Here is a 1,134,749-nt window from a genome sequence, read left to right on the forward strand (position 1 = left end):
AGACATTAAGATTTTATGAACCCCTTTGCAAATTATATCTGCGTGAGAAAGAATTTCTAACTTATGCTTATCTAATAGATAAATACAGAAACAGATTAAATGCAGAACCTGATCTAAAACTGAAACCGTCAAACATTGAGCAAGGCTTTGAATTTCTTTATTCTATCTGACAGCCAAAAATATCCCACTGAGAGATTTTTTTTCAGATTTAACGCATGTTGAACTAATAACCAATTAGTTTAGTCTAATATTAAACATTTTATCTCTACACTCCTCTGTAGTTTCTATAGTGAACTGTTCTATAGTCTGTTACTTACGAATAGGCACTTCAGAGTCCTTTATCCACCGGGTTTGCCTCGTAACCATAGTAACGACAATTACGGAAAATGATAGAATTGTCTAATTATTTTTCCACTTAATTCTCGTCTAGAGAGTTTCGCTTCGTGAAAAGCACATGAATGAAGACTGATTTGAACTACGTGGATAAACGTCTGAAACGACGTGGATTTTTTTCTTTTGCTAAGCTGGAGGATAAATATTTTTGTTTTCAAGAGGACCAAAGTTCGAAGTTTTCCGATTTCAGCATCTCTGATTACGATTATCAAGTTAGAAATTTTAACTATTGTTTCTTTTTTCAAATTTCTTCTTATTCATAGTTAATGAATATCTCAAAGAGATAAGACATCCAGGATCAGTCAGATAAATTCTTAACTAAATGTAGCAATGTATTATTATACATTATAGAGGACAATAATGGTGAATGATATATAAAATTTCACAAGTACGAGTTTTTGTCATGAGTCAATATGATACTGAATATCGAGCAGCAGGTTGCAATGGCAACATCAGGGTTTCCGTTTGCAGCAGCTGATCATTGCTCATAATGTTTTTAACTAGAATTATTTGGCTAATAGCTGATCATTGTGAAGTAGTGATAATGTATAGACGTCATTTGGGTTCAACACTGCTGCTTTGACTGTGTAAAAGTTATGAAAACGACCGCTTACAAAGGGAAATTATCTATAAAGGAAATTATCCTGAAAGAAAACTCAGTGTCGCTGATCCAATATCTATAAAGATTGGAAGCATTTGAAACGGTGAACAAATGCAGTAAAAAATGAGCCCGATTATCATTGTTGTATATTTATCTTTAGTTTTATGGCTCGAGTTTTCACATTACTACCGTATTTGCTCGAGTAAAAAAGCTCAATGTTGCTGGGGCGAAAAGGGAAATTCAAACGGAAGATGTCAGACAGCCTATCGGAATGACTTCATATGTTGACATTCCCGTCAACAATCAGTCAGTGTAGAGTTGTGAGGCGTGTCGTTCATGTTTGTAAGAATTACAGTTCTGAAGTGAGCATGTAAAAGTTGAAGGATGCACGAAATTACTAGGTCATTATTTTTCACTGAAATTTATGACACGAACTTTTTTAAATACCTAATATTTTTTTTCTTATTAATTTTACCGTCCGAAAATCGAGAGGGGAATATTGTGCTAATAATTTAATTTCCGAAGGACGCAGTTACAGTATGAACATAATAAATGGAAAAAAAAGTCATGGATAAACTACACGTAGCCAACTCAATGATACTTTTTTAAAAGAAACCTACATTCCGTTAAAAAGAATATTAATATTGCCATGTTTCGAATTATTATCTATAAATTATGCTGTTTTTAGCTAAGTATTGAAAGATTATTTTAAATAAAACCGGAAATTTTCAATTTGTTACGTGACTCTTTGCGACATTTATTCAAATTGATCAGTTAACTTCAGCTACTGTAATACGTGCTTTCTTGCAACAGACATAAATATGCAGAAAAGCAAACTGGACTATCTTTTTCTGTTATAAGCAAATAAATATCTTGTTTTTATATAGAAACTATACTTGTTATTTCTTCATAAAGCAAACGAAAAAAAAAAAAAAAAAAAAGATAGACAATTTGAGACAAAGAGACATGACAAAGAATGTAATTGTAATTGTAACTTAAGTCATGAAAACTATTGTTTTGAGATTAATAACGTCGTTATTTCACTTTTTTAATAATTTGCCTAATTGATATAATTTGTAATGTATTTATTTGATAATTCTTTTAAACACTTTTTAATTTATTTGATAATTTTTTAAATACTATTTAACTAATTAACACAGTTCAAAAGAGCTACTTCTTGCGCTGTATAGAGCGTTTCACCACTTTTCATGTCAAGTCACGTTTTTTACGTTATGTTGCTACACCACAATATTATTCAGCTGCAGCAGTGATGCTCAGACTTTTTTGCCCCATACACTTCTTTCATCTTGCTACAAGAGCATTCTTCTCTCCTTTCCAAAAACTTTGAAAATTAAGCAAGAAAAATGCAGAAAATATTGATAAATAATAAAATTTGAATAAAAGTTGTTTTCATTTTTATAATCTAAAACTAATACTTGAGCGGTAAATAAAAGTCTGACAGCATTTCCCCCTCTGAAACGATGAAATTCCCCAAGGGGAGAATTCTTCCCTGGTTGAGAACGCCTCACTTTCAGGATACGGGAAGTTATTATTTCCTAGTTGCTTCCAATCTTACGGCAAATCTTGAATTTATCTTTTATAGCAAATTTTCAAATATAAATGTGCCAGTTTTGCGCAAAAGTGTTTTAATTTATTTTTCAAAGCATATAGCATACATTTTGAAAAATTGTGCAGGTTAAAATCAATATGCGTGTGAAGATAATTAGGTTTATCAAAGCTAGGAAACCTGAAAAATCAACGATATTTTTTCCGGGACTCAAACCATCGGATCTTCCAATAACCCGCTCACTTGCAACTCCAGAACATGTAAGAGGGACTGAGATAATTTCTTGGACATGCATTTATCAATCATTTTCACCTTTTTCAATTTTTTAATAATTTGCTTGTTAGCTGTAATTACACTGTATGCAATTGACAATTTTCATAACTCACATCATTATTATAATTCATAAAAATACTCATTTAGATTTATATACTACGCATTCACCTACTTAATTATAATTTTATTGTGCTTAATTATATATTGCTTATTAAGAAAGGGAAATGTAAGTTAAAAATAAATTATCTTTTCTCAAGAGCAAAGATTATTTTGGTAATGAATGTGAAATCATGCTACAGGCAAGGAATGGGAAAAATATCATAGAAAACAACATTTTAGTTTGAAATTCAATTATTTTGAATATCTAATTTTTAACATAAATTATAACTGAATTGATACTATTGAACTACTAGCTTAAATAAGAAATTACGAAAGGTTTTTCCACTTATGAATCCACTTGGGACTGACAGATGTTTTACAAACTTAGAACTTCAATATCTGTGAAAGTATGTTTACATTCCTACTTTCCCTAAAGTGTTATTACTGTGATAAATCAGGAGCAAATTATATCTCTAATCATTTTTCTACTATTTCAAAATAAAACAAGTTTATCTGAAAGACTTTGGAGAAGTTTGCTTTCAACTTCTTCCATAAGAGTTTGTTGCCGATCATGTTAAACATACGTAGCGGCTGATATGAGCACGAACAAAGCACGAAATCTTTCGAAAATTGCTTAGCCCAACGTTATTTTTTCAAAACTCGTCCTGTTGCTGTGTAGACATGCACGAGTTTAGAATAAATAAAATTAAACAAGGTTATTTTCAATTTAATCTTTTTTTCATATTAAATAATTTTAATTCTTTATCCTGGAATTGACTTATTAGAATAATTATCTTGTAATGCTCCAACCTAGAATTTACAGCTGAATGTGTGGAACCTTGAGAACTGGTAAGCTAATAATCGTTTTAGTTCAGAAGGCAGAGACGTAAGGAGGGTTAATTACCCTTTATTGCTCAAAATAAAGTTCACAGTCGGTCCTGTCTCAGAACGTACAGAAAAGCCTCTACTTGGGCTTGAACTCAAGAATGCTAAGAAATAACACTTAACTAAACTAAAAAGCTATAGCCTAAGCTATCAAAATTCTACAGGAGTTGGCCCATTAACTTTATATAAACTGCGAAGCTATCGAGGGCCTGAAATACGGCCGAGCGTAGAAATATCTTAGAGAGAGTATAGCCAAAAGACAAACGCAAGTTGGTCAGAATCTCTGGCTCTCAAACAAAGTCAGTAGAACTTAGATATCACATACTTGCTCTTCCTTCGTTTCAACCGCGATTCTGAAAACACATTCTGGCAGGAAATTTGTAATTTGAAATTAGAAGCGACAGGAAAGTGGCTTTAACTAAAAATCAACTGTTAAAAACTTAGGATAAACCCTACAGTCTGAACGAAGAAATCGAAACCAGCAATGTTAAAAGTTTTACATTTTCCCCATTATTTTACCGGGGTCTTGATTCACATAATATCGTAATAAACAGGCATACAACACTTTTTATAATTATTTATTAATATGAAATAATTGTTAACAGAGAAACTTCGTATTATTATCATTAATTGAATTTTTGTTTCTTTATTCATGTGCATATTTTCGAGAGGCTTTTTGAAACAGCAACAGCAAGAAATTCTTCTTCTTAATAAAATTTTACAAGAAAAAGAAATTCCAATTAACTTCATTAACAATCTACTAAAACGGCTGGAGTTATCTATACCCCATAAAAATTTTTTAATGGATTTTTCACTTGAAAGCTCAAATGAGGGAAAGATAAAGAAGGATGTTTTAGAGGACTTTTATAGTGTAATTTCTATCTATATGTATTACTGTTAATTTGTTCACCATATTTTTATTAAATGAGACCTATTCTATTCTAAGTCGTCATAATTAACCCATCACGTGAAAGTTTTATTCTTTTCTAACACTTGTTTCTTTTTTTCCCATATCTTATTTGCATTACTATAATGCTTTTCAAAATCTAAAAACTGAAATTCCACCTTTTGGACGATTTCAAACTTTCCATCGCCAATGACGCTAAACAAGCAACCATTAGCGTCTACTCTTGCTTTTTGAATTGCTGTCTTTTGTTCCTTTGTTCTAACAGTGATGAGTTCAGAAATCATGGTTCTTTTTTAATTATAATATAGTTTGTAATTATCACACATTAATTTGAATTTTAATATCAATATAGAGTGCCTATTTTTCTTCTACTTTTATGGGTATTAAATTTATTTCATATAAACATTTCTGTTTATATGAAGTAAATATATGCATATTTTTGTTTCATATGAATGGAGAGCTGTTGTATCGAAGAGTCATTCAGAAGTTTCGGATGAACTATTCTAATTAAATAATTTAATATGTTTCATCAGCTGATTTTGAATAGACAGAGACGCAATGGTTATCCTGGGGGGGGGAGAGATTCAATTGAGTCTGATCTACCTCCTCTTGATAACGTTGAATTCCTCTTGCTATTTTTCGTATTTTTATTTATTTAGATTGTTTTCGGAAAATCTTATGGTTTGAAAACAATTAATTGATTTTTTTATTTGGAAATTTTGGAATTTTACTAGTATTTATTTTATATTTTTCATGTCTTTGTGAATAGGTCCTAAATTTCTTACTTTTTTGTCTATAATTATTAATTTTTCACCAGCATATTACGTAAAAATCATATTGGGATATTTTAATGTGTTATATATATATATATATATATAGAGAGAGAGAGAGAGAGAGATAGTAGATGTAAATATAAATATAGGTATAGATATGGATGTAAAATGAAAAATTATAAGTGTTTTAATCCAATACATATCCAGCCTGGAACAAGGGTCTGGAAAATATAATAATAAGTAAAAAAATAAAAGCTGTTTGCAAATGCAATAAACCACCATAACTAAAAAGTGCCTAATACTGAGATCAAAGTAAATAAATGCTTAAAAAGTGCAAAAAATGCGGAAAAAACAGTTAAAAAATTGTGCAGATAAATAGTAGCAAAAGGTAGTGCACAAATACAGAAGTTGCATCCCTTGGCACGTTATTATTATCAGGAAATTGGATCATAAAGAGATTCACTTTATTGCTTCAGGCGCTTACTCCTCTTTTGCATCGAAAATTGAGTAAATATGCACTCTTATACGAAATTATCATGTACTGATATATGTAAGGTATAGAAATACTTGGGTATTAGCCGGTACCTGCCGATACTCCGCAAACAATTTGTTGGCGTCTTTTTACGATGAATTTTATATTTGACTTTAGTAAACGTTATTTTAATGATGATGTTGAAGTTATTTTATTCCCGACGGGCATTGTAAGGCAATCACATTTAAAATCGCGTGAAGCACGTTGCTATCGATATTTTTCACAGCATGCATTTGCCTCCATGTGAATTCTATTAAACAGAAAGGCAGATAATTCAACTTGAACCAACATTCAGTTATTAATCTGAAACAAGGATTTCCAAGGGGATCGACACTGACGCCCTGGAGATCGATGAAATTTTAAAGAAGGTGAATGAGAATTAATAATTTGACTTAAGTCAAGAGCCAAATATGTAGCAGTAATAGGTGGGCGTAATCAAGATCCCAATGATTACAAAAAACGTATGAATACGCTAAAGTTTCGAACTCAAAAATCATCCGAGAGAAATATCCCGAAGTGGTTACTGAAAGAACATTTTTGATGTTTCAGTCTTCATAACTACTGGAAGCAGGCATTAAGTCAAATCATTAATTTACTGTGGAAAACAAGAAAAGGGTTTAATATTTTTGAACGAGGTAATTTAAGAATTTAAGCAATTTTATGCCAAATATTAAAAAAATTACGTTAATACACTCAGAACAGCCATCGCATTTATTAAAATCGAACTTTTGTACTATTAGAGATTTTGCTTCTCAAAATTTGTTTATATTTGAAAAATTAAAAATAATAATAATTCAAAAAATAGCAAAGCAAAAGTCTAATAAACCATTTCTTCAAAATTTTTATTCCCATTCTTAGTCTGGTTGTTACCTTTAGTCTCTCATGTGCTAATATGCGGATTAAGATTATGGTATATGCTGTTTGTTCTATGTTGTATAGAGAAAGATTTAATTGGGGAGAACGATGAAGAAAACAGTTCTTTTAAAAGGGGTTGGCGATAGGAAACTGCTCACAATTCCTGTTCTAAAACTGTGTTGCCAGTTGTTAGCATAACATCGTACATCTCCCGTCCTGCACATTTAGTTTAATTGAAAAAGAACAGAGATAATCGTGAGTCTTGGGCAAAATACCCCATGCCTAGAAATAAATAATAGTTTCTGCTTCATTTCTCGGAAAATTTAGTTAACGAATCATGGAAAATACAATAGAAATTAATACAAGATGAATAATGTTTTTCGTAACTTTTCACACGTAAACGGATGCTACATAGAAGTGTATCTAATTAGTTTAAAACTGAAGTTGAAATATAAAAGAAGCCATTATCATCCTGTATCGACTAAAAAATAAAACAAATGAAAAATCACATTTTAGAAGAATCTGGAACGACTTGTAGAATTGTCCCAACAAAGAAAGAAGATTTATGGAGATAGTGTTGGTACCAACGAACGGTAGCTAATATCTTTATGTTAACAAAAATTATCAATTTATGTGTTATAAGTTATATCATTGAAAAACTCATGATTGGATACGTATATTTACTGCTTTTGTATTGTTCAGTTTGTTTAACAGCTTATAGTTTTTATTTGAAATATAGTTTTATATAATTCAACATAGTTTTTACTTGAAAATGTTAGGATAAATTAGTGTCACCTTTGCATAATGAAACTCGGCATCGTCAGAAACAAACGAGCGCCAAACAAAATATTAGCGAAATAGGATTCTACCTATCTCGCTAATATTTAATATGTTTTGATGCAGAAGTCGTGAAAAGATTTTGTACTTTAGATTCATTCTTTCTCAGCCATGTTACCTTCTTTTTTTTTGGAATATACTCCTGATATAATTGCCTAACAGGTAAGCATGAAGATATTTAAAACTTCAAACTGAGTCTCACGTAAGTTCCTTTTTAAACACTTCAATTTAAATATTTGCGAAAACTATTAATTTGATGTGTTCTATTTGAGCTAAGCAAACTCTCTAACTTGTTAAATAAAGACTTCACAGTTATTCTAACATATTATTTGTTAATAAATCTATGCTAAATAGGGGACAGTGTACTTAAAATTCTTAACGGTGTTAAATGCATATCAGAAAAAATAAGCTAAAAATCATATACAGAATACCTATATCATATAGCAAACTATGGGAACTAATTTATTTGCCAAAACACTTGAGACAGAAATTCACTTTTTTATATCTTGTATAATGGCAATATTTGTAAGTCTCACTGATGATTTGCTGGTAATTTGCTAGAATGATTCTAGATATAATAAGAAAATAAATAAATGCTAAGTAAAAATGAAACTTCATAAATATCTTTAAGGTATTCTTCAACATATTGAATTCAAAGAAATGTTAATGAAAGGCAAGTATAAAAATAGTTCAAGAAATTTCAGTGCATTCGAGTTAAATTCAAGGAAACTATATCTGAATATTCTTATCTTCTTCATTAACATAAACCGAGTCACGAATGTTTTTCACTATAAAGATCGACAAGACGAGGCTTCATACTTCCTTTCCTTCATCTGAAATTTGAGATGAATGATGGTAACACACGCAAAATGGTGATACGTGTGCAGTGTGAAGAGTTTAAATTCCCCCATTTCCTTAGTAATATTTGACTGACTTTTAAGGAGCAGTATCATAAACTGAAAAATTTCTTCAGATACTTTGAAAAATTCTAGTAGCATGCCTTAGAAACAAGAAGCAATTTGGCTTGATTCCTTTTCATAAAAATGGCACTGTGGAACGTCATCTGAAAAATGAGTTTAAAGTTTATCTGATCTGCGTGGTAGAGATATATTTTAGGAAACTTTTCTCAAATGACGTAGACACATTTTTCAAAATAATTTAAGATATGTTTTCTTTATTTACCTAAATATGAGATTGGATAAATTGGCAAAACAAAATTCCATTTCTAGGTACTTTCCTGAATGTCGTAACTAATACGGTGCGGAATATCTTACTTTCTTAAACTAACCTTTATTTCTATATTTTATATACTAAACAATTAGCAGTCTTGGTGAATACTACTTGCTTTTAAAATGTTCCTTATAAATTTTATTTGATTCCCCGGAAATTATTTTTTACACTAAAATTAAGCAAGGAATTAAAAACACTTAACACAAAAAAATAACTTTAATAAAAATGTACCGATCATTTTTTCATTAACATTAAAAAATGCTTAATACAAAGAAGTAACAATAACAGCAATGTGAAAATAATTTTGTTCAATTATTGTCACCTTTCAGATAATTTCTTGGTTCTATAATTTAAAAGAATTTCTGATCTCTTTCTGCTTAGAACTTTTCAAGTAGGATTTGGCGTTCTTTCATGAAATAAAGATTTTATCTGACAAGGAATTTTTCAAAGCTTGAATCAAATAATAGACCAATGTTGCAGTTCCTGCTATATGCAGGGCCATATATCAGGAGGTTCATTTTAGCGCTGCTATGAATTTGAAATTCTGAAAAGGGAATTCTTAATTTAAATTCACTCTTATTGTTAAGTTCTTATAAAACTTTACGTTAAATACACCACTTTGCTCATCGATATTATTTAGAATCAAAGCATCATCCATTTTATTTAGAATTATAAATTTAAAACAAATGAATTCCGCGCTATCCTTTCGAGTTTCTGATTCTGCATGCTGTCGAAATACCAGCAATCATTACTCAATTGAGCAAGAGTAAAAAAATATAGGCACAGTTTAGAGTGTGTATTTCTTATTGCCCTGAATGATTTTATAAATTAATATTAATTAAATAATTAATAATAAATTAATATTAATTATTAATTAATTTATAAATTAATATATTAAAGTTAAATTTGAATGACATATAAAGGAAATAGATATTACTGTGTTTCTTTCAATAAAAAGCAAGTCACAAATTCCAAAAAAAGCCAATTTTCTGCTTCTTCAATCAAAATGTGGCTTCTCCTTGCCATGATGCTAATTAGATAGGTGAACGGGAGTACTTAAACTGCTGAAACGAAAAGGCTAGACAGCATAATTTAATAGACAGCGTGAATGTTTTTGTGAAAGTGTGAATGTTCTAGTAAACGTTTTTGTTGCATCTTTTAGTTTTATAAGTTACTGGCAGTAGATAATGGAAATAATCATTTCGTTCCTTTTGAAGAGCACAAAAGAAACCCTTTTCTTGCGTTTTCACTAAATTCATAATACGATCTACTTTCGGCAAATATCAGATTTCGATGGGATTTGAGCTGTTTCACCTTGCTTGGACTATGGCATTTTGAGCTAAATGTTACATTAAAAATACATTTTTCACTACCAGTTATCTGTCCTTTCGAAAACAGATCATTTCTGTAAATTTCCAAAAGCAAGTCATATAGTTGCTACGTTATGTTAAATAAACTTCTTTAAATGCATGTTGAATCGATATATAGCAAGTTTCCATTAGAAATAAGCTTTTATTACTTCTCATCAATGGTTTTCTAGGACTTTCAGCAAATTCAGTGTTTTCAATGTAGTATAATCCATTTCTGTTACTCTACTAAAATGCTTTGCCTCTTTAAATAAAAAACATCAAAATGAAATTTTTCTTAATAATTATAGTATGTGCTTTGTATTACATTATTTCATATATAACACAAATCATTTTATGTGATTTTGGAGCTACTTACGTCCTTGTGAGAAGTCAAAGAAGTATCGTAATGCCGGAAATTTTTTGATATCGCATTTCAATGAAAATATCCATTTTGACCTTTCCCGAATCCATTCGGCCTATTTTTGTGCCTGACTTGTGTACATACCAAAAGAATAAAGGACTCTTTTATCAAAAATGGATTGTAAAAGGGATTTTTTCGACACATCTGTACGCACGCATATATCTTCCATAACGCAAAAACAATTAGCCATAAAACATTGAAATTTTGTATATGGAACTACTATAGCGACTAGTTATGCTTATCTCTCTTTTATTGGAATCGGTCATACCAAAAAAAAAGCATATAAATGTATTACCCACACCTTTTATCCGGTTTAAAATTCCTTGCGCGGCCTTTTTATTTTAGCAACCATTGGTCGTAGTCGTATATTTCCAATTACAGAAGTGTTTAAAAGAGCGAAAATATTCATGTTCATGTGTGGGCAATGTAAAATACAAAAACTAATTTTGGACAAATAACGAAATCTAACGTCTAATATGGTCACCCGGTTCCTATACTTAGTGAAAATTTTATACTCGTTAAGAAAAAATAAAATTGTAAGAAGCAAATTGAATTGAAAATAATTTTTATAAAGTTTTCGAAAAACATTTTGAATTATAACCTATAAAAGTTTTGCCATAATCTTAAAGTAGATGTATTTCTAAGCATACCTGCAAATAATTATTTATTCAAAATTTCCTAAGATATACGTGGATTTATATTTTGGCGCGTTTTGAAATTTGGTGTATTTATTATAAGCGATAATAACGAAAATGTGCTTTACGCACTTTGTTAAAATTATTTGAAAGTATGAACGGTGACTTTTTTCCCGCTCGTGGACAAGGAATAAAAGGAAAGGAAAATGGGTTGCTAGAAATTAAGAAGTTCGCCAAATAACTTATTCTTGGCTCAAACTGAAACAAAATACGCCAAGATAAATTTTTAAATTTCTCACCAAAAATTACAAAATTTAATATTTAGGCATTATTTGAGTAGTAAAATCGAAATAAAAAAAAAAAAAAACACCACTGGTGTGTTATTTTAGAAAAGGTATTACTGACATAGGTATTTTAAAATACCTATGTCAGAACAATGTTATGTATAAATCTAACATGTATCCTAAGTCGCGCTTTAGAGACATGAAAAATGAAATTTGAATTTCGTCAATCGGCCCAGTAGAACGAGAGATATAGAACTGTTCTTCCTTTTTTCCCCACCCGCAGTGTACGTTCAAGGTGCATAAGTAGTCAAAGAAAATGAAACAATTTTTACTTTAAAATGATGCAGGCCTCTCAGATACTGAATTTAAAATGTATTCAAAAACAGCTACGAATAGTTGTAATTACAGGAATTTAATTTAATGGTTGTATCTAAAAAGAATTCATAGCATCAAATGTGTAAATAAAATATTCCAGACATTTTCCATGATTGTTAATATATAAATTAATTAATTCCATGTTTTTATAAAACTAGTTATGTAAACTTTTAATACTGCATATATTAATAATGAATCTTGAGGTCCCGCGTTATCGATATGGAATAAATTTGTATTGTTTGTACATCTTTGAGACTGGCGTAAGTTCCAATAATCAGCCTTTTGTTATATTTATTAAGAATAAAATTTGATGTTCTTATTTAAACAGCAACGCCTTCCATCTTTCGAACAGTCAAGTTGCTTTTTTTTTACAGAAGACCCAGAGCCAGCACTAATTAATATTGAATAATGTCTAATCAGAGCTGAGAAAAGGAATTGTAGCTTTGATTACCTGACTATTACTTACTCGAAATAATGCGGATTACTTACTTTGATTGCATCGAAATTACTCATTTTTCTATGAAATGCCTTTTGAGGTGGAAGAAGAAATAATTCCTTGTTAAGTTGTACGGTTTATTTTAATTAACGCCCTTTTGTTTCTGCTAAAATCTGTCCTGTACGCTTGCTGTTATATATGCTCTACCAGGATATGTAAAGGAAATGAGTTTAAAATTTGGGTCAGGAATATAAGTTTAAGAGATTGTGTTGGTACATTTAATCTCTCTCAAACATGGCAAAACATTCATTTTTGACAAACGTTTCAAATATGTAACAATATACATATAACGCAACTTTCGCAAGCTTTGTCATTTATAAACGCTTTTATAAAATAAACACATGGGATGAGACCTACAAAAAAACACCATAGAGCACTTCATTAATCTGATGCTTTTTTATTAGTCTTACTTTATATTAGTATAATGAAAGAAAAATTCAGATAACACGAATGAATACTTGGTTGAGCAAAATATTTTGTTTATAGATAATACTAAAGAAATTCATTTGACAGATTCTGGAAAAAAAACTTTATTATTATTAATATTTTTCCGTTGTAATAGGACAATTGTTTTCGGTTGTCATCTAAGATTACTCAAATATATGTTAGACAGATTCAATGAAATTGAGTATTCTATATGCTTTGAACCGTGTTTAAAAACGGTACTGAAAACCCTGTCTCTCGAAACTCATTGCAAAGCAGAAAGTCAGTAGGAATGTTATGTCTTACTCTCAATACTGGTCTAACTTCGCAGACTGCTGAATCAAACTTCGCCTTTCAGTACCAGGATGCAAAGTGTATATAACAAAGCAAATAACTCTGATTATTGAAACTCAGAGGAATGCCAGATGTTTTTCCACTCAGTTCTATATCTGCGGCTTGTAAATTATGTCGCCCAAAGCCTGCCTATATTTTAAAAAAATTGCCATTTCTAAATACTGACGCCCGGTGCTTTTTCACAGGTTGCACCATCTCTAGTGCTGGCAGGTGATTTTCTCTCTCTGCATCCCCACGAGGACAACATACCCGCTGTTATGTTTAAGCGTTTATTACGTGTCCTCTGGAGGAGAAAATTACTATCTATGCTTCACAGCCGAGATTCGGGAGGGGGCAGGACAAACAAGATAATTTACACCAATGCTGCTAAGTTATATGGGCATGCAAGGCCATTGAAAGAAATACAATGGAATACTGTGTTGCTAAAAGTGAACAATATATCATAAGATTAAAAGATGCACTAAATAAATTATAGGATTATTTACATCAGTTTCATAGAATCGCATACTCTGTCAGATATTATAGGAATTTTTTACAGAAAAGTGCAAGTATCAAAGTAGCAATTCACAGAGATATTTACATACTATTTCTAAATAATAGTTTAGGCAACGGGAAGAAAATATACGTGTTACAGGATTAAACGTTGTGTGAGACTGAGCAATGCATTTTGCAATACTCAGTTATGAGTTAGGAGTAATGTGCTATTCGAAAGGCCTAACTATTATCAGCATTAATCTTAATATATGCAGTTACTTTGAGAAATTTCTTCAAACTTTTTTTTATTTTCCAATAGCTGGCATATGACTTACACTTGAAGTTACAAAACTAAAACAATTCTCAGAGTTACAGAATTAGATTTAACTTTCATGGCTGTCCAAAAATACTGTTTAAATCATTTGTAAGATTTATTTAAACTCTGACTTTTACGGCTATTTATTTTATTTTGGTCAAAGTAATCTATCAGTTCGTAGCAACTGCACTAAAGACAGAGAATTACAGAACACTTTCATCCTTGTGGGATGATGTTGCTAATATTCTCTCCTAAATTTAGATTCTCGTTTCTATATAAAACTATCTAAAACTTATTTCATTTACATTTCCTGGTACATTATCTGAAAGTGCAGAAGAACGGAAAAGATGTTAACATAAAAAACAACGTTTTAATTAAAATAAACTTTACAGCGTCTGTGATAAATCATGCAAAACATTCCTAATGGCTGAATTCTGAAATACATGTACGTACTAATTGTGATCATTATTTCTGAATCAGTAAACTAATCTACTATAAACTGAGCAAAATGTTTTGCATCTTGAGTTGTAAGTAAATATTTTTTATTTTAAATTTTGAGTAGATTTTCTTGCTTACGTGGAACGTACATTAAGATCGAAGCAAACCGAAGAAGGGTTTTCTGTAATCTTGCTGATCCATATTGTTACCAATATAAGTTACCAAAGTTATGTTGTGAGATTCAGTAAACTTATTAACAGAGCTGCCAAAATCGTGACTACGAGTGAAAGCTCGGTTAGAGAACGGAAATGGCTTTTCAGGACTTGTATGTCTTTTGACTTGCTTTGTAAATATAACGTATCCTGAATAGGAACAGAGAGCTTACTAAAGCTATGTTGAAGTATGTGTGGAATAGACGACACAAGCAGGAAGGGTATACTAACCCTTTATTCTCTATTACTTTACAGGTGCTCCCGTACTTCAGGATACAGAGACGAACCACTTGTGGTCTGAACGTAAAAAAAAAAAACTACTAACTAAAAGCTAACTTTGAATTAGTGTACAAATGCCTAACACTAAGACTGGCCTTTTTAAAAGGTTACGTAGGTAGTACGCGATTTGCTGAAACTACAATACGTTTTTAAATATCAAAAGAACTAAACCTCTGGTTTTAAAGGCAAGCAGCAACTGATTGAAAACTCGTAAAACTCTAGTGGCAAGGCGGCTCACATCTTCTCTCTCACTCTTGGCAAAAATCCACAACTTAAATACTTAGGCGTTAGCCTAAGTAGAAGTACAATTTGCATAAACAAGTTAAGCAAGTAGAATTTGCATAAACAAGTTAACGCATTTAACTGTGGCCGGAAGTGAAAAATAAGAAAGTATAGTAAAGTTTTAAAATAAAATTAAATGTTAGTAAAACTTAAGATCCTTACAGGCTTATTTGGAGACTCCTCAGATGATAACATTTTGCATATCAGAAGAGGTTGTCGTTCTCATTATTGATGCAAGTAAATAAAGAAGATTATATATTGGAATACGATTATAAGTTGGAGTAAAATACAATGTGATACAGAGAGTAAACAATACTGATATATAGAAAATATTTCCGTTTCAGAAAATGAAGCTCAGATTCCTTTATGAGTCTATGGACCGCTCTGATAATATATATTGATGTCCCCAGTGATGATGAAAATTAACATTTATTAATATATAAAGTTAATATTATCCAGTATTTAATTTTTTTACGCTTTTGTTACGCAATTAAACAGAGAGACGTAAGGTGCGCTTTATCTGAAATATCGTATAATACTTATACATATCTCAAACACGTATTTGTTCTTTGTTTCAAATATTTTAAAATCCTAAGCAAGTATCTACATGGCATTTTCGATCTCCGCGTATATTTTTGTACATAATGCATCAGTAATAATAACAAATAAAATTATATATCAAAGTAGAAAAATTTTGTTGTGCGTGAATCGCAGTAGAGTTTCTCTATTACTTCCACAGCGATATTTCTACCGGTTAATATAAGTTTCCTTTTTAACTAAATAGTATAGTGGGTCACATTTCTTTTTGTTCACTTATATTTTTAGAAGTTATTTGCATAGATCTTGTACTAAATACTGAAGAATAGATATCAAACGTTTTTCAAATATACTTTTTCTTTTCTAGTTTAATCCTTGCTTATTTCAAAATAAATGTCATCCAAATATTCCTTGTAATAAAGTAATTTATACAAAAAGGCTTGATCAGTAATTCGCATAAAATTTAAACATTCGAAACGTTTTTCAAGACATTTTGGTGGTGGATGTTTCTTGTCATATTTTTTTTTTGCTTTAAATGATTTTATCTTATTAAAGCAAGAATGCGAATTTTTTGTTATTATTATTATTTCAGTATGCTTTCATATGAAAGTCTTTCAGAAATTAAAATATTTTAATTGTATGATTAAAACCTGAAAAATGAGGGATGGTTCAGTGGAGTACTTAGTAAGAGAAACTAGCTTATATTCACGTTTAAGGGGTGAAAATCGAAGAGTTATGCTTGCATCTAACCCGTATCAAAAGGATTCGAATTACCAGTGTTCAGCGGTTATGGCCACATGGTTACTGATAGATAAATATTTCAGTTGAGCTGTGCAGTAAAATTGCTTTGCAGGTTTCGTGGAAAATATGCGTTACTATAATTAAATAACTGAAATTTTTTACAGAAGAACATTTTGAAAGATGAATTAAAAATCAGTCCTACACTCTTTCAGAAATCTTTCCTTATAGTTCAGCGCACTTAAAGATTTCTGATGAATTTCAGAAATTCTTTTTTCTTCTTTCTCTTAAGGAAAGATATTCTTCATTGCACACATGCTTGTCCCAATGCAGGGGCGAAAGTCATCCGAAGCTATGAGGTCCAAAACCGAAGTCTTTTTTTTTTAATGCTTTTAAGGAGATCAATTTTATGTCCTTTTATAGTATATTTTTACTTTGCGAAACCAAAGTTGCACTGTGCGAGATCTGAACTATAAAGCCAATGCAGAAGTGTAGAAATTTATTTTGCCAACCATTCTGTTATCTACAGGATTGAATGAACTGGCTTGTTATAGTATATCAGCCTCTCGTCACCAAATCTGGTCAAATATTTCGCACAGCTTGGTGCCGTAAGTACTCTAAAACTTTACCATGTAAGTTCATTCAGTGTTCTATTTCGACGATCCAAAATCTTAATGTACAAGACCACGAATATAAAAAAAATTTTAAATCATCTTTAAAACGATGAGACCATTCATACAAACGGTGCCTGTGACTTAAATACTCACCGTATACACTAAGACGCTTTTTAAAAATTCCAGCTGGTTTTGTTGTCCGATTTAGCGAAAAATGTAAATAATTAAAAAAGTAAAAGAAATATATGGATAATAATTCACACACATTAAGCAGTAAAATACAAAGTTTCGAAAAAGTCTCTAAATAATATTAACAGCTTGTTGTTTGGAAATGGAGCAACTAATACCTTTGTTACTGGTCCCCCTTTTACAAGCAGTGTTCAAAGGTTTCGTGACAATGACGCAAATTGCATAGCATCGACGTATGCATCATTGGTTGCGTGAGAAATATCAAGTCGATGTTCAAGTGTTGTCTGTATGCGGTGCAACATACACTGGTGTGCAAAAATTAAGGACGAAGTCGAAAAATTAGCATATCAGCTGAACGAAGAGGCAGAGCGGACAGAAAGACAAATCAGGAGATTAAGTAAGGTGATGTACGGTAGCACATGCGCAGATATGCAGGTAGACGTAATGGGGGAGTGTCTGAGTAGTATAAAGCATGTTGTCGGTGTAAGATCAGTATTTCTGGCAAAGAGATTGCACGCCGTATAGCAGTTAAAATCACACCGAATTACTGCCTCAGCGAGAAATGGCGAATAATCAATCTGTTAGTCGACATCTGGATGCTTTTACCCGAGGTCGAATCATTGGGAAGTTGGAGGAAGGCCGCAGTGTGACAAGTGTGGCTGCAGAATTCGGAATTGCTCACAGCATCGTTTCACGACTTTGGAGACAATTTCAAACTACAGGAACAGCTATCCGGGGGTTTAGTAGTGGTCGTCCACGAGGAACCACACCCGCAGATGACCGGTATATTGCCTTACAGGCCAGAAGAAACAGGCGGCAGACAGCGGGAGAAATCGCTAGACACACAACACAGGCGACTGGACGACCGATATCGCGTTTTACCGTGGCCAGAAGACTGCACGGTGGTGGTCTGTTAGCACGACGCCCTGTACGGTGTGTACCTCCAACGCCTGCCCTTCGGAGAAGGCGTTCTCTGTGGTGCCGGGAACACCGGAATTGGAGAGACAAAGAATGGGGACGAGTACTCTTTACAGATGAGAGCAGATTCAGTCTGAGTAGCGATTCTCATCGCATACTCATCTGGAGAGAGCGGGGAAGCCGCAATCATCCCTCGAACATCATTGAAAGGGACAGGTATGGAGGTGGCGGTGTTATCGTTTGGGGAGGCATCATGCTTGGTAGTCGTACAGACCTTCACATCTTCGACGCAGGTTAAGTCAACGGGAGCCGTTATTGTAACGAGATTCTTCTTCCATATGTGCGTCTTTTTAGAGGCGCTATGGGTCCGCAGTTCCTTTTCATGGACTACAATGCACCATGTCATCGCACAGTAGCTGCCGAACAGCTCTTAGAGAGTGAGGATATTGAACGTATGGATTGGCCGGCACGATCTCCGGATCTCAATCCCATCGAGCATGTATGGGATTTTCTAGGCAGACGCCTGGCAGCTCGTGCCTTACCACCAGTAACGATTCCGGAGCTTCCATTGGCGCTGCAAGACGAATGGGCAGCAATGCCTGAACAACTCATTGACACCCTCATTCTCAGCATGGGCAGACGCTGTAAAACCTGCCTAGCAGTCAGGGGAGATCATATCCCCTATTAAAGGCCGGATGTTTCTTGCTGGACACCCATCACAGGGATGTTTCGGCCTTCAGTCACATTGCGCTCCATGCTACTTTTTCAATAAAGCTTCTTTTTATCCCTCTGATTTCTCTTTTAGTAAGTGTTGCTTACATTGCTCATGTCCTTACGTATTGGGGATCTTACGGTATTAAATGTGTTGATTTGGAAAGCTTTTGTACAAAGTTATATTGAAAAAACCGTCTCGTCCTTAATTTTTGCACACCAGTGTAGTCTGATCAATGGTTGCAACAACATTGCTGATTCCGGTCTTCAGATCTACAATGCTTAACTCCTTCGAACGCTAAATGTTGTCTGTAATATAGTCCTACAGTAGGAAACACAGAGAAATTATATCAGGTGAAAGCGATGACCATGAAATGGAAATGGGTCCATTCCTCTCGATCCATCTGCTGGGTAATGTTCTGTCAAGCATACAGCGAACACACATTGCGCAGTGTGATGGCGTACCATCCTGCTGGAAAATGACCTATGGTTGACACTCCTCCAACTGTAAGCAAATGTAATTAATCAATGCATTGAACTAAACTTTACTATTGTTTGCTCATGGAAGAAAATTAATTTTAAAATCTTGTCATGCATCATTCCACACCAAATACTCACTTTCGGACTATTCCGCTTCAGTTTCCTTGTGATATGAGGATTTTTGGATCCAAAAATGCTCACATTATATGTACATTAAACCAAAACAAATTATTAGAGGGTAACTTTAATATACATGTAATAACACCACAAAAATTTACAGCACTCCTCTCACAGGGTGCCCCTAATAATAGGGTAAAGTTGTTCAGGGACTTTCTGGACATCCTGTATAATTTGAAACATATATATATGAAGAAAAAATGTAGGAGTAAAGAAATATCACAGTATCACAAACAAAAAAAGTTTCACCTGATGCTCTATTCTGAAATAATTACAGATAGTTCTACGCTCAGAATATCTGATTTTACTTTGTGATATTATTTGTGACATTTGTGGTTATTAATATTTCTGGTCTTCTGGTAGTGTTATCTCAAAAGATATCGTGTACTTTTCAAAAGGCAACCAAACTCTATTAAACTGTTTTATAGTTGTGAGAGAATTTTTCTGAGAGATTTCCTCGCACTCACATTTGGATGTTCCATTCTCACTATTTTTTACGCTGTAGTAATATGCCAACCCTTCTTAGGAAATCGGGAAATAAGAGAGATAAAATATGAAAATAATTTCTTTCCATAGTTATGGGAGGGAGCAGGGAAATAACAATAAGATCTGCAACAGAACGTGAAAGACACGTATACTTCCTTACCTAAGTAAATGAATTAGCTCACATTCGTTTGTCTCCTTGATTGCCAGATGATAACTGATTTTATGGTTTCGAAAGAAATGGTAAAAATATAGATACAGACAGAAAATTTTAAAAAAACTTTAGACGGAAGCGAAAACTATTTTTCATCTGAAGAACGAATAATTTTATTCAAACTTAGATTTTTAATGTAACATGGCAGCCGGAGTCAACTCCTCAAAATTCACATAAAAATCAATATTCACATGAATAATATGAGATAGAAATTGGTCGGGACAAAAAAAAATGAAGTTAAAATAAACTAATCTAATAAGCAGAATGATTTAGTATACAGATGACTTGATAACGAGGTTTGATTGTTGTCGCATAAGTTAGAAATTTATATTTGGGTATCCACATAGCTGTAAATTATTAAGTTTTTCTTTTGAAAGGGGGAATAATTAACTTTAAGAAATCTAGGCTAGTACTTTAAATAATCCTTTAATAAGATCTAAACAGACTTTTAATTCCCCCCCCCACTTTTTTTCAGATCAAATTACTTTGGAGTTTGTAAACATTGTTTTTAAATTCAATCATTAAATTGAAATAATTTTAAAATAATTGAGTTTCGTAATCTGCACTACATTATGCGCTGACTTTGCCTATTTTCTAACTTCTGGTTCGGAATCAGAATTTAAATAATGCGAAACAGTCTCTTTAAATTTTACTTGGTATTATTTCCGTTTACAATTCAGCCACTTGTCAAGTATGGCAAACAGCTTGCTTTCAACAGATTTTTGCATACATACAAATAAGTAAAATCACATGAAATATTCACATTTCCAAGCGAAAGCTGAGTGATTTTTCAAGCCCAGTGCACTCACAGTTCATAAAAGTTGTATGTTTGCTGAATTTGGCGACGTTCATTGGCAGCGATTTTAGTAATACTTTATCTTTGGCGCGCTTTTGAGCATGGCAAACCTATTTTATCACCCACAAGTGATAAGTCGCAGAAGTGTTGGATCAAAGAATTCGCACATGCAGCTGAAGCAAACGGTTTGTCGTTTCAGGCAAAGATTTAATGTAATGTATGCAAACTAACAGGAGGATAAAGGTACTTACGATTTAAAATTCTTTTATGTGCTAAAATAGGGGAAATAATTCGATCATTTCTGCGAATAATTTTTCAGTTTATAATAGATTTAGAATTGAAATACAGCGTTAAAACATGGACCAGATATTTTTGAGTTCGATAAAAGAAATTATATTTTCGATCATAGTTAGACTTTTACGTTTATAAATTGAAAAGATCAAAATTATGTTCTAAATTTATTATGTATTTTCGGATGTTAAGCAATAGATTTATTTTATTTTCTCTAAATGTTGTAGATCTTAGACGATAAAATAGTTAGAAACGTCTTTGTTCTTCAGGAGTCAGTTTAAAATTTATTTCTGAAATTTTACTTCATTTGAATATTTAGTTTGAAAAAAAATGACGTTATTATATTAGATTAATTTATTAGTTTGTAAATAATTAGGTATAAAAATAATTCAAAAAATATCTGATATTGATGATAATTTTGGTGAAAAAATATATTATTCCAAAAAAAATTTATTTATTATCCCTAAAAATTATTATCCTTGCCTATATGGATGACGAAACACGAATTGAGTAATTGAAGAGTTAGGTTTGGGGTCGCTTATTTATTATTCCTAGAAAATGTATTATTATTTATACATTTTTTTAGGAATAATAAATTTAATTTTTTGGAATAATATATTTTTTCATGGTTTTAGGTAAGCGCAATTAATTTAGATATGCTCTTAGAATTTAAATGATATTGTAATTTAGTTCGTAGCAATAATAATTATTTTTATTTTTATTTAATTTTTTGGAATAATATATTTTTTCATGGTTTTAGGTAAGCGCAATTAATTTAGATATGCTCTTAGAATTTAAATGACATTGTAATTTAGTTCGTAGCAATAATAATTATTTTTATTTTTATTTCTTTGCAATTAAAATTAATTAAATTTTAAATTTTAATTTTATATTTGCTTTTTACGAATCGAGAATATTTGTTAAATTCAAATTTCATTCCTTGCAGCAATGGCACAAGACAATTATTTAAATTTAATTTAACATTACTATTTTCTTGTGAAACAATTCATATGAATTTATTTATTTGCAGTTTATTTGAATGTAGAAAGGTTCAGAGTTTCTGTCTGCCTAAAATGACCTTCGTGGCATCTGCCTTCGTGGAGGAAATTCCAAGTAAAATTGATTGGAATTTACGACATGCGGATAATAGAAGAGACTTATTTTATGATTATAAAAATAATAAATAGTGTTCCAAATTGAGAAAGAAAGACATAAGCAATTAGAGTTGATTTTTATCCATTGAGGGAGCAAACACATCAGGCGCACATAAAAACTGAGCGAAGGAACAGAAATGTTTTTATTTACACATTCTATTTTTATACAATTAGTTTAAAGGGCTGAGAACATGCATTTTAGGGAAGGGAATAATATATTTTCCCTTTAATAAAATCTTCCTAATTCCGTCTTGAAACATTTTAGGTAATTTTTAGAAATTTTGTAATATTAGAATTTCAGATAGTGCTTTCCTTAATTATCTTCTTAAGGAAACATAAATACACATTTTCATTCTAAATTTCACTTCGAATTTAATAAGGGAAAATTTCCTTTATTTTCTTAATAACTCTGTTGAATTAAATATTATCTTTGCAGCAACTGCGCAGGAATTTACTTTTTAGTCTTTTTTTGAATAAATTTCGAAATTCACTAATTTTAAAAATTTTACTTTTTCTTCATTGGTAATTGGTAAATCTTTTAAGTGTGTAATAATATACATCATTAATGACATCTTTCATTATTCTAAATAATATTGCAAATTTTTCCAAAAATAGTTCATTTGAGCGTCATAAACCATATAATTTAAATCCATTATAAATTACGCCACTATAAATGCACCATAAATATTATTAAAAATTTACGATAAAGGTATATGTCATTAAGCAATGTATATAGGTTGTGCTTTTAAAGAATTAAATTTTTTTAACAACGCACAATTTTAGTCTGGAAGATAAAATAAAAATTAATACAGCTTGGAAAGAAGCATCTTTTGAACGTAGAAATTTTATGAAGCCGTGTGTACAGCAAATATAGTAACGTAAAGTAGTATAGTAACGTAAAGCAAATTCTCGCGAAAAATAAAGAGACTAATCCTTTAAAGTCAAATTAATAGTTTTATATAATAAAGAAAAACTGAGTTATGAATGTTAAGACAGTAAATACATTAGATTCTTATGAGTCTTAGTTACTGGAATAATTAGTCCAAAGGGGCTTTGTCCCTGAAGGATTATTGTTTGCGTTGAATCACTATAAATGTCCGTTTCACTTTTCAAACTGTTGCCACCAAATGTTAGAGTCCTGCATTATATTTGAAGAAATTAAATTATAAAAAATCTGCATAAATGTATGTATATTTCTCTCATTGGGATAAAACAACGGTACATACAGCCATCGAATTTTGAATGACGTAATCCTACTGCGAATATAAGCGTGTGGAAGCCCAAATTTGAAATTTGTAATTTGCTTTATTATCGATTTCATATTTTGTAAAATTTTAACGAATTTTTGAGTAACAAACTCAACGATTTGAAAGCGAGAAATGGCAAACAATCTACGGGGGGGGGGAACCTTTTTATCTTCAGCGCGTGGAACTGTGTATCGGAAATTCTAAAGGTATGCTCATTTTAAAGTTATTTTGCGACATTGCTATAGAACTGAAATTTAGGGTTTAAGTGTAAAGAACATGATATTTAATAAATAAAGGTAACACACAAAACGTTAAAAAACTTCCCTTTGGACGTAATTTAAAATCTGAAACATTACAGATTCTTTTTTTATTTTTAAAATAATATTTTGACAGCACACAATTTTTGTCTATTTTTTTTCCATAGTGAAAGCAATAACACTTATTGTCAGATGTTAATACATCTGAGTTGTTAATAAGACTACTTTCAAAACTACTATAGTTTCAAAAAAAAAAAAAGTTGTAGTATTTGTCTATGGAAACGAACAACGGATAATGTAATATAGTTTACTCATAACTTTTAGCACTAGAACCTTTGTAAGTATTTTTCTATTCATACGCTTTATTGGCGCATAGAAATGTTCAAGTTTTTTTCCCTACTATTATACACTAAAGTATGATCTGTATTATCAATTTATGTTAGCATCTTCTTTTCCTAAACAAATTTCTGTTGTTTTTACAATATAAAAAGGTATGTATAACATTTATATTACAAATATGAAACGAAACTAAAATTTAAAAAAATTATGTGCAGACTTATTAGAGAAATCATAATTTTTGAATCTCCTGTAAATATTTTCTTTTTAAGAAGATTAGGGAAGAAAGGAAAAAATCGGATGGAGCCAGCACAAGACTTCCTGCTAATTTCGTTTTTAAATAACATCAAACTTTCTGTGAAGTATCAATTGATACTTTACTTAAAACTTGTTGCTATTTTAAACATGGCATTAGTTGATCTCTTTTACTTACTTCTTACGTACTCCGCCCATAGGTACTACACGGAAAGGGAGGGATGCCCCGTGGAGATCTTTCTAAGGGAAACTGGCTCGTATCCACGTTACGCATGGGAAAAACAACGAAAACGCCCATGCAGCCAGCCCGTTCGCCGTGACTCGAACCTCAGACCGAACTTCCAGTGTTAAGCGCTTTTACCGTTCGGCCGCTAGTGGGCCTTAGTTGATCGCTTGTAAATAAAGTTTAGTATGTTTACAAACTTTACGGCTTCATGCTAATGATAACTATACGTACTCATGTGCCAAAAGCATGGCACATGAGTATGTATAGTTATCATTTCCCATTGCATGGGAGAACAGAACCAAAAGCATGAAAACATCCGTTCCCATGCTTTTGGTTGAAAATATCTCATGGATCGTAGTTCGCCATCTGCTGAGACGATGTTTCTGGTTCAAAAGCCGATGACTTCATAATCACTAAATTTCTAAAAGCAGCGTATCTTTATATTTCTCAATAGAGTGCTAAGTGCTGGCGTATACGTTTTTCAGTCTTTTCTCAGTTCTTGATATCAGTGTTCAGTTTTCTTAATAAGATGACGATTTTTTATTTGCCATTTTAGTTTTATTTATTAAATCCCACTTTCTTCGCTCTTACGCTACATAAAATTTAACAAAAATCTCACAAAATCTTTAAAAGCATGGAATCTTTAGAATTCTCAATAAAGTGTTAAGCTTTAGCTGAACATTCTTTTTACATTTGCTATATTATTTATATCTGCTATGTTTGCTTTAAAATGAGGCATAGTAATAATATTTAGTGGTAGCATCCTTTTTTTCTTTTTTAAGTCATTTGACGCAAGAGTGAAACGAATGAAAAACATATTTATTAAACATTGAGAATTGATGTTAGTACATTTAACTGCTTCCGGACGAAAAGTAATCTTCATAATGAGCTTATTGTTCCTGCTTTTGGCATAATTCCAAGAATACATTCAATGCTTTAAAACGTAATGTTTTTTTCAGTCATGTAGTGTATATTTTAAACACCAAATTTGAGAAGTTTTGGTTTATCTCATAATATATTTTTCACCAAACTCTGTTAAGATCTTCAACTAAAGTATCACTTCCGGTTTATCAGACCGAGCCAAAATTTAATATGCTGTTCCCATCGATATAAAAGTCTTAATCTAAAACTGGAAAGTTGTGGATTATAGTATTTTACTATAGTTTTTCATTAAGAATTGTTATGGCTTTCAAATAAATATCAGTTGCATTTGTCCATTAAAACCTGTTGTGGGTTTCCTGTAAAGTATCTCGTCCGATCGTTGAATTTTACCTAAGCATCTAATCAATTCTTTACATGAATGCAAAAAGTTTAATACGAAAAGTAGAAATTTTTGGAAATTTCATATAAGATTTCAGATTGTCAGAAATTTAGTGAACTTAATAACGTAACGAAATTTCCATGCGTACCGTATGGATTTTTTCTTTTAAAAATTGTGCAATTTTTTTAAAGATTTCTTACGCCAAACATTTCTCCATATATAAAATTAATATAGGGATTAAAGTTTTCTCCTTTTAAAATAATAAAGAATTTTTTTTTATTATTTTTATTTTTAAGAAAGCAATGTAAAAAAATTCCTATAAGTTTCTTCAAAAAAAAAAAAAAAAAGCACTGGCTGCAAAAAGGGCAAAATATTGCTTTCACGTTGCTAAGTCTTGATCTTGGGTCTTCATAAAAAAAAGTACTTTTTTCTAGTATAATAAACATTAAATATTGTGACCTATTATTTATCAGCTCTTTTTTATGTTTCTTGAATCCAAGGTTCCAAAGATTTGATAATTCTTCGAGGCTGAATTTTCAACTGCGGAAAAAGAAAAAAACGAGGAGTGAAAAGAGTTCCCTCTCATACTACAACAATTTTAGATATAATACCTAGTAAAGTAAATGATTCATATTTGTTTACAAATACTTATTACGAAGCAGATTGTTTTGGGTATTCGAATGTTTATGATGCAACAGATTATCTCGGCATTCAATATTTTTCATGCTTTTTTTTTTTTTTTTTTGACTTAAGGCTATCTTAAAAATAATCTTGAACTACAATTTAACTAATGTCTTAACTTACTAGTCCTATATATACAATACGTGCATTAAAATCTACCAGTTACATCATAATAAATATACCTTTATTGCCTAAGCTGGAAATTTAGAAAGCTATGAGTATATTTTCTGCGCATTGTTATGGAAATATCTTGCAATAATCTAGCAATACGTTAAGGGAATTTATGAGTTGATGATTTGAGGGATGATTGATTCGCTTTTGCTTGTTAATATTAAATCAAATAGGAAAAAGCATACCAGAATTAGCTTGCTTAAACTCAAGACTGCTTTCGTGAAGGCCTTCTAGATTCTCCTTTACTAAACTGCTATCAAAAAGTATTAGCTATCTATAATTATGATACGAAACTATTCTATTAAAGTCCATTGGCTTCCACATGAATTATTTTAAGAAACAAATGTAAATAGCATTATCATAAAAATAGTTATATCGACCTTATATCATATAATATTATCTAGGACAAAAGAAAGCTTCCGTGATTCTCGAAACTCAAGCAAAGTAACCATATAAATGTCTTCATATTTTCTTGCAGAAGAAAGTAATTTTACACTGAGAATGAAATGTTGAAATAGTTTCCTTTAGACATTCTGAATGAAATATTTTCTCTCTGGTGTATTCTTATTTAAAATACGGAAAGAAAGGTTTGCATGATTTCTTGCTTGTTTATGTTTCAACAAAGATGCTTCATATGTTTTGATATCTATCCAATTCTTGTTTTGTTTGCATATAAAGCGGTAATGTCAGAAACGATACCACCGATGTTTTTCGAATTAAGGATTTTTTTGCATAAAATAAATCAACAAAGCTAGATTGTAAACATGAAGAAACTGCCCGTACCACTCTATGAAAGGCGATGCAAAAAAGTGTTCTTAAAATGCGATGACAGCAGAAAAAGCTTGAGAAAAAAGACAGATTTATTCTCCTTCTCGTAGAGTTTCGAAATAGAGATACTTTCTGTGGCGAAGAAAGGAAAAGAAAAATGTGGCTCATATCCTTTCTGATGTCAGCAATTCATACAGAGAACAGATCTGCTGGCGTAAATATTTCTATCTTTCAGAAAAATTGATCTACTCGTGCTTTCACACTACAAAAGAAAAAATTTACAATCGCTAGCATTTTTTAAAAATTTTCTTACTTTGAGAATTAACAGTCCAAAACTTAGCCTTACCGTCACAGTTCTGCTAACTCTCTCGCAGTTTTACTGGGAGACTCCTGATTTCTCATCTCATTTACAAATATCCTATTTAATCTCGAAATCTCCCGACTTTTAATTTACCTAGATTTAGATTACCTCTTTCGAATACACTAGTTAGAAGTCGGTAGTTTTGTGGGGAACTGTTAATTACTAAGTATAAAAAATAAGGAATTGCTGTAAAGAAAATTTTGATAGTAAATTCCTAAAAAACGGCTATTGTATGATCATATTTTCATCTTTTAATGCAAAGATTACAAAGTTAATTACAAAACATTACATTACATTAATTACAAAAAAGTGTGCAAGTTCAATTTTTTCCGAGTGATTTTTTCAGCATAGTATTTTTGACTAATTTTTATTCGCTTTGATCTGTTTTCAATCCAGAACAGAGATTTATTATGCATTTTCGAAAATCAATTAACTAATTTTTAATTGGTAAATATTAGTATTTGATTTGGCTTTACATTTTAAATGGTACTCTATTAATTTTATCCACATGATTATCTGGCACGGGAAATGAAAAAAAAATATTTAAGTTAAAATACCAGCTTTAATTTACAGTAGTCTGTTAATTCTCTGTTTTAGATTTTATATTTCCCTTTTCCATCTTTTACATAATGCTGGTGATGCAGATAATTTTCAAATTGAAATACGAAAAATCAATATCGAAATTTTTAATAGCCAATGAGAAAACTGCAAACCATAATTTTTTGTTTCTGAACTAAACTTTCGTCTTGGAATACGTCAAATTTCACTTTCCACTTAATATCGGCTAACTTGCAGCTGCCTGCTCTCTTAGTTCTACAACAGGCGCGCTTATTGACCTACTTTTATTTGTGTTGTCTTAGAAATGTGATCCAGTCAAAATAGAAAAAATTATTATTAATTAGGCCATGTCTGCAGTTCTTCATTAAGAATTTACATCTATCTTTATCGTATTAAAAATATTTCATGCATTTTGCTCGCTTTATTTTTATCGTACTTAAAAGCCTTTTGATAAATAAAAGCTATTCTTCCCCCTTGGGTTTCCATCGGTAAAAATGTTAATAAATATCAAATGAAATTAGGCAGAAAACATAAAAATAACATTTAAATTCATCACAATGAATTAAATATTAATATATTTTACTTAAGAATTTATATTATAACTAGCTTAATAATTCGTTTTTTTTACTATATTTTCATATCTTAATCAAACTTAAAACTACGCAAGCTGTACTTTTTTCCAAATGATTTCTTAATGTAATTTTGAGAAATTTTTATTCGATCCGATAAGCTTTCAATCCATTACAGAGATTAACAAAGCATTTTCGGAGGACTTACCTAATATTGAGTCGATAAATATTGGTATATTTAATTTTACTTTAAACATTTAAATGGTACACTATTACGTTTATCCACATAATTATATGCATATTAGTTGCTAATTTTATTTTCATCTCATTTAAAAGTACTTTGATAAATAAAATCTTTTTTTTCCTTACAGATTTTCATAAGTAAAAAATTTTAATAATTTAAAATCAAATAAAAGCATAAAATAAAATTAAAATGCAGAATAATGAAATATATTTAACCTCAGAATTATGCTTTTGTTATCTTAATAACCCGAATGATATATTTTAAACTGAGCTTGAGTCAATTTATCAATTTGAAGTCATTTGAAGTTCCTCTGCCGTGCAGCATGAAAATACAAGTATGTCACTCGCATTTTCATGCTTCCCATATTTTCATATTTGAAATATGAAAATCCTCCTATATTTTAACATTTCAAGGTTTCCAGCTATGCCTTCAACATTGTTTCACATAAAATAAAATTGTGTGTGTGTATGTGATTATGGCAAAGCCTCGAGGGCTATCTGCCTAAGAGGAGGGATGCCTTCGTGGAGGACTTTCTAAGGGAAACTGGCTCGTATACACGTTACACATGGAGAAAACCACGAAAACGTCCATGCAGCCAGCCCGTTCGCGGGATTCGAACCTCGGACCGAACTACCAGTGTTCAGTGTCTTTACCGCTCGGCCGCTGGTGGGCCATAAAATAAAATTAAATAACTGTATTATAAGTGTAAAGTGTTTTCAAATATCTCCAGAACATGTTCTGTAAATGAGTTATAGAACATATTAAAGCAAGAATTTTTCTCATACATCAGAGAAAGATCATGGAGTGAAAGAAACTATCTCAGATATTAATTGCAACAGAAAAAAATTGGGGCATATTTATTGTATGATTAGTTGTTCCTTGGATAATAATAAGCTCAAATAGCAATGGAGATTCTTGAGAAACTTATCAAGCAAAGCAATATCAGCTTCAGAATGAAAGTTCTTCAAACTTCACATATTTAATACCTACCTTTATAAATTCAAGAAAAATATGGCTGCATAATAAAAAAAAAACATAGGCTTTTCCGCCAAGACAGGCAGGCCTTTAAATCGTGTTGTCAAGGATAATACACAAAAATGTGTTGGGCATGTAATATTTAGAGATTAATGTATGACACTAATTCACAATGCAAGCATAAAATTCAAAGAACTTCTACGAAAACCTTTTTCTTCTACGTTAGAGAAAATATTAACAATATTATTTTTAGAATATTCATAATTTTATCATATATGATTCTTACTAGTTTTCAGTTATAGATATAATCGCTTTAGTGCAGACAAAAAATTCCTTCAGTACTTTCCGCAGTTTTGTATAATTGTATCAGATCAATTATACCAAGCTATATGTATAATATAGTATATAATGTAAACTGAGTGAAATATATGTATATAATGTAAACTGAGTGAAATATATGTATATAATGTATACTTGGTGAAGTTTGTCTTAATATCAGATCATTTAGGGTTTACTCCCCAAATCTCGCTTCAAAATAAACTTCTTATGAATTTCTCTATCCTTAAGTTATTCTTTTTATTGTAAGAACGCGTGTAGTAATCCCAAAATTATAGCAACTGATTTTCCCTTCTACTGTCTTTGTGCTTTCTTGGTTTTTCATTGCTTTTTCTTTCAGACTTTAATAGGGTGCATTCGAGGGTGAATACTTCTTTGAGATGCTACTGATTTTTTTTAATATCATTTACCATCATCTGGCCATAACTATATTTGTAGGTTTTCAGTGGAGACGAGTATTTCAAGTTCAGGCTGTTAGTAATTTGGAGGCAAAACTTTGTTCTCAATGTATTACTTTGGTCTTTCTTTCAGACAAATCGAAAACATTAACTAACTAAACTAAACTAATTTAGTCCGATAGTCCCGTGGTCAGATATACGGTAAATCACACCACAGAAGTACATGACCACGTTTTTGCGGCTTCCATTGAAAATCGCCAGGTGCTATGAAAAGCAAGCTGTAACCAAAAGACATCTTACAAAATTGATAGCAAAAACTTGCCTAATTGATAGCAAAAGCTAAATTTCGTAGCCAAAAATGCCCCTTTTCCCTTCCATTCTAAACTGTTGAAAAATGACACCTAATATGTAAAAACAAAAATTTTGCTCTGTACTATTATTATACGTATTATGCACAGATATCTGTGACAGTTATACCAAGATGTTTGTAACACAGTGGCCGAAATATAGGTCAGAGTTGCAGAGTCTCAGAAGGACGGCTCTGACTGATATTTCGGCCAGAGAAATCCCCCCCCCATCCTTTAGGACAGCGTTTCATAAACTGTGTTCCACTGAATCCTGGGGTTCTCTGAAGATCATTCAAGGATTCCGGAAAACTTATGGGTTTTTTTTTCTTTAAATTCAAGAAAGTATACGATTAAAAAAGAATTGATTCTTTTTAAATTATTTTCTTTAATTTAAGGGAAAATATAAATTAATGCCTTTTCTAAATTAAATTTTAAAAAAAGATTATGAACTAATCTTTACTTCCACTTACTAATATGGATAGTCGAAGCAAATGACACAATCGACAATCCGACTTCATGAACTGTGACGGCGGCCTTGGGGACCATTTTTAATATACTACAGAAAATCACGCGGAATCTCGCTATCTGTGATTCCCGTATTTTACTTCATTGATTGCTACACATAGGAAAACCACAAATCTAGAAATGCAGGGAATCTCTCCGTCTTAAAAATACAAAGGAATCTTGTATACTTAAATATAAAAGGGTTCTGCGAGTAGCTGGGATTATAACCACTTATTAATGTGTGTCTTATAAAATATAAATTAACCAAAAGTTTTTTTTTATTTTAATTTTTTGTTTATTGATAAACTTTATTGTTTATTGTAGCATTTCATCACACGTTCTCTTCCATAAGATTAGAAGTAAAAAATATAACATCTCAGGAACCTAAATGTAACTTATAAGGAAATCCAACCCCCTTTTCGGCTCGTGTTTTGAAGTAAATCTATTTTTCATCACAAGTGACGATCCGGTCCAGGGTCCGTCCGTACGTTGATATTTGAGCAGATTAGTGCAGACCCGTGTCCTTATCTGCCTGAGTCAGCTCATGCGACACCCAGCAATTGATCTTATACGTTAAATTTATGCAATGCATAGAGCGATTAATGGACATGGCACTAAAGTCTAACTCATTAGCAAACTCTCGAGTGTTTGCATACTGATCCTCTTCCACAGGTTCTCGCAGGCGAACCTCATCAACATCAGTAGGCAGACCAGAGAGATCTGCTTCTTGAATGTCATAGTCCTTGTTTTTCGCAATCAAACCTTCACAGTGTCATATAATATAACATTAGTACATAATTCTGTCGTTCTGTCATTCTGTCGGTGACTTTTTGCGAAAGAACTGGCAGTAAATGATGGTTCTATTCTGGTAGCATAATAGTTCCATTTCAGACACCTTGCACTTAATGATGACGATATTGTTTTACAAATTTTACAACACAATATTCTAAAGTAAGTCTCTTTCTTTCAAACGCAAAAAATCGTTTGACAAAATATGATAAAACACACCAATGCGAACTGTTTGCAGTGGCGGAAAACTTTCTTTAAAACCCGATAATTATGTCATATATTTGCAAAAATAAGTATGACGCGAGTTTATTAGCATTTAACCTCCAAGTGTAATATTGACTTTAGAATTTACTGTAGTTTAAAGACAATATAGTGTATTCCCCCAAGATAATGACGGAACTAAACAGATTACTGTAGCTTATAGACAATTTAGGGTATTCCCCCAAGATAGTGATGGACCAAAAAAATAAAATTATTACATGTAGGTATAATGAAACCATCATCTAATTCCCACGCTGCCCATGCAGTTTTATCATTCTATATGCGCAGTTAAGAATGATTAATTGTCTACAGCGAATTATCACACAGGAAGGGGACGTAGCCAAATTAGAATTAGTAATTAAAAGTTTCATATTTGTTTTATCTTACACACACACACACTTATCCATATATAAATAAATACTTATCCATATATAAATAAATACTTATCCATATATAAATAAATAACTTATATATAAGGTTAAAAGTGGTGAATCAAAGGTTTCTGTAAAGAAAAATAAATAATTCTTTGTTGATTTTCTTTGTTTTCGAAGGTATGCTCTTACAATATAAACGTTTTAAGCTATTTATATTGTTCTTTCTTCTTGTATACATCTGTTTTTCTGATTATGATTCATAACTTATTTTAATAAGAATAAATTCTTAGGAAAATTATTTTTTTTATTCTAATGATAAGAAACTGAGTAATTTTAGTTTGAAAAATTATACCAGCAATTTTTCTTTAATCTTAACGCATACGTACTACCGTGGAAAAATAAAGCATGTCCGTTAGAAGATTTCGTGCTGACATAATTTGCAATATGAGGCTCGAAAATTATTTTTAAATAAGCTGTCAATTTCTCCAGAGTTTTTGCATAAAAAAGAATAATTTAATTTTTTTCCAAAGCAACTAAAATAAGACATGCATAAATATATATGAATAAAACTTAGCTTTGAATCGTTTAATCAATGTGAACTGGATAATCAGGTAATACTCCCAGTACAAGTTAACAGTCGGACATATTCATAATGTAATTTAGTAAGATTCAATACATATTTGTAAAGTAGCAGTTTTCCAGATTTACTTTTATTTTTACTTTATTTATTAACTCAAACGGCGTTAGTCAAAAAAGACTACTAGTCTCAACACGGAATTTTGCGTTGAATCACTATTAAAAGACTGAATCACTTTTCAGATTGTTGCCACCAAATATTATCGCCCTGCATTATATTTAAAGAATCTGCATGAACGTACATATGTTTCTCGCATTGTGAAAAAACAACAATACCTAGACACATCAAATTTTAAATAACGTAGCCCTCCACCCAAGTATGAGCAATAGAAGGCTGAATTTGGAATTCGTTTTATTGTCTATTACATATTTTGTAAAATTTTAACGAACTTTTGATTAAAAAACTCAACGATTTAAAAACTATCAGTGGCAACACTGTAGAAAACAAAACACCTTTATCTCCTGCTCGCAGGACAGTCTATCGGAAATATTTTTTATTTATTTTATTAGCCCAAAGGGGCGATTTGTCCAGAAGAGCTATTAATTTCCTTTTGGCGTTTTGCGCCGTCCACTATCAAACAGCGTTTCATTTTTCAAATTGTTGCCACCAAATATTAGAGCCCTGCATTATTAATTTAGAAGTCAAACAACAAAAATTATTAACAAAAAAAAAACCCTGCATTATATTTAAAGAAATTAAATAATGAAGAATCTGGATGAATGTATGTATGTTTCTTGCATTGTGAAAAGACAACGGTATCTAGAGACATCGAATTCTGAACAATGCAGTCCTCCACTCGAATATGGGCATCTGGAAGCCCAGATTAGGAATTTGGAATTTGTTTTATTATCTATTTCCTATTTTGTAAACCTTTAACGAATTTTTATTAACAAACGCAACGATTTCAAAGCGACCAATGGTAGTACTGTACGGGGGAAATAAAATCTTTCCAGAGCGCAGGACTGCGTATTGGAAATTCTAAAGATATGCTCTTTTTAAATATTTTTATCATATTGCTGTTGAATTGAATTTTATGGTTTAAGTGCGATGAACATGATATTTTACAAATAAAGGTAATACACAAAACGTTAGAAAAGATTCTTTAGGCGTAATATAAAATCTGAAAGCTTTCAGACTTTTTTATTTACTTTTTTTCTATTCCAACATTTATTACTTATTTTAAAAGTAGTATCTCCTCCGTATCAAGTATAAAAAGCGAAATTATTCGTCTTTTATGCATTACTTAGATGTCTAGCGCATATCGCACAATTTGAAATTGATATTATTATACCCAAAACATACTTTGTTACATACTTAAAAATTTAAACTTTGATTGTTAAAAAGTGTGTAACACGTTTTCAATATTTTAAACTGAACACAATTAGTTGCTTAGAGGTTTGGGTTTAAATTTTTCTTATTTCTGAGAGGTGCCATCTAGTCTTTTCAGGTACATTGTTTTTAAGATCCTCCATAATGACATAGTCCAAGGTCGTGAACTTCCATTTCCAGCTTAAATTTTATACTTTATAGCATTTATACTGGAATGCATAACATTTATCATTAAGTATGTATATTTGTTGAAATAAGTTTGGTGCATTACAAAATTAAGGTTTATATTTTAGTTGAATCACTGTCTTATTTATGTTGCTTTAGTATACACTTCTGTTGCTGATGATACATGTGTTTACAGTATTAGTGTAATATATAGTTTTCCGGTCACTGTCAGTTTAATATTTGCCGGCAGATGTGCGTATTTTTTAATCTTTCAGCATATCCTAGCTTATCCGAAGTACATCACAGTGCTATCCGACTGACTATTATATGTGCAAGAGAGTGCGTAAGCAGCACAATCTACCAGGTATTACATTGTATGCAAAATTCGCGACCGTTGTTTTTGGCGAGACACTCAGTAAAGTACCATGCCGTTCATATAGCCTTATATCAGTTTATTTATACCTTTTAAACTTTATACCTTGAGATATTAATTAGCCCATGCAAATTCTCTGTCATTTTTATTGATTGGAATTTCCTCGTTTTGAAATATATTTACCTATTTCTTTAAAATACTTTAAATCACAAGATATTAGAAGTTAAGATCAATGAAATTAAGTCGGGATGTTTCGTCATGTCATAGAAAGAGAGGGAAAGGAAACACCCATCGTGGAGTTTTCCAATATAGATCAGACAGACTATGAAAACGATTGCGCCAATTTACGAGAAGTATTAATTAACTTCTTATCAAGTTTGTTCTGGCTTACAAGAAGTTTCTATGAATATTTATCACAGCATAAATACCAAAACTATACTGTTCAAATGTTAGGCTTCCGTTTCCATGGTAAGTAATTGAACACCGGATCGTCATTTCATCTCTATTACATTGTTGACCATGTGGTTATTACAGGGAGGTCACACGCACGGTTGCGATTAAATGTTCCGGACAGACATTAGGATTTCGAAAAGTTTCACTCGTGACAACACACAAAATGTTAGTAAAACTATTACCAGAATATCGCTTGCCGAACACATGAGATAATGCGAGGTATGTTTTTTTTGTTAACTTTCATCTTCAGTATTTTAACCATAATATCGCTCTATTTACTTTATAACATAGTATTTTGACGGCATTTATTACATTTTAATGGTTTTTGAGTAGAGCTGGGATGTTTGAATTTATAATTACGAACAAAAAAGTCAAATTTCGAATTCCTAAATTTTTGCACTTTTTTTCATCATTTGACCCTTTCAAATCTTAATCTAAAGGACGGGCAATGTCTTAACTCAAAAACTTTAAAAAAATTAGTTTCATTGACGTTCAGTCAAAGCATTGATTAAAAAAGAACGCAATTCTTGTAATTTCAGTGTACTTGTGTTTCCCAAAGAATTTTCTGAGTTGTATACTTCTAATTTCCTGGATGGAATTTAGTATTGTTTATTTATTATTGATCTGCGCTAACTCCTAAATTAATCCTTTGCTCCCTTTTTTGATATGAAAAGATCCTAACAAAAAATTTAAAGCATTTAATTGTCCCATTGTTTAATTGTTTTTAGTCAAACTGTACCGTTGAAATCAACCTCAAAATTCAAGACATTTAATTATGTTACTTTGTTTATTAAATTTTAAAAAGGACTTAGTTTCCAATATGAAGGAATGACTCAGTTATGGTTTAATTTTATTTCTAATGCTTAATTTAGGTTTCAGTTCCAGATTTTTAGCACGATTATTGGCTGAAGCATTATGTAAGCATCTACGTCATTAGTGTTATATAAAGAATCATGCGACAATGTGTAATTTCGAAATGGAGCTGTTTATTACTTTTAGGATGGAAGGGGGATTAACCAAATTAAACAGTATTCTGATTTGAGAAAATTTATGATTCCTACCATCTCTAGTTTTAAACTTTCATTTTGATCGGACTGGAGATATCAATTTTACTTTCAGTCCTCTTTCTGAATTGAAAACATTCACATCCAGGGAAGTTTTTTTTCCTCTTTTCATATTTAATATTTAACATTTTATATTTGTATCTTCAAGAATAGTCTTTATTCTTTTCCATTTCTAGCTCAGTAGGTAAACATCATCTTTGAACACACATATTTTTTATTTGATATAAAGAAGTAATTAAAATTTGAACATAGTACAGAAGGAAAAACTATTTACTGTAATGCGATTTTGAGAAAACTACCCAAGTAAGCTAAACCATTTTTTGCAAGTAATCGAATAAGAGAAGAAATATCGAAGTTAGCAATAGTCTTTTTCTGCGCTTGGGGTCTATAATCCTAGGAACATCAAAGAATAAACAAGAACTAAAAATTATAAAATGAGCCTACCAGTTACAAAATGGCTGTAGTTGTGAATAAGGGTCAGATTAAAACCATTGGCACAAAGTTATTTCAGAGCCACTAGTGTACACTTTCCTTGTTTTCGTGAGAGAAATCTAAGACCGCGAGGAGTTATAGGAAGGTTTTATGACTTTTAAAAACCTGGGATCTTAGATATGGGTTTTGTGGGCTTAAGTGGCTCTTGATCGCGAAGGAGTGGAAGTTTTGTCCCACATTCAGCGTCAAGTGCAGAATATGTAAGTAGGATTGATATTCGCAGGATTTTCGCCTCTGAAATAAAAGTCTCGTTTCCTTAGAAAAGGATTCTTCAACCAGAAGACAGCGGGCCGCGAGTGGCCCGCTGAAGGCATTTTAGTGCTCAAACCCCATTTCAATTTGAAGAAAAATTGAAGAATTTTAAAAAAAATTTGATTTCAAGAAAAATTGCGTTGTCAGATTTTTGTCGTAAAAAAATTCATTTTCTCTTATTCTTGATATTTAAAACATTTTATTGCCACACCTGATATTATTTGAGATAAAATTTTCTGAAAATAACGAGTTTTTCAAAAATGTTACTTGCAAGTTTCTTGAAAATCCTACATTAATTGATTTTTATTCGAAGTGCGTGACCGAAGACAAGTATAAAAAAATTCGTAAACATGCAGTCTTCATGTTTTCTAACTTTGGCAATACCTACATATGTGAGCAACGTTTAGGTAAAATGAAAATCATAAAATGAAAAACAAGAACACGGCTGACAGACATACATTTGGAGGAAACTTTACGAATTGCAACAACACAGATTAAACTGGACATTGAAGCTTTAATCAAGCAAACACAATGTCAAATTTCACATTAAAACTAAACTATCTCCCTCCAATAATGTAAGTTTTTTTAATCGAGAATGCATTTTGTAACATCGTTCTGTATAATCATCTTTATACTTTTTTTTCATAGTTAAAAATGTTGCAATTTATTTTAATTCAATTTGCATTTGACTTTTTGGAACCAATTATATATATGTGTACAGATGTGTAACACTATCTCCTTGCTTGGAATCAACTGTAGTCTTGCAAAACAAACCTCTTTTTCATGTAAATTTTTTTACTACACTATTTTTTTACAGTGGCCCGCGGATCTATGCGAATTTATTGATGCGGCCCTCGGGCAAGAAAGGTTGAAGACCCTTACCTTAGAACATCCTCTTCAAAAGTATCCCTTCATATGCTGATAGCATTTGAGTCTCTAACTTCCTCAACCAGTTAGAAAATCGTGGTAAGAATTGCAAAATAGCTAGTTACATAGAAGATTTAATAGCCCGGTTATAAAATAATAATACTAATAATGATTAACCATGATTAATTACGATAAGGGAAAAATGTCACTGGTTTTCCAAGAAAGTATTTTTCCTTCAGACAGGTCGGAATATCTGTCTTAGAGCATCTCGAACTTGAAGCCAATGTGCGAATGAAAAATTTCATATATATATATATATATATATGTATATACAGTAGAACTCTTATCCAAATCACTTGGGACAGGACCCCATTCGGATAATTGGATTCTTTCCGAAGAAAGGTTCTACGTGCACTTCAATTGGTTGTACGTATTGTATGTTGAAAATGGGAGAAAAAATCTATTTTTGAAGAAATTAATCAATTAAATTAATTAATATTTAATTAATTAAAATTAAAAGGGAACACTTTTACGTACATGTTATATAGCATACTGTAAAGTACTTACAAGTGCTGAATGTCATTGCTTACTGAAGATCTCGGTCAAAGAAAGCTGTTTGACTGTCTTCAGCCATTCTCGAACAGCCACGTCACATGAGAAACTGCATGTGGCCACACTCTTAATTTTTTTATTCTTAACTTTTTGCCTTAAATTCTGAAAGCGATTCGGATAATCAACGATTCAGATAGTCGGAGTTCGAACAATATATATATAGTAAATATATTATTGTGTGTGTGTATATATATATATATATATATATATATATATATATTTATTTATTTATTTATTTATATATATATATTGATTAATATACATATAATATACATATATATATATATATATATATATATATATATATATATATATATATATATATATATAGTCTTTTTCCATTTTAATGAAACTGTGCTACCCATACCCGCATACGTTTCCAAATTTCAAATAAGCAAAACTCAAACTAATAATTAATAAATTAAGTTTCATTATAAAATAATTAATTAAGTATGATGTAAGTAATATTATGATACTCAATTTATCTTTTTCTATGTGTGGGTAATTTCGTTTAGTAAAAGTATGCAAATTATTTAAATTTGTTTTGTACTTACGGATGCTTCCTTTTTCAAAAACAGAAAAATTGAGTATTTTTTTAATGAAAGAAACAAAACCTAACATGTACATATCATCACTTTCTGATATATTTGTCAAAGATTCTTAATATTTGGTGGCAAACAAATCAGTTTATTCTGGTAAAAATTTCCTTTTTCAGTAGATCTACTTCTTTATGGATAAATATTTTTCAAATTATTTCTTCGTAGAATTATCTGCTCAAATTATAGTATAATTCGATCGTTTCAAAGCAAATACACAAAGAAAGCATGCTTTTAGCTTATTTTCTTATACTGCTCAGTAAATTTTATGTTGGAATTAAAATGCAGATGATCTGCTTTTTTGACCTGCAGTTAAAACATTTTAAGATCCAGTGTTAAAAATAAGTAAATAAACTAAATAAATAAAGAATAAAAAATAAAATAAAATAAAATTCTAAATTGTCGTGATCAAAATTAAAAACCTGAAACCATGCGTATGTTCTTTTTATTTTTTAATCAAGCTTTTGTTTGTAGATAAGAACCCTTTCATTTTTCATGTTCTTCTTCTATGTCACCAGTTTCAGCATATTTACGAAAGGCCTTTTAATTGTATATGTAATACTATGTTTCTTAGAATTTCACAATCCTTCCGGATCAAGTCAAAAATTTACAAATTCTAGGAATAATGTCTTGCCAAATAATCTGGTAACTAACAACAAGTAACTCTCACTATAGCAACTAAGACCGCGTAGATGAACTCCGCTATTATTTGGTTTTTCTCTTAATTGTAGATTTTCATATGAAAAAGTATCTGAGAAATACTTAGTCATAAAAAAACAGCTGTTTCATTATAGTGCCCTAGAATATTTTTCGCAAGGTATGAAATGGAAAATTGCACCGAAAGTTACAAATATTTGTTAGCGATATCAGAAATTGATAAAATATTCGTTTTGGTCCGCCTTCTACTACTATTCGAATTCAATATTTTGTTCCATTTATTTTGGTGCTCTTTTTTTTTTTTAATTTATAGAAAACTGTAAAAGAATAATGCTTTTATAAATTAAAAATAAGTAGACATTTTTTATGAAAAGAGAGATGATACTTATTTTTCTGACCTGAATCACTAGTGGGACCTTATTGCCAATTCATAAATTTCATAAATAGCAGAGGAAATCACTTTGTAGATAAACTTATGAATAAAAAATATGTAAGAAACTTAGGTAAATTAATAAATAAAAAATATGTAAAAAGCATAAATTGCATGCTTTTAGGTGAATGCGCTAAAACTAGTTTTATTTAAAAATCAAACGCTTTATTCTGTAGAAAAAACAGGAAAGTACAGTGTACTTTGTATTATAGAGGTGGTGCGGATTATCCAGTTTGAGTGGCGATGCCCACGCATGTGCGCTCAGCGCTATGAGCAAGAATGTGTATAAAAATAAAAAGTAAAAAAAAAATTAACAAACAAAAAAACACCTTGAAGTCCGAGCATGGAGAAATGCTCTTCTCAAAATAGAAACCGGACATTTATCAAAATGTAAAGAAATTAAGGCAAACTTTTGCGCCAAGAAATTGAAAATGTAAAATTCTTCAAAAGTGTTGATTGGAAAAACATCAAGAAATAGTTCGATGGCGATTCGACCGAGCCGGGAATTCAGTGCTTGAGTGATCGGAATGATTTCGCTTCAAATATTACACCAACGGAAGAGGCAGGAAAGAATTCTGAAAATACAAGCGAAGAAGATACTGGCAAACGCCATAATCCCGAATTAGCAAAATCTCTTAAATCTTTGTTGGACTACTATGGACTCTGGGACTCTGTTGGAAATACACAGTGAAAATCCGCAAACAAACATTTAAACGTTCCAATATTTAACGCTGTTTAAAAAAGTAAACTTACTGATTTGTTTTAAGAAATAAACATTTACAATACGCATGAAAAATGATAGCTTGGATTATCAGTGCTTTTCAATTATCAGTTACCTGCTTTCCCAGCATTAACCAGAATACTCAAGAGTGCGCTGTAATACAGAAAACCACTGCCTCTAGAGATTAGGAAAACTGGTTTCTTCTTGTCAGTATAGCATAAATGTACACTTGCCTTCATCCTTAGTCAATATCTTACGATCTATCTAATGCCATAAATTTACCTTCAGATCATTTTAATACCTATTTGAGTTAGAAAATTGATTTCATCTTGTTTTAAAATTATGGAGCTGCCAAGTAAGAAACATAAATTCTCTTGATTTAAAAATCAATCATAGTCCGCAAGGTTGAATATAAATTCGCAAGGTTGAACTTTCCAAGAATGTGATACTGGTGATCTGAATTACTCAATTTTCGAATCTCGTTTACTCGATTGACTAAGAAAGTGGACCAATTTTCTTTCTGCTTTATCCAGAAGAAGGCATTTGTGGAATCCATCCAATAAAAAAACTGGAACTTCTTTTAGTTTCTTCTCTTACTGTATGCGAAAGTCTGGCCCCAGTAGTGCAAGCGAGTATTTCTAGTCGAGGTATGGTGAGATTTTTTAGAGGAGCAACTCTAGCTCTGGACTCTACCAATTGACAAGTTATGCTACCCTTATCACTGTGTCTAAGGAAAATGCAGGTCGCATAAGCGTCCTTGTTTGCATCCGAAAATACATGCACAGACGTACCTTTATCTATTTGAGAAAGTAGTCTAGGAATTTTTATATTTTTCAAATATTTTAACTTAGATAACCAATTAAAATATATCGTTTGGCAGATTCGTATTCCAGTTAATTTTCTGTTTCAAGCATTCCTGCAAAATCAGTTTAGACGTAAGAGAAACTGGACCTGTAACTCCAATTGGGTCAAAGAATTTTACTCGATTCGGATAGAGCATATCTATTGCTTAAAATACATGATTTTCTTTATCCTTTTATGTGGCAATACAAAGCATTATCAAAAAAGTCCCATTTCAATCCCAATGCTGACACAACTTCTGTATGATTTTCATCTGAAAAGTTTAGAACTGAAGTTTCAATTTAGAAGTCTATTATGTTTCCAAATTCTCAAGTAAAACTTTGCAGGAGTCATTATTTCTCTAAATCCGTCGATAAATCAGATCAGCTTTTCAACTGATCTGATTACTCGCTACACAGTTATTCATAATCATGGCTTTCTTTACCTAAAACTATTTCCTGATGCTATTTTGGTACATTTTTCAAATGGTAGTTAAAACGTGGCAGCTAGTAAAAAGGGGTTGTCGTTTACGCCAAATACAATCCTTCGGTGCCGATATATAGTAAATGTTTCAGCATATTCTTTCTTCTGCCATGGGAACTGGAGAAAATCTCTATCTACTGGTCTCAAACTTATTTGCAAAAGGCTCTTCGTATATCGAAAATTACCCCATGCTTTCCTTCTCGAAATTTCGTCAAAATTTTGGGGTTAATTCAAGATAATTTGGACCCTTTTCCAGACAGTCGTTTCAGGCGTACCGAATTTTTCTCTTTAGCGAATGCGTCGAATACTTATCGAATTTTGATAGTCGAATTCTCACGGAAAACTGCTCTGTGCGACAGATAATAACCCTTTAATCTTTTCTGCCTTTAAAATACCAACAGATTGGATAATTTCCTCTTTTAACTAATCCTTTATAAGTTTCATAGGCTTCTAAGGAATTTTTGTTCTGAAGGGTTCTCACGTAGACTTCAGTTGCTTTTCCGCAAGGATTCTATTATCTGGCAACTCAGGATGAATTTCAAGCCACAGAAGTAACATCTGATACCTTCTCGCGTTGTCGTTTTTCTTAAGTACGGATAAAATAATTTTCTGTAGTTTTTCTGTTTCTTGTTTTGTTTGGGAAATACCTGGCTTCTTTATTCCGAGAGAATCAAAAGACCACAAATCACAAATTTATCCTTCACTAATGTGCAGGGATAAAAGTATTTCATTAAAATTCTTTTCTTTTACTTTCGTTTTTCCTAATAGTTGACCACCCAAGGTGTGTATTCATCGCTACTAAACTCTCCATTGTGTGTTTTATTTTCCCTTTAAAGATTTTTCTGGCATAATCTGCCCCTACAAGCACATGCATTTCTTTAGGACTTTTTTCAAATAAACATAGTTTTAATTAATAGTTACATCACTGGGGAAAATTTTGTAACCTTTTATTTCTTTACAAAGCTTCCATCCTCCAGTTTTGGAATGTGCGAACATACAGTTTTTTGACTCATGACTTCCATTTCACATGTGAATCCAGTTTCTGGATTACTTAAATTAATTACATATTTATTATTTCTTGCAAAATGTCCATGCATCACATTTTCCTGACCTAAAGATTTTAATTTTAATTTTTCCGCAAGAAATACACTGATATATGATCTTCTAATTCAGGTATCGAGAATTATTCGTATAAAATTGATTTCACCATTATCGCTAACATTGAGAATTAAAGTTTGCTAGATTGCACTTTCATGAAAAGGATTATTTATTAAAATCTTGTAGAGTCATTAGGTTTTTCGGAGGCAGAGGATGTGAAAAATGTGCAATGCCCTTGCCGGGACTCGAACCCTAGACCACTCGAATACGCGTCGAGTATGCTTCCAATTACACCACGAAGTCATGCGGAAAGAAAGGAGGAAGAAAATACTTTATTGCCTTATTTTTAATTTGTTGTTCTTTAAATTTCGTTCTTTCCTTTTTTAAAACACATTACGGTGGCATGTCTTTGTTTACATAATTTGCATCTTATTCTATATGTGCAATGAATGCTGAGGTGTCGTGGATGCAAACAGTGATAGCATATTCCTTTCATTTTTCATTTCTCTCTTTTTTGCTCGGTGGTCCATAAAGATGCTTGATTGTACACTGTAGATTCGTTATCAGATCCGCAGAAAATACATAGAGGTCCCCTTCCCCACAAACTCGTAATTCGTTAGTTCTCCAGGTATGCGTTTAGTAATATGTCTGGTTTGACTTAGTTTGCTGTGTGTTTCTGGTGCCGGAGCAATTATTGACTCCGGACGTAGCATCGAGTATCTACGTTCCCGCGCAATTAATTGTTGAGAAAAAAAATTACGCTAGATGATTCAAATCATAATTTGATTTTTGAACTGTTTTAATTTATTTCAAAACTAAATCTGAGGCAATACTTTAATTAATATAGGTGTTAATAAAGCTTCATATGTTTCTGAGGTCATATTTAATTGAATTGAATATGTTTCTGTATATAACTAAATTATTTTCGGAAGTTTTGAATTTCATTCTAATTACATAAAAAAAGGGTATTTTTTTTTTCAATAATTTATCTATATGTTCGTTTATCAGCGTATCTTTTTTTTCAAATCTTTCTGCAAGACGTTTTATAATTTTCTTCGGCTAGATCGAAACCGTCAATAGTATCATAAGCAGCACTGCCCAAATATCTGTCTGGATTCCAGACAGTTAAATTTACAGCGTCAAGCGTTTTATTTTGCTGTATGGCTGATGAAAACGTGTTCCAAAATGTCAGCCATCCACAACTTTTGCCATAAAACTTCGGAATGGTAAGTTTGGGAAACTTTACATTTTGATTTTCAATTTTAACGTTTGCTATAACATTTTTTCTTAACTGTTTTTTTAACACATTTAGTTGTTTTTGTTCTGCAGTAATTTTTTTCAGTTTTCGTTTAGCTTCGTATTTAAATGATATTCCGTATTTAAACGTAGTGGTTTTTTTACGATATTCGTCAACCCGTTTAATTCTCAGTCTAGATTTTTTATGCTTATTAATTTTTCTATATCGGTATCTGTTTGTTTTAATTCTTTTGATATTTCACATAAATTTCTAAGCAAATTTAATTGCTCTGCTTTCACTTCTGGTTTTGATAATTCAGGTTTGATTCGGCCAATTACTTTTGTAACGACAGGTTTCAGTTTTCCCTTTCAATGTATCGATTTTTTCTGTCGTTGTTTTAATATTCAATAATTTAATAATTATTAGTAATTCACTAATTATTTATGCATATGTATTATCTGTATCACTAATATCAAGTTCGACAGTTTCAATAGTTAATTTAAGGAAAAAAGCAGTTATCAGTCTCTGTTCTATCGCCATGTTAAATTTCTCAACTTCTAACGTGTTTAAAATTTATTTCTTTAGTAGGATAAGTAAAATATTCACTTATCTTCTAAAAAACCGCTCTGGAAACTGTCGCTCTCGCTTTCGAAAAACATTCCTTTTTATCTATTGAAATCCATATCCACATTCTATGCTGAGATGTATTTTCTTTCCGCTCTTTGTTAAATTTCAGTTTAAATACGGTCCTTAAAATGAAAACTAAGTTTTCCAAAATAAACAAAACCATTTTTGACAGAATAAGCAGTTTTATTTGAACTTTAAAGGTAAAAGGTATTAGCTACTTCATCATAAAATATGCAATTACTTTACGCAGTTATTTTTAGAATATCATTTTATGTTGTATTCCGTAAAGATAACTCGTTTTCTTTTTTCCACCAGAGAGCGTTCGTGATTTCTTTTTGATTTGTAAGCAAACGTGACACCCCTATATATGGTTTAATATTCTTTTCGCAATGGAATTTTTTTTATGGAAGACTATAAAAATAATAAATCTATTTTATTAAAACGTGAGATAGTAGTACCACTCACAATTTTCATGATTCTTTAGAACATTTTATTTTTAATACAGATTTAATGCTAGCCTAAATCTCAAAAGTATTCATTTTCAAAAGTTCTATTCTGATGGGATTTTTTACTTTCGGTATTTCAATTTCTAGGATTCAGAATTCTGTTTCAAGAAAATAGAAATATTATACTTAAATTTAAAAAAAAAATTCTATATCAGGTATAATCAACAATATAATTAATGTTTCATTTATGCAATGTGTAAAGGCCGAAGAGACATTGTGATATTACTTTATACATACATCATAGTCGTGTGACCTTTTATCACGCTTTCGGATTTTGCAATGACCCTGAATAAAAAGTCTGAAATGAGAATTGATTTTAAACACCTCATCAAGAAAGACTGAAATGGCACTCTTTTTAGAAAGCCTCAACTAGGAAAGTCTAACATGGGACATGACTAAGAAAGCAGAGGGCCACAACTGCGTACAGAAACTATTCTTTGCACCTGTTCACGGAAGCTCTTTTTTATTGCACAATCAACGAAATACAAATCATTAACTTAAAGCTCTTTTATGCTAAACGTTTTACAGTCTGCCGCCACATATGTAAGTTCTAAATACAACTATCCGTAATCAGTATCTTATCCGATGAGGACAGTTAGGACCAGAAACGATTTTGAGGAGTAGTTATTTTTATTCAGCTAGTTATCCCCTATTTGCTAACACCTGACCTTAGTTTCAGAACTTTAAAATATTCCCTCAGAGCGCTATTGTCGATTTTATGCATTTTAGCGATTTTGCCACTTTTGTTGCCTGTCTACCTTGCTTCTAAAGCCGACAGCTCTCCAACAGAAGATTCTTCCAAATGATTCTGCGATGAATTGACTGGATAATTAATCAAGATACAATAACACGTCGAACAAGTATTTATTTAGAAGTCAAACAACAAAAATCAGCGTTATATTTGCAAATTTTCACAGGACTAGTTTCGATGGTTTTACCGAACCATCATCCTCAGCTTTAAAAGCGCAAATGAACAAGATAAGATATAGCGATTAGATAAGATAAGACAAGAATGACTGAATAGGAATTAAGCTATTGGCACCATCTGTTGATGAAACAAGAACTAAAACATAATTTCTTTAAAGGCTGAAAGGCAAAGATGAATTGGAATTAGAGTCGTTAACAAAAACAGAAAGATTTTTTGAATGTGAAATGCCTTTAGAAAATCTAATTCACCAATGGAAGATGTTTTTTGAATAATTTTGGCTGCAGAAAAATTGAAAGTGGATTTTTCGGACCAACAATGCTGGGTTATAGAAGACTTCTGTGTTTCCTTTTCTCTAACATATGCCTCATGTTCCTTAATGCGAATTTTAAGGCTCTCTTAGTTTGACCAATGTAAATTAAACCACACTGGTACAGAAATTCATATACGGAAGGGCGTCCTTGAGTATGGGAATTTTCTTGATGAGAAAATAAACGATCCAAACCAAATAAACGACCAAATAAACGATCAAATTTTAAAATTCTTAAATACGTGCAACTTTATAGCTAATTGATGGAAAGATGGGAATGAAAACAGAATTCTTATAATCTCCTAAAACAAGAGTGTGCCTTTTGGTGTGTTGAGATAAGAATTTTTTAACTGCTTAATTAATAATGTTGGGTGAAAAACCCCTGTCAATAGTTACTGCTTTTAAATAGTTTAGTTCTTCATCAAGATACAGTTTGGAAGAGCACGGAAAACATAGGAATAAAATGAAGCTAACTTTTGTTTAGTCGGATAACATGATTTGAAGTGTGATGGAAGGCAAACCGATGAAGGTTTACGGTAAACCGTAGTAGTGAAGTTGGATGTGTTACGTGTGACCAGAATGTCGAGGAATGGAAGAGAATTGCATGTCTCAAGTTCAAAAGTGAACTGAATAGCAGGATCAATTCAATGAGTAAATTGTTGAAAGAACTTTATTTAAATCATCTTTATTACCTTCAAACAGGGTAAAAGTATCGTCTACGTAGCGGAACTATACCGGAAAGTTTAAAGTTTCAAACAATTTTGATTCATAATAAAGCATGTAGATATCAGCCAGTAGGAGCCTGAGGGGGCTTCCCATGGCTAATCCCTCAGTTTGCTTGTAATATTTATTTTGGAAAACAAAATGTGTTTGTTTAAGCAGAGTGAGGGAAATTAGCTCATCAATTTCGATGCAAGAGAAATGAAATTCGCAAAGTTTGGTTTCTAGACATCTTAATGCACCCTCCACTGGAACATTGGTGAATAATGATTTTACATGAACAGAAAATATGAGTAAATTTCTAGGAGAAATGCTTTTAACTTTTTTTACAAACTCTATTGATTTTTTATGCTGTATAAGTTATTATCTAATAGAGTTGAAAATCTAGAAACTAAATATTTAGCTAATGGATACAAGGCAGTGCCTAAATTTGAAACAATAGGGAGAAAAGGAATACCACTTTTATGAATTTTGGAAAGAGCATATAATGTGGCACAATTCGCAAAAGATGGAATAAGCGAATGTTTTAAGTTGCTTGAAAGGATTTGTGAAGATTTGATCGCAGCTTTTATTTTTGACAGGTCCGAATGTGAAGGATCTTTAGGGATCGGATTATATGGTCCTTCGTTTAAGAGTTTAATGACACCATCGATGTAAGTGATAATTAATGCCATAAATTGAAGAATTTTTCTGGAAAATGCACTTTGCTATGTTGTTTGATGACATTATGCCACTTTTGCATTTCAGAAACAAACCCATCAAATTAGATTAGAAAGTGATGTGATAATGATGGGTTTTTTTCATTCCGTGAAAAGTAATTCAGATGGATAGCTTAACATCATTGTTTTTAATCTATGTCAAATAGTTATTTACGTCAATATTATGTAAGATAATTCCAGTATAAAGAATATAAAAGCTAACACTTGTAGCAATATTCGAAGAAATGTAGATTTTTTTAAAATGACTGACTGTGTTGAACTACTACGTACTTTTATAATGTACACTGCGCAAAAAAAGGGGGGTGGACAATTATATATCTTCCTTTCTACTGGGCCGATTGACGAAATTCAAATTGCACTTTCCCCGTCTCGAAAGCGCGACTTAAAATATATATTAGATTTATATACAGCTTTGTTCTAACATAGGTATGTTGACACAAAATCGGACTTTTTCTGAAATAACATACCAATTTTTTTCATATTTTTATTCTACGACTTAAATTATGCCTACATATTAATTTTTGTAATTTTTGGTGAGAAATTTATGGAGAAATTTTAAAATTTATCTTGGAGTGGGTTTTTTTTTTTTTTTTTTTTTTTTCAGTTTGCCCTAAGGATAGTTCAGTTGTCACTTGGCAAACTCTCTTAATTTATAGAAAACTATTTTCCTTACCTTACATTGGACAAATATAATTGTTTCTCTTTAATAGTCAAATTTTAGAATTTTTCCAATTTGAATAGCTATTCGTCTATTTAAAATAGATTTATCGCTAAAAGTGTAGAAGTTGCTGTTGAAACTCTAGCTAAACAGTTGATAAGACAGGGAGAAAGGTCGAAATTTAGGCTTTTTAAATCACCATAGTAATGTACTGCATTAAATGGTATTTCCCTTATTAACAGAATTATGTTTTTATTGAAAAACGAAGACATGGGAGAAAGAAATTTATTTTACTACCCACACTGTAAATTCTGAGTATGGCTGGTTAGTTTGAAAACCCATTTTTCGGAATAACTTACATAAATAAATTTATTTGAAACACGAATCTTCTCCATTTCTTGAACTGAGTTTTTTACAAACTAAAACATAAATTATTCGAGGTAATAATAATATTTTGATAATTTCTATAGATAACAATACAATCCCTATAATAACATTATTATAAATTACATCAATTAGAAATATTATTAAGAAATAATGTGAGCGATTTCGAAACACTTATTTAATTAAGCATTACACCATTTTAATTTGGAAGATACATTAAAGATAATAAAGGAATGTCAAATGGCAGTACTTCTAAGAATTTTCAAACTCACCAGACGTAGGCAAGATAAATGGAAGATTTTATGCTATAATGAAATGGTAGCATTTGCGAGGTTGGTTAGATAATAAATGCCTTAGTAGCGTAAAATCGTGGCAATAATATAAATATAGATTCATTAGTTTTTTTCGATGCTGGAAACGTGAAAAATGTGCAGTGCCCTCTTTGAGCATTCGAACTTCGGACCTCCCAAATTCACGCCGATCCTGCTTCCAGTAACACCATGAAGGCATGCGGAAAGGTAGGAGAAAGTTCCTTATAAAAGGAAATGAGAAACTTTATATAAAAAAATACTACTTTTTTTAAATGGATCAACACTTTTGTCATTGTCCAAATACATGGTTACTACATTTTTGAAGAGTTAAATGGAAATTTGAAGATCCAGATTAGAGTTTATTTAGTTGTAATCTTCTAAACGAAAGAAATGTATCCGAACAGTTTTTGCCATTAGAAACATCTTTAGCGAATTTTTTTCATATTTTTTTAGCCATTACGTTACGTTACGTTACGCAGCCATATCTTTTATCATCTATACAACATGACAAGTGTTAACATTGCTCGAAATATAATGTATTTCAATTATTTCTCATGCGGATATCATATTATCTTTGAAATTTTAACTCTTTGATAAATTACTAGCTAATAAACAGTGACTTAAAAGAAAAAAAGAAAAAAAAGAAAAAAAAAAACTTCATTTATTAAAAAGTTTTATTTTTAATTTTTTTAAATGTTCTAACCGATTTAATTTAAAATATATTAAATTTATAATATACCAAATGATAATTATGAACATTCGCAACACCATTCTGAGTAATAAAACCGGATTCACATATCGCCAAATGCTGACGATCTGGCGAAAAATAATCGCCAAAGCATTTACAATAACACAGCTAATATGAAGCAAATTCTAAGGGAAAAAAATAAAGTAACAGATATTCGTAAAAATAGAAATTTTCAGTGTAAATTAAACAAATTGCCAAATAAATAAATAAATAAAGAGATAAAAATCTGAAAGGTTTTAGATTTTAAATTACGTCCAAAGGGGCGTTTTTTTAACATTTTGTCTGTTACCTTTATTTATTAAATATCACGTTCTTCGCACTTAAACCATAAAATTCAGTTCAAGAGCAATATCGCAAAGTAGTTTTAAAATAAGCATATCTTTAGAATTTCCCATACAGAGACGCGCGCTAGAGATAAAAATGTTTTTTCTGTACAACGTTGACATCGCTCGCTTTGAAATCCTTGAGTTTGTTAACCAAAAATTCGTTAAAATTTTACAAAATGTGATATCGATAATAAAAAAAATTCCAAATTTTAAATTTGGGCTTCCACATGCCCATATTCGTAGGAGAATTACGTTATTCAAAATTCGATGGCTCTATGAACCGTTGTTTTATCACAATGCGGGAAATATACATATATTTATGCAGATTTTTCATTACTTAATTTCTTCAAATATAATGCAGGACTCTAACATTTGGTGGCAACAGTTTAAAATGTGAAACGGACATTTATAGTGAATCAACGCAAAATCGCAAAACGAAAACAATAGTCCTTCAGAGACAAAGCCTCTTTGGACTAAAAATGTAAAAAAGATTTGAACATTTATACTGTTGAATAATAAAAATATAGCTATTTAAACTTATTGTTTACATTTCTACGTTCCTTTAAAATTCTATAGCTTCAAAAAGCTACATTATAATCGAGGTTAAACCAAATAATACTCATGGGGAATGTGCTTAACGTTCGTCAATTCATTTAAAAAACAATTTATTACTTTTTTATATCGGATTTCTAACTTGGGAAGTTAATTTCTAATTGGAGAATTCAAATTTTATCAACTTAATTTATTGACAGTTAAAACTTCCCAAGTTAGAAATCCGAAATTAAATTTTGGGAATTCAAAGCCAGGCTCAATCATATGACAACCAACAATATTTCCGATGAGAGTGGCTTGCTCATTTCTTTCTTCTTTCGTTACACTGTTTTTATTTAATTTTGTTTCTGTATTTGCTTGGGTCAAACTCTAAAATAATTTTTTGAATTCCTTTTACTAACCCGCTTTCCTCAAATTTTTCATTCGTATTTATTTGTAAAGACAATATAATATTCAGACGGCATTTTTTTCAATTCTGTATAGCTTTTATTTCTAATTTTTCCACATATCTATATTTAAAGATGGCTCTATCACTATATTCAATAATAGTTATCGTAATATTCTTGCTCATATGTGACTAAAATTAATACCATAAGTCTTCTATTTATGAATTGGGATACTTATCAGAATTTCCAAGAAACAATGGAGACGATAGCACAGAAATGACATTAATAAAAATGATTACATTGAATTCGTTAAAATCCAACATTTTTTATAAATCAGAGAGATTTTATTTTTAATCATATATGGTAAAGAATATTATGAGAACTAAAAAGTTATTTTTTATTATTAGTGAAACTGATTCAAATTGTATAGCTCAAAAAGGATGCTCTTTATGTCCCTTTCTATATATTTTATTAAGCATTAAAATACAAAATACCGTTGTTTGCAACCAATTTGTAAACAATCGTTGCCTATATAAAAGGTAAACTGCTATACCTAGGTTTTACTTTTTTAACAAACTGTCAATTTTGCAAACAGAAAATAACTCATGGTAAATTGATAATATCATTCAACCATGAATATTAATTAAAAGGATGGCCGACATTATACTCTTGCAAAAATAATAAATCAATCATTTTAACAGCTGCCTAGTTAAAAATAAGCACATTCTAAAGAATCTAAAGTTTTTCTGGAACCCGTATACGGGTATACTATAGTATACTTTTTGCATAATAGAGTTAATGCATTACATACAAATATTTAGAGAACGTCAAAATGTAACATTTTATTAACGAGTGAGAAAGCAAAATAAAATTTAGACTTCATGAAAATATTTCAACCAATATGCCGTATAAATTTTTCCCTCTTCATTTAAATGAAATCCTTTTCACTGGTATATGAGTTATTCCCTAATTATATAAAACAAAGCAGGTGCTTTAGTATCGGTAAATATAATTTTTGACCATCACTTCCGCTCATGGCTTGAGTCATACGCTTCAGGAAGCACCATTTAACACGGTCTTTGAACAAGGAATCAGTTTGGCTTCGCCCACGTGCGAGTATAATTGATTTTTTGGACCCAGCATGGGAGTTCATTGGGCCGAGTTTAATCGTTGGTCCTCTGAATGCAAATCAAGAGAAAATTCTCTTTAAACGGTGAATTTTTTTTATTCCACTTACATTTTTAACGCCTTTAGCAATAATTACCTAAGAATAAATTTTTCATTAATGCAGCAGAAAAGCATAAAGCGTAACTAATCGATGAAAAGATAACCGGATGTCCAACTCATACATATGCTATGTATATTATGTTATTAAAATCAGAAACATCTCTTTGTCACTGCACGGGTACCTGTAACGATATGGATTACTGAATTTAATTTAATATTATATATTATATTTAATTTTAACTTAATAAAATGAGGTATTAAAACTTGTGTGGAAATATCACAATCGTGTTCATCACATCTGCTAGCCACTAGATCTTTCCACGAATGTTTACTAATTACCTGCAGACGAGATAACGATTGTCGTGACTCTGTTTTTAAGCTACACCTTATATTTAATAAAGCATATGTATTATTTTTATATCAATCATCGTATATATTGCATTGTAATAAAAAAGGACATTCATAAGGAATTTCAGCATTATATTTAATAAAAGTTTGTTACATAAATGAAGTATAAACAAGTGGATGAGGAAGAAATGCAGTTATGTATTTCTCAGTGGCTTGGACAAAAAGGTTCTTTAAGGTATATAAATATTATTTAAGTTAAAAATATTAGAAAGTGCAAGATTTTCTTCAAACATTGCACTATTCATTCAAAATATTACATTTTAAAGGAAAATCACTAGAAAATTTTAAAATAATGTCATTAAATGATACAGAAAGAATATTTCATATAGAATTATAAGATAGAAATTTTTAAAAAACGTCAAGTTTGGAATTTTTTAATCTTAGTGATTTTTTTTTCATCTTTCGAATTCTAATTTAGAAAACAGCATTAACTCAAAACTTTTTTGGTGGGAGGGGCGTACTTACATTGATATCCAATAGAAGGGTTCATTAAAAACGTACAATGTGACTGATATAATTTAATTGGACCTGAATCACCGAAATCACTAAGTGGTGGTACTAGGGACCACATTCTTTAATTTCGTGGACAGAATTCCGTTTTTTGTGTTTAGTGCTTATATATTGTTACGTTACGTAAAAATACAAAATATCAAATTAATAAATCAAATTTACTTTGTACTTAGGTTCATTCTGACTGCCGGGTAGATCTTCACAAATCCAATAATGTGAAGCTTTCAGAACAAACTTTATTACAGTCTATTTACAAAACATATACATCACCAAAAATTTGTTACAGTTTTTCATTTGTTTTCACATAGGACTATTTTTTCCGTTACTCAGTTCTCAACTGTTTATTTGCCCACCAGCGGCCGAGCAGTAAAGTCGCTGAATACTGGTAGTTCGGTCCGAGGTTCGAATCCCGCGAACAGGCTGACTGCATGGACGTTTTCGTGGTTTTCCCCGTGTGTAACGTGTATACAAGCCAGTTTCCCTTAGAAAGTCCTCCACGAAGGCATCCCTCCCCTTAGGCAGATAGCACTAGTGTGCTTTGACATAATTAAATAAACCAAACCAACTGTTTATTTTTATCTCAAAAACATCTGCATTGCTCGAGCGCTGTTAGTCAGCGCCCTCTGTCTATCAGTTTCGTAACACGTATATTAACTCTTCAAACAATTCTTCCTTCTATACCTGCTTATTTTAAAGATTAAGGTAAATGTAAAAATTCTGATCAATTACTAAATATATTTTCGTCAAATTATATTGAGAAAATGAATCTCAAGATTTGAGTGCTTTAATTAAGAGCTTCGTTTACTAAATTTTATTTGTATCTTCACAAAAATTAAGAGTTCATTTTTACAAAATGTGGTCTTGATTTTTTCTCATTAAATCTATTTTTAAATTTTGCTTTAATTAAAATTTTTAATATTAATTAAAAGCTTTTATTTCCTCCTTCTTATTATTATGTAAAGTATTCAAGATTCGGGTTCCAGAAAATTTGTAATTTATCTCATCTCTAAAATAATACTTGAACCATCATTTGATGCCATACATCCTCTGTTTCTGGCCATTCACCTAAATTCTTTCCTTTGCCGTTTACTGAAAAGTATTCCAAATTAAAGTTATTTTAGAATAGTCTTCAGAAATTATTTAAATTTTAAAGAAGTTAACAATTATAATATATATAAACACAAAATAATATTATTCTGTACAGTTTATTTAATTTTTGTATGGTTTAGAAAAGATACATGCTATTACAAGTATACTCTCACAAATGGAACCATTTCTATCAATAGAGGCTCTCAAATATGTGTCCTTTGCAGTCAAAGTCATTTAATAAACATTGAGCAGCAACTTTCATTCTTAAAGCAGTTTTCCACAAATGCTCTTTCTCTTACTGTTGGTTGCGAACGCTTTCAGTTTGCGTTACTTTTGATTCATCAGAATGTTTATAGCACCCAAATTTGAACGCTGGTCTACTTTAAAGTTACTGAGCGTAGCTGATGCAGTTAGATTAAATAAATTTTAAAATGCATGAATAATGTATTTCAAATTCGAAAATTGTTATTAAGTATTCTAAATAAATACATATTTTGAACAATTACGTTTTGAATAAATGAATCGCAATAAGTTGGAAGAGTAAACCTCTTTCTGTGGACATCTCTTGAACTATTCGAATCAAACTGAAATCGTAAAACAGAATGTGGTTGCCTCATTTTTTATTCCCTGTTGATTTTTTTTTTCATGGTACTTGCTGTTTATTACAACGACCATTAAGAACCTAGCTTCGCCCAAATTAAACGTCACATATTCTCTGTATATTCATTCTTCTTATATCGTCTTCATAAATTAAAGACATCCCAAAATTAATTAGTTCTTTATTATAAAATTATGTCTTTAGTGTATTATCGCAAGATAACTCGATAACTTCAGAAGATTTCCTTTTACAGAAGTATATTTGTGGATGGCTCTGAAAAAGTCTTGAATGTAGGGGAATTTGTCGACATTATATATTTGAAATTCATTTTCGGTTTGAATGGATTATTTATAAGCGATAGTGGAAAGTAACGTCGCGTTTTTTTTATCAAATTGATACAAATAATTTTGTAATATGTTTTAATTTTTGGTCAATGACGTAAGCATTTTCATTATAAATGATGTTTTGTCGCCTAGTGAGCAAATTTTCAATTCCGGGTCTCTTGAACAAAGATAGTTTTTGATCAAAAAAATATGATAATCTAAGAGCGCGATGTGAGGCAAATGAAATAGATGAAGTAATATTTCCCATCTTAATTCTTTGATTTTAGACATTCTTTCCTTCAGAGTGTGGTGTTGCATTGTCATGCTGTAGAAGGAGTCCTTTTCCGTTAAGAAGTGCTGGATGCTTTTCCTTAAAACTTAGTTTACTTGACCTAGTTCCTGACAATAAAACAAAAATCGACAGTTAAGGGTCTGACCTGGTTTAGTATCTCAAAATGGATTATATCCCAAGTACTCCACTAAATAGACTAAGTAAATTTCTAGACAATAAACCTGGCTTTGGATCACTGGCTTTGATATTTGGAATTGTCATAAAGGATCCATGTGTCATCCTTAATCACCACATCAATCGATGATGCCGCATCAATTGCCATCTTCAGTCTATGAAATGTCATCTTCAATCGTTAAAATACTTCTGAGTTGTGGCATTGCAACGGATAATTACACGATTAGCTTTGTTTCCTTCTGAGAGTGGGAAACTCAAACACCTTCTCTGTTAACTTTACCAATCTAGTTCAAATGTTTTTGAATGGTCGACTGATTTATATTAATCTTATTACTCTTCAATCATCTGACAAGGATTTTCTTATCCTTTTGCCGCAAAAAATCGTCATCAACAGACGCCGGTCTTCTTAAATGACGCAAGTCACAAAGATCAAAATTACTCGGCCTGAATTTAACAGAACCACCTTCGGCATTTCTAGAATTTATAACATCATATTCGCTTTTGTAACTTTTGCTGCGTTACTACCTTTCTGAAGCTCTAATATGACATACGGTATTGGATTTGTAACTCTTGATTTTTAGCCTGTCATTTCAAACAGGGATGTTACAAAAATTAAACTGACCTGTAAAACAAAAGAAAAGAAGTCACTTGCAAAGATATCTTGCGCAACTTCGATGTATGTAGTCAACTGATTAGTATTAAATAAATGTTCCTATGCTCAAATATAATATTACTAATATAGAAAACGGCAAACAACTTGAAGACAGTCTGCCTAAGCGAAGAGATACCGTCACTGTGGACATTTATAGAGAAACTAGCTCGTATTCACGCTCACAATCATGAAAATTCCTATGCAGCCACCTCGTTTGCCAGAATTTGAATCCGAGTCCAACTACCGGATGTGCAGCTATTCTACCGCTCCTACCCCTGACGGGCATTTTTCCAATCAGTAGATAAGATGATATATCTTTTTCAATAATAATAGGTTGTACAATATATGTTAGATATTCTTACTATCGCAACATAAATGCAGCAATACAATATGGTCCGGTTCTAAACATCACATGGTTTAAGTACTTTAATGAAAGTAATGGAATACCTAGCTACTTCTGTATTGGCCATTAACGTCGCCCGAAGTGTTGTAGGATTTCCTTTAGTTCAATTAAACAATTATTCAAATTTTTGTTATCTTTTCTGAACTCCTCAAATTTTCCTCGCCAGAATTCAAATTTAAAGTTAAAGAACATTTAAACGGGTGAACCCTGGAATTTATTCAGAGAGTGTTTTCGTTAGCCAGCGCACGTTACGAGTATGTCCTTACTGTTACGCCCTTTTGGCTATTTAGATAATAATCACGCCGGGTAGGTTGTTAAGTCAACCTAGTTAGCCTTAACTTAAAGTGCTAGTCCAGCGCTACTATTTAGCTTGAATTTATTGTGCAACGATTCTTGAGTTCCACCGCAAGTAGTCGGTGTATTGTAAGCACGAAGTACGTGCCTTTTCTGTTCAATAATAATAAAGGGTTGTTTTTACCCTTCTTCGGTGCTGGTATCATTTACGCCTGTGCGAGAAGTTGCCACATTCCTTAGTAGGATCTAGTAATGTTACAAAGAGAACACGATCCTACAGCGTCAGTGCGCAAAGTTTGGAAACCACAAAAAGGAGTTAATATACACTGAAGTGGCAAAAGTCATGGGATACCTCCTAATATTTTGTCGGTCCTCCTTTTGCCCGACGAAGTGCAGCAATTCGACGTGGCACGGACTCAACAAGTCGTTGGAAGTTCCCTGCAGAAATATTGAGCCATGCTGCCTCTATAGATGTCCATAATTGTGAAAGTGTTGACGGTGCAGTGTTTTGGGCACGAACTGACCTTTCGATAATGTCCCATAAATGTTCGATGGGATTCATGTCGGGCGATCTAGGTGGCCAGATCAATTCGCTGGAATTTTCCAGAATGTTCTTCTAACCAATCGCAAACAATTGTGGCCCGGTGACATGGCGCATTGTAATCCATAAAACTCCCATCGTTGTTTGAGTACGTGAAGTCCATGAATGGCTGTAAGTGATCTCTAAGTAGCTGAAGGTATCCATTTCCAGTCAATGATCGGTTCAGTTGCACCAGAGGACCGAGTCCATGCCATGTAAAAACAGCCGAGACCATTATGGAACCACCACCAGCTTGAACAGTGCCTTGTTGACAACTTGGATCCATGGCTTCGTGGGGTCTGCGCCACACTCGAACCCTACCATCAGCTCTTACCAACTGAAATCGTGACTCATCTGACCAAGCCATGGTTTTCCAGTCGTTTAGAGACCAACCGATATACTCACGAGCCCACGAGAGTCCCTGCAGGCGATGTCGTGCTGTCAGTAAAGGCAATCGAGTCGGTCTTCTGCTGGCATAGCCCAAGGAAAACAAATTTCGCCGCACTGTCCTATCGTACACGTCCCTCTTACGTCCCACATTGATTTCTGCGGTTATTTGACGCAGTGTTGCTTGTCTGTGAACATTGACAACTCTACGCAGACGTCGCTGGTCTCGGTCGTTAAGTGCAGGTGGTCGGCCACTGCGCTGTCCATGGTGGGATGTTATGCCTGAAATTAGATACTCTCGGCACACTCTTGACACTGTGGATCTCGGAATGTTGAATTCCCTAACGATATCCGAAATGGAATAACCCATGCGTCTAGCTCCAACTACCATTCCGCGTTCAAAGTCTGTTAATTCTCGTCGTGCGGCCATAATCACGTCAAAGCCTCTTCACATGAATAACTTGAACACAAATGAAAGCCCTGCCAAAGCACTTCGCATTTATACATTTTCTACGCGATACTACTGCCATCTGTATATTTGCATATTGCTATCCCATGACTTTTGTCACTTCAGTGTAAGTATACAGGTTAAACTAACAAGGCGTTATAAAAAAAGGCTTTATGTTTGATATCATAATGAAGTTGTACGTTAATTTCTTATTGAAATGAATATTTAGAAACTATAAACAAGGAGCTACAAAATTTTTGTTTGTGATATTTATAGGAGATATTAATTTAATGGTATCGCATGTCAAATTGATGAATCCTAAATTTTCTCAGATCGGAGTTTTAAAAGATTCTTGAATGTCTCAAATATTTTACATAATAAGAAATAAGACGTATGAAAAAGAAACAAATAGGTATAAAAACTAAACAAAGAAGTTAATAGAGATAAACATTAATAATGGAGCACTGAATTCTCTCCAGAAAATTAAAAATGTGGCAATCTAGGCTGTAACAAAGTGACATCAGTGATTCAATTTCCCCTAAATTGAAACAATTACATTGTTTTCAATGAATACTTCTGTTAGACATTAATAAATCTAATCTTTCAAAATTTAGAGTTATGATCTGAATAATAAAAATTATACGAAACTCGAATCTTTCACAAGATTTGTGGAATTCGGTGATTCAATTTGCCATTCCTAAGTTTAATCTCGATATAACGCAGTTCATTGCAACATTGAAATTACTCATAAGGTAATAAAATGGATGCCAATTTCATTAGATAAAATGCGCTTCAATCAATAGACAAAAACCAAGGATGGGTTTTGAATAGAATAGTTTTTGACTTTCCACCTTATTGTGAAAAAGCGATATTCATTTTCGTTTTACTCTGATTGCAAAAAATAATCGTTATATTTCCTTTATCTCTCTTAAGATTGCAAACAGTTATACATGTTGCCAGGCCTACCTTCCCATGTCACCTTCCAATTTGCTGGTATGGGTAATTATCGGACGCAGTCGAAGTATGTTCGAGTATTGTACTTTTTTCCCTTTTTTTGTCATCTAACACATCCGATGCAGCATCGGGTGCACAAGACATCCGATACTGTTGTGTTATCAACTGCAACCAATAACTCAATCAGTATCTTTACACAGAACTCGCAACAGAAAATTATATGATTAGGCAAAGTCTCATATTATATTAGGTGAGGAAGATGATTCAAAATAATGATTAAATCACGAAATAATTATTTAACAATGGTAAGATTGGATTATCCTTTTAAATTACTGCCCAATATCATTTTAACTCTTCAGAATGAAGATCAGTGAAAGCAAGACCTTTTTAAACAAAAAAGTGACCATTCTTTCTTGTGTTAGCCGAAAGTGAAATTTTGAATTAAGAGTCCTTTTATGAAATGAAGTTTATTATTAAGATTGTTTACGACTGTCCCTACTTGATCATCATGACTGTTTCTTATAACTTAAGCAAGACTACATGAATGGCTTTCTACTATTATATAAAAGTGATTTTATTGCAGTTTACACTCTTGGTTCATAAATAGTTAAGGGTAGTAAGTATCGGATTCTGAAACTTTGCTTTTGTTAAGTAATGGCTCAGCTTATTCATTTGTCTAAGAAATAGAAGAGGAAAATTTCCTATGACTTACTTAAAGTTTTAAATATAATGTAACAATTAATTCAAAATGAAACTCCTAAGTCTTTAACATTAAGACTAGCTAAGATTTCCATTCTTAGTTATTGAAAAAATATGTTAAGTTTTTTAAAATTTATATTACATACATATAGCACTTAAGATAAGTTAGTATTATTCTTAGTCTCTTAAGTTCAAGCCGAAGTGTAGGCTTTATTGTACACTCCAAGGGATTGGGATTATTCAATTGTGGCAAAGCACACGAGGGTTATCTGCCTAAAGGGAGGGATGCCTTCGTGGAGATCTTTCTAATGGAAACTGGCTCTTATACACGTTACATATGGAGAAAACCACGAAAACTCCCATGCAGTCAGCCCGTTCTCGGGATTTAACCTCGGACCGAACTACCAGTATTCAGCGTCTTAACCGCTCGGCCGCTGGTGAGCTCCGTACACTCCAAGACCGAGTTTTGTTAAACCTTAGTTGGAATAATAAAGGGCTAGTTTACTTTTCTACCTTGCTGTTTCCTGTCACACGAACTCAAGCGATTATTCGCTTATCAGTTCTTAAGATTCTTCATTTCCAACAGAAACTTCGAATTACACAGTAAGGAACTCTACAAACATCAAGGACAAAATTCAACTGTAATTTTTCCAAAAGCTTAGATCGTAAAGTTTGAACATAAAATACTTTTCAAAAGCTCGAAACAGATCTGGTTATCGAAAGAAATAAATCTTATAAATAAGATAAATTATTTTTTTTAGTATTGGCTTATCGACTAAGGCAAAGCGCAATGTACTTAGGAGGGAAGAATGCTGTCGTAGTGGATTTTCAATGGGAGACTGACTGATACTTATTTGTGATTTTACTGATGAGTAAAATCACGAAAGTATTCATGCAGTCAACCTGTCCGCCGATATTTTAGCCCAGATTGGGATTCAAGTCTTAGCCACTTGACCGTGAATGAACAAAGCAAGTGTATATCTGTCAACTTCAAGAACCCCTAAGTTAGATCATGCATCTAGCCACCCAGCCGGCGGTATAGTCTTTAATGACACTAACTGCTGTAGCGATGGGCCCTGGCTCGAATCCCGGAGAAGGCATGGTTGTAACTGTCCGACACTTCAAGACAACGGTGGCCGCCTATCAGGTGCTTCTATAATAAATGGTTACCACTTCCCGCCCTTATTAAACAATGCGCTCTACCATTTAAAAAAAATCAAACATCTAGACATCTATCGAATAGTCGAATATAATACACTAAGTGTTTATCATGTTCGGGAAGAAGGGGATAATTCTCTTTATTCGATATTTATTGGGATTAGGCATCCAGTCCTAGTTTATGCTTTTGCTTATCTCTGAGGCAGGTAGGAGCCACCTTCAAAGTCACAAGAGATTCAAGATCAAAGAGCAAGATTCTTTGAAATGTTGTTGACACTCTTGTGATGAGGTTTTAATTATACTCTGATTGAGTCAAACCATAAAAACTCTATATACCTGCTGTTAAGTATATCAGCATTTCAGAAATACTATAAACTGCTACAATTTTTTCATGGACCTCACACAAGACCTCTTTAAAATTTCTATAAAAACAACTTGTTATATTATTTAATGCATCTTTATAGCATACACTATTTCATCTGAACATTATCCTTAGAGCTCATCTTCGTGTAGACCGAAACACGAAAATACGAGTAATTGTAATCTATGTTCTCTTTGGGATAGCTAACTAGCCCTTAATTACTTGCGTAATTGAATGTAGAATTTCCCAATTATTATTAACCTAATTCGAAATTTTCCTTTTTGATACACATAAAAATTTTTAAATTGTCTTGAGTTTTTTTTTTTTTTTTTTTTTTTTTTTTTTTTTTTTTTTTTTTTAGTCTAAATGAGCAATTTGCAAAGAAGAACTATTAATTTCATTTTGGCATTTTGCGTTGAAATGCCGGTTCACTTTTAAAATTATGGCCACCAAATATTAGAGCCCTGTATTATATTTAAAAAAATTAAATAATGAAGAATTTGCATAAATTTATGTATGTTTCTCGCATTGTGATAAAACAACGGTACCTAGAGCCGTAATTTTGAATAACGTACGTTTCTACCCGAATATGGGCATCTAGAAGCCCAAATTATCTATTTCATATTTTAAAAATCTTTAACGAATTTTTGATTAACAAAATCAAGGATTTAAAAGCAAGCAATGGCAACACTCTACGGGAGGGGGGGGAAACCTTTTTATCTCCAGCGCGCGGAACTGTGTATTGGAAATTCTAAAGATATGCTCATTTTAAAATTAGTTTGCGATATTGCTGTTAAACTAAATTTTATGGTTTAAGGGCGAAGGACATGATATTTAATAAATAAAGGTAACACACAATACATTAAGAAATTGAGACGTAATTTAAAATCTGAAACCTTTCAAAGAAATTTTTGTTTCCTTTTTTTGTAAAGTTTCATGAACTACTTTCTGATTGGTTTAGTCTGAAAATATTTTCAGTGAAAGTGTAAGGATCTTAAGTTTTACTAACGTTTATTTTATTTTAAATCTTTACTATCACTTCTTATTTTCTACTTCCGGCCAGAATTAAAAGCTTTAACTTATTTATGCAAATTTGTCTTGCGAACGCCAAGTACTTAAGTTGTGGTTTTTTGCCAAGCAAGAGAGAGGAAGGAGTGATTAGGAGCAGGCCGCTTGCCATAGCAGTTTTACTCGGTTGCTGGTTGCCTTCAAGGCCAGAGGTTTAATCCTCTTGATAATTTTAAACGTATCGTAGTGTTAACAGTTCTCTGTACTACATACGGCCTTTCTGTTAATATACGGCCAATCTTCAAGTAGACACTTGTTTATTAATCCAAAGTTAGTTTAGTTAGAATTTAGTTAATATTTTTATATTTTTACGTTCAGACCACAAGTGGTTGGTCTCTGTATTCCGAAGTCCGGAAATCATTGTAAAGAGAGAAAAATAAAGGGTTTCGTATACCCTTCCTGTGTATCTTGTCTACTTCCCACATTTATTGAACATAGCTTTAGTAAGCTCCCTGTTCCGAGTCAGGTCATTTAATGTTTCCCAAGCAAGTAAGGAGGAACACTGAACCTGATAAAAGTAGCATTAGAGGCTTAGAAGAGTTGTTAAGACTCATTCGTTTTTATTTTGTTTTCTTTCTTTTTTTTCCTGCCTCCCTTTGATAATAGCTTGAGTTATGTTTGTGTCCAGATTATAAGTAATTACTTGCTACTACATAAATTGAGAATCTTTATTCTCTCATTAGCTTGTAACAAAGCTTTCAAATAATTTTTACCGCATTGTTGAGAAAATATTTTTATTTATTCGAGTATGAAAACTAGAAAAAGAGTATGAACGCAGAATCATCATTTAAACATTTCAAACTGAAAGTGATTTAAACTGATTTATATAAAGATGCTACTGTTAATAACTAAATGCAATCAATCGAAATTTTAACTTCAGTCGACAACAAAATATTCGCTTTTAAATTACGTACAGAATTGAATGCCACACTCTAGTTTTGTTCATAGCTGTATGAACAGATTAGAGAAGTGTCTGGGGTTTCTTTCTCATCTCCTATTCTTCTTGTTATTAAACTGGTATTCGTCAGTATTCCATAACACCCGGTAGTTAGAGTCACTGAATATTTTGAATGCGTTCTTTATCCAATGAATGCTGAAACCAGATTGCTCCATGAAAATTTTCTAAATTTTCTTCATACGTAATTTACGGGATAAATAAGAAAAATAAATAAATCATTCTGTTACAAACTGCACCAGAAAATAACTAAACTGCTACATATTTCCCAGTGATGTATCGAATTAAACTTTAATTATCCAAGTTTCGTATCGCATGTTACAGAAAACCATTATTTTTGCAAACTTACTTTTATTCTTGAGAGGGTTAGTGCTAGCAGGAGTTACAGAACAAGCTACAAAAGTCCGATGGCCCATGATATTCTAAAGAGTATCCTTGGGATCTCTTCGAGGAAACATCCTCAAGAAACCTCTCTGGTATTTCGTTTACTTATAATTAAATCCGAAAAAGCTTCATGCCAGATTTATCTACTTTATTTTTAAGGACTACTTAATATCTTAAAACAAAGTATTTAACGATTCTGCATTTAAGATGATTGCTCTTGATCTGACAAATTTTTGTTTTCACACTAAGCCTGATTAAGTTCGATTTTTGAAGTAATTTAATTAGAAAACTTAAATAAAATATCTCTTAATGACTTTTTAACATCTAGTAACTATGAAAATAGTGTAAAATTTCTACGCAAAAAAATATTGTATTCAGTGATATGTGTAAACCATATTAGCTTTGGAAATAAAAAACAAGCGTAATAATCCAGAAATGGTTATAGAAGCCCTAGAAATAAATTTTACCTTCTTAATTGCTCCATTTCTGTATATCTGTCTTTTGAAGTTAAAGCCACAGTAATATTTATAAATGAAATTGTAAAATAAGAGATAATTTAAGCTTTCCTTATTATCATTTCTAAGGTTCTCCAACTAAAACCCTAATTCCTAAGACGAAAGTTCTAGCATTTTACGTTATTCTTAACATCCAAGTAATTCTATACCTCATTGAATTCAAATCATAGTTGTTTCGAAGTAAATAACAGAACAGTTTATTGGATGCTTCGGGTTTAAATTCTTTAAATGAAAATGTAGTAATGTATTGCGTGTTTTAATGATTAAAGTTAAATTTCGAAAATAATTCAAGCACAATTTTAACGTTTACAAGCGAATTGAATGAAGTTTGAAATATTGACGACTTAAAAATGTAACCCAAATTTTCTCAAGTAGCAGTAAATTTTTACAGCTTTTGATTAAAATCTTTCAGAAGTGGTTTTTTTTTTTTTTTTTTTTTTTTTTTTTTTTTTTACGAAAATTAAAAAATAAATAAATAATTTTCATTCGGGCAACCAAAAAGCAAGGTATCAATTTACCCATGAAATTATAAATCTGATTTAAGCCTCTGAATTATACCATAAGATTCTAAGTATGCGCGAATCTTTTGCCAAAGAGCAATAGAAGGCAAACACTCTGTTCAAAACAAACTGAAATTTGTGTAATAAAACCATAGCACTTAATAACGGAAATTATATTTCTTATACCTTTTCCACAAACTTATCGTTTGTTTAACTGTAATCAAGAAGCTTAGTACACATCGTAATAAGATAACATTATGTTCATTTCATGTAAAACTATTTTCTCGTCAAGGTTTATTGAATATTTCATTTTATAATCAGAAGAAGAGAGAGAGGGAAAAGGAATAGCGAGAGTATATAAATAATTAAAATGGGAACAACAAACTGCGCATTTATGTGGCAAGGCAAAACAAGCAATTCTGAATAATAAATTCTTGTTTTCTACAATGTTGCAAGCATATGAATATCGAAAATGGTACTTTTTGGTCGGAGAAATAACTGCAAAAGAATTCTGCTGCAATAAAAATGAAAACATCACTTTTCTGGATCACGCAATATTTATATAGCCACGTTCGTGCTCTGGTTGTAGAAGATGTGATACTTCAAAAATGCTCAGAAAGCTTATCTAAAATTATGGAGGTGAAGCACGAAATCTACATAAAGAAGCAATGCGCGGAAACTGGAAAGTTTTGCATCAAAAACGTTTCGTTGTATTATTTAATTTATAAATTTAATTTAAGCTTGAAAATATTTGAATTTGAGAGAAAAACTATGCAGTGACATCTATAAATAAATTCAAACGCACATTGTATTTTTAAATAAAAATATTAACTCTCAAAACATTAGGAATTAAGTTTTTATTTTCAAATGAAGACTCTTTCTGTTATTTTAAGTCTTAGTAGGTAAATTTTGAATAAAAATGCATACTGTTAGTGTGATGCTCCAAAACTTTTATTACTTTAAAAGATAACTTGTTTTCTGTCAGATAAAACCTCACGATTCCATTTTTTTTATCAGGCTGTTAGCCTTTTGTAATCAATTAAATCTGTGTAAAATGTATATACCTAAGAAAATGTTAAAAACTTATTTGAAACATTTCAAATATAATTTTAACTGCATTTCTAATTTGCGACTTAAGTACTTTCAATATTTCGTATATGCTATATGGGATGGAGGAGTACATATTACGCATATACTTTCGTACTTTTCCTTCTTGTGTGCAATAATTCCATCGCATTTCTCGCATATTTCTAAATCTCCTTTTCTTTCAGACAGTTTACGAAAAAGCATAATTTTCAAAATAGTATTTTCCATTATTAAAGCATTCATGGATTGAAATTCCATTTAAAGGCGCAAAGTGTCGTATACTTACATTTATTTGTAACAGTACTTGAAGTATCGCAAGAAAAAAGCGGTAAAAAATTAGCAGGAGAAGACTTTATATGTTGGTAATGTCAAATTTTTATCAATTCTTGATCATTAAATAAACTACCACAGCTAACTAAGGGTGACTGAAATCTTTTCAAATTCAAAAAAAAAATTTAAATTCTTTTATCTAAAAGAAAAATTTTAAAAATAATAAATCAGTATTTAAAAATTCTGAAATAATAAAAAAATATTTGCTGCTACTTCACATATTTCTCTGTATGTGTTCTTAATAATTTGTTTTCAGTAATCCATTAATTTGTATTCTTCCAAATGAAAACTCCTTTAGATATATTCTAGTCCTCGTGAATTAAAATAAGAACCATAATTAGAGATTGTCTAAGATTCTAATGCAGCATTCAGTTCTCGAAAAATGTCAAACCTCAGTATATAGTTTAAAATAACACTACCTTTATTTATGCCAGACTGGTTTATTTTGCCAAATAGAAGTAAGAAATCTCTAATCCTATTTTCGAAGTGGAAAAGTATTCGAGGTCTGTGTATCGGAGGAGGGATGCCATCAAAAATTTTTCTAAAGAAAATTATCCCATTACATATTTCATATCAACTTTGACATCTTAACAAAAATATTCCAAAACATAGTTTCACCTCTATTGAAGGAAGTTCTTTTAATAAAAAATTTATTTTCAAAGCAAAAGTGTCTAACACTCTACGCACATTAATCTGGCCCACTGATTTCGTGAAGGAAATAGTCAGATAATGGAAAATATGTTTTTACTTTAAAAGGCCTTTCAGCTGGAAAAACCCTTCAAACTGGAAAAACTGTTAAGGAAGCGGAAAGGCCCAGAAAGCCGTTCGAGCAGGTAACAAAAAAAAGAGGAAAAAGCGCAGGAAGGAATCTTTCGCTATTTTACTTCTACAAAGTTTTGAAATAAGCTCATCCTGACACTGGTATTTCGAGCAATGCAATGTCCATCATCAGTTCGTTCGTTAACGGCATCTTTGAGAGAGCTGCAGCAGAATCTTCTCGTTTAACTTGTAAAGTTGCGCGCCTCCAACTTGCACGCAACCAAGAGGTGACTGTTGAAACTGGATAAATGACAGAGTCTTGCTAAGGGTTTAAGTCCCTTTTTATTCAACGTAATAAATTACAAGTGCGTGCTCTTGACGCTCACAAACTACGCCAACTCGGCGGTAAAATAAAAATAAGAACCTGAAAAGAAACTAATAACAAGACTCTAACTACGAGGCTCTCTAAAAGTAACTAACCTCACCGTGTTTTACAATACCGCTGCTAATTCAGCAAACTTTGAATATCCTTATGAACGATTAACAATTCTCCAAGGCAAGCACACAGGCCGAAACGCGGGGTTCTTCAATTTCTGGCTAACTACCTCCGCGCTCGTGAAGTACGAACAGCACACTTCGAACTCGTTTCCTTTCTATTTAACTCAGAATACTTCCGCTGATAATTTGAATCCTTGCGCGTTCAACTAAAATTTACATACTCTGGCATTGGCAGTTCCAAGGGAAAGTAAGGCTTGACAGAAAAGATAGTTTAAACTTAAAATAAATGTTAGTTAAAATAAATATAAACCCTACATTTGCCGCTGCCAGAATTTGGAAAACTTGGAAGCAGGTCCTATAAACGACCTGTTGTAAGTTTCTATAATTCTGAACTAACTCTCGAGAGCCTCGTTCACACAAAAAAAATCTTATGTAACAAATTGTATACTAAATTTCTGTTGATACTTATAAATCTCTCTTCTTACAGCAACTTTTCCTGGACTTCATCAATCAATCTTGTTCTTTTTCTTCCAGCATCTGGAAGGAATAAGTATCAGTATCTTTCTAAATACATTATAATTTACACTTTCTTGACACTGAATAAATTTTTGTTTTTAAACGATTCGTTTTCCTTAGTTATTGCTTAATTCACATTCATTCAATTTTTCAAGCATTAATTTAACTTTACCCTGGCTCTCCACCATGTGTGGTGTCAAACGGGAATATTCGTGTTTTAGTCTTACAACACTTCCCCTAACCACCATGATTTGTTAGAATTCAACGACCAAATAGACACACCTTACTCGACATTCTACAACTCGATGAGCTACTTTAACATTCTTAAAAATTCAGGTGTAGGTGGAGAACCCTACAAAACACATTCATTCTAACTTCCCTCTCATTCATCTTTAAACATGCAGGCTTTCGCTCTAAAGCATGACTTTATCTACAGTTTAATACTTAAATTTTGAATTCATTGCTTTTGAGCATTTTACTTTTAGCATCTAAAATTTTATGCTTCTAGACTAAATTCTACTTTTACATAACATTCAAGTACTATTTACGTACATTTACAAAATTTTAATACATATGATTTTTACAATTTACCATAAAATGAATAAGAGAAAATAAATTTTTACTTTACTCATTCTTCGCCAAGCTGGCGGCACTGAAACTAAAATTCTGATTAATACAAGAATATGAAGTTATTTTTATCTTCGGCCAAATTCTGGCTTTAAAATACTAGAATTTGTCTTTCGACCAACAAAAAATGCTTGTTTTTAGCTTTTATACTTAAAGAAAATAATACTTTTGCCTTATCTAAATAAAGTAAAACAAAACTAAGTCTCAACCGAGACATATTGACTTTCGTCAAAACATAGAACTTCGTACTTATGCATAACATTTCGGAACAAAAGAGAAAAAAAAATTTATAGAAGATTTTAACTTATCTTTGAGTTTTCGATGATTGAAACTCTGTTATTCTTTTCTGGCAATATTGTTCCCAAGTTATAGGTTTCATGTACGTCAATTTTCTCCTTACTGACCTCCGAGTGTCGTGTCGTCCACATTAGTTTTCCTTTTGCGTCCTCTGCATGCTGGCCTCTTGGCGGAGTAATCGTCGGGTTGTTGTCGTTTCCGTTTTTCCATTGGACGGCTGGTCTTGACGTCCTCCGGTCTGGAGTCCTTCTTGAATTTCTTCTGTTGTTCCTGGTATTTTCGTTCCTCCTGTTGCCGTTTCAGTTTCCGGAACAGCGGCCTTGCTGGCACCTGACTCTCTGGCCCTGGGAGCGTTCTCCTTGATGTATAATTTCTCCTGCGATACGTTGTAGGTGGTGTTTTCCTCTTTACCACGGTTTCTTTACGCGGTGCATCTGCATTCTTGTTTTTCTTAAATGCTGGAGTTTGAAAGTTTTTATTTTTTCTTTTTGGTACCGTCGTCCGGGTTGTAGAAGGGCTAGGTCTCTCTTCAGTTCTCTGCTTCTTGGGCGGTGGAACAGTTGTTATTTCTGGACCTTCTACTTCGTTTAGACTTGAGTCCTGCAAGAAACTTTTAAGGATTTCAAAATCCTTTGGATTATAGTATTTTTTCACCTGGTCGGGACTTGCTTTACAGATCTCCCCTCTCTCGTTCTTAAGGTATAATACGACTCCTTTGATTTCCTGAATTACATAGGGGCCTTCAAATTTTGGAGCTAGCTTTGCCGTAAAATTGTCTGGGGCACTTGATAAAGAAAATTTCCGCTTCAATACTTTATCCCCAACTTTAAAATCTGCTTCACGGCGTTTTCTATCATAATACGCTTTTTGCTTATTTCTTGCCGTATCCGAGCTTTTAAGCGCCTGATCAATAAGTTTTTGCACATCTTTCTGTTTAAACTCTTGCTCTCTTTGTTGCACAAAGAATAATTTATCTAAAGGAACCTAAAAATAATTCTGCTGGGGTTTTCCCCGTAGTATTGTGATTTGCCGTTCTTAAAGCATAAGCTAATTCATTTATGTAGCCATCCCAGCGCTTGTGATGTGTGCTCACGTAATTGCGAATTATTTTTACTATGTTTTTATTCACTCTTTCTGCTATGTTTGCCTGTGGTCTATACGGAACCATTTTGATATGGCGTATGCCAAGTCCATTGCATATGTTTTCAAATATTTGACTAATGAATTGTTTTCCGTTATCGCTAATGACTTTTATCAGTGCACCGTATTTTAAAATTTATCTGTGTAAGAATGCATCTGCGACTGTTTTGGCTGACGCGCGTTTAAGTGGAACAATTTCTGTCCATTTTGAAAAATGATTTACTATTACTAAAAGAAAACGATTTTTATTTAACTCGCTCTGGGGGAAGGGACCAAGAAGATCTATGCCTAAAATTTCATTCGGAAATGTAGCGCGAATGCTATTTAAGTACCCGGCCGGGCTGTAATTAATATCATTTATTAACTGACATTAATTGCAGGACCTGACATACGCAGTTACTATTTTGTATAATTGCGGGAAATATACCGCCTCGCGTACCCTTTTTAAAGTCTTTCTGACCCCTAAATGACCCGCTGTTTTCGCGTCGTGTAATTCCTTCAAAATGCTTAATCGAAGCGAGGCTGGGATGACTGGTTTGTACTCAAGATTTTCGTTTGTTGTTTTCGTATAAAATAATAAATTATCTATTATTTTATAGTTTTCTGCTCTATTTCTTATCGCATCGATATCTGTGTGCTCAAAGCTTTCGGGGTCTTTCAAATATGCATAGATATTTCCAAATTCAGGATCAGCTTTCAGTTCAGTGATAATCGTATCTCTAGAATCTAAAATTTTTGAAGTCAACACAGCGCATTTAAGTTCATTTCCTTCATCGTCTAGTTTTATACGAGAAAGTGCGTCAGCTACATTGTTTTTCTTACCCGGTTTATATTTTATTCTGAGATTATATTCTTGGAGTTTTAAAGCCCATCTTATTAACCTGGGCGATAGGTTTTTCCCCGAGTAAAGTCTACCAACCGCCGCACGATCCGAAAAGACTGTTACTGGCGCTTTGCCGAAATAAACTCGAAATTTGTGTACAGCCATTAATACGGCTAATGTTTCTCTCTCTGTAGCTGTATAATTCCTTTGTGTCTGATTCAACGTTTTACTAAAAAATGCCAGAGGATGGCTATTTTGCATAAGAACCGCACCCACCGCATAGTCTGACGCATCTGCCGCAATTTCCAGGTTTTCGTTCCCCTCCGGGAATTTTAAAACAGGGGCATTGATGAGCGCTTCTTTTAATCTTTCAAATGCTGTATTTGCTTTCGCTGTCCACGTAAATTTACCTCTCTTTCTTTTGATTACTAAGAGTGGTTCAACAATATTAGCGAAATCTTTTATGAAAGACCGATAGTAAGAACATAACCCAAGGAAAGAAGAAAGTTTCTTGGCGGTGTTGGCCGGTGGGAAATTCTTGATGGCTTTTATTTTTGAATCTTGCGTTTCTATACCCTTTTGCGAAATTTTATAACCGAGATATTTAAGTTCTTTAGTTGCGAACTTGCATTTTGAGGCGTTAATTGTAAGACCGGCCTCTTTTAATAATTTAAAAACTTGTTCTGGATCATTAATGTGTTGTTCCAACGTACTACTCGTTATAATTATATCATCTAGATAAATTAAAGTTGATTTTCCTAGGACAGGCTTTAGAACAATGTCCATAGCTCTCTGGAATGTTGATGGGGCCCCACACAACCCAAAGGGCATGCGTAAAAATGCATAAGTGCCCGATTTTGTTATAAACGCGGTTTTATGAATGTCTTCGGGTCTCATAGCTATTTGATAGTAGCCAGACGTTAAGTCCAAAGTAGACATGTATCTTGTCGATTTGATCTGTCTAATAATTTCCTCTATAACCGGCAAAGGGTAAACTGGGAATTTAGTAATACTATTTAGTTTTCTGTAATCGATAGCAAACCTCCAAGCCCTTTTATCCGAAGGAGGAAACTCGTTCTTTTTCCTACATTGTACGACTGGACTCGCGTACTCACTATTTATGGGCGTTATTATTTTATTCTTTAACATCTCCTGAATATGTTCTTCGATGATTACGTCTTTTTGTTTATCATAACGATACGGTTTAGTCCTACAAGGTTTTTCGGCAGGTAACTGTATCTGATGCGTAACTATTTGACAGCTACCAGGCTTTTCTGAAAACAAGTTAGAAAAATTACTCACCACTTGCTGGATTGCTTGACTTTCATGGTCATTCAAATGGCTAAGGTCAACTTGCGGTTGTTCCACAGGTTCCACCACCCTCTGGTCCATCTCCAGCACAACAGAACTGTCTTGAAAATTCAGTTTGGCCCTCGCGGCCCTTAAAAACTCCATACCTAAAATAAGAGGATTTTGCAGATTCTTCACTACAAAAATTAATACTTTGAGGCTTTCCTCTTTTACCTGTATGTTTAATGATAATTTCCCGATGCAGTTACAGGTTTTTCCTTGCGCCGCTATAATTTTGGTATTTTTGGTTTTAAATAATCGTAACCTATAAAAATTCTTTTTGAAGAATATTTCGCTCATAAAATTACCTTCTGCTCCTGTATCGATGAGGGCTTCTACTGGTACATCGCCAACCAGGACTTGTATAATTGGTAGATGTGAGTTTTTTACGATGACCGTATTTAAGTGTCTTTTTGAGGGTTTTTTTAAAACTTCCGGGGTCTGGACCCTCGCTTTCACAGGCCCCTCTACTCGTTTAAAGCTTTCCTTTCAACTTCTGCCTTCTGGGTACGCGTATGTTTGTTTTCGAATTTCCTTTTTGGGCCTTGACCTTCGAGGTTCGATGAGTTAGCTTGATAGCTCTTTCCCCCATAAGAGCGGTTTGCATTTCTGGTTTGCTCATTTGAAGATTGCCTTCGGGTACTTTGAGAATACGATGCCCCTCTAGCTTTTTCCGCTATTCTGCGATTTTGAAACTTCACCGCCAATTCGAAGAGCTCCTGCAATGTGCTTGGATTTCTAATTTCGAAGTAGTCTTGAACAGCGGGTAACAATCTTGGTAAGATTATTTCAATAATCTCCGCATCGGGTTTCTTCCCATACAGCATATATCCGTCAGCTTAATTTTTCGTAGAATTATCAGGGTCAATTGTTCCTTCTTACCTTCTTCGGGAACATGCAAGGACCTGACTCGGAACAGAGAGCTTACTAAAGCTATGTTCACTAATTGTGGGAAGTAGACAGGATATACAAGAAGGGTATACAAAACACTTACCCTTTATTTTTCTCTATTTACAAAAACTTCCGTACTTCGGAATACACAGACCCGCTACTTGGGGTCTAACGTAAAAATATAAAAATAGAACTAAACTCTAATTTAACTTTAAAATAATAAACGTGGAAGATTGGCCTTATATTAACAGGAGGCGTATGTAGTACAGAGAACTGTGAACACTACAATACGTTTAAATTTATCAAGAGGATTAAAACCTCTGGCCTGGAAGGCAAAAAGCAACTGCGTAACTTCTAAGGTAAGCGGCCTGCTTCGACTCACTGCTTCCTCTCTCTCGCTTGGCAAAAAGCCACAACTTAAATACCTGGCGTTCGCAAGACAAACTTTGCATAAAAACCTTAACGCTTATAATTCTGGCCGGAAGTAGAAAATAAGAAGTGATAGTAAAGATTTAAAATAAAATAAACGTTAGTAAAACTTAAGATCCTTACATACTTCCCGCCAGAGTTAATTAGTTTGAAACTGAGGTCTAAAACGACCTTGTTGAAAACTTTTAGCTCTAGAATCTAACACGAGGCCAATCTTTTACAAATATTTTTCGCTAGAAACTAGAAATTTAAAAGAAAGAAATTTGTTTTTACGATAGCAGTTCCCAGGATACACAATTTTTTTTCATCTGTACTGCATCCAAACAGGAGCTCTTATTCAAATCTGGTTCCTTCCAGAGATCTGGAAGGAAAACTAGTTTAATTAAATGTTACACAATGAAATGGCAAATAACATGTATAATTATACTTCTCTTAACATTCTTATTTCATTCATGACTATTTTAATTATCTCTCCCCGTGCTCTCTGACATGTGTTGTAAAAGAACACCAAACACGAATGTGTTTCTGTCTACGTGTTCCACACTTCCTCCTACAATCAAAACACTAACGTGTTAAAATTCAACATGCCAAGACCTCGTAACACACCCTAATCCCAACTCTAAACCCTGAGGTACTATTCTGAAAGTGTCTAACTCTGAAGTGTAGCGTCAGAGAGCCTAACTACATCATTCAACCTTTAACACATATTCACCATGATTTAGTCTGTTTACAGTCACACGAATAAAAAAAAATTTTAACATTACTTTCACTTTTACCATATCACGGTATTTCTTAACATTTAAAATAACAGTTCACATTGTATATAAGAACATATTAACATGCCGTTAATTTTACACATTTGAAAACATACATTAGTAGTACATTGTTAACTTCTATTCTTTTCAAAGCAAGTGCCAATTCTTTCTACATTGAAATAATGCATTTCAAAAAGTCTTTCAGACTAAAACTTCTTTCTTGCTAGAATGTTTTAAATAAAATTTATACAATAACTTTTTACAATATTTAAGTCTTTATGCAACGCTATTATACATCAACTTTAGTTTTACGCGCGAGTAATTGAAAAACATAATACCAAAATCGGTAACAACTCATTTCTCGCCCTTTTGGAGATAAAGGTAGACCTCGCATGAGGTAAAACTTCTTGAAATCTGCCACTTGCAGTAAGAATGAAGGATTAACTTAAGTTTGCAAAGTAACATAAAATTTTACTTATCTTTGTGATATTCGGACATCCTTTTCTGGGCCCAGTCCTTAAAGGTATTGCAGATAGTTGTTTGATTTATCCTCCTTCTTGTACGGGCTCGCCCTTCAGTGCCTTCCTCTGGAAGCTTCCTTTTTTCACCAGTTCGGTCACCCTTGAATACCTTCTTTTTTCCCTCTGCTTGTGGTCTTGGCCGTTTGATGGCAGCTGGTCTTGGCGGAACCGGGAAACTTCTTTCGTGTTCCTGCTTGGACCTCGTTGCTGGCCGTTCAAATTTTCCTTGTAACTTTTCCTCCGCCGCTGATGGCCCTTCCGCAGTTCGGCGACATTTGCTGCGGAGAGTCCTGTCGGATGAGTAGATCTTCCGTTTTAGAGCCGGGTTACAGTTGCCGTCATTTCTCCTGGTTCTCTTCACATACGTCGTCCTTCTCCCTTCTTCATTCTGGGGGTGTTCGTGAACTCTCTTTTCTGGACGGTGGAACGGCTTCTTTTTCTTGCTCCCTTCAAATTTTCCGCGGGGAAATTTTCTTTTCCCTTGCTCCTACCTCTTAATGGCTTGCCCTTGTACTTGTCGTTTTTCCACCTCTGGAGCTTGTGCCTGCGGTGTCTGCCGTGCCGGATCCTGCAAAAGATCTGAAAATATTTGCATTTTATTACGATCAAAGTAGGGTTTGATTTGATCAATGTTTGCGGAGCAGGTTTCACCATTTCTGGCTTTTAACACTACTACAGCGTGAGTTATTTTTTCTATAACATATGGTCCTTCAAATCGTGGAAAACATTTGGCAGTCTTATCTTCTGGTGCTGAAGAAAGTGAATGCTTAATTTTTAAAACTTCATCCCCTACTTTATAAGTTACTCCCCGTCGTTTCAAATCGTAATAAAGTTTTTGTTTCCTCTGTGCTACTTCAGTATTCTTTTTTGCTTCTTTAATTAATTTTTCTATATCACCCATTTTAAATTCTGGGGCTCTTTGTTGCACATAAAATAATTTATCTAACGGCGTTATAATCTTTCTGCCTAAAAATAACTCAGCAGGAGTTTTGCCCGTTGTATCATGTTTTGCGGTCCTAAGGGCGAAAGCAAATTCATTGACATAGTTATCCCAGCTTTTATGAAAATTTTTAACATAACTCGGATAATTTTCACTATATTTCTATTGACCCGTTCCGCTATATTTGATTGCGGCCGATACGGGACCATTTTTAAATGACGTATGCCCAGTTTTTGGCACATGTCTTCAAATATATTACTTACAAATTGAGGACCATCATCCGATATAACATTTAGGGGCGCCCCGTATTTTAAATTATATTTATTTAAAATAGAATCAGTAACTAATTTCGCGGAGGCTCGTTTTAAGGGAACAATTTCGGTCCACTTACTAAAATGATCAACCATAACAAGGAGATAGCGACTTTTATTTAACTGACTTTTTGGGAAAGGGCCCAATAAATCGATGCCAATTATTTCATTTGGAAATTCGGATTTAATACTATTTAGAAACCCGGCCGGGCGGAATTTAATATAATTAACTGCTTGACATGTTGGGCAGGACTGGACATACGCCCTTGTTAACTTTTGCAGTTCAGGAAAGTAGACTGCTCGCGTACGCGTTGGATAGTTTTTCGAATACCAGCATGAGAAGCTAAAGGGCTGTCATGGAGCTCCTGTAGGATATTTAATCTAAGACTAGCTGGGATAACAGGTCGAAATTCGTTGTTGGAATTTGTAGTTTTTCTATAAAATAATAGACCATCTATTAGTTCGTAATGGGCCGCCCTATTTCTTATCGCCACAATATCTTGGTGGCTAAAATTTTCAGGATCCTTTAAATACTCATAAATGTTTCTAAATTCAGGATCCTTACTCAGTTCGGTTATTACAGTTTCTCGAGAATTTATTGTACATGCTGTGAGCATTGCCACCTTTACAGTATTACCTTCTTCATCTATTTTTATTCTGGATAGGGCATCTGCTACGATATTTTCCTTTCCGAGCGTGTGCTTGATTACCAGATTATACTCTTGTAACTTGAGTGCCCATCTTATTAACCTTGGGGATAAATTTTTCCCTGAGTACAATCTAGTTACCGCCGCATGATCAGAGTACACTGTTATTGGCGCCTTTCCAAAATAGACTCGGAACTTTTGCACTGCTAACAGAACTGCAAGTGCCTCTCTCTCGGTCGCGGAATAGTTTCTTTGTGTTTGATTTAAAGTTCGGCTAAAAAATGCCACGGGCTGCTGATTTTGCGAAAGTACCGCTCCTACCGCATAATCCGAAGAATCCGCTGAAATTCCTAAATTCTCATCCTTTTCAGGAAATTTCAACACAGGGGCTTGCGTTAATGCTTGTTTTAATTTTTCGAAAGCACTATTGTCTTCGGCCGTCCACGAGAATCTTGCCTTTTTCCTTTTTAATTTTAACAATGGCTCAGCGATAGCTGCAAAATCTTTTATAAAGGACTTATAATATGAACAAAGTCCTAGAAAAGAAGAGAGCTTCTTTGCCGTGTTTGGAGTCGGATACTTTTGTACAGCGATTATTTTTGATTCGTATGTCTCTATTCCTTTCTGAGATATCTTGCAACCTAAATATTTTAATTCAGGGGCTGCAAATTTGCACTTTTCGACATTAACTTTTAGACCGGCCTCATTTAATAAAGAAAACACCTGTCTTAAATCCTGTACATGTTGGTCGAGATTATCACTAATAATAATGATATCGTCTAAATAGATAAATGTGGACTTTCCAAGAACAGGTCTTAACACAATGTCCATGCATCGCTGAAATGTTGCCGGGGACCCTGAAAGGCCAAACGGCATACGCAAAAATGCATAAGTGCCAGACTTGGTTATAAAAGCAGTCTTAGGCACGTCCTCAGGCCTAACCCCTATTTGAAAATAACCAGTCGTTAAGTCTAAAGTCGTCATAAATTTGGTTGATTTTATGTTCCTTAGAATTTCTTCAATGATCGGTAACGGATATACCGGATATTTAGTTATGGAGTTTAATTTACGGTAATCAATAGCGAATCTCCACCTTTTTGGATGCGTCAAAGGATAGTCATTATTTTTCTTACATAAAACCACCGGGCTAGCATAACTACTTGAGATGGGCGTTATGATCTTTTTACGTAGCATATCGGTAATATGCCATTCTATAATTTTTTCCTTATTCTTATCATACCGGTATGGTTTTTGGCGAACTGGCATTGCATCTCCGGTGTCAATACTATGGTTAGTAACCTGAGTAAATCCTGGAATATCACTAAATAACGAAGCAAATTCACTTACCTCTTGTCGGATTCTTCCTTGCTCGTCATTAGGGAGGTGGTCAAGTTTTAACATCGGCGGTTCAGCCTTTTCTGCACGAACTGGTTTCATTGTCAGCTTAAGGGACGCTTCATTAAAATCCAGTGTTGCTTGTGCGTCTGAAAGAAAATCTATTCCTAAGATTATATGTGCTTGCAGATTCTTTACTATAAAAAACATCACCTTTACTTGTTCGTCCTTGATACGGATGTATAGTGGTAATTTACCTATGCACTTACATCTTTCTCCTTGCGCAGCTAACACTGTCGTATTATCCGAATTATATATGCGATATTTACGAAAATACTTCCTAAAAAAATCTTCTGCCACACAGGAACACTGCGCGCCTGTATCCAGGAGTGCGGTGGCTGGGATATTATTCACCAACACTTCAATCTTCGGAAGAGTCAGATTTTTTACCATTACTGTATTTAACTTTCGGATTTCCGCACCCTCCCGTCAGCAGAAATCCGTTTTAGTTTAAATTATTTTCATTTCCGTGCTTTCCTTCTTTTTCCCCTGGCCTTGAGACTATTTTCCTGGGTTGCTATTGAACTGTCGACGTTCGCCGGCTGTTTTTGAATGCTCGGGTTTCCTTGCCCACTGATTCGCTTTGCTTCCGTAGCCGTGTGCTTGAGTTTGCTGTAGTCTTGGCGCACCAAATTGGTTTCGCTGTTGATATTGGCGTCTTCTTTCAATGTCCGCCGTTCTTATACTTTCAAACTGGATTGCTAGTTCAAATAACTTTTACAGTGTAGTCGGATTTCTTAATTCAATAAAGTCTTGCACTTGTGGCAGTAACCTCGGCAAAATCACTTGAATTATTTCAGGATCCGGACGGTTTCCATACAAGAGTTTGAAGACGTGAATTTTTCTTAAAATAATGCTTGAGAGATTTTCGAATTTTTGCTGATATATACTGAAAAGTTTCGTTTCTAATTTCGCACGATCCCTTACAACAGGGAAGGCTTTTAGTAGGGCAGTCTTGAAATTCTCGTAAGTATAGGTGGGACTTCCTGCTTGACCCAAGAGACTTCTGCCTATACATTTGAACTAGTTAAGCGCTTGGCCCCTCAAAGCGTTGGTAGCTAAGGTAACTTTTGAAACTCGTGCACGGGGTAGAGCATGAAGTGGTCATCCAATTTTTCCAAAAAACTGGTTACGGTGAGTTTCCATTAAATGTTGCTTCTGGTTTCATCGAAGCGCGCATGGTCTGGACGATGTAACCAAATCCTTCCAGGGCGGCAGCTGGCATTTCTGGATTCTGAGCCGTTTCTGCAGGCAGCACAGGTTCTTCTTGAAACTCGGCCATGGTTATTCTTCTTCGTTGGGCGCCACTATCACGGTCAATTGTTCCTTCTTACCTTCTTCGGGAACATGCAAGGACCTGACTCGGAACAGAGAGCTTACTAAAGCTATGTTCACTAATTGTGGGAAGTAGACAGGATACACAAGAAGGGTATACAAAACCCTTTATTTTTCTCTATTTACAAAAACTTCCGTATTTCGGAATACACAGACCCGCTATTTGGGGTCTAACGTAAAAATATAAAAATAGAACTAAACTCTAATTTAACTTTAAAATAATAAACGTGGAAGATTGGCCTTATATTAACAGGAGGCGTATGTAGTACAGAGAACTGTGAACACTACAATACGTTTAAATTTATCAAGAGGATTAAAACCTCTGGCCTGGAAGGCAAAAAGCAACTGCGTAACTTCTAAGGTAAGCGGCCTGCTTCGACTCACTGCTTCCTCTCTCTCGCTTGGCAAAAAGCCACAACTTAAATACCTGGCGTTCGCAAGACAAACTTTGCATAAAAACCTTAACGCTTATAATTCTGGCCGGAAGTAGAAAATAAGAAGTGATAGTAAAGATTTAAAATAAAATAAACGTTAGTAAAACTTAAGATCCTTACAGAATAAAGTCCATCAACTCTTCTATATCCTGTTGATAGAAACTATATAGTTCGGCTTCCAGCCTTGCTCGATCTTTCACTATGGGGAAGGCCTTTATTAACGATTTTTTGAAATTTTAAAATGTATATGTCTGGCTTCCAAATTCCCCTAATAAAAATTTGCCTATATTCTTCCACCATAGCGCGGCCTGTCCTCTTAGTGCGGATGTGGCGATGGCAACTTTTTGTCTTTCGGGCACAGGGTAGAGCTGAAAGTGATTTTCTAGGCCTTCTAGAAATATCGCCACCGAATTTTTTTCCGTCGAAATTGACGTTTGGCTTGATTGACGCTCTCAAATTCTGGACCAGGTATCCAAATCCTTCCAATTGGCTTGCCATTTCTTGGTGTTGTCCAGCGGCTTCCATCCGATTTTCGGCCATTTCAGTTCGATAAGTGTTCGGGCGCCAATGTAAAGTTGCGCGCCTCCAACTTGCACGCAACCAAGAGGTGACTGTTGAAACTGGATAAATGACAGAGTCTTGCTAAGGGTTTAAGTCCCTTTTTATTCAACGTAATAAATTACAAGTGCGTGCTCTTGACGCTCACAAACTACGCCAACTCGGCGGTAAAATAAAAATAAGAACCTGAAAAGAAACTAATAACAAGACTCTAACTACGAGGCTCTCTAAAAGTAACTAACCTCACCGCGTTTTACAATACCGCTGCTAATTCAGCAAACTTTGAATATCCTTATGAACGATTAACAATTCTCCAAGGCAAGCACACAGGCCGAAACGCGGGGTTCTTCAATTTCTGGCTAACTACCTCCGCGCTCGTGAAGTACGAACAGCACACCTCGAACTCGTTTCCTTTCTATTTAACTCAGAATACTTCCGCTGATAATTTGAATCCTTGCGCGTTCAACTAAAATTTACATACTCTGGCATTGGCAGTTCCAGGGCAAAGTAAGGCTTGACAGGAAAAATAGTTTAAACTTAAAATAAATGTTAGTTAAAATAAATATAAACCCTACAAACTTACTACAATAAGAGCAGCACCATCACCAGCCGAAAAATTCAAACTGTACGACTGTTAATTAAGACAGTTGTACAACTGTTGTTGCGTGGCGAATTGGCAAAACATGTTGTTCCGGAAGGTACAAAAGTTGTCACCAAGTGCACCAGCTCGAAGTAAATTTTAAAAGCTTTCAGCATAAAAAAAGCATAACAACAGTTTCCAGCCCGAAAGTTTCCTATTAAAATTGGGAGGTTACCGTGCAATGTAACTAGATTCTAAGTTGCGAGCGTAGCTCTAGGTTTGGATACATGCTTTTTCCTTATGCGTATTTTTCGAAACAGATATCCGTTTCATAAAATCATTACGAATAGCAGTTTTGAAAAGCATGATATTTTCTCTAATTAATCCATTGTGCAAGAACTTTGATATAGGGAAAGAGAGCCGCTTTACTCTAAGTAATAGACAACGCAAATGTTAACATTTTTTTCCTAGCTTTGTAAAACAGTTTGCAAATACAGTTAGGTCATGACTGGTAGTATTCTTTCAAGCTGGCAATATTTCTGGTTTTCATACAGAGATACACCATCATTTGGATAAATCTTTTCTTACAGAATGCCATGTGTTACCAAAGACTTCAGAAAATATATAACTTTTTCAGATATTTAATCCATCAATACCATGACTAGTTCCATACTTCAAGCTGGGAAAGTGGAGGAAGAATGAACTTCAGATATTAGTTTGCAAAAAAAGAAATGCTTATAAGTAATGGTTGCCATTAAACACCAAGTGTGCTGGCATTAATAATTTTCTGAGTCATTATGACGATAAAATTGATATAAATAGTCATCTTTGATGTACAGTTATGCGAAACAGCAAACGAATGAAGTCTTCATCACTTTCAAAACAGAGCTGTTCAAACACACAGACACAATCTATTACAAACAGCATTGTTTTGATTGCTGTAACTAAATGGTGATTTTAAGGATGAAGGCAATCAGTTATGTTTTAAGCAATCAAAATGTATCCGTGACATACACAAAGCACAAAGAATGCTTGTGACATTGACTTTTATAAATATGAAATTAACACCAGATAGTACCATAAATATTGCCAATGCACTATCGATTGTAAATGTCATGATTTATTCAGAAGAACTTCCACTTTTCTAAATAAGAAATATAAGTCTTCCTTTACTATCTACTATTAATTAGATATACTAAACGAAAAAAGATGGTAAATAATAATTCTTTTGCAAATTTTTTATAAATTTTTGTTTCTTTAAAGAACTGGGCATATTCTTAAAATAAATTTTCATTTCCCAGTAAAATAGATTCATACAGCAATAAATTACACTGTATTGGCATTTAAAAAAAAACTCATAAAAAATAAATAAAAATAAATAATCTGAAAGCTTTCATATTTTACATTACGCCCAAAAAGGCTTTAATGTTTTGTGTGTTATCTTTATTTATTAAATATCATGTTCTTCGTACTTACAAAAATTCAATTCAATAGTAATATCACAAAATATTTAAAGACAGCATATCTTTAAAATTTCTGACTGATAGCCTCGCGCCGCTGGAGATAAAAATGTTTTTTTTTTTTTTTTCCATGGAGTGTTGCCGTTGCTCACTTTGAAATTGTTGCGTTTGTAAATCAAAAATTCGGTAAAGTTTTACAAAATGTAAAATAAATGATAAAACTTCAAAATTGTGGCTTTCAGGTGCCCATGTTCCGGGGGAGTGGAGGATTACGTTATTCAAAATTTGATGGCGATAGGTACCGGATTTTTTCACAATGCAAGAAACATATACATTCATGCAGATTCTTCATTATTTAGTTTTTTATTTTTTTAAATATAAATTTGGTATAATATTTGGGGATAATATTTGGTGGTAGTAATTTAAAAAGTGACATGCAGTTTATAGTTAATCGACTCAAAATGCCATTTCGAGACTAATAATCTGTCTGCGCTAACGCTCTTTTGAGCTCTAATAAATCATGCAGATCTTGGAATTCTAAGCCATAATATTGTTCCTAAGAATTTTTATAATAATACTGATTGAACTCGTACTGAAAAGAATTTCCACTTTTCTAATAAAGGCATTCTAAATAAGAAATATATTTTCTTCTTAACTATCTACTATTAATAACAAAGGTGGAAATTATTAATAATAATTATTTTGCAATATTTTTCGTTCTTTAAATAATTGGGCATATTCTTAAAAGAAAATTTTATTCTGTAGTAATAAAAATTCATACAGTAATAAATTATGTTAAATTGGTCTTTTTTTTTTTTCAAAAAACGAATCTCATAATAAATCTATCAGATATTGGACTCTGCACTATATTATTGCTCCTAAGAATTTTTATAGTAATACTAATTGAAATCGCACTGTAATGCTCAGTTACTATATTCGCATTTGCACTACATCGAGCAATTAATTAAAATTCATCGCGAAATTCAGTCAATGTTCCATGAAATAAAGTGATCACATATTTCAAGCGCATTCTGATTGCCCACGGGCTTCTTAATGGCTCTTTTGCTGCCTCTAGGACAGTATTTCTTGCTCCTCATATCTTAGTACTCACGTTGGGAAACCCCGGTGTGTAATCTAGCACCTTCCTTTGAATAGAAAATGTTTAAAACTTACTTTTTAATTCGTTTCTCAGTATCATTTCACGCTCATTATCCTGTTCGAAGCTTTTACTTTATATTCCGGTAAGATAGGCCTAGAAGCTCATTTGAAATTTATTAACTAATTTCTTATTTATCTACTTCATGCTAACTTAAGCTCAGTAATTTTGACTTAAAAATGATAATTATAATAATGAATTAAAATTCATCTAAATTTCTGTTTTCAGATTAGCCAAGAAATTCTAATCCAGAGTGGACCATGGACTGGTCCGAATTATGACAGTCGTAATGCGTGGAGGACAACGTCTTCCATTCTATGCCATAGTAGCATTCCTTTTCATTGCTTTTGTCTACTATTTATCAGGTGCCTGGAGAAAGATTATCGATTCCCGAATCTTAACTGGGACCAGATTACGCCAACTGAATGCTATTGCGAACAACTTGTCTAGGATCATTATGGCAACAGAAACAGAATCGGCGATGCTAAATCGTGATATCAACAAATTTCTCAAAATAGTAGAGAAGCAAGTTGCTATCATGAAAGCAACGAATATAACTATTGTAAAATAAAATATTTTTTCATAATTCAGTATTTGCTTTCTTTCTCTTTGAAGTAGCTCTTTACCACATGTACATCTTTAAATATCATTCTTATGCTCAAACAATTTCTGAATTATACAAAATTCAGATGAACCAAATTATAAGGATTCTTTACTTCTTTGACTTTAAATATAAATTATTTATTAGCTCAAAAACAGTTACTTTTACAGAAGGATTTATTTTTGCAGGTTATTTATTTTTACAGAAGGATACGTATCTATTGTTACCAACCTCACCTGCCTGACAATAATTAGCACAAGCCCACGACTTTCATTGTGGCAAGCAGTAATTTGCGTCTGTAGTTGGCATGAGCCCTGAACACCATATAGATGACAACCCGACTTTAGCTAGGTTCCGCCATACAATTTTGAAAGAAAGCATCCGAGGGGACGGGTCCAAGGGTCTCCCATCCCTCTTTCCCTACCAACAACTTCTGGAGAGGACTTGCGCCTCGTCACATATTTAGAGTGCGCCCATGCTGCGCAGACGCTATACATTTATAAACATCCATGACATCCATGCCTTCTCGGGGATTCGAACTGGGCCCTTGGGTGCAACAGTCAGAGTCACTAACCACTAGCCCGGTCGGCAGCGGATAAATATCTAACGAAATAATTGACAAAAATGTAATATCACAGTCCATTTAAATTTCAATAATTGTTAAAATGAATCGTTTTGGAATTATCATCAAATTTAAAGAATTAAAATGATTCATGAGAAAATTAAATACATTCCTTCCTTCATGAGAAAATCATTCTAATTTTTTCTAATTAGAAAAAATTAGAAAAGAGAATTTTTTATATTTCAAACTGCATGAAATTAATATAAAACAAAGAAATTTTGTCGAGTTTAAAAAGCAAAAACTTAATAGATTATCAGTCAAGTGAAACAACGCTTTGAAAAGTGAAACAACGCTTGTAGTGAATCAACGCAAAATGCCAAAACGAAATTAATAGTCCTTCTGAGCATATTGCCCCTTGGGGTACTTAAGCAAAAATTTTTCTTATTTGAAAGAGGGGATAAAAGGTACTGAAAACCTATTTCTATAATTGAATTAAATAAAATTAAAATGAAAAATCCATAATTTTTCTTTATACGTAAATGAAATGTGTCTATTTTCAAGTTTTATGAAGAAAAAAAGACGAAGTGACAGTATAAATCGATTTCAAGAAAAATTAAATGCCATTGTGGCAAAAAGAATGCATTCACCTTTTACGAGGAGAGCGTGCACAGATGCATAACGTCTATGTTTTCTTTTACGTTTTAAAAACAACTGCATTTTAAAAATTGGCAAGAAAAAAAGAGAAAAAATTGCGTGAAATAAAGGTTGGTATTTTAAAAGTGTCTTCTCAGTTTTATGGGCCTGGTAATTTTCCTTTAACCTTCCAGCACGCGCGCTATGCACAAAATTTACGACAAATTCGGTTTTTAATGCACACTTTTCGCATATCGCAGCTGAGACGTCTGAATGTCATTGTTATTCCTCCTTTCAACACTTCCCCACATTATGGAATGTGCCAAAAGGAAGTCATATGATATTTTTTGTTTTTTTAGTGAGCTTTTGCGCTACGTGGCAGCTTCTCCGTAAAAGTTACGACACGTGCGTGGTCGTGGGGGAAAATTCGGAAAATACGTTTTCTCAAACATTTTGTCATTTTGTGTTATTAATTGACATGTATTATTTTAATTTGTGTAAATTCGAGTCTACAATTTTTATATCGGTTTTCATGGTAAAAAAATATGGGCAAGCAGCGATTTTTCTCGCATTCTTCAAGAATGATCTGACGAAGAAAAAGAAGACAAGGAAACTTTTGGATGTGAGAATAATAGCATTGTTACCTGAGCGGAAATGATGGCCTAATTTGAATTGTTATATATGCTAGAAATAAAGAAAGGACACCGGGTAAATGCAAAAGAATTTTTCTCAAGTGATGGCACTGGAATTGAAATAACAAGAGCTGTGATGATATACAAGAGATTTTTACTTCTGACAATTTGTCTTCGATTCGATTATAAATCAACAGGACAGGACAGATGAATATTTAAACTAGCTTGGATTTTAAGATACAGTTATTAAATAATAAGTTTTTAAATTTTTATAATGAAATATATCATTGCTTTTCCACCTGACTGATTTGAAAGGTTAAAAAAAATTTACTATCATTTAAATGTGACATCATTTGTATTTTGCAGTAATAAAGTTAATATTTTATATTTTAATAAATTTATTATCAATATTCACTCATTTCTGTCATTTTTTGTGCCAAAAACGGTAAAATAACAGATGTAAAAAATACGACGCGCGCGTGCTGGAAGGTTAAGCAGCATAATTGGCATCCCTGCCAGGACGAAAGTCACAGAGTGACATCAAATTCGACCCTTGACTTACTTGGATTAAAAGTTTCTACACACAAACATGGAAGATCTGGAGATAACAAAACAAAAAAGGAAAGCCGTCAGTAGCTCATTTAACGAAAACAACTAATACGTTGGAAGAGCTCATTCGATCAGATTATCCGGACTTGGATTATTTAGAAATTTATTTATATCAAATATCCGAGAAGAATAAAACTTTACGAAATACTGATGACTCTTTGGAACTTCTACAGAGAAAGGGTTGTACTCAAGAAGAATACGAAAGAGAACTTGCTGCAGCTCAAGAATATGACGACAAAGTATTTACGTTGAAACTGAAAGACAGCATAAAAAAAATGTGTTCACAACCTTCTACGGGTGCAACAAACAACGATACTTTATCAGTAATAGTTACGATCGCACGACAGAAACTTCCGGAAATTTGAGCTGGTGAAATTTGATGGAGAACCCGAAACTGGTTAACGTTTTTTACGAGATTCAGTAAAATATATAAAGATACGCTCATCGACAAGAGAGACGAGTTTCATTATCTACTCAAATCAACAAAACTTCAGATCAAGAGCAGCAGTAGAGAGTTTTCTGGCTGCGGAACAAAGTTACGGAAAAGCTGTGAACACCTCAAGATATGGAAAGGAAAACTTTTTAAGGCTCAATTCTAGAAGACTTTGCATAAATCATAACGTTGTTTACTTGTCTTAGGCTTGAACACGCCTTTTTATGACGTAATGTTGGCTACACCTTTCTCTAGAAAGAAGATATAGTTATGCTATAGCTTCATATTTGAAAAATATTTAAATTATATTTTAATTGAGTTAAAATGTGAGGTTTATAATGTTACTGCATTAGTTCTTCTCATTATAAATCTACTTCATTGTGTGTTGGCTATTGTTCACAATTAATACGAGTTAGCTCTCAAAAGTGTATTGTAAGATTTGCCAAACAACAGAAAACATTGAACAACTGGTTTAAGATTTCTAACCGTAACTGCTCAAAACAAAGAAAAGACTTTCTTGACTTAAAGAATTCATTGATGAATGTGTCTGATGTCGTTGCGTCTGCAATATGTATGAAAAGTTGACTTCTGTTTTTATTTATTAATTGGAGCGAAAAAAAAGCGTCATTGAGTGGAGAAAATGCTATAGTTCGTAAAAATGTCCGATTTACGAAAAGAATATGAAATTGGTACACCGAAAGGACTACACAGATGGTTTTGAATAGATGTATAGAGTTACGCGGGGCGAATGAAAGCATTGAATTACAAGGTCTATTTGAAAGGATTCGTAGCTTGCGAAGAGTAAATTGAGCATGTGTGGTTTTCCGAATTATGTATATGACATATCGTTCGGTAAGTGCAGAAATGATATTAGAAGATCTGAGTTAAGAATAACTAAAAAGAAAGCAGATTAGTTGAAGTCACGGGTGCCGAATCATTTTTAGAAATAATTAAAATAATTGTTTTGCTTGTATTATTTACGATTTTCGTTCTGCTGGAAAACGTTCACTTGTCTCGAGGCAGAAGGATACAAGCATTCGAAGATTCCGGGAAGCATATAAGCATTCTGTACCGCGCCATGCGCATAGGGAAAAAGTCCGTACTTGTGATTGGATTTGAATACTTGAATGTTTCGATGGCATCATTTTCTTTCAGCGAAATGACGTTTAGACGGTATTCTTAAGGTTTCGTTTTCGATGAATGACTCTCATGAGTGACACGGAAGCGTGAAAATTATCGCTTGTTTTCTTTGAAAAGAAAAAATTATCTGCAATTTCTGAAAATGGCTTTCATAGAATTATAAAATCTTTCAAAGATGCTCTTAAAATCTTTCAAAGATGCTCTTAAAATCTTTCAAAAATGCTGTTAATATCAGAAGCAGTCTTAAGCGTTTAGATTATTTAAATAGCTGAGTTTATGACTTTAGTGCGAAAACCAAAGCACGACAGTCTCGATCCGACTATAAAGGCATTGTGTGCTAACAGCTATATTATTATTATTGCAATTTTGTTGCATTCTGTTTCTTTCACAATGCAGAAAATATTTCTTTTGAAGATGTTATGTTATTTCGATGTTATTTCTAATATTCTGTAGCTTAAAAGAATAAAAAAAAAATGCACTCAATATTGTCGCTGAATTTAATACACGTGTACAAGAGAAGAAACTTCCTTCTCTAACAAACTGTTACGTTATTTTCTTCCTTCACGTTCGTACGTTAAGGGGTTCGTACGGTTTTGGAGTGAATAACGACGACAACACTTAATGAAGTATCCAAATACACTTTATTTAGCCAATATTAATCAGGACACCTCCACACGTTTTACAGTCGTCTAAGATCTATATACTATACACTCGCTGGAACAATCAACGACACAGCGTTCAGATTATCACGCTATAACGGTGGAGGCAGCTTCACTGCAAATTTCAAGAGTACAGCTCCCAACTCTGCTTGGTCGTTCTCGAAACTCCACATACTCTCCAGATCTCCACGCTACAACTCGCTATGCACTCGACGACACACAGAGCACAGCTCTTTGGTTCAGTCGTTCCCGGAGCTCAACACACTCCCTCGACGATGCACTGACTCGCGATACACTAAACACTCCTTCGGTGCACTCGACGACCCACTCGGCACTACCCGGCTGTCAACTCGATCGACTTCGCACAGACTGACTAACTAACTCGACGTACCAGCAGGGTTTATACAGCTTTCGGCTTGTGTTCGAGAACATTCTGGGCTAAACCGGTAAGAATTCGTTCCAGAAGGTTCTCCATCCGTCCATGGCGTATCGCCAATTCTTTCGCCAAATGGATGAATTCTCGCCAAATGTGGCAGGCCTGTCTTCCCCCTTGCCATTTTATGGCAACCCTAAACCTGCTTTGCGGGGAAGCTATGCCACCGCGCCTGGACATTTCGTAACAAAACACTATTTTTATGCAAAGGTACTAAAGATGTTACACATTAAAAAATGGGCAATATTCATAAAATAATATTATTCAATTTAAAACACGTATCTCAGTTACTCTGTTCCAAATCTATATTAGTCTAACTTCAAAAATTAATTTCGTCAATTTACTCTGTACTATGTTAGCTCCCAACGTCTTTTTTGCTATTTTCAAAAAGAGATTAAATCTGCAGAGAATGGACATATAATGAACATGAAATAATGAATTAATAATCACAACACTTTTAAGATGACGAGTTTTAAATTAATACATTCATTGAAAATCTCTGAACTTAATACACATTTACGGAGTTAGCACAAGAAGAAATAATACTTTTTCTCTCTAGGGGGGTAAAAACTACATTTTTTACATTAAATTCACACTACAGTGCTGTAAGTGAAATCTCATAGCAACAAAAATACAACGCACGTAATAATCTTTTCGATATTTGCTATCAAAATGTAAACAAACGGTATGGAGTTGTACCCCCCAGCCCAGGAAGTCAGGGCGTTCCTAAGCGCAGAGGAAATGATGTCATCGGAAAACATATCCAATCACGAAAAGGGATTTTTCCCTGCATGCGTGGCACGGTACAGAATGCTTATATGCTTCCGGGCAAAGATATATTGCCCAAGCCGAAGACTGGTATCAAGTTTTGTTTATTATTATTTGGCTAATGTAAAATATCGGATGCAAGCCAAATTTAGTGGTTTCGTTATTAGGTGATGATATTATTATGTACACTGCCCTCCCCCCAAAAACGGGACAATTCTATATCTCCCGTTCTACTAGGCCGATTGTCGAAATTCAAATTGCGTTTTTCATGTCACGAAAGCGCGACTTAGGGTATATATTACATTTATACATAGCATTATTCTAACATAGGTATTTTGGCACAAAATCAGAATTTTTCTGAAATGACATGCCTTTTTTTTTTTTTTTTTTTTTTTTTTTTCCGTATTTCGATTCTACGACTCAAATTATGACCAAATATTAAATTTTGTAAACATTTGGTGCAACATTTACGGAGAAATTAAAAATTAATCTTGTCGCATTTTTTTCAGTTTGAGCCAAGAATAATTTACTTGTCGAACTTCTTAATTAATAGCGATCTATATTTTAGACAAGCGGAAAAATAGTCGTCGTTCATACGTTCGAATAATTTTAACAAAGTGCGTAAACCACATTTGATGTTATTATCACTCAAAATAAAAAATGCCAAATTTTTAAACGTACCAATATGTAAACTCACATATATCTTAGAAAATTGTGACTAAAAACCTTTTTGAAGGCGTGGCCTAAAAATACATCTACTTTAAGATGATATTATAAAATTTATAGGTTATATTACAAAACATTTTTCAAAAAAGTTATAAAAAATATTTAAAAATACAAATTTGAAAACTAGACCATAAAAGAAATGCGAATTATATTTGGATTTAGCCTAAATTTCGAATTCTGGAAAAAGGAATCAAGTATGTTTAACAAAAGAAAAAAATCTGATGTGTACACCATACGACTTCCTTGTGCGGAATATTAAATTATGCGCATTTTTTCTGGCATTTCGTTTAAACTTATTGGATTAAATTAAATCTACTTCGCCGACAGCGCGTAAATTACAATAGAATAAATGCATTCTTTAAAATTCAATCTATTTGTTTACCATACCGACACTCTGGCGCTAGATTCACTTAACAGTATTATATTTCGTTCATATTATGCACAAAATTTATAGCATTTAAAGAATTATCTAATCGGTGCCACGTGTTCTATTCAAATACTATAATAAAGCTAGAATGATGTATAAAAGAAATTAAGCAAACAAAACAAAAAAGAAACAGCTTTTCACAGACGATTGAGTACTTCTTATTCAATTAATTCAGTTCTCACTTCGCGACAAGGCAGAAATACATAAAAACTCAAAATTACAAAAAATTAAAAATTACGAAGTAAATCTTAAACACTTATTTCCTCGAAAAAATTCCAGAAAGGATTAAGCATGATTTAATTCGCAATAATAAATGAAGGCGTTATCTTTGTTGTTGCGAAGCTACCTTTCTCTAGATTGGCAACAAATCCACTACTCTGCTGTTTCAAATGTAAACAAGCAACGGCCGCCATTAAAAAAAATTATTAGACTTAGCGGCACTTAAACAACTTTAAAATTGTTGATAATTCTAAAAATATTGCATGCAGATTTACTAAAGGAATAAAACCCTTAACCGGAAGATAAGAAGAACATAATTTAATAATTTTTAAAGCAAAAAATGTACAATTTATAAACTTATAAGAGTAAAGAATCTGAGATCACTGAGCCGGGTAACAGAGGGGATATATATATAAATATATTTATATACGTTTGGTGCCGCCGATTGCCACCAAAATACGAGGTACACATCTACATGTTATAGCAGTCCTATATACAAAATTTCAACTTTCTGAGGCTACTCGTTCTTGAGTTATGCGAGATACATACGTACGTACGTACCTACGTTCGTACAGAAGCCACGAAAAATTCTCTTCAGAATTCATTTTAAAGCAGTTTTATAATTTTTTTTTTTTTTTTTTTTTTTTTTTTTTGAGGAAAAGAGTCTTTTATTCTGTCCTTGCGTACAGATATCACGCAAAAACATCGTTAAATTGCATACGAAAGCGGTCAAAATGGATATTTTCGTTGAAATATGCTGCCTGAAACTTTTCGACATTATAATACTTCCTTTTTACTTCGTACAAGGAAGTAAGAAAGAGAGAGAGAGATTAATAGATATATATCAAATTGAATTAACATTGAGGAGCTAAAATTTTGAAAGCTTATTTTTTAAAAACTACTAGTGCGATTTTTACAAAACTTGCCAGTTTGGCAGAATTTAAGTCTTAGAATCGAAATATGGAGAAAAATTGGCATGTCATTTCAGAAAAAGTCCGTTTTTGTGTCAAAATACCTATGTTAGAAGAAGAATATATATAAATCTAATACGCATCCTATTAGGCGCGCTTTCGAGACATGAAAAACGCAAGTTGAATTTCGTCAATCGGCCCAGTAGAAGGGGATATATAAAACTGTAACCCCTCCTTTTTTTTCTCCCTTCAGTGTAGCTTAAATTTCGACGTTGGGTCATTCTTCTGAAACCGTTACTTTATTTAAAATTCATATCAATGGAGTTGTATGATATTTCTTTCTCGGTCATTTGTTCTGTGTTTCTGATTGCTATCTGTTATTTTTTAAACGGCTTATTTTAAAAGATTAAAAACAGGAACCTACCTGTATTTTCATTACACTGGAGTGTATGTTGAAGTTGCAAAGGTGCTAGGAGGATCGTGATTACGGCTGATGCTTTGCAGTGATGTTGTGCTCGGTGCCAAATTTGTGCAATTCTCTGACTTTTAAAGCGAAAACAGATCGCTGTGTACATGGGGAGAACAACACTATTATATCGTGTATTATGCGTACTGAATCATTTTTATATTTTAAATTTCCACTGCTACATTAATTGTAAATAGTATTTTTAATCCTCATTTTTGTATTTTAAATTGGATTTTTCATTATTTTCTTTCTGATATGTTGATAATGTTTTTCGACTTACGATAAATATTGATAAATTGACGATCTTTAAGTCAAAAGTCGAGTCGTGAAAATCACAAATTTCTTTTGACTATATTGACCATGATATAGTCAACAATCTTCTCAGGCAAGCAGCCACTGAGGGCTTTAGTCTACAGTTGGAGGGTGCTCTAAGGCAACTGGCGGTTATTTTGTAATAATTGGCGGTTATTTTATAATAATTAGCACTGTTACAGGGGTGAAAAATTTATTCATGTGCGAGCTGGGAAGAAATGATGCGGTAACAGGCAGGGCTGAGACAGCTCTATTCTGCATCGCTCTCGATACGTAAACTTTTGCATTACTATTTTAATACCATAGTGTTTGTTCTTGTAATTGCGCTTGATTTTATATTTTCTTGAAATATTACGTATTATTATAAATTTGTGGTTTTTATTTTCGTAGCTTATGTCGCTTTAAGCGATGCGTCCTTCTGTCCAAGGTGCGAGGGTGAAGGTTGAACCTCCGTGCCTGGTTCTAAGGGGCGATGCAACTGGTAGTGCGGTTCAGTCAAAGATTATGTATTGTTAAGAAGGAAAGCTTCGCAGCAGCAGAAGTGGCTCCCTCCGAACGAAAAGGGACACAACTGCGCATGCGCGAAATATATGTCGCCAAAAAGCGCCAAAGCTCGAAGCTGATGTCGAAGTTCGAACAGGTTCGACAGTCACGTTTATCAAGTGTTTAAAGCTGTGTGACTCCATTTTTTTTCCTACATATTGACAGATATAAAATCAGGCATTAAACTGCGATTTGGATAATACAAGTTCAACTAGTAAAGCAAAAAAGCACGAAAATTCGAGTTTAAATTATCGTGAAAAGAACGATTCATCTTCTTAACCCGTCTTCCTCAATTTCCTGTTCACGTGCAATACCTCCTACATAATGTATGTATGTATACATACATACATTATGTAGGAGGTACTGGCACATGGCGGATGTGGAAAATCTCGGCCAGGTACACTGCTCAAAAAAAAAAAAAAATGGGACAGTGCTATATCTCCCGTTCTACTGGGCCGATTGACAAAATTCAAACTGCGTTTTTCATGTCTCGAAAGCGCGACTTAGGATATATATTAGATTTATATATAGCACTATTCTAACATAGGTATTTTGACACAAAATCGGACTTTTTCTGAAATAACATACCAATTTTTTTCCATATTTCGATTCTACGACTTAAATTATGCCAGAATACCAAGTTTTGTAAAAATCGTACGACTAGTTTTTAAAATATTAGCTCTCAAAATTTTAGCTCCTCAATGTTAATTAAATTTGGCAAATATTTATTAATATCTCTTTTATTTATTAAATTTTTTTGATTTTTTCTTTCACATTTCGAAATTTAGGTTCATTCCAAATAAAATTTACCCATTTTTTGTGTTTTATTTTTTAAATTTCTATTTTTAAATAATTTTTATAAATTTTTCGAAAAAAATTTTGAATTATAACCTATAAAATTTTTACCATCATCATAAAGTAGGTGTATTTTTAAGCATATCTGCAAAAAATTAGACTTTTTTATTCAAAATTTTCTAAGATATACACGAATTTACATATTTTCGTGTTTTGAAATTTGGCACCTTTTTTTTGAGCGATAATAACGCCAAATGTGGTCTATGGATTTTTGTTACACTGAATTGCCACAGCTATTTTTAACCTTAAATTTCAAGTAAAATTTTACGGAGAATTAATTATATGAAATTTTTTCCCTCAATAAGGCGTAATAAATATTTATTAATACTATATGAAAAGCTATTTTTTTAAATTATAGATGATATTATTCAAATTTTAACAATGTTTTTTAATTTCTCTCTTTCTTCCTTTTTTTAAAAAAATAAGAGTACATTTTTCTAAGAGTAAATTTTTACCTTCGACGTTTTATCGTCTGCTACTTTACTTCGTTTAAATCGAATTGTCTAAAACTGAGAATTTTCGTTTAATGCTTATTTGAATTTTATGAAAATATTTTATGACATTAACTGCATAATTTATTTTTAAACAAACTGTTGCTTTTGAAGTGGCTGAAAGAGCGGCAGATACTATCATCCAATATTTTTAAAGCACAGTATATTTTTATAGAAATATAAGGTTTAGAATAATCATTTATATAAGTCAAATTATGATATAAACATACAACCCTCTAGAGACTGAATTAGTGGAAGTTCAATGGTTATGTAGAAATGATCTGCAGCTACTTTATGGCTGGATAAGTCAGTAGCTTCTGTGGACAAGTAAGAATAATTATATAAACGACACACAACATTCTGAATTCAATTAACAACGAGGATACGATGTTTATTAAATGAATTTAAAAAGTTTTAAAACATAAAAAATCAACTCATTTTTTATCCTAAAATGTATTTTTGTGCGTAGCGTATTTTCAATATATCCTTAAAATTCTAATTTAGAATGTAATTGTCAAGAACTGAATCCTAATCATCAGTAATATAATAAGTAATTATTACGGTTATTAATAAATCCTTCTTATAAAGTAATTGCAAATATTTCAAAAAACTTTCTGTGAATGCAAATATTTTTCTATGCAAAATTTTTAATTTTATATTAATCAAGATTGCACACGATATTATTTATTTGCAATTTTTACCGTCAGCTCTAGTAGAAGTTACAAATCAATTATATTTAATTAAGGATTGGATTGGATTATTTAATTATGGCAAAGCACACGAGGGCTATCTGCCTAAAGGGAGGGATGACTTCGTGGATGACTTTCTAAGGTAAACTGGCTCGTATACACGTTACACATGGGGAAAACCACGAAAACGCCCATACAGCCAGCCCGTTCGCGGGATTCGAACTTCAGACCGAACTACCAGTGCTCAGCATCTTTACCGCTCGGCCGCTGGTGGGCTATTTAATTAAGGAATGACCATCTAAATTTAGAAACAGCCAACCTCACCACCAGGAGGGAAATGGCACTGTATGCTATATTTTTAAACGAAATATGGGTCGGAATCTAACTTAACCTTTTGTTACACGGGTTTAATATGTTGTATACCCTTAAGAAATTTTGAAGTAAGCAAATTACCATTTAAATGCGTTAAATTCGATAAACGTGGAGTGCGCCATCCGTGTAAGTGAGAAATTCGTCCGTGAAAACCACGAATTAGCGATTAGAAAATGTGAGATCGCAAATCACTCGCACAAGTGCGTACAATCTTTAAATCGTTTTCTTACAGATCGCTAATTTGTAATTTTTGAAGCCTGAATTTGGCACTAAAACATGAAGATACTGATTCAAAACGCTTTTAATCGATTTGGGCCAAAGAAATCCCTCTTGTTATCTATCTAGTTCCATTGCATTCTCCTACTGCATTCGATTTCATAGCAGTCATTCAACACCGTTTAGTGTTGAATGACAGCTAGTTTTATAACTGAACTATTTTTCTCTGAAGAGCAGTCGATAGCTGGACCACTGTTATTGCAGCTCACTTAGAGTCAATGTTAAAATGTTTCGTGATACATGAACTGCAGTAACGTGGCATTTTAGATACTAGGATTTTTATGCAGGGCTGGGCCCCACCTCAGATGTGTCGCACAGCTACTTAGGCAACATCTCATGAATGAACGTCTTAGAGGCCGACACTTCCCATCTTCCCACCAGGACCTCAACCTCTGTGAATTTTAGCTATGGGGTTATCTCAAAAGCACTGTTTATGGTGATAATCTAAATAATTTGGCAGAAATGAAAAATGTGATACACCGACATGTCCGTAACATTCCTCCTGATATGCTAAGAGCTGCTGTTGAGAATGTGGTAACAGGATTTAACTTGCTTTCGGAAAATGCTAGAGGCTACTTTGAACATGGTTTGTAACACGTTTCGGAAACGATTAAACACATTTTAAACCGATATTTTCATGTCTTATTTCATTTAACAATATCGAATACAGTGCCATTTTTCCCCTGGTGGCGAGTTTTTGAACTCTTCCCCCCCCCAAAGATGTTTCAAAAAGTTAGACGCTTTTGAATATAGTTTCAGGATATTTTAAGAATTTAGGTGTTCAAAGAGAAAACACTTGGATGTGTACCCCAGCAAATACCATCAATTCAGCTCATGTTAACAGAAAAGACAAAAACGATATCATTGCACATTAAAGTGAAGAGCGACTGGTTTTAGACTATATGGTTCGTTTTTAGACTGGTAGTTCGGTCCGAGGTTCGAATCCCGCGAACGGGTTGGCTGCAGAGGTGTTTTCGTGGTTTTTCCCATGTGCAACGTGTACATGAACCAGTTTCCCTTAGAAAGTCCTCCACGAAGGCATCCCTCTCCTCTTAGGCAGATAGCCCTAGTGTGCTTTGCCATAATTAAATAAACCAAAACCTCTTTATGAAACCAGCCTTTCCGTTCATCTAATACTTTCAAAATGCTAACCTCTAAAGATTAATAAAGGCTCTGACTTAAATACTGATGAAATGGATTGAACTGGATTATTAAGTTACGGCAAAGCAGGGCTATCCGCATAAAAGGAAGGATGCCTTTGTGAAGAACTTTCTAAGGGAAACCAGCTGGCATACACGTTATACATGAGAAAATCCACGAAAACGCCCATGCATTCAGCCCGTCTACCGAGATTCGAATCCCGGAGTGAACTACCAGTGTTCAGCGACTTTACCGCTCGGCCGTTTTGGGGCCTTTATGAAATGGAAGTCGATAACTTTATTTAAAATGATTGTCAGAAATATCAAGATATTTCGAAAATTTGGATGCTTTTTAATATACTTGCGGAATGCCTAAAGAAAAAGAGCAAGAATAAAGTAGAATGCCTGAAGAAAAAGAGAAGAAAAAATAAATTTTACTGTAAAATTTAGTATTTATATATTTTTTTTAAATTTAAAACTTTTTAATCTTATGATATTGGATTCTTACGATTTCAAAAATAAAATATTTGACTAAAATATGAATAACATTTAAGAAGCCAAATGTAGGATAAAATTGTGTAAAGCAATGGGCACAATGATAAAACTGTTTAAAGCAGTGTATGCAAGTCATCCTAAGTTAAAATGTCGCAATCCTAAGTTAAAAATCTCTCTTATTTATATATATCTTTTCTGAACGGAACATTGAAAGGCGTGTTAACTGTGCTTTACTGTATTTTCTGTTTTAATATATGCAGTTTTCAAACGCATCGTAGTCTGGGTTACAAAGTATTCCTCCGAAAGAAACGCAATTCAAATAAATAAAATCAAATTCTGGAAAATTTATATTAATAAATATATTTAAAATGCTCAATTCGAAGGAATAAATAAAAAATTTTAAAACAATTATCTGAAGAGACAATGCAACACAAACAATTAAAATAAAAGTATAAGAATTTAAAAATTACCTAAAATAATAACTATGACAAAAAATATATATAAAGAAAACTATTTGAAAAAAAATAAACGCTGCACCTTTATTTACGCAGTTCGAATAGGTAAATAGAAATTTTTAAAACAGTTATTCGAAAAAAACCATGCAACTTAAACAATTAAAATGAAATTCGAAAAAGAAAAAATTACTTAAAATAATAAGTTATAATTAAAAATACAATATAAAGAATATTATTTGGAAAAAAGGAACGATCGTGACTTTTTTTCCTCTCACGGGAAAGGAAAAAAAGGTTGCCATATATTAAGAAGTTCGCCAAGTGAACTATTCTTGGCGCAAACTGACAAAATAGTGCCAACATAAATTTGTGAATTTCTCTGTAAATTTTGCTCCAAATTTTACAAAATTTCATATTTAGGCGTAATTTGAGTCGTAGAATCGAAATATGTAAAAAAATTGGTATGTTATTTCAGAAAAAGTCCGATTTTGTGTCAAAATACCTATGTTAGAATAGTGCTATATATAAATCTAATATATATCCTAAGTCGCGCTTTCGAGACATAAAGAATGCAGTTTGAATTTTGTCAATCGGCCCAGTAGATCGGGAGATATAGGACTGTCCCATTTTTTTTTTTTTTTTTTTTTTTTTTTTTTTTTTTTTAGCAGTGTACAATGATTCTTTTACTACTAGCAAATTCTATAATTATTTACAATTATCCAATTAATATTTTTTTATAATTCTTGTTTGAAAAGAGGCGATGTATTTGTTTTATAATATGCGAAAACTTCGAAATTTTATATCCCATGCATTTTTAGATGTTTGAATTGTAAAAGAATGAGTGAACTAAATAAAAGATTATGTTTAACAAGTAATAAACGAGAATGTAATATTTTGTTTTTAGAAACTGTACATAGATATTATTTAACGTAGAAGTATTACCTCCCTGCTGTTCGCTAAGTTTTTTTGTTTTAAATAAAACTATTACAACTTTTATAATTCAAGTATAAAAAAATTCATTAGAAATCTAATATCTTGTAAATGATGACTGTAATACTTCCTAACATCAGAAACTACAGTGTCAAAAACTAAGCTTAATATTTGAGCGTTTGATGTACATGAATACTTTTAACTAAAAATAAGGCATAAAAATTTTAAGGCAGTAGTTACATGTAACTTAAGCACAAGTAAATGTTTTATAAACTAAAAATTTTTTAAAAACTTAGAAATTATTTTTCTTTAATGGGAAGTTACAGCATAGTGTACAAATATGTATACAAAAGCGAAAGTCATTGTAAAATAAAAACCACAACGTTGTTATCGAGATATTTTGATTGCAGTTATAACTAGGTATTTTAAGTTCGATTACTAATTAGACATTTTTACAGGTGCTCAGGAGATTAAGAACTTGCCAAGAAGTATCAGAGTTCTAAGTGGAGAAGAAAAAGATTTCATCAGATTTTTTACTAATACATTCATATTTTAAATCTTTTTACATCACAAGGAATATTGCCTACTTCATATAGTATATAAGGAATTTTGTGTAGCAATAAAATCATTTGTGAAAACGGTAGAATTAAAGGGACCTACGATGTGAATTTAAATTTAAAAAAAAAATCGTTCTTATTTTTATTAATTCCAACGCTTAAAAATCTTTAAAAACGTTGAAGCTGTCTCAAATATGCGAGACATGTTGTTTACAGTTTTAATAAGTGGTAGTACTGAATTGTTCTATCATGTTAATTTAAAATAAATACTTAATTTATTATACTTATTTTCAGTAAAACAAAAATTTAATTGTTGGAATAAATTTAAAATAAAATATAAAAAGAATTTTTTAATCTAAAAGCTACTATTTCTATCATACGATTTCTTGACCCCAAAACTCAAAAACTGCAGTTGCTGGTATTATCTTTATATTTATTACCTGGTTCAGAATTAACATAAAAATGTTAAAAGCAACTGGAATTTTTGAGTGGTGTGGTCCATACGTCATATAATCATTTTATTTCATACTTTTTAGTGCGAATCAAGCTAATAGAAATAGCCTTTAGATTACTTTTCTATATTTAGTCCAAAGCGGCTTTGTCCTTCATTGACTTGCTTTCGTTTTGCAATTTTGAGTCGAAACACTCTTATGTCCGTTTCACTTCATTTAAAAATTTCTTAAGTGCTACTAAGCCTAACGAAGCCATTTCTTTGTCTTTGAAACTCTTAACAGAACAGTTAAGTCAGTTTTTGCTCCAACTTCTGTGCCTTTTTGCCGAGTGGAACCAAACGTAAACTTTCAGTTTTGTGCACAGAAAAATCTTACTTCCTGCCCGCTGGCCGAATTGTTCGTTTTTACGCACAACCTGTAATTTTGAGTGTTAAAATTATTTTTAGTTTAAAGGGGCTTTGTCTCTGAAGGACTATTGTTTTCGTTTTACGATGAATCACTATAAATGTCCGTTTCACTTTTCAAACAGTTGCCACGGAATGTTAGAGTCCTACATTATATTTGAAGAAATTAAATAAGGAAAAATCTGCATAAAAGTATGTATATTTCTCGCATTGTGATAAAACAACAGTACCTAGAGCCATCAAATTTTGAATGACGTCATCATCCTACGAATATGGGCATATGGAAGACCAAACTTGAAATTTAGAATTTGTTTTGTTATCGATTTCACATTTTGTAAAACTTTAACGAATTTTTGATTAACAAACTCAAGGATTGCAAAGCAATTGCAATGTTGAACAGAAAAACATTTTTATCTCCAGCGGGAGAGACTCTGTATCGGAAATTATAAGATATGCTCAATTTAAAACTATTTTGCGATATTGCTCTTGAACTGAATTCTATGGTTTAAGTGCGAAGAACGTGATACTTAATAAATAAGGGTAACACACAAAATGTTAAAAAAAAAACGCTCCTTTGGACGTAATTTAAAATCTGAAACCTTTCAGATGTTTTCTTACATTAAAGCTTATTTTCGTTTTGAAATTTATTAAGCATCGTTTTCTATATTTATTAAGCATCCGATGTTTATTAAGCAACTATAATTTCACTCAGTTTTAATCAAATTTTGCGTAATCGGTTATTTTTGGGACTTCTTAATGTTTTCTATCTACTTGTCATCTGATCAGCAAGCAGTTTTCAGCGCAGGTTTTATACTTTATTAGCAGCAAAGCTCTATATAGTAAAGCCAAAGAACATCTATTCTTTGTTGACATAAACGTTCTTTGAACATCAAACGTTCTTTGCCACAGCTTTGAATCAGCTTTGGCCAAAAAATGGCGTACCGATACTGCCGCTTTAAAGTTTGTACGAGCAAGAAGATTTTGTCAATATCAGATGGAATACATGTCTGCAGATTTCTTATAGAACAGCAAAGGTTAGCATTTGATTATTTTACACTTTTGTTATTTGTAAACGGATTAGAAATGTGATTATTTTATAGCATTTAAGCGTGAGAATAATTTTATCATGCATGGCATGGTTTATAGTATATCACTGTGCGTCCATTAAATCTGTTGATCTCCCATACACTGCAGAAAAATTCATGATTTACAGTAAGCATTTTATCAGCAACATTTAATCTTACAGAAATGACTTGCATTAAAAATAAGCATTTCAGTAAAATGGTTTTAAATACTGAATCATTTAACACTTTAATTCACATTTTCTCTCTTTATATATCGTGTTTTGAGTCAATATTGTTCGCTCAAATAGTAGAAGGGCCAAGTTACCGTAGAATAGGCGTTCAAGAAAGCATCGCGCATGGCAGTATTATATTTTCAGACTGCTGAAAAGGATATAAGAAAGAGGAATTAAGAAATGCTGGATAGGAATATTTCACTGTGAATCACGTTTATAATTTTGTAGACCCCGCAACTAGATGCCATACCCAAACTGTGGGGCAGTACTAAATGGAGAAATAAACGTCAGCGGGGCACTGCTCACTACCATTCAGATTAATATTTGATAGAATTTGTCGCGTCGGTTATATTAAAAAAAACTGAAATTTTTCTGCAACATTGAATGATATTTGTAATTTTATGCCACCTGTTTAGATTGAATTCCGTTTTGTTTTGCTATTTTTTATTTATGCGTAGAATATTCTAAATTAAAAAAAAATTAAAGAGAAAACTTTACTTTCCTTAAGAATTTTTAAAAAAAATTACTTTTTGCAGAGCAATTTTTTTCAGTCTTTCGAATTTCATTATTATTTTATAATTTTATGCTTGGCGACAATTGATGGCCAAAAAAAGTTGCGAATTTTTTAACTGACACCGCTTTAACGGAATAGTACCTCAATTTTTAATACTAAAATAAAATATTTAATTGGATAGTATATGATTTATTATTAAAAAGTACGTCTTCCATTACAACTTTGATTTTTTTCTGTTTTTGTTAAAATTTGGTTATATACTATAACAATGAGGTATTCTATTTGGATATCATTTGTATAAAGTAACACAAGGCAAACAGTTGTAAAAAGATTTATCTCCATTTACAAGTTTGCAGTCTCCAGAAGGATAATACATACCTGCTGTCTGACAATAAGATTTGACTTCCAAGTCTCATCCGTCAAATGCTGTACTCATACAGACTTCAAACCTTGTTAAAAGCTTTGCATCAACTGACAGCCGCCTGCCGAAAAGGAGGGAAAGAAGACAAAAGGGTATCGTCTGAACACGTCTTAAGCATTTTTGGCCAAATTTGGGCTTCGTGTATACTCGTCTTAAACATTTTTCGAGAGATTTCCGTTCCATGTAAACGGAAAAGGATTTTTAAAGGGAACTTTGAAAACGTTTAAAAACATCTTTGGCAACTAAAGAGTTAAAACAACATCCAAGTCTCTCAGTTCATACAACCAAGAAACTTGACTTATTAGCAGTACACTTTCACATAAGATCTTAGTTTAATCCTAGTACATGGTTCACACGGGATTTGGCGACATTATGATCAGCTATAAACGAGTCATTTTGGTGTAGGCGACAATTTTCAAAATCGTGTCAAAGCCGTACCGTATTCTAGGATTTTACGAATATCTTGATCCAAGACTTTTGACTTTTTGATCCAAGACAAAACTGAAAGTGAAACTCCCATTTAGTTTTGTTAACTTTATTTTGTAAGAGTTAATGCTTATATTTTTCAACACAAATACTACCAAATAAAGAAAGTTTAATTATTTCTTGATGACTTATTATAGGATATTTCATCCCTTCTGCGATATACCTTAAAATATACCACATTTATGAGGCAGGATCACATAGCACACGAATTATTTTCTCTTTATCATGAAAGCTTAGGTTGGCTTTAAAAGTCTGAAGAACTTACATTTGGATTTTAACTCATATTTGATAAGTTAACATCTTTTCCAGGAGAAACTCCTTCTCCCTAGGATTGTTTCTGGTCTGCAGTTGATCACACATTAAAGCAGTGGCGTAGCTAGGGTGGGGCAAAGGGAGACATATGTCCCCGGGCGCAGCATCCAGGGGGGCGCCAAATTGATGATACGAAATTTTAGAATGAAGTGTTTTCCATTCGTGGCACACAGAGAGGGGCGCAAAATCTTCAGTTGTCCCCGGGCGCTGAAAAACGGCGCTACGCCTCTGCATTAAAGGATCTTGTTTTTTGCTATAAATCACACATTTTAAAACCATGCGACACCTCCTAACCGAACGACCAGAACAAAGCACGCAAAATAGCATTTCTTATCCTTTAGTGTCTTTTGCCTTTCCTCTAATGTCAAAACTAGCATACTTGCCTTCACGAAATATGCATCTTGGTTTCATTGTTTCAGGTTATTTAGTATATGTTAGCAGCACGGAATGTTAGCAGCGTAGGAATTTTGCCTCTTTGAGGTTGCAAATTATGTTTCTTTTCCTAGGTATCTTCATATCTTCATTTTTAGTTAAATCAAAACCCGACCTTGCCAAAGATATTCTTTTCTCTCCCTTTACTTCATCCTTGAGGAATGACATCAAGTTGTTGAAACGATCCTTGGCCTCCTTTATAGACCTGGAAGAAGGAATTCGATTTCAAGCTTTTAGAAAGTCCTCATCAAAACCTGATTCTGCCATTGGATAAAGAATTATATGTTGTAACTCCTAGTGTTTCAAGAGCTCTCAAATAAGTTTCAGTTTGTCGTAGAGTGATATCAATGGTAATTTTTGGTTAGATTGTGCAGGGATTAATAATTTCAACATCTCCGTGACATATGCTTCCTCCAAAATTTCTTCTCTACCTAAATGAGTCTTTCAACTACCAGCAGCCTTTGTGTAATTCTCTCCTGTTGGTAGAAAATATTTTACTACCTCTCTTGCTCTGGAATCAATGGTAGTTGCTTGTGCTAGATATCAAGTTTGATTTAATTTATTTGATTATGTTAAAGCGTCAAAAGCAATAGCGCAACGGAAATATGATGGTAAAAGTTTTAGTTTTACTAAAGATACTTGTACTTTTGTTGAAAACTTTGTTAAAACATAAATAGTTAACCCAGAAAATAGCCATGTACGACAATGCTTCAAGACTTTTATAATGATATTTTCGATATTTGTAGATTGTTGAAATATAATTTCAGGGTATACAAAAAAGCAAAATCCGATTAAAATAGCTTGGATCCCTAAAAGCGGCATTCTTTCGCAGTCTTAAGCTTACAAGGAACGATCTTTTCTAGTTTTTCAGGACACATAAAAATAAATCTCACTGTGCCTCAATTAAAATTACGCATAGTTTTTAAACAGTCATTGCACAAAAAAACCTATACCGGTGGTGAACCACAGAATAAAATCCAACTTAAACAAAAGCAAACTTTATTATCACAAGAAAACAATATCGCTACCGAAGCTGTATGTATAGCAGCTTATTAATCAACGGGATAAAAATTAACGGGATCTTGAAGAAGCTTTGATCGCTACTGCATTGTTCTTGATCTTAAATATACTCTCATGCACCAGTTACTAATCTATGATAGCAAAAATTCAGGCCTGAGTACATGCGAGATCATTAAAATATAAATCAAATAAATGTTGTTTAAGAAAGCAGTTCAAGATGGGTTTCTAATATTTGTGCAAAAACCAGCATCCTGCAATGACGTCGTCGCATTTTTTCATGGCTCACAACTTGAAATCCGTTTAAAATTTAGAATATATGCTTGGAAGACAGGTAAAGAACTGTACTATATCTTTAAAATTAAATAACGTGGAATTCTCATTTATGTTCGTCTCAAAAATGAAATCCCATTATATCTTAGTTAAACAAGAGCTAAGAAAAGTTTTGCCAAGTATAGCTCTGAGGGAACCAGAACATAGAGCTGGCTAGATGATCCAGGCTTTTGTCACCTTTTCGATCAAAAATTTTTTCTATTCGATTCATTTTTCGTTTCGTATTGCATAGACATTTTTTTCCTCAGCTTTTAACATTTGCACTGTTTGTTTATGACACAAACAGTGCGGTCGCGGTAATGCTCGTTGTTTATTAGTAGGCTTGCAACATCTCAGCCTGTGGAACTGTTTCTAGACAGACAGACACAGAAGAGAAACGAAATCACGATGTTTGAGCTTCATTGGATGTTTTAAGATCTGCTAGGCATTTTAGCCTTTGATATTTTTTTATGTAGTTGAAGACGCAAAAGAATATTTTCTTGAAGGATGAAAAAACAATTTCTAAGAGTCAAGCAAATTGCTGATCAAACCTTTCTTAGGTAGGAAATAAATTTCCAATACACAGAGACTCTCCTTGAGCTGTCAGTCAAATTTAGTCATTAAGTCACCGCAAACTATGACTAATATAAATTATTTTTTTTCTATTTTCCTTTAGTGGTGGGCTTTGTATTTAATAAATAACTAATGGATAATCATTGAGTGTGGTTTTTATTAATCTTGTATACTTTTATGGTGTACGTTTTTAGTTTTCCGTATTGTTTCATTTTCTGAACTCTCTACATTCCCTTACATAAATGGGTGTGTACTTTAAATTATAAATCATATTTAAATTTACCATATCGAGGAATAGACCTGTCATTAATACAAATTTAATAAATATTACAAGTTTCTTTACCCATCATATAAAATTATTCCACACCTCACATTCAATTTTCTCTTAACATATGGGATAATAACTTTTTATTTTTTATTATAAATATGAGTTAATGGCTCTTATGCTTTAAAATTTCCAGAATAATATAATTTTAAGTTTTCACGTCTAGGAAATATACTGATAAGCAAATGACAACAAATTGTATATTAAGCATGTTTCTGCTTCTAATTAAAAATTAATGGGATTTAAAATTTATTAAATAATTGCATTTCAGTTACTAGCTTAAAATCTTTTTTTTAAACAGCAAATTTGTTTGGATAACTGAAAATATCAATTTTTACTTGACAGGTTATCACAGAATTAACTTTTATGAAATAATTGGCCCATAATATTTGGAAAATATGTTCATTCACTTTGTCTTTCAAATGGTTTAAGGCCTCTGATGCTATAAAATATCATTAAAAGTATCTTCTTTCATATGAATGTATGGTAAGAACTAGGGAGATGGCTACTATATGTACGGATAATATATTATTAGTGTTTTACCATGTTTGAAATTATGCATAAATATATCATTAAATTATACTGTACTGCACTGACTTAATAATGACTGGAGACATATAGCAAAAGGTCCGTGTTTATGCTATTGTTAATATGATATTATTTGACCTTAAGTTCCTTGACCTTTCAGGCAGCAAAAATTAGCTTGATCTATTTTGTTTTGACATTTTTTCTTGCATTCTAAATGGAACTAATATAACCTGCAGTACAGTAAATTGAGAAACAGTAACGTATATTAAAAGCAGATATTAATTGTCAACAGATTAAACTAGTCTTAAAAGATTTTAGCCTTAAAGATTTTTAGTTATCAATTTAAAATCAATGCGTATTAAAATATCTATATAACACCTATATGTATTAATTTATTTTATAAAATACACTCAGCAAAAAATTGAATATGTTTATTGCTACAAGGACTCCCAATAATATAATTTGTAATGTTTTGTATCTAATTTTAAGTATTATTGTTTTTGAATAACAAGACTTATTGTTATTAATAAAATTATTGTTTATATATACTTGTGGGCAAAATGAAGAAAATTTACAAATTATGTCTATTTTTACAAAAGGTATTAATTATATAACTGAAGAATTATGCAAATATTCAGAATCGAATACATAAGCATATGCGTGCATATATGCAGTGCTGGGATATTGGAGGCGATATAAGTGTAAGAGCAGTTTTCGGCAATTTGTGTGACAACTCTAGCAAGAAATAGGCAGCTATTTCTTGCTAGAGTTGGGTAAATTTTATAAGGCACCAGGTAACGTGATTGGCCACAAATGTGTACATGATGGAATAAGATGAAAACTTGTGATTAAATTAAAGACAGGCCAATCACAAGCGCAGGTGGCTACAGAGCTCATTGCAACACCCACCATCGTCTTCAGTTTGTGAAAATATTTTCAGAACACTGAATTCATATTGAAAAAGCTGCACAGGATCTACAACAATGAATGAGGATCATTATTTGATACTTTCAGTGCATTGACATAGGACTGCTACAGCTTCACAGCGCTCTTATGAGCTGTATCCTGCCACCAATATTTAAATTTCAGTCTACAGTTATACGAAGGCTTCATGAAGTAGGTTTGTATGCTAGAAAACTTTGTTTGCATCTTCCTCACTGCAGCACACAAGAGAGCAAGCACATTTAGCATAGTGCACACAACATGCACCTTAGGCCAGACTTCAGTGGAGCATCATTCTTTTTATAGATCAGTCAATATTCAGCCTGGACTTTACTTTCACTGTACCTGTATCTGAAGAGAGCCTGGAACATAATACTTTCCCTCCCTCATCAGGGAAAAGGATCATTGCAATAATTGAAGTGTAATGATTTGGCCAGGCATTATGTTGGATGCCCGCACACCTCTGCATGTGTTGATAAAGGCTGCCGAGCTGCTATGAGATACAGAGAGGATCTCGGAGCCTTATGTTGACTTTTAAAGGAGGCAGCTGGTCCTGGGTACCAGTTAATGGAGATAACACTTGTCTACATTGGGCTCAGCTGGTCAATGTTTACTTGGAAAGTGAGGATATTTGTTGCATAGATTGGCCAGCCAGATCTCCTGACCTTAATCCTGTAGGGCAGCAGTTATCAACCATTTGATTAACACTTACCATCTAAAGAAAAATTGAAAAACTTTAGTTCCACCACTACATTTTGCAATGATCATTCCTTTTGTGAATCGTGTTCTTTGAACAAATGGTGAAGGCAGATGGGATAAACAATGAGCTCAAGAAAAACTACAGTTAGCAATACAATAACTGTGATTTCAGTGAAAGGAGAATTTCTTAGAAAATACTGGGACTCAGAAATGCAATGCCTTATAAACTGACTTATTCATATAAGCAGTACTAATATTTCAGATCTGATATACTTAATGTTGCATTTGGAGACTTTAGGAATGCATTACATTTGCTAGAGCTTTTGGAGTGACCATATAAGCAGTTCTAATACTTCAGATCTGATACTGCTTACGCTGCCTTTGGAAGAGGTTGTAAGAATGTGACACGATAAGTAGGGAGACTATACAGTAAGGTTTGTCTTTATTTCTTATTAAAGGGGGAAAAATGTTCATGTGTTTATTACTAAGAGTTATGTTAGTTATATAATTTCACATTGCATTAATATAAAATTAAGTGATCTAAGGTTAGTATAAGGCAAAGTATGAAACTGTGAGATTTATCTTTAGGAGATGGTATTCAGATGCTTACATTTACTGATAGATTATATGAATTAAAAATTTCCATAGTACAAGACAGACTGTTTGAAAAATAATTAAAATACTAAAATCAGAAGCAATGTTTCCAAAAAAAAAAGTTATTTGATGATAATTTAAGGTTTTATTATTAGTAATTTTTTATGAGGAAATTTGGTAGTGGCCAACCATTTATTTAAAAGAAATTTCAAGATTTCTGACACTAGAAATATATAAATACTTATGGGATGTTATGAGTTTCTTATTATTTGGCTCACGTTTTATGTAAGTTGGTCCTTTTTTGGGCTTCTGTCAGTACATGTATAATTAATCTTTGCAAAGAAAAGTAGAATGATTTGCTACTGATTTCATTCTACATTTCTCTAATTTTATTTATGAGATGTTTAGTGCAGAAAAGATTTAGAAGTAATAAGTGTCATGCGAATAAAATGTTAGCTTTTATTTGGGGGGGGGTGTATGAGTCATTAGCAATTTATATTATTTCTCTGTGATTTAAATGAAAACAGTATAAAAAAGAAACTATGAAACTTGTACAAAATTTACTAAAAAATAACAAATTAATTGTTGTGCTGTTGTTAAGGATCAAAATCCAGCTAAAAATTTGAAAAAATGCTTATTGTTTTAAATATTAATATGTAAATGTATTGTAATATAAATTTACTTTGATACATTTGTAACAAGGTTATTGTTAATTACTTCTAATGGGTTAGAACTTTAACAGGGACATCATTTTTGTATGTACTGCATGAAAGGACCATTTTTCTTTAAATATTTCTTTAGGTATACATCTAAAGGCAGTTTTCATCACTTAAAATTGAATATTCAATTGTTTTCTTTTCATATTTTACCATCGCTATTGTACCACATGGATCTCAATCCATTTGTAATTACCAAAAGCTTCACTTTTACTGTTAGCTTTTCGCAACTAATCATCGTTAGTTACTCTTCTGTTATTGGGACCAAATTCAGAAATGTATGCATGTATGGATGTGTTCATGTATATATATATATGCACACATACAAACTACATACATACATGCCTACATTTCTGCTTCATTTATTAAATGATTTTGCAGTATTCTCGGATTAAATTTATCGAAGTTAAAAAGGCTGAAATTGTAATCAGTACTAAATAGAGGACTGAATTATAGGTTGGATGTAGAATATATGAAGAATTACTAATTATTTAGACAAAATCTAGAGGTTGACATATATGCTGGAAAGTATGGTAATTTTCTCTATTAATGCTCCAACTGCCATATATGCCAAAAATATTTATCATATGTCATTTAGAAAAAAGGTGTTATCTGAAATAGTTTCATGTTAGTTAATTCGGGTAAATGAGATTCTACTGTAGGCCACTGCTTGTTAAATATTTTTAGGGAATTTGTCACCAGTAAAAATAAAATAAAAGGGAGTCCTCATTGACAAGTTATTTCACACAAACGTTATAGATGCCACTTAATGCATATGCTACCAAAAGTGAAGTTAAAAGTTTTTAATTTTATTTAATTAAATGAGCTGAGTATTATAATCATTTATGCAAGGAAAAGTTTAAGCAAAGGGGGAAATTTTTTTTCTTAGACCTAAATTTAACGATAATCTGTAATTTTGCATGAAATGAAGAGCGATTATCTTGAATTTTTAAAAGATTTTACTTTTTTAGACATACAGTAATCTCTTCCATGGCTTGATTTTAATATTTTGTATCCAGACTGAGCATTTTGAAAGACTTATAAATTGCCACAACATTATAAGTATTGAAATTTTATCAATTTCTCTTTTTAGAGCTGAGAAAACTGAGGTTCTTCCTGAAGATTTGGTGATTGCAGAAAAACGAGTGGAAACTATACGAGTATCATGTCAAACAACCCAGAAAAAGATAACTTCTTGTAATATAGATTTTGGAAATGAAACATCTCTTGAAAAACGTTTGGTATGCCTATCTATTACTTTGATACTTGATTAATTACATCAAACAGCAAACTTCAGATGTGCTATGTTATGAGGACTTCCATTTCTAAATGTTATACTATTTGGCCCTGAGCACAGTTTTTGCATTATGCATATTAAATATTGCACAGTTTTTCTTGACAGGATATGGGTTGGCATGACATTGATAACCTGTTTGCCTGGTGCTTTGGCACCTGGTATCCCTTTAATAAAAAGTACCATAAGTTAAATGCATATTAAATTATATCAGATGTATTATGAAAAAGATTTATTTATTAACATTTATTGCTTTTACATCATATAGTTTGTTTAGCGATAAACTTATAATTTGTATATTAACAATTTTATGTCACATGGAATGACAGTACTTCAGAAAATGTCTATTTGCCAGGCTTTGTGGAAGATTTCTGATATTTTATGGTATGCCAACATTTGCGGGGCCCAGCAATGGTAAATGATTTAGTAGCTTAACACTTTTGCTGCCATAGTAGATATTTGAAAATAAACTAAAAGCTGACTAATGGGGAAACAAATATTTAACATATTATGTATAATATATAACCTGTGTTGATGTGTGATTAACTGTTAGGTGAGAGTACCACATCATGCAACTATGCATGACTGGTAGTGAAAGTTTAAACCCAAAAAATGTTTCTAACTACAAGAATTTTTTGTATTATTTGTGTAGCAGAAATTATGATAGGAAATATGAAATATACCAATTAAACTTCATTTATTAGCATTATAACTTGACCTTAACTAGTGAACACATTGGATATTTTTCAACAGTATCATGTGCCATAAATTAAAAAGTAACCAAGTTTGTATTTCAAACTTAATTTTCTATTCTAAAATGAATTGCTATAAATCATTAATTTTAGATTAATTAATGTAGTTCATGAATGTGATGATTAATTTACAACTGTATTAAAAAAGAAGTTTGTATGTATATTTGGAAAAGAATATCAATATGTATAAGAAATATATAATGTATTTGTTGTTCAAACTCAGCTTTATTATATCAGGCTTGTTTTTTGGTTTTAAAAAGTGTAAGTATTGTAAATATATAATCTTTAAACAAGAATAAAAATTTTTGAATATTTATGCAAATTATTAAGAATGGTTAATTATCTTGGCTAAAATTTATGGTTATACTTTAAATTCACATCAAGTAATAGATTTTTTTTAGAAGAACTTTGTTATAAATTATTAGTATTATAGTTAAAATCATTTCCTTCATATGTCTGTATACTAATGAATATGATTACAATACATTGGTTGAGTTATTAATGGATACTTTCATTATTGTTATTTAATTGTAAATTTTTATGTGTTAATATTATATTAGTATTATGGTTAATATCATTTCATTCATATATCTGTACACTAATGAATTTGATTACAATAATTTGTTGGTTGACTTATTAATGAATACTTTTATTGTTGTTATTTAATTGTAAATTTTTATGTGTTAATATTATATTTTAAAATTTTCTAGAAAAAAATTCCTCAGATTACCCTTGGTGCATCCATGTTAGAGAATGGCAATAATTTCTCAAAAAACTCTGTTCTAGGGTAAGTTTCTTTATTAAACATTGATGGTTTTCTTTTTGTGTGTGTGCATGTCGGGAATGGGGGCATTCTAACAAAAGAGACAGTATGTTCAAATTTATTCACATTTAGTTCTAATTATACATCCTTTGTCTAAAAAGTTCCAGGACATTTTTTTTTTTTTTTTCCCTAAGTTTGCAGCACTAAAAAAGAACAAGTGTTGTTTTTATGTTACCTGGTATGGATTCTTAACATGACCTTGGCCATGTTTCCTCGCAAACTTACTAGTATGATAGGGTTGTGCTTAGCAACATACTATTCGGATTGTTGTTGTATTCTTTAAGATGACACAATGGATGCTGATTGTGAGCAGAGTGAACATTAAGTTCTGCATTAAGCTTGGGAAAACTAGTGGAACATAATTAAGCAAGCATATGCAGGCAAGGCACTTTCAAAAAGTCGTGTTTTCGAGTGGCGCAAAAGGTTTCATGAAGGCAGAGATTCAGTGCCAGGCGATCCCAGAGCTGATACCGGTGTGTGGAGTATGTAAGGCAGTTATTGTAAGAAGACCGTCGTATAACTGCACATATGATATCAGAACTGAATTTAAATCATAATGTGCATCATAAGAAGATTTAAGGAAACAGAAACTTAATGCAAGAATCATCCCTCACTCACTAGACTAGCAGATGAACAGAAAGAAGAAAGACAAATTTCTGCCGAACTATTGGATAGAGCCAGGCATGACTCCACATTTGTATAAAAGATTATAGTGATTTTTTCTTGTTTCTCTGAGTGAAAAGGTGACTGAAAAGGAAAGCTTCATTAAGATTATTGCAGACATCCAACAGGCTGTCACAAATGAGCTTGCAAGCATCACAGTTGACGATTTCCTCGCTTGCTTCCAAGACCTCCAGAAACATGGGTAGTTGTGTATAGATAGCCAAGGGGGGACTACTTTGATAGCAGCTAGGATCATTATTTGGTAAATGCAATTTTCTATTTTTACGACCTTTGTCCTGGGTTTTTCTGACAAGGGTTGTATCTAACTTACTTATATCCATATTAAGGTGCGATCCAAGAAACCATAACTGATTTAATGAGTCATTCATAGTTTTCCCCTATTTGCTTGAATTCTACTTTTAAGTTCCAGAGTCAGACTGTTATTAAGATGGCTGACCAGAGTGCAATTCATCATGCCATATTTTTCTAACCTTCCTTGTACACCATCACCCATTTTTGAACTTTACTGTTGCTTATTGCATTATCACACACTTCACATTATATCTGCTGATGAATACCTTCAGCTTTCATTTTTCTTGCTCTTAAGAACTGAATGAATGACTGTATTTCACAATTAAATACCTGCAACTTTTATGTTGTTTATGGTTAAGAACTGGATGACTTGACTATATTTTGCAATTGAATATATGTGATTTTCATGTTTATTGCTATTAAGAAATAGGTGATCAGTTGCATTTTACAGCTTGTAAGGGTGATCAGTTGCATTTTACAGCTTGTAAGGGTGCTCAGTTTTCTGAGACATTTTTTACCTCTCATTATGAACAATACAAATTAATGCTGTGAATTCAGGTGACATCAGATATATGGAATGAATGCCAGGAGCTTGTGTGAATACTTATTTGAACATATACACAAAATTTTAAAACGTATTTACTAAGAGATCTTACCTAAAAAATAACCTACTTAGTTTTAGTGTTAAAACATCAGCTATAAAAATTACTAAGTCACTCTAACTAAACTAAAAAAAACTAATAAATAAACTAATAAAAAACTAAAGTCACAGTTTACAAATTCATTTAGTTTGACAAAGAACATCATGTTTGAGATCTTGAAAAATTTTTTTTGAACCATTTATGAAAAATCACTTCCAATTTTGTTTAGAATTGATTCAATTAAGCTATTTCAAAAAGTTTAAATGAAGAAAATTTAAATATTTATAAAGTTAGATGAATCTATAGTATAAACCACAGTTTTCGATCAGATAAATCTTACATAAATGTATACAAGTTTTGCAACTATATATGTTTATTTTTCACTCTATGTGCATGTGCTTATGTCTGTATTGAAGTGAACGGTATTTTGCAATGATTTTGAATTCTTGAAAGTGGATCATGACTTCTTTTAACCAGAATTTTTAAATGAAGTTAAATTTTGAGAATGACTTTTTATTTTTCAATGAGATTAATTTAGGGCATAATTATGCTTTTGAAGTTGCAAAGTACATTATAATAAATCAATGTATCTCTGCCCTTAGTGATACGTTACGAGAATGTGCAAATGTCCAAACTAAGCTTGGTAATGAGCTGTTGGAATATTATAATGAAGTTGAAAAGGCTGTATTGAAACCCATTTCTGGTGTTTTAGATGTAAGTAAAAATATTTATTTTTACTGTTACATATGTAATTTTTGTTCTTGAAGCAAATGTAAAACAAATTTTATAAAACATCATAAAAAATCCTTTAATAATCCAGATAATTTTAACTCATTAAAAATGTAATTGTTGTATTCATTATCATTTTTAAGAGAATTATAATTATCATTTATAAAAGAGTAATGGATACTTTCTGATTATGCGCACTCCTCAGGGGCTCACTTTTGTGAATATGGATGTGGCAACCCTAAGGTACCCTAGCTCTTCAGAGGACCATCTTCTTGGTAAGACGGGTGTCATGATCCTGGAGCCCCAGTGATCTAGCCTCTCTTTTATCTCCTCTTCTCTGAGTTCATACTTTTTTCTTTGCATTCTCCCTTGTGGTTTTCCTCTTCGGAGGTTGGGGCTCATCACGAGAAACTGGAACAGCCCTTGTTTCTAGTTTTCGAGTGGCGAGAAAACTGCCCACGTGTTTGCCGTGTGTGGAGCCCCTTGTCATTGGAAAGGAGGGTCCTGGTAGTTGAGGGGCAATGTATTGTCCCCAACACACTGCTTTGGCTTCTGCTTCAGCTAAATGGGAGGCACTTTAGTCGTCCTCACGGGTGTCAATTGGCTGGTCACTGGTCCTTGTGTCAGTGGCTTGGGGATAAGCTCTCGGGAGTACTTGCTTTCAGGAAAGCCAACTGTGGGGCTTCAGTTTGCATATAGGTCTGACTAGCCCTAATACAGAATTCTGTGTTCTCTTGTTGGGCTCCGTGGGGGGGGGACGGTGCTGTCAGACCCGAATCTTTTCTATTTTAGCCATGGATTTTATGTTTCTAATTGAACAAAAGGAAAACAACCAAAGTATTGAGGTTATTGATAAAACTCTAAGTAAGAAAATTTGTACAGATGCAAATGCCAAGGAAACTACTGAGAATCTGCGCTTCCTTGTTGTCTTTAGTCCCTCTGGCGAAATGCAAAAGATGTCCCCTTTCACAGTAAGCAAATATATCCATTCATGCATAGGTGAACCAAGGAACATAAAGCGTCTCCGATCAGGAGACCTTATTGATACTATTTCAGCCACCCAGTCTGCTTCCCTTTCATGACAAACCAAACTTGGACAGGTATATATAATTGTGTCAGCACACAAAACACTCAATATCTGTAGAGGTGTGATCTGGGAAATCAACCTTCGGTGTGTCTCAGAAGAAGAATTCATTTCTGAGCTTGCAAATCAAAATGTGTGTGGTGCTAGGTGGATCAATATACAAAAGGAAGGCCAGTTGATTGACACAAAACACGTGATCCTGACTTTCAAGTCGCCTGATCTGCTGAAGAATATAAAAGCTGAGTATCTTAACTGTCCTGTAAGACCATATATTCCTAACCCAATGCGATGCTTCCAATGCCAGCAGTTTGGTGAACATCCAGCATTTTCTCGCTCTCGTCCTAGATGGAAATATGAAAAGGAAGTTCAGGCCATGAAAATAATGAGGAGCATATCTTATGTTGAAGCCAGAAGGATATTTGAAAATTCACAACCCCAATTAAATAAATCTTTCGCTGCTGCAGTAATGTCAACTAGATCTATTGCTACTCAAATATCTCTCAGCATACCTAAAGTTCAACCATCAAACACTCAATAACCTGCCGAAAATAACAAAAGCAACAAAAAGGATCCAACACATATAATACAAAAAAAAAAAAAAAAGGAAATTGCAGTTTAAAACAAACAAAAAACCACCTAAGCAAAATTAACCAACAGTAAAAGCATAAGCAATAGTTCAATTGATGATATTTCAGAATCAATAGACTCAGGCAATATGGAAGTGGAAGACGAATTAGAAATCCCTAGACATCTGCTTCCATACAAAACTAAAACACAGCACCGAAAGAACAAACATCAATCATAATGGCCACCCTTGTTTCATGGAACTGTCGTGGTTTCTACCGAAATTTGCTCGACATCAAAGCTATAATCAATGCTTATCATTCTGTGTGCTTGGCAATACAGGAAACAAATCTGAAACCAGAACAACAAGCAAAACTTTGGAGGTTTCTTTACATCAGGAAGGATAACTTTGCAGGTGAGCGTGCCAGTGGCAGTGTAAGCCTCCTCGCTTCACTGGACTATCCATCAAATGCACTTTCTTTGATGACATCCCTCCAAGTTGTCACTACTCAAGCAAAATTTCATACTGTTGTCTCAGTCATTTCTTTGTATTTGCCTCCAAATGAACACATTGATCAGCAAGATTTAAATGGTCTCATAGAGCAGCTGCCTCACCCCTTTATTATAATAGGATTTTAATGGGCATAGTCCGCTCTGGGGAAGTAAAGACACAAATTCTCGAGGAAGACAAATTGAGCAGATGATTGAAGATCATAGCCTTTGTCTCCTGAATAATGGGCAGCATATGTAGCCTTCAAGGACATTCCATGCTTTTGACCTTGCCATCTGTTCACCATCTCTTTTGCCATTTTGCACTTTTAGTGTGGGAAATGATCTTTACAACAGCGATCACTATCCCATTTTTGTATCTCTTGCATGAAGAGGGGCAAACCCCATGTCGAGATACCGTCAGTTCATACTTGATAGGGCAGACTGGGAACTCTTCTCTTTCACTGCAGAGCTCACAGAGAACATGGTAGAAGATGTGCATATCGATGATGCAGTTGAAGCAGTTACTAAAACTTATTCAGGCAGCTATGCTCTCCATCCCTAGGACATCAGGAAAAATGCTAAAGTATTCAAAACCATGGTGGAATCGTAACTATCATGAAGCACTGAAAAAACAGAAAAAAAGCATAGGGAATTTTTCGCAGATACCCTTTTTGGCGAAACCTTATAGCATTTAAAAGAGCCAAAGCAAGTGCACAAAAAGTAAGAAGGCAGAGTCAAAGGGATTCCTGGTTTACATATGTGTCATTAATAACATCCTCTATGCCTAATAAGCAGGTTTGGCAGAGTTAGAAAGCATGCGGCATTCCATTTTGGAAAAAGATGGCCGAGTGATTAGCTCTACAGAAGAAATTGCGAATACTATTGGTGAGAAATTTTCTGCTGTTTCTTCTAGCAGAAATTACTCACCTATGTTTCTTTCTGTCAAGCAGCGCTCTGAGAGAAATCCCATCGCTTTCAAATCTTCCAACTTTGAATTTTATAATAAGATTTTACTGTGCTAAAGAGAGTTTTTTTATAGACTCATAGGTCTTGTCCAGGTCTGGATGGCATGTATTATGAAATTCTGAAGCATCTGTCCTATAAGTCACTGACTGCCCTTCTCACTCTTTACAATAAGGTGCAGAAGGAGCAGACTTTTCACAGTGCATGGAGGAGAGCTGTTCTAATTCCTATTGCTAAGCCAGGGAAATATCCAAGGAATCCCTCCAACTATCGGCCAATTGCCCTTACGAGTTGCGTATGCAAGGTGTTTGAAAAAATGGTAAACAGCCGCCTAGTCTACTTCTTGGAAAAGAATAATATTATATTGCCTTACCAAGGTGGTTTTGGAAAGGGGAGAACAACCTTAGATAACATGCTTCTCTTAGAGACATCCATTCGAAAAGCTTTTGTAAGAAGAAGTTACCTTGTCTCAGTATTCTTTGACATTGGGAAAGCTTATGATAAGGCATGGAGATATGGTATACTTCGGGATCTTCACGAGAGTGGCTTGCGCAGCAACCTACCAGTTTTCATTCAGAATTTTTTTAACACTAGAACTTTTCAAGTAAAGATTGGCTCTGTTTTGTCAGATGTTTTGGAACAGGAAGAGGTTGTGCCTCAAGGCTGTGTGTTCAGCTTAAAAATAAACTCTGTATTAAAAGAACTTCCCACCATCTTGGGATCTCTATATGTTGATGATCTACAGATTAGCTGTCGAGGGGCAGACATGAGATATGTAGAGAGGCAATTGCAGATGGCTCTGAATAAGATCCAAGAATGGTCAGACGAACAGGAATTTATATTTTCAAAGCAGAAAACTTTGTGCATGTTATTTTGTAGGAAGCGAGTTCTCCATCCTGAGCCTGAGTTATATCTGAATGCATACTTGCCAACCTATGACACTCAAAAATCAGGAGATTTTTCACAATGTTAAAAAGACTTTTTAAATGATAAAAATATAGTTTTTAATAATGAATTAACTTTAAATAGTTACTAAGTCTTAAATGCAAGCAAAACAAAAATACCTTAGACATAAAAAACATTTTTATTACTTTCATCGTTTAAAAAAAAGGCACTTTAATCAGTTTTCATACAAATGTTATGGACAGTGGCAGATTTTGCTCTCGTTAAGAAAGAAACTTCATAATTTTGTTCATAGCAATTGCCACATAGGCCTGCTTTCGCTAATAAAAGTTTTTCTAATGTGTCATCACTAATATTAGATCTAAATTTAGTCCTCGTTTTCGCAACAACACTGAAAATCCTCTCACACTCTGCATTACTATGGGGAACTGTCAAGATGGCCAACATAATTCTAGAGAGTTCACTATATTTTAAAATTCCATCAGCACCTTTCAATTTTCCAATTAACCTCCACTGGGTGTCAGTCCTAGCTGATTTTATAACTTCATCCAAGTTTTCTAATTGTAAACTTCAAAATTGTGACTGCAGTATATCAGTAGCAACATCAATATCATCATCTTTCATGATTAAACGAAGTAACACAGGAAATCTGTTCAAAAAGTACCTTATATCAAAAAAAGATGCATTTGCTAGAGCAGAAACATCAGCAACTTTAGCATGCAAAATCACTTCATCGTTGACTGGAAATTTATGTAGTGTGTAATCACATACTCGACAGAAGTAACTTCTAACATGAAGATAAAACTTATTTTTGTCTTCTTCTGAAAGTTCTTCCACTACTTTTGTAGTTGCAGCTCCTATTACCAAATCTTCATCTTCCTTCTGATTTTCTTTTTCATCATAAATCACATCATATATAGAATTACAAGACAAAACACAGACTGGTTTTACAAACTTTCATAAAATGTCTTTAAACAGATCATAAATCATTGATTGCAAAACATGAATTAATGGAATTCTGCTTTGTATAATTGTGTTCAGAACATCGAATGATGGCAAAATGCATTTTTTAAAAAGCAAAAAGCTTTGTTAAGGTCCGAAGAAAAAACATAAATATTCGTTCTTCACAAGATAAACTTACAGTAATCGGAAAGTGTTTCGTGTGTTGAGCAATTTTTTTTTTTTTATTATTTTGAGAGAAATTTGTATCAGCTTTATGCTTATATTTTGCAGTATTATTTTGAGAACTGCCAGTTGAATTGCTGAATGATGCAGAAATTACAAAAAATCAACAATGTGTTCATCCACATTTAATGGTAAAGAATCTGCCCCTTCTTCAGCTGCTAAATTTAAGAGGTGACAGGTGCACCTCATAATCTGCAAATCTGAATTTGCCTTTCTTAAGATGCCTGCAACACCAGTCTTCAAGCCTACCATTACTGGTGCATTATCGGCACCAAGCGCTAAGCAATTATCCAGAGGGACTGCATTTTCTTTTAAAGTTTTAATAATTAACTGTGCTATATTAAAGCCTGTCAAATGTCCTTCTAAAGTGGGGACAGAAAGTAAACTGCACTCAATTTCTGAAGACTCTGGGTTAAAAAAAGAAACAACAATTGGATACAGTTTTGAATTGGTATTATTGCTTCCATCCGTAGAGAGGCATAACGGAGCTGTTTTAATGCAATCAATAACTGAAGATTTATTTTTCAAACCCATTTCTTTAACAGTTGCACCTGTTTTGGTCCTTGCACTTGAGTATTTCTTAGCGATTTCACTATCGGGAAACATTTTTCTAAATAAAGCTGCAGCGTGATCCGATGCATTCAGTGGCAGGTTGTGCTCCAGTAAAAAGACAGAGAACAGACATTCTGCATTAATCACTTTTTGGTCTTTTGTTTCCGAAGAAAAATTTAATTTTTCGTTTTTTCAAAACAACTCATGTTGTCCTTGTGTTTTTGTGTACACACATGTTTGAGAACATCTGCCCTTCCACCAAGCGAAATCGAAAAATCGCAACGACAGATGGTACACCTCGCAAATTTATTACATTTCCTTGAAGAAATAATGGAAGGAAAGTCAACTGTGTACAATTTTTGAAATGTGCATGAGTATTTCACCTTTCTCGCAGACATATCAAAAGACGATAATTTCTAAAACTATTTCCTAAAGGCACGTGTACTCACACAACTCAGGACAAGATGAACGAAATAGCGAAAGAACATCAAAAGAACGGCCAACGGCCTTGAGCTTGCTTTGAGCTCATTGCCTAATATATGCCAGATGACACGCAGTGGAGCTCGATGCCCATTGGACAACTGGAGAACGACGTTTCTGGATACGCATGCTGTCAATCACAAAGCAGAAATTCTCATCTGATTCGCAAGGTTTCATTTTAGATATAATCTAAAGAAAATTCAGTTGCTTTCAGACGTTCAAAATCACTTTTTTTTTTTTTTTTTTTTTTTGTTGTTGTTGTTGTTGTTGTTCATGTAACGAAGTATTAAGCCAAGTTCCATAAAAATCGTGAGAAATATATTGTAAATCGGGTTGGCGGGAGAGCGGTCGAAAATCGGGAGTCTCCCGCCTAAATCGGGAGAGTTGGCAACTCTGTGAATGGTATAATTATTCCAGTTGCACCTGAAGTAAAAATTTTAGGTGTGACGTTCGACCAAAAATTGACTTTCCTTTCTCATGTTTTAAACCTGAGAAAGAAGTGTTTAAAAACACTAAATATTTTAAGTGTTGGCGAACACCTCCTGGGGTGCAGAGCTTTGCTCTATGCTTCGCATTTACAGAGCACTTGTCCGCTCTAGACTAGACTATGGCTCAGTTGTTTACGGATCCACTCGGTCATCAGTATTGTTAAAACTAGATCCTGTTCACCATCAAGCCCTGCAGATTTGTTCAGGAGCTTTCAGTTTGAGGAATTCTCCTGTCCAGAGCCTGTATGTTGACTCTAACGAACCATCACTTTATCTGAGGCGTGAGCAGTTGTCCCTTTTGCAGTATTTTAATATTCTATCGCAACCTGAACATCCTAATAAGCTGTGCTTACTTTATAATGTGTGTAACACTTTATTTGAAACACATCCATCCTGTGTGCCTACCTTTCTTTTAAGAGTTTGCCCTGTCATTGAGGAACTTTCTCTGTCTGATATGTGTCCCCAAGCAGAGCAGAATTTTGAAAACCCGCCATGGGAAAATGCATGGATTCAGCTTCTTGATGTTTTCAACCATCACGTGAAGGGAAGCACTAATGGGATCATTTACAGACAACTCTTTGATGAGCACAGGCATAAATATAGCAGTTATCTTCCAGTATGTAATGATGGATCCAAGTCAAATGTTCATGTCAGGATGGCATTTATAATTGAAGATTACATAGAGGGCAGACGTTTACACAACGTTTTCTCGGTCTTAACATCTGAATTAACTGCAATCTATTATGGTCTTTTGTACATCTCAAAGCTCTGCCACAAGAAATTCATACTGTATACAGACTCGTATAGTGCGCTAAAAGCGTTAGAAACTTTTACCGACACTCAGAATGCTGTAATAGTGGATGTTCTGAAGATACATATAAACTTAACGAGTCGTGGATATGAAATCCTCTACTGTTGGGTTCCCGGACATGCAGGAATAAAGGGAAATGAGCTGGCGGATGTCACAGCGAAATCTGCTGTTGAACTGTCCCATCGCCTTATCCCTTTCAGAGATATTTGTTATGTCATCAAAGAAAAGATCCGAAAAAAATGGCAGCAACTTTGGGATGATCAAGTTGACAACAAGCTGAGAAGTGTAAAGCCTAAAATTGAGCGTTGGGATTTTAATAGAAATCGAAAGGAGTGAGCCTATTCGTTTAAATTGTAATGGCTGTGCATCTGTCTGTCATATTTTAATAGAGTGTCCAAGTTTTTTTAATCTTTGTCAGAAATATTTTAATAGCTGTGACTTACCTCTCGATCCTTTAATCGGAAGAAAGGTTAATTGTAATTTATTTTATTTTTTAAAAGAGACTGGCTTTTATTATCTAATGTAATCTGTTTTGAAGATTGTGTATTGTATTTTAATGTGTGCTTTTACCATGTTTTTATATGACTTCATCCTCTGGATTTGGTAAGCAATTTTAAAGCACCATTCATTCATGATTTCATCTACCTCATGTTTGGCAGCGCATTATAACCATTTTTGGTTTTGCGCCAAAAAATCTCACTCGCTCTGATTATCCGCACCCCCCAATTTCAGCGTATGATAGCTTTGCATGTTTTCGGCATATTTGAGAATATATATGCAATATTAACCAACACAGGTCTGCAGTGAAAAAAATTGTTTCAAATTTTCTCAGTCATCCCTGCTGTATATTTTCTGCTGATTATGAAAAATATCCATCATCTTTAGTTTACCTATGAATCACACATTAAGTTTGCATTTTTGAAGCTTTTCTGATTTACATATAAACTATGTTTTTTAGTATTTAAAATCTTTATAATATTAAATTTATTAAATCTTTATCCTCACAAATTAGCATGACAAAGCTACCAGTGTAAATTTAAGATGGCAACATGACTTAGCCTTTCTTTATTGAACAGACGGTACATCAAAACTGATAAAATCTGGTTCATACTAGGCAAGGCCATCCATCATTTGGATCCAACAACTGTATTTTATACACTTAACTTGTTTTGGGAAGTAATACCTTTCAGATTTGATTTTTTGTTTTTTGTTTCAAAAGAAATGGTTTCTAGAGTATGTGTTAATTATCTAGATTGTTTCTGCTACATTTGTGGGACTTATGCAGTTAGAAAGCAACAAAAAAAACATTTTTGATTTTGTAAAAAAAAAAAAATAAATAAATAAAAAAATTAAAAAAAAAAAAAAAAAATTATTTGCTTTCGTGTAAAATTAGAAGATCAAGATAAATTTTGGGCTCCTTACAAAGTGTGGTCCATGTGTGTAACAGCGGTTTAAAAGTAAGAAGAAATCATTTCGTTTTGAAATAAGTATGATTTAGAGAGAACCTAAAAACCATAGTGATAATTGTTATTTTTGGTCATGCTATATGCAGGCTTTTAATTTAAAAAATAAAAAGGAGATTTCATATCCCAACATCCCTTCAGCTATTCACCCTGTTCCTCATGAATTTAGTCCCTACCTCACCAGATACATTGGAAAATATTTTAGACAACAGATTCATTGTCACGTGATGGGTGATGATAACAGCAAGGACTGTCGTAATCCAGACAGTAATGAGCCTAATCTTTTGCTTCGGTCTGAATTTAACAATTTAGTAACAGACCCTGGCCTTAGAAAGAATTCAGCAGAGGTTTTAGGGTCAGGGTTAAAAGAAATGTAGCTGTTGGCTCCTGATACATCATTTTTGTGGTACTGGTATAGAGAAAAAAGAACTGGTGCCTTTTTTTCAAGTGAGTGACCTAGTTCTTTGCACAATATTCCTGAAGTGATGGGAAATTTCAGTATCAAATACAAAACAGAACACTGGAGACCGACTCTTGATTAATCTAAAAGCAGTCTTTCATAATGGCAACCAGTATGCTTTTGAATCTTTTGAATAGACTTTCAAACATTCTGATCATTTAAAAGAATGCTGTGAAAGTCTTGATTGGTCCTCAGCAAGCTTGGTTACTGCGATCATAAGTGGATGACTTGTGGTGATTTGAAAGTGCTTTAATGTTTCTAGGCCAGAATGACTACACAAAGTTCCCATGCTTACTTTGTGAATGGCATAGTCGTAATAGAAAACAGTGTTATATTAAAAAAGAATGTCCAATAAGAAAAGCCCTTATTCCTGAAGTTAAGAATGTTTAGAAGAAAAGTTTAGTTGTTCCTAAAACTTCCACAACTTTACATCAAGTTGGTTCTCATGAAACAGTTTGTCAAAGTATTATGTAAAGAAAAAGAGTACTTCTGATATCTTTGTAAACACTTTTTTTTGGCTTAAGAAGTTTAAGAGCTTAAAGAAGGTGTATTTATTGAGCCTGACATAAGAAAACTTTTGAGTCAAAAATGGAAAACATGGGAAAGAAAGCATGGACGTCTTTTTAAACCAGTAGTAATCAGCTTTCTTGGCAACAAAGAAGATCCAAACTACAAGATTTCCTGATTTACTGGAAAACTGCAAACAGTTGGGTTGTAACATGAGGATAAAAGTTCATTTCCTTCACTCACACCTTGACTATTTTCCTGAAAATCTTGGAGCTGTGAGTTGAGAGCAAGGAGAAAGTTTTCATCAAGACATGAAAAAAAAAATGGAACAAAGATATTAAGGACAGTGGGATGTTAACATAGTGGCAGACTGTTATTGGAAATTAAGAAAATTCTCAAGTTCCCAACAGGAAAGAAGGTACCAAAAGAAGTTTTGATGGAAAACGACACCATTTCTACAAAGACTTATAATTATATTGTAGTACATCTTTGTCATTTCCTTGCAAGTTTTAGTAAACCTTTATGTGTTTTTTATGTAATTTTAAAAAGTAAAAAAAAAAGTATAATATTTTTTTTAATTGTTCATTTTCCATAAAAGTCACCTTATTTTGCACACAAACCTTACGTGATAGGGAAAAAAACATTTGAAATCAGCATCGAAAACTACATTAAAAAACACTTAACAAAACTAAAATAAATTTTTAAATTGTTTTCCCCAAGAACTGTGCATTCACGCATGTGGATGCCACATATGTGTTTGAGTATATGTGAACTTACATGCTTTATATTTAACCATCATTTTGATAACAGTATCCATCCTCTGTAAAAATGTAAATATTGGTCATATAGATTTTTATATTTTCTCATAAAGTTCTTTATTTCTTATGAAATACTTCTTTTATTATTATTTGTAAGTAGAATAGTACCTCTCTGAGCGATAAAGATAACCAAGCGAAAGTTTTTTGCTGATTCACAAAGTTGTTAACTTTGGGGCGGGGGCAGAATCAGACAGTACCAAAAATTGTTTTTAATAATTTTTATTGTTTCATTCCTGTATCATTCTGATATTACAAAATTAAAGAACTGAAAAGAATATTCTTGTTATAATGCATTATACGTAAAATTTTTTGTTAATTTAATTTTCATTTAATACACTTTTCAGAATGAAATACATAACATTAATAAATTGCGCAAGCAGTTGGGAAAATTGGTGTTGGATATGGATTCAGCAAGAACAAGGTTAGTTTTTTCACTTTATATTGTAGAAATAAATATATAATTGTATTTCTTTGAATATGTATATTCTGATCTTACACTGCTAAGCATTGTTTTCTGAATAATGGTAATGAATTAAGTTATTCTCTTTGTTGCAAGCTGAAATGAAATAAATCTGGGGTAGTGAAATCAACTTCTAGAACGTATGAGAATCAGATTTGGTCTTTAGTTTGAAACATGAAGGAACATACTGGATTTTATGTTTGCCCTTGTGTGTATTTCATGTGCTTCAATAAAGTGTTTCATGATTTTGGAATGACTTTTCTCTTCAAAGCACTTTTCTTCAGGTAAATGCAAACCCATGAATCAAATTCCGGCTTTTCTTTCTCAACACTCTTTGATACCTTTAAAACTCTTTTAAAGATGTTACTTGCATATCAATGTTTTTTTATGATGTTGGTATGCAGGTATTATCTATTAAAAGAGTGATGAATTCTACGAATTCTAAATATTACAACACAGTAAAATCATAGATAGTAATAATAAACCTAAATATTGATTTAGAATTGCTCAAATTCTCTAATGCATTCTCTTGTGAGTCCAGAAGGGGCTATTACTCTCAAAATAAGATTTTGTGTCAAATCACTATAAATGTGTTATTTCACTTACATTCGAGTCTGTTGCCATTCCGCAAAATTTAAATATCTTTCAAACTAGATATTCTATTGTGGATTAACAAACTAAGTTATATGAAAGCAATAGTTGCAGTTCTTAAAAATATTCATTTCTTACTTTTGAATCAAATTGATTTAAATAATAAAAATGCATTTAATTCATGATCTGTCTCATTAAAAATATTCAGTATTTTCATAGAATGATATTATATGTTTTATTATTTGTGTCATATTTTGTAAAGCTAATAAATTTTTAATGTACAAACTCAATGATTTGAAAGCAAGCTGTGGCTACAGAATAAAACATTTTTATCTCTGGTGGGGGAGACTGTCTATTGGAAGTTCTAAAGATATGCTGTTTTTAAACATTTTGTAATTTTGCTGTTGAACAGAATTTTATATGGCGCAAGTACGAAGAGCATGATATTTAATAAATAAAGTTAATAGTAAAAAGCCCTCCCCCCAAAAAAAAAAGTTTTGTAAGCCATCTTACTAAAAAAAAACTGAACATTGATATAATGAAGAGAAAAGACTAAGAAAAAAATTTTTTAAATGCGTGCCATCACTTAGCATTGCATTGGGAATTCTAAGCGTATGCTGCTTTTAAAATTTTTGTGATTTTGTCATTGAATTTTATATGTGGTAAGTGCAAAGAAAATGATGCTTAATTATAAAGCTAAAAGACCCAAATAAATAAATAAATAAATTTGTTAGTAGGAGTAAGTGCAACAGGAGATTGGTAGACTGTTAGCTCAGTGAAAGTGTAAATGCTTTAACAAATCCTTTTGGGAGACCATTAAAATCCAAAACCTTACAGATTTTTTTTATTATTATTATGCTGTCTTCTTTGTGCTACTTGTATTTAATTATTCATTTATATGTATATATGTATTTTTAGTTTTAATGTGAATATTGTGAACATCTAATTTGTATCCCATTAGATATATATATATATATGTGTAAGATAAAAAATATGAACGCAAACTTCTAAATTTAATTGTGTATAACCTCTTAGTTTTATTTAATTTGGGGACTCCATCTATCTGTCCTAAAAATAGTGCTGTAAGTCTAAACTGTGTTATTAAAAATTAATCATGTGATCTTATATAACCCTTAATGCAGATGCTTCTTGACCAATCACCAAATTGTAAACCAAAACTAAAAACTGAAACTTTTGACTCCCTCCATTCTTTCTATGAACTGATGCGCCACTTTTGCTTGTGCTTTCTTCATGGCCAGAAGCTTTGCTGCGATCATGTATGTGCTGCTATATTTGTTTCTATAGCAATAAAATAAAAATTTGAAATCTTCTGGAAGTAGGCACAATTGGAGTGCCAAGTGAATTGTGGCCACAAAATGTGAATTTAAATAACTACGGAATTTAATTCAGATCGACTGCTTATTCTTTGTAATGGATGGACGCTCTAAGCTTCAAGTGTCTACGCAATCATTCCTGTGCATCTACATCTCAATGTTCTTGCATTCAATGCTTCCAAAATTGTGCTAATATTTCATTTAGTGGCCAGTTCTAATTATGAAAAAATCTACTAGAGTTTGTTAAGCTATGTTCCCATCATGGAAAAAGTCCTGTTTCACTGAAAATTTTAATGGAAGTTTGTACCGCATTCAAGATCAAACCATTCATGTTGTGCCATCGAACCACAGTTTCATTACATATACCATATTTGATGGCATATAAGATGCACTTTTTTTCCTAAATTTGGTCTCAAAAAAGTTACCTGCGTCTTATACGTGAAGGTAATTGCATTCAATAATAGTTTATTTGGCTTTTACGAAACATGAGAACTAAAAGAAACCACGCTATTGAAACTTTTTTTCCTTGTAAGTGGCCGTCTAAATAAGGGTGCGTCTTATATGCTGTTGGCGCATTTTTACGCCAACGAATCTCGCCAAATCATTGCCTCCTACGATTGAGGCAGCAGACTTGAAGAAGAAATCTAACTGGTCTGACGTGAGCAATTACTTGTAACCGAAGCTCACAATTAAATTGTATTTTGCTTCACTGTAAATATTTGTATATGATGTTTTTCTAAATAAAATAATTAAAAACGAAGCAGTGAAGCTGGTCCGTCGATAAAAAATAACCTTTAAGAAAAATAAGTTTAATCATCTGGCTCCGTCGACCCTGGAGCCTACTTCAGCGGTATGAATATATTAATGAAACGCAAAGCATCCCTAAAGGGGAAAATAACTAGATTCGAAACTTTTGTGCAAACTGCAAGTAATGATGTGGACTTAGTTGAACTTAAAGTTAAACTAAAAAACATTCAAGCTCTTCAAATGAAAGTTGATGAACTACGAAGTGCGTGCTACGCACAAAGTGAAATGAAAGATGATGATCTGACCAAAATTGATGACGACTTAAACCAATGTGATGATCGTCTGGAAAAATTGGAGGTAAGAATTGAAATTCTCATTAATTCTTACAATAAGTTAAGTTCTGCAAAAGCAGTAAATGTTACTGAAAGTAATGTAGATGAAAACTTTCAAATCAAAACTAAAATCCCAGCGTTAGTTTTGCCTGAATTTTCAGGAAAATATGAAGAATTTAGTTCATTTAAAACTCAATTTGATGATTTAATTACAAATAATGTTCAGCTGAGTCATTCACAGAAATTGTATTATCTAAGATCTTGTCTTACTAATGATGCTAAGCATTTAGGTAGTAACTTTGATAATTTTGAATCTTTGTACAATGCTTTAGAATCTCGCTATGATAATGAACGTCTGATTGTTGACATTCATGTGCAGAATATTTTAAATTTTGAAAAGATTCAATCCGAAAATGCGAAAGATATCAGAAGTATGATTGATTGTATACAAAAGAATTTACGCACTTTGAAAGTATTAAAATATGAACAGAACAAGTTATGTGATATTTTTCTAATAAATATTCTTCTTCAAAAACTAGATAAAGAATCTAGAAAAAATTTTGAATTATCTCACAAATCGAAAGTAGTTCCAACATTTGACGAGTTTATTAGATTTTTGGAACAGCGTGAATCAAATTTTTATCTATAAATAGAAATATTACACCCGGAAGTAGGGTTAATATAAACAAGAATTCCACTCCTTCCCATAAATCGAAGGTTCTTTTGACAAATGAAAATAAAAATAAAAACTGTGTTGTGTGTAGGAGCTATCATCCTATTTTCCTTTGCGATGCATTCTTAAAGTTAAGTGTTCATGAAAGATTAAAATTAATTCGTTCACATAAACTCTGCGAATTATGTCTAAAGCAAAATCATAAGAAAAGTCAGTGTCTCTCGAAATTTAAATGCGCTTGTGGGGAAAAACACAATAAATTAATATGCATGGATAATGAAGGTCATTCAAAGACTCCTTGTCGCTCGGTGACGCCACCTAGACAAAACAAAAGTGAGCTCGATGCCGCCGCTGGAAAAGGTGACTCAGAATTGAAAGCGTTGAGTGTTTTTAAGTAACAAGAATAAACAAAAAAGAAAAAGTGTACTTTTTTCTACTGCAGAGATTTATGTCCGTGACGCCAATAATCGAAGAATAAAAATCCGTGCGATTTTAGACAGCTCATCTAATATATGTGTTCTTACAGATAAAATAAGTGAATGCTTAGGAATAAAAAGGCAGAAAATTAAAATGCCTGTTACAGGTCTTAATGGATCAATTCAAAATATTAAATGGAAAGTGAATACATTTATTTCAAATGAAGAATGTACCTTTAATGAACCAGTTGAATTCTTGATTGTAAATAAGATAACAGGACTAACTCCGTGTACTACGTTAGATATTTCGAAAGTAGAAATTCCACAATTTTTAAATTTAGCTGACAAATCATTTTATGAAGCTTCAGAGGTACATGCCCTTATAAGTGCTGATTTATTTTTTAAGGTTTTGAAAAATAATACGTATAAAATAAATGATGATTTATTGTTTAAAGAGTCTGAATTCGGATGGATCGCATGCGGGAAGCTTAACGAAATACAACCTTCTTATCAGGGACATTGTTTTCTTGTGCAAAATGACTCTCTTCAAAATACTTTAAAACTTTTCTTTGATTTAGAGGGACTTGGTATTCGTGATGATCCAGTTTTGCATGAAAAGGATCAGGCAATGGAAATTTTTAATGACACCGTTGAATTTAAAAATGGACGTTATGTAGTACAATTACCTTTTAGGAAACATTATGAAGAATTATCTGATAATTATTCCTTGGCGCGGCAGCGTTTTCAGAATTTGTGGAGAAGATTTAGTCATAATCCTGAGTTACATCAACAATACCGTGAAATTATTTGTGATTATTTAAAAGAAGGCATAATCAGCATCGTAAATCCTGATACAAAAGAAAATACTTTAAATAGGCCTATATATTATTTGCCTCATCAGGCTGTGCGGAAAGAAAGTAGTTTAACGTCGAAAACTAGGATCGTCTTTGATGCGGGTAGTCATCAAAATAATGAACTTTCTTTAAATGACTGCTTGTGGCCAGGGGTTAACTTAAATCCAAATCTTTTGGATTTACTAATTAATTTCAGATTGAACAAAATTGCATTTTGTTCAGATGTTAAACAAGCTTTTCTGCAGATATGCCTCTCTGATGAACATAAGGATGCAGTTCGTTTTCTTTGGAGTAGTGATGATCCAAGTGTTGATAAAAGGCCCAATTTACAGATTTACCGTTTCAATCGAGTAAATTTCTGGGTCAGTTCGAGCCCATTCCTGTTAGCAGCTACTATTAGACATCATATTAAAAAATACAAGGAAGATTTTCCCGAAACAGTTGAAATTTTAGACCAGTGTTTTTATGTAGATATCTCATTTCTGGAAGCGAGGATTTTGAAGAAGCACTTGAAGTATCTAAAAACGCCAAGAAAATTATGGAAGAGGCTGGAATGGTCCTCAGGAAGTGGATTAGCAATAATGCTGAATTAATGGAGCAATGGAAGAATGAAGAATTCGATACCTATCCTGCAGACGCTACTCTCAGCTTGGGCGCACACCAAACTAAAATCTTGGGACTTTCTTGGAAGACGCACGAAGATTATTTAACTATGGATACTAAAAATCTTTTGGAATTTCTTTCTATGGACAAAAATACGAAACGCTTCTTACTTCAAGCAATAGGGAAGATATTTGATCCTTTAGGATTAATTTCGCCTTTTCACCATTCGAGTTAAATGCCTCATCCAAGATCTCTGGAATGAAAAAATTCAGTGGGATGAACCTTTACCAAAGGAAATTGAAAAGATGGAAGTCTGATTACTTGAATACCTTACAACCTAGATATAATGGATGGTTGAAAAAAATGATTTGATGATCGGCCAAATGGTTTTGATTAAAGAAGATTTTCTGCCAATTAACAATTGGCTTTTAGGGCGAATAACATCATTGTACCACGGTTCTGATGGAAAAGTCCGTGTTGTAAAAGTTCGTACCAAAACAGGGGACTTTAAAAGGACAATTAATAAAATAGCTGTATTGCCTATTGAAGTTTAGCAAGTTGTGAATTATGTTACTCAGTTGTTAGTAATTATATTGAAAATTATTTTTCTCAATAATTTTGTATTCATGTTTTGTTCACTTATTTTATATTTTTCTATACATATTTTATTGTTTACATGAATAACTGAAACTTTAATATTGGTATTTCATAATTAAAATTATGTTAAGTTCTTGCATGTGAACATAGCAAGGCCGGGCGGGATGTTGGCGCATTTTTACGCCAACGAATCTCGCCAAATCATTGCCTCCTACGATTGAGGCAGCAGACTTGAAGAAGAAATCTAACCGGTCTGACGTGAGCAATTACTTGTAACCGAAGCTCACAATTAAATTGTATTTTGCTTCACTGTAAATATTTGTATATGATGTTTTTCTAAATAAAATAATTAAAAATGAAGCAGTGAAGCTGGTCCGTCGATAAAAAATAACCTTTAAGAAAAATAAGTTTATTCATATGCCATCAAATACAGTATATGTGTGTGTTACCATGAAAGACTAAAATAGAGAATGTCAGCTTTTTCCTGTAATGTCAGCATTCACTTAGTCACTTGGTGTATGTCCGAAGACACTCACCATGCACTATTGGTGAATGTTGAATAAAAATATTTTCTTTATGTTTTTAAATTATACTTTATTATTAAAACATATGATTTACATCAAAATAGAAGAAAGCTGAAGTAACACCACATGCAACTAAACTGTTGAATTAAAACAAGCAGTATATGTTGAGAATGGATAGATTACCAATCTACTTTCTTCTCAGAATTTTATTATATATTTATTCTTTTAAAACAAAATTAATTCTAAACATAAACACTGATGCCAGTCACATCAAGAAAATTATTTTGTTACACTTTTTGCCAGATTTGCTTTGTGGCTACCTAAAGATGGAGTAATTATGTGAAAATTCTCCCACTTTTTGATTAATAATATATACAATTGGTAAATAAAACATGCAATAAAGTTCTCAGCTCAAAATAATAATTCATTTTAAAAGTTCATTCCAGAAATCTACACGAGTTTGTTAAGCTATGTTCCCATCATGGAAAAAGTCTTGTTTCACCGAAAATTTTAATGGAAGTTTGTACCGCATTCACAATCGAACCTAGAAGGTAACTTAATAATCTTTCTGCTTCTTGTCATGACAGTTTTTTGTTTCATTGGCAAGGCAGGAAGAGATTGATCAGGCAAAGAAAGCTTCCCTTCTTTAGGATCCTCTTCGATCGCCAATGAAGATATCTCCTGGGAAAAAATTTTCTGAATGGATCTCTCCATAAGCTGTTCAGCAGTACATTATAAATGAGAAAAGAAAATAACACCAATAATAAACTTACTTAATTATGTGCTTGATGTTATAATACAAACTTATTTATTGCAACCAGAGTAAAGTAAATGGATGTAAAATGACTTCAGTCCAGGCAGAGCAGCAAAGGATTTGGTGTTTTTATAGCCTCTCTCTCTGTCTTTTCAGCTTCTCGTTTCAATCTTCACCAGAACATATCTGTGCTAGTTGACATACACTGTTGATGGTCCAAATGTATAAGAATATTACCAAATATTTGGTCTTTCATTGATATATTTAAATCATCAAAAATTTTATATATTGTATATATATATTAGATATTAAAGAAATATTCATAATAGTAACGTTTACATACTTAACAGCTATTGATTGTAGTGGTGCATTCAAATTCTAGTAAGAATGTATGTAACTTTGCTTGCTTCTAATAGAATTAAAGCTTTCAGTATTGGTTAAAAAAGCATGGCGACATTTTAAAATGTTCTGTAAATGAGTAATTTAATCACCTCTGTAAGCTTTATTGTTGTGATCATGTGCAGTTTTTGTATATCAATTATTACATTATTTTCTACTAAAAATCTTTTGTTTTTCCCCCCTATCCCAGAGTCATTACATTCAGGTGGACTGAAATAATTTTCGGCTCTCTGTATATGAATTCGCAATGCTCAAAATGCTAAAAAAATTGGGAAATACTGGATTATGATGTACATTATTACTCTTGAATTATCAATGTTAATATTTTGATGAAGTTTAATTTAAACTTTTTTAGTTTAATGGCAAATACACACACAAAATATAAGTATAAATATGCTTGCATTTAATGTTTAAAATATGGCATGTGATCATATTTATATCTTATATGTATAATATCTCCATTGAATTAACTGCATGCCAGCACTAGGTGATAATTTCAGAATACATTCAAACATAACATTAGAGGTAGTAATTAACAGTATTAAAATAAAACCTTTAGGTAATTACTTTTTTGTAATTAGATGATTACTTTAAGTAATTGCTTTTATTACTTAGGTAATCACTTTTTAGTGTTTGACTCAAACACTTAATATTGTAATATTGTTATACCTTGAGCAGATAATGACTGAAAGAAGCAATTTTATACATATATTATCCAAAGATACTGTTTCTCTAAACATAAAAACTAAATAAATTTCAGTAAGTGAAATAATGCTTGAAAAAATTAACAAAAATACAAATCATTGTTTTCACTTTAGAATTAAAGAAAAGTTTCATATATTTATTGAAATCACTTTTGTCGATTTGAATACACATGGTATGCTATGTAATGATGCTATATGATTTAGTTTGATGATAATTTACACAATCTTTCCCATCCTCCCAATTTAACGTACATAAATCTATATATTGTACATCTTAGTGGTCGTTATACATATATCACATGTATATTTAGAACTTCATATTTTTATCGTATATTAAGGGATAAAATGTTTGCGGTGTATATTTGATTCGAGTAAAAAAGTTAGTTTGCCGTTAAATTACTGATTTTGTTTTTCACAGCACTTTTTATTTGTTAAATTTCTTCTTTTGTATCTGTTCTCTTTTGCCTTGTTATGATGTTTTTCTATGAAGTACACACTTAACAGTCTTCAGTGTTATCTTTTCAGTCAGTTGTGTCATATTGTTTGAGCATGTTGGATTATTTCAACCCCTAAGTGTGATTAATCGCCTGTTTATTAAATTACATTAATTTTTGCTTATAGCTAATGAAAATTTCTGAAACCAAGTTTCATTTTGTATATATTGTACCTTTTCTGTATGGAAATTTTAAATTCATTAATCTTGACTTAATATATCTTGAAACATTTGGGAAGTAAATGAAGTTATTATATTTATTGTATATTGAGGACTTCTGAGTGTTGATTTCTGTGTTTCTTATTCTGAGTCTGTTAAGTTTTGATATCCAAAAGCCTAAAAAAAAAAAAAAAACTGTATGGAAGTAACTAAAAGAAATTAATTTTCATCTTTGGAATGCATAACACTTTGTTTTTCTTTTCTGTTAATATTCTGAGATCTGTTTCTCTACCAGATTTGATAGTAATAATTTTCATGGTCCTCCCCCCCTAAATAAAAAATGGCAATACAGTCAAAAGTCTTTAATCCGGACTCGTCGGGACTTCGGCGATTCCGGATTATCGATTTTTCCGGATTATAGATCATCAGTTTAAATCTGGTAAGATGGCATGCAGAAATTATAAAACTAAAAATATGAAACCGTAATTTATAAAATAATGAGCAATTATGATCTAAAGGGTATCCAAATTTACCAAAAAAGAAGCCTAATATTTATTTGTTTACTTTATTAAACATTTCTTTTAACGCGCGGATGCGTAAAGCATACCTTACTCATAGCCGAAATTAGAAAATTGCAACCAGAAAACTATGTGATTTGTATTCGTGATATTTATAATGACGAGGAATTTGATTTAAATCATATCAAAGACGGAGTACATCGAAATTAAATACTACATTTAGTAAGGAATTATAAGCCGACTAAAATAAAAACATCTGCCCTGAAGATAACGATAGTGTTGACAGATCAACTTCCAGTTCATTGCGCGCCGCGACGTGCCCCCCCCCCCGCGCAGAGCAGCGTGAAATTGATAAACAGATTTCGGAACGGTTAGATAAACAAAGGATATGCTTTTATTCATTTTTTGTAGCAATTCGTTTTTTGTTTGATGGACATCGAAACATACTTTCGTTTTCTAAATCCTTTCGGAGCTCCAGCATCGGAAATTCTATTTGACATAATCGAAAGTTCAAGCTTACTTTTAGAAAATTGCTCTTACAGTCTGCAAAAAATAATAAGCCGGATCCAATTTGAAGATAAGTTAATACAACGCAATTATCAACATTAACTGAAATAGATAATTAGATAATTTTAGCTTATACCGTCCGTCATACATTAAACGCGCACGCGAAAACGTATTCTGCACTTGCGCAGATGCATATGCGCAGTCGTAAATGTCTTGCGCACACGAGTAAAACGCCTATGCGCATGCGTCAATGCGGCGCATGCGCAGAAAGATTTTAGCTTTGAGGTCCGGATTATAGATCATTCCGGATTACGGGTGTCCGAATTAACGACTTTTGACTGTAGTACAAATCCCTTCTGCCAAGTTGAGAAGCAAATGTATTTATTCCTTTCCCAGAAAAGTTACATTTTATGTTATTTGAAAAATGGCAGTAGTTCAAAACCCTTCTGCCAAGTTGAGAAACAAATGTATTTTTTCCTTTCCCAGAAAAGTTACATTTTATGTTATTTGAAAAAGGTTTTAAAAATTTTTTATTTATAAAACAGAAATCCTTCATGATGTAAATACTAAAATTGTTGCATAGCTTTTTAAAGCATATATCCAAAAGTTGATGAAATTTGTTATTTCATTAAATTTTTTTGCAGAAAGTTTTCTTTAAAATCATATTGATATTTTTATCATTTAAAGAGAATCAGCAAACCTCAGAGTAAACATATTATTTATCCTGCTTTTAATGAATGCATGATGTTTTTATCTCATTTTAGATTCCAGACGGCTGAAAGGCATAGTTTGCAAACTTCTTCGAATTCAAGTGTCAATGCTATGGTTAAAGTTGATACTTTAAAGGATGAATTAGAAGATGCTTCACAAAAAGTTGATCAGTGCAGGGTATGAATGAATTGCAAAACTTCCTCAAGTTCCTTTAAATAAAAATTATCGCATGCATTTATATTTTTTTTTTTTTTATATTCGTAGTTTTTTTGGAGGGGGGAAGGTAATTAAAAGCAATTTTGTGCAATTTTTGATAGCTATTTTTTGATTCCCTGAATCAACATTGATTTGGATCATTATATTAGCTTCTGCAGTATCTGAGTTAACCCTTTCCGGCATGCTACTCTTTAAAGTTGGAATTTTACCAAGAAAAAAAGAAAAAAAAAAAAAATGTAGGCAGTCTATTTAGGCCTAGGAGAGTATGCAGGTATAATTTAACAAAGATTGCACAAACTGTTTCCATTTTGTGGGTGTGTCCGAAGCGAACAAACTCAGCCGCACGAGCTATGATAGGTGAGCATTGCTGTGAAGCATGTATTACAGTAAAATACTTTGTCTATGATTTAAAAACAGTAGAATCTGATCTCTGTACCAGATTTAGCATAACCCAGTGTGCACCACGGGGAGGCCTGCTACTCTACACCCTACCCCAAAAAAGGAAACTCTCATTGCTGAGGCCTCTCCGAGCCATTTACACAATTTTAAAATTTATAAGAAAAATCATTAAAATACTATAATTACGATTAATTATTTCTAGAAAAAAATCATTATTAAATATATATACAAATAAAAATCTACAGAAATCAAAACTAAGCAAACTACGCACAATGAAAGCAAGAGAAAAAAAGCGTCTGCTCTCGCTGAAAATCAAATAGCTAAGTGAAAACAAAGCACCGGGGTCTTCAAAACCAAAAACAGAAAAGAATAAAAACAAATATAAATAAATATGCGCTCTCAGCCGTACCTGTATTTGAAGCATGAGACCAGATTCTGTGACTCACTGCCACGTGACAGGCGCTACCAGTACAGTGTGTTCAGTCCGAACACACCATACACTGAAGGCTTCACTATATGCAATATTTCCAAGATAAAAATTAAAAGTAAAAGTAATCTCAACATTAATGATTTGCTTGTGTGGTGCTGCCATCTATTATTCATAAAAGAGATTAAAAGTAACCATTAGTGTATTTTTCCTGATTTTTATCGATTATTTTCAATGTCTAAAGAGGGAACATTTTGGGTGTGTTCACACCGAACACACTGTCCCGGAAATGGTTAAGGAGTAAGAGTTACTGATATTAAGAAGTCTTATTGTTGTTTTCAGGTATTAACCTGTAACTGGGGAGGTGGGGTCTGGGAGACCGCTACAAATGTTGTTCCTATCACCCCTATTCTATATTTAGTCTGATTGAGTGGATTATCCTGCTAGCTTCTCCTTTTGTGACCTTGATAATTCTCACATATTGAAAATTTTTTGCGCCTTCTTCATTGTGAAATTCTGTTCCATTGTCTGAGAGCAGTATGTCAGACCGCACCTCCCTCTCAGTGTTACAATTTCTTTCCCAGGTGGAACATGGCTCTGAGACTCGGTCTGAGAAATATCATATATCCTTCTAATTCGCGTTATGCAGAAGTGCTGTAAAGAATTCTTAATGAAGTGAAAAGTTAATTTAGCGATGAAGATGAATGAATGCCAAGAAGATTTTACAAATGAAAGTTCGCATTTCACGACATTAGAATTTTCTGAATCTGACAATGAATGCACTGAACCAGAGACTGAAGCCATTTCATCTATAAAATATTATTATGGGAGGAACCGCTTCAAGTGGTCATCTATTGAATCTCAACAAAATGTGAGAACTCCTGCGCATAATATAGTTCATCATCCAGGATTAAGAGCATGTGGAAAATTGGGTGAAAGTATGCATCCTAAAAGTGTTTGGGAAGTCATTTTCACAAACGAAATATTAGAGAAAAAAAAGAACTGAAAACTTCATATTTAATGCGTAAGTTGTAAAACGCCAGTTTGTTATGTACGTACACAAGAATATGCTGAGTAAGTTGATATTTTTTGCAAGAACACAATGGTATTACTGATAGTTAAGGTACTGTTATTTTTTTTATGTTTCATACAATATTTGTATTTTTCATCTGAATGTAGCTATCACATGTTAAATTAATGGAAAATAATAATTATTCATAAAAAATAATAGTTATCCTGCTTTGTTTTGCATAATTTATATTTGCAAGTGGTTTTTCATAAAAAAGTTCATGTTGCAGAAAAGATGTTCCTAGTGTTGATTGATTTCTTTGTAAAATATATATATATATATTTTTTTTTTTTTTTTTTTTTCTGTTCGAAGATAAGTGTTTATAGAATGTATGGGTAAAATAAAATTTTAATATTTTGATTAGAACATTTTATTTAAACCATAACGAGACACTGTCTTTCTGACCGCACGTTCCCAGTTATGTAACAATATTTGACCTTCCCTGTTACGGGTTAAGTTAGTCTTATTTTTTTTTCTTTACAATGAACAATTATTAAAATATTAAATTTTGCATAAAAAAATTAAAATTTTTTGTAATACTTGGGAAGAAGAAATTAAAAATATTTATGTGTATTGAGAGGCAAATTTATCATATTTATGGGAATGTTTTCTATCCTTTTTTTTTTTTTTTTTTTTTTTTTTTTTTTTTTTTTATTCTGTGTGTTTTGAAACATTATAACTTTATGAAATTAAAATACTAAGATTTACAGGATTCTAAAATACCCTTTTAATTTAGTAAATATAAAGGTATGACTTACAAATTATATGAGAAAATCTTGGAATGACCTGGCTGCATAAATAGTTTGTGTTTCCCTCCACGTATGAAATAAACTACCCATCTCCATCTCCAGTTTCTTTTAGCTGTTGACTTCTGTGCAACAATTATTTAAACTAACTTAACTGTAAAAAATGGTCTATACTTCAAAAGAATAGATTTTTTAGTTCTCTTTTTCCTATACCTACAATATTAATTTTAACATAATTTGCACTGGCATCAAAATTTTAGAGACTAGTATGATAATACTTTTAGCTATGAAAATATAAAATTTAATATTTGTTTCAGTTTCCGATGTATAATGAATGTAATTATGTCTGAACTTGGTTTATGAATGGTCATAAACCAAATTCTATAACATAACAAGAATTATGTTAAAGAATTTTCTTTTGTTTTATATATATATTTATTGTAGGATGCATTAGCCACCGAAATGTTTTCATTAATCAGCAAAGAACCTCAGTTAGCCCATCTGTTTGTTCATTTTCATCAGCTGCAAGCAAATTATCATAGAAATGCATTAGCTGTATTAGAAGCTTCTCTTCCTCAACTGGAAAATCATATATGTAAGTATGTTTATTTTATTATATGATAAAAAGGCCTAGAATGTGTATTTTCATAAATAACTAAAACTGAAAACTTAATTCAGAAGTCAAACAACAAAAAACAGCGTTATATTTCCAAATTTTTACAGGACTAATTTCAATGGTTTAACTGAACCATCCAAAATGCAAATGAACGAGATAAGGTATAATGATTAGATAAGGTAAGAAAGCCTGGACAGGATAGAAGCCACTGGCGCCATCTGTTGATGAAACCAGAACTAAAACATAATTTCTTAAAGGCTGAAGGCAAAGATGAATTGGAATTAGGGTCATTTACTAGAACAGAAAGTTTTTTTGAATGTGAAATGCCTCTAGAAAATCCAGTTCACCAATGAAAGATGTTTTTTGAATAATTTTGGCAGCAGAAAAATTGAAAGTGTGATTTTCAGACCAACAGTGTTGGGCAACAGAAGACTTTTGTGTTCCTTTTTTCTAACATATGCCTCATGTTCCTTAACACGAAATTTTAAGGCATGAAAAGTTACATGAGAGGGGGGAAACTTTTGCTTTGGTAATTTAATATACTTTATAATTATTTTCATACTTTTGCAGGATTTTATGTAAAAACTTGGTTTAATTGAAAGTTGAAGTAGATAAGAATATTTCAAAATCCCGAGTTTAAAAAAGCCTTAACATTTGATATATTATCTAAATAAAATTTTCCATTTTTCTTGAATTTAAAGTTTAAATCACCTAATCAGAATGTATTTAATTAATATAATTAATTAAACAGATTTTCAGTACTTAAAAGATAGGGAAATTTTACTTATTTATTCTTAATTTTAATGTGGACATGTTTCTAAGTAATATAAACAGTTGTGTTTTAGTTATTTTCTAAGCTTTAAAGACCTTGTTTTTTTTCCTCTTGGGGAAGGGATGAAACTTTGATCATTTTTCTTATGGGTAAGTTTATGTAAGGAAACTGATTAATTTATTATTTTAATTTTTTTTTCATCAATTTTAATAAAGATAAAATCTCTGAAATAAATGTGAATGCTTAAGAACTGAACAGGAACCTGTCTTCCCTTTTCATTTCAAGAGGAATGTTAGTTTTCCTGTAATGGTTTGTGCAAGCTGGGAATAAAAATTGTGTAAGTTGTTTCCAGCCACCAAAGAATAAAGATAGTCCGTTTTTCTTTATTTTATCAATTCAATATTGCTTTTGAATCAATTTGTTAGTTGTAACACTTGTTTTTATTTTTATTGACTAATGAAATATTTTCCATTTCAGCTGATTTTTCTCAGAAACCTGTTTATGGGTGTTCCTTAGAAGAGCATTTAAGAGTTACAAATAGAGAAATTGCTCAGGTTATAGAAACATGTGTCTTATTTCTTCTTGAGTATGGTGTTTTGGAAGAAGTTAGTATTAGCTATAGCCTTTACAATAAATGTATTGTCTTTTGTGCTTGCAAAATTCTGTGTAATTGAAGTTTACTGAAATGAAATTTATTTGTGCATTGTAATTTTATAGCTTTCTATACATATATTATTTTTATTTTTAGGGATTATTTCGTATAGCAGGAAGTGCATCTAAACTTAAAAAATTAAAGGTAAAATTTTATGTATGTGTATATATAAAAATTCGGTGTTGATCTCTTCAAATTTTGGACTTTTTTCATTCGGGGATTAATTAAAAGATGTTTTATTTTATATGTTGATGTAATTATTTTGTACATTACACGGCTTTTAGCTGTCCTTTTATGTTTTTAGAGTGCCTTTGATGCTGGAGTGGAAATTGATATGACTGAGTTCCTTAGAGATCCTCATGCTGTTTCAGGTTAGTATTTTTCAGATGAAAATTTTAGTTTTTGATAGAAAATAACAGTGTCATGCTATAAACACAGAGTATTTAAATTCATTGTTTTACAATATTGAGTGTTGTATTTTAAAATGAATAAACTGTTGTTTATTTAAACTCCCCAAAACAAATGATTTACAATTTTACTGGTAAAAAACTTGTAAAAAGAAATTGTATATGAAAAACCAGTACATAAAATGTGTTTTTATTTGAATAATGCTTTTTTATCTCAATAATTTAAAATTAAGGTAACTTGAATTTTAAATAAGTTGGTTAATTGATTAATGATAAAACATGCAAGGAATTTCTGTCAAAGAAAAGTATTTTCTGGGAACACTAGTTTGTATTTATGTGATGAATACCTACAAATGATGCATAGCTACAAATTGGGAGATTCTTGTGCAAAAATTGGGTTTCACAAAGGATTTCTTGCTGTGGGACAGGGCCATATCAAAAGAACAAGCTGACTTAAATTTATTTTACGATGCATGATTTAGGTTATTGAACTATTTATAATATGATAACATTCTGATGTAAGATATATCGATATTTAATTAGATATTCTAAATTTTATGTGTTTTGGCTAATTTCATTTTGTAACTTTTTTAGAATTTAATCTGAAAAAATCCTGAATAGGGAGTTTATGCTTTGATTTATCAAATAACTTTTAAACATGATGAAAATAAAATAAATGTATACACTGTTGTGTGAATAATGCTACATATATTGATGCGAAGCAAATTGACAGCTATGAGAATGGATTAAAATCCTATAAAATGTTGCTAGTCATCCAGTCACCAGGATTAGACCCTGGAAGAAACTATTTGTGTTTCACAGCTGCAGCCAGTTAGCTCAACTGAAACCTCAGGCAGCAATCCCATTCAGTTCTCAAGAATAGAACTTGGATAAATAAGTGTTTTGTGGCTTTTAGTCATTCGGATATGTTCATGGAAATGGTGTGTATTAGTAATTTGGTGTTAAAGTGGCGAATATTAAAATGGTGAATGGAACATTGTTCAAAGCTGTTTGGCTGAATTGTGAAACCTCATACTGCCAACACATTCACTTATCTGGAGTACAGTTTCAGCTGCAGCAAATAGCTTTAGCCATTTGGATATTTGTAGGCCTTATTAAATTCAATATAATGGGATCTTTTAATAAAATTGATGTCAAGTAGATGACAGTGACTTTTGTTATCAGTAGCATGGATAATCATTTTTAATTTTTGTGGCTTTGTAGTTAATTTAAAAATTTAATACTGTACAAAGTCCGAATTCCAGGCATCCAATATCTGGAATAATCTGATAGCGAGACCTCCGGACATCAGCAATTTTTTTGCCAAAAAAATTTAGGAATGGAAAATATAATACTTCAGAAAAAAGCAGGTATGTCATAAAAGTTATTTTTTCTTCTGTCTAAAAGTCTTAGAGATCGCCTTCAGGCACTTGCTGGCTAAAGAATTACTATGGCTGCGACCACGCTTTCGGCCCTTGAGCAGTTGCAGAGGGGGTTAATATTTTTCTGTCTTGATTTCAATAAGTGCAGCCCCAAGACATATTTGTTTGAAGTGGGCTGTTAATACTGGTTTCCTTTTGTTAGCATAGCAGAAGGAACAGAAAAAGAATTAGACTTGAAGAGAATTAAGTTTTGTTAAATAGCAAATTGCTCTTTTCATTAATTAATTTGATCCAGCTTATTATTTTTTTCAAGATATTATTACTACTATCTTATCAAACTTAAAGTTAATTTTTGATTAGATCAAAAAGACTTTTTAACACTTGATTGACCGCTAGCGGTTCAACAGTATACGCACGTCCGAACGGCCGCTCAGCTGCAGATTCTCCCTATTCTGAATAACTGTCAGGACAATCTGATAAATTGTCTAAATAAAACTCTCCAGTACCATTTTTTTTCGCTCATCGTGAACAATAAATTTTTTAAAAACAATGTGAAAATGGGGGAGTTTATGAAGCAACGCACTTAATGCAATTGAGCAATGTACCTCAATACTAATAATAAAATGCAGATGATATAGCAAATGGCAATTGTCTAAAGCCATTGCTATCGTTTGGTAGGCATTGGCTAAAAAAAAGCTGGTTAATAGCCTATTGGCTGGTAGGCATTGGCGAAACAACGCCGATTAATAGGTTATTGGTCGGTAGGCATTGGCGGAAAAAAGGCGATTTATACGCGATCGGCCGGTAGGCGTTGGTGATTAAAAGCCGATTAATAGGCTATCAGTCGGTAAGCATTGGCGATAAAAAGCCGATTAATAGACGATCGCTCGTTAAAGTATTAATGCTGAAGCAGTAGCAGAATCTACAAAGCTAATGCATATTTGGTACTTACCTTCTATAGTGGCCTTAGCATGAGAAAATGGAATTGGGACAATTCAGGCTTAGAAAATAAAATTTGAAAATTAGGCAAAAGAGCAACATTACTTTGGAATGCTACAGAAAGTGAAATTTTCCAGGTAGGAAACTTAGGAAGAAATGTAGATGAAGATGATATAACGAAGTTTTTCATTGCAATGCTCCAATTAGCTAGTGGACAGCCAAATCTAGAGTATGGTTTTAAATACAAAAAATATTCTACCAATAGGGATTAAAGTAATAAAGAAATTTTTGAAATTAAAAAGATTTCAGTTAACAGTTCAGTGGAAATTTTTGACACAACAGCTACAGGACATGAACTGGACAACTTTCTAATTGAACAAGAGATTTTGTCTGTCTATAAAATTAAAGAAAACATTGTAAAATTAAAAAGTTTAATAACATAAACAAATAAATGCTGAGCTGCTTGCTTGCTTTTTTTGGGGGGGTGTAAATTTTTTCCGCATAATGTCACAAGTGCTTTGCTATTCCAAATTTTTAATTTCATGTTATCTGTATGCCATATCACTAGATTTAAAGTGCTGATCTAAAATTTGAAATCACCGAAGTCCTGACAGTTCCAGATCTCGGGCTTGGTAGTGTATATTTTATTTTTAGATGGATTAATTTTGCTTTAACAAAATAATATTGATCTCATAATGGCTATCGCAGTAATTAAAAAAATGCTAGATTTCAGGAAAATGTTACTTCTTTCACAGGAGGAGTAAATACTTAGTAATGTATGTTAACTATTTTTAATACTCATTTTTTTCACTCATTAAAATATGTATACAGTACAAATTCTTTAATCCAGACTCGTCGGGACTTCGGCGATTCCGGATTTGGGGTTTTTCTGGATTATAGATCATCAATTTAAATCTGGTAAGATGGCATGCAGAAATTATAAAATTAAAAATATGAAACCATAATTTATGAAATAAAGAGCAATTATGATGTAAAGGGTATCAAAATTTACAAAAAAAAGGGTTAATATTTATTTGTTTACTTTATTAAACATTTCTTTCAAAGTAAGTTGTTTAAGTTGCTTCATTTCATGTGCTAATACTTTCTCTTTAATTCTATAAACAGACATAGTTTCTTGTTCAGTTACAAAGTTCCACTGTTCAAGTCCTGTAATTGCTGTGCCGAGAATACCGACTAACTTGTTAATCGAAATTTTTTCGTTTTCTCTAACCTCTCTGTCACTTTCTTCATGCCTTTATCCATTTTTTGCAGCAATTCCACTTTTTATTTGATGGAAATCAAAACATGCTTTCGCTTTGTAGATCCTTTGGCAGCTCCAGAATCAGAAACTTTTTATGACATAATCGAAAGTTCAAGCTTACTTTTTATACAATTGCTCTAACAGTCTGCAAAAAATAATAAGCCGGATCCGAAGATTAAGGAACAACACAATCTACAACACTAACTGAAATAGATAATTAGATAATTTTAGCCTAGCTTATACCGTCCGTTGTACATTAAACGCGCATGCATAAACGTATTATGACGTAATTCTAACGTAAACGCTACACATGCGCAGAAAGTTTGTAGCTTTGAGGTCCGGATTATGGATGTCCAGATTAAAGACTTTGTACTGTACATTGTAAATAAGTTGATGAGCTCTAGAGAAATAGTGTAATTATCATGCTTATTTTGTATACATATTTAAATAAATTTAATATACAGTAATACCTGAAGGTTAATGAATTATATACTTGTGTATAAAAGTAATTATATTTCTAAATATTGAATAAGTATTCATCTCGGTTAGATTTCTTTTTACATTTTTTATAGGTGCTTTAAAATCATATTTAAGAGAACTTCCTGAACCTCTCATGACATTTTCCTTGTATGATGAATGGATTAATGCTGCAAAGTAAGGAATTTTTATAATGAAAAGTAAAGATCATACTGCACAAATTTCCTATTGTGCAGTTTTTTATTTGTTCAAAAGTAGAAGCTTATTCTGAAAAAAAAAAAATTTTTTTTAAATTGCTTTGATAAGTTGCTGAAGCTTATTTGTATAAATTTTCTGCATGATTTTTTTTAACTTAATATATATTAAACAATTTTAGGCACTTATGGCATGTCTAGAAATAGGGAGTTTCAGTAAGCACTGAAAACAGGGATAAATTTCTGATATATGTCTGCCATTCTGCTGCAATTATGTACGTGTCTGCTTAACTTGTGTCATGTTCTTAAGCATGTGATGATATATTCAAGCCTTTCACATGCTTGCAATCTATTATTTTCATCATAAGTCTGTTGAATTTATCAGATAGTGATACAGAAGCTAAGCTACATTATATATTTACTGTTATTATTCTAGAGACAGCTTTAAGTCTATATTGCAAGCAATAATTTGACAGTATCACCAGAAATTTAAATATATATATATATATACATTGTCAATATCTTTGCATTGGTACATGTGCAGCAACTGAAATAGCCAATGCTCAAATTATCTTGGCACTTACTAAAACTTATGGTTTGGAACAAAACACAAATACCACTTTTTTATAATTTAAAAGTATAAGTAAATGGAATTTTCAGAAAATCAAGAAAAAAGTGAAAGTATTTTTAATTTATTAATTAATCAAAAACAAAAATTAATAATTTAGTAAAAGTAGAATAAACCATCCTAGGAAAATTCTAAAATTCTATTGAAATAAACCTGTTAAATTTTAAAAACATAAAGGAAAAGGTAAGATGACCCCATACTAGTTTGAAAAGAAAATTTTAATTTATTTTAAAGTGAAGTTCTAAATCGTACTAAAATTGTAAGGTATCTTTTAGATTATTCATATTTTCATGCTCCAGACTGTCTTCTCAAGGGGTAAATAATCTGAAGAAATTATATGCAATTATAGAAATTCAAAAATTATATACAGTATTTACACCTCATGCTCAAAAAGTTTCTAGTTACCCCAGTGTGAATCAGTCTCTCAAATTTTTCAATTTTCCGTTTTAATTTTCTTTTTAGTGTTTATTTTATTTTTATCTTTAATTACTCAAAAGATCCTGCAAACCAAAACATGATTCAGTTCTCAAAGATTATTCAGATTGTAATGTTTCATATTATTACTCCTTGGAAGTGAAAATATGAATAATGTAAAATGTATTTCAGAATTGTAATATGATTTATAAGTTCATTTTAATCGCTTAGTGGCCAAATTTATATTAAAAATTATGTCAAAAATTTCTGAATTTTTTATAACATTTTTATTATCTACAGATATAGCTCACTAAATGTAGCTTTGTAAATCTCAAAAAAAAAAAAAAAAAAAAAAATTTCTTTTTCGAGGCAAAGAAACAATATTTATTATGGTTTATGACATTACCCCAAGTTAACTAAGGCTTCAATGAAGCAGCAAAAAAAAAAAAAAAAATCTACCCAAAAGTAATATAAAACTGTAGTATAGGTAATAAGAGCTAAAGTAAAAATCAAATAAATACGTTTTATGATCTGTAGATGTCACTGACAGTATGGTACAGTCTGAAACAGGGTGTACCACATAATAAATAGCACATCACAGGCTGCAACAGCATGATAATTTGTTAATCTGCATCAACTAACAAAAGAAGCTGAATTTACTGTTTATTTATAATGCGGCCACGTTGCTGACTGCAGCTCAGGGTCATGGAGGAACCAATTACAAAAGCCACTTGGACCCCTCCCACAGCTAAGAAAACGTGCATGGCAGAGGGTCGCTGAACCAATCACAAAAGCCGCTTGGACCCCTCTCACAGCTAAGAAAACGTGCATGGCAGAGTGTCAGTTGCCACGTGATATTACTGGTGATGGCATTAAATATCAGTAACATTTTCAGCACTTAACTCGCTCATAGGAAAATCGAAACGGCATCTATTTCCGAGATACCTCCGCCACAGTCATTAAGCGGTTAAATAAATTTAAAAAAATTCCAAAATAATATGGTATCCTCATATTTTTTTCTTTGTTTTTTAAATTTAATATTTTATTGCAATTTTAGGAGATTTCTAAGATAGTTTAATCTGGTTCTACTAAATTATTGATTTAAGTTTTTGATTAATTAAATCTTAAGCAGCTTTAGCACTAGATTTTAAAGGTTTTCTGTCACTTTTAGAGCTGCATTATTTTATTTTAATTGTCTTTAATTTACCTTTTATTTTGAGTTTCTGAAATATCTGAAATGCATTGAATTCATTTATCTACAGTTGTTTCTTGTCCCCCCCCCCATTGCATAGTTTGGTATTCTTGACTAATATTTTGCATTCATATGTCTAAGAATGTACTGTCACACATTACAGATCAAATTCTGTTGCTGTGCTAACTGCGCCATTAAGAATTTTTTACCTCTAGTTCTAAAATTTTATTGTTAACTTCTATGTCAATATTTCACATAGCAAGATAGATCATTATCACTTTTTTAAAAGCATTTTCTAGTTTATAGTAATTTGGTAATCTGAATTTAAAACTAAAGATTTTGTCTGTAATGTGTAATTTTTTCATAATTTGCTTACATTTCTGACTTATTAGTATGATATGTATTTGGTGAGCTTTTAATTTTTAAATGTGTGTTTAAAATAATTGATCATAAAAAACTGCCATAATGAAACATGCTTTTAGACCAGTTTAAAATATATGTATTTGTAAAATTTAATCAAATTTGGTTATTTACATCTTAATCATAGCCAGAAATTTATGCTGTCATTTTGGTAGCGAAGCTGCTTCTGTTGTTTTTCCTTTAGTTAATTGATTCTGTATTTTTGTATTGCTATAGCCAGTCCAGGTAATCCATTATTATAACAATATTTCATTGGCTTTAATATGTCTTTTTCTGTGTGCTCAATGCCTTTATCAAAGCAGTCATGTTTTACACTATCTTGTGCAGTATAATTTTCATTCAAAGAATAAATTTTAATGTTCTTAAAATGTCCTGAACCTTTGCATTTTTGTAGCATGTTTTCAACTATAAATGCATGTTCAGGGTATTTATTATACAAAGAACTTAATTATTGCATTTCTAAAGGAATTCCAAGCACATTTTAGTCACAGGGAAAATGTTATCATCTTACATTTATCTTCTAATGCTATAAAAGTTGCTTTAGGATAATGACCTCATCTTTGCCAATAAAATTATCCTTTGTATTTTTCTTGTAGGATAAGGAACTTATTGTAGAAGTACTTACAGCATTTGAGAAATTCTCTCTCACGCTCTCGTTTCTAAATTTTAAAGATATTTATGACCAAAATATATTGCTCATGTGTTAATAATTCTTTCTCTACTATTTCACTTATAACAGAAACATAAGAAAGTATTGTATCCTTCCATTGCCTTGGATATATGCATACTATAAGTCTTCTTCACTATTTACCTAATCATGATTGTTTATATTTTTGAAGATCAATTTAAAATTCTTATGATTTTAAAATATACGGTGAGACCAACTTATATCTTTGTTCGTATTATGAAAAAAAAAAAAAAAGAAAAGAACTTTTTGACATCATTTAAAAAAGTTTCTATTTTCTAGAAGGCTATTTAAATTTTTTATGTCCAGAGCTGAAGATTTGAGCATATTTTCTAAGGAGATCTTCTTTTGCAATGAGACAAACCGCTTTTAGTTAATTTTTTTTTTATTTTTATGATAAAATGACAGTTGAGGATATGATTATGTTTTAAGTTCATTGTCTAAAAATGTATCAAAAACATTGAACAAAAATCTTTTATTCTATACTTGTAGTATTGAAGAACCCAAATGCTTTGTTAAAATCCTAGATGCCTAAAACATAAAATTTGCAAAGCAGCAACTTTGCGTCTCATATAGATTTAGTCAAGATCTCAATTAATTTTGATGGCAAACAGTTACACTGCGCAAAAAAAGGGGGGGACAGTTCTATATCTCCCATTCTACTAGGCTGCTTGACGAAATTCTACATGCGTTTTTCATGTCTTGAAAGCGCAACTTTGGATATGTATTAGATTTACGTATAGCATTGTTCTAATATATTAGAAAGTAGTCTAAGTTCAGTTTATAAAAAGGACAAAAGTACTAACAAGTTCAAAATTAGCGATTAGTACTGCTTAATTTTTAAATGAATTTAAGAAGTCAAAATCAAAATCTAACGAAGCTGTAAGAATATTTGGACTCTACCTAATTCTGTTTCTGAAACACATGGCAAAAGAAAATTATTTAATCATAAACAAAAAGTGAACAATAAATTTAAGAACTGAAAATGCTAAACACAAACAATGGCATCCTAGGAGTATCAAAAAGATAGGTTAATCTCTTTTATTCAGAGCCCCAAACAGAACTTGTCAAGGGAAAAGTGCTTTGAAGCTTTAAACAAAATAGAGTAAGTAGACAGGCAAAAACAAGTTTCATTCCAACTAATTCACTGAGACTGAGAACACCAAAAACAAATTTAAATTCTTTAAGATAATGAGCCAAATATACTGTCTCATTGAATTTATCTCTTTTCCCAGCCTGTTTCAGCTGCCTATATACAAAAAAATTTGAGATAAGTAACTTAAACAATTTTTTTTAAAAAATTTAAAAAACGATACCAATCTAAGATTAGCATCATTAAAAGTAAAGATTGCAGGAAAAATCTAAAAATGAACATGCCTTTCTATAATAAAATAATTGCACATGAAAAATGTAGTATCTTTTTATTTTTACATATTTGGCATATTTGTTATAAGCGATAATAACATTGAATGTGGTTTATCAAAATTATTTGAAAGTATGAGTGATTACTTTTTTTCCACTCGTGTTCAATGAAAAACAGGAAAGGAAAATAGATTGCTATAAATTAAGAAGTTTGCCAAGTGAGGTATTCTTGGTACAAACTTAAAAAAAAAAAAAAAAAAAAAAAAAAAAATGTGCCAAGATAAATTTTTAAATTTCTTCATAAATTTCTCATGAAAAATTACAAAATTTAATATTTAGGAATAATTTGTGTCATAGAATCAAAAAGTATGCATGGAAAAAATGGCATTTCAGAAAAAGTCCGATTTTTGTGTCAAAATAGCTATATTAGAACAATGCTATGTATAAATGTAATATATATATATATATATATATATATATACTAAGTCGTGCTTTTGAGACATGAAAAATGCAATTTGAATTTTGTCAATAGGGCTAATATAACAGGAGATGTAGAACTCCCCTGCCCCTTTTTTTGGGGGGGAGCAGTGTACCTCTTCATCAGGAGCAAAGAAATCTGCAAGACTTCATGACTGCTAAATTAATGCTAGGTGCCTGATAACTTGATTTTTTTATTTAAATAAATAATATAATAATGTGTAATTTTTGTAATTAAAAAAATATCTGGAATTCATATATTTTCAATCATTTCCATCAAAAAATAATTATATTTTTGCCACTTATTGAATGGCAAAATGGGATGAATATATAATATAAAGATCTTAAAGATGGCAATTCTTTCTTTTTTTTTTTTTTTTTTTTTTTTTTGTGTGTGTGTGTGTGTGTGTGTTGTATAAATTCAGTTATTGATTTTGTTTTTATTCTTAAATTATATTCATCTTATAAATTCGTCAACTATATCTTTTCTAGAATACAAGAATTTGATTCAAGATTGCAAGCATTATGGCAAGTCCTACATAAACTACCAGATGCTAATTTTAAGAATTTACAGTAAGTTAACACGGATATATTTCTTAAATGTCTTGCATTTCTTAGAGATTATTTCAGCATATAATTTGCAAAATTGGGTGCTGTGTAAGCTTTGAATTTGGGTATTAGTTTAGATTTTGATTCCATAGGAAATCTGTACACAGTATGAGGTTTATTGTCTTTAAAGAAAAAAAAATAGTCTTTTTTTTTTCCAGAAATATGCCATTTTAAAAAAAATATGATAAAAAAAAAAAAAAGAAGTGACAATTGTATTATCATCTGATGAATAAATTAGAAAGGAAAGATAAAAAAAAAAAAAAAAAAAAAAGTGTGAAATATAGCTTTTACTGTCTGGGAAGAGCAGACTGCAAATAAAATAAAAAAAATTAATACATTTTGATAAATGGGAAGACTAAAATAAAATATATTGCCCTAAAAATGAGTGGGAAAACTGTCAATTATCTCTGAAGATAAATATTTTCTAGTTAACATTTGTTCATTTCTAAAGCTAATACCTGTCTTTTGCTTGTGAAAATTATTTAATTAAGAATATAATATTGAAAATGGATTCAGCTGCAAACATTTGTAGTTTAGTCAAGAGGTATTTAACACATGCAAGTGTGATATATATAATGTGAATTTGTGATATGTATCAGTTTTATTTTCACAAAATATGGTAGTTTGAAAAATTTATTTTTTAATATTATTTTAGATTTGTAATAAAAAGTCTTAAAACAAACCAGTATTGGAAACACTTTGCAAATATTTTATATTTTGAAAGTCATTACATGCTACTCCTAATCTTTTACCCAAAATATTTTGTTTTCATAGGTATCTTATAAAATTTTTATCCAAGCTGCATGAAAATGTAGATGTGAACAAAATGTCTTCACAGAATATTGCCATTGTTATTGCTCCAAATTTAATATGGCCACCTTCTGAAGAAACATCTGCTACTTTTGGGTATGTTATTTCTATAGATCAAATTCAAGAAATTCATATTTGATAGTTGGAAAGTGTTTTTAAATAGGCACAAAATTTATGACTTAAAATTCATTTCGTGTATACTAAGTTAACTTCTCATTGTTGGGCAAAGCCTGGATTGTGCTGCAAAATGAAACTATAAAGTAATTCATGTAGACTGCACAAAAAAAAGGGGGGGAAGTTTTATATCACCCTTTCTACTGGGCCGATTGATGAAATTCAAATTGTGTTCTTCTAGTCTGGAAAGCATGACTTAGGATATGTATTAGACTTATATATAAAGCGTAGTTCTAATATCAAAAGTGGAATTTTCCTGAAATGACATGCCAATATTTTTTCATATTTCGAGCCTGTGATTCAAATTCTGCCAAACTGCTAAGTTTTGTAAAAATCACACAAGTAGTTTTTAAAAATTTAGCTTTCAAATTTTAGCACCTCCATGTTAATTGAATTTGATATATATTTGTTAATATCCTTTCCCCCCCCCAATTAAACTTACTTGATTCCTTCTTCCAGATTTTGAAATTTAGACTTAATCCAAATATATTTCACACATGTTTTATTATTTATTTTAAATATCTATATTTTTAAATATTTTTTATAAATATTTTGAAAAAAGGTTTGTACAGTCAAAAGTCGTTAATCCGGACTCGTCGGGACTTCGGCAATTCTGGATTATCGATTTTTCCGGATTATAGATCATCAGTTTAAATCGCGTAAGATGACATGCAGAAATTCTAAAATTAAAAATACAAAACCGTAATTTAGGAAATAAGGAACAATTATGATGTAAAGGGTATCAAAATTTACAAAGAAAAAGCTTAATATTTATTTGTTTACTTTATTAAACATTTCTTTCAATGTAAGTTGTTTCGTTTTATGTGATAATACTTTCTTTTTAATTCTATAAACAGACATAATTTTTTGTTCACTTACAAAGTTCCGATGTTCAAGTCCCGTTAATTGCTGTGCCGAGAATACCGACTAACTTGTCAATCAAAATTTTTTCGTTTTCACTAACCTCTCTGTCACATTCTTCATGTCTTTATCCATTTTATGCAGCAATTCCACTTTTTGTTTGATGGACATCGAAACATACTTTCGTTTTGTACGATCCTTTGGGAGCTCCAGAATCAAAAATTCTATTTGACATAATCGAAAGTTCAAGTTTACTTTTTTAGTATTGCTCTTACAGTCTGCAAAAAATAATAAGCCGGATCCAATTCGAAAATTAAGGAACAACGCAATCATCAACATTAACTGAAATAGATAATTTTAGCTTACACCGTCCGTTATACATAAAACGCGCACGTGAAAACGTATTCTGTGCTTGCGCACACGCAAATGCACAGTTGTAAGAGGTCTTACACGCACGCGTAAACGTCTATGCGCATGTGTCAACGCGGAGCATGCGCAGAAAGTTTCTAGCTTTGAGGTCCGGATTATAGATCATTCCGAATTATGGGTGTCCGAATTAACGACTTTTGACTGTATCATAAACTATAAAATTTTTAACATCATCTTAAAGTAGATGTATTTCTAAGCATATCTGCAAAAAGTGAGAGTTTTTTTTAATTCAAAATTTCCTAAGATATACATTTGAATTTACATTTTGACGCGTTTTGAAATTTGGCATATTTAATATAAGCGATAATAATGAAAATGTGGTTTATGCACTTTGTTAAAACTATTTGAAAGAATGAACAATGGACCTTTTTTATTCTCCTGCATCAATGAAAAAAAAAAAGGGTAAGTAGATTACTAAAAATTAAGAATTCTGCAAAGTGAAAAAAAATACAGCTAGATAATTTTTTTAATTTCTCCATAAATTTTACACCAAAAATTGTAAAATTTAATATCTAGGCATAATTTGAGTCATAAAGTTGAAATATGGAAAAAAATTAATATGTTAGTTCAGAAAAAGGTCCGATTTTGTGTCAGAATACCTATGGTAGAATAGTGCTATTTATGAATCTAATACATATTCTAAGTCGTGCTTTTGAGACATGAAAAACGCAATTTGAATTTCATCAATCAGGTGAGTAGAAAGGGAGATACAGAACTCTCCCATTTTTTTCTGTTCATTGTACGTACAGACTACAGTATATTATGTATGTCATCATAGAAAATGCTACAATGTTACGTGATTTACTGTACTTTAACTTGAATAATATATTCACAGATCATTTTCTGATGAAAAATTCCTGTATATCGTGCTGTTGCTGATAGGAACAAAAATGCAAGTGTAAAAGTAGTGGTCAGTTTGGATTGTACAGCAATGTGTGTTGATATTGTTTTCCTCAGTTTTTTCCTAAGAACATTTCTTGCACTTCAAATACAACTACTTGTAGGGCAGATTTCACTTAGTACACATGGCCTCATTGTTATCTACACTAGCATACTCCTCAGAATTAACACCAGGGTTTGCAGTATCTTATATAGAATGTTCCATTTGTCAAGTAAAGTGGTTACATTGTTACCATCTAATTGATCAATGGGAGTAGCATCTTTGTCTCCAGGTTGTGCTAAAAAAGTTTTCCATGTGTTGTGAAACCATGGATTTCCAGAATGCAGTGATAGCTTTTATTTAAGAAGCATGCTTGAAGTTGATGTTTTCACCTACTTTACAGCAGTGCAAATTGTATCACCAGACATTTGTGGTAAAACCTCTTCATAGGAGCAATAATGGCCTGATCCAAAGGCTGAAAACGATTTGTTGCATATGGGGGGGGGGGAATGTGAACCTTTACATTTGTTAGGTTGAAATTTTTTTTTAATTTGTGTTAAATGAAAAAATCTAATGATGCAGTGAATTATTCTTAATTCATGCTAGCCAAAATTTGCATTAAATGATAAAACTTTCTATAAGATCAGGTACACAGCTGTCAGGACCGAAATTTTGCTCCTGATTTGTTGTTCACCTTACGTGAGTCTGTGTTAAATGGGGGGGAGTTACTATAGTTTGTAAATGAGTTCCAGGCAGCAGCAGTAGTCAAAAAAAGGTATTTAAATGTTTCAAAGTCTTAAGAATTCAAACTATTACTATATTTCAAAATCTGAGACTAGAGCATTAGCAGAAAAGAGATGTCACCAGCAGTAAAAGCAAGGAATCGTAGAATGACATAATAGATGAACAATACCACTTAATATCTGGTAATTCTACTATTCCATCTGGATTTTCCAGAAAACTATTGAACAGTATAGTATACTTCCATATAATATAAATTTTGTTTTAACACGTAAAACTTTGTTTCCACAAGTCACGTTAAAGTGTAGATAGATATAAACATTATCGTATCAGAACATGTAAATATCCTGCAAATATTGCACCAAATGTGATGTACAAAAAATAAATAAATATTGATAAATGAGATAATATATCATTTTTATTTTTAAATTAAGTCATTGCCTTGCACTTATGCTGGATTACTCTGGAAGAGATAGAGAGATGAGACAAAATAGATTTATAGATTATACTGTATATTGTTTTTAGTTTTGTTGTTCTGTTTATGGTTGTCTGTATAATCTGCCATTTGGAAAAAAAAAGTATTTTTAAATTTCAGAATGAATATGTCTGCTGCAAGTTTACATACAACTGTTGTTGATATGTTGATTTCATATGCTGATTGGTTTTTTCCAGGTGAGTTCTTTTCAAATAAAAATAATATCTTGTTGCAGAATATTTCTCAGCTAGCTATCAGATTTTACCTATTTAAATGTAAAAGATCAAAAGTACAGGTAGCCCTCCTACAACATAGTTTCGCTATAACACAATTCGTAAATTGAAAGAACCCTCCTACAGCCCAGTTTTCTTATAACAGGGTTTCTCTCTAACACGATAAGAAAATTGTCCAAGCAGTCTGAAGAAACTCTGCACAAAGATTTTCCATATTGAGCAAAGCACCCATATAGTATAAATAAGTAGTGCTGTTGCTGCAGGATCTTTGACCATCCACAAAACATGCAGTTCACCTCAGGCACCAATAATTGAGAAGATGGAAAAGACATTCAGCATTTGGATTGATGATAGCTGCCAAAAAAGAATTCCGTTGGGTGTTAATATCATTAAACAAAAAGCACTCAAATTTTTCAAGCACTTTAAAGAACACGGATAATTCTCTGTTAACCCAGATTTTGTGGCAAATAAAGGTTGGCTCGAAAATTTCAAAAATCTTCTTGCAATTTATAGCATGAGAATTCAAGAATCTGCATTGGCTGATTATGAAGCTGCTAGGACAATGATTATGAAGCTTAAGATTGGCTCTTAAATTGTTTTGTGTCAGACGCTTAACATTATTTAAGGCAGAAAAATTTGAGCTTCAAGGCGCTATTACTATTATATAATGCTCCATGTCACCCACAAGATTTGAATCATTCCAGCATAAAAATACTGTTCCAACCACCTAACACTACTTCGTTACTTCAACCATTGGATCAAGATATCATTTATACTTTTAAAACATATTACATAAGAAGAGCGTTACAGTGGATTTTAGACGTAACCGATTCAAAATTAATGTAATGGAAGCTTGGAAGACATACAGAACAGCACTGTATCGACATCGTACCTTTGTCTCTGAAAGAGCCAAAAGCATCAACATTAAATGCATGTTAGAAGAAGATATGGCCCTCTTCATTTGAAATAGAAAACGTGTGTTAATCATCAGAAAATGAAATTGGTGGCTTATTAGAACTTGCTAAATCAATCGGTGACAAAGGTTTGGTCAACATGGCTATTGAGGATATTCAAAATTTATTAGTGGAAGAAGAAATTGACAAAGCAGATTTGATGGAAATGGCATCCGAAGCTGTAAATCAAATCAATTCATAGGACTCCAGCACTAATGAAGATTGTGCATTTTATAATTTAACATTAAAAAAAAATTAAAAGGATGCCTAAGCTTAGTTGAAAATCTCAAATAATTTTTCTTGACTGCAGATCCTTTTGCTGAAATAAGCTGAAAATTCAAAAGAGAGTTGCAAAACTGTCTAGCTCCGTATCAAGAAATTTACATTGACCCGGTAAGAACTAGTAAGCAAAGTAAAATCACAGATTTTTTAGAAGGGAAGGAAATGCCAAAACTTTAAATGAAGGAAGAAATTCTGAAAGTGAAAGCGATCTCATTCTACCGAAAAAACGTTCTCATTTGATTATACTGAGCAGTAACAATGAAGAAATTTATTAATATCGTAAAGTTGCATTAAATTAAAATATAATATATAATATTAAAATATAATATGTAATATTTTTGTTTCGTTTTGTACATACATATATATGTTTAATAAAAATTAAGTTGTTTATGTAGAATTAAAAAAATATGTATGTTTTTGATAAGTTTTCGGAACATAACCACCCATTTTATACTGGCTCTGTGTCTCATAAAACACGGTTTCACACAACACGGTATTTTCTAGGAACCTATCTACCGTCTTATACGAGGGTTACTTGTAATTAATAATACCTGTATTTCATAGCATAATTTATTAAGCCATTACTTTTTTGTTGAATACTATTTAGTTTTGTTCTATGTTATTCATTTTAACCACTTGCGCTACGACTAAACTTCACGGTTGCGGTGCCGTGTGTTACAATATATCAAGCGTAACAAGTGCCTCATTTATGCTGCACCGCGTCTGCGAGTACAATCCAGAGCTGTAACTCGAGAAATAAACAATCTCGTTGTTAGGCGACGTGTGCACTACGTTATTTTCATTTTTTTGCGCGGTTTGAGACAAAAGCATCTCGACGTGCATGGCACGTCTTTTTAGCACAAGTGGTTAATTGTTACAGATAACTCATTCTTAATTTGGAAAAGGGAAAAAGTAATTAATAAAATTTGTTCAACAAATATTTCTCAAAGGTAATGAAATACCAGTGTCTTCAAAAATGTCTCCAGGAATTTCCAATTTAAATGAAAGTGCTGAAAATTTGGAGGATTCATTTGGAACTGAAGGTGAAATAAATGGAAATACACTGCAAGTAATTAATAAGTAGGTTTCTGTTTTGAACTTAAATTTTATTTTTTGAAGAATACAGAAAATCATACATTCTATACTCGCATATTATGTTCACTACATTTATGTTAATCTGTAAAGTTATTACTTATCCTTTAGGTTATCTTCTTGTAAAATACATATTTATTGATAGATATTTATTAATAGAAACTAAAGCTAATTTGTTAAAAAGAGAAATATAAATCAAGCTTTAGCCCATTGTATTTCTTTAGCATGTGTGTTTTATATTTAATGAAAATATACAAATACAAAAAGAAACATAATAAGGTCTTTTTTTTTTTTTTTTTTTTTATTTATTTATTTTTTTCTAATTTAACCCCGTCCTGTGCTATAGCTGCAGGATTGAAGTAGAATAAACTTAAAGCATCTAAAGTTAATATTAAATTGGAATCATAGCAAGGTAATTCCTCAACTGTTAGTTGCAACTATTTATAAAAGGTTTAACACAATATCTAAACAAATCAAAATTAAAATAAGAATTCATAGAAGAGCAAACTCGAAAAATATAAATGTGAAAGGAAAAATATGCAAAATTATAAAAATAAAAATTAAACTTTAGATGCTTTAAGTTTATTTATATATTGATTGTACGTAAAAACACACATATATATAAAGCAAATAATTGCAACAGTGTTAAAAAGGATAGCTAAGAACCTGTTGCCTTTTTCCTTTCTGTAACTTTTAATATTGCATCTGCAAATGCTTTTGTCGTTGATATACAGATGCTTTCCATGACTAATTTTACATTATCTTCTGCAAAATAAAATACCAATTTAAAAAAAAAAGTTCTTATCATATCCAACAGAATTTATAGTGTTACCAGTGCATAGAATGCAAAAACCCGTTTAAAGCCATATTAACAGCAATTGTGGATATATGGCTAGCAGAAACTGTAAGAAATTATATGCCAAGAAATGTAACTTTATTACATTTTGCTTTTTTGTTTAATAATTTTTGCTTCTGTACATTTTCTACTTGGTAATATTTTCATATCATGCAATTTGTGTTTGGCAGTTTTTGTTGATCTACCTGCTATTTCTAAATTTATTTATCCTTTTCATAAAAGAATTTATATCATTATTGTTTAATTTACTAATGTACAGTACAAAGTCCATAATCCGGACTCGTCGAAACTTCAGCGATTCCGGATTAGGTTTTTTTTTTTTTTTTTTTTTTCAGATTATAGATCATCAATTTAAATCTGGTAAGATGGCATGCAGAAATTGTACAATTAAAAATATGAAACCGTAATTTATGAAATAAAGAGCAATTATGATCTAAAGGGTATCAAAATTTACAAAAAAAAAAAAAAAAAAAAGGCTTAAAATTTATTTGTTTACTTTATTAAACATTTCTTTCAATGTAAGTTGTTTCAGATGCTTCCACAAAAAATTCAAAAATTTCCTTTTTCTTTTTTCTTGTGTCATCCAATGCCATACTCCTTGCATAATTTTGAGACGGATATGCCTTTATCCATTTTTTGCAGCAATTCCACTTTTTGTTTGATGGACATCGAAACATGCTTTCGCTTTGTAGGTCCTTTGGCAGCTCCAGAATTGGAAATTCTTTTTGACATAATCGAAAGTTCAAGCTTACTTTTTATAAAATTGCTCTAACAGTCTGCAAAAAATAATAAGCTGGATCCAATTAGAAGATTAAGGAACAGCACAATCTGCAACATTAACTGAAATTCCTTAGATAATTTTAGCCTAGCTTATACCGTCCGTTGTACATTAAACGTGCATGCGTAAGCGCATTATCATAAAGTTTGTAGCTTTGAGGTCCGGATTACAGACTTTGTACTGTATCATGTTTTGAAATAGTCTCTGTCTAATATCATAAAAGTAATCTGCTGCTAGTTTATATTTTACCTTGCCTGCTAGAATTAAAAAGGCATCGTATAAAATTTTATAATGATATACCAAGCAAAAACATAAAATAAGAGAACAGAGGTTAAGCTTTTTCAGTGAATTTTTATTGAAATTAATGACTGTTTTGATTATATAACAATAATTAATTATAAATAGACCAAAGGGGCAATTTGCGCAGAAGGACTATTAATTTCGTTTTGGCATTTTGTGTTGATTCACTATAGCGTTGTTTCCCTTTTCAAATTGTTGCCACCAAATATTATCGCCTTGTATTATATTTAAAGAAATTAAATAATGAAGAATCTGCATAAATGTATGTATGTTTCTCACATTGTAATAAAACAATGGTAACTAGAGCCATCCAGTTTTGAATAATGTTATCCTCCTGCGAATATGGGCATCCAGAAGGGTCAAATTTGGAATTTGTTTTATTATAGATGTAATATTTTGTAAAACTTTAACAATTTTTTTTATTAACAAACTTGCTGATTTCAAAATGAGCAATGGCAATATTGCATGGAAAAAAAACATTTTTATATGCAGCGTGCGAGACTGTGTATTGGAAATTCTAAAGATATGCTCATGCGATATTGCTGTTGAATTGAATTTGATGGTTTAAGTGTGAAGAGCATGATATTTAATAAATAAAAGTAACACACAAAATGTTACAAAAATGCTCCCTTTGTATGTAATTTAAAATCTGATATTTTTTAATAATTGTCTTTTTACTTCACTGTAATCATGAAAAATTTGGGGTATCATATCTCAATGAAAATACCCATTTTTACTGCTACCGAATGCAAATCAACGATGTTTTTGTATGACATCTGTACATAAGGACAGAATAAAGGCATCCAAACAAATTATAAAAGTGATTTGAAATGGATTCAAAAGAGATTTTTTGTGGCGTCTGTACATATGTATGCTGTATGCATCTCGCATAATTTAAAAACGAGTAGCCTCGGAACGTTGACATTTTGTATATAGGACTGCTATAATATGTAGTTGTGCACCTTTGGTTGCAATCGGCCGCACTAAACATATATATATATATATATATATCTACTATGTTACTCGGCTTCATAAGCTCAATTTTTTTTTATTCTTATATGTTGGTAAATTGTGCATCTTTTGCTTTAAAAAGGGGTGAATTACATTGTTCTTATCTTCCAGTTAAGGTTTTTATGCCTTTAGTTAATCTGCATGCAATAGTTGTTGAATTATCAACAATTTAAACATTGATTAAGTGCGGCTAATCCTAATTTTTGTGTACTATAGCAGCCATATTTGTTCACATTTGATACTTAGCAGAATAGTGAATTCAGTTTCTGCACCTTCAGTGTCTTTGTGCTGAGTGGGACCAAATTTAAGCTTTCATTTTAGTGCACCAAAAAATCTGCCTTGTTTCCTACTGGCCGAATTGCTTATTTTTGCATAGAAACTCTTAACTTTAATTGCAAATTATTATTGTTATTATTATCGTTTTATCAACGTCGTGGCAAGCTATGAACTGGAAGTTGATCTGTCAGCACTATCCTCATCTTCAGGGCAGATGTTTTTATTTTATTCGGCTTATAATTCCTTACTAAATGTAGTATTTCATCTCGATGTACTCCGTCTTTGATGTGATTTAAATCAAATTCCTTGTCATTATAAATATCACGAATACACATCAAATAGTTTTCTGGATGCAATTTTCTAATTTTGACTATGCGTAATGTATGCTTTACGCATGCGCGTGTTGAAAAAAATGTTTAATAAAGAAAACAAATAAATATTAAGTTTTTTTTTTTGTGTTTGTGTGTACATTTTTATACTCTTTAGATCATAATTGCTCTTTATTTCGTAAATTACAGTTTCATATTTTTAATTTTATAATTTTTGCATGCCATCTTACCAGATTTAAATTGATGATCTATAATCTGGAAAAACCCCTAATCCGGAATCGCCGAAGTCCCAACGAGTCCGGATTAAAGACTTTGTACTGTATAGTGAATTTTAAAGTGTGCACTTATTCTGTTGTGGTTGACAAAGTAGATTTAATTCAATTCTATAAGTTTAAATGAAATGCAGAAAAAATGCATATAATTTAATATTTCATGCAAGGAAGTCGTGGTGTACACATCAGAATTTTTTTTTTTTTAATCTGTAAATGCACACAAACTTACTGGTTTCGATTTTGTTCTTTTACTGAGGGATTGCAGTGAAATTTATTATAAATATAAAAAAAAATTATGAAATTCTGCCTTTCTACATGTTAATTATTTTATTGGCCATACTTATTTTTCATACTCTTCAGTGCAGGGAATGAATCAAGTACTTCGTGTAGTCCCCGAACCCTTCACAAAGCAATAAAGAAACCAGCAGCACCTCCACCTCCAGCTCAGAAGTCTGTAAACTGTGATAAAAGTCTAAGTGAAGATATCATTCCCACTGGTGAATTAATAGATTTATCAGGAGAAGATGATGCAAAAATTAGTGACTTGGTTGAGAAACAGTCTATTCCTTCCAAAGAAAAAACAGATAAAAGTGCATTTAGTACTGTTGTGTGTGGGAAATCTAATGAAAACATTACAATTAATGATCAGGTTTCTGTTAAATTTGAGAAACCTGTCATTCCAGACAAACCTTTATATTCTTCATGTTCACTTGATCGCAGAAAGCAGCGACAGCTATCAACTAAAATGAGCAGTGATAAAATGATGGAAGTTATGTCTCGCAGTCATATCGAGAGGCCTACAGTGCCCCCTCCAGAGCGGCCTGCTAAGCCTCCAAAATATTCCTCCAGTTCAGAGAACTTATCAGTGACTGATATAAGAAATAATCCTAGAAAAGGTAGTGGGGATGAAGATAATTCTTCATTGTCCCCTAAATCCGCCCAGTTATCTCCTAGTGCAAGCTGTACTGACAACCAGGATGATAGCAATTTAGTTCCTACTTCAAGTACAGTCAAAACTGACCATAGTCAGACTCCTTTGCAGCATTCAAGATCCTCTTCCAAAGTTAATCGATTTGATTTTTTGATAAATCAAAATATTGATAAACCACCTGAACGGCCTCCTAGATCTGTAGGCCCCAACCCAGAAAATTCTGAAAAACTGCCAGTTACTCATGATGCTAATCTCAAATCTGATGTTTCACAGCCTATACCTACTATCATTTCTATGAAAGTGACATCATCTGAAACTGCTCCTTCTCTTGTTCCACCTGTAAGCCCACGTGCTGTTGATGCTGAAAAAGCAAAACCACCTAGACCTCAACCACCTGCTAAGCCCAAACTGAATGCTGCAAATGAAAATACCAGCTTATAAGGTAAGCTAGTAATTTTAATGCAAAAGAACTTTCTTTTTACAACTATAGTAAACCATAAAAATGAAGTTTTTCTATCTAGAATTATAGTATAGTAAAACTGTATATAAATATAGCTGCTGTATGATTAAGAACTTATTAAAAATTATTATTTAATTCTGTATATTTTATAAAAATTGAACTCAAGAACTCAAAGTTTTAAGCCAGAACTTTGAACAGATTGATTTATAAGAAATTTTGCATTTATTCCCCCCATTTATTGATCCAGTTGATAAGATTTTTATTTTGAAATATAATTGCGCCTCAGTATACATCATTACTCTCTTGCACATCCTTTAACTTATATCAAATTGACTTTTCCAACAAGAAATAAAGGAAATATAATTAATCAGATATTATAACAAAATCCTATTATAATTATTGTAACCCTGTCTAATACTAAAATACAAATGCAATGGGTGAAACAGATACTGTAGATGAATGAAAATTAGCCAATCTTATATAGCTCTTTTCTGTCTGTTTCCTTCTGTCAGATCCCTACCTGGACCTGGTTGGGAATCATCAGACCTGACCTTTACTAAAAATTTGTCCAAAAACTTTTGGTTCTGCCTTCTCCTCCGAATGTCTCAGAAATGTGATATTTCGTAGTCATTCAAGACAATGCTATTACAGCTTATTTGTTAAGATGTTACTTCTCTGCAGTTTTTGACATCCATCCATTTGGTAAAGATATCCTTGATTGATAAAGCAGGGGCTTCCTGCTCCTCATCTGAAAACCTGAAGAAAGTGCAATTGTCTTAGTCATGTGTTCATCTTTCTTGAGTTCCTGCAGATCCTCAGTGGTTAGCTCTTCTTTGTGTCCATTTACTAACTCCTCCACATCATTATCCCTCACAACCAGACCCATAGACTTGATCAGAGAGACCTTATGCTCAACTATAAGCACAGCCTCAAGGTTCATTTCAGACCATTCAGAAACTTGTTCGGAAACAAATTCCTCAGCCTCAGTCTTAAAACTGCCAAATAAAATCATCACAGTGTCATCTTTATTATCACCGCAATGTAAAAGCCAGTGTCTTCCCATGTCTCACCTTCTTCATTTGTTTCTGTCCTGTTTTTCCAAATATCAAAATATATCAGTTTTGCCAGGTTGAAAGCTCTTTCTCAGCATGTTTTAATGTCTCTGATCTTTGTTTTGTAATCGATTTCATCCCTTTCACAAAGAGCCAATTTAACAGCATTTTTGCTTTCACAGTCATGATTTCACAGTCACAGTCATGAATACATGATTCTTGGTATACAATTTGCAGTAACCGAGTTCTGGATATATATGCTATCTTAATACTTTTTAACAACTTCAATTTTCAGTTTCTTGAAAATATGGATTAAAATATTGAAAGTTTCACCAAAGTTGAGAAGCAGCCAAATGTTACAGCAGAACATATGAAGGGAAAATCCAGACATTAATGAATTTCCTGATTAAAGAATAGTTTATATGTTTTCATGTTTTGTTCATGTTAACTAATTTAAGGGAAGGGTATACGTTAATTTTATGAGACACATTTATAATATTGTATGTATGTGTGGAAGGAAGCAGACTTAGATGTAATGATGAAGAAATGTTGATTGCATGGATACTGGTATGCTGATCCATAATGAAGAGCAAATTTGATAGGAGGTAGACTAAATATCTTCCCCCCCCCCCCAATAAACATTTTATGGCCTCAAACAAATTGGCAAACTAATTGTGCCCCTTCAAGAACATTTACATTTTTGATATTGTTATAGGGGGAAAAAAAATATCCCTTCAATGTTAAAAGTGCCAGTGTCTTAGCAGAAACAGAGGTAGAAGCAAAGGTCTTGTGTTCAAGATGAAATCTTAACTCAGAATTAGCTAGTTTGGGTTTCAGTGCATTTGATTGTGCAATTAATAATGCTGTAAATTATTTTTGGATGTTTTGAGTTTCAGTTCCATTTATGTTACTACCATTATGGAAAGTAAAATGGTAAAAATTAGTCTCAAAATGACACATTTCAATTTTTTTTTTTTTTTTTTTACTAGAGAGGTGAAATACCCAAATTGAGTATTAAGGGGTTGTTATAATATAATTTATATATTTTTATATAACATGTATTATATAAAGAAATAAATTGCCTGTAAGTGTTATGCAAGGTTTATACATTTTCTGTTAAATAAATAAATTTTTGAAAGTGTTATCAGAGTTATCAAGAATGAAATAATTCAACTTACATCAGGATTATTGGACAATCTGCTTTGGAACTGATTCAAAGAACCGATTCACTTTACTGAGTGAATTTACCCTGATTTCAGAGGATAAAGTTAGTTCTTTTGCAGTTTATGGGAGCTTTTATTGGAAGCATACCAGGAATAGAGTTTTTTGTTGTTGTTGTTGTTCACAAACTGAGTCACTTTGCTGAGTGCACTTATGCCTGATTGGGGGAAAAATAAGAGAGCTCTTGTTGTTCCAGGAAAGTTCAATTTCCATTTAAGGCAGAAAATAATGTTTATCTCTTTATGCTTTATAAAAGAGAGTTTAATTTTATCACTTTCCAAATTTTTGAATAAATGTTTTTATTGTAGAATTCTATTGTTAGTTCTATGTAGAAAGGAGGGGTACTTTTCCGTTTCCCACTTCCGATATTTTTCCGCTTAAAATAATCGTGCAAATCTTGCCAAGCAGACTTTGTTGGCGACAGCATATGCTAAACACAAAATGTTAGTTCTAAGAATTTTTTATTTTGATATGGTTTGATTTTAATATGGTTTAAAATTTTGTAAAAAGCCAATAAATAAAGACAATAAATTTTTAAAAGGACATTAATTTAAGAATTTACTATGCTTTCATGGTTCAACATCCTGATTCGCCGGTTCTTATCATGTGACCCCAAGTGATATCATCTCACGTAAACTATGCTACAAAAATCTAATTCTCTCAGTAATTATCTACATTTCAAGTTAAATCTTAATTTGGAACAATAGTTTAAATGCAAGAATTAATTCATTTCGTACGAATAGCTTACTCAAATTATGTAAAATCCCAGTGCTTTATATCGCTAATGCATTCTCATTAGAATTAGTGAATTTAACCCTTTAATTTTGCCTTTGTATATTTTCGCCTTCCAGTGAGCGGTGTAATTGCATCTTAATTGACTTAATTACTGCAAATGGTCTTAGGGCATAAAATTTAACTATCTTGTAAAAATTCTATGTAATTGTATGCTAGTATTGGAAGAAACAATCAATCTGATAAGAAATGGCTGCGACTTGTTTTGAAAATGAAGCGTAAAAGGTTACCAGCGAAGATATTCTGTTTTGCATCAGTTGTACCATTATTAGCGACTTTATCGTTTGCGCCGGCAAAACAAAAAAGTACCAAAGGAGGTTTTAGAGAATTTCAAAGGTACAATTGGAAGAAATCAATTCTGGGAGTTAGTGTTTGATTTAGTTCTTCTGATTCTACTCCTGTCCAATTTTTTATGGTCTTCTCTCCAACCTCACTAACTAGACCCAATCTCACTGCTTGCTTGATTCTTTTTGCTGTTTGTTCCATCCTTGCAAGCTACCATTATTCCAGATCTTTTTCGTCAAGGTTATTGTTAGTGGGTGGTGAATCATAAAAAAGAACCGATTCATTTCTGTGAGCGAATGGTTTTAATCTAGCCCATCTATAATCAGAATCAACTTATGATCAGACCAGCACTTATAGTAAGTCAAAGGTTACTTGTGTTATCAAAATAGAACATTTCAAAACTTTTTTTATGAACTCTTTTGATTCCCTACCCCATCTGAAATAATATCTTGGTGCTTTCTGATTATTCGGTTGTCTTCTGAAAAGTGTTCACGAGCAATCCACGGTATCACCAAAATGTATTTATGTGACAGCTCAAGTTTGCACACGTGTGTGTTCAGCAGATGAGAACTCATTTTCAAATTCGATGGTAATTTTTTTTTTATTATTGATTTTTTTTGTTTTTGTTTTTGTTTACATTCAAATAATTATTTTTTCTTATAAGAAATCACAATGTGACTAAGGAATTTGCATGCTGATGAGAAAGAAAGTATTGCATTTGTTCAGAAACATGGCATTTTGCCCTATAGGACTTCAATAGGACAATTTAATAGAATGCAGGGGGGGAAAAACATTAAATTCAAAAATTTGTGTTCAATGAAGTTGTACTTCATAAACGTGTGAATATTATGGATCAAAATTTGTGCAATTCCACCCCCCCAAAGCAGAAACAGGTCATGTTAGACATGGGGAGGATGACAGTATGTGCAGTGTCAAGTTGTGCTCGATACTGAGTTTCTGCTTTAATCTAATGTTTTCTTAAGCTAGAACTGATTGCTTTATACATGGGAAGACCACTAGAAAAAAAAATGAGTAATTGTTTTGTTATGTTATGTTCTTGCATTTTTGATTTTATTACTTAGTTGCTGTTCTTGGTGTGCCACCATTTTTAAAAAATGATTATTGTCTTTTGTGTCTTTGCTGGGTGAAAAAATTAGTTGCCAACATCTAACAAATTTTCAGCGATGTGTGCATAATTGGAAAATATCAGTTCCTTTTTAATGGTTACAGTGCCTTAAATATTCGAACCTAGAGACTTGGTATATGACAGTTTGATAGTAGATTATTAATAAGAAGGAAATTTGCACACATTTCTTTATATTTAATATATAAGTTTTTGTGACGAAGAATGTCAACCAGTGGCCTAATGACTAAAGACATAAAAACTCTGGTAATTTGGCTCAGGCTTCTGTCCTAACAGTTGAGGCTGGCTACATGGGGTTTCACAACTTTTCTCAAGTGTCAGACAAATACAGACCAGTTTTCTTGTCATTAGGCAGATAACCGTAATAGTGCTTTCCCTTAGTCAAGTAATTCTATTCAGCCCATGATAGAAAGCTTAAAATAGGGTTAAGAAGGGTCTGAATGTTTAAAATAATGGTAGGAATGTTCATGAGCTTTTTTTCTGTAATCTGTTACTTTAAAGTAGGCACTTCAAAACCATTGCCAGCATCCTGTTTGTGATTGTAACTCATGTCATCATCACCGCATGGCATTTATTTTTCCATGTCATCTGAGAGCGCAGTTCAAGTCAGCCTTCATTCATGTGCTCTTCGTGAAGTAAAACATGCTAAACGGAAATGAAGCGGAAGGGGGGATTAAGCTAGGCAACATTTTGTTTTTCTGTGGCTATTGTTTCCATGATTACATATCAAGTGACGGAAAGTAACCTTGAAGCTCCTATTTTAAGCATCTGAAATAATGCTGGGAAAATTTTTAGCATTTTTAAAATACTTCAGAAGGAATTTTCAGCTTAACATGTAAAAAGGGGCTAATGCTATTACATCTAACAAATAATAAAAATCCTGTTGATTACAACAGGAAAATTTAATGTCTTTAGAGTCTGTTAACTAGTTGATATCGTTGGTATTTATTGACTTCCAGTATAATCGTACTCAACAGTCTATACCTTATATTATATAGTAACTGATTAACTGTAACTTTTATTGTACATGTTATGTAGTAATTGAGTAAGATCATATATTTTAGAGATTTCATTTTATTTTTATAAGGTTTAAGCTTTATGAAAATGTAATTTTAAATTTACTTGTTACATAATTATATTTATTGATAATACAGTTACACACTTTTTTTCCAGGTGCTGTATACGATTTCTTGATGCAAAATATGTGGACTTTCAAGTTATGCTAGTCACATAACCGTATTTTTATACTTAATTTAAGGCTTATTAAGTTTCTTGTAAAATATTATAAATTTTTTCACATAAAAGAATGATTTTGTTGACTATCCTGATTATTATATCTTACATAATATCATTGAATAATATGTTTTAAAGTAATCTGTTTGCTTGCCTGTGGCTTAAGCAGTTACGTAATTTCTTATTTAAGTGAAAAGCAAAATATAATGCAATTATATTATCCTGTTATTTTAAAGAAACTGGAATCAAACTGTGTGAAAAAAAGGGGGGATGTGTAAAATGTGGCTATCCTTTTATACTTATTGATTTCATTACATTCAGAAATTAAGAGATGAATTTTTTTTTTCTATGTGATTGGGAATTTTATTAAAAACCTATAGATTTCAGCATTTCTCAATAATGAACTTGTAATGTAACTTAAAACATCTTTTAAAAATCAAATATTTCTGTCAAAATTCATAACAACAAGATTTATCTCATTACTAAATACTAAAGATTTCATTCTAGCAGTAGAAAAGCATTCTAAGGTAGTTATTTTAGAAACACAAGAAATGGAATCCAATAATAAATAACATAAGAAATGGAACAATAATGCCTTTGTATCTACAGATAATAAATAATATACACTAAATATAGCCCCTTGTTGTAATATATTAAAAAAGTGCAAATTTTATTCCTAAGTTATATACAATGATGTGTAATAAGCATTTAATAAAGTGTACTGTATGCTGCATAATATATTTTCAGTGTACCTTTATCTTACACAAGTAAGGAGTTCAGACATTTTAATTTAATCTTCAAAAGATAATAAACCATGGAAAAAATATGCTGTACATCTATTGTATAGTATTATGCACAGTTTCAAAAGAATGGCAGAATAATAAATATTGTATTTTTCTGTCAACATGCTGCATATTTAATTAATGATCAGTTCAAATCATTTATGCAGATTTGTGTTCGTATGGTCCAGAATGCCTTGGGAAAGCAATATTAGACATGTTAGTATTGTTGTATTCCCTCTGGCCATATCTTGTCCTAGTGTGATGCATATATTGTAACTAATAAACTATTAATTTATTTTCCATCTAATTTGTTGACTGCACAGGTATTGAATTAATGTATATGGAAGCATGACTATTTCACTTTAATAAAATATCCTGTGTCTTTTTTAAGAATTTTTTTATAAATACAGAGGTAGAAAAAATGGGGATATAAAAACACCTGTAAAAGAAATCAAACTTGTATATCATTTTAAAGTGGATGCTTTTACTGTAAATAATATAGTTTAAATTTTTTTTAATCAGAAAAGTTATATAGTAAACTCCAAAATAATTTAAAGATCTTCATAAAGAAATTCAATTCAAAATATTTAAGAAAGAAAAGTGTGTAATTAGGCCTACAGGATTCCCATATATTTATTTGTCAGCTGTTAATAAATAAAATTTGATAGTATATTTATTTGCAGCCTACTGAAGTTTTGATGAATATTTAGTTATAACACTGAAAATTAAAAGGCAAATAAATGTCAGTTTAACACTTCAACAAATCTATTTAATTGATGACAGTCGAGTTCATTGAAATATTTTAACATTTTTATTTGTTGCTGCAATTATGAAAATGCTGCAAAAATCAATTATACAATTATAATTTATAAAAAGTTTATAAATCAGGAAGTTAAATTTGATAGAAGTTTGAAAGTATATTTGTTAAATTAATGCATTGAGCATACATAATTTGGCACATGTGCTGAATAGTGAGGCATTAAATATTGTTAAGAGGAAATTGAATGTCTATGTTTTGACTTTCCCAAAAATTATAGTATTTTTAAACTAAAATTACTGATCTGTCAGAATAATAGGTTTAACTCCTTGTAAAAATATATTAATCATCAGTAAATATATTAATCATGTTGAATCTGATTAGTTTAAATTTATAGTTTAAATTAAAACTATAAAACAAGGATTCTTTGTAAAGCGAATGACATTAATAACAATATTTTATTGCTCTTCTTAAGCTAGGGAAAGGGGGGGAATATGACTATGATGAATGTTTAGTGAAAAGCAATGTTCTATTGAACAATACAGAATTTCTTATTAGTAAAAAATATGGCTTTCCGTCTAAATTCCTTTATTTTTCAAGCAGCATGTGTACATCTTTCTTTTATAAGGACAAAAGTTCTTTCATGTAGGTATGTCACATTTAGCTTATTTTAAGCCACAAATATTAATGTTTTCTCAGTTTGACCATTTCTGAATTTTTTAAACATCTCATGCATAAACATTTGTGTCAGTTCTGTAATTTGTAACTACCAACTCTTCTTTTTCATTTATTTAGGAGGTAAAAAAAAAGGAGAAAAAGCTAATATCTATATTCAGAATAGAAAATAACTTAATGGGTACAAAATATTCATTTGGAACCATTATTATTAATCCGTGTATTCTTATTTCAAAATTATTTATAAATTGTTACTAGGTAATGCAGTATCTGTTATTAATGCTGTTGCAAAGAAAAGCTAAATGTTTCACTCTAGCTGTGACCATAGATATATATATATATACTTAACTTGATAAAAATTCCGTACTTTAACAAAGAAAGTGTAATCTTTTCATACTAGAATATAAAAAGTGAGAATAGTATTAAAAAAGATATGCCTATTATATTTATGTCAATTATATGAAAAGGTATTAAATAACACTTATTTAATTTTTGTGTTAAATTTATTTAACTTTCAATTCAGATTTTAGATAATCAGTAGTTATTTGACACTTGTTTAATGTATAACTTGTATGAAATAGTGTTTAATAATTTTTCTTTATTATTTTCTAAAGTGCTCTGCATTTATGTGAATTACATTAACTCATATATATATATTGTATATTATCTGGTAAGTCCGGAATTATTTGAAATATATTTATATTAACTTCAGTATTCAGGGAGTATTTAGGATGACTTTGGTGCTATTTTTGAATTCATACATTTTTTAAAGATCAAATGTGTAGCTAAATTCTAACTTTTATGCAATATTTAATTTTAAATTCTGATGCTATATATGTTCAAAAGAATTAACCTTTGTACAAGAAATTAAAGATATATGACTGATAAAAAAAGAAAATTAAGATGTATAATTGAAATTTATGAAGATTTTCTGCATTTAAATTGTGTAAAAAATAGAAACCTGGATGAATTTTTGCTATTAAAATTATATTTTTGAACTTAAATATTGCTGCCAAATAAATCATTCCTATTATAACTTTAAAAATTGATTTTTATTTATTTACTTCATGAGTTTTTATAAATAATTTTATCTTGAAAGAGAGTTACTTAATGAAAAATGCTTTTGATTTCATTTCTGTTATGTGATATAATATACCAGAAACAATAAATGCCAGTTTTTGTACTACTTATTAAACATACTTAGACAGTAGTTATAACATGTGGTCTGTTTAACTGTCTAGTAATTAATGTATATTTGAGGGAGCTGTGTATAAAAATGGCATTTTTTAGTTAGACTATTTTAAATATCTTTCTGAAAAAGTGGATTATTTCAGTATATTTTCTCATGTACTATTTGATCTTTTAAACAAGGATGCAGTCACATTTATTTTCATGAGCAAGAACATGACAAATTTCTTTGATAAATAGTTGTTTACTAATGTACTGGAGCAGATTTTCCTTTCAAAGTTATTTTATTACTTGTAATACTTATAATTTGTGGATACAATTCTTAATTAATTATGTTTAAAATTGTGTGCAGTTTTAAGGAAATTGCTGAGATTTTCATTTAAGTTTCATTTTAATTATGTTGCAGGAATATTCAATGAAAAAAATCTTAATTTTTATATATTAATTTAGCAATAATTGTTAACATGTTAAAAGAATATATGTTATATTGGTACTAAAATACTTTACATGTTCATTTTAACATTTTCTATCAGTTAAAATTTTAATATATCCCCTGTATAAGTTTTTTTTTTTTTTTTTTTAAGTTTGTTTTATGTACATACATGCTTTTTTATTTCATCAATATCTGGAATTAAAAAAATATCATGTTTGTGACCTTTGCTGCTTATGTTTTTGCTGGATGAAATATGTTAGTGTTTGTTATGTGGTGCAATGTTGTTGAGTGCTTAGTGAAGTCTTGTAATTTTGTTTATAGATATATTTATATACTTCAAAGAATTTTTCATATTTTGTGATATGTGTAAAGATGGTGATTAGTTTGTTGAAAACTTATTGTGCAACTATGAAGAGTTTATCAATTGTTACAGTATTATAGAACTGTGTTCTTCTTGAATTAATTTCTTATGTAGTTTTGCAAAAGACTTATTACTTCTTTTATGACAGCTAGTTGTTACTGTTGATATATAATTTAGAAGAAATGCCAAAATTTAATTAGAAACACTTTACATGGTTAGTATATTGAAATGTTATCAATAAATTCAAATGCTAATTAATAAAATCATTCAAAGTGGATGCTGTGGATGAAATGAAAATACTTATCTCAAAAAAAAAAAAAAAAAAAAAAAAGATAGGAGGTACGAATCCAGAATAATTATTAAATGTTAATCTAAAAATTATTTTAAAAATATTTAGGGGACTGCTAATTTGAGTTAAATGTTAAAATCTATTAGCATCTATTTCTTCTCCCCCCCCAATTCCTACTATTAGCTCACACTCTCCCTATATCTTGTTCAAATTTTCAGCTGTTAATCAAACACTTTTTATTCATCCATTCAAGTTCAAATACATTTTATTAAACTTGCAAGGACACTTGATGCTACTACAATTTTTTTTTTCCCTTTGTTGACCTAAATAGGAATTGAATTTGAAAAAAAAAATATTTAATTAATTTTCAATCGTTAATAAAATACTTTTTATTCGTCCACTCAATAAATGCCAGTTACCCAATAAATACAGTCAAGTTCAAATACATTTTTATAAACTTGTAATGGATGACACTTGATGTTAATATAGTTTTTTCACATATTAATTTTTTTAATTTGTAATTTAATTTAATTTTTTCTTTGTTGACCTAAGTAGGAACTGACTTATTATTAAATTATTTATTATTATAAAAAATTAATTTATTATTATAAAAAAATATTTTATATTATTTGTTATATTCCATATGTAAAATAATAATTGGCTTAGTAAGTCTACATCATTATTACAAAAAATGTAATTATTTGAATTAAAAAGCTATATCATTAACTTCAAGTGTTGAGAAATATGAAGTAACCGAATTTCACTATTTATTAAATAAAAAATGTATATGGAATTATGCAAAATACTTTATATATTTTATTGCATGATTGAAATGTATTTTGTATTTCTGTCAATTAATGTCTTCAAAAATTTGCCAGCAAATAATACATGAAAATTTTACATTAAAAAATGTATTTTAATAAAAGGAATAGATTGATTTTGAAAAATAATTATGATTTTATTACTTAATACCATCCATGCCACACTCAGATTCCAAATCATTGCTTCTCTTTCCCTCTCTTTCTTTTTTTTAAAGCACAAACCTTTTTAGAAACACTATATATATACCTCATTCTAAGTTCAGACACAGCCTCAGAATTTCGAGATGTTTGTATTAATTTAGAATTCAAACAACAAAATTCAGCGTTATATTTGCAAAATTTCACAAGACTAGTTTCGATGGTTTTACCGAACCATCATCCTCAGCTGCCAAAGCGCAAAAAAAAAAAAAAAAAAAAAAAAAATTATGTATGTAGTTAATGACCTATATTATTTAGTATTAGTTTGCATCTAAGCAGTTATATGTTAACTGACCAAAGTATTTAATTTATAGCTTTCCTCCTCAAACTTACTCAAATTTTGGTATTTATATGTAAGTTTATAGTTTATGGATTTCCTTCTAACTCACTCAAAAGTTGGCATTTTACTTATTTTCCACTTATACTTTTGATATACTGACAACTGTACCAAGACTTCAAAATTTCTGTATTGTATCATATTTATATTTTTATAGCATTGTATGTATCTAATATGATTATTTTTAAATAAATGCATCATTTTTTAATTTTTTAATGAGATGATTTTTGTATGTTTAAGACAATTCACTGGCTGTTATTGTAAAATTCATATTTTTCCCATTTATGTTAAATATATAATCTAGTTGTGTAACTGAAAGTTTATCTAGATGAAATGTTTATTTTAAAGATATTATTAATTGTAAGAAATGTGATAAATTTCAAAAATTTAATAAATGAGTTTTAAATATATACTGTAAAACTGTTATAATTCTTTTTTGAGCCCCTACCCCATTAGCTTTATCAGTTGCATTTTCTTATAAGTGTGTGTAATAGCTAATATTTTTCTTATTGGAAAGGAAATTATTACTATCACTTGGAGTAGTTATTACTTATTGTTAGGTTATACATTAATTTTAATGGAAGTAGTTATTTTAGATATTGATGGAAATTTATATTGAGATGTATTTACAGTATATAAGTGTAATTTTTATATCTACCATACATGAATAAAAATTGTAAATGCATTCTCAATCAAGACTGACATAATATTTAAAAGAAAGTTTAAGTGACTTGCAGCAATAAAGATTGAAATTTCTGATTTTTAAACTGAAAAGCAATTATTGAACTTGCATTTTTCTAGTAATATGCTCTTTATTATTTACTTAAAAATAAGTAAATATTTTTCTGATGATCTTTTTTTATGCATACTTTAATTTTTGATCTGATAATTTTGTTTTGTACTGTAATATTACAAATTTCATGTATAGAATTGTTCATCTGTAATGTTTCTACTTAGCGTTGTAAAATAAATTCCATTCAGTATCATTTTGCTTTTTCCATCTTTATTGTGTATTGTAATGAAATTTTAAAGAAATTTCGCCATTTTTTAATGAACAACCAACTTTATTCGTCAAAACTTACAGGAACTGAAAAAAAAATTTTAAGCGCGTGCATCGTCTGCACGGATATTCTTTGTGCAAGGTTTCTTTACATTTCTTCCTGGTATTATGTTGGTAGCATAGCAATGCAAATATGTTACAGTATTCAAATATCATTTATTATCTAAGAGTGATGAGATGAGAGATATGTGAAAGAAGCACACTACAAGAAAAGACTTGGCCATTATTGCATCACGTGGTGTCGGACAATCCCAGCATCTCACTTTAGGTAAACTGGGATGTAAGATTTATTTAAGGTAAGATGCTAGCATGCTTATAACAATAGAATCCACATTCATGCTTTTTTAATGTGAGATAGGTTCTTTCTTCAGTGAAATGAACTCCCCTTCCCATTAGGCAAGATCAGGTGTTTTCTCATAGCAGACAAACTGCACACACATTTTAAATGAAAATAATATAAATTGATTTGTTTGAGTACAACAAAGTGCATAAAGGCTATTTATTTAAGAGAGATAACTTTTATGAACAACATAGTTAGGGAAATTGCTTATATTCATGATGCACATGGGGGGGAGAATCATGAAAATGTACTTGCAGACTCAAGTCAAACAACCAGTGTCAGCAGTATTATCCACTCAGTCATACAGGTCGGGCAGTAAAAATATGCATTTTAAAAGTTTCAAGTTTGATGACAAAAATGATGTTACTAATTTTCTGTATATAAACCATCTTATGATGTCTTTATAATATAAATTAGATTTAAAATTCATGTATTAAAAATCCAGTCAGTAAAAAACTGCAGTTCTTTTTTAATTATAAATAAAATATACTTTAAAATTTGGCAAAAAAAAAAAAAAAAAAAAAAAAAAGCAACCTTAATTTGGTACAGACGTAAATTATCGATTTCAATAGCAATCTGGCGTAGATCCCTCTTTCTGGAGCAAAAAAAAAAAAAAAAAAAAAAAAAAATTGAATACAAATTTGTTCCAAATTTTTTTGGTTCATAACTTTATTTCTGAAGATATTTATAAATTTAATTTTTCATACAGTAAACATGAAAATTTTGCATAACAGTAAATTATCATGAAATTATTTTAAAATACAGATACTGCCTTTCATAATAACTATTAGCCATGAAATTTTAAAACTAGGGGGGAAAAAGGCAACTTTGGCATAGATTTTGAGTAAAACCCTACTGATTTAAGTGGTGATGTGGCATGGGTCAGTTCCTGAAGACTAGGGACCTGTGCCAGATCGCCACAAAATCTGTAGAGTTTTTATTTAAAATTTGTTAATCTTCCAATTAGAAGTGAATAAAACTTTCAGTGCTGATACAGGGTTCGTACGGTCCTTAGGTTTTTTGGAATCGATTTTTGGTCCTTAATTTCGCCCAAAATCGCAAAAGGTCCTTAATAATAACCATTTGAAATTCCTGTTTTTAGAACTGCCATTTTGGGTGTGAATAAGCATTTTGGAGGACTGTTTTCGGCGATTGGTTGACAAATATGGTTATCTTTTGAATAGATTCATGAGTTATAATTTGTTCCTATTTCTAATATTAAATGATGTGATATTCGAGTTTCTGGGCAAGAAATAAAAGATAAGCATTTCGAAATTATTTCATTTATGCTATGAAGAGCTCTTAAACAACTTTTCCCTTTTGCGGACGTAAATTCTTTTATTAAACGGTTCTAAATTTGGCGTTTTTAAGATCAATTTCTGTTGAAAAATTTTAAGTCCGACATTTCCGAATTTTTTGACGATTTTTTAGAACATTATTATAATAATTTTCATCAAAATAATGATAATATAGTGAAAAATAAGCTTTTCGAAATTATTTCTTTCTTTTTTTTTTTTTTTTTTTTTTTTTTAATGAAGAGCTCTTGAACAATTTATCGCTTTTGGTGATGTGAATTCTTTTATTAAGCGATTCTAGATTTGGTGATTTTAAGATCAGTTTCTATATAGAAAATGTTTAATTTGGAGATCTGGGAATTTTCGACGATTTTTTAATCGTCGAGATTTATTATAATATTGATAGATTTCATTAAAACAATGGTAGTATGTTTAAATTATATTTAAGAAATAGCATTAAAATAAAACATTTTTATTTTTCGCTGTAATAATATAAAGTGATATTGCTTTCCATTTTAGTGACTTATTATATAATATTTTGAGTCTGAAAAATAAACAAGTTAATAAATGCTATAAAGCATAATTTACGAAAGAAACGAAATTATTCTTAGCAAAAGCAAAATAGCTATGTAATTAATTAAATACGTCTTCTTTTTATTTTTTCATGGTAAGAGTTTTTTCCGTATAATTGTCTTAGAATGTGCATCACTTTTCTCTATAAAATTAATTGTCTTAGAATGTGCAGCACTTTTCTCTATAAAATTAATTTTACACATTTTTCCTCTGATTCTTTTTTTTTTTTTTTTAAAAAGCCCGAAGAGGCACTTTGCCAGCAGGGCTATTAATTTCATTTTGGCATTTTAAGTCATCCACTCTAAAACACTTTTGAATTTTTGCCACCAAATATTAGAGCCCGGCATTATATTTAAAGATATTAAATAATGAAGAATCTACATGAATGTATCACCGACTGTCAAAATACAACAGTACCTGGAGACGTCAAATTTTGAATAACATAGTCCTCCACTCGAATATGGGTATCTGGAAACCAAAATTTGGAATTTGCTTTATTTCCGATTTCATATTTTGTAAAAATTTAACGAATTTTTTTTACTAACAAACTCAAAAATTTCAGTTTAACCGATCAAATTTCAACGATTTCAAAGCGAGCAATGGCAACGCTGTTACGGGAAAAAAATAACAAAAAAAGCGTTTTCATCTCCAGCATACGAGATTGTGTATCGGAAATTCTAAAGACGCGCTCTTTTTAAATATTTTGTGATATTGCTGTTGAATTGAATTTTATGGTTAAGTGCGAAGAACATGATACTTGATAAATGAAGTTAACACATAAAATGTTAAAATAACATCCCTCTGGGCGTAATATAAAATCTGAAAGCCTTCAGATTTATTTATATTATTATTACGACAAAGAGGCAATTTGCTCAGAAGGACTATTAATTTCGTTTTGGCATTTTGCGTTGATTCACTATAAATGTCGGTTCACTTTTCAAATTGTTGCTACCAAATAAATATTAGAGCCGTGTATTACATTTAACCCTTTGCGGCACAGTTCGTCCGGTCTGGACACACCTAAAAATTTCCTTCTGTACGCACAGAAAAATTGAATGAAAAAGGATTTATAGGTTACTCTGAACCTTCTTTATTTATAGTAGATGGCAGCTCAACACAAACCAGTCCATAGATTTTAGCCATGTTTAGTTTTTTAAAACCCTCATTTTTCAAAGAAATCTTCCAGATTTTTTCAGGGTATAAAAGGAATTGTTTGAAAAGAAATTTCTATGTTATTTTTTGGCTGTATACTAATCTCCTTATTCTATATTAGTTTTAAATTTTTACCTTGAATTCTTGCCTAAAATCAAACGGCGAACCCTAGGTGTGCCCAGACCGGGCTCACCCCGATGATCTAGGACAACTGAGAGTATGTAGTGTTTGTTTCTCCGCATCTCATCGGTCAGTTCAATGCTCGTTTCAGCACTCTTTTCGAAGCTCTATTCAATCAGTGTGCCCACTTTGGGCACACCCACAGAATTAATCGATAAGTGCTATCTTCACAAAATTTTACTTGTGTACTCCTCTAGGCCTAATTAGACTGCCTACCTTTTTTTTTTTTTTTTTTTTTTTTTTTTTAAATCAAAACTCCAACTTTAAAAGATAGCGTACCGGAAAGGGTTAAAGAAATGAAACAATGAAGATTCTGCGAAAATGTATGTATATTTCTCGCATTGTGATAAAACAATAATACCTAGAGCATCAAATTTTGAATAATGTACATTTCCACCTGAATATGGGCATCTGAAAGCCAAAAATTGGAATTTGTTTTATTATCTATTTCATATTTTGTATGAATTTATTAATAAACTTGACGATCTCAAAGCGAGCAATGGTAACACTGTACGTGGGGGACAACATTTTTATCTCCATAGCGCAAGATTGTATCGGAAATTCTAACGATATGCTCATTTTAAAATTACTAGGCGATATTGCTGTTGAACTGAATTTTTATGGTTTAAGTGCGAAGAACATGATATTTAATAAATAAAGGTAACACAGAACACGTTAAAAAAACGCCCCTTTGGACGTAATGAAAAATCTGAAAGCTTTCAGATTTTATTTTATTTTCTCGTTTTTTTAATTTAATTTAATTAATTTATTTATTATTAATTTATTTTTCCTCCAAAACATATCTCGCTTTTTGCTGTTTCAGAATTGGTAGTAATTTTGTAAGAATTGGTAGTAGTAGGGGTAATTTTTCTTTAGGAGTTTATGCATTGCATCTTGGAATTTGAAGGCATTTTGCATTTGGAGATGCAAAGAAGGATTTAAAGGCAAGATTTATAGACCTGTGATTCTAGAAGATTCCAGCAAAATATGACAAAATGAAAAATGTCTTCTCGGTATTAATACGTAATGGATGTATTTTACAGAAAATTTACGGAATTTCTTATTTTGGGAAAAATTTTTGGAAGAAATATAAGGCATTTCTCCCGCCTGCTTAGCGTGCCTTCGTGGTGTAGTGGTCAGCACGCTCGACGCGTATTCTACAGCCGGGGCTCGAACCACGGACCTCTCGAACACGCACTGAGTCTGATGACGACTAACCCACGAAGACATGCTTGGAAAGCATGAATGAAGCTTAAATGAAGTTTAGCAAAAAAAATGTGTGTAATGTAACAGGCCGTACAAGGAAGTCGTGGGTTCCACACGAGATTTAAAAGAAAAATTTTCTTTTTACTTTTTTTCAAGATATTAGTCGCTTTGATACCTCATATACTCCCTCTTTTAAAGGACGACTGGGGATTAGGAGACCGAAGTGAAGCAAGTATTGAAATCGCGGAAAATTTCCGGTATCATCTTTCCACGAAAATATTCATTTTGACGGTTTCCAAATCTGTTTGGACTTTTTTTTTTTTTTTTTTTTTTTTTTTTTTTGCATGACGTTTTTATAAACGGACATAATAAGGATTCTTTTTTCAAAAAGCTGATTGTAAAAAGGATTCAAAGGGGATTTTTATCGTGACGTCTGTAAGCACGTACGTATGTAAGTATCTCGCATAACTCAAAAACGATTTATCCGTGGAATGTTGAAATTTTGTAAATGGGACTGCTGTGGCACCTCCTTTTTTTATTACAATCGGCAGTACCAAAGGTGTTTTGGTGGTCGTAGTTATACACTTATAAGTGTTTAAATGACAAAATTTTAGGAAAGTCAAATTTAAGAAAAAATTAATTTTCGACAAATAACGAAATCTAACTATAATCTGCGATCTGCTGGTCCCTTATATCTGAGAAAGTTTTATACTCATTACGAAAAAATGAAATTATATGAAGTGTGCTTCCCATGCGACAAAATTTGCCCGGGATATAGTATAATTTCAAAATTACTATTTTTTTATGTCAATTTCAACTAGCCTTGAGGGATCGTTATTTAAGTTAGAATAGTTTGAGGAAATAAGCTTAAATGAAGTTTAGCAAAAAAATGTGTGTAATGTAACAGGCCGTACAAGGAAGTCGTGGGTTCCACACGAGATTTAAAAGAAAAATTTTCTTTTTACTTTTTTTCAAGATATTAGTCTGTTACCTGAAACTGAAATTTAAATAATAATGGTTTTTTTTTTTTTTTTTTTTTTTTTTTTCCTTTATTAAATTTTGCGCAGAAAAAGGAAGAATAAAGAATTAAATGCTTTGTAACTGATTTTCTGCTATCCAAACCCAGCTGCATCTTGTGTTATTTGGAATTTCGAAAAGCCGTTCGAGATTTCCTCAGCTAAGCAGTTCTCTCCGAGTCATACCCAAATAGGACTGTGAACCCTTGTCGTCTGCTTTGTCCTAATTCTAGCTGAAGTGAAGTGTGCTTAATTAAGAACGCTGGTTCTGCAGAATCAGTTCGGTACAGCAGACGAAAATTTTTCTCCCCGTCCTTTCTTTTCCTGCTTTAATTATAGACACTGCTAATTCCACATATCGAGCAGCTGCCATGTTAGAAAGTGGAAAGAACTATACTCTGACGCCAAACTAACAATTATTTCGCCAAGATGATACAAAAATGCATAATTAAAAAAATGTGGCTTCAATTTCAAAAAGAAAATTTCTATATATATCTGATTTTTAAAACTTCTAGGTAATTAATGGATTTCCTCCCTTCCTATTAGAAATGTAGAAACAAGCAGGCGAGGATTAGAATATTAAAAAAAAAAAAAAATATCCTCAAATGCCTATAATATTGAATTCTTCACATAAGAATAATCTCTATTATTAAGTAATGAAGAGTTTGTATGTATGTAATGTTTGTATGTTCCTCGCATTGGGAGAAAAAGGCAAAACGTAGAGCCGTCAAATTTTAAGCACATTTAGTCCTCTGCCCGAACATATACTCTTCGAAACCCGAATTTTGAATTTCGAATTTACCTTTTATTTATTTCATATTTTGTGCGAATTTAAGGATCTTTTGATTGAAAACTCAGCGATTTAAAAGCTTTATGTTGTCACTCTGGAAAGCGTAAGATATTTACGTTTAGTGTGGACAAAATAAGACAAAAGTCAAGGGGTCGCCATCAGTCGACGAACAAGATGAGTTTCTGGTGTAAGGTCAAAACCAATGAACTGAAGAGTCTAGTATGAGTAAAAAACGTTAAGGATGGAGGATGTCAGATGGTTTTTTGTGTTTTTCTCAGGGAAAAACTTTCGATTAAAAGCCCAGCGTTGTAAAAGCTGTGTGCTGCCACTCAGCAAAGTGTAAGATATTTATGTTTCAAATTTAATCAGAAAACTCAGGTATAAAATAGAAGAGTGCTGCCATTCGGTAAATTGCAAGACATTTGTCTTTCAAATTCAATAAAAACTCAGCGGTTTAAAAGAAATGCATTGGAACTGTTCAATAATTTTGTATATATGTATTTAATATGCTGTTACTAAATACACATTCGCTTAAAATTAGTAAAAGTAAATATCACAGTGGGCATGGAGTTGATTAATCCAGTGGCACCAATCGACTCGTCATGGTCAGTCCAGTGACTAATTTCATACAAATCTTCGCGTCCAGCATCCAGAAGTTCAATGAAAATCATTATAGAATTATTCCTATCCACCCATCTTGTGAGGCATAGTTACTTTAAATGCAGTTTTTTATTCGGGGCAAAATTCTTTGAACTTTGATAAAACTTCTTGTCCCTTTGCGGTGTGAAGGAATGAATATGTCTTTTCAGTTTACCCCAAACAATTTCTGATGTCTTGGCAAGAATCTCAAATTTCACGATTTAAGCAGCGGAGCATACAGTGCACATTATGTACATTTTGCACATAAATAACTTAAGGTAGATGTTCGGTAATACATGCTTGCGTCCATTAAACTTTGGGCTCATAACACGAACGCCATCATAACCTTGTTCTCTATTTGGTATTTGACGTAAATACATAAATCTTTTATTTTAAAAGTTTTCAAAAAGAATATCTACGTTTAAAAAACTACCTGGGAAATACATCGTGCAGTTGTAGAAGTAAGAGGAATGAAACACAAAATATGTTCGCAAATCGTCGTCTCAGGTCGAAATATCTAAGGCAGAAAGACATTTTCTCGATAGTTGTAACATCAATTGTTTCTTCAATCGAGGCTGAAAAACATTTTTATCTTTTTGCTTGTTCTATAATTTTTGTTTGTATCAGAGAACCGCAGCTTTCAAGTATTTCGTTTTCGATCACGAAACGTGCATGTAGTGCATTTTTCTTTCTATTTCGTAGATGATCTTCCAAGGATTTGTCCCCAGATTGAACGGCAAATCTTAAGATAGCAATAAAATTTCCTTCATTTTTCGATGGTAAGTTTTCTAAATCAACTGCCCCCTAATCTCTATGTCTGCGTAATGCCAAACCTTGTTTTCAACACAATATTATACACTCATGTCCATAAATTAAGGATAATTCGGAGTCACGCGGAAATCGAACTCTAAAATAAATATATCACCTGTAAAATCACTACACACATCTTCAAGAATCATATGCAAATTTCAGGAAGTAACCAGATGACACCCATGGTACGTCACAATGACGAGAGTGTAAGAGAAGGATATATAAGGAATACAGGCAAAGAAGTAAAATTGCTCGAGGCGCTTTATAAGCATTTCAGTGCAATAACCGAATAGTTATGACACAAAGGACGCATTTGGATGATTTTTTACGTGGTAGAATTATCGGCCGTCTGGAATGTGGGCGTACCCAACTGGAAGTATCAGACGAACTTGGAATTGTCATCTCCAGGCTTTGGCAACGATTCCAAGATAATGGTAATGTGAGTAGACGTTACAGCACAGGTCGCCCCAGAGTTACAACGCCGAATGAGGACTGGTATTTGGCAGTTACTGCCAAAAGAAACAGGCGGAGCACAGCCTCAAACCTGTCTCGTCAGCTCTCTTCAGCCACTGGTACTACAATTTCAAGGCAGACCGTGTACAGACGCTTAGGGCAGATTGGTCTATATGCTCGTAGACATGTCAGATGCGTTCCACTTACTGCAACTCACTGTCGCCTGCGGTTAGCCTGGAGTAGAGAGCATTCATTATGGACACCGCAACAGTGGGCTTGTGTGATGTTTTCCGACGAGTCCAGGTTTAGCTTGCAGTCTGATTCTCGCCGGACTTTCATATGGATAGCTCCAGGTACCCGTTGCCACCAAGAAAACATCATTGAACGACACCGTTAGGCTGGTGCAGGAGTGCTCGTTTGGGGTGGAATTATTCTGGGTTCCAGAACTGACCTGCATGTTCAAATTGGAACCATGACAAGCCAAATCTATCGGGACATCATTCTGGAACAAAATCTACGTTTGTTTCGGGGCGCCATGGGCGCACAATTTGTGTTTATGGATGACAACGCCCGTCCTTACTGTGCAAACATCATAAGCGAATGCCTTCAATCAGAGGATATCACCCGTATGAACTGGCCAGCATTCTCACCGGACTTGAATCCAGTAGAGCACGTGTGGGATATGCTTGGACGACGAGTTGCAGCCCGTCAACCTCCTCCTACATGTCTACCGGAACTTCGGAGAGCATTGCCTTTTGAGTGGTATAATATCCCCCAAGATTAGATCGATAATTTGATACTCAGCATGTCTAGACGTTGTACGGACTGCATTGCATCGTCTGGGAGACATACAATGTATTAACAATCATACCAACCATGTAATATTGGTTTTTTGTAAATAGGGTTTTTTTTTTTTTTTTTTTTTTTGTAATTTTCTCCAGGGAGAAAAAATCGCTATTTTTTTTAATAATATCAAACATATAGCATCTTTTTTTTTTTTTTTTTTTTTTTGCTCTTTACCTTTTGTTTAATAAATAAGCTTTACAAATAAGTCAGATTTGTTTTGCTTCTAACTCTTCCTTTGCCTGATTTTGCATTATCCTTAATTTATGGACATGAGTGTAGTTTCTATTATGGATTTCAGTCGCTCTGGCCTCTTAGATTTTATTTTGATGCAATAAAAAAATCTACAGAATTTCGTTTCTTGTCGTGTATTTGCCTTAAATTAGCGTAATGCAAAAACGGATTTTTATAACATTTCAAGGCATTATAGTTACTGAAGCACGGTACGACGCGTTTCCATTTCTTAAATCCTTCTTGCACCAAACAGCCTACAAGCTGTGAAGATGTGCGTCGAACATAATGCACAGCAAGAAATACACAATGTTTACAGTATGCTGCGTCTTCTACTTTAGAGTATAGATGCTTTCTACTTTAGAGTAAGGATACCAGGTATACTTTCTGAACCGTGCATACTGAAATTTTCTGGAGAACCCTTCGCCTGGAATGCTATTTGACGGAACTCGTAATTTTCGGACATCTTTCATATAACTTTCAACTACTCCAAGTAATCTGAGTTTGTTGCAAGGCTTTTATTTTTCAATAGCATGATGTTTTTGTCATCTATACTTAAATTATGAGGACACAATAAAGAATTTTCATTATTCTTATTTTTAGTAGTACTATGACTATCGCAAGAACTGGAACTAGATGTGCCATCATTTATTAATTGGCACAAATGGCACCACCTGACATACGCCGTAACTACCCTCTGTAACAGCGGAAAATAAACCGCTTCGCGTACCCTCTGTACGGTTTTCGAATTCCAAGGTGACCAGCCACCGGCGAGTGATGGAGCTCTTCTAAAAGTTTTAGACGTAGACTCTCTGGGATCACTGGCTGGTATTTATGATTATCATTTGTTAATTTCGTGTAGAATAACAGTTTATCAATTATTTCGTTATGCTCCGCCCTATTGCGAATAGCTGTTAAATCTATCTGTTCAAAATTTTCGGGGTCTTCAAGATATGCATAAATGCCTTTAAATTCAGGATCCTTTCTTAATTCTTCCATTATAGACTCTCGGGACTCAATAACTTTTGAAGTGAGCATAGCGCATATAACTGTATTCCCCTCCTCATCAATCTTAATTCTTGAAAGGGCATCGGCAGCTAAATTTTCTTTTCAAGGCATGTGTTTTATAACTAAATTAAATTCTTGTAGGTGTAGTGTCCACCGTATCAGGCGGGGCTATAGATTTTTTCCCGAATACAAGCGACCGACTGCCACATGGTCCGAGTATACTGCTATCGGAAAACTTCCGAAGTAAACACGAAATTTCTGAGCCGTCAATAAAACAGCTAGGGTTTCTCGCTCTGTTGCTGAATAGTTCATTTAAGTAGAGGTCAGACACCACCCACAACGGAATACACGGTTTTTACTGACGGCTCAAAGATCGAACAAAAGGTTGGCAGCGCTGCAACCATCCAATATAACCTTAGCTCACACACAGAATGGCAAGGGCACCTTAGAGATCTAAACAGAGTGCACCAAGCTGAACTGACAGCAATCCTCTAGAGTATGCAAGAGCTCCACCAACTACCAACGGACACAGTCCATATCGTTAGTTACAGCCAATCATCAATCTATGTTATTAAAAAACCCTGCACAAATTCACCAATAGCCCGGAAAATGTAAACAATTGTCAATTCCAGCCAAAAGAACTTCGTTCTTACATGGACGAATGTTCATAGCAATTGCGCCGGGAATGAAAGAGCGGACGTGCTGGCAAAGCAGGCAGCCCTCGAACAGTCAGGCACTACCATCCACATTCCATGGCCACGCTCCACACTGAAGTTTACGCTAAAAGTGATGGCCAAAGAAGAGTGGCAGAGACAATGGGATCAAGGACCGCAAGGCAGAAGGACGCATTCACTTCTCCCATGTGTCGATACTGAGCGCACCATTTATAATTATTATCTCTCTCAATATATCTCTGGTCATGGATCGTACGCAAAGTACTTCTATTATCCTAAAACTTTCAGAGACTGAAATATGCGTTTGTGGCAATCCGGGTGATCCAGACCATCATTTATTCCAATGCCCAATAACAGCAGACTATCATATCCGCCATCCCACAGCACCAGGAACAGACTTCAAACGCTTCCTGATAAAGCACCGGAAAATCCACATTAGTACCAAAAACATAATTGCCACACTCCACCGTCACGTCTTGGAACTGTGTGCTCCATAACTGTTTTAAGTGCTTTTTCTTCTCTTGTACGAACGCCAGTTTTCCAATTGGGGTGCCTTTTTAGGCATTGCAATAGTTTATCTTAGTGTATCAATGTCAGTACAGATTTAGCACCTAGACAATGCGACCACATTTATGCACATCAAAAATGGCATAACTGGAACTGGTGAACTCTACTGTATGTATGAACTCTGATCCAATCCATGAACTGTGAACCATCTATGAACTGCTACACTGTCCCAAAAAGATCACATTAATATAACAATAACTTAGCCAAGATAATAATGTTTAATATTTTTCTATTCAATTCTTTTTGTTTATTTGTGTACATATATTTATATTTATAATTTCACCATCAACTGTAATTATGGTATTGTATTTGTAATTTCATTGCCATCAGCAACTGTATCTCCCGTCCACAAGTTCTCTACGCCCTAATGATTAACGTTCAATTAATACGGATGCGTGGCGTAAGTACGCCCTGTGGAGGTGTTCATCTCAGGACGGTTAGTGTGAATGAGTGACACCCAGTTCTGCCAATGGCGATGTGTTAGTGATTCCCACACTTAGTCCTGTCCTGCCCTTTTTGGGAAAGAACAGCACCAATTGCGTATTCGGATGCATCCGCAGCAATTTCTAGATCTTGTTCGCCTTCTGGGAATTTGAGGACTGGGGCATTAATTAGGGCATTTTTTAGTTGTTCAAAAGTGGCGTTCTCCTCGGCTGTCCAAGAAAATCTAGTTTTCTTTCTTCTCAGCACCAAAAGAGGCTCAACAATCTTCGCAACAATCAAGTCCTTTATAAACATCCTACAATAGGACCACAATAAAAAAAATGAAGATAATTTCTCAGCCGTGTTTGGGAAAGGTTAACTTTTAATCGCTAATATCTTGGAATTATCGGTCTCGATAATTCCAAGATAGTTTATCAATTATTTCATACAGAAATAATTGATTTTGTTACCTTGGAATTATCGGTCTCGATGCCCTTACTCGAAATCTTGCATCCAAGATATCGCAACTCCTTGGCGGCAAACTTGCTTTTTTTTGCCTTTATTTTGAAACCGGCCTCATTAAGCAGAGCAAAAACTTCTAAGTATTTAATATGTCCGTCTATCGTTTCGCTGGTGACTATTATGCCATCCAGATAAATTATTGTACTTTTACCCGAAACTGGTCTTAAAACTATATCCATGGCTTTTTGAAAGGTAGCCGGCGATCCGCTTAAAACAAAAGGCATTCTTAAGAAGGCATAGACGCCTGACTTTGTGATAAACGCCGTCTTTTCAACATCTTCGGCTTTTACCGCGATTTGAAAATAACCAGACGTTAGGTCTGAGGTTGTCATAAATTTATTAGAGTGAATTTTCCGGATGATTTCATCAATTATTGGTAGGGGATACGTTGGAAATTTTGTTACACTATTAAGTTTGCGATAATCAACTGCAAACCTGTACGCGTCCGGGTGCTCGGGCGATAGCCCATTTTTCTTTCTGCAAATAACTACCGGACTTGCGTATGGACTAGTGCTCGGCACAATGATTTTATTTTTTAACATCTTTTCTATGTCATGTTCTAGAATCTGTTCTTTGATCCTATCATACCGATACGGCTTCGACCGGACTGAAGGGGCGTTGACTGAAACAATAGCATGAGTCACGACTCGGAAGAAACCTGGCTTATCGTCAAAGAATTATATTTTTTTACCAAGTTTTCCATTTTGTCCTTCTCTTCGAGTTTTAGGTGGTTCAGGCTTATTTGAGGCATAGACCCTTCCTCTTCTTCCACAGGAACCATGTGTACCTGCAACGTAGAATTCCATAACTTAAGATTCTTGCTAGCTGCGCGTAATAAATCGACCTCTAATATTATGCATGTTAGCAAACCTTTAACCACTAAAAAATTTACTTTTAACACCTCGTTTGTAATTTGTACATGCAGTGCGGTTTTCCCCAAACATACGTACTGCTTGCCTTGGGCGGCAATTACTCGTCGTCCCGTGGTTTTAAACAGCCTATAACGGCGAAAATATTCTTTAAGAAATCTTGTTAAAGAAATGAACACTGAGCTCCGGTGTCCAGGAGAGCACTGGTTGGCACATTATTCAACAATATATGTATCTATCTCCAGCATGGTTAGATTTTGCACCACCAGTGAGTTCAAACGAATTTCTAAGAGACATTTCTTAACACTCCGTTACCATGCCCCCTTCTCGATCACCGCTGTTTGTTTAAATTCTGCTTTTCCGCCCCCTCTTTTTGCTCCTTTTTTGTATCCGAACACCTTAGAGTTACTAGCGCTTTTGCTTTCGGACCTTCCACTTTTTCCCGTGTGCCGATACGCCCTCTGCTGAACTTGAGGTTTTTTTCTGCGGATGGAAACCTTGAATGTGACCGAAATTGGTTCGCAGGCGCGTTCTCCGAGTTTCTTCTGCTTTGGAACTTCACTGCAAGCTGGAAGAGGTTTTCCAATGTTTGCGGGTTACGGACTTCAAGGAAATCTTGAGCTGACGATAGTAGACGCGGTAGAATCATAGATTGATAGATTGAAGATTTGAACTTTCTGTAAAATAAACTCCGTCAAATTACCGAAACTGCTTTGATATTTACTAAAATGTTCCGCTTCTAGCTTCGCACGGTCTTTCACCATTTGAAATGCTTTCAGCAACGCTGTCTTGAAGTTTTCCCAGTTGTACAATTCCGAACCTGGATCCCCCAACAAGAATTTGAAATTCCTTTATACCAACTGATGACTCGACCTTTTAAGGCTCTAGTAGCGACTGTAATTTTCTGCAGCTAGTTTACTAGGTATATGATAAAATGCAGGTCTAGTTGCTCCAGGAAGGTCATCACTGAGCCTTTTCCGTCAAATGTTGCGGCTGCCTTCATAGCGGCATGTATCGTCTCTACGATAAATCCGAATCCTCCATTGGATTCGTGGGCATCTGAGGGACCTGAAAGGTCGGAGGGGTCAACGTAAACTTCCCGCTCTCTAACGACATAGTCCGTTCAAAAGTTTTCTTGCGCCAATGTAAGATTCTGTACTGTGCACTTTTAAGTTACAGTTGAGTTTGAAGAATCTTAAGAACAGGTAAGAGAATAATCGCTTGAGTTCGTGATATAGAAAACAACAAATAGGAAGGGTGAAATAACCCTTTATTATTCCACTAAGATGTAACAGGACTCCGTCTTGGAGTTTTACAAAAAAAGCCGACACTCAGGCTTGAACTAAAGAGACTAAGAACTAAATTAAACTAATCTTAACTAAAAAGATATAGCCGAAGCTATCAAACTTCTAACAGAGTTGGCCCTTTAACGCTAATTAGCTGCGAAGCTATCAAGGGCCTAATGTACGGCCGAGCGTAGTAATAGCTTAAGAGACAGAAGCCTAAAAAGGCAGATGCGTGCTAGCCAGAATCACTGGTTCTCTCTAACTAAGACAGTAGAACTTCGCGGTTAAATACTACTCCTCAAATTTGAATTCAAACGCGATTCTAAAAATACGTTTTAGCTGGAAGTTGTAAATTGAAATTAATAAACGATAGGAAAGGAACTTTAACTGTTAGAAAAATTAACATAATCCTTACACTACAATAAAAGGACGGACGGAGATGCAATTAAAGACATTCGCTGCATATACAAGTGAGTTCTTTCGTGAAATATAGCTAAAAGAAATCACCTGGATGACTTCACACGCGGAAGAATGATCGGAAAGCTGGAGGAGGGACGTAGTGTGATCAGTGTAGCTGAAGGGTAAAATCACCAAAAGGGTAGTTTCGCGCGCTTGGAAAGCCTTCCAAACCATAGGTATAGCTGTTAGAAAGGTTGATGGTGGGCGCCCGAGGAAAACAACTGCAGTGGATGACCGATATATCGTCCTGCAGGCGAAAAGAGCCCAAACCAGTCAGCAAGCGCCATAGCTCAGCAACTGTGTACAGCAACTAGACGACAAGTGTCACGGTTTACTGTGCCCAGAAGCCTTCACAAAAGTAGCCTATTCGCCGGTCGTCCTGAACGCTGCATCTCTTTGAAAGTTGACCATCGGCGGAGTGGTGCAAGGAGAGTTATTTTATTACCACAAGCCATTTTCAACGCCAGTTGATTTGCAGAAAGGTCGGGGCACGACTTTATCCCAATAACATCACAGAAAGAGACCGTTACGGTGGTCCTTGAGTTCTCGTCTGGGAAGGTATTATACTAAACCAGCGGACAGAGCTCTACGTTTACAACAGAGGTTCTGTAAGATCGCTATTGTCAGGAGATCTGTAAGATCGCTATTGCTCGGAGAACGTTATTGTCAGGAGGTGATCCTTCCCCATGTGCGTCTGTTCCGAGGTGAAATTGGAGCAGATTTCTTTTTTATGGATGACAATGCACGGCCACACCGGACTCCTGCTGTTCAGAAGCTACTGGAAAGTGAAGATATCACTCAAATGTATTGGCCAGACTACTTCCCTGATTTAAACCCCATAGAACATGTGTGGGATGCTTTGGGAAGCCGCCTTGAGGCACAATTATATGCTCCGAGGAACTATACACAACATGTGATGGGAAAACACCGACTCCCCCCTCCACTTTGTCAGTTTTAAAATATATTTTTATTTTCCTGAAACTAAAATATTTTTAATGCTCCGAGGAATAGCTAGCAACTGAAACAGATGCTGATTGAGGAAAGGGCATTCTTACCTCATGATCTGTTGGGCAATTTGGAGCTGAGTATGGAGAGACGGTGCGAAGAAACCACTGCAGCAGGAGGAGGGCATATGCCATGCTAAGGAACATCTGCTTGTTGGCCTTTCTTTTATACAGTCAATCATGTGTAACGATACTACGAGTTTAATACCCCCCTTTTTTTGTTGTTTGATTTCATACTGTATGCATTGTATTCATTTTTTCATTTTTGCGCAACTATGCTTTCGTCATTGTTAAAATACAAAATACTGTTTCTTAATTGTGATTTTCATGTCTTTCAGATGATTTCTCGTGTAGTTATGGCAAAAAGAATACCTGTTGCATAAGTTTTGCACATCAGTGTAGTTCGCAAGGGAACCGCACAAGGGGTGCTCTTAAAGCACTTCCGTAGTTGATTTACCTGAAGATTAGTTTTCTTGAAAACAGGAAGTCCTCTAATTTAAAACGGACTTTTTATCAAAGATGAGAATTGTCATAATAGATTTTACTCACCTGACAACAAGAATCCCAAATGACACTACAATACGTTCGATAATCGAATAAAAATACAATAAAATAATTAGCCAATAAATGTTCTCGACTGTGTCAACTCTACGAGTGAAATGAGTACAAAAGTGGGAAAATTTTCGAGCCTGTCAAGCAAGAAAGCAATGTTGCCACTTTTTTTAAAAAAAAGGGAAATTAAGAAAAACTGGTATAGTGATTAAAAACAAATCGAGAATTCTGGTTTAGCTCTGCGGGAGACTGCAGCTCTATAGCACCCTCGCTGGATTTTCTTCTTGGATAGGCAAGTCTATGACTGAACTGGGCCATCACTCGCTCAACAAAATATTGTGCCTAATAGGCTATGACAGTGGCGTAGCTAGGGTGGGGCAAGGGGGGCATCTGTCCCCAGGCGCAGCATCCAGGCGGCGCTAAATTGATGCTACGAAAGTTTTTAATGAAATGTTTTGCATTCTTGGAACACACAAAGGGGCGCAAATTCTTGAGTTGTTCCCGGGCACTGAACCCTAGCTACGCCACTGGGCTATGACTTTGAAGTTTGATAAGACAACACTTCAGAAGAAGTATAAAAGATGAGTGAAAAGTAAAGATTTTTTCCCCAATGCAGGAAAGGCTTTGAGAAATAATAATAGTTATTAGATATGACAAAGTGCATTTATTGCTTTTTAATAATTTAATTTGTTATTGAATAACAGAGATTGCATTTGAAAAAAAATTAAATATTTGATGCTTAGCGGAATAGCAACATACTAGGGTGTGGAAGATAAAAATATACTGGCGCCGGAAAGAATAATTATTAATAATAATGTATTTCTAGTCATAGCAACACATTTCTGTTAAATTGTTGTACTTTTTGATTAAATTTGAAACATAAATACCTTACGCTTTGCAGAGTGACGACACATTGCTTTTAAATCGTCTAGCTTCTTTATTAAATTGTTATTGATTTCGCACAAAATTTGAAATAAATGAAAAATACAGTGGTGGCCAAAATTGTGGACACTTTTGGAAATTTTTATGTTTTTAAACTTTGTATGCTTATAGAAAATGTTACGTTTCGCAAAATGCAAACTTGTATATATCATTTTAAAGAGAATTTATTACTGAACTCAATACAAAACACAAAATTCAATTATTTGCAATACAAAAAAAATTATATGTACTTTATTATAAATAAAAAACACAGTTATGAAGTGGTTTGTAATATCTAGCTTTCCTGGCCAATCACTGTTGTTGTTCTGAACCAATCAAATGTTAGTAACTGCTAGTAGAAGCTGACATCATGTTTACACTTGAAACAATTCATTATTTTGCTTTGTTCTGTAGAAAAAGGACCTGTTTCTTATACACTGCAATTACAAGTAGGAATTTTTTTTTATTTTTTAATATTTAGTCAAGAAGCAATGACATCAAATAAAAGAGTAGATTGGACACCTACAAAGAGATGTAATATTATTGTGTTACGAGAAAGTGGTCTTTCCTATGCTGAAATTGCAAGACAGGTGGGTGGTTCAGTGACTACATCTGGAGTCCGAAAGTTTTGTTTACGATATGAGGAGACAAATTCAATAAAAAACAAAGAAGGAAAAGGCCGAAAAAGGTGCAGCACATCTATTGATGACAGAAGAATAAAAAGACTATGCCTCCAAGATAGAAAAATGTCATCAGCGGCCATCAGAAGTGATCTGAACGATGCTGGTGTTTCTGTCAGTTCAAGAACAACCAGGAGAAGATTAACAGATGTTGGACTGAGAGGTAGAATTCCACGAAAAAAGCCTTATCTTAATTTTCAGCAACGAAAAAAAGACTACAGTGGGCAAAGGAACACATTAATTGGACAGATGATCAGTGGTCACAAGTTATATGGAGCGATGAAACTAAGATATCGTTATTCGGTAGTGATGGGCGAAAATATGTAAGACGTAGAATAGGAGAAGAGCTACATCCTGACTGCATTTAAGCAACTGTGAAGAACCCAGTTAGTGTTATGATTTGGTCATGCATGTCAGCAGATGGTATTGGTCGCCTTCATGTCATCGATGGGACATTGAATGTCAGAAAATACATTGACACTATTCTAGAACCAAAACTTCTACCTTCCATCAGAGATCTCTTTCCCAACAATGCTTCGTTTATTTTTCAGCAGGATTCTGCTCCTTGCCACGCGGCCAAAATATCGAAAGAGTGGTTTCGTACAAAGAGCATTAAATTGTTGTCATGACCAGGAAACAGTCCTGACCTCAATCCTATCGAAAATCTGTGGCACCGTTTGAAAACTCTTGTCTGAATGAAGCGCCCATCAAATAAAAGGGAACTAATTGAGGCTATAATTGTTTCCTGGCATCATGTAATAACGAAAGAAGAGCTTAAAACTCTTGTCAGCTCAATGAAACGTCGATGTGAAGCTGTAATCAAAAATAAAGAGTACCCTACTAAGTACTGATAACTCACTGCAATCATCACTATCTAATGTATATCGATAACTATTATCGTTTAACTTTTTTTGTATTGCAAATAATTGAATTTTGTGTTTTGTATTGAGTTCAGTAATAAATTTTCTTTAAAATGATATATACAAGTTTGCATTTTGTGAAACGTAACGTTTTTTATAGGCATACAAAGTTCAAAAACATAAAAATTTCCAAAAGTGTCCACAATTTTGGGCACCACTGTAAATTCGAAATATAAAATTCGGGCTTCGAGGGGCTCATATTCAGTTAGAGAACTAAGTGTGATGAAAATGTGGTGGCTCTAGATGCCGTAGTTTTCTTGCAGTGCCAAGAACACAGATTACATACACATAGATTCTTCATTATTAAATAACAGAGGTATCGTTTAGATAAAATCAAACTAACTTTTAACAAATCATATACGATTCACATTCGCAAAGGTCATTTACTCAATTTGCCATTCACTCCCACATTATTTGAAGAAGAAATACATAGGAAAGAAGTCACATCATAGGCATCATACTTGAGAACAATCTGACTTTTAGGCTTCATTTTGCCAAACTCAAATAAATTTAATATTTCCATAGTTAACTTAAAACCTCTTCTCCGAAAATATAGCAGTCTTTCTCTTCATAAAAAATGGCGTAATATAAAACAATAATCTTTCAAGCCTTATTTTACACCTATCCCTTTTAGATGCATGCTGCAAAAATAAGTCTCTATTAATTTCAAATTCTGAAAAATAAAGCCCTTAGGGAAACAGCCATCGCTCCTTATTTTATAAGAAATAACACATTACATACCAGTTTAGAAATCGAAACCACCAAAAAACACATTTCGAAAACAGCTCACAATTTTTACTGCGACATTAAACATTACGACAACGTTATAATTTTAATTCAAAATCAGGAACCACGACCCCATGTACTCAGCTGATACTTTTTTTTTTTTTTTTTTTTTTTTTTTTTTTTTGTAAAAATTAGCCTCGTTTTAATGTGTCATTTTGTTATCTTTTACAAAAAGAAGAATTTAAATGTTTTTGATGGAGATCCCGCAGCTTATTATTATAGCTGATTCTTGATTCCTGTAAATGTATGGAAGGGGCTACTTTCCGAAACTTCAAAAATACTTTATGTAAATTCGCATAAAATGCTCGCACACTCTAAGCAGATTATTTTCCTGGAGTTAGACTCTTCATATTTTACCCACATATAGTATTTTATACATCTGGAGGACTGACTACTTGGATTAATTTAAAAGGAAAAAATTTAATTGAACTCTATTCTGAGCGTAAAATAACTAAATTTATTATGGCTTTTGAAAGATCTTGCGCAGCTGAAACTCTTCAAAGACTGATCTGAGTAACGGTTTCGAATACGCTTCTTAAAACCACCAAACGAGATAAATTTTGCATTTTTAGGGAGTGGGAATGAAGTATTGCCTATCATCATACGTTATGTAGGTGAACTTGAGACTAGAATGAGAACTGAAATATTAGACACTTTTAACTAAACAAAACCTTGCTCGATTTTCACTCTTGGTTCACATTGAATTTCTTAAGGTCACATGTCATGATTTTGTTACAAGAAGAAAAAACTAAAAATGGTCAAGAAGAAGGCAAACTGAATCCCCCATGAGTTCAACCCAGATCAAAAGTTATAATCATGATTTCAACATATCACTAGTTTGCCTGTATATGAGCTACAAATGGAGCATAAAAACACCTGGCTAAAGCTTTGCCTCACTACTAGGAAAAATCAATAAAAATAATTTGGGTAAACCAAGAACAGGCCTGTCTCAGAGGCAAAAATGTTGGAATATAAATTTATGGTTGGTTACAGCTAAGTATTGTAACATAATCTGTTGTTACGAAATTTTAAATTCGGAAAAAACTGTAAATCATACAAGATAGTTTCTGAACACACCCATGCATAATATTGTGGCGGTCAAAAACTGACTAGACTGAAGATAGCAATATTGAATATTGGATTCTTTTTCTCCGGATTTAACTTTGCGATCAAGCTTGCTTTGGCGAGTTCAAAAAGGCAACTGATAGTTCAGCATAGAATAGTTCATCTTATTGCATAGTTTCTGATAGTTCATCTTACTGAAATATCCTTTTTACGTTAAGCCTAGGTATAATCAAGATTGCTTTGGCGAGTTCAAGAAAGCAAATGATGGTTCAGCATAGATAGTTCATCTTATTGCATAGTTTCTGATAGTTCATCTTAGTGAAATACCCTTTTTACGTTAAGCCTAGAAATTCAGGATGGAAAGAATAATCTAAACTATAGGTCAAATTATCAGAACAATGGAAATTTTGCATTTAAGCAGAAAGGTATAATCTCGAAATGTATTTTAAGAGCACTGAAATCACTTAAAAAAATATTAAAAAAGCACGTAAAGTGCTTGAATCCCGATGACATGATAAAAATCAAAACTCTGTAAAGTTATTTATTGATTAGTTATTTTTGTTGTTGTTATTGTTACGAATCTCATTTGTCTGACAAAGTTCAGCAGAAGCCCACGACGTTCATCGTGACAAGGAATCATATGCGTCTGTCGTTGGCAAGAGACTTGAGCACCATATAGGTGATAGCCTAACTTTAGGCCAGTTCCGTCCCCCAATTTTGAAAAAGGGGACGGGTCCGAGAGTCTTCCACTACTCTTCACACCAACCTTTCGAGAGAACTTATTCTCAAGTACTCGAGAGTGCGCATATTTAGAGCGCCCCCATGCTGCAGACACAATTGCATTTGCCAACATCCATCCCTTCTCCGGGATTCGAGCCCCGGTCCTCAGGTACGGCAGTCAGAGTCACTAACTACTGTCCTGGTTGGGCGACTTAGTAATTTTTAAGTTAATTGCATGTCAAAATACACAGCTGCAAATAAGTCTGTATTAATTAACCAATTGTTTATAATTTCAGCATTTACTATAATTTCTTCTTTTCGTATTCCCCACCAGCATGCAAATACGTTGCCAGTATTTAAACTGAGGGTATTGGACAGCTGAACGAGAAATCGTTGTTTTTGTTCCTTTCAATACACATCATATGAGTGACAAACTATCAGAAAAATCACCAAATATCTTTTAACTATGATGTGGTAGCTTTATTTCAGCTCTATATTATTGTTTTCCTACAAGAATCTTAGAACAGATTAGACACGTAACATAAAAAAATAATAATAATAATAAATAAAATAACATTATCAAAACCTTTATAGTAAAAATAAGCGTAATTGTAGAACTCTCATCCATTTTAGGATCGCATAGCATTTTATATGCAGTTCCAGAAATGGCCTAAAACCGCTGCTAAGGCATCTCACGTAATAAGTAGATATCCCTTGCGTGCTTTGACGTATTCGAATAACCTAACCTTCTGTTGCTTGTTCTGACACTTGGAACCAGCCGCATACGCTTTTGAAATGCTATGCTTCATCCTATATTACATTTTATTTTGCGTTGCCCGTTGAGTAAAGAATTCTTGTTTTCCTAAGTTTTTATGTTTTTTCTCCAAGGGTTCATTTTAGCTTTGCTCAGTGGGATGAACCTTCTGCAGAAAACTTATTCCATCTTGCAAAAGCACTTTTTCGGGACGCATATTTTAAGTTATATTCAAATATCTAAGGCTTCCTTACTGGTAGTATCTGGTATTCTTTATTACTGGTATTATTCTGGTATCTGGTACTGTATCTGGGCTTTCTATTAGTAGTGTATCTTAGAGAAAAGCTGCTCATTTATCAGAATAAGGTAAAAGACAAACTGTGATGGCAAGACCTTCATAATCAGTACCTCTGAAATCGAGCGGTTTCGGAGACTGTTCATGTATTGGTTTTGAGGTACCAAACACGATAAAAAAGAGAGGGAAACAATGATTTTTAGTCCAGCTGGTGTGTTCGACTGAACCTCATTGATGAGAAAAAAACTGCAGACTCTCCTGGTGATCCTAATCTGAGGAAACCATTCGCATTTATAATAGCCGTGACAAGAATAATGCTTTAAAGTGGAAAAGTCTCCTGCGTATAGAGTTGTGCGCAACAGACTCAATTAATTTTAAGTACTTATTGCACTCGATTGGTGCAAGAGTATGAACTGGATACAAGATCATCAATGCTGGATCATGTATGATTGGGAAAATATCACCAGCTCTGTTTTGAATAAGGGGGCGGGTTGTGTGTGCTTCGAAATTTACGAGAAATGATGCATATGACTACTCCGAAATGTACGGAAAATGATGAATGTGGTATAAGATTCCCTAGAATATCCATCGTCACATCATTATATCAGTACCTTGCAAAGTGGGTTTAGCTGCTTTTATTTGCACTACAGGTTTTCAGCTTATTTTCGTGTCGCAAAGCAATTATGAGAATATAAGAATGGGCACATCTGCTATATCTTCCAATTCTGACTCACGGAATCGTTTCTATGCCATCATAGCTGAGTTATAATTATAAAAAACATACACAACTGCTCTTTCTTTTTTTTTTCCCCTCCTTTTCTTAAATCAAAGTAACTTGCTGAAACGCAACAATTGACTGTAGCATTAGGTCAAGTTCGAAAAATAAGAATTCAGTTTCTTCATTCACAAACGCAAGGAAAAAAAATTTTGAAGGCAAAGTGTACGTTACTGAGTCATCCGTCTGGTATCACCGCCAGAAACTGTTACATCTCCTCCCACAACAAATGAAACCCACTTTGTCACTGTTACCAAAAATTGTTGTCCTTCCACCGACGCGCGGTGAGGTGAATAAACGGAGCGAAACGTTTTTCTTCCACTTTGTATCAACAAAGTGACTCCTAGACACGTGTTTTTGCGTTAAAAATTAACTACTCTTATCTCATTCGCTTGCATAATATACAGGACTTTTAGGATTTCAAATTGTTCTGTCAATCAGATTTAAATTTTAAAAACAAAACATTGGCATATTGTGTCTTGTGACAAACTACAAAATTATAATGAATTTCGCCCTACAAAAACACTAAAAAAGTTTGTAAGTCATTAAATTTCAGTGTTAAGGTAGAAAGTGCACAGTTAGCAAAATGATTTAAATCAGTTAAGTCTTACGTAGAATTATTTTGTAAGCAAAAGTTAAAAACGCTGAACGCTTTTAGTAATAATCAAAATTATACAGGTGAACATCTACCAATAAATTTTGAAGAAATAACAGTCAAATATTATAGTATTCGCTTAACAATAAATTTGATTGCTAGAATACCTTTACTTAATCAACTATGTAAACTATATTTATATAATTAAAATTACATTTTGTTAGCAGACTTATATACTACTAGTAATAAAACACGTTGTGAAAAATCTGATGTGTATACCACATGATTCCTTGTACAGAATATATAATTATACGCATTTTTTCCCGCATTTCATTTAAAAGTATTTTCTCGCATTTCATTCGAGATGTATTTCTCATCCAATTAATTCAGTTCTCACTTCGCCACAAGGCAAAAATTTATAAAACCTCAAAATAGCTTTATTAAAAACTGAAAAATATAAAACACCAATACAGTCAAAACAACCACAAAAAACAATTAAAATTACAGCTTCTACGCAAAAACAAGCCATTCGGATAGCATGCAACAACGTAGATTTTTTCGGTGCACAAAACTGAGAGCTTCCTTTTGGACCCACTCGGCAAAAAGACAGTGAACGTGCAGAAACTGGCTTAATTCACTGTTCTGCTAAGTTACAAATGTAAACATTTATGGCTGCTATGGTAAAAAAAATTAGGCTTAGCCGCACTTAAACAACTTTTAAATTATTGATAATTCTATAACTATTGCATGCAGATGAACTAAAGGCATAAAAACCTTAACCGGAAGATAAGAACAACATAATTCAATCATTTTTAAACCAAATAATTCACAATTTACCAGCATATAAGAATAAAAAACTGAGCTCACGGAGCCGAGTAACACAGTGGGTATATACGGGATACATATACATGTATGCGGCCGATTGCAACCAAAAACGGAGGTGCACAACCTGTTACCCATCTGAAGAATGTTTTCGAATTAGCTCCAGTTAAAAGTTAGTTTCTGATAACACTAGACAAGGTGGTGAAGCAAAGATAATAAAGATCTGACATTGGATTTTATAGGTGCGTTCCTGACACGGCAAATGTAATTCACTTTTGCTGCGCGCAGGATTTTAAGATAATATTCAAGAACCACGGCTTTTTGCCAGTAGCGTGTCCAATAACAGACATGAAATTTGCAGATTTATCGGAGTAAGGTGAAAGACAAATTATGACGACAGACCTTCGAAACCAGTACCTCCGAAATCGCGCGGTTTTGCAGTTTGCCCATGTGTTGTGTTTTGAGGTATCAAAAATGATGCAAAAAAAGGGGGGAGAAGGACGAAAGTCTTTGATTAAATTGACTTTAAACTGGGGTGGGAAGAAATTCCAGCAGCTTTGCTTCGCTTGGTTAATATGGCATGTCCAAATGAGGTTTTTATTGAACAAAATTCCTACGCATTTTGCCAGGTAACTCTCTAATCATTTTTCCCAAATAATGCAAGACTGTACTTGATGTGATTCTCAACCTTAAAATGTCTAATTACCGCAACACATAGATTCATCCGGATTTGAAATAACTTCCATTTCCCTAGTTTTCAGTAGAGGAGAAGGGAGATTTTATCTTGCAGTGTCTCTATGACAAAATTTGGCTGTATAGATTTTACAATAATGGCTCAACCATTCGAATAACAGGTTAGGAGAGAGTTGTGATATTGTTAATTAATGAGTAAAGTCGTGAATGTAAATGAGATAAAATATCACTACCAAAATGGGCTCCTTCAGGACTTCAGCTTCGACTGGATAAAGGTAGATGAAGTGTGATTTTTCTTTAGCTGAAAATGTGCTATTTTCTAAGAAAGAATACAGCAGACCTCCTGCTGTATTCTTAATTTGCTGTAAATTTTGCAAATACCAAATTGTGCTTTCCGATTCCTTTCTAAATTCTAAAAATTTTGCTGCTACTAAATTCTCCTTCCAGGTGCGATCGCACCGCTTTCACAAGCTCTGACGGACTTGTTATCCATCTCAATCATCCGTAATTTGTTAAGCTGAGTGCTTATGCTGTGTAAGATGAATATTTCTGAAAATCATCATGGTGAACAGCATACGTAATAAATTACGGATGATTAATAGGGAAAGCAAGCATTGTACTATTTATTTGGGCTGTGATTTTTCAAGTCAAAATATAACGTCATATCTTTTTTATTAACCAAACAACGAGCCTTTCTAACTTGTTATTTTTTATTAACTCCCGTAACCTTAGAAGAAACAGTGAATTTAATATTTATGGCAGCCGCTGCAGAAAGCTACTAAGAAACTGCTATATTACACTTTCTCAAAGACAGAATCCATAGGAAAAGCTATAGAAAAGATGTTTTTCAAAATCCCTTGCCTTCTACCTATTGGATTATGCGTTCTCACTTCTGATTAGTCTGCTAAACTAATAAGTATTTGGACACCTATGCAAACGACGATATCTGCGGTTCTGAGGTACCCCACGGACTCCGCCGGTATATATCGTGTAGGAAACATCATCGGCTTTAGTCGTATGCAAGATGCCTCGCAGTTCGGAGCTCTCTGATTTCGAGAAAGGTATAATTATCGGGTATCACAATTGTGGCCGATCCTTAAGGGACATATCTAGCGGTCTGAAGTTACCCAAAATCGACAGTGGCCTATTTGATTAAGAAGTGGAAGGTGAGCGGTGATTGTCGGAATGTGCCCCAAGTCGGCAGACCAACGAAACTGGGAGATAGAGACCGACGAGTGCTGTCCAGAGAAATTCGGAAGAACCGATGGCCCTCACCCGCGAGAAGTTTCAACAAGCATCCGGGAGTATTGTTTCAATGAATACCATCCGTAAGGAAGCACATCTGCTTGGTTTTTATGGTTGTGCTGCTGCCCATAAGCCTTTGATCACAAAGTCTAACCGCGCTGCTCGGTTAATGTGGTGCAAAGCACATCGAAATTGGACCGTAGATCAGTAGAAACGGGTTCTTTGGAGTGACGAATCAAGGTTCACCCTTTACCGTTCGGATGGCAGAGTCAGGGTCTGGCGTCTACCTGGAGAACGTCTCCTGCCAGAATGCATTATGCCAACAGTCAAGTTCGGCGGAGGTGGAATTATGGTCTGGGGGTGCTTCTCCTGGTATGGGCTGGGACCCTTGGTCCCCATTCATGGTAAGCTCAACTCCGATGCCTACTGCACTATTTTGGATGACAATGTGCTTCCTACGTTGTGGCAGTTTTACGGGTTGGACCCCTGTTACTTTCAGGTCGACAATGCCAGTTGTCATGTTTCGACGTTAACCAAGGCTTGGTATGGTGCCAATGGAGTTCATCGAATGGACTGGCCTGCCCAGAGTCCAGACCTGAACCCTATCAAGAACCTCTGGGACGAGTTGCATCGCCGAATTCAGGGGGTGCACTACCCGTTCAAAATCGGTGAAGAAACTTCTATGTCTTCTCCAAGCCGAGTGGAAGAAAATACCACTAGCTGTCATACAAAGACTTGTGGAAAGTATGGCCCGGAGGATCCACGCTGTAATTACCTCTCGTGGAGGCTCTACCAACTATTTATTTTGAATAAAGTTAGTTTTTCTTTTCTATCACAGGTGTCCAAATACTTATTGGTAGTCAGTGTATGATTACAGATTTTCCCGCATGCATTTTCAGAAGTGATTATCTCTCAAATCAATTTTTACCATATCATTATTATACTGTTGATTCCTAAGTACGTTTTATGATTTTACTTAGGCTATTGATTTTCGTTTTAATTTTGTGTTTGTCAACTCCTATTACCACTTTTCTTTAGCCTGTTTTTGAACTGGATGTTATTTCTAATACACCGATACCGTGTTTCCGCTTTACCTATCGATAGTAGCTGAGGGCTTCATGGAATTTAGGAGCGAGCACGATAATAACAATGTGAATACTGGTAGTTGATACAAGATTTCTAATATAGAGTACATAAGAAATCAAAACATTATAAAAGATCCGTGAGCTTCCTATCGGCGTCATTTTTTTAATTTAGACGATCCTAGCCGAGCTACGATCCGAGTACAACTAGCATAGAAATTATTAATGACTGAGAGAGCCGCTGGAATATTATTTGTAAAGATAAAAATATTTGACATGTCCAGTTTCAAATTTATAATAATAGCCTTTTAATGTGTTCGTCTAGCATATTCAAATAAATGGGGTTATTGAAATTTACTGATGCAGGACATTACCATTATTAGAACAATTGCAACTCAGTCCAGGTAGTTGGTACTGAGAGATGGCCCTTCTTCCTCATTATACGAGGAGATCAGTAAATCGTTCAGACAGGCACTTGAAATTTCATCAGCTGAAGAGATTGGATCTGAAAATTAATCAGATGACACATTTGAAATGAATTCACAGTGGCTTCGTCAAGCAAAAGATGGAGAGGAGGAAAAAAAAAAAAAAAAAAGAAACGAAGTCTCAATCATGTATCATGAAAAAAAAAAAAAAAAAAAAAAAGAGAGAGATAAAATTCTAATGTAATATAAGAAATGATTTAAAAAATTCGAAATATAGCTTGCGATGTGCTAAAAATAAAATTAAGCAGATGAAAAATTTACAGCATTTGCAGTTTTAAAGAAATGGAGGAATTTCTAGGGCAAACCCCTCGAATATTCACATTACTCATGGGAAAACAATGAAAACTCTTTGCAACCGGTCCATTCATTGTGATTTATACTCGTACTAAATTAGCTGTCGGTAGCGGTTTTACTGATTGGTTGTCTGTGGCTATGCATACTTTAAATTTTTGTATTGAATTTTAAATTTTTTTGAAATTTTTGAAGTCACCAAATCTTGCTATTTTTACAGTTTTTTAACTGTCTTCTATTGGAATGTCAGCAGCTATTTTTTATTATTATATACTCCTAGATGTGTAGATTTATACATATTATTTTTTTAAAAAATCAGAGTTTAAGTTTGAAAGATCTTTCCTGTAAGGTAAATAAAGATAGAGATTTTAAATAAATAATTTATGGTACATAGACAATGATACAAATTTAGCGTTTCAGTCAGACAATCACTTTTCGTCTTCTAAAATTAGTTTGTTTTGTTTTCAGTTATGTATTTCTGGATGGAATGGAAGAAATAAGAAATTTTTAAAAAAAAGTAAAACTGACGAGGCTAAGAAGTTGGCAAAATGTAACAACAATAACCCATAAATTTAAAATTAAAAAGGGGTTTGATATCGAAATTTCGAAAAAAATTTTGCCTTATTTTTTTTTAATGTTTTAAAGCGTAAAATTAATTATATATATATATATATATATATATAAGAATAACATGGATTTTCTATTCTTCTTAAATGAAAATAATACTTTACTATTGCCAGTTAAATTTTTACTGTTAAATTAAATCACACTCAACTAAAAGAATTCAAATTTCAATTTTAAAAGCTACAATTATTTTCTTATACGCCATTTTTTTTATTGTAAAAATGATAAAAACAGGAAAATATCAAAATACTAAAGGATATTATCATTTTAATAAAATTAAAAAAAAGAAATGACTATATAGATAGACGATTGAAATCTTTATGTTAATACAATATTTCATTATAACCCATCGATTTTATTTTTGTTGCAAACAGTAGGGTATATAAGAATTAGAATGAGTCGCACTGCAGACTTGCAACATTTTGCACAGTCGATGTATTATATAGAATTAGAAACATATTTTATTTATTGCAGTAATGGTCTAAAATAATACTTGATGCAAAATACTATTAAGAAATGCAGATGAAATAAGTTTTTGATTCACTTTGTTTCGCAGATAATAAAGGCACTTTTATAATACGGAATATAAATTAAAAAGATTCTTTTTGATACTGTAAATAAAAAAGGTTGAAACGTTTTTTAATATTCTTCTTTTTAATAAAAATAAATATATAATATAATGAACAAATGTATAATATATAACAAACATATAATATAATTGAAGCATATAATCTCATATATCTCAATGTAAGTAGTATATTCCTTAGAAATAATTCATTTAATATTTTCAAAAGATTTCACGGAAAAATGTAAAGGTATTTCATGCTTATTCTGTTCTTTACTCCACTCAGATAAAACAATAAACTATCATATTCCTTTTTCTGTAAAAATCAAAATAAACCATAAAACAAAAAACAAAAAATAAAAAGGCCTAGTTAAGTTAAACTAAAATCTATACCATACAGCACATATTACATGTAGAACATATATAACATGAGAATTTTTAATTACTATTATCCACGTTACGAAAAACGTTACGAAATAAAGCACAGCTCAGAGAATTAACAGCAATGATTTCATAAAGTAGCTGAGTATTCTGTTAAAGAATTGAATGCTTTCACTAAGCAATTTAATCTTCATCAGACATAGAAAAATTTAGACTTAAATATATAAATAAATAAACTAATTCGTCTTACCACATGTAGAATGAGTTTCGTATATGAATCTTTTTAGTTGAAGGCACATTCTTAAAAAAAAGGGGGAAAAATTAAAGTTTTCAGACTCCATATTACGACTATATATATATATATTCCGATTTATGTGTTATCTTTATTTATAAAATATCGTGTTCTTCGCGCTTAAACCATAAAATTCAATTCAGCAGCAATATCACAAAATAATTTAAAAAGAGCATATCTTTAGAATTTCCGATACACAGTCTTGCACGCTGGTGTGTATTTGGTGTTGGTGTATTTAATTATGGCAAAGCACACTAGGGCTATCTGCCTAAGGGGAGGGATGCCTTTCGTGGAGGACTTTCTAAGGGAAACTGGCTCGTATACACGTGACACATGGGGAAAACCACGAAAACACCCATGCAGCCAGCCCGTTCGCGGGATTCGAACCTCGGACCGAACTACCAGTGTTCAGCGACACCGCTCGGCCGCTGGTGGGCCCTCTTGCACGCTGGAGGAAAAATACTTAATTTTTTTCTCCTTTACAGTGTTGCCATTGCTTGCTTTGAAATCGATGAGTTTCTTAATCAAAAACTCATAAATGCTTTACAAAATATGAAATAGATAATAAAACAAATTCAAAATTTGGGCTTCCAGATGCCCATATTCGGGTGGAGGATTAAGTTATTCAAAATTTGATGTCTCTGGGTATCGTTATTTTATCACAATGCGAGAAACTATTATACATTATTGCAAATTCTTCATTATTTAATTTCTTAAAATATAATACAGGGTTATAATATTTGGTGGCAAAAATGTGAACAGCGAAACGCCACAAAATGCCAGAACGAAATTAATAGTCCTTCTGGGTTAACGCCCTTTAAAAAAATGTCTAAAAGCTTTCAGATTTTATATTACGCCCAAAGGTGGTTGTTTCCCCCCCCCCACACACACACACATTTGCATATACATACACGTTTCGAGAGCATTTGAGCGAAAAATATTTGCGCTCTGGTGAAAAAAATATTTTTTTCCGTCTGTGTGTTGCCAGTGCTTGCTTTGAAATCGTTGAGTTTCTTTTTCGTATTCTTTTTTTTTCGAATCCTGTCGAAACAGGTTATATCTTTATGTTTTAAAATTTCCTTAAAAATTTTTGAATGCTTTGAATTTTATATTGATACATTTTTTATTTAATTATTTTAAATTTGAAGAATTTCTTTGATTACTTTTTTTATTTTGCAATTCATTCAGGTTCAATTAAAAAAAGTGTCTCTGCTGATAATTCTTTCCGCTGTTCTTTGACACAGACTAAAGAATTATGAATTATTATTTATCAATCATTATTTCATATTTAATGAATAAGACAGATACTGATATATATAGAGAGAGCTAGATAGATATAAATATACATGTACATATACCCAGACGATTTATGTTATTGAAATTAAATAATTCTTTAAGAACTTTAATTAGTCTAATGATTATCATACGAAATCGTTTGCCTTAGAAATTAACCTACTGCTCTCATTCAAAGAGAATGTACTTGCAAGAAATGTCTGAATATTTTTACCTTTCAATTTACTACATCAGAAGCAGAGACGGTGCTCTGAATAGACAACAAAAATAGACAACATAATAATATTCCTGCAGGGAGAAAAACTGAATTAAACGTTATTTCAAAGCGCTCATGCAGTAAACCTACACCGATGTGGACCTCCGAAGTCAACGTAGGCCTATTTGGCTTCGACGGAGCCAGAAATAGACAGAGGAGGTCCTGATGAGGGGACAACGAGGTACTTTCCACCCTATATGGGTCCGACTGTGAGCAACGCAGACAGCAAGCAACCGTCAGAATAGACCTAAAGAAGAACACAGGAAGACTAAAAAAAAATTCCAAGGGTAAAATTAAACAAGCAAAAATTTACGCTACCTCCTAAGAAATAGTCTTTAAGAATCACGTGATTTGGAAGGTACAAATTGCAAAAAGTTTCACCGATTCTTCCACTGTGAGTTTCACCCATCAGCGAGTTCAGACTTTCTCTTTCACAGTTCCCACGGTAGGTGCTGGAATTTTATACACTTAGATTGTGTTTTAGATTAACTGAATTGTCAAAATCCCTGGATACCCTGGATTAAAAATTCTCATAAATGGATATATTGATAAATGATTGTGTGCCGCCTGACAAGGTTTCGAATAGGATTAAATTCCTGGAATTATTGTGTAGTACGATGGACGTTTAACAGCTTTGCTATTTCAAATATGATTTGGAATTCAATTCCGATTAAGATAAGTATTTGCTTTTGGCAACCACACTGTTTCATTCTTCTTTGTATTTAAACTATATTAAATTTAACAGCACTTTTCAAAATTCTAAATTTTCTAGTGTCGGTAATAATTAAATTTTAATTTAATTAAATTTTAGAAAGGCTTGATGGCTTCGTCTGTACCTTAATATTAAATGTGAGCAATCTTATTATGAAATTTATTATTATTTTTTTTAATTTTAGCTATGAATTTCTAAACCTAGGTATTTTTAAAATAGCAGTAATTCAAGTCAGGAACGTTTAAAGTAACAAAAAAATAAAGTAGTTAATTAATGCATGTAAAACATTTGAAAAATATTTTTTCCGAATTATAAATATTAGTATGCAATATAATAAAAGGGTTAAATATAAAAGAATTCTATGAAACCTTTTAATGAATATTTATAATATTATTGAGATTATACGATAATTGTTTTTAATTCTTCATAAAATATACGTTTCTTACATCAAATGAGAAATATTTTATCTTAAGTTTTTTCATTTGAACTTTCAGATATCCAAAGCTAAATATTGACAAAATGCTAAATAATTGTACCGATTAATAATACATTAATTTTCTGAATGTTTCGTGGAAAGAATCGTTTGTTATCTCAGATAAGCCTAATAACGAATGATCTATTTAATTGTTACTTATATTGTAATTAATTTATGAGTTTGAGACCACGAATTTTAATTAATATATATATTCCTTAATATATCTGTAATTAATATTCATAGATTAAAAATGTATATATGATATTCATCGTAGATTACAAATTGTTCTATATATCATAATTATTAGATCTTAATTAAAATTTTCGAGCTACGAATTCCAAATTATCTTTCGAAATACCGAAAGCTGTTCCTTATTCCAGAGAAATTCCAAATGAAAGGGACTGAATTAATATATGTCGTTTATATACTGTATATCAACACTTTCAATTTTAAAAGTAGTTACTATTTTAACTCCGATATGAGTTTCATACTGTAATTTCATTTCTTTAAGCTCAGAATTTATAAATACTATAACTTAAATCAATACATAATATAAACTAGCTATAATTTAAATTAATGTAACCAAAATAATAATAATAATCTTATTTGTATAAAAATAAATAGTAGTTGTAACTTAAACTAAAGCAAAACAGAGTAAAAGTAAATGGAACGCCAATGTAAAATTTAATATTAGACACCCCACCCCGAAGCCCACCAGCGGCCGAGCGGTAAAGCCGAGCGGTAAAGTCGTTGAACACTGGTAGTTCGGTCCGAGGTTCGAATCCCGCGAACGGGCTGGCTGCATGGGTGTTTTCGTGGTTTTCCCCATGTGTAACGTGTATACGAGCCAGTTTCCCTTAGAAAGTCCTCCACGAAAGGCATCCCTCCCCTTAGGCAGATAGCCCTAGTGTGCTTTGCCATAATTAAATACACCACCACACCACCCCACCCCGAAAAGGTAACTTCAGTTTGGCTTTGATTAAAAAAAAATTCTGTAAATTTTATTAAAGATTTTTCAATTAGACACAGGTCTCTTTTCTTGAGAAGCAAAAACATTTTTGCCTATCTTTTTTGCTCCCGAAGGAAAAGAACATGAATCTGGTCGTCCTCAAAATCTATGCCAATCTAAGTTTTTTTGTACTTGCTCTTACTTGTATTGCAATTAATGAATTATGCTAAAATACATTTCTTCTCAAATTAATTTCTTTGCTGGAAACAAAGCTAACAAGGAAGGAAACAAATTCGAAATAAAAGATACCGAGGAGCACAATGCTACTTACTTACAAGCATCGAAATTACTATTTCCTCTATTTTATCTTGAAATGAATACTTGTTAATTCTTTGTTATTTCCATATAAACGGTTACTACACACAATGAAAAATGAGGTCTTCCTAAACTCCATTTCAGCATTAAAAATAAATTTAAAAAGCAAATTCTTTGCAGATTTCTGTGCAGACTAGAGCGTTGACTAGAATGTTGTGTACGAAATCCATTTAAATAATATAGAAGAAGCAAATAGCCAATTTCTGATAGAAAACTACAAGATTCTTCTTCTGGATTAGTTTCCTTAGAAATTTTGTAATACGAAAGCAAAATCATTTATGCCTGTTGCCAAAAAAAAATTCTAAAGCTTACAGATATAAAAAAGTAAGAATAAAATTGAACAAGTGCGCGCAGCACTTATGTTATTATGTCACTGAAGGTCACCGAGTGAGAATCAATTATTTGTGGCCGTGATGGTTAGAACCTTCTTGTTCATAGCAAAGAAAAAGAACTTCTATAATTTTTTACAAATTCTAAATCTTGGGAATAACTATTTAACTCAAAATGTGCTTTTACAACGTTAAAGAATACTTTTAATATCCTTGTAATGTTCCTAAAACCCGAAACCGCTTAAAATAATTTCTAAATTAAATAAATTGTGTTATTTTTCAAGAGAATAGACATGGTAATCTTGCTTTTCAAAGGAAATGCAAAATTTGCCATTCTAGAACTTATTAAATAAACTATTTATTATACTTACTCTGTGCTTGCAATGTAGATTAAAAGACCATTATCCTCGTCTACTCTTACTTTTTTTACATGAAAACTTTCTTCAGTTTGTACTATTTAATCTAAGTCTTACTTCTTTACGTGTTTCTCCTAACTAGACTTTGTGCCTAACAGTGGGCGAGCGTCTTGTCAATGAACACTTTTAGTTCCATCCCTGGTTCGAATCCCGGTAAACGAACTAGCTGCATGGGTGTTTTTCTGGTTTTCCTCGTGTATATGAGCCAGTTTTGCTTAGAAAGTCTTCCAAGAAGACATCCCTCCGCTTAGGCAGATAGCCCTCGAGTGCTTGGCCATAATGAAATAAACCAATCCAGTCTTAGCTAGATTTTAACTAGCTCTGGCGAGTTTCCGTTTTTCATAAAATTCAAATTAACTTTAAACACAAACATAAAAATAATGTAAACTAAAAATGATCGCTAACCCAGTCTGAGTTCCCATAAACTAAACGTATACAAAATTAAACTGTACTGTAAATGCACATTTGACAAGGCATAGTAACTATTAACAGTTTTAGCAATAATCCAGTCCTCTGGAAAGATATATTTTATTCTATGCTAATCTGAATCATATTGAGAGAAACGTGAATATCTTAAAAGTTAAAGAGGGAATACGATTGAATTAATAAAATAATTTTAGTAAAAATTAAAATAAAACGATTTTACTAACTTTTTAATGTTTAACTATTTTCAGCTCAACATTAACCAAACACTATGTGTGACGACGATGTTGCTGCTCTTGTTGTGGACAATGGCTCCGGCATGTGCAAGGCCGGTTTCGCCGGAGATGACGCCCCGAGGGCTGTATTCCCCTCCATCGTAGGACGACCAAGGCATCAAGTAAGCCCTTCAACAAAACTTCTATGTTTAAAAATTAAATTTATTTGAGAATTTATTTATAATAACAAATAAATGTATGAGAGAAAATACCCAGATTTAAAGCATAAATTGATTTGAAAGAAAAGAAATCAGTGGCTCAAAATGTCCCTGGCATCATTGCTTTAATAAATTTCACTAGCCTTCAGCAAAATTGCCAAGTAAGCCCAACGCACTATTATTTTAAAAATCTTTCATATAAAAGTATTCTAACCATCATTTAAATATCTTTGAAATCATCCTTAATTATATTTCTGAGTTATAATATGTTATTTTCATTAATAACAAAGATATCGTTAAAAAATCCACAAAAATATCCTCATATTTATAGAAAATATATGTTTAAGAGTAATGCTATATATGATGCTTTTCCTTTAACTATCTATTTGGCTATATATTTAATGGCCTTTTTCTCTATTTTTCCTGACGTTAAAAGTTCTATAATGTTCTAACTAACATTTTGCTTTTAAAATGTTACAAGATAACTATGCTTATTAAAACAGAAAAAAAAGGTTCTTATTTCGAGCATTTTTAAGATATTGATGAATACAAGCATAAATTAACAGTTCTGAATTAATAAGTTTTAAAGGATGCAATATAAAAATAGATCTCAAATTTTTGCAGTAAAATATACCGTATTAATAATAATGCAAATATCGATAAAAGTAAATAATTTTTAAATCAAATACTCGCTTTAGAGACGAGAGGAAAAAAGATTCAGTAACTGTTCGCTTTTTTGCGACACATTGAAGCCACACTGATCAAGGTTAACTGGAATTCAATGTTTTAAACAATATGTGTTTAAAACAAAAAGTTTTCATTTTCAATTCCATGATGTAATTGTATTTCGTAATTAATAAATAGAACTCTTTTATAAAATAATTCCCATTTATATCTCAATAATATTATTTTGAGTAATGCCGAAATACCCGGGAAACAAATATTGCCTAATAAATATATTAATTATTTCTAATTTTTATTTAAAATCTGTGTTTCAGTCTATAATAATTGCCATAGCATATCATCCTGTTTTATCTTTGATGTTTGCTACAAACATCAGATATTAAGTTTAATTTGAATAAATTTCTCATATGATTGAAGTACTTAAAACTAAACTCTCGTTACATAAAAAAATGAAAGATAAAATCATGAATAACAACGAGAGAGCTCCAGCAAAGTCCAAAGCTTTTGTTAGCGAGAGCACGATAGTCTGTCAACAAGAAAAGTTACATTTAATGTCATTTTAACCATCTTCCAGTAGTACTGAATCAAAGCTAAAAATTCACACTAACGCAAACTATGGTTGTTTAAATGAAATAATAAGCCATTTTAGCCATTATCCATATTATGTAACAAATTAAACTATTTTCTATTTATTATATTTGTATAAATAGCATGAAAATAAATCTTACGCACTTACAAGTATTTTGTAAAATTTGATCCATTAAAAATATGGCTGAACTTCCTCGCTAAATTCTAAAATACTTTTTTTTTAATGAAAACTATTTTATAAACCCTTATTTATGAACTCTGTATACTTCTTTCTTACCTGAAACTGTTTGCTTGTTCTGAACAGGGTGTAATGGTAGGTATGGGTCAAAAGGATAGCTATGTTGGAGATGAAGCCCAGAGCAAAAGAGGTATTCTTTCCTTGAAATACCCCATTGAACACGGCATTGTCACTAACTGGGATGATATGGAGAAGATTTGGCATCACACCTTCTACAATGAGCTCCGCGTTGCTCCTGAAGAACACCCCGTCCTTCTGACTGAAGCTCCTCTCAACCCCAAGGCTAACAGGTAATTTCTAAAAGATTTCATTCTTATAATGTTAGAAGAATAAATAGATTAAATTTCTTGATATTACGCGGAATTTATGAAGAGATTCACGCAACTAAGAAATAAATTATTTAGGCATAATTCGTTATTTTATCGACTCATTCATTATATATGGTAATGCAACAAACCTCGAACTGTAAAACGCGAGCAATAAATATATTTATTTAACTTTTCAAATTAGACTTTAATGCAAAACTGTATTAATTTTAGTAAAATAATGTATATAAAAGTGTTAAATTTAGCCAGTTTCAAATATTATAAATCTATTTTAAATGTCTAGCCGGGGAAAAATTCAAAAATGGCAAACTGAAAAGGCAGAACATTTTTTCTTAAAATTAAAATTGACAGGCAAAATATCAGTTATGTGACAGGCTAATGATTGCCAGTTAAATGGATTTATAATGCCGAATTCTTTTTTAATTAAATTAAAAGTTTTATTATATAATCGTAATATAAGAATTAAAGCAATATTTAACAAACCATTGTTCACAGATCTTATGCTGGATTTGAAACGAAAATGATAGTGCCTTATATTATAAAATAAAAAATACTTCTTATCATTTAATCTACAATAATAAACCAATTTTAGGTATGCTTTTAATGTAGTAATAAATATGAAATGGCAATTGGATTTAACAAGTTTGAAAAGCTAAAAGCTCAATGCGCAGTTTTAGGAAAAAGATAAGAGTATAAATTGAAGCAACAATATTTCAATAAAAAGTGTATTAAGCATAGAAATAGACTTGAAATTACTGCTTTTCATTATTGCATTTGCCATTCCTCACTCAAGTACGGATGATCAATACCACCAATTTAACTCTGATATGTTCACTTCTTAATAATTTTAACCGACATTATTGTTTTACAAACAACCCATCAGCAGCTGAGCGGTAAAATCACTTGAACCTTCATAGTTTAACTTAGGTTCGACTTCATGGGATCTTTCGTGATTTCCCTCATATGTAATGTAGACAGTAGCCTTTTCCATTTTTCCTCAGGCAGATAGCCTTTGTGAGTATTGTCATAATCAAATAAACCAAGCTTTTATTACAAATAATTATATTCGTCACACTATTCAAACGATCTTTGTTGTATCCTTTTGTGACAACTCAAATTTGTTAGTCATTGAAACACTTTCTACGTTAATTCTGGAAGGTTTTTAAATTTCAAGCTAAGGCCTGAAACATATCGATATCGCTACTATAAAAACTTTTTAATTTCCCCCCCCCCAAATCTGTGTAGTTATTCTAGAATGCAAAACCTCCTCACAACACTTTAAAAGTAACCATCAATAAAAAGTTTCTCGTTTCTTGAGTTCACGGGAAAAAAATAATACATCCAATTAAATGCTTTTAAACTCAAAAGAATAAAAAGACAGGATGGAACTCTAAGCGTAGAAATTTCCACGTATTACCAGCTATTCTTTCGCACAGTGCAGATTATTGCCATTAAACTTAAGAACTACGAATTTTTTAATAAAAAGATGTTTTATTCAAATCTACTGCTAACAAATAAGCCCGTTTTTATTCAGTATGATTTTCTTCTTCCCAGGGAAAAGATGACTCAGATCATGTTTGAGACCTTCAACAGCCCAGCCATGTATGTTGCCATCCAGGCCGTACTGTCTCTCTATGCTTCTGGTAGGACCACTGGTATTGTGCTTGACTCTGGAGATGGTGTTTCTCACACAGTCCCCATCTATGAAGGTTATGCCTTGCCTCACGCTATCCTGCGTTTGGACTTGGCTGGCCGGGATCTTACTGACTACCTCATGAAGATCCTTACCGAAAGAGGCTATTCCTTCGTCACCTCGGGTAAGTGTTTTGGATTATTAATATAAACAAACTTATCTTTGAATTTATTGTGTGTTTAAAAATTACTAGCATTTAACTCTAGTAATAAACAGTGGCAAAAGAAGATAGGGAAAATATATTTTTGCATTTAATTATTTTCAACAAGCTTGTAACATCTAGTATTCTTGGCTAACATAAACTGCTACTAGAGCTACTTGAAAGTTTGTTAGCGATTTATGGCTAAGACTAGAAGATGATTACAACAGGAGAAGGGTGTAAAAGACCCTTTTATTGAATTCAATTATTTTCAGATGGCACAGTCTTTACGCTTGTAAATCCACCATCCACTCGTGGGGATAAAATTAAAGATAATAGTAAACTAAAGTAAATTTAAAGATAAGCTAGCAGTTCAGGACTACATAAATTTATTAAACTTCGGCGGCAAGAATGCGAAGCCAAGATTCAGAATTCAAATAGCTGATAGAAACAACGTGCGCACTCAAATAGCGAAACTCGCTCTGGCTAACCTTTTCGCTACTTTAATAATAAATACACTCTCGTTTACCCACATTTACACCCTGGCGAGAAAAAGCGAGAGAAACAAGAAATGACAGAAAAGGCTAATAAATTAAAATAACTGTTCGCAAAAATAATATAAACTTCAAAATCTTCACAAATCCAAGTGTCACTGAAAGTATCTTAAACGAAGTATTTTGTATGATAACTTGCAATTTTGTTTAATAGAATGCCTGCGAGATTATATAAAGCTTTTAACTGAATACTGCTGTTAATATATACTAAACTACTAATTCGTCGTCAAAATTTCAAATTCATGTTTGTGTGGATACTTTTAATTCGATCACTTTTCTCATTGTTCATTAACTAAAACAGAATGAATAATAACCACTTTAACATTAATATCTAAAGGACATAAAGAAAAGTTTTTAAAATAAGACTGCACACAAGTTACGTATCAGTGTCAGTAATATACTTCGTAGTACTAGTAAAAAATATCATAGCCGTTGTATGTACGGCATAAAGATTTGCGTTTCATGTGCATGTTTAAACGAATTTGATTTAATGCATAAAAGAATAAATCAGATCGATGTATTTAGTATACAAGACAAATAAATTTTAATTTCCATACAAGTTATTATCAATAATCGTATCAGAAATATATTATCAGAATCGCGATTTATTTGATTCATCAGAATAAATTTCGAAAATTTCTCTTAATTTTGAAATGCATACTAAAATCATAAATTTTATCTCCAACAGCTGAACGAGAAATTGTTCGCGACATCAAGGAGAAGCTCTGCTATGTCGCTCTGGACTTCGAGCAGGAAATGGCCACCGCAGCTTCCTCCTCCACTGTTGAGAAGTCTTATGAGTTGCCTGATGGTCAGGTAATCACCATCGGCAGCGAACGTTTCCGTACTCCAGAGGCCCTCTTCCAACCTTCTTTCTTGGGTATGGAATCTAACGGTATCCACGAAACCACCTTCAACTCCATCATGAGGTGCGATATTGATATCCGTAAGGATCTCTATGCCAACAGTGTCTTGTCCGGTGGCACCACTATGTACCCTGGTATTGCTGACAGGATGCAGAAGGAAATCACTTCTCTCGCTCCCAGCACCATGAAAATCAAGATCATTGCTCCCCCTGAGAGGAAATACTCCGTCTGGATCGGAGGTTCCATCTTGGCATCCCTGTCCACCTTCCAACAGATGTGGATCTCCAAGCAAGAGTACGATGAATCCGGCCCCAGCATTGTCCACCGCAAATGCTTCTAAGCTGACCGCTGACAGGCCAGAACAACACACAGTCACAGACATTCAGTGTATTTATGAACTTAAGTGTTCTTTCCATATTGTGAAAATGTTGAACTCACAAGTGCCATTAACTGTGGTGTACGACTGAAACTCTTAATCACAATCAAAAATTGTACAATACATTGATTAAAAACTACCATTTAATCAAATCATTTCGTGGTTTCATGTATGGCAATCAATTTTCCTTTCATAATTTTCAATATCTGAATTTCGATATTTGAAAGAATTTATAATTTCATTGCCAAGCTAAATGTGTATAACTTACAAATGATACATAAATCTGTAACTGTTCAACACATGAACGCTCATAAAAATACTGTTCTGTTCTTCATCTATTCCATTAAAATGGAAGAAATACACTAACACGCAGAGCTGGAACAAGGGTGAGGCAAGTAAGGTACTTGCCTCAGGTGAATCACAAGAAGAGGTGCCAAATTAGCCATACGAATTCGAAAACTACTTTAATTATGTTTTAAAATTTGTCAGCTATTATTAGGGGAAATAAGCTTCTGCAAACTTAAATTAATAAAATAATAGGAAGAATTGCAAGAAAACCTGGAAATTAATGCAATGTGCACTTCGATGTTATTTCTTATTTATCAAGAAAGAATTTTTTTAACATTTTCATTTGAAAACTGTAAATAATTGGCTATATTATTTTTCAGAATTTATAAAGCTTCGATTAAAAAATACTCTAAGAATTATGATATAATTATGCTATAAGAATTATGATATCTTGATTACTTATGTTTAATACAAATATAGCTTTTTTAATATATATATATAGGTGCGCGCATTTACCTTTTTGCCTCAGGTCAAAAAATATCTTGGCACGGCTCTGCTAATACATACTCAATTAATATCAGCAGGACATGATTAGTTTAAGGAAGCAGGAAGTTGGTCCTTTAGTTTGCATATAACACCTCAGTAGCTGTTAAATTTCTCGGAAAGTGAAACACAGATCGAATCATAAGAATATTATACTCCTTTTTTTTTTTCAACTTCCCGTTATGAAAAATAAGTACAAGTAGATAAAAAAGATTCTACTGGAATATTCAAATTAACCAAATCAATACATATATATATTTTTAATATGATAAGATAATCATCTGACTGCGAGTAAAGTAATAAACGAACAATTAAATAAATGAAAATGATGCTAATTATTGCAACAGTAAAAAGAAACAGCACCGTTTCACTGTTGTTTAGTATTACTGTACAGCTGCAGCAATTCACATAAACAGCTTCATATTAAGACTTTCTAAGTTAAATTAAAATCCTCGGAAAATATGTAATTTTCGAACAAAAAGTCATTGGTATTTATAAATATAAATGTAAAATATAAGCAAAATTATAAAATACATTCGTTTTAAAATTCTGCATAAAAATAACGATTGAAAAACCCAAGAAAAAAGTTAATTTGCTATTTTTTGTTCTTTCTAAACGCTATACGCAGGATAGATAGGTGCTTCTAAATGTGTTATAAAATGAATGCGTTGATTTTACTTGTAATCTTATAGAATCATATTGCATAAAATTAAACAATATGCGGGATTTTTTACACACGGTGCATAAACTTAGAATTGTACACAAAAAACATGAAATCAGGAGAAAGTCAGTAAGATTTTTTACAAATAATACAGTTTACGATAGAAAAATATTTTCAGCTATAGAAGATCTCAGAAATAATACCACTATCTTTACTGATAGCAATTAAACGAACTGTATGGAACTTCATCCTATAAGATACAAATTAGTCAAAATATTTACAATTTACTTCAAACAAATAAATCTGAAGTATAATTTCTGAGATGCTCTCAACCAAAATAAAGCCCACGTGTGTTTTGTCTTATTTAATCAATCCAAGCAAGCCCTGGTGTAATGGCTGGCATTATCGTTAACATTTCTGTTCTATTCAAAAAAAAAAAAAAAAAAAAAGGCAGAAAACTGCATTAAAAAAAAAGAACATGAAAAGAAATGAAAGCGATATCCTACAGTTCTTTGGAACATTAACAATCTTATAATTACATTAATAAGAAACATAAAAACTGAAAAGAATTGATGCCAAACCATAATTACTGAGAACAAATATGTAATAAAAACAAACGATTCTGTACTTAAGTACGTAATTATAATATAAGCAGATTTTATTAATTATAATAATATTACAAATGTTCGTAAAAACTGTCAGTTGGATATGTTACGAATTAAATGTATCTTAAATTAATACCCACTGGATATAAAGTTATGTCCGATTTCGAACGTTTCCATATGAGAATTTTTTAAATGCAGTCCTTTTAGCCCTTCTCAGTGCGGTGAATAAGAGAAGTTCTCATTTCAGCCTTTCTATTCAGAGTCAACCAACGACTTGATATAACAGTATATATCTCGTTAGAGTCAACATTAAATCTGAAAATGTGATCGGATATCATGTGATGGTGTAATATGTATAAAGTGATGTCACAATGACGCTCCACCCCTTAAAATTCGTCTTCAGTGTTTAGATACAAGATCGAAGCAAACATATGTTTTTTAATTGATTGCAATTAATTGTTTGTTAGCACTTGCGATAGGCTACGTCGATTTCCACAGAATAATCGCGGCTAAAATATTTTGAAAATTCTACACTTTAAATAAAAGCAAAAGAATGAGTAACTTACGACGACTGGGCAAACATTAAATCTAATTTTTCAATATAAAGCTCCAAAGACTTGTGAAAATCATTAAGTGATGCTCCTATCACATTTTTTAATGCAAGATATTCTTTTATTGGCTAACTTTCTGAAAAAATGTGCATTTCGTCGGAATACTGGGCCTTGAAATGCAATCATCTGCCAGAGTTAATTCCCCGTATTTAAAGCAAACAATATTCAACATTCACGATTTTATAATTGAAATAAGTTTGTCCATCCGTCTTAAAAAGCCTTCTTTTTTTATATTTTCCTTGCTTTATGGACAATTTATTTCGAATTATTTAAATTATGAGAATTATATTTTTAAATATCTGCTCCTGAAGCATATAATGGCAGGATTTATCTTTAATAAAAAACCGACTTCCAAGAAGCAAAACGGATTGTAATGTGGAGAGAGTGAAATCAATTTGGTATGCATGTAATACAGTTTTAAGCTATGATGTGCTTTGATCGCCGTCTACTTCTATGATGCGAAAGAAGGGCTGAAATGCGCCCATTTTGATGTTCTTACGAGTAAACATCAGCAAAGTGAAACGAAAACTCGGAGATGATAAGATTTTCGTTGCCACACCAGAAAGCCTCAAGCGGGAAACACTGAGAAGTGGCATCACAGGATGTAGTGCCATATTTATCTGAAAAAATGCCCAACGATTATAAGACGCACCCTCTATTTCAAACTCACAATAGAGGAAAAACTGTCATTCTATGAAAATAAAATGAATGAAATCAAATATTAAAATATAGCTAGCAAATATTTCGATCTATTTTCATTTCTTAATAACAAGTGTCAAATTAGTAAACTGGAAAAATATTATTATTTCAGAATAATCAGTAACTAGGATTCTGAGATTTCAAGATGCCATCGATCTTACGGAATACCCCGCTTTCAGTGACGCCCGCATGAGAAAAAAAGCGCGTATTAGATTAAAAGAAATGCAGTATTCAAAAAAATTAAATAAATATTTAAACTGTTTAACGTGGATTTAAAACAGCTTTAATCTCTGGCTTTGTTAAGCGATTACAAATTGATTAAATTTGAAAGACAAATTTAAGATCTTTCTCTTTTCCGAATGGCAGTACTTTTATAACAAGGTGTTTGAGAAGCCACATGAAAGATAAACTCAAGATCTTATGTTCTGAGTAGTGACAACATTTCTTAAGACGCGTGGGAAACTAAATATTATATGTCAGTTAAGTAATACTTCACAAATTTTGAAAAAATATTAAAAACGATTCTAATATCAAAACACGTGTCAATTTATTTTCCATAAAATTAAAAATATCTGGAGCAATGTTCTCACTCTCATTTTAGCAAATAACGAATTTTTATTATTTGTAGCAACTTATTAATTGATGGCTGTTTTCGTGCAGTATTATTTAAGTTTTCATTGATTACTATATTGCGAAAACTCATCTACAATGAGCATAAAATTTTAGACAAAGGAAAATTTTCTTAACTTCATACAACTCATTTCAACTGTTTCTACTAGTCTGATACAAAAGAAAATCTTTCCAAGTAGGTTAACTTCCTCGATATCTATGCCTATGATTACGATATAAGTTTCATATCGAAATTGACATAATTACTGAAATCGCGTTTTAATGTCACTGAATTCAAAATACAGTTTTTTTTTTTTCCCCGGAAAATTATAAGAACAAGCATCCAACCCACAGTTACAAATATTTGAAAAGTAAAAATAAAATCAAGACTGAAACCGTTTTAACAGGTTGCATAGAACATAACAATGAACTGGCAAATGCTCTCGCAATGGCACTATCCCAAATAAAACAGTTTCCTGTTGAATACTTGCCAGCGAACGACTAAACTAGGTAATTACTTTTATTTTTGTTCTTCAGAACGCAAGTAATTGTCTTTAGACAACAGCAGCGACCGAGAAGACAATCTAAGCCGAGGCGAGGGGGGGGGAGTCAAGTACAAATTCCTCAATTTTTAATGAATTATTTCTTAACTATTTGCAAGCATTCTTAGCCAATAACTGATTTTAAGCAAAAGTGCCAAAATATTACTTTCGTCGTGTAAAGTGACTAACATTAATTAAATGTTAAACCAGTTAAAGATAAACTTTATTCACGCACAGTATTGTAATAGATGGAAAAGAAGAACACAAATTTTAAATTAAAATGTGTCAAAATTCAGACTTAGATTAACGTCCGCTTTACAGAAACGTTGTATGTATTTGGAGTGCCATAGAAATGAAGTCATTGCCATAGAAATGAATAGAATTTTTCTATAAAACCTAACGTCAGATTAAAGTTGAATTTCGTCTAATACATAACACTGATATAAGTTATACGTTCGCAAAGATCACCTGAATAAAATAGACCAGATGAAGCGAAAAAGACTTGTTTCATGCGACTTGTTTCCTCGAGAATAAATATAAGACAATATATTTTCCTTTCGAAAACTATTCACAAACCTAAATGATATCAAAATTAGCACTCGTGTAATTACGGAAACGATATCAAAGGATACATACGCCGAAGCAAATACGGCAAGAAATTATTAGTCTTTCCGTTGCTGCTGTTACTAAAAGAAATAACGTAAAATACCTGTAGGCAAAATTTGGATAATTTTCCTTTCGTTTCATATACTGCTTATTCCTCTGTATTCTTCACTTTTACAAAACCCATTTGAAATCGGCGCAATTATTTTGAATCATTTTTACATTTTGTGCGTCGTCTAATTCTACCTGGCAATGCAGGGATGAATAGAATGCCTTTCCTTGATCATAAAAATTTATTGCTCGAAAGCTATTACAATTAGACATACATGGCTTTTGGAAATGATAGCTGTACTAATTAATTTTTTTTATGAATATTACTATAGTAATCAATTTCGACGTAAGCCCCTTTTTGTAGCTTGGAGAAGGTCAAATCAGTATTCTTCTTACATATTCTTCAACATTTTCTGTGTAATACTTGACACAGCATGTATTATTCTGGTCTTCAAAGTATCAGTGTCTCGAAATGGTGACAAAAATTCGCCCCTCGATATGTCCTCAGTCCGACAGAGTCAACGATTTCATCTTTCATAGTACACGTGCCACTTCTTGAAATGCCACCATTGCTACCAGCTCTTCAAAATCTTTCTGTAACAATTCCTAATGCTCTTAACATCTGGAAGAGTATGTGCATGAGAGCTTCTGAACCACCGATGATGGGCAATTTAGTTTCATGATATTGCGAATACACTTAGCTTTTCCCTTTAGTCGACGCTATTTCGTTACTTACTTTTCCTTTTTTACGCCTTCAATTACTTGGTGCAAAAACTGTAACAATAGGGATACACAATAATAAAATTTCATGTTTTTATTTTCCGCGGTTATTTCCTGTAGTTTTTTTTTTTTTTTTTTTAAATCAGAGTAGGACTTTTTGCTCATCCTGTACTTATGGCATGAAGCCTCCATTGCTTACTGCCGCAAAATCTAAACAGAAGTTCTCCATCGCAAGAATGGTCGAATATCAATATGAGGTGAGATAAAGAATAATGGACTTACTGCAATACTGGTATTGGAAACACAAGCCATGGCTGACTGCTCAGCCAGTAGGTTATTACGTCTCAAATCTCAAGAGGTTATTACGTAACACGAACTTTGATCGGTTGTTGAAAAGTCATCTGCATAAATGCTTATGCCCATTGTTATCGTTTATGAATTGGCAACGTGCTGAAAAGCAAATGAATAGCCCAAATGAAGCGCTAAATCCTGTAGAGCATAGAATGATCTTAGAAGACCTAATGGAAAATGAATCCTTTAAGCCCAGCCTTGGAAAGGACTTAAGGTGGACGGCAAAATCTCTCTCAGGATCTTTTAGAAAATTTTGTTAAAAAAGATGCCAGTACCAGCATACACTCCAAAGTTAGATATGCATAATTTCAGGGCTTTCTGTGGAATTCACTTTTTTTGCCGGTAACTAAACAAATGTTTCGCTCCTGCGTCTTCTCTCTCCCTTGCCTATTAAAAGGGTAAATATATAATATCTTTACATGAGGATACATTTCCATTATGTTCGTATTTACTCCTTAAAAACACTTTCTCAGCACCATCTTCTCACGTAAAACATTTTTTTCGTGTGCATCCGCAGGAGGAGAGGGCAAATGAGGCATTTACTCCTTTATCCCTGGCATGCAGCAAAAAACATATTCTTGCATTAACGCGGTCTATTTATTCTTGCAATGATGTAATAATGTATTCTATCATCTCTTGTGAACTCTCAAATTAAATAGTTAAATACAGATTTATTGATGTAACTATTTGTCTCCAATCTTTGCTGCCCTCCCTCGGAAAACTTCCGCGAACGTTCATATCTGATTATTAATAGATAAACATCAGTGTAATGACGATATACATGAAAAGGTCAATCGAGTTAATTGGCTTACCTTCAAGTAATTAAAAAAAATCACCTACCCACTTTACTGGTGGTGCTATATTTAATAACGGCAGTTTATACTTCATTGGCCAATTGATATGTGTAAGAATAAATGCAAACTTTGATCAAAAAGAGAGGCATTATGATACGAATAATAGTCCACTTCACCAGAAACTGAAGAGTACTAAAATGCATTCAGAATTTTTGAAAATGCTTCAGCAACTTTATCCCCCCCACGCACATACACGCACATGTATTGGTTAAAGGATCAGTGCAGCTTAAAAACGCAAATTACGAAATTAAAAATATTTCAACATTTATTGAACCTCGATTCAGATATTTACAGGTAGCCTCCAATATGCAATGACCTCATTTAAGAGTTCGGTTTCACAAAGCTGCGGCCAGGAGAAATCATATTTCTAAATTTTAATTTTTATAATTTTCCGCGATTGCAAAGTAATATCATTACACGTTAAGAGTGCAAATAATGAGACTCAAGATATTCCCATTTGCTCAGAGCTTAAATTTCGCCGGAGAAGGGTACTTCTCAGCTTTGGACGTAAGTCGCAATTCTAGGCGAAGCCGTAAATAAAAGAGCTCCGGTGAGTCTTTAATGTAAATGAACTACAATTTCAGCAGATATATTTTAATTTAATAACAAACAAGCTTTAAAAACCGATTCTAACTTTAGAATGCATGCCTATCTTTTCCTGAGAAACAACCGTTTTGACAAAGGTTAAGATTTTTAAGGTTAAAAAAAAAAGGTATTGTGTCCTTCTGGATACCTTCCAGAAGGACACAATACCGTTTTTAGCAATACACAATACCTCCACCTATGTATGTCTAAGGCTTTTTCTGCAGGAAGTGCAATGAATTTATGAGAACGGGTAATGTTTACATCTTCGAAAGAGCTAAACGTGATCATCCTGGTCGTGCATACATAACGCTAGTAACTTCCCAGGGAACGATAGGCCTTTTTGGAATGATGTAAACAAACATGGGAAAAGAAAATTGTCACTTGTATATAGCCTTTTTCTTACGTCGTTATAGGATCGGATTGAATGCAAGTTATTTTCCTCGTCACAATCTGCTTGACATCTAGAATTATATCAGCAGGAGATCGCGGTCAGACAGTGTTTAACACTTCTCTCTTTGTTTTCGACGCTATATTTCTCACTTAAAATTCATACTATCATAGTGTTTCGAGTATTCTCTCTATTTTCATTAGTGATTCTTCAACGATTTTTCATAGTTATGTTGGAAAAAGAAAAGTCTTTTCTATCCCCCCTTGTTTCTAACATCTGTCTATATGCTATATTGTCTGTTTCTATCATCCCTTGATAGTGCATTGTACAGTTTATTCCAGACTGAAATACCACCAGAGTTTTTATAAGCTATTTCTACAGTGAAATTGTAATGCCCACCGTAGCCCCAAATAAGACAAGGTTCGATATTTTATCCTTTAATTCAACTATTTATTATTATTTAAATAATTTTTTTAATTTTCATTTACATTTTATAGAATTTTAACTTTAATTTAAATACTTTAATTATTAGTTATTTATTTATTTTTTCTTCTTTTTGGGGGGGATCTTCTATAGGGCTCCGACACTTCTAATTTTAGAAATTAAACCCTGCGTCCTCTGTAGGGAAATGCATAAAGAGAGAAGAATACTGTAAATTTAAAACTTGATACCTTCCAGAAGAATACAATCAAGTCAGTTAGCATCCTTAAAGTTCAGCAATTAAGTTAAGGTCGGTACTTCAAGCATTCTCCAGACCTAGTGTGCTTCTAGCAACGTATTAAAAGTAAGTATCCATATATTTCTACTTTCAGCTCAATGTTCAACTAATTATACGAGATACTTGTAAGTGTATTATAAAATAATTTATGCAGTTTAATAGTTACGTAATGAGATTTATTCCATTTTGGTGGTCCCCAATCACAGGCAGAGTGGTTAAGATCGTAGAATACTGGAAGTTCAACTTACGTCCAAACCATGAGAACTGGCTGCCTACATGGTTAATTTTTCTTGTTCTCCCATGTGAATATCAGCCAGTTTTTCTAGGAAATCTTCCACCAAGTCAACCCTTCCCTTAGGTAAGAAGCCCTCGTGCGCTTTGTCCCATTCCAATAAATTATACTAACATATGTTAAACAAGAATGAAACGCCATCTAGAAAGCAACCTCAGCAAACCGCAAAGGAAATTTACAATCTAACAATTAAATTTTAGTATAAAATTACTATAACCAATTAAACAATAATACAATGATATTGTTTTTGTTGAGGAAGTTTGTCATGCCGAAGACCAACACACTTTGCATAAGGTATTTTTTCATTACCGCGTGCCTTCGTGGTATTACACTGGTTATCATAAATTAAGGAAAACTCACAAAAATAGCGATAACTCCCTCAAAAATAAGCCAAACCATGTAAAATTTGAATATGTTGCCAAGTAAGAGTAGCTGAGTAAAACTCCAATATGCAAATTAGTGGCGCGGCACTCGGAATACGTCATCTGCGAGGAGCATAAAAGTCCATGTTTGAGAGCAAGCCCACATATTTCACTGCGATAGTGACATCAGAAATCTGAGATAGCCAATTCGTAACAATGATCTCCAGGCATCATTTGCCTGCAGAACTACGATAGAAAGCCATATAGGGAGGACAAAGTCAAACAGAAATGGCCAGATGGCTAAATGTGAGTCCTTCTGTGGTTCATAGACTTTGGAGGCAATTTCAAATCACAGACTCGGCACCTAGGAAGTTCAGCCAAAGATGACCAAGTGCTACGACGAGCGCCGATGACCGATATTTGACATTATGTGCACTCAGGAATAGAACCGCTACACCGACTCTTCTTAGATCCTCCCTTGCTGCAGCCACCGGAAAGTTGTTGTCAACGTCAACTGTGCGTAGAAGGCTTCACGAAGGTGGTCTGTATGCGAGGCGACCAGCCATTAGTATGCCGCTCACGACAAGCCATAGGAGGGACCGTTTTCAGAGGGCACAACTAAATGTCCACTGGACGCCTGATCAATGGAGGGCGGTTCTCTTTACGGATGAGTCCAGGTTTAGTCTAGAAAGCGATAGTAGGCGTTATTTTATATGGAAAGAACCTAGAACCCGTTATCATTCGTCAAATATCCGTAAAAGAGATGCATACGGAAGAGACAGTGTCTGTGTTTGGGGTGGCATCTCTTTGGGTAGAAGCACAGACCTCCATGTCTTTTCAAGAGGAACCGTGAATGCTCAGATTTATAGAGATGACATCCTTGATGTTTATGTGCGCCCATATTCCGGGGCAATAGGTGATGCTTTCTTGTTACAGGACAACAACGCAACACCACACAGGGCTCGGATCGTAGATGATTATCTTCAACAGGAAACAACTATGCGCATGGAGTGGCCAGCTCGATCCCCGGACTTGAATCCTATCGAGCACGTTTGGGATGCTTTAGGGAGACGTCTAACTGCTCTCAATCCGCCCCCACAGACCCTTGTCGCGCTTGCAACTGCTTTGCAAGAGCAATGGCTTTCGCTTCCTATGGAACTGATAGACCGCATAATTGAAAGCATCACACATCGCTGTATGTGCTGTATTGCTTCTAGAGGAGATCATATTCCATATTGAAGCTACTTTTCCTATAGCAAACTGACACCTTCGATTTATTCATTTTATACATGTGCTAATTTCTATACTACCATATTTGTCTGTTAATTTCTTTTTATGTTATTTGATACCTTACTATGTGTTGTATATTGTGGGTACGTTTCATTAAATTCTACATGTAACTTTTTCAGTAATCGTGATTTTTGTGATTTTTCCTTAATTTATGATAACCAGTGTATTAGAATCATATCTGGCTAGCGTCAGAATGTCCGGAGTTCGAATCCCGGGGTGGGCATTGCTGATTCATCAAGTTTCTCGGCTTCAAATATTTTAAAAGACTCTGCAGTTTTATACCATGGAAGTTAAATGAATGATGCTCCATCGAACTGACAGCAACTTCCCATTCTGACGGGATGCAGATTTATTTCCATACTGAACATTTAACATCAGCATCTAGCTGTTGAAAACAAAACAATGCCGCAACAACTCGCAACAAACCAAGGGATTCAAATGGGGGAAAAGTTTACATTGCGGAAAAAGAGCAAGAATGAGGGAATGTGGCTATGCACTTAGGCAATCTTTGGTTTCCAGAATTATCTCTGGTTCTCATTGTGTCAAAAAGCAGAAAGGAACCAAGGTCGCCAGATCATAGCTAAGCACCGAACTTCTGAAACTTGAAACTAAACGTTATTAATAAATTACATGTAAAAGAGTATTATAAGCAGTTTAAAATGACTATAAATTATTGTACAAGTATTGATCCCGAAGTTTTCAATAAATCGAGATTGACTACAAAGTTTTGGCATACTACCAAACCCATGATTGCCTAGAGAGCCTTATAACCGACTAGGTTTCAGAAGGCCATGGCCTAAGGCCCCAGATTTTATGGAGCCGCAAATTTATCCTATAATTCCTCAGAACTCTCCTCCCTACGTAAACAAGGAAAGTCGGTTTTAAAGGTTCAGGGAAAATGGTGACTCACACTACCTCAATCAGGCATGAAAAATTTTCCATTCTTGGGGAAGCTCGCCAAACAATTTCCTTTAAAGTCGTAGGAAGGGAGGACCTTTGAATGTCATACATAGGAATGGGAGAAACACTGGGAGTATACTAGTGTTTTCTAAGAACTCTAACAGATGGCAGCACTTCTTTAATTTCAGAGAGCACCTAAGTCGCGGCTTGAACATTTGTAGCGTAGAAAATAACATTCATTTATAAATTTATATTTTGAGTCTTGCAGTACTTTTCCACACTTATAGTATATATTACCACACTGCAAAATATACGGAATATAATATCAAGTACTAATGAAAACAAATCATACAATGCAAGAGTGGTACTAATTACTTTTTCGCATAATATTTTCCTTCTACTTCGTTTTAATTCACTTAAGCTTTAAAAAGTTGCCAGTTTTATGCAAGCGTAGAAGTTAGCATTCCTAAATAAGTATTACAATTTATATTAACCGAATCATTGAGCTAAAAGTATCTTAAGTGGTAGTTCTAGAAGACAAGCTGAACTCCCTCACCAACGAATTTCTGATGACTAAGAAATAATAGCATAGGACATTTTATTGAAACCCGCGAAGTTCAAAATGCAAGATAATCTTTTACTATTGTCGAAACATTGAAATAATATTTATGACTTAATAAGCCGCTATATAAATTTAAGAACACGAAATTAAACACAAAAATGATTCAGAAATACATTTATATATGCTTAGCCTACTCCTTCCTATTTCTCATGAAACCCCAAATATCTCGAGAAACAATAGTTACAGAAAATCCCTATTTGAGAAACACTGCATGAGAATATAAAATCAATCATATATTAAAGTATCAATGATTTGAATACAGATTTTAAAATGTCAAGTGCACAGTATTTACCATATTGTTCAGAAATACATCGCAATGCTTTAAAAAAACTTTAGAAAAAAGTCGAAAATATTATTAAAGTGCATAATTATGTTAATTTAATCTTGTTTTAAAACATCCTTCACTACAGTTAGAAAGATTCATTCTCCAATAAGATACCATTCATAAGTTCATTACCCAGAAATTTTCATTCATTATGAATTATATGTCTCATAAAACCACAGTATCTGGTATTCATTATGCTGTTGATCCTGTTGATTCAGTTTTGGCAAGCCATGCCAAACTCCACACAAAGGTGTTGATTTTGCTTGATAGTGCTCCAACACTTAAAGGCTATCTCGTAGTCCTTAAGGCTATTGGTTCAACTCATTGCAAACTTTTATTCATAATCATGAACAGCACTAAAAACTTATACAGAAAAAAAATTACAGACGTCCACCTTCAGCACACCCAACACCAACACATGTGGTGAACGAAAAAACACATGGTCAACAACTCTTTAGTCAATGTTACAGTTACATATGAAAATTTAAAAACAATAACACAGCAAAACAAAATAGTTCATAATCAAGAATAGCTTTAACTTTGTTTGGCAGAGGTTGCGAACCAGAAGGCGTAATGAGATACCCCAAAAATTCAATTTCTTTAACCCCAAATACAGACTTTGACACATTTAAGCATAGGCCATATTTATCAAGCCTTTCGAAAATTAAGCTCAGATGTGTTTTATGCTCATCCTCAGATGACGAGGCGATTAAAACATCATCAAGATAAGGAAAACAGAAATCAAGCCCTCGAAACACCTCGTGTACAAATCTTTGAAAGGTTGAGGGAGCATTTCGGAGACCAAAACTCATAACGGTAAACTCGTACAGTCCAAATGGTGTAATAATGGCTGTTTTTGGTTTATCCTCCTCAGCTATGGGTATTTGATAGTATGCTTTGAATAGGTCTAATTTTGAGAAAATTGTTTTCCCACTCAAGATTAAATGAAAATCCTCAATCCTAGGAATCGGGTATCTGTCCGGAATAGTCTGCTCATTCAGACGTCTATAATCACCACAGGGTCTTAAAGTTCCATCTTTCTTTGTAACCAGATGCAGAGGACTAGCCCACTGTGATTTAGATGGCCTGATTATACCATTGTCTAACATGAACTGAAACTCTTGTTTTGCCAAATTCAGTGTCTTAGCATCAAGCTGCCGAGCACGAGAGTAAACTGGCTGTCCTTTTGTAGCAACATAGTGATGGACCTTATGTTTCACTTTGGTGTTCAATAAATTGGGCTTCGTAGTATCAGGGTACTTTCGCAACAGCTCAGAGAATTTTACAGAATTGCTCACTGTGCTAATCGCAGTATTTTCAGTTACTGACATTACATCACTATGTACAAACATATTTGTCACACCATCAATTACTTTTCTCTGGCGAATGTCAAGCAATAAGTGAAACTGATTCAGAAAATCGGCACCTAAAATTCCTCTGTTTACTTTTGCTACAACAAATGGCCATTGGAATGGGCGACGTAGTCCGAGGTCCATGGTCAACACCTTACTTCCAAACGTTGGGATTTCAGTCCCGTTAGCTGCGTATAGCTTGTATGAAGTGCAGGTACTTTTAGATTTCGTATCAGCTGGAATCAAGCTGATATCTGCTCCACTGTCAATAAGAAATTTGATTCCTGTTTTTCTGTCTTTGATAAAAAGGCGAAATTTGCGGCAATTAATGTTTCCAGTAGCAGCAGGGCTTGCCGCTGATTCTACTGCTAGTTGCAGTTTTCCGGCTGCTTCCAACTGCAGGGAGGTTTGCATTTATCAGGGTAGCATTTTTTTCCAAATTTGAAATGGAAAAAACAGTATTTTCCATCTGGGTCAAAACGCTTGCGGGATCTGCTGCGGCTCCTATTTCTTTGATGGCTTTGACTTCGTCGTCTGTCTCTTGTGTGTTGAACACTCAGAGTCGCAATTTGTTGCTCAAGTGAAGAAATTTTTTTTTAGAAACATATCATATGGGCCAGCTTCTTGGACCACACTCGCAAGCTCTATCCGGGGATTCATCTCAAGAATTTTATCGGCCATTGTGGCCAACTTATCAGTACCTTCATCACTAACAATTAAAATGTTTTTTACTTGGTCTGGCAGTTTCTCCATCCATAAGGTTCTCAGAATTTTTCAGACACATCATCAGCATCTCCAAGGACACACATTTTTCGGAGTAGTTGGCTGGGCTTTAGGTCTCCCAATTCTAGTCCAGTTAGCAATCGCTTGATGCGTTTGTTTTCACTTTCTTTAAAAGTGCTCAGAAGTCTTTCTTTAGCGGCTGAATATTTGTTTGGCGTGTCGTCTCGAATGATGTCCCAAATGTTTTCTATAAATTTGGGTTCAAGTTGTGCAACCAGGTAATTAAATCTTGTGTCTTCGGAAGTAATTCCACTGATTTTAAACTGTGCCTCTACGGTGAAAAACCACATTTCAGGTTTCTCTACCCAAAATGGCGGTATCTTAACACTCACTTTACTAGCTTCAAGTTTTGAAGTTGATGCAGATTCACTGTCCAATGGCATGTTTGCAATTTTAAGTCAAACTAAAACATTAGCATTCCTAATAAAACACGGGTCACCAGATATTAGTTCAACTCATTGCAAACTTTTATTCATAATCATGAACAGCACTAAAAACTTATACAGAAAAAAAATTACAGACGTCCACCTTCAGCACACCCAACACCAACACATGTGGTGAACGAAAAAACACATGGTCAACAACTCTTTAGTCAATGTTACAGTTACATATGAAAATTTAAAAACAATAACACAGCAAAACAAAAATGTTCTGAAAATTCACACACTTAATTTTAAAAAATTAAATGCACATTATTACAGTTATTAGCAATGACAAATAATTATTACACTTTTCTTTCATAATTTAAATTGATTTTTTTACCAATGTCTGGGCTATCACCAGGCCACTGAAATGCTAAGTTCAAATCCAATGTATTGGACTGGTGCAGCCATCTACTGACAAGATAGTGAAATGCAAAGTGTTCTAACAAGGCCATTCAGCAGTGCAGATTTCGGCTTTTCTGTCATACATCTTATTCTCCACTCCTGGGTCCAGGAAATCTCTTTTTATTTATTAAACTGAAGCATTTGTTTTAAGTTATAGTGACAATAATGTCAAGATATCATCTTAAAAAAAAGCTTTTACAAACTGGTCAGCGCCGGCTGTTAAGACTAGTAGTAACAGATCTGCACGAAATAAAATTGGCTCAGTCATTTCATAATGTGCTGCTGCGTCCTCAGTCATGTCAAGCCGTTTGCAACCTGCTCAATACCTTCATAACGTTTTTTCCACGGCAGTAGAAGCACAGCTACAAACTTCCGCGGTCAAAGCGCTGTTACTCTTATTCAACATTGTATGTATTGGTATGTATATTTCCTCTTTCATTATTTGTTTAGCACCTGACAATATGTTTAGATCATATGTCCTCCTACATAAGCCTACGCATTAGCTGTAGTTTAACTGTGTTCATATAATGCTATAACAAATTGTCTTTCCCTTTTTACTCGAGGTGATGTGTGTACTTAAGCCTTCTGTAATACTTTCGTGTTTCGTCACCATTAAACTGTTTTTGTGCTACATGCCGTCAATTCAACAGAATTCATACAATCATCATAGCCCTAGTATCTTCAGACGAGTTAGCATTTAAACTCTATATGGCCAAGACCTCAGGACGGAGTCCAAATCGAGCGGCATCTGGTGACAGAAATGGTTTCAGAGGCAGTAACGAAACTTTTTTTTCCCTTTGGAATCCGATGTTTTATGGATCACTATTCTAAATGGACTGTAATTTAGGGAACTACGCAGAAAACTGAGAAAATAATTTTAGACGCTAGTCCTATACAAGTGTATTAAGTGTATTAATTCGTATCCAGTAAACTAAATACGAAGTCATTTCGATGAACAAAAAGAGCGTTTAGATATCGATTTTGAAAACATAGGCTTGTCTTATCTCAGAAAAATTAACTGTATAAAAAACATTTTTGACTACTGAAACTGCAGAGTGAGCAAAAGAGCTAATGACCATAGTTTTATCAATTCTGTGCATGTGGCACCTCGCGAATAGAAATTGTAACCGCTTGCTATATACAAATGGCGACATCTTATGGTAAGCATATAATCGCGTCTTATAAGTTTGCGGCCTTTTGTGAATGACAACTTTTATATTTCCAAAGGATAATGCAATCATTTTATTACTTTTCATTTCATAAGCACTTACTAAGCACCCTTCACATTTTTCCCCCGCAACACAGAGGCTTAATTTACTATTTTTTCTACATTTTTATTTATTGTTTAGGTTGATTTTTACACTATAGACGTTACGCTTTCTCTAAAATGATAGAAAAAGAGCGATTATTCAGAGCAATCAGCAGATAATCAAATGAACTCACTACTGGCACAAGAAAAAATGTAATTCAAATCGCTAAAGAATTTGAAAATATATATTGAATACATCTGAACCCAGAGAAGAAACCTTAACTGAGATTAAAAAGGATATATTGCAAATTACATGGATTTCTGGATCGTTGCAACTAAAAATCAATTTTGTGGGAATGATATATGAATGAAAGAAAGGGTCAGTTTTAGAATACTCCCAATTGTTCGTTTCTCAAAATTTTACAAATTTCATGATTGAAATGAAAAATAATAGTCAGAGACACTTGCAATAATTGTGAAACACTTCTCTTATTGAAATGAATTGTTTTCTTGGTGTTAAACTAATTATTTTGAAAAAATATACAAGTTACAATATTAAGGTTCAGTGAATGACGTCATAGGATGCATATCATGGACCTTATAAGAGATAGACTAGCCTATTTGGCAGTGCGCGCGTCACCGACATGTCCGCCAGAAAGAGTACGGGACGATCTGGTTTACTTTAACACTGAAACCTATGGCGTTTGTATCACGTAACTGTTTTTAATTATTAAATGTGATACGTTGTATAGTGATGAGATTATGAAAGTCAGGTGTTTTTTTTTTTTTTTTTTTTTTTTTTTTTTTTTTTTTTTTTAAATAGTATTTAATATATCTCATTAAAGCAGTTTTTACTGCATTTCGCGCATTTTTTTCACGCGTAATTCTTGTACAAACATGTTTACTTTAGTAAAACGGTAAAAACTCTAAGTACAAAATTTATGAACTTAATTTTGCGTAAAAATAAAGTAAAATGAAATAAGATTCATAGTACGTGATGCTTTGAAATAAATAAGGTAAAATTAAACAAGATCTGATAATTTTTTTAAAAAATTTAATGAACATTTTCAGAACTTTAATAACATTACAAAACGATTATTTATTTTATTATATAATCACTAAATTGTTAACATTAAAGTGGATTATTTATTTTAGTAATTTATAAAATTCGAAGCATAAAATTTTATGAGTGTAATGAAAGAAAAAAAGATAAAATAAAATCTAGAAGCACTCAGATTTTATATTACGGCCAAAAGGAACCTTTTTTTAGCGTTTTGTGTGTTACCTATATTTATTGAATATCATATTCTTCGCCCGTAAACCGCATACATTTGAAAACAGGATATCTTTAGAATTTCCGCACTGGAGACAAAAATGTTATTTTCCGTATATTGTTACGATTGCTCGCTTTGATTGGTTGAGTTTGTTAATCAAAAATTCGTTAAAGTTTTACAAAATATGAAATAGATTAAAACAAATTCGAAATTCGGCCGCCCATATGACCATGTTCGGGTGGAGGATTACATTATTCAAAATTTGATGGCTCTAGATACCGTCGTTTTTGTCCCAGTGTGAGAAACATACATGTATTCATGCAGATTCTTCATGATTTAATTTCTTTAAATATAATACAGGGCGATAATATTTAGTAACAACAATTTGCAAGGAGACACGGACATTTATAGTGAAACAGAGCAAAATGCCGCTTCGAGCTAATGAATTAATTTAACAGTTAATAAAAAAAATCTTATGCAGAACTAAAAATGAATTTAAAAAATAATCACTATAAAATACAAGCAAAATTAATTATTATTGTTAAATACAATTTTGATATTAGAATTAAATGTATAAAAATTAAGATGTCAAAAGTGTTTATCACTATGATGTATTATGAAATATAATTGAAATAAAAATTCCTTTATAGAAATTGTGCTATAATACTCATCTATAATTTTTAAAAGAAGCAGCACAATTTAGAATTTTAAACAAAACTTTCAAAAATTCGTTTTTATATATTTTAGTATTTTTTACTTATTTACACCAATAAAAAGCATAAAAATTGCAAAAGAAAATTGCTTGTTTGAAATTTTCTATTAGTTCAGATTTAAAATATTATTTTCTAAAAGAAGTAGTTACAAATTTCCTTATAACATAGGAAAGGCTCCTGAAAACATGCAATAGCTTTATAATTATTTGGAACGTTAATTATGCTTGATAAATATGCTAAATTTTTAAAAATCTAAAAATCAATCTCAATTTCAAAAATAAAAATATGTAGAAATTCTAATTTGTGAAATGAGGCGCTACAACCAGCTTTTTTTTTTTTTTTTTTTTTTTTTTTTTTTTTTTGACAATTATACACGTTGCAATAGGCAACCACTGTTAAATTTCTGCAATTCGTCCCTACGCCTCCGGATGTGATCAAGGTGACAGCCGGGAACGCCTCAGACGAAGGAGAAAACCCATTTGGGTTAGTCTATTTCTTATAAGGTCCATGATGCATATGCGCGATATAAAATGAATGACAAAGCGCGGAAAAGATACTCCATAATGTGTGTGAACGTCTCAGCGCGGCTAAGAACTAACTACCATTTCTGATAATAAAACCTTTCATGCGAGGGTGCAACAGTGGATATAAAATGGAGTATCGAATGAAAACTAAAGTGTTCTGATTCAAGCTTGGAAAATGTACGTACAAACAAGTCATTATATGGTGAAACAAATTTATAGAGATGAAACTGCATCTTTAAAATATATTCATAAATGTTTTAAACATTTTCAGAATGGATAAGATTTCACTGATAACATTGCTCGACGTCTAGTAGCGACTAAACTATTGAAAAAAATGAAGCAGATATTTGCCAAAAAGAGTAACCATGAATGTTAACATGTACTAGGATGTTCAGGTAAGTTTACAACAAAGCATCCGTCAGGTGCGTAAAGAAAACACCGAAGTGGACTATCGGTTCCTTAGGCCATGATTTTTTAACGCAAAGCCCCAGTTGGTCCTTGTCATGAAGCAGTTTATGGCCTGTAGAAAATTTGCAGCTTTCGGTCGTTCACCGTACCACTCTTGATCTAGTACACTTCTTTTCGTTTCGGCACTTGAAACGAGCTCCAAAAGAGAATGATTTTCGGATATTTCAGCCATTCAAACGCGTTTGACGAGGGTTCTTTACGCGGTACCGAAAGAGGGCTTTAACCACAATTTTCAGGACTTGTACGGTGGTCATCAAATCTGCATTGCAAACGAAGGACATTGAAGGAATACAAACGTTTTTCCTAATTTAGCACCTTTTATTTATAAACATATTCACAGCATTTTATTATCATAGCTTCTATTAAAAAAATGTCATATTCTTAGCACTGGCCTAATATAAAACTAAAAAAGTAAAATTTTGGGAAATGTTCTGATTAAAACCCAAATTTTATATTTGCGAAATATTTTGAATCTCACTGAAATAATATTACAGCAAATGGTGATAATACACAAAATTCCTGACATGTTAAGACAAAAATGTTAAAAATATAATAGGGGGATCGGAAAGTAATGTCGTTTCTGCGCATGTTGACAACAACAAGCTAAGGGCAGAAAAGGAAGCAAATCATGTCAAACACTCTTAACCAACCTTGGTCGACCATCCAAGAACATTTAAAGCAGAATGGAAAAATAAGCAGGTTTTTGAGTCCCCTATAATCTGTCCGAAAAGAACAAAGTCAACCTATCCATCACATGCAACGTATTGCTTCAACGGCACCATACAGAACCGTTTTTTTTTTTTTTTTTTTTTTTTTTTTTTTATCGTTTGATTAGTGGAGACAAAAAAAAAAATAAGTCCTATATGACAAAAACTCAAAAGGCAGTTTTAATAGGGGTTACAAAGGGTTTACATCCCGAAAAGGCGCTTCTGGGTGTTTGATGGAGTATTCGCGGAATTGTTCATTTTGAATTGCTGAAACCTGGAAAAACTAATGTAGATTTTATTGTGAACAATTGGATCTAGTGAACCAATCTTTAATCGAAAAATATCTGGCGATTGTCAACGGAAAAGGCGTCGTTCTGCAACACGACAATGCAAGACCGCACTGTGCAAGACGAACACTGGAAAAATATAATGAATTGGGGTGGGAGGTACTGCCTCACCCACCATATTCGTCCGATATCGCACCTTCGGATTTCCAGTTATTCCGATCCCTACAACATTTTCATAGTGACAAAAAATTTGAAAATTTGGATCATGTCCAAAATGCCTTCTCGACATATTTTACTCAAAAACCAATTGATTTTTATCGGTCTGGAATTGAAATCGGCATATTAGATGGCAAAAGGTTGCTGATAACGAGGGTGATTATACTATTGATTAAAAAAAAAACTTGTTACAAATTTATTCGTTTGAATTTAATGTAAGAAAGCGACATTACTTTCCGATCCCCTTATTATTTCATCCATCCCAAAATCTACACATTGGTGGAAAGTTTATCACTGTGTGGAGGCAAAATGTTGTTAATGCAGTACATTCAAACAAAGACAATCAGATTTGGGATCAAATCATTTGTCTTAGGTATTATTCCATCCGAAGTTTATTACTTATGATGAGTATGTTATGTCAGCTATGAAAATGAAATTATAAGCAAATCATGGATTTATTAAAAAGTTTGGTACTTTACCCGTTTTGCTGGCGCAAACGATAAAGACGACAATAATGGTACAACTGATGCCAAACGGAATACCTTTGCTGGTAACCTTTTACGCCTCATTTTCAAAACAAGTCGCAGCCATTTCTTACCAGGTTGATTGTTTCTTTCAATACTGGCATACAATTACATAGAATACAATACTGTCATACAATTATAAAGATAATTAAATTTCATGCCCTAAGACCATTCGAGGTAATTAAATCAATTAGGATGCAATCACACCGCTCACCCGAAGGCGAAAATATAGAAAAGGCAAAATAAAGGGTTAAATTCATCAATTCTAATGCGAATGCATTAGCGAAGTAAAGCACTGCAATTTTACATAATTTCTGAGTAAGCTATTCGTACGAATTGAAATAATTCTTGCATTTAAACTTGTGTTCCAAATTAAGATTTAACTTGAAATTAATGTAGATAATTATTGAGAGAATTATATTTTTGTAGAGTAATTTACGTGAGATGAGATCACTTGGAGTCACGTGATATGAACCGGCGAATCAAATTTATTTTCTTTATTTATTTGCTTTTTACAAAATTTTAAACCATATTAAAATGTTTATGCCTTCAAAATAAAAAATTCTTAGAACTAACATTTGTTAACAATTTTATGTGTATACTGTATGTTGTCGCCAACAAAGTCTGCTTGGCGAGATTTGCGCCGGCGAAACGGAAAAGTACCAAAAGTTTTGATAAGGGATGTACAGAAGTCTAACTCTTTTTACTATTCTGCATAAAGCTAGACCGACACTGTGTGGACAGTGGCACCCCCCCCGGGGGGCCGACGTAGAGAACTCTGCGAAGCTACTGGCTAGGATCTGTACCTAGGTAGTCTCGGCCACGGGGGTATAAAATTTATGAACTTGATAATTCAGAAGACCCTGGGAAAGGTCACTTATTGGCCGGCCTCGGGGTCTGGCATGTTCTGAGCGGTATGGAACCGTAGCCGGAGGGCTAGGTTGTCTCGGTTTGCTGGGTAACGGCTCACTGCGACGGGCTCGCTCATGCGACTGGCAGGAGCAATTGACGACCAGTGCTGCCTGGTGTCGTATCCAGGTGGTGCGCTGCTTCCCTGGAAGGGTAATAGTGGAGGATGAACCTCCACGAAGTGCCCTAAGGGGGAGTAGACCCGTAATGTGATTTAGTTCACGGGGCGGGGCAGCCTATAACCTTGTTGTGGACAGTGGCAAATATCAGTAATAAATTTTAAAACGTTATTAGTGATACGATAAAAGAAAGGTAAATATATTGTAGACTTTCACGTTAAAGAACTTATTGATAAAAATTTCCCTGTGGCACTAAAAAAATAATCAGATATTTTAAATATAGATTATAATCAAATGGTGAGGAAGAATGGAATAAATGGATACAGTTCTAAGTACCACACTCATTCAGTAAAAAAAAAAAAAAAAAAAAAAAAAAAAAAAAAAAAGCCTCAAATAGCATAAAAAATATATTTCATTTATTGGACATCTATGTCTGGAATGCTTATTCTTTATTCAAGTTAAAAATTGAAAAAATATAATAATTTATAAATATAATGTAAAATCTTACCTCGAAATAATCTGACTAATTCTAAAACTTATCCATACTCCAGACCACAAACCATTGCTACATATTTGGTCATATTAATTCACAATACCTTACTGAAATGCACTTTCTTTCGGTTTATAAAACTGGTACAGGTTATTTTTAAGTTTCTAGCAGTAATTTTAACTTTTAAACATGCTTTACTGTCTATTCTCGTTTCCCACCTACTATTCCCTACCAGAATAAGTTTTTAGTATCGCGTTGCATGTAAATGACGTAGAAAGAGTACTTAAAGGAAGGTTTCGCTTACTTCAGCAGAAGAGCTTAGGAGTCCTTAGCGGCTCGTGTTTGCCGTCAAGCTACTTTGTTTTTGAAAGCGAATTACGCTCGGCCGTATTGTACGCGCCTGCTGATATTCTCCGGTTAATTTAATTAAGGGCCAACTACGGTAGATAATTTTGTACAGCTTCGGCTAAGTTCGGTTTAGTTTAGCATTAGATTAGTTTCTTTTTTCTTATCTTGAGTTAAATCCCAAGTGGAGAGCCCAAGAAAGGGGCCATCTGTGTTCTTAGTTTGAGATAATAAAGGGTGAGTTTAACCCATCTCTGGACTTTACGTCGCTACATAGTTCAAAAAGGTTTCTACTACATTAAGCATAGACAAAGAGATATAACACTGGGACCCGAACTATCATTGAACCATGTCTCTGGAGTTAGGAAAGTTTACTTTGACCGCTTCTAGACTCCAAGTCCCGCCGGCACCAGAAAACCCGATGGAAGAGTTCCCAATCATCAACCACACAACGCGGGCTGCGATGAAATCAACTGCTACTTTGGTTGACAAAGGTTCTGTCATGTCCTTTCTGGAGCAGTTGGAACTCCATATTGCATCCTGTTCCGGAACCACAGAAAGTAACAATCGCTACGACAAACTTCAAAGGGCAAGCTCTCATTTGACTTAAAGGAACTGGAAAGTTCCTGTTGGGCAAACCAGGTTCCGAAACGTATAGCTGGAATATGTTTAAGAGTGCTCTGCTAAAAACGTTTCCAGTAGTCAAAGCTCAAGCGAAAGCAAAGCTCTTCAGTAAATATGAAGTCAAGGTGAAAGAACTGAAGGATTATATTCTACGAAAAATCCAAGTATTCAATTTATTGTATAGAAAGAGGCCAGACAGCAAATTAATCGAAATTATTTTACCATGTCTGCTTCCTCCAATAAGCACAGACAAAGTAGTTAGAAACATTACAAAATGATTCGGCGAAAAGAACGGATTCACTGAGAAAATATGTGGTACGTCCTAATGATGCCAGGAGTGAACTGCAATATCAACGTCAAGGCTGCAACGCTAGACTATGCATTTCTCTATGGAAAAAATCATAATGATTAATGTATTAATAAAGGTTATTGCTCAATGTACTGTAAAATTACTAATGTCTGTCATATTTATTACTTATTGTAAAGTACACCAACAAATGGGTACTTTCTGGTTATCCCTAACCCCACCAAAAAGTTAACAAAGTATTCATGATAACAGTGCAAATAGTTTTGTGGCAAACACCCAATGTCGCTCAAAAATATTTATGCGGCAATCCAAGTATGACCATAGCAGAGATATGTTTACATAGATCTGCACATTTGAAATGTCATTTTTCAGACAACAGATGCTCGTTAATTTGAACTCAAAAGATTCTCAGAAAAGAATTCAAATCATCCAATATTAAGAGAAAATATAACTTTAAAAATGTATCACCGAAGAAGAAAAATCTAGTATATATAACCAGAAAATATACACTGAAGTGCCACAGAATTAGGGACAGACATGGCTATGCAAATCTTGCAGCGGTTTGCCGTATTTATGCTCATGTGAGGGTGTTGTGGTTACTATATACTACGGTTTGTTAATCAGTCGTTTCAACTGCCAGTATGAGTAAAGCTTCTGATTTAGACACCTTCGATCGCGGACGGCATTCGGTTTTCGAAATCGTCAAAGGGCTAGGATTTTCAAAGTCGACAATGTCAACTGTATACAGAGAATACACGAATAGTGGAGGGAAAAAAACCTAGCCATCGAGTAAATTTCATAGGACAGTTAGCCTTGAACGAGAGTTGTGTTAGATGGCTCAGCTGTATTGTACCTAGCCAGCGAAGCCAAACGTTAGCTCATATTCCCACTCAGCTAAATCAGGGCGCCAGTCCATATAGCCAGTAAACGGATCGCGCAACGCTCGGTTCAATATATAGGCAACGCTCGGTTCACCATATAGGTTTCGTAGACTTACGAGTACCATTGCTCAATGCATGTCATCAAGCTGCACGTCTTGCCTGGCAACAAAACACAGAGAATGGTCTCTAGAGGACTAGAAACGAGGAGCATGATGTGATGAGTCTCGATTCCGACTATTTAGCACCGACGAGAGGCTGAGAATATGGTGTCAGGTTCTTGAAGCCATGGATCCTGCATGCCATGTAAGAACTGTATAAAGCCATGGGAGCTCAATCATGATGTGGGGTGTTTTCTCTTGTGTGGGAACCTTTGGTACTTGTACCAACTTTCCTCAATATGATTCGATACGCAAAGTTATTGGCGATAATCTTCCTCCATTTATGTTGTCTTGTCATTCACACGGAAATTGAGTATTCCAGAATGATAATTGCACCTCTCACAGGTCCTGGTTGGATGAGCATTGCTCGATTTCTGTCATGAATTTGCTACATAGAAGCCCTGACCCAAATCCTACTGAGCACCTTTCGGATGATGCGGAGAAAGGTGTGAAACCACATCACACAACACTAGCGACCCTTGCTGATTTATGGGCAGTTATATCCTATGTTTGGTAAGCCTTTCCCGTAGAATGTTTCCGCAAACTTATTGAATCTATACCTCGTTGTATGGCAGCGTTATCTCAATCCGACAAAGCCAGAGAAGGCCCAATTCATTATTCACTTGCTATCCCTAATTCAGTGGCAACTTCAGTTTATTATACTATGCTACCTAAAATTAAACATATTAAAAAGCAATAAAGACTTACCTTAATCATAAAATGAAGCAGAAGATATTCAATAGAAAGTAAACTTTAATTAAAAATATGAATTACACTTTTGAGAAAAACTGTAAAAAGGACTTTTATTTTTGTTTATTATGCCTACATTTTGCAGCCAGCTTCTCGATTTGAAGTAAACATTTCAATTTATTTTCAGAGGAAGATTCAATCTGAATAAAAGCTTTCAGGAGTTCAGTCCATTATGGCTAGATTATTAGGACGCTTGAAAATCTTGCATTCTCTTCTCAATCTGATAAGGTCTCTCCTTTCTCATCATCTCGGATAGTTTTTATGTCATCGTCACTCAGTTTTCCACAGACTTCCAAATCAACATCTACACTTACATTATCAGAAAAAAATAACGTTATCATATTAATTTTTTTTAAATGTGTGCTTCCATTAACAGCATCCCATGCGGTGTATAGATCATTTATAGCTGTGAGTGGAGTAATGTCGTAGTTTTCACAACAATCTAAAGAAAAAATTATTTAAGTTAACTCTTACCATAATTTATTTTAAGATTCTGGATGATTCCTTGATCCATTGGTTGCATCTTCGTAGTTTTATCTGGCGGCAAATACTCAACCTGTATAGCACTCAGTTCTGGATGGCTACTGTGGCAGGTTGTATTATCCACAAATAAGAGAATTTTATGCCTTTCCCTCGCAAACTACTTATCAGTTTCTTTTAGCCAGTTATTGAAGATGTCTCGTGTCATTCATGTTTTCTATTGGATACATAATCAACTGGCAGTGTTCAAATTCCTTTAAAGCACAGTGAATTCTTGGACCTTCCAATCACTAATTTAAGTTCACTCCCATCCATATCACGACAAACTAAAGCTGTATGCTCTGTTTACTGTGCATCTACCTCCTACAAAAGCATCCCCTTTAAAATGCAATGTTTTGTTTGGCAAGAATTTATAAAAAAATGCAGTTTTGTCAGCATTAAAACTATATTTCGGCAGGTAAGTAGAGAAAAGCCCTGGCAGTCTCCTACCAAAATTAGTGCATAAGTCTTCGTTTACATCAGAGCTTTGGCAACATACACTTTGAAAAGAAATATTGTGCCTTGACTTAAATCGAGAAGGCTATCCATCACTGCATTTAAAATCTTCAATAGCCATTTGACTTGCCGATTCATCTGCAATAGGGGTCTATCTATCGGAAAATTTCGAGATCTAGCCTTCTGGAACCACAGCAGTAAAGCTTTTTCTAAAAAGTCTCTTTAAAAAAAAGTTTCTTTTAAAGTCTCTTTCTTCTTGGGATGCATTTCTCATGCGTTTTCTTCCCTTCGTAGATTTAGATTTTCCCCATGAATCTTAAATTTATTCCTTGTTTTTCAAGTAAGCTGACATAGTATTTTTTTTATTCCACAGTCAACTGCTAACTTTGTTTTACATTCGCCATTCTCTACTTTCTTTAAAATTTCTACCCTTGTCTCCAAAGTTAGAGTTCAACGTGTAGACATCCTGAATTTTTTACATGTTCACATCACATGCTGAGGAAGAAAAACAACAGCACATTAACTTGTCTGCACTGCAGGCGTAACTGATGCAGCTCTCTGTAGTAAACATTGTTTTTTTCTCAAATTCTTAGATAATTGATAAAAAATAAACAAATCATTCTCTTCCTACCTCAACCCAATCATAAAGTGTTCTGAATGAATTCAAGGAAACAGGTTAGGTCAGGAAGCTTTGTCCATTAAGCACTCATAAGAGGTGGACAATAGGTCAATAGCTACTAACGTTTAGCGGAAATGCAATAGTCTACGAATGCAAGCATAAGCCTCTTTACAGAGAAAAGAAATAGAGATGATTTTGACACAATAGTAAATACAACATATTCTTCACCCCATTACAGGAAAAAGAAATTTTTTTTTAAAAAAAATTTAGTTCGAATTAACCTTCCCTTCGTTAATCGAGATTTAAAAAAGAAAAAAAAATTTGTCAAATTAACTGAAGTGATAAAAATTTAGTTTGAATTAAAGATATATTTTTAATTCCAATATGTTTTTGGGGGCGTTTGGATTAATGAGTGTCCACCATTATCCCTTTTTACACTGATTATATTTCCTTTTCCTGTAATAAATCATAATGGAAGCATGTAGTTCAGAGGCTGATGAAAAAGAAAGTGTTGCATTTCTACAAAAATATGATATTTTATCCAACAACAGACAATGTAAAAATTCACATTCTAAGTCGTACTGAAACCACCAAATTTTGTGGACATACAATGGAAAAAACAATTAAAATGTTGGAATGCGTGTGAGAAATTAGTTTGACGATAGCTGCATACCATTCACGACAGCTATTCACTTTATCTACTTAACCTTCTATTGCAGCCAGTGTGTATGCCGAGTTGTGCGCAATGGCAAATTTGTGCAATTTTTTTAAAAGCGAAAACAGATTGCAGTGTACATGGGAACAACATTGGCAAAATAATAATAAATACAAAGTTTATCAGGATAGTAGGATGTCTTTATGCATGCTTTTTAGTTTGCTTTGTTTATTATTTAAGTCATTTCTTCAGAAATAGTATACACTGTGTATTTTCTCCCTTTTAATTTTCATGCAATAAAACTGATATTAAAGGGAGAATGCACCAGTAAATACAGTAATTATTTTATATAAAAGTATTTATATTTTTTTCTTATTAAATATGCATTAAAAAACTTACACTCAAAATTCTTATTTAGTCTGAACTTTATACAAGGCAAGACTTGTGATAACCACAAAAAACCCTACTTGTGGCTAAGTTAAATTAAGCAATAACAGACAGATGTAGTTAAGTAATAGATGTACAGTTATAGGATAATTTTAGTGACCCTTAAAATATGAGGTCCTATGCTCCAGTCGTTTGAGCATAGATAGTAAACTCAAGATTTAATTGTACAGTTAGGATAATTTAAATAACCCTTAAAATATAAGGTCCCAGGAACCAGTAGTAGTAAGTTGAGGTGTGATTATAATAACAAATTATAATATGTCCATGATGACGAAATTCCATATTCTTAGGAATATTCTATATTTTTTTCAAGAAAATTAAATGATCTGAATCCTTTAAAAATAATGGATTGTAAAGTATGAATTGCAAGATAATTTTTTGTGAGTCAGGAAATGTTTTGATGTTTTTGCTTTGTTATATAAATATTTATTTATAACTTTTTATGGTATTTATTACACCGTCAATGTCACTAAGCAGTGTGACATGGCAAATAACACACTTATAATATCTGCACTTTTGTTTGATGTAACCCTGATTCACTTTCGTTAAGCCACCTTTTATTTTTATGAATGAGGACATAAACTAACTGCTACTGCTGAATTCTATTGAAATAACAATAATTGTTATTGTTATTTTTCTTGCACTTGGGGGGGGGAGACATATTCTAGGGTTGCAGAATCCTATTTCTGACTGCACTCTTGTTCATTTTCAGCTTGTTAAGAGAATTAACAACTGTTAAATGAGGAAAAGAACAGCTGGATATGGCAATGGTAACAGATTGGAACAATCACCTGTAAAAATTTTGAATATATAAACATTTTAAACAAATTATGAAGTAAAATCAGAAGACCTAACAAAATAGTAGAAATCCAAAGAAGCCTTTTTATGAAGCAGCTCGAAACTTCTGCAGCATAGATTATTTCATAGACAATGCAAAGATACTGATGAATGTTTAACTGTAAGAGTTTCAGATAAAAGTGTGGCTCATAATTCTGCAGGAATGACTGGTGTCACTTTGACTGAATCTCCACCAACTATAATGGTTCGATGGTACACAACTTTCATGGTTGACAAGATAATACACAAGTATCCTTTCAATTTATAAGTGGTAACTAATTATGAAAAATGACATGTATTTAATTATTACATATTTTTCTCTAAGACTTCTCTCTCTCTTTTCCCTCCCCAAGAGCAATTACCCACAGGTGGGTAATGAGGATAAAAGTTTAGGAAGTACTCACTGTCTTAGAGAAGGAATATCCTTAGAAGAGCTGCTAGGAGTGCAAAATTCTCCCACTAAAGACTGCAACTTCTTGAAAAATATATTGATGGGATATAGAAACTCACCATTCTAACATCAAATTAACCATCTTACAGAATGCATGGAATTGCTTTCTGATTTTTGTGTATCAGTTGAAAGAGATCACACTCTTATTCAAGTCAAAATCTGTGTTTGTTAGTGAGGTATTCTTTTCTCCTAAATTTTGTTGCTATGGTAATATCAATGATGTCATAATGCAATTAAATGCTAATAAGAAATTCATTATTCTTTTTATTTAACGTTTCAGGATTATTGCTTTACGTTTATTTTGCTTGATTTTTGTCATTTAGAAATGGAAAAGAATGATCTCTGGTCCTTTGAGGAAAAGGGAAAAAAATCCCCTTTGAGCAGGAACAGTAAATTTTCTGTTTTTTAGATTATTATGGAACAAAAATGTGAGGGCACATTACATTACCCACAGACAGAATCTTGATTATATATTTTGGAAGATGCTGATAGCTTCAAAAGATGCATGCTTCAAAAGTGCATGCAATTTTCTATCAAAGCAAATTGTTCTGGACAAGCAAAGTTCTTTAAATTTGTAAATAGCATCTAGTTTTATCAATTTTAAGTAAATGATTTTCTACGAATTTCTATAGGAATTGAGTTTCAAATATGTAAAAAGAAGGGAAACCATTTCACTTAATAAAAGAATAATTATGTGACAAAGATATTATAGTCTATTAAATTAGTGAGAGAGCAAGGATGTAAAATATATTACCTGATGAAACATGGCTGAAGCTGGAATATACACTTAAAGAAAAGACCAGTACATCACTCATGGCATTTGTATGAACATTTTGCTCTGGCCGGCATTATTAAAAATCTCCCTCTGGTAAAAGTAGAAGCCTCATTATCACTCATCTTTGAAGCAATTCTGAATTTTTACAAGGGCTCCTCATATTTATATCAAACAAAAACTATAATTATCATAAATACAATTTATTTTGAAAATAATCTAATGCAACCACCATAATTCAAGTAGAATACTATTCTTATCAACAATGGGGCATATAATTCCTGACAGAACAGCTTTCATATAGATCATAACAGAAACAGCAAATTATTTACCTGCTGGAAGTCATGGTTGAGAGATGACAAAAGGTGAACTGGTAGCTAGAGTAAAAGAAACAAGAAGAGATATGCAAACATGCTGTGGACAAAACAGCTAAAACTAATAATTGCCTCCTATCAGTGTGAATTCAATTCAACTAACTGATTTGGCCACAAAGAAGAACTTCTCTTGGCAAACAGACCAAATGTTTCATCTTGATACATGAGGAAGATTTGTGTAAAAAAAGGGGGGGAAGGGTGAACACACTGAAATAGGAAACATTATAAATCCTACTGTCATGAGTCTCTGTTACAGCAGCAGTGATTCATCAAGTTCTAATCAGATTTTTACGCTATAAAATAAAGTGCTTACTGATGGCAGAAGTTTTCACACTTAATTCTTTATTTTATGCTGCAATTATTTTTACATACATTTAATACTCTAAATTATATTGCTAAAATTTGAAAATATATGGAATAAAAGAGAAAAATTATTTAATATTTATTGTTTTAAAATAAATTACCTGCAATTTAACTAACATATATGTTTAAAACAAATAACAGACTAATCCTGCACTTTTGATTGGTTAAAGGAGTTTTTTGGTAGTTACACACATATCAAATTCCTTTTCTTTAGTCAAAACAACCATAGGTAAAATTACAAGAGTTTTCTAGAAAATGCCAGTTCAGATAATTATAATAATAAAAGCATCAGATCTGTGTGAGAATATGCCAAGTTTTTGCTTACTTTTGGTCTCTCATCTCTACGAATTATAATGGATACAATGTTGAGTTGAAAGAAAGTAGTCAGACTGAGCTAATGGTTTTCATATTTCGATTATCATATAATTTATTAGACAGAACAAATTTATTAAATTTATTTTACATGGATAGCATGTCCATACAATTTCAATAACATTATCAAAATTTTTCAAATAATTTTAAGCTATTCTAATAAAACTGGTGCATATTCACATATATTTATACTGAAAACTAATTTCAAAGTTAGACTTCCTTAAGAAATTTGTTGAATTTTAAGTGTAATACATTTAAGATTTGTGCCACACAAGCATTTCATTAACTTTTAACAACTCTTTCTTTTAACAGACAAAATTATTGTGAACACATTTTACAGTACAAATTCAACAAAATTATTGAAAAACAATTTCATGTTTTAATTCTTAAGATTAATACAAAGTTCATAAGTGAAATAATATTTTCATCAGACAAGATTCTAAATTTATTTTCAGGATATTAAACTACATTGTTTCCAAGCAATTCACATATGCAGAAGTTCTTTACCAGTGGTGCTTGTAGTGCTTGTGATAACCTAAAATTAAATAAATAATCCTGTGTTAGATGTAGTAAAAATATATAATGATTTTTTTTTTTTTTTTTTTTTTTTTTTTTTACATAAATGATTTGAAACTTATTTTTCTGGGGGAGGGGATTAATGATTATTGTATTCAACTCATATTTACATAACTGATCATGTCTTTTGCTATAATTCCACTACAAAATTCTCTTAATAAGGTTTAAATATGACAGCATAACTTATTAAATTTTAGCTTTTCTCTTTTATTTCCTTTATTTTTTGTAAATAAAAATGTTTCTATTTGTCTGTGCTTTTACCAATAACACTCTTTGATAAATAATTTTATGCAAACATTTTTCTTTTAATTATTATTTATTTTCAATAAAATGCTTCACAATTACTATCAGTCTATTGTTTTGAGGAGGACATGCAGTGCTATGTTTACATTACCTAACTCTAAAAAACGAATCCTCTCATTGTGCTCACATTTCTATCTGAAAGTAAATATTTCTGCAAAACACAAACATTCATATTGAAATTCCGAAACAGCTACCTATTTAGAAGATCAACATCATCTAGAACCATGCATAGACATCTGAGAAAGGTTCATATTATATAATTTCCAGTGGCAGGAAATTAATAAGAAAGTTTTCATAATTTAAAATTTCATTATCATAAATTTATCATCTTTCTATAAACTACAAAATGTTACATTGAAAGTACATATCCTTGTACATATCCACAAAATTATAATAAAAGGCAGACCACTAGCATCATCTCATCATATCATGCAAGCTGAAACTGCTATGCTATATTAAGAACGGACTTAACACAACTGCCTTTGTAGAAATCACCAAAATATTCAGATTATATAAAATTCTGGCAAAATAATAATTTTACATTTTAACAACAAAGGTCACCATTTTTGAATTTCATAAACACATCATGATTTTTGCTCATCTTAATTTTAAAATATGTGCTAATGGATTTTCCCTGAAATGGAAAAAACTGCAGGAACATGGTACAGTCCAAAGTCGTTAATTCGGACACCCATAATCCGGACCTCAAAGCTACAAACTTTCTGCACGTGCGTCGCGTTGACGCATGCGCGTAAGAAATTTACGGCTGCGAATTTGCGTGTGCGCGTGCGCAAAATACGTTTACGAATGCGCGTTTAATGTATAATGGACGGTATAAGCTAAGCTAAGCTAAAATTATCTAATGATCTATTTCAGTTAACGTTGCAGATTGCGTTGTTCCTTAATCTTCGAATTGGATCCGGCTTATTATTTTTTGCAGACTGTTAGAGCAATTTTATAAAAGTAAGCTTGAACTTTCGAATATGTCAAAAAGAATTTCCGATTTATATTTACTAATATGTAACAGATCTGCAAAGCGAAAGTATGTTTCGGAGTCCATTAAACAAAAAGTGGAATTGCTGCAAAAAATGTATAAAGGCATATCCTTTACTAAATCAGAAGTCAAACAACAAAAATCAGCGTTATATTTACAAAATTTTCACAGGACTAGTTTCGATGGTTTTACCGAACCACCATCTTCAGCTGCAAAACCTCAAATGAACAAGATAGGAAATAATGATTAGATAAGATAAGAAAGCCTGGACAAGAATAAGCAAGTGGCGCCATCTGTTGGCGAAACCAGAACTAAAACATAATTTCTCTAAAAGCCGAAGGCAAATTTGGATTGGAATTAGGATCGTTAACTAGAACAGAAAGATTTTTATGAATGTGAAATGCCTCTAGAAAATCCAGTTCTCCAATGGAAGATGTTTTTTGAATAATTTTGGCAGCAGAAAAATTGAAAGTGTGATTTTCGGACCAACAATGTTGAGCAACAGAAGACTTCTGTGTTTCCTTTTTTCTAACATATGCCTCATGTTCTTTGATGCGAAATTTTAAGGCTCTCTTAGTTTGGCCAATGTAAATTAAACCGCACTGGCAAGGAATCCTATAAATACCCCAGGAATTCATATCCGGAATGGGGTCCTTGAGTATAGAAGTCGGAATTTTGTTGATGCGAGAATAAACAACCCGAAAGTTAAATTTCTGCAAAATATGTGCAACTTTATAGCTAATTGATGGAAAGAAGGGAATGACAACAGAATTTTTATAATCTCCTAAAATAAGAATGTTGCTTTTAGTGTGTTGAGATGAGAATTTTTTAACTGCTTGATTAATAATGTTGGGTGAAAAGCCCCTGTCAATAGCTATTGCTTTTAAATAATTTAGTTCTTCATCAAGGGCTAGTTTGGAGGAGCAAACTTGAAGAGCACGGAAAACATAGGAATAAAATGAAGCTAACTTTTGTTTAGTCGGATGACATGATTTAAAGTGTGGTGGAAGGCAAACCGATGAAGGTTTACGGTAAACTGTAGTACTGAAGTTGGATGTGTTACGTGTGACCAGAATGTCGAGAAACAGAAGAGAATTGCAAGTCTCAAGTTCAAAATTGAACTGAATAGCAGGATCAATAGAATTCATTGTTGAAAGAACTTTATTTAAATCATCTTTATTACCTTCAAACAGGGTAAAAGTATCGTCTACGTAGCGGAACCATGCCGGGAAGTTTAAAGTTTCAAACAATTTTGATTCATAATAATGCATGTAGATATCAGCCAGGATGGGACTGAGGGGGCTTCCCATGGCTAATCCCTCAGTTTGCTTGTAATATTTATTTTGGAAAACAAAACGTGTTTGTTTCAAACAGAGTGAGAGAAATTAGCTCATCAGTTTCGATGCAAGAGAAATGAAATTCGCGAAGTCTGGTTTCTAGACATCTTAATGCACCCTCCACTGGGACATTGGTGAATAATGATTTTACATCAAAAGAAACCATGAGTAAATTACTAGGAGAAATGTTTTTAACCTTTTTTACAAACTCTATTGAATTTTTTATGGTGTAAATGTTATTGTCTAATAGAGTGGAAAATCTAGAAACTAAATATTTAGCTAATGGATACGAGGCAGTACCTAAATTTGATACAATAGGGCGGAAAGGAATACCACTTTTATGGATTTTGGGAAGAGCATATAATCTGGCACAATTCGCAACAGATGGGATAAGCGAATGTTTTAAGTTGCTTGAAATGATTTGCGAAGATTTGATCGCAGTTTTTATTTTGGACAAGTCCGAAGGTGAAGGATCTTTAGGGATCGGATTATATGGTCCTTCGTTTAAGAGTTTAGTGACACCATCGATGTAAGTGTTCTTATCCATGACGACTATCTGGCCGCCTTTGTCGGCCTTTGAAATGATAATATCCGGGTTAGAATGAATTTCGCGCATTGTAGCTCTTTCTCTCGCAGTTAGATTTGGTTTCAAAGGTTTATTATTGAATTTCACATTATGAGTGATAAGATGCCTAATAATTTCTTTCTGTGAATCTGAAACTTTACTGAACTTGAAAGCTTTTTCGATAGGAGCCAAAATCTTTGGAATCGAGGGTTTACAGGTTTGTGAGAAGTTAAAATTATATTTTAGAATTCTCTCTTGTTCTTCTGAAAGACTAACATTAGAAATATTAACTATTGGCTTGATGTTTACAATGGGAAGATTTTTTGAACTACTTGAACTGGAAGACTGTAAAAGAAGTTTTTCGAATTTAACTGCAAGGGTGTTTTTATGACGGTTAACTGCATTCTCCGTTCTAGACCAAGACTTTTGTTCAAGGGCAGTGAATTTTGGATATGATTTAGCGAGTTCCAGATGAAGCTTATAGAGTTCATGTTCAATTTTGGACAATTGTTGACGTGTATCCCTTATCACGGACCGAAGTAAGGCAAGCTTGCAATTTAACAGAATTCTTGAAACGCGACTCGAAGGTTTTTGATTAGATTTGATTTGAATAAAATTGGGGATAAATTTTTTACATTTACATTTAAGTAAAAAGTCAAGATGATTCAGGAATTTTTGCCGTTTCAGGTGTAATTTAGTGAAACGATTAACGGACGAAGGCATGATAAACAATGCAGAAAATCAAACTAAATTAACTGAGCAATAATAAAGTACACACAAAACAGCAGAAAAATCCCTCACTGAAATGAATAGAAAACAAAACGTTTGTAAGCAAAATGCATGAAATCAGACAAGCAAAGCACAATATCCAAATGTACAAAACATAAACATAACTTGAAAATTGCAAAAAAGTACTCACCGAAACTCCTACAATCACAAAATGGCGGTCACAACACGTGCAAAAAAGAAGGTTCCGCTACGTAGACGATACTTTTACCCTGTTTGAAGGTAATAAAGATGATTTAAATAAAGTTCTTTCAACAATGAATTCTATTGATCCTGCTATTCAGTTCACTTTTGAACTTGAGACTTGCAATTCTCTTCCGTTTCTCGACATTCTGGTCACACGTAACACATCCAACTTCAGTACTACAGTTTACCGTAAACCTTCATCGGTTTGCCTTCCACCACACTTTAAATCATGTCATCCGACTAAACAAAAGTTAGCTTCATTTTATTCCTATGTTTTCCGTGCTCTTCAAGTTTGCTCCTCCAAACTAGCCCTTGATGAAGAACTAAATTATTTAAAAGCAATAACTATTGACAGGGGCTTTTCACCCAACATTATTAATCAAGCAGTTAAAAAATTCTCATCTCAACACACTAAAAGCAACACTCTTATTTTAGGAGATTATAAAAATTCTGTTGTCATTCCCTTCTTTCCATCAATTAGCTATAAAGTTGCACATATTTTGCAGAAATTTAACTTTCGGGTTGTTTATTCTCGCATCAACAAAATTCCGACTTCTATACTCAAGGACCCCATTCCGGATATGAATTCCTGGGGTATTTATAGGATTCCTTGCCAGTGCGGTTTAATTTACATTGGCCAAACTAAGAGAGCCTTAAAATTTCGCATCAAAGAACATGAGGCATATGTTAGAAAAAAGGAAACACAGAAGTCTTCTGTTGCTCAACATTGTTGGTCCGAAAATCACACTTTCAATTTTTCTGCTGCCAAAATTATTCAAAAAACATCTTCCATTGGAGAACTGGATTTTCTAGAGGCATTTCACATTCATAAAAATCTTTCTGTTCTAGTTAACGATCCTAATTCCAATCCAAATTTGCCTTCGGCTTTTAGAGAAATTATGTTTTAGTTATGGTTTCGCCAACAGATGGCGCCACTTGCTTATTCTTGTCCAGGCTTTCTTATCTTATCTAATCATTATTTCCTATCTTGTTCATTTGCGGTTTTGCAGCTGAAGATGGTGGTTCGGTAAAACCATCGAAACTAGTCCTGTGAAAATTTTGTAAATATAACGCTGATTTTTGTTGTTTGACTTCTGAATTGGCATATCCTTTGTTTATCTAAACTTTAACGTTTGTTTATCTAAACTTTGTTTATCTTTAACGCCGCAGCAGGGCGCACAATGAATTGAAAGTTGATCTGTCAACACTATCCTTATCTTCAGAGCAGATGTTTTTATTTTTTTTTTTTTTTTTGTCTTATAATTGCTCACTAAATGTAGTATTTCATTTCGATGTACTCCGTCTTTGATATGATTTAAATCAAATGCCTCCTCATTATAATTCGTTTCCGATAGCGAAGACAGAGGTTATTGAAAACGAAAAAATTTCAATTGACAAATTAGTCGGTATTCTCGACACAGCAATTAGAGGACTTGAACAGCGGAACTGAACAAGAAATTATGTCTGTTTATAGAATTAAAGAGAATGTATTATCACATAAAAAATGAAGCAACTTAAACAACTTACATTAAAAGAAATGTTTAATATAGTAAACAAATAAATATTAAGCTTTTTTTTTTTTTTTTTTTTTTTTTTGGTAAATTTTGATACACTTTAGATCATAATTGTTCTTTATTTCGTAAATTACGGTTTCATATTTTTAATTTTATAATTTCTGCATGCCATTTTACCAGATTTAAACTGATGATCTATAATCCGGAAAAATCGATAATCCGGAATCGCCGAAGTCCCGACGAGTCCGGATTAACGACGTTTGACTGTATTTCGCCACTAAATAGTGAAAGGGAATAATTTCTTTGAATCTACCTTTTTTTTTTTTTTTTTTTTTTTTTAAGAGAGGGGGGAGCATAAGTAGGCTTACCCACTGATTTTTGATATAAATACCTAATTAAAACGTAAAATACATATGTTTGAACTAAATATTTTTTTTGCAATTATAAGTTACTTTTCATCTGTACAAAATTGTTAAACTGCACCAAGGTAATACAGCTAAGACTAAATACCAATAGAAACATAACAATGAAGTTTAAAGCTGCAAAATTAGCAGATTCCATGATAGCTAAGTTGCAGGCGTGGCAACGGATGATTTCTTTATTTCCACAACTAAAAAAACTGTTTAAGATTTCCATGCCAAACTATCACTTATGTTTACACTGACCGGACAGGATTACTTAATCCATATATACTACTACCAAGGAAAACCTCTTGTCAGATTCAATCAAAAAGATTGCCTAACAAATTATTAGTTATATCTCAAATACTTATCATTTTACTCTTCATTATACCTTTCTTTTAAGATTGAAAGAGAAATTAGACTAATTAAACTTGAGATATATAAAATGGTTCTTCCACACTCTCTGAGATTAATTAAAAGTGACAAAATTAAATGAAAGTGCTTAAGAATAAAATGAAAGAATCATTCTGAATTCCAATATCACCACTAGAAATAATGGATTTTCTATGATAGATGTTTTGGGGCCATATAAGTTTCAATATAGTAATCTCATTTCTAGCATCTTACTGAATCACTGCCAAAACAGCAATAAAAATCTAAAGATGCATTTCTAGGTAAACAGTATGAGTGCATTAGAATCTGCAAGTCATGATCTTTTGATTTTCTCTGGGAGTGTAAGGCATATATTATTTTTAATGTATTATTCTTCAGAAATACAAAGGCCATTAAACTGGGCATATTCAGACATTTGTCATAGTTCTGAAAGAAGTCACCTTACTTTTGGCAATATATTTGTCATGGGAAATCATGAATTATTCTCTCAGAATCCATTCGCAAATCATCTGCTTTAAATATTAAAGTGGTTTCAAATAGGCACTTTACCTATTTAACATTATTATCATAAGCGAGCATGGCAGAATTCATTCATCGTTCTAGAACACTTAACTATAGGTGAGAAACAGTAATTTTGAGAAGCAAAATTTAACTAGATATCTGAAATAAAGTTTTAATTACACTGGGTGAGAGATTTATCTTGTCACTCGAAATTTAAATACAGATTGGTAGAAACAAAGAAACTGTAACTGCACATAGAATAGCACCAATCCTTATTTATGACATCCAGGTGAACCGGTTAGTATCCAGTTACTCAACAAAAGTATGTAGTTAAATTATACAGAAAATATATAAATTAGTACTATAATAATACTATATATAAATAAAATGTAGAGATAATAATATAAATATGAAATAATTTGAAAAACTAGTTTCTTTACTGGAAGATATTCATCCTTTCCTTCTGGGTTGCTTTTTCAATAGTTTTACCACTAGCAGAAAACTTGCTAATCCTGATTAGAAGGTAAATTATAGTTAATATGTTAAAATTAATACAATTTAGATGATTATTTTCTCACGAAATCTCATGTTGAATACAAAACCTGTTTCATAAATTTCCTAGGATTAATTTGCTTCACCAGAAAATAATCAGATAACAGCCAATAAAATAAATGAAATTCAAAGTTAAACAATTGAGAATCCTTTGCTTTAAATTTGTGACTAGAAACATAGAGTTGTATTTTGTATCCATTTATTTGTTAATGTTTAAGATTAAATATGCATCCATACAAGATTTCAGTGATAAATGAATTTCAGCTCATTTTGAAGAATGTCTCCATTGCTCTGAATGGGTACTAAATTTTATCCACTACTCTGGAAGGCTAATACCTGAAAATATTTACTATTCAGAAGAAGACTGCTTCCACTTTTCAATACATATCCAAAAACGACCAGAAATATCCTAGTCATGAAATTGAGTCGTGTTTAGAAAAACAGCATTCACAGAAAATTACAGCCCAGTGTACCAGTTCCAATACAAATGTAAAATAAACAAAGCCCCACCTTTTTACTTCCTTGTACGAAGTAAAAACGTTCTGTAATCACAAAAATTTTCAGGCATCATATTTCAATGAAAATATCCATTTTGACCGCTATTGAATGCAATTTAACCCTTTGATGGTCATGAACGAGTTCAGCTCGCAATCGAATCGTGCTTCATAATGCGCGCAAACGAGTTCCGCTCGGGAGCAAGATTTTGACCGAAATGGTTAGTAACGAGCACTACTCGCATAGTGAAATTTTTCCCCAATGCGCGCTGACAAGCTGACTTCGTTCGCCATTATTATTCTGCACTGATTGTGTTTCAAACGAATTAAGTTAGTTTTACTGTCTACAGATGGCAGTACAAGTTCCATGAATTTCTTTTCATAATGAAGGTGGATTTTTATTTATTTATTTATTTATTTTATTTTATTTTTTGACCTTGTTCATTTTATACGTATTTTGGCGCGGTTTTTAGGGTGTTTGTACAGTAAAATGGCTCAAAAACGAAAGATAGTTATGATGATGATTATAATTGTGATACAGAAAGCTTATCAAGTTTTGAATCTGATGAAGACTTTGTTCACAGTATTTCAAGCTCAGAAGACGATCCAAGCGATGAGAAAGATTTTTCGAGTGTTCGACAATGGCGTATAATTGATTCAAGTTCTCACGCTCTTAGCCGATTTAGTTTTACTGGTGATGTAGGCATGAAAGCTTGCGTGACAAATATTTCTGATCCACTAGAGTATTTTGAGCTGTTTTTTACTGATGAGATTATAAATCATATTGTTACGGAAACCAACATTTTTGCTGCTGAAAATTTAAATAAATTTAAGAGCAAAGAATACTATGATGTAACCCGATATCGACAAAGGAAATATTACAAGAAAATATTTCGTTATTTATTAGACATAACAATTTTTAATGCTTTTCAGCTGTGGAAAAAAAAGGGGAATAAAAAATCAAATTTGGAATTCAGAATTGAACTAGCTGAAAGAATTGTTGAAAAATATCACACTCGTAGACATTTGAAATTAAAACCTGCTGAAACAGTTTCGAATACTTTAAGATTGTCAGCACGCCTGATTATATTCCACCTACAGAAAAAAAAGAAAGAACCTACTAGACGATGTGTGGTATGTTGCAGCAAAAATGATGCTAATGGAAAAAGAATTCGCCATGAAACACGTATTGCAAAGACTGTAATGCCCCATTATGTGCAATTCCATGTTTTAAAGTATATCACACACAAAAAGATTTTTAGGTAATTACTGTATTTATACTGTGCTTCATAAAGTTTTACATTAGTTGTATTTATTTAGTCCTTTCAATTTAATATTTGTCTTATATTTATAATTAACTATTATTATTTATATAATTGGTTATAATCATTTATAATTTACTGTTTAATAATTATTTTAAAGTACCAAAAAACTGTTATTTTTGTACTACAAATACTTTAAGAAATTTTTAAAACGCGCGAGGCGAGCTATCTAAGGCATCGCCAGAGAAAGGTGACATTTTCGGAAGAACGGCGGGGGAAAACAGCTGCCACTTTCGACTACTGTTTACTCCTAATGCTGCGCGAATTAAGTAAACGGAAAATGCTCATTTCCATAACCATCAAAGGGTTAACGATGTTTTTGCATGACATCTGTATATAAGAACAGAATAAAAGTTTCCCACCCAAAAAATTATAAAACTGATTTAAAATGAATTCTAAAGAGAATTTTTTGTGGCCCCTGTACGTACATACTCTGTTAACCGGCTCAGTGATCTCAGTTTCTTTACTCCTATATGTTTGTAAGTTGTGCATTTTTTGCTTTAAAAATGATTGAACTATGTTGTTCTTATCTTCCGGTTAAGGTTTTTTTGCCTTTAATTAACCTGCATGCAATAATTGTGGAATTATCAATTTGTTGCCAATTTAGAGAAACTTAGCTTCGCAACAACAAAGATAACGCCTTCTTTTATTATTGCGAATTAAATCATGTTTATAAGTGTTTCAGATTTACTTCGTAATTTTTAATATAGATATTTTGAGTTTTTATGTATTTTTGCCTTGTCGCGAAGTGAGAACTGAATTAATTGAATGAGAAATACTGAATCATCTGTAAAAAAACTGTTTCTTTTTATTTGTTGTTGTTTTTCTTTCTTAATTTCTTTTATACATCGTTTTGGATTTATTATAGTATTTGAATAGAACACGTGGCAAAGATTAGATAATTCTTCAAATTATATAAATTTATATGCATTCTGAGTTATAATATAAACGAAATGTAACGCTGTTAAGTGAACCTAGCACCAGAGTGTCGCTATGGTAAACAAATATAGTGAATTTTAAAGAGTGCATTTATTTTATTGTAGTTTAAGCGCTATCGACGAAGTAGATTTAATTCAATCCGATAAGTTTAAATGAAATGCAAGAAAAAGTGCATATAATTTAATATTTTGTGCAAGGAAGTCAATGTGGTGTACACATCAGATATTTTTAGTATTGTATTAGAATATTATAATGCAATTCATTTGCATTATTAGACTTCTGAAAATGCTACTGTTGCCTGCAACAAGATGGGACAACACTCAAATCAGTTTCACAATGCAAGTCATTCCTGGAAGTTTTAAAAGATCGTTACATTTCTAACAATCTGTGGCCAGAATGGTCAAAACCATTCAATGTTATCTAATTTGATCATTCTGGACTTTTAGTTATGGAGTGATATAAAATTAGTTCTTACTAATGATGAAACTAGAAGAATGACAACTTTAGAGAAGAAGATCATTAAAGGTATTTAAGAAATTATTGATATGAGTTTTGAAAAATTTGCTTTCAAAATATTATTAGACAAACTAAATTATACACTGAAATGAAAGTTATCAATTTTCAGTAATTCTTTCATATGCTGCTATACAAATTTTACTAAAGAGCAACATTTAATGGAACGTTCATATTTGAGCTTCTCAAACGATAATTCGTATAACAGTATCCATTTAAATTGGGGGGAAAGAAAGGAAAACATTTCACAAACTTAATACAACTATACAATGTTTAAAAGTATGTTGATATTACAAAAGTATTCTACAGGGTGATTATAGTTAAAGTTGCAATTTAAAAATGCTCTAACTTTAAAACTATAGGTCAGAATAACTTGATATTTTACCAGAACAGTCCAGAGGTAATGGAATTTTGTTTGACAAAGGAAAAAAATAGTTCCAAAATTTATCAATAGATGGCACTATTAGTGTCCACATTGCTGTTGTGGACGTATATCCGACAGGAAACAATAGACTCCAAGGTTTTACAACAGTTTTATTACAGAAAAGACAAGAAGACGTATTTACAGAGAAAACAGCGATAATGACAAGAGCAGCTTCACGAAACAAGCCTTCAGGATGTTTAATGCACGAGTTGCTTGATATGCTCTCCTCGTTAGAAGCGCAAAACTGCATGATCCGCAACAGATTGGAGGGTATCTGTGCTAATACTATGAATGTAGTGCGTGATGCTTGCCTTCAAGTCAGCCAGATTTGCAAACAGCCCATTGTAAACATTTTTCAGATACCCCTAAAGCGAAAAGTCACACGGGTTTACTTCGGAAGAGAGTGGCGATCACGCTGTTGGAAAATAGTGGCTTATGATTCTATCATCTCCAAAATGAGTGATCAACAGCAGCTTCACACGAGTAGTAACTTTTGAAGGAGCGCCATCTTGCTTGAATATAGTGCGATCCACATAATGACATTGCTGAAATGCTGGAAGGACATGGTTATGCAAAAGTGCTTCATGCCTCTTACTGTGCAGGTAACAGGACCCACAGGTGTGATTTTCTCAAAGAAGAACAGACCGACGACAAACGCTGCTGTTATTCCGCACCACACAGTGACCTTTTCAGAGTGAAGAGATAATGGCTGTAGAGAGAATGGATTTTTGGTCATCCATATACTGCAATTTTGCATGTTTACAGAACCTTGCAAGCGGAAATGAGCTTCGTCAAATCACAGAATGTTCCAAGACCATTCATTACCCATGTCCCTCTGGGCAAGAAATTGTAGTGCAAACGATTCACGTGATTTCAGGTCAGCAGGATTTAATTTATCTATCATTTTCTGCAGGCCACATGTGGTCACTGGGCCGGATTTTATGCCTCTTATTCCGGAACTTCCTGATAGCTGTTAACGCACAATCACAATCCTGATAGGAAAGCTTCACGAGAAAAGAACGATCCTTCTTCGACAGAGTAATGATGAAGCACTCAGGCAAAATGTTATGTGTGTCATTAAGTGTTCTGTATTTTTATCTTAGCCATGTCTGCAGTACGCATGTTACATCTCAGTGATTTGCATACCAACAGCAATGTGAACCATGACAGTGCCATCTATCAGTATGTTTTGAAACTATTTTTTTCCTTCTCCAAACAAAATTCCATTGCCTCATGACTGTTCTAGTAAAATATAAGTCATTTCGACAAGTAATTTTAAAGGTACAGCATTTTGAAATCACAACCTTAATTATAATAACCTTGTATTTTTCTTTTAGTACTGAAATCTTTACTTGAAAAAATATCTACTTCCATTATTTTTCTGCAGTTTTTGATATCAATAATAAAATATCACACAAAAGAAGATGAACATGACTCTTAAAATAAAACTTCCAAAGCTGAACGATGTGAAACATAATTCAAAAGCAAATAAGCAAAAGGCTCCACCTTTTTTTTTTTTTTCCAAATACATTTTAATTACTCAGGTCTCTGGAAATTGTTATCTAGCTTTTATCTACAATAACAGAATTTCTCTTATTACACATATCATTTTCAAATTTACAGAATGTTATTTTTTAGCCACATCATTTTACAGTTTCAATTTTTAAAAGAAGGTTGAAATTACTTACGTATATGTTCATAGTTGATTATATAGAAAACAACCATAATTCCTACAGTTAGATGCACTATAGGAGTAAGTCCTGCTTTTTTGGGCTGAGCGTATTTAAACTGCCAATGCCACCAAGCTAAAAGAAATTGGAATATTTATACAAATTGTATTAAAATGCAAGATGTGTTACTAAGCAAAGATTTTGATAACTTAATTTTATTGAAGAAATCTGATGGTACTTGTTTATAAAAATAATTTTAAGTCTTAATATTTAGTAACATTAATGTTTTCCCTGCTTGTCATAGATTGGGTTAATCTATCTGGCATCAGTAGAAAATGTTATGATTTTGGAAAACGTGGTAGTGCTTTCTATGCTATCATAGATTTTTATGCATTGATTTTTAACATTTCTTAGAAAATATAACATTTTGAAATCATCAGCAATTGATACCACAAAATGATTGCTTCAAACTGAAGAAAAAGTAAACAGAGATAAAAAGAAATAGAAGCAAGTTCTAAAGGAAAACTGGGCAAAATCGAAATATCAAGAAAGAACATGCTTTAACTGTGGAAAATTAGGATTTTATCAAAAGAATGTTGTAATAATAATATAAAATGTTATAGTTGTGGAAAATTAGATCACAAATCAACAGAATGTAGAAAGAAAAACCAAAGAACACAGAATGCTGGGAAATTTAACATATAAAACTGGTAGAATGTCAAGCACAGAAAGAGAAAACTACATGTGAAGTATCTAAGACAATAGAAGAAACTTCATCTTTTATTCAAAACAGAAATGATGAAGAAAATGGTATAGAAAAACAAGACAATAGAAAAATTAAATTGATAATAGATTCAGGAGTTAATCTCATATAGCAAGAAGTAAGGAAATATCTACCAGTTTTAAGGATGAAGAACAAGAAATAATAGCAGTTGAAAAAGGGGGCTATGATCAAATTACCGTAATTTCGCGCGTATAGTCCGCGGACTATCTGTGTTTAAAATGCGAATTTTTGAAGCTGCGGACTATCCACCAGTGCGGATAATACGCTGGTTGTTCACGGTTAAAATCGTTGAAATTTAAAAAACACGCTGTCGTGAACTGCCGATGATCAAGTATAAAAAAAGCGCGAGATTCCAAGAAAACATTCGTATGTATCGTATCGATAGTAAACCATAGAGCATAGTGCAGAACGAATGAGTAGTAGCAAGTAGAGCTCCTAAAATCCAGGCTCGCGCATCAAGCGATGCCGGGATATGAGCCAAAGAAAGTCTTGTGTGAGCACTCACTTAGCGCAACCAGAGTCTTGTATCCCAGTATCCTTCGCACTGCTTTAGCGCAACTGCCGGGAGGGGGAAAAGTAATGCGTCAGCTCGGTTTTTAGGAGCCATAGTAGCAAGTACCTGGAGTAGGAAGGAAAAAGCGTGATTCGTTTACTTATAGCGTGGTTCGGCAACACCGAGTGAGTGGGGTCGAAGGTCACATTTCATTACCACTTATCACGAGTATAGCACGTTGCACAGTATTTTGTCTTTCATCTTCGATAACGTTGATGAAACATCGCCGAAGTTTTTACTGCTGAGTTAAACTCAAGGTAGTTGAGAAAGCTGAATAAGATGAAATAGAGAAGCGGGCCGTTATTGGTTTAATATTAGTATTCGGTGCACACGGGATTTGGCTACTTTTGGCGACTTTATGATGAGCAGTGAAAACGGGACATATACGATGAGTAGTTAACGGGTCATTCAAAGAAAATATATAGTTAAACATAGTATATACTATGTATATAGTATATATACTATGTGTGTATACTATATATATAGGCGTTCTTTGGATCATTTTTGGTGTTGGCGATAATTTTCAAAGTCGCACCAAGGCTGCACCGTATACTAGGATTTTACCCCGTTATTTTGAAGTGGACGAGAAAGCGGTGAGAAATTGGCGCAAACAAAAGGATGTGTTTAAAAGGCATGGGAATATTGCCGTATTAAAAAAACGTTATTTCGGACGTATAGTCCGCGGACTATCCGGTGGTGCGGACTATCTGACGATTTTTGAAATTTTTTTAATATAAAATCGTGCCTGCGGACTATACGATGGTGCGGACTATACGTGCGAAATTACGGTAGTTGAAATTGGTAACATTAAAATGCAAACTCATAGAAATAAGATTGATAATAGAAAATGTTCTGCAAATACCAAATTTAAGCAAAGATTTACTGCCAGTTCTAAAAATTGTAGATCATGATTTAAAAGTATTTTTTACCAAAACTAAAGCAGAACAGATTAATAAACATGGAAACATTTAGAAATGGAAATATATTTGAAGTTGAAGGAAATGTAATAAAAGAAGCTAAAATTAGCAATGTTAATGATGTACTATGCTATCTGAGACACCTAAACTATCAAAGATGTCACTATGTCACCTAACTATCAAACTAACTACAGCACTAATACATCAACTAAACTATCATCAACTAATTGACAGAAATGAAGAAAAACTCATCAGTTACTGGATTAGAATATGTAAAAATTTCCAAAACAATTGTGAACTTTCTATGTTAGGAAAACCAACATAAACTTCTTATAAAGGTGTGAAATTTTAGTAGTATGAAGGTATTTAAAAATTATGGTATACAGATTTAGTTTGACCAATCGAGAAGTCAATAGATGGCAGTTTTTACTTTCTAACAGTGGTAGATGATTAGAATAACTTCATGTCTGCAATTATAATTAAGGAAAAAAAAAAAAAAGGTAAAACTGCAGAATCTTTAAATAAAGCTTACCACTCAAAAAGAAAGACAAGCAGGAAAGAAACAAAAAAGAATTGGTACTGATTACGGCAATGAATTCTTAGCTAAAAATATAAAGCAATTTTTTGGAAAAATGGGAATTAAACATGAACTTGCATTCTACAGTCTTTACATTCTACAGAATAATGAAAAAGACAGAGCATTTTAAATGTGCTATAGTCATAACTGCTAGAAGCATGATTGATGCAGAACTACTGATAAAATGTTGGAATGAAGAGTTAAAGTAGCTGTACACGTGAATAATTGGAATGACAAAAGTGATAGCACCTTTGTACTTTAATAACTTTATACAGGATGCAAGCCTAACATTATTTAACTTAAAAGATTTGGTTGTGAAGCATACACTCATATAAAACATGGAAAGATGGATCTAAAAGCTCAAAAAGGAATTGTGGTAGACTACAACATGAAAAGAAAAGCCCACAAATTTATATTCTTGAATTAAATAAAATTCAAGATGTGGGAAATGTAAAATTTAATGAGCAGAAACTTGGATTAGCTTTACTGAAAAGAAATGATTTAAAATTTAATAAAAACTAAATACTGGAAGAGTTTATTATTTTCTACAACGAACAAACTAATGACAGTGAAAACAATTCAAGAATAATTGATAGAGATCAGACAGATGATGATATAACAGAACAAGAATCTGAAGAAATTTTACCACCAAACCCAAATGATGAACATGACAAAATGAATTCATTGGAAATGCCAGTATCAGACTCCCCTCAAGTAATTGATGAACCTGGACATGATAGTCTTCAATTCTGTGCAGAAGAGTCCAGAGAAGCAATGAAACCACCAGAAAAAATTACAAATCTTACTATTTGGCAACATTACTGTTTTTCTTGATTGTAAAGACTGAGTTAATGTATCTGACATCAGTACACAATGTTATAATTTTGGAGAATGTAGTAGTGCTTGCTATGATAAAATATTCTTTAATAAAGTTCAGGGCTTAATTTCTAAAATTAGAAGTGCCTGAGACCTATGGATGACCGTTAACAAAGACTAAATAAATAAAATGACTATTAAACTCATTAATAATTTTTAAATTAAATAGTTAATTATTATCAAATTAATTAATAGCTATTTAATTAATGTTTATAAATTGTTATTTAATCAATAATTATTATATAATTTATTTGATAATTATTAAATAGTAAATTAATTAAAATTAAATAAATTGTAAAGAGATAAATTAAAATTTAATAAGCAATTTTTAATATGATGCAATTTTGTTAAAATAAAATTTTCGAGATACAATTTCTACTGAAATTGTTATTCAATTACATAAAAGAAGTGCCGCAGCCTTCTTATTCAGGGCTCTGGTGCGCTCCGGCTAGAATTATAATTTATTAGAAAAACTAAGAAGCACTGGCCCAATTTAAGCTCTGATCGTAGGGATGAGAGTTCTTTTATCATCACAAAAATTAAATATACTTAAAGTATAGCTGATGAAAATTCAGATAATGCTAAAAACAGGGCAAAACAAAATGATAGCATGAGGGTATGAATGGGTGGAAACAAAAAAATGAGGGGAATCTTGGTGAGAGAGAACGTTCTCTTTTACTGTGGCTCTCTGCTCTATAATTATAACCATCAAGCAGATGTGTGTCAGGGATAAAATGAGTGCTGAATCTGACTTCTAAAGGATGGATGTAAAATTGCTCGTTACGCTTTGCGACCCCTGGATTTGGGTGCATTAGTGGATACTGTGGGAAGACAATGTGTAGGACATGCTTGAGCAGTTTATCTCAGTATTTCACTCTAATTGTACTCCCTGTCACTTAATGCATGTTTAAGAATATAAATTTTCTTTCCTGTGAGGATAACTAACTGTAACCGTCGATAACAATACATTAGATACCATGGTATGGTGAGAAATTTACCCATTCCTAAACAAACTCCCCCAAATTTATTACCCTTCTTAAAGGGAAAGGTTTCCACATGTGAGTGAGGGAACTTTACTTGAACATCTCATGTTCTCATGAGTTCATATTTCTAGGGAAATATCAGATTATTGCAAGGTCTGCTTATTGTCAAATTAACTGATGATAACTGATGATCTATAATCCGGAAAAATCGATAATCCGAAATCACCAAAGTCCCGACGAGTCCGGATTAAAGACTTTTGACTGTATATACAAATCTCCAAATGAAAATATGTAAGATAAAAATATAACAACAAACTTCTCATTTTAATTGGAAATAGTCCCCTTTGTACTTTTGCTTCTCTCCTGCTAACACATACCACTCTCTTCTCTGTATATTCCATTGTCTGAAGATGTATTAAACTTTAAAAAAATGTGGGGTGCATAAGTAATACTTCAACTCATTTACTGTTAAACTTACCTCTGCTCATAGCACCAATCATAGCTGAAGGAGACTTGTTTCTTCTAGCCAGCCATGAACCTAATTCACCAATTTTTACTTCACTTAATGGGATGTCTTCTGAATAGAAAAAGACATAAATGTGATTTTAAAATAATCTAGTAATACCTGTTTACTAAAGCTTTACAAAGTTCATTACAATTATTAAATTTTGGATTAATAATTATCTATAATTTAATTACTCTATGATTTAAAAAATCAAAAGCAAAACGTACAAAAACATTTGACTATGTCCAGATAATTGATTAAAAATATATAAAAATAATTCACAATTGATTACTCACTCAAATTCTAAAAAGTAATAGCAGTACAACATAGTTAAAATGGATATAATGAAACAATGAGATCCTGACAAAAAATTAGAACTGATAAAAAAATTTGTTAGCTTATATTTAAGGGTGCTCCTTGCATTATTGCGAAGTTGTTGTTTCATTTATGGTAACCTGAGTAGTTGAATGTTATGGAAACCCTATTATGACATAATTGGTTGTGTGATTGTGGTGAATTTGACTGGAGAGAAATGAGATATTCCATTAATGCAGGGACAGATGGGAAAATATTTGTTGGATGTCAGTTACGAAGTACACTGCATACTGTGGTTCGTAAAATGGCTGCTAGTGGTAAAGTGGGTGTTTGGTGGTACAGAACGAGACCGCGAAAGGTGTATTTTTTGAAGTGGCTGAGGGCAGAAGAAAAGAAACTTTGTTGGATGTAATTCAACAGAATTATAAGTGTCCTGTTTGTACGAAGGAAATGCATATGGTTGAATGTAAAGATCGTTCAGATGGCTTTGAATGGATTTGTCACAAGGAAGGTTCAAATGCTCACAATATAGTGTTCCATTAGAAAGGGAAGATGGTTTGAGGAAAGTTTTTGGATGCTATTAAGGAATTTATTGTGCCATGGGCTGAAAACATAGAAATTTCTAAATAAGGTAAGTGGACATTTCCTTTGTATAGCGTTTAGATGTTATAAGATGAATTTCCTTTTTTATGTTATTTCATTGTTTGACTTAATATGTAGTTTATTGATATTACATATTTTTGTTTGATTCTAGTGTAGAATTGGGTGCTCCTTTGACTTTTTAAGTGAAAATAGATCGATGTGTACATGGACAAAGTCAAGGGACTGCACAATTGTCTGATGTTTTTTTAAGTGAAAATAGTTTGATGTGTGCATGGATACCGAGTTTTGCAATTCTTTGACTTGTTATTTTGCCTTTGTGTAGGCACCATTTGTGTATTTTTGGCACAAAAATCACTGCTACGCAAAGCCAAAATAACCATAACTTCCATGACCTGAACTTTTCACTACAACTTTTGATATTATTTTGTCCCATATATGATTATCAATGAAAAATATATTGAAGAATTTTCTCACATTAATGGAATATCTCATCTCTGTCCAACAATACAGATAAAGAATGTGAAACCTTAAAGATAAAGAATGTGAGGGGTGACAAAGTACATGAATGCTATAAAAGCTCTTTATATTTAAAAAATAATTGTAAAGTACAGAAAGGATGAACTAGTTGAAAATAAATGAAGTTGCTACATGAAAGAAAGGAAAACAAAATAATTACTGTAACAAACAAAAAAAGCAAGTCGGATTCATAAATAAATACAATAAAGCTTATTGCAGAAACCTGTGACTATAAGTTTGTATATACATGCATAGGATTATCACTTTCTTTGACTGGCAAACTGGAACCTGTCTTACTTTTGATACTTATAAAGTCTACCAGATAATTATGTCAGTCTGCAAAGTGAAAGAAAATAATACACTTTTCATACTTTTAATAATATTTATTGTACAATACAAATTCCATTGTAACTTTTAACCTCTTGTCAGCATGATGGTAACTTGTAAATACACTTTCTGGAAAAATATCTTCTCTTAAGGAGAAAAGGACTCAAACTGTGCTTAGCTAACATTTGCTTCAGTTTTGAATTTTTCTCTCTTCAAAATATTTTGCAAGGAGAAGAATAAGTGATAAAGAGGTTGCTAGGTTTGAGGAGTATCGTGGATGCAGTAGAAATTCTCAGCCTAGCTTTTCGATTTTCTGATGAGTCACCAAAACAGCATATGGCCTGGCATTATAATGATGCACTATGATATGCTTCCTATCGAACATCACCTGCCTCTGTTCTCCGAGTGCTTTGTTTAAATTATCCATTTGCTGACAGTATCCCTTCGAGTTGAGTTTCAATAGCTCATAATGTATTGGTCCTGGGCATCACACCATACATAAAGCATTCTCTTATTCAGACTCGAGCTCAGTATAGAGGTGACAGAGGCAGATTGTCCTGCATTTTTGCTTTTTGTTTTGAGCCTAAATTTCTAGAATATGTACAGAATAGCCCTTGAACACTTCTGGAATATTCTTGGAATGTCAAAACAAGCAGATACTGGAATATTTAATTAGCATTCTTGTGTATAAGTGGAATACTATGAAATTTTCTCAGTATATTTTTATATTTCCTGTACAAAACCTCAGGGATACTCTTGTACTATAGGGGACATTATCACATCTTAACTTCAAAGGAGTGTCTGAAATCAATACACGCATGTGCAAAAACTGCCACTAACAAATACAAAAGAATATATCACATGTGCATTCACCATGATATTCGATTCATAAAGAGACCATCCAACACAGAATAACAATCAACAAAATGACCATTAAATGATCACTGCATGAATGCCTTCAGAAGTACCACACAAAACAAGACCACTAACCGTGTCCAAGAAAATCAATATCCTTGCAGTAAAAGTAAAGATAGGCACATAAAGAAAGCAATTTACAATACTGGGAAAATTCAGAATTAAAAGTTTCTATAACTAAAAAGAATTTATTTCGTTTCCTAATACATCTCATAAATTTTCTTTTTCAAAAGGAAATCCAGAACAAATATATAACCTCAGAAACATTATTTTGGGATGGAAAATTGAGACTATCTTGGAAAACTGGAATCTTTAGCAACCATAAGAGTATACGATGTCATCAGAAAATCATGCCTAAGTAATTACAAAGGAACCTTCCAAAAATCGCTTCCAAAATATGGACAAGCACCTGAAATTTGCTAAAAATCATTACTAAAGAGCTCTAACTTCTGAATAGCACATTATTTAGCAATAAAAAATTTTTTTTATTTTGATGGTTGTGACATTGCTTCATAAAAACCAAAGGTTAGAGTTGACTTTAGGGTACCCCATGTATTATCACGAAGTTGTTTCGTTTATCGCCAAGTTGTAGCATTTATGGTAACCTGAGTAAACTGAATGTTTTGAAAACCCTATTATGACACAATCGTTTGCATTATTCTGAGAAATATTGAATCATGGGATGTTCTGCAAGGGCTTTTGTGATGTGTGTTGCTTAGGAAGTACATTGCTTGTTTCATTGTTTAGATGGTACAATGGCTGAATATAGTAAGATTAATTCGAAGTTTCTGTACGACTTGGAATGAAAGGGGACAAGTGAATTAATTTACTTGTGTGCAAATGAAGGTTTACTTAGTAGCCCATTTTCTAGATAGTCCGAAACTACGGAGGATATTTTTGATTTTTGTGAATTTATGTGGTGACACCGACATACAGATTCTAGTTCAGATAATTTTAGGAAGTTTTTGAATGCTGTTAACCCTTTGCGGCATGGTGTGTCAATATATATCCCACCTAATTAATATTTATTTTCTCAGTTAGAAATTTCCGTTAGAAATTTTCTAATCTTTTAAAAATAATCTATTTTAGTTGTTATTTTTCTCAGTAGATGTTATTACTATACCAGGGCTTAAGTTTATAAGCAAAAAATATTCAAAATAGGATCACAAGAGTGATATCCATGTATCTCGCATTTTTCAATATTTTAAAAATTTTGGTATACAATTTATGATATGCAAGATTCTTTTTAATATTCAAAGGTATTTTATTTTCAAAAAATCTTAATTGTATTCAATATTTTATAACATTAATTTTGCAGTTGAAATAAGTGGGTTAAAATTTGTCCCACCACACACTTGAATTTCCGCTCAATAGATGGCAGCACTCACGATTATTTTTTCTTTTCTTTTTTGCATCTACTTTTTTCGTGATTGCGCACGCTTTTGCATCCGTTGTATGCTCTGATATGCTAAAACGTCTAGAAAAAAATTAACAACTCAGGAAGCTTTGGATCGTTTTGCTGAATTGCCATCCAATTGCGACTCAAATGCTTCAGATGTCAGTTCTAATTCAGATGAAATTGAAATCCAGGAGAGAATAACTGAGGTTGAAGTTATTGCTGAAGAAGGAAGGGAAGTAGTTATAATTTGTTTCGCTTTTTAAAGACACAGACCCATCTATGCATGTGGCACTGTAAATATGGATCGGAAGTATCTACCCAAAAATTTAAAAGACAAATTTATGTCAAGAGAATATATAGACTTTTCAGTTAGCGATGATTCAATTTATTGCATAAAATGGAAGGATAAAAGATCCGTTTCGATCCTGTCTTGCTTGGAAAAGGCAACTGAAATGAAAGAAATTAATAGAAAAGAACGAGATGGAAAGACAAAAAAAAAGTACTGTGCCCAAACAGCATTATTTCATACAATAAGAATATGGGATATGTCGACTGATTGATCAACTGAAAGGACTATATGAAATAGACCGCAAAAGCAAGAAATGGTGGCACATGATTTTTTTTTTTTTTTTTTTTTTTTTTTTTTTACTTTTTAGATGCGAGTATAGTAAACACATTTATTCAAGTTTGTTCAGGAACCTGATCATGATGTAAAAACAATGAAAGATTTTCTTCTCTCAGTTACAGAAGGTCTAATGGCACTTGCAGGCAAGAAAGAGCTGAAAAGAAAACTGAAATCCCCAGTTCAAATAAAAACTAAAAACCCGTTCGTACAACCAGAAAAAATAAAACTAAAAAATGTAAGTCAAACGAAAAAGAGAACGAGCAGGAGAATATGTGCATATTGCAGCATATCGAAAGAAGAACGACGAACATTTTGGATGTGTGAAACATGTGAAGTGCCTCTATGCTTACAAAAGAATGAAACAACATGTTTTTCAAAGTTTCATGAAAAATAACTTTTTTCAATTTTAATCATATATAATATAAATGTTTTTGAATCAAGTGCCAATTTCAATATTTTATTTAGTATCATATGTACGAGTACCAAATTTTAATCTTAAAATAATATTCAAGAAAATATTTTCTTTTGTTCCTAAAATTTAAAAATATTAAATATATACTATATGCAAAATGTGCATACGCAAAGTTTTACAAGTCATGCATATATGCAATAAGTACAAAATGCATTTTAGTGTGTTTATTATGAATATTTTAGAATGCACGCTTTATTTTGTTTATTCATTCCACATATAATTTTTTTCCCTGCTATACACCAATATGCTATAAGACATGTGCTAGTTACATGGTGGGACAAACGGTATCCCACCTTCCACCGTAAAAAATAAAAGCGCAGAATTTTTTTCAAGCCTTAAAGGCACTTAAGTAAGTCCATCTGACTTATTCTAAGGCATTTTTTTAAAGATTAAAATATATTTTAAATATGCGTGCTGCAAAGGGTTAAGGAATTTTGTGTGCCACAGACTGAAGATGAACGAATTTTTAAATAAGGTAAGTGGATATTTGCTTTGTGTAGTACTTAAATGCATAACATATTTTTCCATTTTTATGTTATTTTATTGTTTGGTTTAAAATGTAGTTTGTTGAGATTCTGTATTTTTTGTTTGCCTCTACTGTAGAACTGGCTGCTCCTTTGACTTTTTAAGTGAAAATATATCGATATGTGCATGAACAAACTCAAGGGAGTGCACAAGGCATAGTTTGTGCAATTCTCTGATTTTTTTTTAAGTGAAAATAGGTCGATGTGTACATTGATAAAGTCAAGGGAGTGCGCAATGCCATTTTTGTGCAATTCTGGGATTTTTTTTAAAAGTGAAAATGGGTCGATGTGTACATGGATACTGAGTTTATACAATTCTTTGTTTTATTTTATCTTTGTGTAGCGGCTATTTAACCTAGTTTGTGCAATTCTCTGATTTTTTTTAAGCGAAAATAGGTTGATGTTTACATGGATAAAAGGAGTGCACAATGCCATTTTTGTGCAATTCTGGGATTTATTTTAAGTGAAAATAGGTCGATGTGTACATGGATACTGAATTTGTGCAATTCTTTGTCTTGTTAGTTTGGCTCAAAAATTGCCACTACGCAAACCAAAATAACAAGTTACAAAATTGCAGAAACTCGGTATCCATGTACTGCCAAAAATTGCCAAGTGGTACCCTAAAATATATTTTTACTAAACCAAACGCTGAAAAATTTGCTTTAGACAGATTTTTGTTTTACACATAAAGGTCAATTTATGATAGTGCAAAGCTGTATGGCTGCAATTCAAAATTTTGTATTTATTGATGATATTAGAGATGGACGATACCCTCAGAAACTGATTCAAGGAAGCTGTTTACTTTAATGAGCGGGCAACTGGTGATCTGACAAAATGGAGCTGTAACTCCTAAGAGTTCACCCACTAAGAGCACTCATGAGGTGCGTGCAAGAAAAGTTCAATTTCGCATTTTAGAGTACAATGAAATGTTTCTCTCATATAAAAAATACATTTAATTTTTATAATTTTCAACTTTTAAAATTTTTTTATTCCAAAATTTTGTTGTTACTTCTATATAAAAATGAGTTTCCAGGGAATCTCCAAACTACAGCTAAAGTCCAGGAAGTAAGTGGTTTGAAAGATTCAATTCTTCTAATTCCACTCCTTGTTCAATTCTTTCTGCTATTTGCTCCATTTGCACATACTGCTCTTGATCCACTTCCCCATTCCTGATATTATTTATGAAGGTTTGTTAGTGAACAACAAGTCATAAAAAAGTAACTAACTCAATTTAGTGAGTGAACAATTCTGATAAGCTTCCATAAAGAATAGTTATACCCATCTCTATGTGATAACATAGTTTAAGTATACTGAAAGAAAAACTTATATAAAGAGTTAATTAGTTTAGTTTTTAGTTCTGATATAAACTTCATGTTTTATTAAGACTCAAAACCTGTGACACAGTATATAAAACTGCCTGCATTGTCATTATAAGTAACTACATAACCCTGACCACAAATACCATAACATATGCACACTGCCTGGGAACCCCATAAATATGGAGATCTCTATTTCAGCAAATTATTGTTAGTCTTGGCCCTATTGTTGTAGATAAAGGGCTATAATACTGAAAGCGTGAGACGTATATTTCTGAATGATAGCCCCGATATCCACATCTGACACCAATACCACTGAAAATTTGAATTCTCTATTTGAACAGCTAGAGAGACATTTAAAATAACAAGCAGCGAGTCACTTGATAGATATCCTGCACAATGGATGGGATAAAACACAAAATCGCTGCCATGATACTGAAGGCAGAGCTGGATTAACAAGTAAGCAAAACAAGCACATGCTGTGGTGTCAAAAAAAGGGTACAATACAAAATGACTCGAGGAAAAGGCGAATTACAAAAATTTCCTTTTGCCGGTTTTACCATGGAAATCACGAATCACGCTGCCGTTAAACAAAGGGCTAAAGAGAATAATGGGGAAAGACCTAAATGAATTCGGAGGCATCAAAATCTTTTCAGTGTTTGGGGCTTTTAATCATTTCAATCCGCTTGCCTGGAGGCCATTACAAGGCTAAATGTCATGCAAATAACCACATACATCTGAAATAAAAGAATGATCTGCTGAATTTTTAAACAATTCTTATCAAAAATCGAAAATCTGACCTCGTAATTCAGATGCTGTAATTTCAAACTTCCAACACAAGTGTAATATCTATCGATTATATTAATTATCTAATATCTATGAAGTAAATATATTCTACTTTACTGAAATTCATTATTTGGTTTAAAAACTGCACTTATCCAGGTAAGCGTTTAAGTATTCTAAATTTCTGAAACCACAATATATTTAATGTGCACATAACTGCTGGATACAATAAAGGCAAAACCAAGTTAGAAACAATTAAAACATACTTTTGCCGTAATATACAGATGGATCGTATGGACCATGAACTCTTTCATTGTATCCGGCAGGATATCTACCAAATCCTTTCAATAATCCACCTAGTACCATCTTCGCAGAAAAATCGGTTTATTCGTGACCTTCTCCACTCTTTCCACGAACAAACACAGGAATTTCATCAAGGTTGAGAAGTAGTTGTTCTTCTTCTCTCAAAAAATATTCTTACTTGTAGGGAGTTTTCTTCAGAAACATCTTTCAGAAATAGCATGAACAATCTTATAGCTGAATGGACGTAGAATTTTCCGCTATCAAATGAGTAAATAAGGAAATCAAGCCAAAAACATAATTGTAAATAGTGTAAGTCCATGGTCCTTTTTGTTTTTAAATGTGTATTTGATTTGCATTTAGTATTTGATTTCTATTTAGTATTTGTTTTGTATTTAGTATTTGATAGCATTTGATTTGTTTAAGTTAGTTATTGCATTTATTGTTCATGTTGTTTGATATTGTAATGTAATGTTTATGCCACAGTTGTAAGTTTAGCTTCCTGTCCAGGGATTGTACTGCCCGGGACGTGCAGTCCTTGGGAAGGGGGCAGTGTTACGAATTTGGTATTTAAAAAGCTAATGTTAGTTTAATTATAAATTAAATGGTTTTATTTCTCGCGCAGTGCAGCGCGTGACGAATATTAAAAGAAAGCTAAGCCGGAAAATTGAAAATACAAGAGGGCGTGCATTAAATAAATAAATATCTCTTTTTGATTTCGAGAAAGTAATGGAAAATTCTAGCGCGTGATTTTAAAATCTTATAAAAGGAGGAAAACATCTCAGTTTGTTGTAGTTGCTTAGTTTGTTGTTGTTTAGAAAACTGCTGTTGTTGATTATAGCGAATTCGCGGATTAGCGTTCTTTAGCTGTTTTGAATTGCGTTCTATTGTACATTTGAGTAGTTAAAAGATAACTACTGTGAGATATTGTGATACTGCATGATAATTTGAGAAAATTTAAGCATTTCTGTTGTGATAATAATAAATTTTTGTTCATTTTTCATCGGACTTGTGCATTCATTTCATAACGAACCCGTACGCACGCAACAATTTTTGGTGTCAGAAGTTGGATTTGAACGCCATTAACAAGAGCGATGGAAGAGCAATTAAGGCATTTAATATCAGCCTTTGCCTCATTTAAAGAAGAAATGAAATTGGGCCAGGAATCCGTTAAGGACGAAATGAAAGCCGTTCAAGCTGGTCAAGAAGAAATGAAAAGAGAAATTACCTGCATAATAGAAAATAAATTTGAAGCTATGGAAGGCAGAATTGACACAGTTGAAAATAAAGTTGGACAAATTGAAGAAAAAGTTTCTTCTGTAAAAGATCAAATTGAAGAAAGAGTTTCTTCGGTGAAAGAAGAAATAGAAGAAAGAGTTTCTTCTGTAAAAGAACATATAGAAGGAAGAGTTTGTGCCGTCCAACACCAAATCGAACAACAAATTGATGATAGGGTTTCTGCAGTAGCCAAAGAAGTGGATATTTTAAAGAAATTCGTAGCTACGGCAGGGAACAATAGTGATGGTTTTAAATTTTTACCCATGCCTGCTTGTCCCTCTCTGAAGTTATCCACTTATGATGGGAAGACCTCCTGGCAAGTCTATAAAACACAATTTTCTATAGTGGTGGATGCGAATGGATGGGATTCCCAAACTAAGGCCTGTCATCTCGCCGCTTCGCTGAGAGCAGACGCAGCGGATATCCTGCAGACGCTTCCTGAAAACCAAAGACTTGACTTCGAAGCTCTATCCGGCGCATTGGAGCTGCACTTTGGCGAGAAATGTTTAAAAGACTACAGCAGGCTCCAATTAAAATCTCGTCAACAGAAGCCTACCGAAATACTTCAGGAGCTCGCCGCGGATGTTGAAAGGCTGTCCCATCTCGCCTTTTCGGAATTCCCGACAGAAACAAGGGAAATCCTGTCCTTGCAATACTTTATCGACGGCATCCGAGATACTGAAATACAGAAAGCTCTAGGAATGGCAGATGTAAAGGATGTAAAAAGCGCTCTGTTGTACGCCGTGAAATTGGAGGCAGCGCAGCAGGCAACTCTTAGAGATCGTTACCCAGTCAGAGCTGTGCGAGTCCACGACCCAGGGGACCAATTGATGGCTCGTTTAGATGATTTATCCAGACAAGTCGATGCTTTGATACGGAGTAGCAGTGAGAACAAAGTGGCTGTAAGATGTTGGAGATGTGGTTCTGAGGGTCACCTACGACGGCATTGCAGAACACCCCAGGGCACGGATAATAAAACGGATGAGTCGACAAGACCAGTGAATGCTTTAAGACGGAATAGTGGTGAAACGAAACCGACCCTAAAGTGCTGGAATTGCGGTGTTGAAGGCCACCTACGAAGGAACTGCAGAACTCCCCAGAGCACGGAAAATAAGGCATACGATTTAAACAGACAATTAAATGCCACGGGAAGGAAAAGGACTGACAAGAAACCAAAGTGCTGGAACTGTGGAGCTGAAGGCCACGTACGAAAGAATTGCAGAACACCCCAGTGTACGAAAATTGAGACAATTTCTGAGCAACGACGCAGGAAACAAATTAATGACCATATCAAGGAACGGAGGTTGCCAGATAATGAAAAACCCTGTTTTAAAGCGCTTAAGATCTCTATAGTGAGTGGCAACAATAACGGACTGTCCATCAATGGGAATATCGATGGAGTTCCTTGCAATATGATCATTGACACAGGAGCTAATGTTACCATCATTAGGAAAGATTTAGCTGAACAGTTTAAAGATAAACTTATTTGGACGCCATCCTGTGTTACCCTTCAGACTGCGTCTGGTGACAAGATCGACATAACTGGGAAGTTAAACGTAAACATCACGTTTGGAAGTGCCGCCTACCATCACACGGCATATGTGGCGGATATTACAGATCCATGCATACTCGGATTGGACTTTTTAAGGAAATACAATTTTTCCTTAGATTTCAAAAACAATAAGCTGCTTTCGGCATCTGATGGCATGACTATCCATCCTCAAAAGGGATCCTCGCCTGGAAATGCCGACGCCTTGTCCGAAAGATCCAGCTCGGGAAGCTGCCGAAATCATACTAGGGTCGAAAAGAAATGCAAGACTACCAGCTCTTCTCCAGCCCAGATGCTCTTCGGTCGAGACCTTCGTCTGCCTTGTGACCGCCGTACGGATGCGCCTTCATCGCCTGAGGAACACATCCAAGATGTCCAGGCCCGTTTTGAAGTGATGCCCCGTTTTGCACGAAAGCGAGTGAACTTGGCGACGGAGAAAGTGAAGACCAGATACAACACAAGAGCTACTGGACATAGATCCAACAAAGGAGACAAGGTGAGGTTGTGGAACCCGATTCAACGAAAAGGACTCAGTCCTAAACTACAGTCACCTTCGGATGGTCCATGTACAGTGCGGAACAGACTGAATGACGTCTCCGTAAGTCGTCGAAATCTAAACCTAAAGTCGGTCATTACGACAGGTTAGCTCATTACTATGGCCATAGTACATAATGTAAATAATTGTAAATAGTGTAAGTCCATGGTCCTTTTTGTTTTTAAATGTGTATTTGATTTGCATTTAGTATTTGATTTCTATTTAGTATTTGTTTTGTATTTAGTATTTGATAGCATTTGATTTGTTTAAGTTAGTTATTGCATTTATTGTTCATGTTGTTTGATATTGTAATGTAATGTTTATGCCACAGTTGTAAGTTTAGCTTCCTGTCCAGGGATTGTACTGCCCGGGACGTGCAGTCCTTGGGAAGGGAGCAGTGTTACGAATTTGGTATTTAAAAAGCTAATGTTAGTTTAATTATAAATTAAATGGTTTTATTTCTCGCGCAGTGCAGCGCGTGACGAATATTAAAAGAAAGCTAAGCCGGAAAATTGAAAATACAAGAGCGCGTGCATTAAATAAATAAATATCTCTTTTTGATTTCGAGAAAGTACTGGAAAATTCTAGCGCGTGATTTTAAAATCTTATAAAAGGAGGAAAACATCTCAGTTTGTTGTAGTTGCTTAGTTTGTTGTTTAGAAAACTGCTGTTGTTGATTATAGCGAATTCGCGGATTAGCGTTCTTTAGCTGTTTTGAATTACGTTCTATTGTACATTTGAGTAGTTAAAAGATAACTACTGTGAGATATTGTGATACTGCATGATAATTTGAGAAAATTTAAGCATTTCTGTTGTGATAATAATAAATTTTTGTTCATTTTTCATCGGACTTGTGCATTCATTTCATAATGAACCCGTTCTGTATCTGTATCTGTATCAATCTTGCTTTTTAAGCAAGAAGAAAGAAGATGAGGACTTTGGCGAACGCCGTTTCCTCCAATCCGTGAGGGTTAATATTGAAATTAACAACGTTTTTACAACTTTTTATTAAACATTTACAAACATCCATGCCTTCTCCGGGATTCGAACCCGGACCCTTCGGTACGGGAGTCAGCAACGCTAACCACTATACCGGTTGGGAACGAACCCGTTGTAACAGCTTTAAATAGTATTAAAATCTTGTAGTTTAAATAATTTAAATAGATGAACATTAAGTTATTTGTAAATGGCAATATTTGAAACCAGACTCGAGTGCCACGTGCGACTCTCGCACGAAGAATGTAATTTATTTTTAAATGATAGAATATGTTTTCTCTTCTTGTTTTGTATGTCGCCATTTTTTTAGTGTTAAATAAAAGTTATTGCTGTGTTCCATCATTGGAGTTGCTTCATTTCGCCAAAGAAGTATTACAGTCATAATTATTTTGGAGGCACCAACCAAGATCGAATAATCGTGCGTATTTTTATTTTATTAGTTCATCACTGAACATAATATTAGTGATACCAGATTATTACTTCCGGTTCATATAGAATTGCTTTATTTTATTAGTTCATCACTGAACGCAATATTAGCGATACCAGATTATTATTTCCTGTTAATATTAAATTGTCTTATTTTATTACCGTATTTGATATTATATTTAATATTCATTTTAGTTGTGCAGACGGTAGATATATATATTGCTCTATGTTATTATTCTTATTTTAATCACAATTAATGTGGTAGAGAGAATGAACTTCATATAATTTAAATATTTCACTTTTGAGGTATACGTACTTAACAAAGTGCATTTAATTTCGTGATTCCTGACTGCATTAATTAATTAAAGTAACTGAATTGAGCTATTTTGAGGAAATATAAAGAAAACAGTGTTCGTTAATTTTAAACATAGAAACAATGTCTTACTTAGGAAGAGCTCGTAAGGAAGATTTGCAAAATCTCGCGGCTGAACTGGGAGTTCATGTGACTGCAGATTTGAAAATAGTCGATTTAAAACAGAAAATTGTTGAAAGTAGAGATTATGATGAAGTATTCGTCAAAGGAGTCTTAGACACAATAATAGAAGAACGGAAAGTGAGGGAGGAAAGGGAAGAACGGAAAGAGAGGGAGGAAAGGGAAAGAGAAGAACGTAGGAGACAGGAAGAAGCGGAAGAGCGGAGAAGGAAAGAACAGTGTGAATTAGAGAGATTAAGACTTGAAGCAGAGACAAAGTCTCAAAATACCGGACAGATCCGGCCGAAAACGGAGCTGCGTCACCTTATGCAGAAATTCGATGACAAGAAAGGAGATATCAGTCTATATTTGCTATTGTTTGAAAGGCAAGCAGAATGGGCTAAAATTGATAAAGAAGAATTTGTATCTCATTTACTAGGACTACTTCCTTACGAAGTAACCCAGTTAATAGCTAGAGAACCCTCCGATAAAGCTAAAGACTATGAACACGTGAAGAATTTATTGTTAAGACGGTTTAAACTAAGCCCGGAAAAGTTTAGGCAGAAATTTATGAAACATCAAAAGAGTACCGAATCCACATGGGTGGATTTCAATTATGAAATAGGAAATTATTGCAAGGAATGGGTGACTGGTCTAGGAGTTAAGACTTTTGATCAGTTGCTAGATTTGATGGTGATTGACCAACTTAAGCGTCGAGTTCCTCCTGAAATTCGAGATCATTTTTTTGATGAGTGGGTAGAGATGATTTCATCTAAAAAATTAGCTGAAAAACTTGATGCCTATGAAAACGTTTGCGGAAACTTTAAAAAAAAAGCCTGTAGTGGATAGGCAGAAAGAAAGATACAATGCACTAACTCAAGGTAAATTGAGTTCAGATAATAAAAATAAAACTGAAAACAAAATGTCATCAGGATTTAATACGCAAAGCTTGTTTCATAGACCTAGAAGTCCACGTCCAGATGATAAATATGAAAAACGAAAGACGCCACAATGCTATCAGTGTGGGTCCTATCAAGATTTAAGGCCCCAATGTCCAAAACTTAAGAATAGTACTGAATCTCCTGCTAATCTTAACAGAATTAGTGCAAAACCAGAGGATAAATTTCTATTACCTTATACTAGTATGGGTTACGTAAATGGTCATAAAATTCCTATATTAAGGGATTCAGATGCTAGTATTGATATAGTTTGTCGCAAATACATCACGCCGGAAATGCTGACAGGTGAAAATGTGTGTGTGCAACAGCCATTAGACTTGAATCCAACCTGTTTACCATTGGCTGAGATCGAACTAAATTGCGATCTTGGGCGAGTAATAACTAAGGCTGCCATTATTAGAAATGAACTCGACAAAGGAAGGTATTTATTAGGCAATCGAACTTTTGCACTGTTGAATAAACAAGGAAAGGAGCCTGATAGTTGTCCTCACCAGGTTAATGCTGTCTCTACTAGAGCTCAAAGGAAAAGAGAAATAGCTGAAGAGAAGCTCTTGGAACCGATGAAGAAAGAAAATAAAGCATCCAGAGATGTTTTTGAAGAAGAAGATAATTTACCGGAACTAAATACGGAAGATGAAGCTCTCATGAAACTGGTAAAAATTGACTCAGAAGAAATTGCACAACTTCAGCTTGCTGATAAGGAACTGTCTAAAATCATCCAAGAAGTTAAAGAAGGTACATGCAAAAATGAGAACTATAGTCTGACAGGAAAAGAACTTTTAGTTAAAAAAACGACGGATAAAATGGGCTTTGAAAGACAGCTTGTCGTTATACCTGAAAAACTCAAGCCGTCAATTATAAAGATGTGCCACGAAGGAACTTCTGGTCATTTGGGTGTCAAAAAGACCAAAGACAGACTTGCTAGATATTTTTACTGGACGAGGTGTTACAAAGAAACTGAAGATTTTGTAAGAGCCTGTGATGCTTGTCAGCGCGCTGGAAAAGGAAATGACAAAAAGAAGGCTCCAATGACATTAGTACCAGTAATTTCCGAAATATTCACTAAAATAAATGCCGATGCCGTTGGTCCGCTACCTATTTCGAAGACTGGAAAAAAATATATTATTACAGCTCTATGTATGTCGTCCAAATATCCAGATGCTGTAGCGGTGACAGACATTTCTTCGCCATCTGTGATTGATGCTTTCTTACAGATTTTCAGTCGTATGGGTTTCCCAAAAGTGATCCAAACAGATCAGGGGACCTCTTTCGTCAGTGCTTTGACAGAGGAATTTTTGGAGCGTTTCGGCATTAAACATGTAAGAAGCTCTGTGTATCATCCCCAGAGTAATCCCGTTGAGCGATTCCATAGAACGCTAAAAAGGGTGTTAAGAGTCGTATGTATAGGAGCGACTTCGGATTGGGAGAATTATCTACCATCAGTTCTTTTTGCTCTCAGAACAGTCACACACGAAAGCACTGGTTTTACACCAGCAGAATTAGTTCATGGCAAAAACCTACGAACGCCAGTCACTTTACTTTATGAGCAGTGGCTAGAACCGATTGAAGAAAGTAATAATGTTGTCAGTTAAGTTTTCGAACTTATTAATCGAATGAAGAAATGCCAAGAACTTGCCGTGGAAAACATGAAAGAAGCTCAGCAACGGAGGAAAACATGGTACGATCGAAACGCAGTGAAAAGAGAATTTGCTAGAGGAGATTTAGTTCTTGTTTTATCAACGAATCGTCAAAATAAACTAGAAGTACAGTGGAAAGGACCTGGAAAAATAGAGCAGAAAATTTCAGAAACCAATTATACTGTAAGTTTCGAGGAACAAAATGAGCCAAATCAAGTATATCACATTAACATTCTTAAACCGTATTACAAAAGACCAGAAATGATTAATATGATAACTGAAGTGGAAGGAGACTTAGAAATGGACATTCCTCGTTTACCTTCCAATCCAAGTATATTAAATTTCTTGGACATCATAGAGGAGAATGAACTCGAGAAAAGGTTGAAATCCGAGCAAATAGAAGATTTACGAAAGATTTTATGGAAATATTCTGGTTGTTTTTCAAATAATCCTGGACTAACAAACTTAGTTTGTCACGGTATTGAGCTATTAAATAACGAACCAATACAAATAAAGCCATACAGACTGTCACCCCGACAGACTGAAATTCTCAAAAAGGAAATACAGAAAATGCTCGATCTTAAAATTATAGAGCCGGGAGAATCGGACTATACATCTCCCATGATTTTGATAGAATCTTCATCAAAGGATCCTCGGCCTTGTATTGATTATCGTAAACTCAATGCTGTTACTAAAACTGAATACTATCCTTTGCCTAATATTGAAGAACGTATCGAAACTGTAGCAAAAGCAAAATATATTACCCTATTAGATTTATCTAGAGGCTACTGGCAAATTCCGTTAACAGAAAGAGCCCAAAGATATGCAACGTTTGTAACTAGTTTTGGAAGTTTCAGGCCTCTACGTTTACCCTTTGGATTAAAAAATGCCCCATATTTTTTTAGCAAAGTTATGACTAAAGTCCTGGCTGGATGCGAAGGTTTCGCTGTACCATACCTGGATGACATTGCCATTTACTCAGAAAACTGGGAAGAGCACCTTAAAAACTTAACTTCTGTTCTAGAAAGAATACAGAAAGCAAATTTACGACTAAAACCATCAAAATGTAAATTTGCACAAGATCAAGTGAGATACCTAGGCCATGTTGTGGGACAAGGACAACGAACCCCTGATGAAGTAAAGATCCTGGCTGTAAAGGAGTATCCTACACCTAAAACCAAAACAGAAGTACGTGCTTTCTTAGGACTGGTAGGGTATTATCGCCAGTACATACCGAGATTTTCAGAAATTGCTTCACCCCTCACGGACGCTTTGAAGGGGGTAACAAAAAAAGGAAATATACAATGGTCTGAAATATGTGACAGAGCTTTTAAAAATTTAAAAGAGTTGCTATGCAAGAAACCAATTCTGTATGCTCCCGATTTTGATAAAAGGTTTATTATACAAACCGATGCCTCAGACAATGGCATGGGTATAGTACTATGCCAATTAGATGATGAACAACGTGAACATCCTATCTTGTATACTAAGTTTGAAAAGAATTATTGTACTACTGAAAAGGAGTGCGCTGCTATCAAGAAACTGCATTTTTATCTGGATGGTCAGCAAGAATTCTTGATTCAAACTGATCATAATCCTTTGGTCTGGCTACAATCCAACGCCAAATGTAACTCTAGATTGATGCGCTGGGCACTCTCATTACAACCTTATAATTTTAAGGTCATTCATCGCAAAGGATCTTTGCACAAGAACGTAGATGTTCTGAGTAGAATTAAGTAATGTAACTCTTAGTGTATGTAACCACGTTTAGAATTAATTTTATTGTTTAATGTATGCTCAACTAATGTATTTGAACGTTCTCCATTTTTTTCTTTTTAAATGTGGTGTAAAAGTATTGTTTAAAACTTAAAATTTTTTGGCCTGAAATTTATAAGAGAAATAACCTTTGCTCTTTAAGCAAATGAGCAAGCCGAGCTTATTAAACTGTCAAATTTTACAGAACTTTTCTCTTCGGAAAAAGTCTCTCCGTTGGGGGTGAGGTTGTAACAGCTTTAAATAGTATTAAAATCTTGTAGTTTAAATAATTTAAATAGATGAACATTAAGTTATTTGTAAATGGCAATATTTGAAACCAGACTCGAGTGCCACGTGCGACTCTCGCACGAAGAATGTAATTTATTTTTAAATGATAGAATATGTTTTCTCTTCTTGTTTTGTATGTCGCCATTTTTTTGAGTGTTAAATAAAAGTTATTGCTGTGTTCCATCATTGGAGTTGCTTCATTTCGCCAAAGAAGTATTACACCGTACGCACGCAACAATAATAATAAAAGCGTAATTTAAATGCTATGAACAAAAAGAAATACTGGCAGTTGATTAACTTTTATTTGTATTACAAAGAGTGCCGAAGCAAGAGCCATTATCAAAAGTTTACTCTCATTTTTGTCTTGTAGTAACTACTGGCTATGCTCTGTAATAGTGAGAAGAGCTGTATGAGTACTTTTTGAAAAAGGGTTAGGATTTCGAAATTTTTGAATCACATCACCAACATTTTTCTTGCGCAGATTGATCAGCACATCGAAAAACTCTAAATGGTGTTGGAACGGCACATGTGTGACGAAAATTGCCAACATAAAACATTTACAAACTGCTTAGAAGTTTTAATTTAGGGAGTCAGGTTTATTTGGTAGATATAATTCTGTTTTTGTTGTTTTCATGTTAAAATATAATGTGAAAAGGAATTGATTTTATGCATTTTACTGCAGTACTTTCATCGCCTTCAGCTATTTTTCGAAATTATTCACAAAATAATTACTTTCACACTTGGTACTTAGCGTCACATTACAAATTATGGAATACTTCCATAACAACGTTCTGATTACACAGAATACTCTTTTAACTATTATAACTTTACAAATGGCGTATTACTTTACGTTTTACTTTACTTAAAACACTGAACTTTTCTATGTTTCCTATATGTAAATTTCTGAGATTATTTTTTAAATTTATTATATTAGATCGTTTCTTTTCGCAAATTATGTCCCACTTTTACGTATAATATATTTAAATTATGCTGTTAAAGTAACTCAATTTCCTTTTTAAGAGATTTAGTTAGAGAAAGTATTTCCTAGTATAGGTTAGATTATTTGAACACGGCAAAACACGCGAGGGCTGCCTTTTTGGAAGACTGTGTAAGGAAATCTAACTCGTGTTCACATTACATATTAAGAAAAACATGAAAACCAACAAGTATTTGTTACTTGAGAGATTAAGAGAATATATTTATGGTATTAATTTTTAAATAGATACATAAATTAATTAAACGATAACAATATAAAAATAAGAAAATTACATTTCATCATTACTTATATATGAAGGAAGTTAAAATTTCCCTTGTGACAAAAAAGTATAAATTAATATTAATTTGTCTATAAAAGTCCAAGTTACTTCATGTTATAAAGAAACCGAATTTCCAATTGTATTTTAAGAAAATTTAACCTATTACAGACAATTTTATAAATGTAATGAAAATTACTATAAATCGAAATGCATATTTAAGCTTCACCGAGAAACATTATTTGAAATAATAATTTTATTTTAAATTAATATATTTCACGTCTGCAAACAAGATATTTTATTTTGTATTAGAACTTTAAAATTACAGCCAAGCCTCTAATTACGTCTAATTTGATTATCTAACCTTATTACATCTAGTTTTGCTTTAAGGGTAGTCATCACTTTTGCGCAACACAAAAGGTGAGAATTTTGGCTGATTTTCGAGTTTTAATAAGTCAAATTGTTATGGTCATAGATATATATGAAATTTTCAGTGTGTCATCGCTATACACAGATGATTATGTTTCTTGATTTATTTTACTAATAGTGTTTAAGAATTCGTTTTATAAAGAGAAAACAAACTGTATCGAAAATTTAAAATTTTGGCTGAAACACTGCGCACAAACTAACAGTAATACAAATTTAGTTACAGTAATAATTTTTACAATTTTGTGATGAAACATATTAGGTATGATTCTTCACCTATTTAAATTTTAAAATATCAAAGAATAAAAATTTGTAAGTAAAGTTATTGCATTTTTCGGCAATATCATCATGTACTAAACCTGAAATTTTTAAATCAATAGTTATGATAGATTTTTTAAAGAGCGTGCGCAAGAATGAAAATCACCCTTTTGAGAAAAATGGTTTTAAAGTTTCAAAATTTTGAATATATTTTCTCTCAAATAATACTAAAACAGTTTAAAACTGCTTAGCTGCATATACCATACCCTCCTGTTCTTCAATAGCTGTTACTGAAACAAGTTTGGCTCTTTTTCTTGATCTGCGAGTATCTATTGTAGACATCTCTGCCTTTATTTTGACCCACTAAATACGACGTTGACTGCTGCAAACAATTTTTCATCTTTCCTGCTTCCCCCCCCCCAAAAAAACCTTCAACATTCAAAAAGTGGATTATTTTGCTACACTGGGATAGTGGTCTGACCCAGGAGCCCGATTTCATTGAACGACTGCTGCAAACTGGACTTCATTATGACCAATTCGGTATCCAAGTTCACTGATAGTATATAATATTCCAGCTTGACCATCATTGTATATATATTAACTGCCTTATTCACTTCTGTCTTTAAAATATTATAACCACACCCGGAATTTTTAGAACACAACTTCCAAATCAAAGTATTCAACGATTCATTTGGATTCTGTGTACACTTTCCTGAACACTTTTTTTAGTAATAATGGCCTGCTAATATCTCTATCTATCATGCTAATATAGTATCTTTGATAGCATCCATTACAGGTAGTGGAATTGAATTTTTATGTTTGTACAATTTCAGATTTCCACTCGCACTTACTCCTTGATATGTACACCACGAACCCTCGCCTGTTGGGCAAAAATTGTGAGTAGGTTCCACCTCCGTTGAACATTTGTGGTAAAATACTGGACATACTGCCTTTTGCATATCTTTTACAGAACTGCAAGTTTTCTAATAGCATTTCCATAATAAATTGTCTATTGGTTTATAATATTCATCGATAAGGCGACCTTTTCCACTTAGAGTTTTACTGTCACTAAGCTTCTTCCCCTTCATTTCTTGCTTTCTCTTTAGTAATTTAGTGCCCATTCTTTTATGAATGTGTCCGACATATTCAATTTTACCAATATACATGATGTTAACAGTAAAAATTAAAGCAATCTACGAGTGAACATTCGTAAGCAGCTGCGCATACCAATATAAACAAACGTCAGGTGACGATTTAAATGCCTGATCTGGCAATATATACCTCAATCGTTTTTCTTTTATTTCATAATTTTCAAGGTTCTAATTGGAATATCGTAACACTGTTTGTTAACAGACTCAGAAATGTTTGCAGTTTCTAAAAATGCAAATAAATAAATAAATAAAATAAAAAAATAAAATAAAATAAAATAAAATTTGATTTTTTGAATGTGTAAAGGTGATGACTCCCCTTAATGTATCGCTTGAAGAAATAGACAAGGAAAAGATACTAATTTCTGCAATCGTATTTAAAAAGCTTAGAAAAATTAAGAAAGGAATCTTTCTCAAAGGAATTTAAAACTTCATTGTGATAACTTGGAAATTCGCATATTATAAAACACTGATTAATTAAAGGGAAGTTTTTGCCATACAGGGAAAAAAATTTATTTCAAGGTAAAATATAACTTCACGGAATTTTTATTGGAACAGGCTTCAGTTCTTTGCCGCATTTAAATAAACAAATAAAACAGAAAACAAATTCCTGGAAAGTCAATCGAAGGTTCTGAAAACTCCGTATAATTGTGCAGCATTATACTGTAGCACAAACAAATATTTTTTTTAATGTAAAAGGAGGAGTCTTATATTTTTGTTATTTTTTAATTTTAACAAAAGTTGTAAATTTATTCATACAAAATTAAGTAGTGCAATTAATTTTATTTTCATAAATACAGCCAATTTAAATTTGAACTTAAGTAAATAACTAAAATTCAGTTTTAATTGTGTAGATTCTAAAATGAAAGACATAAACGTGTTTTCATAGTTACTGTGCCAAAAGTAAATTAAAAATCTATTTTTTAGGTTAAAAAAATCAAATAACTTGGAAACTGTTTCTTTAAGCCCCGTCTAGCAAAAAAAAAAAAAAAAAAAAAAAAATATATATATATATATAAAATCATTACTAAAACATGTATTGATGCCTTTTTGGCATCTTAACAGTTTGAAATCCTTTCTTGATGGCATTCAAAAGATTCACATCTAGGAGAGGTAACTGTCAAGTAATTTATTCGGACAACGCAAAAACTTTTAAAAACAGAAAAAAGGAACTCGAACATTTCTCTAAACTATTGTTCAATGAGAAATTCCAAGATTTTTTGTCGAATGAAAGAATCAGTTGAAAGTTTATAATAGAAAGAGAGGCTTGGTAGGGAGGCTTCTACGAGAGATTAGTAAAATCAGTGAAAGAGTGCTTAAGAAAAATTCTCGGTAAAGCTTTACTAATGTTTGAAGAATTGTCAACGGTTTTAGCACAAGTGGAAGCTGTTTTGAATTCTTGTCCTTTGACATATGTGTACAACGACCACAAGGAACCATTGCCACTGAAGCCAGTCAATTTTTTGATTTTTGGAAACAAAGATTCTACATTACCTATCATCTTTAATTCCATTGTTAAAGATGGCTTTCCAAGTCCTCTCTGACTAAAAGAAAAATTTACCAAGATTTATTGGTTAGACAATTGTGGACTAAATGGAAAAAACAATATTTCATGGATCTTCGAACAGCTCATCAATTAAAAAATCCTAACGTTTATGATGATCTAAAAGTTCATGTTCTCACATTAATCAAAGGCAACAAGTGTAAACTTTTGTGGAACTGTGGCAGAATAATAAACGTTTTTCGTGGTCGTGACAACAAAGTTTGTTCTTGTTAACTAAAAATTGCTGATGGAGCAATAATAAAATGAAAATTCAATTATTATATCCTTTAGAACTTTAAAAACATTTTTTATGATTTATTAATAAAAGATTATTCAATATGTTTTATGTAATTGTTTATTTTGCTAATTTAGTTTCATATGATTAGATTAAGAATAGTCTAGATTTATTAAAGTAGTGTCAAATTGTATTTGATGTTAACATACCATTTTAGAATTTAGTATAATGATTATAGTTTGAATATATTTTCTATTCATTTAATATACTTATCAGTTGTTTTATAAAGTTGTTTATGTTAAAATACTTATTGGTATAAATTTGATTGTTGTTAGATTAATGCGAACTCTTGACAGAGTTCAGGTGGGGAGTGTGTGGAAATTATTTTGATTAATTGATAGATGGTGCTAGCATTGCATGTGAAACGCGACGTGCCTTCTGAATTTCCATAGACTCTCCACCGGCAGCTCAATAGATGTATGCTTAGATGCTTCGCACACTTTAGGAACACTTCAGTTCCTATTTAAAAGATTTCGATTTTCGATTATGAAAGCATATAGATTTGTTTGTCAACTCAACCACTATGTTTTGATTAATGATCTGTAAATATTGTACATATTAAAGGTTACATTTTAAAGTGATTGATGTCGATTTATAGCAATCTTAGAATATTTTGAAACATATACTGAATGTGCAATCTTAGACTATGTTTCCCATGTTGAACTTAATTGTCTGTTATTGCTTAATTTAAAAAGCCACAGGTGGTGGTTCTTCTGTACCTTAATTTGTGCACTTACATTAAATTTTCAATTAAAAACAAAAAGGTTACTTTAAACCTTCTTCTGATTTGTGAGTTGTTAAGACGTAGCGATAAATTGCTATTCAACTGGTAGGGTCTGTGGGTCTTTTAACCTTTAGCTCCAGTTATCAATAATTACACTATACACTGTTTAAAACTGCTTTCAAAATAAGCATTAGTCATTTAATACATTCCACAGTACGAATTAACTTAATTGCAAGAAAAACCCCTTAAAAAGAAATGGATTAAAATCATTAATGATAAATTTCAGAACCAAAAGATTAAATAATAATAAGAAGAAAATAAGAAAAACAATAAACTGACCTATTACATAAAACAAACAAACACAATAAAATAAATATTCAAATACATTTTGGTAGACTTTTAATTTTGCTAGTCATTTTAAAATAATTTTACATACATTTCATTCCTAAAAAACAAGAATTATATTACATTTTGATTTTTAAATTCCAAATACCTTTCATCACTTTAGTGCAGGGGGGGAATAACTGTTGGTATTAATAATTCATTAAAATAGACTAATTTTCAGTCAGAGATCAAGCTTGATTATATCAGTCTTTTAATACAATGTATAAATAAATACATTAAACTAATATTTATGAGAAATTTTTTTTTTAACTTACACTGAAATGATAGCTAATTTTACAAATGTATGGAACGTAAAGTTATTAACTAAACAAAGATATATGAAATAAAAAGTAAATTTTTAAGATTTTTTTAAAGCAGTAGCTATTAACTTATTAAGAGTGTTAAGGTGTAATAGGTATTTTGAAAAATGAACTATTCTGTGATTCCTTTGATGGTGTAAAATAGTTTCACATTTTGCAAAATTATAATTTTTACTTAAAACAAATTTACCTTTAAAGATTATTTTTTTAATAAAGCCTACATACAATTCTTCCCCCCAGTTTCAATCAGAATAATTCTTAGTATTAAAGAGTATGAATTTAAATCTAAAAGTGATTATAGCCATAATACACTTCAAGTGTACATGCAATTCTATTCTTAAATCAGTAACCACCCCAAGCACACTGATTTAAATTTTTACGAAAAACAACTGGCAAAAAAAGTACATTTAAGAAATCAAACATTTTAGCAAATTACATAATTAAAAAAAATATATTTGTCTACACACTAACATATATACATGCTTTGTTTTACACAAATTATTTACACACATTGCTTCACAAGCCACAATTCTGAAAACACATTTATTTAATTGTAACTAAATTAATATATGAAATTGTGCTGAGCAACAGAATTGTGAAACAAATGAAAAAGTGGGAGAAGAGAAGACAAGCATAAAATGGTTCAATCTACAATACATGAAATGAAAAACATAGCAAAAGTTTACATTCTCTGGCCTTTCATAATATTAAAATACTAATTTTAACCGATTTTATTTTGATCACTTTGCATATACAATTTAACACAGGTGCATTTCAATTCATAAATGTAATGTAATTTAAAAAAATTCAATACAAAATTATTTTGCAGAATCTTTCTGAATAAACCTTTAATTACTTTTACACATCACACATTCTTACAATATATTACATGATTATACATTCGGCGCACCAACTAAAGGCAGACCCTTCTAATAACAGAAAAAAAAGAAAAAAAAAAAAAAAAAAGAAATGCAACTATAAACAAAAAAATCAAACAAATGCATATTCATATTTTAGCCAGTCTTTGTAAACGCTGAATATGAGCTTCATACAGCATTTCATTTACGTGGTAGTAATAAGGATTTTCAGCTACACTTAGCTCTGGCCTGTAACTAGGTTGTAGAACACTATCTTTATATACCTGTGGCCTATGTGCTTCTGATGCACTGATGTTGTAATTTCCACTAACTATTTCTCTGCTAGCTCGGACTCGTGGATGCATTTCTGGCATCTGCAATAGACAAAAAGAGAAGCAATACATTGTACTGAGATAACGGGACAAAAAATTACAAAATTCACTTGTAAATAAAAAGGCAATCTAAAATTTATATTAATAGCCTGCATTAAAATGCATGCAGAAGTCATTAAACATCTTACAAATTGGCAAAGAAATTTGAAAACTTGAAATACTTAAGTAACAGCTGGTTTTATTTTTCTATAAGATATCAACAAACATCGAGATTCTGATCCCATTCATGTATAAGATTCTAATATCTGCTGAAACCTTTCGACTTTTGTCACATATGGGCCTTGAACTTCAGGATTGGGGCATCCAATTGTAACATGATTTGTGAATCATCACTTGCAACAGGACGTCCACTAAGGGTGTCATTTTCTAATTTCATTTGGCTGCAATGAAACTGTCAGTGTCTAATATGATGCAGCACTGATTCCTTAAAAGGCCACCAACTCCGCACAGACTGCTTTGCCATTTTGTTCACAAAAATTGAACTAGCACATTTCTCAATCATCCCTACTATGCAATTTTTCTGACAGTGTACCAATAACACAACAGGATGGGATCCCTTATACCAACACACATTGCAAGATCATGCTAATACCTTAGTAGCTAGAACTCACAATATGCCTTGCCTTTTGAAGAAACTTCTGACTATCAACATTATGCAACATATTATCAATGCATCTGATATATCACAAATTATCAAACTTACAAATTATTCAGATTCGTAAAATTCCTCATTACACAGCAAGTTTCAAATATAAAATGAATTTCTTACTTTTTAGAAAAATTCATACCAAAATAATTCTATATGTTGACACATATTTTAATATAAAAATCTACAGTCAAAAGTCTTTAACCTTCTAAAACCGGGCCGAAATTCTCATAATATAGCCTTCAGACCGGCGCGATCCGAAACAGTTTTGCCCCCTCTTTGACATTTTCCTAATGAGAAAAGTCATTAGTCCCTCTTCATGGATGAAGTAAAATTTACATGTTTGTCGGACGCTTACGTACCATAGTAGAGGGGTTGCTAGATTTGTAATTTTTTCGATGATTATTTCGCTTTCATTTAAATGAAGTTCTAAATAAACAGTGCATAGATAAATATGCAGTACTGGATGCATATCCAGTGTACAATTTATTTAGAACAAAATGTATGCAATGTTTATATTTCACTTACTATTTCTAATTAATCTCGTAAATAATTTGTGAATTTCTTAACTTTGTTTTCACTCTTCATTTATATTCGCGTATTTTCGTACTAGAAATTAGAAAGTGTGAGAACAAAATTTAACAAAATATAGTAAATACGGACTAGATTTGTAAGTCTGCAGGCTGGAATGCGATTTTTAATAACATATTTTCATTAATAAAATAATGACTAATTTAATGAAATAATAATAATATTTATTACCATTAGATGATTAGAATGAGATTCAATACAATTAGATTTTGAGATGAACTTACAGCAATAATAAAGCTTTACATAACAATAACAGATTTAAATCTTCTTTTTTCGATAATTTTGTTATTATAATATAAAAATCAAAATCCGAGATACATTGGTTGTGTTTAATCATTTAACTTTAACAAATATTACATTGGACTATCAGGCAAAGAAGGTATATCTTTAACGAGAATTTTTCTTTGTAAAATTGGCTTTTGTTTATGTTAGCAGAGAAAAAAATCCGTGACCTATACATGCAATCATCAAAAGAATTTTGAGAACAGTTTTAAATGTTCATGAAGAATTAATTATATGTCAACTTCTTTTCATAGGTAGAAATTTCGTCTAAAACCATCGTTATATCCAAAGGTTGAAGTCTATTTCATTTTCAACGAATATTCTATTTGCACATAATATATTTTCTAATTTATTTTAGAAAGAGTAATCTTTCGCGTTTTCAAAAGAATAAGGACATACTGGGTGTTGACACAATGTAGTAAATCTGTTTTTCATATTTCTTCCAGTAATGAAAATGATTACCCTGGAATATTTTCAAAGCAAAATTAAGAAAACCGTTTACGCCAAATTTTGCATAAAGTATCTTCTCGTGTATTTTTTTATTTAAAGTGTGGAATTTTCTCTTTGAAAATATCAAAAATCATGAACGGAGCAAAATTAATTCATGAGAAACAACTTTGAAATGCAATAATTCCATCGTAATATGAAATAGCGGAGAAAAGTGCAATACAGTTTATTTATTCACAAATAATCCCCCTCATATGCGTAATTTATGTACTGTCGATTGAGAAATATAGGTTAGTAAATTAAACCGGTTATTTCAATACTTTACCTTTATCAATATTTTTATGAGGTCTTTAGTAGAGCGGTAAAGGTGGCTGAACACTTGTAGCTTGCTTGGGTTTGAACCCCGGCTAAATAGTTGGATTCACGGTTTTTGTGTAACGTAAATGCAAGCCAGCTTCTCTTAAAACGTCCTCTGCGAAGGCATAACTCCCCTTATACAGGTAATTGTTGTGTGCTTTGATGTAATTCAGTAAGCGAACAAAATTAATCCAATCAAACCCGAAGAACGGGTTGATTACATGTGGAGTTTTCCAACAGGAAGCTAAATGCGAGCAATTTTCTCTTAAAAAGGTTTAAATGAAAGCATACATCCCCTTAAGCAGATAGCGTTCGCGTGCTTTTCCGTAATCCAATCCTAATTTTCATACATTTAATAGTAAGTTGACATACACCTCATTACAACAACCTCATAACAACCTTTTTTAAAGATATTTTTTTAGTAACTTGTCTGAATTCCCTTTATCTCTTGAGGAGTAAAAGAATTTCAGCAAATAAAATTGGCCGAAATTTTATACAATGCAACCGATGTTTTGATTCTATTTAGAAGTAACGTGAGCTTTACTGATATTTAAATACTTTTTGGCAGATCTCATCCTAAAAGAGGGTCTAAAGATAAATTGATTTTATTTAATTTACAATCAATGAAAATCACTGAAAGCAATCACTGAATGAATGAAAATCACAAAAACTATTATGCATACAATTGTCTCTTATTTATCTCCTGATAAATCAGACAAAATTGCCTACATAATAGAAGCACTTTGAAAGAGTTAACAGTTCTTAAGGGTTTTATGCACTCCACAAAAAAATGTCAAAATAAAATCTTATTATTCATAAGTATGAAAAGAACGTAAACGATAAAAGCGGTTTTATCTATTTCTAGAAGGGCATTAAATCTAAAATATTAATCTATTCTTATTTGTTATGATTAAAAAACATTAAATATGGTAAGCTTAAAGAGCGTGCAAAATTGCTGACGTTTTAATCATAGCAAAAGTCAGTACTAAAAAAATTAACATTAAAATTATGAGACAGATTTAAAAAGAGATGGCCTCTATTTGATTTTCAAGTATATTGGCACGAGACGAAACCTGCAGTTTTTGCCAAAATGTAGCCAAACTGAGGGAAATAATTTTTAGCCAGTGGCTACTCTGAGCAGCGACAATGGACCACCCAGAGATCTACAGATAGGCGATTCTCTAAAATGGGGAGGGCATGGATGGTACAACAGTTGTACCAATGCCGGCGTCTGAGAAAGTCATTTCCTGGTACAACTGCTGTACCAGCCGGCTTAAGAAAGTTAATCTGAACTCGTCGGGACTTCGGCAATTCCGCATTATCGGTTTTTCCGGATTATAGATCATCAGTTTAAATCTGATAAGATGGCATGCAGAAATTATAAAATTAAAAATATGAAATGGTAATTTATGAAATAAAGAGCAATTATGATCTAAAGGGTATCAAAATTTACAAAAAAAAAAAAAAAAAAAAAAAAAAAAAGCTTTATTTATTTGTTTACTTTATTAAACATTTCTTACAACGTGCGCATGCGTAAAGCATACATTGTGTATAGTCGAAATTAGAAAATTGCAACCAGAAAACTATTTGATGTGTATTCGTGATATTTATAATGACAAGGAATTTGATTTAAATTATATCAAAGACGGAGTACATCGAGATGAAATACTACACTTAGTAAGGAATTATTAGCCGAATAAAATAAAAACATCTGCCCTGAAGATAAGGATAGTGCTGACAGATCAACTTCCAGTTCATTGCGTGCCGCAACCCCCCCCCCGGCACAGCAGCGTGAAATTGATAAACAGATTTTGGAATGGTTAGAGAAACAAAGTATATGCCTTTATCCATTTTTTGCAGCAATTTCACTTTTTGTTTGATCGACATCGAAACATGCTTTCGTTTTGTAGATCCTTTGGTAGCTCCAGAATTGGAAATTCTTTTTGACATAATCGAAAGTTCAAGCTTACTTTTATAACATTGCTCTAAGAGTCTGCAAAAAATAATAAGCCGGATCCAATTAGAAGATTAAGGAACAGTGCAATATGCAATATTAACTGAAATAGATAATTAGATAATTTTAGTTCAGCTTATACCGTCTGTTATACATTAAACGTGCATGAGTAAACGCATATGCGCATGCATAAAGGTATTATGCGCATGCATCAATGCATTATGTGTTGACGAATGCGCAGAAAGTTTGTAGCTTTGAGATCCAGATTATAGATCATTCCGGATTATGGATGTCCAGATTAAAGACTTTTGACTGTATTAAGTTACATAGTTATATGCAGTTTTTATATGGTTAGTTCATTTTATGAACAGAATATATTTTTAACTGAAGACTTGCCTATTATACTATATTAACATCATTATTTAGTAATTTTTCCTTTCAGACTCGACTGAAAAGCCTTGCATAATCTTTATGCCGTTACTCAGGCCAATCAGTTATCTGCAATTACTCAAACTAACTTCTAGTTTCCATTACTACCCATGAAAAGCTTAAAAATGCTAATTTATACACCTTCAACTAGCAGCGTAAAGCTCGTATTCATCATGCTCAAGCTTATAACTACCATAAATTACAAATGCTAGCAGAATTACAAATTTTAATATTTAAAGTAATACCTGTTCCCATCACAATATTGCCTCCCACATTCAGAATTTCTTACCCTTTGAAAATTCATTATTCATAAAAAGAAATACAAAAATCTTAGAACATTAGTCATTATTGTATCCATACTACAATAATTATTTATTACAACTTTAAACTGTAATATAAACATTTATTGCACTGATTTGAAATATTCCTTTAAAATTTCTTACAAATAGCAGTTATAAACAGTAGATATTTTTAAACTTGCAAGAAAATCAATGTAAGTAGCTACTGAAACATTTAGATTTTAATAGCACACGTAAGCTATTGAAAATGTTGCTTCACACTATTAGTAGTTTTCAGTCAAAAGTCTATATATTGATAAATGCCCATCACACACACACACACACACACAAAAAAAAAAAAAAAAAAAAAAAAAAAAAGATAATGTTTTCAAATAGATAAAATTTAGCCAATATTAACAGAAAATATTTTTTACTCATAAGAACATCAATGCAATTAATCTTAAGTTTTGACACAAATGTTTTCAGCAAGCTGAATGATGGGCAACTGATGAACAGATGTAAAACATTAATATAGATGAAATTACTGACAGAAGTCCAGATGAATATTTTTTAACAAAAGTTTCAGTGAATGAGCATTGGAAGTTGGATATTAGGAGTAATGGATTTTTTCCCCTCCACCAAAAAATTTAACTGTTATTAAATAATTGTGCATTAAATTAACCACTGACTTTTACATCTAAAACATTTACATTTTAAACCAGAAAACAGGCTACACTGTTTCTTTTGTTCTAAGAATATTACATTTCATCCAAACTACACTCCTCAAAAGTGAAATTGCAACACCAAGAAAGAATGCTTGTAGCGTCATACAAATTGCAGGATCGAGAATTGTGAGATGGATATGCAAATTATTAGGAAAACAGACACATACAATTATTATACACCAATTTATTCAGTATCTAATACAATACACACTGCACTCTCGGGCAGCAATACATGCTGCAATCTGGTGAGGCATCCTATCAATGAGTTCATTGATAGTCACCTGGAGCAGGCTTTGTCAAGCCACATCCACTGATGCACGCAGATCATCCAGGGTTTGCAGCCGTAGTCCTTGGTTAATGTCACATCCAATGACATCCCACAGGTGTCCGATGGAATTCAGATCTGGAGAGGCCAGGTTAGGATGTCAAATCTGGTCAGGCTGTTAAAAGTATGCTGTGCGACATGCGGCATGGCATTGTCTTGCTAGAATACTGTGTTGAGTGCGCCTTGCAACTATGGCAGAACAACAGGTTCCGCAATTTGCGTGACATAGCGGTCCGCTGTTAAATTGTCGTTAGTGTGTACCAGGGACGTCTTGTGATCAAACATTACACCACCCCAAACCATAATGCCCAGAACATAACACCAGTGTGATACTCTGCGAAATTGGCTGTTTTGTAGCATTCTCCGGGTGACCACCATATCTGTCAATGGCTGTCACTCCTCCACAGACAGAAACAAGTCTCATCTGTGAACAAACAATGCCATTCGATGGTCCACGCACTATGACGCTGACACCACACCAGGCGTCTAGTCTTTTGTTCAACAGTCAATGGTATTCCTGCGGCTAGTACCCGTGAACGTTAGTGTACTGCATGCAATCTATTGCGTACAGTTTGAGTGGACACAGATCCACTTGCTCCTGGAGGCAACTGGTTTAGATCTCATGTGATGTGGAGAAAGGGTTCCCAATAGTTGACCGCCGAATATGCCGGTCTGTGCGCTCTGACGTGCACCTGTGCACACCACTTCCTCTCCGACGAGCATCTAAACCTTCCTGGAATCCATCGTGTGACACAACATTGGATGATATTCACACTGTGCCCAATACGAGTGGCTATTATGTGCAGCGACAAACCAAATTCATGGAGTTCGATAATAAGGTCATATTCCCCAGTCATTAACTGATGGTATTGAGCTAATTGAGCTCGCCGTCATCTCAGAGGCATTTTCTATGCTTCTTCTCCAGTGCTCCAAAAACCCTCAGATGCTGTCTATGAGAAGGGAAAGTATCTGACAATTTATAGCCCACATATGCATACCACGTGATCCAATGCGTATGCAATTTTTATCATTTGCATATCCACCTCACAATTCTCCTGCAATTTGCATGATGCTACGTGCATTCTTTTTTAGTGTTGCAATTTCACTTTTAAGCAGTGTATAACTTCTATCTCAATTTAATGAAACTCCAAATCAGATATACAAATTTTATCTACAGGGATGTAATTGCAAAATTTCAGCTGTAACTACAACATGTAGTTTTAAATGTAACCAATTACAGCGATTTTAAAACAATTATAATAAGCAGATACATTATAACTTTTCAGGAACCATAAAACTGTATTTCCTTTTCATAATCATAAAATTAAATCCCTCCTTCCTTATTTATCTAACCTTAATTACCTAACATTTCTTCCTTATTTAGATAATAACTTCCTTATTATCTAAATCCTTAATTATCTAACATTTAGTTCCCTTATTAAAATGGTTTCAACAGGACAACAAGCAAGAAACAACAACATATTCTTCATCTTTTTAGTGCATCTAGATTTCAAACTATATATAATCTGCAAAGGCAATTTAGTTTCCGAGCATGCAATATCAAATAAGTCCTAAAACAATAAGTAAATAAGAGGGTTTTTTTTTAATGTGTATATGTATATAAAAACTATAGATTTATCTTACACAATCATCTATAGATGAACTGGATTCAGGAAAGCATGACCTAGCAAATAAAAATAAAAACTTTATTATGATCAACAATACAATGGAAATCACAATAGAAAAATAAATCTACTAAGGGCAAAATAAGTCTCATATCCCAGGCCTTTGAAAGCAAACCTACTAAAAATTACCTCTTAGAGATAACCTACTAAATATATGCCTATTTTTAAGAAATAAATAAATAAATATATATATATATATATATATCTTGCACTACTTTATTTTCTCTGAAACTAATCAATCAGTACAAGATCTCCAAAAATGAATAAACGAAATTTCGTAAGATCGCTGTGAAATATGAAATGGAATTGTTAACGCTTTTATTTAATGACCTCACTCAAAATTGAAGAAAATGTCAATTCTATGACTACTTAGGGCAGATGATTTTTAATTTATATTTTAAGTTATAAAATTATATTCTGTAAAAACGTGAGTAGTTTAAAATCAGGATATAATTTTATAATATGGTACAAAGTCCGAAATCCAGACTCGTCGGGACTTATTGTAGGGCAATTACAGATTTGGGATTTTTCCGGATAATAGATCATCAGTTTAAATCTAATAAGATGGCATTTGGAAATTATAAAATTAAAAATATGAAATCTAAATTTATGAAATAATGAAGTATTTATGATCTAAAGAGTAACAAAGTTTACAAAAAAAAGCTTAATATTTATTTGTTTACCTTATTAAACATTTCTTTCAATGTAAGCTGTTTTAAGTTGCTTCATTTTTTGTGCTAATACCTTCTCTTTAATTCTGTACACAGACATAATCTTCTGTTCAGTTACATTGTTGAAATCCTGAAATTGCTGTTTTGAGAATTCCGACTAACTTGTTAATCGACATTTTCTTGTTTTCAGTAACTTCTCTGTCACTTTCTTCACTATTGGTAGCGATATTTTCTGGATCTAGAACTATACTACAGATTTCGCCATTCATGATATAAAAACTTCTTTTACATCAACTTCATTTATTACCTCTTCTCCACATTTCTTTACAAAATTCGTTAATTGGAAAATTTCAACTTTGTTTTGCAATATCCAAAAAATTTTTAAATTAGCAGCTATCATCATCAAATTTAGCTATCCTTTACTATACATATTTGGCTATGCATCATGAGCTTAGCGACTAATGACAAGTTGTTCTGTTAAATTTTATGTTGCTTCTATCGCGCACTGAGACAATTAAGCCTGAATTGTATTAGTTTAGTTATTTATTATACTGGGTGGCCATATATAAACTGACAGTGCTCACAGTGTTCTGTAGCATGATCTATTTGCAAGAATGACGCCACATTTTGTAGGAAGATTAAACAAGACGGGGAACAAAGGATTCCGCGAAAAAACAAATTAGTTCCAAAAGTCACCGCTAGGGGAATATTTGGCACTGTGTAATAGAAAATAGAGTGTTAACAAATGCAAATTAATACGGAATAAAATTACCTTTTATTATGCACATTTTCTGATTTAGTTCAAGTGCAATACGGCAACACTTTTAAAAAAGCGTAAAATCTACATAAACACTGATAAAGTCTCGTGATCTGCAATATCATGTACACTGAGCAGAAGAAGAAGTTCTTTATTCAAATTTCATGTTACATCCATTCGCACAGTGCCAGCTGCTTGGGTTTTAAAAGGCAATGTGTTACGTTACGAATCAATCAGATTGAAAGTTTATGTGCAATGTCTCCTTCTTTACTTGAGCGTGAGTTACTGGTCAAATTCTTTTACCTCAACCAGTGCAAAGCATCAGCCGCTCTTCATGCTTTTAGAACGTAAAAAAATGAGTAAAGGTAACGGTCCTGTGTCAGTTAATGGGCTAAAAGCAATGGTTGCAACATTTGAGAAAACAGGTTCTCTGAAGGTTCAGTCAGGCAGAGGACGAAAACCTGTACCACAGAATACAATCGAAGCAGTTGCCAGGGCAATTGTCGACAGAGAACCAGACAATATTGCTGCCACCTCTAGCGCTCGTGGAGTAACTCGGAATATGGATATGCCTTACAGTACGGTATAGAAAATCTTACGAAAGATTATCAACTTCTATCCGTACAAGAGTTACTGTACCCCGACCATGATAAGCAATTGACTTTTGCTCTCACTTTTCTTGCTAGAATGGAGGTGGATGATGCTTGACCGTTGAAAATCTTATGGGGAGACGAGGCCCACTTTTACTTGAATGGAACTGTGAATACCCAGAACTGACCACCACATGCAGTCACAGCAATTCCCTTACATTCACCAAAGGTAACTGTTTGGTGTGGGTTCACAGCGGAATTTATTGTAGGTCCATTCTTCTATGAGAACATTACCCCGACAGGACTGGAAACCTGTTCTGGTACCGGAGAGAAATATCGCCACATGTTGAACAGCTTTGTCATTCCGGCACTTCAGCAAAGACAATGCCTGGGGGAAATCATTTTCATGCAAGATGGAGCCCCTCCACACATTGCTATATGGGTGCAACAGGTGCTACGACAGAAATTCACATCAGAAAGAGTCATTAGCCGCTACTTTCCAACTGCATGGCGACCTCGGTCGCCTGATCTTACCCCTTGTGACTTCTGGCTATGGGGTTACCTTAAGTCCAAGGTCTATCAAGGAGTGGTCCAGGACCTGGCTACGTTAAACGATAACACATCACGGACTGTATGGGTTATTCCTGCAGACATGTTACTTTCTGCTGTTGTGCATACTGTGCATATGTGGTCTACAACAATAGCAGCCATACTGAACCTCATTTGAATGCAAAATAAAAAAAAGGTAATTTCTGTATTGATTTGCATTTGTTAACACTCTATTTTCTATTACACAGCACCAAATATTCCCCTAGCGGTGACTTTTGGAACTAATTTGTTTTTTCGCAGAATCCTTCGTCCCCTGTCTTGTTTAATCTTGAAACAAAATGTGGCGTCATTCTTGCAAATAGATCGGGATACAGAACACTGTGAGCACTGTCAGTTTAATTATGGCCACCCGGTACTTATGTCTATTTCTTGCACATGCTTAAGGCTTATCAGAGCTCCAAATAAATAAATTCCCACCATATACTTAAGCCTTATTGAGGGCCAGTGCTAGATATTTTACCGCCTGATGCAGTCTCCGTGGGTCCTAAATTCTTCGACGCGGCCATACAAGCCCTGGCCAAAGAATATATATTGTTAAGAAGGAAAACTTCTCTGCAGCAGGAGTAGCTCTGTCCCAACATAGAGGGAAACGGCTGCACATGCATGAAATATCTGTCGCCAAAGCACCAAAGTACGAAGATCACGTTTATCAAGAGTCCATAAAATGAATATTGTTTTAAATTTCTTTAAATTTTAAAGGAAAAGAAAATATTTTTTCGTGTAAGTAAATTAATCAATAAAGACAGTTATTTTGAGCTAAAAAAAGTATGAAAATCCGAGCCTATATTATCACAAAATGTCAAAGAAGAAACATTAAGAAATGTTTCTTTTTAATAAATGTTCCTCAATTTCCTGTACACATCACAGAGGAGGAAATTCTCGCCGCCAGGTTCTGTCACCAAATCCCTTGGCGAATTCTTCCTCCACTTTCCAGCGGCGTAATAGCAAACTGGTTTACATGACGTCTATGGAACCTTTCCTTCTTTACATAGACATTCTTTGCCCTGGCACTGGTTCTGCATTTATGTGAATAACAAATCAGTTATTCTTAATTCAAATAGCCCTAAATGTAAGCTTTGGGTCTATGAGTATCATCAACAAAATCTATTTTTAGCATATGGAAAGAAATTTTTGGCAAATTTTTCATCAACATTTTTTAACGCATTTAACTTAAATCTGTAATCATCGCCAAGTGTAATGTCAACATAAAAGGTTGCACACTCTTTATTATTCAATTACTAGCATAAAAAAATTGACATGAGTCATTACTCAATTTGTCATGTTTTGATAAACATGCGGTGATGAAAGAAAAGTATAATAAATAATGATTTGCCAGGTGGACGTCGGATCAGCGATGCATCAATGTGGAATATTTCGGTTTGAGATGTATGCCAAGCAGACACGCAGCAACAGTACTGATAGTACAAATTTATGCTAAAATGATTGTTTCTTCAATAGCAAGGTATTTTATTTAGTGTCAAAGTGAAATTAAGAATCAGGACTCTCCAGATGTTTTATTATGCGTGGAGGGGGGATGAAATGTGTATGCGTAAAGCCTAGGAGAAAACATTGTTGGTGGCTTTGAGATCATTCCGGATAATGGACGTCCAGATTTCGGACTTTGTACTGTACTGGGTTGGCCCATAAGATCTGGACGTTTCATTAAGTTATTGTAATATTTATGTTTTTAATACATTAAAATACTTATCATTTGATTAAAACAACCTGATATGCAGATCATTAATTCTTTTTGAAATGGGCATCAGTTCACAGCTATCATCTTCACAAGAACGTGGTCTCTTTCGACTACTAAAAGAAAAAATATATACACTTTTAAGTAAAAAAGCAGGCAAATCATTCTTAAATAAGATATAGAGAGAATCATTCTTCTATAAAAGAGAAGAAATATATTACAATATTGAATAAATATTACAATATTGAACAATGAAATTTACTATTAATTTTTTACAATACCAAGTGTCATATTGTAGACAGCTTATTATCCAACAATATAAGATTAGCAGATGTATAAATATAAGTTTCCAACTATAAACAAATCACTATGATAACAAAAATAGTAAAATATAAATAAATAAATAACTGCTGAAGTCTGAAAAAAAAAACACAGATTACATTATCAGCTATAAAAATTATTACTAGAAATATCTTTCTAAAAAAAAATCCTTCAGAAGAAATTATGGAAAAGTTCCAAAGCAATAAGAAAAGTACTTCAGAAGAAATTAGGCCAAATTAAGAGCAAAATAGAACTGATGATATCAATCAGCTCAGCTCAGATGGGAGTGAATTATTATTCTTTCAAAGCAGGTTATGTTCGAGCAGTTGTTAATTTCCAGTTTGTTCCCTTTAACTCTTTGAAATCCAGACCCTTCGCTAACCTATATCCTCAAAATACCGAACCGCCCAAAATACTTTTCCAGTTTCACAGCAATTTCCTCCCCTCCCCGTCCATCAACGCACAAAATAGGTGTGAAGATTTCGAATGACATCCTTTGTACTTTCTAACAAAGGTTTCATTAGCCTTTAACCCCATTCTTTATAAACCTATTCTGAAGGTCAAACCAACATTCCTTTCTGGCTTTGTTATGATCACTACTGAGATTTTGTTTACTTCCATTATTTTTATAGGAAGGAATAAATTGATTAAAAATAAATATAATCCTTAAATTTTTAAACTGCATTTTTATTGCTGTTTAAAGCTTAAAAGCACATTGTACTAAAAAGAAAATCAACAATGAAATGTCGCGAGCAATCAAACGATAAGAAACCTCTAAGGAAGAGCTGTCTGCAGTAAACCGATACAATGCATTTGGGGAATCTGCACCCACTACTGCATACCTTAGGGGTAGGAAAGAAAATAATATTGCTTGCAATCTCGGCAGTTTGGGGGCGGTTCAGGTTGTCTCAATGTAGGGCTTTGTGGGACGGATTGGTTGTGAAAGAGTTAAGTCTTTCAGATTTAAAACCGAACTAGTCAGCCTAAGCGCATAATAGATCTCTTGAAGGTACTGGTTAACCCCTTAAGGACCAGCGCCGGGAGAACAAAGTGCAGTCACAGGACTGGACCCTCTGAAATGGATTGTCGCCACCGGCCCACACAATTTTAGCAGTTAAGCCTAATTTTTAAAAAAAGAAAAAAATCATATAAATCAGCATTTTGATATTATGAGTTCAAAGTTGCGTAAAGAATATCACGTTAATAGAAATAAATTAAACAAGCAAAATACTAAAATCCTAACTATACAAACAGAAATAAATACTATAAACATGAAAAAAAATTACAAATACGAAATTTAAAAAAAAACACGAGAATTACCTGTAGGTAGTTAAATTCCAGTTTAAATAAAAATTCTGCTGTGTGTAAAATAATTCAAGACAAAAATCGACACATAATCCTACACTGCATATTTCGCACTCAAAATACATTGTTTGCTTTTGCTTTTTCTTGGTTTTAGTGCACAAAACGTATCTTCTCCTACCTTTATTACCTCCCATCAACATAAATTTTCGAAAACTGTCTTCCAGTTAGACGGAAAAGTCCCCTGATTTTGGACAAATTTTTAACATTTTAAGTAAGGTCTCTTAACCATGGCTAACGGAATGAAACTGAATATAACCCCAACACATATCACAAAACTTCAAAAGACACTCAGAAATATTTCATCCTCAAACACCTTGTGACATCAGGTTTATATTAGAAGACTTCGTGTTTTTCTAAATCGAAAACAGCGTCCACGATTACCGGAAAGTGATCAAGGAAAAACCCCCCACACACACTGGCGGGATATTCGTTGCTGATCACGGCAATATATGCATTATATATAAGTACATTATATATCCAGTAAATACATTATATACCAAAATGTAAAAAGGGAAAAAAAAAAAAAAAAAAAAACGCTGGCTCTTTCCTGAGAAATGCGAGCAAGATGCATTACACGTCGAGAAAGCAGATAGTCTTTCCCCCTTCTGTAATAATGTTGTAATGTTACTTTTTAATTAACCAAAAAAAGCTTATGTTAAATTTCAAAATATATAGAAAACAAACAAAAAAAAAATTCCTTACAAAATAAACAAAAGCGCCCTTTAATTCACAGGCGCACTTATAAAGAGCCGCAATTTCCAGTTTGTTTATTTCAATACATCTCTCAAAACCAGAAACCAGAAAATAAGAGTAAATGCCAGTACATGAAGGTCAAATGCCGTATGAATCAATCCATGTGAAAACAATTACCACTTAGCTCCATTTACTGGCTTTTAAAAATTCAAATAAATCGTTCCGCTTTAATGGTGCGTATACGCGGCCCCTGGGCTCATAGGAGTAGAATCGTTGCGTCGCGTATATGGGACGCTGGTCCTGAACGAGTTAACCTTCAATTGGGAATACATCAGCTCAGCTAAAAATATAATATTATTAAATCATTATTCTTTCAAAGCAGTTGTTAATTACCAGTTTGTTTCCTTTAAGTTTTTCAGATTTAAATTTAAAAACTGAACTGGTCAGCCCAAGGTCATATAGGCTGTCTTGAAGAATATTGGTTAATTGGTTAGCCTATGTTTAAGGGTGCCCCTTGGATTATTGGCAAGTTGTTTCATTTATGGTAACATGAGTAGTTGAATCTTATGGAAACCTATTATGACGTAATTGGTTGAGTGATTGCGGTGAATTTGACTGATGGAAAAGATTTGTAAGGGCTTGTTTGTGCATTGGATGTTGGCAGTGGCGTAGCGACGGGGGGGCAAGGGGGTGCATGATGCCCCGGGCGCTGCTCCTAGAGGGGCGCCAAATGGTTTCCAAACAATACTTTCCGGAAAATTTCAGTTTTTATTTTGATCGATTTCTGGAAAATATATTTAAAATTAATAACTATTGTAATATAATTAATTATTTATTTTCTTGATTTGTCTGATAAGATGTGTAATAAAATGTTTGCAGCACATCAACCAAAACGTTCTTTCTGACCATTTTATTTCTCCAAAGTAGAGATATATTTTTATTTTTTTAAACGAAATGCACGTATATCTCCCGCTTTTTATTTTAAAACGATAACACGACCTTGTCCCGAATTTCTCAAACATATCCAGTTTCCAAAATCCGATTCCATAATCTGGAAATAACATTTTTTGAAAATCCTAACGCTTCCGCTACAATGGATTGCGTTTGACTCTGCTGTAAAGGACTGATGGCCTTCCAGTCTACCGATTCAACTAAGTCATCTTGCTAAAACATCGGACTGACTGCTACAAACAGTCAACTCTTTTTCAATTGTTGCCCACCAGCGGCCGAGCGGTAAAGTCGCTGAACACTGGTAGTTCGGTCCGAGGTTCGAATCCCGCGAACGGGCTGGCTACATGGGTGTTTTCGTGGTTTTCCCCATGTGTAACGTGTATACGAGCCAGTTTCTCTTAGAAAGTCCTTCACGAAGGCATCCCTCCTCTTAGGCAGATAGCCCTAGTGTGCTTTGCCATAATTAAATACACCACTTTTTAATTGTTTTTAAATCTCCTACTACAAAAGGAATGCTGCAGGTCGTTTGTCACTCCTTATCTTAAACACATAGTTTTCGACGTCACAGACTAAATTTGCCTATTCCCAACTTTGTAAACAATATAATTTTCCTTTATAATCTATTCTATTTCCTTTTGTTCAAAAAGATTGTCGATTATATGGTTATTTCATACCGAACCCACAACATCCCCTAATTATTTTTGAGCAGTGAATGTGACTGCATGACGTTACTCCGCAGTAGAAAAGAAACGGAACCTAAAACTCCACTACAGATCTATAGAGAAAATGTTTTTCCAAACCTAAGAGTCTCACTTCAAATACTACTTACTATTTCATTATCAAATGCTAGCTATGAACGTTCGTTCAGCTAATTAAAATACATTTTCACATATTTATAATCAACAATGGGACAAGATCCCCTAAGCCATCTAGCATTTTTAAGTGTGGAAGGAAAAAAATTTGAAAGGATCGACTTTGATGAAGTAATGATAAATTTGCTTTTCAAGACTTTGATGAAGTAAATGACAAATTGGTGGAAGATATGCTTTTCAAGAGGGTTTGTAGTTCTGAATCCAGGTGTTGTTCATCTGCAAGGGCAGCAAAGTTTATTCGCGAAGGAACGGCTAGTTGTTCAATACGAGACAAGGTGTCTGCAACAATATTCTGCGAACCCTCAATATAACGGATATCTTTTGAAAATTGCCCTATGAAGTCTAGGTGTCTCATTTGACGAGGAGAAGCTTTATCCTAACGCTGTTGAAAAGCATAGGTTAAGGGTTTGTGATCTGTTACGATCATGAAAACGCGTTCCTCTAGCATATGTCAAAAATATTTGACAGCTTCATAAACTCCTAACAATTCGCGATCGTGAGTGCTGTATCTGGTTTGTGCTGGTGATGGTTCTTTTTAGAAAAATGTGAAAGTGGTCTCCATAATTCTTGATCTTTCTGTTGTAAAACTGCTCCTATAGCTGTTGTTGATCCACGCTGAGCAACGTCAACGTGGAGAGACATTAGGTTATTTTTGGGAAGCAGAGGATATGAAAAATATGCTACGCCTTCGCCGGGAATCGAACCGCGGACCTCTGGAGTACCGGCCCAGCGTGCAGAACCACTACACCACGAAGGCAGGCTAGGAAAGAGGGAAAAATACCTTATAAACGTAGAGTGATAATAGTTTAGATGCGGAAGGATACTGCAAAATTTGTTGCCGAAATTAAATCATTTTTGCATTTTTGGAACACTTCGCGGGATTCTGTGGTCCAGGTTATGTAACACGTTTATCGTTTTTCTTGCTTCAAACCAAAAAAGAATTTAGAGGAGCTTGTATGGTCGCTGTATAAGGTAAGAAACGTTGATAAAAATTGAGCATAGCAAGATTCTTTAGTCCTTCACTGAAGATGTACGGGTATATCGGGGATAGCGGTGACTCTGTCTGGAAGCGGTCGAACACCATCAGCGGAAGTTTCATGACCAAGAAAGGATACTCTCGGTTGGCCAAAAACGCATTTAGAAGGATTAAGACCGACACCGTACCTTTGAAAACGTTCAAAAACTGTTCTCAAATGTGGTAGGTGTTCTTGCTCTGAAGAGGAGGCGATTAAGACATCATCAAAATAAGGTACACAAAAGTCGAGGCCGATTAACATCCGATTCATGAAGCGTTGGAATGTTTGAGCAGCATTGCATAAGCCTAAAGTCATGACCCGAAACTCAAATGGTCCAAAAGTCGTAATAACCGCAGTTTTTGGAATATCAGCTGGGTTAACGGGCAATTGGTGATACGCCCGCCCAAGATCAAGGTTGTAAAAATAGCTCTTCCCTCTGAAACTTGCATACAGTCTTGAATGTGAGAGACTGGGTAACGAGCAGGAATTGTAGCTGCATTTAACCGACGATAATGGCCACACGGGCGTCAGTTACCATTTCGTTTCCGAATTAGATAGAGCCCATGAACTTTTTGAAGGACGGCAAATTCCCTGTTCTATCATGTATTGAAATTCTTCTTTGGCAGCTTTAAGCTTGTCCGGAGGTAAGCGTCTTGGTTTAGCTGCAATTGGAGGTTCAGTAGTTTCAATATAATGTAGTACATCGTGCTTGGGTTCGAAAATACCTATAACTGGGCGCGTGTTTGTAGGGAATTCTCTGAGGTGTTGATGCCATGGGGAGTTACCCGAAATCAGTTTAATGCTCAAATCTTGACTAATGCGAATTACTCTCGGAATATATCAAACGGTGATTCTTAAGATCGACAAGCAGAAAATTTTTGAAAAAAGTCAGCGCCACTAATAGGACTTGAAACAGTAGCAATAATGAATGGCCATTGGATGTTGCGGCGCAATTCTAAATCAACAGATATCAGGCGTTCATCAAAAGTTTGAATAGGAGTTCCATTTGCTACATAAAGTTGTAAGTTGGTAAGGCGCTTTTGTTCGTGAAAATGTGGTGGAATGACAGAAACATCAGCCCCGGTGTCTACAAGAAACCTCAAGTCCGAATTCTTTTCGATAACGAAAAGGCGTGCAAAATTCCGGCCGCTGTCGTTCACAACTTCCCTGGTCGTTATAACGACACGGTGGGCGGCATTTGTTTGCCTTGTTTCCAAATTTGTGGTGGTTAAAAACAAATACTCGGGTTATGAATACCCGGCTTTCATAACGTTTCCTCAGTGGGCTACGACGTGTATTTCGACCACGTGATGTGGAGCGGTTGCGCTGAAATGTTTCAGCTTGATGGCTACTAACTGAGCATCCTGTTTGGACAAATCATCAATTTGAGCCTGTAACGCCACAATAGCAGGAGCCTGCACTGCGTTTATTTGAGCTGGAATTGTCAGCTCGTGAATTTTATCAGCGGTTTCGGGAAGATTTTTAAGTGGCTTCGTACTGGCTGCTAAAATGGTTTGCATGTTAGATGGGAGTCTATTCATCCATATTGTTTTGAGAATGTTATCCGTTAGGTTACCGGCGGCTAGACATTTTACATTTTAGACAGCGATTGAGAAGGCCTCATATCACCCAACCGTAAATCGTGCAATAACTGCTTGATTCTGTCTCGGATTCTTCATAAACAGAAATTAATTTTTTTTTTTTAAAGATTTGTATTTGTCCGTCGCCGGTGAATTCAGAATTATTTCACGAGCTGATTGCAGTACCTCTGATTCTAACGCGGCGATCGCTGTATAAAATTGAGTTTCGTCGGCAGTAATGTGACTCAACTGCGCATAAAATTGAATGAACCATAACGATGGGTCTGGGCGACAAAAAGGCGGTGGCTTGCGACTCGCGAAAATTGTAAAGCAGCATCGTTGTCATCCACTTTAGATCAATCAAATATGCACAGTAATAATATGTATAGAAAAATAATCACTATGTATATAGTGACACAGTTTCTTGGTACTTGAAATCAGAGAAATTGGCGGCTCAAATACAGTAGACGATACATATATCCGCTGAAATTATGACAGAAATATGTTGAATCGCCGGAATGCGGCACAACGCTTGAAATGACAGGTGAAATGTCTTACTTGCATCTCATCACACTGGATAACTTACTGCTGCTCATAATTTTGACATATAAACTCCATATTCGTGCAACATTGAAGGTTGCTATTCGTAATAAATACGTGTCACCAATTATGGTAGTACAATTTTTTGAGACAGATCGTTAAATAATTATAACAATTGAATAGAATAAATATTATTTTGTTTTTGGTTGCTATGGGTTACCAGACTGGCAGAATTGAGTTGTAGTAGGCAAGTTGCCACATATCTATTTATCTATAATGTATATTAAACTTTTAATTGTTTAAAAACTGTACTTTTTAAAAACACTTATATAAATATGTAAAATAAATAACACCTTTTTAACTAATTCTAGATCATCGTACGTCTGATTTTTGTGCCGACACAGATGCATTTCCTAATCCAAGGCTAGTAGTTAGGTAGTGATTATTCTTAATATATTTTTGAGTATTTTATGGCAGATTCAGCATTTTATTATTATTTGCATTATTTTCTTATTGAGAATATATTCTATATATTATATTACTGAAAGTTTTTAAGGGGGGCGCCAAAAAGGTATTTTGCCCCGGGCGCCAGTTATACTTGCTACGCCACTGGATGTTGGTTAGGAAGTATGTTGCTTATTTTGTGGCTTACACAGTAAAATGGCTGAATGTGGAAAGATTAATCTAAGTTTCTGTATGATTCGGAACAAAAGGTAAAAAAAGCATTAATTAATGGGTGTGTAAATGAAGGTTTACTTAGTAGTCATTATAAGTGTCCTGTTTTGGAAAACTTTAGCTATGACTCTGCATCCCAAATGTACACATATTAATCTCTACTGTGACAGTTTCTTTGAACAACTTTCTGAGATAATAGCCTGGGATGATTTCTGATTCTTTTAGGGTGAGTAGAATCCACAAATATTGTAACCTGTTTCCAGACTAGTATGAGGAAATCATGACTGTTGTTAATTATCATCAATCAATTTCATTTGAATGTTAGATTACAGTAAAGAGAAGGGTACTTCTTGTATTATCGCGAAGTTGTTTCATTTATCGCCAAGTTGTTGTTTCATTTATGGTTGCCTGAGTCGTTGAATGGTATGGAAACCCTATTATGACGTAATCGGTTGCATGATTGTGGTAAATTTGTAAGGGCGTGTGGTGTGTGTGTTGGTTAGGAAGTACATTGCTTGTTTTGTGGTTTAGATGGTAAAATGGCTGAATGTGGTAACATTAATTTGAATTTTCTGTATGGTTTGGAAAGAAAGGGAAAAAGAACATTACTTAACTGGTGTGTCAATGAAGGTTTACTTAGTAGCCATTATTAGGTGTCCTGTTTCTAGGATGGAAATGGGTATGATCGAACATCATTACGGTGGATATTTTTTACTCTTATTTTGTGAATTTATGTGGCGACATCAGTATACAGGTTCTTGTTCAGATAATGTTAGGAAGTTTTTGGATGCTGTTATGGAATTTGACTGAAGACACTTTAATTCATAAATAAGATAAGTGGATATTTCCTTTGTGTAGTGCAAAGATAAATTTCCTTACTTATGTTATTTCATTGTTTGAGTTAAAATGTAGTTTAGGCTAATCTTTTGAATATGGTAACAGGTAGTTTGGCAATATTTTGGTAAGGCGATAAAGGTTACTAGCTAGGACTTTAGCAGTGTTCATGGATAAAGTCAAGAGTGTGCGCAATGCCATTTTTGTGCAATTCTGGGATGCTTTTTTAAGTGAAAATGGTTGATCTTTGGATTATGGTAACTTGGCGATTTTTTGGCGAAAATTTGGCAACCAACTCTGCTACAGCAACCCTCTACTTTTTTTTTCCCGCCGCCCTTTTGTCTTCACGAAGTAAAGACATGTTTCTTTTCTTTTTATTTACTGAACACCTTTTCCAACAATCTACTAGCCGAATTACACTTAAGCTAGAAATTTTATGTAACAAAACTGCTTAATCATGACAAATATTAACTGCAAAATTGGGAAAAAGTGCACAATCGCAAACTCATTGCGCGTTTTTCAGAATAGCACATACACATAAACGATTTACACGTCGACTTATTTTTACTTAAAAAAAATCCCAGAATTGCACAAAAATGGCATTGCACACACTCTTAACTTTATCCATCTACACTGCTATTTTCTCATAAATTACAAAAATTTGCATGAAAATGCAGGAATATTTTCTGAATCTTTACACTCGGTAAAAAGCACATATATGAAATTACCTCATTGCGAAAAAGTATATACCCTTACCAAGGATGAACATTTCCACGTATAAAATAAATAAAATATCCAAAAACTTTTACCTCTAAATTATCTATTATACTATAAACGTCACCAACGAATTTATACCACAAATATTAAAAATAGTGTCAAATATTTAAAATATTTTCATACACGTTTACTTCAACTGAAACGTATACCAAATTGCTACAAACATAAAATTCACAAAATAACTATCTTTTAATTAAAATATCACTAAACCATGTACACGTCGACTTATTTTTACTTAAAAAAATCCCCAGAATTGCACAAAAATGGCATTGCGCACACTCTTCACTATATCCATGTACGCTGCTTTTTTGTCATAAATTAGAAAAATTTCACGAAAATGCATGAAAATTTTGAAATCTTTAAATCCGGTAAAAAGAACATATATGAAATTACCTGATCGCGAAAAAGTATATACCCTTTCCAAAGATGAACATTTCCACGTATAAAATAAATAAAATATCCAATAACTTTTACCTCTAAATTATCTATTATATTATAAACGTCACCAACGAATTTCTACCGCAAACATTAAAAATGGTTACAAATACTTAGTGTCAAATATTTAAATTATTTCCATGCACGTTTACTTCAACTGAAACGTATACCAAATTGCTAGAAACATAAAATTCACAAAATAACTATCATTTAATTAAAATACAACTAAACCATGTACACGTTGACTTATTTTTACTTAAAAAAACATCCCAGAATTGCACAAAAATGGCATTGCGCACACTCTTCACTATATCCATGTACACTGCTTTTCTCATAAATTAGAAAAATTTCACAAAAATCCATGAAAATACTCAACGTATACTACTCAAACGTATTCCAAAATACAGTCAAAAGTCGTTAATTCGGACACCCATAATCCGGACCTCAAAGCTAAATTTCGCCTGCGCGTTTAATGTATAACAGACAGTGTAAGCTAAAATTATCTAATTATATATTTCAGTTAATGTTAATGATTGCGTTGTTCTTTAAACTTTGAACTGGATCCTGCTTATTATTTTTTGCACACTGTAAGAGCAATTTTATAAAAGTAAACTTGAACTTTCGATTATGCCAAATAGAATTTCCAATGCTGGAACTTCCAAAGGATCTACAAAACGAAAGTATGTTTCGATGTCCAACAAACAAAAAGTGGAATTGCTGCAAAAAATGGATAAAGACATGAAGAATGTGACAGAGAGGTTAGTGAAAACGAAAAAATTTCAATTGACAAGTTAGTCGGTATTCTCGGCACAGAAATTAACGGGACTTGAACAGCAGAACTTTGTAACTGAACAAGAAATTATGTCTGTTTATAGAATTAAAGAGAAAGTATTATCACATAAAACGAAGCAACTTAAACAACTTACATTGAAAGAAATGTTTAATAAAGTAAACAAATAAATATTAAGCTTTTTTTTTTTTTTTTTTTTTTGTAAATTTTGATACCCTTTAGATCATAATTATTCTTTATTTCATAAATTACGGTTTCATATTTTTAATTTTAGAATTTCTGCATGCCATCTTACGAGATTTAAACTGATGATCTATAATCCGGAAAAATCGATAATCCGGAATCGCCGAAGTCCCGACGAGTCCGGATTAACAACTTTAGACTGTACTACAAATATATAACTCACAAAATCACGATCATTAAATTAAAATATAATTAAATTAAAAAACACTGCTTAAAATATAAATAAGCACATACATTAAATTAATAAAAATTAGATTACAATCCTAATTACATTAAACTAAATCATTGCTAATAACAATTTTCCAATAATATCATATTAATTTATTTACTCCTTACATTTAGAACAATGCATAAAAATAATATCCTCAAATGATTAAAAATACTAACTTACCTAATCTTCAGAATCTTCATTACGTGGCACGCACACTTCCCTACAGAAAGAGTTCCAATCGGCTGCAGTACTACTGCTAATTTCTAAATCCGAAATCCAGTAGTCAACTGGCAGTCTATTCACCCAGTAATAAGAAAGTAATAAAATTTCACCCATACTCAAACTACTTTCAGCAAACCACCTTCCTTACACTCCGTTTTACAAAATGTCCATTTTCACCAGATTTCTTGCACCGCCATTCAAACTTATCTGTAATATCCTTCCTTTCACACAATCTCAACTTATTATTATTATCAGATAAACGCATTAAAAATTTACAATTCACTTTACATAGCGCCATGCAATCCGAAAATTAATCAACACTATTTCACACAACACACAATGAAGCTTAATACAAAATAATATAGTACTACAGATATTTTTCCAAATTTTACTCCCCTTTTCCAATTAAAGAACTGTAATTCGTCCATTAATGTCACATGACATGTCTCATGATCTCTCTTTTTCCTCACACAAAATAACGCGTAATCGGAACTGAGTACTTCTCACATTATTATCAAAGTCCTAAAAGATCAGCCGTGAAAATAGGTCGACGTGTACATGGATACCGTGTATGTGCAATTCTTAAAAACGCGGCAAGCAGTGGGCGATTCTGCACTTTTTCCCAATTTTGCACCTAATCTTCGTCATGATTAAGAACTTTTGTTCCATAAAAGTTCTAGCATAAGCGTAATTCAACTAGCAGATTGTTGGAAAAAAATGTTAAGTTTAAAAAAAAAAAAAAAAACCTTTACTTCGTGAAAACAAAATGGCATCCAAAAAAAAAAAAAAAAAAAAAAAACTACCAGGTTGCTGTAGCAGGGTTGGTCGCCAAATTTTCGCCAAGTTACCATAATCTGAAGATTAACTGTAGTTTATTGAGATTATATATTTTTGTCGCCTGCTCCTTTGACTTTTTAAGTGAATATAGCTCGACATATACATGGATAAAGTCAAGGGAGTGCATAAAGCCTAGTTTGTGCAATTCGCTGATTTTTTTTAAGTGAAAATAGGTCGATGTGTACATGGATAAAGTCAAGGGAGTGTGCAATGCGATTTATTTTGCAATTCTGGAATGATTTTTTTTAAAAGTGAAACTAGATCAATGTGTACATGGATACCAAGTTTGTGCAATTCTTTGTCTTGTTATTTTGGCTTTGTGTAGTGGCAAATCGCCGCTACACAAGCCAAGATAGCAGGTCAAAGAATTGCACAAACTCGGTATCCATGTACTGCCCAAAATCGCCACATTTCGCCAAGGGGTACCCGTAAATATATTTTACCAAATATTATATTTAATAGCACTCTTCCTTCCATTTGATGAGAGCAACATTAATTTTTAGCTATCTTGTACAGATTTCCAAAATTAACTTCTACGCTAGCAAAGGTGAAAAAATATTCCTTTCCTAAAGGAAAAAAACTATCATCGAATCTCAGTAGTTGTCTGTTTTGTCTTTTAGACAGTTACATACATCAATTTCTTTCAATAATTTCAACTTTGGACCTTTCTAAATTAAACTTTTGATATAAAAAATTTATACTTAGTTAACAATTCCACAAGGTATGAACAGAAGGACAATCTGTTTTTTTTTTAATAACTTAATTAGGAGAAATCAGTGTATGGGAGTAAAAAAACTGTATATTTTAATGAAAATTTTCGGTTGATCTTTACATTACGGTAACTGGTAGTTTGGCGACATTTTGGAGGCGATAAAGGTTACTATCTGGAACTTTGGTAATAATGTGAGCAGTACTGAGTTCCGATTACGCATTATTTTGTGTGGGGGAAATGAGAGATCATGGGATATGTCATGTGATATTAATGGACGAATTACGGTTCTTTAATCGGAAAAGGGGGCAAATCGGGAAAAAATCTGGAAATTTTGTATTTGGCTTTATTCTGTGTTGTGTGAAATAGTGTTTGTGAATTTTTGGATCCCATGGCCGTAACTAAAGTGAATTCGAAATGGGTATTTAGTGGTATTGAAAAGGGTAGTAATAAATGTTTCTTTAAGGTTGTGCAAGATAGAAATAAAGATGTTTTATTAAGTTATTTATTTTACCTGGTACCTTGCTGTGAAATATAAGTATGATTTTAAAGATCCTGAAACAGAAAGAAGAAAAGTTTATCGGACACGTAATCAAGATTCTGAAGAAGATTAGGTAATTTAGTATTTTTAATTATTTGAGGATATTATTTTTATGCATTGTTCTAAATGTAAGGTGGAAGTAAAGGAATTTGGTATTATTGGGAAAATTGTTATTAGCAATGATTTAGTTTAAAGTAATTAGGATTGTAAGGTAATTTTTATTAATTGAATGTATGTGCTCATGTATATTTTAAGTGGTGTTTTTGAATTTAATTATATTTTAATGAAATGATAGTTATTTTGTGAATTTTATACTTGTAGGAATTTGGTGTATGTTTAAGTTGAAATAAATGTGCATGGAAATAATTTAAATATTTGATAATAAATATTTGTAATGCTTCATGTATGAATTCGTTGGTGACGTGTATAATGTAATAGATGATTTAGAGGTAAAAGTTTTTGGATATTTTATTTATTTTATATGTGGAAATGTTCATATTTGTAAAGGGTAAATACTTTTTCGCGATCATGTAATTTCATATATGTTCTTTTTACCGAGTTTAAAGATTGAGAAAATTGTCGTGTATTTTCGTGAAATTTTTCGAATTTATGAGATAAAAGCAGTGTACATGGATATAGTGAAGAGTGTGCGCAATGCCATTTTTGTGCAATTCTGGGATGTTTTTTTAAGTAAAAATAAGTCGACGTGTACATGGTTCAGTGATATTTTAATGAAATGATAGTTATTTTGTGAATTTTATGCTTGTAGGAATTTGGTTTACGTTTAAGTTGAAATAAACGTGCATGGAAATAATTTAAATATTTGATACTAAATATTTGTAATGCTTCATGTATGAATTCGTTGGTGACGTGTATAATGTAATAGATGATTTAGAGGTAAAAGTTTTTGGATATTTTATTTATTTTATATGTGGAAATGTTCATATTTGTAAAGGGTAAATACTTTTTCGTGATCAGGTAATTTCATATATGTTCTTTTTACCGGGTTTAAAGATTGAGAAAATTGTCATGTATTTTCGTGAAATTTTTCGAATTTATGAGAAAAAAGCAGTGTACATGGATATAGAGAAGAGTGTGCGCAATGCCATTTTTGTGCAATTCTGGGATGTTTTTTTAAGTAAAAATAAGTTGGCGTGTACATGGTTTATGTGTATGTGTTATTTTGAAAAACGCGTAAGGTGTATGGTATTGTGCTCTTTTTCCGAATTTTGCAGTGAATATTTGTCATGATTAAGCAGTTTTGTTTGATAAAATTTCTAGCATAAGTGTAATTCGGCTAGTAGATTGTTGGAAGAAGTGTTCAGTAGATAAGAAGAAAAGAAACATGTCTTTACTTCGTGAAGACAAAATGGCGGCGGGGGAAAAAAAAATAGAGGGTTGCTGTAGGGGAGTTGGTCGCCAAATTTTCGCCAAAAAATCGCCAAGTTACCGTAATGTAAAGATCAACCAAATTTTCCTCTGCTGTCTTGTTAAAAGTTCATAGAATAAGATCACATAATAAAATATATAGAATAAAAAGTATATTATCTATAACATCAAAATAAATATTTATAATATCCATCATTTCATCCATATCATTACGAATGTTTTTGGAAAGAAAAACTATGCCACTGTTACGAGTAAAGATTAAAGAAACATTTTAATACGAAAATTTCTGCAAAAATTTTCATTTGGAATGTAAAACGTGTGGGTATACATAAAATAGTAAGTTAATAAATTTAACCTAGTTCCGCAAGTGATGTTCATTTTATTAGTTAATTTACTCGTAGAAGGACTGATAAACATTACAGAATCAAATTGGCCAAGCAGAAATAAGAATAAGAATCCTCTTTTGTAAAGTGTGAATACCGATAATAGATTTATAACGCAATTAATACATTCAACGTGGATGAACTAACCTCATCATTTATCCATGCAAAAACAAAATGAATCTCATATGAAAAACAATTTGATATCAATACTTTACAAATACAGAAGTTTGAATAAATATTAGAAATGAACATTTACCTGCAATGAGCCACAGCCATCATAAATGCGCTGAAGTGATTTATTAAACTGCTGGAATTATCAGGCAGTAAGAAAAAAAAAAAAAAAAAAGGAAACAAATATATGCAATATTACAAAATTTATAATACACTTCGTCAATTCTCCGATGTTTATGTAAATTTCCGCTGAATAAAGGAGCTTTTACACCCGCGTGCTAAAAACTCATCATAACAAACTGAATAACAAATAATTAAAATATCCAAACACTGTTTTATTGAATAAAATAAACAAACATCACATATGACTGTATAGTCACTGCGCATGAATTGCCGTTTGCCCAAGTTGGCCCAACCAAGGCTGTTCTCGGAAGAATATTCGAAGTAAATAGTGTGAATTGTTTGATTATTCACTCTTCTCTTTCAACTTCTGTATCTATCTAATTTATGCCATCGAACTTTTTTACATAGTCTGGGTATTTATTTCATTTTATTTTAAATCACGGATTTGGCTTTGTGAATAAAAATTCGTATCATTTGCTACGAATTTCCTTTTGCCTTCATGCCAATTTATCCTTTTATTGTTTGACTTGTTTTACATTGGGAAAAAAGACTTAGGGCGTGCAAAACAAATCATCTATCTACTTTGTTTGCCTCCAAGTATGCTTATAAGTAGTTTTATGTATTTAAATTATGTTTGTTATTCTGAATAATTTTCCCTTCTTCTGAGTAATGTTTTCATATAGAATGAGTTTCATAATCAATACATTTCTTTTTGAAATACTAATCAAATGCTGAGTAATGGTGCGAGAAATACTCAAATTCACGCCACTTTCTCGTGCCAAACTGGAATGTAAGTTTCTAGCTAAATCGAAAATAGGATGAGTGCAAAAAAAAATATATATGGAAAATCACAAGATCCTTATCCGAGCCTCATTAACGAAATATAAATTTATTTAAGCGGGCAATTATGCATTCTAAGTAGATGCTTATACGAAGTTCACAGTATGAGGAAAAAGATGACGACATTTCTGAAGTTTAAAGAAAACAACTTTGAACTGCGGAGTTCAGTATTTCGTATTCCTTTCTAAAATTTCTCTAAATACCTTTTGTATTCCTTTCCCTTTTTTTTTTTTTTTTTTTTTTTTATTACTGCATAGTAGATTGGTATTTTAAAATGCTACAACTTATTTATACTATACCGAAATAAATATTTAGCCTGTTAAATTATTATTTTGTATTTTTTTTTCCCATAATAGCCTTTGGACCTGTCAGATTTATGCAAGAAGTGATCAGAAGCCACACTTTTATGTAATCCGGATTTTTCATAGTTGGGGAAGTTGACAAATGTTAATAAATGAAGAAATACTCTTAAGACTCCCTAAATAAGACATGTATAGTTTTACATATGTATTAACCCAGATGTAGAAAATTTATATATCACACAGAATTTCGTAGTGATTAATGATTTACTTAGGTATTATGTATCACCAATGCAAGACTCTGTTGAGACAATTTATTTTAGTATTATGTAAGCAAATTTTTTTTTTGTATATTTTCAATACTATATTCGAAACATAGTGCTAAAAACTGTGCTTTTATTACACTGCAATGACATTTGAATTGATATGCAGTAAATTTTGAATCAAATTTACAGTTAGAGGTCAAAACATATCTTAGTGTAATCAAGTATTGGCTTCAAAGAAACATTTTTTCACCCCTCTTATACCAGCTGTGAAAATATAACCTTTGGATTATAATAATTTCATGTTACAGTACAAAGTCCGAAATTGGGACTTTGGCAATTCCGGATTTGGGATTTTCCCAGATAATAGATGATCAGTTTAAATCTAGTAAGGTTGCATGTAGAAATTATAAAATTAAAAATATGAAATCGTGATTTATGAAATAATGAAGTATTTATCAAAATTAACAAAAAAATGCTTAATATTTATTTGTTTACCTTATTAAACATATCTTTCAATGTAAGTTGTTTTAAGTAATGACCACTTATCACGCTTGCACAGTCATAGCTCTGCAATATTAATTTCTCATGTTTGACTACTACTGTTTCTAAATTTGCATGGATACATTCAGCTATATATTTTTTATCATGCTCAGGTGAATTCCCAGATTTTTCTACTAGTTGTCCCTTACTTAAATTGTATCGAAAAACGACAACAAATTGTAAATTTGGAAGTGGATGACATATCAGTAGTTTCATCTGTTATTACTGAAACAAAACTTACTTTTGAGATCCCATTTTTTATGTGCTTCTGACAAATAGTAAGCATGTAGTCTAATCATTTTTTAAATTTCTTTTTACATTCCTTTAAAAATATTGGCACCAGTGAAGTGGGATTTAACTGATTCCTTTGAATCAGTTACTGTTGAGAAGTTGATGAGACCTCTGAAAACTCCCAGATTTAACAAACCCTTGCTTTTGTCATGTCCTCAAATGTCCATCAAGCTCAAATGCACCGCAAAACGGAATGCAGTCAATATTTTTTTTTAATAACATGATGATTTTCCTCAACCTTATCATCCGGTGTTTTAACTTTTGAATGAAATACACTGTCAAGTTGTTCGTGAATATTCATCTTTACTAACAAATTAAATCCTAAGATGGAGTTTAAATGTGACTATGAGTATTCAAGCATTTTAATTTTCTGACTTAGGTGTAATAGTTCAGGAACACCGAAACTCAAACAACTTGAATCACCATTCTGTTTTGCTAGCAGTAGACATGGAAAGTGAAACAGTCCGTTAATTCATCCTCATCCACACATCCCAAAATATTTTTTATAGAAATAGGATTTGATTTCCCTTTTAAAATCTTTATCCTTACATTTCATCACCTGGGTAAAGTAAGTTTAGCAAAGGTAACTGAGTAATTTCTTTTGAAATTTTCCTTCCAAAAACAACATTGAAAAGTGTAGTTCCGAAACATTGATTCTACTAAGTGCTTAACTGTTTGCAGTCCATAATCCGGACTTGTCGGGCCTTTGGCGATTCCAGGTTATAGATCATCAATTTAAATCTGGTAAGATGGCATGCAGAAATTATACAATTAAAAATATGAAACCATAATTTATGAAATAAAGAGCAATTATGATCTAAAGGGTATCAAAATTTACAAAAAACAGCTTAATCTTTATTTGTTTACTTTATTAAACATTTCTTTCAATGTAAGTTGTTTAAGTTGCTTCGTTTTTTGTGCTAATACTTTCTCTTTAATTTTATAAACAGACATAATTTCTTGTTCAGTTACAAAGTTCCGCTGTTCAAGTCCTGTAGTTGCTGTGTCGAGAATACCGACTAACTTGTCAATCAAAATTTTTTCGTTTTCAATAACTTCTCTGTCACTTTCTTCACTATCGGAAGCGCGCATTAAACGTGCATACGTAAAGCATACAAAAAAAAAAAAAAAAATGTTTTTGGCTTTGAGGTCCGGATTATAGATCATTCCGGATAGTGGACGTCCGGCTTACGGACTTTGTAGTGTATTGAAAAATAGGAATAATAAAGAAATAAGAAGATTCTTTGTGTGTTTAATATTATGTTATTTAATTTGTTAATAAATTTATTTCTTCATTTGCCTGTGGGGGCTCTGTGCACAAATAGAGGAGCCGCCACTGCCTTAAGGGAATACAAATTTAAAAAAAAAAAAAAATCCCTTAGTATTTATTTGTTTGCTTTATTAAACATTTCTTTCAGTTTTTCAGTCAAGCTGCTTCACTTTCTCTTTAATTTTAGAGATGGATGTAATTTCTTATACAGTTCCATTGTTCAAGTAATGTAATTATTGTGTCATGAATTCCTACTAAATTGCCATCCAAAATTGTATTGTTTTTATCAACCTTTCTGTAACTTTCTTCACTATGAGTAGTGATATTTTCTGGATTTAAAACCCTACTACCGATTTTACAATCCGTTAGCTAATTGATAATTGGGGTATTGTCATCAAAATGGAAACCATCTGTTATATAATCTTTATTTATTTTCGCTTCTCCATATTTTTCACAAATTCCATTAATGGGAAGATTTTGCTTATTTTTCTGTTATCTGAAAACCTTCCAATTCGCAGCTGTCATCATAAAGTTTAGCAACAGTTTTCGTAGCGGTCCTTACAAGTGCTTATAAGTCCTTATATTTTAAAATAAAATATAAAGGCCCTTATAGGTGCTTACTTTTTCTTTAAAGCCCTTATTTTTTTGTTTAGTGCTTATTTTTTGCTTTTAGTGCTTACTTTTTAATCCTTTGTTTTTAATGAACGCGCATTTTTTCCCCGTACCAAAGGAGAAACTAAATAAAAAACTTTTATTCCTTATATGCAATGTCAGATGGTGAATCATACTCCCGAAAATTGCTTCCCCCCTTCCTCTGCATTAACGTAACCTAAAGTGTGCGCGAGAGTACAGACAGGTGCACGTCGTTCTATTGGCCAAACAATTGCGAAAGCGTAGAAAATTCCGGTACATTCGGTATTCTTTTCTTCCTACCCAAATACTACACACGTTTGAATTTCTATCAAAATTTTAATAAATTTGCATTCTCGTTCCGCGTGGTCAGTTCATATTCGTGTTTATTATGATCGTTATGCGTATATTATGAGCATATGTATGAAATTTATAATAATATAATTGCAGTAACTGCTGAAGTATAGATAACTTCCAAAAATTGGTGTGTTTTTACACAGATTAGCTTTCTATGGAATAATATTCTGAATGGCTTAAATAAAAGGAAAGTGATCGAATAGTCAAAATAATTTCATTTTCTTTGCCAATACATTATACAGTATGGAGGTTGGGAGTTTCTCCGCAAAATCTCTAATATTGAAGCAACGTTTTTTTTTTTTTTTTTTTTTTTTTTTGTTACTGTCCAATCTGGATTGAATAGGACCAAAAGTTTTTGCGGTCTACTCAACCCAAGCGAAGATTGATTCTATTACAGAAATTTAATACAGTCTGTTGAAAATTAGAATCAGAAACACCCCAGATTAGTAAGTCTCTTTCTTTTCCTTTATTTAGTTCTTTCTCCGAATACCGGCAGGTGTTGATTCCGATTGCGTAATATCACATATGGAAGAATTATGTCGCACGTATTGCGCAATAACGTTTGCGGTATTTTGCATTGGTAATTAATTTTGATGTTCAGTCTGAGATTTGTTTATGAACACTTAAAAGAGTTTTACTGTGCTTTCTAAGCAGAATATTTCTCAGTTCCGTTGGTTTTTATATGATGCACATATCGAAATGTCAAAATCATTTATTTAGCCTAAATTTATATTAAGGGAAAACTGTTATGCAATGAAAATTTAGAAAATGTTCAGAATTTTGATTTAAGTTAAATTATTTAAATGTTAATATGAGTGGAAAAATAAATTGTATTTATTATTAGGTGCCAAACGAATACAATTAATATAGCTTATTATTATTCATTTTCTATATTTTCAACTGAAATATCATCATTAAATTTTGTAATAAAGTTTAGTTCTGCATAGTTTTTTTTTTCCTCTCATTGTAAACTAATTCTGTAAATTGAACTGTCATTTAAAATTTAAAAAAAAAAAGTTAATTGTTTTCCATTGTTGAGGTAATGCACATTCTCTTAATAAATATTGCATTACTCATATTTTAAATTACAAGTCTAATTTTTCTTTTAAGGTTATGCAGTTGTGTATAATGTAATTAGACAGGTGCTTATTTTTTTCTTAAAATGTGCTTTAAAAGTGCTCATAGGTGCTTATTTTTTCAACTAAAATGTGGCTATGAACCCTGAGCAAGCATCTACTGCACTCTATTTGCAATGTGAAATTTAGCCCGAGTTATATTAGTTATTTATCATACTTACTTTCCCACATATGCTTAATGCTTGATTGAATACTGAATAAATAAATTTCCGTATATACTTGAGATTTATCTGAACTTTAGTGGTCATGTTTTTCTCTCCCTTTTTCTAGCTGAAAGGGGAGAGGAGAAATCAAGTTTGGAGTTCCTGGATTCTTAACCACTTATCAGTTTCAAAGGTCTTTGTGTTAAGGATCTAGTCATCGTTATCATTTGCATTCTTGTATTTTCAGTGTTTGAAGATAATTTCATTCGTAAATCATAAACAAAACCTTGAATTTCTTTGAAATATTCCATATTTTTGGAGATTTCCAGGAGTTATTTTGTTTCATTATATGAAAATATGTCAAAACGGAAAAGAGGGCTGACTGAAAGAGAAATGCAAAAGCTTCTACAAAAGTTTGTGAAATATTGAATAATGCAACATCATAAAACACAGAATCATAACCATAGGTATTGAAGATAACAGCTAACTGTCTTGTGACTTTCTTCCCATTCTTTTGAAAACTATACTTACTGCACAAATTTCTTCTTCTGATTTAAAAATTTTTTGCTATAAAAGTTTTCCAGTGTGAAATAATGAGCATATGTAGTCATATTTGAACTAAATACTGCAGATTTTAAATCTTGTCTGTTTTCACTCTCAAGCATTGTGTTTTCACACAAACATTTAACATTTATTTAAACTTAAATTTTTTCTGCAATTTTAGCATTTCCATACAGTTCAAGTTTTTAATCATTTATATAGCATTAATTTTTGATTTATTCCTTCCATGGAGGCCCACCAGCAGCCGAGCGGTAAAGTAGCTGAACACTGGTAGTTCGGTCCGAGGTTTGAATCCCGCGAATGGGCTGGCTGCATGGTTGTTTTTGTGGTTTTCCCCATGTGTAATGTGTATACAAGCCAGTTTCCCTTAGAAAGTCCTCCACGAAGGCATTCCTTTTCTTAGGCAGATAGCCCTAAAGGCTTTGCTGTAATTAAATAACCTAACCTTCCATGGAAAAATTTTAAAGAATTCAGATAAATTCAGTAAGATATACAGCAAAACAAACAATACGAGAGTAAGTAATATTTCTATTTACTGCTACATTTGCAGGATGTTTCTTCGTTTGTCATTTTCAAGATATTCTTCCATAGCCATGAATATTTTTAAATTTAAGAAAATAAGTTCATGAAATCTATGAAAAAGATTTCAGATGCATTAAAAAGAGAGAGAGATGGAAACTTTATAAAGTGAAAAAAGTTAAATTTCTGTAAGATAACAAATATGGAGGAATTTTATAACATAATTTAAAAATAGAATGGAATCTTTTTACCACTTTATGAAGTTATCATAATTTATCATAACAAAATAAGTTATGATTAATAATAAGGTAATAAATCAAAAAGTTATGATAAAATAAGTTATTATTTTGTTATGATAAATTAAAATCAGTATTTGAAATCTCAAATTTTTCCTTTAAAGGAAGGTATGCATTATAATATGGGGAAATGGAATGATATTTTCTGTAATGAAAATATATGTTCTGAACTGTATAACACTGAGTAATCTAATTTGGAATCAACTGCACCTTTAAATTTTCCCTCCATAAGGACAACCATCTCGTAGTTTAGACAATAATCCCTATATTTTGCTTCCTTTTGTAACGTAAATATGCCTCTTAAGGACAATTGGACTCTTGGTAAGACTTTAGACTATTTTTAAAATTCTCTAACCTAATATGTTCCATGCTTTTCTTTTTATTTGCAACAGGGTCTGAAATCGTAACAGTTTCTAACCTTCATAATTCATTAACTGATAAGTTATTCACTTGCAAAGTTGTAACATCACAAATCAGATCTCAGTTTAAGAAGTGTTATATTTCCTAAGCAAGTATTTAGCAAATACAAACCTCAGTTCAATTTCATAAACTGCTCTGTGAGAATAGTGTCAATTGCATTGGCTCCTAGTTTCGGTGTCCGGCAATGTTGGATCTGATATTAATTCCTTTCACTTTCAATTAATTCAAAACACATGTATCAGTGACCTTGCACACTTGCAAATTTTTTCTTCTGAAAATGATTCTGTTTGAAAGGAGAATGATTCCTCACTTAAAGAGCAAATTGACAAATTATAAGCACTATATTCTGTTTGTTCCATTTCTCTCCCCTCCCCAAACAAGCTATGCATCATCATGACTTTTTGCTGTGGCTTTAATATATGTACCACATTCGTATATTTGCTAATATAAGAATATATAGATCGGGTATCAATGATGCACCTTAACATTGCTTCTCTATTACTTGATTTAGCTTTTCCATGTAAAGTCATTAAACATACAGTTTCATTTCTATACATATTAGTTAATGCATTAGTCAGAACTGATTCACATTTTTCTTCACTTTCAAGCATTTCTGACATGTTTTATCCTTTATTATTTTTACGGTGAGCACACATAAGACTGTTATGAGTTTTGGAGTTACAACAAAAACAAAGGTTGATCCTTTACATTATGGTAACTTGGCGAAAATTTGGCGACCAACTCTCCTACAGCAACCCTCTATTTTTTTTCCCCGCCGCCATTTTGTCTTCACGAAGTAAAGACATGTTTCTTTTCTTTTTATCTACTGAACACTTCTTCCAACAATCTACTAGCCGAATTACACTTATGCTAGAAATTTTATCTAACAAAACTGCTTAATCATGACAAATATTCACTGCAAAATTGGGAAAAAGTGCACAATACCATACTCCTTACGCGTTTTTCAAAATAACACATACACATAAACCATGTACACACCGACTTATTTTTACTTAAAAAAAATCCCAGAATTGCACAAAAATGGCATTGCGCACACTCTTCACTATATCCATGTACACTGCTTTTTTCTCATAAATTGGAAAAATTTCACGAAAATACATGACAATTTTCTCAATCTTTAAACCCGGTAAAAAGAACATATATGAAATTACCTAATCGCGAAAAAGTATTTACCCTTTCCAAATATGAACATTTCCATATATAAAATAAATAAAATATCCAAAAACTTTTACCTCTAAATCATCTATTACATTATACACGTCACCAACGAATTCATACCGCAAGCATTACAAATACTTAGTATCAAATATTTAAATTATTTCCTTGCACGTTTACTTCAACTTAAACGTATACCAAATTCCTACAAACATAAAATTCACAAAATAACTATCATTTAATTAAAATATCACTAAACCATGTACACGTCGACTTATTTTTACTTAAAAAAACATCCCAGAATTGCACAAAATTGGCATTGTGCACACTCTTCACTATATCCATGTACACTGCTTTTTTCTCATAAATTAGAAAAATTTCACGAAAATACATGACAATTTTCTCAATCTTTAAACCCGGTAAAAAGAACATATATGAAATTACCTGATCGCGAAAAAGTATTTACCATTTCCACATATAAAATAAATAAAATATCCAAAAACTTTTACCTCTAAATCATCTATTATATTATAAACGTCACCAACGAATTCATACCGCAACCATTACAAATACTTAGTGTCAGATATTTAAATTATTTCCATGCACGTTTACTTCAACTAAAATGTATACCAAATTCCTACAAACATAAAATTCACAAAATAACTATCATTTCATTAAAATATAATTAAATTCAAAAACACTACTTAAAATATAAATGAGCACATACATTAAATTAATAAAAATTACCTTACAATCCTAATTACTTTAAACTAAATCATTGCTAATAACAATTTTCCCAATAATACCAAATTCCTTTACTTCCACCTTACATTTAGAACAATGCATAAAAATAATATCCTCAAATAATTAAAAATACTAAATTACCTAATCTTCTTCAGAATCTTGATTACGTGTCCGATAAACTTTTCTTCTTTCTGTTTCAGGATCTTTAAAATCATACTTATATTTCACAGCAAGGTACCAGGTAAAATAAATAACTTAATAAAACATCTTTATTTCTATCTTGCACAACCTTAAAGAAACATTTATTACTACCCTTTTCAATACCACTAAATACCCATTTCGAATTCACTTTAGTTACGGCCATGGGATCCAAAAATTCACAAACACTGTTTCACACAACACAGAATAAAGCCAAATACAAAATTTCCCGTTTTTTTCCCGATTTCCCCCCTTTTCCGATTAAAGAACCGTAATTCGTCCATTAATATCACATGACATATCCCATGATCTCTCATTTCCCTCATACAAAATAATGCGTAGCTCACATTATTACCAAAGTCCCAGGTAGTAACTTTTATCGCCTCCAAAATGTCGCCAAACTACCAGTTACCATATTGTAAAGATCAACCAAAACGGATATTTTTTATTTTACAAAATTTTGCCAAATGACCACTATGAAAACATATAAAGCAAGCCATTTTTCTCATCAAAATTTTCCTTTTAGCATCTAAATTCATACTTCTAGCAGCAAAACCATCTTTAGTAGGATGTATTTTCTCACAAAAAAGACAGTTTGAATTTCGCTGAACTGTTACAAGAGGTGCTTACTAAAGCTACTGCAGTAGGGGATTCAACAGGCGGTTTATCAACACACACTCTTTTCGTACTAACTAAATTAATGCTAAAATGTGAACAAGCAAGTTCAATCATTTCTTTATTTTAAACTTCTCTCGTGAAATTCATCAATTTTTTTAAGGAATATTCTTTTAATTTGCTTGTTTCACTTAAATTTCTTCTTCTTTCCCAAGCAATCAGAGTTTCTTTGGGCAAGCGTAATTCCACTAGAGAGGTTAAAAAATCACCATATTTTCCCTCTGTTCTTCCCAGACTTTCTAGCGCTTGTATTTTTCCTTCTAATTCATCATACAACACCAATAGGTCTGCTTTCAAATATCCAGAAGCAGCATTTTTCATGACCATACCCAAATCTCGCATGTAAATTTGAACAAGCAAATCCTCTCATCTGAAACATTCCTGGAGTTGACTGATAACTTTTGGATAATTCACAGAAACTTTCAACCACTCTCGCTGCTTTTGAATTTGGGATTACTGCTTGAAGCAAATACTAAAATTTATCCTCTTCAGGAATACTATCATCTTCATGAATCTTGGAAAAATGAGTTCAAAAATCCAAATATTCTTTTGCATCCCCACTAAATTTCTTCAGTTCAGTCTTCTATAACTTGACTATCTTTTTTCAGAAATAATTTCTTAGATAATTTAGCATTTGATATGGTTTTCTTGCTTTATAATTGTTCAATTCTGAAACACAATTCAGAAGTTTATCAGGATAAATTTCAGCAGATTCAAAATCTTCTTCAGATTCTTTTTCATTATCTTTACTTTTTAAAATATCTGTAGATAGCTCTCTTTGGCATTCTTCTAAACATGTAAATTTAACCATTAGCTAAAACTCCAAAACGGAAGTTCCTTTCACATTGAGGACTTCTTTAAGTAACTCATCTTCTGTTTTGTTTACATGCGCTGTAAACGCTGCTCTCAACAATTTTCGAAAGTGTTACATCCATTATCCTTTATAATTACTGTCACTAGTTATTGAATTCGCCCTACTTATAGGCACTAAAATATCTTATGTTGTCCTCTCACAATGAAGACTTCTCTGAAAAAGTAATACAATAAATAATGTCTACACAATGTTACTTTGGCAACTCCTAAAACGAAGAAATAGTATGACACGTAACAAAACACAATTTAATTACTTGAAAACCTACATTGAACATACAAAAATTTTTTGCCTACATGTGATTACTTAGGAAATTACATCTCACTGTTACATTTTAAAGGTATTAAACACAATAGTTCATCAGGCGATGTCGGTCTTTAAGTCATGCAGCTTGGCAAGTCGAAAGATGCCATTTGCAACATATCATATACTTTTTTCTTGTGCAATAGAGTTACATTTAGTACAAAGTAGAAATTATAGAAATAACTTAGTTATTGTTTATTGCAATTTGTATTGTGTTTCAATAATTTGAATTGTTACTAATTATTGTCCAGTGCAGATCTATTATATGTATATATATATACATTCTTTTTAATAGGTTAATGATGTTGTCTTTACTTGTTATTTCACGATCTGTGGGTTCAAGATTAAATTTTAATCAAGTTGTTCAACATATTCACAATGTACAGTAAGTTCTTTAAAATTTTAATACGTAAATTATAGATTTCTAACCCAGAACAGCGTCAGAATTTAAAAAAAGGGAACTACTCTGATATGCGCCCTCAAGTCGCCAAATATTTTTGGCGAGAAACTTTACTACTTTAGCCATATTACTATCTAAATTTTTTGTCTACATTTCGAACTATTAGCCTAAAATGTCTCCAAAAACGCGGTTTTCGCACATGCAAAAACTACATTTTGAACACACAATTTAGCTAAAAATCCGAAACAAAAACAAAAAATTTAGATAGCAAAAACGTAAAGTTTCTAACCAAAAATATTTGACACGAATCCATGATGTACACAGCGACATGTTTTAACTTTAAAAAAACATCTACGAATGGCACAATGTAGGCAACGAACGAATCTACAAACTACGCACACCTCGCTTTAATAAATTAACACAACAACAATAAATTTCAAAGAATACCATGTACACAGCATCCTGTTTAAACTTAAAAAAAATTCTACGAATTGCACAATTTAAGCAAGGAAGGAATCTACGATCTACGCACTCCTCGCTTTAATAAAATAACGTAACAACAATAAATTTCAAATAATACGATGTACACAGCATTCTGTTTCAACTTTAAAAAACATATACGAATTGCACAGTCTAGACACTAAACAACAAAATAAACTAAAATAAATTTCAAACAATTTAAAAAAACAACAATAATGACAGAAATTCATACTAAGAACCAACGAACATAACATTCTACAAAATAAGAACAAGGATAAAATAAAATGCACTTACTATGAATTAATGCGTTTTCGAATAGCAGAAATATAAATTTCATACCGCCTTTAACATGCCGCCACGTAATCACTATCGTATTTACATGACAGCCAGACATACTCCAGAAAATTCATACTATGGTTCACAAATCCCTACTTGTATCATGCACAGCCATTAAAAATAATCTCCCAGACTCTCTTTCCACACCTCCAAATAGCCACTACCCCTCAACAGGACAGCCACAATGATATTTCCTTTTGCTGAACTTCAATTCAACAACTACCATTTTATCTTTCCCTCCCATCTTCTCAGACACAGAGGCGAATTAACGAGCTCCAGCGAAAGATTTTTCAACGTCAACAGGGTTGCCATAGAACACGCAATCGCGCCAAAAACCAGTGAAGAACACATATCGCCACATTTGGTGAAATTAGGGCGTATATTAGAGTTGTACCAAAAAAAGAATCTATAAAGTGTTAACAGCTGGTAAAATAATCTTTGATCCAAAATTTTCTCATCTGGTTTACTCATGGATGTTTTTTTTAAATTTTGAGTCTTTATTTAATTACATTCTTTTAAAATAACATACATTATTATTTACTCTGAATGCCATCAGCAATAAAGTGCATTAAAACTAGAGCATATTTAATTGTAGTATACCATACAAGAGCTCTGCCAAGCTTCATCCCATTAAGAGCATTTTTCAGTTCAATTTTAACTAAATTATTCTGAGAAATGGAGTCTAAGAGTTTTTTATTCTCTTCCTTTACTACCAGCTTGATGATTAATTTTAGATTAATGGATTGTTGATGGGGAATTAGAGGCAATTCATATGGTCTTGTGACAGCTCTGCTGTCGTAGGATCTTTTTACCCTAAGCCGGACTAGATCTGCCCTTCAGGTTCTTTCCAAGATTAAAACTTGCTACTCAAAATATATCTGTGAGTGCAGACACTTTTTTAACACTCTTAACGACTTAACTGTGCTATAGTGTGTGATAGTGCATTGTAGAGTATAGTGAAATGAAAGTGCAAATTTTCTGGCAAAGAAAGGAATGACTGTCCTTCCCAAACATAGAAATCTTATAAACTTTCATTCCACTAAAGGACAAATAAATACTATATAATATGCAAATTAATTTGCATAAAGCCATTTTTTGATAATTTATTTACATACCTTCATGAATAGGGATAATAAAATGAGTAGGCAATATGCCTCCCTTTAGCAGAAATGATCTCTAGAATGCACTTAGGTATTGACTCTACAAGTCTGATGTATATATTTTTTTATACTTTTCCGTTTCGCCGGCGCAAATCTCGCCAAGCAGACTTTATTGATGACAACGCACGGTATACACGTAAAATATGTTAGTTCTGAGGATTTTTTATTTTGAAGGCATAAACATTTTAATATTTAAAATTTTGTAAAAAAGGCAATAAATAAAGACAATAAATTTGCAAAATGAAAGAAATTTAAGAATTTACTATGCTTTCATGGTACAACATCCTGTTTCGCCAGTTTATATCATGTGATTCCAAGTGATCTCATATCACGCAAACTACACTACAAAAATCTAATTCTCTCAGTAATTATCTACATTAATTTCAATTTGGAATACAAGTTTAAATGCAAGAATTATTTCAATTCAAATTGAAAAGCTTACTCTGAAATTATGTAAAACCGCAGTAATCTAGTAATGCACGAGCGAAGTAATTCATTCTCATTAGAATTCATTAGAATTGATGAATTAGTGCATTCTCATTAGAATTGATGAATTTAACCCTTGACTTTGCCTTTTCTGTATTTTCGCCTTCGGGTGAGCAGTGTGATTGCATCCTAATTGACTTTATTACTGCGAATGGCCGTAGAGCATAAAATTGAACTATCTGATAAAAATTCTATGTACGTTTATGCCAGTATTGAAAGAAACAATTAATCTGATAAGAAATGGCTGCGACTTATTTTGAAAATGAGGCGTAAAAGGTTACCAGAGAGGATATTCCGTTGGCATCGCTTGTACCGTTTTCAGCGACTTTATCACTTGCGCCAGCAATAAAGTACTTATTTTTTAGTTCTTTGTCATTGAACAACACTTTTATAGTGCTCTTAATCATGTTTTCTTTCACTGTACAATCCGTTTGCTAAGGTGTTCCTTGAGAATGTGCCGCAAGTTTTCAGTTGGATTTAAATCTAGTGAATTTCTAGGTCAATCCAGCACAATAATTTTATTTTCTAACATGCATCTTTTGAAAGGTTTTGAATTGTGGAATAGAACCAATACCATAACTACCAAAGCTCTTTCACTACAGATCTGCATTTTCAGACATTCAGCTTTAAGCTCACATCTTGTAATAATGTAAAAACTTCTTAATCCTTGAAATGACAATCGTGTTATTCATTATAATAATATCTTTATTGTAAATTAAAGTGCATATGCATAATACTGGTGTCTTAGCTTGGGGTCTGTGGCCTGCTGAAGTGTACCTGGAGCTCCACAGCGTTCAGATAGCATTTTAAGGAAAGCGCATGCTTCACATTTAGTTATAAAAGCTAATTTGCTGATATCCTCAGACCTATTCATGATTTAAAATAACTGGATGTTAGATCTAAAGTTGTATAATTTATTAATTTAACTTTTCAGATTATTTGTCCAGTTATTGGTAGGGAATATACAAGGTATTTTATAATGCTATTTCTTTAATTTGAACCATCAAGTTTTATGATGTGTGGGAGCTCACTCACTTGGTAGTGATCCACCAGCATTAAAACACACAGGAATTGGTTTTAAAATGATGGGCAATGCTAATCCCTACATCTTTTAATTAAGGCTCGTATTTAATTTAAAACTTCAGTCATTTGCATATTCTGGTGGGAACAGATGAAATAGTAGGAATATAAAACAGGTTTTAACATAGACAAAAATATGTTGGCTAAAATAAATCTATGTCATGAAAACCTTTCTTAAAATAATAAAATATATATGTATAGAGAAAGAGGCTGCAAAACTTCTTGCATTTTTTGTGATATTAAACCTCTTCTTAGCCCAAAGGGCATTAGCCCAGAAGGGCTATTAATTTCGATTTGGCATTTTGCTTTGAAAACTTTAAATGTCGGTTTACTTTTCAAATTGTTGCCACCAAATATTATCGCTCTGTGTTATATTTAAAGATATTAAATAATGAAGAATCTGCATAAATGTATGTATTTTTCTTGCATTGTGATAAAACAAGGGTACCTAGAGCCATCAAATTTTGAATAATGTAATCTTCCACTGAATATGAATATCTGGAAACCCTAATTTGAAATTTGTTTTATTATCAGTTTCATATTTTGTAACACTTCAATGAATTTTTGATTAACAAACTCAATGATTTCAAAGCAAGCAACGGCAAAACTGTACGGGAAAAACAAAACAAAACAAAAAAAAACATTTTTGTCTCCATCATGCGAGACTGTGTATTGGAAATTTTAAAGATATGCTCATTTAGAAATTATTTTGCAATATTGCTGTTGAATTGAATTTTATGGTTTAAGTGCAAAGAACATTTAATAAATAAAGGTAACACAAAGGTTTAAAAAAGTCCCTTTGGGCATAATGTAAAATCTGAAAGCTTTCAGATTTTTTTAAGCTTTTGGGTTGTAACCTTTTTAACCTTTATTTATTTTTCCCCCATTTAGTGTAGTTTTTGTTTCCTTCCTTAGGTTTCTAAAATAATCTTTTTATTATGATTTATTAACTATTGCAATTTTTAGGGCCTTGCTGACTGCTAAGCTTCTGCCCTGGATGGAATTCTGAGGGAGAACACTAAGGGGTTGGAAAAAGGGTCTCTTACCCATCTTCCTTTCTTACCTCTAACCTCTCTAGAACATTTCGGCTTGCCATGTATTTTGAGTGCCAAACAGATGCTATGTGCGTACAAACATCCATGACTTCTCCAGGATTCGAATTTAGGCCCTTTGGTGTGGCAATCCACTGTACCATCCGGGCGGCAGTAATCTTATATAGTGTATTGTTATCAGGGTTGTGGAGTTGGTAGGGAAATTGACCAACTCTGACTCCTGGAATTTTAAAGACTCTGACTCCCTCATATATATGTAAACATACACACATGGGTTACAGCTTATTTTTTTTTAATATAAAAGAAGTAATAGATGCTGCAGAAAAAAAATGATGGATAGCAAATTTTTTATATTAATTAGCATTTATTATGAAATTGAAAAAATGGCATTAGTAATTTCTAAGAAACAGTATAACTTCAGCAAGATCTTCTTTGTTAGAGGACCATAGATCCGATTTGATAAACTTCAGAACTGACTTAAGTAGGAGGAAGAACTGTTACTGTTAGGGCTACTTTCTATAACTTTTCAGGATAGATTTTTATAAGTTCTAAAAGAGGAGTCTTTCAAGAGCAATTGCATTTCTTTATTTCTTCAAAGGTCATGTATAAATCTTGTTTGTATTTTTTCATTTTTATATGTAAAGGCTCTTGGTTCTTTATTTTCATTCTCCTTGCCTTTTCACTATTATCCAAATATTTCTTAAAATCTAATTCGTCATTGGAAGAGGATGATAGAGACTCAGTTGCAATGTCTGCAGTTTGACTGTCCTGATTTGAATACTCCAGTTGTTCTGAGAATAATTTCATTCTTAATGAAAGTTCACAGATGGCTTTCTTTGCCTTTTTTAATTTGTTCATCATCCAACAAAATTTGGCATTTTGGATTTACATATATTGAGCCCAGCAAGATCTTATTGTCTAGCAAACTAGTTTCTCTTTTCTTCAATGAAGAAATGATTCCTTCTGCGAAAACCCTCTATTTCAGAAAGAACAAATATCACATTCTTCCATTCTCATCTCCTGTTAATTCTTCAGATTGTAGCTTTTTTGTGGCTATATACAGCATTGAAAGAATAGTTTCCAATTCTGCAAGATCATTCCGCAGCCTTTCTGTTAGTGAAATATTAGGGTTATCTACATCTTCTGAAAAAGTTCTTAATTCTAACAACCACCGTATCATCAAATATGTACTTTTCTATCGCATTGCCTGATCAATAATAGCTCCTTTTCCTGCTCACTTCCTAAGAATAGCAGCGATTTGGGAATTTTTTGTTGCAATTGCTGCTTACCTAAATTTACCAATGACATTTGTAACTAAATTTGAATCAATTTAATCAATAATGGCAAATATCACGTCCATCCTGCTCTCTTATATTTATTTATTAATATGGCAATAAAATAGAAAATAACTGTTTATTAATATACATAGTCCATAAATAAAAATATTAACTCGGTTTATCCTTAAATTTATTTTCAATTCTCTTTAATTTCATTTCAAATTCAAACTGACCAACAAAACATGGAGTCGGAGCCGACGTGTGTTTAGCGACTCCGATTTCTTTTACCCAACTTCGACTCTATGACTGCGACTCCACAGCCCTGATTGTTATATATATACAGGGTGTTTCATAGATCATGGGAGAAACTTGGAGGGGTGGTGAAGCATACTAAAACATGCATTTTTTTTATAGGAATGTAGGGTGTAAAGAATGTAGGGGTTTCGTTCCTGCCTTAACCCGTCACTTTAGACCCTACATTCCTATTATAAAAAATGCATGTTTTAGTACGCTCCACCACCCCTCCAGGTTTGTCCGAAGATCTATGAAACACCCTGTATATTAATAATAATACTTTTTATCCAAAGAATGAGATATTGGTAAGCATATCCAGCAGAATAATTCTTTTATTTCTTGGCAAAACATACATTTTATTGTACTCTTAACATTCTTGATACATCCTTGAAAAAATTGGTGCTGTAAGCATGTGTGTTTTTAAACTTGTATATTTTTAAGATACTGCAGTAAGAAAAGCAACGACAGTAATCTAGCTAGCTAGAAAAATAGAATGCGAATGCGACATATCTTAAATGAAAACTCCCTTCAGAATCACTTGGTTTCTGTTCAGGCTAATAATAAACACTTGGCCCCATTAGCTAATAATAAATTTTGGTTTGCAAATTTAAAATCGTTATTGGCTAAAGCGGTATGTCATGAACATTATGCAGGATTTTTTGTATCATGGCCATTATGCAGCAATCATATAATATGCTTTAATTTTGAAATGACACTGTTTAGGGCAATTTATTATAAGCAATTACAGTACAAAGTCTGTAATCCGGACATCCATTATACGGAATGATCTATAATATGGACCTCAAAGCCACAAACTTTTTTTTCCTATGCTTTACGCATGTACGTTACAGCATGCACATGTATGTTGGGAGGATGTGTCTCCAGATACGTTAAAAATGCTTGCCATAATTTATAACCAGCTACAATATTTCATGGTGAAGATGATAGCCACGAATTTGAAGATTTTCGGACATCTCAAACTAAAGATGAAATTTTCCAGTTATTGGATTTTGTAAAGAAATGGGGAGAAATGGTAATAAATGAAGATGATATAACAGAAGTTTTTCATTGCGACGACAATGCCCCAATCATCAATCAATTAATGGATGACGAAATCTGTAGTATGGTTGTAGATCCAGAAAATACCGCTTCCGATAGGTGGAACTTTGTAACTGAACAAGAAATTATGTCTGTGTATAAAATTGAAGAGAAAGTATAAGCGCAAAAAACGAAGCAACTTAAACAACTTACATTGAAAGAAATGTTTAAAGTAAACAAATAAATATTAAGCTTTTTTTTTTTTTTTTTTTTTGTAAATTTTGATACCCTTTAGATCATAATTGTTCTTTATTTCATAAAATACGGTTTCATATTTTTAATTGTATAATTTCTGCATGCCATCTTACCAGATTTAAATTGATGATCTATAATCCAGAATCGCCGAAGTCCCGACGAGTCTGGATTACGGACTTTGTACTGTACTATTTTTAAGACAGAAAAAGGAAATTAAAATGTTAAAAAACTATTGCAAATTAAAGTTAGTATTTGTCATTTACATGCTTTTATCTTACACATGTGTGTATATTCACATATATGTATGTAATAATAAAAGCACAAGGATACATAAAAAGCATCTTCTCGGCAGGAGAGCTTATGCGGAAAAAGGGGAAAGTTATAGTACTTTCAGAAGAAGAAGGGTGGGAGTGGGAAAGTTTCAGTTCAGAGTTTTGGTTTACAATTAATTTGATTGGACAAGAGGCATCTGCATTAAAATGTTACATAAGATAGAAAAGTCTATAACCTGTGAGAAGAGATGAATTTAGAGGCGGATTATCAAATTTAGAATGTTAATTTTGAGGTTGCCAATTATTTTTTTGAAACAGCTATCATATTTTGTTATATCTTACAGGTATATGTATATCTTTCTATCTGTCTATATATGTATGCATATATGTATATGTGTGAATAAAAATATGTAAAGCAGCTTTATATTTTAATTTAGCAGTAGCTTCTTAATACCACATTTTTAATTTGGGTATTTCCTCTCTGTGTTCTAAAAATAATGACTTTTCTGAACTATGTCATTTCTAGATCAATCTATATCACATGGCTTTTGTAATGCTGGTGACTCAGCTAATTCAGAACCTGAACTCCAAATTTTGAGAACTGTTACTTTCTCTTAATAAGCAGCATAAGCTGAAACCTTATCTTGATGAGCTTCCATATTGGATAATTGTACATTTTAGCTTCTACTTCTTTCCCTGTTAAGATAGTACTTTGCTCTACTCTCTTCCTATTGCAACAGTATCAAAAATGCAAATGTTCTTGAATAGGCAAGATTAGAGTACGAAGTAAATTGTGGGTGCAAATGTTAATTGAAATAAAGTTTCATATTTAACTTTACTCAGCTGCCAAATTTCCTCTTCAGTATGGATGTATGCTCTATGCCAGGGCTTCTTAAACTTTTTTCAGTCATGACACCCTTTCACTGAGATTTTTTTTTAGGACCCAGGATCCCATAATATTTACGAACATTTTGTGGCGCCCCATAAGCATTGCACAACAGTTTTATGTCATTAACTTTAATTTCTAATTTTAAGACATAGAACAATGTGAAAATTTAAATAAGTAACAGATGAAATAACAGCGTCACGTGCAAAGCAAGTATAATGAACGTTTATATTATTAAAAAAAATTAGTCGTAACATTTTTGTTTTTTCTTTGCCTGTATTGTCTTATCTTTATCTATTTTAATATACACTGTGTAAAAATATTTGATAATTGTAAAATTATGATAAGATAGAAATAATATCAAAACTGATAAAAATTTTGGTGACTCACAGTTTAAGAAAACTCTGCTCTATGCCATCAACTATGTCTTTTTCATCACAATGAGTCCAACTGGGTGTTGTAAGTAAATGTGAAATTTTAAAGTGTGTTAAAGAAATAGATCCTGTTTTCATGCTACAAAACTCAATGGAAAATTTATTCCCTAATTGGATTTTGTTCAAATATCTACAAAAGTCAAATAAATATGCCTGCTTATTTGTAAGTATAAGAGTTCTAAAGTCTAGTGAAAACGAAGTGTAGAATTTATTTTGGCGACTTCTACAATCTTTAGATGAAGAAAAAAGTGTATTTTAAATATGAGGTATTTAACACTTAAAAGATTTAGCATTACAGTGGGTAGAAGGTCACCAATCTGAGTTTAATGTGCTTCAAGTATGCGCGGCAGGAAATTACTATTTGCACTCCTGCTTTTCTGAATAGCATTTCGTCATTCAAAAACTCAACATTGTTATCTTCATATGAACTTACTCAGGTTCATTTTCCAATGAAACGAAATTATTAAATGTTGCGGACTCTACATTTTATATTTAATTTTGCTTTAAATTTTGCAGTTTGACTGTGCTATTATGAAACAATATAAAATTATTGTTCAAGGAATGAAAGCATGACAATTCACTATTTTTAAAATGCTTTTGAATGCATAAATTTTGTGAGTATTTTTAATGTTATTTCATAATGCATTTTTAATGATGTTATAGTTTATTTACACTAGCGGTTGTTTTTCAACCTTTTGACTAACATGAACCGTCTAAACAAAAATTGAAAAACTTTAGTACCACCACTATATTTTACAATGATTATTTTTCAGTTTCTCAATAGAAGTATTAAAAAATATATATTTTGGTATTTGCATAACCTGTTGGCTATTTGTATTATATATGCACACATAAAAAATATTAGATTAAAAATTGGTTACCCCTAAAATTTAGTGTGAAAATTGGGCCTGTTTTTGGACAGATCAATGTATTTTTGTCTGGTCATATTTCACTTAGCTTTAACCGTAAATTAGGATCCACTTTTAATGGTGTTCTGTATATGTGTGTGTATATATATATTTCAAATATAACAAGGAAGAAAATCCTTATTTATACAAATACTCTGTGCAAAAAGGGAATACATATTTAATAGCTTTATTTAAAATGCTTTTAAATTCTAAAATAGCGAGTGTGTTATTTTTGAAATCTTCAGTTAGAGTTTGATCATATTTTCATTCTTCATGAGATTTTTTAATTTAATCATTAAAAATACTATGTTTCTTTTTTGCATACCACTTATTTTTCTCTTGCATATCACCAGTTGAGAATCGCTGGTTTACACTAAATATTTTTTTTGTCCTGAAATAGATAATTTGGTCATTCAATAATGTAATTAAAATGTTTTATGGAATAGTAAATAGCTAATAATAATTATTATTTTGAGATTTGAATGCCTAATGTTATTTTTATCTATTGGATTAACTGTATAGCATTATTGAAAGATTAAAAATTATATGGCATTAGAAATTCAAACTTTTCAAATTTGGCTTAACAAGTTTTAAGATTTTATTTATCAAGTTATTAACTTGATTGATCTATTTTTGTATTATTGTTTAAATATCTCTGTATTCATATTTTGAATTCTGAATTATTTTAATGATGAGATTATTGTATAAAAATTTGAATTCTGAGCATTTTATGATTATTGTCAGATTGAAGTGAATATAAACTTTGAAGACTCAGTTTGTTCTGCTCTCTTCCTATCACAAAAGTATCAAAAATTTAAATGTTATTAAATAGGTGCAATTAGAGTGCTAATTAAATTGCGGCTGCAAATGTAAATTGAAATAAAGCTTAATACTTAATCTTATTTGCCTGCGAAGTTTCCTCTTTATGGATCTACTTTCTATGCCATCAACGCTGCTGCGTCTTCTTCAATGTATATGTATGTATATAAGGAAGCAAGAGAATTTTTATGTGTGTAATTCCAAGAAGAGAATGTGTTTAAAGTAATTTTTATTGTTCTATATTATCATTCACTGTTTATTGCATTAACATTTTATTTTATTAGAAGTAGTTATAAAAAAGTTTTACGGCGTAAATTTCAGACAGAGTAACCATTTATTAATTTTATTCTTATTTGTTTTGTATTTTTCGGTTTCTTGAGCAGGTTTTAAAGTTATTTTAAAGGTGTTTTCGTTATATGTGTGTATAAACATATCTATTTATATTATATTATTATCTGTTTGTAATTCTTTAACATTTCTTTAGATTTTCTAGTGCTGCACCGCATGAAGTCATAGTAAAGGGTGCCATTGCAAAACGAATTCCAAAATTTGTCAATTTAGAAAAAGATAAAACATATTCTTGGTGTGCCTGTGGCTTGAGTAAAAAGCAGGTTTAGTTATCTGTTACTTTTTCTTTTTTTTATCTGTAACATATTCTGTTGTTTATTTCTAGTTTTTCATGAAAACTTTCATTTTTTGAAGTTATTTTAAAATGTATCATTAAATTGCATTTTGTTTTAATAATTATGCTCTTGTATTTGGAAATGAGATATTCAATTAATGTGTAATAGGGTAATTACTAAGTGTGTGTGAGAGCTACTCATGTTTACTCAGATATACTTGTATAATTAATTACCTTACAGAAAAGTGTTTTTAGTAAGTCATTATTATCTAAACACATGTGAAAAACTTCTTAATTCAAACTTATTTGTGTAGTAGTTTTATTTTTTAACTTATGACTTCATGAACTTAGACATTTTCTGTTAGGTGGATTTGATCCCTGGTTGCTTGAAAATCCAAACTCGCTCCAGGTTTTCGACCTGTATGAGCATAGATTTTGTATACTCTTCCCCCCCCAACCTGGTTGAGTGTGGTGGCAAGTCTGTGGTGTCAAATCTCTTCAAATTCTGCTACAGAATTATCACTGGAGATAACATGCCTAAGATTTTGTGTAACATCATCTGGCATATGTAGCTCTCTACCAAATTTAGGAAATGCAGCAGTTTGGCAGATGGTTTCTCATTTATGAGTATTCATTTCGAAATAAATTGATGGAAGCTTTTCTGCCCAAGAGGAATTTTTATCAGCCACAAGTATGACTAATCTAGGTTTCAAATTTCTCTTCTTTTGCTCTACTGGATTTGCTTGAGGATGATACACTGGAGTGAACACTTGGTCAGTGCTGAAAAGAAAACACACTCTCTGCATGACAGTGCTAAGGAACTCAGTTCCATTATCACTTATTAGCTTCGAAGGCAATCCATATCATAAGAAAACCTCTTTAATTAATGTAATGGCACATTACTTTGCAGTTGCAGAGGGTAAAGCGAAAAGCTCCACCCTTTTCATGTTGCAATGTTCAACAATAAAAATCCATTTTTTCCTATTGTTACTTTCAGATACTGGACCAAATAAATCGATAGCAAGCATTTTGAAACTTTGGCCATACATTGGTGTCTGGAGCAACCTGGATGGCTTTTGATTTGAAGGTTTGTAATGGTTACACTCATCACAATTTTTTATGTAATCTGCGGTGTATTTGCACATTCCTCTGAAATAATACCTTTGGGTAACTCTGAGGTATATCTCTTCAGCACTATTATATCCTGTTGTAAGAGCATCATGATACTGCTTAAGAATTTTTTCTCGCTTATGTATTGGTACTACTAGTTGAGCTTCCTCTGATTCAACCTCTGAAGAATAATGCAGCAAAATTCCTTGATTCATTATATAACCTTGTCTGGTCCAATTAGAAATAATTTCCTCTTTTACCTCACATTTGAAAGATTCTATGACCTTGTTAAGATCTGTATCCTTCAGCTGTTCTCCATTGATTTCTACTGCACTTTTGGTTGGCATATGAATGGTTATTGTGCAAACTTCACATGATTCTCTATCTCTTCCAGGGATGTGTTCCATCTTCAAATTTTATGATTGTAATTGCATAGTCCTCCTAGCAAGTCTACCCATAGGTGACTTTAAGCCTAAAATCGATTTCAACAGTTGGTGATCAGATGCCACAGTAATTGCTTGACCATAAAAATAGCCACTGAATTTACTCAAGGCCCATACAACAGCAAGGGCTTCTCATTGTTTGTAGAGTAATTTTTATCTGTGGTGTACAACAAATGGCTTGTATATTCTACTGAGTGTTCCTCTGAACTCTCTAGTAATAGCACAGCACCCAAAACATAATTACTAGCATCCATCCAAATAATGTAGGGCTTTGTTACATCATTTTGCTTTAAGATGGGAGGGGTAACAAGAAGACATTTTTATGTCTGGTAAGAGTTTTCTTCCTCTGGTCCTCATGTCTAGTTTACATTCTTCATAGTTAAGCTTCTTAGATTACTTAAAGGTATAGCTATTTCTGAAAATTTTGGTATGAATTTTGTATACGAGGAATAGGTCTGCAAGAAAGACCGCACTTGTTTCACATTTCTTGGAGCAGGCATCTTCTGTACAGCAGAGGTTTCTTCTGGATTCACTTATACTCCTCCGCTAGTAATCCAATGACCATTTCATGTTACTACTAGTAAAACTACATTTTTTGTGATTTGAATTAAGTTTAAACTACAGTCTCTTGAAAACTGCTTCTAGATCAGCTACATATTTCTAAAATCTCTGATAGTATTATGATGTCATCTAAGTAAGAGAGGGCATGCATATCTTTTAACCGCTTTGGAATTTGTCAAATAATCTCTGAAAAGTGGCCAGAGCAGCCTTGGTATTCAAACAAACCAGAAAGTTTCCAAAGTTCCAAAATGCTGTTTTGTCTCTGTCTGTAGTGCAAACTCTGATTTGATGGTACCCAGACCATAAACAGTGGTTGTTATATATAGTGTATGTTTAGCAGCATGCAGTAAATCATCCATTCTAGGTAATGGATATGAGTTTGACATCGTAATAGCATTCAGTCCTCGGTAATCAACACAAAATTGGACTTTTCCCATTTGATTTTCTGTCTCCATATGCCAGAAGTACCCCTGGTGCAGCGTATGGAGACTCACATTCTTCTGTTATTTTATTTTTCAGCAGATCTTCAAGCTCTGTCTTTAAAATATCCTTTTTGGCTGGAGACATCTTTTATGGGGGTACTGAAACTCACAGATTATTCCCAGTATTTATGTGGTGTTTAATATAGGAAGTATTTTCTCCTCCTGGTTAGAACAGAGTCTCATATTTCCTTAATGGAGCATTTAGTTTTCCCCTATGGTATTTGGTTAAATGCCTTCCTTCATTTTCCCTTAATTGCTAAGTATTGAATTCTACATTATTTTCTGGACTTTCAGAAGGTTTAGAAACATCATCACTAAAGCTAAATTTATGTTTACAGTCATCATGGAAATATCATCTATTATTTGGAAGGTCTAAAACAATTCCTGCACTATGCAAAAATTCAGTTCCTAAAAGCATAAGGCAAATAAAGTTATTCAGAGAGATCATCTTTCAATTTCAATATCTACTTGGGTCATATAAGTTTGTTTCCTTCTCAAGTCCATCGCTGAGGGTAACATTCATTTTGGTTTTCCCAAATTCTATTCCTCTTTCTCTCAAAAGACGAATGTTTCTCCTGCTATAGTGTGGCTGGCGTCAGTATTAGCATGTACAGTTCTAGTTAACCGGTTTATTTTTACTCTCAAAAGAATCGTTTGGGGTTCCTCCACAGAGAATGTCCGAAGATGTATAGCTCTAAAATCAGCTACTTCTTGGGAGGAATGGAGCAGATGGGGCATTTAGCCTTAATAAAAGCCTGACTTCCCACATCCATAGCAACTAACATGTGGCCAATCATCATTTTTTGCATTATCTCTTGATGAGGCATTTTTAGTATGTTGAAGATTACCTCTATAATTTTTGGAACCATCTCATTGTTGAAACTTAGAGGTTTCCTTACTAACATTTTTGTATCATACATGTCTTACTCCTTCATGCAGATATAATTTGTCAGTAAGCTGAAGTGGGTTCTTCCACTAACTCCAGTTATCCATAAAATGTTCTTTATAATCTGGAGGGGCTTTTTTATTAATCAGATTTGCTAATATCAATTTCTTTAATTGCTCAAACATCATTACTTTTGATTCTTTAAGCCACCCATCAAAATAGTTTCATAAGTCAAAATAAAAGTCTCTGCAGGTGCTTTCTGGATTCTTCTAATGTTGGGTAACTAATTATTGAAATTTCTCAGCACTCAGTTTGAAATGCTTTAAGAGAATTTGTTCAGCTTTCTGATAATCCTGAGCTTTATCAGAGGAATTTTTTGAAATTAGTTTTGCAACATCAGTTGGCACAAGACCAACAAGAGAGACTACGACTTTTGAAATTGTTACCTTCAGAACGGTTAATTGCCTCTCAAACAAGTCTAGAAAAAAACTTATATCTCAGCTGTATTAAGATCAGAATTAAGAATTAACTTGTTCAGTTCTAACTTAAACACTTCTGCATCTACTGAAGAAGGTACTGTTGCAGACTCTTGCCTTTAGTAGCAATAATATTAAATTGTAATTTTAATTTCTCCAATTCAAACAACTGTTCATTTTCTTTCTCCCTATTTTCATTTCTTTCGTATCATTTATGATGTGGTTCAAACATTCTTTTGTAAACTCCATGTCATACATTATTTATCTTAGGAATTTAAGATTAATTTTCTTTAGGATTATAGCATTATTTATCTTAGGAATTCTAAAATTTTCCTCTATCACTACACCTAGTGTCTGTGCTGTTTTTTCCCTTTTGCTAAATAAGCCATGCTGAAATGAAAGTTGATAAATGTCCTCAAAATGTACACCTTTTAGTCTGCCAACATATATAGGGTTTAAAATACTTTTATATGAATTTAGTACAGATCAAACATACATAATCAAAAGCAAAACATAAAACAAAATAATAACTCATTTTACATCACTTTTTGTAGATTTCCTAAACATATGAAATACCATTCTGAGACCATAAGTTGTTATCAAATACTTTCAGTAATTTGCATTAGTGCAAAATATAGCGGCTTGAGACTATATATTTCTATACCTTTTCTGTTGTTCTGTGTTCAAAACAAAAAGTAATTTATTATGTATTTATTATATTTGACATTTATTTTCACCGCTTCATACTGAAACTTGTATGGAACAAAAAAAATTTAATTTTATATGAAATATTCATTCAAATATTATTTTCTTTGCTATAGTAGCACAAAATTCCTCATTTAAATTTCAGCAATACTTCAAAATTTATCTTTTGCTATGAAAAGAACTGATATGCAACAGAACTTGTACGATATGTTCAGGGTGGTTACACTTTGCCTTTAACAGATTTGTATGATCAGTGAAACTGAAATTAGGTCAGTGGGATCAGAATTCTTATATTTACTTGATTCTGATGTAAGGTGACCAGATTTTCAGAAGAGCAAAGCAGAACGCAGTGATCCAAATTTGGGTGCTGGGGGAAGGGTGGGAGTCTCTGAAGGTGAAAATATGGAGTGCAAAATTTTTAGTGAAGTCACATTGTCCCGTAAAGAATTACCCATCATTTGCGAATTAGTGTTTGTGTTAAACAGATCTATTATTGAAAGAAAAAATAGAATTTATCCATATCTCAGACTGAATTAATTACTAAATCAACAATCACAGACTTTGGGATCTGGACTTAGACAACTCAGGTGCGCTTTCAGTAAGAGTAAGAGCGAACAAAGAATTAAAAAAAAAAAAAACAGACGGAAAATAAAAGTTTGTAACTTTCTACATATGTTACTGCTTGAATGTGCCCATCCAGCACATGACGTCGGAAATATATTAATTCGACGCAGACGATAGGCCTTCCTGATCAGCCGCTGACCTAGAAGGATCATCCTGTGTAGGTGCTTCGTAGACGTATTTCATTGACGAATGAATGCTTCTAAGAAGTTTTGGCTCTTGTAGAAGTCTTTCATAGACTTCATCACAAGAACAGTCAAACTCAAAATTGCACTTCACCATTAACATTGTTTGTAGTGTTTCCAGTTTTAACTGTGTCTCTTCAGTTGTCCATATGATATTCATAGACAAGAAAACTCTTTCACTGGCGGGGTTTGTCCCTGGAAGACACAACAAAAACTCCACAGTTTTCTGGATTTGCGCACATGGCACGTTTTCATCCTTGAAATGGCGAAAAATTTCAACCCATCAACACTCGAGACTAGTTTTCTGACAATTCCAATCTGCAATATTTTTTTGTGAAATAAATAGGATAATGTAGCTTACTTCGTGAAATATTATCGATGTCAACCTTTGGAGTCTTCTACCAAATTGACATTAAGAGCCTCTTTTGCAGAAAAGAGGGACTAACAGGCGTCCCGCCGGGACAAGCGAGGGACCTGGGGACATGAAGTCTGAAATCCGGACTGTCCCGCCTAAATCGGGACGTCTGGTCACATTATTCTGATGATTAGTCAAAACAAAATTAGGTCAAGGTGACTAGAATTCTTTACTTTTCCTTTAGTTCCAAATTAACTAGAAATCATCAAACATTAAAGTTCTACTTATCTTTAATGTATCCATGGGCTGTCCATTATCATCACTTTTAATTTTGATGATCTATGTAGGGACTTTCAGCGCCATAGTTGGGTTACCAGTGTTTTAACAGGAAGGTTTATTTCCTTATCCTATTTCAAACAAATAAACACCCAGTAGAATGATCTTTGAAATATTTTTCTTTTAATCATAATATAAAAGAATTACAAGTCAAAGGGGGATACATAATATATAGTGTCATATCATGGCACCTCTGTAGATAACTACTCAGTTTCTAATCCAAAGGGGCTTTGTCCCTGAGGGACTATTGTTTTCGTTTTCTGATTTTTCGTCAAATCACTCTGAATGTCCGTTTCACTTTTAAAACTGTTATCAGCAAATATTATCACCCTGTATTAGATTTGAAGAAATGAAATAATGAAGAATTTGCATAAATGTATGTATTGTTGTGTTATTTTCTGACACCGGTTGTTACATTATTTTATTCCTTCACGTTCGTACGGGGTTCGTGTGGATTTGGAGTGAATAACAATGACACTTGATCAAGTATCGAAACACACTTTATTGGCCAGTATTTTCCAAGACAGCTTGAATATCATGTTTACAGTCATCAAAGGACTGTAAACACACACTGTAGCAATCAGCGACACAGCCTCCAAATTATCAGGCTATAACGGTGGAGACAGCTTCACTGCAAAGCACCAGAGTACAGCTCCCGACTCTGCGTGGTCGTTCTTTGAACTCCGCGTACTCTCGAGACACCATGCTACAACTCGCGATGCACTCGATAACACACAGAGCACAGCTCCTGACTCTTCAGTTCAGTCGTTCCTGGAGCTCAACACACTCTCTCAACAATGCACTAACCGCGATACACTAAGAGACTCTTTCAATGCTCTTGACGACCCACTCGGCACTCACTGCCCGGCTGTCAACTCGATCAACTTTGCACAGACTAACTCACTGGAGACTAACTATCTCGCACTCACTCTCTGCATACCAGCAGGGTTTATATAATTTTTGGCTTGTGTTCAAGAACATTCTGGGGTAAACCGGTAAGAATTCATTCCAGAAGATTCTCCATCCATCCATGGTATATCGCCAAATGGGCAGTTTCTCGCCAAATCTCCCAACCTTGCCTTCCCTTGCCATTTTATGTCAACCCTAAACCTACTTTGCGGGTAAGCTATCTTACCACGCCTGGGCATTTCGTAACACTGCCTTCTCCCAAGGACCGCACGTCCCAGGCAGTACAACCCTTGGTCAGAAGCCAAATTCGATACAAGCAAAACATAATAAAACGAACAGGTAACATAACTAAAAAAACAAATATTTACACTATATACACAAATTAAACACATAATAATTTTAAATTATACAAAGTTCAGAATGAATTTCAGTCTCAGTCTTTTCATTAAGTTATACCCAGGCCAAATACTTTTCCACTGCAGTTCTCAGAGGCATTTCTGTTTTGCATATCACAGTCAGAAGATTCAGACCTTTCATCCACTGAAAGATCTAAAAAGTTCATTCACCACTCTGTGGATCATTTGCAACGTGCATATAGTTCACCTTAGTATTTTTAGAGAAATGGTACATGCTGCTTATTTACCTCTATTTCCTGAAAGCCAGTTCCGATGTTTGCACCAGGGTCATGAATAGACTCGATCCTTTACAAGCAGAAGTATCCAGGTTTAGAATCAAGTCCTTGTCTGCAAAACCTGCACTATGAGGTACATACCCAGTTTGTGAAGTGAGTGAATTTTCTTGCAATACTGGAGTGCACTGATTAAGCTGCACATGATCTTCTCCCCTCTCTGCATCACATGCACTTTCAGATGGTTCAACTCTTGCTAATTGCAACTTCATAATTTCACTTTCAGTTTCATTGAACATAACAGTTGCATTTTTACTTTCTTCCACTTCAGGCACTTGAGAATCAGGAACTTTATTTACATGAATTATTTCTTCACCTTTACAAACAGTATTATCACTGTCTTCCAGTTCAACTTCGGACACCTGAGGATGAGAAGCGTCTTCCCCGTCTTTTTCTTCATCTTTTCGTTCTCTTTCTTTAATCTCATAAGATGTTTCATTCTTCATTTCTTGATCTTTCTCAGAAACTTCATCAGCTACTCCAGCTATTTTTGTAATTTTCATATCTTCTTTTATGATTCCAGTTTCTTCTGCAAGCTCCACTTTCAGCTGTTGGAGTTGCTCTTGCACTTTTTCTCGGCCGGCTTTCATCTCTTCTCGTCCAACTTTCATATCAGCTATCATCTCTTCATATCCAGCTTTTATCTCTTCATATCCGGCTTTTATCTCAGCACGTCTGGCTTTTAACTCTTTCATTTCAGCTTTCACCTCTTTCTGTCTGGCTTTCATCTCTTTCAGTTCGGCTTTGATCTCAGCTTTTATCTCGGCTTTCATCGCTTCTCGTCTGGCTCTGATCTCGGCTAAGAAGTCCATCAAAGTCTTCGCTTCCTCCACCATGGCTTTCCTGTACAGGCGGGTTACTGGCATTCACTCGCAAATCCCACTTCTGACACCAGTTAAAGTGTTATTTTCTGACACCACTTGTTACGTTATTTTTCTTCTTTTACGTTCATACAGGGTTTGTTTGGATTTGGAGTGAATAAGGACGACACTTGATAAAGTATCGAAACACACTTTATTGGCCAGTATTACCCAAGACAGCTCGAATATAACATTTACAGTCGTTGAAGAATTACTATACACACGCTGTGACAATCAGCAACACAGCCTCCAGGTTATCAGGCTATAACGGAAGAGACAGTTTCACTGTAAAGCAACAGAGTACAGCTCCCGACTCTGCTTGGTGGTTCTTGGAACTCCACGTACTCTCGACGGCACACAGAGCACAGGTTACAACTCTTCGGTTTAGTCGTTCCCGAAGCTCAACTCACTCTCTTGACTATGCACTCAACGACCCACTCAGACCACAACATTCTGGGGTAAACCTGTAAGAATTTGTTCCAGAAGGTTCTCCATTTGTCCATGGCGTATTGCCAATTTTGTCCCCAAATGAGAGATTTCTCCACAAATGCGGCAACCCTGCCTTCCTTTGCCATTTTATGGCAACCCTAAACCTGCTTTGTGGGAAGCTATCTTACCGTGCCTGGACATTTCGTAACAGTATGTTTCTCGCATTGTGATTAAACAATACCTAGCGCCATCAAATTCTGAATAACGTAATCCTACTGCAAATATGGGCATCTGGAAGGAAATTTGGAATTTGTTTTATTATCGAATTCATAATTTGTAAAATTTTAACGAATTTGTGATTAACAAATTCCAAGGATTTCAAAGCGAGAAATGACACTGTTGTACAGAAAAAAAACATTTTTATCTCCAGCACGGGAGACTGCGTATTGGAAATTCTAAAGATATGCTTAATTTAAAATGATTTTGTGATATTGCTCTTGAACTGAATTTTATTTTTTAAGTGCAAAGAACATGATATTTAATAAATAAAGGTAACACACAAAATGTTAGAAAAAAAGCCTTTGGGCATAATTTAAAATCTGAAACCTTTCAGATTTTTCTGTTTTTATTATTATTATTATTTTTACTTTGGGGGGAGGAGATGAGCTTCCCCCCTAAAGAGGAATTTGAGTGCATGTGAATGAATGAATTGAATTTTATTGTGTGAATGCTCCCCCCCCCACACACAAATTGTATCAGATTTATCAAAAATATGTAAGTTATCTAAGTACCAAAATCATGTACATTATTTTTTAAAAAAAGTGATTTTTAAATGAGATTTGGCTTATTTAGTATAAATTGAATTTTTCGTCGATTTCATTTATTAATACAATTTTAATCAATATTCAAAGAATAAAAATGACTGTCTTTTATTTTTTTAATTTAATGCAAGCAGAATATGAGGTAGTGAAGTATTTCTGTTTTTACCACCAAATTATCATGTGTTTTGTTTATTCAAAGTTTTCACATAAACTGTAATCGTGCAACGTTTTTATTTTTAGCCATTTTGTGATGGTTCACATAAAAATGATCCAAAGGAGCTAAAACCTGTTCGTTTTAATCCTCCAAAAAGTGGTCGATTTCTCTTATGCCGTTGCAAGCAGACAAACAATCGTCCGTATTGTGATTTGACTCATATTAAAACATGTAAGTATGAAATAAAATAACATATTTTTACCTTTATCTCTAAATTTTGGTGCAATTATGAACAGTTTTTAAATACTTATACCTATCTTTTTTCTTTTCTTTTTACACCATATATTGATTATTTTAAGTCGGAGATTCAAAAATTATTTTTGTTAAATGTCAGATATTAGGTATTTTTAGGTATTTGTGGTCTGAGAAGTAAATAAGATTTTATTTCTTTGGGAGTACATGAAAGACAAGCTAGTCTTTTCCCAGTATCAGCAAGTACAGTGCGGTCAGGCAAGGCTGTCTTCTCTCTCTGTCATTTGTATAGGGTTTTATGTTTATAAACTTGTTATTTTATTATTTCCCTTTTACTTCACTTTCATCTTCCACGAGAATACAAATCAGTTAATATATTCAAACCCAGAGTTCCCAAGTTCAAAACAGAGTTTTGGGTAGTTATCACTGACTTTCACTGTAACTATTCAGGAGAGCTTAAAGGCCTGAGTTGAAGCTTTCCAATGCACTTAATCTTGCAAGTAATATTTTAATTTTATTTGAGCTGTTACTCATTATTCTCTCACAAGCTGAGGAGATTTATTTTCAAAGAAGTTTCTAAGAAGTTTAAGAGATGATAAATCAGGTGGCAGTTTTTATGCTTTCAGTAATTAACAGCTGGCATAGGGTTGATCCTGACACCTGTGTAGTAAGCCTCAGGAACTAAATTATTGTGCAGATGTCTGCCATATCACAGTCTCTACATCGAATATCTGTATATGTCCATAGAAATTTGGAGAGTTAAATTTTAATATATCTGTGTGAAATCAGTTCATTACAGAAATCGCATGTATGATTTTTTCCTGGTCCTTCAATTTTGAATACCTTGTATAAGAAAGTTCCAAATTCAACAACCATGATTAAAGATTTCAACTGGTAGACAATAACTGTAGTATGTGCACAATGCAGAGTTTATTTACTATGCCATGAATTGCTGGATGTACAATACTACATTATTTAGTATTAGTAGACAATTAGGTAAACAATTTAGAAAATTTTCAGTGATTGATAAATTGTTTACCTATTTCTAAATTTCTAAATTGTTTACCTAATTGTCTACTAATACTAAATAATACTACATTATTTAGTATTAGTAGACAATTAGGTAAACAATTTAGAAAATTTTCAGTGATTGATTGCTTAAAAATTCTACAAATTTTGCTGGATGCGTTACTGAAACAGAGTAACACTCACAGCCATCATGAATGATATTGATGAATCAGATACTACTAAACTGCAATCTTATTCTTTTTTTAGTGAATTTTTCTATGCATATTGGACATCAATAAAACTAGTTAGTCTAAGGTTTGGTTAAGTGTTTAATAATTTCTTATGTCAAGATTTAAAAGGTTCAAATGATGAAAAAGCTCTTAAGATTCCAAGCCTGGACATTAGAAATAAAAGATACCTGAAACCAGACATATGGAGGGGAAAAAATGTGGCTTTTAATCCAGTTCTCATCTAATGAACTGATTCAAATACCTAAGGTTAGATTTGATCTCAGTGTGTTGATCCTCATGTCTGTTGTGCGGGTACAAAATGTTAATTTTTACACAAAGCCTAAAAAAATTGTTAGCGTATTTTAAAATAGTTTTTCATTCTTGAATAACAGTTTCTCTGCATTGTATGCTGTCCCATTTCTCTGCATTGCATGCTGTACAGAGTGCATATGATTTAAAAATAAAAGAAAATACCTGATCTCTTTTTTTTTTTTTTTTTTTTATTTATTTATTTATACTTCACGCAAATGAAAAAAGAACCACACTTATTCTTTCAATTTCAGTTTATTTCTAATAAAACCAGACAAACTTGGAAATATTTTTTAAAAAATGTAATTCTGCTCTCTGGAAGAACACTCTGTTGCATCGTACGATGGTTTCAAACTTATATTTTCTCGGCCCATATCATTCTGAACATAGAACAGAAGAAATAAGATTTATTTATTTATATTTATATGAAAGCATATTAATTACTTAAAAAGTGAGAATTTCTGTTCCATTCTAAAGTTTCTTTCTGTCCAAACTGTCGTATTATTTTTGAAATGATATAAATATGGATTTACGGCTCCTGGAAAATCCAAATGGATTTTCATAACACTTGAGTATTCATGAAACCTACTGTGCAGCTCCTATCACCATAAAGTTTGATCACCCATGTTATTAACTAGGTAAGTACGAACAAAACAGGAAAGGTCCCTCTAAATCCTTTGCTGACAAAATTCAAAATACAGTTGCAGTGAGCATAATTGGACATAAGATAAGCTAATTAACAAAATTGTGCAATTTGTTTTTTATTAATCGTGTTTTGCTTGATTTAGGTTAAAAATTTATGTTATCTATTATCAGAATTCATTAGAAATCTTTAATTTTGATGACATAGAAATCAATTCAGATATGTCAGTCAATGCTGACTTTTAAGTTTTATGTATTTTATCTTTGAAAATTCTTTTCATAGAGACTGATACTACTAATATTGCCAAAGTCCATCAGCAAGTGATTTTAATTGAGCATATTAGTCACTTAAAAGGTATTTGTAAAATGCAGATGAAAAAAGTTATGGTTAACATTAATGGGATGCTGTTTATGTTTATGATGTGCTACCGCTCAGTCTTCTGTACTTTACTCCACTTGCCATTTTGCAACAAGATAACACCCAATGACACACTACTTAGCTCAGCTTGAATGCATTGCATGATGAGCAATTGCTTTCTCAGGCAGCCTGATCCCTCAATTTTGCTATAGGGATTTTTTTTTTTTTTCCCCCAATACTTGTATATCACATGATATTTAAAGAGTAGAGAGTTAATGAGCCGTATAATTCTTTTTTAATAATGTAAGCTGATTTGGAATGCAAAATTTATTTTTGGAAAGAATCTGTTTTAAATATGCTGTGTATAATAATAAAGTGATTTCAAGTGCCTAATGAGATGTTTTTCATCCATTTCTATTTTCGATGTAAATTAATAAAAATCATCTCTACGATGAAACTACCCTTCTTATTTGCTGAAAGTGCTATGATTTTCTTTTTTATTTATCTGTTTTGGAAAGGCATATTAATTGTTGCTGAGAAAAATTTAAATGCTATGATTTAAATGCTTATCTTTAATAGTTAAGCAGTTATAACCTATGAATTTATTAAAAAATATATCATCTTGTTAACCAGCATTTGCTTAAAATTTTCCATAAAACTGAAATAATTAATTTATTTATTCATTAATTAATGCAACTAAATCATTTTATATAATTATCAAATATAAAATTACTAATGATTTTTATTTTGAATTTTAAATATATAATGCTATTTTCATGATTTCAAATTAAAATTTTATGGTGTTAGAAATTTTTTTGTAACCATGTTGAATAAATTAAGTGATGATTTAAAAAAAATTTTTAAATGTTTCATCTAGGAAAAATGCTTAAATTTAATATCCTAATAATTACAATTTTGAATTATTTTTAGAAATTTTTGAGTTATTTAGAAAATAAGGTAAATGTGAAACATGAATTTAACAGTTTTGAGTATTAGTATAGAAAATGATACAGAAATTACATGTTTCAAGTATTAATATAGAAAATATTAAATATTGTTGAATATTATTATAATAATTATAAAATGTATATCAACGGTTTAAGAAATTTAATAATTGTAATAAGTAGGAATACATGTAATCTAATTTAAAAGTAAAATATATAAAAAAAAGCAATTTGAAATTATGATGAATGAATATTATAATTATGTAATGAGCTGTTGATTATAAAAAAAGAGGGCATTGTAGAAGAGCCAGCAATGGTCATGAACTGGCTGAGTGTGTTTTACAAACCATATTCCTCTTTTAGCACATTGTGCTGCCACAGTAATATTTAAAATTTAAAATTTTATTTTTGTAAGGTAACATGAAGTTGTTTTATCCATTAAATTTGTAAGACCTAACCTGAATATAGAGTTTGAATATTTTATTAAATAGTTAAACTTTTATGTATTTATGTTAATATTTGAATGTATTTGATAAGAAATATTTTAATTATGGCTGTATTTAATGAAATTGTTATAATTATACAATGCTAATTGCTAGTTATTGTATCATAAGTAATTGGTTCTTTTATTTACTGTAGCATTTAAGCAGCCGAGATTTATCAGTGAGCATTATGTTGATCTGTTTGCAGAGGACCTGCATTATCAAAAATTATTTTAATATTTTTATTTTTGTATGCATGTCCCTTGCTAAAAAGTTTTACATTGCTTTATAATAGAAAAATGTGAAATATTTTATAATAATATGCAAAAATAATTATTTTTATAAATTTAATGATTGTGTAAAATAGGGTTTCTAGGTTTTGTACTGAATATAGCAATTTCATTAAAAAAAATAAAAAAAAACTGCAAGAGAAAGCCTGTAAAGAAAGCTGCATAATAATATTTAAGCCTAGAAGTTCAAAAACTTTGAACTTTTTTAATATTCCTTAGAAAAATTTGATGATTAGGAGAATTTTATCATATTGCAAGAGAAAATTTGAAGACATTTAAGTTGGCTTATCATTTTGATCCCTATATGTATATCATTTCTCATCTTCATCATCACTTGTAATTTATATTATTTTTCACTTGCAATTATTTAGAATCACTTCTAATTTATCATTTTTATCTATAATTTTGTTTCATTGGTATATGAGAGAGTAAAGAAGAAAATGAAGTAATAGTTTAACCTAAAGGCTATATTTTTGATAAAAATATTTTTTTTCTTTTATATATTTGTCATGTTTTAAAATTGTTTGCATGGTATATAATATATATTTGCAATTTCTAATGTTTAAATATTTTTTTTCCTCTAATAAAGCTTTTCTGTTAATAATCCTTTTTCCTGTTTGAAAGGGAAGATATGTAATATTAAAAAAATGCCTAAATCAAAAGTCTAATCTTAACTTGCAGTAATCTCTTAAATCTCCATTTTTAACTTGGATATTTTACCTTTAAATTTGGAAAGTAATAACTACTTATTTCAAAATTAAACTTTCGCCCACCAGTGGCCGAGCGGTAAAGTCGCTGAACACTGGTAGTACGGTCTGAGGTTCGAATCCCGTGAACGGGCTGGGTGCACGAGCGTTTTTGTGTTTTTCCCCATGTGTAACATGTATACGAGCCAGTTCCCCCTAGAAACTCTTCCACAAAGGCATCCCTCCACTTAGGCAGGTAGCCCTCAAGGCTTTGCCATAATCACACACACACACAAAATTAAACTTTCTCACATGGGTCTTACATAATACCAATAATAGTTTTTAATTTTGTGAACTGAAGCTCAAACAAGCAATCAAAATAGAGTTTAATCAAAACTAATTTATTCAGAACTGATTTTCATCTTAGACAGATCGCTTTCCTTCTCTGTTGCCAATCTGCTGCCACCTATTGCTCTTTCTCCGTTGAAATTATTTATTATAAAGATGTGGAAAATGCATAAATGGGATCATGCATGAGCATGCAGTTTGCACCTGTTATGCTTTGTAATTCATATGAAGAATATGCTTCTAGAATAAAAATGTGTTAAATAGGCCACTATGACTGCTAACATCTTTTAATGTATCTAGTTTTTCATGAACTGCTTTCATCATTATGTATCTTTGCTATTGATGATATTTTTAAGTATACGCACATACACGCATGCATATATATGTATATGTGTAGGTTATTCAGAAAGTAAGGTCTTATTTCTAATTAAACATAAACCATCACAGATTTTTTCAAAAAACTTTTAAACGTTTTTATTTGATTTCTTATATGTTTTTCTACATAGTTTTCATATTTGTTTAAACTTTTGTCATAACATTCAACAAGCTTTTGTTATGCTTGAGTCATAAACATCTGCAGCTCATGTGGATAACCAATCTTGAACTGCTTCTTTTACCTTGTCATCTGTGGTGAAGCGCTTGCCACTGAGAAACTGCTTTAGGTAGCTGAATGAGTGAAAATCACTTAGTGCCAATTCTGGACTATATGGTCTGTTCCCATTTAAAAGATCTGATCAGATTTTGGCTATGAATGGCAGAATGAAGTCTGGCATTGTTATGCAGCAACAAAACTCCAGATGTCAGAGGGCCCACCAGCGGCCGAGCGGAAAAGTCGCTGAACACTGGTAGTTCGGTCCGAGGTTCGAATTCCGCGAACGGGCTGGCTGCATGGGCGTTTTCGTGGTTTTCCCCATGTGTAACGTGTATACGAGCCAGTTTCCCTTAGAAAGTCCTCCACGAAGGCATCCCTCCTCTTAGGCAGATAGCCCTCGAGGCTTTGCCATAATTATACACACACACACACACCAGATGTCAGAAGGCCACGTCGCTTATTCTCTACAGCACATCTAAATTTAATCAGGGTAGTACAGTAACTGGCTACATTTATTGTGGTCTCTTGCTGCACAACCTCAACTAACAAGACTCTATGTCTATTCCAAAACACGGTTGCCATAACCTTTCATGTTGAGATTGTCTGCTTGGCCTTGATTTTGACTAGTGATGCCATGTGACACCGCTCCATTCACTGGTGTTTAGACTTTGGGGTCATCTGAGTAACATACAACTCATCTCCTGTGAGAATTCTTTTTAAAAATTGATCACCTTCATTATGATATCGGTCCACAAAATCAAGACAAGCCATTTTCATTTGGTGTTCCTCAGTAAGCAGCCTGGGAAGCCAATGTGTACACAGTTTGTAAAATTGTAAATTTTCAGATACAATTTTGTGCAAAGTTGCCCTACCTACATTTGGAAATTCCAGTATTAAAGTTAAATTTGTGAATTGCTGGGTTTCCCGAATATTTTCCTCTATGGTTTTCACCAAATCTTCTGTGATCACTGATGATCTGCCTGATTGTGGTTCATCATTTACATTTTCCATCTATTTTTGAAAGCTCTCACCCAGTTATGCACTTTGCTGTCTGTCATTGCATTGGGACCATACACATCACTTATTTGTCAATGAATTTCAGCTGCTAAAACGTTCTTGCTGTCAAAGACCGAATCACTGACCGTATTTCACAGTTGGTGGGCTGATCAATTGTTTTAAACATTTTAAACTGACACTGTAACACACTGAAACAATATCAATGCAAATGGCATCATTTCATCAGAAAGGTGTGCTGGGAGTTGGTACCCATGCAAGTTTCAATTTTCGCGTGATATTTCATTAGCTATGGCAATTCAGACCTTAGTTTCTGAATAACTCTGGTATATATGCACACACAGTGTCCACAAAATTCCTTATCTGACCTTTTATTTTCTCTATCATTTGCTGTATACATATACTTCCGATGCCAAAATTGTTAAAAGTGATTCAAAGATTCATATTTTGGCATCTTTGAATTTAAACAAACAAATTTTGTAAATAAAATCTAATGTTTTATACATTCCTCCAACATTTAGGAAAATTTTGTACAAGTTATGAAAAATAAAACACAAAAAGTTTGACTCTTGTGTGACAAAAATTGATCGAGGTAGTTGATATTAAAATTGAGAATGATATTCAAGGCCAAATTCAGTACACAAAATGAAGAGCAAAATGTTTCCATTTGTACATAACTAAAAATAAAAGATTGCTTAGAAAAAGGTTTCTGATATTAAGATTATTCGATGAGCATTTCTATGCAGATTATTATAAAAAAATATTGATCAGTATAATTTTTTCTTTAAATGGAAATCTTATTCACAAAATCTTATAAAATTTGTTTTCTTAAAAACTCTAGCAGACTTCGGTATTAGCATGTAGTTCACTTGTAGTATTATTTGCATTAATTAAAAATGAAAAATATTTGTACCATAATAATTTTTTATGATTACAATAAAACTTCATGAGAATATTATTAACATGCTGTTAAACTTCTAAATTCAATTTTAAAAATTGTTTTGGCCTACCAAATGTAACAAAATTATAAACAAGCTCTTAACCTCTTAACCTATGATTTAGATTTGAAGATGTTGGGCCGAAATTGTATACAAGCGCGCACGGCGTTTGGGACATTTGCATGACTTGTGTAACACGCTAATCCGTGCAATCGTAAACATGACGAATTATGTAATTTTCGAAGAAAGTATAGGTGAATAATTATTTATGATACATCCGATGATAATCAACTACCAGAGTACTGGCTTTGGAAAGAAATATGAAATAGTTTAAAAATCTGGAACTAAACGATGACTCCTGGCATAAGATGGAAGCCTTATGTCAATTAGGAGGAAGTAGAGGAGAATTTGATATATTTAATCTAATATTTGATGACATATTTTGGAACAATATTGTAACGAAATGAATCAGTATGCAGATCAAGTACGAGAAAATCCACATAGAACACGAATGTGAAAAGTGTAAAGTTCCGTTACATGTACCAGAATGCTTTTAAATATATCATGTTGTTACAGATTACTGATTTTGTATTTTGGAGTTTTGTATCAATAAACATTTTGTAATACTTGCGTCTACCACAATTATTGCATCAGACTGTAATTGCGTATCAAATATTCCATGTAATATTCACTTCTGGCCCAATCATCGTACGCGGGCTATGCCCGTGAAAGTTAGGTTTGGCCCGACCATCGTATACCCATGAAAATCAGGTTTGGCCCGACCATTGTACACAGGCTATGCCAGTCATTGTAGATTTAGGGGTTAAGGGAGGCAATCAACCTTTTTTAATTTATTTATTAACCAACCCTAAATGCAAATTCATAATGGCATCAAATATTCCAGATTTTCAAATTAAATATCTCAAACAATTTTCGTATTATGGAGTCAAACCTTTTGTGTTTTATTTTTTATAATGAAAATAAAATTTTCGTAAATATAATAATAAGGATCGGAGGACTAGTGCAACAGGAAAGTTGTTATTACAATTTTTAGAATAGAGAGGGGAGAATTAAGGTGTTACTGCTATTTTAAATTATAACTTTATATATTATGTACATTGTTTTTATCTTATATATATATATATGGGCCTCCACTTTGACCAGGACTATCCTGTTTGATGATTTAATGCCTGCATTGCGGCCAGTTGGCCATTTTGTTCGGGTTATTTGTTAAAGTTTTTAAATTCCAAATATACACTATTGATATAAAGATTTTCAGCAATTTATGCCAGATGTCTTTCTTACATTCAACTATACGAAGGCAATTTTGGTAGAGCAAAATCTTTTATTTGGATAAACAACCGTAAATTAACATGGTCTGAAACTGAAGCTTCAGATGAAAAAAATTAATGCAACTGTCACAAATAATACTATGAACATGGATCAATTTTTACTTCCTTGTACAAAGTAAAAAGGAAGTATTGTAATCGCGAAAAGTTTCAGGCAGCATATTTCAACGAAAATATCTGTTTTGACCACTATCGAATGTAATTTAACGATGTTTTTGCGTGATATCTGTACGTAAGGACAGAATAAAAGACTCATTTCCTCAAAAAAAATTATAAAACTACTTTAAAATTAATTCTGAAGAGAATTTTTCGTGGCGTCTGTACGAACGTATGTACGTACATACGTATCTCTCATAACTCAAAAATGAGTAGCCTCAGAACGTTGAAATTTTGTATATAGGACTGCTATAACCTGTAGATGTGCACCTCGTATTTTGGTTGCGATCGGCCGCATCAAACGTATGTAAATATATTTATATATATATCCACTCTGTTACCCGGTTTAGCGATCTCAGTCTCTTTACTCTTATATGTTTGTAAATTGTACGTATTTTGCTTTAAAAGTAAGTGCATTATGTTGTTTTTATCTTCCAGTAAAGATTTTTATGCCTTTCGTAAATCTGTATGCAATATTTTTAGAATTATCAACAATTTTAAAGTTGTTTAAGTGCCGCTAAGCCTTTTTTTTTTATGGCGGCTATTGATTGTTTACATTTGAAACAACAGACTAGTGGATTTGTTGCCAATCTAGAGAAACTTAGCTTCGCAACAACAAAGATAACGCCTTCATTTATTATTGCCAATTAAATCATATTTAATCCTTTCTGGAATTTTTTCCAGGAAATAAGTGTTTAAGATTTACTTCGTAATTTTTAATATAGATATTTTGAGTTTTTATGTAGTTTTGCCTTCTTGCGAAGTGAGAACTGAATTAATTGAATGAGAAATACTCAATCGTCTATGAAAAACTGTTTCTTTTTTTGTTTTGTTTGCTTAATTTCTTTTATACATCATTCTAGCTTTATTATAGTATTTGAATAGAACATGTGGCAACAATTAGCTAATTCTATTCTTTAAATGATATAAATTTTCCTCACGGACTGGAGGAAACAGCGTTCGCCAAAGTCCTCACTTCCTTTCTTCTTGCTCAAAGCAAGATTGCTACAGAATATAAATTTTGTGCATTATGAAATTGCAATAATTATAATATGAACTTTAAAATTGCAATAATTATAATATGAACGAAATATAATACTGTTAAGTGAATCTAGCACCAGAGTGTTGCTATGGTAAACAAATACTAGAATGAATTTTAAAGAATGCATTTATTCTATTGTGGATTATGCGCTTTCGGCGAAGTAGATTTAATTCAATCCAATAAATTTAAATGAAATGCAAGAAAAAATGCATATAATTTAATATTCCGTACAAGGAAGTCATGTGGTGTACACATCAGATGTTTTGATGTAGTAGTGACTACCAAAGCTTTTTGCTCAGCTAATTATGAAACTTTGGAAAATAAAAGTTATCTAGGAAAATGAATGCAACTTTTCAGTCATTTAAATATATATATATATTTAATTGGCTACTCTTGTTTAAATAGCAGACTACATTGTCAGAATATGACGCACACTGGCACCAGTTGAAAGAGCTTCATAAATGATAAATATCATGGCCTGCGGAACGAAGTAAAGTGGCTGAATTAACCATAAAAGCTTTGTGCTGCTAGATTTACATTGAACTTGTAGAGATTTTCTTTATGCCATTATTTTTTTTTTTTTAATTAAAGAAAGTTAGTAGTAGTGATAAATACAAATAACTTCATAATAATATAAGGTATGTTAAGTTGAGTTATCAAAAACTTCTTTTAACTCATAGTTTTTGGTCAACAACTTTATTTAGCTTTTTCAATCATAAGTACTTACCCTAGTAAGTTGTGAGTATTTTCTCAAAATTGGCCCACTGTATTATCCAGTATTTGAGCAAAAATATGGTGATAAGTCTCTATCTATCTATATATATATTTCTTGACAAAAGACATAATATTAAATAATTCTTAGCAAAAGACCATATTTATGGATTCTAAATTTTATAAACTTCTAAAGAGCATCAAGCATGTTGCTTGTATTGTGTATAATATGCTTTGCCATTTATGCAAAATATTGTATTATTTTATGTGAGAAATACGTCTGATATATAAAATACTATTAAGGAAAAATATAGTGGTTTTCTTTTTTACTATTAGTTTTTCTTTTATTTATTTTCTGTTATTCAATATTATAATTTTTCACAATTTTATTCTTAACAGTTATTCCTGAAGGTGTAAGGAAGGCACTGAATATTAAGCTGTGAAAATGCTGCTACATATGTTGTAAAATGTTTGAAATGATAATTAAAATTTATTTCTTCTTGTTATTTCCTTCCTTCTTGTTATTATAATTAGTTAATTGTTATGTAGAACTTGATCATTTAATCATGGTATTTTCTTAAATAAATCTCACTGAAAACTGTTATTTTCTGTCTGTTTACATTGAAAAGATGGTACTCTTCTGTTATCAGGACCAGATTCAGAAATGTATGCATGTATGCATATGTATATTCATATGGATGCATGTATGTGTTTACATTTACACATATTCACACTAATACACTAACACACTTTAAGATGTATACATACAAGTTTAATACTTAATTTTAAGAGAAATATTAAGGTTGCAATTTAAATGAATTTTTAACAATTTTTGCCTTAAATATTGGTGTAATTATATTTGAGGCTTTATTATATTTGAGAAGCATTACGGTTTTAAATTTGTGAGTTATTTAGTATGTTTAATACTAATAATAATATTTTGTATTTTCTAATATCAATTACAATCCTATTGTTTAATTTTTTTCTTTGTGACAAGGCATCCATCATATATTTCCTTTTGGCCCAATAAAGATTAGTCGCATAATAAAAGTTGCCGTGATAGCAATGATAAACACTAAGCAGTAGCTACCAGAAAATTTTTGATTTTATTATTTATGTGTAAATAATCTGACAACATTTTCTATTGATATCATTAATAAAACAGTAAAGCATTACTTGAACATTGTTAATCACTAACATCTTTTATTAATTTTAGTTTTGAAAAATATTTTTCTTAAAAAATGCAGATTAAGCAATGTAACTAAATTCATAATATTTGAAAGCATTTGAGAACATATTAGTTAATTTGTTTTTATATAAATGTTTTAAATGTTACTGCAAAGAGACATATACAGGATGTCCCTAAACTTTAGAACTGAATTCATAAAATACCGAGATCCAAAGAAAGTAACTTCATCACTGTATAATTTTCTACATTCATTTGCTTTTGATGCTCTGTAATATTTGATATACTCATAGAATATCAAATTGGATCCGGCTTATTATTTGCAGACTGTTAGAGCAATTTTATAAAAGTAAGCTTGAACTTTCGATTATGTCAAAAAGAATTTCTAATTCTGGAGCTACCAAAGGATCTACAAAGCAAAAGCATGTTTAAATGTCCATTGAACAAAAAGTGGAAGTAGAAAAGACATCCAACACAAATGCAACCGTCCTCTTTCTTCCTCATGCCAAATCTACGCCAACCTTATTTCCCATACTTAAAATGAAATTAACCAGCCTGCCACAATACAAACTTTTGTGTAGAGCTCATCTTGTGGGAGCCAGACAGTTATATGGTTTGTGGTGTGAGGTAAACATTCATTTGATGTATCTACTTCATTATTCATCCATTATTATACACTCATACTTTTTGTACACTGTTTCCTCTGTTGTAATTTTTAAATACCTCCTTATTTTTACCCCATAATGAGTGATCAAGTAAAAGACAATTTTAATACTGAATAGGAGGATTTGTATTGATTTGTCACTGTAAAAGACAAATATATTTGTTTGTTGCTTGGAAGTAATGTCCAGTGCCAAAAAATTGTAATGTTGAACATCATTTTATGACAATTATGCTACTTTTCGTGTGAACCGTCCACTTAAATCTGAAATAAGACAGAAAAGAGTAGATCAGATCTGTCGACTCAACAGTCAGTTTTAGATCTCTGTTAAGTTCTAAAATTGTTTCTTTAAAAATTTCTCACGTCCTTCCAAAAAAGGAAAAGCTTTTCCAGGATGAATGGTTGTTAACCCGTTACATCCCAAATTACTTAGTTTTTGAAAAAGAGTGTGTAACTTTTTATTATACAGTACCAATTGCGTAATCCGGACGTCCATTATCCGATATGATCTATAATTCGGACCTCAAAGCCGCAAACTTTTTTTTGTATGATTACGCATGTGTGTTTAATGTATAACAGATGGTATAAGCCAGGCTAAAATTACCTTTTCTGATTCTAAGGCATTTCAGTTAATGCTGCAGATTGCGCTGTTCCTTAATCCGGCTTATTATTTTTTGCAGACTGTTAGAGCAATTTTATAAAAATTTGTTGAAAATGTCACCTATTGTAACCCTTTTTGAACATGAAGAGGTAGTAAAGCTTCTAAAGCACATGTAAGAAAGCGATGTAATCTAAGTACTGAAATTTTTATACCAATAAATGAATAAGTAGAAGAAAAAGTCTGTCCACATTTGTACACATTTCTAATTTCAAGGAGCAAAAAATTCTCCCTTTTCCTTTCTTGCAACAAATAGATCAAGTCTAAGGGCTGTTCACTATGGGCTTTATCTGAACTAACAGAAACATCTGACACAACCAACCTTGCTTCAAAACCAGTTGTTTTTTTCCCCCATAGTGAAGAGAGTTCTAAAGTTCTTTCTTCATAGTGGAGCGAGTTGAAAAATCTGAAATTCAGGTATAGCGGAGCTACTCGACACAGAGAACCAACTTCACTAGCTCAGATAAATCCCAATGTGAATGGCCTTTAAGACGAAGGGGCTAATCTAACAATCTCTGGACGTTATGCAAAAAGGACTATGTGCATGTATGTGTATATGCGTGTATGTGTACTTTTGGTTTGCTTGCGTTTCATTTAGTATTTAAAAAACAAAACATTAAATAAACCGCCTCATTTTAGAAAAACTGACAACCCCGATATTTAATTTGATTTAGAAAGAATTCTTATGATAACAGTTAATATACACTGGTGTGCAAAAATTAAGGACGAAGTCGAAAAATTAGCATATCAGCTGAACGAAGAGGCAGAGCGGACAGAAAGACCAATCAGGAGATTAAGTAAGGTGATGTACAGTAGCACATGCGCAGATATGCAGGTAGACGTAATGGAGGAGTGTCTGAGTAGTATAAAGCATGTTGTCGGTGTAAGATCAGTATTTCTGGCAAAGAGATTGCACGCTGTATAGCAGTTAAAATCACACCGACTTTCTGCTCAGCGAGAAATGGCGAATAATCAATCTGTTAGACGACATCTGGATGCTTTTACCCAAGGTCGAATCATTGGGAAGTTGGAGGAAGGCCGCAGTGTGACAAGTGTGGCTGCAGAGTTCGGAATTGCTCACAGCATCGTTTCACGACTTTGGAGACAATTTAAAACTACAGGAACAGCTATCCGGGGGTTTAGTAGTGGTCGTCCACAAGGAACCACACCCGCAGATGACCGGTATATTGCCTTACACGCCAGAAGGAACAGGCGGCAGACAGCGGGAGAAATCGCTAGACACACGACACAGGCGACTGGACGACCGATATCCCGTTTTGCCGTGGCCAGAAGAGGTGGTCTGTTTGCACGACGCCCTGTACGGTGTGCACCTCTAACGCCTGCCCATCGGAGAAGGCGTTCTCTGTGGTGCCGGGAACACGGGAATTGGAGAGACAATGAATGGGGACGATTACTCTTAACAGATGAGAGCAGATTCAGTCTGAGTAGCGAGTCTCATCGCATATTCATCTGGAGAGAGCGGGGAAGCCGCAATCATCCCTCGAACATCATTGAAAGGGACAGGTATGTAGGTGTTCTCGTTTGGGGAGGCATCATGCTTGGTAGTCGTACAGACCTTCACATCTTTGACGCAGGTTCAGTCAAAGGGACCCGTTATTGTAACGAGATTCTTCTTCCATATGTGCGTCTTTTTAGAGGCGCTATGGGTCCGCAGTTCCTTTTCATGGACTACAATGCACCATGTCATCGCACAGTAGCTGCCGAACAGCTCTTAGAGAGTGAAGATACTGAATGTATGGATTGGCCGGCACGATCTCCGGATCTCAATCCCATCGAGCATGTATGGGATTTTCTAGGCAGACGCTTGGCAGCTCGTACCTTACCACCAGTAACGATTCCGGAGCTTCGATTGGCGCTGCAAGACGAATGGGCAGCAATGCCTCAACAACTCATTGACACCCTCATTCTCAGCATGGGCAGACGCTGTGAAACCTGCCTAGCAGTCAGGGGAGATCATATACCGTATTAAAGACCGGATGTTTCTTGCTGAACACCCATCACAGGGATGTTTCAGCCTTCAGTCGCATTGCGCTCCATGCTACGTTTTCAATAAAACTTCTTTTTATCCTTCTGATTTCTCTTTATTAAGTGTTGCTTACATTACTCATGTCCTTATGTATTGGGGATCTTACGGTATTAAATGTGTTGATTTGGAAAGCTTCTGTACAAAGTTATATTGAAAAAACCGTCTCGTCCTTAATTTTTGCACACCAGTGTAGGATGAACTATCAAACAAAAATACATTAGGAAATAAATCTAAAATACGGTTAAGTTAATTGACTATTGCGCTTTACAGAAACCTACAGAATTATTTTAAAGCAATTCAAAAACATCATCACGCGGAAACAGAAAAGAATAGATCTATTTTCTCATACGCTTTGCAAGTCCCCAGTAAACAAATTCTCGCATTTTTGGGCACAAAGTAAACAAAGCTCATATATACCTCAGTACTTGACCGAGATTTCGATATAGAAACTTTTCTGAATGCAGTTGTCAGTGATTAGAAATGGACTTTATTAAAAAATATTTCATTCATTGCTTTATCATCCTTGAACGAGACCTTCGCCGCCACGGGCGCCTTTACTGGAGTGTCCTATCCCCATCGATGCTTAAGTCGCATTTCGATCGTTGTTTTCTTATGATGCGTGAAGGCATATCTTATGTTTCTTGAAGAGCAATTATTATGATCTTTTCTATGTGATAGTCCTTGATAAGCATTTAAGTTGTTTATTGTGCAATAATTCGCTGTAGGGATGACACTAGCAATTGGAAGGCCATGGCTGGAAGGTCAGATCGGGAGTACTTACGGGCACTGTTCGGCGACAAGAGAACTAGCGTCCTTCATTGCTGATATCCGCAGGAAACTGGGCGAAGGGAAAGCTGTACTGACCTAGCAGGGAACTGGGCGAAGGGAAAGCTATACTGACTAAAGCTTCAAGCAGCTTTGATACTGACTGGCTGGAGTCGAAGATGGTCAGGTGACACTGGAACGTCCACTGGTTGGCTGAGGTGGAGCTGCATTATGATAGGTTGAGAGGTGTCACATGCAAGCAGTGATTTTTGTGTATTCAAAGTGTATTAAATAATTAAACTGTAAGTTTTCATATGAATATTATTATTATTATTAAATTATTTATTTATTTATTTATTTTTTAAAAATTGTTAGGTAAATAAATCAAGAGCTACGAAACTTCTGATTACTTGATTCTAAAAAAAACACTTGAAATTATCTATGACAACCCTATCCATTACCAAAGAAATGTATTGTACATAAATGTTCTTTGCTAGTACGACACTCATCGTATTTCAATTCAATATGAAAACTCGATCGTTTTACGAATTGATCGTTGTCGCTGTATCTAGTAATTATTTTGCGATTTCCCGTGTTTCGATTGAATGAGACCTTTAGGTCCCAATCACATTATGTTTCGGCTACGCGGGAGTTGACATCGGAAGCGACAATTCTCAGAACCCGCACAATTCCGGGAAACACACGTAGCTGGATTATCATTTTCACTTATTACAAAGACGTGAACGCCAAACAGTAATCAATTATCTCTCAAATCGGGATCACGTGATCCTTCAGAAGCAGAACTTTCGTCTGATTGGTTGTCTCTACCACGGACCCGAGACAGTTTCGATGAGTTTTGAAAAAATCCCGTGTAGCCGCAACATTGATTCCATAGCTAGGCGGGGCTTCGCTTCAGGTGGGGCTCTTTTTTCTAGGAATCCTCCCGTTTAAACCAGTGCTAGAGGAATCTCGTTTCTCAGAAAAGTCCCGTCTAGCAGGGACTGTAGCCATGTGTGATAACCTCTTTAGTAATTCATAATTATGTTAGTCAAGATATTTTTCATCAGAAACCGTTACCTGTCATCTTTCTTTTTCATGATAAATTCTGATTCCATTTCTGCCATCTGTATACCCTTTTTATCGCACCGAAATATGATCAGACAATTTAGAAAAATTAGAATTTTTTTTTCTTCTACCATTAATTTTGTGTATACTGTATGTCTATAAGAATGCCATGATAAGTGACCGAGGGCCCTATTCACGACAACAGCGTAAATAACAATCCTTTCTTAACGGACGAACGGTAAATTTCACGATTCCAGTAACCGTAAGAACTGTTGATTAAATTCAAGGAGGTCCTTGGTTAAATTGGCATTCGTCACAGCGACCGTCGGAGGGATCTATACTTTAAGTAATCTTTGTACGAGAGTTCGGGAAGTTCGTTAAAATTAGCCAAACAAATGATAGCCATTGTAAGGCGCTAAATGGGTATTATTTCAGATATTTTTGTAGTTTTCTGTTTCGCTCGTGTTTCTTGTAGCACGTTATTGGAAGCAAAATTTATGGAACGTGGGGCTCGCTTGATGATTAGGCAAAAGCAGTTAATTCTTCAGTTTATTGAATAAAATCCGAACATTCAAGCATAGAAATTGGCAGCAATTTTACACTGCAAGAGAAAAATAACCTGTGGTTACGACTGGCAAATATATTGAATTTTTATGGTCTGGGTGCTGTGGAAACCCCAGAAGAATAACGCATGAGTATAATATTATTTGTCGTATAATGCAATTTTTATACGAACATGTTATAGAGTAATTCCTAACGTTCATTAATATTAAAAATAGGAAACCAAAGTTTGATTATTAATAATAAGCTCATATGTATAAAGTAATCAACTTGAATAGTAAGCAAAATAATGTATATACACTCTTCTGCAAAAAAATCGAAGCACAATGAAGGAAGTGTTTTTTTTTTTTTTTTTTTTTTTTTTTTTTTCTTTTTTTTTTTGATGAAATTGAATATGTGTTGTGATAAGATCACATAAAAGAAGAAGAGACTGAAAGATTAATATGGACAAGTATGACTCGTGAGAATAAGCTGAAAATTATTATTTTTTTTAACTTACAAACACGTTTTCAATAGTTGTTAAAATAGTCTTTATTAAAATAATTAAATCGTTGGCAATGTTTAAAACGCAAGCTCGAGAGCCACGAATTGCTCTCGCACATAAAATGTATAGAATTTGATTTTTGATATAGATAGTTTCTCTCTTGTCGAATTGTATGTAGCCATTTTTTTTGCGTTCAATAAAATTTTTATGCTGTGTTTTGTTTTGAACCTGATGTCACAACCCAGGGTTTGCATAGCGGTTTCGGCCACTACACCACAGCAGTAAATATTAAAAGTTGGTGGCAGCTTTTAGGGATTGTTCCTGAGAGTAAATTTAGGAACGGACTTTTTCGCCTGTGAACTTGAGTTTTATGTGAACAGTAAAGACTTTCTTCTCTTCAAGAACGATCTAATTTTGCGTGCAAGGACAGTTCGCGTGGTGAAGCCTCTTCAGTGACAGGTGACAGTGTGTCAGAAGGGAACGCCGGAGGAAGTGTGATATAGTGCCGCTAAATAGTGAAATTTCCCGGAAGAATATCCAAGTAGTGCCAGGAGAGTCAATCGAAGGCATCTTCAAAATTGGTAAGTACCATTTTTGTGATTTTGGAGAAGTTATGCCAGTTATTCGAGACTAAGCTTATTTTGGATATAGTGCAGGTAAAGGTTGCCTCTTAATTAGCATTTTTATATACGCTTTGTTTGTAGGCCTAGGTATTATCATTAAGTGTTGTAAGGCAATTTGTGTTCAGAATTGTTAGGGAATTATTCAGTTTTGGAGAGATAGTTGTTGTTTTTGTGTTATTGTATTTCTGGGTAGGTTATTTTTCTTTAATTTTCCATAATATTGGAGTTAGCGGAGGAGTTTGAAACAAATGTGTCTCAGGCAAATAAAGTAAGAGAAATTAGGCAGGCTATTCTAAATGCCGAGGACTATGAAGAAGAAGCTTAGTAACAAGAGAGAGCAGAACGTGAACAAGAGAGAGCAGAGCGGGAACGTGAACAAGAGAGAGCAGAACGTGAACGTGAACAAGAGAGAGCAGAACGGGAACGGGAGCGGGAGCGAGTTTTGAATTGGAAAGGTTAAAACTGATGAATGTGGTTCAGACTAATAGCCTAGCTTCCACGGTTTCGAAAGTTGAACAATCTAGAGGAAAAAAGGTTAATTTGAAAGATCTAGTACCACGTTTTGAACCGAGTAATATAGATATTTCATTATTCTTTATGCTATTTGAGAAACAAGCTCAAAAAGAGAACGTTAATGAGATTGATTGGATCTCGCAATTAATTCCTTTATTACCTTATGATGTAGCCCAGTTAATAGTGAAAGAACCAGCGGATAAAGGGGATGATTATCAGCATGTTAAGAAATTACTCATGCAGAGATTCAAGCTTAGTTCTTGGGCACTAAAAACAAAATTTGAAGAACATTCTAGAAAAAACGGAATGTTATGGGTGGATTTAGTGTATGAATTGAGAGTGTATTTAGAGAATTGGTTGGATTCAGTAGAAGTTCAAGATTTTGAAAGTCTTAAAGAACATATGCTCACTGAGCAAATTAAGCGGCGAGTCCCTCTAGAAATAAGAGAACACTACTTAGACAATTGGGAAGAATTTAAAACAGCTTCCATTTTAGCAGAGAAATGCGACAAGTATGAGGCTTTGCGAAGAGATACGAGGAAGTTAGAACAGAGAGAAGGGTTAAAGAAACCATTTGAAGAAGATAGAGAGCGGTATGTAAATTCTAACTGTAGTTATAATCAGAAAAGTAGTGGTCATCAAAGAATTAAATCAGAGGAGCATAGAAAAGTGGAGGCTCCTAAAAAAGGCAAGTTTTCAATGAAACAGGTTTCGAGAAACAGCGGAAAATAAGGTGTTACCAATGTGGAAAGGACGGACATATCCGACTGTCCATCGCTGGAACTAACTGTCCATCGCTGGAAAAGAATAAGGCTAATCCGGTCAATAATCTAGGAACGGAGAGTTTAGGAAAATGTTTTGAGCCGTATTTCAAGAAAGCAGTAATTAATGGGATAGAGAGAGAATATCTGAGAGATACTGGAGCTGGTATAGATCTGTGTAATAGTACTTGGATTAATACTAGTGACTTACTAGGGGAAACTGTATGGGTGAAACAGCCTTTGGACACAGAGTGTAAATGTTTACCTTTGGCGAAAGTCACCATTGAAGGTGATTTTGGTGTGGTCACCACAAAGGCAGCGGTTACTCCGGTAGAGTTAGATAAAGAGTACTATTTGTTAGGGAATAAAACTTGCACAGTTGATTGAGGAAATTAGAGAACGACCGGTTCTCTTGAATGCTGTGGAGACTCGTAGTCAGGCGCATGCGCGCAGGAGTTTAGAGAGAGCGAGTGCAGAAGACTTAGATTCCAGATCGGAAGAAGAGAAAGAGATAGAAAGTGAAAGGGCCGTCAAAAATGAGCATTCGGAAGAAAGGAAGTTAACCAGTAAAACGGAGGAGAACATTAAAATTCCAGACATGAGTTTAGAGGAAAGGGCTATCCTTGCGGATATTTCGCTAGCAGAATTCTCGGAAGCACAAGCAACAGAAACTCATGATAATGTTCAACACCAAACAAAATTTATTATATCGCATACTGAAAGAACACAAGATCTGCAGAATTCGATATTCGAGAAACCCACTTCTATCAAGATGTTTTCTTCTGAGAAATTGCTTCCAAATAACCTTGCTGTAAAAATGATGTTCAATTATAATGCTGAATCAAATGCATATGCTATATGGAGTGCAATGTATAAGGAGACATTACCAGCCATTGGCGAGTTTTCTTTGGATGAACTGACAAATCATAAAGTCAGGAAAAAGAAATTGGGACCTCATCCAAATATAGTTGTAAATTTTGAAGAGTGTCCTGTCTCAGTGATTGATTATTCGAGATCAGATCTACGGACAGCAGGAACTTTAGCATATGAAGTATATGGAGGAGCCAATCATTTTTGTTCTGTAAACTGTTGTTTGAAAAATGATTTTTGTAGCATTTTGGAATTATATTTTTGTAGATTTAAATTTGTTTGCATAGTGTGTTTCATTTTCAAAGTGGTTAGAATCAAATGTTTAAGTATTAGCATTTTGTAAACTGAAAAGGTACTTTGTGTAGATTCCAAATTTAAATCTTTTTGTTGTATATTTGCATTTTTGTTATCTATAAAATAAGTGCAGGGTAATGTACCTGGCTTCTCTATTATCACTTGAATGGTTACCACTTGTGTTTTGAAAGCAGTGAAATGTATTTAGAATTTTTCCTTCCATAGTCAAGAAAAATTTCTTTATGAGGGGAGGAGTTGTGATAAGGTCACATAAAAGAAGAAGAGACTTAAGATTAATATGGACAAGTATGTCTCGGGAGAATAAGCTGAAAATTATTATTTTTTTTTAACTTACAAACACGTTTTCAATAGTTGTTAAAAGTCTTTATTAAAATAATTAAACCGTTGGCAATGTTAAAAACGCAAGCTCGAGAGCCACGAATTGCTCTCGCACGTAAAATGTATAGAATTTGATTTTTGATATAGATAGTTTCTCTCTTGTCGAATTGTATGTAGCCATTTTTTTTCGTTCAATAAAATTTTTATGCTGTGTTTTGTTCTGAACCTGATGTCACAACCCAGGGTTTGCATAGCGGTTTCGGCTATGCACGAGAAATTGCTTCTGTGTACGAGCTATACACCACAGTATAGCTCGTACACAGATAATAAAATGATTAAAAATTCAAGGTTATAATACCTGTTTACGGCTCACAATCACCCATTGAGTGTTCATATTAGTAATCGGTCAAACCTCTCCTGGTGGCAATGCATGATTGAATTCGTCGAGGCAAGGAGTGGTACATATTCCTAATATCATCCTGAAACACATTCTGCCGGGGATTCATCAATAATCGCTCCAGATCTGCTATATTTTGTGGTGTCAGAATCTGACGGATTACCATGTCCCAGACATGCTCGATTGATGAAAGGCAGTGTGACCTTGCTGGCCAAGGAAGAGTATTAACCGCACGGAGACAATCCAGAGATATGCGAGCGGTATGTGGCCCGGCATTATCTTTTTGGAAAATGGCCCCAGGATGACGTGCCATGAAGGGTAATGCAACCGGCCGCAGGATGGTACCAACATATCGTTGAGCTGTTAAAGATGTACGGAGGATGACTAAAGATGACTTGCTGTCATAAGAAATAGCGCCCCACACCATCACAGCAGGGGTTATAGCTGTATGTCTCTGTAAATCAGAAGCTGATTGGGACCGCTGGCCCCGTCCTCTCCAGACACGAACACTGTGGCATCTGCTTCAAGAGTGAAGCAGGATTCATCGCTGAACACTATACTATGATAGTCTAATGGCAGCCATGATGATCGGCTGCGACACCACTCCAGATGTCTCTGCCGATGTTGTGAAGTCAAAGGCAAGTATCTTAAAAGGCTCTGTGTGCGTAACCCCGCCTCGGACAAGCGCCATGAGATGGTGGACGGTACCACGGGAGGTATAGACGTGGCTGTAGTGCGTTGAATAGTCAACAATGATACCGTTGGGGCGGTTCGGCCTGGAGAACAATCATCTTATCTTGCCTCGCATTTGTGCTCCTTGGTCTTCCAGAGCCCTCATTTCGTCGGCAATTTCCTTGTAGCAACCATTGCTGCCAACATCTTTGCACAGCAGTGTCTGTACGCTGCAGGTGGCGGCCTGACCACCCAACTTCACGCAACCCTAGAATACGACCACGTTCAAAGTCGTTTAGTTGTCTGTAAGGTCTTCGATATCTTCGTAATGGTTTCTTTAGTGCTTCCTTACTGAATTACAATGGCAGCAACTAAAAAAGATAAATTTTCCGCCCCTGTTACTAGTTTTATACTTTGCGAATTACGCACTAGAAAGAAGCGCTGTGGCTGTGATCGCAATTCCTATTCATTTGCCTTGAAACTTTGATCATTTGCATGTTCGAGCAAGATGTTTTTGCATACCAAATTTCGTCACGAGCGCAAAATTCCTTATCGGTGTTTCGATTTTTTTGCAAAAGAGTGTATAAGTTTGTATTTAATATTTATTTGTAGTTAAAAATACTTTAACACTTCGTTAATAATAAAAAGCTTATGTAGATGAAATAATAACATTTGAAAATCTAAAAATATTACACAAAAATACTTTAAAATCTAATATATAGATTCGTAGTAGCCCAGTTATTGCATGAAAATAATTATTTTTTATTTCATATATTTGTTCATTTGTTTAATTATTTTTTTAATTAACTTTAATATTTTGTTAATTATTCATAATTATATTTCTTTTATGCTGAATGGCAGCAAGTAGTTCATATTTATATTTAAATTTCTTTATGCTGAATGGCAACTAGTTCTGATTCATGATTGCTTGGTTTTGGTTTCAAAACGTTGCTATTCTAGTAGCGTCGCATTTCGATAGCTGGAAAATAAAAAGCAATAAACTTAGCTATTTGTTTATAATTCATGCTGTTCCTAATCATAATTTAGTTTTGAACATTGGTAGCCAAGGCCACATCGTGGTGACCCTGATTAATTTTCGAAATGTCAACAAATGACTCTTCTGAAACTGCTATGAAAGTCGATGCAGTCACTGGAGCTTCATAAGGTGAGTGTAAAAATACCTCCTATTTTGACTGATAAACCTGAAATATGGTTTTTTTTTCAAGTTGAAGCTCAGTTCAGAATTATTAATATCGTTTCAGAAGAAACGAAATTTAATTATTTAGTTTCACAGCTTGAACCTAAGTTCGTCAAAAATATTTGGGACATTGTAACGAACGATAGTGCCACAAAATATTCGGATGCTAAAATTAGGTTATTACATTTATTCAAAGAAAGCCAAAATGTACGGATTAAACGTTTGATTACTGGTATCGAGCTTGGAGACATGAAACCAAGCCAACTTTTGCAGAAGTTGAGATCAGTTGCTATTACAGATGTGTCTGAAAATCTAATCAAAACTTTATGGCTGGAGAAGCTACCTGACTCAATAAAAAATAAATTATTAGTTAGTGATGAAGATGTAACCAAGTTAGCGTCTATGGCAGATAAAATTAGTGATATGAATCGGAAACCAGAAGTATTTAGTGCTAATGCTCCTTCCGTTCCTGCAAATGATTTGTTGCAAAGAATTACCTCTCTTGAACAAAAAATTGATCAAATAACCATTCGCTCAAGACGCAGGGGCTCGGATTTACGTAATTCACGTTCACGATCTCGAAGCCGATCTCGTAAACGATATGACCCTACTGGCAAATTTTGTTTCTATCACTTTCGATTTGGAGCAAAATGTATTCCAGAGAAATTCCAGCCTCTGTGTACTTGGGTAAACAACGATTCCAAAAACCAGGAAAACTCGAATCTGTAGTAGGTTCAGCGCCAAATCTTCTGCAGACAATATGAAGGATTGTCACAAATTTCGTTTACTTTCTTATTGATAGCGGAGCTGACGTAAGCATAATTTCTGCTACTTCACAGATTAAATGTAAAATTGAATACAAATTGTATGCAGCTAATGGCACAGATATTTTTACTTATGGAATAAAAACGCTAACTCTTGATTTGGGATTACGTCGCGATTTTCAGTTTCCATTCATAATTGCTGATGTCACAAAAGGTATTTTAGGAGCTGATTTTCTTCACAAATATAAATTGCTTATCGATATAAATAAGAAAAAGTTAATTGATTGCGTAACACAGCTTTGTGTCCTGTGTAATGTCGCTGCTATTTCCAGTGATTACTCAGTAACCACATTAAATAAATCCATAAAAAATTTCGATTTACTGTCGAAATATCCCGAAATTTCTAAACCTAACCTTTTTCCTACTGTAACAGATTTAAATAATATTAAAATCTTGTAGTTTAAATAATTTAAATAGATGAACATTAAGGTATTTGTGAATGGCAATATTTGAAACCAGACTCGAGTGCCTCGTGCGACTCTCGCAGGAAGAATGTAATTTATTTTAAAATGTTAGAATATGTTTTCTCTTCTTGTTTGTATGTCGCCATTTTTGAGTTTTAAATAAAAGTTATTGCTGTGTTCCATCATTGGAATTGCTTCATATCGCCAAAAAAGCATCACACTACACAAATTAAACATGGTGTTACGCATTTTATTACGACTGATGGTCAACCCGTTTATTCAAAGGCACGACAGCTCGATCCAAAACGCTTAGCTATAGAATTTAAATTTATGCTTGACAATGGAATAATTCGTCCATCAAACCTCAGTGGTCAAGCCCCTTGCACCTTGTTACAAAAAAAGATGGTTCATATCGTTCTTGCGGGGACTACCGACGATTTAATGCGCAGACAATACCTGATCGATACCCAATTCCTCGCATTGAAGATTTTCATCATATTTTAAGAGGTACAAATATTTTTTTCTAAAATTGATTTATTCAAAGCTTACTTTCAAATTCCCATTGCAGAAGAAGACAAATGTAAAACGGCTATCATCACTCCTTTCGGTTTATACGAATTTAATGTAATTAGTTTCGGTTTAAAAAATGCTCCTGTAGCGTTCCAACGATTTATTCACGAAGTCTTTAGAGGATTAGAATTCGTTTTTCCCTATTTAGACGATATACTCATTGCATCCAGTACCCATGAAGAACACGAAAATCACCTTAAATTAGTTTTCGAAAGATTAAATACATTTGGGTTAAGAATTAATGTTTCAAAATCTGTATTTGATGTTTGACAAATCGAGTTTCTAGGATGCCTAATTACACCTAAGGGCTCCCGTCCTTTGCCAGAAAGAGTTCAAGCTATTACTAACTACAAACGACCAGAAACAATTCATGAACTTAGAACTTTTCTTGGAATACTTAACTTTTATCGTCGTTACATAAAAGATACAGCGAATAATCAAGCAAGCATTGTTACATGCGTATCTTAAGGGAGCTAAAAAGAGGAACAAACGTAAAATTGAATGGACTCAAGAAGCTGAAAAACAGTTTGAAAAGTGCAAGAATGACCTGGTGAACACGGCACTGTTGTCTTTTCCCAATTCTGAGCTACCTCTGAGCTTATTTATAGATACTTCAGATACGGCGATTGGCTCAGTGTTGCAACAATACGAAAACGCCTCGTGGAAGCCAATAGTATTTTTTTCTGAAAAATTAAAAGATACCCAGCAAAAATATAGCACCTATGATAGAGAACTATTAAGCATACATCTTTCAGTTAGACACTTTAAGCATTATCTAGAAGGAAGAGTATTTACAATTTATATAGATCACAAGCCCTTAATATTCGCCTTTCGTCAAAAACTTGACAAAGCAGCACCTAGACAGGCTCGTCATCTTCAATACATCTCCAAGTTTTCGACTGATATCAAATATACATTATCTAGAGCTAATGAAATTTCATCGATAGATTATGATAAAATAGCTGATGAACAAACTCAAGAGGAAGAACTGAAGAGTTTGCAAACCACTACTTCCTTGAATTTAAAGCAATGTTCTCTACCTTCGGGTAAATATTTGTGGTGTGATACACCAACTAAACATATTCGGCCGTATATTCCTCAAGCTTTCAGAAAACATGTCTTTCAGCGAATTCATGGTTTATCACATTCAGGAATAAAATCGACAATGAAATTAATGACATCAAAATAAATTTGGCCTAACATAAAAAAAGATGTACAGTTGTGAACAAGAACCTACATTCCTTGCTAAAAAGCTAAAATCAGTCGGCACACCAAAACAAAATTAGGTGAGTTTGAAGTACCACCAGGAAGATTTTCTGTCATCCATATCGATCTCATAGGACCACTTCCACCATCTAAAGGGAATATTTATTGTCTTACTTGCATAGATAGATTTTCGAATTGGATGGAAGCAATTCCTTTAGAAAATATTTCCGCTGAGAACGTCGCAAGAGCCTTTTATAGCAACTGGATTGCGCGTTTCGGAACGCCAAATAAACTCATCAGTGATCGTGGATCCCAATTTAAAAGTGATACATTACAAGCTTTGTCCAAAATCTGTGGCATCAATTTACAACACACTACTTCCTACCACCCCTCGTGTAATGGCAAAGTTGAGCGCCTTCATCGAACATTAAAAGCAGCATTAAAAGCCCACAACAACATATCTTGGACGGACACCAGGGCCGTCTTAAGGAATTCGGCGCCCATGGGCTACTAAAAATAATGCGCCCTTCCTAAGAAAATACACAGAATGGCAAATGGGAGTCGGAAATTTATACAAAACAAAATTGTCAGAACTAGAAAAAAACTATTTATTACTTTTATAATAAACTGTTATCTTTATTGTAACTTTTCTTTAAAGTCACTTATTTAAAAGATGGGTATAAATGTTTACCCAGATTTGAGGGGATTATCTCAATAATGACAGTTCCGATCAGTTTTTAATCTAATCCTTAGAACTTGATCGGAACTATTATATGATTCTCCATCAGTGCATAACATAAACAAAATAAAATTTAATTTATTATACTTTTCCTGAAGTATTTGAGTATAAAAGCCAGTTTCTTTTTTGTTGTTTTCCGTTTTGTAAACGTCTATAAAATATCATTTTTGTAGCATACCTGCTCTGTGATTTGTAGACCACTTTAGATGCAGAAAAGTCTAGTTCTTGAATATCTACCTCTACGTTAGATATGTTCTTCATTATATCTATAATTTTATCTTCTTAATCTTCCCCATAATGCTGGATCAGTATAATTAACACTCAACATATTAAGAGAATATTTAGATGAAGTTCATCTTCATCTAAATATTCTCTTTCTTGATCTTCTGGCTGTGGCTGTTCCATGTTTTGTTGTTTCTGGTCCTCTTCTTTTTCTTTCACATTTGATTGCTGGGCATTATTGTCATACTGTTGTTGATTTTTTTCTTTTCCCTCTTTGTGTTGCTCATCCTCTGTAATATCCATAGAAAGTGTTTCGCCTTTTTTTAAAGAAATTTGTTAATGTAGGCATTTTTTCCAAGAGAGCTTCTTGCCTCGCCTCTTTCTCTTCTTTTAATTTACGGTTGGCGGAACCAGATAATTTTTTTCGTTTATGTTCCATGGTTAGTCTTCCTACATAATGGAATAAAAAATTGTTATAAAATTGTTAAATATGTATATATCATTATAAATTAATTTTTAGATAACATATACACTAGTGGACAAAAAAAAAAAAAAAACGCATAATAAAAAAAATGGCATTTAGAAAGATAATATTTATTAATTTTAAAATGTTAAAAAATAAATTTTTTTTCTCATTTTATATTTAAAAATATCTTTACTTTAAGGTATAAAGAAATTAGGTAGTATATTGAACGGTTTATAAAAATCAAAGTGGACAAAAAAAATGCATATTGTTTAATTAATACCTTGTATGCCCGCCCTTTGCTTTATAAAGTGCTTCAGCTCGATCTGGCATACTTTCGACCAACTTTTTGCAGAAATCCGGATCAATCCTGTCCCATTCTTCATGCGTTATCCTTTTTAACTCATCAATGTTTTTTGGCTGTCTTTCCCTTATTCTTGTTTTCAGGTGAGTCCAGAGATGTTCTATTGGATTCATATCTAGTGATTGGGATGGCCAGCTTAGCACAATAATCTTCTTATCTCTGAAATATTCTCTTAAATGCTTTGGAACGATGCTTTGGATCGTTATCTTGTTGGAATTCATATCCATTAAGACCCATTTTTGAACCTGACAATGCAAGACAAGAGTCGATTATCCTAGTATATTTAAGGGAATCCATATTTCCCTCAATGATCGTTAACATTCCAGTGCCATTAGAGCTAAAACAACCCCAAACCATAATATGCCCTCCGCCATTTTTAACAGTAGGCTTTAAATTTTTCAAATTATATCTTTCCCCTACCTTACGACGCACATATCTTCGTCCATCTGATCCAAACAAGTTTATCTTGGTCTCATCTGACCAGATTATGCTATTCCAATGCTCTTGAGTTTAATAAACCTATTTCTTAGCATGCTCATATCTGCTTAAAACATTTTCAGGACTTAAATATGGTTTAGAACAGGCAACTTTGCCAGGCAAACCTATAGAACACAATCCACGACGAATTGTTCTAAATGAAACACATTTTCTTTTTCTGTCATTTAATATATTTTTCAATTTATTTGATCCTAATTTAGGATCTTTTGAGATATTTTGCTTCAAAAAAGTTAAGTCACCTGATGAGAGTGACAACTTTCGGCCAGATCCCGGTTTTCGAGATGAAGACCCTCTTATAATATATTTTTTAACAATTCTGGAAATTGTTGATTGATTTACGTATTTTTTTGTATATTTAGTATACAAATATACAAAAATACGAGTATATAATATAAATACGAGTATATAATACTTATAAAAAATATATAAAAATACAAAAAATGCGAGTATTTTTTTGCTAACTCCATTTGGCTCATTCCAGACTCGTGGAAAGCTACAATTTGAGCCTTGTCTTCAATTGATAATTGCTTTGACATGGATGCACTGAATCATAGAATTTTTTTATGTTTTTTGGCGGGAAAAGGCAATTTTTTTCAATATGCATTTTTTTTTTTTTTTTTTTTTTTTTTGTCCACTTTGATTTTTATAAACCGTTCAATATACTACCTAATTTCTTTATACCTTAAAGTAAATATATTTATAAATATAAAATGAGAAAAAAACCAATTTATTTTTTAACCTTTTAAAATTAATAAATATTATCTTGCTAAATGCCATTTTTTTTATTATGCGTTTTTTTTTTTTTTTTTTTTTTTTTTTTTGTCCACTAGTGTATGTAAAAGGAAAAGCACTTACCTTAGGAAGATAATAATATAATTTAATAATTTCCACTTAATTTTCAATTTTTAATTCACCTTATTCAGTCGACAAATACTAAAATTATATCAATTTTACTTTTGTCGTGCAATCTATATTAAGGTACGCATCAGTGACCCCTTTATGTTCCTATCTTTTATCAGGATTGTTAAAATAATACAATTTACGTTTAGATAAATGAATATGCCCTGGCGACGCGGTGAGTATACGTAGGTGGTCTTATATTAACTCCAGTACAGCTCCGACAGTTCAAATGCGACTGAAACAAAAGTACGATCGGTAGGGTGTTACTCCTATTTCGCGTTGCCCTTCTCTATCTATCGTTTTTCAGCACATTTGGAAGAAATAAAAATCAGTTTAATATTTTAAGAAGTGTTTTAATTTAAAAATAAGAAAAAACTAATAAAATGAAAAATAGATTTTTACTATATCGCAAATAAAAAATTGCCGCCTCAAAAGGCTTGCGCCCTGGGGCTATAGCCCATTTAGCCCTGTGGTTAGGGCGGCACTGACGGACACATTACCAACAGTACTTTTGGGTTTGCGTACTGCTATTCAAGAAGATACAAATCATTCTATTGCGCAAGTAGTTTATGGCCAAAGTTTCAGACTTCCTGGAGAGTTTTTCAGCGAACCAAGTATCCAGGCAGCATCGGAGACTTTTGCTAATAAACTCCAGAAACAGTTGGAAGTTGTTGGAACTAGTCTAATTCATAAAAATTCATCTGACCGGATATTTGTACAAAAAGACTTAAAAAATTGTTCTCATGTGTTTCAGCGAATAGATCGGGTAAAAAAAACCTTTGGAACCTCCTTATGAAGGACCATTACCTGTTATTGATCGCAAGGACAAATATTTTACTATTAGCATAAAAGGAAAACATGTTAATGTATCCCTGGATCGCTTGAAACCAGCATATATTTTAGCTGAGGAAAATTCCCAGTTGAGGAAAATTTCCAGTTGAAAATTCCCAGCTGACTACAGTAACTTGCAGAGACCGCACTCAAATTTAGATGTGGATCAAAAACATTCTCGCACAGGCAGAACTATACATTTACCTGTTCCATTCAAGGACTGACTCTAAATTATTCTGATAGTGGTTAACACTGCAATGCTAGTTACTACCTATTTCTCCATCTTCGTAAAGTAACTTAGTTACTGGTGGGGAAGTAGTGTAGTGGCCCAAGTATTGCATGAGAAATAATTATTTCTTATTTCATATATTTGTTCATGTGTTTAATTATTTTATAAAATTAACTTTAATATTTTGTTAATATTCATATTTATATTTCTTTTATGCTGAATGGCAACAAGTAGTTCATATTTATATTTAAATTTCTTTATTCTGAATGGCAACTAGTTCTGATGTATGATTGCTTGGTTTTGGTTTCAAAACGTTGCTATTCTAGTAGCGTCGCGTTTCGATAGCTGGAAAATAAAAAGCAATAAACTTAGCTATTTGTTTATAATTCATGCTGTTCCTAATCATAATTTAGTTTTGAACATTAGTAGCCAAGGCCACAGATTCTTGTATTATAATATTTCAAAAATAACTTTATAACAATTCCTTATTTTTTCGCTTAATTAGTGATATGAACAAAATAAATGGCTCCCAAAATGTTGGATACATTTCCATTGTATCTTTTTAATACTTATCACATAAACAACCATCTGCAATATATATTATTTTTACAAATTACTTATAACAGTCCTTTTTGAAACAGATATTCATCTTTATTAAATAAAAATACATAATTCAATGTGATGTAAATAATGATATGTTGGAAGGGCGATGTAATAATTCAGTTCATATAATAAATCATAAATATGAGATTTCGATGTTATTTGATTACCATACTTTAAATCTTAAATTTCTATATTGTCACAAAAGAATTTATAATTTGTTCCTGTTCATTCCCAATATATAAAAATTAAACAGTGTGCCAGAGGAGAAGGAAGTGGAGGTTCCATAATTAATCGCCTCAGCATTGAGGATGAAAAATTGATGACCATGATTGGGGCAACGCATAGAAGAGAATCTTGAAATTAAGAAAATTGGATATCCGGTAATAAGTCTTATCCCTATATTAATACAGCTTTCCCTATTTCACATTATAGTTTTTAAATTCTTTGCCAATTTAAATATTTTATTAGTTTGCTTAATTTTAAAGTTAGCTTTACTTAAAAGTTAGAAAACACAATGCTCTGGTGAAGAGATAAAGAGATTTTGAATATAAGTGTTTGCTGTTTAACATATGTGATCAGTTTTGAATTGTATGAATCATTCGTAGATTCAATTATAGGCACTTGTTTGCATAGTATATGGGGAAATATTTCACAGTAAATATTAGTAATTATGAAACGTTGCAAATTTTTATATCTTCAAATGAAAAACTGACTGTCTTTTTATTATGAGTTTGATAGACAAAAAACGCAGACGAAACTTCAAAAATGGCGGAAGAAAATAATTCTGACAGTTTTCAAATTGCAACAATGGAATAACAAGTTATTGTTAAATGGATCATTCCAGAAGATAGGTAAGTAATTATGTTAGAAATAAAACTTTTTTTGTTTGCATATATATGATTCATAAAATGTTGTCGCCATGTTTGTTCAGTCTCCTGGTCACGGAAAAACGTTATATCACACATACATTAGTTCGCTGCATGTGTTTTGCGGTCTGACGGTCTCTTTCTGCTACTATCACAATATACCGCTCCTCCATAGCCATTCATACTCATAGACAACTTTGCTGACTCCTCGAAGAGCTGTTTCTACTGTTTGAAGTGGTTTCCAGGTTCGAGAAACGATGCTGTGAGCGATTTCGTACTCCTCCGCCACACTTGTCATAATTAAACTTTAATCCAACTTCTCAATATTGCGATTTGGAGTAAAGTAATCCAGATTATATCTCCTGGATTGCGTGTTGGCCAAATCCTACTGTAGTAGCAACTCAGTGTCATTAAATTCATTTTATATTGTGCAATAACTTTCAACAAATTGCTGACCTGTACTGCCAGTGTGCTTTATATCCTTCCGATATTCGTCCTTTAAGTCATGGGCCAAATATGCACATGCCCTTCTGTATAGGTCCCAAGCGTATCACCTGATTGGTCGTTCGGTCCATTCTATTGCAATGTTTTTCTTTTATGTTAATTTCACACCCTCGTCCTCCATTTTTGCACACCAGTGTAGATGGTTTAAAATAAACCATGTCAAAAATGAATCTAAAATAATGTGTATAATTTTCTATATGAATTTATATATTAAAGTACCCTAATGTACAAGTGCCAAATACTGAAGAAGTTCGAGTGTCTCACCAACTAGAGCTAACGATCCCTAATTTAGTGTTGAAAATAGGTAGTATCCTGTATAAAATGTATATTCTGACCTACTTTTAAACAAAAGGACTTAAATTGGGATTCTTCATTTCAATTGTTGAGCACTCCTAAACATTTGTTTTTCATCAGAGAGGAAAAAGAAGTGAAAAAACGTCTGGTCAGGAGCCTGGCGCTTTGAAAATTTTTCTAAATGTACTTGCATTAGTTATTAGGGCCGGCAAAGCCAAAAAAAGGGGCAGTAGGGTCGAAAATGAAATTAAATTCTAGCTAGCTTTACTGTTAGATAGGAAGGCAAAAATATGGTTAGTTTCTTAAATAAGAAATTTAACTAGAAAGTAATTAATTATAATGGAAGGATAATAAATGAATAAAGAGTAAAAAGTAATAAGAAAAATATCAATAAAAATTTTAAATTAGGTTAAAATAATGGATGGAGAAAGGATAAAATTTTTTTTAAATGCTTTGAATGTTGCAGAAGAATGTTAAATAACTGATGGGAATGGATATATGTTACAATAAATTTCTGACAGAAAATTTATTTAAAATGATCAGATATGTTATCTTACCCAAGATATTAACACTCATGCATTTTTTCAGGAACTGAGTGGAATAAATGAGTTAAGAGAAGAGAAACAATGTTGTTAACAAGGGGTGATTGTCGAAAGCAGTCTCCCCCTCAAAAAAAGGACACAAACGAAAAGACTAGAAGTTTCCATTTGTTAACACTGGCAACAGTAGTTTAGTTTAGAACAAGATTTCTCAAACATTTTGGTGTGGGGACTTCTAATATTTATGAAAATTTTGTGGGACGCCATAAGCATTGCGCACATCCGACCCAGTGAAACTATCACACTTGTACTGTAATATACTATTGCAGTTTCAGGTCATTGACTTTAACTTTTTAAGTAAAATGAACGTTTCTGTTATTAAAAAAAAGGGTCAAAACGTTTTCTTTTTTTCTTTGTCTGTATTTCTTTACCCTATCAGTTTGGGTTCATGCGTAAGCACTGGACTACGCATCAACTCTACAGAGTTATTGAGTTAATAAGCATTGGGATGCAACAACATCGTGTCACTGGTGGACTTTTCTTAGATGTCGCCAAGGCCTTCGATAGAGTATAGCTGGATGCCCTCATATACAAATTATAGACAAAGTGTCTACCTAACCGGTAGACACTTTGTCGTTCATGTTTCTGGTTCATTATCCACAAACCGGCCTATACGGGCTGGTGTTCCACAGGTATCCCTTCTGGGCCCTACCCTATTCAATATTTACGTGAACGACATCCCCACTACACACAACACAACACTAGCCATGTATGCAGACGACACAGCGATCCTTACGCAAAGTGCACTTGTTAGTTCAGCAATACAACAGCTACAACACCACATCCACTCGCTAGAGACTTGGCTGGAAAGTCAAAGTGAATGTCGACAAGACACATGCCGAACTGTTTACTACTAAGAAGAATTTCCCGACTCACCTGCAAATGTGTGGTGTGGATATTCCCTGGGTCAAGCAGGTCCCTTATCTTGGGGTGATCCTCAGTAAATCTCTTACATGGAACCCACACGTTACACATATTCTCAGGAAGTTTCGAGCTAGTAAAGCTTCACTCTTCCCCTTAATTGCTCGAAACAGTGTTCTATCTATTGATAATAAGTTGCTCATTTACAAAACCATGTTGCGTCCAATTCTTAGTTATGCATGTCCCGTCTGGGCATACTTGTGCAAAAGTTTGAGAAGGCAGTTACAAACTGCCCAAAACGGGGTATTGCGTATGATATGTAATGCCCCCTGGTACATTCGGAATAGCCAAATTCGTAAAGAGTTAAGAATAGAGGATCTTTGTGATTTTTATTGCCGCCTATCTAGGGCATTTTATGATAAACAGGAACCTGTGGTTGTTAACTATTGTTAAAATACTAGGGAACCCAATTTCAGTAAACGCCCAAGGGCGATCCTAAATGTTAGTAATATGTAATTTTGTATATGTGTTATGCAAATTGTTGCTCAGATTCTTTATTGTATATTGTTCTTTTTTCCTCCTGATTGCATTTTGTTTTTACTAGTGGCACTAAGGCGTCGCACTTCGTATTTTGTTTCTCTTGTGTGTACATGTATTCTTCTGTGAAATAGTTGTTAAAAAAATAGTTAATTATGTATGGATTAGTAATTAGGTACTTAAGGAAAAAAATATGTATTTAGCTATTAGCAATTATGAATTTAAACTCTTACTCATTTAATTATTTAGCACATTCAGTTATATTTCTCATAATTCGAAACTTTTATCATGTTATTCGATGAGAGTAGGGCTATGGCGCCCAGGCACCCTGGTGGTTAAGCACCGCAGTTCAATGTTCTGTTCCGTCTTGTCTCTCTTAAAGCCAAGGAGGTTAAAATAGAAGGAGGGAAGGTTCAACTCAAACGGTGAAGCTTCGCGGCCATGTTTCTGTTATCGCTGTGATTTGTGCAAGGAAGTCTGTATTTGCAATATTTTTTTTTTTCTTTTCTTTTCGAAGCATGTCAGCTTGTGTTGTATATGGATGCACAAACAGATTTTCGAAAAAGATTCCTGGGATTACGTTTCACGCGTAAGTAATGATTTTCTTTTTTTTTATGTAATTTGATAACTATGGTAAAAAATATCATGTTGTTTTCTTTCCAGATGTAAAAAAAGGGACTTAATAATAATGAAAATATGTTAAATACATTTCAATGTTTCTGTTTATAGCTGGTATCTTTGTTCCTTAACATACAATGATGTATGCTAGGATTTAAACTGTATAATTTGAACGTTTTAGGTAATTCATTTGATAATTTTCATGAAAAGTAAAACACCAATCGTTACTACTTTTATGAATTTTAAAGGTGTTAAATAAAATAATGCTTTTCTTTATGTATTAATTATTATTCATTTTAAAGTTTTTTGAATTGTTAAGAATATAATTTGTGCATTTGATCAAGATAAACTAACTTTTCTGTTGTTAAAAATGTTTTTGCATAAATTTACAAATTTGTGGGCAGTATAGCGATAAAAGTAAGTAAAATATTTACACAGCTGAACATGTGGAAAGATGTATCCAAAAATATAGGTATATTTCTCTAATTTTGCTTAATTCAAGGCAATTTCTTTGAGATTCATAAATATGAAACGCGCATAAAATGAAATCACTGAATTCACATAAATCTGTTTTATTTTATTAATATTTATTTTCTTGTTGTTATAAGGTTGTTAGTTGTGAAAAGAATCTAAAACTTTCATTTAAAAAAAATGCAACCTGTGACTATTTTTTTAGATAATTATCTGCTATTAATTTCAGGTTAAATATATTTTAAATGATTCTTTAATAAATTACAATATTGTGAATTAATCAGAAATATCACTTCTTAAAGGAAAAACTGGAAAGTACACCCAACAGGTTTCTAAGAAAACCTAAACAAATTCTATTTTTAAAGGCTTTAATATTATGCACATGAATTTAGATTTCGAACTATTTCTTAGTGATTTTCTGTACGTAGTAAATTACGGATATCATCTTTGTAACTTTGAAACAAAAAACTAACAATAGCGAAGTATTTCATTATAAATTTTATATATTTGTAGTGGAAAGTGCATGCACGGAACAGCTTAAAAACACGTACGTTTCACTGCCGTAATGCAATGTTTTGAAGTTACAAACATGGGCGCCGCTTGTTCGTTTGAGTTTCATTCCCCGATTGTGGAGGAAACTGCGAACCCTCCCTCCTTATATTCTAACCTCCTTGCTTAAAGCTAAAGCTCTAAAGAGACAACCAGACAGACACAGGTCCAATGTCTTGTTTTGCACCCGCTAAGCCTTTTTGCTCGAAAGATAGACAGATGTTTTGTATTCGACAATTACAGTTAAGCTATCTTTCTAAATAAGTACGTGTGATATTTTAAATATTTTTGCTTAAATAGATAAATTTTGCTCTTTTTCTAAATGATATTTGTTACAGTAATCTTCTGAAAAATTTTGAATGCAAAGCTGTAAAAATAAAAGAATTTCAAGATAATACTATGCAACAAAAGTGTGCTGATTATTCATAACTGTAATAATGTCTGCTATTTGATTTAATGGCTGCTCTGGTAGAGAAAGTGTATTGAAGTTCCTAAAGTGATGTATGTTTTGTTGATGTGTGCGCTATTTTATTCCTCGTGAATGAGTACGGTGCTCATATTTTGTTTTTAAATTACGTCGGCTTTCTATTCAGTTGTAACAATTTTCCAGTCCACTGTATATGCTTCGTTTTTTGTGTTTATTTACTACAAGGGATATTATTTTCTGAATTTATTTATTTGGTATGTTATATTTTATATTTTCATTTAAATTTCTGTTAATGATAAGTAACTTGAAGTTGCTTGAAGAGAATAATATACTGACATTAATTTAATTATTCTATATAATACAGTTTCGTAATAACTTCTGGTGACACCTGGGCTGTATTTGACAATTTACAAATTTGGTAAATGAAAAAAAATTTAATTTCATGTCTTTTAATGTGGTTTATAATGTTGTGGAGCTATAATGGCTGAATGAAAAGATAATCATTTTCCGTGTATATTGGAATTACATTAGTATCGATGAGAGTTTGAGTACCTCAATTATTTTAACTACATTTACCTTCCTCCGTTACATTTATTAAAGTAATTTTAAGCGCATTCACCACAAATAAATTTGCAGCAAATTAGGAAAATAAAGAATTTCGAATGATGTACGCGGGAAAAAGTATTTGATTCGCTTAAAGATTTATGAAAAAATATGTTTTAAGTGAAATACCATAGTCGTTGCAAGTAAAAATTATGTTTGATGAAGTAATGGTAATAAAAATTTAAGTGTTTGATGGACTTCCTTATCCCCATTTCACTGTTATGGGAGAATTTTAAAATGAGTTTAAGGAAGATTCAGTGAAATGACACCTTTTTTATAAGTATTAATGAATCTTTTATTAATGTTTGCTTTTAAACTACTTTACTATACTTGTGGTTAATGAGGCATAATATTTAAAAGTTATGTGAAGATAAAATTTTTCAAGCTTTTGACCTGGAATAATATGAGAATTGTTTTAATAATTAATATAGAAATCTATGTGGAGAAAGTAAATTCAACTTTCAGTAGTGAATTTAAAATTACATCAGACAGATAAATGGTTAAGAAAGACCATGAAAAACTTTAGAAATTTCAGGGGGGAAACAGGGAGTTTTACTATAAATTATAGATCCTTAATTTGAAATTTTTCTAAACCTAATACAATTTCTGCTCAAATGGAAGTTTTTCTGTTACAGCATGATTATTATTTTAGATTTGTCTTAAGTTGTAATAATTTCCAGTATAATGACTAATTCGAAAGTGTTGAATTGTTTTTGAGTATGTATATTATTTAATTTATATTGCACACTGGATATAAGAAAGATGTTATTTAGTAACTTTTAGGATGCTGAAATTATTAATTCACTTCCGACCTTAAAATTCCTACAAAGTATTATTTTTATCATTATTATGCAATAGTGTTCCTTTGAATTTTAAATGTCATAAATATAAGGTCTTTATCTGAAGTGCTGGATTCATGCATACATGTTATTTGCTCAGAAATAAGGCCTTTTTATGTTGCTATATTTTTGCTGTAAAATTTAGAAGGGTCTTGTAAACGAGTATTTTAACAAACAGAATTGCAGAATGAGGTAGTTTAATTCCACTGTTTTATAATTCTTGTTCCTAATATGTAGAATAATTCCTCTGTTTAAATGTTAAATAAATCCAGTAACTTATTATCAGATTTTATAAACTGCCTAACTACTGGTAATTATAATAGCCTTGTATAGTTGAACAATTTTAGTTTAAACCTGCGTATACTACTGGTTACTGGAATGTCAAAAACAAACAAGTTAGATTGCATCATTAATTTTTAATTCTATACCATAGTGAAACAGCATAATTTAATTGTGACTTATGTGTTTTCTAAATGAATAAAACAAATGAATTCTAATCAGAACCGTGCTCTCATCAAATATTGACTTTTTTTATTTCTTAAAATTTATCCTAAATTGTCTTATTTTCATGCAAAAAAAATTGTGTGTGTGTGCGCGATTAACATTTTAAATCAAATATTTTCAAATAAAAGTTTAAATTTTATACCTTTTCAGTCCACAGTATGTCAAATTTGATTCTGTAATCGTATAACATTTGGGTCTGTCTCAGATATGATGGCAGTTATCCTAGTGACTCATATTTCAGAATTTTCTACTTAGCAAACTGAAAATCTTCTGTGGCATCTTAATGTTAACATCAGAATGTGACCAAAAAAAAATCCTTTGGTCTTTTCATAGAATTCACATTGTTAACGAGCTGTAGTTTTGTTTTTGAAATATAGTCGGGATTTGAAATCTGAACTGTGGAACATTTTTAAACAATTGATATTTAAATTTTAATTACATTATGTATTACTTTGATTATCCACAACCCCACGAAATGCCGGAAATGGGTTGCCGACTTTTCTGAACTGATGAAAAAACTTTGTTTGGCTATCTTCATAACTTGTAGGCCTTTTCTTTTCACTAGTTAATTAGAAAAAGCATTTTATAGGAAACAAAAAATGTTATGAAGAAAACAAAACCTATAGCCAATATTTATAATTTACGGCTGTAAGTAAATATAGTGTGCAAATTCTTGTGTGCTCGAACATTAGTCGGTTTTAAATTGCAATTTTATCAAATGATGCAACCAGAGATCCAAATAACCAGGAAGTACCCATTATGTATATAATAGTAATTTCAAATCACTTTAAATGTACTGTGCATTAATTGTAGAAGTAATAAACAAAAGTAATTGCGTTTCTGTTAGAACTAATAGTGGATTCTAGTTTTAGCACAAGAGACAGTTTCATTAATAACTTGGTACCGGTCTGCGTTCAAATTACTGTCGATTCAGACTAGAAATGTGCCTGTCGTGCACCCAATGGCATGTCTGCCATATAAATACATGTGGGTGACATCAGGGATTTTCACATAACTGTTTTGGCAACATACTGCTTTGCCTTGTAAATACTTTGATGAAGTATAAAGATGATTGGATGAAAGTATAGAGAATAAGGAAGTACCTTTTCTTCTTTATAGCAGTTTGTATATAAGTTAAAAACAACACATGGCTTGTTCTGTGTTTCAATTTACTGCATTTTCTTTATTAAACTAGAATGAACTAGAAACTTTAAATTAATGGAATGAACTAAAGTTCTTTCCATTAATTTAAAGAATATTGTATGTCACCTTTCTGTTTAGGTTTATTTATATTAAAAGGAATTATTATGAGAAGATATTTGCTTATATCTGGGGGGAAAAAAGTTTTGGAAGTGTATGAAAGTTTAAAGAAGAAGGTAAATTACAGTCAAACTTTGCTTAACAAGCACTTCTCATGATAAGTAATGCACTAAAGAAAATGTTTAAAAAAAAAAAATTCTTTAGCTAGCAAGCTTGCATCTCAGCTATCAGTCTGTGTTTACCACTCGTTTGGTTAGCATCTTACTGTCTCTTGGGAAAGTTGTATTCAGACACATTATTATGTATCTTTATTTAATACAAAGTTTAAGCATGCTTACACTTTTGTCCCTAAAGGAAAGGTCACAAGAAGAGAGGGGTAAAAGAAGGATTGTCATCATAGGAGTCATACATCAAATCGTTGAGAAGTGAGAATGAAGTGTGAGCGGACTGACTTAGAATGTCCATATCAAAATATTTGAACTGTCCTCGGCTATGTCACAAAAGGATTTATACTGTTCTCAAATATGTGTGTCCTCAAATCCAAAACACAAATATGAGGATAAGATTAAAGAGATTCATGCTTCAAAAGGTGTTGCAAGGATTTCTATGCAACAGTCATGTATTCTCAACAGTGTTCAGAGATTGCTTCTCATTTAGATAAACAAGAAAAAAATATTAGGCAATGCTATAAATGAAAACATAATTTGCGAGAAAGTGAATTTAATTACTGCCGACCTCATGAAGAAGATTTTTGTATTTTGAGCATTCAAGGCAAGCCATGTGTGGTTTAAGAGAAGAACTGGCATTCACAGCATTGTGCAGCACAGGGAAGCAGTAAGCTCAGAAATAAAAGGCAGCCAAGAACTTCATCAGGTGTTCAAGAAACTGGTGAATTCTGAGGATTATCTATTGTTGCAGATTTTTAACTGTGATAAGAAAGGTCTCATTTGGAAAAGGATGTTGAAACAAACTTAAAAGTCTTGAGGCTAAATGTCATGGAAAGATCCAAAGCTTGGGTGATATGAGATCTTTTTATAAATGAGATCAATGAAGTGTTTGGTCTGTCTGCAGAAAAGTATCTGCTTGGAGACAAATTTGCTACTGTGTGCCTTGTTTCTTATGGACAGTGCTTCTGCACATCCTCCAGCCTAAAAGATGAACTCCTCGAAGAATTTAAATTCTGGAAAATTTGGTTAGTACTTCTCAACTTATAGTCCTTTACTGCTGCCTATGGTAGTCGATGGTAGTAGTTTCAAAATTTAAAAAGCTCTACACTAAAACACTCTTCTGAAGAAATCATTCTCACTTCTGGAGAGTTTTGGAAAGGCCACTTTCACATCGTTACTTGCTTTAACATGATCTACAAGGAATGGGAAAGCATCACCAAGAGAAACCTTATGTTTACATGGAAGAAGATTTGGTTTGAGCAAGTGCCTGTGCTGCCTTAATTGACAAAATCGTGTGTGGCCAACATTATGGGGCTAAATGTGGATAGCGACGAAGATAGTGGAAGAGCATAGACAGGAGCTGACTGCTGAAGAGTTTATGGAGCTGCATTCAATATCACAAGAAGAAGTTATGAAAGAGATTTTGTCAGGGGAGGAGACAACAGCCTTAGCAAATCAACAACCTCCCAGTAAAATAAGGGAGAGGCTGAAAGCAAGGGAAACTATTGATTGTACATTGAAAATAAGACAGTAGATATGCAAGTTAAAATTTTATTTAATGATAATGTTGGGTCTCATTTTTACCAAAAAGTGTAGGGAAAAACAAATGCCTTCAAATTTCTTGTAAAAAAGAATATATTATAAATAAGTGATATTATTATAAATTTGTTGAGCTTATTTTTTTTCATTATTCCATTTAACGTTAATTCTTATACAATTTTTTTTTCCTTAATGACTATTTTGTATTACATATAAGATTAAGGAATTGTGCTCATTAAGCAAAGTTCCACTATATATATCTATTAACAATCATTAATGTTATTATTAATGATTAATTAACCGTTAATTTTAATATATAAAAAGTGCAAAATCTAATAAATTTATTTGTTTTTCTGTATTCTAAAACTGTTTTACTTCTGCTGAAATGTTTTAAATACAGTCAAAAGTTGTTAATTCGGACACCCATAATCCGGACCTCAAAGCTAAAAACTTTCTGCGCATGCGCCGCGTTGACGCGTGCACGTAAGACCTTTTACGACTGCGCATATGTGTGTGCGCAAGCACAGAATACGTTTTCGCCTGCGCGTTTTATGTATAACAGACGGTATAAGCTAAAATTATCTAATTACCTATTTCAGTTAATGTTGATGAGTGTTGTTCCGTAATCTTTGAATTGAATCCGGCTTATTATTTTTTGCAGACTGTAAGAGCACTACTATAAAACTAAACTTGAACTTTCAATTATGTCAAATAGAATTTCCGATTCTGGAGCTCCCAAAGGATCGTACAAAACGAAAGTATGTTTCGTTGTCCATCAAACAAAAAGTAGAATTGCTGCAAAAAATGGATAAAGACATGAAGAATGTGACAGAGAGGTTAGTGAAAACGAAAAAATTTCGATTGACAAGTTAGTCGGTATTCTCGGCACAGCAATTAACGGGACTTGAACAGCGGAACTTTGTAACTGAACAAAAAATTATGTCTGTTTATAGAATTAAAGAGAAAGTATTATCACATAAAACAAAGCAACTTAAACAACTTACATTGAAAGAAATGCTTAATAAAGTAAACAAATAAATATTAAGCTTTTTTTTTTTTTTTTTTTTTTTTTTTTTTTTTTTTTTTTAAATTTTGATACCCTTTAGATCATAATTGTTCTTTATTTCATAAATTACGGTTTCATATTTTTAATTTTAGAATTTCTGCATGCCATCTTACGAGATTTAAACTGATGATCGATAATCCGGAATCGCCGAAGTCCCGACGAGTCCGGATTAACGACTTTTGACTGTATTATGTTAGAATATATATCTAGAACTGATTAAGAATATCATTGTAGCTTATGAGATTTCTGAATTTTAGCATGATTTTGGGCCTATCCTTTGTATAACCGTAATTGATCTGATCCCTATATGTAATTGTATATGGCTTCCTGCAATTTTGAGAAATCGAAGGTACTGGAAATTTCTCATCAGCTGGGAAAAAAAACTATGTAAGACCGGAGTGAGCATCAGTCCTCAGTAGTTAAGAGTATTGAGAGTTTGTGCTTCGTTTCTTAGATGTTCTTTGCTTTGCATTGTGTTTAACGTTCTTAGTAGTTTCAACTACCAAGTGGCCCACCAGCGGCCGAGCGTTAAAGACGCTGAACACTGGTAGTTCGGTCCGAGGTTCGTATCCCGCAAACGGGCTGACTGCATGGGCGTTTCCATGGTTTTCCCCATGTGTAACGTGTATACGAGCCAGTTTCCCTTAGAAAGTCTCCCACGAAGACATCCTTCCCTTTAGGCAGATAGCCCTTGTGTGCTTTGCCATAATTAAATAATCCAATCCAATCCAACTATTAAGTATGCTCTGTCAGATTGAGAAGAGCTACATGAATACTTTTATGAAAAATTCCAGAAACGTAAAGTGTTTCTTGTGGGAAAATAAATTTTATCAAGCAGTCATCGGTTCTATGTGCGTGTGCTTTGCCATAATTAAATGATCCAATCCAATCCAACTACCGAGTATGCTCTTTCATATTGAGAAGAGCTATATGAATACTTTTATGAAAAATTCCAGAAACGTAAAGTGTTTCTTGTGGGAAAATAAATTTTATCAAGCAGTCATCGGTTCTATGTGCATTCAACCCATCAGGAACCCATATGCATGCAGAAAATGTTTGCTGTCGAAAGTGGGGTTGAATGCCAGTGACGAGCGATCAAAGGGTGAGCAACTGAGACAATTGGTGACAGCCTTTATAGCGTTTGAAGAAGACATAAAGTTGGCCAAGAAAAGATGGAATGGGCTGTCAAGTCAGTTCAAGAAAAGAATGAAGTATGTCAAAAAGAAATGTAAAGAGAAATCACTGCCAGAGTAGAAAACAAATTTGAGACTATGGAAAGCAGAATAGATGCAGCTGAAAATAATCTTCCAAGAAATCGAAGGAAGGGTTTCTACTTTCAAACATCAAATCAATGACGAGAGTTTCTGCTATCATCAAGCAAAGTGGCAGCGTAAAGAAGACCACTGTGGCAGCTGAAAACAATTTTGATGCCCTAAAATTCCTAATTATGTTGTCTACATCCTCTCTAAAGCTAACCATATATGATGGAAAGACCTCCTACCAAGTGTAGAAGACTCAGTTCTCTATAGTGGCATACATAAATGGATAGGATTCCCAAGATGAAGCCTGCCATCTCGCAGCTTCACTGAGAGCAGATGTAGTGAATATGCTTCAGACTTTGCCTGAAAACCAAAGGCTAGACTTCGAATCTGTAGCCAGAGCATTAGAGCTGTGCTTTGCGGAGAAATGTTTAAAAGACTATAGCAAGTTTCAGTTCAAATCTCTCTGACAGAAGCCATGGGAACACTCCAGGAGCTTGCCTTTTCAGACTACGCCTCAGAAACAAGGGAGATACTGTTCCTGCAGTACTTCATCTATAGCATCAGGGATCTTGAGATATAGAAAACCCTGCGAATGGTGGATGTCAAGGATCTGAAAGGCGTTTTAGTGTATGCGATGAAATTCAAGGCAGCACAGCAAGCAACTTGTAGTTATCACCACTCAGGTTAGAGCTGCTCAAGTTGAGGAGCAAGTGAATCAAGTGACTGCTCATCTACGCAACTTAACTAGGCAAGTCAATGCTTTGAGGTGGAACATGAGTACCAACAGACCAATACTAAAGTGCTGGAACTGCAGTAGTGAAGACCACATACGAATGAACTGCAGAATACCCTGAGACACGGGAGCTAAGACCACTTCCAGAAGAAGAAGGAAAAGTAATTAGTGGCCATTTCGTGGGGCAGAGGTTGCCTGACATTGAGAAGCCTCTATTTTAAAGCGCTTCATATTTTTGAAGCAAGTGGCAGTAATAATGGAATCTTCATCATGAGATGTATAAATGTTGTTTCTTGTATTTTGACCACTGATACAATGTTACCACCATCCGAAAAGATCCGGCTCAATGACTGCATGGTAAACACATCTGGACGCCGCCCTGTGTTACCTTCCAGACTGTCCAGTGACAGAATCAAAACTGATGGAAATTTAAGTGTTAACATCACGTTTCTAAGGGTCACCTATTATCACACAGCATATGTGCCAAATATTCCAGATCTTTGCACATTCAGACTAAATTTTTTAAGGAAATCCTATTTTTCCTTGGACTTTAAAAATAATGAATGTATTTTGCCTCTGAGGACATAACTGTTTTTGGAATGAAAGATGAAGGATTTAAATCCATCCACCAAATCATAGCTCAAGAAGATATCACAGTATTTGCAAGAACAGAATTGTTGCATCGTGGATCCATAGCTGAAGCCTGAAATTTCTGGAACTGCATAATGGAATATCATAAGAACGATAATAGCCTGAAAGGAATACCAGTAGCCTCATCACTGATTGACTTGTTGAGGACCTTCATCCCAGTAAGAGTTGACAGCATAAGTGGTAAAGCGAAAGTCATTAGGAAAGGCGAAGTGGTTGCAGTATATACTGCAGTGACCTCCATTAAACAGACCAGTGGTCCTTCAGTCTCTGTGTCTTTGCAGAGCCTAACATCAGAATTATTACAGAACATACAACTAAGCGACGGAGAGAGGAGTGCTGCAGAATGTGCTATTCAAGAATTTCAATATATTTTATCCTACATATCTTCTGATGTAGGTCGAACCAATTTGGCACAGCATAGAACTGAAATGAGGATAATCTGCCAATGAATTAACATCCAAGACATCTACCAATTGCTAAACAGGAAGGCATAGGAAAACTTCTAAAGGGCATGCACAAAAACGATATTATTGAACCTTCAGCAAGTCCTTAGGCCTCTGCCATCTTCCTGGCTAGAAAAAAAGATGTTTGAAGTAGATTTGTGTTGACTATCACCGGGTAAACGACATCATGAAGGAAGACAGCTACCCTCTTCCTAGAATTGATATTATTCTAGACATTCTTTCGGGAAACAAGTGTTTTCTGAATCTTGATTTAAAGAGTGGGTATTGGTACACCCTGATGACTGAGAAAAGACGGCATTTTCTATTGGACAAGGGCTTTGGCAATTGAAAGGTGATTCAGTTTTGATTATATAATAAGCAGGCAACATTTGAACGCCTGACGGAGAACATACTGAATGGTCTTTCTAACAAAGCCTGGCTGGATGACATCATAATTGTAGGGAAAAGTTTTGAAGAGCATTTAGAAAATATTAGGCATGTGCTTCAGAATTTGAAGGAAACCAAACTAAAGTTAAGTCCTGCCAGATGTAAATTGTTCAGATAGGAAGGGACCTTAGAGATGTCATCTCTTCTGAAAGTGTCCCTATGGATGCAGTAAAAGTGTCGGCTGTTAAAGATTGAAGACACTCCAAAAATGTCCATCAGCTGAGAAGTTTACTGGAACTTTGCTATAGGAGATTCATGAAGGACTTTTCTTCCATTGCTAGATCCCATCACAAGCTGACAGAGAACAAATAAAAGTTCTTGCGGGCTAGAGAATGTGAGCATGCATTTTACAAACTGGAGATTTAATATCTGCGACAATCCAGATGTATACCCTCAGCTCAACAAACAAATTTTTCTTGACTTGGATACCAGCAAGAGTATCAGTGCTATTTTGTCCTACCTGAAACCTTGTAATAGAAAACTTCTCTGGCAAGACATTTCAATCTATAGTCCTGTGGCAAAACAATATTGCGCTTTACGGAACTCGCTGCATATTTGAAATGACACATTGTTCTGGAAGTTTGAATTGGATGCTAGAAAGGCATTCCACTGGCAGCTGATACTTCCAAGATATCTCGGATGTTCTTAATGCAGTACGAAACAGTGCGAAAGGAGGCCAGTTTGGGTGCTACTTTTTAAGCAATTGCACGTATTTTTGGTGCAATTATTGGCGCAGTTTTTACAATTGTCAGCCATCTTGAAAAACGCTGTTTTTACGTATTTTACGCATAGTAAAGTATTCGAAACATTAAAAAAATAAGTATTATTAAAAATAATGGATTAACTTTTTGTTGAAAATGTTGTTTTTTAAGATGGCAGGCAAATGTAAATAAATACATTTACTACGAGTATAAAATACTGAAGTAAGGTTAAATTATTACTTTCATATAGCAAAGAAATGTAATAAAAACACTGCTATAAAAACACTGTGCCAACGTTTAATTGGATAAAAATATTACTTAAATTGAATATCGAATTAAAAACCATCACACCAACGTTTAAAAGAATTAAAATATTACTTAAATTCAAATATTTTAAAATAAGTAAATAAGAATGCTTTGTACACTAGAGCTAAAATGACAGCAATTAGAAGTTTACTGCCAGTAAAAAAGGAGGAACGTCTAATATATTTTTTACCGTTACACCGGTTATTGCTTCCACCGTGACTACGATGCCATATACGGCCGTCCTCAGAATCGGCTCTTGTAACGATCTTCATATGTGATCCACATTTCTTGCACTTCATTGAAGAAGCGATTAGCGATGTTTCCCCCCAAAAATTTAAAATAAATTTCCTCTGACCCTTGTAACAATTTATAAATAAATCTTTGATTAGGAAAGCCAGGTTGTCCAAAATAAGGTCTCAAAGGACAATTTTTTTATTCTGATACCAGTAAATTCTTGGTACTTACCAATAACAACATTAATCTTTGAAATGGACATATCTGTTACCTATGAAATCTAAGGAATTTGATGAGATGAATAACAAAATTTTAAAATGGCGTGGTAATGCACAAATATTCAATAACCAATCAGGGAGCTGATTACATCACACATCGAATTATTAATAAAATAATTTTTTTTAAAAAAATGCAAAATTGAATTGTATTTTAATACTTAACAGCCATAAATGTTTAAAACATTATATTAAATTTATAGATATTAAAACCAATTAATTTTAAAGCAAGGTGACGTCATTGATTATATCATCCACAACATAAAATTATATAAAATATTATAAACAATAACATTTTTATTTCAAATAAAAATATGAAATTAACTTGATTTTTAATATTTAGAAGCCATAAATAATATTTAAAACACAGAATTTATGCATAATAAAATGCATTATTTAAAAAATAAAATGACAAAGTATCAGTTGCCATAAATGACTTGTCCATTGCTGGGTTTACCACTCACACAAAATAGTCATATCACTCACCACAAAAAAAAAAAAAAAAAAAAAAAAAAAATCTATGCGACCATCTACCAAAGTAGCACCCCAGTTTGGAATAATAAGACTTTGCATAGAGTTTGAGAGCTCTTCCATTGGAATGAAGAGTTTACATGCAGAAGTGCTGTGCTGCCAGTGCTGGGATGACTGCAGGGCAGAAGCACTGAAGGAACTGCAACATTACAATGTAGAAGAGCATTTTGAACACATTGCCTTTGATGCCTCTGAAACAAACTTTGTGATTGGAACAAAGTCGTTGTCTTTACAAAGTGGCCTGAAGCATATCCTTTCTCTGATCAAGAGGTTGTCATAGTAGCAGAGGTCATACAGATTGAGTTTTCTGGTTTGAAATACCTCTTCAGTTACATTCCAATCAAGAACAGAATTTTATTTCAGCTGTAATTAAAAAACTTTATAAGCTACACAGCATAGACAAAACCCAAATGACACTTTTATATCCACAATCTGATGGCATGGTAGAGAGGTTTAATCGAACCATCCTTCTGTTCTGGAAACCATCACTCATGGTTTTATGTACAGTAATTATGTACATTAATTTCAAGTTAAATCTTAATTTGGAATACAATTTTAAATGCAAGAATTATTTCAGTTCGTACGAATAGCTTACTAAAAAATTATGCAAAACCGTGTTGCTTTACTTCGCTAGTGCATTCTCATTACAAGTGATGAATTTAACCCATGATTTTGCCTTTTCTATAATTTCGTTTTCAGGTGAGGAGTGTGATTGCATCCTAATTGACTTAATTACCACGAATGGTCATAGGGCATAAAATTTAACTATCTAGATAAAATTCTATGTAATTATATGCCAGTATTGAAAGAAACAATCAATCTGATAAGAAATGGCTGCGATTTGTTTTGAAAATCAAGTGTAAAAGGTTACCAGCGAGGATATTTCGTTTGGCATCAGTTGTACCATTATTGGCGACTTTATCGTTTGTGCCGGCAAAACGGAAAAGTACCGTAATTTTTTTAGCTCTACCTTTAAAAAATTCTACCAAGGAATTTTGTTATTTTTTAATTTGGAGGGTTGTTTCCTTCTGCTTTATCACAACTTGCAAACAATAGGGCCACTACAAAAAATCATAATGGTGCACTAAAAAGACCTTTTTGGCATACTGCTAAAATTTTCATCTTTGACATCAATTCTATTCTCATCTAAAAATTTTATTCATCAAACTTGAAGACATCTGAAGCTTTGCAGTATAGTAAGTATCACTTTAGTAAAGATTAAACAAATTAGCTAAGAAACTGCTAGACTTTATTTTAGGATATATTAATTCATTAATTAATGGTTAATAAAATTCATCTATTTTCAGGTAGGGATATTAAATACAAAAAATTAAAAATTTAGCTTTCATCATATAATCATTATTGAATTTAGTTTTATATAGTTTCTCCCTAAATGGCTTGACTATATATGCATGTTTATCAGATATATTGCCTTATTTAAAATATCTGCCTTTTTATGTTTTTAATGTATCCTGATGATCAAATAATTCTGAAAATGCAGCAAAATTATGGCACAAATTGAGGTAATAAGTGCTATTTATAATTATGATGATTATTAGAATGATAGCAAAATTCATATGGACCTTTCTTACTAAAGGGAAGAATGCTTTCATGGGGGACTTCCTAAAAGAAACTGCATCATATTCACATTATCTGTAAAGAAAACCACAAAAACTAATCATGCAGCCAGCCCATTGGCCTAGGATCGAACCCAGGATGAACTACCATCATTTCGTGGTGTTAACTACTCAGCCACTGGTGGGACAAGTGCTGTATAAAGACCGAACTTTGATTGGATCACAAAAGCTTTTGACATGTGGGGGATTAATTTAAAACAAAATTCTGTTTAACAATTGATATTAAAATTTATTATGGTTTTTAAATCTAAAAAAGATTTTGTATAATTAGATGAAAAATCGTATAAATTAAACAAGCCATTTTTATATCAATAATGGGTAAAATTTAATTTGTTTAATATTGATATTAATTGAAAAGACATAGTATATTTCAAGAGAAAAAACAGCAATTTTGCATCTCTTCCAAGTCTCTTCTAAAATTTTTGTAAATTGTTATTTCATTGGAAATACTCTTCAGATTGATTTTTTTTCACTTTGTGAATTTAATTATGCATGTGGAATTATTCTGCGGAGAGCATTTGGATTTAGTAATAATGTGATTAATGAAGTTTCACTTTGCAGATGAAGTACTTTCATGTCATATTTGAATTCTGGTTAGAAATATTGCTATTTATATACTGATATACTGTGATAAGTCGTATATGTGATTTTCTTCTCTTTTATATGGCATTCATGCTTAGAAAATGATCATTCCAAGCGAGAAATGTTTATTTCTTTGCAACTACGTAAATGCAGCATTTCTTCTAATTTTAGCTGTCATAACTCCGGAAAATGTCTGGAGGTTTTGGTTGCTGCCACTCATAAGCTGGCATTAGTGGACTTTCCGGCTGGATTTCGCCCTCCTGGAAGTGTGTTGTCACGTGATCTGCATGCCGCATGTGTTTCTTAGGAAAAGCGGACCAGTTGTATAGCAGGTTTCCATAGCAACGCGCCGGAGGGTTTACTTGAATGCTCGAAGAGACCGATGACACATTGTGGCTTTGTGCCAGCCGATCCGGAGGACCTTGTTGTCACTTCATCTTGATAATAGTTTCCGCTTTTTAGTTTTGCATCAACGTTTTGCGTATTTTAATCGTGATGCTCAGGTGTGAATCATCTAATGGCGGTAATTCAGCTTTAACTGTTGAAAGAAACAAATCCGCTAATTATTATTCTTTTTTTATGAGCAGTAATTTCTGTGCGTGGCGCCTGTAAAGGTGTACTTTTACAATAAATATAAAACTGATCCGCATACGAATCCGGTTTTACAGGAACTTGTTCGTTGAGTTTTTTTTTTTTTTTTTTGTTTGCATTTCAATTCTAAGCTTACTTGTTTTTGACTATTAAACAAGGTCTTTACATTTTGAATGGTGTTTTTAATGACTCATTTTATAGTCTTCTATTCGTATTGAAACAATTAATTCATGTATCATCCATGTATCAATTTAGAAAACATTCTATTATTATTATTAATGTTTTAAGAGAAGGTTTTAAAATTACTTACTAAAATACCAAGGAAAAATTAGACATTCCGTATTTTTAATAGATAATGCCCATACGAAAAATTTTAGAGTTTGAAAATATGCAGTGAAAGATGCAACTTGTGCAGTGTGAATGTAAATGAATTATAAAGCTTGTACAATGCAGATGAAGAAATTAAGCAAAACTTCCTGAACTGTGCTACCAAATCGTGTAATACATTTTTATATCTTGAGGAAATTAAATTTGTTCTCTTTCTCTCCCTCTCTCTCTCTCTTTTTTTTTTTTTTTTTTTCTGTTAGAGAACGAAATTCTGTTTCATCAGATAGAGAAAGAAAAGTACATCTCTCAACGATTGTCTATTAAACTGCGTTTTATTTTTGTATTTAATGAATCTTATTTGGGGGGATGTTATTGCGTTGGAAACAATCAGTAGTATTCATATTAGAAAGGGGGCAAAAAAACTTAGATCGAAATTACCTTAGTCTGTTGAATTTTGTTCATTTCCATGAATGAGTAAACAAAATATTTAAATTTTTGTTGCTAGTATTCTAAATATCAGCTATCTGTAAGATAACCGATCAGGTGACGGGAGTAAAAACTGGAAACCTGTTCGCGGTGGGTTCTGCAAATGATTAGTTTTTTTTTGGGGGGGGGCGGGAAATTATCAAATTTTACTCTTGAGGTGGGAGATTTTAGAAAAAGATCTACTAGAATTTTAATTATCGGCAAAAAAGAAATATTTATTAAATTCGTCTGGAAAATTAAACCTAATATAACTCGGACGCTTGATATTTTAATTCAGTTTGTTTTCGTAGTGAATTGTTTATAAAATAATCTCTCGGTGTCACCTTGAATTTCAGAATAATTTCATAGTTAATTAAATTTTTACCCTTCGCAATGGGCGTGTGTTTAAAGTAATATATATACACCAAAAGAAGCACTCCAATTTATAAAATTAGGCAAAATTCTGCCCTAGACTGCCCCTTCTGTTTTGCAGAAAAGTCTAAGGGTAAATTTCATATGAATCTTCGCAAACCTATTTGACTACAGTCTGTTACTTAGGAACTTCAAGGTTGTTTTCCATCGCCTCGTTTACTTGATAACTATGAGAAGAACAGCTGACGATTTTGAGCCACCTAATGTTTTCCTCCGCATCATTCCGTATAGCGTGTTCCGTTTCGTGAAAAGCGTTCGAATGAAGGCTGCTTGAATTACAGTCTCTAATGGAGTGGAGAAACTTAGCACTGTGTGGTGATGACGACACGCTTTACATTCGCAAAGGGGAGGGCCTGGCAACGGCCTTGAAGTGATTATTTTAAAGTAAGACTATATTTATGTCAGTCCTGTACGGATAGTTAAGAATCCGTTGGGAAAATTCCGTTTTCAGATGTTTGGCTTTGGGTGATATTGAGGATTATGCTGTTAAGCATGGCGTTCAAGAGGAGTGGGAAATATATTCATAAATGAGAAAGTCCTAAAAAATGTCATCTAACTTTTCGGGACTAGGAGGATAATTCGTATGAACGTGCAGATCATAGAGTGGTTATTCATAAAACAAATAATCTGCCTTTATTCCAGTGTCTGAATATGTAGTATATGTAAGTCGAGGTCTGACATCATCCACTCAGTTTTTCTGTCGATTTATTATATTCAATGGATAGTTAGGAATGTGGCGCTTTTCCGCTCGTCGCTATTTGTTTCATATTTTTTGCTGCTATGATTATCTAGAACACATGTAAAGCTAATACAATAAGGAATAAGGAAGATGCTTCGATTTGTATAAAATAACCTATTCCGGTTTCTATTTCTCTTTCTCTGAAAAGTTTTGTTAAAGATCTCCCATTTTATCAAATCCGGGCAGATAGATATTTAGTTTTTTTTTTTTTTTTAATTTGAAATATATGATGATAAATCGTGAAAGATTATATAGTAACTGTACAAACTTTGTATAATTAGAAACGAAATTGTCATTAACAAAGTTTGTTCAAGGGAGAACTGCTGTGCATCTCACCTTTTGGCGGGAATGAGCTTGGCCATGATAGCGGCAACCATGGTTACAGAATATGAGCTGCGGGCATCTGGGGCCCAGGAGTTTGCGCGCGAGTACCAAAAAGCTGGTTTCAGAGTATCTCTTTTTAAAGTCATGTTTTAGAATTTCGTTATGTAATTCAGTTCTGGTTAGTGGAAGTTCTAAAAGTGTTCCAGTTGGAGAAAAACACCAGGCTTATTCTGGACATGCAGATACTAAGTAAAGTTTTTATGTTACTATAGGTGTGAATAATATGTAAATATGTATAAATAGAATTGTATTAAATGTTCAATAGATTAAGATGGGCATTTTGTTTTGTCGTATTTGACTAAACATTCTGTGTTGAAATCTCTTACAGAAATGTTATTAAAAGGATTACTATCTAGTGATGAGAATTTTGAGTTTTGTTCACGGTATAGAAAATGGCGATCCTGCCAAGACTGTATTTATATATAGTTGAGAAAGTATGTTGTTACCTGTATTATATTATTATAGAGGTAAAATAATAGTTTGTTTTAATTAGACAAGTAATGCATTTAATCGTCTGTGTACGTTCTTGTATTAAAATGGCGCCGAAATGGCCGAAGTAGTTTCGATTCAAAATATCCTTAATAAATCCAACCACTCTCGGTCTATTCAAACCAAACTGCATACATTTAATAATAAAACACTCACACGTAAACTTTTAGTAATAATTCAGCAATATAGATAAGCTTTAAAATAACAAATAGAACAGTTACAAGTCAGCTACGTTTTTAGCCACCGCATTCTTCCGACGAGAAATTCAAAAACGTGTTGCCAACGCAGGGCAACGAAAAATAGAAATTAATTCGATAGACGTGGAAGTGAACAGTCTGCAATGTGGATTGCCTATTTATCTATGGAATAATTTTGTTATAACTGTCTATGGATGTTCTGAGTTGTTTTTATTAATTTTTGTTGTATTTAGTTACATTTTTGGGGGTGGGGGAATTGCTGAGCAAAGATTTTTTGAGGATTTGTCAGGAATTTTGATAAAATTACAGATTTTAAATTTTAAGCGGGTCTGCATTTAAAGGCAAAATAGATGTTGGTTTGTTAAAAAAAAAAAAAAAAAAATTACAACGGTATGCAGTTCTTTCACCAGAACGGCTAAGGTTTTAAGAGACAAACTTAGTAAAAATAATCAGGCGGATAAAAATAACTTAGTAAAAATAATCAGGCGGCCGTATGTAAAGCTAAAATTGTTTAGTTGAAATGGTTATTCCTGAGTTGAAATCTTATGATTCAGGAATACTAGATTTACTGATTAAGGGCAGAGCCGCCACAGGCGATCTAGAAGCCAAAGTTATAAACTGAGAGGAATATTCAGACGAATTTATCCCGTTTAGTCGTTGGGTGAAAGAGAAAGTAGAAAATGTCGGTGACCGTAGTAGCGTTAATGGCAGTTTTAATAAGAATAATAATGTAAGTACTTGTAATGAAAAATGATTAAAATTGCCAAATATTCAAATTTAAGAATACGATAGGCTATTATCAAGTTATTTTTTCTTTCTTTCTTTTTATATTAAGTAAATTTAAGAAGATCCATGAAAATAAGGAACGTGATGACGTTAACAAGTTTCGTTAATTAGCTGAATCAATGCTACCCGAGATTCGTGCTAGTAAGTTGATAGGTAGTTAGTTACCCTTTAACGGTGGAAAATTATCCGAAAGTTATTTTCGAGTGTTTTGGCAATAATGAGATTCCAACTGAGAGAATTGTTAAAATTAATTATCCAAAATGCACGCCCACAAGGGAAGGATAGGTTGCCCTCTAGTGTGACTGTTTCTAATAATCTCTAGAGTCTAGGCTTAACCCTAGAGATTGATGCTGCCTGGTTATACTCCAGTCGAGTCCCGTCTATCAGAGTACTGGTTAGTCGAGTCCCGTCTATCAGTTGAGATGCTTCGTGCATGGCAGAGAAGTGTTCAATAACAAGGACCATGTCTCTGAGATCTCGTGGAGTTTTTGTGTAAAGAGGTCGAAGCGGAGCAGAAATTCAAACTTGCCTGGCCTGAATTCGAATTTTTCCTACCTCGCGCGATGAACATTCTAAAGGTGTAAAATTTAAAACCAAAAACCGCGCGTGCAGCCAGTTTAGTTGCTACCAAGGAACATAAGCGTGTTTTATGAGGAAAAACTCTTGAAAGCAAAGAATGTTTTACAGCTGGATCGATGTCTTAAAGGCAAGTTTAAACAATTGAAAGGAATTAAAATGCTGCTTACGTTCTTCTAAGCCAGGACATTTTGCAAGGCAGTGTCAACAGTTTATTTTGTGTTGTTTGTGCAAGCGATCTTGCACTATAATTTTGTGCCCTGAGGGACCAGAGAGTAAATGTGAGAGTAATGCCAAAATCAGTAAGGTGCCTTTTCGATTGTGGACTACAAAGCTCTTATGTTTTACAAACCACATTTGAAACAGATTTGAAATGTATTTATTTCCTCTGAGAATTTAATCTATATGCTATTTGGATGAACAAGAACTGAGTCAAAGAATCCAAGTAATATTTTATGAGAATAATCCCGTTTGGGAGGAAACACTGAGTACTAGTTTTTTTTTTTTTTTTTTTTTTTTTCCTGGGTCATTTGGGGAGGTAAACCACGCATTCCTGAAGGTCCGATATTAAAGGAATTACAAATACACAGAATATGAATTTCAGATGTTGATGAGGATCACCCGGAAATAGAAATATTTATATCTGTAACAAATTATGAATGGTGAAGCAATTTAACATAAGAGTGGTTTGACGGTCATTAATACTAAACTAAAATGGACGTTGTGCGGGGAACGTCAAGAATCGATTATCTAAACTTTTGAGTGTATTCCGTCTATATTAGTAACCAGTTTTCTTGTTCAAAACATGAAACCTTCCGCTATATGGAATTTTAAACTATCGGCATTGCAAATGAAGCGCATGCCTGCAGAAGGCTAAGCAGCATGAGAACAGTTTGTGACGAGCTGTCGCAGAATCAAAGACGGTAGATATTGCGTAAGTTTAAACTAGGTTAAAAAATTTCACCTATGACATTTTCTGTATTTTGCAGAAAAGAGGCTCTTTGCACTATATCAAAACTTAGAAAATTGAATAAATTTGATGAATAGGATATGATATTAGCGAATGGCTGACTGAAGATGTCATAGAAATTGTCTCGAAATAGGAAAAGAGTAACGCAGGCCTCTCTGGTACCGCATCATCTGGTAATAAAATTAGATAGTCTCACTGCCGAAGTGAAGTCCCTATTCGATGCGTCGAGCAAAGTAGTAAACACCGTCTATCAGAGTACTGGTCTATCAGAGTACTATAGTTCACTTTCGCTAAATGCTTGATAAAGGGTCTATACCTTGTAGAAGAAATATCAGCCATTCTAATGCATTTTTTAGAAAAAAGGCTATCGATGTAACATCCGACATTAGGCAGCATTTTTTACAAGTTGAAGTAGACATTGAAGGCCAAAACTGCCTAAAATTTCTATGGTGGGTAAATAACAGAATCCAAGTATTCTGCTGCAAGAGGGTTGTTTTGGGGTTAAATAGTAGACCGTATTTGTTGATAGCCGTGATTTCATTTCATATGTCGCATGTTGCAGCCGAATTTAAAGTTGTTGCGAAAGTCTTTCCAAATCATTTTACGTTGACAACTGTGTCGCGTCAGTTGATGATAGCGAAAACCTGAAAGTTTTTATTAGGCGATAGATTACTGTTATGGTAAAAGCCAAAGTAGACCTACAAATGTGGATTTCCAGTCCACCAGTCCAGAATGAGCTAGCAGTTGCATAGTAGTGATCTGGTTTCCGAAATTTTTGGCTTGCAGTGAGATACATGAGATGCTAGCATTGCACTTCCCCTTTAAAAAAGAAATTATTTCAGGAGACTTATCAAGAAGAAAAGTGCTATTTTTATGGCATTGCGATTGATGAAAGATTCCCGAATTTCTGAAAAACCCTCCGAAAGAGCGGCCAGACCTTGAATTTATTCCAGACGAAGATTCTCTTGCAGCAGAAATTAAAAAAGGGAGGGTTTTTCATTTAAGCATAAAAATAGATCCTTGATTGGTTCAAAAGTTTTACGAGTTTTTCTGAAGTAGAGTATTTTACTGGTTAAAGGTTAAAACTAAAATCATTGAACGTGATGATGAATTTTACCTCCTTTATATCCCCTCTTGCTTCCGTGCAAACATTGTCTGACTTAATGCCTCCTAAGAAAGTATCATCAAAAGAACTGTCATATTGCTATCAAGTTATAGGCAGTCTAAAAAATATTTCGTCCCAACGAAATATACGATCTTGCGTGAGCCGATTTGTTAATTTGCAGATTCACCGTCATCACCCCTCTGATATAGTTGCCTCTTGATAAAGTAAGGGATTCAGCAGTCTTTGAAATAATTAGAGTCGATCTCCGTGGCCTATTGCATCTAAACCAAAGGCAAAAGCCTAGATAATCTAGTTCACTTATACCGTGTACAAGGCGGTTAACCTGAAGCTTATCGCCTTCCTGATTATTGAAGCTTTTCAGCAGGCTCTGAGGTGGTTCATTGGCAAATGAGGCCAAACTTCGACGGTGTATTCCCACAACAAAACCAGCTAACGCGTTGAGGCATCTCGGTTAGCCGAAAATCGCGGAAAATGACTATTTTCCAATAAAGTGGAAGTTCATTCCCCTACTTGGCGAGGGAATGGGAGCGATTAGTTTGTTGTACCAAGACCCTCTTCGTGTGAATTTTGAAGAATTACTAACGGTCTTGTGTGACGATGAATCCACCTCAAATATCCTCCCGTTAATCTCTGATAGTTTAGAAGAGCTCATATCTCTGACACTTTCCTTATTTTTGCAAAACATGGCTTGCCAGATATAGATTACATTAACTCTCAAAGACTAAATGTGCGGGCTAACTGCTGCAGTACACTGAAACAAAAACCGAGGAGCTTGCGCAAAGAATATTTGGCCCAGCTTGTGCAGAAGGTCAGCGTTTCATGTCAAGAACTAAAAATGGAGAACGTAGACCTCACAGAACTATAGGGGAGGATGTAATGGAGCCCATGGGCAACATTTTAAAAATCTACAACAGTAGAGATGAAAACTGAATGCCCTAGAGCAATAGTTCTCAACCTCTTTTGCGTTATGTAGCCCTTTCAGTATTGCTAGGCGATCATTTCCCCATCTCTTTTCCAAAACTCAAAGAATACTGTACATTTGTTTAAATTTAAATTATTTTTAATAGGTTTTATAGATTAAGCAAGGAAAAGTATAGAAAATACTGAGTACTAAAAATTGAAAAGTAGTTTTTTTTATATACATCAACTAAAACTAAATGTTTAATAGGTAGGCTGACCGCATCCCCCCTGAAACTATAAAATTCCTACCAATGGAGGAATTCTCCCTGGTCTGGCCTAGATGTTTCAGCTGCCAACGATCCTGTGCTAATCCTGGCAACCGAAAACACATCCAGATATGCGAGACTCCTAAAACCAAGAAGAAACTCTTGAACATTACGTAAAATAAGGAGTTTAGGACTTCAAAGCTTTCTGTTTACTAATGACTGTGTTCAGTTTTTTCTTTGTTAACTTCAGTTTAGCATGCTGTATCATGTATATTGTTTTTTTGTTCTGCTTTATCCGTGCTTTTTTTTTTCATACTTTTCTAATTTACTAGTGTTTTTGTGTGTGTGTGTGTGTGTGTGTGTCTGATTTTAAGAAAATCAGGGTGGGAAGACGGTGTGCCTCTCGTCTGTTGGTGAGAACGAGTCTGGCCGTCTTGGCAACCATGGTTGCAGAATAGGAACTGCGGGCTTCTGGGTCCGACGAGTTTTTGCGCGAGTATCAGAAAGTTGTCATGTGTTTTGGGAGTATCTCGTTGTAAAGTTAAGTTTTAGTATTGCATTATGTAACTGAGTTCTGTTTTTCCATGTAGTTTTTTCCATTACTATCATTATGTATTTTTCCTTTTCTGCTAATTTTTCATTCATTTTGATGTGGAGGCAGACGGTTTTTAACCTCAGGTACTCCGTAAATTATAATCCTTGAACCTGAGTTCTGTTTTATAGATGGTATACGAAAGGACATCCACTGTGCAAGTTAAGGAGATTTTCGATTTGTTGCGTTCAGAAAATGTGGTCCGCTGTGTTTAAATTTGCGATGTTGGAGGTCTAAAAGTTTTCGAGTTGGGGGAAAAGTGCTAGGCGTATTCTCGACATACAGAGAAGTAAAGTTTTTGTTATTTATATGTAGATAATTTGTAAATATAACTGTATAAATAGAATTGATTAAATGTTCAAGAAATTAAGGTGGATTTTTTATTTTATCGTATTTGACTAAACATTCTATGTCGGAGCCTCTTGCAATCAAATGATTAAAGAATAATATTTAGTGATAAGAAAATTTAGCTTTGCTCATGACAAATGAGTCAGCGAAACATTTTGCGCCAAAAGGTATAAATTAAGCCGAGAAGTAAGAAACTTGATCTTTGGCATTATTTGTACTACAGAAATGCTCAACTCAATCCATGCCATGAAATTTATAAATCGCGAAAAAGGCTAAAAAAAATTCTGAAAACATACTAAACTGTAAACTGATGCTGATAATTCAAATGTTTTTCGCGCGATTTTATTATCATGCCATGTGAAAAAGTGCTTATGTATGTACAATTGCCTTGCTTTCCCTGTAGCATAAGTAATATGCATAAATATGATATTCAGGATATTTTGAGTAAAGAAAACTAAAGTGATTTATTTTTAGCCGACTTTTCTTCTATCGTACCCTTTTTTAATGGACAGAACAGATTGTATTAGGTTTCAGACATTCAAATATTTAAATTAAAAGTTCAGAAAATGTGGTCCACTGTGTTTAACCAGAATGAAGCTTAAATGTTCAAACTTTTCAACTTAATGCCAACTGGTATAAGACTCGACCTATCACAGCCGAAGCAAGCATCGGTCAACTGTTTCGTTGAGTCAGCAACACATATACGAATGCACAAGTTCCCCTTGCCTGACTGGTTATGGCTTTAACCATGCTAAGCAGGTATGAATGGACTTAATGATTTTTACGCACAGAAAAATTGAATGAAAAAGGATTTATAGGTTACTCTTATTTATAGTAGATGGCAGCTCAACACAAACCAGTCAATATATTTTAGCCATGTTTAGTGTTTTAAGACCCTCATTTTTCAAAATCTTCCAAATTTTTTTTAGGGTATAAAAAGGATTGTTTGAAAAGAAATTTCTATGTTATTTTTTGGCTGTATGCTAATCTCCTTATTCTATATTAGTTTTAAATTTTTACCTTGAAATCTTGCCTAAAATCAAACGGCGAACCCTAAGTGTGCCTAGACTGGGCTCACCGATAATCTAGGACAACTGAGAGTCTATATTCTTTGTTTCTCCGCATCTCATCGGTCAGTTCATTGACAACAATGCTCGTTTCAGCACTCTTTTCGAAGTTCTATTCAATCAATGTGCCACATTGGGCACACCCACAGAATTAAAACCATAAGTGCTATCTTCACAAAATTTTACTTGTACTCCTCTAGGCCTAATTAGACTGCGTACTTTTTTTTTTTTTAAATCAAAACTCCGACTTTAAAAGGTAGCGTTCCGGAAAGGCTTAAACCACAAACCTTTGTAACGACAAAACCGTCGTCTGAACGAAGCTTTTACATCGCATGACGCAGCTGTTACATTTTAACTGTTTTATCCAGTCGGGGTTGGAGAATATGTACATTAGGAGTGCATTACCGAATTGCGCAGCCGTATCTTGAGGTAATATTCATTGATAATTGTAATTATACACTGATATATAAAATTATTGATATTCTATGAAGCAATCAGTCAGATTATTTTTCGTGGGATAAAGAAAAGGCTTTCAGATTATAATTATCCAATCCCAAAATAATAAACAAAAACTAAGTATAGATTAAATAGTAAAGGGCAAATGCTTCTACTTGCAAAATTTATTTTATCTGGTAATTACCGAGTTACAACGGACTGTGCATTTTATTTTTGACCGACCTTTGTGTTTCTTTTATTTTTTCTTTTCTATGTTTCATAAAAACTTAGTACAGAAAAGTCTTCTTACCTTTGTGATAGGGAACAATCTCATGGACCAAGGGCACCCGTTTATTGGGCTTGTATTCGAATACCGGATAAACATGGATAATTGTGACTGTATAGTGTCCCTGTGAAATGGGGGCATTTAAAATCTATGAATTCGAAAGTCTTCTCGAGAGGTTTACGCCATTGAGGGAGTATAAAGCTGTGTTCAGGCATAAAGGGCATAAGTGGTTAAAGCCAAGCTGCGTTGCCAAGGCAACCAGTCTGTGCTACGTCACATAATCTGGTAATCGTGGCACAAGGTTCCAAGTTTTCAACTTTACGCCGAGTTTGGGATAAGCGTCGACCAATCAAAGCGAAGCTAAAACGAAGCGGCTTTCTTTAGATGATTTCGCTGTTACATCGAAGGCGACATTTTTTTTAATATGGAGCCCATCGTATTCGAATGAGTTGTAATCGTATCCGAACGAAATAATGAGTTGATCTCGCAAGAAATCTACAATGATGACATACATTTTTTAATGAGTTTTCACAATAAATTGAAAAATATGGATGAAACTCTTAAAGCGAAAAGCTCAGGATCATGCACGCTGCGTATGATCCTGTAGATGATTGATCCCATCCATTATTTTTCATTTTATTATGAAAATTCTTTAAAAAATGCGTGCTTGCAAAAATTTTATTTTTTCTGTGTAAATTATTATTATTACTTTCTATTTATTATTTTTGTATAAATTATTACTATCATTTTCATCATGTTTAATTATTTTTGTATTTAAGAGTAAATTTTTTGAAAAAGCTGGAAATATTGTATTGCTATTTCGCAGAGTTGCCAACTCTCCCGATTTTCGACCGCTCTCCCGCCAACCCGATTTACAATAAATTTCTCCCGACTTTCTCTTATTCTTAAAATTTCTCACGATTTTTATGGAACTTGGCTTAATACTTCGTTATATAACCAAAACAAAAAAAAAAAAAAAAAAAAAAAAAAAAAGTGATTTTGGACATCTGAAAGCAATTAAATTTTCTCTAGATTATATCTAAAACAAAACCTTGCGAATCAGATGAGAATTTCTGCCATTTCCATTTTTCGCTGTTATACTGGACTTAGCCTGCGTGGATTGCAGGCTTTTTGCCAGTTGTCGTCCAATATGGGTTCCTGGAAGTACAAAAAACAGAACAAAGGTGTCGCAGAGACAAGATGTGAAAATAAGGGAAAATGTGGCACTTATCCACTAAAGAGTGTAACATCATGAGGTGGTGTAAAATACAAATCAGATACGAATATGCATAAAAGTTGAAATGATTAAAGTCAAAAATAAAATATAGTTATTCAGATAGAAGTTCCATAATTGAATCTTGGTTAAATATGAGTATTTACAAAATATACAATATTAGCGTAGAAAGTCAAAAGTTGAGCCATGTCAATGGATGGCTAGGGGTTCACACCATTGGCTGGGGCGGTAAACTTGTGAGAAAACTTGTTTTTTAAAAATATTTGTCATTCAAATAATGAAAACATATTTTTCTCTGAAGGGTAAGAGTCCTAGTCAATGGATTTCACAAGAATATTTCTCTAACAGTTCGTGAAATTTCTGCAAAGTCCTAAATTTATGAGCACTGGGCGTGGCTTAGCACAGAGTTCATCAGTCTCAGTAGTGCTCAGTTGCTGCTTGGTTTTGGGAGATTAAGTAGGATGATTATTGTCTGCATTTAATGAAAATGCAGCAAACGGGCATAGAAATTGGGCTTCTGCAAGGATTTCATAATTGAGGGTTTGAAAAAAGTTTTAACTGACTGCAGTTAAATGCTTTTTGAAAAAAGTTTTCGTTTCTCTTGTGCAGGAAATCTTTTAAGGTATCAATACGTAGATCACTATGCAACACAGAGTTCCTTACATAATAAGGGGCGTTTGTAGCGATTCTCAAGAATTTATTTTGCACAATTTGCAGTTTATTAATGTCGGCATTATTAATGTCGGCAGGTTTTGTCGCAGCCCATGCAGGAGATGCATATGTGAGGATGGGTCTCACAGCAGTCAAGTAGATAAGTCGTTTCTTGCGACAGATCAAGATTGGAGTATTTTCCTAAGATGGGTAGGAGACAATTAATGACTTTCAGGGCTTGATTCCTGACATTGTTAATGTGCGGTGTCCAGGAAAGCTTATCATTAATAGTGACCCCGAGGTATTTGGCCTGGCGAACTATGGGAACGATTTCATTAAACAGGAGAAGGTTGTTATTTATAGGGCAGTTTCGTTTTCTTCTTCTGAAGAGCAATAGTTGTGATTTACTTGCATTAATTTTTATCTTCCAGTTTTCGATGTAGGGAGTAAAATTCTGTGGGACTTTGATGGCGTGGTTGAGGTTAGCTGATTTCACGGCAATAGTCGTGTCGTCGGCATAGGAGGCAAGGATGGAGTTTGGTAGAGCTAATTTTGGGAAAATCAGCAGTGTATAAAATATGCATTACAGGACCCAAAATACTGCCTTGAGAGATGCCGCTTTTAATTTTCCTTTCAGTGGCGAGAGCATCGTTGACACAGACTTTAAAGTTCCTCTCAGTGATGAACGAGTGAAGGATGCGAAGTAGTTCGGGTTCAAAGTTGTAGCTCATTAGTCTGATAATTAATCCCTCATGCCAGACGCGGTCGCTCCGGAGGAAGTGCATCCAGGTGGTGTTGGATTCTGGAGAGTATGATGCGCTCGAAAATTTTACTGAGGACTGGCAGGAGGCTAATTGGCCTGTAACCATCGGTCTGGGTGTGATTTTTTCCCGGCTTTCGGGATCCTGACAATTTTTGCAGTTTTCCATGCGGTCGGAAAATAACAGTTAGTCAGTGCTGCATTAAAGATACTGGTGATTTTGCAGATCAAGAGGCAGTAATTTAATAGATTGATTAGTAATTCCATCAATTCCTGGAGCTTTTCTGCGCTTGAGTTTCTTCATTATTGTAGATACTTCTGCCGGAGTTGTGAGCGGGATTAGGTTATTAACAGTAGGGGAGTTAAACCATTCTTGAATTTTAATGAGAGTTTCTTGTTCAAATTTTGCATCACAAGGGTTTAAGTTAGGCGAGAATTGTTCTTCCAGATCTGTAGCGAAGGAGTTCATTTTTTCTTCATTCGTAATGCCTGGGTTTCCATTGTACATAATGGGTCTGTTCGTTGCGTAAGTATTTTTAAAATTTTTGACAATTTTCCAAAGAGAGCCATCCTGAGTATTTAGATTAGAGATTTTTCTACCCAGATTTCTTGCGTAAGTATTTTTAAAATTTTTGACAATTTTCCAGAGAGCCATCCTGAGTATTTAGATTAAAGATTTTTCTACCCAGATTTCATTTTTGAAGTTATTAATTTCTTTGCCAAGTCGATTAATCGCTCTTTTGATTTGCGGGTCCCATGTCAGGTGATATTTTTTGCGAAGCCTATTGCGTTGCCGCATCTTATCACGTGTGCTCTGGGGGAGGCGAAAAGCATTTTACTTAGCGCTGAGATGTTCAGTAGCCTCCGTGATCGCGGCCTGCATGGACTGAGTTACGTCACTGATTGCTTTATCGATGCTATTAAGATTACCTAGAGCCAAATTGTGCTTGTCACTAAAACGTTTTGAAAAAGCGTCCAATCAACTTTGGTGCGATACTTGCCATTAATTGTCTTTGTGATTCCTAAATATGCCAGTACAGGAAGATGGTCAGAGGAAAGTTCATTTTTCACGTCTAAGACCATAGGGAGTGTCGTTGTAGAAAGTGCAATATCCAGTATGTCTGAAAATTCGATGCGTTCCGGACGATAGGTGAAGTCATCCGGCACATAAATGGAAACTGGATTATTGATAATAAAGTTATGTAAAAATTTGCCATTTAAGTTGGATCTTCGGCAGTTCCAAGCAACATTTTTAGCCTTCAAATCTCCAGCTAGACTTGTAGGTAAGTTGGAAGATAAGAGGTTATTTAACTTTAAATCTGTAAGCTTATTATTAGGAGGATTGTAGCAGGCAGTAAAATACAATTTGTTGAAAGTAGGTATCACTACACATACGGTGACAACTTTCATATTAAAGTTTCTTGGATACACTAATTAAACATGAAGAAAAGATATTTTTAACATATATACATACACCACCACCACGATAACTAGTCCTATCACATCTGTAGTCTCTAAAGTTTGTAATTTTGAGCCGGTGACACATTTGTGCATGAGTTTCTGTAACTAATGCAATGGCCACATCATGCTCTTGAATGAAATGTTGAAATTCTAAAAATTTAGTATTAAGTCCATTTGCATTCCAGATGCAGAGTTTAATTGGGGTAACACTTGTGGGCCGATTGTCCATTATTTGGCTGCTTCTTCGGTGCTATCTTCAGTTGTGTTTTTATCATGTGCTAGTTGTTTAAAAAGTATGGGTAACCCTGAGTCCTTAATAAGTGCGACGAAAGTTTTTAGTTCATGAAGCACTTGCTTAGCTTCCGTGACACTTTCGGGAGCCAGTCCTGCAGTGAGTGCACTTAAGTATGATTTGTTGATAACAAATCTATCCGCGTAAGATTTTTGCACAGCAGTTTTAGGCTTGGGGAACTTAACGCACCCTCTGTAGTTCGTAGTGTGCCCGACTTCATTACAATTGGCACACTTAGGAGGAGTATCCCTGGATTTTTGTGCACATAGAGGATTGATGTTTTTCGCCGCATTTAACGCAGCGAGCTTCGTGATTACAGTGGCTTTCAGCATGGTGGAAGCCCTGACAGCGGAAGCACTGCAGGGGCCCTGCTCTTCCTTTATATCTCTCCACTTCAACCTTCATGCCGGGCATGAATTTTTCGTGACAAATTTCTCTGCTTTTCTCTTTCTTTTCCAGCGTGACTAGAAATAACGGCAAATTAATTATTTCTCCGTCTCGTCGTCTCTTTAGCTGGTCGACTTGTTCAATTTTGTATCCACGATCTGTGAGTTGCTCCGCTATTTCGGCGCAGGTCACATATGATGGCAAATGTCGAATTATTACTTTCACTAACTTTGACTACGGGAGTTCAAAGCAGTGGAAGGATATTTTTTCATCCTTCAGAACTTTCACTAGTTGTTTATAAATTGTCGGGTTGTACGCCTGAATTTTAAATCATCCCTTTATTTGTAGCCCATTATAGTCCTTACATGGGGAGAGATTATAACCAGCCAAAATGCCTTGCAACTTGATAAAGTGAAAGGAAAAGTCCTTCACAATGATCGGAGGGGTACGTTTCGATGCTGGAATATCCTGATTGGCCGCCGGTTGATCCTCGGCAACTTCTATGGTTTCCGTAGCTGGTTGCTCCGGTGTCTCTACTACTGACGAATCAGCGGGCTCCGTTAGAGCGGGCTTCTGCTTTTTTGGTCGTTTCGTAATGTCTCCTCTTGGTCCAGAATGTGAATCCGAGGTGTCGTCATCTAGAGCTTTATACGTTTTTGAAGCTTCCTCATCAGATCTAGCCGGGCTTAAAGCTCGTCTGGCGTTCTGCTTAAATCCTTGCACAGCTTTACCTTGTGGTATAACAGGAGGGATGTTGGGTTTGGGTAATGTTGATGTTCTTTCGTTGTGGATCTCTTCTTCAACGAAGATTTTAAGTCGCCGGAAAAACTTCAGGTCTCTTGCATCCTTTTCAGAAAGCGAGCCATCAGCTTTTTCGATACATTCTAGGTTGGTGATTTCTGCAGCAATAAATTCTATGATGCGGTCCATGTTAAGACTTGCAAAAGAGAAAATGTAGCACCGTAGATCAGTTATACCGGCTTACTTTTACTGCGGTATATACTCTGACATGATACAGCAACAGTAACACGATCAACAGAGAGTCAAGTATCGTTTTCAATCACTGACCGCCTAAGGTACTGGGTCAGCACTTCGATAAAAATCAGGAGAGAACTGCAGTGCGTGCTACTCGCTCGCTGTCTCAGCTCCGAATGAAAGTGAGAATTTCTGTTTAGACTTAGACTCTATAATTGACCGAGCTATAATTGGATAATGGTAGGATTGACCGAGCTATAATAACGACTCTATAATTGGAGCTATTGCGAAGAACAATTTTGCCGGTTCCAGAATTAAACCCAAGGGCACTTGACATAAAGGAATCCGGAAGTGGAGAAAATCTCAAATGAGAAGACGGAGAAAAGGGGAAGAAGAGAAGTACCAAAAGGAGCAAGACAATCCCATCGGACAAGTTCGCTAAACGTGACGAGCGATCATAGCTTTCAAGGAGGACCCAAGACAATGCAAATCAATGACAACAATATGAGAAGATAAACTACAGCAATAGTTCCAATGACAAATTCAAATACAATTAAACAACCTCAATCAATAGTGCTAAATACAACACAATACAAAACAACTATACAACACAATTTAAATACAACTATTCAACGCAATACACTACAGCAACTCAACAACAACCTAAGCAACCTATTTACAACACTACTATATCATCACAATGCGAAAAATCTCACAGCATTACTTTTATCAATCTCCAAGAATAATATTCAAGCTACAGAAGAACTTCAATCAAAACCATTGCATTCAATCAAACCAGATGCATTGGAAGTATAAACAGCTACCAATTGAAGAGCTTTGCGAGTGAGAGCATACGTATCCAGACAAGTCGTTCTCCAGTTCTCCAATGGGCATCGTGCTCCACTGCGTGTCATCTGGCATATATTAGCCAATGAGCACAAAGCAAGCTCAAAGCTGTTATTTGGATGTTCTTTAGTTTTTTCGCTCATCTAGTCCTGAGTTGTGTGAGTACACGTGCCTTCGACAAATAGTTTTAGAAAATATCATCTTTTGTTATGCCTGCGAGAAAGGGGAAATACTCGTATACATTTCAAAAATAGTACACAGTTGACTTTCCTTCTATTATTTCCTCAAGGAAATGTAATAAATTTGCGATGTGTACCGTCTGTCGTTGCGATATTTCGATTTCGCATGGTGGAAGGGCGTATGTTCTCAAACATGTGCTTACACAAAAACACAAGGACAACATGAGTTGTTTTGAAAAAAACATAAAATTAATTTTTCCTCCGGAAACAAAGGACCAAACAGAGAATAGACATTCTGCATTAATAAATGCAGAATGTCCATTCTCTGCCTTTTTACTGGAGCACAACCTGCCACTGAATGCATCGGATCACGCGACAGCTTTATTTAGAAAAATGTTTTCCAATAATGAAATCGCTAAGAAATACTTAAGGACCAAAACAGGTGCAATTGTTAAAGAAATAGATTTGAAAAATAAATCTTCAGTTATTGATTGCAGTTAAAAAGCTCCGTTCTGCCTCTCTACGGATGGAAGCAATAATACCGATTCAAAACTGTATCCAACTGTTGTTTTTTTACTTCCTTGTACAAAGTAAAAAGGAAGTATTGTAATCGCGAAAAGTTTCAGGCAGCATATTTCAACGAAAATATCCATTTTGACCGCTAGCGAATGCAATTTAACGATGTTTTTGCGTGATATCTGTACGTAAGGACAGAATAAAATACTCATTTCCTCCCAAAAGATTATAAAACTGCTTTAAAATGAATTCTGAAGAGAATTTTTCGTGGCGTCTGTACGAACGTATCTCGCATAACTCAAAAACGAGCAGCCTCAGAACGTTGAAATTTTGTATATAGGACTGCTTTACATGTAGATGTGCACCTCGTATTTTGGTTGCAATCGGCCTCACCAAATGTATTTAAATGTATTTATATATATATCCACTCTGTTACCCGGCTCAGTGATCTGTTTCTTTACTCTTATATGTTTGTAAATTGTATATTTTTTGCTTTAAAAATGATTGAATTATGTTGTTCTTATCTTCCGTTTAAGGTTTTTATGCCGTTAGTAAATCTGTATGCAATACTTTTTAGAATTATCAACAATTTTTTAGAAGTTGTTTAAGTGCCGCTAAGCCTAATAATTTTTTTGATGGCGGCCATTGCTTGTTTACATTTGAAACAGCAGGATAGTGGATTTGTTGCCAATCTAGAGAAACTTAGCTTCGCAACAACAGAGATAAACGCGTTCATTAATTATTGCGAATTAAATCATGCTTAATCCTGCCTGGAATTTTTTCGAGGAAATAAGTGTTTAATATTTACTTCGTAATTTTTAATATAGATATTTTGAGTTTTTATGTATTTTTGCTTTGTCAGGCATTGAGAACTGAATTAATTGAATGAGAAATACTCAATCGTCTTTGAAAAACTGTTTCTTTTTTGTTTTGGTTTTTTAATTTCTTTTATACATCGTTCTAGCTTTATTATAGTATTTGAATAGAACATATGGCAACGATTAGATAATTCTTTAAATGATATAAATTTTGTGCCTTCTGAGTTATATGAACGAAATATAATACTGTTAAGAGAACCTAGCGCCAGACTGTCGCTATGGTAAACAAATAGAGTGAATTTTACAGAATGCATTTAGTCTATAGTGGTTTATGCGCTGTCGGCGAAGTAGATTTAATTCAATCCAATATGTTTAAAAGAAATCCAAGAAAAAATGCGTATAATTTAATATTCCTTACAAGGAAGTCATGTGGTGTACACATCAGATTTTTTAATCCAGAGTCTTCAGAAATTGAGTGCAGATTACTTTCTGTCCCCACTTTAGAAGGATATTCGACAGGCTTTAATATAGCACAGCTAATTATTAAAACTTTAAAAGAAAATGCAGTCCCTCTGGATAATTGTTTAGCACTTGGTGCCGATAAGACACCAGTAATGGTATGCTTGAACACTGGTGTTGCAGGCATATTAAGAAAGGATTGCAGATTAAGAAGTGCACCTATCACCTCTTAAATTTAGCAACTGAAAAAATGGGCAACTTCTTTATCAATAAATGTGGATGAACACATTGTTGATATTTAGTATTATCTTAAAAGGAATTCTAAAAGGAAGGGAAAATTGAAACAGTTCCAACAACTGCATGATACTAAAATAAGAAAAATTTTGAAACATGTGTGTACACGCTGGCTGTCTTTAAAGAAATGCTTATCTAAAATCCTCGATCAATGGATCCCACTTCTTGCATTTTTTAAAGAAGTAAATGCTTCGAGAGTTAAGATAAAAGGCTCTATTGAAAGTTATAAAATACCTAAAGTAAATGGGGATGTAGTTACTACTTCCATTGTTAAAAATATGTTTGAGAAAAATAATTTCTGCACCATTCAGCAATTCAACTAGCATTTCTCAAAATAATACTGCAAAATATAAGTGTAAAGCTGATACAGATTTCTCTCAAAATAAAAAAAAAATAAAAAAAAATTGCTCAACACACGAAACATTTTCCGATTACTTTAAGTTTATCTTGTGAAGAACGAATTTGTTTTTTTTTCTTCGAACCTTAACAAATTTTTGCTTTTTTTTTTTTTTTTTTTTTTTACAATTCATTTTGCCATCATTCCATGTTCTTAACACAGTTCTACAAAGCAGAATTCCATTAATTCGCGTTTTGCAATCAAAGATTTATGATCTGTTTAATGACATTTTATCAAAGTTTGTAAAACCAGTCTGTGTTTTGTCTTGTAATTCTATATATGATGTGATTTATGGTGAAATAGAAAATCAGAAGAAAGATGAAGATATGGTACTAGAAGCTGCAACTACAAAAGTAATGGAAGAACTTTCAGAAGAAAGCAAAAATAAGTTTTATCTTCATGTTAGAAGTTACTTCTGTGGAGTATGTGATTACATACTACATAAATTTCCAGTCAACGATGAAGTGATTTTGCATGCTAAAGTTGCTGATGTTTCTGCTCTAGCAAATGCATCTTTTTCTGATATAAGGTACTTTTTAAACCTTTTTTATTTCCTGTGTTACTTCATTTAGTCATGAATGATGATGATATTGATGTTGCCACTGATAATATTGCAGTCTACAATTAGAAAACTTGGGTGAAATTATAAAATCAGCTAGGATTGACACCCAGTAGAGCTTAATTGGAAAACTGAATGGTTCTGATTGAATTTTAAAATATAGTGAACTGTCTAGAATTATGTTGGCCATTTTGACAGTTCCCCATATTAATGCAGAGTGTGAGAGGATTTTCAGTGTTGTAGCGAAAACGAGGACTAAATTTAGATCTAATATTAGTGATGACACATTAGAAAAACTTTTATTAGCGAAAGCAGGCCTACTTAGCAATTGCTGTGAACAAAAATATGAAGTTTCTTTCTTAACGAAAGCAAAATCTGCCACTGTTCATAACATTTGTGCAAAAACTGATTAAAGTGTCTTTTTTTTTTTTTTTTTCTTAAACAATGCAAATAATAAAAATGTTTTTGATGTGTAAGGCATTTTTGTGTTGCTTGCATTTAAGAATTAGTAACTATTTAAAGTTAATCCATCATTAAAAACTATATTTTTATAATCTAAAAAGTCTTCTTAACATTGTGAAAAATCTGCTGATTTTTCAGTGTCATAAGTTGGCAAGTATATATTTGCTTCAAATGCTGATTTTCTTTCCAAACAAACTTCACGAATTAATTTTACTAAAACATCAAATCAATATCAAGAATTTGATTTTTTTTACAGTAAAAATATTACTTTAAAAAAGAAGAAAAAAGTATTTTCACTTATTTAAGAATTTAAGTCACAAAAGTCAATTAAATGGTGTAAGCTTTGTATAAGTAATAAAAGATTAATCTTTTGAGAAAATGCTCTTATGAATTCCAGTCAACAGTCTAGACAGTTTTGTATCCTGTTGATTTTTGTTCTGTTTTTTAATTACTTTCTTCATGAAAGGAATTTACTTTTAATGAAACTCAATAGCACACATAATTCATAACATGGACTATAATTTAATGAATAGTATTTGTTATTATTATCCACTCTTTATTGCTATCATTTGAATGGAATTTTGATCATTAAATTTCTCTCTATTTCTCTGGTAGAAATTCCCGGATAAGTTGTGAATGTTTATAATTTTGTTGTATTTGAAGACTTGGATACCTAAAATTTGTCAATGTGTGAGAGATATTGATCGTAAACAGAAATGACAGCATATATCGAAATTAAACTCTTTTTGGTGCTTTAATATTGTTACGAAATGTACAGGCGCGGTAAGGTGGCTTCTCCGCAAAGCAGTTTTAGGGTTGCCATAAAATAGCAAGAAGGGCAGGGTTGCCACATTTGACAAGAAATCGATCATTTGGCGACAAAATTGACGATATACCATGGACGGATGGAGAACCTTCTGGAACGAATTCTTACCCGTTTAGTCCAGAATGTTCCCGAACACAAGCCGAAAGCTATATAAACCCTGCTGGTCCACAGTCAGTCAGTGTGCTTCATCGAGAGGGAGAGAGTGTGTCTGTCATCGAGAGTGTGTGTGCCTCGTCTAGCAAATCCCTGCGGAGTCGATGGAGTTGACAGCCGGGCAGGGGGTGCCGAGTGGGTCGTCGAGTCCACTGAAGGAGTCTGTTAGTGTATCGCGGTTAGTGCATCGTCGAGAGAGCGTGTTGAGCTCCGGGAAAGACTGAACCGAAGAGTCAGGAGCTGTGCTTGTGTGTCGTCGAGTGCATCACGAGTTGTAGCGTGGAGAGTCTCGAGAGTACGTGGAGTTCCGAGAACGGCCAAGAAGAGTCGGGTGCTTTGCAGGAAGCTGTCTCCACCGTTGTTGCCTGACAGTGTGAAGGCTGTGTCGCTGATTGTTACAGCGTGTTTATAGTAGATCTTCGACGACTGTACAAAGTGACTTTGGAACTGTCCTGATTAATATTGGTAAATAAAGTGTGTTTCGATACTTCATCAAGTGTCGTCGTACTCTAAATCCTTACGAACCCCGTACGAACGTGAAGGAAGAGAAAAACGCAACAACTGTTGTCAGAAGAATAAAAAAGCGTAACAGTATGCATGCCCGCCAGTGAGTGAAGAATTGTCATAATCTGTTAGCAAATGAATAATCATTAAAAGTACTTACTTCTGACAGCAGACGTGGATGATTGGTTGGTTTATTGAGATTATGGCAAAGCACACTAGGGCTATCTGCCTAAAGGGAGGGATGCCTTCGGGGAGGACTTTCTGAGGCTCGTATACACGTTACACATCGGGAAAACCACGAAAACGCCCATGCAGCCAGCCCGTTTGCGGGATTCGAACCTGAGACCGAACTACCAGTGTTCAGCGACTTTACCACTCGACCGCTGGTGTGCTCCTGACGTGGATGAAACTTAACATCTATGACATCTCAAAGCAGAGCAGAGTTTAATTTGAATTACTCATGTGATATAAACATACCAGTTTGCAGAAGTTATTATTTATTTTGTACTGTAGTCTCGAGTGTAATCCCCCTTTTTTTTTTCCAGGAAAAGCATATGAAATTCAGGGGTGCAGCTTATACACGCAAATGATTAGAAATAGATGCATACAAACAGCTGTCAACACAGCAAAATGTATTTAATGATTGAGCATAAAATACATTGTTGAGTGAACGTTTCATAGTATTGTACAAGTTTAGTTGTCGTTGCTGGTCATGGTGACCACTTGTGGGATACTAGTACTAGTGATAATTGATACTGGTAGTGCAGCCAACTACTGTAGTGATCGACAATGACAGTGAATAAGGAGTGCTAAGCAAAGAAACATATTCCTTTTGATTGAAAATTTAAAAAAAAAATAATAATAATGTATGGTAAGTACTGTTTTCAGCTTAACTGCTTTCAAACCTGCTAAATGGAAAAATATTATATACAGGTTATCTGTCATCGTCAAGATTTTTTTTTTTTTTTTTTTTTTAAATAGGCATATTTAGAATATCGTATTTTTCCTAAGAGAAATTACATATAAAAATTGAAGAAGGTTTTATATATATAAATATGCATGCGCATGTTTATAATTAGAGAGTTCTACAGTGCAATGCAAAAGTATTCCATACTGCTTTGCACAGAAATATGTACCAACCAAGTATTGGTCTTTCCAAAAAAAAAAAAAAAAAAATCTCTCTAGATCATTTGGTTCTTTTTTTACCTTCTTCCGTTGCCTTTTGGCTTATAAGAAGGGCAGATAAAAGAGCATTTTGTTGAACCAGTAAAACTTTGTGGTGAGCTGAAAAAGCCATGACACAAAATAACGAAAACAAGCAGAGCGAGCGCGAGAAACCAATCGAGCTAGAAAACAGCGCGCGAAAGGTGTAGACACATCCAAGCATGCGCAAATTTAGCTTCTCTCATTGGCCACAACTTAGACCCGTCTCGCATGTATGAACGGAACTCCCGTATTTTATGCTCTTATGACTATGCTTGTATGCTCTTTATGCCGCCGTCTGAACGCAGCTTAAGGAGCCACTAAGTTTCATTCATAGGAAGGTTTTCGGTCAAAATGTATTTTGAGGTGTAACTGGGTAAAATCGTTTCGTCATCTATATACCCAAGATCTTTCTTTACTAACGATAAAAGCACTTTCTGATGCCTTAAAGTCAATTAAAATCACACATGAAGCAGTTCCTGTGACTCTGCTGCCAGACATAGAGATAAACAATAAAATAAATGGCATCTTAATTTTTTTTAAGCCAACTTTTGATGTATCTGCGTTTAATTAATTCACAACGGCTAATTATGTCGCTTGTACGGTGCGTAGTTTTCGTCGCTTTTCAATAGCGAATCTGGAATTAAATGCTTTATTTCCAAATTATTTAAAATTTTAAATTACATAAAAAAATTAAAATTTGAAATTTATTGTACATTTAGTTTTAAAAGTGTTCCGTTAGAGATATATCGTTCACTGTTTTATACAACATTTAACTATTTTCAAACGACTGGCCCGAAAACGTTCCTAAAACTTTAGGAAACGAAGCACCTTTTGGAAATCTTACCTCCACTTTATTCTCTGCTGCGTTTGTGCTTTTTCTGTTCCACCTACGCCATATGACTTACATCAGAAGAGAAATAAAAGTTAGCCGCTATTCACTTTGAATTTCTCTCCTCCCCCTTTGAATTATGTATACCGTGTCGAACGCGAACCCAATCCAGTGTATCTTTTTGAAATCATTCCAGTAGATAGAACAATGTTTAATTTTTTAACGTGGGTTGTAAAATTGGGTGGTACTGATATTTTTATATAAGGCTTCATATTTCTTGGAGCGTTCGTTTGACCTTTGAAATGGATGATGATCAAAATCTTAAGATTGATTTACTTTTCTGGGGCTGGGTTTTCATATGAGAGGAGGACTAGCACTCCTACCTAAAATTATGCCTTATAATTATCACAGTAGTATTCGATGTTTTCGCTGAATTGCGTTTTTAATTCTTATTAAGCATGACGTTTTATCAATGTTCCCTAAATTGCAGGTTAATTCATACCTGATGTAATTAAATTTAGTATATTATTACATTTCATTAAATAAATATTTTTGCATTTAGTTTCCGATGTGAAAGCTTCATTAGAAGTGTAAATTAATGAAGCATTCATTCATTTGATGTATCCGGTAATGAATCTTGCTTTGTAATCTAGCAATTAAGAACTGTAAATTTATGTAAGCGCGCCATTTAGTTATGCTGTATATCCGGTTTTAGCGAACTTATATTTCGTAAGATCTTTAGTAAGAGTACTGAACAATTTTTTCCCATCCTGAGTTGCCTGCGATTAATTTTTGCATGTGCTTGCCGTTATATATATCTTAATTAAATGTATTAGATATTATAATTATATAATATCGTATATATTTATTAAGATATTAAGAATTATTTATTAATAGCAATCGTGAAAGACTTAATTAAGTTAAAAGCAAGTAATTATTGCTATTGATCGGAAATTAGTTGACTTTTGAAGGGGAACAAATCAACTCCCGTTCATTTAGTTGAGTTCTTTTTCAAAGTCCTTGCTTTTAATTTAATTTCTTTTTCAAAGTTTGAAATTTTGTTATTCATGATTTAATTCAAGTTCCCAAAAAACATTTTTAACAATTTACTTTAAAACAATTTTCGGAATTAAACTTCCTACCTTTGGGTTCACTCTTTTTAGATACTTCTACTAAAATTCATATTAGGAGATAATATAATCAATATTTCTTTAGTAAATAAATTATTATTATCTTTTTTTGCAACTATAGCGCAAGTATTAGAATAACTTGTGTTCGAACTAAGTGAATTTTAAGATCTATGATCTTAAATTTATTTAGTGCGAAAACAAGTTACTACTACTTGCGCAATTGCTGCAAAGTAAGTTAATAATAATTTATTTCCTAAACAATATTGATTAATTGATTATATTATCTCCTAAGTTTAATTAAAGTAGAATTATTTTGAAAGATGTTTTGAAGTAACTTGAAAGTAAAATGTTAATAATGTTTTAACGGGGACTGGAATTAAATCATCATGAAGAACAAAATTTCAATTCTTAAAGGAAAAATTAAATTAAATGCATGTAATCATTGTCATTGATCGGAAATTAGTTGAATTTTCAAGGGGAACAAACCAACTCCCGTTCAATGAACAATAATTAATAAATAAATACGTAAATACGAAGGTGTTTCGTCTTTACTCGAGTAATAAGACTAAGCCAAACCGGCAATTCTAGTCAGGCCAAATATTTCCGCGAATAAACGGGATTATGAACCAATGCTGATACTCAAAGAACTTATTCCTATGAAGCATTTTTAGCCAATTCAATTTTGAGTGAAAAACTATTTCTGTAGGGAATTCCGAAAAAACTCGAGTAACCATCCCCCGACACCCCCGTGTTTATGCATTTGAGTTCTATATTATTTGAAAAAATTAAACATTGGAAATTGTCATTATGAAATAGAATTCAAAGCATAAAGTTGAAATAAACGTGCTGTTTTACCTAGATAATAAGGCAGTGAAATGAATAGCGTGGGGATCAGCTAGCCTGTCATAGCTGTCAGCTGAATGTAAATATTTATAAGTTGTTTAAACCGCCCAAACTACTACCGCACTTGAGCTTTCTCTTCGAGATGTGCAATGAGGGATATTTGCATAACATAGCTAGCTCAGTGGGCTCTCAGCCATTGCGCATCGCTGCCCAAAGGTTTTCGTTATTTGTGACGCTAACTGCCATACTGATGTACTCGGGTTCGAATTCTGGAGAAGGCATGTATGTTTGTAAGGATTTAAAGCGTGTGCGGCAAAGGGGCGCTTAAAAGCAAGGTGAAACGTCCTCACGAGAAGTTGGCGGTAGGGAAGGAGAGGTGGAAACTCTTCGAAACTGGGGCAAAAGCGTAATGGTTGGCAAGGCACGGCAATACTTAATATATCTATGGAAATGGTCAAATGCTAGCCTTGCTTCAATTTGCTATTACGCATTTTGGCCAAAAGTGCGTGGATGTGTCGTTTTTGTACAACTATCTGCTTAGAAGGAACTTCTCAATCATTTTACATTTCCACACACATTATTCCCATTGGAATTTTTCTTTTAAGGAAATTCGGAGATTCAGTACAGATGATAGTCTCTTGTCTTTTTCCCTTATTTCTCTTCACAATACTCATGCGCATTCCTATTCACGAATAGCCCATGTAATTAATGGATGCACACCCATGCTTCCTAAAATGATAAGTAGCAATTGTGATATATGGTAATTGTCACAAAAGTTTTCGCTTAGTTGGATTTCGACCGAAAAGATCCCCAAATCCGGAGAGGCTTTACTTAGAATTTGATTTATCAACAGTAACCATTTTCTGGTAACCGTTAATACATCCAAACTCTGTAATCTGTCACTGTACAATGGACACTTCAAGGCCATTATCCCCCAAAACCATCACTAATAACTGTAGCAACGACTGCTGCAGAAAACAAAATTTCTAATTTGATAAAGTAACCTAATTCCCTCTGTCCGATGGTATCTACACATATTCGTAAATGGGGGAATCTTGACCTTGACGTGTATATTTTAAAATTGCATACTATAATTTGATAAAATAAAACTTTTTGCTTGTAATCAGCATAAATCAGTTCAGCTTTTCTTCAGTTTTTAAAAACAAAGAACCTAAACGATTTTATTGGAAAAGGAAATGTTGAATTTTTCGACATCCCCATCGAAAATCTCCATCAACTGAGAAGTTCTCTGGACCTGCTGAAGGAGGTGTGTGAAGAACTATTATTCCATCGCATGACAGAGACTGACAGATAGCAAGCAGAAATTCTTGTGGACAAAAGAAAATGAGTATGCATTTTACAAGGTGGAGGAGGCTTTAAAATCTGCAGCAATGCTGACGTATCCTCGACGAACCATTTTAATCTTCACATGGATGCGAGCAATGAGAGTGTCAGTGCTGTTTTGACCAAGAAATAAACGATCAAAAACGTTTAGTAGTATACTGGAGCAAATATGTGTCTAAATCGGAGAGGAATTGCTGTGTTATCAGGAAAGAGTTGCTCGCCATACTTAAAAAAGTAGAAAATTTCCACTATTAGCTCTACGGCAGAAAATTTTTGCTGCGTATAGAACATGCATCTTTTGAACTGGTTTTTAAATTCTCAGAATGCGAAGGCCAAATAGCCAGAGGGATGCAAAAGTTCCAGGAATATGATATCACTCTTCGTTATCCGGAAGGGATCATCACATATATGCCGATGTCCTGTCTAGAAGCCTATCCCCGGAAAGCTGCCGATATTGTTGCAGGATCGAAGCGAAGTACGAGCTGGTCCGGTCGTAAATCAACTTAGAAATTTAACTTCGTCTGACCCAGATCTATGAAGTTACGAAGAAGTCAGAAAAGGTTGGAAAGACGGCGATATTAAACCCATAATTGATGTAATGGAGTCTTCAAATAGGAAACCTACCTGGCAGGATATTTCGATCTGTAGTCCTAAAACAAAAACAATATTGAGCTCTCTGGGGTCTCACTCTTTATTCGAACGGCATCTTGTACCGGATCCGAATCTGCAGATAGAAAAGCGTTCCAGCGGCAGCTGATACTTTCGAAGTCCCGGATCCCCTTAAGGAACTGCATAACAGTCGTACAGAAGGCGACTTCTAAATATTGAAGATTGCATAGTGCAGAAAATTTTTGCGCTTTTACTAAGTAGAGCTTTTACGAGAGCGCTTTTAGTAAAGAAATAGAGCTGACGTGCAGAAGTGGTGCCAATGTTGCGATAACTGTGTCGGTCGGAGAGGACTGAAGCGTAGGGAAGCTGTTTTGAACGCATTGCCACTGGCATCTTGGCATCTACCTAGCAGGACGTGCATTGCTGATAATTAGATTTATAATGAAGCTTACATTTTAAGTACGTGAAGAGGAAAAAATTTTATCACTTTACTAATACTATAAAATCTTATAATTATTTATATAAAATATTTATATTAATTAAATAAAATTATTATACATTACATGTGCATCCATACATACTTGTCATGTTAACAGAATTCTGTTAATTACAGAAGCATAAATACATTTGTTTTCAGGAGAGCTCTAAAGTGCTCGTTTTACAAAATGAATTTTATCATCGGTTCTGAGTGCATTCAATCAATTACGAACCCGTACGCATGTAAAATAATGATATTAATCATATGTTTTAAATGTCATAGGACTTCATACATCCAAAGTTGTTATATAGAAGTATAGTCCATGTATTTTGGAAAGTGACTTATCGGTTTGCACCATATAATGAATATTAAACAGAACTCTTTAGTAGTTTATTAATAGCTAATATGAATTTCAGCCAGCAAGTGATGGAAAACTAACGGAAACTCTAGAGCAGGTGATCAAGTAGCGTAGCTTTCGCAGATGGTGACCGATATCCTGAGGGAGACGTGCAGGAGCAGTTAACCAGTTTGAATAAGGTGTTTTTAATGTATTCATTCTGCTTTCATTTGCGTTCTGCGAAACTTATTTCTTGTATTCCCCGCCTCCTTTTCTAATGTCTCGTGTGAGCCTTCGTTCCTTTGTCATTTTATTTTATTAAAGTTTTATTTTTTGCGCCTAAAATTGTCTCTTCATGGTATTATTTTTTTTTAATATGTGATAAAAAATTTTATATTGAATTCTTGTCCCTTGAGTAACATAAATGAACATTTTTATTTCGTTCTTGTATGTCTCTCATTAATTTTTCAGAAGGTGGTAACATCATTTATGTCCTCCCCCCCCCCCGAGAGAAAAGGTTCTTACTGGGCTCTGATTTCAATCCTCATGATAAACTTTGAGCCCCAAAGCTATTCTGTAGATATTTTAGTTTCTTTTCCATGTTTAGCCCGTGAAACAGATACATGTGTGAGTTTGAAATGAACTTCATTCTCATGAACTACATAAATTGTTAAATACATCATGCATGTACCTCTAAAAGTCTAGCTGGCGCTAACCAATTTATTGTGCATTTGAATAACGGTAATAGCTCTAGTTCTTGTTTAAAATGTTACTTTTGCGATTTTGTGTAATACTGTTGCCATGTGAAATAAATTTGAGAAGTAAAAATCACGAATTCCGCATACAATGGTTAATGTATGTACGATAAATATCCGATATTGTTCTCATTGACTGCAAATTACTATTTTCATGGTGACACGCTTCGTTGCATGGTATACACGCTTCGTTTGAAATGCCGTACGCGTAATATCTCATAGTCATAAATATATATAAAGTAAACTCCCCCACCACTACCAATCATATAGCGAAATTTTGCGCGTTCATTTGCTGTGTTTTTAGGTTCAATTCGCTTCTTAAATATTTCTTCATTTCGTATGGACTAGTGAATGATAATCCATTTCTAATGGACTTACTGATGAGAGATGTGACTTTACTTTGTAGGCAAAATTTTTTATGAATTCATTATTTTATAATTACATGTTAATTTATTTTCTTTCTCCTTTTTCGTTCGCTTTGTTATATTGATGACCTAGTGAGTTATTGCTCTGTTTTTCTCTGCAGAGACTGAAGGGAAATATCAGCCCCGTCGTATACGCTTTATTAATATATGTTATGATATTACGTTATTTATGCTCTATACAGAAAAGTCTCTCGAGAGTTATGTGGATAAATTTATTCAAGTATTATCTGTAAGGCAGAAATCGAAAACCGCTTGTTTGGAACTGTATGCCATGATTTAGAGATAACCTTTAACCTTTTTAAAGCTTCGGCTATCTTCTCCTCGATGAGCAATCCTTTCAGCGACAGCTCTTGGCGACAGCAACCTGTCTGACTAGTGGGTGACATCAGTTTTCGACGGTGTATTTGCCAATTTCCTTGAAACTTTTCTTAGCAACAAACCCTAACATTTCAGATGATTATCTGAATCATTTCTGTCAATGTTTTTTACTGCCATAGTATACTCGTATTGGGTGCAATTTATTTATTGCTTCAAAGCCTCCAGTCCCTTTGGCGTTATGTTTTAGAAAAGCAGACGGAAATGAAGTATGGTTCGAAGCTGATAGGCAATCGTCTAGTTTGTTTCTTTGCTTCTGGAAAATCGCGTTAATATGTATTGGATAGGATTTCTTAACCCTTTCTAGACGACGCGCCTTTAAGACGTTCCCTTGGGGCGGAGGAGGGTCGAAAGGAATGCTCCCACAGGACAGAGGCTTTTGCTTCGCAAAGCTTAACTTCAGGGGGTGGGGAGGAATTAAAAAAAATAAGATCGTAACGCCATAATTTTTGGCACCATTTTAGATCATTACTTAAACTATCATATACGTTAAAATTAGCGTTTAATAGTCTTTTTTTTTTCCTTTACTTTCCGTGAAAATATATTAAAAAAAAAAAAAAACTACTTTAGAAATAATTTTCGGCCGAGCTGTTCAAATTATTCCGAAGTTTTAATTGACAAAACACATTAATAAACTCCAAAATTAATTTTAAAAAGTACAAGAAGTAAGAAAATCTTTCTCGGGAAGTCGAAGGCAGGCACTCAGAGAGCTCAATCTCTGACAAATGCTTCTATCACGATTATCAGAAATATCACGTTAGGAAATGAATCATCACTCTGATCCATGTCATTAATTGGCTCATTTACTGTGCAAGTATATCTTAAATAACGCTTTTTTGCCATAATAAACTGGAGTCAATTTTTCCAAAATATAAAGGTAAAAACGCAAAACAGCTTCGAAAGCAACGCAAGGCGTAACAGAATTTCACACAGTAACCCTTAAGACTCTACAAAGTAGAGGAAAAAATAATAAAAAAAAGGGATTCCAAAGAATATCAGTAACGCGAATGTTTATATCACATGGCGAGTTAAAGAGATGATTTACCTGTTTGTTTACATTATGCTTTCTATTCCCCCTTCAGTGAGTATGTTTCTCTTTCGAGTAGAAGGTCAAATTTATACTTATCTCAAATCCTATGGACATGCAGTGCCGTGTTGTGGGAAAATTATACTTTTTAAAACGTTCTCAGACACTGACATAATTTTGTGACAGCCGGAGGTGAGCAAGAAAATGCTCAGGCACGCAAGCTTGCGGGCCGGGAAATGAGTTCGTTTCTTGTTCGCACGTATACTTGAGAATCGCGGGAAATAATTAATTTAGGGAAAACGGTATGAGCGCTTCCTGCTCGATTTCTATTCGTTTTTTATGAAGTATTCCCCGGCGGTTGAAGTCCGAGTGTCCTCGTTATAAAATATCGGCATCTGGGTTATACTGCTCCTTTGCGCAAAGTTGTTATTTGTGGGGAAGCTGCTCTTTCTATAGGAATGGATCATTGTTTAATGGAGAATTCGTAAAGTATAACGATTAAAATTTGGCGAAAGAATATTCTTACTGTGGCTTAGATTTTGATTAAAAGACTATTGAATACGGGAACAATTAGACACGTGCCATTTTCTTCAGGGCGGGAAGTTGTTTATGCGATTTTCGAAGCTAGCTATCTGTCTGGGAATTATTTCAATGTGTTTCTTTCTCCTGCTTCTCGGTGTAGCTAATAAATACCGTGAAATCCAAGAATGTATCGCTACTGTTATCAGGGTTATATCTTGAAAATTCAAACGCATGTGAAAAATTGGAACAGTCTTCCATGTAATATTAAATTTTTGTTACCTAATGGTGTAATTTGATCTCAGTTTGTTATGTGTAAAGAGTGTGGAAAAGCATTAAACAAGTCATTAATGATCTAACTAGAAATCATCTTGTTAACTAGCCGTTGTTGAGCATTTGGCAGACTATTAAGCCTCCTTAACCTTATTAACAAGTGAAGTTATTGTAGTCATTGTTGGATTTTTGTATCGTAGCGAAATGTAGATTGTAGCCTTTTCACTTGGAGTCACAAGCCTTGTTGTCTCTTCGTTTGTAATATGCCACAAGCTGTTAAACGCAAGCAGAGGTGGAATAAGGATAAAGTGCGTCTTGAATAATTACGTCTTTGTTTATTAAATAAATGTGTCTCCATTTTGCTTTAATATTGCAGATTCTATTCCTTGTAAGAAATGTATCTAAAATTTTATCTTAAATGGAGAGGTGGGAGCAAAAAGGCTCTAGCAGTATGTTTTCTTTTTGTTTCAGGGAGGGGAGTGGCAGGTTTAGCATTGATTTGGTTTCATGATTATTTAGGTATTTCAGAGCGCCGAATGGTTCAAAATTTGCTAATCGAGGTTTTGGTTCGTTATTTTAAGTTAAAAAAACTTTTTCTTAAATTATATCTATTGGTGCTTTCGACATTTGTGTTGTGTATGTTACCGGCAAAGTATGAAACGCCGGCTTTCTGTAGAACGCCTAAGCATTGTGTACAATGCCGAACGATTTTAGGCAAAGTATGAAATATGAGAATTATTACATATTTTCCCTAGGCATTGTATTTCCCTAGGCAGTCTATGGAATGACAAATGCACTTTAGGCAAAGCATGGAAAAAAGGCTATGATAAGGTTATTATTTAAAAGACGTTCATTCCTCAGAAATACAAATGTTATTTTGTAAAATTAAGGAAAGAGTTCCATTAAAAACTGTTATTCGAAATATGTAAAAAAAAATAATGAGATGATTTTGATGCAACATTATAAGTTTGCTATCTGGCTGAGACTGGAAATCGGTAAGATCTACCTGACATCGGAAATATATTCAGAAACTATTATAAGTTTCACATCAATGGCCTTTTTAATTTCTTTTTGTTTTTCTGGCAGGGCTCACAAACGCGGTTGTACAGCTCAATATCATTACGTGTAACTTTTTGTAATTTGTTGAACATTCTTTCAACATTTTGTCACGTCAGAGCCCATTACTCAAATGAGTTTTTATGAAATACGGAAAATAACTCAGCGTCCGTGCCGTAATACTGTATATTCTTTAACAGGGTACTTTTGTTTTCCACAAACATCACATCCTAGCTATTAAGCAGCCAGTAGTCTCGTGGTTCCTTCTTAGTAGTCATTTTGGTCTTTTTACATCATTTATTAACTTCTGGTAAGTAGTTTCGGTTCTTCGAAATGAGTCGGAAATGTATTTCATACTTTGCCGGTTTGTCAAATGCATTCTGTACAATGCCTAGGAAATGTGTGGAGTATGAATCGTTTCATACATTGCCGGCTAGTTTTAGGCATTCTATTAGAATGCCGGATTTCAAACTTTGCCGGTAACATATTCAACCGTAATCAAAACTAATTTTGTTGGAAAAAATGCACATTCCAAAAATCCACAGACTTCTCAGTAGTAATAAAACTACTAGCTTCAAAGTTTTTTCACTACTGAATTCTTCAAATGGCTTTTATTTTTCGCTTTATGAACGCGTATAAGTGTTTTTAAATTAGCTAACCGGAAACTCGTGTTTTACTTGTCGCGATTAAAATCGTGGGAGTTGGTCCTGCTGAAGGCCCCGAACTTCCGTTGCTGACAAATGAAAACTTCTCGCTCGGTTGAAGTTTACGGTCATGGCTGAGTTATCCATTTTGTAGCTCTATCGCAGCTTATACATTTAAAAAAAAAAAAAAAAAAAACATAAGCATCTGCAAACGAAGAGGCTAAAATCATTCAACGTCTATTATTCTTGACGCTAGATTTCTTGAAGGAGCTAGTGTCCGTAAATTTTGTGTTAGGAAATTGCTGTGCTGTTGCGAAAATTGTGTATTTTAGGCTGTATCATAATGGTCTCTATTATTTCCCTTGACAATTGGGCTGCTAGTATCGCAAAACACAAATGGGCAGTCACCCGAAACGTCATGTCAATCGGCCATTCTGTCTGCGTTTGTAACGCCTTAATATCCAACACTTTTTTAAAAAGCTGAATTATTGGATGAATTCAACTGGAATTACGTGACAAAGGAAGAAAAGTACATTCTTTAACCTATCGTCGTGCAACAAGATGTCATACAAGAAAAATTTTTTCTTTTATGATATTTTAAGAATTCTATAAATTTCGATTTTAATTTTTAGTGGAGCTGTGCAACGCATTGTTTACTGCTTAGCATGGAAATTTAATTTTCAATGTGTATTAATTCATTAATCTATTTAATGAATTTACTGTAGTTAACTCTTTCATCTAGAAAACTGAATATAAAGATTCAGCATAATCTTTTTGGATGAAAATTTAAGTAATGTGCTATAAAAACAATTGTTTTGTGTAGCAATCTTTATATGTCTATCGAAATTAGCTTATGGGTTTCTTATTAGACTCCAGTTTCGGTTGACTTACGGCTGAGTGGCTATAACCGTGGAACACTGTTAGTTCTTCCCAGGCAGGGCCAGCTCTGAGCACAGAACATAGGCAGTCGCCATTTTAAATCATTTCCACGAGCGAGAGCTAAATAAGCGTATATTTCACTTTGAATTATTAAAATGCATAATTTATTCGGAGCGCCAACTGTATTGATCGCTTAGAACATTAAAAATGCAGGCTCCAGTCCTGGTCCTGTGTTCAGTTCTGATGAATGAACGTGCTCATTACATGAGAATTACTTTATAATGTTTCTTGGTTTTCGACGAGTGTAATGTGAATTTGAGCCAGTTTCCTTCGGAACGTCATGCATTACGGCTACTCTTTCCCGAATCACATAGTGCTGGAGCTTCTCCTCCCCCCCATCAATAGCTGAATTTGTAAGCCAGTTTCAAAAACATGGTTAGACATTTGATGTTATCTGATACACTCATGTCCAAAATTATCTTTACATACCCAGAAATGATGATATTCAATGAAATATCGAATCAATGTGATCCGTATTTGCAGGGAATGTGTGAAAACCAAGCCTAATTAGCATTATCCAATCAAAAGTAATCAAACGGTTTGTGATATGCAAATCTAGGCGTTACGTCATCCAAGAGTAAATCAAGCGCTTTGCGCAAACTGAATATTTGAGTGAATTTCTGCAACATAGCGTTTGATTTCAGTGTGTAGGGACTCAAAGCGGTTTGTTATGGCTTCGAAGTATCATTTGGAAGAATCTGTAAAGTGGCGAATTATCGGCCGTTTAGAAGCAGGGCAGTCAATCATGGAAACAGCCACATGTCTGAATATTTCAAGACAGACAGTCTCTAAGCTATGGAAACAGTTTCAAAATGATGGAAGTGTTGTAAGGAGGCCTGGACAAGGTCGGAAACGAATGACAACTGCTTCTGAAGATCGGTATCTGGCATTAACTGCCCGTCTTAACAGAAAGGCTACTGCTCGCCAGTTAAGTTCAGAGCTTGCGGCCGCCACTGGAACTGTTGCATCACGGCAAACAATATACAGAAGGCTTAATGAAAAAGGCATTTATGCCATAAAGCCAACGGTATGTGTTTTACTGTCTTCACAGAAAAAGAGGGATCTCTTTAATTGGTGTAAAGAACATCAAAACTGGACCGAACATCAAAGGTCCCATGTTCTCTTTACTGATGAGTCGCGGTTTAGTTTAACTGGTGATTCTAAACGTGTTTACATCTGGAGGGAGTCAGGAACACGAAATGATCTCTCGAACATTGTGGAACGTGACCGTTTCGGTAGTGGAGGTGTGATGGTATGGGGTGGAATAATGATCGATGGACATACGCCCCTACACGTGTTCAGCAGCGGATCTGTGACAGGCCAGATATATCGAGATGAGGTCTTAGATCCTTATGTAAGACTTTTCAGGGGTGCATATGGATCTGACTTTTTATTTATGGATGATAATGCCCGTCCACTTCGAGCAAACCTCGTTGATGAATTCCTTGAAAGTGAAGACATTAAGCGAATACCTTGGCCACCAAACTCTCCTGACCTTAACTCGATAGAGAACTTATGGGACTACCTTGGAAGAGCAATTGCACGTATACATCCTCCTCCTAGAGATGCAAATGCTTTGAAGACGGCATTGCTGGAAGAGTGGAGATTAATTCCCCAAACTGTGGTTAACAACGTTATTTCCAGCCTTAAAACACGTTGTGATATGTGTGTACAAGTCAGGGGAGACCATATTCCATATTAAATTCGTAAGACTTAAGAAAAAAAGGAATGATTCAGAAAAAGAATTAACTCTCTTTGTCACACTTTATTACCATTTTTATTGTTTCATGCTACAATTTTATATCATATGAGGTGATCTTCAATTTTTTCTTTTGCATTTATGTGTCATCATGTTATGTATGATTCCACGAAAATTCATTAAATTATAAGTCATAGTCTCTGAGAAATCCGTGAATTTATGCATGTAAACATAATTTTGGACATGTGTGTATTTTCAAGAGGAGCGGAATTGTGGGCACCTTATATTTATGTTACGGTGAAAGTCCGAAATCTGGAGAATGTCAACTTCCACCGGTGAATGTCAACATTCGCATAGTCTCTTGGTGTATGTCCGAAATATTTTCCAAATACTCTTATTTCTGACTTACACCGGTCAATGTCGACATTCACCATGTACTAATGGTGAATGTTGAACATATAAGAATATTATATTTCCATTTCCGTAATTCATTCACGAAAAAATGCACTTGAGACTCAGAATAAGAACTTAAGAACATGAGAACCTAAAACACACAACACATTCAAAATGAGAAAGGAAAATAATAGAAATTAAAAACTTACTTAATTATACAGTATGTTGTAAATGAGAAAATAAAATAACAGTAATAAAAAACTTAACTAAATTATGTGATTCAAATCTTATTTATTGCAACAACTTAAAAACTATATGGCACTTTATGACCTCTCTTTTTGACTTTCACCAGAGCATATCTGTGATTGTCGACATACACCGGTGATTGTCCGAATATACAAGAATGTAGTGAAATATTCGGACATACACCGGTGATTGTCCGAATATACAAGAATGTAGTGAAATATTCGGTCTTTCACCGACGTATTTGTGAATGTTGATATTCTCCGGTGAAAGTCGACATTCTCCAATTTCGGTCTTTCACGGTAACATTTATATACGTGTACAACGTGTGGGTGTGTTTTACTAGAAGAAAACGCTGGTGAAGTACAGGATGGGCTGGTTATCCATTCTGTATAGTAAGTTTTAATATTTCATATTATATGGAGGGAAGTCTTTCCATTCCAATGATAGCGTAAATATTCTTAACGGTACACCGTGTCAAATGTTTAAATCTGGCAAAAATAAGAAAAAAATTAACTGCGTGAGTTGAAATAATAACTGTTGCAGCATTTGTGTTTTTGAATATTTTAAGTAGTGTGTTCAAGAATAAAAGTAGATAGAGCATTTTTACGTATTATTTTCGTCAAAAAGTGCTTGCAAATTAATATTCAAAAAACATTTCCGTCTCTGATTATTTGTTGCGTAATTTGTGAAATGATTTTTTGGGGTGTGGAGAGGATTGACATCTTTTCAATATTTCTGAAACAGGTTGGCAAACTGAACATCTGTAACTTCTCTGACATCAACGCCTGCCCGCTTAATTAAGTTTTGGAAATGTGTATCGAATTTCCTCTGGAAGGCAAAATAATTTTGCTGTCAAACCCGTTATTGCGTAAATGCAGTCTGAAATTAGTGTTTCAAAAGTGACTTCCTTGCTCTTCCTCTTTAGTAACCTTTGAGAGATTATCGTAATTAAAGAACTACGCACCATTGATGTAATTTCCATTCTTTTCTAATGCCATCCATTTCCGTTTGTTTAGCAAAGCATTGTTTCTGCAAAGCATTCGTGCTATGATATATGTGTAGAATAATGATAAGGATATATAGATATGACTGGATTCTGCTGGGGAATGCGGAATTTATTAATTACAGTTTTTAATTGAAAACTTTATTTTTTAAATTATTTTAATTTTAATTAAAAATTTTATGATTAATTTTTTAAAATTTTATCAATTACAGTTACTGTGGTTGGTTGAATTTAGAAGATCCAATTTTTATTACATTTCAACAGAATCCCCTATTGTAGTTTTGAAATCAAAATTGGGCACATAGCTGTTCGAATTTTTTAAAGATTTCTTCTTATTCTGATGGTGTTTGTGTATGTATTTCAACATATTATTTGTTAAATTGCGAATAATGTGAATATTTCAATGAAAATATTGTCGATATCGGTTGAGCAAGGACATTGATATTGTGTCATTTTCGTCTAATTAAACTAATGGAAATTATTTCTGTATACACATATCTGCACCTTGACTTCAAGGAATGAGTATATGAAAAGAAATATTCATTGAGCCTAATCTCCACATTAGTGTTTTTGCGAAAGAAAACGTTACCATCCGGAAGTATTCTATAAATGTATATTATGCTTAACTAACTGCAAGTGCACAATTAAGATACAATAACACGCCGAACGAGTGTTAATTTGGAAGTTAAACGACAAATAATAACGCTGATTTTTGTCGTTTAACTTCCAAATTAATATAAGTGCATAATTTATAATTATGCATATTATAATTAAGATTTCTTATAGGGATTATAGATTTCTTATAGGGGAGGGGTTTTTCGTGGTGGTAACTGGTTGGTATTTATGTTATTTTATAGAGAAAACTACAAAAACACTCAGTTTCTCCCTTCATCGAATTTTTAAGAATTTCATCCTTAACGTGTTTATAATCTCATTTTAGTTTTATATATTATTTCATACAAACTTCTGTTTGTTTATATCAATGCCTGTAAACTTTCACGCTGTTTTCCACTTTTACACTGTAACATGATTTTCGTAATAAAAATTCAATCTGTGCGAGACATGGGCTTTTTATTATTTCCCCGAGTGTTATGTGAATACGAATCAATTTACGTTAAAAACCCCTGCATGAAGGCATCCCTTCTCTTTGACTGATTTGCCTAGTCTAAATAAATTGTGACGTATGCAGGAAAAAAAATGTATTTATTACCACTTGCCCCAAATACTTTCATTTTAGCTTTTCTGTAGAATTTAGACGATTCTTAAATGAAAATTTAACTTCATTTTCATGAACATTCAAATTTAGTATTCTCAATTTAGGGTTTAAAAATTTCACGGTAAGAAATTTATAAATCTCGAACCTTGATTTATTTTGCCTAAATATATTTTTTTTTTTTTTTTTTTTAAACTGTACCCTGATTACGGTATATCTTTTGCTGCTTGTCTTATGAAATCACTCTTGTAGTTGCATTGTAGTTGATTAATCCACACCATAAAATGTGCTTACAGTTTTCTCGGCAGCTTCATTCTCCTACTGAAGTATCAGTCAAGTTCTGTCGTGTTAGATCTTCATTTTCATCTTCGCTGCATAACATTGCGCTGACGCAATCATCTTATTCGTATTGTGACTTCATTAAGTGTCGAGTCGAGCTACTAGCTGATTAATGATGACGCAATAAAGTAAAATACTGTATACTTTTTAAGGTTTTTCGTGGAAAAAAGATTTTAAATCAGGGAGAGGAAAAGAAAAGAGGGGAAACTTAAATTTGGTCATAAATTTGGTTTGAAGGATAAAGGGTATAAATCCAAAATCTGTTTCTTCTGCGAAAAATCTATGAAGTAGTAATTTTTAATAGTTTATTTTATAAAATTATTCTTTGAAATGTATTTACTGAAAAAATTAATAATGGACTTGGCTTTGCACATAAAAATTACAGTAAACCTTATTTAAATTAATCATAGTTTTTCAGAATAACCTTAATCAATGAGAGAAGTACATCTGTGAAAAATATCAATGCAGTTTCAGTAATTTAATGGAAAAATACCGGAAACATGCAACTCCATTACTTTGAGAGTATTTTAAACAAAAAATAAAAGCTAAAGAAACCATTAGCAATGCAGTAGCGCTTGAAACTTTCGTTTAAAAACTGTCATATTCTTAGTATTTTTAAAAATTATCAGACCAGTTTTGTGCTCTTAAATAAGCAAAGCATCTCAGCGTTATTAGAAAATTAATTCTTTGTCTGTTTCATCTTTGGGAAGTTCCTCATAAGTTGCATATCGATCTGTTTTAAAAGGTGATAGAATCGTTCATCGGTTTTGCAACGTGAATATCTTCAGTATCCACCCAAGCTTCTGATTTCTCATAATTAGCTATAGTTAAGTGTATTTTCTTCTTAAATCACCTTGATTTCGTCATTTTTTTCTAAAATGTTGTCTCGTTTAAGCGGTTTTTATTGCTTTTTCTGAGATGCAGCTCTCTTCTTTTTTTTTTTTTTTTTTTTTTTTTTTCTGTAAAGAGCACATACGACTTTTAGCTCACGAAGTTCACCAAAATTCTTTCTAACTGTAGAAGAAACAAATGTATGTGTGAACGAAGTATGTTCACCTGGTCAAAAATGAACGAGAAAATAAAGGCTAAAATTCTAAGCCACGTTTATATTTGTGATGTATTAGTGATGCGAACTAACGAAAAACGTAGGGAGGTCTAGCTATCAGTCTGAGAGGTGCCAAAAGTTTGGTTTCTTACAGAAGAGACCCGGAGAGAGGTCAGAAGAGAGGAAGGCTGATGGAAGCCGATACTTAAAACGAAATTACCTTGTAATAAGGTATATATTATGCATACTTCAATTATTAGTAGCGTAGCGTTAGTGATTTAATGTGTTAATTCTTTATGTGTAATAAACATTAAAATGTATGAAGAAGTGTTGATAATTTCTTAGCCGAGGAGGGAAGAATATTAAAATTTAGTGAAATTTAATAAAATCTGGTATGAACATAAGTTGGAATGATACAAAAAAAGTAACTCAGACGAGAGTTATAGTACACACACACTTGATCTCTGTAAGGCTCATCGACGCCGGAAGATATAAAACAAAATTAGCAAGATGGGACCAAAATGGAAGCTAATATCTTTAGGCTCAGCTGTAACAGTCAGCTTTAATAACATGACTTCATACAGGAAATGCGTCAGTTTAAGAATTTCTGGGACTGTTTGTCCCACTCGTAAGTAAGTAACACTGTAGTAACGCTGGTTTCAGGCCCTAGACTGTTCTGGAAAGCGAGTTTCAGTTGTTTCCCCAGGTGTCCCAGACATTTTCTTTAAGGTTTAGGTTTGGATGTGTAGCTTGTCAAAAGAAACTGTTTATATCTTCACTTTTAAGAAAAATCATTGGCCAGATTAGTCGTATATGGGCGAACGCTGTCACTTTCTTATGGAGGAAACCAAGAACCCGCTACCTGGCCTCCAAACATACGAAAAATGGATCAGTATAGTAGCGGGCAGATCTTCTAATATTTACAACGCTTCAAAAAAATCGTACACTGCTGGCCACCGTAAATGCAACACCCTAAAGGAAACATGCAAATAACATGAAATTTACAATATGCATTAGCGGAGGTGAGATATGCAAATGATTAGAATTTCAGAGCACTCGCACATCACACGCGCCTGTGGCGCCACTTCAAGGGTTCTTCGTCAATCTCCAGATTGAATTGCTTCCCTGGCCGCTCGCTCTCCGGATCTTTCGCCGATAGAAAACATGTGGTCCATGGTTTCTGAACGATTGACCCAGGTTACATCCCAAGCTGCCACACCAGATCAACTTTGGCAACATGTGGAAGCTGCTTGGTCTGCTGTACACCAAGAACACACCCAAAGTCTCTTTGAATCAATGCCGAGGTGTAGGCAGCAATGGAGAAACCATTCAAGAGTCAGAGCTTTCGTTATCCAGGCTCTGAGTTATGCATCCAGAACACAGGCAACACAGCTGTATTTTTGTTTTTTAATGCCCGTGGATTTTTGGCTTTATAAATAAGGCCTGGCTTAAGCATAAAATCTACTGCATTGCCAGCCATGATGACAGTCACACAGTCTTTGTGAGCCTTGAAGCCTGGCCTCTTCACTTCGTCTTTGAAGACGAATGTACGCGAAGGCATCCTGTTCCAAAAAAGGCATGTTTTCATCCATGTTGAAAACTTGTTTAGGGAGATAGCCTCCCTTACTGATTAGGTTAGGAAACTCTTCTTCCACGTAACGGCAAGCAGCATCGTTGTCAGCAGAAGAAGCCTCACCATACAGAAGCACGTTTCTGAGGCCGTATCTTTTTAGAAATTTTTCGAACCAGCCTTTGCTGGTTGAAAAGCCTCGACCTCGAGGAGGCGAATCACTCCTGGCAGCGCTATTACTGGCTTGAGGTTCGTCAGCACCTTCTTCAGCCTTTTCATTGTCGTCATCGGGCAAGATTTGGTCGTAGAGAGCTTTGGCCTGATCATATTAGCGTCCAAACTCACTGTTTTTTTTTTTTTCCCTGCAATCCCGAATGCCAGTGCAGCTTCCATTTTCATAATTCTGTTATTACGCGGAGGTACCACACGTTTCGCTTCTTTATTGAAGGTTATTGAAGCAGTTTTGGGATATTTGCTTCATCTTTCCTGATGTACCAAGTACCGCACTGTAGATTCATTCACCCCGTAATAGCGTGCCACAGATGCATAACTTCTGCCCTCTTTGATCATATCTAAAAGTTTCTTTTTCGCTGATGGTCATCATTTTCTTCCTCTTGGGCGATTCGGAGGAAGCTTTCGCAGGGGCACAGCGCTTATGCGGCATTATAAGGGCTTTATTAATAAAAAAAGTTATCGCCAACACAACACTAAAATACAGTATGCGAGACAGTCATCATCATGGTCAAGACTGGCGAGATACAACAAGAGAATAGGCTAGTTGAGGCTGCGATGATGCGCAGACAATCAACTCACAGGAATAAATCCATTCGTACTCTCATTGGTCAATGTCGCACTGGAAACCAATCACGCGCCTTTATGAGGGCCCATAGTATGTACTCTAAGTCAACTCATCTCTTTGTTTGACATGCACTCGCGCATCAACATGAAACAATGCTCCTTTCCGCAATGTGGCTGCCGACATGGTTGTATTTTTCATTTTTATATTTTGATGAATATTTTGGAAAAACCCACGAAGCACTGAAGCCGAATGAAAACGTGAAGCGCGAAGTGGCGAGGGAACACTGTATAGGATTCCTGTGCTTCTTAGAATGTTGCATGACATTTCAGATATGTTCGATAGCGTTGAGATTTGGTGACCATGCCAAAATTCCAAATTCAGATGAATGTTTCTTTAACCAAATTTTGGCTCTCAACACTTTTATTATGGCTATGAATTGTCTGTTGGAAGAGCCAAACCAATCAGAACGAAAGGGCTCAAGTCATTAGGGGAAAAAACTGCACGTACTTCGGTATTATTGGGATATTCAGCAAATAAATTTTCTTGCCAGAAACCTTAAAGTATCCCCGGTGAGAAGAAAATACATAATGATGAAAAAATTAGGCAGTCTGCAATCGTTCATCTGTCAGAATTTGTCTGCGCAGTGTCTGTGAGCAGTCTTGGCAATCGTTCATCTGTCAGAAATATTTATAGATATACCAGGATCCCATTAAATATCAGTTAAACAGACCAGACTACTCTTAAAGTCTTCAATTATTTCATGGGTTCTTTTAAGCCCAGAAAAGCTGATATTTCAGTTACATTCTATTTTAATCAGAGGTTAAGCATCGTTTCCTAAACTTTGTGTCGTGCAGCAAATGGTATTAGAATCCTTATGCTGATGTTTGTCGAGGGTCCAGCTTTGAATTCCGCTGTTACTAGAGGCAGACGGGATAGTGGTTAGTATTTCAGACTGCCATACCGAAGGGCTCGGTTTCGAACCTTGGAGTAACCCTGGATGTTTGTAAGCGTATACTGTCTGTTACGAGCCGAAGTCACCTGGAGGGATTGCTGGTAAAGGAGAAGTGTGAGAAACTTTCAGCTGAACCACGGCATGTTCTCACTTGGAATTCTATCGGGGTGCTTACTTGGATGCACAGGTGCCGGCCTTGTTTCAACCTATATCTAATATTAGGGGCAACGTTATGTATAGAATGATTCATGGTAATTGACATTAGTGTCTGTCGCCCAGTATTTTTTTTTCACGGCTGCATTGCTGAGGTGGAAGGTTAAACCAGAATTCATGTAGTCCTAGTGGGACTCGACTCGTCTCCGGAGCTTCAACCAGTAAAACACGCTGAAAATCGCTAAAGGAAGCCTTACATTTCTTCGGCAGGAACTGTTCTAGAGATTTCCGATTGCGCTTATGTCGCGAAGTGTCCAGCTTATTGATGAGTGAGTCGCGTTAGACCCGTCAACTGAGATTGTCATGACCAATAGTTCTTCAGAGGGTAACGGGAGGTGGCTCTTTGTCACTAGACATGATATCCAGATTGAGAAACAATCGGGAAAAATCATTAAACGGCTGACATTTCCACAGATCACTTTATATGTATAGTGGGTGCAGCTAATGACCCGCTTAGTCTCATTTGACCAACTTTTCTGACAGGTGGTGACAGGTGACGGAGGACAGGGACGCCTGATGTTTAACAGAGGTAAACAGGCATATGTCCCGCGCCCTCCCCTATCTAGTGGCAGCAACTCCCAGGAGCCTCATGAGGCCACCTTGGGAGTTTATTGAAGAATTTTACGTAATTGTACATGGCCATACAGAGGCGTCTTAGGAATACATTAGTTTTGATCGATAGGCGGATGATTTGTTACATCTTGGTTTTTAGACACTGTTAGACACTAATTACAGCATATACATACACATACAAGTACATACAATTGCACATATAAAGATACATACAAAACACTTGTAAAACACATATAAAAGCACATATATAACACATATAAAACATGTAAGCACATTATATAAAAATAGAAATTAGATACTAGTTTGCACACACTTATACAAGTAAAACACATACTTATAATGAAACATATTTAAGCTAATATATAGTATACACTTACACTAAAGACACATTTAGATCATTTAGACACATTTAGATCACATATCACATGTAAAATGCGCAAATAAACATACATAAAGCATGCAGGCACACTGTAGAATATTAAATTTTGTTATTAGATGATATAGTAATTACAGATGAAACTTTACTCTGGAGAATACATTATGCAATACGTTATATCAGGTACACTATACTTATTTAATTTGAATAGATATGCAGCGCTTTTTATATACATAATGCTTACAGAATTGATACACAATGTAAAAACAGATACACTATGTTTGTAAAGCATTAGATATTAGAATTTATACTGCACACAATTGTACAAACGAAATAAGACACTATACTACTATATACAACACAGTTATGGTGTACAATTATGCAAACACAATTATACTAACGTATTAGAACGCAGAATAAAACACTATACTACGGTATATAACACAATTGTGCACAATTATATAAACACAATTATACTTACACATTAAAAAAAAAAAAAAATCTATACTATTGTATACACACAATTATAGTACGCAGCACCATGCATGCTATGTTGCCAAGCTATATATTTCTATGCGAAGCTATGAGATTATACAGGTAATGCAGATACAATATTGATAGATATAGATGAATTATACATTATGCATATGTCAGATACAGTGCAGATATAATACAGATAGTTTGAGTAATACAGATATGATGTGCAGGCAATAACTGTAGTGGAGACACTATGTTATAGAATGCGCTGAGCTTATTTTATATTATATTAGATGCACAGTGTTTATTGGATTAAAGTAGCTACACAGTACTTTTTATATACACATTGCTCACAGAACAAATGCACAGTGCAAAGTCAGATACACAACAGGTTGTAAGGTATTGCAGGTAATGCACACGCAATGTAGATAGTTGCATAGTAATTATATGCTTTATATACAGCAGATACTGTGCAGAATTTGACAAATTCAGTGCAGAATGAGGTGCATATTTATTGCAGATAGTTTGTGTAATACAGTACTGGCAATGACTGTAGGAGAAACACTATGTTGTAGAATACACAGTGCATATTAGTATTGTAATAGATACATGATGCTTGTTATATACATAATGCTTACAGAATGGTTACACAATGCAAAGTCGGATACACATTTGTTTTACACTGTTCAGTTAAGCATGGACATGCAAGTAGTAACCTGTGATTAGTCAGTGTTGAGCTCTGTACACTGTTGATAAGTTCTGTACACGATTTGTCAGGGCGTTCCAATTACTCTGCGCACAGTACCTTATACACTGATATATAACTTGCAGTTGTTGTAATAACTGTGGTTATTCCAGGAAATACTTCTATAGATATTTCAGTCGTTGTAACTACTACAGAGACACAATGCAGGTAACAGTCTGTTCATAGTCAGTAGTTTGCTCTATACGCCGTAAGTGAGTACTGTACGCAGTAAGCAGCTATGTCTGCAGTTATGTTGCAGTGCAGTTATGTTATAAGCGCAGCACATAATTTAAACATATTGTGAGTTGCATTCAGCTGATTGTCAGTATAAGAGACTGTCAGAATTCTGTTGATGATTTGGTAGTGAAAGCTGACTGTGGTTGCTTTATGAGACGCCTTAATTGACGCTAGTTTGGTTGGCAGATATCTTGCCCTAGGTCGTTGACCTGCCTAATTATTTGGCAGATCTTTTTGACCGCTGGTGGGTGCTTAATGATGAATCGTTTATATGATTCTATATTTGTGGCTGGGAGTGGTAGGTGTAAGTTGGATGTAAGGCTGCATTCAAATATGTAGTGGTCGGGGGAGCCAGTAGCCCCGCAGACGCATATATCTGTCATCGAAATTGCATGTCTTTGAAAATAGGATGGAAATGGACCGTGCCCCGTGATATAGTATGTCAAGGGTGCAATGGCCTGGAGACGTTCGTTGTCTACTATTGGGTAGAATCCATGTGTCCTTCTTCCTGTATCACAGTTATCCCACTCCTGTTGCCACTGTTCTTTGCTTAGTTCTCTTAGCTTTCGCTTTAAATACGAAGTCGGGATTGGAGTTGTCACCTCTTGCGCGTCGTTGTTGAGTGCCGCCTCGTTTGCTAACTGGTCTGCCATCTCGTTACCCTCTATGCCATCATGTCCTTTCACCCAGGAACGGGCTGGCTGCATGGGCGTTTTCGTGGTTTTCCCCATGTGTAACGTGTATACGAGCCAGTTTCCCTTAGAAAGTCCTCCACGAAAGGCATCCCTCCCTTTAGGCAGATAGCCCTTGTGTGCTTTGCCATAATTAAATACACCACACCTTTCACCCAGATTAGTTTGATGTGTGTTTGCATATTGTTACGCAGGAGCTGTTGGATTGCTATAATTGTGGGTGAGGTATGGTGGTGATTCATGATTGCCTGTAGCACTGACATGCTGTCTGTGTGAATTTCGGTTGCTGCTAGATTGATATTCTGAGCATACTGAATTGCAGCTGCTATTGCCACAGCTTCTGCCTGGAAAATGCTGTTGTGGGTAGAGAGATGGCCTTTCCATTTGCTTTCCACTCGGTCATTTTTGAAGTGAACGAAGGCGCATCCCACTCCATTGTCATGCTTTGATCCATCGGTGTAGAATCGTGAGTTCACATGTGGAGTTTCTCTGAGAGGCGTTGGGTGTTGTGCTGTCACGACATGGATGCCTTTACTTTTGTGTGCCGGGTGCACATACTGCACACTCCCTGGTAATTCATACTGTGTTGCATGGAAGGCGGTGCCAGCAAAGTAGGCATCTTGTTTTAGCCTAATTAAGCGCTCATATGCAGCTTCTATGCTGGCCTTTATGTGCAGGGGTGTTAGTCCCGCAAGGACCGTTATTGCACTTGATGCCGTTGTCCTATATGCCCTACTTATGTTTAGAGCAAATGGCCGTTGTATTGTTGTCAAGAGTTTGATCTTGCGACTGCTCATTGGTTGCGCCCATATAGCCGATGCGTAAAGAACAATTCTCTCCGCTACCGTTAGATATAGCAGTTTCTGGATGTGAGGGTTTTGTCCCCAGTTGCTTCCCTGGAATTGTCTGGCTTTCTTAGCTATATTTGCTGTCTTGACTCTGATGTCTTGAAGGTGGGGCAGCCATGTGAGACCCTGATCCCATGTAAGTCCGAGATACTTTATGGTTTTTGAGATCTTTAGATTTCGTCCCATCAATTTTATACACGGCCGTCGCGTTGGATTAGTTCTCGGTCGTGGGATGACTACTGCCGTTGACTTCTGTGCGGAAATGATCAATTTAAGTCTACTGCATTTATCTGAAAATATGGAACAGGTTTCCGTACCATTTCGTTCGAGTTCTTCTCTTGTGCGGCCAGAGACTAGCAATGCCGCATCATCTGCATATGCTATCACTCTGGTATGGGTAGGCCATTTGATTTGTAATAAGGAATTAAACGTGATTATCCACAGTAGAGGCCCGGCACATGACCCCTGTGGGCACCCTCTTTCCTGCTGTTTAGTGACGACACCGTTATTATTGACTATAATTAGACTTCTAGAGTGGAGATAGTCAGTGAAGATATTAAAAAGGTTCCTTGGACACTTTGCCTCCCTGAGGGCCTGCTTTATTGCAGGCCACCAGAGAGTATCAAAGGCACTTTGAAGATCTAAAGAGATAAATGCAGTATGTAGATTGTTGATTCTGTTGTCATTTATATGTTTTCGAATGTGTTCTAGAGCATGGATGGTAGATGTGCCTGTCCTGAATCCATATTGATGTGAGCTAAGAAAGTTTTGTCGGTATAGATGGTGCTTCAGCCTGTTGACTAGCAGTTTTTCGTAGATCTTACCCAATGCAGATAACAGACATATGGGTCTAAAGGATCTTGGAACTTCCGGGGATTTGTGCTTTTTTAAAAACAGGACGACCTGTCCTTGTTTGAATACAGTAGGGAAGATTTGACAATGTAGAAGCTTGTTAAACAGAGCTTTAAAGTAAGTGGGTCGAGCGTTGAAGGCGACCTTGATTATTGCATAATCCAGGCCGTCAGGACCTGGTGCCTTTTTGACTGGAAGCTGTCGAAAGATTTGCTTGATCTCTTCCATTTCAAATGGTTCGTCGTCTGAAGTCTCTGGGATAGTGGTGTTTCCCCTTGTGTGCCTTTGCTCTGGCGTGTCATCGTCCGGATCGTCTGCTGGGAAGACTGTGTTTAAGGTTGTGGCTGCCGTGGATTCTGCTATGTTGGTGGTAATGGGTTGGTTGGCAATTTGGGCATAGAGTTGATCCGGCTTAAAGACCTTCTGACACATATTTGAGTGTGTGTATGATATGTATATAATGTTACGTGCATGCGGGTTTGTAGTCAATTGAATGCACACAGAACTGATGAGAGCGCGATAAAATGTATTTCTCCCCCACCCGAAAAAAAAACTTCACAGTTTTGGAACTTTCCACAAAAGTACTCGTACAATTCTTCTCAGTATGACAGCACAATCAGTATTTACCACTTCAAACTACTAAGAACGTTTAACACAACGCAACGTAATGCAATGTGCAACTAAAGAGCGAAACTCGCACGGAGACCTCTCAATACTCTGAAGTCAACTCTGAACTAAACAACTGAAAATTGATGCTCTCTGCGATGTTTCATAGTTTTACCCCTCCCGCCAAGGAATTTCCAGCACCTTCCATTTCTCGAAATTACTGGAAGGCATATACATAAACACCGAGTCGGGCCACATTCCCTGACTGCCTCTTGGGCTGCCTTACATGTTCATATAGCCTCCCTCAGACGACTGTGTCGATGGGGCGCCAACCCACCGAACAGCCCGCAGGGACTTCTCATGTTCATCGCCACAATCCATCACACTGAAGACTGTGCGGGTAGCCGTCCCCCCCCCCGACACAGCGCTTAATATCTACATGAGTAGTTCTCCCACAGCGAAGGCAACGGACACGACAGTACCAGTACGGTCCCTGCCAAGCCCGCGCTTACCATAGGATGGACCTATGGTTCTAGTCCTGTGAAGAATGATTATTTACCCCGTCGAATCGAAGCTGACAGGATACAGATCCAGTCAGTGGTCTGGGAAAACCCCGGGTCTCCTCCCATAAATGGTCGGTTCTGGAAATTCACACCAGTCGATCCCACGGGATGGGTTGCTCAGAGTCATTAGCCAATACGCGCCTAGGAGTTGACCACGGCATTCGTATAGTTTCCAGCGGGGCCACGAGGAGGCTGACTCTGAGCTGTGGGAGACGCAAGCAGGCGAACCTGAAGCCATTCCCATAGCTTCTGCCCTTGAAGTTGAAGTTATGTATAAGGGCTAGATAAGGTTGCAGATACGGATAGGGATTAATTACATGTACCGGATAAAAATGTCGCCACGTTTGGTGACTTTTGACGATTTCTTGTCAGATTTGGTAACATAAATTAATCTCCAACTCCATCGCCAGTTTAGCGAGATAGCTATTTTAATTTTACCTCAATGTTAAGTAAACTTTCCTTGTAACCTTATTTTCCGGCAAAACTTAATACTCTTCCGACTTTCCTTGTTACATTTTACAAAATCCGTAACTATACGTTGAACTAAAATTTTAGCACTTCGACATTAGTGTGATGAAGCCACTTTCATTTTATTTACGTCGTTCCCCAAATTTAAACTGATCTCACAAATGTGCCGACATCTTTATACTGGGGCATCAGGATCAATGTTTGTCTGAGCAACGATAGGCCAGTTTTCGCTAAGATACTTTTTTTATGCCATACCTCTTATGTTATATCGTGGGTAACTAGGACTTTCTCAATTCTCAATTTTTGCATGCACTATTCTTTTCATCAGAAACTGTGTATTTATTTCCAGATTGTGAAAACGTAGAAAAATATTTTTTTTAAAAAAATCGGTGTTACTTTTCTCTATTACTTTGGGTAAGTAAAATGCCAGTTAAACAGAAAATGTTGAAAAGAGAAATAAAAATGTAAACAAGAAGTTTACATAGAAGAAAAATAAATAAATAAATGAACCAGGGGCGGAAAGGAACAGTCTTCAGCTAAAAGAGCTATCATGTATGGCATTTAAGACCAAAAACGCTTGTATGTTAATAATAGAATTCTTAAAGCTTTGCGTGCTCCACAAAAAGTATTAAAAATTTTCCTCAAGTTCTATATTTCGATTCGAATCAATAACTCATCTTTTTTCACAAATTTAATAGGAAAGAACATTAAAATATTAATGATGAGAAAATAAATTTCCATCAATGAAGAATGCTAATTAAATCAAACACTAAATTACAGCAAAGCAACTAAAGTAAAATCAAAACTGTAATTAAAAATCTTAATTTTATTACTTAGTAACTTGAATTCCCTAGTAAATGCTTAATGTGTCTTCTGACGTGTGGGAAATTTCTATATTATGGCAAAAATATATTACTGATATGTATTGTATGTATACTTGTATGTTTCTTTTCCAGCAAGATAACAGAAGCATGTTAAAAGATGCTAACAAAACTAAAAGAATCGGTCCAAAATTGAAATAAAAGTATTAATTGTGCGCTTCCAAACTGTAGCTCTTACAAACGGTGCAGATTGTGGTTTTAAAATGCGGTGGTTAAAATTCTTATGTGTCAGTGAGAGAGAGAGAGGAGTTAATGTTAAATACCGTTCGAATAGTTTTTATCGTTTGAAGCTTTGTTTGTCCATCCTGCTTTAGGTATGCACTGAGAGCTGCCATCGGTTTCACGGATTCACGTATAACAATAAACAGTGGACAATCATTGAGTCTTTCGTAAAGTCATGAAACAGAATAAAAGAACTTTGTTTAACTTTGGCTTTTTTTAATCGTCTGCTCTATCAGTTTTCGTTTATTTACGTCATGCTATCTGCGTTTCTAATTACTTGTCTAAATTTTGATATAGCATCATGTATTTACGTGTTTTCTGTAACTAGTGTTCGTGAAATCTGGTTTCGAATCAAAATAACCTTAATCTCTTAGCGTTAAATGAAATGCATAGGAAATCGAAAACGAAAATAGTCCTTTTCAATGTTTCCGTCGTCTTTAATCTGAAACTAGTGCACTTTTTTTTTTGGTTAAGAATTCAAATATTATGAGATAATGTATAATGCTTCAGATCAAGTATTGATTACCAAATGTCGAGACCTTCAGTTTATTATGGCTTAATAATAATAAACTGAATCTGAATAGTGCGCGTTACCTATTTTCCCATTTATTCAAGTGGAACCTTATTTGCTTCTGAAAATGCCGCTGTAATTACCTGGGTAAGAATATGGCATTCCATGTTTTATCTGTTATGAGGCATATATCTCTTTTTATGTTTTAAGATTTAATTTTTTATTATTAACTTGGAACATATATTAATTTGAGATAAAAATATTCTCAAGATTTGTAAAATTAAGGGCAATAAATTATTTTAATTACAAAAAAATATTTCAGAAATTACTTCAGCTTTAATCCTATCGTGTACATTTTTTTGACTTGCTTCATGTTTATAATACATTATTGAATAAATGTTGTAATGAAGGATTAAAAAATGAAACATGTACTCATTAAAACCGTAATTTAGGTCATGTACACATTAACCGTAATTAACTAGCAATCCCTTCTTTTCTTTGGTACAATTCCCAATAATTTCAGCGTAATAGCAATCCATTAGCCGTGTATTCCAATCCTCCTCCTCCTTAAATCTGTATAGAAACATTTTTCACGTTTCTCGTATAATGTGTATAGATTTTCCGGGGATGAAATCTAAATGAGCATTCAAAGCCTAGATTTTATTAATTGTTGATATTACGTTACTGCAGTGCTCCGCAACCAGTGTGCCATGAGTAGGATATAGGTGTGCCGCAATCAAATACATGTATTTGACATTTTGCAATTTTTTATCATGTATTTAATACACAATGACAATTTTTTTCCTTAATAATGTCTATTTTAAATGTTTTTATATATTTCACTGTTGTGTGGTTGTGTGTGTGATTGTAAGTGTGTCAGCATTTGAATTTTTTCGGCACTTCCTTGATAACTCGGAAGTCTTTGGTGTGCCACGAAATTCCAGAAAGATTTTTTGTGCGTCTCAGGTGAGAAAAGGTTGCGGAGCACTGCGTTACTGTGATGAAAAAGTTCATAAAACGCAAGATTTTAATTTATCAGACTATATTTATTAAATTCTCACCAACAGCAAAGTGCATGTACACGATTCTTTATTCCAGTTTCCCCCTTTTGGAATATAAAGCCACTCTCTTGATATCTCTTTTAGAACTCGCAGCGAATTTTATTACATTTATCAACACACTCAAAACGAAAGTCCTCGAAGCAGTAATTTTAACAGTGGAAATAGGGAAAAAAAAAGAAATTGCACGGTACCATATCAGATGGATATGGAGCTTGTGAAGCAGTACTTTTTTTTTTTTAATTTTTCCACCACTCCCCGAAAAAAATAACACTTCGAATATCCACGTGCATTATCGTGGTGCATAATACGTATGTTTTCTCCAAATGTTTTGATTGTTTTCTACGATTTGCTTTGCAAAACCAATATCTCCAAATAATATTCTTTGTTAACAGTTTGACCTGTCTATAGTAATTCATGATGCATTAACGTCACAACAGGGGAAAAACATAATCAACATTACCGTGATTTTCACCAAATTTCACATGGTGTTGGTATTGTTTCACCTTTCGAGAGCTAGCCGTGCTTCTGATTATTGAGCTGTTTCTGTATCATCACCAGTATGTTAATGGGAAGACTTTACATAAAAAAGTATCTTCAAGACCGGTCAAACTCGTTGTTTTTTTTTTGAAACAGCTCGAGAAGCGACGTTTCACGAAGCAAATTGCCCTAATGTAGGATCCTTATAAGAAACGCATTCAGTAATATCCTATATATACCTAATTGTTAAATGACAGTCGCTAAGTAGCAAATCTCTGATTTGATCGCTGTGTTGCTTAGTCTGAATTAGACGTGTTGCTTAGCATTAGTTATTAAATTAGGCAAAGCAACGATCTTCTATTAGTTTTAGTCAACTGTATGGATTTCTAAGGTAAAGGTCCGTCTTCATCAGGAGCAAAGAAATCTGCAGCGAAGGTAAAGCCATGGTTATGCTTATACCCAAAAGACGTAAAGTGAACGAGAAGGTACTGCCATCTGTTCGTATAAATAATAATGAAAATTGAAAAATTAAGTTAATAAAATTTTTAAAGTGTTAGGAAGGACTGGATTGGAATTAAAGTCATTAAATAGAACGAGATAATCTTCGTTGATTTGAAAAGCTTCAAGAAAATTCAGTTCTTCAACGGAAGAAGTTTTGGGATAATTTTTGCAGACCCAAAGTCAAGTCAAAATTTAGATTAGCTGCCGAAGACTTGTTAATTTTGCCCTTTCGCACATCAAATTCGTCTTCCTTGAATGCTGCACTTTAATCCGTATTTAGTTTGGCTGTTATATCTCAAACACATTGACAAGATTATGCTATCAATTCCTCAAGAATTAAAGTCAAAAATGGAATCTTTAAGAATCGAACCATGGATTCTATTGATAGGCGAGAAAATGACTTGAAAAAAATTTCTCCAGAATCCGTGCAATTGTGTTACTGACAGAATGATCAAAAGGAAGCACGGCAAGGCTGTCTTCTTTGAGGGTAAAAGGAAAAAAATTTAAAGACTTTTTATCAATGACCATGGAGTGACAACTGATATCGAATAACTGATTTCATTAGCAAGTAAAAATTCCGCTGGTTTACAGCAAACAGTATTGCTGAAATCAGATTCCCTGAGGATTATAAGAATACCAGGAAAGAGATATTGTCAGATTCAGTTTCAAAAGGGAATTGAATGGTTGGATCAGTCGAACTTATAACAGATAAAATCTGGGATAAATCGTTTTTAGTATCATCAAAAAGCGTGGAACTGTCGTCTACATAACCAGCCCAAAGACAAGAAGATAGTTCAGTTTGACCACAAAATAATGCATGTAAATGTCACCAAGTACAGGACTGTGGGAATTACAACTAATTCTTCAAGTTGGCGATAAAATTCATTTTGGGAATTACAGTGGGTTTGACATAGAGGCTTCCTAAAGACATATTAACTCTTCAATTTCAGTATGTGTGAAATGAAATTCTCTAAAGTCTAGTTTCAGTAAATTTTAGTGCTCCTTCGACTGGAACATTAGTAAACAGTGATTTAACATTTAATATATATATAATAGAGAGCAGAAGAGAAATATCTTGAGTTTGTCTACGAATTCAAAATAATTTTTTTTGCAGTGTAAAAACTATTAGAAGGTAAAGGAGAAAATATGCAAAATAAATATTTGGCCAAAGGATATTGATGCCTTTCTATGTTGGAAACTGTAGGTCGAAAAAGGAATTCCAATTTTATGGAATTTGGGGAGAGCATAAAACTTAGCACAGTGAGCAACAGGTGGAATGTGTGAGTAAACTGAGTTGGGAGTATATGAGAATATTTAAGAGCTGTTTTAACTTTCGTGAGGTCAGAAGTGAAAGATTTTTCGGGATCGAGCGGTATGAGCCTTCATTTATTAGTTTTAAGATTCGATCAATGTATGTACGTTTATTCATAACAACGAGTGGTCTACTGTTATTAGCTTTGGAAATTATAATGCTAGGAATAGACTGAATTTCACATAAAGCGGACTAGCATCTCTCTGTACATCTTACTGTCAAGGGTTTTACTTTTTTCTAGATACTCTTTGTGAATAATATCACTGCAATCGTACCAGATTCAAAGTATGATCTTTTTGTTAGTCAAATTGCGCTTTGCGACGCTGTCAACCGGATTACCGGGCGCTTGTACTTTATGGGATACGTAGCGCGACTAATGGACATGGCACTAACGTCTAACCCCTTAGCAAGCTCTCGAGCAGTTGCATACTGATTTTCTTTCACAAGTTCTCGCAGGCGAGCCACATCAACATCAAAAGGCCGGCCAGAGCGCTCTGCTTCTTGAATGTCATAGTCCTTGTTTTCGAACTTTCGGTACCAAACCTTCAGAGTGTCATATGATTCAACATTAGTACCAGCTGTACACATAATTTAGTGGCATTCTCTAGCTGACCTTTTGCGACGGAACTGGAAGGAAATGATGCTTCTAATCTGGTAGCGGGATAGTTCCATTTCAGACACCTTAATGATAACGATATTTTTTTACAAATTTCACAACACAGTACTCTAAGGCAAGTCTCTTTCGAATGCCAAAAGTCGTTCGACAAAATATGAATAAACACGCCAGCGCGAACTGTTTGCGCAAACCATATTTGTAGTGGCTGAAAACTTTTGTTAAAACTCGATATTAATGGATGTAGTTTTTCAGTTTCTTTTAGATAGTTATTGTCAATTAAAAACTTCATGTAAAAATGTTGCTTTTGTTCCGTAGGGCATATGTTTGCTATAATGCTTTACAGTTGAGGTTGTCGAGTTCTACGAGTGTAGCAGCTTATTAATAGCAGAGTGATTAAAACCGATGAATATGAGTAGTTCGACTCGAATCCAGATTCCAGCGAGTGGGCTAGCTGAGCGCTTTCGACCCCCTCGTGCGTAATATAAATACGAACGTGTTTGCTATATAGAGAGATCCACGAAGGCAGGCTTTGTTTGCTTTTTCTTAACAGATTAATCATCTAATCTATGATTAAAAATTCACTCTTACTTTTGGTGACAAATATTGTGTAATAATAATTTATTTTGGTGACAAAGAACTTTTACTTCTTTGTACGAAGTAAAAAGGAAGTATTGTAATCGCGAAAAGTTTCAGGCAGCATATTTCAACGAAAATATCCATTTTGACCGCTATCAAATGCAATTTAACGATGTTTTTGCGTGATATCTGTACTTAAGGACAGAATAAAAGACTCTTTTCCTCCAAAAAAAGTATAAAACTGCTTTAAAATGAATTCTGAAGAGAATATTTCGCGGCGGCTGTACGTATCTCGCATAACTCAAAAACGAGTAGCCTCAGAACGTTGAAATTTTGTATATAGGACTGCTATAACATGTAGATGTGCACCTCGTATTTTGGTTGCAATCGGCCGCACCAAACGTATATAAATATATTTATATATATATCCATTCTGTTACCCGGCTCAGTGATCTCAGTTTCTTTACCCTCATATGTTTGTAAATTGTACATTTTTTGCTTTAAAAATGATTGAATTATGTTGTTTTTATCTTCCGGTTAAGGTTTTTATGCCTTCAGTAAATCTGTATGTAATATTTTTAGAATTATCAACAATTTTAAAGTTGTTTAAGTGCCGCTAAGCCTAATCCTTTTCTTGATGGCGGCCATTGTTTGTTTACATTTGAAACAGCAGACTAGTGGATTTGTTGCCAATCTAGAGAAACGTATCTTCGCAACAACAAAGATAACGCATTCATTTATTATTGCCAATTAAATCATGCTTAATTCTTTCTGGAATTTTTTCGAGGAAATAAGTGTTTAAGATTTACTTCGTAATTTTTAATATAGATATTTTGAGTTTTTATGTAGTTTTGCCTTCTCGCGAAGTGAGAACTGAATTAATTGAATGAAAAATACTGAATCGTCTGTGAAAAACTTTTTGTTTGTTTGTTTGCTTAATTTCTTTTATACATCGTTCTAGCTTTATTATAGTATTTGAATAGAACATGTGGCAACGATTAGATAATTCTATTCTTTAAATGATGTAAATTTTGTGCATTATGAGTTATAATATGAACGAAATATAATACTGTTAAGTGAATCTAGCGCCAGAGTGTCGCTGTGGTAAACAAATACTAGAGTGAATTTTAAAGAATGCATTTATTCTATTGTGGTTTATGCGCTGTCGGCGAAGTAGATTTAATTCAATCCAATAAGTTTAAATGAAATGCAAGAAAAAATGTGTATAATTTAATATTCCGTACAAGGAAGTTATGTGGTGTAGACATCAGATTTTTTTAATTTAGCTTTAAAAGGAAAGAAAAAATAAAAGAGAATTTGAATTCTTTAATTGTTGTTTAGCTAACTTCTTGATCTGATTTACTGTCGAATTAGATTTACAAAAATGATTGTAACCATTTTTTATGCATGAATCTTAACTAAATACTGTCTTTTAAAAATTTAGCTATTAGAATATTGTTAAAAAAGTCAAGTGTAGTTAAAAGCAACTTTCTGTTGTATAAAGCCGTTATGTATTTGTATGTTTTATTAAGTTTTCGTTTCTCTGTAACTATTCTTATCCGATTTCAAACAATCTCCTTATCTTTCTAATGGTTGTACTATCCTTTTATGTGACTATTTCTTTTGCTTCAATGTTGTCTCTTGATTGAAATATTGAGTCATTTAGTTTCCCCGTAACTTTCAAACTGACCACCGTGATTTCGCAATTCTGGAGGCGTTCACGAATAAACTCGCGTAAATTTACTATAACGAGATTTCCCAAAAGGAAAAGCACTGTTCCTAGTAGGAGTTTCATGCGGATTTTTATCTTCTGGCTCTGACATTCTCGGACAAGATACGTATTTTGATGAATGAACTGTTTTGTGTGCGACGCATTGACGCTTCATGATAAGAGCGGAATTCTGGAAAACTCAAATGTTTTTCTCGACTCTAAGAAGGGGAATATGACCTTCGCCATAAGTGGTACAGCATTTTCAAAACTGCTGGGATTCCTTTCCTTTTCGATTTCTGTTTTCAGAAAAGGCGGCGATATGTGTGATATCGGTATTCGGAATTTAGTTTGTTTAAAAATTGTCTGATATCATTTTTTCGCCTGACGTTCGCACTCCTCTATGCAATGAAATTAACTATGCCTGTGCACGTCTATATTCAATAAACGTAATTATACAGAATCATACTATAACTTGTATATTTATAATAACTATTCTGTTTTCAGAAAATTAATACTTATAATAATTTAGAATTTGTAAATGAAAGCAATTTTTTTCAAAAAATAGCAAAAAATATTTAAATCTAAATAATACTATAATTTCAAAATCTACTTCATTATTTTTGTTTCTACACAGTGATATTTGAACGTTTTTTTTGGGGGGGGGAGGAGAAGGGTAATTTTTTTCACCCTAAAAACATTAGCAAATGGAATCGTTGAAAATATTCTTAACGCAGTTTTAGAACTTCTGATATGACTGAACTAAACTGCATTCCTGAATTATCTTTAAAGGACTTGATTTTGCTTTAGCTACCAGAATTATTGAGATAGCAGGGTTTTTAAAACAAGATATTTTGGATGGAATATCCGAAGCATTTTTATCAAGTGGGCATTTAAATACTAAGCTGCTCATTTTCAAAATACTCAATCAAATCACATTAATTTTTCATGAGCTAGAAACTATAAATCGCAAGTTATCATGTTTATTTTCTAATACCTGTATTTATTTCTGACATTAAAATCTCTCTCGTTTCTTTCACTTTTACTGTGAAAAAATATTTTTTGACAAAATTAGTTCTTTTATCAATTGATTATTGACAATCTTATTTATAAATATTTCTTTTTCGTTTCTTGTCATATTCTGTTGATAAATTTACCTTTAAAGTTGAATTTTCACATTTTGCAAGAATATTTTCTCTCATTTTTTTTCGTAAAGAAAGAGATATTCTTTCTATTATATTTGTTTAATTAAATATGTAAAACATGCAAGGACTATTTGTCTAAGTAGACATTCCGTCATCTAAGTAAATGGATTCCTTCGTGGAGAACTTTCTAGCGGAAACTGGCTCATATTTACATTGCACATAGGAGAAACCACTAAATCTTGCATGCTGCTAACTCATTAGTTAGGATTCGATATTAGATCAATCTCTGTATTAAGCGCGGAATTTTTATATGCAAGTGCTGAAGAATATATCACCTTCTTTTTATTGTTTAAAATGTGCTTCAAAATGGTCTTCTTGATACGTTTTAAAACCGAAAGCTTATAATCATAATTTACTTTTTAAATGCATTCCTAAAATTTCGCAGCTAATTTGGCACCCCTCTTAGCTGTTCACTTGAGGTAAGTTCCTCATTTGCCTTACCCGTATCCTGTGCTGACAAGAATTGTTGATTCGATGTGTCGTTTTTACTTCCTTCTACGAAGTAAAAAGGAAGTATTGTAATCTCGAAAAGTTTCAGGCAGCATATTTCAACGAAAATATCTATTTTGACCGCCACAAACTTATGTTGATTCAAATCTACAACAATATTTGACAGCCTAATCGTGTAAATTTGGAAAATCGCGTGTTCAAAAAGTTTCCAAAATTTAATATAATTTGAATCACTTGCAGTTGAAATAAGTTCCTTATATTTGCTTGTCTGGTATGCTGCTGTAACTCAATAGTTTCGATTTGGATTTCAGTTGGGTACCAATTAACGTCTTGCAGAGAAACTGAATTATTATGTTTATTCTAATATGTTTATGTGTGTATCTATCAACGAGTTTTATATAGACAATATTATTACTTTTCCAAATTAAAAAAAATTTTTAGAAGTCTTTGCGCGCTACTGTTAAAACTTCGCCGTGCCATTGGTTGGCCATCCCTGGCTTAAAAGGTTAAAAGCCATTGGCTGTATCAAAATGTTTTGCTGATTGTATTGAATTATAATTTTTAGAAAAGAAAAATATTAATGCAAAATTCTCCAAAAGTAACCTTCTCCTTTCAAAAGCAAGCTTAACTTTGTAATTATTTTTTTTAATGTTTTAAAAAACTTATGCTTTTTTGCCAACTTGTTAAATCGTTTAAAATAATTTGTTAAATTTATTTATTATAAAATTATTACGTGTTCCATTTGAATACTGTGATTTTTATGGAACAATAATTTTCAGGATTTTTTAAATGGAGTCGCAATCACCCCTGGTGTAAGAAAATTAAAAAATGAAATTAGTCAAAGAATATCCAATTAAATATATTATTTATTATATTTCACATTCCAATATTTCACATTAGAATTAACTATGAATAGTTCAGTAACCTGTACTATACATAGTAAATGAATTCAGTTTGGGATGTCACCGCGCTGCGTTAGACCTGCCGATTTCCGTGCAAAAAATCTCCCAGTTTTTAAGATTTCAAGGTTGGCATCTATGGATTATAATACTATGTGAATGCAAAAATGCCTGCTAAAAATATTTTTGAAAACGATTTACTGTTACTTTTTTTGGAAATGTACCGAGAAGTTGACATTTGTTGAATACAATGAAAGAGATTCATTTATGAAGTACCCTTCAAGTCCGTAATTACTTATCATTTGCAGTTCACTTGGCTGAAAATTTCCCGAGTTAACCATCTGCGTCTTTTTTTTTCCTGCACACAATATTATTTCCGGGAGGGTGGCAATGAGAATGAATGAATGAATGACTCATTGTTGATCATTTCTTTTGCAGGTCAGACGCAAAAGAGGAAAGCTGAGACCATTGGCGGAGGGAGGGAGGCGACCCCGCCCTCACCATTTTGGCGGCAGAATGAGCGAGATTTGGATACAGTGTTTTTCATGTTGCGTAACCGATGAGCCACCTCCTGTAAGTAGAAACTTCCGGCTTGCTTCCTGTTGCGGAACTTTAGTATCCTCAACAGCTGAAAATAAGTGAAAAATAGCAATCAGAACTCCATTCCTTCTATTAAATACATAGCTATTTGTAGTCCTTTAAACCTTTTACAACTTTTTTTTTTTTTTTTAAATTTATTTCTAGCTCTTTGTTCTGTGCTTAAACATTTTTGGTGATTTTATAGATATATTAAATATTAATTCTACAGCATCCTGCCATTAGTTACAGTTCCTTTCATTTCTTGATTTATTATTGTAATTTTAAAAGAAGCTGGAATTGATTATTTGTTTTTGTTGTTAACTGATCACCTACATGAGCTGAAAATTAGAATCTTTTAACAGTAAACTTTCTGTCAGTACTTTAGTGAAGTAATGTGTATTAATTAATGGAACTTGACTTAATATCATTTACCATTAATTAGTCCCTTTTAACCCTCAGTATTACTTAATTCTGTCACATTTGATTATCAGAAGTTGCTTTTGCTATTTTAGCTTATATATATACTTATACTAAGAAATTTGCTTAAATTTTTATATAAGTTGAATCTTTATGTCATAAAAGGAAATTAAGTTTTGTTGAAAAGGCTTTATCAGGGTTATTTCAAACTTAAATAAATGGAATTCAAGTTAAAAGAAAATTATATAATGCCTTGGGACATTTTAAAATATGAGCTTTTATGATGAGGCATAAAAATCCTTTAGGTGCTCAATGCAGTTAACATTTTAGGAATTTTTTGTATATAAATCAGCTAGGCTTATGAAGCTTTGTATTTATAAAATTTCCACAAAAGTAACGAGGCAAAATAAAAATATGGTTCTGTGCCTTATTATTATATAATGTTTCACTTCTAAAAAACATTCATTAGAAAGAAATTTAGATGCTGCTTGACCAAAATACTTGGCTGCATTTTGCCTGTATAAAATACTTCACTCAGAGATTATTTATTTTTAAAAGTATCTGAAAACAGTAAAATATCATTCCATATCCTGAGTCTTATTTTAAACTTGCATGTATATATATATATATATATTATATATATATTTTCCTCTAATAGTAAATAAATACTGTGAAACACATTTATTATCTTGGATTTTACTTCACTTAATTGATACTTTTAGTAACATTTTGAGTCTAATATAAATGAAGACAGATATTCTAATTATTGGTTAGCTGAACTCAGTTACCCTTTGACTTTTGGAATAAAGAGAATTGATGGCTTCTTTACCAGATGTTCTTATCAGTCATCTGACATGTTTTCATTGTCATGGTTTATTCTACATAAGCTCTAAAATTAAACATTTTAAAAGAAAACTTTAGGGAAACAAGTGTTATTTTATTTGTCACCAGTTTATTGCATCATTAATCTTAAGTTTTATTAAATCTTATTTATCTTTTTTGATTTGGCAACATATTCCTTGAAAAGTACTTATGAAAAGTTTCAGACTTAAAAAAGTAAATTCATTTCACCTGAAGTACAGTCAAAAGTCGTTAATTCGGACACCCATAATCCGGAATGATCTATAATCCAGACCACAAAGCTAAAAACTTTCTGCGTATGTGCCGCGTTGACGCACATGCATATGCGTTTACGCATGCAAGCAAGACCTTTACGACTGCGCATATGCGTGTGGGCAACCGCAGAATACGTTTTCGCATGCATGTTTTATGTATAACGGACGGTATAAGCTAAAATTATCTAATTATCCATTTCAGTTAATGCTGATGATTGTGTTGTTCCTTAATCTTCGAATTGGATATGGCTTATTATTTTTTGCAGACTGTAAGAGCAATTTTATAAAAGTAAACTTGAACTTTCGATTATGTCAAATAGAATTTCCGATGCTGGAGCTCCCAAAGGATCTACAAAACAAAAGTATGTTTCGACGTCCATCAAACAAAAAGTGGAATTGTTTCAAAAAATGGATAAAGACATGAAGAAGGTGACAGAGAGAGAGGTTAGTGAAAACGAAAAAATTTCGATTGACAAGTTACTCGGTATTCTTGGTACAGCAATTATGGGAATTGAACAGCGGAGCTTTGTAACTGAACATGAAATTATGTCTGTTTATAGAATTAAAGAGAAAGTATTATCACATAAAACGTAGCAACTTAAACAACTTACATTGAAAGAAATATTTAATAAAGTAAACAAATAAATATTAAGCTTTTTTTTTTTTTTGTAAATTTTGATACCCTTTAGATCATAATTGTTCTTTATTTCATAAATTACGGTTTAAATTGCGGTTTATGTGCTGTCGGCGAAGTAGATTTAATTAAATCCAATAAGTTTAAATGAAATGCAATAAAAAATAATTATAATTTCGTATTCCGTACAAGGAAGTCATGTGGTGTACACATCAGATTTTTTAATTTATATTTTTCAATTTTTGGCATTATAGCAACTGAAAATGAGAATGTAAAAAATAAGATATCAGCATAAGGAATGAAAAAAATTAAACATGTTAATTAGCACATACATCGGGGGTATACTGAAAAACCTTTCTGTGAAAATGGTTTCAAACAAACTGTGTATGGCATTCGAATAATTCTTTCACTTTGGAAGTTTTGCAAAATAGTGTAAAAAGAAGGGGGAATAGCATTAAAAATGTGTGCTAATACTTCATATCTAGGAAAACAACTTTATCTCTTAAGGAGTTAATGAAAAAAATTATTGTTGAAATAAGTTTCATAACAAGTAAAGTAAACATTTCTAGAGGCTCTCAAATGTAAACAGAAAGTTTGTTTGTTATTTATTTTCAGTTCTTAATCCTGGGACAGTTGTGTGACAAAGAAGTCGACTGTATTTTACATCTGTCACAGTCAAAAAAAATTCCCTTTTATAATTAACATTTTACTTTACTAGCCCAATACATGTTTGAAAATATATGAAGCTTTCTTATTATCTGCATTCCCACTTCTAGCATTGGAAAGAATTGCCTTGTTATGGCATATTTTTTGAGTTTATATGATAGAAGCCAATCTACATGAGCACATATCATGAACCTGTTTATTTGGAGTTACATGCTTTGTATTCACCATTATTGCTGAACATTATTCGCTGGCTGTTAATATTGGCTATGAAATTTTTTCTTTTACTGTTAAAAACTGTTGTTTTCTAAAAGGTGCTTTTTGTTATTACAGTACAAAGTCCATAATCCGGACTCGTCGGGACTTCGGCGATTCCGGATTAAGGGTTTTTTCGGATTATAGATCATCAATTTAAATCTGGTAAGATGGCATGCAGAAATTATACAATTAAAAAATATGAAACTGTACTTTATAAAATTAAGAGCTATTATGTGATCTAAAGGGTGTCAAAATTTGCCAAAAAAAAAAGAAAAAAAAAAAAAGTTTAATATTTATTTGTTTACTTTATTAAACATTTCTTTCAATGTAAGTTGTTTAAGTTGCTTCATTTTTTTTGTGCTAAACGTGCATGCATTACGCATATGCGTTAAAAAAAGGTTTGTGGTTTTGAGGTCCGGATTATAGATCATTCTGGATAATGGACGTCTGGATTACAGACTTTATACTGTATTTATGAACAGAAGCTATCCATAAAATGAAAGTACTTCAACATTAATGTAAAAAATAATTCACTTTGATTGAATGCTAATGCATATCATTGAAATTGTCTATGTTGCTAATTTAATTGTAAGAGTAACATTTTGTACAAAAGTATAAAATTAAACAGCCTTAATTTGTAATACATTTCTGCATTGTGGATTGATAAAAGAATATTTGTGTGAACTAAATTATACGACACTTATATAAAATAATTATTTTAACACTAATTTTGAATTTTAAATTATCTATTTATTTCCTAGAAGAGGCGGCATAGAATTGACAGATCTATGATCGGTAGCCCTACTAATTTCAGGCATACTGCTCACGTAGGATCAGGAGATATGAATGTCCATGTAGGTAGCAATTGTGTATTAACTGAGGTGTTGTTGTTTTTGAAATGTAAATTTTTATTTTTCATGCTAAATGTTAAAGTTTGATGTGGGGTGTTTTTTTTTTTTTTTTTTTTAAGTATTTAATACCTGTTTGTATATAAGGCATATGTTTTATTATGCTATACGTGTAAATCATTCATTGGGCATATACTATCTGTTTCAGCACTAAATATATTTGTATGCTTTGACTTATCTGTACTAGTTTTATTAATGAATATTTAATTATACACAGTATAGTTTTGTTTTCCCTCTTTAATACAATTGGTTAAGATTTTGATACTGAGTTAAAATGTTATCTCTCCAAAAATTTGATGAATGCTATTAGAAACATGAGCAATTAAGCTTTAAATGTAATTTATTATATTGTTACGTTTGTTTTCTTATGTATGGTACATAAGGTGTTCATGGCTTTGGAGTGAATAATGACAATAGCACTTGATGGAGAATGGAAACACGCTTTATTAGCTTTATTATTCAAGATAGCTCGAATAACATGTTTACAGTCATCGAAGATCTACTGTAAATACTCTGAAATGATCAGCGACACAGCCTTCGGGTTATTAGGCTATTACGGTGATGACAGCTTCACGGCAAAGTACCAGAGTACAGCTCTTGACTCTGCTCGGTCGTTCTCGAAATCCTCTCTACTTTGGAGACTCTCCACATTGTAACTCGCGATGCACTCGACGATACACTAGAGCAGTAGTCGTCAACCGTTAGAACTTCACGGACCGCTACATATATAATTTTAAATTTGGCAGACCACTAAGACGAATTAAAAAAGGTAAATACATTTATATAATAATAAGCAAACTACACGTATTTTGTTCACATTGAAAAATTGCATGAAAAGTACAAAAATCTTACCTTCTTGTACAGAAAGCTTCACATTTCTATATCACTGAAAAGGAACTTCGCAAAAAGCAAGAACAAATCAGCAAAAGCAAAGCAATATCAATAAACTGATAGTGTTATTTTGCCAACTTTTAATTATTGTAAACATAATAGTCATCCCTTACTCAGCAATGGAGCCATCAATCAGTCAACAGTTGGACAAAACAAAAATGGAAACTTCCATTGATGCAATTATAAACAAGAATGCAGATGGTTGTCATAAAAATCCATCAAGTTTCCTATTGACATGGAGAAAAACTGTGTTATTAACAACTACAGTAGCATATGTTTGTAATTCAAAAGGAAAGAGAATTCCAGTTCGCGCTACTATTGTTAACAGCAGCATATCCATGGTTGCCAACTCTCACTTTCAAAATTCAGAAGGAATTTTGCTAAAAGTAGTAGCTAAATTTTTTTAATAAAAGTATAATTTATATTAGGTTTTGTTACTCATCATTTTTTAAACTGAATCTTCATAAAAATATAAATAATGTCTCAATTTTTCTGTGGACCAGCAAAAAGTTATTACGGACCGCCAGTTGGCGACCGCTGCACTAGATTACAGCTTTTGATTCCTTGGTTCACTCATTCCCGGAGCTCAACACACTCTAAGATCAAACTTGACGATGCACTAACTTGCAATACACTAAGAGACTCTTTTGGTGCACTTGACGACCAACTCAGCACTCACCGACTGACTATCAACTCCATGGACTCTAATTAACTAAATGACTGACTCTCCGCATACCAGCAGAGTTTATATAGCTTTTGGCTTGTGTTCGAGAACATTCTGGGCTAAACCAGTAAGAATTCGTTCCAGAAGGTTCTCCATCCGTTTATGGCATATCGGCAATTTTGTCACCAAATATCACCGAATGGACGATTTCTCACAAAATGTGGCAACCCTGTCTTCTCTTGCCATTTTGTGGCAACTCTAAACATGCTTTGCTGGGAAGCTATCTTACGTGGCTTGGGCATTTCATAACAATATTATTTTAAATAGCTTATATAAGTGGAAATCATGCTTGCAATACATAAATTTATTAGTAATATGCAATTTTTATGTTTAGTCTTTGTAGTATGAAATTTGAACTTTGTTGCACTGTTTTTGTTGCAGAAGATAAATTGAGTGTACTCAACTAAGCTAGTTAATTAATTAGGTAAAAAATGTGAGAGCCATCTGTTTTGCATACTTAATTGTTTGAATTAATTATATAAATAATTTATTAATAGTTAAAAACTGTAAACAACAGCCAGATCTCATTTAACATTGTAGTTATTTAATTGTTAAAAATTTGTGTATTTAATATTCCTGTTGATACGTATAAGCATTGTATATTTCTTTCAAGAAATGCAAGATATCCTTTTCTATTTGTTATAAACCAATTGTAGTCATTGACTTGTATTATGTCATCATAATACTTTTTTGGGGGGAAGCATTTTGTCTGGCCTAACTTTGTATTAATTCCATTTATTTTTATCTTGAATAATAAAATTTCATTTTATAGCTCAATTCCCTTCAGCACCAGATGGCTTCAAAGGGTGGATATGAATATGCTATTCCTGTGAATGTTCAAATACCTGTTGTAGATGTAAAAAATTAAGGTGAGTTTAATTTAAATTTTCTGGTTAATTTTGTTGTAACTAAAAAATAAAAATTTACAAAGTTTGAATAGTGCATTGGAGTTCAATCCCCCTTTTTTCAAACAAGATATGGCAGTGCCGTTGTACAAACAGTTCTGTAGGTTTGATTGAGGAAATATGTAGAATTTAATAGTGTAGGTTTAATTGTGTAGAAATCACTTTTTGTGTATTTGGGTTTGTTAATAATTAACTTGAAAGACATGAAATGCAGCTATGTACCTTGTTTCCTGAGGAGAATACAGTCCAAGTTATTTTTTGTGGGTTAGAGCAGATATAAACAATGAATATTAGTTGAAGTAGATAACCAGAATTTTATTAAAGGTGTGTTTATTATAGTATGTTAAGTCACATCATAATTATTACAAAATATAGCTTTCATCTCTCTATACTCTTTTTGATTGTTTCCCTGTGTCATGTATCAGTAAGTTCCACATAAGCCATCCATATGGAAGTATGGCAAGTAATACTTATATGTGAATGACTTATTGCAATGGATATTATTGTATAGAATTATTTTTATTTTATTAATATGCAAAATCTATTCTGAAGGATTTATTATGTACATTCAGCAAAAATAAATGTGAGAAAAATCACAGGCTGAGGTTGTATTAAAACTAAATTTTGATAAATATAAATATTTGAAGTTTTAAAATTCTTATAAACAGTATTTTAAAACTAATACTTCAAATTAAGATTTTCTTGACGCAGATTCTTTTTATAAATTTACATTCAAAAACTTAATATGCATAGCTATCTTTAGCAATATTTGAGTATGGTCCCACAGAATTTCTCTTGATATCTTGAATAGAAGCAGTCATTCCAAAGCTATTTATTTAGTCATGTTGTCTTTTTTAAGCATGCTGTGTGTGTGTGTTGTGTATAGAACTTCTGATAGTGATCATGGCTACTGAATAACTAATTTTGAAAGACTATTTTTGAGAATATAAACAGATTTCTGTATTGAATATCAGCTCTCTAAAGCAACAGTCTCTGAAAAAGATCAAAATTATATCTGGAACTATAGGCAGGGTCCAGTTTACAAAACTGAGCAAAATCTGTTACAGTGGCCCTTTCTCCTTCCTACTCCCATCTAATATTTTTCATTGAAGTAAATGTCACTGTAAATTATATTTCATGAAGGAACTTAAAGTTAAATCTTCCAATTACCTCATCAAAAGTTTAAATTTATATCAGTTTATAAGGTATTTCTCCCACCTTCCTAGCGTGATGTAGTGGGTCAGCACACTGAGCCAGTATTTCAGGGGTCCGTGTTTCGTTTCCGGGCGAAGCCAGTAGCTAATTTTTCATGTTTTCTGCTTCCAAAAAATACCTTATGTCTCTACAGTGGCAGCCGAACTAAGAGGGTGTTGGATGATGATTCTCCTCAACCAGGATTTGGCGATTGGGCCCCTAAAAACCCCAGTCGCCCTTTAAAAGGGGGAGTATATAAAAATATAAGGTATTTCCCTCACCTTTTTAGTATGCCTTCGTGGTGTAGCGGTTCTGCACGCTGGGCCGGGGTTCGATTCCCGTCGAAGGTGATTGCTCATTTTTTCATCTTTCCTGCTACCAAAAATATACCTAATGTCTCTACAAGTTTATGTAACATTTAGTTTCATTTTAATCTGATCTTTCTCAAGGTCAATAGAGAGCAAGGTGCTGTCTGACACTCTTGACTACGTATTGCATACAACAGTGATGACCATACAAGTTAGCATAAAATACATTTTGAAGTTTTACTAAAAGATATCACTAGTCAACAAGATGAGAGACAAAGGCCCTAGTGGCTGATTTTAAAATAAATGAAACTATACTAAAAAGTTTAGCATTTTATTTCTGTTTTAGATCACATTTTTAAAAACCCACAATTGAAAAAATATATAAAATTTGATGTATTTTAAATACTTTTGGAGGTTTGGAGCACTGGTCTCGCAGAAGTAAGTCCTCAATCATAGTATTTCATCATGGAGAGATTTCACTGTCATTTTGTTTTTACTGTTATTAACTTGGAGATTCTCAGCCAGGGAGAATGAAATTTGATTTACCTGTTGTACACTTTTATTTGCCTGTTAAGGATTTAGTTTTAGTATATCAATATAAAAAAAACTACTTTTCAAGTTTTGACATTTAGCAACATTTTCTATACATTTTCTTGTTTACTTTACAAAACATGTAAGAAAAAAAATCTTAAATTTAAATGTGTATGTGTTTTTTTCAAGTTTTAGAAAGGAAGGGGGTGATCATCTAGGAATGGTAAAGTGCTGCATGGGGCAAAAAATGGCTGAGAGAGGCTTTGTTAACTGAATAACTTCTTGTGTTACCATATTAGATTATATATATATATGTTAGATTTTTAAAAAAATATATGAAAGCAAATTTCTAATTTTAATTGGCAAAAGCTCTTTATATTCTTTTTTTTTTTTCTTTTTTTGCTTACTACGTGCTCCGCCCTTAGGCACTACACGGAAAGGGAGGAATGCCCCGTGGAGGTCTTTTTAAGGGAAACTGGCTTGTATCCACATTACACATGGGGAAAACCACAAAAGCGCCCATGCAGCCAGCCCGTTTGGCAGGACTCGAACTCCGGACCGAACTACCAGTGTTCAGTGGCTTTTACCGCTCGGCCGCTGGTGGGCTAAAGCTCCTTATATTCTTCACTTTAATTTGGGTTTCCCCCTTCTGTCCTAAAAATAGTAACTATTTATGAAAAATGAATCTAAACTGCATCTTATGATGTTATGTAACATTAGAATGTTGATACTTTTTAGCCAGTTACTGTACAAGATTTCAATTGAAACCAAAATTTTTGGATACTTTCCCAACCCTCTTCTGAATGTGTCGTGCTTTTCCCACATGTTTGCTTCAAACTAACATGCCTATCTTAGTTCCCTATATCATCCATTGACTGAGGATGTGCTAAGCTTCCAAAACTGTGGGGGTACATTTTGCGTGTATGTAAATCAGAATATGCATCTCAAGAATTACCTTGTCCAGAAATAAAATTATATTGAGTCTGTGGCAGCTTAGGGATTATTTAAATGGAGGTTCACAAAACAAATTTTAAAAACTAAATGTGCAGATACCACATAACTTACAAGTTAAAACACATTTGCGTTTTCACAAGTTAAAGGAAAATAGGGCATTTAAAAGGAAACAAATTCGCATAAGTTAAAAAAAAAAAAAAAAAAAAATATTTCTTAGAATTGAATGTAATAAAACCATAATATTGCTTATAGTGTAGTTTTTAGTTTGATTACAAAATAGTCAAGCATGATTTTTGTAAATTATATCCACTTGTCTTGTGTGTATGTCTCTCTCTCTCTTCTTCTTTTCCCCGTTTTTTTAATAGATAAATTAATAATGTTTTTGCTGGACTTAGGTATGTCATTTATCGTGCTTTTTTCAAGTGAGAGACACTTAGTCTGTTCTCGCTCATAGTGCTTCTTAAACATTTCTTACTCATTTTAGAGTTATCTAAAATCTAAACCGAAAACGTACTTCATGAGTTGTATTCTGTAATAAATTGTCGAACACTAATGGCAGCAGTCATATCTCTGGAATCCGATCTGTAAATTACTGCTAGTTCAGTTTTCAGCTCATGCTTGTATAACATCGAATATACATCAAATATTTTGTCTAGAACCTGAGTTGGAAACTTTTTCTCCCCTGCTAGAATTTTTTAGCTTCAAGGAGAGAAACAGCAGAGTAGTGAGAAATAAAACAAAATCTCTCTTTTATTTGATTTGTGATGACATCGCATATGTCTTTAGCTACTACAGTTCTACTTATGCGAATATTTTCAGTCTCTTCGTTTTTTTTTAAAGTTCCGCATGATTCTGATATCTCTAGTGTTTATCTGAAGCTGGTTAAATAGACATTGACATGTTTAGATTTTGGCTGTTTTTTCCATGCATTCATTCAACTGTTCCCTATATTCGTACACTGTATTGATAGTTCGACTCTTAAAATTCCATCTAGTAGCTGAACCATGAGTATCCTTTTCTAACAATTTCATCTAGAATAGCAATTCTCTGTAGCGAGTTAATGAAAAGTTAGTAATGTCAGTTAGGTTGGGGAAAAATACTCGAACTTCCTGATTCTGTCTGTTTGCTTGCCTAACAATCAATTTGAGCTGATGTGCAATCAACAATCAATGCAAATGTTATGCATTCTTGCAGGTACATCGAATAAACGCTTGAACACCAGCGTGATACCACTCATCAGACTTGTAGTATCATAGCTCTGCTATACTATTTTATCGTGTTTGTCTTCTAATTTTTCCAAAATTGCTTGGATACATTAATCTGTAAATATTGCATCATGGCCAGGTGGATTCGTAAATTCCCATAATCTTTCAGCAGTTTTCCATTGCTTAAAACATATCGAAAAATAACAGCCAATTGGAAAATGAATGACACATCAGTAGTTTCACCTGTTATTATTGAATCAAAACTTGCTTGTGAGATCTCATTTTTTATGTGGCTCTAAAAAACAGTGAGCATGCAGTCCAATAAATCATTTTGAATTTCTTTTGACTTTTGATTTTGAATTTCTTTTGTTTTAAAAACAGTTGTCTTTAAGAGATATATCAAGTTCTACTGAGAAGTGGATAAGACCTCTGAAAACTTCCGGATTTAATGAATGCTCGCCATCATCATGTCTTCGAAGTGCAAGCTCAGTTGCAGAGCAAAACAAAATGCAATCAATAATTTTTGTTTGAATTTAAAAATTTTTGGCAACCTTTGAATTGTGTCTTGTAACATTTAACCTCAGCACACGTGCATCACTTCGCTACATTAGTACACGTGCGGGACAAATTTTACCCCAGTGTTTGTTTCTCGGAGTTCACACGCCAACATATAAATACATGCATTTTCTTTGTTTTAAATGAATGTATAAATGACTAATAGCTTTGTGAATTCTGTTAAACCTTTTTTTCTACTTTTAATTCGAGATGATCTTTCTTACTTTAAGTTATACAAACATTTCCATACTGGTTATCTAAAGTAAGCCATAAAAATCGAAATTTACTAATATAAGATACATGTATGATTTCTTATATTAGGCAAATCAGTTTTCATATGTACATATTTTTTAAACATAAGTGTTTATTATAAAGAGTGGTTTGATAAAGCACTAGAGGAATATGAAAAGGCTGCATTCTTACTAGCTTTTTTCCTTAAAACTCAATATAATGTCATACAATTATTCATATCAAATAATAGATTCTAAATATGAATATTAAAAAATATAAATAACACATAGGTATTCCGCCTCCCACCTGAGGTTAATTATTCAGATTATATCGTTTTGAACAATCCTCACATAGTGTGACAACATATTTTTACAAACTATTTCTTAAGGTGAAGGTCTGCTGTATCTTCTGTTCCTGCCAACCTTACTCCAGTTTTGAGTTCTTTCGAGAGAGACAGAAATGCAGCTCTTTTTTAGGATGTTCTTTTACAAGCTCTAATGCTAAATCTTTGAGAAAAGCTCTTCAGTTCATATTGACTTGGTCGTTATTTGATCGATTAATAATAAAAGCATTTATACCTGCAATGTTAAATAGTCCGAAAAATACCGTTAGAGGCCAGCAGCGGCATTTTCTTGAAACAGACCAAGTTCCACATAACTCGTCAACACTATAAACATCACCTTTTGTAGAGTTGAAAAAAGTTATCATTTTGAGCTTGAGCTGCTCTTTAGACAGTAGATCGATTTGATTATCCTTATGCATGGATGATAGAACAAGAACCGATTTACTCTTTTTTGGAGCATATGTAGTAAGAGTTAACCTTTTAACTGTCATGGCCGAGATTATCTCGGGCACAGCACTGGTGTTCGAAAATGTCACGTCCGAGTATTTCTCGGGGTAATTTTTTTTTCTGAGTGCATCGTATTGTTATACCCGAATATATATCGGGAGACGTTTATTTCGGCTTCATCTCTTTGTCAAACCCGACTGTATCTCGGGAAAATTTAATATGCGCTCAATAAATCATCAAAATAACTTGACAGTTAAAGGGTTAATTCTTTACCTCTGAACCCAAAATGCAAAGAGTACAGAAGCCTGTTTTATTTGACAGAAATTCTGGAATTTCACGCTTATATTTTCAAAGTGTCCCAAAACATGTCAATTTGTGCTTTTTCAATAATTCATTGACCAAAGGAATGCTCATGTACCGATTGTCCATATTTATATTTTTTTCAGTGCCACGTATGGGTGCAATAAGTCTTTGTACTACATCCAATACATTTGATTGTCTATATAGTCCAACAGGCTGCTGATCTGCATAAATTTCTAGGTTGTATGCATAAAATGTATGAGAATAGCATAAAGCAAAAGTTTTTATTCCATATTTTGGAAGCTTACTTTTTATATATTGTCTGAATTGACACCTTTTTCGAAAGGGTTCTAAATTTTCGTCTATAGTATAATATTCAGATAAAGAATATACTTTTCGTATGTTTTTGATAAGTATTTCAAAAACATTTCTAATAAGTGCAAGTCTAGCCGTCATCTTTCGCTCTGCTCGTAAATTTATGTCGTCAAACCTAATACACTTCAACAGGAAGTGGAATCGGTTGATAGACATTATTTGAAAAACAGTTATTCCACTTCCGTCAGCTGACCACAAATCTTTGTTTTGAGAAGCACTGCTCTTAGCACTCCAGCGTAATATAATAGGAAAAATAATGCCTTCAATTCAGCTAAGTTTGTCTCTTGCACATCACGTTCTCTAGAGAATTTGTTTCTTATTGATGAAATGTAAATGTTTGTTGATTTCAAATCTTCCATTATTTCTTCATAAAAAATTTGCAATAAACATTCAGTTGGATTTTTCAAATTGCTAAAGCTTTTCTTGTCATCATATAAATGTATCACTATATTGTACGAACGTGTTCAAACATTTTTCAAGGGTAATTTTCAAACATAAAAATCATCTGATCTCAAAGAAGATATGCTCCCTAAATCATGTGAATCATCATATTACTGGTCAGAATCAGTTTCGTGATCACTTTCAGAAATATTATCACACTCAGAATCGGAATCTTTAATTTTGCTATTAGTTTCAACACTAACGAGAAGAACCCGCAGTCGCTACTGTTCTCGCTCGTATGCACTCATCTCAATGAATGTCTCTCTAGAAGTGAAGCGTTAGTACACGCGTGGGGTAGCTACAATCCCATTACACATTCCTTCCCCCAAAACACAAAATCCCAAGGACACAGGAAAAATTCCTCTGGATGACCCTTCCTAACCTTGATCTTGAAAGGTACATGAAGTATTAGAAAGGTCATGTATGACCTTCCCTTATTTCCTAAGAAAAGACTACACGTGGGGTGGATTTTACTCCAGCACGTGTGCTAACGGGTTAAATGGAGTGCACTGTCAAGTTGCTGGTGAATATCCACCTTTCCTAGCTCTGTTTTAACATGGAGTGTAAATGTGATTGTAAGTATTCATGGTTTTATTTTCAAAGTTAAATGTGATAATCAGCAATGCTGTAACTCAGCCAATTTGAATCCCCATTCTGTTTTGCAGACAGGAGACGGGGGAAACAAAACAGTTGTTAGATTTGCATGCATGTATCCATGCCTTCTAGCTGCATCTGTGACTGAGTGGTTAAGACTATCAAATACTGTGAGTTTTGTCTCGGGCAAATGGATAGTCTGTATGATTGGTTTTCCAATGTATAATGTGATTACGAGCTCTCTCCCTTTAGGCCCGATGTGTTTTGCCATATTAATGTAGTTGACTTTCATGACTTAAATTGTGTTATCTGAATTTAGATCTTTTGGGTGTCTTTTATGCAATAATTTTGTCTACTCATTCATTTTTGATTAATTTGTTTTATGAGAAATATTAGCTTCTTCCTTTTTTTTAATCCCAGAAGTGCTATTAATTTTGTTTTGGTATTTTGCATTGAGAAATTTAAATGTCCGTTTCACCTTTCAAATTGTTGCCATCAAATATTATCCCCCTGTGTTATATTTAAAGAAATTAAATAATGAAGAATCTGCATAAATGTATGTATATTTCTCGCATTGTGATAATGGGACCTAGAGCCATCAAATTTTGAATAACGTAATCCTCCACCGAATGTAATCACCAGGAAGCCCTAACTTGGAATTTGTTTTATTATCGATTTGATATTTTGTAATACTTTAACAATTTTTTTATTAACAAACTCAACAATTTCAAAGCGAGCTATAGCAACACTGTATGGAGGGGAGGGGAACATTTTTATTTCCAGCGTCCGTGAGACTGCATCAGAAATTCTAAAGATATGCTCATTTTAAAATTATTTTGTGATATTGCTGTTGAATTGAATTTTATGGATTAAGTGTAAAGAACATGATATTTAATAAATAAAAGTAACGCACAAAACATTAAAAAAAGGCCCCTTTGGGCATAATATAAAATCTGAAAACTTTCAGTTTTTTTTTTGGGGGGGGGGGTAATAAATCATACCAAAAACTGAATAACTAGTCAATTAACTGAAAGTGATATAGTAAATACTATTTAGTCATATTAACATGTCTGTTTAATACGTTTAATTTTTTTATATATTACTTACTTACTAGACTGCTTTTTTAAAAAATTCAATGCAGTCAATAGCTCAATGTTTTATGTGTTTAATATTTGTGTTAACCATACCAAATATGTCCTTAGGACCAAAATATTATATAAAAATGTACAAATGTAGATGTAACCAGTTATTTCCATCATTGTAATGATTTGAGATAACTATATGTATTTTTCTGCTTAAGTGACTACTGTTAAGCTGAAGCCTCAAAATAAATGTGGTATTTTGGACTGGATAGTTTAAAATGGTATGTTCATTATACCTAGAAGATTTCTTATTGTTTAAAATCGTATTAGAAAAACTAGATAGCAGCACTAGCTTGTTTTATAATCAGTTTGATATCTAGTTTTTCTGTTAAAATTGATAATAGACTATCAGGAACATCTTTGAGCACATAGATGGCTTTTTTAATTTCTTATAAAGATGTGACTGAAAGCCTTCTTTGCAATATTGGTATCTGAAGTAAGTGAATTTTTTGACAGTGTAAATAATGACAACAGTGATGGAGCTGTGTTTTTATCTGGACATGCATGGTATGAAATTTTACCTTGATGTCTTAAAGCATTTGCATAGATAGTGTTTAAATGTGACAGTTATCATTGCAAGAAGATTTCTTGGAGCTTTAGATCTCAGTTGGAAAACTAGCTGACAGTAGTAGCTTGTTTTATGATCAGCTAGTCCTGTTATCTAGTTTTCTTGTTAAGATCAATTATAATAGAATATCAGCTGCATCATTCTACGCATAGATGGTTTTTTGATTTATTATAAAGATGTGATTACAAGCCTTTTTGGACGATAACTGCAATATTGATGTATCTGGCAATGCTGTGAAGTAAGTGAATTTTTTTGACACTACAAATGATGTCAGAAGTAATGGAGCTGTTTTTTTATCTGGACATGCATACTATAAATTTTGCCTGTTTTGAAGCCTCAAAGAATTGCATACAGAATAATTTAAATGCAATGTTTATCATACCCAGAAGATTTCCTGGAGCTGTAGATCCTACTAAGAAAACTAGATGGCAACACTCACTTGTTTAATGATCAGCTAGTCTTACTATCTAGTCTTCCTGTTAGGATCAGTTGTTACAGAATATCAGCAGCATGTTGAGCACACAGGTGTTTTTTTTTTTTTTTTTTTTTTTTTTTTTTTTTCTATTTTTTATGAAGATGTAATTATGCTTTTTGGGGTAATAAATAAATTATTGGTGATCTGACTGTGACTGGTGAACTAAATAAATTTTAATTTGGGCAATACGAATTATAACTGTGATGGAAACATTTTTAACCTGGACATACATGAAATTTTATCTGCTGCTCTTCTGTATTTTAGATCTCTGGGAACACCTAAAGTAAATTTCAATTTTAATCCAACTTACTTTGTATATTTTAGAGTAATTTGTATATTTTAGAGTAATTTGTGAATGATGATTCTAGCTATCTGAAATGTTTTCAGAATTAATATGTATTTTGAATAATGTCAGAAAATTAGATGCTTTCAAATGATATTTAAAATTTTTTAAATGTATTTAGAGTCCTCCAAAGAAAAAAATAAATTCATTATTATTTTGCTTCTTCTTCTTCTTCTTCTTCTTCTTTTTTTTTTTTTTACAGTATGATTTATGTTCTTTTATATGACTTACTGTTTTGTGTTACATTAATGTATTACTGTAAATAACTTATGTGCGTTTGGTAACTAATTTGAAGAGTGATTTAAAGAATATTTTTAATTTGGATTTTATTTCCTTGGTATTATTTAAAATGGCTTGAGTTTGTTACTTTTCAAATATTTAATAATTATAAAATTAGGATATTATACACATTGTTGTTATTTGTGAAATGATTTTCATGTATTTAATCTAGTTACTTGAATAAGAAGTCTCAGTGCTCAATGCAAATTTAATTTCATTATATTTATGTATTAGACCTCTGAAATTCATTGCAAAACATTCCTTTATTATTATTATTATCATCATTAAGAGATGCATTTCTGGAAAGTAAAGATACAAAAGTGAGTGTTCAGTCAAAAACTTTAAAATTTAATTATATTCAACTATATTTTTCAGCATACCCCCCCCCCATCCCCCAAGTAGCAAGTCTGTGAATTAATTCTTATCTTGCAGGGTCATAAAATTCTTCCGCCAGCCATTTGAACTGTATGATTTCTCATTTCATTTTAAGAACCGCTCGTACCTAGGGTTTTCGGTAACCAGGGACAACTGAAAGTTAATATTTCTATCTAATTGAAGATTTTGTGCCCTCTCCTGTTTGCCAAAAGGCAGTGGGAACATCAGTTCACCACCTCCTGGATGCTGCACTTGGGAACAGATCTCACACTCTCAACCATGCCATTGGAAAAGAACAACCGTCAAAACTTCTGTCTGTCTCCGAATGGCCTATCAAAATCATTACAGTGTTTTGCAGTATGCATTAACATTAGTTGTTGCCTCTGGAAGCATAAATGTTGTATAGAAATGTGTCTGAGAAAAATAGCATTATTTCTTTGTAGGGCAAAACCAGTTTTGAATAAGTGTTCAGGAAAATGCATATTGCACAACTGAAGCGTTTGTTATCATGAATCCTTTCTTTAAGAAGATTGTCATGTTTAAGATGATCTGTTGTTCTTTTTTTCATTGTAAATACTAGCCATGCCTCTTGAAAATTCATTGCATCACTTCATCACGTTTTGTAGATTTATGAAGTTGTCATAAATAGTGTTTATGAATTTCCATTGGATCTCTCGTATTGAGATACTTCAAAATGGTTTGTACTTCACATTTGGTGTAATACTTGATCATTGTTGCCATTTCAGTTATCTTGAATAAGAGCAGATGTAGGATCGCTAAATAAACATGGAAGAAAAAGAAAATTTTATGTCGCTGCCAGTGGAGCCATACAATGCATAGCAGTGTCTCTTAGCTGAGCGATGATGTATTTTTACTTTCTGGACGTGCCACATAGCATTGAAACTAAACCAAACTTTAAATTTGAACATAACACTTTCTTATGCTGATGTCTAAATTAATTAGAAAATTCTTAAGAAAGCTTTAATAGATTTTTTAAAAGTTTTTAATTCTATAAATGTATTACCTTCACTCTTGTTCTTTTTAATATTCTTGTCTAATTTAGTTTTAATTTTTTTTTCAGCATGGAAAGAGTACTGAAATCTTTGTAAATATCTTAATTTTGGACACCACCAGCTGTAGTAGTTAGCAGCATAATGTTATTGCCAATTACTTAAACTATGGACTTGTATGGGAAAATACTAATTACTGTTAACTGCCAGATATTGAAAATTATCTTTGGCATGTTCCATCATGACTGAAATTTACTTACTACTACCTGTGCTCGTGGAATGATGTGTTAAAAAAAAGAATGAACATTGTACATTTTATTTTTAGGTTTTTAATAAGTTTGCACCAGATAGTTTACTTGTGTATTTCCAAAGTGTGCAAAGGGCTTTTTGTGTATTTGATCTCTGCCCATCTGATAGTTTAATAAAATGAAAAATTGTGCTATTTTAATTTTAGTTATGTAAATGTGATGATAACATTTGAAAACTTCTGATTCCATATGCATTGGTGTTTAAATTTTGAACTGCAAGGATGTGCTTCATCTGAGTAAGGGTATTGCCATTCAGTGTAATTTTTTAACAGTGATAAACCTCAGCAACAGTTTAATATGTGTAAAAAGACTAGTTTCATTGATACTGTGAGCAAAAATTATTTTCTGATTTTTATTAAATTTCTATAATATATTACTATAATCACAGTTTCATTATTTAATGTATTTTATGGTTATTGAAAATCTTCTGAAAATTTTTACCTAATTTATATTTACCATTTTAATTTATAATATACTATTTGTATTAACTTCTGTTTATGCATATGAAAGCGAAATCTCATTTCAAAAACAAAAATAAAAAAATGCAGAAAATTCCACAATCTGAGTATTGATGTTTTAGCAAGTTCCTATTTTTTGAAGACATGTATATTTTAGAACTGCAGATGCTATTCATGTGTAATTTTTAAGCTTTATGTACATCAGTTTAAAATAAAATATATTTAGTTTTTTAATTATTTTGCACTAATTCATAAAATCCATTATTTAACTGCTGCTGGCAAATTTCTATTAATGATTTCATTTTTTTGGTAATATATAGTTTAATTTCATGTAGACTTCTATATATTTTGCAACATTATAAAGGTTGCTGTATTTCTTGATATTAATGTATAAGCTTTTTATGTATTTTCCATTTTCATTAATATTTTGTTTCTTTTCTATTTAAAATTATAAAATTATCTGTTGCTGTATATTCACAAATCTGAATTATAAATTCTCATTATTGATTAAAATTGACAATAATAAAATGCTAAAAAATTTTAATCTCATCTTTGCAGTTGCTATACTTGTGTTTTATGTGTGAAATGTAATTTTTAATTTACTATTTAAGAATGGAAATGTGATATTTTAGGTAAAAGTATAAAAGTTCTTTCTAATACAGTCAAAAGTCGTTAATTCGGACACCCATAATCCGGAATGATCTATAATCCGGACCTCAAAGCTAAAATCTTTCTGCGCATGCGCCGCGTTGGCACATGCGCACAGGCGTGTGCGCAAGTGCAGAATACGTTTTCGCCTGCTCGTTTAATGTATAACGGACGGTGTAAGCTAAAATTATCTAATTATCTATTTCAGTTAATGTTAATGATTGCGTTGTTCCTTAATCTTCGAATTGGATCCCGCTTATTATTTTTTGCAGATTGTAAGAGCAATTTTATAAAAGTAAACTTGAACTTTCGATTATGTCAAATAGAATTTCCGATGCTGGAGCTCCCAAAGGATCTAGAAAACGAAAGTATGTTTCGATGTCCATCAAACAAAAAACGAATTGCTACAAAAAATGGATAAAGGCATATTCTTTGTTTATCTAACCGTTCCGAAATCTGTTTATCAATTTCACGCTGCTCTGCGGGGGGGGAAGACGTCGCGGCGCGCAATGAACTGGAAGTTGATTTGTCAACACTATCGTTATCTTCAGAGCAGATGTTTTTATTTCATTCGGCTTATAATTCCTTACTAAATGTAGTATTTAATTTCGATTTACTCCGTCTTTGATATGATTTAAATCAAATTCCTCGTCATTATAAATACCACGAATACAAATCAAATAGTTTTCTGGTTGCAATTTTCTAATTTCGGCTATGCGTAAGGTATGCTTTACGCATCCGCGCGTTGAAAGAAATGTTTAATAAAGTAAACAAATAAATATTAGGCTTCTTTTTTGGTAAATTTTGATACCCTTTAGATCATAATTGCTCATTATTTTATAAATTACGGTTTCATATTTTTAATTTTATAATTTCTGCATGCCATCTTACCAGATTTAAACTGATGATCTATAATCCGGAAAAATCGATAATCCGGAATCGCCGAAGTCCCGACGAGTCCGGATTAAAGACTTTTGACTGTAACTGCTGCTTCAGAAACTGTTTTTAATAAATTTATTTAAATTTTCTGTTTTCAAATATTAAAAAACATTTTGAAATTTTTTATGTAATATTTAAAGAAATTTTGAATAGTTATGCATCTAGAAAAGTTTTTTTTTTTTTTTTTTTTTTTTTTAAATCATCTGAAATATCAACCTAACTTTATACTGGAAATGTTTCTATTGCGATTAAGTAAATGGTTGTGCATTTATATGAGAAAAATTTAATGTTTTCTTCTGTATGATCCATTTAAGTTATTTATGTATTTAAATTACTTCTACAGTTGAAAACATTGTGCCTTAAATTTGAGTGCAATCAAAGGCATAACACCTAAATCTTTGCTCAATTTGCGATTTCAAATGTTACAAATTCAAATCTATTTGGAAATGCAAACATTGACAGTTTTCTTAGTTATTAATTTCCAACATTTATACTATCTATCTTTGCTTACTACAAAGGTGCATCTGGATTTTAAAAAAGAAATGTATACATTTTCTTCCATTGTAATTTTTTTTTACATCAGTATTATTATGAAAGAGTGGATTTCTGTACAAACTTGCCTTGTGCTACAGTGCAGGAAGTTTTCCTCTTCATGGAATGAAATTGTTACATTTTTTCCAACAAATACATATACATATATGTAATTTGATAATTAAGTTGTATTAAAATCTTAAATAATCTGTGCCAAATTTTTCCTTCTCAGATGGTGAAAAAAGTTTTATAAAAGTAGCATTTATATTTGTCAAAAAAATTTATGAATGATAATGATATTTCTAAGTTTTACTTCTCATTCCTTTCATAAAGTTAAAAAATAAATAGATAAAGATATTCTGAATAGCAGATCATTCCATAATGCATATTTGGTATGAATTTTCAACTATTTCATTTGGAATTTTTTATATATTTCGTGGATAAATGCTAGAAGAAAGTTGTGCAAATAATTAATGATTTTTTGTAAGATGTAAGAAGTATGGCTTAAAATTTTCTGGTGTATTGTATGCTTTTTCAAATTATAAAAAATATATGAAGTTGATCAAGATAATTATGGAGTCATTAACTGACATGACTGACTGATTTTAATGCAGAATTATTTATGTAATTCATGTGTTTATGAAAGAATTTTTTGAAGGTGTTAATTTTTAAAGTGTGACAAATTTTGAAAGAATATTATTGTGAAATTGATCAGATTTACCATCTTAACAGTAAAGATTTATTTAGCAGGTATTAAAATGTAATTTAAATACAGTCTATGTAAGTATCAGTCAGAAAAATAGCTTTTCTTTGCTGATATTTAAGCATTAGCATGACATTTCTGTTTTTTATTTCATTAGAAATTTTAAATTGTCCCTGCATAAAACCAAACATTATCTTTTATTCTTTCTAAATTGTACTTATGTTGACATGAGTGCTTACCTATATAACTTTTTTCAACATAAACCTTTTCTGAAAATGACAAAATAAGTCATTTTCAGATTGTGAGAAGATAATTCAATTTTAATAAATTTTCATTTTTTAAAACTTATTTATATTAACATTAAACAACTAAGAATTGCAGATATTTTATTTATTAAAGAAATAATTTATATTGTTTTAGGCCTTAAATATCCCTATTCTTTTATTATGCAATAAACAAATTATATATGTCATTAGGTTAAAAACTTAACTTTTATGATTGTTAGCAGAAATATATTATGCAAATGAAACATAGTAATGATTTGTTGCTTTTTCCTCCATCATTATTAAACTGACACCACAAGTTAATTTATTTTAGTGCATATTTAATATATTTAAGTGAGAACTGATCTTTCAGTTTATATTTATCTGTTACCATTTTGGATATATAAATAGTTGTTGTATTTTTATATAATATGATTTTATGTAATTTTGGAAATTTTTTTATGAACTTATACAAAGCTAATTAAGATACAATAACACACCAAACAAATATTAATTTAAAAGTCAAACAACAAAATATAACGCTGATTTTTGTTGTTTGACTTCTAAATTAATATTATACAAAGCTGTTTGTGATAAATAAACAGCTCATATGTCTCCTAAGTTTTTATATAGAATAAAGCATATGAACTATAATTAATGGTTACCTGAATTTTTTACATTTCTTAAATGTAGTTTAAAATACATCAATATTTATCTGATCTTGAGACAGTTCCTATTTAAATACGATTCTTTTCCTAAAAAACAGTTCTTGTTATAAACTATATAATTTTCATGTATGTGTAACTCTTTCTTTGTAAAATGTTGAATGAATTCCAATCATTTCAGTGAAAATGATTTATTTCCTGTGATAATGCTAATCTTAAACATTAGACTATGTATCATTTAAGTTTAAAATCTAGGCCTATTATATTACAGTATTCTCTCAAGGTTTATAGTTTCTTGTCTTTAAAAATATTAGTTTAGTGTTATTTATTGGTATTTAGAATTATATTTGTCAGTTCAGTTATGAGATTTAATATAATCATTAGATGTACTTATGCTTTTACAGTTAGAATTTACAGTATTAAAAGAAAGTACTTTTTATGAACATTTTCTAGGAAAATTCTTCATTTTAAGTGAGGTTTTGTGTGTGATATGTACTTAGATTTGAATTTTAAAGTACTTTGATTTCCACAGACAATGTCTGCAAGTTTATTTAATGACATATAATCATCTTATATGTATGCTGTTCAGGACATGTCATGAATATAGTTTGTGAATGTGTTATTTTTTCTTTAATAACTTTTTTAACCTTACATCACAAAATTCTATTCAGGTTTTAAATGGAAAAAGGATTAAAACTTCACTTAAAATTTAGAAGGCTTTATAAATCTAATTATTACTGTTCATTGAACTGCATTTGCTATCCAGAAATTGATGATAATTTTTAGTTAAATATATTAAAATATATCATTCTGGATTAATTATCATGAAAAATTAACAGCAATAAAATACTGTGTGGTGTCACAACAGTAGGATGAACATGTATTTAAAATTTCAGAAATGACAGGATTAGTTTAGTTCTGTTTTGTTAATGAAAAAACTGATAGAGAAAGGAATATTTTTGTATATTCTGTTGTAAATGTATTGTATTAAATTTTATTCTTTGTATGCCAATTTAATTGTATGAACTAATTTATAATTGTTTATTTTGTAATATAAGTGTCAGTTTATTCCTTCATTTCTTATACTCAAATTATTTGAATAAGAAAACTTCTGATCCTTTCAAATTTGCACTAAATTTTAAAAATTCTTTCTCCACCCCCCCCCAATGCGTTATTCATCTGTTATCTGTCATTCAGTTTCCTAAAATTGTAAAATGATAAACTAGGATAAATTTTATTTTTCTCTAGTTACCTAATTATTAGAGCATGTCTAAGTTAGAATTATTGATTTGCTATTTAATATGTTGTTAAATTTCCAATTTAAATGATTAAACGTTCATTACATTCGTAAAAGTGTCCCATTTTTACTTAGAGTCAAAATTTATGTATGGTGTGCTTTGAATACATTTAATTATGTTAAAATGTAATTGATGTGAAAAAGTTTGTTATCTGAATTGTTCAGTTCAGTTCTTCAGTTTTATTTTATAGTAGGGTAAAGAAATATGTATTGCTGCAGAAAAACCATGCTTATTGCATTAATTAATCCATCAACTAACGTGCATAAGTAAAATCACATTAAGTATAAAAACAATATAAATAATTATAATTTATTCACCTGTTAACCTAAGTTTTGAGGGGGATTAAATTAATTAGAACATAAAATTATCATTATTAGCAAAAAATCAGTAAATATTTAATGCCCTAAATATTTGATTAAATTAGGTCTGAAAAAAAAACTGTTTAAACAGTGATCAACTATTTAATTTTATAACATAATTTGAAATTGCTAATGATCATTTTATCAAGATTTTGAAGCTGCATTTCATATCAGGATCAACATCAGGCAAAATTTCTGTATAATGCCTCAACTCTAATTAAAGTGTATCTCAGATGCTTTTGAAATTAGTCTTTTAATCTCTGGTCTGGTTTAAGGTTTGAAACTTGATAATACAACAATTTTTTTTTTTATGAGATTGAACTCTTTTTTCTTATCACACCTTGTTTTTGTTGAAATTACTACAAAAAAGCAAAGTATACCATTTGTTGAAATTTGATGCAACAATTGTTAGGTAATACTAGTAAAATATGTAAACTGTACTGTCATTTAAATTGAGCAGCATTTTGGCATGTTACTAAAAATTCCCTATTATGTATTATATTTTTTCAATGCAGTTATATTAATTTTTTTACGTATTTTAATAGTATTGCTCGATTTGAAACTGTGTTGCTGCAGCTTGTCCCCCTCCCCCTAAAAAAAATAACACTTTTCACTGCTTAATCCATAGCATAAAGACAGAAGTAATATCATTTTGCTTAGACACTTACTTGATCAGTGTTCATATCAAATTTGCATTAAGCAGGGTCTTCCTGTATTTTATTATTCTTTTTTTCCATGCAATGTGTTGTACAATATATTAACATTATAATATTTCATTAAGCTTTATCCACCATTATTGTTCTTCATAACTCTTTAACTCATTTTCTGTATAATTACTGAGAATCAAGTTAATATGTCTAGTTTATGTAGCTCCATGATAGTCAATAAAAGTACCCATGTGGAAGAAAAAGGCCCATCTGAATATTTAAGAGTATTATTAAACAAAAGATACAAATTGAGAAAGTAAATTCTAATTTCTATAGTGTATATATAAAATATATTGTACAGCCATACAGTTTGCACGAACGTCATTTTTATTGTGCTGCGTGATGATTTTCGGTTCCGGAGATGAAATGAAGCTTTCTTTGCATTTAATATTTTTCGTTAGTAAGTTATTCTACAAAAAAGACAGCATGTAATGAAGTTATTTAGAAAATTATTTAAATTTCAACAAAATTAAATTTTTCCACATAAAATACTCATTAAAAATATTGCTTTGTGAACAGGGACAGAGACCTTGTTCATAAAGCAATGACTAGTATTTTTAAGTTAATCAATTGTTAATGTAGTCTTGATATAAATAATTGGATTGCAGTTGTCATTATATTAAGTATAGTGGTTGTAACTGTGAAATTTGAAATATGTAAAAAAAAAATATTAGTTTCATGTAACCAAATTTTTTTCCAAGTATTTGAAATTATCCAAGCTAAACATGCTTCAGAACTTCTAGTGTTCTTTCATAGGTAGCTCAAACATGTGTAGCCTTTTTATGTCCAAATTAGTATGTATTTAAAATTTATTTCTAAATGTTTTAAACATTAAACTGGAGGTCTGTATTTTATTTAGTCTATTGGTGGTGTAGTCTGTTTTTACAGTATGTGGTAATAAAGTATAATATTTACAGATTTTATTGAAGTGTAAACAATAAATCTAATGTAAGAATTATTTCATAGCAGAATGATAGAGGAAAAGTTTTAAATGCAAAATAGTTTCAAAGAAGAAAGGAAAAAAAGTAAAATACATAAATCTTTTTAAATGCTTGTTACTTGCCATTAAATTCACTTGTTTAGGAAGAAAAAGTATGATTTTTGTATGTCATCATGTATATAGAAATGCTGCACATTTTTAACTGATATACTCAATGTGTTCTATTTTAACTGTTAAATTATTTTAATAATTCCAATTTGATGTACTATTTGTTAAGAAAAATTTTAGTTTTATTTATATGCTAACATTTCTGTATTTAATATGCTATCAGATCCTTGTGGGGCATTTGCTGTTATGATGAGAGTAATTTAAACACGTAGTATGAGTAGTCTACTTTCAATAGGTAGCTTGGTTTGTTGAATATTAAGAATCTGCATTATATCAAATTAAAAATCCCTTTTTAAATAGTACTACATTATCCATTTGTTACTAATTATTTTTTATTTTATTTGTAAAGGTCCTCCTGCGATTGCTATTTTTTAGTTACTGCATTAGATAATAAAATAATTTTATGAAATATGCTAAAAATATTTTTTTATTTATTAAACGTCCTTTCAAGTTTAGCATTGTTCAGATTTCATCTTTATCATATCGTGGATGTATATAACTAAACTATTTATTGAAAAGTCCATGTACTCAGAAATAGAAATTTAATCATACTCATATTAAATAGATTTTCTTGTATGCACTTATGTATTATTTCTTTACACTTGCTTCATTTCTGAATTTTCTAACTTACTATAGTGTGACTGTGCTGCTTGTCTTTGAGCTGGTATGATTGTATTTATAATTATGTATAGTTTTATAAAAATAAAATTTTATGAGCATTTAAGAATTTTTTGTTTTATTCTTAATACTTTTTAGAAAGTGTTCTTTTATGTCCATGTTGTGTTGAAAGTGTCCATGTTGAAATAAAAACAAGTTAATTTTTAAAAAAATTGTTTATTTTCTGAATTTGTATATAATTTTCTATTTATCTTCATAATTTCTGTGGTGGGTTAATCGTAAACCAACAATGATTTTTTAGACATCCTCCTCAGAACTCTGTGACCAGTAATAATCGCAAGTTGTTCGCAGTCGTTTTCACTTCTCTGGTCAGCAGTTTATATTTCTCCATCTCATTTGCTCTAATCTCTTGTTACTCTGAATTCGGATCTGAATAACACATGATTAGCATATGTAAGCTGCCTGGGTATCCAGATCTGCTCTCACCTTTTCACTTGTTACTCTGAATTAACACCCAGCCAGTGTAGCGGTTCACGGTGCTAACTATTATATCGATGGGTCCTGGGTTCGAATCCCGGAGAACATGTAGATGTTATAAGCATGTAGTGTCTGTGTGGAGGGGGGCACTTAAAATGAATGGTGAGCTGAAAGTTCTTGTGAGAGGTTGTTAATAGGGAAAGAGAGGTGGAAGAACCTCTAACTACACTCCATGTTGTTCTTCCTCAAAATCAGGCCGGAAGCTCAACAGTTAGTTTTGTTCAGCAATACGTCAATCACCTGTGGTATTACAGAGGTTTTGGCCTAGCTTCTACCTTAACGATGAATTAGTTGTCCAGCCAGTATAGTGGTTAGTGGTACTTACTGCTGTACCAATGTGCCTGGGTTCAAATCCTGAAGAAGCCATGGAGGTTTATAAGTGTATAGTGTCTATACATTAAGGGGGGCACTATAATGCATGCCGATTTAGGAGAAAGGGGGTGATAGACTTTTCGAACTGCCACCAGGGACATTCTCCATGAAAATATTGGAACAGAACTTAGCAGGGTTCGGTGATACCTAAGCAGTGGTCTCAAACTGATGGCATGCAACCCCCAAAGCAATTTTATGCAACCTGCGAATACATTTCAATGCTTGTTGCAAAGATTTGAAAATTTTAGATATTTGAAGTCTGAGTTTACGTTACTTTCAATACCATTAAAAATGAGCGTGATTAACGCACTAGAAAACCTCTAAGCAGTGCTAATTAATTTATAGTGTGATGTAAATCTTATTCAAAGATTTGAAGATACAGATTTCATTGAATTTTATTCATACTTGTCAAAAATAAATGAGCTGAGTTACAAATTTTTGCACTAAGAATACTCTGTTTGGGAATACATTTAAATGTGAACAACTTTTATTTTAGTTTGATGAGTAATAAGAAATTATTTTTGACTGACTGACTAACATCTACAATCTGCAATGAAAATATTTCTAGTAGTTTCTCTCCAAGACTGCAAACTATATCAGAATTGAAATACCCTCAATTGTCAATCTGTAAGAAAAAATAAAGAAGTTTATAATTATTCGTGTGCTAATAATTATTATTTTGTATTTTTATTTATGCATCAAAGAAAAGTTTAATAATAAATAAGAGAAAGAGACTTAAGTTTTCATGCTTTATTCTCAAGTTTAGTCTTGCATGGAAAAATTTCTCAGAAAACTTAGATTTTGATAATTTGTTTATTTTTTAGTTTAAATTAAAGTAAGTTATGTAGTAATTAATTAAACATCGTAGAATTGTTTGAAATAAATGTCGGTGTGAAAAAATTAATATTTAGCAGGCAATTTAATGTGTTTTCAAAATTTCTTACAGGCACCAAAATTTAGATATTGGGTAGAAAATAAGTATAAATTTGGTTTTTTCCCCCTTTGAGGTATTATTCTTATTGTTTATGTACGTTTTGATAAAATTTAGTAAATATAATTTTAAACTTATTTAAAATATTTTTAATTTTGTTGAAAGAAAAATAAATTCTGGACCGTCAGCTGTTTTTAGATTGTGCAGTTTGGGCCCACCAGTGGGCGAGCGAAAGTCACTCAACACTGGTAGTTCAGGTTCAAACACTGCAAACGGACTATCTGCATGGGCGTTTTTGTGGTTTCCCAATATGTAATGTGTATACGAGCAAATTTTTCGTAGAAAGTCCTCCATAAAGGCATTCCTCCCCTTAGGCAGAGAGCCCTCGAGGCTTTGCCATAATCACATAAAGGAAATGAAACGCTCTACAAATTGAGTTTTTGGGAACGTGCAGGCCTTCCTTCAATCTCTTCCTGTCTCGCGAATGTGGGCTTAAATTACCTGCATCAAATGTGTGTAGATATAGCCGACCTTTCTTCAACAATCTTATCCATTTCAATTCAATCCAATCTCATTTCGCAGTTTTATGTTGCTCTCGTTACAATAACATCATGCACTTCACATATCTAGGAATGAATAGCCATAACTTTCCCGTTTCTTGCTGCTATGGAGAACCCGATGCCTGACATTTCTTAAATGTTTTCATCACACACTACATAATGTACAGAATGACATGATGAATGCAAGTGATGTACGAACCTGCACTAAGAATGCCGGGAATGTTCACATGCAAAATTTGAAATGGACCTTATTTAAGTCTGTTACTTTAAAATAGGAACTTAAGATCATTTCTTCGTGCCGGATTTTCCTTGTAGCCATAAAAACTACAACTACAGCTTCTGGAGATGGTTTGAGACGCTTAACGTTTTCTGTGCTCTATTTCTGCTTATCGTGTTTCGCTTCGTGAAAAAGCGCACGAATGAAGGTTTACTTGAACTACAGTTCCAAATGAGGTACAGAAAATAAGTGCCGCGGTGACCAGAAGACTGGTTGCATGCTCCACAATAAATATAAAGACTGTTTAATGCAATGAAATACATTTAATGCGAAAACGCTTAAGATGAAATATCCGTTAACACAAAGTGATACAACGGTTCCGACAAACTATTATGCATTTTCATGCTTTGTTTTTCTTTTAACACGAAACGAAAATCGCTTAACATGAAAAGATTTCCCTTCTGGAAATGAACAAAATACGGAAAACACCAGCCGCGCGTGCGAGATTTAAGAGGGGTGCGAAAAGAAAGAGATAGCTTCGCATGTTTCATAGAAAGGAGGCTAACTTGGCTTTGAAATACCCTCGGAATAGCCTGTAACACGAGCCAATTTTGTTTATAAGCCAGTTTTGTTTATCTAAGCTACTTTCACCTCCCCACTCCTATGAACGACACACAAAAACATCTCATCTCTCATTAGTTGGCTTTGGAATTTGGTGACGAGTATATTGCAGCGTGTGTAAAAATCAGCGAGTTTGGTTTGCATCAAAAGAAATGTAGAAGGATATTGAAACTGAGCCGACACTTAATGAAATGTTTGAGAAAGTTTCTATATTATTGGACTGTCCTACTATATCATCGGAAGAATTCATTCAAAGACAGTTTAGAGTTCGTTCAAAGCTCGGAAAATATCATTGATGCAGATTCCGACTACGAACATGAAATGAATAATGCAGCTCCTGTTCCAACATCATCCGAAATGAGAAACATCGTGAAAAGTATGCGCCGTTATTTAGGCGCACATTCCAATGGTGAAATGAATAACAAAATGGACGACATCGAACAATTGATGCTAAAAAAGACTGTGCAAATAAATATTTCAGATTATTTTCTAAAACCTCTATAAATGTTTTGTTTTTTCAAAAAACTTGAAAATTTTGTATTAAATTAAGTGCTTGTGGATGTTTTTGTTTCATTGATTTTTATTAAATGCATGCATATATGTAAATAAAATGTACTCTAAATTTAATTTTGTTGGAATTTTTTTTTCAATATCCTTTAACACGAAAAAATATTTCAGTCCCCTCAGTTTCGTGCTAAACGATTTTCACCGTATTTATTTTTGTTATGAAAAAGTCGTGCACATTTCTAGCAGCATTACAATTTTTTGACATATTTTTCAGGATCGGGATTCGAAATGTTTGAGAGCTGGGCAGCTCAAGTGTGCATGCTACCTTTAGAGGAACGTATTTGTCGCATACATTTTTACCCCATCTAAGTGAAATAATGTTTAAAAAAGCGTCTTGAGTCATTTTAAAACAAATGCTTTCAACATAAAAATGTTACAAACTTAAAGGAATATAGATTTATGTGCCCTCAGTTAAAAACTTGGAAGTAATTGTAATCTATAATAATAAAAAGATAATTTGTTTGTGAATCGCATAGCTGTGTGTGTATCGCATAGAGCTGCGACGTAGCCCCAAAGCTAAGAAATTTAAGCACGCAGATTGCCTAAACTGTAATGTGTCCACCTCGAAGCGAATTTTTCAAACTTTTTTTTTGGCTAAATTCGAAACAGTTTTTCGTGTGTCCTTCGCGCATATCTTCATTCAAAGGCCAAACTAATTCTAGTATTTCAGTGTTTGCACCGTCAGAAAGCGGAAAAAATCTTTTAAATGAATTATCAATTCATTCTTAGATTTTTTTTAAACCGCTGCACATGTTCGTTATTTTTAAATTTTAACATCCAAAAATGTGTGTATCTTCTTATAAAAATCTAAGCGTTTCACGGATTGTAAAACAAACACTTTTCTCTTTTAAAACAACAATAATTATTAATTTAACAATTTTGTATATTCTTCATCTAAAATTTCGAGGTAATATCTAGTAAAATGTGGTCTGTCTTCTCCTATATCGCTATCTACAAATATGTACATAGCATAGTCATAAATACAAATAAAAATTAACGTCCGTTTGTGCACCGCTTAATACTGCAGGTGGGGCAAACCCTAAATTTTCTCGAATCTTAATGATCCCAAAAGGTTATCGAATTTGACGAATCCTTCATGTTAGGAGAATAATCATAAAAGGAAAAAAAAAATATTAAAATTTATTAATGAAGCCAAATTTGAAATCTGCTTTTAAAGAAAAATATTAAATATACATTTTTTAAAAATACAGTTGTATTTGTGATGACATATAAACTAAATTTATATTGAGGTGCATTTTCTCGACATGATTTTTTTAAAAAACCGAGTAATCTTTCAGGTACGGATGGTAGGATATTTAGATGGATAAAACTAAGCTTAATTAAATTAAATCTCGTTAAGTAAGTTTGTTTACTTTAATAATTCATCAAAGCACTAAATTCTGATGTCTTTAATGATTAGAATTATTTATGTTATAGCAAGCTACTCGAAGCCTGTCTGCGAAAGAGGAAGGATACGTGGAGGAAATTTTAAGGGAAACTGTCTGGTACTCATATCGAAAAACTCCACTTCGTCGGTATCTAAACCCGGATCGAGCCACCAGTGTTTAATTTTTTACTCCTGGACCGCTGATGAACTGTCTCTTTAAGGAGATACTGGTGATTCAGGTGCAACTCAAATGTAACAACTGGGTTCTTATTTTAATGAACGCTCTTATTTGACTTCAGTTAAAATAATATTTTCGATTTAAAAGATTAAACGATTTTTGTTATAATTTAAGTTATAATTCAAAAGATTTGAATGATGAAAAAAGTGCAAACATTCGAATTTTAGAATCTTTGTTATAATGTATATCTGTATATTTAATGCTACTGGGTGTACCATTGTCCTATAAGTATATAATAAGCATACACTGTTCTGAATAAGCATACACTGCACATTCGTTTGCATATTGAAATGCGTGAGTTACATTTTTCCAAGTTTTACTGACATGATTTATTATTTACTTTGTTTTGAATATAAATGTTTGATGTTTCTGAAAGGTTCTCTGCCTTTGCAACTTCTCTGTAATCAATCAATCATTTCGTTTTGATGCGGTGTGGCGTTTTGCGTCTGATTTCTATTCTGGTGTCCGTTTATGCTTTATGCTTATGCTTTTCCGTTTCCCCGTTTTTGTTGGACAATGATTGAAAGTGACATTTCCGGTGCTATTCCGTATATTCTCGGGATCAGATGCCATCAGAATGTTCTTGCATCTGCCACAGTTACATTCTGCAGTTTAGTTAGTACCTCCAAAAAGTCACAGTTTCAGGTATGTAGTTTCCCGGCTAGCCTTGTAAATTTTTATATGATTATGAAAATTCTGTCTCTGTTGTGCGTTTTTTTTTTTTTTTTTTTTTTTTTTTTTTCCTTGTTATCTCAAAATATAAGGTTCTAAAACGGGGGGGGAATTATTTTTAACATGGATTTTTACCTAATAACATTACTAAGTAAAATATTTGTAAATAACTGATTTTTTATCTTGTTGAAAGTGAATGCGAAGGCGGCGAAAAATCCAAACCCAACTTCTTTTATGAAATATTAAAGCTACAGTCATTTTTCATTCATTTTGGAATTTTTTAAATGTCTTCCATTTGCTAAGAGTGTATATGTAAGATTTGTTATGCTAATAGCTCAGATTTTATGCTGTCCTGTGTAAAAATGTTCAGATATATATTAAGGAATTCTGTAACTTCAGAATTTATGTTATATAATTTCCATTGTTTATTTGTTTATTATTTTCTTTAAATTTTGAGCAGTGATCACAGCGTGGGTCCCTAAATTTATTGGGTCATTTTGTGCTTTCTTAATTAAGCACTGAGAATTTGAACATAAAAGTGTAATGGTAATCAGAACTTTACGAATATTGAAGAATGAGTCAGACGTTTCCCGTGAGAGGTTCATTTAAAGAAAGAAAAATAAAACAAGGGAAAAAAATAATAAATATGAACTCTTTCAGGTTTTGTATTACGCCCAAACATGCGGTTTTTTTTTTTTTTTTTTTTTTTTTTTCAGTTACAGACACGATTCAAGGGCATTTAAGCTAACACTACATTGGGCTAAATATATTTAAAAACAGCATATCTTTAGAATTTCTCATAGGCAGTCTGGCGCTGGAGATAAAAACGTTTTATTCCTTACACTGCTCGTTTTGAAATTGTTGAATTTTTAAATCAAAAATTCGTTAAAAGTTTTACGAAATAGACAATAAAACAAATTCAGGTGTGCATGTTCGGGCGGAGTTTTACATTATTCAAAATTGATGGCTCTAGGTACCTTTTTTCACATTGCAAAAAACATACACACATTCATGCAGATTCTTCTTTATTTAGTTTCTTTAAATATAATTGAGAACGATAATATTTGGTGGCAACAATTTGAAAAAAGATTCGGACATTTCAAGTGATTCGACGCAAAATGACATTTCGAGACTAATAGCCATCTCTAGCGGTCTAATAGCGAAGGTCTTCTCTGGGTTAACGTCTATTTGGTAAAAATGGGTAACATGTAATATGAGAGACACAAAAAATTGTGAAGTAAAATGCAGTCAACAGCAACTGCTACTCTAGCTTGAGCTCTAAAAATGCAGGTTATTACTAGGAATACCTCAGAATAACCCAAGAAATGCAAAACTTCACGTACACAAAATATGATATATTCCAGTCTGCAGATCGAAAGAGATCCTGAACTCCTTGCCTTGTTGATCAAACTTGCAATAACACGAGGAAGGTGGTGTGTGAAATTGAGTGCTCAAGGGCAGAAATGCAAATACAATGAATAATTCCAGATTAAAATTACTGACAAATTGGAGTAAATAAGATGAATATATGCAATTATTTATCTAATTACTGATCACGTAGAAAGTGGGTAGAATAAAGTAGGAGTTTGAAATCAGTATCTATGATTCCATACTTAAAAACGTTTGGAATAATTGACGTTATTACTTAACTAACCGTGCTCTTTTTACTGAATCCACCAGTCGCAGTCTGGATAATGTTTGAGAAACTAATAGTGAGCAAGATATGTTTTACCTTTTATTTTATCAACCGAAATAACGCTATTAAATACGGGCTGTTGTAACTTATGATCTTTTTTCTTATTCTTATTATTTACATTTTAACAACATCGATAAGTGAAATTTTGCTTACCTTTCTTAATAAATATCCACAGGAACGCTTGGAATTCCTTTTCATTTTTATCACACAGAAGCTTTATTTACATCTATGTACAAGAATTGTATGCTTACATTAGAACATTCATCATGTTTTTTTTTTTTTTTTTTTGTTGTTGTTGTTGTTGCCACTACATCTATCTCAAAAATCCGCAATGCGGTAAGAAAAATATAACAAGCTAAAAGTAAAAAACGCTGCGCCCTCTCGTGGCCAGCTACATAAACTGTAACATCCTCCCCCTCAATGAACTCTTGGTTCATCAAAGGATTGGATTCTGAAGTTATCTTAAACACTGAATGTTTTTAATGTTCTACAAGTTTAAATGTTCATAGATGCAGTGTTCGCAATTTAAGTTCATTGTATTCAGTTCAAAGAGTTCAAGTCATTTCTAATGGGTACAATAACTGCACAGGACGACGAAGATGAGTTCCATTAGCTAAACGGACAGTGCAAGCCCTTATTTTCCCATCTCGTCCTGGATGACACTCCTGTACAACTTCCATCTTCCATAATAATCTTGGTAATTTTTCTTCATGTACTAGAACTACAGAGCCTTTCAAAAGATCTGTTACGGCATTACCTCTCTGAATTTGTTTTACGTTTCTAATTTCAAGTAAGTATTCTCTTTTCCATCTTTTCCAAAACTCTTCTAAAAACCTTAGCCGGTATTTATATCGCCTTGTTAAATTTTCTTTAGTTGAATCAGGTTCAAGAATTTTGCCAGATGGTAAGGATGTCAGTCTTCGTCCAACTAGAAAATGAGCTGGCGTCAGCGGTTCTGGTTCTCCAACTTCATTATAAACATACGTCAGTGGACGCGAATTCAATATCGCCTCAATTTCAATTAAAACTGTTTCCAGCTCTTCAAATTTAAGTGAAGCATTCATGAGTATTTTCTTCAAACATGACTTAATAGATCTAACAAGCCTTTCTCAGAAACCGCCCCACCAAGCCGCCTTCTCCACATTGAATTTCCACTCAATACCTTTATTACCAAAATGAACTTCTGCGTCCTTGATAGTATTCCATAGTTGTTGTAAATCCTTGTCTGCTCTTTTGAAGGTTTTTGCATTGTCTGAATATATTATTCAACATACTCCTCTTCTTGAAATAAATCTTCTAAAGGACAGAAAATTGTTTGCTGTTTGACTAGACACAAGTTCCAGATGCACTGCTCTGGTTACAGCGCATGTATACAGAGCAATATAAGCTTTCCCAGTTTCATCCTTTGTACTCATAGGACCAGCAAAATCAAGTCCTACAACTTCAAAGTGATTTGCCTCTGTTATTCTTTCAATTGGTAAAGGAGCGATATCCTGACTTAGTGGCTTAGCTTTAAATCTGTAGCAAATCACACACTTGTTAATATTACTCTTTACACGCTGTCGACCCTTAAGTATCCAAAATTTTTCCCTAATTTGAGTTAAAGTTTCAGCTACACCACCGTGTGCTTGCGTTTCTTGACAATCTTTAATGATATGATCTGTGAAATGAGACTTCTCAGGTAGTACTGCTGGGTATGTTTGATTATAGCTTAACCCAGCATTTTGAATCCTTCCTCCTACTCTGAGTATTCCATTTGAGTCTGCAAATGGATTTAATGTAAATATTTTCGAACTATGTATGCTTTGTTTCATCTTTAATTTCCTTATTTCTTCTCTAAAATTTTCTTCTTGAGTTTTCTTGATCCAGAAATTCTCTGCTTCATTCATCTCTTCAGCCTTAACAGGTCCAATTCTTCTTAGTTTTAGGTTTTTCAAATTATTGATAAATCTGAAAACATAAGATGTTATTCTATATACCTTTTTTATGTCACTAAAGTTCTCGATAGGAATGATATTTTCAACAATACAGTTTGCTGTTAAAATTTCTTGCTTCTTTCCTTTTCGTTTCTCAGAATTTGTTATTTTATCATCTTCCTTAAAATTTCTCAAAGATCTGGGCCAAACACTGCTATCTTTGACAAGCCAAGGTGGGCCATACCACCACAGTTCATTTTTTGAAAGGGTTTCTACCTTTTGTCCTCTCGTCAATAAGTCCGAAGGATTCTCATGGCTGGGACAGTAATTCCACCAATCTGGATCAGTTTTCTCTTGGATTTCTAGACACCTATTTTGTACAAATTGTTTCCATTTTGTCGAATCAGCCTTGACCCAATGTAATACAATTTCTGAATCTGTCCACATATAAATCTTCATTTCTATGTTTTTCAACGAATGTCGGATGTATGTGATGAGTCGAGCTCCTATGACTGCTCCTAAAAGCTCCAGTCGAGGTAACGTAACCCTTTTTATGAGAGCAACTCTTGCTTTGGACATAACAAATGATGTTTTTGTTAACTCATTTTCATTGTATCTCAGATATACAACGGCACCATATCCCTTTTGGCTACTATCTGTAAAACAGTGCAATTGAATATTCCACAGATTTCCTTTTGACAGATTGTTGAAATAATGTCTTGGAATTTCAACATTTTTTAATTTAGGAATTTCATTATACCAGGTTTTAAATTGATTCTGTAATTCTTGATCAAGTGGTGCATCCCATTGGTAACCTCTTTGCCAACATTCTTGCATCATCATTTTAGCTGCAACAACAAAGGGAGATATGAAACCGATAGGATCGTATAGTTCGCCCGCAACTTGAAGAATCTTCCGCTTTGTTATTTCCTCAGCCGGATCCTTGAGTAATTCATCTTTGATTCGAAATTTCAGTTTATCTGCTTCATGATTCCAAATATATCCTAACAAAGTGCTATTCATTCCGTCTACATTAAACTTCGTATTTTCAGCTGCATTCTAAATCGCATGTAATTGGGCGTTATTGCTCCTCCACTTTATCATATTGAAACTAGCAAGCATCATAATTCTTTTCACATCTTCATAAATTTCCGCAGCTTCTTCTTCATCATCTGTACCATGAATCAAATCATCTACGTAAAAAGTTTCTTCAAGAAGCTGACAGATCTTCGAATATTGTGCTTTCAACTTTCTTGCGTGATGCTTTATAGTTGCTGCTAGTAAAAATGGGCTACATGTTGCTCCGAATATTACACGCGTCATTCTTAAAATCGTCGGTTGCTCCTTTTCCTTTGAAGTCCAAAGAAATCTTACCGCATTTCTGTCCTCAGGCTTCAACAGAATTTGTAGAAAAGCAGCTTCGATATCTGCAGCAAATGCTATTTTGTGTTGACGAAATTTAATTAGCAAATCTAATAATTCAGGGTTTAAATTTGGTCCTGAATGTAAGCAATCATTTAAAGATAGACTGTCATGAGTATGCGAGGAAGCATCAAATACGACCCTTAATTTCGTAGAATCGTGATCTTCTCTGATTACACAATGGTGTGGCAAATAATAGATGTTTTCTTCAGAATTCTTCGGAGCCTTTTCAACTATTCCTTTATTTAGATAATCTTCAATTACCCTTGAATACTTGTCATAAATTTCAGGATTTTTCTTAAACCTTCTAAGTAAACTGTTCCATCTGTTTAAGGCGATGTTATAATACTACCTATTTTGTTCATATTGTCCTTCCAAGGTAATGAAACTTCATAACGATTGGTTTTATATTCAATAGTTTCTTCAAATCTACGCATAACTTCAGTGTCATTCTCATTTGTTGAATAGTCATGTATTCTAATTGCATCTAAATTCCATAGCCTTTTTAGAGCTGCACTAATTTCTAAATCCTGTGGATGTGAAGTATTCTCAACAACATTCATTACCGTAATTCTGGAATGAAGTGTAGAAACATTACTTAATGCTTCAGTTCCGCTTATAGTGTAACCAAATAAGGTTTCAGAGGCAACAAGACCCTTTTATAATCTTTTAACCTTCCCAGTGACTATTTTCCAGTAATAATCATTACCAATTTATACTGATATTTGAGAGTTATGGACACCTATATCTGTAGCATCAGCAAGTCTTATCGAATTTTCCTTACAATAATTAAGTATTTCCTTTCCTGGTATACCAATAAGAGCTTGATTAATTTCTGGAGTTTCAAGAGCTTCAATTATTATTTTCCCAGGTCCACATATATCTTTAAGAATAACCTTAACCTGTTTTAGCCTTTTAACTGTAGGCTCAGTAGAGCCGAAGGTGTAAATCTGAAGTTCTTTCCCCACAACACTTAATTTTAATTGTTTTGATACTTCTGTCAGGATGAAAGATTTATGAGAGGCAGAATCGAAAATGAGTCTTACATTTTTTCTTCCATTCTGATCTAAAGCTATTGCATTTGCAGTTTGTAAATAAACCCTATTTTTGTTATCTCTTTCCGAAATTGACGCCACCACTGTGTCTGTTTTAAGCTCACCTTTATTTTCCCGTTTATTTTCAAATTTATTATCATGTAAAATAGTATTATGCCTTAATGAACATAAATCACAGCGTATATCCGAGCTGCAACGGGCAGATGTATGAGACTTACGAAAGTATAAATAGCATCTGTTAGCCAATTTTAATTTTTTTCTTTTTTCCTCAATTGGAATTGCGCAGTTTGAAGTAGAATGTTTCAAAGATTAATTTTCTATCTTCCCACAAAATATACAATCGGCTGTTGATGTATTCGTATTCAACGACGCAACTGCTGGAACAAAATGTTTGTTTTTGAAGGCAGTATGATATTTCTCACTTTTAATAAGGTCTCGCGATTGATGTTTATGTTGTTCGGTTCTAATGTTAAACTCGGAATAGTTTGGCGATGTTTGGAAAAACGTACACTCTCTGCTTTCAACTTCCTTCTTCAGAAATTCCAAAATGTTAGTCACTGTGCTTTCTGTGTCAGGGGTTAAAGATCGATTAAACTCTAAAACCAATTCGCTAGGAAGTATCCTCATTAACAGTGGGCATAACAAATAGCTGTAAGAATTCGAAGTAACGTTAAGGGAATCAAGGCTTCTAATTTCAATTTCTAAGCTATCATATAAGTTACGTAATGTTTTAATATCATCTATTTTTTTAACTGCCTTTAAATTCAGCAGACGATTCATATGTGCATTTATTAAAATGTCCTTTCTACCAAACCTTTCTTTCAGAATATTTATTGCCTTAGCATAATTTTCGGCAACTAACGGTAATCCCTTTATTGACATTAAAGCTGCGTCCGTTAGTAAAGATGTGAGGTAATTAAATTTGTCTACATCCTTTAAAGCAGAGTTATTATGTATAGCAGATTCGTATTGAGCCCAAAAACTTTGAAATTCACATATTTCGCCTTTAAATTTATTTATGGTTAGTTTCGGAAGTTTAGCGCCATTTGTATTTGTGTTCTCTACCGTATCTATAGTAGTAGAATTAGATGGCAACTCGTTTAATTTAATACATTTTCTATTTCTAAATATTCTACTGATCTTCGATTTACACAAGGTAATTTTATTTTTATATTCCAAGCTATCCTGTATTTCAGTTTCGTACTCTTTTTCATCTGTTAGGATAGATTCGATTTCAGTGTTCAATATTAGTATATCGTTTTCATTTTCATTTAAGATGGATAAATCATCTTCTAATAAATCAAATTTAATATTATCCGATTCTATTTCCTTTTCCATTTTAGCTATCAGTCTTGTTACTGATGCTCTTAACATTCCTCGCTTCTTTTTTAGTGCTTTTAACTTATCCATCTTAATAATCAATATTCAATCACTAATCGAACAATAATAAATACTTAAATCACAATATATCTAAAGATCACTGTTATCTCGGAATTTCGGCACCATGTTGCAAGTTATGATCTTTTTTCTTATTCTTATTATTTACATTTTAATAACATCGATAAGTGAAATTTTGCTTACCTTTCTTAATAAATATCCACAGGAACGCTTGGAATTCCTTTTCATTTTTATCACACAGAAGCTTTATTTACATCTATGTACAAGAATTGTATGCTTACATTAGAACATTCATCATGTTTCTTTTTTGGTTGCCACTACATCTATCTCAAAAATCCGCAATGCGGTAAGAAAAATATAACATGCTAAAAGTAAAAAACGCTGCGCCCTCTCGTGGCCAGCTACATAAACTGTAATACGGGCTGTGCGATTACATTCGCATCAACAAGAAAGTCAAATTATGAATAAAGCAGTTTCTCAATACTTTAACAACGAAGCACGTCTATTTAGTGTATAGAGTTTGACTTACTTTGGTAGCATAAACTAGTTTCAAACTCCTAACGGGCATAAAAGTAATTATCGCTGTATCTGAAATTAACTACGAAGTCTAACCTTTTTATTAAACATAAAATTTGACATAAATGTACTTCTCGCGCTTACAGCATTAACCACCACTTGTGGCAAAGTATTTAAAGTAACAGGCAAATTGAAGTTTTTAAACTTTTGTTTTTTAAAAACTTTTGAAATTTTAAATTAAAAGCAAGTTTAAAATTTAAATTTTAAACTTACTTTGGTAGCATAAACTAGTTTCAAACTCCTAACAGACATAAAGCGAATTATAGCTGCATCTGAAATTAACCTTTTTATTTAAACACAAACTTTGACATAAATGTATTTCTTACGATTACAGCATTAACCACCACTTGTAGCAATGTAATTAAAATAACAGGCAAATTTAAATTTTAAATATAGACTAGTAGTCAAAGAATACATAATTAAATTTAAGCAAAGTTGGCTCAAAACCCTAACTAGCGTAAAAGTTTAAATGTCGGCAGCAAATAACGCAAAGCCGAATAATTACATACTTAACCGAAATGGCAGAATTAAAGTAATGTGACCATCGTTCAGACGGGAAAGTGGTCTGTGACTGTGGTACCGAAGGGTCCGAATTCGAATCCTGGAAAAGGCATGGATATAAATTGTCTGTCCTTTCATAGGTGATAACGGTGGCCGACTTATTTATTATATGCCTCAGTCATAAAGTGACCACTGCTTCCAGTCTTAGTATGGCCAACGACTATAATGGCTAGTGTCCACCACTGGGGGGGGAGGGGAAGTAAGATGACTTTGACAAGCAGAAACACGCTCTGTCTTACAATCCCAAAACCTTAAATTAAATACTCTGTAACTCATTTACATTTCTGGTAAGGAAACAAGAAGAAGAAGAACTGTAGTAAAGACTGAAATTATAAATGTCTAATTAGTTCCAAATAATAACACTACAAGTACCATAAATAAAATTAAAACTTAACATTGTCTACAGGAATATACTAGTTAGCATTTTATATAAACAAAGTGTTTTTTGGGGAAAAAGGGGGTTATTAAAGTGGCCGTTTTTAATTATTGTAGCTCTAAGTTCGGATTGCACATGTTTTCGCTTGAAACACTTTCAGTAGTTACACATCAGAATGTCATTTTTTCACATAAAAACCTCAAATGGTCTTCTCTGTAGATAATGTCAAATATATGCTAACATTTAACGCTGCATCGGGAATTCTAATGTGTGTGGCGTAACTACGAAGAAAACGGTAATAATAAAGCCAAAGACAAAAAAAGGAGAACCGAGAGCTTAGGATGAGCGTAAAAAGCCTTAAAAACCCTTTTGGGCAATAGTTTATTTTATTTATTTTTTTTTTAAATCTTTATTCTCGAGAGTTCGAAGACAGCCACAAGGAGATTCTGCTGCATTATCTTATTTTTCCCAATTTCAGGGATATTCATTTAATACATTGTTTCTTTTACGCCATAGCCCCTCGATTTTATGGTTTAATCCCCAATCTGGAAATTTTTTCTGCATTAATTATTATTTTTAACAAATAAAATAATAAAGTAATAGATAAAGCAAGAGCAAAATAATAGATAAAGCAATAAATAATGAATAACCAAATAAAACATAAAGGGATAAAATGTTCATAATTAAGGTAACTAATGAATTAAAATGTCGTAAAATTTAAATGAAAATGAATAAATTAAGAACAAATTTAAAATAAAATCGAAATAATTAAGAGAAATAGTTAAACAAATGAATGTTCATTAATAGTGCAGAAGGTTGTGAGCTAAGTTTTCTTTCTTTCTGGCTCCCCCCCCCCCTTTTTTTCTGAAATGGCTGGATACTTACTTCTCATGGATTATGAATAGCCTAACCGATCGTTCATTTAGCCCTTATAGAACATTGCACATAGTGCACCACTAGGGGTGGTCTGATATTACGCTCAGGAGAAGCCAACAGGAACAAAGCCTTGCACGGGGTTAAAACTGAAATTAGATCTAAACAAACTTCATTGCTGGAAAAAAAAAAAAAAAAAAATAGCAGTAATCCAAAAAATTTGGACGAGAAACAACAGAAAAAAGTTTTTTGAATTAATATCACATTTTTTGAAAACTAATTTTGTCATGTAAGAAAATTAATTTTGATTTTTAATTTATAATATATAACCAAAAGGTTCTAATTCTTTTGTTGTGTCCAAATAATCAAATGTATATTTATAACCAGGTTTGGCACTATTTCGAATACGATAAAATTACACATTTAGATATATTTTTATTTAAATTGGAATAAAACTAAAATTTATTTCATTGTTTTATATTGAAATTTTTTTAAATAAAAATGAACATGTGCGTTAGCTTTTTAATTGACGCAGGAATGTTTTATCAGTGTTTACACAGAAATGAATCATTAAATATTGTAAAATACAGAAAAAAAAAATGAAACACCCAACACGTGTTAAAAAGAGTGGGGGGTTAGAATTTCTACGCAAAAACAACCAATTCGACTAGCGGGCAGGAAGACATATTTTTTGGTGCACAAAAAGTTTACTTTTGGTTCCAGTCAACAAAAAAGACATTGATGTTGGGGAACAAACTGACATAATTCGCTATTTTACTAAGAATTTCAAATATAAACAAATGGCGCCCTTAGGCTTAGCACCACTTAAACAACTTTTAAATTCTTGACAATTCTATAACTATTGCATGCAGATTAACTAAAGACATACAAACCTTAACAGAAGCATAACTTTTAAAGCTAAAGATGCACAGTTTACCAACATAGTATAAATAATAATAATAATCATAATAAAACTGAGCTCTTTGGGCCTGGTAACAGAACGCGTATATAAAAGTTAATAAATATATATACACTTTTGGTGCGGCCGCTTGCAACGAAAAGGAAGATGCACAGCTAGATGTTATAACAGTTCCCTATACAAAGTTTCATCGTTCTACTCGTGTTTGAGTTATGCGAAATAAATACGTACGTACGTACGTCTTTAAACATCTCTTCTGAACCCATTTTACAATTCTTTAAAAAAAAAAAAGACTCTTTTATTATGTCCATACGTACAAATGCCATGCAAAAATATCTTTCAAATGGATTCCAGAATGGTCAAAATGGATATTTTCGTTGAAATATGATACTCGAAATTTTTCGGGATTACATACTTCTTTTGCTTCGTACAGGGAAGAAAAATCATCTTTCAACAATGTACACTGCTCCAAAAAAAAAAAAAAAAAAAAAAAAGGGACAGTGCTATATCTCCCGTTCTACTGGGCCGATTGACAAAATTCAAATTGCGTTTTTCATGTCTCAAAAGCGCGACTTAGGATATATATTAGATTTATATATAGCACTATTCTAACATAGGTATTCTGACACAAAATCGGACTTTTTCTGAAATAATATACCACTTTTTTTCCATATTTCGATTCTACGTCTCAAATTATACCAGAATACCAAATTTTGTAAAAATCGTACGAGTAGTTTTTAAAATATTAGCTCTCAAAATTTTAGCTCCTCAATGTTAATTGAATTTGGCAAATATTTATTAATATCTCTTTTTTTATTAAACTTTTTTGATTTTTTCTCTCACATTTCGAAATTTAGGTTCATTCCAAATAAAATTTATCCATTTTTTGTGTTTTATTTTTTAAATTTCTATATTTAAATAATTTTTATAAATTTTTCGAAAAAAATTTTGAATTATAACCTATAAAATTTTTACCATCATCTTAAAGTAGGTGTATTTTTAAGCATATCTGCAAAAAATTAGACTTTTTTATTCAAAATTTTCTAAGATATACACGAATTTACATATTTTCGAGTTTTGAAATTTGGCATCTTTTTTTTGAGCGATAATAACGCCAAATGTGGTCTATGGATTTTTGTTACAATGAATTGCCACAGCTATTTTTAACCTTAAATTTCAAGTAAGATTTCACGGATAATTAATTATATGACATTTTTCCCTCAATGACGCGTAATAAATATTTATTAATACTATATGAAAAGCTATTTTTTTAAATTATAGATGATATTATTTAAATTTTTAACTATTTTTTTTAAATTTCTCTCTACCTTCCTTTTTTTAAAAAAATAAGAGTAAATTTTTACCTTCGGCGTTTTATCGTCTGCTACTTTACTTCGTTTAAATCGAATTGTCTAAAACTGAGAATTTTAGTTTGATATTTATTTGAATTTTATGACATTAACTGCATAATTTATTTCTAAACAAACTGTTGCTTTTGAAGTGGCTGAAAGAGCGGCTGATACTATCATCCACATTTTTAAAGCACAGTATATTTTTATAGAAACATAATATTTAGAATAATCATTTTTATAAAAGTCAAATTATGATATAAACTTACAGCCCTCTAGAGACTGAATTAATGGAAGTTCAATGGTTATGTAGAAATGATCTGCAGCTACTTAATGGCTATATAAGTCAGCAGATTCTGTAGACAAGTAAGAAGAATTCTATAAACGCCACCCAACATTCAGGATTCAATTAACAACGAGGATACGATGTTTATTAAATGAATTTAAGAAATTTTAAAACATAAAAACCAACTCATTTTTATCCTAAAATGTATTTTTGTGCGCAGCGAATTTTCATTATATCCTTAAAATTCTAATTTAGAATGTAATTGTCAAGAACTGAATCCTAATCATCAGTAATATAATAAGTAATTATTACGGTTATTAATAAATCCTTCTTATAAAGTAATTCCAAATATTTCAAAAAACTTTCTGTCTGAATGCAAATATTTTTCTATGCAAATATTTTAAATTTTATATTGATCAAGATCGCACACGATATTATTTATTTGCACTTCAATTCTTACCGTCAGTTCCAGTAGAAGTTACAAATCAATTATATTTAATTAAGGATTGGATTGGATTATTTAATTATGGCAAAGCACACGAGGGCTATCTGCCTAAAGGGAGGGATGCCTTCGTGGAGGACTTTCTAAGGTAAACTGGCTCGTATGCACGTTATACATGGGGAAAACCACGAAAACGCCGATGCGGCCAGCCCGTTCGCGAGATTCGAACCTCGGACCAAACTACCAATGATCAGCGTCTTTACCGCTCGGCCGCTGGTGGGCTATTTAATTAAGGAATGACCATCTAAGTTTAGAAACAGCGTACCGTAACAGCAATTCAATTATTGGCACCGTATCTTTCATGTTACTCCCGATTGGCAAGCTACATGGTTTTTAATGAGTATTCGGGTTTTGCTAGTAACTTCCCTTGGAAATCGCGCTTAAACTAGGTTAGTTGGTTATTTGAACATAGAAAGAACATGGGAGCTATTTGATTAAGGTGCTTTCATAGAGAACCTTTGTAAAGAGAACCTAGAAAATTACGAAAACCAACCATGCAAGCCTGGGTTAGACTTCGCAACAAACAATTAGTATTTAACAATCTTCATATGCTAGGCAACTGGTGAGGCTCCAATTAAATCGCCAATTTAATATTTTATTTGTAAATATTTAAAATATTGTTGTATTCTTAGACACAAAAAGCAGAATTTAAGTTTTGTTAACTTGTTAGTAAACTACCAAGCCGTAGTGCAAATGAATATTCAATTTCTTTTGCAATAATTGTATTCACTTAATATTCTTGGAATATGAGTTAAAGAAGGAACGTTCTCGGAAGATTAAAGAAGTGTTTAAATCCAGTGATATTACGTTTGTCTTACAAGCTTAGGATCAAAACGATTCTGCAATTGCCCGAGTAGTTGACTTGTAAATGGCTGTGAATTAAGCAGATGACTTTTAATCTTACGTTTTCAGTCAGAAAACGTATTCCAAATGTTTTGTATTGCATGACAATGCATCTTTTCATTATTCAATAACCAATCGGAGAACCGCTTGTGCTCCGAAAATAAGTATGTGTACTCAATTGTCCTGCATGTTCTTCAAATTTGTCTTCTTATGATTTTTTCCTCCCCAAAACTAAAGGCCTCTCAAAGGAACGTTTTTGACATTGAAGAGACAAAAGGAGTATAACATCTACTTTTAGAGGCATGTCAAAAACAGATCTCTACAAGCCTTCTCTTCCATTACATGTTGTGCATTCAAATAGTTGCATCAGCGTAAATTCTATAATCTGTTTTTTGTTACACTCTTATTACTTTATTAACATACAGTGAATATATACTAAACCTTTTACTTCAGCTTCAGTAATTCGGAATTTTTGACGGAATTGTTGTCGGAACTAAGAAGATAAGTCAAATTGAATATTTCGATAATTCAATAAATTCATGGTCAAAGTTTCAATATTTTATTTTCGGAGGGAGGGGAAATTTTTTCAGTTTTGGTCTTATATCCTAAGTATATTTGCTTCGATTCTTTATTTTTTCCATAAAAGCGAAAATCTTACGCATGGTATACATATAACGCATAGCTTCAAATTAAAATTTAATAATATACAGGGTGGTTATAATTAAAATTTCACTTTGAAACGGTCATAAAAGAAAACTACTGGATCAAATGTTATCAAACTTTGTAACCGTGTAAAGGATGTCATGGGAATTTATTTTCCGCGAAAAAAAGAAAGTTGGAAACCTCACCACCAGAGGAAAATGGCGCTGTATGCAATATTGTTAAACGAAATATGGGTCGGAATCTAACTTAACCTTTTGTTACACGGGTTTAATATGTTGTATACCTTAAGAAACTTTGAAGTAAGCAAATTACCATTTAAAGGCGTTAAATTCAATAAAAGTCGAGTGCGCCATCCGTGTAAGTGAGAAATTCGTCTGTGAAAACCATGAATTAGCGATTAGAAAATGTGAGATCGCAAATCACTCGCACAAGTGCGTACAATCTGGAAATCGTTTTCTTACAGATCGCTAATTAGTAATTTTTGAAATCTGAATTCGGCACTAAAACATGAAGATACTGATTCAAAACGCTTTTAATCGATTTGGGCCAAAGAAATCCCTCATGTTATCTATCTAGTTCCATTGCATTCTCCTACTGCATTCGATTGCATAGCAGTCATTCCACACCGTTTAGTGTTGAATGACAGCTAGTATTATAACTGAACCATTTTTCTCTGAAGAGCAGTCGACAGCTGGACCACTGTGATTGCAGCTCACTTAGAGTCAATGTTAAAATATTTCGTGATACATGAACTGCAGTAACGTGGCATTTTAGATACTACGATTTTTATGCAGGGCTGGGCCCCACCTCACGCGTGTCGCACAGTTACTTAGGCAACATTTCACGAATGAAAGTCTTATAGGCCAACACTTCCCCTCTTTCCACCAGACCTCAACCTTTGTGACTCTTGGTTATGGGGTTATCTCAAAAGCACTGTTTATGGTGATAATCTAAACAATTTGGCAGAAATGAAAAATGTGATACACTGACATGTCCGTAACATTACTCCTGATATGCTAAGAGCTGCTGTCGAGAATGCAGTAACAGGATTTAACTGACTTTCGGAAAATGCTGGACGCTACATTGAACCTGCTTTGTAACACGTTTCGGAAAATATTAAACGCATTTTAAACAGATGTTTTCGTGTCTTATTTCATTTAACAATATTGTATACAGCGCCATTTTCCCCCTGGTGGTGAGTTTTTGAACACTTTTTTTTTTCCGCGGAAAATAAATTCCCATAACCTCCTATATACGATTCCCAAGTTTAATAACATTTGGTCCGGTAGTTTTCCTTTTATGACCATTTCAAATTGGACCTTTAATTATAACCACCATGTAAATTAAACTTTAAAAGTTTGACAGTTTGGTTCAAGTCCCAGCTTTAAAAATATATATATAAATATAATCTTTTATATTAATCTTCTTAGGAAAAATGTTTTAAGAAGCTAATTTTTCCCTCGCGTTATAGATTGTATAAAAAAAACATGATCTTTAATATGATTTAGATTGTTTCAGCCGATATAAGAATCGGGTTACTCGGTGGTGAAGAAGAAACACTGCTGGACTGTTTTATTTCTTTGTCATTTAGCAAAAAATCTTTATTAAAATATTTATCCTTTGGACTTTGCTCTATACTTTGTATATAGTTAAAATGTCTAGAAAATGAAAAGCTGTCTTCAGCTGAAACACAGTTGATGCAATGGATATTTTAAAAAATTGACAAGAATGCAAAATTTATGAAAATCTAGCAATCGAAAATTCTTAATTTTCTTGTGTGAGCACTTAAAATAACTGTAGAAGGAAAGAAGAAGATTAGGGAGAAAAGCAAGCAAAAATTTGCAGGGAAAATTTGGCTCTTAGACATACCAAGATGTTTCAAAAAGTTGGACGCTTTTGAATATACTTTCAGGTTACTTCAAAGAATTTAGGCGTTCAAAGAGAAAACACTTGGGCGTATACACCAGCAAATACCATCAATTGAGCTTGTGTTATCAGAAAAAACAAAAACGATATCATTGCAGATTAAAGTGAAGAGCGACTAGTTTTAGACTATATGGTTGTATAAATTTAAATTACGTTATAGAACATCATATCGTACCATAAATGGAGAATCCCATGATTTTCTCAGTCGAATTATTTGAAGATTCAGGGTTTATCCAGTATTGTATGTGAATGTCACCTAAAGGCGTTTTTTTTTTCCCTCCTGATGAAACAGCGGACGAGCGGTAAAGTCGCTGAACTCTGGTAGTTCGGTCCGAGGTTCAAATCCCGCGAACGGACTGGCTGCATGGGCGTTTTCGTGGTTTTCCCCATGTGTAACGCGTATGCGAGCCAGTTTCCTTAGAAAGTCCTCCACGAAGGCATCCCTCCCCTTAGGGAGATAGCCCTAGTGTGCTTTGTCATAATTAAATAAACCAAAACCTCTTGATGAAACCAGTCTTTTCTTTCATTTCATATCTTCAAAATGTTTAGCCTCTAAAGACTGATAAAGGCTCTGACCAAATATTGATGAAATGGATTGAATTGGATTATTAAGTTACGTCAAAGCAGGGTTATCTGCCTTGGAAGGATGCCTTTGTGAAGAACTTTCAAAGGAAAACCAGCTGGCATACACGGTACACATGAGAAAATCCACGAAAACACCCATGTAACCAGCCCGTTTACCGGGATTCGAACCCCTGAGTGAACTACCAGTGTTCAGCGACTTTACCGCTTGGCTGTTTGTGGGAGAAAAAGAGAAGAAAAAATAAATTTTTGGGTAAAATTTAGTATTTGTATTTTTTTTAAATTTAAAACTTTTTAATCTTATGATATTTAGTTCTTACGATTTCAAAAATAAAATATTTTACTAAAATATGAATAACATTTAAGGAACCAAATGTAGGATAAAATTGTGTAAAGCAATGGGCACAATGATAAAACTGTTTAAAGCAGTGTATGCAAGTCATCCTAAGTTAAAATGTCGGTTATACATCTCTCTTATTTATATATATCTTTTCTGAACGGAACATTGAAAGGCGTGTTAACTATGCTTTACTGTATTTGCTCTTTTAATATATTCAGTTTTCAAACGCATCGTAATCTGGGTTACAAAGTATTCCTCCGAAAGAAACGCAATTCAAATAAATAAAATCAAATTCTGGAAAATTTATTTAAAATGCTCAGTTCGAAGGAATAAATAGAAAATTTTAAAACAATTATCTGAAGAGACAATGCAACACAAACAATTAAAATAAAAGTATAAGAATTTAAAAATTACCTAAAATAATAACTATGACAAAAAATATATATAAAGAAAACTATTTGAAAAAAAATAAACGCTGCACCTTTATTTACGCAGTTCGAATAGGTAAATAGAAATTTTTAAAACAGTTATTGGAAAAAAACCATGCAACTTAAACAATTAAAATGAAATTCGAAAAAGAAAAAATTACTTAAAATAATAAGTTATAATTAAAAATACAATATAAAGAATATTATTTGGAAAAAAGGAACGATCGTGGCTTTTTTTCCTCTCACGGGAAAGGAAACTAGGTTGCCATATATTAAGAAGTTCGCCAAGTGAACTATTCTTGGCGCAAACTGACAAAATAGTGCCAACATAAATTTGTGAATTTCTCTGTAAATTTTGCTCCAAATTTTACAAAATTTCATATTTAGGCGTAATTTGAGTCGTAGAATCGAAATATGTAAAAAAATTGGTATGTTATTTCAGAAAATGTCCGATTTTGTGTCAAAATACCTATGTTAGAATAGTGCTATATATAAATCTAATATATATCCTAAGTCGCGCTTTCGAGACATAAAGAATGCAGTTTGAATTTTGTCAATCGGCCCAGTAGATCGGGAGATATAGGACTGTCCCATTTTTTTTTTTTTTTTTTTTTTTTTTTTTAGCAGTGTACAATGATTCTTTTACTACTAGCAAATTCTATAATTATTTACAATTATCCAATTAATATTTTTTTATAATTCTTGTTTGAAAAGAGGCGATGTATTTGTTTTATAATATGCGAAAACTTCGAAATTTTATATCCCATGCATTTTTAGATGTTTGAATTGTAAAAGAATGAGTGAACTAAATAAAAGATTATGTTTAACAAGTAATAAACGACAATGTAATATTTTGTTTTTAGAAACTGTACATAGATATTATTTAACGTAGAAGTATTACCTCCCTGCTGTTCGCTAAGTTTTTTTGTTTTAAATAAAACTATTACAACTTTTATAATTCAAGTATAAAAAAATTCATTAGAAATCTAATATCTTGTAAATGATGACTGTAATACTTCCTAACATCAAAAACTACAGTGTCAAAAACTAAGCTTAATATTTGAGCGTTTGATGTACATGAATACTTTTAACTAAAAATAAGGCATAAAAATTTTAAGGCAGTAGTTAAATGTAACTTAAGCACAAGTAAATGTTTTATAAACTAAAAATTTTTTAAAAACTTAGAAATTATTTTTCTTTAATGGGAAGTTACAGCATAGTGTACAAATATGTATACAAAAGCGAAAGTCATTGTAAAATAAAAACCACAACGTTGTTATCGAGATATTTTGATTGCAGTTATAACTAGGTATTTTAAGTTCGATTACTAATTAGACATTTTTACAGGTGCTCAGGAGATTAAGAACTTGCCAAGAAGTATCAGAGTTCTAAGTGGAGAAGAAAAAGAAGTGCAGACGATGAAACGTATCACTTTTCTCCGTATTTCGAACAGCAGCACATGGAAAAATTTTCTAGTGTTCAGCCCGATAGTACTATTCTTCATAGCACTTCTGTTTTGTCTCCTGAATAGCGCTTTTGTAATTCCTTCAAAAAATTTAGTTTTTCATAGACAGAAAACAAAGTTTCCAGTTGCTATGGAGCACAATCAGAGAAAAGATATTTTTCCTTTAGTCAAAGAATACCATCTTGATCCCACTGTTAAAAAGTTCTACAACGAAGAGGCTAGAATTATTGGATTTTCTTCAGAAAGTATTCATGCTTTTGAATTTTCTAAAGAACTGCCGAAATTGATATATTTGGCAACTTCCTATTTCAGTGAATTTAATCCTAGACATTATTATTTTCTGCATTTGGGAAATGTCACCTTTTTGCGCTATTCTTGTCCAGTCAGCAGCTGTTATGTTTCCAGAGATCCTGCAGATATAGGCAAAGCAGATGCTGTCCTTTTCCATCTCCGTGATCTAGAAGTCTACAGCATTCCATCAGTCCGACTGCCCGAACAAATATGGATTCTGTATTCCATGGAGCCTCCTTGGCTAGAGGTGAGAGATCTGAAAAGATTTGATGGAGTATTCAACTGGACAATGAGCTACAGGAGAGGTTCCGATATCCTTGTTAAGTATGGTTTTATTGGTAGAAGACCATCTTTAAAAGAAACATACTTTGAACGCCGTATTGATACATTGCAGAGGAAGCAGAACAAGGCCGTGTGGTTCGTCAGTGATTGTAGAACAGATAGCAACAGAGAAGGATATGTCGATCGTTTAAAAGAAATATATCCTGTGGACGTAATTGGTGGATGTGGAATTGAGCACTGTAGACCTGCTCAAAAGCAAAAATGCTATCTAGATATGGCAGGGCGGTATAAATTTTACTTAGCTTTCGAAAATGCTCTGTGTCGAGACTATGTCACTGAAAAACTCTTCAACTCCTTAGAATATGATGTAATTCCTATCACATTCGGTGGTGTAAACTATTCTCAAATCGTGCCAGAAAATTCTACAATTAATGCTATGGAATTTGACACTCCAGAAGCACTAGGGAAATTTTTGTGGGAAATATCGAAGAATCATACGCGATATTTATCATATTTCACTTGGAAGAATACGTATCGGTCCTATCTTCAACCGTGGATGTGTAATTTGTGTGAAAAATTGCATGAACCTGTTACTCCTGCTACAGTTAATGGTCTCAATGATTGGTGGAATGAAGGCCATTCTTGTTTAAGGTGGACAGATACGGGTTTAAAACCAGTGGAGAAATATGCATTTCCTGCGTACCATACGAAACTATTTTCTTAAAATATAGTACTTTTCTAAGCAATACCTGTTTTATTCACATTCTTTCAGGCAGTAAATGAAAATGCATTCATTGGTTGACCTGACTTGGATTTTTTTAAATTAAATGTAACTTTCAGAGCTTTGGGCAGAGGACGCGTAGGGTTTGTTTCTTAGTGCCGAAATATGTTATTTATATCAAATTTAACTTATAGAACTTATATTTACTAGTATTCTGAACGCAAGTTTATTCCTGAAAGCAGGGCAATATAGTCACTTCTAAGTCCCGATTTCAGTTTTTCTGTATTTCTTATAACCATTAGTACTGAATTATGATAGAATGAAGTAAGCAATATATGACAAAACTCCAAATGCCTAGACTAACTGAAACCACAGCCCATCTCGATATTCGGTACTGCTGGATAATTATTAAGCAAAATACTTATTATTTATAGCAATATAAATGATGGAATTTTGTTCTTTCAGTTAACACTTTTATATTACAAAATTGAATAATATAATTATTTTTAATTTCCTAATATGGAATTCGCTTGAGTTTCAACCAACATAAACAAATGGAATTTATTTTAATTTATGCAGGTCTTAAAACTGAATATACGGTCTTATTCTTATTTTTGATAACTTGAAAAAAAATTTGTTTTGTTTTGTTTGAGTAACACAAAATAGGTACTTTATCTGCAATCGCTAAAGTAAATTCAGATATCATTTCTTTATTGGCATAAAATAGTGATCTTCATATAAATAATATTCATTTGACACTATTTTATTGGCATAAAATAGTGATCTTCATATAAATAATATTCAAAAATAGTGATCTTCATATAAATAATATTCATTTGACATAAAATAATAATGAAATATCTTTTCATATTATCTAAGCTAACGGAAAAAATTATTAAAGGGATTATTTCATTTAAATATAGAAAAAAATTGCAATTTAAATGTTTTAGATCACAGTCTAACATCTAAAAGAGTTTAAAGTTGGAAAAAAATATTAAAAAACACAAAAATTATGAACTTAAAAGAAGTTGCAATCTAATCTTGATATGCAGTTTTCTATTTAAAACCTAAAAAATTCAACATGTAAAGGTGTATTTATTTCACTGGATTATTTACTCATCGACAATCATTCCTTCAGGAGGCAATACTTCGCGCCCTGGCGAAATTCTCGATCTGAAAACAGTAAACACTCCGAAGAAATTTACTTCCAGGTGTTTAAAACTATCTATCAAACAAATAAATAAATACAAATATAAAATGTAAAGAAAAAGAAAATTATCAGGTCTACATTGATCAGCTCTTTATATTCCAATAACATTAAAATCTACTTCTGTAACTAAGGTTTATGTTTTCAAATGTTGAAGCAATCTCGTAAAAAGTTTGAATACGTAATAATTTAGTGGAAATTCAAAAATACTCTCATTAAATTTGGGGTAAGAACTGTTAAAGGAAATAGGATTCCAAGCCTTTTCAAATCAAAAGAATTTTTTGAGGAGAAAGCAGCTTAATTCTGTAAGACAATATATTTTTGGATTAAACGAAAAGTTTATTTCGTAAACAATCAGAATTGTTTATTAGTGTAAAAAATTGTTCCTTAGTGTAAAAAATATGGAAATAAACATGAAAATTTTATTGCATGCATTTTTGTATAAACTATAATTAGAAAAAAAAAAAAGAAAGAAAAGAAAAGAAAAGGAATTAAACATCTTTGCTGTGCTCAAAATCGATTTTTGTTGTAACTTTAAGAACGTTATTTTCAGAGCCGTAGCTAGGGTTTTCAGCGCCCGGGGACAGCTGAAGATTTTCCGCCCATTTCTGTGTGCCAAGGATGGAAACATTTCATTCTAAAATTTCGTATCATCAATTTGGCGCCTCCTGGATGTTGCGCCCGGGGACAGATGTCCCCCTTGCTCCACCCTAGCTACGCCAGTTGTTAAGTTCATTCAGAAATTTGTATTATTACTATAAAACGATAGAGTTTATTTCTCCTACCAAACTTTTTATGAGTTTCAGAAACGTGACCTTTATTTCAGTTCCAGAATGAGCAGCAAATATTCTAGTTAGAACAGGTACAAGTTTGGAATCTTATCTGTTAGATGTATCAGTAAATATAATAATAAAAAAAAAAACTGGCTATATTAAATTCCCTTGTACTTTGCACATTACAAAAATTTCAATTATGTTAACATTAAAATGTTCACGTTTGTTTAATTTTAAACACTGTACGGGTACGGATAAAGATAAGATATTTAGAATGCAAATTATACGCAAAAAATAAATACGGACTTTTATGACCATTAATAGGGGTAACGCTATTAACAAGCATAAACTGAATGCTGAGAAACAAAATAAACACCTTGCGAATTTTACAATGACTTTAAAATACAATAGTACTAATGATTACATTAGAATATTCCAAGCTAGGTATATAAACCTTGCCAACCTCTGTAAAGATGAGGTATGATCATCGCAATGTAAAAATATACATGATCGAAATAAGAGCCTTAGCAATCAATGTTTTCTCTCTCTTTTTTTAGTCCAAAGGGGCTTTGTCCATGAAGGACTATTGTTTTCGTTTTGCGATTTTGCGTTGAATCACTATAAACGGCGAATTACTTTTCAAACTGTTGCCACCAAATGTTAGAGTCCTGCATTATATTTGAACTTATGAAGAACTTAAATAATGAAAAATATGCATAAATATAGGTATATTTCTCGCATTGTGATAAAACAACGGTACCTAGAGCCATCGAATTTTAAATGACGTAATCCTCCTACGAATATGGGCATGGAAGACCAAATTTGAAATTTGGAATTTCATATTTTGTAAAACTTTAACGAATTTTTGAGTAACAAACTCAACGATTTAAAACCGAGCAATGACAGCAGGAAGGGGGGACCTTTTTATCTCCAGCCCGCGGAACTGTGTACCGGAAATTCTAAAAATATGCTCATTTTCAAATTAGTTTGCGACATTGCTATTGAACTAGTAAATTTTATGGTTTAAGGGCAAAGAACATGATATTTAATAAATAAAGGTAACACACAAAACGTTAAAAAAAAAGGCCCCTTTTGACATAATTTAAAATCTGAAACCTTTCAGATTTTTTGTTTTATTTTTTGTTTTGTGTGTGTGTGTATAGTTTTGCAGTGTAGAAATGTAATTTGCGAAATGAGAAACATAATTCCCCACAAAATGATTACAGATACATAATTTCCCAGTATTTTGCATATTATGAATGCTTTATAACACTAGTCTCAAACTGGCGTCATCCGAAGCAATTTTGTGCGGCCTCATTTATTAGCAGTTTACGCATTATAATAATGATGAATGCTTTGAAAATATCAAAGGTAAAACTTTCTACTGAGGTTGAAATTTAGTAGAAATCCATTTCTGATGAATCTTCTACGAAACAATAATTTTTCAATTCTTTAAAATTCTCGATACAACGGAATAGTTTCATTTTTAAGGCAATTTTATTGTTGCAGCCTTAGTCATCACGAGTCTCTCGAATTATGAATGGAATTTATTATATTATGGAAGTATTTGCTATATTCGTTTTTAATATTAGCTTCAAAGGAAAATATTTTTATATACACTATCAAAAGTGCTGGAACCTATTGGTAGCTCACGATCGAAGTTTTGGCGACCTTTTTTTCTAAATATTATTTAACACAGCCTGGGCAGAAAATGTTTTACTACACATATTTCAGGGAGAAAGAAATAATTCGATAATAATTGAAAAAACTAATAAGAATCTGATACGCTATTTAATATAAAACAGAATTTTAATTAAATTGTCATATTTTTTGATTGGGCTGGGTACTGATTAATTGCAGGGCATATGAAGTACAGGGATTACAGCTTAAGCCTAGATCGGTTAACTTAACAGCGGTACATCTGATTCAATTTATAACTCAGAGTGCACAAAAATTATATCATCTTATAATTTTTTTTGGGGGGGGGAAAGAGTCTTATTCTGTGCTTACGTACAGATGTCACGCGAAAACATCGTTAAATTGCATTCGATAGCAGTGAAAATGGATATTTTCGTTGAAATATGATACCCGAAATTTTTCGCTATTACAATACTTCCTTTTTATTTCGTACAAGGAAATAGAAAGGACCATTCATTCTCCAGCACACCAATGTGAAAAGGTAAAAGGTAAAGTGCCACTATGAGAATAGAAAGAATGCTAGAAACAGTAAGAAAGTGTGGAAGGAAATATTGTTGCTTCGTCCTTTCTTTTTTCCAAAATGAGGTTTCGCTTAATTTTCCTTCCCCATGTCACTTGCGGAGGCGTGTCTTTTGACAATTTCCCCCACTGTCTTCTTAATCTTAATATCACGTGCCAGATAGGGGAAGCGAGATGAGTTCAGTTTATTTGATTATGAAAAAACATTTTAGGGAAAGGATCTGTCTAACAGCAGGGATGCCTTCGTGGAGAATCATCTAAGGAATTGACTTGTAACCACCTTACATATGGGAAAAACACGAAAATGTCCATGCAGCCAGCCCGTTCGCCTGGAATCTAGCTCAGGATGAACTACCACTGTTCAACAAAATTTCCGCTCGGCCGTTGGTGCGCTTTATGGGGAGGAGGGGGAGATAAGAGTTTCCCTCTATCTTTGTCTGCACTTTCATTCATTATTTCTTTAGTCTCCCATCTCTATTTAATTAGTCTTAATTCCCATCTCTATTTTCCTATCACAAGCTTATATCTACAATTATTAGTGAGCTATTTTATATGAATTTCGATTCATGATTATTAAAATTTCTTCCTTAGCTTATATTTTAATGTACCTTTTAATCTTAATTTAGGTATTTATTTACATATTATACATAATTTTAAAACATAAAGAATAATAACAAAAAAAAACTACTGCTTATAATAATTAAATAAATGTAATAACATCATCATTTTCATAACTTCCACGTGCATAAAACAATGCTTACTTTTATTGAATAACAAGACATTATTTATTTTTCATTCGCATCTTCTCTCTTTTTAACGCCAAAGACGATTAGTGCAGAATAACATTCCGGGAGCGATTATTTTAGATACTTACTGAGGAAAATAGTGAACTATTTAATGAGTGCAATGTAACTTTTTTTTTTTTTTTTTTTTAATTTCGCAAATTAATCACGTAAAAGGATTAAATAAATACTATGATATTTTTTAAAACTCCTAGTAATGAATAATGACACTAAGAATTTATTTCAGTCTGTCTGAATTTAAAGCAATAATAACTTTAAAATCCTTGCTTTTGAAAAATTAGCACATTTTCATGCAAAGTAACTTTTTCATAACCAAAGGATTCGTTATTCAGGATTTTCTATATGCATAATGTAAAGATGAGTCAATTTCCAGTAAAGAAAATTTCATGAAGACAACCCTTCTGCTTCTGGAAAAAAGAAAGGACGAAGCAACAATATTTCCTTCCACACTTTGTTACTGTTTCTAGCATTCTTTCTATTCTTATAGTGGCACTTTACCTTTTACCTTTTCACATTGGTGTGCTGGAGAATGAATGGTCCTTTCTATTTCCTTGTACGAAATAAAAAGGAAGTATTGTAATAGCGAAAAATTTCGGGTATCATATTTCAACGAAAATATCCATTTTCACTGCTATCGAATGCAATTTAACGATGTTTTCGCGTGACATCTGTACGTAAGCACAGAATAAGACTCTTTCCCCCCCCCAAAAAAAATTATAAGATGATATAATTTTTGTGCACTCTGAGTTATAAATTGAATTAGATGTACCGCTGTTAAGTGAACCGATCGCCGAAGTGTCGCTATGGTAAATAAATATAGTGAACTTTAAAGAGTGCATTTATTCTATTGTGGCTTATGCGCTATTGGCGATGTAGACTTAATTGAAAATTCGTTAACTATTAATTCGATATGTTTAAATGAAATACAGGAAAATTGCGTGCAATTTAATATTTCGTACAAGGGAATCATGTGATGTACACATCAGATTTTTTTCTATTATCCTTTGAAATATTGAATTATGTACCGTTTATTCAGGTCTTAAATTCAACCGGAGCTCAGCTAAGCTAGCTCTTAGTTTTTCTTATGAAAATGTAAATTCATCCACAACCCCAAATAAGAAGAGATCCGGTGTTTTATTTTGTTATTTAACTATTCATAAAAAATTTAATAATTTATTAAACTTTGCTTATCTCGTTGCATTTAATTTAATTTAAATTATTTATTATTTTATTATTTTTATTGTTAATTTTTTGCACAAAGGGTGTTAGTCGAGAAGGGCTATTAATTTGGTTTTGGCATTTTGCGTTGAAAACTTTAAATGTCGGTTCACTTTTCAAATGTTGCCAGCAAATATTACAGCCCTGTATTATATTTAAAGTAATTAAATAATGAAGAATCTGCATAAATGTATGGTCGTTTCTCGCACTGTGATAAAACAACGGTACCTAGAGCCTTCAAATTTTGAATAACGTACGTTTCCACCCGATTATGAGCATCTAAAAGCCCAAATTTAGAATTTATTTTGTTATCGATTTCATATTTTGTAAAACTTTAACGAATTTTTGATGAACAAACTCAACGATTTCAAAGCGAGGAGTGGCAATACTGTACGGGGGGGGGGGGAATTATCTCCAGCGTGCAAGACTGTGTATCGGAAGTTCTAAAGATATGCTGAATTAAAAATTATTTTGCGATATTGCTATTGAATTGAATTTTATGGTTTAAGTGCGAAGAACATCATATTTAATAAATAAAGGTTAAACATAAAAGTTTAAAAAAAAAGTCCCTTTGGGCGTAATGTAAAATCTGAAAGCTTTCAGAGTTTTTTTATAGTTATCTTATTTTTTATTATTATTTTAATCTTTTATTTATTTATTTTAAGCTTTTCTTTTCTGAGGCCTTCCGTAAGGCTATTGCACTTCTGATTTTGGAAATTAAGCCCTGATTCGGGGGATATGTTTTTCCTTGTCATATTCTGCTTGACAGCTAGAATTATGTAGGCTGGAGACTGTGGTCAGAAAGCGGAATCTTTTAGTTTGTCTTCATATTTACACATCTCCATTAAAATTTCCTTCCATACTCTTATAATGATTCTAATACTCTCTCTATTTTCATTAGTGATGCGCTACCGTTTTTGGTCGGTGTGCTGAAAAAAATGATACTTTTTGTTTTTGCCATCCTTTGAAATAGTAATTTTATACCATATTTTGAGAATTTTAAATAAACCAGCCTAGCTGAATGTTTCCTCAGAATTTGAGTAAAACTAATTCCAACCGAATCCCCAAATAAGCCGCTAGGTCCAGAATTTTATTTTATTAGTTAACTATTTAACATTCATCTATTTTTTATTAAACTTTTATTTATATATTTACGTTTCACTGAGTTTTAATTTATTTATTAGTTATTTTATTAATTATTTCATTCATATATTTTTGTTCCTCTTTCTTGACGGCCTTCCACAGAGCTCCGACTCTTCTAATTTTGGAAATTAAGCTCTGTAGAAAACATATTGCCACAAAAAAACAAAAAAAAGTGTCTTTCCTAGATTTGATAATTCTTTATCTGAGATAAAAATGCGTAGAATACATCTGTATCTCCTAAAGAATTCTAAAAAAGTTTCAGAAAACTTCGAAACTAAAGCATTGCTAGTTTCTGGTCTTCCGAGGACTTAATTGACTTCTGAAGTAACATTTTAGTTGAAGAATTCTCCAAAAGATGGCGTTCTTTCAAAACAGACGACGCTGCCACTTTTCAAAATGGCACGAGTGAACGCCATGAGATCGCTGAGAGAAGTAAACATTCCGTAATTAATGTGTTTTGTGCGATTGTTTTGGTGAAAATTACGCAGGATACTTTTGTGCTTTTGTTTGTGAAGTTTCCACCTCGTTATGACTGAGAAAAGTGATTTACTCACGCAAACAAAAGTCGGAATTTTTTGACAGATTTACTTGGATTATTACGGATTATAACGTTAAATGCATCCTTCTTCATTATATGGACGCGGTAAGTGCAGATTTTTTTCATAAAAATATTCAAAGATACGATAACGATATCCATCGCTCCTCTGCTGTAAAAAAATAATAGCTGTAGAAAAATGTTGGTAAAACTTTTTTGAATTTAAAAAGAAAATCATATTTTAATTTTTTGCTCGTTTCAGTAGCTTGTGGTGTACGATAATGTATCACGTTGAGTTTATTAGCTGTGACATTCTCTGCGAAAGGTCTGGAGTTCGCGGGATTCTTTTAAAACTGTTTGTTTACATTCTGAATGGGTCATAGCAATAACATTAGCTGCTTTAAAGCTATCAGAAGAGCATCGATGTAGGGTTACTTGAATGTGTAGTCATGCTAGACACTTCGCCAAGTGTCGCCAACTGCGTTTCTGCTTACTGAAAGCTGCAAGGTGTTAAAAGTATCATAATTTTTTTAATTTTTATACGATTCGAGTATTTTCGAGGAATACATTTTCTTCTATTATAAAACTCATAAAATAATTTGATAATTTTTTTATTTATTGAAAAGCAAATAATGAGGTAAAATATTGTAAACTAAATAATTATTTATTAAATTCTATAATTTTAAGAATCGCAAAGTAGATGTCGATAAAAATATTTTCGAACTATTCACGGTCCGCTTTGCACGTTGTAGTGGAAAACTGGAGAAAAAATTGGTATTATCTTTTAACAGAGGAAGATTATGATTTGTGTTATGAGATTATATATTATTGAGGTATAGTTAAAAAAATGAATTATTTTAACTGAAGAGATGTATCTACGAATCTATGCAGGAGTCGCAACTCAATTTTTTATAAAATCCAAACACATATTAAATTCTTTTTGTCTCGAAACAGTGGTTTTTCAAATTCGCGGTATCTAACGTCATCTGCAAAGAACTCTCATGTAACTCTGACAACAACCGCGACATTTTTCATGGTTTACAGTCTTCACCAAAGCGGAGAACTTCAGTGAATGCTCTTGTGGCGACTACTTCCCGGCTGGCGGCGAAATCTGAAAGTGACCAGTATTTCTGAGAGCATAAATAAATACTGCTATTAAACCTCATTATTTTTTCATTATTATTTCCACTGAAGACCAAAATCATCTGGAACTGAAGTTGGCCTAGAGAGGGTTCACTGCATTTCAAGAGATGAATTGCCTATTCTTGAAATTTGTAGTCTGTTCTAATAATTTGAAATCCTAATAAAGATATCGGCTCACCAGCGGCCGAGCGGTAAAATTGCTGAACGCTGGTAGTTATGTAACCTGCATACGAGCCAGTTTCCCTTAGAAAGTTTTCCATGAAGGCATACCTTCCCTTAGGCATATAGCCCCAGTGTTCTATGCCATAATCAACTAAACCTAATAATCTGAACATTAAAGAAAATGTCCTTTCGAGGTTTTCCAAACTCCTGTTTCTTAGCGAAGGGGAACCATACAGAAATTACAGCATGACTTTTACGCCTTCCTAGGTCTAGAGTAGGGGTCACCAACCCTACGCACGCGAGTACCACTGCGCCCACCAAAGGTTTAACGTGTGCCCGTTGCTGTGCAACCACGATAAAAAGTTATTTAAGTTTTCAATAAAAGGCTGTATAAAATTCCTTCATAGTTAGTAATTTATTAGAGAAATATAAGGATATTGTTTAAAAAATTATTTGTTTATAATTTTAAATGGGATTACCAGACGTCCCAGTTTGATCGGAGTGTCGCAGTTTGTAGGTATGGTTTTGGCGTCCCGGCCAATTTATGATTTTGATCCGATTACTTGTTAAAAATTTAAAAAGCTCCATCCAGTTTCTGTATAGAAATTTTCTGTCTTACATAATGTAAGCTGCCTCACCCTTCGAATTACATTTTTTAGAAATATTGAAATGAGCAGCTGAATTTTGTATAAACTTAGTTTATGAAACCACAAAGAATGGAAAACATCCAAGAAATGCATATCCACTAACTGATTCAGCTCAGAAGCAATACTGAAATCTGTTACTGAAGAAACGACATTTACAGCAGATAATGAATTAATAAATTTGAGATAACGGAAGTTAAAGAAAGCATTGGCTTCTCTTTCTTTATATATTTCTTTTAAATCATAATCTAGGCAACTCATGCTCGTAGATATCTGATTCTTCCATTAAAAGTTTATTACTTATTGTTTAAATGCCTCTAAAATCGAATGAGTTTAAAATCTTATATTAAATGAAAGGTTTTTTTTTTTAATTTAATTTAATTTTATTTATTATTATTTTTTTTAATCTTATATCTGGTGTATCTGCAGAAATTGTTCCTCACTTTTAGGTTGTTTATTCATACGTAAGTGTAGGAGAATCCTTTGAAGATGGAATATGCATTCATGCTATTTGATTAACGGTGAGCAGCCATTTTATAAGTTGGCTTATTTTACTTTGGCGTCTCTTGTAATAAGGAAAAGAAATATCAACACGATATAAAAAGAAAACAAATTTCTTGCACTTCGCATACTGATCTCTTTAACTTCGATCATTTTCGACGACGTAGCGATTTGCGATCCTCTTCATGTGAAACGTGAATAATATATGAGCCGGTTTTCTGATAGAAAATCCTCCACTAAAGCATCCTAAGATGGATTATTTTCAGGTTCATTGCAATAATAAATAACTTAAAATAACCATTTCAGATGGGAAGAAACCCCCAAAAAATATTTTTTAATGATTTAAAGAATTTTGTTTTCGCACCACGATATTATTTATAACTCTTTTATAAATAATATTTTTAGAATTTTAAATGGAAGTGAAATAGTATAGCTTCTGACGTAAATATTTAAGAGTTTTATTGTATTTTTGTTCAATCATACTCCCTGCCCCCCCCCCAAAATTATTACTTCGTGTCTCAAAGTGATATCATTACATAATGAGCCATTCAATAGTCACAAAGTTCTGTTGGTAGTCATATGAAATTTTAATTCGTGCGTTAATCGCTTTTAGTATGATAAATATCTCAGGAGAGTTAACATTTTCGAAACGTTTATATTATAAATTCATGTTAATGAAAGCTTATAAAATGTTTCGAAGAGAAATTTTCAAAAATATATCTATTGCACTATTCAATTCTATATCTGTGTTGTTATACTTTTTCGAATATTGTTAAAAATATTTCTGTCCTGATTTGATATTTATTCTTTATCGATTGCATTTAAAATGATCATTTTTTTAAATCGATGGTTAATATTGAGAAGATTCTAAAACATTTAATAAATCTTTTCCGTTCAAAATCGATATCTTTCGCATAATAATATTATAAAGTTTCTTCCTGATACGTGTACGACGATGTCTATGATTCCAAGAAATAATAAATTTTACAGAAGTGATTTTAGTTTAATTCTAATTACGTACTAAAATGTGAGAAAGCTTATTTAATATTTTGCGTATCCCCCCCCCCAAAAATCAGAATTTTTAATAAAATTTTAAGGCTGTTAAATTCAACACGCAAGGAATGTCGCTGAATATGTTTTTTGCATAAATACTAATATAGGTGTAATTAACATTAACATTTATTTACTCGTTTTCTGAAAAATGAACACCTACTATATTTCTTTTTCTATCCGGCAAGCATATTTTTGCGGTAATATATTGGTAAATTGTATTTAATGGATGTTTCATGCATCAATGTTACAAGCTTTCTCATTTTTATAATGGCATGTATAGTGCATATGTAAACTTGCATACAAGCGTTTCAAAAACGTGACTTTTAATATAATACTGAAAACGATTTAAATGGATCTGATATGAGGGGAAGAAAGAAACGTGACTTTTAGTTTAATATTAAAAACAGTTTAATTGGTCTCCATAATGAAAGGAAATATGCTCTTCTTTTTTATATAAAGGGGGAAAATATGCGTGGTTTCAAGCTTAACAATGTAATTATTTTTATAGATTAATTTTTTATGTAATTTTTATTGCTTGCGTTTATTTAATTATTTTGCATGCATTCTTGCTTTTCGGCTGTTCTGTAATTCTCCTCCTTTCTTTCTTTCCCTCCTCCTTCCCTCTCTCTCTATTTTAACGCATGAGAAATAGAAGATACCGGCAAAATGCCGTTTCGAGACTAATATCCCATTAGGGACTAACATCCTTTTCGGGCTAAAAAAAACACCGGAGTATATATTTATTATAAGTAGAATTGTCTTATTTATAAAATTTGTTGTCAAATCATCTTTATCTTTTAAATATTATCTACTATATTATTAAAGTTATTTACCAATTTAATAATTTTTGAAGATGGATTCATTGGCAATATTGTATTTCATACTTAGCTTTGGCAACTAAATATGAAAATTAAGTTGTGTTTCAAAAACAAATATATGAGAGATAACGGGTAAAAAGAAAATTTATGAGGAACTTCTTTCAGTATGAAAGAGATGTAAATAACAAATTAATTAATGTTAAGCATTGTTTCTGTTATTTAACAGCATCAGCAATATAGCTAGCTATCTACTTCTTGATCTATGTACCTCTTTATCTATTTGTTCATTCTTCAGTCCATTCACATAAATGTGCAGCGAGTTGTCTGCCTACCTCTGTACCTATATATATAATTGTGCATCCCTACTTAGATCAAGATCCAGCTAAAAGAACCCAGATTCGGAGGACGACACTGCACGAATTTTACCCGGGTAATCGAGATTCAGGTGTATTTAATTAAAATGAGGCATCTCCGCTTGTAACAGATGAAACATTTTCCAAATTTGAGATATTTGAAAAAAAAAATAGGATTCAGATTAGAGAAAATTTAGGATTTGTCCCAGTTCTAATGTGATCCATCAGCGGGCGAGCAGTAAAATCGCTGGTAATTCGACCCAGATTCAAATCCTGGCGAAGGGGCTGGAGGGCTGCATAGGATTTTTCTTGATTATCTAAATGTGTTTAACGTAAATACGAGCCAGTTTAGGAAGTCCTTCGAGGAGGCATCTCTTAGTCCTCGTGTGCTTTGCCTTTATTTTCCAGTTCAATCCCACTTCTAATTTTACCTTTTTCTCATCACGGTACAGTTCCATTTCACCTTCCAGTAACCGCATAAATTAGCTGCCCGACTTGGCAAGTTACCAATTCATAGGCAAAAGCTCTCATTTTTCATGCAAATTACAAAAGCGCGTTGCTTGTTGTCGGTGATGATACGGAAATGACCCTTAGGAAAGAATTTTGTGCTTCTTAATAATGATTTAATACTTTTTGATTCAAAAACAGGAAAAAACGAAGTTATTAGCAATTATTATATTAATAGTGTAATAGAACTGTCAAATAACTAATAGTAATTGATTGTAATTGTTAATTAATAGTAACATAAAATATTTTCTAAAAACTGTTTGTTATGTACCTTGACAGAATAATATAGTTGTTCAGTTTTTCTTATGGGTATATTATATTAGCCGTTTGCGCGGCGAACCACATAAAATAATTCTTATAAAAAAAGAAAAAATATATGCAATAACTACCGCTTATTAAAATCAATTTCGTTCCAAACATATTTGAGTTATGAAAGTGCTGAGTTTAATAAATGATGATTTACATATTGCAGACGATGATATCAGCCTTAAACTTCTCTAGTAAAAGAATAACTGACTAAATCCAATAATTAATCCTAAAATACTGATTAAAAATTAATGCTAAAAGTAAACTTTTTATGCAGTTTTGAAATTTATCTTAAAATTCTTTAAGAAAAATATTTTTATAATTACGTAGATGATGAAATTTTCAACTTTCACCTGTGCTTGTTTCGTATTGTTCATTAACAGTTCTTCAGTTGAATTCTGAATTTCATAAAACTTTTGGTAGCTTTTCTGATCAGCAGCTATCAGTTCAAAAGATTTTCGTAGAATTTTGCAGTACTTTTCTAGACTCGATTGTACTGGCATATCCTCATCTTTTTCTGTGCCACTTTCACTGTCAGTTTCTGCAATTCATTTAACTCTTTCTGTAATAATAGCATAGTCAATTCAGAGTCATTAGGTTATTTTGAAGCAGAAGATGTGAAAAATGTGCAGTACTCTCTCAGGGACTCAAACCTGAATCTCTCCAATACGCGCCGAGTGGGCTACCGTTATACCACTACCGTTACACGTTAAGGCATGCGGAAATGAGAAAGAAAATACCCGGGCGATTAGGGAAACCAGTCGCCAAATCCTGGTGATGACGAATTATTTTCCAATCACCTTTTAGTTCTGGCGCCACTGTAGATTAATTAGTTTTGTTTTTAAGCAGGAGACATGGAAAATGAGCAATGCCCTCGCCGGATTTCGAACCTTCATCTCTCGAATACACGCCGAGTGTGTTACCGTTACACCACCGAGGCATGCTGGAGGGAGAGAGAAAATGTCTTATAAGTTTCTATGTACGTTGTCTCAGTACTGTCGTCAATTCACACATATTCTAAAAATTAATCTTCGTATGTTCCGTCACTCAAGTCGGAAATATTAGCTGTAGTTTGTAATTCCTTTGACGCTTCTTCTACATAAAAAGCCACATTTCGAGAACAGTTTATCTGTGTTTCAAGAGACTGACCCTCGGTTTTGACTTTAGCATGCATGACATTTAGCACAGATATCGATTTACTTATCTTTTCGTATTAATTTTCTCAAGATTGACTTCTGTTTACTATTTTCTGAACGTCTTTTCCGTGATGACATTTGCAAGCGTTTATAACATCCTGGTCTAAAGGCTGAACGTCAGAAGTTGCATTTACAGGAAGAGACATTAACGTTTTTCAGAAAGAGACCAGAGGTGTGTGTGCTGCAGTATTTAATAGTAATTTTTTTTTCTGCGCTTCCTTAAGACATTTTTACCTTTTATCAGTTCATCATTTATAATTCTTTGTTCAAGTAAATTTCACAGTGTGAGGAATTAACAGCTTAAATACGATTTTTCGCTGGCTGTGTTTACCGAGAACATCAAGATATTTTTAACTATTTATCCTTTTTCTTTTAGGCTTAATTATTTTCGCTTAGACATTTTCAACTTGTTACAAGCACAAAACAGAGTTTTAAAATGTTTCATCCGGTGATTTATACAATTTCAAAAATCATGTTTCTATCCTTCAGGAAAATTACACCTATTGTTTGTTGAATCGATTGGCAATTTAGTGATTTTAGACATGAACAGCGTTTTCTTTGCTTTTCCTTCAGCCCATCACTCCCTTTCTATTCAAAGAGTATTAATCTTTGGTAATATTGGGAAGTAATTCTTGATATTTTTTTAGAAGTGTCCGTGAATATAATGTGTGTATTCCAAAGGAAACGTTATGAATGTGTGAACCTTGGGATGCAGCAGTTGCACTTCTCGTTGGTATTAAGCTTAAGATAAAGAAATTTTGCCCTTCTGGGCTGGAGGGCGAACAGAAAGCTCTGAAAAAGTGTCTTACAGGCCGAGGTGGAGAAAAAATTCGTCAAATCCCTTTTATTGAAGCACTACATAGTTAAATGATAAATAAACTGTCTCCCTCTTTTTTTTTTTTTTTTTTTTTTTTTTTTTTTTTCCGCAGTGTACCTCTTATAAGAGTGGGTTACATTTTGCATATTGTGGGAACTATTTTTTAACAGACAAAATGCCGATTAAACTGGAATTAAATTTCAGGTTTAATTTAAAAAAAATTCCCCTCTAATTTAACAGCAATATTTAACGTAAATAAATTGCCGTCTACAGTGTGTAGTTACAGCACAAAACGACGTAAAGCAGCCAAGAGTAACCAGTAACTGGAATAGATGAAATTGCTGACATTCAATTTTTTTTCCTGGGCTATTTCTCAGTCGTCGTCATCTTTCCGAAGCCCACACTCTGTGTAGGCTGGTTTTAACTAAAAGTGTTTTTGAAGCGATCGAGATTTGACCGTTGAAAATTTTTTTTGTTGATGTTTGAACTGTCTAACCGGTGTGACCACTTAGTTTTCGTGATCGTAGAACATCTCTTTAACAGAAAATGCTCAGTGATAGAAATGTTGCCTTTCTTAACTGTAAACCGTGGAAGAGGGAGGGATCATGTCTAGCGCTGAATCAAATTCAAAACTCGTATTGGCATAGGCTTGCTTTCAAAAAGTGGTCTGACATTTATTGCTTTTTAAATGTTTTCTTAGAATGTAAAAACATTCTAGGAATGCATATATTCTTGGAAATTTCCAATTAGTGAGACATTGATCAACTCGTGGTTATTAAAATTGTCTCATGAATCTCGTGACAGTTCCAGGCAGAAATCATAATTTAAGATTACACCTTTAATAAATTTTCACTTTCTCTCTCGATAATTAAAAATGTTTAGACATTGATTTTTACAGAAAAATTTTCAGTTATTTGTGGCGACTGAGAACAGAGTAATGGAATTAAAGGAGAGAGAAAGTGTTTACAGATTCTCCTTCCCTTCGAATGGCTTGACCTCTTTGAAATTTAGCGATTTGCTTTATTTATGCGAGATAGAGAGCCATCATTGCGTTATATTCGTTTGATTGTGTCTCGAGTAGCTCAGCCATATGCTGTCATATCTTTGTGATTAAACGATGACGTATTATGCTAACCATAATTCTGTAGAACAAAAATGTTCATAATGATATTCATTGCATAAAAGTATTAAACATAAATTAACCCTTCTCGTAAAAGTACACAGAAGCTTTATATTAATGTCTAGCATTGACTACTTGTTTTTCATGCTCATTTTCTGAGTATTTTTCATACTAAGTTGTTTTATGCAATAAATTTTTTTTTGTTACCTTATCGTAAAACTTATTACATACCGTGTCAAATTTTAGCTTAGAATCTATGTGGTTTTCATTGATTCAACATGTTAGTTTGAATTCTCCATATACCACATAATATTTATAAACAAAACAGAAAATTTTCTTTCCTTGGATGCTGTATTGCCAACATACATTACATAAATTCCAGTACCGTACAACAATTCTCAAACAGTAGGCAATGTTCTTTCACATCAGAAAATATTTGCACCCATCTTATATTGCAAATATCGATCTGGAATGCCTTTTACCAGGATATACTCATCGAATTTCACCTGTTTTCATTTATGTGAGTTGTTCTTCATTCGGACTTTTATTCAATGTCTTTCCGTTCAATACCTTCCTTCGCAATATCCGCTTAGACTTCTTTCAAGTTGTGTTTACACTTGTTAAAATAGTTGAGGGTAGTTTTATAGAAATCCTGCCTTAAAAAGTAATTAAATTCAGTAAATTTATTATAATATCTAATCTACTAACAATTTTAGTTTATTTTAAATTTTTATAACATCACTTTTCTGGGGGGAATCTTCTAAAATGCTGAAAAAAGTGTTCCATGTTATTTGCTATTTCATAGCTGAAATATTAGAATTTTTAGCAAAGCTTATATATGTTCCGAATGTAGTTACTTGTTGTCTTGCAGGTGATAATGATAATTTCAAACAAGGATATATTTGCAGTTCCTGCTGCATGATGCAAAATCGTTTACAGAGTATGAGTACCAAAATTTACGTATATTTTATGGTATTTATAAAAGCAGGAAAAAACTGAAATTTTTGTTAAAACAATGGAACGGATGGAAAGAGACAATAAAACGGCTCTATCCCATTCAGTACAGAATGCATGACTAGCTTATATGATAAATCAGTGATGACTAATTGCTCTGTAGAGCAACTAACGACCGCATGCATGAGTCAGGTATTCCACCAGCTTTCAGTTCATGGCGGAGAGGTCTGATTGCAGTTTTCGTGGATCTTCGCATGTGCAGTGTAAACGTGAGCTAGCTTTTCTTACTATGTCCTTTACAAAAATGTCATCCCAAGGCGGTAAATCCTTATGTGTTTGCCATCAGTTATACTGTGTAATGTCTAAAGAATGATGCAATTTTTTTCAGAAAAAGTGCCCAAAAAATGTTTAAAAACTGTAAGCTTTTTAACATGTTGCAGGAGTTATTAAATTAATTTTTTTTTTTTTTTTTTTTTTTTTTTTTTGTCCTTTACGAATCAGATTAACGTTGCTACCAGTTTCCAATCTTCTACAAAGTTATGCTTTCTAAGGATTCCTATGACATAATTAATTAGTCAAGGACAGAAACAGGTTGTGTGATTAGGGCAAGTAAATATGGTTTCGTAGTTTTGTTTATTATTTATGTATTATTTTACGTGAATAAAAAGAGCTGAATAAAATTTCCCTCATTTGAATAGCAGTAAATGCGTATTTGGCCTACGGAAGAAAAAGGAACTCACTTGTTCGTATTGCTCGAACATCCAGTTAGTTCAAGTAGCTGAAGTTCTATAATGGGAGAGGCACTTGGGAAGTTCTGTAATGGTGATTCTATAATAGTATAGTGTATAGTGTAATAGAATAGTATAGTGGTGGGAATGCCATTCTATTATGTGATGCATCGGTGCAAATCAACCGTCCGTTATCTGCCAGCAATGAAGCCGATGTGGGAATCGGAGAATTTAATGTACTTTTAGAGCAAGATTTATTCTTCGTAGATAAACAGCTGTTTTTGAAACGGATGATGAGGAAGCATATTTTTTCTGCTGACTTTTATTTTGTCAGTTGCTTTCTTAATTAAGATTTTATTTCCTTCTTCGGCTTCTTTGACTATTAAGTATCATTATTTTTAATGACTCAGCTTTTTGACTTTTATGAAGAATGGAAGAAAGTCAAGAATAATTTTGCTATTTCATTCATGTGTTGGGGAGAAGAAGATGTCAAGAAAAGAAATTCGTCCTTTTTATTATCTGAAATTTCATAAAGTAAGTAAAAGCGTAAATGTGAATGTTAATAAAAATATTACATTCAGTTTAGGTTACTCAAAGTAGCTACTTTGTCCTTTTCAAGTCAAAAACCGAATTCTATTCGAATCCTGTTCTACTTAGTCGGATTAGTGTCTTCACATGCTGTACATACTAAAACTGGAACATAACAAGTATTATAGCTTAGCGCAGCCCACCTTAAATGCACTCAAAAGATTAATATTAGCCTACAACTGAATAAAACTATCCGATTCCTATGACATAATTAATTAGTCAAGGACAGAAACAGGTTGTGTGATTAGGGCAAGTAAATATGGTTTCGTAGTTTTGTTTATTATTTATGTATTATTTTACGTGAATAAAAAGAGCTGAATAAAATTTCCCTCATTTGAATAGCAGTAAATGCGTATTTGGCCTACGGAAGAAAAAGGAACTCACTTGTTCGTATTGCTCGAATATCCAGTTAGTTCAAGTAGCTGAAGTTCTATAAATCTGTTTTATTATAAAGATTTGAATATCGCATGTAATATGTTGAATATTGTTTACTCAAAGTAAAAAGCTGTGTGGTTGTAATGATGATTGATTTTTAATGTGTGCTTTTGAAAGTGCAAGGAAAAGAATATTTGAAATATTGCACTTAAACTAATGATGAACGGCAGATTGTATTTTCCTCTGATGTGGCTTAATTGGGTAGCCATCGAAGGGATGACCATCGAAATTTGCTGACTGATTAAATGGTTTATAATTTTTTTTAAGTTATTAAAACTGCTGTCAAACTAGATGACAGATTCTATTAACACCGCGTTGAACGAAATCATTTCCAGAAATTTTATTTCTATAGCTAGATTACCATCTCCGACTGGTAACTCGAGTTAAACGAATGAAAGAATGTCTTGCATTACCGAAAACGCATTACCAAGCATCTTCTACTTTGCATCTGCTTTGCTAAGCTACCTACAGCAAGCAACAAGTTAAGTTTCCAAGAAGAATGACGAGCTTCGGTGTGTGCTCTTCAAGATGGTTCTGGGGAGGGTGTTTTTATTAAGTATTGCTTGTGTTCTTTCGTAGTCTGAGAGCGAAGTTTGGACTACCTGCATTTTCTTTTCGTCAAGTATATTTTGCAGAAAACGGAAATATATTGTGTCCGCTTGTCAGATTCTAGTCTCTCTTGCTCTTTACTGTTAGTATAAAACATGATAAAATTCTCGTAGCACGTTTATCATTACTGCTTTCTCTGATGGAAAAGTCCAGGAAGAGAAATTCGAACCACCGCATGTCGGTGATCACATGTAATCTTAGTGTGTAGCGCATGACTGAGTGGTAATTGATAGTAGCTGAACTGTCAGAAGTATCAGTAATAAGAAAGTAACAACTCATTCTTTGCATTAATTTCTACTTCCATTACTAATTTCGTACTTTTTTTTTAAACTTAATGTTTTTTTTTTTTTTTTTTTTTTTTTTTTTTTTTTTTTTTTTTAGCAACTGTGAAAAATAATATAACAAACTGACTATGAACGATGTCTCAAAAAGACGAGAGCTTTGAAACAGATTATATCGAAAAGGTAATAAATAGCTAAAAAGATTTTATCATGGTAGTGAATAATACAAAGTATGTGACTACATACGTACCTCTGAAAAAAGACTCGATGATTTTTGTCATGAAGATAACGATCAGTAGATGACCACAAGTTTTGCAAAAAAATTCCCGCAATCCTCGAAGATCTTGCATAGCTAGTCGCAGCAAGCATGTACATAAGAATTTGCACAATTTCCTCACGGATTTGTTTCAGCTCTGTGATACACTTTGTCTCGTTAAGACATGTGGCGTTCCGACAGATACTTCAACTTCTATTCATGAGATGGCGCCACGTGTAAAATCCAGTTCTTAATCGGAGCAGCAAAGCGACATCTTTACTCACTCAGACTTCTCGTCGGACAAGTGTACGCGACGCTAGCACGAACTGTGTTCCGAGCTCTGTGTTGATCTCTGCAATGTAATTTAAATTGTAATTTAGTACTTAATATATTCTTTTGTTATAGGAGATTGTCTACTCTTATTTTCTTTAATTATATCATGCATTAAGCACACACGACCACCAAAAGTGGTGACCTTTTGACTGAGCACGCTACTGAGAATGGATTTTCAACGACCCTAAGCCACGTGCATCCAAGGCATTCTGAAGAACTGACTAAGAATAACAACGAATATGGACATTAAACGTATGCTACAACGTACCCCTTCAATTATTTCTAGATGTATTGATATATATTGCTTGTGTTTTTTCAAAGTCGTGCATATCATCGCAAGGAGCTTCAGCAAATCATCAATGTGATCTGTTCCGTTCCGCTGACTTCGCCAGTCGTGCAATAATTCTTCGATCATTCAACGACAAATGTGCTACAACAGTGATTTTCGCTAAATGTGCTACATCAGTAATTTTTCTGCAACGTGCTACGGCAAAATTCTTCCCTCAGTGTTCGAAAGTAGCGAATTTTTTTCCCATGTGCTACAGGAGTGATTTCAGTTTTCCTTCGAAAGTGCCTTTCATTGTGAAGTGGTGATATTGTGCGTGCGCAATACAAAATGAACGCATCATTTTTTTTCTCGAATAAGGGTTTCTTTTCAAATGCATTTCGGTAAAATATTATTTGTGTGTGTAATTGCTGACCCTGTATTATTTGTGTGTGTATCGTTACGTAAATTTTTTCTGCATGGTTAAAATATTTATTGTTATCATGGTAAAATATCAATAGTGTATCTTCATGCTACAATATTTGTGCTGTTAAGTGTTTATTAATTAAAGTGAAAATTATCTATCAGTATGCCCGACGATATTCCACCAGAGCCACAAATCACACGCGTTGCGGTGAAGCCACCGCCTTTCTGGAAAAATAATCCTTCATTGTGGTTCGCTCAGATCGAAGCACAATTTTCTATCGCTCGCATTAGTGAGGATTCTACAAAATTCAACCATGTAGTTGCAGCAATTGAGTCTGATATTCTGAATTCAGTGCATGACTTAATTCTCAAACCACCTGATTGTGATAAATACTCCAAACTGAAACAGCGGCTCATTGAAATCTATTCAGAAAGTGAATCTTCCAAAATACGTACTTTACTACAAGGACTTGAACTTGGAGATCAGCGACCTTCATACTTGCTGTCACGAATGCGTGATCTGGCAGGAAGCCATTTTAGTGACGACTTGTTGAAGTCACTATGGCTTTCGCGTCTCCCTAATAACATACAAATAATTCTTGCTGCTTCCAATGAAGATCTAACCCGTTTAGCAGCAATGGCTGACAAAATTAATAAACTTGTTACTCCAGCTTATGTCAGTGCTGCTAATGCTGCACCTTCCAGTTCATCCCTCGAACAACAAGTGGCTGAATTGACCAAAAAAGTATCTGAACTCTCTACAAGTCTTCATGCTTCACGGAGATATAATCGATCAAATCAGGGCCCACGTAATAAATTTCGTGCCCGAAGCAGGAGTCCATCTCGTCTTAATACTCGAACGCAGTACAAAGAACCCACAAGTGGCATATGTTTTTATCATATGAATTTTGGCTCTCAAGCTCGCAAGTGTGCCCCTCCATGCACTTTTGTACAAGCGGGAAACTAAATGGGCGGTCTTCTGCTGGCCAACAGAATGTCCGCCACATCGACAGAATAGTACTGGCTGATCGTTCAACTCAGTTATGTTTTCTAGTAGATACTGGAGCTGACATATCAGTGCTCCCGAGAACTAAAACAAATGCTCACCAACTTAATAAACTTGTACTGTATGCAGCCAATGGTACCCAAATTGCAACCTACGGCACCAAACTATTGACACTTGATTTAAACTTGCGCCGGACTTTCAACTGGCCTTTTATTATTGCGGATGTAACTCAAGCAATTATTGGTGTCGACTTCTTGACACATTTCCACCTTCTAGTGGATGTCAAGAATAATTGCTTAATTGATGCTACAACTCAGCTGACATCACAGGGCCAAGCTTCTCACGTATCAAATGTACCTACCAACATAAGTGTTTTATCGGGCAGCACACGGTTTCATCGGTTATTAGCAGAATTCCCTGACATTTTAAACCCATCCAAACCAGGGCAGCATACTCATCAGCCAGAAGTGTATCATCACATTGAAACACATGGCCCACCTGTATTTTCCAAGCCTCGTCGTCTTTCTCCAGAGATGCTAAAAGCTGCTCGCAAAGAATTTGAATTCATGCTAGCACAGGGAACCATTCGCCCATCTAAAAGTCCATGGGCCAGTCCACTTCACATGGTTAAAAAGTCTAATGGTGACTGGCGGCCTTGTGGAGATTATCGTCGACTTAATGCCGTCACAGTCCCTGACAGATATCCAGTCCCACATATCCAAGACTGTACCCATCTTTTTCATGGAACAAACATATTTTTTACCCTCGATCTTGCCAGAGCATATCATCAGATCCCAGTGCATGCTGAAGATGTGCCCAAGACCGCAGTGACTACACCATTTGGCCTCTTTGAGTACTTATATATGCCATTTGGCCTTCGCAATGCTGGCCAAACATTTCAGCGTTTCATACACCAAGTACTGTCTGGTCTCGATTTCTGCATCCCATATTTTGATGATATCCTGGTTGCATCTACAGATGCGGAAGAACATTTTAAACATCTGCGTCAGATTTTCACTCGCCTTAAAGATCATGGATTAAACCTAAATCCATCCAAATGTGTACTTGGTCAACCCTCAGTTTCCTTTCTTGCATGTCTTATTACCCAGAATGGAGTCAAAGCAATTAACGACCTACCCCAGCCCAAAACCATCTCTGAACTGAAGCGTTTTCTAGCAATGTTAAATTTCTACCGACGCTTTCTGCCAAATGCCGCAAAAACACAAGCCTGCCTACATGAGTTTCTGAAGAATAGCAAAAAAAACGATCAACGAGCTGTCCCTTGGACTGAATCTGCATCTGCAGCATTCGTGCAATGCAAACACGATCTGACAAATGCAGCCACACTTTCTTATCACTCACCTAGTGATCAGCTCTCTATAATGGTAGATGCATCTGACACGGCCATAGGAGCAGTGCTTCAAGCCCATACCACTAAAGGACTTTCCCCAATGGCATTCTTTTCCAGAAAACTTACTACTGCAGAAAGGAAATACAGCACATATGACAGAGAGCTACTTGCTGTGTACTGTGCTGTTAAATACTTCCGGCACAACTTGGAAGGACACGACTTCATCATTTTCACCGATCATCGACCATTAACCTTCGCTTTTAGAAAAAAACTCTGACTCATGTTCTCCTCGTCAGCTTCGACATCTGGATTTCATCGCCCAGTTTAGTACAGATATCAGATATGTCTCTGGTACTGATAATTGTGTCGCTGATGCCTTGTCTCGGGTAAACAATATCAACCTCACTACCCCAGATTTCTCTGAAATTGCAAAAGCTCAATTGCATGATGAGGAACTCAAGAACCTAATCTCAAATCCACAAACCTCCCTTCAGTTACAACCGCTGCACATTGATCCAACGCTTAAAATTTACTGTGACATAGAGAACAATAGAATACGTCCCTATATTCCTGTCAATTTTAGACGTGAAGTGTTTAATGCCTTGCACAATTTGGCACATCCTGGAATCCGTGCCACCAAAAAGCTGATCGCAGACAGATTTGTCTGGCCAGCGATGAATCAAGACATCACAGAATGGACTCGTTCATGTATTAGATGTCAACGGTGTAAAGTATCCCGTCACACTCACAGTCCCATTCAACAATTTAACCTTCCAGCAAGACGCTTTGATCATGTACACTTAGACTTGGTTGGCCCATTGCCTGCTTCAAATGGTTACACTTACCTCCTCACTTGTATTGATCGGTACACAAGATGGCCTGAAGCCATTCCTATTGAAAATATATCCGCTGAAACTGTAGCTCGAGCATTCATCTCCCAGTGGCTTTCAAGATTTGGCATGCCTACCACCATCACTACTGACCAAGGCCGACAATTTCAATGTCACTTCTTCGCATCCCTCACCTCTCTTCTTGGCATTCGCCATATTCGCACAACACCATACCATCCATCTGGAAATGGGATGGTGGAACGCTTTCACCGATCTTTCAAACAAGGTCTGAAGTGCCACAGTAGCACACACTGGACAGAAGCCTTACCCCTAGTCTTGTTTGGTCTTCGCGCAGCATTCAAAGAAGACATTGGTAGCACTTGTGCTGAAATGTTATATGGTGCAACCCTCCGTCTGCCAGGTGAATTCTTTCACCTAGAATCTACTCCAGTTATCGACCCTCCAACATTCCTTCAACGTTTACGTGAGACCATGAGCAATATCTCGCCAACCCCAGCATCTTCGCATAACCAGCCAAGCTATTTTGTACATCCTGCGCTTGAGACATCTTCGCACGTATTCGTGCGCAACGATGCAATTAAGCCAACTTTAACACCTTCATATGATGGTCCATTCAAAGTTGTCAAACGAACACCGAAACATTTCACCATCATCTGCAATGGTAAACAATCAGTGATTGGAATCGATCGTCTCAAACCAGCATTTCTAATGCAAGATCCAACAACTTCCTCGTCAACATCACTCCCGGAAGAAAGCTTACATCCCGTTAAAGAGCAACCTAAAACTACCAGATCTGGAAGAAAGGTTAAATTTAACCCAAAGTACTTATAACGTACCGATGGTACTTGGGGTGGGAGTACTGTGGCGTTCCGACAGATACTTCAACTTCTATTCATGAGATGGCGCCACGTGTAAAATCCAGTTCTTAATCGGAGCAGCAAAGCGACATCTTTACTCACTCAGACTTCTCGTCGGACAAGTGTACGCGACGCTAGCACGAACTGTGTTCCGAGCTCTGTGTTGATCTCTGCAATGTAATTTAAATTGTAATTTAGTATTTAATATATTCTTTTGTTATAGGAGATTGTCTATTCTTATTTTCTTTAATTATATCATGCATTAAGCACACACGACCACCAAAGACAGTACCTCGACAAAACTCACAAACGGTCTAGTTACGGTATCTAGCGTACCAGCTTATCAACGAATCTAGAAATTTCTTGATGCTCAGAAAGTTGTTATTAGAGCTGCCCTGGAATAGTGTGCAGAACAAGCGTTGTCTGTTTTGCTAGTATAACCCAGGGGTTCTCAACCGGTGGTACGCACTGGTAGTACGCAAGAAAAAATAGGTGGTACGCAAAAAAGTAAAATATTTTTACTATTAAATTCAAAAATTAAAACCCTAACATCCTGATTGAGTTTTTTCTCTAACACTCGTAAATTTATGCGATCTGAGCTTTGTTCAAAGTGGTGGTAGTAGTACTTTATAGTGATGGTACTAAAGGTTTTCAATTTTTCTTAAGATTGGTACGCGTTAGTCAAAAGCTTGAGAACCGCTGCTATAACCGAAGAAAATCTGCTGACGATTACATGAATATTTTCTCTGAATGGTAGTCATGTATTAAGCGTCATCTTTAAGGCACGAACCTATCTATCTCATAAACGATGTACATATGTAAGACATATTCTGCTTCATTTATTGCCATGAAGATTATATCTCTTTAGATTGATTTCTTTCCCTGGGTCTCTGTTTCAAAATTTCCTGTCTTTCCGAGACATTCTATGCAAATTTAAACGAACTATGGTTATGAATTTTCAAGAGCTATCTATGTAGGAGAGATAGCTTCATGCAGGTAACAGGTGAAAGCGGGCAAGTGCATTCGGTCTGAACCAATGTCAACGGGGATTCTTTAGGCCTGCAGATATCTTTAGAAATATGCTCTCTATTTTTTGTATTGAAACTTTTTTCTTTCGAATGAAATTAAAAATACGTGTAGAGTTTAGGTAAAACAAGGAACGAGCATCTTTTTCGAAGAAAATATCGAAAAATTGTAAATGTGCAATATAGCGAAATAAAAAAGGCAAGAAAGGAAGTCAAAAATCTGCAATCTAATAAAGAAATTGCAATTTAATCTATTTTTCAATTGCAGTTCGATGCAATTCGATTGTATTCGGATTTCCTTTTAACTCTGTATAAGGTACGAGAAGTGGGCGCAGCCCGACCCACCTAACCAAATAAGTTGGTCTCATGGTCATAACAGGCATATTTTTTCCCTCCTTCCAGCATGCCTTCGTGATGTGACGGTAGCATACTCGGCGCGAATCCGAGAGATCCACGTTCGAATCCCGGCGAGGATTGCTCATTTTTCACGTCTCCTGTATACAAAAAAAAAAAAAAAAAAAAAAAAAAAAAAAAAAAATCTAATGACTCTACAGTGGCGCCCGAACTAAAAGGAGGCGGGAAAAAATTCGTCACCACCAGGATTGGCGATTGGGTCCTCTAATGCGTAGTCGCCCTTGAAAAGCGGGAGAATATAAAGTATTTTCTTCCTCCTTTCCACGTGCCTTTATGGTGTAACGGTAGCACACTTGGCGCGTATTCCAGAAGTCCTGCGACGGCATTGCATATTTTTCACCTCTCCGACTTAAAAAACTAATGACTCAACAACTGAAAGAGGTTTAAAGTTAACTGTATAAGGTATTTCTCCCGCTTTCCTAGCGTGCCTTTGTGGTGTAGTGGTCAGCACACTGAGCCGGTATTTCAGAGGTACGTGGTTCGATTCCCGGCGAAGGCGTTGCTAATTTTTCAATCTCACTTGCTTCCAAAAAATCCTAATGTCTGGACAACTGTTACAATAAAATTATTAATTTAGGAAATATTCAAGATGCAGATCATAAAAAATCACTACTTTGCTTTTGTAGATAGATGTAAATAGATATTACCTATTAGATTAATGCTACAAAATTAATTAAAACTGAAAAATTATTAAATTAAATTTCATTAGAATAATATACTTCGTAATATTGAATAGTGAACATGAATTTCGAATTCAGTACTTAAATTAGAAATTATTTTATAGCAAAAATGATGAAGTTAATTTTTTCTGTAAATTTTATGTGTTAAGTCCCTTGTGAGAAAAAGTTGTTGGTTAAGTTTCAGCCATGTCACTGAAGTCACTCAGTCACTGAAGTGATTAAAAAAAAAGTCCCGTTTAAAAAAAATATGACGTGCAGGGAACTGTGTCACTAAATGAAGTTGACAGTTCAAAGGCAAGTAAAAATCTTTTTGATAGTGAGTCTTCTTTCCCGGCCGATTGCACAGAAGCCATGTGATTTTTAAAAAGGTTTTTGTTCCTTCAATTCCTCTTCTGTTCCCGTTTGCACTATATAGTTTTTAATATATAGAAAATACAATTTTCCCCCTTTTTGCGCTTAAAACAGGTAAATGTTACGATCAAAATTTATAAGACGAATCAACAAATTCAGGTCAAATTAAATAAAGATTCGTGAGTTAACAGAGATCCGTTAAAAAATTCGCGAAAAATCTTTTACGATTTTATTTCCTAAAATATTAATTATGTATTTCATTACTAATATTAATTATGTCTTACGTAATTTACCGACGGACGTTAAAATTAAGAGAAGCTCAAATAGAATTCATTAATCTATACATTTGAGTGCTTTATTTTTATTGACAATTGTATTATTATAGAGATTTATATATATATCTGTCTGCCTGTGTATCTTGCATAACGCAGAAACTATAAGGCCTGCACCTGCGAAATTCGGCGCATAGTTCTTCAAGTAGTTGTATTTTTCCATACATTTTTTGTTTATATCTCGCATAATAATGCAATGAAATGCAATTTTGTGTCATTTAGAGGAACTGAAAAATAATCTAATCTAGTGACATTTTTTAATCTGATCGAATTATTTTTTAATTATTAAATATTTAGCCCAGAAGGGCTATCAATTTCAAAACCGTATTTTGCGTCGATTCACTTTTCAAACTGTTGCCACCAAATATTATCGCCATGTATTATATTTAATGAAACGAAATAATGAAAAATCTGCATGAATGTTTCTCTCATTGAGAATTGACAACGGTACATAGAGCCATTAATTTTGAATAACGTAGTCCTCCAACTGAACATGGACACTTGCAAACCCGAATTTTGAATTTCGAATTTGTTTTCTTACCTATTTCAAATTTTGTAAAACTTTAACGAATTTTTGATTAACAAACTCAACGATTTCAAAGCGAGCAACAGCAACACTGTGTGTGTGGGGGGGGGGGTTCTTCAGCGCGGGAGACTGTGTATCGGAAATTCTAAAGGTATGCTGTTTTGCTCTTTTTAACTATTTTCTGATATTGCTGTTGAATAGAATTTTATGTGGTTGAAAAACGAAGAACATGATATTTAATAAGTAAAGGTAACACAGAAAATGTCAAAAAACGCCCTTTTGGACGTTAATATAAAATCTAAAAGTTTTCAGATTTTCTTTTTTTTATAATTTTTAAATCTGAGATCGGAAAAACTGTGGTTCATAGCATCTTGAAATTTTAACATATTATAAAAGTGAATAATAGAAAATGAACCAAAAGTTGTTTTTGTTCATTTATTGATCAAGTGGATATGGAATGGCCTCACCTACTTTGTTGTTGATATATTTTGCACTGATGTGCAAATATTAAGTATGGAACAGATTTGCACATGTAACGTCGCGTAGCGGTGTTTGAAATCGGGATAAAACATGCCATACGTTATCGAAATATAAGACTATGGAAGAAGAACAACGCTGCTCAAGAAAAGAAACCATGCCTTTATTCAAAAATGGGTTCAGAACATAGGTAACGGAGAGCGAAGATTCCGGCTTCCAGATGTTAGCAGAATTTGTCTTTCGCAGACCCCAATGTCTCAGAGTCATGAGGAGTTTATAGCTATAAAAATAATTTTGACATAAACAAAGGCTGAAAGTACATACGCGTTACACTACAGATGATTTTTTTTCAGTACATAATGAATAGTTTCATCTTATAGAAGTTAAGCTCGTTTTCTAACTAAACATGTAAGTTTAGAATACAGTATGTAAGAAAATACTAATTAAACTAAAATTAAACATAATTTGCTAACTAAAACTTATCGCATAATTTTTGTTGTATTAGTTGTTCGCTTGTTGGAAAGGAGTATATGTTCTTGATTTGCCTAGTGATGTTGATAGATATCTTGCTGCTATAAATTTTATCGTTCTGTAGATTTAATTGCCGTTCGGCTGGTGATTATAAAACTCATATGTGCATTAAATTTGTTGGTAGGAAGACACAGATGATTTGTTGCCGTTAGCGGGCAATGGCTAGCAAAATGATCAAGTGAATCTTCATTTCTGCAGCCGCAGAGAATCCAAAATATTAAAATGATTAAAATAGTTTGGAAACTAAACTATTGCCCATAATACATATAATTGATTAGTCTGTAGACAGTAATTTGCTGTACTAGTGAGACTTTCGGTGTGAAAGCATATATTCATCTCGTGTCACCTTTGGATCGCCTTGTCTAGCAATGCGCGTTAAGGATGGGAGGATAGCGCTGGAATATTCTACTGCTTTAATATTGCTGGCTGCATCCTTGGACAGCCTTATCTGCTGTCCCATTGCCCTCTAGGCCGAGATTTGCTTTTATCCAAGTAAGATGTATGCACGCGAGATTATTGTTAAATAGGAGTCGCTGTATGTCTACGATTAAGGAAGATATATGATTATTGTTTAGAATTGCGAGTAATGTTTAAATACTAACAATATAGATAATTGTTTTGACAATATTTTGAAACGCAGCTAGACAGAAGTCAGAAACATCCTTTTGACCGGCACAATCATCGTGTTAGTAGCAAGAAAACACTTCCTCAATTGAAGTTATAATCAACTTTTACTGCGATACATGATATGTACCGTCTGTTTACGCTGAAAACTAGGTCGTCGTCGACCTGTTGAATCATCATGGCTCACTCCTCTTGTTGCGCGGATCGCAGCTGTGACGTCATTGCTAGCGACCGGCCATCTCTCGAAAATGTTCACAGGTATTCGAGTGGACGTAGGGCCAAGGACCTTGTAGGACTAATTCATTCAGCAAATATCTTCACTCTCCAACAGCTCAGCGATAGACTTGTGCGATGAAGTGTTGTGTTGTCGTCCATGAAGAGGAATACTAGGCCTGTAGAACATAGGAAAAGATGTACGTGAAGAGTAAGAACTAAGCACACTAAGGGTCACCAGTAATTAAATTTGGGAGATGTAGAAATCCATACTGTGACCAAGAATTATGCCTCGCCAAACAAAGACATCGCCACCTTGAACTTTACATCTTTCAATGGTGTTGGAGAGATGATTGTGTAGAGACATTAGGTTAATTGGAAAAGCCGGAGAGATGAAAAATTAGCAACCGCCTTCGCCGGGAATGGAACCACGGACCTATGGAATAACGGCCCAGCGTGCAGAACCACTACACCACTAAGGCGCACTAAAGAGGAAGGCGTGAGAAATACCTTATTAATTGTATGTTTCGTACTCTTTCCAAAAGTTTAGACTACCGGATCATTAGTAAGACTAAATCGGTTCTCATTCGTTTATACCTTTTGACCGCATCGCAGAATTGCCCAGTCCTTGTGTTCATGTGCCAAGCTCAATGATACAGACTGTACCGGATGTCGAGCGAAAACACCACCTTTGCGTCCTCTCATGACCACTGTAAAAAGCGGTATTTGGCGTCCAGTTCTGTACTGTATTATGTCTAGAGATTTTACTTGCTTTCTGCCATCGTCTGTAAGACAAGAAAGCGGTTGTCTGTGGCCTTGGCTGCTCGTGGAAAATGACCCCCATTAAACGTTCATGCTGCTGTTCTTGTAGTTCGAAAACTCCTAACACGATGATTTGGATGATCTCGAATTTCTTGGGTTCATATTTTGATCTTGTTCCAACCTTCCAACGATTCAGCTTTAGTTTAAGTCATTTAGATGATGTCTACGGAACTGTCTGCTGCGTTTTGAGCTGCGTGCATGTTCTACGGTAGGTATCAGACCCTAGGCGATCTTTTAATCTATTAAACTGGTCCATTCTGTCAGTTTATTCAACTCTTTTGTTAATTTCATCATTCTTCCTGAATTTTTGCACACCAGTGGATACATTGTTTTTGCTTACACATATCTGCCATTTCTTAATCCATTTAGGAAGTTTCCATATTGCCCACAGTTTACTTTTCTCAATAGAAAAAAAAAAGTAGGTTTTCTTTCGAATTTTTTCCTTTATTTCGAGATAAAAATCTAAGAATCTTTGGTAATCTATCCTTAATTTTTCTTTGAATTACTTAAAAAAAAAAAAAAAAAAAAAAAAAAAAGAAAGAAAGAAAAGAATTTGGCATTTTATTATACGGAACTTCCATCTATAACACGGCTTCGCATACTGGAATTTCAAAATTGCAAAATTGATGCTTCAAACGCTGTATAAATTATGTGATTCGAAAGCTAATTGCTTAGCAACTAAACAAGTCAAATTAATTTTATCATCAAAGATACTGTACAATCAGAAGAAATTTGGAATAAACACGAAAAGGAAGAGCTAGGAGTAGAAATAGATAGTACAGTAGACACCTGATTATCCGAGCTAATGTTGACCAAACTCGGATAACACGGATTAATACAAAGGAAATTTTAATAACTATAGTCTTTCAGTACATATTATAGGAAATTTACTGACATTTACTGACATACAGGATTCATGCAAGTACATAGCGACGTAAAACATACGTACGTTCAGATGTACAGATACACACTTAGTACTAAATGTCATATGTACTATAAACTTCAAAACACATATCTGTAATACAAATAAGGTGCTGTATAGTATACGTAACATATCACTTATTTTTTTAAAGAAGTCTGTAACAGCCTTCTATTTCATTGTGCTGCCTCGTTTTCTTGCAGCTATATTGCGTAGACGTCGCAACATCATATTGTCGGCTGGTAACATGTCGTCTTGCTGCTCAGCATAAAGTAATGCCCTTTCAATCGCATTCAAGCCTTTTGTGTGATTGATCCTAGTTTGAATAATTCCCATGTCTGCGTCGTCAGAACTTTCATTGTGCGCCACTAAATTTACAATGGCCTCATCAGACAGTTCAAATTTCTCATCTTACATGAAATCATTGAAATCTTCATTTGTTACTACTTCTGTAGCTTGTAGCTAGTTTAACATAGCCACTAATTTTTCAGCCTTTGCTTCCTGTGTCATTCCTGTGTCATCCTCATTCGGCAAAATATTAATCCAATTTTTCAGAATGGTAGATTGTTTCACGTCGTTCCATGGCTTGTCCAGCCAGTAAATGATATCTGTTAGTACACATGCTAAGTCAGAGATTAGGGAGTAAAACAAAGCCTAGATCTCTCTACTGATCAGCTGAGGTTCATAAGAATGACTGGTCAAAAAAGGGCTCACGCTGCTTTGTTGTTGCACAACCAACTGCTTTTTCATTTAAAAGCGTGTCCAGTCTTTGCCGCCCCCTCCTGGAAAATTTTCTGCATATGCCCGCTTTCATGGGCATATGCAGAAGATTTCGCACAACGAAAGAATACGATAATTCCTTGTAGTTAATATTGATTTACTAATCCGTACATAGTCATTTTTTTATTTGTTGTGTTCTATTTATTGTATTTTCCATGATTCTGTTGTTTTGCTTTTTATTTGTTGCCTGAAATGCATACAAATGGTTCTCGAATTTCAATAATAAATATATGATTTCAATAATAACTACATGATTATTATGATATTATTAATATTGTGCATACGTAAGTATTTAATTTTCTCATTACAGAACAGTTCACCTTCATCGTGAATGGATATCAAGGATTTCACGATTATCCATATTATAACGAGGAACTTCTACAGTGTAAATAATTTTTCCAATTGGAATATTTGCTTTACGAAATCCGGATAAAAAAGTTAAATTTTTATTTTTGCAGAACTTTTCGGCTCACTAAGTTAGAACTGTTATCTTACAATTCTCCTTGTTTTATGTATTTTTGAAGTGCATGTCTACGGTTAATATTTGAGAAAATAAAGGCTGTAGTTGGCTTTTACGACTACCAAGTATTCGGTAGTGGATATAATGTGATAAAAAAATCTAAAGTTATAATCCTAAACTGTAATCTTTAAACTGCATTATTATTATCATTTAATTTTTCATTATTTATTTATTTATTTTGTAAGAAAGAGAGCTTTTTCTTCTGACCATTGAGACTTGGGGCGTGCAAGTACGTACACTGAAATATGCAAACTTTTTGACTTTGCTGGACGGTGGGTCTCCACCCATATGGGTGTGCCCACGACTCTTGACCGGTCGTCGAAGGAATTATTATGTATATGTCTACGGGTAAAGCCAGGTCAAGGTCCCCATCGGATTGTCTGCTTATTTAACCTATGACTTCTCCATGCACCAATTCCTGTTTTGGTTATTTTCTTTCGTTTCAGAGAATTTCCGTTGTAGTTAAAAATTATAAATAACTTTTCCGAAAATATGTTGCTTTTAAATCACGCTTCTTGAATGAGATCTTATGCTAAGAAAAATGAGTTAAGAAAATGTAAAATATTTATCGCTTTCCTATAAGATGGCCCTAAATCAAAGGAACTAAAGGGTTGTTGTTGCTCAGACATACATAACTTATCTTCCGAGTTTAGTTTAGTGAAAAACCAGTTTATGTTCAAAAGTATTTATGAGTCATAACCACAACTAACCAGGTGTCAGGTGCAGACTGATGAACTGATGTATAATGTAGCAAAAGATTCCTCCAAAAGAATTGTTTTGAAACGTTGATAATATAGGAAGAAAAATGCATTGTAGCAATTGGGTTTGCGGGTTAATAAAAGAAATAACAGTCCATTCACATTTATTTTATAATCGTGAAAACATCAGAAGAATTTAACATAGCTGTGATAGTTCTTGATCAGTTAAATTTTGGAGAAAATTTTCCTACCGCCTCATAAATGTTTTTAGTAAATTGTACTTAGAGATAGAATGAACTGTTGAATTCTTTATTTCTGTTATTTTACTTCTTAGCAGTTAAGCCCTTTGATCTTAATTATTGTCTTAATAAAATTACCGAGCTTTAAATGATGCGGCTTTCTAAATGATTCTGCTGCCACTATTTGCAGTGACTCACATTTGGATATTTATGTTTTCGAGTTTTATTTGCAAATATCAGTTACCAAATATTAGAGAAATGACTGTGTTTTTTCTTTCAGATATATTATAGAATAATTTTTTTAGAACCTGCTTATTTCAAAAAAGTTACTCTGAACGCTTTTAGCTTTAAAAAAATTGTTTATTAAAAAAGTTCTGAAAATAAACTCTCATCTAGTATATTCGGCCGCTTTGAACGAGCTGTTTACACTTAAAAAAACATGAAAATAACAGAACATCCAATACTTCATTAGATGTCCTTTAGCTGAAATTACACTTTTCGTTCGCTTTGGCGTGGAATTAACTACTTTTTTCGAATAAAAATGGAACATTTTTGTTCCACTGTTCGGTAAGAAATGCTTTTATAGAACCTTCGAAGAAATAGCATGTTTATTTATTCTTTTTTTCCAATTCATTTCTTACATGTTAGATAGGATTTAAATCAGGAGAGTATGGAGAATTTTTAACAACACCAGAACCTTTGTATTATAACCACAAGCGAACATTTAGGGCCATATGTTTAAAATTGTTATCCTGATAGAACGTGAATGTATTTTTCATTCCGTATTTTCCTGCAGATGCCTACAGGTTTTCATTAAGAATTCAATAAAGATTCTTTTTATCCCTCTGATTTCTCTTTTAGTAAGTGTTGCTTACATTACTCATGTCCTTACGTATTGGGGATCTTACGGTATTCAATGTGTTGATTTGGAAAGCTTTTGTACAAAGTTATATTGAAAAAACCGTCTCGTCCTTAATTTTTGCACACCAGTGTATAATTACAAAACAATTAAAAAAATAGAATATAATCTTGCCTAGTGCGGCGGATTGCAACCAAAAAGGGAGGTACACAACTACATGTTATAGCAATCCTATATATACAAAATTTCAACGTTCTGAGGCTACTCATTTTTGAGTTATGGGAGATACATACATACATACGTGTACGTATGTATGTACAGACGCCACGAAAAAAAACTGTTCTGAATTCATTTCAAATAAGTTTCATAATTCGTTTGGGGGGGGGAAGTCCTTGATTCTGTCTTTACGTAGAGTTGTCACGCAAAAATATCGTTAAATTGCATTCGATAGTGGTCAGAAATGGTTTTTGTATTTGAAATATGGTACTTGGCATTTTTCGTGATTACAATACTTCCTTTACAAGAAAGTAGAAATGTCTGGCAAGAAAAATCGTTTTCGAAACTTCTAAACGAAACTTTCGGATGTCCGAATATCATATGAGTTCTGATTAACACTTTCGTAATAAATTATTTTAATGCAAAGAATATTTTGGTGATACTGTAGAGAAATTAGGTAATTTCGAAGCAGGAGACATAAAAAATGAGCAATGCCCTCGCCAAAAACTCGAACCACGGACCTTCACTTTATAAAAAGCAAGAAAAAAATAATATATTATTAAAAAAGTTATGGAGTGTATGTTTCAGTTTTTAGTTAAAGATCTATGCAAATAAATTTCAAAAATACAATCATCTGAAAAAGAATGTTATCCACTGTATTTTTTTTTTTTTTTTTATTATTGCACATAAAATTTGTGCGGTTCTCTTAACTTTTCATAAGAAATTATGTGCTATATCACGTTTCTAAAAATCGAAGATTCTGAAAGCAATATAAATAATAAAATCTGAAGGTATATAAATCACATTTATTTAATAAAATTAATCTGATATATCTTACCTGTAGTGAATTCACATTCTTTGACGCCAGGCTAGAATTACCTGTAACATCTAGTCCAAACTCTGTTTTAACTAAACCGAATTCATTCTCTATAAGTATTAATTTAGTTCCCGATCTGATTGACTCAGATCCATTTTTTAAAATTTAAATGTCTTCTGCAGTTTAAAAATCTGTATTAAAAACTAAAAATTTTGAAAATGGCTTCGTCAGTTCAAATTTGACGATGAACTTAACCATAACAACTTTAGTGGAACATATAACATGGAATGTACGTATAAAATTACCTAAATTAAAAATCAAGATAGGATTTTTAATAATCCTGTTCATGGCCATCATCATCCTAGGACGACCAAATCTGAAAGGGACCACTGTTCTGAGGTCATGAAAAAACATCGAAATTAAGCAACACCTTTATATGTCGATCATTTCACGAGAGACTCAAATCACCTGACACCGTAAACGGTCGGTTTAAGAGAGGATATATGTACTGTATTTTGTTACTCTTCGATTGCAGCATGCTACTAGCGGAATATTTGGATGTTTAAATATTAATATTGTTTAATACTGGTACTATAATGCCATTGTTGTTTGCGAGCAGAATATTGAACTTTTGGGAAGATAAATTATTTTATAACCATTGAAGCAGTTGATTGTATCGCAGTTAGTGCAGTTAATTACACAATTAGAGTAGTTAATCGATTAAAGGCGGTTCTAGCGCCATAAATTATTTAACTATGTTTCGAAATTTCGCTCACTGTCTCATCTGTCATCTTCGCGAAAAATAAAAACTTAATGATAATAATAAAATTCTGTAGTAACGTATAGATTAGATTCTTTTTTATTTCTCTTTTAATAAACTAACATCTATCTTTTTTTTTTTTTTTCTGATAAAGACTAGGTTTGTTAGATAATAATATGAGATATAAATGTATTATAGGGGCAGTAATTGGGTAGAAGCTTAAATCAAAGCCTTTCAGAATCTATTAATTGGCAAATGAATTATCGCTCCAATCTGAATTAAAATGACAGTCTTTAAATTAAATCTTTAAATTAAATGTAAGGCACTGCATGTGCGTATAAATAGCCTCCGCCACTTACGGGTACTTAAAATAACATACAGTTGAAATTCAGATTCAAGTAACATAGTTGAAGACTACACAAAATGGTTTATTTAAGCTGCCTCGGAATATTTTATCAAAATATTTTAAAGGTGCGTCTTTAACGCCGGTTATTAAAATGACTAAATCCGCAGTAATCTCTGGGAGAGCTGGCGAGGTTCGTTCAAAAGTTCTAATGATAAAACATTCAAAACCTTCGACTTAAATGCTCAAACGACTAATTTGCATTCTAGGAAGGATTACGAAAAGGAGAAGTTATAGTAAAGGCTTAAATCTTAATGATTAGTTAATTAATGTAAAATAACTTATTTAAAGAGACAAGAAATATTTATAAAATTTTCTGTTTTCTTGTGTTTCAACAAAATAAATTCATCTCTTACGGATGTTTAATGAGATAAGTTATCAGTGATCTGCTACCATCGCGTAATGTAACCAGAAATGGGGAGTGAATTTGAGATCTTAAAATTTCAGAAAACAGTTTAACATCTCGAAAAGTGTGTGTGTGATTATGGCAAAGCCTCGAGGGCTATCTGCCTAAGGGGAGGGATGCCATCGTGGAGGACTTTCTAAGGGAAACTGGCTCGTATACACGTTACACATGGGGAAAACCACGAAAACGCCCATGCAGCCAGCCCGTTCGCGGGATTCGAACCTCGGACCGAACTACCAGTGTTCAGCGACTTTACCGCTCGGCCGCTGGTGGGCCCCCATCTCGAAAAGATTACATTTAAAATTTCATAAAATTAAAAAAAAAAAAAAAAATGCCCAACAGTTTAAAAATACGAGATTAAAAAAGAAATTGCAATCTGATTTTAGTATGCAGATTTCATATAAACACCTGAAATAGTTTTTAGCTAAGCCGTTAACAAAGCATACTAGTTAGGCTTAGTCTCTCAGAACTTGAAGCTGTAAAACTTGCTGAGATTTTGCTGATCTTATACAATGATGTTGTTACCATTCTCACTGGTTTGACAAAGTTAACACATTCATCGTGGCAAGGAGTCATATGCACCTGCCGTTGACAACAGTCTTGAGCACCATGTAAGTGACCTCCCTATTTTAGCTCAGTTCTACCCCCAGGTTTGAGAGAGGATATCTTAGGAGAGGTTTAAGGATCCTCCATTCCCTCTTCCCTTACTACCAACTTCTCGACAGGACTTTTGGTTTGTCACAAATTTAGAATGTACCCCGTGCCCTACAGACACTGCACATTTACAAACATCCATGCCTTTTCCAAGATTCGAACCAGGCACCCTCGGTCCGGCAGTCAGAGTCACTACCCATGATCCCATTTGGGTGGCTTATGATGCCTTCGTATAAGTCACCCAAATGGAATCGTGGTATAAGTCACCCCACGATCAATAATCGATTAATAACGTCACCACTTGGTAACATGTAACCGATTAATAACGTCACCACTTGGTATAAGTAACCCAAATGGAATCGTGGGTGACTTATACCAAGTGGTGACGTTATTAATCGGTTCTATGTCCTTAGACTTATACCAAAGTGGATGTATATCAAACGAATTTTCCCAATAAAAAATAAAGTAAAAATAGTAAATCCGTTCTCAGAAAAAGAGCTATTTTTATTATATCTCTGTTTAATACTAAAATACAAATGCAGATGAATGAAATGCTTTGTAGGGTTTCCCTTAGTTTGCATAATAAATTATTTTAAGTTTGGTATGTTTCCTGAATCTTTCATTTTCCTCTCTCATTTTCTCGCCAGGGTGCAAATTTAAAGTGAAGTGAAGATAGTATAAATACAAACGAATGTAGAAGTTTCTTCAGAGCGTGATTTCGCTAGCCAGCTCACGTTACTATTCTATCCTCGCTGTTGTTACACTGAGCTGCTGATACGCCTTTTTGGCCATTTAATAAGTATATCGCAGGCTTGGTTGTTAAATCAGCCTAGTTAGCCTTAAACTGAATTGTTGGTCCATGTTAAATTATTCTTAAATTTTACCGCAAGTCGTCGGTGTTTATTGTAAGCATGAAGCACATGCATTTGTATTAAGAGTTTGACGAATAATAAAGAATTTATTTTACCCTTCTTCAAGGCTGGTAATATTCACGCCTGTGCGAGAAGTCGCCAGACTTCCTAGTAAGATCAGTTTACTTTATGATAACGAAGAGAGCAAGATATTACAAGTATACATGTTTTTCTGTTACCCAGATCAAAAGTAATTCCTGAGTATGCATTAATCTCTCTCATATTTGACTGGTAATCGATTTCACCTTCATAACAACGTTAGCCGATTTAATAGCGTCTTATTTTTTTTCACAGCCCTTGGACGCCCATGGATGGTCTTCCACCACTATCTTGTCCAGTTCAGTCAAAATAAATCGGTTGTGGTTTCTTGTCTCTAAAAGAGGTAAACAAGGGTCGTGACTCATTGAACTCAGTGGTATTTCAAACAATGAACATTTAATGAGCAAAAATGTTCGCTTCCAAACGGGACATGTATTAAGCTGGAATTATTTCAAGTGGATGTATACCAAAATACCTCTGTATTTAAAACAAGCCGTTGAAAACTGAAAAGCCAAATGGTGGAAAAAAAGGTTTGCCATGCTATTATTACATCTTATATCGACATAGAGAGTTGAACTGTTATTTAATAAAGAAAAAAATTAACTATCCAACCCATGGTTGTGCATTTATTTACCCGCATCACCTGCTCAGGAGGACTACAACGATTATTTTCCTGAAAGTTGCAGTACTTTCTTTTTCGCCAGGACGTGAAATCCGCCACTTGAAAACAATAAAAAGTTTATAGAGACATTAAGTAATTTTGAAAAGCTGGATGTATGAAAAATTAGCAACCGCCTTCGCCGAGAATCGAACCACGGACCTCTGCAATACCGGCCCAGCGTGCAGAACCACTACACCACGAAGGCACGTTCGAAAGGCGGGAGAAATACCTTATAAGTTAAAGAGCTTTCCTTTGAGGTGTTTAATAAGTTGCAAATGTTTCTAAGATCGATTAAAATGTAAAGAATTTTTTTAGCTAAAGTTGAAATCACAGATTGCGGTGGCATAACATTTCATTTTGTTTAATTTTTCTTATTGATTTAACTATTATAACATTTCTGTTTTGCACGTCTGGAATCCAACGCCTTTTTATGCTTGAGCTTGAATTCAAGTAATACAGGATAATCAAAATGCCCGACCAAATTACAAATGAGCATTATCTCATACTCATGAATTCTGTGTTAGTGCGATATGTATCAAATAAAAAGAAAAGAAAATCTCACGAGTTTTAAATATCACCCAAGTGTTGTTGGACATCGTGTTTTCTTCACTGAGTTACTTTTCCCTGGGGGGGGGGAGGACCGCCTTTAGGTAAGTCGCAGTAGATCCGATGACTTAATATCCCATAGCTGACCTACTTGGGGGATCTTGCGTCACGCGAAATTTTCGTTTGGGGATAAGTTAAAGATGTATACGTTTGACCTCTGACTACAAGCCTCTTTGAACTCTAACACCGTATTCTTGCATTTTTGAAAACAATAACAAAGGTATGGAATACATCTGATTATCGGCTTGACGTTGTTCGTGCAACTAAAGAAAGTCACATTTGATGTTAGTATGCATTTGGGAATTGTTTTAGTTCCTTTCCTTCTTTACGTATTGCATCCTCTGCTCGAAAAGTCACTTTTGAGATAACGAGCGTTGTCGCCTGGCTTAGCTCTTGATTTATAATATTTAATAATTTTCTTCCCCCCCCCCTTTTTTTAAACAGAATGATGAATTTTATGCATATACAAAATACGTATATTTGAATCTTAATTTTTTTTTTTTTTTAATGTGATAATTTCCATTTTGACTTGTTTTCATAGCCATGGGTATACTGCAGTAAATAAACCCTTTCTGAAAGTGACTATCCACGAATCTGCAGGAATAGAATTAAATTAATCTCTTATCAGTTAAAGAAATAACTGATTCTTCTAAATATGCTGTATTCTAAGACACAGTCAGACGTTATATAAATTTTCCTACATATTTTTCATTGGATATAGTTAACATGTGTCCATGCACTGAGCAAAATATGCAAATCGCGTGTAATAAAAAAATAAAATTTAATTAAATTAATTATAATATTTGTATTATTACTTATATAATGCTATATTATGAAATTGGAATTACAAAAAATATGCGTATTTTTGATTACATTTATAAATTCCTCTGTGCCGCCCCAGGCGTTCTAATGGTTAGGAAAGCCTGCTGTGATACCGAAGGGCTCGGGTTCGAATCCCGGAGAAGACATGGTTCGTTCCTTCGTTGGAGGCAACGCCTATTAGCTGCCTCCACAATAAAATGGCCACCACTTTTGTGGCCTTAGGAGTGGTTAATGCCGAAGAGGCAAGTGCCCGCCATTGGATTAAAAAAAATTCATCTGCGCGTTTTAAACACTTCAAATACATACGTAAAATGTGTCCGCTTTTGCCAACGCGACAGGCATCTATGATTTATTGGGTGGATTTACTTGGACAGACTGGATTATGGCTGATTTATGTTTATATGAAAACAATGATGATTGCGGCTTCCAACAAGACAGTTGTCCGAAATTTGAGTCAAAACGTTTAAGTATGCAAAGTAGGCTCTTTCACATCTTAGGGGTAACATGTTTTAAATATGCATTTTTTAGCTTTACTTTTTGCATATTATTTTTTGAAAAAAAGTGAGAAAAGTTTCTGAAGGGTCCCTTCTGTTCTGACGATTAGATTTTGACCGCAATCAAATTGTATTTATTCGTTTAAGTTTCATATAAAAAATATCCATTAAAATTAATATTAGATCTTTCTTCATAAAAACTGTAATTAGTCTTACTTAGCCGATGTCATATCTTGATAATCTATAGAGCTCCAAAAACAGATCTTGTTTAGTTCTTTCTTTTTTTGTTTTAATAATTTTAGTGAAAGACGTAAATGCGTTATATCATCCTTCTAACATTTTCCTGTATTCAGACAATCGCAGAGAACATTAATAATGTTACAACTGGTAATCTATAGAAATGTGTGTGGCATAGACTTTTCTTAGTTCCATTGATGTATTTGTTTTTCCATTTAATAACGCTTCACAGGTACAGAACCTGATAATATTGATGAAACATTAAGTAAAAATTGATCTAACGTTATATCAAAATATAATTGAATGAAATTAACTGAAAAACATTAAAACTGAACATTGAAACTTAAAAATAAATTCATATTAACAATATTAAACATTCATTTTTTTTGAACAATTCAGTATTACAAAGTTACGGTAAAAAGATTAAATTAAGATTTGAAAAGGAAAATTCGTAATTAGTTTTACAAGAGACTATAAAAATTCATTTCGCTTTCCCCCCTTTTTTTAAATTTTCCATCAAGCATCCCTGGTACTCTAAGGTTACACCTGATATATAAAAATGATAAAGCACATTAATATTTTGTAAATAACTTTAATGTAATATATTTAACGATTTTCCTCTGTACAAACAGAACTTTATTGAATCTTCTGCTACTTCTTTAAAAAAAAAAAATTTAAACTTTATTACGATGACTTTCCTAACCCAACTGAATTGACCAACAGTGTATGAATAAAAATTCTGAACTTGAAAGCTTATCAGGAAATCGGTTAAAAATTGATGAAAAATTCCAATCACATTGAAACACCATAAAGGATGGAAACAACAAATTTTTTTTCCACACCAAATTCAAATATTCATACAATTGTCAATGCAAAAACAAATGATACAATAAAAAGCCTTATAAGATAAATCATATAGTACATATTAAAAATTATACTTTAAGCATCTATATTGTTACACCCTGTCTCAACAAGTCACTTATGGAGAAGCAGTTGAAACGGAGCAGATTCCGTTGTTGTTACTAATGAGGGGGAAAAGGGGATAGCAAAAAACGAATTGGCACGATTTTGACCGCAAGATGAAAAGGGAAGGTAGGTGGGTAAGTTATTCGAGTATGGCAAAGCACAGAAGGGCCACCTGCCTAAGGAAAAGGGACGCCTTCGTGGAGGACTTTCTAATGGAAGCTAGCTCGCTCCCATTTACGTTACACATAGGAAAAGCACGAAAACCAGCCCATCCGTCTGACCTCAAATCTGGAATCACTCGGCAACTAAAGGGGCGCGGATGAAACGGGATATCACCATAATTAAAGTACGGAAAGTTTTTTAATTAATTAACGATAATCCCTAACGACTGGTATATTTTATTTGACACTTTTATTCCGAAATACACAGCGTAATTTTAAGATTGTTTTCCATTTGCATTTATCTACTTTTGTTTAGCAAAACAATATAATTTAGTTTTAATAAACGGATGAGAAAAGAGAAATCAGGTGTCCATCGATCATTTTAAATGTAGATTTTAATTTTCTTTCTCTTTTCTTTTCCGTATATATTAATTACAAATTCCTCCGATAATTAAAAAGATTTTCTCAGGTATGAACTGTGGCAACAGCTAATGCACGATACATCGCCAAATGTGGCCGCGCGGCCATTGAAAGAAAATCTAGCGGTACGGAACAAACGCTCACCTGCCGATCGGGGTGCTGCACCGCACTTGTCGCCTTGAGGGCCCCGGTCAAAGGTTATGCGGGGAGCTGTTTTGGAGGAGGTGAGCTCGTAACGGATAAACCAAAGTATGCTATTGTCCCTTAAAGAACCTGTTATGAGGCTTATGGACCTCGACTCTCGTGTATTAGTTACATGGGACGTCAGTTTGACAACTGATTTTTTTACAACAGCATATTTTGGGGGAGATAAAAAAGAGATCTGAATTATTGTTACCGACGTAGTAACAATAATTTACTCACTTTGTTTTGTTTTACTTTTTTCCCAGTCTATAAAAACCTGAATTTTTTAAAAAATTTTATTATTATTATTATTATTATTTATAGACAGGTACCAATGCAAGTACATGGCATAAACAGCGAAAAAATTTTACTGGCTCCTTCCTTAGTTGTGTTTCCATGTCTTAGGAACTGCTAATAGAATCCTATACTTTGTGCGTATAGTCTAATACGTTGTGTTGTGTAACTGAAGGCATATGCGAAAGAACGCCTTCTAACAGAACACTAGTTGTCCGAAATGCTTGTTCTTTCTAATCTAAGTAGAATTGAGCTTTTTTAAAACTTTTTTGGTCTTTAATTTAAACAATAAAAAAAGGTAATACAGGACAGTTTGTGTTTTTTTTTTTTTTTTTAAGAATCTGTTAAACAAATTTAGATGATTGAATTAAGAAGGGCTACTGGACATTTGCTGAAAAATGCATTTTTATATTGATTCATGTATTGCATAATGTATGTGTTTGTTATGGTCCAATACTGTATTCTATAATCTCTTAGTGAATCCCTGCCGAATTTTATTAATATAATTTTTGTCTCCAATCTTTGCTACCCCCGTTTCCTTCCCCGAAAATTGTTTTGCAGGTGCCCATGGTCGCTTAACGTTATGATGAGTTGCGATAACGTTTATTTAAAAAAGTTTTTTTTTTAACGTGATAAAAATTATGTCAAAAACTTTAAATTAACCTCCGACCCCCCCGCGTTATTTTTTATATGTAATTCGGTATTTACGAGGATAAGATACCTCCCGCCGAATAAAGTGTAATATCTTAATATTTGGCAACATTTTCGTAATCCTATATTTTTAAAATTCTTTAGGTGACTGTGGTCCCAGTTAATACTGTAGAGACATTAGGATTTTTTGGAAGCCAGGGAGATGAAAAATATGCAACGGCCTTCGCCGGGAATCGAACCACGGACCTCTGGAATACCGGCCCAGCGTGCTACCGTTACACCACGAAGGCACGCTAGGGAAGTGGGAGAAATACCTTATAATACGAGTACCGAAGCAAATCTGTACTTAAATGCTATCAGTTCAGTCTAGTCAATGGCAATATATTGGAATTTTTAACATTTTTGGTCCAATTAATGAGCTGCTCGATTTACCCGAAGAGAGTTCACCCTCCCTTCCATTAAGAATGTCAAAAACAACATAGTGCTTTACAAAGCTATCAATTATTTATTCTGACTAATTCGGCATCATCCGCAGTATGCGAATGTGCTAAACACGGTGGGGTGATCGGTTAATGAACATAATTTTCTGTTACAAGACGCTATCCGAATTGTTCGCTAATCGATCATCGATTTACCATAAATCTTTTTTGTGACATCGATTAATTCGTTCTGGAGACCTTAAAAATTAAAATTAAAAAAAAGGTTGTTTAATTTCTTAGTAAATTTATTTAAAAAATAATGCATACATATAGTCTTGCATATTAATCAGTCCTTTTCACTTTTTTGTTTATGGGGCGTTAAACAGCATACCCAATGTCGATTGCTTTTTTCTCCTTTTCAGGATTTTCCGGAAGTGATTATTAGCATTGTCGTTGTAAAAGATCCCCAACCCTATTGACATCAGCTTGATTTGGATTTCATTCTAAGACAATTGCTCTGACATCCTCCTACTTCTTCAAAAGATCTTTAATGGCAGACGTCGGCATTGGTCCTCTTGAAATCACCTCATATGCGGTCAGGTCGTAAATTTAGAACCCCTTTTTTCACGGGGGGGCTGAAAAGAAGGGGATAATCTTGCTCATGGTCTTGAGAAAATGTGGGGGTCGTTTAAACATCTAACTTCTCTACATTCAGTTTTATACAGAGGAAAATACAAATTGAATTCTTCGAATGAATGCAATTTTGTACAATGAAAATGTATTACTTAACGATAAACTGTAAGATAAATAACATCTTTTTTTTAAAGCCATAGGTGTAGAAAGACAGATATTTGTTACACGAATGAATTTGTAGTAAATATTGAGTTTTTCATTTCGAATGCTATGTTCCATGTATGCGAAGTAGCTGAGTATGTGAGATAATAGTCATACCCGAATGGCTTTCAACCTTTTCACGGCTAAGGACTGTTTCTCAATTACATTGTGGTCGCTGCTTTTTGGTTAATTTTCTAATGACATATAAACATTAATTGTTTTTATTTTGGACTTATGAATAAAATAACGCAAACTAGACTGCAGAAATTCTTAATAATGAAGTTAAATAATACTGAAAAATACAATATTGATGCACTTTTGTGTTTTATATGTAGTAGTATCAACTACTACTATAATCCTTAAATGGAATCCTTAAATTATATATATCTATGTATAGGTATATATAAATGGAACCAAATATAGAACAAGGTATAAAATATCTTTAATATACAATGTTCATTACCATACGTATATTTACGTAATATCAATATAAATAGTTAGTTAGGTTTCGTACATATATAATTTATTTTTATATTTTGTATTTTTTGTATTAGGTTCAGTATTGTATACGTATCTGAAGTTTAATTTGTTCTCTTTTTGGGTTACGACTTTAAGTGAAAAAGAATTGTTAGGGCCTTCATAGGGATTACATTATATACAATCAGTTAGGATCCGACCTTTTCTTTCTTTTAATCATTATATATATTGAAATACTACTTAACGAGTATACATAAAATATAGCAGTATTTAAGCTACTTATTTATATATCTATTGTTTGGTCTGGTTTGTTTGATTATAGCAAAGCATTCGACGGTTATTTGCCTAAGGGTAAGGGTGCCTCGTGGAGAACTTTCTAAGCAAAACTGACTCTTATGCAAGTTACACGTGGGGAAAACCTCGAAAACGCTAATACAGCCATCCCCGTCGATTCGGATTCGAACCCCGGATCGACCTGCCAGAGTTCAATGACTTTACAGCTCAGCCGCTAGTGAGCCACACACACATCCACACATATATATTAAATAGTATTTATCGTTTATAAAATATAATTGAGTGCAATTTAATCATAAAGAGTTAGAAAATATTCTATGGAATTACTTCACTTCGTAGACTTTTTGTTAAGCTTCACCATATTTCTTAAAGAGAATCTCAATGCTAGTTCCATTTCCAAGCTGTTTATGTATCTTATTTTTCATGCTTTGAATTATATTTAGAAAATTATTTCACTTGGTTATAGCTGAAAATGCAGTTTTTTATTGAAGAATTTAAGGGTAAGAAGAGAATTATGCCCTTTTCTAATTATTCTTGAAGCATTTAAATTAAAAAAAAAAAAAAAAAACGAATATTAATACGGATCACTGAACTAAAGTGCTCGATACAGGACAGATTAATTAGCTACTAAATTTTGATTTTCGTTGAGTAAAAATTAATTCATCTGCATTCTATAAGGAAGTAAATATTCAAAAAATGTTTTTTTTTCCTATTTTCGCAGTCATAATATTTTTCTTAAATATTCAGCTAATTCATATTCAAATTCATATAGCCCACCAGCGGCCGAGCGGTAAAATCGCTGAACACTGGTAGTTTGGTCCGAGGTTCGAATCCCGCGAACGGGCTGGCTGCATGGGCGTTTTCGTGGTTTTCCCCATGTGTAACGTGTATACGAGCCAGTTTCCCTTAGAAAGTCCTCCACGAAGGCATCCCTCCCCTTAGGCAGATAGCCGTAGTGTGCTTTGCCGTATTCTCAATACACACACAAATACACACATATTCAAATATTCCAATCCATTACAATAAGTAATAAATCGATACAGTAAGTAAATAATTAAAATCAATTAAATGGAATTTTAATTGATTTTAATTGCCATTTTCCCTCTGATAAACCCCTCTTTAGAGTTCAACAGCAGTCGATCAGCTTTTGTTGGGGGTTCATTTTTCTTTATGGTATGCTTACGTTATATAGTATTATGCATTGCTCATTGCAGCTTTTAATATCTTTTGGAAAACAATCAATATGAGAATCCAGAAAATGATTCTTAGCGACGCTAAAACTATTATTACTAGGCACTCTCAGGCCACAGTGTTTAAAAAAATTCCCATTGTTTAAAGGTAGATTCTATGCTCATATTTTAGTCTAAAATTAAAAGCTGCGAGGGTTTGCTCTTAGAAAGCCTCAATTAGAAGTATTTATAGGAAATGTTAATCAATACTTATAATCTTACGGATTAAACACTTATTCCCTATTTGATCACGTGTATGGCAAACAGATATTCGTCATTCATAAAGAAAAGAAAGGTGAATCAAAATGAGTTATATTCTTGTTTTTCCAACTGAAAAAACATCTTAAGATACTATCGGATTTAATCTTTAAATTATTCCAGTAATAATCAGAACAATGGGGGCCATTATTCTTAACTATAATTTACTAATGCAAATCCTATTTTGGTTTCAAATAGCTTTCATTAATTACGTTAATGATATACTGATACTGAATGAGACCTAAAAACACTTTTTTAAAAATATATATATCTCCCCTTATGATCCCTGACACAGCCGTTTACTTTTCCCTTCCGTAATTAACGTCAGTCTCCTGCGCTTGACCGCATTTGCCAAGCCACCGTCCTCTTTCGTCTTCCTCTTATTCAGAAGGACACATTTCGCTGTGTTTCTTGGTGTTCTTTATTCAAGATTTCTTGGAGTTCTTCTGTCTTCAGTTCATCTTCATGTTCCATTATGAGCTCTGCTATGTCATCCTCGTTCACCTCCAATTCCAGATCTCAAGCACTTGTCAAAATTTCATCCGTAATTTCAGGGGTGTCTCCCTGATCACCTGAATGAAATTGAAACTGGTGGTCTATTTTGTCTATAAATATTCTATTGGAATTTTTTTTTCTAATATAGAACTTTGAAGTTTAATAGGCAAGCAACATAATTCAAGAGATTTTGGTCTGTTGTTTGTAAACGATTTTTGGTCTGTTGGATTTCCAACACTCGAAAGCCGAGAAGTGTTTGTTAGAATTCGTTTTAGTTCGTTATCCGAATATGTGTTCGTTGTCCGAACACAAAATCTTTCGGGAAAGTGTTCGTTGTCCGATTTGTTCACTGTCCGAACTGTTAGTTAACCGATCACCCACTGTAGTTCCTTTGAGAAAAATAATATAAAGATGAAAAATCGAAGATTTCTGGGGGGGGGGAGAATCGAAATAAGGCTTTTGCGCAAAAGATCTTAGACAGATCTTTTGGCAGCGACGCTGACTGTAGTACTATTCTCTCATCCAGCTGTGCTATTAGTTATCCGGCCTTAGCCGTTCTACGAGCCGAAGTCAATCGCGCACTTAGTAATTAGGCTGTTTGCACTGTAGCCTCAAGCATCTAATTAATATAAAGTTGCATATCTGATAACTAATATCCCACAAGCTGCGGAAATGTAAATTGTAAGCGCAAGTTGTGCATTTTTTAGTTTAAAGTCTTAAATAAAAAGATTGTTTAAACCTACGTAGGACTCAACTGTTATTTATTTGGTAACTCGCCTGGCTGTTTTAGTGAGGATTAAAAAATCAAGTTAACTACAGAGTGAGACCTTAAGAAATGCTTCACGTTTTATGTAAGGACTAGTAAGTCCTTGATTCCCTAACAAATTGAATAATGCTTTAATGACCAGCCAACGTACCTGTGTCCTGTCAGACGTTCAAGCCTTGTTGTCCCCAATGATCTGTCTCGAATGATTTTTTTTTTTTTTTTTTGATGTGATAATATTGGTGTTAATTATTTGAGCGCACGAAGAGACCTAAACTTTTTTTTAAAAAATTCATTGTTATTCATTTTAACTCGTCGACCCCTGGGATAGAACTAGAATTTTTCTACTGCTCAATGATCTCTCTCAGATTGTTTTTGAACTCTCATTTTCGAAAACATTACTTGAAAACGTAAACGTTGATCAACTCAGTACGTCCACGCCTCACACATTTTTTTTTTTTTTTTCTCTTCGCCTTTCTGAGTCATATTAACCAAGATGCTGATGTCGCTGCTAATGCTGGGAAATTAAAATAGCAATAAATAATAACTAAAGTAAGCAATTCTTACCTTACCACCCATTCACCTCATAATGTCTTAAAACAAACATCAAAGCAATTCGCAGAATGTAAATCATAAAATTATATCCTAATAATAAGACTTATAACATCCTATTGATTGTATTATTGGAATACTAAAATTCACATTTTTAAATATATAAAAAGAACATCGTACTTATTTTTCAAAATAAAAGTTTTGACACTTAGGACTCCATTTTAAATTGCTTTACATATCCTTGGCATCCACAGCTTCAAAACAGGCAGTAGTTAAATTAAACATTTTAATACTGAATTGTGTTTTCGTGTGTGCTAACAGTTCCCATAAATTTTTGTCAATAAACATGCCAGAAGAGCAAAAGCATTAGCCAAAAGTGTGGAACCATTTTTACAACTACAAGCTGTAACAGTTTTAACAGGTGAAGATACCCAGAGCAAGTCCGGACACTTTCATGAATTTGAATCTCAAATCTGAATAATATAGCGAATATAAAAAAATATGGCAACAGTTACACCTGTAAACATGAGTATTGGATCAGTTGACTTCGCCCAATTGAATGCACGTTTTTTTTTTTTTTTTTTTTTTTTTTTTTTTTTTCTCTAATGTACCTGTTAAGAGATTTTAACGATGTATACTGACTGTGCTGTGGCCATTTTTATATCAATATCTGACATTTAGTAAAAGAAATATTATTTTGTTGTTTTCTTTTTTAGGTATTATTGTAATGCTAGATGAATGCGCTTGAAAGCATCCTAAAGCATCTTTTGAAGTCATGTTAAAGTTTCTCATAACTGAAAGCTTTTTTTAAAACTAATTTTTGATTAATAAATCAACAAAAGTTTCGCTATCTAATCCTAAATATTATGTTTTTTAAGAGCTTAAGAGTCTAAATAAAACTGTCGTTTTTGTCTTTTGAAAATTAGTCTTCTGTTTCGATAAAGCCTACTAATTGGTTATGTTTCTGATAGTAATAATTAACTATTCTTAATGTAATGATATAATTAACTATTATTTCTCATTATTATTAATTCTGATAATATTGGCTCGAAATCTTCGTAGTTTAAGAACAGAGAATAAAGAAAAGTAAGACTTTTCTGTGTTACCTGCCAGCTGAAGGAATCTGACGGTATGTTGGTTCAAAGATTTTAGTAACGAAGCAAAATGAAAATCACCATATTTTCGCACCACATCAAAAATCATAGACTTGTAGAATTCGAATTTGTATGCATCGAAAATAAAGGTTAAAAAAAAAAAAAAAGGAACAAAGTCATAAAAGAAAAAGTTTCATTGTGTCAAAAGGTGACACAAACCGCATACGATTGGTTTGCGAAATCCAGTTTTTATGAGCGAAGATATAGTTTGGCCCGTTTAGATTTACGAGTACTTTATCGTATAATTTATGAGAAACGTTGAAGTGTAAATCCTTGCTTTCATTACACGGAGAAATTCCTGAAACCTCTCAGGAAAATCAAATAATATCATGGTTTGAATGCTTAAAATAAGCTTTTAGAGTCATTAGGTTATTTCGAAGCAGAAGATGTGAGAAATGAGCAATGCCCTCGCCGGGACTCGCACCACGGACCTCTCGAATACGCGTCGATTGTGCTGACCACTACACCACGAAGGCATGCTAAGAAGGCGAGAGAAATACCTTATAAGCTGAGATACTGAGAACATATGCAGTTTTCAGTTTCAGAAGACACATTTTAAGTTCAAGCTTGAAGGTACCGTATATTCTAGAGTATAACACACACTTTCAATACAAAAAATTAGATCGAAATTTACATGTACGTGTTATACGCCGGGAATGAAAATGATAGATTTAAAAATAAGGAATGAGCATAAAAAGAATTAGATTTCTATATGTACATGTATACTGTTTATTTGAAAGAAATGACATGCCTTATGAACTTCAGCATTTTCATTATCGGATAACATGAAAGTTCGTCATCTTCGTCTTTCGTTATATCTTCAGACACATCATCGAATTCTATTTCATTTTCACCATCATCGTTACTCTGATCCATAAATAAATAACCATCATCATTCGTTCCATCTTTCAGTAACACCAAACACACTTGCTGCAGCATGATTTCCATTCTCTTTAGCAAAATTGATGGCTTTGCATTTCAAATCAGCACTGTGTTTGTTTCTTTTCGTAGGAGCCATATTTACTACTAAGAGGAACACTAGAGCAACTGTATTTCAACTAAAGCAAATGCTATTTACTTCGATTTTCACTTTAAAATCTCGGTTTCAAATGACTACATAAAGAGAAAACATCTAACTCCTAATTCTACGAATTCATTAAGGTTAGAAGTGCATTCTTACTCCAAATTGTATCACTCTTTCCTCGAAACTATACAATAGCATTTTGGACCTTTACATTGAATACAACCCCCCCCTTTGCAGGAATATTTACTCCCTCTATCATTTAACTCACACAAATATTGTGCCCCTTATCGCTTGTCAATTCGGCATACCGTTGCACATGTGTATTATAAGTTTCTTCTCGAAGAACTGGGTGCACTTATACAACGAATATACCTAAAAATTAAAAAAATATAGCTTGATATTATAAATATTCGTTATACACCAGTGCCCGGTATATGCTAGAAAAACGGTAATTAAAAATTAAAATCGAAACCATTTTATTTTATTTATTTATGGCTTATATTGAAATAACTGTATAATTGAATGTAAATTATCCCAAAGTTTTCTTTTAGTTTCCATTATTAATTCTTATGAAATTACTTCTGTTAGTATACTTCATTGGATAGTATCAAAAATGCGTTAATAAGTTTTTTTTTTTTTTTTTTTATTCAGTGCATTAACATAAAAAGTAGTTGTTCATGGCTTCTTTGAAAGCCGATAGCTTAAACCGGAAATGATAGAAGAATACGAAGCACGCATGATTATGTTTGTTTTAATGCATTTCGTCGAGCTGAAAAATTTGCTAATTTAAAGATGAAAAAACGATAATAATATTAATGTCTATTTAACGATTAATTACTTAAAAACATATTGGCAAGTTACATCAGAACTTGTATAAATTAAACATTATTAATTGCATTTAAAATTAAAAGTGAGCATAAGGGAAACGGGCAGAATTATAAAATAATATCTAAAGAATATTTGTTTTTGCGACATTTGTAAATAAATGTTAAACTTATAGAAAGATTAAACTCAGGTTCGAAAGATTCATCATCCTAATTTGTGACATGGATATCCTTGTAGATTACGGTAAGGTACCCTTCAAAGTCTATCTATTTGTAAGGGTAACTAACGATAGCGGTTCAACAAACATAAATTCTAAAATACAAGATTAAAATTGTCTCAGGATATGCAGTTTGACCCAAACTGTAGTGTTGTAAGAGGCAGGTATGTAGAGTGTATCAATTTTAGAATAAAGTAATCTTTTATGATGAACTTTAAAGCAATCGCATAAGTAGTGACTGCTAATATTTTGATTGATATTGTATTTTGGGGCAAAAGAGACCTTGCGATACAGTGATTCGGTTTTTTTTTTAATTGTTGTTTTTACTTATATGTATTAATGCTTACGTATTAATTTGTTTTGCCCTAGATGGTTAGTAGTTAGAGGATGCTGATTGCCTTATCGTTAGGCTTATGTTCCAATAGCGGGTAATATATTCAAAAAGTCCGCGGAAAATATGCTTACAGCTATTGAAATTTAAAAGAATATTACTTGATCATCTTCGAAGTAACTTCCATCGGAACATACGCTATTACTACAGCGCTCTTGCCTTTACTGAAAACATTGATAAATTGATATATGTCGTAGACTATAGTCTGTTACTTTAAAATAAGCACGCCAAGGGTTTTTGTTATTCTCCCCATTTACGATCATAACACGTGTCGTCATCACCGCATACCACTTATTTTCTCCCTTTCTTTGAGACTTGTTTCAAGTCAGTTTTCATGTTTACTCTATAATGTTCGTCAGTACTTTGTCTATGTTATATATAGAGGAACCTAATTAACTAAGTAGCGACTCTGAGTTCGAGTCATTAATGACAGGGTCTAGAGAAGGGTTAAAATACCCTTATGATTCCTTCTCGGCTTACAGGTAAGCCTCTATTCGGGCTTTTAACTCAAGATAAGAAAATAAGAAACTAATCTAATACTAAACTAAACAGACTTATCCGAAGCTAGACACAAGTACGTAACGTAGTTGGCCTTTAATTTAACTTAGCCGGCGATTAGCAACAGGCACGTACAATACGGCCGAGCGCAGTAGATTTAAGAACGAAGTAGCCAGACGGCAAATACTCGCCACTAAGGGTTCTTTCTAAATTAAGAATAAACTTCCTTTCTCGAAGTAAGTTAAACCTTCCTTAAAAACTCCTTCTAATTCATTTGTATAAAACGCGATACTAAAAATTCATTCTGGTAGTGAAAAGTGTATGAGGAACGAGAATATGTGTAAACTTGAAATAACTGTTAGAAACTTAAAGTAACCTCTACAGCTCTTTTCGGAAATGAAGTGGGAATGAAGAAATTTAGGTGACTCAATCTGTCGCTACTATGGTTATGAGAAAAACGGAGTAGGAAAATGATACTGAAGGGCTTATTCTAAGCAACAGACTAGCCGTTGGATAGATTGCATTATATGAAAACATGGACCTCGTATCTTAGTAACAGAAAAAAAATGGAGTCAGAAAGGGAGGTGTCCGACAAATAAGGTGGTTCTGACATCAGAAGGAGTAATAGGAAAAAGGATTCCATTACTTAAAAGTTTTCGATCAAAACTGAGGGAGAGGAAGTTTAAACGAATAGACCGTACATGATTTGTCTTAATCAGCCAGGCCACGTTATTAATGTAACTAACAACTAATCCTTAACGTAATATATTCTGTGCTTGGTGTATTTTTAGACTTTGTTTCACGATGTCTTTTGGTTCACAGGCCAACTCGCAAATTGTCTTAGAATTTCACTATTTTCCTCGATTTCTGTATTTATTGTTTTTTATCGGAGAGAATAGTTGTTAGCAGAAGTCTGACTGTATAAAACGAAGCAAAAGTTCAAAATGGGCATTTAAATTTTAAAAAAAAAAACCTTTTCGGGACACACCTCGTTAGCTTCTTGACACAGCATTTGGGAACCAGTGCTTTACGATTTTTACAGTTTTTCATAATCACAGGTTATCCCAGAAGTCAAGCATTCTAGGGATTTTTACAGAATCTATCCAAAATGACTCATTCCGTTCTTATCTGCAGAGATCCAACCGACAGTGCCGCTTTAGTAGTACATCTTTGATGACGGTCACATCAGTCAGTTTAAACACGGCGGTCCTTTTATCCATATGTTGCAGATCAGGAATTTTCTTGTCATAAAACAAGACATTTTAGTGTCTACAAGTGGACACATTGTAGTGGTCTACAAGTGGACACTTGAAAATTGTGATTAATCCTTATGATGCTGAATTTACAAGATCTTCTGCGCATACTTCTAAACAGAATTTTTAGACTTCCATTTTGAAAATGCATCTGTATGTTAATTGTGTAATAAGTGAGTAATGAATGGAGGAATAGAAGGGGATAGGGGCAGGGAGAGCTCGTAAGGTTGGTATCGAGAAACATAATTTTACTTATTTTGTAATCACTTTAATTACACATAAACAGAACGCTCGACTGGGCGAAAAACTACACCCGTTTAGAGATGCAATCTGGACTTCGCACCTGGAGCATTGTTCCATGAAATTAACACCCTCGTTTTCTCTTCCATTCAGGACCACCTGTCGGTCCTGAGGAATTGTTTGCAAACGAATTAATTTCATTTGCGCGATAAACTGGAATAGCGCCGCGTCCGGGAAGACGCCCTGCTGTCATGTTATGCTATGTGTTTGACTCCCATCAGGGCGTTGTAATTGAGCGTGAGACCGGATGCTACCTCCGGGTCGCAACAACTCCGCATTGTGCAACTCCTCGTGCGTTTTCAGTATTTCGCTTTCAGCGTTCTACATTACGTAAGTTTTAGCTTTATAGCGAAAGATCTTTATTCGATATATTCATAAAAGCTTTTAAAATTTTTTGTAACAGTAGTAGTTAAAAATCAAAGCAGTGAACACTTCTTGTGGGCTTCGATTTCTGGGGGGAAATGCTGCAAGGAGAATAAATGTGTTCTGGGACATGTTTTTTAGTTGCGGCATTTATATTTCTGGAGCGTGGCTAGCCGTAGAAACACGTTGATTGTATTTTGGAATATCTGTGATTTTTTTAAACTAGTTTACTAAACATTGCCCTATAAAATAATGAGATCTACATTTTGAAGCTATCGGGCAAGAATTCAGTGTGAACGTATTAGGAAGCGAAAATGGATGCGGACGATTTAAATGGCTTCTTTTCTTTCCTAGATATATTTCTGACACAAAAAGAATTTATGTTAAATGAAGTCCAAAATTTCATGGTACGTTGACTCTATTCACAGTTGATTATTCATTTTGACAGCCGTTTCCAAAATAGGCTGATGAACACAAACGGATCGAAGTCTTTTTTGGCGACAAACCTACAATAGGATTCACAGCTGTACAGCATGGAAAACTTTCTTGAATTTTAACCAAAGTTCACTTTTAAATATAGTTTTTTTTAATAAAAGAGAAGGAAATAAGCTAGTTTTTCTACATGAAAGATAAACATATTAAAGTAGAATTCTATGTGCGATCGTCCTTCAGATCCACAGAGTTGTGTTCAAAATCTATGCCAGTTTAAGATTTTTTTTTTCCTAACTTAAATTGTTCTCGCTGACTAGTTTAATATAAAAACTATTGAATTGTGTGCTGGTGAAAATAAAACCGCAGTCTTTTAAATTAACATTTTGAATTAATAACTTTAAAAAAACAGAATAAAAATTTTTAAATCTGAAAGATTTCAGATTTTAAATTACGTCCAAAGGGACGTTTTTTTTAACATTTTGTCTGTTACCTTTATTAAATATCACGTTCTTCGTACTTAAACCATCAAATTCAGTTCAAAAGCAATATCGCAAAATAACTTTAAATTGAGCACATCTGTAGAATTTCGATACACAGTCTCACTCAAGCGCTGGAGATAAAAATGTTTTTTCTGTACAACGTTGCCAATGCTCGCTTTGAAATCTTTGAGTTTGTTAATCAAAAAAATCGTTATTTTACAAAATATAAAATCTATAATAAAACAAATTCCAAATTTGGGCTTCCAGATGCCCATATTCGCAGCAGGATTACGTCATTCAAAATTAGATGGCTGTAGGTACCGTTGCGAGAAACATACATACATTTATACAGATTCTTCATTATTTAATTTCTTCAAATATAATACAGGCCGATAATATTTGGTAGCAACAGTTTGACAAGTGAAACGGGCATTCAGAGTGATTCGACGCAAAATCGCAAGACGAAAACAATAGTCTCTCAGAGATAAAGCCCCTTTGGACTAATAATACCTTATCTCGCTTAAAGTTTAAAAAATGTTAAGCTATATTTTAACACATTTTTCAGTAGCGAAACAGGGAGCAGTCAAAAGTGGGGAACTGTAAAAGTATGCGTACAAGTACCTGATCTGTAAACTTTCTTGGGCGTGGAACGTCCTACTAAATTTATGTGGAAGAGACTGACTTGAATCAACATATTTATTGATTTTCATATTTAAAATAACTGTAAATCAATTCACATTAAAAAAGTCTTTAACGAAAGCAGAGCTGTGTGAAAAAATATCGGAATTTTATATTGGATATCGTGCACTGAATTACTTTGAAAACAATTCTAAGGCTATTAATAGAACGAAATACCTTAATGGTAATCTTCTGTTATTCGATTAATTAGTTTTTTGTAGCATTTATAAATCGTAATTTTTTTCTGCATGTTTTCAATAAATGAAATTGAAAAATCTGTTGCTTTTTGAAAGGATATTCTTAGCAATTATTTAACTTTTTCCTTCTAAGAATTTTTTTTTTTTATTTAGGAGGGGGGCTACGGAAAGCATAAAGGAAATGAAGTTGCATTAATCTGTTCATTACTACATAAATGGTGAATTTTCTAATTTCCATAAGAGTCAGATTGACATTTTCTGATTTCCTTTGGAACATTTTTTGCGAAGGTATCATGCTCTTGAGTTAACAAATTTGCCGACAAATTTGTAAAGCCAAGATGTCTGCATGTAAAAAAGAAACTTTTCGTGTATAAATTTGTTTCAAATTCATGAATTCGAATTTCGATTTCGAACACCTGCGCATTCATTTTCCATCACAACCTGTCAACAGCTGTTTCCCTTATCCTCCCCCCCCAATCAGATCTAGTGGATATAAAGAATGCTGTTCATTGAATAAAACAATTTTTTTATTTGATAAATTAAGTTTTATGAATAGTGTTTGAGTAAATAGGAAAGCTATCTGTTGTATGATTAGATTATGATCTATTTAGTCCGCAACAAACACCCCCTTCTTCTAATTGTTAAATAATTTTAAAGGAAAAAAAGTTAATTATTTCCATTTCGCTGATTTAATATCATTGCAAAATAAAAAGTATTTCTGCTTGAATTATATATTTGTTGCAAGCAATCCTGTGAAATAAAGGCATAGATACATCTTGAACAATTCTTTCTTTTCTTTATTGAATAAGTGGAGAAAACTTTCTCCTGTGGTGACGATAAAATAGTATCACACCAAAGTTTTCCCTTTCACCATTTAGCATTGCTGTTTTTAACAGCTTGATATCATTGCAAATTAAAATTAGACATGTGATTTTATGTTCCATATATTGAATTTTCCGGGAATTAATTCTTAAATCGGTATGTTAATTATAACTATTTAGCTTTAAAAGTTTTACTTTTTTTGCTAGGAATTTTAATACTAATTTTTCCAAGAACTTAACCTATAATCTGAAGTTTTCAGATTGTAGTTTCTTTATTACAGTTATTACTTTTAATTTACTGGATTTGTTTCGAATGAAGATGAAAAAACGAGCGATGAATATTAATAACACTGTACATTACAATTAAAGAAAAAAAGAAAGAAAAAAAAAACAGAGAGAGAGAAAGAAAAGAAAAACTCATAAAAATATTCAATTAAAAGTATATATTAATCCTTATAAATAATAAGTATCCAGTTTCAGAAATTTTCCGTTGGAAGTAGTTCTTTATAATAGAATGCGAAAACATATTTGTATAATTTGAAGAATAAACTTAAAATGATTTTATAGACTGGCTACACTTTTCGTTTAAACAGCATTCTCAGATAATCGAAGTTCGTTATATTGTATTAGTGTTACTTCTATCTAAGAATGATATATATGGGATTTGCAGGTCATGAGATATTTATGCTGCGTATTAGAGAGTCGCGATCAAAGTACTAGCATAGGTAAAATATAAGCGTGCAACTTTGTATTAACTATTGAATACATTTTTGCAATGAGAACGACATAATAGCGTTTCATAATAATAAACATTTGCGTTGTTATTAAAATAGTTGTTAAAGGAGTAATATATTAATAGTTATTAAAGGAGAATATAACGATATAATATATATAATCAATCAGTTATCTTTTATTTCCTTGTTCCATTTACACGAAAAGCACTAAAGCAGGCTAAAAAATTAACTACGTAATTTGCAGTATGTATGATCATAAATATTGCAATATGAATATAAAAACTACAAATCTATTCAACATATATAAAATACACTTAGTAAGACGCAGATAAAATAAGCATAAAACAACAGACCTAAGCTATGTAAAGGGCAGTAAATATATTACGCCATACAAAAGGTTTCATTATATCATCTTATATTCAGTGCCTGCAATAAATCTCATAAAAGGGCTCATAAGTTGTCTGAGTTCTTTAATACAAGAGTCAGTTTGAAAAATAATATTTAAAATTATATTTGACAATGGCCTGTGAGAGAATATTCTTCTCTTTTCTTCCAAATTCGGACAGTCATATATAGATTTCCTACCGCGTATACAAACATCTGGCATGGGTAGGTTATTCAAAGACGAATGGCGATCATGATATGAGAAACAATTTTCCTATAACTGAATTAAGGAATGATAAAGAGTGAATAAAGGAAGGATTCTCATACTTTCTGCCATCAAAATTACCCAATATATCATTAATTAAAAACTTTGGAGAGAATACCTAAATATCGCTAAAGACAGCAGCTCACGTTAAGCAGCCAAATGCAAAACATGTATATAAGATAGCTTTTATATAAAAAAAACATTAATTTAGTAGCAACGAATACAAAGCTAATCATAAATATGCTCGTCTCCGATTGCACTGATAAAACAAGTTTCAGTTTAACGATAGAGCATTTGTTTGAACAACTCCAGCATTGATCCATCTGTATCTTAAAAGTAAGAAAATTTTCTGAACTTGGATTGAACAACAATCGTTGAGTATCGTCATATCTAAACTTTAAACCATGAGAGGAAATCTGCACTCTTTAGTTTAAAAAAGTCTAATATGGACACAACACTGACTTGCTTTTGCAGCCTGTTAAATTATGCACATTTTTTGCTACACTTCATTGACGCTTATTTCTTTGAATTTCATTAGATATATTTCTCATTCAGTCAGTTCAGTTCTCACTCGCTACAGAGCAATAATACAAAAAACTCAAAACATTGTAAAATTGTAAAATATAGGAAAACGTGAAAAACCAAATGCAGTTTAAAACAGTTAAAATTACGCAGTTTTTACGCAAAAACAAGGAATTCGGCAACGGACAAAAAAACAAAATTTTCAGAGCGAAAAATTAAAAGTCGACTTATGGCGCCGCTGTGTAAAAAGACACTGAAATTAGTGCACCAGCTGACTTAATTCGCTATATATTAAGAGTTTCAAATGTAATGTCAAGCAGCCGCCACGTTAAGTCTAGCGAAACTTACGCTTTTAATTTGTTCATAATTTTACAGCTATTGCATGAAGATTAACTTGTGGTATGAGTAGTTAACAAGTCCAGCTAGCAATTGAAAGAGCCGGGTTCGAATCCTGGTGAGAACACACTTGATTTTCCTGTTCTAAAAATATTTGATGATTTCAAGAGTGGTGCCTGAACTAAAATGTAGTTGATGATAATTCTTCACCGCTTAAATTTGTTCGACTGGGTTTCATGCGTTTTCCGCCATTAAAAATTGAGGAAGAATATAAGGAATTATCACATTCTCCCATTCATTTCCTTGTGGTGTAATGATTAATACGTCTAGCTAGTAGCTGGAAGATCCAGGGTTCAAATTCTGGCGAGAATACAGTTGATATTTCACGTTTCCTGCTCCAAAATTTCAATAGTCTTTGCAGACTGATGTTGGCCGTATAGAAAACGTACTCTGTTCCGAGAAGTTTTTTATTTATAGGAGAGGGAATAACACAGGTTTATTCATAATTCCGTGAAACTTTTTAAAAACTCGTAACAAATAAACTACGTAACCGAGAATAAATGGTATTACACTAAAATGCAGGAAAAATACATCTTTTTTTTTTTTTTTTTTTTTTACATACTCCACAAATTTTCTGTGTCCACCTGTTTGCTGATACCGCAGACGTCTGTGGTATAATCCGTTTCGTTTTGAACGGTGCCTGCATATCACGATCGACCACAGACGGTTGCAAAGATTCTGGATTAGCTGGAAGTAGAGGGAAGAAAACATTAAGTATTTTTGACAAACGCCCAAAAAAGCACATGGAATTAAATATGAAGACTAAATCAGCAAAAATAGACCCACTGAGTACTTGTAAAACGCATGAAAAAGCTTAATGAGTTTTCCTTTATTTCAAGATAATAAAATTTGGCATCGTTTGCGTAATTTATTTATTTTTAACTCTTATAATGTATTAAGGAAATATGAATAACCCCGTATTTTAATTAAATGAAAGATTCCATGTGGATCTTGCATCCCATAATGACTTCAGCGATCAACGAATTTTCTGAAGATAGATCTTGCTTCATAACTGATAATTTAGAGCTGCCCCAAGTTCTTAACCCAGACGATCCCGATGTTATTAACTTCACTGGAAATGCGCGAGTTGTACGATTTGCTTCCATTTGCGAGGCCTCTAAGATCGTTCCCAACAAAAGCTATTACGAAATTCGATGCTTTTATTAAAGGTGAACGACATGCTAACCTGAAGAACTGGTTTTTATACCGAGCTTTCTTCAAAAGCGATCGTCTGATTTGCTGAGTGGTTTTGCGCTGATACGTATTTATAATTAAAAAAATACTGAAATAAAAGCCCAGCTTGAGAATAAAAAAAGGCTTGTAAACATAGTTTTAAGGAGGGAAAGTCAACCGGTGACTTTGCTTTTCTTTCTTTTCCCCTTTTTTTATTGTACTGTAATTGTTTCAGAACAGAGATCTTTGAGGGGCAATTATGTATTATCCTTTATAGATTCTCTTCGTTTTTATTTTTTTATAAGTAATTTTATCAAATGGGTTTCAAATGATAGTTTTGGTTACAGTGAATAATTTTTTTGAGCGGAACGTTAACATTTGAAGGTATTCTCGTCTGTGGAAGGGTCTTTTGAAATAATAGAAATCTATGTTTTATTTTTTAACTTAGCTAATTAGTTGCACTTTGTTGTAGGAACTATAGTTCATTTAATGCATTGATATAAGTATCTTATCTTAAGAAATAATCGTTACTTTTTTTAGGCATTCTTTCAGTTTTATTTTTTTATCGATTATAAATTTATCTAGTATTTCATTCTATATTTCTCAAACTTGTGTAATTATTTTAATTGGGTATTTGAATATTGGAGCAACTATATGCAGTATCAATTAAAAATATTTGCAATACTTTTATGATATGCGTCACATCATAAAAATGTTAATCAGGCATATACTCAATAAAAATTAGTAGTAGTAAAATGATTTATAAAGACAATATATGTATTTATAAATCATAAATAATGAAGAAATATTTGAAGGTTTATTATTTATAAATGATAAAGTGAAACGTGTATGAAGAGCATTATAAAAATTATAAAGTAAGTAAAAGAAAAGCGTATAAGACTAGAATATCAGCAAAAATTTAAAATGGTGAGGCTTTGTAAAGAAATCAAAATAAAAGCGTAAAAAATAAGTTGAATAACAAAGAATTGCATATCCTAATTTTCAGATTTGTGTGTAAAAATGCGTGTGAGAGAAAAGTTTGATTTCGTTTATTTTTTTATCAAATGGCGAGTATTTGCCTTTTTCCTAAGGTTATGGTGGCCATTTTATTGTGGAGGCACCTAACAGAGGGCTACCTTTACCTCCGTTGAGGGGACAGACGAAGTGCATCCATGCCTTCTCCGAGCTTCGAACCTGGGGCCTCTGGTATCGCTATCGAATCCCCCTAACCACTATACCGTCTGAGCGGCTCATTTTTTTCATTTCATTTGTTTGTTTATGGCAAAGCACTCGAGAACTATCTGCCTAAGGGAAGGGATACCTTTATGGAGGAGTTTGTAAAGGAAACTGACTCGTATGCACGTTACACATGGGGAAAACCACAAAAACGCCCATGCGGGCAGCCCCGTTCACGGGATTCGAAACTGGGACCGAACTACCAATTTTCAGCGACTTTACCGTTCGGCCGCTGGTGAGCCGTATGAGGAGAAAGAGACAAATAGAGAGAATGAAAAGGGGAAAAGAAACCAAATGGTTTTGAACTGAGTTACATAACATATTGCGTTAGAAGCATCTTTTATTTATTCCAACAATGCTGCAAATTTTTATAAAATTATCAATTGTATAAATGTATGTATTTATGCCAATTTAGGCTCATAAATTAAATTTATTTATGCCGAACAAATGTACTGAGTAAAATACGAATAGAATAAAAATTAAAACTATTAAGAAGTACTTTCGTTTCTTTTAAATCACGCATTTATTAACTAGATCAATTGTTATTTAAAAGATAATTAACAATCTTAGTTCACGTCAAATGGCTATACTCTTATGACTATCTGCTAAACTGTGTGGAAGACATTTGAAATTTTTTTGAGTTAATTAGCGCAATATCAAGGGGGTTCATACACCTTAAACCCCTTTTGAACTTCGAATATGTGACTGTTGCAAGCATTAGAATATTTTATTTATTTTAATAGCAATTACTTCCAACTTTTTACAGCTGACTACATAATATAGCTGCTTTGGAAACTAGTAACCAGAAAATTTGTGTTGCCACAAATATTTTTGTAATTTAATCCTCTTTGTGACAAAATTTTTCGTAACGTTTCCAACTTGTGCGCATAATATTTTAAAAATGGCTAATGATACATATTTGAAATTTGATGGAATTCTTTATATGGGCACTATTTTCTAAACCAAAAATCCGATGAATATTTTAATATTAAAAAATTTTATGCACGAAATCATTACAGATTTTTTAAAAATAAAATACATTTTATAAACTCAACTCCAAATAAAATAAAAATTTAACATGAAATTCTTAGAACTTTTGGTTCGCAGTAGTTTCCAAATGTTATAAAAGGTATATATTAAATATAGAATTAAATTATGCAACATAATGTTTTAAACTGTATGGAAGGAAAGGTGGAAACATGACGAAAAATTTTGTCACAAAGCGGATAAATTATAAAAATATTTGTGGCAACACAAACTTTCTGATTATTATTTCAGAAAGCAGTATATTATGTAGTCAGCTGTAAAAAGTTAGAAGTAATTGCTTTTAAAATAAGTAAGTTATCCTAATTCTTGCAACAGTCACATATTCGAAGATCTTATGGGTTTTAAGGTGTATGAGTCCCCCTATGTATAGTAGTTTAATGTAGTTTAACGGTTCAGAAGCTTTGAAAATATTCTGTTAAATAGGTTTATAACGCCGAAATGGAAAAGGTTCAAGGGAAGTAATTTTTTAAATAATGATTTCTGCTTTTAAGGCATGTAATATTAATTTCAGTTTACCTTCAAGCATTCGTAAATACAGTTTATTATTATTATTATTATTATTATTATTATTTAAGTTATGGAGGGAAATGGTGTACATGAACATCATCAAATTTTTGTTAGAAATATAATTTTAATTGGAATTAGTTAGTCATTAAGATATTAGAATTCTAATTTTAGTTAAGATTTTGCTACCTTTCTCTAACCTCTCCCTCTTTTCATATACCTTCCTACATGATTAATAAATTAAATATTTTCTATCTGCCTCTGGGTAAAATATAATATTTTACATCTGTTAGTTATTTATTATATATTCCAGTAAACATAACGTGTTTATTTGAATAATATTATAAAGAATAAGATTCTAATTAAGCTAGGTAATGAGTTTCTAATTATAATATTTTATACAAAAGAAAATCAATATATCAGTCAAAAATAATGTTATAGACCATACAATCTCAGTCGCCAACTCTATCTACGTAGCTTCATTAAGAAAGCAGTACATTGTTATGGCAAACAAGAACATGGCATCTGTATTTAAACAGGTGCACTCTCGGGGCTTGCAATAAAAATAACTTATGTTTGAATAGTAGTAAATAAGAAGACTGTAGCACGAGTACGTTCATGAATAAAAGATTTCACTAGTCTAGAACTGAAGAATTTTAGTGGAATAAAATAAAATATTATCTTCGAAGAATAAACTGCATTGGACATCAATGAAGCATGTGATGTATCTTTTAAACCTGTGAATGTATGCAAAATAATACATCAGAAAATTCCTCGTATTTTCTTTCTTTTCCTCTCTCCGTCCTCTTTCAACGCTATGCGAAGATTAACGTACTCGTATTTTTCTCATTGACAGTGACCTTATTTAGTGAATGGACGAATAGGTAAGACAGCTACAAATTTATAATAAAGATCTACCCGTTAGCTGCATTTTTGTGCATACTTTTCAGATTTTAATTCGACTTCTGATAATTGAACTTGAATGCCTTATTCTGCTCTGATGCGGATTCCGTAGATTGTTTTGGCACCTGTATAGGCGGAAAATCCTGCTTTACAGAGATGTGTAATTGAGATAAACCCTAATTTTGCTTGACAAGATTTTTAAATTCATCTAATATGTTGTCAGGACTTGTATGTCTTTTGACTTGCTTCGGAAATATGACGTACCCTGAATAAGAACAGGGAGCTTACTAAAGCTCTGTCCCAGATTGTGTGGAATAGACAACACAAGTAGCAAGGGTATACTGAACCCTTTATTCTCTATTACGTTACAGGTGCTCCCGTACTTCGGGATACAGAGACCAACTACTTGTGGTCTGAACGTAAAAATATAAAAACTACTAACTAAAAGCTAACTTTGAATTAGTATACAAATGTCTAACACTAAGACTGGCCTTTTTAAAAAAGTTACGTTGGTAGTACGCAAACTGCTGAAACTACTATACGTTTTAAATATCAAGAGGACTAAACCTCTGGCTTTAAAGGCAAGCAGTAACTGATCGAAAACTCGTAAGAATGCAGTGGCAAAGCGACTTACTTCCTCTCTCTCTCTCTAACTCTTGGCAAAAAACCACGACTTATGGGCGTTAGCAAATACAATCTGCATAAACAACTTAAAGCATTTAATTCTGGCCGGAAGTGGAAAATAAGAAAGATAGTAAAGTTTTAAAATAAAATAAAAGTTAGTAAAACTTAAGATCCTTATAATGTAGCCAATGTTCTGATTGATTTTGGTTTTGAAAAGCAATTATTAGTTTTCTGTGAGATGTCAAATCTATGAAGACCTCAGATTTCCGTTGATTTTATGTTGGATAGTTTCTCTCCCCTTACCTTTTCGCTAAGCACAATCAGCATCCATTCAAAGGCATTCAAGCTCCTTCTCTTCAACTTACGGAAAATAAAGTTCAAATGGGTCTTTCAAAGCTTCGACATGCTCCTCAATATTTTTCCATATTTTTTTCTTGAATCTTGATGTTATTGTTTTCCAAGAAGGCTTTTGTAAGAGGGTGTGTAATCATTATCGTTCTTTTCAATGCACTCCAATCAATGCATAAGTTTCCTCTTAAAAGAAGCTACTTTGGCGTTTGTATCAAAAACGTTCGTTCAATTTCCTACAAATTTCGGCTTGTACGGCATTTTATGTTCCCTACCCCTATCTTCATTATTTTAAACCACCGCGAAAACAGCGTTATGGTCCATTCAAAATGCTATTATATAGATGTGCATTTTCATTCAATATCACATGAAAATGTGATGGTTGTCTCCTCTTCGAGACAACAACCGTATTTCAAACTGAAGCAAGAGAGACTCATTGTGCTCTCCCATATTCTTCACACACTTGTATACAGAGTCTACTCTTAAGAGGTTGCGATTTTATGAAGTTTCTTATTTTTTATTATTATCTTTATTAAGGAATATGTGCTAGCTGTACAAAGAAGCTTCACAAAGAAATCAGACGCACAAAAAACTCGTGGAAGAATCTCTAAGAAACTACACTATTACCTCCATGAACATTCACTGTGAAATAATTTCAATCAATTAGCTACCTGTATCTACCCAGTGTAAATTTCGAAAAGGTTTCAGGAATACTCAAAGGATCGAGAATGAGCGAGAAGCTTCTCGTATTTGTAGTTCAGAGGAATGGCCAATTATTCTCTCCTAGAAGCGGTGAAAAAAGAAATTTTTTTTCGAATTTCTACGTTTGATTAATGTAATTTTTTAATTCTTTATTTTTTGTTCTATTTTTCTACTTCTTTAATTCCATTGAGCTTTTTAGTGTAAAGAGACTTGAGTTCCGAAGGACTATTACTTTCGTTTTGGCATTTTGCGTCGGACTCCTATAAATGTCAGTTCACTTTTCAAACTGTTGCCACAAAATGTTAGAGTCCTGCATTATATTTGAAGAAATTAAATAATGAAAAATATGCATAAATTTATGTATGTTTCTCGCATTTTATAAAATAACGGTACCTAGATCCGTCAAATGTTGAATGACGTAATCCTCCAAGAATATGGGCATGTGGAAAACCAAATTTGAAATTTGGAATTTGTTTTATAATCGATTTCCTATTTTGTAAAACTTAACGAATTTTTGATTTACAAACTCAAGGATTTCAAAGCGAGCCATGGCAACGTTGTGCAGAAAAAACATTTTTTATCTCCAGCGCGTGAGTCTCTGTATCGCAAATTCTAAAGATATGCTCATTTTAAAACTATTTTGCGATATTGCTATTGAACTGGATCTTATGGTTTAAGTGCGGAGAACATGATATTTAATAAAGAAAGGTAACACACAAAACGTTAAAAAAACGCCCCTTTGGACGTAATTTAAAATCTGAAACATTTCAGAAGTTTTATTATATTTATATTTATTTTATTTTTCTGCGGTGGCTGAGGAGCTTCTGGGAAGTGCATGCGGAGCCCCTAGAGCTCCACGGAGCACAAGTAGGAAATCGTTATGTTTGACAGATGAGTGAAGTTTTCATGATTTTAAAGTCATATGTCACTGTGTGATGTGGTCACTGTGAACCTTCTCACAGTGACCACATCCATAAGATGATTGCTTCAAAAAATAGCCAATATAATTGAAATATAAATAAATAGACGTTTGTCATGAATATAATCTTTCTACGATAATTTCTAGGGTAAAATAATTTGGAATCGAGAATGATCGTTGTAGAGATGGTTCACTGTATTATACGTAAATACTGTGGTAACTAAAACACCAAATTTTAACTAAAACATTATAAGAAGCTAATTTAAGTTTACAGTTACCGAATAGTGGTTACTGTACCGTAGAGTCCGGATTATTTTTATTATCATCAAATTAAAGAACGTAGTTCAACAGACTCAAAAAAAACAAAAACAAAAAAAACTTTCAGAACACGAGCTTTTCATTTTTCCCAGGAATTAACTTTCAGAACACGAGCATCTACAAAATTATCAAAAACACTCGTATTTTGCGCAAATGCACTAGTTTTGGTAGAGGTCACGGTTGATCTTACGCGAACATGTTTTGACGGTCCACGTACCTTAGCGTTTAATTGCCTGCGGTCGAATTCCACACACGTAATTGGCACGCGTCAAAACTAGCTTTTTAATACTGGCGTTCAATGTATATTTGCATTTTGTTTCTCCGACATAAAAAAATAAATATAGAAATAACATTTTGCGGATGAATAATGTTCGCATATACTGTAAAACTCAAATTTTAGATTAAACAAATCAAAACATTTGTTTAATCTAAAATCTAGAGTTTTACAGTATATGCGAACATTATATGAACGAGTAATTTATGCTTTACCAAGAAATAAAGACTGTTTCCTCCTGCCTAATACGGAGTGAGATAACGGAATGTCTAAAAGGCGTGGATTCAAACCCACTTACTGACAGCAATCATTACAAAACGCCGCAAATGCTTTTAGTTGCGAGTTTGTTGTTTTTACCAAGAAATAATCATAAGGAGCATTAAAAGAATGCATAGTAACTGAAAATGAATAACAATATAAATCTGCGAGTGTCAGTTATTAATAGTCATGTTCTGGCTACATACGATCTTTAACTTTTTCATAATTTCTGGCAAATATAGTTGACACTTTAATGAAGTTATAAAAACTTCAAACAAAAATTTCGTATCACTAATACAAAAACAAAGATTTTTTTTTATTTCTTCTGCTCTCGTATTTTATTTGCGTTTTGTAATCGATGAGAGGATATATGGCAAGGATAAAAATAAGTTCTGATAATTTCTCATTATCAAGGTAAAACTTTAGATGTAAAACTTGTCATCCGCTTTTTGTTACGGCGGACCAAACCCACTGCCTGCTGACTTCGACTGGATCTTGCAGAAGGATTGTTCTTTTCGCAGATCTTGCATCTCCTGCCAACGAAACAAACTTCATTGATGTACTTCAAATCATTTTTAGCCCAAAGGGGCAATTTGCCCATAAGGCCTTTTAATTTCCTTTTGACATTTTGCGTTGGTTCACTATAAACGGCGTTTCACTTCTCAAATTGTTGACACCAAATATTAGAGCCCTGCAGTATATTTAAAGAAAACATGTTCAAAACATGTTCGCGTAAAATCAACCGTGACCTCTACCAAAACTAGTGCACTTGCGCAAAATACTAGTGGTTTTGATTAATTTTGTAAATGCTCGTGTTCTGAAAGTTAGTTAAATAATTAAATAATGAAGTTAATTAAATAATTAATTAATTCTTTAAGCTAATTAAATAATTATTAATGGGTATGGCAATTTCAATGAATCAAAGGCGTTAGATGTATATTAAAGAAATTAAATAATGAAGAATCTGCATGAATGTATGTATGTTTCTCGCACTGTGTAAAACAACGGTACCTAGAGACATCAAATTTTGAATAAAGTAGTCCTCCACTCGAATAGGGGCATCTGGAAGCCCAAATTTTGAATTTGTTTGTTATCTATTTCATATTTTGTAAAACTTTATCTATTTCATATTTTGTGGAGGTAACGGTGGCCACCTATTAGGTGCCTCCATAATAAAATGGTCACCGCTTCTGGCCTTATGAGTGGGCAATGCCGTTATAGGCAAGTGCCCGCCATTTGTAAAAAAAAAAAAAAAAAAAAAAAGTTTTGTAACCAATTTTTTATTTACAAACTCGACGATTTCAAAGCGAACAATGGCAACACTGTACGGAGGGGGCCCATTTTTATCTTCAGCGCGCGACTGTGTATCGGAAATTCTAAAGATATGCTCTTTTTAAATTATTTTGTGATATTGCTGTTTTTTAAATTATTTTGTGATACTGCTGTTGAACTGAATTTTATGGTTTAAGAGCGAAGAACATGATATTTATTAAATAAGGGTAAATTTTTAACACAAAATGTTAAAAAAACGCTCCTCTGGGCGTTATATAAAAACTGAGAGCTTTCAGATTTTTCCTCCCCCCCCTTTTTTTAACATATGGTGTTGATACGTAATTGTGCATAAAAATGAGCAGCAGTTTTTTTCTATCTGTTTTTTTTATCCTCTGTTTTGTAAAGGTATCCCATCTAACGCAGTCTACTTATTTTACTATTTCACGCTTCACCGTCCAGTAAAATTTTTCTGCAAAACTGCAGATCCTTATATAGCAAATCTTACATATTGTCTTCTTAGTGCAAAGTCTTATTATCATCTCTCAGCTTTCGTTCTAAAAGACCGGGCCAGTTGCGCCTTACATCTTCATCAGCACGATAATAATAATCGCTAAAGATAACAGCGAATCCAGTAACAACTGATTGTTGAATGGATCCAGTAACAATTGGCATATAGGCAGACAGCCCTAGTGTGCTTTGCCATAATCAACTAAACCAAAACAACTGGCGTGCTCATCAATGAAATGAAGTTCTAGCATTTGTTTGAACGTGCGAACATTCATGAGAAGTGAAAATAATAGAGGTAAAAATTTAATAAAGCCTAGGACAGTTCCTTCAAACGGAACTCTTGAAATGATAACCGTCACTGAAAATATGCAGAGACAAGCAACACGTTTTTAGGATTTATGAGCCGAAGATCTAGTACAGAAACAGGTTAAATTCCCTGTTAAGTTAAAAAAAAAAAAAAAAAAATACTTCTTTTTTGTAATTAAAGGAAATACGTTTATTAAAACAATACTGATCAAAAGTGTTAGATATTACTGTTATGTAATGTTTTCTTCGTTCTAGCTTATAATAATCATTAAACGACGACGTTTTCTTTTTGACGAAATTTAAGCTTTCTTCAGCAGCATCTTGATTTCTATGCTCTGCTTTCTGCAAAAATATCCATTTTTTTTTTTTTTTTTTTTTTTTTTTTTTATTGTGTGCTTTTAGCTTCTAAGATTAAACCAGATTTATACCTAAACTACCAACTTATTTAAATAATCTATCAACCTCTCACTATAACTTAAAATGTCTTGAGTACTTGCAACAATGCAATAAAGAGTATAACCAAATTAGAAATTTATTCATTTCGACTTTTAAATTCCACTAAAGGTGTAACAACGTAATCACTACTTTTTGGGGCCCTGGGGGTAAATATAATAAAATACGTACAAAACAAATAAGTAAATTTGATGTATATTAACTCGTCTGTTACTTTAAAATAAAAACTTCAAAGTTATTTTCAGCCCCTCTCCCCCTAAATTTGTCTCGTAACTATGGGAACGTCAGATGCAGCAGACGCTTTGAGTCGCCTAATTTTTCATTTCCACTTAATTTCCATTTAGCGGGTTTCGCCAAGTGCTGTCCTGCAAGAAAGATACACGTTATGATCGCAAATGGGGAGGATTGGCAACAGCCTTTAAGTTCTTATTTTAAGTTCTTATTTAAATGACTTATTTTAAAGAAACAGACTAAATTATGGGCGATGTTTATGCACAAATACTAGCGAAAGCCAATAAAAAGTTGTAGAACCATTAGGTTATTTCGGAAGCAGGAGAGATGAAAAATGAGCAACGCCTTCGCCGGGAATCGAACCACGGACCTCTGGAATACGCGCCCAGCCCTGTTTGGGGTCCCAATAATTAAGATAAAATAACACGCCGAACAAGTGTTAATTTTGAATTCAAACAACAAAAATCAGCGTTCATAGACGAGACATATGTTAGAAAGGCGTATGTTAGAAAAAAGGCATATGTTAGAAAATAGGCATATGTTAGAAAGGCCTTAAGGCATTTGTTAGAAAAAAGGAAACACAGAGGTCATCTGTTGCCCAGCATTGTTGGTCCGAAAATCACACTTTCAATTTTTTGCATCCAAAATTATTCAAAAAACATCTTCCATTGGTGAATTAGATTTTTTGGAGATGTTTCACATTTAAAAAAAAAAAAAAAAAAGAGAGAGAGAGAGAGAGACAAAACAGAAAAAACCCACTTTCTGTTCGTCTTAACGACCCTAATTCCAATCAATCATTGCCTTCAGCCTTTAAGGAAATTTTGTTTTAATTCTCGTTTCACCAATAGATAGCGCCAGTAGCTTAACTCTTGCCCAGACATTCTTATCTTATCTTATCTAATCACTATATCTTATATTGTTCATTTGCACTTTGGCAGCTGAGGATGATGATTCGGTAAAACCATCGAAACTAGTTCTGTGAAATTTTCAGCCTTTAAGGAAATTTTGTTTTAATTCTCGTTTCACCAAATGATAGCGCCAGTAGCTTAATTCTTGCCCAGACGTTCTTATCTTATCTTATCTAATCACTATCTATAGCTTATATTGTTTATTTGCACTTTGGCAGCTGAGGCTGATGGTTCGGTAAAACCATCGAAACTAGTCCTGTAAAATTTTGCAAATATATCACTGATTTTTGTTGTTTGAATTCTAAATTAATAGCCCCTGAATTATTATAATGCGCTGTGATGTGAAGTATTTGTAATTCTAGCGTAGATGCTCGGTAGTGGCAATTTCTTTGGTCCTTAGTTTGAACCGGGTTATGGGACGGATTTAGCTCTGATACAGGGGCTTGCCTATTAATTAAAATGTAGTGGAACGTCTGTGATTGAAGATATCTTCGGTCTTGTGTGATCTCTGTAGAGAAGTGATTATCAGTAACATTTATTTATTTTCTTAGAAATATTAGTCCCTTGTAGAGGTGCTCATTTGTGTAGTGATCACATTGAGGGGGGATATATATATATATATATATATATATGAATTTGGGGATGTGTCCAACATTTGAGGAAAAATTTGACATTCACATAAATTCCTATACAATTTGCGGAAATAATCGCAAAAAATTTGTGAAGTTATAGAAATACTTCTTTAGTCATGGTTACGAACCGTGACTAAAGAAGGACATGTTCACATGAGATGGAGTTGTTCCATCCGACGTTAACGGCGGCTTGTCTGCATGGTTGTTTTTTCTGGTTTTCCTCACGTAATATAAATACGAGTCGGTTTCCTCTAGAAAGACCTCCGCGAAGGTATCCCTCCTCTCAGGCAGACAGCTGTCGTTAGCTTTGCCACATCCCAATAACCTATCTTGTATTCGAAAGCTACTGCATCACAGCATCATGAAATAAGAAATATTATAATAATGATAATAATAATAAAAGATTATTTCTAAAATTTCCTTGAAGCAAAGATAAAAAAGAGGTAGTCGCTTTCAGGAAAAAAAAAAAAAAAATATTGATTTTAACACTTCTATTGTGAAAGCCTTTTAATATTGTTTGATTATTAATTTAGTAAGACAAAGATCAACGCAATTAAAATCAACTTCAAATGCAAGGTTGTCGTTTTGTTTAATTTTAAAAAAATAAAGAATTAGAAAATTGAGCGGGAGTAGATTTTTACCAACCGACTCCAGTAGCACATAAAATTGCTACCCACTCAAATACCACAGCTATTCTGTGCATATTCATTTTTCAAATATATTACTGATTTTATCTTTGACAAATGCAGACTGCGCAAAAGTAATTTTTCCAACTAACATTCGATGAAAGTACTAGATAAGAAGAGACAGGTTTTCTACTGGAACTTGTCTTTATGGAAGCACTTTTCCCTGAGAAAGAACTGTTAAATTTTTTTAATTTTCACAGTCAGAATTTTGCAAAAGAAACAGTAAATTATTGTACGTAAAAATACTTATTATTCTGTATCAAAATGTTTCGCATTTTGATCTCAGTGCGATCTAAATCTTGATTTTCTTAACATAAATTCCATAATTTGTTATAAAAATTTTGATGTCAGGAATGGCTGCAGTGGTATCTCTTCAGTTTTTAGTGCTGTTACATTACGCGACCAAGGCATTTATCTTCCATGTTGTTTGTCATTTGTTGCCGTTTCGAGGCATAAGATCTTTATTTTATTATTTATGCATCCTGCCAAATAGCTAGTTTTCAAAATGTCGTAATTTGAATTTACTTCAGAATTTCAACTTCTTTTCCCAAATTATCACTATAGTTAGTTAACAAATTCAGTAGTTATTTAAAAACAACAAATATACTTCTTAATGACTTAAATCTTGGTTCTTTTATTTAAAATACTTATAATTTACAGTACATCCAATTAATAATATGAATAATCATAACTTTAATATAAATAATGAAAGAAGTTTCTAATGTCATGTATTAACGTACATTGGTCAGAACAATCTTTTGTGGGCCGCTTTTTAATATATTTATGATGAACTGCTTTTATTAAGTTCTCTATAATCTCTAAAAACGAAAAATATACTCGTAATAATCAATCTGCTATTCTTGAGCATTCGTTTTTATATTTAAAGTTTTAAACTCAGACCCCCCCAAAAAAATCTCATATTAATATATCGATTTTGCATAATCAGCAATCTTTTTAAAGAGTATAACAAGTTTCATTAAACGTCTTACCTTTACCGGCGATTTAACATAATTCCCAAATGAAATTGGTAAATTTGATAAATATACCAGAATTCCATGCTTTACTATTAATTATGTATAATTCTGTTATGAATTTTTTGGCGATTATGCGTGATGTTCTGTAAATGTAATGAATTAATTACTATATGTTATATTTACTATTACGAAATGCCGAACAAGTGTTACAGAATGTTACAGTAATCGTCAGTAAGCATTATGAATTCTTAATATATGAAATACGTTTATCTACTCATCAAGATGAGTAATGATTTTGCATAACATGCATTATAATCGGATTTATCACTTTTACGCAACATGTACACAATGTCTCACAATATGGAACCTGGAACTTCTCTCTGCGGTCAGGAATTCTTAAACTGCTATCTGACCGAATAGCAAATTCCATCAACCCTTCGTTAATTGTAACTTTGTGTGCAATATTTGTTTCCAGGGATTTTACTTAATTAAGCTACGCATTTAGATGCCTTGAGCCTTCCTTCTTTCAGATTTGTTGACTTAAACCGGTATCACACCTATAAACTATCCTCAATAGCGTGTCGAGAGAAACATTTCTGAGAACCTTCGCTTTCGGGATATCTGATTGATTGACTTATGCGAAAACCAAATTTGTTTGGGGTATACTTAGGAATGCAGGACCTCGATTCCAGTGAAACTGTTTCGGCTAGGAACCCTCCAATGGTAAAAGAAGGAGAAGTTCGTTTCTCGGAAAAGTTTCTCGTAGCGTCGTGCTTTTCTAGATGTGATAATCCCATTAGTCGAAACACTGGGCGAAACAAAAGTTTTCCTCCAGCGTTATTAAAACTTGCGGATAGAGCAGGTTTCATCCTGTCGCTCTGTGCCGCCTAACTAGTCTAAGAGATTTCTAAGAAAAGTTGCTAATTGCATTTCGTTTTCACAGGTGTGATATGGACTCTACGAACTGCGATTCACCAGCTCCGGATCATTATTTGTAACCAGAAGATTATATGATTTACGTAACTCACGTTTCGTGTAATTTGTACTTACCAGAGTGTGCCAGGCAGTGTAGCATCAAATTAGGAAATGATTTCGTTGATTTCGTTTCGATTAACAACCCAGTTGCTGACCTCTGAGTTATAACTATGGAAGATTTTTATTTAACAACTTCTACAGTTCAAATCATTTTTTGAACATCATCGTATCTCGTGTTTATAGAGAACAGTAGTGAAATGTTTATATTTAGAAGTGGGATGAACTTTAAATTTTTTTTGAATCTGACTTTAAATCATAAAGGATCTCGAATCATTCACATAAAATTTAAAAAGAAGAAAAAGGAAAGGGCTTTACTTAATTTTAAAAGTTGTTAACATTAAAAAAGAATTCCAGACCTACATTTAATGGAAAACATTAAAAATGAACTTGCATATGTTGAATTTTAATTTGGATGATTTTAAGAGTTTTGGCATAATATGAAACTGTGTTCCGTACCAAAAGAGCATGCGTGCTGTAAGTTAAACCTAAAGTTTAATGGGCGCTTTCCTTAACCTTGTAAAATTCCAACCTTTGAGTTACAGCTAAAAATGAGGAACCTTAAGAACTTCTAAGCGAATAATTGCTTAGTTCAGTAAACAGAAAGCAGAACTCAAGAAGGGTTAAATATCCTTTATTATTCAAATTAAATTTAACAGTCGACTCCTTCTTGGAGTTTACAACAAAGCCTTCACTCGGGCTTCAACTCAGGAATACTAAGAAATAAAACTTAACTAAACTAGAAAGATATAGCTGAAGCTATCAAGATTCTACTAGAGTTGGTCCCTTAACGCTAACTAACGGCGAAGGTATCAAGGGCCTAAAGTACGGCCGAACGTAAAAATAGCTTAGACGGAGAATAGCCTAAAAGGCGAACGCGCGCTCCTCAGAATCTCTGGCTCTCTAACGAAGTCAGTAGAACTTCGAATTTAAATACGTGTCTTTTCTTCATTTGCATTTAACCGCGACGTTCTGACCGGAAATTGTAAGCTGAAATTAAAAAGCGATAGGAAAGTGGCTTAAACTAGACATTAACTGTTAAAAACCTAGGATAAACCTTACAAACTCAGCAAAACCGATGAACAGGATATGTCAGTCTATAACATGTGAGGAAAACACATGAGGAAGATGGGGAGTTGGATAAGGGGTGATTAACTTGACTGGTATGTCGGCAGGTACTTGCTGCAACAATTCCATATGATACTTACAGTCTTGACATCTATACATGAGGTTGCCGCACCACGTTCTGGTTATCGACATAGGACATAGTCTCGAAAGACCTCACTCACACATCTTAGCTTCTACCATGGAACTATATGGCCCTGAACTTAACGTATCTTCAGAATTTTGACGCTGATTTTCAAAAGAGAATTTGATAAAAAATATTGAAATAGCTGTTCGGATTTTATAAATATTTCTTGAATCTTTTTAAATCAAATTAATTGTAGAAAAGGAAGCATTCATTTAAAAGTTTATGCAAATATTAAAAATACAATTTTGGTTCACCTGAATCATCCATTTTTTTTTATTTTTATTTATTTATTTATTTTTTTAAGGAATGCTTCTGATAGACGACAGGAAAATTACTCTTTATAAAATTTTAGTTAAAATATTTAATAGGTTTTTAGATTTAGGAGTCGAATGATGAAAAATGCTGGGAGATTCATCTCGAATCTTTTTTAAAATCCATGATGTTCCAGGATTCGAATGTTCCATCCCTAGTTAACTTTGCATAGTTTCTACCATTTCGGTTACATTTTTGCTTAGATTTCTTTCCCTCTTACATTAAATACCGTATGTCAGTCTCTTAAATAATCGAACAATTTAGACTTCTTCCTAGGTTTCCACAGGAAATACTTGAAGCTAATTCGTTACTGTTATGTCACGGTCTCTTACTGAATACAATACGTTCTCTCATATATCAGTTAAAAATGACAGTTCACGAAAATTGCGCGTGCCCTACTTATCTAAAATGAATCAAGGCGGCTGTCAGTGCTGAAAGAGGTGAGGTCTCTCTGCTTCAAGTTTGTTCGGAGCTTGAGCAATTCTGATTCGCCAATCCAGGTGTTTTATTTTGAGCTAGGTCTTCGAGCAACGTTAGCTTTAAAATAAAGTTTTTAAAGGAACGAATTGTTTATGTATACTCAAGGAAAATTTTAACTTTGTAAAGGGTAAAATTTTCCATTGGGGAAAGGAGAGGTATTTTTCTTTCCTGCTTTAAAAGTAGAAATATGCTTGTATTAGTCTTTCTGAAGTGCATCATTCCTAAATTACTAGTTATCATATATTACTTATATAGTGCTGCTGACGCTTTTAATAACCAGTAATAATTAAAAAAATACTTTGTCCACCTATCTGGAATACAGCACGCTCCATAAATCTGGACATATTTTAAATAATCATATTCAACTAGAAAATCGGCATATCAGAGTGTAGTTTTCCCCTAAACTCTTCACACAAAGCCCGACCTTGTTTCGAGAGAAGGGAGCATAAAACACATTTTAAATTAAATTTTTATAGGCAGTTGACGCTGTGCCTTTATTATTGGAAAAACTGTGAAATTTTAATCGTTTAAAAGAAGATGTGAAACGGAGCTTATGACGGACTGCTACATCATTAGTATCCGTAGTATTGTAATATGCTCGCGAATGCAAACAAGTGCTGGATACTTAGTTTTCATATTCTATTTGTACAGTGCAGTGTTTTTTAATGTTTCTGATAAGTTGAGAAACTTTTTTAATGACCACTTTTGTCGTGGAATACCTGGTTTGCTTATGGTTTTAATGCAACATTATGTAAACAGGTTATTTGTAATGCAAACGACAATTATTTCAAGTAATATTTATTTGTTTCAAAACTTAATTTCAAAATTAACCCAAAATATCTGAAAATAACGTAGTCACACAGTATGTTTTTGAATTTTTGGTGAATTTAAATTTTAGTGAGATGAGTGATGCTGCTTTTTATTATTGCAGATCTGTAAATTATTATTAAGGTTTATGAATAAAAGTTGAATTCTCATGGCATGTTCGGCATCCAGCCTGCTGCAGTGTCTATTTTTTGCCGACACATGCAGCTGGGAAGCCCGTTTCATGTAGCTTTAAATGGTAAAAGTGTCAACGTGGACTAGTAAGGATATTCATGGTTTTAAACTGCATCAGAATTCCACCAACGGCATTAATTTAAAATTTTCTTTCAATAAATTGTCATTTGAATAAAGTTCCATATTATTCTGCTGACATGGGCGAAAGTCGTGCATTGACAATAAATGGGTTTTTTAATATGCTGTTCATTTGAAAAATACTGAATAAATATCTACCCCAATTTAAACCTTTCCTCTTCTGAAAAGCATTTTATTGTTGCGTTTGGTTCACTTGATTATGGCAAAGCACTCGAAAGCTATTTGCTTAAACGGAGGATTGCATATTAGAGGAAATTGGCTTGTATACATATTACACATGGGGGAAACGACGAAATTACCCATGCAGCCAGCCCGTTCCAACCCCAGACCGAACTACTTGTGTTCAACGACTTAATGCTCGTCCGCTGGGGGGCCTTTTATTGTTGGGAAGCAATTAAAGTCGTTGCAGTGCACATAAATTGTCCAAAATTCCTTTTCTGGAAAGCAAGAATTTTTTTCGTGAGCAATAAGTACATATATTTTTTTCTGCCCCGAAATTAACCCCTTAAATTTTAATGAGATGTTCATAAATCTTATTATTTTACTAATACTCGCTTAATAGACAATTTTTAAGCAGCCAATTTCTATCAAATAATCGATCTCTCAATTCGAAATTGTGTTCTGAAAAAAGCACGCTCTTTGTTCCTTAGCTCTAAAATGCGGGTTCGTATCTTTCCTCTAGAAAACCATCTAACTTCAGTATATAAAAGAAGAGCTGCATGTTAACTTCCCGTCTCCTCGCATACGTATTTTGAATAAACGATTATTTAGCAGCCGAGATTTTATGAAGTTATTCAAAATTTGATGGCCTTATCAAGAGCATTCTTGTAACTGGGAGATAATCCTTTTGGAGCAAGTACCTGCCTACGCATCATGCAATGGTTACTAAAACAGTTTTTTGTGATATTTTTAATAAGCTGTACAGTTCCAATAACTATCCATTCATGACTTTTACTCGTTGTCCCATGGTATGTAATCTATTTGTAATCATCGAAAAATAAATGTTTGTCTGTTATCCTGGTTGAATTTTCTTACCATTTACATTATGGTCCTCCAATATGCTGTGTTTTCTTCTTCTAATCTTATAGAGGAGTATGTGTGATGTGATGTTTTAATAACCAATAAAATTTATCAATGAGCAAAAAACTTTCAATCAATTTATATTTTATAAGACACACATCGACAAGTGATTATGATCCCGGCTACCTGCAGAACGCTTTTATATTCAAGTACAATAGATTCCCCTGTATTTTTAAATCTGGAAGACTCCTCCATATTTTTAGATCTGAAAAGACAATCTGAATCCATAAAGAAATGATCCGGTGAATCACAGATAGTGGAATTCTGGGTGATTCAGAATAGCAAAATTCAAAATACCGCGGCTGCTATAGAATACCAAAAATTGCCCCGTGTCCACGTCAAATTTTGAGACTGTCGCATTTGCATAGACCTTTCTTGAATGTTGTGAGGGGGGGGAGAAGTCTGTTTCGTAGAACTCTTGAATAATCTCCATGAAACCCCAGAGTGTTACCTCATGGTGGCCCTAAATATAACATTTAGATTTTTTTGCAGAGAATTTAGCTGCAAAAATATATTTATCCTATATTTAGTGTATATGTACGTTAACTGTTGAATTAACTTTCTGCCCTCTGCGCTTGCTTTAAATTAAAGAGCTCTGGAAATTAAAAAAAAAGTGTTAAAAAAATCGAACTATTGTCACATTTGTCAATTTACATTATACATTTTGTCAATTTATCAAGTAAATGAACTTCATTTACTCAATTTCATGAATATCATAATAGATATCGGTGTTTTTGTTTAATGTATTCTTAATTTTTTGAGCAGTTAAAAAATGTAGATTTCAGGTTGTAATTTGATTTAAACTTTCCATATTAACTGATTTTTATGCCAAAGATTCGGGAGATTCGAGAAGATTTTAAAATTTGGATTCGAATTCGATAAAATTTTGGATTGGCCCCGTTGAGCTTTAATGTAAAAGGAAGATTAAGTAAATAATCCTTACTTTGAGAAAAACTGTTATTATTGCTACTAATACTCATTTGTCTGAGTCAGCCCAAGCCCACGAAGTTCCTCGTGGCAAGAAGCCCAAGTTTACGCCTGTCGTTAGGAACAGCCTTGGGCACCTTACAGGTGACAGTGCGATTTAGCTCAGTTCCGTCCCCAATTTTGACGCAGATAACTCCGGGAGGGGAAGAGTCCGAGAATCTCCCACTCCTCTTCCCCTACCATCAACCTCTCGAGAGGACTTTCGGCTCGCCTCATAATTAGAGTGCCCCATGCCAAAGAACGTCTTTGCCCATGCCGCACGGACACGATACATTTACAAACATCCATGCCTTCTCCAGGATTAGAGTCCGGGGCCTTCGGCATGGCAGTCAGCGGCGCCAAACACCATCCCAGTTGGGTGGCTGAAGAAAACTACTATTCATATTAGTTTCATTTTTATACATTAGAAATATTGATATTATCTTCGTAAACTAAATGTATCCAATGTCATTTGTCAGACACTGTGAATAATGTTTCAAAATAAGTGCCTTCTTAAAAAATTTGATTGTTTTAACTAGAAATGGGACAGATTCTAAATATTCTTGAATCCATATCCCAAAAAGTTCTTGAATCTCTCATGAGAGAATAATAAGAGGAAGAGGGGAAAATAAGTAATATTTAAAGTTTTTAACTAAACCAAAATAAGAAATCTGCATATAAGCGAGATAAATTAACACGCTGAGAAACGCTCACCCCTAAAAAATTAAAAATACTGTTTTCAAAAACGTACGTAGATTTATTGAGAAGATACATATGAAATTTATTAAACGAAGTGCGTAATTAAAACTCGTTACTCTTGAGGTCCTATTTCCCCAACATAATTTGATGAAATATGTTTGAGTTGTAGTAGTTCAAATTCTATATTTTCCCAGAATCAATTCAAGTCAGAGTAAGGAAAGTGTGGAAGGTGGAGGAAGAGTATTTCGAAAGTCAGCATAATAGATAGACACTAGACATGGAACGCTAATTTCTGTCTGGAAAATTAAGATAAATTAAAAGCTTATTTATTATAAGAGTTCATGAAAATACTGTTAAGAAAAATCTAAAAAACAGAAACTTTAATGGATATTTTAATTAAGAAAGCTGTCATTAAACGTCATCCGCGCCCAGCCTACTTCGTTTTTTATCTATGATATCTTGTAGAGATATTAGTATATTTTGGAAGCAGAAGACGTAAAAAATGCGCAATGTCCTCGCCGGAACTCGAACCTCGGACCTCTCGAATACGCGTCGAGTGTGCTGACCATTACACCATGAAGGCATGCCAAGAAGGCGGGATAAATATCTTATAATCTGATATTTTGAGTAGTTTTCTTCAGATAATGAGGGATGGATTAAGAATATTTTAGAGGGTTTCATCAAGTGTTACATTCTTTTCTTACAAAAATGCTTTCATTTGTCATCTATAAAACCAAACTTGTGAAGGTTCTACATTAAAAGGTCTAATGGTTTTTGGATTAGGATTCAAAAGATTCAAATGCCGAAAATTACGCGAAATTCAAGCTTTCGATTCTTTTTCAAAGATTCGGGGGATTCGAATGCCCCATCTCAATTATCTGCATTCGATCGCACCCTGGTGTCATTCAGTTCCAACAATCGAAGCTGTATTGTAAATGATATGTATAAACGAGTTTTAAGAATGTCAATAGCATTTAATCTTCTGCCCAAATGGTTTTCGTGCTTTGCTATTTCAGAAATGTTGAATGAATTCACCGACTAAAAGAGGAGATGACACACATGTCTTACCCTTGAAAAATTGAGATGAAAAGCAAGCTAATCAATTGTGAAAACTGAGTAATAGAATTACAGAGGTTGTTAACATCCCGCTGCTTTCGTGATTAGAAATTCTGTAACAAATACGGAGTGTTGCGACTCGCAGATTAAGAAACCCTGTAGGAGCAGCAGTTGAATGATTTATTAGTTTGTGAATTCAGAATACGATTCCTTAAATGTATCTCGCGAATAAATACTCTAATGCAGACTTACAAGTAAATGATGTCATCAACGCTAATGCAAAAATTTTGTGGTCAGACATGCTTGGTGGGAATCAAGTGTATGACTGCTGGAAATCTACAATGCCTTCTAGATGGATGAATGCTTACCCATGTTATAGCTCCCCTTCCCCTACCCCCAAAAAATCTAAAATAATCTTTTATTTAAAACTCATAAAATAATTAATGAAATAAAAGAAGAAAAATACTTTAATGAGAACAAGTTATTAAATAAATTTCGTTGCAAAATTCGTCTACAGTTTTACTATATCACGAATAATAAATGCCTGGGCGTCTAAATAGCGAAATCTGTTAATCCAATGCACTGTCACAATGTATAGACCATTACCAATATAAACTTATCAAGGGCGCGTTGAACTTTTATTATTCGTGGTATTATAAATTATTTTTCTCCTTTTATTTTATTAATTATTTTATGAGTTTTGAATAGAAGCTTACCAAATATACATACGTATATATGTATATGTAAGGTAAAAATATGTAAAGCATACATGTAACTTAAATTTGCAGTAGCCCCTTAATGCTCTAATTTAATTTGTATATTTCCCATTTCTGTTTTTTACAAAAAGAGGAGGACGTAGCTAATTCGCAACTTCAAAGTCAAATTGAACCATATTGTACGATCTTACATAACGCTGCAATGCAGGTACGTGTTAGCCAATCAGCGAATAATATTTCATTTGAAATCAAAACTTTTTTCGGAATCAAAGCCTTTTGATACTCTCCCAGACTTTCATTGGAATGCGTCGCACTTTGCCGCTTACTTGCCTCCTTAACCCTTCAATGCATGATTTTTAATATTTTTACAATTTTTTTTTTCTTCATGGTCATAGTTTAAATAAATATGGAAAAATATAAAAAAAATTATTTAATATTTTTTTTGTTTATTTATTATTTTTTTTTTAATTTTTAGGTTTGATGCATATCTGCATCGTCATGCATTTAGCACTAAAATGTAAACCACATGAAAAATCATTTACAATAATATATTTAATAAATATTCGCATAAAATGCTTAATTATTTATTGTTTTTAGAAGATATTGACTTTATTTAATATTTTATTAATACTTAATTCTAATTAATCATGTTCAGACTTTATAAAAATTAAAATTGTGATGAAAATTTAATAATAAAAATGATGTATCAAATATTTTGTACACGTATATTTATTCTGCAATTTGTGTTGTATGAAAAATTTCGAAACAATTTCTATCCTTATTTAGATATAATGCTACAGTGCATTTTTCACATCCAGTAAATGTTTGAAATTTGCAAGTTGCCATTTTACAACGAGTGCCATTTTCGTTCCATATGGGAACATGTTGAATTTTATCCTGTGTGACGCAGGTTTGAGGAATGTTTGATGCAAGCCCTCTCTGTCGTTTTACATTGTAATCATTTTGTAAAGGATCCCTCGGTCTTCCACACTTAGGAACTGAACTTGCACCCATTTTGCACTGTCCAACGGATAGATCAGACCGAAAGGCAGCCAGGTTTAGCAAATCTATGGGGTTGACTCCATTCTGTAAACGCTCATTCCATCAGTTAAGCGCTTAGTTATGTCAGTTAAAGTATAAAAGTTGTCGAAATACAATTTGAAATTTTAATTTCGAGGAATCTCCCTACAAAGTCTAATCACAACATTTACACTGGCGTCCAATTTTGTATCATTTGTTAAGTGATTATGAGGTGGATTTTCTTGGCCTGAGTGTACATCAAACTTGTGAACAAATCCATCAAGACCGCATACAAAATAATTTGAAAACAATTACCCGGTAAATGAACATAAATAAAAACAAATTAAAGGAATTTTCAGTGCAAACAATACACATACTACATAATTAGAGACATAAAATTAATATTTTATGACTCTAAAGAAGAACAATGCATGCAAATATCGAGGGATTATTGCTGATATAAAAATAATAGTGAAATAAAAGATTTTATGAAATCTTATAATTAAAAATCCACTCTAAATTTTAACATGATTCATATATGCATCACACTGCACTCTAGAGTGAAGTCTAATCATAAAGTGATGCATATATGAATCAAACAGAAAAACTAAAATATTTCATTTTAAAACAATTCTGTAGTTAAATCTTAACATAGAATTGAAAAGTACATATCTTCAGCTATACAGAGTAAAATTTTTAAGCCTCTAATATCGAATTTATGAATAACATAAAGCTAGTTTGACCACTGCAAAAACAGAAATGAATTCTGTCTTCTTGGCATTAATGAAATACAGAGTACAGTTTTATGTTGTCATCTGCCAAGGAAAAGAATATCTAAACATTGATATGGATACAGTAAGATAAAAATCAGCCCAGTAAAACGTCTGCTTTGTAATTTTTTTAATGCTAAATTCAGTAAAAATCGGTATGATTCATATATGCATCACCATGCATTGAAGGGATAAAACACGTAGCATCTCACTTCTTTGAGTCATCAAAGAAAAAGTAAATTAAGTAAATGAAATTAAAATTGAAAATATTAAGCTAATTAAAATTTAAATTATAAAAGTAAATTAAAGGAATGAAATTTAAAAGAAACTAAAACACGCTTTCAAATTTTCTTTTAATGAAAAGTTAAGAATACAGCTTTTAAAAATATAATAGATGAAGTATAGAATTAAAACTCATGAATCTTAAAGTCCATTTTTTAATCTAATATGATTCAAAAATATTTAAATAAAAATTTTTTACAATTCAAGTGTTTATATTTTTTCCTGAATATTTTCAAATTAAAGAAAGTGTAAAGCTCAAGAAATTCTTTCAACACTTGGATGCAAAAGGGCACTAAAATTGAAACCTTAAACTCTCTCCCGGAGATTAAGAGTGTAATACTCAGTGAAGATTAAGAGCGTGATCCGGTATTTGAAAGTCTCATCCCTAGAACTTATTAAATTCGATAAGTCCGATATGTATTGTTGCGTAATTTAATTGTTTAGAGAATTAAAAGTTTGCTTTCGGAGTAAATTTGTGAATAAAATGAGGGGAAGGGGATTCCTTTTCTGAAAACTTCAGATTACAATCTAACAAATCATTAAATAAATTAAAATAATACGTGTTAATGCTAACTAATAAAACTAGATCTGTACTAAATCTACATTTTATTGCTAAGTAAAATGAAAACAGAGCTAATTTTTATTATTTTTTTATTAACACAAATGTGTAATTAGTCTCGAAACACGATTTTGCGTTGTTTTATTTTAATTCTTGTTTTACTTTTCATTGGAGTCTCTTGCCATTCGGAAAAAGGTAAGATATTATTCTTTTTTATTGAAACTGTCTATTATTAATTAGCAGACTCAAAAATATTATTATTTTTTAATGGGACTGATTTGAATAAAAATGCATTTACTTCATGATATGTCTAAATAAGAACATTAAATATTTTTGTAGAATTAAATTACACATTTTTTGGCGTTTTAAACATACAGAAGATATATATATATAACGTTAGTCTAAATTCATATTCTTTTGATGTTCTATAAAATGTTTCGTTGTTCTAACTGGGCCATCTCTATCGATAATCTCTTTTGTTAAACCCTATTCAAAAGGGCCCTTCTGAGCAATAGTTAAAAACCTTAACTCTTTCAGAGTTTTTTTTTTTTTTTTTTTTTTTTTTTTAACTTTCTTCAATTATTCAAAAATTTAATTTAATTTAAATAATCAGTTATTCTATGTTTGGAATCTGCACTGTCTGTCATTCTTGTCTTTTGGCTTTCCCACCGGAAAGCGAGGTCGCGCGTATTTAAATTAAATTTTTGAGATTGTTAAGTTACAGCGTGTTCTACCTCATGAAGACCACGTTGCTAGATTTGCTGTTTTAGATAAGAGTTCCTGTCTTTGGTATTGCATTAGATTCCCCATAATTGAATTCACGCCGGTGAATTTCTGAGCCAACTTCGCGTTAAATTCTCTGTGTAGCTTTTAGCTATTAGTTATTTAAATTTAGCTGTAATATTTGAATTACTACTTTGGGTTTCTCACCATAAGTGCTGGCGGACGTGTAAGCATCAGGATTGCCTTCTGCTCAACTTTCTAAATTTAAAATAAAGGGTCTTTTACGCCCTTCGCAGGTGTCTGTTCTTACTTGGCGACTTACTTAAGTTGCTTACGTCTACATAGAGTTAAACACTTTATATTTTAGCAAACAAAGTCAAACTATTCTTTTACTATTTCTTTTTTAAATTGTAAAATTGTATAGCTAAAAAAATATCAAAGTAGTAAAAATTATACTGCCGTTTGAACAAAATTGAAAATTCATAGCATAACCGTTTATGTGTTATTACGAGGTTTCATCATTACCATTAGATCTTATTTCTTTCTGATGATAGTATCCCCAAAAAGCAGAATTAGAAATTTTACAATCGATACATTATTTGATGCTGGAAACATAATTTATTTACTAAACTAATGTTATAAATTAACACTTATTGAAAAATATATATTTGTTTATGTTTGTTTTGTTACTTTTTATATTTGTTTTTATTGAGCAAAAGGTGGATAAAAACAAATATTAAAAAATAGAAGCTTAAATAAAATATTAAAAAATAAAAGCTTTTATCTAAAGTGTTAAAAAAATTCCGCTTTTTCTGTTTTTATTTATCACAACAACGCCTGCGCAATGTTCTTACAAGAGGATTAATGTAAGAGGGGAAAAAAAGGTGTAGAACTTGCAGTATGGTGTTTCAGATTATAGCTTAGCACTTGAAAGGCATCAAGAAACGTGTTGCAATTTGAAACGCGTGAGTGTAAATCCGATTTTCATGCACATATAATGAGTTCTCGGAGATGCTCATAAATATGTACAAAAGGTTTAAAAAAAAAAAAAAAAAGGAAACTGCAAGATTCCGAATTCTAAGGTCCTTAACTTTGCTTCCAACGTTTTTGTGTAATAATAATAATAATAATAATAATAATAATAAAAAAAAAAAACACTGGAAAATCCTGCAAAATGTGTCATTTTCGATTCTTAAAATAAGTAAATAAAATAAAAATGTTACATTACGCCCAAAGGGTTTTTTTTTTTTTTTTTTTTTTTTTAACATTTTGTGTGTTACCTTTACTTATTAAATATCATGTTCTTCGCACTTAAACCATAAAATTCAGTTCATTCAGTTCAACAGTAACATGGCAAGATAGTTTTAAAATGACTATATCTTTAGAATTTCCCATACAGAGTTTCGCGCGCTGGAGATAAAACGGTCCCCCCCCCCCAGTGTTGCCATTACTCGCTTTGAAATCGTCGAGTTTGTTAATGAAAAATTCGTTAAAGTTGTACAAAAAATGTTAAATGGATAATAAAGCAAATTCCAAATCTGGGCTTCCAGATGTCTATATTTGGGTAGAAACGTACGTTATTCAAAATTTGATGGCTTTAGGTACCGTTGTTTTATCACCTTTTTTAATGGCTTCATTATTCGGAAGCAACATATTGTTGTAACTTCGAATATAAATTAAAGTTCTTATGCTGCGTTATTTGCAGTTGCTTCTGTGGCACGATTGTTTACTTAAATTGATATCAGACCTGAAAGCTATTCGTGATTGCTTGTCAAAAGAAATATTTTCGGGAATCTTTGTTTTCGGAATATCTGATTGATTGACTTACGCGGAAACCACTTATTTGGAAAAAATCTGTTCGGGACAAAGCGGCAAGCGAAATATTTTCACCTCAGTCGCAAAATATCCCGCATACATTGCCGGAGCATTGGTTTCAACGAAGCTATTACCCCCTACGATTGACAGGAGTAGGAAAAACTCAATTCTTGGACAAGTTTCTTCCAACGTAACGCGTCGCTAGGTTTGATAACCCATTATTTTTTAATAACGTTTCATGCGTGTGTGAGAAAATAATACCCCATCCAGGTACTTAAAAGGAAAAAAAAGCAAAGAGAAGGAAAAATTTACCCCATATGTTTAGCGAAAAGGTAATTTAATCAAAACTGCTAACCTTCTACAGATCTGTAGAAGTTTCAATTTTCAGCAAAAAAATTAGCACATGAAATAAAATGTACCCTGTCGGGGCGGGCATCTTCTTAAGAAGACCACCTCTGAAAGTAACCAGTATTTCTAAGAATGTAAATAAGCATTAGAATTGAACTTCACCTTTCTAAGGCTACCATTTCCACAGAGGACCACACTTCTCCGGAACCATATGTAGCTGTCGCTGAAGAAGTTCACTATGTAAAGTTTTGATTAACACGTTATTTCTTATCAGTCTTTCCTGCACTCTCACTATGCCTTTTATTCTAGCAGAATATGTCAGTAAGCGAGTTTTAAGGATAATCGAGTATCTAAATTCTTCCCAACAGTCGCCCCTATATAGTGAAACTCCTCTGTTACTGTCTATCTTTAGCGCTGCTGCACAGGCTGATAAGTTTGTCTCTAATTAAAAATTAACTTACTATAATCTGTTACTTTAAAACAGGCTATTCAGAGTCATAGAGACCCTCCCCTTGTTTACGATCGTCATTGCTGCTTAGAGGAAATTGTGCAATTTTTCACTAATTAGAGGATTGGACGTGCTTTTCGCAGCAGTCGTTGTCATGGCAATGAGTCATGGTTTGGGGAAAAGAAATAGCCTTGAAGTGCCTGTTCGAAAGTAACAGACTATAGTCGTGAAACACAATCCAGATATTAGGCTGTAAAATTAATGTTCTAGTATTGAAAGGTAAAGACGGGATTTTAATTTGTTCGGTGGTTTAAATTAGCGTTTATATTAAGTAAATCTGAAACTTAAAATTAAAACTATTTTTTCTTTGACACATTTTACTGATAAGAAATTCCTCTCAAAAACGACAGGCGCCATTTTCTTTTGCGAAATTTGAAAAAGAAAAAAAAAAAAAAAAAATTAACACCGGCAAGATATTAGCGCTATACATGGAGATCTAAATAATATTCAGTAGAAATTTTAAAAAAATCAGATGGAATATTGTAGGGTAATTATTACAAAAGCCAGTTTATATGTTGAAATCAGTTTTTTCATCATTGTAGCTATTTTGGCTGTATTTATACATTTTTTTATGCTTGAATCCGAAATTTGATTGAGAAATTTTGATAACTGAATACATTTCATATAAACCTCTCATGTTATGATTAGCACAGAAATAATTTCAATAATTCCTCAAGTTAAAAAAATTTTTTATTAAAATATCAGTTACTCTCAATTATTCTCTACCGAAGTATGTAATGTATGACGTTAGATACATCTTTTATTAATTACAATAATGCTGTAAATACCGATCAGAATTTCGTTATATATATTATGAATTAAATGTATTTCAAATCATATCGATTATTAAAAATAAAGATGTAAATTATTACGAACTATTTATTGCTTTTAAATCGTTCAGCTTGTTAAGCTATCGCAAATTATACAAAAGACTTTATACAACATTCTGTGACTTGATGCGAAGCCGTGTAGAAGTGAAAAATCTTATGTCTCGCGCAATAGTACATGTAATTAAATAATAAACATTCGGGTACCATAGTGTAATGCAACAGTCTTCTAAAATTGGAAAGACACCGTAGCAAAAGTTAAAAGAAATCATACATGCCCCTCTCCCTTCCCCTTTCACATATGGTAATGAGGTTAATGCTCTTCATTTCTACGATTTCACTTATTTATATGGCTTGAGAAACCGAGCGCCGTATATTCTTTCAATGATTATTGCTTAAATCGATTTTGCGCGATACTGTATACGATTTATTTATCTAAGATTATTTCTGCAGCGCGGTGTTTAAAAGTCTCATCATTTATATCTGGATTTATTTTCATTGTTTTTAATGCCTTGTTATTAATTTGAAAATTTGCAGTGAAATTTCTTATTCGACAATTTGGGAAAGAGGGTGAATTGAAAAATTATAAATGTGCTAAAATACATACGATTCTAGTGTATATTGTTATTTGTATTCCCTAAATACGCTCAAATCTTTTGCAAGAACATTTCATTTTTTACTTCCTTGTACGAAGTAAAAAGGAAGTATTGTAATCGCGAAAAGTTTCAGGCAGCATATTTCAACGAAAATATCCATTTTGACCGCTATCGAATGCAATTTAACGATGTTTTTGCGTGATATCTGTACGTAAGGACAGAATAAAAGACTCTTTTCCTTCAAAAAAATTATAAAACTGCTTTAAAATTAATTCTGAAGAGAATTTTTCGTGGCGTCTGTACGAACGTATGTACGTATGTGCTACGTACGTATCTCGCATAACTCAAAAACGAGTAGCCTCAGAACGTTGAAATTTTGTATATAGGACTGCTATAACATGTAGATGTGCACCTCGTATTTTGGTTGCAATCGGCCGCACCAAACGTATATAAATATATTTATATATATATCCACTCTTTTACCCGGCTCAGTGATCTCAGTTTCTTTACTCTTATATGTTTGTAAATTGTACATTTTTTTCTTTAAAAACGATTGAATTATATTGCTTTTATCTTCCGGTTAAGGATTTTATGCCTTTAGTAAATCTGTGTGCAATGTTCTTAGAATTATCAGCAATTTTAAAGTTGTTTAATTGCCGCTAAGCCTGTTTTTAATGGCGGCCATTGATGTTTACATTTGAAACAGGAGACTAATGGATTTGTTGCCAATCTAGAGAAACTTAGCTTCGCAACAGCAAAGATAACGCATTCATTTATTATTGCCAATTAAATCATGCTTAATTCTTTCTGGAATTTTTTCGAGTAAATAAGCGTTTGAGATTTACTTCGTAATTTTTAATATAGCCTTCTCGCGAAGCAAGAACTGAATTAATTAAATGAGAAATACTCAATCGTCTGTGAAAAAACTGTTTCTTTTTTGTTTTATTTGCTTAATTTCTTTTAGACATAGTTCTAGCTTTATTATAGTATTTGAATAGAACATGTGGCAACGATTAGATAATTCTTTAAATGATATACATTTTGTGCATTCTGAGTTATAATATGAATGAAATATAATACTGTTAAGTAAACCTAGCGCCAGAGTGTCGCTATGGTAAACAAAGTGAATTTTGAAGAATGCATTTATTCTATTGTGGTTTATGCGCTATCGGCGAAGTAGGTTTAATTCAATCTAATAAGTTTAAATAAAATGCAAGAAAAAATAAGTATAATTTAATATTCCGTGCAAGGAAGTCATGTGGTGTACACATCAGATTTTTTAGTTTTAGTGTCTGTGAAACATGCGATATCCTTAATGTTTCGTAAGCAGATTTTTCAACTTTGTAACAGCTTTCTCTCAATAAAATCTTCCTGAATAACATTACCTTTGCCCTAGTTTTCTTTATTGTAGAACTAAATAATGACAATAATAATACGAAAGTTTTCAGATTTTAACTGCCGCCCAAAAGGGTTTATTAAGGTTTTTTTACGCTCTCGCTGAGCTCGCATTCTACCAGTCCTGTGTTACATTCAGTCCTATTAAACTTTTTTCTGGTCTTCTTAGCTTTAATTTATGAAACAGGTAATAAAACAAATTCGAAATTCAAAATTCGGGATGGAGGATTACGTTATTCAAAATTTGAAGATTCTCGGTACCGTCGTTTCACAGTGCGAGAAACATGCACACATTCATGCAGAGATTCTTCATTATTTAAGTTCTTTAAATATAATACAGGGCGATAATATTTGGTGGCAACAATTTGAAATGTGATACGCCGTTTGTAAAGATTCATCGTAATGCAGTAATAATAATAATGACATTAATTTAGCGTAACATTCAAGATTTTTAGTTATTTTATCGTTCTTAGCTTAAGACGATATTTTTCCTTTAAAATTATGTTCTGAAACCGGATATATCTTACATGCGCAATCTAACATTTCAAAAATGTATCAAGATACTGTGAGTATTTAACCGCCTGGTATTACCTCCTGTAAGACTATCGCCTCTCTATAATGATCATTTTCATGGAAAATCGAAACCGTGTGGAATCATTAAGAATCGGTTTAGAGAGGGTTCGCTATATATTATCATATATTCCTCAATTTTTGTGACAAGAAAAATATATTTGTTAATATTTACCTCGAAGTTTGTTATCGTTCTTGTTAAACGCTTGCAACGTATCAGGTTCATACGACGGGCCATCTTGCATACAAGCCTTAAAACCCTTTATTTTTGGGTGTAAAAACGGCCTAAAAAGTGCAGGTTCGCCTTAGACAGTCTTTTAACAAACTGCTATGAGTGTTCGAAGTAGGAAACATGAAAAGTCAACAGAGGTATCGCCTAGACTCAAACCACACATTTCCCATTGCAGCTGAATATGCACTGCCAGGGGGAATGTGACAGTTTCTAACGAAATACCCTTATATGCGGTCAGGTCGTAAATTTACAATCCCTTTTTTCAGGGGAAGAGCAGACAAGGAGCGGAAAATCTCGCTCGGGATCTTAAGAAATTGTGGGGGTTGTTTAAACATCTAACTTCTCTACATTCAGTTTTATAAAGATGAAAATACAAATTGAATTCTTCGAATGAATGCAATTTTGTACAATGAAAATGTATTACTTAACGATAAACTGTAAGATAAATAACATCTTTTTTTAAAGCCATAGGTGTAGAAAGACAGATATTTGTTACACGAATGAATTTGTAGTAAATATTGAGTTTTTCATTTCGAATGCTATGTTCCATGTATGCGAAGTAGCTGAGTATGTGAGATAATAGTCAAAACCGAATGGCTTTCAACCTTTTCACGGCTAAGGACTGTTTCTCAATTACATTGTGGTCGCTGCTTTTTGGTTAATTTTCTAATGGCATATAAACAATAATTGTTTTTATTTGAGACTTATGAATAAAATAACGCAAACTAGACTGCAGAAAATTCATAAGAATGAAGTTAAATAATACTGAGAAATACATTATTGATGCACTTTTGTGTTTTATATGTAGTAGTATTAACTACTACTATAATCCTTAAACGGAATCCTTAAATTATATAATATTTATGTATAGGTATATATAAATGGAACCAAATATATAAATGGAACCAAAAATATAACCAAAAGATATAAAATATCTTTATTATACAATGTTCATTACCATACGTATATTTACGTAATATCAATATAAATAGTTAGTTAGGTTTCGTACATATATAATTTATTTTTATATTTTGTATTTTTTGTATTAGGTTCAGTATTGTATACGTATCTGAAGTTTAATTTGTTCTCTTTTTGGGTTACGACTTTAAGTGAAAAAGAATTGTTAGGGCCTTCATAGGGATTACATTATATACAATCAGTTAGGATCCGACCTTTTCTTTCTTTTAATCATTATATATATTGAAATACTACTTAACGAGTATACATAAAATATAGCAGTATTTAAGCTACTTATTTATATATCTATTGTTTGGTCTGGTTTGTTTGATTATAGCAAAGCATTCGACGGTTATTTGCCTAAGGGTAAGGGTGCCTCGTGGAGAACTTTCTAAGCAAAACTGACTCTTATGCAAGTTACACGTGGGGAAAACCTCGAAAACGCTAATACAGCCATCCCCGTCGATCCGGATTCGAACCCTGGATCGACCTGCCAGAGTTCAACGACTTTACAGCTCAGCCGCTAGTGAGCCACACACACATCCACACATATACATTAAATAGTATTTACATGTCGTTTATAAAGTATAATTGAGTGCAATTTAATCATAAAGAGTTAGAAAATATTCTACGAAATTATTTCACTTCGTAGACTTTTTGTTAAGCTTCACCATATTTCTTAAAGAGAATCTCAATGCTAGTTCCATTTCCAAGCTGTTTATGTACCTTATTTTTCATGCTTTGAATTATATTTAGAAAATTATTTCACTTGATTATAGCTGAAAACGCAGTTTTTTTATTGAAGAATTTAAGGATAAGAAGAGAATTATGCCCTTTTCTAATTAATTATTCTTGAAGCATTTAAATTTTTTTAAAAAAAGCGCACATTAATACGGATCACTGAACTAAAGTGGTCGACACAGGACAGATGAAAAAAATAAAAGAATTACAAAATATTGCAGAAATTACATAAAATAGCGAATAAACTTATTCGGCACAAGCTCGCTAAATGTAAAACAGATTGTACAGTCAGAAAGCTCGCCTTGTCACAGAACTATACTGTTCATCGGGTCTAAAGGTTATTCAGACTAACGTGCGAAGTTCAGTGAGTAACTTGTATTTTTTTTTTTTTTTTTTTTTTTTTTTTTGAATGTATAAACTATCCAAAAAAATTGAGCACTTGACAATTAGATGCAAATTTAACAGATGGATTGAAGGAACCCTACTGCAACGTACCACTTTGTGTAAGCATTTTCGTGGATTTCCTTAAGGTATGTAAATATGAGCCCATTTTCCTTAGAAAATTCTCCATGAAATCATGCCTAGCCAACCCTCATATGTTTTGCCATATTCAACACAAAATCATTCTTAAGATGATTAATTAATTAATTTTATGTTAGATGATACGAAGCTTTTCAAAAACTAAGATGCTTTCCGTAAACAATTAGTATTAATAAGCGCAGTTCAACTGGAATTGGGTTGGATTATTTGTTTATAGCAGTGCTTTTCAGCCGACTTACATTTACCTGTATGTATTGCTCAGAGGGGGGTGGAAGGAAATTCCTGAACGAAAACAATGTAATAATGAAATGTTAATAAACAAATAAATATAACTTTTCGTATCGTATGTAATTTGTCTTCGTTCTGATACCATGTGCATCATTTATTTCTGATATACTGATACTGAATGAGACCTAAAAACACTTTTTTTTTTAAATATATCTCCCTTATGATCCCTGACACAGTCGTTTACTTTCCCCTTCCGTAATTAACGTCAGTCTCCTGCTCTTGACCGCATTTGCCAAGCCACCTTTTTAACAGCTGTAAAGCCTTCTTCGATATATGTGAAAGCTTCTTCTTATGTAAAGTAAAATAAATGCAATAAATAAAACCTTTTTCTATTTAGACTAATACGATATACTTTTCATAATATTATCTGTGGAATATTCATCATAAAAAGTTATTTGAGAAATTGCGAGATAACAAAGTTTCTGGCAAAGAAAGAAAGAAAAAAAAAAAAAAAAAAAAAACATCTCAAGCATTTACGAATCTCCTTCCAATCCAACATTACAAGCAACATACATCATGATTTTACGCATTTATTTTTTATTTGTTTCTTTTTTATGCTTTTTTTCCCTTTTCTTTTCTTTTTTTTTTTTCTTTCTTAAAAATAAAAAATTAAAAAAAACTTGCTTTGCAAGTAAACATTATAAAGAATTGATGTTTTTGCTTCAAAATGTTACAAAAGTAGCAACATTGCCTTTAAAACAAATAATGCTGTTTTGTAACTGCTCTGTTGCTCGCTTTAAGTATACTTGGTATTCAAGTCATCTTCTATTCCAGAACTAGGTTTTGTGACAGGTGCACCTTCTAGCATAACTTTGTGAAGTTCGAAAAGCCTCGGGAAAGGAAAAAACTAGATCTTTTCCTATTGGTTGTCATTTCGTTTCAAGGTTTGTATTTCGGTAATGGTCTTAATCGTAAAAGATTTTTGGCTTCGTGCCAAATATTACTCTGCCATGTTTTGAACTTATTTTCCAGTATTAATGTTGATTTATACGCCAAGAACACATTTTTAATGCCTTTTTGAAAGCTGAGCATTGTGATTATTATAGCCGGCTATTTTGAGCTTATGGCAACAGAACGTCTTCAAAGTATGCGGATGCAATTTGAGGGTTAGGAGCAAAAGAAAATTATAACATGCTATTTTTATATTTGGAATAAAAATTCTTCCAGCATTCCATGGGGCATTTCTCACTAGGAGGTTGATGCAGCTGTTTTGGACGAGAAACACAGAATTAGTCATTCTTTTTTTCCCCCAGTTTTACTGAAAAGAGGTGAAAGTCTTTTTCAAATGAATATATAATCTTTCTTTATTAATTTCTCTGTAGTCCAAAGGGGCTTTGTCCCTGAAGGACTATTGCTTTCGTTTTGCGATTTTACGTTGGTTCACTATAAATGTACGTTTCACTTTTCAAACTGGTGCCACCAAATGTTAGAGTCCTGCATTATATTTGAAGAAATTAAATAATGAAAAATCTGCATAAATGTATGTATATTTCTCGCATTGTGATAAAACAACGGTGCGTAGAGCCATCGAATTTTGAATGACGTGATCCTACTGCGAATATGAGCATCGGGAAGCCCACATTTAAAATTTCGAATTTGTTTTATTATCGATTTCATATTTTGTAAAATTTTAACGAATTTTTGATTAACAAACATTAAGGATTTCAAAGCGAGCAATGGCAACACTGTACAGAAAAAACATTTTTTATCTCCAGCGCACGAGACTCATTCTAAAGGATATGCTTAGTTTAAAAGTATTTTGCGATATTGCTCTTGAACTGAATTTTATGGTTTAAGTGCGAAGAACGTGATATTTAATAAATAAAGGTAACAGACAAAATGTTAAAAAAACGCAATTTTTAATTATACCTTTCAGATTTTTATTATAATATTTTTTTTAAAATTTTTTATTAGTCCAAAGGGGCTTTGTCCCTGAAGGACTATTATTTTCGTTTTGCGATTTTGCTTATCACTAATCAAAGTCTCCGTTTCACTTTTCAAACTGTTGCCACCAAATGTTAGAGTCCTGCATTATATTTGAACTTATGAAGAACTTAAATAATGAAAAATATGCATAAATGTAGGTATATTTCTCGCATTGTGATAAAACAACGGTACCTAGAGCCATCGAATTTTAAATGACGTAATCCTCCTACGAATATGGGCATGTGGAAGACCACATTTGAAATTTGGAATTTGTTTTAATATCAGTTTCATATTTGTAAAACTTTAACGAATTTTTGAGTAACAAACTCAACGATTTAAAAGCGAGCAATGGCAACACTACGGAGGAAAAAAAAACTTTTTTATCTCCAGCGCGGAACTGTGTATCGTAAATTCTAAAGATAGGCGCTTATTTTAAAATTAGTTTGCGAAATTGCTCTTGAACTGAATTTCATGGTGTAAGTGCAAAGAATATGATATTTAATAAATAAAGGTAACACACAAAACGTTAAAAAAAAAAAAAAGATCCTTTGGACGTAATTTAAAATTTGAAACCTTTCAGATTTTATTATTATTATTATTATTTGTTATTTATTTGTTAATAACGTATATTAATATATTGCAGTTTTCATACTGGACACGATCTTGACAAAATATGAAATGCTGTCTGTGTATTTGTCAACATATTTTTAAAATGTTTGCAATGATTTTAAAGGTTTCAGCTTTTGTCCAGTGATTCGTAATTTTTGACTATGAAAAGTACTTTTCTACACTTTTTAAAGCATTTTAGGGTCTATCGTGTTCTGCATATTTAATAATTATAGATTCATCGCAGTCACCTGATTGTGCAGAAAATAATAAAAAAATCGTTTTTAAATATGTTCTAACATCAATTTAAGCAATTCCATCGAGTTTGAGTTTCTTAATACGATAAGGAAAATTACGTTAATGGTTTAGAAATTACATTTATTATTAAACATGCTCAGCGATATTATTAACATTTTAGTAAAATTCTACATTAAAATGTTGGATTTTTGCTTATATTGATAAGTACGTGAATCAGAGTAAACCACATAATTTTGGATCACAATGGCAAAAAAATTGCTTTATTTAAAAAAGAAAGAATCTGCTAGATTTTTTAAAATAAAAATGCCAGACATACAAGACAATGTCTCCAAATGAGTTATGCATTTTATCTGAAGTTTGTGGCGAACAGAGAATACGTTTTTTTTTATTAATTGGAGTTCAAATATTCTTTGTCTTGTATTAAAAATATGCTAATTATCCAAATAAATTTTAGGAAACCTTATTTGAAACCTTTAAACAACATCAGGGAATTAAGTTAGAACCCTCCGTTTTCAAAAGTGAAAAGCGAATGAGTTGGGTATTGTTTTCGTGGTTTTTCTTTTCTGTGGTTTTTCTGTAACGTAAATACGAGCCATTTTGAAAGTCCTCCATTAAAGCATCCTCTTTGTATAGATATCCCTCTAATAATTTGCAATATTGAAAGATGCCAAACCAAATCTTAGATGTGCAAACATCCTACGGCTATGTTTAAAGAAGCTGCAGATGATAGTATCTCTTAAGCATTTGGTTGTATAATAAACACAAAACCTGGTAATCCTTCGGTGAGATAGATATCAGCGGATATTAAGTCGACAACGAAAGTCTACCACATTCATTGCTTTATCTTTATAACTCTCGTATTTTCTCAAACTAAACATAGCATCATAAAATTAATATTGACGGTTGTTAAAATTATGCGTTGTGTCCTTCGAATGCGAATATAGTAATAGTTTGTCTAACTCATAGTGTTTAAGACGTGCCACTGTCTTAAAAAAAATTCTGAAAGAGTTTACATTTTAATGATCGCCCTAAAGGATTCTTTTAAAGCTGAATATGCTTTATTAGTAGGAATTATCGATGGTTTGGTTTATTTAATTACGGCAAAGCACACTAGGTCTATCTGCCTACGGGAAGGGATGCCTTCGTGGAGGGCTTTCTAAGGGAAACTAGCTCGTATACACGTTACATATGGGGAAAACCACGAAAACGCCCATGCAGCCAGCCCGTTCGCGGGATTCGAACATCGGACCAAATTACCAGTTTTCAGCGACTTTACCGCTCGGCCGCCGGTGGGCCCAGGATGATCGATGTGGATGGCTCAGGTGGAACAACGAAACATTTTGTAGGCTATTAGATAAATATGCATTTAGACCAACATGGGTACGTTATGCATCCTCTGTATATTTAAAAAGTGAATAAATGGGTAATGTTATTCTATAAAAGTATTTAATACTTTAATTAGATATATCTTGAATTAAATGCATTTTTATTTAAATTATTCAGATTTTTTTTTTTTTTTACTTATCATGTGCTCCTCCCTTAGGCACTCCACGGAAAGGGAGGTATGCCCCGTGGAGGTTTTTTTAAGGTAAATTGGCTCGTATCCACGTTACACATGAGGAAAACGCCCATGTAGCCAGCCCGTCCGCCGAGACTCGAACTCCGGACCGAATTACCAGTGTTCAGCGGCTTTTACCACTCGGCCGCTGGTGGGCAAACCAGATTAAAAAGTGAAAAAATTAATATTCCTAAAAACTTCATATGTTGTTTTTAAATAGTTTAGTTTGTTAATTAACAACAGATAGATTATATATAAAAAAATATTATCTTAACGTTTTACCGTATGGCAGCGCACGGTAAAATCGGCAAATGTTACGAAAAATCCATTTTTCGTCACAATTGACAATTCAATGAAGCAATCATTCCCCGCTACATCGCAGAAGCAATGACAAATGGCTCAGTCAGTGTGGTTTGTTGGCCTTCAATGAAGTGTGAAGCATAATTTAAATTTGTTTTAAACTTTTCTACGCATGTGTATATACTCCTTGCTTCTAAAATTTAAAAAAAAAAAAATGAACCATTATAACCTTAAGGCCAGAAATCTGGAAAATTCGGAAATAATCATTTGAGATCATTTCCCCACCATATTGAATGATGTCTCCTGTGAGAAAGTTTTTTCTTTTTGTAGTTTCTGGTATTCGAATCAAAACAAGCGAGTGTTCAACTCTGCATGTTAAAAATATTTAATTGAAAACCTACTAATGTTGGTCATTGGTTACTTGGGTAATGGGTCATCATTTCACGTAAATAAATAATCATTAGAGGGAAAGCTAAGTGATTAAATTTTCTTGCGTGCGAAAATTAAGAAAACAAGCATTTTTCAGTAAATCTTTATATGCATTTTTTAAGAAAAAAAAAAAAACTTTTTAGATTTTGAAGCTACAGCAATTATACTAAGTTGAACAAATTACAAAACTGATTGAAGAAAAAATTATTAGCCCGTGACAGAACAACATCAAGCGTTTGTCTCCTTGCCGTATGAAACTGCAATATGTTTCACAGCACGAAGTGGTGCGGTGCAGTGGTGAAGATGACCGGTCTGCATGCAGATCCATCTGTAATAGTTCCGCTGCTTTGCTTTTGCTGTCACATGTGTAATTCGTCTGTATCAGTAAAAGTTCAATGCAGTCTAATGCTTCCTCCTCTATGGTTTAATTTCATTTCCCTGAGTATATAAACGTATATTAATAATTAGCTTAGAGTAGCTTTTTGGGACTGTATTCTCTAAATATATGTATATGAACTTAAGATTAATTATTATATAACCGCTTTCATACCGCTTTTTGATTAAATTCTGTGTATTGATGTGGAATTTTGCCTTTTACTTTGCGGTTTCATTATGATTATTATTATTTATGTACTCTGCAGCGTAAAAATGCTTTCAGATTTTAAAATTTTTTCCCTCACATATGGCATTTTTACTTCAAGCTTTTACATTTTGTTTGTTTTTTCACTATAAGGAATTTCTCCCGCCTTCCTAGCGTGCCTTCGTGGTGTAGTGGTCAGCACACACAGCACGTAATCCATAGGTCCGTGGTTGCTAACGGACGGCGAAGGCATTGCTAATTTTTCATCTTTCCTGCTTCCAAAAATTACCTAATATCTCTACAACACTTTCATGTATTGGAGAAGGAGAGCGAATGAAAGTTATAATTTATTTTGAGTTTTGAAAATTCACCTCGGGGTTGCTATTTACTATTAATACCTCTGCCACCGTGACATTTTATTTTATTTTTACGTAGGCGTGTATTTTCATATCAAGACATTTAATCCTCCACTGATTTATAACACCGATTTCCTTTGATTTTGCGTGGGTAATCTTTATATGTTATCTACATGTATGTATGCTCTTTAAAACTCATTTGCAAGGAAATAGTGAAAATACGTACAACATAGTACTTATTACCGGGAAATGGCCTTCATGCTTTTCATTTAGAATTTAGTAAAAATTATCTACCTTGTTCTTAGTCCTTTGTGAAAATAGCTCTAATGTTTGTCTATTCACTTCATTTTTCTTGCTACAAGCTCCGTTCTTAAACTTTTTATCAGCTACCTTCGCTTCCACGTATAATTTGAGAGCAATTGTGTTTGTTGGAGATAATTTTATATTATTAAGTAGTCCCGTTACTTCATTCTCTTGTTCGCAATGCCATCGAAAACAATGCAATCGCTTTCCACTGAGAGCTGAGAGCAGCCCTGCAAAACGAGAAAACTGCTGCCTGAACAATGAACCTAATCTTTAGCGGGTGTCAGAGTCGTCGCCTGAGCTCGCTATCAGTGTTTCATGCATTCAGAACCAGCTTTTTATTTGTATTCGGGTTGTCGTTAGGAAATAAGGTGAACATCAATGCGCTATTTGGTAATTTGATGGTATCTGCCAAGCAGCTTCTCCTGATGGGCGCAATTGAATTGATTAATCGCGGTGAAACCTGTCGCTCATTGTTCTATTTGGCGGTCACGGATTATTGAGTTTTTATATTGATAGTATTGATAGTGATCTGATACCGAAGATTTAAATGAATCATAGATGCGTTTCCGTGTGAAAGTATCGTTATTTGTATTGAAGTAATTTGCATGATAGGTACATTATTGTTATGTAGGCGGAGGTGTCTAACACAAACCTTTACAGCTGCTTTTGAGGGTTGATAAACTTGCTGTATGATATCAGCGAATGTTTGAACTTGTCAGTTTGTCTTTTGTTAGTTACGCATTTTATTTCAGTGTTTATCTTTCGTCCTTCCGTTCATTGTAATGCATGAAATATAACTTTTTATTCTTTTATTTCATTTACATATCACTGTTGTCTTTATATTTCGAACTCGGTTCTTTTTTCTACAAAGGAAATTTGAATATTATGGACATTTGAAGAAATTAGCGATATATTGTAAATGGTGCAAATTTATTGCTTCCTTGAAGCTTTCGGTATTATTATTCAAAACAACAATTTATGAGGCCAAATTGGTATTAAAGTAAAATGTTAATGAAAATAAGGCACTAATTCGAAAAACACCGAGCAGTCACTTAAAATTATCATGCAGAGTATTCAGAAATATCATAAATATTATCAAATGATAGCTTATCTCGATAAATCGAATTTCTTTGACTCGAATCGAATTTTTTTAGATATTTTATTCATTACTTTTCTTAAAGTAAGTATGCATGTAATGTGTAAAGTAAGCATGCGTGCTTTATAAAGCAAGCACGTAAAAACCTTTGTGCCGTGAAGAGAGACGAAAAGAAGTCTCTTACCTTCTAATTGAAAATTGATTTCTTTTATTAGCATCAGAGGAGTTGTTACTATCGATCTTCACTTTTTTATCCCTATCACTTTTCAAATAAAAGGATGTTGCCACCAAATGTTATCGCCATGTATTATTTTTAAAGAAATAACTTAGCGAATATATATATAAAAAATGTATAGCAAAGCTTAATATTCTATCGAGAATTCTAAGCATATACCGCTTTAAAATATTTTATAAAATTTTGTTGAATTTTACATGGCCTAAGCGAAGTTGAATAAGTAAAGTTTAAACGACAAAAAAGTGTGTCAGTCAGTCTACTAAGAAAACTCAACATAGATGTAATGAAGTTAGAAAAGACTGAAAACAAAATTAGAAAAATATATGGCAAAACTTAACACTCTGTCAGGAATTCTAAAAATGTGCTGCTTTTGAAAATTTTGTAAATTTAGTGTTGGAATTTATGTGATGTAAATGTAAAGAAAGCAGTGTTTAATAATAAAGTTAAAAAGACAAGACGAAAAGCAAATTGGTAAACTGCAAGCTCAGCGAGAGCAGCAGAAACGTTAACAAACTTTCTGATGCGAAGTTAAAAATCTGTATTCAGTCGCATTTTCTATTTCCCCCCCCTCGCCCGGTTATAATGGTATTAGACCGAAATAAATATTATATTCGATTCTAACAAATGATTCGAGATTCAAAAACTCTGATGTTCGCCTCTTTCTTCCCCCCTCCCCATTCTAATCTTTTTATATTAATTGCTACATTACATAACTGAACCTATTTCCAGTCTTTTTTTTTTTTTTTTTACCCAGAAAAGTATGGGAAAACACTTGGGCAGAAATATAAAATGTTTTTACAGCAATTCATCGTCAGTAAATATCACTTACAGTACAGCTTGAATTATTCAAGCAATGTAGCAAGATGGGATCCAGTAGTCAAAAACAGGGATGAGTATTCGAATTCAGCAAATCTTGAAAAAAAATTCGAGATTCGTATCTTCGCTTTTTTTCGTCATTTGAATCTATCAAATCTTAACCCAAAAAACAAAAAATCGTTAAATATTTTAATTTAAAACTTCGAAAAGGTTAATTTTATTCTGTACAATAGTTCTTTCTTTTTTTTTTTTTTTTTTTTTTTTTTTAAGAAAAGCACTTTTCTTGTAATTTCAGCTGTCTTTGATCACAAATATGACCTTGTGACGGGCCGAGTTCTATAGTCTTAATTTTCTAGAGAGAAATAAACTTTTTATGTTTAGTGTTTATCTTTACTAACTCTTTGAATAATCCTTCCCTGTACTTGCTTTGCTTTAAAAATATTCTGGAAAGTCGAACTGTTACTGAAACGTTCTTTGATAAATTATATTGAGAAAATGAAGCTCTTGATTCAAGAATTTTATGCTTATTTCATGGTCATAATTAGTCATATAGGAAGACCAAATATAAAAATAAATTAAAGTACGCCTAAGACGGATTACTTACGGTTTTGGATGATTTTGGTTTTTTGCGAAGATTTTCGATCGCCTTTGAGAAGAGATGTATAGATTTTCAATAGCGATGCCTCTTTTAAAAGAAGTATTAACTGCTCATCTTTCACAGATAGTTTTACTGTGAGAGTAACTATTAACTGATATCTTTTCTATGTTTCATACCATCGTTAAGCACTCAAATTAAAATAAAGATAAATATCATAAAAAAGAATTAAACATTTTAATTTTATGATTTAACGTGAAGGATGTCGAAATTATCATGGTTTTCCGTCTTAAATGTTTGATAGTGCTGCCATCTAGTGACCTTAATTAAAACTATAAACACACGGTCATATTCTGAAAAAGAATCTTCTTTTACCTCTCGATAGATAATTATGCTAATCATGGAGCTGACTGTTTTATTTTTTCATAATGATGAATATTCACATGAAAAGAGTCATGATTTTTAAGAAGTTAGAATTGATAGTTTTGTTTTGTTATTACGCTGGCGTGCAAATTGAATTGGGGAATACTAATTAGAAACTAATGAAGATGAAAACTTGTAACTGTATATCTGTCAATGGATAAAATATGAAAGGAGAAGGAGAACAATAGTTAAGATACCCTCCTCCTACCACACGTATATACATATACACTGTTGTGCTTTTCGACGAACTATCTAAGTACTCGTCTGCCACAGACGTAAGTCCTCGATTATCTTGCAACTGTTTTATTGAGCTGCATTATTTTCAATTATTAGGCATTGCTTCTGCTTATTAGTCTCTGAAATAAAATGGTTCCTGAGTGACTTTGATAGAAGAGGCGACGGAGCAGAAGGAGATCTAAAAGCTCTTTAAAAGTTTAATGTTTAATCAGCGTATATTTGAATTATAATGTCAATCAATGCATAATAAAATCTGTACAAAAGCAGGGCCGTATTTGCAAAACTGAAGGCCCGAAACATATTCTTTTACCACTCCCCATCCCCATCGCCCCCCCCTTTTTTTTTTTTAACATCATAACTGTTACTGGTTGGAAACAGTATTTCAGGCAATGTAAATTTCAGACAGAGTATTTCATAAAATAATTTTATAATTCAGTATTTTTTATACAAAGTTATTCAAACAAAAAATGCGTTTCACATTTTTGTAAGTTTTGTTTCCATGGTTTTAGTTTCCTATAAAGTATTGTAAGGTAGGTTTGAATTTTATAACAGTTATTTTAATTTGGAAAAACCTTTCCTATCCGTTCTTGTTTCCATTTACAACTCCCAACCAGAATGAGTTTTTAGAATCGCGTTGAATTTAAATGAGTTAGAAAAAGTATTTAAGAAAGGTTCAACTAACTTGGTTAGAGAGTGCTAGGAATATCTGTGTTTGCCTTCGGGCTAAGTCACTCTTGAAGCTGCTACGCTTGGCCGTATTATTTATTACCTGCCTTTTGATATTCGCGGGCTAGTTTAAATAAAGGGCCAACTACGTTAGATAATTGTGTTTAGCTTCGGTAAGTTTCGTTTAGTTTGTTATAGTTTAGTTTTTTATTTCTTATAATGAGTTAAAGACTGAGTAGAGGCTTCTGTAATCCCGAGAAGAGACCGACTGTGGTTCTTATTTGAATAAAAGGGTAATTTAACCCTTCTCGAGTCTACGTTTTAGTTGTTTGAACTCGCTACATAGTGCACTAGCTTACTCGACATTCAGCTTAAACCAAAAGAGTGAGGAACTCTACAGCAGTGCTCCGCAACCTTTTCTCACCTGCGACGCACAAAAAATCTTTCTGGAATTTCGTGGCACACCAAAAGCTAATGTATATATGTATTGATTTATACACAAAATTTACAATAAATTTTTGTTTTTAATTTGAAAAATATACAATTATAAAACCATAACATATTTATTTATATGCAATCATAATAATTATCAATGTGATACCTGCGCTTAAAAAAGGTTATATATTTTTGAATTCCGAGTTATCAAGGAAGTGCCGAAAAAATTCAAATGCTCACACACTTACAATCACACACACAACCACACAACAGTGAAATATATAAAAACATTTAAAATAGACATTATTAAGGAAAAAAAATTGTCATTGTGTATTAAATACATGATAAAAAATTGCAAAATGTCAAATACATGTATTTGATTGCGGCACACCTAAATCCTACTCATGGCACACCAGTGTGCCGCGGCACACCGGTTGCGGAGCACTGCCCTACAGTATAAAATTACACATTTTAAACTAGGATTTTCTTTTTTTCAGAAAGAATCTGGGGAAAAAAAAAGGAAAAACCTAAAAAATACTTAATTTTAATTATGTTATAGCGATATGACCAAAGTAAGGTTATTAAATTTTTTTATCAGTTCAGTAATAAAATATATGAAAATAAATTTAAATAGAAATAAAAAATTCACTTTCTTTTGACTCTTTTAACTTCTGATGGGCCGTTCCGTGGTATTTATGTCCTAGCAATCTTAAAAATTAATTCTGGAATTTTTGAAAAATTATCGTGTCATATAACTGATCATAATTTGATAACCTGTAAGTTTAAATGAAAAAGACTGCAATTCTTTATATTAGCCCCAAAAGTGCTATTAATCCCGAAACCCGACTTTGTGCTGTTTCACTTTACTGCGTGGTTTCACTTTTTATTCGAGTCTGTTGCCATTCGGAAAAATATTAAGTATTATTCTTTTATATTTAATCAGTCTGTTACTAAGTAATAAACTAAACTATGTAAATGCACTAGATGCAGTTCTTAAGAATATCATTATTTTTCCTTTGTAATGTGGTTGATTTGAATACAAGTGCATTTAATTTATGATATATATAATTAAAAACATCATATATTTTTACAGAATTGCATTACATATTTTTTTACTTTTCAAGTATACAGAATATATATAACATTCCCATGCTAGTCTAAATACATATTTATCTAATATTGTATAAAGAGTTTCTCTGTTCCGCCTGGGCCATCTGTAATCTCTACTGTCAAACCATAATAAGATTTAAAACAGCCGTTTTGGGATATCATTAAAATCTGTACCCTTTCAGATTTTTTTTATTTATATTTTTCCGAATTAAGTAATTAAAATTCAAATAAAAAATCTTTTAGTAAATTGAATCTGATAGAAAATGTTCAGAAATAGATGGAAATTTACGACCTTCGCAATATATTAAATACTGAAATATAAATTTTGACATTTTACTTTTGTTCTCAATTTTCTATTGTAGAACCTCTACAGCTTACGTATTTAAAATACTATAGAGAGTTTGGAGGCCCAATGCATGTGCCTGGTTTGCATCTGTGGAAATGAGGCACTGCACAAAAGCCTAAGTTTTTTTTTTTTTTTTTTTTCAACTTAATTCTTCAAATGAATGTGTAATATTAAAAATTATTTTTCTCACAAATATTTAAATTTTTGTGGGAAAAGTTGTTTATAATGTGTAATTTAACATATAAAATTTGAATTATACTAATACTTTTTGTGTGTTAAAGTTAGGTTAAAATTACACATCTGCTAATAATTTGTTCTTTATAAAGAACAAAATAAAAGATAATAGATTTACTATAAATATATAGTTTAATATTTAATAAAATATGTTTTATAAACTGGGAAAACTGTAGGTGTTATTAATGAATGACAATTATTTTATTAATTATTCAGCTGTTCTCTCAAAATATATTGGAATATAAAAATTCATTGCTAAGCTTCCATCAAACAATTATTCTGTATCGAAGTATATAAACTTTAAAAACATATTCATTAGAAACATATTCTAATAATGCTATTAATTTAATATTGATGTAAATGCCTATAAAAAGTTATCAGTAAGGTATGCTATGAATCACATAAATTAAATGTATTTATAAATCGTATCAGTCAAACATTATTTTCATAAAATAAAAGTAAAGATATAAAAAGTATGTATATTCCCTTAAAATTAATTCTGGGATTGAGCAGACTTAATTAAGATACAATGACACGTCGAACAAATATTAATTTAGAAGTCAAACAAAGATCAGCGCGTTTGCTGTGAAAATTTGAAAATATAACGCTGATTTTTGTTGTTTGACTTCTAAATTAATATAAGCTGAGTTAAGTAATACATTCTTTTAATTTAAAAGATATATCAATGATCGATAAAGGGTGAAATGACAATATCTCTTAGAATTTGCAATTTTCCATGACGCGTGAGTGATAAAAATGATCGTATGTCTGGTGAAATGGTAACAATTTTCAGACTGTACGAGTGATAAAGCCATGATAAACGTAACTTAATGTAATAGTGACAAAAAAAAAAAAAAAAAAAAAAAAAAAGATTAAATATAGGCATTTCTAATGGCTAAATAAGTATGAGCTAATTTTTTTTTTAATCTTTTCTATTCGGGGGGGGGGAGGAATTCGTTATTAAGATTCATAATTTGGCTTATCTGAGAAATTTGCATTTCTCTGTCATGCAAGGTTTAGGCGATTAGTATTCGGTGTAAAGAACAGTTAACTGCCGAATTACGAGCGTAAAGTCAGGGGCGATATCCACGATAATTAATGTGACAACAACTAAACAGTAAAATAAATAATTCTTTTAAAAACCTGGAAGGGTCAAGTTTTGTTTAGGTTTTTTTATACTCTCATTGAGCTCACAGTTTGTCAGTCAGCTTTTAGACTTACTCCTCCTAATACAGCTTTTTTTTTTTTTTTTTTTTTTTTTTTGTCTTTTTAACTTTATTATTAAATACCGCTTTCTTCGCATTTATGGCACATAAAATTCAACAACAAAAATCACCTAATTTTTAAAAGCAGCCTTTTTTTAGATGTTCAATTCATCCTTTCAGTGTTCATTTTTCTTAATATTTTTAATTAGCAATAACATTTAATACAACATCCTTTTATTTGTCTTGCTCTATGTTTTTTAATATACATATTCGCTATATTATCCGATTTATTCGTTCTCGGTAAATGCGGAGTGACTGTTTATTTTCTAGCAGAAAAATGCTTCTATGTATATAGAGAGAGATGTAGATGGTCGGATAAGCATGCCCTGATAAAAAATTCCAAGTGCATGCGTTGTTGCCAAAAGAATTAATGTAAGAGAGACAACCGTTTGTTCTGAGTATTTATATTGATGTCTGCGAATGTTGAAGATATTTTGATTACTGATCTTTGGATTCCATTTCAGGTCACGGTGCGCAACCCAACCAACAGCGTGACTCTTGGGGAGGATGGCGTCACAGCGCTGCCCCAGACAGAGGAGGTATTGTCAGCTTGGAATCTCTGGCGCCCAAACTATCCAACAGGTATGCAACTGTCCATTTTACAAGATGTCTATTTTCTCTTGCAAAGCATTCCCCGAGATACACATTCATAGAATGGTTTAAGTGGGATTGTGAAATGCATATTGTTGCCCTCTTTTTTCAAAAAGACCAATATCTTGAGGCGTCTTCATGAATGTCTGGTTGAGAATTGCGAAGCCATCAGTTATTTAGTGTTCTTTCGTAGAATGATGGTTAATGAAATATGCTAAAATGTGAACACATATTTCCTTGAGCAGGAATGCATATATATCTATATAAAATGTATATTTCCCTCTATATATATATTTCTGTCTTGCTCCCTATTATATGTATAAATTTTAATTTAGATCAGAATGATACATAAGAATGTGAATAAGTTAAGCAACTCGAAATAGAAATGTTTCATGCCCTGATGCATGAGTCACTAATGCAGTATATATCTGTGTTTACTAAGATCCTTCCTTCATGATTAATTTTAAGAAATAAATATGCAGGTGAATATCCGATGAATATCATTTTGATTAGAATTCGTTTGATTTTATTTGAATGAAGGATATTAATACCGTATTTGACTATGGTATTGAATGGTAAGTCAGGAAAAAGTGAATAATACGTTGTTGCCTTTTGGTTTTCAGTTATACTATTGAGCAGTACTTTAAAGTGGATATATGGCGAAACTGAAATCATTCATCTAGATGTGCCTGTAGTAATTAGTGTTATTATGAGTTAGATTTTGTTAGTTATGAGTTTATATTCATGATAATTATCTTAGTGGATAACGCAGTTATGAGTTTACATTCACGATAATTACCTCTGTGGTTTATTTAGTAAAACCGCGTTATACTCTATTAGTATTCTAATTAAATGCCTTCTCTTCATTCTACTATTTCATTTATCAAAATACTCGATTATAAGACGAATTTTAAAAACAAAAATATAGCCCCCCCCAAAGAAAAGGTCTCAGATTATATACGATACCTAACTGTAAATACTATATATGTATCTGTGTGTGTTGTGTTTACTCGAATATATACCCAATTTCGGCCTGGGACGTACTTTTCAAAATTCCTTATTACAAGTTGCTTTCCTTTTCGGTAAAACTTATATGGTGAAAATTTGTTATATATATATATATATATATATATTTTAAAGATTGCTATTTTTCTTTCGTCTCTGGAAGGAGTAGATTTATTTATGCAATCGAAGCTGCTTTAGCAGTTGATTACAATATTTTTTCAATATCCTAAATTTTTTTGCAATTTTAAAATTTACTTTTTGTTTGTATACGAGTATATGTGCACTGATTATCATTAATTAAGAAAATTCACAAAAATGATAAAAGGTTACATGTAGAATTTTATGAAATTGATCCACAGTGTACAACACATAGTAAGGTATAAAATAACATGAAATTACGAGACAATTATGGTGCTAATGTATGAAATGAACAAATCAGATGTATCAGTTTAATATAGGAATATTACCTTCAGTATGGTGTATGATCTCCTCTAGAAGCAATACAATACATACAGCGATGCGCGATGCTTTCATTTATGCAATCTATGAGTTACGTTGGAAGTGAGAACCATTGATGTAGCAAAGCAGTTGCAAGCGTGGCAAAGGTCTCAAAAAGAGGATTGAGAGCAGCTATACGTTTTCCTAAAGCATCCCAAGCATGCTGTTGTTTGCTACTGAAGATATCCACAATGTGAGCCCTGTGCAGTCTAGCGTTGTCGTCCTGTAGCAGGAAATCATCACTTATTGTCCTGGCATAAGGGCACGCATAAGCATCAAGGATGTCATCTCTATAGGCCTGAGTATTCATGGTTCCACGTGGAAAGACATGGAGGTCTGTGCTTCCGCCCAAAAGATACTATCCCAGACACGGACACTGCCTCCTCCGTATGCACCTCTTTCACGGATGTTTGATGGATGATAACGGGTTCCAAGTTCCTTCCAAATCAAATAACGCCTACTTTCGCTCTGGAGTCTAAACTTGGGCTTATTCATAAAAAGAAACAGTCCTCCATCGATAAATTCTCCAGTGAACATGTCGCCGAGATGACATCCGACCTAAGCTGGGACTAGCTCAGAAGACTAAAAACAGATCTGTGTTTCGATCTAAACCTCTCATAGGTTCCTATTAATATCATTATTCAAAGGGAAGACGCTTCCAGAAAACTTGCTTCTTGGGCTTCAGAAACTAACTTCCAGGAAACGTCCTGAATGTCGCCAAGTAGAGGAGAAATCGTCAGATGTCGTCAGAGATTGGTGAGCATTCTCTCCCCTCAATGTCTTCACTCTATTCGTCCTCATAGTCACAAAATCAGTCGACTGATAATTAAAAGTTAAAAAAAATTATATATAAATAAAAAAATAAAAAAATTGCATAATTTTAATGTGTGCTTGTGTAAGTTGATTTGCACTCAAGGTGGTAACTCGTCGATTTTTTGAAATGTGTAATTCTCAGGGAAGTACTAATAAGTACTTTAAAAACAGTTTAAATATATTGTTGTTATGTTTAAGTTGTTATCACTTGTCTGAGAGTAACTTCAGAACAAATCTAAGGATTTTATCGTTGCGAAGAGCACAGAATTGCGTCTATCGTTGGCATGGGCGTCTTATAAGCGGCAGTTCGACTTCCAGCAGTTCCGTTCCAATTTTGAAGGAGAATCTTCCAGGAAATGGAACCCCTCTTCCCTTACCACCAAACCACTCGAGAGAGCTTTCGGTTTGTCATGTATTTTAAATATCTCCATGCCATGAAGACTTTATACACTTACAAACATCCAAACTATCTGGAAGATTTTAGCACAAGCACATCGACACGGCAGTTAGCATCTCTAATTGCAGTGACCAAGATGGCAAAATATAAATTTACGAAATTAAATACGAATACAGAATAATACAAATCATACGATTGTTTAAGTATATGATGCAACTAGCTTGGAACCTTAAGTTGGGAATCAAGGGATTCCTGGTTCAATCTGAGTTGAGTAAAGGGTGAATCGAGACGTTGCCTTTTAGGCGAGAATAATGAAAGGTAGTATGCGCATATTCGCCCTGTATTTTTAGCAGATTGCTCTAGCCATTTATCGAGCAACCCAAATCAGAGCCTAAGCAAAACGCAACCATTTTTTTCCTACCTTTTCTTCTATTTTACGTAATAATCATTTTGATTAAAAGTCTTTGGAATCTTACTGGTAGATGAAATCATTGGCTGTTTTGTTATTTTATCATCTTATAAAGAGACATAAACATATTTAACAAAACATAATAAAACATATTTAAACAACATAAAAAAGCACCAGTTTTAATTCATTCATGACTTTACGTAGTCAGTTAAACTTACATAGAGGTGTTTTCAACTGTTCAAACATTGCAGCTTTTGGAAGCACCGGAAAGAATCCTTTCTCTGGAAAAACGTGGCTTTAGATTCAGCATTGTTTGATCTAGAAACATTTTATTCATTCACCGTTGAACGGAAAATTTCTCTGAAGTACTTTGACGGTTCGGATGTACACGTAAAAATTGCGTAGATTCATGTATTTCCGCTCTATTAACATGGCGCCATTTCACGTTTTATTTCAGTTGCTTGCATTAATAGAATAAGCAATAAAACAGAAGTTTTGAACGGATGGTTTTTCGGAAATGCATAGTGAATTCGAGGTTGTGGTGCCTGTGTCACTAAACTGGATTAGAGCAATTGAATCTTATTCAAATTCGTAACTTCTTAAAAAAAAAATATAGAATTATATCCATTTCTGGAATTCAAGTCCAAGTTGTAAATTCGTCTTCGTTTTTAAAATCCAATTCATTTTTGTTCCTAAGCTTTCATGTCCGTTTTGAAACATTAAATTCTGAATTCCTTTTCCAACCAGAAAAACGGTCGTTCAGGAAGACTTCAAGTAGGAAAAGGTGATCCAGCTGTTAATTTTGCTTTCAAAATTCATTGCACTATTTCATATTGAAATTCAATTCAAACAAAAGCTTAATTTTGCTAGTTATAAAAGCCTAAGTTAACTCGCACCTGTCGCCTCTTTTACCTTAACATTCATAAAGCTCAAAATCTGTAATTGAATTGAATAAGAATATCGGGTAATATATTTTCATCATTTACGTGTTAAAAGTTATGTGGTGTTTACTTTCAACTTATAATATTTTATCATAATGATGTTAATAAGGATAAATGAAAAAATTTCCGGTAAAATGATTAATTTTAATGGCAAAATGTATACTAAGTATGATTTTAAGTTAATCCTTGATTGTGCAGCTAATTTCTTTTCAATATAACATTTCATGGGAACAATATACTTATTATTTTCTGCTTTCTGTGTGAAACTTCTTCCGAGTTTCTACCTTCCTCGCCTCCAAAGTGAAATTCTATTTATTTTATCTTAGATATAATCAATTTGAAAAGCAACGTTTTTCTCTTGTTATTTTTTTTAATTACGAGACCTCCGAAAAGTGTGAACACACTTAAAGAGATCATTAAGTGAGTGCTCATCAACAGACGGTTTATTTTGAAATTTTAAATAAATCTACAGGAATGAATAATATTTTTGTTAATTGCCTATTTTTAAATTTAGCTTCATCGCTGCAAGCATTATTTTTTCTTGGAAACTATGCATCCTCTCTCTGCATATCTTGCCAAATGTAATTTACAAAAGACTTCTTTTGTCCGGATCATCTTCGCTGAGGGCATGGATTGTTCTTGGGGTGTAACATTTCGAATGACAGCTATTCAAAATATGATGGACACGGAATTTTGAAAATCCTCTCTCAAGATTCATTTCACAATTTTTATTCAGTTCTAACGAATTCCATTAAATTTTTATGCCTTCTGGGCCTTGTTGATGTTTGCTATCATCCAGAGTGTTTCTGTGGACATTCTGAACAGTTCCATCTGCTTCAAACTTATCTCTAATTCGAGAAATGCAAGTCGTCCAATAGATGTGTCTCTTTGAAATTATCTATCGAACTGTCTTTTCGCATTAACTGTATTTTTAAGCATCTTGAACCACTTTAGGATAATTTTCCTTTGTTCAAAGCTCAGTATAACCTCATGCATTATTTTTATTCGGTTAAACCCGAAAAAAGTGATTTATCAGCTGTTAAAGTCTGTATGCTCTTTTTTGGACGTTCTGCGTTAAATTGTGTGTTTTTCAAAATAATAATTTTAACTCACTAACAAATGATATAAGGAAGAAATGTTCAAGGAGTCGCGTTTTGTATAAGGCAAAGAGAGGAAGGAAAATTTTTTATTCGTCTTCGAATTTTAGAAAAGACAAAATTTAATTCGAAAGACGTAGTATCGAATACTATATGAATATAAACCTTTTGTCTTTACATCACATTCCAAAATGTTGTGTTTCCTATAACTGTTTTCATGAAATAATAAAATTAATTATTTTCTTGTTCTTGCATATGTGTGGGCTATAAAAGATTTGTTGATCAGCAAATGTAAACAAGATTTAGTGGCTTATATTGTACATATTTTGCTCATAAAATGCAGAACTCCAGATGTCTGGAAAAACCCCATTCGAATATTTGGAAAATCAGAATAATTTAGTTGTATTTGATTTTGTAACTTAAATACACCATCTCCTGGACAGAATGCGGTATTGGTTCGATGTTGCGTATAATAGACATTCCCCTCTGCCAACACCTTCTAGATCAGTGTTTCCCAACGTGGGGCCCACGCCCCAGAAGGGGGCAATTCGATTGTTATGGGGGGCAGTTTGAAAATGGACTCATCCAGAGTTTAAGGGAACAAGGGAAGTTCAAATTTCACAATTTCTTCAAGAAGTCAAAATTTTTCAATAATTCTCTATCTACTCCCAAAAATAAAGAATAATGATGTATACGTAAAAAAGTTTTTAAATTGCGGTACATTTTAAGTATTTTATAAAGAATTTTCGCTATAGACATGGGCATTTAATTGCTTAGAAATTTCTTCCTAAAACCTATCATTCAAGTTTCTTTCGTGAACATTTCAATTTTCGAATATTAAAAATTACGTATATGCTAGGGGGAGCATGAGAATTTTAGAGAGGATTAGGAGGGGCATAGCACAAAAAGGTTGGGAAACACTGTTCTAGATAGTTACGCCGACGATGGCTTTCGAGACGGTGTTGCCTCTGCCGGCTCAGAATTGACATAGCAGCTCAAAAAGATTCCATCGATCTGAACTCATTGATGTCGATGTCGATCCTGTGTAGATACTGTAAAAAGTAATTAATTTAATCAATTTCTTGTCCTCTTGATTAGACGGCTTTTATTATAATAAATCTTATCTGTATGTCAGTATCAGTTCTATGCATATATCGATCCAACTTCATATCCATACTTTGCCTATACCGACCTTACGTAGTATTGTTCATATGCCTTTGGAGTCTCTATACAGGCATTAACCTTCTTAACTTTTTCCAAATGCCGGGTTGTGGTCCGGCTCTATATCACGAAGGCAAAAGTGTCGGGTAGCAGTTAAATTTAACGAAATTACTAACGTTACAAATTATATTATCGTTTGTTAATAGATGGGTCGAGATTTAGTAATTTTATACTTTCATAGATGACATGTGATACTAAATCTTATTAATTTATTTCTTAGCTTAGTTTTTATTTGATTGTTATCTGCAGTGCCACCAAAGCTTGATTAAATTTAACTGAAGTACGGCAACAGACCCAACAAACGTTTTTGTATGAGAGCGACGACACCGAATGTAGACTAAAGCGGTAAACATTGCTAGGGTCTACTGCCATATTCCAATCAACTTCTGGCGACACAGCTTTATTCGCACTCTGAGTGATATTGTTAGTTATTAGTTGAGATATTGCGTGCATTTTTATACTTAATATACTATTAATTATAATATTATATCACATCTAATTATCAAGGGTTAAATGATTAATAAAACATAAGCAAAAAAAAATATGTGCATGTTATAATCGATAAACAATCAAATGATGTCCAGACAGGAACAATTTTGTTGATGGCACTATTAACAAACAGTTAAGTGACGTTCAGCCAAGCATAAGTTCGAAGAATGGTACTAACAAACGGCAGCATGAGGTGTTATTCACTACACATACAAAAAGTGAAAAAAGCACCCTGGATTCGACAGTATTCTGATGATTATGTAGAATGTGGTTTTATGAAAGGTGCTGAAGAAAAATAATTGTGTATCAGCAAATAAAGATGAAAAATCATTTAAAAAAATCATGCTTATGAAAATCTTATAAAAAATCATGCTGTGCGGCCTTAATGAGTTCATAAGATTTTTCAAGTTGAAGCGCACTTGGACTTCATTTAACCCGGCAACTTCAAAACCATTTAACCAGGCACTTGGTTATCTGAAATGCAATAATAAGTAGATGGATTTCATTATAAATAAGAAGAAAGAATTAATAGCTAGAAAACAGACTATGTCTTCGAATTTTTCTGAGGGGGGCTTTGTGTGAAAAATCTAGTTATGTCTTACTATGAAACATCCTAATTAATTGTTGAACTTGGATATCTTCATACATTTTCAAAAACGTTTATGGTTCCTGCAGTAAAAATGTTGTATATGTAATAAAAAACAACAAAACCAGATAAATATGTTATCTCTATAATAGCACAGAGAAGCAGCAGGTAAATCGAAGAAACTGTTGTAGCTTCTTAAACTCAGAACAGTTTTTCCCCTCTTCAAGTTGATGAAAGTTCAAACATATCAGACAATGTTAATTTAATATGTTTTGTGAGACATGGTGTTTAGAGTACAACTAATGAAGGATTTCTATTTTGAAAACCACCAAATACAAGAACAACAATAGAAGAAGAAATTTATAATTTTATTGGTAGTACTTACATTAGTTAAAATGGCATTCACTACAAAGAACTTTATAAATTTTATAAAAATCGTCCTTTGAATTCCAGGTTATTCAATACATTATGTAAAGAGATAGGCAGTGAATTTAAGCAACTTCTTTTACATTGCGAAGTACGATGGTTATCCAGAGGAAATGTTTTGAAGAGACTATTGAAAGTGAGGGAAGACGTTTTAAGGTTTTTAAACCAGCATACTCCATCGGCTTAAGATGCAGTGTTTGAATTTAAAGACAGTTTTAGTAAATCTTTCGTTGCAAGGAAAAATGTAACTGCATTTAAAGTGCAAGAGAAGATGGAATTTGCAATGAAAAAGCTCAGTTTGTTCATCCTTCGTGTGGAATCAGGAAATTAAACTGCTTCTTTGGAGGTAAATTAAGTGCTAAAAAATTACAGTGTTCTGATGAAATTTCATTTGCTGTCAAAGAATATCAGATAAGATTGCAGAAAAATCTGGAAGAAATTTTTCTGCAATTCATAGCAACACAGCACAGATTTAATAAAATAATAATAATAATAATAATAATAACCTCTTTCCGAATTAATATAAAATCTGAGACTGCGTAATTGAATTGTCTTGTGATACAGTGCTTAAAGACAGCTTCAACAAAATACCATTGATAGATTTTTAGCTATCCTGTCCTCAAAAATATTTATTTTTGGCACAAGCGGCAATTAAATTTATGCCTTTTGTTACGATTGACAAATGGGAAACAGCCTTCTCGACACTTCTTATTCTAAAAAATAAATACAGAAATCGATTAGATGTCGAACTACATTTAAGAATAAAGTACCTGAAATTATTTACCTGAAAGTTCTAGTAAACGAGAAGGAGCGTCATACTTTTCATTAAAACTGTTTTATTATTGTTATTATTATTTTATTTTTTTTTTAAATAATTTCTTTACTTTCTTCCAAAAAGGGAAAATATTTAAGCATTAAAATGTATTTAATTCACCAGTAAGCCATAAACATTTTTATTGGGTCATGAAGAAAAAAAGTTTGAAATCCCTACTGCTATTCATTATTACGACGTTATCTTAATTTATTTTTTATCATGTTGATCATAAATACATATTTAGTCAGTGTTTGCAGATTATATTTGAAGGGTTTCTAATATAGCATTGGTCCAAAAGTTGAAGGACACCGGACAATCTAGAAAGGGTTGCTGAGGTTCTCTCGCACCCAGAAACAAGTCTCCGAAAGAGGTGGTGTGGTGTATTTAATTATGGCAAAGCACACGAGGGCTATCTGCCTAAAGGGAGGGATGCCTTTCGTGGAGGACTTTCTAAGGGAAACTGGCTCGTATACACGTTACACATGGGGAAAACCACGAAAACGCCCATGCAGCCAGCCCGTTCGCGGGATTCGAACCTCAGACCGAACTACCAGTGTTCAGCGTCTTTACCGCTCGGCCGCTGGTGGCCCTCCGAAAGAGGAGAAAGTAAGCCGAAATGGTGAGGAAACTATGGTTTAGAAAGAGCCAGCGGTTCTGATAACTGCAGTTTGGATATCTATATTCGAATAATTGGATTTTTTATTGTATCATGTTTATCATTGTACTTCATTTTATATGTATTTAAAAGGCATTGGTACTGCAACTAACTTTAACTGTAAGATGCTTTGATACAATAATCAGAGATTTGTTTAAAAACTCATAATTTTTTCCCTCAGAGAGCAGGAACTAAGACGCCATGGAGCATCAAGTACAGGCTCTTTGATCGCCGACCACCCATCTTTGACCAGGACTGTCCGAAGTCGCTTATCTCAAGCATTCGGCAGGTTTACAGAACCAAGTGTCTCACATTCGAATGCTAACGTAAGTATATACTGGGATTTCATTTTATATTTCTATTCTAAGAATGAGGTGTACGAGCCATGTTTTTAACATTTTCTCTGCGACTGGCGGCTGTTTCGGTTTTATGTCGTTTTGTTTCTATGGTTATTATGTCGTTTTGTTTCTATGGTTCAAGGTGTGAAGATTAAAATTTTATATTATCAGGATATTAATCGATTAATTTAGTTTCCGTTCATTTCAGTGCGAGCCTAAGCATAATTAGGAGATCTTGTCGACGAGAGCAGTATTTGAAAATGTGCAGACACTGTTTTAAGTTATTAGCTGTATATACAGGGTATTTATAAATGAATGGTGCTGTTTTAAAAATGAATAATAAATCGATGTATTACATTACCCGCGTAAAACCTATACCGTAGGCATTGGCAACTGTCCGAGTTTCTCATGCACTACCTGCTGTTTGCTTGTCATGCTTACTGCGCAGCCGCGGCGTCATTTTCCAAGATTTCGCCGTAACAGGAAAAGGCTATCTGTGTGCTTCGTTTTCAGGTGTCCAGATCTGTGGTTTCAGTGTAGCGTGAATTTCATGCACATTTTCTGTGCGGTGTCCCGCGGGAAAGTGCACGGTCATTTTCCTTCGAACAAGAAATTGTGATCGGTGACTCATTTCTAGACATGTTGGAAACCTGATTGTTACCCTTGCTGAACACCAATTATGATGATTACATTTTTCAACTGGACGGTGCTTCGCCCCATTTTCACAGGATTGTACGAGAGCTTCTTAATCGTGTTGTTCACCAACGCTGGCTAGGACGCACTGCAACAATAGACAACAACCTTTTCTCATGGCCATCCCGTTCGCCGGATTTAACACCTTGCGATTTCTTTCTTTAAGGTTTGGTTAAAGACTAAGTTTATGTGCTTCCAATACCTGTGTCCCTTGACGAAGTTTTTGGTCGGATAAAGCATGCACTGCAGACCGTCACGGTGGACACATGCTACAAGTATAGAAAGAATTTGATTTCCCTGTAGATATGCGTCGTGTGACCAGAGGTGCACATATTGAAGAATAGTAATTAATGCATAAAAATTTGGACATTTGCTGCTGCTTATGCTGTAAGGTTTCCCCATATAAAGTAACACATCAATTTATGATTAATATTTAAAACCGTACCATTCATTTATAAATACCCTGTATATTGGCGCTGTCTTGATAGAAAATTAGTCTTTTTAGGTTATTCAGGAATGGCAGCAAAATTTCCTTAACGAATCATGTACCATATTGCTATATTACAAAGAGATGTAATTTACGTAACAATACAGCAGGAGGTCGCTACCAAAACTCTCTAGCCGCCCTGATCGATACAGTGATTAGTACTCCTAGCTGCTGTATCTTTGGGTCATGTTCGAAGTCATGGATGTTTATAAGTGTATAGTTTTTGTGCGGCATGGGAACACTCAAAATGCACATCCAGCCAAAAATCCTCTCGTGAGGTTTGGTAGTATGAGAAGAGTGTGGAAGAACTACGGGAAGTCTCCATCAAACGCAGGGCGGAGCTAGATTTTGATGGATACCACCCAAGCCCGTATTACACCTGTATAACCGATCGTTAATTTCTGGTGTCCCGCCCCACTTGTATCCTTCAAAGCTCTTTCTATAACTTTCAAGAACTTACTTTCTAACATACACATATCTCATTTACATCTTATAGCATTCGTCAGTTGTCAACACCCAGATAGAAACGAGTTTCATCAATGAAGACAACGAGAAAACATTGATCCATTCATATTTTCTAATTCGTATGACACAGGTGTGTCAGAAAGCCAAAAGAGTTCTGCGATGGCTTGCAGCGAATAGCAGTCATAATGATTGCCTGCTGGCCAAATTTTTCTTCTGTAGCCTTCGATTTACAATGCGGATCGTCACACTACGTCTGTGATCATTGACACAGGACATCAAATATTGTCTTCATTGCTTTGCAGTGACGACTGAGTATGGCAAATAATGCTCTGCAACTCTTGCAGACGTCAATCAAGTTACACTGCTGCCTTGCGATTGATAGAAAAAAAATTATTTTGCCGTTGATATCAACTGCGTGCAACATCTTGTGCATGTCGTAACATATTCGCAATGATATGGCAAGTAATTTATAGGTTTCCTTACAGGTCTCAATTCCGCCTTTCAGAAAAGCATCTGCATTTTATGTACTTGTCATTTTCGACCTTCGCTAAACTGTTTCTAAGCACAGTTAACAAATTAAATAAAACTAGGAGTTTCTCACCTACAAAAAACCCATTACCATCTTTGATACTTCTCTCTTCTTTATCTTATCGAACGTCTGATGAAAAATTTGCGTTAAGCGCATCCGTTCTATAATGTTTTTTTCACATTTTTGAAACAAACAAGAAAAACGTTTGCAGTAAGCTGAAAAAGCAGAGAGAAGCAAGGAATGAATACGACATGTCTTAATGTCTTAAATAAAAACCCGGTTTAGAAGAAATCAGTTTTGATCTAGTTTCATTTTGATAGGGGGTTCGACTTTTAATTAGCAGAATTTAAAAATATTCGTGGCTATAGCGTTATATATGTATGCATCATTAACATCATGTAAGAATCATATGACATATGTGCATGAGTGGAGAAGATAATTAATATTTAAATAAAAATTCTAATTTTGATTTGCAATAATCCCTTAACTCTTCATTTTAATTTCATTATTTCTCCTTTCCGTCCTGAAAATAGTAACTGCTTATAACAAATCTCTCTAAATTGTGTCATTTCATAATTAATCCATGTTGTGTGATTCTTGTATAACACTTATCTCGCAGATACTTATGTAACGCTACAGCTAAAAACGACTTCAAAATTGTCAGTGATTTAATTTTAACAGTGAGGAGAAATCTGAACTGGAAAAGTAAATCATCCTGAACGAGGATTTCATCTTGGACGCGTCTCATTCTCTCTGTCTCGCTTCGCTGCAAGTTATTTCGCTCTCGCTACTGTTATACAGGGTGGGCTACGAAAATGCTGTCATAAAGGTCGGCAGAGTGAGGGCATAAGGGCCCCAACCTTTGCCCTCACTCTGCCTACTGTACGGATGTCTTAGGACTTGGCGTCACCTATTAACTCATTGTTCCAGATTTAGTTTCTTCATTCTGGCTGTGTACCTTGCGTCAGAAATGTGGTGTCCATCTTTTCATATTATCGCCTAAAACCGGGTACGTTTTCGTGGTCCACCCAGTACATATATGGAAATCGTAGTTCCTTACTTTGTGTACATTGTTTGAGACAACAGCAAGACAGAAATTGACTAGTCTCTTACAACGCATGAAATAAAAAAGATGGAGAGAATTAAAAAAAAATATTTTAGTTATGAAGATGGTCAAACGTTATAAAGAATTGTTAAGACTTTAATTTTTTTTTTTTTTTTTTTTTGCATTGTTTATGTAATGGAAATTTCAACCGTATTAACAAGTTTTAAAATCTAAATAGGAAGTTTACATACATTAGCATTTTGTTTTTATCAATCTGTTTTAACCGAAAATTTTCTAAAAGAGGAATATTCTTTAAAAGAAGGCCTTTTTTTAAATACCTTATAAGATATTTCTCCCGCCTTCCTAGCGTGTCTTCGTGGTGTAGTGGTTCTGCACGCTGGCCCTGTATTACAAAGGTCTGTGGTTCGATCCCCAGCGAAGGCGATTGCTCATTTTTCATCTTGCATGCTTCCAAAAAGTACCTACTGTCTCTACAACCTTTACATACTAATCCTCAATCGCGCGTTCACTATAGAAGAATCCAAAAAACTAGCTGTTCTTATAATCATGTATGCTAAAAATGATTGGATTCCAGAAAGTTTTGATAATCCTTATTAAAAATTGGCTAACCAGCGCTTTTGTAAAATTATAATTTACGAGCTTGTTCTACTCTGACGGCTTTAGTCTATTAACAATAACAGGCGGAGCATTAGGATTTACGCAATGTGTATTTCTCTGTATTGTCAAGGAATAATCGTATTATAATTAAGATTGATTTCGATTGCACTGGAAGAAGATTTTCATTGATAAATAAGATTTTCAATAGACGTCTTCGGCCAAAAAAAGCTTTGATGAATCACTAAAAATTACCCTTTTTTAAAATCTGAAAATGAATGTGAAGAAGACAAAGTGATCGATCATGTACAAAATTGCTTTTTGTCTTGCTATCAGACATGCCGTTCTGTTTATGCCGATTCACTTAAGTGACTGATCTCTTTTGTTCTTTTAAGTTATGATATTGTGTTTGGTTCAAGAGCTGCATTCGAAGTAGAGTAATAATTATACTAACTGCTTAACCACTGAGAACTTTTTGTGTATTGCGCTCCAATTTATACTTTATAGGAGTAATGTAGTGATATCATTCTCCATGTTTTGATTGATGAATCTAGCATTAGCTTTGAGCTAGCACTTTCTTTTTCAACTATGCAGAAAATGAAACGAAAAGAGCTTTCTTATTATGATATCATGATATGGGATAATATCATGGTTTTGATGATTGATATAATACACCTTTCTTAATAAGCTCTTACGTTTTTAATATTAATTTAAACTTTTAAACATATAAATTCATAGTTTGATTTTTTTTCTGAATTTTCATTACTTCACCCTCTTTGCTCTTATCTGAAATTATCTCCTTATGTACATTTCCCTGCCTTTCATATATTTTTTTTTATTCAAGAGTCTCTTGAAATTAGTTGCTTTAAGTTTCAGTCGACTACAGAACAAAAGCTTCTAACCGGAGGTTAGGAAAAGTGTAATTTCAAGACATTCGATAAAGAAGGATTTCTATTCTTGATTGATAAGTAATTAAGGTAAGAGTCAATGTACTTTACTTATATTAATAACTCCAGTGGTGTGATATCAGTGTACTAGAGGAATTAATCTAGCTCTCTAACACTTTAATTAATGAATAAATATATAAATATTTACTTTATAAGGTATTTTTCCCTCCATTTAAAAGGTATTTTTTTTCTTCGTGGTGTAACGGTTAGCTCACTCGACGCGTATTCGGGATGTCCAGGGTTCGAGTCCCGACAAGGACATTGCATATTTTTCACGTCTCCAGTTTCAGAAAAATCCTAATGACTCTACAATCCAATATTAAAAGGAACTTGATTATATCTCTGTTGAGAACGTGTTTCGAATTTGATCGAATTTTCTCGCAAATCGGATGTACTTAACATCATATGCTATTCTCTCAAATCGTGTTGTGTCGGCTCTACAAGAAACTTTGGTACTTTCATCCGTATCCTGGCTTACGGCAGGAGGTATTGTTTTCCTGGTAATACCATTACCTTAGAGATTCCTGTTTAGAGCCTGACCTTTGTGAAATCCGCAATTAAATTTATTCTCTAGATGATGACTGGAAAAAGTTTGAAGCACTTTGCCGATTGAAAGCAGACCAACAGACTTGAAGCTCTACTAGAGAAAAAGAACCGGTTAGCTTTCTGTTTCCATAGCCAGTTTATATACTGTCAACATCTAATCGCAGGTTACAAAAAGTTTTCATTATCGTTTAATTCTTTAAAGCAGAAATGAACGTAGCTTTTAGTAATATAGTTTAATTCATGTTCATTAACGTGTTCTTGAGCTCAATGAAAGAAACTGAATTAAAATATATTGATGTTGTCATTTCGAGCGGAAATTTTGGAGAAGAATGAGTTTCCATGGGTAAACAAGTTACGAAGCCAGTTTATGACAACGCGCTGAATATCTGTCACTGTCAGAAACTTGTGGTCTTCATAGTGTATTTACCATATTCTTTGGGATATTATGTTTTCAAAATCAGCAAAAAGGTAATTACAGGAGATAGATCTACCGCATATGCTGTCATTTATAGAAACATGGAACTTTCTATCAGTCATTCCTAAGCAAATTATTGTAGTATTACAAAATGATTAACGAAATGCAAACCGAGTAGTAATCTATTTTATTGGCTTTTTTTTTTTTTTTTTTTTTTTTTAGATAGAAATGTTTTAATTAATTATTTAAATTATTTATTTTTATGACGTCCATCAGGTTAAAGAAGTACTTGTTTATTGTGAGATAATCATTTTACCCTCCTCTCATCCTTTGATTTTCAGAAATTTATCAGAATGTGCTATGCACTACTGTATTTATTCACTGGGCTTCGTATTCGAACTATGGGAAAACTCAGTGTCGTAACGACCACGCTTGGAAATGGCTTAGTTGTTTCTGAGGGATACAAATTGTTAACGAACCTCACCTCTATAAAACGACCACGTATACTGAAAGCCAAAATCAACTGGAAACCTTAGATTACAATTTTTCTTTAAATTTTGTCCCCTTTGGTGAATACCATGTCTCTCCACTAGATATTACTTTTGTTCGGGTGGGAACGCAAACGTGTCCTTGCTTTGTTAAACTAAAGAAAAAGAGAAGACCCAGTAATGTTGTTAAGTAAAAAAAAAAAAAAAAAATTATGAACAGCTTTCTGCGAAATTGTATTAGAATTTAATAACATAAATGTACTTTTTAAGTTGAGTCTGTTGATGAAAAGCTTTGTAAATTACAAAAACCTTTTCCTAAATGTGAGTTTTCAATAATATTTATTCCACAAGAATTTAAACTAATAAAAGTCTGAGTTCTTTTTTAAATGCGAGTAATAACAATTTTCATTTCTAATATTTTTAGGTCTTTTTTGATTGTACAGCATGATTTTCTGTATCTTTCTTCAAATTTCTTCCATTAACAGTACAAAATAACTTATTAAGTGCCAAATGTGGTTCATGTCAAGACGCCCTAAACTCACTGGGTAGGATGGACTTATTTTCTCCTCCTACACCATTAGTAAGCTCATATGCCGAAAAAAGGATATATATCAAGATTCTATCTGCTTTGCGTCGTGAGATAGCTCTCTGCGAGTGTCTTATTTTCTCAGAATTACGTGAAATATTTCCCAAATGCGTGATCTAATGTCTGTCCTGATGAATTAAAGAAACCACATGGAGGCTCTGGCAATTTCTTTTCGTTCTGTCAGGTTGTAAATAACGCGCTTATTTAACCAGCCACAAATCACTCTCTAATCCCTAGAGAATCCTACGTATCATTCTTCCCAATGCTTTGGCATCCATCATCATTTTGTGTCGCGGTCCTCTCTATGGACTGCTGTTCCCTGATGATGCGTCCTGAAGTTGGGTATGGGGAAATTGCTGTCCATGTTTTTGGAAGAATGTGGTATCTTCTTCCATGCTGCATTCTTAGATTATTTTGCTCCTGTTACAAGCGTTCCAAAAAGGTATATTCTTTTGATCATTAGTATTTTCCGTTTTATATTACATTAATTATATTTCTTGATGCAATTGCATAAAAGTTTCATATTAGCTAACTCTGCTAAAAATAGAATAAAGAATATTCTAACAAAATGTAAACTATGAAATCGCCACAAAGATTAACTGCAGAAATCGAGGTCTCTAATGGTACATATATAATTATGATATTAAAAAGGCTTCTACTTTACATTCGATACTTTCCTGTGTGATGACCATGGTATGGAAACATTTAATAAATTGAAATTTACATGAGTGTCACTCATGTATGGTATTTGTCTTTATGAGAGCCTGGTATGTCTCTTTAGATGTAGGATATTTAGCATTAAAACTACCGAAAATTAACGTACGCTTAAATTTCTAGCAATTATATGTAGTTTTTATTTTTAATCAACCGCATATAAAAACACATATCAAATGCATTAAAGAAGGGGAAACTTTGTCTCAAAGCAGCTACTTTGCAATTAATGATTTTAGCTGAGTGTTGATGGTATGTTAGTTAACAGAAGGAGAGTTTCATGGAAAATATCATCATAGACTTTTAAAAACAGAACCTTAATTCTAGTTTTGCAATGAACAAAAATGTAATATTCTTTTAGATAATGTAGACAAAAGCTTTCGTAAATAAAAATATGAAGGAACTAAGTATAGCATTTAGCTATGCAATTATTATGTGGATATTAAAGCACGAGATCTTTGCAAGAATACTTTTAAAAATACAAGTTTTTTTCCATTTTATTACATTTAGTATTCTGCTAAAGGATCTGTTAAAATGTTATAGAGTCCTTAGGGTTTTTGAAGCAGGAGACGTGAAAAATGTACAGTGGCCCCGCCGGAGCTCGAACGCTGAACCTCTCGAATACGCATCGAGTATCCTTCCAATTACACCACGAAGGCATGCAGAAAGAAGGGAGAAAATAATCTTATGAAGTAAATTTATCCTCTAATCATATTAAATTAATTTTTAAAATGTGAGTTATGCTGAAACTTTATTTCTTGAAATTTCAAGATGTAAGCATGTAGTCCGATATTAATAAATACGCACGTTTTTAACGCACTACGTTTTAATGATTATGTTTTAGCAGGTTTAAATTCGTTAAGGATTATTTGCCATATAAGTACTTTCTCCAAATATAGTGAAATCTCGGTTCACGAATTTAATAGTTACGGAATATCGTTCGCCAACCGAATATTTGCAAACCGAAACAATTTTCCCATAGGAATTAGTATAAAATGGAAGTTCGTTTCTGAATCATAGATGATTGCTTATGTAAACTGTACAAGAATACTTTGTGTGCAGTGTCATAACCTCAAACCAATAATGGAAACCATTAAATATGAAACAAAAAAGATAAACACGATATTAAACAGATAAAATAAACGGCATCTTAATTTAATTGTACTATATCTATAAAAAGAGAGTGGACAACACAGGTGGAAAATGGTGAGGAAGATGTAACTGTTTGGATTAGGCGCTCCCTTTCATTAAAACGGTAGGTTTAATGAATAAGGTAAAAGCTGTCTTTAAGAAACATCTTTTACCTTTTCTTTGTCTCTAAACGCAACTCTGTTTGAGACTTACAAGGCCTCTGTTTCAATAAAAATTTGCCCAATGGGATTTGTTATCAGCATTTTAAAATATTTCTAAAATGAAGCATGGCATTGTCACTGAAAATGCTTATGCTGTTAACTTGCTGCTTCTTTACTCTATTTTGCATGATTTTCGCAGATAATAGAACAAGGAATATTTTTCTTTCTTCATTTCCTTTCGAAGATATTGCTTCGTATCGCCCTTTGTTTTTGCTTCCGAAGTTGTTGCAGTTCTTTCATGTTGAGGTCATTTTTATGATCCTCTAGTAACTTCTCCACGTGTTCATTGTTAACTTCCTAGCCCATAGTTAATAGTAAGCATAGTTCATTGTTAACTTCCTAGCCCATAGTAAGTTCCTAGTCCATAGTTTTACCTAATATTAGTTTTACCAAGTCCATAGTTTTACCAAATACAATTCAGACACAATATAGTAAATAATAATAATAATAATAATAATAATAATAAATTATAAGTGTCAAAGCGCTCAGAGTCTGTGCTTGTAACCCAATCGAGCCATAATTTCCTCTCTGCTGAAGTCGTGATCCTATAAGTCACTTGTTATTAGCCTTTGTTTATGAGATTTGACTTTTATTTCGTGAATCGAATTGTTCGTAAAATGAGGCGTTTATGATACAGAGTTCCATTTATCTGTCATTCGAAAGGATTTATCTGAACGGTAGCCTGTTTTTCCCTCTTCCGGGTCAGCTAAATTGTGGCTTAGCGCCACCATGCCATAATATGTTAGCAAATACTTAGGTACATATTCTGACATAATAAACTACAGTTATTTCAGACTCATAATATTAAAAATAAATCATAAACAGTCTTGCAGATAAGGCATCACCGAGAACAATTACACACACACAAAAACAAAAACAAAAAAAAAATCAAAATTTAACTTGAAATATACTTTTCAGAAAAAATATTTCTATCCTTACTTTTTGTAAATAAAAATGCAATATAAGTTAGTAAGAACATTGCGGCCGATTATACAGAGGAAACACCAAGTCTGCATTCATTGATGTTGTGGGTTTGTAACTTCATTGATGTTGTGGGTCTTAGAGATGGTTAAAAACATGAAAATATGCACACATTTTGAAATTTATATTTAATAATAATGAATTCTGTTAATTCAGCCGCGGATAATCAATTGGCTGTCATTGATTACCTTCTTAAAACTGAAAAGCACGCGCATTTATTCATTCTAGACAATTTTTAAGCAGTGGCCATAACTGTTTCCACATAGCTTACAAATTGGCCCGGTGACATATTGCAGTGTCAACATTCCGTATCTTCACTATTAATTACAAGCCAGACATCTTTATGAATCTTATTAGATTAACTGTACACCCGGACTGTTTCTATCATTAATGAGAAGCTCTTTGCTATCTTTTCCTTATTTATTTGCTTTCATTTCATTGGAAGCATATGGACTAAAGCTCCAATTTCATTTCTGATAAAAGACCCTTTCAAAGCTTCCCCACTCCTCGACCGTGTGTACTGTTCGGAGATCGTTTTGAAACTCAGTAAACGTCATTGTCTGAAATGATTTCTTTTTTGTTTCTTGTTTCATTTAGGGTAGGGAATATTAGGTGATCTGAATGGGCAGTGAAAGCTTTTTTATCGAGGAGATTATTTTTAGCATTGTGTGACGTCTGTCGAAGAGCTGGAACAACATTGGTGACGCTTTAAAGGTCAATGTAGTTTGTTAGTCAGTTTTGTAAACTGCAGCCTTTTTGTTTCTGTATAGTCTTTGTAACAGTGTTTAAAGCAGGCTTTGACTGCTAAGTATTTTGCAGTTTGTTTTTGGTGAGTCGGATGAAGTGGTTTTTGTGATTATCTTGCTTTTCGAAGTATACATTTCTTGATGGACCAAGATGAAGAGGTAATTCTTATATGACATTTTATGAACTTAAATGTGATTTCTCGCTCGTGTTGTAGTGATTCTGGGACTTCGAGTCCTCATGTCCCAGAATCATGTCCCTTAAAAGAGATCCGAGATTCGAAAACTCGAATCATTGTGCACATTTTTTTCCGCCATTTGTTTCGCCAAATTTAAAAACTCCAAACTTTGGGAAAATGTAATAGAATAGATGGACATGTAATAGAAGTAAAAATTTTATTTTAGTTACTTTTTGTTAACATTATTTCGTTTCTGTTTTATGAAGCTGATGGTGGTCTATAATTTCTCATTCTATCCATCTCTTGTAATGTTTCATTATTGCAAGGAACCTTTCCAGTGAGTTTCGAGTAGTCCAGTTCTTCAATTAATATTTCATCTAATGATTTCACACGACTCAAGGCGACATATGCTTGGCACATATTACTTACTTGTGACAAGTAATATAAAAAAAAATAATTTTTTTAATTGTACATTTTTTTAATTAATTTTTTTATTGTAAAAAAATGTATTTGAACTTGAGTGGATGAATAAAAAGAATTTTACGAACGACTGATAATTTGAACAAGATATAGGGCGAGTGCAGGAATTAAAAAAAATGCGATTTTTGCAGTTTCATAAATCTGAATCAGCATTATCACTTCGCGGTGACTATCTCATCCGTATTCTCAATTTTCTAGAGAAACAGTTACATGTTTAGTGCTTATGTAAATTCTTGAAATAATCATTTCCTTTTTGCTGTTGCTTTAATTTAAAAAGATTTGGGGAAAATATTAAAGATCTGAACTGTTTGTTACTCAAATTATTTTATCAAATTCTATTGAGGAAATGAAAGTTAAATTCATTTATAACTTTAATTATGTATTTCGTTTACATTTCAGTCATTTATACGTCCATAATAATAAAAGATTTTTTTTTTTTAATTTGTAATCTTATCTTGTTATTTATAGTATTTATTTATAATTTTCCCCCTTCAACGCAACTGTTAAATTTTAGTGTAATTAATTTTTTTAATATGAAGTAATTCTTTTCCCTTATCATTATTAATTATTAATCTCTTATTATTATAAGAAAGATTCTGATTCGAGAAAATTAAGTATTCATCCCATCTAAATCTTATTATTTAACATAAAGCCAAATTATTCTGTTATGCTTTCATTCATTTTTAATCCTGTTTCAATTTTAATGATTTATCTTATCAAATGAATAATTAAATAAAAATAATCAAAAATGTTTATTTTTTTCAACCGTTTGTTATAGCGGAATTATTTTGATGTAAATAATAATTATATATTAATAATAATTTAATAAAAATTATGCAATAATAATAATAATGTAATAAAATTATATAGTGGTGTGGTGTATTTAATTATGGCAAAGCACACTAGGGCTATCTGCCTAAGGGGAGGGATGCCTTTCGTGGAGGACTTTCTAAGGGAAACTGGCTCGTATACACGTTACACATGGGGAAAACCACGAAAACGCCCATGCAGCCAGCCCGTTCGCGGGATTCGAACCCCGGACCGAACTACCAGTGTTCAGCGTCTTTACCGCTCGGCCGCTGGTGGGCTCTAAAATTATATAGTAATATTATAATAATAATTAAACAGTTACAAAAGTAATTATTTATTGCGTTTACTATAAAATTATTTCTGTATAGCAAAACAGAATTTTGAGGACACTCTTATTTTTATCGTTACAATTATATAAATAAATAATTAAATGCACAAAATTACATATAATGTTACCAAATTATTAACTACAAATAATGATCCGCATAATCAGAATAGACTACTAAAAAGAGAACGCTGTGTGATATAAATGAGAAAGGGAAAAATTCGTATGCTATGACTCATGTCCGTCTATCTTAATTCGTAAATAAATTGGTCTGCCATAACGAGATATTTTATACTATTACATGAAGTCGTTGGTCTGCCATGGGCAAATTGTAGCAGTGAGTTTATTATTGCCCAGAGAAACGAAAAAAATGAAATCGCCCAACGTGGGGCTCGAACCCACGACCCCGAGATTAAGAGTCTCGTGCTCTACCGACTGAGCTAGTCGGGCTTAGCATTGTCCTAATATCATAACAACTAACTTTTTTTTTTTTTTTTTAATTTAATTCTGGGAAGGAAAAAAAAAGTATGGAAATGTTGTTAGTTGTTAGATATGAAGCTTCCGTATAACTTCTAACTTCTAAATTCTAAAATTTTTTTGCCTGATGAACTTTGTTACCAAACAAACCATTTCTGGGAAAACAAGAAAAGTCACATAACATTTCTCTCCCTGTCTGAAAAAAAAAATTAATTAATTAGCTTATTGATATTATGTGTATTCAAAAGAAAGAAAATAGTGCACGCATATTTCGGAAATGTTAGACAAGTTGCTTAGCATTAAAGTATTAATTTTGCCTGACACATCTCAGTGCTGGGCTCGATTAAGTTGTACAGTTTTGAGAGACATAATTTTATGAAATAGTCAAAAAGTGCCTGCCTGACGTGGAATTAGGCCCCAATACTGAAGTACTCAGTTGAATGACTTTTGCCTCTTTTTTATGGAAAATTTGTTGAAACCTTGAAGAAAAGCATAACTTTGTATTCTAAAAATATTTAAACTTTAGAAAAATCAATAAATGTTAGTAATAACACTAATGTTTAACATGTTAAAAAAAACTTTAATTTAGGCAAAATACTAGTTTTATAGAAACAAATTTTTATTTCGAGGCCGTGGATCTAACGAAATAAATTTTTGTATTGCATATCAAGAATATGCATTACTTTATTGCTTGCTTTTAAAATTAAGATCACTGAAAATCATAAAATTATATTATTAGTGAAAGGGCTCATTTTTGATGATTACAATGATAATACGATAATGCTAATTATATATTAAAAATTATAATTTCGTAATAAAAATATGCAGCAATAATATTATAGTGGTAAATAATCAGTTATAGAAATAATTATTTATTTCATTTTATCGTAAAATTATTTCTGTATAGCAAAACTGAATTTTGAGGGCACCTTTATTTTTAACACTATTACAATTATATAAATAAATAATTAAACATAATCAAACTGTTAAATACAAATAAACATCCACATAATCAGCACAGAACGGAAAAAGTCCGTATTGCAGGACTCATGTCTGTCCACCCTTCGTGAAATAAACTGGTTTCTTGTGAAGTTGCAGCAATGAGTTTATCATTGCCGGCTTGAGTTTATCATTGCTAATGTGATAACAGGAAAAATTAAATATCGCCCAACGTGGGGCTCGAACCCACGACCCCGAGATTAAGAGTCTCGTGCTCTACCGACTGAGCTAGCCGGGCTTGCTGTTCAGTCGATATTATAACAACTAATTAAAATTTTTTGAATTGATAATGTTGGGGAAAATTGCAAGAAAAAGTTATTAAATACGAGGTTTCCGCAAGTTCTTAGTTCTAAACTTTTTTTACCTGTTGAACTTAATTAAAAGAAATTAATCATTCAATAGTAAACCGAAAAATGCATTAATTCTATTTGTGAAGCTGGTAGCAGTTAGTTTATTATTGGTGAGAGTAACAGGAAAAAGTAACTGTCGCCCAACATGGGGTTCGAACCCACGACCCCGAGATTAAGAGTCTCGTGCTCTACCGACTGAGCTAGCCGGGCTTGCCCTACATTGACAAACAATTAAAATTTTTTGAAATAATATTTCTGGAAAAAATTGCAAGGAAAAATTTTAAAATTATGATGTTTCCGTATAACTCCATTGTTCTAAAAATTTTGGGGTTGATGAACTTAATTATCATTTCATTTCCTTAATGAAAAAAGAGAATTATATCTCTATGTATTAAAAACAAATAATAATCATTCAAAAGTAAACCGAAAAATGCATTAATTCTATTTTTAAATGAAGAAAAGTATTTTATTATTATTTCAACGAGGTCACAAATATTGCGATTATACGGCAGACGACTGAAGATTTAATTAGATGTCAAAAATAGCATGAACAATAAATTAATTAATTATGTATGTTTTTTTACGTTGTCTTTTTTCGTTTCTTATTTCTCAGAAAGTAATCATCTTCATGTTATTTTGTTACTGCCGGATGATGTTATATTACAATTGTGTAATCTATATTCATAATAAGATTATAGAGAAGTTCTAACTAATTCAAGATCCATCTTAATAGGTCAAAACTATTCTTTGCCATAGGGCATTATTAAAGCGTAACGCAGTGCCAGATGGCGAGTGAAATTATACTTACATTCTTGTAACTTCTAGAATTAGTGCATGTAATTTTCTTTTTTGCTGACAGCAAGCAGAGGTAATTTCCATTTACTTATTGGCTTTTGTTGAATAGCCATAACGAAAAGATAATAAAGTGAATTATGACATTCATACTCATGAAATAAAATTAATCACTAAGAGGAAAGGAAACAAATCATATAAAAATTATATTAATAGCGGTATGTTTAATCCTGCTGTAAACATGACGTTCATATTACAGATATTTTTAAAATTCCTTTAAGTTATAATTTTACATTTGTAATTTATATGTGTAGTTTGAAAAATATGAATTTCTTGTTTTATGAACAGTTATTTCATAAAAATAACACATATATAGTTAGTCAGTGTTACTAACCGTTTTCCCGTCTGGGCGGCTGAAAGATAAACCCTTATATCCTTTAATCTAAACACCTGTTTAATTTTCCCATTGTGAATAACGCAGAGAGATAATCGTCCCTCTTTAGCTTAGATTCCAAGAATAGCAAACGAATACAAATTAGTAAATGTAATGAACGTTCATTTGCACTACTGCTACATAGTTTAAAAAATAATGCGTTCATAAAATTCTGCTGTTTGTGCCTGTGAATATAATAATACTTTAAATATTTGTAAATCAGATAGTTAATTAGAACCTGTAGGGTTGCTATTATAACTTAAACTAAAGTTAAAATCCTATAGATCTTTCTAGACAGATCGCGAGTTATCGCTACGCATTGAGCAACTCAAATACAGAAAAAGGTTTCAATATCCTTTTTATTTTAACATAAATATAACATAGTGTAAACATAAAGGCACAACTTGTGCTGCAGATATTTTAGGACGACAATTAAATTCGAACGTCGATAACGAAGTCAAAGACTACACATTAAATAGATTAGGTTGACTCACATATTTTACCAGCGCGTATTTAAAGCATCGGCTAGTAAAAATGCTAAAGCCGAATATTTTTAACCAGCTCTGCGAAAATAAATATAATTTTTAAACAGAGCAGGTTAAAAATACTAACAGAAAAACGCGATTCCGAGAGACTTTCTCAACTAAAGATTCAAAACCTTCAGCTTAAATACAGACAAAGCTTATTTGAATTCTGGTGAAGAAAACGCAAAGGAGAAGTTATAATGAAGACTTAAATCATAATAACTGGTTAATTAATATAAAATAATTTTCAAATCTAATTACCTGGTTTTTAATTTAAGCTGTACCAGTAGTGGTCGAGCGGTTAAAGGCTGCCGATAGTTTGTCCTGGAAAGCAACCTGGCGAACGAGCTGGCTGCATGGTTTTCGTGATTTTCGCCATGTGCAACGTGAATATCGTGACGTGATATTAACGTGTGCAACGTGAATAACTTCTCCCTAGAAAAGTACTACATGAAGGCATTCCTTCCCTTAGAAGACAGCTCTATGTACTTTGCCATATTTAAATAACCAGTCGACCTTTCAGGTCTTGACAAATCACGGTTTGAGCTTTAAAAATATGTTTATTCTAAATTCTATGTTTACATAAAAACATATTAAAAAAAAGGGCGGTGATGATAACTGCGGGCCCTTTCAAAACAATGTTTGTTTAAGAAAGTTATTGTGCAGTAAAAGCCACGAGAAATCTTTGATATAAAGGAGAGTTTCTTAAAAAATTTTTTTCAGTCGCGACCCCTTTTTATCACTGACATTTTTTCGCGACCCCAAGGAGCCCATAATATTTACAAAAATTTTGTGGGACCCCATAAGTATTGCTCAAATCCGACACACGCGTGAGTAAAACTGTCAATTTTTTCACTTGTACTTATACTATTGCAGTTTTAGGTCATTAATTTTAATTTCTTATTGTCCTATTTTTATCTATTTTCAGATACATTGTGTAAAAATATTTGGTAATTGTAAAATTATTATAATAAGTTAAAGAAATATCAAAACTGCTAAAATTTTTGGCGATCCCCTGCTGCAGGTCCCGTGACCCCTTTGGGAATCGCGACCCACAGTTTAAGAAACCCTGATATAAAAAGCATCTTCAGAATAATTTTTTTTTTTATTTGTTGCCTTTACTACACACAGAAAAGAAGATAAAAATCTTACATTCTGGTAAATTTTTCCGCTGTTAACTATTTCTTTAGTAGAAGACAGCATATTTATATTTTTGACGTACTCAGAAGTATTGAATACATATATGATGCACAGTTTTAAAATCAGTAAAATAAATTTTATATAAAAGAAGGTTAAGTAAAATAGCAGAGGATGCAAAGATAAAAATTTACATTTATGAAAGAAAAAAAAAGTGTCATTGAACTTTTGATTAATATTTTTATAAATTTAAAAAATAACTTTTCATGTAATATTAATAAAACTAAAAATAAATAAATTCCCAATAATGATCCTCAGTAAAAGTTTATTTGGAAATTTAAGGCTCAAAATAACTGTTGTTGCAATTTATTAAAAATTATAACAAAGTGGGTAAACCACATATGGCGTTATTTATCGCTTATAAATATGTCAGATTTCAAAACGTGCCAATATATAAATTCACGTATATCTTGGAAAATTTGAATAAAAAATTAATAATTTTAAACTCTTAATTTTTTGCTGCTATACCTAGAAATACATCTACTTTAGAACAGTACAAAAACTTTTATAGGTTATGATTCAAAATGGTTTTCTATAAATGTATACAAATTATTTAAAAATACAAATTAAAAAATTAAAATCATAAAAAATGTGAGGATTTTGTTTGGATTGAAACTAAATTTGGAATTACGAAAGGAGGAATCAAGGAAACTTAGTTTAAGAAAAAGAAAGAGAGATAAAGATTAGTGAATATATACCAAATTTAATTACATTGGGGAGCTAAAATTTTGAGACCTAAATTTTTAAAAAACTACCCGGGCGATTTTTATTAAACTTGGCATTTTGCCATAATTCGAAGTGTAGGATTGAAATATGCCAATACGAAGCAAAAGATCTCAAATGCGGTCAGATTTTCAGAAGTCGTTAAAATATGTGCAGTAGTAATCACTAAAACAGAAACAGTGTTATCGTAATTAATAATGTTTAAATTTTCTTGTATTTCATTCTGCAGAAACAAAACATTTTCTATTGTTGCTTGTCGTGTCTGAATGTATATATAAACAGGTATAACTGAAAATTTAATCGTGAAAGGTTGTTGTTTTTTATCGCAGTAATTTGTAAAGCTGAAAAATTGTATATTATTAATTAAAACTCTGTCGTTAGGAATTAAGTATATATTAGTTATTAATAATATTATAGATAAGTTGTTATAAATTTATAAAATGTTATTAAAATAAATATAATTAAATTGGACAAAAGTAATTACAGAAGCATGCGTCCAATTCAAAACTTTTTAATATCGTTTATTTTTATTGTGTGGGGATAGATGGCAGCACAAGTCATTTGTTTTGTTTTTTTTCCCCCCTATCTTGTGTATTAGAAAGTTTGATCTCAATGGACGTTCCGTTATAAAAACAAAGATGTGCATCTGTTATAATAACTCCAAAGCCAGAATTCTAGTTATTTATGTTACAACATCCTTGTATCGTTCAAAGGAAAATAAAGAGAATCTGCTTTGAAAGTGACGTCATTTTCTACTCCAGGTGTCTGCATTCTCTGCATAGCTTTCATGTGTGGGTGAAGGACGATTCGGTCATTGAACGGGATAGCCGGTTGACCTTGACTCTACAATCAAGCGGCACACGCCAGACAATTCCGATTTTATGTGTACCTATTGAAGAAAATTCAGAATCTAGGATTTGCGCTTGATGATTATCAGTTCCCGGCACTTAAAATTGTTTAATTGAGCCAAGAAGATGGTCAAGAGATTTACTACCGTGTTTTTCAATGAGACGGATGTACCATTTTTTGATAATTATCTATCACCGTTTCAAGGAATTAAGAAAAAATAAAAGTTATTCTCGAAAACTAGAATTACTTCCGTACACAATAATCTAATAGCATTATTTTTACGTGATTCTTTATTATTGTTATCTAGGTGTGTATATTTTGTTTCTTTTTTCATCCTTTAAAAATTGAGCAACAACATGTTTTTTTTTTTTTTTTTTTTTCTATCCTGTTGACAACACAATTGCTACTCTGTTGGTATGATGATAGGGAAAGCCGGCTGCCATAGCCTTGGGCCTTTCCTGGAAAAAGCATGGATGTTTATAAATAGTTGGCGTTTTTGCGGCATAGGGGCATTTAAAATAGTGTTGAATCGAATGTCCTTCCGAGAGGTTGTTCGTAAAGAACCTCGGATCCGTTTCCGTGGGGGGGGAGAAGGTCTCATTCGAAACTGCGGAAAAGTCGCACTTTCACCTGTATGGTGCACAAAGCAGGCTGTCTACCTCTTGTTCATGATGAATTTATGGATCAAATCGAGACATCTCAACCGAGGAGGATTAGAAACAACAACGATGACGCAGTTAAAATTGCACACCCGTGATCTTGTATCTCATGTGAATTTCGATATGGATGTTAACACTTCAGTAAATAATTTCAAATCTGTGCATGACACACGGGAATTAAATTAAAACTGGTTAGTTAAGAATCTGAGTAAAACTAGTTTCCAATATATAATTTACGGGAGTAACTGCATTTACTCTGCCATAAATGCGGCTATCTAATCCTAGAAACATTACAAGATCATTTAGGAACAAGAGTAATTTGAAATCTCGCAGAAACAACTTTAAGAAGTTCTAGTTGTTATGTAAATAAAGAATACTAACTTTTTCAGTTTTCAATGACCTTTTCAAAAACATTATCAATTTTTCTAACTTGACAATATGATCATGAAAATAATGTAATTGTTGATCCTAAAAATGAAATTTGTTGCTTATAAGACAGCTAGCTATACATGTATAAATTGGATACATTGGAAATATTTTGCAGAAATATAATTAAATAAGCATAAGCCCCATATCTTAAGGTAAAACTAAGTTAGTTAAATAACTGTTTCATTTTACTGTCAAAAGGCTAAGAAATAAATAATTAAGCTAAGAAAAAAATAATATATTATCTTAAAGTTTTTTAAATGTCAGAATGCTATTTCCGAACTATGAGCTTCAGAAAGGCGAGTTCAAGGGGAAAAATATATTTAAGTCAACATTGTTAAAATTGTTAATATTGCCCAACCTGGAGCTCGAACTTATGGCTCCAAGCTTAAGAGTTTCATGCGCTGTGCAGATCGAATTAGCCGGTCTTCAACAGGTACAGGATGGTATTGGTAATTCTTTTTATTCACTTTATTTTCATTACCATTGATTAGGCGTAGACCAATGGATTTTCTGGGTGGGGGAAGAGAGACAGGGAAAGAAAAGCAGATTCCTAAGGAAAATAGTGTAAACGGGAATAAACATTAATTGGTAATTATAAATTCATGTTCTTATTAACAATTATAAGGTAGTTATGAATTCATGTTATTAATAACAATTAATTGGTAATTAAGAGTACCTCAAAACTTTTCGAACGCATCGAGAATTGTCTTCTGGCTCATTGATGGGTCGGGATTCACACTTTGCGAAATTGACTTAGGTCAGGATTTCTCAGACTATAGTACATGTACAATGATATTTTTCAATAATTTTATGTGCAATTTATACAGAAAGAATTTAAATGAATGTAACGTGACTCGCCTTCTGGTGCATGATGGTATATATATGTTTTTTATAGGCGGAAATTTTAAAAGTTTGAGAACTTCTGGCATAAATGACGTTCGACAAGAGAAATCTGCATAAATAGTATATTATCAGAGACTGATATAAACAGGTCCTCATTTGCACAGGGCACAATGTTCTGGCCTCCAAGATGTTCCTATCGTGTTTAATGTATGTTTTCAATTTTAGATTTCAAAAATATAACATAAGCAGGAATAATATGATAAAGCTTATATTTTAGCTTTTCATGCATTTAAAAAAATCATACGTTACTGTTTTGGAATTACTGAGATATACAGTATGAAAAAAAGAACTATAATTTCGTCATTTACAATCATAGATTTTTAAATTATATGATTCAAAATCAGTGGAGTGGCACAATTTTTTAAATAATTTAAAAATTAATTTTTAAAGTGATAGCAGGCATAATTAATAATTACTGAGTGATCTACGAAGTGAAAGAAGTTCTGGATATTTGAAAGAAGCTTAATTATTTAATTCTTAATTTTATTCATAGACTTTATTAATGACTTGATGGACAATTTAAATGCATTAATCTGTTCATGCCTCTTATTTAATAAAGGTTTGTAGTTATATCAATAAGAATTTTGTAGTCTCTCCCCCCCCACACACACACACACAGTTTTTTTTCAGAAAAAAAAAAAATATGGCTTCAGACATATTCTAAATGTAGAGTTTTTTCCTCCCCCTTTTCTTATTGTAACAAATTAACCACGCGTAATTTTTAACTGTGTTTCTTATCAAGATGGCAAATCATACAATTTTTGTTTTGTTACATGCATCTTTTAGCCAGTTATTTAATTACATTAAAGAATGGATGACTTTCTGTTAAATCCTAATATTTCTTATGTTGTTAATGAGTTCAACGGTGACAATTCAAAGATTTCGGTGAATCACTTCCGAAATGTGCAATAATATTGTGGGATAAGCTTGAAGTGCTCATGGAAGTTTTGCTAATCAAAAATGGTTTATATTTATATTACATTTGTGGGAAATAATGAAACCTTACACACTTGCGCTGGTTGGACTTTCCACTAAATCATCTATTAAAAAGATATAAAATGGTAGGAATAAAATTTGAAATTATAATTATAATCTGAAATTTTCAGATTGTATTCAGGAAACTTCTGTTTACCGTCTAATACCTCAAAAAATTTACCGTTAAAATTTTAAGAAGTTAAAAAAAAAGTATTTCAAAATGAAAAAAAAAAAAAAATGTGATGTGGACACCACATGACTTCCTTGTACGACCTATTACATTATATACACTTTTTGGTCCATTTCATTTATACTTATTTCCTCGAGTTTCATTAGAAATATATTTCTCATTCAATTAATTCAATTCTCATTTTGCGGCAAGACAAAAATACGCATAAACTCAAAACACTTTCATTAAAAATTGAAATATACAGACAAACATAAAATACCAAATACAATTAAAACAGTTAAAAAAATTTTTTTTACAATTAAAATTAGAGTTTCTACGCAAAGACAAGCAGTTCGGCCAGCGTGCAAGAAGACAGATTTTCGGTGCACAAAATTGAAAATTTACTTTGGGTCCCACTTGGCAAAAAGACACTGAAGGTGCAGAAACTGATTTAATTGAATATTCTGCTAAGTTTCAAATGTAAACAAATATGGCTGCTTTATTAGGCTTAATCGCGCATAAAAACTTTTAAATTGTTGATAATTCTACAACTATTGCATGCAGATTTAGTAAAAGCATAAAAACCTTAAGCAGAACATAAGAACAACGTAATTCAATCACTTTTAAAGTAAAAAATGCACAATTTGCTAACATATAAGAATAAAAATTGTGAGCTCACTGAGCCGAGTAACAAAATGAGTATAAATCTCTCTCTATATATATATTTATATACTTTTGGTGAGGCCGATTTGAAACAAAAAGGGAGATGCACAACTTCATGTTATAGGAGTCCTATATACAAAAATTCAACGTTCTGAGGCTACTCGATTTTTGAGTTAAACGAGATACATATATGCGTAGGTACGTACAGATGTCACGAAAAAAATCTCTTCTGAATACATTTTGTAGTCTGCTTTGGGAAAAATAGTCTTTTATTCTGTCCTTCCGTACAGATGTCACGAAAAAACATCATTAAATTGCATTCGATAGGATACCCGAAATTTTTCGTGATTACAACATCTCCTAGTACAAGGAAGTGAAAAAGATAAATTCGTAAAACTAAAAAGAAATTGTAGTCTGATCTTATTATGCAGATTTCAGTTTAACATTTGAAATAATTCTAAGATAAGCAGTGGTGGCAGGTCTCATAAATGCTACATTTACTATCATTGCTGTCCTGGGGCGTATCCTGAATTTATATTGTAGGGTTTCCCTTATTTTGCATAACAAATTATTTTATGTTTGATACCTTTCCTGAACTTCTCAACTTCCCCTCGCATTTTCTCGCCAGGATGTAAATTTAAAGTTGATTGAAGTGAGTATTTAAACGGATGAATCTCTGAGTTTATTCAAAGCGTGTTTTCGCTAGCCAGCGAACGTTTCGTTGCCATCTCGCTGTTACGCTAGTATTGCTCTTGGCCATTTCGGATTATCGTCACGCCTGTTAGGCTTTGTTGAATCAACCTAATTTAGACTAACTTTATGTGGTAATCCAGCACAATTCTATTTTAGATTTGAATTGATTAATATTCTACGTTTTAAGTTTCACCGCAAGTTGACGGTGACGGTTCCAGCATAATCTGGCTAAAATTACGATTTTACGCAAAATATCTGAAAGTACCGAAACTGGACATTGTCTAGGTTTAAACCTTTTAACACACTGGAATTATTAAATTCATAATTTACAACTAATCATGACTAAAGGAAACTTTTTTTTTTTTAACATCATAGACTACATAGGTTATTTACACAATTTTAGAACAATTTCGATAAAGAATTAAAAAAAAGCAATTTTTTTTAAATAAAAATGTCTGGCAACAGCTTATTATTTGAAATGAGAAATATCGTCTGCTGCTTATAAATTTATTCTTCTTTCAAAATGTCTCATGTCAACAGGCTGTGGATTGAAAGAAATGTTTTTTTTTTTTTTTTTTTTTTTTTTTTTTTCTTCTCCTTCCTCTTTCCGAAAAGAAAATTTCATATTCAGTAATTCAAAAACGTTGTGAAATGTATGGTATTAAAAGTTTTAAGTACAAAATAAGCAACATTATTAATCGGAAAGGGGAAAACCTTCAATCATTACTTTTGCACAGAAAGACTACAGACAACAAACACAAGTACAAGTGTTCCTAATGTGTCTAAAGTTAAATCGTTTTAAATATTTATTAAACGGCTCGGAATCGTTTTAAAAATGGGTAAACAGTTTTTTAATTAGTTAGCTAGTTTTCTTGCATTATTAAATTGCGTACATTTCATGTTTTTATCTTATATGTTACCGCATATACCCGTTATTTTTTAGAGGTAATGTAATTTTTTCAAAATCTAAACATTGATTGAATTAAGCCCTTCAGAAACTTCTCTGTTTCATTTTGAGTGAGGTTTTAAATTTCAAGTGTCCTGCATGCAGATAGGGAAAAGTCTGTCCGCTCTTTCGCGTTGTGGGACAGGCAGAAAGAAATATTTTCCTCGTCCTTACAAAATGCATTATTTCGTTAATGACGGTGGTATTTAGACAGCATGCAGAGACAGAAAATCGACACGATAGCGCATAATTCGTTTTGTTTTAAGCTTCTGTTTCTAAATAAAATCGACGATGCCATGCAAAGCTGCATATTTAAAGTAATTAATAAGGATTTTGTTATAAGAGTGATTTCAAAATGCCCTTTTCCCAATTTTAAATATATAAACTTGCATCGCATGCCCTGAGAAAGATGTCTTTGCTGCCGTCTGATAATCACATTTTCCGTTTCTCTGCAGCCAGTATTATTCGAGAAACACCTTTGTTGGCGGAATTAATTTTTTGGAAGCGTTTCGCATTCATAAAAATCTTTCGATTCTAATTAATGATCCTAAATCTATTTCCTTTTTACCATCATCTTTTCATTTACGTCAATAACTGGCGCCAGTGGCTGTATTTTTTTTCATTTATGCAGAACTTTCTCGCATTTTCTGTCTGTTGTTCTCGTGTAGGCACATATTTCTGTGTTGTCATTTTCATGTCCGCAGTTGAAGAAGAAGTATCTATTTAACCTCCGAAAATATATTCTTGCGATTTTAATCATGATCATAATTCTTATTAATCATCATGTTTCTACTTGCTGATTATTAGCTTCTTTAACATTTGTTCTTCGGCATGTTCTTTATTTAATTTAAAATCTCTTATTTAAAATGATTTGTTCCAAATCCAAATGGTAGGAAACAAATTTGTTAACACATTATTTTCTCGTAAATTAACGTTTTGGGATTACTTCTGCATTTATTTAGTAAAGGAAATACAGGGTGCCCATAATTAAACTTGAAATTTGCTAGTAGTCTGTAGCGAAAACTGTACAGCGGAATTGCATAAAAATTGGGTAATGGCAGAATGAAATGATGGAAATTTTATCGAGGGGAAAAAAACAATGAGTTTCAAAAACCACCCCTAGGTGGCGTATCATAGCTTTATTGAGAACATATAAATAATTTACAAAAGTTTACAAAATATGCTCGATATGATATTCACCATTGTCTGCTACCATCTGGAAGCGTAAAATCGACGTGTTGAAAGCAGCATGAGCTGGGGAATGTTACGCACATGCTACACTCTGTTTAAGGTGGGATAAAGATGTAATGGAATCACGGTAGACCATGGCTTTGAGATATCCCCACAGCCAAAAGTCGCAAGGCTTCAAGGCGGAGGATCTAGGAGGCCAAGCTGTAGGAAATTGACGGCTGATGATTCTGTCGTCACCGAAATGGCGGCAGAGCGCTTGTTTAACACAACGGCCGATGTGTGGAAGAGCACCATCTTGCATAAACACTGTGGTTGTATCACATCGCCTTGCCTGAAGAGCCGGAAAAACGGACTGCTCTAAAAATGAAGCGTATCATTGACCGGTGACGGTGCATGTCACAGTCCCTGCGATACTGTGCTCTTCGAAAAAAAAAACGGATCCACAATGAAGGTTGCAGTAAAGCTGAACCAAACCGTTACATGCGAAGAGTGTAATGGAATTTGTAGAAACTGATGTGGGTTTGTAGCAGCTCAAATACGGCAACTGTTTGTGTGTGCGCACCTTCCATATGAAAGTAGTCCTCGTCAGTCCACAAAATGTTCCATGGCCATTCATTCTGGAGCTCAACTCGCGCAAGAAACCGCAACGCAAAAGTTTGTCGACTATCCAGATCAGCTGGTAAAAGCTGGTGCACTAGCGACAGTTTATAGGGATAGTAGCGTAAGACCTTTTGAAGAAGCTTTATGAACCATGGAACGAGGTTGGTCAACAGATGCTGCAATACGACGAACACTAGTGCTGCCGATAGTTTGAAATCTGTCTTCCTCCACTTGCGTCGCTACATCATCCACTACCTGTGCTGCAACACACTTCCGTCCTCTTCCTGGCTGAATCTCCAATGTTCCGTTGCTTTAAATTTCCTAATCATGTTCGTTAGTCCTTGACTAGTGAGTGGTCCTTTTCGTAACCGCTTCATGGACCGAAATTTCTGCAAAGCTTCGGTAGCAGAATCTCCGTTTTGGTAAAACAATTTCATCTGTAAAGCACGTTCCTGGAGAGTCAACGTCATCTTCCTTGACTGCCAGTTCCAGTTCCAGTTCTGATGTTAAGCCGCGAGTAGCTTGCAAATTTGCAAGCTTTGTTCTGGCTATCGTCACATTAGGTGCTACTAAGAGCGATGCAGTGAGTTGAATGCTTAGGGTGGCTTCGGAGGACAAACTAGGAGGTGACGAGTATTATTGTGGTTCGCCTCTCGTATCTTTATAGGGTTGCTGTGCGCGTACAGGATTACTATGGTTACGACATTTGCATATGCCAATAGTTTACATTGCACAACGCCGTCTAGTGGTGGTTTTTGAACCTCATTATTTTTTTTCCTACTCGATAAAATTTCTATTATTTTCATTCTGCCATTAACCAATTTTCGTGTAATTCTGCTGAAAACGTTTTTTCTACAGACTGCTCGCAAATTTCAAGTTTAATTATGAACACCCTGTACTTTTGTATTGAAGACGCATTTGCGCAATTATTTTTACTAAATCGTATGCATACGAGATTTGCAAAAAATATTTCCCATACGTGGGAATATTCCACACATGGCAATACTTTCTATTTCGCCAGGATACCAAACGTGCAAACTAAAAACAATAAAAACCTAAAGAAGTTTTGAGGTATTTAAAATTCAATATTTGTAAGCAGCTCATTAAATTTGCTTAAAAATACTTTGAGCCCTGTCTTGGTGATCACCTCTTTAAGATGACCAGTTTTGAAAGTAATTTTTGTAAAGTAAGTATTTTTGAGGATGTAAACAATATTGAACATTATGGTCATCATCTTTCTTTGGCGACGACTTACACAAAACACCAAATCGCCTGGTATCACATGTGGGCGTCTTACGGTGGCTGCAACTGTTTTAAATTTTTTCTGCGTCTCTACTGTTACAGTTACAAAACCGTAAGTCTTAAATAATGCTGAAAACATTAAAAATTCATGTAAAAGAGTAAATATCCAGACAGAGAAACTGTATATCAACATCACATTTAGCATTCTGAACGATCTTTGTTGAAAAGGGCGTGAGTAATTAAGTTATGTAGCCCGCTTAACAGAGAACATGTTTAAAGAGCATTTCCTCTTGAGTGGCATAATAGGATAGATAAGCGTAAATATTAAAATTCGAGGCTCGTTTCTGTTGATTGTCGTCTATGTGAAAGGACGTTGGGTACAACACAAAGGGATTTTTAAACGGCTTTAAAAGCGTTGATAATAACTGGATATGGAACATATTTGCAGCGTCAGTAATGAACATGAAACGTCCGCTAAATTTTGTAAGGTATGTCATTCCGAACATGTTTATTTGCATAATTATTTTCTTTATAGTCTTGTGTTATATGATCTTTTTTAATTAGTTGCATAGCATACACAGCGCGTAGTTTTGGATTCTGAATTCAAACCTCAAAAATTACGCATCACATACCAATTTTTCATGAATTTGATTTTTATCACTGTAGGCATGTTAATGTAGTGAACCTTTTTATGGTGACTATATTGTGCAGACGGTTACCTTTGCAAGTTTTCTCTATTTCCGACAGCGAACGTAATTTTAAGGGGTAAATCGTTACCAGCATCGAATATCATCTCTCAAAGTTAACCACTTGCACAGAGGGATTTCCCGTTTCATCCTTTCCTGTTTCATCCTGTGGTCAAACCGTGCCGATTCAGCCGCTGCTATCCCTCATCAGTAAACTCTGCTTACAAAATCTTTCCTGTTTCATCCTCTGCTCTGCCCCATCTCCTTCATCAGTACTCCTTCCTACTGATGGAGGGCTGAAATTTTCTAGATTCCTCTCCTTTTCTAAAAGTCGTTGTTGCTTGGGTCATTTTTTAAGACAGAGAATATTACTCATAAATGCCATTTGGTGTGTTACACTTAACAGTGTAATCAAAACACCATTTACTCTGAAGTAATTTCAAAACGATGAGCAAATGTTAAATGCAGTTGCATTTTCAATTATATGTGATGAATTTTCCTCTTGATATTTTCATTCATTTCGATTTAAAACGTGATCATGAACTTAAATTTTTTGAAATTGGACGTAATATTTGAAGCTGTAAATCCAGCTGTAATATTTGAAGGTAGATTACATACATTAACAAGAAATTTAAAAACGGATAGTAATCACACTATTTGTCAAGAAGCTCCTTGCAGTGTAACATCACCTTTTTAAAAGTACCACATCCACGTAATTCTAAAATCCTCTAGAACACCAGACTGTCGCTTTCAAAGAGAAGTTCATTGTACTTTTAATAAAGCATTTTCATTAATCTTAATTAGACATTTGTTGCATTTTTTATTTATTTATTTATTTATTTATTTTTTTCAAAGCAGGGGAACCGTGGTTCTATTGCTTTAGAAATGCACGGCATTAAAAAAATTGCGTTTATAAATGTGTAATTACGTGTAATACATATGCATTTATATGCATATTAGTGTTTCATGTTTAACTACATTTTAATTTAATTCAAATGTAAAAATCTGAAAGCTTTCAAATTTTACATTACGCCCAAAAGGGCGTTTTTAAAACGTTTTGTGTGTTACCTTTATTTATTAAATATCATGTTCTTCGCACCTAAACCATAAAATTCAGTTCAAGAGCAATATCGCAAAATAACTTTAAAATGAGCATATCTTTAGAATTTCCGATACACAGTCTCGCGCTCTGGAGATTTTTTTTTTTTCCCCGTACAGTGTTGCCATTGCTCGTTTTGAAATCGTTCGGTTTCTTAATCAAAAACTCATAAATGCTTTACAAAATCTGAAATCGATAACAAAACAAATTCCCAATTAGGGCTTCCAGATGCCCATTTTCGGTGAAGGATTATTAAGTTATTCAAAATTTGATGACTCTAGATACCGTTGTCTTATCATAATTCGAGAAATATACATACATTTATGCAGATTCTTCATTAATTAATTTCTTTAAATATAACGCAGGGCGATAATATTTGGTGGCAACAATTTGAAATGTGAAACGGACAAATAAAGTTTTCGTGCAAAATGCCAGAACGAAATTACTATCCTTTCTGGGCTAACGTCCTTTGGGCTAAAAATGGTACAATACAATAATGACAAAAACGTAACTAGATTCAGATATACAGTTTTTCAACGTACCTGAAATTAATTGTTCTCTAGAATAATTAATTTAAAAGAAATGTTTAATAAACATTAGCAAGCAAAAGCTAAGTAAGGTCAAATTAGTAAGGCTCATTTCATTCATTAGTACGGCTGAACACTTTTAATTGACAAAAACAGGTTTTCGTTTTATCGTAAAGTGACTTTTCAAAGAGTGATGAAACGGAAAAGAGAGAATAGGTGGGGGAAGGCAGCGGACGAAAAGGCACTATTTCGAGCTCGGAATGAAACAGGAAACGACTAAACGATACTAGGCCTTCCACTGAACACTAAAATCGTCTGGATCGGTGTATGATCGTCTTATATAGAGAGAGTTAACTGTATTTACTTGCTATAATACTTAAAATTTAAGTTCGTTGAAAACTGCTATGTGCAACGGAATTAAGAATTAATTACTAATTTTATTGTAAATTATAAATTTATAAAAACCTTTGAACTGTTTATTAATTCTTCTAAAAACTTTTCTTTTGTATAATGTAAACAAGTATGCTTCTTCACCTGTTGGCCATTAAATGTCCATTATGAAACCAAATCTGAAAAGTTCAGATAGCAGTCTAATATCTCGAAGAAGTTACCATTCAAGTTTTAAAAAGTTAAAAAATATTTTAATATTTGAAAAGCATAAAAACCATAAGTTTAAAAAAAAATACCATCTGATCTTGATATATAGTTTCAGTTTAACGCCTGAATGAATTCTAAGCTGAATTAGTTACGATAAGCTTAATATTTTAGCATTAGTCTCCTAGAAAGTAAGTTATACAGCATAAAATCTTATATAATGAAAAGTCTTACAGCAACCACCTCCTTTAGAGTACCATCCCTGAAGTTAGCACTGTTTTTTAAGAACATAAGTAAACATTGGTACTGAGTGTCACTTCTCTGTGACAACTTCCTTGGAAGACCAGGATCATCTAGTGCGTGGATGATCAATGAGCTGTTACAAATAGCAAAGCCAGAGGGGATTTGTGCACTTATTTAATAAAGAAAAGCTGTAACTATTCAAGTCATTTTAAGTTTATTTCATCGGGTCGCCTACGGTTGAGGTTTGCAGTAAATATTTCGCCCGAATGAAATGATTGTTAACAGTTTTACTTATTTGGGAACAGAGATAAATTATTAAAATGTGTTGGCCTCAGAAATATATAAAAGAATTATTGCTGCAAATAGATGTTTTTATGATCTGAAGAGTTATCTGAAATCCGGCTTTCTTAAATTGAGAACTAAATTCCTTCTTTACAAAAGTCTTATAATATCTGTCTTGACTTATGCATCAGAGACTCGGGCATTGACTTTACGTGATGAGGAAGCTCTGGGAATTTTTGACCGAAAGATCTTGCGTTGCATTCTTGGTGGGGTCCAAGTGAATGGATCATGGAGAAGAAGATCTAATTTAGAACTCTATAAAATATACAAACAACCTGATATTGTAAAATTCGTCAAATTTCAGAGAATGGGCTGGCCATCTGGCTTGAAAGAATGAAGATCGTTGCTGTAAGAAAATCTTTCTGGTAAAGCCTACGGGAAATAGACCTAAGGGCAGACACCAGCTAGTCGAAAAAAGATCTTAATAGTTAAAGGGTTAAAAACTGGAAAACAGTTGCCAAGAGTAGAGATGACTGGAGAAGGCCAGGGCCACCAAGGGCTAAAAAGAATAAGAAGAAATGATTATAATTTCCATTTTTCCAAGACGTTAGATTTGTGACCTGAAAACTAAGATCTCGACATTTTTTTAAAATGTTTCCTTCGAGATCTTTGAGTAAAAAATCAGAATCTTAAATTTTACAGTTATTTAATTAGCAAAATCGATGTTTAATTGAAAGAGAAAGGAAAGGAGTTTCATTATAAAGCAAAACTATCATTCTCCGCCAAGGTAAATTAATATATAGCTAAAATGTCTTTTATTATTGATTGTAATGGTGCAAATGTTTTTAAAAAATTATCAGTTGCATATTTTGTAAATTATATAAAATAAATATATTATAAATTATATCGGTTAGATTCATTTTATTTAAACACTTTTTAAATAGTTAAAAAAAAAAAAAAAAAAAAAATCACTCATGTTTCAAGCGCTTAGACTTTTTTTGTTAAAAGAAAATCAATGTTTAAATACGTGATAACGGAACATAATGTACTCTTTAGTTGCATAAGTAGTAGTTAGATAAAAAGGTTTTGAATATAAAAGGAAGGAAAATGTAATCTGGAACCGCATACCTAACCTTTAGGTCTTCTGATTTCATCATCGGCACCTTGACCTTCTTTAATGATTTTCTTCACAATTCTGCTATTTTATTTTCCTTCTTTACAACAGTTGTTTCAGCTGTTATGCTAATAAGAGTTGATAAATTTGACACTAAAAGTTCAGAACCTGCATTTGAATAAACAGTGTTAGGAAATATAAATCATGAACAGGAAATAGTTCTGTTACAAAATCTTATGTTTAAAGAAATATATCCTGTAAAGAAGGAAACTTGTTTAAAAAATATCGAAGCTAGCTTTCCAGCTAAATTAGACAGGATTTTCTTCGATATCAATTTATTGCAAAATGAAATCGGACAATGTAAACAAGTTGGCTAACAAATCACAAAACATTTACTGGGTTTTCTCAAATTTTGTATTTATTGTATAGAGTCATTAGGTTTTTTTTTTTTTTTTTTAAAGCAGGAGACGTGAAAAATGCGCAGTGCCCTCTGCGGGACTCGAATCCTGGACCTCTCGAATACGCTTCGAGTATGCTTTCAGTTACACTACGAAGGCATGTCGGAAAGGAGCTGGAAAGTACCTTATAATTTTCATCTTTATTTCTCTATTTTACCATTTATTTTCATCTTTATTAGCTATTAAGGAGGCCTGTAAGAAATAGCTAGAAGTTTTGGATATTTTTTTTTCATATTTTACTCTTTATTTTTATCTGTATTTCTTTCTAAGGAAACCTCTGGTTTCTTACTGGAAAGACTTTCAGGTATTTTTATACGATGTTATATTTTATTTTCTTTTTTATTTTTTAACGAGGAGACCTCTGGTTGGAATTTATTGAGTTTTAGCGATAAATAATGAATTCGTTCGCAACGTGGAATATATTTATTTTTTCATGCTTGTCTTAAACAATTTGTAGGGTCGTTCTCTCTTGTTCCACATAAAATAGATTAGATGCTACAATGACCTGGCGAATTATCGCAAAGGCGTGAAGAAACTACCAACGCAAAAGAAACCCTTTATTAATTTAAAAACCCTTTATTAATTTAAAATAGTTAACAGAAACAGAAAGTAACCCTTTATTAATTTAAAATAGTTAACAGAAGGGTACGGTCTTTGTGCGTCAAATTTGCGATGAAACTAAAAACGTAGAAAATAATTCAAGTCAAACCTAAAATAAGTAGTGCTAGATAGCACTTAAGTTGCGCCTAGCAGGTGGACTAACAAAAACCTAACAGGCGTGATGATAATTCCGATATGTCCAAGAGGCTTACTAGCATAACAGCGAAACAACAACTTAACGTGCGCTGGCTAGCCAAACACGGTTTTCGACCTCAAGGCCGTACAATTCGACCTCAAGCCTAGCTCTGTCTTTAATCACGGGGAAAGCTTTTACCAGAGCAGCTTTAAAATTTTCGAACGTATATGTGGGGTTTGCTATCTCTCCCAAACGAAAATTACCAATGCCTTTAAACTAGCTTAATGCCTGTCCTCGTAAGGCGGTCGTTGCTATAGTAACTTTCTGGACTTCGGGAACGGAATAAAGCAAAAAAATGGTTATCTAAATTTTCTAGAAAGCTAGTGACCGACGTTTTTCCTCGATGTAGCTAAAGCCTTTGATCGCGTTTGGCTTGAGGGTCTCATGTACAGAATCATCACTCTGGGTTTCCCAGAGTACATCACAGCCATCACCTACTCCTATCTTAAGGATAGACACTTTATCGTTCGTGTAAACAATTCATATTCTACCCCACGGGCTATCAAGGCTGGCGTCCCGCAAGGAAGCCTCCTTGAGCCCATTTACTATAATATCTACACGTACGATATCCCACAATCACCACACACCACCCTGCAATGTACGCCGATGACACGGCAATTCTCTCAAAAAATGCATCTCCTGGCCCGGTTATACAAGCACTCCAAACACACATCCATGCACTTAAGTCCTGGCTCAACGCCTGGAAAGTAAAGATTAATGTGGACAAATCTGAGGCCGTCTGGTTCACCAAAAGTACTACCATCGATAACGAAGACTGCATCCACATGTATGACATCCCTATTCAGTGGACTGTATGCCCGATGCTTTGGAATTACTTTGGATAGGCGACTCACCTGGACCCTACATATTACACAGATTATTGCCAAGTTCCGTGCCCGTAAACGAACGCTTACCCCCTTAATTGGCCGGAACTCAGTTCTCTCTATTGACAACAAATTGCTCATTTACAAGACCCTTTTGCGTCTCATACTCTCATACGCCTGTCCTGTTTGGGTATATGCTAGTATTACTAATGTAAAGAAACTTCAAATACTGCAGAATATATTACTCAGACAAGCGGCGAACTGTCGATGGTTCATCAGAAACTCGGCAGTTCATCAAGAGCTTGAGATACCAACGTTATATGTTCATTTTGCTAATCCCGCAGAAAAATTCTATAAAAATATCCCAAATGTTAGCAACAGCACTATCCCAGTGCTTAATTACGATTATCACAAAGAAAGCAATAGAAAACGACCGCTTGCAGTCCTCAGATATCTCGATCAGTAACTGTCTTTCAAATTACTCATTCACCTATTTGTCCAACCTTAATTATATCTACACACTATCTCATACTGGTTGATTTTCTGGTGTTGCTGTTTATGTTGTATATATTTGACCTGTATATATTGTATATATTATATTTTTAACTATGCCTTTTATGTCTATTGCTATTTTATGTTATTTACTCCTACTATGTAAACTTCACACACGAGAGACTCTCAAATTCAGAGAGCTTTAGGCAATTTTTTTTTTTTTTTTAAATTCTTTCTCCACGTCATTTGCTTATATGCGCACTTACCTTCGTCATGGCCTGCACCGGAGGTGTGTTTCTGTTGGACTCATTTACGTGCTCACTCAGATTATGAACTGTCCTGAACTTTCATTTTCTTCGACACGAATTATAAACTGTTCGAAATTACAAAGATTCGAAAGTCGGAATCATTACGCCGGGCTAGCGTCTACACGCGGGTACCCGTTTTTGCGAACTTCATCGAGTTTACCTGAGCCGACGTTCTTCCGTCAAATGTCACTGCGGATTTCATGGTAGCCCTCATTGTTCCAACGAAATAACCGAGGTGGAGTTTGCGATGTCGATGGAGCTAGCTCAGTTGCAGCTTCGTTGTCACCCATGAGTTCGGAAAAATTCGTGCGCCACTTTAGAGTCATTAGGTATTTTTTGGAAGCAGGAGAGATGAAAAATGAGCAACGCCTTCGCCGGGAACCGAACCACGAATCTTTGGAATACGCGCTCAGAGTGCTAAATAGTGATAGGAAATGTAAATTAAGAACAGGAAATAATTCTGTTACAAAGTCTTATGTTCAAAGAAATATATCCCGTAAAGAAGGATACTTGTTTAAAAAATATCTTAGCTAGCTTTTCAACTAAATTAGACAGGATTTTCTTCGATTGCATGCTAAGAAGGCGGGAGAAATACCTTATAAATTTTGCCTAAGCTTTATTGCTTTAGTTAATGATAATTTAAGAGGAAATTATATTTTAAATTACTGATTATTTCCTTTTCTGTCCTCTCCCTGCAGCTCACTTACTTATAGAGAAGAGACCCTGTTTGATAACCATTTTTGGGCAGCTTATTTTATATTTTTATTTGGGAGTAGGAGGCTGGAGGAACCGTAAAAATTTTTAATTAAGCAATATTTTGAATGTTAGATGTAAAAATGTTCTGTAATGCCTAATTTTAGTAAAATTATTGAAGTAGGCGAAAATTAGGTATTAAAAATTTTAAACGGCATTTAAAAACGACTTCTTTGGGATTTGTGTATTTAAGTACTAATTGCAGTTCCAATAGAGGACATGATTAAATGTACGGGACTTTAGTAGTTATAAATACTCTGTGACTGTATCCATCCTTTAGACACATGTCGCTCACGGTAGGATAGAATTAGTTAATCCGACCAATGCTAAATAATAGGAAAGGGATCGTGTCAAACAGAATAAAGTTGGTTTCTGATTGATATGAATGACAGTGGACGTTACCAAGTGCAACAATCCAAAACACGAATGCGCCAAGTTTAATAACCTTAGTTAGCTGTCGATATGCACGAATTATTTAATGACAGAAACTGGCTAAAAAATAAAACAGGCGGTATTTTAAGAAAGGCTTTCAGGTAGCCAAAACATGCGCTATACTTAAAATTCATATTCTTTGCCAGCTCGTCATTTTTCGGTGGGAAAAGCAATGCATGCGAAGGCTGTCGCAGACTTGGAATCCGGTGTTCTGGTCCAAAGAGGAGCGTTGTGCTAATGTAACCTGATCACGAAAGGTTGAATTCGCCCTAGAGGTAAAGATCATCGTCTTCTTGCGGTGGGAAAGTGACGTAGTGGTGATTGAAGGGAGTGGCAAAGAAAGTTTCTCTAAAAGTGGCAACAATGGCAAAAGTACAAATCCATCTCTTCCAACTAGAATTAAAAGCAATCAAGAATATATTCATCTTGAGGCATTCCATAAATGATTAACGAAAGACCTAGAAGGATAAAACTCGCATATATGAATTTTCGGGATGGATGTGGATAAAAAAGAAATTTCGTTCAAAGTATATCTTAGTAATAATTTGTTTGTTTTTTGTTATTTCTCTTCTAGATCAAATTAAATTAAACCGCTCGACTTTCCGCCAACGCTCTTCTATGGAGAGGGTTCTCTTAGAGAACTAATGCTCAGTAGGGATGTTTGTTTATCAGTATTGAACATCATTTCTCTAAGACGACCTCTCCATGTATTTTCGATGTCTATTCCTTCTAATACGACCAAAATTTCCGATGTTCAATCTTCGTAACACGACCGTTTCTGAAAGTGAGCATTTAACCCGAAATGGTGTGTTGTGTATTTAATTATGGCAAAGCACACTAGGGCTATCTGCCTAAGGGGAGGGATGCCTTCGTGGAGGACTTTCTAAGGGAAACTGGCTCGTACACACGTTACACATGGGGAAAACCACGAAAACACCCATGCAGCCAGCCCGTTCGCGGGATTCGGACCGAACTACCAGTGTTCAGCGACTTTACCGCTCGGCCGCTGGTGGGCTTAACCCGAAATGAACTATAATTATTCAGATATCACTCTGAAATTGACCAGAAATTTTGGTTACTTTCATTAAGTGGTTGTCGCGAGAGAGTTTTTTATAAGCAAGCGGAAAGACTGAGTTTTTGATAAGTAAGGCTAATTATAAGCTGTGGTCACGAAATGGTTTTCTATAATTATAAAGCAAGCGGAAAAACTGCATTTTTGATAGAGACAAGAGACAAGCTGGCCTTAATTTTATTAGCAAGAACCAAACGGATATTGTAAAGAATATGCACGCTACAAAAGTTTCTTTGACACTATAAACTTTTGAACTCAACAGTTCTTAAATTTTTATCTGTTAATAGAATGGCGTATCTTTCTATTTATAACATACTTTAATTTCCTTAGGTACTTATATTTTAGAGTGTTTTTTTTTTTTTTTTTTTTTTTTTTTTTTTTAAGATGAGTTTGAATTATGTAAAGAAGCTACAGAGGAAGTACTACTTGATGTAAATCCAGAAAAATCAGCTATGTTCTTGATGAGCAGTGATCTCAATCTTAACAGTTGCTTGTTGGATGTGCTGACCTCTACAAAGTTAAAATCAAGTTAGCGTTGTGTAGTTTATTCGGACAGGACAAAGTACGCGAGGGCTATCTTTCTAAGGGAAGGGATGCCGTTGTTGAGGGCTATACAAGAGAAAGAATGTCTTTAATTTCTTACAACTTTACGCATCAGATTTTGAGTAGCTTATTGAGCAACAGAAATGGGCATTATAAATTTGAGACACAGCTTTTGTTTATTCAAATAGTTTGAGCTCTTTTTTAAGATCGTTACTGAATTTGCATAACCTCGATAAATGCTTTTCCATAGACATTGATGGCCAAGGTCTGCGGCTGCACCGGCCAACAAAATTTAGGGGCTGCAAAATTTAGGAATGGCAAGATTTTTTAGAATTTGGGAGAGTAAACCTTTTCAGAATTTAGAGAGGCACCGCGCAACAGCAGTTACCACCCGCAGGGATACGGAAATACGGAAAAATGCGGAAATACCACAGTACGGAAAAATGCCTAGCACCGGCCTTCTTGCTGGTAGGGGATAAAATCGGTTATTTATTAAACGGTGAAACAGACAGAATACAACAATGTCTATTTCAAAATCAGATGTAATTGTAAAGCCCTCAATTTTTACACTTGTACTGTAATAGACTATTGCAATTTTAGGCCATTTTAGGTCAACTTTAATTTCTTATTTTAAGACATAAAACAATATAAAAATTTTAAATAAGTAACAGACGAAATGACAGCGTCACGTGCGAAGCAAGTAAAATGAGCGTTGTATTGAATATTATAAAAAGTTCTTGAATTAGTTGAATATGATAAAAAGAATTTGTCGAAACGTTGTCGTTTTTTCTTTGTCTATATTGTCTTATCTTTATCTGTTTTCGGATACATGGTATAAAAATATTTGGTAATTGTAAAATTATTATAATAAAATAAAGAAATAACAAAACTGCTAAAATTTTTGGCGAACCCCTGCTGCAAGTCACGAAGCAAAGTTTAAAAAACTCTGGTCTAAAGGGAGCTGGCTCATTTTTATATTATACACGAACAGCAATGCAAAAATATCCGTGTAATAACTTCGTTCCGGCACCATAAATACGAGTAGAATGTAAAGTGAAAGACTTGTATTTCGTAATTTTAACTACTACGCTCGAGGATGGTGTTTTTTTTTTTTTTTTTTTTTTTTTTCCCTTCAGTTAAATGAATATACAAGCGAATTTTTGTTGCTTCCAGAGAAGTATTTTTTTTATTCTAACCACGTGTGCTTAACCTTTGATTCGAATCAAGCTTTTGAGACGTCTCCCGTAAATTTCCAGCTTACTTTGCTCTATTAATGAAATCAAACTCAATTTACACGTAATCAGTTATTTCTAAACTTGCGAGAGCTATCTATTTTAAAAGGATGGTTTGATTTGGTTTATGAGCTCGTTTCCACGTTACACATGTGGAAGATGACGAAAATGCAGCCAGCTCCCCCGTTCGTCAGGATTCGAGCCCCAATTACATAACATGTTATGTGCAATCCGCACATAAAGTTTATCAATGTTAAACGAATTTCGCTTAGTGCGAATGCCCAGAATAGAATTTCGTGCAATTAGAACTTTTGTGCAATTTTAAAAGAAGATAAGTACGGTATATGGTTAATATTGTGTTATCTGGGCGTAAATAGTTCGGGGTTTTAAAACTTGTTAGGTTGTAAGTTGCTTCATTACATACAGGGTTAAATATCGATTGTAAACTACGTAAATTTTAGTTTAAGAAGGATTACAGAACAGGAAACATTACAAGATATATTAGCTGAATGCTTATTGATTATACTTCTGAGGCATAAAAGCAATTGAGTATTTACCATACGTTCCATTCCTATATACTTTAAAAAATTAAGGAAGAAATCTAGTTTAAATTACTGAATTAAAGTCAAATAACTGATATTAAATGTTATGTTTATAAACAAAATTAACCAAAAAGAAATGAAACAGAAGCACATGCAATAAGCACACACAGATTTCCGTAGTATTTCAATTGTAAACAGTAAAACCAACATGACTAACAGGTTTATGTAGGGTATGCAGGTTTATGTAGGTTTATGTAGGGTTTATGTAGTCGCCAGTATTTCCTCCCAAGCCAACGGTACACCATTGAGTATGCGCAGTAAGCGAAATTCTTTAACATTGATCAACTCAATGTGCGGTTTGCCATTACTCGCCCTCTCCCCAATTGAATTGCCAGTCTTCAGTGACATGGAGGACTTTCTGAGGGAAACTAGGTGATACTCACGCTACTCACGGAAAAATTTATTGAAACCTCATGCAGTCATTCTCTAAGCATCGAACTCGAGTAAAATTGCCAGTATTACCTTGTTACTCGGCCACTGGCCAACTAAATTATAATGAACCCCATGAAGTCGTTATAATATTCGTAGTATTAACTTTACTTGCCTGTATATGCGACGAAGCGTTCTGCATGGAAATACGTACAAAATTAAATTAAATTGCTGTTCTTTGTTGTCGAGATCTTACTATATCTGCTGTCTTATAACTTACAAGGAAATTCTTTCACTTTGATCTGTCAATCGATGGGCCCGAATTCCCGCAATGGCATAAATGTTTATAGGCGTATAGTGTCTGTGAGGCAAGAGAGCACTCAAAATACACGGCGAGCCAAAAGCTCTGTCCAGAGGTTACTGGTAGGGGAAGAGGGCTGGGAGATCATCGGGCAGCCCCTCTGTGTATTCTTCCTTAAAACTTGGGCGAAAGCTTAACAGTTAATTAGGTTTAGCATTACCTCAAATACCTGTTTTACCGTAGAAGTGCTGACTTACCTTCTATCTGTACTGTAGCGTGACTTCAAAGAAAATTTTTTTTTAAGTGCTTTGAAGAAGGTCCCAAATATCCCAACTGATAGCTGCTCATATCTTCATTTATCTTTACTATTGTTTCTAACTGCGATGAACTGAGAGGAGTGAAACTTTTCTGTTTTCAGAATTTTATCTTATCAAGCTATTGCGTATGTTCTGCCGACGAACTATAAACACGAAAAAATAGTAACAAAAATTTTTGAAGAAACTGCAGTCGAAAAATTTCAGATTACGATCGAACGACTGGAAATGTTTACAGTTAAAACTTCATTATCAGAACTACAACCTGATCTTGATTTACAGGTATCTCTTTAGTATCTGAAACAACTTCAGACTGAGCAGTTACAATAAGCCTACTAGTTTAAGAAATACTTGGTCCAAGGTTAAAGATGTAAAACCTAAAATGTTAAATTTAGAATAAGCTGTTCAAAATAGCAAAGCCAGACTATAAAAACGTTTTATGATTTTTATCGTAAATAAAACCAAGTGAAATTTGGGAAATAATTTAATAAAAAGACACTTAATTATTCAAGACGTAGCTGTGCATTTATTTCACTGGATTCGCTCACAAGGCTTGCAACAAATATTTCTCTTAAGGGGCAATGTTTTCTGTTTCCCAGGATTCGAATTCCGCGAACTGAAAACAGTAAAGACCTCGAAGAGGTTTGCTTCAAGGTGTTGAGTAATAATAAATTTAAAAGAAAAGAGAAACAAAAGAAGTATCCAAGGGCAAGTTACCTAATTTAAAAGATGACGGTTTCAATTGGAACGTAATATTGAATCTTCTGGAATTCCACACGGAAACTTTGCCAAGACGAAGTATCAAACGTGCATTTTTATTTCATTTTAATAGAAAAGTGTTTTCTTTTCTTCTTCCTAACATGAATTAGAACTTAGGGAAAGTGGGTAATTTCGCTGCTCTTGAAACAGCGAGAAGAATTTGAATTTTCACCAAGGTTAACTAACCACGACCTTGAACAAACCAGACGAAGAATTTCAATTTGCATTGCCCCCACAGCGAGGCGCTGTCTTTGGATGCGCACGTGCTGGAACTTGAGAATATTTTAACCGGAGCATTCTGCAAATATACTTTGTAGAAGACATTTTAAAATGCAGCTGGTGCATTCTGTGGAAGGTTTATGCCTGGATGGTGAAGCATATGAATTGCGAGGAATGCTGTATCTGTTACCTGACGTAAATCAACAATTTCAAGATGGAATCTAATCATTAGGTTAGCCTTGGATTTAAAGGAGAGGGTAAATTTCGAAGCAAAATAGAGTTTTCTGTCGGAGTTTTAAAAGTGTTGGCAACATCTTAGCTGTAATTGTAAATGGAATGTTTCCGTTTGCGTCAAGAATGGAATTTGAATTTGCTCAAAGCACACGTGTTATAGACAAAGATAAAAACTGATATGCAGCGTTACCGAAAAACAGATTCTCAAATAATCTGTTATATGCGTTTAATGAAATTTTTGATGCAATGAACATAAGTGCATGACATGATAACGGAGCTTCTGCATATAGATGTATCAGCAATCAAAGCCGACTAAACACTCTTTTTATTGTTAAAAAACATTCGAGACATGCGCCTGTTCTTTAACAATCACGTTTGTGTTTTTTCAGATCTTTATAATATTTTTTATTTGGTGTAAGACAGGTAAGCGGCGACATGTTAGGAGAGCAACAAAAGAGAGAAGAAATACATGGATTCTAACACGAAGGCTAGGTTAAGAACAATACATTTACGGTTTTACTTTATTCCGATTGACTAATTAAGATTTAAATTTTGAAACTTTTAATATTATTATTGGCTGAAGCTTCATGTAAGTACATACATGCATCATGAGCGTCATCTAAGAATCATATGACTAAGCTTAATTTTCAAATGGCGCAGTTTATGTTAATATTTTTAGCATCGAAAGGGAAACAAACACATTAAAAAGGAAACTTAAAGGGCATATTACAAATTAAAATATGAATTTTATTATAAGCAGTCTTTATCTTACCTGTAAATATCATATGCAAAACAGGAGCTATCAACGTGTTTTTTCTATAAATGTAATTTACTACTCGATTTTAGAATTCTAAGGGAGGTAAAAAATCCTCACACATGTGCTACTGTAATTTTGTAGGTAAATTAAAGGCAGTGTTTTGTATCGAATTGGCAACATGTTTAAGAACTGGCAGTTTGCCCAGCCGTATGCATGGTTAATAAAGATTTTGTGTTACGTGAAATGGCAGTGAATTTCCATTGGAGATCTGCCCGGCTGCAGGCGGCATATATAATGAATGCGAGGGTTGTTAACGTAACGTAGTTGATGTAAAATGACGGGGAGGGGATAGGAAAGCACTAAGCTATAGATGTTTCTAACATCAAAATTTTGGCATATAGGATAAGAATACAAAAGCTCTTTTTCGGTTTTTTAAATACCAGACACGATATGAATTTTATGTGGAAACAATAATGCACTTGTAGCGTTATAGTTTGCTGGTAAACATGTAGAGCTGCAAAATTTATCGCATTTTACCTTTTTTGCCCGTTAAGGGAAATTTCTGTAATACTTTTATGTTAAAAGAATGCGTAGTTAAAATGTAAACATACGAGTTTTACGAGTAAATGTAAAAATACAACAGTATCTTTTTTTATCCCAAAGGGGGCGGTAACTCAGGAGAGATATTACTCTCAAAACGGCATTTTATGGCGTTTCACTACAAACGGCGAATTACTTTTTAAATTGCTGGCCACCAAATATATAATTTGCCTTGTGTTATATTTAAAGAAATTAAATAATGAAGAATCTGTATGAATGTATGTACGTTTCTCGCATTGTGAAAAAATGACGGTACCTAGAGCCATAAAATTTTGAATAGCGTAAATCCTCCACTCGAACATGGACGCCTGAAAGCCCGAATTTTGAATTTCGAATTTGTTCTATTATCCATTTCCTATTTTGTAAATCTTTAACGAATTTCTGATTAACAAACTCAACGATTTCAAAGCGAGTAATGGCAACACTATTCGGGGGGGGGGAGTCTTCTTATCTCCAGCGCGCGAGGCTGTTTATCGGAAATTCTAAAGATATGCTATTTTTTTAAATATTTTGCGGTATTGCTGTTGAATTGAATTTTACGTGGTTTAAATGCGAAGACCATAATATTTGAAAAATAATGATAACACACAAAACGTTAAAACAAACGCCACTTTGGGCGCAATATAAAATCTGAAAGCTTTCGGATTTTATTTTGCTTTATTCATTTATTTATATATTTTGTTGAACATGGCGATCAGGAAAAAAGGCCTAACTTTAAGTAACGTTTATAAGTTGCCTTGCATAAACAACCTGTCGTTTGTTTATGTAGGTTAACCATTCAAAGAAAAAAACAAAACAAAAAAGGAAAAGAAAAAAACTGCTTTTATTAGGTTATATTTCAAAGTTGATTTGTTCAAGAAGCATTAAACTCTAATCATATGCAACCCTAACTTGATGGAAAATTACCCGTTGTTATTTTGCGTGTAATAAGTATCTTATGTTTTTCCGTTTTTCCTTCATCTACTATATTGTGCTAGGTAGAGTTATATGACACGGCTCAGTTCTGTTTTTGCGCTTCTTCGGTAAATGTTACGCGACATTCATTGTTATATAATCATTTTAGGTTATTTAAGAAATAAATGTTTTCAAAGAATTATTCAGATCCTCTTAAGGAAAGAAATTTCAATAATTAAAAGTTTGAACAACGGTAGGCAACTTCAGGTTGCATTAGATGTTATTTAAAATGAATAATAAAAAAAACAAAAATCAGAAAAGTTTCCGATTTTACCTTTCTGATTTTTTTTTTTTTTTTTTTTTTTTGTTTGTTTGTTTGTTTTAGATTACCTCCAAAGAGGCTTTTTTTTTTTTTTTTTTTTTTTTTATGTGTTACCTTTATTTATTAAATATCGTGTTCTTCGCAATTAAACCATTAAACCATAAAATTCAGTTCAAGAGCAATATCGCAAAATAATTTTAAAATGAGCATATCTTTAGAATTTCTGATACACAGTCTCGTGCGCTAAATGTTTTTTCTGTACAACGTTGCCATTGCTCGCTTTGAAATCCTTGAGTTTGTTAATAAAATATTTGTTAAAGTTTTACAGAATATGAAATCGATAATAAAACAAATTCAAAATTTCAAATTTGGACTTCTAGATCTCCATATTCGCAGAAGGATTACGTTATTCAAAATTGGATGGCTCTAGGTACCGTTGTTTTATCACAATGCGAGAAACATTCATACATTTATGCAGAGTCTTCATTATTTAATTTTTTTAAGTATAATACAAGGCGATATTTGATGGCAACAATTTGAAAAGTGAAAGAACGCTTATAGTGAATCAACGTAAAATGCTAAAACGAAATTAATCGTCCTTCTGGGCAAATTGCCCCTTTGAACTAAAAACTAGTGTTAATCTAGAATAGAAAAGTGATACTGATTGTTTTCTTATTATTATTGTGGGAAGTGGAACAAATTTTATGTTTTTAAAAAATAAAATGATTTTTGATTATCATTTTAGATTTTCGTTTCAGAGCTCATGTGACTACATTATGCTGATATTACATTCTTATTACAATAATATGAGGACAAGAGCAGTACAGAATTATCATAATTAAAAGGTACTTTAAAATCCAGTTTTTACTAGAAATGAGTGAGGAAAATTGTCATTTCTAAGTTCAGTAGACCCTCAGGAACGACCAGCGATTATTCTAGATTTTAGTCTCCCTTGAAGTGGTCTCTTTCAGAAGTGATCATATTAAGAAACTCGTCACTATGAGAAGATATACTGTATTTAGATTAGTGAGAATCACTTAAGGGCAAGAAGCTTAGGCTATAAGATTTATTTAAACTAACTCTTATCGAATTTGATAAGAATATTACTCTCAGGCCAATTATTGCTGTCTTATTGCAAATTAATAACCATTCAAGGAGCATATTCCACTGTTGAGTTTATTCAATGACTTATAGAATTATAAAAATAAAAAACTTACAAAACTTATCCATTACTATTTACATGAAGTTAAATCGAATCAGCTAAGAAACTCTAATTAAACAGAGAATAAACTTAAATTCTATTGAGAGCTTCAAAACCTGGCTTTCTCTAATCTAATGCTTAAAGCTATTAGGCAAACTAATAAATTTTATAACCTCTTCCCACTTGTGTACTTACTTTAATTGTAAGCTAATTAAATAATAGTAATCTTACTTAATTTGCATTACAACTAATATTTTTGTGAAGAGTCGCAATATTTTTGTAATTAGTAAAAGCTGTTTCTGAAGTCACGTGTTACTTACCTCAGTAAACAAAAATCATCATAATAAGAAATTTGTTGTGTCTTCTCTTTCTCTTCTGTATCACACTGATTTTTAAAAATTATACGGACTGTTGGTTTAAAATTTTAATCAAATAAATTAAAATAATAATGATTTATTTACAGTGAATCTTTCCGTAGCTACCACTTTTAGAAATGATTATTGTTTCTGAGAACATAAATATACCTCTGTATTGAAAATTTACATCCTTAAGACGACCATTACTATAAAAGATTAAAATTATTTGGAACTGCATGAGGTTATCTTGTGAGGATATATTTATTTATTTTGACTAACTATTAGCTTTTGTTAAATCTACTTTCCTTTCACTCTTCTTTTCACCCACGCTTTCCTGCCAGAATGTTAATTAGCTAGCGTGTGTTTATTTAAATTAAGGGAGAAAGAACTTTTTATTTAAGGAAGTTTTCGCTAGTTGATTTTACAATATGTTTTGCCTGCTTGAAGGCCACTGTGTTACCGTGACGTTATAGCGATTTGATTCTGTGGCGTTGAGTGCTTCTAGCCATTAGGCTTGTCCCGCCGTCTTCTACGAACCAGAGCCTTCCTGCGCGTTTAATTATCCTGTGATCCGTTAGACTAGTCTAATTACATTTATTTTAAGTTCAACATTACTTGTTTTAAATTAAGCCAACAGTGTTGGCTCATGTAAACCCAAGTGGGGTCGTCTGTCTGTTGTTAAGACCCGGTAATAATTCCTCTACAGGCTTTCTAGAGTTCGTTACTTTATGCTACCAAAGAATACAAGACTCTATAGTCTTAGAGAATATTTACCTTAAAAGGAAAACAAAAAGGAACGGACGTTGCTCCAAATTTCATTGAGAATTATTTTATTGAGCAGAAAGGTAAAAAGACTGAAAGAATATATTTATAGCGCATAACATCTGTTCAGAATATTCGTCTTAGAGAGGTAATGTTCAGTACCAATAATTATTTAAATTTTCAGAAAGACTGGAAGTGACTGTCACGAGTTCTTTTTGTGCAATCTAGAGTAGTTAAATCTAGAGTTAAGCTCCTTAAACCAGCAAGTAAATGGTAACTTAAATGTAGATCTTAAATATTTAGGAATTTGTAATTAAAATAACATGTATTCAAGTAGAAGGATATCAAGCTGTGACAGTTTAGTTTGAGTTTAATTAAGAAGTTATTTTATTGTATTTATTTGCATCTTTAATGTTCATTCGTACTTCAGTCACTCAGTTCTTTCTTTCCGGAAAATTATATCGATCTTAAGGGCAGGATGTTAAGATATTTTACTAAATGTTAAGGGGCAAGCATCTGTATATAAAAGAGACTTAACTGAAACCGTAGTGAGAGAACAAGACAAAGAAGTAAGCTCGGAATTTGAAGCAGTTGGATTTGGCAAATGGTTAATGGTAACTTTTGCCTGCATTGCAGAGTCCGGTGGAATAATTATCCATACAGTAAACTATCATTGAACTCATTAGCACACTCGGCGTGTATTCACTAGGTCCAGGGTTGGAGTCCCGGCGAGGGCATAGATCATTTCTTCAGTTTCCTGACATTGAAAAATTCTAAGCTAATCTACAGTGGCGCCTGAACAAAAAGGTGGTGGATGACGATTCTTCATCACCAGGCTTTGGCGATTGGGTCCCGTAATCCCCGGTCGCCCTTTAAAAACGGAAGTATATAGGTTAATTTTCCCCTCCTTTCTGCATGCCTTCGTGGTGTAACAGTATCACACTGGGTACGTATTAGAGAGGTTTAGGTTCGAGTCTCAGCGAGGGCATTGCTCATTTTTCACGTCTCCCGTATCAAAATAACCTAATGCCTCTGCAATATGAAAGCTCATAAATATGATTATAGTGAACACATTTTTAATCCTGAAGAAGAGAGACCTTTGTCTGACCGCACTCAGATTGGTTTGGTTTATTTTATTATGGCAAATCACAAGGAGGCTGTCTGCCTAAGGGAAGGGATTTCTAAAGGAAATGGCTCGCATCTACGTTGCACGTGGGGAAAACCATGAAAACGCTCATGCAGTCACCTTTTTTGCCGAGGATTTGAACCCGGTCAGTTCAGTAACTTGAACGACGTTCTACCGCTGATGGGTCCTGACTGTCTTCGAGACCAGTGGAGTTTTATTCAGAATATACGCCAAATCAAGTTTTTTTTTTTTTTTTTTTTTTTTTTTTTTTTTTCCTAATTTTAAATAATTGAATGTTATTTGTGAAGCCTTTGCTGAGGTTAAAGATTTTCGTTGAAATTAGTTACATGAAAATGTGGTTCGAGATCATTTTCTTGTGTGCTCACTTATAAGATGAGAAGAATTTATAGTACTTTACATTAGATGGACATTTTTTACGTTCAATTACAATTGTAGATTGATAGATATTAGCTTGTGTATTTACTTTCCCTAAAGCGGATTAACCTCTTACTTCATTTATATTCCATCCACATTCAGGTGACATAGAGTGAAGGTTGCACTCCGTTGTAAGTGAGCCTGTTTCAGGAACTGCAGATTGTCTTAAGAGACTGGACATAAAAAGTTTCTTGAGTAAACGTTGTCAGTATTCTGCGCAGCTTAACGATCTTCAGAATTATTTATTTATTTTTGTTTTTAATTTGAAAACATTTTCTATAAGATATTTCTAAATGCTTTATATTTCTTTCCTTTCCGCCCCCCCCCCAAGCATTTTTTTTTTACCCGAGCCTGCAAAACACTTTAGAACGCTCGGCTTTTAACATGAAGATATATTTGTCCCACTATTTCTTATATTAATTTAAAACGTAGTATTCCTGATGGTGTTCATTTTCTATTAATCGTCTTGATTCTCCAAAAGGAAAAGTAAATTAATATTCATTAATATTCATTCAAGATAAATTTGTGCACCATCGGGACTGACAAATGTGCAGTGAATTCAAACTCTTGAAATTGGTATAGTGAATCCTTTCGGTGGAGGGCCTGCCAGCTGCCGAGCGATAAGGTCGTTAAACACTGTTGGTTGGGTCCGGAGTTCGAATACTGATGAACGTGCTGGCTGCATGGACGTTTGCATAGTTTTCCCGATGTGTAATGGGTATACGAGCCAGTTCCCTTAGAAAAGTCCTCCACGAAGGCATTCCTTCTCTTAGGCAGATAGCTGTAGCCGTAACCTAATAAACCAATCTTTATGTAGAGACCACTTGTGGTTCCCAATGATTTTGGTCCTCGCCAGCGATGGTCTACTTCGAGAGGTAATGTTTAGTGCCGTAGTTTGTGTACTTAGAAATACTGATTATTTTCAGAGGCAGTCTTTCTAGCAAGCCGTTCGGAATGAAGGGGTTCGGTGCAGTTTCTTTCGAAGTTGGAGTTTTGTGAATTATTCATTTAATTTCGCATACTGTAAAAGTATTAATGGAATTGTAGTATGTAACATCTATTTTCTATTTTCTGTAGTGACGTCGACAGTTTTCAAACCGGTGATTTTTTCGTATTTAGCTGGCTTCGACAGATAATGGAGTTACCTTCATCAAAAATTGCAATGAACCTTGTCCTGAAGACCACCTCCTCCTCTCTCACCATCTTAAAAAATGGCTGGTATTTCTTAAACCATAAATAAAAATCGGTATGGGTTATTATTTAACTCGACTATTTCCAGAATAGTTCAAAATCAGCTGAAATGCAGATGATCATCCTAAGGAGGGTTCGCTGTATATTTCTTGTTGCATCTTAATCCAGTGATGGGCATAAGTGAAGGCACATTTCGCTCTTTCTCAAAGAATGGAGAAAAAATTATAAAATTCCTTATTTTAATCAAAACGTATGTTATTTGTATAATCTTTGGAATATTATAAAGCTAACAACAAAATGTTAACTTCAACTTTAAATTAATAAGCTTGCAAAATAAATAGAACTTTTCAACCCATGAAAATGTAGAATAAAAGTAAAATCAGTGTTGAGTTTTGTGTAAATTAAGTTATATTCTGTTATTATATATGACCAATCAAAATGATGTAGGAGAGGTAATGGTTTTATTTATCTGATGTTGCGCTGAAAGCTTGACTATTCTGCTTAATTCATCGAAATTTTGAGCTGGCTAGTAAATGTGTTGAAACTACAACTGAAGAAATAAAAGTAATCTTCCATTTATACAATCAGAATAATCACTGAAAGAAGTTGGTTAAGTAGTGAACAAAAGTTAATACGCAGTAAGAACTGTGATAAAAAATTCCAAATCGTCTGGTAGCATAAAACGTGCACCAAGATGACTGCCCCCCCCACATAAAAGAAAACTGATTCGTAGAGAAGAGAGAAAATTTATCAATATTGTTAAAGTGAATCCAAAAATTTTTTCAAGTGCTATCGTAAGAACAATCGAGGAAGTCTTTAACAGAGTAATTCATCCAAAAATATCGGCAGAATTTTTCTTTGGACTGGTTACAAATTTAGAGTAGCCAGAAGAAAATCATATGTCAGGCCAAAATTAATCGAAGGAAAAGGCTTGCTTTTGTAAGGAAACGTTTGAATAAAGATCGTGCATTTTGGTCGAATTTATTGTTTTCCATGAAAGCAAATTAATTTGTTGCAATATGATATGAATTTACTTTGGAGACAATCGTAAACTTAGATTCGAGAAAAGCGTGGTCAAACAACAGCAAAACACTCGGAAAAAAAGTGTTGCATGTCGGGGGGCAGGTGTCGGCAACCTTGAGTTCATTGAAGGTGCAGTGGACCATCATGTTTATTTGAATATCCTTAAGCGTTATCTTCAACAAAGCGCCGGTAAATTTCATTCATGCACCAACTTCTACTTTCAACAGGACAACGATCCCAAGCATCCAGCACACACACTGTTCGTTTTGTGGCTGCTCTATAGTGCGCCTCACACTCGGTCGTCCAATTCCCTGAATTAAATCCCATCGAACATTTATAGAACTTTACAGCCGGGTTAGGAAACACGATATACTGAATGAGGACCATATGAAAAGGTTTCTTCCAGAAGAATGGAACAAAATATCGTGTGAAACAATGGAAACATTGGCGAATTCTATGCCAAATAAGTTCTATGTTATTATGAAAAGCAAAAGATTCACCACACAGTTATTGACTCTATTTTATTCTGATATTTTTATCACTGTGCTTTAACATTTGTCCTTCATTTTGATGGTTTAAAATGTTCTATATGGTTTTCTATGTTTATCGATTTGAATTTGAATTGTAACATTTTGTAGTCATCTTTATAATATTCCAAATATTATATAAATAATATATTTTGATAAAAATAATGAATTTTGTATTTTTTTCATTTTTTTTGAGAAAATGCAAAGTGTACCTTCATTTATGTCCATCACTGTATGTACGGGATCGACATTAAGCAATATAATTGAAATCAATTACTATTTTTTTGTGTCTAAAGGAAAGCTTTTGATATATCTAAACCAAAATATTTAACTCTTAGTGACAATTTATTAAACATAAATTCTATAATATACTATAAACAGATTCTGCTTTCTAGGTTAAAATTTATTTAAAGAGAAATCAAAGTAAATGTATGAAAATGGAAGTTTCAGAATAGAAATTTTCAATTACTTAAATGACTCTTAAACATAATTAATGTTATTTTAATAATGTGATGTTTCCTACTCTGTGTTGCGAATGCAATGAGTAGGTTGGCTTATTGGATTAGAAAACATTCCAAGGGAAATCGTGGAGTGCATAAATGGAAATTTTCTTTATTATAAATTAAGGTTTTTGGGGCTTGAAGACTGGAATTACATGAGAACATACAGCAAGTGCATCGTACTGAAACGAAGGCAGCAAAACTAGTGCTAGAATAAAAAAACACTTCTGTGTGCATGAATGCCTTTTCGATAAACAAGTGGAAATCGTTCGTATCTTAGAAATTGGCTGCATAAGAATGAAAATTTGATGGAAATGAGACTTGTTATTGCATAGACAAGAGCGTTATGGTAGTAAAAGTATGTAAATGGAAAGTTTTTAAATGGGAAAATATTAACAGTAAATGGAAAGATATTAACAATGGCGCATAACTATTTTAGTTTTTAAAGTTTATTTCAAGAAATCTTTTTATTATTAAATTATAAATAGTGCAAATTTTAATAGGCTAATGGCAAAATTGAATGGACTCTTTTAGGGGAAGCCCTAAGGGGACTATGTAAAAAAAAATCTAAACTCAAAACCCAGTGTGGCCAAATTTGTTAATATATTGTATTATTCTGTATGTTGTTAGTGATGTTAAATATAGGAGTAATATTTTTCTATATCCTTTTTTTATGCTCCTCAGTATCTTTTATAAAGTTTCATTCAGATATAACGCGTGTCCGAAAAGCAGTTGAAATCTTTTCCGTTACAGAACAACAAGCACTAAAATTTTTTCTCTAGGGAGGCATATGCCACAACTTGTAAGTTTTAAAAGTTTAAAGTTTTAAAGTGTGCAGTTCAGTTTCGTTCTTTGCTTAGTGAAATAACAAACCTTTTAGATATATTTATGGTTGTAAAAATTGTACCGCATTTGAAATAAGGTGATAACTGATGTATGTTTTTCTGCTAGAAGTGGCCCACCAGCGATTGAGTTGTAAAGTCAACGAACATTGGTAATTTGAGTCGGACTGGTGTCCTGGTGAACGGTTTGACGGCATGGAAGCTTTCATTGTTTTTCCCACGTATAAATATGAATAGAGCCAGTTGATCTTAAAAAGTCATTCACGAAGGTATCATTTTTCTTAGGCAGGTGGCCTGCGCATATGTAGCTTTAATTTGTATGATGCAGATCAACCTTGCTGAAAGTATTAGATTGGCGTTTATATTTTTCTAGGAACTATTTCTGGGTCTTGTTGTCATATAACTGAAATGATTCAGCAGTTGTTTCTAGGCTATAGTATGTAAATTATCGCTAACCCTTTTTCTAAACATTTTTTGACCCACCAGAACTTACCTTCCGAATACTGGAAGTTTGACCTGGTTCGATACTAGAAGAACGAGTTAGTTGGATGGTTGATTTTCCCCATGTGTAAACGTCAATACGAGGCAGTTTCCCATAGAAACTCTCCACGAAGCATCCCTCTCTTTTGGAAGACAGCCCTTGTGTGCTTTGCCATTTTCAAATAACCTAACCTGAACTTTCTCAACACCACTCATGGTTCCAAATAATTTTGATCTTCTGAGGAGGTAGTCGTCTTGGAGAGGTAATATATGATACCAATTTCTACTTATATTCTCAGAAATATTGATCATATGCATTAAAAAACAAAATTTTGTAATAGAATTTTTTAGTATAATTTTAATATGCACTTTTCGGGCATCGTACGGTCAGTTAACATATAAAGAAACCCGAATCGTGTTTTGCTAATAAAGTTAATAAATGCTGATAAATGTCTTGTTAATAATCTGAATGATAATAAAGAAAGCTGAGTCTTTTTTTTTTTGTTTGTTTGTTTGTTTAAATTAAATCAAAAAATTATATATTTTAATTTAAAATAATTAAAAAAAAAACGTTAACTGTGTACGAATTGAATAATACCTTGCCTTACTCCTTTTCAAATACAGTACGTGAGAATTTTGCCTTGAGATGTTCCGAAATGAAAAATACATGTATTTCGATGACTAATCAAAAATAACAGATAATAGCACTAAACAGAAGAGCAATATACAAATAGAAGATAAGAGGACAAGACAGTAATAATGTTTTCAAAAATAAAACTTTTAAAAAAAAGTGGAGGAAAATGCAGCCTGAATAATATCTTTCTTCTGGCTTACTTACAGTTCAAAGTCATGGCAAAAAGGTTAGATTCTTGCTTCTAGCTATGACATTCAGCATTCAGTCCGGAGCGAAATGTTCATTTTATAAACAAAAGGTTTATAGCCTTCTATAAAGCTATAAACCTTTTGTTTTTGTCCCAAATAACTCGTTTCCCATGCCATTTGCTGTTTATACATTTTTTTTTTTTTTTTTTTTGTGTGTGTGTGTGTGTGTGTGTGTGTTAGTTTGCTTCAAGCTGTGTTCTCAGTCTAAGAAATATGATGGTAAAAGAAAACTTTTATCACCATAAAATTTCTTTGATCCAATCCAGTAGAGCCATTCCGATAACTAATAGTTAGGTTTGTTTAATTTTTTTTACGAAAAAAAATTTTTTTATAAGTTTTTTTCTAACATAAATTTTTTGCTTCCTTTTAAATCATATAACAAAAAGTAATGTACATTTGTACTTACATAAAAAAAAATTGCTAAATTTTTACTTACTATTTTTAAACTACCGATTTCCCATCCCACGGTGAAGTTGGAAAGAAGGAAGATAAAAACTAATAATATTGTAGTTTAAATGCATAAGTGCTTAAAAAAAGATATTTAATTCATAAAAATGATTAAATCATAATATACCGTAATTAATTGTAAGTTTTCTTTCTCGGGAATATTAGTAGCAGTCCACTGACAAATTTTACCATAAAATGGCAAAAATGCATTTTGGATGATAGTGGATTTTCATTTTTAATAAATTATTAAGATTTTTTTGCTTCCGTTTTTGCATTTGATTCGTTTTCGAAATTTAATTGACATAAGCATCTATGGATGTAGATGCAATGAACCCTTCTCGCTTAGACGACCAATATTTTGTGCTCACTCGCTGCCGAGCGGTCGCTGAACGCTACTAGTTCGTTTCTGGGTTCGAATCCTGGCGAACGGGCCGGCTGCATGGGCTGTTTGCATGGCTTTTCTGCATGTGTAATGTGTATACGAGCTAGTTTCCTTTAGAAAGTCCTTCACGAAGGCATCTCTTCCTTTTGGCAGATAACCCTGGCGTGCTTTGCCATAATCAAAATAAACCAAGTAAACCAAATGACCAATATTCTTGGAAACATAAATAAAAATGAATATCGAATATAACTTCTCCATGGCAACCATTCAAGATTAAAGTAATGAAGTTTTGTGAGTGGTCACTTAGAAATTGTAGTAGTCACATTGCGCTTAAAAATCATCTTTTGAACAGAGATCTCACGAAACACTACTTTTGCATATATTATAAATGGCATTACCTGTTTCTCCTATAAAAAATGCTTATTTACTTGTAAGTGATTACGTGTAATTAAAAAAAAATAACAGTAAAAAATTTGGAGATAAATTTTGGAACTTAATGTAGTCGTATAACAAAAATAATGTGCATTTGTACTTATGTATCATTTGCTGTACATAAAAAAATGCTAAATTTTTACTTGTTATTTTTAAACTACCGAATTCCCATCCTATGATGAAGTTGGAAGGAAGAAAGACATTTACTTAGAGAAGGTAATATAATAAAATTATTTTATCCAAGACTATACAGAGAGTATTATGTTACTTTCTGTATAGTCTTGGATAATACTTTTTGTATAGTCTTGGTTAAAAGAATTTTATTGTATTACCTTCTCTAAGTAAATGTAGTTTTTACCAAAATTTCTTTAGTTTGGTTTTTGTTGGGGCATATGGATCCAGTGATTGCTATTCAAAAGTTTTAATACTTTTCCCTGCATAACAGATATTTTAAGTACCCGGCAGTTTAATAAATCACGGCGCGATTTTATTAAAAGCAATTTTTTTTCTCTCTTTCATTCGTTATGATTGCAGTAGAAATGGACTTGGCACTCTTTATCGCCGTTGAATGTGGTGGCTGTTGGCGATTCGGCAACCCTGCCGTCGTCAAACTCAACAGCAGTCGAAAAGGCTGCTCGAGAATGTATGATCTCTGCGTGCAGGGTGGTTGGTGGTATGCGATGAGCCGCGAGCAATGGACTTAAAAAACGGCATGCGCTCGAGCGATTCTTCGTGAACTTTTTTCCACCAAATCTTCTCTCTCCGCGACTTTGGATTGATTGTTCGTGTTCTTTTAAGCCGGTGGTGACTTTCTTGTTTGTTTTCCATTTCATGACCCTTCTCTTGTGGTTCACGTGGATTCTCCAACTGGATGCATGAAGACTCTGTGCTTCGGATTATTGGATATGGACTCCAGCGCCACACAGGCCCAGGTATTTAAATTACCTGCTTTAACAACTATTCGCGTCCCAGCCATTAATATGTTTTTAATCATTGCTGTGGGTAACCATCATAATGAATACAGTTAACTACACTGTTCTTAATTTTTCTTAGGCCAGTTATTTTATGAAGTGAAATTGGGAAGAAGCGAAGCTTATTACCTTTATTTATTTTTTTATTACGTGCATTAATTTTTGAATAGAGAGAAGCCATAATCTGATAAAAGCTTCAGAATAAATAAGTACACTCCCTTAAAATGCTTTAAGATAAAATTTGCAATTTTTGTTTAGTGTTATTGTAAGCGTTTAGGTAGTGTGTGTATTATTACGTACTTTCATAAATAAGTAAATAAAAATATATATTTCAGCGCAGTTGTTCACTTACATATCCTCGACCAATAGTTTTCGTCATCATCAATTAACATTTGTTAGTTGTTAAATCATTTTATAAAGTGTTATATATAATTTTGTGTGCGTGTGTGTATGTGTGTGTTTATCAAGCTTTTTTGCTCTTTCTTCACCGAAAAAAAATATAGGTGATAATTACAGTAAATAACTATATATTTTTTTCGGGATTAAATGCTGCTGAACGAAATAAGACACTGATAAATGTTTTCCTCTTTTGAATCTGGAAGTAATAATAAATAAATTATATTAAATAAAATAAAAATAAAGTTACTTTGGTTAAAATGCATATCTGAGATCAAAATTCAAAAAGGCTTTTTAAAATGCAGATGTGATATCCAGAATCCGAAAAATGTGGCTCATCGATCATTCTATTTTAAAATTTTCAGCTGTTTTGCCACTCTATTAATTTATCTGCTTTCAAAATGATGTAGAGTTTAAACAGTATTTCAAAATTTTATTTAAGTTTTTCAGTATTATAAAATTCATTTGTATTTATCATGCATTATTACTTTCGAGCCTGTTTTTGTTTAAGAAAGTTTTAGGTAAAGTGTATTGGAGAAAACAGATAATATTCTTGGAGGTAGATGGCAGCAAATTCTTCAAATTATCATATCTGAAATGAATTTTCTATCATATATACCGTACAATTTATTTTTAAATTTGTGTGCTTATTATCGTTTAAATCTTTAAAGTTCTTTCAGTGTCAGTATATTATTGACATTTTACTCCATTTCTATTTTTGTTTAGTGATTTTAGATTTGAACCTGTCTTTGAAAGAACTAAGAGCAGTTTTAATTATCCTAATTGTATTTAAATATGCTCCAATAAGCAAAAGAAAAGTGGAAATAGAATTATTTTTTGAAAACTCCCTTTTTGTGCTCGTGTTATTTTTTTTTGACAGTAAATTGAAAAATAAATTTGTATTAGCAAAATCTTAAACTGCTATTTGTGTAAAAAATATATGATACAAAATCTATAAGTCACTCCCCCTCTCAAAAACAAAATGTGTAGATGGTGCTATTTTGAAATTTGGCTTATGTTTTAATTTCAACATAGCTGTGTTTTCAAGGCAATGATTCTTTGCCTTTTAACCCGCCAGCTGCCGAGCGGTAAAACCGCTGAACTCTGGTATTGTGACCGGAGTTCAGTTTCCCTCGAAAGGACCGGCCTGCATGTGAAATTTCATGATTTTTCTTATTCTAACATGAATAAAAGGCACTTTCCTTTAAAATACTCCATGAAAGCATCCTGCTGTTAGACAAATAACCCAATGTACTCTTCCAATAATCTTAAAAACTCAAGTTCGATTAATTACCAAAATTTGAAGTTCTTACAAAATATATTATCCATGTTTAGATGATTCGTTTAAGTTTTACACTAAATACATTTGCTTATGCATATATTATAAAATAATAATTTATTATAGCAAAAAAATTTTAAAAAGCATTTCTAATAAGAAATTATTTATTATTTTTGCCTATAATAGCAAGCAAAAAATTTGCATAAATAATACTGCACATGCTTAAATTCGGATAAATTGCGGATAAGAACAGTTTAGAGGTTCGGCCAAATTTTGAAATAATATGAACATATAACAATCAAGTATGCTAATCAAAGTTCTGAATACAATACTTTATAAATAAAATTTTAAAAATGAAAGTTCCTTGCAGCTATGTTTCTGAATTATTCTCAAATTTGTTCATAAAATTATATATTTAGAATTTTATTTGTAGAATTATATATTCAGAACTAATGAAGTTTCTTGCAATTGACTGCAATTAAAATTTTTTGCTCGTTTACTAAATGAAAATTCTGATAAGGTATAAAACTTCAGAGCTATTGTTCTATCTTATTACGAGACGATTCATAGTAAGTTGGTTCGGATATGTTGCAAATTTAAATTTCGAATAAGGGGGATTTTTTTTTCTCTGCTGTCTTGCAGGGAAATTGTTAAGTTTTTTTTTTTTTTTTTTTTTTTTTTCCCTCCCTGTTAGAATCAATCGCCACGTTAGAATCTCATTATGATTAGGTTTGGTCTTTTTTTTTTTTAATTGTTATTTTGCATTCTTGCTAACCCGAGAGACTATTGTAATTGAGGTCAAGAAATGTCTTCCAGATACCGTCGAAAGGTAAACGTCCCTAATCTCCTGCCGGCTTAACACTGCAAGGATGAGACAGGCATTTCCCAGATAAGAGGTTATTGGATTTCAAGGCGAATGCAACAACAGCACATGCGCTGTGGTTATCTGTCCGTTTTATTTTTTTAAATAATCCCTTCGTGCTTAGAGTAATACCGACGTCATATAATAATTAAGAAACATAAATTCTTAAGTATCTTCTTCCTTTCTTCCTTCCTTCCCTCCTCTTTTTTTTTTAATTTTTTTTTTAAGAATGCTTAACTTTTATTTCCATATTATTACTTATTATAACTTTATATATTTTTTGTTTATACATTAGAAATAAAAAGTTACAGCCAAATTTTGGGGAAGGGAGGGAGTATGGATGTGTGCAGTAATTACAAAAAAAAAGGGGGGCGCAGGTTAAAAGCAAAGTGATGCCTAAATCAGTTTAAAATCAAATTATTTTTCCTTCGAAAATTGGCTGAATCGTAGCCAAGTGGGACCCAGATTCAAACTCGGCGAACGTTCTGACTAAATGAGCATTTACGTGGTTTTCCTGGCAACGTGAGTATGAGTCAGTTTACCTTTGAAAGGCTCTCCACAAAGGCATTCCTCCTCTTAAGCAAGCAGCAAGTGTGTGCTTTGCCATAATCTAATAAATCCAGTTCAGTGCTCTTCGAAAGTCTTCCAGTAGTCCATTGGTAACTAATATTATGTAACGATGAAAAGAATGGAAATTATATAATAAATAATTTAAACGATCCCTTTAAATACTGTTTAAGGTATTCCTCCCGCCTTCTTAGCATGCCCTCGTAGTGTAGGGGTCAGCACGCTGGGCGCGTATTCCGGAGGTCCATGGTTCGATTCCCTGCGAAGGCGTTGCTCAGTTTTCATGACTCCTGCTTCAAAAAAATACCTAATGTCTTAACAGTGGCGCCCGCACTAAAAGAATGGTGGATGATGATTCTCCACACCCAGGACTTGGCGATTGGGTCCCCTAAACCACAGTCGCTCTTTAAAAGGGGGGAGTATATAAGGTATTTCTCCCGCTTTCGTAGTGTAGTGATCAGCACGCTCGGCGCGTATTCAGGAGGTCCGTGGTTCAAGTCCCGGCGAGGGCATTGCTCATTTTTCATCTCTCTTGCTTCCAAAAAAATCTAATGTCTCTACAACTGTAAATGTTTAAATACGTATATGCCTTCTTTGACTGCTTTAAGCGAGATGATTACATTGATTCATGTAGCGATAAATATTAGTTTAGATACATGTCCACTTCAGAATGTTTTAAACAACGAAACTGTTGCAAATATGCCACAAACGAAACTAAACCTAGTTAAATAACGTAAAATCTCTTTTAAACTTAGGGTTGTTGCTTGAAGTCAATAAACAGAAGTTTTTTAGATCAGATTTAACCCAAAAATGACTCGAAATAAAAATACTCGGAACCGGTTTCACCATTAGGCTAATTTAGGTAAATCGTCTAATGACGTCGAGGTACAGAGGATGACTGTCTTACTCATAAACAAAACAGAAATCGTTAATTCTTATGAATTTTTCATTCTAGCAAAATATTGTTGAGAAAGTCATATACTATTGCGCTGGCCTTGGAAAAAAATAAATATCGGTATTGAACATCGCCTGTTGAACTGCCTAAACGGAACAATAATACTGTCTGGAACTGTAGGTGGCCATCTAGGTTTCACCGCATTTGGGAGCTTATTAGTGCAGTGTTAAATTTTGCATATAGCAAGATACTCCGAATTGTACTCGAAACTGTGATTTAGCATTCCACTTAGCTGTCATTAAATACATTTTTTTCAAGTAATGTGTTGCTTAAAAGATACTTGAGAGGCTGTTTTTTTCTGTACATACGTTTAGGGATTTAATTTTAAAATTAACAAACACAATAATTTAACTTTTTTATACACGGTCATGCAGCTTAACATGAAACCTAAATGGTTAACTAATAAGTTTAATTATATGATAAAAATCATTAACCTAATTCAACAGCCATAATAAAAGCTGTAAAATTTACTGGGTACTAACTTAATAGCCTGTCTTTGAAAAGAGAGACATAACTGACATACTCGTACATTTAATTGCATTTTTCATAATATGAAAGAAGGTCAGATTAGAAGAAAGCGAAACAGAACGAAAAATTTGCTCTGAGAAATATGTTTTTGCTCAGTTTCTTTCTTAACAAGATGTTATGATTGAAATGACCCATATTATCTTTAAAAAAAAAAGTGTTCCTTGGAAACCTGAAGGGTATTTCTTGAAAGTTAATTAAAATTTCATATGCCTATATAAAAGCTTAAAACTTCATTTAAAAAAATATTTATTTAAAGCCTCAGAGTGGCTGAAGGTGAAGAAATTACATTTCATTTAATATTTTTTGGCAAACTAATTTATTTATTGATTTTATGATTACCAGAATTTTTCCTCTTCCTACAGGCGTGGGTGTGGTGTTTCAGATTTCTTTAACCGGTACAACTCGTGTCCACAAAAGTCCGTACATGGCCCTTATTTTCAAAAAGTTGGTTATTGACATATACTCCCAATTACAAAAACGTTTTAAATGGGGCAAAGAATCCTGTTTTGGCATTTTTAAATTTAATGAAATGGATTTTGTAAAAATTACGAAATCTAAATTTTTATGCATTTATCTAATACCTCTACTTATGTGTAGGAAAATGCTGTACTCGTTATAAAAAAATAAAGTAGAAAATGTTTCACTCCGCACGGTAAAAATTGACCGAGATATTTAATTTCAAAATCTGCGACTTTTGACATCATATGCAATTTGCATGCATTGATCGGTTCGTAAAAAAATTAGAAAAATTCGAGGTTGGTCCCCCCCCCTCTTGAATGTCGTTCAGTAATGCTTTTTTGTGGGTTATTAAGTGTCTTAATTTTTTTACGTTTGTTGTGCCGAAAGAATCTTCACGGAAGTAATCTATTATAAGTTTCCGATGTCTATAATTACGGTATTAATTAATATTCGGTTGGAAATTTTATTATTATTTGCTGTTGTTTTTGTTGTTACTTATCCTAACTGGTTAGCCATTAGGCTAGACCAGATCCATGAGTCCAAGAACCATCAATAAATCCAAAACGAAAGTAGGTCTTTTTCAATAGGTCCTCTTTTATAAGTCCCAAACAGGTGAGAAGATCAGGAGTGAAATGATCAGTATTTCTTACAGATGGGGTAGATCTTATTTCTGCGGTCAAATTTAAGGCATTTCAGGTGTCCACTGAGGAACCTCATCAAAGTTGTCTGTTGAGATCGATTACCTCCAAAAGCAATAGCATCTCCCGGCTGCCTGCCAAAGTACCACCAGCCATGTGTTGGGGGATAATGCTGGGAAGAGGCAACAGTAGATTTAACTGTAGAGCAGATCTCCAAAAAGGTCAGGATGCAAGTGGTCAGAGTCATTGAGGTAGCTTCTTTAGCTAGGGCATCAGCCACTTCATTACCTCTGAGGCCAATATGTGAAGGGAGCCATTGCAGATGTACATCATGATGGAAAGAGAGTTTTGGCAGCAAAGCCAAAACAGAGAGAGAAGTCTTATCACCAGTACTAGGACAATTTTGCAGAAGCTGGATAGAACTGCGGCTGTCAGTAAAAATCCATTTATCTGTGTAGGCAGTGTAAGTGTATGCAGCCTTAAGGTCCTCCTCAGTTGCTCAAGGGGGTTAAGGAAGAGGGCCCAGTCCGAATTTTATTATTTTAGAATCATAATTTAGTAATCGTACAGAAAAATTCCTTAAATTACAAATATTTTTCATTTTTACTTAATGCATTTAATTTAATATGTTGGCCGCGTGCCAATATTCAGCTGTTTTCTTAAACACGAATTCTATAGTATTCTGTCAATATGATCTCCATTCTGAAATATATATATATATATTGATCAATAATATTCATTATAATCTGCATAGAAATACTTGTCACTTAATTTCTTAACATCAGAAAACTTTTGCTAAACTGATATTTTATTTTTAATTACGGATCCGAAAAACTTTCGCTCAGTTTGTATATGGTCCCTTAAATATTATACGTGACATAAATACCAAATATTTCAGTCAGCTGTTGTTGCACGGGGCTCAGGCTTTTTGTGTTTCATTTTTTATAGTGAACGCAAAATTTTTCTAGATATAAGTATAGGGTCCGGAAGAACATATAAAAAGTTAAATTTAGTATTTTATAGTTTTTTAAATTTAAAAATAAAAAACACGAATCTTTCGTCATTTAAAACATTTTTATAATTGACAGTATACTTCTACAACCAATGGTTGCGAAAACAAAGGGCGATTAAGGACTTTTTGAAGACACGATGATAATGATATTTGTCGCTTTACGGAAGACATTTAATTAATATTCATAGTTTCTAAGTGTTGTAGAATTATTTTATTAAATGGAAGAAATTACTTGAGTTAATGATATTTTCGAGACTCTGCAATATAACAATTCTGATTTAATGAACCCTCTTCCGACGACCACCTCTAAAAGTGATTAGTATTTCTTATAACATAAGCAACATTGGCATTGCACAGCACTTATTCGCTGAATCGATTATCGCTAGGGAAAACTAAGATAATATAGAACTGTGGATGTCATCTTGGTCAGTGTTCTATGTAATATGCCACAGTCCTTTCTTTTGTTAGAGAGGAGGTGTGCCATCATGCTAAGAGATGCCAGAATTTTTTCTGCGTAATTATTCATTTTAGTATTACTTACAACCAATTTCTAGTCAGAAAAAAAAAAAAAAAAAAAAAACTTCATAAGGTATTTCTCCCGCCTTCGTGTCATGCTTTCGTGGTGTGGTGGTCTGCACGCTGGGCGCGTATTCCAGAGGTCCGCGGTTCAATTCCCGCCGAAAGCGTTGCATATTTTTCATCTCTCCGGCTTTTCCAGTTAACCTAATGTCTCTATAACTTTTGACACTTTCAATGACTAAATGTGGATTTTTATGGGACAGCATGTGCCAAAAAATTTTCTCTTGAAAGATATATGGGCCAATTTGATACTCCTTACGTGAAAATATACTTTCGCCATTAGCTCATTTTAGTTGTGTGCCTACCACCAGTCGAGCGTTAAAGTCACTGAACACTGTTGGTTCGATTCCAGGCGAATGGGGGATAGTGTTTTCAGGTTTTCCTCAGGTTTAACGTGGATACGAGCCAGGTTCCCTTAGAAAGTCCTCCACGAAGGTATCCCTTCTTTTAGGCAAATAGCCTAGCCAGAATCAAATAAACCTAACCAGTCATTTTGACTGCGATGAAATTTGTTTAATGTAAGAAATATGTTTCTATTAGATCAGTTATTTCAATAAACAAAGAACGAAATATAACAACACATTTTAAAAGGAGTACTTACTTAGAAACTTACTCTGTATTTTATGCTCAAGCAAGAAATAAATTTTTAGAACACAGTTTTTAAAAATATAGCTGTATTTATTAAGAAGATAGCAAACAGAATTCAGCGAATGGAGCACATAATTAAAATTCATGAAATCTGAGGCTCAATTTCGCAATGTGATTTAACAAAATTTTTTTTTACATTTTTTGGAATCTTTTTAAATAAAAATATGCGCATAGGATTATTTCAAAAGATTTCGCGGATAGATACCAAACACGGAACGCCAAATTCTCTCAAAAAATTACTGACTCGCCACGAACTGATATTAGAGATCAACAATCACTAAAATTGCAATAGTCGCTTTTTTTTTTTTTTTTCTTCTCTTTTTTTATGAACGCTTCCATTGGAAATCAACAACACTTATCTTTTCAAATATTTCAATTAAACTGTTCAAATGTTTAGGTTAGGATTCGAGAGATCTGAATGACGGGAAAGGCTCTAAAGATTCGTGGGATCCAATGATTCGGATGTCTCATCCATTAAAAAAAGTGTTTTCGTATTTTTGGAAGATTATCACCTTGGCTTGGTTGGCTTGACAACTAAGATGGATAAGATAGATATGATGAAGGAATGGATGTCATTCATTACTCCCGCCCCGTGTCTATGTCCTTCCTATCCCTCAAATTCCGAAGGGAACATTAAGAGACCCTCCGCTCCCCCATCAATAAATTGCAGCCTAGAATCCTTCATCTGCTAGGAAAGCGATGAATCATCCTCTTTTCGAGTTTCGTTTTTATAATTACCTTTGGCCCTTTTTCATTATGCCTTGTATAGGCGTTGTTACAACCTTGAAGGGAAGTGAACAGGTTACCAGAAAGTTAATTAGGGATGGTGCACTTGTTGAGGTGGGATTAATTGGTCTGAAACCACACATCATAAAGAATTTATAAACTCTGTAAAAGAATTTTCGGAGTTGTATGAAGAGATTGTTTCGAAGTATCGGGTGTTTAGCATCTTAAAAAAAAAAATAGTGTTAAAAGTGCTTTATTATATGCTTTAAGATATTGTCTTTTATGTCCTTATGATGCAGATGAAAGTATTTTCCGAATAACTGATTAAATTTCAGGTTTCCTTATTCATTTGTGCGCAAAAATTAAGCAAATAGTCTGGGCTAGATCTGTTGCATTTTTGAAGACGGCTGTGTAAAGTTTGGACTTCGAATGAAACTCAAATCAGGATATCTTTGCTGCATCATCTGATTCAACTCCAGAATGGCTGCTTTACCATTGCTCTAACGTCTCATGATTTGTATTTGATGGCGAAAATATAAACGTTTATCTTTGAACTTGAGTTTGATTGCAACCGGCTGCTGCCCAAACTTTTGGTTTGATCGTGACCAAATGCCCTTCTATTTCGGGGGAATGTGTAAAGAGCATCGGGTCTTGATGCAACGTAACTCCTGAAAGTTCTTTCAGTCGGGAGGAACTATAATGTCAGATTGTCGAATAGGACTCGAACCTAAAATCCGGTCTGGACCGAAGAAATGCACCTGTATAGCTTCTGAGATTTGTGAATTTTCAACTGAATGTAGTATTTCTCATAAAGGGTGTAGAGACATTAGGTTCAGTGGAAAAGCCGGAGAGAAGAAAAATTAACAACGCCTTCGCCGGGAATTGAACCGCGGACCTCTGGAATACCGGCCCAGTGTGCAAAACACTATACTACGAAGGCACGCTTTGATTGACAAATTTACCTCACTAGAAAAAGCAAGGCTGGAAAAAAGCCTTTTGAGAATATAATAAAAATGAATTTTGTTGATTTTTACAATTAAACTTGTGTGTATCAGCGAATATGTGTAGCAGTACTGAAATGTATATTACGGTAGAGCCGTGAATTCATTTGATTGTAAATATGATTCAAAGAAGTAGTAATTTAATGTTTTTAGGTAATAAAAGTGAAAAAATTCCCTCCATATTATTTTGTTAAATTTAAAAAAACTTCAGCAAGTGTTTCTAGAATCTTTTAACAGAGTTATTTTTCCAAAAACTCGATTTGTGTATGGTTGAATGGATGGATGAAAGACGTGAAGGAATTGCGGATGCTCTGAGAGAAGTGTGGAAAATGAACGAAGAATTTGATGCATTAATCTGATAGATATTTAGAATGTATTTTATTGGGTAAATTAATTTCTCGCTTCAAAATGGTGACTTAAAAATTTGCGGGAGGGGAACGCTAATTTAAAATTTAATAATTGGTAACATTTAATCCTTACATGAGTTCATTTTAAAGAAAAAAAAGGCTTAATGCATTTCAGAGTCGTCCTTCTTCAAGGACAAAAATTGTTATGAATAGCTCTTTTTCCGATGGAAGAAAAATAACATCATGCTACTAAACGCGCAAGCCACTTTTTTAATTTTTTTTTTTTTTTTTTTTTTTTTTGTGAAAGATAAATAAACGTTGCTATTCACAAATTTCCTTATGATGTTATTGTTGGGATGAGCCCTTGCGTACAAGTGAAATAATTTGCGTCCTTACTGAGCGTTTACTTATCTACTGCCTTTCGGTTAGTACCTTGTTGACTATAATCGCTACTAATGTTCCATTGTTAAACACAGTTAGTTTCTTTTTAAAGAAACATATATACTATTAAAGTATAAAATACGTACTTAGTTCTAACTTTATTTATCCTGCACATGCATGTGTAGAAAATTACCTTCGGAATTACTTACATAAGTCCCTTGATATGTTGTCACATGACTTCTAAAAGGCAGCCTTCAGTTGTCCATGGCCGAGCAATTTTGCTTGCGTGATGCTCAATTTTTCACGTTTGAAATTTTGTCCTTGAAACTTGTTTGTATGGCAAATTCAAGTAGTTTGTAAAGTGTAAGACTTCGGTGAAGGTAAAGCACTCAAGACGACTCGCATTCGGAATTATCTGAAATTTAAAACTCTTTTCCTCTCTTACCTGTGAAGCTTCAGCCATCCGCAACTAACTTCGCATTTTATAAATAATTTTCTTGTTTCCTACACCGCATGCGTGTTTCATACAGTATATTCGATATTCAATTCCTGGAAGCTTTTAAGATTTTATTCTGCCGTGTTTTTAATCTACTCAAGCGTCTGCCCATAAACTTTTCTGGACGTGAAAGCGTGTTTGTTAATGGTATTAACGAGTTTTCCGTTTTAAAAGTGCAGTATCCTCGCCAAAGAAGCTGCTGTGAGCGTACAGTAATATACAAGTATTTCGATGGAGAAAAATTTTGCAGTTATCATCGCTTCATCAGTTTCTTTAGATTTGAAATATATTGAAAGCGAAATTTGTTCTCTAAAGCGTTCAGTTAGGCAATTATCTTCACTAAAACAAGATATGTAATTGCAATATAAACATTTTAATTACTATAGTAAAGTATGGAACAGTCTATTTGTATTATTGAATAATGACGAGTGAATTTTCCGAAAAGTAGTGTTGGTCTTTGGTTTTCGCTCATATGGTGATAACATTAAAAGGGGTGAGACGAATCCTATTATAGATTTTTCGGATTCAACACCGAATCTGTTGTCGAATCCTTATAAAAGTAATACTGAGTAGAAAGAGAACCCATTTATTTAAGAATTCAAAATTTAAATCTGCGTTTTTTGAAAAAAATTTTAAGGCTATAATTTTCAAAAATGCTACTACATTCATTAAGAAAATATAAATGAAATATTCAGAAACTGTTTGAATCTTGAAACTGTTTTTCTCAATTTAATTTGGAAAAAAAAAATTGAGTAAACTTCAAGTTAGATTTTGAGTTTATTTTATTTTATTTATTTATTTATTTATTTATTTATTTATTTTACAGTTTTCAAGATTCTTCTTAAATTAAAGTGTAAACAGATGATTGCTAACAGAATTAACACAGATAAGCACTAAACATGCAATTTTAAATTCTCTCATAAAATTCAGAAAAATCTAAAACTGTTTATTTATTTAATTTATTTTCTAAAACTCATAAAACTACACTTGCAGTGCAGCATTTAGTGTCACACGATGTTGATATTGTCGATCCTGTACCAATGAAATTGCAAAAGTCACGTTATTTTTCTTAATGTGTGCTTCTGCTGGATTGCAATAAAATTCATCTTTTCAGAATTTTGAGTTAAAACGGTTAATGGTCTTTTAGCTTTCGTCTTCAAGATTCTTTGACGAATCACCGATACTCTGCTCAGTCAGCAGGAACTGTCTTTTAACGGGAGTAGATTTCTAGAGATTAAAAAATTCCCTAACTAATAACTAATTTATTTCTTGAAATTCCCTTTCTAAAATCTTTAATGTTAAAAAAATTAATTGAAAAAAGACCCGTTTTAATAAGAAGAAAAAATGAAGTATGAAGAAGTCTTGGAAAATGAAAACAGAAAATATTAGATTTTTTATTTGTTCCGTATCCTATCTTTAAATTATATTAAAAAATAATAGCACAGTGAACCCTTTGAGAAGACCAAATTCGGTCTCCAAATTATTTGATTACCTGTGAAGGCAATCATTTTACAGAGGTAATGTTCAGTACTGATATTTGTTTTTCTGACAAGTATTGATCATTTTCGGAAATGATCGCGACGAGAAAATTCACTGTATTTGTTTTCCAGTTTAGCTAAAACAGCTTTTTAATATGCAAAAATAGGCTATTAATTTACAGTGAATTTTCTTATGACGGCCACCAGACAAAAACGCCCACTTCTGAAAATGACCATTATTTTTGAGAACATAAACAAACATCTCTGTAGAACATCACCTATATAAGATGACCGCTTTCAGAGAAGACCAGAATCATTTGAAACCGAGGGTGGTCGTCGTAGTGAGGATTCATTTTTATTTGTTACATGAGTGCAGTGTTTGAGCACGTAAATTCAGCCTTTCACTGGTTTTTCTAAAAAATTTTCTCGAGAATCGAGATTACCTTGTAAATCTCGAGATTTTCGTGATGAAATGCTGCATTATACAGGGTGAACGTGAGAAAGAGGGTAAAACTTTAGGGGGTGTTAGAAGGCAACTATACGAGCAATATTCGTAACAGAATGTATGGTCGGAACTCAAACGGCGAGCTGTTAGGTGGCATTGTAAATAAATTGTATATAAAGGGTCAGTCCTCTCACCCGACAGCATTTTCTACCGTGGATTGCCTATAGGATCGCTGGTTATACGAACCACAAAATTTCCAGGACGACGAATTGTTCAGAGTGATTGATCCCTTAGCTTGGCCAGCAAGCTCACTGGATCTCTCGTGTTTGGATTTTTCCTGTGGGACCATATGAAAAGCCTAATCTACGAGTGCCCCATTGAAATCAATCTGGATCTAGCCTCCAGAATCGCCGTTGTTGCTGGCATGGAGGTAGGAAGTAAGAAGGAGTCGCCCTAAACAAGTTTCTCTGTACCCTGCTCTGAAGCAACGGCGATCCCTACGTGGTGACCAAAACATTGGGTCATTTACCATTGAGTTCTATGGGATTTGACGCGTTCGGGTGTAAATATTTTGTAATTACGTCGCAAATATACATATAAATGTATATATTTTCTTTTTCTACAACACTTCAGAGTCCTAAGTATGTGAAAACAACATATTTTTAAACAACAGTTCATTCTGAACGGAATTAAATGCTATACTTTTCACAGGACAGTTTTCTCAGAATGGTTTAATTTGAATGAAATATTTTCACAAGTTTTCGTTAATTACATTAGAAAAAAAAATTAAAGTAATTCGGTTTTATTCGTTAAGGTACAAAAATTAAGATCAAAGTTTATTGTATTATTAATATTAAAATTATGCATTATTTCTTTTCTATTTATAGAGCTTCTTCCTAAAATACTTTCTTAAATATGACATGATTTTTTGGCTTCTTTTAAATCGAAAAATGTAAGTCAATTTATAATTAATGTTCTATTCGGTTCATTTTAAATTAGAGAATTATTAGGAATTAAATAGTATTTGACTTTCTCTGAACATTTCTGAAAAGGAATAAAATAAGTTTTTTTTTTTTTTAAAGTATTATTTAAAACTTGTAACTGAGTTATTATAAAATGTAAAGTGAATAATTCTTTTAATTATACTTATCAGATTTTTTTTTTTTTTTTTTTTTTTTTTTTTTTTTTACCCTTCATTTCAACAATACATATTCCAAAACTCTTTATTACGTTCTTAAGTGCGCATCTCATAGCATTTGCTTTACAATACCTTTTAACAGATTGCTTTCCAATACGAACAATTCTTGCTTAAATAGTTTTATAACGTATTTGTCAACAGGATTTCAATTTATGTTTACAATTCAATATTAAGGTTATTATATATTTAGATAACATTTATAATCATTATAAATTAGATACATTTAATCATTAGATTTCTTCACAGTACTTTCACAGTTGTTTATAAGTGAATAAATTCTTCATTTCAAATACATTTATAAATAATTTAATGAATATTTAAGTATTTTGTCAAAGGCAGATACATGCTTTTTGCAAGCACATGCATAAATACCCATACATATTTCCTATTTATCATTTCCGGCATGTGCAAATCTTTAATTTCTGTGCATTCACTATATTTTTCGTGTAAAGTAATTTACACTAATTTAGCATAGATCCGAAAGTTTTACATAAAAAATATATATGAATATAATTTGAGTGAAAATTATAAGTATTATTTTTAATACCCACTCAAAGGTAAGTTTTTCTTCAAAATTCCTCCACAATGGCATCTCTCTCTTTAGGCAGATAGCCCTTGCATGCGTTACTCTATTTATTTAATAAAAAGTTAATCTGACCTATGTGCCTAATTACAAATATTTTAACATACATAATTTTATATTTACATTTAGCCATCAAGTTTCAAACTTTTCAAATCTTCTAGAAAATAAATTTTGGCAGATCTCTTTTAGCAATTTTCTTAAAATCTATATTTTTGTAGTGCAACAGCTTAGAATTTTATAAAACAAATTCATAATCAAAATCGCTGTTGTTAGTTATCGAAAAATAACCAAGATGTGATTTTTGCGTAAATGTCAGTAAACTATACAAATTGCTATTATCCATTACACTATGAATGTTTCTTTCATGCGAGAGTGTCCCTTTTTCGATTTCTATGGAACTGTTGTGTGTCGAAATACTATCAGAATCTTGTCAAGCGAGCTTCTGAATGTAAACAAACAACATCCCGTCTGGTGACCCAAGCTTCAAAGCAGTGCTTCACTTCTAGCGCGGAATGGCCCCTCCTCCCTTTCTTACCTCCATGGTTGCTGGCGATATTCAGGGAATGCCTGGTGTCTTCACAATTGTGCGTCAATCCCTATCCCGCAGGTGTGAAGCCTGCATTACAGGTGGAGGAAGGTCTTTTGAACAATTTCTATCAGGACGTTCTGTTAATAAAATGTTTCCTGAAGTATCCTCTCATTCTTGTGTTAATTCTTTAAATATGACAGTGGAGAACTACCCTGTAACTCACTATTTGCTTTTCGACTACATTCTGTGACAAATATTGCTCGTATAGCAACCTCTAAGGATAGCACCTTCTATCATCCTCTAAAGTTTTGCTCTCTTGTTCAGATTCACCCTGTATTCATCAATAAAAGGATTTGAAATATTTTTAAGTTGAATATTTACAGCTTTAGTATACTTCCAGTGGTTATGTATTTGCATCGTCAAGAGGAGAGCACATTTCAAAATGATATTCATTCCACGGTCTACACTCAGGATTAGCTAACTCGGGGTCTACTTCGGGATTAATATTTGCAATTGCTGTAGTGAATTCTTTGCTTCAGATGAGCAAAATTTTAATCTTCTCACTGTAATTGTTTTTTCATTCAGCTTCAAAAAAAATCTCGTAGGATAATATCTGAATTTCTTGGAGGGGAAGGAATTTATTCGGTCTACTATTCTGGAGCAATATGACATACTACCCAGTCATTCAGATAATGTGGCAATCCTTCATCTTGGTGAATGATACGATTAAGTTTTCAATATTTGTGACTGGGAGATAAGTCTGTAGCATAAGTAATACATATACATACTAACATTAATAACAGTATAAAACCTTTTACTATTTACAGATCTTTGCATTTCTATTTATGATTCCCATACCATTCATAAATTACGAGTTTGCCATACTATTGTTAAATATCAAAATACCTTTCATTGATAAAATTATGAGCTATCAGAGATTTTAATTTGGTGAAGAATGTGATTCCTCTAAGGCATTTAATTCTCGGAACAGTTGCTGTTTTATTGACCTGTTCTTAGAATCCGCATAAATAGATTATTATGGAGCATTGTTAAAATTCTGCATAACCGAAATCTTCAGTAATGCTTGCGTGGTTTTCTTGCGTCTCGAAATGCATGCGACAGTTGTTTCTCACGGTGTGTAAGGAAATCATCGCAGACTTCATACTTCTGTGAGTTGTCTTTTCCCTAATAATGGCTGTATCACAATGCAGTAGCTAAAGCGGCAACTTCAAAGTCAGGAAAAACAAATTCTTTCCGCTCTTTTACCTTCTATCACACGAATCGTGACTGTTTACGTCTTTCAGTTTTCTCAAGTGATAAAATGAAACGTGGTAAATTTTAGGAGGAACATTCTGAGTTTTGTTCATTCATTCGTTTGTATTATGTATGTATGCATTTGATTTGCAAAATGAAGTCCAAACCAAGAAAATCTTTCATACAGTACTAAAATGTGTCATTCTTGCGAGAAAATTTTATTTTTAAATTTCATGATTATCTGTTAATTTTAAGTTTTAACCAATAATATATCAGACGGAAGTTTTGTTTTTATTATAATATGTTATTAATGAAACATTTATCCAGTACAGCATATATAAATCTGTGTTCACACACTTTTTATTTGCCATTTGCCTAATTACTTTCTTAACATTTAATAATATTTTACTCTGGATAATTCAAGCGCTGTCCGATTTCCTGATTCCTTGTTAATAGTTTAATAATATACTGTGATTTCTGTGCTGAAATTTCCCACATGGGGTTAGGAATTTTAATAAGTTTATATACTGCCAAGTAAATGGAACAGGTCTAAGATGTTTCACTTATAATTTATATCAACTATGTAGGAAACCCGATATTGTCAACTATGTTAAAATACGGTAATGAAATAGGCTGGTTATATAACTGGTTTGCGGGATTTTTTTTTTTTTTCCCTCCCCATTAGAGGGCATTTAGCCGACTTAGGCTTACCCACTACCGAGGCCGGAAGTGGTGGCCTTTTTATTGTGAAAGCGCCTCATAGGTGAGCCACCGTTACCTCCCATGAAGGGGCGGATGTAATTTATTATAAATAATTGATTAAATTATAAATAATTAATGCATGTAATTATACAGTATAAATGTTTATGTAGAATAATGTAGAATTTTGTATTATAGTTTCACTAGTATATTATATCATTAGTGTATTCGTATAAGTATGTTATCTAATTCAAACTAAGTGTCAGTAATTGCATTAGTATCTTGTTATATATATTATATTTTTGATTGATTGTCTCTTCACATGTTGTACCATGTAGCATCATGCTTACGTGGTACCATACAGTACGTAATTTGTAGTATCATTTTCATCATTTGGTATCAAGCACAATAATATCCTGTATCATATATGTCCTTCAAAGTTAGGTTTCATATGGCTTTATATCTTTGTATCATATACAATGCAGCAATATGTTGTATCGTGCAAAATCATGTAACATCAAATGTACCATATAGTTCAAGGTAATTCATGCAGAAGCATATACCTTTATAGGTATATTTTATGCAGCATCAGTTAATCATGGTAAATGTATTCTATTTTTTTATTACTATTATTCTCATTTCTTAGTCCCTTGTATCATGTAGTTTGTAGACCTTATGTAGTTCATGTTATATATAGTTATCATGTATCATGTAGTATCCAACAGTCTAAATGTAGCATTTATACAGTTTAGCAATTTTTAATCATGTAGTAGCATATGCCATACAACAAATCATTGCCTGCCTGCCTGCCTCCTAGTAACCATTGTACCAATGCGTATCATGAAGTAATATATCACACAGTATCCTATATCATGTATCATTGAATGTCTCATGCAGTATTATGCTGCATATGCATGTCACTTTAATATATATAAAGCACTAAATATGGCAAAGTATTTATCTGCCATGGACCTTGTTTAGCACTTTTTTTTACATGATATTCAATAAATATGCTGGATCTGGGCGACTGGTTGGGGGGGGGTCTGTGTCGCCACCTCACCTTTCGCCAGATCATCTTGAGGGTGCTCTAGATAAGATGGGACGATGTGCTACACCACTTAACTGCCATGGAGGGCTGGTGATGCTCGCGTCCTCCATTGCTAAACTAAACTATGAAGGGGCGGACAATTACAACCATGGCCTTCTGCGGAATTCGAACTCGGGCCCTTCGGTAGCGCAGTAGGCTCTCCGTATCCACTATTCCCCAAGTAACAGACGACAAAAATATTTTTGGCTAAGCAAACTAAGAATAGCATAGAGAATGATTAAAACTACGGTGAAATAATCGTCTATTTTAGATGTTAAGAACTTCAGAATATTGCTGGGAATACGTGAAAGTGGAATGGACAGCACGAATTAGATGGAACAAAAGCCAATGCCTCGCTGAGTCTTTATCTGATGAAAAGAAAGGATTAATGCGCTAAATTTATGTTTGGCTTCCGCTCATATTCGCCGAAATAAGCATCTCTGTGTCAACACGTGTGTTCTACATACCTCTAAGGATTAAACTGTAATTAAAAGATAAAACAAAAAGAAGGAAAATACGTACATATATTTATCAGGCGAATCGTCTGGCACTCTTAACGATCGTGTTCTTGCTGTAGCGCGACATATTTAGTTCATCAGATAACTTCCTTCAGTCAAAAATTCTGTGAATGAAAAAGGTATTTGAGTGATCGTTTTACTAAAGTTTACACAGCTTGAAAAATTATGAACAAAAACTTCCGAAGTGAAATGCCTATCTAAGCTATCACTCTCATCACAGCTTTTATCAGATGTGTTTATATATCAAAATGAAAATGAGAAAAATAGTTTTAGCTTTCAGATTATTTTAACAGGAAATTTGAGGAAGCGTTTAAAATATCTTAAATCCTAAATAATTTTTCTTAATTTCATTTAGAGTGGATGATAAGAAATTTTACATTAAAATAAACTGTAACAAAATTTCTTAAAATATGGAAAGCAAAATATGCATTAAAATTTCTTCAAGCAGATCTAAATCTTAAGAGATGCGTTGAAAACTTAAGAATTTCTCACTCTGAGTGAGTTTAGCCATTCAAAGAAATAAAATTTTGTAACTTTGAATTGAAATATAATGGAGCAAATCTGAACTTGAGAAAGCTTGTAAGTGGAAATTGTCTTCTGTCTTACAGGAAGAGGATTCCCTTTGAATGTAATACACTTGGGATGCTTGTCATCAGTGTTTCTGCTTCATTGCTCGCAAAAATTGTAAAATTGTTCACAAACAGCTCAGCATTTCCCTCTTAATATCGAATACTTCCTTTTTTTCTACTGGGCAAATAGTGATTTTGTATTTTTCTGCTACTTTTTTCACTCACTCTTACGTAATCAGTCATTCAACTCGGACATTTGGCTGTTGCTTTGAAAATCCTTTGCTTTTTGTATTGCATTATCAATCCTCTGAATCCCGCTATCTCACATTTCACATTCGATTTAAATTTTTGATTATGCATTTTTAAGAAATAAGAGTTGTTATCAGATCCATTTATTTTTCCTTCTTGAATTTCATGCAGTAGTTAGCTTCTCGTTCACGAACGTTTGGAAATTTTAGATTCTTTTGGGTGTATCGTCATAACATTGTACTGCAATAGCCAATTTCGCTCGAAATCCTGTTATAATATTATCGATATTATATCAGTGAATAAAACTTCTATTCTGAACTAATTAGGATGAAGCCATTTCATTAACATATGGTAATTGTTTTGGGCTGAATATTAGAAATCATTGCTAAACAGCATCATACATTCCGTTGTATTTGCATTTCTATATTACGTTATATTTATGCATCTGTGTCGTTTAAAATAGTCAGTGATGTCATTTTTAAACACCTCGGAAGAAATATTTTCAAAGGGCTTTATTTCAATTTGCAAAGAGAGAAGAGAGTATTACCTCTTAAGGAAAATATTTGTTTCAAATTTCGTGCGCAAGCAATTCAGTGAAATAAATGTATAGTTACGTCTTTGATTAATTACATCTTTTTTTGGTTAAATAAATGCACATGTTTCCACATGTCTTTAACTTAGGGTGAAATAATATCATAGCACTTTTCTTTTGACTGTTTGGCTTTGTTATTTTAAAAGACTAATTTAAAAAGCAGTATTTTGAAGCATATATTTTTAACTTTTGAGGACTAATTCTTAAGCCAATGGACCTATCGTAACCTCATCGCTTCATACGTTAAATTGATTTATGTACATTAAGTTTAAAAATGCATTTTTTATAATTTATATTTTTTATGTTTTCTGGTTACTCCCTAATTTTTTTAAACGTAAACTCCTCAGAGTATTAGACTGTAATCTGAAATCTTCGAATTGCAATTTTTATTTATTTATTTTTATTTTTATTTTTTACCGCGGGCCTTAGATTGTAACATAGCATCTACTATGTATTTACACTGATATATATGTTAAGAAGTCTTTAGTTTCCATTTTCAGAAATTGCGCTTTGAAATATTGTCAGCATCAGTAATGTTAGAGATTGCATTACAGCTGTTATTCAGCGCGGATTAAACATGATCTCGAGAATAGTTCGTTACAAGTAAAAATAATTAAAAAATTCATGGAATATAGATCATCTTTTACCTCATAAACTGTTAGAGACGGAAGGTTTTTTTTTCTCCCAAGTTTTTCTGTTCCCTTAAGAGGTGAACTTAATTCTTAGGTTATTTGTTATTGCATCAGTGGGACAAGCCCTTACATCGAGGGACTAAACATTATTCGAGACACTCGGAGCGTCCATGGCTGTGTATAGTAACATGTCAGACATTTTTTTTTTCTATAATTTCCGAATTCTCGATCCCCCCCTTTTTTTTTTTTTTTTTTTTTTTTTTTTTACTTTGCAGGAAAAGGAATTAATATTCTCCGAATATATTCTCAAAAATTACTGAAATTATGCGCTATTTAAAATTAAATTTTCATATTTCACTGACAATATTGATTATAACAGAAACCTCTGATAGAGACAGAATTAATTTAGATAGCTTTTTCTTTTACTTGAAGTTTTTCTCGAAATATAAATACTGTAATGAATACAAATTTTACTTCAAAAATCCTACTATATAGTGAGGCTTACCAGCGGCCGCTGAACACTGGTAGTTCGGTCCGAAGTTCGAATCCCGCGAACGGGCTGACTGCATGGGCGTTTTCGTGGTTTTCCCCGTGTGTAACGTGTATATGAGTCAGTTTACCTTAGAAAGTCCTCCACGAAGGCATCCCTCCCCTTAGGTCGATAGCCCTCGAGGCTTTGCCATAATCACACACACATACTTTTTAATCGAAAATTTTAATCTTAATTTCAACTTATTTATAATCTCTTATCACATGCATGACCTTTACTTAATTTAGATGTAATTTTTAACTTCTTTTCTACTTTTTTAACATTTGCAAATTTACTCATTTTAACTAGTTTCTTATACTTTAACATCATGTGCGTGACTTTTATTTCACTTTTAACGTCTTTCGCACATTTTAACCTATGTAATTTCCAATGTACACTTAATTTTAACTTATTTTCTATATTTTCTGACCCTATGCATGACCTCTGTTAAATTTTAGATGTAATTGACTTTTTTCGTACATTTTAATGTTCGCCATTTTTAACATAGTCTGAATTTTAACTAATTTTTTATAGTTTCACACCATATGCATGAACGTTAATTTTAAATCTGATTTTAGCTCCTGTTATATTCTTAATTATTTTTTCTGCGTACTCTGTCATTTTCCTAGAATTTAAATTTTTTTTTACAATTTTAAATGCCAACAAACGTTGCATTTAAAACCCTTACAGACTCCTTTTTCTCTCTATTGATGTCTTGATTTCCTGTATTAAATTAATTCTGAAATTTACGTTCTGTTTAAATTTAATTCATTAATAAGATTCAAACTTTTAAAATTTTAATGATTATGCACGATAAACCTAAATTTCTATATATATTTATTTACTTATTTATTTGAACAATTGACGAGTCACCAAATGGCAAAATTTAGAGCCATGTCTAGTTGCAGTCTTTCACATTCCCGCGATTTTCCTTATATGTGATTTCATGTAACTAAAAATTTTATTTGATGTTAAACCTAATAACTATTTTAAAGAATTCCAAATAGAATTTGAAGTGTTTAGACCTGTAGTTCGCAGGCCGAATTCAAGACATTGGCGGCTTTCGGCCTCTATATTGGATAGCTTTGCTTTTTGCGAAATAAGTAAAAGTTTTCTTCACTTTCTTTCGTTGTTAGCCATATTATTATCATGTGTTTAAAAGCACCTTTTAGTTGGGTCTGAAAAAAAAAAAAAAAGTTTTCTTTTGTCCAAGAGAAGATTTTTTTTTTTTTTTTTTTTCCCCACCCCATATAAATTTCTTTTCCATCTTCAGAGAAGCAAATATTTTGTCTACTTACACAGAACTAGGTTTTATATCGAAACTGAACTTGTGAACTCGTTTGACCTGTGTGAACTGCTTTAGCCAGTTTACACTTCAGATTAAATCAGAATCTGATTTTAAATGTCGAAGCAAACTTTATGTAAGGCCATCCTTCCCCCCCCCTTCAGTTTGAGCTTTTTCTGACTTCGCTAATTGGGCAATTTTGTTCTTCCTTGGCAGGGCAAAACATTTGTCTTTACCTGTCTCACCGATAACAACTAACGCTGGTGGAACATTTTGAAAGGACATAGTGCCAACTGAGCCCGCTCCTAAGTGCCAACTGAGCCCGCTCCTAAGAGCCTTAACACTTTTGTTCCCGTTTGAGCCAAAGAGGGGGAGGATTCAGTAATTTAATTCCCAGTTTCGCGCGATAGGGAAATACCCCGTCATTTCATTTGTAACACAGTCTGTGTTTTCACTCCCGCTTGTAAAAAGCAGACAATGTAATATCAGTGCTTTTCAGCTTTTTTATTTTGTCTTATTTTAGCAGAACCTTTTAACCTCGTTTTACATTTTTTCCAAAACATACCACAAGGCAGCTTGTTATTGTCTCTCAAAATTCTTAGCCTTTAATAACATTTTATCATTTTGAACTTTGTTTAATTTCATCTTTTTTCAAAATTGTCGAATTTTCAGAGCATTTCGTAGTGGAAGTCTAAATGAAGTTCCCTGTAAAGGGTCATTTGAAAAAATTTTCAAACCCATGTTCACAATATTTCCAAAGGAAATTTTGTTATTCCTGAAATCCTGGACTGTCTGTTTTATTCTCTTGTCTATGAATATTCTTTTGTCTCTATACTTGTTCACAGTATTTGCTCTGCATCGAAGAAAATATGCTGCGCCTTCGTTTAAATTTAGAATAAATTCAAACATATTGAGGTGACTTTGCCTAAGCTTCTATGCACAATTTAAAAGCAACTGACGGACTAGATTTTTTTTTAACAAAGGGAAATTTTTTTTTAACTAACATGAAATAAATTTTAAATTTCTCTTACTAAATATTTATCCAAATATACGTATATGTGTGTATCAAAATATACATGGTGTGTGTGTGTTAGGCAAGTCGTAAGTCCGATCACCTTCAACGGTTACCTAGTTAGTTAGTTAGGATTTCAATAGTGAAACGTATTATTTTACATGCTAACATATTTCTGAGTATTTAATAATATTGTTTCCGTCGAGTTCCGCGAATTTAGCATGTCTTGTCTTAAAGTCTCCTTTAAAAGATATTATATTGCGAAAAGTTTATTTAATTTCCATTAAGGATATTACTTGGTTAAGAAGCAATAATTCATAATTTACTGGAATCTTTGATATTTATGTCACTGATAGTAAAACAACTTTCAAATAACTCAAATAACTGATAGTACTTTCAAATAGCGACTTTCAAACAGCGGTTTTTAAGTAAAATTGGATTTTTAATTGACGCAGAGTGTCAATGAGCATAGCTACTCGAAGTTATAAATTCCACAGATTTCGAATATCAGTTATTTTGCATGCAGTATGTAAAGAATTACTGCATTTCCCCGTCGTGATCTTGTCGTGTAAGTGATTGACATGTCCAGCTGGCAACAGAAGATCCGTAGTTCGATTCGATACGAGAGCGCACTTGGTTTTTCATGTTCTCGCTCCGCAAATTCTAATAAGTTCTATAATGCCAAGCGAACTAAAATGTAAGGGATGATATTTCTTCCTGGCATGGATTTAATCAACTGAATCAGTTGAGGGAGAATGTGAGAAATTGTCAAATTCTCTTGCACGTACTTTCTTTGTGTAAGTGATTAGAATTGGCAGATTCATAGTTAGAATTCGGGGAAAGAAAATTTGATTTCTCATGATTCTCACGAAAATACTAATAGCCTGTATAAGCATATTCAGCTACTTTATTTTCTCATTATAATTTTATTGCATTATGTATTTACCTCTAGAAATGAAATAATGAAGAGACATTTATTTTAAAATAGTTTGAAATGGCTGGTTTGTAGAAAAAGTGTAGGTTTCGCATGGATTTAGACTCATTTATTATTCAGTGTTATATTTCTTCACCGTTTTGGGCTCACCATTGGCCGAGCGGTAAAGTCGCTGAATACTGCTGGGTCAGTCCGGAGCTCGAATCCCAGCGAACGCGTTTAACGTATATACTAGCCAGTTTTCCTTAAAAAGGCATCCCTTCTCTTGAGAGAGCCCACTTGTGCTTTGCCTTCATCAAATAAACTAAACCTTCATCGTTTCGATTAAAGTGGGCTCTGTGTATTGGAATGAAAAACAGATTTTCTCCCTAAAATATTTATATTCTCATTTACAAACGCAAAGTGTTTTTAATACTTTTTTTTTAAGTTGCATTGTTTTCTCTCAATGGAAAATTCGTGAAACGGTCAGAAGAAAAACAATTATAAAAAAGTCCAGATGTAGAAATATTTATGTTAACCGCATATACAGAATTCAAAGGGAATCAAATTTTTTAATTAAAAATTTTATTATGCAAGTGCTTTTCCGGCAGCTTATAAAATATGTTTAAAAATTTTCATCTTATATCCGTTGTGGGGAAATCTGTACATCTGATGTTCAAGAGTAAACATTATTTATGAGTTACTAAAATGTTCTTTTAAGTGTTTTCAATCCCTGGAAAAAGAATAAAGTAAGAAATGAAAAGAGAATAAAGAGTAATAAACTGCAAATGGACGAATTTTAAAAAAAAAAAAAATCTATGTAGGCCTGCGTGTTCTTAAAAGTGTTACTTTACATAAGGAAAATTAATTCTATTAAAGTTTAAATATTGTACGTATTTTTGCAACATGCGAAATGGCAATACTGATGTTAGTTCAAATAGCAGTAATTTGATTTTTTTTTAATTAAGTGCTATGTTAATGAGGGCACAGTAATTATTGAGCAGCAATCATACGAATTATTTCTATAATAAGAATATTTTTTCCGGTCTTTGGCACGTAGCCAACTCGTAATATTACTTGCATTACTTAAAAATAAAAAAAAGTATATGTACTTTAATGACTTTTTTACCATCACTACATTATGATTCTAAAGTAATAAAACTTCATGAGAATATTAATAACGTATTTTTAGACTTTGAAAACTTATAAATTAATTATGTTAAAAATTACTTATGATAAATACCAAACGTAACAAAATTATAAATAAAGGCGCTAGTAAATCCCAAAAGAATATCATAAAATGGCATTAAAGGGGTAAAAAATGAACTTTATTAACTGACTCCTTAGTGCTGGTTCAAAATATCGACAGATATCTCAAGTTTTGAAATTAAATATCTCGGCCATTTTTTGTTTTATGGACCTCAAACTTTTTGTGTTTAATTGTTCTATAACGAGTGCAAAATTTTCCGAGGGACCGGAGATACGTGAAAAAGTTAGATTTCATATTTTATACAAATTTAATCATTTTTAACTTAAAAACATGAAATTATGAATTGTTCATCACTTTTTTTTTTTTTTAAATGTAATGACTTGTTTCGCCTTTTAGCTACGCAGAATAAAATTATTCAGAGAAAATTCGCACCGTGTCCACAAAAGTGACCTGGCCGTTATTTTCGCAATCATTAGTCGGTGACATATACTTCCAGTTACGAAAAATGTTTTAATAACGAAAAATATTCATGTTTTGGCATTTTTACATTTAAAGGAATCAACTCGTAAAAATTACATAATGTAACTTTTTGTACATTCTTCACATCCCTATATTTATATTCCTTGTGAAAAATAAAACATGAAAGGTTATTAGTCCAAAGCGGCAATTTACTCAAAAGGACTATTAATTTCATTTTGGCATTTTTCTTTCATTCACTATAAATGTCCGTTCACTTTTCAAATTGTTGCCACCAAATATTAAGCCCTCTATTATATTTATAGAAGTTAAGTAATGAAGAATCTGCGTAAATGTGTGTTTCTGGGATTGTGATAAAACAAACGGTACCTAGAGACATCCAATTTTGAATAACGTACGTTTCCCCCTGAATATGGGCATCTGTAAGCCCGAATTTGGAATTTGTTTTATTATCTATTTCATAGTCTGTAAAACATTAACGAATTTTTTTATTAACAAACTCAACGATTTCAGAGCGAGCAATGGCAACTCTGTACGGGGAGGGGGGGGGATTTAACCTCTAGCGCGCGAGACTGTGTATCGGAAATTCTAAAGATATACTCATTTTAAAATTATTTTGCGATATTGCTGTTGAACTGAATTTTATAGTTTGAGTGCGAAGAGTATGATATTTAATAAATGAAGGTAACACACAAAACGTTAAAAAAAAAAAAAAAAAACGCCCCTTTAGACATAATGTAAAATCTGAAATCTTTCAGATTTTTATATTTTTTTATGATTTATTTGCGATCAGTATTCATTATAAACTCATACAACAAAAATTGTGTGTTTAATTTCAAAATTTGCCATTTCTGACGTCATTTCCAATTTGCATAGATAGTCAGTCTCTACATATAATAAAAGAAAGAGTATGTCTTTTTTGTGTGCGTCTCGTTCGCGCTGCGCATAAACTATTAGGCCCACGGCTACGAAATTTGGTATATAGGTGCATCTAGACAAGAACCAGTGCACTTCGAAGCGATTTTTTCGAAATTCGAATTAGAATTTTTTTAATTTTATGTTTTGTGATGAAATTGCGTCATTTTGAGACATATTGGGCTATAGGAAAGCGAGATTTTACTCTACGCACTCCATTTTCACATCGTCATGAAACGTAGGCACTTAGCTATTTTACGAACTTAAAATAAATTTCGTGTTTCAATAAATCGATTAAATACGAATTTATTTAACAAAGTGAGCCTAACACCTTTTTCAACTGGATTTTTTCTAAAGAAGTTTATTTTAAAAAATGTACAGTTTATTTTTCTTTGATTTTTGGACACGTTAAACTTTCATCCTTGTGACTGCTTTTACAAAAAGAATTTTGGAAAAATGATAATATTTTGTATTTTTTTTTTTTTTTTTTTTTTTTTTTTTTTAAATTTAAATGAAGTTTCCGAGTACACTTCTCACATCTCACATCTTTAAAAATGTGATTTTGGCAACAATTTTCCTGCCTTATTATTGTTGATAGATTTTGATGAAATCGCATCATTTTGAATAGTTTCATTTTTTTAGAAATATGAGTTTGGCAACAATTTTTCGTCGTATTTCTTATGTCACTGTTTTTAAGAGATAGGCATATTTCTTTTTCATTTTTATATATATGTATAATATATATAATGTATAATACATTTTTATTGATTCTTTTTTTAATAAAGTTGTTCTGCAGAGTAATATTCTGTGCAGTTTTTAAATTTAATGTTTGGCATTTTTCCCTTCAGGCATTTTTCCGGTACATTTAAAAGCCAGACGAAGGCTGGCCGCGTAGCGGCTAGTTAAATAAATTAAAACAATAGTCAAGGTCGATCCCCTCCCCTTAAATGTCATTGAGTGATATTCTTTTTTATTACATTTTGTACGGAAAGATTTGTCTCACGAAAGAATTTTTCAAAATCTTAAAATACGTTATTAATATTCTCATGAAGTTTTATTATATAATTATAATATGATAATTGTATAAAAATTTCACTTTTAATTACTGCAAATGATGTCTGTGTACTCATATTGAAGCATAGCAATGTTTTCTAGACCACGACTTCTATGAGATCTCCATTTTGAAAAAAAAAAAAAAAAAAAAAAATACTCTGAATAGAAATTCTTGTCCCATAGTATCTAAATATGATTACTCTTCTTGGAGCCTTTTACGAAATTGATATTTAATTTTTAGTTACGTGCAAATGCAAATATTTCGCTGTTCAGTTTGAGTACGGCCTCTGAATGCGATGCTCAATTTTAATATCAAATAACTCCGTCAATTACGGGTATCAAACTTTTTGTGTTTTATTTATCATAAGGTGTATAATATTTTCCTAATCATAAATATGGATTGTGGAGGAATGTATAAAAAAAGTCAGATTTCTTAATTCTGACAAAACTGATGTCTTCAAATTTTAAAAACGCCAAAACAGGAATTTTTACATCATTTAAAACATTTTTGTAACTAGAAGTATATATGTAGGACCAGCGACACGGTGGATAATAATGTCAACTAAATTGTGTAGTAAAACATCGATAGTATGAAGTTTTTAGAGTTGACAAGATTCTTAGGCGTGACATATTATACGAAGTAATTTTTGAAACAGAATAATAAGAATTGATTTTTTCTCATAAATTCAGGTTTATTGTACAGAAAGAAATTTAGCCATCAGCAGTGGAACATTTTACCAAAAATAATGTTCGAGGGTGATATATTTCTTCCTAAATATTAATAACTTTCTTCTTTTTAATGTAGAAATGTGGATGGAATTATTGCAGTTTACTGTAAATAATACAAAATAAATTATGTACAATGAAGGAAAAATAGGTTCTGTATGAAGTATTCTTCATATTAAATTCATTATTTCAAATGAATTCTAGAAGTTAATATATATCGATTTTTATTCAAGTGTGCAAAACCAGTACCTCCTACAGGAGGTTGGTTCTGTAGGAGGTACTGGCAGTTCTCAATTAAGAAGATATAGAAGACCCGGAGAAAATTATTTTTTTTAGCAGTTCCTCAATTTCCTTACTGTCGAAAGAAAAACAAGAATGATTTGGGGGCCCTATATCCGGTCATGTAGATGCAGGTAGTAATCGAATCCTGGTAGTATTCCAAAAGAATCTTATCCTCCATCCGAATAGCTATTGCAATGGTAAATTTAAAATATGCGTTTAGACGTTCGATTTCTCCCCCTCCTTTTCCTCTTTTTCAAAAATCCAGAATAATGGCGTTATCTGTTATGTATACTTGTAATAATAATATATTGATTAAAGTTTCATGGAAGCTGAACCGGGTGTACGTAAAATTAACGAAATAAAAGTACTATAGTTTATAATATTTATTTTCTTCAGTAAAGGTCATATATTTATTACCGAATCGCATGTATAATGCTGCCATCTATGTTTGAGAACATGAAGTGTGAGTTAATTTTATTTATTTCTTTACTTTGTGGATGTGTGTATACCCATCCCCCACCGTTTAACTATCAGTAAAAAACGGTATCAGTGCAATGTAGAATTTTTCTTATAAGCGAATTTCATTAGCCTTAGATCATTACATAATCATGTATATACAGTTTAATTTCTCTTAAGTCGTCTTGTTCTAAAAATTTATTAGCGTCACATCCTTTCGGTAATCAATAAGACATGCGTATTGCTTTATTCAGCGCATATTGTTATACAGTCTAAAAATCGATCATTATTAAAAGTGCTTATTTCTATCTTTTAAGTTCATTGCAAATAGTGGACAGATCAGCTGGTTCAGTGCAGTTTAGTAGAATCTTTTTTCTAATGTGTTTTTAGCTCAGCAAATCGGTTATTGAAATTCAACTGAAATATTTATTTAAGCAAATTATAGTTGCTTAGTAGTTTAGCACTTACTTAGGCAGGGTGAATCACACAGTTAATTGCATTTTATCATAAAAAAAATTAATTGTTCTGTTGATATATTTTTTTAATTTGATTATTAGAAAGAAAGTATTGTTCTTCATCTGCCGGAAATCTTTACTTGATTATTAATACATGCATTTATCTTGAATAATGGTTAGAAACTGGTTTTTTTAAGATTATATGCATAATCACATTATCTGACAGAGAATGTATCTTCAAATGTGTTTTGTATCTTTTCAATGAGTTAGAATCACCAGATTTATTGTGATGTGTTTTTTTAATTTCACTTTTATCTTTGCAATTTCTGGAGGGGAAAAAACTTTAAAAAATTTGCAATTATACCATTGAATACTACGATCACAGAAAAAATAGTTAAGGTGGCATAGTAAAGTACTGATATGTTTTAATGCATTCTTCAAAATTTATAAACATTTAATTTTAATTAAAAATTATGCTATTAAGTGAATCTGAGCATGTTTTTTAAACGGAAACATAATAAATATCCTTACGATTGAACTTTTAAGCCTGATAAAATCAAAACAAACTTTTTAATACGTTATTTAAGAACGAAGTCGAAATTTGTTTTACTGAATTTCTCAGCACCATACCAAAACCATGGATCTGTACACCGCATGTTTTACTTACATGCGTTTTTTTTTTTTTTTTTTTTTTTTGGTTTGTTTTTCAATATGGTTACCTAGAAATCAAAACTCATAATTTTAAATAAATTTATTTCAATTATAAATACATTTATTTTCAAAATCAAATTTTTCAACGGATTTTTTTCAAAACTTTTCAAACTTACGATATGTATTTTGTAGCATGCAGTCTTAAAGATAATATATCCATATTACTTTATTAAAGATTTTCAATTCATGATGTTCTCCTCCCTAAAGCTGGTATCACATATTTTTTATTTGAGGAGAACAACTCAGGCAATTTTTATTTACCTGCTTTACCATTGAAAGAAATACGCATAATTTTATTTCTAAAATATTTTACGTTTTCAACAATCAGTCAGCTGTCAGCATCGAATCTCCCGTCATCAACCATCATTTGTACTGGCGAACTAGTTTACCCTTTCCATAGTAACCCCAACACGATTCGCGGTAATTTGCTATTTCGTATCCATGGTGACAAAGCAGAAAATTTATTTTAACGAGTTGTTCTACCGAAATATTTTGAATGTGTGATACGACTTAGACAACTGCCTCTGAAAGAGAACGTTTTTGAAAACATAAATAACAACCAGTTTTGAACATCACCTCTCTATGACTGCCCCTTCCATCTGTCAGTCAAAATTAAGTTAAAATTGTAGAACCATTAATTTCATTGAAATCTAATAGAAGCTTTTATTTAGAAAGAAAATGATTTTTTTCAATTTGAGTTAGTATCTGGTCACCATTAACAGTTTGTGGCTGCCTAGAATGCCATTATATAAGTATTCTTTTTTATTAACTCTGAAACAAGTAAATTTTCGATTTTTAAAAAATTTTTAGAAAGAATTTAGCGTTCTATGTTTTAGTGTGCTTATTTATGTTAACTGTTTAAATAATGCTCTCTCATCTTAATTTATCTTAGTTAAAAAGAATTTGCAGAAAACTGTAAAAAAAATATATAATTTTTCTCATCTCTTTCCATCCCTCTCTCTTTAAACGCGTCCCTCTCTTTTAACGGATTTTCTTTAAACGCGTATTTAAAATTATAAAAAATTAAAAACTTTTGGCAATAATTAAGTTTCTTTCGAGGGCTGTTTTCTTCTTATTACCTTTATTCTTATATGAAGAACTGGACAGATTGGAGAAATTTTAGGTTTCGTCTCTCCTGTCAAGAAAATATAAAAATTGCGTCCGTTATATTATGATATACATTTTACAATCATAGATTTAAATCATTCACATATTTCCGTTTGCTAATTAAAATATTTGAAATTCTTTTCATTGTTCTAAATGGGCGAATTTGAAAACCTTTCATCTCTCTTTGTTATGTCTGCTCGTTTATTTAACCGATTTTTCTGTCATGTTTATTAAAGCTTTTAAAAAAACTGTTTAACGTCTTTATTATTCTGCTATGCTTTTCTTTTTCAAGTTAAAACTAATCATTGCATTTCTTAATCAAATTAGCCACAGACAAATGTACAGTCGAATTAGTTCAAGTTACTCATTTCCTTATTTAAATATTTATTTTTATTTTTGAGGAGGAATATGTAGGCTGAGCACCATGCGTATGTTGTTTCAAGACTACATTAAATGTAAGTAATGTTTGAAATTTAGGTCACTGTGCGCTCATTCACCTCTTTTGCATTCTTGACTTTTTTTCAGATTAGCGTCTACATTAGGCACGCCTGCTGTCTTCACTGTATATCATTATTTTATACTGTACTAAAATATAAGTATTATTTATTAGTTTAATTCTTTTTACATGGAAGAATCCCTCCCCTCAATACAAATTTACAGCAACAACATAGCAAGATATTGTGCGTCGTATAAAAATAAATCTTTTGTGTACTGTACTTAGGGTCATGTGTTATATATTGGGAATAAATTTTATCGCCACACGAATTTTTGAGAATTTGACCCGGGGGGGGAGGGAATTTTCGAGATTTCTAGAATATTGAATAAATCCACGAATTTCCGATATTTTGCCGTTATTTTCAAATTCCTATAGCACTAGTAGAATTATTTTTCATGTTTAAATACGTTCAGCATTCTCTTCATTAGAATTTACACAAAAAATTGTAATTCTACCCCCAAATTCAAACTAGAACTTTAAATTACTCGATCAAAATTAAAATTAGGTCCAGATACAGCGAATATTCCGTTTATTCATAGCCCGTTGAAGACAGTCTGAGTCTCTATGCGCAGTTATCCCCCCCCAAGTCTTCATAGAAGATTAGGTTATCCGAATATGACACAGCATATAAGGGCTGTCTGTCTAAGGAAATGGGAATTATAAGGCTATTTTTATTTATAATTTTTAGCTATTAATATTATTAATGTAAGTAGTCACAAAAGTGGCTTATAATTTTAATAATAGTTTTAGTTTTATAATATTATTTTATTACTTTTAATTTTATTTTATTAGTTTATTATTTAGTTCGTTACTTTATTAGTTTCATTTTTATTTTTGTAACATTAGTTGATTTTGTTAAATAATTTCTCTAAATTGTTTAATTTTCTCAGAATTTGCAAAGTCGTCACAGTATCTCAGATCGTGTGTCGAAAATGTCCACTAACAACCCTACTCATCAACTTTGCATTACTCTTCGTAAAATATTTTACAAAAGTGCTTTAATTTGTCAAAAATTTGCAGTGTCAAAATCCTTTATAACCTCTATGTTATACATGTAACAAAATTCAATACTTAACAGAAAAATCTCTGTAAAATGTAACACAAAGTTAAAATTCTTTGTAAAAGTGTAAAAAATTCTCTATAACATTTATATCACCACTATATCAAAATTTTGTATCCAAATTTTTTTTTTTTTTTTTTTTTTTTTTTTTTTAACTGCTCTATTTTTCTGTCTAAGGAAATGGATGCTTTCATGGAGAACTTTATAAAGAAAACTGACTCGTCTCGGATTCACGTTACGTATTGTTTTTATGGAAGAGAAATAGAGTTATGGAGAGAAAGAATAAAATTTGGAAGTTGAGCTTAGGCCCGAGCCTTCTGAAGCTATGCGATAATCAAATTTTGCGTATAATTCTGAAATATGACGGGGGCTCTTTTTCCTATGTATCATAAAGTCGCCATCAGTCTCCACAGACATTATCAATGACGAATTATCCTTTTCTAAATTCTAGCTGCTAATGTTAGGGTGAAAAAAGTTTTTCACCCGTTCCAGAGCCGTAGCTAGGGTTTTCAGCCCTCGGGGACAGCTGAAGATTTTGCTCCCCTTCTGTGTGCCAAGAATGGAAGGGATGTCATTCTAAAATTTCCTAACATCAAATTGGCACCCCCTGGATGAGCCCGGGAAGAGATGTCCCTCCTTGCCCCACCCTAGTTACGCCACTGACCCGTTCCTCTAAAAAACATTCAACTATCACTGTGTAGAAATCTAAATAATGAAGCAGATTTTGGAAATAATTCTTATCGATTTTATTTCCTTAAAAGCAAGGAAAAATAAATTACAAAATTAGCTTGATTATAAATATCATACTTTATATTAATCGCAGTACTATTTACCTTATTTAAATATTATTTGCTATTTATGAAAAAAAGTAATTTTTCGTGTTTTCATTTAAAAACTCTAAATTGTATTAATTTTCTGAATACATAGTTATTATTAAAATTATTATACGAGTTATCGTATGGTTTTTTTATAATTATCTTTATTGAATATAGGCGTGCATAGATATAGTTAATTTCATTTTATATCAGGGCATGCATTTACTTCTTCTCTTGGACGAAAAAAATCCCAACACGGCTCTGGTGTCAATTAATAAAACTATATCTTGCTTATAATAATTACACTCTATTATTTATTTGTAATTACACTTCGTATGTGATAGACCTCTTCCACGAAAGCGTCGTTTCCCTTATAGCTTTCGTGTGCTTCTTCCATATTCCAGTAACCTAACTTAACCTAATCTAATTAGCCTAAAATTCTGGAATCAATCCTAAAGCTCTGAACGTGACTAACGCATTTCATAACATACGCCCAATACGACTTATTAACATACATATCATTTTCTGATCTTAGAAGAAAGATCAGAAATTTTAAGTCAAAACTTGAGCTGAGACACCAAATCGATCTAATGAACTGCGGAATCGCGTAGTACACCCCCTAACGAACAGTTTACCGCGTATGTGTTTTTGAAGGCATTTCCTGGAACTAACTTACGGAAGCCACCTGCTGCAACTAAAATAGTTTGAATTCCTGTTTGTAGGAGATGTTTCCTTTATTTTTTGTTTCTAAAAGAATAGTCGGATGGGGCAGTGGATGAATATATGGATGGGACTTTTCGAAACTGCAAGTAATTTAGCTAAAGTTCAGCGAAATACTTAAAAAAGAAGGGGTACAAGTTTTTAATGTATATTCTTAATTATTAACCATATATGAAGAAGTTAAGTTGTTTTTAGCATCGAATCACTACGTAAATAAATCTCATTAAATCGGAATTGTAAATTCTACTGAAAGGCCTTTTTTTCTATGTATGTGTGATTTGTCGAAAAATCAATTTTTACATCAGATTTTTAGTCCAAAGAGGCTTTGTCCCTGAAGGACTATTGTTTTCGTTTTACGTTGGTTCAATATAAATGTTCGTTTAACTTTTCAAATCGTTGCCACCAAATGTTAGAGTCCTGCATTATATTTGAAAAAATTAAATAATGAAAAATCTGCATAAATGTATGTATATTTCTCGCATTGTGATAAAACATTAGTACATAGAGCCATCGACGTAATTTGAATGACGTAATCCTCCTACGAATATGCGCATGTAGAAGCCCAAATTTGAAATTTGGAATTTGTTTTATTATCGATTTCATGTTTTAGGAAACTTTAACGAATTTTTGATTAACAAACTTAAGGATTTCAAAGCGAGCAATGGCAACGTTGTAGAGAAAAACATTTTTATCTCCAGTGCGCGAGACTCTGTATCGGAAATTCTAAAGGGGATATGCTCAATTTAAAGCTATTTTGTGATATTGCTCTTGTATTGAAATTTATGGTTTAAGTGCGAAGAACGTGATATTTAATAAATAAAGATAACAGACAAAATGTTAAAAAAGCGCCATTTTGGACATAATTTAAAATCTGAACCCTTTCAAATATTTTTAATTTTTTTTTAATATAGAAAAAATTTTAAATTATTTGATTTTATTAACTAAAATGATTTGAAGGGGACGGCTATTATAATATTATTGGTCAAAATACGACTAATAAAATTAGGGGCACTATGTTAGAACGCTCTTAGGTAAGAATGATGCATTCGAATCTCACGAATCTTGAAAAAGTTTTGGGATTCAAAAATTTGAAACTTCGTAATTTGTTCATCATTCGAGTTTTTTAAATTACAACCTAAAAATCAATTAAACGTTTAATTAAATTCATTAAACTCGAAACTTTTGTAAAAATTAGTTTACAAATCATTTTAGTTTACTGACAATAAACACGTTCACTAAGAAAAGAACAGGAATGTGGCAATTTTAGTTGACCCCGGATCTTCAATTCCTTCGTCCAGGCCTCACACTTAATTGTCCTAGAAGAATTTAACGTTCCATGTTTATTGTTTGCTTAGGCTAACATTTAAAATAATTTTTAGGCCTTTATACTTGGTTTGATTTCAAAATATTTTGAAAGGCTGTTAAAAGTTGGAACTGTTATTAAAATGTTTTATCAAATTATGTTGAGAAAATGAATTGAAAAATTTTTAAGTTATTTGTTTCATTCAGTAAACTTAATTTGTATTGCCTGAATAAATGTATGTGTGTTTTTAAAAATCTGTATTCCTTCGCTTTTCATTTAAGATAGATTTTCAAATTTTGCTAACCTTTTAATATTAAATGAAGTTTTTAAAATTCGTTTATTTATTTATTTATTTAATTTTAAAATTCTTATATGAAGAAAGTAGGATTCAAGAATCTTTTAGGATTTGGACTCAAGAAAATTTAGGATTCGTCCTACCACCAATATTGGCACATTAACAAAAATGCAAGATGTAATTGACGTGATAATATAAAAATGGCAAAAATAAGAATTAATATTTAGTTTCTTTAAACTTGTCTTAGAGAAGTTTGATTCAAAATCTGTCTTTGTTAGCAACCGCACGACTTTAATTTTGGTCACATTTAACTGAGAATATTAAAATAGCCATATTCTTACCTGTAAAAAGTAGCTTTCATACTTTCAGGAGAGAGAAAGTCGTTGCTACGAAAGTTCCTGAGCACATAAACAAACATCGATTTAAAACCAGACAAAAAAGCAACTTTTAGTTTGGCGTAGATTTTGAATAAAAACTCTTATCTATTTCGAGAATTATCAAATACAGGTGTATGTTCTTCAGGAACAAAATTTTTTTGCAAAATGGGAGGAGCGAAAGACCATTTTTGTAACAAAGGAAGATAATAAAATGTCGGTATTGAATATCTCTTGTTTAAAGCTACCATCTCCATAGATGAGCAATTTTATCTAGAATCATGTATCCTTTGCTGTATTTTTATACATTTCGTTGCATATTTTGAGTAATCGTTAAGCAACTGTTTTTAAATATATCTGCATATTAATGAGCAAATATGAAAACTACTTTCAGTTTTATAATGAATACGCGAGGAAAAAGAATTAAGTTATGAATTTGCAACTGGGCAGGCCATCAAGGCCATATTATCTCAAGGTCAAATGTTTATAGCTTTCAAGGAATATTTCAGCCGTTTGCCAGCTGTCATCTGCGATGTTTCGTTCTCTATCTCACATTTATTATATTGCTTGCTGACTATTAAGTATATATGATCATTTGATTTCTAAGAGGGGGCAAGTTCTTCCAACCAAAATCCATACAGCCACCAGATCATTTAAGTTTATTGACATACGAAAATGGTTGCCAATTGTTTAAAAAGGTATACAATGTCTGCTGTTCGACTATTGCTGAAGTGTGGTCGATATTCACAGTCCATACTCGACTAAGATAGTCTGAGATGTTAAGCATAACGTTCTTTTTAGCGTCCTCACATCTACTCTTTTATCATTATTATAGTTTGTATTTGTGAGGAATTATGAAGCCGAGCCTAAATGATAATCAGATCCCAAAAAACTGATATTTTATTATAGATGGATTTCATAAAGTTTTGACAGGAATCTCTTTCTGTGGTTTATGAAATTGTTTTAGAATATTTTCGGACTCAAATTTTTGAATGAAGATTGCATTGAGAATCTTGAGACAGTCACTGCTTGTTTTAAAGAGTTGTCTGAGTTCTATCCGAAAAGGATCATCAAACTGTCACAAATGGGGAAGTACCGATTATGTTGAAAAATTATGCAAATTAAATGGATCTCTGAAAAATATAAGTGAGATACAGCCAAGAATATTTCAATTATGAAATGATTCTCATTTCAAAAATTGCTTTGGTGAGGCTTAGCTTAACGCTGATTAGGTATCAGCGTTAAACTAAGCCTTACTAAGGTAATTTTTGAACAGTCACATCCTCCCTCTTCCTCCGAAACCTTTTGCGAAGATTTGTAATAATCGACCAGTACTGTAATCCCGAAAGACACTAAATTTATTCTAATTCATTGTTATCAAAATAATTCATTTTCAGCTGTTTTAAACAGCTTTATTATTTAATTCAATAGTAACTTAAACTATTGAAAGAAATCTGCTCAGTTGAATAACTAAATATTTCCCCAGTTTTTTTTTTTTTTTTTTTTTTTTGGTAAAGGCAGTTTTAATACGCTTCTCTACTTTCTATAATTGCCCATCAGCGGCCGAGCGGTAAAGTCGCTGAACACTGGCAGTTCGGTCCGAGGTTTGAAGCCCGCGAACGGGCTGGCTGCATGGGCGTTTTCGTGGTTTTCCCCATGTGTAACGTGTGTACGAGCCAGTTTCCCTTAGAAAGTCCTCCACGAAGGCATCCCTCCCCTTAGGCAGATAGCCCTCACGTGCTTTGCCATAATTAATTACACCACACCACTTTCTATAATGTTCATTATCGAACATTCTGCATATTTCCTCTGAGGAGCTGGCCACAGTAATAGCAGTCATGAATCATTTTATAACAAATGACCCAGAATTGAACAAAATTTCGAACGCTAGATGAAATGTTATGAATGTGATAGTTCATATTTGTAAAAACCAAGGGCTTCAAAAAAGTCAAAGCTGCCGAAAAGTAAAATAAAGTAAATCCTCTCTAAGGCAACCCATGGCTATGAATGATTTTGGTCTTCTATGGAAGTAGTCATCTTAGAGAGGTGATGTTCATTACCGATGTTTATTCATTTTTTCGGAAATATTGGTCCCTTTCAGAAGTTTTCTCCATGAGAGGATTTACCATATGATGCATGTAATTTTAAAAGAAAGTAAGTTAATTTTAAAAGAAAAGAGAATTTAATCCATTTGTTCTTAATGCGTTCAACTGATGAAGATCTCTTAAATCCATTTTCATTCCAGCAATCACTCATCATATTCTTTTTCTTTAGGATGCCAGGAGCTTTATAAATAACATATACGGTCTATACTAAAACTAAATGTTCCCCTTAATGTTGTTCTATTCAGGGTTTTTATTTTGTAGGAAAGCATCCTGAATATTAAACGGGGTGTTACTACATTTTAACGGGTCAGTGTATTCAAAAAAGTGAGAGAACCAAGGGATCAATCCATTTATGGGAGAAATCATTACCAACGTACAAAACTGTCCTCCCCCGGCCACCACCAATCACCTGAGTTAAAAGAAGACATTGTACCTTGTTATCGTATCCTCCCGTTTAAGGGCATCGTCTACATCCGTTGCTGTTATGAAATAATAATAGGCTATTCCTTGCCCCCCAAAAATGTGTCAAAGTATTTTTCAATTTAAAAAATAATTAAGGTACTTGATTGATAACACTCCTACTCTTTCCCTCGAGCTGCAAGGAATTGTTGACAAAAAAGAATTGTTCGTTTCCTGCTCTGAAATATTTTTTGTCCGTATGTTTTAAAACTGCGAAGTAGCAACACTTCACGGTTGAATGAATCCTCTCGGATCTGTATTATCCAATTTGATGCCATCAAGTACAATAACTGGGTAGTTCTCGTTTTCGCTGTGCTGCAGTTTCAGACCCTGGAGGCGTGTCCTTGCCGAGCAAGACCTTGGTGTTGACCGAGACAGCGGGGATCCTTTTTTTATTGTCATTATTTGGAATGGAAGAAAATAACTATAAAAAGAAAAACCCATCGTGACCGGTTTAGACATCTTCCTTCTAGTTGTTTGCCTTGTCGTATAATGAAGAATAAATACGAATTAAATGAAAGAAATTGGCATTTTTCTTTACACACTTTCATATATCGTTCCCGATTATTAGCACCAATCAGAAGCATTTATTGATTATCCAAACATGGCTTCTGGATAGAGATAGTTAATGAAAGAACAATGTTTATTTTAAGAGGTTTATTACTCGCTTTTCATTTTGATTTCACTTGAATAAAGAACACTTACTATTTTCCCCTTTCCTTTTTCATAGACTGAAAGAAGCTTTAATTTAAACAAGGTTTTGCTTCTCCGGAAAACGAATTAATCGTAAAAAATATATAAATCAAAATTCTAACTTAAATCTGCAACAACCCCATAACTCTTCATTTTAATTTAGGTATCGATATTTCCCCCTCCCCCCCTTTTTTTTTTTATAAAATTCTTTATCAAAATAAAAAGGGATTTTTTTTTATTTTTTGTTCTAAATTCTTGATCATAAACTTATCTGGACTACGTCATTCCTAGATTAATTCGTATCATATGGTTTTTACATAACACTGGTGACGTAAATGGTTTTGCGACAGACAAGACCAACCAACAGCACTTTTAGAGAGTTACTAATATGGCAATCAAAATGACATCGAAATCGAAACTAACCCAGTCTCAACTAAAACTTGTTCCTGAGCACAATGCATTTCGAATTTGCTTCTCTTGCTAATAAGACGCTGCCGCTCTGCTTTGTTCTTACTGCAGCCCCGTAGAAATGTAAATGTTATGATCTGAAACTGGCACGATTAGTGTGCCAAATAATTAAAAACGAATATTTAAATCTGCCACGACTGCTTCTTATTAAATCTACTTGGCTTTCACCTTCGTTCTCATGATGGATTAACATCTATGAAGTCATTTTTATAATCCCCCCCCCCAATGGCGGGCTGTAGCCATTTATAGGTGTTTGTCACTACTAAGGCCGGAAGCAGTGGTCTCTTTATTATGGAGGCATATGATAGTTGGACATCGTTGCCTCCTATGAAGGGGACGCGTAATGGCAAACCGCACATTGAGTTGATCAATGTTAAATGGAATTTCGCTTACTGCGCATGCTCAATGGTGCATCGTTGGCGTGGGAGGAAATACTGGGGACTAAAACATAAGCAACCTTACACAAGCCTGTTAGTTATGTTTGTTTTACTATCTACATTTCCAATACTATGGAAATTTGTAGTGAGCTTATTGCATATGCTTCTGTTTCATTTAATTTTGGTTTATTTTGTTCATAAACATTGCATTTAATATCAGTTATTTGACTTTAATTCAGTAATTTAAACTGGATTTATTCCTTAATTTGCGAAAGTATATACGAATAGAACATATGGTAAATACTCAATTTCTTGTATTCCTCAGAAGTATAATCAATAAGCTTTCAGCTAATATATCTTTTAATGTTTCCTGTTTTGTAATCCTTCTTAAAGGAAAATTTGCTTTGTTTACAATCAATATTTACACTTTAAGTAATGAAGCAACTTACAATCTGACAAGTTTTAAAACTCCGAACTGTTTACGCCCAGATCAACTATATACCATATTTATCTTCCTTTAAAATTGCGCCAAAATTGTAATTGCGGCAAATTCTATTCTGGGCATGCGCAGTAAGCGAAATTCGTTTAACATTGATCAACTCAATGTGCGGTTTGCCATTACGCGAAGGCGACGGACAAATTACATCCATGCTTTCTCTGAGATTCGAACCGCCGCCCTTCGGTACAGCAGTCAGAGTCGCTAACCAGTTTGCCGGCTCTTATAAATTATTACATACATATATTTTACAGTAAAAATAGTGGATTGTTATATCTCGGTCCTGGAGATGACAAGAACAGAAGCAGAAAGGAAGAAATTGGAATAGATCCTAAGTGAATTTTTGTCTTTTACGAGGAAATCTGGCAGTGGACTACCACTGATGTCGATAATATTCCAGGAGAAGGCTTTAATATTTAAACATTGTTTATTGCGTTTTTTAAACGCCTCGAAAAAGCGTTGTTATTTACAAAAAATGTATAAAATCGCTTCCTGTATGTGGAGGAGGGGTGGAATTCGTAGACTTTATTTTGCCTCGGAAATCGATGGAAAAAGAGCAGAAAGGATCCAAAAGCATCATTAATTATCCATGCTGCCTTGACAATTGTAGCCTTTGCGAGAAATGTAAGACCATTAATTTATTTACACGTGCTCTGCTGCGTAGCCTATTCTCAGGGTGTTGCTATTCGCCAAATGATAAGATCTTTAACTTTTCATTACTGATTAAAAAACAAAACGATTTAAAGTAAAACCGCATTTCTTCATTATTTAAATCATTATTCAATAATTATAAATTTGTTATATAAATGCGTTAAAATACATTTAATATTATAACATATCAATTCATAAATTTTATGAAAATTTGCAGTTTTGTTGCAATCATGAAAACATGCTTCTAACGCCATATGTTGCGCGGCTGATATAGAACCGTTTTTTTTTTTTTTTTTTTTTTTAATTTTCTTAATGTTCTACACTTATTAAATTTAAAAAAATTAATCATAAACTCTTCGTTTAGTAAGTCTGTAAGTCTTCAAATTGCATTTCTGTATTATAAATTTAACTGCTGAATAACTTTAGAGTTACATTAAAGCTGTGTAGTGAACGGTGTCGAAAACGATTGCCCGTAGTTCTAAATGTTTTTGATCTTCTCTGGAGGATTTTTTTTTTTTTTTTTTTTTTTTTCTTTTTCCGCAATGGCAGATTGTGAACAGTTACAGTTTTGTAACAGAGTCCATTAATCTATACTAAGACCAGGCGTCGTTGTCTCTTTATTATGGAGGCACCTAATAGATGGGCCTTCATTGTCTCCTATGAAGGGACGGACAGTTACAACCATGCCTTCTCCGGGATTCGAACTCAGGCCCTTCGGTATCACAGTCAGGCTCCCCTAACCACTCTGGGCGGCTTCTCTGGAGGTTATCTGGGGGAAAATGTTTTTATAGTTTCTTGCGTTGAAAGATACACTACCTTCATGAAACGCAATGAATTTCTTACTTTGAATAATCCGTTTTCAATAATACACCCGACTGTGTTCTTTGCTACTGATATTGCCTTCTATCGGATCCTTTTCAGAGCCCAAACATCGTCTGAATTACTTCTGTGGAAGGAAATCCTGTTAAACTATGTTGGAGCAATATACTGAAGGCAAAATTTGACAGCAGGAAGCTAATTGACTTCAGGATATCAGTAACAGATCTGCGACATCTCGTTTATGCAATGCTGGGTTTTTGGCAAGTGTTGTCATAAAATGCGAGTTAGCATCAAAGAATCAGGCGTTGTGTGCAATTTGGTTCCGTGATGTAAATGGGTGATTTTTTTCTTTCCACTAATTTCAGTTCATTTTGTAAGGTTTATCCTAAGTTTTTAACAGTTATCTTTAGTTAAAGTTACTTTCCTGTCCCTCCTAGTTTCAGTTTACAATTTCCTACCAGCTTATTTGATATTTAGGGACCAGCTACATAGAAATCTTGAAAGCTTCGGCTATATCTTTTTAGTTAAGCATTAGTTAAGTTTTACTTCTTATTATTTTGAGTTCAAGCCCAAGTGGAGGCTTTGCTGTACGCTCTGAGAAGGAGCCATCTGTTAAGTTGTTAATTAACCCTTCTTGAGTTTTACGTTTCTGTTTCTGAACTAAAGCGACAATTCACTTATCTGTTCACGAGATTTCCTACACACTTAGCTGTTAGATAAAAGGTTGGAACCCCACAGCTTATTCATTGATATAATTGTTGAAACTGTGTACCTATTTATGTGAATTTTATAAACATTGTTTCTGAATTTGAAATGCATTAAAAAAAAATTTAACCAAACTAATCTTTAGCTGCACATAGTAACTGATATGCAGCCATGTGATTTTGTAGTCAGCCGCCGTAGAAAATTGCTGGTATACCAAGAGCACCACGAGCTATTACTGATATTTCTAATGACACCAAAAATATTATTTGACATTTTTTTTTTGCAGCAGGCAGACGATGCATATGATGTGTGCTATTCGAATGCGGTGGCTTCTGCGCAACAGTTTTGTTGTTATTTACAAAGAGAAAAACAGTTTAGACGTTTATTAATAGACTTTTTATGAAGATTCGTTATTTTATCAGTGTTTACATATAGCATTAACATAATTAATAAAGGCTGTATCTTGTCACGCATATGTATCCTTGCTACAGAATTTCGTTATCTCTGTATTAAAGAAATAAAACCTATTAATAACTGTAATGCCCATAACCTGAGAAGGAGAAGGAAAAGCCTAGCCAGCGAAATTAGTCCGACGGAGCAGGTGGTTCGTTGGACGGAAGGAGAAAGGACGAACAAAAAGTCGAGGGGGGCGAAGAGGACTTGGCACCCTGGTTGTCGGACGGGACGGTCGGAGTTTTTTTTTGGGCGGGGGAGAATCGCCATTTTCTTTCGTCATGGAGAGATTGTTTTTCTCATCCGGCGGAGATCATGCCGGACTTACCTATTCATGCTTGTACATATAATGTATAATAATCAAGAATTGTTTACTTATTAAAGTTTATTGTTAAACAAACAAAAAATGGGTGTCATCTATGCGTCGATCGACGGTGACATGTGTGAAGCAACTGAACCCTACGCTACGGTTTAACACAACGATGCTTATCTGTCTCGGCACGACTACCACAACCAACTACAATGCTGGCAGCTTTGCGATCAAATGCTTCATCGCAGGGGTGAGTACTGATTTTTTTTAGTTCTCTGTTCGATCGGATGCAGGGTATCTCATTTTTTTGTTTGGGTACGGCTAAAAGGTGCAAGATTGTAAAGCAAACTGTAGGAGAAATTTTATCTGAAGTTAAATTACTTTTCTTTAAGTTTAAAATTATTCTGCGTCAGGATACAAAAGTTTAGGGGTATCATAACACAGGTCAATTGAAATTCTGGTTTTGGAGCTCCGGAAATGGTGGAAGCTCGGTAGAATTTAAGTGTTATATATATATTTTATGTATGTAAACTTTTGTATGTGTTTTTGACGTATGAATAATTTAGGGAACTGTGTATTTAGTGAAGAGTAATTTTCAGTGATATTTTTTCTTACTGCAAATACTATTTACGGTTTTATTACTGTTTCATATCAAATGTAAAGTTATTCTGAGGTAAAGTACTAAAATTTGTTAAAAGGATTGTTGTAACATTTAACTGACAGATGTCATTTTTTGTATCAACTCATAAAGTATGTAAAAGCTCAGATAATTGATTAGAGTGCATATATGCTTGTATATTTAAATTTTAGTAGGTAAAATAATTTTTTTAGAATAACTGGTTGATTTTTGTATATCTCTTTTACAAAAATAAGTGGCTGTATTTATACTTTATGACTTATGTTATAGTAATTATCAGTGAAGTTTTTGATTTTATTGCTGTGCATATTGTTTTAATATTTCATTATGGCATATTTAATGAAAGGAAAGAAGGCCGATCTTGTACTTCTGGCCGATGAATTAGGGGAAGTTGTCTCGGATGATTTAAAAATGATCGAATTAAAAAATATCATTCTAGGAAGTAAAAATTACGAAGAGGATGTAGTTAAAGAGCTGTTAACTTCGATAATTTCCGAGAGGAAAGAGAAAGAAAATATAGAGCTAGCCGAGGGGAGATTACGCATAGAAAGCGAACGGATAGCATTAGAAAGATTAAGACTCGAAGCGGAAAACCGGAGTCTAAATTCGGAAGGTCCGGTGGATTCGACAATGAGTCCCAGAGTTAAAAGTTTGGATGAAATTGTGAAAACTATAAAATTGCTGACGGTGAGGGTTCCCGCAGGGTCAGAAGGCTGGAATTATTTTTTTAACAGTTTAGAAAAGGCCCTCGCGAGTGAGAAAGTAGCGGATAATTTAAAATCTAAGGTGTTAATGTGTTTGTTAGGAGACAAAGCTGCGCATCTTTTAACTTATTTAGAGGAAGAACAGTACGAGGATTACGAGGCTTTGAAAACCATAGTGCTTCGGGAATATGAACCTTCACCTAAGACTTGTTTGGAAAATTTTAAGCGGGCTAAAAGGAACCCGGAGGAAAATTTTACTCAGTTTGCTACAAGATTAAATTCTATGTGGAGTTATTACTGCAAATTGAGGGGAGCGACGGATCTGGAAACTGTCAATCAGTTAGTAGTTGCGGACAGATTAATGGAAACGCTCGATACGGAAACTGCTACTCATATTGGTATTAAGCAAGGTGAAAATTGGTGGAAACCAAAGGAGTTAGCGGGAGAATGCGATATGTTTTTTTCGGCAACCGGGAAATCTTACGCTAAGGGTTATAGGAAAGAGAATGATATTAAAGAGGGATTATCACCAGAGAGGATTAAAGTAAAGCCAAAAGAAAGCTATAAACTTGGTCCAGAGAAGCAGGCTTCAACAGTGTCAAATAGAGGCAAAATAAACTCTCCTCAGAAAAATTTCGCATGTTACAAATGCGGGTCAAGAGAACATTTTAAGCGTGATTGCCCTCAAAATAAAAATACGAAGGACAAATTTGCGAAAGTGAACAGAGCAAGTGCAGTAGATAGTGGAGAGGTTATCGAAACTCAAGAGAACAGAGTTATTGTTGCCAAAGCGGGACATTTTGGAAAGGAAATTTCTAGACAATCAATCGAAGAGGAGTTATGCAAATTGGATAGAGTGCAGGTTAGTGTAAACGGTCGGATAAGTAACGGATTAATTGATTCTGGCAGTGAGATAACGGTTGTAAAGGAAAGTATAATTCCAAATTTTAGATCTGGAAGCGGATCGGCAATTTATTTGAAGGGGATTTTTGAACCGCCGAGAAGGTGTGAGTTAGTAAAATTACCTTTAGCACTAATTAATGGAAAGGGTACAAATGTGCATCAGGAGATACTTTGCGCGGTGGCGAAATCTTTAGTTGAAGATGTTATATATGTTACGGGACCACAGGTGTTATATATGTTACGGGACGAAAACACTTGTAAAGATCGACAGTTCAACGGAGAAGGAAGTAGCAGTGGTTTGTTCTACGAATCGAAGGATTCCTCGAACGTGGGAGAGGCAGAAACCACCTCAGGGTGAGTTAGAAACGGACATTCAAAGCCACGTAGCTTCTATCCCAGATGTCGGAGCGCCCTTAGTGGAGAAAACAACTAATTTATCTCAGACAGCGGAGTTTCGTCAGCAACAAAAAGAATGCACTGACTTATCTAAGATGTGGGAAAGAGCGAAAACGGATAAAGGAAATTATTTTGTGAGGGACGGTTTTCTTTTTCATCGGGACAAGATTTTGGGACAGAGTGCAGAGCAATTAGTTGTTCCTAAATGCAGAAGGAATGAAATTCTAGAGCTCGCGCATGCATCAGTGTTTGGAGGACACATGGGAATAAAAAAAACATTAGAGAGGATTCGTTATTCCTTTTATTGGGAAAACGTGAAAAGAGATGTCCAGGAATTTTGCGAATCATGGGAAAGTTGTCAATTAACAAAGCCAGTGAAAGTGAAGGACAGAGCGCCAATTACTCCAGTAGCAAGACCAGGGTTACCTTTTCAGGTTGTCAATGTAGATTTAATCGGACCTATAGATCCTCCTAGTTCGAAGGGGCATAAATATATTTTGTGCTTGGTGGACCAGCATACTAGATGGGCCGAGGCAGGGCCATTAACCAGTCTGACGGCAAAGACTACCTGCGACGCGTTGCTGCAGATTTTCTCCAGGACCGGAATTCCTAATGTGATAGCGTCAGATAATGGTACCAATTTTAACGCAGACTTAACACGGGAATTTGAGAAAAGATTAGGATCCAGTCCGAGATTTTCGACACCCATGTACCCTCAGTCAAATGGTTTAGTCGAAAGGTTTAATCAGACTTTGAAACGTATGTTGCATCATATTATTAGAGAGGAAGGTCGAGCTTCGCATGTCCAAATACCTTACGCATTATGGGCATACAGGGAAATACCTAACAGTACTACAGGGGTATCACCTTTCCAACTATTGTATGGTAGACCCCCACAAGGACCGTTATCTATTTTAAAATCTACATGGTTAGGGTAGCATGACGAATTAAAATTCGATCTGAAGCCAATTCATAAATATTTGCAAGATTTGAAGGAGCGGTGGAAACGTGCTGCTGAGCAAGCTGATCTTACGAGTGAAATCCAACAAGGTAGGATGGCGCAGTATTATAATTTGCGCTCTTCGAGTAAAACTTTTGAAATAGGAGATAGGGTTGTAGTCCTCATACCTGATTCAAGCAACAGGTTATATGCTCGTTGGCAGGGTCCTGCAGTGATAAAGGAAAGAAAAAACCCACACTCTTTTTTAGTAGAATTGGCTGACGGGAGCATTAAGCATGTACATCAAAATAAAATAAGGAAATTCATTGTGCGGTCAAATGCAATCAATGTAATGTTTGACGGGGAAGAGTTCGGGGAGGTAGACAATATTCCCTCTACTTTAGACCAGGATAGTAGTTTTGAAAGCAGGTTAAATAATCTAAGTACCACTAATCTTAACAACAAGCAGATTAATGATCTAAAACTACTGTTGAGAAAGTACAAGAACTTATTTTTGAGACATGTTCAACCTGCTAGAGTAGGACAACATAAGATTGATATTATGCCTGGAGCAGACAGAAAAAAACCTCATTGTTATGGCATTCCAATGGCATATCGCAAAGAGGTGGACAAACAAGTCAAGGAACTTCTAGAGCTGGGTCTCATTGAACCGTCGGAAGCGGACATAGCCCACCCGGTTGTGTGTGTGGTCAAGAAAGACGCGACAATCAGGATGTGCGTTGATTTCAGGGCATTGAATTCGATCACTAAAGTGCCGGCATTTCCTATGAAGGATATGCATGAATTAATATATGTGGCTGGGCATTCAAAATGGCTATCAAGTTTAGATATGCGCAGAGGATACTGGCAAATCGGAATGGAGGAATCAAGTAAACCACTGACAGCGTTTTCAACTCACAACGGGACGTTTCAGTGGAACGTCATGCCGTTTGGTTTGGCAGGAGCGTCAGGTACCTTTCAAAGAGAAATGAATAAGGTTCTTTTCCAGTACAGCGATTTCGCCCAAGCATATATAGACGATATTATAATTTTTTCAAACACGTTTGAAGAACACCTGAAGCATCTAGAAACGATCCTTAAGATACTGGAACAGTTAAAATTTTCTGTCAGGCTCAGTAAGTGTGATTTTGCAGCTAAGGAAATAGATTACCTAGGACATAAGATAGGAAACGGCAAACACGGCCCAGATCCTAGTAAGATTGCAGCAATTAAAGTGCTAGAAAGGCCCACGAATAAAAAGGGAGTCCGTTCGGTATTGGGTCTCATGGGATTTTATCGCTCATATATCCCGAACTATGCCGAGATAGCTGGACCTTTGACGGATTTGACTAAAAAGAATGCGCCGAATAATGTACGGTGGGGTCAAGTTGAAGACGCGGCTTTCCAGAAGTTGAAAGATATGCTGTGTCAGGTGACGTCTCTGACCACGCCTGACTTTAATTTTCCATTTCAGGTGCATTCTGATGCATCAGATGTGGCCGTCGGTTGTTGTCTAACTCAGAGAGATGCACAAGGGCATTTTAAACCAATAGCTTTTGCATCCCAAAAATTTTCTGGGGCTCAAAAGAATTGGGCAGCCATAGAAAAGGAGGCCTGGGCAGTGTTATTCGGGCTCAAGAAATTTGATAAGTGGATTTTCGGGGGGACGGTGGAAATCATTACGGACCATAATCCTTTGAAATATCTCACTGAAATTACACCTAGGAGTCCAAAATTAACACGTTGGGCTCTCTCTTTGCAAAGATGGAATTTAAAAATCACTTATCGTCCAGGAGTACAACATCGAGCCGCAGATGCATTGTCACGATTGGTGTGAATAATAGTAATATTTTTTTTTTTAAAGAAAGGAACCACAGATATTCAGAAGTTCTTAATTCTTGTCCTTAAAATACTTTTCGAGATAACTTGTTTAAATGATGTTGGTAAACAAAAAAAAATGTTTGTCTAATGTAGAATGTATTTATGCAGTTAGGTTTAGTGTAATATTTGTATTTGTTAAACGAAAAAACATGGTAAGAAGACTTTTGTATCCTGATTAGAGTTTGGTTTTTAAGTACCCCCTGCACCTGGTCGGGTAGGGGGCTGAAAAATTTCAGTATCCATGTCAGCCATCAGGAACTTTGACATTTTGTATGAAATCAAGTGTGTCAACTAATAAACCTCTGAACTCTGATTCTGACGAATTCGGAATTGATTAGGATGAACGCTGGGTTTTGTATTTAATGAACTCTACATTATTTCTAATGAACGCTGAACGGTTCGGTTGAACCTGTTGTGAAAATTAGCCTTTAAGAGGCAAATCCAAATCTTCATCTTGGTGGGGGCGTGTAATGCCCATAACCTGAGAAGGAGAAGGAAAAGCCTAGCCAGCGAAATAATTAGTCCGACGGAGCAGGTGGTTCGTTGGACGGAAGGAGAAAGGACGAACAAAAAGTCGAGGGGGGCGAAGAGGACTTGGCACCCTGGTTGTCGGACGGGACGGTCGGAGTTTTTTTTTTGGCGGGGGAGAATCGCCATTTTCTTTCGTCATGGAGAGATTGTTTTTCTCATCCGGCGGAGACCATGCCGGACTTACCTATTCATGCTTGTACATATAATGTATAATAATCAAGAATTGTTTACTTATTAAAGTTTATTGTTAAACAAACAAAAAATGGGTGTCATCTATGCGTCGATCGACGGTGACATGTGTGAAGCAACTGAACCCTACGCTACGGTTTAACACAACGATGCTTATCTGTCTCGGCACGACTACCACAACCAACTACAATAACGATAAAATTCTGTAGCAATATATTGTTTGCAGTCGCCAATAAATTTCTTTTTTTGAAATATTTATTTAAATGCTTAAAGTTTTTATCTTATTAAATGGCAAAGACGCATGTTATTAAACAAAAGAAAAGAACGTCTAAAGAAAACGTCTTTATTTTTGGATTTTCTGATTCTACATTCTGGCAAAATAGAAAGTGCTTCCTCTTGAGAGAAATATTTATTGCACGTTTCATTCGCAAGCGATGCAGTGGAATAAAATTACAGCTACGTCTTGAATAAAGGGCCAGCAATTATTCCTTATTAATGCAATAACTCAATGAACAACTCTCCGGCTGATCAGTGACCGAGCGATAAAGTCTCTGAATATTAGTAGTTCAAACCAGGTTCAGAATCAATACGCCAGTTTTCCTTAGAAAGTTATCCACGAAGGCGTCCTCTGAGCTTCCTCCCTCGCGTGCTTTGCCATAATCAGCTAAGTCAAATTTACCATACTAATATTTTGTAATCTATCATTTAGTTTTGCTATTTCCAACAACTCATTTTAAATATCAGATTTTAAGTGTTGTATCTTTTAATCTGCAAAACTAATTCCTAGACGAGTAACTCTTGCTTAAAGAAATTGCTTAAATTTTTAAGCAAGCTTAAAATTGTTTCCGCCGTTAAACTAAAGATCTGTATATAATATCAGATTGCAAATTCTTTTTTAATCTTATTATTTTTTATATTTTTAATTTCCAAAATATTGCTTAAAATTTTAATTGTAAACTCTGTCACGCAATTTTTTCTGATTGCAATTTTTAAAAAAATTCTATATGATATTCAGATCGTAATCTGAAATTTTCAAATTGCAAGTTTTTTAATTTTCCACTGATATTTATGAATTTTATTTTTTATTAATTATAGTCAGTGCTTTCTTCAATAAATATACATAAATCGTAAACGGCGTGATTTCTAGTGTTTTGAAAATTACATTACTTGGCATTCAAATTAGGAATAGTCACTGCTTTGCTGAATTCTAGTCACTGCTTTGCTTGACATTATGCACATTTATTCCGGGAGAACTATTATTAATAAAAATATCAAAATCCTAATATAATGTAGAAATTAAATGTAATTTATCATTGTGGTAATGATATTTCGTATTGTAACTGTTTATAAAGTGCAAAGTAAATATATATAATTTAAACAGTTAATAGGTCGCGACATTTAATGCCATCAAAATTTGTAAGCAATAAATTATAATTTAAAAATTTGACTGGTCTTTCGTGTTTTGCAATGCAAAATCACTACCTGGCAATTTCATAATTATTAACGTTTACTGTTCTACTTAATTAGTATGATCCGAAAACTGGGTAAAAACCAAAAATGAGTTTTAAGTATGCTTTCTCCTGACGTTTCCATCTCCTCCCAAAACTAGGGTCAATGACCTACATAAGTATTGGGGGGGGGGAGAATGCTTCATTCATTACTTCTTATTTTCTTTCTTCAAGGGATACTTAAAGCATTGTGATTCCCTTATTGTATGCTGCATTTTTTTTAATTGCTATATTAACGCACTTTTTTACTGTGGCTATCATTTACTTTCTGTTCTAATACCGCCACTTCCGTTTCGGAGAAAGTTGTTAATAATTTAGTTAAGTCTAGAGAACGATTGTAAGTAACTACACAATTCTGAATTTTTATTCATGAACTATTAGACACCTGGTTAATTAATTAACTGATAAAACTCCTTCTAGTTTTTGTATAATATTCGTATGATTTGCGTTTCTACTAACTCTTGAGTCTCTATTAGTTTTTTAACATTTGAAAGCATGGCCTCACATTTAAAATTTTTCAGGAGGCAAGGATTGGAAATAAATTATTACATGAATAAATTTTTATCTAAGTACTTAATTTTACAAGTAGACACAAGCAATATATTGAGTACAGTATTGCATCAACAGCAAAATCATATACCGTATTTACTCGCATCCCCCCCCCCAGTTTTTTCAGCACATGATTTAGAAATTTCTGATTTGTGATTGCAATGTAAAATGTATGCACAAACAAATTATTTTAGCGTAAGTGAAAAGAATATTATTAAAATTGACAAGCCCTTTCAAATACGTAATACGTAATATTAGTGTGTCTTTATGTGCGATTTTTAATGTACTGAGTTTACCATTTAAGTCGTCTCTTTAGAAATAGTACACGCTGTGTATTTTTTCCAGTTAAATTTTTAAGCGGTAAAATTAGTAGGAAAAGGGCGTGAAATACCCGAGTAAATACGGATACAAAAACTCTATTACCACTCCGTTCCTAGGAGGGGCTACTGTTCCATTTGCACACTGCAGACACCACTTTCTGAAAGGATTTTTTTTTTTTTTTTTTTTTAGTCCAAAGGGGCTTTGTCCCTGAAGGACTATTGTTTTCGTTTTGGGATTTTGCGTCGGACTCCTATAAACGTCGGTTCACTTTTCAAACTGTTGCCACAAAATGTTAGAGTCCTGCATTATATTTGAAGAAATTAAATAATGAAAAATCTGCATAAATGATTGTCTATTTCTCGCATTGTGATAAAACAATGGTACATAGAGCAATCGAATTTTAAATGACGAAATCCTACTGCGAATATGGGCATCTGAAATCCCAAATTTGGAATTTGTTTTATTATAGATTTTATATTTTGTAAAACTTTAACGAATTTTTGATTTGAACTCAATGCTTTAAAAGCGAGAAATGGCAACGTTATGTAGAAAAAAAATACTTTTATCTCCAGCTCGCGAGACTGTGTATATCGGAAATTCTAAAGATATGCTTAATTTAACATTATTTTGAGATATTGCTCTTGAACTGAATTTTATCGTTTAAGTGCAAAGAACATGATATTTAATAAATAAAGGTAACACTCAAAACGTTAAAAAAAAAAAACCCTTTGGACGTTATTTAAAATCTGAAAAATTTCAGTTTTTTTTTTTTTTTTTTTTTTTTTTAACTAAGAAAATAATTTTGTCACCTGCTGAATGCTATGTTATCTTTTATTTACTGTCTTTAAAATTATAGTAATATGTTATCTGTCAGAGTATCAAAGTAACCCAATTGTGTTATTCTTAACAAAATTTTCTAACTATTCAATGATAGTAAATTATTAGCAATTAGTACAATATATGCGGTCAGTACAATTAATGAAAACAGAGTATATTTATGCACGACGTGGCTTATTTTCAGTAGTGGTTGAATATCAACGATTATTTTCGTGCAGTCTGTTCTGCAAATATCGAAAAAAAATTGTGAATTTCGATTTATTTCCTTTTACTTTTTAATTCCTGTTAAAACTGTCAGATTGTTTTCATATATAAACTGTTTGTTTTTAAAGTTAAACAATTTTTATGCTGCTTTCCGTTGGAATTTTTCCAAAAATGCACTGCAAAGTAATCCTATTCCAAAATCTAAACCAAAAGTTAGAGAATTAACCTAAATTTTGAGTAAATTCGGGAATCTAAGTCCCAAAGTCACATAAATTTGACCTTCTTTGTTATCCGTGCTGACAATTTCGATGCGAAAGATCTTTCTTTCCTTCTTTTTTTTTTAAACATGCTACTTAAGAAAATCTGTGTAATACGAGTATAATGTATAAAAACATCATCCAGTTGAATAGATCTATATGGACTTGTTGGATTACGTCAAAGCACATTAGGACTGTATCTCTTTAAGGGATGAAATGCCTTCTTGGAGAATGTTTTTAAAAGAAGCTACTCTTATTTAAGTTTCATTTAAATCGTAATATTAAACAAGAGTGTTGATTACTTTTCTAGAATCTGATTTTTTTTTTAAATTTCAATTTTAAGATGAAAATGTTTGCTTAATTATGGATTAGTTGTTTGTGTTACTGCCCGGTAGACATCCCTTTTCTCGCGAAATTGTAATATAAATCTTCGACAACGAAAATTTTCACGTAAATGTTAGGGTAAATGTAAGGCCCAAACTTTGAAAATTTTGCTAATTTTATTTTCAATGTGACCGCGCCCGTGAATTTTGCTTTTTTATATCCGCAAAAGTCTACCGCCAGACGTGGAGTGTCTGGCGGTAGACTTTTAAGGTAAATATACATTTTTGAGTGGTTTTTTTTTTTTTTTTTTTTTTTCCCGTCGCATTCATAACACAATTTGAACGTACAAGTGTAGATTTCTATTAGCTTTACTGATGAAAACTAAACTTTTGTGTATGTCTGCGCATGAAAAGTTCACAGATTTATCATGAAATCGGGTTATATTTTAAAGCCAGCAGAAAAATATTTTCAAAACGGCAGTTATTTTTTATAATTTTACATTTGTTCTTGATGCTGTTCCGTTTGTTAAACTATTAATCAAAGCTGATTTGAAATAAATATTAAATAAACAGAAGTATCTTGAAGTAACCCATGTTTATTATTTGTTAGATGTATTCCTTGACACTGAAAATTAAAAACTGAACGTACTTTACGATGTTCAATTATAAACAAAGCTTATGACGCATCATATGGCATTATTATAACATCGTAATTTGCTCTTTTGTGTATAGCAAATAGTAAACGAGGTGATAGGCAGCTGTCAGCTTTTACAGCGTATCTCCTAGGAAAAGTAGATTACGTAACACAGATATACAGAATATTACAGTATATCAAATACAAAGTCATATTTTACACGTGGCAAATACATAATCATAATCTTACGATTTCTTTTCCAAATTACACATTACTTTTCATTTAGTATGATTTTGTGTACAGAAGTTAGTCTCCACAGTCTTAGAACACTAAGCTACGAAGAAGGTTCAAATATAAGCAGCACTAAATTTTATTGATGAGTACAATGAAAAGGCATATATAGTATTTTTCTCTCTAGTGCCGCCACTGCAATACATTTGTTCCACCGCCTAGTAACTTTCTCAATTCCAGGGGAATGAAAGTTTTTCGACTGCATGTTGGCCATTCTTGCACAGCGTCAGTAACCTACTCTTAATTAGACTTGAATTTCTTTATTATTGCATGCCTGTTCGTTTGATTCTGCAGCAAAGTGGTGGACCCAATGACTCGAATTAGTGCATCAACGGCAGGTGTGTTCATCGGTTGAAATTTCTCGGCCGATGAGCATTTGGTTAAACTTTCATTCAGCCTTCTTTAAAAGACTTGCACCAATCATACATTCTAGATAAAGACAAACACTTTCCCTCAAACTGATTTTTTAAAACTCTAATAAAGCTAACATGAAATGACATCTACTTTACGACTTGTCAAAAATTAAAAAACAATAAGTCAAAAGTCTAATGCTTATTCTTTGCCCAATACAGCTGTGAATCTTTTTGTCTGATATCTTGAGTATAACTAACAGGAGTGCTGTGGAAACAGAAACTAACTCTACTCATTATAAGTCTAAATATGTATGTGTTTGTTCAAGAGTCATGCTTACATTGAACTGTTTACAAAGACGGAGCATGAAAATTCTTGTTTAAGTTTGAATTTTCGCAGTAATTCAAAGTTTGCTTACTGTGTTACCGCTGAAGATTTATTTTCTCCTTGTAACAAGAATACATTGTTAATAGCATTCTTTAGACATACCATTTCTGTGTACAACATTTATAAAAACGCAATGAAAAGTTTCGTTAACTTTTCCTTGTATTATTTTATTTTTATTTTAAAACTCATTAATTTTTTAAGCATTTCATTTATGGGTGAATGAATCTCTGTCATTTCTGCTTGATAGCGAAGCTTCGTTTTTCAACAAGTAATTGAGTTCCTAGAAAAAAGTTGTTCGAGAAATGTGACCTTAAAGTGACAAGACGAAAAGTGATAGAGAAATATTGCAGATTAGAAATACTCTTCGTCCCTTTTTTCGCGTTGTCATTAAGATAAGGTGACTACATTTTCATTGAGACAAAGCGGGACAAGTGTAATGAAATGAGAATTGTAATTTAGTTATGAAAGCAGACCAATAATTAAAAATATATATATTTTATTGTATACATTCATATACTTGTCTATAAATATACAAAAATATATTTATTATTAACGATTGGTAAGTATAAAAGTATTTGTAAAAAATAATAATTTGAATATTATTTTCTTAATTAATTAAAGATTTTATTTAAAAAAACGATTTTCTTTCACGGTCATATTTTTTATCCGAGTGAATATTTAGCAATAGATTCGGATCATTTATTAAAATGTCGTGAAATTTCTCAAATAAATTGGTCAAATCATATTTTATGCTTAATACAGATTTTAAAGTTTTAATGTTCAAGTGCGTTTTTTCATATTTTATTGATACTAGAAAAAACACGTTCTATTGCTATATTTGTTCCTGGAAGGGATAGCGTGTGTTCTGCAATATTCAAAATATTTTCATAAGGAATGTTTTATTATGTTTAAAATAAAGGAATAACTCATTTTTTTGTCTGTTTCCACATTTGCAGACAACCGACATTTAGTTTTTTTCATCAGTAACGTTTCTTTTTACCCATGAAACCTCATCAAAAAGATCATTTTCCCAATTAATTTTCGGAAAATGGTTACTAATATATTAAAAAGATTTTTCCACATATTCCCATAAAATCTCCTTTTTTAATGTCACCCAATGAAAATTTTTAATATCCTCAAAATGAACTGTCCTTTCTTCAAGGTATTCCAAGCAGTTTTTATAAAAATTTCTGACTTCTTTCAGAAAATCAGGTCGTTTAATGGCACCTTGTTCTTCCCGAATAACTAAAGAAACACGTAATCGTTATCAATTCTTTCTCGCAATTTTGTTTTTAAATTTTTGATTTCGTTTGACACTTCCGTAATTGAAATTTTGTTCCGTTCAATAATTTTCGCAGCATTGAAATAATACAGCTTGGTTATGGATGAACTGAAGCCAAATTTGTGATGTGTCGTTTTCAAAAAAGAGCTGCAATATTCTTGGACATATATTTTGTAATGAAAGGGGTATGATTTTAATGGTTCGTATAGTTTTTAGATATTTTCTACAGCTGGTAAAAGAGCTAGCCATCGTGTTTTGCTGTAACGAATAATTCTTTTACATTCGATTTCTACGCTTTCACAAAAATCCTTCAAACTTTCAACACGCACAGTATATATATAAAAATACGAATAAATTTTTGCAATAATATTTTCATCATCCACTAGAAGTAAGTCAGATGCTGTTTGAATAGTATTGTGTAAAATGTGTACTGCACAAACTACTCGAATAATTTTTTGGTTCAAATGTTCGTTATGTTTCGTAAAAATGTTATTGATGCCACTTTTAGCTTTTCCACCAAAATTTGCATTTGTGTTATCCTCAAAATAGACAATAATTTTATTGTTCAAATGATTCTTTTAAAAAATAGTACTTATTGAATCAAAAATTATTTATGAAGTTTCACCCGGCAATGAAACAAAATCTAATATTCTAATTTTAATTCCTGTTTCTGGATCAAGAAGTCTAACAATTATGGGAAAAAATTTTAAATCTTTGTAGTTGGAAGCATCATAATATATGGATGTAAATGTGCATTTATCTAATTCTTTCTGCAACTGTGAAAACGAATATGGTGAAAAAACATTACAAATAATTGCTTCGATTTTTGTCCTTGCACATGCAAATTTTTTGTCGTACAATGTTTTAATCTGAAACTTTGATTGTGGTTTATGGAGTGGAAAGCAAATAGCCCTTCAGCTAATGCGAGCTGTTCCTCCATTAACAATACATATTCCTTGGCGAGACGTAACGACAATGATCGAACACCACCGAGTAAATCTAACTCGTTACATCGCCTAATTTAGTTTACTCTGCATGCATTTCATGTGTTTTTTATTCTGTAATATTTAATAAATAAAAGGTAATATATTTTTACAGTACATTTAAAATAAGAAATGCAGATGTTTTCTAAAAAGCGGGATATATTTAAAAATCGGCGGGACAGTCCTCCAAAAAGCGGGACTGTCCCGCCAAAATCGGGACGTATGGTCACTTTATATTAGCAGCCGCTTCTAGTCTCTGCCTACAGCGGATAAAAACCATGAAGCGAAAACAGTAGCAGCTATTCAAAGTGTTAAAAACTGGTAAATCACTGGAATGTTAAAGAAGGAGGAAAGAAAGTTGTAGACAACTGTATTCTGTATGTTCTGCAAAGTTTTATCACTATCATATAATTTAAATTTTAACAAAATTACTGTGAATTTTAGAGAAAAATTTTATAGCGGAAGTATACCATGGACCTTCCGTCCAGATTTTGGTCTTTCTTTGGAAGTGATCGTCTCCCTCAAGAGTACTAATTACTTTTAAAAGTGGTTGTCCTAGGGAAATTGTCATCACGATAGGATTCACCGTGTGTGACTTTAGGAACGTCTTACTACTAGCAATGGCATAAATGTGAAGCATTCTGGCATGTGCAGTGAGACTGGAAACTGGTTCATGTTAAATTTTCACCTGTGTGCACATTCCTAAGTATAAGTTTAGGGAACCCACTCTAAGATGATTTGGTCTTCCTTTGAAGTGGTTTTAAAACCCGGAGATGATGCTGAATACTGATTTTGATTTGTTCCAGAAATACTGATTGTTTTCAGAGGCGCCGTCTTAGGAAGGTTGGTTATCACAAAAGTGATCACATTATATAATATAGAATTATTTGTTTAACACTAAAACACGAGAAAAAGAGGGGGGTTCCTTTATGTGATCGAAAATTAAAATGTTTAATAATAGAAAACTTAACATTCAGTCTCTACCCTTCTTTAGCTTCTAGTCTATTTTTGGCATTAATTTTATCACGTGAGGGAGGACATAGTAGATATTTTTGGCTATATATAATCACCATTACTGGCAAAGCACCCCCCCAATCTGTTATATTTGTCGAAAGAAATCGAAGTTTTACAATTAATTGCATTTTAATAACTTCTAAGCGAATGTTCTTCCGTTCACTTGACAGCATTTTCAGGGGAGTGACCTTTTAATTACACCGCTGAACCTTTCCAATGCTTGCTAGTGTGAAGGTTTTTTTTTTTTTTTTTTCATTTGACGTTCTTTACATCTTTTATCTTTCATGGAACATAATTGCTTGTTCTGTGAATGTACCGAGGCGTTACGGTTCATTTGAATTCTCTTACGATCCTTTGCAGATTATTACGCTGATATTGAAATAATTCTCAACTCAGTCGCTATTATTCGCAGACAATGAAATCTTTGGCTTTTTGTTCAAGGATTTAGAGATAACGTACAAATCTGTTAGCTTGCTAACGGATTTATCTTTGTAACTTGAAACATGTGATTTTCTTGTGGCCATCGAATTCATTCCGAATGTTTGTTGCATGAGAAAATCGCGATATCGACATATTTTGTACAATATCGGGCAGTATCCATTGTGTTAGATTTAAATTACAGTATTTTTAGTCGCGAAACTATGTGAACCGATTTTTATGAAAAAAATTGCGTAAAGTTTGCTGTTTTTGTATTCTTTCATCAGAGTGTCTAGCGAAAATTGCCGTTTGTATATTTATCATTCATTTGTTCTGTGCACCGGATCTTTCGCCATTTATTGAATATCCTGTGAATCTACTAGCGGCCGAGCGATGATAAAGTCACTAAACATTGGTAGTTCAATTCGACTTCGAATCCCTGCAAATGAGCTGACTGCATAGGAGATTTCGTGGTTTTCCCCGTATATAAAGTGAATATGAGCCGGTTTCCCTTAAAAGGTTCCCCGACTAAGGCACCTTTTCCCTTTGGCAGTTAGGGCTTTGCCATAATCCAAATAACCCATTTTAATCTTGACTGCCCTGAAAGCGACTTGTGCATAATCGTTCAACGTTCAATAGTTTTTTTTGGTGTATTTGATTATGAAAGTATGCTAAGGCTGTTTGCGCGTAAGGGGAAGGATACGTTCATGGAGGACTTTTTAAGAGAAACTGGCTAGCATCTATGTTACACAAAGGGAAAAACATAAAAACTTCCATGCAGTCAGCTCTTTCGGCTGGAGTCGAATTTAAGTCAAACTACCAGAGTTCAGCGACTTTACCACTCGGCAGCTGTTGGGCCAACAGTCAGTAAACTGAGTTCATTAATCCAGTTTGTTGTAAATAACGACAATATAGTTTTAGTGGTTTTAAAAATAAAATGCATCTTGTTGTTGTCAGATCTATATTATAAAACTATTAATACTATAGTCTGTTACTTTAAAGTAAGCATTTCAAGACCGTTGCTAGCACTTCCCATTTGCGATCATATTATGGTCATCATTTGATGCACAGAAATTACCTCTAATGGGAAAAAATAATAGGGTTGTTTTGATGCAAAGTAACTGCATAATTATCTTTCGATTATTTCTTTCTTCAAGATATGTATGTAAGACAGAAAAACTTAAATCAAAATTTTAATTTTAATTTGCACATGTTCCTTAACGCTCTATTTTAATATAGGTATTTTTCTTTTCTGTCCTGAAAATATTATTTGCTTATAACAAACATCTCTAAACTATGTGATTTCAAAATTAGCCGCTGTCATGTAATTTTCTCATGATGCAGGCACGATCTCAGCCATCAAGAATTTCAGTTTGGGACTCAAAACTTTTAACAGTCAATGGGCAAAATATGATCTGAAACTAAATCCCTCGGAATATCTCATTCGCTCTCGGTTTCTGTGGTTGAATAGATTGTTGCAGCTACTTCTCTTTTTAATTCAATGCATTAAAAATGTATAAAGCTCTTCAAAAACAGGCGCTGTTACTGGGCCAGTTTATCAGTGATGCATCAAAAATGCCAGGTCACCAAATTTCGAGTTACTTCATTGCATGTATACGTATATAATGATTTTGTGTAACTTAGTTTTTCTGTTTAGATCAAATCTTTGAAATTATTTTTTGACCCTCTTATGCTTACTCGATATTTCTCAAAATTTTTAAACATTATGACTTTAAAAGGTAGCGTGCCGGAAAGGGTTAACTGTCAAACTAAATGTCTCTGAACTTCAATCATTTCACCATGGGATATATATATACTATAGAATCATAATTTGTGAAATAATTTACAGAATTTCAGCGGTTTTGTGAGACAGAAATTTTTTTAAATTGAATGTTATGCCATCAGATGGATCGGTAAACCTTAAAGATAACTCATTATTTTGATTACAGTTCCACGATTTTAATTTTAATTACGAATGACTGAAATATTATAATTATTTTGTTCTTGCATTTTAATGAACTTATCTAACAACTGTTTAATTGTTTTACATATATTTCATTGTCTGTGTGCACGAACCACTCATCTTTGCATATTAAATGAAGAATGCTCTAAAAATTTAGAATTTTCCTGTATCTTGCTGTGTTTCCATACTATTAATTCTGACTTCTTAGTTTGCAGCTGGAAACAATTTGAATTGACAGCAAATATTAGTCGGTTTCCTCTAATAGATCTAGCTTTCTCAGCTCTACAGCATTTTAAATAAAAGTTTAAGGGTCAGTTTAAGAGTTTACGTGAGAACTGTGTATTTGCGTATATAGAGAAGGAATATACAATTCTACTTGATTTTGGTTTTTTAAAAAAGGAAGTAATAGGATTTGACTTATGGTATAACTGTTATTTTCATATGTTAAACGATTTCCTTTTAACAAAAGTCGCAATTTACTCCGGCATTGGGCGTTTGAGCTTAAAATTTTAAGTGTTGAAAATTCAAATCCGTTGCAATTTATAATTACTGATCCCCGTTGGATGTTAAATATCTCATGATTTGAGCATATCTAGGCCGATGTTTCTTCAGTAAGTGCCTATCATAACAGCTGCACCTATTACTGTAACTCCTTCTTTGAAACTGGTTGACACCCGTTACTTTATTACGAATTCTTGTCCCGAACCGACTATCTGTCAATGATTAGACTAGATTATGAAACACCTAATTGGAGGGGGGGATACTGTGCCCCAGGCTTTTGCCATCCACGCCGTCCAGCCGGGAGCCGAAGCTTCGATGTTTCCCACGAGTGGTCTTCGGCCCCGTGCCCCACGGGGCTGATTTGATCATGTGTTTCATCTGCTAAAAGAAGAGGTGTAGGCCATTCTTTTTAAATTTCTTTTTCCTTCTGGATTTCCCCATCTGATTTGCAAATTACGCATGCGCGTTTTGTAAATGTGGACTCAAAACACTTCTTCGGTCCTCGCAGAGGCCAGCTATGTAATCTTCCTCACAGTGACAGCATTATTAATTATATTTAAAGGATCGGCAGTATACATGCAGAATATGGGCTTGATTTGATTTGGGTGTTAACTTGTACATAAGCAGGAGTTCAGAGTGTCTGAATATTACACTGCCGTTATAAAAAATCCAAATGGAAGGTGTAAAAAATGATACGAAAAGAGTTTTATGAATGTTGATTATGATGGGATAAGAAAAGTTAATATTTTTTTCCTTCTCCCTTTATTCATTACTATTATAATTTTATGAACAGTCAGAGAAAGGGAAGATCTTGCACGAAAGAGCGCAGAAACTTCTAAAAGCTTTGTTTCCTTTATCCAGCATCTAAATCCTGAGGTATCACTCCATGTTTAGTGGTGTACGTCATGCTTCAAGTTCTTTTCCTGATAAGACACATAAAAAAATTTTCTTTTTTTAAACACCTTTTTTTTTTTTTTTTTTTTTTTTTTTTTTAAGTCTTTTGGGAAACTTTTTATATTATTATTATTCATTCATTTGCTTTAGTGTCGGTAAGTTTTGGATTTAAGATATCAAGTTTACAGGTTCTTGCAGTTGTATTTCATATGTTATGAGTTTAACCGAAGCCCACCGGAGCCCTGATCCGGTACACATAATTCGTGCACATAACCCATATTGCAGTTGAAGGCGGTGCCTTCTAAAATAAACAAATGGGCTTCTAGTTAGATTTTCTGTTGTGTTATGTGACCTTTCCAACCAGATTTTTCTCTACAGAAAATAATTAAAACACCGAGGATATTTTGTGAACATTTCCAATGTGAAAGTAGATCAAATACGAGTTAATTGCGAAGATTTCGCTGTCTAGTTAAAAGAATTTGAATGTAATACAAATATATGCTGGATACTACGAATAACTGAGTAACAATATGCAAACAATTGATTCAAAAATTTGGTATCTCAGGAGCAGAAGAAGTCTATTGTTCGAAGTCTCTCCATTAGTTGCTGCGGTGCCGATGTGCACTTGAGAAATATGCATCCGGTACTTCTCATTTTTAAATGAAATCGTAATTCCAGCTGGAGCTCCAAACAAGTTGAGCTCCGGTATTTTATTATATAACTATTTATATTTTTATTTAACATACTTATTTATTTTTTATTTACTTTTACATTTTATTTCATTTTAATCATTAATTTGTGATTATTTTATTATTTTTAGCCCAATGGGGCGTAAGCCCAGAAGGGCTATTAGCCTCGAAACGGCATGTTGCGTTGAATCACTTAAAATACGATGTATCACTTTTCAAATTCTTGCCACCAAATACTATCTATCGCCTTGTATTTTATTTAAAGAAACTAAATAATGAAGAATCTGCATGAATGTTCGAAATGTGTATGTGTCTGTAAATGGAAAAAACGCCGTTTTGGGCATAATATAAAATCTGAAAACTTTCAGATTCTCTCTCTCTTTTTCTTTTTTCTTTTCTTTTTTTTTTTTTTTTTATTTCTCCCAACCGTCTCCTTTTCTGATAGCCTTGTGTGTCTGGCGCCTTCTAATCTTAGAAGTGAAGCTCTGATTATAAGTGAAAACTGAATTACATTAAAATTCTATGTCTAATCTAAATTATTTATAAATAAACACTGTAAACTTTATTTAAAGAGTTGTCTACATTGTGGTGCATTTACTTTACACAGGATAGAAAAAAATTAAGAAAAATCTATGCTTTTATACGTCATTTCACGCAGCAGAATTAGTAAATATGAAATTAATGTGTTAATTATAGCCTATTAAACTCTGGACAGGTGTTTCATCTTTGCAAAACATGGTACAACATCCGCAGAAAAGCTTCCGGAGAGAGGGGCACATAATGATAATAAAATAAACACATAATCAAATCAGTAAAATTTTATTTCATTATTTTATTTTGTGGGGAAGGGTTAAAAGTAGATTATTGAATGTAGTATTGTGTGAATACAAAAACCTATTTTTTTTACTCTATTCCGAGGGGGCGGTACCCACACCTGCAGATACTCGTGAATATTTGTTTTCAGATATCGCTCTTTGTTTATTTATGTCGTATTTTTCAGTTTATTTTATTCTAAAAGAATTAGGAAATCGAATTTGAATTTTCTTAGAATTTTAATATAAAATTGAAAAAGCCGTTATTTCCATGTCGTTTAAAATGATTTGTTTAAGCAAATTAGAAAAAGCAAGTTAATTTTCAATTCTGTAATTTCGACTGTACTGTGCAAAGTTAAAAAATATTTCACGACTAAATTGTATAAATTTTAAAACATTGAAAAAATATATATTTATTTTATTTCATTATTATAGTTTTCTTGAAGCAAACAGATACCTGCTTTCACGATTGTCGAATAGCTGTGACATAATCATTTCCTTCCGTAATTAACCAACCACCATCCCTCACAATTTTATACCTTTTTACCACAGAAATTACTAAACATTACCGACTAAGAAGCACTTTGCTTTCAGGAACGTTATCGAAAGAGCGGAAAAAGGAAGCCACTCAAGGTGGGGAGGCCGGGGGGGGACAACATCGAACAGTTTAACATTGATGGGGGAAAATTATCCCCTTCTCGCACTTGCTGGGACCACGTGCGCACGTGCGGGTCAAATGGTCTTCTATTCTTGTCCTTGTATGTCTTTTTCGGATTTTGTCACCAAGTGGCTGTGGTGTAAAAGTCCTGCTCTTCAAATACCCATGTTTGCAGTATGAGAGCTGAAGTGTTTGACAGTATTTTTATCTCTGTGGATTAATATATTTCGAATATGGCAGTGGATAATAAGGATAAGCTATGGGATTCTATAATGCAAGTTCTGAAAATGGTGAGTAATTTTTTTTTTTCCCCCTAAAAAGATTGCAAATAGTGTAGTAATTGCTTTTTAAAATTGTGCTGTAAGCTGTTCAGATTCGATTCGTACTATAAAAGAGTAAGAGAGTAATATAGAGTAAACCGCCTGTTAGGCCACCACGATTCAAGGTGATTTTAAGCTCTTGATATTTTTCTTCGAGTTCAAAATGTGCTTTAAATTATTACTATCACGTTACAATTTAAAGTAAGTTGTGCTGGAAAAGTAGTGTAAAAAATTTGGAATTCGAGACCTTACGGTTTTTTTGGGGTGGGGTGGGGATTCTATCGAGTGCGCAATCTCAACTCGCATTTTGTGGATAGAAAATCTAATGAACGTAGAACACAGATGATAAATTTCATTAAATCAATTAGCCATAATAAAATATCTTGATGATTTTATCAGAACATTTATATATAATTTGTTTTATTATTAACAAAAGAACTGCCAGCTTTAATTTCTTTTTTGAAATGTGGGGTAGTGGGGAATATATTGTTTTGTGCACTTTGTTATTATTTATTTATTTATTTTTTCGAAATTGTGGCGCTTTTTAAAATTAAGTTTTTTTAAAGCATTTTGTTTCTTCCAGATGTGAAATGTAATTATTGTATATTCTTATGTTGTTGACTCCAATATACTGTACGTACGGTCTATAATTTATGTGCTTTTGTTCAGGCCTTCTAAAAGAATGAAAAGTATTAGGTACAGTAAATAAAAATAAGTGTATAATAAATGAAACATTAAAAGTGAATCATTAAAACTAAATAAAATACTAAAAAATAAAAGTATTAATGATAAACAGGTAAATAATAAATTTAAATACCATAAAAATTAAGCGAAATTATATTAAAATAAATGTACATTAAGTAAATTTAATAGTCAAAATTAAATAAAATAGCAAACTAAATGAAAGGAGAGTTAATTAATAGTAACGTGACATGATTCCTAATATAAAGGAAAGGTAAATATTTTGAACAGTCATTTTGCATATAAGCATCTTTTTTTTGCCACAGTTGCGTGACTTACTTTTTCTTTCACTGTCTAATGAGAGACCAGTTGGGAAAATAGAGCAGCGGAAACGGGCATTGACTTGCATAACTGAATGAACCGACATTTTTTGCCACGACTTAAAAATCACTTCCGTAAATATAAATTGATAAACCACTCCGAAGTCATTACTATATATATAGCAAGTATTGACTACGTTTAAATTAAAACTAAACAGACAAAAAAAAAAGTAGAGAAAAAGTTTTTTATTCATTATAACTATATGAAAACTTCTTATGTGAAATATTTCTCAAGTTAAATATAATGGCCTGTAAAATCAAATTAGATTAATTTAAAAAGAACTGTTTAAAAGAAATAAAGAGTTTGAAAATAACAATACAGCTTTTTATATTTTATATGTTTTACATTTATCACAATGTATTATTTAATATTATTACGATAGGCCCAGCTGCGTTATGATAGCTTCCCCGCTTGCCAAAAAATTGCAGGAAAGGCAGGGTTGCCAGATTTGTCGAGAAATCGCCCCGTATTAATTTTTAAAGAATTTTTATCTCTAAAATATTTTGCGTATGTTATACCTTAAGTGAAAGCGAAAGCTGAGAATTTTTTAGGATTGAGCTAACGTTATGTCTAAATTAAAAACGTAACACTCGAAAGACTTCTAAAAATTAGAAGTGATGCTGCTACCATAGTTTTCTAATAAAACTTTTGATTTTATTGACTAATTTTTTTTTTAATAATACGCATTTTTGTCGTTGAATAGAATCTGAACAATATACAAAATAAACTTTTTTTGGGGAAAGGGGACAACATTTGGCTAATGGACTTTCTATATGCTATTCAAATAAGAATGTGCTAGCCGCCTGAAATGAGTGCTCACTCCACTTATTTCACTTTAAAATGCTCTCCTTTTTCGATTTTCTGGTTAAACACACAGTTCATTTCGGTTTATTTAAAATCAATATGGGAATTTTATTTTTAAATTCTGATTTAAAAGCAAACAGTAAGTGTTATCTTGCTATTAAACAACTGACTGTCAAAAAGCGAAACAGATTTAATATTTATTGAATGAGTGAAATCAGTTTGGTAGGCTCATAATACAGTTTTAAACTATGAATTGCTTTAATTTTTAAACGTTATTATAAATAAATAAAAAAACTGAAAGCTTTCAGATTTTATATTATTACGCCCAAAGGCGCGTTTCTTTAATACTTTTTTAAACTTTACGTATTAAATATTATGTTCTCCGCACTGAAACCATAAAATTGAATTCAACAGCAATATCGCAAAATAATTTTAAAATGAGCATATCTTTAGAATCTCGGATACACAGTCTCGCGCGCTGGAGATAATCCTCCCCCCCCCCGTACAGTGTTGGCATTGCTGGCTTTGAAATGGTTGAGTTTGTTAAACAAAAATTCGTTTAAGTTTTACAAAATATAAAATAGATGATAAAACAAACTCCAAATTTAGGCTTTCAGATGCCTATATTCGAGAAGAGGACTATGTTATTCAAAATTTGATGTCTCTAGATACCTCTTTATTTTCACAGTGCGAGAAACATACATGCATTCATGCAGATTCTTCATTATTTAATTCCTTTAAATATAATACAGGGTTCTAATATGTGGTGGCAACAATTTGAAAAGTGAAATGCTGTTTTATAGTAGACGACGCAAAACGCCAGAGCGAAATTAATAGCCCTTCTGGGGAAATTACCTCTTTGGGCTAAAAACCCGCTTTCCTGATAGAAAAGAGAGGCTGATAAGGCATGATTGGTTTTCTTATTACGAATACATGTATAAGGAAAAGAAGAGCCCAAAATGGCACGATTTTTGTTGCTACCTCCAGAAAGGTTAAAATGGAAATCCTGATTCTTCTGTAGGTTCCTACATCGATTAATAATTAAATTGAAAACATTGTATGTGGAGGGGGGAGGAGATATCATTCTTCTAAATGACATATTTCTGTATTACTTTCATGATAATAAATCAAATGTACTCTCTTCTCGCGATTCTGTCTTTGAGAGTATAATCTCCGTATTTCAAAGTAACATAGTATCTTTTCAAGGCTCACTTCTCATCCTACAAAAACGCTTTTCCTATGCACATGAAAGTAGATTGTATGAAAAGTCATATGAGCCCACTATTGATTAAATAAGTCAGAGCGCTGGATGAATATATGTGAAAGAACTTACTAGTTCACTTGCTTCCTAAATTAATTCAAACTTTAATTTAACATGTGATTCATTCTAAGTAAGGTGTTCATTTTTTATGATAGTATGTAATCGCACTAAAGGCAGCACAAATATTTAAATTTATTGGCATTTCTTTTGTTTTTAATCTAATCATGAACTTTCATTTATTCATTGATATAAAGGCTTTTAATGCCTATAAACCTTGCAATTCTCCCTTCGTTAGTCTTTGATCCCGGTGAATGCATTGGCTACATGAGGCTTTCATGGTTTTACTTTTTATTGAAGTGAGTACGAAACAGTTTTATCTTAATATATCCTCCTCTAAGACATCGCTTCCGTGAAGTATGCAGCCCTCGCATGCTTTGCTTTAATTAATTTAATTAACCCATCGTTCAAATGAAATTTATGTTGTATTAGAACATCCGGTATTATCCAAATAAAGAGCACAATTAATATACAATATTTCAAAATATCCCTTTGCAAATGAATTAAAGACCCCCTCAGTTGTGAAAGTTTCTGTTGGAATGGATGGAATTAGATTTTATTAATTATGCGAGGTCAGTGCATTAAATTGTTAAGGAACGAAACGTTTTTAATCAGGTTCTTCATATTATTTAGAAAAAGTATTTTAAATTCTCTGTAGTTAATGTAGTAATTGCCGCCATTCAACCTGGAATGTCGTTTTCCACAAAAGTAACTTTCGAGGTCTGTCTCTTTGTCATTGCAGATTTGTCTGTTAACCAAAACAAATGTGATGTGTGCTCTTTCGAAATGCATTTAAGTCTCACCATCAATCAAAGTCTGAAAAGAACGCACGTCTACTGTTAAGGGCAAATTGGTATTTCTATTCACAATACACCCTGATGTGTTTATCTTCTTTTAGACCCCAGAAGGCCTGTGGGAGATTAGCTCTCTCTCCCCATTTTCTTTTGAATAGGAGATCCCTTAGATGAACACCTGTGTCAATCGTATTGGAACAATTCGACTTTTAACCTGTGACGTGTAAGTGTCACAGGACAGATTTGTCGTTATTTAATGACTGTCATTCTAAATCACAGTTACCTTTATTTTCACTGTTCCGGTTTAGGTTTTTGGGAGACCGTGGATAATTTAAACGATTTTTCAAAATGTGCAGACATTCATTGATCTGCCGCCATGTGAACAGAAAGTATGTTCCAGAAAATGCTGAGGTCGAGAATCAGTAGGTAAATTTTGTGGTTAAGGTAAGACGGATCTAGCGATATCGACTAAGAATGTACTTTAGTGTGACTTTTATTAATACCAATTTGAATGAAATGGGTAAGCTTTGCCATAAGCGGGACTAAAAATTGCTACTGACGAGATATTTACGGTAATAATAAATGTTAATAAGGATCATTAAAGATTTCGAAAACGCTTAGACATATAGTATAACAATGTCTTTTCAGTTGATTAGGTACTAAAAATTAATATAAATTTTAAGTCGTGACAAAAGTTTGTTAATATCAGTTTCTGTGAATGGCGACGAAATATAACTATAAAATTAATTTATAAGGCTAATATGGACATGTTAAATTGAGTGCAATATTCTTTTTCGGAATTTAATAAAATATTTTGACAATGTTTCGATATCGTATGTTAAATGGGAAGATAAAACTAAAACTTTGGGGAGATTGGCATTTCTTTAAAAGCTTTCATTTAAATTTCATTGCAAAATTAAAAACGCTGTCCCACTCCTCAGAAAGCATATGATGGCTCATCTTCATTGTACAGAATAAGGAAAATTGTAAGCGTTTTTGGAAGCGCGATACGCACTATTGGTATATACTTTACTCTCTCTTATTTGATTATTTACATATGCGAGAAAGGATGTAGTATAGACTTACGATAGTACAATCGTTCACTAATCTATCGCCGTTAGATTTATTGTTAAATATATCGAGTGGAATTTTTTAAGAAGAAAATAAAGCTTAATATAAATATCCTGCCAGATAATACTGTTTATTTAACCCTAATATTTAGCTTTTCTGACTTTCAATGGTATATACAGCAAAAATTTCCGATCATCTGGTTTTTGATAAATAATCAAACTCCTCAGAAAACAAAAAGCTTTCTGATCCCGAGAATCAGATTGTTAGCCTTGCTTGTCTTTTATCAGGCATAGACGATCAAACTAAAATAGACATCAAATCTTATCGCCGACTTCTTCCGCTTTTGGATAAGAATCTGTTTGACAGTGACGACGTTGCAGTTGTTACACGAAGATTGCAATCTGAATTTTATCTTAAGAACTATCCGTTCTGTTTCTCAATTTAATTACACCGAGATTACGAATTTGACTTCAAAATTTCTTGCATTATAACACTAGAAATCCTGCTATCCGAACTTGAATTATTCGAGTCCCTTTTTCTTCTTTCTAAGCCAATTATAGTTGTTAACTTATTTACGTGGTTTTAATTTTAAAATTGATATGTTGGCTTTATTTGGAAATCAATCCATTACATCAGGCCGCTCGCCAAAAACAAAATATTAAATTCAAAATTACAGCACTAAAATTCAAGTTTTTACAATACCAAAAAATTAAGTCCGAAGCATTCCACAGTTAAAATCTTAAAAATGTTCAATGATTCGAGGCGAAGCAACCGTGTGCTAAGGACATAAGATCGCTGGCCATCCATTACACCAGGAGAACATCACTATACTATGTTGTAATTTCGGGTCAAGGTCCGGACAGACGAGCAAGTGCTGCTTATTCATATTGTCTGTTTTACAAATAGGGCATTGGGTATCTGTCAGTCTGCCTATTCTGTTGAGATGTTCGGGCTAAGCAGTCGTGCCGTGTGTTGATAATTCTGTATTCTAAGCTGACATAAGATTCTTTCGAGTACTTCTTTTAAGGGAATCCAAAGGAGTGGAACACTGTTCAATAAATAATTCCGTACCCTTCTTTGCGAAGATATCTGCTTTTTCATTACCATCAATATCTATGTGAGATGGTATCTACTGAAATGCTCTACAGTTTTAACCGTTCCCATTTAGTTCCCTGATATCTCTTTTTATTTTTAACGTAAGAGTATGCTCAGAGTGATCTTGAAGAACTGTTGCCTCTATGGCCGACTTAGAATCAACAAAAATGAAGGCCTTCGTAAAAAAATCCAGTCTAGACTTCAAATTAGTTAATTAATATTAAAACTAATACATTACAGTGCATACTCTCTGTGTATTAGCTAATTAACAGTGTGCAACGCATTGGTGTATAATTAATTTGTCTTTTACATGTACTTAAAAGACAGATCAATTATTTGGATTTTTGAATATGTTGATTGGTGGTGGTTTAAGTTGGTTGACAACTGGTTTCTGCTGTACTCTCTAATAACCTTAATGGTGTTCTGATACAGAACTGTGCAGTAGCATAAGAAGCTAATATATTACTATCTGCTGCTGATCAGCTGATTTATAAATTCTTTAATTATCTGTTTTTCATTATATTATAGTGCAGTCGGGATTTGAGTATCTGCAAATAACCGGGGCCTGAAAGAATTAATGTAGGTTAAAGAAATAAGCAGGAAATTTCGTTGGATCGGAAGCCAGAAATAATGATGAAGAAATACTGCTGGCCCAGAAGCGCTTACTATTGTCATTTCGCGGCTATTCTGACCGAAAAGAGAAATACGCATATTTTATTCGAAACAATTTTTTTCATCACAGAGCTTCTGTTATTTTAAAAGTGGTTTTTTATTACTATGTCATCTCTTGAACGTGTACTTTGAAGTAACTGAAATAATACTGTGCAATGCAAGTGTAATAATTCTTGACTCTCTGCTTTCTTTTGAGAGCTAAGCTGTAATGTTAGAACCTTTTATTCTTGAAAAAGGACAAAATGAACGTTGTACGTGTAATTAATTAATAATACTTTACCATACGTAGCTTAAATAATGGGTTATACTTTGCTATGTTTTCTATGTAACTGGAATTTCGCATTATTTCTTTGACATATCTCAGGATATGGGGCCTGAAAAACGCAATTCATTTGTAATATTATGCGAAAAATATTATTCTTAGAGGTAATTATACTTTTACTGAATATGTGATTTATGTTTGAAAAATTTAACAAATATTATTTTACATTAGTGAATAATATTATATATTTTCTATCTCTTTCTACCTTCGTGGTGTAATGGTTAGCATACTCGGCGCGTATTCGAGAGGTCCAGGTTCGAGTCGCGGCCAGGGCATTGCTCATTTTTCATGTCTCCTGATTCAAAATATCCTAATGTCTCTACAAATCATGTTCCTATAATATGTTTGGTTGTGAATCTCATTCTAACTCTTCCATTTCAAGTAATTAGCTTCTCTGTCTTTCTCCCCCTCCCCTTGTGTGTAAGTTTGAACTGTTGGTGCAAAGAAAATGATTAAATAAGAAATATGTTAGATATGTTTCAAATATATATTTTCAGTCAGCTTTTACACACAAAATGATTAAGAAATAGAAAATGATGGGCAAAGTCGTATTAAAAAAGAAATTCTTTTTTTGAGCCCACCGTTGGTGGTATCTGAATTACTATTCACGTATTCAAATTCTCCTTAGGTGGCTTCCTCTCCACTGAAAATTTACGTTACTGCGAAGAGAGTTTCACGAGTGCCGTAAGGGGTTAAAAGGAGCATTACATTTCAATCGAATGAAAAAGAGAGCGAAATGGTGGCATTCGAAGGCCAGACGCGAGGTCAAGAATCTCACGGTTGTTTTTGCTTTTTAACACCCCCGCATGATGTAATCGTTCCATTCTGTATTCTTCTACTAACAACGAGTACCGAAACATCGGCAGGTCCCTTTGTGTCGCAATAATTTTTCCTGTCAGTGGTGGCATCCGCAAGTTAACTCATCCGCATTTTGTAATTAGTGCTTATACTTAACTGCTTATTAATTAAAAAACAATTATTTATTTATTTATTTATTTTTTACTGTTCGTTACTGTTTACTTCAGCAGATTTTTTTTCCCCTTTATTCAAAACTGGAAAAGAAGAGTATTATTGCTTAATGAAAATGAATTTAAAAGTTAAAATATTTCCCCTTTAATACCAATTTATGAATAAAAGCAATTTTCATACCTTATTCTCCATGTCAAAGCGTGAATCTGCATATTTTGCGAGTCAGATTCAAATTCATAATCTACATTATTCTTCTTTGTTAGACACTATGCCAGTTACTTCTGTGCTGTTATACTGAGTCCGATTACCACCTACGTTCATAAGGCGCGATTCTAGAACAATAAAATCATCTTACAGTTCCTCATAGTATTGTTTTTCCACCACGAAAACGAGGAAAATGAACTTTGAGAAAGGTGCTTGGAAGACAAAAATGGGTGGTGTGGCTACAGCAGACCGTGGTTAGAGCGCACACATCTTTTCCCCATTTTAGAGCAGATAAAGGATGCAGATAAATAAGTAAATAAATACTTTTAAAAATCACAAATATAAGTTAAAACAGTATTTTAAGTGTCAAATATCTTTCAAGTGGGACAGTCTTTTTTTTTACGGAAGTTTTCTGTGTTTGCACTCGATTATCGAATTACAATGATTAATACATTTTTGCCAATCAAATTTAATTATTTATATTTAAATTGTTATGATATTATAGTGCGAATGCATTTTAAACGTAGCGAAATATAATAAAAATAAAAAAACATTTAGAGAAATATTTAAAAATTAATAGTAAGTAACAGTATAATGAAGGGTATGAACAAATTTCAAGGATTTTGTGGAAAACTGTATTTTAGTGTCAAATAAATGTTAGAGCAGGTGTAGTTGCCATAAAATTAATTAGTTTCAGTAATGTAAGTGAAAATAAATACTAGAAGTAAAATATACAAAACATATACAAGTAAATAAAAGAAAAATAAATACAAGTAAATAAAGACTAACTAACCTTTATTATAAAGGTATAAATATCATTTACCATTGGATTCAGTCCAACCTGGTTACAAATCTTAAAGTTTTTAGGCATTTTTCTAAATTGTTTGATGTTTTGAATTCTTTTAGAATGTTTTCAATTCTTTCGTACAATTTTACATATGCTTTTTCCCTTTTTATTCCAGAGTCGCCTAATTCTCTGGCTTTCACATTAAAAGACAATTTTTGTGTTTCTTTAGTATTTTAACTAATAAGTGCACATTAGGCTGGTTACATATACATTCCATACTTTAATGGGCATATTTGGATTGTCCATCCACTGCTCGACAAAATAATCAATGAATGTGATAAGTTTGTCAATGCTAAAAGCTTTTTCCCATAGAATGCTTCAAGCATCATTTATGTGTTCTGTTGACAAGTAAGCTAATGCAGAAATCATTCTACAAACATTTCTTATATCTTCGTTCTCTTTATATTCCTTTACTAGACCCATTTCTTGTATCTTACGCCACAAGCATTGATTAAAAGAAAATAATGAACTGGGAAATTCTAACATACAGCTATTGATGACTGCGGTTTCAAAATCCAGTGTTAAAATGTCCGGCTTCCACTTAGGGCACCAACGTTTCACTTCCTGAAACATTGCAATGTAAGTTGCTTGTCTTTTATCAAGCAGAAAATCAAAAAGCGCTGGATAACCGTTCGTCTCAGTTGCTGTATTCCTCAAGTCGACGTGTATTGTATATATTTGAGCAAACTGTTTCGACAGCTTTTAAATATTCCAAGAAAAAGGTCTTTCCATTTTCCAAAAGGTACCGAGATTTTTCCCCTTCAAATACTAAAATCCTGTTATCTTGGTCATTTTGAAAGTCTAAACGAAGAAAAATTTTCTTCATTAAAAAGCATAAGTGTATCGTTTTCAAACTGAATGTCGTTGGCATTTTGGAAATTTTAGGTAGCTCCCAAAGCCTTTCTCCTCTCCTTACATGAAACAGTCTTGGCACTGGAGTATGTCTGTATTTTAATAATGAAATCATAACCTTTCTGATATAATTCTGAAAATTCTTGAAATATCTGGGGAACGGGAACTGATGTTTCTTCTCGGACTCTTTTTCTGCAAGTCTCTAACTTCCTTTTAACTTCGATCTTAGCAATGTTGGGCACACAGGAATGTTCAGTTTTCTTCAGTACTTCGTATTGAAAATTTGTCTATACATTTCCTTCCATTACATGTGCCTTTGCTTTTACACATACCCAACTCATTCCTAATTTATTTTTTCGGTGTAAACGGTGTAGGTAATCATCTACGACTAAACATTATTTTCCTTTTTTTGTAGAGAGTAATTTTGTTGAAATAGCTATGGGTTCCATCACAGATTTTTTCGACGCTATAAAACGACATACACACTTCATAACGATCAAACACCTATTGAGAAAATGATGAAAACCTTTTCTCTGAAAAGTATCGGCTTATCTCTGCAGCAGGTGCAAAGCTCGAAACTACACAATAGATGACATGTGACTGATTAGGGAAATAACACAATCGGTGCAAGAATGTCCGCTCTGCCCACCCAGCTACCCTCACGTGTCACGTAACAGCCACTGTCACTTAACCAAAACTCTGACCACTTAACCAAAAAAAAAAAAAAAAAAAAAAAAAAAGGCTTTACACAGGAGTCTAAACAAGCTCGTTCCGATCCTGTGTAGTATCAGCATTTCCCAATTGCGTTGACGCGATGTGATGGTACAGTTTATGCCTTTTATGAAGTCCCTGCTCTCAATCCTATTGTGTAGTTATCTTAATCCTATTGTGTAGTTAACTTAGAGCCTCTAGTCATGGAGGCAGGAAACTACTTCCTACCTCCATGCCTCTAGTGCAGGGGTTCCCAACCGTATGCCCGAGGGCACCATGCCGCCTGCCGATCGTTTAACGTGTGCCCGCTGCTATTCGATCACATTAAAAATGTTTTAGTTTTCAATAAAATTCTATGTAAAAGTTTTCTCATTTTTAATGAAATAGAAACTGCGTCCAACACCGATACCAGTACAAAGCGAAATGCGACCGATCTCTTTTATGTGCATGCATTTCAGGGGCGTAGCTAGAGGGGGCATCTGTTCTCCGGCGCAGAATCAAAGGGGCGCCAAACTGATGTTTAGACTTTTTAGAATTAAATGTTTTCCATCCTTGGCAAGCAGTAGGGGGCGCGAAATTTTCAGTTGTCCCTGGGCGCTGAAAACCCTAGCTACGACTCTGATGCATTTTATGAACTTTATCCAACTATAAATTCACCTTGAAAAAGTAAATGGTGCCTGCCGTCCAACAGATATTCTAGAATGTGCCCTTAGGGACAGAAAGGCTGGGGACTTCTGCTCTAATGTTTCTTATTTTGCATTAAGCTGTACCAAATCATCAACGCCTTGCAAAATGCAGTCAGTAAAATTAACGAAACTACGTTCTGCAACGTAATAACCGAACTAGATTAGTTATATGTAAGAATTAGGTGGCGTACAATAACGTAACTACTGCGCTACCATTGGCTTCCATCAGTAAACTAGAGGGACTATGCTAATCCCCAACCATTGTATATGTTAATACTTTCAAGTATATTTCGTCCACAGAGACATTCCGCCTGTTAGTAGATCAAAGAGAGTAAGGGGGACAGATTCCCCTTTGGGTAGAATATCCGTCATCCACGTACTATCTAATCCTCTTGTTTTATCCAATAGCAATGTACTGTGGTACATAATAGTTGACGTCAAAAAGATCTTTAAACAGTATGCTACTAATATTCACAAAAATTTGTCAGTATCGAACGTGATTATTATTACAAAAATATTCATAATGAAATTTGTAATGTACACTGCGGGGAAAAAAAGGGGGGCAGTTCTATATTTCTCGTTCTATTGGGCCGATTGACGGAATTAAAATTGCGTTTTGTCACAAAAGCGCAACTTAGGATATATATTAGATTTATATATCGCATTGTTCTAATGTAGGTATTTTGACACAAAATCGAACTTTTTCTGAAATGACATGCCAATTTTTTTTCCATGAAAAATAATTGCAAGAATTTTGGGGTATTTACCATGTCATAACTCAGAAATGAGTAATTATTAGAAAAACACCCCCACAATTAAATTTTAGTACATGAACTAGAAAGCAATGTAAAGCACACAGAATTTCATAAGATGGGTGATTAATATTTCGATGTGTCATATTTTAAGTGAGGATATTATAAAGAACGATGGTAGATTCATGGAATGTAATCTAATAAGTTTGTTTTCTGAACAATGGAAAAATTACTATCGTAAACTATAAAATTTCTCCACGTAGTATAACAGCATTGATGACAGATGAGTACACAATAGTTTTTATCTACAGACAATGCGTAAATAATTGCACACAGTCTGGAGTATATAAGCATTGTTAAATTATCCGTTAAAATAAAATTCTTAAAATCGCAAAAATAAATTAATTGTACTGTGGTTAATCATCTATTTCTCATTGACTCCTATCGAAATACTACCTTGGTATAAACAAAAACATTATTTTTTCTGTTCTGAAGTGTTTCTTGTTTTTTTTGAAATGTTCATTTCATTTACATAATCAAATAAAACTATTTTTTTGCTTAATTATAATAGGACTTTCACATTTTTATGTGATCCTCTTGATCAAATTTAGTCATTTTTGGGGTTGATTCACTTTCAAACTGTTGCCACCAAATATTATCGCCCTGTATCATATTTAAAGAAAAATGTATGCATGTCTCTCGCGTGCATGTATGTATTTTTCTCGTACTGTAAAAAAATAACGGTACCTGGAGCCATCAAATTTTGAATAACGCAATCCTCCACATGGGCACCTTGAAAGCCCGAATTTGGAATTTGTTTTATTGTCTATTTCATATTTTGTAAAGTTTTGACGAATTTTTTATTAACAAACTCAACGACATCAAAGCGAGCAATGGCAACACTGTAGTGTATCGGAAATTCTAAAGATATGCTGTTTTTAAATATTTCGTGATATTGCTGTTGAATTGAATTTTATGTCGCTTAAGTGCGAAGACCATGATATTTAATAAATAAAGGTAGCAGACAAAACGTTAAGAAAAACGCCCCTTTAGGCGTAACATAAAATCTGAAAACTTTCGGGCTTTTTATTCCCCCCTTCTTGGCGAATTTTATCTCTATACGATGGACATTCGCTAATTTGTTCATCTGCGAGTTCTGAAAATCATTTCAACGCATAAGCACCAGGACGATGATGAACAATTATAAGATTGTCTAGTAATCCTTTAAACCTCTGTTAAATCGCTAAATAGCCGCTGTGCCCATAAATTTAATGTATATTGCTTATTAAAAAGTGTCTTTCTGGTTAAAAATTATTGAATACCTTTTTAGCTGTTGCGTTCTGTATTCTCCCATGTAAGTATTTCAGAAACATATTTTGAAAACACAGTTTCATGAACAAATGTTTAATTATCATAATTATATTTTTCGACCTCCTTTATTTTTATTCCTGCATTTTATTGCAACTGCAGTGGCTTTTTGAAATTTGTAGTATCTGTCGGGATTTACAGGAAACTAACCATGCTTCCGCTTCTTAATTTTTAAACTGCGATAGAACTGCTGAATTTCTCGCAGTCTGCATGATTTCCGAATTATGGGCATTTGCTACGAATTGTAATCCTATAGTAATTTTGTAGCTTATTAATAAAGATATTTATTTTCCACGACTTCTCTTGAATCTACAGCCGGAACACTTTTGAAAGGCTCAGTATATTCATATTTGATTACATTTACTTTCTAAGGTATTATTATCTCGAAAACCTACTGAAAATATAATTTTAATTTCTAACAGAAGATATTATCTTTAAATCTTTAAAAAAATCCACTTTCTAGGATTTAAGTACTAATTTCTGGTTCTCACTACTTATATATCTTCTCTTCTAATTAACACAGAGTTGAAAACAAAGTTGTTTTGTAAAGCTAAAAATAGGCTTTGTAAAATAGTACAATAAAATTAAAATACGATTTTTCTCCCAAACTCTTCATGTCAATGGGTACGGATACCTTAAACTAAGCATTCGTGTGTCCGTAGTCAGGGGACATGATAAAAGACTGCATAACTATATTATTATCAAGGGATTGGAAATAAAAAAAAAATATTATATCATGCCTTATATTTTCTTTTCTGTATAGAAAGTTGCAAAGTATTGGAATTATAAACAAATTCTACATCAGCAGTAAAATTTAAAAAAAAAAAAAAAAAAAAAAAACTAACAAATAGTGTTTCGCTTTGTTTGAGATTCTTATTTAGTGTATAATATCATGAACAATTTTCAAAATTATTGTGGGAGGGGGGTGTTTTTTCTTTTGTAAAAAAAAAATCGCAAAAAGTAATGTGAGAAAATTGCTTCATGTGTATATTTCCTCATGCCCAAATGATTCGGGTTTTTTAAAAATGTAATGAAGTGTTATTCTGCAAAAGATTTCATGTGCAGAAAATTTTTCTCCCGGTCTCTTTTTTTCAATGACTCATTTGCGGAAGTTTGGCTTAAGAACAAGAAGTGCCAGTCCCAAAATATTCCGTATCTTAATGAAAATTTACTGCTGGAATGTCGAGCATCTGAATATGTCTGAAATGGGAAGTTATTTTAAAATAAATTTTTCAATTTCCGAAAGTTAAGAACTTCGAACTTCTTATTAAATTATATTATCTTACTGAATTCTTATTATGTTAAGAACTTCGTATTTTATTTTATGTAAAATAAGTTACAATAGTTACCCAACTTTTTGTAAAATATTCTCTATTTATACTCATAAAGAAATGTTTACAATGATGGTTAGAAGTTCCACATCAGTGATCTGGAAGTCAGTTTGTTGCGTTCCATTTGGATTTAAAGGTGCAGAAACACTTCTAAGTTATTCTTACAAATTAACTATGATCTTAAAACCATATTATGATCACAAGTGGAGCTATATGAAAGATACTATGATGTTCGATTCAAATCTTTTTACAAAAAATGATCACTGATAAAAGGGTAACTATAAGCTAATGTATACTGAGTAAGTACGGATTTAAAAAATTAAATAATTAAAGAAAATTAGAAAATTATATTTTGACCTGCAGGAAATTTATTTCAAGTTTCTGTCAGTTTTCCACTATAGACGTAGCATAAAACAAATTATAATAAACTGTGTGAATTTCTAACAAAAGAAATATTGTTTACTAAATCTTATATTTTTATGATTAAATACGTTATAATTGTAATAATTTTCAAGTACACGGTAACATATTAAATTTACAGTGATTTTTCTGTTATTTGTTTGCATTTTTTGTCTTATTACAGAAAGTTAATGTTTATAGTATTTTAAGTGATGTATTGACTGATAATATAATATGTATTGACAGCAACTAATACAGCACTTTTATTTTTTTTCTGTATATTCTATACCAGTGACCTCAAAATCAAATTGCATGTAGACCGAATGCACAATTTGAAAACAGTTAATGGGCCATAATTTTGCTTTATTTTATTTATTTATTTTTTATTACATGAAAAATTATTTATTAACAAAAATAAGAAACTATTTTATATAAATTTGAACTTACTAAATATTTATCAAAATATTAGTGTTTTGTACTTACTAAATATTTATTGCTAATTTTTTTTTACTAAATATTTATCAAAACATAAATAAATAAGGATAAAATTAGAAGGAAAAGGTCTTGAAGGAAAAGAAATTAAATTTATATTTATTTTCTATCTGAAATTTCAAGTTTGGTGCTTGCAAAACATTCTTGTTCATTACATTTTGTAATTCAAATACATTGACAACTAATTATTAAATTTTCAGTCTGACATCTTTTCAAATATTTCTAACATGTTTAATTAATCATTAAATAATTTACTTTAATTTAAACTAGAACAAATTATGAACAATTTCAGAATTTAAACTAGAATAAATTATGAAAATTTTAAGAGAAACTACCAAGTGAACTAAACGAGAATAAATAATGACAACCTAATTTCTTCCTCTTATTTATCGAAATTTTCTTCGACGCATGTTTTCATATAAATAATTATAAGTTTTTTTTAATCTCTTAACACATGATAGCTTTTCGATTCTGATAGAGTGTGTAGCCTTGGAGAGAAATTACTGGAAATTATCTTCATTACGGATTATAGATGCTTATCAGTCAATCGGGTTGTTTTCTTATCAGTTTTCAACTGTGAAAGAAAACTGTTCACATGTAAATGTATTAGCAAACAAAGCGATTATTCTTAGTGCAAAAATTCGTATTTATTTTTTGGGCGAATAAAAAGTTAATAAATTAGTATTTTCAAATCTTTGAATAAAACTTATATTATATCGTAAATTAATTAATTCCATTTAGAAATTTTCTGGTCCGTTATTCATGTTCACACCAAAAAATAATGTAAACTCTGACTTAACTAACTAAAATCTTGAAATCTTTGTTAACTCCATATTTGCAAAAAATACATAATTTAATGTATTCGTGGGTCGCAGAAAATTGCTTCGGGAGCCCCATGTAGCATGCGGGGCGTCAGTTAATGGAAAATCTTCGCATGCGTACTTTGCCGAAATAAATAACCTAACAGTACAAGAATTTATTGAAGAGCAGTGATGGCTCAAATAGGGATAAGCGTCTCTTTTTAGAAAAATTGCAGTACTTACTTCTTATGAACTGCAAATTATAGAAAGCTCTCAGCAGAATAACGTAACGTAAAATTTAATTTCTCAACCACAAATTGGTAAATATTCAAAAAATTTATACAAGTACTTAAAATGAGTGTACAATAACATAGTGCACAAATGGATGTTGTGACTTATCTCTGTCTGACAGGCCACGAAACATCAGACCAAGCCCGCGAAATTCATCATGACAAAGAGTGCAAGATTTCACCTGTCGTTGGCAAGAGCCTTTAGCACCGTACAAATGACAGTACTATTTCGCTCAGTTCCTCTCCCAATTTTGACGAAGAGCACCTCGGGAGAACGGGTCCGAACGGGTCTTCTCCTACCACTAACCTCTCGAGAGGACTTTCGCCTCGCCGCATATTTAGAGTGCATCATGCCGCACGGACACTATACATTTAGAAACATCCATGCCTTCCCTGGGATTCGAACCCGGGCCCTTTGGTACCGCAATGGGCTCCTCTAACCGTCTGGATAAAAGAGCATTAAAAATGCGTGTTAAATAAAATTTTTTTTAGCTGTTGTTGTGTCCATCCTGACGAGCTGTACTTGCAACTGAACACAAGAGTTAAATAATGCGGCCGTCGATATCGAACATTCCCTGAAAATGCTTTGCCTAAGGCATTATAGACAGTATACAATCTTTTGTTACGGACCGTAAATATTCGTTTTATATGGCGTCTATGGCATTTTCAGTGATGTTATTTGATCCTGTATATTTGCCACGACAATTAACACCATGATAAAAAAAAAATGACAGGATTTCAAATGAGGGGATTTGAATGATCATTCGCATTGAAAGTGGCGGCTTATTACTCAGATTTCGCCAAAAGGGATTACATATTGAGTCAATGTTATGTAACCAATACTTACCATTCTTGTAAGTTAGGAATATTGTTGTTTCCTAACAAATTATCAAAATGCTGGCTTGTGAGAGTAACAGCTCAGAAGTAGAGGCCTACATTCATGATTCCAAAGTGCAACGCTGTCTAATTTGTGTATTTGTACCTAAAAATATTCATAATAAAGTTGTTTTAAGGCCTCTCCCCGCAAATAATTTTGGCAATTTTTATGCTGTGCATTACCAACTCTCAAATTATACTCTCAAAATTCACTGAAATACGACTTTTTAATGTGTACTAACCTTGGGTCATCTGACATATTCCAGATTAAGTATATATAATTTCCAGTTTCAAAATGTAAAGTATATTGAAAACAGAGTTCTGGTAGAAGATGGGTCAAACCGCTGTATTTCTAGCCACTTAAACATTCTACACCATCACCTCAAGACCTATGCCCATTATTAGCCCAAAATGCCTAATAATGGGCATTAGCCCAAAAGCCCAAAAGGGCCAATTTGCCCAGAAGGGCTATTTCGATTTGGCATTTGGCACTATAAACAGCGAATCACTTTTTAAATTTTTGCCACCAAATATTAGAGCCCTGTATTATATTTAAAGAAATGAAATAATGAAGAATCTGCATAAATGTATGTGTTTTTCGCATTTTGATAAAACAACGGTACCTAGAGCCATCCAATTTTGAATAAGGTACGTCTCCACCCGAATATGGGCACCTGAAAGCCCAAATTAGGAATTTTTTTTAATCACCTATTTCATATTTTGCAAAGCATTTATGAGTTTTTGGTTAAGAAATTCAACGATTTCAAAGCGAGCAATGGCAATACTGTACGGAAGAAGGGGGGGGCATTTTTATCTCTAGCGAGCGAGACTGTATCGGAAATTCTAAACATATGCTGTTTTAAATATTTTGTGATACTGCTGTTGAATTGAATTTTATGGTTCAAGTGCGAAAAAGATGATTTTTAATAAATAAAGGTAACACACAAAACGTTAAAAAGAACTCCCATTTGGGCGCAATATAAAATCTGAAAGCTTTCAGATTTTTTTTTAATTGCTTATTTTACTTTATTTTTGTTGTGTACCATATGATTATAGTGTTTGTAGAAATTCAAAAGTACTTGCGAATCTCTATGGCATCAGTAGAAAGAGAAGAAAGAGGTATATTTAATATTATAGATTGCAGCTATAAATTATTATTTAACTTTTCACTCGTAGACATCATAAAAATCAGGTTTATTAAGAGTTTAAAAAAAAAAAAAGAAAGAAATCGGCATTTGAAATTGCAGTACTTAAACCGTTTCTTGCCATATAGGCGAGAAGAATAAAAAAAAAAATACAATGTAAAAATATAAATCAATGCAAATAATAAAGTATTTCCATCTAGAAGTTAACCCTGTCTCTCATCAAGATGTTCTTTATGACTGTTAAATTATAAATTAAATAATTTGATCAATATTACTTTTTATTTTAATTGTTACACAACAGTAATGTTTAGTTAGTAATAATAAAATTATTTTTTTCCGTAAAGTACCTTTATATTTAACCATATTCATCCTAATTTAAAACAATGAGTGAATAATCGCAGTTTTGATCTCTGTCAGGGGTTATCTTTTATAGTATGATTATCTCTTTGCAACACTGACTTCTGCGGTTTCGGCTGTGCCAAGCTTGGGTGGCGTGTAGCTAGATCGTAATCAGCCATACATCATACTGCTATGTGTCATTAGGTCCAAGGAAATTCGGGCCAACTGACCAGGGTGCTCCACGTGTTCATCTCTCGATTGTTACGTGTCTCCGTCGGTGATGCGTGAGAATTGCCTATTCTTTTTGCCAGTGGCAGGCTCTTTTTCCTTGCTGACGAGTGCCCTTCACGCTCTGTGCATACCGACCGATCTGTTGACATGCTGACTTCGGAGGTGATTTGCGTGATTCGTTACTTTAACAAAGACTGCCTTTTACTTTCGTTTTTCCTCCCGATTTGCGCAATTTTTTTTAAGGTGTCTGTTTTAACTCTTTGTCTCTATAGATCGAAACCTTCTTAAGGAACATCAACGACGCTTCGTATTTATACGTACAGTATAGTGGTGTGCGTTAATTGATTACTGGGGCTAATCTAGTAGCTTAATATTTTTGTTCATAACAATCTGCAATCAATATATGCTTAAGAGTATCAAAATAAATTTCATTTGAACTGTTTTGAGACCGCAATGTGTAGAGTGCAGTCGGCTTAAGGCCGTAAGGCCTGTGTCAACATCTAGACTAGCCTACTTTTATTGGTTCCCATCGCTTGGACTTGATTACTTCAAAGCCCGTATCTAGATGTTAGACCAAAATTCCACAAATCATCCTAGTTCCTCATAATCGTGTTTTTCCTTCATGGAAACTACGAAAATGGCGTTGTGGGCCCTTGAAAAGGAATAATTGTGCCTAGGCTATCATGATATATTGTTAACTAGAAATGCTGTATTTTAAGCAATATGAATTTTCTCTGATGCTGCTATAAACATTTTAGTTAGTGGATCACAAAGATACCTGTGTAATGCGTGAAAGGATTCGAAATAATTCTGCTGAAATTGCTGGATTAATTCCGAATCCAAACTCTCGCCCAAACCGCTCAGTTTGTTAAGCAATACGTTTATAATTTGCGTCATATCAAAGGATATTGCTTTGGAAATTAGCTATTTGTGATGCCGCGTGAGAGACGCAGATCTTACGTCTTGTGCCATGGTGTCATTTACAAGATCGTATGTGTGATAAAAATGACATGCAAAATAATTTAACGAAGCAAAAAATCTGAAACAGAAGTCCGTTCTGTAACACCGAAAATATGTTGTCGGTGGCAATAAAGGCAAAGTGGAGAATATTCCCATATCCTTTTAAGTATTATATTGTACCGAAACTAATTTTTCTTAATTGAAAAACGTTATTATTTATATATAGACAGTAACTAAATAACAATAAAATTCCTTTTTAAGGCGCTACGTTTTATAATCTGTTTATCCGTTTTCAGAAAATATAAGCGAAGCTGGCGTAGAAGAATAAGTTTAGAATTCTTCATCGTCAATAGAGGTATTTGTAGTGTGGAAAACGTAGTCTGATATAAATTTTAAGGACCTTTGGGCGATTTTTATATCATTACCATACCTCACTAAAAATTGCGGCAGGTATAAGAATTCAGCGAATATGAAGTTAAATATTGTTATGTCATATTTTCTGTATGGATTTCTAAATGTTGGAAATTTGAGATTCCGTTTGCTGAATTTTTCAGTTAAGAAATTTTCAAATCCAGCTTCGGTATTGATAGGAAAATCCAAGTAATTTCATCATCATTAGCTACATATGCTTAAATAATTCGTTTCTTGAATATGCATAAGTCCATCTTGCACTACATTCGTTACCTTTTTTGAAAATAAAAAATTATAAGTTACTGGAATTTCCTATTTTATGGTTGTATGATTTGTGGTATATTATGTTTCTAGGAAGAAGGAAATATTTTCCAATCCTTGGGGTTTCTAAAGACATTTTCATTTTCCAAACAGACAATTTAAATATTTTCACGACATTATTTATGTAATTTATTATAATCATGTGCGTCATATTATGTTAACAATTAATAGAAAAATAAATATTTATGGAAATTCTTATTTAATATTAATCCTTTTTCTATATTTGAATGCCAATCAGTTATGGCCCGCCACATCGCATGAGGCTTGACCCATATTCATCACACGTAAGCAGTTTTAGTCCATCTCTAAAGAGTTCAACGATACTTTACCCATTTGCCACTAGGTGACCTCCGAGGATCTCTACGTTCTCCACATAGCATGGTAATGGCAAATTCCTGTTGTGGAATAACTCTAACCTGTTGTGGTAATTCGAAGTTAACTCGAAAGCCTCTATAGAGAATATGGGCTCTTAAGACCCAAGCTGAAGGTCGAGGACAAGCCAGCTTTCGAGTTACCGTAAATTCTCTCGAAAGGAGTATACCGCATTTCATAATATTTATAGTCGTTGTGTCACTGTTTTCAGAATTTAAGAGTATAAAGAAAGGCCCATTATTTTTTTAAAGAGCTACTTCCTTATGATTACTTTTGATCTTGCGTGTATTGTATTATTGTAAATTGGGCAGTTTTGTCCACTTACTCTTTTATGAGAAGTTCCTTTTACTTTTATTACAAGCAGGTGTACGTAAAAGTTTTATAATAATTCAATGGGTAAACACTTCCGAGGAAACCTCTTTGAGATGTTTAGTGTTCTTTATTTCGCGGATTTGATGTCCTAGCAAATATAAAGTACCTTGAGGGAAATATTTGTGTAAGCGCTTGCGAACAAGCGATCCAATGAAATATATGCGTAGATAATTGAGTCTTTTTCTTGTAAGTGCATAAATCTCCACTTCGTTGATTTAAGATGAAAATAATTTCATAGCAGTTTTTTTTCAATCATTTGTCTGTGCCTTTCTGAGTAGCTGATTTTAAATATAAAATTTATCATTATATCATTATCAGAAAGCAGTTTCTTTTTAATCGTATAAATTTGTTTAATTAATTTTTTTTTCTAAATATTAATTGTAAACTGTCTGATGTGTCAAACTCTAATGTTAGAGTTTTTACGCTATTTGATTAAAAAAGTGGAATAAATAATTTTTAGTGCCTTTGGCATAGCAGATAATAATAGTTTATTAACTTTTAATTATGTGCAAGTTCTCTTAATTTCCGCATACTTTCTTGATTTATGAGTGAGAGTGATAAATACTTTTTTTTTGGGGGGGGGATAGTGCTTACCAGTTGTGCTAGTGACCAAATGCTTTTCAAATTGCTCTTTACGATCACTTTTAACACACATTTTTCATTGTCTGTTTGTTGAACCACTAATATATTACCATTTTATTCTTTTTTATATATTTATTGCATTTAATTACGTGTATATGTAACACATTAAGATCTCTTCAGTTTCATTTTTTTAATGCAAAAATTTTTCTATTTTTATCCTCTCAGAAACGACAACAGTATTTTTCTTCCATATTCCATTCAGCATTTCTGACTGTATCAGAGATTTCATTTTAATTAGCTTTAGTTAATTGACTCGCAAAGTGATGATTGGTTATCCTGTGTATTATCTCAAAAACAGAGGTTAATTGAAAAAAGCGTCTGTAACTAACAGAACAACAGGTTTCAGACGGATTGAATACAAAATTTACCTTACTGCTAAAGCACACGAGAGCTAACTGGTGGGCTTGATTCCTATTCTTATCGAGGTCACTTCGTGACAGAGGCTTTATACACTTGTTTTTATATGCATAAATAGTATAGCATATGTTGACAAAGTGGAAAAATTTAAAATTATTATATACTTTTTAAACGACGGAGTAAGGCATTTTGTATATCTGTTAAATAAAATATAGCGATCAGTTCATTAATATTTACAATTTTACAATGCTTGAGAGACAACGATTAATCATTTTTGCATCTTTTGAAACTATCAAGACGTAGTACCACTCTCGTTGAGTTTCAGAATTGGAACGCCATTTTTAGGTCACATTGCTTTCTCGAGGAATGACCATTATGTGTGGAATGTTAACCGTTTCATATTGTGCCTGATTCGTGATTAGCTCGTAGATATTCAAAAGCAAAGCAATAATTTATGTAAAAGGCCAGTTCGGCCTTGCGGCTCGTTGTGTTTTTTTTTTGTTGTATTTTCTAACTGTATCAGTAATGAAGAGAAAGCAATACCATTAGTTTGAAATTTCTTTTTTCATGATATATTCATACATAAATAAGTTAAAATATCTAGTCTTTTCTCTTTGTTCCCCTTTCTGTTTTCATAAAATACTAAACGGCTGTAGAGTTATTAGGATTTTTGGAAGCAAGAGTTCATGAAAAATGTGCAGTGCCCTCACTGGGACTCGAACCTGGACCTCTCGAGTACGCGCCGAGTGTGCTAACCGTCACACCACGAAGGCTGCAGAAAGGAGGGAGAAATACCTTTTTTAAAGAGGGATTAGGGAAGCCAATCGCCAAATCCTGCTGGTGAAGAATCATTATTCACCACCTTTTAGTTCGGGCGCCACTGTAGAGTCATTAGGATTTTTTGAAGCAAGAGTTCTTGAAAAAAGTGCAGTGCCCTCTCTGGGACTCGAACCTGGTACTCTGGAATACACGCCGAGTGTGCTAACCGTTACACCATGAAGGCATGCAGAAAGGAGGAAGAAAATACCTATAATGTATTTCTCTGAAGTGCTTCATTTCATAATCCGTATGTCATGATTTTTGTGTAATGCTAGTGACGCATGTACTTACATAATGAGTAGCCGCCTATCTTTATCGCTAGTTGAAATGCTGGAAAAATGTGAAAGATGCTCTTGGAATTATTTATTAAAGGGTGATTGTACGAATCCTGCCGAAATGAAAATAATCTCTTGAAAGCTTCATCATGCGTATGCTGCTTTAGCATCGTCTATGTCAGCACCGATTGTTATTGTGTATGTATTTTAAATAAATATTATCTATTTATTTTTCCGTGTGCTTTCATTAGTAATATAATCTTGTTTCTTAAATTTAGCAGGCATTCAGCATATTGATACTAATATATATTCGGCTAGCGTGGTTTCAGCATGTCGACACTAATGTATTACATACGGATTCATCATACAGTAATGCCAACGACTAGTTAATATGTATGGTTGATGTAGTGAGATTCTTAGATATGCATGGAGAAATAAAGACATAACCAATATTCCCTTTAAGTTTTCCTCTTTTTGCGCGGTACATATGCAATGCATTTTTTAAATCGTCATGTATGTTTTATACGCTGACGTCCTGCACCTGTATGAAGCTGTTTGTTTGCGATTGTTTGTTTTATACGTTGCAAGAAAACTATATTACGAAAATCATTTCATGGCAACGCATACTCGCAGGTTAGATGAAACATCCGGTTAAGGGACTTCATCTTCAAGATGACTAAATATCTTATTTAAAGTTTGTAATGTAAGGGATCCAGAAAGGACAGTTTGTAATATTAAACTAAAAAGCGTAAAATGTTATATTATAGTTATTTAACATGCAGGAGTCAAAGGAAATTTCATGCACGTGGCTTCTGTATCGGAATTAACGATATCAGATTGTGTACAGATTAAGTATGTATGTAGGCAATCTGGACACTTCCGACTGAGTAAAAAATATTACAGCCCCTTCCCACACCCAACGGAAAATTAGGAGTTACCAAATTTAATTCCGCAACAAAGCGAGACAGAAATTATTTGCAAAGTTTCTATCATATAATGACGTGCGAACGAATCCAGAAATGGACTGATGCGCAATAATTCTAGCTATATGCATCATCGGATATAAATTGATTACAAAAAATTATTACAGAAGATTATACATATTACAAAAGATTATTACGGATTATTCTGATAACAGAAGCAATTTTATAAACGACCTCCTGCCAAATATGGTATTCCAGTCGTATGGATTGAACACTGATTGCTCAAAATTTGCAGCATGTCCCGAATCCTTTTCGCGCATCGTTTTCGTGTTCGCGCTTATAAAAGCAAAATACTTTACGTACCAAGACAGAGCTTCAAGAATCTCATACATATCAGAAGTTTTGGGCTCGCCAAGTCGAGCTGCATTTCTCAGTTTCTGTGAGAAGGGATTTTATTAGAATATATATATTCAGTTGGATGTGGATCTGAAAGAAAAGAACGAGTATTCCACTTAGAACCATCTATGGCATTAAGATTGGCAAGAGATTTTATCATCTTTCAGTACTGATAAAACAAATAGCATTTCATCGGAAACTTCGAGATGATATGCATACTTCATATAGCAAATTCTACAATTACTCGCATGGATGCCTAATAACGCTCTCGTTTTGTCAAATCCAAACGTTTGTGCATCAAGTGAACCCTGAAGGCTCTGTCTTGAGCTATATCTTTGCTATTCCAAATCTGATGAGCATTGTGGCTATTAAGAAGAACGTGGACTTGACAAGTCACTGCACGTGTGAGATTCTGAACAAAGTGTGATTTTATCACATATGACAGAAATAACCTGAGGTATGATAAAATTCGCCTATAACCATGCTTAAATCAACACGGTGTGATCTGAGAAGATTTATATCTTGATGTATAAATGGTAACTATTGCGCAGCAGTGCATTTTTGGATGGAGATGTAGACATGCACTACCGACTTCTTATTCCAATGGTATGCATTTAGTGAATCGGATATTTGCATAATTCAGTTGCGTGTTGATGTGGTCACCATATAAGGCATTCCAATAACATAAAACTATTATCAGCATTATGTGAGTGGTACCTGTGGATGTAATCATAGATCTGTAATATATCTTAATGTGATTCGATGGATTAACTCAGTGTGTAATATTTACTCTAAAAAGGTTAATATGTTTGTAATAATTACGTTGCCAGTACTATCACCCTGAAATAATTGAATCTAAGATAAAATAAGTTCATATTGCCTACTATTTTTGCTAGATCCAGTCGAGTTCCAGCTATCAGTAATTCTCGGAGAGGTAATGCTTCTAATTCTGTTGGCTTGTGATTGGTTTTAAGCCACATTTAAATTTTACTTGTTGAGGGGAAGTGATTCGTATCTGCTTATATTTAAACTATCCAGCCCCTGATTTTCCAACGAATCGAATAAGAGAAAGCGTGAAACTCGCAGCGGTACGAATTAGATGCGGATGAGAATGGGAGAATTAAAAAGTAGAGAATACATCCAACTTTAAAACTGTATACACATTTTGAGATTTGGCGATAAGATTAAACGAAATTAAATAATAAATAAATAATAGTAATTATTTTATTGGATCAATTATTTTGTTGTCTTATTTTACGGCATAACTCAAACTTTGCGTAGCAATCACCAGTAAACTTTTTTATTGAGCAGCTGAGTGCATCCACGCCGCACACATGTTTTTTTTCTCTTCAGCTTTTCTAATGTAAGTTCATATCTCAGAAGTTTAAATATTCTGATATATATTTTGATTTTTGAAATATGAAATTTTTTTAAAGAAAACACTGATGAATTTCGATTAAGGTTTTGTTAAGATTCTGTTAATTAATCTTACATCTCCAAACTTTAATCTGCTTGAAATTATTCCTAGAATTAGTGGATTCCCACTCCCCCCCCCAGGCGGCGGAAGCATAAAATTCCAACAAATTTTTAATGCACTACTTTTCTGGCGATGTAGCAACAAAATTCTTAGAATAAGAAAACGCTGGCAAAAAACGATCAGTTTTCTCCCCTTTTTTTTAAATTAAAATCTGGAATCGTTTATTACTCATAAACTCTACCGACTGTAAACTGCTAATTTCGTTTCCATTTTTTTTTCCCTTCTGAAGTGTAGATATCCGTATGTACAAAGGCAAGCATAAAAACTAGAATCCGTACCTCTCTGTGGATGTCAAACATAAAAACTAAATTTCTTCATCCTCTTGGGGAACATAAAATTTCGCTTAAACGATTACAAAACAACCATCCGGTAGCCTTTTGTAAATTACAGTTAAAGGACAGAATAAAATTATGGGTGGATCTCCCTTTTTATGCTTTGTTGGTAGACGTATGTAATTTCGAATCCCCCTAATGTGCAGGTGAAATGTTATGCCACGTGGTCCTCCGACAGGTGAGGGTTCCACCTTTTTGCGCCTGTGGCCTTCTGGCTGAGGCGGCATTCCTCAGCTCTCTGCTGGCCTTGACGTCACTTCCTGACTTCTGCCACTGAACCGGTCGTCTATTGGCTACCGACCCGAGATGGCATTTGGGACGTCACAGGTTGCTTGGAGCAGGTTAAAACGTCGCCAAATAGCTTGTTATTTGGCAAGCTATTTGGCGGCATATTTTAAGATGAAAGAGCTCCATCAAAGGTACCGTTGCCAAGGCAACCTTATTTTTGTATGTTCTAGTTTGTGACCACCCTATAAAACATTAGAAATGCTAAGGCTTCAAGTTGCTAATTTTTATGCATTTCTTAAATTTAAGGCAATTTCTTTCATACTTTAGAGCAAGGTAATTTTGAAATGTTAAGGGTAGGGAAAATGCTTTTTTCTGCTTAAAATTTGCAAAGTTTTGGATACACTTAAGCAAAATATATTTTCGTGCCAAAATACTTATTAAAAAGTTTTTTATCATATAAAATTCAGTCGAATCCCTGCATAATGAGGACCAACAGGGGCCGAGCGGTAAAGTAGCACCGGTAGCTCGGTCCGAGGTTCAGATCCCGAAAGCGGGCTGGCTGCATGTCTGTTTCTTGGTTGCCTTTGGTTTCCTCCATGTGTAACGTACACGTTTCCAGTTTCCATGAGCCAGTTTCCTTTAGAAAGTCCTCCACGAAGGCATACCTTGAGGCTTCGCCTGAATCACATAAAACCAATAAAAACCAAACCCTGCATAATGAATTCGGATTGAACAATAATGACTTCTACAATTTTAGAAGAAAAATTAAGTCAAAGAACATCAGTTAATTAGGAATTTATCTTAATTTATTCCGCAAGTATTTGCTGAACTGTCAAGAGTATTTCTGAATTTGGGGGAAAATCTTTCTGCAGAATTTTTTGAAGAATTTAGTATCTTTATATGTGAGCTTTGTTCACATGGGATTGGCTGCGTTTCAAAATTGTGTTGGAAAAGCCATTTTTTGCCCAAAACAATTTGGAACTTTAATACAGAATTCTTTTCAGGTTTCCCGATCCCCACATTACTTGTTTTCGTGAAAGAAAACAGGGTTATGACAACTCACAGAATGATTTTAGTACTCTTTAAAATCTGAGGTTTGAATCTTGTAGCCTTAGGTTGATAATCAGATCATATGTGATGATAATGAAGCAAGCAATGGGTGCGATGTTGACATTTGAATCCAAAACACTACAGATCGGTATTGCAGGCGCTGGTTGTACAACCGAAAATTTCCAGTGAATTGTGAAATAAAATAAGATAGTACAAAGCAATGAAATAAAAAAATCAAAATTAAGAAATTGAAAATTGAAAGTTTTGAAAAAGTGCTAATGTTAACATCAGTTTCCAGTTTGAAGAAGATTTTTCTATGCAAAAGAAATTTAAAACATTCTTCGCGACGTATAATATACAAAATATCTTCTGTAAATCCATGATATTTTAATCTTCATACTGATAATTTCTGCTTTTTTATCGCACATTTATATGCATATTTTAATGCCTCTCTAGTTAGTGAATAATATTTGTTTAGAGAATTTTATCTTTGGTCCTGGCCGCTTCTTTAAATTTGTTTTTGATTGTATTCCTGCATATCTTCATTGATACTAACCCAGCGAGTGAAAACTATATTGATTCTAATAATGTCGCCAAAAGAGAGATACCTTCGCCAGGTGTTGGACACTAGAACGGTGCCGCTGTAACAGGTAAGAAAAGAAAACAATAATAAGTGAAAAGCTGAGAATGGAAAAATCAAAAACTACATCCTTCCGCTGATAAGGAAAACAATGAGTTGGGTGACAGAAAATAATATTACTCGATGTCGCTGTTAGTCGGCTTCGGGTTTAAGAACAAGAAAGGATATTTTGAGAGAGTCTGGATTTGAATAGCAATATTTTAATCGCATTTGTTTTGACGGAATGCTATGGATCATGCATAGTTTGTGTGCCTGCCTGAAAGGTTGGATTACTTCAACAGTGGATGAACCGATACAGAATGGGGAAGAAACACCGGTATGTAATTAATTAATTATAAATTTTTCTGAAAAATTTAACCATGAGATAAATTAATCTCTTTTCAAGTTGATGTCTTGGATAAAAATCTCTGTAATCTTTTGCTGTATCTTTAATTTAGTTTTATTCACGTTTGTATGATCGGTTAAATACATTTCGAACGCTATGCAAAGGTAAGCTAATTGAATTTGTTATTAGACAGTCTTTCTTTGTGTAAGTAATTTTATTCTGGTACAATTCGTCAAAAGAAATCAATTTAGCATATTTAAAAGTCATTGTCATTCGATATAATTTAATCTGCCGACGCTTAACACCATTGCTATTGGAAATATTGGTTTTTAACATTCCTTTCTTATTAATCTAATATCATTTTTCATTCAATTTTTCTCCCTTTCGATACAACTGGCTTCAGTGGCTTTTCAGTATAAGTACCTTTAAAGTTCCGATTGTTAAGTTGACCAATGACTACTGCAACTAAATGAGACTGGCATTGTCTTCAATAACCCCATTTACCAATTTCATGATGATTTGCGGTACCTTTCTTAAAAGAATAGAAATGAAAGGGTTGACTTTTGAAAGGGTTGAAAGATTTCAAAAGACATACAAATATTTAGAAATATTCAAATTTGCAAAGTAAACTTATACATTACTTTGTTTGTCAGCGGCAAATTCTCCAAGCTGTTTGCCAGCAAAATAGAACTACCTAGAAGCAATTAAAAATGAATTAACAATACGATAAATACAATGATATACTTTACTGGTTAATGAATAAAAGTGTTAATTTTCTATATAAAATAAATAATATCAATAAAATAATAATATCTGATTTTATTATACATGTAGCTAGAGAAAATGATGTGTAATTTTTTAAACATATCTAAGCGACAATGTTGTGAAGTTTAAAATGAAATATCGCTTTAACACCTTTGCATGATTAGTGTTATTTATTTTCTTAGAATGGGTTTCTCAAAACGGAAATAAAATTTTATTGAATTTCACACAATATGAAAAATCAATAAATGAATAAAAACTACCAATTAGAAATCTTTGCATTTAAAGTTACCATTTGCCAGTAACTCATCGAATCCGGGTCGAATTACTAGTATTCAGCGGTCTTTATCCACATGGGCACTTCAGAGTCACCAAAGAGTTAGCTCAACTGAAACATTTAATTAGCACTTAGGCTGGTTTTGTTGTAGGAAAAATGTTTAACCATTCTTACATAATTTACTGTGCTGATTTCGATAATGAAGTTTCTTCATCGCCAGTGCTTTTTTCTTGCTTTTCTAGCTTTAATTTTTCTTACAGAATGCAGAAGGCTCGTGTTATGAGCATAGAAAATATTTCCATAACGATATAGGTACAATTTAAACACATCATTAAAGGAAGATGAAACTTTAAAATACCAACCGCCTACTATTGGAATCTAGCGACGACAGAGGTAAATTATTTAGAAAAATTATATTAGAATTTTATTCTGATGTAATTTTTACTAATTATAATGTCTTATAGTATGAAATAACGGTATTTTTATTAAAAAATTTTAATAATTCTAAAACAGTCGTCTAATACAAAAATTTGGTGACTAGTTTTAAAAAAATCAGCCTGAAAAATGCTATAAAGCTCAAATATTAAAGCGTATTGAATTTAATTTATCTTGTTGGTTTCGGAAATATTAAATACGTCAGTGATGTAATCTATTAGATGCAAAAGCGAAGAATAAAACAGCTATTTACATATTTTCCTTTATTCAAGCCCGGTATTACATATTCAGATGTGTATGTAAATTAAAGTTTTAGATTTTTTATAATGTTAAATATGATGGTATAGTTCTTACATTTTTTTGGCATTCACTAATTTTAAGATCGTAAATTGTATAGCTATTTCTTGTATTCAAATATTATGTTTATTATATCCCGGTGCAGTTATGTCTGCAGTTAGTTTGCAAAATACGACCGTGAAAATGTTTTTAAAAACTGGAGAAAAGAAGGGTTTCAATTAAAAAATCACCAAAAAGAGGTGCAGTACTTTTAATTATATAAAATCTAGTATAGCTTTCTCTTTAGTAATGAATGTGAGCGCGATTTGCTGAATGTGAGTTTCCGAAACTTAATATACAGACTTAATTAACTGTATTCTGAAAAAACTTGCAAAATAAATTTTTGAATTATTTTACTTAAACGGCGCACATACTTTCAAGTTCTTAGTTTTAATCATGTATTTTCTGTATCTTTCTTGGTGGTGGTGAGGGGATATTTGAAAGTAGTTCAATGGGATTTTATTATGATTGGCAAACGAAAGATATTACAAGTTTGAATTTTGTTTAACATATTATTTGTATCATAGAGTAAAGTACAAGTATGTCGTACGCAGTTGTATTTCCTCCCTCCCCAATCGTTTAGTTATTAATAACTATAACTAAACATTTAACGTGTTTCATCGTTTTTTATAGCGTATTGTTTGCGGTATATCTGGAATTTTTCTGTATCACAATATTTTCGCATTGCAAGGTTTTCTTTTGTTACTTCCTTTGGGCTTTCTCAAAGTTCTGTCTGTTGTATTATTTTGTGTGTGCTAATGTCTGTCCAATGTGATTTCGTATATTTGTCTCTAATGCTGAAGATTTAAATTATCAGCTAAAGAATTTAATATTCATGCTCTTGCTATTAATTGCCTTGTTTCATTGAAGTTTACGACCGAACGAGCACGTAAATACATTCCTCAGTTGTTAAAAATAAATAGTTCTTTTCCTCTGAATCATATATGTTAACTATTTATTTATATTTCGAAAAAACGCGAAAATTTCTGCCTTTAATAATAGCACATTCTTGTGTGTTTTGAATTTTTATTTTCTATTTTAAAGCTGTTTGTAATTGATCTGTTTATAGTTCATTAACTCCTATGAAAACAAGTGACGTTTATTCTCACATCATTAATTTCCCGTAAAGTTTAAGTCAGCCTGTAAACTGAAGTTTTTTATTTCTAAATAAGGATAAGAAGAATAATCAATCAGATATGACCCGAGCTGACAGATACATTCCTTCATCGTTTGTCTCAGAAGTTTGTATTCGTAGCAGTGTTGAAAACTGCAAATTCTTGGAAATACGAATTTAGTCTTTTTCTTGCTTGTTGATGGATTCTGTCATGGTAGCGTAAACAACCTTTCTATGTTTCATTTACTGATACATATGAAAATTAAATAACATGTTACATATTCATGAAATTAATGTAAAATAATCACAAGTTTAATTATAAATATACGGAATTGGCAAAATAGATTAAAAACCAGACTAAAGCGAAAGGTGAAGCTTATTATGAAAGAAATATTAAATTCATATTGCACAAATTGACTTTTGTTTAGTTAAACGTACTTTAATTTTATAACGGTCAGTTTAGTACCATTCCTGTTATTTGAACAGTTTAAAGAAACCGTTTCCATACTAAGAATTTCCTGTCTTTCAGAGTGATATTTTTATTTCAGAAATATATATTTACTTATGGTAATTATAGAAGTTGCAGAGCAATTCAAAAGTCCTCTAACACTTGTAGTAAATATTAGTTTTTCTAAAAATTGAAAACTTTTGCAAGTGTTGCTGTTTGGATAAATTTGACCGTCAATGAAATAATTGTATGCATTACGGAACAGAATACCAATCGCTATGAATGGGAGATGGAAAGAAAGAATATTCAGTGTGCCACAAGTCTCACGCAAGAACATATGTTTATTCTGTTTAGAACCTGAAAAATATATGGTACAACAATACCATTTAGAAAATTCGTGATATCCCACTCAGCTATTTGAATAAAGTGGTCAAAAATGAATGTCGCCCTGTGAATTTGCGTATTGAAAAACATGACAGTCATTTCAGCATTTTTCGTAAAAGCATACGTTTTGTTCATTCTTATAATTCTACGAGACTGATATTGTATATCTGAAACAAAATAAAGAGCGGTAACGTTAAGTTATTACTACGTTAAGTTACCTTTTTTAAATTAGAGTAAAAAAAACTTAAATCTCACCGCATTTTTACGTTTGCCTAATTTAACATCGATGTTTTTATCTGAAGCCATATTATTAAGTATTAAGAAGTATAAGTAGTAGCGGAGTATTTAGTAGAAGTAAAGTATTAAGAAGGATAGTTAAAAACACGGCTTTGAAAACAATGAAATTTTAAGATTTTGTATTAGATAAAGTAATCCTATGTAAGAAATATCTTGTAATAAGAGCTCATTTCAAACACGTTTTTCTTCTTCTGTCTCCTCTTTTGTTTTGTTTTGTTTCTGTCCAAAGCGAGATTTGACAATTATCTGTAAGCTGGCGGAAATCGCAAATTACATACTAGTCCTACTAACCTTCTTAGTTCTAGTGTGAAGTGTGAGAAACGGATAATAGTAATAATAATAGTATTTTCTTTAAAATTAATAGGGATTCATGCAAGAATCGGCAAAGCTGATAAGCTTTTCGACGCAAATGCAGCTTAATAAAATTATGACACTTTATGTGTCTCTGAAGGTAAAAAGTCAAGTAAAACTGTGTCTTGTTTGTCAAAGTGACTACCTTATCATAACTGCGGTTGATCTTTACAATATGGTAACTGGTAGTTTGGCGACATTTTGGAGGCGATAAAGGTTACTACCTGGCACTTTGGTAATAATGTGAACAGTACTCAGTTCCGATTACGCATTATTTTGTGTGAGGGAAATGAGAGATCATGGGATATGTCATGTGATATTAATGGACGAATTACGGTTCTTTAATCGGAAAAGGGGGGAAATCGGGAAAAAATCTGGAAATTTTGTATTTGGCTTTATTCTGTGTTGTGTGAAACAGTGTTCGTGAATTTTTGGATCCCATGGCCGTAACTAAAGTGAATTCGAAATGGGTATTTATGTATGTATTAATTTAATGTATGTGCTCATTTATATTTTAAGTAGTGTTTTTGAATTTAATTATATTTTAATTAAATGATAGTTATTTTGTGAATTTTATGTTTGTAGGAATTTGGTACACGTTTAAGTTGAAGTAAACGTGCATGGAAATAATTTAAATATTTGATACTAAGTATTTGTAATGCTTGCGGTATGAATTCGTTGGTGACGTGTATAATGTAATAGATGATTTAGAGGTAAAAGTTTTTGGATATTTTATTTATTTTATATGTGGAAATGTTCATATTTGGAAAGGGTAAATACTTTTTCGCGATCAGGTAATTTCATATATGTTCTTTTTACCGGGTTTAAAGATTGAGAAAATTGTCATGTATTTTCGTGAAATTTTTCTAATTTATGAGAAAAAAGCAGTGTACATGGATATAGTGAAGAGTGTGCGCAATGCCATTTTTGTGCAATTCTGGGATGTTTTTTAAGTAAAAATAAGTCGATGTGTACATGGTTTATGTGTATGTGTTATTTTGAAAAACGCGTAAGGAGTATGGTATTGTGCACTTTTTCCCAATTTTGCAGTGAATATTTGTCATGATTAAGCAGTTTTGTTAGATAAAATTTCTAGCATAAGTGTAATTCGGCTAGTAGATTGTTGGAAGAAGTGTTCAGTAGATAAAAAGAAAAGAAACATGTCTTTACTTCGTGAAGACAAAATGGCGGCGGGAAAAAAAAAATAGAGGGTTGCTGTAGGAGAGTTGGTCGCCAAATTTTCGCCCAAAAAACGCCAAGTTACCATAATGTAAAGATCAACCATAACGGCTTAATTGATATGTTCTGTCTACAGTGTTAAGATGTGACGATGATGTGTTAAATCAAATCAAAGAATGTGGTTTATTGTTTAGTCGAAATTCTAGATATTTCAAAAGTTTTACATGTATAAGACAAGTTGTTAATAAATGAAAGGCGTGATGGGAATAAAAAGTGCCGGTGTTCCGCGTTTAGTAACTTCCAGTCGGGCAGCTGCACTTCATCCACCGACTGAGATTTTTTATTTATGCTATGATTTTTTATTTTGTTTATGATTTTTTATTTATGATTTATGTTCCATCAGGAAACTTGACCCAGTTTGATTTAATGACTCTTTCCGTGCACTGAAAATAGGAGATAAGTTTTGCTAAACTTTGCCTGAGGAATTTGATCAGTTACAGAACTTAATTTTTACCAATTACCGATACTTAATTAAAAAAAGTAAAGAAATAGTGTAATATCACTTCAGATTGTGGATGAATGAAAATCTACGTGCGGCCAATTTTTTAGCTTACTTGTGTCACACATTGGCAAATGGAATAACAAAGCATGCTAACTTCTGTTGCGTACTCATCATGCTTGCAATTTCTTCTCTTATTTTCACTAACGCTGAAAATGTTTGAGAAAGTCGTTCACCATTTTAGTGAGAATTGTCAGGCATTTAGTATTATGTTACTGGGGGGGGGGACAAAGAAAGCCTATGTAAAACTTTTGAATAAGGTCCATTTAACACTCAGTCATTTTCAGGATTAAATGTTTAAAAAATAGAGAAACATAAGGGAGGAGATTCAGGATATCTAAAGTCAAAAAGAAGTTTTAGAAAAGAATACAAAACAGTTACTTTAGCCGGCCATTTCTGTTTCATCAATAGATCTTTTCATTTTCTGGAGAACATTCTCTTTATTAGGAATATTTTTCTTTTCTTTTCTTAATTCCTTTCTCCATTTTCGTTTCGCATGGAAGATTCTAAATAGATGTGGTATTTGGCAAGGTGCCAAACGTACAAAAAGATTTTTTTTAAATTCTTTTTCTTTTCTTTTTTCCATCCCCATCCCACTGTGATGATTAATACTTTCGAAGAAATTATTTTAATCAGCTAATCGTAACGTTCTCGTGTGGTTAGGAATTTCATATACGTTATTATAATGAGGCTGTATTCAGCCTACCGTGACGATGCCAAAGTTAAAGAAATCATACAAGCAAAATCATAATTAGAAGATGAGAAGAGAAGGTATTTAACGTTCTGTTGTTGCACCGTGACGATTGGAAGTGCCCGTAAGGGTGGGTGATCAGGCTAATATCTGCTTTTCCCGTGCTGTTTGTTGGGTTGTGCGAAACACATTCTTTTGTATTTTTCTTTTTTTAGAAGAAAGACGTGAGCGATGGTGAGTGGCTTTGTTCAACCGGGAAGGCCGATAACGCCTTAGAATAAATTATCAGCGATTTAGACTAACTAGCAGAAGTTACAACTCGTATAAATGTTCTGCGTTTTTATTATTTATTTGAGTCTGCAGTGCGACAGGAATGTGATAGGGTTATTAATAAGAACCTTCAACGCGGCTCGAATTGTATTAATATGCATGTGGATGATGAGGAGCCTCATCATCCAGCTAATTGCGAAATACAGTGATTTATTGTATTTTTAAATATACTCAGCAAGTGTTTTGAAATATTTCTAAACCGTGCCGTTTAACTGCAGGTGCTTTCAACGAAATCTACCAACTATATAAAGATTTCAATTCCAATCCTAGTTTTTTTTCAAAAATTTTTAAGCTCTGTTTGCATAATTTTAAGTCTTTTATTATTAAACAGACGACACTATAGTTTTTTTATATTTTATTTCCTCCAAGTTTTGAAATTCCGGCAAAATGGTGTTCACGTGGTTTTGTATGTGTGGTAACCTCATTAAGGGATTATCTAAGGTTTCGGAAATAGCATGATATATTTCATACTAACGCTGGCAAAACCCAAAGTATCAGAATTATGCTTGTCGGTTTTCTGGTTGATGCTTTACAGTTGACGTTTGCTACTTGTGAAGCATCTTAAAGGCACTCATTTATTCCTTTCTCATTTATTTCATTGAGTCGGACACAATGAAAAACTTGGCGATGTAGAGGCAAAATGTGTTGTTTCGATTGGATTAAAAATGGTGCAGAATAGTAGATCTATGAAGAAGGGGGACGCGTCTTAGCTTCCTTCGAAATGCATAGTGCTTTTTGTATAAAACCAAGACTAAGTTTTGCATTATTTAAATGCTAAACAAAGAATTTACGTATTTCTTCCTTATCTTTCCATATCTTTCTTCCAATAATTTAAAAAGAAGAATAAGTTCTTTGAACAAATACATTACATACTCGTACATTAGAAAATAAATATATTTTTTAGCGTTTTATTTCTAATTTAACCATATTTTTTTAAAATTAATTATTGGAAGAAGTTACCATAGATGAACATGCGAAATAGTCATTTGATTCGAAATTATTTTAACATATGTTATTTATTTTATGACAAATTTTTATTAATCAATGCCAACTTGTAGGTATCAATATTTTAAGGTTTTGCCTTTTCTAAAAACATTTCTATATTATTTTTATTATGAACCAAAAATTGTTCCTGCGCTTGAAGTTTGTATGTGTGTGCGTGGATAACTAAAGCCTTCGTTCCTAATTTTACTCATTGAACAAAGAAGCAGATCATTCTTTTGTACCTGTCTTTAGAGTAAACTTTCTGTTTGTCTTTCTCAAATATTTCTTGCATGACAACAGAAACCTAAAAGTAACTCATTCATGTTTCCTGGGTATTGTCCAGAATTAGCGTACCCTTTCCTCATATTTTATACGTAAACGAAGATGACTAATTTTGGAAAGCGCATGACTGGGAGTCGGCCATCCATGGAATATGAGGTTTTAATTCATTTTTCCTTCGCCTTTTAAGAATTGTTTCTTGAGCAAGTGTAGGTGATTGCGTTTTACATTCATTGTTAGATATGCGGATATTGTTTTATAAACCCTTGGGTAGATATATGTTTAATAAACCCTTGGGTAGAAAAGTAATCTTTGAGCACTTACCCTCTTTTTTGGTATTTAAAAAACAACGCTATTAATACGCATCTGCTCATTCCATTCCAGTTAGGTGATTCGTTGGGAATACTTCCATCTCATTCATTAGAGGAAAGATTACTAATCTGTAGCTTACAATTATGTACTGTAGAGTGACATCAAATGTATAATTTGGTACTTTTCTATTATCCGCATTCCCACAAAACATCGGTCATTCGTTGGCGATTTTGAGTTGTTGAAAAATATTCGTCTGACTATTATTACTGCTTTTCGATACTGTTCTGCTCACACGAAAGGAAAAGAAACATTTTATAAAAATAAGAAATTTATGGCCGATATTTTATATTTTTATAGCCAGTGTATACTGTTCAGCGAATTTTTGGTTAAATAATAAAACGTGCAATTCCATGTGTGTGATACGCGCATGCGCGGTTTGATTGTTGTTCGAAAATGCTCGCGTGTATATGTGCAAAAAAGGCGACAGTTCTACCAAGTGTTAAAAACAGATTCGAGCGGCTATTCAAATATTTTTTTTGTCAAATTACATACGAAAATTAACCTCATGATTCCGGAGTTTTAATTATGTACGTCATTTATCAAATTTCAATGGCACTGTATTAATAAATATGGATGTATTTTAAAAAAGAGTATATTCTTAAATTTGTTTTAAAATAGGTAATCAGAAAATACCCAAAATTCTTTAAATGCATCTACTTATCACATTAGCTCAGATTACTGGTAGAGGGACATAAATTTTCTCGAATCATAAGGTTCTTCGAAATTCTGAAATACTTCATGTAAGAAGGGGAGGAGGAATTTATTATTAAAAGTTTTTAAAGGTAATATTTAAAATCTGTGTTTAAAGGAAATCAAATTTAAGAATATTCTCTTTTTAAAAATACATCCATATTTATTAATGCAGTGCAATTGAAATTTAATAAATGATGGGCATAATTAAAACTATAGAATCATGAGGTTAATTTTCGTATGTAATTTGACAAAAAAAAGTATTTGAATAGCCGCTCTATTTCTTTTAACATCTTTTCTTTCCTTTACATCTTTTTAAATCAAAGCAAGATGTAAAGGGACTAATTTCAAGAGTTTATATGGGTGAACACTAAACACGGAATACTAAATTCTCTCTAGAAAAAGTGTAGTATACGACACTACAGAAAGGTGATACTGGTATGATCCAGATTCTCTGAAATGGGATTACATTCATTTTTAGCATTAATAAAACTAAATAATTTCTTTGCACTTATAAGTGACTTTTAAGTTAATTAATAATAGTTTGAAAGCTTAAAAGGGTAACGAAATTAGTTATATAGCCCAGAACTAAAAATTAAGGATTATTTGATGCATTTAGTGTTATGGTATTTTTTTAATTAATTGATTAAAATTTTAGCCCTAAAAGCTACTTACCGATCTTATCGTCAAATAATGACATTAACAGCAAAGGGCAGAAAATTTTTTTAAGACACATCGAATGTGAAACGCAAATGTGAATTGATCATTTGAGCGTTTCCGATACAGATTTAAACAATTATTTGGAGTTCATAATGAAAATTGAAATAATTTTTTCCGGCCAAAAATTTTATATGTATAACAAAATCGGAAAATTAAAGGGATTAGCTTTTCGATCTCTTAATTAACTCATTGTGAAATTGTCAGGTTCCGTTTTCTAGGATGGTTGCTTTATTTGTTAAAAGCCACCAGGCTAGAAAGGCTATAGCAAATTATATCCTCTGATAGTGTTTCTTCGATAGAAATGAATCATTATATTTTTATTTTGGTTTGACGAACGATATCTGAGGCAAACTTTTTCATATATTTCTTTACTTCCTTAACTCACTGGAGTGCTTCAAAATTCTTGCAGACATATTTATGATCAGAAGGCAGAAGAGTCGGCGCCAGAACCGGTGCGGTTCCGAAGAGAACCAGAATTAAGGGACGGCAAATGTTTAAGAATGTAGAGATGTAATCAAGCAAAATTTAAAGATAGCAAAATTTTTAGAATTTAGGATAGGCATTAGGCAGCAGAATTTAGGGCCCACACAGATTGCATCAGGCGAAAAAATTGCCTTACGCCGACACTCTGGGAGGCAGTATCCTTTACCTTAAGAACATGCTGATCCTCTTTATTTTTTTATAATTATAGTCAGATCCACTGTCAGGATATACATTTCTATTTCTGTTACATACTTGCAACAAATGGCGGAAAAGTGTAACATAGATTATTCTTTCAACTAGCTGATTATGGAATATATTCTTCTTACTTACAATGCGATTCATGATCTGTGTCATCATTTTACAATACCTCTCTGCGAATGAATCATAAGAAACCTGATTTTGTCCAGCAAGCGGTTTGAATAACACTAAAAGAATTCATTTCTAGCTGCTCTCACGCATCTTCAAAGAAAAAAGGCGGGAAACCCACGTTTTCCTTTTCATTCATTGTTCCACTCTATCTCCACCTGCTCGGACGCTGCATCACCTGGTTGGTTATCTGAGAACATAACTCGTGGGTGTGAAGATCGCGTGTTCTTCAATGACCTCCCGCGTTAAAGGGCACTGAAATACAATGTGATAATAGGATTAGGCGTCGTTCGCAGTTTTACCGTAAGAATACGTGAATTGCAAGAGTATAAAAATAGGCAATATAAAACCGATGTTGAATGAAACAGGTAAAGGAACAGTTATGCCTTTAACATGCGCTTTAAACTATTTCTGGTAGCATAATATAATAAAATGTTGGCTTCAGTTCTGTATGTGAATATTTTTGAAATCATATTAATAATAGTTAACATTTTTGAATTTCTTCTGTAGCAAAAATTAAATGCTTCGCATTGGTAGTTTTTATCTTAGAATTTTAGTTTGGTTTAGCTGTGTATTTGAGTCAGATCTAAAATTAATTTTGACTTCCTTCAACACAGCCGATTTTCTTGAAATTTTGCATGCACAGTTTTGGGTATTTGCAATGAAAAATCACATTCTTTTGAGTTTTTTTTTCTAAAGTTCTGATGTAGATATTTTTATTTTATTGCTGAAATTATCTTTTACGAGTTTTCGGCACATAGCTTCGGAGAAATCATTAGGTATTGTTGGAGTAGGGAATGTGAAAAATTAAATATGCTTTCGTCACAATTTGTAACTACGGATCTTCACTTGCTTCACTAGCCACTTGCATCACGAGAACACGTACGGAGGAATGGTATAATTCGTAACATACTTATTTAACAAACAAATCAGCCGTCGTAGAGCTTCCATTTTTGCATCATCAGATAGATTAATAAATGATCTTTCAAAGGAAGTTTTTTTTAGGGGGGTTATGAAGTAGTTTATCATGTTCTGGCAGTTTTTTAAAAATTATTATTGTTATTGTTATGCTACAGACTGGAATGGCGAATTTTTAAACTGAGAGATTTAATTTATCGCAAACCCACTTTTTAAGGAATGATGACATCGGAATTTTAAATCAAATAAAAGTTTAAATAAATCAATGATTAAATTGATCATTATCTGATAAATGCCAAGACCTTAAAAGAAAAGCAAGGCTATGTATTTTGTTGCTAACCCTCATTCGAAGGAATAATTTCACTACATTAAGAGACAATGATTTGTTTTTGCTTTTGCTTATTATTTTCTCCTCTTCTAAATTACAGTTTCAGTTCTTTTTATTATTCTTAATACTTAGGTATTTGCCCCTTTTTGTTATTCTTATGGGTGTATATTTGTTTTCTGATACTACGAATGCATGTACGTGAAGCTCTGAACTCATTTGGGACTCATTGTAATATAAATTATTACGAAAATTTTTTCACAACGGTTTTAAGTCTCAGATAGTCCGCAGCAACGAAACATGTATTCGGAATTCATTGATTTCCTGGGTTTAAAATTTCAAACACTTTCTCCTTGACAAGTTCTGTTTGAAGTGGTAAACAAGGGAGATTAATATTATGTTTTTTGGTCAACATTTTTTTGTAATATTTGAGGTGTAGTTTTCACTGCTGCTTTCATGAACTTTCATTTTAATTTTAGTACAGCTTTAAATTTTTCCATTTCATGTTTCCTCTCCAGGTTTACTAATAATTACTTCACTACACTTTTTCCTTAGATAGGATAATCAGGATTCCCTTATACCCATGACCTCGAAATTGGTTATATGTAAAATAAAAATATGTAAATCGAACTTCTAATTTTAATTGGTAATAATCCCTCTTATTCATTTTAATTTGAGTATTTCCCTTCTCTGTCCTAAAATTGTTTATTATATATCAATGTAAACTGTCTCATTTAATATTAATTTGCCTCAGACAGTCTTACATAACGTAGCAATGCAGCTATGTTATAGCTAATCACTTTTTCGAGAACCAAAAACATTTTAATTTTTCTCTTTTATCGGAATGCGTAACTTTCGCTTTCCGTTTCGCTCGTGCAACTTACCGCTACCTGCTGTCTTCAGAAATATACACACAAGTCCTATCGATATCGATGTCAAAAATTCCTTTTAGAACAAGGTGCTATAGCGAGCATTTTATTTGTGTTCGATTAATGCAAAGTGTATGTCAACCGTGAATTACGGCACCAGTATTTCCAGGATATTACTTATATATATAAAAACTTAGTTTTAATTAATTGCACTGAAAAATAAGAAGTAAATTTTTAGCCTCGAGTGCTTTGCCGTAATCTAATAAACCAAAACCAAAACCCGCCTTTTCTACACGTACAGTTATAGAATGTTCTGGAAATATTTAAAGCGAACTGGATTGGCTGACGAGGCTGACGTCATTTCTTGGAAGCTCCGCCTTTCCAGAGGCTATAAAAGGACTCGCAAAGGAAGTTCAAGCAGTGACATGTTCTAATTCATTTTTAAATTCTGGCGGAGGGGAAATTTAAATTCTACCGATATATATATATATATGTAATAGTAAAATTTCATAGTCAAGAATACACTTAAAATTCTAACTGTATGTTCTTTTCATTTTTAATGGCGACGTTCTCTTATTTGAAAGTACGTGGAATTAAATCCACAGCCCCGTAGTCAAGTTGTTTTTCCCGCCTTTTCTACACGTACAGTTATAGAATGTTCTGGAAATATTTAAAGCGAACTGGATTGGCTGACGTCATTTCTTGGAAGCTCCGCCTTTCCAGAGGCTATAAAAGGACTCGCAAAGGAATATCGGGGGCCTATCGTAAAACTTCAGATTTACAGCGCTACGATGCCTGGATACCTCATCGCCAACCAGATGTCTTATCGCTCATCACGTGACGTTGGTCACACCCCCTGCATCTGCTATCCTGTCCTGTCTCTATGAGAACTACGTTCGGCATTTCCTCACCTGCAGCGCTCCTAGAAGCGCCAAAGTTCGATAGCCGAAACACAACCTGCAATATCGCAGGTTAATTGCGTCAAATAAAGCAAGTTTATTTTATTGGGGGCCTTTTCTTAAATGTCACGATGCAGTAAACTTCATACAAAAAGTTATTAGTAATTCTTTTTTATTTACTCCGGAGATCTGATTTTGAAACTGCTATTACTCCTGAATAATAATAAATGGATCCTGTTTTTTAAACTTATCGTCTGATAATTTAAGCTACGACTACATCTATGATTCTTCATCGATCTATTTATTCTGGACAAAAGCTAATACATCACATATATATATATTTTCTTGTAGTATGTTCTATATCATCTCTTTCTACTAATACGTTTTCTGTGACCTTAGCGGAAATGATCTTAAGCTATATTATTAGAGATAGGACGAATTTGAAATTTTCTTGAATCTTCGGAATTTTAAGAGGGTTCCGAATCTTTCGAATCCGTTACGTAAAAAGAAAAGACATCTTTGCTTAATATTTAGTTTATATATTTATAAAAGTTTTTAATCAAAACAAAATTCGTGGTTTGGCTTTCAATGCTTCAAACAACTGGTTGTTTTGCGCTTTTACCGCTTACAGGTTTTTGAATGGGTATAGAAATGGGTAACTAGATCAGTATATTAACGCCGCCAAAATAATAATGTAATTCTAGCAACATTCATAACATCCTTCTAAAAGCATGCTCAAAGATCTACATTTACACACGTTTACGATTTCGACAGTTGCTTACGGAATGAAAACAGGCATTGAATTCTTTCGTTATTTTTGCAACTGCCAAGCATTGGTTCGAAATCTTGAATTGTCTGAATGGCTTCTAACGGCTTCAAATTTCTGTCAGACTCTTTTTATACAACACGAATAACAATAATATCTTTCCAATCTCGGAAAAGCCCACCAGCGGCCGAGCGGTAAAGTCGCTGAACACTGGTAGTTCGGTCCGAGGTCCGAATCCCGCGAACGGGCTGGCTGCATGGGTGTTTTCGTGGTTTTCCCCATGTGTAACGTGTATACGAGCCAGTTTGCCTTAGAAAGTCCTCCACGAAAGGCATCCCTCCCCTTTGGCAGATAGCCCTAGTGTGCTTTGCCGTAATTAAATACACCACCACCACACCAATCTCGGAAAATATGGCATCACGATGTCTTATTTTTCAAACTTTACTTTTTTAGTCCAAAGGGGCAATTAGCTCACAAGGACTATTAATTTCGTTTTGGCATTTTGCGTTGATTCACTGTAAATGTCGGTTCACTTTTCAAATTGTTGCCACCCAAAATTAGAACCCTGTATTATATTTAAAGAAATTAAATAATGAAGAATCTGCTTAAAGGTATGTGTGTTTCTCGCATTGTGATAAAACAACGGTACCTAGAGCCATCAAATTTTGAATAATGTACGTTTCCACCCGAATAGCGACATCTGAAAGCCCAATTTTGGAATTTGTTTTATTATCTATTTCATATTTTGTAACACTTTAACGAATTTTTGATTAACAAACTCAACGATTTCAAAGCGAGCAATAGCAACACTGTACGATTTTTTTTTTTTTTTTTTTTTTAAATCTCCGGCGCGCAAGACTGTGTATCGGAAATTCTAAAGATGTGCTGATTTTAAAATTATTTTTCGATATTGCTGTTGAACTGAGTTTTGTGGTTTAACTGCGAAGAACATGATATTTAATAAATAAAGGTAACACACGAAACGTTAGGAAAACGCCCCTTTAGGCGTGATTGTAAGATCTAAAAACTTTCTGTTTTTTTACCCTGCAAGCAGTTTCACCCTCCGTCTTTCATTAACACTATTTTCAATTCACTTCTTCATTTTATTGTTACCTAGCTCGAATATCGCGTTTTGAACGTGCACTTTTGTCTAAAGCGGAAGAATTTTCTCTTTGTAAACATGAAGTGCATGCCGATTTAGTTTTCTACAATTGGTTGTTCTCAATGTTTTACCCAACAGTTGTGCTTTTCTAAATTTAATTTCTTTCGTATATTTGAAATTAATTGATTTAAATTGATTTGAAATCGAATGTTTTATTTTTCTTTACATATTTCTTCGCAATTTAAAAAAATTTCATTTTCACGAAATATACGGAACATGACTATTTTATAATTATTGATTATTTAGTGGGAAAAGAATAATTCCCTTGAAAGTCAGCTCCTTTACATGGAGAGTTGTGTATTATTTTTATTTTTCATATTTAATTTTAAAACAATTTATGCTTTTAATTCAAATACAGTTCATGCTTTTTCGAAGTTTTAATACGCATAATTCAATCTCATTTTTCCAAGTTATAATTTCTATACTAGCGGGTTGCGACCAAAGCAATATTTATAAGTACTGAAAAACTGAAAATAAAATGAACTGTTAATTTAATGTACTGTACACAAAGTTGCTAGCTGTGACCAAAGGAAAATGTATAATGTACAGTGCGAAGGAAAAAAAAGGAGGGGGGACAGTTCTATATCTCTCGTTCTACTGGGCCGATTGACGAAATTCAAATTGCGTTTTTCATGTCTCAAAAGCGCGACTTAGAATATATATTAGATTTATATATAACATTGTTTTATTATAGGTATTTTGACAAAAAATCGGACCTATTCTGAAATGACATGCCAATTTTTTCCCATATTTCGATTCCACGATTTAAAATATGCCTAAATATTAAATGTTGTAAAATTTGGTGCGAAATTTACAGAGAAATTCAAAAATTTATCTCGGCGCATTTTTTTAAGTTTGCGCCAAGAATAATTCACTTGGCGAACTTCTTAATTTATAACACCCTATTTTCCTTTCCTTTTTACTTCCTTGTACGAAGTAAAAAGGAAGTATTGTAATCGCGAAAAGTTTCAGGCAACATATTTCAACGAAAATATCCATTTTGACCGCTATCGAATGCAATTTAACAATGTTTTTGCGTGATATCTGTGCATAAGGACAGAATAAAAGACACCTTTCCTCCAAAAAATTATAAAACTGCTTTAAAATTAATTCTGAAGAGAATTTTTCGTGGCTTCTGTACGAACGTATGTACGTACGTGCGTACGTATCTCGCATAACTCAAAAACGAGTAGCCTCAGAACGTTGAAATTTTGTATATAGGACTGCTATAACATGTAGATGTGCACCTCGTATTTTGGTTGCAATCGGCCGCACCAAACGTATATAAATATATTTATATATATATATCCACTCTGTTACCCGGCTCAGTGATCTCAGTATCTTTACTCTTATATGTTTGTAAATTGTACATTTTTTGCTTTAAAAATGATTGAATTATGTTGTTTTTATCTTCCGGTTAAGGTTTTTATGCCTTTCGTAATTCTGGAAGCAATATTTGTACAATTATCAACAATTTAAAAGCTGTTTAAGTGCGGTTAAGTTTTAAATAACATGGCGGACATATTTGTTTACATTTGAAACAGCAAGAATTTTAGATTTGTTGCCAATCTAGAGAGACTAAGCTTCGCAACACAAAAATAACGCCTTCATTTATTATTGCGAATTAAATCATGCTTAATCCGTTCTGGAATTTTTTCGAGGAAATAAGTGTTTAAGATTTACTTCTTAATTTTTAATGCAGATATTTTGAGTTTTTTTTTTTTTTTTTTTTTTTGTATTTTTGCCTTGTCGAGAAGTGAGAGCTGAATTAATTGAATGAGAAGTACTAAATTGTCTGTGAAAAACTGTTTCTTTTCTGTTTTGTTTGCTTAATTTCTTTCATACATCGTTTTAGCTTTATTATAGTATTTGAATAGAACATGTGGCAACGATAATTCTTCAAATGATATAAATTTTGTGCATTCAGAGTGTCGTTATAGTAAACAAATATAGTGAATTTTAAAGAGTGCATTTAATCTATTGTGGTTTATGCGCTGTCGACGAAGTAGATTTAATTCAATGCAATCAATTTAAATGAAATTCAAGAAAAAATGCGTATAATTTAATATTCCGTACAAGGAAGTCATGTGGTGTACACATCAGATTTTTTTCATTGTAGACGAGCGGAAAAAAGTCATCGTTCATACTTTCAAATAAATTTAACAAAGTGCGTAAACCGCATTTGGTTTTATTATCGCTCATAACAAATATGCCCAATTTCAAAACACTCCAATATGTAAATTCACTCATATCTTAGAAAATTTTGAATAAAAGACTCGTGTGTCTTTAGTATTTCCCATTCAAAAATTTCAATGGAGTATGGAAGGCATAGCAAAAAAAAGAGAAGGTATTGAAGTCTTTAATTTTTTGATTATGTTGTCCAGTAAAAAACGTTTCTGTCCTCAATTCAGAATATATTTTATTTCGGCATCTCGTGAGTCTTCATTAATGACTAAGTGGGAATTAATGACTGAATCATTAATGACAGAATGCTGTTAATTAAACCCGAGGTCAAATCTAGAACAACGGGCTGCTGCGTTATATGTGATTGACCGTATGTGTAACGTAGTATTCGGACATGCATAACGTGAATACGACATAATATCCTTTTCGTAATGACTCAGTTTCCATTTTTTTAAGCCCTTCGCAAAGAATTTTAGTCCTCCACAAAGACATCGCACACCTTAGACAGATAACGATCAACCAATAAAACCTCAATTAATTTTTCTGCTCCGAAGAACCGTAAGAATTAAGTTATAATATGTTTCGCATGGAATATGCCGCTCGGGACGAACCACCCCCTCTATGCTATTGATTCTGAGCCGCTGCACAAAATTTGATTATTAATCAGAGTCGTAGCTAGGGTTTTCAGCTCCCAAGGACAACTGAAGATTTCGCGCCCCCTACTGTTTGCCACATGGAGGTAGGAAAGGGAGGAGGGGCCATTCCGCGATTGAAGTGAAGCACTGCTTTGAAGCTTGAGTCACCAGACGGGGTGTTCTTTGTTTACATTCAGAAGCTCGCTTGACAAGATTCTGATAGTATTTCGACACACGACAGTTCCATAGAAATCGAAAAAGGGACACTCTCGCATGAAAGAAACATTCATAGTGTAATGGATAATAGCAGTTTGTATAGTTTACTGACATTTACGCAAAAATCACATCTTGGTTATTTTTCGATAACTAACAACAGCGATTTTGATTATGAATTTGTTTTATAAAATTCTAAGCTGTTGCACTCCAAAAATATAGATTTTAAGAAAATTGCTAAAAGAGATCTGCCAAAATTTATTTTCTAGAAGATTTGAAAAGTTTGAAACTTGATGGCTAAATGTAAATATAAAATTATGTATGTTAAAATATTTGTAATTAGGCACATAGGTCAGATTAAGTTTTTATTAAATAGAGTAACGCATGCAAGGGCTATCTGCCTAAAGAGAGAGATGCCATCGTGGAGGAATTTTGAAGAAAAACTGACCTTTGAGTGGGTATTAAAAATAATACTTATAATTTTCATTCAAATTATATTCATATATATTTTTTATGTAAAACTTTCGGGTGTATGCTGAATTAGTGTAAATTACTTTACACGAAAAATATAGTGAATGCACAGAAATTAAAGATTTGCACATGCCGGAAATGATAAATAGGAAATATGTATGGGTATTTATGCATGTGCTTGCAAAAAGCATGTATCTGCCTTTGACAAAATACTTAAATATTCATTAAATTATTTATAAATGTATTTGAAATGAAGAATTTATTCACTTATAAACAACTGTGAAAGTACTGTGAAGAAATCTAATGATTCAATGTATCTAATTTATAATGATTATAAATATTATCTAAATATATAATAACCTTAATATTGAATTGTAAACATAAATTGAAATCCTGTTGACAAATACGTTATAAAACTATTTAAGCAAGAATTGTTCGTATTGGAAAGCAATCTGTTAAAAGGTATTGTAAAGCAAATGCTATGAGATGCGCACTTAAGAACGTAATAAAGAGTTTTGGAATATGTATTATTGAAATGAAGGGTAAAAAAAAAAAAAAATCTGATAAGTATAATTAAAAGAATTATTCCCTTTACATTTTATAATAACTCAGTTACAAGTTTTAAATAATACTAAAAAAAAAAAAAAAAAAAAAAAAAAAAAAAAAAAAAAAAAAAAAACTTATTTTATTCCCTTTCAGAAATGTTCAGAGAAAGTCAAATACTATTTAATACCTATTTAATTATTAGGAATTAGCGAAATACTTATTTAAAGTATTTCGCTAATTCCTAATAATTCTCTAATTTAAAATGAACCGAATAGAGCATTAATTATAAATTGACTTACATTTTTCGATTTAAAAGAAGCAAAAAAATCATGTCTTATTTTAAGAAAGTATTTTAGGAAGAAGCTCTATAAATAGAAAAGAAATAATGCATAATTTTAATATTAATAATACAATAAACTTTGATCTTAACTTTCGTACCTTAACCGAATAAAATCGAATTACCTTAATTTTTTTTTTCTAATGTAATTAACGAAAACTTGTGAAAATATTTCATTCAAATTAAACCATTCCGAGAAAACTGTTCTACGAAAAGTATAGCATTTAATTCCGTTCAGAATGAAATGTTGTTTAAAAATATGTTGTTTTCACATACTTAGGACTCTGAAGTGTTGTAGAAAAAGAAAATATGTACATTTATATGTATATTTGCGACGTAATTACAAACAAAATATTTACACTCGAACGCGTCAAATCCCATAGAACTCAATGGTAAATGACCCAATGTTTTGGTCACCACGTAGGGATCGCCGTTGCTTCAGAGCAGGGTACAGAGAAACTTGTTTAGGGTGACTCCATCTTACTTCCTACCTCCATGGCTTGCCAAGGATGGAAAACATTTAATTCTAAAATGTCGTAACATCAGTTTGGCGCCCCTTGGATTCTGCGCCCGGGGACAGATGCCCCCCTCTAGCTACGCCCGTTATTAATATACTAGATTAAATGCATATATTAATATGCTGAAGCGTGTTACCAAACTGAAGAATGTTGAAGCAACATTATAAAAACCAAGCGTGTGACAATCAGTAGAATATTAGATTATTACATTTTCAAACGTTTCTTTGGATCATGTGAGGCTTGGGTGCGTGCGTCCTGGGAAGTGGGTGTTCCGCAGCTGCCTCCAACTCGTATTAACCGCGAAAATGTTTGTAAAGATGAAAAACTTCTTTGTCCGCAACAGGCACGCCTATTCTGTCTGACTCTCGACGCACCGACCTTGAGAAAGACATTCCTTTTGATGCAGGTCTCAGGGTCGCAGAAAGGGCTCAGTCAGCTGGGTGCCGATTTCAGATACATTTATTTATCCCCACGAGCCAGCGATAGGATACCATTCTGTAACACGCGAATTGTTCAGCTTGATTTCAAGTTTTTTACGGCGAATCTGCGAGCGGAGATTTTTTTTCGAGTACTTTTTCTGACAATTATTCTATCATCAAAAGTGAATTGAACAACTGTTTGTACCTACTGTTGAACAACTGTTTGTACTGTACTGAACAACCTGCATTTAATTTCTTAAAAAAAGTGCTTAACTAATGCTTTCTAATTTTTAATTTATTTCTGGATTGCAATATTCAGTTCCCTTCTTAAATTAAGGAGGGGGAAAAACAGGATTGTGGGGATTATGGGAATAATTTTTGGCCTCTTCAAAGCCTGCCCTGTGGGCTTGTGAAGCTGTAGCGTATAGCAATGTATATGTACATATGTGTTTATTAAATGCGGTTTTCGTAACTTTTCTAGCTCACGTTTGTAAGGTTTCTAAATTAAATTTGATGCCCCATATTAATTGTAGCGTTTACAAAGTTTAGGTGTTGGGAATCAAACCTTAGACGACCTGCTTCGAAGAGGCGAACTGTCAAAACTGATAGCCGTCTCCCCTTAATTTCTGTCTGAGGTTTGGCGTCTGAGAAATCGCTGTACTTAGTATAGTATCTCTTTGCTCTTTCGTATAGTATTCCTTCATAATGGAAAAGGTGGGATTTCTGTTTATGCCTACGTCCTAGCGTTAAGCTCCTGATTTTAAGAGGCCTCAAAATTCATGTAATCCTGTTTTTTTCTGTATACAGATAACGTAGGTAGGTGTTGTAGAGCCCCGATAGAATGATGTCCCTAGATCTCCAGAGATGCATCCCATAACCAATCACATTTTCTCAAATTTAGTCATTTCATCTAAAGTTTACGCAAAGCAAGGGTAGAATTTTAAAGAATATAAAATTTGATCATTCTTTTTTGTCAGCCAGCAAGCCAAGATTTTTATAGTGTTGTTACCTTGCAGGAATTTTTCTTTCTGTCTCTCTATATACAATGATAATATAAATAAATGAATAAATTCATGATGTTTATGGAGCAACAAAAACTTAATATTGTAAAATAATAAGTCGAAAAGAACAATATGAAAGAAATCCAATGGCCAATAAAATATTATTACATATCTCGCACCATCTGTTTAGGGGTTGGTACCACAAGAAAATGTAACAAGACAGTCATTTTTCTTATGTACATAGTAAACAATGTAATAAAGTGAAAAGTGTTAAACAAATTAAGCAGAGAAATATAATTTAAGATTAAAAACGTCGCCGTTCTATTACATTTTCTCGTGGCAAGAACCGCATGAAGATATGTCATCTTTTGATAGCATTGGGACATCACCGCAGTGCCTGGCCATCAAGAACTATTTTCATCGAGAAACAGAATAATTGCTTACATGCCACAACGAAATTTTCAATGTAATTGAAAGTTATAGCAGCAACATATGTGAATTTGTAAAGAGGCTTTTCAGAAATTACGTCTCGTAAATATTATCGTCACTGAAATAGAAGCAGAGCTGCGAGTTGGTGAGTAGAAATTGACCACAGTGATAAATCATAACAATTGAAAGGTAGCCTGGATAATTAGGCAAACATAGCAATCAATAAAATACGACATAAGAAAATATGAAATGTGATACTTTGTTTTTTGCTTTTGATGTTTCTTTTATAATGTTTTCTCTTACGGTTTATTACTTTACAGTATTAACTTCTTGATGTTCCGAAAAGGTTAGAATGTATTCATTTTATTTATATTATTATTACTGCAATAAATTTTACCGTATACTTAAAGCATGTAAATGTGTATTGATGTGCTGGTTCATTGTTTAGTTCAAGGTTTTATTTGAGCTTTATTATTTTTATTTCAGTTAATTTTTTTCTCTTTTAATACATATATTGATATACTAAGAGCACGTAGAAGTGTATTGATGTGCTGGGAGCTTGATTTATGTGCGTAAATGTGTAAATACCGTAGAAATGGTTTTTGTTAAACAGTATGGCAATAGATCAATAATATGGGCATTACCTCTGTGTTGAACAATTGTATAGACTGCACACATAGTATTCATAGACTCCAACTACTACGGATTCTCCGTAGTTTCTACGGAAATTCATGAAAAACTACGAGCTACGAAAAGTATGGAAAAAACTACGGATTTTACAGAAACAAGAGCAGGAGAACCAGTACGCAAAACGGAACCAACTAATTCATCCGATGATTGGCTGAATGCTCGTGTTATCATATATCACGTGTTGAGTGCGTTCCTAGTTTTGAAGAATTAGCGAATCGTAGATCAGTAACTCCAACCGTTAACGACTTATCAATAGTTCCACCCAATTGTCTGTCTCCCAGGTTCCTCGCTGATGCGTGTTTAGGCTGCATTCGGCTGCATTGTGTAGTTTACGGCGAGAGCTTAGCGTGTGTCTTGTGAACTGTGAATCAGGTGAAAGATTTTTAATCATAATGCTGCCTCGAACGAAGAAGCCAAAATTATCAAAGCAGAAGTTTAAAGATTCATATTCTTCAGAATTTCCATGCATTAAAGCGTCCGAAATTTCTGTGAATCACGCACACTGCAGTGTATGCAACAAAGACTTCTCAGTTGCTCATGGCGGAAAAGATGACTGTAAACGGCATGTGTTTTCTCAAAAGCATATAGAACTTGGCACCGTAAAATCTAAAGAAATAACAAATTTCTTAATAAAAGATGATGAAACAGATCCTATAAAAGCCGAATGCTATTTTGTTCGTTTTTTAATTGAACATAATCTACCGCTTTCTGTTTCGGATCATTCCAAAGAGCTTTTCAAAGCAATGTTTCCGGATTCTGCCATAGCAAAAAAATTTAGCTGCGGTCATACCAAAACTGCTGCTATTGTGAAAACGCTTGCAGAAAATACTGTTGCTGATATTATAAAATCAGTGTGCAGTACATCATTTTCTCTAAGTACTGATGGAAGTAATGATAACAATGATAACAAACTGTACCCATTGGTTATAACATACTACAGTAAAGAAAAGGGAGTGATAATTACTTCATTGATTTCTATTTTAGAATGCACGAATAATACAGGAGAAGGTATTTTTAATTGTATAAATGAAAACTTTAAAAACAAAGGTTTAGAATGGAAAAATTGCTTATCATTTTCTTCAGATAATGCTAGTAATATGATTGGAAAGTTTAAAGGTGTAGCATCATTTATCAAAATGCATCAACCAAGTATAATCACCCGAGGTTGTCCGTGCCACCTCTTGCATATAGCTGCAAAAAAAGCTACTGAAAAATTAATTGGCTCAGAAATTGAAATGTTGATAATAGATATATATTTTTACTTGGAGAAAAGTTCGAAACGGAAGCATAGCTTCAAAGTTGCTCAACAAATTTTGGGACAGAATGCAAAATCTCATAAAATTTTGAAATATTGCAGTACGAGATGGTTGTCTCTTTTAGAATCTATAACAAGGATTTTGGAACAGTGGGATGCTGGTATAAATTTTTTGGAGATAAACCAGATAACAGTGAGAATGAAGGAAAGAGATTGCAAAACATTAAAAAAATTTTACAGTCACCGACCACCAAATTGTACTTGTTATTTTTGAAAAATACTTTGCCTTTGTTTATAACAGTAAATATTAATTTGCAACAACAAGCTCCTAATATACATAAATTGAGAAGAGAACTTTTTGAACTTTTAATGAATTTATTTGTTAGATTCGTAAAACCATCAGTAATTTCTAAAGAAAATGAAGATGTTACTCTAACGTCTATTCCATTTCAGAAGTATAGTAAACAAAAAGAAAATGAAAATTTAGTGATTGGTGCGGAAACAAGACTATATTTAAAAAATGCCAAGTTGAATGAAAGTGAAGTGAAATCATTTTTCAATTCTGTGCGAGCTTTTTTTGTAACTGCATGTTCATATATAATTGATAAATTTCCACTGAGTGATCCATTTCTAAAACATGCTGAAGTTGCTGACATCAACTTGAGAACTGAAGTCTCATTTTCATCTGTTCTTTACTTGATGAATACTTTTCCATCCATTATTGATGAAAAATGTCTTAATCAAGTAGAAATTGAATTTTCCATGTATCAAGTAGATGATTTGAAAGAAATTGTAGATTTGCGTATTGATATAGCATGGGGAGAAATTGCCAAATTAAAAAATATGAATGGGTGTATTAAATACAAAGTATTGCCTTCTGTAATGCTTGCTGTCTTAATAATACCTCATTCAAATGCAGCTTGCGAAAGAATTTTTTCTATTGTTAAAAAAAATCAGACGGAATTTCGACCAAATTTAGGTCTTAAAACTCTTGAAGCAGTTTTGATTGAAAAAATAAATATGCAGGCAAATGAAGAACTGTGTTATAAAAAAACATTCTCAAAATCAGAACTTAAGCTTGCTAAGCATGCTACATATAAATCTTTGCATTCATAAATTATGCGTATTTTGTTTAATACTTATATGTATCATTCTTGGTTATTTAAATTTTATTTCCCTGTAGAAATCATATCCAGAATAAAGATATGATTTATAGCTTCTGATTTTTTCTATGATTAGTAGTGATTTGAAGTACTTTTTATTAGTGAATGCTTGAGGAGTTAAAAGAAAATTTCTAATTAAATGTGCATATAATTTACAAGGTATATTTTTAATTATTCAGTTTTATATGTATATGGATTTTAAATGTAATAAAGTTGATTACAATTAATTATTAATTTAAAATTAATGAATGGTTAATTACAACATACGCTACGCGCACATTTTCAAAGTTGTAAAAATGTCGTTCGCGCGTTGACTACTGACAAGGTTTGCTGAAGGTTGGAGTCTATGAGTATTTAAGCGGTTTTACGTATCTTGGTAAACCGCATATTTTCTGGGAAAATTATTTTCTCATTCTTCTGTTGTCATGCCGATGATTCTGAGAAGTGTAACCTCAAAATAAAATTTCTCTAGGAAAATGCTGTTGCGAGCATTGCATGACAGCTTGAAAATTATTGTAAATTTTTCATTGCATAAACTAACTACACTAACGTTTTCTTGTATAACTCTAGAATATTTCTTCTCGTTTCTTTTGAATATCTGAAGCTGCGTACGAAGATCACGAACTGATGGCTAAAGAAATCCCTATTCAATTATTGCCACTACTCAAACTATTTATATATATAAATATCTTTTTGTATCCTACTGGATAGGCATCGTGTGTTTCTTTGTTCTGTCATTATATAGTGTAGGAGAAGCTATTAAAATTCAGACTGCTAAGTGACTTATAATAATCTGTATAACTCTTCTAGGTAGTATGCTACCTTTCCATATTTCATGAGAAATTTTATAGTCTGATAAACGGATTAAAGTTTAAAAATTCAAATCACAAGGCTTCTTACGTTGAGAACTTGATTACTGCTAGGTCCACAAAGTCTTAGCTTAGAGTCCTAGGTTTCAGAAGGTCCCAAAATCACCTTATAATTTCCTCATAATCCTGGCCCTTCCCCGTACAAAAATAAAGAAAGTAGGCGGTTTTTAACTCCTGAAAGAAAATTTTGTCCAAGACTTCAATTTTAATCGACTTGTGCTTACATCAAAGTTTTCTGTTAGGTACGGAATTTTATTTTTAACAGCGCATAGTCATATTTTCATTTTTTTTCAAAATGGTTATTACACTGCGAATGTAAAATGAAAATAGTTTTGCCATTCATTTAATTTATTTGAAATAATCATCAACTAGAAAATGAAAGCGAAGACTGAATATTATACGTATTGCAATTAGATGTTTTGGAAAACACTGTTTTAGGTATTTAGCTCGAATTCAAACACAGAACAATCGCCATCTTATCAGCATGGTAAAAATTGTTAGTGGTTGAGAATTTAAAACAAAAGGGAAAGAGAGTTTATTATGTTCGAGAATGTTAAATGACTTCATTTCTGATGATTCCTTCGTCATTTAATAGTCGGAAAACACGTTTCACTATTTTGCATATAAATGAATTCCGAATGAAACGTTATTCACGCAATTAAAAAAAAAAATTAAACGCAGTTGAAAAATAGACGGTAAAAATGTATGGCTCTTGCATGATTTTATAGTTAACAACATTCTTAATTTTGTTTTTTAAATGTACGCATCCTTAATTGAATTAAGAACTGGAAGGGTTAACTCAGCATTAAGTTGAAACAAAGTTTCGCGTGTCTATTATCATTTATGAAACGTATTTCACTAGTTAATTATATCTTTACTAATAATTCACATTTGCGTCAACTTTCCTGAAAGATGACTGTTTCTTTTTCGAGCAACGCCCTTGGCAGAAGGGCAGAATTCCTTTGTTCTCAGTTGACTTTTGTTCTCTGATTCGCCTCCTTATTTGGTTTTTTAATTGAAACTCATGGCTTAGGGTTCTTTTTTCTTATATGAATCTTTTGATATTTGAATTCCATGCATATAAAGTGTTTTGAATCTAATTTAATGTATCTTTTTCTTTACAGGGAGGGGAACGTGTGGTTTGGGAGTACCATACAGTCACGTTGGCAAGGGTGAGTATTTTTAAAATTCTATCCATTTAGTTTATTATTTCCCGTTTTATGCATTAGTATTCACGGTGCTTATTGTTTTAATTTTTAAGTATGTTATGAAAAGATGTATTTCGGTTTATATTATAAAATATGTGACATTATTAGTTAGGTATTGTGTTAATATGTATTAAATTTTTAGGAAAATTTGTTACAAAGATATTATGCAGTCATTCATTTACCAAACTATAAAAAAATGGGTAAAGAGAATTTCTGAGTTCCTGTGCTTGCATAGGTCTGGAAACTGGGGTACATTCGTTCTTTGACCAATGAATACCAGAGGTGTCTCTAGAGAGGAAAAGTAAGCAGAATATACTGCAGAACCAGGGGCTTTTTTTATAAGTTCTGGTGCTGCCTACATTGTTCTGGCCTTTTTTCACGACATCGAGGCTGCTGAAAGATTGCTTTATTTTTATGAACAGTTTTGTGAGCAACAAAAATTATTTCTCATCTCATGTAAGATGCTTTAAACACAACTTAGCATTCAACATTAGCTACTAATTTAAGATAAACTTATCTGTAAATTTTTCTTGATATCTTTAACTATTCCTTTCACTGGCTACATGGGTTACTTCATCATAGATCATGGCATGAATTTTCGAAATTATTAAAAACTTAACGTATTTTAAAATTTCTAATATTGAGGTAATCTCAAAGTAATACTGATTTTGATTTGCCAGAATTCATTTGCATACAATATTATTCATTCTGAAATTGAAATTTTTATGAATCATTATAATCTTGACACCACGTCCTTTCTTTCGCAACTCCACTGAATTAACATATAACCAATAAAGATAACAGACAGGCTTTGTTGTGCTCAATGAGCAATAAATCAGTTAAAATGTATGGAAAAGTTTTCTTGTGTTGTGCTTTTTGAGTTCCATATGAAAGTGGAGCTGAAAACCATAAGCAACGAATATCGATTTGCACGTCATTGTTAACAAGTAGTCAGGGCTTAATTTCTAAAACTACAAGTGCTTCAGCCCTTTGTTAGATCCTCAGGAGTGAAAAATAAAAAATTAATATAAATAAAATAATAATAGATGAAGCAATAAATAATCAACAATTAAAATTAAATATTATAAATACAAGAAATTAAGTGAACAACGAATGCTTTCATAGTTTATAAAATCGTCCGCGTAGCTTAAAAAAAAAAAAAAAAAAAAGAGAGAGAGAGAATTATTCGCCCCTCCCCTTTCTTAAATTTTTGGTAGAAAAGTAATTTAGAAAAATCAGGCCTAGTTTTCATAGGTGGTAAACCCAAGGAATGAAGCATATTAATAAGATACTTTCGAAAAGTTTATGGCTAAGAATTTCTTATTTGCGTTGCTTGAGGAAGAAACCACAAATGCACCTATACCGCCAATTTTGTCCTGTTAGAAATCAAACATGCGATTAAAATACCAATTGTCAAGCCATAAAGCCCTCACGGCTACTTATATACCTCATGCCATGAATGGTTTCTGGTGTTTATTTTAAGAAATTTAAAAACATTAATAAAATAAAATAATCTATAATTAACATTTAAAATATAAAATTGAAATCACCATCACACGAGAGGGTTTAACAAGTCTGCTTGGACATTTTCGTACAGTTTTCTTTTTACAGTTTTTTTTTTTTTTTTTTTTTTTTTTTTTTTTAAGTCCAAATGGGCAGTTTGCACAGAAGGACTATTAATTTCGCTTTGACATTTTGCGTTGATTCACAATAAATGTCGGTTCACTTTTCAAATTGTTGCCACCAAATATTAAGCCCTGTATTATATTTAAAGAAGTTAAGTAATGAAAAATTTGCGTAAATTTATGTATGTTTCTCGCACTGGGATAAAACAACGGTACCTAGAGCCATCAAATTTTGAATAATCTACGTTTCCACCTGAATATGGGCATCTAGAAACCCAAATTTGGAATTTGCTTTATTATCTATTTCATATTTTTTAAAACTTAACGAATTTTTGGTTAAAAAACTCAACGCTTTCAAAGCGAGCAATGGTAACACTGTACGGGAGGAGGAGGGGGGGGATTATCTCCAGCGCCGCGAGACTATATCGGAAATTCTAAAGGTATGCTCATTTTAAAATTATTTTGCGATATTGCTATTGAACTGAATTTTACGGTTTAATTGCGAAGGACTTGATATTTAATAAATAACTGTAACACACAAAACGTAAAAAAACGCCCCTTTGGGCGTAATGTAAAATCTGAAAACTTTCAGATTCTTTTAATCCAAAGGGGCAGTTTGCCCAGAAGAACAATTAATGTCGTTTTGGCATTTTGCGTTGATTCACTACAAGCGTTGTTTCACTTTTCAAATTGTTGCCACCAAATATTATCGCCCTGTATTATATTTAAAGAAATTAAATAATGAAGAATCTGCATAAATGCATGCATGTTTATAGCATTGTGATAAAACAATGGCACCTAGAGCCATCCAATTTTGAATAACGTAATCCTCCTGTGAATACGGGCATCTGGAAGCCGAAATTTGGAACTTGTTTTATTATCGATTTCATATTTTATAAAACCTTAACAAATTTTTGATGAGCAAACTCAACGATTTCAAAGCAAGTAATGGCAACGTTGTAGAGAAAACACATTTTTATCTCCAGCGCGCGTGAGATTGTGTATCAGAAATTCTAAAGATATGCTCATTTTAAAATTATTTTGCGATATTGATCTTGAACTGAGTTTTGTGGTTTAAGAGCGAAGAGCATGATATTTAATAAATAAAGGTAACACAAAAAATGTTTATATATATAAAGCCACTTTGGTCGTAATTTAAAATCTGAAACCTTTCAGAATTTTTTTATTTATTGTTTTTATTAGTCCAAAGGGATTTGAATCCCGAAGGACTATTAGTTTCGTTTTGGCATTTTGCGTCGGACTCATAAATGCCGGTTCACTTTTCAAACTGTTGCCACAAAATGTTAGAGTCCTGCATTATATTTGAAGAAATTAAATAATGAAAAATCTGCATAAATGTATGTATATTTCTCGTATTGTGATAAAACAACGGTACATAGAGTTATCGAATTTTGAATAACGTAATCCTCCAACGAATATGAGCATGTGGAAGACCAAATTTGAAATTTGTTTTATGATTGATTTCCTATTTTTTAAAACTTTGACGAATTTTTGATTAACAAACTCAAGGATTTCAAAGCGAGCAATGGCAACGTTGTGCAGAAAAAACATTTTTATCTCCAGCGCGTGAGTCTCTGTATCGGAAATTCTAAAGATATGCTCGTTTTAAAACTATTTTGCGATATTGCTGTTGCACTGGATCTTATGGTTTAAGTTCGAGGAACATGATATTTAATAAAGAAAGGTAACACACAAAATGTTAAAAAACGCCCCTTTGGACGTAATTTAAAATCTGAAACATTTCAGATTTTTTCTTTTTTATTTATATTTTTGTTTTTTATTTAGTTAATTTTGTTCCTCTTTTCTGATGGTCTTCCACAAAACTCCGGCGCTTCTAATTTTATAAATTGAGCTTTGACCTAACGGAATATTTAGTAAATGCCACCAAATATGCTTCAAGCAACGTGCAACGAGATTAAATACTGTTTTGATGTTTTTTGTCGCGAGCAACACAACGGTTATTTAAACGCAATTCTTTTAGAGATTTTTTAAAAATCTTTTTAACTTTATTTATAATCGCTCTTTCCGCACTTACGCCACATAAAATTCAACAGTATAATCACAAAATTTTATCGGCAGCATATTTTTAGATTCCCGATAGAATATTGAGCGTTGTTTAAATGAATATTTTAGTGAGTATTACTCGTAATTCTATTTTTAGCCCAAAAGGACTCGATTTGAACACGATTTTGCTCTGATTTGCTTTAAATGCGTCGTTTCACTTTTCATTCCAGTCTACTGCCTTTCAGTAAAATGTAACAAATTTAATCTGTCTGTTATTGGCTAACAAGCTAAGCTATTTAAAAGCAGGAGATGCAGTTCTTAAGATTATTATTTTTTTACATTTTCATCTAATTGATTCAAATAAAGTGCATTAAATGTACGATATATCTTGTAAGGTTCGCCACAAAAGATTGTTTAAAACCTTCGAAAGTCTTTGTCGTACTATTACAGACGTAGTGGTAGCTTGCTGATTAATTTGGTAGGGATTGAACTTGAACTCAGCGGACTTGAATTTAGTATCCGCAGCAATTGCAACCTTACAATCTGATTAAAAAATTAGCTATTTTTACATTATATATTTTTAGAAGATATATAACGCTCCCATATTAGTCTAAGCGTATATTCATTTAGTATTCCATAAAATGCTTCGCTATTCCTTCCACTGAGGCCATCTCTTCTGGTAAATATATACTGATAAACTACATTCAACTTTCAAGAGGTGTTTTTTTTCTTTCTTTCTTTTTTTCTTTTCTTTTTTTTTTTTTCTTTCTTTTTTTTTTTTTTCAATGACAGTAAAAATCTGAATTCTTTCTTTCTTTTTTTTTTTTTTTTTTTTTTAAATTAAGTTTTTATTTTTTTTTTCTATTTAGCATATGTTTAGTTTTCTCAGTATCACACTTTACTTCACACAGCTTTTTACGTCTTTTTATTATTCACTCTTTGCCTTTTTAACTTTATTTATTAAACCTAACTGTTCACACTTACGACTCAGAAAATTCAACAGCAAAATCACAGAAGTTTTTAAAACAATATATCTTTAGAATTCTGAATAGAGTGTTAAGTGTTGCCATACATTTTTTTATATTCGTTATATTATTTCTTTAAAAATAATACATGGGGATAACATTTGGTGGCAAAATTTTTTTATTTGAAAAACGATATGTGTACGAAAGTAGTACGGACAGAAATGTAAAAATAGATGCAATAGGACTTCAGGTGCTAAAAAGGCGAGAAAAGAAAAAATGTAAAGGTAAAACAAAAACTGAACGTTGTGTTTATTTTAAAAATAATAAATCATGAAGACAATACTAGTACATTTTTTAATGCAGTCCTTTTTTTACCATGTATTAACTTTTTTCATCTTACCGCATTGTTACATAAAATGATTTTTCGGAAAGCGACATATAATTTTATTACAGTTTTCATCTGAATAGTGGCTTCAGTTACGTGAAACTAACGTGACATTTTATTCCAGAATTTGATTTAAGAGTAAGCAGTTTAAAATGTAATAATACTCCCGCGTGTTATGTTCCAAAGCTTACTGCGGATATTTAAAACGTAGAATAATACCTAAAATTATGCTTCTGGAGTTCATTTTATTTAGGACTCCGGTATGCTCCAACTAGAATTTACAATATATCTCAAAACTTGATAAGTACCGGAACCGGTGCACAATTTAAGCACTATAAGTAAAGAGTGAAACATTATTTAAGACATATAAAGAACTCTTTTCCGTTGGTGTTACTCAAAAGATGTTTGAATCCAAAAGAAAAACCAGGCCTCGCAGAAAAACCATAATTGCATGGAATGAAAGTTTTTCTCTCTGTATGGTGAATTATGGAAGATGAAAGAAATGGTTTTTATTTACGGAAGGTGAAAGTTTTTCTCTGCATATAATGAATTATGGTTTGTTTTGAATTCTTTGAAAGTAACTTTACCTAAGCTGGTAAAGTTAATTTATTATTAATTATTTATTAATGCAGGTGTCTATATGATAACTTGACACTTTCACACAAGGCATTCCGCACAGCACTTCTTGAAGGGACATGAAATTTTTATCATGTGTAACCAATCACTGACAATAAGTGACACCTCTGTGCAGCCTGTCAAGAAATATCAATACCTTATGACTATTGGCATAATTTTTTTTTAAGCAGCGTCTTTTCTACTTTAACGACTGAGTTCTTCTCGTGTATTTATTAGTTATTCTCGTGTTTTTCCAGTGTGTTTTTTAGTTTTACGGTAACTTGAATTTCACCCTTATTGAAACATCTAACATACGCAATATACAACCTCTATCGGTTTCGCCAATTTCATGTTAATGCAAATTCGCAACTGACAAAAGTAGAAATGTATTCAAAGCAGTATATTACAAGCTCAATTTGCCCTGTGGAAATCAGAACCTGCTCATAATTAAAAAAAATATTGTAATTATTGCTTCCTTGCTCGAAGAAACGGAAGTATTGTAACTGCGAACTACCCACCCTCTTACCCAACTCAGTGAGCTTTTTTTTTTAATTCTTATATATTGGTAAATTGTGCATTTTCTGCTTTAAAAGTGACTGAACTATTTTGTTCTTATGCTTAAGGTTTTTATGCGAAGATTTAATATGCATGCAATAGTTGTAGAATTATTAACAATTTAAAAGTGTAAGTGGCTCTAGGCCTAACGTGGCGGCTATTCGTTAACATTTGAAACTCTTAGTAGTATAGGTATTCAACAAGGAGGATTCAAGTAAGTTGGTGCACCAACTCCAGTGTCTTTTTCCAGTGGGACAAAATTTAACTTTACTTTTTTGTGCACTGAAAATTTTGTCTTCCTACCCTTAGGCCAAATTATTTGTTTTGGCGTAGAAGCTCTAATTTTAATTACAGAAACTGTTTTTAACTGCATTTGATGTTTTAGGTTTTTCTGTATTTTACAATTTTTAATTATAAGATGTTTTGATCTTTTATGTATTTTTTGCCTTGCACCGAAGTGAGAACTAAATTGATTGTATGAAAAATATATCTCTAATAAAATTCGAGTAAGTTTAAATGAAGCGCAGCAAAAAATATGTACTATAATTTGATAAGCTGTACAAGGAAGTATGTGGTTTCCACATCAGATTATTTTGTTTCAGCGGCGATGAAAAAGTTTCCTTTATAATTTTTGCTAGTATTTTGCTGACAATCTCCGGAGCTTAGGTAAAGTGTGAAAAGAAATTACAAATATTTGGAAAACAGATTTTTAAGGGGGTCAGGTACTTCGAAATAGACCATAAAACAGAAATTTTGTTATGCTTTTATTTTAGAATTTGATTTCTTACGAGCAAAACATATGTAGAACAAGTCCTGTGTAAAAATTCACTCTAGAACCTGAGTTATGGTAAAAAAAGGAACTAATTCTAAGCTTCTGCCATTTAAAGAGCTAGGCGGTTAGTTTATATTCGCATTTCGGAAGATGCCTCATATTAAATCCCCTGAACTACACATATAAAATGCTTCTGTATAAATTTCATATAAATGTATGCTAGATAAATATGATAGAAAAAATAACTTTAGCTTATCTGTCTATATATTTAATTATATGAAGAAAGTAATATACTTACAGGATTTTAAGGTAGTTTCATTTTCCAATTAAAAGATTTAACAAAAAGGGGATGTTCTTGATTGTGTGCTCTCAACTGGCTGATTAGAATTTCGATTGATCTTGATTAATATTGCAAACATCATGTTTGTATAAAATGGTCAATTATTATCCTCCTGACCTAAAATCTTTCAGAATTATAGTAAAATTTGAAATCATATAAAAATTTCGACTCTTCAGTGTACATTGGCTCATTTAAATGTATGATAATTATGCATGCAATATTGCTTAAATATATAACCATGCATGCTTGCAAATTTTAATTTATAAGTACATTTTTATATTTCTTTGCATATACAAAGAATTTTTTAAATTAAGAATTGTCGTTACTGTAATTTTCCAGCTTGTAAGCTCGATTTTTCCGAAGTTATTAGTCATAATTTTTTTTTTTTTAAATTGAGAAATGTAGACTCCAAAGTGAGTTTAAAATTTGCAATTAGTATACTTCTCGCCTAAAAATTTAGAAATTACCTTTAATTTTATGCCGATTTTGGAGTCCCAATAAATGAATAAATAATAATAATAATAGTAATAAATCTGATGTGTACACCACATGACTTCCTTCTATGGAATATTAAATTATATGCATTTGTTCTTGCATTTAATTTAAACTTACTGGATTGAATTAAATCTACTTCGACGATAGCGCATAAACCACAGAATAAATACACTCTTTAAAATTCACTATATTTGTTTACCATAGCGACATTCTGTCGCCAGGTTCATTTAATAGCGTTACATTTCGTTCATATTATAACTCAGAATGCACAAATAATCGTTGCCATATGTTCTGTTCAAATACTATAATAAATCTATAACGATATGTAAAAGAAATTAAGCAAGCAAATCAAAAAAAGAACAGTTCTTCACAGACGATTCAGTATTTTTCATTCAATTAATTTATTTCTCACTTCCCGACAAGGCAAAAATACATAAAAACTCAAAATATATTAAATTTATATTAAAAAATTTATATTAAAATTAAGAAGTAAATCCTAAACACTTATTTCCTCGAATAAATTACAGAATGGATTAAGCTTGATTTAATTCCCAATAATAAAAGAAGGCGTTATCTTTGTTGTTGCGAAGTTTTGTTTCTCTAAATTGGCAACAAATCTGTTATTTTGCCAAGTTTCAAATGTAAATAAACATGGCCGCCATCGCAAAAATAATTAGGCTTAACCGCACGCATATTCACAAAACTTACAGACCATTTCTTTTAATGCTTGCTCCGATTGGTTAAAACAAGAAACATAGGGTTGCAGAATCTTGTGCTTGACGACTTTTGCTTCATCACATTTGCTATTTGTATATGAACGTGGTGTACCAAAAAGCGTGCAAAAGTCAACGCAAAAACCGCAGCCCAGCGATACGGAGTAAAGAAGAAATTCAGAGGCATAAAACTCTTAACCGGAGGATAAGAACAACACAATTCAATCATTTTTTGCACAATTTACAAACATAAAGAACGTAAAGAAACTGAGATCACTGAGCCGGGTAACAAAGTGGATATATGTATAAATATATTTATATACTTTTGGTGCGGCCGATTGCAACCAAAATACGAGGTGCACATCTACCTGTTATTAGCATTCCTATATGCAAAATTTCAACGTTCGGAGGCTACTCGTTTTTGAGTTGTGCGAGATGTACGCCACGAAATGTACGTATGTACAGACGCCACGAAAAACTATCTTCAGAATTCATTTCAAATCAATTTTATAATTTTTTTGGAAGAAACGAATCTTATTCTGTCCTTACTTACAGATGTCAAGCAAAAGATATTCTTAAATTGCATTCAATAGCGGTCAAATTGGATATTTTCGTTGAAATATGATACCTGAAAAATTTCCCCGATTACAATACTTCCTTTTTACTTCGTACAAGGAGGTAAAAACAATAAAAAAACTATGAAAAAAAAATCTGAAATGTTTCAGATTTTAAATTGCGTTCAAATTTTTTTTTTTTTTTTAAACATTTTGTGTGTTGCCTTTATTTATTAAATATCATGTTCTTTGCACTTAAACCATAAAATTTAGTTCAATAGTAATGTCGCAAAATAATTTTAATCTTTTGAATTTCCGATACACAGTCTCACCCTTTGGAGATAATCCCCCCCCCGTACAGTGTTACCTTTGCTTGCGTTGAAATCGTTGAGTTTCTTAATCAAAAATTCGTTAAAGGGTTACAAAATATGAAATCAAAATTTAAATTATATCCAAACGGGCGTTTTTTAACATTTAGTTCATTACCTTTATTTATTAAATATCATTGTCTTTGCACTTAAATCATAAAATCCAGTTCAACAGTAATATCGCAAAATAATTTTAAAATGAGCATATCGTTAGAATTTGCGATACACAGTCTCGGGTGCTGGTGCGATATATAGTCTCGGGTGATACACAGTTTTCAAATTGTTGCCACCATATATTATCGCCCTGTATTAAATATAATACAGGGCGATAATATATGGTGGCAACAATTTGAAAAGTGAAACAACGCTTGTAGCGAATCAACGCAAAATGCCAGAACGGAATTAATAATCCTTCTGGGCATATTGTCTCTTTGGACTAATAATAAAACAAATTCCAAATCTGGGCTTCCCAGATTCCGTATTCAGAGAAGGATTACGTTATTCGGCATTTGATGGTTTTAGGTACCGTTGTTTTACGTTACCGAGAAACATACATTTATTCAGGTGCTTCATTATTTAATTTTTAAATATAACACAGGCCGATAATATTTGGTGTCAACAGTTTGAAAATTGGTACGGACATTTACAGTGAATCGATGCAAAATGCCAAAACGAAATTAATTAGCCCTTCTGAGCTAACGCGCCTTTGGGCTAATTAATAAATGTTATTTTTAAACAAAAATGTAATAATGTTATTTTTAACGCAGGTCGCTTCAATTGGACATTATTATTATCTTTTTAAATTTTAGAGGGAAGAAATCAGCTAAAAATAGTCATTTGTTTATAATGCTTCTCGTGGCACATAGCAATATTATGTAAATGGGAGAGAGAAAAAAAAAAAAAAAAAACTTTTATATTTGGAACATTAAATAAAAGCAGAAAGTTGCTATACCATGACTAGTGAATTAAGAATATGAAATTGTACGATCATTAACTAGTTATAAAGATACTGTGCTTTGGAATGTGTTGTATTTTTGCCATATTTTGATATTTTAAACGTATTTATCATTCTCTGCAAGGTAACACACGCACAATGTGAGCATTTTGTTAAGATCAGTATTTGTACAGTCCAGCAACTTGAAATTTTATAAAGCAAATTAATAAAGCCACTGTTTCAAGCTGATAATTAAGGAAATGTGGTTTGTGCGTAAGGGTCTCTGCACTTCGAGTTGTGAGGAAGTATCACTAATAAACGCAATGTATTCCCACCTTGAATATGTAGAAATGTCGCATTACCAACGGCGGTTACTCGTCCACTTGGGGGGGGGGATTTCTTTCGCGATTCTAAAAGCAATTAAAACTTCATGTCATTTGCATGTAACATTTATTAGACAAAACATGTATGTCTCTCACAGCATCAAATAGCTCTATAGTTAAAGCTTAAATTTATAAATTAGTACCATTTCTCAAAAGCTGTATTATAATTTAAATATTAGTGATGTTCTTTGAGACGAAGATTGGCTTTTCTCTAAACAGTTACGAGCGTGATACAATAAAATTGCATTAGCTACGGTATCTTAAAATGCTCACACTATGCAGTTTAACAAATATAATCTGGAAAACTTGAAATTTCACATTGCAGTTATTTAGGAAACAAAATTTGGAATTTATGTAAGTGCTGATGTCGTTAACAAAATAAGTTGTAAATGAATTTTGCGCAGAATATCTAAAATAATTTTTTAATAAAAACTTGCGCAGAATATCTAAAATAATTTTTAAATAAAAACTTTTCTTTCTTCTCCACGGATCAAGTTGCCATGGGAAATAAAACGTGCTTAAGTTTTTGATTTCTTTTGAAGAATGACGGCACTTTTAATTTTTGCAATGCTTTAAATATTTACTATGTTTCTTCTTAGATGCTTTTTTGACTTTTTTATATGGGGTTTTGCTTGTATATGTCTTTGCTGTGTAGGTAGCTGGCTATGGATTTGGTATAGCTGTAAGCGGAGGTAAGGATAACCCACATTTTTCCAGCGGTGATCCCGCAATAGCGATATCCGATGTGCTCAAAGCAGGACCTGCTGAAGGAAAACTGCAGTAAGTGTAACACTGATATGTATATATTAAGATTATGGTAATTTGTTAATTAGAGTAGCATTTTCCGAGTAATGATTGCTTTCTTCTTATGAGAAAGCAACAATATGTTATGAAGGCGAGAATTAGATTAGTTTCGGCAATGGTTGAACTAACATTTTTTTATTTGTTCATCGATGCGTGAGGGACCCTGAGATACAGAAAGCCATGAACGAATGGAGGATATCCAGGATTTAGAAAGCGCTTTAGTGTAACACATAAAATTTGTGTATGCCATGAAACTGAAACAAAAAATTTGTGGTGAAAGTGACCTCCATATTTCAGTAAATATTGCTTTTATAACTGCTATCAAATAAATATTTCGCTATACATCGCTAACCTGCTACTCCCAGCTGAATGTTATAGAAACTTAGAGATATTTTCAAAAGTTTCTGAACAAATTATGTTGCAAATTTTTATTGGAACTTTCTTGTCAAAGAGAACTTTCTTGTCAACCACTACATACGTCTTTGACGACATTTGCAATTTGCTCATTACAGGCCACCAGTTTTCGCGACTAGCTGTTTTAACAAGGAAAATTTTGTTTGGTTTATTTGATTATGGCAGAACGCGCGAGAGCTATGTGCCTAAAGAAAGGCATAACTTCGTGGAAAACTTTTTAAGGGAAACTGGTGCATTACCATATGGGGAAAACCATGAAAACGTACATGCATCCAACCTGTTTGCTTGGAATCGAACCGAGATTGAACTACCAGTGTTCAGCGACTTTACCACTCGGCCGCTACTAAAAGCAAATATTCTATTTTTCTATGAAGTAGACTGAAAATGCAGTTTGCAAGTATTTCAAGTCTTATTTCTTCATCGATGGCAGGAATTATTATCTAGAATCAGTTGCAGATGGACGAGAGGGGTTTTTAAATAAGACTTAAAGGTACCTTTATTAAATTTTTTCTGAGGTATCAAAATGTCTAAAGTTATAAATTAAATTCAAAAGGAAAAGAGTCCGTTGGGCCCGTTATCTTATGCAGACACGATTCGATCAAAAGGGCCTTTATTGCGCAGTAAGATTGTTGGTGATGTACTAAAGTAACGGTACTTACGTATTAATGCAATCACCTTGGTTTAGTTTGGCGGTTTTTTGCAGACGAAAAAGTAAAAATTACTTATCGGGTGCAAATTGGCGATTTTCACCCCCCTTTTTTAAATTCCCAAACCTCTCGATATTTATTGTTAGTTGAGAAACATTAACAAAATATCGAAAGAACTTTAAAAATTAAGAAAAAAATTAAAATACAAATTTTAATTGATAAATAAGGATTATATATTAGGGGGAAAAAAATAAAACACTCTTTTCGCGAAATCCTTTAATTTTTTTGCATTGTTCTTTTCCCTAGCGGTTTATTTTCATTAAAAAAATTAAAGAATTGCACCAACTTGACGATGCGCAAACGCATCTCATCATTGTTAACTTTAAGGATTTTCAGTGAAAATTTAGTGAGTTTTATAGAAATGCCATAATATTCCTGCAGAAATTTTCCCGCAGTTTTTTCCATTGCTGGCGAATTCCACAAGCGATAGTTTAAATTTGAGTTGAAAGCGAAAAATATCACTGTCTTTCTTAAAATAAATAAAAAAAAAAAATAAAATAAAATAAATAAATAGAATTTGGGAGGGGGGGGAACACGAAAATGGCGACGTTGTTTGACTGAAGGATTGTTAGGAGCATGATTGCCTGAGGAATGTTTACGCAATATGGCACATTCTGAAAATTTGACGACTTCTGCTGAGGAGGTTGCGATAATACATAAGTACTACAGTAACTAAGGTGTTTATTGCAAAGTTATCAATCTGTTTACTTAAGAATCACATCTCCCGCAGATTTTAAATCTGCCTAAGAATATTTTCATCGCGATCCCATTAATTATTTGCACTCTCCAACACAAGCCACATGCCAATGAGCCTATTAATCGTAAACTCTTTCCTATCCGCTTTTTGCTTTAGTGTTTGTACTGTGTATAAAAAATCTTAAAAAACCAAAAAAAGTATAAAATATAAAATACAAAAAAAAAAAAAAAAAAAAAAAAAAAAAAAAAAAAAAAAAATTTAAAAACCTAAAAACTTATAAAAAAATTATGATACTTAAGTTTTTTATTCTCATCTCTATCCCTAAACTTTCTCGAGCCTGTGGCTCTCTCTATTGAGCATCAAGTAAATCACTTATATGCTAAATTTTTCCAATTTCTGCTCGCTTTTAGTAACTCTGATGTGGAGGTAAATGGTTTTGAACCATAGGCACTCCGAAATTTTTAAATCATTGGCATTGGCAGGTGTTTATTTAATATAGAAATATGAGAACCTTTCTGGATTCAAAATAGATTTAGCAGGTATAGTCTTGCAAGAAAAATGGTATAGTCTTGCAAGAAAACAGATGTTCAGGAGTGTGCTAATTTCATGTTAGAGATAACTTTATCTCTAGGTACTTTTCCGTTTTGCCGGCGCAGACGATAAAGTCGCCAATAATGGTACAACTGATACGAAACGGAATATCCTCGCTGGTAACCTTTTACTCCTCATCTTCAAAACAAGTCGCAGCCATTTCGTATCAAATTGATTGTTTCTTTCAATACTGGCATAACAATTACATAGAATTTTTTCCAGGTAGTTCAATTTTATGCCCTAAGGCCATTCGCGGTAATTAAGTCAATTAGAATGCAATCACACCGCTCACCCGAAGGCGAAAATATAGAAAAGGCACAGTCAAGGGCTAAATTCATCAATTCGAATGAGAATGCTCTAGCGAAGTACAGCATTGCGTTTTTACATAATTTCTGAGTAAGCTATTCGTACGAATTGAAATAATTCTTGCATTTAAACTTGTATTTCAAATTAAGATTTAACTTGAAATTAATGTAGATAACTACTGAGAGAATCAGATTTTTGCAGCGTAGTTTACGTGAGATGAGATCATTTGGGGTCACGTGATATGAACCGGCGAATCTGGATGTTGATTCTTAAATTAAGGTCTTTTTACAAATTTATTGGCTTTATACAAAATTTTAAACGATATTAAAATGTTTATGCCTTCAAAATAAAAAATTCTTAGGACTAACATTTGTTAACATTTTTTACGTGTATTACGGTATGTTGTCACCAATAAAGTCTGCTTGACAAGATTTGCGCCGGCGAAACGGAAAAGTATCCTTTATTATTTTTCTATGACTTTGTCTGATTACAAATTGGGCGTGGCTGCAGAATATGATTCCAACCACTTCCTTCTAAAGTTGTTGATCAACAGTTTCACTTAAAATGTTGTCTAATAGTCTGGTAACTCAAAATTAGTGCTTATAAAATGTACACCTTAGATACAGGGTTTAATTACCCCTTTGAGTACAATTTTGTTTTGAGGACCGCAAAAAATCTCCCCGGGTAAAGTTCTAGACACACATAACTTTTTCTACATCTGACATAATTATTTTGCGCATGCGTGAAATATCTGTCGCCAAAAAACGCCAAACTGATGTCGAAGTTCAAACAGGTTCGACGGTCACATTACGTCTATGGAGCCTTTCCTTCTTTATATAGACTTTCTTTGACTCAGCCGGCGCACGTTTGTTTAAAAAAAAGTACCCTGGAAAATATGGCTACAGGAAACAAGAGATTAAGCTATACAATTCAGTTTAAACTAGGAGTGTTAAACTACGCCAAAGTGCATGGAAACAGAGCAGCAGCAAGGCATTTTGGTTCACCACCTACCGAAAAAATGATACGTACTAGGCGACTGCAGGAAGATCAACTGAACACTGCTAAAAAAAAAACATAACCTTCGATGCCCAGCTCCATATTGGCCTGAACTTGAAAATGCCGTAAAAATGTGGGTAATAGATAAGAGGAAATCTGGGATAAGTGTTTCAACTAAAATGATAATCAATGAGGCCAAAGGATTTGCAGAAAAACATGGGAATCAGAACTTTTCAGGGTCTGAGGGTTGGTGCTACAGGTTCATGAAAAGGCAAGGCTTATCAATGCGCACAAAAACAACTATTGCATAGAAAATGCCAGCAGATTATGAAGAAAAAATACTAGCATTTCATAGGTTTGTTATAAATGCATGCAAGAAAACTTCTTTTGAGCTCGGTCAAATAGGAAATATGGATGAAATTCCACTCACATTTGATGTACCATCCAACAAGACTGTGAATATTAAAGGGTCTAAATCAATAACCATAAAAACCACAGGTCATGAAAAAAACCGATATACAGTACTTCTAACATGTTGTGCTGATGGCACAAAACTACCACCGTTTTTCATATTCAAAAGAAAAACTCATCCGAAAGAAAAACATCCAACGGGTGTAATTGTTCATGTTCATCCGAAAGGCTGGATGGACGAAGCTGGAATGAAACTGTGGTTACAGAACGTATGGGCGAAGCGACCTGGTGGACTTTCAAGAAAACCCTCTCTTTTGGTTTTGGATCAGTTTAGCGCCCATAGAACTGAAACCATAAAGAATAAAGCGAGAGAATTAAAAACCCACATAGCTGTCATTCCTGGTGGACTGACTAGCCAATTGCAGCCTTTAGATGTATCGGTGAATAAGCCATTTAAGGAAAAAGTGTGAGAACGATGGAACAAGTGGATAGGACAGCCACATCACGCCCTCACACCCTCAGGTAGAATGAAGCGACCCTGCCAATGCCAATGATTTGCAAGTTTCGGAGTGCCTATGGTTCAAAACCATGTACCTCCACATCAGAATTACTAATAGTGAGCAGAAATAGGAAAAATTTTGCATAAGTGATTTACTTGATGCTCAATAGAGGGAGCCACAGGCTCGAGAAAGTTTAGGGACAGGAATTAGAAAATAAAAACTTAAATATCATAATTTTTTTTATAAGTTTTTAGGTTTTTATAATTTTTTTGTATTTTTATATTTTATAATTTTTTTGGTTTTTATAATTTTTAATACACGATGCAAACACTAAAGCAAAAAGCGGATAGGAAAGAGTTTACGATTAATAGGCTCTTCACAAGTGAAGAAAAAGATCTTGGGATGACGTGTGGCGTTCCGACAGATACTTCAACTTCTATTCACGAGATGGCGCCACGTGTAAAATCCAGTTCTTAATCGGAGCAGCAAAGCGACATCTTTACTCACTCAGACTTCTCGTCACACAACTGTACGCGAAGGTAGCACGAACTGTGTTCCGAGCTCTGTGTTGATCTCTGCAATGTAATTTAAATTGTAATTTAGTATTTAATATATTCTTTTGTTATAGGAGATTGTCTACTCTTATTTTCTTTAATTATATCATGCATTAAGCACACACGACCACCAAAAGTGGTGACCTTTTTGACTGAGCACGCTACTGAGAATGGATTTTCAACGACCCTAAGCCACGTGCATCCAAGGCATTCTGAAGAACTGACTAAAAATAACAACGAATATGGACATTAAACGTATGCTACAACGTACCCCTTCAATTATTTCTAGAAGTATTGATATATATTGCTTGTATTTTTTCAAAGTCGTGCATATCATCGCAAGGAGCTTCAGCAAATCATCAATGTGATCTGTTCCGTTCCGCTGACTTCGCCAGTCGTGCAATAATTCTTCGATCATTCAACTTTTGTGACAAATGTAATACAATAGTGATTTTCGCTGAATGTGCTACATCAGTAACTTTTCTGCAACGTGCTACGGGAAAATCTTCCCTCAGTGTTCGAAAGTAGTGAATTTCTTTCCCATGTGCTACAGAAGTGTTTTCCTTCGATAATGTGCCTTAGCAGTGAGAAGTGGTGATTTTGTGTGTGCGCAATACAAAGTGAACGCATCATTTTTTTTCTCAAATAAGGGTTTCTTTTCAAATGCATTTCGGTAAAATATTATTTGTGTGTGTGTATCGTTACGTAAATTTTTTTCTGCATGGTTAAAATATTTATTGTTATCATGGTAAAATATCAATAGTGTATCCTCATGCTACAATATTTGTGCTGATAAGTGTTTATTAATTAAAGTGAAAATTATCTATCAGTATGCCCGACGATATCCCACCAGAGCCACAAATCACACGCGTTGCGGTGAAGCCACCGCCTTTCTGGAAAAATAATCCTTCATTGTGGTTCGCTCAGATCGAAGCACAATTTTCTATCGCTCGCATTAGTGAGGATTCTACAAAATTCAACCACGTAGTTGCAGCAATTGAGTCTGATATTCTGAATTCAGTGCATGACTTAATTCTCAAACCACCTGATTGTGATAAATACTCCAAACTGAAACAGCGGCTCATTGAAATCTATTCAGAAAGTGAATCTTCAAAAATACGTACTTTACTACAAGGACTTGAACTTGGAGATCAGCGACCTTCATACTTGCTGTCACGAATGCGTGATCTGGTAGGAAGCCATTTTAGTGACGACTTGTTGAAGTCACTATGGCTTTCGCGTCTCCCTAATAACATACAAATAATTCTTGCTGCTTCCAATGAAGATCTAACCCGTTTAGCAGCAATGGCTGACAAAATTAATGAACTTGTTACTCCAGCTTATGTCAGTGCTGCTAATGCTGCACCTTCCAGTTCGTCCCTCGAACAACAAGTGGCTGAATTGACCAAAAAAGTATCTGAACTCTCTACAAGTCTTCATGCTTCACGGAGATACAATCGATCAAATCAGGGCCCACGTAATAAATTTCGTGCCCGAAGCAGGAGTCAATCTCGTCATAATACTCGAACGCAGTACAAAGAACCCACAAGTGGCATATGTTTTTATCATATGAATTTTGGCTCTCATGCTCGCAAGTGTGCCCCTCCATGCACTTTTGAACAAGCGGGAAACTAAATGGGCGGTCTTCTGCTGGCCAACAGAATGTGCGCCACATCGACAGAATAGTACTGGCTGATCGTTCAACTCAGTTATGTTTTCTAGTAGATACTGGAGCTGACATATCAGTGCTCCCGAGAACTAAAACAAATGCTCACCAACTTAATAAACTTGTACTGTATGCAGCCAATGGTACCCAAATTGCAACCTACGGCACCAAACTATTGACACTTGATTTAAACTTGCGCCGGACTTTCAACTGGCCTTTTATTATTGCGGATGTAAATCAAGCAATTATTGGTGTCGACTTCTTGACACATTTCCACCTTCTAGTGGATGTCAAGAATAATTGCTTAATTGATGCTACAACTCAGCTGACATCACAGGGCCAAGCTTCTCACGTATCAAACGTACCTACCAACATAAGTGTTTTATCGGGCAGCACACGGTTTCATCGGTTATTAGCAGAATTCCCTGACATTTTAAACCCATCCAAATCAGGGCAGCATACTCATCAGCCAGAAGTGTATCATCACATTGAAACACATGGCCCACCTGTATTTTCCAAGCCTCGTCGTCTTTCTGCAGAGATGCTAAAAGCTGCTCGCAAAGAATTTGAATTCATGCTAGCACAGGGAACCATTCGCCCATCTAAAAGTCCATGGGCCAGTCCACTTCACATGGTTAAAAAGTCTAATGGTGACTGGCGGCCGTGTGGAGATTATCGTCGACTTAATGCCGTCACAGTCCCTGACAGATATCCAGTCCCACATATCCAAGACTGTACCCATCTTTTTCATGGAACAAACATATTTTCTACCCTCGATCTTGCCAGAGCATATCATCAGATCCCAGTGCATGCTGAAGATGTGCCTAAGACCGCAGTGACTACACCATTTGGTCTCTTTGAGTACTTATATATGCCATTTGGCCTTCGCAATGCTGGCCAAACATTTCAGCGTTTCATACACCAAGTACTGTCTGGCCTCGATTTCTGCATCCCATATTTTGATGATATCCTGGTTGCATCTACAGATGCGGAAGAACATTTTCAACATCTGCGTCAGATTTTCACTCGTCTTAAAGATCATGGATTAAAACTAAATTCATCCAAATGTGTACTTGGTCAACCCTCAGTTTCCTTTCTTGGATGTCTTATTACCCAGAATGGAGTTAAACCTTTACCGGAAAGAGTCAAAGCAATTAACAACCTACCCCAGCCCAAAACCATCTCTGAACTGAAGCGTTTTCTAGCAATGTTAAATTTCTACCGACGCTTTCTGCCAAATGCCGCAAAAACACAAGCCTGCCTACATGAGTTTCTGAAGAATAGCAAAAAAAAAAAAAAAAAAAAACGATCAACGAGCTGTCCCTTGGACTGAATCTGCATCTGCAGCATTCGTGCAATGCAAACACGATCTGGCAAATGCAGCCACACTTTCTTATCACTCACCTAGTGATCAGCTCTCTATAATGGTAGATGCATCTGACACGGCCATAGGAGCAGTGCTTCAAGCCCATACCACTAAAGGACTTTCCCCAATGGCATTCTTCTCCAGAAAACTTACTACTGCAGAAAGGAAATACAGCACATATGACAGAGAGCTACTTGCTGTGTACTGTGCTGTTAAATACTTCCGGCACAACTTGGAAGGACACGACTTCATCATTTTCACTGATCATCGACCATTAACCTTCGCTTTTAGAAAAAACTCTGACTCATGTTCTCGTCAGCTTCGACATCTGGATTTCATCGCCCAGTTTAGTACAGATATCAGATATGTCTCTGGTACTGATAATTGTGTCGCTCATGCCTTGTCTCGGGTAAACAATATCAACCTCACTACCCCAGATTTCTCTGAAATTGCAAAAGCTCAATTGCATGATGAGGAACTCAAGAACCTAATCTCAAATCCACAAACCTCCCTTCAGTTACAACCGCTGCACATTGATCCAACGCTTAAAATTTACTGTGACATAGAGAACAATAGAATACGTCCCTATATTCCTGTCAATTTTAGACGTGAAGTGTTTAATGCCTTGCACAATTTGGCACATCCTGGAATCCGTGCCACCAAAAAGCTGATCGAGACAGATTTGTCTGGCTAGCGATGAATCAAGACATCACAGAATGGACTCGTTCATGTATTAGATGTCAACGGTGTAAAGTATCCCGTCACACTCACAGTCCCATTCAACAATTTAACCTTCCAGCAAGACGCTTTGATCATGTACACTTAGACTTGGTTGGCCCATTGCCTGCTTCAAATGGTTACACTTACCTCCTCACTTGTATTGATCGGTACACAAGATGGCCTGAAGCCATTCCTATTGAAAATATATCCGCTGAAACTGTAGCTCGAGCATTCATCTCCCAGTGGCTTTCAAGATTTGGCATGCCTACCACCATCACTACTGACCAAGGCCGACAATTTCAATGTCACTTGTTCGCATCACTCACCTCTCTTCTTGGCATTCGCCATATTCGCACAACACCATACCATCCATCTGGAAATGGGATGGTGGAACGCTTTCACCGATCTCTCAAACAAGGTCTGAAGTGCCACAGTAGCACACACTGGACAGAAGCCTTACCCCTATTCTTGCTTGGTCTTCGCACAGCATTCAAAGAAGACATTGGTAGCACTTGTGCTGAAATGTTATATGGTGCAACCCTCCGTCTGCCAGGTGAATTCTTTCACCCAGAATCTACTCCAGTAATCGACCCTCCAACATTCCTTCAACGTTTACGTGAGACCATGAGCAATATCTCGCCAACCCCAGCATCTTCGCATAACCAGCCAAGCTATTTTGTACATCCTGCGCTTGAGACATCTTCGCACGTATTCGTGCGCAACGATGCAATTAAGCCAACTTTAACACCTTCATATGATGGTCCATTGAAAGTTGTCAAACGAACACCGAAACATTTCACCATCATCTGCAATGGCAAACAATCAGTGATTGGAATCGATCGTCTCAAACCAGCATTTCTAATGCAAGGTCCAACAACTTCCTCATCAACATCACTCCCGGAAGAAAGCTTACATCCCGTTAAAGAGCAACCTAAAACTACCAGATCTGGAAGAAAGGTTAAATTTAACCCAAAGTACTTATAACGTACCGATGGTACTTGGGGGGGGGAGTACTGTGGCGTTCCGACAGATACTTCAACTTCTATTCACGAGATGGCGCCACGTTGGAAATCCAGTTCTTAATCGGAGCAGCAAAGCGACATCTTTACTCACTCAGACTTCTCGTCACACAACTGTACGCGAAGGTAGCACGAACTGTGTTCCGAGCTCTGTGTTGATCTCTGCAATGTAATTTAAATTGTAATTTAGTATTTAATATATTCTTTTGTTATAGGAGATTGTCTACTCTTATTTTCTTTAATTATATCATGCATTAAGCACACACGACCACCAAAGACGTAAAGACTGAAGTAATTGTTAAGTCCTTTAAGAAGTACGGAATCAGTAATGCTCTTGACGGAACAGAAGACGATGCATTATTCGAAGAAGGTGATACTAGCGATGACGGAAACAGTAGTGATGACGATATTCTCGTTTTCGATGATGATGATAGTGAAAAGGATTCTTATGGTTTTGAAAGTGATTAAAGTTAAAAAATTTCATGATAGGCAACGTTTTCCTTGAATCTGTGTTTTTTGTTGTTTCTGCTTTATTTTGTATTATGTTTGAGTGCTTGCTGTTCATTCATTTATTCATTATTGAAATTTACATATAATGTTCAAAATAGCTTGCCGTTTGTGTGAATTTTCCTTAATAAAAATATGTTTGGTAATTGCATTCAATGATTGTTTATTTGACTTTCACGAAACGGGAGAACTAAAAGAAACCACATTTTAAGTTATTGTGGTATCGCCCTATCGCGTGGACTATTGAAACTTTTTTTCCTTGTGTGTGGCCTTCTAAATAAGGGTGCGTCTTATATGCCGTCAAATACGGTAACTATTTCAGATTATTTTAATTTGGATGAAATGTTAATTTCATATAATACAATTTTTATTACTTTAATTTAAAAAAAAAAAAGGCTAAATATACCTGAAATTAAACGGGAGGCATAAAATTTGGTACTATTCCGTTTTGAGGACCGTAAAAAAATTGCGGCGAAAATGTATGCGCAAAGCTCCAAATCTAGCAATTTTAACACTGCGCCAAATCTAGCGTAAGCGCTGATTTCAGATTGCGTAATTTTATTATAGTTCTATATTTCTTAAGACGCCATTGAAATACTAGTTTAATTTTTAAATCCTTTTTTGATATCCTATGGATTTAACAATTTGGGAATTACCTATGACGAAAAGTGTGCAATAGAATTTTGGGTAAAGTGCAGAATCACCCACTGCTTGACGCATTTTAAAGAATTGCACATACTCGGTATTCATGTACACATTGACTTATTTTCACACCCCCCCCCCCCAAAAAAAACACCCAGAATTGCACAAAAATGGCACTGCACACACCCTGGACTTTATCTATGTACACATCGAGCTATTTTCACTTAAAAGTAAAAGAAATTTGACAAAATTCCAATTGTTTTTACCCTTGTAAAAAGCCGCAAACAAATAAGTGGGCAATTCTTCACTTTACCGAGAATTTTTTCAAAGAAAAGGCATCATTCATTATAGAAAATTATGCTTGAGCAACCAACGAGATGAAACTATTATTTAGCGATAACTCGGTAGCGAAATATCGATGCAGGCATCCATTCAGTTAAGTTTAGCAATTTTTATATAAATTATAATAATGATCTGAAATAGTTATTTATTCTTATGCTTGCATTCAGTCATGTTTAGCCTTTTTTATATAAATTATAATAATAAAAAAGTATTATATGAAATTAACCTTTCATCTAAATTAAAACATCAATCTTAGATAGTTATTTACTATTATACTTCCTTTCTTGCGTTAGGGTTGCCGTAATTATATTTGGCAGCACTTGGCATCAACAATAGTCTGGCGATTTTTTACGGCAGTACCTAAAATTTTTTATGTCTTCCAACATAGCAGAGAAAATTTCAGTTTTTTTTGCAAACGTCTGTATATAAACTGGGACAAATAAGAATTGAAATGCTGTCGAGCGGTGCCCCGATGGCCTTTATTACGCCATTTAGCACTGCCCCACAGCCTGTTTGTGTACGACACCCACTTTCGCGGTCCAAAAAATTGTAATTGTGGTTGACGGTAAAGTGTTCAAAACCGGCATCTTGCAGTTCATCCGACTTGTATGATTTCCAGCCAGTCGGTATGAATTAATGCTTCCTTTCCTAGTTCGGTCCGAGGTTCGAATCCCGCGAACGGGCTGGCTGCATGGGTGTTTTCGTGGTTTTCCCCATGTGTAACGTGTATACGAGTCAGTTTCCCTTAGAAAGTCCTCCACGAAGGCATCCCTCCCCTTAGATAGCCGTCGAAGCTTTGCCATAATTAAAAATGACCTTTTGCGATATTTTCCTTTATGATGTTCAATAAGGTTTTCGCCGATTGATCTGGAACAGTGACTTAAAAACATTCATTCGATTCTCTGTATAATTTTCCGAAAACCCGTTGTGGCGGAAGAACACATCCAACGTTATTCTTTATTTTACTGAAAAGGTTTTCTACTTCAATAATTTTGCCACATCCGCCGATTTTCAACTTAGGTCGAGCAAAATTAAAGCTGCGGCACACACCTCATGCATGCAACTGTTCGAGTCTACAACTGTTATAATTTCATCTCGTGGTTGTTCAAACATAATTTTCTATCATGAATGATACTTTTTCCTTGAAAAAATTCTATTGGAGACTTTTCATCACTGGGCAGTTCCCGGATTGTTAAGTCTGTGGCGTTATCAAAAAAGAATTAAAAAATTAAACTATTATTTCAATGACGAGGACGACTTACAAATATAGAAATATCTGAACTTACGCAATTTAAAATGAACGCGTTCCCTAGATTTGGCGCGCTGTTAAATTGGCGCGTTTGCTAGATTTGGCGCTTTTGCGCATACATTTTCCCTGCAATTTTTTTACGGTCTCCAAAACGGAATTGTACTTCACTGGGTATATTCCGCACTTCTAATACCTACTGTTTTTAATAAGCTATATTTTGCTATAAGACTCCGACTACTGTTTTGCTAAGCGACCACCGCGAAAACGGAATATAGACATTCTTATGGATAAATAAATACACATTACGGGCTAAAGTGCAGAATCGCCCAATTATTTGTTTGGAGCTTTTTACGAATCGCCCAATTATTTGTTTGGCGCTTTTTACAGTAAGAAGAATTGGATTTTTTGTGAAAATAGGTCGATGTGTACATGGATAAAGTCAAGGGAGTGCACAATGCCATTTTTGTGCAATTCTGGGATTTTTTTTAAGTGGAAATAGGTCGACGTGTACATGGATACCGAGTATGTGCAATTCTTAAAAACGCGTCGGCAGTGGGCGATTCTGCACTTTCCTTCATTACGGCCTGGTATTGCCAAATTGCGAAAACTCGCCAAATTTCGTTCTTCGAACTTTATGGTTGCCGCTTTATACAATGATATTAACATTTCCGTCAAAAGAGCAAACTGAAACAAAAATATTGGCTTATTTATATATTTATCCAGCTCAGATATTAACACAGTAGTATGTTTTAATACTACTGTGTTAATATCTGAGCAAAATTATATACTAATATAAGCAACTATTTGTCCAGTAAAAGTGAAAAAGAAAGAAAGAAAGGTAAAGCGAGATAATACATTTTAATGGTGAAAAGGATTAATTAAAAATTCAGTGCTTGCCATTTATGTGTTTTTAACATGAAAATAAAATGAATGCAGAATTTTGCTCTTAACTTTCTTTTCTTTGATAGTATTGATATAAGTGATCTTATAAATAATTTTGAGTGAAAGTAAAAAAAGGCTAATTTTCTTCAACGAAAATATTTATTTTATTAATCACCAACAATCTGTTTTTTTTTTTTAAATGGCTGTATTGTATGTTTTATTTTCTTATAGAATCAATGATAGGCTAGTCAGTGCCAATGGAATCTCTCTAGAAAATGTGGATTATACAAGGGCTGTACAAGTATTAAGAGAATGTGGCAATTCTGTAAATCTGGTAAAATCAACCTGCTGTATAATTTTGTTGTTGTTATTATTATTCTCTTGTAAAATTTATGAACAGTATGTGAAATTAATTTGTACTTTTTCATTCTCAGGTCATTAAGCGTAAAGTAACCTCAACAAACAACTCACTCAACTCACAAGCTGTAAAAGTAACATTAACAAAAAGCAAAAAGAAGGATGGTTAGTTTTTTTTTTTTTTTTTTTAAGTTGTAATAAATTACTGTTACAAATAGATAATAATAAAAGCTGTATGAATTATTGTATAAATAATAAAATGTGATGGTGTTTTTAAATAAAATTATACAATAATAAAATAAATAGTATATATTTTAATTTTTTATTTTCTATTATTTATCATAACCTGTGAATATGAAAGATTTTTTAACAGTCTGATAGAGGCACACCAATTCAGATGACAGAAAAGTCTCAAAGAGTAAATAAATTAGCAATAAATTCTTAGTGTAAGAATTGAGGTGTTTTTTCCTGATTTATTTACTCTCATTAACTTTTTTCTTGTTTAACATATTAAATGTATGTAATCTTTTTGACATATTTGAATATAATTTATATGTAATCCTTTTTGAAAATGTATTGTTTGAGATTTACAAATCAATGCTTTGTTCAATATAATTGGTTTATTAAAATATTTAAATTATTTTAGCATTTGAAATAATAATAAAAATGATGTTCTTGTAGATTTTGGCATCATCCTTGGCTGTCGAATATATGTAAAAGAAATTACAAATCAATCTAGTATAGAAAAGGATGGTGCAGTTCATGAAGGTGATATTATATTAAAGGTATGGTTTTATTAATTTTAAATGACTGATTTTTATATCATTTTTAATGTAAATTCAAAATATTTTTTATGTTTTTCAAACTTGTATTAAAATATTGCTTCAGAAAGATGATATAGATTGTTGGTTTTTACAGATAAATAGCAGTAGCACAGACAGTATGACTCTAAAAGAAGCAAAGAAATTAATTGAAAATACTAAAGAAAAGCTTCAACTAGTAATCAAAAGGGACTCTAACAATTCAATGAATAATAATTCTACTGGTCAGCAGGTTTCTAGCAATGGTATGTGATCTTGTAGTTTAAAAACATTTTCCATCTAAAAAAGTTGCTTATTTTTCAGTTTAAAAATATTTTCCTTTTTTCTTTTCTGTACCTTGGGATCTCAGTTTGTCTCTTCAAATTTTAATTTTTTTGCAAAAGCAATTTTTATTTTGCTTCTTGGGATATAGCGAAGACTCCATAAAGTAACTGCATGCATTTTCAAATGATTTTGATCTTATATGGAGAGTATTATTTCAGAAAGCTTATCTCTTTTCAATTTAAACATGATTGTAATTTAATTTCATTTCTGTGGAGCAGTGAGATTTTGTGGTACATATAGTTAATAATAATAAACTGTTTTCCAGAAAAAAAAAAAAAAAAAAATCGTTCTGAAATTTTTCTCTATGCTATCTCTAAATAAAAAGCAAAAAGCTGCAGCTTCTGCAACAAAAAAAAAAAAAAAAAAAAAAAAAAAAAAAGTGCAAAAGAGCAAAAATAAGATTGCTCAGAGAGCAATATTATCATGAAATGATTCATAGAAAATGGAGTTTTTCATGTGAATAAATAGTAAATTTCGCATCATCAAGGAGTGTGGCCACCTAGGTGCTGTGTATGCTCGGCATATCGTTCACAGCATTGTTCAGAAGAATTTGATTTCCTTTTTTGCTTGCAAGGCAATTTTAGTGAAGAATTTAAATTCAAAATTCCGAATTTAAAATAATAGTTTCTGCTAAGCCTTATGTTCATTGAAAGCATTCCTGGCATTTTCCGGGATGCAAATCCAGGGAATCATGTCTTGATATTCTCACTCTATAGCACCTGAGTTATTTTAATTGTGTTGGCAAGTATTATCTGTATATACAAAGTCTGGACCCACTGTGTCATTTAAAAAAATAGATAGATAGATAGGAACAAAGGGGGGGGGGAAATGAAGGCATCCAGCAAAATTTTTATATGATGTCCTTCTTTCATGACAGATCCTGTTGCTAAGATACATAGTGAAGTTCTGCTATGTGTGATGATTTGCATGATCACTTATATGATGTCATATGACCACTTTCCATTTATAACAACCAGTGTTACAGGGATTTTTGTTGCCACGAACATATTTCCTACTCCTACAAATCCACATTCAATAGTTAATGTCCACAAATTGCTCTTAACAAAGAATTCTGATTTATTACAGGACTTCACATTTAACTGCACTTGATCATCTTTATGATGATGCTCACAATACCATGCATGACTGCACTTAAAGCTACAATGCATTTATATCTGACAGGCATCTATGCCTGTTCTGTATTTGTATATATGAGACATTATTCAGTTGATTAATAATTTTGGTATGCATATGGTGCCTGCAGCACTTACAAGATCTGCAGATGTGGATACGGGGGGAGCATTTCTTTTCTAAAAGAAAAATATTCTGATCCTTTTAGGTTGTGCTTCATCCGAAATTGTCTGTATTCACATATCCCTCAGGAAACGCATCTTTTTCAATACAGAAATCACATTTTTAAAGACAATCATTGCTGTCAAAGCCTGAGCAACATTTTTGCTCTTCAAGATATTCATTTGTGTTTGTTCATGGTCAGATGTGCAAATGTGAGATCATGGAGATGTTCTACACTGAATCTTCATTGTAAAATGCAATATTCTGCTAAAAATCTGTGGTACCATCTTCTGACATCTGTAACAAGTTTTTCCATGTATAAAATTGCAAATCTTACAAACACATTGTAGTTGATGTCAAGTAAAAGCAGCCTTCAAAGCATTTTCATCTGTAAAAATGATAGAGGTTGCAACAGAACCTTTTTCAAATTTTTCTATGGCTCTGCTTTAAATAGGTGTGATATAATTATTAAAAAAGTACATTAGTTTAATTGCATCATTTAAAATGACACATTTTTCTGTTTTAAGAGTTTTTCTAACATTACTCAAAAAATAGACCTGTTTCATTTGTATATTTTTGGTTAGTTATGTTGATTACAAATTTGAGTTATAGTATTTTAATACAGTTACTCTACATACATAAAATTTGATTATTAAATAAATTACATAATTGTAATTTTGAAGTATTAAAAAGTTCTCCTTTTTTGGTTCATAATTATTCATATTTGTTGGTCATTGAAGTTTCTTTTGCAAATGAGAAATATATTGATAGTATTCTCTGTCATCTGTTTTGACAGAATTCATTATTAGTTTTTGTCATGATGCAGAAAACTTAATACAATGCAAAATAAATAATAAAACATGAGGAGAATCCAGATTCTTATTTTCACTTCAGCATTGGCGCCAATCTGGTAAATCATTATATATTATTTCTTACTTTCATCACCACATGACTATTAACACACTGCAGCCTGAGAAATTTCTTATGCAGCAATGTCTAAAAAATTTTGTTTTTAATATTTGTAATTGAATATCATAGAGCATGGCAACCTTTTTTATTGACTTTACAATTGGTGATGATTACAGACTTCAGCTAACTCTGCTGTGAAGTTTTGAGTGTATTGACCAGGACAAATTTAACAAGAATTTCTTTCCACGCAAAAATAGATTTTGTAAACGATACTTGTAGGTGAAAAGATTACATTTAGTGCTATTTGAATTGAGAATAACTGATTTTTTATTCAGATATGCCCAAGACTAGCATCACAATTAGTGCAGCCCCACTGGCCAGCAGAATTTAGGGGAGGCAAAATTTTTAGAATTTTAAGAAGCACTGAGCAATAAAGTTAAGGGATGGCAAAATCATTAGAATTTAGGTGCTTTAAAATTTATAGAATTTACAGAGGCAACTGGCAGCAAAATTTTGAAGCCACAGAGGCCTGTACCAGGCTGCAGAATGACTAGTATGGCCCTGCCTAAGTCTGCTGCTCATTTTAAGTATATATGGGAATTTATTTTTTCAAGGCCAGAGTAGCTTTAAGCTTGTGTAGAAAATATGCATGAGTATAATAAATAACTGATATAATACAATCTTAACTTCGTCAGTGTGCAATAGAAAGAAAACAAAATTTATAGGAGCAACATATCTTAATTTGCCAGTCTCGTGATACATTGCCAGTAAAGTTTATGGTGGATGCTAGCAAAGCTTTATGACAGGCACAGATTTAAAGGTGTTCAGCTATTGCAAACAAAAAGCAAGATTTTCCAGTTAATGGAATGTTTAAAAAAGATGTGGAGAAGCCGGAATAAATGAAGATGATATAACCAAAGTTTTTCACTATAATGACAATGTCCAAATCATTTGTCAACTAACAGATGGCAAAATCTGAAGTATGCTTCTAAATCCTGAAAATATTGCAATCAATGGAGAAGTGACTGAGAGGTTGTTGAGAATTTAAAAAAATTTCAGTTGACAATTTAATGGGAATTCCTGTCATGATAAGTACAGGACTTGAACGACTGAACTTTGTAACTGAACAAAAAATTATGTCTATCCATAGAATTAGAAAGTATTAACATAATTAAACAGTTTACACTGAAAGGAATGTTAAATAAAACAAACTTTTTTTTTTTTTTTTTTTTTTTTTTTTTGTAAATTTTGATTTTTTTAAGGTCATAAATGCTTCATTATTTCATAAATCATTTTTTCATATTTTAAATTTTATAATTTCTGCATGTCATGTTATTAGATTTTAAACTGATGATCTAATATCCAAAAAAATCCCCAATCCAGAATCACCGAAGCCCTGATGAGTCCAGATCTTGGATTTAGCTCTGTACTTTTTGATATCCATCCATTTAACAAACTATCACTAACAAGCATTGCCTTTCATTATTTTAACAGCCTTGTTTAAACATTCTCTTAAACATAAATGCAGTTTGACCCATTGTTGATCTAAAGAGTTGAGTTTGATTGCACTAGTAAACATTACTTAACATTGTATATATTAGTCACTATTACTTTAAATTAAAAAAACAGTACTTAACACTGAATCACATGAAGTACCTAGAAAGCTGCCAGCACTGATCACAACTCCTAAGGTGCTGTCTTAATTTTAACTTATAAATATGGATAATCAAGAGCATTAAACTTTTTTCATGTATTGCTTTTGCATGTAGTTTTCTTTGCATGGTATTTTCCTTCATGTTTCAAGACTTTTAATACCTGCTGTAAAATATTTCTGTCATCCTGATTAGTAAAGTTGTTAGTGATGCCAGCTGCTGTATATTGTTGGGCCCAAGTTCAAATCACAGAGAAGACCTTAACATTTATAAGTGTATAGTGTTTTTGTGGCATGAATGCACTTAACTGGTGAGCCAAAAGTTCTCTTAAGAGGTTGAGTGTTAGGGGAAGAAAAGGGTGAAAAATCATTGGATCCATTCCCCTGGCTGTTCTCTATCAGACTGGAATGGAGCTGTACAGTTAGTGCAGTGGAACCATATTTGTACAACCATAGGTGTGAAACTCTGGTTTCCAGATTTCTTCTTCCTGTCTTCTGAAATCTGTCTAAGTGATTCCACTAAATTTTCATATTTTCAAATGTGCATTATTTCATGTTATTTAAATATATAAATTTATTAATATATTTTATCATTAAATAAAAATTAAAATATCAGGCATGGCATGTATGTTAATGCACGCTGCTGTTGTATTATTTTAAATGTCCTGTTGTTCTTTCAGCTTTTGTTTACTAACATCCTTCTTCCTAATCCAAATCTTATTCATTTTTAAATATGCTCATCTTTGTGTCTGCCCTGCATTGGTCTATAATTTTATTTTTTAGATCATTCATCATCACCACTTAATTCATTAGAAGCTACTGCTGAACGATCTCATTGGAGCAATCAGAATTTATATGTTCAGCCCCCTACTAGAGGTCAGCCTCTTATTCCTTTTAAATCTTATCTGTTTTTTTGAATTTTTAATTAAACAATGGTTGAGAAGAAAACACATATACACTGCAGTGCAAAAGTTATATCGTAAATACCAAAAATTGAAAATCAAGTGGAAAAATTGCAATAAACTTGACATTGAAGTAACATGAATAATAATTTATAATACATTGCAAAATGATGTTAATACATCTATAGTGCTTCTGAAAAACAGCAGATGATGAAAACCATAACACAAGCATAAGAATGAGAATACAAAAAGGTACTCTCTGTAGCCTTAATAAATTACATAATCATTCCAGAAACTGATAAAAGTTTCACAGTACTCTCGCATACTGTCTAGTATTGTGCAAATAAGTTCGAGGAATAGCCTGTTGTGTTAATATACAACATGCATGTCAAACTCAGTATCTCAAGTGGATCAAATAATAGTGTCAACCACAAGGATTTAAAAAAAAAGTATCATTTTCATACTTAATGATATTTTAAAACGTGAATAAATGAATTCTTACCCAATACTGCAGTTCTTTTAAAAAATAAAAAAAATCATAAATGAAACATTAGATACCTTTTTTTTTTTTTTTTTTTTTTTTTTTCCCCCAACACCTGGCATTTTTTTCCCTGTAACCAGTTTTTGGATGTCTGGAGGTTAGTGATTTTCAGAGCATCACATACATTTAGAAAGTTGTGGCTTTCTGGGAATCATACAGATAAGTGTTTGTAAAATTCTGTGATACCCACTTCCCTGAATCTTTGTTTTAGAGTAGGATCACATTATTTATGTTAACTATATATCTATCTTAATGTCAGTTGAAAAATTATTATTTTTTTTTTTAAAGACCATCTCAAGAGACCTTTTTGCAGAGGTTGTGTATACATCTTGATATTCATTGGAACTCCAGTTTTTATTAATATATTATAATTAAATATATTTCATTTCCTTGTGATAACTGAAGCCTGCAAAAAAGTGGCTTAAGGACTGCGAGTTTGACATGCCTGATCTCCAAGCACTTTTATGTTTCTGGTTCAGCTGATAGAAGAGATGTAAAAGCTGTCCACTGTCTGCTGAATGGTTGTCTGAGATGTTGGATTGAATTAGATCTAAAGAACTTGTTAACCATTTCATGCCTGAAATACATGTGCTTTCCAAATTCGGCTGTACCTGGTTAGATGCATTCAAGCATTTACTTTCATTTAAAAATGCAATGTTGATTGCATTCATAAATAAGCAAATGTAAGTTACCAGGATGTCACAATAATAATGTGGAATTAAAAAGGTGAGATTAATTAATTTATTCTACATTATGACACACTAGTTTTACAAGTGCATCCCTATGTGTCCTTCTTATACAGAAGGATACAGTCATCACATACTGTAAAAGTCACCACATACCATGTTATGTTAGGCAGACACACAGTGAGACTTGCTTTGCAAGTCAGATTGTTACTTGTTAGTAACAAGAATTGTCATTTAAATGTGGTGCAATGACTATATTCACAAATCCAAGAAAATAGTTTTATCTCATGCCCATGTAAATCGAATACATATTGCATAATGTTTTTTTGGAAGAATATTTAAAAATTTTTCTCCTGAAGCCAGCTAAATAAAGTGCAGTGATATACTATTTGATCTATAGCTTTGTAAAATTTCTAGTCAGCTGATGAGTTATGGGACTTTAGTTATATGAGATATATTTCATAACTGATATCCTGTCAACTGGTGTAGATAGATGGGTTATTAAAGATAAATAGCAGTCATGTGGAAGTGATTGTGCCCTGTAATACAGTCAAAAGTCGTTAATCCGGACTCGTCGGGACTTCGGCGATTCCGGATTATCGATTTTTCCGGATTATAGATCATCAGTTTAAATCTGGTAAAATGGCATGCAGAAATTATAAAAGTAAAAATATGAAACCGTAATTTACGAAATAAAGAACAATTATGATCTAAAGGGTATCAAAATTTACAAAAAAAAGCTTAATATTTATTTGTTTACTTTATTAAACATTTCTTTCAATGTAAGTTGTTTCAGTTGCTTCGTTTTTTATGTGATAATACTTTCCCTTTAGTTTTTTATTAAAACAGACATAATTTCTTGTTTAGTTACAAAGTTCCGCTGTTCAAGTCTTATAATTGCTGTGTCGAGAATACCGACCAATTTGTCAATCGAAATTTTTTCGTTTTCAATAACCTATGTCACTTTCTTCGCTATCGGAAGCGAATTATAATGACGAGGCATTTGATTTAAATCATATCAAAGACTGAGTACATCGAGATGAAATACTACATTGAGTAATCAATTATAAGCCAAATAAAATAAAAACATCTGCCCTTAAGATAAGGATAGTGCTGACAAAATCAACTTCCAATTCATTGCACGCCGCTGCGGCGTTAAAGATAAACAAAGTTTAGATAAACAAACGTTAAAGTTTATATAAACAAAGAATATGCCTTTATCCATTTTTTGCAGCAATTCCATTTTTTGTTTAATGGATTCCGAAAGATACTTTCGCTTTGTATATCCTTTACATATTAGTAAATATATATCGGAAATTCTATTTGACATAATCGAAAGTCCAAGCTTACTTTTATAAAATTGCTCTAACAGTCTGCAAAAAATAATAATCCGGATCCAATTCGAAGATTAAGGAACAACGCAATCTACAACATTAACTGAAATAGATAATTAGATAATTTTAGCTTAGCTTATCCCGTCCGTTATACATTAAACGCGCATTCGTAAACGTATTTTGCGCACACGCAAATTCGCAGCGGTAAAGGTCTTACGCGCATGCGTCAACGCGACGCATGCGCAGAAAGATTGTAGCTTTTAGGTCCGGATTATAGATCATTCCGGATTATGGGTGTCCGAATTAACGACTTTTGACTGTAATCATATGCTGTTTCAAAGGTCTGCATAATATGTTCATTCTATAACCATTCAACCATTTTGGAATCTCGTATTGAGAGTGCCGAATTTCTACTTTCTCATTTTTATGCCAATAAATATTATTACTTAAACACTTTCATCTGTGCACTTTCCACCCATATGGATCGTTATCTGCAATTTAATTAAGCTTTGATTTCATAAACCATTGTATTTTTTATTCTTGTGCCATTGTTGGCTACTTTTCCCATACCTAATTTCTTAACAGAACATCATCCAAATATCAGCATTATGGGAATAAATTTACATATCCAGTGTAATTTTTCAGCCCCTGTTTGCTGTAAATAAAACCTTAAGATCTCATGTTCTAGTTATGGTTTAACTCCCTGAGTGGCATAACTGGGTTTATCCAGTCATGAGATTTCTTGTCATTTAGTTTATATCACCCTATTATTTCAAATATTTTGTTTATTTTCTTCAAAAATTTAAATATTATCTTTATGAATGAAAACTTTTAAAAACAGAGGCTAAAATAATTAATTGTACAAATTAAACAAGTAAAGGCTGCTCAGAGGGTTAAGAAACAGCATTATGTAACTTTTGCATTGCAGGTGCATATTTTTTATTATAGGTATTAGGTGGAATTTTGTTTTAAGAAGCTATTTTCAAAATGCTTGGATAAACATTTTGGGTATTAAAATTTTGGGTTTATATCACCCTATTATTTCAAATATTTTGTTTATTTTCTTCAAAAATTTAAATATTATCTTTATGAATGAAAACTTTTAAAAACAGAGGCTAAAATAATTAATTGTACAAATTAAACAAGTAAAGGCTGCTCAGAGGGTTAAGAAACAGCATTATGTAACTTTTGCATTGCAGGTGCATATTTTTTATTATAGGTATTAGGTGGAATTTTGTTTTAAGAAGCTATTTTCAAAATGCTTGGATAAACATTTTGGGTATTAAAATTGTAACAGGGACTGAAATAATTTTTATTTATTAAAACTTCTCTTATAAGTAGTTAAAATTAGTAGTTGGGTATCATATGTGAATTAATGTCCTGCTCATAAAAATTTTAATACCTTACAATTTTTGAAGGTATACCTTATACTTTTTTAATAAGCATTAGCTTCTAGAAAGCATTCATACTAAAATTTTTGCTTATGTTTGATGCAACTGTATGTATAGAAATCATAACTTTTAACATGGATTTTAGTGTAAAACTTTCTAACATGGATTTTACTATAAAACTTTCAGTTAAGTATATTTTTTTTATTTTTTGCCACTAATAATGCAATACTTAAAGTCATCTTATTTATTCTCTCAAGTATTTTTATACTTGTAAAAGATACCTACCAAAATAATCAGGCAAAACCTTATCAGTAAAATAAAGAAAATATGTAATTATAATTTGCTCCATAATTTATTAAAATGTAGTTATAACTTTAAACCAGGGATGGACAAATTGTTTCGGTCGCGGGCCAAAAATCGGGGGGGGGGAGTTACTGAGGGTATTGAATTTAACCTCGGGCAATGAGACAAGTCGTTCTTAGCTACCTGCCCAGCAAACAGATTAAGTTTTTGTTTAAAAGCTTTGATATGGGCCCAGATATCATCAATAAATTGATTTTTTTCCCTTGCATCTTGACATTCAAGTTGCTCAATGCTTAATAAATGAAATCTTCAGAAAGTCTCATAACTTTAAGAAAGTATCAAAAGTTAAATAAAAAATAACTTTGTAAAGTTTATTGTGCATTAAAATAGTGTATATAGGTTGCTACCTCCTTCCTTTACTTAGAGATTGGCTTTTTTATGGGGGGGGGTGTTGCATGATTTAAAAAATATGCCATTATGTTTAATGAAAAAAATTAAAGATTGTAACATGTTTATAGATGTAAATCAAATATGTAAATGTAACACATTTTCAGGCAAGAAGATCGGAGCATGTGCTACTCTGCACTCTGTCTCTTTGTTTTGAGATCATACTGAAAAATCCATGTTTCATCACCACTAATCCCTTGATTCAAAAATTAGGGTCACTTGTTACACACTTCAACAAATTATGTGAAATCAATTCACTGTTTTCTTTCTGCCCATCGGTCAAAATCCTTAGTGTTAGCATGACAAAAATTTTCTGCATTTGAAGTTCTCCCCTAATGATTTGATGTACAACTGATTTTCTAAGTTCCAATGTCTCTGCAATCATTTGGACACTCAAATGATCAGAGTCCCAAAACGGCTTTAATTTTAGCCGCATTCTGAAGTTCGAGAAGTTGATGGACACCCAGCACTTTGTTCATCATCAACGCCTTTTCTACCATCTTTGAAGACTTTGTGCCTTGAGCCTTGGAAAGGAATCCTTCCAGTAGGCCTCTTGTAACAGGGCAAGCATCTCAGCAGCTGCTTTGTTTAGTTTTACACAAAACTTTATGGTGTATTGCTGCTTGACCCTCCTCTCCATTTTGAAAATCTAATGCCATTTTCACATGCATGTTTGCTTCACAAGTGATCTGTGCTCTGTAAAGGCTCAAGGCCAATTGACTTCCATCAGACTCTGTAGCTGACAACCCCCACCATCTGTACCACCCATAAACTCTGCTCCTTTTGCCTTCTGGTTGGCAAGAATAATTCACTCTCATTACTTTCTGGACAGACCTTGTAGATTATACTTTTTGTATTTATTTACTATAACATTTATTTTCAAAATGCCTAGCTTTTATAATTATCATTTTGTATGCTATATTTTTTGTAAATCACATAATGTCAAATCATGAAAAGTTTTTTTTATTTCTGAAAAATTAATGTGAGTAAATGATTAAATTTTTTATTTAAACAATCTGAGCAGAACATTATATATTTTATTTAACCTGAAATATAATTAATACTTTTTTGTTAATGATTGTTAATTTACACAATTTAATAAGTTTATATTCTGTAATAGCTGTAATAGCTGCTTTCTTTATGTATTTATGTAATGCCATGCCTATTGTTATATTTGTAAAAACTGTTTTATAGTTAGTTCTTTTGGAACTATGTATTGCACATTAATATAAATCAGACATTACGAGTCTTATTTGTTTTCTGTATTATTAAGATGGAGGGTACTTTTCTAAAATAATTTACTTCAGAAACCAAACAGAAATCATTTTGGGGATAAATTTTTGTTTCCTAAATCATTTTATTATTTAGAACTGAATGTTTTTTCATATTACTATTCTTTGATATTTTAGGTGACACCAAACCACCACCACCTCTTCCTGATAGAACTGAGGAAAAAAATAATTTAACTAGGTATGTGTAGACTAAAAATAAGAAAAATATTTCTTATATTTTGTGTTTTATTTCTCATTTTACCACATGGTGTAAGTTTTTTTTTTATATGCTGTAATTAAATAAAATATACATTCTATAGCATAAAAAGTGAAGCACTAAGAAATAGCTTTCCAAATGAGACCAAAACCAGTAAATATGATATACATGCATTGAAAATGGAATGCCAGCAGTATCATAGGAACTGAATATTTTATTAAGGAATTACAGTTATAAGGGGGGAATCAATAATGCATTGCTCACCTTTGGTTCTGATGCAAGCTTTTGTCAAGTTGGGTATTGACTCATAAATTTGGCAGATGTCCTACTGCAAGACTGTTTGCCTTACACATTCCAATATAGATTAACGGATCTAGGGATGTCTGCTTATCAGAGCCCAAATGCTCTCTAATGGGAAGAGATCAGGTGATCACACAGACCTGAAAAGTGTTGGAAAAGCATGAAGGTGAGCAGTTCAAAAGTGTGCTTGTGCGACCAGGCATTATCCTATTGAAATGTAAGTTCAATCCATGAAAGGAAGAGCTACAGGGCTTAGAATCTCGTTGACACACTGCCACGCTATAAAGATGTCACAGATGACAATCAAAGGTGTCCAGTTATCAAATGAAATGGTAATGCTTGGTTGTTAGGCTTCATGGTGGACAACAGTCAGATGAGAATCCCACCATTGTCCGAGACATCTCCAAACATGTCTTTACTAGTTATTGTGACTGAATTCAAAGCACATCTCATTGCTGAAAACAATTCTGCTTCAGTTTGTAAGACCTCTGGCACCACAGCAAACATGCCTAGCAGTGTGCAATGAAGGGCAATCGGTACAGAGGCCTCTGTAACCTCAGCCCTAATTCACTGAGTCATCTATCAAAGGTCATTGCAATATGTCCCAATACATGTTGGATCATAGATAAGAACACATCAGGAACTGTGAGAACCAGATGCTTACGCTGTCCTCATGTTCTGTCATCGCTGTCAGCCCACTACTACATTCTTGATGCTCAGTACAGCTGTGGTTCACCCATTCCTGCCAACATCATCGAATGTTAGCATTGCTCTAACCCAAATTTAGGGACCTTGCAATTTGACCACTCTGCTTTCTTTAGTCCAGTTGCACATCTTGGTCAAATTGCGACAACTGCTCATACTGATTGTGAACCATTTGCAAGCATTGGTGTAGTCCACATGGGTCAACAGAATTATATTTGCATGGAAATGTTATGCCTTCCTCTTCTCTTTTATGTCTTCTGCCTCTGTTTTATACTCCATCTAGATGCTCCATTGAAATGTGCTGGAACAGCTAATCAGTCATTGGCCACCAGAAGTTTTTGCTTATTCTCTCATAAGGTATTTGAAAACCATTTACATATTCTATCATAAGGTATGGGTATATGCGGTTTTGCCCCATTTGGATAACTAATTCTTCATGCACTGCTTTTAATGTCATAGTATGTACTACAGCTTTTAGCACCAGTGTTTGATTTTTGAAACTTACTTTTATTTTTGATGTGTCTAATCATATTAAAAAAATTTGAAATTCAATGTTCTTTGCATAATTAAAAATACTGATTTTCAATCATAATGGAACGTTTTTTATGAGTTGGTAATCTAGCTAATTATTGGTTTGTTTCAACTGTATAATGCTTTTGAATTTGGAACTGCAGATCATTAAGTATTCATTCTCATAATTTATGTGCTCATACTAGAACTTAAAGATATATTTTCTGGCTTGAAACATATATTTTTCAGTGATAAATGTGAAAGAATCATGCCGATTCGAATTTTAAAACTGGTCAAAAACTATCCTCAAATTAGCAATGATTTTTAGAAGAGAGTTAGTATAAATTTAAGAGTTGATATGAATCTTTCTTAACCAGGAGCAAAAATTTTGCTTTGTTATATTCTGTCAGTCTTTTATACTAAGCAAATAAATATATACTACCATCTACTGAGCAGAATGAAGAGGAAGGTACTACATGAAACTTGAGCTAAACTTTGAATCCTAAGTCAGTTAAAAAAAGTAATAATTTGAAAGTTTTACTATATAAATTTAATTTTTGGCTCTTTTCCACTTTCCTTTTGATTTTCTTAACAGTTAATGCCAGATATCCATTAATTTTGCAGTTAATAGATGTAATTGCTAGACTTTTTAGATAATTTTTTGTTGTTGTTAAGTGAAACCTATATGACATTCTGTAAAAGAATATAGCTTCTCTTTCTCTCTCTCTCTCTCTCTCTTTTTTTTTTTTTTTTTTTTAAGTTAGTGTCAGATTAAGATTGATTTTTTTTAATATCTTTTCCTCCCTGTTAAAAATTAAAATTAAAATTAAAAAGGAAGGAAATAGCATTCTCAGTTTAGTTTTCCCGTTATTAATTATATATTTTCTATCAATAGTTGAACAATGAGGTTATTAAACATGGTACAAGGAAGAGGCAATATTTATATCACCATCAAAAACCAGGAGTGTTATATTCTTATTTATTTTCATTTAATGCATGGAATGAACTTTGATATCAATTAATTGGAAACAAAGTTCCATTCCTGATAATACAAGCCTTTAATCTGGTTCTACGTAAAAATTCCAGTGTCAAAGAATTAAATTGTAAAAAGAACAAGAATTCCTAGTGCTCTCATGGACCTGTAGTGTTGATATGGTTATCGAAATTAATTTTAAAATTTATTATTCAGTATTTTACAAAAAGTTGATATGGTAATCTCATGTTGATTTAATTTGCATCTCATATTAATCCATCTGTGCCAAGGTTTTCTTTAATTTTCAAAATTTTATTCAGGTTACAGTCTGGTCGTAACAGAGGGCCTATAATGGATATCTCTCTAAGTCAGTTGGACCAACCTGCCACTCCATTGCTAACAGGCCATGGACATTCCAGGGCTCCAGTAGGCTTAGAAGATGAGGAGCCTCTGCAAAGGCCACCACTTCCACGGATAGATGGTATACAAGTCTTCTATGCTATATTGTCCCAAATACAATTTTCTAATAGGTTTTTGAAAAATTTTACTTTTAAAAGCAGCCTACAACTTTTAAAGATATTTTAGAGCTAAATTTGTTCTTCATTTTAGAATAATAACAACAAATTTTTGCTTGATTTCCTTTTAAATGTTTCTTAACAAGAAAAAAGTTTCATTGTAGCTAACACAAAATGTATAAAACTGTTTATTATATTTCGACATATTTTAGGCAGTAGGTATCATTTACAAAACCATCTGGTATACTACAATGTTTGAAAAAAAAAAAAAAAAAAAAGGCAGTACATTGAAGTGCCACTGAATTTAGAAATACCTGATTAGTAAGACGTTGCTGCCCCTTTCCCTTGGTACTGACTGTTAACAAAGAGGCATAGGTTCAAAACGCCTACTGAAGTGTTTCAGGAGTATAGCCTGTTGGTGCCTTCTAGAATTTTCCATAAATCAGCTTTGAACACTGGTGGTGGCTGATACACTTGTACTCTTTTCTCCAGAATATCCCAAAGGTGTTCCATGGGATTTAAGTGTGAGCTTTTTGGTGACCATTTTAATTGGAACAATGCAATGTAAGGTATTTTGAACCAGTTAGTAGCCTGGTTAGAAAGATTTATGATAGAAATTGTTGTCCTGCTGGTATTCTCCATTAAAAACGGGAAGAGATTGCGTAACAGATCTCTGTACTTAGATGCAGCGAGGATGCTTCCCAAGCATTGCTAAGAAGATACAGTGAGGATGCTTTCCCAAGCATTGCTAAGAGAAAATATCCCAGACCACTATTGATTTGCCAAAAATGTATACAGTTTTAACCTGACATGCTTGATCAATATTTTCATGGAATGGTACCATAACTCCTAACCTATCATCAGCAAGATTCTATTGGAATCCAGACTCATCACTCCATGCTACTCTCAATGGTCAGTTATTTTCATCCCACTGCAGTAATTTATTATTTTGCAATATCTTTTAATAACTAATGGGCCTTTTTTGTTACAAATACAATTTTTAACAGCATTTTTCTTGATGCACATTACATATCTGTGCTAATTATTTTGAAAACAAGATAAAAGGAATACTAACACTTTTAAAACATATTTAATTTACCAGTGGCTGTATTAGTGACTACTACTGGTGCATATATCTCTGTAGAAAATTGTTTAGCACATTTTATTCCATATCAGAAGTATCCCATACATTAATAGTATAAGCTGTGATTTTATATAACCAATTTACAATAAATTTCTACTACAGTTAATTTTTGAAGCTCAAAATCCACAACAATTCTTATTTTACACAAACAGTCCTATGTAGATCATAACAGTGATGTTAAATGGAAAATGAATTTCCTGCTGAAACCATTTAGCATTCCTAAAATTATCCTAACATGTTTCTATTGCTGATTTGAAATCTATTAACTGCAATGAACTTTGTAGCTTCTTCATTTTACTTTTCCTTACGTTTAATATATAACAACAATTCATTCCAATATGTTAAGTAAAACTTGCAACTCTTCATTTTAGAAAAATTTTCTTAGTGTCTTTTAAATAATAACTCCATGCTCTTGATTTTTCCGTTAATGTTCGTGTCTACGAATGGCCAAATAGGTAATTTTGCATGCTTGACTTGGTATGGTTTATGGTGAACAAGTTGGCTGAATATAGTTTTCTGAATAGAATATGTGGAATTTTCCTGTAACATTTTTTAACTTGCGTTTGAAATTATCATATATTTTTTTAAAGCTTATTTGTTTGTTTTAACTTTACAGTAGAAAAGGTGGTACTTTTCCGTTTGGCCGGCGCAATTTTCCATTTCGCCGGCGCAAGCGATAAAGTCGCCGAAAATGGTAGAACTGATGCCAAAGCGAATATCTTCGCTGATAACCTTTCACGGCACTTTTTCAAAACAAGTCGCTGAGATTTATTATCAGATTTACCTTTTTTTTTCAATATTGGCATACAGTTACATAGAATTTTTTTAATTATAATATTGAAATAATTCTTGCATTTAAACTCGTATTCCATACTGAGATTTAACTTGAAATTAATGTAGATAATTCCTGAGAGAATCAGATTTTTGCAGCATATTTTACGTGAGATGAGATCGTTTGGGATCACGTGATATTAAACTGTGAATCAAGAGGTTATACCATGAAAGCATAGTAAATCTTTAATTTAATGTCTTTAAATTCTAAAATTAACGTCTTTTACAAATATGTCAAAAATGGATGAAAAACCAATGAAAATTTGGGATTTGCCCAGGACAGAAGAAGAATCCGTCAGATTCTTTCAAGCGAAAGGCGTTTTGCCTAACATTGCTATTTGTGAAAATAATCATGAAATGAAATTATATTTCGGAGACGAAATTCAATGGCGTTGCAACCTTTCAACTTGCCGCAGTAAAAGAAGTATAGGGAAAGGCACATGGTTTGAATCATCGAGATTGAGTTTCTTGAAGTGTTTAAGATTCATTTATGGTTGGAGTGAAGAATTAACTTCAGTTAAATGGTGTGAAAAGCAGTTGGAAATCAGTCACGGAACAGTTGTGGATTGGAATAACTACATGCGAGAGGTTTGTGTGGATTCTTTAATTAAACGTCAACAACGCAAAATAGGAGGCCCTGGTATGATCGTTGAAGTGGATGAAAGTATGTTTACGAAGCTCAAAAACAATGTGGGATGGATTTTACCACAACAGTGGATCTTTGGTGGAGTTTGTCGTGAAACAAACGAATGTTTCCTTGTGATGGTGCCAAACCGATCCATGAGTATTATATTAGAGGCAATAAATGAAAACATCGAAAAAGGAACTACAATATATTCCGATTCATGGAAATCATATTGCACTGAAAAACTGCAAGAGGAAAGTTTCGAACATTTCAAAGTGAACCATAAATACAATTTTGTAGATCCAGAAACTGGAACGCACACGCAAAAAATTGAAAGACTATGGGGAAGCGCAAAATGGCGGAATAAGAAACACAGAGGAACTGCTCGGCATCATCTGGAAAGTTACCTCGCCGAATTTATGTGGCGAAAGTACACAAAAGACCCATTTGAAAAAATTTTAAACATTATTAAAATATTTATGCCTCCAAAATAAAAAGATTCTTAGAACTAACATTTGTTAAAATTTTTTATGTGTATACTGTGTGTTGTCGCCAATAAGGTCTGCTTGGCGAGATTTGCGCCGGAGAAAGGGAAATGGCGAGGTTTGCGCCGGCGAAACGGAAAAGTACCGAAAAGGTATATAAAGATCTTACAGTTTCAAGTTTACTGTCTTTTTTGAAATCCTAATTTTGACTGATGCGGTAATTGAATTGCAAATATTGCTGTCAATATATCAGAATATCAAGAAATAACTTAAAGGACTGAAAAGTTTTTTTTTTTTGGGGTGTGTGTGTGTACATTTTATTATTTTTTCTGTTTACAAGTAGTTTTATATAGTTTACATTTTTCTGTTTACAAGTAGTGGGTTATATATATGTATATTAATTTCTAATTGAATATAAGCTTTTTTTTTTCTTCATAGAATTTTCTAATAGAAGGGACCAGTTTGATGATGACCCTCTTGCTAGGAGAAACAAAGCTATTCAGTAAGTTTCTGGTATAATAGTCAAATCTTATCAACATCTATATTTAAAATTTAGGGTAATAATTTCCTGCATATTAGTATGCTTTTCATTAATAATCTGCAAAATCTCTTAGGAAAGTTAAATATTAATTTATGATTTAGCTGTGTAATATGTAGTTTAGTTTTCATGCTTATGTAGTAGACGCGAAAAGAAGATAAAGTAGTTTTTCACAATGATTGTGCTTCTGGTATTTTTTAATAAGCACTTCAAAAGTTATTTTAAAAATGAATCCAATAAATTAGTTCACCTGAAAATGCAAAATTGTAGGGCCTGATAAAATTTAAAACACATATAATTGATTCATTATTTTACGGCATAAAAATTAATATTTTTATTCATATTCTTATTTCATTTTTACAATTTCTGATTGTGAAAATTGGAAATATATTTTCTAAAACCTTAAGATTTGTATTCAAGGCATACAAATTGTTATGTCTGAAATAATTATAACAGCATTATTAGATGCATAACTTATATGTTTCATTAGTTTCTTAGTAAAAATCAAATTATTTGCATAGTGTTTATTCTTTATAATTAAATCTTCAGTTTTATTTTGGGCTGTATTTGATTATGTTTATTTTTGCAGGCCAGAGCCTCGTTTTATCTCTTTTCAGAAGGATGGTAGTGTAGGTATCCGTCTTACTGGTGGCAATGAAGTTGGAGTATTTGTAACTGCAGTACAACCTGGTAGTCCTGCCTCTCTTCAAGGTTTACAACCTGGTGATAAAATCCTTAAGGTAAATTCCCTCCTTCCAGTTTCTCTTTAGTTTTTTCCCCCCTTCAAATTTCTTTATACATTAAAGTGTCTGTCTATAGACACTTTTACTTAAGCATTTCTGCTCTTTTACTGATAAATGGGGTTGCTATATTTATTTTTGATTTGGCAGTATCTTTTAATAATAATGTGTTGTTCTTTATTAACAGTTTTGCTTAGTTTATTAATTTGCGATTTGATGATATTTTTTAGTAAAATTTTTCTTTTTTACAATATATTAAATAATATTTTATTTTATAGTTAAAGATAAAATATATAGTTGCATAAAAATGTAAAGCATTGCAAATGAAATAATTCAGAAATTTGTGTGGGTTATTTTGAAGATTAATAAATATTCAAGGATTTGCTGAAGGAAAAAATATAGAAAAAATGCACTGCATCTGAATTTAATAATAAGTAACAGAATTTTGATAAGAATATCTGAGATTCAATGCATTATATGTTTAAATATTCTGTTATTGTTCAAAATAAAAACGTACTAAATCGAATTTTATGGTTAGGTAAATGACATGGATATGCGAGGTATGACACGAGAAGATGCTGTTCTTTATCTCCTTAATATACAAGACTTTGTTAATCTGATTGTACAGCACATGAAGGAAGGTAATTTGTTTTGCATATTTTAATTATTTTAAATATTAGTATGGAGTGTACTGTCTGAATTCTGAATTGCATTTTCTCAGTTTGTCATTTCATTGCTTTTTGTTGTTATTATCATCATGCATATAAAATGTTAATTTGTAAATTTTTTGCAAAATAAATTAAGTGAAAGAAATAATCTAGAAATGATTTAAATTTTCTGGACAAAAAAAGAATGTGATGAAAAGTCTGTTACATGTTTTTATTCTGTTATTGACTTTTTAAATGTAAAAAGATTTGTTTTTGAAAATATGGTATGGCTAATTAATGACGATCTCTAATTGTTGAATGTGATATTTTCTTATTCAATGTGGATGGCTTTCATTCTGACAAGAAATGTATTCTTGCATATTAATTGTGGTGCAGAGAAAAACATTCCATGAAAATAAAGATGTTATTATTGTGTATTATTCACACACAGATTTGGATCCTAATTGACTGGAGGTGAATTAACCAGGTATTGTCTTCACAAGGAAAAAATGTATGTCTATTGCAAATGATGGAAATATGATGGAATAAATATGACAGAAACACATCTGCATAAAACAAAACAAAAAAAAAAAAAAAAAAAACTAAGGGACATACGTAAGGGAATATCATTTAATTGTTCATAATTCAGAGTATATATCATCATTGTTAAATCATCTAAGTAAAGTAAATTGTTCAGTCTTAAAAATATGTTAAGTGTTTATAAAGACATTAATGTTGTGTTTCAAATTATCTTGTATTGAAATACAAAAGTAATACAAACAAAAGCAAACAGCAGGTGTGCCATTAAATCAGGAATAAACATCGATACAGTTAGGAAGAAGTAGAGGAAGGGAAAAGTGTTCGTGCATGCTCAAGAGAGTGAATTTTAAGTACTGATTTAATTTATGCAATGAAATAAATTTATTCTTCAAATTTAAACTGCTTGAAAATACTGGTAAATTATGAATTATATTTTTTTTGTTATTTATAATATGGGTTATTCTCTTTGATATATTTTTCTAACTGCCTTCAGATTTTCTAACTGCCTTCAGCTTTGAGTTAACCGTGGACATTTTCTCCACTATTAGCCCATTATACTGAAAGTTGATTGTACATGTTGCTATCAGTAACTATAAAAATTACTGCTGAGAATCATTTTCAATCAATAAGAGCATTACTTGCTCTTGGTAAAAATTTTGAATTTATAATATTGAATTTTGTGAATAAACACACAATTTTTATTTTATTAATTTTTTTTTTCTTGTTTTTTTAGAGTATGATGAAATTGTTGCGAATCAGAGAGGAGATTCATTTTATATAAGGTAAAGCATGTTATGTAGTTTGAACATTTTAAATTTTGTCTGCTATAAAATTATCCATTTTCATAAAGATTCTTCTGCAATCATTTTGCATTTTATGCTTTATAATATTTATATATTCATATTTTTGCAAAGATTAAAAATAAAGTAAGTACAAAAAATTAACTTTAATGGAAGTATTCTGCTGAATGTTTTAATTCTTCAAAGAAGGACTTTCATTACCTGACTTTTCTTAGAATCAATAGTTTTCTTTAAGCTGTATCAATCAAAGGTTAAATGAGATAGAAACTTTTTTAACTTTATAAAATTAAATTTTAAGCTATGGTTATTATCTGTTTAATATAATTTCTGAACTGATTTTCTTCATCATTTTGCTGATAGATTGTCAACTTTTCAATGCATTTGAGCATTTCTCTAGAAATTTTATTTGTAGAATTACAGGTCTGTAATACATTGCCAATTGACCGCTTTGTTGTTCTTGTCTCTAGAAGTAATTACAGCTCTCTATATGATTAATATGAAATGTGGCGGGGTGCCTTAAGTTTGCAATCATATAAAAATGAGGGCAATCTGTGAGCCTTTTTAGGTTCACAGATTAGTTATATAATATTGAGCATGACAATGGAAGCTTATAATTTAATAAACTAAACAATGTTCATGCTTGCTTTTATATCATAAGCAAACATTAGTTAATCTATAAGTAAAATAAAATTTTTCCTCTCTATCATTATTAAGTGACTCATTTGGTTCTTAAAAAAATAATGCAGCATTTTTCTTTTGCTTAGGACTCATTTTTCATATGAAGGTTCTGGCAAGGGTGAAATTGGTTTTCATGTGGGTGAAGTATTCCATGTTATAGATACACTACATAACGGAGTTGTAGGTTCCTGGTTGGTTTACAGGTTAGGTCGAACCAATCAGGAGATACAGAAAGGAGTTATACCAAATCGCAACAGGTAATGGTGCTCAAATGTTTGTTTATTGTCTTCAAAAAATTTAAATACAGTATCTAATGATTAAAATATTAAATGTTGAGATGAAAATGTGATTATGTTAGGAATCAAAGTTTGAATGAAAATATAAATTCAAAGTATACTTCCAAAAGGTAGAAGTGTAAATATTAAGAAAACAGCTATATATAAATATCAAAGATACAGATGATAAAATTTATATTAATAATTACATCTAATTTTAGCTTTCTTCATGGAATAGATTAACTATGCATTTTCAGTGAGTTTTATGGTTGTATTTTTTATGTCTTTGGGGTCATATTTTTTTATATCTTTAGGGTTATCTAATTTTTGCTCCTCTTCTAATTAGAGTTATATTTTAATGCCTTTTTCTTGTATTATTCTACATTCCTCCTTTTTTTAATGTCTTTTTCTTGTACTATTCTACATTATATCATTACACTTTACTGTTTGTAGTTAACCTTTTAATCTGTCACTTATCCCTTTGTTATATAAACAAGTACAGTCAAAAGTCGTTAATTCGGACACCCATAATCAGAAATGATCTATAATCCGGACCTCAAAGCTACAAACTTTCTGCGCATGCGTCGCGTTGAGGCATGCGCATAGGCGGTTACGTGCGCGCGTAAGACATTTATGGCTGCGAATATGCATGTGTACACGCGCATAATACGTTTACGCATGAATGTATAACGGACGGTATAAGCTAAGCTAAAATTATCTAATTCAGTTAATGTTGCAGATTGCGTTGTTCCTTAATCTTTGAATTGGATCCGGCTTATTATTTTTTGCAGACTGTTAGAGCAGTTTTATAAAAGTAAGCTTGAACTTTCGATTATGTCAAATAGAATTTCCGATATATATTTACTAATACGTAAAGGATCTACAAAACAAAAGTATGTTTCGAAATCTGAAATCTGTTTATCAATTTCACGCTGCTGTGCGGCGGCGGGGGTGGGGAAACGCCGTGGCACGCAATGAATTGGAAGTTGATCTGTCAGCACTATCCTTATCTTCAAGGCAGATGTTTTTATTTTATTTGGCTCATAATTCCTTACTAAATGTAGTATTTCATCTCGATGTACTCCGTCTATGATTTAAATCAAGCTCTTCGTCATTATAATTCGCTTCCGATAGTGAAGAAAGTGACACAGTGGTTATTGAAAATGAAAAAATTTCGATTGACAAATTAGTTGGTATTCTCGATACAGCAGTTATAAGACTTGAACAGCGGAACTTTGTAACTAAACAAGAAATTATGTCTGTTTAATAGAATTAAAGAGAAAGTATTATCACATGAAACGAAGCAACTTAAACAACTTACATTGAAAGAAATGTTTAATAAAGTAAACAAATAAATATTAAGCTTTTTCATTTTGTAAATTTTGATACCCTTTAGATGATAATTGTTCTTTATTTCATACATTACGGTTTTATAATTTTAATTTTGTAATTTCTGCATGCCATCTTACCAGATTTAAAATGATGATCTATAATCCGGAATCGCCGAAGTCCCGACGATTGTTCTTTTAATTTGTTACTTTTCAATTTATAATTTACACATATATGTAAAATTTTTTGTTTGGGATTAAGTTTGCACTTGTTTGAAGAGTCAAAAACTTATGATTTTGTCTTCATCATATGCATATTAATATTTCTTATATTTTAACTAAAGGTGTAATGAAATTGCAAAGTGTAATAAAAAATTAAGAATAACTCTTAATATCATCGAGTGCCTGTTTTTTTTATAAGTAGTTATTTTTAGTTGTATTTAGATAAGTATATAGTTAATATTTATCACACTTTTATATTCTTCTGTGTATAGGGCTGAACAGTGGGCACAAGAACAACAAAATCAAGCTAAAAAAGATGCTGCCTCAGAAAGCAGAGGAAGCTTCTTCAAACGGAGGAGTGCTCGTCGATCCAAATCCCTCAGCAAAGATCATTGGGAGGATGTTGTTTTTGGTATGTTATGCTGTTGTCTAAAATATGATGGGTTTCTTTTTTCATATATTTATAGTAATGCAATTACAATGGGAACAGCAATTTCATTGTCTTAAATCTGTCACTTGTTTTTGACTAACTTTTGGCCTCTGAATCCAAAAATAGCCACGGTTTTTCTCTATCACATCAGCTTTTTAAGCTATAGGATACCCTCTCTTTGTCTCAAACGTCATACAAAATATACATATAAAGGAAAATAAAAGGAAAACTTACCAAGTATACTGTTCACAAAGACTAGTTTTATTCGTATAAAACTTATATACAGTTATTGCAAATTAAATTTTGTTCCTACAAATAGTGAAGTATTTTTACCAAATGGTAAATAGTAAAAATATATGCTTATGCCTTTTTCTTTAGCGTTTAATCTGTGAACATTCTTGCTTGAGGCTCCAGGAATAGTTAGCCATAAAATAAGGTGCATCTAAAAAGTTGAAGCTTTCTAAAATTTGTTGGACAATTTCACTGTAATTATGTGCTCGTGTTTTCTTCATCCTCATCCATAAACTCTCAAGATACTGCTTGCACACTTTGTGAGGGGCCCTTGATTTATCTTGATCACCAGTTTTCACTTCAGAATAGGCAAAGTAATGTTGCCTGACAAATGTACTGATATTTGACTGGGAATATTAAAACTGCCACATATATAACAAAGTGAATCAGGGCTGTTTAAGAACTTATAAAGCAGACTAGCAGAGGCAGACATAAGGAAAGGTTTCAGTTAATATTGAAATAAAAACTAAACACTGCTAACCTTGTATACAAACAAGTACCCAGATTCCACATCAGAATGCACTTCACTATATCAGAGTGACACACATCTCACTATAGTATCTCAGGCATAAATGAACTGGTCTAGAAAAGTATGCACCTATTGCTGGTCTCCTATGGCATCATTTGAAAGGTTTTTATCAGCCAATAAGAGATTAGTAATACTTCGTATGATCCATGTTCAATCGCATTCTCATAAGGTGTATCGTAAAAACTTGACGTGGTAAAAGAAAACTAACTAGAGTTTTGAAATCAGCATGCCTATTTAACTCTACATCAGCTCTGTCAAACTCAACAGAAATTACGTTACAAATTATTCCCCAATGAACACTGAATTTATCTGATCACATAATAAGTGAATCTGCATAACAATTAATCTATCCTGACTGACCATTCATAAAATAACTGTTCTGTGTTACAGGTGGGTTTCAGATAGAAACAGTGTAGGCATTTAAAACTGATTATGCCAAATGCTTTTATACTGAATATAATGTCCTTAATGATTTCATTTCAAGAACTGTAATATATATAAATTTACAGACTTTCATAAGTATTAAATTCCATATATTCTTATTTAAGAAATCAAAAAGCAAAAATCTTCCAAAATTAGCAAGAAAAACTTCATTATACAATCCTTTAATAATGTTCTTTCAAGTGTCATTTCACTGCTATTACTTTGTTGTTTATTTATCTAGGTTGGAATTACTGAAATTAACAATTAACTTAATATACCAATTTGATTTTAAAATCATTGTGGATGGTAAATACTGGGGTTACCCAGTATACTCTTAACCCATTGGTAGATTGAACAGCTGACCAGTTACTGTTTAAGTTTATACAGTTACTTAGGAGAAACGTTTTCATTCATAAAGAGTTAATGTGTACATGCATATGAGAATGCTTTGCTATAGTATAAGAGAAAACTTACATAAAACTTAACATATAATTACTGATGAAGCATTTTAAAAATGGTATGTGTTCTACATAGTGTATGCATGTGCTTGTTACTTATAAGGAGATTCTAGAGTAATTAGAAGGTACAAGATACATGAACAAGCATGTTTTGTACAATAATTTTGCATTGGCTGGTAATCTATTTGGCAAAAACTGCAGTATAATGCTCTGCATTATTCAAAATAGCATTTAAAGTAGCTATTTAATATGTACAAGTTGGATAAATGAGCCTGTTTGATTGTGTAGCATATTTTAATCAGGAATGAATTTTATAGGGGTAGGGTTGGCTCAATTTCTTAAATCCAAATCTCTTGTAGAAGCCAAAAGTTGGCTGAATTCAAATGTTTGTTAGAATATTTAGCAAGCAAGATATGCTTCTGTATTAATAATTTCTATTGCATTCCCAGCCAACTCTTAAATGACTAATAATTATCTAATATCCCTCTCAGTCACACATTAATTTATGATATTAGCTACTTTGTTGTTTTATTTATATTTTTGATCATGATACATGTTTAACTAATAATTCCTACTCATTGAAATTATTTTAAATGGGTCATCATTCCAAACTAGTAACCAGATGATGACACAGTGGGACCTATATGAGAGGCTTAATTATTGCATCACACTTGTTGTGTCTTTTCCACCCAACAAAGTTTATGTCTATTTTTATTTCACAGATTCATCTTGTGGCAATATGCAGAATTCTTTGCCTCTTCAGTTCATAAGCTGAGTTCAGTCTTCTTCGCATGTTGAATTTTTATTTGTCTTCAATCTGTGTATGCTGCTAAATATCAGTCAGCTCTGATTTTGTTTGCAGATTAAAATGCACTTGAACTCTGAATGCCCTTTTATACTGCCAACCAGCCTCCCCCCCAATCCCCCCCGAATAAAATTCTACAGGGTTAAGAAACACACCAGATATTTTTTTCCTTTATGTACACACATACATACATACATACAAACAAACACATATAAATAAATATATGCGGCACTGTAACACAGTATGTATATACTGTGAGTGTCACAGTGCTATTAGCTCTGATGCACATCATATTAGATAGGCATTTATGTGTGTGACATTGCTTTATCTACTAAACAGAATTCAAGTAAAACTTTTTTTAAAGTGTTCCTGCTTCTGTTATATATATGGTAGCTATATGCAGATAACATTGTGTTTTCAAATTTTAAGACTTTTGAATAAAACAATAAGTTGCAAAATGTATTGTGCTGAAAACAATTGTGCTTTTCACTGAGCATTTTAGAAAGCTGAATTATATTTTTGAGATGAATTAGTTTAAAATTTGTTATCTGGTAATTTTATTATATATTAATCTATCTTTCTTGCAGCAGATGGGATATCCAAGTTTCCAGCCTATGAAAGAGTTACTCTTAAGCATCGTAAGTTTTTAATCTTGTCATCTATACTATTACTTTGACAAATAAATTATTCTTGTGCATTTCTCGAAGTGGAAATTATTAGTTTTAATTTTTTTATTTGGAGAATTATGCGTATATATTTTCCAATAAGCTATATTTAATATTTATTCACTGCCATTAAAATCTACTGCTTTTTGCAATATCGATCTAGTGAATGTTAAAATTATGATTTGGCATGAACTGGGGTCTTCAGTTAATGACAAATAAGTGCTTCAGAATTTGAAGAAAGATGAATTATGTCTAAATAAATAAATAAATAAATAAAAAAGAAAAGAAATCAGCATGAAAAGCAGAGAAAGAAAAGTCTGGCTAATTGTTTCCATTAAGTGGTGCAAGTATTTTTCTATCCCTTGAGAAGTGTTGCCTTTCAGTGTGATAATGCCTGGAACATAAGCATTTGTGAGATGAGTTTTAGAGGATAGAATTACGTACCTTCTCTGATCTGCACAATAAGACTTGAAAATTTTTTAACTACTGTGATCTGTTTAAAAAAAAGGGGGGAAGCCAGATACAGAAGGAAAAAAAAAGAAAAGATTCTGTTTTCTTCCTACAACATCTGTGGAGAAACAGAAGCAGTTTCTGCATGAGGAATAATGTAATATTTCTTTAACTACCATTTAAGATTTGTGTCTATCCATTCCCAAAAAAATTTAGGCTATTTTAAATGTCAGAGGTGGTCCTGCATATTCTTAGCAAAGTAATACCTTCTTTTACTAGATAAAGCAGTTTTTTAATTGCTATATATTTATGTAAAGTTGAATGAAATGAATAATATATTTGTGTCTTAATTTCTGAATTTCTGATTTGAGGGCTTTTCTTATAGAGATCTGCAAAACTGTATCAGATCATGAAACCTTTTGTAAAATAAAATTGAAATTTACAGCTCATGTTCAGTGTACATTATTTTATTGATGTAACTATTTATGACAACATCAGTAGTTGTATTTGCTGCTTAACTTCAAAATATTTATTTATAAATTTTATCTATCACAGCTGGCTTTATACGCCCAGTGGTTCTTTTTGGGGCCTTAGCTGATGTTGCTCGAGACAAGTTATTAAAAGATTATCCAGATAAATATGCTTCTCCCCGTAAGTTTTATTTCAAATGAAATTCTGTCTAGGTTTATATATAGAAATGTGATTTAATAATTATCTTATCTGCAGCAGTGCCATGCTTAAAAGTTATTTGTAGACATTAGAAACATATATCATGTATTATTTAAAGTCTTGTCTGAAATAGTTTTTGTAATTAACTATATTTATGTTCCTCTTCTATGTATTTCCCATATATGTATGAATGTGATCACATTAAAAAGTTTTCAAAATTACATGCTTCAAGAATGTAAACAGAGATTTATGATTTAAAAACAAGTCACACTAGTCCTTAAAATTTTAATTGACCTATGATCCATAAAAGCTGAAAATATTAGTTTTTATTTTCTGAAAAATTAACAACAGTGTTTTCACATTTAAATATATGAAAAATGTTCACCTCTATACTTATATATATGTATTTTTATATTAATCCTTTTTTCAAACAATTAAGTTTCTTGTAATTTATTTTCTTGTAAAAGCTGTAATACTGTGTTTTTTATTCTGGGAGTGAGAATTTTTCATTTTATATTCCATTATACTAGCATACAAATTATGATGACAGTTTTAAATCATTTGTATTTAATGCATAATTTTTGATTATTTTCATACTTCTATCTTAAAATGATGCTTAGTGCTCAAAATTTGTATTTAATTATAATTTTTGTACTATTTTTAATACTCTTTAAAATTTCTACAATTTATTTTTTATTTAGGTAGCAAAGATATGTTTACAAAGATATATTTTATACATTGTTTACAAAGAAAATTTCTGTATGCAAGGCATATAACTTTATCATCAAAATTAATTAGAAAATATTAGAAATATTAGAAATACAAGGTGCTCATAAAAAGAACTTTCCTAACATATGGACCCCTAGTGGCCTATCTGCTCAGCCAATCAAAATGAAATTTCAGATATTGTTATTTGAAGATGTAATAATTTAAAACAAAAGCTATTATGGTTATAGTTACAGTGAAAACATTTTTAATTTTTCAAATTGCAGCATCCACTTCTTTCCAGCAGAAATTGTCAGCAGATTGAAAAACCGTAAATGGATTAGAACAATACATGTATGGTGAAAATTGCCAGATGAGCATTGTAAAAAGCCAATCATTGTGAATGGAGCAAGGGGGCATTGACACACATTACATAATTCACAAATGTAAACTGTAGATGCACCAATCGCAGTATACTGTGTGCAAAGCTGAGACCCATGATCTGTAAAAATTATACATGATGTGGTAAAAAAAATTGAAGCAACTGGATGTATATATGATAGACCTCGATACAGATGACTGTATGTTTCTGTTGAAGGTGTTATGGAAGTGTGTAAATACAATTACCGCAAGTCCATCATATACAGCAAGAAAGGTCACTCCCAGTTTGGATGTACCGAAAATCACAGCCCTCAAGCTTCTGCGCTTTGTTCTGCAGATGCTTCCTTATTGATTCCAGCATATGCAGATGTTGCAACCTGAAGACGAACAACAGTGTGTTGACTTTCAAATTTTTTACTCATCAGATTTGATGAAGACAGCAGGTGACCAGTGCAAATATTATGGATGGACTTAGGTACATTTCTCCTTAACTGGGAATGTAAACTCTATGAACTGCTATTTTATGCCAGCAATTTTGATCTTATGTGTATTATTCCAATAACATTTATGGTTTCTAATGTGCCGATCAATTTGCACATGAAAAAAGTGTTCTAATTTAAAAACGAAAAATTTTTTCACTGTAACCACAACTGCAAGAACTCTGTTGTTTTAGCTCAGCGTTTCTTAAACTGTGGGTCGCGACCCCCAAGGGGGTCGCCAAAAAATTTAGCAGTTTTGATATTTCTTTAACTTATTATAATAATTTTACAATTACCAAATATTTTTACACAATGTATCTGAAAATAGATAAAGATAAGGCAATACAAACAAAGAAAAAAGGAAAACTTTTCGACACATTCTTTTTATAATAGAAACGTTCATTTTTACTTGCTTTGCACTTTCATCTGTTACTTATTTAAAATTTTCACATTGTTCTATGTCTTCAAATTAGAAATTAAAGTCAATGACCTAAAACTGCAATAGTATATTACAGTAAAAAGTGAAAAAATTGACAGTTTCGCACATGTGTGTGTTGGATTTGCACAATGCTTATGGGGTCCCACAAAATTTTTGTAAATATTATGGGGTCTTGGGGGTCACGAAAAAATCTCAGTGATAAAAGGGGATCATGACTGAAAAAAGTTTAAGAAACCCTGTTTTAAATCATCATCATTTTGAGTGCATACCTTCAAATAACAATATCTGAAATTCCATTTCAGTTGGTTGAGTGGATAGGCCCCTTAGGGATTCATGATTCATGTATCAGGAAAGTTTTTTTATGACCGCCTTATACACATAATTCATAAGAAATATTCAGGAACTAGAAAATCATTGCATTCATGTCTGATGTTTATATTTAATTTCTGAAGTAAGAAGTAGGTAATAAAAAAGGAAATTTAATTAGGTTCTTGTGAATCTATGCTTTTAACTTGTTATTAAATGATTTAAGATTATCATTGCATTCAGGAAAATAAAAGGCAGTAGTCAAGATTTTCCATTTTCACTATTTTATTTTTAAGTAGACGTTTTTGGCTAAGTAATTTTTTTCTTACTTTTTTTAACCTAAATGTAATGAATTATCTTTTTGCAAATTTTAGCTATAAATTTTAAGTGTTATATGCCTAACAAAATTTTATTGCCAAACTAAAAAATGTATTGTTGAAAGATTTTATGAAATCAAATTTTTAATTTTTTTTAATCAGAGTTAGATGGCCATTTGGATGATGTGCCCAAAAGTCAAAAATCATCAGGCATAATTCGTCTAAGTGCAATCAAAGAAATAATTGAAAAGGTAAAGGCAATGTATAGAAATTTCTGAAGCTAATATTGATAATTTTTATATCATAATAAATTTTTTTCATGAAAGTTTTACTTTCTATAAGTTTATTTCGTTGAAGTTAAATTGATAATACGCACACTTAAGCATAGAATAAAATTTATTGGCTAACTTGCACAATTATTATATTAAGGTTTCTAGAAAGCTGCATTACATATGGTATTCATTAATATTCCGTGAAACTAAGGACAAAATGTTTGATTTATTATTTTTATGTAAGCCAAGAATTGCATTATCAAATTATAAGTAGTTTAACTGTATGAATATAGATGATGATTTTTTTGTTTAGATACTTAAACCTAGTTACATGCATTAACCAACCTCCCTCAAATAGGATTTGTGACATTTTTGTAGATTTCTTGATAAAATTTTTTTAATATAAATTTTGATGTTTATTCTTTTTAGTTTACTGAGTATATTTAGCTTCTGCAGTGCGTTAATTTTGAATGTTTGTATGTGAGCTGTGATATGTATTATTCATTTATTTACATTTCACTATAAAAGTATACTATATTATAAGCTTTGTGAAAAAATAGTCATAAAAATGTTGAGTTCTTAAATTTTAATACAAAATTTTGTATCTTAGGGGAAACATGCAATACTGGACATCACTCCAAGTGCTGTGGACCGTTTGAACTATGCTCAGTTTTATCCCATAGTAATATTTATGAGAGCTGAAAATAAACATACAGTCAAAGAATTAAGATCACGTCTTGCAAAATCCAGTCATAAGAGCTCAAAGAAACTGTATGATCATGCAGTAAAATTAGAAAAATTGTGGTCTCATATATTTACAGGTAAATATTATAAACTTTGTAATTTAAGAATAAATCATTGTAAATTAGAGTTACTTATATAATTAAATTTTTTAAGGAAAAATATTAATATAAAAAAGAGAAATTATAAGCTTAATAAATGTGCTTGTATCAGAAATGAATATAGGAGTCAATGCAATAAATGCATTAGAATAATGCCTGCATTACTAAGTAAGCATTCATTGCTACAACTTCTATATGTCTGTTTTTAAATTGCAGTTGGTCTGCATTATTCATGTAATTTATATAATTATTTTAATATTTTAAATAAATTGTTAGAACAATTGTTTAGAAGAAGAGTGACTTTTGAACTAGTTTAAAATTTCTTTAAAGAAAGAAAATTCAAGAAAATTTTCTTTCTTTAAAGGACTTTATTCTAAATATACTCTTTATTCTTAGCCTGAATCATCTGTCAGATATTCAGTGTAGTTCATGAACTGTTTCCTTTTTTTATCTAATTATTATTTCACTTATATGTATTGTTTTATAGATTTTCTTTAATTACATGCATACTCCTTTTTTCAGCTACAATCACACTAACTAGTGCAGATATGTGGTATAAAAAATTACGAGAAACTATTGATAAACAACAACAACAATCTATATGGATTTCAGAATCAAAAGTAAGCTCTCTCTTATAGTTTAAATGCTATATTTTAATTCCTTATGGTTGAATTTTCTTTTTCTGATGGAAAGTCTTGGTTACATTGAATAAAAATATGTGATTGCAATTATATCTTCATGCAGAATCATATAATCCAACATTTAAATTATTAATATTACACAAACCAACAACAGTGCTGAAAAATAATTTTGAAGAAGAAAATGTAATTTGTGAACTAATTATATTTTTATTTGATTAGATATTTATCTAAACTACTTTTTTTTTCAATATTGCCTGCAGCTGTCAAATATACAAAATTGATTGATTGATCTAAGTGTAATAAAAATATTATACTTGTAGCCAGAGGAGGCAATATCCGATGATTTCTTGTTTCCCATGACTTCTCGACTTAGTTATGCTTCATCTCCTGAAAGTGATTTAGAGCTTGCAACAGACAGTCGACCGTCAGGGTTGCAAGAATTAGGACTACCTGGTAGTGACAGGCATATGGTCAAAGCATCCAGTGATCCAAGTATTGCTACGCAAGAAGAAATGTCTGGTCCTCCAGGTTACAATCAGCTTCCTGGCTACTCAAACTCTCGTTCTCGTCAGGTACCTTTCTTCTAATACTAATTCATTGAGGTATAGTTTGCTTGAATTAAAACTCATTTTTGAATTATATTTGCTATCTGATTTCACTATTTAGTTTTATTTATTTATTTATTTATTTGCATTATAAATTGTGTGTACTTTAAATTCTAAATGTTAATCTTTCCCCTTTTATAGCTGCCTTTTGAATTTCTACAGCAGCAAGTAAGTTACTATGTTTTTTGGTTTCAAAATAAATTATTTGTGACTACTTTCTAAAGTGAAGTTTCTCTATTTTGTTCAAATAATCAGAGTAAATATAAATTAGGTAATTTTTAATGCTATGTAATATATTTTTTATTTTTAGTTTAAAATTATTCACTTTCATAGAAAATTTATAATTTTTGTATTGTGGTTAAAATACGTAATAAATTTAAATGCGTACAAGCAATAGAAATGGTAGTAATTCTTTGAATCAAATTTGTGAGTTTTATTTTTTATTAGTTGTAGAATTTTTAAATATTTATTTTTCAAAATATTATGTATGAAGAAACTTAAAGTAAGTTTTATTGTATAAAGTGTTATTTAATTTGTTAATTTGTGTAAAGTAAGTTTAATTTTGTAAAGCCATTAATTTAAAGCCAGAACTTTATTTATAATAGCTTAATCATTTTGTATATTTGAAAACTGAACTTCTGAAAATGTTTTAAGCATTAATATGTTGCTTTTCCATAAAAGTTAAAAATGTGTAAATAATAATAATTTTGGAATTTGAATTTTTTATTGCAGCTAGTTTATTAAAGTATAAATTAGGCAGACATTTTATGGTTTTCTGTTCTAATATTACAAGTAATTTAGTTTTAATATAGTTTATCCATTATTTCATATTTTTTCTTTTTTCATTATTCTAAATTCTGCTTAATGCATCATTGATTAATTAACCATAAATATGTTAAAATTTTCTTTTACTATCAGAAATTTGTAATTAGATGCTGAAGAATGTTAGCCCTTCTGGGGGGGGGTATGGAGAAAAAATATTTGTATCCATTATCACTGTGTGAAGCTCCCTACAGTGCATATGTGCTATGTTTAAAAAAGTTTTCTTCTTTGTTTCAACATATAAAAAAGATTCTTTTTTAAGGTATTTTTATTCAGTTGAAATCTATTCTGCTGGTGCTTGATAAAATGTTTCTGTTTGTCTAGGATTCACTACCTCCAGGGTCTGATGCAAGAGATTCCATTAGTACCACTAAATACAATCCAGGTAAGTACATAAACTGCATTAAAATGAAATATTAGAGAAAAATATGTGGTTTGTCTACTATCATTTTTTGCTATGTTGGCAGTATATGCTATAAAGGCATATTTAATGCTTCTCATTTAGATCTTTCTTAAATTATTATTTTGTGCTATGTTACAATAATATCGAAACTGCATGAAAAGTCCTGAATACCTTAATATGTCTTTTATTTGTTTCCCCTTGAACTGTTTTGAATTTTCACATTAAGTATACTTCTCTGAATATGTAACATCAAATATACATATCTTACAATTCACAAAAACATTAAAAAATCAGGGCATTATAAAAACATAGACTGCACTGAATTTATTTGGATTGTTGAATGAAGAGATTACTAAAATGTACTTTTTTTGATAAATTTTGTCCAGTAAAAATATTTAAGAATGTTGGTTGAATGAAATAAAAGTAAGTTTTTTGTCCATGCTTTACTTTGCTGTACTTTTTATAATAATTATGTACATAAAATTGTTTACTACTGCTTGCTTTGATGTCCTTTGAAATTTTGCTATTGTAGTTAATACTCAAGTAAGCTCAGGATCAAGTGCTGAAATTATGTTGTGCAATAGTTTTCAATTAAGGAATGATTCATTTGTTGTCTAGCCTCTGAATATAACTTATTTTTATATCAATTTTAACATTTTTAAATATAAAACTTGAATTTAACATTTAAACCTGAATGATAGTTTGAGCTTAATTTCATTAAATATATAAAAACTTGCATTTAAATGTTAATGAATTAAACTTCAGCAATCAAGTCACATAACTTTTTATAGTAGTTTTTTTTTTTTTAAATGATATTAAAAGCTTCTGAAGATAGGTCACTGTATTAAGCTAATCAAACACATTTAAAAAAAAGTTTAAAGCATTGTCGTTAATAAATAGTAAATTTGTGTTTATACTTTCTCTTTAATTCTGTAGACAGATATAATCTCTTGTTTAGTTACATAGTTGAAGTCCTGTAACTGCTGTTTCGAGAATTCGAACTAACTTGTAAATCGAAATTTTCTTGTTTTCAGTAATTTATCTGTCACTTTCTTAACTATCGGTAGTGGTTTTTTCTGGATTTGGAACCATACTACAGATTTCGCCATTCATTACTTGATTGATGATTGAGAAGTATTGTCATCACAATGAAAAACTTCTTTTATATCATTATCATTTATTACTGCTTCTCTACATTTCTTTACAAAATCCGTTTATTGAAAAAATTTCACATTTGTTTTGCGATATCTGAAAAATTTTTAAAAGTGGCTATCATCATCAGATTTAGCTATCCTTCACTATATGGCTATGCATCATGAGCTTGGCGCCTAATGGCAAGTTGTTCCATTAACTTTTACATTGCTTCTATTGCGCACTGAGACTAAGCCTGAATTGTATTAATTTAGTTATTCATTATATGTATGTTTATTTCTTGCATGTGCTTAATGGTTATCAGAGTTCTGAATAAATAAATTTCCACAAATACTTTAGCCTTTCTGAAGACTGACGCTAGATATCTTACTGCCTGATGCAGTCTCTGTGGGTCCTAATTCTGCGACTCGGCATGGCCATACGAGCCCCGGGCTGGTTCTGGGTTTAGTGAATAATAAATCAGTTATTCTTAATTCAAATAGCCCTAACTGTAATCTTTGGGTCTATGAGTATCATCAACAAAATCTATTTTTAGCATATGGAAAGAAATTTTTGGTAAATTTTTCCTCGTCAACATTTTTTAGCGCATTTAACTTAAATCTGTAATCATCGCCAAGCGTAATGTCAACATACTTCTTTATTATTAAATTATTAACATAAAAAATTGTTTAGGCATCACTGCATGAGTCATTACTCAAGTTGTCATGTTTTGATAAACATGTGGTAATGAAAGGAAAGTATAATAAATAATGATTTGCGTGGTCCGCTTCAGATCAACGATGTATCTATGCAGAATGTTTTGCGTGAGATGTGTGCCAAGCAGATAACGCAGCAAAGGAGCCAAATTACTGATCGCACAAATTTATGCTAAAATGATTGTTTCTTCAATAGCAAGGTATTTTATTTAGTGTCGAAGTGAAATTAAGAATCAGAACTCTCCATATGTTTTATTATGCGCAGAGGGGGGGGGATCAAACGCACATGCATAAAGCCTACAAGGAAAAGGTTGTTGTTGGTTTGAGGTCCGAATTTTAGATCATTCCGGGTAATGGACTTTTGGATTTTGTACTGTATTAATTATTTATTCAAAACACATTTGAAGTTCCTTTTTATCAATCTTAAAAGTTAATGAAAAATTTATTTTATATTCTCATTTAATTTTATTCCATTATATTAGTTCAACATAATCTGATGCCATTTGTACACCAGTCTAAGAATTTATTATTAGTTAAATTTCTGTTATGTTAATGTGAAACCCTTATGCACAGGGGGTGAGACAATATCAAAGGCTCGTTCTCCTCTTCAGCCAGAACCACCACCACGAGTGGATCGAACTAGCAAGCCAACTCATTATAGAACTGCTCAAGAAAGATTGTTTGCGCGTGGCCGCCACTCACTTTTAATAGAAGGTATCCTTAACACCTTCACCTTTGTCTATGTTGCTGCTATGTCTTCAGATTTCTTAACATTTCTAAAGTTTATAATCTTATAACAAAAGCATGAAAATCTAGTTTTTAATTACTGTTCAAAAGTCACAAATATTTAAAAAAATTTATTATTGTATTGATTTCTCACTGCCTTATAAAAATCTACAGCCAAAAATTATGATCGTTTGTTTAATGTTATTAATAAAAACTAAATATTTTAGGATGGGATTTTAGGAGTAGATTTATTAAATTATAAGTGCAAACTAAATTTGTGATATAATTTTTAGAATTAAATCATGGAATCTTTTTTAAAAAATGACAAATTTTTCCTTGCTTTAAAGTTTTACTTATTTTATCTTCACTGATAATATGAACATTAATAAAATATTTGAATTTATCCATTATCATCTCCAAAAGTAAATAACTTGGTAAAAATCATTAGCAAATGGTTACTAACAATTTTTCTGCCAATTATAGTTAATTATTATAATTAATTAATTAAAATAATATTAATAAAATTAATATTATTTTAATGTTGGTTAAATCTGTTAATTGATTTGCTCTTTTAGATAGCATTCACATCAGACATTCTAAATTTAAACTCAAATTAATTATCACTATTTATTTAATTGAGATTAGTTTTGAGGATTGTATTTTTGAGGTCACCTGTAGTCAAAATAAAATTGAGTATTTAGTACTCAGCAAGTATAGATTACATATATTAATAGTAATTGTACAGAACATGTATACTTTTTTTTTTTTTTTTTTTAGTTCCTGTTTTACCCTGGGTGTGTTTTCACTTTTTTTTTCCCATCTTCCTAATACAAATTAAAAGAAATATGCTGCTTTTCTGTACTGTTGCGCTTCGCCATGGCTGTGGTGGTGGTTGCTTTTGGCTGCTGCTGGTTATTGCTTATTTATGCTCAAGTGTTATGGAATAACTTGCCCATATTTTAACCATTTTTTGTTTACTTCTTATTGTAGCTGGTCGTGATCAACGAGAGCCTCCAGATTACATTAATACTGGTGCTCAGCCACATTCACTAGAGAGACCTAATGGAAGACTGGTATGTTTGAAATTTTATTTACAGTAACTAAAATATATATATTTTTTTTTGTTTCATTTCTTTAAATCTGAGAGAATTATCTTTTAGATTGTTAATACTTTCATATTTAAGTTCAAATTATCCAAATGGATAACTTTTGATTCTTGATGTTTAATGATGTTTAAGGGAAATCTGCTACCACTTAATGTTTGATGATCAGCTGATAGGTTTAAAAAAATGTTTACTTTTACAAAGGTTAGGAAGAAATGTAGGACTTACCTAACTTTGTGCATCTCGGTAAACATTCTCTGTCTGTAAAATGTTATAGTTTGTAGTGCTGTAGGTTAACCTATAATGCACTCATGGCCTAATTAAGATAGTGTGAGAACTAAGGCACAGTATTCTTTCTTTCTGTAATGCTTGCTTTCCTTGCTTTCATAAGAAAAATCAGGATTATTACAGTATAGGGCCTCATAAAATCTGTGGTCTCGGGTCTGAGCCTTGTAGGTCTAGATAGTAAATAGGCCCTTTCAGTACTGCTGTTTATTAACCCTAGCTTCTCTGGGACAAAACAAAAAACATGTATTATTACCATATTTGCTCATGCTTCCCCACCTCCCACCTTTTTAGCGGAAAATTCTGAAAATTTTAAATATATTTGCGTTACTTTTCTCATATTCATAAATTTTAAAAAAGATTTGTCCACATTGTGATAGTTTTCATCTTATTAACTAATACAAACTCTTGCAGACTACCTGCGAATACACCAAACCTTTCTCTTGTAACTGTTGGACTTTATGCCAGCAAGAATTGACCAATCACAGTGAGGCAAACATGAACTGACATTCAGTCTACGATTTCACCGAGTCAGCTGTATATTCGCTTTCTTTAATTATTTATGGATGATTTTAGGCCTTCCAAACTAAAATATGTTATAAATGATTCAAAAAGACTGAGTCAAGGATTTTTCAATAGGATTCTTTTTAAAAACTGGTATAATTTAGTTAAAGAAAATATACGATAAAAGGAAAAGAAAATGCGTACATATCTTTTTAAAACAGAATTTATTTATGCATAGTTCTAGAAAATGAAAAGCAGTAACGGGAAAAAAATGTATAAATAAATAAATTAATACTTGGCATGCGGGCAACGTATTTTTACGTTTTTTGCAGTCTGTCACTGGAGCGCAGGTCACATAAAAATACGTATGGCATGCGGGCAACACATTTTTACATTTTTGTAGTCTGCCACTGGAGCATGGGTCACGTAAAAATGCGTATTTAGTAGATTTGTGGTGGATACCCAAATCTAGACATTATATGGATGTTGTTTGCGTTGCTTTGCATTTTTTCTTTCAACAAGTTACGATTGGTCGAGTTACTTGATCTTTTGTTGAGTTATTTCGTCTTCAATCGAATTCTTAGCTCCAGAACATACAAATTGTGTTTTGTCAATTTGAAGCTTCTTATTATTGATTAAATAAATTGATAAAATGAACCGTTGTGACAAAGATAGTGATGAAGAAATATGCACTGACAGATTATCAGACTTTTCGTATGATAGTGATTCTGAAAGTCAAGATATCAAAGAAAGTGACGATGATGAAATTATTCCACATTCTCGAGTGTTCGCCCAAAGAAGAATTTCTAGTAGTTCTGAAACAACTTCTGATGAAGAAGCAGATGAATGGTCATCGATTGACAATCCTCCAGACCTTGAAGAGTTTTTGGGTCATCCTGGGATAACTGACATGGCTAATATTCCTGAATCCACAGCTGATGCAGTAAAGTTATTTATAGGCGATGACTTTTTTGCTTAGTCGTGGAATCAAACAGGTGGTATTATCAAAATATGAATCAGTTCAAGATATCCCCCAAAAGCATGAAATGGAGAGATATTACGATTCCGGAGATGAAGAAATTTTTAGGGCTTATTATTTTCATGGGACAAGTTTGTAAAGATGCCCGAGATGATTATTGGTCAACTGATGTCTGCACAAGTACACTGTTTTTTTCAAAAACTATGTCAAGGGATAGATTTCGCTAAATATGGAAGGCTTGGCATTTCAATAACAATGAAGACATCATGGACGATTCTGATCGATTATTCAAAGTCAGGCCTATACTAAATTATTTTGTTGAAAAATTCAATAACATTTACATACTGAAACAACGAGTATCGTCAGGGCATAATACCTTGGAGAGGATGATTGTTTTTTAGAGTTTACAACGCTGGAAAAATTATAAAATACGGCATACTCATACGAATATTGTCTGAAAGTGACACTGGTTATATTTGCAATTTTGAAGTTTATGCAGCTTGAGGATTACATTTGATCGAAAGGATACTCACAGTAGTTTCGCCATATACTGATTATCTAAGGATATAATTCTAGCTTCTTTGAACCCTGCTATTATTGACGATGTTTTTACCGATTTCCATGCACTTTGCGACTTCTTCATAAGATGCTGTACGCATTTTACCGCTTTTAGTATACATATTCAATCCTTCACTCATCCAACACTCCCACCGCTTTTGGACTTCAGCTTAGAAGGATTTATTACCTGACAAATCTAACGGTTGTAAGATTTTTGTCAAACCACCAGGATTATTGCTTCGGTCGTAGACAATTTTTGACATTTGGTTTTCACTGACTCAAGTAAATGAGCACACATGGAATCCATTATCAATAACCCTTTTAGTTGGGAAAAAAGATCCCATACAACACTGCCAAACATTTTGTAGCCACTCATGCATGATTGTTTCGCTCATACAGCAGTTCTTGTTTGTACAAATAATTGGTCATTAGGAAAATCTCCCTTCGGGATAGTCTTTTGTTTAAAAATGATCATCGGCTTTAGCTTGTCACTGTTTGCGGCACAAGCTAACACACATGTAAATGACGTTCTTTCATGCCCTGTCGTAAGCACAGATACAGTTTTTGCACCAGTTTCATCAACAGTTCTGTTTGCAGGAGAGTCGAAAGATAACGGCGTTTCATCCATATTTATTATCTGTGACCAAAGATTTTTTTTTTTGTCAATAATATCTGTCACATATTTTAGAAAAGATGCCTTTTTGTCCTGCCAGTCCATTGGTAATTGTTGCCCGACTGTTGTTCTAGTACGCACAGAAATATTTTTTTTCTTTTCATAAATCTGCTATACCTCCTTTGAAATCATTTATGTTCATTCGTTTTGCTATAAATTTTGCTTGTAAGCGAATTTTTACAGTCGAAATTGCCATTCCCTTTCCTCGTTGTTCCTTTATCCAGTTTGCAAGGTCGTCCTCTAGATTCGGCCACCTTACAGTACCACTTCTTTTGGCTCGTTTCTGTTGTGGCATATTTTTAAGAAGTTCTTTTTCAGTTCTCCAACGTCAAATACATCTCTTGTCTACTTCAAACTCTCGAGCTGCTGCTCGATTTCCAATTTGTTCAGCACGTGAAATTACATTAAGCTTAAAACCAGCAATATAGCTTCTGTGCCGTTTAGGTGACATTTTCAAAAATTTTCTGCTCCCTTCTTACTTAAAAACTATCCAACAAGTACTTGTACACAAACTGATGGGATCTGTATCTGGCAGAATGCCAAGAAAAATCGATACATGCTGAAGGGGAAATACGTCAGAGTTCGTTATTGCGAGGCAGGTGGAGTCGTGTCCGCCTTTGAAAAAAATTGCAGAAAAGGCAGGGGTGGGGAGAGGATGAGTCCTGGAAGATTCATCGAATGGCAGAGGAGAGAGACTATTCAAACTGATGAGAATGTTGATTTGAAAGGGGGAAGAATGTTATTGTTCTGAGATCTCGTTTAGGCATGTAGGGTGAATAAGGCATGTAGGTCCGTTCAAGGGAAAGAATGTAAACAAAATAATGTTCACAAAAAGCAACTGAGTGGTCTTTTGTGTGGGAACAGCACCAGTCTATGCACAATGGCATACTGGTGACATCTGCAATGACATCCAAACTATGTACAATGACCATCATAGGAAATATTTTATTTTTAGTGCACCTGAACACCGCATGGGTAGAAACGCTGCACCAGCTGAAAATTTAAGTTTTAAACACCTAAACGCCGCGGCGTTTCTTCCGGAAATTACGGTAGATCAGGCCGATCAGTATTTGTCCTACTATAGTATTTTGCGTAAAACAGTGAAGTGGACAAAGCGCTTAGTTATGTATATGATGAATTGTGCATTTTTCAATGCATATGTAGTATACAATTTGACAAAGACGCAAAAAATAAAATACAAGAAATTTTTGCACAACATCGCACGACATTGGGTTACTGATGAACTACCTGAAATCAGCACTGAAGAACCAGAGCAAATGATATCAAAACGCGACCCTCCTGGAAGATTGTGCATGGATATGCGCAAACACGTATTGGAGAAAATTGTTGGTGCCAGGAAGAAGAAAAATCCACAGAGACAATGTCGCGTGTGCGCAGTCAAAAAAGTGCGAAGTGAAACGTGTTTCATATGTAGCTTCTGCCGTGTTCCTCTTCATAGAGGAAAATGCTTTGAATGGTACCATACTGTAAAGAACTATTAACGTGTTATCAGTTCTATTTGTACTTGTTATGAAAAAATATTTTTTAATACATTGTAAAATTTTAAAAATCATTTATTTTTGTGATTTTGTAATTTTTAAAAAAAATTTTTTTTTGTTTAATACTCATACAGTATATATTTAAGTGTAAAATAAGAAAAGTTTCTTTCATAAAAACGAAGTAGTTTTCGATTTACTGCGATTTTCCTGAATAACCATACTTCCACGCGATTCACGAAAAAACGCTCTGCTGCACTCGTAAGTTCGCGGTGAAGTATAACCGCATGCCAAGTGTTAATAGTTTAGTTTATGAACATGCTGTGTGACTCCCTGCATACAGTAATTCTAAATTTTTCATTACACTGTTTTGATTTTAGCTTATACTCTATCAGTGCTTATGAATTATTGGAATTATTAGAGAATGGCACTATTAGATGCAATTTTATGGTAATAATATCTCGGTTTTAATTTAGATTGCTCAAGGGCAAAACAAGAATAAGATATGTTATCTGATCTTATCTGTATAAAATGTAAATACATTTTTTATTAAACTATTTATGTGGTTGTTACAAGTATATTGAAGTGTTAATTTACCTACTGTACAAAGTCTTTAATCCGGACTCGTCGGGACTTCGGCTATTCCGGATTATAGATCATAAATTCAAATCTGGTAAGATGGCATGAAGAAATTATAAAATTAAAAATATGAAACCATAATTTATGAAATAAAGAGCAATTATGATCAAAAGGGTATCAAAATTTACAAAAAAAAAAGCTTAATATTTATTTGTTTACTTTATTAAACATTTCTTTCAATGCAAGTTGTTTAAGTTGCTTCGTTTTATGTGCTCTTTAATTCTATAAACAGACATAATTTCCTGTTCAGTTACAAAGTTCCGCTGTTCAAGTCCTGTAATTGTGCCGAGAATACCGACTAACTTGTCAATCGAAATTTTTTCGTTTTCACTAACCTCTCTGTCACTTTCTAAAAATAATAAGCCGGATCCAATTAGAAGATTAAGGAACAACGCAATCTACAATATTAACTGAAATAGATTAGATAATTTTAGTCTAGCTTATACCGTTCGTTATACATTAAATGCGTATGCGTAATTACGCATGCGCGGAAAGTTTGTAGCTTTGAGGTCCGGATTATAGATCATTCTGGATTATGGATGTCCGGATTATAAAGACTTTGTACTGTATAAGAATAAAACTCAATGAATAAATGCTCATTATGTAATTATGATTTTATGAGAAGAAATACAGTGCCATGAATATGAAAATTTTGCTATAAACTTAAAAATGAGAAGTTTTTTCCCATCTCCTAGAGTTAATGAAAGCATTTTTGGCAAGGAAAATAAAAGTTTTTGTTTGTTTTGTTTAATAAGGACTGATTTTTTATATCTTTAAAAATAGCAAACTAATTTTTTTTAACCTGCTGGTTTCTTAAATTTAACTACAACATTCAGTGATCATTACTGCATGGGCAGTTTTTATTTTAACAAGTTTTTTCAACATTAACTGAGCTTATCTTGATTACAATGAATGAACTAACAAATTAAGAAAATTTGGTTTGCTGCTTAAGATATTGCCTTTATTTTTGTCTTTTATTAGACATTTTATATTTGGATTCATATATAAGATTCTTTTTTGTTATTATTATTATTTATTTTTGCATGAATAACAATGCTTATTTCCTTTCAGGGAGCATTTGATAGCTCATCATATAGTAGTGACTCATATAATCAGTATTCATCAAATCCTAGTGATAAAAACAGAGGGGATCCATACCCTGCATCAGGTGTGAATAATCGTTCATCTCATGATCCTTATCGATATACCAGAAGTACTGCTCAACCACCACCACCAAAATCAGTAAATATGGAACGTGGAAGAGTTCCTCCTCCTAATAAGTATAGGTAAATTATACTTCCAGAATATTATTTAGCATTCCTATGGATAAGTCATAATGTTAACATTATTATTACTGCTTTAAATATAAATTTTGTGTATTTTTTATATCTTATGTAATGTTTATAAGAATTAAGATTTCATGTTATTCATTTTAGTTTAAATGTCAATATATTTCCATCATGGTATGTGTCGAAATGAGCTCTTAGATTGACAGATTGTATCTTATAGTAAGAAATTTATTTCGGCCACAAAACTTTTGAGTTTAATAGCATCATTATATGTCATTATCAGCTACACACAAAAAATGTTGTTTTGAAATATTTCATGAGTAAACCATCTATTTTTATATCAAAAATGATGTATAGAAAACTAAATTTCAAAGTTCCAAGTAATCCAGATGACTAAATTTACAATTTATATAGTAGGCATTAAAATATCATTAAAAATTTTATATCATTTCATCTTGTTTATAACAAATAATGCTTTATCATGAAGCAAAAATGTATAATTTGTATAACCAAAATGTGAATTCTATAATATTGCAATCAGTAATAAATATAAGTAGAAAAAAATCTTTTTAAAATTGGTAACTAATTAAGTGTACTATTAAATGTGCTTTAGTTACGAATAATTTTTCACATATTTTGTGTATTGTTGGAAGATTGTTTTCAAAACTGATAACTTTGTACAGTCAAAAGTCGTTAATCTGGACTCGTTGGGACTTCGGCGATTCCGGATTATCGATTTTTCTGGATTATAGGTCATCAGTTTAAATTTTGTAAGATGGCATGCAGAAATTCTAAAATTAAAAATATGAAACCGTAATTTATGAAATAAAGAACAATTATGATCTAAAGGGTATCAAAATTTACAAAAAAAAAGCTTAATATTTATTTGTTTACTTTATTAAACATTTCTTTCAATGTAAGTTGTTTAAGTTGCTTCGTTTTATGTGATAATACTTTCTCTCTAATTCTATAAACAGACATAATTTCTTGTTCAGTTACAAAGTTCCACTGTTCAAGTCCCGTAACTGCTGTGCCGAGAATACCGACTAACTTGTCAATCGAAATTTTTTCGTTTTCACTAACCTCTCTGTCACCTTCTTCATATCTTTATCCATTTTTTGCAGCAATTCCACTTTTTGTTTGATGGATATTGAAACATACTTTCGTTTTGTAGATCCTTTGGGAGCTTCAGCATCGGAAATTCTATTTGACATAATCGAAAGTTCAAGTTTACTTTTATAACATTGCTCTTACAGTCTGCAAAAAATAATAAGCCGCATCCAATTCGAAGATTAAGAAACAACGCAATCATCAACATTAACTGAAATAGATAATCTTAGCTTATACCGTCCGTTATACATTAAACGCGCACGCGAAAACGCAAATGCGCAGTCGTCGCGCACGTGTAAACGCCTATGTGCATGTGTCAACGCGGCGCATGCGCAGAAAGTTTTTAGCTTTGAAGTCCGGATTATGGGTGTCCGAATTAACGACTTTTGACTGGATATGTTGAATATTGGTTTTTCTTTTGAGCACTCCTGGATATGATGTACTATGTTCTGACAGTGAAAAAGAGTTGTTCAGAAATTATTTGCTTATCTAACTATGCATGTTTTATATAAGTATGACTTGACATGGTTACATGGGAACTTGCAAGTATTATTTATATTATTCTTTCCCGAGAGCAAAGTATTATCTTTCCTTTGAACTTTGCAAACATAGTAGTGTATAGTTAATGCTGAATGCATCAGAAGGTTTTTTTTTTTTTTTTTTTAAGGCAGAATAAAAATTAAGTAAAAATTAGGCTTCTTAACAACTGCCATAAATGAAAGAAAGATTTAAAAAAATGGTTTTAGAAGACAGATGGAGACAAATATAAGACATTGCTTCATAAATTAATTTTTTATTTAAAACAGTCTATAATATTAATTTTCAAGCCCATCTGTGGTAAATGCTAAAAAGTGTTTAGTTTACTCAAAGAACATCAGTTCTCAGCTTCTTCATTAGTTCAAGGAAAAATAACACAAAGTTCAATGTATGGGGAAAATATCATGCCTGGATAAATGGAACATCTTTCATTACTATACGAAGAAGTTTGTCTTTTTCATAATGCTGCATTATCATGGATCTGATCTCAAACCCAAGAATGTTACCTTTATTGTCAACATGGAATACATATTCTGTATGAATGCACATTTAAATTGAACTTTTAACTATTAATTGTACTCAAATAAATGTTCTATACTAATGTTGTGCAATATGAAATGCCTTTGTCTCTATCTTATTATCTTCAAAATTTTTAAAAATATTTAATGTAATCATTTTAATATTAAAAATATTAACATTTAAATTTTTTTCTAGGCATCCTGAAGAACGACCAACTCCCCCATCTCCGCCGCCTAAGCCAGCAAATTATCAGCAGAGGTGAGCATTGACAGAAATCTATTCATCTGGATTTTTATCATTAAAATTTAACACTAGAACAGCAGAGTTGGGTCAGGTTGACCTGAACCGGTGTTTGTCACCATGCAAAACGTATTAATTGAAAAAAAAAAAAAAAAAATTCCTTTTATGACTTTTAGTAATTTAAGGTAAACAGTAACTTACCGAATCTGAAAATAAGTAACATAAATATATTTCTAATTATTAACACTTATACCTAGAACGCCAGGCATGTAAATTTGACTCTTAAGAAATGTTTATGCCTAAATGACAAAAAACAGAGGCATTTTCTTGGAAGTAACAGTAAAGAAGATCTGCCACATCCTCGAATTCTTCAAATAGACTACACCAGGAGGGGAATAGTGTAGGTTTTGAGTCAAAGTCATAATGTTTGGTTCCAAATGTGAACTGTGTTTGAATGCAGTGGAATATTTTGAAAGATTTTTTGAAGTAGCTTTTATTCTATATTTAGTATAAGAATAGATAATATGTCACGAAACCATTCAGGACTGTTCAACACTTTTCAGGACACTTTGGGATATTTACAACAATTATCTGAAATTGATTCAGATTATGATGATAATGATGACAATGTTTTGATTTTGCATAATGAGGATGAATAACTCAGTTAATGATGAAAATTCAAATTCAGATGAAGAAACTTAAAGTGATGATGGCTCTGGTAGTGCCCTAACAAACGCTGGATCTTCTCATCGCAATAATAATTTATTGGATAAAAAATAAAAATAAACAATTTTAAGAAAAGATGCGAGTGCTCAAGGAAATCTGAAAAAGAAATCAGTAGTAACATTCAAAGTAGGAAACAGTGAAGATGGGACAGTTTGGAATGTCGTACATTAGGAACAAATGATAAAGGAAGAAAATCAAAGTAAAATATTTTGAAAAAAGTTGGGGGCCCAACACCACATGTTAAACGCAGTGTTATAGACGACAGTCTGTTAAGTGCCTGGAGACTTTTCATAGATGAATGGATAATGAAGCATATAAAGAAATGCCCCGAAAATGAAGTTCATCGACAGATTCATGAAAATGAATGGAATATAACAATAGAAGAAATGGACGCTTTTATAGCAATTTTATATGCACGTGGTATATATTGTGCAAAAGGATTTGAACTGGATAGCTTGCGGTCAATGAACTGTTGATCTCTGTTTTTCTGAAATACAATGTCAAGAGACAAATTTCATGAAATAATGAGATTCTTATGCTTATAAATATAAAATCAATGAGATCAAATTGTCTCGAGACAGACAAATTTGCCCTTATTTCTGATATTTGGAATCATTTCATTGAAAATTGCCAGACTAGCTATATACCAGGTCTTAATATAACTGTAGAGGAACAGTTATTTCCTATAAAAGCTACGTGTAGGTTTACTCAATACATGCCAAACAAACCAGATAACTTTGGAATAAAGTTCTGGTTAGCTGCAGACGTTGACTCAAAATATCTAATAAATAGATTCCCGTACCTTAGAAAAGATAACCAAAGTCCATCCAATGTTTCTCTTTCTCAATATGTAGTACTGCGATTAGAAAGTCCATATCAAAACAAAGGTAGAAATGTCACTACAGATAACTTTTTCACAACAATTAAGCTTGGAGGCATTGAAATCCAAAAAACACCAGCCTTGTATGAAATATAAAACACTCAAGAAGAGAAATACCAGCCTGTAAAAATGTCAAAATCCGCATTGCATGAGACTATGTTACTAACACATAAAGACATCAATTAACTGTTTATCAAGGGAAAAAAGATAAAAACGTATTTGTTTTTGTTGCTAAGTAGTCTTCATTCAACTGCAGAAATTATAGATAGTTCCAAAAAATTACCCAATACAATTGCTTACTGCAATGCAACTAAATTCAGTGTGGTCATGATTGACCAAATGGGCAAGGAAGTACACTGTCAACTCTGCTTTACGTGGGTGGCCCGTGCAGGCTTTTTATAATATTTTGGACCTTGGTGCTATTAATGCCTGGGTTTTATGCAAAGCCATATCTGAAAAAATTATTAGTAGACCACAATTCATTCAAGACTTAGTTGAAGAACTGAGAGAAAAGTTTGTTTAATTCTGGCCAAAAGAGTCCGAAGTTCAAAAGTGAAAATGCCACAGTTCAAAATGTGAAGATAAAACCGAAGATATTTGTTCAAAACGAAAAGCACTCATTTGTGGTAAATGTACAAAACTTATTACTAAATTTTGTGCACAATGCATGCAATAAATTGGATTTTTAAAAATCTATAAAACTAGTAAGTAACTAGTAAAATTTTTATTTTTACTGTACAGTTATGTCTAAACTTATTTAAATGCTATACTTAGTTTTTCTATCAAAATTAGGAAAAATGTGTTTTAGTTTGTTTAAAAGACACATTATATTATACTTAATGAAATTTTAAATGATATGATTTTCTAAAAATTTAGGTGATTTCCATTGATTTATGTAAAATATTTAATGTAAATTCTGAGAAATATTAATTGTCACATAAAAATAAAATGTTTTATTTAACCAAAGTAATCACTTGCTCATATTTTTAAGTGTTTTCTATCTAGGGTCAAAATGACCCACACCGTGATTCTAGGTATAATGAAAGTCGTGCGCTTCTAGTGTTAAAATAAAATGTTAATTTGTAATTACAGAAGAAAATATGCATAGCATTATATGCCTGCAATTTAGGACTTGGATTTGCATGAATTCATCAAATTTAAGGTTTTATACATAGCTATACATAGCTTTAAACATCAAATATGAAAATTAAATCTTAAAAAAATGTGCCACAAGTTAACTTATTTATCATTCACTGTTAATGAAGGCTGATTGCAAAGGGCTTCCAGATGCACATATTTGGATGGAAGACTACATTATTCAGAATTTGATGGTTCTAGGTACTGATGTTTTTTTCACAGAGGAAAATACATATATACATGCAGATTTTTCATTAATAAATTCCTTTAAAAATAATGCAGTGCGATAATATTTGAGGGCAACAATTTGAAAAGTGATTTGCCATGTATAGTGGATGATGCAAAATCCTCTTTTGAGACTAATAGCCCATTTGGCCATATCCAAAGTAGTTTCAAAATCCTGTTCATTGATTGATGCGTTGTGGGTATTTAAATTCCACAGTATCTTAAAAATAACACAGTGCTGAAATAATATGAGAAAGGTTACTCCCTTTGATTACTTAGTATATAGCTAACTTAGAATTAATTTCTCACAACAAAAAGAATAATCCTTTTTTTAACATTATTAAGTAGGTTACATAATTAATTGTAAAAGTAACTTTCATTATACTCAAAGTTTACTTCACTAATTACTGATGAATCTAAAGGGGGACTAAAAAGTCTGTGGGCTAGCTAAAACAAAAATAGGATTGAAATTTTAAACTGATGAGTACAGAGTAGACTTTTAACTCATACTGTATGCATATAAAATAGAACTATGCATCATAAATTTATTTTCCATATATTGTGTTTTGAGAAAAATTCATGTTGATATTCAGTTGTCGCTGTATGTGTCATAACTTTATTTTCTATATATTGTGTTTTGAGAAAGAATTCATGTGGATATTCAGTTGTTGCTGTAATATTCAAATCTTCTTACACCTGATTTTTTCCTCCTCACTGTAAAGGTAAACAGAGCTCATCCAAAAATCTATCCCAAATATATTTCACAACATATTTATCATTCATATTTCAATTAAAGTTCATATTAAGCAGATAGTAATGTAGACTATTTTTTGATTAGAAAAATATTTCTAGTTTTTAGTGCACTTTTTATATGAATAATTTGTGTCTCATTTGTATTGAACTGATTTTGTTTTAGATCAAATATGTATATATATATATATATTATTGATCCTTTAAATATAACTGTGGACTGTAGATTTTGAGTTTTGAAAACTAAACTGCATGTAATATTACAGAAAAAATTGCTTCACACAGATGATGATGTAAATTTTCTAAAATAATTTATAGTTAATTGTTGTTAGTTAATGCCACTAAAAATATGTATTTCTGTTATGCTTAACAAATAGTTATTTAATAACATTCATATTTGTATCTAAAATTTTTGTCTTGATCGTTTATCAGGATGACCGATGGTCGACCTGTACCACCACCAAAACCTGGCCATTATCAGTCTAGACCATGGCGTCCAGAAGAAGACGTACCACCACCTCATGGAAATATGCGGCCTCCTCAACATGACTTTTCTTCACCAAATCACCGCACATCTGAAGTTATGCCTCCACCATATACTCCAAACCAACGAAGTCGTAATAGTTTGGACTTCATGGGTTCTCCACCGTATTATACACCAAGAAGTTATCCGCCAAATGATATGCTTGTATTACCTCCAAAACACTCCCCACCACCTCCTGTACCTGATGATCAGCATGATGGCTATAGAAATCCACCACTTGGGTCACCAAGTCGTAGACATTATAAATCAGATGATAATGGTGGATTTGATTCTGGAAGGGGTAGTAGTTTGGACAGAAATTATGATGTAAGATCTTACACAAAAGCAATGGGCAATCCACCATCTTGGCCTGCAGTGCATATGAATGGTGGTGGACCATATCATAATGTGCCTTACAGAGGACCACCAAGAAGAGATCCTATATATCCACCTCCATATGACCATCACTCTTCTCCTCCACAACCACCTCCATCAAGTCTAATAGATTTATCCAATAGGGAAAATAGAGGAAGTGCATTTGAATTGTATAAAAAACCAGACTCACGTTCATCTATGGGACTTCAACCATTGACTAGTGCAGATAGACCAAAATGAATAGATTAGATAAAAATAATGAATTTTATTTTTTCATATAAGGGATGAAATTTCTTAATGGACTTTTGTGCATTTGAAATTTCCCCTTTTGCTGATATTCATACTGTACAGAAACAGCTAGAAATATGTAAATAAGACATGAAATACAGACCAGCTATGTTAGTGTACATATTAATCATGATCTTTCACAAAAACTGAATGAAATAAATGTTTCAGTGCACACTGTGTTGATTCATGTGTAATAAAAGCATGTTTTTAAAATCAAAATCTTTAAATGTTGATAATGAATGATTTATTTTGTAATTTTTGATAGTTTTAAAATTCATAATTTTAGCTATTTGTCTAAAATTATATAAGAATATTAGCAGTGATATTGTAGGCCATGTATATTTGATGATGCTTTTGTACACAAAATTTGTTATGCTTAAGGAATTATTTATTATGTAATATTTTTATACATTTTAAAATAAAAAATATGACTTTTATTATATCTTCTTGTATTACTTTTGAAAAAAATACATGAGTATTTGTAGCTTAATACATGGGGTATTGTTCTGAAACTTTTTAGGTATGCCTTTATAATGCTTTTGCAAATTTTTACAAGTTGTCCAAGTTTTTATGTAAAAATATGAATTAAAATCCTCTATAATTAATATTAATTCATTATGCAGATTAGAGAATCATAGTTATAAACTCCTTTAAGACATTAATTAATTTATTTTAAAATTTATTCCTAAAAGATATATTTAAATTATTTACCAGAAAATATTTGTATATAATGCTTGATCTCTCATTAAATAAAAAAATTGACTTTTAATAACTTTATTAGTCAAGTTCAATATTTACTTTAGATCTGAAGAGCTTTCTATGTGAAATATAAATTATTCTAAATTTAAATTATATTTTTGCATGTAAATAATGAACATTTACATTTTGACATATGGCTGTTTAAATTTTAAAGGAAACTTTATCCAAAAATAAAACCAGTCTTCCAAAAATAAACATAAATGTTTGTCATTGAGTAAACTGCATTTGTTAATCAAGTTCTTATAATTTAATAATAAATAAATCTTTTGCTCAACAATATACATTTTATCAAAGTTACTCATAATATGTATATACTACTAAATTTATTAGGAGATAATATAATCAATATTCCTTTAGTAAATAATATATACACACACATGTACACTGCTTAAAAAAAAGGGGGACAGTTCTGTATCTCCCGTTCCACTGGGCCGATTGACGAAATCCAAATTGCGTTTTTCATGTCTCGAAAGCGCGATTTAAAATATATATTAGATTTTAGATACATCTTTGTTCTAATATAGGTATTTTGGCACCAAATCGGACTTTTTCAGAAATAACATACCGATTTTTTTTTTCTATATTTCAATTGTACGACTTAAACTATGCCTAAATATCAAATTTTGTAAAATTTGGTGCGAAATTACGGAGAAATTCAAAAATTTATCTTGCCGCATTTTTTTTTCAGTTTGCCTCAAAAATAATTCACTTGGCGAACTTCTTAATATATCACAAACTTGTTTCCTTTTCCTTCCATCGTGCAGGAGCGGAAAAAAAGTCACACCTTTCGTACCTTTTTACATTGTGCAGGAGCGGAAAAAAATTCACATCGTTCCTATTTTCAAATAATTTTAACAAAGTGCCTAAGACACATTTGATGTTATTATCGCTTTCAACAAATATGAAAAATTTCAAAACCCACCAATATATAAATTCACGTATATCTTCGGAAATTTTGAATAAAAAACTCTAATTTTTTGCAGGTATGCTTAGAAATATATCTACTTTAAGACGGTAAAATTTTTATAGATTATAATTTAAATTTTTTTTTTCAAAAAATTTACAAAAATGATTTAAAAACAAAAATTTTAAAAATAAATTATACAAAATGGACAAATGTTATTTGGAAGGAACCTGAATTTCGAAAAGTAAAAGGAAGAATCAAATAAGTTTAATAAAAAAGAGGTAGTGACGAATGTATACTAAATTAACATTGAGGAGCTAAAGTTTTGAGGGCCAATTTTTTAAAAACTACTCATGCGATTTTTACAAAACTTGGCAGTTTGTCATAATTTGAGTTGTAGAATTGAAATATGGAAAAAAAAGTGGGCATGTCATTTCAGAAAAGTCCGATTTTGTGTCAAAATACCTATATTAGAACAATGCTATATATAAATCTAATACATATCCTAAGTTGCACTTAGGACGAGAGATATAGAACTGTTCTTTTTTTTCCCCACAGTGTACATACATACAGACAGACATAGAGAGACAGAGAGATTGTTTGAGATCTAAATAAAATATTTTATAAATTTTAGTCAACAAGCAGTAATTTTATCTTTGAAATGCAGTTGCATTTTCAAATAGGAACCATACTTCAACACACTTCGTTAATAGTTTTATTTCGTAATTGATATTATGTATATAATAATTAAATGTGTCAAACTGTCTGCTGTCCTCTAAGTGTAATAACAAACATTATGACAAATAATTCAGGTTTTTGCGAATTACCGTAATGGCTTAATTGTTTTTAGAGCAGATAATAGTGATTGGAACAGCACAGTTAGTCATTCAAAAAATATACACTTTGTTTTTTCCTCTTAATTTTATTTCAGACAGTTTTTCCCTCTAGTCCTATGTAGTCTTGTCTCACAAGATTTGCTGCTCCTTGTAGATTGTTGCTTTTTTGTCAGTCCTAAGATACCTTGAAGGAACTTCTTTCAAGGAGGAAAGACAGAGATCACACTTAGTTTCTTTTGGAATGGGGAAATTTTTGAGTTCTGGTGAACTTGCATATGGATCTTATGGCGGATGAGGTAAAACATCTCACTATACATGGCTAGTAGATCTGTCACAACCTTTCAACATATGGATATGTATTAATGTTTAAAATGATCATTCATAAGCAAACCAGGTGGTTTTTATGCTTCACAACCATTCGCAGTAATATGCAGCAGTCAAATTTTTATACTGAAATCTACTATCTTTGTCATCAAATCTTCATTTCAATATAATCACATCAAACAGCAAAACATCCATCAGGCATAAACATTTTTTCCCACAAAAGCTTTATTAAAATACAGTATAGTGATGTTGGTGAATAGTTATAGACTGAGATATTTCTTCACATGTTAACATGCGATTGCTTGATGATCTTCCTTTCTAGTCTATTACAAGTATTACTCTTCTTATGTCTATTGATATTTCTGGCCTTCCTGGCTTTCAATCACTTTTTACATCTGACTTGTTCTTCACGAAAGTGAAAAAACTGTTACCTGTTAACCAGAATTTTTACTTGCAATACACTGTCAAATTCTATTACAAGTATTACTCTTCTTATGTCTATTGATATTTCTGGCCTTCCTGGCTTTCAATCACTTTTTACATCTAACTTGTTCTTCACGAAAGTGGAAAAACTGTTACCTGTTAACCACAATTTTTACTTGCAATACGCTGTCAAATTCCGCAGGAGTTTAGTTATGTAAACTGTCACTTTTAAAATGAAATCTTTGATTTTCTTCAGTCACAGTACTCCAAGTGTTCGAGGGTTTCCCACCCCTCTTCCCCTACCACTAAGTTCACGAGAGAACTTTCGGCTCGCCGCATATTTTAAAGTGCTCCCATGCCGCAAGGACACTATACATTTACAAACATTCATGCCTTTTCCGGGATTCGAACCTGGGCCCTTCGGGTACCGCAGTAGACTTCCCTAACTACTGTACCGTCTGGATGACCCCTGCACTTATACCTAAACTAACCTAACCTACATAAGGAAAATCACGAAAACTTCAAAAAACTAGTACGTTTGCAGGGATTAGAACCGACTTACCAAGCCTACCCGTGTTCAGATTTTACCTCTCGGCTGTTGGTGGGCACTTTTCATGGGCGTATCCTCCAGTCGAAAATAAAACATACTGCATCGACGATTGTGGCCGCTTCTGAGATGACGCAGTTTTTGGAAAGCATAACCTAAAAAAAAAAAAAAAAAAAAAAAAAAAAAAAACTGCAATTAGTTAAATGCAACTAGAGCCTAGAAGTAAAAATTTATAAAGAGTGAGACGTTTCTGCCCCTCATCAATTCACGATAATAAAAAACTACGGGTAAGAGGCAGTTTTTTTATGCGAAATTCAGGTTAAGCAGATCCTGTACGTTAAACAGAAGGAAGTGGAAAAAATCAATAATATCCCATTGTTTGAACCACAACTTTTAGTTTCTTAGACCAAAATAATTGCTCACAGCATTTCGTCCCTTAACTTAGATTTCTGAGGAGCTGTCGAAAGTTTCCTTCACAGCCATCTTACGACTGGCGCAGCTTCTACTGTGTTCTTGTTGGAAGATTGAAAAAATTTATTCCGAGTATCACCGCTTCGACGCACCCTTCGACGAAGCACTTCAACTTTCACGGGAAGTACTGCAACTTCTACCATGTTCACCGCAACCTCCTCATTTTGTTAAAGCTGGTCTAAATTATTAAAAAACTGCAGTCAATGACATTTTCCTGTTTATTTTTGCTTATTTTTACTCAGAATTTCTTTATTTGTTTCCTATTATAGTGAGCAAAGTACTTCGCCCCCCCCCAAAGTATTTTCACTGCCACAAGTATTATTAAAATGTAATTTAATGAAAGTGTAATTTAATGACTGCATGAAAAGGAAACGTTTCAAAACACCATGTTTTAGTTTGGAGTAATTATATAGATTTAGTAACTCAGAGTAATTTAGTTGTCAGTAAACTCCTTCAGATTAATAACTTGGGCTTTATTTGCAATCAATTATTGCTCGTGGTGTAAGTGTGATTAGCACCTTCATCTGGCAGCTGCAAGATCCATGGTTCGAACCCAGGCCAGGGCACAGCTGATTTCTCAGTTTTACTATGTCTGAAAAAACAGAAAAATATATCTTTGGCGCCAGAACTAAAATATGCTGGATGATAATTTGTCACCAACTGGATTTTACTGGTTGGGTTTTGCGCTTCTTTCCAGTCGTATTTCAAAGCGGAGGCAAATATAAGGAATTATTGTATTTCTATTTCTGTACTATCATGGCGCAGGTGGGAGCACATCCATCTAGCATCGGAATATCCGTGGTTTCGAATCCGGGGAAGAGCATAGTTGATTTTTTGCGTTCTTGGCTCCGAAATGTCTAATGGCCGCTACATATTGACTGAGACGATTACTGGAGGAGTTAAAGCATCAAGAATTAGCATAAATTTAACGCTGATTTTTGTTGCTTTAACTCCTCCAATAATCAATATTTAGCGGGTTATTTTAAGTCAAATAAGATGATAAATCCTAAGATATGCCTGTCCCCATATTTTCTTAAAGTGAATCGCAAATTTTCACTAATAATACAATTTGGGAACCATGAAGATAAGCAATAATCTACATCCTACGTAAAGAAAATTGATAAAAATAAGAAAGAGGTAGCATTCCTTAAAGAACATGAAAGGAGACCGATATGAGTTGAGTGAAAAAGATTGATAAATTGTTCCCATTTGGACAGAATCAGATTTAAGTGCTCTCGTAAAAAGGAAATACGTATACGTCAATAGGAAAATTTACGTGTTGCCGGTTAGAAAATATTATCTCCTTTCGTGATAACAATATTTTGAGATAGCAAAAGAAATATATAGTCTGGCGTTTCGCTTCAGCTTTCTACTCACATTTGCTACTTAGAATCCTCAGTTCACAAGCCATTTTTGTCAAGTATGAGTAGAAGCACGGTAGGTTATTGGAATATCCGCGGGTTGGCTGAACCCATTAGATACCTTTTACATTACAAAAAAGTAGATTTTGAGGACAAACGTTATGGTGATTGGCAGAAGGATAAATTTCAATTAAATCTGGATTTCCCTAACTTACCTTATTACATTGATGATAAGGTGAGGTTGACTCAGAGCACAGCTATCTTAAGGTACTTAGCAAGAAAGTATGGTCTAGATGGCAAGACGGAAGAGCAAACGGTGCGTATCGAGTTAGTTGAACAAGAGATCTCCGATTTTCGTACACGTTTTATGGAAATGTGCTACAATCCAGAATTTGAAAAGCTCAAGGAACAATTTGTGAATAGTGTTCCAGCTCAACTGAAGCTTTTTGCTGCATTCCTTGGAGACAGAAAATTCCTAGCTGGCGATGAGGTTACTTATGTTGATTTCATGGCGTACGATACATTCGACTTCTATCGCTATCTCATTCCTGGAGTTTACGACGATTTTCCTACTCTCAAAAGCTACCAAGACAGAATAGCAGCTCTACCCGAGTTACAAGAATATTTCCAGTCTTCAACTTACAGACGATGGCCGATTTGGGGGCCTACAGCTTATTTCGGACGAAAAGGACCAGAGCCAAAGAGAGTGTGACTTAAGTGTTTTGTTTCAGAGTGACTATTAGATCCGTGGATCAATATTAAATAAATTTATTTTAACATTTGTAAAAGGAATTTGAAGTCAGCTTCTCTTCATGCGACTATGATAGTAAGCTTAACCGTATGTAGATAAGCTTAACGGTATGTGTAAGTATGAAATGTGTGAAATAAGTATTTCTATGAAATAAGCTTAACAGTATGTAGAATTGTTGTATCAAACTATTTCTTTGATATGAGTGTCATTAAAAACATAACTATAAAAATTTAAGCACATGCATGAATTTTTTGATAAATTTTGTTCGGACAATTGTATTAATATCTTTGTTTATAAATGTTAAAGAAACTTCTTTAGCACTTTGGTAAAATTAAAATGTATTTTTAGAGTGAATTTAACCAGGAAAAATCTGATCCGTGTTTTTTATTTGTGTGGAAACCTTTTTATACTTTCTAGTAGAATTTTTACATGGTGCATAATCGTGAACATCTTCTCCGGCTTATGAAATAGTATCGAAATTGTGCTTTTTTTTTATAATTTTATGTATTTTCATGATCTTTCGTTTGAATTTTTAAAATTTTATTAACCTAGCTGAGCTTAACTAAACTGAGTTTTATTAAGATTGCTAGCGGAAACTTCATGAGCTTTTGAAATTAACACCTTACAATTTAATTATTAATTCATACTGCTGATGTTTTGCTTTAGCTTTTCAAGCTTAACAGCAGTTTAGTTTCGTTTGAGAGTTATGTTAAAATTTATTTCAGTATGTATCTTACCATTTTTGCAGTCTCCATTTCCATGAATTCAAATTATGAAAGCACTATATTGCCACCTTGAGTGAAATTTCCTTCATTCTCCTAAACTAGCTGCGTTTTATTTTTTGTGTGAGCCACTACAAGAATAAAGAATTAAGGATAATAACCTTTCTTTAAGTAATGTAATATCCTTTTCCAAATAAATATGTAAAGTATAGAAAAAAGAAGTACTGTGATAAACTTCAGTGGACTGGTAAAAAAATAAAATATGGCTTCATTAAACAATCAGGTGCATAGTGCATTAATAATAACAGTAATAAGTGCATTAATAAGTAGAAAAATTATTAGTCTATATTTAATCATAAAAAGGTTATTAACAAAGGAAATAAATGTAAAGTCTAGAAAAAAAGAAGTAGTGCAATAAACTCCGATGGACTGGTAAAATAATAAAAATACGGCTTCATTACACAATAAGGTGAATAGTGCATTAATACTCATAGTAATAAGTGCATTAATAAGTAGTAAAAATGATTAGTCTTTACTTAATCATAAAAAGGTTTTTTACAAAAGAAATGTTTATAGTACACAGACAATAATGTACACAGACAATGCCTTAAATTATAATATAATCTAGAAATAAAACAGTAATAGAACCTTATAACGTAGGTAAAGCTATGGAACAGAGCTAAGAAATAAACAGCAAAAATAATAAAATAATAGGAAATAAAATCTTCATTGGGTTAATCTATAGTAAATAAATATGAATCAAATAAGCTCAGTTTCAAGCAGTAGTTTGCATCAAGCAGGTTAAAAATATTCTTCACAGTAAACCAGTTTATTACCAGAAATCTGTCAAAATCCTATTTTTTTTTTTTTTTTTTTTTTTTTATTTCTCAAATATTAAATTGAATATTTGTCAAATTGGAGATTCTCATTTTTCTTCACGTTTGATTGAACTTTAAGAAATACAATACAGATTAATTAGCTTAAAATGATCTCAGTATTCCAAACAAAAGGTTTTTCGCTTTATGCAGTTAAGTATTACTTAAGTTTTATATCTTTGCGTTACTTTCAACACATTGTTTAATTTATTTTTTAGCAAATGCATCAAAACCTCGCAATTTCTTATTTTAGGCATAAAATGTGTTTCGGTTTAATTTACTTTTTAAATTAAGTTTTTTATGTAATTGCCATTGCTTTCATATTATTTATAAATTACTGAAATATTAAAAAATTTAGAAAATATTTAAGAAAACCTTTTTCGGTTCGTCAATTTTCATAATTTCTAAAATATTTCTTTCAAGATACGTTTAAAATGACTTTTATGTTTCAGCTTAAATTTTCTACAGAAATATGCACTAGCCTTTCAAAAAATGCATTGATGGTTATTATAATATAAAGTCTCTTATACTACGAAAATAAAACATATAACAAATATTGGATATTCCAAGAAGGCGGCTACAAGCTTTATTTTCGTAATTATCGATTCTAAACGTATTTTTCTGGCTATAAGATTTCTTAAAATAAGGTAGAAAATTTTTATTTGCCATTTTTATTTCAATTTCAAAGGTAAGATTAAAATTACTTTTTTTATGCGGTCAAAGTAAAATACAAATGTTAGCTAATAAAATGTTCATCCTGCTCTAACAAGTTATACGAAGAAAGATTCTTTGAATGCAATATTCAGCAAAATATTTTCTATTGCAAAGGAATTATAGTAACCGCAAAGACAATAACATATTCTGTTTCAATGAAAACGAAAGATTTCTCTCCTTCTTACAAAATAAGCTTTCATTTAATACTTATAAAATAATCAATGAATTAAAAGAAGAAAAATAATTTATCGCGCAATTTAATGGGAGCAAGGAGTTAAATAACTTTCTTTACAAAATTAATCTATAATTTTATACTGCGAATAATAAAAGCGTGGAGCACACTGCATAATTTAAGTTAACGACTTGCTCTTTCGACAATGCAGTTCGATTATTTGATTTCGGTATTTAAGCATCCCCGCGTTTATTATGGTATAAAATTGTAGATGAAGAGACGTAATTACTTTATACTTCCCATTAAACTACATGATAAATTATTTGGCTCATTAATTGTTTTATGAGTTCAAGCGATTTTCGAAAATTCGCCCAAACATCAGGAATTATTTAAAAAATGTCATTCAAAAGATTTGTTTCTGCTCTATTTGACGACGCAAATAGTAAAATCTTTTACTTCTTTTTAAACAAAGCCATGTGTGAAAAGTCGTTTAAACTTACAGAAAAAATAAATAAACATAACAGAATAAATAAATAGACTTTTGAAAAAAATCGCTTCACTGCATTATATTATCATCATTATTATATTATACAAAATAAGATATAGATAACTTACCAGAAAATAGTTTAAAAATCGATGACGAACTTTTGACCACAGCGACAAGCAAACTAAATGAACGCTTATAAAAATATTAATTTCTGAATCAATTCTATCTTGTAATTACAAGTAAAATTTCAGGGATTATTTAATTTAAACTGAAAATGTGTATTGGGAAATGATTAAATTAGTATCTTTGTTTTTTAATATCTTCACGAATTTTCTTCTAAAAATATGGAACTTTGCTTGTTTAATTTATTAAAAATTCGTACTAATTATTTTAAATTTCATTTTGTGCTTTGCAAAAATTATATAACAAGTCATTTTGCGTTTACATGAACTTTCTGTCTTGAGTGCTAAAGCTTGTTTTAAGAAACAACTTTGCAACTGAAATACGCATCTAAGTTCAGTATTTAATAAAACAAAATATATATTAGACTCTTGAAACATTTTGAAGAATATATATATGTATATATATATATATATATGATGCGACAAATAGTATATCAAACTTACTTTACCAGGAATGAAGGCTTCATGCACAACGGCACTACATATGAAGAGATCCATTTAAAATAATATTACGATGCTTTCAGATTGTAATTGCTACATTCGCATTCTTATTTATCAATGGGAGAAAAGCCTCAGTCCATTTGGCAGCTAAATTCAGTTTTGGCATCAGAAGATTAAAATCAGAAATAAAATACTGAGACTAACTGTTGCAATATGAAAATGCTGTGCTTGTAATTAGTCATCAGAAACTTTACGGATACATAACAATGAACAAACTATTATTAGATTCACTTCTATCATGTCTGAGAATGCCAAAGTTTGCACTGGCACTCAACGAATCCTAGAATAAATTTTCCTATAGTATATACATTTATTTAGGATTCACTTTCAGTACTTTCATGGTTAAATTCAAATTTTAAGTTTGAATACAAATGTAGTCTCAAAAAAGGGTACAGTATTAAGAAGTTAATATTATTAAAAAGAAGACTATTGATATAGGAAATTAATGCATTAGTAAAATGTTCATCAATGGGCACATAAAACACTTGGAAAATGTTTGTTTTTCAAGTTTATGAAGGGAAGTGTACCCACCAAGTTCCTAAATTAATAATTGAAAAAATATTATAGGCCTTCCCCACACTAGCGAAGCGAGGGGAAGCAAGGGCTCGGAGCTTTGCTCGCAGGGAGAGGACAAGTGGTCCCAAGACAACAACAACAACAACAAAAAAAAAAAAAAAAAAAAAAAAAAAAAAAGATTTCTCGGGGAATTTCAATTTTTATTTTGATCGATTTCTGGAAAATATATTTTAAATTAATAACAAAATATAAGTAATTGTTTTCTTTCTTGATTTGTCTGCTAACGTATATGTGATAAATATTGTTTGCAGTAAGCCAGTCAAATATCAAAGTATGCAAAACGTTTTTTTTTCTTTCTTTCTGAACAATTTATTTTTTTAAAACAGCGATATATTTTTATTTTTTTAAACGAAATGCACGTTTAACTCAAGCATGTTATGTTAAAATGATAACAGTACACGACAGTCTTTTATTATATTATAAGCCCTTCAACCTTGGACTATTATTAATTCGGGGGCCGAAATATAACTTTGTTATGCATTTTATTTTTTAACATGTTTTCGAAGATTCTATTATTCAGTGTAGTATCAGTAAAATTGTTAACAGTTTTCAATAAAATAATTGAAACGATAGATAATATTGAAATTTTATTGCTATATTGTTTGCACTTCGAAACAAAGTAAGCTGTCATTTTTATAATTTATTTACTGCTGCTGTGTTGTTCGAAAGTAATATCTCGATAATATAATAAAAATATTTTTTTATTTAGACCATGCCAATGCCAGGGAAAATATTAGGGTTTTCTAAATCGTAAAAGGAAACTAGAATAAAGCTGCTATCGAACCAAATTAGTACAGAAAGGATTATTTGTGGATCCCTCATATTTCAGCACGAATCCAGTCTAAATGCAGAAGCAACACCAGCTAATCGTCTAAAATCCTGGTTCTTTCGACAGGTCAGTAATGAAGAAGAAACTAAGTTAATCTACTATCTTGCTTATTATATTCACCAAACAATAATGCAGGGTACTGCTTTTTTTGCTTACTGCTTATTATACCAAATTCTGCTACACAGTTATCTTTCGTAATAACAACTGGTTTTAATTAATGGAGGAAAAAACGATACATTGGTTGCTATGAAAGAATTCCAAATTATCGAAAATCGTTTACAACTTGAAAGAAACAGGAAGAAGATTAATTAATAAAACGGAAATCAATGAATCTTGCTTACTGTTTATTATACCAAATTTCGCTAAACAATTACCTCTCACAATAACAACTGGTTTTAATTAATGGAGGGAAATAAGATACATTGATTAGCTAAGAAAGAAGTTCAAATCATTGAAAATCGTTTACAACTTGGAAAGAAACAGAAAGAAGGTTAATTAATAAAACGGGAATCGGCGACTCATTATAAAGCAAATACACAGTTCGAAAAAGAAAGGTGTCGAAATATATTGTAACGAATACATTAGCTTGTTTGAAGTACTTGATTATACAAATTCTTCCTCATCGTGGTCATGTTGAAAATCTAGCGCTTCAAGATAGTTTAAATGCCGGAAACCTATTATATCTTTACTTAAACTTGTAGCTCAGTTTTGTCCATTACCAGGAAATCATCTTAAAATGGCATGGAGGCCCACCAGCGGCCGAGCGGTAAAGTCGCTGAACACTGGTAGTTCGGTCAGAGGTTCGAATCCCGCGAACTTGGCATCCACAGTTCGAAATCAACTAAGTGATATCAAAAGAAAAAAATATGATAGACTTTTATTTGATTTGACTCCTGATATCATTCATAGAGAGCAAATGTTGCACGACTTTAGCATGCACATATTGATTTTAATGACAGAAAAGCTTATATTAAAAAATCTTTTTTGGTATTAAAGTGGTTAGCGTTATTGTTGATGGAGCTATTAGAAAAATGAGCAGACAACAGTACTACCACAAGTGACACCAGCACTGAAGCCACAGTGTTATTGCAGAATATATTGAATTTTAATTTCATAACTTTAGTCCATTTTTGGCATGAAATAGTGAGACGAACTGAGCATGGGCAGCTCAGATTACAAGACCCTAAAATGAATTTATAATATATATGTAATATATTATACAACAATCTATGAAATGTAATATATTATATCTTTACTTAACTTGTAGCTCAGTTGCAATGTGACATATTATAATATATTATAGAGTATTTTAAGGTAGGTACAGCATTCTACTTTTGTTTGTATTGCATTTATATTACGAATATATTCTGTATATTATATTATTATATGTTTTTTTGGAGAACGGGCGCTAAAAATGTGTCGTGCCCCGGCCTCCAGTTATGCTTGCTACGCCACTGTTCCCTACGTAATTTCAAGGAGGCATCCCATTCTTTTGTCAGAAAGCTCTCGCGTGCTTTGTTATAATCAAACAAACCATACTATCTCTCGCTTTACTAAGGTGCAGCATTCCCTTCAAATTTTTCATAAACTGAAATGTTAAAATGGAAATTTATTTCAATCAAGTACCACAAATCGTACGAAGGTTAGGGTTTGGGGATTAAAATGTCCTCTCCCTATTTGATCGCATTGACGATTTAAAAAAAAAGTATTAACGCATTTTTTGTAAACACATTTAATCCATAATAAAGGCCTCAGTTTGCATTTATTTTTACTTCCTTGTACGAAGTAAAAAGGAAGTATTGCAATCGCGAAAAGTTTCAGGCAGCATATTTCAACGAAAATATTCATTTTGACCGCTATCGAATGCAATTTAACGATGTTTTTGCGTGATATCTGTACGTAAGAACAGAATAAAAGACTCGTTTCCTCCAAAAAAAATTATAAAATTGCTTTAAAATTAATTCTGAAGAGAATTTTTCGTGGCGTCTGTACTAACGCATGTACGTACGTGCGTGCGTACGTACGTACGTACGGATCTCGCATAACTCAAAAACGAGTAGCCTCAGAACGTTGAAAGTTTGTATATAGGACTGCTATAACATGTAGATGTGCACCTCGTATTTTGGTTGCAATCGGCAGCACCAAACGTATATAAATATATTTATATATATATCCACTCTATTACCCGGCTCAGTGATCTCAGTTTCTTTACTCTTATATGTTTGTAAATTGTACATTTTTTGCTTTAAAAATGATTGAATTATGTTGTTCTTATCTTCCGGTTAAGGATTTTATGCCTTTAGTAAATCTGTGTGCAATATTTTTAGAATTATCAGCAATTTTAAAGTTGTTTAATTGCCGCTAAGCCTGTTTTTAATGGCGGCCTTTGATGTTTACATTTGAAACAGGAGACTAGTGGATTTGTTGCCAATCTAGAGAAACTTAGCTTCGCAACAACAAAGATAACGCATTCATTTATTATTGCCAATTAAATCATGCTTAAATCTTTCTGGAAATTTTTCGAGGAAATAAGCGTTTGAGATTTACTTCGTAATTTTTAATATAGATATTTTGAGTTTTTATGTATTTTTGCCTTCTCGCGAAGTGAGAACTGAATTAATTGAATGAGAAATACTCAATCGTCTGTGAAAAACTGTTTCTGTTTTGTTTTATTTGCTTAATTTCTTTTATACATCATTCTAGCTTTATTATTTATTATAGTATTTGAATAGAACATGTAGCAACGATTAGATAATTCTATTCTTTAAATAATATAAATTTTGTGCATTATGAGTTATAATATGAATGAAATATAATACTGTTAAGTGAATCTAGCGCCAGAGTGTCGCTATGGTAAACAAATACTAGAGTGAATTTTAAAGAATGCATTTATTCTATTGTGGTTTATGCGCTGTCGGCGAAGTAGATTAAATTCAATCCAATAAGTTTAAATGAAATGCAAGAAAAAATGTGTATAATTTAATATTCCGTACAAGGAAGTCATGTGGTGTACACATCAGATTTTTTTGCATTTATTTTCATTCTTGAAATTACAAGTCCAGTGATATTAAAATTGTACAGTACTGATCTTCAAAAAACTGTTTTAGAAGTGTTTTGCATTTCCTCCAGTCTTTCGGTTTTCGACAGATTGCTGTTGTCATTTACGTTCCGGTGTTTGCAACGCTATTTAATACGTCCCTGATCCGGTCTTATGTATTTTCTCCTTCTTGGTCTTTCGATACAAACGCGTTCGTGCACCATCACTCGATCGGGATTAAAAGTCCTCCCACAATGTTCGCAGGGAACCAAGCTTCGAAGATGACTCTGGTATGCCGCCAGTTGTTCCGGATCAAGATCTGGTATTTTTGTTCTTTCACGCTTAGGTCCTGGAAGAACTTCTGCAATTGCAGAATTTTTAGGTATTAAACATTAAATCTTTAAACGTAAGTTTGTTTCTAAAAATAAGTTCCATAAATCCAAAAACTAAATATAATTTTTACTTATATCATACATGTGAGAAAAAGGTCAGAGCGCAACATTAACATTCTTTTGCTAATAGAATATGCATAAATAAAATTGATTTTTGATAGTATCGATACCACGTTCAGTGCAAGGGTGATAACAAAGATGACAAGGAAACAGATCATATAGTAAGTGCATTTTTTTTTTCATTGGCATTGAGATGTTCGACTTGTAAATCACAGGGCTCTGTTGAAGCCCCAAAGTTATTTACTACTTTCAGTAATAATGAGACATTTGTGGCGCCCCATTTCTCTGCCTTAGTAACAGTACCTTCACAAGTACGTAAGCACTTCAATAATATCTGCATCCCATAGAAAAGAAACTTCTGGTTCCCCATGAAATCGCTGAAGCCACAGACATTTCTTTCAGATTCTAACTCGATTTCTTTTGGCGAATATCTGCTGATTTCATTGAGTATCTAAAATTCAGATCCTCGCCTGCTACCGAGTAGCTATTGAACTAGTAATTTAATTCAAGTTCAAATCCTAATGATCGTTTTGTGATTTCCTCCATATGTAAGGTTTCCTTACGCCGGAAAAGTGCATTCAATGCTCTTCTTGTAATAAATTAGTGTCACGTTTGCATAATGGAATTCGGCAACGTCAAAAACAAACGAGAGCCAAACGATGTATTGGCGAGAGTGTATGATACTTATGTTCCGAAGCAAGAAGTCTTAAAAAGATTTTATACTTGCATTATACTTGTGCTTCCATTCGTTTCAGCATTTTACCTTCTGTTATGGAATATACTCCTGATAATATTGCCTGATAGGTAAATCTGAAGCTATTTAAAACTTATAAATGAATCTCTTGTAAGTTTTTTTTTTCAACACTTCGATTTAAACGTTTGTAAAGACTGTTAACTTTGATTTCTATTCTATTTGTGTTTTATCTGCGTTAAGCAAACTCTCTACCGGGTTAAATAATGATTTCGTAGTTATTCTAATTCATGATTCTTTAATAAAACTGTGCTAAAAAGAGAATAGTGTACTCAAACGCCTTAACTGTGTTAAATGCACGACATATCAATGATTATAAGACTGTAATAAGTTTGAAAGTAATTTAATAAGTTTGAGAAGTTTCACTTTTGGAAATATTTCTAAAAGTTGAAATTATAAAACTGAAATGATATATTGTTATAGGATTCCAGAAGCATAAAATATTAAAACTTTTTTGTTGCTGAAAATTCTAGTTACAAAAATTATAAATAATGTCTATTCTAAAAGAATCAGTTTATATGGGAAAATTAACGGTACTTACGTATTAACGCAACCAGGCCAAAATTCGCATAAATTGCCAAATTTGGCGACCCTACTTACGGCAACCCTACGTGTTATACGTAGTTTTGTAAAAAGAGCATGTGGAGATTCACAAAATTTTCCTGCATTTTCGTGCAAATTTTTGTAATTCATGAGAAAATAGCAGTGTAGATGGATAAAGTTAAGAGTGTGCGCAATGCCATTTTTGTGCAATTCTGGGATGTTTTTTTAAGTTAAAATAAGTCGACGTGTACATGGTTATGGCGAATCGTGGAGGACTTTCTAAGAGAAACTGGCTCGTATACACGTTACACATGGGGAAAACCACGAAAATACCCATGCAGCCAGCCCGTTCGCGGGATTCGAATCTCGGCTTTAAAAGGTAAAAGCGAAGAGAAATCAAAATACCATGTTACATAATTTGTACTTATTTTTAAACAAATAATCATACAAGAAATGAATATTTTCATTTAAAACGCAACGCAAGGATTTTCCAGAAAATAGATGTACATAACAGGGCAGTGAGACAATATTCTGAAAATTATAAAACTAGTGCATGTCAAATGGCAAACACTCAAAACGTAGAAAATATAAAAATGAAACAAGATAAAGAAAATAAGTATCTTAAGAAAGTATTGAAAATAAAGATTCGCAGATTCAGTTTAATCATAAGGTGGAACATGGACATAAGTCAAAAACATAGGAATCGGTTACTGACTCAGAAGTATCAACTCATATGATGAGTGATAAGAGCTTTTCTTCTCTGTTAAATAACTCAAATAAACAAATAGTAACCGTAGCAAATGGTGCTAAATTGAATTCGTGTGGTGTTGGTGAAAGCTATTTTAAAATTTAAAATTTAAATGGTCAGATAACACAAATCAAATTAGAAAATGTATTGTATGTACCAGATTTAGATAGTAACTTACTTTCTGTTCAATCGCGTACGAATAAAGGTTGTATTGTTACATGTGATATTAATAAGTGTACCATTAAATGAAATAATGTACTTATAATTGATGACAATGCGAAACAAGGCTTATATAAATTGATCGCAAGCCCAATAGACGAGAAAACTTTATTTAGTCAATTGTATTACATGTTCTAATACAAACTGCGTACTAAAATGGCATGAAAGGTTAGGCCACAGAATGCGATAAAAACACTTGAGAAAAATCATCTAGCAGACGGCATTAAACTTGCAAATGCTCTCACAGTGATGAATGTTCAACATGTACAAAAGCAAAACTAACAGAAAAACCCATGGAGGTAGGAATTAAGATGGAGTCGCCTTAAACAAGTTTCTCCGTACCCTGCTCTGAACAAGTTTCTCCGTACCCTGCTCTGAAGCACCGGCGATCCCTACGTGGTGACCAAAACATTGGGTCATTTACCATTGAGTTCTATGGGATTTGACGCGTTCGAGTGTAAATATTTTGTTTGTAATTACGTCGCAAATATACATATAAATGTATATATTTTCTTTTTCTACAACACTTCAGAGTCCTAAGTATGTGAAAACAACATATTTTTAAACAACATTTCATTCTGAACGGAATTAAATGCTATACTTTTCGTAGAACAGTTTTCTCGGAATGGTTTAATTTGAATGAAATATTTTCACAAGTTTTCGTTAATTACATTAGAAAAAAAAAATTAAGGTAATTCGATTTTATTCGGTTAAGGTACGAAAGTTAAGATCAAAGTTTATTGTATTATTAATATTAAAATTATGCATTATTTCTTTTCTATTTATAGAGCTTCTTCCTAAAATACTTTCTTTAATATGACATGATTTTTTGGCTTCTTTTAAATCGAAAAATGTAAGTCAATTTATAATTAATGCTCTATTCGGTTCATTTTAAATTAGAGAATTATTAGGAATTAGCGAAATACTTTAAATAAGTATTTCGCTAATTTCTAATAATTAAATAGGTATTAAATAGTATTTCACTTTCTCTGAACATTTCTAAAAGGGAATAAAATAAGTTTTTTTTTTTTTTTTTTTTTTTAAGTATTATTTAAAACTTGTAACTGAGTTATTATAAAATGTAAAGGGAATAATTCTTTTAATTATACTTATCAGATTTTTTTTTGCTCTTCATTTCAACAATACATATTCCAAAACTCTTTATTACGTTCTTAAGTGCGCATCTCATAGCATTTGCTTTACAATACCTTTTACAGATTGCTTTCCAATACGAACAATTCTTGCTTAAATAGTTTTATAACGTATTTGTCAACAGGATTTCAGTTTATGTTTACAATTCAATATTAAGGTTATTATATATTTAGATAACATTTATAATCATTATAAATTAGATACATTTAATAATTGGATTTCTTCACAGTACTTTCACAGTTGTTTATAAGTGAATAAATTCTTCATTTCAAATACATTTATAAATAATTTAATGAATATTTAAGTATTTTGTCAAAGGCAGATACATGCTTTTTGCAAGCACATGCATAAATACCCATACATATTTCCTATTTATCATTTCCGGCATGTGCAAATCTTTAATTTCTGTGCATTCACTATATTTTTCGTGTAAAGTAATTTACACTAATTTAGCATACACCAGAAAGTTTTACATAAAAAATATATATGAATATAATTTGAATGAAAATTATAAGTATAATTTTTAATACCCACTCAAAGGTCAGTTTTTCTTCAAAATTCCTCCACGATGGCATCTCTCTCTTTAGGCAGATAGCCCTTGCATGCGTTACTCTATTTAATAAAAACTTAATCTGACCTATGTGCCTAATTACAAATATTTTAACATACATAATTTTATATTTACATTTAGCCATCAAGTTTCAAACTTTTCAAATCTTCTAGAAAACAAATTTTGGCAGATCTCTTTTAGCAATTTTCTTAAAATCTATATTTTTGTAGTGCAACTGCTTAGAATTTTATAAAACAAATTCATAATCAAAATCGCTGTTGTTAGTTATCGAAAAATAACCAAGATGTGATTTTTGCGTAAATGTCAGTAAATTATACAAATTGCTATTATCCATCACACTATGAATGTTTCTTTCATGCGAGAGTGTCCCTTTTTCGATTTCTATGGGACTGTCGTGTGTCGAAATACTATCAGAATCTTGTCAAGCGAGCTTCTGAATGTAAACAAAGAACACCCCGTCTGGTGACCCAAGCTTCAAAGCAGTGCTTCACTTCTAGCGCGGAATGGCCCCTCCTCGATTTCCTACCTCCATGGAAAAACCTTATCCGAAAACTAGTTTTGGGTATAAGACTCCACTAGATTTTAGTGCGCACAAATGTGTGTGGTCTAATGGAAGTTAGCAGCTTGGGAAGAAAAAATATTTTCTAAACTTCATTGATGACTATTCGCGTTATACTCAAATTTATTTTATTGCTTCAAAAGATGAAGTATTATATAAACTTAAACAATATGTTGCATAGACAACAAATAAATTTAGAAAGAAAATAAAGTTTCTCAAATCTGACAACGGTACCGAATATGGTAATGGTGCTATTGGAAATTATTTAAAGAAACTTAATATTTTTCATCAAACTTCGTTACCTTAAGCCCAACACAGAACGGCGTCCTAGAAAGACAAAAAAAAAAAAAAAAAAAAAAAAATTGAGAGAGAGATGAAAGAGTGACAAAAGCTATGCTACTAAATTCAAAATTACCGAAAGGTTTCCGGGCTGAAGCAGCAGCTACTGCCGTATATCTTCAAAATAATTTACCAACTAAAGCTACGAATAAAACACCGTAGGAATTGTTGGACTGGCAGAAAATCTAATTTAAGTCACTTACGAGTATTTGGCCGTAATTATTTTGTGAACACACAAAAGCAGTGAAAATTAGACAACAAAGAGCAAGAAGGAATACTCGTAGGATACGATTTACGAAGCAAAGGATACAGGATATATGCAGGCGAAAGGAAAATAATATTAGAACTGTTAAATTTTCAGAAGACGCACCTTGTATCTGACAAACATGTACAAAATAAAAACGAAGATTTAGAATTAATTCATTTTGATAACTCGGAAAGCGCTGAAGAAAATAATGAAGAAACTCCTCTTGCTGATGATTATATAGAAGATTCAAATGATCTGAAGAATTAATTAAAATGTGAAGCAAAAATTTAAAAAGAAGGATTTTCTAGTAGAACAACTAAGGGTATTCCATCAGACAGATTCTCCTATAAAGTAGAAGACGAAGGATCAACATTACGTCGAAATAAAGATCCAAAAAGTTTTGAAGAAATTTTAAGCGTACCGAAACGAGAACAAGAAGCTTGTATCAAGGCGATAGAAGAAATAAATTCTCTAAAAGAAAAACGAAACTTATCAGCTTACAAATTTACCAACAGGAAAACATGCAGTAGGCAGTAAACGGGTGTTTAAAACCAAATGCGACGAAATTGGTAAGAAGATAAAGCACAAAGCAAGATTAGTAGCCAAAGGATTTATTCAAAACTATGGCAATGATTATGATGAAACATTTTCACCAGTTATGAAACACACTGAAATTTTTTTTTTAGCATGGGCAGCCATATGTATAATAATGCAAAATTTCATCAACTAGATGTTAAAACAGCATTTCTGCATGGTAAGTTAAATGAAGACGTATAGATGGAACAGCCAGAAGGATTCATAGTTCCGGAAGAAAGAAATAAAGTTTATAAATCAAGGAAAGCATTTTACGGTCTCAAACAAGCAGCTTGGTGATGGAATGTAGAAATTGAAAATAAACTGAAGAATATTGGGTTCAATCAGATCAAAGCAGATTCGTGTCTTTTCATAAAAGATGGTGATGAAAAAATTAATGTAATTATGTATGTTGATGATATTCTTATAAGTTCTAAAGAAGAAGGACGATTTCTTCAAGTAATTAACGATTTAAAGAAACGTTTTCAAATAACACATCTAGGTGAAGCTAAATATTTCTTAGGCATGGGAAATGAATCGTAAGGAAGATAGAAGTTAATTTTTTATCTCAGAAAAATAAAATAAATCAGCTTGTAAAGCAGTTTCAACTTGAAGAAGCAAGATCTACTAGCAAGCCAATGTAAACAAATTATTATAATGTAAATAAGGAAAATTTTGCCAAGCCATCGGAAGTCTTTTGTGCATATCGTCTATAACAAGACCATATATCGTAGCTTCAACTCACATACTTCGCAGAAAATGTAATAATCTACGTCAAAGACTGGAATGCTGTAAGAAAAATCATTAGATATTTGAATATAACAAAACATCAATCTCTACATATTTCGTCGAGTGAAGAACCTAGTCTTACAGTTTATTCAGATGCTGATTGGGGACAAGATATTAAAGACAGAGAAACACATCAAGAACTGTAATTTTATTAGGCAGAAATTGTGTTTCGTGGTTTTCAAGAAAACAAACATGCGTCTCTTTATCCTCAGCAAAAGATGCATATGTTTCTCTTTCACAAGCAACGCAAAAATTATTGTGGCTGTTAACACTAACAGAAGATTTAAATCTACCCCAAACATTACCGATAAGCGCTTTTGAAGTTAATCAGTCAACAATAAAACTTGTAGAGCCAACTCCATGAGAAGAACAAGCGGATATAATTGGGGCCCTCATATTCAGAAGTTACTGTTGAACACTTTAGTAAAGAAAATTGTTAATTACGGAGCTGCTACTTGGGCTATACCTAGAGTCGGACTTTTGGCTACGGAACTGATTCACTTTAATGCGAATGAAACGAATAGAGCGAATGACGATTGATTCTAGAAAACGGAGTGGTACTTCTTTAACAGTTCAAGGAGTATTATTGTTGGAAGGGTGCTAGGAATAGAGGTGTGGTATACATTCAGGAACTGAGTCACTTTGCTGAGCGAGAGTGTGTCTGATTCGCGAAAAAAAAAAGAGGGCAATTTTGCTGGAAACCTGTCAAGGAAATTCGATTCCTATTTTAGGGGAGAAAAGAATGTTTATTCAATCATGTGAGTGAAAAGTGAGTTTATTTTTTATCGTTTCCCCATTTTTTGTAATTTCTTTTTTATTCTAAAATTTTATTGACTCTTTTGTAAAAAGGAGGTTTTAGGGAATCTCAGAACTACAGATTTTTATCAGTAATCAAACGCTAACTCCCTAGGATTAGTTCCTTTGAATTAATGTTAGGGAGCTAGCGTTTGATTAAAACGATTTCTCCGATCTCACTGCTCGTTCAATTCTTTCCGCCCTTCGCTCCATCCTCGCTAACCATCCTTGATTCACTCCGCTTTCCCGATCTTTTCATCAAGGTTATTGTTAGGGACGGTCAGTCATAAAAGAAAAGAAGTAGTCCCGTTAAGTGAGCGAACGGTTCTGATCCGATCCATAAATCGCGGTTTTGCTTATCTCTAATACCTATGACAAAAATGAAGGAGCAACGTTTCCGTGCCATTCAAAGATCTTTTCTCCTCATCACAACTAAATCTTTCCGCAAAACTTCTACAGTGTAAGCACTCTTCGGAATATCTTTAATATATGTCTGCTATCGCAGCTAGACACGTTTAAAACCAAAACATTAAAACTCAAGTTTTGTTTTGCTTGGTTTATTTAATTTCGGCAAAGCACACGAGGGCTATATGCCTAAGAGGATGGATATCTTAGTGGAGGACTTTCTAAGAGAAACTGGCTCGTATCCACGTTACACATGGGAAACGAAAACGCCCATGCAGCCAGCCCGTTTGCTGGAGAACCGAACTACCAGTGTTCAACTACACTCATGTCCAAAATTATCTTTACATACCCAAAAATGACGATATTCAATGAAATATCGAATCAATGTGATCCGTATTTGCAGGGAATGTGTGAAAACCAAGCCTAATTAGCATTATCCAATCAAAAGTAATCAAACGGTTTGTGATATTCAAATCTAGGCGTTACGTCATCCAAGGGTGAATCAAGCGCTTTGCGCAAACTGAATATTTGAGTGAATTTCTGCAACATAGCGTTTGATTTCAGTGTGTAGGGACTCAAAGCGGTTTGTTATGGCTTCGAAGTATCATTTGGAAGAATCTGTAAAGTGGCGAATTATCGGCCGTTTAGAAGCAGGGCAGTCAATCATGGAAACAACCACATGTCTGAATATTTCAAGACAGACAGTCTCTAAGCTATGGAAAGAGTTTCAAAATGACGGAAGTGTTGTAAGGAGGCCTGGACAAGGTCGGAAACGAATGACAACTGCTTCTGAAGATCGGTATCTGGCATTAACTGCCCGTCGTAACAGAAAGGCTACTGCTCGCCAGTTAAGTTCAGAGCTTGCAGCCGCCACTGGAACTGTTGCATCACGGCTTATATACTGAAGGCTTAATGAAAAAGGCTTTTATCCCAGAAAGCCAAGGGTATGTGTTTTACTGTATTCACAGAAAAAGAGGGATCGCTTTAATTGGTGTAAAGAACATCAAAACTGGACTGAATATCAATGGTCCCATGTTCTCTTTACTGATGAGTCGCGGTTTAGTTTAAATGATGATTCTAAACGTGTTTACGGAGGGAGTCAGGAACACGAAATGATCCCTCGAACATTGTGGAACGTGACCGTTTCGGTAGTGGAGGTGTGATGGTATGGGGTGGAATAATGATCGATGGACGTACGCCCCTACACCTGTTCAGCAGCGGATCTGTGACAGGCCAGATATATCGGAATGAGGTCTTAGATCCTTATGTAAGACTTTTCAGGGGTGCATATGGACCTGACTTTTTATTTATGGATGATAATGCCCGTCTACATCGAGCAAATCTCGTTGATGAATTCCTTGAAAGTGAAGACATTAAGCGAATACCTTGGCCACCAAACTCTCCTGACCTTAACCCGATAGAGAACTTATGGGACTACCTTGGAAGAGCAATTGCACGTATACATCCTCCTCCTAGAGATGTAAATGCTCTGAAGACGGCATTGCTGGAAGAGTGGAGATTAATTCCCCAAACTGTGGTTAACAACGTTATTTCCAGCCTTAAAACACGTTGTGATATGTGTGTACAAGTCAGGGGAGATCATATTCTATATTAAATTCGTAAGACTTAATTCTTTTTCTGAATCATTCCTTTTTTTTTTTCTTAACTCTATTTGTCACACTTTATTACCATTTTTATTGTTTCATGCTACAATTTTATATCATATGAGGTGATCTTCAATTGTTTCTTTTGCATTTATGTGTCATCATGTTATGTATGATTCCACGAAAATTCATTAAATTATAAGTCATAGTCTCTGAGAAATCCGTGAATTTATGCATGTAAACATAATTTTGGACATGAGTGTACTTTACGTCTCGGCCGCTGGTGAGCTTTACAGCTCAAGTATTAAGCATCTTTTACGGACTAACATAGAATATGAGTAACTTTGAATTCCCATTATCTCCATAGTCTAGACATCTTGCAAATTATTCTAACATCAAAATCTACTTTAAATAACCTATAAATACCAATACATACCCCATAGCATGTACAGAGGGATATAAAATAGATCAAAAAGTGATATCAGCCTGTATTTTCCATACAGCCGAAAATCCAAAAATACTTTGGAATGGACTCTTGTGCTAATAAAATTAAAGCTTTTCAAGCGGAAATTTTAGCTATTAAAAAGGTAATAGAAACTGCAATGAAGAATGAATTAGATTCTCAATCTAAGTAGATTATCTTTCTTAACTCTATCGAATAGTGAACTTTAAGCAAAAGAAATCTTTCCTCTTGATATTTATTTTCAAGAAAATAACCAAATTAAAATTTCGCTTCTTTGCACACGTTGAGAATACCGAAAACGAAGACCCCGACTCCCTTTGCTAATGACACAGCTACTACACCCGATTCCGATGTTAATAAACGTAAAATGACCAAAGTCATATTTTAAAAACGATGCACACAAGAAAATAAATCAAATTTGGCAAAATGAATGGAATTCTCTTACCCAAGGCAATAATATACTAAAATGTAATTTTCAATCTACCAAATTTGGGAGTACGTTACACAAGGGAATACCACCAAAGATTTCAGTACCGATTTCCTCTTCTAGATTTATAGCAGAAATCATGCTTTGTAATTGGTCAGAATATTTGGCTAATCTTTGGAATATGGTAACAGGTAGTTTGGCGACATTTTGGTAAGGCGATAAAGGTTACTAGCTAGGACTTTAGCAGTGCACATGGATAAGTCAAGAGTGTGCGCAGTGCCATTTTTGTGCAATTCTGGGATGTTTTTTTAAGCGAAAATAGGTCGACGTGTACATAGATGATACCGTGTATGCGCAATTCTTAAAAACGCGGCAAGCAATGGGCGATTCTGCACTTTCTCCCAATTTCGCACCTAATCTTCGTCATGATTAAGCATTTTTGTTGCATAAAAGTTCTAGTATAAGCGTAATTCGGCTAGCAGATTGTTGGAAAAAATGTTGAGTAAAATAAAAATAAAATTAAAAAAAAAAAAAAAATCTGAAATTATTTTTCAGATTTTAAATTACGTCCAAAGGGGCGTTTTTTTAACGTTTTGAGTGTTACCTTTATTTATTAAATATCATGTTCTTTGCACTTAAACCATAAAATTCAGTTCAAGAGCAATGTCGCAAAATAATGTTAAATTAAGCATATCTTTAGAATTTCCGATATACACAGTCTCGCGAGCTGGAGATAAAAGTATTTTTCTTTCTATATAACGTTGCCATTTCTCGCTTTTAAAGCATCGAGTTTGTAAATCAAAAATTCGTTAAAGTTTTACAAAAAATAAAATCTATAATAAAACAAATTCCAAATTTGGGATTTCAGATGCCCACATTCGCAGTAGGATTTCGTCATTCAAAATTCGATGGCTCTATGTACCATTGTTTTATCACAATGCGAGAAATAGACAATCATTTATGCAGATTTTTCATTATTTAATTTCTTCAAATATAATGCAGGACTCTAACATTTTGTGGCAACAGTTTGAAAAGTGAACCGACGTTTATGAGTCCGACGCAAAATGCCAAAACGAAAGCAATAGTCCTTCGGGACTGAAATCCCTTTGGACTAAAAAATAAAACACGCCTTTACTTCGTGAAAACAAAATGGCGTCCAAAACAAAACTAGCAGGTTGCTGTAACAGGGTTGGTCGCCAAATTTTCGCCAAAAAGTCGCCAAGTTATCATAACCCGAAGATTAACCGAATATTTTAGTTATTCAATATTTTGATTCTCAGAAATACAGTTTTCTTAACAAGTACCGAGTATAATAACTAATACAGACTTCTAATCTCATGCATTTCGAATTAATTTTCGAATTAATGCGAATTGATTTATGGCTTTAGTGTAGAATTGGGTGCCCCTTCTATTAGCGACAAATTTTGTTTAGTTTTGGCGATGAAACCCCATTTATAGTTACCATGATAGTTTTAACTTTTTTTTTTTAAGTGAAAATAGATCGATGTGTACATGGACAAAGTTAAGGCAGTGCGCAGTGCTTAGTTCGTGTAATTCTCTGATGTTTTTTTAAGTGAAACTATATTAGTGTGTATATGGATACCGAGTTTATGTAGTTCTTTGATTTCTTATTTTGGTTTTGTGTAGCGGCCATCTTGAAATTGTGCCTTCCTGGCGCCGATCTTGGCATAACAAAAGAATCCCCCCCCCAAAAAAAAAAACAAGGGGCACCCAATTGTAGGAGCATCCAATTGTAAAATTTTGCCTGATTTATTAAACGTAGTCTTTATTACATTACCTAACAGGCATAATATATCATTTTTTAAAAACACCTTAAACTGACCTCCCAAGGCTTCTGGCTTCATTGGTTCTGGACGCCTTTTATGCTTTGGTAGAAGATCGTTCTGCGCTTTCCATTTCTCGAGACATTTCGGCTCATGAATCTTCAGTGATTTACTACCATAAAGTTGACCACATATATAGCATATCTTCAAATGCCTTGGAAATCCGGAGCTACTAGGTCTCTCTCTCTTGGTCGTCTCTTCTTTACTCCAGTCGGGAAACTCATTTTTGCTGAGATCCGTATGATATTTTCGTATGTGCCTCCTCAGCGGGCCTGGTTGGAATCTTTTCCCACAAAATTCGCAAGTGACAGGGTAATGCCTATACTTTTTGGTAGGAGGAAAGAGATTTTTGTTTTTCTTGTTAGCAATCCTTTTATTTCGCTGTTCTAAGAGAAAGCGTTGATGGGATGATTGTTTTGAGATTTGTTGCTGGGAGGGAGCAATTTCCTTTTCGTTTTTTGGTGAGGGAAAGGGTTGATTTCCTATGTCAAGTGATTGATTAGTCGGAATATTTGATTGCTGTTTACTTCTTCCGAATCTTTTAAGTTCTTCTTGTCCATCAGATTCCATTTTCTCTTGAAACGGAACAGCTATTGCAGCAGGAGTTTCTGGTGGATTGCCCGGATACTCTTCTGGTTGAGAATTTTGCATTTCATTACTGTTAACTGCGTCATTTGCATCGCACTGCTGGATGGACTTCTCTGCGATAAAACTTGTTCTATTTTCTGGATCTAACACATTTCTTTCAGTGACACCACTATCCTGTTGCTGTTCCTGTAAACAGTGTAGCTCATGATTTGCTATGAGACCACTCTGCATTCGAATGCCACATATTCTACAGAACATATAGTGTAATGGGGCCTCCATAATGTGACCATGTACTCTAAATCCATCTAAGCTGAATGCCTAAACATTTTCCAAATTTTGAGAAAGGAATATTTTGATCTATTTTATATATAGACTAAGCAGTCTGTGGGAAAAAGTTTTAGCCTGATAATACTTTTAAATTTTAGGCATGAATCTGTTTGACTGATCTGGAGAGTTTTCATAAAACATCTCGAGCCAATCAAACACAGATTTTTGAATTTTTGAGGCACGATCGGTAGCAACAAAAAATTAATTAGAAGTTAACATTATTATAGTTTGAGAAATAGTTTTATGTTGCCAAAAAATATGGAATAAATATGATTAAAGTGCATTGCTGAGTTTTAATGCAAAAACTTTTATAGCTATAATATTCATCTTTGTGAAATTCATAATTTCTTTCCTGATAAAATTTTAAATTCTCAAAACATTCACAAACCTTTAAAATAATGTAACAGTTATTTTTATTGCAGATTAATTAAAATTTATTGTTTAGGTAAAAACACATTTGCTCGTATTTTTGATTTAAATTTTAACATAAAATCTTCAGACCATACGTCAAATTTTCATACTACTTTATGGAAATTATACTAACTTCTGATGATGCTAAATATCTATAATTCATCAACTAGAAGAAATTCTTCTGAAAATTCTATTGACTTAATAAATAAATATTTTTTGGCAATAAAGTGTGCTTGGTATCACTATCTAAAAATTCATAAATGAAATCTGGAAATGAAATAAATTTTTAATATCTTCTTTTCCCAAATCAGAGGATATATTGAAGTACACTTATTTTTAATATTTTGAAATCAATAAAACACATTGTTCTGTTTAATTCTCATTGGTTAAATATAGTCTGTTCTTATCTTAGATATTCAACTTACTAAATTTTTAGAAGTAAAAATTGATTACTAAAAGTCCTTTATGAAAATTATTCGAACTTTTATGAATATTCAGAGAAGCAGTTTTTGTGTAAGAAACACATACTCTACTTACAGTGCTTAAATTCAGACACAGCCCAGCTTTATTACTTCTTATTTTCAGAGAGCGATCATAATTCAATTTAGAATTCCGAATGAAATGAGTTTTAGCAGTTAGTTGTGAAACTGAAACGTGTTAACAAAACATTCTAGCATCCATGCAACACTTCTCTTAACAATTAGTAAAACTGGCATTTACACACTTACGTCTTGCTTTTCTTGGGAAGAACAAAAGATGCAGCCTTTCATTTTTTGGACAATGCGTTCTGGTAAGAAATCTTGAAAACATAAAAAAAGGAAGTTATGATGTCGAAACGAGATCTGTTCAACAAATGAAACTCTTACTGCATTGTACTCATCTTATAAACAAGGCTCAAGGCTTTAAATTAGATCAGAAACCAAAACAAGCAAACAGTTTTATAAATTGCAAAGACTATTATTAAAAATATTTACCTTTCTCCAAAATATTATGCATTGTTATCGCTAATTTACTCTTGTTTCATTTATTATAATAATACCTTAATTATGACATATCTAATTTAATTTAATTTGATATTTATCATTATCTTAGCTTAATTTATTAATATTTTTATTTAATTATTTAATAACCATTAATATTATTTTCCCTATGTGTAACATGTATAAGAGCCAGTTTCACTTAGAAGGTTTTCCACGACGGCATCCCTTTCCTTAGATAGCTTTCTAGTGCTTTGCCATAATTAAAATAAACCAAGCCATTCTTCAAATAATTGCAACAGAATGCTGCTGCCCAGAGGGAATAGTGATCAATGATACTGACAGCCGTATCGAATCGAATCTCGAAGAAGGTGTGGAAGTTTGTAAGCGTATATTGTCTGCGCGGCAGGGGGACACTCAAAACACACGGCGACTGATGAGTCCTCTCGAGATTTTGGTAAAGGATGATGTCTGGAAGACCCATGTACCGCCCCCGGGTAGTTCGTCTTTAAAATTTGGGCAGAAGCTTAACATCAGCAAGGCACGACGATACTAATATATACTCTAAGAGAATGCACAAGTGCTTGGCTTTCTTAATCCTGTATTTGTACCTGCAATGAAATGCTGTCGTCCTAATCGGTAGTGTGATTAGCGACGCAGGTTGCCATACCGATGGCCCCGAATTCGAATCCCGGGGAAAGCATGAATGTTTGTAACCGTAATAGTATCTGTACGCCATAGGATCAGTAAAAAAATACTGGCGAGTTGAAGGCATTCTCGAGTGGTTTGGTAATAGGGCAAGATGAATGGAAACCTCTTGGACCGTCATTTGGAATGCTATTCATCAAAACTGGAGAAGAGTTGCAAATTTAAGTGCGGTGGGAGTATATCTGTACGACCGACTTGTGAAATTCTGGTGTCTCGCCCACTTTTACTTGTACCTGTAACCGAATGGTTACTTTTGTTTCTTATAATGTCCTGGCAATCCCGTTTTCTTGCGTGAAATTTTGTAATGACGATTCTAAAGTTTTTCCCTGAACGAAAGTTCTTATAATCCCATTTGAACCAGCGGCAAATGATGTTCCCAAACACATATTTATAGAATTAATTAAGCATTTTACAGTAAAAATTGTTAAGCATGCATCTTCATAATTATTACGATTAATACCTTCGTAACCGCATTCCTTAAACTCAGAAAATCGGTATATATTTCAAAGTGCCAGGATGCCAGAACCATTAACCGTAACTTAAAATTATAATTTTTATAATTAAGGACAAGATTAAGAGATCTAGACTTACATATATGTAAAATTAAGGCTACGTAAAATTCTAATTTTAATTTACCATAGGCCTTTTTTATAATTTGATTATTTTCCATTTTTATTCTAAACAGAGTAATATGCTTTAATTAATCTATCTAAAGCTCATCATTTCAATATTAACCTCTCTCATATGATTCCTATATAAATGCTAAATACGGATATACACTCACTTCCAAAAGTTAAAACACGGAGAGGAAAATGCTAATTACCGGAAGCCAACCAGAATTGAAGAGTATGCAATTCGCTGCAGAGGTAGATGGAAGTATGCAAATATGTTAGGTAACAGCCAATTGCGCTTTCATGTCAAGAAATATGCAAAAAAAGACAGTCTTACAAGAAGACAGCTTTATGAAGGGTTACAGAAGTTGACTGTAAGTGCTGATAGAAGGTGTTTAAAACTTTCGTACAATTTGTTTTCAAGACATACGTGTTTCTATGACTTCCAGAAGACGAATGGAAGATTCTGAGCGCTGGCGTGCTGTGGGGCGCATTGAAGCAGAACAGTCGATCACAGATGTTGCTCTTTTATTCGGCGTTCATCATTCTGTAATTTCACGTTTATGGAAAAATTTCAAACCGCACAGACAGTTGTCTGAAGGCCCGTATCCGGTCGCCCAAGGGTTACAACCCCCGCGGAAGATCGATATATTGCTATTGGAGCCAAGCGGAATCGCAGAGCGACTCCACACGTGTGACATCTATGGTTACAGCGTCCATTGGTAAGGCGATATCTGCAGCTACTGTACGCCGAAGGTTACATATGAGTTGACTGTACGCCCGGGTACCTCGAGTTTGTGTTCCTCTATCTGTCCAATCAAGAGGAGCACGATTACAGTGGGGCCGGGAATATGTCTGACTGGGACAATGTCATGTTTACTGATGAGTCAAGATTTTCTCTGGAGCCAGATGACAAGCGTATAAGGATATGGCGAGAACAACGAACACGCAATCAGTCCCAAAACATCACGCATTCCGAGGCGGAAGCATTATGGTGTGGACAGGGATTTCATTAGGATACCGCACCGACATGCACATCTTTAAACAGGGTTCTTTGACGGCTGTCCGGTATCGAGATGTAGTCCTAGAACCCATTGCGAGATTGTCCGCTGCAGCAGTTGGCCCTACTTTTGTTTCAATGGACGATAACGCACGTCCCCATACAGTTGACATCGTCGATGACTACCTGGGGAGTGAAGGGATTGCGCGTATGGCGTGGCCAGCATATTCGCCGACCTTGATCCCATTGAAAATCTTTGGGATGCTCTCGGGCCGTCTGTATCTTCATGTTTCCCACTTCCAGCCACTCTTATTGAAGTGGAAACTGCTCTACAAGAAGAATGGCGATTGTTTAATTCTGCGGTGGTTGACCACGTAATTTAAAGCATAGTCACAAGGTGTAAACTTTGTATACAGATGAGGGGTGATCACATAACCCTATTAATGTCCTTTTTTTCCCTTTTATGCTGTTTATTTTCACTTTATACATAATTCTGTTTAAGACTCCAGTATGTCATTATCTGAAAACTTAGAAAATTTTAATATTGTTTTCATTTCTGTATATAATTATTGATTTTGTTTTATGCATAAATATATATGCTACTTTCCTGCCGAATTTTGTGTCAGTCAAAGCAGTATTTGTTGATTTTTGCATTTTACATCTTCGTGCTTAACTTTTGGAAGTGAGTGTATTTACACAATGGCAAACGTAAAGATGAAATCTTTTATGTAATAGTCAAGAAAATTTTGCAAACCAAAACATTTAACCAACCAGTAAAAAGAAAGCGGAACCATACCTCACCATTTAAATCTGTTGTTGCTATTTTAATAATTCCATTCTTCTCACACCTGTATGTGCAGCTAAGATGTTGTCTGCAGCTTCTGTTTTGTCCTAAATTTCAATTCTGTGAATATGTAAAATTATAATTATGGAATACAGGGCACGCGTCTTGAGGCAGTTTACTCTGCATATTTTATGAATTTTACCCCATGAATAAAGAGATATTCAAATGCCCGTGACTGTCTTCACTATATAACATTCGAATTTCATAATCATCATCTAGAGCGACTTCAAAATTTTTCATTTACCAAATTTCTGACGTATTTCCCCTAGAATTTTAGCGCCAGTTTCTGAAAATTTTTTTAAATATTCGTGTGATTTTTCATTGCGTTCACAGAACGAGTTTCCCTAAATTTAAAAATGGATTCGTCCATGTAGTGATCGTTTTCGGATTACTACGAAAGTCAAACCCTCGCAAACTACCTGCGAAGGTCCGCAGAAATTTTCCCATCTAACCGTTGAACTTTATGCCAGCCTAATACAAGAACCGACCTATTATGGCCAAGCAAACATGAACAGACTTTCAATCTAAACCAGGTGAAACATTCACTTCCCTCATTATTCACGGATGTTTTGAGTTCTAAGGAGTAGCAGAGATAACAGTAACAACGGGAGAGATTTAATTACAAGGAAGTAGAAATGAAGATATTAAGTATTTTAATATTAATATTACTATGTATTCCTACTGGAATGTAGGTTTCTTTTAAGGAAATGGTATCGGGATAGTTACTTATAATTTAGCCGTCACTTTGTCATGTTCATTCGCAATGTTCTTTGGAAATTAAATTATTCGCATAATTTTCTCCTTTCGATTTTCAGGCAATAATATTAGTTTAAAAAAAGGGGGAAAACCACGAAGAAATACGGCATATATACATTATATCTACAATCTTTTAATTCCGAAAGACTTCCAGTTACAAAGTTCTTTCAAATGATGTGAATATTCATGTTTTCCTGAAAATAATTTTGTACAAAGTATGAAATCTAAATTTTTATATGTTCCTCCTCTCCCTATACTAAGGCAAATGTGATACTCATTATAAAAAAAAAAAAAATTATGTGTGCACAACATGACTTCCTTGTACAGAATATTAAATTATATGCATTTTTTCTTGCATTTCATTTAAACTTATTGGATTGAATTAAATCTACTTCGTCGATAGCGCATAAACCACAATAGAATAAATGCACTCCTTAAAATTCATTATATTTGTTTAGCAAAACGGAACTCTGACGCCAGGTTCACTTAACAGAGTTACATTTCGTTCATATTATAACTCAGAATGCACAAAATTTATGAAGAATTATCTAATGGTTGCCACGTGTTCTATTCAAATACTATAATAAATCTAAAACGATGTATAAAAGAAATTAAGCTAACAAAACAGAAACAGTTTTTTTTTACAGACGAGTCAGTATTTTTCATTCAACTAATTCAGTTCTCATTGACCGACAAGGCAAAAATACATAAAAACTCAAAATATCTATATTAAAAATTACGATTTAATACGATTTACGAAGTAAATCTTAAACAATTATTTTCTCGAATAAATTCCAGAAGGGATTAAGCATGAAAGAAGGCGTTATCTTTGTTGTTGCGAAGCTTAGTTTTTCTAGATTGGAAACAAATCCGCTATTCTGCCAAGTTTCAAATATAAACAAACATGGACGCCATCTAAAAAATAATTAGGCTTATCCGCACTTAGGTTAGGTTAGGTTATTTAATTACGGCAAAGCCTCGAGGGCTATCTGCCTAAGGGGAGGAATGCCTTCGTGGAGGACTTTCTAAGGGAAACTGGCTCGTATACACGTCACACATGGGGAAAGCCACGCAAACACCCATGCAGCCAGCCCGTTCGCGGGATTCGAACCTCGGACCGAACTACCAGTGTTCAGCGACTTTACCGCTCGGCCGCTGGTGGGCCCGCTTATCCGCACTTAAACAACTTTTAATGTAGTCTCATTAGGTTAATTGTAAGCAGGAAAGATGAAAAATATGCAACAGCCGGGAATCGAACCACAGACCACTGAGATACCGGCTCAGTGTGCTGACCACTACACCACGAAGGCACGCTAGGGAAGCGGGAGAAATACCTTATATACTCCCCTTTCTAAAGGGTGACTGGGGTTTTTAGAGGACCCAATTGCCAAATCGTGGGTGAGGAGAATCATCATCCAACACCTTTTTAGTTCGGGCGCCACTATAGAGACATTAGGATTTTTTGGAAGCAGGCAAGATGAAAAATTAGCAACCGCCTTCGCCGGGAATCGAACCACGGACCTCTGAAATACCGGCTCAGTGTGCTGACCACAAAGGCACGCTAGGAAAGCGGGAGAAATACCTTATAACTCTGCAAATACTGCATCCAAATTTACTAAAGGCATAAAATCCTTAACCGAAAGATAAGAACAACATAAATCAATAATTTTTAAAGCAAAAAATGCACAATATACAAACATATAAGAGTAAAGAAACTGAGATCACTGAGTCGGGTAACAGTGAACGTTTGGTGCGGCCGATTTCAACCAAAATACGAGGTGCACATCTACATGTTATAGTAGTCCTATATACAAAATTTCAATGTTCTGAGACTACTCGTTTTTGAGTTATGCGAGGTACGTACGTACGCCACGAAAAATTCTCTTTAGAATTAATTTTAAATCAGTTTTATAATTTTTTTTTGGGGGAAAAGAGTCTTTTATTCTGTCCTAACGTACAGATATCACGAAAAAACATCGTTAAATTGAATTCGATAACAATCAAAATGGATATTTCTTTGAAATATGATGCCTGAAACTTTTCGCGATTACAATACATCCTTTTTACTTCGTACAAGGAAGTGATAAATCATTTCTTCAACAAAAACAACAGATAAATTGAAAATATAGTTTCTAGTTCATTTTCAATCCTCAGTTATTAAACAAAGATTTCATGCAGTGTAATTAATATTCATATGTAACCAATAAAAATTGGTTGGTATCGGTACATCCTCGCGTAGATAACGAAAAAGAGGTTACAACTATAATCTGCATGAAATATTTCTATAAAAATTTACAGCGTCAGCTAAATTAATAATGTTTTCATGTATTTTTGCCTCTTTATCTTTTTTTGAATCACTTCCTGTTTGTGCTTCTCAAGTTCCAATGTAAAAGAAATTCTTTATCAAATGTGTTATTTGGAATCGCTTTCAAATTTCATACATACTATTGTACTATTTTATAGACGTGCCACTTTATGTATCAAAATATTAAAATTTAAAACATCTTTCACATTTACTGAAATTTAACAGAATATTTAAATTTTCCTTAGCAGAAAAGTTACTTAAGCAAATGTTTCCGGCCATAATTATACCCAACTGAGGACGAATCCTAAATTTTCTTAAATTCGAATCCCAAAAATTTGGTTGCAAGGATAATAACAATAAAACTCTTCGAAATTCAGATTAAATTAGTACTACTTCTAAAAATATACAGACAGAAGACTTCGAAATTCCGCCTTACGCTGAAAGAGGCGTTTTTTAACGTTTACACTTTGCGTATTAAATATCATGTTCTTCGCACTTGCACCATAAAATTCAATTCAACAGCAATATCACAAAATATTTAGCACAGCAATATCTTTAGAATTTCCGATACACAGTCTCGCGTACTGGAGATAAATTTTTTTTTTCTCCGTACAGTGTTGCCATTGCTCGCTTTCAAATCGTTGAGTTTCTTAAGAAAAAGAATTCTTTGATGTTTGAAAAGTATGAAATGGATAATAAAATAAATTTCAAATCCAGGCTTCGAGATGCGCATATTCGAATGCAGGACTATTCAAAATTTCAGGCAGCTATTCAAAATTTGTTCTCTCTAGTACCGTTTTTTTCACTGTGCGAGAAACATACATATATTTATGCAAATTCTTCATTATTGAATTTCTTATGCAGGGCTGTAATATTTGGTGGCAACAATTTGAAAAGTGAACCGACATTCATAGCGAGCCGACAAAAAATGCCAAAACGAAATTAATAACCCTTCTGGGCAAATTGGCCCTTTGGGCTAATAATAAGAAGGGGAAAAAAAAGTAGATTTTACTTAATATTTGAAAGTTTTTAATGGAAGCGAAATTTTAAATCTTCACTTTATAAGAAATAAATTTTAGAACACAGCTTTTAAAAATACTCTTGTTCGTTTATAATACAAGCAAACAGAAGATGATTATTTTCAGAACAGTAAACATAAGTACTCTGATTTATCTGAAAAAATTAAGATTATAGCACTCAAGGGCGCCCTGGCGTGGTACTTGGTGATGCAGATCCACTGAAATTGTAACATCGCACTCTAATTTAATGAATGCTACTGACAGATGTCAATAACATCAATGCTAAGAAAGTTTTGAATTAAAAAATTTAAGCATTTTTTACTTCCTTGTACGAAGTAAAAAGGAAGTATTGTAATCGCGAAAAGTTTCAGGCAGCATATTTCAACGAAAATATCCATTTTGACCGCTATCGAATGCAATTTAGCGATGTTTTTGCGTCATATCTGTACGTAAGGACAGAATAAAATACTCTTTTCCTTCAAAAAAATTATAAAACTGCTTTAATTCTGAAGAGAATTTTTCGTGGCTTCTGTACAAACGTACGTATCTCGCATAACTCAAAAACGAGTAGCCTCAGAACGTTGAAATTTTGTATATAAGAACTGCTATAACACGTAGATGTGCACCTCGTATTTTGGTTGAAATCGGCAGCACCAAACGTATATAAATATATTTATATATATATCCACTCTGTTACCCGGCTCAGTGATCTCAGTTTCTTTACTCTTATATGTTTGTAAATTGTACATTTTTTGCTTTAAAAATGATTGAATTATGTTGTTTTTATCTTCCGGTTAAGGATTTTATGCCTTTAGTAAATCTGTATGCAATATTTTTTGAATTCTCAGCAATTTTAAAGTTGTTTAATTGCCGCTAAGCCTGTTTTTAATAGCGGCCATTGATGTTTACATTTGAAACAGGAGACTAGTGGATTTGTTGCCAATCTAGAGAAACTTAGCTTCGCAACAACAAAGATAACGCATTCATTTATTATTGCCAATTAAATCATGCTTAAATCTTTCTGGAAATTTTTCGAAGAAATAAGCGTTTGAGATTTACTTCGTAATTTTTAATATAGATATTTTGAGTTTTTATGTATTTTTGCCTTCTCGCGAAGTGAGAACTGAATTAATTAAATGAGAAATACTCAATCGTCTGTGAAAAACTGCTTCTGTTTTGTTTTGTTTGCATAATTTCTTTTATACATCGTTCTAGCTTTATTATAGTATTTGAATAGAACATGTGGCAATGATTAGATAATTCTTTAAATGATATACATTTTGTGCATTCTGAGTTATAATATGAATGAAATATAATACTGTTAAGTAAACCTAGCGCCAGAGTGTCGCTATGGTAAAACAAAGTGAATTTTAAAGAATGCATTTATTCTATAGTGATTTATGCGCTGTCGGCGAAGTAGGTTTAATTCAATCTAATAAGTTTAAATAAAATGCAAGAAAAAATGCGTATAATTTAATATTCCGTACAAGGAAGTCATGTGGTGTATACATCAGATTTTTTACATTGAACTCTAATTACAAAAAGTACTGGAAGAAATCTCGGATCTTTCACGAGATTCTTTGGATTCGAGTATTCCATTCCTAATATCAAACCCATAATCGATTCCGAGTTAAACGGATCTGCATTTTTTGACTTTAAAAATATTGCATAAATTCTCTTGAACTGCGTAAGGTGTTTATTTTTAACTATGGTAGCATAACATCCTTCTAATGAAATCACTCAATTCTTACTTCGTTTTCGTCAGATTTCGTAGCAAGATATAAGAGAAAGAAGATAAAAATAAGTTGTTTACAACAGAAAAGTAACATCTGCTAATTCAACCAATGAGAATTACTCGAACAGAAATTCTTCAGTTTCCATTACATAAGGTTACATCTAATTCAGTCCATTATTTTCTAACTTATCTAGTCTATTATTATTATGTCCAGCTCTTATTTTCAAGGCGATTAATTTAAAAGTTTAAACTCAAGTAGTTTTTGGTAAATCTTTTTTTTAGTGGATGTATGAAGACTTTTATGATTGTATATAACTTGATAAACTTCATGGAGGATTTATGCTATGTAGGGCACAGCAACTAGCAACATAACGTAAAGAATATTATGGTGACGTGAAAAGAGGAATGATGCGATTGTCGATGTTTCCAAACTTGAAATGAAAAATTTTCAATCTCCATACTTTATATTTTTAATGAATAGAACAACAGAAAGACAAAACATGCATGTAGTAACTTTACGTGACTGTGAAATAACACGTATAATGTGGACAGGCATCAATGAACCTTGAAAATAATTCTAAATGTCATTTTACTGCTTGAATGCAGTGTTCGAAGCAATGCGGGAATGCTTTCATCACACATCTCAACATGTCCTCTGAAACTGTGCGGGAGTACAGCCATATTTGTGCTTGATGTTACATTCTTCCGCTAGAATCAAATAGTACACAAAAACTATTTTGCCCTCACTGCTGCTGATTTTCACAATTCCAACGTAATATTACTGAGCGTCCGTGAAGGAACTTCTTCTGATGAAGACTTTCTACTGTCGTATTCCACACCTGCACCGTCCAATGCGTTCTATGATATATTAAAACCTAAATCCTAGCTCTCCATGCATGTAGGCTATGCCACATACGTCCTAATGCATTTTGACAGTGTTGCCAATCAGATTGGCGAGATTAAATATGTGATACTCTAAAGTTAAGAGAAATTCCTAACAGAAAGGTTTAACTGCAGCTCCAAAGAGATTCCATACTCTCATGGCCTAATGTGCGACCAGAAATATAAAACATAACAGGGCTGACAGTCACTACCCGGCTTATAAAGTAATGGGTTTAGGTATTTATGTTTGGATTTTTCAATATTTCCTGTTCTGTTTCTATCTGTTCAGTGTTATGCAAATTTTATTTTACGTCACTGAACTGAATTGTGGTGCTGATGCAAAATAGTTAAGATCTTTCACGAACGCTCGAAACTTCAGTTTTTTTAAGCGGCTGGAATTTTAGCTACGTATATGTTTCTTCTGAGGTGTGCTTTCATGAAGTATGTAATTAAGGAGCTTAGCAACGCAGAATTTTCGAGTCTGTGAGTTCGTTTTCGGCTTGGTGAGCTGCCATTCTTCTACCTACGTGACGTTTGCAAAGAAAAATGTAAATGAATTTCTGTCAGGATTTACAAGTCAGTGATTTACATAAATTCTACTTACGTTTCAGACAGCAGCTCATATACACTCAACTAATATTAACTACGAAAACAGACACGTTTGAAAAACTGGTAAAATGAAGTGAAACATAAAGTGATGGTTTAAAAAATCTTTTTAATGACATAAATTTACAAAATGCATAAAATATAGATAGGTATATAAAATTACGAAATGTTCAAAAATGTACAAAATATAAAATATGCAATGAGTATTCAGCAAAACATGAAATACCTACACTTCAGCATACATATACACGCACATCGATGAAAATATGAAAACTTTCAATAGACAATACGATACAGAACCCGATAAGTCAATGTGGTAATTTTCACTATGGCAAGCTATTTGAAAAAAAAGTTCGATTTTGCAAAGTAATTTAAAATTTGTGTCCAAATAATAAGAATAAAATTATAAAAAGTAATCAATTAGTATTATATCATGCTATTTAAAGATACTTGGATAATAATTTCCCTTTAACATAAACAAGACTAAACAGTATGTGTATAGTAAAAATGTTGTTTCCGAATAGAAAATTACCGTCTAAAATAATAGCATACTACATTAAAAATACATAATTTTATAAACGGTTCTTAGGGCAGCAATTTACAGCGTAACAAAATGGCAAAATTCGTGGATTAATCGTATGTTAAATCACCAGGACTAGCTACGTAGCAATAAAAGAAACAGCACATAAGTAATATTATAATTACAAAACTTAAGTAATATATAAGTAGAGTTATACATTTTTAACCAATAAAATTCTGATAACATAATCAGCATGGTTATTTGAGATCATGATTTAAGTTAAAGTGAATGATGATTAGATACATATACAATTAATGCTTTTAAAAATAATTAATTAAATTTGAATATACTGCTACACAGACTTTACTAAGAGGAAAGTTTTGAAATTTAGAGAATTATTCTGAATTAAAGCCGTTTGTCAGTGTTGAAAGGCAACAGAAGTCTGCTTTTATGGGACGATGAGCCTTTTTAATTCCAGAAGTCTATCAAAACTGAGGGATAACAATTTAAATTCAAGATTATGGTTTATCATTTCGAATATAGATTATTTCTGTCATAAATTTTAGTCGAAGTTAGTACTACAGTTGCGAAAACATATCAATACAAAAAATATATTAAATACGAAAAATAACATTCAAACGGAAATTAAAAAATAATAGGAAATTTTGATATTCCCAAAATCAGAAAATATCCTAAAATTCGTGAAAGTAGTCACGAAGATTTGCCTTGCGGTAAAGTTACTACCCTAAAATTTCCGAACATCATCTTCCGTAAAATCCTAAATACTCTTCTAATGGCATAATTTTTGGACACCACACACAGATGTTTCATCACAGACAGCTTTAGAACTGTTCTATATGAAAATACTATACGGATAAGAGCATCCTTGAAAGTTATATAAAATGGAACACACAAAAGGTTTCATGGCCAACAGAATGCTTAGATTCCCAGAATAACCCGAGAAATGCAGATGTCAGTACACTGCATTAACACGAAATTCTGCAATGCCATAATTTTTTGACGAGTTAAAAAATATAGGAACTTAAGATCTATTTTTATCAAAGTTTGCTCTCCTCCAGAATATTATCACTTGACGATATTTTGTTCTTTGAAGAAGATTCCGAAGCAGTCACAAAACCGTTGCGATGATCCGTCAGTTGAACTTCATCAGGTAGAGAAATAGTAGGAATCTGCAGTGCAAAAGAAGAAAATCATAAGATTATATTAAATGAAACTAAACATAGTGAATTACAATAACGGAGTCCAGTAACTAATAGAAAACATCTGCTGTATAGTCGTTAACATTAAAATCAGAGGTATATAGTCAAGTAGAGTTATGCTAACTCGCTAGTATTCTGGATAATAACAAGTACCGCTTGACTGACTTTACGTGCTATGTAAGGTATTTTACCTCTTAAGAACAAGCATTATCTGGGCCTCATTACCGTTTAGGTTCACAAAATCCAAGGTTCTAAAAGGTCTTCAAATATCCTATTATATGAAAAGTCTGATACCCCTGAAAATAATAACTAACTCCGATACGTCCGATACCCCATAAAATAAAAACTGGGATCTATATACATCGGTCATATGTAACGGCCGTCCAGGTGTATCTGAAGGGCTCGGGTTCAGTCTACCTGAGGAAAGGATTAACCACTATCTAATTATAAATACAGAGTAGACATAATTTAGTTGGGCAAAAAGAATGGTTTATTATGCGAAGTTATATGTCAAGCATGACAGCATACATGAATTGAGATAGTGAAACACGTCAAAATTACCTTTCTTACAAATATTCGATGCAGTTGCATTTTATTACTCTGCAAATGTTCCATTGGTAAATCAGTTCTTGCTTATGAACATGTCCACATTTCAATTCATGACCGGATTTCGGATGCGGCAGACTGTAAACCTAAAATTGCACTAAAGTAAAAAGTAACTGTCCTGTGGAAGTGACGGAGTGCGCCACCTCTTTGGGAAATGAAACGTCCATGCATTATTTCCATTAGTATTGGTAAATATTGATATATCTGAAGCATGTCCATGTATACAATTCCTGCAACCATTTTTCAACAATGAATGGGAAAAAGCAATACGATAATTTACGGCACAAAACACATTTTCCGTGGTACTATCCTTTCATTGTCGAAGGTGGTATCAGGATTTTTTGATGCTCAAATTCTGACATTTTAACTATTCACTATCATTAAAATGAAAAGTTGCCTCGACATCGAAAATAACCCCAGTCAGAAATCATCATCCCTTACCATATGCTCTAACATATCAGTGCAAATATATTCTATCTTCTTGAGATCGATGGGCTTCAGTGCTGGAAGAATTTAGAATTTGTAAGACCTGAAGATCAGAAATTCTCTCAGGAATTTTTTAACTCTTTATTTTGGAATTTCCAGCTCTAAACTATCTCGTGCTGTCGATTTTCTTGGACTTCTCACAAATTAATTCTCTCACTACATCAACAGTCTTTTCTGGTGTTTGGATTCCTCGCTAAATCTGTGAGTCACATTTCCTATTTCGATAAATCAATTACACTCTGCTGCAATGACTTTCATTCTGTTTCTTCTTAGCCGTCTTGCGTGAAGGTGAGCTGTGACTTTGCTCATTCGAATCTTTGCCATGACTACTGTCTGTCTACGGTAAGAACAGCTCCCGCCACGGTGTCTGGCGAGTGGCGGTCGCTATAGCAACAGGGCTAGTATATTTCAAATAGGGACGAACCAAGGGTTGCTTTATTGTTATTTTGTTTTTGGCGACTGTTGGCTTAAGGGAAGTTTATCATTCGTCTTCTCGGCTTCATTCCAGCTGCACGCATCTTTTCTTAAGCCTTATATTATTACTATTAGCTCTTTTTATTCTCGTTGTTATATCATTTGTGCTAGCATTTGCTCAAATTCGCTTCTATTTAGCTTGATTTTCGTAGTGCTTTGTTAATCACCAATTTTTTAAAATGCCCTTCCAGTTTAAGAAAGGTCAACCTTTAAAGTCTCAGTCTCGTCAAATCGTGTATAGTGTCGCAGAATTTTGCGCTTCTGAAGTTTCGGCGAACTCTTTAGTAGTTCCTTAAGTTTTGAAGAGCGAAGTATCAACAATGGGTGAAAATAAACTTCTGAATACACTTGGAAAGAAATGTAAAAGCCCTGCTAATCATAAATGTGAAATTTACGATTTTGACAAATGCGTTCGTTCTACGGCAGACAATACAAGACTTTTACATCAAAGAAAAGAAAGTGCCATCTGTGCGGAAATTACTGCCTGTCTTGAGGCAAAAATTAGACTTCCCGTGGCAAAAAGACTCTTTGTGCAAAGTTTTGTGTTCAATGAATTTTCGTTGGAATGCGTAGAAAAAAAAAAAAAAAAAAATCTCATCGAAAGACCTCACATTGTATTTTGGAGGAACAATTATTTACGCGAAATGAGAAAACTCAGAGCAAGTGAACGAACGCCACATCGTTTACATCGATGAAACATGGATTGACAGCAATTTAACTTTTAAGAAATTTTGGCAACATGATACGGTTTTGGGCGCACAGCCAGTTTCCCTTAGCAAGCCCTCCATGGAGGCATCCCTCCTCTTAGGCCTGGAGGCTTTCCGTAATCATATAAACCAACCCAAACCACTGGTAATTAAGGAAAAAGCAGTTTTGATTTTAATTCACCTTCGCTTCCTTCCGCCATTAAATTAACCAGCTTTTGGTTTAGTTTAAAGGTATGAGAAAAGAAGAAATGTTCGCAAAAAGTATTTATTGAGAGCATGGGTATGTAAAAAAATGCTTTTACTTTCAAGATGATTCTATATACATTTAATGATGAAATTTTTAGTCATTATTAAAGCACAAGCAATAAATTAACAGAAAATTTTGAAATAAAAACATAGCAGAATGTCATTTAAAGACTGATGAAATTGCTTTGAATGTTCACGGTAGATCAGCTAGAGGGGAGAACTATAAAAATTAAATTTATTTTATATTTATGAAGTGCGTCTATACTATATAAAGAGAATGGGGCAATCAAGTAGATTTCTAAGATGTCATCTATGATTTTGCAAGCAAACAAATAAACAGAAAAGAAGCAAAATAATAGCATGATTTTTTTAAATGTCGAAATTAAAATTTTTCTTCAAAAATAAACACAGATTTTTAAATTTATTTCCCTACAAGTTTATTTCTACTCATTGTACATCTAGAGGGATTGCAAATTTAGCGACTTGTACCTCACACGGCAAAATCAAAGACCGTTTCTTGACTGCAAAAGCTTTATCTACGCCATCGAATTTCATTTTCGGAAATTGGATGTCGGGGTCGACGCAAAGGGTCAACAAGCATTTTACTTGAAACTAAAACAAAATGTGAATATCGCCAAATCATCTTTAAATGCGCCAAGGTGGCAAACTCAGAAGTAAGTCTTCAAGACACCCCTACGAAAAATGGGTTAGGGCTCGTTTCTACGGCAACAGACAGCTGCAGACAAACTGGCGAGAGCTGTTCTTACCATAGACAGACAGTACGTTGCAACTCCCCACGGGTATACGTGAAAGATCATCTTAGAAGTCATCTTAGTGCGGAATCGATATTGAACTATTGTTCAGAGTCGCTTTTGTTTGGAGTCGCTATGTTCGGAGTCGTTGAGAATGAAGATGTTATTCTTTTCGAAGAATCTCATTTAATGGACTCAGCTACAACTGCGTATCGCCGTTTACCATGGAGCACAGGATTCAAGCTCAAAAACGTGGTGGATTATGAAATTGGGATTCAAGCTCTCTACCTACTGGTTGAGGACCATGATTGTAATAAGAGAATACAGAGAACGCTGACTTCAGCTCCTGAAATTCAGAAAATGATGAAGAATTTAATTCCTACCCAGGAACAAATGGTGAAGCTATAGTATGAAGTTGCAAAGAGACAAGAACGATGTTGACACATTACGAGGCAAGCGTTCAAAACTTTTCTGGGTGGTCTCGAGGCACGCTTATTTCGTAAGCAACTGAAATCCCTCCCCGTTTTACCCATTCCAATGGATTGGTCTACCCCAAATGATGAAATTCCTAATAGCTCGTCTCACAGGAAAAATCTGTCCCAATCAGAAAAAAGTATATGAATAATTATACTAAAGATTTTACCTCACTGAGAAAAGTTGAAGAAGATTTTGTCTTCTCCTGTTATTCCTATTATTAACCTACTCTCTGCGTTAGGAACCGGAGAAAATATTGAAATTACTCCCGATAACCCTGAAAGTGCTGAAGTTTGCAATCCCCCTAACTCTAATCTGAATATTACACCACACGTGATGGTTAAAATACATGATGATCACCATAAGATTCTTAGCGAACTTGCTGAAAGCATGGAAGATAAATTTATAGGTAAATTTTATTCTGACTGTCTAAGAATTATTCCTGAACCTAAAAATAAAAAGAACTTAATTGTGGACAATCACAACCGTAAAAGTATTGGTTATTTCCTTGTGCAGCACAGAAATAATTGCCCAATAAAAATCGTTATCAAAGGACTGCCAATAAGCTGCCCAGCTGAGGAAATTTCAAACACACTCTCTACTCTTAATTTCCAAGTTCACAATGTTACTCGGAAATTTCAAAACCAAAGCATTGATTCCTGTCTTCTAAGTTTAAGTGGCTCGTATTACTAACGTTAACGATTCTCTGCATGAAATTTGGCAAACATCACCTCTCAACTCAAGACAAATTATAAAAAATGATTCCCCGACCCCCTGTAACTGCATTGGACATGTAAGTTCTTATCGTGGGTGCGAATATCTCTGAGTGCTATGACAACAGAGATTGGAAGTATGAAAGATGATTATGACACTCACACCATATTTTGAAGAACCACGTTTCAATGTTCACTTCGTTTTTGACAACTGTATCGCTCGACAACGCAGAAAGCTGTATAATCCGTAAAATAAGGGTCTATCAAACCACCAATTCAATGAAGATACCAGTTTCACGATAAAGTATTTTTATAGCACACGTCTTTTTACCTCCGCCCCTATTCAACTATTCTTTTTGAAGAAGTTCTTCACTGGCGCATCTCTGCGAAGTCCGTATTGAGAGAAATTCGCTTACTTGGCGTTTGTTTCTATTTTTTTAACAATGGCCAACTAAAAATGCTTCTAATAACTTAGAAAAATTTATGGTCCTCTGTAACTTATTATTACAAATAAGTGATAAATTTACTACATCCTTACCTGTTAATACCAGCCCTAATTTTTTCACACTTTCTCCCCTCGTATGACTCTAAAAAGAATCCTCTCTCGATGACTTTACATCTTTTTGCTCGACTTGCGCGTGTCCTTATAAATCCAAAAGGGAAGAAAACAGCTCATATGCAAATTCAGTTAAGAGCCAGTCAACTGTATGCTGACTTTTGGGCCGTGCCGATTTCAATAAATCTGCATGTAACTGTCATATTTACGTTATTTAACTGTTACTTTCAGGGAAATTAATTTAAGAGTTTAAACTCAAAAGGTTTTAGAAACCTCTATTTTAATGGATGTATGTAGACTTTTGTGACCGCATGTAATTTGGTAAACTACATGGAGGATTTATGCTAGGCAGCGCACAGCAACGTAACGAACATTCTGTGACGTAAAAAGTGGAATGATGAGACTGTCGAGGCTACCAAACTTGAACTGAAAATTATTCAATCCACATACTTTATATTTTTTAATTAATATGGAATTTAACATCTTAATGCTATGTTTTAATTTTCTATGGACCTGGATGGGGCCTCGACCCAAGAAACCGTGCCTCGTGGCCTGCGGTCACCTAATAGAATGGTTCGTATTTAGGGACACTTTTCTTATATTCTCAATGGAATGTTTGTTGCTCTTGTACAGCGGAATCAGTTCCATAACACTACAGACAACATTTTGCCTTTTTAGCGTCACTATCTGTCTTCATTGTTACAAGAACAGAAAATTTCTGAACAATCGCGAACTTCCTTTTTACCCAGATATCCACTCACTTAGTACCCATCTCTGAGCAAACTTAGTATACAATAATGCTAATTTTCCAGTGAAATATTATTATACAATTACTATTTCGCAAATTACTCAATGTAATTGCCCGACTAATTTATGTTCATCCAATGTACTGGTTTCAAATGGCTACCCAGCTTTCACTTGCTCCTATTTGGCCGTAAGTACTTAATTAACGAGCGACGATGAGTCATAAGACATTTCAATCTTCTCATGCTTTTATAAGCAATATTATTTAATTTAAGTTTCAATATTTCAAGTCATCGTTATGAAAATATTATAAAATAGACTTCTTCAGGTAATTTCAATTTTAAACCAAAAAAGGACTCAATGACAAAGCTTCTTAGACTAGATCAGCGATTCTCAACCGGTGGTACGCAAAGAAACAAAGTATTTTTAACAATTCAAAAATCGCCTGAAGAAACACAACAATTGATAAAAATTTCCTGTCATCGAACTCAAACTGAAGGTTTCAAAAATTACACGCTTGTTAACTTTTGGCTGAACCGAAAAAAGAATTAAAAGGCATTTCAAATAAAGCTATCAAATTTCTATTGCCTTTTCGCACAATTTATTTGTGCTAACAAGGATTTTCTTTCATGTTATATTTGAAAAATAAATACAGAACAAAATTAAAATTGAATCCTAATTTACGGTTAAAGCTAAGTGAAATTAAGACCAGACATAGAGAAATTTATCTCTCTTCTTAAACAGGCCCAAATTTGACACTAAATTTTAAAATTCAAGTATTATAACTTAAATTTTGATAATTAAAACGGTAATCAATTTTTAATCTAATATTTTTAATATGTGCATATTTAATTCAAATAGCCAATAGGTTGTGCAAATGGCAATATATATATTTAATATTTCTATTGAGAAAGTGAAAAATAATTATTGTAAAACGTAGTGGTGGCATTAAATAAGTTGTTCAATTTTTGTTTAGATGGTACGCATTAGTCAAAAGGTTGAGAACCGCTGGACTAGATCATTAGGGAATTTGCGCCAAACGTGGGAGAAGGCAGCTTTAATAGGAACGCTGATCAATTGTCAGCCAAAAACACTGATCGCAATGCTATATTTTTCGTCTGCAAATCCACGTATCCTATAGGATTTTTAAATTTTCAAATAGTATAAGAAATTACAAGTAAAAAACATTATTTACTCCCAAATACTTCTGCATACAAAAAATGAAACATTTCAGAAAAGACTACAATAAACTTCTATATAATTAACTACTCTGGTATCCCGAAGTTAAGCAACCAGTGGAAAAATTAGCATATCTGGCGAAAAAAACATGTAGCTCCAAAATTCGCATGTATAAGAGGTGTAACAGATTAGGTATGAAACAGCTGGCTTAGCCTTCATCTCTGCATTATGGACCTTGAAGGGAAAATCGAAACAGCCGAATTTAAAAAAAATTAGTACACGACACCATCTGAGTTATGCCACGTGACATGAAGCAATAACGCACCTCGAAAAGACACAGAGGCAGGTGACAGGTGACTGCAGGGCCCGGACGGCTTAATATGACAAACCGGGTGTCGTCCGGTACCCGCACCTATTTAGAACAACACAACCATGGCGACTTCCTGAGAGGGCTGCATCGGGAATATATTAATGGAGAATATGTGGTATTGACGTCGCCAAACAAGGGCGTGTGCATATATATGCTTCAGTATACAATTAATAAAAAGTTTCATACACAAGTACATTGGTGGTATAGGTACATTGGATACAGACACAGAGGCAGTCGAAAATAGCTCCAGCTCCTAATGTCAATCGTTTTGTCATTTATCACCCGTGAAACAGGTTTAAACCGCAGAGCTGGCTTCCGCCCAGGATATATCTCGGTATATCCAAACAGAATTGAGTGCCAACCCAGCCGGGAGATGCCAAAGAGGACCATCCCACGGTAACACAACTCCGTGGAAACGGCAAATTTAATGTTCTATTTCTAAAAAAAAAAGGGGGGGGGTTCACAACATGGGCACGATTACGGGCCCTTGAAGAGTTGCTAACATTCTATTGTCATACTGCATAAACTCAATAGGGGATTACAACCTGTTGAACAGGTATTAAAATGAAGTAACATAATCATCAAGACAAGTACGCGGACGTCCAAGGTTCACAAATAGTTAAGATGATAGTTTTCTGTGTCTGTAAGCACGACAATTATTACGTATCATCTTAACTGGTTTCAAGATTACTTCAGTTGGATTTCACTGTAATGGGTTATTGTATTCTTTACAAAGAGCCATAATTTGATCTGCATATTGATTTTTGACGACTACTGATATGAAGAATAAATGGAATTAGCTTTCATGCTAATAATATCCGCAAAACGCCATATACAAAGGCCATGGATTGATGGTTTGGGTAAAGATTTTTCTCGGCGAATCGAAGAATAGAGATCATATACTTGACCAAACATTTCACCCATTGTTTTGCGATCACAGGTCATAATAACATTTTAATATGTCCTCTATGTGATCAGGCAGATATTTGAAACCATCGTATATGAACTTACTTTTGGCACGAATCGATGCTCTCGAGCGTGTCTTTTCAACAGTGACTGTTACATTTGGTACTGACAGACATCCATCAAAGCATTTTTTGCCACATAAAATCCTATGCTTTTTAGCAGTAAACCATTTTACGTCATTGTTTTCGCATTTCCTCATGCTAGCATCTTTTGTTATACCCTGAGGTCCGTGAAAGTTTTAATGAATTCGAATAAGTTCTTTTAATTTGCTTTCGCGACTTTGTTACTAAAACACCTAGGCTAGTTTCCTTGATCTAAGGCCAATATCTAAGTATGGTCTAAGGCTAGATGAATAGGCATTTAACGTGTTTACGTATACACTATCTATCAAAAAGTATTTGGACATTTGCGATAGAAAAGAAAAGCAGAATTTATTCATATTTAGTAGTTGGTAGAAGCTCTACGAGCGGCAATTACAGCCTCAATCATCCGAAGCACGCTTTGTCCAAGTCCTTGTATGACGGCTACTGGTATTTTCTTCCACTCGGCTTGGAGAAGACATGCAAGTTCCTTCACCGATGTCGGACGATGTTTTGCACCCCTTAATTCGGCGATCCCACTCGACCCAGAAGTTCTCGATAGGGTTCAAGTCTTGGCCTGCGGGCTCTGGACAGGCCGGTCCATTCGGTTAACAGCACTGTCACCATGGTAATCCATGCTGGACCTCGCAACATGAGAACTGGCGTTATCATCCTGAAAGTAACAGGAGTCCATAAAACTGCCACTACTAGAAAGCACACTGTCTACCAAAATAATGGGCATTGAGCTTATCATGAATCTGCAGCAAAGGTCCCAGTCCATGCCAGCAGAAACACCCCCAGAACAGAATTCCACTTCCGCAGAACTTTACTGTGGGTACAATGCATTGTAACAAGAGTCGTTCTCCAGGCAGACGCCAGATCCAGACCCTGCCATCCGAACGGTAGAGAGTGAACCTTGATTCGTCGCTCCAGAGAACCCATTTCTACTGATCTACGGTCCACTGTCGACATGCTTTGCCCCAAATTAACCAAGCAGCGCGGTTGGACATATGATGGGCATGTGGATGGCTGCACAGCCGTCAAAACTAAGCAGATGTGCTTCCTTAAGAAAGGCATTCATCGAAACAACACTCCCAGATGCCTGCTGATACTTCTGGAGTATGTGGCCAATCAATTGGATGTGGCTCTTCCGAATTTATCTTGACAGTGCATGTCGGTCATTATCTCCCAGTTTCGTGGGTCTGCAGGAAAATTCCGACAATCATCACTTACCTTACATTTCTGAATTACACAGGCTGTTGTCGGCTTTGGGTAATTCAGATCGATAGATATCCTCCTCCTTAAGGATCGGCCATTTTTGTGAAAGCCGAAAATTACAAATTTCTTGAAATTAGATAGCACTGCACTTCGTTACATCTTGCATGTGACTAATGGCAATGCTGTTTACTACTCGATATGTAACGCCGGATGGCGTAGCGTACATCAGGACCGCACATATCGATATTTGCATGGGTGTCCAACTTATCGGTAGATAGTGCATATGTGCACATAAAAATTGAGAACAGTTGCTTCTCGTTGACACACCAATATTTTTAGACATATGTTTTTATTAATTAATAAATTTACGTCTTCTAATATTCATAAACATCAAAGAAATTTTTAATGGTCCCCTTCTGAAAATGTCACCTTTAAACATGGCTCTTCTTATTTGTCTCAGTATTAAAAAAATATTCTCCGGTCTTATGTAATCCACTTTGCCGAAAGCTACCGCAATTAATTTAGATAATGAGGAAGTTTCCATATATAGAATAATCACTGTACATCTATAACTGATCTTCCGAATTTTATAGTCCTAGACTGGATAGTGTAGTCCCGTAAAGGGTCATCAGGGAGCACCTAATAATCATACTTGATTCTTTTTTGGAAACCATTTAAAATAGAAGCTCTACCAGCAGAACGCTCGGGAGATACAGCAGCTGACAGCAAGCATTCAGCAGCCTAAAAACCCACCACATTCTTGAATATACGTCCTGAGTCGTGGGCTAAACTGAGGTTAAGAAGACGTACGTTTAATGTATGCAATACCAATTCATTTTCCAGTCGAGATAACAGAAAATTTTGCACCACCTTACTTTATATAATATATATATATATATATATATATATATATATATATATATATATAAATAACCTTTTTGAAAAAGGCAGTTCTAAAACATTAATTCAATGATTAAATTACTGCTTAATTAATTATTCAACTAACTAAAGCAGTTAAACAGAAACACTAAGTATTCTTTTCTACGCTTGCATATTTTTATTCTTTTGTAACATGGAGAAAAAGCTCTAATTTTATGCAATACATTTAACTTTTAATACAAAATCATATCATCAAAATTAATAATACTTTTAATACAAAATCATATCAGCAGACATAACGGGTAATCAAATAATAACAAAGAAGATTACGAATAAAAATGTATACTTACTGGTTTTTCGTCTATTTTCAATGTATTTGCACTTAAGCACTTCCTCATGAAAGGACAAAGTAAATTTTCATCTACATTTTTATCGCCTCCTGGGGGAAAAAGTGGAGAGGAATAAATTTAAAAGATTTTCTTGCACGGCTAATGGTTTAAATGCCGAACAGTCAGGCATTTATATATAAATGAATATTTCAAAAGACACAAATACATCTAGAAATTTATAAAAACTCAAATGCATTGGACTACATATTTTCTTCACAATCATTTACAAAATACTCTGCTGTTTTATGTTTCTATATTGTATGAGTGAATTTCATTCCTATTAGTTGAGACAGTAATCCAACAGACAGCGTAACAGAATATGATAATTACCTAAATTAGCACTCATAAACTTCAAAATAACTATATAGATCTGTTTGCTTTGTGAAATGAAGAGGTGAAGACAAACACTAAAACTTAATTTTAAACTAACACTAAAACTTAACCCCACAACAAAGAATATCCATTTATTTCGAAATGATGCGTTGGCATTACCGGATATTAAAGAACAGAAATAGGTTTATAAGGTCAGCCAGCTTAGCATGACTATATACAGCAGGTCGATGTGTAGCAGTAGTTCACTTGCAGACTGATAACAATTGTATTTGGCGAATGTGCTGCCTGAAACCGGCATTTTAATTGCGAAATTTGCTCTACAATTTTACCTTCACACATTCATAAACTTGTTTCGTGAGTTCAGACATATTGCATGAGCTTTAGAAGAAACATGCATTCTGCTTGTGGGCAGTTTTTCAAGAAAAATGTTCTCCACTTACGGTTAGCATCCATCCTTCTTTAAATTTTCCCTCTAAATGTTAAACGACTTGTTGTTTTTGGCTGATCAAAAATATACAATCCTCAATTGTTCATTTACTGAAGCATTTGGAACTGGAACAACATTTCAACTGGCACACCATTAAATACGTGTGTCATTTGACTAGAGGCTGACTAATACCGCATATCGCGTAATTGCATGTGGTTCCACAATATTTAATAGAATTATCACATCTAGCAACGCCAAAAGAAACTTTGCCATGAAACCAGTTTCAACCTACACTAGTTGAAACATGAGAGTTCCTAGCCGAAACATTTTCGTTGAACGCTATGCCCGGGTACGTACCCGGGAATTGCGTAGCAGGCGAAAATATATTGTGTATGTTTTTGCCTCGAGTAGGAGCAAGGACAATACCTCTGGGACATGTAAGTCAACAATCAGATTTGCTGGATGTAAACATTTCTGGAAAAGTTTCTTCCGAAGTTCAGCAGAGGGTAGCTAACAGATCTGATAGCGGTGTAACGTCACAAAATTCTTTCTCTTCCGTAACATCCGTTAAGGTCAAAGCTGATTTGGAAATGATTAGTTATTCTGCAACTTTATGTAAAATGTTGATCGCTGTTGCACAGCGGGCAGAAGACCATAAAACTCGGTCTTAGTTCCCAGATAGCTTAATAATTATTTTCCCGAAATTATAGTTATTTTGAATAATAATTTTAATTACAAGTAAAATAGACCCACTTTTAAATGCTATTTTCTGTGAACTCTCTGATTTTTCCTTTAGCAGCCTCCTCTTGCTAATTGTAGCAGGGTTAAGAACTCAATAAAAATAAATGAAAAGTAGCTGCACTGTATTATTCCTATCTACTTTTTATTGATTATATTCGAAATACATTTTGAAATTTTCAAGGCGCGATTCTTGCGCAGGCTTTGTTAATTATCTTATCCGCAACAAAGCGCGCGAATATAATTTAAAATCAATGAATAAAAATATTGTGTATAGTGTATGGTATATATACTAACATTTCCCCGTTATTTCCAGGAAATATAGTTTTATCTTATGAATATATTAAATTTATTAAACAACCGTTAGTTCACTATTTTAACTCAATATCTACCTACCTTCAAGACTTCGGAAAAATGTTCATGATTTGCAAAAATATGTATTATCATTGAACCCATCACACACTGGTTCACGACAAATAATACAGTTTGGAAAATAGTACGCATATAGTTTGTAAATAGTATTTTAGTGAATCTATTATTTGGTTCTTTATATTTATTTTTTATCGTCTTCTCGGTATTTCTATTATTTTACTGGAAGTTTATAGGCAACAAGCTTTCGCAAAAACTATCAGTCTTAATACTAATATACTAAGCTACATGTTTTCTGTCCCTATTCATTATTCTGTTAATAGAATTAAACATTTTAACTGTTACGCCACACATTCCTGTGTGGATAAAAAGCCAATAAAAGAACTTCAGACTTTAACCAATTATATAAAAAATTTAATTATTTACAACTGAAATTTATCTCCGCTAAAGTATTCAAATATACGTTTAGGAATAACTGTTCGCACGATCTGTATTTTGAGAAGCCACTGATGCAACTTAATAAGTAAATGTGTTTTCCCAGTTCTTACTTAAGTTATTACACTTCTCACACAATAATACATAATTTAACTCTATAATTCAGAAACATGAAACAGGTCAAGGGCTCAAAATTTAAATGTTTATGTGACTTTACTGCTTAAACTGAACTACACACACACACAGTCTTAGATTAACTTTGGTTGAAGAGAATTATTATTTTGTGGGGGGAAAAAAAAAAAAAAAAAAACTCTTTTCCAAAAATCGAAGCACCAAGAAGGACTTTTGCGATCATGACGAAATTTGGTATGCAAAATTATCTTGATCGAACACGCAAATGATCAAAGTTTCAAGGCAAATGAACAGGTTTGGTTTGGATTATTACATTACGTCAAAGCACTCGAGGGCTATCTGCCTTAAGGGAGGGAGGCCTTTTTAAGGGAACTGGCTCGTATACACGTTACACATGGAGAAAACCACGAAAACACCCATGCAGCCAGCCCGTTCGCGGGATTCGAACCTCGGACCAGAGTTCAGCGACGTTACCGCTCGGCCGCTGGTGTACCGCAAATGAACAGGAACTGCAATGATAGAGCGCATTTCTAGTGGGTAATTCGCAAAGTATAAAACCAGTAACAGAGGTGAAAGATTTATATTTTTTTATTGCTGCCATTGTAATTCCGTAAAGAAGCAACTAAAGATGCCATTACGACGATATCGAAGACCTTACAGACAAGTAAATGACTTCGAACGTGGTCGCCATTGTAGGGTTGCGTGAAGCTGGGTGGTCATACCGAGCAATAGGCCGCACTTGCAGTGTACAAACACTGCTGTGCAAAGGTGTTGGCAGCAATGGTTGCTACAAGGAAACTGCCGACGAAATGAAGGCTCTTTAAGGCCAAGGGGCACCAATGCGAGGCAAGATAGGATGATTGTTCGCCAGGCCTGAACCGCTACAACGGTATCATAGTCGACTATTCAACGCATACAGCCACGTCTATACCTCCCGTGGTACCGTTCACTATCTCACGGCGCCTGTCCTAAGGCGGGGTTGCGCTCAGAGAGGCCTTTAAGACGCTTGCCTTCGACCCAATAACATCGACGGAGTCGTCTGGAGTGCTGTGGTGTCGCAGCCGATCATCATGGCTGCCATCAGACTGGCATCGTATAGCGTTCAGCGATAACTCCCGCTTCACTCTTGAAGCAGATGACCACCGTGTTCGTGTCTGTGGAGGACGGGACCAGCGGTCCCAATCAGCATTTGTTTTACAATAGCATACAGCTATAACCCCTGGTGTGATGGTGTAGGGCGCTATTTCTTATGACAGCAGGTCATCTTTAGTCATCCTCCGTACATCTTTAGCAGCACAACGATATGTTGATACCATCCTGCTGCCGGTTGCATTACCCTTCATGGCACGTCATCCTGGGGCCATTTTCCAACAAGATAATTCCAGGCCACATACCGCTCGTATATCTCTGCACTGTCTTCGTGCGGTTAATACTCTTCCTTGGCCAGCACGGTCACCAGACCTTTCACTAATCGAGCATGTCTGTGGCATGGTGGGCCGCCAGATTCGGGCACCACAAAATATCACAGATCTGGAGCGACAAATGATGAATGCCTGGCAGAATGTGTCGCAGGATGACATTAGGAAAAACAAATGTAGTCTAATCAGGCCTAGAGGAGTATACAGGTAAAATTTTGTGAAGATAGCACTTACCGCTACCACTTCTTGCCTCGACGAATTCAAGCATGCATTGCCGACAGAGGCAGTTCGACCAACTACTAATTTGAACACTAAATGGGTGATTGTGAGCCGTGAACAGGTACTACGACCTTGATTTTTTAATTATTTTATTATCTGTGTATGAGCTATACACATATTCAACTTCATCCAAAGCAATCCCTTCATTCATAGTTCTTCGATTTTTTTGCAAAAGAGTGTAGTTTGTTTAAATTCAGCACAGCAAAAATGAAAGAGATATGGCAGGGTGGTTATAATTAAAGTTACCCTATTTAGACCAGAGTAAAGCCCATTCTGGTAGACCTATTTCGTTGAAATTTGGTATCTATGTTATATGGACCATGGGGAAAAGAAAACTGCAATACAAGATAGTACAAATTTTGACCACCCAGTGAGAAGGGGATGCATGAAGAACAAAATAACCAAAACTTTTATTTAATCACATCATTTGTTCAATGTGCATTCCATTTGCGACAATCACACATTCAAAGCGTGTTACAGCATATTCAACAGTAGCATGAAAGGTTTCTCGATCAGCTGGAGCTGACGTGTTATGCTTGCTATCAATTCAGGCATAGTTCGCATGCTTCATAGACACGAACTTTCAAGAACCCTCATAATCGGAATTCAAGACCGGAGAACGAGGAGGCCGGGCGGTCGGAAAACTTCTCGAAATTATCTGACCATCTCTTAAGTGGGCACGAAGCAGTGCCTTCACTGGCCCGGCTGAGTAAGGTAGTGCACCATCTTGCATGAAGATACTAGAATCTTAACATTCTCGTTCTTGAAAAGGCAGGAATGATTTGCTACTGAAGAAGGTCGCAGTAATGAGCATCCTTGAGGGAACACTGTTGAGTGTCTTGAGCAGTACTCTGCTTAAAGAAAAAGGAGCCAAGAATGAAATCAGTTGTAAGCTACACCATACTATAATGCATTCAGAATGCATAAACGGTTCATGCACAATATTAGGACTTGCAGTACCCTATATGCGAGAGATTTAGCAACAAGACTAGCAACTACCTTATATGTTAAACAACATTCAGTCTCAATCTTTTCAGACTCTGCCTCTGACTTAACGGCGCTCTGTGACTTCAAGACCAGAAAAAGGTTGGTTCGCGAGGTACACCAACAGTTGTTAAAATTTTTATTCGCCAGATCATCCTCAATTTTTCTGGGTCCCGGCACATGTGAGAATTCTGAGAAATAAAATAGTTGAACAGTTGGTGAAAGAATCAGCTATGTCCACACTTGCACAAGAGACGTAAGTCACACTATCTATTTCGCACCTCAAATCCCATACGGCAATCCTTGATGCAACAATGGCCAATGAGATGGGAAACAGCATTAACTGGAGAAAGAACTTTCAAAATGGTTCCAAAAGTATCAATTAATTTGGTTGGCAAAATGACTTAAATAATGTGGTTCCTCTTTGGACATTGTCCTTTTCTAGCCTTCATCGTCTTCAAATTAGTAAAACAGATCTCTGTGACTGCAGCAATTCCACCTCAAGAAATCAGCTGATGCAAATTCGTCAACCTGTCCCAGTGTCACTCTAAAAACAAAATTATAGTACCTAAGTTGGCCCAGACGCTGCGTGAGTCACAAGAGCTGTGTGGTGTCACAAGAGCAAAATTTTCGTTAGCGGCTAGTTTTCCTACGAAGGATCTATCATTTAATTTGCAAATTATTAATACAATATGTAAAATTACGTAATTACAGTAAACTTCCACGATGCAACAATCACACAAGAGTTGGCTCTTTAATTACTGTATAGAGAATGGTATTGGTAAATGGCATAATAGCACTGGAGTTTTTAGAACTCGTAGCTTTGGTTCTGAATGCATATTGGAAAAGCCTCTGTCAAACGTGTATTTTTATCCAATATAGTACAAATGTATATGTACTGAGCAAGGCATTTCAACCTTGTTAATAACAAATGTTGTATAATATTCATCTAATCATATTGTTTTTGCTTATAATAAACAAATCAAACAAAAGCAGCAGTGTATGATAACATTTGTTCATAATAAATAATATAATAACATAATGCATATAATAACATAATGCTGCTGTTGGTCATAATAAACAAATCAAACAAAAGCAGCAGAGTATTAAAGTTAAGCTTTGGTTATCACTTCCGCTACGGCAAGTGCAAGCAAGACTTCTTCTTCTTGCACTTTTACACAAATTCCTTGAACTTACAGATGAGTAACTTTGTGTTTCCATGAAACTGGAAATGAGTTTTCAGCTATTTCAGCATATCCGAATATTTCTTTTTATCGAGAAACAGGTCGGGTCTGGGCTCATCATCAGTGGTAGTATCTCTTATAATTGCAGGAATTTTGTCAGGTTAATGTAGGAATCGGTTTCTTTTTATTTTGCATCTTATGAATTTTAGGTCGAAATTCAAATAATTTAGAGGATGCCACATGATCCAGTTTGCAGGGAACCCTAGTTGGTTTTTCTTCTTTGTAAGATTACAAATGTAAGTCAAATGATCGTGACTACATATGAAACATCTTGGGATATTATAACAAAATAACTGTCCGTGCCCATAACGTTGACAGCGAGAACACATCACCGTTTTGCGATTGCTTCTGTATCTCTTGAAGTTCACCCTAAGATTGAGAATTATCGACTTCTTGTATATGTTTCTAACCGCATCAAATCTCTGTAAAGACGAAAAATACAGGAAGTTTCAGTTTTGTAACATCAAGATTTCTTAGAGAACTAGGAGACTTTAATGACAGGAAAGCCATCTGCGCAGAGTTCAGCTTTAACTTCTTCGGCAGTCATGTCGTTAGTAAATCCTCAGATAACTTTTAGACACGTTTGGTCCTTAGTATGAAAAGTACTAAACTGTATATTATTTTTCATAAACACAGCCAGTGCAAGGTCACGATTTTGTCAGAGTCAAAAACAATAACGATTTCGTCCTTGGTCAGAGTTCGGGTGTAAATGTTCACTCCAAACTTAAAATAGTCTTTTTATTTCACTCCATTTAACCAATGGTTTGGAACAAATAACTGGAAGTAATTTTCGTCGATCGGATTTTGATCTTCTGGGCAGTCCATTTTTTAGTCATTAGCAGTAGCAGCGAGAGCATCCAAATTGGTAATTTGTGGGCGTCTCAGCAGTAGCAGGTACCAACTTGGCGACTTTAATAGGAGTAATCCGTTCATTATCATTTCTTGTCTGCGGTTGGCAGGGTTTCAATTCATTACTTCCGCAAGTAATTGCATTGGCGGCTTGCTTTCGTCTTTTATTCTTCATTTTGCTTTTGTTATAGATAATTATAGAACCTGTTTTCTTGAATTGATTAAGATAATCTTCATCGTAGAAGTGAGTATGTTCGAGATTTTCAGAGTATATATAATAGGGAAAATTTTTTCTTCTACTTTGCGTAAACTGTCATGCACTGGTTTCTGCAACTTTATTTAAGTCGCGATAAATCACAGTATCTTCTTCACGACCTCTCTTAATTCACAACAATGTAGTCCACCAAAAGCTTGGTAAACTCGAACTGATCTGCCGCGTATACTCATGATTAATAAAGCATGTGAAAAACACGAATCAGGATCAAGATTTTATGGCTCTTCAACTTCCGCTGTATATCGTTATGCAAGTCGCGTTCCGGTTGTGTTGAGATAAAGGTGCCATAAAGGTGATGAAGAGAAAAAAAATCGTCCATGATACTCCGAAGAGAATCTGTTGAAGTATTGGAAAAGGAATTGTAAAACATCACAGTCCAGGGAAGAAAAGATACCCTATAATCTTGATAAGGAATGCACCTCTCAGATAAGTGGTGCCATCTATCATTCCCTTGAGTAATAAATATTCATCGTTCGAATAATTATTTTATGGCACTGACTACTGGCTTTTTAAAACGCCCCAAATTTGCACTATGTCCTTTTTACCTTGCATGAAAAGTGCCATCTGATGTTTGAAATTTGAACTATTAATTTTTATTGTAGATTTCTTTCCCCCGTAGTCCATATAATGTATATACCACGTAACTACGTTTAAAAAAAAAATAGGTCTATCAGAATGGGCTCTACATAGCTCCAAATGGGATAACTTTAATTATAATCACCCGTTACATTTAATTATAGAACCTACGTGTATCAAAATAAATATTTCATTGATTTATTTCTGTTTTAATGGGAATGGAATGAAATATGTATAATTCATATTTTATCAGGAAATCAGTGTTTGTATTTCGTTATACAAGTATTTATATTTCATATTTTTCAGTGTTTATAATCAGTGTTTATATTTCGTTACACAATTTGTTCAAATAAAATATAACAAAGGTATAAAAAAAATTAATGCCTCTTACAACAGTTAGGTTTTTTTAATATATTCGGATGGCCTGCAGCTTCACTAAAATCTAGTACACAGTTCTCTTCTACAGCACTTAACGTAAATACCTTTTTATCTACTTAATTATAGAACCGTAGCTAAGGTTTTCAGCGCCCGGGGGGGGGGGTAGCTGAAGATTTTGCGCCCCCTTCTATGTGCGAAGTATGGGAAAGATTTCATTCTGAAATTTCAAATTGGCGCTCCCTGGATACTGCACTCGGTGGCAGATGTCCTCCTTTGCCCCACCCTAGCTACGCCACTGCTTAATTACTAAGCAAATAAAAATAAAAAAAGCTTTTTACAGACTCAAAATAATTTACAACACAAATACACTGAGGCATATGAAATATACATAAAACGTTAATGTTAAAAAATGTGAAATCAATATGGGGGAGAACAGAAGCAAAAGAATTATTTTTCTTCTTTTTCCCAATGGCGGGAAGAATTATTTTTCTTCTTTTTCCCAATGGTGGGAAGAATTATTTTTCTTCTTTTTCTCAATAGCGGGCCCAAGTCATATCATAGACGCTGGTTACTACTAAGGCGAGAAGCGGTGATCATTTTATTATGATGGCATCTAATAAGGGGCTCCCATTTGCATCCTACGAAGGGATGGAGAGTTATTAATCATGCCTTCTTCAGGATTTGAACTCCGGCCCTTTGGTGCCTTCGGCGGCTTTCCTAACTACTATATGTCATCTGGTCGGCAAAGCAAAAGAAATTTAAGTCTTTACATTCATTCCTAATGAGGGGCAATTATTTTTAGCCTGTTTCTTCTGGTACTTGAAACAGCTTATTTTTTTTAACAACAACTAAATTTCGCCCATACTATTTATATTTTATACGAACCGCTGAAAGTTTTCTTTTTATTAATCTCACCCGATATACATATTTCATGCCAGACTGGCTACTACTACTACTACTACCCTAACAGTCATATTAATCTTTGACGATGCAGGACGTATCATAACTGACGGCTGCACGGATTGCAGCCATGATGTAATCTATATGGGACACGTGTAATGAATATGTGGTTTTACAACTAAAAGCAACACCTAGAAATAAGTGCTAGTCTTCATGAGAGAATTAAATGGTTTTTATGGAATGCATAATCCAGAATTTGGTTTTCCCCAGGCATTGCGCCATGCAGTATCGAATGGAAAATACCGATGGAAATGAGATTTCAGAATTTATGATGGAAGATACAGGAATGCTCGTTAATACTAAAGCAGAGAAAAAACAAAGTCCAGTTAGCTGCACAGTAAAAGTAAAATTATCATTCGCCAGTCTCTTTCTGGCTGTTAAAAAAAAGTCGCTTGGCAAAATTTCCAGACACGCGGCATTCACTGCTGTTCATTGCGGGGGGCAGAAAAGAAAGGGCAGATCTCGAGAATTTATTTTCACTTTAATGTATACAAAACTAAATAACAAAACACTCCTTTTCACTAAATAACAAAATACTCTCTCGAGGTTCAAAAGAAATTTACCTTTCGCATGAACAAAAAGATGTATTTTTTATGCAAATTTTGTGAAAGCAAAATTTAACATACCTGTAATGAAGCTTACGATATAACCCACAAGCAATGTCAATATCGTACCAGGCACAGGATGAAGAAGGAAACTTAATTTGAAGAGCGGGAAAATTTCTCTGTAAAACAAAAGAATATTTAACTAATAATGCTACACAAATATAAAATATTAGAAATTCACATGGATTTAAAAGTCTTGTAAAAATTCGCCACGTTTTCGAGCAACCTTGTCGCACTATCTGACGAAACAATCTTCATACACAGTTTATAATACTAGTCAGTATAGTTACGATGACTCGGATGGTAAGTTACTTTGATCCTTCTCTTTTCCTCAGTTTCGATTATTCCACATAATTGTTTCGTTCATTAATATTAAGCAATGTTTTCGTGCTGGAAGTAAAATGTTTTTAATGTTTTAAATTTGTGTGCTATTCTAAAAAGTTTCTAATTATGACTTTTGGTCATTTTTTTAATTATGTATTTATTTTATGTGTTGGTGTATTTAATTATGGCTAAGCACACGAGGGCTATCTGCTTAAGGAAGGGATGCTTTCGTGGAGGACTTTCTAAGGGAAACACGTTATACATGGGACACGTTATACACGTAACTTATGGGAAAAACCACGAAAACGCCATGCAGCCAGCCCATTCGCGGGAATTGAACCTCGAACCGAACTAGCAATGTTCAGCGACTTTACCGCTCGGCCGCTAGTGGGCTATTTATTTAACGAGAAAGCAATAATCACAAGCAGTAGCTGAAGAATGTCTTGAAATGAGCACCCCAATCTTTAAAAAGAGATCTCAGAAACAATTAGTAAGTAAGAATTCTTTCTTTCTTACTAACTATTTGAAGCCGTGACGTTCCGATTCAGCCTTTTCCAAAATTCATCTAAACCAGGTATAATTCCTTGATCATCATTTCTCAATCTTTTCTCATACTATCGTATAAACGTAAAGGAGAGGAAGTTTATGATTTTTCACCGTTCAATTTTTGTACCCAAATGATCACATGATTTGCATTAGGCTTCGAATTTGACCTTTTTAATTTTAATACAAGTTCCCATTTCTTGGATGTTCGCCGAAAACATCGCGGACGAAAACGTCGCGGAGAAAACAACGCAAGGCGAAAACATTGTGGGAAAAAAGAAAGCAAAGAGAAATCACTGCAGTTCTAAAACATTGTGGTACAAAATATCGTCGTCGAAGATAAAGCTGTTCAATTGTAGAGACATTAAGTTAATTTGGAAGCAGGAGAGATGAAAAATGAGCAACGCCTTTGTCGGGAATGGACCTCTGGAATACGCGTCCAGCCATGCAGACCACCACACCACGAAGGCAGCTAAGAAGGCGGGAGAAATACTTTATAAAATAACTTCGCAGTGTAAAAACATCGTATAATAAACAAATTTCTATAAAAATAAATATTTTCATTTTTATAGAAATGAGTAGAAAATTAATGCAACTTATAGCACTTAATAGAAGTTTTAAACTACATTATTAACTAATAAAGGTCTATAAAGTTGCATTAATTTTCTACTCATTTTCAGGTTTTAAATGCTTAGGTTTCCTTCTCATGCTTTCAGCAAAAATGTATTAATTCAAAATTATGAATTATAAAAATGAATATATTTTTCTTTCCCTCTTGCTCTCACAAATCATTAAGCGAATACGCGTTTACAACTTTTAAAGCCTGAAAAATGCGATGTTATCGTCAGGCAATGATTTGTAAGAGCTTTATTTTTTACCCCGATATTTTCGATGATGATATTTTTAAACTGCCAAGTTACTTAACCGCTGTATTTCGGACGGCGATATTTTATACCACGACGTTTTCGCCTTGCGTTGTTTTCTCTGCGATGCTTTCGTCCGCGATGTTTTCGGCTGTAAGCATTTCTTGTTGTCTTATTGCACAATACTGTACTAAAATGACTGCCAACCATTTCCAAAAACTCTACTTTATAATGTATGAGGTCTTTTTTTGTTGAAATTTCTCCATAAAAACAGATAAAACAAATACGTGCACTAAGTTTATTGACTTAGATTTTAATGAAAATATTCAGAATTATACCTTCTTTTATTCATAAAAGCGTAAGGGGGTTGTGAAGACTTACACTGCATTTTAATTAAGGAGAGGAGATATTTCTAGATTGAGTCGGAAATAAAATAACTGAATCTGAATCTTGTAAGACTATTTCTTTTATTTTCATCCAAGTCTTCTAAGACTCAGATGAAAATAAAACTGTCCAGGATGAGCTGGGAACGGGCTGAATCAATATTATACCTTCTGCGGCGCATTTTGCCAAACAGAACAATTGCATGAGTGTGTCTCACGAACATTTTATCCACAGAAAATAGTCGAGGAGTTGTCTGCTGCAGACAGACAGAGGGATCATTTAACCATGTTTCACGTGGGGAATGATCACTTCATCATGTTACATTAAAATAGTACATCAAATCACTTGCTATAATAATGCTGTACATAATTTAGAGCTGACATCGTGGCTAATGCAGTATTCTGATAGCCGCGGTTTTCAGTTTCCTCCAGCAGCATAACGACAATCCAGTCACAGCTCTACATTACTCTCGCTCAGCAAGAAGGAGCTGGTCTCATATTCGCAAAAACTAAATCCCAGCGATTTCTTCCTGTAGGATAATAAATACAGTACTTGAAGGATAAAAGTACAGTAAAAAATTCAGAACACTTATGGAATTCAAGCTTATTATATGTTTGCAAACAATTACAGTCGGCATTCTGGAAAATTTAGTGGTGAAATTAATCTTTGAGTGCAACAAATTATTGTTGCTAACAGTGAACATTCTGAAAAAATGCAGTAACTTATATTTCATTAACTGTCCGCAGGATAATAAAAGGCTGAGCGTCTGCAGCGCCTGTATCAGTAAAGCCTTTTTACTAATACAGGGGTAGCTTCTTGTTTGAATTTTATCTGCTTTGATATAAATATGCAGTCAGAACGGATTTTTTTTTTTTTTTTTTTTTTTTTTTTTTTTTTTTTTTTTGCGAATCATTTTGAGACATTCCTATGAAAACTTGCAATTGACATTAGCATGAGATATCCAAATACAGAAAAACAAGATATAATTTAATCGAAATTAAACTTACATACAGGAAAACCTTTTACAAAAAACACACTTTCAAAATAAGCAGTTTAAGATATTATGAACGGAAACATATATTAAGAAACTGGAAGGGGGAAAAAAAAAACATGCCAATGTAAAATTTAATATTAGGCGAATAGGTAAGCTTAGTTTGGCGTAAAATTGGAATAAAATTCAATCGATTTCGAGAGCGATCAGGTCTATCTTCTTCAGATGCATTATTTGCTCCTGAAGTAGATCGATATCTACATGAGCCTCATATTGTACAAAATGTCGAATTATTTTAAAAATAATATTACTTGTTAATTACAGGTAGAAAATATATAAGGATTAAAGAAATAGATGCATGAAGGATAACAAATAAGTAAACTAGGTTTGACTAATTGGTCACTTAAGTCATTTTCAGATGTTCAAGTAAACAACTACAATGTTTGCAATTTCTCATTATAAATAATATAAATTTTTCAAAACTTAAATTTCTATTCTTTCAGTGGTTAAATATGTTTTTAAAAATTGCAGAAACTTGAATATTGTCTCATTTTATAATCACATTCTCAACATGGAAACAGAGATATTTCCTTATCTACAACTAATCACAGTAATACCATTTCACGCTGAATTGTTTATTATACTAAAGATATCAAATAATTTTCCGATTCAAAATCCGTCTATAAAAACTGAGAACAAGACTATATATATATTAATAGATAGATATTTTTTAAAAATGATGTCGTTTTAATTTAAAAATTAAACAAAAACCAGATAGAACATTATTAGCCTGAAGCAGTGATACTTTTCAATGTCTTATCTAAAAAAATGTCACTTAACAGAATGATAATTAGATACTGAAAAAAATTCAAACACTAATTTCACTTAACTTACTCTTTAAGAACAGATATAGTATCCATAGGCATTACTGTTGTCGACTGGCTTAAAGTTAAATTGAAGCTATGCAGTGACGTCACATTTGTTATAAGTGAAGTATCGGTAATATTGGAAGGACAGGAGTCCACACTTTGGGGTAATTTGATTTGGGGAAAATCGGATATAATGGCACCAGCTCCAATCCATGCGTTCAGAATAATACCACTTAGAAGACCTACAAGGATACCCTAAAAGGAAAGAGCGAAATTAGCAGGAATACTTAACAAGTACGTAAGCGTAAATGAAATTCTGTATCAAGATTTGTACTGCAAAATGAAAGGGCAAAATTTTTCGATTGAAACTTCTTTCCTTACCTTCTGATTAGCAGTCGTAGTTAGCATACCCAAAGTGATTATGGACAATGTAGGGCCGCCGATGGCTGTGAACACGACGAAGGCAGCAGGAATGATCGCCTTGATGTTGCCTACCAGGTAAGTCATGGCTATGCATAGAGCACTGTAGAAGAAGGCTGAAATATAAAATCAATAGCACAAAGCCGTTGAAAGAGTGTTTTTTTTTAAACATAATACAAGACCTCAATGTATTCGAAGTCAGTATGAAATAGATTAATTCTAGCAATTTCAGAAAAATATGCATCATAAAATTTATTTTTGAGGCTAATTTCAGTGAGGATTTCTCGACACTTTCATAAAATTCAGTATATGTAATATGGTAAAGAGTTTTGTATTTTATAATAAGCTTTTTATAATCTAAAAACGGAAAAATAATTTTTAGACCTTTCCCTTTCTTTTTTAATAGCGCATTTGGTTTGGATTATGGTTCTGCTGTACGAGTCAGTCAACCCCAAGTATACATTTCGTTGCAATAAAACGTGCAATATGTGTAACTTTCGTATTGATACTACTAGTTTTTCTGAATGCGATCTCCTGATATTGACTCTAAAACAAATTTATAAATTTCTAAAATCAAACTTGCGTAAAAGAGTTGATTTTAAATATTTTAAACTGTGGTCTTAAATTCAAATTACATGGGGGACGAATGTATACAATCTAAAAGCAACTGATGCGCCGAATATTGTTTCCATTTGTTTTTAGCAAAATGGAAAGTTTTTTTTTAAACAAAACAAACTTTTTTACCTAAATTATAAGTTTTATAATATATAAATAAAATATATAAATATAATTTATAATATATAAATATAATTTATAAATAAAAGTTTACTTGCTAAATATTTACCAAAACGCACTCACATAATAATAATTATAACGCAAAAGAAAATATTCCAATTTATATTTTTTATCTGAAATCTAAAAGTAGGTATCTGCAAGAAGGTTTCACTGGCTACATTTTGTAATCCAAAAGCACTGATAACCAAATATTATATTTTCAGAGTGGTATTTATTTCAAATAATCCTAGTGGTGTTGAAGTAACTACTGAATAACATACTTTAAACTAAAAATGAATTACAAAAATTTTCTGAGCGGGGAAGCATTTCAGAATAAACAATGATAACCTATTATCGTTCTTTTATTTATTAAATTTTTCTTCGACACATACAGTAAAACACATATATTTGCATGTAAATATTTATACACTTTTTATTTCTTACTACAGCTTTAAGCTACATCCTCTCATGGCGTTTCAATTTTGATAAAGTTTGTGACCTTCGAGAAAAATTACTCGAAATTATCTTTATCACGAATTCTGGATGCTCATCGATCAGCTGGTCCACCTGTATATTTGTTCACATATAAATATCATAAAAATTTGTTCAGATATAAATGTGTTCCAAAGTAATGCGATTATTATAATTGCAAAAATTATGATAATCGCATTATTATATAATTGTGTTATATAAATTATAATATTTTATTATACATAATTAGAAACTGTATAGAAAACTACACATTACTGGAAATGGATGGATTGGATTATTTAATTATGGCAAACCACATGAGGGCTATGTGCCTAAAGGGAGGGATGCTTTCGTGGAGAACTTTCTAAGGGAAACTGGCTCGTATACACGTTACACATGGGGAAAACCACGAAAACGCCCATGCAGCCAGCCCGTTTACGGGATTCGAACCTCGGACAGAACTACCAGTGTTCAGCGTCTTTACCGCTCTGCCGCTGGTAGGCCCATTCCCGGAAATGCTTATTAACTTCTGTGACTTCGACACTTGTCACAAAATGAAATTTCATTGCGAAATACACTCTGTTATAAACCAATATTTACACTCAGAAAATATTGATCCACGACTACGAAATGCGGCATGCAAATGTGTTTGGCGAGTTGTGTAAATGATTAAACTTGCAGCAGTAATCAATATTGTGTGAGTGAGTGAGTGCACCGCCATGATGGCTTCCGACCACGGACATGAACCAAACGGAATTATATACCATTACGGCGGGGAAGACTCCAGAGTAACAAGGTTGAATATTATATACTAACAGTTTTTACATATTGTTAACTGCAAGGCACCTAGCGTTATTCTGGTTATCTGCTTTAAGTTCTGAACATTTGAAACATTATAATATTATCTACGGTTGTTTCTGCTTAGGCAGTGTCCTGAAATTTTCTCTATTTGATCAAGGGCTGTTCTGGTTTTGAGTGTGTTAGTCGTCCACATTGCCCAGGCACAGTCCGCTGGTTTCTTCAAGTGCCAGGTTCTTGTATGTACACAATGGAAGTAATAATGGTCCGTGTAGCCTTCCTCTCCGCATTCGCAGAAAGGAGTATCCCTAAGTCTGAATCTGTTCAGGTACACTGGGAATGGTCCATGACCTGTCATGAACTGTGTTAGGCTAGCACAGTGGGTCTTTATTTCCATGTTAACTTTTGGCAGTAAGCGAAATGCCCTTCGTCCTACCTCTGCCTCTGTCCATCTACTTTGCCAATTTTGTAGCATACTTGTCAAAGTTGTTCGCTTAATATGAGACCAAGGAAGTTTAGTTGGTCTTTCTAATATATCCGTGCAGTTGGCTGCCTGCTTGGCCAGTACGTCAGCGGCTTCATTGCCTTGAATCCCTGTGTGAGCGGGAACCCATTTTAAAGTGGGTCTTTGCGAAATAGGCATTGTCGGAAGCTGTTTCTGAATTCTGTATACCAAAGGACTCCGGCTGTTTTGACTTACGATAGCCGCCAGACTTGATGCCGAATCACTGAGTATGGAGAATTTCTTCTGTTGACATGTGTTCGCATATCTAATTGCAGCACTGATAGCTAGAAGCTCCTTGGTATATAGAGTTGTTCGAGCCTAATTTCCTTTTGCACTCGAATGTTACAACTCCATTTTCTAGTCTACAGAAGGCGCTATCCGTGCCGTTCTCAGTTTTGGAGCCATCTGGGAAAAGGTTTTTACTGTACCTCTGAATTGGTTGGTCGTTTATACTGATACTGTCGGAGAGATTAAAAGCTGCTGGATGAAAGTTATTGCGGTTGTTTTGCTCCTCGTAGTCCGAGTGGTGATAACTATGACCCCAGAGTGTTGAAGTTTGACCCAGCCTGGTAACCCTTACGATAGCAGCCTCCCTTTCTACTATCAAATCTAGGGGAGGAATTCCTGCTAGTTGTTGTAGGGCTAGTGTTGACGTGGTACGGTAGGCCCTGCATACTTGAAGTAGCTGCTGTCTCTGAATAGAGAGCAGGGATCTTTTCATATGAGAGGTAAGTTCGCCACCCCAGATTGCTGCTCCTAAGTTATTACTCTTTATTGAGGAGAAATACAACGCGCATCTGAAGTGCTCAGCCGGTAGAATGTATAAGGGCAGGTGCGTCCAGTAATGACCATTTACAGCCACGCTGACAGCTTACATACACGACATTATAACGAAAGATGCCTTCATGATGCACTCCACGGCGTTACGAACAGTTGTCAGACTTTGAGAGGGATCGCATCACTGGATAAAAGAGGCCGGTTGGTTGAACAGTTGGATCGGCCGGCTTATTGGTTAAAGCAATATAGTAGTTATCTACTGCTGGAACCAGTGGCTCAGCGAAGGCATAGTCAGTGGCCGCAGTGGCTCCCGGCCACTAGTGCGCGGGATGATTGCGCAGTTAGAGAGCTGCCACGTCCGAACCAACAGTTACTTAACCATTGACTCAACGCCATTTGCCAACTCGCAGGGATCCCTTGATATCAAAGGATATAACTAAATTGATGGTTGGTCTCAAATCTCGACGTCCATTAACACGTTGAGCGCCATGTCAGCTATCTGTGGATGACACTAGACTTTCCGTTTAGGCCGCGTCGACCGCTGCTGGCTGACAGCGTGTAACATGATATATAACTATACAATTTACCCTGTTTTATGGAATTACAGAAAAATTATTTAAAATTTACTTAATTTTGATTCATTACAGGACTAATGGATTTCATTGAAACACAGTAAGTATAAAAACGGTTCTCCATTACAGCTATTACAAATTGTGACAACTGTCTTAGTCTTTTTTTCTGGCCATTACTCTGCCAGCTTCAGTTGCATTTTTATCATAACATAATTTACAATATTTCCGTACTTCAGAGGCTTTTCCTGGTTTTCTTTGGAGTTTATGTTGTCGTTTTTTAGATATTCTTGCATTTTTGTTCGATGGAATATCTTCTTTTTCAAAACTTGTAAGGGATAGCGCTAATTCTTTCCGGACTTCAGTAATGCTAATTTTTTGCTTCGTAATATCTTTCTATAGGATGTAACTATTTACAAAACAGACTTTGCGCGTAACGTGTTGAATGAATGCCTATAGGAATCACGTTCCAAACGTAAACTATCTTCTACTGCGATAAGAATCGCTGGCCCTACAATACCAGCGCTTTTAAGCAGCGCGCGTGGCCTGAACGGGATTGCCTAAGAATACGCTTGGCGCTCAACGTGTTAACAGCTCAGGATTTACGTACAAGCTATAACTTAAGGCCTTCACATTTTGGGCGTCCCCCAAAAATTAAAATATAGTATAACAGACTTATAAAGGGCCCCCATATCTCAAACAGCTTAGGGCCTTATTAAGTCTAAATCCGCCTCTGTCCATTACGACGCTTGTCATTGACACTCCACTATAAGCAGTGTCATCTTGCATGGTGCCGCTTTCGCTTAAGCTGAACAGTTTCTGACTGTAGAAATGTGACCTTTACCGACGAATCAAGATTTTCTCTCAATGCTGCTGACTGCCGCATACATGTCTGGAGACGCAGAGGTTAAGCTGTCTAATGTACCCTTTGTTACCGAGCAGCATATAACGAGAACACAGGGTGTGACAGCCTGGAGAGCGATCAAGTGGGACAGCCATTCAGAATTAGTCGTGCTACGAGGTACTGCGACTGCTGGCAGGTACGTTGGCGATATTTTGCAGCTGATCGTATTGCCTATGCTAGCAGGCTGTCTAGGTTCTGTTTTCCAGCAAGACAAAGCTCGGCCACATATAGCAGAACTTCCCCAACATGACGTGTTTATGCCCTCGACTGGCTTGCCGGGTCTCCAGACCTATCACATATCAAACATGTTTGGGACATGCTGGGTAGGAAATTTCAGCCATGTACAAATACGTCCCATCTCGCAGATTAGTTGCTCCATTTGCGGCAAATTTTCAATCTACTGCAAGGGGCATTGGCAACTTAACAGATTCTATGCCCAAACGAGTACGGACTTGTATAGCTACCAAAGGTGACTTTACCACCCGTTGATTTTTCACATTCTTTGTACTGCGATTCGTAAATAAAAAGCATTTTTGCCCCAGTCTTTGAACATTTGTTTATGTACTCAAACACTATACTACTGCCCAGTTTCGTAGTTGTGGCTCAATTCTTTCTGAAGGCGACATTGTTTTTCCAACATAATGTAATTCCTGTCTGAAAGGTTCCAGTTATTAGTATAACTTGAAGTTTATTCTATCTGCATGAAAAAATTACGAAATTAACCATAAACGGGGGGGGGTGAGGATATTAGCACCATAAACATTAAGCGTCCGAATTTTTTCTACAAATTCTCTTCCTCCACAGCAATTAAATAACTCATCCAAGTGTCGTTTATAAACAGACATTAATTAAGGCACCTCATTTGGTTTTAGAAAATAGGAAGGATACATAAAGTTATAGCACTTCAGGATAGATTCGGAGTTACGTTTTACAATTAAGACATCATAAAAACAACAGAGAAATGATGTAAAAATCACCAGATCACATCATCATTAACAAAAGTAGAATAATTCTGGTAATATTCGTGCTTAGTAGTTGCCATGAATTTGAATGCTACATTTTCCGAAAGCCAATTAATTTTCTTTCTGCGCGCCTGCTGGGTGGTGACAAGGCAAAACCGTATTGATTCTAGGCAATTTCAACAGCGCGTATACATAACAAGTCAGTGCCTTCTGTTATGTACGGGATGTACCACTTCAAATGGTATTGTTAAATGTTTTGCAAATGAAACTTTTCTGGGGTTGGGAGACTGCAATAAAAGTTAACTGTAAGGGTTTAAGCGAAGGTTTTAATTTTCTAACAGTTATTTTTAATTTTGAAATCTTTTCTTTTAAATTCTTGCTTTCCTTCTACAACTCCCTGCCAGAATGGAATTTTAGTATCGCATTTAACCCTTTGCGGCACAGTATGTCCGGTCTAGACACACCTAAAAATTTCCTTCTCTACGCACAGAAAAATTGAATGAAAAATTATTTATAGGTTACTATAGGTTACTTTGAACTTTCTTTATTTATAGTAGATGGCAGCTCAACACAAACCAGTCCATATATTTTAGCCATGTTTAGTTTTTTAAGACCCTCATTTTTCAAAGAAATCTTCCAGATTTTTTTAGGGAATTGTTTGAAAAGAAATTTCTATGTTATTTTTTTGGCTGTATGCTAATCTCCTTATTCTACATTAGTTTTAAATTTTTATCTTGAAATCTTGTCTAAAATCAAACGGCGAACCCTAGGTGTGCCCAGACCGGGCTCATCGATAATCTAGGACAACGGAGAGAGTCTGTATTCTTTGTTTCTCCGCATCTCATAGGTCAGTTCATTGACAACATTGCTCGTTTCAGCACTCTTTCCGAAGCTCTATTCAATGAGTGTGCCACTTTGGGCACACCCACAGAATTAAAACGATAAGTGCCATCTTCACAAAATTTTACTTGTGTACTCCTCTAGGCCTAATTAGACTGCCTACCTTTTTTTAAAAAATCAAAACTCCGATTTTAAAAGATAGCGTGCTGGAAAGGGTTAAATTCCGACATGGTTAGGTACGGACATGGCAAAGGTTAAGACTATGAAATACGATTCTCGGGAGAAATGACTCGACGTTATGAGTTACAAATTTGTTCTGAAGACAAAGATTATTTATTAAGAAACATTTTGAAATTTAAAATTAAGAAACATCTCCCTCTGTAACTGAATCAAATTTTTATATTTAAAATCTCAAATCTCTCAATCCATAATGAGACTTATAAGGAGCTTCCATTTTAATTTCAGCTGAAGAACACTATGCGAGCAGGTGTTAGAAACACTTAACGGTATAAAGAACAAGACATTTTGAAGAATATATAAGACTTGAATTTAAGAAGTCATTTCTTAAACAACTTTTAGCTATAAATACTGAATTTTTTACTGTTAAGAATTCTCCGCACATTTACTAGAACTAATCCTGGTGCAGTGAATCACTACAGCAAACGTTATTCAGCTGTTCAAAATTTGCACAGAAGTGGAGCATCGGAGATTGATCTGTTGATGTATATCATAGAACTTTGGCCGATAAAATTTTGATTTGGAAAAAAAGATAACTGGATCTTATTTAGCGATAGATTTAAAATAATAATATTCCACAGATAACTCTGACAATAATCAACTTTCAGTTACTGTTCATTTCTGTTTCTAGATCTAATAGTCTTCTGAAGCTGGTTCATAATCACTGTGCAGAGATAAGGAAAACTACATTATAGATGCCTCAAAATCTAGATAACGACGACTGTAAAAAGTACACATATAGGGTAAAATTTAAGAACACAATGTGTTTCAAAAAGAGTATACAACTTTGCATAACAACAGAAAGTAAATGGCGAAAAAAGATAATATTACCGTGCAAGTGCAGAGTAATACTTAAAAATGCTTCAACACAGACTTTACTTCAATATGAGTGCCACTATTAGTTTTACAGATGCACCAACATATTACTGTTATTATTAATCGAGCATTATATGACGTAATGGCAGCAAAGATGACAGTGGTTCTGGAAATAAGCTCAGCAATATGGGCTGGAAGAACTAAAATATGCTCTCGACCTTTGGAAAGTCCCGCCTTCCCTTCCCGCCAAAACAAACTGTGTAAAGGTTATTCAAAAGAACCGAGCCTATTTAAAATGGCTTTGTTTTTAGATTATACAAATAATAAAAAAAGAGAGTATTACGTAGAATGGGTGAGAAAAATCTGTAGCTTTGCAAGGATTCCATGTGATTTTTTTTATTTATACAATCTCAAGACGATCATCAAATTCCTGGCATTCATGTGGTATTCACAAATGTTTTCACTGGCTTCGCAGCAGTAACAATGTGGATTTAGCAAGTAATCTTTCAGGCAAATATGACAAATACGACAGCTTTAATGGACCTTCAATGGAAAGTATCCAATGACATAACGTTCAATTACCCAGGAACTCAATTGTAAGTTGATAAACACACATGAAATCCACTAAAAACGATTTAACGAGGAGAAAAGAACTTCGATAAGAAAAGCGGCATTCTAAAACTGATAACCCTAGTTACATTCACAAGATTGAACAGCTTTTCATTCGATGTGCACCGATTTAAACGCTGCTAATAAGAAAGGAATGAAACTCATCTAAATCTGGTTTAATCATTTCGAGTAACCTTGTATTAAATAAGCATCTCCTGTATGTCACTATATTAAGACTCATTTAACTTTCATACTTCTTACGAATCATTCTGTGCTTCCTAGCAAAGTTGTATATTTCCTTTTAAAACACGCTTTTTTTTTCAAGCCTATACAAAATAACTTACCAAAGAATTTGGACATCCGTGTAGCAGACTTCTCAGTAACCCATGATTTACAACTGCAAAATGGTCTCAAGAAGTCTTCGATAGTCACTGCAGCCAGAGAATTAACCGCTGAAGATATAGATGTGAGCGCCGCACAAAAAACTCCAGAAACGCAAAAACCTGCCATACCCGGATACACGCTGAAGGATCGTATCATGTAGTACGGTATGAGCTAGAAGAAAAAAATCTAAATACATATCTGGAAATCCTGCTGCTAACATTCGCCGTAGAAGTTGTACAGGCGTATACTGAATGAGAATGTTTAATGTCCCCATTACACTCTTTGAACATTAATAATAAAGGAATAGTTAAGCTGAAACAGTTAAAATGACTTGACATTTTATATTTTGTATTTGACGTGTACCTACAGTTTCTTAATGAGTATATATACCTATAGCGTCTTAATGAGTAAGATATCTTAATGATGTCACTCTCATCGTCATTTCTTCTAAGATTAAGGTTTAGGTTTTAGGAAAATCGAGAAATTACCTGGTACTATAGCAATGCAAAGGAAAAAAAAGGGGGCGTTTTTGAAATAGATTGGATTAAACCTTCAGTGGACAGTTGCATTTTGTCGTAAAAGTTACGAATCAATCAAAATTACGAATGAAATATTTTTACATTATTACTAACTACGCTGATAAATGTGAAATCATAATGTTAATAAAAGAATAGAGTAATCCGATATATAAACTGCCTCTATGAAACTAAACGGCCTTTCAGAGCTTCCTCCTATATTATATCTTCCTCATGTATGCCAAAAGGATAGGACATCCTACATCCGCGAGTCTCGAGAATTTGGAGTGCGATTCGATGTTTGAAACCTCGCAACTTTGCAACTTTTTTATCAGCTGAGTCTTTCGGTTCTAACTTAAAAACAACTGAACATTTTAACTCGAAACTTTGGATTTGCTAACATTCAGTATTATAGAAGATTAAAAAAGAAAGCAGTTGTAGCAGTTTCAGTGGATGTGGATCATTGATATCCTCCTGTGGTGGCCTAAGGTTTTGGATTAAAGAAGCCTTTCATGTTTACCGTTTAAGTTTCTAGACAAAACTTGTGTTCATTCTTTAATGCTTACACGTAGTTATAATTTTCTGCAGAAAATGAGCGCTCCATATTTAATATTTAATTGTGCTAACTATAAATTATCCTCCTCTCTCTATTTATTTTAATTTAAAAATACAACACAAAACTACTAAAAAAAAATTCTGAACTGTTACTCAAACATGTTTTATTAAATTACACTAAGAAAATGAACCTCAAGCTTCAAGAGTCTCAACTATGTACTTCATTTAATAAATTTATACCTTTTTAATACTGTAGTTGTATTTTTAAGCATTATAGTCTGAAATTTAATTTTCACAAACATAAGAGTTTAATTTTTAAACACAGAATTAAAATTTTATTTTAAATAAAAACATTTAATATTAATTCTTCTCTCTCTTTTTTTTTTCTCATTCTCATTTGAAGGATTCGAGAATTAAGAACTTTTGGATTTGATTTGAGAAAAGTTAAGATTCCACATCTAGTGTAGAGAATGGGCCCCTTTTTAGATGAGAAAAAGCTGTAATTACCTGATCAGCAGACGAAATCCCACTAGTCTCTGTTTTCAGTAAAGGATCACAGCCGGCGAAATTAGCATAAATCACTAAGCCGCATGTATATATAGTATAGTACATGAGCAGATTCATTGGAATACTAATCAGCAATGCTCTAAAAACAGAAAAAATTACTTAGCAAAAAATATATATATTTACTCCAATTTTAGCTGAATAATGTAACTGCATTTTCATGTTAAATTCACAAGAACAGTTATTTGTGTATTTTATTCTCCAAACAAATACAGCACAAAATTTACAACTTACAGCTGAGACCGCTTCAGTGTGCTAAGTGTCAGCAGTCGTTGAACTTGTGTTTGATTGGCTCCACAAGTTGTGATGCCATACATAAATCCTCCTATTAAGGCACTCCAAACAGTAAACCTCAAAGTTGGGTCAAAGCTGAAACTACAATAAGAATAAATATAAGTTACAATAAAAAATAAAATTTATTATTATTACTTGCACATTTTATTAAAAGTGAAACATGTAAGTCGAAAGCACTGTTATCGTGCGACTTTTGTCTAATGGCACCGTTTGTACGTGGTAGGTAGTGTAAATGGATTTTCCAGAACGCTGCTAAAACTATGGCTGGCAATGTTTGTCGATAGATGGTGCTATGAGCAAAGGCTGATATTCATTTCTGTTGTGTTAGATGTGTGGCCGATTTCTAGGTCCTGCTGAGCCGTTACATGACGCTTCGACCCATGCTTCTACTTCAAGTTCTGAGATACACAGTTTTTTAATGGACAGCTAAGTCGCTGCACACATACGTTAACATTTTTTGAGAGATGAGATGAATACTACATTAATTTATGTAAACACAATACATTTTATTAAAAAGCAAAAGTAGTTTTCACCAAAGTAGTAAAAACAAGAGTAGGCAGTGGAACATTTCGTTCGATGTCTGGCATATCGATCTGTTAACAATGCACCACATGATTTAAAATTTAAAAAATTATTTTGAATAACAACTTAAGGAGTATTTTTTATTGTTCAATATCACTCACTTGAAAAAATTAAGACGACCTCCCTTCTCAGCAATATTTATCATTTCTTGGAATCCACCGACGTCGATCGATCCCTTGATGATTACAGATAATAAAGCAAAGAACATAAGAACAGACTGAAACACGTCAGTCCACAGGACAGCTTTCATACCACCCTGTACGGGAAAAATCAACATAATGACAAGAAATAATTTTTGTATAATCTAATAATCATAAAATTTCCTTCACTCGAAATGTACGCATTGAAATAAACTTATAGAGCTATTTTTATTCAACTGTAACGAAACCTAACATTTTACATTATTTCAGTAACTCAAAGCAACTTTTTTAAACAGTGTCACTTCTTAAAAGAGTGATACACAGCTTTTAATGTGCATTACTCACCCATACGTAAATATGTCTCGAAGAACATTATAAGTGTATTCTTCAATAATTCATTAATTATTATACATTATCCAAAGGATATGACAAAATAACTTCGAAAACTGTGTGACTAGAGTAAATGACAATCAAACCGCAGGATGTAGTTAGAAAGTGATAATACCAGTAAATTTCATTCGGTTTACTACGTTATTAAGATCTCTAAATCTCTGTTTATTTAATTTTTGTAATGAATAAAATTTATGCATCCAGTGAAAGCGGGAACTAGAAATTTTAGCTAACTACACACGTTGGAAGTTCTTTATACCAAAGGTGTTTGTTTTGGGAAGAAATTTACTTGGAGGCATTTTATGTAAATTTCATCTGCATACACGTTACGGGTAAGTGGATCTTCCTTATTATTATGGCTCCCGTTATTTAAATGGCGCAAAAGACCTCTTTGGTGAAATGCGTCAAATATTGGTCAAAGATTTGCATACTTTGAATTTTTCTGAAGTAGCGGCAACCAGCACAAGTATAAAAATTAGTAATTCTAGTTGTAAGACCGCAGAACAGTAATAGAAGGTAAGCAAGTAGCCTACGAGCAAGAGAGAGTCCAAGCACGGCCCTGAGCGGTAAGTGGCCGAGTAACGCCAATTCCAAAGAGCGCAGTGGCAATTACGAGTGTTCAAAAGAAAGTTAAAGTTTCGACAGAGAGACGGCCAACTCCACCTAAGATATTAGTCTCTTTTGTTCAGTTTCTTACGTTATGTTTCATTAAGAGCCAATTTAATTTCAGGAAATAAAAACATGTTTAACTCAAGTTGCTGTATCTTCTATAAATCTGCAGATTCGAATAAAACAATAAAAATTTTTCCGTTCGGGGGAGAAAGAACTACAGCTATAGGATAAGTTAAGTTTAATGCCGAAGTTCCAGTAAGTGGTTTATTCCAAAGCCGCAATTTAGAAGAAAGCTCTTCACAAACATTCACCAAAGAGGCGGGCAGTTCTAACCACAGAAACTTACAGTCCGCCGGTCACAAGAAATCCGAGTAGGATTGCCGTTTTGGCATACTACATTAACAAAGCGCCAGGAAGTACCTAAAAATACATGCAAACCATTATCGCGGGAATGAAATTCTGGAAGAAACTGCCACCAAGGCGTGATCTTATCCCCTCTGTCATTGATGGGCTCTTTGAATGTAAATATTTATGGGTTAAATGGCGGCTTAAAGGAAAAAAAAAATACTAACTATAGTTTAATATTTGTGCTCAAGCACGGCTAAACCTTTGAAACTTCTATAGCACCTTACTGTAACGTGAATGAAAAGTTTTAAGACTGATTATTTTGTTCAAAATAATATGAATCTTGCTCCCTCTACATTTTTTTAACAAAGCAGTCTTCAAGACTGAATTACTTTTTTAATGTGCTTTTATATGAATGATTTTTAAGAAAAATTACATTTTGTGATATTAATTTTAGCACTGCGGATATCTTACATTTCGTCATCCGAAGAGAGCTTTTTTATGAGAAGTTCCTTGTACTTCCTAGTATTGAGAATGCTCCGAAATCAATCAGTGCTAAATCTAGGCTACGTGTTGTTCCATTGGTTTATAAAGGGCTCCGAATGGCACAGCAGCAACAAACGGCCGGATATTTCAGAACATTTCTGCTTCTTGAGTAAATCTTTGCTTTAATTCTTCACGTTTTCACTAATATTTGCTGCTTCACGAATGAAGCTGCTGTGAATGTCCTGCCATAACATACTTTGTCTATTTCAAGTATGTTACCTTAAAAATACATGCACTAAGAAAATATTGCAGCACGGCTGCTTCTTCGCCATATATATGCCACAACATTTTAAGTATTCTAGTATTGCTCTTCCCAAGAACAAAATGTTTAACTTAAAACTCAATTCACACTTTTGATGTAGTTTTACAGAATACCTTTTCCATATATTACGGCACAATATAGTACTGTTACTTTAAAACGGACACTTAGAGATCGTGACTATCTCCCCCTCCTGTGTCTATTTCAAGACACAGGAGTCCTGTGTCGTCGTCATCACACAGAGGATAAGGGAATTTTGCAGATTTGCAGCAGTAGTTATCATGGTTATGAGGCAAGCCAAAACGGAAGAAATGGCCCTGAAGTGTTTGAATGCTTTCACTCATTGTAACCAAATGCAGAGGGCTTTCTAATTGTAGGTTCAGTCACACTGATGTATAACTATCTACAACTTAGTAAAATGTTTGACCATGTCTTGACATAGTCTTGAAACATTTTAGTTAGCTTTTGAGTTTCATAAGGTACATTAAAATTAATAATCAAAGAAGAAATCTGTTGGAAAGCTATTAACAAAAGTTCTGCATTAAGCTACATTTCCAAACTGTTAAATTGCACTGGCAATAATATAACGCAGATTTCCCTTGGGTATTTGCATAATCAATGCTCTGAAAAATTATTAGTTTATCGCTTTTTAGCTAGTTCTTACACTAAAAATTATGCCAATTTACCAATTTAACTATAGAGAATAAACAAGTACTTACCAATGTACAATAAAAAGCACACACTATCCCTACAGAGAGAATGGAAACTAAATGAGAGAGACCACTTACAGCACTTAGAGCGATAGATGGCGAATACAGACCCACTGACATAAATAAAACCTAGAACAAGAAAGAAAACTTCAGTTTCCATTGCACCTTTTCAAAGATACCAATGCTCTCCTATTAATAAATACAGTTTAGCATCCATGTAATATAATTATGTAGTAAATGCATATATATATATAATGATAGCACTCATTCATGACTCACTCACTGACTAATGACTTAATATTTATGATAGAGATAGGTTCTTGATAGATACACAAAAGTAAAGTTACTACTGTTCCGTGCGTACGGGTTCGTAATAGATTGACTGAAAACAAAACCGACGAAAGCTTGATAATTTTTTTTCTCAAAAAGAAACTCTTTACAGTTCTAGAACTTTCCACAAAAGCACTCGTACAGCGCTTCTCAGTATCAGTAATTAAACATCAAACTACTAAGAACGTTAAACAAAATGTAGACAATAGAATATGACTGTACAGGAAAAATATGAACAGGAAATTTTGCTTATAGAAATACCTAAATATCAAGTTGTAGTTTTAGCTGTATAACATTTGAAAACTATAAAGTAGAACACAGCCCCCAAAAAAGTGCATGAACTAAACACAATATCCGTGCTTACCATTTGAATGACAAACAATCCAGATATAATAGTTCTAGTTATCCGGCCAAATCGTCTTTCAAGGTACTGGAAAGGAAAAAAAAAAACTGTAAATTAGATGTACAAGATACGCCAAATTAAGTTAAACGAATAACATTAAGACGGAAAATCAATATTCACATAATAATATTCACTAATAAATAATAATACTCACTATCCAATATTTATCTGGCTAATAATAAATAACTCAAAACATTTGAAGGAATTTTATAATAACTAGTTCAGAAACATTTGAAGGAACTTTACCATAAATGACTCAGAAATATTTGAAGGAATTGTATCTAATTAACAGAATATATATAGTGCAATTCACAAAAAATACCTGAAGAGTTTTAGCTTGTTAAATTATCAATATAATGTCAAAAAGTTTACATTTTTACAGTATTAAAATCATAGTTTTGCTCTAACACTATAGCTTCCTTGAAAGAACTTAAGAATTATTTTAAAATAATCAACGAATTTCTGTTTTACGCCTTCATTCATAGTAAAATACTTAAAATATTTTGAAAACACAAGGAAACAAGGTATATGAGGGCCGAATTACAGTTCTAGCTAATATAGTGATAAATTACAGTTGTTCCATTACAATACCTATTACAGTGATACAGGGGCTGGACCAAAATATCGCCAAATGGTCGTCATGTTTGGCGACTTCTGGTAATTTCTCACCAAATTTCGCGACAAAAATTAGTCGCCAAAACCGCTACTCGCTTGGCCATATCTCGCAAAATTAGCGAGATAGTTATTTACTCAATGCTAAATAGTGTTGCACCTGTATTCTTATTTTTCCGGCAGAGCATCTTCTTTCTCAGGTTTTTATGCTACATTATACAAAAAATTACACAATTTCACATGTAATAGAAGAAGAAAATCTATCATATGTTTCAAGAGTCATCACTGTAGTTTATACACATTAAAAAGGCAATTCAAGCGATCCTAAATTGCTGGCCATCCAAAATGCAACACCATGAAAGAAGCATCTAAACAGGATGAAATTTGCATTATGTGTGTATACCGCGGTAGACTATGCAAAAGATTATGATTTCAGCGCACACGTACATCATGGACGATTGCAGGGCTTCTTACAATCCATATATAAAAGGAGAAAGGGTTGCCATTTTAAATAATGTGAATTGTTGTTCTCTCGTGAGGCTTTTTGTGTGTGCAGCTTCAATATGACTCCTGAAAAGCATGAGCACCATTCGAGAAAGTTTCTGAGTTTGACCGAAGCAGAATCTTTGCATACAGAAATTGCGGATTGTCCTTATGGGAAATCGGTCATCGTGTCGGACGTAGGCAAGCAGCAGTCATACGAATAGGGAATCTGGGAGAACAGGAGGGAAAGACTGACGGACAAGAGTAATTGCAACCTCCTTGTCGTACCACTCCACGGAAAAACAGGCATATTGTACGTATGGCAGTGATGCAGAACACTACCGCATCCGCACCCATATCACAACGAATGCAGGCTGTAAGCTAACCATCCGTGTGTGCACGAGCAATTCGACGTCATTTTACAGGACAATGGACTGTCCGCTAGGCGTCAATTGCTTCGCTTACCATTAACTTTAGATCACAGGCGATTGAAATGGTGCACGTAACGGCGCAGATGGACATCCGAATGACATAACTGTTTTCGAATGAATCACGCTGCAGTACCACGATGGTCAAATTAAAGTTTGGACAGACCGTGTAGAGTGGCTGCTCGACTGTTGCTTATACATCCTCATACTGGTCCTGTACCCTGTGTTACGGTGTGGGGAGGGTAGTATTGAACTCCACTTTCGCATCCCCTGGTACCTATTATCGATCACTTACAAGCCACCGTTATATCTCTGAGGTTTTGCAGCCTGTTCCCTTTCCTTTTTTTCAGGGCTTGTCTGGGGCCACATTTCAAAGAATACTGTGCAACAAGACGTTGCACGTAATATTCTAATATTAATTTCTTCATATCTCGTTATATGCGCTATTATATAAGCTTTCTTCAAAGCTCGTTATATGCACTGTTATCCTGATCTGATCGTTTCTAGAGCTATCGCGCATCAAACATGCCTGGTCAATGACTGGAGAATGCTCAGCTCGACATGCCACACCCGCGGGTACACCAGATGAACTTTGCATTCTTTTTTGAACTTTGCGGCGTATAGCAGAGGTTATTGACAAATGTGAAGACAACACTCATTACCAATTTTCTCCTCTTCCTCATCTGAAAGAAGTCTGTATTTCAAATGAATTAGCATTGAACTACGTTTAATCTCTGAAATAAATTTGTCTTTGATACCTCTTGTCCTTCTTCGTATTGCATTTTGGATGGCTAGCAGTGAATTTGACATCTTTCCTTTTAAGCCAATAATATTTCAAATTTACCTACAGTCATCATTATAAACTTGCGAGCAAAAATTAAGAACGAGGTGAAGAAATTAGCACAGAAGTGAAAAAGGCCACAAAACGGACCGAAGACTAATCAGGGCTTAATAATGACTAATCAGAACTTAAATGTATTGGGACCGATATAGCAGGGCGTACGCATATATAGCACATGATGTAGAGTTGCTATTCCCCTGTGATTTGTCCAACACGCAATCAAGGAGACATGATATGGATGAATTTACCAGACACCATGCCAATAGGAAATTAGAAAAAATATATGTCACAAGTATGGTGGAGGGGTTCAGGATCACTCACAGCATCGTTTCGCAAGCCTAGGCATCATTTCACACGGCAGGAACAGCTGTTCGAGCGCTCAGCAAAGATCGTCCACGAGCAACAATGACAGTGGACGACCGGTGCATTGTCCTACTGGCGACAAGAAACATGCAATAAGACTATTGGACGTCCAATATCATGTATTACCGTGGCCAAGAGGCTGCACAAATGTGATGTATATGCCCGACGACCAGTACGGTTAAGGCTTAGCTCATCGGAGATGCCTAACACTGTAGTATCTGAAACATAAGAACTGGACACACTAGGAGTGGGGTCAAGTGTTCTTTATAAATTAGTAACGATATAGCCCAAATCAAGTCTGGACATCCTCCAGGATCACTGACAAACTTCGTCTTGGAGTTATCGCTTGGGTCTGGTATCATGCTTGGTATTCCATATCTGACTTGACCTTCACATCTTCCAAGTTCGTTCAGCCACTGATGTCTGCTGTTGTACTAACATTCGTTTGCCTCATAGACATCTATTTAGAGTTGGTGTTTGTCCGGACTTCTTTTTATGGACGGAAATGCTACACATCATCGCACAGAAGCTGTCGCAGAGCTCTTTAACAGTGAACATATTCAACGAATTGATTAGCCTGCTAGGTCTCCGTACTTAAGTCCCATAAAACATGTATGAGACCTTTTCAGAAGACGATTGGCAACATGTGACCATTCGCCAGTAACGATTCCGCAGTTGAAATTGGCGTTACTAGAGAAATGGGTCACGATGCTTCAACAGCTCCTTGACACCCTGTCCTCAGAATGGACAGATGCTGTAATTTCTGCATCGCATTCACGACTAACAACTTTCTAAAGATTGGATTTTTCTTGCCAGGCGCCTGTCGTATGGACGTTTCTGTCTTTTCTCCAACTGTGCTCGGAGCTACCTTTTGAATAAAGTGCCTTTCTATCCTTTTTATTCCTTGTTTGGATGGTTTTGCTCATTTATCCCATATTTTCACATTTTGGGAAACTTATGGTATGGCATGCGTCGATGTGGAACACTTCTGACTGACGTTACATTCAGCAAAACCATTTCGTGTTTAAATTTTGCACACCACCGTACTATTATACGCCGGCAATTATGATAATTACTTTTATAATAATTTTGTTAATAAATGGTAATCACTGAGATTACTAAATATTGTGCGTCTTAAGTTCGTTAATTTTCCGAGGTGATCTTGCTTGAGTTCATGTTTATGTCAAGACTAGACGTAACACTTTTAGAACACAAACATACACACCAGATTTCCTAAGCTTCTCTCATTAGTACTAGGTTGATAAGATATTTGAGCATTGGTAACTCGTTCTGGGTTTACTTCCAGGCAAATGGACTAGCCGCATATTACTTTCATAATTTTCTCCATATATCACGTAAGCATGACGCAATTTACCTAGAAAATCTTCCACAAAAGCACCTTTACTGAAGTAAAATGCTCTTGTACACACTTTGCTATGATTTATTAACCAACCACCTTTTAAAAAAATAATAACAGCGTACAGATAAATCAATAGAGAGCAGACGAATTTATAAAATTTAGAATATTTGTAGAAAAAATTAACATTGCCAAAGACACTAGGGAATTACTGTTTTTACCAGATGCTTTTACGTAGTTATAGCTGCACGAAGCTGTAAAAATGTAATATCACTTTAATGGCAATTACTGACTTGCAGCTAATGCAAGGATACTAATAGCGCCATCTATGTATGCAAAAGTACGAAACACTTTACGCAAAAATAAAGCTTTGTTTAGTTTATATAATAATGTGAACACTACACTATTCGGGCATCGTTATGAAAGTTTTCGCCTTGACCACAGCTGAACTTTCGATTGGATTATAGCCATCTGCAGAAAATCTACCACTCACTGAGAAATGACCATCAATACGACGAAAACAAATAAGTTACGCAATACAGTAATGTCGTCCTCATCTAAATAACAGTCTTCCTACATAACCAGAAGTGTTTACCTAAAATGTTTCTATATGCAAATCATCTGTAGCTTTATTTGTATCTAATGAAACTGAATAAAATTTGGAGTCTATATTAATTTACAGGAGAGGAAAAGATTTGTCGCGGCAGTGTTTAGATAAAACGTTTCAGAATTTACAGATAAATAGTGCTCTTAACATTTTTAGCAAAGAACATTATTTGATGGTTCTTCATCTCGAAATATTTTATCAGGTAATATAGCTCATTTTTATCTGAGCAGAAACAATATGTTTTAGTTAAAGGACATTGATTTAACTGAATAGGGGCAATGTTTTAGTTAAAGGCCATGCTGGTTATTTTCATCATTCTACATCTACAAAAATAGAAAAGCCCAGCTCAGACAATTCTTTATGAAAGATAAAATATTTCTTCATCCAGCAAATTTTAAGACAATACGGTACTGAAGGCACATAGTTTCCAAACGGACTAGTGATACAGATCCCTCATTTTTACGTAATTTTAGTTGTAGTGTTTCTTTAAAGTTTCCATCTACCGTTGTAGCGTTTCTAATTGGACAGCCTGAACTCAACATGACATTGCTATGTTCCGGTAATAAATATCCCTCACAAGTGTTACTTGACCGTCACAGGCTGGAATTTCTCGTCTATGGAAAATAGTCATAATATCCATTTCAACATAAAGCAACTGATTAATCTCTTCGAGATTTGAAAATATAGTTTGTATTCACAGAGTAAAATTTTTGTGCTTAATAGGAACAGACACCACGTAATTCAACTTCAAATTAGTAGTTGCCTTTCATTTATGTGTGTGTGTTACTTTTTTTTTTTTTTTTTTTTTTTTTTTTTTTTTTGTATTGCGCCTATGCACAACTTCTGAAACTTTATATTTTTGGGGTGAAGGTTGTTTCTCTTTTTCATAACAGTCTAAACGTAGTTAGCATTCTATAGTTTCATCAAATACAAGAATTATGAAAGTTAGATAAAAAATCACAAAATGCTCCAAACAGAAAAACGTATTTAATGGCTTCGCAGTTTTTAAGTAAGAACTATCCACTGCAATCTGCTGAAAATTAAATTTCTGAAATATTTTATGAATTTGTAATTAGCACAACAAATATCAAAGAGATTTCTTGGCAAGTTCACTCGAATGTAGCTCTTTTTTTTTTTAAAAAAAGGGAAAATTCAGAGACGCGTTCACCACCTCTTCGCCTCCTTTACCATTAGGAAATCTACTGAAAAGGTCATTTTGTGCATTAATTACATACATCACAAGTTCCAAACCAATATGGCATCCTAGAAACATAGAAAAGCGCAGCATCTACAACAGGGATGTCAAACTCATAGGTACACTTGGGCCAAACAAACAAGGTTTAACTTTAGGCGGGCCGCAAAAAAAAAAAAAAAAAAAAAAAAAAAAAAAAAAATCAATATTCATAGAAACGTAGATTTATTTCGAATAATACAATAATAAACATATATATATATAGAAAAGAACAAGAAAAATTTAATGTTTACGTCCTGATACTTGACATCTCTTCTCTGCTATTATTTTTCCTATTTCGGGAGAAATTTTGTTTGCAGTGATAACTTTCAAGGCTGACCCAAGGTGAGCATCATTAATACGGTTTCTAATACGAGACTTATTACCTTTCATGACTGAAAATAACTGCTCGCACCGATAAGTGCTACCAAACATGGAAATAATTTCATATGCGAATTTTCGAGTATTTTCACGTAATTTGGTAAATATTTGTAAAATTCAGGCACCTGGCTGGTAAATATTTGTAAAATTCAGGCACGCCCACTTCAATGAATTTTGCTTTCAAATTTGAGTTGCATTGAATCTCGATCACCTCCATTTGCATATGGCTGGGTACTGAGTCAATACTTATTGAGAAAATCGAAGAAAACAAAAAAAATTGTCTTCGAGGGAACTAAAATCATTAAACCTCGTTTCAAATTCAAATTGTTAAATTTGCAGTTTTTTCTGCGTACTTTTGATACGAACAAGTATCATCTAAACTTGATTTATTCATGCTGCACGTCGGGAAGTGCGTCAAATCTTCATTTTTAAGTTGTTTTTCCCAAAGAACTAGTTGACATTTGAATGCTTTAATTATGTCAAACATGTTCGTAATGATATGATCTTTTCCTTGTAACGATAAATTTAAATCGGTTAAGTGTTTGGTTATATCAACCAAGAAAGATAAATCTTGTATCCATATTGGATCGTAAAGCAAACTTACGTCTTGATTTTTCGTTTTTAAAAACTGACATATTTCTTCTTTCAAATCTCAGAATTGTTTGAGAATCTTGGAGCAAGATAACCAACGTACCTCGGTATAGTAGGACAAACCCGAATATTCACTATCTAACTCACTTAAGAAAGTAGTGAATGGACGCTGATTTAAACCTCGAGATCTTATAAAATTTATAACTTTTTTTATATATGACAAAACATTCTCCATATTTATTACTTTCGTGCATAGAACTTCTTGATGTATAATACAATGCATATGATGTATGTTTGAACCGTGAATTTCACCAAGTTTTTTTCTTAGTAATGCTACGAAGCCCTTGTTTTTCCCGGTCATTGGTGGAGCGCCATCTGTAGCTACAGAATTTAATTTTGCCAAAGGTAGATTGTATTTCTGCAGAAGTCCAAAAACACAAGTAAATATATATTCTCCTGTGGTAGTACCAGGCATCGGTATTAGTTCCAGTAATTCCTCAAAAATGTTAAAATTCTTGTCACAAGAACGAAGAAAGACTGCTAATTGAGCTTTGCCACTAATGTCCGTGCTCTCGTCACAGGCAATGGAGAAACTTTCGAAACTAGATGATTTTGCTTTGATCTGATCACTTAAATTCGCGGCTAAATCAGTAACTCTTTCCGCAACTGTATTTCGAGACAATGAAATTGATTGAAAAGCCTTCACATTTCCAGGACAAACAATTTCTCCAGCTTTAATTAGGCATTCCTGATGAAATCACGGCTTCGAATGTTTAGGTATCAACTCTGACAAGACGTAGCTTGCATGTACCGCCGCTTCACTTTCTTGCAAAGGTAACATGAAGCAAATCTAATTACAATTCTAAATAAAAAAACTAACTAAATAAATAACTACGAAATCCGTAACAATATGAATTAAGTAATAATTAATAATAAAGCAAAGTGCATGCACATATCGTACAAAACTATGACTGGAAAACTGAGACCATGAGTTCGGCCACATTCGGCTATCGGGGGATGCGTACAAGTTCTGAGTGCACGTGTCCCCTAAACGCCGAAGGTAGCTGAACGCAAGCTACTCACACGCATTTGTAATTTAAGTAGTGTGTGTGTGTGTGTGTGTGTGTGTGTGTGTCTGTGTGTGTGTGTCTGTGTGTGTGTGTCTGTGTGTGTGTCTGTGTGTGTGTGTGTGTGTCTGTGTGTGTGTGTCTGTGTGTGTGTGTGTCTGTGTCTGTGTCTGTGTGTGTCTGTGTCTGTGTGTGTCTGTGTGTGTGTCTGTGTCTGTGTGTGTGTGTGTGTGTGTGTCAGCTCGCTGTGAGTAATCTAACAACACTGAATAAATAATCTTTAATTACTTAGCAGTAAACATTTCATTTTTTCTCTTCGTCGATATGTTATTTTATTATTATATATTATTATTTGCCGATATATTGGCTGGGCCGCAAAAATATTTGTTGTGGGCCGCATGCGGCACGCGGGCGGCGAGTTTGACATCCTTGATCTACAAGATCTGCAGCCATATTAGGGACCCTGTAGAGACATTAGGTTATCGTAAGCAAGAGACGTGAAAAATGTGCTATGCCCTCTCATGGACTCGAAGATAGATCTCTCGAATACGCGTTGAGTGTGCTACCGTTACACGACGAAGGAATTCTGGAAAGAGGGAGAAAATACCTTATATACTTCCCCTTTTAAAGAGCGACAGGGGGTTAGGGTACCCAATCGCCAAGGTGGTGACGAACCACCACCTTTTAGTTAGGGCGCCACTGTGGAGACATTAGGTTATTTTATACGGTATTTTTCCCACTTCCCTAGCGTGCCTTCGGAGTGTAACGGTAGCACGCTGGGCCGGTATTCCAGAGGTCCGTGGTTTGATTCCCGGCGAAGGCGGTTGTATATTTTTCATCTTTTCTGCTTCCAATTAACCTAATGACTCTACAAGTGGCGCCCGAACTAAGTGGGTTGTGGATGATGATTCTCCGCACCCAGGATTTGGCGACTAGGTCCCCTAAAACCCTAGTCGCCCTTTAAAAAGGGGAGTATATAAGGTATTTCTCCCACTTTCCTAGCGTGCCTTCGTTGTGTAACGGTAGCACGCTGGGCCGGTGTTCCTGAGGTACGTGGTTTGATTCCCGGCGAAGGCGGTTGCATATTTTTCATCTTTTCTGCTTCCAATTAACCTAATGACTCTACAATTTTAAGCAGGAAAAGTGAAAAATGTGCAAAGCCCTCGCTGGGACTCGAACCTGGACCTGTCGAATGCGCGCCGAGTGTGCTACCGTTACACCACAAGCGCATGTTTGAACTACCTTAAAACCTCATTTTCTCCTTATCTCCTCAGATATCATATATACTATTACGAAATGTACAGGCGCGGTGGGATGGCTTCCCCGCAAAGCAGTTTTAGAGTTGCCACATTTGGCGGGAAATCGCAAATTTGGCGACAAAATTGGCGATATGGCATGGACGGATGGAGAACCTTCTGGAACGAATTTTTACCGATTTAGCCTAGAATGTTCTCGAACACAAGCCGAAAACTATACAAACCCTGCTGGTCCGCAGTCAGTGTGTGTGCTTCGTAGGTCTCATCTAGTTAGTCCGTGCGGAGACGATTGAGTTGACAGCCGGCCAGCGAGTGCCGAGTGGGTCATCGAGTGCACCGAAGGAGTCTCTTAGTGTATCGCGGTTAGTGCATCTTCGAGAGAGCGTGTTGAGCTCCGGGAACTACTGAACCGAAGAGTCGGGAGCTGTGCTCGTGTATCGTCGAGTGCATCGCGAGTTGTAGCGAGCAGAGCCTCGAGAGTACGTGGAGTTCTGAGAACGACCAAGCAGAGTCGCGAGCTGTACTCTAGTGCTTTGCCGTGAAGCCGTCTCCACCGTGATAGCCTGATAACCTGGAGGCTGCGTCGCTGATCGTGTCAGCTGTTTATAGTAGTTTCACCGACGAATGGAAAACCTGTTTTGGAGCTGTCCTGACAATACTGGCTAAATAAAGTGTGTTTCGATACTTCATCCAATGTCGTCGTTATTCACTGCAAACCCACACGAACTCCGTACGTACGAACGTGAAGAGAGAAGAAAAACGCAACAACTATTGTCAGAAAAAGAAAAACGTAACAATACTTTTCGAAGCATGCGGTGCCTAGACATAATAGCCTCATCAATGCCAGTTCCTTTCGGGCGAAACAGCAAAAGCTTCTAAGGAGGCAGACGTCACCCAGAGGAATATAAACAAATTATGTTGATGGAAATCATGTCTAGGGTCGACTGAAATCTGGGTGGTATTACATTGCTAACCAATATTTTTCTTGCAAAAACAAACTTTCGCGGATGACTTTCTATGTACTTCTAGTATATATTGTGTAAATTTATGTATATTTTGTAAGTTTATGTTATATTTATGTATGTATATACTACATGTTATGTATAGCTTTATGTTGTTAAGTACACATGTTATATTTCATAATAAAATAAACTAAAGATGCCACTCTGTACCAAATGTTACCATTGCCACGTTAAATCTTGTGCTCAAACTCTAAATCTCAACTAAAAGTTCCGATGCAGCGCTCTTGTTAGGTGTTACTCTAGATAGGGAAGGGCGTGGGACATACACCTGTTTACATATGTTGAACATCAGGTGTTCCCGCTCTCCGTAGGCCGGACTAGGTTGGTTTGGCCGGACTAGGTTGGTTTGGCCCGACTAGGGTTCAGAGCGACAGAATATCTTTATCTTATGATTAACAAAAGCAGTCTTGTAGAGGCATTGGAAACAAGTTGTTTGATTATACAAGGTGTGGCTATTAATTTCCATGACTGCTCTAGTAACAGCAGAACAGATGGCGTGGAAAACGTAATCTTTTAATATGTTTCGAAGTAATCCCAATCTGCCGTAATACCCTCCTGTGCTCGGCTGTATAAGTTGTGGAAACAACTTTTAAAGTCCTTTTTCGGAAGGCTCTTCAATGTCGACGTCGCGTTGCATGACAACGCCCGCCCCCACATTGCGTTGCCAGTGAAGAGGTTTTGGACCAAGCACGAGGTCGTGGAGCTGCATCATCCGACTTGGCCCCTCAGACTTCTTTTTGTTTCCCAAACTCAAAACTGTGATCAAAGGAACACCCTTTGTGGATGTTGAAGATATCAAGAAGAACGTGACGTCGACATTGAAAAGCCTTCCGAATGAGGACTTAAAAGTTGCTTCCACAACTTACACAGCCGAGCACAGAAGTGTATTACGGCAGATGGGGATTATTTCAAAACGTATTAAAAGGTTACGTTTTTCACATCATCTGTTCTGGTGTTATTAGAGCAGTCCTGGAAATTAATAGCCAAAGCTTGTACATGAATGTTTGTTTTCCAGGATTAAAGAATAGGTATTGCTTAAATGAACACTGGTTCTCTTCTCAGACATCAGCTAATAGGGGATCGGCATGCATATAAACATTAACTTTGACGTCAGAAAACATTATGAAATGCTCAATTTCATTATCGTACAAGTCTGATCACGTGATTTTAAAAGGGAAGTGGTCGTTGTAGCTGAAGCACAATGAAAGAAAACACTGATCGCGCTTATAACAAACATAAAGTGACAGGTCAACTTCATAGACAAAGGTACAAACATTTTGCTAGCAAGAAACGGGAATTTTTAATTTGAACAAATCACTGAAAGAAACATTTTTTATTTATTGTATGTAACATGTCAAAAATGCCTAAACGAAATGATTTAAGCATTTTCCCTAAAAGCACTGTGCAGTTTACTTAAAAAAAGAAATAAACTGATAAAGATCTAGTAATAAATGCAGATGTGTCAAGAAAGCGCAAAAAAGGTGGAAAATGGAGAGACGTTGAAACCGCTATTTTAGAATAGTTTCAAGCAATGAGACTCAAAAAATGTTCTATCTTCTAGAGCTCTTTTGACCACAAAGCAGTAGAATTCGCGAAAATGCGAGGAAAAAATTTTGTGCCAACTGCTGAATGGCTCACAAGAAGGAAAAAGAAAATAATAATGTTAAAATATTATTGTTTATCTGAAACCATGTGGAGAGAAGCAAGGGGCAGAATCATCATTCGGCAAATGACACGAAATTTATAACACAGATGAAACTGGTCTGTTTTATAGAGCATTACTAGAGCACACATTAATGTTTAAATGTGAAACAGCAGTTGCTTTGAAAAATATTTAAAAGATACTAGGTTATTAACGTGCAATATGGCTGCAACAATTAAAAAGGCGCCAATGATTATTGGAAAGGTTAGAAAACCTCCATGTTTAAAAAGAGTCCAGAATTTACTTTTAACTTAACCATAATAACAAAAAAAGGGGGAGGGGAGAAGAAGATAAAAATCTGAAAGTTTTCAGATTATAAATTACCTCCCCAAAGCTGCGATTTTTAACACTTTGTCTGTTATCTTTATTTATTTAATTATCACGTTTTTTGCACTTAAACCATAAAATTCAGTTCAAGAGCAATATCGCAAAATAGTTTTAAATCGAGCATATCTTTAGAATGCATATCCTTACACAAAGTCGCGCGCTCGAGATAAAAATATTTTTTCTGTACAACGTTTCTGTACTCGCTTTGAAATCGTTGAGTTTGTTAATCAAAAATTCGTTAAAGTTTTACAAAGTAAGAAATCGATAATAAAAGAAATTCCAAATTTCAAATTTGGGTTTCCACATGCCCATATTTGCAGTAGGATTACGTCACTCAAAATTCGATGGCTCTATATACCGTTGTTTTATCACAATGCGAGAAATATACATACATTTATGCATATTTTTCATTATTTAATTTCTTCAAATATAATGCAAAGCTCTAACATTTGGGGGCAATAGTTTGAAAAGTGAAACGGACATTTATAGTGAACCAACGCAAAATCGCTAAACGAAAACAATAGTCCTTCAAAACAATAGTCTTAAGCATTAAATTAGTATTTCGTCGTGCTAATAAGACTTCTGTGGTGTGTGTGGTGTGGTGGTGTATTTAATTATGGCAAAGCACACTAGGGCTATCTGCCTAAGAGGAGGGATGCCTTTCGTGGAGGACTTTCTAAGGGAAACTGGCTCGTATACACGTTACACATGGGGAAAACCACGAAAACACCCATGCAGCCAGCCCGTTCGCGGGATTCGAACCTCGGACCGAACTACCAGTGTTCAGCGACTTTACCGCTCGGCCGCTGGTGGGCCATTCAGTCATTAAACCAAGCTTTCCAATGTAATTACATAAAAAATATTGTTCAAAAAAAGATAAACGTAAATTAATCTTGTGAAAATATAGGCGCTTCGAAGATAACAAAGTTGATATCTTGCTAGAGGCTATCCATATCCCAGTGGCACGGGAAGCAGCCTCTCAAAACACATTCAGAACCTTTAGAAACACATTTAGAAAAGGTGATTTTTATTTAGAAGAATACACAGAGGAATTGAAAACTATTTCTAATAATTCGGATATCCGTGAGGGACGGTCTTCGATATTACGAAGCCTTGCCAACTGAAATTTATCTATAACCCACTTCAAAGGTTTACAGTAGAACGTTGAAAAACGTTCTACGATTTTTTGTCTTGTCGTTAAGAAAATGGAAAATTCATCGCAGGAAAATTAAGAGGTTCCTTGCTGAAGCAATTATCTTCGTAAAGTCCCACGGAAGTTACGATTGGATTGTTTGGAATTTAGTTTATAGATTTTTTTTTGCATAAATTAACTCTACAGAAAAAGATTGAAAAAAATAAGCTTCTCTACACAGCCAAATAAAGATATTTGTAATTTAATTTGCTGTCAAACAGATTTTTAGGACTCAAAATGCAATTCACTATCCTGAACTGATGTCCCAGATTTGTCAAACAGATGAATAATCACTTTGTAACAAACATTCCAGCCAATAAAAATAAAATAAAAGACAGATGTAATAGACCATGCAACTGAACAAAAGCACGGAAGAAGTGAAAGTAAAATATGGAGAAAATAGAAAACGTTAATAAAAGCTTTATGGCATGAACACTAAATTATAAACAAGTAAGGAAATCAACTGTTTTCACACAGCCGGAAAAAATACAGTGGAACCTCGATCCATCGTTTTTCAATGGGAAAGAAAGCGGAAGAAGATGAACGGGAGAAAATGAATCAACCAGGACACTATATATTGTAAATTAAGCAATACATTTTAAATAAATAAGATTTATTTATTACAACAAATACATTGCATTAAATTTTTTAACAAAAAAAGTCGTATATTGTGCTTTGCTTTTTGAAAGAATGTTTTAACTGAAAACACTCATTATTATTAAACACTCATTATCGCATTATTTTCAAGTTTAAAATGCGTTCACCAACCGTCTCACTTTCAGCACAGGAGCACAATCAGCTGGAATTATAAGAAGTCAGATTATGACCATTATATATTTAACACTAGAGCAAAACGTCTATCAGAACTCATCATTCTGATATTTTATTCATAAAACTCTATGTGTACGTAGGATTAAAAGTGTTAATGTTTGGCTCAGTGAAGCACAATCCACGAATAGTAGTAGTTCCTTTTAATTTTCTACCGCCGTTCTGAATTTTCCTCACAAAATCCAGTACTTGTGTATTCGCCGATACATCATCAAAAATATCATATCAAACCCTGAGTTCCTTCGGTAAACCTGGAAGCTGTTCTAATTACAATTTCCTCCTTTTAGCTTAAAGGGGCGTTATCCCAGAAGGGATATTATTCTCGAAACGGCATTTTTGCGTCGAATCGCTATAAACGATTGCATCAATTTCCAACTTGATGCCACCAAATATTATCGTCCTCTATTATATATAAAGAAATTAAATAATGAAGAATCTGCATGAATGTAGGCATGCTTCTCGCATTGTGAAACAACAAAGATACACACAATCATCAAATTTTGAATAACGTAGTACTCCACCAGAATATGGCACCTGCAAGACCGAATCTTGAATTTCGAATTTGTTTTATTATCCATTTCATATCTTTTAAACTTTAACGAATTTTTGATAACGATTTCAAAGCGAGCAGTGGCAACACACTGTGCGAAATATATTTTTATCTTCAGCGTGCGAGACTTTTTATCGGAAATTCTAAAGATATACTAATTTTAAATATATTTAGCCGAAAGAAGAGTAGCCCTAATGCTCTCGAAACGTGTATGTATGTGTAAATGGGGGGGGGGCTCTTTGGGCGTAATATAAAATTTGAAAGCTTCAGATTTTTTTCTTTCGGCTATTTTTTTATTTTATTATTATTTTTTTTAATTACCTTTTCTGAGAAAGGCTACGGAAGGATGAGGATGAATTCCTCTTTCCTTTTTCTCAGTGTTAACACTAGACCAATTATGGTAAGTGAATATCAAAATTGTTTCACTTTTCAAACTATACTTTATCGCGAAAATAAGCCAGCATTGTGAGAAGTGTTGGTGGACATCGGAGAAACCTATAACTTTTATAGATCTATTTCCATTTAGCTAGTGTAAAGGGCCTTTACCTACTTACTGAGAGTAAATAATAGCATTTATACCTAACTACGCCCTGCATTTGTACCTAGCCTGACCTACATTATTTACATGATAAACGTGGAAGAAATTAAATTAAAGTGCGCCCTGATCAACTACAATGCTGATCTACTACTCTAAACTAGTACATACGTAATCATATCCTTGCCCGTCACTGACTTATCCAAAGCTTTTAACTTTCTGCAGTGCACAGAAAAAATTCAGTTTACTACAGAGCATTAGTATGTCATACAGAGATGCAACTGGCCAAAATGGCAGTGTGATGTGTTGTTCTCAATGAAATTTCTGTTCGTAGAGATGACTGAATACCAAAATGCAATGAGAAAATAAGTTTATATTCAATGTAGTATATTAGAATTTCTAATGAAATTAACAATATTCTCTCAGCTGTGAAATAATACTGTGTGTCACCTTTCAAACTGCCAAATTACATTTTAAAAATACAGGCAACAGATTACTCCTTTTGTTACGTATATCATGAAACTGGAATTAATTTTTGTAGCTTCTGAATGATTTTATAAAATTATACAAACCTTTTTACTCTCTTATATAAAAGAAACTGCATTAGTAGTGCAAATGAACTAACACTCTACCCCCTTCCAAATCAAGACTTAAAGAATTAACTAAAAAAGAAAATTTATTACAGTGCTCATGCCTCCAAAAGAATGCTTTCCAAAATAAGAGCAATCGCCAGCTATCCGTTTATGTTTATTGGAAAATACACTTCTAAGCAACAGTTTCTTACACGGATGAAATTAAAACAAGAACGAAACGAAAAAACAGAGTTATCATTTGTCCAGATGAGAACCTTAATGCAATTTACTACTTACTATATGTAAATAAATATATTGCAAATAAATAAAAATATATTTGCTTTCCATATATATATTTATAGCGGCTGCGAGTAATGACTAAAAATTCTATGCAGCTTTTAACGCAGAAGAGCGCGCAGTATTGGGTTACATTAAATTATTTTAGTGAAACTACTATTTAACTATTATTACATAAAGCAATTAATTGAAATTGGTAATTCGCATTAGATGTGGACACATTTTTCTTGTACAAACATTACAAAACTGAAATCAAACAAAACTGCTTACCTCATATGCGCTCGTCACCTGAATTCCGAAATACACCGGCGTATGTACAAAAGTACATAATATCAAAGCTACCGTAAACCCCAGCGGATACAAATATAGCTGTGCTCCATATAAGTACACTTCACCAGGGAATCCTAACGTACCCACTGCAGTTTGTACAGTAGCCATCAAAGAAAGGATTACGGGAAACATGCCCATGTTCCTGCCTGCCATGAGATACTCATTGGTAGTTTTTTGTTTTCCACCTGAAAATCGAAAGAACACACCGATGCCTCCAGAAACGAGTAGCATAGCACCCACAACGAGGTAATCCCAGATTTCGAATACTTCTCTGGTCGTCGTCATGATGAACGGTTATCTTGACAAGTTCAACAGATACTCTAAAATAATAAAAAAATAATAATTATTAACAACATATATTTTAATATATATTATGCAACTATATTGTCATTATATTCTAAGCAGATCTACTTAAGAAATACAAAAATAAGAAATTCTCTTTAGAATATAGATAAAAACTGATTTTAAAAGTAAAAAAAACCTAAATCTTTATAAATATAGACCGATAAACGATACTTAAATGATAACCCATAGTAAACTTGTAGAGACATTATTTAATTTTTTAAAGCGGGAAAGATGAAAAATGAGCAACGCCTTCGCCAGGAATCTAACCACGGACATCTGGAATAAGCGCCCAGCGTGCAGACCACCACACCACGAAGACATGCCAGCAAAGTGGGAGAAATACCTTATATGCTTCCCCTTTTAGAGGGCGACTGGGGTTTCTAGGGGACCCAATCGCCAGATACTGGGTGTGGAGAGTCATCATCCATAATCCTTTTAGTTCGAGCGCCAGTTGTAGAGACATTAGTCAATTTGGAAGCAGGAGAGAACACTACACTTTTTGAAATAATATGATAAATATCCCACTTTCTAGTATATAATTTCTGATACATAAAAGAACTTTCCCATTCCAGTGTAGTTTGAATTACTTAGCAATTTAAGATTATAAAATTCTAGAAAAACTGGAATAATACTAATTCTGCAAAATCAGAAATAAAATAATGTTGTTCATCAATTAGTATTTTACATCGTTTCCTTGTTTTCTTATTCATATCTTTTAAGAATATAAGCACCCAGTGGCCGATTGGTTAAGGCAGCTGAATACTGTCAGTTCCGACTTAATTTGGGTTTGATCCCAGGCGAACGGGCTGGCTGCATAGTTGGTTTTCGTGGTTTTCTCCCTTTTTAACATGAATACGCGCCCGCTTCCCTCAAAATTCTCCATTTTTATGCTATGTCATCGTAAAGTGAATGGATACGTTATTTATACCCAGGATTCTCAATACCACGGATTTTCTGCCCAGATTTCTGCTTTTCTATTGTCACCATCCCATTATCTGGGTTTCTTCGGAAAATTTTTAATACTAAGCCAAGATTTCTTTTTACTTCTTGTAAATAGAGTTAAATTTAATACATTTATTAAAAGTTCACAATTTTCTGAATCGTCCAGAAATATTAATAATAACTGTAATACTTCAAAGGCTTAATAAAAATACTGAGAATTTTAAAGGATTTCAAAGTTTTTGCATAATTTTCATTCGTGTTACTAACATGTTATATGCACGGCTTATTTAGTATGCAAAAGGCGGTCTGTACTGCACACATTTCGGGATCGTTCGTAGGACTATTGAACGCTTTAAGTGTGATTTTTACATTTACACATATGCCATACAATGATTCAAAAATTTTAAATTGCATTGACTATTTCTATTTTATACTAATTAGTTCAAAGAGGCTTCTCCCCTGAGGCACTATTGCTTTCGTCTTGCGATTTTGCGTCGAATCATTCTGAATGTCTGTTTCACTTTTCAAACAGTTGCCACCAAATATTATCGCCCTGTATGAAATTAAATAATGAAGAATCTGGTTAAGTGTACGTATGTTTCTCGCATTGTGATGAAACAACTGTACCTACAACCATCCATATTTGAATGACGTAATTCTACTGCGAATATGGGCATCTGGAAGCAAGAATTTGTTTATTATCAATTTCATATTTTGTAAAATTAAAAAAAATTTTTGATTAACAAGCTCAAGGATTTCAAAGTGAACAATGGCAACATTGTAGAGAAAAAACATTTTTATCTCCAGCGCGTGATACTGAGTATCGGAAATTCTAAAGATACGCTGAATTTAAAATTATTACACGTAAATATGTGCATATACTGCTAAAACAAGTTCAACGTTAGACACGTTCTTAAAATGAGTAAACTTACGGAGAAAAAAGAAATAAGCAAATGTAGAGTTAACAATTCATGTACTCATTTCTAAGCATAATATTCCATTTGCTTAGTGTGCTAATTTTATCAAAACAAGTAAAAAACATTTCGTGACAGCAATATTGCAAAACAAGTTCAGACGATGTGTCTTGATCTTATACAAAATGGCTATAACCTGTCATGAAAAAATATGCATCTCTTAACATATGCAGAAAAAACATGTTTCAAATGACAAACACATATAACACATATCTTTTGATATTCAAAATCTTGATAGTGTAGATGTGTCACGCAGCAATGTTTTGAAGAAATTGTTACTTGAAAAGGGCTTTATTAAGCTGTAAAAGATCTTTTCATACAAAAAACATCCCAACATGTAATCTCGTTGGCCTTGGAGTGATAATTGTGTCATGATGGGTACTAAAGTGCTAAAAAAGAATGAATGTACCATCAGCATTTAAACATAGGATGTATTTGCTACTCATTTGTATTACGTACTAGCCATTCAGTTAAGATAGTACCATCATATCTAGATATATTTATAAAAGATATCTCTCTTTACTTTTCCCATCGTAGTAAAGGATTAAACGTTCTACAAGCAGAATCTATACCAGTATCTATAATACATACTATATCCATAATATAGTATCTATAATAGTATAGATATCTATAATATAGGTATTGCTAAGAATAAAATCCGTAAATTAGCATAAACGCGATTGTTATTCCGTGTTTCGTTTTCTTATTTCTTACTTTATTTGGTTATGGCAAAGCCCACTAGGCCTATCTACCAAAGAAAGGAATGCCATCGTAGACTTAAGAAAAACTCTCTCTTATCATGCATGCAGAAAAGCACGAAAACATCCATGCAGGCCAGCCCGTTCGCCTGGTCGTTCGGTCGCTTTTGAGTATCCTACGGCAATGTTTAATAAAAAATATTATTGGACAGTGAGATAATTAAGTTCCTTTATGGTCTGTCTCAGTCAAAAATTAATAAAATGGACGGTGGAGTTAATATTTGCAATGATACGATATGAAAGGAACTAAGCATAAGTTGCTGCTTTTAAGATATGTAGTGGAGAAATTAAGCTGTACGGATATTGAATTTCAATCTCAGGATTTCAGATTGCTCTTACTTCATTTACTGATTTGAGTTGAGAATAAAACTATTTAGTATTTTCATAAAAGATGATAAAAGACTGCTTTACGCAAAAAATGCCTTTAATAATTCTAAATATGAGATTTTATCTAACTTTACGACTACTGTGACTATTTTAGCTTACTCTTCGGTTAGTACAGAAAGAATTTCCTCCTTTCTAAACCATATAAAATGCCTTCATGTACGTTTTCTTAATTTCTCACATGCGTCACATGAATACCACCCAGTTTCCTTCAGAAGGCATGCTTCTCTAGGGAGTTAGTTATTAAGTGATTTATTTTAATTAAATCAACTAACCAATCATTTACAGAGAACATCAAGATTTCATTAAAAATTTTACAAGGTTATCAAGCAACTGCGTATATGATGTAATATTTTTTAAAAACATTATAAGACCGGTTCTCTTTCCTTTCACAATACTGATATTCCTTTCACAATACTCTTTATAGTTCTACTGTTAAATTAAAAATATCCGATGTGTACACCACATGACTTCCTCGTACGAAATATTAAATTATACGCATTTTTCTTGCATTTCAGTTAAACTTATTGGATTGAATTAAATATACTTTGTCGATAGCGCATAAACCACAACAGAATAAGTGCGCTCTTTAAAATTCACTACATTTGACACTCTGGCGCTAGGTTCACTTAACAGCGTTCCATTTCATTCATTTTTATAACGGCACATTGGTAGAACGGCAGTTATGTAGCAAAGTGTGCGATCCGAAGATATTTACTCCCATACATCACTGAAAGTTCATAGCCTCCAAAAAACGGAAGTTCGTGAAATTCTGAAAATTCGGTGGTACATCTATGGCTGGAGCAATTAAATGGTATGTGAAATCGACATCTTTAAAAGCAGTCACTTGAGTAGCAGCAATCTCATGGTTCATTTTTATAACCTCAACTTATAAACATATCGCCGGATCTATTACACAAAAAGGGTAATTTTGCCTGCTCAGTGAGAATGAAGCCTAAAAGGCAAATGACGATAAGAGTTTCATGTCATGGTAATCTGTCTAAGGACAAACGGAGGCATAATTTTTCTAACTCAAAATGCACAAAATTTATAACATCTGAAGAATAATCTAATCGTTGCTACATTTTCCACTAAAATATTATAATAAATCTAAAACGATGTATAAAAGAAATTAAGTAAGGCATTTCTCCCACCTTCTTGGCATGCCTTCGTGGTTATGCTGGTCTACACGCTGGGCGCGCATTCCAGAGGTCCGCAGTTCGATTCCAGGCGAAAACGTTGCTAATTTTTCCTCTTGCCTGCTTTCAAAAAATACCTAATGTTTCTACAGTGGCGCCCGAACTAAAAGGGTATTGAATAATGATTCTCCTCACCCAGGACTTGGCAATTGGGTCCCCTAAAAACCCTAGTCACCCTTTAAAAGATGGCGTATATAAGGTATTTCTCCCACCTTCTTGGCATGCCTTCGTGGTGTGGTGGTCTGCACCCTGGGCGCGTATTTCAGAGGGCCGCGGTTCGATTCCCGGAGAAGGCGTTGCTAACTTTTCATCTTGCCTGCTCTCAAAAAAAATCTAATGTCTCTACAAGTAAACAACAACAACAACAAACAAAACAAAACAAAAAAAAAGGGGGGGTTAAAGAAAGAAACAGTTTTTCACAGACAATTCAGTATTTCTCATTCAATTAATTCAGTTCTCACTTCGCGATAAGGCAAAAATATATAAAAACTCAAAATATCTATATTAAAAATTACGAACTAGATCTTAAACACTTATTTCTTCGAATAATAAGCAGGATTTAATTCGTAATAATAAAAGAAGGCGTTGTTTTTGTTGTTGCGAAGCTTACTTTCTCTAGATTGGCAACAAATATAATATTATGCTGTTTTATATGTAAACAAACATGGCCACTATGAAAAACAAAATAGGCTCGGCACTTAAACAACTTTTAAATTGTAGATAATTCTAGAAATATTGCATGTAGATTTATTAAAGGCATAAAAACCTTAACCGGAAGATAACAAAAACATAATTCAATCATTTTTGAAGTAAAAAATGCACAATTTAATTTACAAACATATAAGAATAAACTGAGCTCACTGAGCCGAATAAGAGAGTAAATATATATATACACATACATTTATATACTTTTGGTGTGGCCAATTGCAACCAAACTACGAGGTGCACATCTACATGTTATAGCAGTCGTATATACAAAATTTCAATGTTGTGAGGCTACTTCGTTTTCGAGTTATGCGAGTTACGTACATACGTCAGACGCCACGAAAAATTCTCTTTAGAATTCATTTTAAAGCAGTTTTACAATTTTTTTTGGGGGAAAAGAGTTTTTTATTCTGTCCTTCCATACAAATATCACGTAAAAACATCGTTATATTGCATTCGATAGCGATCAAAATGGATATTTTCTCTGAAATATGAGACCTGAAATTTTTCGCGATTACAATACTTCCTTTTTACTTCGTACAAGGAAGTAAAAAAGAAACATGTACAGTGAAGGCGATTCCAAAATTGCCAACTGCACGTTCATCTATGACTTATTATTAGGTTATTTCGAAGCAGGAAAGATGAAAAAAATGCAAGGCCTTCGCCGGGAATCGAACCACGGACATCTGGAATAAGCACCCATCGTGCAGACCATCACAACACGAAGGCATGCCAACAAGGTGGGAGATATACATTATATACTCCCCCTTTTAGAGGGCGACTGGGGTTCCTAGGGGACCCAATCGCCAAATACTGGGTGTGGAGTGTCATCATCCACCACCATTTTAGTTCGGGCGCCACTTGTAGAGACATTAGATAATTTGGAAGCAGAAGAGAACACTACAATATACACCTCTTGAAATAATATGATAAATATACTTCTTTCTAATACATAATTTCTGACACATAAAAGAACTTTTCCATTTCAGTGTAGTTACATTTTTTAACCTTATTATGACAAAATGTGTTTATTTCACGAATCTTTCAAACTGGGAACTTTGCGTGAGCATCATTGTTTTTCTTTCCTAAGCGAATCGCCGTTACCGTAAAAGCTGATAATGACTGCACACAATGGATGGTACCGTTCAAACAGAATGAGTAAAGGGTTGTAAAAGGAAATCTTCTTTAGTTACTGAAAGAATAAAATGCCAAGTAACAGGTAAATGAGAATAGACACGAACATACAATACTTCTCCAGTGTCCAACTATTGTTTAGCGGTAAAGTTCAACTCAAAAAAACATGCGATGTTTTAGACTAAATGGCGTTTATGAAACGTGGTGGACCAATTACGTATCCTTGAAATACACATGTGCGTCCTTGTGTGAAGGAATCACCGATCTCAAGGCTGTTTCTCTTCATTCGGAAACAAATGCACCATCAAAAAAGCACGACAGAAGTTTAAACATTTTCTATTATTTTCCTAAAATAAAAACACTTCCGCAAAATTCTCAAGGACAAGGCTTTCAACATTTGAAAATGGTGTAGCAGTGTGTTATTCAAAATAGTAGAAATATTCTATAGATTTCCACTCCTTAATTATTCTTATCTACTAATATTGTACGACTGGCACTATTTTGTCTGTGTTTTTTCACAAGCATACAATCTACTGCAGGGGTTCTCAACCGGTGGTATGCAAGAGAAAAATAGGCGGTACGCAAAGAAGTAGAGTATTTTTAACTATTAAACTTAAAAATTAAAACTCCAACATCCTGATTGAGTTTTTTTTTTCTCCAACACTCGTAAATTAATGCGATCTGATGTACTTTGTAGTGGTGATACTAAAGGTTTTCATTTTTTGTTTAGGTAGTACGCTTTAGTCAAAAGGTTGAGAACCGTTGATCTACTGGTCTCCTGTGAAGTTCAATAAATATCCCATTGTTGAAATTTTATTTCATAAAACGAGGGATAATGCGTATTTTCTTTACTGAAATTAAATTTCACAAAATGAAGCTTGAGGTTTAGAAAGGCAATAAAATTATCAAACTGCACATGAAAAGTTACAGGAAATGATTTTAATTACTGTAAAATCCTTTCACAATCTAACGTTGGAACCGAAATTATTTTAGTATTATTTAAAAATAATAACTACTAATAATATATATTTAGTTCAACCTAATAACTACTGCTGAATGAATTATAAATTTTCTCAGATTTCGAGAATCTCGAACTTCTCAAATCTTTCTAAAGGAGAAATAATAATATACCCCTCCCAAAAAATTGAAAGCTTTCAGATTTTATATTAAGCCTAAAGAGGCTTTTTTTTAACGTTTTGTATGTTACCTTTATTTATTAAATATCATGTTCTTCGCACTTAAACCATAAAATTCAATTCAATACCGATATCACAAAACAATTTAAAAAGAGCATATCATTAAAATTTTGGATAAAATATCTCGTGCGCTAGAGATAACAATGTTTTTTTTTCCCACACAGTGTCGCCATTGCTCGCTTTGAAATCGTTCAGTTTCTTAGTCAAAAACTCATAAAATGCTTTACAAAATATGAAATAGATGATAAAAAAAAATTCCAAATTTGGGCTTCCAGATGCCCATATTCCAGTGGAGAAATGCGTTATTCCAAATTTGATGTCACTAGTTACCGCTCACAGTGCGAGAACAGTGTTCACAGTGCGAGAGCGATGTCACAGTGCGAGAAACATACATACATTCATGCAGATTCTTCATTATTTTATTTCTTTTCTAACTCACAGCAGTGACGGGGTAGGATTGTTTCTGGTGTTAACGCAGACAAATACTGAACACAGATCTCACTCAGAATTCTATTGAGTACATTACGATTTCGCTCAGTCGGTATAGTGGTTAGGGAAGCTGACTGCTATACCGAAGGGCCTGGGTTCGAATCCCGGACAAGGCATGGTTGTAACTGTCCGTCCCTTCATAGGAGGCGATGGTGGCCCATTAGGTGCCCCCATAATAAAGAGACCACCACATCTGACCTTGTATAGATTAATGGACTGGCTTACACTGTAATTGTTCACAATCTGCTATTAAAAAAATCATTACGATTGTGGCACTTAGGGAAGCTATTAATTAATACTGGTGACCGAGGATAATCTAAAATTACAACAAACAATGAAAGCGTTTTTTTTTTTTTTTTTTTTTTTTTTTTTTTGATGAACCCTGTTAGGTTACGTCCAAGTTTTCGAATCAGAATCTTTCACGTGATTCTTCGGATTCAAAGTTCCATCCCTAATAATATTTGCATATAACATATTATGTTAACACATATGCAGGCGCTATTTTCTAACTATCATGACACGTCTAAGAGGACACTTATGATTCACTCTTCTAGTTTTCAAGTAATGCAACTTCTTTCAGAATGTTTATAGGACACTTATATCCGTAAGCCAGTTTACCCAGAATTGTGCCTATTTTTGTGTTTCCTTCAGATCTTCTATTGCGTTCCGAATTCGAATTTGTGAATAGCAATTAACATGCAAAACCGGTCTTAGGGGTCATCTTCGTAACTATTACCTCTGCAACGAAAATATCAAGAAATATGTTGATGTAAATGATAGTTAGCATGATTTAGAATATTTACTTCCGCGTGCTGATTAAAAAAATCAGCTTAGTCAGTTTAAAAAAAATATCGCAAAAAATGTTTTTGACCTTGGAATTCTTAAATAGACGTTATCATTCATCTTCGACAGAGATGCGGTCCACAAGGAAGGATTTCTGAAGCGCATTCAGATTGAATCTATACAAATAATGAATTTCGAAACGTATTTTAAATGAAGCCTAATTTCAGAGTTCCGCAAAAAAGTTATAAAAATGTCTGACAGGTTTCAGATTTTAGCGGTGAACCGTTTTAACGCTCTTGCTCAGTACACAATCTACACTCATTCGACAATTTTTTTCTTTTGTCTTATTAGCTTTATTATTAAGAGTCATTTTCTTCGCACTTACGCCATATGCAATTCAACAGCAAAATTACAAAAATTTTAAAAGCTGCTTAGCAGTATACATTTAAAATTCCGGATGCAGTGTTAAGTGTTGGCGCACATTTTTCCATTTCTTTCAGTCAGTCTTTTCTCAGTTCATCACATGAATGTTCAGTTCTCTTACTAAGATGGCTTAACACAACGTTTTTTGTCCTTTTATTATTAGCGTTTTGTGTGTTTTATTTTATTAAATATCACGTTCTTGGCGCTTACACTACATAAAATTAAATTCAACAACAAAATCTCAAAATAATTAAAAACAGCACACATTTAGAATTTCCGACAGACAGTCTCTCGCGCTGAAGATAAAAATGTTTTATTCCCTATAGTGTTGCCATTGCTCGCTTTAAAATCGTCGAGTTTTTTAAAAACATTCATTAAAGTGCTACAAAATATGAAATAGATAATAAAAGAAATTCCAAATTTGGGCTTCCAAGTGCCCATGCTCGGGTGGCATTAAGTTATTCCAAAATTTGATGGCTCTAGGTACCATAGTTTTCCTACAATGCGAAAAACATGCATACATTCATGAGATTTTCCATTATTTAATTTCTTTAAATATAATACAGGGCCGTAATATTTGATGGCAACAATTCAATGCATTTAAGTGTTTCGACCAAAATGGCGTTTCCAGACTAATATCCCATTCAGGACTGACGCCTCTTTTGGACTACGATTTCAAGATTCTTAATATTTTGAATGCTGCGCGATCTAAACGATGGCTTCTAAAAAATTTAACGTACGGCCATGACAGAATAGACATATCACATTCTATTTCCAGATTTGATATCCTATGACTCAACGTTAGTTACACTCTGCTAAACCGGCGTGCTAACCGGCATCTAAACCGGCGTGCTTTTAATAAAATATGCGATAATTTATTAGTGCAACAGAAGCAAATGCCACCTGAAAGTTTAGATCAAGACTGACGTTTTGCAATGCTTCATTTTCAAATTTAATACAGCTGAAAAATTTTTTTTATTTCACTTGTAAAAACTTTTAAAATTCAGCTTTTGTTTTTTGCATGAAATCGAATGCAGTCGATTCAGTTATCATACATATTTATTTATACCCAAGTTCTAATATTAATTTATAATACCTACTAAAGCCCACATTTATTAAAGGTACCATATGATTCTTATACAACAATGGTGACATATGAATTTATGCAGCTGCAGAAAAAGAACATAAATACATACGACTAACAACATTCAAACTAAAAATTTTATTTATTTACTAACGTGGCGACTCTAAGTGAACTTGTGTTCCTTCGTCAACCCCGGGCCCGTATCTCTTCTCTGGCTGTCACTGGAAGTGGATACAAAAAACACATTTCGTCATGGCCGTTGATGGTCGAATTTTCTCACCGACGTGATTAACACCAATTTTAATTTAATGCGTAATAGTTATTAAAAGTTTATTTAATTTCATTATTTAAAATTAATCTATTTCTTTATATGTCTAGTTTATCATGTTAAAATCTAGCAAAGAGACTCTACATACATTTAATGCTGCATCCAATACAGCAGCGTGTAACACTAACGATAAAGGGAAATTAAATCCCTATAGATAAAGAAAGCAACTCTAGCACAATATATCCTATCTTTTCTTTACTATTCATGAGATCTATCAGTTGTAAATTTCATACTATCGAGCATTTCACCTCTTAAAGTAATTTAATGTTGTTATTATACGCGATGATACTTAAAAGAAAAAGGAATTAAATTACATGACTGCCTCTGTATTGGTTTGGGGAGGGGAAGCCCAGACCTCCATGATTATCATCTAGATCACGGTAAAAATTCCAAAAAACAAATGCTAATTATTTATTTTATTGTAAAATAAACGAAGTTAGTTTTAGTAGTCAAATGGTTGCTTCGAAACAGCAGTAGAAACAAAATTAAAATATTACATTTGGGAAAGATTTAAAATATTAATTAGAAATGGCAATATTGGTTTAAGCAGTACTAATGCATTTTTTAGAACTTTACTAAGGATTTGAATCTAAAAAATACTGTTACCAATAGGGTCAAAAGTTTCAGTTTCATTGAGAAATTCTATATGATAAAACGAATTCAAGACGGTTTGCCCTCAGCATGTTAAGATGCGTCAAAGACAACATTAAGTTTTGTAACTTCTTTTTTTCCTTTAATTACGACCTGATGCGGTAAAAAATACCCTTTTTCAATTTTTATACATTCTGATTCTTCCGCAATGTAAATCTGGTAATTGCTGATCAGAGCCAGATTTAGACTTGATAAGGTTCTAAGCCATATGAGACATGGGGCCCTTCACAAGTCTGTTATAATATATTTTAATACTATTTATCCCTCCGAGCGTTACGGGTTTAGCCCTGAAATTTTAAAGTTCCTCAAAATGTCGTGAATAAGTGGTATTTTCTTGATTTTAATTAAGAAATAACCCTCTCATTTTGTACCTTGATTCCTTTTCTTCCAACATACATTCAAACCGAAATCAAATACATTAAAAACTAGCAGAAATTTTCATGTATAATGCATATAGAAGGCAGTCTTCTATGCGGAATTTTCCGGCCGTAACACTGAGAACAAGATATTGGGGCCTCCAAATTACCCCATAATTCCTCTGCGTGCTCGTTTCACTACAAGCATGCCGTATATCTGCTGCCCTCAAATTGTTTAGATGCTCGAAATTTTCTAAAGGTAACATTGTCTTCTAGTATAGGGGGAGCTGCTACGATAACAAATAGCCCGTGTTCGATTCGAAAAAAGCATGAATGTAAATTGTCTGTCCCTTCGTAAGAGGTGGTTTATTAGATGTCTCCATAATAAAATGACCGATGCTTTCGGCGCCTTAGTATTGGCGAAAGCCTAAAAATGGTTATTGCCCGTCGTGAAATAATATAAAAATGGTTATTACCCGCCGTAAAATAATAATAAGATAAAAATAAATAAATAAATAAAATTTGAAAGCTTTCAGATTTTCTATTATGCCCAAAAGGACTTTTTTTAATGTTTTGTGCTTTACCTTTATTTATCAAGTATCGTGCTCCTCGCACTAAACTACATAACATCAAATTCAACATCAATATCACAAAATACTTAAAAACACCTTTAGAATTTCCGATAGACAAGTCTCGCCCGCTGGAGATAAAAATGATTTTTTCCATACAGTGTTGCCCTTGCTCGCTTTAAAGTCGTTGAGTTCGTTAATCAAAAATTTGTTAAGTTTCACAAATTATGCAATAGATAATAAAACAAAATGTAAATTCAAAATTCGGGCTTCCAGGTGTCCATGTTCGGAAGGAGGATTGCGTTATTCAAAATTTGATGGCTCTAGGTACCGTCGTTTTTTCACAATGCGAGAAACATACATGCATTTATCCAAATTCTTCAGTATTTAATTTCTTTGAACATAATACAGGGTTTGGTGGCAACAATTTAAAAAGGTGAATCGCCATAAAATGCTTTTTTTAAAGACTTTTAGCTCTCCTGAGCTTTCACCCCTTTGGGTTAAAAAACACTGTCTTCTACGCTGTGACTGACATCAGATTTATGAGAAATTCCCAAAGCTTCTAGCTGCCATAAATTTCTAATGAATTCGGACGTCGAATCAACTTCTAATTATTTTAAAATCTGTATTCTATATGATATAAAATGTTACTGGTGCATTACATGGGTTTTCTGTTCCGCTCACAGAATTCCCAAGCTCTTTCCTGTAAAGCATCCGCAAGCATTCATCTATCAATTCGTAAAGCATCCACAAGCACATCTAACTTTCAAAATTTTCTTTACAAAATTGTTTGATAGAATCAGTGTAATTTTGTTTTTGAACTAACAGAAAACGAAATAAAAAAATTACGTTTGGACATCGATCAGTTAAAGTTTACTAAAAACTTTGTACAAAGACATGAAAAAAAAAATTAATTACTTTCTTTTGATTTTAGATTATCATATTTCATACAGATAATGTATTTGCATAAGAGTCAAACCACTCACCTGCGAGAGCTATGGCCATCCATGGTAAACTAGATCGTAAAACTTTCCTCTTTAGATTTTCAAGTGGTTAAAATGATAAAAAAGGGGGAGGAGGGAAATACGTGAGCAAATGTGGTACATTTTCTAATTTTTCATTCTTTAAAGATGCTCATTAATTATTAGATCAAATCTGGCTAAAAATTAGAAATTTCCTTTCCCAAATGGAAAGCAACATAGCATATGCTTTCCGAAATTTAAGAAAACTGCGATTTGAGATAAACCAAAATAATTCCAATACTTGCACCCACTGTTTTTTTTTTCTTCGTGTTCTTTTAATCAATGCGCTCAAATTTTTATCCTTTCAATTTATGGTTAATTTTAAAATTTTCTTAATTTTTTTCATCCGCACTTAGCAAAAAAATATCGTTTTCTTTTAACCAAGCCAAAATTACCAAGGCTAACCCTTTTATCGATCCAGTAACAAACAAAAGAACAAAATGTAAAGTTCCTGGATTTTGAATACGATAACCACAAAAGCTACATTGTCTCACTGATAAACATATTTCGAGGACAAAGAGCGTTGAAAATCTTCGATAATTATTATCTTTCGTAAAATCAGAATTCTAGATTTTTTTTTCAAGGACAGGTTAAGCTAACCATTGTAAATGATTTTGCAAAATTTTATACACCACCAAGCTGATATTTCATTGGAGTTTAAATTTTCAAATTCAAATGCTTTTTACGATTACGTAATATATCTTTTATGATTACGTAATCTATCTTTCATGATTACCAATCTTCTAACGTAATCTATCTTTCATGATTACCAATCTTCTAACGTAATCTATCTTTCATGATTACCAATCTTCTAACGTAATCTATCTTTCATGATTGCCAATCTTCTACGCAATTCACTATCTAAGCCCTGATCTATAGTGAATGATTACTCTGCGACGAAAAAACTATTATATATACTTCCAATATTTTTTTTTTCACGCTATGTGTTGCTAAGGGAAAAAAAAGTGAATTTTTATCCGCATTTGCGGATACATTTTTCGTCTCCTTTCCTTTTGATTAACTGTTCTTCATTTTCATTTCATTTTTATTTCTGAGTTTTTTCACATCGTAGTTTGCCCTTTTTTCTCCTGAGTACCTAATTAAAGCATCGTCGAAGGATGTAAGTTAAGAAGTCATTTTTTTTTAGGTCCCATATGTGCTTTATCAGTTAATGCTAAAAGTTTAAATTTAACAGATTCGCCTTTAAAAACCTCTCTCTCATTCCTTTGAGCACAGTTTTATTAGATTCCAGGAATATTTCTTTAATTTGACATTTTTACTGCTTTTTTATTGATGCACAGTACGCACTTTAATAGAGTGCAAATTTAGTTAACTTGGTAAGCGATTGCAGTGTGTATATCATGCTATCAGGATATGTTTCTGTGCAACATTGCATGCATATTTATTACACTTTCTTAAAGGTTTATTCTAATGTGATGAACAATACTTCATTATTAATTTAGGGATTGTGAAATCTGAATATCCTTCATGTATATTTTGCTATTGTTATACAAGTCATTTTCTCCCCCCCCTTTCTTCATGCCTTCGTGGTGTAACGGTTAGAACACTCGGCGCGTATTCGAGAGGTTCAGGTTAGAGCTCCGGCGAGGGCATTGCTCATTTTTCATGTACTTAACTTGGTTAACTTGTATTAACTTGGTTTCGATCCTAAACGAACAGGTTGGCTGTATAGTTAGTTTCTCCCATATGCAATGTGAATATGAACCAGTTTAACTTACAAAGTCCTCTACGAAGGCATCCCTTCCGTTAGGCAGGTAGTCCTCAAGTACTTTGCTTTATTAAAATGACCTAACCTTGTTTCTTTAATATTTCCCACAATAACAGCTATTATTTTTTTTTTAGCCCGAAGGGTAGACAAAGGTCTATTGGTCTCAAAACGGCATTTTTCCGTCATTTCACACTTTCTGCTTTAATTCCCTTTTCAAACTGTTGCCACCAAACATTATCGCCATGTATTATATTTAAAGAAACTAAATAATGAGGAATCTGCATGAAAGCATGAATTTTTCTCGCATTGCGAAAAAACAACGATATCAAATTTTGAATAACGTAATCCTCCAACCGAGCGTTGGCACTTGGAAACCCGAATTTTGAATTTGTTTTTATTATCTATTTCAAATTTTGTAAAACTTTAACGAATTTTTATTTGAAAACTGAACAATTTCAAAGCGAGCAATGGCAAGACTGTACGGGGTGGGGGGGGGAATCTCCAACGCGGAAGCCTATGTATCAAAAATTCTAAAGATACGCTGTTTTTAAATATTTTGTTATATCGCTGTTGAACTGAATTTTATGTAGTTTAAGTGCGAAGAACATGATATTTAATAAATAAAGGTAACACACAAAATGTTAAAAAATGCCCTTTTGGACCTTTTTTTTTTTATTCTCGTTTCCCCTTATTTTAAGCTACCACACTGTTACAGTTATCTTAAAAAGATTATTGGAAAACCTTAACAACGAAATTTAAAAATCTATATTTCATTAACTAAATAAATTACCGACCCAATACAGGGAAATATCATAATCAAATACATGATCAGTAATGAAACACAATAGTATAATCTAATACAGTAAAATCCCTTTTGGCCCACCAGCGGCCGAGCGGTAAAGTCGCTGAACACTGGTAGTTCGGTCCGAGGTTCGAATCCCGCGAACGGGCTGGCTGCACGGGCGTTTTCGTGGTCTTCCCCATGTGTAACGTGTATACGAGCCAGTTTCCCTTAGAAAGTCCTCCACGAAGGCATCCCTCTCCTTAGGCAGATAGCCCTAGTGTGCTTTGCCATAATTAAATAAACCAAACCAAAATCCCTTTTAACCGGCAGCAAAGAGACGACACCGATTCCGGATAACATTTTTGTTTTTGGATAATTCAATATGTAGTTTTAAACTTGTTCTTGTTTTGTGATGGCATGAGTAGAAACTGGAACACGCGAAGCCCGTCGTTAGCGTTTTTGATCTATCGCCACAGTCAAGTAAATAATATCGAAAATCATTATTATTTAAAATTAAAACAATTCATGAATTTTTATATTCCAGAAAAGCAAAATTAAACAACATTTTAAAACTGTAATACTTACTATCACATGAAAGTTACGAATTTCTTAATATGATGGCATATAACTTCAAATGACTGCCTGCTTTACACGACTGTCGTAGTTTAAAAATTCGTTGTGTATATAATGAAGCTTTATAATATGTGCGGACATAAATGAACATTTCTCGAAAAATCTTATGAAATGGAATTCTTCGTCGCTTCCTTCCCCGTCAGTTTCTTAATCTGTGCGCCGTCTTCATCATCACCTTTCTCCTTTCCCAGTCCGATTATTTCGTCGCCAGTTTGAGAGAAATGACGTACCACGGTTTCTTAAACTGCGGGTCGCGATTCCCAAGGGGGTCGCGGCACCTGCAGCAAGAGGTCGCCAAAAATTTTAGCAGTTTTGTTATTTCTTTAACTTATTATAATAATTTTACAATTTGAAAATAGATAAAGATAAGAAAATACAGACAAAGAAAAAAACGAAAACGTTTCGACGCATTCTTTTTATAATACTGTAGTGACATTAGGATTTTTTTGAAAGCAGGCAAGATGATAAATGAGCAATCGCCTTCGCCGGGAATCGAACCACGGACCTCTGGAATACCGGCCCAGCGTGCAGAACCACTACACAACGAAGGCACGCTAGGAAGGCGGGAGAAATGCCTTATAATATAAACGTTCATTTTCCTTGCTTTGCACGTGACGCTGTCATTTCGTCTGTTACTTATTCAAAATTTTCATATTGTTCCATGTCTTAAAATTAGAAATTAAAGTTAATGACCTAAAACTGCAATAGTGTATTACCATACAAGTGAAATAAATTGACAGTTTCACTCACACGTGTGTCGGATTCGAGCAATAATTATGGGGTCTCACAAAATTTTTGTAAATATTATAGGGTCCTGGGGATTGCGAAAAAATCTCAGTGTTAAAATGGGGTAGCAACTGGAAAAGTTTAAGAAACCCTGATTAATACTAATCTTCCCCGAATACTAAACAAATCCAGGGTTCTGACCCAAAAGCTGTACTTAATCAAGAGAAGCTTCGTCATTCGAACAGTCATCTACGAACAGGGACATGGAAGAGTGGACAGAGCAGAACAACTTGGTCAATTGATTTACAGGTTTTGCTCCGTAACATTACTGTTTTAACTGATTTACAGACTTTGCTCCATAGTATTACTCTTTCAGCACATCCATCATACGGCGTACTGCGCCACGCCTGGATATCCAATTCAGCAAGGTATCTGCTACACAATGTAAAGCATTCTCATTTTTCTCCTACTGGTTAGTCCTTACATATGCCGGTCTCCGTCATGTATTTTAAGTTTCTTTATATACAATTCCAATTACTTTATTTTGAAATACCAGTTCATATTTTTATAACGCCTCAGTTTCTATTCATATTTCGTTGTCCATCCATACATAAACGTTTTGTTCGTTTCATAGGAAATTCTGTTGGATGCATGTATTAATACTTCATTTCATAAGTTAGGGCATATTTCTGTTTGGCCATATGCCATAAGGTGCATCATAATTTTCGAGATTTTTAGTCTTGATTGCTTCACATTCTGTATAACTGATAGCTTCTGGCGTGATTGACTGCTTGGTTTTGCAATGATCATCTATGAACACCATTATCGGCTACAATTTACAGGGATGCAAAGTTAATGTTCTTTATATCTTTCCAAGGAAATCAGAAAGTATATATGACGTCCTTCAGCGTGAATTGTTTCTGAAAACTGAGAACACAGCTTTCATACATGGATGCATAAAATGGAATCGATAGTTCATCTTTATATTCTTGGATAGTAATTGCAAAAGCCTCTTACGCTGAGTTGCAAAAACAACACAAATGTCTTCAATATTTAAGGCGTCATATTGTTAGCCCATTCATTATACGTGCTTTATTTCCCAGACCTAAATACTGGATTTAAAGTTATGTGTCAAAAGTGCTGTTATTTTGATATTCCCGGTTAACTGAGTGCAGGTTACGAGGGCTTTTGCTGTACAATATTAAATTAACTGATTAAATAACCTGTGAAATAATTTTAACATCAAATATATGAAATTTTATACCCTTAGAATACAAGGAGAAACATTTGTTTCTTCATTGTTCACAAACATTAGTTTGTTTTCAACTATTTCAAAATTTCAGATCGTTCCAATGGCAACAAAATCAAACAACAATTTAGAAAAGTATGACAGAGTTTGCTGAGTGTGTCGGAAGGCATTATTTATCACGAAATATAAAATCAAAGTAAGTCAGGCATCCATTTAACATAACTTTATAACGATTTATAGAGGTTCATTTATCCCATTTCTTTTTGTCCTACATTTTTGTTTACAGTAAATTACTTACGTGTATTATACGTCGTAATATTTCAACCACAGGTTTTTTTTACGACGCAAATGCATTGAACTATAAAGGAAGTGATAAAGCGTCAATCCGAAAGTGGGGCGTGCACATACAACTTTTCTCAGAAAAATCATAAAGTTCCCGGTTGCTTTATCGAAGAAAACATCGGATGAAGATCGAAAATACGGGAAAGACACACGAGGCGTCCTTGACAAGCGCGAGTTCATAAACAAAAATTTCGTGAACGAAAATCGGGCTGAATGCTTTTCAGGCCGCTTAGATTGGGGCTATCGCGACATCATTTGCATCTGGCAGTCAAAAACGCACTTCAATTGCACGTGACGATCCAGCAGACAAAAATGCACTTCAGTTGCACGTGACAAGGTCACAGTGGAGGTTACTTCTTTTGGAAACTTCCATTCTCTGCCCGTTTTATTGCTGCAGGTTGGTTAACATGATTTTCGTGCTGTTTACTGCACGTCCAGTCGTGCAATAAATGACCCGTGTAATCTTCATTTCCCTCTCCCCAGTATCAATACAATCTCACAAGACTCCCTTCTGAGAAACATTAGTTAAGATTATACAATACTCTTGCTAGAGTGGCGCCACAGACGGTGTGATCGAACCGGGTAAGCGCACAACTTAGGGGAAGCAAAATTTTAAAATTTAAGAAGAAACCGGAAGGCAAAATTTCAAAACCGTTGAGTTTGCACCGGGCGGCAAAAGCCTAGCGCCGGCCCTGTCTATATTATCATTAGCTCGTCCGCAATCAGAGAAAAACGCATCAGCTTGAGCATTCCTTTGAATTTAAATACATCTATACTGCTACGCTGCAGCTTTGCAAACTTATATATGCGTTCCAGAATACAGAGTTGAATAAAGAATAACAAAGATAAGGTGAAAAATGAAATAAGTGAGTTTAAGGTTAGGTTAGGTTATTTAATTACGGCAAAGCCTCGAGGGGTATCTGCCTAAGGGAAGGGATGCCTTCGTGGAGGACTTTTAAGGGAACTGGCTCGTATACACGTTACACATGGGGAAAACCACGAAAACACCCATGCAGCCAGCCCGTTCACGGTATTCGAACCTCGAGCCGAACTACCAGTGTTCAGCGACTTCTCGCTCGGCCGCTGGTGGGCTAAGTGAGTTTAAGAACAAACAACAGATCACTTCGTATTAGAAACAATTGAGTAAGACTGTCTTGGCAAAAGCTTACGATAATGATGTTAGTTTTCGAGAAATGTGTAATTATTTCAGCTGCCATTAAACATATCCTGCATTATTATTATTATGTATATATTGATATAAGAGCTTAATTTCTTAAAAATACTAAAAGTGGTGGAGCTCTAAAGCTGCCGGACATGGCGAAGAGAGATAAGTAAATAAATAAAACAATAAACAAATACTCATGCAATCCATAAATATAAAAAAATCAAATATAAATGATTACACATTATAATGTAATGAATAAGAAATTGAATTACAATAATGTACTCTAAAAATGAAATGAAGGGAAAAATGAAGGGTGACTAAATTGATGACAACTAGTCATGTTTCAGCCTGGACAAAAGAAATATTCTGAACAGATCTCCGCGGTCAGATAATACTGCTTTATTATTTTGATTTTTGTGCATTTAAAACCTGCTTGACAGGAATGATAGCATCTATAAATATTCCACTTCCTGAAGAAGGAACCTTTTAAAACAGAGGAATTTGCTTTTCACCATGAGTTCAACAAGTTTCCTGTGTATTTTTTGCTTTCCTGTGTATGAAAATGAAGTTCAGTTACACATTCAGTACCTAATATTTTTTAATAAATGATAAAAATAATGTAACCGTTAATAACAGAATATTTTCTACTTGTATTGGAATTCAATTATTTTTGCGCTTCAACTGAATTTAAGCCCTGATTGATCTGCCCGTCAAGACAGTTTGAAACCATCTATTTAACTCATTAACAGAACAAACGAATTAAGAAAAGAACTACGTATCTTAATTTTTACTGCATTCACAATCGTGAATATAACACGAAACAGTTTCCCATATAAAATCTTCCACGAAGGCATTAACTACCTTTAGCAGACAGGTCTCTTCACTGCCTCAGTCAAATATCTAAGCTATTAATTTCTTTGAAAATACAGATAATATTAAACTCTTACTTCGAAAGTTATTCCTAATATAAAACTATTAATGACGAATGTGATTATACCATTATAATTATGTAGTCTTTACGTAAAACTGAAATGACTTGTTTCCATGCATATTAATAAATGCTTCCTAACTGGGTTCTGCATTTCTCCCAATGTTTCTTCTGATATAAGCATTTAAAACTCAGCATTATTTGAGTGTATTTGTGTATTTGAGATCTACCATAATTATGGCCTCTTAAAATTTTCCTCCAAATTTTGTTAGAAAAGCAGCATATACCAGAAATGTCAACCTGTCAGAAATATTAATTTTCAGTTTTTGTAATAATACAGGCATTCCTGCTTATTCTATAGGTTAGAGGAAAAAGCATTATTAATTTTCGACAATAGCCATATCCCTCCCTATCTGTCAAATAACCAAATAATAAATTAAAACGCTACATAATTAAAATTTAAAAAATATAATGAAATTGCATAGAAGAATGAATTAAACATGGAACACTGGTTTGATTTGACAACATTACGACTTCTTGTTTACTTTATAAATTAGAGAGAAATGAGAGAATGGACCATCAAGAAGCCATTGGAGAAGTGGAAGACAGTTGTTAGCATCTCCCCTTCTTTTCATTTAAGCGTTAATTATAAAGGTTTTCTTTTTTAATAGCTTGCTCTTCACATCTGTCTACAGATTTTATTATCTGAGCTCCATTTTTGTTATTGAACAGCTAATATGGTTTCATCCTAATTCGTATCGAAACAAAGCTTGATTACATTTGTCACACTCAGTATTATACTTGATGGATGCGAAATTACCAGGTGTTTGAAAGCAAGTTTCTTCTGACCAGCAAAAACATTAAAATAAATGTGCGTTCTTTAAGCAAATTTGCGCACCTACAGTTAATGGAAGACTTTCGATAAAATCACAAACATTATATATTATACCTAAATAAAATAGTTAAATAAATAATTATTTTCCCTTCAGCATAAGTAAGTAAATGGCAAAACATTTGACAGCTACCTGCTTTAGGAGGTATAACTCCGTGGAGAACATTTTTAGGGAAATAGACAGAAAATTTCACCTTCAATCATGCATACACCTCCTTTCACCAGAAATCGAAAATCAGATGAACTATCAGTGTTGAGTAATCTTACCACTAGTGATGCTTTAATAATCTAACCATCATAGTCAGTGGCATAGCTAGGGGGGGAAAGGGGAGGCATTTGTTCCCGGGAGAAATTTTTAGGGGGCGCCAAACTGATGTTACTAAATTTTAGAATGAAATACTTTACATTCTTGGGACATAGAAAGGGGCGCAAAATCTTCAGTTGTCCCCGGGCGCTGAAAACTATTGCTTCGCCTCTGGTTAAATCTAACCTTTGACGGATGTTTCAAGACCAGGAGAGTAAATATCTTATTCGATTTCATCAAAGGTCTCATCATTAGGGCAAAACGCCCTGACAACAGCATTTATGAAATAGTAACAATGGTGCGCTGTTCAAGCCTACCGAAGACATCCTTCACACGGTGACTGTTCGAGTCCTTGACAAAAGAACCTGTCATCAACGATGTGCGGGCATAGTGCTGGTGAAAGTGGCTGTCTCGTCTTACTGCAGCGTCAAAAGAAATACAGCAGCTGACATTACTCATAATTTTTAGCAAAAGAAATACAGCAGCTGACAATCATAATTTTTAGCAAAAAGAAATACAGCAGCTGACATTACGCATAATTTTTAGCAAAAGAAATATACAGCAGCTGACATTACACATAATTTTTAGCAAAAGAAATACAGCAGCTGACATTACTCATAATTTTTACCAAAAGTAATACAGCAGCTGACATTACTCATAATTTTGACAAATGTGATGGACCCAGTGTGTTCGAATATATATTTATTTCGTCGTAAGTTCTAGGGCACGAGTCTATGTAACTACGTTCGTGGTTCCTATACGTACATTCATTCATCATCTTAAATGCTTCAGGATATTCACAGACACAGAATAATCGATAACTGGGAAAGAGTTGTGTACTCTTGCAAAAATGCAAACTTGTTATTAATGTTTAGTTCAAGGAGTTTGTACCATCTGCAAACATTCTTGGACGTATCCAGGTCAGTGAAGAGGGTGTAATGGTTCAGGTTTCAGGGAGAACTTGGTTTATTTAAATATGGAAAAGTTAATAAGGGATGTTTTCTATGGGAAGGATGCTTTCGCAGATAATTCTCTAAGGAAAATTGGCACATATTTAAGTACATGTGAAAAATTACGAAAACACCTACGCAGCATGCCTGTTCATAGGACTCAGTCATAGGTCGAACTAGCAACATACTTATTCACTCGCCGTTAGTGAGCCTATCTCTCTTGGTGCACAGACGGACAGATGTGGCTGGAGACAAGACTTAATTTATTGTTAGACAACTAATTCATAGGACACAAATTCTTCTTCACACATCATTATGAGTGTAAGATGCACTCCACAATTTTGTATATCTTACATTTTTAGACAATGGACAATAGACGGCAGAGATCCGAGCGATACGTATTAGCACAGCAAAAATAAGTATAACAAAGAAATGAAAGTAAGCCCGCATTCAGAAATATAGTCCAAAGATTCTTTATTCTGATTGGATAAGAGCTACATGCAATTCTGGATTACATAAATAAGGATAAAACGGATAACTTTTGAAAAGATGCAGTCCAGGAAGTTATTATAAACAATTATTACTTTCAGAACATAAACGGGAGGTGCACAAATTAAAATGAAGAATTAGGGGACTAATTTAAGTTATAATTTTAATTTACATATTTTTAATTTTGCATATATATAATAAATTCTGTAAATATCTTGATGATTGGGGAATATTTGTAATGGACTATTGCGTAGATACAAAAATGACATTCTTAGACATACTTGGCCGAAAATAAGATATAATTTATTGCTGGACATATTCTCAATCAAACATTACTATGGGTGTGATATGCGCCCCACAATTTTGTATAGCTTTGTCATATCTTTGGATAATGGACGGCACGGAGAGGCGAATGACGCGTGCTAACGCAGCAAGGGAAAGCAGGAAAGTAAGTGCGCATTCGGCCAGGAGCGAAATATATAGAGTCGTTCGTTTGTTAAAATTTTGATCTGTGATTACAGATAAAAGATATTCGGATTCCTACGCTTCGTGATGAAGCAAGTGAGTCAGATAAGATTCAGATACTACAAACAATTAATAGTTTTAGGAAAGGAATGGGAAGTAACCGAATTAAAATGAGAAAAAAAAAAAGGATTATAGCCAAATTAAAGTTATAATTTTGATTTACATATTTTTATCTGACATACACACCTATATAAATCTAAGAGCTTGCATTTACGTAAGCATCGTGGCTGACCAAATACACTACTTTTATACAGATGTGAATGCAGTGAAATACATTCGGTTCCCAATTAACACGGAACACTGATTCCGAATTTATTGGATCCTGTCCCCTAAAATATTTGGTTTGCCGCACAGGTGTAAGACATAAGAAAACTAGCTAATGTTAAACATAATATGACAATAGAACTATCACAGCAACATGCGTGTTTGAATACAACAGTAGAACAATCACAGTTCTCATGAGTGTTTGAAGATTGGATGAGGAGTCCATCGTATAATTTGCAGTTTGCTGTTGAGGTGTAGGGAATGCGTACCTTCCAGGCCATACTCATAGAATTTCTTACGCCGTGCAACTAGAAAGAAGTTTCAGATTGGTTTCACTAAAGAATCTGTTAGTATAATTCAAATTGGTATCACTGAACTAGACATACCTCGCAATGAAGACCTGAACTAGAAGTTCAGTGATACCAATCTGAACTAATCTACCTATCTTTTAGTTTAAAATTAAAATCTTAGAGAGAAAAATGTATCGTGTCTCAGTTATTATTATTTTTTTATCTATCAGTTATTATTATTTTATTATGTCATGAACTATTTTATTTTAACATACTTTACAAAATTATTACAAATATGTAGAATTGACGTCCTGGTATCAAATATCTTACTATTTGATTTTTATACCATAAAACAAAACTTATTTGGAAACTGTAGCTAAAATTACTTAGTATATTTTTTAATTCATACTCTTGAAAAGCATTAAAAATGTAAGTGCGGTAAATATTTACATTAAGCTGCTATCTGAAAAGTAAGAATATCGTTATTAGTTCAAATAAATTTATTTAACTTCTGCATAGTTTGCAGATGAAAGATAATTCTGATTTCACCTCATAAACGGAACTCATTCTTCAAAAATTTGAAAAATATTTTTATTTTTCTTGATTGAAGGCCTAATGTTTTCCACGCCATTTCTATGCACCATTTAACCAAAAATGCCAACATAAAAGATAAATCGGTTGTCAGTTACATCTGTTAAATGACGAATCTTTGTGCTTTATAAAGTCTGTTTTCTGCTAAATTCCATACTTTCAGAAAATGCCAGCCTATTGAAAAAAAATTATTCAAATGGAGGAATGTAACTGCGCTGATAATATGTTCTAACTGAAAGTTTTGGAATTGTTCTACGAGAGATCTGTTAAAATCCTTTTATATCCATTATTCGGTACTCCATTATGACATAAGTGATTATTTTCTTGGATGCAAACAGGGTTAATAATTTATACTTCTTAGGATAATAAAAATATGTCAATATAATTATTTCCCCTGTGAAATATCTGTTGTACAGTCTTTGGCTTAAAGAAAAGGTAAACAATTTCTGGGACGACATCCGCGGTTAACTGAGAATCACAGTTAATCTGAGGCAATTTAAAAGGCATACGAAAGAGGAACAAGCTACATTATAATTAACAGAAAATGCCGTTAGCAATTTAATTTATTTTTCCAAACGGTATAACCTAGAGAACAATTCCATTTGGTTACGTATATTGTATCAATATACAAAACAAAAAGAATACACTGGAAACAACGGAAGAATAAAATTATTAGAAAACAAAAGAAACTCAGTTATAAATGGCATTAAAGCAATTTTTCAAGGTAGCTTAAACAACAATCTCAAGTTCAAATTCGCGTCAAAAATTTCGGTTGGAACATACTGTAGTTTGTTAGGCAACGTTTATATATTCCGGATTACGTGTAATTAACCCTAGATTACGAGCCTGGATGAAAGGTGCCGCCAGTGATTTATTTGTCGCAATTTTGCCACACTGTGTGTTGGATTTTTGAAGTTGCGCCTTTCAGTATAGCTGAACGTTATTTGTTAGTGTTTTTGCAGGGGCAGCAGCACAAAAAAAATTCTAGATACATTTAATTAATTTTGTAACACAAACGTACGATCTTAGCGCAGGGTTAAGTTTCGTTACTGTTATAAATAAGTGTCTCGAGCATTATGACATCCTCTTCTATCCTCAGTGTGCGTTATTACACGCACTTTAGTTTTCCTGTTTGTAGTTTCCGTATTCAGTCTTGCTTTTCTGAGAGTTTTTAACTGTACATTTTTTCCCGCAATAAACAAACCCTATCTTCTTTACTTGAATGTTGTGTTAATAAACTTTTTATTTTATATATTTTTATTCCCACACTTTGCTTTATTTGTCGGTTTCACTGTGAACAGCTTCTGAGACGGAAAAATTATTTGCTATTAATCATTATCATATCAGAAATACTTTTTAATATTCAGCCAGGTGTAATAATACCGGTACCACAGATCTCAGCATTATGTTTTCAGCAAACAGCCTTTTATTTTAATTTATTAGGCAATACAGAGCCAAACACTGGGCTATTATATACCTTGGTAGTTTTATCATTATCAATGGAAAAATAAATTATAAGCCTAATTAAAAAAAGAAAAAAAAGAAAAAAAAAAAAGAAAATCTAAAAGATTTCAGATTTTTAATTACGTCCAAATCGGCGTTTTTTTAACATTATGTGTGTTACCTTTATTTATTAAATGTAATGCTCTTCGCACTTATTACCAATATTGCAACCAATATTGAAAATAATTTTAAATTGAACATATCTTTAGAATTTCCGATACAAGAGTCTCAAGCGCCGGAGATAATGTTTTTTCTGCACAATGTTTGCCTTACTCGCTTTGAAATCCTTGAGTTTGTTACTTTATCCTTGAGTCTGTTAATCAAAAATTCGTAAATTTTTACAAAAGTTTTACAAAATATGAAATCGATAATAAAACAAATTCCAAATTTCGGCTTCCACATGCCCATATTCGCAATAGGATTAAGTCTTTCAAAACTGGATGGCTCTAGGTGCCGTTGTTTTATCACAATGCGAGAAACATGCATACATTTATGCAGATACTTCATTATTTAATTTTTTTCAAATATAATACCGGGCGACAATATTTGGTGGCAACAGTTTGAAAAGTGAAACGGACCTCCAGAGTGATTCGACGCGAAATCGGTAAACGAAAACAATAGTGGATTCAAGGACAAAGCCTCTTTGGACTAGATTAACTGTTTTTCAAACAACAGATTATATATCTCGAGGGGTTTGGAAAAAAGTTAAGTTTATTTATGGGGCTTTGAGAGCCGATCATCATTTCATCTATAAGTTATCCATAAAATTTGGAACGTATCAATAAATACTCGAAATCGAATCTCAGCTTCAATGCAAGGCGTATAATACAAGGTATTAAAAGATATTAATTTCACCCAAAACTTCACTTGTTAAGTCAGCTCTTTACAATTCAATACACTAACATATGCAACATATATAACCATGGAATTTTAAAAATGAAGAATTGAATTTTAATTGTATGCGATTTTAATAAAGCAAAGGAAGTTAGCAATAAAATTAAATCTTAAGCAAATCTGAAATCATTTTGTGTTGAAACCGTGAGCCAAAAATATAGTTTAATGAAATATTAATTTTCATTTATTGTTTCTTCAGCCTTCTACAGCAGAGATCTTCAAATGTACCTCTAAGAAAGATCGCGGTGCCCTACGACGGAAATAATAATAAGTTGCACCCCATATATTCTGATATAATATGATATTTTGCGTACTTTAAAGCCGTTACATTTATGATGTTGAGCTTACCCAGATGCTGGTGAAACCAGATATAGCGAGAAATGAGAAAACCTCGCACTCACGTGATACAGGACCACACACTCAAAAGTGATCGTGAGTCTACTTCTTTACTGAACTCCCAAATATCATTTTGCAAACCCCCTGGGCTACACATGTCATTCGTGAAAGATGCGATAATTAAATAAAAATTAATTGGTATACCATGCCTTTTAAACTTTCTACAAGATCAGAAATTAAAGTAATATGTGTCTAAATGCTAAGTCTAAATATGGAATACGGAACTTTGATTTTCTGATGCGAAAACCACAAACACTACCATGCAGCCAGTCCGTGCGGTCCGGACAAACTATTAATGCATAAGCAACCTTACCGCTTGGCCGCTGATAATATAACGAAATCCTTACAAAATAAAACTAAAACGTTCAGCGAAAAGTAAATGAACTCATATGAATCGTCTTAACTCTCAGCGCTAAAAGTACTGGTATTTCAACCTGGACACCACTGCAGAAAGAAAGTCGTAGTTTTCCCCCCATAAACATGAATTTGAGCCATTTCCCTTTTAAAGTTCTTCAAAAAAGCACCCCTCCGCTTAGGCAGCGAGCTCTAGCATAATCTAATAAAATTATACTACGGAAGAACAAGACAAAAAATACTTTGACACACTTTTCAGAACACGGTCAAGTCGGTATTAATTATGTAGACTTGAGCAATTACAACTCTTACATAATTATCTCGTACTTTGCATACAAGTCTATCTTTTATATAATCATTTCCAAATTTGGAAACAATCATATAGTGGCTAACAGTATATGTAACTGAATATAATTAGTTCCTTTTAGAGTTAAAAAAACAGCAGGGAGGACTCTATACTAAATCTTTTGGGGGAAAAAGAAAGAGGGGGAAATGCAATATTTAATATAAAAAAATTATTTTTTTCCTTCCCGCATAACTATCGCAATCAGAACTACAAAATAAAGAAAACTGAATACAGTTTTCACTACAATGTTCAAGCCTATCTGTGTGTATGTATACATGTGACTGTATACATGCGCGGATGTATAGAATATGCAATAAAATATTTTTTAGATATATTTTGATCAAATAGTGCATCAATTAATGTACACGAATATTATCTAATAGATCTAAAATAAGAAAGACTATTCATTATTTTATAAAAGAATCGATATATAAAGTCCACTCTGTGCAACAGCAACGTAAATACAAGTACTATAATACAGTAACAAATAATTACATCTCGACAGCTTACAGTAAAATAGCAATTTGTGAGCCTACAGACAAATTGAAATGCTGCATAACCTATTTATCTAAAAATCCGTGAATATTTTCAAACGGAAGTCATCAAAATTCAAAGAAACTCGAAACTAAAGGCCGGCTTTCTTTCCGTGGAGTTTTTTGCGATTTGTATCAAAAATACAATATGACTGTGATAAAACAATGCCCTTTCATATTGTTTTAACTCAAACAATTGGCGAGTGGTCTCTCAAGGTAAAAGAACTTCGATTCCTTCTGATTTGCTGATAAAGCACAACTATGGTTAAAGGTTTGAGCTATAGTTAACTATTGAAGGTCAAGTTTGTAATCTAACAAAAGAAGAGCAAGGAAAATCCTCTGTAAGAAAAAAGCTCAGATGGAAGAATGGAAAAAAACAGAATAAATAATAAAATGGAGAAAGTCTGCTTTTATTAATGATTCCAGAAATACGTTCGGAGAAAATGTTCAGAGATTCGAACAAATGATATCCCATTAAAATAACTTCAAATTTTGATACATTTCTGTCACCTAATAAACAATTCACAAGTGATTAATAGTAGTTCACATATTTTCTTAATGATATGCTAAAAGATTAGCAATAAATTCACTTATCACGTTCCTTAATCCGTAGACTGCATATACTATTTTGAATAGGAGGCAACACAAGACATTCCTCCGCAGTTACATGGAACTTCTCTACATATAACTAAATAAATACGAAACACTGCTATGTAATTAATTAACATGACATTCATCTGTATATAACTAACTAACTAAATAATATAATATTTATATACGTGCTAGTTATTTCTTTTGTTGGGACGAGGCTATTGTTGGCTCCTCCGAAGTTATGGCACTTCTCTACATATAACTAAATAAATACAAAACACTGCTATGTAATTAAATAACACGACATTCATCCGTATATAACTAAATAAATAATATAATATTTATATACGTACTAGTTATTTCTTTTGTTGGGACGAGGCTATTGTTGGCAGTGCGACTCATCGCACTGACTTAGGCAGCGATCATTCGTTTATTTCTAGGGGGATGGCAGGGATTGCGTAGTCCGAAAGCTTTAAACAGGATGGAAAGAAAGGATATATATATTTGTTCCACCATTTTTCTGGAATTTTATTATTAGTATTGTTTAACACTATATACAATTTTAATCTAGCAGCAACCTTGTTTGTTTTTTTAACTGAAGACGCCGAAACACTCGACAGCTATCTGCCAAAGATGGCGATATTCTTTCGTGAAGGTCTCTGTAACAAAATATGTCTCATATTGATATTACACCTGAGAAGAATTACGAAAACATTCATGCAGCTAATGTGTTCGTCGAGATTTCAACTGCGATAAAACTTCCCCAACAAATTCATCTCACCTAAAGGATACAGTTAATTGCGGATTTCACAAAGGTCAGGCCCTAAACGGGAATCTCTTAAGGTACTGGTAAGAGCAGGGCAAATATCATCCGCTGTATGCCAGTATACAGACGAAAGTATCAAAGGAATCAGTTTTGTGAAAATAAGCGGGAGAGAAATGGTTCATTGTTTTACTTTTAATCTGAATTAAAAATTATATATCTCACAGATAGTGGGAGAGAATTTACATTTAGTTAAAGATACAAACAAGTATATGATGAATAATGTAATACTGCTTCCTCTCAATCCACGCTTCAAATACGCGTGTTTAAATATTTCAGACTCAAGAGGCAAAAGTGATACGAGATACAGTTTCTTTACAGTAAAAATAAACAAATGTGAGTTTTATATTATTTTGGAACGGGGAGAGAACGGGATCTCAAATCTTTGAAGAAAGAAGCATTGTAGTTAAATATATTAAAAAAAAATTTTTTTTTAATGTCAGTTTTTCTGTCAGAGCGATTATAACTCAAAAATAACTGGCTCTTATTTATGTAAACATGGGAAAAACTATGAAAACCAAAGACGCAGCCCGTTCGCCTGGGATCAAACGTAGCTCGAACTCCCAGTATTCAGCGGTCTTAGCCAGTCGGCAAGCGGAATCTACTAGAAACAAGTAATCGTTAAAGTGCAGTTCTGTTTTTACCTCACAAATATATTTTAGCTGCAGAAAAAAATCATTTTAAGATTAGGCTTACATTTTTATCGCTCATGATCGCCTAGAGAAATTAAAAGCATTTAAATATATAAACGCAAACTAATAAATAAAAATAAAATAACGCAAATAAATAAAAATATATGGTTAAACATAAGAAACTTGTCGAAACAGCAAATTAAGAGCCAAATTTACGTGTTCTTTTCAGAAGCTATCTACATGGTCAACTGTTGGGCAAGGCATAACAGAAACTTCACTAAGTATGTTTGCTATACGAAGGGTAACGATGAAGATGTATACCGTACGCGTTTCCAACAAAATACGATTTACCTCCAAAGTTTTGGAAGTATAAAAAAGGAATAACAAAATGAGATATAAATCTCTGAGAATGGTGAGCGATGATGAAAAACAGCTATCAGAATCCAAATCTTAATTTCTATTAAGTAAAAAACGCTTACCTTTATAGTAGGAATAATAAACAAATTATACTCAACTGTAATCATATAGTAAAAGATTAATTACTAACACATGATCTAAAATAATCCCCAATACGCAGGGAATTGTGGAATAACACTTACGCAAATCACATGAAATAGTGAAATCTATTTCACGATTGAGGTTTTCGCAACTATTCTGATTAAACATTCTGAAGCAATATGAAGGCTGAAAAGTATACACTACGTAATACAAGGAAAGAAAGACTTAGTAAAAGCTTCCCTTTGAAAAACATGTATGATACTGTAAAAAGCTGTATAAGCAATCAAATGATTTTTAAAGCAGTCACTCTTTTATATAACAGTCTTACTAATGTTTACCAATAAAGAAAATTCTTGTGAATAAAACGGCATATTAACTGCAACAGTAATTACTGATAACTGTAACAGTAATAGTTATAGACGAATCTTATATTTTCTCGAATCCGAATCCCTGTCTTTTGAAACCAACATATAAGAATAAGATGTAAATTTTTAAATGAATATTAAAAAGTTTAAATTTTGAAATTAGAATTCCACATTTTATGATACACTAATTTAAAAATAAACATTTTAAATACTACTTCGAGTACATTTATTAAAAAGACAGAAACGAAATTTAGTAAATGAAGAACATAATTAAAATTCTGTAGTTTGAGGCTCATTTTTCTCAATATAGTTCGACAAAAAATATTTTACCAAAATTTATGAACTAATAACAACAAAAGCAACAGAGCATAATATTTAAATTATGTAAAATTAAAAAAATCAGTTCCAGGTTTTAAAAAATGGATAGTAATTCTTTAGGTACTAAGGTTCTTAGGTACTAGTTCTTCCCATAAAAGAATACAAGTCTCCTAGTGGTTTAAACCGTATTATCTTATATTTTACAGAACAGATAATACATGAATCCTAAAAACAAAATGTACAGAAAAGTGAAATGTATTTTAAATTTAAATGAAAAATAAAATAATAAATTATTAAGTTATTTCATGAAAAACTTATTCGCATCAGTGATAATGTTTACTCTTAAAAAATTAGGAAAGGAAGCGACTCCCAAAACAGGTTTGACACAGGCCACCAATTTTGCATATCGGACCTAGGTAATAGTTCAAATAATTTTAATATTTTTGAATAATCCGTTGAAGAAAATACAGCTTTTAAAGCAATAATCGTAAAAATATAGAAGGGAGAGGATTATTTGAAGAAACACGGATGACCACTAAGCATAATCCTAAAATCTCTTCAGAAAATTAAGAGTGTGATTCTCATTAAGGCTGCCAATCAATTTTTCTGCCACCACCACGTTCTTTTCTTTTAATAGAAAGATTCATATGATATCAATAATACTTCTGAAATTTGGAGTTAAATACGTCTTCAGCGTTTCTCAAGTAAGATTCGAATCATGAGAGAAGACCAATTTTCGAATTTTTCTAGCCTGCCGTTAATTTTGGGCACGTTCTAGCAAATTAGAAAAATATATTCAACTCCCGATTAACTTAAACAGATTAAACGGGCTTTTCTTTAAAAAAAATACAAAAAATGTTATCCCAAGTGATTACAATAAAGAAACATTTCTATGGAAAATACAAAAAGGAGAAAATGCGTTGGCATATATGATTATCACAGAATTTAAAATCTGTTTTTATCCACAGCAGTACGTAATTTGATTGTACGTATGGAATATGTACACATTGATAAACCATTCATTAAAAAATTGCGAAATCGTAAAAATAAGAATCCAGCCATTAATCTTCGGTTTCCAATTGACTACTATTGAAAGACGATAAGAGTTAATATAAACAAAAACGGTGCTCTCTCTCTTTTGGAGGGTGTTTTTTTTTAAATGCTGATATGTACATAATCAAACAAACTCATACTTCACATTAAACTGTTAACATATGAGTATATTGTTAACAGCACTTTTCAGCTAGTTATAATACGGATGATTCCTCTTTCCTGTGATTTTTTTAACTTCTGTCGGACTAACCCTGGTTTTGTCGCGATATTATCACGGCTAATCGAGAATCTCTACTATATAGTACAATAAAGAGTCAAATAATAATGTCAATGTAAGAGATACGTATTTTATTTTTAAACTGCAGTGGAATGTTTCCAAAATTTTTGGTCACATATGTCACGAATCATGCCTTTATCGTTCACGCTACCTGGCAAGTGTTACTTTTTCAATAATAATAATCTTTGATAGCTTACAATTTATATCAAGGATAGTCAACCTGGTCCATACCGCCCATTAGTGGGCCACTTAAGCTTTATTAGTGTGGGGGGGGGTAGAGGCCTAAGTCCATCCGATGATGAAAGTTCTGCGCGCAGTTCTCCGCTGCTTCCATATATTTATAAAAGCTCACGTTTCCTAGCTAAAATAGTTTCGCTGGAACCGATGTTCCGGCTAGCTACGCGAGACATAAATTGTCTGCCTCTTGATAAATACAAGCAAATTATAAATAAATGGATAAATTTAGCTATATATATTTTTGCTAAGCTTCCACTTAAAAAATTATTCGCATTTACGCTAAACTACTGCGAAGCCGGTGGGCGGTAAGGAAATATTACTACTTAGAAAGTGGCGGTAGGTATAAAAAGTTTGACTACCCCTGATTTATACTGACCTAAAAATAAATCTGTTTTACGCCGCAAAAAGAACACAGCAATAAAATTTATTTTCCCAATATTCTTGTCTAAACGTATTTCCTCGCATCGATAAAATACTTTTACATGCCCATCGATAAAGAGAGAATTGGATATTTTAAATTCCAATTTAGAGTTTCATTTCTGGTCATTTTACGGCTGGTTTTCCACCTGTGATCGAACAGATGAGATCACTAAATACTGGTAGTTCAACCAGGGTTTAGATCTGAGATTAACAGGCTGGCTATAGGAATTTTCTTGGTCTTTATTACGTGCTACTAGAACAGGAACCAGTTTCAATTAAAAAAGTCCTTAACGATTGCGTTCCTTCCCTTAGGCATATAGACATCGTGTGCTCTGTTATAATCAGTTAACTCAACTATCGTACTTCCTATTATTTAATTACTAAGTTTACTAATTGTTTAACTGAGTAAGGTAAATTACGTAGTTGGCTATATGCCCAAGGGAAGGATTGACCTAAGTGCCCTTTTTTGTCCACGAAGGACTTTCTAAAGAGCATTGGCTCGTATTAGTGCTGAACATGGGAAAATCTCTAAAAACGGTTATGCAGATAGTTCATACGCCGGTATTTTAAGCCGTATAAAACTACAAGTACTACTGTCCAGTGGTCTTATCCACTTCACCACTAGTGAATTATGGTTGCAGATATTCTCTTGCAAAGTACTAGAAGATGTTATGACGCGTAAGATCATTCATTTTATATTTACTCTTGAAGCGTATGAATTGGGTCGTGGGACCTGAAGCAGAAAGTCGCCAAAAATTTTAGCATTTTTGATATTTCTTTAAACTTATTATAATATATTTACACTTACCAGATATTTTTACACAATGTAACTGAAAATAAAGATAAGACAATACAGACAATGGGGGAAAAAACGAAAACGTTTCGACGCATTCTTTTTATAATACAAATGTTTATTTTACCCATTACCAGTGCTTTGCACGTGACGCCGTCATTTCGTCAGTTACTTATTTAAAACTTTCACATTGTTCTATGTTTTAAAATTAGCCGCCCAGACTGTATAGTGGTTAGGGAAGCCTGACTGCGATACCGAAGGGCCTAGGTTCGAATCCTAGAGAAGGCATAGTTGTAACTGTCCGTTCCTTCATAGGAGGCGATAGTTGCCCACCTGTTAGGTGCCTCCATAAAAAAGAGACCACCGCATCTGGCAGATTCATGGACTGTGTTGCACTGTAACTGTTCAAAATCTGCCATTGGAAAAAAAAAATGTCTTAAAATTAGAAATTAAAGTTAATGAACAAAACTGCAATAGTATATTACGGTACAAGTGAAAACCTTGACAGTTTTACTCACGCGTGTGTCGGATTTGCGCAATGCTTATGGGGTCCCACAAAATTTTAGTAAATATTATGGGGTCCTGGGGTCGCGAAAATATCTCAGTGATAAAAAGGGGTCGCGACTGAAAAAAGTTTAAGAAGCACCGACTTAGAACATATCTTAGGTGCCTTCATTTAGAGTTCGTTTGTTTGTTTAAATATATTGCAATAGAAAAGCAATGGTAATGGGTAAAATGTACCCAAGGAAGAGATGCCTAGATGGAGGATTTTCTTACGGAAAACGGTCTCGTATTAACATAGGCAAATCTAAGACAACGTCCATACAACCAGCCCGTTGGCCGCGATTTCTCTTCAAGAACTCGATGTTAGCAAGGATCTTACATTATAAACGGCGAAGAGAAAAAGTGTGTGTGGCGTGGACGCACTCAGCTGATAAATATTTATTAATGTGTAGGGTTTATATTTATTTTAACTAACATTTATTTTAAGTTTAAACTATCTTTCCTGTCAAGCCTTACTTTCCCCTGGAACTGCCAATGCCAGAATATGTAAATTTTGAGTAGAACGCGCAAGGATTCAAATTATCAGCGGAAGTAGTATGAGTTAAATAGCAAGGAAACGAGTTCGGTGTGTGATATTCTTACTTAGCGAGCGCGGAGGTAGTTAGCGAGAATTGAAGAACCCCGCGTTGCGGCCTATGTGCTTGGCGGGAAGTAGTGGTAATTGTTCCAGTGAGCTTCAAGTCTGCTGAATTAGCAGCAGTATTGTAAAATACGGTGAGTTAGTTATTTTAGAGAGCCTCGTAGTTAGAATCTTGTCTTTACTTTCTTTTCAGGTTATTATTTTTATTTGACTGCCAAGTTGGCACAGTCTGTAAGCGTCAAGAGGACGCAATTGTAATTTATTACGTTGAATAAAAAGGGACTTAAACCCTTCACAAGGCTCTATCTTTTATACAAGCTTTCACAGTCACCTCTTGGTTGCGTGCAAGTTAGAGGCGAGCAACGTTATATTGGCGCCCGAACACTTATCGAACTGAAATGGCCGAAAACTGGATGGAAGCCGCTGGACAACACCAAGAAATGACAACTCAGTTAGAAGGATTTGGATTCCTGGTCCAGACTTTGAGAGCATCAATCAAGCCAAACGTCCATTTCGACGGAAAAAATTCGGTGGCGGTATTTCTCGAAGGTCTAGAAAACCACTTTCAGCTCTACCCTGTGCCTGAAAGACAAAAAGTTGCCATCGCCACATCAGCACTAAGAGGACAGGCCGCGCTATGGTGGAAAAATATAGGCAAATTTCTTCTAGGTGAATTTGGAAGCCCGACGTATACATTTGAAAATTTCAAAAAATCGTTAGTAAAGGCCTTCCCCATAGTGAAAGATCGCGCACGGCTGGAAGCCGAACTATATAGTTTCTATCAACGGGATACAGCACAATTGACGGACTTTATTTTACGAAAAATCAAGCTAACGGATATGCTGTATGGGAAAAAACCCGATGCGGAGATAATTGAAATAATATTACCAAGATTGTTACCCGCTGTCCAAGACTACTTTGAAATTAGAAACCCAAGCACATTGCAGGAACGTTTCGAATTGGCGGTGAAGTTTCAAAATCGCAGAATAGCGGAAAAAGCGAGAGGGGAAACATATTCTCAACATACCCGAAGGAAGGAGGAAACCAGAAATGGAAATCGCTCATATGGGGGAAAGAACTATCAAGCTAACGCATCGAAACTCGAAGGTAAAGGCCCAAAAAGAAAATTTGAAAATAAGCATCCGCGTACCCAGAAGACACAGATTGAAAGGAAAGCTTTAAACGACTAGAGGGGCCTGTGAAAGGGAGGGTCCAGACCCCGGAAGTTTTAAAAAAACCCTCAAATAGACATTTAAACACGGTCATCGTAAAAAAACTCACAGCTACCAATTATACAAGTCCTGGTTGGCGATGTACCAGTAGAAGCCCTCATCGATACAGGAGCAGAAGGAAATTTTATGAGTGAAAAGTTCTTCAAAAAGAATTTTTATAGGATACGACTATTTAAAACCAGAAATACGGAAATTATAGCGGCGCAAGGAAAAACATGTCACTGCATCGGGAAATTATCATTAAACTTACAGGTAAAAGAGGAAAATCTCAAAGTATTAATTTTTGTGATGAAAGACCTACAACACTCTCTTATTTTAGGTATGGACTTTTTAAGGGCCGCGAGGGCCAAATTAAATTTTCAAGATAGTTCCGTGGTGTTGGAGATGGACCAGAGGGTGGTGGAACCTGTGAAGACACCTGAATTGGACCTTAGCCATCTGAATGAGCAGGAAAGTAAAGCAATACAGCAAGTGGTGAGTAATTTTTCTCATTTGTTTTCAGAAAAACCAGGAAACTGCCAGATCGTGACTCACAAGATTCAATTAAATGCCGAAAAACCTTGTAGGACTAAACCGTATCGTTATGATAAACAAAAAGACCTAATCATCGAAGAACATATTCAGGAGATGTTAAAGAATAAAATAATAACGCCCATAAATAGTGAGTACGCGAGTCCAGTCGTACTATGTAGGAAAAAGAACGAGTTTCCTCCTTCGGATAAAAGGGCTTGGAGGTTTGCTATCGATTACAGAAAACTAAATAGCATTACTAAATTTCCAGTTTACCCTTTGCCGGTTACAGACGAGATCATTAGACAGATCAAATCGACAAGATATATGTCTACTTTGGACTTAACGTCTGGCTACTATCAAATAGCTATGAGACCCGAAGATATACATAAAACCGCGTTTATAACAAAATCGGGCACTTATGCATTTTTACGCATGCCCTTTGGGTTGTGTGGGGCCCCATCAACATTCCAGAGAGCTATGGACATTGTTCTAAAGCCTGTCCTAGGAAAATCAACTTTAATTTATCTAGATGATATAATTATAACGAGTAGTACGTTGGAACACATTAATGACCTCGAACAAGTTTTTAAATTATTAAAAGAGGCCGGTCTTACAATTAACGCCTCAAAATGCAAGTTCGCAACTAAAGAACTTAAATATCTCGGTTATAAAATTTCGCAAAAGGGTATAGAAACGCAAGATTCAAAAATAAAAGCTATTAAGAATTTCCCACCGCCAAACACCGCCAAGAAACTTTCATCTTTCCTTGGATTATGTTCTTACTATCGATCTTTCATAAAAGATTTCGCTAATATTGTTGAACCACTCTTAGTAATCAAAAGAAAAAAGAGTAAATTTACGTGGACAGCGGAAGCTAACACAGCTTTTGAAAGATTAAAAGAAGCGCTTATTAATGCCCCTGTTTTAAAATTCCCTGAGGGGGACGAAAACCTGGAAATTGCGGCAGATGCGTCAGACTATGCGGTGGGTGCGGTTCTTATGCAAAATAACCATCCGCTGGCATTTTTTAGTAAAACGTTGAATCAGACACAAAGGAATTATACAGCTACAGAAAGAGAAACATTAGCCGTATTAATGGCTGTACACAAATTTCGAGTTTATTTCGGCAAATCGCCAGTAACAGTCTTTTCGGATCATGCGGCTGTTGGTAGACTTTACTCGGGAAAAAACCTAACGCCCAGGTTAATAAGATGGGCTTTAAAACTCCAAGAATATAATATCACAATAAAATATAAACCGGGTAAGGAAAACAATGTAGCTGACTCACTTTCTCGTATAAAACTGGACGATGAAGGAAATGAACTTAAATGCGCTGTGTTGACTTCAAAAATTTTAGATTCTAGAGATACGGTTATTACTGAACTGAAAGCTGATCCTGAATTTGGAAATATCTATGCTTATTTGAAAGACCCCGAAAGCTTTGAGCATACAGATATCGATGCGATAAGAAATAGAGCAAAAAACTATGAAATAATAGATAATTTATTATTCTATACGAAAACAACAAACGAAAATCTTGAGTATAAGCCAGTCATCCCAGCCTCGCTTCGATTAAGCATTTTGAAGGAGTTGCACGAAGAAAAAACAGCGGGCCACCTCGGGGTCAGAAAGACTATAAAAAGAGTACGCGAGGCGGTATATTTTCCGCAATTATACAAAATAGTAACGGCGTATGTCAGGTCCTGCAATCAATGTCAGTTAATAAATGATATTAATTACAGCCCGGCCGGGTACTTAAATAGCATTCGCGCTACATTTCCGAATGAAATTTTAGGCATAGATCTCCTTGGTCCCTTCCCCCAGAGCGAGTTAAATAAAAATCGTTTTCTTTTAGTAATAGTAGATCATTTTTCAAAATGGATAGAAATTGTTCCACTTAAACGCGCGTCAGCCAAAACAGTCGCAGATGCATTCTTACACAGATACATTTTAAAATACGGTGCACCGATAAAAGTCATTAGCGATAACGGAAAACAATTCATTAGTCAAATATTTGAAAACATATGCAATGGACTTGGCATACGCCATATCAAAATGGTTCCGTATAGACCACAGGCTAACATAGCAGAAAGAGTTAATAAAAACATAGTAAAAATAATTCGCAGTTACGTGAGCACACATCACAAGCGCTGGGATGGCTACATAAATGAATTAGCTTATGCTTTAAGAACGGCACATCATGATACTACGGGAAAAACTCCAGCAGAATTATTTTTAGGCAGAAAGTTAATTACGCCTTTAGATAAATTATTCTTTGTGCAACAAAGAGAGCAGGAGTTTAAACAACAAGATGTGCAAAAGTTGATTGATCAGGCGCTTAAAACCTCGGATACGGCAAGAAATAGGCAGAAACTTTATTATGATAGAAAACGCCGTGAAGCAGATTTTAAAGTTGGGGATAAAGTATTGAAGCGGAAATTTTCTTTATCAAGTGCCCCAGACAATTTTATGGCAAAGCTAGCTCCAAAGTTTGAAGGCTCCTATGTAATTCAGGAAATCAAAGGGGTAGTATTATATCTTAAGAACGACAGAGGGGAAATCTGTAAAGCAAGTCCCGACCAGGTGAAAAAATACTATAATCCAAATGATTTTGAAATCCTTAAAAGTTTCTTGCAGGACTCAAGTCTAAACGAAGTAGAAGGTTCAAACACTACAACAACTATTCCACCACCCAAGAAACAGAGAACTGAAGAGAGACCTAGCACTTCTACAACCCGGACGTCGGTATCAAAAAGAAAACATGATTTTCAAACTCCGGCGTTTAAGAAAAACAAAAATACAGATGAACCGGGTAAAGAAACCGTGGTAAAGAGAAAAACACCACCTACAAAGGATAGCAGGAGAAATTACACATCAAGGAGAACGCGCACACGGCCACAGAGTCAGGTGCCAGCAAGGCCGCCGTTCCGGAAACTGAAACGCCAGCAGGAGGCACAAAAATACGAGGAATAGAAGAAATTCAAGAAGGACTCCAGACCGGAGGACGTCAAGACCAGCCGTCCCAGGCAGAAACGCAAAGGCCAACAACCAGACGATTACTCCTTCAAGAGGCCAGCATGTAGAGGACGCAAAAGAAAGAGCAACGTGGACGACACTCGGAGATCAATAAGGAGAAGATTGACATCCATGAAACCTCTAACTTGGGATCAATTTTGCCAAAAACGGATGACGGAGTTTCAAGCATCGAAAACTCAAAGATAAGTTAAAACCTTCTATAAATATTTTTCTCTTTTGTTCCGAAATGTTATGCATAAGTACGAAGTTCTATGTTTTGACGAAAGTCAATATGTCTCGGTTGAGACTTAGTTTTGTTTTACTTTATTTAGATAAGGCAAAAGTATTATTTTCTTTAAGTGTAAAAGCTAAAAACAAGCATTTTCTGTTGGTCGAAAGACTAATTCTGTTATGTTAAAGCCAAAATTTGGCCGGAGATAAAAATAACTTCGTATTCTTGTATTAATAAGAATTTTACTTTCAGTGCCGCCAGCTTGGCGAAGAATGAGTAAAGTAAAAATTTATTTTCTCTTATTCATTTTATGGTAAATTGTAAAAAGCATATGTATTAAAATTTTGTAAATGTATGTAAATACTTGAAGGTTATGTAAAAGTAGAATTTAGTCTAGAAGCATAAAATTGTAGATGCTAAAAGTGAATGCTTAAAAGCAATGAAGTCAAAATTTAAGTATTAAACTGTAAAGTCATGCTTTAGAGCGAAAGCCTGCATGTTTAAAGATGAATGAGGGGGAAGTTAGAATGAATGTGTTTTGTAGGGTTCTCCACCTACATTTGAATTTTTAAGAATATTAAAGTAGCTCATTGAGTTGTAGAATGTCGAGTAAGGTCCCCCTGGTTAGGGGAAGTGTTGTAAGACTAAAACACGAATATTCCCGTTTGACACCACACACGGTGGAGAGCCAGGGTAAAGTTAAATTAATGCTTGAAAAATTGAATGAATGTGAAGTAAGCAATAACTAAGAAAAACGAATCGTTTAAAAACAAAAATTTATTGTGTCAAGAAAGTGTAAGTTATAATGTATGTAGAAAGATACTGATACTTATTCCTTCCAGATGCTGGAAGGAAAGACCAAGATTGATTGATGAAGTCCAGGAAAAGTTGCTGTAAGAAGAAAGCTTTGTAACGAGCAACAGAATTTTAGTATAATTGTTACGTAAGATTTTTTTTTTTTTTTTTGTGTAAACGAGGTTCTCGCCAGTTAGTTCAGAATTAGATAAACTTACAACAGGTCGTTTGTAGGACCTCCTTCCAAGTTTTCCAAATTCTGGCAGCGGCAAATGTAGGGTTTATATTTATTTTAACTAACATTTATTTTAAGTTTAAACTATCTTTCCTGTCAAGCCTTACTTTCCCCTGGAACTGCCAATGCCAGAATATGTAAATTTTGAGTAGAACGCGCAAGGATTCAAATTATCAGCGGAAGTAGTATGAGTTAAATAGCAAGGAAACGAGTTCGGTGTGTGATATTCTTACTTAGCGAGCGCGGAGGTAGTTAGCGAGAATTGAAGAACCCCGCGTTGCGGCCTATGTGCTTGGCGGGAAGTAGTGGTAATTGTTCCAGTGAGCTTCAAGTCTGCTGAATTAGCAGCAGTATTGTAAAACACGGTGAGTTAGTTATTTTAGAGAGCCTCGTAGTTAAAATCTTGTCTTTACTTTCTTTTCAGGTTATTATTTTTATTTGACTGCCAAGTTGGCACAGTCTGTAAGCATCAAGAGGACGCAATTGTAATTTATTACGTTGAATAAAAAGGGACTTAAACCCTTCACAAGGCTCTATCTTTTATACAAGCTTTCACAGTCACCTCTTGGTTGCGTGCAAGTTAGAGGCGCGCAACGTTATAAATGGTTAACAATATTTTTACTCTAAATATTGAGTATAGTGGGTTTTTTGATTAATTTCATGAGTTGATTTAATTTGTTGGCTTTACTGCTCATTGTTGCGCAAGGGTTGAGCTATGTTGTAAAATAAAACAAGAAATTAAATCCTTGTTTAATCTTTATTTAATATTATTTATTTATTATTTAATTTCATTTAATCTTATCGCCGAGTCTCAAAAATACAACATACAATTTTAAAGTTGGATTTATTTTCTATTTTTAATTCTTCCATTCTCATTCCCATGATATTCACGCTCTCGTTTATTCGATTCGTTAAAGAATCGAAGCTTAATGTAATACATCTCAGCAGCTTCCTAGATTAATATATCCCAGCCGTCGAATGATTAAGACCGCTGAATACTGATAGTTCGACAAAGCTTCGAATCTCGTCGAACGGGCTGCCTGCAGGAAGGTTCGGAGTATAACGTCAATATGAGCCGGTTTTCCCATTTTCTACGCGATGGCAAAACAAACAAAGGATTATGCCAATTAAATTGGCTGTAAAGTGTACTTTGAAATTAATAAACAATAAAAAATGAAATAATGAGATTTTTAATAATTATTTAAAAAGCTGTTACACTAGAAATATTTTTCATTTTTTGAAAGAAGTTATCAGTGATCAGCTCAGTATTCCAAACCAGGATTTTTGGAAAAGCATTCACGTATTTACACCAGCGTATCACGTGTTTTCCCAACCTCATCTATGGAATCTTCTATGAATTATTTAAAAATTAAACTCTAACGAAAGCAAAAATTAAACTTTTTCTTTGTTAATTGTAAATACGTTGTTTACTATCTTTATCCAGGTTATATAAAAACAGGAGTTGAGAAATTTATTTCATGAAAAATGCATTCAAGTAACATTGACGATTTTCTGTACTTGGCAATGCTCCGACTCCTAATCAGTGGAATAACTCTGAAATATAAGTCTGTATATATATATATATATCAATTTGAATAAGGATTTTTTTAAGTGATACTAAGACAAATAAAATGAAAATTACATTTCTATAAAATTCTAAGAAAATTACAATTTCTATGAAATTCTAAAAATTACAAATTGAAAAGACAAACAATTTTTTTATTGCTAAATTACTAAAACATGTTCCACTATAACTTGCTGATAAAATTTTTGATTAGAACTTTCATCTTATCGATATATCCGAAAATCTTAAGCATGGTAGACACGTGATAGCGTACCGAAAACATCAACAGAGATAACAGAAAATGCAAAATAGCTCTATCTTCTAAACTACTACGTCACGAGCGGACGAAACAGTAAATCCGAAAGAATACAGAAAATCGCTTTGTTTCAGTGCTCTATTTCAGATTCTGAAGAATGAAATTAAAACATTTCTTAACTGTGGCGAATGTTAAGCGTCGCTATTAGTGTATAGCGGAAGTAAAAATATGCTCGAAGGTTTGTAGGAATTTTTACATAGTCCATGCAAAAATGACAGAATGTAGAAATAATTTTGATCGCTCTTTTCATCATACATTCTTAGTTACTTATTTACGCTTTATAAGAAAATTCCAAATAAAGGATTTAGCTTTGTAATTTAATTATTAAAATCTTCATTTCCATTGTCTGCCCCAAAATGTGCATCATCCTGTATCATCTAATAATGTTTGCAGGAATTAAATACGAAAAATATGTGCAATCCAAAGAGTTTTTTGCGTAATAATTAAATATTTATTCCTCAAGGAATAACATCGAATTAAAATACTCTTAGCGTTATCTTAGTATATGAAAAATTAAAACATATTTACATGCGCACAATTTGAATGGGATGCCGTTGGAGAATCTAGCAGACTGGTTGTTTCCAACTATACAGCGCAAGTTCGAATCTCGCGTAAGGCTTGGTTGTTAGTGTATATTCTGCCACCCCTTCTCTCGGCTGTCTCGCAGTGCATTCTGATTAATTATTTCGATGAAGAGAAAGCCGAATGGCCACTGAGCTCGCCCATTCCAGATGAATGCATTACATTACACATGCTAGGCTACCGTTAAGAAAATTATTTAAATTGACGAGAGATTTGATATAGTGATGATATTTATGCAAATAAACTTCGTTGCATTTTCCCTCAGTTAATATGGACAGACACATGAAATTTAATGTTTCGTTTGGCCACATCCAGCATGAAAATTGTTACGGTTTTGAGTCATTTACTGTTATTTTGGAAGTAAATATCAAAGACGCTAGAAACAGCAATTCATAAAAAGAAAATTCTTGTTGCGTTTACTTAATCTGAATAAAATATATTATGAAATTCAGAATATAGTAAATTAAAGCCGATTTTCCTAAGAAACACAATTAAGCATTTTGAATTAACTTAAAAACTGAAAAATAAAAGATCCACTAGATTTATCGCCAAAGAAGAGAAGATGGTCGTGAATTTCGTCAAGATAAATCCAAAACTTTCAAAGTCACATAACAGGAAGTTAGCACAAAACTAAAAGAAATGTTTTTACAACCAGTTTCATCCCAAAGCTGATCGCAGAATCCTTCGTGATAATTTGCAATAATTCGACACTGCAATGACAAGAATTTAGCCTGGCGACAAGACAGATTTGCAGAAGAGTTTAAGTCATTTGAAAAGCATTATGATCGAAGTGTGCTCATGTGAGAATAATGCCGCCTGATGATGTGATAAATTTTGCTTAGTAAATACAAGGGAAAAAATTATATACCTCATGATGTTCGCTATTTGAAATTATATCCGGGCGGAAAATACCCAAGATTTTTAAATGACAGTAATATTAACATATAAAATCCATCAAGACTTTTCTAAAGAAAATATTCTCCAATAACAAATACGGAAGAACAGAATTAACCCAAGAATATCTGCTACCCGTATCGTTTTACAAGCCGCAGAAATTATACAGTATACGTTGCAATATGTTAGAAGATTTTGTTGTTTTTGCTGCGATTTCCTTATTCCTTTATAAAATTTTTTATCTGTTTGCCTGGAGGTTTTTATAATGACTGATATTAATTTTATAAAGTACTTGGGCATGTGTAGAGAATTATCCACCGGAGTAGGGAGAGTATTGGAAGATTGGAAACAAATAATTACGTCAATAAAATTATTTATTTGATTTGGTGGGTCACTATTAGACTGTAAAATACAGTATTGCATCAATTCAGGAAGCAATATACTATACTCATAATAATAACATACATCAATATAAAAACATTCTTGACTGTATTAAGCAATGGGTCATGCTCGAACCCTCTGCAAGGGATGTCCTACTCATACTATCGATTTATCACTACTCTCGGGGGGGGGGATATCCCTCTAGTAGAATAATGGTAGATGATACTACTCACCCCCTGAGGATGCCCTACTCATACTATCCATCACTATTTTATCCTACATCCTGCTTGGTAACAGAGTGCATATGTTACCGGCAAAGTATAAAACGCCTGAATTCTACACAGACATTTTATAGAATGCCTGGCGTTTTTAGGCAAAGTTTGAAATATGAGAATTATTATATTCTTTACGTACCTAGACATTGTATATAATTCTGCATAATGGCAAATGCTGTTTCGACAAAGAATGAAAAAAAGGTCAAGATAAAAATATTATTCAAAAGACGTTCATTCCTCAAAAATACAAATGTTATTTTGAAAAAATAATGAAAGAAAGCATTAAAAGTGTTTTTTTTAAATTCAAAATGCAAATACAAAAAGAGATACGAAACAAAATTTATGCCTTTCTTACTGAAAAAAAAACGAAATGTTCATATCAAAAGCACGAAATTAAAATTAACCTATTTTTTGCAACAAAGGCTTGAATGACATTTTGAAATCACTTCATTACTTTTTTTACACACAAAGACAAGTTCTCAGAGCATAAAATGAACTGTGAGCTTGTATATAGCGGTTTTAAAATTACTTCAGATCTTACAAGTCAAATTATCTTCGGTCATACTCATTACAACTGCCAATATATTGCACGAATTAATACATATACTTCCACTAAGCACTGTATATAATATGGAGATGTATTTCATACTTTGCCAGTTTATCAATGTATGAAATTTTTATTTAATTTTCATACATTGCCGGCCAGATTTCGGTATTCTATAGAATGCCGGGTTTCATACTTTTTCGGCAACACCAACAAACAAAAACAGAACTTAAGACCATTTGAAAAGACTTATTAAAAATTGGCAAAAATTCCATCTGAAGTAACCCAAAAATTAATCTTTTCTATGCTCAAGGTTATCAATGCAGAAATTAAGAACTAAAGACTTCATAAATAAAATATTAATTGTCATACATTTCCTGCTTAAGTTTTACCCGTGACGGTACTGCTGTTCGCTTCTTTGTTTCCGAAAGAAGAAAACTGCTTCATTTAGTAAAAAAGTAGAAAACTACATCAATTAGTCAGAAAGTAAAAAAACTACATCAATTATCAAAAGTAATATTTATGGTTTAGTTTATATTTTTGATATAATACTTTACGTTATCCCGAACTATATGCACGTGATTCCTGTTTTGACCAACAAATGCTTTCACTGAATTTTTTTTCTTTCAAAACATCAACAGCACCTGCCTTCTATGTCACGAATAAATATTAGATAGGCTTTGGTTACAAAATAAATTAGTTGCTTTTAATTCCTTTTGTTCTTGTTAGGCACATGAGTATATACTACGATATGTACCACATATCCAAGTGTTTCTTTACCCATTTTACACTTGCCATCTTTCATGATTGTGGTGAAATGTTCCAGATCCTTTCACCCGAATAAAGACATACGTGTAGGAAACACCAACATATCTGTAATCAAGTTTACGCAAGTTAATACAGAATACATAATTTAAATTCAAATTACAAACACGTAAACAACATTAAAGAAAATCAATAGTCTAAATTCATTTTGCAATGGATAAGCGCCATAAAAATTTCATATTATATTATAGTGTACTCTCGATTATACGAGCTAAAGCCGGAGAAGTAGGTCACAGATAAATGAAAAACAGATAATCCAAAGTATAAATTTTCATACATATTGTAAGTATTTATTTCTGAAAGAAATCAGTAATTTTACTTTGTTTTTAAGAACGTTTAAGTATTTGTCGAATTTCACCGCGTATTTTTCGAAGTGCTGTTTTATCATTGCATTCGAATCCCCTTTGGTCGACGAAGTCCAACAGCGTTTCAGCAGAAGTCATTGCTGTCACCGAACTAATGCCATTGTAAGCACCTTTTTCCAATGTACTTTCAGCACCACTCTCTGCTTCTTTTGTTTTTGTGACATTCCAAGCAATATCCGCATTTGTTCTGGTATTGAAACCCCAGCTCAGTCGAATCGCTATTGAAACATTCCTCGATGTTTTTTTCCCCACCGACATTTTCAAAATTTTGCAGAACTTTATTATCTTTCTCAGCAAGAGTTACGAAAAGATCAAAACGGTAAAGTCGTTTTACTGAAGATATTACACATTGGTCCATCGGCTGACACTAACTGGCAAGCATTTGGAGGTTAAAATTTAGCCATCATTAGACCGTCCGTTGTTCTTTACACACTTTCGCGCATAATAATGAGTCTGCTTGCACAGGTATCGCCTCACACGGATAATCCGCACCCGGAGTATCAGGTACAGTGTATGGAGAGTACACTGTATTTAGTTTGGTTTAATTTAGTTGATATGGTAAAGCACATAAGGGCTATCTGCCTTAAGGCAGTGCTTCTGAAACTTTTTTCAGTAATGACCCTATTTTATCTTCCGAGAGTTTTTCGCAACCCAAATATTAAATAAATGTACACCCATAAATAACTTATTTCTTTGGTAAACAACATGAAAATTAGTAGTTTTAGGATTTATTTCAAGTATAAAATAATAAATAAAGTACATCACGTTTTAATAAGAGGAATGTGCTTTTTCATGCTGTATAGAATTACAGACACGTTAAATCTTGGTGCAATATTTAGATTGCACTGCTGGATGTAAAGCATTTTCAACGTTTTTAGCGTTGTACAATATTTGCATTTAATAAGCGCTAAAGCTGAAAAAGTCCTGTCACGTTAGTAAATGGTGCTGAATGACAGAGGAACATTTTAATGCCATTTCAGAAATTAAGGGAAATTCATTTCTAGCTCCCATCTAGCATCCACTTAATGACTTGGGAACTCAAGTTTTAACTCCAACAAATTTTCGTTGGGCTTTATATGTCAGACGATTAATGTCATTAATATCAATCAAAAGTGGTTTCTTTTTGAAATCAAAATTCGATATAAAATATTTGAAAAATTGTATTTCTATGGTTTTTTTATGTGATCTACAACAATTTTTATAATTCAAGTTTTGCAATAATTTTTTCAAACTGTAAATTGTCTATAGTCGAAGATATTTCTAATAAATTAATTTTACATACTATTTTTCCAAATGTTGGCCTTTTCAACAAAATCTTCAATTTTTTCATTCCAATAAGTAAATATACTGCTATTTTTCCCTTCAATAGACAAGTTGAGATCCATTAGTTTTAAAATAATGTCTGATAACAGCTTTAAGTCATTTTGAAAAATAGCCGTAGGCTAAGATTTTTATTCGGTTAAAAACATAACAATATCGTCTTTGAATAGCAATAATCTACTTCAACGCCTTGACATCCATCTTTCTTCAGCGCGTAATTATAAATTTTGTATTGAGAGCATGTCTCTACAGCGGTTTGAAAATAAAGTGCTGTTAAGGAATCGCTTTTGATTAAACTGAATGATTTTGACAGCATCTTGAGACGCATAGTTCAATTACGTTGTTAATGTTTTGTTGCAAACCGCTTTCTATGGACCAGGCAGTGTATAAAAGTTAAATGATCATTATCAGCAATTTCAAAAAATGATTTAAAATCAATATTTTCGCCCGTCGCCGCTTATGGACCATATGTGCATAATTCAATTCAAAATTATAAATTTTAAGTTTTAAAAAATTTACCAACACCTTATTATACATGTCTTTCCTTCTTGTATGTTCCAAAGCACAAAATAAAAATTCTTCATCGGTGTTACATATAAATGTGTCTGACATAATGTTAACATCTGAGGTATTTTGGAAGTATCAGTTGTTCTGTCTAAATGAATTTGCAGTCAGTCACACAGTCATAAATTTTTTACTTTTTTAAAGACTAGTACGAAATTGTTCCGAGTCAGTTATTGCTATTTTTAGAATATCTGTTCTGCGTCTTTTGACACACAAAGTTACCGAATTTCATCACCATATATATTTCCATGACGGACTTCTATCACTTTAATAGTAGCAGATAATACAGAATCTTTTTAAGTGGTGTATGAATATTTATTTCTAGCAATCAGATATGAAGCTTCAGATACCGTGAATAAATATTTTTTTCTAAATCATTCATTTGTCGTAATATTGCTCTTCTTTATTTGAAGATTTTAACAGTGGCCCGAAATATTCTTTTGGTTTATTCACGGGCGAAGAATGCTTGGATTCAAGATGTCTTTTTGATTTTGATGCTTTAATACTCTCTAGAACCAAAACATTCATTATTAAAAATAAAAGATTATTCATTACTATCAAGTTGTTGTAAACAAAGCCGTTGGAGAAATGTCTCATTATATATATATATTTTTTGAATCTTAGATGAATCGTTTTGATTACTAGGTCATCCTCGAGGAGACTTTGTAGCATTGTCATCTGCGTCATTATCTTCGTAACTCATGCTCAAGAATTTATCCATGGTATAAAATATTTTCATCCTAAAAAAGGGTAAAACAACCTCTCTCATAATAATTATTCAAATAAATACCAAACTTAGAGTCGAGTAAAGCACTAAAATACAATACTGTATTGTTCTTGCTATGTGCACGCTTGTTGCGAGGAAAAGAAATAATTGACTTGTGTACTAGAAAAGCGTTATCATTGCACTAGTCGCACTGACCTTATTCTGGCCTTATTCAATAAAACTGAGCCGCAAGGTACGTACGGAGTATTTGAAGAATGTTTTGATTCTTAAATAATTCATATGTTGAAACTGCAATGGGACACAGCTATTATGGTGCGCTCAGTGGTATTTTGCAGTATGTAAATATAATTCACATTTCAAATTGGCCAATATTACGATTTTATAATTTCGCTGTACAAAAATGTACACATTAAAGAAAAGATTGCGATTTAAAGTTCCTTTATATTCATGTACCTGAATTTAAATTTTCGCTACCCCAACATTTCGCTTTGTGAATCTATTTGGGATCCGAGTTAAAGAGAATTTTCTAAAGGAAACTGCGTCGTATCTATGTTACACATGATGAAAACCACAAAAATGCCCATGCAGCCAGCCAATTCGGCGGGATTCGAACCCCGGTTGTACTATCGGTGTTCAGCAGTAATTTCACCGCTAAATACTATTACTTGTCTCTGTTCCTAATTATTCTTAAAGTATAAAATTTTAAAATGCTTCAGTAACCTTAAGTTTGAGAACAACTGACTTATTCAGTTCGAAAATACTCATTCGCTAAATTTAAAATTTATTAGTATTTTTTCATATTTCTGAGTGTCTTAGGTACACAATCTTTCCAAAATACTGAACAGAATCCTTTATTAAACATGTAGCGATAATGTATAGTATGTTTCTGAAACAGGGGCAGATGATCGAGAGGGAAAATTACCGAGGTGTCGATGCCTGTGATGCTGTTACCGTATCTGATACTGGAATACGAAACACTGATGCAGCCCTCCCCCCCAAAAAAAAGCATACGAAGCAAAAATATTTAATGGCACTCTAAAAAAAGTCGGAAAAAACAAAAGGTAACTTTACTAAACTCCGACGGTATTAGGTAGCTCGTCGCAGATTCACAATTGTTACATATAATTGTTTACTCCGTTGCATAAAAGCAAGGAATTTTCATGTCCCGGATGATTTCATAAAATGTTATGAAGAAGGTGGCACCTTTAAGTAAATAGGCTACTGTTTGCCTTCACATATGTATCACGGCAACCTCGACGAGGACTCTCGTGATACCGAACTCCATAAGGTACCAACACATTTGTACCGTTATGTCCCTCTGTGTCTTGATGAGCGATCATCATGATTACTAGGTCATCCTCGAGGAGACTTTGTAGCATTGTCTTCTGCGTCATTATCTTCGTAACTCATGCTCAAGAATTCATCCATGGTATAAAATATTTTCATCCTAAAAAAGGGTAAAACAACCTCTCTCATAATAATTATTCAAATAAATACCAAACTTGGAAAATATGCCTGTAGCTCCTTTATGCCCCGGAAACACGGCGCCTTGGCAAGTATTAGGAAATGGCACCGATACCACTTTTCATGTTGCCCGAACTGGTTAGACCAACTTTATCAGCCAGTGTTCAGAAATAATGCAAAATATTACTACAGAAGTCAAAATTTTGACTTATTTATTACATTAATAAAAGAATGAATAAAAAGAAGCTAAAATTGTTATACATTGTACATTATATTAATAATAAATACAAAATGCTATTTTCAATCTATTTGTACACAGTTCTGATTTATATAGCTGGATAAATACATGCTTCCATAATGGAATTATTTGGCTGTTGTCGATTCTTGCACTTAAGGATGGCAGAGTGGAACTAAGTGCTCGCAGTTTAACTACCGCAACATCCGCAATAACTACCGCAACATCTCGCACGTTTTGTCAATCATCCAGCCAACCTAGACAAGGTCTTCTTGCTTACGCTAAAACTTTCGCATTATATATATATATAAGGATAGACCTAAGAATGGGCCACATATCTGAATAGCCGTGCAAAAATTTTCCAGATTTGGAAACTTGAATCCTTGGGCTCTCTTCGTTATTCGCATCCGAATTCTAACCTAAATACAAATGAACTTTTGTCTTAAAACTTCCGAATGATCAGTTTGAACATAAACGCTTATTCAACCAGAACGTAACTATTAAATTCCACTGATATTTGATGAAAACATCAACTCTTTAGAAATCCGGAGTTCCACATAGTGAATGTACCTTCAAGCGTTCTAAAAATAAATAAATTTTTAATTTTTCATATTGCCTGAAGATAATTTAGCCCTCAATGTTTAGCACCTATTTCTTAAATCAAAATAAGTACAGACGATATTCCCCTATATACTTGCTTTGATTTTAAAAGAATCTACAAAATTTTTAAAAATTTGAATTGTTACTCTATTATTTTCCCAGATTATGCTGATGAAATGAATATAAAGATTCAACGAATTTAATTTTTTACTTCAATTTAGTAAATTTAATTGGAATCGTCTTAAAAAATATAGATGCATGTAAATTGGCAAGACTGAATATTAAGTGGAAAATGTGCAAGAGTGTGCCTGTAGGACTTAAACCTACAGAAAAGCTAATAATAATGTCTTGTACAGATTTCTTTTTATTATTTTTATATGAAGAATTCGAGACATACGAGAATTTTTTAGGATTCGAATTTTAAAAAAAAAATCAAGATTCGTCCCACTTCTAGAAAAGAGACCGATTTATAAACGTGTCCGTTACAAAGGTGGCCTATCAAGCCATTTCTTCAAGATCAGATTAGGATGGACAGCGTTTAACCCCAAACAGAAGGAAAGAGATTGCGGAATCTTACGTTCGATACCATTAAATGCATACCCAATATATATATATACATCAGATTGCTAGGCTTCACATTGGAATTCCGGAAATTGTTGTGGCTGAGTGTAATCCAATGACGACACCGAAGAATTTAACTTTTTAGCTCCACCTCTTTATTCAATTCAAACGGCAGATCATTCAAGATTACATATGTGATAGTAACTTAGACTGAATACGATTAACTTTAAATTTACTGCGTCATACTTACTCAAACAAAGATAGAGCGGCAGCAAAAAGATGTCACAGCGGCTAAGCGAAGAAAAGCCATCTCTGACGCAAAATGGCGCGAGTTCTTCAATTATAGGAGCGGTTCCGTATTATGCTCGAATGTTCTCGAAAGTACTGGTCTATGGGGAAGATCATGAAAGTGCGCAAAGTTAATTAGAGGTTGCCTATTCGCGTAGAGCAAAGCCATAGTAATATTTATATTTTACATATTTATATATATAAAACAATGCTATTATCAGAAACTTCAGATTACAGTCTAATAAAGCGAAGGGGGGTTATCATTACTCAAAAAGTTAAAAATATTTTTAAATGAACAAATATAGTAAACATGATATGATTAAAAAATTCCCGCAGTTTCATCTTAATGCTTGCATGTAGATATATAGATTTCAATTTAACGCTTGAAACAATTTTAAGTTACGCAGTTATGACAAACCTACCAGTTAAAGAATTAGACCTCTCAGATAAAAAATACAGAAACATGAAGTCTTATACAGAGTCTGTTTGCACATTTTGTTCACAGTTTTGCTTTACTATAAAAAAAATCGCTTGCTTAGAAATTCTTGTTTAACTGTAATTATACTTTTGAAAGTACAAATTATTACCTGCTACTGTTTTAATGCGAAATGGCCCTGGTAAAAAAAGCAATGAATGAACAGCGATGTTTGTGATCTTTCCAAAGAAAATTATTCGTATCTAGTTATTAAAAAGTGCTGTGAAAGCCATGGTTTTTCTAATATCTAAAGCCACGATAGGTGTTATTGTCAACAAGAATGGGAGAAAAAGTCAAAGTTTAGCTTCAAATGGAAAAATTATTCCAAATACATATTCAAGCAAAAAATGGAATTCTTATAATGTTGCAAAGGACAGTTGCACAATCATAAAAATGCTGAATGTCAATTAGAAAGAAAGTGATTAACACTGATTTGAATCTTAAAGCGCCGAAAGAACATCATGTGCATAGTCTTTCTTCACGCCATATCGCAGAACTATTTATGAGAAACATTTATCGGGATAAAAATGGAAAACTGTTGTCAAAATAGATGAAACTTAGATGACTTTAAATGACTGCAATAAATTAATTTAAAGGCTAATCTTTGAAATATGGTAACAGGTAGTTTGGCGACATTTTGGTAAGGCGATAAAAGTTACTAGCTAGGACTTTAGCAGTGTACATGCATAAAGTCAAGAGTGTGAGCAATGCCATTTTTGTGCAATTCTGGGATGTTTTTTTAAGTGAAAATAGGTCGACGTGTACATGGATAACGCGTATGTGCAGTTCTTAAAAACGCGGCAAGCAGTGGGCGATTCTGCACTTTCACCCAATTTCGCACCTTATCTACGTCATGATTAAGCACTTTTGTTCCATAAAAGTTCTAGTATAAGCGTAATTCGGCTAGTAGATTGTTGGAGAAAATGTTGAGTAAAAAAAAAAAAATGCCTTTACTTCGTGAAAACAAAACTAGCAGGTTGCTGTAGCAGGGTTAGTCGCCAAAGTTTCACCAAAAAATCGCCAAGTTACCATAATCCAAAGATTAACCAATTTGGGCTATTGCAATTAAAAAAAAAAAAGAGAGATCCATTTATTTTCATTAAAGAGGAGAAAAAAATCTCAACACATGGTTCAAAGAATCTGACGAAATTTTTACAATGGGATTTATGATCGTTGCTGGTTTTTCACATAAAGGCAAATAAAAAATAAAGAGAGTGGGAAAAATGTTAACAGCAACTTCACATATTACCAGGAATATATTTTATACCCAATTATCAAAGTACGGAATACCTACCTTTTTAACCACAGTGCCATCAATGAGTAGAACTGCATCCAGTCAAAACAAGCAGCCACACCACGAAATTCACTGTTAATTTCCTAAGACAAAAGTGGAACAAGAAACGGGTATCAAAGCCATACCCTTCACTTAAAGCCCTACTAAACTTCTGATATATCGTATATGGAATTTTGAGCTTTTGGACTCGTGCATTGTCCATACATCGACCTACAACCTTCTTCGGACTTTGGAAAGTTTTTCAAAGAGGAATGGGATAAAATACTTATTCCAATACAACAAAAGGCTTTATTTACGGGGCAAAGAGATAATAAAGAATCTTAATATCAAACAGAACATTTAAAACACAAAAAGTTTAGATAAAATAGTTCTGTAAATACAATGATAATACATTAAAGAAATGTGCGTATACACTTTCCTTGATATGAAAATGGCAACATTTTACATATATTACTTAGTAACTTGTAAATGGCAACGGTTTCCTCATCTATTAATATTTTCATCTGATCTGCACTTATTTCCGCAGATCTGCATATATTAAGATCTTTTTCTAATATTAATTCCATTTTATGAAATGATTTTGCTCTCAGTACATCATCTTTAATTCCACAAACAATTTAAATTTTTATCAGACTATCCGTTAACTATAACGCGTATGTTCTAGCTTTATTTCAATGATCACTTACATACTCATCTATGGTTTTCGACGTGTTTGATCTCTAGTAAAGAATAAATGTCTTTCATACGAAAAATTTTTCGGTGGTATATAACATTGAGTGAATTTTGTCTTAATTAATTTTATTTCTCTACCATCTTCTACAGGAAATGCAATATATATTTCAAGACCGCGAATTCCTGTACATAAAGAAGAGTATTAACGCTCACCTTTTCTTCACCATTATGTAATACACTGGCTACTTTATAAATTTCCAACGATTGCAGTCATCTTTGCTAGACTGAAGCAAGATTTTCATCCAACTGCATCGGCTCTGGTGGTTTTAAACTTTCCATCATGAAAGCAAATCGCTCCTGACGGGATATCAAATAAAGAGGGTGCACTTTTAACTGCTTAAACTATTTTAGTTATAAGCCTAGAATATTATATATATTACATAGCACTGCAATACTTTCAGAATTTTATTTTTACATGCATCCAAACTGCTGCTTTTCACAAGTAAATAACTAAATTTCACACGCTTGGAACAATTTTAATTTGTGCAGTTATGAGAAGCTTACTAGTTAAAGAATTAGCCTTCCCAAATAAAAATAATAATAATAATAATAAAAAACATAAACTTGAAGGTCTTATATTTTAGAATGACTGTTCAATAATGATTCAAAACGAGAAGACCAAATGGTAAGGAAATAATTGCTATGATATTAATATTTCAACCTAGGTTAACAACACGTGGAAACCAAATGCATTTATTTCAGAAAGAAAATGCTTCAGAAAGCATGATACTATAGTTTTACTGGATCGCTTAAGTACGAGGTTTGCTACAAATACTTCCCTCAAGTGGCAATACTTATCGCGAAGTGAAAAAAAATAAATATATCGAAGAATCATCCTTCGACGTGCTTAATAATTATTTTTAGATCTTCTACTACAGAATAAGCACTAATTAAATCGGTGCAGTCTAAATTCTAAATTATAAATTTCATGCTGAACTATATGTTCGCATATAAATTAAAATAATTATTATACCACACGCATTTAAGAATTCTACGATTCTGAGAGCATTTTGTAAGTCAAAAAAGGATTTCTTTTATGTTATAATTATGTTGCGAATATATTCTGTGCGAAACGTTCGCAATAATCAAATTTATGATTAAGTATAATAAAGTACATGTAAACTATTATGAGAAAAATTTACTTACCTGACAACTTATTCCAGCACGTTGAGAATAATTCAAACTGACCTCTTCCTGAATAAAACGCAAGAACGTTTCTCCGTCACCGCACCGCACCACAGCGTCTCTCGAAGGGTATGTGACAGATTTGGTAGATCATTCACACACAGAAAAGAAACGAAAGCAATAAAATGACCGCTTTTTACTGAATTCACTATAAATTTTCACTTTAGTGATATTTGTCACAAATGAACGCTAACTGGTCATGAACAAGAATTCCAAATTTTCGGCCTATTTTCCTCCTTTACGTAACTAACACAGAACACTAAAAAAGGGACACAAGCTCTCAGCATGCAAACATACCATTCATTAACTAGACGCTGGGCGTTTGAAGAAAAGGCCGAAAACACGGAGTTCAACTGTCGGGATGATAGAGCAACGGTTCATCAGCAAACGAAGGGAGATGAAACTATTAGGGTTAGAGGTGTTTGCCAAGTTTGAATATTTATCTCTTCCTTTGGCAGACATTTCTATTGATAATCGCAATTTCTCTTAGAAATGAGGAAAATCCGCTCGTTTGTTATCGCCCATTAGGGCATATTCAAAATGTTTTTGAAGGACCGAAGAAGTCAAGGTTAGCGGAAATTATTTTCACAGCACTATTTTAAAAGTTTCATTCTTCTAAGATTTTCAGTGAATAAAATTTAACAATATCAAACTTAATTTAAACAAGTTTACAGAGTATTAGGATTTATTTTCTTGAGACTTATAAGTTATTGATAAGGATATGCAGAAAGTGAAAAAAAAAAATTAAGTGAAATCCTTCATTAAAGTATTTGATTTCTGATTTACAAATTAGAACAGTAGTTAGTTTTATACAAAGTCGTAAAAAGTATAATTCGGTAAAGACAATAATGATGAAGACATTTCTCTTCGTGAGGTGAAACTCATAGTTATTATGATGCATATGGTAAGTTTTCTTTTCTTTTTTTTTTTTTTGACAGAATGAAGATTGAAGTACAATAGGAACGAGAAATCCTACGTTTATTCTCTTTGCAATAAATAATCCTTAATTCTCTTTTTGGAAATTTAGAATCATGCATTACTATGGTCTATTACTTTAAATTAGACGTTTCAAGGCTGTAGCAATCCTTTCCTTCATTCACAATCGTGTGTCGTCATTTCTGGCCAAAGGGAATTAGGAGATTTTAACAAATTAGACGATTCGACCTTTTTACTGCAGCAGTCATTAGGTTATGAGGCATGTGGAACCTTATAACCATGACAATGACTGGGATTCGTGGGGAAAACAATGTCCTTGAAGTGCCTATTCTGAAATAATAAACATTAATCAGAAAAATAGGAGTGTATCCATTTTAATATTTTAAAGCTATATTTTCTTATGCGAAAAAAATTATTGAATTTTGTACGTGGAATAAACGGTAATACAAAAAAGGTCAAATACAAAACAAAACAAAAATAAAAATAAAAATTACTTCTCTTTCCAGAAATATTTATTTGATATGGTTTTATACCATACGTACAAAGATTAACAAAAAAATTATATTTTAAAACTAATAAAATTACAGTTCGCGTTCTTTAGCTTTAACAAAAGTCTACGAACGGCTAATTGAAGTGAAGCAATTTTCAAAACTAAACGACTGATATCTTCGTTTATATATTGTATTTATATATTCGTTTATATATTATATTTATATATTCGCTTATAGTATTAGAGTAGTTTGTTTCAGAGAAAAAAGCTTAACTGTTTCGGTTATTAGGCGAATATGATCAATAAAAGAGCACAAGTGCCAACTGCTATACGGAAAATGATAATTAAGTTATGAAATAAAAAAAAAAAAAAAAAAAGATCAATGCAAGATATTAGTCGATGCAAGAAATTCGTCGAGACAAGGAGTGGTAGAGGTTCCTAATGTCATCCTGCGACACATTCTGCCAGGCATTCATCAGTTGTCGCTCCAGATCTGCGATATTTTGTGGTGCCTGAATCTGGTGACCTACCATGCCCCAGACATGCTCAATTAGTGAAAGGTCTGTTGACCTTGCTGGTCAAAGAAGAGTATCAACCGCAGAGATATGCGAGCGGTATGTGGCCTGGCATTATCTTGTTGGAAAATGGCTCCAGGTTGTCGTGCCATGAAGGGTAATGCAACCGGCAGCAAGATGGCATCAACATATCGTTGAGCTGTTAAAGATGTACGGAGGATGACTAAAGATGACCTGTGGTCATAAGAAATAGCTCTCCACACCATCACACCAGAAGTTATGGCTGTATGCCTTTGTAAAACAAAGGCTGATTGGGACCGCTGGCCCCGTCCTCTTTAGACACGAACGCGGTGGTCGTTTGCTTTATCATCGCTGAACACTATACGATGCCAGTCTGTCGGCAGCCATGATGATCGGCTGCGACACCACACCACTCCAGACGACTCCGCCGATGTTGTGGGGTCAAAGGCAAACGTGAGCGTAACTCCGTCTGAGGACAAGCGTCATGAGATGGTGGACGGTACCACGTAGGTATAGACGTGGCTGTATGCAAGTCGACAATGATACCGTTGGGGCGGTTCGGACCTGGTGAACAATCATCCTATCTTGCCTCGCATTTGTGCTCCTTGCACTTCCAAAGCCTTCATTTCATCGGCAATTTCCTTGTAGCAACCAAGGCGGTGAATTGTTTGGTATGACCACCCAACTTCACGCAACCCTACAGTGCGACCACGTTCGAAGTCGTTTAGTTGTCTGTAAGGTCTTCGATATCGTCGTAATGGCATCTTTAGTTGCTTCTTTACGAAATTACAATGGCAGCAACAAAAAATGATAAATTTTCCGCCTCTTTTTACTGGTTTATACTTTGCGAATTCCGCACTAGAAATACGCGCTATATTCGAAATTCCTGTTCATTTGCCTTGAAACTTTGATCATTTGCATGTTCGAGCAAGATGTTTTTGCATACCAAATTTTGTCACAATCGCAAAAGTCCTTCTTAGTGCTTCGATTTTTTTGCAAAAGAGTGTATCTACGCTAAACAGCATTGCTATGCTTCCACATCTCAGTGGTGGTCTTAAATTCTGTGCTCCCAAATTTGTGCTTTATTATTATTACATATATATATATATATATATATATATATATATATATATATATATATGAATATATTGAAAAAAAGTTTTTCTCAGTAACTAAACTGTTCAAAACATCAATTTCTAGTTCAATAGATTCGCGGCATTTCCATACGTAGAATGGCAGAAAATGTTTCGAAATGATATCAAAACTTGTGAACTCTATGCTAGCGATGTTATCGGCAATCATAGAAGCTAATGACCCGCTATTAAAATTTGTTAATTACTTGCGTTTAATCTTTCTCGCAGAAAAATAAAGTTTTATTCAGCGTCAAAATAAAGCTGCTTTTTTTTACGTAATTTTAAAATCTATATAACCATTTCATTTTATTCGGATTTTATTCAGTATTCCAAAATCATCCAATGTTTTTTATCAGCTTCTTTTCTATGAATTTAAACAAGCATTCGAAAAGCTGGGAGGAAATGTTTCCCTTGTATACTGTTGTCATTAGGCATTGCCATTTATTTTTATCCTTCAGTTGTTTTATTTCATACGTTATCCACGCTAATTTAAAACAGAAATATGACGATTCATTCCACCATGAATATCACACGTATCTTAGATAAAGTAATGCGGAGTGTTTGATGTTTGGACTTCATTTGCCCATCTGGTATCCATATGTTCGCGTTTGTTTATGACTAACGTTCGCTTCAAGAGGCATGCACTGTTAGAGTCGTTAATATTCCATGCCAATAGGTTAACATTCTTTCCATGCCAATGTCATCTCATTCGTTTCACGAATAGTATGCAGATTTAAGTTAGTTTCTCCTTTTTCTTGTAATTTAGTTTTCTTGTATTCTCGAAATACTAAAACTTGGCTACCCCATCACAATACAGTTATTTATTTTTACCTCCTGCTACATCAGGAACCGTTTGAAGCATTATATTAGATCAGCTGATTGCTAAATATTTACTTCAAAACACATAAAATAGTTCCAATACGTTTAACAAAGGTGCGCTTTTCTTCTGTATTCAGTTCAATATTATTTCATATGATCTTTTACATCATCACATTTTATCACAAAGTACATATTTGTACTCAGTAGTTCACAAAACTGTAGAAATCAGAACTTGCAGTTTATAATTTGGGATTAGCTTTCGTGGCGCTGCCCATGTTTTGGAATGTCTTCGCGCAGTTCGTTAGATTTGCATCTTCTCCACAACTTCCTTTTTTAAGAATTCTTTTCTTTTTTTCAGAAAGTTCCTTTATATCGAAACTTGCTTCAATTTTTGGACTTCGATTAAATTTTAAATTAACTCCTCCAGAGATTTTTGCAAAATAATAGGACAGAGTAAATTTTCATAGCTTCCTGATGAGTTGTTCAACGATTCTAATTTTCGGATCTTGATTTCGCATACATCGTAGAGTTTTAACATTTGAAATATTCCCAAATGATTCAAGAGAATAACACTTTATTCATAGTCGAACAGATAAATGTGCTTCTGAAATCAGCATTTTCAGCGTTTCAGCATTTCTGTCGCTATGTCACAACTCCGAGCGCTTAACGCAAAATCGAAAATGGAAGCTAAAAAGGTGTTACATTTAAGCAAAGACTTTTTTACCATTAAGCCAGGATATGCAAATTTTTCAATTTTTTCCCTTCCACTGTTACTATCAGTTGTATTTTCGGATGTATTTTAAAAGTTCGTTTATTTACAAACTCCGCTATAATTTCTGATTTATAGATAATTTTACATGTATTATTCATCGTTTCGTTTCGGCGCATAAAAGTTCTAGAACATTCGGAAGTCTGTTTCAAAAACCGTTGCATTCTTCCTGTCTATAAAGGTTTTGTGTTGATACTGAATAGCTTATTCTCAATATCTTCTGAAGTTACTTTCTTTTCCATTTTCAGTCTAGGTTTTTTAGTTCATTTATTTTTCTCAATTAAATATTCAAACAAATCTTGGTTTATTTCAGTCTTTTTTTTTTTTTCTCTAGGGGAATATCTTTCAATAAATTCGTTTTTCCGATTTTAAGTACTCTGTATTCGAAGTAAGTTTAGTCTGTTGTTTAATTTTGTTTGTAATGATTCCTGGTACTCAACACCATGAAGAAAATATATAATAATTCGTTAAATCAGATTCGATCACAAATTATAATAAACAGAGTGTTTTCAATGTAACTTTCACTCACCAACATCAAAAACCATCTGAACTAGAAGCAAATTATGACGTTACAATTTGAACATGTAATCAAACACTATTTCCATCTCTTGGCAACGTTAGAATACAGAATCATGCACATATTTAGCATAACATGTACCTTGGGTAACACCGATATGATTGAGCAATCTCTCCTGTACTAGGAACTGCATATGCATTCATGTGTGTTGAAAGTAAGTTTTTTAGCCGATATCATGACATATTATTTACTCAATATTTATAATTTAATAATGTATATTTAACTAAAGGTATAATCTCTACAGATAAAACCAAAAATAAACATTTTTATGTTTTGTAATTGGAGAACATCGTATGATAGAAAGATACTTTCACTTCTTTAATATAGAATGTGTTCTTAATCACACTCGTAACTGAACGCATTACGTTATTAGATTTTAAAATTTCCAACAACTGCGAGTCTCTCTTGCAAGAATCATTTGCTTTGCTCATTAGAGACTTGGTGGAGCTGCGTTTTCACTTTTATTTCTTGCCGACGAAAAAAAAAATTAATTTTTTTTATTTTTATAATTAATTGATTGATAATTAAAGTTGTTTCTTTCACTTCCAGCTCAGTTTGTATACCTTAAAGTTATTTGTTTAATTTATGGTACAGTAAGACCCCGCTTAACGCGGGGGATACGTTCCATCAAAGTAGAGCGTAATGCGAAACAGCGCTAAACGAGGCTATCTTTACATGTAAATATTGGGGTTAGGGGAAGATGGCTAGGAAATTGGTTAGGTATTAAATTTAAAAAGTATGTTTTTTTAATAAAAATAAAACCAAACATTTATTTCTTAAAGCCCAAATTAATACCACATTATTATTTCTTGCAAAAATAAAAACAAAATATAAATAACAAAATGAATATTCTTAAAAAAAAATAAAATTCTCAGTCAGTCCTATTTAGTTAGCCTTCCGCGTTTTCAGTGTTCTGCCTTTTTGTGACAAAAGTATCTAATGTTGTTTGCCTTTTTCTTTTGCGTTGTTCTCTTAAAAGTTCTTCATAAACGGATAGAGCATCTCTAACACCACGCCTTACTTTTGAGTTCCTGTCAAAATTCGGATCATTTTCAATGAATTGATCCATTATTTCAGTTATGGTAGACAAACTCCTTTTTACAAACGCCATCGAAAGTTCTTTTTGCTCTTCTTCTGAATCACTGCTGTCAACATTTTTGTTTTCTTCTTGTTCAGTTAATTCCTTGAGCTCATCATTAGAAAGACTAGCCGCTGCTTCTGGAATTATTTCTTCGACATCTTCCACATTTACCCCTTCAAAATATGTCTGTACAATACCGCACCAAACAAGAAATACAAGTACACTCTTTCGGATATGTATTTGAAACCTATCGCTGCATAATATTTCGGGGAATCCCCGTATGCTGCGAGCGATTTCGTGGAATCCCCGGGTTGAAATAAAAGAGCGCTAAACCGAAACAGCGCTAAACGAAACAGCGTTAAGCGGGATCTTACTGTATTTTGCGTTCATAAAAACGTAGACCATTTAATTAAGAAAAATTCCGCGGGTTAGTCTGCGTTCTCAGATGGTAGGAAACAAAATTTGGATCGTTACATGTTCCGTATTACAACGAAGCAAATAAATTTTTTCCATTTTTGTCTTTCTTTTCCAGTAGAGCCAATTCTATTATATTCAACAATGTATCCATTTATTAAACATTAAAAACAAGAATAAAATAAAATAAAGACCAAGAATTAACAGAAAAACCTATGAATGTTAATTTTCTGTTTACCTCCAGAGGAATATTTGAATAACATTCCTCTAAAGAATTCTACTAGTATAGGAAAATTTGAATAATATTCCTCTGAAGAATTCTACTAGTATAGAAATATTTGAATAATATTACTATACTAGTAGAATGTTAAAGAAGTATGTGAGAAAGATCGTTTATATAGTCAAGAATTTGCATGGAATATCTGAAATGATATCTGATTTAAGAATAATTAAAAGGTTTGTGCAGAAAGTTGTTTTGTATAAGTAAAACTATGCATATTCCTGGCAGAAAAAAGTATGAAAGGATTCAGATTCTAACGTCGCACCAGAGGATTTGAATTTTAAGATGTTTTATACTATAGCTGAACATTCCAGATTGCTAATCTGCTCTTGGACTCACTCCCTCTAACGTAAATGTTTTTTCTTTTCAGCTTTGTTATTAAGCATTGCTTTCTTCGCACTTATGCTACATAAAATTCAAGAGCAAAATCACGCCTTACAGAGTGTCATGAGTTGCCATACATTTTTATTATATTCGCTGTATTATTTCTTTTAAAACTAGTCGCTCAAGTGGCCACCGCCTAACTCTATTTGAAGCAGTGGTAACAGGCTGCATAGCGGAATAGCCGAATTTGGGGATTAAAATTGAAAGATAAATAAATACCTTACATTTTGTCGAATGACATGTCTGGCTCGCTGGGAATAAAAATGCTTTCTTTCGACCAGTGTTGAAACTTCTCGCTTTCAAATCGCTAGTTTGTTAAAAAAAATCGTTAAATTTGTAGTTATAGGAAATAAATCAAAACAAATTCAAAATTTTGAATTCGACGTGCACATGATCGGGTTGAGAACAACGTGCATTAAAAATTCGGTAATCCTAGGCAAAACCGTTTTCCCAAAATGTGAGGAATATGCATACATTCATTATTAGCCCAAAACAGAGCTAGCCCAAACGGGCAATCGGTCTCAAAACGGAATTTTGCGTCGTCCACTAGAAACGGCGAATCACTTTTCAAATTATTGCCACCAAATATGATCGCCTTGTATTATTTTTGAAGAAATTAAATAATGAAGAACCTGCATGTATGCATGTATGCTGAATAAACGATGGTACCTACAGCCAAATTCTGAATAACGTAGTCCTCCACCCGAAAACGTGCACCTGGAAGCCCGAATTTCGAATTTTATATTTAACAGTTTGTAAAATTTTAATGAATTTTTAATTAACAAACGCGACGATTTGAAAGCGAACAGTGGCGACACTGTACGGAATAAAACATTTTAATCTCCAGGACGTGAGACTGTGTATGGGAAATTCTGAAGATATGCTATTTTTAACCTTCTTGTGATTTTGCTGTTGAATTTTATGGGGCCTAAGTGCGAAGAGCATGATATTTAATAAACAAAGTGTTAACACACCAAGCGTTAATAATAAAAAGACAAAAAAAAAAAAAAAAAACTTTGCAAGTAATCTTACTGAGAAAACTAAGTACTAATATGATGAACTGAGAAAAGACTGAAAAAATAGAAAAATGTATTCCAAAACTTAAAATTTTTTGTAACTTTGCTGTTGAATTGCATCGACGTAAGTGCGATGATGATTAATAATAAAGCTAAAGAAACAAAAAGAAACGAGAAATGGTTTGGCAGGAGTGAGTAAAAAAGCAGAAGAGTGGACTACGAACTCAGCTAGAGCATAAAACACCTTAACAGATCCTTTTGAGCGATCGTTAAAATCTGAACCCAAACAACAAACAATACATGATGATAACATTCCACAGCAACATTTTTAAAAGTAACTCAGATAAAAAGGTGGTGTGGACAAAAAATGAGTTTGGAGCTTAATAGCACCTCTCGTACTTAAAAAAAAATGTCTGAAAAAGTTCGGATTTTAATGATCATCCAAAAGAGCTATTTTGAAGTTTAATAAGGTTTATCAGTAGAGATTATACACAAAGATGATCAAGGTGGGATAGCGAAACGTTTTTTTAGCATATTATATCAATAAATGTTTAGAGTAACATGGAAATGCTATATATCTTCTTTATATTTGAAACGTGAAAAGAGTAGTTCTGTAACAATACTTAATATTTTTAATTAGATTTGCCATGAATTAAAGGCAATTTTATTTAAATCAATCAGGTTAAAAAATTTAAAAAAAATATCCTTAAGAACTGTATCTGTTGATTTTAGCTTAGTTTGGTAATCAGACTGATTAAATTTCAAACATCAGTATCTTACATTTTGCAGACTGGCAACAACAGATTCCTCGAATCGAAAGTGAAATAACGCATTTACGGCAGGCGACAGAAAATCGCGCTTCGAAGCTAACAGCGGGATGGAATCCCATGGAATAACTTGCTCAAAAGAAAGAATTGTAATCTAATTAGGTAATAACGGAATCGAATTTCATGTCGAATCAAATTTAGGAAAGAAATTACAATTAATTCGAAGAAATGTATTACCGAATAATTTACACATGCCTTAAAGCATTCTTTTAACATATTGCCTACTTTAACTAGACAAAACTAGGCTTAGAACTGGAAACATTTGGAGCTAAAACAACCATATAAAGTCATTTTTTAAAATTAAATATAGTCAGCTTCCGATTAATAGAGAGTGAATTAACTAAAAAATTAAGTTATAGCTAAACGATGGAATATTAAGATCGACACATCTTTCTTTCATTTCAGGTGTCAAGCTTTTGCGTACCCGTCTTGTAGAGACTAGCGGAATCTCAGTTTGTCATGAATGATGTAACGGTTTAATCATGACCAGTAGTGACACCACCTTCTTAATTGAAATCTCGTTCTCCTTCGGGAATGACTGGACTATTGAGGATCACGTTTTCCATAGTTACACTGTTATTTCTCGTGGCTGTCGGACACAGGCAAGAAGGTCCTCCACAGCAATAAAGCTAGTTTTCTTAGTCCATCTATGCAACATGTCTACTTAAGTCCTTGTTCTGCCTTTATTTTTGTAGCCGTATATTTCCGGTTCCAAAAAAAAAAAAAAAAAAAAAAAAAAAAAAAAAAAAAAGTTTTAAATAACTCAAGAACTAATTTTTTTGGCATTTTAAAATTTAAAACATTAATTTTATAAAATGTCACAAAATATATTTTTTATGCGTTCTGTATTTAGGGAAATTTAGGAAAATTTTGCACTCGTTATAAAAAATAAAATACAAAAGGTGTGACTCCCGTATGACAAAAACTTACCCAGGTATTTGAATTTAAAATCGGAGGTCATATTCAGGAGACGTACGTAAATTGAAAAGTTAAATGTTTGCATTTGTACGTTACTCAAAATAAAATATCATTTAAGAGAAAAGATTTCTGTTATTAATAGATTGAGTGATGAGCCTTTCTGCGCAAATAATCGTGAAAAGTGTTAATCAGTGTAGATTTTATCAAAGTAGACATCTTTTTCACAGAATCTTATGGGGCTCACCAGCGGCCGAGCGGTAAAGTCTCCGAACACTGGTAGTTCGGTCCGCTCGAATCCCGCGAACGGGCTGGCTGCACGGGCGTTTTCGTGGTTTTCCTCATGTGTAACGTGCATACGAGCCAGTTTTCCTTAGAAAGTCCAGCGAACGGGCTGGCTGCATGGGCGTTTTCGTGGTTTTTCCCAATGTGTCACGTGTATACGAGCCAGTTTTCCTTAGAAAGTCCTCCACGAAGGCATCCCTCCCCTTAGGCCGACAGCCCTCGTGTGCTTTGCCATAATTAAATACACCACCACCACAGAATCTTATGGGATTTGTGCTCCAGAAAAACACTCGTAGGCTTTTGTATTAAAATGTAGCAAACTCGTAACGTTATTTCCATTAATTAAAAATGAAAAATGTTTGTAGTTTGATGAACATTTTGTGTGATTGTCAGATTATGAGTCTTACATATTAAAGGTTCATGAGATAACATTCATTGATAACTTTCCATGAAAATTTATTTCGCCATTAAAAATGTGATAAAATTATAAATTAAACACATCAGTAAATCATAAAAGAATGGCAGTTAAGATGAAGAAATCAATTTCAAATTATTCTAATTCATAATATTATCCAAATCAAATCAAAAATGTCGTCAAAATTCGCAAATTTTAAAATTAAATATCTCTGCCAGTTTTTGTCGTATCAAATGTTTTATGTTTTATTTTTTATAACAAGTACAACATTTTCTAAGTACAAGCGTAGGGACCGTAGGGACATATAAAAAATTAGATTTCGAAATTTTTACAAAAAATGATTTCTTTAAATTAAAAAATGCCCAAACTTGAATATTTTTATCGTTAGAAGTATTATATGTCTACAACCAGCGGTTACGAAAATAAAAGTGGGGTGTGGACTTTTGTGGATACTGTGTGTACTTCTGTATGGCTCATACGACTGTTACCTTACTAAATTCTTGTTCGATCATAAATTTGTACAATTTTCATTCTTTTGCTAAATAAAAAAAAAATTCTCAAAAAAGATTAGCTTAGTAAACTTTTGGTCAAACAGTTCTCACGCACTTCCCTACTTTTATTTTATGCACTATTGCAAAAGCACGGCGGTATTGTCGAACTGTTTCCATGTTCTTATATGCGCTGCAGGTGTGCTAACATCATCTTTAGTAATTGTCTTTTGGTAATACCCAACGCAATAATGATATCGACAATGCACGCAGTTTTTTAATATAAACTTTTTCGTTTTCTGTTTGAACAGCTTAAAAACCCCTAAGGATTATAGACATTTCATTACCCATAAGAATTTCTGTCAATCTTTCATTAGACATAAAAATTATCCGATTTCAAATTGGATGAATATTGAAAGAAAAGGAGACAAAATACAAAACGAGAGATTCATTTTGGAATTATAATCAAGAAAATATTAGTTATTCATTATTTATTGTAAAAAACTTCAATTTTCAGAACCAAACCCGTAAAGCCGAAAGGGATAATACTATACGGACTTGCTTAATTTAACATCTTTTGTAATCTTCTATAGCAGCAGTTCTCAACCTCTTAGATAACGGGTGCCATCTAAACAAAAATTAAAAACTTTTTGTACCACCACTATATTTTACAATGATTAATTTTCCATTTCTGAATAGAAATATTAAAAAAAAAAAAATGTTCTGAAAGCTTTGAGACTGCGCCCGCTGTTAAAAACCCTTTGTGTGTTGTCTTTATTTAAAATATCATGTTCTTCGCACTTAAACCATAAAATTCAATTCAACAGGAATATCAGAAAATATTTAAAAGAGTGCATCTTTAGAACTTCCGATACACAACGTCGCGCGCTGGAGATAAAAATGTCTTTTTTTTTTCTTCCCGCACAGTGTTGCCATAGCTCGCTCTGAAATCGTTGAGTTTGGTTAATCAGAAATTCGTTGAAGTGTTACACAATATGAATTCGATAATAAAACAAATTTCAAATTCCAAATTATGGCTTCCAGATGCCCGTATTCGGTGGAGAATTTCAAAATTTGATGGATCCAGGTACCATTGTTTTATCACACTGCAAGAAACAAATACATTTATGCAGGCGATTCTTCATTATTTAATTTCTTTAAAATAAAACACAAGACGATAATATTTGGTAACAGCAATCGGAAAAGTTAAACGAACATTTAAGTTTTCAACGTAAAATGCCAAAACGAAGTTAATAGCCCTTCTCGGCGAACGCCCTTTGGAAATCTGAATGCTTTCAGATTTTATATTACGCACTAAACGGCGTCTTTTTAACGTTTGTTGTGTTACCTTTATTTAATAAATATCCTGTTCTTCTCACTTTAAACATATAAAATTCAATTCAACAGCAATATCACAAAATATTTAAAAACAGCAAACTAGCATACCTTTAGAATTTCCGATATACAGTTTCGCGCGCTGGAAATTTTTTTTTCTTCTTCTTTTTCGTAGTGTTGCTATTGCTCGCTTTGAAATCGTTGAGTTTGTTAATCAAAAATTTTTTAAAGTTTTTCTAAATTGAAATAGATAATAAAAAAAATTCGAAGTTCAAAATTCAAGCTTCCAAATGCCCATGTTCAGTTGGAAGACTACGTTATTCAAAATTTGATGGCTCTAGGTTGTTTTTTCACAATACGAAAAACATTCATGCATTCATGAAGATTCTTCATTATTTAGTATTTTTAAATATAATACATGCCGATAATATTTGGTGGCAACAGTTTGAAAAATGAATCGACGTAAAATGCCGTTCTGAAATTAATATCCCTTCTGGGATCAACATCCTTTGGGGTAAAAAAATATTTTGCCATTTGCACAACCTACTAGCTATTTGAATTAAATATGCACACATAAAAATATTGGATAAAAAAGTGGTTACGATTTTAATTATCAAAATTTAAGTTATAATTCTTTAATTCCAAAATTTGTGCGAAATTTGGGCCTGTTTAAGAGGAATCAATTTCTTTATGTTTGGTCTTATTTCATTTAGTTTTAAGCGTAAATTAGAATCCACATTCAATTTTGTTGTGTATTTATAACATGGAAGAAAACCCTTGTTCGCACATATAGTAAGGTTGTGTAAAAAGGCAATACAAATTTAAAGCTTTATTTGAAACACTTCTAAATTTTTTTTTTTTTCGGTTAAGCCAAAAGTTAACAAGTGTGTAATTTTTTTTACTTTGATTTTTAAACTTAATAAACTTTTCCTTTTTGAAATCTTCAGTTAGAGTTCGATCACAGGAAATTTCTATTAATTGTTCTTTTTCTTCACGAGATAAAATTTCAGGTATATTTGAACAAACTGGATTTATGTTGTTTAATCTCTTTAAATATGATACAGGGCGATAATATTTTGTATTTTGTCGCAACAATTTAAAAAGTGATACAGCCTTTTATAATGATTTGACCCAAAATGCCGTTTTGAGACGAATAGCTCTTCTGGGCCCTTTGGGCTAATTAAAATATTAAAAAAATATCCTCTGACTAAAGATCTATACCTATAGCATTCGAAACCATCGACTTAAATACTATACAACTGCATCCTCGTGAGGGCTAAAGGTTACACTAAAGGCTTAAATCACAATAATTGGTTAATTAACATAAAATATCTTCCAGATTAATACTTTTCAGATAAAAAATTGTCTTACGACAGCTAATTTGGCTCTGTAGTTGAACAGCCAGCGCTGAAGTTGGAAGATTTTGAAGAAAAGTGCTATTCTATAACAATTTCTACACCTTTTGATGTTGAAAGCTGACTTCAGTATGGGGCGTTTAAGGTGCTATCCAGCCACTGTTGTGAGTGGCATCTTTCAAACATGTTTATAGTACATTGTGTGGTCACAAGACTTTTAGCAGTCGTAAATATGGCTTTGTAAGCTAGACAGATCGCAAGAAATAGGACTGCTAAAATTCCACAGCCGGACTAAATTCAGATTCATTGATTCTAATTTTTGCTAGCACCATGACTATGCTCGGCAAGCTCAGCAGTTCTTTTGTTGTAAATTTCTTATAGTCTAGAATTCGCGATTCAATCGGCATAATATTTTTTTCGGAATTTCAAAATGCCTACAGCTGAGCAATGCTATCATTAGTAAGCTCTTTATCATGACTCAAAAGGAGCAACCTTGAATCTAGGCATAGACTTTTTTTCATTAGCGATAAACATGTGTGTTGGCGTTCCTTTCCAAAACAAAGCCATTTCGTCAATATTAGATATTTGCTCAAGCAAATATAGCCCTCCTCAATTATTTCTGCAAAATGTTTGGTAGTTTTTCTTGCTACGGCTGTATTTGCATCTGCAGCTCTAACCGAGACTCTGATATTGTGTAGATTTGATCGCTTCTTGAACGCTCGGAACCAACCAGCCCTAATTTCAAATGCTCTCTCCATGTTCATGATGTCTACCTTCTCTTATAAAACTCTACATCAAGACAGGGATGCCTTTCTTCTGGAAAATCAGAAAACTCAGTTATTTCTGCTTCTGTCTCAGATCTTCGATTAATAGGAACATTTCAAAATTCGCGCCCAGCGTCTTCTTGGTAACTGCAAATTTAGGCAAGTCGCATGTTGCGTAAGTCGGGAAGTTACTGTAGTTTATTATTATCGAAGAATAATTTAGACATCTAGAAGATACCTAATTATCAGAGTAATAAACTTAAAGGTTTTTATAATCTAAACCCGTATTCATTAATATATTAAACAATTTTACTTTAATCCATGATACAGCGTTTGAAAAATATTTCTTAAATACAACGAATGAAATTTAAATTCACGTTAGCTGGCCTCAATAAAATTGCTTTTAAGAAATGAACGTGTGAATTATATGCAAATATAATCCGTTATAGTACAACACTACAGAAAGATGTATGCACTTAATTTGACTATTCGCCACTGTTAAATTAAATGTATTGTTCTGATCTCTTATAACGGTTTTCTTGTTTCAAAGTATGCACTAGCCGCTGAACACTAGTAGTTCGGTCCGGGGTTTGAGTCCTTCGAACGGGCTGTTTGCAGAGGTATTTTCGTAACTTTCCCCATGTGCAACGTAGATACGAGCCAGATTTCCTTGAGAAGTCTTCCACGAGGCATCCTTCCCTTTCCGCGTAGTGCCCCAAAATTTTTCAATGTTTTCAGTATGTGCACCATTATAATCAGTCCCGTAATTTACAAAATGCTCCTCTGCTTGATGTTAGGAAGGCTGGTCCAAAATTTGAATAACTTTTTTCCCAAAATGCAAGAGAAAAAATGGAGAGAAAACATTTTGCACTGGTGACAGGTGAAAGTGTGGCGGACACCTGAACTTCACTATGAGATTTTACAGGTATTGTTTCCTCACACTAACCGTCTAGAGGAAAGACTCTTCTAGGGGTCTCGCAAGCGACCTTTTGGCCAACACTTGAAATCGTGAGGTACAGGTGTTTAAACTGGTGATTTACCAGATGAGACCGCAATCCGTGCGTCTACTATTTTTATGAGTCGGAAGGTATTTGATTATTACTCAAAGTACAATATGATTTACGGAAGAGTCTCCATTGGATTAATGGGTCAATCTTGCAGAAGAATTAACATAACTTTGGTGATGTAACAATAAAACTATTGCTCAAGTTGTAAATACATATGCAGTTATGTTCATTTCGCAGGGTAAAGTTGCCAGTTATTTTGGTACTTGTTTGTATAACTTAAAAACGTTAATTGGGTTATTTAACATACCTATATACATATATATAACACAGATAATTCATAAGATGTATTTTACATCAGGAAATAGTAGTTAAAATATTGAAATACATACTGAATAAAATAAGATATCTTAAATTATAAATATATACAAAATGATGAAACACAATTTCCTTATTGTGATTTGGTTTTGGTTATTTCAGGAAAATGTTAAGTAGGGGTGGTATTTTTGTTTAGTAGAAATGCCCTAATCGTACTATGGGGGTATACAGCGATTCCAGTTGCCCAGTATCACTTATAGTCTTGGTACAGGGGTCTTGAACTCAGAGTTCATTGTTCATCAGTTTTTAAGTACATTACTCAGTTCATAATTGTTGAAAACATATTTGAACTTGCTAGGTTACTGATTTTTGTTGCTTTGCTAGGAGATGTCTCATTGCTCTGTGGTAATTGGAGAAGACTGACGAATTTCTGTTCCATATGAGTTAATTTTATCTATTACTTTTTTTTTCTTATGTTTGAAGTTGCTTTGTGAGATTAGAGGATTTTGATTGCTGAGGTGACTGAGCGCCGCCTGAGATAACCACTGATCTGAATTTGTTGTAAAAGTCTTAGTGTTAATAGTCATCCTGGCAGAAGGGAATATTTCCTCCGTGTAAAAATATAAATATAAATATTACATGGGCATACAAGGCCTGTGTATAAGCATAGATATGTTGATTACAAACATTGTCTTGTACAAGTTACATGTGATAGTTACATAAAATCATGACAGTTATGTTTACATTTAACATTATCTGAATTCATGTTTACAATACTTTTACTGAGATAATCAAAGTAAACTTGTAATTCATTTACACATTGACTGGATTTTCAATATCATTTAAACTGCTTTACAATATTATTTTTATCAAGTACATACAAACTGGATAGTAATATGCTTACATTAGTTTTGCTCTTACAGTCCTGTTACTATTCTACGGGGTGAGCTATTTTTCTAGTGTTGATTTTCAGTTGTTGTAGTATTTTGAATCGCTATTAAAATTATACTGCGAAGATGCAATTCTCAAGGAAGGGGGAGAATTTCTTAGTACCTTGCTGAGCATGGCCTGATTACCTCTTCTATTTTAGTTTTCGTCTGCTTGTTGCCGCAGGTATTCTCCGCCCATTGCGGCCAGTATTCACTGCTTGGCATTTTTAAATGCAGTTTATCGGTTTGTGGGCAGTTGAAGAGGAAGTGATCTGCATCACCTACCGCACCACATTCACACAATTCTGATGCTCGTTTGCCGAATGTCTTAAGATAATGTGGGAAGGGATCCTGGTCAGTGTAGAATTGAGTTTATGCTACGCTGTATGTATTAACTGAGCAGGTAACTTTTGGAAAGAACTTGTAGGTTTTCCTCCCTATGCTTTCCCTTTTCCATCTTTTCTGCCATTCTTGTAAAAGGCTATTGAGCGTGATTTTTTTTAAATAGGACTGCGGAACACTTACCGCGTTTTCCAGTCTACTGGAGTCATTGGCTGCAGATTTCGCAAACACGTCCGCTGCTTCGTTGCCAGTAATACCCACATGAGCTGGAACCCAGATCAGGATAGGTCTGTCATCTGGTGGGATACTTAGAGAAGAATTTCTTGAATATCTTGCACCAAAGGACTCCTTGTCTTGTGCCCTCGGATGGACTCCAAACTTGAGACAGAGTCGCTATATATGTCGACTTTTATTCCTAATTGATATTTTGCCAAATTGATGGCTGCTTTTAATGCAAGAAGCTGTGCCTGAAAGACGGTATTTTTGTCTGCCAGTCGTCTTTACCAAGTTTTAACCACTTATCCTTCTTGGAGTACACAGTAGGCGCAGCCTGTGCCTTTCTCCATCTTTGAGCCATCTGTATAAATAGCTAATGCTTTCTCATTTGGCGGGGTGTATTGCATGTGTATTGGGTGCGATAAATCTGTATCTGCAGGGTGTCCAAGCATGATTAGCTTGCGCTTCTCATAGTCTGTGTGGTAGAATGTCTTTTGCTACAAAGAGACGTTATTTTCAAGGCTCAATATCCTTACTAATAGTGATTCTCTTTCCACTAGAAGATCCAGTGGAGGGATACCCGCCAGTACTTGCAGTGCCTCAGTTGGGGATGTTCTATAACCTTTGCATATGATCAAAAGTTGCATTCTTTGTATGGTGAGAAGCTGCTTCCTCATATGGGCAGTAAGCTTCCTTCCCTATATGGCAGCCCCATATAGTATGATCTTTTCTGAGATTGTTCTATACCAGCTTTTGAGCACAGTGATTGGAGTGCCCCAATGAGGTCCTGTTGTTCTAACCGGTGACTGAAGAAGGATGGCGTAGATGAAGATCTTGGATTAGTTCATAGCTGGAGGCATATCTGTTGTTGCTTATTCCTCTTTTCAAGAAACATTCATGGAATGGTCCGTGTCTTTTTATTACTGAGTGAGGTGGAACCGGACACTCCTTGTTGTTGTGCTGACGTTTCGGTAAAAGGTATAAACTCTGCGTCCTTGTGGCATTTTCTTATTCCTGCTATTAGGTATCATGTACTGTATTATTAATAATATTTCAAAGATGATATTTTGGGAGTTTGACTGATACGGGCGTTCCATCATGGTTTTGGGAGGCATCCTCGGCCAGTTTTGTCTGTCTATTACAAGGAGACTTCTTTGATCAATTTTGTTACCCACATCATTATTATAGCCTTTGATCCAAGAGACGGAGAGATGTTAGGCTTTGGTAAGTTTTTGGATGACTGATTGATTTCAAATGCTATAGAGGATGGACTATCCGGATTTAATATGAAGAATATGACAACTTGGTTGTCAGACTTTATACAATTAGTAAGCGAAACTAGTCTCAGTAGATTGAATTATTTAATTACGGTAAGGCATTCTAGGACTATTATATACATATAGGAAGATACGCTTTCATGAAGTATTTTCAAGCAGGAATTATTTTTATGACTTGTTCCACATCAACCCCATTTAAAACAACTTTGATATGTTTATGGCTGAAGTTAATAGTTCTGTTTCCATTAGAGAAAATCCTGAATAATTCAAGGCCAAAGGATGGTATTGTATACGATAGTCTCACAATCTGAAATAATACATCTGATTTGCAAATCATTTCTTAACAACAGAATTAGCTATATTGTTATCAATTTTGAAAAACAAAAAAAAAAAAAAAAAAAAAAAAAAAGCATCTTATTGCCGAATAGTGTCTTTTTTGTGCTTTGCTTCTTTCCAGAGCCAATACTTCATTAACGTTGAATTTTTGCGTGAAGCACAATATTACTAGCTCTGTTACTGCCGATAATCGGCTCGTGTCCTTTCTTAACGTACTTTGCTTCTTTCAGTTCCGTTTACCGCTGTTCGCCGCGCTTTTCGAAAGACTGTTTTTATACGATAATTCTGAAGGGAATTTTCTTGGGTAAAAAATTGGGTAAAAAAGAAAAATTGGATTGGTGTAGATTTTGAACAAACTTATATCGATTACATGCAAACATTTTTTATTTTATATTTTTTCTCCCGTAAAAGAAGAAGCCATGATTTTGAAATCCATCGAGTTATATTCAAAATCGATACCAATTTAAGTTTATTTTTTGCTTAATTTCAAATGCAGATTTAATAGAAGGAGAGATTTTGTGAACGTGGAGATATAAAATAGTATTTCAAAAGTCTGTCAATATCTGAGCAATTGTAAAGTTTCTTTGGAGAGAGTGTCTACGGTATATTTACATAATGTTGCTTGATATAATTCGTTATGAAAAGTTTTGTTTCAATAATATCGGTTAAATTCATAATCATTTTATTTTTAATTTAATTTAACAGGGCATTTATGATGAACCTCATCTAAAGATCATCATTTCATATGAACAATATCTGCAAAGAAATTGTGTCCCTTTCTCAATGTTTTATTGTTGTAGAAAAGATCAAAATGCTACGTAGAATAAGTATGTCATTTAGTGTGGGTTGAATTTTTTTCCGGCTAATAAACACAACTGATGCATGAAAACTTTGGCGAAATATTAGCTACTTTCAAGTAGAAGAAATGAGTAAGGAAAAAAATCTCCTAATTAAAATTGAGATTAAGGGATATTTTAAGAAATAATGAATTTATTTTATTTCTTAAAGTATACTTGCGATGATGTTGCATATTTAACGAAGCCCTGTGTGGCATAAAAACATTGAGCTACTACTACCACGCCTGTTGGCGTGGTAATAGGGCAGCTGGTTTCCAGCATTGCATCGCAAATGAGTACTAATGAAAAATTTTAAGAAAACCGGATCAGAAGGAGGGTATAAAAATTTATGAGAAAATTTGACGAAAACAAACAAGAAAGAAAGAAACTAAACAAAATAATGTAACAACAGAAGAAAGAAATGAGCAAGCCGCCTTGATCGGTATGGTGATTAGCGTTACTGGCTGTCGTATCGTTGGATTCGGTGTCGAATTCTGGAGACGTGGATGCTCGTAATGTAGTGTCTTTGCTGTGTGGGAGCACTTAAAATATTGTCGAGGAGAAAGTCTTGTCGACAGGTTGTTGGTAGGGAAAAGAGGGTTAGAAGTCTTACAGTTCCCACTTCAAAATTCTCCTTCAAAACTGGAGTGGAGCTTGGCAGATTTATACTGTCTTCTACAACAAAATTTCTCAAACTATGGTATGTATACCATTAATATTACATTGCATAGTTTCTTCGTGGTGCAATTATTACGCAAAGATTTAAATGAATGTAAAACTGCTGCCTCTTTAGTACATATACTGGTACATAATTGTATATGTACTTTTTATTCTTATTTATATGGTACAAAATTTTAAAAGTTTGAGCATCAAGTCTACAAGGTGCCCAACATCAATGCCAGGCGCAACCCTTTTGTCTCTTGCACCCGATAAAATTTGTAAACTTGATCTGATGTTACTATCAGGCAAGCGAGATAAATCACAAAACTAGATTGCTTTTATTACCCTATATGCTATCCTTACTTCCTGTATTTCAAAATATACTTTCATTTCCACTTGGATACAAAACTGGAGGCATATCTTAAATTAATAATTACTTTTAAAAGTAACCAATTCGGTACTTACGTATTATCGCAACCAGGTTGGCGCGATTTGTAAGTTTGAGTAAAAAAGTATGAATAGAAAGAAAATGTACATTTATTAATTACAGATAATTTTTAATACAGTTTTTTATATTATTTTGTTTTAAAATATAAAATAGCAATTAAACCCTTCCGGTTTCGAATTTGAATAAGTTGCAGAATTATTTTTTCGGCGGAAATCTTTTGGCTATTGCTTTTAGCACTGATTGAAAACCGTCTTCGCCATTAACAGCTTGAGCTTGGCGCCATATAAATTCGATAAGGTATGAGTCAAGATGATGACGGGCTGTTCCTCTCTGTTTTTTGTTGCGCCATTTGGCTGAGCCCACATGCGCTCTACATGTTGTGTGTGAACGCCCGTGTTGGGATCCACAACGTTATATTTGTGATTAACAGTTCCATGCAGAAATCTAGCATTTTCGAACTCACTTGTATTGTATCCTTTCCAGCAATCCGAATAAATGATGCTTCCTTCCTTGATATTTTCGCAAATTTTTTCCATGAGGGTAACGACGCTTCTGTTAGGTACAGTAACCAAAAAAAGTCTCTTTCTTTTCTCTGCAAATTCCGCTGAAAACCCATTGCTGTGCTAGTACACGCCCAGTGTTATTTTTTCTTTTTACAAATAAACTTTATAATAACTTCTATTTTCACACGCGTAGGGTTGCCGTAAGTAGGGTCGCCAAATTTGGCGATTTATGCGAATTTTGGCCTGGTTGCGTTAATACGTAAGTACCATTAATTCTTAATTGAGAAAAGAAATTTTCATGTAAATTTTATAACATGAGATCAAAAGACAGATGTTTGGTTTTAAAAAAAAAAGTACTTTTCAGGCATTCATAATTAACATAAAAATTTCCTAAGATAAAAGCTTAGATCCCACCGGAGCCGGTGTCTGGTACTTCTTAGTTTTGGGAATAAACCATAATTTTAGCCGGATCGCATCGGAGCCCTAAATAAGAAGGCTTCGCACTTCGTTTATGTAACTGAACAACAATTCCAATAGAAATTTGAACTCAATAATTTTATTTTTAGTCATAAAACTGTATTAAAAATTGCTTATTTAATTTTAATTTATCTCTTTACATTTTATTAAATTTTAATTATTTAATTACTTTATTCATTGATTATCTTATTATTTTAATGATTAATTATTTAATTTTTTAAATATCAATGATTTTATTTGTCATTTTATTTACTAATTTATTTTTGTTCCTCTTTCCTGATTGTCTTTCGTATAGGCCCCGGGACCTCTAATTTTAGAAATTAAGCCTAAGATTATTTACCTTCACTTACCACATAATGCTGCTATGATCTAAATATTTTTATCATAGCTTCGATCGGCAAATCATGATTTTACAGCTGTCATAGTTTCCGGAATTAATGATTAGATTTCCTCCAGCAATTTGAAAAACAACCCTAACTTCACCCATATCTCCCTCACGTCCTAAATCTCGCCAAGCGTGCCAAGTGAGTGTAACTTCTTCTGATAGTGAATCAAGAACCGGTCTTCCGTAAACTATCTAGACTTTCTCAAGTCTTATCGATGGAAATTTGACCTTTAACTCCCGGCGTCCGGTAAATGCCGATGACGATTTTTCCGTGATGCAATCACGGTGTCATTCAAAGATTTTGTTCTGGCCTTCTCGGTATTCTTAGGGTCGATGAAGTAATACTTCCCTAAGAGTAAAATCAAAAGAAGTGCAGTCGGCGGCAACCTGTTTTCGAGAAGCTTCATTCACATTTCTGTTATCGTTCATCAAATGGGTCTCCAAAATGCCTCATGTGAATTTTTCTAATTCATGGCTTTGGTAAAATTTTAAATAAATGTACGGATTAGGGATTTTTCTGGTTGAGTTTATTCAACGTGCGGATGCATAGTTCCTTGGCCGTTTGAAATATCTAATTTGATGGTATAATCGTTTTCTTTGTTTTATTGCAATAAGTTTGATGGTTGGTGCCTAAGTTATTAGATCCGACAAAAGGAGTAGATCCAAATGACTTATGATGCTTTACAAGTATAAAAAATTACAGAATTATAAGCAATTTTTTCAGTCAAGAGTTTCTAATATTTCAAAATTGAGTTTGCTTTCGAGAACGGCTGGCTAATTGACTGATTGAGCAGTATTTGCCTTGCGCAGAAGTATTTGCCTTCATGAAAAACTTTCTGAGGCTGTTTTATATTTACTTACGGAAAACGTCGGAAAATCTCCATGCCGCCACTTTTTTGCCGTGATTTGGACTGGGTTTATTTACCGGTATTCAGCGTTATTATTCATTGGGCCATTTAGTGGGCTACTTTCTTAGGATCCATGAATACATGTAATTAACTTTTAACTATGATGATTAACAATTTTTGACATACGATCATGTCATGGAATCTACAAATGAAATTAATTTCTTTCGAATACTTTTCAAATACACAATTAATTACTCAAAGAAATGATTAATTAAAGATAAAATATGCTTAGTATTTTCGCCGAAAATAATGAAGCTAGTGTGATAAATGTGGTAGTTTCTTGAATAAAATGAAATCATTTAGATCAAATGCCATGTTTAGGTACTGCTAAAGGCCAGTTAAAGATTTAACAAAAAACTTATTTATGTACTGGTGGCAGACTCCTTTTCATTAACCGAAACTCTGATAGCTCTGAAGCAACCTAGTTGGGTAAATGTAATAAAAAAAATAGTAGGTTTGGTTTATTTGGCTACGGCAAAGCACTTGGGGGCTATCTACTTAAGGGGAGAGATGCCTTCGTGAAGGACTTGCTAAAGGAAACTGGCTCGTACGGTGGGTAAAAAATGTATTGGCAATTGCTTATAATTGATCATATTAGCTAACAAAGGAAATGCATGACAATTTTAGCAGGACATAACGAACACAGGTGGTAATTAACACGCAAATCTAATGAAACTTTCATTTTAATATGCCTTTTACAAAAAACAAACAATAAAAACATAAATTTGAATGTCCAAAAAGTATTGGCAAAATTCTAACTGCTATGCAAGTTTTGTTATGTTGAAGTCACGTGTTTAGACGGATAAAAATCTCTGTTAGTATAAAGTCTGCAGTGCTCTTTTAAAACGTTATCTTGCTAATATTGTGATAAAATGGCTTCGAAGTCGAAGGAGTTGGATATTTGTTAAAAACGCGATTATTCGTTTCAAAAATGAGGGTTTGTCTTATTGTGCTATAGGAATACAACTGCTAAAAGTTTATTTACTGTTAAAAGTTTTGTAGAAAAGTTCAACGACACAGGATCTACGGAAAATAAGATTAGAAGTGATTGCCTAGAATATTTTCTGCAAGAGAAAAGCATGGCATTATCAAAGAAATCAAGAAAACCCTAAAATAAATGCACCCCAGTTAACCAAAGATGGTGGTAATACTTCGCATAAATCTTTTAGTGTCAAGACTATACGGAATGTTTTACACGAAGGAAGTTATCATGGAAAAGCAGATAGGGAAAAAAAAACTTTCATTTTTAAAATAAACACTAGAAAGAGTTTGAATTTTGAAAATTCCCATGTTAATTTATCAGACGAGTTTTGGAACACAGTTATTGTCTCCGACGAATCGAAGTTTAACATTTTCCGGACTGACGACAATATGGGTGGAGAAAGTCAAACACCGAACTAAAAAGCAGCATTTAACAAGGACTGTGAAACATAGTAGAGAAAGCGTCGTGGTTTAGGGCTGTATGGCAGAAAACGGTGTTGGTAACCTGTGCTTCATTGATGGTACATTGATGGTATTGACAGCACGTACGTACATTGACATACTACGTCATAACTTAAAATTCAGTGCCCAAAATCTTAGCTTAAGAATATCATTCGTGTTTCAACAGGACAAGTGCACTAAGCATATAGAGAATCTCACTTGGGAGTGGTTACTCTATAACGTTCCTCGCCTGTTGAAGACACCGCCTAAATCGTCTGATATAAATCCAATTGAAACTTTATGGTACTAATTGAACCTAGAAGTGAGAAAACGTAAAATTTCGTGTAAATATGAAGCACCTCTTGCAAGAATGGCGCAAAATTCCAAATAGCACAACAAGACTTTGGTTTTTCTCTATGAGAAACAGATTACAAGCTATTATAAACGCAAACAAGTATGAATACGAAGTATTAATTCCCTTATTTTGCTGTATGATCTTGCTAATACTTTTTTGACATGCAAATTTACGTTTTTGTTGTATATTTTGTGTAAAAGGGATATTAAAATGAAAGTTTCATTAGATTTGTGTGTTTATTACCTCCTTTGTTCGTTATGTCCAGCTAAAACTGTCAATCATTTCCTTCATTAGCTAAAATGATCAATTATAGGCAATTGCTAATACTTTTTTTATCCACTGTATACATGTTACGCATGGGAAAAACTACGAAAACTCCCATGCAGCAAGCCCGTTCGTTGGGGTTCGAACCTCCGACCGAACTACCAGTGTTCAGCGACTTTATCGCTAGAAAAAATAGTAGTAAATCTAGTAATAGGCAATCTACTCATCTGAATGTAAGCTTTCAGTCACATTTCTTAGTTTCTTCAACTTGAGTTTGCATTTTCCAAGAAATTTCGCAATGGAAGAGGCAGGATGATTAGATAATCATAGCAGAATTCCCAACGCCTGTAGTCGAACATTTGATTTCAGAATCACGGGTCGATGTGTTGTTGTTGTGACTTATCCCACTTGTCTGACAGTAACATCAGAACAAGCCCACGAAGTACATCGTGGCAAGGAGTGCAAGATTGCGCCTTTCGTTGGCAAGAGCCTTGAGCACCATACAGGTGACAGTACGACTTTACTAAGTTCCGTCTCCAATCTTCAAGAAGAGTACACGGGGAACAAGTCCGAGGGTCTCCCATCCCTTTCCCCTACTACCAGCCTCTCGAGAGGATTTTCGGCTCGCCGCATATTTGGAATGCCCCCATATCGCACAGACACTATACATTTACAAACATCCATGCTTTCTCCGAGATTCGAGCCCGGGCCCTTCGGTACGGCAGTCAGCGTCACTAACAACTATCTCCGTTGGGCGGCCCGGTTTAGTGTGATGGATGTTATATTACAAGAATACGTAGAAGAAATGTCTTATTTCCTGATAATTTGGGTAAAAGTAATTCAAAGCGTCGGGCAAAGGAATCCTGTGAAATAAAAGCACAGTTGCATATTAAATAATGAAAGTGTTTTCTTTAATTAATTTTTAAAATGTAATTAAATGAGTGCATAAATCTCCGTATGGTTTTAATTACGATGAAATAATATCATATGAATTTTTCTCTCTACCGTTCTGGCTTTGCCATTTTGAAGAGCTATTATTAGTTTCGCTCGTATTCTCTACAGTCGTGCTTAGAAAACGTTTTTTTTTTTTCGAGGGGGGGGAGAAGCATCGTTTTGTGTATTCAAAACTAACCAAAGCACCGGGCGTTTCCTTGTAAAATAGCTATTATAACTTATAGGTCATGCGTGGGTCGCATTGCACATAAAACAGTTCGAGAACGAAAAAAAAAAAAAAAAAAAAAAAAAAAACACTTTATGAGTAGGTAGCTGATGCAGTAAAAAAAGGTTAGTACCTTACTTCGCTTGAATTATGGAGGGTCAGAATTACCAAGATAACTTTGGAACATAATTTTAGATACTGGTCTGCTATATAAGAAGAGACTGGTTTGGTTCATTTTATCAAGGCAAAGCATTCAAGGACTATCTATCTAACAGAAGGGATGACTTCTTGGAGAATTTCTAGGGAAAGCTGACTCATATCCATGTTACGTAAAACGTGAAGGTTTTCATGAAGGGTGGAACAAAAACATCTCATATATTCGTTCCAGTACGAATATATGAGATACGAATATATTGGATACTACTTCGATGCCGAATCGTAGAACTCTTCTACGATTTTATTATTGTTGGCCAAAATTATCTGCCTAACCTAACTTTTAGCGTTTCCCCCCCCCTGCTATCGTGTACAGAAACCATTCTGCATTGGAACCTCCATGATCATGAAGGCCTTGAAGTACTTTTCAGTTAATGCGTAGTTACATACTGATATGCTGCTTATTTCCAAATCGCCTTTAAATTGCACTTTAAGTGGACTTTAAGTGGAATTACGGTTCATATGAATCCTCGTATCGGCTGTCTTGAATTCTCATTTTCAGTTATTCGCAAGAACTTTTTGTGCTGAAAACAATGCCTTTAGCATATTTCTTACTCTAATTCCTCTTTTTTTTTAGCACCTCTAAGGAAACCTCTTCGAGGTATTTATTGTTTTCTATCACGAATTTCACATCCTGCGCAATAAAAGGCACTGTCATTTGAGAGAAACATCTGTATAAACCTCGTGTGCAACTGATCCAATGAAATTAAATGCATAACTATGTTTTTAAATAATTATTTTTTTTTATTGGATAAAGGCCCACCAGCGGCCGAGCGGTAAAATCGCTGAACACTGGTAGTTCGGTCCGAGTTTCGAAAATCCCGCGAACGGGCTGGCTGCATGGGCGTTTTCGTGGTTTTCCCCATGTGTAACGTGTATACGAGCCAGTTTCCCTTAGAAAGTCCTCCACGAAGGCATCCCTTCCCTTAGGCAGATAGCCCTAGTGTGCTTTGCCCTATTCTCAATACACACACACTTTATTGGATAAAATCTCAAGCCTTCGCGTGGCGTTAATTTACAAGTGGAACAATATTCACATTTTTCTGCCAGGGTTTGTCGTTTACAACACTTCAATTTAAATGCAAGATTTTATATTCTGTACCTTGAACGTCCATAGGGTTAATTTTTAAACTAACAGCCATATTGTAACTGCCTAGCTTATACTCAAAATATTTATTCAGGTGTTAAACCGAAATCTGCGAATCATAACCAGATTCCAATTTCTTATTCGTCTTATGATTTTAACATTTTTTTTTCATTTTTCAAATCTTTTAAAATTTTTTATTTTATTTATTTAAATGAAGGATGTTAGTACTGATACATATTTTACATTGCCCTATGTTACTAATCTTGGTGCCAAATGCACTATTTCCACTATTTCTTGCAGGGGCAATATTTCAAATTAATAGGTCTTATGCGTCCTATTTTTATAACACTATAAGAAACTGAAAAGTAAATGAGTATTTTGACGAAAATTTATATTTCATATGTCGAATACATAGCATAAAACATTTAGTAATTGACCTTGTTAATAATCATAACGCATAACGCAGTCTTTTACAAAAGAAATTTTCCGAAGACCTAATTGAAATGACTGCATTGATGGTGATTTACGTAAGTTGCAGTACTTGAAAGCCTAGAAATATCTTACATGCAGATATTTTGTCTGAGAAACTAATGGATCTTTAGAAAGATATTCAAAACCAGGTGGATATTTAAAGCTCAAGCTTTACTTTCTTCTTCGTATCCATTTTCATTATTTTTCTTATATGCACGTGATCGTAAGAAAACCCTTGACGTTGTAAGGTCTCTCTGTGAGATTGCGTTTAACACTGCAATATATTACTGCGGTTAATTTTTCACATCCTAACACTTTCACATTGATGATCTATATTAATATAATGTAATAAAATCGCTACTTTTTATAAAGACAAAAATGACATTAAGGATATGAAATATAACAGTTGTAAAAGCATTGCTTTCATTGTTATCTTAGTAGTACGCAGCAATCAAATCAAAAATTGCGCAACTAAAAATTTACTAAAGATGACTTAAATTGATTTAATAATTTTGCAATATACATCCGGTCCAAGGCTGTGAAACCATTTTTGTTAATACACTTTTTACGCGCTTTCAAAGGCTTCGTTTCAAAGATTTCGTATGCTATATAGTGACACCTCCCTGAGAGGTCTATACACAATTTTAGTCTTCTACCTTAGAAATGTAAAGGCCTACAGGATGTTTATTTATACTCTTAGAAATTTAAAAATACTGGTTACTTTCAGTGTAGATTTTGTCCAGAAAATAGTTGCCTTAAGAGGTTTCACTAGACATAATTTTGTATGATATTAAGTTATTTCATTTAAAATATGTGAGCACATAACATAACTTTTCAGTCGTAATCTGAATATATGTAATTGTTTAGAAGGAGAGATTTATCACAGTACTTAAGCATAAAGTTCTTGTGGGGTTATTTCTAAAAGAAAATGATGTAGTATTAAGGAATACTAAGTAAACCTATATGAATAATGATAATTAATTGATAACTATAAATTAATAATTCTAGGTAGCTATATGTGCGCAATAAGTAGAAGCTTTTTCAAAAGTTATTGTGTGCCGAAAAAATGGTCTCTCGGCCCAAATTTTGGGATCTACTGGCGTTAAATAACTAAATAAAAAGTATTTGCTATCTCTTTTGGCACTTACGTACTTTTCCGTCGACCATTTTTGATACACAAAAACTGCCGCCATCCAGTATGATTTAGCGCCAATAACGGATGAGTGTTACGCAGCACACTAGGAGATCTTCGCTTTTGTTTTATATAATCTCGAGTGATCCTCGATAAGTTGGTTTATTTTTGTAAAAGACAAAGTTTTGTAGTTTTTTAATATACTGTAGTCATGTTGTAAACCGTAAACATTACTTATTTATAACATGTTACTTATTAACAGCGCCTAACGGTTAATCATTTTCTTGCATTTGTCCCTTCGCTTCCATTTTCTTGAAAAATTGTATATCGAAACTGCATTGTAACTAGTTATTTCTATTTTAATGCAATTCAAAGAGCGAATTGCTTGAAGGATTAATTAATCTTGCTAGGCGAGATTTTCCTGCATTTCATTTTAATAAAAATGAACTAAGAAAACATGATTAGGTACTATTCCGTTTTCAGAACCGTAAAAAATTGCAGCGAAAATGTATGCGCAAAAGCGCCAAATCTAGTAAACGCTCCCATTTAACAGCGCGCCAAATCTAGTGTACGTGCTGATTTCAGATTGCGTTAGTGTATATAGTTCTATATTTCTTAAGACGCCATTGAAATACTAGTTTAATTTTTAAATCCTTTTTTGAGTGCAGAATCACCTACTGCTTGACGCGTTTTTAAGAATTGCACATATACTCGATATCCATGTACACATCGACCTATTTTCACTTTAAAACAAATCCCAGAATTGCACAAAAATGGCACTGCGGACACCCTTGACTTTATCTATGTACACATCGACCTATTTTCACTTTAAAACAAATCCCAGAATTGCACAAAAATGGCACTGCGGACACCCTTGACTTTATCTATGTACACATCGACCTATTTTCACTTAAAAAGTAAAAGAAAATTGACAAAAATCCAATTGTTTTTACGCTTGTAAAAAGCGGCAAACAAATAAGTGGGCGATTCTGTACTTTACCGAGAATTTTTTCAAAGAAAAGGCATCATTCATTTTAGAAAATTATGTTTGAAGTACCAACGAGATGAAATTATGCTTTGGCGATAACTCGGTAGCGAAATAGTGATGCAGACATCCATTCAGTCATGTTTAGCTTTTTTTATATAAATTATAATAATAAAAAAGTGTTATATGAAATTAACCTTTCATCTAAATTAAAACATCAGTCTTAGTTATTTACTATTATACTTCCTTTTTAGCATTAGGGTTGCCGCAATTATTTTTGGCAGCACTGACATCAACAATAGTTTGTCGACTTTTTACGGACCTCAAAACCGAATATTACCCATGAGGGTATATAATCCGAAAGTAAATCGAGTGATTTTATATACCTAGGTAATTGCGCTAATTTGTCGATTTAATTAAGGCTAAGGTGCGTGAGAGCTATCCGCAAAAGGAAGCGTTCTACATGAGGACTCCTTAAGAAATTTAATTGGATCGTATTCATATTACGTAAGAGAAAAAACAAGACGAAGCATACAACAAAATATTCTCCACGAATAGAATGTGGGACGAATTACTAGAATTCAGTTGCTTCAGCCATTCAGTCTCTGTTTATTCTTTTGTATTGCATTGATTAAAAAAAAAAAAAAGTGTTCAGCTAATAAAAAGAAAAATCTAAGAAAGAAAATTCTACACAACAGCTCAGCTATTCTAAAGGCAAATGAACAAAATTCAACCTTAAAGCTAATGTTGGTCGAGTGCCAATAGGCACTGAACGCTGGTAGTTCAGTCCGAGGTTCAAATCCTGCGAACGGACTGGCTGCATGGGCGTTTTCGTTGTTTTCCCCATGTGTACGAGTTAGTTTCCTTTATAAAGTCCCCTACGAAGGCATCCCTTCCATCCATGTAGTGCCTGAGGGCGGAACACGTAAATAAACAAACAAAAATTTAATATTGGTTTTAGAGAACACTTTTATGCTGTAGCGAATTTGAAGTTAGCATTGCACATTGACATGTATGCTTTAAAATAAGAAGCACGATTTTGCTGATGAATATAATATACCAGCCATAATTACTACATGAAAAAAGAAATACATAAAATCTTGAAAATGAGGGAACTAAATTATACAGCAAATATCTTTACGTTAACTGCATTATTAAGTAAATAAACGATAAAAGTTCATATGTGAACTCAAAGTAAGCAGTAAAAATATGATGTACCCAATAATCTAAGAAATCTATGAAATGAAACCTTGATATCATTGCTGATTTGTAAATACAGCTGTGGTTTCTACTTGTTATCACATTATAGATAACGACCTAACGTTAGTAACTCATCCTAGTACTCAGTAATCACGTGTTATTTGTTTTTATTTACATTATGTATTCTAGATTTTAAAAGAAAAGAGTAATTGATAGTTTTATTCGCTGTTACTGACCACGATGAAGAAAATCAGGTCAAGCCACTGAATTCACATGCAAGGGCGATGAACTCATTGTAAATCTGTAGATGGTAAAAACAATATTCTGACGAGATGTGTCGATTATATAATTCTCTTGAAACACTGTGACACACATTTTTAGTGCGTTTCAGTTTGACCTATTCCAGAATTAAAAACCAGATGTTGTTTAAACGTGCATTAGTCTGTTTTCATTTCCTGCAGTAGCAGAAAATGAATGTACAGTGAGGGAAATATGCAAACTATTCTGCATTTGAGACTTATTTTTTTCCTTCTCAAAAAACAAGAAAGGTGGGTGTATAAAATTCACGAAGAAAATCTTGAAATCTCTATGAGCACATTTCAAATGTTATGCATCTGAAATCCTAAAACCTTTATGCTGTTTTCTTGAACATTTTTGTTTTCTAATAGAAGGTTAAGAATAGTAACGAAAAGAATTATTCCTTTGTCTTCAAATTCTTATAAGATTTCAATTTTCCTTTCAAATTAGTCATTTTTAGCCCAAAGGGCGTTAACCCAGAAGGGCTATTAATTTCGTTTTGGCATTTCGCATCGAAAACTTTAAATGTGCGTTTCTCGTTTCAAATTATTGCCACCAAATATTGTCGCCCTGTGTTATATTTAAAGAAATTAAATGATGAAGAATCTGCATAAATGTGTATATGTTTCTCTCATTGTGATAAAACAACAGTACCTAAAGCCGTCAAATTTTGAATAACGTAATCCTCCACCGAATATGGGCATCTGGAAGCCCTAATTTGGAATATGCAATTTGTTTTATTATCGACTCCATATTTTGTAACACTTTAACGAATTTTTGATTAACAAACTCAACGATTTCAAAGCGAGCAATGGCAAAATGGCAACACTGTACGGGAAAAAAAAAAAAAAATCTCCAGCGCGCGAGTCTGTGTATCGGAAATTCTAAAGATATGCTTATTTTAAAATTATTTTGCGATACTGCTGTTAAATTGAATTTTATGGTTTAAGTGCGAAGAACATGATATGTAATAAATAAAGGTAACACACAAAACGTTTAAAAAAACGCCCCTTTGAGCGTAATGTAAAATCTGAAAGCTTTCAGATTTTTTATAGTTACATTTTTAAAGAATATTGAGACTTTGTAACGCATTTATCTATTTGAAATATGAGGTAGTTTTTGTATGTCCTTATAAGTCTAGAATTCGGAAATATATTTGCTAAGAATGAAAACAGAAATAGATTGAATTAATACAGGAGTTGTTTTTAGCATGGTAGCTCTGTATGGGCATGACCTGTTTGGGTTCCCACATTTTTTAGCATATATATATATATTATATGAATGAAATTTCGCAACATGACTGATTGCGAGGTACAGTATGCCGATGATGCTGCTTCTGTGGCAGAGTCCGTGTACCTGTACATGCCCATATGAAAATTATAAGATGCTAGCAGTTTCGTTTCTCAATGCTTTGACCAGATAAATAAAAAAGCGTTGTTTTCTCTTCAGAAAAAAATATTTCGTCTACTAGAACAAATGCTATTATTTTAAATAGTGCAATAAAACACGTTGGTAAAATATCTATGTGTTATTCTTGATAGAAAGTTAATTTCCAAGAATACGTTATTTTAAAATAGGTAAGGCTTATAAGGCGCTTACGAGTTTTTATTATAAAACTACATGGAATTCTCCATTATGGGTTTGGAACCAGAAGATGATCTACCAGCAGATGATTCAATCAGTTTTACTGTATATTTCACTTGCATTGGCAAGCGCTGATAGAATTCATGGACTTCCACTTCAGAGATTCCAAAACAAGGTGCTAAGGATTATTCTGAAACGCTCTTCGGTTTATTATGAACACTATAATTTTGCTTGTGATCTAGGGACGTGTATCCCAACCTTTTTCACGTCATCACAAGCATAAATAATTTCACGGGTATCTCGCATGCATAAATAGTATAACGGAACTTTGTAAATATAAGCACGAAATAAACGAAACAAATGGAATGGAATAAATCCTTTCATACTTAGTGACTGATATTTGGCACAACTTTCAAAGCATATCTATGAGCTAAATTGTCTTATCTGACTGAGTGAAACTGGGATTAAGTATTTAGAACACTTATTTCATAAAACTAGGATGAAAAATACAAAAGTAAAATTAAATACTGAGTATATATAAATATGCTAACAGTAAAAGTTTTATGACAAAATAAACATTTTAAATATTAATAAAAATATCTTCAATTTTACCCCACCATTAACAGATATGTTGTAGAGTTGTAATGCTGTCTCCGGAACTCTTGACCTTGAGATGCTAGCCGGACGTGCTTATCAATTACACCACGAAGGTATGAGGGAAGAAAATTTCTTACATCTTCTTTCTGTGAGATACTTGGATTTGTTTCAGATACATAAACATGAATGGTGTATGATCGAAAGAGCTACACGCAGTGCATGATTATGAATGATCTTTTTAAATTCTTGATAATGTGGGTAGAAGAGAAATTTTGTTCACACATGTATATTGCACCAAATAGCAAAAGAATGCTTATAGCTTTTTCTGCGATGGATGGAAACTCCGTTTTTACAGTTACCCAAAACTGAGATAATGGAACACAGCGTCACGTGTACGGTCACTTTTTAAGTCTAATAGCCCTTCCTTTTCTTTCACATAAATCGAATACTATCTGATCCAAACGAGATAAAAATGGATTCCTTACCTAATTGATTTTTTTTCTTTTTTTCTTTATCTTCGTTAATTCAAGGTAGCGAGTAAGTTTTCTCTCAAGCATGCATAGATGTTGATCCATAAAATTCTAGTAGTTCTTTTTTAGTACTCGAATTGCAACACTGACTAAACATTTCAAAGGAACCATTTTCCCTCTCATCTATCAAAAGCCGAATTTTGTGTTTGAGGCCATTAATTTTGTTATCGCAAGATATTCTCAAGTTGTCCTTGCATTTTTCTATAAAGTTTATAAGGCATCCAAATATGTTAACTAAGTAGGCCTCCTTTTGCTACCGGTAACTGTCTTCCAACTTAGCTGAACACTAAGCAACAAATAATTTTAATTTGCCTTTAGTATCATTAATTCTAGATAAACTCTCAATAGCCAACGAACAAACAAGGACTCATGCTGTAATTCCCATTTCATTATATAAAATTGGAAAAAGACGCAAATGAAGTGGTCTGCTTTTGACCATATTCACCATTTTTATGACGACATTAAATGCGGACTTTAATTCTAGAAGTAAACTGTTTGACATACATGAGTAACGCAGTATATTGTTTGAAGGACAATATTTTCAGACCACATTTTGGACGTCGAGCCTCTGATCCTTCCTATCATTACAGTTGAGGCAACAGTACATAAACTTTAGTTGCGGCGAATTGTTTCGTGAAATTTAGTTTGTATAAAAGATCATTGATCACTTTCAGCCTAGCCCTCCAGTAATGTTGTCCCATCTTCAGGACTTCGTGGTTAAACTTTTCGCAGCATACCACTGTGCCGCGGCACGCAGGTTAGCACTGATGTAGGGAATTAAGATATCATGATTAAATAGCCATATAAACGGATTGAGATATTTCAATATACAGAGTTAATTGCAAATGGTTTTCCTCAGATTTGAATATTGCTACTTCAATTTAAGGTTCCATGAGATCATATGATGATATGCTAGGAAAGGGTATCCGTTATCAGTGTGGTGATTCACGAGATGAGGTGTGATTTCCTATGTCTGGAGGCATGGAAGTCCAGCAAGTGCTCCAACATCTTGTGTCTAGTCTTAACTTATAATTCTGAATAGTTTCGTAAGGACAAGATATAATATTACTGACACTTCAGATGTCTGGAGCTACTTACCGGGAGCTCGATCTTATCCTTGAAAAAATTTCAATGTGCAATTTTTCTGCCAAGGCAAACTTGGACACTACTCCTTTTTCACTGAACTAGAGGTTGGATTATGTCATCCAAATATATGGCAAAACATATAACAGTTATCTGAATAAGGGTAGAAATATCTTCGTGGAGAACTTTCTAAGAAGAACTAACTGGCTTTTATTCATGTTACACGTAGAAAAAAACCAATGAACACGAACCATGCAGCCATTCCGTTCACATGAAATTGATCCTAGATAGAAATCTCAGTATTCAGAGGGTTTTAACCATTTGGACACTGGTGGAGGAATGTTTTCACTGTAATCGTAACCGTGAGAGGTTACGATTACAGTGAAAACATTCCAAATTGTTTTAAATCACCACAATCTCCAGCGCATGCTTTAAAATAACTACATCTAAAATTTCATTTCGATTGGTTGACCGGATAGACCGCTAGGGGTTCTTATTCAAGGAAGCTTTTTTATGACCGCTCTGTACATTATTAGCATCTTTTTCTGAACACGAAGGAAGTCTGATTAAGATTTTTTGCAGTTAAGAAGAAATAGCGAGGTGATAAAATACTCATACTCTTCTCATTTGTTTACGCAGTTTTTTTAAAAAATCTTGCTTTTCAAAGGATACGCAGGTTTAAGACGCATCTCAAGAACGTTTTAATTATCTAAAGAAAATATCTTTGATAGAATGCATCGTTTTGAACAGTAAATAATGTCATATTTCAAGCCTTTCACTATGCTGTAGGCTTGGTTTATCAATGTATGTGAAAAACCAAGCCTACATCATAGTGTTTTGGTACACCTCATTATCAAATCTGTGACTGCTCATTTTTAAGCATCGTCGTAATTGGCATTATCTCTAAGCCTTCTGGTATGCCGTTTCTGTCTCCGATTCTAGACGGCGAAATTCCACTGAATACATACGTTTATTCATATTCACTGCATTTCAACCGATCATTCTTGAATTGAGTAGAGATTTTATTCGTTGTGTGATGTACATACACTAGAACCCAGTTGTCTGAACTCCAGTTATTCAGAAGTCTATGTAACAGAATTTCTTATTTTCCCTTCGATACCATTTAAAATGAAATTTACTGCTTATTCATTTATGTGTTTTCAAGTTTTTCTTTGATTTGAATAATAGATACAAAAGCCATAAAATGAGATATTGTACACTTTTAAGGAGGTAATCAATATAATTGAAATGAAAATTTGTATGATATATGTATTGGCTTACAATAAAATAATTTAACTTAACTTTCCATACGCATTTATTTCATTTAATTTGATATTCATTTAGCAAATATTATAAACATTAATTAAAAAGCTGTACTATATACTATATGCATAGTATTCGTTTACTTTTCTTTGCATAGTCTAATAGTTCCCAACCTTTTTTTTACTCATGCACCCCTTTGACCACTGCTAGAACGATCATTCCCCCTCCTTTCCCAAACTAAAAAAATAAATATATATTTATTATATATTTATTATTTATAATAATATAAATTCAAATAAATATATATTTATTTGAATTTATATTCTAATGTGTTTTATAGGTTAAAACAAAAAACAAATATAAAGAAAATGTTGACAAATGCTAAAACCTAATAAAAGTAGTTTTTTAAATTCTTAAACCCAATAAAAGTAGTTTTTTATATTTGTAACCTAGAAGTAATACTTAACGGCTAAATAAAAGGCTGGCCGCATTCTTCCCTGTGTAACTATGAAATCTCCCTCTGGTTCAGAATTAATCCATAAATCACTGCACATCATAACAAATGTTTCTTTTCTGTAAACAGAGTAGAGTGGTGGTACTTATCTTGGCGTAAGGAATTTTTGTCTAAAATAAACACAGTAACATAATGCTATTTTCTTGATATAGTACGTCATCTTGATTTTGCGTAGGAAGGAGGATAATCTTGAGGATTAAGCGTTCGTTTTCACAGATGGAGTATGCTATTTTATGAATAATCTTCGTTAAAATAAATCTGGCATGACAAAAGAAACAGTCACTAATGGAACCTCCGAAACAATTTTATGGGGTCCACGAATATATTTCGCTTATGCGTTTGTTTCAAATGCTATGTGCAAAGATTTCAAGATTTTAGTAGTTTGAAGTCCTGCTTTATATTATTTTCGTTACCATTAAAAAATGAACTTGAATAAAGCACCAGGAAAGCAAGAAATCTTTAGCAAATAATAATATTAAAATTTGCAAACCAAAGCCTTAATCAACCAATAAAATCAACCATAATTTCACTATTCTTAATTTAATATTTTTTTGTAATCTTGCCGCGTGTCTATGTCCAGCTATAATGTGGTCTGTTGCTGTTTCGCTTTCGGTATTCCTGCATATGCGAAACCTACATCATGTTAAATTGTTGAAAATTGGAACAATGGTTGTTGCTTATATTGTTCTATTGTATCATCATACAACGAAATTATAGTGAAACCTAGGTTCACAAGTGTAATTCGTCCCTTCGTCATTCGAAATGTTTGTAAATCTAAACGTATTCCTTGTAAGAATTAATAATACAAAATACAAAAATAATGGAAATCATTAAATCTAAAATAAGAAGCTAAACACGGTATTAAGCCGATAAAATAAGATGAAAACCTAATTCAATTTTATCGTTCTGTGCGGAAGAGAGTGGTCGGTTTAAGTGGCAAATGATGAGGCAAAGAATGTAAAGAGACATTGTTGTTGAATCAGGAGACCCCTTTCCATAAAAACATCAGGTAACGGAGCATCATTCTTTATCTTTTCTTTGCCTTTTTGAGTTTTAGCCCAACTCGAGTGCCTTCCTTTAGCCTTTCTTTTCCCGAGACTCAGTGAGTCTACTTAGTGAGAAATATGTCTAATAGGATTTTCTGTTGTCGAAACTTTAAAATGTTTCTAAATAGAGACATGGTACTATCATTGCAAATACTTATGCCATAGCTTGTCCTGATTTATAAAAATGATACTGTTGAATGCAAACTTGGCTCTTTTTACCATTTTCCACAAATTTCGGAAGTCAATGAATTATGATCGTCTTTCCTTCCTTCTCTGCCCTGTAAAGACATTTCCTCTACAAACGCTTTTTTTCTCCTGCGTTTAGTTCTTTCTTGTTTCAGCTTTTCCAATCTAAAGCTCATTTCTGCTGTTCCGTAATAATTTATCCACATCTTCGCGCTTAACTTCCAGTACCCATGGCTCTGCTTAGAAGCACAATATCATAGGTTTAAAAAAAAAGATAAAAGAATAACCTGCTCGAAGCTTTTAGTCTGTGCCTGATGTGTTTGCAACATCCAGTATGTCCATAATTCCTACAGAAGCACCTAAACAAAAATGCGGTGAACGATAAATCGTTACCGTCTGGATTTGGTCACTAAATCTCGTGTGTCTCCTTTTAGCCTTTTAAATCGGGGCAATATAAAGAATTATTGCATTCCCCCATAGTTAGAACTTCACAGAGGCACAATTATTTATCCCGCTCCCTGGCTTCAAAATTCCTAACATCCCTGAAGTTAGAGAATTATTAGAATTATTATACAGCATTAATTGCGATTTTCAGAATATAATATCAATTGTGATTTTCATATTACTCAGATTTAAAGGCTTCTGTTTTTAATAAATGTTTAAATATAAGAAATATTCAATATATTCTAAGTTTTCACTGTATTCATCCCTGCAATCAGTAAAAGCAATTTATTGATAAGCTTTTGATTTATCTTATCTTATAAAATTAACGCAATGGGATCCAGTATTCATCTTGCAAAGATAGTATACGCCCTATAAAGCAGCAGTCGTCAACCCTTAGAACTTCACGGACCACTATATATATAATTTTAGCCCACCATCAGCCGAGCGGTAAAGTCGCTGAACACTGGTAGTTCGGTCCGAGATTCGAATCCCCCAAACGGGCTGACTGCATGGGTTTTTTCGTGGTTTTCCCCATGTGTAACGTGTATACGAGCCAGTTTCCCTTAGAAAGTCCTCCGAGAAGACTTAGGCAGATAGCCCTCGAGGCTTTGCCGCAATTAAATAACATAACCTAACCTGACCATATATAATTTTATATTTGGCGAACCACTAATATGAATTAAAAAATTAAATCAGGCCTTTAAAATAACATATTAATATGCAAACACAATATTCAACTTTCCAATACATGTGATTCTAATTTTCATTTGTTAATATAATTTTCGAAACATTTGGTGTTCAGCAGCATGCCTTGGGAAATTCAGGCTTCGCTCCTGATTATGAGTAACAATTAAAACACTATTAGCATCTCACTGATACACATACTTCGTTCACATTGAAAAATTATACGGAAAGTACAAAAATCTTAACTTCTTGCACAGAAAGCTTCACATTTCCATATCACTGAAAAGAAACTTCACGAAAAGGAAGAACAAACCGGCAAACGCAAAGCAATATCAATAAACTGAAAGTGTTATGCCGCCCATTTTTAATTATTGTAAACATAATAATCATCGCTTACTCAGCAATGGCGCCATCGTTCAACAGTTAGACAAAAGAAAAACGGAAACTTCCAGTGATGCAATTATAAACAAGAATGCAGTTGGTTCTCATAAAAATCCATCAAGTTGCCTATTGACACGGAGGAAAACTGGAATTCTCTTTCCTTTTAAATTACAAACGTGACTACAAAAGCGCACGTTTGTAATTTAAAAGGAAAGAGAACTCCATTTCGCGCTATTATTGATAACAGCAGCATACCCATGGGTGCCAACTCTCACTTTCAAATGTCGCTAGATACACCTGTAAAAGTAGCTAAAAAATTGCTAAATTCAGAAGGAATTTCGCTAAAAGTAGTAGCTAAAATTAAAAAAAAAAAAAGTATAATTCATATTCCATAATAGGTTTTGTTACTCGTCATTTTTTTAAACTGAATCTTCATAAAAATATAAATAATATCCCACTTGTTCTGCGGACCACCGGTTGGCGACAGCTGCTATAAAGAGCAATTAAATATTATTGCTGTATTAAAATTCCCCCGCTTAATTTGGATTTATGGATTTAGTATTACACCGCAAAATTTATGCCCTCCAAATAAACTTAAAAATTAAATATTTATATTATATACTAAGAAATTCTCAAAAATGTTAAGTTCTGCTCTGTGTTAAAAATCAGAAAACAGCCCTTTTTCTTACTTATCTAAAATGCAAATTAGTTAAAATTACGCAGCGCCGTAATTCAACATAAATCAAGATGAAAGATTCCCCCCCTCCCATCTGTAAACGTTTAAAATTCTTAACTTTTTTTATAACATATTAGAAAATCAAATGTCAAGGACAGAAATAGAAGTCTTCTTGAAAGCAATTAAAGGTAGAAATAACTGAGCAAGTTTCTTTCTTTCCCGATCTGAACTTCCCCCCCCCTCAGAAGAATTTGCTTTTAATAGAGTTATTTTCTTTTTCTACGTATTTTGTGCCATATATGTATATACAATAGAATTGCAGTTTGCATTGTAATTTTCAGTTAATGATCACAGCAAACGTTTGAAACTTCTTTTGCACTTTTTTAAAAATTTATTTATTGATTGATAAGTTGCAAGATTTACTTAAAATGCTTACGAGCAATGTCGTATTCCACATATAGATGCCAGTGAAATAAAAAAAAAATCTATCTTATTCCTGGAATAGTAAATACAAAATGTCTGGGTAAGAAATTTTTCGTAAGTACATAAAATATTTAATATACATATTATTAAGATGATACGAAATAAATAAATAAAAATAAAATTCAAAATTGAGTAATCATTATATAATGATAAACTATGAAAAATTCAGCATCCATTTTAATAGAATAATATGTTCCACAACATTTTGTTCTAAGGTATATTCCCCGACTTCATACTTCAAGTAAAAGCACATACTTCCGTCATAAACTCATTTTTACTGCAATAAAAGTTTTTTTAAACATAAAAAATATGTCGCCTACGTTAGTTATTTCAATAAACAAATAATTAAAATAGAATGACCCACTTTAAAAACTTTTTATTCGCAATGCTTATTTGAATACAACAACAGACGAGAACATAACATTTAATTTAACCGTGGCTAATGAGCAACACTAAAGCTTACATCTTTTGTAGAAACTGGTCGGCGCGTGTTGTCCTATATCCAAATCCAAAGATCTAAAATTCAGTGTATGATTTACATTTTGAGCAAAGTGCTGCCATTGTTGGAATCAGGACTTTTTTTTCACTGGGAGAACCCAGGCGATCGGATAGTGGTGCCAAAGTACTTATTTATAAATGAAGAAAAGACACATCGTTAAATCCTTCCGATTTTGGAATTGAAATACGATATTTTTGCAAATTAAATAAATGAAAAACTCAAAAAGTCAAAGTACTATTACGGGGGGACTCATATTTAGTCCAAAGGGGCTTTGTCCCTGAAGGACTATTCTTTTTGTTTTGCGATTTTGCGTTGAATCACTATAAATGTCCGTTTCACTTTTCAAACTATTGCCACCAAATGTTAGAGTCCTGTATTATATTTGAAGAAATTAAACAATGAAAAATCTGTATAAATAAATGTATGTCTATTTCTCGCATTGTGATAAAACAACGGTACATAGAGCCATCGAATTTTGAATGACGTAATCCTCCTACAAATGTGGGCATGTGGAAGACCAAATTTGAAATTTGGAATTTGTTTCATTATCGATTTCATATTTTATAAAACTTTAACGAATTTTTAATTAAACAAACTCAAGGATTTCAAAGCGAGCAATGGCAACACTCTACGGGGGGTGGGAAAAAACCTTTTTATCTACAGCGCGCGGAACTGTGTATCGAAAATTCTAAAGATATGCTCATTTTAAAATTATTTTACGATATTGCTGTTGAACTGAATTTTATGGTTTAAGTGCAAAGACCATGATATTTAATAAATAAAGGTAACACACAAAACGTTAAAAAAAAAAAAAACGCCCCTTTGGATGTAATTTAAAATCTGAAACCTTTCAGATTTTTTTTTTTTTTTTTAATGTGATATAATTTCGAGAGAACTTTAGTTGCTAATACTGCTACGGTAAATGAAATAATCATTTTTGGGAACAAATGAGATATTCTGCTGTATACGACTATTCACCTTGGCAGACAGTTCTACTAAGGTGAACAACAGAAAACCGGAGGAGAGTCATCTTTAATTTTTATTATGCTTTATGAATTTCGCAAGAGAAAAACAGATAGTAGCCACCAGAAATATCTGTATCATGTATACACAAATGCATTAGATGTTTGCAAATTACCTACTTGATATTTCTTCTTCACAAATGCTCATCGTTCGAACAGACCAGAAAGCTACACTGGTGTTCAAACTTAAGATAATTTTCACATTTGCTTGATTATCTCTAAAACTGATGGACAGACTTTTATGAAATTTTGTATGGACATATTTTGATATAATACCAAACCAAACATATAAATAAAAGCATTGCCTGCTATACTAATATTCTAAACATGGATGGTTTTTTTAAGGTTAGCATTTCTTCAGTTAAAACTTGCTAAAGTTCTTTATAGCTTTAGAGTTTCCGATACACAGTCTCACGCGCTATATATATATATATATATATATATATATACATTTTTTTTCTTCCGTACAGTGTTACTATTGCTCGCTTTGAAATCGTTGAGTTTCTTAATCGAAAACTCATAAATGTGTTAAATAGCTACTACACCAATGTTCTGTTTCTGAGAGAGAAAAACCTATGTTTTGTTACCATACTTTGCCTAAAAATCATGGGCACCAATGCTGTGTTACAACTTCCTCTTAGGGAGGAAACTAATGCAGAAACAGACAGGTGAAACCGCAACTAACTAAATATCAACTGAGAAACTAAACTCTTAAGAGTTTGCTAATTACCAAACTTTTAGTGATCGTATAAGTGAATTTTTAATGCATTGCGTTGTGAAAATGCATCCGGGACCGCGCCGTGAGAGAATCGAATAAATAACATGTAAAATCAATATATATATGTATATAAGAAAAACACATAAAGGATATAAAGAAAACATAAGTAATAGGTTTCCATATTAAATACCAGTTTATTCAAATTCCTCACAATTAAAAATTAATCTTATCCTAATCAGGGAGCCAAACTTCTTATTTTTGTTAGTTTCAATTTACTTATTTTAGACACAGGTGAATTCTTCAATTTGTCATTTTTTTTTTGTTACATTTAAATTCATGATTTGCAAATCTATTACATGACTCTTTTAATTTAACGGGTACCCGTTCTATAATTTCTAAGAGGTTAAGGAAAACATATTATTTGCAATTCATATCTGTTCTAGGGAAGATTACACAAACAACTTAAATTATTACATCCTAATTCATATAAAGACCTTAACCTTTTAACTGTCATGCCCGAGATAATCTCGGGCACAGCACTGGTGTTCGAAAATGTCACGCCCGAGTATTTCTCGGGATAATTTTTTTGAGTGCATCGTATTGTTATACCCGGATATATATCGGGAGACGTTCATTTCGGCTTTATATCTTTGTCAAACCCGACTGTATCTCGGGAAAAGTTAATGTGCGCTCAATTCAATAGATGACAGCACTTTACTGAAGATTTCAAAGGTTAGAGGTTATAAGTTCTTTGGTTCAAAGTGCACGGGATCTTTTTGTTGGAAAATGGCGTCCAGTTCTTTGAAACGTTATATAGATGATTTAGATTCTTCAACCGAAGATGAAGGATGTGGGTTTGATGAGCAGTATTTATGATACTTCCATGGTCAGCCTCAAAAATAAAAAAATGAAGATATACTCAAGCCGAAGATTGTTTCTGACTACAGTCTAACTGTGTGTGGTGTAGATCGCTGTGATTAGGAAATATCCTTTCATTCAACAATCCGAAAACGTCAGAAAAAATATTATAAAAAGATATTTTTACATTTACTAGACAAGGTACTTTGGAACTCATATTTGCTCTATAAAAATGTAGTTGGGAACGTATTACATTTTTAAAATTTCGAATCCAAGTTGTAGAAGAGCTTTCACATAAATATGATGATGCAGCTTCTGGACAAAAGAATGTTGGCAGACCACCTACAATAGATAACCCTGCCCGTCTTACTGAACGACATTTTATTTCCTATATTCCTCTTACTCCTGTAAAACGTGAGCCTACAAGACAGTGCAAAGTGTGTTGTTTGAAATAGGATAAAAATGAGAAAAACATAAGAAAGGAAACACGATTCTGGTGTAGTGATTGTGGAGTTGGTTTGCGCTTGGAAAAGTGTTTCCAGTTGTACCACACAAGACTGAATTACTGAACTACTAATAGGTATTCACTTTTATTTATTTTTTAGAAAATAATTAATTTTTTTCATTTTTATAAAATAATGCTCCACTAGAAGCGAATTTTACAACTGCCATGTTGAGTGGCAGCCGCCTCAAGCAAATATGCAGTGGCTACAAAACTTTAAAAATTTTACCCATGTACTTCAAAATATCAATTTTAACTACTTAAGTATATTTTATTTTGTACTAAACATTTGATTTTTCCAATAAAACAATTTGACAATTTGTGTACCCAAATCATCAAAATAACTTGACAGTTAAAGGGTTAAGGTTTGTCTCGGTCATTTAAGAAGGGGAAAGGGAAACAATTGAAAGCCTGAGAATTAATTTAAGATTCGACGTTGTTATTTTAAATTCCAAGGAAGTCGTTGAAACCTTACTTAAAGTTCAAACACAAAAAAATAGAACTTATCTTGTAAGGACGTCTTGAAGTGGAGGACTCGTATCCTAATAAGCGTTGACGTCGGCGGGGCTGATTTTTACGGTCACAAATGAAAGTTTCAGAGGACATCGTCCTGTCCTGCCACTATTGGCGAAACACACACGCAGGTAACTGGTTTTCATAACGACGAAGCTATTTTTACAGAAACAGGAGCACAGCTACCCAGCAACAGGAGCTCATTAAAACAGAAACAGGAGCACAGCTACCCAGCACGGCTGTCCGCCTGGTCTTGAAAGTCTTAAGTCACTCGCCCGGGTTCAATTTCGCCTTTTAACCAGAACGCGGCAGGGGAGCATGTTTGCAGCTCCCGGCCGGAAACGTCTCTCTAGGCAATTACAGCTCGCCTTTTCTCACTCATCCCAAGAGCAAGCTCGAAGTTACAATCTTTGCCCAAAAGTAAGCAAGTCCACCCAGTAAGTGATTCCAAGAGTAAGAAGAGTAAGTGAGTAAAGTCTCTCGCCTCTTAGTCAAAACGCGGCCGGGGAGCATCTATCCTCGTAAATTCCATCGTTTCTAACGCTTTCAAGCAAGTTTCAAGAGTAACGTCCAAAGTAAGTTCCGCAAGCAAGTCTCGCCAAGTCTCGCACGAAAAGTCTCACACGAAAAAGTGATTCAAATTCGAATTTTCTTCCTCTCCTTCACAAACGCGGGCTCCCACTATGGCTTCAATTATTGCCCCCTTAATTTTGGCAAAATTTGCGTTTTCAACCCCTGAATGCGGAAATAAGGGTGATCGCGCATGCGCGCCCTTCTTAGCCAACAACCGGACCCTCACTCGCCAAAACCTGAATGACTTACATCGAAAGTCAAGTGGCAACCTCTGACCCTTCTGTCACGTACTTCCTGTCCTAAGGTCAACTGCACAATGAAATTTCTTCTAGAACATTCTAAAGGACAAGGCGCGCGAAATCATGACTTAGCAAAATTGCCTCCCTTTCCCTGCTTCTTTTCACAATGAATCAAAGCTTGTACAAAAGTTGCAAATAAAAGAAAAATAAATAATATTCTTTTAAACTAAATAATATTCCCAGAAGCATCTGTTTTTCCCCAAAATTAAAGCATTAAAATAAATAATTCAGAATCAAATAAAATTAAGATTTCCATAAATCAGAAAATCATTCACCTAGGTTTTATAACGCGATCAGAAATTCTCTACACAACAAATGCTTTACAAAATATGAAACAGATAATAAAACAAATTCAAAATTTGGGCTTCCAGATGCCCAAATTCCGGTGGAGACGTACGTTATTCAAAATTTGATAGCTTTAGGTACCGCTGTTTTATCACAATGCGAGAAACATACATACATTTATGCAGATTCTTCATTATTTAATTTTTTCAAACATTATACAGGACGATAATAGTTGGTGGCAACAATTTCAAAAGTAATTCGCCGTTTATACTGAATTGACGCAAAATGACAAAATGAAATTTAATAGCCCAACTGAGCTAACGCTTCTTTGAACTAATAAAGTTATGGTACACTTAGATTATCACGCTTAAGGCTCATTAGCACAGAAAAGTCTAAAACAAAGTTTGCAAGCTCAAACAAAAAAAAAAAAAAAAAAAAAAAAAAAAAAAAAAAAAAGGAGATGATAAAGGGCATGGTCCTTTTAACAGTAGTTTTTACTACGTGATTTCATACTGGAAATGACCGCGCGGCAGTCGTTCCCACTCCTGTGCCAGCTTTGTTTCCAGGTCCTGCAGAGTTCAAGGAAGGAGAAAGCAAGTTCCAATTGCTCTCTCAAGATCATCCAAATGTGTTGACATTGGATCTAGAATTCTGCCCAGTTAATATCCTCTCACTCTTCAGGAAATTACCCATTAGATAAGCCCTATGTGGAAGAGTATTATTGTCCATAAAAATGTACTAAGGGGCAATTGCATGCCTGAAAAGACGAATATAGATCACAGAAGCTTCAGTCCTACAAAAGCTTCAAAGCAGTCACAGAGCTTCTGTCAAAGACATGAAGGTTCATGCGCCTTCTCGATATGATGCCTGCCGAGATCGTCAACGTCCGCTACTATACTGATACCATGGAGGTAGGAAGTAAAGACTTAACCTTTCTTACCTCCATGACTGGTACCTTCCTAGTATGTTGATAGACAGGTAGCGAGTACCTGGTTGTCTGCAAATGAAGGTACGTCGACAACCAGTAATAAACTGAATCGAGACTAATTTGCGAAGATAGCTGTACCTCACTGATACTTGATCCAAAGTGCATGTTTTCTGCACCTTGCGAAATGCTGTTATGCACAGAAATGAGCAACAAGCAAACAGGTCTTCTTGCAAAACAAACCACTCTTATTTAGTCATAAGGAAACAGCAACTTTTGAAACTAGACTTCCCGGGGGCGTTATATTCAAGTCTCTAGCAATCTGTGCATGAGATTGTGCTTCCAGTTTTCCAAAGATTCTCACCTCTTTCCATCATCCGAATATAAGTGGTTGTCCATTTTAACTGTCTTCATTTGAAATTCACAAAATGTTGCAAATAAACCCCACGAAAATTGAAAAGGAGTGTAAGCGAACAAAGCGCGAAAAATGTCACTTTTAACGATCTTTCACACACATGCTCCAATATGCATGTGTAAGCTTGAGCATCCGACACTAAAGATTTGAGATTTTTTGTTGGGATTGAAGGATAATTTTTTTTGTTGGGATTAAATCATCAAAATGTGCAAATTCTCTCATTTCTGAACAGCAGCGCACATAAAGACCTATTGCGCTCAGTTTCTAAAGTAATCCTTAGATCTTAGAATCGATCTTAAAACGATCTTAGAATAAGCCAGACAATTGTACGTGTATAAAGTAAAGATTTTGTTATTAAAATATATATTTATTACTTTTAATTAATTCAATTTCTTTAGAAGCCACAACTGTCATTTGAAAAATAAAGTGAAGATCTTAGTCACAGCGAATGGCAACATTCTGAGCTTTGTGTTCTTGTTGGATCGGATGCAAAACAAATAAAAACTGTATGTCTCTTATGAACAAGCTACGTGGGTGATATATGGCTTGGTGCTGTGACGTCACGTCAAAGACAAGACACTATGTGATGCGATGGCCCTAAAATTTTGGAAAACTCTAGTAAAATAGTTTCTAAATAAATTTTAAAAAATTAATTGTACTATAAAAACCTTAGATTTCTAATATACAATTTTATGTTTTAAGAAAATTTTAAAGGAATTTAATTGCAATCTAAAAATTTTAGAGTTTCAATTAAAGTTTAAAAAAGATTAAAAGATATTTAAAATCAAAAATGTAAAAATTGTAAATTTCAAAAACTGCAATTTTTTTAAAGTTTCTTTATGCATTTTGAATTTGCATTCAAAATTTTATATGCAGATTCTAATTTAATGCTTAAAATAATCTGAAATTGAACAGCTAAAAAAAAAACCTTTTTATCTGGATTATGGCTACATACACACAAGGATCTTTTTATCTGGATAAAAAACCTTTTTATCTGGATTAAAAATCTGGATCTAAAAAAAAACCTTTTATCTGGATCTAAAAAAAAACCTTTTTATCTGGATTATGGCTACATACACAAAGGACATCCGTCAAAATCGGAAGAGATACTTTCGCAGAGGACTTTTTATGAGGAACAGACTCGTATTCTTGTTAAACGAGGGAAAAAAACGAAAACTGTCATGCAGTCAATCCCTTTACTGACGACTGTTTTTTTTAATGTGATTACGGCAAAGCCTGGAGGGCTATCTGACTAAGGGGAGGGATGCTTTCGTGGAGGGCTTTCTGAGGGAAACTATCTCGTATACGCGTTACACATGGGAAAAATCAGGAAAACGCCAATGCAGACAGTTCGACCAAGGGATTCGAACCTCGGACCGAACTACCAGTGTTCAGCGACTTGGGCCTTATTGGGGACAGAAAACGGGTTGAGGTACTAGTGTTCAGCGATTTTACCGCTCGGCCTCAGTGGGTAAATAGATATTTGTTTAAGAATTGGGTTGAGCTTACTAGTTTAAGAATTAAATCTTAATTAATTCAAATATACACTGCTGGCCTTTAAAATTGTAAAACCAGGAAGGAATGATCTGACGAACATCAAAAATCACACGAACGGAAGAAGAGGTTGGGATATGCAAATTATTAGTACATAAATGTTACTTTATTTTTATTATGCAAATAATTAGCGCATTTGGATCACGTGGGGGGGGAGAAATGACTGTACTGCATAAAGCACTGCATAAAAGAAAAATTGTGTAGTGGATTTCTCTCTCGGAAAGCGTTTTGTAAGGTCGGTGTTTGCTCAGAATATCGTGTTATGCCTTGAATAATAAGAAAAAATGCTTATCCAGTAAGTGTCGGAATTCGATAGAGGCAGGATCGTTGGCTATCGTAGAGTGTGGATTATCGTTCCATGATATAGCCCGTCGCACTGGTCGACATTCAACCACTATCATGCGAATATGGAATCAATGTTGTTGTTGAGAGTCATACTGAACAGCATGCAGGATCTCAACGCCCTTCCATGACTAACGCCCGAGAGGAGTAACATATTGCGAGGTCAGCCCTGCAAAATCATGCAACCACGTCACTGACCATTAGTCAGGAAATAGGCATGTTTGCAGCACGACCAGTAACCGCTCGTACGGTGCGTCGACGTTTGGAGCAGCATGGACTATCATCCCTGCGACCATTACTTCGGCTTCCCTTGACACTTCAGCATAGAGAGAGACGGCGACTCTGGTGCCCCGAACGACAAAGTTGGATACAGGAGTGGTACAATGTCGTCTTTTCAGACGAATCCCAGTTCTGTGTGCAGTATTCTGATGGCTGTATACGAGTCTGGAGACTCCAAGGAGATCGCACATCGCCAACTTGCATTCGATATCGGCATAGGGACCCTGCACCTGGTGTCATGGTTTGGGCAGCCACTGGGTACACGACACGCACATCTCTAGTTCGGAGCAACGCAAATTTGAACGCAGATGGGTACATTTTTGAGATCTTACGTCCAGTGGTTGTACCTTACCTTCGATTCCAGCCAAACGCCATCTTTCAACAAGACCACGTGTTGCATGTTGTGTTCTGACCTTCTTCGATACACAGGGTGTTCGACTGCTGCCCTGGCCTGCACGGACTGCATATCTGTTACCCACTGAAAACATCTGGTCATGTGTTGCTGAGAAACTGGCGCGCCACCCCTCTCCAGTTAATACAGTTAATTAAGTATGGTATAGACTTGAAGCAGCATGGAATGAGTTGCCCGTTTCTGTCATCCAAGCCTAGTTCGACTCCATGCCGAACCTGGTAAGAACCGTTTTAGCTGCCAGGGTTGGTAGATGTTTCTACTAATTTCGCACCTTTGTAAACCCCCAGACTGCTTACAAATTTTATCGTTTTGTCTTCATGCCATACTGTATACGCACAATAAATATCTTTTTTGTATTTGCTTTCCATTATGGTATTGCAATTTCAATTTTAATGGCGAGCAGTGCAGTAAAACAAGTAGTACAAAACAGCAGTGCAAAAAAAAAAAAAAAAAAAAAAAAAAAAAAATATATATATATATATATATATATATGCTTTTATCCTTAAATCAACGCAACGTAGAGAATGTTGTAGTTGTGTTGTGACTTTTCTCACTTGTCTGACAGCAATATCAGAACAAACTCACGAAATTCATCGCGGCAAGGACAGCAAGATTGCATCTGCCGTTGACAAGAACTTGAGCACCAAAGAGGTAACAGTCCTACCTCGCTCAGTTCAGACAGCACCCTGTGGAAACGGGTCCGAGGATCTTCCATCTCTTCTTCCCCTACCATCACCCTCTCGAGAGGACTTTCAGCTAGAAATATATTTAGTGTACCTCTAAACCCCAAGACACTATACATTTACAAACATCCATGCCTTCTCCGGGATTCAAACTCGAGCCTTTCGGTACCGCACTAGGCTCCCTTAACCACTACACTGTGTGGGCGGCAGAAAAAACTTAATTACTTAAGGCGTATTTGTGGATTTATTTTATTAGATCACTGGATCGCTTTCAACAGTATCTCCTTCAATTGGGCAGCACTTTTATTTTCACAAGACACGAGATTCACTTACTGAAAACAATAAATATCTCTTCGAAGTGCAAAAAACAGGATTACTGAAAATAATAAACACACCCTGCGATGTTTGAAGTAAGTTTATTTTAGCTAACCGTAAAAAATGAACAAATAATTCGATTATCTGTATATCTCCGCATAACTTGAGTTCTGTTAGTTTGCCTTCATTTAACTTTGACAGATATTATAAGAAAATAAAGAAATAAATCTCCTTTTCTCTTTCTTATAACAATAGCAACGCTTCTCGTCTATTCTTACGCATTTTTTAAAAGACGTGTTGCTGCAGATAGAAGCAACAAATCAAAGAAAAAACGGGATTATGTTTCTGCTATGCAATAAAGAGATTTTTTTTTTTTTTTTTTTTTTGTCTGAAAATTGCCACGCAATTGCGAAATTATAATCTTAAATACTGTTCCTTAATTTTCCAGCATTCCTTATCGGATTCACTTCGCTTTACGTATTTGCAATCAGCGATGCATTTAAATTTTTAACAAGAGGTACCAATTTCTGCTTGACATTTTTACATTCACAAATGAAATATATACGAAACGCTTCTTTTGTTGAAATGAATTGAACCATTGAAATTTAGCTTCAGAAATAGCTGATTTCCTTTTAAAGCAAAGTCTTTCTTCCAGTTTCAGAATATTCCAAGAAAGCTAAAATAAACATTCACCTAAATTCAGTTTTTTTTTTTTTTTTTTTTTTTGTCAGAAAAGTGTGTTCAACTTGTGTACATAGTAAGAACAGTTTTAGATGTGTATTGTCTCTAATGGTAGAACAATGTTTTCTTCTGTAAAAGTTTACGTAGACAACTAGGAATATCGAGTTATTTTAAGTTATATATTGTGTAGCCTACTACGGCGTATTACGGCAGTAGACCATCAGCTGTGAAAGCAATTGTCACATTTTAGGCCATAAAAAAATATCGGTATTAAGGGGGAATATATAAGGTATTTCTCCCACCTTCTTGTCATGCCTTCGTGGTGTGTGCACGTTGGACGCGTATTCCAGAGGTCCGTGGTTCGATTCCCGGCGAAGGCGCTGCACATTTTTCACCTTTCTTGCTTCAAAAATACCTAATGTCTCTACACACTTTTCAAATTACAGCCCTGCATTATATTTAAAGAATTTAAATAATGAAGAATCTGTATAAATGTATGTATGTTTTTCGCATTGTAAAAAACAAATGTACTTAAAGGCATCAAATTTTGAATAACGTAGTCCTCCACTCGAATATGGACATCTGGGAGCCCAAAATTGGAATTTGAAATTTGTTTTATTACCTATTTTACATTTTGTAAAAGTTTTTAATTTTTGATTAACAAACTCAACGACTTCAAAGCAAGCAATGGCAACATTGAAAAAACAATTTCCAGCGCGCGAGGCTGTGTGTCGGAAATTCTAAAAATATGCTCTTTTTAAATATTTTGTAATATTGCTGTTGAATTGAATTTTTATGGTTTAAGTGCGAAGAACATGATATTTAATAAATAAAGGTAACACATAAAACGTTAAAAACGCTCATTTAGGCGTAATATAAAATCTGAAAACTTTCAGATTTTTTTCTTCTTTAGTATTGTTTCAAAGAGAGCAATACTGAGAATAAATGTAAGATTATGCATAAGAAATTAAAAGTGCAATTTTTAACATGTTTGACATGACAAACATGAAAGTATTTATATCCGTAAATTTTAAAATATAATATAAGTTAATGAAAATTTCGAAGTTAATGAAATAGGCGTTTATGCTAAGTAATAAGTTCACCAGTTTCAATAAAGAATGAAATCAGTGATATTTTCTACAAGCTGTGAAGATGTGAACTTATTTTAGGCCCAGCAAAATAACCCTAATGCGCATTAATTTAATCGGCTTTGATTTATATTATTACTTCTGTATATAATACATTTTATCTGTACGCTATTTTTTTCTCTTGTTTTCTTAATACTGCTCCAACAGCTTAGAAAGCTTTTAATATCATATAAAGCGTGTCCCAACAAAAACACTGAATTTAGTATGTCCATAAGTGCTTTATTTTTAAAAAAGGTAAAATATTTTTACGTACAGCTATATACTCCGATTTAATAACTTTCTACAATCCGCAATTTTTCAATGAAATATGTATTCACTTTTTCGTATATCTGCCTATCGAGGATAGCTAATTACACATTGAATTTCCTTTTCAAGTTCTTTCGTTGTTAGTGTTTCTAGAATTCTAAGTTCGGATTTTTGGGATTTTCAGTAATGATGTTCACGCAGACAAGCGCATAACCACGCACAATAGCGATGTTTTCAACAGAACAGCTGGATCGACAGCGTGGTATTCAATGGTCTGTTATCGAATCTGTGTACTCAAATTTCTTTATCAATCTGCGGTATGTTGTTTCACGTCCAAATGTGGACGAAACTTCCTAATAACCTCTGTGCACAACACTCGCTGTTATTGCAATGAGTTTTCACAACCAAAAAATGTTATGCTCTTTTGCGTGACGTTTCATGTCGACTAAACTGCAAGGTGTACTCCAACTGCGCTAATGAAAATCCCCCTCCCGGGTCGAGCTATAGTCGAACTGCGCCGATCAAAATTTCTTCCCCCCTGCTGCCTACAGGGTTACAATTTAACTTTTCGTGCCAATTGTAGCGAAGAGGAAAATAAAAATAAATAAATAGAATTACATATCACAAGAACAAGTAAAAAATATCTAACAAGCAGGCTAATTACTTGAATAACAGTAAAAAATGCGAGAGCTAACAAAGAAAATAAAAGGTATTGGTAAACATACATATTAGCATTACAAACATCTTTCATTTATGATAATAATATCATAAATTAAATAATTATAAAGCATACAAATTATATTTTTAAAAAATTACATCAATAATAGTCAAGATGTCTGAACTAGACTAAAAAATTTAATAGAGTGCAAAACATTATTCCATATCAAAGTGTGTTAAAGTGTGCTAGAAATATTTTTCGTTAATTAAAGCAATCATGTAAATGTTTGTAGAAATTAATAGTTAAATTTTAAAAAAAGCTTAGCATGAAATCTATTATAACAACATTACTATGCGTTTGGATCACTGACGTATAAATTGTAAATAAATTAAAATTATTATGCTAAGAAGTTTTTCTAAAATTTATCTAGAAGAAAAGAATTAGATAAACAGTACTACAAATTAATATAATCAATCAGGCCTCTCAATAAATAAAAGCTTATTTTTTTTAACCAAAAATTAAAACTTAGGATGCAAAAGTTTGTGTAATATACTTGGAAATATCGGAACATATAATTAGTTAGAAACATACAATTAAATTATCCCACATAGCACAAAAACATCCTTGGGATATCCCGAGGATGTTGCTCGCGGGATATGCGCACATCCTCAGGACATCCCGGAATATCCCGCGAACCTCTTAAACACCTCCTCCTGAGTGCTTAATGTCACATCCCGGGATATCCTCAGGACATCCTAACTAAGTCCCATCGACAGCGTGCGGGATGTTATTAGGATATGAACTCCTACTTACTACATCCTCAGGACATCCCGGGATATCCCACTAACATCCTAAAAACATCCTATCTATGTCCCATCGACAGCGTATGGGATGTTATTGGGATTTAAAGTCCTACTTACTACATCCTCAGGACATCCCGTAAGCATATTTCACAAGTGCACATCTGTGTAGGGAGTGGCTTCTAGGGTGGACCAATGAGCATCCAGTAATATTTCTGTCATGTCACATGACCTTTCGTGTGCTTTAAGATTTAAGCAAGATGGCTGAAAATATTCTGCCACGCAATTTTTTTTACAAAATAATTAAAACATCGTCGATTGCTTCTAAAACTTTTCATTGCGAAGTTAGGTGAAATATAGGAATTTATGAAGATTTCACTATCTGGTTGAAATAAATACAAACACATGTTGGAAACTTCGCAAAAATATCGATGTGAAATATTATTTAATAAGTAGTAAATAAGATGAAGAAAGAAATATGTGATAAACATCTGAGCCCAAATGCAATCTTTACATAAAACTTTACTAATTTGCATTCGTATACATTTAGAGCATTAAATTTCCCATTTAATAAATGCTAACTCTTAAATGTACTGTCTACACAAGAAATACTCATCAAACAGAGGGAATTTATCATCGAGTATATTCAATTTATTCACATATAATTTTTAATGTTAAACAATGGATATAATCAGATCATATGTATTTTGAATCTTACATTTTAAAAATCAAAAGAATGCAAGCACTGAAATAAGAAAACACTAGATTCAACACTTTCAGTCATTCTCCGCTCAATTAAAAAATATATATATACTTGAATTCTCTTAATCCACATAATATGCCGTGAACATCAATCCTAATATTAATGCGTGATAAAAATCGCGAAAGCGAAATGTCAGCGATTAATCAAATTCAGAAAACGAAAGCGCCACGAGATTTTCTACTATTACGTCATATATTTATAACTGCGAAACAAATGCAAATTAAAACGTAAACAACATATGCACGAAGATTTAGTAATAACGCCCATATGCACGAAGATTTAGTAATAACGCCCATATGCACGAAGATTTAGTATCACAAGAGCAATAGCAGCTCATTGGTCCATTTTCGAAACCCCTCCCTCAGTGGCTGCGCTGATGTGCACTTGTGAAATATGCATCCCGTAATATCCCAGTTTCCTCCTAAACTCATCCTCCCGAGTGCTTAATGTCACATCCCAGTATATCCTTAGGACATCCTATCTAAGTCCCACCGACCGCGTATGGGATGTTATCAGGATTTGAAATACTAATTACAATATCCCTTTAACCTCTTAAATACATACTCTCAACTGCTTAATGTTACACCCCAGTATATCCCCAGAAATCTTCTTTATATTCCAGTGAAAGTGTGTGAAGGTGTTTTGATAACCTGAAACTTGCTTTTTTTTCCACAGGCAGTCTCAGGTCCTCCATCTGTGGTTACTATGGAGAAATAAGAAATGTTAAGAATATTTATACAATTTATTTTTCTAATTTGAATTTCAATTTATTTAATAATTTTTAAATATATCTAAAACAGAGCAAGAGACTTGAAATGAATTATTAATACAAAATATTATAAGAGAAAATTTTGCTTTAAGATATTAAAAATCTTTCGATCATTTTTAACCATTCAATAGCCCAAAACTGAATTCTTCGATATATTCATAATTAAATTATTCTACAAATTCAGTTCTGACTTCAGTTAATTTGTGTTCAAAATTCAATAATAAAATTAAGCATTTAATAACCTTTAAGTAGTGGACCAGATGTGTGTAGATTTTGAAATTCTGAACTTAAGTCGGTTACGTTGATTGAATCATTATTCATAGCTACAATATGATTAAACAGTTCATGAGTTCGTCTTGCTATTTGCTGTAATGGAGCGGAAGATTTTCTAATCAATTTTTTTATAGAAGATTTATTTCTATAAAAATTCAAATTTAAATGCACTGTAATTATCTAACGGCCCAAACATTTTTACACCTTCGCAAATATGCAGTAGGCCGTGAACATTATGAGACATATACTGTTTTTCATAATAAAGCCCAAAATTTACTACGAAGAGTTTTAATAGAGACTGTGCGTATTCATAAATTGCCGTCTGATTCTGTATTTTGCATAAGAGTGTAATCGAAATATGAAGTAGTAAAAAATGATCATATAGCTTTTTGTTAAATTAAAAAAAAAAAAAAAAATAAATGGGCTAGTGTACAATAAAAATTGACGGTATTCTGTAGCTTTCCAGTGTTTCAATTCTTTTAGAGTTGGTTCCTTGGTTTTCTTGCAAATTCAACTGGTACGTAAGGTTTTAAAAACTGGTCATTTAAAAAAAAAAAATAGCTCAAGATTTTTATGTGGCAATCGTGCTTGTAAGGTGCCTCCGCCTATCCTAATAGTAATCATTTTTTGTACTACTCCTGAGCACACAAGGTGCATAAAGACTAACGGAATATTTATTAGTCCTATATTTGGAATATTCCGTAAAATGGGATAATCGTTTTGGTAATCGTCATCAGTCAGTTCTTCTTGAGACATAAAAGTTCATATTTCGAATCACAGTTTGAAATGGAACTTAAAGAATATTTGCTAGCGCAAAAATTCGATACAGGCTTTTTTCATAATTAAATGCTACTTCATCTTCTGACGAATCCGCTAATATACGTTAATTTATTCTGCTGTAAATCCGTCTTTTAGATATCTGAGATAATATTTTTACTTCTGATCATTTTTGTAGAATAAAGGAAAGATTTTGAAACTTACTTTTCGCACTCTCTCAGTGTCACGCTTGCAAGCGTCAGCAAGTCAGTTCCTAACTGAAACAGAATTTGGAACGACGGCTATTAACATTTAGCAGAATAGCTGAATTCTGGAAATCAGAAAGTAAGCACGTGTACTTTCCACTTTGTGGAGTTCTTCAAGGATATCACTATTACGGAGCAATTAAAACCGTTGGGGGGCATTCAGCCCCCCAACGGTTTTGTTGTGAAGGGATGCTTCCCTCATGGTTCCTACCTCCATGGTTTCCCTTTTAGGGTGATACAAAGAAGGAAAGTCTGACACATAAATCTGCCACATTAACAAAAGAGAAATTTTCTTGGGGCATCGGCTACAGAAAAAGTGCTTAGAGGTGTTACATTCTTAGCGAAGCTCGCTTTCTCAAAAGCAAAGAAAAGTTAGGAAGCAGTTTTACGAACAATGATAAATAATGTAAATAAAGATTTAAGATTTTCAACTTCAATTGTTATTTATAGTATAAAATAAAGTAATAAAACTGCTGAGTTTAAAGAACGTGTTTAATTTAAAAATTAAAGCATTTTAATTTAAAGTTTGAACATCTATTTAATCTGCTATCTAATTTTGAGTTTTCATAACAACATTTAACTTTGTGTTATATACCTTGAACAAACGTGTTTACTGTATTTTCTGGATGTTACAAATAAATTAATAAAGCAGTAATTATTGTTAAATTATGAGGAGTCATGTAGCATTGCCGGCATAACGTATAAGACTGCAGAGCGCTGGATATATTTTTTTCGCGCTTTGTTTAGCAAAGATCGAATATTTATATGTTTATAGAGGTAGCAAACTGAGGTTTGAGGAGAGTAAGAACTTAATGTTAGTTCTTCCCATTCTTAAACCTCATTTTCCTATTACAGAGAGATAAAAAGGAAGTTACATTTTACCTCAGTCGCTTTGAAAGACTAATAATTCTCATTATTAAAGAACTTACCAGAAAATGAACGAAGAAACTGCTATTAATTTCAATACTGCTGAAAAAATTATAAATGAATTACATAGCCCAATAAAATTATTCTTCTGTTTATAAATTCAAATTAACGCAAGTTAAACCTCGTACAGACTAGTTTTTAACTGCGTCTGTAAACTAAAATTTCGTTTGTTAAAAAAAAATTATTGTTACTAATTACTACACGGTACTAAACATCATTCATTACTAATAAAATAGTGTAACAGATCAAAAAGTATTTTTTTCTTTTGCAGTTTCAAAGTATAGTTATTTCTATGCTAAGAACTATCGATGAATTTAATAGAATACTTTTATAACTTGATGTTTCTGATTAGTGCCTCAGAGACGAGTAAGTGATTAGTGACAGATTGCCGTACAGAAGGGCTCAAGTTCGAATGCCAGATAAGGCATGGATGTACATCATGCCCATCTGTTCATAGGATAAATGTCTTCATGAAAGGTTTTTCTGAGCTAACCTGTAACGTAAATAATATTTGTGTTCAAAGATATTAGAAAAGTATCTAAAATAATGTTTACAAATATATTATGTAGCAATTAGAATTTAATCGTAAACACAATTTCAATATGAAACTCAAAACGGCTGAAAACACGTGCCTATAATTTGTAAGAAAGGACTCTGATCACTAGGCATTGTGAAACAAAAACAAAAATTTGAAAACATTATAACTTAATACTTACAGCCAACATATACAAGACAAAAATAAGTGCGTAAGCATAACAATTAAATTTTCATATGCAAAATAGGTAATCCATAGAGTAAGATTTCGATTCTTATAACATCACTTGCGTGTGGTACAAGGTTACTTTATTTTAATATTTTCAGATATGAGCTTCCATAAAAAGTAAGTACTGAAGATATCTGAGAAAGAACATCCTCAGGAGATCTTCATATATCCCGGGACATTACGACTTGAACAGGATATCCTTAAGATGTTGATTTACGCAGTCCTCAGGATATCTGAAAATCAACATCCTGAGGAGATCTTCATATATCCCGAGACATTGAGACTTGAATACGATATCCTCAGGATGTTGACTTAAGAAGTCTTCAGGATATCTGAGAATCAACATCCTCAGGATATCCTAACTGCTTCCCGGGACATTGCAACTAAAATGGGATATCCTGAGGATGTCTTGTGTTATGGGGTAATAACAAGCTAATTAACAGTAACATTAAGCTTAATTTCATTCAATCTAAAACAAGCAATCGATCAGGAGCTTCGCATAAGTGAAGTTTAAATGCTATTTTACGTAGATTTGCGTATAAAATAAAAGTTGCACTTGTGAAACAAGTGAATAATGTACTGATAGCCAACAGGAATTAAAATACAGTGGTTAAAAATATAACAACTTGTCAAAAGGTATGCAAAGTTGCCATGGCTAGAGAAATTGAATGATTATAGAAAACTCATAAAGTTAAGCGCTACAGTGTGAAAAGAAAATTCTAGAATAAACATGTTAAGAAAATTAGATGGAGAAATAATAATTAATTTATTGATATCCATATAAACTCTATGCTTTTGGAAAAATGTTACATATAATTTGCACCGAGGTATCAATCACCGAAACTGAGTTAATTTCTTTCCTTATTTTTTCTTATTAGAGGGATTTGTAAAAAGATATGCTAAGGTAAAGGAAAAACTTTTTGCAATACTTAATTGCAATAATTAAATTTAAAAAAGTATTTTTACTTCATGAACTGAAATTTTTACGCTACATTTTTATACAGTAAATAAGTAGAAAAAAAGAAAGAGCTTGGGGATCACTGGGACTAGAAACTCGAGTCGAACTACCAATGTTTAGTGACTTTTCCACAAGACCTTTTGAAATGAGGCTGAACAATATTTTAAAGAAAATAGAAGATACAGCACACGTAAGAACAAAAGTGGGCTGAATTAGAGATTTACATGTTTGGTGAATGAGTTAAACTTACCTGTATGCCATTATGAAATTTTAGGAATGTAGCATAAAAGCATGAGTGAAGAAGGAAATGGCAATCTGAATCATTGTATTAATATATATATTATTGTCTAAATATATATTATTATGAGTATCTGCTATTAATTTCAATACTGCTGAAAAAATTATAAATGAATTACATTATAAATCACATGAACTCGTTGTATTATAAATTACAACAGTTAGAAATATTATTAGCGTGATTTAGCGACCATCTTTGTTAACAAATAATTTTAAGTAATTAATTTTACAAATAATTCAGCCTGAAACTAGGTTGGAAAATAAGCTACATGTTGAAGATTAAGCTCTGCGAAGGTGTTAGAAACATCTTCTGTTAACTAGAGTTGTGATGCAAGAATTTGTAAAAATGATCATTTAAATATAAATTGGCATAAATACAATACAAAGTATATAAATTCTACATGCATGAAAACTTGAGTACAGTGCAACAATATGTGAAAAAGGAATGGATTAAAAGGGAACTGAAAATCCCAGGATATGTATATAAGGAAGTTTATTTAAAAAAATTTTTTTTGTTAATTATGAAAATTCTGCTCTGACGCTCATAATTATCAATTTATTAATTAAATGTGTATTAGAAATTAAATGTATGCCAAAGTACATCAGGTGGAAAACAGAATAAATATTTAAACGTTTCTAGTATTAAAATGTGGAATTTGTAACAAAGTTAAATAACCTTAAAATAACTTCAATAATTAAAAATGGAAAATTTAATACGGGAATATATTGCAATAATATTAGTGTGAATTTAGAACGACTTAAGAAGTCCAATTTTTAGACTTAATAAAGATAATTTTTATAATTAAATTAGAACTGTTTACCTAAAATGGTAAATTTGAAAGTTAAAACCATTCTGCTATCTAAGAAGATTTGTTAATATTTATCTAGACAAGAAACTTATTTAAGGTGAGATATTTATTTAAGGTGAGATATTGAAATCCGATATTTGATACGTTGATTATGTATCAGTTTTGTGTATGTCATTAATCTATCAATTTTACTATTCAAAACTGATATATATATATATATATATATCAGCGACTAAAATCTATAAATTGGAAAGTTTTTAATTCTTGCAGAGAATAAAAAAGATCTGGCTCATCATTCCTTTAAGCATCATAAAACTTTAAAATGAGTGTAAAAGAAATTTATTTTTTAGCACAAGCCAGAATTTAAATTAATATTTGTTTTACATGTACAGTTTTTACAATATTGACAAACGAAAATAAAGGCTTGCAGTCTCAACAGAATGACCTATTAATGGCGATAAACGACATTTTGTAGCACCCAATCTTCCTGGAAAGAAATGGGGGACAGGAAACGTCGCGCAGTTCGCGCATTAGAAAAGAGGGGGACGGGGATTTTCAATCAAATTCGGCGCAGTTCGTACCCTACCAAACTGCAAAGAAGCTGCAAAATGAACTGATAGTGATAAAATGCCACTGTTGCCATCAATTCAAACCCGACATTCTTAAGTTGAAGCATTTACCTGTTTTAAGTATGTACAATATTTACCTTTTTCAAAAAATAAAGTATTTTCTGGGTCATATTTAATCCGACACTTTTGTTGGAACACTCTATACATGTAGCTGTAGAGAAATATCATCTAGAACAGCGGTTCTCAACCTTTTGACTAACACGTATCAACTAAACAAAAATTGAAAAACTTTAGTACCACCACTACATTTTACAATGAATATTTTTTAATTTCTCGATAGAAATAATTAAAAAAATATATTTTGCCATTTAAACAACCTATTGGCTATTTGTATTAAATATGCACACATAAAAATATTAGATTAAAAATTGGTTGCCATTTTAATAATCAAAATTTAAGTTATAATACTTTAATTCTAAAATTTAGTGTAGAATTTGGGAACGTTTCAGAAAGATCAATTTCTTTAATTGTCTGGCCTTATTTCATTTAATTTTAACCCTAAATTTGGATCCACTTTTAATTTTGTTTTGTATTTATCTTTGAAATATAACTTGGAAGAAAGTCTTTGTTCACACAAAAACAAATTTGCAAAAAGAGCAATAAAATTTGAAGAGCTTTATTTGAAATACCTTTAAATTCTTTTTTCGGTTCAGCCAAATGTTAACAAGTGTGTTATTTTTGAAATCTTCAATTAGAGTTCGATCACAGAAATTGTTTATCAATTGTTCCTTTTCTTCACGAGATAAAATTTCAGGTATATTTGAACAAAATAGATTTTTTAATTTAATTTTCTTTTTTACAATCCTCGGGAAAATACGTGTCGAAATGAGGTTAAATTAATGAAAAATAATTATTTTTAATGTCAGATGCTGATTCTTCTTTTATTTTCCATTTATTTTCGGTTAGAAAACTTTCTAAAAGTGGTAAAAAGCTTAAAATATTATTATCCAATACCTTAATTCTTATCTTTTTTATCATTGCATTTACTTTATCTCTAATGGTAAATAAATAAACACTTCGTCCTTCTAATGCTAAATTTAATTCATTTAACTTTCCAAAAGTATCAGCTAAATAAGCTAAACGCACCACCCATAATTCAATAAATAAACGTTTTTGCAATTCAAATTATAAATCATAGAGGAAAATTTGAATTTTTCATCCAAATTCAAAAAGACGATTTAAAACTTTGCCCTTACTTCGGAATGTAACAAAAGCGTTTCATGTTCACTGCCCATCTCTTGGCATAAAATCGTAAATGTTCTTCAATTTAATGCTCGGCTTTTAAAAACAGTTTCACAGCTTGATCCAAAAGAATTTTGAGGGCTTCGGAGATTGTTTCGACTACTAAAGCTTCACAATGAATGGAGCAGTGATTAAATTTCGTTTCAGGTACAACGTTCTTTATTCGAGAGATAACAGGGGAATTGTTTTCCTGTTAAAGCCCGAGTTCCATCACTGTACTTATTCCAAGGAATATCATTCTCAGACATAAAAATTGTCAATTACCTTCAAAATTTCATTTTCAATTGCTCTATCATGAAGAGACTTACAAAATAAATATTTTCCGGCAATTGGTTTATATTCTTCGTAACGTATGTAGACTAATAACTGAACAAAGTTCGTTATATCAGTACATTTATCCAATTGCAACAATGCGAAACACTCACTGTGTTTTACTTTTTGAATAAGTGTCTCTTTTATAGAATTTGCCATTTCCTGAATTCGTCGACTTACTGTATCATTTGATAACGGAAAATTATTAAGTTCATTAGCTGCTTTTTCGTTGCATAATGTTAAAATGATATCTGTAGCTGCAGTTAGGTTTTCTCCAATAGCGTGAGCCTGCCCAGACTTAGCAATTCTTAGGCTTACTAGGTAACTAAGCTTTTTCACTTGAAGTAACAAATCTTTCATTATTTGTTTACTATTTTTGATCTGCTATAATTTCCTTTTAAAATATTCTTCAAATTTATCCTTTAAACTGGCATGCTGTGATTCAAGATGTCTTTTTAGAAACGAGGGTTTCATATATTGATTGGATAATAGTTCACCGCAAACAACACATTGAGGTTGAGGGTCTATTTCATCTCCTTTCCGAGTAAACCCAAATGATAAATGACTTTCATTGCATTTTCTATAAATAATTTTTCTTTTCAATATTCTTAGCGCTAGTAGATTGTTCGGGATACATCACCCGTGAATCATTACTTTTCCGCTTATTCAATCTTAGCCATTTTTCCATTTTTAAAATGGAATTTTATTTTTATTATTTTTTCACAGATATTTAAATGCACAATACAAGTTCTTCAAAAACAAACGATGATATTCTCAAATCGCGTAGAAAATTAAAGAATACAAAGCAACAAGAAGACAAAATACCTGCTGTTAGAGACAGCAAATCGACGTAAAAAAAAAAAATGATTCTAATTGAAAAGAGAGAAACATGAGCCCAGAAATGGTGGGGACATAAAGTGTATATATGTTAATAAATCGATCAACTCTAAAATAATAAGGTACTATTATCTTTTTACAGGAACTATTTTTATTTCCTATTAAATACAACATGCATTTCTATTATTCCTTTTAAAAACATCATTTATGACAAATTTTGTTATGTCTATTGCTAAAAGAATATTTGTAAAAATAAAAACGAATTATATTGTTAAAGTCTGTGACCGATTACTGATCTTGAGCAAAGCTCAGATCGCATAAATTTACGAGAGTTTTAGAGAAAGAAACTGAAATAGGATGGGGTATTTAATTTTTGAATTTTATAGTTAAAAAAACTTTGTTTCTTTGCATACTACCTATATTTCTCTTGCGTACCACTTGTTGAGAATCGCTGGTTTAAAATATTAACTGTTTAAGACTTGCTTATAGTAGTCTTTTTATGCAAAATCCGCTTTCATAACAACACGTCGTTACGCAATTTCAGATTATACTGTTCGATGTTAAGAAAGCAATTTCAGGAGAGTGGAAATGTGCTTCGATAAGTGATAGGAAAAGCGGGTACAAAAAACTGTTGATTGAATCTATAATAAATTTCCTCGAAAATTAGTATTACAAGGACGAAGTGTTTATTTATTCTATAATAAATTTCCTACAAAAATCAAGTAGAAATGCTTCTTTAAAATTATCTTAGCCACATATTTTTCATCTATCTCTAATGCAGTAACATCTGGTGACCAACTTTTGTATCTTTGAGGGTAAGTCTAATTTTGTATCTTTGAGGGGCTGTGGTCTGCCCATTATGCTATTTTTAGCAAATATTTAGGAATATGTCTCGGATATAACAAACAGTGGTTATTTCAATGCTCTTGGGATATTTATTTCAAATGAGCTTTGCATAAAAATAGTCTTATGATTAGAAATGTAAACGGCCCAGCAGCGGCCGAGCGGTAAAGTCGCTGAACACTGGTAGTTCGGTCCGAGGTTCGAATCCCGCGAACGGGCTGGCTGCATGGGCGTTTTCGTGGTTTTCCCCATGTGTAACGTGTATACGAGCCAGTTTCCCTTAGAAAGTCCTCCACGAAAGGCATCCCTCCCCTTAGGCAGATAGCCCTCGTGTGCTTTGCCATAATTAAATACACACACACACACAGAAATGTAAACATGTACACAAATCGGGAAATTCCGTCGATAATCGCCAATGTTTTTAAACTTAACCTATAAACGGGTCATAACTGAGGTATATTACGAACAGTTATTTTCAGGATTATTTATAGCTTTCTTAATTATGGTATTTGGTTTTCATATTGCCTGCCGATACAGAACTCCACTATAGTTTACCAATGTCGGGCAATATTAATAAACGTTAATCTATGTTATATAACTCTGTGATGTGAAAATGGATCTCGTTTCGGGAGGCGGGGAGAAACTATTTAATACACGCACATTTTTTTTTTTTTTTTTTTTTTCTGCTGAGCCGTGGCGAATTTTAATTCATGACATAACATAAAACATTTTTGCGATGAGGACAGGGTTAAAACTCAGAATTTTTTAAAATTTTCTTTAAGAAATTTTACTTCTTTATTTTGTATTTTAAAATAATAATAAGCTATGGACACCTAATTTCTATCACAGTTTGTTATGGCATTCTATTCTGAAACACTTATTAAAACCTAAATATAATTTCTTACAAAAGCCTCGATGCAAAACTATACTAAATTCGTTAGCCCCCATAGAAGAACTTTTCAAAATTTCGAGGGGGAGGGAATTAAAAGTTTAAATTAACTGCATTTGTAAAATGACATATTATTCAGAGGCTAATTCTTCGCCATTTTATCAGACATATCAAACAAATCAACGAAAAATAAATTTAAATGAAGTTTTCATTCTTCTGGTATGCATTTAATTTACAGATGAGGAAAAGGCGTGTTATGATGCTAATGTATACCATTTATCCTTATCTCCAAAACATAATTAGAGAAGAAAGTTTATCGCGGGATAAAAGGTAAAATTCGTGGTGGAGCCATGACTGAACTTAGAGACTGCGAAGTTTCGAAGTTGAAGATTTACGCAGGGAGAGAACATATAACAGAAACCAAGCGATAACGAAAATAACTAATATGTTATTAAATAAAAATCTTGTTATACACTTAAGTTGAAATTTGTATTTATCAGTCAGTCGGATTCTAGAAAAGCAGGAAAAAATATTGGATACTTACGTATTATCCCATCGGGCGGCCAAGTAGCGCGATTTAGCGTCAGATATTGATGACCCTATTCTCTAGAATTACGCAGTAACGATTGGCGATTGGCAACCGTTGCTGAAATTTCGGCCAGCGAGCGACGGTATAATACGTAAGTACCAAATTTTGTTTTAGATCAAGATTACTGCAGTCAACATTTCGATTACCTAGGTGAACTTTCAGTTACCCAGGATAACAGTGGCACCTCTGGATTTTCTTCATTTACTGCACATAGGGGACGACGTCCACGGTTAACTCAGAATCACGATTACGCCCACGACAAGTGAAGTGATAAAAATTCTTGTTTTCCCATGTCACGAAAATTTGCGCATTAAAACCATAAAATCTTTCTGGAGTTAAAAAAGTTAACAAATCAGGCGTAAGATAGATCTGAAAAGTTCATTTAACTTTTTTTTCGCGAAAAGAAACCCAAGATGATTAACCAAATTATTAAGACCAGAGGTCACTTTTTATCCAAAAAACTATTCACTTTGAAATTTTTAATGATAATAAATTAAGATAATTTAAAATTAAAGAGTTGTTGGAATTTTATTTTTCTAAGAAGAGTTCACTGTGATTTCTGTCCATGATTAAATTATAAAAGTGAATAAGAATTATAACATTCGACATTTATTTATGTGAAAAGGTAGAAGCAAATTACGTTGCTCTACGAAATCATATAACAGAAAATTTTATAATAACGAACTACAAAATAGTTTTTTAAAGAAAGTTATAATCCTATATATTCATATATTATGTTTGTTTATTTTCCCCCATTACCTTACCTTACGTAATGGTAAAACGAATACGTAAATGATTATTTTTGATGACTTCTAAAGAGAATCCTCTCCTGCAAGTTGCTCAATCGACTGTAATCTCGAAAAAGAAAAAGAATACGAAATCTCCATTTTATAAAAGGTTTCAAAGAAGATACAAAGTGAAGGTCAAATGTAAGGAGGTATAGGCTATTTGGAATCATTCTTAACATCCGGAAAAACCTTTTACAGTTGGAGTCTTGCAATTTTTTTTTCCACCCACTTTGCAAAGAAAAAGGCAGTCGAGGAAAAACCATTAAGAATTAATTACAAGAGGATTAACACTTCCTTAGCATAGCCCAGCATGAAAATTCAAGAAATGGTGCCTTTCTTCGGTATCTTGATTAAAATCGTAATGTTTGAAGCCTTAATAATTTGATGATTTTAAATGATTTTTTTTAGATATATCCGTATAGAATTAGTGTAGATAATTAGATTAGATTTAAGAATTTAATAAACATTTAGTTCCATAAAGTTACTTATGATTTTGGAGGAAACCTACGTTTGTCTCATGGCAGATCTTTGTTCTGGTAAAGTAAGCCTCTCACATATATAATATTAGTATGCCGGTATATTTTATACGTATAGACTGCTCTTTAATACACAAAAATAAATAAGATATTTATTTATGAACTGACTAAAATACTTCTGAGGCAACAGAGTGAAAAGTTAGAATAGCGACGTATTAATTTTTTTATTTGATCGATTATGCATACTAGGACACTATTCTTATACTTTCACTTTCACGGGAGATTTTCTACGAGAAATTCAGCCGACTAGTGACCGTCAATTGGTTACATAAATATGAGTCAGTTTTTCCTTAGAGAGGTACTCCGCGAAGGCAAAACTTCTTTTAAGTAGAGAGCCTTAATATGCTTTGGCGTATGAAAACAAACAAACAAATCCTAATGGGAATTTTCCTTATATTCACTTCACCACAATGGGGAAAACTACGAAAAGTCATGCAGCCAGTCCGTTTGTAGTGTTTTGAATTTCGGGTCCATCTGCCAGTGGGCAACGGTTTTAACCGCTTGGTCACTCTGAGACTGTAATGCATTAAAAAATGAATTAAATACCATTGAGATACAAATCAGATTTAAGTTGCAATATTAACGTGTGTAACATCTTTAAGTTGGGGGGGGTGAATTTTTGAATTCAAGATACAGGAATTATTGTATAGAATTAGCCAAACAGAAATAGACATATTGCTCAGAAATCAATTGGGCTTTTCGCGATTAGCAAATATTTAGTATCGTTTTATAAATGAAGTCTTCAAGTTCATCTATAAAACGGTACGAATCTTCTCTTTTCCTTTCCTTTGTATCCGTGACATCAGCATCATGCGAATGCTCTTGATTCAGACTTTTAGCATATGGTATAGACAAAAATATGACTCACCTTGGGACAGGTCTTAAGTGACCAAAACATGGCTCCAGCATGCTGGTCAGTATGAGGTCCGGATTTACCACCGCGTAACTACGTCTTGTGACAATAGTTTATGCTGAGACGTGTTTGGGAAGAACTGGACTATGGCATTTATATCTGCCATATTACGAAAGGATTAGTACACATAGAATATTTATAACTTGGTCATATAAACGTCAGGTCTTGTTCTTCTCAAATGCTGCCGTCTGTTACGCAGGGCGTAATAAAAATTATTCAAACTTCTGCATTGTAGCATTTTTTAAACTCGAACACAAATGAAATTTTATAATTTTTTTTTTTTTAATACTGAAATTCTGATAAACAAAGTAAAATAAAAACGTCTTTTAAAAATTAACATTGCCATTGTTATTTATAGATTACTGTGAATAAGCCCACCAGCGGCCGAGCAGTAAAATCGCTGAACACTAGTAGTTCGGTGCGAGGTTCGAAAGGGCTGGCTGCAAGGTTTCCCTTTGAAAGTACTCAACGAAGGCATCCTTTCCCTTTGGCAGATAGCCCTCGAGGCTTTGCCGTAATTACAGAAACCAACCAACTACTGTGAATAACTTTGAAACAATTTTCAATAAAGTAAATATAGGCCAAAGGGGTATATAAAAATTTCATGTTGCAAAAATAGATAATGATTATTTCCTTTTCACATTTATCACATAATACAATGCCTACAGATGATCAGCACTTAGTGAAAAAATTTTTCACCAGGATGATTGTCTTTAATAATAGAATGGACAAAAATTAATTAGCACATTTAGCTCAATTAAGCACTTTGAAAAAACATGAATGCCCGCATTAGTATGTAGTAAAAACTGCAGATGTTATTATATTCGGATGAAGACAATAATTACAGAAATAAAATACAAAAGCATATTTTTTAATGAATTAATTAAAAAAAGTCTTTTTATTTTTTCACCTAAATGAATGATTTTGTTGGTCATTGTTGCATAATCCCTAGTTAACAAATATCATATTCTAAATAAGAGTTTCTTAAACTGTGGGTCACAGGACCTGCAGTAAGGGGGTCGCCAAATATTTTAGTAATTTTGAGATTTCTTTAACTTATTATAATAATTTTACAATTGCCAAATATTTTTACATAAAGTATCTGAAAATAGATAAAAATAAGCAATACGGACCCCCCCCCCAAAAAAAAAGTTTTGACGCATTTTTTTTTATAATAGAAACGAAGAAGAAACTGACAGTTTACTTCATGAGTGTGTCAGATTTGTACAATGCTTAATAGGGTTCCGCAAAATTTTCATAAATATTATGGGGTCCCCACACCAAAAAGTTTTAAGAAACTCTCCTCTAAATAATGTTCCATCCCCATGATGCACAACAATTTCAAAACTCCGAATATTTATTGTCTGATTTGCCATTTGACTATTTTTTCAGTCAGTGCTATAGCCATATTTGTGTAGTTATTAAAAACTACAGTGAATTTCTGTTTTTGTAAAATTTAAACAAAATAAAATAGAAATTACATATTAAATATCATTCTTTATACCTTTGTACACATTTTAGTTACTGATGAAAAATGTTCTATAAAACTGAAAGCATAAATTTCTATTGATAGTTTTAAAATTGCAATATACTCTAGAAAACTGGTAGTAATTTTTTTCCAAATTTTCAATAAACATTAAAATACAGATATGTTTCATTATCAGCATTAGTTTTAATACTTGTATAATTATATAGTAAGAGTTCTAAACTAGAGTTTCAATAAAAGGAAATTAATTTTTATTTGTATAATTTTGTACATTTTCCCTTTCGCATTTTTATTTTTCGAAATTGTTCTGCTATGAATTCTTTCTTTAACTGGATTAGTTTTGATATTGTGTTAAACCTCTTATGCACTGTTGCAATTATTATATTATAGAGCAATTGCCTTGCTTTTATTCCAATTTACTAATTAATTTAGATGCTTTAAGTTTATTCTATTCAATCCTGCAGCTATAGCACAAAACGGTTTAAAAAAAGTTTTAAATTTGAATTTTTTACCTACTTATATACATATATATATAGTATATATGTTTAAAACTATAAATATATTTATCACAAAATTTTTTATTTAAGGACATAATTATTTTAAGTATTTCCGTGCAATATGCTGCTGAACATTTATTAGAGTAAACAAATAGTAAAAAATGTAGAACCAATTTTACACAAAGACTAAAAAATTTTTAGGTTTTAGCTTTACATTTCTTTATTCTTATTTTGCATATTTATAGGATGTAATTTATTATTATTGAATTTCACTTCTTTTGGGTCTTTGTATAAAACTAAAAAAAGTCTTACTTTTTAAAATATATATATGACTAACTAAAGCACAGATGACTTACTTTTAATGCCAGATCATCAATCATAGTCTCTTCCTTTAAAATAGGCACTTCAAGGCCATTGCCACCCTACCACATTTGCAGTCATAATGCATATCACAAACAGGGAAGGCATTTTTATTTAGGCATCACACAGCATTTATTTTCATTACCTCATTTCAAATTTCATTCACGTCTTTTCATGAAGCAAAACCTGCTAAATGAAAATGAATTGGAAGACTAACCATTTGCCACAGCTGTTCTTCCTATGGTTACAAGGATATTTGCTCCTATTTTTAAGTAACAGAGTATAGTTAAAGACTGTTAGTTACTGAAATAAATCACAGAGCAACTGGGAATGGGGGTTACTTTCTTAAATGTAAATTTGACATTCCAAAAGTACTAGTACATAAAAGGCTATCTAGCACACAAAATGATTTATTTTTAATGACAAATTGCCAATCAATGCAAGACTGCTTATACAATTCTCAAATGAAATGAACAGTTAAAAAAAGTTATTCTTTGAAATGTAATACACTTGCTATTTCAAGATCCAATGAACAAATTATAAAATAATAAATTTAATGATTGGACATAAATGTATTTAACTTGATGACAAAGAAAGAGCTATGTTTCAGCCTTATGTATTTTCCTTTACAGCAGCGTTTCTTAAACTGTAGGTCGACAAAAAATTTAGCAGTTTTGATATTTCTTTAACTTATTATAATAATTTTACAATTACCAAATATTTGTACACAATACATCTGAAAATAGATGAAGATAAGACAATACAGACAAAGAAAAAAGGAAAATATTTTGATGCATTCTTTTTCTAATAAAAACGTTCATTTTACTTGCTTTGCACGTGACGCTGTCATTTTGTCTGTTACTTATTTAAAATTTTCACATTGTTCTATATCTTAAAATTAGAAATTAAAGTTAATGGTAAAGTACAAGTGAAAAAATTGAGACTTTCACACACGCGTGTCAGATTTGTGCAATGCTTATGGGGTCCCACAAAATGTTCATAAATATTATGGGTTCCTGGGGGAATCTCAGAGATAAAAAGGGGGTCGAGACAGAAAAAAGTTTAAGAAACCCTGCTTTACGGTTAAGTCTTAATGCTAACTTTTAAATCCATTTCAAAGAATAGTTTTAAATCAAATAAAGCAAAAATAATGTGCAGTATCTGGTATACAATTTTAAATAACTTTTCAAAAACATTATTGTATTTTCAATGAGGATGTTTAAAATTCAAATTACTTTCTTAAGCTTTTCCTTCAGAAAGGTCTTGCCTATACTGTTCAAATTATATATTTCAGATATCTGAATCAAACTTTTATTAATGATAGGTATTCTCTGATGTGTTTTAGAAGATTTAATATGAAATACTGTACAATCTAATGTGGTATGACAAATGCTGATTTTTCTCAGTCAGTTTGGAGTCCATGCAAGTTCAAAGCATAAGATAGCATACCAATAATCTTCTGCATTAATTTCAACTGACAATATCAATAAGCTTTTAAGTGTGGACAACACAAGAAGATTGTTCTTGAGCATAATTAATTATCTGGCAGTTCATGAATATGACATCTTAGTAGAAGAATAAAAAACTTTATTTTATTTGTGCATATGGTGTATATATTTTTTTCTTTCTTTAATCTAGCGTCCATATGTTTTATCATTACTTTTAGTTTATAAACATTTTAGTGCTGGATCATAGATATAATGGTATAGTCACAAATCTTCAAATCAATTTTGATAAATGATTCACATTCTATGTAAGAAGTCTTATTAATCCCTAGTAAGCCCTTGTGGAGGACAGGTTGCAAAGTTTACAAAATTAATTATACCACATCAGCACTGATGTTAAATCACTTCATTATACAAAATTTGACAATAGTTGTAGCAGCGCACTTTGCAATTCTGTAACATAAGTAGACTGAAATTGATTATTAGGAAATGCACATATGCGTTATAAATATGTCTTACATAAAAATTTTAGTGTTGTCTCAATGACTCACTTTGCATTGCAAGAAATAATTTTCCAAGCAAATCAATCAGCTCCTTTTTTTAAATTAATGTCCTGCATTACTGTTTTTCTCATTCTTATTTTTATGCATTGACCATATGGAAAAAATACATAACTATAATATTTCTAGTACAGAATGTTTAACTGACTTAAGCAAAGGTCAAGATTGCTGTTTGCATTGGAGGATACTGCAAAAGAAATTGACTCATATCATATTGATCATCAATGGAAAAAATCATTCAGCTAATTTGTTTACAGAGATATATACCAATGAAGCAGTTGTTCAAGTAGCATACACTTTTTAAATAATTTTGTTACAACTGAAACTTATACTAGTTTTAAGGACTTATGATGGCATATGTTTAGCAGTGAATTAAGGATTTTTTTGAAGAATTTAAAGCACTTCCTTCTTCCATTGGAGGGTGGAGGAACTGGAATGGCTCAGATTTTAACACTGCCCAAAGGGTTCATTTTCTCACTGTTTCAGTTATTACTTCCTTGTACAAAGTAAAAAGGAAGTATTGTAATCGCAAAAAGTTTCAGGCAGCATATTTTAACGAAAATATCCATTTTGACCGCTATCGAATGCAATTTAACGATGTTTTTGCGTGATATCTGTAGGTAAGGACAGAATAAAATACTCTTTTCCTTCAAAAAAATTATAAAACTGCTTTAAAATTAATTCTGAAGAGAATTTTTCGTGGCGTCTGTACGAACGTATCTCGCATAACTCAAAAATGAGTAGCCTCAGAACGTTGAAATTTTTTATATAAAACTGCTATTACATGTAGATGTGCACCTCGTATTTTGGTTGCAATCGGCCGCACCAAACGTATATAAATATATTTATATATATATCCACTCTATTACCCGGCTCAGTGATCTCAGTTTCTTTACTCTTATATGTTTGTAAATTGTACATTAAAAAAAAAAAAAAAAAAAAAAAAAAAAAGATTGAATTATATTGTTTTTATCTTCCAGTTAAGGATTTTATGCCTTTAGTAAATCTGTGTGCAATATTTTTAGAATTATCAGCAATTTTAAAGTTGTTTAATTGCCGCTAAGCCTGTTTTTAATGGCGGCTATTGATGTTTACATTTGAAACAGGAGACTAGTGGATTTGTTGCCAATCTAGAGAAACTTAGCTTCCCAACAACAAGGATAACACATTCATTTATTATTGCCAATTAAATCATGCTTAATTCTTTCGAGGAAATAAGCATTTGAGATTTACTTCGTAATTTTTAATATAGATATTTTGAGTTTTTATGTATTTTTGCCTTCTCGCGAAGTGAGAACTGAATTAATTAAATGAGAAATACTCAATCGTCTGTGAAAAACTGTTTCTTTTTTGTTTTATTTGCTTAATTTCTTTTATACATAGTTCTAGCTTTATTATAGTATTTGAATAGAACATGTGGCAACGATTAGATAATTCTTTAAATGATATACATTTTGTGCATTCTGAGTTATAATATGAATGAAATATAATACTGTTAAGTAAACCTAGTGCCAGAGTGTCGCTAAGGTAAACAAAGTGAATTTTAAA

At 33.1% G+C, this 1,134,749-nt stretch overlaps 11 protein-coding genes, 3 long non-coding RNA genes, 3 other non-coding genes and 1 pseudogene across 27 annotated transcripts; 8 read left to right on the forward strand and 10 right to left on the reverse strand.

The window, feature by feature from the left end:
- Positions 1-108,148: 108,148 nt before the first annotated feature.
- Positions 108,149-180,614, forward strand: LOC118193374 (rho GTPase-activating protein 44-like). The gene is made up of 17 exons (XM_035364453.2): positions 108,149-108,342; positions 113,253-113,400; positions 114,916-114,992; positions 117,247-117,358; positions 128,488-128,564; positions 139,573-139,696; positions 142,821-142,971; positions 144,242-144,369; positions 144,513-144,560; positions 144,721-144,787; positions 148,978-149,059; positions 154,747-154,827; positions 155,638-155,769; positions 159,354-159,430; positions 161,652-161,781; positions 165,976-166,988; positions 172,674-180,614. Exons 1-16 carry the CDS (start codon positions 108,290-108,292, stop codon positions 166,985-166,987), a joined length of 2,499 nt encoding a protein of 832 aa, XP_035220344.1. The 5' UTR covers positions 108,149-108,289; the 3' UTR covers position 166,988; positions 172,674-180,614.
- Positions 180,615-212,353: 31,739 nt separating this feature from the next.
- On the forward strand, positions 212,354-221,797 carry LOC118193375 (actin-3-like). The gene is made up of 5 exons (XM_085822525.1): positions 212,354-212,511; positions 215,997-216,142; positions 217,755-217,978; positions 219,569-219,831; positions 221,089-221,797. The coding sequence occupies exons 2-5, from the start codon at positions 216,017-216,019 to the stop codon at positions 221,604-221,606; spliced, it is 1,131 nt and encodes a 376-aa protein (XP_085678651.1). The 5' UTR covers positions 212,354-212,511; positions 215,997-216,016; the 3' UTR covers positions 221,607-221,797.
- Positions 221,798-253,662: 31,865 nt separating this feature from the next.
- On the reverse strand, positions 253,663-280,527 carry ATPsynF (ATP synthase, subunit F). Of its 2 annotated transcripts, none has more exons than XM_085822527.1 (4): positions 280,356-280,527; positions 272,272-272,367; positions 267,122-267,238; positions 253,663-254,168 (listed from the first exon to the last, which is right to left on the reverse strand). In XM_085822527.1, the coding sequence occupies exons 1-4, from the start codon at positions 280,405-280,407 to the stop codon at positions 254,137-254,139; spliced, it is 297 nt and encodes a 98-aa protein (XP_085678653.1). In that variant the 5' UTR covers positions 280,408-280,527; the 3' UTR covers positions 253,663-254,136. The 2 variants fall into 2 exon arrangements, with proteins under 2 accessions (XP_085678653.1, XP_085678652.1); XM_085822526.1 differs by having other exon boundaries at positions 272,272-272,370; positions 280,360-280,524.
- A 15,790-nt stretch (positions 280,528-296,317) lies between these two features.
- Positions 296,318-325,903, reverse strand: LOC118200444 (uncharacterized). The gene is made up of 4 exons (XM_035372416.2): positions 325,568-325,903; positions 309,960-310,043; positions 305,567-305,606; positions 296,318-297,870 (listed from the first exon to the last, which is right to left on the reverse strand). The coding sequence occupies exons 1-4, from the start codon at positions 325,588-325,590 to the stop codon at positions 297,646-297,648; spliced, it is 372 nt and encodes a 123-aa protein (XP_035228307.1). The 5' UTR covers positions 325,591-325,903; the 3' UTR covers positions 296,318-297,645.
- A 236-nt stretch (positions 325,904-326,139) lies between these two features.
- Positions 326,140-370,915, forward strand: LOC118200443 (uncharacterized). 2 transcript variants are annotated; one of them, XM_085822528.1, is made up of 5 exons: positions 326,140-326,202; positions 337,436-337,525; positions 348,802-348,928; positions 359,047-359,191; positions 370,711-370,915. In XM_085822528.1, the coding sequence occupies exons 2-5, from the start codon at positions 337,440-337,442 to the stop codon at positions 370,752-370,754; spliced, it is 402 nt and encodes a 133-aa protein (XP_085678654.1). In that variant the 5' UTR covers positions 326,140-326,202; positions 337,436-337,439; the 3' UTR covers positions 370,755-370,915. The 2 variants fall into 2 exon arrangements, with proteins under 2 accessions (XP_085678654.1, XP_085678655.1); XM_085822529.1 differs by lacking the exons at positions 326,140-326,202; positions 337,436-337,525 and adding an exon at positions 326,319-326,395.
- A 26,076-nt stretch (positions 370,916-396,991) lies between these two features.
- Positions 396,992-500,108, forward strand: Spec2 (CDC42 small effector protein Spec2). 2 transcript variants are annotated; one of them, XM_085822537.1, is made up of 5 exons: positions 396,992-397,238; positions 473,069-473,203; positions 477,061-477,150; positions 479,592-479,688; positions 491,466-500,108. In XM_085822537.1, exons 2-4 carry the CDS (start codon positions 473,147-473,149, stop codon positions 479,685-479,687), a joined length of 243 nt encoding a protein of 80 aa, XP_085678663.1. In that variant the 5' UTR covers positions 396,992-397,238; positions 473,069-473,146; the 3' UTR covers position 479,688; positions 491,466-500,108. The 2 variants fall into 2 exon arrangements, with proteins under 2 accessions (XP_085678663.1, XP_035216690.1); XM_035360799.2 differs by having other exon boundaries at positions 396,998-397,238; positions 477,058-477,150.
- A 142-nt stretch (positions 500,109-500,250) lies between these two features.
- Positions 500,251-620,713, reverse strand: LOC118190105 (uncharacterized). The gene is made up of 3 exons (XR_004758361.2): positions 620,586-620,713; positions 588,555-588,679; positions 500,251-501,533 (listed from the first exon to the last, which is right to left on the reverse strand). It is a non-coding gene; the product is annotated as an uncharacterized LOC118190105 (long non-coding RNA).
- Positions 505,824-527,241, forward strand: LOC118190103 (lewis-type alpha-(1,3)-fucosyltransferase-like). The gene is made up of 2 exons (XM_035360797.2): positions 505,824-506,074; positions 525,160-527,241. Exon 2 carries the CDS (start codon positions 525,231-525,233, stop codon positions 526,572-526,574), a length of 1,344 nt encoding a protein of 447 aa, XP_035216688.1. The 5' UTR covers positions 505,824-506,074; positions 525,160-525,230; the 3' UTR covers positions 526,575-527,241.
- On the forward strand, positions 534,336-904,144 carry LOC118187631 (tight junction protein ZO-3-like). Of its 8 annotated transcripts, none has more exons than XM_085822530.1 (31): positions 534,337-534,575; positions 637,410-637,527; positions 647,069-647,213; positions 825,873-825,920; positions 837,341-837,465; positions 851,290-851,392; positions 851,493-851,580; positions 852,097-852,200; positions 852,334-852,481; positions 857,197-857,289; positions 863,427-863,487; positions 866,314-866,474; positions 870,032-870,095; positions 870,721-870,871; positions 871,410-871,512; positions 872,792-872,840; positions 873,623-873,793; positions 875,634-875,773; positions 878,885-878,935; positions 879,968-880,063; positions 882,871-882,959; positions 883,591-883,801; positions 884,345-884,442; positions 884,784-885,035; positions 885,210-885,236; positions 886,215-886,275; positions 888,714-888,854; positions 889,857-889,939; positions 896,175-896,389; positions 898,754-898,816; positions 902,949-904,144. In XM_085822530.1, exons 1-31 carry the CDS (start codon positions 534,548-534,550, stop codon positions 903,652-903,654), a joined length of 3,993 nt encoding a protein of 1,330 aa, XP_085678656.1. In that variant the 5' UTR covers positions 534,337-534,547; the 3' UTR covers positions 903,655-904,144. The 8 variants fall into 8 exon arrangements, with proteins under 8 accessions (XP_085678659.1, XP_085678656.1, XP_085678657.1 ...); XM_085822531.1 differs by having other exon boundaries at positions 878,888-878,935; XM_085822533.1 differs by lacking the exon at positions 888,714-888,854 and having other exon boundaries at positions 534,336-534,575.
- On the reverse strand, positions 660,000-660,072 carry TRNAK-CUU (transfer RNA lysine (anticodon CUU)). The gene has a single exon. It is a non-coding gene; the product is annotated as a tRNA-Lys (tRNA).
- Positions 661,264-661,336, reverse strand: TRNAK-CUU (transfer RNA lysine (anticodon CUU)). The gene has a single exon. It is a non-coding gene; the product is annotated as a tRNA-Lys (tRNA).
- Positions 661,586-661,658, reverse strand: TRNAK-CUU (transfer RNA lysine (anticodon CUU)). Its single transcript has one exon. It is a non-coding gene; the product is annotated as a tRNA-Lys (tRNA).
- Positions 677,318-687,518, reverse strand: LOC118190104 (uncharacterized). Its single transcript, XR_004758359.2, has 3 exons — positions 687,421-687,518; positions 678,996-679,149; positions 677,318-678,426 (listed from the first exon to the last, which is right to left on the reverse strand). It is a non-coding gene; the product is annotated as an uncharacterized LOC118190104 (long non-coding RNA).
- LOC146995989 (uncharacterized) lies at positions 747,875-750,834 on the forward strand. Its single transcript, XM_085822886.1, has 2 exons — positions 747,875-749,602; positions 749,727-750,834. Exons 1-2 carry the CDS (start codon positions 748,221-748,223, stop codon positions 750,832-750,834), a joined length of 2,490 nt encoding a protein of 829 aa, XP_085679012.1. The 5' UTR covers positions 747,875-748,220.
- Positions 883,552-908,860, reverse strand: LOC118187634 (uncharacterized). The gene is made up of 3 exons (XR_004757993.2): positions 907,919-908,860; positions 907,511-907,650; positions 883,552-883,678 (listed from the first exon to the last, which is right to left on the reverse strand). It is a non-coding gene; the product is annotated as an uncharacterized LOC118187634 (long non-coding RNA).
- A 428-nt stretch (positions 908,861-909,288) lies between these two features.
- Positions 909,289-910,447, forward strand: LOC118187633 (glutathione S-transferase class-mu 26 kDa isozyme 47 pseudogene; annotated as a pseudogene).
- A 7,714-nt stretch (positions 910,448-918,161) lies between these two features.
- LOC118187629 (uncharacterized) lies at positions 918,162-931,634 on the reverse strand. Its single transcript, XM_035357885.2, has 2 exons — positions 930,654-931,634; positions 918,162-918,534 (listed from the first exon to the last, which is right to left on the reverse strand). The coding sequence occupies exons 1-2, from the start codon at positions 931,519-931,521 to the stop codon at positions 918,320-918,322; spliced, it is 1,083 nt and encodes a 360-aa protein (XP_035213776.1). The 5' UTR covers positions 931,522-931,634; the 3' UTR covers positions 918,162-918,319.
- An 11,878-nt stretch (positions 931,635-943,512) lies between these two features.
- On the reverse strand, positions 943,513-1,059,838 carry LOC118187635 (putative sodium-dependent multivitamin transporter). Its single transcript, XM_035357893.2, has 13 exons — positions 1,059,415-1,059,838; positions 1,001,801-1,002,180; positions 985,250-985,315; positions 984,565-984,684; positions 981,655-981,809; positions 980,912-981,052; positions 980,621-980,759; positions 979,004-979,214; positions 970,359-970,513; positions 970,003-970,232; positions 966,025-966,122; positions 955,964-956,052; positions 943,513-945,133 (listed from the first exon to the last, which is right to left on the reverse strand). The coding sequence occupies exons 2-13, from the start codon at positions 1,002,143-1,002,145 to the stop codon at positions 945,002-945,004; spliced, it is 1,881 nt and encodes a 626-aa protein (XP_035213784.1). The 5' UTR covers positions 1,002,146-1,002,180; positions 1,059,415-1,059,838; the 3' UTR covers positions 943,513-945,001.
- Positions 1,059,839-1,134,749: the final 74,911 nt, after the last annotated feature.

The sequence above is a fragment of the Stegodyphus dumicola genome, chromosome 8, assembly GCF_044657685.1.
Source record: "Stegodyphus dumicola isolate Sdum_Otavi_A_Nest chromosome 8, ASM4465768v1".
In the NCBI taxonomy this organism is placed as follows: domain Eukaryota; kingdom Metazoa; phylum Arthropoda; class Arachnida; order Araneae; family Eresidae; genus Stegodyphus; species Stegodyphus dumicola.

Bases quoted from the DNA above. Each gene is read 5' to 3' on its own strand.
- LOC118193374 (XM_035364453.2), top strand. From the start codon at position 108,290: ATGAAAAAACAATTTCTAAGAGTCAAGCAAATTGCTGATCAAACCTTT. The intron at 142,972-144,241 runs GTAAGTATGTTT...TTTCCATTTCAG, and splicing joins TCAACTGGAAAATCATATAT to CTGATTTTTCTCAGAAACCT. The intron at 149,060-154,746 runs GTAAGGAATTTT...TATCTTTTCTAG, and splicing joins GAATGGATTAATGCTGCAAA to AATACAAGAATTTGATTCAA.
- LOC118193375 (XM_085822525.1), top strand. From the start codon at position 216,017: ATGTGTGACGACGATGTTGCTGCTCTTGTTGTGGACAATGGCTCCGGC. The intron at 216,143-217,754 runs GTAAGCCCTTCA...TGTTCTGAACAG, and splicing joins TAGGACGACCAAGGCATCAA to GGTGTAATGGTAGGTATGGG. The intron at 219,832-221,088 runs GTAAGTGTTTTG...TATCTCCAACAG, and splicing joins CTATTCCTTCGTCACCTCGG to CTGAACGAGAAATTGTTCGC.
- ATPsynF (XM_085822526.1), bottom strand. From the start codon at position 280,459: ATGGTACTAGGTGGATTATTGAAAGGATTTGGTAGATATCCTGCCGGA. The intron at 267,239-272,271 runs GTAAGTTTAACA...AATTTCTTTTAG, and splicing joins GATTGGTGCTATGAGCAGAG to CTTGGTGGCATTGGCAGTTT. The intron at 254,169-267,121 runs GTAAGTAATTTC...ATTTAATTTTAG, and splicing joins AATCAACTATGAACATATAC to GTTATCACAAGCACTACAAG.
- LOC118200444 (XM_035372416.2), bottom strand. From the start codon at position 325,590: ATGATGGCTGTGGCTCATTGCAG. The intron at 310,044-325,567 runs GTAAATGTTCAT...TTTTTCTTTTAG, and splicing joins ATGGCTGTGGCTCATTGCAG to TAGTCGAAAGAGACCACGTT. The intron at 305,607-309,959 runs GTTGTTTTAATC...TTTATTTGCTAG, and splicing joins ATTAATGATCTGCATATCAG to GTCATGCTTTCCTGAATCCA.
- LOC118200443 (XM_085822528.1), top strand. From the start codon at position 337,440: ATGATGTTGTCTTTACTTGTTATTTCACGATCTGTGGGTTCAAGATTA. The intron at 337,526-348,801 runs GTAAGTTCTTTA...ACATTTCTTTAG, and splicing joins CAACATATTCACAATGTACA to ATTTTCTAGTGCTGCACCGC. The intron at 359,192-370,710 runs GTAAGTATGAAA...TATTCTTAACAG, and splicing joins TTTGACTCATATTAAAACAT to TTATTCCTGAAGGTGTAAGG.
- Spec2 (XM_035360799.2), top strand. From the start codon at position 473,147: ATGAGCGAGATTTGGATACAGTGTTTTTCATGTTGCGTAACCGATGAG. The intron at 473,204-477,057 runs GTAAGTAGAAAC...TTTATTTCCTAG, and splicing joins TAACCGATGAGCCACCTCCT to AAGAGGCGGCATAGAATTGA. The intron at 477,151-479,591 runs GTAGGTAGCAAT...TTCATTTTATAG, and splicing joins CAGGAGATATGAATGTCCAT to CTCAATTCCCTTCAGCACCA.
- LOC118190103 (XM_035360797.2), top strand. From the start codon at position 525,231: ATGAAACGTATCACTTTTCTCCGTATTTCGAACAGCAGCACATGGAAA.
- LOC118187631 (XM_085822530.1), top strand. From the start codon at position 534,548: ATGCATCCTTCTTCATTATATGGACGCG. The intron at 852,482-857,196 runs GTATGTGATCTT...TTTATTTTTTAG, and splicing joins TCAGCAGGTTTCTAGCAATG to ATCATTCATCATCACCACTT. The intron at 885,036-885,209 runs GTACCTTTCTTC...CCCCTTTTATAG, and splicing joins CAAACTCTCGTTCTCGTCAG to CTGCCTTTTGAATTTCTACA.
- LOC146995989 (XM_085822886.1), top strand. From the start codon at position 748,221: ATGGCATATTTAATGAAAGGAAAGAAGGCCGATCTTGTACTTCTGGCC. The intron at 749,603-749,726 runs GTGTGAGTTAGT...ACGGGACCACAG, and splicing joins ATTTTTGAACCGCCGAGAAG to GTGTTATATATGTTACGGGA.
- LOC118187629 (XM_035357885.2), bottom strand. From the start codon at position 931,521: ATGGAGGCCCCATTACACTATATGTTCTGTAGAATATGTGGCATTCGA. The intron at 918,535-930,653 runs GTCAGTTTAAGG...CTGCAATTGCAG, and splicing joins GAAGCCAGAAGCCTTGGGAG to AAGTTCTTCCAGGACCTAAG.
- LOC118187635 (XM_035357893.2), bottom strand. From the start codon at position 1,002,145: ATGACGACGACCAGAGAAGTATTCGAAATCTGGGATTACCTCGTTGTG. The intron at 984,685-985,249 runs GTAAGCACGGAT...TTCTTGTTCTAG, and splicing joins GATTGTTTGTCATTCAAATG to GTTTTATTTATGTCAGTGGG. The intron at 979,215-980,620 runs GTAATTACAGCT...TTTTTCTTCTAG, and splicing joins GGATTTCGTCTGCTGATCAG to CTCATACCGTACTACATGAT.